Source organism: Falco punctatus, assembly GCF_963210335.1.
Source record: "Falco punctatus genome assembly, chromosome: 2".
Taxonomy (NCBI): Eukaryota; Metazoa; Chordata; class Aves; order Falconiformes; family Falconidae; genus Falco; species Falco punctatus.
The window spans coordinates 40,400,291-41,553,723 of record NC_137581.1 but is presented as its reverse complement, the minus strand read 5'-3'; the positions used below and the strand labels follow the sequence as shown (position 1 = coordinate 41,553,723).

At 37.0% G+C, this 1,153,433-nt stretch overlaps 1 protein-coding gene and 1 long non-coding RNA gene across 7 annotated transcripts; one reads left to right on the top strand and one right to left on the bottom strand.

The window, feature by feature from the left end:
• Positions 1-54,481: 54,481 nt before the first annotated feature.
• On the bottom strand, positions 54,482-203,548 carry LOC308059467. Of its 4 annotated transcripts, none has more exons than XR_013926256.1 (5): positions 193,657-203,548; positions 174,565-174,628; positions 142,167-174,461; positions 113,297-135,317; positions 54,482-110,341 (listed from the first exon to the last, which is right to left on the bottom strand). It is a non-coding gene; the product is annotated as an uncharacterized lncRNA (long non-coding RNA). The 4 variants fall into 4 exon arrangements; XR_013926257.1 differs by having other exon boundaries at positions 142,167-158,586; XR_013926255.1 differs by having other exon boundaries at positions 142,167-174,628.
• A 55,518-nt stretch (positions 203,549-259,066) lies between these two features.
• On the top strand, positions 259,067-969,751 carry PCDH9 (protocadherin 9). Of its 3 annotated transcripts, XM_080376859.1 has the most exons (4): positions 259,067-260,589; positions 261,161-264,330; positions 704,340-704,541; positions 951,603-969,751. In XM_080376859.1, the coding sequence occupies exons 2-4, from the start codon at positions 261,295-261,297 to the stop codon at positions 951,974-951,976; spliced, it is 3,612 nt and encodes a 1,203-aa protein (XP_080232985.1). In that variant the 5' UTR covers positions 259,067-260,589; positions 261,161-261,294; the 3' UTR covers positions 951,977-969,751. The 3 variants fall into 3 exon arrangements, with proteins under 3 accessions (XP_080232985.1, XP_080232986.1, XP_080232987.1); XM_080376860.1 differs by having other exon boundaries at positions 259,068-264,330; positions 704,466-704,541; XM_080376861.1 differs by lacking the exons at positions 704,340-704,541; positions 951,603-969,751 and adding an exon at positions 440,635-445,149 and having other exon boundaries at positions 259,069-264,330.
• The last annotated feature ends 183,682 nt before the right edge of the window (positions 969,752-1,153,433 follow it).

Genomic DNA, 1,153,433 nt, shown 5'->3' with positions numbered 1-1,153,433 from the left:
ATCTGAGGAAAGAAAGGTCTCACTGTTAGCTGTGTCAGTGAGGCTTTTAACTTAAATAAAAGTGCATTAATGTTAATCTTCCCTTTATCCACCACCAAAATGTCTTATACAACATCAGCAGCCTTCTAACATTCTGGAAGAATACAGTACTTCTGCAGATACTACAGGATGGTGAATGTCTGAGACTCTATTACTAAAATCTCTGAAATTATAGCTTATCCATTCAGAATAAATGAAACTTGTTTTAGAATTACTTAAAATTGTTTCTACTATGTTGTTATTGTTCCTCATTATTTTCATCAGCAATCCTTTCAGTCCTTTACTGTGTTTCCATTCAGGTTTCAAATTATATAGGAAACTAAAGGAGCTATTAATATTTATTGCACACCTAGGCACATTATTCTAGAGGTCACAAGAATGCAACATTTGGCATAACAGTGTAATTGAGATGTGCTACTGAACACCTAGGAGTGCTTGACTGCTATAACAAATTACACAGCTACTCTTCCTACACACTTTATCTTTTGTTGTTATATCAGATAAATTCTCAAAGAAATTATGCTAAGGCACACACCTTGAGAGAGCTGGTCAAAACATTTTCCTCCAAAAAGGAATAGGAATATATCATAACTAATTTGTTGGAGTAGTATTTATGGATTTCTTTGAGGTAATATTGTGTTTCATATTGAAAATGGACAATCAAAACGCATATTACATTCTTTAAAAGGTGACTGCAAACTCCCTGATAAATGTCCTTGCCACGAAGTTTATCATTGTTTTGAAACATTTCCTTAATGAAATGTTGCGTTGATAGGGAAGTCTGAAATATTTTCTTTAGAAAAAATTATGTTGGAAGGGTTAATCAGATCAGATTGCTCAGGGCTGTGTCCAGTCAAGTTTGAATGTCTCCAAGGATGGCAATCCCAGCCTGTCTGTGTTGTTGTTGCCTGCCTTTTTGGCAATAAAGTTTTCTTTACATTTAATGGAAATTTCCCATGTTCCAGCTTGGGTTTGTTGCCTCTAGTCCTCCTGCTGTGCACCTCCAAGAAAAGTCTGGCACTGTTTTCTCTGAATCCTTTGACCATGCAGTTGTAGGCAGGCAGCAACAAGGTCCCTGCTGAAACTTTTCTTCTCTAGGCTAAATGGGCCCAAACTTGACAAGAGAAGGCTCATGGGAGACATTGCAATGTCTGTCTCTCCTTTTGCTTGTTGTTTCCATCTCTCCTTCTGAAGCTGTCCATATAAATGACAAAATGTTCATGACACCAGAAATTAAGAACTTTTTGCAACCCAGAAGCTCCAGTACTAACTGCCATAGCAAGTCTCTATTCAGTCTTTAATATTACACAGGCAAATAAGAATCTCTCAGAGCATACCAGCACTGCTAAATAACAGAGACAGAGACAAGCTCATGCACTTGATCAAGACGTAATCACCCACAATGCTTAATTGTTAGCTGTCACCTTGCCTCTCTTTTGGCTCTTGTCAGTTGGCTCTCCCCAGTCAGTTGGTGCTCTTGTGGCCTTTCAAAAGGGACTGATCTCTGGTCCTCTCTCCTTAAAAATAATTGATACAGCCTCAGAGGCTAGGTGATTAGGCAGTATATACTCAATTTTTCAGGCCTTTTATGCAAATTCCAGATGTTACTAGATCTACTCTCTATGTTCTTTCAGTTAGTACAGCCTACATAGGATTCCTCTCTAGCCCACTCTTTTTTGTTGTTGTTACATTATGTAATTACAAATTTCCTTATTACTATGCTTTGATTACTTATAAATGCCAACAAACTTTTCTAATTATGGCATACATATATATGGTACATTAAGATTTATATAAAGCAGAGATACTTCCACCTACCCACTTAGTTCCTCTCACAGCCATTTGTAGTTAATGGCTGATTCCTATCAAGTGTTTGACTTAAGTGAGTAGAAGTGAGCTTAAGAGATGTGAATTCTCATGAGGAGGTTGCTTTCCAAATTAGGCATGTAAATGAGGTACCTGAAGTTAGATAGTGTGAAAACTATGCTATGCATTAAATAAAACAAAAAAAAACCCAACAACTTCCTGATAGACAGACTTTATACCATAAGGCACAATTCTTTTCAAGGAAGCATTTCTGTAATGGTTAACAGCCGTGGAAAAGTCTTAGTATATAACTTTACATATAGAACAGCTGTTACACCCACACAAAAAATGTATTAAAGAGCTTTGTCAGTCAGAAAATGTAAATACCTCAGTTAAAAAAAAGTTCAGCACACTTACTTTTCTTTCTTTTATAAACATTTCAGCTAATTACTTACAGCTTTAAAAGCCTCATTTTATCCACAGAGCACCCTAGAGTTAGAAATCTTTATCTAGGTTTAGTAGTTGTGGCAGAATGCCATTTGCACTAAGTGATCAGTGAGAAGTTGTCAGCTGCATCTGATGTCATAAAACAAGAAAAGTCCTAGAAACTGCCAGTCTGTTTGGACTTAGTGCAGAATCTCCCACTGAATGAGTAAATAAATAGTTCTATTTGTTTCAAGTAAAAGCATATACTTACTTTGTACCAAAATGTTCTCCTAAAAAGGTTGCTAACTGCTCAACAAAGGAATGACCTGTCAGTGTTCAAAACAGAAAAGAATATAGGAAATAACTACCAGATTATGCATGTAGAAACTGCTGGCCTGTATTTTAATGTGGTTTGGCAGTTATCTGAAATTCCTTTGGATTAGGCTTTCAGTGGCAAATTTCCAGATTATGTTGCATCATATCATTCACAACCTTCATTAAGATACAGAATATCCATTAATAAACACAACTAGGGTCTTCAAAAATCTTTGTGGTAGGACCTGTCTAAAGAGTTTTTAGGAGACAATGAAGAGATTTCCCCACATCCCATATGATCTATGTATCTAACTTCCTGGTCAAACAAAGACCTTTCTTCCATTTCCAAATAAAAAGCTTAATTCTGAGTGTAAGAAATCTGGTAGGGAGAGGAAGGGAAAAGACTAGCAGCCTCTGAATAAGCTTCACACTCTTCAGGATCAGGACTGATATGTGAGGCCAAACATATGAAACTAAGAAAGCCTAGTTTCAACCACTAGGAACACCCAATCCCTGAATATCTTAGTTATGGTATCAGTAGAGGCTCTCAGCACTGTCAAGATTAGGGTTTTGTCCTATAGTTCCCTCAGGATGAAGCACCCTAGGGATGCTATAAGCATATTGAGTTTGATAGTTTGAAAATCTAAAATATTTTATCATGTAATAGTGAAAGATTTATGATTCTATTTGTATGCATTTACTTAAATTGCATCTTTGCAGATCATGTAAAGCAAAACAATGTATTTCCTGAACATTGTATCTTTTTTTTAAAAAAAAAAAAAAAAAAAAGCTACTCAGAATGCCTGATTATCAGTTCTGTTCTGCATGTGAGAAAGTCCTGCCTTGCTGCTAGCCATGAGTTTACAAACAAGTAAGGGTTTTCCCAGTAAAAATTACCAGAACAACATGGACTTTTATACTGCTGAGCTGTTATAAAATGGATTAAGTTGACATCAAGAAGGCCTTGGTAAAATGATTTCTGAACATATTGGGAGTAGGAGGGATTTAAAGAGAAGGAGAAGTGGGATGAAAAAGAGATACTGAATCCAGCTGAAAAGCTTCAGTTTTTCAGAACTTAATCATTAAAATAGCTGATGTTTTTATTAATGCTCCAGCAAATTTTAGATTGAAAAATGTCTTATTAGATCTTTTTCTACTTCATTATTTAATTTTAACATAAAATTATCTCCAATCATACTGATATAAAATCAGAAGTATTAAATTGATTTATTTCACTCAAGCCAGTGAAATAGGCTGGAGTGAAAAGCTGTAAGACAGAATCAGAGGAAGAAAGGTCTTTGTTGACATTTATGAATATTTAACAGGTAATGTCAGGTAGACATTAATGACTTTGTAAAGCTTCTAACATCGTTCAAGCATAAATAGTGAAGACTGGATTTTAACTGGTCTATTTGTTTGAGCAGAGATATAAAGAATTTATTTATTATCAGCAAATCTTGCACAATGTGATGGCCTGTAAATGAAAATCAAAATCAATTGCAGATGTTGCATGCAATAATCAGAATGTTCTCCACACTAATGTTTATGTAATCAACTGTGGTAATTAAGGCAGCTTGAAAGGCATCGTATCTGAGTCTGACTTCTAGTGAGAAAAGGCAATGTTGTGGTTAATGCATTGATCTTGGACCCAAGGGATTCCTGGCTTTTTGTCAGCTTTGCTGCACACATCCTGTCTGAACTGGGAAAAGTTTCTTAGGTTGAAATTCACAAAGGAATATAGTAATTCTTTTGTGGAAAGTAAACAAATAAATCCAAATATTAAATCCTTAGAAACTCTAATAAAGTAGCCAGAAATATTCCATAAATATTTAAGTTCTGCTTCTAAATATGTCCAGATATTCTTTTTTCCCTGTTGCTGGTCTCAGAACCTCAGCCATAGTTTCATCTTTCTATCTGATCAAGAATCAAGGAGTGGATGTGGGTTAAGCAGGCTCTTCAGAAAATCAGTAGACAGTACAGCATCTAAAATCTTTGGTGGGAGTCAACCTTTAATTTCTTGGTGTTTCACCACCTCAGTTGCAAAGAATAACCATGTTTTATTTTTCTGTGTTTGGATATAAACCATATTGCAGATTCTTAGAGACTGTTCATTAGATGTATTCACATGGGCTCCTACTTATTACTCTGTTATGTCTCAATTTGTCTTATTGAATTTTTTTGTTCTGTATAAACATTTAAATATCAGTTTCAAACAGAAACTAGTTTTAAAATTTCATTTCTTCAGGGCTGCACATGGTAAACATGGGAATGCTATCTGATGTGATCTTTCTGGACAAGGTACTGAAGGCAACATACTTTTTAAAAATATTACCAAAGTTTCCATGTAAACTAGAATTCTGAATGGCACCAGGACATAGGTAGTTGTGAAATATCCATGAAAAGAAACAAAAGACTTGAGTTGGTTGGTTGATGCTTGCTTGTTTGTTAATCAACAGAAAAATATACAGTGACTTCAAAGATTTAGTCAACATCTGCACAGATTGCTAAATGTTGGATTTATGTTTGGACTAACATATCCAAGACATTTTTATAAATTTACCTGATAAAATATTCTATGCACTGAACTTTGTGGTCTAATAGACTAAAATGTTTTATAAAATTTTCTCAATCAGTAGCTCTTTCAGAGAATAAAAACTTGAGAGCATAATAGCAGAAAATCAAATACATACCACATCTGATTAAAAGTGATGAAATCCGGGGAATTCTTTTCCTGAAACTTGACTCTCCTTTGAGAAAATAGCTTTAAACAATTAAAACTTTTGAAGGTAGAAAGCTGACGTAGGTTTTCTTTGCACTTTCTGTATGCATTTCTATTAACGATTAGAGCATTAGCTAGTATGAACATACCTAAATACTCAAATGTGGCAGGCATGTTTACATAATATCATGGAATTTGTAATAAATACCATATAGTGAAATTTGCTGTAGTTGCAGTTTGCAGGACTTTAGGAAAGGTTTCCACTAAAAGCAGTCATGCTGCATATCTGTATCCTCCCTATCATCACTTTTGCATTTACACACACAAATTATATTTGCATATCTTGATGACTTATACATTATAACTGAATTAGATTCCACAGGATTGTTTACATCAAGGGAAAGGGAACATCTTAAATTCCAAGTTACCTCTAAATTACTGATTTCAGGAAAACTGTGAGACTTTTGTGCTTTACTCAACTTTATGTAAAATGGCCAACTAATGGCAATATTTAATTCTGAACTCTGTGTTCTATTAGATTTGTAGAGCTCTCTCAGTTCTGAGCCAGAAGCACAGATATGACTTTGTAAAAAATTTATACAACATAACATTTTATCATTTTGTTAATTTCTTCAGGATAATATAGACATCTTTAGATAGGCTGCAGTACTTCAAAATCTTAGACTATTTTTGGTTGAGTAATTTTAGAAGGCATTATGCTTTTATGAAATATATTTGTAACCTGGTATCAAAAAATGACAGACCTGGCCTCATCGGTCAATTTAAACATAATATCAAAATCATGTCTCTGAAATTACTTCTCTAAAATATTAAAGAACAGAAATGTTAACAGTAACATTCATTCTTTCCTTTGTGATCTCCTCTGGACTGCCTAATTTGCAAAGAATCACAATCCGGATTTGCCTTTGAAAAAAAATGCAAGAGCCAGATTGTTGCTTTTTGTGGTAAGGAAGAAGATACATGTTATTCTTCATATTGGAAAAATAAATGATACCATCAAATTCTCACTGATGTGAACTGAGGCTGATTATGCCTAGGATATAAAAAGAAGATTTGCAGGGAAATGGAATTTCAGAAGATTACATTCTTTCTGCAAGTCAGGGGAAAAATGTGGTAAAATCTTTAAGCATTGACATGTACCTCAGGGACTAGTTCTAACAGGAGCATTTCAAGATGTTTAATATTCAGACACAGAGAAATTAGTCTTCTCAAATAAGAGACTCTGCTTATGTTACTCAACAAATAACATTTTAGGATTCATGCTGACTTGATAAAAAATGGAATTTTAACATAGGAAATAGTCACAGAAGTCCTGTAAATTCTGACATATGCGGAAATGAGGAAACCAGACTGGGGGGGGGGGGGGGGGGGGAACAATTTAAGAATATTAAAACAACAAAAAAACCAAACCAAACCAAAAAACAAACCAAACCCAGGAGGTAAGTATTAGGTATGGTATTTCAGAAAATGGATTGCTGTGGTTCTGGCTGAGAACTGTGTTAAAACCAAACCCAAACAACTAAAATATTGAACTACTAATTCAACCAGGCTGGACAATCAATTAAAAGCAGAAGAATTCCCATCACAGGACAGAAAGGGAGACAAAAGGAGAGGCAGAAGAAGAAAAAAAAAAAATCAGCATAATGATTGACTCCCCCCTCCAGTTAAAAACAGAATCCCTCAAGGCAGAAGTCACTCTGAAGAGGTATGTTTAGGAACTATACTGATGGGATCTTTTTTCTAGTCCCCAACATCCAGACTTGGATTGCAGCAGTTCTCTCTGTAAAAGTATGAGAAAGAGGCAAGAAGAGGAAGTACACAACTATGGGATACTTTAATTTTCTGACATTACTTTGAAAAGAAATGCCCCCATAGGCATCAGTAGGTCTTAAATATTTTTGAATTTTTCAGTTGACGAATTTACGTACAAAACAGTCTATGAAGTAAAAATGTGCTGGTGCTGCTTTAAAGTTACTTTAAGCAGCAGGGAGGAGCAGTACAGGGGCTAGTTGTAAAAAATAAGCTTAGATTGAGTAATCATGAGCTGATTCAGTTGATTTTAAATTGCAGGACAAACAAAAATGAATACATAGCTGAAGTCCGGGGTTTTAAAAGAGCAGACTTTGGGAAACTAAGAAATTAGTTACCAGGGTTGACTGAACTGAAGAGCTGAAGGATTTGGACATTGTGGAAGTATGGAATTATTTTAAGTCAGAAGTGCAAAGGCTATTTGAAGCTTGCATTGCAAGCAAGAGGGAAAAATATCTCAGCAGGAAAGGGCTACAGACTTCTCTGGAGGAAGAAATACCTCACATAGGATATGAAGAGTAAATAAAGAACCTGAAAGAAATAGAAAAAGGGATTGATCAGCAAGGAGATCTATGTCTCAGAGGCCAAAAAGGGTGAAAATAAACAAAGAAAGGACAAAAGACTTGTTGAGCTGAAACCTGAAATGAAAATTAAAACAAAAAGTAAAAGTTCTTCAACAACATAAATAAAAAGGGATTAAAAAAACCCTAAGGAGCTAATTTAAATATGGCAGCAGCATCAAATAATCTACCTTATTTTTCAAAAAAGATGGTAAGGAATATGACAGCAACAGCTGATCAGTCAGTAAGAATGGCAGTAATGTAAATTACCATATCCAATGCAGAAACAAAACTTGACTCTTACACTGACCAGATGAGATATTCCATAAATTCTGAACCCCATATATGAAAAGAATGTATAGATAAAACTGAAAAATGTGTTGTAAGCAATTTTAGCTGACTTGACTACAGTAAACACATGTAAAAAGGCTTTTGGTACCTATAGTGCAGAAAGATGTTAGCAAGAAAATTAATGGCAAGCAACTATGAAACAGATTACATAATTTGTAAATCATAAGAACTTCTGTGTGCAGCAAGTCACTGGAAAAATGCAATGTGATATAAACAGTGTCTTTCCACAGTCCATGGTTCTTATATTCTCACAGAATTACATCTTCTAGTTCACATTTTCATAGTTTGAGTGTGCTTTGTAGAGGTACCTTAAGATGTGTAGCTCTACACAAAGAATGTGGTTGTTTATAAGGGGGAAAACAAACAACAACAACAACAACAAAACAAACAAAAACCACACACACAAAGCCAAAAAAATGGTTAGCAAGTTTTTCAACCTTTCATGGTTAGTAAGTTCATTATAGATCAAAGTTGTTTTTTAGCTGCAGCTTTATATTTCAACTTCTATGAAAGAATGTGGTACAATATATTAAGTACTTCACATAAGCAAGGCAATGTGTTTGATCTTGGATTCTGAGAGTTGGAGTTGCTCTTACTGGCATTTAAGACAAGTCACAATGTAACTCTAGGATGGGATATTGGTGTACAGGCTGATAACACCTCCTGTGACCTATTTGTTGGTTTATATGTTAGGTGTTGTGTAGTTTGGAAATATACCTACCTGAGAGAAAGATCTTTTTTTATAAATCCTGAAGGGTTAAAAAATCATGACAGCTCTTGCTGAGTTTCCTTCTTTTGTGGCTCATGGGAAGCGTTTGAGAAGTACTTGTGCATTCCAGAAGCTTTCAGAGAAAAAAAAAATAAAAAAAAAATATATGTTTTAGTTCCAAGATGAAGAAAGGTTTAGGTGTTCCCTAAGTTCCTTTGTGATGAGTCATTTCCTTGTGATGAGAATTTCCTGTTAGACTCATTTATGTAGTCTCTGCTGCCCAGGCTTACTGTAGTCTTTCTTTTGCTTTTTGGTTTAATAACAATTTGGTTACACTCTCCTAAGATTGTACAGATTTTCTCTCCAATGAAAAAGAAAGACTGAGACTGTTATTTTGTTAGGTTTTTTCCTTTTTCTTCCTGTTCTTTTTTTTCCCCCTTGACTATATTATTGTGGATTCTTTTATTTTAAGCAGTCATTGTAGTGTTTGAAACAGTGTCTATGCTCACAGCTCATTCACTATGGGATATCCAAACTGATTTTCACTGCTGTTATCATTGCTTTTTGTATTTTCAAGGAAAGTTGCTGCAGACATTTAGGATGGATTATAAAGAAAAAAAACTAACAAAGGATGTAGAAGTAAACATTCCTCTGTGATAAATCAACAGGAAGAAAGGAAAAATTTATGTAAAAACAGTCTGAACTCAAACAGGTCCCACTTGGAAAGAACTCCCAGTTTGTGGAGACCTAAACTCAGTATTTGCTCTTGGCATCTTGCACTGGCTGCTAAGGCCATTCTGCTGCAGTTCTCAGCTGGAAGGCTGCACATCCTACTGAGCTAGCAAGAGGGAAGTTGGAGTATATCAAACCAGAAGTATGCACTTTACTGAGTAGAAACAACAGCAGGCAACCTATCAGAACTAGGCAGTACCTCTGCATGGTTCCTTATCCCTGTATGTTACCTTCAGCAGCTCCTCTCCCTCACCGTTCCTCTTCTCCCACAAGTAATAAAGAAATAAATCTTCTCCAAAGATTCTGCTTATTATGGCAGGAATATTTTTTTTTTCACAGAATTGTCTGTATCTAGTAAGTCCTAACTGATCGAACGGACTGTACAGATAATAGGAAGGTGAATAAAATCTACAGAAGCCCTGAATGTAATTTTCTTTTTGGAGAGTGATCCTGTGAGAACTGAATGCCACAGTCCCAGATGAAAGACCTGTAACACAAACTTTCACATATGTATTGGGATGTGGTACATGGGAAGAACAGGAATGACCAAGTCGTGGAGAGAGCTTCTTGATCAGTATTGATCATACCGGTAATATGACACTTATTATAATGTTTGGGTTATTAACTTTGTTTACCTTTACTGTGGTAAATGTGTTTAATGAAAGCATCCTTGTACAGCATGAAGCATTGCTTTTCAGTAGCCTTAATGAAAAAAAAATTGTCATGTTCTTTATGTTAAAGAAGTTTATGTCAGCTACTTGTTTCTTCATTAATATCAGTGTACTTTTCTGTGATGCTGCCTTTAAATCAAAAACGTTGCACTTCACACTGCTTCTTTATTATTTAGAAAATCCTTACAAGGTGATTTTACTATGCCCCATGAACACATCATACTGGCAGCTGCAGCTGGGACTGTACTGCTAGCTTGAGCAGTAAAATTAAGGATGATGTTCAGATTGGGTGTATTAGCTGGATAACAGGAAAGGTGAGAGTCTGATTTTAGGCTGGATATCTTTGAATAGTAGATTTTGTTTGAATCTATGCCTTGTACTAGAATGGAAAGAAAGAAGATTGGATTGGGGGACTGGCATTTTTTAGTGACATTTAAAAAATAAAGCTTTGATTCATTTCACTAGAGTGAGCCAAGGATCAAAGCTATATACAAAGTAGAAATGACACCCTGTACTTCCAGTCAGAGAGTTAGTGGATGACTTTGCTTTGACCTGTTCTCCAGGTGTCCACTGAGTAAATAACAATGATCTAAGATGATTTTTCCATCCAAACAGAAACACCAAATATACTGTTCATTCATCACGGCCTCTAAATGCATTCAAAGAAAGTATACGACACCACCTTGCTATACACCTTCTCCTCCTCAGTATTAGTGGCAGTGTATAAAACACAGATGCAGGAACTTTCTCCTCTAACTCACTCTGCAGGCAGCAATCAATTTTCTTTCTCTTTCTACACTCTTTCAGTATACGTAAGCTGGAGCATAAATAAGTGTGTGTCTGTTTTGAAGTTTTAAATGGGCTAATGTGCATCTACCTACAGTTTTCTGTCATTGTTGCCATATACTTTAGTCCATGCATCTGTCCTTTTCTTTTTTGTCAGAAGTTCATCTCAGCTCTCTAATGAAATGTGAGACCTGAATAAAAGCTCCCTTTGAGAATAATTCCAGCTATTAAACCTTAGCATTTCCTCAGAATACCATATTTCCAAGCTATTTTGAATATACCAAAAGTATGTTTGAAGCAAACAAATGTTCATTACAATTTATGTACAATTAATTCTTTGTTTATTCACCTATAAATAAATTTTGCTGTATGGATATTTTTTCATGTTTGTTTCTAGCTTTAAACTTTTGGGTTAATTATCTTTAATAGTGTTTCTAATGTCTAACATACCACTGGACCCTAAGAGTGTGTAGCTTTCAGTTAATTTTATATATTGCTGTTTGTGAGAAGCTTTGAGTGAACTACAGAGCTGAAACAAGTAGCCTAGTACCTTTTTCTGTTTCCTTAGGTAGGGGCAGGTATGTGTACATTAGGAGTAGGGAGAGGGGAAAGTCTGGTAAAAATCGAAGACTAATCAATCACCTAAAATGGCCATTAATACCATTCACATAGTATCAGTCTAAGATAATTGAGCCTTAACATTTCTTTACAAATACATTCAATATATATTAATAAGATGTGGGCAGGTATTTCCCCAGAGAATAAATTCAGCTCAGTGTGTTTTAAAGTATTTTTTTAAGGTTGGAAACACAGACAATGGGTAAAATCATTGTCATTCAATATGCATCCTATCTGAACACATAGAGAAAAAAAGTTGAAGTCTACTCAGCTTTCTATTAAAAGTGAAAATATTGTCCAAGATCATCTAAACAGTCACAGCAGTAAAATCTTTTCTCAAATCCCTTGTTAATTCCTTACTTTTCAGCAACCTTTCCAGAAAACAGTGACTTAGTTGCAGGCTGTTTGTGAAATATCCTAGAATGTATTTGTATAGCTTCCCCAAATATTAATTGATTACCAGGGAGTTAACCAATGGTATTTTAGCTAACTGTAATTCTTTACTGACTTAATCATAAAATATTTTAAAGATTTATTCAATGAACTCTATTAGTAACATACTAATAACTTAGCACTTTTAGTAGAAAATAGAAGGCATTATTAAAACAGAGTGAAAAGAAATAAGAAGCATCAATTAAATTTCCTTATCATGCTTCAGGCTTTAATTTTCTGATTACAGTATTGGTGTTATTTTTTTATTTCCAAAGTCAATGTCTGAGGAACAGTTTATTGTAAAAAAGACTAAGTTTTCTGAATCTATGAGAGATACTGTGTATTTGCTTTTATTCTCTTGGGAAGGGATTAATTACTTGAAGATGCATTTTCTTGCTCTCTCATATGACTGTCTGTAACCGTCATGCATATGTATAAGCATTTATGTATATAACACAAAAAAACGAGCCAGATGCCTACATAATCTTTATATCACATAACCACATTGATTGTAAACAGGGAGTAACCTTCACTGGCTGCTTTAGCAGTTCATAGGCACCACATGAAACTCTTTAGTTAATTGCATGGTTATGAAACAAGTCTATCACATTTTACCCCCATTGTGTTGCTTTTTTTTAAGTAAACTATTAGAAGGTCTATGGTTTTCTGAAGCAGCACCTGAAGGCCAGACAATACCACAGAACATTTCAGATGGCATGATGAAACTGTATCAACCCTTCAGCAGCCACTCCCTTTAAAAGGGGTTCAGATACCTGTGGTTATAGCTCATTTGCCCTGCATAGATATCTAATACCATCTGAGATGCTTGTCTTACAAATTACACCTGTCCAGCTATGTATCACACCTGCTTGTTCCACAGGGATGTCTCTGCTACTCTCGGCATCTCAAAAGCTGCTAGGCATCTGCATGTGGGTAACTTAATTGACCCCTACCTTAGACGTGTAAAATGTTTTTACTTCAACCTGAGTCTCACCCACTCAGATTTGGTAAACTGTCTGCACTATGAAAACTAACATAATGTACTCCTTTAAGTCTCAGCAGAAGCGACATATTTTGGAAGGAAAGAATTGTAGGTTTCACAGAAGAGAGGGGAGTTTGTAGGTATCACAGGTTGAATTAATTTCTTTTTTCTCTCTCGTGTTGCTTTCCCCATTGCAGAGGGATTTCTGCTTTGTTTTGTCCTTCTTGGACAATTCTATTTGGTGAGAAGCAGCCACTGATTCTACCAGAAATGTGTCAAGCAAAGCTACATGCTGTCAAGATAAAGATCTCCTCCTTTTCCCATCTAAGACAGCAGCAGCAGGAAAACCTGTGGCTTCTACATTGCCTTTAAAATAAAAGCCAGACAGTACATGCTCAAACCTCTTTAGTGTTTTCTGAAATCCAGCCAATACAGCTGAGCAGAAATATTCAAATGCCTCATCTAAACTTTAAAGTGACTTAAGCATAATGAATATAAATTACATTCTTGATTTTTTTCAGGTTTCTTCCTTTTCTCATCTTCATTTTTTATCAGCCAAAGGAGTGTTTTCCTGATAATTAATCCACATAACTCCTTGAAATTTCTCTTACTTCTAAGAGGCCAGATGAGTCTATCTCAATAGACAGACATCTTTCTGAACTGTTTACTAAGCAAATGAGAATCTCACTACCTATTACACAGAAAGTACAGTTCTGCTAACCTTCCACCCAGATAGCTTGTTGTTATCTGAAGCCATCTACCTGCAAACGTGTAAGGACAAAACATTTCCTCAGCAATATAGTTCATTGCAGCAATCAAGAATAAAACAGGCTTCCTGACAGAGGATGTTGAGCATCTTGCCTTCATCAAAATAAAAGATCTCTAGTTTGTGTCTGCTCCTGATGAAAACCGAAGGAAAAGATAACATTCACTTAAAGTACTGCAGGAAAACTGATAGCTAATTAGTAGGCTTGCCCTTCTGACCTTGCTGTTTGAGTTATATAATAGTCTCTATGTAATGAACGACTTATTAAACAATTCCCAATTTCCTTTATGACAGTAAGTTGAATGTCAATTTTTTTTTCCTTTGGGTTATGTTATGTGCAGCAAACCTCTAGGCAACTTAATAGAAGCGAATCATATTTTTTGCCATTATAGTTCCTGCTAATCTTACTATTTTTTTTTTTCTGTATTTGGAGTTTGAAAGATAGGCTGTGGCTTTCATTGTTTCCAAAGCAGACACTTATATTTCCTTCCTTGCTAAAGTGGATCAGAGCATGTACCAATATACATAAAGGTATATTCTACACATACATCACTGAAAAAGCTTGCTGTTATCCATTGCTGTCAAGGATGACAATCCACAACTTCTTCCCAACTTTAATCTTTATTATTATCTTTCATATGTTTATAAATACATAATTTTACAAGGACTGTTTCCCCACAAAGAAGACAACACACAAGTTCACCCAAGAGTTGTCCTTCTACAGATTTATCTTGGGCTTTCTTCATTGGTTTAGATTAATCAAATTCAATTTTGTTAGACCTTCTTTCTTCATGTCACAGAAAGACTATCTGCCAAGGCAATTTAAAAGGATGTGACAGAATTTGTTCATGCAATATGATTCCATATTTTGTCTAGCTTCTGCATAAAGTAGAATTATGATTGTTCAGATTTTCCTTTTTTTTTTTTAAGTCCGTAAACAAGTTTCAGCAAGCCTTTTCAAACCTGCTGCTTCAGACAGCATGAAACTGATTTTATTATCCAAAACCATATTAATAATTCCTGTGTAGATATGGCTACAGGCAAATAACTGTCAGTGATTATGCTAAGTAACACAAACAGTATATCAGAAGGAGGTTGATAGCTCTTTCCATATTGCTGAAACCACAATAAATCAAATTAGTGTCCCCTGATTATTGTGATTTTGAAGATCTTGAATGGATGAATAAGAACTCCCAAAATGGAAATCCAGCATGTGAGGTTTAGGTGGTAGCAAATGAGCAAATGTCATACGGTAGGCTATCTATGATAAAGTGTATTTTTACATATATATCTGTATTCCTAGAGACATACATGAAAATAAAGTTCAGTGTGCTAAACAATGTATTCAAAAAAAGAGATTACCTGTTTAACCTTTTCCTGTGATTCTAGTTAGGCTGTAATAGATGGACAAGCAGATCAACTGGTTGAATTTTTTATAGACTATGTTATTGCATATGCTATTAGCAATAATTTCAAAAAGTCCTTTACACTGAAGCTGTGAAGAGCTTTTGTGAGATAAACAATGATGTAATAAACAACTTTGTTCTGCCATTTGCACTATAGTTTTTATATGCATATATATATACACACATACAGAGAAAGAAACAATTCTGTACTGCACTATCAAGAAAAATTTTCTTAGCTACCTCTTCAACACAGGAATTTAATTAATCCAAGTAAAGATTATTCTGAAGTAACAATCAGAAAATTTCTTTGTTTGTCATGTTTTTCAGTTCCTTGATTTTGAATAAGGGAACTGAAGCGTTACAGAATTATTTCTTTCCAATTATTACTTCATTTCTCTGCTGGACTCATCATTTAAAGATCACTCTTAAAAATCAGTTAATGAACTCATGTATGAAGTTATATGTTTTGTCTATCAAACATTGTGGAACATGGAACAAAGTAGAACAACTACTGCTTATAGGTAGGAAAGAGCCATCAAGCAAATGTAACATTAGTATTGTATATGTTTTTTACACCACATTTATTGACTTACAGCTGGATTTCTTCAGGTTTGTCACTGTCACTTCTGCTTCCACTTTGCTTGTTTTTCATTCTATGCAATATTTTTTAATATTCATGAAAAACTCAATGACTGCATTTAATTCGGAGTAATTCTCACTGAAAATTTTGTTTACATGGAATCCTGTAATTAGATTACCCTAGATACCTAATTTTTAGATTGCAACAGCTGGAGGATGGATTCAACTATGCATGTGCTTGGATGGATTATTTGTTAGTCTTTAAACCAAAGAACAAACAGGGAGGGGTATAATATTTTTTGTTTGTATGATTTAGTACATCTTGCAAAAAGTTCAGTAAACATATGGTCTTTTATTTCTACATACTGTGTCCATCAGGAACAGATGTGATTCATCATAGAAGAACAGGAGTAAGCAAAATAATGATGTGACGGTGACAAATTTATTAGTAGAGACCAATACACTGTAATCAATATATTCAAAATATTGGTAGTTAATTCTATATATTTCCATTCAGTCTTTTTTCTTAATTAGTGAAACTGATGACATAGAATATTGCAAGAATTGAAAAGATTTTTGTTACTTTAAAAAATAAAAAGGACAAAAATGTGATTCCAATGTGTACTGGAAGGCCCCTGTTAACTGTTACTTCTGAAAACAGTTAAAATTATTGGATTAGAATTAGGTCAAGTTTAGGTCTTAGCTGCATGCTCTCCAGGTAGAACTCTAAAAATTCTTGGGTAACATATTTCATCATTTTTCCTGATTTAATTATACAAATATCAGCATATATCTTGTCGTTGTGAGGTTTATGCTCTGAACTTTAATTGCCACTAAAATTTTCTTTGGTATTTCCTGACTATTGCCGTCTGCCATTAGTTTTCACTGTGATGTCACCGGCATACATTAACCTATAATTTTCATATTCTCTGTAAAAGCTAAACCAAGGCTTGCTTTAGTAAGAGTTTGCAATTCCTAAATTGTAAATCATTCTTATATGCAAATATAAGAAAATCTTTGAGGATTTTGGCACTGCCTGAGCTAGTTATTCAGCAAATGTTTAGGAACTTCAGATTTCATTCTATAAAATGAATTCTGCAGACCAAGAATATATTGCTTTTAGAATTTATTTGTTTATTATTTATATTGGTCAAGTATTTTACAGCAAATATTCACTGTCATCTTCCATGTTCATCATCCAGTACATCTTGACATTTTTCATTGAATTCATTAAATAGGATCAGAAGAGTGTGAGGAATTATTTTTTTGTTGTTTTTATTTTAAAAGTGTTACTTTTACAGGTGCTGGCAGTATATTTTGTTAGAACATAATTTACATGTAGTTTATAAAGTGTTAATTGTTATAGTTATGTATAAATAGTGTCATATTTTCAAACTTCAAAAGAAGGTTTTATAATAATAGTTAGAAAATGTAATTCATATTATGTAGCTGGAAATCATTAAATTTTATATCAAGAACTGAAAATCTGCTTTTTCTCTGTACAATACACCACACCACAACCCATGTCAACTAGCCTATGCCCAAAATATCTTTCCAAACATGGCAGAGAGATACCCCCTATGAGAAAAAAACGTACATTCTAATTTAAGCAATAAGTATATTGAAGTAATTTAAAATAAGTGTTTTCAAAACATGATTAAACTAAGCCCGAATATTTGTGCTATGAATGCTCAAATATTTATGTGAGCTTTTCATGTATGCCAAATACATCTCTATTCACTTTGTTATGGCTTGTTCTCTCATCATTCAGGTATTAGACAAACAAAAAGAAATAGAAGGGAGGAGGAAATATCCAGAACACCACTGTGTACTAAAACCTAAAACTACTGAAGCTATTTTTAACAAAATAGCTTTCAAATTGTCTTACTTAAAGTCATAATTACATGATGAGACTATCACAACCTCTTTTGACTTTAAATATTAATGTCCTGTGTTAGAGAAATCAAATCATGATTCAATCCCTTCCTTCATGTTTAGTATTCCCATTACATAGTTCTTTTACTACATATACTTCTTATGACAACAGAGCCATTGTAAGGCATTTATATCTTACTTGAGGTGAAAGTATTTTTGTACCTGTTCCAACACAAGCCAAATGCAAGCAATGAAAATGTTTTATTAAATAGATGAATGGGCAACAGAGCTGTATGAAGATGACATCTTCTAATTGCCTGCAGTGCGTCTGCTAATAAACTGCCAGGGCTCACAAAAAGCACTTCTAGAATAAAGGCCAAGACAATTGTAAAGGCTAAATTATTACTTAATATCAGACAGCTATCATAACTTGCTGGTTTCTTGCCAGGATACAGCATGTTGTTGGAGGGCTTAACAGGAAAGGTTTTATGAATGCTGAAGACTATAGTAAATCTTAGCAAGTTGTAATTTTACATAAACCTGCTGCAGCCTTCATTTGTTGCTAACAGCCAGACTGAAAAAGCTGTGATGCCCTAATTGCCTTAAATAATTCACTGAGGATTTAAAATCAGCACAATTAATAATTCCCCAGAAACTACAAGTAAAATTAATGCTTGGGTTGCTGAGTTCTATATGATTGCTTACTGTATTTATCTGCAACCAAAAAGTCCTCAAATCACAACTTGGAATTTAATTTTTCAATGGTATACTGAAATTACCTCCACATTTATTAGCCTATCTTCTGGTCAACAGACAGCTGGTGAGCTGCATTATTACCCAAATCTGTAGTATGATGTTTAATGATAAGTCCACACTGACTTTAGAGTAATAGCTTAATCAGGCATCTCAGGTTACTTGTCATCTTTAATGAGCTAGAGTCCTGGGATTATCATTGGTAGTTAATTCCTCAAATGATGGATAAAAAGGTCATCTTGGTTCAGGTAAAGAGGATATTTATTAAATCTGCCAGAGGCTAACAAAAAGAAATCAGATTTCTTGCTGCTATCTTCAGCTGCATCACCATTGAAAATACAGGAGGGTTCAAGCAGGTGTCGTGTCCCATCCACCTATCTCAGTTATGCTCACAGATAACGTTAATAAGCATAAAACTGGTAAAATTTTGTTATAAAAGAAAGCAAAGAAAGGAGATGGATAATGCAAGTCAGACCTCTTTAAATTTCAGATGGGGATATTCCAACCTAGTTTCCTAAACTTCCTAAGAGAAGCAATGGATGAATAAGCAGTAGAAAGAGAATTTAGGATCTTCTTTTTAGAGAAAAATTATATGTTCTGTTATTTTTCCTTTAGAACTGTTGTAAAAAAAAAAAAAAAAAAGGCAATTTAGTGTCATACTTCATTCATTCTGTGATAGCACTGTTTATGACTTAGCAAGAGAAAAAAAAAAACAGAAAATAAGTAATATATTATTATCCATACTGGAGTCACTTTACTTGGCTATGGATAACAGGAATACTTTTCTCAAACAGATGTATCATTAGATATTGTTTTCCATGTTACATTCTGTAGGTTTGTTTATTTACATTTTTAGTGACAAAACAAATGAAAGGCTGAAGTATAATTTTAAAATGTTCAACATAATAAAAGCTAAGCCTTTTGATATTAATTTTAAAAAATAATTGGACCATTGAATACAGTGTAGTAAAGTCCCAACTATTTTAAGTATTCTCAAATTCAGCTAATGAAAGAATATAAAATATAGGAAACAAGAATTTATTGTCTTATTTTCTATTTCTACTTCCGAATTACATAAAATTTGAAAATTGGAATCTCTGTTACTATGTATATCGAACTAATGCAGTTCATAGACATCAACAAAAGCCTGACTTGAAAATGTGTAGGTGTATTCTTCGCAAGAGTTTTCATCATGGATCAATTAAAATGCTTAAATATGGGTCAAAACCAGTGTGACACTCAGAAATGTTTTATATAAAGTTTTATCCAAATATCTATACAAGCTGTTCCACCAGAGAATGTAAATTCTACACCATTTGTTCATCAGTAAAATTGTATGGGTTTGATTAGTCTTCCTAAACCAGTTTATACATATTTTTGTGTGTATATATACATATATATGTCTGAGGTTTCTTAATATATATGTGATTGGACTGTGGTTCATATTGTGCTACTAAGGCAACAGCTAAATCTCTCAGAAAGACAGCAAAGACTCCCTTTCTTTTCTATTATTTCAGTTCAGGGAAAAAAACCCACCCTAACACAGTGATATTTTCTACTTATTTCCTGAGGTATTTCAAAGCACTTCAGAAAAAGTGAAGTTTAATGCCAATGAACCACACTGACCTCTGAAAGACAGGGAATTGCCTTGAAATGCACACTTACCTGTTCAGTGGTTGATTTTGGAAGATAAAATGTTGCCCAAGGCAATAGGAAATGACCTATTATATATTTTATAATGTCAAAGGGTCCGAACTAGACATGTTGGGCACATGGTGCATCTATTATACACGTGGTAAAAATAACCTGCAAAAAGATTTACCTGATTTGACTTAAAATGAACTCCACATGCATGACTATAAAAATATTTTGTAAAAGTATGTTTGATTAGTTTCATGAAAAAGAAAAGCCTTAGATTATGAAGCTAATCAAGTACCTATATCTGTTTGATAAAAAAAGCTTCCTTGGTTTTCATTTTTCATAAAGAATAGCTAATACAAAGTTGGAACAAAATTAGGCTTGACAACTCAGATGAATTTCTCCTTTTATGATCTTTACTATTCTTTATTGATTCAAAGTAACTTCTTTGACAAGCAGCTTTCCAGTAGAAGGAACAGAAAGCTGACATTTGTTCCACCAAGAAACAAATCTTTCTTGAAAAGAAACAATTTGATTCAAAGTGTGAAAACAGAATAAAACTGAGGTTAAGTATTATTGCAATGTGTCCTGCATTTTCAAGACATATATTGAAACAAATTATTTCACATTGTTTTTCAAACTGAGTTTGAGAGTTCTTTTATGAACAATAAACCAAAAAAATACTTAAACAAGAAAAAAATCTTCAGTGTTCAGCATTCTTTGTGTCCAGAAAAAAAAAAAAAAAAAGGAAAAAAAAGAAGATGTAAGGATTTAATAATTCTTTTTTTTCTTATCTCCTTTCTCAGCAGCTGTTCTATCCAGAGCCTGAATTGCCAACCTTATGATTTCTGTCTTTGGCCAGCAGTAAAATTTTGAGGGAGAAAACCTGGCGGCAAAAAACCTCACTGGCTTCGAGCAGTATATTTGATTTCAGCTTGTAATCCTCACAAATATAAGAAATTTCATCTTGTCCTTTTACAAGGTAAAGGTGAAAAGGGCTTAAATATTTATGTGAAAAGGTAAATTTAAGAGATTTGGAGTTTAGAAGGCAAAGATATTTGGGGAAAGCTACCCATGAGAGGAAAACCAGACCAGTCTTTACTTCTAAAGAACAAAAGAATTGCACTATTTTGATTGAGCAGTTGGCTGATGTTAGTAAGAGGGACAGACTCAATCTAGCATATCATTCAACAGATAATGCAGTGAACAATCAGTGCTGTGCTATGTGTAATGTTATATAGCGGTACCGAAACACAAAGTGTCTAGACACATGACAGAAAGTTTTGAACTTGACAATATTATCAAGGATTCAGGCTTGACAGATACTGGTGGATGAGCAATTTCTTAGTAAGCACTCTACTCTCCCTTCTACTGCTAGAATTTCAGTTAACCCCACAATTTGTAAGACTCACACTCAATTCTACATTATAGTAATGTGGCAAGCATTGGACAGAAATGTTTCAAGTAAATTCCTTCCTAGTGAACTTCAGCAGAAACTGAAATATAACTATATTAGCAGAAGCATCCTGACATTCAGAAACCGTTATAGAAATCATTTCCTCCATTTCTTTACCCACCCCCAGCTACCCACCACACATACATATCTTGCCTTGCACATCTTTGCTGGAAATATATGTGGTTTGCAGTGTATTAATAAAACTCAGGATGAAGAGAAAATTCAATTTCAGAGTAAGACTAAAATCAGAAACACAACTCAGCATCCTTCAGTTTGCTTAGAGCCAGCAGACACAGAGTAGACAAATTCTAAAATCAGGGATTATATGAACACTTTAAGCCTCACACAACCAATGGGATATTATAGCAGAGCACCAGTTTCATTATAGTTATGAGTAAGGAGGGCTTGAAGTTTAAAAAATAACTTAGGTACTCTAAAAATCTGCATCCTTAGAGTATCTTGAAGTTTGCTATGCCTCGTGTGCATGTCAAGTCATGTTTGCTGCCTGTATCTGGGGCAATTATGAGCAAGAGGCAGTAAATTTTTATCAAAAGGGCTATACATATACAACCATAGGATAGACATATAGTTATTAAACTATATGCATAAACTTTTTGTTTTATATAAAAAATTGTTATCTATAAAATGTTATGTATAAAGTCATAAATACATATGTAAAACCTATATAACCTTTCATATACTCCTAATACATTTTCCCAGTAAATATGTTCAACATTTATCTTCACTAATACAAACCACCTTATCTGCATTTTGGGGCGCACTACTGAAGAAAGCAGGATGGCATGTAACAAATGCTTCTTTGCCAAAGACTTAAACTAGCTCTATGGGGTAAGCCCGGGCAAGTTTCTCCTGCTTGTTAATGCTGACAATTGAAAATACGGCTTTGTATCACCACTGAAACATATACAGAGTACTAAAACATAACTACATTCAACCTAGCTGAACCCATGTATTTAGCTCCCCACGCTTAACACATGCTACAGAAAGGAAAGTCTTCTTTGGACTCTACTCTGACCCTTGCTGTGGCCAGGTTAGCATGATACTGTGGAAGACAGGAGACATTATGAGCTGAACTGAATTCTTAATTATCAAAGATATCAGTGAGTATGTACTATAAACATTAAGCCTTCATACCAGTTCACATTTGGAAAGATATTAAATGTTATGTCCAGTTCACACAAAAAAAGCTTACCAAGCTTATATGCCTTTAGGAAACAAAGGAACTGGTTTTACAAAGAAAATTGATTTTAAATTGCAAAAAACTAATACAATCACTTCAGAGGCTCACATATGTCTTAAATTTCCACTGTGTTAAAACAGTTATGCCATAGTGACACCTTGCACTCAATGAAGTGACACTACTAAAAATATAAACAGGTACTGTATCCAGTCCACATTAGTAAACTGCACACTACAGATAAAAATAGAAATATTTAAGGGTTTATAAAATAGTGTATATGAGGATTTAGTAAGACTTTCCCATGAAAGAATAATTAATTACTTAAAGCACAAAAAAATAACCCTAGATCTTTGCTATCAGGAGAATCTGAAAGAAAATAGATCCTGGATATGCATTTGCATTAACGTATTCTTTACATTTTAGGTCTTTTCATTTAATTCTCAGCCATTCTTAGCCATTCTTAACCTGCCTGCAAATTGCAATTACCCTAACTTGTGAAACTAAAACAATGGCCTAAGCATGCATTCTTGAAAAAGAGTATCAGTTCACAGCATATTTTTTTTTTCCATATTGCAGCACAGAGACAATGAAACATATATGCAACAAGTCTTTGGAATTCTCTGGGTTAAAGGAGGTGATTGTGAAATACACTTATCATCTGGTATAAAAGTGGAAACTGATTTTCTAAACACATGTCCAGTGGTTATAGAGGTCTCCGTGACACCATCTAAACTGGAGAACCTGGCCGCTCATTCCAGAGTTATCCCTCAGGACTATATATCTCCCATATCAGACTTGGCTCTGTGTGTGCACCATTCCCGTCCTCCCTAAAGGCTGACTTAATCCCCAATTTATTCAATGGAGGAAGGAGGACAGATAGCACACTACGAGTCATTTAAGATACAGTCTCATATTTATTATGCAATCAAACTGTTCAGTCATTTGGAGACTTTATTCTATTTGGAGAAATGATGCTAGATACTAATAGGTGTTTTGGTTAAGCAAGAGTAAACCAAGCACATTATGAAAGATCCATGAGATAGCTTCATTGTTTAATTTTGTGTAGTACAGGGTACATCTATCTGTAGGTGAAACAAGGTCAGGGAGCAAGATCAAGACTTGATTTCTCAGTTAATTCATACTGGTTAATTGCTAGCTTGCTCTCTTAGCTCATTTTGGATCACCCTAGCTCTCTACAAGACACTTCCAATTCACAATTCAATGCAGAGTTCAGAGCAGGACCCTCCTTAAGGCACCACAGACAGACTGTAATAAGATGCTCAGATCCTTTTTATTTAGCAGCTAAGACATAGCCAATAAATTATACTGTTCACTTTTGCATGGAGTAACCATCAACAAACAAACAAAAATGAGTGTGTATCTACCAAATACACAGGAGGTTTTAAATAAAGATTCTTTCTCCAACAATTTGCTAAAATTAAAATAAAAATTAAAAATAAAAATAAAAAGCTTAAAATGATGGCTGTTTGTTTGTCATTCAGTGGGATTTTTGTAATAATTTTTTATTTCATTTTTAATTAAGTGTACTTACATGCCAAATGGAATTTTCAGAAGTATTCAGGTAACTTTTCTGGAAGCTTTAGGTGTGTAGATATTTTGAAAATCCTCCCAGAGGCAGAATTTAACTATAGACTGTACATGCTCAACATTAAATAACTACACTCAAGTCTCCATATGACATACATATGAAATAGGAATCTAAGATTCTTGCACAATGAGGTCTAGCCAGTGAAGTCTGTACAACTGTCCTTATCACCTAAAATTATACAAATCTGGCTGAATGCAGTTGGCCAAAAATAAGCATTGCTGTCCTTTTGGACACCCTAGATTATGACAGACATCTACTCAGGGCTGTAACATATGATGCAGTATCTTTGGGACACCTATGTTTTACTTAAGTGGTGGCTAGCCTTCAGACAGAGCAGCCAACATGGCACATCTCGTATAGTATTAGTTGTCTATAGATTAACAAGTTACACCATGATGTTTGGTCAGCACTTACCTATATTTAGATTTCTGCATCCTGAAATGGCATACCTGCTAAAGACTCACTTCACTTGCTTATTCATAAGCATGTCATCCTTAATGAGGCTGCAGGGTATCTAAGACAACCCCAAGGAGCTGAGAGGTGTCACTTGGGGATTTTGGAACCCAAGGCCATTTTAGGGTGGCAGCTGGCAGCTCTGAGTAACACTTAAGCTAGTGCAGGGGCACTCTGACGGCTCTAGGTAGTAATGTGTGAGGAACAAAGAGAAGTCTATGCTACCTGTGTGCATCTTCAGATGACCACATCCTTTTGAGATGACCCTTTAAAAATTTGGTCTTTAGATAGCAGAAGCTTCAAAAAGTAATAGTCAAGCCCAGTGCTGCAGTACCTACAGTTTAGGAGTTTAGCTCCAGAAGTTGAATTGTCATCTGGGCATTTCCTGTTCCCAGAAGACCAAAACGGGAGACCTATGTGCTGAAGCACAGGATTCACACAACTCTGTGTGCTGTGCTGGGAGGTGGCTGAGCTACCCAAAAAGAAGGCCAAATGGACCAAAATAGACTGTGTATCCCAGATACATGCATGCAGGACACTGACGTGTCCACAGCTGTGGCTACATAGCCACAGACAAGGCGCTGCCCCCAGCAGCCCCCACGTTCAGGTCTCACACCAGACACAGGCACAGGCAGCCACGTCCTCTCCTCCTCTGGGGCTGGCAGAGGCAGAAGGTCACCAGTGCAGCGCACACCCCACACTCTCCAGGTTCACAAGCACACGCACATTCATGGATCCCCGGAGAACCAGCACAGCCCCTCTGCCTGCCCAGCACCCCTGCGCCCCCTTACCCACCCCACGGGTCCCCATATCTCCAGCTGGCCCAGGGGGTGCTCACTGCACACGTGCAGCACTCACACACTCGTCCCACCCCACTCTCATGGGTCCCCCTGAATACCAGCACAGACCTTTTAACTCCCTGATGCCGCTGCCCAGACCCAGGGCCTCCTACTCCCTGGCTGGTCCAGCTTGGAGTTTGCCAGCTAATGCACATGCACACCCAGTTTGGGGAAGATACAGACACTCGCACCAGCAGCCGGCACCAGGCACGTGGGCTGTGATCCGTGGTCCTGATTCAGCACTGAGCCCCTCACTCACTCCGATCCCCACTAATAGCTGTTTCCTGGACACACACCCAGTGCCTGCAGGTTAGAGACACCACTGGCTCCAGTCATTGACACCACAGGCCAGGGGTGCCCACAGCCCTGGTCTGACCCCAGGAGCTGGCACACAGTTCCCTCATGACAGGCCCCCCCCAGGAGCTGGCATTGAGTCCTTGCAACACTGACACCCGTGGGATAGAGAGTGAGATCACACAAGCACATCATTGAGAAATGATTTAATAAGAAGACAGGACAGACTGGGATGGTCAGGCACTGGACTCAGTCAGACAAGCATACTGACCGGCATAGGTTTACACACAAGTGGCCCCTTCTGACTGATCCTTATTTGTTCCTCCCCAGGCTCCTTCCTCATTCCCCACAGGCCTTCCTCAAGTATCCCAGATCCTCATATTCCTCTAGTTTCCCCCCTTTTAGCTGCAGAGACCAGGCTGGCCCTCTCCAAAGCTGTGCCTGCAGTTTCTCAATAGCCCACCAATTAATAATTGGACACTGGATTTTTGCCATTGTCTTAATTATCCCTTATCTACCAAATGTGTGTCTTCATGTGGTTTTGTTTATCACTTCCCCCTTTACTTATATCTGAACATCCTTCTATGTCTTTTGGTCCACAATTTCAACATTATAACTGTTGTTCAATGTATGGTGCAATAAAGAAATATGACAGCCAGTGCCAAGTCAAGTCTTATGGTGAGGCAACACTGAGTTAATCTGGTTCCTTGAAAAGCTCGAAGTCAGGAGAGCTTCTGGAGCAGGCAGCCTCAGCCAGTGGGGACTCCTAAAAGTACGTCCAAGTTTCCAAGGTGTCAGTAATGACCAGTGACAGAGGCAGAGCCTTGAACGTGCCTCCAGCTGTTGAAGGCTCAGGAACATTAATGTCTATTCTCTAGTCTCTGCCTCTCCTCCTCCTCTTCTTCTTCCTCTCTCCCTCTGTCTTACTCTGTCCCTCTATCTTTTGTCTCCACTCCCAATATTACTGGGGTCCCCATCTAAAATTTCTTAAACCCCAGTAACATTCTGCATAAAAAGCCTAGATCTTATGGCATTCATACAAATTTACATCTGCAGCTAAAATGAATATGTCAGTATATTAATCACTAAATTGGGAAATGAGGGTTAACATTACTAATCTAATACCACTTATTCCAGGCAGGCTAATATTATTGGATTTTTCCCCAAAAATACTATCTGGTCTAATAAATATGACCCAATGAAAACAAATTTAAGGGAGGGGGGAAAGAGACAGCTCTATCCCTTAACAAGAAAAAAAATCCTTTCTGATCATTTTCAAGTTAATAGAAGTACAGTATATCAAGAATAAAGGTTTACAGGCACACTGTCACAGTTATGTTTCTGTCAGCAGTGTTATAAATGAAATATCTCATCAGTCTGCAATTCCATTTGCAAAATACAATCCATATTTAGAGGTTTGAACTTGAAAGTGTTACAGAGTTTTAATAATCATGGGATAGCTCTATTAAAAAAAAAGATATTAAATAACAAATTGTATGAAAATAACACTTCAACACTGATGTTACTTTTATTATTCCTGTAGTGAGATAAATACATACTTGCAACATATTTATTAAATCCACAAAACTGAGGGGGGGGGGAGGGGGGGAGAAGGGGAATAACAGAAAAGCAAACACACAAAAAAAGTTAAAAATTACATCCCAGACTCTTATCTCAATCATTTATTTTAAACTGTTCATTTCAATCACTTCTAGTGCCAGTAGCATCTATTGATAGAAATATTTTATAAAGTATTTATTCTGACTAGTTTTAAAGAGCATATACTAGTCCCCTTTTCAGACCATGTAAACTTTCAGTTGTGTAGAATAACTTTACTAAGAATACAAGTAGCATTATTTAACTTTTTTCTTCTATTCAACATGTTTATTTTTATTCATAAATTTACTATAAAAGAGTTTAGTATGGAAGAAGATAAAACAAAACTTACAGAAATCTCTGAAGAAATCATTAAGTTTGCTCAATGGGATGGGTATTTAATGTACAAACAGGAAAAATATGGTGTATTTTTTTGTTGGTTGATATAAAATTTTTATTCTTATAGACCTATAAACACAAAACATGTATCTAATAGGAAGAAAAGAGTGCCATATTTATAATAAATTTCATCACATTGGGGGAAAAAAAAGAACGATAGATTTAAAAATTACATGCATTTGGAATTCTGTTGCTTTGAAAAAATAAAGCAAACATACATATATTCTCATTCTGCACAGATTCTTCATTAAACTAAATGAACACAGCATTACTAAATAGAGCCACACCCAGGTACCCTGAATAAAAATGTTTTAAATAACCAGACAGGAACTAAGCACTGTCCTAGTTCAAAAGGGTACACAAGACTGGAGGCATACCAACTCATCAAATCCTACAGCTTTTCTGAGTTTGTATCAGAGAAGGTGTCTTTAGCACATGCTAGGTTTGTGCAAAATGGTATCTAGACTGTCTAGACTACCTGCATACCTCCCCACGAGCACCATTCATACTTGGACCACCAAGAGTACACCTTGATTCTCAGAGCTGTAATTCCTCTACCAGAAGCACACAATGTGTGCCATGCCAGAAGATGTCTTATTTACCGATTTTGGAAAGCAGGATCAAACAGCAACCCTTCCTCATTGCATCTGGCCTTTTTTGTTGTCACAAAACATCCATTTTTCTGTCTCTGGCCTCAGTGACTTTACTCTACTTACAGCCTGAACTTAGAACCGAATCTGAACTGGAAATGCAGAATTTTGCTCAAGGACCCCAGTAATTTTGCCACATATTTCTAAAAGTGGCAAAAGACTTTGAAACAGTGAGGACTTCAGAGTCAGGAAAAAAAGAAGGGGAGTCTGTTAAAAGTGTTACATGGTGGGTGGAATTTGGCTGAAGATGAATAGATGTGGTTTTCAACACAAGAGGGAACAATACAATTATATCAGTTCCATTTTGCATGTGGTGGAGCAGGAGTTTCCTACAGGGTGTCACATATCGAATAAAATGCAATATGGTTGGCAATTTGTCATTGTTAGTAACTCAGCTGCTTACCAGACCTTGGCAGTTTTGCTGACCTTATTCTGTGTTTTGCAGTGGGAAAGCTGATAGCTCATATCCACATTTTCGTATTTCCATTCCTCTCTCATTTTTCTATATTAATTTAATTTTGAATAAAATACTAATAGATATATTTTCAGACAGGAGTGGAAATATAACTATATGGTTAAAAATGTGACTATAAAATGAGAGTTGTGGCTTATTGCCTGCATTTTGCCATTTCTCTGAATGCAGAGTTTTACTCCACATGGGTCAAGAAAAGCTAAATAGATGTAAAATAGTGGAGTCGTAGATTCATAGAATGGTGAAGTTTGGAAGTTATTGCTGGTGATCTAGCAATGTCAGCTAGAGGAGATTGCCCAGGGCCATGTCCAGTTAGGTTTTGAATGTCTCCAGGGATGGAGACTCCACATCTGTGAGCAACTTGTTCCAGTGTTTGACCACTCTTAGAGAAAAGAAGGATTTTCTGTATTTCAACAATGTTCCTACACACTCAGGCAGTGTCTCTATTTTTCTCCCTCATCACTTGTTCCTGAATTTATTTCTTATATCTTTCATTTTTATGTTTAAACTTAGTCAGAATCTCCTTGTTCACTCATCCAGACATCCTGCTGTCTTTGCTTGAGTTCATTCTCATTGAGATGGGTTGTTCTTGATCCATGAAAATCAACCATCTGCCCTCTACCTCTCACTTTTCCAGGGCCATATGCCTTGGGATTCATCCAAACAGGTCCCTGAACAGGCCAAAATCTAGTCTTACGACAACCAGGACTGAGATCCTGCTGTTTACCTTGCTCCCTCCTCTCAGGATTATGAACACCATCTCATCGTAACTACAGCCAAGGCTGTTTCCAACGTTCTCTGTTCTGACCAGTGTTTCTTTGTTTCTGGTCATCTGAAGAAGGCCTCATCTGTCCCTTCTTCATGGTCAGATGGTCTATAGCAGGCATCCACAACATGTTAGACTACCCCCTAATACTTAGCCACCAGCTCTCACCTGGGTCAACTCCTGTTGCCTCCATGCATTTCTGCTACTCTCTCACAGACAGGGAAATTCCCCACTCCTTTCCTTCCTCAATGAAAAGAGGAATTTGGTCTTATTTAAAATATCACCAAGCAACTTGTGCTGCTTGCCTGTATACAATCCTCAAGGTTAATTGTCTACAAGAACACTAAAAATGCAAACTAAAATCTTGATCCAAATGAGTAGAGAGAGCTAGGACTTCATCTCTGAGTTCATCAAACTATGTATTAACATATGTACTTCTACATACAAGCACACACAAAAATTAAAACATATATGAGGCAATCGGAGTGACATTGCTTTCTGAAACATTTAAGGCAGGAGTTATTTAGAATACAGAATCATAGAATTATATAATGATTCTGGCTGGAAGGGACCTTTGAAGATCATCTAGTGAAAACCCTCTGCCATGGGCAGGGATACCCTTCACTAGACCAGGTTGCCCAAAGCCTCAGCCAACCTGACCTTGAACATTTCTACCTTTGTAATTCTTCCTCCTATCTAATTTAAATCTACTGTCTTTCAGTTTAAAACCGTTGCGCCCCATCATATCACTACAAGCCCCTGTAAAAAGTTTCTCTCCATCTTTCTCATAAGCCTCTTTTAAGTATTGAAAGGCCACAATATCTAATCAATGACATGCATAAAATAAGCCAGAGCTACATTAGTTTATCTAGTAGAATCCTAATGAAACCAAAGCTTATCTCAGAAAAGGAAAAATGGTTGTAATCTTTTACCATCTTGATTCCAGACAAACAACTTTTACTAGAAAAAACTGAAGTCATTTAAAACAAATGGGGTGTAGGCTGGTCGTGGTCATAACTGACTGGAAAAAGTGGAAGAAATGTAAAGTTTGAAACAAATTTGCTGAAATAGGCATTTATAGCTTCTATAACAAAAAAATAAACAAAAAAAAAATCTAAAACAAAAAAACTTAAAAGTGGTCAGCTGAAGTAAATAACACATTGTTATTGGGTGGAGACAAAAGTTCCACATACCTAAGTCCCAACTTTTCTGTTATCAGAATGGCCCTAATATGAAAAAATTGCTTTCATCCTCCTTTCTTTCTCTCTCCCCCTGGGGAATGACACAGTGAAGTCTAAAGATTTGCCTACTGCATAATGAAGAGAATGGTTTCAAAGGAGCTCCCTATAGACCATAAAGGAGATAATAAATCATAGGCTCATAGGATACCAGGTTGGAAGGGATCTCAAGGATCACCTTGGCAAATGCACCGCCTAGACAAGATGGCCCATCATGCTGTCCAGCTAAATCTTTTAAGTGTCCAATCTTGAGAATCCACCACTTCCCTGCTTAGATTATTCTGAGAGCCAATTGTTCTTACTGTGAAAAATTTTCCTTTTGTTTTTGATCAGAACCTCTGCAGGAGTAACTTGTACCCATTACCCCTTGTCTTTTCCATGTGAATCCCTGTAAAAAAAAGGAGTCTGCATCTTCTTTGTAGCCACCCTTTAAATACTGGAAAGGTCTTCCATAAGCCTTCTTTTCTCAAGGCTGAACAAATGCAGTTCTCTCAGTTTTTCCTCATATGGCAGACTTTCCAGTCCTTTGATTGTCTTTGTGGCCCTTCTCTGGGCCCTCTCCAGGCTGTCCACATCTTCTTTGCATATCAGGGACCAAAACAGAACACAGTATTCCAGATGTGGCCTGACAAGCACTGAGTAGAGAGTGATAATGACTTCTTTACCTCTGCTGGTGATGCCCTTGTTAATGCAACCCAGCATCCTGTTGGCTTTCTTTGCCACAGCAACACACTGTTCACCTATATTCCGCTTGTTGTCCACCAGGACCCCCAGGACCCTTTCTACAGAGCTACTCCCCAGCCAGATAGATCCCAGCCTGTGCTGCACTCCTGGATTATGCTTTCCCAGGTGCAAGACCCTACAGTTGTCCTTGTTGAACTTCATAAGGTTCTCGCTAGCCTACTCTTCCAGCCTGCCCAGGTCTTCCTGCATGGTGATTTTCCATTCTGAAGAGTCCACTTCCCCATTCAGTTTGGTATCATTGACAAATTTTATCAGGGTATGCTTGATCTCATCATCCAGATCACATATGAAGACATTAAACAGTGCTGGGCCAAATATTGATCCCTGGGGGACCCCACTTGTGACATGTTGTCAGCTGTCTACCACCACTATCTGGGTGTGGCCTGTCAGGGAAAACACCCACTGCACAGATCACTCGTCCAGACTGTAAGTCATCAGTTTGTCAAGGAGGAAGATGTGGGAAACTATCAAAAGCCTTGGAGAAATCCAAGTAGACAGGGTCAGCTGCTTACCCCAATCTACTGAGCAGGTTACTTTGTCATACGTGATTAAGTTTGCCAATCACGACTTGCCCTTGGTGAATCCATGTTGGCTTTTCCCAGTCACGTGCTTTGTTTGACTTGTGATAGCTCTCAGGAGGATTTGTTCTGTAACTTTCCCAGAGACTGAAGACTGATGGGCCCATAATTCCTTGGATACTGCTTTCGTCCTGCTTTTAGCTGGGATAGAGTTAATTTTCTTCTTAGTAGCTGGTACAATTGCTGTGTTTTGGATTTAGTATGAGGATAATGTTGATAACACACTGATGTCTTAGTTGTTGCTAAGTAGGACTTAGTCCAAATCAAAGACTTTTCTAGTTTCCTATGCTCTGCCAGTGAGCAGGTGCACAAGAAGCTGGGAGGGATCATATCCAGGACAGCAGACCCAAAATAATCGAAGGGATATTTCATACCATAGAACATCAAGCTCAGTATATAAACCGAGGGGAGTTGGTCGGGGCCTGGAGTTCACCGCTCGGGTACTGGCTGGGCGTCAGTAAGCAGGTAGCAAGCAATTGTATTGTGCATCACTTGTTTTTTTCCCTTTTGTGTTTTATTCCTTTCTTCCTCTCTCCCCTTTTTGTTACAATTGTTATTATTATTATTGTTATTATATTTTCATTATTAATTTTTTTCTTATCTCAACCCACTGGTTTTGCCTTCTTCCTGATTCTCATCCCCATCCTGCTGTGGGGGAGGAGAGTGCGCAAGCAGCTGTGTGGTACTTAGTTGCCAGCTGCGGTTAAACCATGACAATGGGGGTGACATTAGACTTCTTCCTGTCTTCTGGGATGTCCCCCAGTCTCGATGACTTCTCAAAGATTATGGAGAGCAACCTCACATGGACATCAGACAGCTCTTTTAACACCCTTGGGTGGACAATATCAGGGCACATTGATTGGTAGGGGTCAAGCTGCTGTAATAGTTAACAAACCAACTCTTCCTGCACTGACGGTGTGTCTGTGTTTGTATGAACATGGATTTTTGTTCCCAAGGCCTGGGGCCCAACAGAGGTGAAGAAAGTGCTGAGGACCTCTGCCTCTTTAGTGTTATTGGTAATAAATGGCACATAACATATTCTTGTCAGTTCTTCAGCTTCCTGAAATTTTTGTTTCATCTGAAATCTTTGTTTCATCAGGGAAAGTTCTTTTTCACTAACATACTTGTAGAGGTAGCAAAACCAGCTTCAAGAATCTTGATTGCAATGTGTCACACATCTGAATATTACTACTATCCAAAATGTATGAAATGATACCACTATAAATATCTTTTAGATTGAGCCAATAAAGAAAAGTGTAGGAAAGGTCAAAAAGATCTTGTGATGATTATTCTATATTATGTCAGCTCTCCCTGGACCCTTTGTTTCTTCATTTTTGGGGGGCTTGGTTTTGGAGTGTTTTTTTTTTCCTTCTGCAGGTTTTTGTCACAATACTGAACACAAAACATTACAACAGTGTCAAGCATTATAAAAAATGTGACAAACTGGGGCTAATAATTATGTCAGCTTGTGAATAGTTTTCTGGCTTTCTGAATATCCTGGTACATTTCAATGTCAATATTGAATGTAATTTTGGAGTAGCTAAAGTAGTTCAGCATTCATTCTGAAAGTGGAAATAGAATTAATATACAAAATCTTTCTTACCTAAAGTTAAAGGTCCAAATCCAAGGTAGCCACCCTAATCCTCCACTGTAGTCACTCCAGAGAAACAAGAATATACAGTTTCTGGCTTCATATGAACATAAATGAACATATATGGTTTCTGCCTCATTCTGAAATTTGTGTCTAAATTGCTGGGATAATCTAATTTTCCAGGGGATATATTTAGCTGCTCGAGCATATTCATCTACTGCCATATGAAATTTTCTAAGCATCCAAGGCAACCATGACACTTGGAAAATCTACATACAGGTTATGGAAGAGCTGCACCTTCTGGATCAGCAGCTTGAGGTCAGATGTAATAATCAATGGCAGCTAAATAGTGCTGAAAACAAAGAAAAGTTAAAGCCTGCATTATAGCAACAAGATAGCCAAAATGTAAAATCCTCTTGCACAAAGTAGGTGCAACACCTAGCAATCAGAGTAAGAAAGAAAGCTTGGGACTTTTAGTAGCATGGGGATTTTCATAGAGGAATAATTATTGAGAAAATAGGACTGAATCGGGTTTCAGAAACTAGAAAATTACAAAAGCTGTCTAGACAGATGGTCACAGATGATTTACCAGAAGCATCTTAACTTCCTTTACTTATTTTTAGAACAGCATCCTCTCTAGGGAATATTTGTAAACAATAATCAGTCTTGGTAGCGTACATGAATGAAAAACATGCGAACAACATCAGTGGTAACTGGATTTGCTAAGGTAACTGGGGAAAACCAGATTTTTCTTCTTTTTAAATAAGCATTTTCTGAGGTTCTTTTTTTAATTTTCACAATATAACTGCTATGGCTAAATGTATCTTGACATCTGGAGAAATTTTGAGTACCATTTTAAGGTCCTCACCTGAAAGTTTAAAATATATAAAGTAAGATAATTTACCAGTTATCTTAAAATACAAAACAACTTTAGAATATGTAATACTTTTCTTGTGTAAAACATTAATGAGATTGAATTTAATGAGTATTTTACAAGTGGAGTATTAAATATTAATTTCTTATTAAATGAGTCATTGTAACCAAAATTGTAGTAGACTATACACTTTGACCAACCTTATTCGTATTTTGCAGCTGAGCTGAGCACTGCCTATGTGCATTGGATTAAAAATGGCACAGTTGTTGCCATCTATGCTACAAAGAGTTCCTCAGTTTACTCTGGACATTGCCCTTGGCTGTAGCTACATAAAGAGATTCAGGAAAATAAATTCCAACTATGTGTGTGAATTTGAAGTGGATTATTTAAACCAGATTAAGCTCATATGGAAAGAAATTGAATTTATCTAAACTTATAAAGGGGCCTAAGTAATCACAGCATCATAGAATCATAGAATGGTTTGGGTTGGAAGATACCTTAAAGATCATCTAGTTCCAGACCTCCCTGTCATGGGCAGGGATACCTTCCACTAGACCAGGTTGCTTAGAGCCCCATCCAACCTGGCTGTGAACACTTCCAGGGATGGGGCATCCACAGCTTCTCTGGGCAACCAGGTACAGTGTCTCACCATCTTCACAGTAAAGGATTTCTTCCCAATATTTAATGTGAATCTACCTTCTTTCAGTTTAAACCTATTCCCCCTTGTCCTATCACTACATGCCCTTGTAAAAAGTCCCTCTCCAGATTCCTTGTAGGCCCCCTTTAGGTACTGGAAGGCTGCTACAAGGTCTCCCTGGAGCCTTCTCTTCTCCAGACCAAACAACCCCAGATCTTTCAGCCTGCCTTCATAGGAGTGGTGCTCCAGCCCTCTGATCATCTTTGTGGTCCTTCTCTGGATTCACTTCAACAGGTCCATGTCCTTCTTATATGGGAGCTCCAAAGCTGAACACAGTACCCCGGGTAGGAGATCCACTATAAAAAGTATTAACACAATTATTCATGGTGTTTTAATTAATTTACTCTGAAAGTTAATTTAAGCTATTTTTTTTCCTGAAAGAACCCAAGCGCACGAGCCTTTAAAGTTCAAGAAAGCCAATATTTGATATAGAGTACTTCAGAAGTTTCAGGTAGCTATGCCTGTCTGTGTAAATCTACAGAGATACATACATATGTGTAGAAGTCAAGTATAAATTATAAGCATTTGTTTACTATTACTATTACTAATATTACTATTAAATATTAAATACAAGGTGGCAAATTGAGAAAATTTTATTTGATTCTATTTAATAGAAATCAATCAAAGAAACAGACACATAGTTCAAACAATGAACATTGGTTCAAAGCCATGAATATTTATTTGCATTATTTCTAAAACACAGCAAGAGAATTGTAGCATATCCTACTGAACTATGCAAATTTCAGTTGTATTTTGTGTCACTCCATAGACCTAAAGAAATTGCTTCAGGGTGCACTGTAACACTGGCAACTTTTTTCATAGCAAGCAAGGTTGAACAGTTCAATATACAAAGACAGCATTGACTCTGTATATTAGTAAATCAAAAGGTAAATACTATAACTTTATTAAAATAAAATCTACATTTTCAGGTTCCTTTGATTTTTTTTTATATTCTTCCTTTTGACTCTCAACATATCAGAGATGCACAAAACCCTTTTCTTCTGTTCTCTTCTCAGATTTCTTTCACTCCAAAAAATGCAACTGACTCATCAGGTTCACTAGCAGAGACAGAGATGTGATCGTCCCACTCTGCTCAGCACTTGTCAGGCCATACCTGGAGTACTGTGTTCAGTTCTGGCCATACAATTTAAGAAAGGCACAGACAGGCTGAAGAGGATTCAAAGGAATTCCACAAAAATAATCAATAGGCTGAAAAACCTGCCTTATAAGAAAAGACTAAAGGAGTTAGGTCTCTTCTCCCTGCAGAAGAAAAGGCTCAAGGGTGCCTCATCACAGTATTCCAGTACTTCAAGGGCAGTGACAAAGAAGATGGAAGCTCTGCCTTCACAAGACAGCACATGAGGACAAGGAGCAATGAGTACCATTTGCTCTGGGAGACGTTTCTTCTCTAAATAAGAAAGAATTTTTTTTACAGTAAGAATAATCCATCACTGACACAACCTTTCCAAGGAAATGGAAGAGTGCCTATCACTGACGGTTTTCAAGATGCAGCTGGACAGGCTGCTAGAAAATCTCATCAAGGCTTCCTTTCCCATGAAAGTTTGGACCAGATTATCTTTCAAGGTCTCTTACAACCTGGGCTGTCCTACAGTTCTGTGATTCACTATGATTTCAAAAGTCTTCCTATGTTCTACATAGGAAACAGATTTTTAATTATGCACTATACTATTATATTTCATTTAGATACTTCAAACGGGCACTACTGGGGCCAGGGCTGTTTTGAATCTGTTCCTACCTATTGTACATCTTTTCTTCGCTGTTCCTTATTGTATTTCCAACAAAGTGGGAACAATACCATTTAACCTACTTTCATTAAATAACACTAAATATGTCTTTGTTGACACTGTTTAAGTGAAACTGATGCCATTGCCACTAAATGTATTTGTACTTTTCCTGTAAACATGGTAAAGAGAATATTGCTCTACACCAGTGATACATGGCTTCTGAAAGGTCTGAAATAAAAATAAACATTTTCCTCTTCAATTATATTTATCTTCCATGTCAAATTTCATAAATTCACTACATTGGTTTTAAATTATGCCACTAGAGTCTTTAGGATTTATTATCAATTTTATTTCTCTGTAAGTAGTCTTTTAAAGCAAATGTTGCTTGAGGGTTGAAATATATTTTAATTGCATATAATTAAATATATTGATATTTTATTTATATTTAAAACTCTTTACAATGTGTTTTAGATTCAACTTTTTCTCATTTTAAATAACTTACCCATTTTATATCTGCTTTTAAATACAATTTAAGGGTGGTTTTTTTTTAGACTAGCATTGTTTGTTCCAAGCTTTATTTTACTTCAGATATTTAAGTTAAGTTTGTTAGACGGAAACTCTAGGTCTCATCTGTTTCTCTTAGAAAAATATTTACCCTGCAGTCTTAGCTTATTTCCTATTTTGCCTTTAGCAATTAGTTATTAAAAGTACAGAAGGTTTAATATATGATTTTTATGACTGAATACTCATAGCCCAGGCAAGATTTTTAAAATATTTTTTCACAATTCTTTAAAGAATAGATTTGTTGATATTTATTTTCTGAAAATTGCAGGGGTTTGCCAGCTTTAGTACATGTATATGTAAGTTTGTAAATATATATGTGGGTATATACCACACAGTGTATACAGACATGGCAAAATCACAGTCTGACTTCCACTTCAACAAGGGGTGCCAAGAAAGTCATACTGCTACATTTCTGTTGAGCAGAAGATATGTAGATATATCACAGAGATACAAGATTCCCCAGAACATTGCAATCAGTATTCTGTGCAGGTTCAGCCCACCAACATATCTGGTATCATATAGGGCCAAAAAATGGCAGATAAAGGAAATTTAAGAAAAAAACGAGCAAACAAACAAACAAAGAAAAAAAACCAAAAAAAAACCCAAACAAGTGCATATGATCAGTGTGGCTATAGGATGGCTACAACTTTTAAAATAAATAGTACTTAATTCAGTACTCAAAGATGTATGTGTCTAATAATATTTGAGATGACTTGTGTCTTACCTAACTTCTGTGTGCTAGCCTAGAGAGATGTTTCTTTTCCATAGTTTCTGTGCCATATGTCCCAGACTTTCCTGAATGGCTAGGATACTCCAGGGAAAGCATTGTAGAAAGCATTGTGAAGCTCATTATATGGTACTGAAAAGTAACTGTTAGGTATATTGACTATATTTGGAATTTTGGCTGAAATCCGCTATCTGGACACCTCAGTTAAGCACAAAAGTTGGGCATCTAGCTTTAGTGTAATGATTGAATTCTCCTAATACAAGATTTTAGAAAATCAATCACAAGGTCTTATTGCTTGGATTACTACCTTAGATTGTTATCATTCTTCACTGGCTAAGCAGAGAAAAGGTAGAAGCTAGGCACCTATATATTCTTGGGAGCTAGTCTTTCCAGCCTTTCTCTGAAGATGGGAACCTGATGAAGTAGAGCTGGCTTCTTTTCTTTAAAATGTGGCTGTGATCATGACGCCAAACAGCCTTTTGCTATTACAGTAGTTGGAGCACTTTCACAAACCACTCCAGCACTTGTCTGACCTATGTCAGGTAATACTTTCAGCACTCAGGTCACCTCCATGCCCAATAAGATCATGGAACAGCTCCTCCTGGAAGACATATCAAAAGATGTGGAAGATAGGGAGGTAATTAGAGACAGCCAACATGGCTTTACCAAGCACAAGTCATGACTGACTAATCTAGTGGCCTTCTGTGATGGAGTGACTGCATCAGTGGTCAAGCGAAGAGCTACAGGTGTCATCTACCTAGACTTCTGCAAGGCCTTTGGTACGGTCCTCCACAATATTCTGGCTGTTACATTGGCGAGACATGGGTTTGACAGATGGACTGTTAGATGGCTGGATGGCTGCATCCAATGACTTACAGTCAATTGTTCAATGTGCAAATGGAAATCAGTAATGAGTGGTGTCCTTCAAGGGTCTGTACTAAGACAATACAGTATCTTCATCAGTCCATAGACAATGGGATTGAAGTGCACTCACCCAGATTTGCAGATGACACCAAAGTAAGTAGTGCAGTTGATTTACTAGAGGAAAGGGATGCTGTCCAGAGGGACCTTGACAGGCTTGAGGAGTAAGCCCATGTGAATCTCATTAAATTTGGCCATGTGCAAGGTCCTGCACCTGGGTAGCTGCAATCCCCAGCATCAATACAGACTGGAGGATGAATGGATTGAGAGCAGCCTTGTGGAGAAGTACTCGGGGATACTGCTGGATGAAAAATTAAACATGAGCTGGCAATGTGTCCTTGCAGCCCAGAAAGCCACCTGTATTCTGAACTGCATTTAGAAGAAAAAAAAAAAAAAGTATGGTCAGCAGGTCAAGGGAGATGATTCTTCCACTCTAGTCCACTCTCATGAGACCCCATCTGGAGTACTGCCTGCAGCTCTGGGTTTCCAGCACAGGCAAGATATGGACCTGTTAGAGCAGATCCAGATGAGGGGCACAAAAATGAGGACTGGAACATCTCTTCTATGAAGAAAGTGTGAGAGAATGAGGGTTGTTCAACCCGGAAATAAGAAGCCACTGGGGAGACCTTATTGCAGCCTTTCAACATATAAAGAAAGATGGTGAGAGACTTTATGCCAAGGCCTGTAGGGACAAGACAATGGGCAATGGTTTTAAATTGAAAGCTCAACTCCATGGCAGAGGGATTGGACTAGATCAGGGGTCCTCAAACTTTTTAAACTTTTAAAGGGGACCGGCGCACGGATGAAGTGGCAGGCAGTCATCTGCAGCTGCTTGGTTTCCCCCCCCAACCCCTGGGGGGGGTGTGTGTGTGTGCATGGGGGGGGTCTGTAAATACTGGAGGCCAGATTGAGGACCCTGGGGGGTCATATCAGGCCCACAGGCTGTAGTTGGAGGACCCCTGGACTAGATGATCTTCAAAAACCCCTTCCAACCCAAACAAGTCTATGATTCTATCTCTCTATGAAAGTAAGAGGTCTCGATTCGAGAGATATTTTCTCTAGGTAAGACTATTTCTGCAAACAAAACATTTTAACAGAATATTGTATTAATTATTGACTAATAGAACATCTGTTTTTTCTGGCCCTGTTCACTATTCACAAATCAGAACACTATGCAAAAACTTTATCCATAGTCTATATCCTTGGTTGTATCACTGAATCCTTTGAAACTCCCTGTTCCCTGTATTTCTCCATGCTTAAATCAAGGTGCTTAGCCTCTCGATGTCTTGCTGTCTTGCTATGATTTGCTGTTATTCACTGTTACTTCCTTGACTCCAGTCTCTAACTGATCAGTTTCAATTGCTTACTATTAACTTTTTTAAGAAACGTTCTCTCATATTTGAGAGTGCTCCCCAAATACCTCTGAAAAATATCTCCTTATTTTTCCCTGATTTGCTGTAAAACAGGGTCCTGGTTTGATGATACCACATACAGTCCCTCAAATTTCTATGTGAATCACATTATCACTTTCTATGTGAAACCAAGTGATAAAATTAATCTTGGATTTTGATGAAGAACTTGTAAGATAATAAGACATCCTTCAGTTCTGTGTTTGTACAGTATCTAGTCCCATGTGGGCTAAAATAAGAAGGAAAAAATAATACTAAAAAAATAACTTTCTAACAAAGCCAAGTATAGATTTCATATACATATGTGTATTTTTCTGATTACTATCAAAAAGATGTGATTTGGGGAAGATGTTAATTTACACTTTGAATATTAGATTGCAGGACGGTCCAGTTGCTTGGAATAGGGAACTGATTTAAATTTTACTATATATCCTGCAAAATAAAGTACATTTCTCAACAAAAGCTTATTAACACGTGTTTTCCCAAAAAGCTTTAATGTAAGGAAGAAAAAGAAACAAAGGTACATTTAATTGACATTTTAATTTTAACATATTTTGGACGTGGACATTACAAGTTATGAAACTTCACAGCTGGAAACAGATTCAATTTTTTGCCTGGTAAAGGTACAGAAAAGCGTGATATTTATTCCAGCACAATAAGCTATCAAAAGGCCAGTATTCCAATTAATTTTCATAACTCAATGCAGCAAAATATTCAGCAAAATTTGTGCATTGTTGAATTTATGTATAGGGGCAAATTTCTTCCAAGGAAAAGCATTCTGTTATAGCTTCAGTTAAAGTTGAAAGTCTTTCAAAGTTTCCTAGTTACATTTAATTTTATTGCACTCTAGTGTCCCCAGACAAAATTACATAAAATACTGAAAGCCAGGTATTAGTTACATGTTGCTGCTGAAAACTCAGCAGATAATAAGGAAGCCTGGAGGCTTTCTTATAGGAGGAATATTTTTCTGTAATCTGTCCATCAAAGGGGACAATAAAAAATACTTTCAACTTATCTTCCCACATTTTCAATCATAAATCATTGCATCCCATTTTTTCTTCTTTTTCTTTTTGTAGAATTAAGGTATGTTAAATTTTTTTATCATTGCTACTTCACAGTTTCTCCAGAATCTAGATTTCTTTTTTCTTCAGCTTTCAATACATAGAGACTCAGAGGTGTTAGAATCCAGAAGTCCTGTTTCACAATCCTTTTCCTCACTGCACAAAAAAAAAAGCTGTCATGACATTTTTGTATTTATTCATGATGTTATTTATCTCTGAAACACTCAAAACAGTGCTTAAGGAAGTCAATTTGAAAATGGTATCAAGTTATACCATAGAACAGGATGGTGAGTGTGAATAAGATGTAATGGGAAACGATAAAAAAAGCTTATTGATTTTTTGCAAGGTTTTTCGCAGTTTTTTTCTTTAATTTCAACTCATCATTTTGAATCAGAGAACAAAAAGGAAACAGTAGACAGGCTTGCTTTTACAGAACTTATGACACACATAGTTAAAATTTTATACTCACTACAAAAAAGACAATGCAATGTATTGTGTAACTTAGGAACATCCTACATGCAGTTTGAACACAAAATATTCATACATCATTTATGTTTTGATCACACTCTAAGTGCTGACAAGTGCATTTATGAATAATGCAAAGAAACTGAAAGAACAGGCTTTTTATATTCTATTCTTAGCCTCTGTTTTTCAGCCAAAATGATTTAACAATGTAAAACACATGTCATTGATGGAACATGATTATAAATACATTGTGTTCTTGACAGTTAACAATTATTCCTGTGTACATTACTGATGCAGTCATAGCAGCTATAAAAGCTAAGTGTCAGGTATCTCCAAAAATATAAGACCACAGTCATTTCGGTACACCTACTACTTCTAACTCTATCTGAATAATGTTTTGCCATTAAAACAAATAATCAGACAGGAAAATTAATATATAATTATGTGGAATTTCCATTGATCAATTTAGTAAGCACTGAGAAAAAAAAATGCAACCACATTAGAAATACATTCAGAAGCACAGTGCCCCATACTCAGTTAATTCAAAAAGAAACAAAAAAGACCCCTAAAGAACCCATGTACACCCATACTGCACAGTGAAGCTTAAAACTCTGAAAAATTGTAGTATTTTTAATTGAAATGCATTGCATGATTAATCTTGATTTATGAAGAATCTAATGTCTGTTCTCTTTTATTTCCCTTTGCTGAAAATATCTTTAATCATCTTTTTAATCAATATTAGGAAAAAAAAATCAACATTGTCACAGTTACAGTAGGATCCCAGAGAGCCTAGCTCTAGCATAAGCAAAATTCACCAGCTGACAAATATTTCATGTTGAGCTACACTAAATAATTATCCCCCTTCAATGAGCCACATCTATATGTTAAAGGATTATTTGTTTCAAGTTACAGAAACAGTTACTATGTTTTACATCCACAAATGAGACAATCCTTCTCATTACGTTTTAATGAGAATGTTGTTTAATTTAGTCACTTTAACTCTATGGAGACTTCTGTGGTAGGATGTTCCTCAAGGACTTCTATTCCCACCATTTAATTAGGCCAGAAGTCTATTCAGAGCTACATTCTATAATCAGAACCACACCAAAATGTGAATACTGTATTCAGAGTTGGTCATAGCTAGAAGAATTTCCATTTTCAAAAAATAAACCAAAAACTGAAACAATGTGCCTTGTGTGGGGTGGGAAAGTACTGTGCACAAACTATACCAGCACACTAAAACTGAGGCATGTTAGCATCCCACTAGGCATTCAACTAAAGAAAAGGGGATAACATTTTGGGTTTATTTTTTTTTAATCAGTTTTCAAGAGTATGTTAGGATGAAATTTACTCTGCAATGCAAGTGTCTCGGCCTTTAAGGGAATTCCTAGACCTCTTGTTCAGATATAGTGTCTGTACTGTGGATGTCTAAAATTTGGCAGGATTCTGCTGATGACCTCCTACCACACACAATTTCATTCCTTTCAGTATTTTTAAAAATGAAGGAGACTGTGCATTAGTTACGATGCTCAGATACGACAGTGACATGTTAAAAAATTCAGAATGAAACTGTTTTCTATATTAGATCTGGACTTGGCAAAGCTAGATTAACAGTTGGACCGGATGATCTTAAAGGTCTTTTCCAACATAAATAATTCTATGATTCTAGATACTTTTGAAGAGATGCCTCCTTTGCAATCCCCAACAAAAAAAGGGTTAACTTACCATTTATAAATATTGCTTAGAATAGTTCTGAGATTTTTATTTGGGAACACGGAGTATCAAATGCAAGCCATAGAAAAAGTGTCTTTTAGACCTTTATTACAGCTTGCAAAAAAAATCCACTTTCATTCTGACTGTGTTAATTCTATGGAAACCCTTCGTAACTCAAAAAGAATACAGAATAGTTTGGAGCTAAGGTGCAAGGAAGTCAGAAGAGAGTATAGGACCATCAATGATGGTTCTAATGTGTTATCAGTTATGAAAGGTAGACAGAGCACTTCTTGATCAAATTCACTGAGAGTCCCTGACTGTTTTCTTCTCTGTAACCTCTCAAGTCTTTCAGCAAGGAGAACCATCTGCCTTGGAAATAAGTTTAAATAGATTTTGATCTTCCTGATAAAGCAAGCAGGTAAATGCCTAACCTTATTTTGTGCCTTTTATTGACTTTGAGGATTACTGTGGTTGTAACTCTTACAAATATATTTTCAACCATTGTTTGTTACCTGTGTCAAACATGATGTTAGATTTCATTAGAAAATCTTTAACAATATTCTACTGGATGGAAAGGAGCCACCCAAGAAGTGTCTGCTGAGTCTCAATAGAATTTACTTTGGAGCATGAAGGCTTTTTCTAATATTACACAGTTTTTAGTGATAAAAATACAAAATATTCTACAAAATGAAGGGGAGAAAGGGACAAAGAAGTTAATTTTGCTTTTATTTCAAAAATGTCAGTTCCCTGACAAGAGGAACTTTGATATATGTGCAGTACATGTTAAGTTTTTTAGCACACGTGTTTTTATCTCCCGGGTAATGCTCCTTGAGATTACTCCAAATTTATCTACAATATCCCTTTTTATTTTATTTAGTTTAGCTGAAATCATATGCTAGAGCTGGTTACTGATGTCCAGTCAAGAAGACTTTTTCTGACCTATAATTATAGCAATGCATTCCAGCTGAAAATGTTTGGAAAGCTGTTCTGAAGATTTAGCAAGGCTTAATTTGATATCAGAATTTTTTACTTTTTTTAGACTATCAAATCTCCAGCAATAACTGAATTTCATTTTCATGTAGTTCAATTTGTATTTATATTTTTCACTCAGAATGCACAGTCAGCAGGAAAGAGTACTTGAATAAGGAAGGTAAATACATGACTAAAATTGTTCAGTTTCCCATTTTTCAGATGTTAAACGTCAGTCTGCAGTTTACAGTCTAAGTTAGCACGCTTTAGTTAGACACCATGAAAACAGATGTGTGTCTCTAAGATATCTCATATTGAAAAATCAGAAACAAGTTATAATAGTGTCATCTTTCTCATCATTTTTACTGTTTCTTTTGAGATGAAATGATCTGCCATTCTCACTTAACATTCAGCTGTTGCTCCAGAAGTGCAGAGCTTCTTTAGGTCCTACTCTGTATATATATGATAGACCTATGTGGATGTCTCCACATGTCTCTTGTAATGCCTCCAACGGCAGTAGATGCCTGCATTTCAGCAACTGAATCAGCCCCATTAGTAAAATTTGAATCAGATTGCATACATCTTAAAACAGATGTTTATGTACAGATATTTGCATGTAACCTAGACCTCTAAGCTGCCATTTGGGGGCTTGAAAGGAAGCCTCTGATCAATGAACCTACTGGAATTCTGAAGAGCTAGTAGGTTCACTCTAAAAAGAGACTTCTATGTTTAGTCAGATGTCCTCTCTCAGTTGTATTTCCTGTATTGACAGGATCTCCTTGGTTTTGACATTTAGCTCCTAAATAGACACCTGCCTTTAGACCCCTAGAGTTAGATATCAACAGTGTGGAAGAGATTACCACCCCAGCAGCATGGTCTGTTTTACCTAATTTTAGCCATGAAAAAACTAGTTTATGTGTCTAGACCAGTAGCCTAGTTCTTTCCATATTAACAGACATTCCAGCCTTCAAAGAATCAATTATACTACTTGTCTTAAGGCAACAATAGTGGTTCCTGGAATGAATAGTTGTCACTCATTGCATAAGAAACACATGTAATTAGGTTAGACTAATTGGGCACAATTAAGTTAAACTTCAGGAGTTACAGGTGAGATGAGGCCAGCGACGTGTTTCTTTTTCTGCTGCTACAGCTTCATTATTAGTGCACTTCTATGCATCACATGTGAATTCTATTTCTTTTCCTTCAATTATTTGTCAGATGAGACTAAAAAAAAATAAGATTTTTAAAATTTTTACTATTAGTGTTAACAATTCAGGTTTTCTCCTGTTAGATATTATTATAACTGACATCAATTACCATATATTAGGGCTTCTAAATGACTTCTGGATTATATACGAGCTATTTCAAACTCTGACTGCCAAAGGACTGGAACTTTTACAGAAAGACCAATTTGGACATTTAAATATCATAGGTATTTTGTTCCCTAATTCATTCTCTCACAGATATTACATTTGGAAACAAATGTCTTCTCTGAGATAGAGCCATGATCTTCTTCCTTAATATTGGAATTAATAAACCTAAAGCGGTATTGGAATAACACCATAGCAGAGAATGATTACATATTACCGCTACTGAAAGATAATGCGATTTGTATACAGAAAATTTCACCCACTAACATATTCTTGTAAATATCAGTGGAAGATAACAGAATGACTGCATGAAATTGTTTGGGGAGCAGGGACAGAAGCACAAAACCAAACCTTTGAATTTTTAGCACCCCAACAATGCAGCTCCTTTTGCAGTATTTCTTTCTTTCAGCTTGATTCTCCCTGGAAAAGTGACTGTAAATAACACCTTCCTTTCAAAGAGCTGTTTCTTCCATGTATTCATTTGTAAACTCATGTAACTCAGCCTAGACGCTGAGTTTAATAAGGAATGGGGAAGAGGGGAGGGAGTGACCTTAACTTGTTTTAGAACCAAACAGACACTTCAGGAAAGACACTGGAACAATGAGAATAGCTGAATTCATGCCACTGAGATTGTAATCTGAACATGGGGTTGTACTAGCAACTCTGACAAACTGTCTCTCACATACTGTATCAGAACATGAGAACTGGCAGTAGCAGAAAAGGCAGCTTCTTGTTTGAGAACTAAGTTGAATCTTCTGCCACTGAAAGATGAGGAAAGGAATCCCATGATATCATTTTGTCAGTAATTTTCTTTTACTGTAGTAGAACTTCTTCCTTCTGTATGAAGATTTTAGAGAAAATAAAATTTTATATATCATCTCTGAATTCTGTTGCATTTACACATATTTAATGATTTTTTAAACAATACAGATAGTTCTTTCCCTAAAAGGATAATTCCTCACAAAGGCCTTTTTGTTACAGAGAAATCATTAACCCACATACAGTGTTCCTACTTTCTCAGTCTAAAGCCAATTATTCAATCTATTTTCAATAGCTGACATCACATTGAATTCAGTTCTTGGCTGTTCCTAAAAGCAATCTAAGTGGTTACTACAGCAAGCATACCACAATGTACCACAGAAATCATGCCAACGAAATAATGTAGAACTAATGACAAAACACAGACAAAAGCTGCGATCAACTCCTGACAGTTTATGTCCTGATATTTATTAATGGGACTACGTAAAACAGAATCTAATTTTTGTTGGACTTGCTCCCAGGCACTTTTTGCCTGATTCCAGAAGTGCCAGTATATGGCAAAGGCACTTAGAAATCTTGTGCTGTTTAAGAATGTCACTATGAAGTCTGACCAAAAGTCCAGTAACCTCTATTGAACAGTAACGTAGCAGATACTTAAAGGCAGAAGTATGGATAGAATAATTTTTTCTTATTTTCCAAAAAAAATAGTGGATTAGAGACTTCCTGGACCAAAAGCTGAATTCAATTTCAAATTGTTTAAGTCTTTTCTGAACATATTTATGCGTTGGGCCTCCACAGCATCCTGTGGTGTTCAGTTCCATGACTTAACTGTGCCATAAGGAAAAGTATACTTCTTTCTCTTTGTTTTAAACATAATGTTTGAGAATTTTAGTGCATGTCTTTTCTTCTTTGGGGAAAAGTAGTAGACAATTTTGTTTCTGGTGCAGCTTTTAAAACATTCCTTTCTTTCTAGATGTCCAAATCCCAGCCTCTCAGGTTTCTCCCCATACAGAAGTTATAAAGCTGACGTTCTTTTGCCATTCTTTTCCTATTTTTTCTCTTTGAAGAGAGGGTGACCATAACTACACACAACATTTATGATGTGGAAGTATCATGGATGCTTTGTACTGTGATAATGGAGTTCAGAAAAACTAACACCTGTGTGGAAAAGATGTATTTTTACTGGGGAGATGAAAGTTAATGAGTCCCTCTTGATGAAGATCAAAGGATAGATGCATGGAAAAAGAAGCTAATAGAAAATGAAAACATAAAATAATATATTTCTCCAAAGTTTGAATTACCAATCTTTCATAAGATATATAGGAAGCATAAAACAAGTAGTTTTCTCTACTTTCTGAAATTTCCTCAAGCAATCACAGTTTTTTGAGTTACAAAATCTAAAGGAAATTTTAATTGTAAATACTCTATTCTACTGTAGTTTTTATATACATACATTAAAGGGTTTTGCCTTCCTTTGTATTTTCAGTTAATGAAAATCAAGTTTTAGTGAATATTTTTAAACAGCTTTTGCATTGTTCCAAGACTTCTTCTTCAATGACACAATACTTGTAAGAAACCTTGCTTTCTCTACTTTCATAGTTATAGCTTCTCCATGGTTTGAGACCATTTTTCATCTAAACTATGTCGTTTAGCCCCAGTGTATTACACGGTTGTTCAGTTTTAACAGGAACACAGTGGTTCTGGTCAGTCAGTTATATTATTTGAAGGTATATTAATTAAGCTTTAGAAAAATTAAATAACATTTGAATGTAAAATGATGTAAGACCCATTCTTATCGACATTATTCTTTGAGTAATGCATCATCATCACAGGTCGTTGCTCTGATGAAATTAATCTGCAAAGCCACCTGTGTGACAGAGATAATGATATATTAGTGTGATTCATCATTAGTGATCATCAACAGCCGATAATATATTTGCCTGTTGCTCCAAGGATGGTGCTATCCAGAAAGAATGAACCTCTGAAATTAAATTATGGCACAGAAGTCAATGAGAAGACCATAGTCTAACCCAGTCAACAGCAGGTAGGAACACAGGCACTAAATCAATTTCTCTAGAATATTTTTTTTTTTTTTTTGGCTTGCTAGTGACAGCTTTGCAACATTGTTAATCAGGTCTCATTACCCTTGTGGAAAATTATATTTGCTCTACTTCCTTCTCCAGTAGCATTTGGCAACACTTTTGCTATTAAGCCCTCCAATACTTAGAGAGGGGAATATTTTTCACATAATGTAAAAAAAATGCAAAGCCTCTTGCCAATAGCACTGCTATGTTTTTTTGTGAAGGTGGAAATCTAGGCATCTATAGGAAAATTTTACAGTACTACATAAATTAAGTTAATAGACAATTTCCAGCTTTGCCAGTTTTTATCTTTGTCATGGTAAACAGTCAGCAAAAATTAGAGAGCAGAAAGCTAAGACAGAAAACATATTGAATGAATAAACCACTCAGACCAACCTAATCATTTTAGCTTTAGGATTAGGTCACAAAATTCAGTTTGGAACGACAGAACTATGACAACATGAAATTACATTGTTCTCCCCCTATATTAGACACAAAGTCTTACTCAATCACCTTCCTTTCATATACTACTTAGATGGTAGACACCTGCATCCATTTTTTTTCCCAGAATCTTCCTTCCCATTTTAAGTTTCTCCTAACTTTTATGTTTAGACCTCTGATATAACATCTGTAAACAGGTGACAAGGCAGATCCCTGCCTCTGTGTTTTGCCCAAGGTACCACCTGTTTGTGGTACCAACACACCACTTTCAGTATCTAGTTTTCTGTCACTCATCCTTCTCTTTCAGCCAGGTGGACTAAACTTAAGGACGGGACACGAAAGCATTAGCCAAGGCAATCCAAAATCTAGAGTAAAAATTCTGTAAATCCTCAGAACAGTAGTTTGAAGGAGGCCTTCATTACTGACTGAAGAGGAAGAGCCTGTTTTACTGTAGCAGTCAGGTCACAGCCCTCAGGTCCTGCAGAGAACTACATGCAGTAAAGGCAACCTAGCCTGAAATATGTTGGCCCATACTGCCCTCTCCTGCTTCCAAAAGCTCTGATATGGCCATAGGCAATTTGGTATGCATCCAAGAGTTTTACGTTGAAGTCTGTTATAAGAGTGTGGTACATCAAACTCCAGGGAAGAACAGTCCTTTCCTATTTTCTAGTGTTCAACTTTTGAAATTTGTCCCAGGAATTCCTCAGGTTACCTTCATGTAAATAACATCTAAGTTTTTCACTTCCAACTCAGAAATTAAAAATCGTCATTAAGTACCACTGTTCCATATACTTTATGTATTCCACACAGGCATTGCTGAAAACTGGTGGTAATACTAATAAAATCAGAGAAACTGGAGGGGTTTTCACAAAATTACAGGCACACATGCACCTGAAGAGGTCATCTGCACATATGATTTCTAGGCCACAAGGGGAATCTTGTTTCACATACATGCTGAGTATATCAGATCCCTCTGGCTCTTCCAGATTCTGCTACTTTTGTTTATACATTTTTGTTTATACAATTCTTATCTGAGACCTTGCAAATCTAAGAGACTTTTTCATTGGTCTGCTTCTGACTGTAGTCAAGCTGGCCATCAACAGCAGCAGAGAACAGAACGGAACTTTCAGGTCTATTTCCTGGAAAAAATATTCTCATGCCTCCAAGCAGAGCATTTATGGCATCTTGCACATCTCCATGGGGTCATGTATAATAGAACAGAATAGTTTAATTCCAGTTAGAAGGTACCTACAACAGTCACCTTGTCCAACTACCTGGCCAATTCAGAGATGATCAAAGGTTAAAACATGTTATTAAGGACATTTTCCAAATGCCTCTTAAGCACTGACAGGCTTGGGGCATCAACCACCTCTCTAGGAAACTTGTTCCAGTGTTTGGCCACCCCCTCGGTAAAGAAATGCTTCCATATATCCAGTATGAACCTCCTCTGACACAACTTTGAGCCGTCCCATGTGTCCAGTCACTGGATACCAGGCAGAATCGATTAGCACCTCCTTCTCCACTTCCCCTCCTCAGGAAGCTGTAGAGAGCAATGAGGTTACCCCTCAGCCACTTCTCCAAACTAGCCAACCCCAAAGTCTTTAACTGCTCCTCATAGGACATGCCTTCCAGCCTTTTGTCAGTTTGCTTGCCCTTCTCTGGATCCATTTACATACCTCAGCATCCTTCTCAAACTGTGGAACCCAAAACTGCACACAGTACTTAGGGTGAGGCTGCACCAATGATGAATACAGTGGGATAATCCCCCTTTTTGACCGGCTGTTTGTGCTGTGTTTGATGCACTCCAGGATGTGATTTATGGTGACTCATATTGAGCCTGCTGTCAGCCAGCACCCCCAGATCCCTTTCTGCAGGGCTGTTCTCCAGCCATTTCGCTCCTAATTTATACTTGTACCCAGCATTACTCCATTCTAGGTGCAGAATCCAGCATTTTGGCTTCTTATATTCCACACCAATAGTCATAGCCCAATGCTTCAACCTATCTAGATCCCTCTGCAAGTCACCTTGTCCCTCAAGAGAATCATCAGCACTTCCCAGTTTGGTAACAACAGCAAACTTACTAAGGATGCATTCAATGTGTGCGTGCAGATCATTGAGATATATATATATTGAACAGAACTGGCCCTAGAACTGAGCCCTGAGGAACACTGCCGGTCTCCAGTCAGATGTAGACCCATTCACTATAACACTTTGAGCCCTGCTGTTCACCCAGTCCTTCACCCAGTGCACTGTGTACCTTCTCATCGCACAGCTGGACAACTTGTCCAGAAGGCTACTGTGAGGAACAGTATCAAAAGCCTTACTAAAATCTAGAAACACTACAACAACCATCTTCTTGTCCTGTCATCCACTAGGCAGGTGACATTATCAAGAATTATATCAAATTAGTTCAACAAGACATGCTCTTTGTGAACCTGTGTTGACTGTGCCTGATGATTACATTGTCCTTTAAATGCCTTTCAATAGCATTTTGACTATCGGAGTACTCTGCTTCAAGTCCCTAATGGGTTTTTAACATATGACTTTGTCTTGACCTCTTTTACTTTTTCTTCCAATTTGTCACACGTGGATTTACATGGATCTCACTTCCATGTCACCCTCATTTGGGGAAGACTTTGAATTTGACAATATTCTCAGGTGGCACACTCTCCTGAGAAACTGAGTAGAAACAATGGCCAGAGCAAAAATAAAGTTTAAAAAAACCCAACCAACCAAACAAACAAAAAAACCCAAAAAACAAACAAATTAAAAAAAAAGACCAGTATAATTGATAGTTCTCCCAACTTTTAACTAAACTACAGCTAAACTAAAACTACAGCTCTGGGATTTCTGAGCCCCAGCTGTTCCACATCATCAACATAATGTCCACATCACTATGTCTAATAGCCTTTAATGAACCTTTCTTCTATGAATGCGTCTATTCTTTGCTTGAACCCATTAAATATTTGGGAGAAAAAAAAAAATATGGGTTTGAACACATTTATATTTTTGGCCTTCGCAGCATTCTGTGGTAGTAAATCTGACTGCTTAATTCTGTGTTGGGTGAAGAAGTACTTTTTGTTTGTTTGTTTATTTTAAGCTTGCTGCTGTTTTAAGGTTCTCTGGCCATCACATTGAAGCTGGCCAATATTGTAGTCAGGAGGGGGTGAGTCAATGCTGAAATAAATGCAAGATTCATGGAGATGGAAAGGCGTAAAACAGGAAGGTGACTGGTTCCATTCCTCACAATTAACAATTGGTTTTGGCAAGGACAGGTTTTCTGGAATTTCTGTTACAATTTATGAATTATTTTAGTAAAGAAATAATCTGTAGCATTCCAAAGGAGAAATGCCTACTAATTTCACATGCCTACAGGAGTCAAATGGCATTTGACAGTACAAAAAGTAAATAACTTTCTCAAATGTAGTCAGTCTCCACTACTGTGAATTAATTTGGCTACATGTGGATTTTTACAAAAGAAATACGTACATCTGAGCTAGTCACCTACAGTTCTTGTTACAGTCAGTGGGAAGAGAAGGAGAAACTTTTAGAAAGACATTGATTTCATCCTAGATTAGACATCCATGTTTTGTCAGATTAATCACCTTCTAAAAGTGTTAGCTGTCTTACATTTTAGAGTCCTAGACAGAACACAAACTAAAGTACTAACTTGCTTAAAACCAACCTTACTGTCCCTGACAAGGAAAGGTCTCAGTTAGAGAATCTGAATTCATAGCCCTGATAAATTCTGTGATGAAAAGTGACAAGTATGGTCAGGACCAAGTTGACTGACAGAGTGTTCTTCCAACCATCTATGTTTAGAGGAATTGAAAAAGTGAGACTAGATTAAAACACTCTTCAGATACATGGTCCGGCAAATACCTATCTTACAAAATACCTTGAAAACAAAAAGGAGGATGAGTGATTACATATTTCCATCTTTCAGGTGGAGATGATGTCAAGTTGGAAACCAATTACCAAAGATATTCCAATTCTGAATGAAGTTGGTTTGCTTTAGATGGATCATAGCTGTCAACACAGACTCAAGTTACAGCAAGATGACATTTTATGCAATCTCATAACTCTTGGTGAGAAGTGTACCCCTTCCTTTTGACGGAGAACCCACTGTCATCCTTTTCTAGCAAGATGAACATGGCATGGGTGGATCAGAGAAAAGAAGGGGGAAACTCAGTGAAGACTAAAGAGAGTACAAGTGCTTATGGGAGGGGAAAGATACTAAATGAGAGGGGGAAATGGTGTAGACACATGCACCTGAATGTACTACGTTTTTGCAAGTGGGAAATAGCTACGTGTGCTCTGGTGCTTTCAGAGGAAATGTGGAGAGAAAAGTAGACATGCAAACAAGGGATAAGCACGAAAAGAACACAGATCCTTTGGTCTTCCCAGAGAGTTATCTCCTAAGCTAACTGTGTACCTTCTTTTTTGGTGACAAGAGGCCTCAAGATGTCAGGAATGTATTCCTTTCCTTCTTCCATGGAGACACACATTATTTCCAGATTGCATCAGACACGCAAGACATATGGCCTGTAGGGCCCTTGTGGTTGAAAGGGATGGAAGACTCCATTTATCCTGAGCTGTCAGGTGTAAGGTCCTAAACCCTGACATGGTCTTCAGCTTGCTACTCAGTATTAATCTTATCTAAAAATTCTTGCAGAAGCATCTACTTTCCCCAGTAAGATTAGAAAGAGGTTTGTTCCTTCATTGTTCTTTCTGGAGGCTTTCTGAGGTGGTACTTCTGCTTTAATCATAAAAGTACTTTTGGTGCATTATCTTGGCAGCAGGTACAAGCATGTAATTTTTAAACAGTCTCAAAAAAAAAGAAGGTAAATAATTTGTACTATATAAATATATCCAAGAGATTTTACAATACTCTGAATCGAAAGAATGGCCTCTACAGACTTTAAACCTCACTTGTCCTGTCTTAATGAAGGAAACAAAACAAAAAAAAAGCCTGAAATCTCATTGAGCTGACCTGCTTTCCTCTAGGCTTTTTAAGATACTTTATCTTCAAAAGAACATGGAAGGCAGAACAATAAATAATTGCTCACCCTCAGAGGGAATAATCCAAGTGATACAGAATTTGAAGTCCAGATAAAATTATCAAATGGAATTAGAATAGAAAATCCTTAAAATATGGTTAGTGTAGGTAAAAATAAGCTAAGCACTATAAACCAGATTAGGATTTGGTTTTCAACAAAATAGACCTAAATTGACAGGATAAAAATGAAAACTGAAATTAAAATATATCAACAACAAAGACAGGGTACTATAAACTGATTAATTTACTTTTTCAAGGACTGACTGTGAGAGTCCAACAATAAAAGAAATACTGTTATTGATATAAATGTTGGGACATCAAACAAAAATTGCATCTCTTTTTATTTCTTTGAAATTATCTTCATTTCTAGTATGATATTCAGACAGAAAATTCATTCTGTTGAGTCTTTTCCAATATCAACTCTACTATCAAAGCATAATAAATATGAAATTGCATTCATTAAGTTTAAAGCTGCCAAAACTGTATTAATAGTCATAGTGCAGGAGAAACGTCATACATCATAGGACTGATCTTGTGAGACTTTTTTGATGCACAGCTGCTGTATGTGAAGAAGCGGGGAAATATAAACATCATAACCATATTGTCACATTTTGGTAGTACAGTTCATTTTTAATGAACTCAGCATCAGTTAAACAGAATAACTGTATCAGTAGGAAAAGATGTGAATCCGAGAAAAATGTTAGAAAAATCCATGTCCATATGTAAACTTTGCTTTGATTTTATGAAGTCTGTGTCTTATTCTAGAAAAACAGTTTCATCTCTGTAGAATAAACAAAAAAATAGGTGTGCCAGGACACCTTGGAGGAAATTACTGACATTAGGAAAGCTATGGCAGGCAGGCACTACAGCACACTTTCCTAACACCGGATTCCTCTATTCCTGTTAAATGAAGTGTGACTAGGTCAGCAGGCCTAGCAGAGCAAATTCTGTCTTATTCCACAAGGTCTTGAACAGGCAAATTACAAAACAGAGCACTCGGAATGGAATCTGTTGGAAAGAATACATGTGGTTAAGCCATGGAGGTATCTATGGTAACTGAGGTTTGGACTCTGAAGCATCTCAGCCAGCAGACTTCCACACATGAAGGGATAACAGTGAAAGAATTGAAGAGAAATGCAGAACTGGGGCCTAGTCTGCTAAAAAGGTGAAAAAGAACAGAGATTTACTGTTTGAGATCTAAAACGAACAGCTTTGTGGGTGTCCACCAATCCTACTAGTGCTGTAAGGCCAGTATTGAAAAGCTGCAGTGTGGGTGCTAATCTTTAAGATAGAAAATCTGACTCAATTCTTCTTGTATATGTTTTAGCCTCTGTAGCCTCTGCAATATATAAAACCAGTCAGACAAATATTGGCATTCTTGTCTAAATATTGTGAAACTGAAAACTGTCTGTGTTGACTCTAAAGGGAATTTTAATCTCCTTTAACACCCTACAGTAAATTTTGTCCATAATTTATTATTACATCAGTAGATCAGTTTCATAGTGACAGGGCATGACAAACAATAAACTGAAAAAGTGATAAATCAGAAATTTGTGTTTAAATATAACAACATTTCAAGCCAAAGTGCATTCAAATTTACAATATGTTTATTTATACTTCTGTGCCTGTTGAAAAGACATATGAACTATGAAATGTCAAGGAAAGTGAAGAATGCTTTGGATATTTATGTTCTTACAAAGCACACACCATAACACAATTTTTACAAGAAATTTATAGTCTCCTTCAGTATCACCGCTTTCAAATATCCCAAAGTAAAGAAAAATTTTAAATACTTTAATATATAAACAATATTGTCTCCTATCAGGTATTTTAAAAGTTAGATTCAATATTTTAAATGTTAAACTATCATTAATAACTCATCAAAATGAGCAGATTTGTAAGTTCCATAAACAACTTTTATCAATATTCAGTTCTTATGGAAGATTTTCATATTAAAGGAGCTGTATGAATATTAGAAAAAGTAGGTAACTTTGCTAAGACTGGTTATTTTTGTGTCTCTTGGGCTCTAATAAGAATCTGGAAAAGAAAACAGGTTTTTCATGGGTATTAAATTACAGGCAGGGACGCTATGTCACCCAGTTTCAATTGTACATTAAGTATGTATCCTTTCCATTCCTTTCAATCCAATTTGAGTCACATCTGAAGACAATTCCAACTTTTAGCTTCATAGTTCCTAAAAATTCTGTCTGAGAAATCATTCAAAGAGTTGCAAATCTGTTCTTAAAATCTGTCTATAGTGCATGGCAAAGTTACAGACTTCAGACTAAGTCAAACCTGCTGAGTAGATCTGACTGCTGGAGAGCTCTACTAGTCACAAAGAAATTCTGCTAGAAACTCCCAGTGTTTTCTAAACAATAGACACCTTCCTTAATGCTGTAAATTTCTTTCAGAAAATTGTAAGTCTAAGTAGAACCTAACCGGGGAGGAAACACCAAGGCAAGGCAAGAAATGAGAATTGGCATCTATCTGCTTACAAATACTGATCAGATTCCACAACAAGGAAATAGCTGACCTGAATTCTAGCCCAGATACAACTCTTGAACTTGATAGGATTTGACCCCAACCGCAAGTCCCCACTTTTCAGGAAATATTCTAATTATATGCCCTTCAACACCCTTTGTAGAATCTGGGAGCACTTACAGTCCCAAATATAAGAGGCATGGAAGCAATGGGGAGATCTACTTTATACCTTCAAATTCATTTTTCCAAGCATTTAACATTTCCTGAAGATGCTGTAACTTAGATAGTTTGGATGACCTCCTTAAATTTAGGCATCAGAATGTCAGCCTCACTTATTTTAGACATCACCATAGTCTTTCTAGATCTGTTACAAAATCTTCAGGCTAGCTAGTAAGTCATCTGTCATTGTCTTTGATTATGTGTATCATGCCAATCTAAAAAAGATGTGAGAAGTTTTTCTACACTGATTTTGAATTTTACCTGAAATTCACAGCAGTATGCGAATGACACAACACTATCATCTCCAAACTTTCCTGCTGTTAACAGAATATAATATTGGTAAGCGTTAACAAATAGTTAATTGCAGTTAATTACTGCAATTTCTGTGAATTTATATTCACAAGGCCTCTACTTACATCGGCTTTTACTGTGATCCTGGCTGTTCTTAGTTGCTTAGAAAGGTTGAGGTCAGCTCAAGTGGAAAGCTTCCAAGAAAAAGCTAGATGGTACAAGAAATAGTACTAGTGATTTAGTAGGCAATATTTTCCCCTCTGATTCAACACTGAATCAGTGCCTCTGCTTTTAAGGGCCACTGTGCAGTTGTGAGGATGATATTTCAGATGAAAAATTAGTTCTAAGAACTTGACTTCACTATTTCTGGTCAAATAAAGTACAATTGCATATATTAATCTTGTCTTCCTTGCCAAGTCATCTCCTGCAGAGTTACATTTTGCATTTTGTTGTATACTTCTTTTTTTTATTTCATTTCAATAAGGGTGAAGGGTGGTGGTTTGTTTTGTTTTTTTTCTTTTGTTCCCCCCTGCTTTTCACTTTATGGCTTAAACTATCGAGTATCTGCTGGGCAAAGTTACTTTGCCCCTTGAAAGAGCTTTCATGTTCTACATCCTTTTCATTGATGACATTTTTCTAATAAATTTTTTACTGTCATATGGGTATTATAAAGCACTGGTGCAAAGTTCTTAGGGACAATGTAGAATCCCTTTCATTGAAGGCTTTTCAAAACAAGTTAGACTCTTGTCAGAGACAACATGAGTACAACTGATCCTATTTCAACACAGGATTGGACTGAATAATGAGTGGTTTCTCATGTCCTTTCAAGCCCTTCATTTGTTTTAGTCTCACTTTTAGAGTTGATTAGAAGTGCTCATTAAATACTTTATTTAAAGTTGCCACTATCCATGGAAAGTGTAAGAAATAGTACAAATAATAATAAACAAATAAATAGATAAATGCCACTAGTCTTCAAGTGTCTCAGATGGTAAAAGCCTGAAATGAAACAAAGTATAATTGCACAGGCTTTCAAGCAGTTCCACACGAGTATGACACTGAGTTGATCTTTGACCCAGAAATACTGCAGACTTACATTGCAGTACAAATATATTGACTGTCTACATAGTCACTTTTTCTTCCCAAGCAATAACTGCACTTCCTTTCTGAAGTACTCCCTTAACATTTATCAGAACATCAGAGGAAATAGGGAACACAATATCACAGCATCAGCTCTCAGGAGTAAAGTTAATGCTAACAACAATAACCACATAAGTCACTTAAAATACACAAGAGTTCAATACTAATATTTCAGTAGCAAATAAAAGCAGTCAAATAGACTCTTGAGATAAATTCTACACAAATAATTTTGGGCAGTAAAATGTGTCTTTTCCTTCAAAAATGAATGAAACCAACATAATATAGCATAAATGGTTATATGTGCATAAAACATTACCTATTTCTAATTTAGTTTTGAGATTGTTACATATTTTGCCAAGCTAAATAGTGCCACTTATTTGACCTCTTACTTTAGATTGTGCAGCATTAATTCATTTACTTAATAGTATTCCTAAATATATTTTATTACCCCAGTGAAAATGATTTATCTACTAAAAAATTATGTACAAGAAAATATCTGGGGCAAGATCTAAAATGGACATCAATCAAAATTGTTCTACTAAATTACATGGCAAGTGGCCAAATTCTCAACTGGTGTGAAAGACCTCAGTTTTGTGAAAATGAGTTCAACCAACCTGTGGAATTGTTTAGAAGAGTTTCTCTAACATTTCAACAGGCAGCAAAAGTGAGTGAAACATAGAGAAGCATGAGAAAACAGGAATCAGGGAGGGAAAAAATATGTCTATATATAAAATATATAAATATAAAATACATCTATTATCATAGATTGACCCTGGCTGGATGCCAGGTACCCACCAAAGCCACTCTATCACTCCCCTCCTCAACTGAACAGGGGAGATAGAAATACACTGAAAAGCTCTTTGGTTAAGGACAGAGTGACAGTACTCACCAGTTATCATCATATGCAAAACAAACTTGACTCAGGGAAATTCATGTAATTTATTACCAACCAAAGCAGAGTAGGATAATGAGAAATAAAAACAAAACTTAAAAGATCTTCCCACCACATTTCCTTTAGCCTTAATTTTATTCTCGATTTTCTCTACCTCCTCCCAGCAGCACAGGGGGACAGGGAATGGGGGTTGTGGTCAGCTTCTCACACGTTGCACCTCTGTCGCTCCTTCCTCCTCAAGGGAGGGACTCCTCACTCTTTTCTTCTTCTCCAGCATGGATGGGGTCCATCCCACAGGACACCGTCCTTCACAAACTTTTTCAAGATGAGTCCTTCCCACAGACTGCAGTTTAGTAATTGCTCCAGTGTGGGTCTCTTCCACGAGGTGCAGTCCTTCAAGAACAGACTGCTCCAGCACGGGTCCCTCATGGGGTCACAAGCCCTGCCAGCAAACCTGCTCCAGCCTCGGGTCCTTTCTCCATGGGGCCATAGGTGCTGCAAGGACTCTATGTCATGGTCCACTCAGTGGACTCGTGATGGTTCGTTAACTATGATCTTGAAGCGCAAAAATCAAGGCGACCACGCCAAGGGGTTATGCTTCAATTAAACAGCACAATTTTATTGTTTGCCTGTAAAGCGGCGTGCGATAGGTAGAAAGACAGAAAGTGAATAAAAGGTAAAGTAAAAAGAAAAGGAAAGAGGATTATAACTACCACCACGGGTCCAAGGCGTCCCTATGGTCCCAGGTCCAGGCAGCGTCCCGCTGGTCCTTCTGATCGTCGTGATCCTTGGTGGGGAAAACTCCAAAGTCCAGTTGCTAAGAAGGCATCTTTTTATGCCAAGCAACACACCTTGATCCTCCTCTGGTCCATAGACTGCCGCCAGTCTCCGCCCTCTCGAGCCAGGTTATCTTACCCCAGAGGCGGGTAGCTTCAGACCAGGAGGCGTGTTCTTGTATTGTTTTCTGGTTCGTTGTTATGACCACGGTTGTGATCCATCTTCTGGACAGCTGTTATGCGGCCTTATTCAATCCCAGGTGGCAGGGAATGGCATAGTACTCCTCGTACCATGCAGTTCTCCTTCCCAGGGTGTAGTTGTTCCTTTCAGTCCCAGGTTGCAGGGAGCGGCATAGTACTTCTTGTACCGTGCAGTTCTCTTTCCCAGGGTCTTTATGTCTTGGTGTCCATGAGGACCACATTCCATCTCCAGGTCTCTGTGGGCAATGTTGAGACAATATTGTTCTCTTTAGACTGACTCTTACACCCTATTCCAGTGCAGACTTCCCATGGGGTCACGGTGTCCTTTGAGCATACACCTGCTCCAGCGTGGGGTGCTCCATGGGCTGCAGGTGAGTATCTGCTACCTGTGGACCTTTATGGGCTGCAGTAGGACAGCCTGCTTCACTGTGGGCTGCAGAGGAACCTCTGTTCCAGGGCCTGGAGCACCTCCTGTCCCTCCTTCTGCACTGACCTTGGTGTCTGCAGGGCTGTTTCTCTCACATATTCTCACTCATCTCCCTGGCTGCTCTTCTGCAGTGTTTTTCCCCCTTCTTAAATATGTTCTTACAGAAGCCCTACCACCACTGATGATGGGCTTGGCTTTGGCCAGCAGCATGTTCATCTTAGAGCTGGCTGGCATTGGCTCTATTGCACACAGGGGAAGGTTCTAGCAGCTTCTCATGGAAACCACCCCTGTAGCCTCCCCACTACCAAAACTTTACTACATATGCCAAATACATATATATATATATATATAAATACATACATATATATACCTCAAAAAAGTGTACTAACTATGTAATACGTATGAGACAGGCAGACAAAAAGCAAAATAATTAACTGAAAAATAATTTACACAGGCTACCTTGGACACTAGTGCTGGTAATGACAAAATCAAATTATTGAATAATTACAAAATGGTAAAAATAATTACAGTTGTCACATTCTTTGAAATGGAATGGCTCCCTTCCTCCTTTCTAGTGCAAATGACAAAATATGCCATGCGCTCAAAAACAGCTAAGGACTCTGAGTGTGTTTCAGATGATCTTCCCTTATTTGTGTTTGCCATCAAAGGGTATTCTGCAGAATTACTTTACATCCAGAAAATAAATGGGGAAAAACCACCTGAACTTGGGGGGAAAATTAGTAAGTCAGTACCACAAACTGATTTAAATCTTAATGTCCAGTGAAAATTAACCCATACATCTCAGCTTTATACACTAGAAAGTTATATTGCTGATTTAGAGGCTAAGGAGTACTTTATAAATTACCCTTTTTTAAAAAAAGGGTAAAACATAAAAGACTGCTTATGATTAGAAGGAAGAGGCAGGTGAAGTTAATTGAATGCATTCCCTATCTGAAATTATTCACTGAACTATATAGATGTTAAGACCTCTGGCAGCTGCCAGCAAATAAGGGTAGGATTAATCTGCCCTGGTTTCTTCTAGTTATCTGACTAGGCATGTATGTTTGAGCTAATCACTCCAGGCTTTTTCATAGTATGTGAATGATCAGTATCTACAAAGCCAAATAATCTCCCCCTAGGCATTTACAAGAGGTGAATGAATCATCCTTAGCTTGTTTCACTCTATCTCAAAAAGGGTAACTGGCTGAGGTATAGAAGTGAGCTTTATATGCCTCAGCCTAGGGCAGAAGAATGGCACACCTTGTTGAGGAGTAAGAACACTGACTTAATCACAAAGATGGGTGAGATTTTGTGTTTTCTGTAACAGTAAACATACATACTATCAGAAGGAAAAAGCTTGTTCATCATTTCTTAACTGCTTAGTTTTGACCTTGGGCTATAATTTGTCAAACAGATTTGTGGACAGTGTGACCCAAATGAAACATATATGAAATTTTCACAATTCTAATTTTAGACAGAAATTCAAGAAAATATGTATTTGATATACTCTTTGCTTTAAGTTTTCACTATATGTCATATCCTACAGCTCTTAGTCTATATCCAAATAATATTTGCTTTTGAAGTCAAGTATTCGGCAAAATATGTAGAGCCTGAAGGGACATCATGAATACTTCCCAGCATTTTTAGAAATTAAGATGCCAATGGGATCTGTGCTGTCTCACCATTTCAAAGGAACTATCAGTAGGAGCTTGGTTCTCCTAAAATGTTAGACTCTGCAGAAACCCAAAAGTTCTGTTTGAGAAAAACCCAGGAATGAGATCCTATTTTCAGGTCACAGTGGCCTTCTCAGGAGTTACCATTTGAATCCTTATGTTCCCATCTCAGGTTTCTGCAGAGTGAGTTCCAGAATTTCCCAGAATCTCTTTACTGCTAATGTGACCTTGGAAGAAATGTGATGTATATCATTTAGTTCTATTTTCCACCTTATCCAAGTTTCATTTTTATATATTCTGGCAGAAATACATGTTTATATTCCAGAGAAATGTCTAGAACTTCTAAAGAGGTTTTGGGGGGTTTTGGTTGTTTTTTTGTTTGTTTGGTTGGTTTTTTTAATTTATATTTTAAGGAAAAATGGAAGGGAAGAAAAATAATCTGTCCTTTAATTTATTTTGGGACTTTGTTGGGACTTTCTGAAAAAACAGAAAGTCATTGACTCACCTTTAGGAATTTTGTCTTGAAAAGAGAAGGTTATCTTTGTGGTTTACATGTACCTGGAACACTGCCTATTTGTCCTTGAGAAATGTTGGGCTCCTTTAACTAAGCTTTCAGAAACTTTAAATCTTATGGTGCTCTATGTCTTCTATTTTTTGCTTTGACTATGCAGTTTCTTCCGTCTAATCAGTAAACCTCAAATGTTCTTCACTTTTACATCCTTTACATACTGTAACACTTTAACTTCACCATTACATACTTCAACACCTCAGCATTACTTTAATAAACTAAAAACCACTCCATCTTCATTTTAGCCCTTGTTTCTAAGCTCTCCTCCTCAAATGCTCTTCTTGCCTTGTATCTGCTTTGCCTCTTCCCAAGCTGAAAGAAGTTCAGCCATCTTTTAGCCATTTCAGATGGCTAAATAAAGCTTGGTTGCCAGCTGCTCTGCAGGTGTGCTCACACATCACACTTCTTTCCTTTGTATTATTCTGATCATGAGGAAGGAAGTTTCATTGATCTAAAAGTGGCAATAAAAAGGCAGGGATCCTGTAACATTCACAATAACTTCACAGCATTTGTTAACTTAAAAATAAATAATTCAGTAGAGCTGGCTTAACTTACTCATTTTAAAAAATGTGTTGGAGTTTTGTTTTGTTCTGTTTTTCTACAGGAACTACATTGCATTGGCTGATGAAGCAATTTGAAACCAAAATCTTGTCTATTTTTTTAATTTAATAAAGATCTAATGGAAGATATTGCTTCTTCTGGCATACTCTGTCTCTAAAATTCCATTAATATCTTTGAAAAATGAGTTTTTCTGTTTTTTCACAGAACTATTTTGCTCATGTTCTAGCAAGTAAAGTAAGCAAAGTAAGTACAAAATCCTTTAAATATGTCCTCATCTTTCAGGTCATTTATGCCATTTTCATGCCTGTATCCTATCGCTTCACCAGTCTGGTTTCTTTGGCAGCTGGAGAAGAAATTGTGACATTAAGTACTATATATCAGCTTATTTAAAACAAGAAAATTAAATTGGATATGAAGACAAACAAATTAGAAACTGCTATAGAACACATGGGAAAAAATTAGTCTGTTATAATTAAAAATCAAGATGAAATTAAGACAGATTTGAATATCTCCAAAATATTATATGTAGTACGGCAACATGTTGTGATTGGAGACCAAAATAATTTGAGGGGCTCCACACTATAAGACAAGGTCTAAGAGGTGGATACAGAGGATGTTTATTATTCCAGTATTATTCCAGTAAATCACTTAGAGAATTGTTGGGTAGAAAATACGTTACCTGTACATAAGGATCTTAAGCTATTTTCAGAAAAGAATGTGCTGTGAGGCAGAAGATTTATGGAATCCTGTTAGACATTTCTAATTGTCTTCCAGATTGTTATAAAGTTTTGAAAATGATTACAAGAAAGCTATCTAACTGAGCCATTATCCCATTCTTAGTGATGTGGCTTAAGAGACCCAGTTCAGCAGTTGAGGTCTAAACCCTTTACAGAGAATTTAGCAAAACAGTATAAGACTTTGTTATTTTCATTTAGTTATTATTTTTTTAATTTCATTTAGACTACTACAAGCAGTCTAAGGAAATTCTTCTTTTAAATTATAACAAGATATGTGATTTCATTTGTGTAAACTGTCCTATATAGTTGACATGGTATTTAAAAACTACAAATATTTTAAATACTACTAATTGAACCATCTGACAATCTAGATGAATTGTTATTTATTTGATATGCATGCTCTGCAGAATGAATTAAATTTGAGTTCATGGTAACACACACTATCTGTGTTGTTACCTGATCAAGTATGGCTACAATAGAAATACAGGTATGCCAGTTCTATTGTTTGATTTAATGTTAATTTTTTTTGGCTAAGTAGGATTATTTTAACACAATGTATGTGGTGGCAGGTTATTAAAAAGGATTAAAACTACTGACATTACTTAAAATAAACTTTCTCTGTTTAAAAACATTTATGTCTTATGGGTATGAAACAGCCAAAGATATAAGTAACAATTTAGCACCATTTACTTTAACATAGTCTGTAGCTTTTGAATCTTGCTTTTCTAAAATCTCCAATAGTGTACAGTTGAAAACAAGTATTAAACCACAAAAGAGAAAAGTAAAAATTCATTGGCTACCTGTTCTGATGGCTTAGATATTTCATAATTAAATTTAGTTCTGCAATAATAAAGTATCACCCTAAGATGAGTAATTTTAAAACACCTATGATAATATGTTCTTGAAGGTGTGTAGATTTTAATGGAAAGATGTTTTATTACCCTCAATACAATAACCAATAATACAGCCCCTATTGCTATGTCTACATAGCTGTAGTATGCACTGTAGTTCATCTATATATGTATCACATTTGTGTCTGCTGTATTTTGATAAAAAGACATATCATTAGAACTAATTGAATGTTTAAAACATTTCATTTATATACAGAATTAAATAAGTTAGAAGTGTTACGTCTAGCAAGACTGCTATTCTCATTCATCTGAACCAACTATTTTTTATTAATTTACTCTACGATTCAATTGGTGCAAGAGTCCATTTTTTGTATCTGTTTGTTTTCACAAATATTTGAGTGTATGTATATGCATATTTTTAATAAAATTAAAGACAATTCACCAACAAAAGTATTACATAACAATGTATTCTGTTGCATTCAGAACAAATAATCTGAATACTGAGGATCTGCCAAGATTAGTTTTTGAAATCATATCATGTTGTCTTTTGTGCGCTTAATCTGTAACAACTTGCCATAAAGCAAAACCCACAGCTCAGAAGCGTAAAAGCCCTTACAGTTTAAACTGTTCTGTGGGTAACTGAGATTATACCGATATAATTTTCAAGAGTGCCTGATTTGATGCAAAACAACATTTATTTCTTAGATTCTAATTTTCCTAAAACACTAGACAGTAATAGGTAATTATTTTGGAAAAATAAATTTGTTTCCTTAGTTTTAATATATGTAGTTTCAGTAAATTACATTCAAGTTTAAATAACGTCACTTCACTCATGAAAGAAGCAGTTTAAACATTACCTAGTCATCTCAAGGTAGTCACAGGTATTTTAATGTAGGCAACTTCTTAAAAAAGTAGAGTAAGACATACAAAGTGGAATTGCCTTCAGGAAAACTACAAGGCCCCTTCAGCTGGGCAAATCCATGGGATAAGTAAATCTTTGGGTACCTGAATTAAATGAACAGGAGAGACTGAGAGTCAAAAACCTAATTAGACTGAAGGCTTGCAGTTCATCAGTCACCATCATTTAAATGCATGCAAGGTACAGGGTAAAGCTCTTGCTGGAGAGTCCATTTGAATGAGAATTGTGTACAGAGCCTAGTGAGTCAGAGCTGGCACTTAATATCAGGTTAAATATGGGTCAGCATGACAAGAAAGAAAGAAAAAATACTGTCTGGAGTTTCATAAAAAGAAGAAAATCAACTATTAAGGAATAAATTCACTTAAGTCACTGAAGAAAACTGTTAGCTGATTGAAATTATGCAGAAGCAGAACTGGCCATGATTGAAGGCAGTGGCAAACCAAAAGACTTGTGATAGAATCACAGAATCATAGAATGGTTTGGGCTGGAAGGGTTCTTTGAAGATCACCTAGTTCAAAGCCCCATCTAACCTGACCTTGAACACTTCCAACGATGGGCATCCACACTATTCCAGTGTCTTACCACCTTCCTTATAAAAAAAATTCTTCCTTATGTCCAATCTAAACCTACCCTCTTTCAGTTTAAAACTGTTGGCCCTTATTCTATTGCTACAGGCCCTCACAAGAACTCTCTCTCCATCTGTCTTGTAAGTCCCCTTTATACATTCAAGTGTGATGTACTCTTTGTGTATGGTGTGTTGGGTGAGGAACATTGTCACACCAAAGAATCTGGCAACGGTACTGGTGGTTACAGCAAACTGACTAGCTTCTTCACTCAGTTTCTTACCCTGACAGGAGGGAAAGGCATGAGGTCCAAGCAAAGCTAGGCACCTGCTGCAATGGATCACAAAAGATAATTACAGTCATTCACTAGGTAGAAAGAAGAAAACAACAAATGATGACCTGAAAAATATTTTTTTGCCAAATGACTGCCAGATAAGTAAATAAAATTGTATGCTAATTTAAGTGCATGTCCTCTTGCAGAACCATGAACCACTGGAAACAACAGTCATCATCTTACTTCACAATCTGTCACTCAGCTTCATTTCAAAGGGGTATTTTCTCCGATTAAAATGCAATGTATTTTCACACTAAGTTCACCTTCAGTAGAATTTAATACTTGTACAGGATTTGCAAGCTCACATTATTTATAATTTATTGTGCTAGCAAACTGTAGTCAACAAAAGAGATTTTTTTTGTTGGTGGTGATAGCTGAACAGTTTATTTGAGCTTTTCTTTACAATTAATAACATGGGAAGTGGAGCTTGGATTCACCAGTTAGTCCTTTCAGTTCACCAGCAATAATTGTGCTTAAGAAATACCAAGGAAAGAATGAGTGTACAGAATGAAGGAAAAAAAAAAAAAGCCACCACAGAAAAAAAAAAAGAGGAAAGGGGGGAAATGAGGAGGAGAGGATAGGAGAGGAGAGGAAGGGAAAGGAGGAGAGAGGAGGGGATGAAAAAGGAAGTTGCAATAATTCATACAATCTTTGTTTCTTGTGCATCAAATAAAAGGAAATCAGTGGATGACTGGTATTCCAGAATACTCTTTCAATTTTTCCTTTTTTTCTTGCATTTTCTTTTCTTCTTATCCAAAGTCAAACAAAACTTTCCAAAATGACAAAGAAATTTCACTTATATCTTCAATAATGTGTTGATTAGATGTTTGACCCCATGTGGACAGTATTAATAATCACAGCTGTAAGAAACAATATCACTGAGCTATTTACAATTTTAATGAAGTTCCCTAGAATTTATATGCATTTGATTGATAGAAACTCAATAAATCATTGCAAGATGTACTGATGAAATCTTAAATAGGTTTTATTATCACAGCCCTTTTTAGCTGCTGTTCTTGCGTGCAAGGTTAGCAGATTAATGCAGTGAATATGGGAAAGATTTGAAAGCTGTTGGTGACCAGTTCTGCCCAAAACTGTATATTAGAGAGGTTAACAGAAACCATGTATTACACTAGCATTCTGGTAAAACTGTTACTGACTCTTCTGTTCTGACTACATTTCCACCCAACATTCTTAAGATTGAGTTCTGACACTGTCCCATGACAATAACCAAAATCATAGCCTCATGTCTTAAGATCTAGTATGTATTTTCCTGCCTTTTCTATGAGTTGTTTTGATTATGAAATCGGGAAAACAAGCTTCAGGTGCAAAGCACTGGCCAGTTTGTATGATTTCAGCCTGAAATACTTGTGGGGGTTGGAAACTGAGGCACAAAAAGACTGTGACCCTGAGCCGTGATCACCCAGAAAACAGGCAGAAGTGCTAAAACCCCTTCATCAGTTGCTTCCTCAGTCTACACTTCAGTACTTCCTGAAGAATAAAACAAGGCAGAGGGAAACTTGTCTTTCCTATGCTTGTACAACACATAGAAGGGTGCCTATGCCTCCAGGATGCTATCTCAACGTAAGTAAAGAATAATAAGAAGGGCAAAGAAACTGGGACAGCATGTTCAAGAGCCAAGAAAACTAACCATTATGTTATTTATCTAACATCATGTCCCTCCTCTAATGAAATGACTCCAAAAGATTCTCAGTATATGGTTCAAAAAATGTGCACAGAATGACCTAAAAGCCACTGAAATACTGAGGAAAAGCACTGTTTCTGATGTATTTCATCCATTATCATCAGTACTGAAGTTTTTTAAGAAGCTTCATCTTTTCAGTGGGTATTACCCCCGTTTTGAATAGTTCCGTTTCTAAATGTACTGGTGATGCCATCTACAGGATAAATGGAGATGTACCAAAATGCCCCAATGTACTACACACCTGACATACTAATTTACACAAACTGAAGATTTTATTAAACACATAAAAATAATAAACAAGCCAAAATATATTGAGTTGACTAAAACATGAAAAAGAAGAAACTTTGTTTTTTCTATTCAGTCTACATTACTGACAGACATTTTTTCTCCACTAATTCTTCAAGAAAAGGACTGTTTATGGATCTCATATCCTTATATTGATCCTCAGTGGTCAATTCACATAGTTTAATTAACCTTTTCTAGTTCTCATTGCTGCTAGTAAAGTTCCTTCAAATAATTGCTTTCTGAGGGGGGAAACCTCTGAATTTTGTCTAAGGAGTTGAGATTTTATTGAGACTTTATTTATGTCAAAGGAATTAAATACTTGCCCAATGCAGAGTGAATGCATGTTTTATATCTTTAGTGCCTTCCTTTTTATAATATGTAGGAGAACATGACTAAATCCATATTCAGACATCAAAGCTAAAGAAGTAAAATGGGAAAGACAGCAAGGGGTGGAAAATATGAGAAAAACATGTAACTATGATACAAAGGTAAACAAAGCTAACTCATAACTAGCTGTGAAAATTAAAAAGCTTACAGAAGGATTATTCCAAGAAACGGCTCTATGATTCTGTGAAACACTCAAGATGTTATTTTGCCCCCCTTCAATAATATTCTTTCCATTGGATCCAGTGAAGTCACAGTTTTACCCTCTCACACATTCTTAAAAGGACTCGGAATGCTTCCCCCACAAACTCGTAAGGACAACACCCTTTCTGTTTTAATGTAAAAAAATAATTATTATGTATTGAATATTTAAAGGCTCTTTTTACATTAGTTGAAATCCTACAACCATGTAACTTTCCATGCAAGTCACTAAAAGACATACGTAAAGCTGCAGATAGGAGCTGTATTCAGCTAAATACATTTCTATTATCACTTGGAAGAGGGGCAGAGGAAAGCAACAAAGATGAGAGAAAGGTGAGCTTTCCCTCCAGTAGACCTGGCTTTGCTGAAAAAAAGCTTCAAAGCTGTTTTTAAATCTGTATCTACAGAAGGAGGTTTCTCTAGAGTGTTTCCAAACCTTTATGCTGAAATGTGTTCTTAGGCAGTGTCTGAATATCATTATCATGGAAAAGCATTTGCAAAACATTTTCCTTGTTTTCCCAGACCAAACAACTTTTCTATATCAAAATGATCCTTTTTAATGAAAAGTGAGATGTTTTTGCATACTTTTTTAGCAGTTTATTCATATCTTGGTATAATCAGCCTTGGTATAAATCTAGTCTACCTCTCAAAGGAGAGTGTTATACTGAATTAAAAATTGCATAGATTCTGGTTTCCCATGCACAGTTCTAAAAATAATAGTAAAGAAAATTATACAGAACTGTGCTCTTTAGGCAGACTTTTAATGAATCCAGGTGATTGATAGGATTTTCTATAAACAAACAGCCACACAGAAGCAGTAAAATGGAAAGGAGGATTCATAGAATAGCATTATGCTAATCCCAGGAAGCTAATTCTAGTGATGTACTACAACAGCCGCTGTATACATTCCGTTCACCCAAAACAAGAAAATATACTGTGGAGACCACTCAAAAGTTTAGTGTTACCTTGCAGTGCTTTACAGTAAATCAATGTAATATGCATTTCTAGTGCCAATATTAGGATTTTTTAAGTAGCTACTTAAGTTTGCCAGTGTCGTGGTTTAACCCAAGCCCACAACTAAGTCCCATGTAGCCACTCGCCTGCTCCCTGCAGGGGGGATGGGGGGAGAGAGTCAGAAGAGCAGAAGTGAGAAAGCTTGTCAGTTGAGATAAAGACAGTGAAACAGGTAAAGCAAAAGCCGCGCACACAAGCAAAGCAAAACAAAGAATTCATTCACCACTACCCATCAGCAGGCAGGTGTTCTGCCATCCCCAGGAAAGCAGGGCTCCAGCACGTGTAACGGTTATTTGGGAAGATAAACAGCATAACACAGAAAATCCCCCCTTCCTTCTTCCCCCAGCTTTTATTGCTGAGCGTGACATCACATGGTATGGAACATTCCTTTGGCCAGCTGAGGTCAGCTGTCCTAGCTGTGTCCCTTCCCAGCTTCTTCTGCCCCTGCAGCGTTCCCGCTGGTGGGGTGCGGTGAGGAACAGAAATGTCCTTGGCTCTGTGTGAGCCCTGCTCAACAATAATGGAAACATCCCTGTGTTATCAACACTGTTTTCATCACAAATCCAAAACACACTAGCTACCATGAAGAAAATCCCAGCCAAAACCAGTGCAGCCAGTTCAAAAAAAGAGATGGACAACTTGTTTCTCTTAATTCATGGACTTTAATATGGCACCTCTCTTTCTTAACCTAAATTTCTAATCCTAATGGAACTTTCTTGCAGCAACATAATACAAAACAATCTATGGTTGCACTTTCCATGTGAGCAGCCTTCTGCATCCCTGTTTATTTGCCTTTCCCAGAACATTATTTTTCCTTTCTTCCTTTCCCACCACAAGATATTACTGAAAACTTTTGAGCTTTAGAAAATTTGCACCATTCTAATTTCAAAACTTATCAAAAAAGGAATAGACAGAGCTTTTGCAAAAAACTTCATAATATATATCATTTGTGTGAATCACCATTATGTATGCAATGTGATTAGAATGCACATGCTGGTCTTAAACACATCTATACTGCTACAAGAATTATGTGTGGTTTAACGTTATATTATAACATATGTTTTATAATTGATTAGACATTTTAACTATCACTCTCTGCTCTTCTTTAACAGTACTTGTTGTTGAGATGCATGATTGACACAACCAGCAGTGACATAACACAGCAGAGAATGTGAGCCTGGAGGGGGAACAAACAAAAGCTGCTTGTCAAAAATGCATGATCAAAGTAGCTAGAGATTTCAGGGACTTATGTTAAAAGAAAATAAACAGAAAAAATAAATGTGCACACACAAAGAGGTCCGCAATCAGAATTTGCATATGCAGAACATAGCAGAGGGAAAAAAACAGTTTTTAATGTCATGTTTCTTTATGTCCCGATGTGGTAGAACAAATTCCTTATGTGGTACTTATCTATACAGTTTATGCAATTATGAAACTATCTTAATTATTAATGATCTCTTATTCTCCTACATCTGTGAAACATCTGTCTTCTTTTATGTCATGAGTGTCTAATACAAAGAAGAGGCCAGCAAATTCTTCAGATAAAATTATCTTGTCAGTAGCATATAAAATACCATTAAAATGTTTTGATTTTTATTAATAGCAGTAAATCTATGTAACTAAAAGCTTGTAAGATGGCTTTAAAACAAAATTTTAAAACAGAAGATCTTTTTTAAGGCTTGAAAACCTGTCAGATTAGAAAGCATAGAAAGGATCCAAGTACAGAAACAGGTACATTCCAAGGGATTAAACCCTAGCAGTGGCTGTAACACTAATTACATATTAACAGTTTTTAAAGTGAAAATGGACTTCTAGCATCAACTTGCACGCCTTGCACATGATAGATTTACAGAGATTCTCATTCTCTGTGCCACAGTTGTTGGGGTTTTTTACATTTTCACATTAAATTAAAAATCTTCACGGGTGAGGAGAATGCACCTCAGTCTCAGGTAACCTCTTTTGTTGAAAATTGTTCTTATTTAAAAAAAGAAAAGTAATAGTATGCATTCAGCCTTCAGCTAGGGGTTCTCGATCTGCTTTCATATCTTTAGGTGATCTCATAAATCCTATCTCTAGGTGACTTGGAAATGTGTATTAGGTCCTTTCCTAACCTTTTTTTGATAAGATAAATAAGATTCTCAGACGTCTCTGTAAGATATATTTTTCATCTTCTGAAATACCCTGAAAACTCCCCTCCAATTGGGGAGGGCTTAACTTTAGATGTCTACTATTATCGAGACTTGTACATGAAGTAGCAGTCTGGCATCCTTTTGTAGCTGAGAGAGATAAATAGGCTTTCTAAAGATCCAGGTCACCTGACCATTTTAAGACTTGTGTTTTGCTATAAATACTTATAATAGAGAACTAGTTAGATTTAGTTAAACTTAGTAAAATCAGTCGAGCTACATACATCTTGGGTTTGACAACATGGATCACCAATAACTTGTTAACAACTCTTAGCTGCTTTTTTATCAGTATAAATGACAAAACTGGTACCAGTATGAATCTGCAGTCATACCAAGTACACGCATGAGAACAACTGAGAAGGGCACTATTTTTAGGTCATCTGTTGTGAGATGTCTGGTCCATGAGCTTGTGTTTATGGAAACCTGGACGTGTGCATGATGTACGGTTGGTGCAAATCTTGGATTCCACCTTCTTGGCAGGATTGGTGTTTGAGGTATACAGCTGAACTTTGGAATTTGGTTGTAGTTCAAGCAGCAGTTATATTTAAAAGATCAAGATCGTAACATTCACATCGGATCTGAATATGTTTAAATTATTTTTCACTACTTTAAACTATGGAATGTGCACATTGTCTTCAGGACAACAAGATATATTGTTCATCTAGGGGATTATTTGTTCTGAAGAGAGCATAAATTATTTTAACCATGCTAGAAAAGACATTTGTGCATTCTCCACAGAATAAGAAATTCCTTCAAAGAAACTCAACACAATCTGTATCCAGCCTCTAAGGAAAATTGTTTCAGTAGTTTCCACCACAGTAATCACTAACAAATTCTGTTACAGTGGGTTAAAACATACTATTAATCTATGCATAGGCATAAACCCTTTCCTTGAGCACTTTAGCAGTTTCTTACAGCTAGCAACGCTTACATATGTATATATTTTAGAGACATGACAGAAACAGTTGATCTTTAATATGATCTATTAAATAAACAGGTCATATAACTTTGGCAAAGGATAAATTTCAAAATATTGCTTGATCTGAAAGAAATATTAAAAGAAATAAAATACTTAATGTTTCCTTTTGCAGTTTGTTTATAACAGATAACAGCTCTTCAGTCTATGTTGGACATGTATTTTTCTGAAATTTGACTTCTAGTCTTGGAGCCTTCTTTGGCTTTCTGTGAGATTAATAATTCTTTTGGGAATTTATATTTTCTCCTTTTTGCAGTACTGAACTATATCTTCATTACTGGGTTTTTGTTTTGTGGGATTTTTTTTTTTTGTTTGGTTGGTTTTGTTTTGCTTAATTTTGTTTTAACACAGTTATCATAAGCTTTGTGCAGTTTTGATAGAGAGAAGCTAGGTAGGTAGTAGAAATGTTTTTCTCAGTTCTGTAGTCTGTAATTTACAGTCCGTTTGATGAGATAATGTTCTTTGGGAGCATATTCAAACAGGTAGTTCTGCAGGTGTCCTAAGGTACCTACATTTCTTTTACAATAAATTTAAAATTACAATTATTTTTTTTTTTAACAGTGAATAAAGAGTTTCCAAAGCAATGGAAAGAGTCAATAGATGCTCAGGAAAAGAGATCCGGATTTTTGTCTCAGAAATATTCTGTACTTACCCTTAATTTATCACTGCCTAAAATGTCAAACATATCTCAGACATGAAATCGAGTACCTTATATCAGTCACTGAGCTCTAGGATCATGTGTTCTTTGTCTGATAACCAGAAAAGGATCCTAGGACATAAAAGAGGTAGATGAACCCCTAAAATTCTCTCCCAGGTAACTACATTAGTATATAATTAATAGGTCAATAATTATTTTTTTCATTGAAATTATGTATTGTTCTGTTATACAGACTTGGCATTGTATAATGAGAATACTCAGAATCTACCCATCAGATAAGATCTCCAAGAGGTCTAGATGAATGAAATACCGACTCCAGATCCTCTTCATGTTTAGGCACCACAAAAGCACTGAGCTACTCACCCTTATCAAAACTATCCAGAAACATACAATTTGAGGCACATAATAAATTGTACTACTTTTTCAGTGTGCTTTGGGGGTAGCTAGTATCTACATGACATTTAATTTCCATTTTTTATCTTTTTGTGACACCTTAAAAGATATGCCCATCCACTTTCCAAAAGATTTTGAGAACTAGAACAGTAGTAGTCCAAAACTAATCATGACCTTTCTTGAAACTCATATAATGTTAATGTGAAGCCAATGTGTCATGCAAACTATTTCAAACTCCACAAAGGATGGATAGAAAAAATGGCTTAATGATTTCTAGTTTGCAATTTCTTGTATTAAACTTAATTGTATTGGCAAAATATTCATATCAGAACACTTATGCTAATGAAAAAATATAGTTTCAAGCCTTTATTTTTTATAGCATAACTGCTAAATGACAAAATATGTGGAATTTACATATGAGTCAGTTAAAGCATGAAGGATTCCATGTTCTTAAATTGCAGAATGATAATAACAATGCCTTTAATATTTATAGCATCTTTCATCTTGGAATATCAAGATGTGTAATAAATAGTAGTGGGTTTTTCAAAATAATTCATGCAGTAAAGCTGCATATAAGAAGTCACTAAATTAAGATTAAAAGGATCAAAAAAGGAAGTTTCCTTTTTTTTTTTTTTTTTCCAGAGTGGTCCTTACATCAGAAGCTTATAGGAAGTTCTCCATAGTGGCATTGATGTGACTGGGTTCACAGCAACAAATAATACTGAGAATGGACTTCAAATGCAGATTGAATTACCAACAGCAACCAAGCACCTACAGCAATATGCAAAATTATTACTCTGTACTCAGGGAAGAATGTTCTACAAACAAGGCTAGTTAAACATTTTGTTCTAGGAAATTCTGTTAACTAAATTACAAAACCATTTATGATCTACTGCAGATACTTAAATCTGAACAGATCTCATTTAAAACATGACATAACTCTATGCTCATGTTGCATTAGGCTTGCCATGTGTTCTTTTTCTTTCTATCCATTTACACGCAAAATGTTAGCAACTTTTACATATTTTCATGCAGAAAAACAATATCAAATTAACTTGCAACTGTTAAATGCCATCAGTGATCCCTCTGGAAGGAACAAAAAGGTAATTTGTATAAAGGGTAATATCTCCCTGGATGTTGTTTTATGGCATGTCATGACCTGACTGAAAACCATAATTATCTTCAGGGAATAGCTGTAATCTTCTGATTAATAGGCTTTCACAAGTTGGAACTGCTTGAAGTTTGGCCTCAGATTTAGACCTTTTTTTCAGAAAAATAAATCATAAATAATTATACTGGCTCTGAGAGATTAAAATTAGTTTAAATATTATATACTACAGATCAGAATAGAAACCATCTTTCTTGATATTTTTAAGTGGCTTCCTTTCACTGTATTTTTTTTAATTAAGTAAAATCTTACAAGAAAAATATCGTTTATTACTGCTTGAGATGACTGCAGAAAAAATCCAAGCTTAGAAATAAGAGTATGAAAGTCTGTCAACAGATCTAAAAATGGGTTGCATGTTGTCTCTTTGATTAGTCAAGTTATATACCAAGAGGGTTTTTTTGGGTTTTTTTTCTTTGTCAGGAAAAAAAGTCACTAACAAATGCAGTGAATGCATTCTGTACTTCATGTCTTGGATTGCAGCCTTACTAACTGAAGTGAAAAAAAAGCTATCTAGTAATCTCAAATTACTGTCATGCCACAGTTGTCTTATTCTCCTAGAAACAGGAACTTAATCAAAGCTCTAATGACAAGTTCCAGACATGGTAATAAAAGTAGTCTGTACCATAGTGGCAATGTGTTGTCTTCAAACAAAAATTTTCAAATCCATTCTGCACAGCTTTCCTCCTGTAAGTCCCCTGCTGTAATCAGGAAAAATATGCAAAGCCAGCTGTTAAGGCACAGTGTGGGCATCTCTTAATTACATTCTTCTTTCTGTGGTTGCAGTTAGTGTTCTTCTAGCAGGCTGTGACACTTTTACATTTATAAAATACAAGCCGCCCCATAAACATCAATGAGCATTGTTTCTTATACTTAAGAATATAACAAAATATAAATATTTATATATTGCATCACATTTTGCAAATTTGGTGTTTCAGCTTGAAGAAAGGATAGGCAGAATTAAGTCCTGGAAGGCTGAAGGATGGTCTTTTTCTAAAAGGCATCATTTTCTGTTTCTCCTCTCAGTTAGATTTTAACATTTTAATATTTTTTTTCTTAATCCAGAGCTTTTCTTGTCTCAGGTTGTAAATGTCTTCCTACAATACAGTTCTTGTCAAAACAGGCACACTACAAATACTACCACTAAGCAACAAGAGACATGTGGTTGCTCGAAAACATGAAGAAATATAGTAAGAAAATTACTAAGCGCAGTTGCTGCTTTTTTTTTTTATTTTGTCAAAACTCATGTCCTTCATGGATTTTCTGTATTTTCTACTGCTGCTCTAGCCAATCTTCGGATTTTTTTTTTCTTTTCCTGTGTTATTAGACACTTAAGTTTTTCAGGAAGAAAATTAAGTTTCCATTAATTTTTTTAGTAAAACTATAACATCAGGTTTTCCCCAGTGTACTGACAAACATTAGTCTTTAGTAATGTCTATACAAACAAACAGGAAAGGCGACAGGCTGTTCTCTGACCCTTGAGGGAGAAACATAGCTCTTTTCTATATGATTGAAGTGTCTCCCTCTCCCAGAGAGGGATAGCCTTACTGATAATACTACTGGGTAAGGTTGCTAGCCTGTTGTCCCCCAAACCATCCCTACGTATTGTACATCAAAGCACATATCTATGGATCATTACAAACCAGCACTCCAGGGCATGATTTTGCTCTGTTTTTACTAGCATAGATATAGCCTCTGGAGTATACCTGGAAACTATGTGAATAACCATGGAAATGTTAACTGCTAACACTTTCAAATGAACATGCACTTTTTGGAACTGCATGTGTCTCTAGACGTTCAATGGCATATAAGAATTCTTACTAACTTGCTATAATTCTATATTCTGATCTTAAAAGTCCTGGTGTTTTAAAGTTATCTAATTACAACATACACCAAAATATTACTAATACACAGTTACAACTGACCCATGTCACTGCACGCATACATACACACACACACAGAAGAAAAAAGTAATAGATTTTCACTATTGGTAGCATAAACAATACTCAAAGAGCATAGTGTTTGTATCTTGTCATGTGTTGCCGCACTCTCTAAACTATCAAGCTGCAACAAGGTCTTTTACAATCTCATACCAGCATACTCTTCGTGCCAGTTCCTCTGCTGCCTTCTCCTCATCTTGCTTCATCCAGGGCCATCTTGCTCTCTTCTTGCTTCTTCCTCTCTCTGCTTCCTCCTTGGCTGCTCTCTCTCCATTGCCTTGCAACCACTTAACAGAACCAGCCACAGCTGCACCTTATCTACATCAACCTGCCACCCCTGAAGACAGCCCACAGTTGTATAGTATAAATGCTAATTAACCCAATTTCATTCCTCTACGGTCATGTGATACACTTACTTGCAAGGGTGACCTGAAACTTTTCTTTTCCTTCAGGAGTCTGTATCTTGTTTACCTGGTAATATCATGCTTACTCTGTGCTTCATAGTAAAGATTGGATATTTCTGGTGATTCAGTACACTAATATGCATGCGCTAGTAGAAAATTCCTGTGTTTTGACTTTCAGCATTTAAAATTAGACAAATTATGTCAGATTCAAATTAATCAAAGTGAAAAGTCTTTAACATGTTTGCTAATATATTTTTTATTCTGTTTTTATTGTTACTAGCTTTTCTTACTTTTTTTGACTTGATGAAGAGTGCTGAAAAAGTAATAAATGCATAGGCATTTTTTTTTAAGTGTAAAAACCGGAATTTTCTCATGAAGTAATTTGCTCATTTTTATGTCTACTCTTGTCAGATGACATCTGTTTCCTAATTAGATGCATAATTCTGAGAATTGAATGTATGGAACAAATGTATGCTCGTATCTTAAGGTCCAACTTTCATATTCCTTAATGCAGGCTTAAAACTTGCTTCCATGAACATCCTGCCAATAAGCTTATTCAATGAAATATTTACAGACACCCAGCACAAAGGGGATGCAAACTCAGCTTAAGCATACTTCCATATCTTATTTAAGCAAGTACATAAAGACAGGTTTTGAGGTATTAACCAAGCTGTACAAGTCATTGACCTATATAATTCACAGAATGGTACCACAGCAGACTTCTGTCAGCGGCAGATAGACTTGTTAAACAGTCATCACATCTTCAGTGAGTATATCAGTCCTAGCCTATATAGTAGAAGTATCTGACAACAACCCTGTCATGCTAATTGCTAGACCAAATTTTATGTTAGCTTTATGTAGAGATAAATTATTTAGAGCCAGTAACTTGGATCACCATAAGCTCAGAATTTAGAGTGCTTTAGGGAAGAAATTTACTGAAATTAATTTATGCTTTAAGAAGATGAGCAACCAATTAGAAAACGTGCACAACATAAGCTGTCTTAAAATATTAATTTTTATTTTTGTGTAAACCTTACACACCAATTTTCATGTTATCTTTGTAAGTAAGGAGTCATCCAGAATCTGCTTATAATAAAATCTCTGAAGAAATATAATTAAAAAAAGACAATGTTGACATTTAATTTAAGTATTTTTGTCCTTTATCTTTTTTTACCACATAGGTGGTTTAACTGTTAGATTGCCACAGGATATTTGCTTATGTTAGAACTATGAATAAAAAATATGTCAATGTATAAATCTAAATGATTAATTTGTTAAAGAAACCAGGAGTTATGTTCTTCTAAAGAAGTTCTTGTATGAAAGAATAAAATTAAAAGTTTCTGATAATGCAGACCAAATAAACCAACTGTAAAAAAGTGATCGAAATATTCTAATTTTTAGAAAATACTCTCTTATTTTCATATTTGTAGTGATAAAGTAAGAATGTTTTTAACTGCAAGATTAAAATAAATCTTAATACAGTATGATTTTTATATAAAGCTCAGTTAGATTTTCTGCAATTCACATTAATCTTGTATCACTTGAGACACAGAAATCTAAGATAGCATTTGTTCTGCACAGGTTTATCGCAAAGGGCTGGGCATCTGGCCATGGATCAAGATATGATCCAAGTGATTTTAACAACTCCACTGCTTTCCCGCCAACACCTATCCAAGAGACACATACTTTTTCTTTTTACTTCCAGTTTCACATTCTGGGCAGATTTCACCGTCTAGTATTCCTTCTTGGAAGGTTGATTCCACAGTTTACCTCAACCCCCAAAATTCTAGTACTTGCTTTTCAGATCTTCATCGGACGTGTAATATCCCCTCTTAAAGGAATATCAAAGATAGCCGGAACAAAAAGACAGAGACTTCTCATAAGCATACACAATGTGAACACTCTACCATTTACCATTAAGAGCATAACAGAGACTCGTTAATCTGGATGATTATCATGTCTGAGGGATTCCTGTTGGAGCACTGCAAAACTCTTGCTTCCTTTCTCCTTTAGAACATTACCTTCCCATAGGTGGATTCTGGATACTGAGGGACCTCACTTTACCTTCTTCTCCCCTCACCATAACGTTTTGTATTCATCTTTCTGTTGCATTCCTTTTAATAGCACACTGTTGTCTCCAGCTTTTGTCTCTAATAGAGTCTTCTGCAGATAAACTGCAGTACGGAACAAAGAAGCTTCAAAAGGCCTGAAAATGTATCAAATAAGCTTGCTATAAATCCATTAATAATTAAAAAGTGAAAGAGCAAATGAACTGCTTCAAGAAATATGTCTGAACTAACATTGTCATCATCCACATGGCCTTGATTCAAGATCTAAGTTCCATTGGAGTAAAAGGGACCACTGCATGTGTCTCAGAGCTTTACATTTCTTACCGGGAAACCATGAATATAATGAGGTGGACAAGGAATCTTAATTAGTGATGACTCTGTGTGTGGTTGTGAAATCAAACATGTTAAGATTCTTTGTTTTGTTTCTTTTTTTTTTTTGTTAAAAGTTTCTGAAGGAGAGGGACAAAAGATTCTATTTTGACTGATCACTTCAATATGAAATCTGAAAAATACCTGTTAATTGGAATTGTGTCATTATGAAAAATATTTTAATTTTGAAGGAAAATTATTTGAATACATTTGAAAATAAGACAGGTTTCATATGCAGACAAAGGAATAGATTCATTTGGCTTGTGGTGAGCATACTGTAATAGTATTACTTTGTTTTTTCTGTTCTGTCCAAATATAATGTACTTTTATAGAACTATTACCGACAGATCACTAATGTTTATCCTGGTATAATAAATGTATAACTTATATTTAATATATAATGTATTAAATATATAATACCTATATAATTTATCCTGATATAATCAAAAATACAAATGCAGAAGCCAAAAAACAACAGAGTAATAGACATACTGAATTCTTTAACAAAAATAATCTACAATATAGTGCAGTGGTATGCACACATACAAGAACTATCACATACTAGAAAAATATTGCAGATACCTCCCAAAATTTTGGTGTGACTTCTAACCATTATTTTCTTTTTAAAGCATTAGCATTGAATGTGGATCCGATAAGCAGCTGAGCCCAGAAGACCAATTTAGTGGTCAAGTTCAAGGTGAGATAAAATCTTGTCTAATTTTGTAGGCATCTGAAAAAGAAGTACTCATTTTTTAACTAATAAAATGTGCTACATGCCCAGAGTTCTGTCTTGGTGTAGAGGAATGCAGGCAGTGGGTTGCTTAGCATTGATAACATGCAGCTGTGGCCTTGCCTCGAAGGCAGTGGGTTGACTGACATGGATGATGTGCAGCTGTAGCTCGTTCCTGCTAAGTAGTTAAATAGCCCTGAGGAGTGTGGGAGAGGGGGTTGGATGGAGGAGGAGCAGGGTGGTCTGTTCTCTGGAGGAGGGAGGAAACAGCATGGACAGTAGAATCTGACTGATGGTAAAAGCCTTGTTGTAGCCTGCTTGTTTGTTTGTGCTGCAACATCTGGTTGCAACTAGGGTTGTCAAGACTCTGTTCTGCTTATGACTACTCCACACAAAGTAATTGGTTCTGTGTCTATGTCCTTGAACCTGTTTTCAAGCACAGCTAACCCACACTGTAAGTTAATTAAGCTCAGAGCAACAGTGACATCAATTTTTGTATAAAATCTCTGTTAATACATAGGTGTAGTGATAAGGATGTAGGTCTGGGGTTTTTGTTTGGTTTTTTTTTTTCTCAATTTTGCGTAACAGATTAGTGGTTAGAGTTTCTGTTCACGATGGAAAACCACTACATTGTGTTCTCTTAAGTCTCCAAATACTTCCCCTGGATTAAAATCTTAATTTCCCCTTTCCCAAGGGGAAAAACCTAACCACCAGTCTGGGAAAGAAAGAATGTATGTTCTCCACATTTGCGGAATCTGTAGAACTGCGCAGGTAGATACGAAAGACTCTAAGGAACATAGGGAAGGCGGAAGAGGGGGCGTGACCTGGTAGCCTGTAAGTGGACTACTGATTTGGGATCAAGAAAGTCCTTAAATCTCTTTTCTGCTTCTACAATGGCTTATGTGTTTTCCATTTCATAATATACAAATAGAATGCAAAAAAGACACTATCTCACATCAACGGTCCCATCAGCAGGTTAAGAGTTAAGGAATTTCTAATGCTTATTCTCTCTCATCCCATAAATCTTAAATTCTCAGCTGCAGTGTCAAAGCTCTGTCAAAAGAGGAGAGAAAGCTCCCTCCCTTTTCACTGGTTAAGTCACCCCCCTGGGAAATGCAGGTTTGAACTGCCTCAGGCTGAGGAAGCCACAGAAATGAGATCTGTTACATCTTGAATGTGTGCTGTAGGCTACCATATGAAAGGTGGACAACACTGACGCTTCCAGATGTGTTTCAAAGGAGGCGGAGGGGGAAAAGATCCAGTTCCCCACACAGAGAATGACTGTTAGCCTAAAAGCAGAAATTGTCAAGCTTTTAATCACCAACTCAAATAGCCAGTGAATTTTGGGCAGTGAAGGAGATGTCTGAGTTCCCCCTGCTGTTCTTTATTGGCTAATTTATGTGTTTCCCTGCTTACTGTGCTAGGTAACGGATATCTTGTTTCTTACTGTTGAATTCTTCCCTTAAAATGTAAATGGAAGTTTAGCAATTGATGAGAAATTACAAGTTTTTTTCTGGGAGCCAAATTGCTGTATGTAGATATGGGTCCTATCTTTCATTTCCTTAGCATAATTCTGAGACTTTTTATTTTCCGTGTCCATTTTCCCATTAAATCTGAATAATTAGAAATGCATCTCTAGGTCCACTTTCTTTCCCTGACAGATTATTTGTCATAAAAACACTATTTACCTAACCAAGACAGGATCTCCTACTACCTCTTGAGTCAATGGAGACAGAGTGACAATTAGCAATTCACCTCGACAATAAATTATTTTACCAAAGTCACTGTTCAGCTATGCCTAGCTCTCTTTCAGGACCATAGAGAGAATGTAGATATTTAAACTAGCTTAAGACTATATGCTTAATTCTATTATGCTTACATTATATTACATATATTCTACTTTATGTGCTATTACATATATTCATATAAAAACTAGGTTTTAATAAAGCAACATCTGAAACTGAGCCATGTATGAACAGTTTAGAACACTTAGTCCTGATACACTGGAGTAGCTAATTGGTCCCTCTGTACAGAAATATATAATTGGTTGATATACAAACAGAAATTATATATATTGTACGGTAGTCAGAGATGCCCTGTCTTAGGGATGCAGTATTGGGTTTTATATGTCAAAAAAGGATAAGATGGTGGTTTTGTTAAATACTGTTGAAATTCCTAATGTTTCTGTTCTCATTGTTTTCAGCCAGTTGTATAATGTTACATGAAGAAGTCTGGGTTGGTGACAGAACACTGAATAATTGCTCCAAACACTTCCAAAAGATTTGGAAACAGGGCTCCAGATTACAATTATCTGCCCTGGTATTTTGAATTAATACTTTGAATACCATGAATTGATATTTTTTACAGAGATAACTCAATTTGCAATGAAGAACTATGCCTAGTGATTTGTAACAGAGATAGAAACCAGTAACCCATAGAATTTCTATTAATTGTATTCTTGTATATTCAGGGTGGGGAAGAAAGAAACACCACAGTCTAGAAAGTGTATCATGCCAAAAGATACTTGCTTTTTCTTTAGATGCAAATTCCAAAAGAAAACATTGCACGCATTGAAACACTGATGCTCTGTGGAAAGTACACAGACTATTTGGTGAGTACTATATTTATGAAATCACTACAGTGATGATGGTATACTGTAATGGAGCAAAAATTTTACAAAATACTTCTGAAAGTCTGTCTTTGCTCTGATGCTCTGAACAGTTCATTGTCTAACTAACAATTAATTAAAAAAAAAAAAAAAAAAGAAAAAAAAAACACAACCATGAAAAAGATATGCTTTTATCCCTATTTCACTAGGAATGTATCAAGGAAGACTAAACATTCTTTTTCATAGCAAAGTCATGTCTGTTTCATAACCACTAATCAAAACAATTTTTCTGAGTTTCAAGCAGAAATACATGACAAGCCAAATCTCATGTGTCATGAGCTTGAAGCATTAAGACCTTCTTTATTCTCCAGTTGCCATTTTCTAAGTTGTTTAGTATTATGAGTGTTGAAATTCAGCTTCTTCATAGTTCCATGCAATTGTTCAAGTACAAGCAAATGCATGAACATGAACAAAATAGGATCAGTCTTCATCAGCAGGAGCAGTGACACTGCTGCGTCATTACACAGTACTAAAAGTAAGTCAAACACTTATTTTACACTTGGTCCTGAACACTCCCTTTATTGAAGAAAAAGCATATCTCAAAACAAAAGTTTTAAACATAGCTTATTAACCAAAGGAAAAAAGCACATAAATTCATAATCTGAGTATGAAATTGTTTAGATCTGGTCAAACAAACCAAAAATTCCTTTTAAATTTCACATATCCATTTATGAAGGCCACGGTTGTAATTAATTGAAAAGGAAGTAACCATAATCAATGTATGTGATTAGTAGATTTATATTTTAGACTGAAACATTTTTCAACTGAAGCAAATGCAAAGTTATTAAAGGCAGCCTGGCCAAATTATGAATGGTACAGCATTAGCCTGTCTGCACCTCCACCCCGGCATGAAACCTCAGAGTGCTATGTGAGGTGGCATACCTTATTTCATTTTGAAATGCCAGAAAAAAAATTGTTGAAGAATGATTTTTCAAGACTAAATATATAACTCCCTATAAAAACAACTTCAGAACAACAGGGATTTTTAATGTAAGTTTGTCCTAGGTGTTGAAGATTCTGTAGGCATCATTCTCAGGTAATTTCTTTTTACCTGTTTCTGCACACCTTTATTCAAGCTCAGTGTCTACCAATTGCTGGAGTTAATTGCTTAGGAAGTAGAGTACTGAGTAAAGGCACCCCTCTAGTAATGAAAATTAAAAAAAAAAAAAGTGCAAAAGGCTGTCACTTCTACATCACTTAACATGATTTTTATTACAAATACAAAGGTACAATGCTGAAATAAGAAAAAGGCCATGATTTTTTGCTGGTCAGCTGGTTAACGTCAATGGATCACTAGCTAGAGATTGACTTTTGCAGACATGGTCAGCCAGGTAAAGGCAGAGGGAACACAAGACCACATGTCTGGCATGGTGATATCCCCTGGTCAGAACCCATCAAACAACAGTAGTGGCAATCATGAGAGCAGCGGGAGCTTAAATCAAACCCTGACAGCAATGTGTAGATGGTGATCATCCCTGTGGATTCTCCGACAGATGTTCTCTGGCAAATCATCAGAGGTACCCTTCTTCTGAGGCCACTAATATCACCTAGTCTTACACTCAGCTTGAAAAATCCAGCTGAACAGCAGAAATTTGCTAGTTATCAATAGCTGAGAACAGTGACTTGCAAAAGGAGTAGGCAGTCCAAAAAAAGTGGCAGTACTACCATCCTCACATGTAAATGAAATGTTCACAGGTATGTATACATCCAAACTCTTCTGCTTCAGAAGAATTTTATGCTATAAAGTAAAAAAAAAAAGAATTTGGAAATAATAGGTTTAATTTGATTTCTTTTGATTCTGCCATTTTTACGCAGTCCTGCACATGTGTATGTGGAATCAGTGAAGTATATTGTCCGAAGTAAATAAGGCTTGTGGTTAGAATCAGCTTCTTCCCAATAATTTTGCCAATTCCAAGAGCAGACCTGTATAGTTTCTGATACTCCAAATGAGTAATATGAACTGGGCAGGGATACCTCTTGTCTTCAGACTGCTGACTCTAGAGGATACCTGTATCTGATGTCTATATCTGAGCTCATTTTCTAGATTTCCATTATGGTAAAATGTAGAGAAAGGTGCAGTTAGAAGCAGTAACACATTTACTTTTAAAATAGGTATATAAAATCACTTCTCTGAACTGACCCCTGGGAAATTCTGTTTCTCTTCACAAATTATACAGATCTCAGTTCATTTGTGCAAATGACAATATCTGTATAGTAGGTTTGTATAACAGTTTGTAGTAAATTGTTCTCTAAATTGAAATTGTTTTATTTTTGCCCATTAGTAAAATAACAAGTTGTCCTTCACTCTACACAGCCACTGTGCTTCTCACTATATTAGACTGAAGTCTCTCCAAATGTATTTTTCATTGTTTTTATTTTTAATAAAATACTAATTACTCAAAAGGCACCATGGCATTTTACCCTTCTTTCCCACCTTCATTTTCCAGGTCATATATCACTAGTTTGTGCTTTTCTTTTCTAAGGAAGATCATCTGCTCCTTTTGCTTATCACTTTCACCCAATATTTATTTTGTTTCTTCAAGTTCATTCTGAGTTGAAGATGAATTTACCATCAAGTGATTATTCATCCAATGTAGAAACTTAACATAACCAGCTGTTTGCCAACTAATCAGCCAGATCAGCTAATCTTGATTAGATGTTTCTGAATCTTATACAACTATTACTCTTTACCACAAAAAGCAGCCTATAAACAAATTAGTCCAAACTGAATGCTAATCTCTGCTTTCATGGAGAAAGAAATATCTTAGGATTTCGTGACTGTTATCCCAGTTCCTTGCCTGTATAAAATAGAACTGCTACAGGGAAGGTAAAAGATGCTTTTTGTCTTCTCTCCACTGTACTTCTTTCAAGAACAGAGGAAAGACAGATACTTGTCACAAAGTATTATTTGACTGAGAATATCAGATACTTTTGTTGTCAGTTTTCATTTAGGGGAATCCAAAGTTTTAGGTACTTTTAGAAGTATATTAAGTTAGAAATGTGTCATCATTTTGAGACTTTTTATTCCAGTTTTGGTTTTCCTATTAAAAAAAATACTTAAATTAATACTCCATTGTCCACAAGTAGAGCATAAAACAAAAACAGCAGACAAGTTCTTCGTTGAAGACTTAATTATGGCTTCTACAATTAATGGTGGTTAACAGGATACTAAGAAATGCCAGTTAAACCTGATCTCTTTTTTATGTGATTATGAGTAAATTGAGATTCAATATGTTGATAGAATTTACTTAAACTATGATAATGCTCGACATACATGATCACGATGTTACGATTAAAAATATATACAGAACTCATGTACTGTATTTTAAATGGATTACAATTCCTTGACTGATAGACTTTAAAACATAGCTAAACAGAAAATTGCCATCAAGTCAATTGTTTGTACTGGAATCCTGTGGTAATCTGTGCTTTTCCCAGTGCTAGCCTACTTTTTATGAATTGTACTGAGAATATGAATGATCAAAATGTTGCAAGAGATGTGTAAAATTGACAAAAAAATTCATAGATTTAGAAGAATGGGAAATATAAAATACATAGTTAAACTGGTAGAATTCTGCCTAGCTTTTCAAAGCTGGAGTATAGTGTCTTCCAAATCATCATACTGGATTACAGATCATCAAACTGCCCATGTCATTGTCGTATGCTGTGTAGTCATTCTTGAATAGTCTGCATCTGTCCACCAGGCCAAAAAATGCAACATGACATCAATGGTCATCTCTTTCAAACCAGTTGTATTATTTAATTTGTGATGTGCTCTTTTCTGATCACTAAAAGTATCACTGTAACATTTCATTTCAAAAGCTGTAAGTCTGTGGGTGATTGTTTTCTTAAAGTTTTTTGTATTTGAATCATAATGACCCATACACATCTCGAGCTGTCAGACTGCTGGATTTAGCAAAATTTTTTATACATATATACATCTTCCTTGGAAGTTACTAGGAAACAACTATGCCAGATTAATTCTGCTTATGAGCTCCTGAGATAAATCACTACACAACATGAAATACAGCTTTTCTATCAGTCCTTCACAATGTAATGAGACTTTTTGTCCTTAAAACATAATAGATCTTCTGATTGACCTATGATTGTCCCAGTATTCAATACCGAGTATCTGCCAGTAATAGTACTGATATGAGCTATAATGATGACAACATGCACTTAACAATTACAAGCTAGAATTGCAATTGTTTAAAACTGTAAAGATTTGGCAACTTTCACAACAACAGCAACAAAACAGAAATCAATAGAGCTCACAATTATTCCTATGACAATTCATGTTGGAATCAAACCTGCATATAAATTGTGGGCACCTAGTAAACCAGTTCTCCTATGGTAAACAACTGAGTTCCCCCTGTTTGTCATGGGAAAGGGCGCAAGTACTGAAAGGTTTATAGAAGAATATTGTATTACTCTCACTTAGAAAGCTGAGTAAGGCATACTGATTCTCACTCTATAATCTCACTCTATAATTGTTTTAACATATCAGAAATTAAGATGTTATAGGAAATACTTCAGAATCCACATTACGTTAGTGAATTTGGTTATTTTAAATTTAGAATACATTTTTCCTTTTGTTCATTGGGATATGCATTGATTTATTTTTATGATTTAGTTTATATAGCTTTTAAAATACAGTAGATCAGGGCAAAATTGTAGAAGATTAAACAAAACTATAAAACCCTAAAAAAATTAAAGTTCCCTTTAAGTGTCTGGTCAGCCATATAATTACCTGATATAAAGCTTTTTGTTTTTCATAAAAGAAAGCCTATATTTTATTTGTGGATCTTTTAGCAAATCAGCATAAAGCTATATTATATATGTTTCAAGTGCATTAGTTATAGATAATGATTAATTATACTGATCCACATTAGAGGAGTTTTATAATGGGCACATTATAAATAGGAGGAAAATGACATGATAGTTCTAGTGATTTCATTTATCTGAGTGTGGATAATTTTTCGGATGGAGTCTGAACAACTATGTAAACAATACTTTTTCTGTTAAGTGTCTTAGCAAGGCCATGTAATGTCCTTGGTCAACGTACACAACTGCCATTGAAATCACAAGCAGTTCCATTGTGGCTACGGACAATATATAACTTTGTTTGCAACTTGATAAGTAATGTTACGCATCATCCATGTTGTACTTCATAGGGGGAAAAAATGTTGATAATACACCTCTAAAATCACACACTCTTCTCACAGCCCCAAAGAGTAATTCATGTAGGGTTTTTTGTTGTTATTTCACGTACTAGATATCTAAGAAATACATTTCTTATCCCTATTTAAACCTTGTATCTGGAATGAACTTATAAATGCAGTTTTGCACATTAAAACAGTTACAAAAAAACCCCAAAACAATATTCCTAACTGGAATTTCTAACATTATTCCTTACTTTCTCACTCTCATTTATTTTCTTTATGAAGCCTGGAGGAAGGATGGAGGGGAGAACGTTTCTTTAGGAAAAAACTCCCTCAAAAATAATACTGACAGAAATTAAATAAGCAAGGTGTTTCAAAATATTCTGAAAAGTTTTCTCTGTGTACAGCTCTTCAGATGAATATCAGGTCAAAAGTTGTCTTTTTGTGTTGGGTCTGGAATTTGGGCAAATCCTTTGGTTCTTCTTTTAGTGCTAAAGTAAGGACATTAAACCAAAGAAGCTGCAGACCATAGTGGCTTTATTTCCTTCATTATTTGCTATAGACTTTGTCATTCGTTCATCATCATTTGCATTTAAATAATCTGTCCTTCACACTTAGGTATTTCTGTATTTATTTTTACCAGGCAAGTTTTTACATTTTTGGTGATCGCCTCCTCGCTTAGAAGATTGCACAGATTACCTATTCCATCTTTAGTTTACATCCAAAGCAATGTCACATCTCTAACAAAATGGTATGCTCTCCTATTGTCAAACACTTTAGGGCCAAGATTGGCAAATTAGTTAGTATTAGCATATAGACCTTCTGGCAGGGAAAGAAAGCTTTCTGCTTGGAGCTGGGCACTCAGCTGGGTCTGTCAACTCAAAGCTGCCACTGGCCTCATTATCTCATTTGTCTTAGTTAGTCTAAATTGGCAGTTGTATCTTCATGGCAAATGTTTGTTTTTACAAATGAGCAATAGAGCAGTGAGTAGAAGACATAACACAAGGATTTTTTTTCCCTGAAATTTAATTGGAGAATGCTATAGCTGGTGACTGGCTCTTCTGATTTTAATTCCCAGGCAGTTTTGAAAGCTATCTTTCTTTTTCCTGACTCAGTAAATGTGCTGTAAAGTTATGAAAATAGAGGTTATGAAACTAATGTTAAATACATTTATCTTCTTCCTCTTTCGGGATTTTTTTAAAATAACGTCAACATGTCTTGCAATGAAGTATTTTGGAAACCATAACTAGACCAACAAAAAACACTGCCATGGTCATGATGATGTATGTACACCCTATTTAGCAGTGCCAACCAGAATAGGCAGGCAGTAAGGTTATACATCTTACTAAACAACATCACATTGCACTCTGGGTCACAAAATGAAAATGATGGAATTTTCCAGCTAATCAGCATAGAAAGGCGTTGCACAAAAGAAAGCTATAAAAGTTATATAATATGCTTTTATGCTTAGTGATATCTGGCACTGCAATCTCACTTCCAGTCATGTTCTTAAAATGACATTTCTAAAGCCCATTTTAAGTCTTAAGGACAATTTCCTGGCATAAGAAAAGTCCTTTTCCCTCCCTTTCAAATCTGTGCACATCTCTTTTCAGAATGACAGGGTACTGCAAAGGGGTTTTGGCCCATCTTTCCAGACAATTATGTGAGGACAAGTGGAAACGATTATGCAGAATAGAACTTACTAACCACATTTTTCTGAAATACATAATAATGTCTGAGTAGCATTTTTTCCAATGGTACAAAATAATGTATTAGGGACACAGTTTATTTACCTTTTATAAAATACTTCTATGATTTTATCACCTTTCACTTAAGAAATGCTCTGCTACCTGAGAGCTGAATTGTAGACCTGTGAATCAGGTTTAGTTCTGGTTTTCATCCAGTGACTGTATAATATAAAATGCACAGTTGTACCTGCAATGCACAGTTGCCCTTTCCAAGAAGAGTAGACTAATTATGTTGTTAAATTAGGCTATGGTTTGTATATTCCCATCACAGACCTATGAAATTTATTGCTGCATAACTGGAAGAACTGGTGGCAGGGACGCTCCTATTCCAGTTCAGCATTCAGGCCCATTGACAGTATAAATTTTTTAAACTGAAAAGGTCTTTCTGTGAATGTTCATTACACATTCTTACATACTGCAACTACAACTGCTTTTCGTGAAAGACTCAGTCCTGTTAAGATTTATTAGGCATGCTGCCAGGTTACCTATACATTCAGGTCCTCCTTTAATGTGCATGTTCTTTTCCTGGTTTATAAATAAAACTGAGGTTCAGGCTAAAAGTTAGATGCTTGACTGTTCACACAGCTATTTTGGACATATGCAGAAGCGGAAAATTACATGACCAATAGACCTGTAAGTCTGAAAGGAAGAAATATAAGTCATTTAACATCCAGAAGAGAGGAAGGAAGTAGGTTTTAGCTTTTCTAGTTGACTTCTAAAATATTTTTTATTTTCTGGAAGCTACCAATAAATAAAGTTTCTGGACAATTTCCTTAATGTTTCTTTAACGGTAATATTTTTTTTTTTAATTTAGACATCACTCGGATAACTTTAGACATGGATTTATTCTGTTATTCAGAAACAGTAGTTTACAATACTACATAGTGCAGCTTCCTGGAAACGTATGCACGTTATATTACCAGGTTATGCAGTTATGTATTATGTTTCTTCTAAAATAATTGAAAAGCTAATAAGAATTGTATGAAATCTAAGACATTTCAGCATTTTTGCTCTGGAGAAAACTTAAAGTCGTTAAGTTATTATAAAGTTGTTAGCTTTAAGATGTGTATATCTAAAATATATGAGTGATACTTAAACAAAAACCTTTAAGTAAAATAAGTAATTTGGACTGTGTTATTTAAAAACACCACCATTTTCAGCAAAACAATTGTTAAGTGGTTTGACAGAGAAAGATATCATCTGATGATTTGTTACCGAAAAAATATACTAAGCTGAGGCAAAAATAAGCATTTAACATTTTTTAACCTGCTTTATGAACTCATTCTTTAATAACATGTTCATTATGGTTTGCACTGCCTGAATTCTGATCCTCTGCCTAATTTTTCAGAAGTGGCACAGTTCTTGCAAAATACAGCTTTTCCCGGTGATTAGACAAGCATATCAGGACATGTTGCATTACTTATTTAACACAATATGCAGAAAGCTAGAAGGATGCACCAGTTTAAAGACACTTGTGATGAATCTTCTAGGTAGAAAAACTGTATTCTCTTCACGTTCATTGACCTAGAATGCTCTCAAGTGGAATCTATACTTTATCCTATCTTCAGGACATATAAAAATGTCTGAAACCATTAGAAAGACAGGATTAGAACACAAAAGTCACAACTAGAGGTATGACAGCTGAGCAAGCTGGAAAAGAAGGCAACACAGTCTCTTAAGAGGGGAAAGCTTGGGGAAAACCAAAAGTTGATAAAGTCATTATGGAGCATTGATTTTGTCAGTAGTATGAAAACCTTTACAAATACGAGGAAACACAGAAGCATGAAAGAAAGTCAGAGGACTCATGACATACAACCGAGTAAGCAGACTTGAAGAAATACCAGGAAGATAGATCAATCGGGGCAGCACAGGAGAGCACAAGGTTTCTGGAGAGCACCGATGATAAATTCCTAGCACAGACAAATAAGGAGAGATACAGTCTGCTGGACCTTACACAAACAAGGAAGCACTTGTCAGGGATCTGAAGGCTGAAGGCACCTTTGGTTGCAGCAACATGGCTGGTACCCACTGCTCCTGACACCTGGTACACACTGTTGCTGGGATATGATGTGTTATGGAACAGGGAAGCATAACAGCACGAGATATTCCGGATGGCAAAATCTGTGATGGCTTGGTGGTCTGGGGTGCCTACTGTGACTGTTCACTCAACTCTTGCTCGATCTTACAAACACACAGCCTGTGCTAAGGCCTGATGTATCCTGGGAGCAGTGACATTAGGTCAAACTGAAAGAAACAGGTAGGCAGGACCTGACACAGCAATGGAAGGAAGAGATAAGGGTCATTATGCAGCCATTACCACCTGCAGTCTGCTGCCTCTTGTAGTCAAAATTCTTGCATATTGATTGTCTGGCAGACTCTTCAGAATCCACCAGCTTACAGAAGTGGTAAAGACCAAACAGCCATACTGAGAGATATAAATACATCCACTTATCCAAAAGGTTTTTGAAGCTAATCCAACAGCAGCTGGACTGCTAAGGACTGCATGATTCCCAGTGTGGTAAAAGGGAGGCCTGCACTGTGGTGGAGAGGGAAGGAGGACCACCCTCACTGTTGACTAGAATAACTTTGCACCACCTCTGCTGTTCTTACTCTGAAGATTAAGTGACTTGTACTTTTTAAAGTTAGGGTCTAGATTATGATTATTGTATTGTGAACTGGTTATTAAGAATTTGACCCAATCTGTAGAGGGTTCAGGTAACCAAAAAGTCTAAGGTAACTGAAATTTTCGGTAATAGGAAAGCTACACTTTCCTATTTTATGTATATATATATAACAGCTAGACACTCTGCACAATGATAAGCTATGTTGATTGCTAAAATCTTTATAGGACAATAAAGCTCTGAGTATTACTACAACCCTGTAGCCAGCTCTCATTCTATCAAGGATCCTTATAAGAACCTGCCTGACTCCATAGCATTGTGAAGCTTTGAATGACAGCCACCATGAGATAGTAGAATTCAGGATCCGGTGAGGAGTAGAGCAAATAACAAGATCACAGACCTGAAATTCAGGAGGGCAGAGTTTGGTCTGTTCAAGAACCATCTTGGAAGAATCCCATGGGAAATAGACATGAGAGAAGAGAGATCCAGGAGAACTGATTAGTTTTCAAGTATTATCTCCTTCAAGCTCAATGAACTATTCTCATTCAAAAAAGCCCATCTCAATGAACAGGAAGACAAAGATGCAAGAGCCTGCATGGATACAGTGAGCTCCTGACCAAATCCAAACATGAAAAGGAACAATACAAGAGATGGAGACAGGGACAGGTATACCAGGAGGAATATAGAGGCACTGTCCAGGTACGGAGCGATTAAGCTGGGAAAGCCATAGCCCACTTGAAGTTGAATCTGGTGAAGGACATGAAGGGTAACAAGAAAGTCTTCTACAGGTATGCCACTAGCAAAAGGAAGACTAGGAAAAATGTGATTTCACTACTGAATTGGGTGGGGAATCTGGTGATAAAGTATAGACAGAACCCCTACATACTCACTACCTCTTTACCTCAGTCTTTCCTGATAAGATCAGGCTTTGGGATTCTTAGGTCCATAAGACCTATGTGAAAGTCTGAGGTAAGAAAGACCCTAAGGGGAGGAGATTAGGGAACATGTTTTTTAAAAATGAATATGCCGTGGTCATATTTTAATATTCATTTTAAAATGAATATTCATTTTTAAAAAAAATGAATATGAGGGTGGTCCTACTTCCCTCTCCATCATGGTGCAGGCCTCCCTTTTACCACACTGGGAATCAATGGGACTTGATGGGCTGTACCCACAAGTGCTGAGGGAGCTGTTTTGTGTCATTGCAAGGTCACTCTTTATTATCTTTAAAAGGTTACGGCAACCGGGAGAGGTTCCTGAGGACTGGAAAAAAACAGATGTCACATCTACCTTCAAGAACGGCAGGAGTGAAGATCGAGGGAACTACAGGTCAGTCAGCCTCACATTGCTGCCTACGAAGGAGATAAAGCAAATAATCCTGGAAACAATTTTCAGGTACATGAAGATTAAGATGTTTGGGAGTAGTTAGCATGGATTCCCAAAGTCAAAATCATGTCTGGTCATCCAGATAGCCTTCTAATGATCAGGTTTATGGTTTGATGGGTAAGGGGAGAATAATGAATGTTATTTATCTTGACTTTAGTAGGGGTCTTGACCCTTTCCCATAATATCCTAATAGGTAAGCTGATAAAGTATGGGCTAGATACACAGAAAGCGAGGTAGATTGAAAACTGTCAGAACTGCCAGGCTGAAAGTGTTGTGATCAGAGGCATGAAGTCCAGCTGAAAGCCAGTCACTAGTGATGTACCCCAGGGCCAACCTTGGGGCAATACTGTTTAAGAACTTCATTAATAATGTGGATGATAAGACAGAGCACACCCTTGGCAAATCTTTAAATGATACAAAACTGGGAGGAGTGGATAATATATCTGGTGATTGTCCTGCCATTCAGAGGGACTCAGACAGGCTGGAGAACTGGGTTGAGAGGAATCTCATGAAGTTCAACAAAGGCAAACAAGTCCTTCTGCTGGGGAAGAATAACGCCATCCACCAGTACTTGGGAGATAAAAAGGTGAAAAGCTGCTTTCTAGAAAAGGATGTGGGTGTCCTGGAGGACGCCAAGTTGGCCATGACTGAGCAATGTGCCTTTGCAGCAAAGAAAGCCAACAGCATCCTGAGCTGTATTAGGAAGAACATCCACCAGCAGACTGAGGGAGATGACCCTTCATCTCTAGTTTGCCCTAGTGAGATACATGTGAAGTACTGTGTCTAGTTCTAGGCTCCCTAGTACAAAACAGATATGGACATGGTGACAGAAGTCCAGCAAAGGGTCACAAGGATTTGTAAGGGACTGGAACATCTGAAATAGGAGGAGCATCTGAGAGAGCTGGGATTGTTCAGCCTGGAGAAGAGAAAGCTCACTGCAGATCTTATCTTATCCATTTGCACAAATACCCAATGGTACAAAATAAAGAAAATAAGTCCACACTCTTCATAGTAATATACAGTGACAAGAAAAGAGGCGATTTGAACATACCGAAGTACAGAAAATCCCACTTAAACATTAGAAAAAAGAAATTTACTGCAGGATTGATCAAATATTACAGCAGATTGCCCAGAAAGCCTATCAAGGCTATCCTTGCCCCTAGAGATATTCAAAACCCAGCCACACATGGCCCTGAGTAATCTGCTCTGGCTGACCCTGCTCTGACTAGAGGTGGACTAGATCTCCAGAGGTGCCTTCCTACCTCAACCATTCTGTGATTCTCTGATTCAGTGGCTAGTCCAGGCTCTGATACCTAAGAAATACAGTATCATAGATGTAAAGCTTTACTTTAGAATATGATCTCTAAGTGGGTATTGGATCCAAGTCTAGTACACCATTGTTCAAATTCATAAGAGGCAATTATATACAACTGACTCTGGAGACCTCCCCCAAGTTTAATTGCTATTGCAGCTGGAACACCATCCATATAGGGGCTTTTGAAAATGTGCTGATGGAACAGAACATGACCTCAAGAAGATTTGTGTTAGCAAAAGAACAAGCTGGAAAGTGTATCTTGTTGACCTGAAAAGCACTATTGGGCCACAATTTAAGATCAGGTTAGGAATTATTGTTATTTACCTTTAGATTACCTTTAGATTTAACTAGTGCTATTAAGTATTCCTATTCCTTCTATTTTATGCCAGCTAGTAAATATTTCCTAGTAAATATGGCAGGATGCATAATATTACTGAGCACTTCTATGGCTCATAGAATTTGAAGTAGCTTCAGAATTTGTCTCCAAATCATTCTGTGCCTGGCACTTCATTAAACACAATGAGCACTTCGGCATACCAAGGGCCCAACAAGCACTAATACTTCCAGAATATATCTCTCAAAATGGGGAGGAACAGAATTAATCATATAATTTCTTAGCAATTCTTGAACTGATGACCACTAAAGTGAACCTCTCCTCAGAGGGCTTGTATCTGCCCTCAGGTACAAATCAAACCTCCACTGAGTCTGTATCTTCACTAGATCCCCAAGACAAAACTGTAGCAATGGCCTTGCAATTTCCACATTGACCATGTGTCTTATCATTGCCTAAAGGAAACACATTTCTAGAAAAGAGCCATGCTTAATGATGCCCCCTCTGAAAGCATTGCCAAAACCAAGTGTGTGAGTTCTTTGTGATGTGAACAACTGTACAGGAGAATCTGACATTGAAAAAGTTGTATCCCTTTGTTTGACATAAAGAAAGGAAACAGCCATCCAATGGCAAAGACTTGAAGTCAATAGCTACTCCTTAATCAGTTATCAGAAACTTGGAGCGTCCTACATACTGCTTTCCAGTATCTTGACTCATTGTCTCCAGGTTTCTCTTTTCACACTCATCTCAGAACCTTATTTTCCTGATGGAAAGTGAACATTGAGCCAGCATAAAAATTGGAATTTGTACCCTTGGAAAATGTAGTGTTGGAAACTGTAAAACTGATTGTTAAAAAAATTCTGTTCATCAGAGCAGAAAAGCTAGCTGAAACAAAGGTTCCTATTGTAAATTTCAAAACCAAGTCCTGCTACTTTTATTGCCCTTCCACTATCATTGTATTGGTCTTCGCTTTAGACATTGTCTATGATATTTAATTCTTTCATATTTTAATATTTCATATTTCAGAAGACTTTAGAATTTTGAGTTTTTTCCTTCTTCAGCAAACTTTGAAATGCTTATATCCTTATTGTCATTTTTTTCCCATTTATGCATTAAGAATGAGTTTCTCTTGATGTCACTGATCAGAATGTTTGAAAAAGTAGTTTAAGGATTAATACTACATTGTGCTTTGTCAACAGTCACTGATATATGAGCTGTTAGCTCCCAAGGGCCCCCCGGAGCCATGTTCTTATTAAAGAAGTGTGGAAAACCTGTGTTTTCTGTGGTCACTGTATTCACTCCCTCTCTTTCCTTTTCATGATGATTTTAATTGCTGCACAAAACAGTTGTTATAAATAAACCAACAATGTGAGAGACTCATGCTGGAGGACAATAAGACATTGGATACAAACTCCAAAAACTGCAGTCTTGTTGTATTAAGTTAATGTTCCAGTTCTCATTTCAATTTGTGACAGGGTCTTTAAAGACAGACTTTAGGTATTAGATCTGCTGGGATGGGGAGGATTTTTTTTTTCTTTGTTTTTATAATGCTGTGAAGCTCTATTTGTGCTTGCATGAACCAAAGCTACTAATACGACACTATCCTTCAAACTCTATTTTATGTATTCACATTTTAGCCTTGTTATCAGGTAGAGGTTGACTGAGCTGCTCTCAGAAAGGAAGCTTTTGGTCTCCAGTATCAAGCAAATGGAAGCACTAACACAGAATGTGTCATTCATATTTTCTTCATCTTATGGTATACTTACTTGAGTATCACAGAAGTACTGCACTTCCAGGCTATCAGCACATCTGCAAGTCTTCTACAAGGATTTATTTATCATTGGTGAGACAAGACTTGAATCTAAAAACAAAACCATGAGCACAGCAGAATAACATAGCAGATTTAAATTTCCACTTGTTAAACATCCATTCTAGTATTGACATCTCTGGTGCCCATTACTCCTTTGTGCAAATGCTTGAGCAATCAAGTGGGGAATTATTCATTTCTTTGTTCCTAGCAGTGTCTCTTAACTCTTTTACAAGAAAACTGAGGCACGCAACTTTGCATTCTGTCTAAATTACTAGTTTTTATTTTTAATCCTATAGATGTTCTTATCAGTGACAAATTACTTTCCAAATCTGGCCAAGTTTTTGGCCATGTTGATATAATAATCCTCATTACATAAAGTTCCTTTTCTATGTAGTCAGCTACAGTTCAATTTGAGGTGTTACACTTTGCACATACGCATATATGTATTTGCATATATTATTATTTACTATTATTAGTTTGGAATATTATTGCAAACAGAACAGAACCTTGTGCTTCGCTTTAACCTTTCCATAACCGTGAACTGTTGCAGTACCTTGACAATAGTATTTCAAAGATACACAACCTTCCTGCGTTCCTGAAAGAAAGGCTTGCTTTTACACTCTCTGAACATACCTGTAGAAAGATCAGCATAAATAAACTAAATAAAACTAGTTATACAGATTCTGTTCAAGATGTCTCTGAAAGAAAAAAAATTAAACTGGAAGACTGAAACCTACTATTCCTCATCAGACTATTTTGATCATCTTGGCAGTGACTTCTACAGGACAAACGTTCATTTTGCCATGATATTTTTTCATTTCAAGTTTCAATTTTTCTACTTTTCAGTTAACTAAATGTACTCTTGAAAGCCCAAAAACATTTGTGTTCCTACAAAACTTTCTAGAGTATTCACTTATTAACATCTACTAATTTGTGTCTACCTCAATAATCAATAAAATAGAGGCTTAATAATCTGTAAAATAGACATAGAGTATTTAAAAAAAAGTTTTATTTGTTCATGAGCTGCAATATGTCACAGCAATCTCATGACAAGAAGTACCTCACTTCCCATCTGAGTCCAGAGAAATCAATGGAAATACATATGAAATTAATTACTATTTGTGATAAGGCATAAAGAGATAATGTGTGAAAAATGTTTATGTGAAAATTATTGTCTCTCTCAGTTTTTAAGATTTAAGTGTGAAAGTGGTTTGTGTATTGCACATAATTTTGTTGATCAGTTATAAAATGTTCTACAAATTAACTGTGAAAGGGATTGAGAACTTAACAGTAAGCATTCTCAGTCTTAAATACGACTGGACAAGTTTCAGTTTGAGTCTTTCATATAGTTTAAATTAGCTATGAAACAAAACATACCTGAGAATGTAGTAGGAAAGGTCAGATACTCAGAGATGTCTACCTACACCTAGCTTTGAATACCTGAACAACTCCTTACATGAGAAGTTGGGCCTCAACAGCTGGTACAATGGTATCAGAGAAGCTTGCATATTCCTTTCCAGTGCTAGGCAACCACTGTCCTCTGTCTACTGACCTTTACACTGTCATTAAACTCTTTTATATCTGGTTTTCTACTCGTTCTTGAACTGCATCTTTTGACTCATATACCCTTATGACTGCTGAGCTTTCCGTACATGTTCTCAGAATACTTCATCAAGATGGGGTCAACTTGCTACTACATTACTCAAAAACCCTCAAAATCAATCCAGCAACTTAATCTAACTACAGGCTGTACTGGTGCTCTTTTCCTCTTGAACTTTGCTTTTGGAGTTATCTAAGTTCTTTTCACAATGTGCTGGCTGCATGCAGTCTTAATGGGATCTAGGATCTCAAAACCAAAGAATCGGCAATTCTAGACCAGGGTAACCTTCCACAGTTTTCTCTGTTGCTGGAAAACAAGTTTTCTTCTTCTACCAACTTCCAACTACACGATAACTGTCACTTTAGATCTATTAAATGTGCCAAGACAGATGAAATAAACAGCTGCTTCCAAGTACCACAGAGGAAGATTCTGTATAGCTGTATTGATATACCCAAATTTAGACATCTGGGTGAGTTTTAATTAATGGAGACTAAAAAACTTCACATGAACAAAACTAACCGTCTGTTTTCCAGTGGATTTTATTGCTCTCTAAACTCCCTTCACTAGTTATTGTTAGATCTTCATTGACTATAATGGTAACATAAATACCTAGATAGATGTATATTGCGCACTGAGACAATTAAACCTAATTTTCTGCAATGAACATCTATAATCTACAATTTGGGAGCTGAATCCAGTCCCCAAGTACAAGGAAAAACTGCTTAACAATAGAATTCAACCCTTGCAACATTTAAATTCAACACTGCAACATGCACAGTAAATATATATCAGCTCAAAATCTTGTCAATAAGTCACAGCAAAGTTCAGATTCTAGATGGGTCTGAAGATTCAAATCTGTCTCCACAGATAGTGCAGAGGGTTATTGCTGATGGTGTTCATAGTGATGGATAAGAATTTGTGGGAAAAGTAGGAACTGGAGGTTACAAATTTTGATTAGTGCTGGAGAAAATCACATAAATCATAATGTAAAACTGCTCAAAACTAATGCAGTTCACCACTTAAAAACATCTTGTACTCTGCAAATTTTATAACATCCTGTTTTGATCACAATTTAATTCTTTATCCTGGATGTTTTATGTCCAGCACATCTTACACAGGCTTTGCCCTAATTACCTAAAATAGTTCTTCCATACGAATTTTACACCTACTGGATTAAAAAGCCACAACAGCAGACTGTCTATGTGTGATTATTTCCTCAAACTGGATTTTAAATAATTTTAGAATAACCTTAGTCGGTTATTATAACTGGGGGTTTTAAAATTAATATTATTACTTGTTACTCTTAATAATTCAAAAGCTCATTTTCTGTAATTTTATATGTACTGTTCTGACTGCCCTCTTCCAGAATTTAACTGACAAATATGTGACAAATATGTGACAAGAAGTCTGTGGAGTTAGAAACTTCTCTGTAATATTTCATATTAATATGTTGCAAAATTATTTAGTGTTAGAATTTCCTGCTCTGATCTGAGGAAACTGAGACACCAATAGCTAAAACAGATATTGCCAACCACTGAACTAGTGGCAGAGACAGGATGAAAACTCTTTTGTTCTCAGTCCAAGAATAAAGCTTTTTTATGAGTGGCAAAAGTTTTTAACTCATGGGTTTGAGAAGTCTGCCTCTGATTTGCTTATCAATATTTTCTTCTTCATTGTTTCCTCTAAATCTATCCTTTCTAGCTCTGCTGTTAAAATTAATTCATCATGTCAATTGCCTCTCTTTAGACCTTTAAGCTGATATGCCAGCCCCCTGCTCACAGCCCTAGCAATGCCTAATGCTCCATCCTGAACCTGATGCTTCAGAAGAATTCTGGTTTGCAAATGCTGATGCCTATCTTTCAGCCTACACTTGTTTTACAGACTATGGATAAAAATAGTCACATGTAAGACCTATTCACCTGACTTCTTTCAAAGTTCCATTACTGGAAAAGGTTCTTCACATCTAGAAATGTTTTTGACTCCATCAATTATAAAGAGTATTTAAGGTAGCTAGCACAGATGTAGATGCCTACAATGCAGCTATTTTCATGTATTTAAAAAAACTGTTACCCTGTCTTTTTTCTCTGACAAAGTTGCCTACGCACAGTAACTGACAATCATTTGAGACACCCAGAGGTATATGGAAACCCACATGGGCCTCCCTGTGCCACAGGACCTATAGGAGACCTATGACCTCCTGCAGCAGCTGCTAGCAGCCAGGCTCCTGACCTCTGCAGACTCACCAGTAACAGTGGCCTTTGTAGGCCACTGAGCCGAGCCCAGTGCTCTTCCTCAGTTCCACTTCTGCAGACGTCTTGCAAACTGTTCAGTGAATATGCAAACTGCCATGCATCCCTTTGCTCCTTCTCCAGCTAGCCCAGCCCCAGCTTCTCCTGTTCAGTCTCAAAATGAAAAATTGCTCTGCTCCTTCCAATCTCTGCTGAGACCTGACTTCTTTTTATTTAGCTTCTCCTGTCCTTCAGACCTCAGTCTAGACACCATCTGTGCAGCCAGTAAATGAATATAAAGCTAGAAAGCAAAAGAAGGTATAAAAAGTATACCTATAACATACATCATGTTTATGATGTATCTTTCATTAATTAAAAGTTCCACGGTCCCATATTCCCCATTTTGTCCCTTCTCTCACTCTTCACCTTGCAAGAGATTATTCCAAATCAAGAATACAAAATCTCTGGGGATTTTGTGAGTTTGAGTCTTTACCCTTGAAACAGGTCAACTATCTATGGCACTAAAATAAAAACATAGCCAAAACCAATGTTAATGATTCTTTACGCTGTAAAAGCTGTGCAAGGTCTTGAACCACCAGACCACATAAGTCACACACTAGCTTAAAAATAGGCACTTGGGTCAGGGTAATAACATCCTCTCCTTACCTTTTCTACTATGTGTGCCCGTTCATTGCAAGGAATACTCATGCTGACACACAAGCCCATGAGCAGCAGCAACAGCGGTAGTGCAGATGATCAATATAGTGACAATTATAATATTAGCCACTTAGTGTTCAGAGTTGTTTGTGCCTTGAGAATTCTCTTGACAAACACTAAGGAGAGAGGCTACAGCAACATCTTTTTTTAAAAAAATGTTGTGTCTTGAGGCATTATTATTTAATTGATAATTCAGTTCAATGATGCAACTAAAAATCTTAAAAGCATTGTTCTGCAGAAATCACAGATTTTGACCTCAAAATACTGAGGTACCACTGTCAGTTATTCCTTTTTTCTTTTTCTTTTTTTTTTTTTTTATTTTTCATGTAGAATTTCTGTACAGAAGTGGTTTATCAATGAGAGGACAAGAAAATATGTATCAGTATTTCCCTAGGCCAATTCCTGGCCCTGCTGAAGTCGATGGCAAAATACTAAATGTCTTCCATGAAAGCAAGATCTGACCATATTTTTCTTTGCTTTAAGGAAATGTATCAAAGGCATATGGTCTCTTCTATGAGAGATCCATTCAGAGAAGTGGTCTAAAGAGAGCTGCTACAGTCTTTCTCCCATTCCCAGTGCAACAGAGCTTTCCATTATTGCCTGTAACAAGCAATATTTTGTTTCACAATTACTTTTATTACTTTCAGCATGACATTAGAAAAAAAAAAAAAAAGAGATAGAAATATGGAAAATTAGACACTTACTAGAGCTCTTCGGCTTAATGTGGTTGCTTACATACAGCAAATTTTTCTGTTTTAAATCTCTTTGGAAATCCTGTCCAGCCTCTGGCTGCCACTCCAATAAATTACAAATCTCTCGTAAGTACTCTGCTGTATCTGTTAGCCCCATACAGATGTTTCAGGCAATTTGGGTCCTCTCAGGTGGCATTAGATGCCCGTGTCTGGGACAGCTGAGACAGTTCTCAGGCAGGATTCTGTGACAGGTCACATACACCTCTAACTGGGGATCCAAGCTTTCCTGATCATTAATGCGGCTTCTCAGAACCTGATTCAGCTGCTCACACTCAACTGCTCTGAGTACTTACTTGAAGCACTTTAGTCATCCTCAGGGCATCCAAGGCATTGCTGCTGGTACATGTAAGATACAGCTTGCAAAAGACCAATACCCTTCTAGCGTGGTAGATAGAAGCAAGGCAGGATGCCCAAGGACATGTCCATTGAACCTAGAAAACTATGTATGGACTAATGAACTTATGCCTACACTTACAGTCCTGCCAATGGGAACTTAAACATCTATAATAAAATTCAGTTGACAAACTATGTATGGACTAATGAACTTATGTCTACATCTACAGTCCTGCCAATGGGAACTTTAACATCTATAGTAAGATTCAGTTGACAAACATGGATATTGGATGTCCTGCAACACATTTTTCTGTACTGGTAGAGATCACACGGAATCTACAGAAAAACTTAATTCATTTGTTTCAACATCTATAGGCTAAATAGGATGCTCAGCAGTGCTGAGATGACACTTATATGCCTACAGTAGGCAAAAAAAACATTCAGTTTTGTTACTCATGGGGACTCACTCACACAGAGAGTAGAACTGCCCAAATAAAGATGGCTAGTATTGCTTTAGATCAACTGTGCTATACCTATGACAACTGCCACAACTGAAGCTACAGCAAGGCATCTCCTTTCAGTTCCACGTAGATTTGGTTTCTCTTAGCTGTGAGTCATTTTTTGTGGAACTGAATCCTACCCCTATACATAGAAATCTATTTCTAACTGCAAAAGTATCACATAATCCTACCATCACTTCTTTGAAAATCAACTTGCTGTGTTTAATACCAGGCTTCAGAAAAAAAGCTATGCAAAGCTGATCTCAGGTACCTGTCACTTCATTTTGGCTCCATACTCTATCAGTCGAGATAGCTGGATGCCTGATTTAAGTAGATTGAATCTCCATTCATATGGATATAGATTTTAAGCATTTCCAATTGATTTTCTACACAGTGAATAGAGCAAGATGGTCACCTTAGTCAAGTAAATTATAAGTTCCTGGAGATATCTAGCCAACTTCAGTGACTGAATCATTAAACAGGTGTGTTGGGCTCAGTTTAATGCCATCATGAAATACCTATATTTTTCTATTGACTATAAAAGGAGGCAAGATGAGTAATGCAAATGCAGATATTGCAACACAAATTTCTAAAGTTAGCTGATAAACCTTCTGCTTTGGATTCCTATTTTTTCCCTTCTGCTCTTCACAGTGAATTATATTGTATATTCACTAGCTTCTGCCATTGTTCCTGCTTATTTTCTCTGATAAAGCCCAAAATCTGAGGCTTTTCTTTAAAGTTATTTTTATGGAATTTTTATACTATTTTGCTTACTAATTACACTCCTAATTGATTTTGTAAATTTTCAAGTTATGGAGTGATATTTTAAAAAGTAAACTCAGAAATTTTCTAATTAATGTATCTTTGCAGAAGAGTTCAGTCTTTTAAAGACCAGATATTATACTTGCTGCTGTCTCTTTGATCAGTCTTACAATATGTGATGCTCATTCTGATTAGTAACTTTTGTCCCTTGTAGAGGATTTGTTTTGGAATTTGTATTACACTAAGCTATTTATTAGAGATCTACAAGCTTGATGGAAATTATTTAACTCACACAACTTTTGTACACTTGATTGCCTTATGCAACACAATTTTGAATGATGGGAACAGAAGATTATTTCAAGCAATTCAGTTCCACAAGGGAATGATTTTTCATGAGTTAGAGGTCAGGAAAAAAAGTAAATGTTGGCTTTGTGGGAAGACTGACTCTGGGTTCCATCCTGAAAGACTACATACGTTCCTTACTAATATGGTGGGTTGACCCTGGCTGCACACCAGGTGTCCATCAAGTCACTTCATCACTCCTCAACTGGACAGGGGAGAAAATTACGAAAAAAAGGCTTGTTGGTCAAGATAAAGACAGGGAGATCACTCACCAATTATGATCACAGGCAAAACAGACTCAAAACAGGGAAATTAATTTGATTTATTACAGATCAAAAGTTAGAGTAGGATAATAAGAAATAAAACCAAGTCTTATTACACTTTCCTACTACCCCTCCCTTCTTCCTGGGCTCAACTTTATTCTTGATTTCTCTAACTCCTTTCCCTCAGCAGCACAGGGGGAAGGGGAATGGGGGTTGCAGTCAGTTCATCACACATTTTCTCTGCCACTCCTTACTACTTTACTCTCTTCCCCTGCTCCAGTGTGGGGTCCCTCCCATGAGAGACAGTTCTCCATTAACTTCTCTGACATGAGTCTTTTCCATGGGCTGCAGATCTTTACAAACTGCTCCAGCATGGATTCTTTCCACATGTCTTTTCCACAGAGTGCAGTCCTTCAGGAATGGGCTGCTTCAGTGTGGGTTCCCCACAGGGTCACAAGTCCCACCAAAAACCCTGCTCCAGCATTGGTTTCTCTCTCCACAGGGTCACAGGTCCTGTCAGAAGCCTCCTCCAAGTGTGGGCTTCCCACGGGGTCACAGCCTCCTTTGATCACATCCACTTGCTCTGGTGTCCTCAATGACCTGCATGTGGGGATCTGCTCCAGCATGGATGTCCACGGGCTGCAGGGCATAGCCTCCTTACCATGGTCTTCACCCCAGGCTGCAGGAGACTTTTTCCTCTGGCACCTGTAGCACCTCCACCCCCTTCTTCTTCACTGACCTTGGTGTCTGCAGAGCTGTTTCTCTCACATATTCTCAGTCCTCTCTTCCAACTTGCTGATGCATGGCAGTTTTTTCCCCTTCTTAAATACACTCTCACAGAGGCGCTACCACCGTCACGGATTGTCTCAGCCTTGGCCAGCAGCGGGTCTGTCTTAGTGCTGGCTGGCAGCAGCTTTATCAGAAAAAGGGGAAGCTTCTAGCAGCCTCTCACAGAAGCCACCCCTGCAGCCCCTCCTCCCCTAGATCCTTGCCACACAAACACAACACAACTTACTGTGCTAGTTACCTACTCAGCTGTCCATGTCACCTCTCTATATAAGCTCCTATGTACTGTACTCTCCACTGGGAAGGTTTCAACCTGTATTTGTCTCTATCTTGCTTGCAATATGGATGGTCTGGGGCCAAAGCTACACCAAAAGAAGACAGTCTGCAACAAACTATAGCTGAAGGCTCTGAAGATGTTATCATATGACCCCATTTGCCTTTTTGACAAAAACACTTTTATTAGATGTGATTTGGTTCTACATGAATTTACACAACTTACACTGGCCTATACTGGCATGACACAGAAAGACGTGATGACCCTTGCATACCAGATATCTGTTCTGGTCAACCTCTGTCAGCAATTTGTAAAAGAAGCTATTAAAATTGTTCCTGGAGCAAGGTGATACACATGAACATTTTTTTTTTTTCTCATAACCAAACCAGCTGGGTTTTTTTCTTTTTTTTTCATGCTTATTAATGGAACTGTAGAAAAACAGGAGTACTTCTGTTTAGGAAATTTTGGTGTATCATGAATTATAGTTCCTTTTGTAAGAAAGTGGTAACCAGACAGTATGGTTTGTACACCTCCATGTGACTTGTTACTGCTTAGTTTTGATAACTATTTAAAATAAATTTTACATTAAGTAAATAAGTATATTTGAACAGCTTTTGCTTACTGTTGATACTAGCAACTGTCAGTATTACTGCACTTACTTATATTCCATTGGCCTTTTACAATTTCAGCCCACTTACACACTAAAACTCCATTAGTGTGTCTGATCAGATTGCATGTCTGGGGCTATAGGATGATTGTCAATTACAGATTATTTGAAGGGGATGTACATTTGTAATTTATTTCCTTGATGGACCTTCTATAAAGCTCATAACTGCCATAGAATAAGGTTGTGGGGATATTATTTAAGTTAAACATTCCATTCTTAGTTTCAAATTCTCTGGAATCTGGCTTCTGTTTACATCATACTTACAGGAAAAGCGTAACAATGACCCTAACAACAAGAATACACATTTAATACCTGTCCTTATAGATTATGTAGTGTTTCTCAATATAACAAATGACAACTGTGTCAAATCAGAAAAGAATTGAGCATAGTATATATGTATTATGTACATTCATGAAAAAAGAATGTAGGAAGGATGCTCCACACTATACTGTGTGGTTCCCAGAACTCAGTTATAAGAAACAGGAAGGAGTCCTTTATAATCAGATAGTAGGAAAACTTAAGAAATACGAAAACAGTTATAACATTTTGTCTGTGTTCTTCCTCTCTTCTGGGATGGTGGCAGAAAATCAGAGTAAACAACAGCTGTCTTAGCACTGTAAGACAAATATCTAAAGTTAGAAGAGGGAAGCTCAGAGAGCAAGAACCAGCATAGCTAGCTTCAAATTTCTGCTTCCTTTTCCTCTCTTCTAATTTTCTTCAACAAGTAAGCATATTCTACTATTCCTGAATAATATTACATGTAACCTGTTTCATCCCTGTATGTATGGCAGGGCCTGTGAAAAAAATACCATTTCCTTGCAAATTGTTCCACTGTATCCAAAGGGCAATGCTGGGCCTCTACAGAACCTGCAGCAACTGATTAGAAAACTAGACTTCAGGAAAAAGTAGATTCTTTTGGTGTCCACTAGCAGGCAAGCAGAACCCTCGACATGCAGAAAAGTTGTAAGGATCACACTGGAACAGAGGAAATATGGCATATTCATCTTTTAGAAGGGAGTTCCTTTTAACAATATGCTATTATATATCATAAGTAATGATAATATGAAGGTACATTAAAAGGTATTTGTCATTTGTTTCAAAGGGTCTGCAAGCTAATGCAAGTGATGCGTGACAGATGTAGTTATTTAAGAACAAATCAAATACCTTTGATTCATTTAAGAAACATCTTTGTACTGTGCTCCAACTTTAAGATTTATCATCTAGATTACCCAGATGCACCAGTTTTGTCACAATAATATGGAGCTGGCCACACACATTCAGTAAATGGAAGTATTACTATGCCAGTATTAATCATTAGTATGTGCAGTTTCAATTATCAAGTTACATGTAGTTGTACGTACCTTTCAACCTGGAAAAAAAAAAAAAAAAAAAAAAAAAAAAAAGCTAACTAAAATCTCTGACTGCCTTTTATAAAACTTACGATACCCTGGAGACTCTTCCTCCATAGATGAAGAAAGAACATACAGAATATTTGTAGTTGTGACTGATGCCCAGCATATAACACATCATAAAAAAGAATTTTTTTTTTTCATTAAACATGAAGATGGTAAACACTTTGCCAAAATAAGCAGGAGCAGAAGTGTAAGAAGAGTGTGTACTATGCATTATCACATTACACTGAATTGTACCCTAGTTGAGTTAGGGTATAGGGACTTTCACAATGTGTACAGTGTCACTATAAGTAAAGCAATAGGGACCAGATTTATCTCAGAGAAAGGTAGGCAACTTAGTTTGTGTCATAATTAAGTTAGTGTCCTAGTTCCTTCAGAAAGTAACTGGGTCTGTGGTAAAATCATAGGGGCTTTATACTAGACTCTAAGCACAACTGGTCGAGTGGGATTACTGTAGCTAGAGTAAGGCAATACTGTTTGTAATTTACTCTCACTTATTCAGTATTTAAAAGGTAGTCCTCTGAAGCACCTCATATATAATTAGTATCAAGCCCTTAATTCACCCTTCTTTATGCATTTAGGATATTACCAATGATTACAGTCTTCTTTCATTGCAATAAAAGGCAAAAAATCCCCAAATAAATGCCATTTTATATATGAGTTTCTTTCAAAAACCTGATCTCTAAGTTAACGCTTACCTAGAGATTCGAGTGCCACTTGCTGCATCAACAGCACCATTTCTTGTCAACTTTTTTTTTCTCTTTGAGTTTTCCAAGAGCATTCTAGTAGTGAGCAATTATGATGTTAGTGAACCTATATAACTGAAAGGGATAAAAAAAGACAGGAGAATTGTTAAAGCTGTGAGCCTAGAAAGCTGATCACTACTTCTTTGAAACACTAAACCAAGTATGAATTCCTATTTAGATGCTTTGTTATAAAAATACTTCCTGAACCAAACAGGACACTGAATTCAAATTTGCTCTGCTAAAGAATTTAATGGTAATCCACCAAAATAAATGGGGAAATTACTATTCATTTCAAGACTATTTTTGGACCAGATCCAAGAAACATAATTTCCCCCCTCTTATAAATGAGAAGTAGTTCTTCATGCAGCAGTTAGTTCCTGAGCTTCAGTAAAAAGCTCTGAATGAGTACAATATTATCCTACATATATTGCTGGATTATGTTCAATTCATTGTCCACCAGGACCCCCAGGTCCATCTACTATATATCTGACCATTTTTCAAACTATAATAAACTTGTTTCACATTTCTGGAAGGCACTGATTTTTCAGAAAATTATCTGCATTAAGTATCTGAAAATATCTTAATTTTTCTTCCAGATGAAGATTAATAAATTTCACCAAGGGGCAGCCTGTGAGCTAGAAAGCTCATCAATTTAATATATTTGAATGAGCAATGATATCACCAAGGCTGTAACTGGTCTGTCTTCCATTAGATATATCTGAACCTGTTGTTTTGAATAGTCAATAGGGAGAAATGGGAAGTTGGGGACAGCAGTATCATCTGTTGAAAATAACTATGAGGTCGATGTCTAGTTAGTAGGATGAATCACACTCTAAGGACCTGTCATGGGTGAGGACAGAGTAAGTGTCAACCCACAGTGGACATAGATCCTGGGATTTATTTAAGAACCAAGCAGATTAGAGCTTTTACTCCACTTTCACTCACTCACACACTCACTCACTCACTCCCCCTCCCGCCCCCCCTCCCCCCTTATGTTCAATAGGACTTGACATCCCTTCCCTGCAGGGAAGTCACTACTGATCCAGGAAGGTTGGGCAGAAAGTCATGTTAATTCTTGCCATGCTGCTGCTCACAGTAACCAGAGTCCCTGGCCATTCCCCAGCAGTTGTCTCCACAAAGCTCTTTGATTTCTGGGATCTTCCCCACCCACCCCCTTCCCAGATCTTGCCCTCAGTCAAGCTCTTCTTCTTTCAGAGACCACCTCTCCCTAAATCTAAATAGTCAGCTTGCAGAAGCACAATACGTGATCAGCCTCCTTACGGTACCTAACCATCAAGTGGTGATTTATAAAATTTATTTCCTGCTTTCAAACATGAATGGGTCATATGGTCGTTCTATCTCCTGTCACTAACTGGAGGATTCAGGATGTGCCACTTTTGTTCAGTCCAAGTTTTATGAAAATTTTCAGATGCACATACACCAAATTATCTGCCATCTTAAGCATTCACATTTTAAGCTGTTATTTCACCTGTGACAGGACCATACAAGAAATGTTAGGGCCTTCACCATTTCAGATCATAATACAGTATGAACAATTGTGAAAGAAATGTCATTATTCAGAGGTGATTCCTCTGTCTTCATATTTTTTTTTTAATATATTTTTTGCTCTGTCTCTGCAATGTTGCCTTTGGCAGAGTAAATATTGTTTTCTAAAAACTGGGTTTCACAGTGCAAGTACTTTTTGAGTGTTTATACTATTTACCATCACTTTCTGACTATACCAGATGATGCAGCTATATACATGTAATGAGATAATTTATCAAAGTGAGAGCCATTAACTCATTCCAATATTTAATCACCAAATAAAAATTGACTAAGCAAAGCAGCAATTAAAAAAAAAAAAAAAAGGTTAAAAAGTAAGTTACTTAGTTTCAATAAAATGGTTACATCTGGAAGTCAAGACTGAGGGTATAACTTGTACTGAAGTGCTTAACTTTTCCATGAGAGTCCTGCAGGGCACTATTCTAATAATAATAATGAAGGATGCCAGACACTAAAAGCTATAACCAAACCTGTGTGTTCAGGTTCAGGGGGTTATATAGGAATGGGTTGTGAAAAACAAATGTCAGCTTAAGACCTATTTCAAAATTTAATGCCATTCTGACAAACTTAAAAGTTATTACAAAATATTGCATGACAACAGTTGAATTTTAGAAAATTCTATGTTACTAAAGCTAGACTGTTCCATATTCTAGCCAAAAAGCCGTATCATTTTGCTTCTTAAGAAATTTCTAGTACTTTTATTTTGTCACATTCTAACACCCTGAACTTTCTGGATGCCAAGACCTCTGAAAACACAAGTCACTATATGGTTGGTTGGTCTGAGGGTGAAAAAATCTGCTTGCAGAAAACACAGATACTTCAGGAAAGCAATATTGAAAACAAGGGTCAGAGAAGACTGTCAAATGGATGGTTAATTTGTTTGATGAGGCTCAGTGCAGGTCAAATAGATTTGTGTGTATTCAGTGACCATAATTTCTCTGAAGCAGACACACATCTCTGCTTGGTTTTTATCTTCTTAAGGAGAGATGATGAAGAATTTGTGTTGTCCAGCTTAGAAAAAAATGCGCTTTTTGTACCTCATGATAATCACATACTGGAAATGAGTAGGATGATTTTAGCTGCAAGGTCACTCTAAACATCCAGACAACACTAGGCAAGTTCAGGGAAAACACTTTGCTTTTTTGTTCTCTACCTTGCACAGCCACAGAATTCAATAGTCTTGCTTCATAGGTCAAATTTATAGACAAGTACACAATGAATATTTCTTCTTAAAACAGACACATCCTTTCACTTTGCAAAACAATCACAAACGAATGCTCGGTTTAACTGCTAGATAAACTCGTCGCTGTGTTTAAATCCTTCCTCCCTTCTTCCAAAGTTTTTCAAAACTTCCTGACTGGCCCTTCAAAAATGACAGATGTTTGGCACAGCTGTTTCATTTATTCCTTTTATACTTATTATATTGTATACTTATATTATAGCATTGACAATGCAGGGGTCTGTTACCTTCAATAGGTGGAGGAAAGCACATATTGGGTACTAACAATGTCTTTTCTTATAGAAAACCATGAAAGTTGTGCTGTTGCAGCATGTGTTTGCAATTCCAGTTGCAGTCTTCAACAGGTAGTTTACCAGGCATAAATTTCAGCTGAATTGAATTACCACTGTAAACCAAATTGATTTTTATTTTATAAAAATATGCCATAAACACTTCACACATTCAAGTGATGGGCATTTTTAATGGATGATTTTAATAAATATTGATTATTACTAACACAAACCAGATAAAATTAGTTTAGAAATGTTTAATGCATGGCACTTAGAATTGCTATTTCTTCTGCCCTTATATTTTTATCTAGAATTGTATGACTTGTATCAGCTCTTGGATACACAGGCTGGTAGCATGAATGTGTACATCCCCTCTGCAAAATCCTCTTTTCTCCTCAAAGGCCTTTATTAGCCTACTGGGAAATTAAAGTCCACACTGAGAGCTGATAATGAGAAATACTTAGAAACAGATCTTTGTGTTGGAGTGTTTGTTCATATCTTGCTCTTGCTATTGAGAGCTACATTTTACATTTCAATTTTCAAAGTCTTTGTTGACAAAATATTTTAAAATCAATATTTTCTTGAGTGTTCCTCCCTCTTTTAAATTCTTTGCTGTTGGTTTTTAAGAACTAGAAGGTGAAATATATTGGATGACACAGTCAGCCTTGTCAAATAACTTCAGTTTTGAAGGGCATCTCTAACACTGCAGATTTGAATAGATTTCAACTCAAATAATATTTTACTATATAAGTGGATGGATCAGATCAAAGAAAATAAGGGACTTACATCTGAGACAAACCAAACCAATACAAATATTTAATTCAATTGGGTCATAATTTCATACAATTTATTTGTTAATGCTTCCTTGTTTTCAGGGTATATTTGTTTGGCCCTTGTGGGAAGGGCATTTGCTTTTATGCTTCTCTTCACTTTCTGATGAATGGATAGTGCACGGAGAACAGAAACATAGGGGGGGCGGGGGGGGGGGGGAAGCACACAAAGGCTTTATTAGCTAAATTGCTCTGCAATAACATATAGATTATAAAGAACAACAGCAGCAGAAAACATTATGAAGGGCTATACTGACAACAGTGGTCAAAAAGCAGAATCACAAACTTCATATCTCATACAAAAGCTGTGACAAGTTTCAAATTATATTCCTATGAAGAAAAAAAAAGTTTTCCCAGCTCCACCAGCAAACTGATGATTAATTATTATTAAAGTCGAAATTAAGGACATACTTTAAGTGTTCAGTTAGATATGATCTTGAAAGCTTAGCTTCTTCAAGTTCTTAAATGACACAAATTGTTTCACATTGTGATTCTGAGAAAAGAACTGTAAATTGGGTGGATCAATTCACATGTAAATATGTTTTAACTTCCAAAAGTGAACTAGAGTAGTAAATCAGATTGTTCACTTTCTGTATAAAATTAATTTCACACTAGACCTTCATACAATTATATGAACTCACAATTTCACAATTTTTTCATACTGCTGCTAAAGCCAGTGCTCTAAGACCAAGTCAGAAAAGAAAGCTCTATATGAAAAAAAACAAGTTGTTTTACAAAAAAAAGCTCCTTAAAATTAATAAATCATCACTGATTACAAATAGATTTTTCATTATTTGGATTTCTATATTTTTTTATTTGTAATTGTTTGATGGAAAATAAATATGAACAACTGTAGCCTGCAGGTTGTTTCCCACAGCCACTCAAAATTTGCTGTACATGATTAGTCATCACCATCACATGATATTGTTTCTGCTCCTGATACAGTTGACTGTAAAGAGAACAGCAGAGAATAGCAAATAACAAATACATATGTCCATATGTGAATGCCTTTCTTCTCATAGGAGTAGCTACAGAAAAAATGGTATTCTCTCAAGCATTCTTACAAGCAAAGATTTGTTCCTGTAAATATTTACAGTTTGCAAATAAAAGCAGTTTGAAAACAGTTAAGCAAGCACCCATCTGGAATTTAAACAAATATTTGTAAACAATGTTTTCCTACATTTCTCTGTATCTGTTTACATACATATTTTACCCTCTTATACTTTTTAAAATTCAGAGGGGAAAAAAAGTATGAACCATGGAGCTTTTAAACCAAATTTTGTATTGTATTTTCTTGTATTTGCCTTGTCCAGTATATGAAATAGAGCTAATATTTTCTACAGGGGACCTTGATTGTTTTTCATTCATTAATCTGATGTTTTTAAAACCTGTAGCAAGTACATCATATCTCTCTGTGAATCTTATCATTATATTCCCTGATTCAGGAACAGGATTCCCTGCCCATCTTATGGACAACATGGTTATTTATGGAAAGTAATCAGCTACCCGATTTTTGTTGAAAATCACGAAAGGACCGTCATATAAGCTATAAGAAAGCAATTTTCTGAATTCATTGACCTTTCAATTGATATCATAACACAGAACAATCACTAGGCATTCAAATTAACAGCGTAACTCAACATCGACGGGTAACAGTGAAATCTCACAGCTTTGTTGTCTGAACAAGACCACAGCACTGCAGCTAAAAGGGTAAATGTGCTTCATGTTTAGGGATGACCTTTAAGTCCCACAGCTGCCTATTTTATGTCTTGTTAATCAGCCCTGTTGTTAGGTTCATCTGCTTATTTTATCCTTCTCTTTTGTGGAAGAAGTTTAGTTTTCAGTCAGGGCCAACACTTTGCCATAGGTGCAGCGCAGGTCTGTGTACTTCATTTTGTTTTAATCAAGGCTCACAGCCATCTGCCTGAGAAAAATGTTCAAGCACTGAAAAATTATAAAAAAAAATCTTAAAACTTTGGCTTTTAAATGAACTGTAAAATACAAGGAGAGTTTTCATTCTGTGACACATATATTTGATTCACAGCAAGATTCATCTGACAGAAATTTAACTTCCTTAAGGTTAAACATCTAACCTAACTGTTTATAGTCTGAATAGTCAATGGAGAAGAACTGGTACTCCCAACTTATTCCAGATGTTGTAGTATCTAACCAAAGATGAGGCAAAAGAATGTCCACATCAAGGTGTCTCTCCTTTTCTGTATCAGGACTGAAAGTAGCAGCCTTTCCCTCTGAAGCCAGGGAAAAGAACTCGAGGACAAGTAGGGAGAAGAACTCCAGGACAAGCCTTTAAAGAAGTCACTTTTGAGTGAAAAGTTCAAGCTTTGCAAAATTTTGGTTTTTACAATGCCTCTTCTATTTGCACTTACAGACTGTCTGTGAAGATGAAAGTGCAGCTGCGTAATTTCCTTTGTCTGGACCCACAAAATCAGAGGTTTTCAGTTTGTGAGCCTTTGTAATTATATATACATGTGTACAGAATCTGGATCCATCTGGAAGGATCATGGTTCAGCATTAATCGTGTCCCATGAAAACAGATTTTTTAATGAAAAACAAATTAAAACAAAACAAAACAAAGCAACTGATTGAATCAACCAGTATTTAAGTCCATGAGGACAGATTCCATACCCATTGACTGGAAAAACTTTGGAAGAAGCCTAAGGAGTTTTATTTTATGAAAAACTAGAAAATTTGACACATTGGTGTTTGAAATGGGTTTGGGATTACTTTCCAACCCTTAGCAGTCAAGTGCCCACACCACTGAAAACCACTGAAAACCCTTGGCACCAACAAGAGATGTTAAGGACTGAATGCAAAAGGCAGCTGGATAAATGTTGCTATCCTATAAATCACCTCATTTGGGCATGTATTTTTGCTCCAGTTGAATTCCAACTGTTAATCCTGGTTTTTACAGAATAAATTCTGGCAATCTAAATAAAATCTATTTACTCCATATTACCTACTGATTAGCTGACAACCTGAACAAATTTGTGATGGAAATTTATAACAATAAAATTTATTAAAAATAAGTATGCAATTTTGTGAAGTAACATCCCACATGAGCTGACAATACATGACACTTGGTAGCCTAAAGAGCAATACCAGAATGTTCCTCTTTGTAAAGGAACACAACTTAAGTGGTAAAATTTGAGTTAGTTTTCCTTTTAATTGGGGGAGAACTACAATTCTGTGCACACAAATTACTCTGTTCTTTTAATCTACTTTTTTTGCTCTCTGACATATAAACTTTTCTAAAATAACCAGTAATTTTCAGGGTTTATAACATTCATTATCCCCTCTGCTTATCTTATGTAGCAGGCTTGTGCTTTTTAAAAGGACATTTTTCTTCTTGTATTGCTGTTTACTTCTCACACAGTACTTTTACAGAGAAAATGTCACGTTGTAGAGTCTCCAGGTAACCTCCACGCAATGTGGTTTTTTACCACAACTTTATTTTACAAAAGGGCTTTTTAACAGCAAACCCAGTTCAAAGCACTGCAGAGTTTGGAAACAAAACAGAAGTTCCACAGTAAAGAAAATCAATGATCTTTCAAATAAATCAAGATCAAATCAAGCCAGCTTTAATAGAGGATTTTAAAGCAAATGACTTGACTTACCTGATAGCCAAACACAGGTACAGCAGACCAGAGGAATATAAAGCCAGTAGTAAATGGGTGTTATAAACAAATAAAAAGACACCGAGTTAACTCCTGCCACTTTTGTTCACCATTGGCAGCCACATTTTTCCACAGGATGTCTTTCCGATATCAGTGGAACTAGATGGCAGAGATCAGCTTTTCTTATCAATCAGATACATCACTTTGAGTAACTGTGAAGTACTGGAAGTGAATAAACATATTCAGCATCTCAATTAAATATTAGAATGGCTAAACAAAAAATCAGTAAGCTGATTCAAATATGCAAGCTTTAACTACTTCCTTTTGCAGAAAACATATGCTAGATAATTCTTTAGAATAGTATGTCTCATTAAAAACTATATTTATTCATCAGTCCTAGTGGGGGGAAAGGTTTATAGCACATAGTCAGCAGTAGGAGGAAAAATATTTGACCTGAACTTGTATATTTGTTCTTCTACTGTAAGTGATTTTGGCATTTATAAACTGATTCTTGTTCTGGGCTCTCTAAATCTCAGCTAAAATGCCAAGCTAGTCATCAACCATCCATTTCCCTTTCATCCAAGTGCTCTGCATAGTGTAGAACTTGACACATTAGACAAAGTGGTGACATTCTGCATACATGCACAGTCTCAGTTTATTGTTTTAGTTGCCAGCTAAGCATGGCCAGCTTTGCACAAAATATCACATATGATTTATCAATGCAGTCACAAAATATAAAGTGTTCATCTCAGCTGAAAGACATGAAGTTTCTTTTTAAGCTACCCCCAACATTGTTAGCAGATAGCTAGCTCATAGCAACAAAATATTAAGTTTCAACTCTCTGATAGTTCACAGTTTACGATCTCTCTTGGGTAGTCTTATGTTTTAAATGATCATGATCACAGCTAACCTTACAAGAGGGAAAAGAAGACATAAGCCCACATTTCACTAATAAAATACTACTCAAATATTCCCAGTGAATTCACCAGCCTCCCTAAAAGCTGTCAAACGTTGAATAGCATCTGGATATCCTTAGACATACAAAAATTTAACACAGAACATGGGATTCATCTCACTTAGCTTTATTAACATACAAGTTAGGCATATAACTGAGCTAGATGTCCACTATACACTTGGTACTCTTCCACGGCAAGGGAGAAAGAGGGTTTAGATTGAGATACCTGATTTCTGCATATTAGAATGCAGTTAAGAAGAGTCCTATCCCTCATTGTGTAATATGTTCGTTGCCCACCTTAAAAGGATAAAAATTTTCATCTGCTACTAGTATCAACAGACTTAGGAGGCATTTATCTCCATCTCAGCGGAAGGTCACACCTCCAGTCACATCTCAAAGTGCTGCTTTAGATTCTTCCCTCAGTGTCTTACGGGTCTAGCACATACACAGGGAATTTGTGGCAGGAACCCTTTTTCTTTTTTTTTTTTCAACCAGACATTGATTTCTATAAAATAAATTATAAAGTTCGCTTTCATCTTATCTGTATTAATTCATCTGTAAGATTACTCCTCTAATTTTATCTGCTTAGTGCATTAAAACAACAGGAGAACATAGATATCTTTACTGAATATCAGGCAGGATGGATCTCACCTTCTTGGTTTTTGCTGTTCTTATTTAGTATTTTGAGTCCTCACAAATCACTGTAAGCTTTCATTGACTCTTACAGTGTCTTTATAATGATTTGCTACGTGATTAGTGGTAACTTTGGGAGAACAAAAATCCTAAACTTCTTGCAGAAAATACTGCTATATGAAAATTTTTTTCCCCAAGCTTCTGCTCACTGGTGGCTTTTTTTCAGTTCAATTTTCCAATGCAGATCATCTTTACAACAGCTGCACTAATAGCCAATACTCCATGCCAGGTCTTATTTTCTGATCCATAGAACAAATTAAATCACTTCTACTCACTAGTTTGCCAATTAGTTTTTTCCACTGGATGACTTTTCTTCATCAATTAAAATTATTGGTGATCATCTAAAGTAATTTCCGTAGTTCATTGCCACTATTTCTGTGGCACTATTAAAGCTGGCACATTATGCCTTTGCCAACTGCCTTTGATCTGTTTATTGGTCTAAACAGACCAATGCTGATATTTAAGTTACAATGCCGGATCTCAGTAACGCGCTCAGTAACAATTTGGGATCCACTCAAAATTCACCTTCTTGTTCCCTTTATTTCTTCTGCTTGCTGGACCCTTGCTTTTCCCACACCTTGGATCCTATCTAGCTTCTGGCACGTTAACCAGATTGATCTCTTATCCCTTCTTGATTTTCACTGGCATGTTTACTGTATAATACAGAGACAAATCTAAAACTTCTTTCATATAAATCTTATCTAGCAATTTCATGACTTGCAAACCAGCATTACAAGCAAATATAAACAATCCAAAAATCATTATTTCCCCCCATGTTTCTTTTTAATGAAGCCAGTCATCAAGAAAAAGGATTGAGGCATAATTGGAATGTTAGTTGAGTAAAACTGAAATATGCAACCAGCCATTGAGTAGTCTCTATTAAAAAACCACAGAACATGACTACATAGATAGTGTTGTTCCAGCCCCATGTCCATGCAAGATAAGTATGATGTGATGGTGTTTTTTTGGCTTTTTTTTTCCTAAGGCAATTTTGATGTTCTTCCTATTGTATATTCCTTTTTTTTCTAAATCCTTTTTAGAGATTGTTGTATTTTCTTGGTGCTTCAGGGATTTCAGTGCCTGAATTGTGAGGAAAGATGGGAGAAGTAAAGTATCATTAAGCTACTTAGCACTGAAAAAGCAATCAAGCAATATTGTTCATTACCCACTGCTTCTGAAATTCATGATAAAACTATTCAAGAGTAAAAATTAAATGAGAGGTAAAAACTAACTTGGTCCAAACTGTTCTAAATGAATACATAGTGACCACATCAACGCCACAGGGGAGGTGTGCTCTGCAGTCTTGGATCTGTAAGTATATGATCTGGAAGCATCCCAGAATGACACCTGGGTACGCATTGTGTCTGTATACAACAGTTTCCTTTGGAAGGAAACTTGGGCACACAGGGAAAGGACTACAATGTGTTCCAGTCTGGATGATTGGAAAAGCAAGCGCATGACAGAGCACATTTGCTCAGCAATACAGACAGCAATTCTGACTCAAAAGCAAACAACTTTATCCAAACCCTTTACAACAGTTACAGGGATCTTTCTCCTACCTTGTCTGGGCTTACAATCTTCTTTCAAAAAAAAAAAAAAAAAACCAAAAAAACATAGGTGGCTCTACCATTGACCAAGATATTTTTTTCTAATGTACTACTAGTTTCTAGTCATGAATAGAAATATTGGGGGTGGGGACAGAGGTGGTGGTCTTTGGCTTCAGTGCAGTTCATAGCTGCTTTATTCTAGTGTTGAAACCACTAATACTGTTTGCAAAGTGTGTAAGAGTTGAAACTGCTAATAATGCTTGCAAAGTGTATGAGTGAGCTAGAAATAACTTCTTTGACATTAACCCACAAATATTACTAGTGTCAACTTTTATTTTCATTAGGAAGGCATTACTTTTAGTGTAGACTAGAACATGCAATAGTAGCACTGATCAACAATCTGATTCAATTTAAAATATACATAAAAATGGTAATTTATGAAAAAACTTGTAATAAAAATAATTAATGTAGTTGGATAGCTTCTCTTGAAAATGGTAAAGTTTCTCTTTTCACCTTTCTCCCTTTTTCACATTTTATGCCATTCAGTGGCATAGGAAAAATACAGTAAAAATTAAGGCACTTTCCCCCTTTTCCAATGACTGCTACTACATTTTTCTTTTCCTTCGCCATTATTCCAAATATTGGAAAGGTATATCAGCAAAAGGAAAACAAACAAAACAACATCAGCAATGAAAAACACTTTTTTACTATACATATTAATAATGGCAGAACCAAAAATCTGGAATATTAAAAAAGTAAAACATCAATGTATTTTAAACCTCTAGCTAGAATCCCATTTTTTATTAATTTGAGTGAAAAAATAATTAATTTTTAAAGTGATGTAGTCCCAAACTTCTATTACAGCCAAGAAATGGAGATACTGAACTTTCTACATCTTTATAGGTCTAATTACAGTGGTTCATTGTCACAGTCTAAGATCTGGAAATTGATTTAGGCAGCAGTTTCAATGAAAGGTGCTCTAACACAATTACAAAGATCTTGTCCAGTAAGAGTTTTATTTGTCAGTGTCAAAGCAGGCTAGCTATATATGATCACATTTTTTCTGATATTTTAATCAAAATTCTATTAATTTCTGGTTCAGCAAGACAGAGTTCATCCTGAAACATATTTTATTTAGTAATAATAATGCATAGAACAATACATCTACTATAGTAAAGCGATGTAATTATGTAGGGCAGCTGAAACATTTGAAAAGAAACCACATAGTGAGTTTTTATGAACCAAATCATAAATTTAAGGTTAGATTGTAGTGGCTAAGTCATATGTGATGGGTTGCCCTTGGCTGAATGCCAGGCGCCCACCAAGCCACTCCATCACTCCCCTCCTCAACTGGAGTGGGGAGAAAAATATGAAAAAAGACTTGTGGGTCAAGATAAGGACAGGGAGAACACTCAACAATTGCCATCACAGGAAAAACAGTCTTGACTCAGGGAAATTAATATAATTTATTGTTAATCAAAAGTCAGAGCAGGGTCATGAGAAATAAAACCAAGTTTTAAAACACCTTCCCCTCACCCCTCCCTTCTTCCTGCGCTCAACTTCAGTTTTGATTTTTCTACCTCCTCTCTCCACACTGTCACAATGCGACAGGGAATGAGGGTTGCAGTCAGTTCATCACGTTGTCTGTGCTACTCCTTCCTCCTCTCTCTCTCCTCTGCTCCACTGTGAGGTCCCTCACATGGGAGACAGTCCTCCCTGAACTTCTCCAACGAGTCCTTCCCATGAACTATGGTTCTTCATGAACTATTCTGCATAGCTCCTTTCCACTGGGTGCAGTTCTTCAGGAATGGACTGCCCCAGCATGGGACACCCACAGGGTCACAAGTCCCACCAAAAACCCTGCTCCAGCCTGGGGTCCTCTCTCCATGAGGCCACAGGTCCTGCCAGGAGCCTGCTCCAGTGTGGGCTCCCCACGGGGTCACAGCCTTCTTCAGGTGCATCCACCTGCTCTGGCATGGGGTCTGAAGGGTGACAGCCTGCCTCACCACAGTCTTCAGCATGGACTGCAGGGGAATCTCTGCTCTAGTGTCTGGAACACTTCCTTCTGCTCTGTCTTTGCTGACCTTAGTGTCTGCAGAGTTGTTTCTCTCACACATTATCATTCCTCTCCTCCGGCTGCTGTTGCACAGCAGTTTTCCCCCCTTCTTATATACGTTATTACAAAGGCACTGCCACCATTGCTGATTGAGTTTTGGCCAGTGGTTCTATAGGACATAGTGGAAGCTTCTAGCAGCTTCTCACAGAAGCTACCCCTGCAGCCCCCCCCCCCCCCCCCCCCCAGGACCTTGAATGCAAACCCAACGCACCACATTACTTTAGAGCAGAATAATTTTATTCCATTTTTCTAAATAGGCAAACAAATGCCCTTGTTTTTCATTGCTGATGAACACCAATAATGTAACATGATGTAACTGGAAGCCTTTAGTGTGAGCTCTCAGACTGTTGCACTGGCATTGGACCCCCATTCAAAAAACTGTATCAACACTAAGTCACTCAAGAATATAAGGGCTAAAAAGTTAAATGCTTGGTCAGTAATGAGATACCAAATTGAATTATATACTTATTTTCCATTTATAGTGAATGAGATCTAGAACTCACAGCAGCTACTCTGGAAATACCCACTAGATCCCTAGCAAACAATGGTAAGTGCACAAGAAAGGATTTGTCTGATCTGTCTCACATCAACTTTCACAGCTCACCAAAAGATGCATTTTTTATTCCTCTCAGACAGGGATTTCAAATTTAAAATTCCTTCAGGAGCTCCAGCACTTAAGTGATGTTTTTAGACATGGGCCAGTGGATCACTGTTTCTCTTAAATGTTCAGGATATACTCTTACACTGTACTTTTATGTCGTATGCTTTGTCATATCCATATGATACATTTAGCATTAGTTCAGTAAACTGTTTTGTGACCTTATATTCATTTTATGCTGAATTATTATTAGTTTTTCATAGACTCATAGAATGATAGAATGATTTGCTTTGGAAGGGAACTTCAAAGATCATCTAGTCCAACCCCCCTGCAATAAGCAGGGAAATGTTCAACTAGATAATTTTGCTCAAAGTCCCATCCAGCCTAACCTTGAATGTTTCCATGTTTTTAATATCATAGATTCTATTTCTCCCTTTGTTCCCTCATCTTTAGGTTAAATGTAGTGCAAACTATGTGAAAGAAAGGAATAAGGTCTCCATTATTGCACACTTCAATTTTTCATCATATAAAGAGGATTAATCTTTCCCAAGATGACAAAAAATAACCCAAGATCTTCTGTAATTGTAGAGAAGAAGTATAAATGAAAATGGGAATATTTTCACACCATGACAAAACTATTGCATGTATCTGATGTATTTTAAAAATATTGATAATGTATTAGTTATCTTGTCACGTTGCACATTCTCAAAATGTAAGCAGCAGCAGCTGCCTGTTTCACTTTCCTGTAAAAATACTAGATTTTGCTAGTTCGTAATGTAGATCATTCAGATTCCAAATATTTTTTAAATGGAAACTGGCTTAGAGATGGTGTATTAGAATATATTGTGAAGCTACTCTGGGAATGGAGATTCTGGTCCTAATACCACAGATCAATTCAAAACCTGAATATACTTTTTAATGGCTCCCAAACTCAAGACGAAAATTGACCTGTATCAATTGACAAGCTTTGTAAATACAAAATTCTGCTGTAATAGGAAGTTTTTTAATATGCTTGTGGTAATTTCTTTCAGCAATCTCATAATAAAATACTTAATGACCACTAGCACAAATACTATCTGTTGCTACAATTTAGGATGCTCGGTTATCTTCTTCCTTATATATATATATACATCAATACATATTGATGAAGTAGACTGCTGGTCTGGATGCCAGTAGCTTCAGTGTGAGAAAGGAACTAATTTTTTTCATAGATGAATCTGTCCTTTTAGTAAGAGAGAGAGCAAGAAAAAGATAATAAGCCAAAGCAGTCACTAGGGTGCTTAGGTCAGTGCAAAATTAACCCCTGTAATTACAGAAAATAAATTTACTTAAAAATATCAAAGGATATGTTTTGGTAGTAGTCAACACAAATAGACACAAATGGTTTATTTGTTGTGTGTGATTGACCAAGGAGATCTGCTATCTAAAATGCAAGGTCCAGGGCCGCCTTCTGAGGAAGAGAGAAAACAACAACAAAATTCTATATTGTCTCTTCACAATGTATTCTGATTTGTAATTAGTTTTCAATCTGATTAGGTCATTTCTTGACTGTAAGAATATCTATGGCTCTATTTCAGCCCATGAATTCTTGAGTTGCAAGGCTAGCTATTTCTGACAGCTGTATTTTGAAAAGATGTGAGTGATTCTCATGTTTTGATTAATTTAAGCATGCTCGTGTAGTAGATTGGGCATGGCTAGCAGCCAAGCACCCACCCAGCCACTCATTCTCTTTCTCTCTGTCCCCTACCGTGCCCAGAAGGACTGTGGAGAAAATGTGAAAAGCAAGAGCAAAAGAACTCATGGGTCAAAATAAAGACAAGGTATCCATTATCCAGTTACTTTCACAGGCAAAATGGATTTGACTTGGGGAATTAAACTTCATTTAAAACATTAAATTATTAATTAAAGTATTGGGAAACAAAGACAAACATTTAAACAGAGGGAAAACACCCTTCCTGCCTTTTCTAGACTTAATTTCACTCCAAAGACCCTCATCTCCCCTTCCCAGCCTCTACTCTCCTTGTTATGACCACAGATTACAATCTGTGCCTTAGGTGAGGCAACAGGCATCACAGGAGGTTGGGGTTAGGGCACAGCAAATTCCTTCTTCTGATCCTCGTTCCTTACTCTTTGATTCCCTTGCTCTTTCCTTCTTATTCATTTTGTCTGCTCCAGCATGAGTTACCCAAGTGCTGCCATCACTTTGGGGCTGAACCTGCTTCACCATGGAGCACCACTTACTGCTCTGGCCTCTTGTTCCTCTCTCGGCATTTTCTGTTTTCACAAAAGCACCATAACCTCCTCCAGTCGGTTCAGAGATGCCTCCAACTTGGCTGATGGGCTCAGCTATCTCCTGCAGCGGGCCTATTGGATGCCAACTGGAACTAGCTGTGTCCAGTACAGGGCAGCACATGGCCTCTTCTCTCAGAAGCCACCCTGCAGCCACCCTAGATACCAAACTCTTGCCCCAGATACAAAGTACTGTTTTATGGCAATCGTGTTATATGATATTCTTCACAATGAGATATAATTGCTTTCACTTTAGGCCATTAAAACTTTATGTTTTGATGATGATGATGAGCATGATGTAAAGGGGCACAGATAGAGAGGGTGAAAAAAGGTAGGAGGGAAGTGAATATCAGCTTTGAGGAGGAAAAAAGAGCTGTAAATAACATACTCATTTCTTCTATGTGGGAAGTAAGTCTGCTGATTACTTCAGTAACCTAATGCTGAACCTTTCAAGTTTAGATCTGATGTTTTCCTTTAAATCCAAATGCACTTTTAATCAGTAAAAGCCAGAGATCCATGTGATAACTATTCTATAGCACTTTGCATCCAACTGTCCTAGAGAGTTTAATGAATGCCAGGATGAGGAATACTTTTTTCACAAACAAGAACACACAGGCACAAGAAAAAAAAAAAAAAGAAACAAGCAACAGTAATTGCTGGGATCAACGTAGATGTCCAAGTCCCATCCTGGAAAACAAATCTTACATATGTCTCCAAACCAGTTTAGTCACATACTGTCTCTTAACAGTGAATAAAAAGAAAGGAATAGTTTTTCTGAAGCAATTATTCTGAACAATGTTGAAGCCTGCCTTATATTGAGGTGAATTGTGCCCTAAACTCCACTGACTATATCAGCTAGATTTTATTGACTATGAAGTAAGACCTGCATGAAAGGCTCGGATAGACACGTCTAAACTCTATACTTAGTGAAACAATTCCCACTTAAAGACTTTGAAATCATTATGCAATACATCAAACACTTTTTAGCTTCATTCCTATTCTCTAAAAAAATAAATGGAAGTCATTGTAAGAAGTTCCTTGTTGTCTTGAAAGCTTCATATTGCTGTATCTCCTGGGCATTCTTGCTGGATTTTTAGTGGTTTTGTTGTTCGGATTTTTTTCATTTTTACCGAGAAATTAATAGCCTAAGAAAACCTACAGCAAAGAAGAGAGGATAGTATAGCAAGGCAATTTTTGATTTTTCAGTAATGAGTTTATATATTTTTCATTGAAACCACTTAAAAAATTATTTTAACTTGCCATATATTTGCTAGATAGTTATAACAACAAATTAATTTGATTATTACTGCTGCTTACTCCTCTTCCTATATGCTTCGTTCCCCTTGTGGATTTCAATATATGCAAATATCAGCCTAATTTCTCTATGCACGATGAAACTAATACCCTGTGATGGAATGTTAATTTAATTGAACTTACTTCGAAGTGGCTGTTGAACTGTCATTCCAACCAAAGTTTCAATAAATCTTGTCTAAATCCCATGTGGTTCTTTAAAAATAGTCTTTGCAAGTTCAGAAACCTCTTCATTAGTTTATTTTTATAGGTTTAGACATCAGAAGAGAACTCTTTGTATCAAACACTTGTTCAAACATAAATTGTCATGGCAGGGGGGGGAAATCTTCAACTATTATGTTCTTTATTTCAGTGTTTCCAAGAATATGAGCATTACAAAGGGTCAGTGTGTATCTGGTGCTGAGGTAGGTGGCTAAAGACAGTCTGTTTTTCAGAACTAATTACTATACTTGTTATTTGTAACTAGGCCTCTACAAACCACTTATTAAAAAAAAAAAAAAAAAAACGAACACAAAATGGACTCTCATATTGTATATTGACAGAAGCATGATTTCTTTACTGAAATTCCCATTTCCAACAGTGAGACACAAAAACTCTCTAGGAAGATTTTGCATAACCCTGCCCTATAACGGTTGAGATCTTCAATCCTGGTATCATTTTCTGGGACTGACTGGCTGGCTGTATCATCAAAGTATAACTGACTGACAGCACCAGCTATTCATGAGCCTTGGAAAGGTCAACAAGATGCATCTGGAATATTTTTTTGCAATTGAACTTCTGCTTGAAAGGTGAATTAAAATAATGGAACTGTAAATAAGGGGATGCAACAGAATATAAATGAAAAAGAAACTCTGAAAAGCTTCTGAGAAGATTCTTTAATAGGACAGGAAAATTACTTCTATCCAAGGCATCTATACAAGGATTCACTTCCAAATTTTTCAGACTAAATCAAGCCTCTGAAACATGGTGTTTACCTTTCCAACTTTTTTGCCATAGCAGTCATTAAATGTCTTTCCTACACTACAGCTATAGTTACAAGATTTTTCATGTTGTGCTATTGCCTAAAATAGAGAAAACTGTAAGAATGAGAGTCTTCATTCCCAAACAATAAGAAATTGTCAGAATATACAGACTTTACAACTGAAAGGTTACCATGCTGAAGTTTCCCCCTTAAAAAGCAGCACTTTGCACAGCATCTAGAGAAGATGATATCTCAAAAAGATACTGGTAGCTTACAGACACTTCAAGGATAAATACCCATCTCTGTACTTGCAGTGATCCTCTAGCAACTAGATCAGCATGAAATGAAATTAATAAATTTGTGGAGTTTGGGGGCTTGTTCCCAAAGAAGTACAGTAGAGATGAATTGGAGACAGACTCCTTAGAAAGCCTAAGCAATAGAAAAGGGGAAATAAAAAACAACCCAGAAAAGTGCATTAGTATCACTGTCACATAAAGGGAAGTCTACCATTTTCTAGGCTTCAGATTTACAGTTATGCAAAAGTGCAACTTTCACGTTGACTGGCACAGAATCTTGAGTGTCAAGACAAGGTGAACAGGACTTCCAATACCTCCTACAAAAACTGAATAGCAAGCTGTTTATCCTCAGTTCATTTGCGATATGAGTCAGCCCTGACAGGACTTGAATCTGTGATCAAAGGGGGCACATAAACCAAAGTTATTAATGGTATAACTGAAGCAAGTACAAGCAAATCAAAGTATTTCCCCAAGGAGTTTACTGAAAAAAATACAGAATATAAAGTAATGCTTTCCAGCTTTAAATATTCCAAAGTCCCACAAAGACTCTATTATGTGTGTAAAAGATTTATTTTGTGAACATTAGCACGGTGATGGTTTGACTAGTCAGATTTTCATTGATTATTATTATATCCTGCCACAAACGTTTGAGGGTAATTGAAAAACAAATGAATATTTGAGTTCTACAAACATAGTATATTATGCTAGGTAAAATTATATTAATTGTTTTAATTATATTTATTTTACGGATATTGTAGTTATTACAGTTATTGTATTATTTGATATCGCATGTGTTCGGATGTGCGGATCTTTTACATTATAGATGGACTAGTATATATACGAAAGATTCTGTTCCTGCCTATTGTGAACTATTCTTGAAATCCCAAATATTTATATTCTTTCAATGTTTCAGCCACCAAAGACTAACAAAGCTACATTTAATTTTTGCTAGGTTCTTATTAAATGTCTGTAATGAAATGCAACTCTACTCAAGTCAAACATGCTTCAGGGGAGCACAGATTTGGATGACTTTAATGGAATCTGGATTTTGTATATTGATATGCTTCTCATCAGCCCACTAAATATTGACACTACCTTACACTGACACCAGGAGCTAAACTTTTCTAGGATGCATGCACAGCTAAGAATTACATGTGACTGTGAAACACAACTTTTCAGCTGTGTCTAAACTGCAGTGAAAATACATGATGTATCCCATGAACCCATACCTTTACTTTTCAGGTGATTACTATCTTCTTGTCAGACTCTTTGGCCTTCTTTCTAGTAATTCCACCTCATTGCTAATCTTTTGTGTATTTATAAAAGTAAAATTAAAAATTATCATTTAATCAAAGTAACTATTTATGAATTTTACCTGAAGTAAAATTAATGTGAGTGCTGCAATATACTGCTGTTTCATTATATAACACAAGTAATTTTTATTGTTATTAAATACATTTCTGAGACTTCTTGGTTTGTATCCTTGAAAGTTTTTAGCAAGTCCACAATTTCTTTTCTCTTCTGATGATTTTTATTCAGCATAATGAATTATTAGGTGTTTCTCTTGACTTCTAATCTTTTCCAGATTGTCTCCAACTGGTGCCTAACTTTCTAGACATACGGTAACTAAAATGAGGCAAAACACCAAGTTGAAAACTTGCCAGTCCTGAGCATGTCAGCCAGTTATTTCATATATCTTACAGATTATGCTATTCATAGATCACAATATGATATTACAAAGTTTTTTTGCAACAGAATGATTTTTTCCATGTGTGTTCAGCTTGTGATCCACAACAATCCCATTATATTTTGTTGCAATATATTGCATCTCTTTCTGTCAAATATCATTCTGTTTTTCAGATCAAATAATTAAGATTTTCCCCAAATCAGACCTGCAGAGTAATTGCATACATACATACATAGATACATATATATATATAAATATCTATTCTACCACTGAAGTTATTAATGATATTATTAAATTGTACCAGACCCAGGAGATACTATGCAGAATCCATCACAAGAACAGCTACATTAACCTTCAGTTAACTCAAAGAATGGTTGAGGTTGGACAGGATCTCTGGAGGTCATCTGGTCCAACACCCTGCTCAAGCAGGGACACCTAGAGCAGGCTGCACAGGGTGATGACCAGGTAGATTTTGAGTATCTCCAAGGACCAAGATTCCCAACCTCTGGGCAACCTGTGCTAGTGCTCAGTCACTCTCACAACTAAAAAGTGTTTGCTGATGTTCAGAGGGAACCCTCTGTGTTTTTGTGCCCAATGTGCCCATTGTCTTTGGTCTTGTCAATGAGCACCACTGAAAAGAGCTTGGCTTTTTCTTCTTTGCACACTCCCTTCAGGTATTTATGTGTATCAATAAGATTTCCCCTGAGGCTTCACTTCTTTAAGCTAAACAGTCCCAGCTCTTTCAGCCTTGTATCATATGAGAGATGATCTCTTCCCTTAAGCATCTTTGCAGCCCTTTGCTGGATTCTCTCAGGTCTGCCCAAGTCCCTCTGGTACTGGGGAGCCTAGAACTGGACACAGTACTCCAGGTGCAGCCTCACCAGGACTGAATAAAGGAGAAGGATTACCTCCCCCAGCCTGCTGGCAATAATTTCCCTAATGCAGCTGACAATACAATCAGCCTTTTTTGTTGCAAGGGCACACTGCTGCCTCTTGTTTAGCTTGATATCCACCAGGACCCCTAGATCCTTTTCTGCCCAGTGGCTTTCCAGCTGGGTAACCCCCAGCATATATTGGTGCATGGGGTTGTTCCTCCTCATATATAGGACTTCACATTTCTCCTTGTTTAACTGCATGAGGTTCCCATCAGCCCATATCTCCAGCCTGTCGAGATCCCTCTGGATGGCAGCACAACCCTCTGGCATATCAGTCACTGCTCCCAGTTTGGTGTCATCAGCAAATATGCTGAAGGTGCACTCTGCTCCATCATCCAGATCATTAATGAAGATGTTAGACAAGACTAGACCTAGTATTGATCCCTGGGGTACACCGCTAGTTCTGTCCTCCAACTAGACTCTGTTCCGCTGATCACCACCCACTGGGCCAATCCTTTCAGCCAATTTTCAATAGAGCTCACAGTCTGCTCATCCAGCCCATACTTCAAAAGTTTCTTTATGAGGACCTTGTGGAAGACAATGTCAAAGGCCTTACTGCAGTCCAGGTAGACAATAACCACTACTCTGCCCTCATATACCAAGCCACTCATTTAATCGTAGAAATCATAGAAGGTGATCAGGTTGATCAAGCATGACTTCCCCTTGGTGAATCCATGCTGACTATTTGTGATGATTTTCTTTCCCTTGATATGCCTGGAAATGGTTTCTAGGATCAGCTGCTTCAACACTTTCTCAGATACTGAGGTGAGGCTGACCAGCTGGTAGTTTACTAAAATAACAACAGAACAAAATCAAGAGCAAGTACACAATTCTACCCTAGAATACTCTCCCAGATCGAAACCAGTAGCTCAGAACTTCCCAAGTGAGAGATCATGTCTTACTATCCAATATCATGCAAAAGAATTTTCTGCCATGGATTTTTCTTTGACTTTTTGAACCTGTGTAACAATCACAGACCTCCCAGCACATTCCTGGATTTTGAGAACAAACCATTAACATTCATTCTCTGGTAGTGTTTGGCCAATAATCTCCACACACATAAAATATTTCATCAAGATTTTAGACAGAAGATATTGCTTAGAAGACATTACTTTCCTCCTTTGCATCTGAGACTACTGGAAGAAACAGGGTAACACCATAACTTTTGAGAGTTCTGGGTTTCCTACCCACAAGGAATAACAATCTGTTGTTAAAGAGGATGAGACCGAGTCAAGATAGCTTGTTTGCACCATGTGGACTATTACTTATCTGCTATTTCCTTTAAGTGTTTACAACTAGTTATTAATTTTAATCTTCTTTGTAAAGGTCTTCAAGATCAATTAATAAAAGAGGACTACATAGGAGTGTAGTATCAAAGACTTTTTTTCAATTACTGTTCAGGTTTTCCCTAGTTTTCCTAACCAATCTCTAGGTAAATGCAGGGAGACATTAATAATAGAAAAGTAAGAATTCTATCAGTAACATATAAGAACAAGGATGCATTAATTCTAATATTTCTATCATATATGTGATTTTTAAAATGTTAAAAGCCAGTTAGAGCAATCATAATCGTCACACACTTGTACATAACTGTTCAGGCCCCAGCTATTCCTTTGTGTATCTTTCACATGCTTCTGTAAAAACTAAAAGACAAGAATATAGCAATAAGGTTGGAATTCTAATTCAAGAATAGAACTGAATGCAGAACAGAGAGGCAAAGGTAAGAAACATGGGGATAAATCATGTTTACTGTGACTCACAAAAAATATTTCTAAATAAATGTTACATGTTGACGGCTTCTGGGTTTGTAAACAGACGTAGAAGGAAAATGAAACAATTTCTGAGCACATTGCTGAATTAACAAAATTATCAGAGAAATCTAATCTCAGACTGTGTTTAAATGGTAAGCTGGCTATAATGTATAGTGCATAAAATTAAAAAAAAAATAAATTATAAACTGTGATAGATTTGACCCTCAAATAGACACAAAGCATTACACAGCAGGAAAGCAACAATAATAGTGATCAATTATTTCAGAGAGTAACAGTTGTGTATGACTTGTAAAATATATAAATGGTAGATCAGCTAGGAAACATCATTTGGACAATGTATGCTTTTGTAGAGAAGCAGAGTTGCAGTGCACATGCATGTGGTTCATTTACCAAAGGATTTCTAAATAACCTTGCAAATTACAACACACAGTCCACTGAAAAATTATAGCAGCTCTCCAGCTGTTTAATTTAGGATATGATAAATGGCATGCTGTTTGGATTTCTTTACAACTAGAAAGGATGAGATTCAAAATCAAACAGAGTATCTGCTTGTGCTTTCTGTAGTTTCACAGTAGGGTTATCAGAGATGATTCAGTCTGGACTAATTGAAGAAAAGTTCAGTCCTGTTGGAAATAGGTATCTGTGAAGTAATGTTTCATTTCAGCCAGGAAGACAAATTGTTCTTTGTTTTGTACTTGAAATAATCACAGTAACACCTCTGCAGAAAGGAGGTAATATGTGAGAATACCCAGTGAAGTGTGATATGTGATAAGTTATCCCTGTGAAGCTTAATGTATTCATACAACGGGAACTACATGAAAGACATTTGGGAATGGTGATGTCATTCTTTACCAACTGCTGTGCAATGGCCAGACTGACAAACAAATGGAGGACACCATAGCAAAATAAGGTTATGGCTCACAGCAAACAAAAACCTTTTTACATTCTTGGGAATGGCAAACAGTTCTGCAGCTATTTTGTATCAATATCCAGTAATCATGATTATATTTCACAAAAGCCTACAGTATACAGTCTACCCATATCTTTAATCATTTAACACCAAGAAAGGCATAGATAATTTGAAAGTGGGATAGCATTTAAGAAATTATATATGGAAAAGAAGTTTGGATTCACCATTTATTGGAATAAAGGGAGAGCGCATATTCTAGATATCTATTTCTAAACCAGAATGATGATGCTTTTCACACCTAGAAATAAAACCATTTTGAAGGGTTTGAAGAACTCTCTTTTCACCTTAATGAAAACCTTTGTTTAGAAGTGCCAGTGCATATTTTCACACAATATTTGGACTTCAACCTATCAAGCGCCAGCAGTTTGAAAAACATTTATAATCACCATCTAAAACAGAGTTTGTGTTCAGTGTCTTTTCGTTATCAGCTGAAAGCTTCCAGGTACATTCACTCTCCATAGAGTTAGATGAGGCTATTTATGGGTATTGAGATGAAAAACTGGGTGATATTTTATCCTGTTTTCAGATCTATTTCAAAACATGTGAAATTCTTACCAAACTAATAAAAAGGAATTTTGAAAGGAATACATCTCTACTTGAAATAGTTGATTCCTAGCAGTAAAAAAATACGCAGAGTAGCACAACATATAGTGATCTTTTATTTGTCTCCATTCTTCATATTTTTGTGATCTTTGTATAAGGGAGTACTAGATAATTAAACTCTAATTCTTTGATTCTGATTCTGCCTGCAATAGAACCCAAAAACTGAAGAGTTTCTACCAGAACTAACAACTATGATATAAAGAAAGTACAAACTTTCAGGAAAATTCTTATCTGCTCAATGAGGGCAAGTCACACAGTACTGCTGCAGCTGATGGAAGAAGCATTAACACAAAAGGTCTGTTTCACACTCTCAGAAATCAGATGGCTTCATTGCTTAAACTTGGCTGAGAAATAACAAAAACTGCCAAGTGCATCAGCAATTACGGGTGCACATCTGGGTCTCACTCAAATCTCAATTATACCTGTGTAAATTAAAAATAACTTGATCAAGGTCATTACATTTAGAGCCATTTAAAACCAGTGTAAGGTTAGAATTAGGCCAGTCATCAAAAAAAACAAACCACCACATATCTAGTAAGAGTATATCTTGCACAGTTTTTTTCTGTTTTTCTTGACTTGTTTGCTAAATCCTAAACATATATTTGTGTAATATGTATTAAATGCTAAATCGTGGTACGGTATAGATGAAAGTCTTTTGTTTAAAGTTCTCCAATCCTAAATCAGCTAGAAGGCGACATATTCTTGGATGCTCCTTTAAAACAGATTTTAGTATTCCACAACTCAAAATTATTTAAATGGTTATTTCAACTCTAGATGAGACCTGCAATGAAAAGACATATTAGAGGTCAGATATAGATAAATACCTGAGCCAGCGATGGATAAAATGTTTCCTTTCACCTGAAAAAGTATGTTTATATTACACCTGTGCTTTGACCTCTCACTTGGACACTATTCAAAAAACTGCCTTAAGGAGTAGCATCGGTTGGCAAGTCTGCACCACTTCCCATATCAAAACAGCCATTATAGTCATATCAGCTTCTAAAATGTGGAAAAAATGAGGCATCAGTCCATATTTCAAAATATCCTTGCTCATTGGTAAACAGTTATTTTGTATAAATATAACTATTTGTATTGTCTAAGCTTTCTGATATTTGAAGACCCTTTATCCTAATAAAAACTCTTTTTACACCTTCAGAGAGAGCATCAACCATCCTTGTAGTAGTCATGCCCAAATTTCTTGGGATCCATTCAAGTGATGCATCCTGCCATAGTCTTTCAACATGTGCACACAGGCAGTACTCAAATGCAAAACAATTCATCTCGCCTCTTATCTTTCACTCCTTCACTTACCCTAAGTCATTCAAATAATCCATTAGTCCATTATTGAAGTAGAACCACAGTAACAGTTGCAGTACAGTTGAATCTGAATTGTAGTAAGATACCTTACAAAGGCTACATCTCAGACGTCAGGCTGGGGATTAAAAGGGTAGAGGTTTTTCCTATGAATAACACTTCATGGATGATTCAGGACATTGTTTAGTATTTTAGAAATAGAGTAAGAGTCATATATTTTAAAAGCATACAGTTCCATAATAAGATAAATTCTGTTTTTCTAATATGAATTGAAGAGTAGCCATGTGGCTTTCATTCAGGTTTCACCAATTGGTTGTTATCTTTTCTGGGGTTAAACTGCTTCCTATAGTTAATGCTGCCCTCAGGTACTTGTAAGTTTTACAAACAGCATTTATTCAGCATGTCACCATAGGTCTCACTGGCCATGATAGCAGCATGGGGTCACACTAATACAGCTTAAATGGTCTTTAAAAAAATCTTCAGTATTAAATTTATCTCTTCAGCTATTTTTTCTCACAAATAAGTCTGTTGTAAAAACAGGAAAAAAGAATAACCCCACCAAATGCAAATCATTTTTGTCATCTTCCAATTGTCTTGAATTGCTGAAGTGCTATTCATACTTATTTCTGTCTTTATTTTATACGGATCAGGCTTCATCTTTCCGGTAATGTAAATCCATAACCAGACTTTTCAATGCAGTATTTAAAGTGTCTGCTGGAGTACAACATATTTAAATGGCTGCTCACACAGACAAAACACTTGTTCAGCTGTCTTCCTAGTTTCAACAGTAGGCACTTCACCATTCTTTCCACTCCATCACATCTCATCTCAGCCACACTAACATAAAATTAATAATACTAAAGATTAATTTGCTCTTTTTACTCTACCTGAAAGCACAGAGATGGGGTACGGCATCTTGTTTTCATCCCAGTTACCAAATTAAAATTGAAGAGCTAGTGGATATGTCTACAGGGGTTTCGTGGCCTCCTGGAATAGTTGTAAATGTTTGCTGGGGCCAAAGAGAAGAACACAGTACAGACTCAGTATATCTGATATCCATCTAGATGTAGCTGATGTCTATGAGGAGCTGTCACTATTGAAAGCTATACTTTAAACCATGCCTGAATTTTACTCCAGACTCTCTCAGAACAGAGAAAGCCCAGGAGTAAAGCAGCATGAGTGTAATTTGCACAGTCAGTGGACTAATGCCCTGGTGCAAAACTGGGGAAGAAACTGACTATATGGACACACTGATTTCTTAATCCTTTGTCTTCATGCCATATGCACTACCTTGGAATTTAAGACAACATTTAAGATACCTGTTAAAAATTATGAGGTAATTGACTTCAAAAAGTCAGTGATTGGATTAGAATGAGAAATTTGGTAGGTCCTAAGGAGCATCAGTTACTTGGGCTAATTGGTGAGAAAATTAGTCACTCTTAGAAGGCTGAACAGCTGAAGAAGTTCTCCCAGGAACTGAGGATGATCACATGCCTCCTTTAAGTATAAGACGAGCATAATGTCTCTTGTTTTCTCTAACAGAAATATATAGAACTGTTAACATTTTTCTAGATATGTATATATAACAAGACATCTATGACAAAATCACCTACATAGCATAGACTATAGAACAAGTTAAGGCTGCATATCTCATTTCCAGTCCTCAATATAATGTCTACCTAACCTCATTTCCCACCCTTACAGTTTTATTTCTGTTATGTTCTCAAGTTTGTTGAGATAATAAAAGAGTGTGTTAGACTACTTCATAATCTAACAGTGTTACTAAACACCACTGTAAAAATTAGCAGCTGCACTTCCTATTAGTTATTTTTTACGTAAATGGGATCTTGCATTGTTGATGGTCACTGTACACCAGCAAAAAATGGGACATTAAAACCACAGCAGTCATGTAGGTGTAATTTCAGTAATGACTCATGCCATTGCTCTGGTGTTCTGACCTCATTGTGCCTCCCTAGATCAAGTCTGGCATTATGACACTGATATCTTTAACACTAACAGCCCTCTTGGGACCAATTGAGGTAGCTCCAGATGATCTCAAACTGTTCAACATCCAGGTCTTGAATAGGTTCTGATAGAGGAGGAGTATACTTCTGACAGTCAGGCACTCTCCTTCAAAGTGAGCTCTAAGTCTCAGAGGTGGTTAAAGAGTGAAAAAGGCAGGTAGAAGCCAGGAAATCTTAAGCTCTCTTTGCATGACACCTGGCCTGGTTAATGTTAGTGAATATGTCATGGCACAATAGAGCAGTCACTCACAAATTCACAATGCTCTGATTTGTATTCTTTCCCATGAGGTTACATTAGCTTTGTCAGTTCAACTTCATACCAAAAAAAAAGCAAAAAAAAACCCACAAAAAAAAAATCTGAACACTCAAAAAGACACACACACCCCAAAAAAAAGGCGGGTGCCATTTAGGACACATATAAGTTATTCATCGCATTGGTGGAGAGACAGAAAATATGAGGTTTTCAGCTGCCCTTTTATGCGTCTCAAGGCCCTGACCAAAACGAAAGCTGCAGTGTACTTGCCCTTGTATTAATAATGAAGACATCACAGTTGAAATACAGAAGTTAAAGCAGGATAAAATCAAGAGGGTTTGGGTTTGGTGTTTGTTGTTTTGGGGTTTTTAGCCAGATAAAAAAGTACAAAGTAAATAGCAGAGGGTTGAGAAGTTGAAAAAGATTTTTGTCTGAGAGCCAACAGTTTTACAGATTTTATGCTAAATGAAGCAAAAATGGGGCATGGGGGAGAATTCATCAGTACTCTGTTGTAGAACATTCTTAGCTCATGGTCTTTAAAAGTAGCGAGAAGTTAGTACAGGCCTTTCCACTAGTTAGCTCTCTAGAACTTCAAATTATTTTATCACAGTAATACACTAAAGCTCAGTGTTAAGTGCTCCTAAGGGAATGGATGCATGAAAGGATTATTATGGGTTTTGAAGACACTGACCTCTTGGCCATCCATTTAATATAATTTGGCTAAGTAATAGCAATAAACCTTTGCAATCCAATAAATATTTAATGACATAAATAAAATTACATGTGTATTGTTATTTTTGATTAATGATCTAAGTCTGATTCTCCTTGATTCTTGGGGAAAAAAGTTATATATTCATATTACTATTTATATGCAAATACATTTTAAAAGATAGGTCTATTATATTCTAAATAAGACATAATAAAGGACTGCTTTAGAAGACATAGGAAGGCAAAGGAAGGGTGATACACTAAAGAGAAATGCCTATCTTATTTCCTTTATGAACCAGTGTTTTATAAACAAGTGGTGTGAGTACTCTGCAACTGAGTAGTAAAGTTGTAATCATGAACTCTTGCCTTTCTTCAAACTCTTTGTGATAGTTAACAGACACATCCTAGGAAGAAGTCTTGTGACTGAAGAGGAAAAAAATGAGACAGCTCCTTACTTTCTCTTCACACTTACTCAGGCAACTGAAAACAAACCTTAAATTAAACTCAGTGAATATGCTTATCATGTACGCCATAATTAACTGAAGGTCCAGTCTTGAAGATTAAGTCTCTTGAGGAGCAAAAGTTCCAGCTACTGTATCACTGTCTTTTTTAAACCAAATTGTTGCTTAGATGACAGTAACTAAGCAAACATTTAATCCATCTATTTATGGTTTTGACTGTGACAATTAGCAGAGATCCTCAAAGAACTGCAGTAATTACTGACCTGGCTCTTCTCACTATGAAATTTCAATGTCATTGACTGAGATGATGAATACAATGTCTATAAGGCTTTAAAAGGTACTTCTGGGACCTGGCTGGTGCTCCAAAAGATGTTTGCATAACAAAACCAAACCAATGAATGTGATTCTCAAAAATCTGAGTAGATCAAAGTTTTCCTTTGCAGCCTTTGATGCTTGAAATCAGCTGAATCCCCAGGTCACCCCATGGCACCTCTTTAGTATTTTATTTGCATAAGCAGAAGAGGCTTGGGGATTTGCTCATACTGGTCACAAGCAGAAAGAAAATAATAGCATTTCTTTTTTCTATATAGCACATTTTTCAGAAGTCAGTGTAATGTACAAATAGTTGAGTAAATTAGCAAACCCACAATCTTTGCAGCAATTTCTGAGAGAGCATAATCATAACTTAAAGTGCTTACAGCATGCTGAGAGTGAAACGCTGAACAGCAATGAGTGAAATGGCATCTTGCACTGGGGTTTACCACACACCATACTCAACTACATTACCCCTTGTGTTTAAATATGTAACACACAAAGAACATTCAATCATCGTGTGCAATTTTAAACAGGACATCAATATCTACAAGAGTCAGACACTTTTCTTTCTGAAGCATTAAGTTTATATAAAGAAGCTGCTTTCCAAAATATGGTAATAGTTGCTGATTCTGGAGATCAGAAATTAAATATGTGTATATTTCTGCTATTTGTACAATCACCTTCTACAGAAAAAATGCTTACAAAATGAAGTTTTATTCTTAAAAAAGGTAATTTTATGACAACAAAAAGTAAATTTTTATTGAATTCTGCTATTCTCTATTATGATAAAGTATTTTCATGTACTAACATACTCTATTTTCTTCAAATGAGTGAAGTTTTAGCTATGACTTTGATACACAAACCTGGGAATCCAGTTTGACTATTTCTTTTTAGGCAGTATACCTTTAAATAGCTCCACTGAAGGGCTTTTCTGACAAGAATTTCAAGCTGAGAGGTCTTAGAAAGTGATTTTTTTGTTGTTCTTAATAAAATGTAAAACTTATCTACATTGAAAGCAATTGTTTTGATTTTTTTAAATGTATAAAGCAGAAATAAATTGTCTGTAAGGGCTGTTATTTAAAATATATAGCAGTTTCTGGTACTAGAATAATCATGTCATGGATTTTTGAAATCCAAATTCACTTGAATTCTTCCCTTTTGCTTTTCACTGATTCTGCACTTCCTTTTACAACTAAATAAAACAAACAAACCAACCCCAAAACAAGCCAGCAGTGCTTTAATATATTTAATTTAAAAATACCAAAGAAGCACTTTTTATTTTTTATTCTATAGACAGCAACAAGAGCAAAGTTGACAGAATGTGCCACTATAACATGCTTTCTATAGTTATCTCATGTGAATGCTGGGGTTGATTATTCACATTATTATTGTTCCAACATAAGAAGAATGTGGAAGAATATTGTAAGTGACATTCACATGACTCAGAAGTCAGAGGTCTGATATGTAAAGCAGGAATCAGAAACCTAAATCCCTCTCTGAGGAGCACACTGGACATGGGAAGGGTTTTTAAAATTTATTTCATTTCCCTAGACAATTTGACTCCACCAAATTTATCCAGGAATTTGCAAGATATTAGAGCTTTTGCTTACCATTGTACCTTTGATTATCATGAAAAACTCAGCATTTCTTCTGTTTTGCCAGTCGGGAAAAGACACCTTATGACTCACAGCCTGTGTACAACTTCTTACTTTCACACAGCTGTTTAAGCACTGACTTACAGAGACTGCTAAGCATTCTCATATATCCTGGATCTCCTGGTTTCACAATAAAACACGATTTAGCATCACAAGCTTTTAAAATTCAAGAATGAATCCCAAACATCTTTGAAAACAAGCCTTTGTAAACTTCCTAATTATATTTATTTAGCCTTGAACATGGTGAATTACGTTTTTCAGAAATCACTAAAAGCTGTCTGTCAGCAGACTGCCTCACTTCGTATATGAGCTTTGGTTGTCAGTACTCAACATGAGCCTCTGGAAAACAGAAAATATGGCCCAGCTGATGTATGTTAGACCAGTTATGATCTCTCATAACATCCCTTTTAGGCATACAATATTAACTAGCAATCCATAACACTGGAATTTTAAAAATATTCCCTTTTTACAAAGCATGTAGTTCACCTGTGATCTAAAACTAGCTAGGAAACTGAAATCAGTTTCTCAAGTGCCTGACACTGTTACATGTATCTGAGGACCTTCCTTAAAATATTATTATTATTATTATTATTGTTGTTATTATTATTATTGTTGTTGTTGTTGTTGCTGCTGTTGTTATTAATAATAATAATAATAATAATAATAATTTGAAAAACTCAACTGCTGTTACATAGAAGCTCCATCAGTTCTGATCTTGACTGAGATTTTATTGTCCAAAAGGACAAATGGTTAAAAGACATGCAGATCTCTTTTTCCTGCTGGATGATGTTTTCTAGAGCTGGAATGATTCTCCTCGACTCTCCAGCTGAGCCCCGTCTCTCATGAAAACTTTTTTTTCTACTGAGACTTTACTTAGGCCAGGCATTGCAGAATACTTACTTCATTTCTTGGAGTCAGAAAAAATTCCTTTTGACTGTCTTCTTGCTGTAAATTGGAGAGAAACAGGCATTTCAAGGTGAGCTTCATCTGAATCATTTTAGTTTTCTTACCTATGGATGAAATGAAATTTGCTTTTAAAAATTTTTTCTACACTGTTCAACCCAGACGTTGATGATACATAGAGGCTATATAAAGTTAGGTGAGAGAAATCCCACCTAGCATTCCAGCTGAGGTCCCGCTAGCGTTCTAAAGGACTAATGGACTACATTGCAAGCCATGTATACTGTTCTTAAGTTTAGTTAGCTCCCTACAAGGTCTTGAGTAGTATGACATTATTGACTTGAATGTAACATGACTTGACTTTTTTCAGAAACTTCTACATTTTATTTGGGCCCTATTTGTATAGATGATTTCTGTCTAAGATAATACCTTGACCTACTCCTAATGAATGGGCTCTAGTTTTTCATTTAATAAGACATATAAACTTGATCTGAAAACCAATGAAAAATGTGCAATTATTTACCTGAAACCTGAGTTAAAATAAAGATTAAAAATTCATATTTTAAGTGGAACTGAAGTTGATGTGCCTGTGATCAAAAATCATGAAAAATAAAGAAAGCACTGGACAGGGTGTTTTCTAGACATTTCATGAAGGCTAGGCGGTCACTGTTTTATCAAAAATAGTTAAATACTACTCTAAAATTGGATCTGGACATCCAGAATTGATCCAATCTGTACATTTAGGATGGAAATCTTTACATTTGCAGTAGAAGATGTTTGCCAAGACAAGCTGAAATTCAGGAATGAATGCCAGAAATTTCCAGTAAGCAGCTTACGGTCAGTTTTAGCTACCAACTTCCCTCTAGTATTAAAGTGAAGCTTTTAATACTTAACACTGAGAATAGATTTATATTCATTATTTGAACACAATAGAACATAGTTGTTTAAATAATCCATGACATTTAGAACCAGCTATGACGAAACATTGTTTTTTAGCATTCACGTATTACTATGAATAAGTTAAGGTATGACTGCAATGCAGTCAGAGCAGAAAGTCAGGCTTACTGTAAAATATTCTCAGGCAGTTAACCTACCAACATGGCACCTGCAAAGATACATTTTCTATATTACAGCAGATACATATCCTTAGTTTTTGGTTTATCACAACAGTTCTAAAAGGCTAAGGTTCACTAAGCTTTTTGAACAATTATGTATTGTTATGCAATACTATAAAACCATTTAAAATAAATAAATAAAAATATTAGAGTCCCTTAAATTCTTTATTAGAATTTGTATCTCAGCTATGTTGAACAATTTTGCACAGTAGCACTCTGGGGTTACTGATACAGCCATAGAATTCCAGCATTTATTTTTACCATGAAGTATCTCTTCTTTGCTACAGTAGCTATGCTGAGAATCAAAATAGTTTTACTGTTATCGTGTCTTACACCTTAATTTCTCCCCAGGCATATTTCCAGTAACAAAAAGCTTGATTATTTTGTTTGTTTGTTTAGCTGTAACCCATAAGCTATGGCTTTCTCCAGAATTGACCAGAGTCTCCATACATTATCTGCACAGAAATTACCTGTCTCTATGCAATAAAATAAATCTATTGCATTTCCCAGTGATACGCAACAGGTGCTGAACATCATACAACAGTCAGAAGAAATGGTGAAACAGAGCAAGGTCTTAAAAAGATTAGTCAGGATGAGTTTGGTGCAATGCTCTGGGTGATGCTCTGTTTGTGTTGAGAAAGGAATGTACTCTGAAAAGTACTCTGAATAAGAAAAGGTTCCACTGAGGATGTTAAAGTAAAGAAATGTACCACTGAGGATGTTAAAGTAAAGGAATGTACTCTGAACAATTAGAAAAGATAAGGTGGGCACCTGAAGGAGATAAGGAGACCATGAGTCAGGAAATCATTGAACAAAGAAAGTTGAAAGGTTTGCTCCACCTCGATCCCACTTATTAAGAATAGAATGATTAGATATCGAAATCAAATGAATATGTATGTTGTAACCTCTCACAAAAACTGTATAAATTACCTAACTTTTTACTGAAAACTTCAGAGCTAGTTTGTCCGGTGCAAATCTGCTAACTCCCCAATGTTGCATGCTTAAAGACAAAATTTGTCTCTGAGCAGTTACTCTGTGCCATTTTGGCATCAATGGTACTTTCTAAGAAACTATACAGTGTGCATAAACATGAGCTCTATAGTTTGCTATAGTCAAATGCCAAGACCTGGATGCTGAATCAAATTTAAAAATACCTGTCATCAACCATCTCTCAGAAGATGTTTCTCTTTGCAGCTAAATGAAACAGTTCATTTTCTTGGTATTTGCTTCTTTGAGTCTACCTACAAGCATAAGTACCTGATTGTCTTCTTCATTTCTCCATGATTTTGCATTTTTCCTATGGTTCAAGAACAATAAAGTATATTAAGTCATTATACATTTCCCCTCTCTCTCATATCAAGATTCAAACAAAATGTCTTCTTTAAACTCTGCTTCAGTGTACAGTGAACTTTCTCAGAATCTTCGTCTGTGCTGTCTGCAAACTCAGTGGTGGGTGATTTTTTTTGTTTATGTTGAAGTAATGTGAGTGTTCATGTATAATATAATTATTGGTGGAACAGTTGCTGGTAGAAATTAAAAATTGCAGCTTCTATATATTGGCACATTATTTATATGACATACCTATGTTTGTAGACAAAATAATCAGGTTAAGACCCAAATAACTGTCCTGCCTCACCTGTGTTACCTATGGATCTCTTTAACACTACTAATGTCATTATTTCTGGCACCACAGTGCCTTTTGCATTAATTTAAATTGGTACAGTTCCTACACACTTTTCAGCCATTCCTTCACTGCTATAACATTTTATGAATAATTCTTCTGAACCAATGGTACTTTATCTACTTTGTCAATAATACACATTCTGTTCTGATACTTGCAATCTTATGGGCATGATAATTTCCTCTGTCTTTTACCAAATGTTAAGTGTTGGCTTGGTCCTCTGCCATCAAAGTTTGGATGAAGTTTAGCTTTAATTTCCCATATCTTTCTGTTTCAATAACATTCTTTATAGCATATTCTCCAACAGTTCAAGAATCTTATCAATTCTCCATCACATCCAGTTTTGTTGGGCAATCTGCTTTGTTTAGCAGATTCTGCTTATTTTGTTATCTCACATTCATTTTAATCCAAGTTCATAATGTTTTTCTTGTATTTTTTTTGAATTTTTCATTGTATTTCTATTTCATAATAGGTGATTTCAATTACTTCCCCAAACTGCAAGATGAGATCCACAGATGCATTACAAATTTCTCTCTGCTTTTATTTTAATAAACTCTTTTAAAAACATCCTTCCATCTATTTTACATGAAGTGCAGTACTTCTCATTTCTATAGTAGTTATATAGCTAACCTCCCCTGCTTAAATTAACTGAGCAGTATTAAAATCAGGTAATGATTCGGAAATAGCTGCTTTAGAAATAAGACTGCCTCTAAATGTCGTCTTTTTTGCTGTCATCCATTTATTACACATTTCAAGTGAAGTTTAAATCTTCCACATTTCCAAATCTTTTGAGTCTAGTGATATTTTTCATGACTCTGGTCTTCTTTTGCAGTTCTCATTTCAATATTTTTTTTTCTTTTCATTGCTGTGCATTCCTCAATAATCACTGAAAAGTGAAGGGTCTAAGGATTGTGCAGTACCTTGACTCACATGAGATTTCTAGATGATCAGCATTGTGAAGCATAGACCGTTGCATCTGATAACATTCAGTGACCATTAATTCAAGATTGTATCCATTTTTAGAAAGGGTAGAAAGGAGGACCCTGGGAACTACAGACCTGTCAGCCTCACCTCTATGCCTGGTAAGATCATGGAACAGCTCTTCCTAGAAGCTGTGCTAAGGCACATGGAGGACAGCGAGCTGATTAGATGCAGCCAGCATGGCTTCACCAAGGCCAAGTCTTGTCTGACCAGCCTAATGGCCTTCTACAATGGTCTGACTACACCAGTAGACAAGGGAAGAGCTGAGGATGTCATCTATCTGGTCTTCTGTAAGGCCTTTGACACAGTCCCCCACAACATCTGTCTAAGTTGGAGAGATACAGATTAGAAGGATGGACTGTTTGGTGGGTAAGGAATCGGGTGGATGGTTGCATCCAATGGGTGGTGGTCAACAGATCAATATCCAGATGGAGATCAGTAACAAGTGGTGTCCTTCAGGGGTCTGTATTGGGATCAGTACTGTTTAATATCTTCATCAATGACAGACAGTGGGATTGGGTGCAACCTCAGCAACTCTGCAAACACTAAACCCAGTGGTGAGGTTGACACACTTGAGGAATGGGATGCCATCCAGAGGGACCTGGACAAGCTCACGCAGTCGGTCCATGAGGTTCAACAAGGCCAAGTGCAAGGTTCTGCACCTGAGTCTGGGCAATCCCTGGTATCAATACAGCCTGGGGGATGAAGGAGAAGGACTTGAGGGTACTGGTGGATGAAAAACTGGACAAGAGCCAGCAATGTGCACTCACAGCTCAGAAAGCCAACTGTATCCTGGGCTACAATTAGTTCATTCAAGAAGAAACTCAATTATGTAAGCTATCTAGCTCTTTCTACTAGAGGGACATTATAGGAAATTACTCTCCCAAGCTTTGTGAAACTCAATCTATCTAAACCTCTTCGCTGAAAGAATTGAAAAAAGCACTTTTTGCCTAATAATCTACTAGTTTGCATTCAATCAAAGAGGTTGTTGTGAGGGGACTTAGTGGTTTTTATAAAGTGGGTTGCATTCCTTTTAATCTCTCTAGTTAGCTTCAGGCCACTGTGAAACCCAGCATGCAAACACCATAAGGCCAATCAGAGGAGAGAGCCTGATTGATTGACTGAGTGCAAAAAAGACTCAGTCAAAAGCTGGTTTCAAATTTGTTCCCTTTTTTTTGTATATTTTCAAGGGCCATCTAACTGTAGTTTGAAATTAAATTTTACAATTGGACAAAATTTGCTTATCTCAGTAGAAAACACATCTCAAGCATATGTTGGCAAACAAAATTAAGTACATAAGGTATTTTCAGAACAATGACAACTAGACACTAGTGTAGATATCTAATGAATCAAAGTACTTCTTGTGTTAAGCATTTCCCTAAGATAGGTGGACTAGGTTTCTCCTTGTACTTTAAGTGGCTTTTAGGGACACCAGATTCTATGCCTACCACCATCTTCAGATAAATACTCCATTTTAATTTGTCTTCTTTTCTTGGTTTTGCAAAATTCCTACAGCAATGAGTTCCATACCGTTTACGAGAAAGCATTTCTTGTCACCATATTTTAATATGCTACCTTTAATTTCATCGAATGTCTTCACTATTCTTCTGTTCTGAGATAGACATCATATTTTTATAGCTTTGCCATTCATTAGTTTAATCTCACTTTAAATGAGAATTTTTCCATGATTCTGATCATTCTCATCATGCAGCAGTACACTTAATGCATACTTGTACTCTCCGGACTTCACAAATGTGACATACTTTAGGAGAGTCACAGCAGAGCTTTTCTGCAAGAGTAATTTACTACTATTCCTCTGCACACTGCATACAGGTCTCTAGCACTAAAATTATCATATGTAATATCTTAATGTAAAAATGTATTTTTTATATGAAGACTATGTATCTATATAAACACATGGATATATGTGCACAGTTCTATACTACTGAATGAAACAGAACCAGAGCCCAGAACTTGGTCCTCATGCTAAATATCACATACTAATTTGTGTTCACAAATAGGAATTATGCCCTCCAGAGATTTCTCTTTGAGTAAACTAGTCAGAAAGGCTGAAAACAAAAATACAAGATGCAGTTAACTATTAAGCAGCATGGGCAATCAGGGTACAGCAATTTCCTTGGTGCTTTCTTGTTTGCAAACTATTATACATAGTTTAATAAAAATTAATGTCTAAGGAGTGTCACCGATTTCTGAGTAATCCTAACTCAGCTGGAGAGAGTCTTGCTAGAACTCTGCTTAGAGCGAATCAAATACAGTATGTGATAATGTCATATAAAAATGTTTACCTGGAACAGTGGACTCTGCCATTATTTAAAAACCAGGAGAAGTGTCATAAATGTCCCTTGTTCTGATCTGTTTTGTTATTTTCTCAGAGCCACTGGAGGCAGGTTAACCCTGAGCAATTTTATCTTGAAGATACATTTAATAGGAACATATCCTTCAAAAACTTGTCCTTTGTTCCAGAGAACTGTTTACAAAGTGCCAATAAATTTACATAGAAAACATCTAGTCAATATAAGATCACATAGTTCCTCACTCAAATATTGATTCTGAAATTGGTAAGATTTAATAAAAATCTTATTTCTGCCAACCAACCAACTTAAACATTCTCTTCACTTTGGAAGACCTGGGAGAAAGCAGAAGATAGTGTAGGGGCTAACAGTATTGTCTCTCTTGCTTTTATTCAGTAGTGCGACATCTGTTACATTTGACTATCTGTAAGTCATAACACTTTTTACCACTTCTGCATAATGTTTTGGGAACAATATGAAGCATCATTACTGTATTTCAGTTCCCAACATTATTGTCTCATGTTGCTTTATTACCATAATAAACTTGTGAATCATAGTAACTAACACAGTAGGGTTTCTGTAGTGAATTTATTTTCATAACCTCTTTTGTTATCATAAATGTGATCCAGAAAATTGTAAAGTCAGCACTTCTATACAGCTTATTAATAAAGTACATTATGGGGATGCATTAAAGCCTCAACAGCTGTATTATAATGAAACACTCTACTTATAATTACAATTATGCTAACACTTAATAATAATTGGGCCTCTGTGTCTGTAGCTCATTTGCTCAATAGGAGATTGGGTCTTGTCAGAAGTAGCCATTCCCTCAGCAGGTGACCTGGTTGCAAACATAACAGAGTTTAAACAGAGCATGAAGTTAGTAATAGCATGAAAAGGGCAGATCTGCAGGTGGGGTTACCATCTGTGAGGAGAAAAATTTGAAATAATGAGATATATGGGCTTCTCTCTTTGTGGAGATCAGCTATTCAAGGATGAAAAAAGGAGAAACTAAGATAATGGGTGAGAGAGGGAACAAGGTAGATAGGTGAAGAAATACCTGACATGCAATGCACAGCTTGGTACCATTAACCATATATAGGACTAAAATGTCAAGAGTAAGCAACTAGTTACACATAACCCAGTAATGCTACCAACTTTTCTTCTGAAGTAGAAAATTAATTTGAGAAGACTAGGAGTTTATTGTTGAATCCCAACTTTCACTTCAAGGATGACAGTACGGATCTTGGAAACATAATGTCCATTACAACTTCCTGGTCTCCAACAAAAAGGAACAGAGACAAGTCAAGTTAGTATGCCTCATTATTACCATCCCTACCAAATTACCAGAAGCAGAGATGGTGTACAGTCTTGCATTGCAAGATGGAGTTGCAGTTCCTATTGCTGTACTAGCCCTTATCTAGATCAAGGCTGCATCTGGTTTTGGACACGTGACAGAAAGATGAAGATTCCTGTTTCCAGTAGAAGAAACTTTACATGGAATTATCCTTTCCCCAGTATTACCAACAGGCTTACTGTGTTCCAGTCATGTAGAAATACACATGTTGTGAACTCCTCCAGTCAATGTGTGGAAATAGTGACTGCACAAGCATATCCTCCCGTACTGGGTTCTAAAATGACTGACCTGTTCAAAGAAGTTCTTTTATATCTTTTGCAAGAGTCACTGGAGCATTATCAGCTACTGCTCAGCATTATCAGCTAATTGGACAAAAATGTCTATTCCATAGTCATTCCCCAAGGTATAGTAAGTGTGGTCTGGTGGAGTCATACCTTCTCAGTGTGAGTACATAGCATGGTAAGGGAAGCCTAACTCAAAGCAGAACGTATCCTTTGCAGAATCTTCCACTGCAGTTAAAGACTTGTTGGCAGGAGGGAGAAGGAAGAATTCTGTTCAGCCTGAAATACTGGTGAATCCCTGATTCATGAAAGGAGGGGACTGTAATTCTCAGTTGCATTAATAAAAGTAGAAATAATTAAGAAGGTGTTTTCTGCTCCTAACTTTATGTTTCTTCCCACCAAATTTTCTTGGGAAAATGTAGGAGGATATAACTGTGGCTTGGGAAAGATCTGAAAAAGCATGAGGAAGTAATGAGAGAGCTCAAGAGGTTTGAAGCACTTAATTTGAAGCAGAGGCTGGATCACTGGAATCACATCAGACATATAACTTGAGGTCAGGATTGTACACCAGAGATGTAGAAACAACAAGAGGCACTTGCTTTGGCTTATACATCTATCTTCAGTTAGGTTGAATGCTCCTTTGGAGGTATTTATCCCTCTTCCTGGGGAGGTTTATACAACTAGATCAGACTACTGTTTACCTGTCTAGGAGTACATGAAATGAATCTCAATCTAGGAAAATTGTTGAAAGATGATGTAAGAACTAATCTTTAGGAGAAGAAAAATGCATGAAAAGTGGCCTTTAGATACTGGAAGGAAAGAAACAGGATCATGCAGACCCAGTATCAATTCTTATCTCAACCTTTCAATGAGATTCTAAAATAATCTGAAAGTCCTAATGCCGGTCTATGATGGCCTAAAGTAAGTGCCAGGTGTATCCATTTCTAGTGGAACATTCAGACCAAGACAGATCTGGGGTCTTTATTTAGTGAAGTGACTTAGGCGCCTTTATAAGATGAATCTGTACTCCTACATGCTGTTCCCACCTAGAACTAGAGTTGTGAAGGCACAGTTGGTGATCCCTCAGAATTACTCTGAGATGCTGTTCAGTTAAGCCCACAGTATGCCTTTCTTAGGATATACAATTATCACAATTCAAAAAAGTATGCTGGTGATATGTTTCTTTGATGGAACTTCTGAGTTCATCAAAAATTACTGTCAAGTATTTTAATTTTTGTAAGGGGTGGATATAGCAAAAGTGTCACACACCCATGTTGCTTTAAGTAGAAAATATTTCTAAGGACAGATTATATGTGACATTCAGTGTAAAGCTAAAGAGTTCAGTAAATCAACATACTTTAGATGGAATGAATGTTCACTGTACTCTTGTTTGCTTATAGGGAAATAACCTAGAAAAAAACTTTTTCAGCTGTTCTATGAAAAGACATATATGGATTTACATAACAAAAATGAAATGTGAGAGTAAGTTACCTCCTATGGAGAAGTGAATAACAGGGTTTGTTCATAGATAAAAGTTTTCAAAATGTGGTAACTCTAAAAAGATTAATATAATTGTATTTTTATTTCTTAGCAGCTTTCTCTGTATTTTATTACTTCAGCATTCTTACCTGATCAGAGGCATTTGTAAAAAAAAATTAATTAACTAGTAGACTGATTTCATATATACTTTTACCATAAAATATACTGTATAATCAATATCTGTCTTCCCAAACTGTCCCACCTACTTCTGTGAAGCTTGTCATATAGTAATCATAGAATCATTTGGGTTGTAAAAGGCTTATAAGATCATCAAGTTCAACCATTAACCTAGAATGCCACGTCCACCACTAAACCATGTCCTGAACTGCCACATCTGCATGTCTTTTAAATACCTCAAGGGATGGGGAATCAACCACTTCTCTGGGCAGCCTGTTCCAGTGCTTGACAACTCTTTCAATGAAGACATTTTTCCTAATATCCAATCTAAACCTCCCCTGGTGCCACTCGAGGCTCTTTCCCATTGTCCTATCACTTCTTACTTGGAAAAAGACTGACAAACAACTCGGTACAACCTCCTTTCAGGCAGTTGTAGAGAACGATAAGGTCTCCCGGCAGCCTCCTTTTCTCCAGGCTAAACAACCCCAGTTCCCTCAGCCACTCCTTATAAGACATTGTCTAGTTGCTTCGCCATCTTTTTTGTCCTTCTAATTTGCTATTTCATCTGATTTAGAAAGATAATTAAAAGAAAAGGAATAAGAAAATAAAAAAACCCACAACAAAACCCCACTATATTAAAATCTGATATTCTTTTTAAAAGACATCAGAAAGCACAATTACAAATATACATTAGTAGAGCATACGCATTAGTATATTTTTAATATTATCAGTCAGATTATTTTTGTAATCAGTAGAACAATGTACATGTGTCAGTATAGAACCATGGAATATTTCCAGTTGGAAAACACCTACACAGATCATCAAGACCAACTCCCTGCTCTTTGCAGGATTACCTAAAACTAAACCATATGACTAAGAGCATCATCTAGACGCTCCTTGAACCCTGACAGGCTCGGTGCTGTGATCCCTGGGGACCCTGGGGACCCTGTTCCAGTGACTGACCACCCTCACGGTGAAGAACTTTTTCCTAATATTCAATTTGAACTTCCCTTGATGCAGTTTCAAATCACTTCCTCGTGTCCTATCACTGGTCACTAAAGAGAGGATATCAACACCTCCCTGTATGCTGCCCCCCTTGAGGAAGCTGTAGATTACAAGAAGGTCACCCCTCAGCCTTCTCTTCTCTAAGGTGAACAAGCCAAGTGACCTCAGCCACTCCTCATAAGTCTTGCCCTCAAGACCTTTCACCATCTTGATTGCCCTCCTCTGGAGACACTCCAATAGTTTTGTATCTTTACACTGAGGCGGCCAAAACCACACACAGTACTCAGACTGGGGCCACACCACTGCAGTGTAGAGTGGGACAATCACCTCCCTTCACCAGTTAGCTGTGCTGTGCTTGATGCACCCCGGGACACAGCTGGCCTTTTTTGCTGCCCCCCAGGGCACAGTGTTGACTCATCTTCAAATTGCCATCAACCCAAACCCCCAGATCTCTTTCTGTGTAGCTGCTCTCCAGCCTCTTGTCCCCCAGTCTGTATGTATAACTAGAATTACTCTGCCCCAGGTGGAGAATCCATCACTCGGTATTGTTACATTTCATACAACTGGTGATTGCTTAGCTCTCTAGCCTATCCAGATCTTTCTGTAAGGCCTCTCTACCCTCAAGGAGTCCATAGCTCCTCCTAGTTTAGCATCATCACCAAACATACTTAATATACATTCTATTCCTGCATCCAGACCATTTATAAAAACTTTAAAGAGCAATGGCCCTAAAGTTAAGCCCTGGGGAACCCCAGCAGTGACTGGCCACCAGCTTGATGCAACCCCATTTACTAATAACTCTGAGCCTGTGCCACCAGCCAGTTGCTCACACTGTGCACCATGGCCTTGCCTAGCTGTATGCTGGATATTTTGTCCAGAAGGATACTGTGAGAGACAGTATATATGAGAGACATTGATACATATAACATTGAAATATACTATTGGAATACGTGTTCTAAATTTTCTTCACCATGAGTATTTTCACTAATGAATTAGTGAATGATGGGAATAGATTTAAGTAGGATTACATGAAATGGTACTTGTTGTGATTAAATTTAGTCTAGACAGGAAATAACCTTGTCATACAAATGTCTTCCATCTGATCGTAATCATTTATCTTCAGGTTTGAATGATTAAGCCTGATTTACGAAAACTGTAAGCGAATTGTCTTCTTTTGATTTCCAGGCATTAGAGAATGTACTTGCAGATTTGTGTAAGACTATATCAGTTTATAGATGGATATTACAATATTTAAATACATCCTTAAGCTTTTTAGATTTAGACTGGCTTGCTTTATATAAAGTCCTTCTTTGAAATGTGACAGTGTTCAGTTTTGATTGTTCACTCAGTGGATCTAGCATTCAAGAAAACATTTTCTTGTTAGCTATATTGCTTGACTTAGAGTATTGTAATTCCAGAGCAGAACTCTCAATATTATTACCTCATTGTCATACATTATTATTGATTATACAATTTAGGGTCATTATAAGGCCCCTATGTTTTAAATCTTCAAAATACATTCCCAAGCATTTCACTGTTATGATTCACAGTTCTGCAATATGGTCAACTGCTATTACTTGAGTCCATCAAAACTCAATATATTTTTATCCAGAATTGGCAATGGGCTCTTCTGCCATTGCTTGAAGAAACCATTAGACTAATAAATAGATTCTAGAATACTTTATATCTGAAAACATCTGTCACTATATTCTAAAAGGTTTCCTTTAATATTTAATCATCTCTTTATGACAGTTAAATATATTGTAAAAAAAGGAACACAGTTTATGCATTCCACTGTTCAGCTTTAATTTTGAAAATTAAAACAGATTCTAGGAAAATTATCTGTCAAATTCTACTGAATTTCAGGTTAAATCACCCAATTACTTAAAACTCTTTGGAAGAACTTATGTATTACTCTGTGTCCTCACAATGCATAAAAACTTCATCCAGAGTCCTCCAAACATCTGTTTAACTTTCAGAATAATATATTGCTCAGTACACATAAATACATGAATATGTAGGAGTAAATAAATAGTATTTAGTATTTTAAATGTCTAAGTTAGTAAATAATTTATAAAAACATTTTCTACTTTTTGATTTTTTTCCTTTCTTTGGTAATTCACTCTTAAAGAGTATCTTTGCTCTTTCAATGTCACTAGAGAAACCATTGTATTTTCTTCTTAACAACTGTTAAGAAATGGATCTCATTTGTTTCCTCCTTTCACAGCTTGGAAGGGAAGCTGAGTAATTAACACCAGGTAATTTTTTAAATTAATATACATATTTTAAATTCAAATAGCATATAATAGCTATATTGCTAGAATACATACCACATTAGTAGAAGCTTTAAAATTAGTTTCTTGTATTGCACAGAGACTGTCACTGTACAAGAGAAAGGAATCAGAAAAAACTGTGAAGAAATACATAAAGAGGTACCATTTTCCTTCATATATCTTATAAATGCAAAGATATGACTCGTAGTACTAAATTTTGGCCACAAGGAGACCACCAATGGTTGTATGGCTCAGATGAAAGTTGAACTAAAAGTAATGAACATGTTTTGTAAAATAGTTTCTAGTCAGCAATATTTTATTGCATTTTGAAGGAATTGCAGTGTTTATGAAGTAAAGGCTTTCAATAATAAAATCTTTCCAACAGGATTTTTTATCATACTTTTAGTCAATGTAAATTGAATGTTCATTTGCAATATGAGAGAAAAGTCACATTTAACAATATAGTTTATCACTATAATGATTCCTAACTTTTTCCTAATTCCTGAATAGTAGAATACATTATTCTAAGATTATTAGTATTAATAATATATCAGTATAATCAGTATTGTTTTTAAAACATAAATATTATGTAAGGTTCACTTTCATGAATTCACTATTAAAAATGTGTCTTATACAGACAACATGGCTCTATAAAAGAAATACGATTTGATTGGTCAAGACTTCTTGATAACATTTTTTAAACTTTCCTATATATAAACTCTAACATAATCAAAAGAATTCAATTAAATATATGTAAACGTGCAACATTCCAATGACATCACTTATATACATTTTCCAGAATACTCTGAACAATATTATAGAAAGTTAAAGCATGAGAAACATATTGAGAACATCCCAGGATGTATATAAAAAATATTGAGATTTCATAACTATATGTGTTATCTCTTTAGATATTCAATATTTTCTGTGTAATGACTGAAAACAGAAGCACCAAAATTTGGTAGCTCTTTTATCGTTTAACAAAAAAATATGCCTATTTTTCAAGCATCACAGGTTTTGCTTAAAATTCAGCAGAAGCATAGGTAAACTCATAATAGCATTACATGATATGAATATATTACAATTATTATATTAACAGCCACTCTTGATTCAAAATTGAGGTTTTCCACTTCAGTGAGAATATGAATCCTAATCAAATATTCATACTTAAGTATGTAAGACCTAAAGAGCAATTTAATACTACTATAACACAGTTTCTTAATCTCTTACTTTTCTGTGTTCTATAGATGTTCAAGAGACAACTTCAGAAATCTGTCTATGACAGATTTACTATCATAATATATGATCAGGCTAATAGAATTCCTGCTTGGAATATGCTTTTTAAAGTTGCTTGTCTGACTCACAGTACACTGTTCTCACAGCTTCTGAATGTTAGCATTTTAGATTAAAAAAACTTGCATCAAAAAGTAAATACACATAGATTGTTATTTATAGCAGTTTCATATTAATTCTTCAACTTAATCAATGAGTATTAAAACTGAAAGTGGCAAAACAAGTTTGTACTTCTTTCTCCTTCCAAAACACAAACAGTAAATCATAACCACACATAATTTCTGCTGTTATATATTGTAAAGGTTATGTTTATACTATGAGCTGTGAATTAGATTAATGAGTTTTCTCAGCACCATAAACCTCCTCTACCAAAACAGGACCTAAATTGCAATAAATCACTGTTTATGTTCACATATTTATGGGACAGTAAAGATTTAGAGTTCCTCTATTGGGAAAACTACCCCAACACAAGAATAAAAAAATTACAGCTTCTGTATTGTAAGGTGGATGAACAGGGGCAAAAGCATGAACATTGTTTTCACTTCAGTATAATAATGCCGGTAATGTATTAAAAGCAATTGCTAGAGCAAAGCTTTTTGCCGGTGCTTCAGCCAAAGTGACAATACACCAACCCACTATGTTTTCTCCTTTTGTGCCACTGAAGATCAAAACTATTAAATTATACATCTTCATACATTATTCTTGGAAGAAATATTTCCTTTTTGTCAAAAAGGTATTAGTGATGGTATAAGTAAGCTGTATTCTTTATATACTACATACATTAAGAACTCCTTACATGAGCTTGAACAGTATTATTTACTTCTACACATTTACACTAGTGATTTCAGATGGCTGTGGCTGTGATTTCTAAATGTATTCCTCATAGAAAAGTACTGTACTCTCTGCATTCTCTGCATTTTCTTTCATCAGCCTTTTATTCTATATTTTCTTTCAACTACCCATAAAATATTCTATTATCTGTCCAAAAGAACAATCTTATTAAGCCCTCTTTAATTTTTAAAGAGGATTTTTTCATGATTTTTTTTTTAATATCTGGTCTTAAAAAAATAAAACCTCATATAAATTCATGGGAATCTTATGCAAAAACACCTACTTTCCAATGTCTATAATAATATTTTCTATTTCTGGAGCAACCTGAAATTGCAAGAAGAATGTTTTGTGGAGCTACTAGTTTTTATTTCTTCCAACAGCTTCAAACAGAGGAGCAGTGCAGTGTTCATTCCCCTGCCCAGGCATGAATGCTAGTGCCAGCAATTAAAGACAGCTAACAGCCACTACTTTACCATAAACTCTCAGGCAAGTTTTCAAAACAACAAAGGAAGAGGACATTCTTATCACACCGTGCATTGTTAAACTGTGGAACCGATTTTTATAGAATGTAGCAGATGGCAAAAACTTGTATGAAATACAAAAGTCATCAGAGAAGTTCAAAAAAGAAAAACATGCATGAATAGGAAGCTTTGTTAATAGAAGTGATATTTTGTACTTCCTACACTATAGCTTTGTGTTCCAACACTCTTCTCTAAAGCATCCATTATTTGTTACCAACAAAAATGAAGTATAAAACCATATGGTCCTTAATTTACATCATATAATTCTTAACCATACAATGGTTCTTATGGTTCTTTCTTTACATTCTTACGCAATTGCAGTGTTTTTTTTTTCATTCATTAACCTGCAGGAACCAATCTGCTGCCACCTCAGCTGAGAAACTGTAAAATTATAGTAGTTACTGAGGTTTTCATGTAAGTGGGAAAGTGAATGCAAGATCTTTCCTAAAAATAAAATTTTTAAAGTGATTGGTTAATAAAAATTAAGGTTTTGAAGGAAAAAATGTTTAGTTTGGATTTATATGCAGAAAGTGGTTCACAAAGACACACAAGCCTGCAAATGTGGATTTCCTTTTCAAAACTTTAAGAACCACTGCATGCATGGAAACATGTTGCTATGCTACAGATATTATTTCAGGTTTGTAGCTTCTTAGAGACCAGCCATGTCTTTTTAAACAAAATAAATTCCAAACCTTTAGAATCTACACTTTTTTAGAAGAAAATAATTGTGTTGCCTAGTGCAATGCATTTCTGTTGCTCTTCCTTCTCCCTTGAACCTCCTCAGCAAGTTTGCACAACATACTTTTTAAAAAGTTTTTTTAAAAAAATTTAAAAATCATATTTAAAAAGACTAGGAAATACAATTTATTTATAGACAATGAGGGAAGATAAGACTTTCTAGTAAACAGTCAATCTGATCTCTGCTGATTGTATACTTCAGGATGCTATACCCATGTCCTAGAACTGCTTATTCCTCTTTAATGATTGTAAAGGCAGCATACACTTACTATTTCAGACATAGTCGTCTTCACTGTGGCAGTTCACATGTAGTCAGGTAATGTTTGCCACCTGAGGAACAGTAATTTTAATACAAAATGAAGAAGCACAAGGGTTTCTGTTGACAAGGAGAGGGCTGAATTAATGACACCTACTCCAGAAGCAGAGTGATATGCTATGTAGTCTATTTGGTCCAAAATTAACAAAATAGAAAAAAAAAAAAAAAAAAAATCCCCAGTTAAATCACCAATCCCAAATGTTCTTACTCAGGTCACTAACTCAGAGTAGTGTCTGTTACAGATAAGTTTACGGCTACAGAAAAAGTCACATAAAAGATTCTAGTGAGATTTAGTTCCTTAAACACACTACAGTAAGTCAGCTAATTGCAATATTCAACTACCCAGTTCATCACTCTTACAGGGGAAAAAAGATCTTACTGTTAAGATCCTGCACATCAGAACAGAAGGAACAGCAGAATATTTCCTACTCAGTAATTAATTATCCTGTTGATCTGATACAACAGGATCATTCTAAAGGACTGACACTTCTTACCAGTTTTTAAATTAATTTTCTCTCTGGAGATAGTGTCTGCCATGGTAAAAAGCCATGTACACAACTTGAGATGAGGGACAAATTTATGAATGTCCATTCATACTGGGTAAATCACACTTCTTGAGCAGAGACCATCCTTACATTTAAAATCTGTATGATATTGACAAAATGTTGCCACAGATGTCATCCTTTCTATTCTACAGCTACTGGTCCCACGCGCAGCAATGCGCATGTTTCAAATTCAATTTTCATCAACATAGCTGACAAATTCTGGAAACATCTAGCCCCTTATGGCTTAATTAAGATACTTCTTAGTCATCTGGATATGCAATTAGTCATCTCTGCAGATTTTCTGTAAAAGAGTTAACCACCCAGAATCTTTGAGTTTCTAGCATATAAAGGCTTGCAAATGTATCCACCTCATTAAAAGCAAAATTTCAGGAATATTTATAGACTTAACAAATTTCCAAGCTGTGCTTTATTTTCCCCTGGGATGAGCAATTGGTTATTGCATTCTCTGTCCCTAGAAGAAGCCTTGAGTAACCTAGGCTTTTCATTTTTTTTTGCAGTTCTTAAGTGCTTTCTGCTTGAATGCTGACATAGTTTGGTAAAAAAAAAAAAAAAGAAACCTAAAATCCACTAGCATTGTAATTGTACTGTCTAGGTTTGTGAATTTTTTTGTCTTTCTCCAAGTAAAATACAAAATTCAGTTTTATTATATTGCATAAGAAAGAAGCAACTTCTTCCATGATAAAAAAAACCTAAGAAAAATATACTAAAGCAGGGAAGAAAAAATGCAAAAGTTCTGTTTGTTGACTAAAATTACATTAAGTTCTGCAACATCTCTTGGTATTTTGCTTTACTTTGTTTGCTAAAGCTACTATTAGACACATTGAGTAAAATCATGTTAGAGTTGCTCCAGCATAAAAAGTCCTCATTTCACAGTTAAGGTCATATGAAGAAGTATTAAAGAGTCAATTAATTCCCATAGTAACAAAAATAACCTTTTTAGAAACAGAGATACATAGATATCTATAGTTGATAAAATTTGTGTCATTTCAACATAACTTAGGGTCACTACACCATTTTGCCTACTTTTCTGCCCTTCAAAGAAAGCATTATGCTCAGAAAATACTCTGCATCTATTTCTCATGAGGAAATAAAGACTTCTACAAGAGTTTCTTCCTTAATTTGTTTTGAGTTTGCAAGTGTATCCCAATTGCTATCTGGAGAACTAGGCTGTTTCTTAGATAATGGAAAACCATATACAATTTAAATGTCCAGATTGTCTCACCAGATAACTCAGGTATGACACTAAAACCTAGATGTTATGTGACATATTTTAATATGATTTATGGACAACCACTTGTGACTTGCTGTAGTCTGAATTGTAATGCACTGATGTGCTGATAGGTGAATAGGAAGAAGGGTAAACAGTCACAGAATGGCATTGTGTATACAGACCATAAACTTCTGTCTTAATGATAGTGACCATTTGCTACCTATCCTTTATTAGGTAAAAACAGACATGGAAACTGTGTAACGTACTCTCCAGAAAACTACAATTCATCATGAAAATATTGATTATAGATATTTTGTTGGATTTCTGAAGGTGAAAGTTCCTTTCTTTCTTTTTTTCTTTTCACCTCACTTGTGTTTATAGCTATTTACTATTGGGTAAATTAGTGAATTAGTGCTGTTTAGTTATGCAATAGCTTGATCTGGATTGTAATATCTCTTTCTGAAGTAAAATATGCAAAATCTTTAAAAATATAAATAAATAGGGAAGAATAGTGGAACAATTTGAAGCTGAGTCTGCCAAAATCATATTCAACTCATATGCAGAAGATTTTAATTATATTAAGTACCCTCAGAGAAAACAGAATGTAGTCTTTACACCACAACCCTCTCTGTGAATGCTAGAAGAGGAAAGTAGTTTACAATGTGCATTATATAAACAGGCGATCATGGCTGCCACAGTGCTGCACTCATCTTTGGCCAACCAAGGAACTTTGTGACATTGATTGTTACCAACAATGGCTTTTGAGTAGAATCAATTCACATAATTTTTCATTTTCTTCTAGTAAAACTTCTGGGAACGTTTAGGGCCTATGTAAAATGTGCTGTGAGGTCATTAGATGATCTTCCAGCTCACATTTTTACTTTCACACCAGGCATAATCACTAGATGATAACTGCTTTGCTATTTTGAATTAACTGAGTCATCTAACTACCTGACAGAAAGATTTTTGACATGAGTGCTGGAAATTAGAGGATTTTCTCTCTCCTTCAACATTTCTTCCTAAAACTAAGGCCCTTTCTAGTTAAGTCTTTAGGGATTGCATATTCTCCCATGAGGCACTCACTTTATTTATGATAGATTTCTTCTGGACAAGGCATTATTAGACAATCTGGTCTAAGGTCAGACTGTAACAAGCATAATTAATTTACTGTAATGATTAACTTACTGTAGCCCTCAACTTACAATAACTACCTGAAAGATTAGACTTCTCATTTAAGCTATTTCAAGTCTCTCAGGAAATAGAAGTAAATAAACTTTTAAAGAAAGTTACTTATTTCCTCTTAATATAGGTGCCTAAGTCAGATAACGCATCATCTAGTTGGCCTATCTTCCCCTGTTAACCAATTACAGCAGAAACCAAGAGAAATAGCTTAGTGTAAACACTGTGTAGCTTGCTGTAGAGTGCTATTTATATACTTCAGCATTGTGTCCCAACAAGATTCTTGTAACTGTGAACCTAAAAGAAAAGATGAAACTGGTCTTGATCTGAAACTCTTTATGCTTGGGTAGAAATACTGCTTTAATTTAATTATGAAGTAACCTGCTATTTGTTTTCTGTAGTTCAGACAGTGGTTTTTGAATGATGTGGTTCTTCAGTGCAACAAACTTAACCCAGTAACACATGTGTAATCAAGACTTCCTAACCTGACAGATGACAAATTCTGGACACTCAACCCATGTAAACCAGTACTTTCTGGTTCCCTGGAAGATGCAGTGGCAATACAGTGAGGATTCTAAGATTCTTCTTATTCTTTAGCACAGATTTTGTTCTCCCTTATATTTTCATAAAGACCAAAAATTACATTAATAATACAGACGCTAGATTTGGCATTTCAAGTATTTTGTCCCTGGCTTTTGTTAGCTGTTGGACTCATGTTGTTTTAAATGAGGTCAGATGACGGAGAAAGTAAAATAAAAAGAACTTGAAATAATTTTACTAGCCCTCCGGACTTAAATTACAAATGACACTAAAGAGACAGAAAGTACCTATGTGAAAGGAGAATCTTAATTGTGACCTACTTGTTTATATTAGAGTTAATTAGGTCAGTGCAGCTGACCTAATTTTTTAATTAATAAATTGATTCCAAAGGAATACATGAAAATATTGTCAGACTTTCATAAAACAGACAGGATAATTACATTTTAGAGATTACAAAAACAGTTTGTAACCACAAATTTTTCATTTGAATAGCTAGGTTCCTACACACCAGTTTTAAGCTATACTGTAGTGTAGGTGGCACTTCTTATGGAGTATATATAAATATAAAACAGCAAGTATGCATTTTTTTCTCTCCCAAATTCTCAACCGTGTATTATTTGGGAAAAGTTTATGAGAATATACTTTTTTAAGACCTTTCCTATATATTTCCAAATAGAAAATACAGGTACTTTTTGCAATCAGAGGATATTATCAAAACTGTGGGTAAATTTCACAGAAGTTTTTTTCTGATAATGTCTTACAATTAGTATAGTTATTCTTTATACTCAGTTTCTCTGCTGTTATTTTAATTATTTTCCTTTCTATATTGCCTTAGAGAAGATTAAGTATTCCTAATAATTAAAAGACACTTTAATTGGTTTTGAATGTTATAAATAAATCAGCAAGGTTCTTCCCTGAAAAAAAAAAAAATTATAGACCTGATGAACTGTTTTATATTCCCAAATGAATTATGAACTTATTTAGGTTATGTTACCATTAAGATTAAACATATTTTATTATACATCTTACAATTTGAAAATTAGTTGTAAAGAAACTAACATAGGGGAAAAAAGTTTGGTAGCATGACTAAGAATGCTCATGTTATACCATCACATCAGATCAATTTCTTTAGAGGAAATTTTGAAAATTAAGAATGGATAAGTAATTGGAAATAACCTTTTAATAGCATTAGATCTGAAGCCTGGCTTCACTGGGTCTGTCTGTGCTCAGTCTAGTAAGGCCAATTGTAACTTCTTACAAAATATGTAAAAGATGACGCATTATTGTGTGGTCTTCTGCACAAGAGAAACCATGTAATTCTGATCCTGCAATGCCTCATACAGGCTGATCATCTGGGAACTCCAAGTTTACATGTTTTTCAGCCTGATCACTCAAATCCCATCACACAAAACTTCTGTTGAAGTCCAGGAATTTTAAGTACAGAACCTAATAGTTAGATACGTATCAACTATTACATCCAGTTTAATGCTACTTAGAAATATCTCATTTCTGTACTTCCTAAGGTTTGTCCTGCACCTTGCCTCTGGAGAGAGAACTATCTTCAGAAAGCTGTAAGAGATGTAGCCTGCAATATTTCTGTAAGACAAACACAGTACAGAAATCAAAACTCTAAATTCACAGATGAATTAACACATCTTATTTTGGTACACTAACTGTGCTAATAACTGAGATATGTAATAAGGTAGGTATTTATTTGGTTAAAAAATATTTTTAAGAGTAAAGAGCAATGAATTCTAAGTATCATGGAGCATGTATAGTGCACAAAGCACTGGGTTGTGAGTCACAAGAGAAATGCTATGTCACAGGCTGGCTGTTATCATACAGAAAATGTCAAGGTCACTTCACCATTCTGTCCTTTGATTCCTTGATTATAAACTGGAACCTGTCTGTATAAATCAGACCCATATTTCTTTATTAATTTACTATACTACTTCTAAACTATTAGTGGTGGTGTTATTATTATTATCGTTATTATCATCATCATTAATAATAATAATTCCTGGATATAAGATCATGAAATATTAAAATTAACTACACTACTATGATCAAAATAAATCTATTCTCAAAAGAAAATAACAGCAAGTGAATGAAATAAAGATTTATTTCCTTTATAAAAATAAGAAATTATCATATGGGTTTAATTATATACCTGTTGGTATAAAAGCATCCACTGATACTGTAAACTGTTGTTTCTTGACCAGGATCCCAAATTAATGTGCAACTATTTCCCCACCTCAGGAAGTATTAATGGAGATTTAAAATTATTAACATACCAAAAGATCTTAGGTCTAGCCTGTGTTCATCAGTGCCTTCTCAGTTCTTCAGGATATCCAACTGACACTCAAAAATGTCACTGTATAGTTAAAAGTTATAATGCATAGTAATGTCACAACAGCCATATGGATTTTTAGACATATCCTATGAATGAAACCTAGTCAAAAGAACTGCTGAGATAAAATGAATAGTTTTCATGGGCAGTTCTATCTGAAAGAACTAGCCTTCTTTTTCGGCCCTGCTCTACTGGCTTAGATTTCCACAGGTGTGGTGGGTTGACCCTGGCTGGATGCCAGGTGCCCACCGAAGTGGCACTACCACTCCCCTCCTCAGCTGGGCAGGGGAGAGAAAATGTAATGAAAGGCTCGTGAGTGGAGAAAAAGGCAGGGAGAGATCACTCAGCAGTTACCGTCATGGGCAGGGCAGGCTCGACTTGGGGAAGAATTTATTTTAATTTATTACTATTCAAATCAGAGTACGATAATGAGAAATAAAAAATAAAAACACCTTCCCCCTGCCCCTCACTTCTTCCTGGGATTAACTTTACTTCTGATTTCTCTACCTTCTTCCCACACTGAGCTGCATAGGGGGACAGGGAGTGGGGCTGCGGTCAGTTCACCACATGTTGTGCCTCTTCTGCTCCTTCCTCCTCAGGGGGAAGCTCCTCACGCTCTGCCCCTGCTCCAGCGTGGGTCCCCCACGGAGTCATAGGTCCTGCCAGCAAACCTGCTCAAGCATGGAACTCTCTCTCCAAGAGTCCACAGGCCCTGCCAGGAGCCTGCTCCAGTGTGAGCTTCCTACAGAGTCACAGCCTCCTTTAGGTGCATCCACCTCCTCCAGCATGGGGTCCTCCATGGGCTCCAGGTGGGGATCTGCTCCACCGTGGGCCTCCCCGGGCTGAGTGGCACAGCCTGCTCAGCGTGGGCTTCACCATGGGCTGCAAAGGAATCTCTGCTCCGGGCCTGGAGCGCCCCTACCCCTCCTGCACTGGTCTGGGTACCTGCAGGGCTGTGCCTCTCATATATTCTCACTCCTTGCTCTGGCTACAACCTCTTGTGCATTATTGGCGTTTTTTCCCCCTGTTAAATACATTATCCCAAAGGCATTTGCACTGTAGCTGATGGGCTCAGCCTTGCCCAGCGGCAGGTCCATCCTGGAGCCGGCTGGCACTGGCTCTGTCAGGCATGGGGGAAGCTTCCAGCAGCTTCCCACAGAAGCCTCCCCTGTAGCCCTCTGCTACCAAAATCTTGCCACGCAAAACAAATACAAAAGGCGAACAAGCATGATAGAGGCTTTTCTTTAGAATCCTACCAATTATTTTCAATCAGGTTTCTTCAAGTTAAGTATGTTCTTGGGGGAAGAAAAAACATGTGGTGAGATGCTTGCTTTCATACATTTCACTGTGCTTACTATTACCATTTTTCACTCTCCTCACCCTGACTTCTGACTACATTACTCCCCAGCTGCCCTTTTCATGAACTCTAAATTTTATTTATAATGCCTTAGTAACAGAAAACATCCCTAATCAATAACTAAATATGAAGTGGAGAGAGAATGAAATGTGAAAGGGTAAAACATAGAAGTAATGCTTAAAAAATCTCACTGAATATGTTGTCCTTCTAGCAATATGTTATCCTTCACTAGCTATCCATCCTGATGCTGTAACATTCTTAACTGTAGTATTTAACAATATTTTTTATTCTTTCTCATCCCTTCCTTGCCAATTATCATAGCTTTTTCCTAAAAAAAAATGATTTTAAAATTATTTTTATGCAATGTGCTCTCTTACACTTTGGAGACAATAAAGTTCCAAGTCTCCTTCTGCATGGTATATCAGCTCACACTATATGAAAACTCATGAAATTGTTTTCATTAATCCTGATAAAAACAAGAACTTCACTTTATCTGCCTGCATATACTGAATTAATCAAATTTTACTATTAGACAAAAACTTCATAGGATGTAAATATGATGTGATAAGGTGCTATAACAAAGAATACTAACAAGAAAAGGGAGCGAGGGTTATTATGGGCATAATAATGAGTATTTTTTGATGGGGAAAAGTCTCGCAAAGTAGCCAAAGATGATCTTCTAACCGTGAACCAAACCTCCAGAGGCTTGAAGCAGCTGACCCAATAAGGTGGTCAGTTAAGTTGTAGCACATGTTGGGAAAGAGATGTACAGAGCACAGAGAAAGCAATCCTATTTCTAGATAGTTGTAAGATTCATTGGTATGGGGAAAGATTAGTAATTATTCAAAAAGTAACTAAATTGCAGCTAGTATTCACAGATGTTAAGCTTTTTTATTATTATTATTTTTCCTTTCTTTTATATCCCATGAATCTTGGGTGAACCAGTATATTAGATTTTGGTTTGCAACACAGTGGTTTTGCCATTCAGTCAGCTACTAACATCAGTGTGAAAGAGTTCACAGGTGCCAATTCTGCTATATCTCTCATGTTAGTATTATCGGGAAATACAGGGCTCAGTGCAGAGAGCCAACCTACCAGCTCTGGAATGTTATAGTGTTATTCTAAGAGGAACGGATGCACATAAAACCCTTCCCAAAGCACTGTACTTTAAAGTTGCATTGTATAGGAACAGGGATATGCTAATGATAATGTCCTTGTTAGTACTACCTCAAATAGTACACTTGTCTCTGCCTTGCTGAACAGTAACTGCCAAAATCAATGCCCCTTTTCAGTCACTGACAAAAAAACTCTGCCTTGAGCCAGTCTGCAGAACAGTAGACCAAGGAGTTCAGCAGCAATAAGAAGCTTAAAAACAACAGTGAGGAACTGAGTTTCTCCTTGCGCTGTTCTGCAACTCTTTTCCTATGTCTCTGACACGATGAGCACATTTTAAAAATACATAGCTAATTTAGAAATCATGCCAAGACTCCAACTGACTTGCGTACCCCAAGTACCCCCTCTCACTAGTAAGAACATGAGTATCCTGATTCATGGAACAATATGTTATTGTCCTCTAACCAAAATCTTTACTATCCCCAATGAAAAGAATATGTAAAACACATGTAAGTCTATGTAAGAGTTCTAATTGCTGTATTCAGAAAAAATGTCAAAACAACAAGAAAAAAACACCAAACCAAAATCACCACTGTTTTTAAAGCGAAACTGCAGATTTATTACGGTATGCTTTACTTATTCTAGCATTCTTTTTGTACTTTACAGAGTAAAAATTATTAAGGATTACCTTATTCATGGAACAATATATACTACAAATGAAACATCAAAAGAACAGCTCTCTGTAGCAGATCATATTGTAATGCTTGCAAATACATTGCTACAGCCTAGGATTTTTGTACCTATATCTTCATTTTACAGGCAAGGTTGATAATGACTGTGTATATAATATATTTTATTTGGTTTTGTAGCAAGCCTTTGATCAAGTCTTACATGACAGGCCTCAGCTTAAAACTACAAGCTTCAGAGATCCAGATTAAGACAGAGAAAAGGATAAAGAACTAGTTAAAAAATAGACTAGTGATTATGTGGTGGGGAAAAAAACCTTCCTGCAGTTTTATATGGGTCAATGTTTGTATCTGAAAGTGTTAACATCTGCAGAATGTGTGAGGCAAGTAACAACACCTAACTAACTGCACATAAATGCAAGGATGACACAGAGTAAATGGAGAGTGGCAGATTTCCATGGGGGTGGTAGTGTGAGGGGAGCTGGGGCACATCTCCCTCAAGAAGCACAGCTGCCTTTTCACAGGGGTAATTTGGGTGGCATAGGCCCACTGCTGCACTCAGTGGTGCTAGCATGTGCATTGGGCATCCCCAGTTTATGACTATGAAAAGCTGTTACCTCCATATGACCTTAAACCACTTGCTTTTGTGCTCACTTTCTCATGACCGGTATTAATGTGGCCACTAGAGCTGTCCCATATGCTTTGCTGTAGGATGGGGAGGGAGATAAGGATATACTGTCACTAAATTGCCTCACCTGGGTAAATATTTTTCAGTGAGCTAGATAAAATCTCATAGTTTATGGCACAGAAGGAAAAAAAAAAACAACCCAACAATAAAATTATTCGAAGTCTAGAAAGCTTTCAAAACGCTTTTATTTGTCCTACAGAAATAAAACAGTTCTGAGTTTCTCATGTTTGTTGATGTGCACTGCTTCAGTGCAAATTGAGTTCATAAAACCAAATGTAGAAATGTAAACGAAAGAACAATTTTAAAAAGGTTTAGCTCTTTCACCTTTTATTGATTTCATTTGTGGGTACCTAGCTCTTAGGAAAACAAAAAATATTTAGGTACTTAAGCACTAATCAGAAAGCTTAACATAGCAACTTGAGCTTAAAAATTTGCACTATATCTCACATGTATACTGTAGTAAAACACCTAAGTTTGAACATTTCAGAAATTAAATACTTTTATGTTATCATTCTAGGGGAAAAAATGTAATTTAAAGATCTTTGGGTATGCAACTAGGCCTCAAGGCCTTACAGGAAAGCATGTCCAAAGCTTAGGCAGAAGCTGTTTTCTTCCTGGATAGTGGAATCAAAATTACCCAGTGGTAGCACCACAGTAGTGATTAGACAGAACAGTTGGGAAAGTGACTTGTATTTTTTAGTGGTTTTGGCTGAGATAGATATCTATGTAACTCTGCCTTTGCACCTCCTTTAGGACTACACTGTGTACTGACTATCATTCTGCCCTTTGAGTTTTACCCATTTGAAAGATTTGGGGAGTAGTGAGAAGGGAGAATTAGAGTTTTGATGTTCCTGATTTCAGGTAGAAAGAAATTTTTAAAATATTTGAAGTTTTGCAATGTTTGTTGTCCCACATCACTCTTGAAAACTTTTTCCTTCTCATAATTGGACTCTCCTCCATTACTCTCCTGGAATTAACAAAATCAAATTGAATAGAATTGAATCACTCAGGTTGTAAAAGACTTATAAGATCATCAAGTTCAACCATTAACCTAGCACCACTAAGCCCACCACTAAACCATGTCCTGAACTGCCACATCTGCATGTCTTTTAAATACCTCAAGGGATGGGGAATCAACCACTTCTCTGGGCAGCCTGTTCCAGTGCTTGACAACCCTTTCCATGAAGACATTTTTCCTAATATCCAATCTAAACTTCCTCTAGTGCCACTTGAGGCTCTTTCCCCTTGTCCTACCACTTCTTACTTGGAAAAAGAGACTGACACTGACTTGGTACAACCTCCTTTCAGGCAGTTGTAGAGAGCGATAAGGTCTCCCGGCAGCCTCCTTTTCTCCAGGCTAAACAACCCCAGCTCCCTCAGCTGCTCCTCATAAGACTGGTTCTCCAGACCCTTCACTAGTTTGTTTGCCCTTCTTTGGACATGCTCCAGCACCTCAATGTCCTTCCTGTAGTGAGAGGCCCAAAACTGAACACAAGATTCGAGGCGTGGTCTCACCAGTGTCAAGTACAGGCAGACAATCACAATCACTTCCCTAGTACTCCTGGCCACACTATTTCTGATACAAGCCAGGATATTGTTGGCCTTCTTGGCCACCTGGACACACTGCTGGCTCATATTCAGCCATCTGTCAACCAACACCCTAGATCCTTTTCTCACTGGGTAGGTTTTCAACCACTCTTCCCCAAGCCTGTAACCCTGCCATGGGTTACATGCACTTACCCAAGCGCAGGACCTGGCACTTACCCTTATTGAACCTCAGCTGGCCTCAGCCAACTGATCCAGCCTGTACAGATTCCTCTGCAGAGCCTTCCTACACTCAAGCATATCAAGACTTTTGCCCAGCTTGGTGTTGTTTGCAACCTTACTGAGAGTGCGTTGGATCACCTTGTCCATATCATCGACAAAAATATTAATCAGGACTGGCCCCAATACTGAGCCCTGGGGAACACCATTTGTGATCGATTACCAGCTGGATGTAACTCCACTCACCCCCACTCTATGGGCCCAGCCACCCAGCCAGATTTTTACCCAGTGAAGAGTACACCCATCCAAGCCATGAGCAGGCAGTTTGTACAGGAGAATGCTGTGGGAAATGGTTGCCAATATATTTACAGAAACATTTTTTATTGTCTTTTACATCAGTAGCTAGATTAAGTCCTGTTTGGGCTTTGGCCCTGCTAATTTTCCCTTGCATAACCTCACAACATCCTTGTAGTCCTCCTTAGTTGCCTACCCCTTCTTCCACACATCATAAGCTCTCCTTTTTTTCCTGAGCTCCAACCAAAGCTCTCTGTTCAGCCAGGCCGGTCTTCTTCCCTGTCAGCTCATCTTTCAACACCTAGGGACAGCCTGCTCCTGCACCTTGAAGATTTCCTTCTTGAAGAATGTCCAGCCTTCCCGGACTCCTCTGCCCTTCAGGACTGCCTCCCAAGAGACTGTGTCAACAGGCTCCCAAACAGGCCAAAGTCTGCCCTCCAGAAGTCCAAGGTGGCAATTCTGCTGACCTCCCTCCTTACTTCTCCAGGAATTGACAACCTTGCCATGCCACACCCTTGCTGATGCACCATGCCCTGTTTGCCCACCCTGTTGTGGAGCTCCTGGTCAGTAGCGCTCCCAAAGGGCTTCTTCTGTATGTGTGAGCAGGGTTTGGCTGCATACTCCTGGCCCTGCTCAGGTTCTGTCAGCCGCTGTTGACTGAGCTGTATGCTCCTGGCCACTCTCTTGGGTCCCCCTGAGGTTCCAGCAGCTCAGGAAACTCCGCAGCACACCATCCTAGAGGACCCCACTGCCAAGCATAATGGCACCAGAGCTTGCTTGCCTCAGGGTTAGTACCTTCAGAGCTTTACATATACATATATATACACACCTACTATTAAAAAAAAAAAAAAAAAAAAAAAAAAAAGGCATGTTAACTTTATTTAAATTTTCCAACTCAACTAAATAATAAAGACAGGAATAAAGATTGACCACAAATCTTTGTAGGTGTCTGCCAGTTTGTCATACAAAAATATGTCCATGCATGCTATGTAGCTCATGCACAGTGTCTCACCGAGCCAAGATGGTGTGCAATCTGCTGCCAACAGATACGCTGTTCATTCACAGCAAACCTTATGTGCCCTGAAAATCATTACCTGTTGTGGTGGGTAGAGCTTGGCTGGCTGCCTCTCACTACCCCCTCCTTAACAGAATAGGGGGAGAAAGTAAGATAAGGAAACTTGTGGGTCAAATTAAAGATGGGGAGATCACTTGCATCAGTTAGCATCATGGGCAAAATAGACCTGACTTGGGGAAAATTAATTTAATGTATTGCCAACTAAAACAGAGTCAAGTGGTGAGAAGCAAAGATAAAAAAAAGTAAAACAACACTTGTCACCCAGTCCCCCTTCTTCCCAGACTCAACTTCTTACTTCTCAGTTCCTCTACACCTACCTGGAAGAACACTGGGGGGATGGGAAATGGGGTTTGCAGTTCATAACACTTTGTTGTCTCTGCCACTCCATATTTGCAAAGCTCTACCTTTATTGTGCGCACAGACCATTTGTCTAATGAGCATGTGTGAAGTAAAACTGAATTGCTCCCAAGTGATAGATATGGCTGACACTGCTGAATGTTTAAAATTCTCGGATACTTCATGGACCAAGATTTGGAGTAGAAAAGAGAGACAAAACTGTGAAAGAATCAATCTTTCTGTTCAAAGTTCTGAGCAGCAGAGATCTTATTTCTGTATGAAGAGTTCAAATCTGTCACACCTAAGTATTCCCTTTCTCTTCTGAGTTTTTTTTGTCAGAGCACATTCAGTTCCTCTTCTTGGATACCACAAATGGTTCTTATCTCCAGATGCTTACTATTTTGTTCATTCAGCAAGGTGTGAATATTTTACACATTTTATTTTTTAATCCTATTATGCATGATTATTCATATAGTCCTTGTCTTAATCCAAACATCATCGTTTCATAGTGAGTTTTATTCACTAATTAATATTTCCTCTGTACACAATGAAAATTATTCTTTTCATTGCCTTTTAGTTGATATTCAATATTGCTGGTTGCTCATCAGTTCTAGCCTGTGAAAACAGATCATACTTAAAAACTTAGTTTACTTTTTCTTTATTGTTATTATATGTGTTCCTTATAACTAATTATCATCCAAAACTGCACTGTCCCACTGCATTTCTCAAATGCCTCTATGTAAATTTCTCTCTGCCTTACAATACTGGCACTTCATGAAGGGATGTATTACAATTTCTCTTGGATAAGTATCCCCAGTTCTACTGAGGTTAATTATTTTATGTAGGTTTTCTGAGGAATTGTTTCAGAGTATATTCTTTTGGATTTCTTTTAATCATAGAGCAGATGATTTCACCTCAGAGTTTCCATGTGATCAATGTCCTCAATGCTCTTAAAACTAAAGAAACAGCAATATACATAAAATGAAAATTATCTCACTTAGGCCCCAAGTCTACACTTATGTTATCGCACAAAAGCCTGAGGCATTTTAATCATTCATATCATGGCTGACATTGCCCATTCTGTTTTACAAAAAAGAGATTAAACTGCTGAATTCTTAATAGCACAGGCCACAGAGTAGTCTTATATTTTTAAACATACAGTAATTGGAGAAGGATCTTCTTCAAAAAATAAAATACTGGGAGAACATTCTTGAAGGTTTGATTAAACCTCTCCAAATCAGGAGAATAAATTGCATCTTTTATAAAAAATAGCAGAAATTATTAAACTTATTAGGGAAGCCTCCAAACTGAAACAAGATAATTGTAGTCACTTAGCCACTTGAGCTTTCTGGACAGAAGACCTCTGGGATATAATGTTAAAATTGCAGTGGTCAGAAATAATTGAGAAGCATAAAAAAGAAAACAGACAAAAATGGAGGGAGGAGAAGGAAAGAAGCAATCTAATCATCAGATTAAATGTAATTCTGAGAAAGGACTACAGAAATTGTAGGGATAATCAGTGAAAGAAACATGTTTCAGTAAGCCAGGAAATTGTCTTGTAATTTTAATTTCACTTCTCATACTATTCAGCAAGTCAACATTTTGTATGGGTTTTTGGAAATACAGATATTACCCAAAGAAGGCATTGGATCCTCTCAACACATTCTCCTCCTAACTGTAATAACCTGTAATATCTCTAACCTTTTAGTGTCTCATGTAAAAATGGATAATTTCACAATCAAAAATTTTAAATTATCAGGTGATGCATTATAATTGCTTTTGATCCTGTGCAGCTTTTATATGATAAAACTCTCTTGCAGTCTTCATTTGTTTTTTCATTGGAATTCCCTCCCCCCCCTTCAATATCTTCCAAAGTTAATCCAATGAACACTAACAAGTTAAGATTTACATTTGTTTAGGGACAGCAAAAAAGAGCTCTGAAGTACAGACACATATAAATAGCAGAAAGCATTTTCATTCCAACAAAATCAGTAATGAGGGACAACTAAAACTTCAAACCAAAGCACAAGATTTTTTTAGAAATTTGTCCAGTGATCTAAGCCTCTGCACCATGGCACTTCTCCTTCAGTCTTGCTTTCAGCCTAGAAGCCATTCAGGAGCTCTCAGAGTTACAGCAAGCTCTGTATTGTCTCCCCTGGATCCCTAGAAGAAGTCTTTCCCTCATTTTGAAGCACAGTTATGCATCTGTTCCCTGTCTGAGATACCTATTATCTAGGAGAACTGCAGATTCTAACTTCAGGAGCTGTTACTTGGTGTCCTTTTTGGCCTCCGTCCCCCTGTCCTGAGCTGCGGGTGCCTCACCCTGGTGGGCAAATGCTTAGGTGGAGAAGGAGCAAGCAGAAAGCACCATGCTCTCCAGGTGCCTCCATCTGACCACAGTGCAAGACTGTTGAAGAAGCAGTATGTGAACACACCAGATATGCCTTGTTACAACCACATACTTCTATAGTTTCATGAATATATTGCTTGAACTCATGTTTGAAATTGAAGTTATGTGGAAAGCTTCAAAGAAACAGTTTCATCCATTGGCTTCAGGAGATGCAGTTATGCCACTGTGATCACGGCATAAGAAAGCTATTTTGTGCTGACAAACCAGAGGTCAGATAGCTAATAAACAGTAAATTACATTGAATCTTCCTTTTTTATGTTGTTGCAATTTCACTTTACCTAAATTATAAAGTCTTGAGGCTGAGGATGGATAGCACAGGACAATCGGTATTCACTGATGTCTGTTTCAGTAAAAGGTCTCCTACATGCTAACACACAGAGAGTTGGGTTAGTGGGGGGAAATGTAGAGGCAGTTATTTTGTTTATCATACCCAACCTAATTACAGATACATAATGAGGTGGCAGACTCACCAAGTGCTGAGTGTACCTGCAGAGAACAGAGCCCATTTTCAAAATTTGTCTCAGTTTAGTGATGCTGCAAGCAAGATGACAGAAATAGTAGCTTTGAGAAGAGAAGCACAAGACTGGAATGCTTTTCCTTTTAAAAAATAATTATGATAGCAAATATTTGAAAAAGAGAATATCCAAGCCTGAATGTTTTTTAAGTATGTATTTGATAAGCATAAACAAGAACAAAAGACTTAATTCTGGTTACATGCATCTCTTACCAATTTTTTGCATTCAGGTTACAGAATACTTGAATTCCCACCAGTTAAAAACAAAATCTTGTTATGGACAAAAGGAACGCACCATATATGCACAGCTGAGAATTTATTGTTAGTCTCATTAAAGTCTTAACAGTGTAATAAAAAAACTATTACTCCAGTTACATTGATTTTAACACTTCTAGGTCATATCATATGCAGGTAGAATGACGTATACACAAACTCTGTAGTATCTACCTCTTTCTCTGGCATTATGCTCAGCCTTCTACTGCTCTTGTGTATCCTGTGGTCAACGGTTTTGGGTCCTGAGGGTTTAGGGTGGCAAGTCATTAGTATATCAAGTCCTTTGATGGAAGAAGTATGATGCTAATATTAATGGTTTCTTCCGCCTCACTCTATTATCCACTTGGGGGTCATTTTTATACATATATTACATTCTACAACATTCTCTCACCTGCAAGTCTACCACACATCTCAAATTACTGCGTATGGTGTGATTTACATACAATGGATACTTGCTCAGTCTTTATTTTGTCACCCTTGTAATAGTTTTTTCCCAGCTGCCAAGGCTACATTCCTTTGAAGACCAGTAGCTGAACACTGGTGAATGGTTTAAAGACATTGGAGTCTGCTTTCATGTTGTGCCTGTATTTTCCAGGCCTCTGTGATCACCTTGTGTCTCTATTTCTCCTTCTATTCTAGGTTTGCAGTCTGTCACAGACAACAGCAATACTATATTTACCAGGTTACGATGCTACAGATTTGCAATACATGAACGTCTTATCCAATTTCATATTGAGTAAAAATGTACTTGTCCACAAAAATAGTACAGTTCTCCTTTGTCTAAAAGAGAAACACTACACAGTTTTGACAGTGATTAAGTAATATATTGACATTTCCAATTTCAACATTTTTTTTCACCTAGCTGACTCTGTTAGCTCAGTATTTTTTAAATGGAAATTTTAATATTGTTAATAGAGAATTAAAAGAACTTTTGTCAATGATGTCCCATATAATTGTCAAATAAGACTCCCAAAACTGAATGCTATATTCTATTTCCTAATAAAAATCTTACTTTTAGTGATTTCATTTAGTTCCTCACAAGTGTAAATACCCTATGAAAAATGTTTTTACTTAAAAGTCTGTAAGATCTATTACCCTTGTTATGCTTCCTCGTTCTTACATTTAATGTCACTTATTGTCAATATTTAAATAGGTATTAATTTTAAAATACACATTGTATTTCAAAAACCTCAGATTCAGTAGATGAACAACAAATATGGTATGTTTTCTTCAATACTTTTGTTTTATACTAATGTCCTTTTATCCATCATGACTGCTCTTCAAGAGACCCAAGCAGTGATGGGCTAAATATGGTCTTTTTTACTAAATGAATGAAGCCGCTCATACTACCTGCTGTTTTTAGACAATGACATTGAGCACCAGAGGGGCACTGTAAATTAACTGTTGTGTAAAAAGAAGTTAATTTAAGAAGTTTCAAGATAAAACAAAATAATCCTTCATATTTTCCAAATCACCAGCAATACTATTTCAGCTTTCAAAAATGGATGCAGTTTGAGAGAAATTTTTTAATCACTTTGTCATGGTGATAACAAAAATCTTCCAAGATTAAATTCCTTGATTCTGAATATTACAAAGCTTCTGAAATAAGAAAGTCAATGCTTATTAGACAAAGAGCTGACAGAAAAAAGAGGAAAAGCAAGAAACTAAAGATGAGGGAAACAACAGGAGGTTGCTTGTTGAGCCTAGCGACCTTATTTGCTGCTCTTAATATGCTAAAAATTGTGCTAGTCACAGAAAAAAAAGAGAAAAAAAGTCCTTTTAAATTCAATTTTTCAGCACAGCAGTTGGATATTATTGGGGTTTTGTCTCCTGCATCTGTTTCCAACGTTTTTATTTTTTTCCCTTTAGGGTAATAATTTAAAATGCAACTTGTTGTAAGATAAAAAGGAAAAAAGAACCCCTTATTATACATCTAAGTTATTATTACTGACATGTATGCAAACTGCTAACTAGTGCTGTGTGCCCTTCATTCAGCTTGCATTATTTCCTTGACAAGCAGCACCAAAATTACTTAGGAAGACTGAAATACAGCCTTGAACTAGTCTCAGAGCTTATTAAATATTTAATAATAAGAATCCATCAAAGGATGGACTTTACCTTACCTGTGACAGCTGGAGGCAAGAATTGTTTTACAATTTGGCCTGAAAAGTGATTCTCTATGAAAAGGACATGAGCATAAGAGGCAGGAAAGACAAAAAACTACTCTATTGCTAGCATTTAAATATAGAGTAATCTACAAATAGCTGACTTATTGACTTTTACATTTATTATTATGGGGCCCCAGGAACTAGGAGCTGTGACTGCAGACACAGTTATGTGCACTTATCTGTGTGTACGAGTTGAGTAACATGGAAGGCTTTGATCCACTTTCAGCTGAAATTTCATCTTTCCTGCTTCTGCTACCAACTGTTTAGACACCATAATATCTGAACAGTTTAAGTGCTGTTACTTGCTGAATCTACCCTCTTTTTGGTTAAAACCATTACCCCTTCTCCTATTGCAACAGGCCCTATTAAAAAGTCTGTCCCCAAAGAAGCCTGTGTTTCAGCAAATACGCTAAACTTGGAGTTTCTTTCCCATAATTCCCTATCTTGTATAAATCTCAATTAGCGGTTCTGAGAGTTTATCACTTTTGTAGCATTGGAAACTGTTCCTTTAAATATTTTTGTCTAGAGGAGGTAAAAATTGAAGAAGAGATGAAAGTTCCCAATAAATTACCAACTCCAAAGTAGCCTAAAGTAAAGGAGTGAGTGGCTAAATACTGTATCTGTGCTGAAAAAATCCTGAAAATGCAGAAGATACCCAGGTGACTCAGTGCTTCACCCAGGGTCTCTGAGCAACAAGCACCAGTGCGGAACACAAGGAAAGCAACTTATGTCATATGATCACAGGTCCCATAGCATTTTTGTCCCATTCAATCAGACAAGGGCTACTATAATAAGCAAGAAATTTTAGAACTCTGGCATTCTGCATAAAATTAAGCATGCCGATGACAGAGTTTCAAATAATACATTAAAATAAAAGTAGTATTAAAAATTTTTTGAATGTTATAACTCTTAAGAGATGGTAGAAGCCATTTATCTCTGATAAGTGATAAAAGAATTCACCAAGTACTACAAAAGGGTCTGAGAGATTCCTGAATTAAACTTACCTTTAACAAAGTAGGTAGGAATTCATCAAGCAAATTAAATTATAATCAATGATTAAATGTATAGAAAGTACACAAATACTCTGACAAGACTGAAAATTCTAATTTAATCCAAGAAAAGGCACTCAATATCAACTAAATGCACAGTTCAAAGCTCATGAACACCAACAGCACACCAATTTTATGAAAATAAGTACAGGTTAAGACAATGTACATTTTTAAAAATAGGGAGGAAAAAACCAAGAAAGCTGTCAACTGGACCCATTTTCAGACAGCTCCAGTGAGCACTATGAAGATAAAAGTACAACTGAAGCACTCTAGCACAGATTAATTGTTTGAAGAAGCAGTGGAAAATTGAATATAGGTAAAAATATCACATTAAAGCAACCATAATGTTTACTTATTTAAAATGAGACAAAGGTGCACACACCACTGTTATAGCAGAAGCAGAATTAACATTAAAATACAAGTAACAAAAGGTGAAATGTAAAATGCCAGACTTCTAATAATGTGCTTGTTACCACTAAATGTAGATATGAGAAACATGTACGAGGTAGATGAAAATAAGAAAAGCTTTTATCAACTAGGAGTAAAAAGATGTTGTTGGACTAAAAATGCATCTAGCCAGATAAAACAAATATTTGATTTACATATTAAGTACTGTAAAGCTTATATTTTAAACACACATATTCCAGAATCATGTTCCTTGCAGAAGGGACACGTCTCCAAAGAAGTACTAGTTAGAAAGGCAATCCAAATGCTGTGTTTCATAAGTCTGGTGGAGCCAGAGAATAACTAAATAACAGAGTGCATATCTGATGATATAAACCTCCCCAGTTGTTGGACACCCCACTTCAGATTAGACTAGAAATTCCAGCCTGCTTCTGGTTTGAATCCAGAACCTGGGACAGACCACTGTTCAGAACTAACACAGAACTCAGAAGACAAAATGCAGAAACCAATCATAGCCACTGATTTGAGCTATGATTTCAATAGAGTTTGGCCCCTGTGCCTAGTAACTTTTATTAATTTTCTTAACTAGCCTATTTTTTTTCCCTGAAGTGTATTAGAGAGAAACCAAAAAAATAGTTAACTGGAAGAGCTGAGGAGGTGACAGTAACTTCAAACAAGGACTACAGTGGCCCTTTTTTTGCCACTACAGTTACAGCTAGAAAGGATTGTAAACCTTTGGCTTGTGGAAGGACTGAGCACAGCCTAGCCAGTAATGCATGCAGCAAAATCTTTGTTAAGAACCCTGAGAGCTCAAAAAATATCAATTACTACATATGGCTCCCACTGGACTTGAAGGCACTCTGCGCCTTTCACAATGTGTGATATTCATTGAGTTGACTACACACACACAAAAGTATAGGAGCGGTATGTTGTAGTTTTAGTGTCTAGAAATACAGATAACTTCCTAATGAAATAAGGAATATTTCACATCTTTGAAAGAGGTTTCCAGAAGTCTCTGTGGTATTTATAATGAAGGCAGAAAGATCCAATGTTCTCATGAACTCTCGCACCTTTTAAGTTGGAGAAGTGAATTTAGATATCTCCAAGGGTGCAAAAGGCTTAAGCAGCTCCTGGCAGTGATGAAGAGAGTGCATACCAGGGATAAATTCAACTTGTCTTACAAGACCTAGATTGTTCTCAGATAGACATTTCCATAATTGATACCATTCCAATTGATAACTGGTTTAATATGGTCCTAAGAGGCCCAAAGAAATAAGAATTCCTCAACAATGCTTAGACTTCTATCTTTAAAAGTTTAACTGTTAATCTTTACAAGATGATGAAAAACTAATTTCTTGTGCTTCATTATGGATTATGCCTCATAGGATTTTTCCTTCTGCTAAACATGCATAATTGTTAGTGCTGTGTTAAAAAGCATTGCACATTTTCTGTGAAGTGTCATAATTAATATATTTCTTGGTAAAGCAGTGAATTTTTTACCTACCCAACAGTGAACAATGAGTTAAATAGAAACTATTGACAAGTGCAAAGTACTTAGCAATGCCTCTGTGGGGTAAAAAATGTTCTCTCAGCCATTCTACCTCAGATGAGCATAAGCAATACCTAAGCTATGGAGACTGAGACCTAGACCACTGCTAAGATCTAGGCACATGATTTCTATTGATTTTAATGGGAGTTATGTACCTGAGTGTTTCTTGGCATTTGGCCTGCTCGGCACACCCACAATTACATAAAAAAAGGTAGTGGAACATGGATGTTTCACATCCAAAACTTGTGTCCTAATAATTAAGACTGACCTAAAAAATAATTTTATGTCATTGAAAACTAAATCAACCATTTATATTTATACCTGTTTCTGCTGGAGAAACCAATATGTGAGACAGTTTGCAACAGAACTATCTACTGCGGTCTTCCTTCCATCACAGGAGAGCTACATACACATGACTATCTCATTGCAAGAAAACAAAAGCGACCATGATGAAGGTTGAACAGGCATTGTTTAAATCCGTTGCTTCTTCACTGTGCTCCCGTGGTGAAGGTGTTAGCAAAGGCAGCTGATAACATAAAGCTGTATCCACATAATTTTGGCAGTAAGATTCAAGCAGGGGGGGAATCAGTATTTAGCTTCTATTCCATATACTGAATTTGGCAACAGTGTGTCTGGGCTGAGCCCGTCGGCAACAGTGCAAGTGCCTCTGGGATAAACATATTTAATAAGGGGGAAAAAAATCATGTACAACAGATTTCAACCAGAGTGAGGAGTAAGAACACATGAGAGGCACAGCCCTGCAGACACGAAGGTCAGTGCAGAAGGGGGGGGTGAGGTGCTCCAGGTGCCAGAGCAGAGATTCCCCTGCAGCCTGTGGTAAAGACTATGGTGAAGCAGGCTGTGCCCTGCAGACTGTGAAGGTTAACGGTGGAGCAGGTATCCCCTTCCAGCCCGTGGAGGATCCCATAACCGTATCAGGTGGATGCCTGAAGGTGGTGGCAATCCCATGAGATGCCCACACTGGAGCAGACTCCTGGCAAGACCTGTGGACTCATGAAAAGAAGAGCCCAGGCTCGAGCAGATTTGTAACCCCAGGGGATTACAAATCCCCTTGCAACAGGATTTGTAACTCCACAGGGGATCCATGCTGGAGCAGTTCATGAAGAACTGTACCATGGGAAGGACCCATGTTGGAGACGTTTGTGGAGAACTCTATCCCATGGGAGGGACCCAACGAGCAGGGGAAGAGTGTGAGGAGCCTCCCCCCGAGGAGGAAGGAGCGGCAGAGACTGACCGAAGCCCCCATTCTCTGTCCCCCTGTGCCGCTCAGAAGAGGAGGTGGAGAAAATCGGGAGTAAAGTTAAGCCTGGGAAGAAGGTGGGGGTAGGGGGAAGGTGGTTTTAAGTTTTGCTTTTATTTCTCGTTATCCTACTCTGATTTTAATGGTAATAAATTAAAGTAATTTCACAGAGTCAAGTTTGTTTTGCCCATAATGGTAATTGCTGAGTGATCTCCCTGACCCACGAGTTTTTTTGTTCTGTTCTCTCTCCCCTGCCCAGCTGAGAAGGGGAGGGGTAAGAGCAGCTTTGGTGGCTCCCGGTTTAACCCCAGCTGGCAGTTAAGCGCCAAGAAGCCGCTCGCTAGCGCCCTCCTCAGCCAGAGGGGTGGGGAAGAGAATCAGAAAGGAACGTAAAACTCGAGAGTTGAGATAAGAACAATTTAACAATTGAAATAAAATAAAAATTAAAGAACAATAGTAGTGATAACAATAACAATTTTAATGAAAAGGAGGGGGAAGGGGAGAGGAATGAAATCCAAAGGGGAGACAAGATGACAAGTGATGCACAGTACAACTGCTCACCCCCTGCCGACGGATGCCCAGCCAGTCCCTGAGCCAGTCCCGTCCGCCGTCGACCCCCTCCTCCAGCCCACTCCCTGAGAAACTGAAAAGTCCCCGATCACTGTTCCCAGCCAAATCCAAAGCACAGCACCACAGCAGAGCACTAGCCACCAAGAAGAAAATTAAGTCTAACCCAGCTGAAACCAGGGCAGGTGGGTACCTGGAGCCCAGCCAAAGGCAACCCACCACAAAGATGCATGTATGCATGTTGATATTCAGATTGCACATTGTTTGAGGAAGAAATATTTGATTTTAACAGAAGAATCAAGAAAATTTCCCTTCAAAGAGGCAAATTGCTCAGAGTTCATCTACACAAACTGCAATTAGCACAGATACATCAGTTTTAATTTATTGTGTTATTTTATGGTGATTCAAGTGCAGGGAACCATCTTTTTTCTTAATAACATAATATAATAAAATATTTTGCTCATGAAGGCATAAGGGTCTTATCCTGAACTGAACCACTGCTCAGAAGCAACAGAACTACAGTGAATGTTCAGGGGTTTTTCTTCCCTTTGAGCATATGGGAAAATCCAGGGACAGTCTAACTCGTAATTCTTGTCTAAGTAATTACCTCCTAAATAAGTTAATCAGCTTTCTTGCCTACTAAAAAGATGCATGAGTAAAAGGTAATTTTTGACAGTAACACCTTGACATGAGGAATAATGTAAAGCAACTGATGGAACAACGTATATAGCAATAAACCACTAAGAAGATTCACTTTCCAGTTCTTGCACATGTGATTTTAGATCATCTGCAGTTTCATTTCTTCAGCTACACTTTTTTGGTACTACAAAAACTTCTAAAGTACAATTTCTACATCTGTGACAGCTAGTGATGTTATATGCTGCCTTTTGCTGCTAATTATCCAGCATCATTTTCCTGGTAATTTAAGACTATTTACCACTTCCTATTGAATCCCTGTTTCCAGCTACTTTTTTGTTGAGTTTGGGTGCTGCATAGCAGTAAAAACATTCAAAATGTTTACATACAGTAAACTTTATGGGTGATTAGCTGACTGTGTTCCTATCACAAAAGAACTGATTGCCACTGTGCTGTACCTTGACTCGACTCTGAGGGCCACCACTAAGCTGCAGCTGGCACGGCTGGCAGCAGCACACCCGCTAGGCAGAGCAGGCTAATGAGAATACCTCACACCAGCATGCTTTTCTTTATGGTAGATAACACAGCTCTTCAGCAGAGGAAAAGTCCTTGTCCCTATACACAAAGTCCAAACTCTGTATGGGTCTGCTACAAGCCTGTTCACTGTCCGACCTAAAATGACAGCTGCAGTTAGCATGCAGCATTACATAGTGAAACTATTTATTTGCCTTCTAAACACTGTTTCTCAATCCTTTGTTGTTTTTTTTTAATAGAAGTCTACAATACAGGCATACAAATCAAAGCAAAAACTATACATCTCTCACTACTTACCTACATATGTACAAAATGTTATGAATATTCCCCTCCACTAGCAAGTATACAACTGATCACCACAGATTATGACAATGGTCAGTCGATATCTGCTCACCTTCTTGTGAGAAACGTAGAATGGTTAAAAATTAAGATGACCCTAGAAGCCTTACCCATGTCAGTTGTTCAGCTCTGAAGAGCCATACACTGGCAAAGTCACATCATGTAAAGTGCCACTGCCTTTGGAAAAAGTGTGTTTTTATAAAGAACCTGTATATTATGTATGGATATATTTTACAACACAAACACTTTATTAAATATGTATGAAATAACATGTGTACAGGTTTTTTAATTTTCTAACAACTGCTGCTTAGTATCTTATTCTCATAAGAAAACAGATATGGATCTCTAAGATCTCAGTTAACAAATGCTTGGGGTGGGATCATGTGATAAAAAAACTTTTCCAATTTTTTATTCACATTAGGAAATCCTAGGTATTATCTACTTACATAAGTTTTGTGTATGTTCCTTATTGTATATAATGATTTCTTACCATTAGACCTGCATCTAGACTGTTATTAACTAACAAACCCTCCTCATACTGTCACTGAGAATTAACTAGCAGAATAATTTATAATCTTTATGGAAAATGAGACAACATTAGTACTTATATGTAGAAACTTCAAATTATAGCTCTAGTAACAGGGTAAATATAATGATTGTGTAAATAGAACTATCCAACATTTCTTTTTACATGATTCACCCTAATTAAGCCGGCATTCAGTATTCATTGCCTGGTATTTCACTTGCAGATTGATTAGAGCACTGTTTTCATGAACACTCTGGAATTTTGCCTGTATCAGCTTCAGATTTTTGTCTTTCTTTTATACTCTTTCAGCATTAGAAAGCTCCGAACAAACAGAAATGGCAACCTTATTGACAGAAGTCAAAGTTTCATAACCTCCAGGCTGCTTTACACACCCCCCACCCCCCCACCCCCCACCCACCCCCCCACACACACCCTGCCCAAAATGTAAAGAGGTAGGGGGAAAGTACAGCTTTTAAAGATTCTTCTTAACATGCCTTAGCTGGCAATTATTGAATTCACAATGTCATTCTCTAAAGTGATACTCTAACATAACTTTGATGCCCTTCAACTTCGTTGTTTAAATTTTGTACAAGTACTACAAAGCTGATTATTACTAAGTCAATAAATTAGATATTTATTTGAAAATAATATTTTATTTCCATGTATCTTTGAACTAACAGAACTTATTTGAAATTTAAAATCGTATATATTTGTAAGGCTTTTACCCCACAAAATAATTTCAGTTTTAATATTAAAGAAGAAGCTAGAAATTGGATGACTTGCAAATAGTTGCTACAAACCTCTATTGAAAGAAAAGATTTATTTTGTGTACCTTGGAGTTCACAGAGCTCTCTGTTGCCTTAGACGTTCTTCTCCCTAACCTTTTAGAATATTGACATACTAATAGTTTTGTACCACGTTTCAGGGTATTTCTTGTAAAGGTAACAACCTGGATTGAAGAAAACATGGTTCTTGTATGTTTAAGTGTTCTAAAGTTTTTTGAATCATTGGGAAAATACCACTGTGGCTGGAATGTAACTGTTATTACACTTGCTTGTACTTAGCAAATTTTAGGACCTGCCATCACCAACATACAGACTGTACCTCACTGTACTTGACTAAACAGAAAAACTATCACAGTGTTTCATGTCTCCTTGAAAAACTATGGAAGAAAACAGCAATGCAGCATTGATGATATAATTTGATAACCAGACAATGCTTACATCAAAGATTCAGGTTGGATGCAGATTTTGGAAGTTACTGAGGTAGACCAGTTATTTCAGTTACTTAATCATTTCAGTTCAACTACACAAGTAGCTAGTCAGAAAAATAATATTTAAATTATGTTTCAACCAAAGATTCTACACATTCATTAATATATAACACAGAGCTGTCATTCCCTGCCAAAGTTCTCTACCAGCATATTTTTATTAGTTTACTGAAAGAGCGTCAATGGCTGTCTTAAGTGAGGGACTTGGGAAAGCTCCTCTGAGCCAATGCCACCTTATCCAGAGGAGGTCAACATTTTACAAATTCCTCTGTTCTTCATTCTCCTCTTTCTAACTCTGTAGATTACAGCAGAGGAGGCTTGGGCACACATAGGGAACAAAGTACCCTTGATCAGGTCCATCTAGACAAGGAAGAATTTGTAGGGCATGCCTCACATAGCACCAGTACCTCCACATGAATTCAGCCAGTATAATACAGTGAAAAACAAAACAGACAAAGAGTCATAACACAGTGATTCCTATATCATAAAAAAGATGAAGTTAGGAACAGAAGCCTGCCAGCATTTTGAGAATACCTGAAGACCTCCACTAAAGTTAAACATTTGTAAAGATGCTTTCCAAACTAGAAATAAACTTTGATCCTGAAGGCTTTGGTGAAATACATGAAGTTTTATTGATCACTCAAGTTTTCCAACTCTTAGTAAGACAGTCCAAAAGGTTTGTTCATACCTGAAATGGAATTTTTAGAAGGTGTTTATGCTACGGTTAATTGACACTAAAAAAAAGGTATCTATTTATTTTGTAAACAGGGGTTGGCCTTGCCCTGGGTGAACCAAACTTTATTGGAAATGAAAATGAGTCATCTCTCTTATGCATTATAGAAAACCTTTTATTTCCCAAAGAGGAGAACGTAAGTTGCTTTAAACAAAACCAAGCATAGCTGGAGTAACTGGAATTGGAGGCTATGCACAATTGAAGCTGGAGCTAGTTCTGCTTGCATTAATTCTCAAAGTATGTGATGTAAGCTAAGAAAACAAAAGATGATTTCAAGTACTCCACACAGGGTTGTAAGGGTATAATAACAAAGCCATAAGTCAGGCTGTTTCAGATACTGCTTTATAGAACATGATACAAAACCCGTACATGAACAGAGAAACTTAGTGTTTCAAAAGCTGAGGTTGGTACAAGGTATGCAGCTTTCAGCGGCTGTTTCACAGAGGCACTGTTTCATTGAGAACATGCCAATAACTTGCGATTCCTCCTGTTCATGAGCTTGAAAGTACACAGAAAGCACTGTTGAATAGCAATTGTCAGTGAGAGAAAATGAAAATCTAAAACATTATTTTGCTGCATCTTAGTCCATCCAGTGGGTGCCCCTAAAGAGTCTATGTCTGGGCCTTGTTCTGCTTTAATACTTCAGGCTGCTTCCCACTCACCTATGTTCTCTTCAGTGACAAGACTGCAGCTTTGCTTCCTCTATATTGATGACAGAACATATGGCCCCTGCTATGTAAGAGCCTATTAGCAAATGGTGTCAGGAAAAATCTGGGCTGTATGGAAATCAATAGCAAAGCTTTTCATTTATTATAATGAAGCTGGATTTCAAGTTGCAAAGCAGAATTCTTACACTTTAGCTTATTACACTACTTTTCATCAGCATTCAGGAGCTGAAAGGATTGATCTCATGACACCTTTTATTTATAATTTACTTATGATGGAAAATTCTTTAGTTAAAAGCCCTTGTTTGGCAAAGACAGAATTGTGGGACTTATTTATGAAATGAAATCTCTGTGTTTACTGTTCATATACACCCTGACTTACTGGAAAAGCAGTTAGGACTTCTCTGAGTATATTACTATATGTTTAAGAAATTCAAAATCAGGCCGAGGATATGCAGCTACAAATACTCTCTTGGTCCTGCTTGCTGTGAGCATGTGGAAGGGATATATAATAAACTGACAAGATTACAACCACCACTGCCATATACCTCTTCCCTTTATTTAGTAGCCTAAAGTGTTTAATGCACAGCGTCCCAAACGCTATTTCATTCTTTAGAATAAAAGTCACAAATTTTCACAGTTACTGTTTAATTGATGGTGTTAATTTCAACAGGGAAAAAAAATTCTGTGTATTTAAATGCATTTTAAATAATCTGATCTGTGTGATATAGAAACAGAATACTACTGGAAAGCTAGTATTTAGGACTGTTTAGAAGCTGATTTGTTTGTTTCTTTCTTATCATATTCTAATATTTCACTGAAAATAAAAAAGAGGTAATTCTGCATTTAAATAGAAACATAAACTTTTGAAATTAACAGTCGAGAGTCCAAATACATTCACTCCAGACCACCAAAACTGTCTTTCAAGTAATTTGATTTTTTACAATGCTATTATTTCATGCATTTATTAATGTATATACTAATAAATACTTTTGCTTAAAGTATAAAAATGTATATTAAAATACAAGCTACTCAGAATTCACTGGGTTTACTCCTTTATTGCTAGTGATAAATCATTATGAAACATTTTATATTCATAAATACATTTAAACCTAAGAATGTTCAATTAAAAATATTTGAACCAAATCTTTTTGAGAATTATTAGACAGAATAATGAAAGGAGCCAGTCTCGATCCTGGGCCTCATCCTGGACCAGGATATTTCCACTGATTTAGTGACAGATGCCAACACACACCCTGGGACATCTTCTCAACTGATTCTGTCACCTACAACTTAGGTATCTGGTTTGAGTTGGCTACTCCAGACTCCCTCCATAGTCAACAGAAAAAAACCCAAAACTTTTAGGCTGTGATTCATGTGACCACAGGTGATGTAATTTCTGCCTAAGGACTCAAACTGTAAATTCCTTTGCCTATAGTCCACTGATTTCAGAGGAAGATATGCAAATTTTAAAGACAAACTTTTTTGGATCAGAGGAACCCTAGCCTCAGTACACCTTCCTTTATTCAAGCTATCAAAATGAATGTTGTTCAAGTGCCACAGGCCTTCACTGCGTCATTAAAAATAGCAATAGCCCGATTAAGGATAGCACTGAAGGGATGCAGCATGGCAGCAAATACCTTGCAGTAAATACTGCTCAAGACAGAGAGATTCCTATTTTCTAAAATACTGAAGTTAGGATAGACTCCCAGGTTCTCAGAGCATTAGCCACAGACACATCATGCAGTGCTGTATAACTGCTGCAGAAAGTCTTTTACACAGTGCTTCCCTCTGCTTCAAGGTACACCAGGACAGGAAAGCCTGGCTGTTAGAGCACCTTGGAATAAATACAGATCCTCAAAGGAGGACACTCACATTTGAGAACAGCTTGGCTCATGTTTAAGGTAATTTCTGCCTCACTACTAGAAAGTCAGTGAAGAGCTAGAGAGGCATTATTTAGATTTTGCTCACTTTTTCTTTTTTTTTTTTTTTTTTTGGGGGGGGGGGGGGAGGGGAGGGCAAGGAGGGGGGGAAGCAGGGCACCCATAACATTTAGATCTTGTTGAAAATGAGATTGATTTCAACGTACTAATAATAAACTAGGAAATTTGGGGAACTAAAATTTCAGTGTGACACACATTTCCAGCCAAATAGGTGCAAAGATCTTAAATACATCTTCTAATCTAACTGAAGATTTTATTTTAGCTTTCCACATTTACAGTAACAGGCACCTTTCACTCAAAGCCTAAGTAATCTTAGGCCTTAATAGCTTTTCACTGCAACATGAATCATACTTTCCTTTACTCATCCCCAGCAATGGAAACGTGAATTTGAATTATTGGAATAAGAAAATTATAGGTAATTTATGTCTGTAGTCTTGTTTCTATGATTTTGAAAGAAGATGGCCATAATTTGTAGCCCTGGTAACAGGGACTGCACATCCATTTCTTAAGGCTGACCAAACAAACCGCTTGTCCCTCTGGATTTTAGTTGGAGAGGCGAAAAAAAAAAAAAAAAAAAAAAAGGAAAATGAGATTAACTCATCATTTGGGAATTTTCTTGTTATTGTTTAATTATTCAAGTAGCATTAGAGAATGAAATATTATAAAACGATTTCATTAATAACTGCTTCTGCTGGAGCTATTTTTAATTGTCTGAATTGTAAAGAAAAAAAATTCTTTAAATGTTTCTGGAATATTCAGATGCTAACACCAAAAATCACCATCTGTTTAAGAACACACCTGATTTCATCACATGCCTAACATCACTTATTCAAATTGTTACCCAAGAGCTGATTAAACATTTATTTATACTTGTGGCAAATCCAGACAAAACATTGAGAGTAACTGCATATGGCCTGAAAAAAATCCGATGAAGACCCCAATTTTTTGTGAAACATGGATCACAACTTTCTGTTCCTAATGTAGTAAACAGAAATAAGAGTTGTTTAAAGATCACAGGAGGTGCTTAGTAACTTCAGCATCTTGTCCTTGATTAGCATCAGTTTACAGCTGAAACATTGGTCTGTTAATTTAAATTGATTTGCTGTGATGGAGCAGACTGTGTTCTAAATGCTTTTTCCTAAATCACACTCAATTAAATAAAAAGCTTGTGATGTGTTGATGTGATATTAGCGCCCACAAGCTGTTGGGCTTGTCTGTATTATATAAGTGCTTCTTTTTAAAAACAAAACGTCAATCTCTGTACTTATTTATGATATATCCTTTGAATACCACTGTTGAAAACGTATCTACCTGCTGAAACATTCCCATTCTAATGACCACATTCCATTATCCAACCTTTTTCCTCAAGCATGTTGTTCTCTGTGAATCTAGTGTACCTATTACCCATTACCTCCCTGCATACATCCAATTTCACAGCCATTTTGCACAAAGTAGTGAATTTCATCCTCAAAGTCCATTTACCACATATTTCTTCAGCTCATAAATAAAACATTCAGTTACCTAAGCAACTGTCACACCACTGAAATTTGCTACACAGAAGAAAACGCATGCACCTATGCACAACCCCCGATACTTTTTTCTTTCCTTTTTTTCCCCCAGGTAAACAAACAAACCCAAAACCTCTCCACTGATACACAGATTTGTCGAGACTATTTACTTGCATTTTATACCAGGTCTGGGTTGAATCACTGAATCCCATACATTACTGCACCTCCTAATCCTAGTTAATGGCTGATCATAAATTCCAGAAAACTTTAACTTTCTTTTACAAAATTCTTTAGCACAAAATCAAGTTAGATCCTGTTTATGTAATGCAGGGGTCCCCAAACTTTTTAAACAGGGGGCCGGCGCGCGGATGAAGTGGCAGGCAGTCATCTGCGGCTGCTTGGTTTCCCCCCCCAACCCCCGGCGGGGGGGTTCTGTAAACACGGGGGCCGGATTAAGGAACCTGGAGGGCGTAGTTTGAGGACCCCTGATGTAATGGGACACCGTACGGTGCTGCTGCTAACGCTGTAAAACCTGTGTATCAGCCTCCTTGAAGCACAGCTGTCTAGAAAACTTTGACTTCTAAATTTTTGACAAAAATTTCTGTGCTGCTCTGTAGTCCGATTTCACGATGGCAACATTCAGGGAGAATGCACAAGAAAAGGAAGAACCGCTGGCTCAGCTATGCAATTTCATAAATAAGCATATACACTTTCGTATTTAAAAAATGAAGCACAAATCATCTAAACCTGAACATCCCAGGAAGTATTTACCTATCATGTTCCTTTAGCAACAATGTGTTCAGGACTTGGGCTGTGTCTTTTGAGACAAACAACTCTCCGACCTTGTAGAACTGCTCACGTGGCTGGTGAAGAAGGAACCTACCTCCCTGTCTGCACAGAGAACTTTCCCCTTTTAAAACAGCCAGCGACCTCTTTCAGCCCCCTGTGCTTATGCTGCAAATTTTCCAGCTCTGACATGAACGTGCATCCTTTCAGCTTCTGGGCAGACAGTTGTTCAAAGTCAATGGCCCAGCTGCTAGCAAGCCCATTGATTCACTGGTGTAGAGCCATTAAGTGTTGATGGCCCTTGATTGCTGTATCAAAGCTTCCCAGCTACAGTCTCCTCACCATGTGTCAACCTCCTGCTTTAAAATGAATGCTTTAAGCTGCACTTAATGTTACCTTCAAAATGAAGAGTAAAACACAACAGGGTATTAGAAAACACACATGGGAATTATGCATTGGCAGCGACATAACCCCAAACCCTCACCACTTTTCTTGCGAATTAAAAGAATGTCAATTAACTTTTTTCGTCAGTTAAAAGACCTTAAAAATCTAACAAAGAAAAAGTGAAGGGCAGAGTTTGAAAGACTACTGCAAATGTGAGACTGGAACAGAGAAGTGCATCTCTGAAAAAATGCATGGATAATAGTGCTCTGGCTTCATAGCAAAACGGACAATCTCTTACTAAGGCTGCGCTAAATGAAGGGCTGTAAGACTTCAGTATAGTCAATCATGTGATCGCACTATTCTAAGGAGTCGAGTTTTATATAAGATTTTTTAATGAGCTCATCTCGAGTCACTCTTTGGCACAGTGCATATGATTACTGATGATTTGCACACTAAATCGATGAGTAGATTCTCATAATAAATTACTGATTTATTTCATTCCAGTCAGGCATATAATTACTCATAATTCTGCAAAAACCCAGAGTTGTTAAAATCCACCTATGTATGTAATCACCAGTGCTTCTCAGATTAGTTTTAATCTGTTAACTAATAACATGCAGATTGATATTCCAACTCAAACAACCCTCTCTTCATTGAAAGTACAGACATATATCGAAACAGCAAACGGATTTTGTATTTCATCCTCTGGAGGCCAGATACTCTTCGGCTGTCACCAGGTGTAGCTCTATTAAAGGCAATGTCAATTTATACCAGCTGGTCCATGTGACTACATGTCTAGGTGAAAGTTAAGTTTTGTTATTTGTATACAGAGTTCTTTGTTCCACTTACTCGATTCTTCTTTAATGATAGAAAATTAGTCAGCTGCATAAGTTGTTCTAGTTTAAAAATAAAACATACAGCCTAACGTTGTGTTGCCTTATCAAAAGAGCTACACTTCCCAACAATACCCAGAAAGGGACAGTCATTCCCCCATAAGAAGAAGTAGTTTTCAAGTGAGTTAAAAAGGCAAGTGAAAAGGAAAAAAAACTTTGCAGGGGAGAGCACAGGAAACTCTAGAAAGACAAAAACTCAAAAGGGGAAAAAATTAATGCAAAAAAAAGTTTCAGTAATGAGCAATTGCAGTTACAATGAGCTGCAATCTCAGATGTTTCCACACATGATTTTTTTTTCCTCTGTGTTTTCAAGAATGACATGAACATATACAATAGACCAGTCTATCCCAGTCCTATATATGAGTTCTGGTAGGTAGCTTCTTATTACTGCTTTGCAGTTGTTGTTTTCAAGCTGCTTTCATGTCTCGTTTTGATATGCAAATAACAGAGCCTCAAATGTTAAATCAGCTACCAAATAACATGACAATCTTATTTCATTCTACCTTTTTTCTGGTTTTACTTTTTTAAAGGCAAAAAAGCTCTTCCATTCAGATGAGAAACAGGGTTCCAAACTAGGCTATGTAAACTAATAGGATGATTCTGAGACTAAACCACACTACCCCCAACCCTCAAATTTTGATAAACAGCAAGGTTTTCACAAAGGCCTAAACAGAAAAGAAAAAAAAAATATATATATACAACCCAGTGATCTAAACTTGCTCTGAGACAAAGCCTTCCTCAGACCCTAGAAGAGCTAAGTCTTTTCAGTAGAATTTTTCTTCCCATTGCTTTTAAGGTATTATTTACATATACATGCAGAGATTTATGATAATGCATTTGCAAGTGTTGTGGCCAGCCAGGAAAAGTAAAGTAAATGCATCTGTTACCTACTCATATAAAGAAATGCCATAGGAGTGAATAACTGATAAGCAGAGAATCCCTATACCACAGTGTGAGAAACTACCCCTGAAATAAGGACTGAGTGAGTGCAAGCTAAAAAGCTTTCACAGCACAGTATCAGCTGAAGTTGTGCTGCTGGGAGAATCTCTTGAAAAACACTCTCAGTATCACTCTCAATTAATAGTTCCACCAATGGAGGTAACAGAAATGACCAAGATCTGCTGGCACAGTCACAGGCCGATGTACCTGTGACTATATATATTCTATATGTGTATTCCCATGACTACATATATATATACCACCCAGGAAATTCCACAACAGTACGTGCAGAAAAATCATGTTCTCAGAGCTTGTTTATATTGCCCTTTCTCTTTTAAATGAGCACCAGAGAACACATTCTGTCCAAAAGAACTTCTATGCGAGTAACTAGGCAACAGAAGCAGACTAGTTATCAATTATGTCACAATTTGCCAGTAATCAGTGCCCATGACATCAAGGTTTCCTTCTTGTCCTTGAATAGTTCACATACCATAGCATGTTAACAACTAGCAAACACTACAGGATTTCCTCTATAAACAGGTGAATATCTGCAGTGGCTCAGACAAAGTCAGAGGCAAAATTAAACAGGAAATAATTAGCCATGGTAGAACAATACTTACATAAACAAATCAAAACAAGCAAGGTCCAGCCACCTCTGAAAAGGATCCTGGGACATACTTGGCAGCACTCAGCAAACCAGCTGTCTGGACAGAAAAGGAAGACTAATACTTTATTCAGTTAAAATTAGCATATGAACTTCACGGGGCAGAAAGCAATTACTTGATTTGGAATTTGGCTCAGCAACGCCCCCATTATGGGACAGTATAGCTCTCCTGTGGCCACAAACAGGCAAACTTAGTCTTACAATTCACAGAGCTGTCCTGCGATTACGGTATCTGCTTATAATTTTTGTGGGTACTTTATAAACTATTCCAATGCTGAAACTGCAAGGCAACTTGAAGATCAGTACATTAAAATTTTATGAAAGTGTATCAAAAAGATTATTTTAAAAGTTCTTCTGGGAAATGTTTATTTGTACGTTCAACATTACAACATAAATTACTGTAAATGAGTTAAAGATTCTAAACAAAGAGCATACCAAATACTAAAAAATAATTCATTTTCCTGTATCATCACCTGTTCAAGAGGCATCTCTCCCATGAGTTTAAGTGTAGCTGACAACTAGTAAAATATTGTTTAACACAGGCCCACTTGTGCTCTTCTGCCAAAAATAAGCACTGACCTCAACTGAGCTTGCCAAATTTAGATTAGCAGTGTCCACAGTAGATACTGGACCTTACATATCATAAAATTTATTAGAATTATTATAAAAATTAATATTTTTTGTCAATTGCAGCTCAGAATATTTGCAGACTTCCCAGTGGAGGATCTAAAAAAGAAAAATCTGCTGCTGGACCACAACTCTGACAAGTATATACAAGGTGTTTTTCTGTTACTGTGCCGTATTGTCTACCATGCATAGGACAATATAATGTAGCCCATTGTGCCTGTAGCTTTCCTCAGCTTGCAGTTTATAATGTTCTTTGTGGTATTTATTATACAGCCTGCAGCCACTAACAGTTGCTGAACATGTTTTTGGAGTTCAGTATTTGAGCCTTTCTTGCTCTCTGACAGACATTGAAAATTATGTCTTCAGAGTAAGCTCATTTATTGAGAAGATGTAGATATACCTAGTGGTACATATGTAGCTTTTCTTGAGGTTTTCTTAGAAGCAGCATATCTATTTAAGAAACTATATGCACTTCTCAGCTGGAGGGACAATGTGGATCAAGCCTGGGGGACAATGTTGGTAGAGGAGGGGCAGTGAGATTCGTTGTACAGAGTTTGGCTTATAAAGTTTAACTCAGTGAGGTATCTAACCCAACACTGTAAAATTTTGAAATGGGCACAGGAAAATGATTCTGTGATTCTGCGAAATGTAATTAGATCTCTCTGATGTGAAAACTGGAAGAGTTATCATTTTATGTAAGCATATAATTAGTGCATGTATATTTCAAATAGAAAGTCTAAGGAGTACATACACTATCTGCAATATGCATTAATGACTATAATATTCTAAATGGGTGTCCAGATATTACCAAGGGAGTAAATAAAACTGTAACAGGGATTTGTCATTTTTCACAGCATTCTAGTTAGGGAGTACAAATGTGGTTTGGTGACTGAGGAGCTGTCACTCATGGGAGTGGTTTTTAAATTTTATACTGTACTAGGACACATTTATTTTCTACTGCTTCACTGAACTGAGGTGAAGAATGATATATAGCTTTAAGGGATTGAGGCTATTTCTGAGTGTACAAACGTTAAGGAAATCAGAATAAAAATAAAACATTTAACGATGTAGTTGTGTGAGAGCAGTTAGGCCTGCACAGCAATATTTTTGCTAGCATTAATAGGTCAACACTAATGATACGTCCTCTGCTCCAGAATTAAGCACTCTGCTGTGGAAATATATGCTCCTCCCTGATAATCTTTTTTTCTTTCTTGAGTGTAGATTGTGTTCTTTGTTCAATGCACGGTAAATGGCTTTTGTCACTATAAATATGATATGATAATGATATTATAAACAAATATATATTTCTAAAGAGGTATGTAATAAAAATTATGATCACTCATCATGTGTCCAGAAGCAGAAATCAAGATAAGGGTAATTCAGTTTTCAGGTCCCATTTATTCATAAAAATACTGTTTCTTTCTTAAGCTCTTTTATACATTTCAGAAAACTTGGAATAGGTTTATTGGTAGAACTGTGGCTTTTAAATTATGAACAGCAACATTAATTCTGAAGAGTCCACATTTGTATGATTTATTCTATATGCATCCTCTTGGTGTAACTGCATGGGATTAAGTTTTCAGCTATACATTCTATTTATATAGAAACATTTGTAAATATATTGAGAGAGAAATTCTGAATCTCTAAAAGCAGACAGATGAGAAAATGACCTACAACTACCATCCACTGAGTTGGTAATCAAATCTATAGCATCATGTCTTGAAAGAGAATCACGGGATAGCATATTAAATACTTGACATTATTTTATTTTCTCCCAGAGAGAATATGACTTTCCTGTGCAAAACATTCAGACTGTAGTTTGTGTCCTGTGCTCTCAGCCCTTCAAATTGTTTAAGACTTTAAAATTTAATCAAGGGATTTCTTAATGGAGGCAAAGGAAGAGTAACATCAGAAATACATTTGACAAAAGGGTAACAAATTTCTACTTAATTATTTACAATGGCCCTATACCGCTACTTAGAGACACAAAGTAGTCAGACTCCTGAGCATCAGATCCAACAGTCTAGAAGGACAAGGGCATCAATTCGTCCTCACATCATGCAAACAGTTTTCAAGATTGCATCTTGTTGATCTTGATGAAATTATGAGTCTAGGATCTGATGCAGCATGCCAGTAATTTATGATCACAGGTCACTCCAAGCTGAATGTTTTCAGGGCACATCAAGCCTACTTGTCATTTGCATTCAACTCATTTTATCACCTAAGAGATGTTTTTCATTAGGCCACTGGGCAGACATTTCCAGATCTGGAAGGCCTGCATTTAAAAAAAAAATGACCTCTTTCATCCATCACAACATTAAAACAAACATCAATGCTAAATGTAGTATTAAAGCAATTAACCTATTATCTTCAGGTCAGGTGCTTGCTATTTTGCCATTTGCAAAATGACAAACTCTCCCACTTGGCTGTTGATGTTTGGACTGGGCCAGCTGTCTGTTCTTTCTAAATGCTGTTTTAGTTGATTATGTGACCAAGAAGTACCCTTCTTTCTGCCATTTGGGATTACTCCTAGTTAATTCTATAGCTGAGCAATTTTCCCTATATTGCCTGTTCAAGGGGGGGCAGATGGAGGCAGATTCTGCAGCTATTATGCTGTGGTTTTCTCACTCTGCAGCCTTTTGGACAGGTTTTCTTTTCCAGAGGAATCTGTCTCACTCCTAATATACTAGGTGGGAAAATAAATAAGTTATTTGATACTGTTATTTCTAATGTCATACCACTCACCAGGATCACAGGGTTCCTAAAAGAGTAGTAATGATTTAGAAGAGGAAGGCAACATTTCTCAAGTTATTTCAAAATTAAAGGCTAAATGATGTAAGCATGCCGAAGTTTGTATAGATTTCATGAAGGAAGTTTAAATATTTGAGTAATTCTGATTATGAGGATGTGGAGAGGAGGTTGCAACAGGAATAGAATTTATTTGCACTAGCTTAGGCATCTTCAGTCTGTGTCTGTGCTAGTCATCCTAGGTTCCTCTGCAAACAGCTCCAAAAGGGAATTCATCCCACCCAATGATAGGCATCCAAGATAAATCAGAAAAAAAGCCTCCTGCAGGTTCCCACTTCTGTCTAAAGATGATGGGGGGAGACAGGATGATTCATTCAGATTTAGAGATAGAATTGGTGTTTCTCTGACATTGCACGGGCCAAATCCTGTATCAGGCATATTTCTACTCTAGGTGCAGACTGCCAAGTGGGTCAAATCTTTGCTGTGGTGTACTTAGTGCACAGGTTCTGTATATCACAATGCACTCCAGCTATCTGCCATGCTGCAGATGTCTTGCTTCTATTCTAGAGAATAACAATGGAAATGTTTACATGGTTGTATAAAAGCATTCTAACATGAGTAGAAAAAGGATTATCCCTACACTGCCCTGACAATGGTTTAAAACAGACTAGGTTCAAAGCAATTGACTGGAAACTATCTCTACTAATGATACCCAACACAGACTAACTTGCAGACTACCCTGCTTCCTTGCTCCATCTAGAGATTACAAGGTACCAGCCCAGTAAGATTGTGCTCTTAGTAGTCAATCTGGACATCAAGCGTAAGACAGGTACATCAACAGCAAATTGATGTGAATCACTGTTTTGATTGCAGTAGGTGTATTTAGAGTCTCTGATCTCACTCTGCCCCAGACACTGAAACAGGGGAGTCCAAAAATGCACATGAAAACGTTTACTGAACAACCTAAGTTGCAACTTGACCCTGTTTGGCCCCATATATGTACACTTTCATGAAGTTTTTGGGGGTAACTGGATGTGGTACATAGCTTGGACTTTGAAGTGGTATGGATGTAGCATTTCAAAACCAGCTCTTTTTCTTTTTTTGTTGGTATACCATGTAGTACTTTGCACAGCCTGTTGCTCTTATGCTTTGTCTGTTTTACCTCCTCGGTTTTCATGTTTCAGCTGCTATAATTAGACAAATATCTCTCTTTCTACTTTTTGCTACTCCATGTAATAAGGCAAACAGCTCCACCAAACTTTCTGTCATGTCATCCTGTCATCAAACACAACAGAGGAAAAAAGTATCACCTCTCCTTCTCTACCGCTACCAAAACTGTCATACAGACTTATAACCCAGGTCATATAATTTCCTCCAGAACATTTTCTGCAACATTCATAGGAGATGAAGGTGCAAAGAGCATCCCAGGGTGTACCGTCACCTACAGGAGGAATCCAAATTAAGTCTTTGAAAAGTGTAAGGTTTGTTCCTAGGTCATACCTTTTCTGAGTGAAAGACCAAGTATGCTTGGACAAAGAAGTTACTTCTAACCTCAAGCAAATGCAAATGCAAATAGCTATTACAAGAAAAAAAAAAACCACCACATTTTCTCTGTGTTCTGTTTTCCTAAAATATATGCCTATCAAGTACAAATTAAACTAAGCATAAAAGCTTGACATTTAATGTTGAAACAGATAATAAGAGAACACAAGTGAAACCTTTCAGGGGAGTGAGGAATCTGGTGAGTCATAGCACCTAGAAACATCCGTTGATTCTGTATGAGACTTAAAGGACAAATCACATGCAGATTATAAAAAGATAATTTTATAACAGATACAGCAACTTGGGTGCTGCAGTGCCATACATCTGTTTTATAGACTGCTGAATAATTTAGTAACAAATTTTAAAATTAGAATATGTTACAAAGGTCCATTAATATTGCATGAGCATCGTTGAATTACATGGTATCAAAATTACATCTGTTATATGGTATTTCTTCCAGTAATGGTCAACTATGTTTATACATATTCTCTGCTTTTCTTAATTGTAAGTATTTCGGTGGTGTTCTGGAAAGGGAAATCAACAGATGTTATATAGTATATAACTCTGCCAGATGGTGAACACTCCTGTTTTAATAGCCTAAATCACCTTTTTTTTTTTTTTTTTAATCATCAATATTAAACCATCACTAGAAAACTCTGTTTTTTTCTTGCAACTATTAAGTTGGAAAAAACTTGTCCTAAATTTTTCGGTGTGTTCTCAGAAAGATGACAAATACTGGAGCTTTAATCCTATAAATTTCCACTTGCTTATGGTACACATCTAATTTTCTGTGAAATTCCCCAGGGAAAGGTTCGGAAAGTGTAAAAACTATTGCTGCTGAAGAGAAATAGGTCCTATTTCTTTCTGTATCTGACCAAGTGACATCGGACAAAGACACAAGGCTTTCTGAAACAGTGAGTGGAGAATAAAACTTCCTCTTTGTTATTAGAATACAGGTGGTCTTATACAGTAAATTAGTTTCTACTAATATGATACACAGTATTATTCTATAAGGATTATATTGGTCAGTCTTTATTGCTACTACTTAAACTGATTAAAAATATTTTCTCATATTCTTTTAGTGAATGTCATCTTCATAATATGACATAATTACTGGAACAGTATTTCAAGATGCTGGTAGACTCTTTAACTAGCATTTCAAAAGTAATAAAGTTTTTGCATTTGACCTTTTTGGTTCAGAAAGGTACAACTCTTGGAACAGCACTGCTGCAAACACCTACCACTAACTACTTTCCTTACTGAAGCCTAATTACAGAGATTTAAGTATCTGCTTTCCCAAATACAAACATATCCATTTTGATGCAATATTACTGTCAATCTCAGAACAGCTGTGAAATACTACAACACAGGTTGCTGTACTACTAGTGAAGCAAAGAGCTTTATGTTTAAAATAAACAGTAAAAGTTACATTCAAGCCCAGATTTTTTGGTTGATACTAAGGTAACTTCTATGTTTAGTCACCAGGTAACGACTTGGACCACCTCCTGCTTCTCCAAAGCTCACTGAATCAAGTTGACTTTGCAGGTTTCCAGCTAGGTACTTGGCACAGATGCACACAGTTTTTTTCTCCCATTCCTGCCTCAAAACACAAGGTCATATCTCCAGTCTTCCGTCCCTTGATGGGTACTCTACAGCCGAAATCTGCTATGTAGCCATCTGTTTATTAACTGCCAGCATTCTGAAACATGCATCTGTAAAAAGAATCTAGATTTTTTTAGAGATACCTACTAGCACTTTAGAAAAAATATTTCCATTTTCTGCACCCCACTTCTTGACCGCTCGTATCTTCTGCCTATTTTGACCTCCCATGTTGAGCAAACATTGATCTTCTCCATTACAATTCTTGAGTCAATAGTGAATGTTCCTCTGTTTCATGTATTTTGCCTGTGCTCCAAAGTCCTTGCTGATATAATTATTGTGGTAATTTATCCAAGAGTTTGTAAAAACTGTTCTCTTTATCCTGTCTGTGACTTTAAGCATACTGAATATAAATCATCAAAGAATTGCAGTGCTAACAGAGGTGCAAATTTTGGAAACTGAACTGTCATCTTTAGGACATTGCAAAGATTTTTCACCGATATGAGGGGTAGAAGGAAAAAACTGAACTACTTTACTTTCTTTGTGATATTAAAATCTCAGAGATTGAATTTGTCCCCATTATTAAACTTACAAGAGCTCCTTAGTCCATTTGTTCTTGATCTGATATATGTATGTGTGTGTAAAAATATATACTCACACAGAGAACAGGTGACTGCAGGCAGCAAACACAGAGTATTTGTTCAGAGTTCAAATTCCTGGGCGGGTTCCTTCAGGTGTTACTGCCTGTTATCTGCAGTTTGCAGTATGTTGATTCACAGGTGCCACTCAGTTACCATCTTTGTCTGGAAGTAGATGTACACTATACATTTTGGCAGTGTCAAAAGCCGGAGGAAGAAAGATAGTGGTCTTTTAGAGGAAGGGAGTGGAAACTTCCTAGGCATGATTCTGGTGCAGACAGAAGCTTCAGCAGTAACTTGCAAGACTGTATAAAAAAAAAAAAATGAAGAAAAGTATTGTCACAGCTCATTTGCTATCAAGTATATTGTGTCTTTTTAAAAAACATAATTGAGAATCATGGCATACTGCTACTACCTGAAAGTCTCAAATTTTAAGCTAACAAGAGGGGAACTAACTTAAAAAATACATTATTCATATTATAAACAGGTGTCTGGTTGATAGCAAGAAATAGGCAGCTGTTATAAGACAGGTGTTTAAGATCAGCAACATTGCTAACTTGAGGGGTCAGACCATAAAAATAGCTGACTGGAAGAGTTAGACAATGAGCTACAGTGAATACACTATAAGCCATATTTATAGCTAATACAGCAAACTAAATATGATGACAGGTAAATTACTGACAATCCTATGTCTTACATAAGTGTTTTAGTGCATAGGTAAATTACCTGAGTAGGCTATTGAGCTTTGAGTCATTGTAGTTAAATTTTGCTGAAGGGGAGAGAAGGTGGACGGTGCATGCCACAGATACTGACAAAATCCATTCTTACATCCTTCCTTATTCAGGGCACTTGTAGATAATCCACAATTCAGTGGTAACCTGAGTGTGAACACTGCCTATACTACTGCTTAAATTATCATGTAGTCAAGTAAACAGATCATACAGCTGTGTATCATATACATTATACAGTAATTAATATATTGCCACAAATATGATACACAAATTATCAAGAAATCAACACTTTTGCAACTCATACCAGTATTCAGTGGGTCTAAATTGTAAACTTCAGGAACAAAACATGAATTTCACATAGCCAAGGCCTGCCATTCTCAAAGGCACCACTTGTGGACAGGGGTCTATGTAGTATAGAATATAACTAAAATAAAACATATGAGAGCACCAGGGAGAAATAAAAATGTCTTAAAACTTCTCTAAGCACAGATATTTTTTATATGCAAAAAGCACAGTAAATCTTTATCGAGCACTGCATAGAATGGCCTTATTTTTAACTCTTCTATGTTAAATTCTAAATGGAAAAGACATCAGTAATGTGTGTACTGTTGTTTATTTAGTACAGGTCCATGGCCTTTGTTACATTTAAAAGCATTATTTGCTGCTTTCTAGATTTGAACTAGTCTCTCAATCTTCCTCCAACAGAAATCTACCAGCTGTGACTATCAGTAATTCCTCTTTTTTGTCATAACAAAACATGTAGTGCCATATCCAGAGATAAATTAGTCCGGTGGGTTCAGAGATGGGAGTCAGCAAAATTAAAGAAGAAATGAATTACCTAAGAGCAGAACAACAAGGCTGAGAACAGACCCACGCTGAGAGTGCTGTCACATGAATAGATGTACAATGTAATCATCATAACAAAAATGAACGCTGTACTTCCAGCTCAGGAGATTCCAAAATTTTCATCTAAACAATATAAATTAAAACTCCTGCTTCATAAAATTCTGGACTTTCTCTATTTTATGATAAGTTAAAGTAGCACTTTTTATTAAAATTATCTCAAATTTTAGCAGGCAGTTCATTCTTTTTGTTTCCATTAACTGAAATAGATATGTGCTTTGTATCCCTACAAGAAGAGGTATCCAGTTACAAAAAATAAATGTGCTGTATTTAGGGGAAACCGTATTTTACACGTGTCTTTGTTACCACCCCAGATCCGATGCAGCTTCAGAGGTTATGTCTTTACAGGTAGAACTCACCTCAGGAATTATTTCCATGACATAAAGATCTATACTGACTTACACTAACTGGTAATCTACTGTATTTTTTAATGGAAGGATCTCTGTTGGCATTGAAGAGAGCAGAAGGATCTGCAATTTTGTCAACAGAAAGGTAGTATGTTGATGTCATTGAGAGGGAGAAAGTAACAACAAAAACCCTCATGCATCGAGATAAAGATGGGGTGATACCTTACCAATTACCACCACTGGCAAAATAGACGTGGGGAAAATTAGATTTAATTGCCAACTAAAATAGAGCTGGGTGGTGAGAAACAGAGACACACACACAAAAAATAAAAAATTAAAGCAACACCTTTCCCTCGCTAACCCTTTTTTTCCTGGCTCAACTTCACCCCTTAGTTGCTGAAGCGTGGATGAACCTGCTCTGGTGTGGTCTGCCGCGGGGCCCGCAGGGGTCTCTGCGCTGGTGCCTGGGGCACCCCTTCCCTTCCTTCTTTCTCTCACCTCGGTGTCTGCGGGGCTGCTTCCCTCATATTTTTTTCTTGCTTCTTACTGCCACACAGCATTTTTTGCCCATTCTGAAATACACTTTCCCGGCAGCAGCAGCGTGCTGGGCGTGAGCCTGGCCATGCCCTGCGGTGGGTGGGCCGCAGCCAGCTGTGACCGGCCTGGGGGGCAGCCCTGACTCCCTGACCGCCTCATAGGGGCCCCTCAGCGCCCCCCCCCCCCCCCCCCCCCCCCATGCACTGGTACACAGACGTGGGCTGCAAGGAGGAAAAAAGGATTTTCATGTCTGAACTCTAGTAAATGTGTATCACTGACACTGTTGTTATCCACGCACAAAAAAAAATGTTGTCCTGCAAAAGCAGACAAAGTTAATCGGGTCAGTTCATAACCTGGAGTCAGCAAACGAGCACTCGCTGCCTCAGCACAGTTAGGGCCATGTAAAACCCAACATTTCAGAATGGCGCCTGCCTGAGCTCCTGTCAACAGCTGCGTTCGGCCTCTGTCCAACATGGATGTCACAATGCGCTGTACACATTACACCTACAAAGAAACAGAAGGGAGAGAAAAATGTCTCACAGGACTTTTGAACCAAAAGCTGTTGCTCAGTGTGGATGTGATCCCACCTCAACCAGTCTTATAGCTCTACAGTATAGATATCTACACCTCAGCTGAACACATTTCTCACCCTTTACAATCAATGAGAGAAATGGGCACTCTTCAGAGAACACTTCATCTTACTGTTGAATAGACCCACTGGTTGGTTATTGCCATAAAAAACATTCTCTATTTACCTATAGCTGATTTGGATTCAGCCTATAAAAAATAAAAAGTACTGAAATATAAACCAGAAAATTAATGAAATCCAAGAAGCACAACATCTTTGTGCTGCTCTGTTATAGGAAAAGTGCAATGTCTCAATAAAACTGACTAACTAGCTAATTGAAAGTCTCATTTTGTTCAGCTGTTCACAAGCTACAAGCAGTAAATTAAACCCACTAGAAATGTTCAGTGACGACAATGACCATCACAGCCACCAGTCTGTAGATAATTAAACAGCAAAATACATGACCTCCATCATATGCACCCCAGAAGTTCCTAAACTTCCATAGGTTGCATCTTTCCTCAGTTCCACCTGCCTTAAAAATACACAAGAGAAAACAAAATAAAACAAAACAAAAAACAAAACAAACAAACAAAAACAAACAAAAAAAACAAAAAAACCCAACAAAAAAAGCACACCAAACATTTAAAGATTCAATTTAAAACAGGGAAAGGAGCAGCGTGCCCATCCATCCGTTAGTAACTCTTGAAAGACACTGTGAGAAAGAGATGCTCTGAGATACATACCCATGCTTCTCAGCTTGTTCAATGGCATAGTAAATGTCTCTTGGTCTAATCCAGCAGTAAGCAGCAATTCCCTTTGTGAGGCAGAGCTGTCTTGGGCACTGCATTGAGGAGTGGGGTCAACACAGCTTTCTTCCTAATCATGCCTCACCTGACTTGGGAGGACTAGGCACACCATATATCATTTATCCCAGCTAGTTTCCGGTACCTAACTAAGCACTGATCCCATCAGCTCCTCACACAGTCAGTGGAGATCTGGCAGCTCTGGTCATAATTTAGCCATTTAAGTTAGGTGTCTAAATTTAGGTGAAGTTAATGCAAGCCTGATTACCTCCATAAAAATGATCTCCCAAGGCCAATCTTAAGGCATACAGGTGTAGGAGGGAAGCTATTTAGTTCCATGGGCAAAGTTTTTGTCCAAGACATTCAGATGTGTTACAAATGTGTGTGCACATGTATAAATATGGAGCTGGCACAGCTAAGAGAAGTGGTGGTGCCTTAGCCCAAAGCTGCAAAACAACTTTTAATAGGTGAATTAAGGACAGATTCTTATATTTTGTCATGTGTTACTTAATTGGAAACACAGGATAATTCAGCCGGCTTTAGTAAACTCAGTCCCCAAAGTACTTGGCTTTCATAGATTTTCAACACAAATGTGGGCAATGTTTGGGTACTCAACAAAATAGTGTTTTTTTCCTTGTCATACAGTAAGTGACAATATCAGCATAGTGATAAACAGAGACCTGTCTTGGCTGGTATTTTTGCCCCTCATTTCTGAATAGTCTGTCAGGCAGTCTGTCTAAAGCTTCCTGATTTTCTGAAATAGATGGTATTATGGAACTGTGGTCGTCATTCCATGGCTAAGGTCATAAGTATCTTCCATTATAAGCTCAATTAGGGCCTTCCATCTAATTTTAACAGCAGACTGTTCTATTAGAAATTTCTCATGTGATATTCTGAAAGAAGATAATTTTTTTCCCCCAGAAAGTTTGAGGGTAATTGGACAAGGCATTTGTGAGATTTGAGAAGCTGTAAAATCAGTGGTAATTTGTATTTGTTACATTATCCTAATGTATTTCAGAACAGTATATCCCCAAAACAGCATGTTGTAGAAACGGCAAATGTGGTTTATTCTCCTGTATTCACCGAGGACTGAGGAGTTTATGAGCTTTACAGGACTAGACAGAACTGCCAGGGCTAGGGAAGAAGCAGAACTTAAAGGGTTCCCAGGAACTGGACTGCTGTTGGAGCTTTTGTTTAGCAGGTACTTAGCAGGCCTTTGGAGCATCTTCCTGCCTGAGAATACTTTAAAAGACAGAATTAGGAATAAATAGAAAATCAGATTAAGTTTTCTCATGCTAGAAATAATCAAATTCCCTTAAAAATCATTGCCACTGATTTTCAGATATGTCTTTCCGTTAGTCTAGAAATAAACCTGTATGAGAACATTATGCAAGAAATAAGAAATTTAAAAGTCAGGAAAATAATATTCTAAAGGAAAATTAATAAAACCTAAAAATCAGCAACTTCAGCATTCTTATGTAAAGTACCAACAGCTCACATTTCTTTCTCCTGCTCTTGACCACCATCATGCAGGTTTCAATACCATCTATTAACCTAGACTATTAGATCATGATCACCTACTAAGTAACAAAACACCACTGGAAAAACATAATGTTAAAATACAGCTACCATAAAGTACTGAGAAAATACTACAAATTTAAGCAAAAAGAAATCTGTTCATGCTATTCTAGCCCCCTTTCCCTGGCTTATGAAGTATTCTCTGTAAATTTCTTAGAATGTGTATGTGTGTGTATATATATATCTACACACACACATAAAATTACATAGGCTTATTGTTATTATCACAGGTAACTGATATACTTTCTAATGTAAATCTCATGCTTTCATTTTTCACATTTTACTTTGAGGAGGCTAAGAAACAGAGATTTAGAGCAAGTGCCATATTGTGAGCCTGTAAAGTGGGCAACAAAACATAGCTATTACAAGTTGAAGACCAAAATCACCCTCCAACTTGCATACAGATCAAAGGTTATAAAATTATACGCACTATTCTTCATACTAATATTTTATATACCTTACTGCAAGATTTAATGTACTATATTTTACATACTTTTCAGTATTATTCATAGAACATATAATTGTGTCACAGAGCAGAGACTGATTATTAATCCAGCTAGTATGGAAGGCATAGAAAAGAAATTATTTCACCTAATTTCAGTCACCTAGAATTTAATGACCACATCCAAAGTAGTTGTCCCAAACTATCCCATGAAAACAGACAACACATCCAGAAGGTAATTAATGCCCTTTGAATAGTCAAAGATGAAATTCAATTGCCTCAAAATAGGGATTCTCTGTTTCAAGAGTTGTAGGGTGCCTGAGACATCAAGATGGCGTTGGCAGACGTGACAAAAGAGACCCCTTTGGAGACCCCTTTGGAGCTGTTGCTGCAAGCGACACAAGGCATACCAAGATATTTAAAATGTCACTAGAGTAAATGTTTTGGGAACTCAATTCCACCCAGCTGTAACCCAGTTTAAACTAACTCATAGAATCATAAAGTAGTTTGGATTGGAAGGGACCTTAAAGATCATGTAGTTCCAACCCTCCTGCCATCAGCAGGGACATCTTCCACAGCTGTCTTGGTGACTTAAACTAGACAAGAGTATTGCCACCCACAGTCATAGATTTATAACATATATATATGTATATATAACTTATATATAACATAAGCTTAATGGATGGATTTTCTTCTTCTTCTTCTTCTTCTTCTTTTAACTTTTTTTAATTATGTTACCTGGAGAACAGTTAGTACAAGTCTGCCAACCTACATTGCAGCTGCAATACAGTTATACTGTCACAGAGATATAATGAAGGTATAGTAAGTGACTTTTACACCAAGGAGAGCAAGCATATACAGTTCTCTGAGTTCCTAACTCGTGAAAATATCACTATTCAGCAAAATAATTAACCATGTTTTAGAAACACATTTTTTTTGTCTCATTGACTTTAAGCATATGCTTAAACTTGGCAATTACCAAGCTTTTTCTGAATGAGAGCTTAAAAGATGAAGGATAAACAGAAGAGAGATAAAAAGAGATCACTGGAAAAAAGTTGAAGATAAGAAAGCTAAAAATATTTTCTTCTCTCTAGAGTAATACATTTTCTTGGAAATACATAATGACCTAACTACAGTGATGCTCCTCTTGCAATGAAAATTTATTCTTAAATGATTTAGCAATGGCAGTGTATGATGAATAAATTATACATGGAGATTAAGTAAGGCAGCATTAGAGTGTCAATTGCAGCTTTTTTTTTAAACAAAATTAAGTCAAGGATAGTTTAATGAGGGTTCTAATGTTTGAAAAAGCTGTGAACAATCTAATAGCTCCAATGCCTGAATCCAGTTTTACACAGATAATTTTACAGTTCTCCCCCATATTTAAAGTTGTCTTCTAACCGATATTATTTTGTGCATCATATGGAGGGAGTCCTTAAAAGAATTTAAGCTGTTGTTTTTAAGATACAAATATGGAGGTCTAGTGTGCCTCCTGTAGTTACAGATTTTTGGAAAGTCTGTGTACTTTGGGAAAACTTTACCAACCTACTCTTCCTCTTCATGTGCAAATGATGCCATATCAATATTTGAATATAGTTATAGGTGCCTACACTTGATGGACTACAACAATCAGAACTAACCAGCTGATTTGGTCTACAAGTTTCTCGTGCCATGAGAGAACTTTGTGCAGAGATGTGAAGTCCTATTTACAATTACCCTTCTAATTCAATAAATCACTTGACTCTTGTAGTTTAGTCATTTAAACACCAAGTGGGTGATATACAAGCTTCCTTGGTAATCAGCTGATGGCAATCATGTTTTTCGTTAAGAGGATGCTCTGCATACAAGTGTGAAAAACAGGAAAAAAATTTCCTTCTGTGTTCTTTAATGTTTTCCTAAATCAATATGGCATATTTTGTTCCATAGTATCACTCATCTTTCTTCAAACAATTCTAATTGCTATCTCCTATCAAAAGACTAACAAAAAGAACCCATCTTTAGATCAATTTTTAATGACAGATCCTTTTAATGATTGCTATTCACAGTACACAGATTTTATTTGCTAAGCTGACAGAAGATTAGCTCTACTTTACCTTTAAAATCCTCTCCTGCAAACAAATCAAATGACACTGAATATCAGATAGAATAGTAAAGATAGCTTGAGAAACTGGGATTCTTTAAAATATTGTGTATTTGATAGACATTAAAAAGATTATTAAAACACTTTCTTTTTGCTAATCAGCATGAGCAGCCTAATACATTTCATTTTAGTCTACACAGGTTTTTTGTCTGTGCATTAAATGAAACTGAAGAAATGCAGGGCAGACAACTCTTTATTCAAAGAACTAATAAGCTTACTAAGCCATAAGCCCTGCCCCAAATGAGCTATTGTTTTTTACTTTTCTTACACATCTGGAAGGCACTAAGCAGTTTTTCCTATGAAGGGGACTTCTTTCCCTATGCAAAGTAAGAACTTGTATAGCGTCTAAATAACAAGCCACCTTAAGTATAAGCTGAGGAGCTTGTGTAATAGAAGTGCTACAGGCAGGTTATATGTGGGTAAGAGCCCATGGTGACAATTCTGCCTCTCAAATTTCCTCTGACTGTAGGAATCCTGGACATGCATAGAGATTCCACTTTCTTTTTAAAGTAGCGTATCATTGATAGTTTTGATCCTTTACTGTAAATCTTCACTTTGCAACAGGATGCTAGAAAGTGTTACATGGTCTGTGATATACAAGGTCATATAAAGTAGATGTTCTGTAGATCCTGTGTGGGTCACTTGCCTACAATTCATAGGGTTTGAACTTTATTATTTCTAGGTCTTTTCCCATCCTATGACCCCACTATTTAACCTCCAGATGATAGCACATAAGATCAGTTCTAAAGGTTATATATTTCATTTCTAATTCCCAGAAAGTAGCTTTGTTCGAGTTTTCAGTCCTGTCATTGCACCTGCACCATGCTTTGGAAGAAACCCATAAATTCAAAGGTTTGAAGCTGTGATGAAGTGCTTGAACTAGAGCTGAATCTGAAGGAGAGAATCTGGCACTGATAATTAGGATGTGAAATTCCATGACTGAAGAAGGATGAGAAGATAGCTGGCTATTGGTGCTGATTAAAAAGCATTTTTACAATCAGACACAGAACGATGCTGTTCTACATTTCATTGCTGAAGTCTGAACATGCCCTTGGTTAAATAAAAACCAACATTCCCATTTATTCCAGAGATTGTCAGACTAAGTTCCTGAGATGGCACTTGTCATACTCTTTAGATACAGGGCAAACCTTCTCAGCAGCACACGTTTCCACTTAGTTTTCAGAAGACATTATATCTTACAGAAATTACAAATGAAAGTTGTTTCTGGTTTGCCTTCTGATACAGTTTAGTCTTAGAAACGATAATTGAGCCATAAATAGTAGAGAGCAGGTGAAAAGGAAGTGTCACAGCGCGAATACAAAGGCTACCTGGTACATGGTACCTTTCTATCTGCTAAGACACTTCTTGTGAAATACTGACTGGTGCCTCAAGGAAATTAGTATGAATTATAGTCACGGGGAGCAGAGGGAAAGAAAGATGTTAAACTTGTCTTTCTTGCTTTAAAGGTTATTTCTAATTTTTCATTTAATCTCCTTAATGAGATGCCTGTTGTTGCCCTAGACATACTTGCCTACTTCAACAGGTGACAAATTGAACCCCAGACTTCAAATATTAGAGGATAATAGCTAGTTACAGACTTTTTTGTAAGAATCATGAAGAAAAAACCCATCTACGAGCATTCAGAGAATCTATAACATTCAGAAAGGAGTGACGCATACCTGACTTCTAAATATTATTTTTTACATCTGATTTTCAGAATAAAAGCATATATGCTCCAACATAAACCATTACATGCATATGAAATAGATTTACCAGAGAATATATGAGGAAGTTAAGAAGTCAGTCTATTTACAGTTTGTGGGCTATGTTTTATAATCAGTGCTAGTACACAGTGCCAGTACTAAGTGTCAAGTAGCAAACATCTCTTTGAACCTGGGCTTTGCATGTCTTCTGCTGACTTTCAGCTCAGCATTGAGCTAAATCCCATGGGTGGTGTTATGAGAAATTCTTGCTTTTATCACAGAGCAGACAACAAGAGTCATTAAACTTTGATGACTTAAATGGGATAATGTTCAACAAAGAGATGCATGCAACCCAGAATATTTTTCTTTTAAGTCTGAGTGTGAAAGATAGCATGACTTGGTAACAGATTACCCTGTAAAGGCTTTGGTAACTTGTCTGAGAATTGCCTGAAAAAGTCAGATGACAATTAGAAAGGTTTGCTGAGGCTCTTCTTTCTATCATGGGTGCACTCTGTAGTAAACCTCATAGTCCTTGTTCACCAGTTATCCATAGAAGGGGACCCAAAGAACAGCACAGGAGCTTTCTCTAGCCATGAACTTTCATTAACAACATCAAGGGAATGCACCCAGTCTCTTTCCATTATGCATATGGAATCTCTTTTGGATTAGTCAGTTCACGTATACTCTTGTATGACTGGAGTGAGACAGACTGGAAGGAGAAAGTCAGCTGCAGAAATACAAGGATATTTTATGGCCCACAGGAAATACTGTATGCCAGAAGAAACGCAAAGGAGAGTCTTGGGCTCTTTTACAAGCCTTTTCCCAAAACATAAGAATGCTCAGCAGTCATGAAAAAACGGAAACAGTTTGCGTGTGCAGGTATTTATCATTTTGTGTGATCTGGTCTTTCATTATGAGAGCATGACACGTTTATATGTGCCTCTGAAGACTGACTGTAAACCCAGAATGTACTGTTAGTTTTTGTGGGAGAAGATGTTTAAATGACAGTAGAGGCTGAGCAGAGGCAATGACACCAACCAATATTGCATCCTGCTTATTAGAAGCAGTAACAGAGAGAGACCTGTGCTCTGAAAGGATACCAGGGGTTGTATCTACACAGCTAAATGCACCCACCCCAGGGAGTAGTCCCTGCCTACAGACCAAGAGGTAGAGAATAGTGCTTCACCCCCCCCACCCCAACCCCCACCCCCACCCCACCCCACCCCCCTCTCTCTTTTTCTCCCCAGGACAAAGTAACTAATGTAAGGGCTCTGCTGCTGCTCATGAAAGTGATCTTTTTACATCATGAAAGTGAGGCCATGTATTGCATGCCCAGAGGCATGAAATTAGGGCATGTATGAGGTTGGGCTGGTATTGAAGGGAGGAAACAAACCTACTTCACTCTTGTCTATCACACCTTTAAAAAAAAATAAAAATCTGGATATCTTTGGAGGTTAGGTGCTTGATGCATTATGAGCTTTGGCGTGAATTACCATTCGTGCAATCCTGAGCGGCAGGGGACCTGCACACTGGAGGGAACTTGGAACTGAAACTGATTAACACCAGAGATGTACTCACAGCGGGCAGTGAGGAAACATATTCAAGCTAAGAGAAGTTTAGGAGTACATATTCCCCTGTGTATCTGTGGAAAATGTACCTAGGATAGGTAATAGCTAATTATCCTTTCAATATGTACCCTTTTCTTTTGAATTCAGTCTTACTTAATACTAAATAATTTCTTTTCCATGATGATATAAGGCAAAGTTTAATCCCACCAGAGCAGGTACCAAGGTTTAGAGGGGAATAGGAATAGTGATGGAAATAGTGATCATTATAATTTATAATATTTCATACCAATGTACAAGAGCTTTCTGGATTTTTTATTCCTTCTTTCCCCCCCCTCCCTTGTAAAGTTTCATGACATAGTAAATGTATTTCCTTTCTTTGCCTTGCTGCCATATATCCAAAATTTCTCACTCCATGCATCCATTAAGCGTTTAGGTAGAAGATGACCTTCACAATTAAAAAATCTTTTGCTCTTTTTTTTAATGAATTACAGTCTCTACATATTAGTGATAAATAGAGATACCCTCTTCTTAATGACAGTGCCCTGAGCAATACAAATTTCCTGTTTATGAGTAGACATCCTTGTTACTTCAATGCTTATCGCTGAAATGAGATAATAAAAAAAAACTTTCTTTTTTAAGGATGACACACTCTTCTGGCACTGTACCCTCTGTTGGCACCATATGATCAGATCAAAATAAGAGTGACTTGGGGAAGTGTGGAAGAGCAAATGATTTGCAGTGAATAATTTAATAACATTTAGCCTCTTTTCCTTGTGTCAAGTGCCCACAAGTAGCTTAATACTTTCTTAACTGTATTCATAACCTGCGACTATTCACCACATATTTTCTCCCAATAACATGGATTGTAAATTGTTCTTTTGAACTATTTATTCAAATGGAATATTATTTTTCTTGATATACAATTTTTTTTCAGTGAATGGATAGATGCAAATGAATTCAGGTATCTCATGGAAATAGATTAAAAATTCATAATTTACTCTCTCAAATATTTGCTATGTGAGCAGTAAACATATTTCTAGTAGCAAGTTTTCACTGGAATGCCTGAAAATATTGTCAGTAAAACTAGAAGGCATTTAATAGCTATATTCTGTTTCTTATGGTAGTCTCCTAGAATAGGAAACAAAATCAGCAAAAACGATTAACCCAATTCTCCCCCCACCCTCAAAAAAACACCCCAAAGCAAAATCATGCCAATATTAAAAGAAACAGGTCTGATATTAATTTATCTCTTAAATCAGTTTCTTCTGGGTAGTCTTTAAAGTTTTGGGGTAAGTTCTGATGTCTCTATTTTCCCTCTCTTTCTCTAAAGCCCTCAGATATATACACTGAGCAATCTTATCTGTGAGAAGCCGTCTATAGCAGCATAGAGGTCAGGCTCACCCCTTGCCCAGGAGTCCTTGGAACAGTAGTTTTAGAAGTGTAATCTGGCCTTTTTTTTTTTTTTTTCTGGCAAATGTGGCAGCCATTTGGCAGAGCTCTCATAAGCTCTCCTCCCTCTAATTTCAAAGCGCTTTACTACATGTTCCATGTTCTTTCTCTAAAAGCTAATTCAGCAGGAATGATCAAAACATATATTAAAGCCATTTACCTGTTCTGTGCTCCCTGCAATATTTCATGATGGTAACAAGGCTTTTCATAGAAGACTATTGAGGTGCTACAGTGTTTACTAGTATCTACTACTTATAAATTCTATTACACTTTTGCAGCATGCTGAACCCATTGATCACTCATTTGTATTGCACATGGACTCATTCAAGCATACACAAGGCTGAATTCCTCCCGCTGTTACTATTGTGCTTGACCATAAAGGAGAAATAGCTCATGCATGACCCCCCTTTTTGTAACTGATGTCTGTGGCATTATTTTCCTTTAGGATCACCTGTTAAGAGGACCCAAAGTTTATTTTACCCAAAATGCTAAATTCACTGTAAAGTTAGATATGGATATCTTGAACTGATGGACACAATGTTAGTAAAAAAGTGGGGGTTGAGACAGGTCATTCATTGAAATCTATTGTACAGAAGGCAGCTACTGCTGCTGCCACCTGATAAGCTGACAAAGGCTCTATTGCTCAGTTCCCTTTTTGTAGCTATATTCAGAACTTTTAAGTTGTTGAGACTTGGTTCTCCTTCCTTTCATTCCTTTTATTTTATCCTTATTGCTTCAATATCCTTTCTTGGAGATTTGCAGGCAGGTTATCAGTGCAGCAGAATTCTCAACATCTTTTTGTTCTTCTCTTACCCATATTCTCCCAAATTGGAAATGCCTGGTTTTAGGCCATCAGAACAAGTCTGGTGGTGATAACCAGGATCATCCGAGAGTCCAGATCACCTGACGAGTCTGTAGGGATGGGGTACATCCAAGGTCAAGCTGGGAAGTCATCAGCAAGCCAGGGTCAGGATCTGGTCTGGAGATAGAAAGAAGCATCAGACATAGCCCAGCAATTTCTGGGCAGGTCTACAGTAATGATGCAGGTCTGAGATCAGGCCAGAAAGTCAAGTCTGCAGCATGCTGTATTTACCCTTGTTTCACTAAACATTTTGTTCATTTGAGATTTACTGAAATTATAATCATCAGCACCTACACTAATCCAGTGAGAAATCCAAACAAATATTACCATGTATCTAGCTATATCCTGTGGTAGCTACAATGAGAAAGAAATGTATGAATTTTCTCAAGAACTTGTATTTTTCATAGCATACTCTTATTCACAAAGCAAATTCTGCAGGTCTGTTTCCCTGCTAGCAGCACAGTATTGCATTTGTTTTAGGTCTGTGTTTTGCCTGCTTCATAGCCATATTCTGTACTCTTTTCCCTAAGTATCTTTACTATTATCCTGCTGAACACCTATTTTGAAGCAAGGTCCCATCTTCCAGTATCTCTGTAGTGAGGGCATATTATTCTGCTTCTTGTGCTGTCCCCAAAGTCATTCTTTGTTGCAGTTACTGTGGTTTATAAACAACAGATGCTCCGTGCCCCTTGTCCATCTTAAACAATTGCTGTCAAGATGTAGCATCAGAATAGGCCACCTTGGCAACAAACAAACATAAAATCCCCCATTCCAAAGTCTGGACATGCTTTTCAGTGTTAACCGCTCTGGCTGGAGATGTGAACGTGTTTCCAGCTCTTCTGCCTTTTCTCCGGGTTTAAAGAAACAGAGTTCCCAGGACACTTGTAATTCCGGCAAAAGAATTAATTTAATGAATTATAGTCCAACTAAACACAATCATACATGTAGTTACTGTGTAAGATCCATGCCCATACCAATACAAAAGAACAGTGGAAAGCAAAATATACCCTTTTACTATGGAGCTAACTTTCCTCTTTTTGTTCATCCCAGAATTGTTTTGTCCATGAACTGAAAAGAAAAAGTCCTCCAGCGTAAGAATAGCTGTTTTCCATCTTTCACCAGAGAAATTCAAGAGTCTGTATTTGGTAATTATAGGTCAAGCTTTAAAAAAACGTGTGAAGGTAAATCAGATTCTCTTACCTAAGGTTACTGACTTGTCCTTACATTCTGCTGATACTGTGGAAATCAGTACTGTTTTAATCATTAATTTTTCCCAGGCTTTATGCTTGATGCTTTCTTTTCTCAGTGGAAATTTAGATATATGATTGCATATTTTTCCCTTAAAATCTATGTTCCAGTTATGTACTTTTCAGCATACAGTTTACAGACCCTTGCAAATTCAGGAAAGGTAGCTAAGGAAGAAAGCTGTATTGTCAGAGAGTTTAATTCTGGACTTTGGATTTTCATTGTGAAAGTATTCAGGGACTGGAAATCATTAAAAAATACTGACACTTTATTCCTTCAGTTACATCTATTAGTTCAAAGAATTCATTCAAAGGGTCCCAATACCTGTGTTAAGTCTGGCAAGATGATTAAGATGATCTTTTCTGGCCTTAGAAAGTATGAACCTATGAAATGACTTATATGTGATATACTGGAAAGTTATGCCAGTTTAAGCCTTGTGCAAAAAACCCCTGAGATTATTTTACATATGAGCATTTTTATTTATTTATTTATTTATTTATTTGCTTCCCACACATGTGAATTTCCTTTAAAGCAGACAGGAGAAAGCTACTTTTCATGAGTTTGCACACCAAGGACCCTGAAGACAATACAGGATAAACAGGCTCCCAAATTACTTTTACTTACTCTTTCTTCTTGCCTTCTGGCATAATGATTGCACCAATTTACAGTCCTTTATACATCACCAGAATGAAGGCAAGTAAAAAAGATTCCAAGTGAATTTAGTGGGAAGGGCTCTAATTTAGACAACGTTATGAATAATTTTTGGACTTTCCCCATAGAAATTAATGGTATAATGGAATGTCTATTAATTCACCTGTTTCATCCTCTACAGTACAATATATCTATGCTGGCCTTACACGGTCTTTCTTAGATGAGAAAGTAATGAGAAGCTGTCTTAGAAAGCACCTACTTGGACAATGATTTGGGAAAAAATTCTGACCACATAGGAAGGGAAATATATGACAGATTAATTTAGACATATTACTCAGAAGTAATTTGCCATTCAGGAATAAAATATACATAGCAATAGAAACCATTCTAATGTGTCTAAATTTGCTATACCATTCATAACAGAGATTGAACACAAAATTCAGCAATTTCCACCCATTTCTCATTTTCTAACAACCAGGTGCCACAGTGATTTCACTTACAGAATATTACTAAGACCTTTTAGCTTTTACAATATTTTAGAACATGTTATTTTATAAAGCAAGACGTGGTCACTGTGATCATCTATCCTCTGAAATGTGGACACTAGGACAAGACTGCACTTTACTAGCTACTCCAGTACTGATGAAGGTAGAGTGCAGTCCCAACACCAGCTCAGTATTGCCCTGCTTGTAAATGCAATATTCACACCAGTTCTTTTGGTTCAGGTGTCTTAATGGGAGCTTACATACAGCTGATGAACCCTCTGATAACTGAATTGGGTTTTGCCCAGACACGTAGCCCTGGTATATAATTTCTTATTTTCCATTTTATTCAGTGTGTGACTACATGTTTGTTCATACCAAAACACAAGTTTGTTTGCTTGTTTCTAGTTTAGAAGCATCCATATAACTTCCTAGCAATATATCATTCTTTCCATTTTTTAATATTTCCCAGTCTTTATCAGTATGTTTATTCCATATTGTAATAGCAATATGAAATAGATGAGTGCAAAAATCCAAGACCATATCTACACATAAGGTGACCAGGGGCAGATCTCTGTTCCCCAAAGCCAAGTTTAATGCTGACACTGCTTAAGTCTAGCCTCTTGTACAGCAGACAGGCTACATCCACCATCTGTGGTATCCCTCTGACCCCAAGGCATAACCACTATAACTACTTCGAGAAAAAATTCAGGTCAAGTATTTGAAGTAATGTGAGAACTCTTTTGCACAGTTGCTTGAGAAGGGAAATAGCCTTGTCAATAGCCACACCTGGTAGTGCCTTCTGGCCTTCCAAACATGCTAGTAAGTATTGGGCACTGTACTTTATTAATATATTGTAAAAACAAAAGCAATATCTACATCAGCCATGGTACATTATCCAAGAAAAAAACCTCTGTTTGCTAAGTAGTCTGGCATCTTCGCTTCAAAGAATATCTATTAAGATCAAGATTATCATTATATATATTTTTAATTGCAGCACAGTCAGCAACTGTATCTATATGCTACTTCTAATTCCAGCCTACAGCTACTGCTTATTAGCAAGGAGATTTAAAAAACATTGACAATGTCTTTCAATGCTCAAAATATATCAGAAGTTTTAAAAACTCTCCTTTTTTTGCAGCAAATGAAGTGCACTGCTTAGAGAAAAGTAAACAAAGCTAAACATGTACTTGATATTGATTCAGTCTACACAACAGTTAGCAATATGGATGCAAATAAAGTGCTTGTCCTTTTATTATTATTAGTTAAAATTTACATCACTGGAATGCCCAAAGGCCTCAGTCAGAAGCAGAGGCCCATTACGCTAGACACTACACAGATACGCACCGGAACATTTTGTTCCAGTATCATCTTTCTCCTGCTGCACACTAAACTCATTGATGACTCATTTCTATTGCCCAGAGAGTCATTCAAGCATACAGAGGGTTGATTTCCTCCAGCTGCTCTGAAAAGTTTATAACCTAAGCAGCAAAGGAAGGAAGGAAGGGAAGAAAGCAAGCTTCTGGAATGGAAAATTTCATTTTGAAGGTTTTGCCTTGTGTTTCTTACAGCACAGATGTGTTGCAACACTCCTTCACTTTCTTGCTTCTCAGGTTCCCTTAGTTTCCCACTGCTCCACCATTCCACTCATTTTCTTAATCCTGTCTCCTTCCATTTGCTGCATTCTCCTTGCTTCTTCTCTATCACTTTCATGGTATATGCTTTTACCAGAACATCACCCTGTATCCTCCAAGCCTGGTAAGACACTAGGATCTATATAGGAGTTACAATACATATTGTATTCACTGGCCAACAAAGACCTCTGTAATTATTAATTAAAGTAGTGCGTTCAATTTTTAAATTCAAAATGTTCCACTGTTTCCTTCCACAGAGTGATTTATTCTAATTATGAAAATTAATGTGTTGCTGTATTATATATGTTCAGTTCTACTTCAGTTCAACTGATTAGTATATATAATCAGCTCTCCACAGAAAAGCCTCTTTGCCAGTAAGTATTTCTGCTGGGTAACAGGAGCAAGCCCCTCCCAAATTCATCCTTGCCCTCAGCAGGTGCATCGTTCTGTCTCTCACAATTAAGCCTTAGTAGAGTTTGAAACTAGATTCAATCAACTGCTCTCTGATCCTGTGGATGGGTCTTAACTACACTGATAGACAAAGGTTTTTCTCTTTTTGCCTGTTTTCTCACCTCTTAGAAGGAAAAATTGAAAGAAGTCAACTAAGTGTGTTGATGTTTAGGATTGAAATAGGAGCCGACTATTTAGCTAATTTCAAATCCAATTACCTAAAAAGAATAATTTGTATTATTTTAAAATTGAAAAGATGGAAAAATCAGGCTTTATATGGAAATCTTGTAGCAAAGTAAACTGCAAACTACTGTAGTATTAGCCTTACCATTAAAAAAGGCAAAAACCCTTAAATGCAAAAGTATTCCTTTGCAAAATAAAAGCATTTAAAATTTCATTTCTATTAAATATTATCAATATAATTTTTATGTCTTATACATTATATAAATGCAGAAAAAATAAGATAATTATTTCTTAGACTTAATATTAAACTTCTGTACTTCCCAAAGTAATGAAGTGTTCCTGACAAAATTTAAAGGAACCAAAATCCATTATGTTTGCATTCAGTCATCGTTAGGATTCAGAGTTAATAACCGTACCGCTACTTTATACCTCTTCAAAATTATCACAGTGATTTGTGCATACAGTGTCACAAAGCATTTATTTGCTGAAATGTTAATTAGTTTTATTGCTAGTAGTGTCTTTCTTTAGTAACTCTTGGGGCTAAAAGAAATGTATCTACATGGATTGCTGACCAGTACAGCTTAGTCTAAACTTAGACTCCGAGATTCACTAAAAACAGTTAATAAGTATATTCATACTAAGTTTCTTTGGGAACTCTTGGCTAACATCAGGGAGCACTGAGGTCTACTGACAGTCATTACCGAGGTGATCTTTTGATTCATATTTTTGTAAAGAAGAAAAAACCATGTTAGTAATATCAAAACCAAGGATGATTGATTATGTACAATCTTCATGCAGCTGCTCCTATGGAAGACTGGTAATACTGTCCCAGTTACTATTACTGTGCTGCACTACTACAAGAAGTGAGAAGCATTGCAATATTCCCCCAAAGAAAACAATACACTATTCCATACAAATACTACCTACCCTTTTACAGATACTGCCTTTTGTCTGGGGCTGTTGCTTGTAAAATAGTTCTGGTAGGATTCTTTAATTAGCTGTAGTTATTGAAAATCAAATAGAAACACTAGGTTAAGCTCTCACCTGGAAAATTGGGAGAAAATTATATTAACTGCCTGTGTTTGGTAAGTAATAATTCCTGATTCTTTATTAATAATTCTGGCTTTAAAAAGAACAGGAAATAGTGAATGCAAAAATTAACCTAGAAGTTAAGATAATGGGAGGGGAAGGTTTATCTGTAATGGACTGGTAAATAAATAGAATAATGTTATTTGTGAAAGTTCCCACCTCAGGATGTTTTGACAACATATATTGTCTCCTGATCATGAAGAGCTGTTGCTATTCAACCATTATCCATCAGCTATCCTTCCTTTTATCTCCAACAGCTTATTGTCTGGTATCGATAACCTGCATTTTGGACAAGACTACCTCTTATCCTTCCAACACATGCAGTTCCAGCCGATCAAGCAAAATTATTATTGTTCTCTGTTTGGCAAAGTTTCCCATGGAAAGTTTTCTGGCTTCAAATGAAGCACTCCCAACTTATCTGAATATTGCCTTATAGTACTGCCATCTAACTCAGGTCTAAAGCCATTATAATATCAAGTGGGAGACTGTAAATAGACTCAAATGATCCATACATGCTCCAAACCAATGAGATAAACATTTCTCATTCCTTCTGGAATAAAGCTTTGGATCAAATCCCATCAAGTAGCTCTAGTGGTATCCATTACACAACTATATTCTATTGCCCAGTTCTTGATTTATCTTCAGTTTTGATGCAAGCAACAATTCTGGAATTCATTTCCCAGCCTTGATTTTTGTAATTAAATGTGAATGTGGTGACCTGAGTGAGCACCAAAAGTGCCATAGAACATGTGCTGTGAACTGCACACACTCTCCATAAGTTCCTAACACTAAATCATTTAGGTAGCACAACATGAGTGTTACGGCCATTCCAACTCTACAGTCAGGAACCTGTTATCTATTTCAGAGCAGTAATCTGAACTCTGTTCAGCTGGAACTTTTGGCAGTGGCACACATTTAATCAGAAGTTCTTGCTCCCTAGCTCTTGCCAACTATGGTAATACCATAACCCCTCACTGACAGTCTTGATGACCTTCCTTTATTGCCAGTCCAATTACACAAGGTAAAAACCAGGAATGACAAGAACATTGTGTAAGGTCACAAATTCAGATACTAGCAGTAAATCATAACTTCAAATGCCAGTAAAGCTAGATATAATGAATGCCACTGATAGCAGCTCTCAACATGAAAAAGTTATTTTAAGTGTTTTTTAAAACTGCCCAAGTATGGCTTTAGAAAGGCACATGGGCTTATTCTGGTGATGCAAATAGTAGCAGCCTTTACAGCAAAGCGGTCAGATTCTATTCTGGTTTATGTCAAAGACTCAAAACAGTATTCCATGTTGACATTGGGGACAAGGAAGGAAGAATCTGACCCTCAAACACTTGTGTTGAATGCAGGACAATGAGTTTCTTGTCAAAAACACTTGGTTTCAATTTGTGTGTAGTTTAGCCTATATTCTTATCATAGTTCCAGATGGTGGACATGAAAATATCACTTCTGAACTCCACTATGACTTACATCAGCTTTATTACAAACGATGTATAATTAATGTGGGTCTTTTTCATTATCAAAAAAGAGGCCCAGACAGAATTTCAATGTATCAATTCTGTATTTGGCTTGATCTTTATCACTGCTCTGTACTTTTATTGACACAATTCAACCGTACACTTATGAGTCAGTCTTACTTTGGCCTAGCATATAAAAAAGAAGAAAGGTTCAAAGAGCATAAAGAAGCAAATGTAAGGCAGACTTATGCTGCTAGTATGGGTTAGACAAATTTTCTTAACTATTTTGGTATTCTTTTTGCCAAAAAAAGTTTTAATATGTTTTGCTGCTGAAAAGAGGAAAACAAGCTATAGATTGCTTTCTGTCACACTAATTTATGAGCCACAGAATTTGCCATGGGTCACATTTGTCAAATAATGCTTATTAATAAAGTTAATCTTCAGCTATTGGCTAATTCATCTGAAAATTCCCTACCACCCACACATGATACAGCCTTTTCATAAATGTGAGTCATCAAACTAATGTAAAATATTAATTAGTTATCAGTCTAAGAAGATTCCAGGAATGGATGTTGAAAGTCCTTGTATTTTAACAAATGACAAAGAGATTAAGTCAAATAATTAACCTCCATATGACAAAAAATGTGATAGAGGAGAACAAGTCTTCAGTGTATCTGTTAAACACAGAGAAAGAGCATGCAAAAGCAAGCAAAAATCTAATGAGCAAAAAGAGACACAGTTATTTCTATACAGAAATATATTTTACATTGCATGTCACTCGGGGTACTTCTAGCCTTCAGACTATGATTCACATTGCCTGGGCAGCATGTGCAAGTGCCACAGCAAATCCATTCCTTAGATTATAGTCTGAAATAAAATAAATCTTAAATTATGGTCATAGTTTACTAACCCATATTAAATAATATGATGTAGTGAATCTGCATTGCCTTCCATTTTGGGGACTTGCTTGTCCTTGGTTAAATAATGCCCTTGTAAAATTGCAAGGCAAAAATAAACTGTTTTCCTCTTAACTAAACAGAGATAGCCCTGTGATGTGAAATTACTGAAAAGATGTGATTTGGGGAAATTACAGTTCCTTGTTAGTATGTATTGTGCATGCCCTACAGCCTTCCCTAACCAGTAGCTCCCAATTTCATTTAAATTGTAATGATTTCCTTTAAGGACAATTATGTTGCATAAGAGCAATGCATGCATAATAATGCTGCTTTGGCATGGTTCAGTATAGAATGAGAGTAATAACTGTTTATTAATATGATAATTAACTGTTAATGCTTAGCAACCTAATTATATCTGTTAACTTACATTTTTGAGCCTAATTCTAGCAAAAAGAATTCTATTAAAAATAATAAAAAGCTATGAGCATGATACTAAGGGCACAGTTACAGTTTAAAGTGCTGGATTTTGACTTCACTTACATGAAACAGATTCTGAATTTCTGCACACTGTGAATAAAAGTGGCTCTAAGGGCTTCCTTGTTTTAATAGGAAATGGTTCGATGTTAGAATTCGAGGCTTATTTCAGGGAATGTATGAATGAACTACACATATCATAAAATATGAAAAAAGTAATAAAACTATGTGTGAGTATTCTATAGGGTTATTAGAGTTTAGAAAGGGAAAAACTCTTTAGCAATTTTCACCAAAGGTGATATTAGTGGACTGTATTACTACTTTTCCTTTGTTTGGTCTAGCAACAAGAACAGCCCTAGCAAGGTCTTGGCTAGGAGCAATGAAATTTCAATGACATACCTCAAAAAGGTGGACTAATTGGTGATAGTCTGAAAGAGAGAAATAAGAATGATCAAATACCTAAATTGTACAACCTATGACTGCATTTGTTTATGAATGCATTCATTATGTCTATGAATGCATTTGTTTAGCCTACAGAATTAAAAAATGAGGAGGAACATGACATTCTGCAAGTCAGAAGTTAAGCAGAATTGAGCAAGAATTGAATTGAGTCGGTGAACTGAACATGAAGAATCATCTTTAACAAGAAAGAAATGTTGAGTCATTAGAATGTATTTCTAATGATTAACATAGCAAACCCATGCAATATTTTTTTCTGAGAAGACTGTAAAGTCTCCATCATTGGAGGCCTTGAAGCTAGTTAAGCCATTGTCAGGAATTAAACAGGCTGAGCTGACTCTCAAGCAAGAGGATGGCTCAGTCAGCTCCTGTAGACTCTTGAGCCCTGGGACTCTTTGGTAGTATTTTTTCTCCAGAGCAGCATAATGGGACTGACTATTACTTCAAATATACAAAATTTTAAGTATTGGCCTATGAACAGATTGTTTGCATTAATTTGTCCAATTGTTCTCTGAAGTACTATCACTGCACTTAAGATATCTATGCCATTTGATTGCCACTCTTTACTATTAACTGGTCTTGCAACCTGTAAACCGAAAGCTGCCTTTTCACCTCTGTGGCTGCTAACATTTTGTTGTGTTCTCATTTCTTGAAACATTGTGATTGCAATTTCCTGTTCTACAGACTTTAGAACAAATGCTCAGGAAATAATTCACCTCAGAATATCTAGAAACACAAATAAGAATGAATCTAAGTGTCCCAAAGACAATGCCACATCATAGGCTTCTGTTCTTCAGATAGCTCATCCTGAAAACATTTGTTTAAGATGGAAGTGGAAATTTTCCACCTTACTTTGTTTCCTGCAGCATCTTCTTTTGCCCCATACTTTTGAGGACTTATTTTTCATGTTTGGTCTCACACTAAGCCTCAGTCCAGAATTTTTTTTTATTATAGTAAACAGTCTTTCTGAAAGCCTAACAATAAAACCCAGTAAGAATCTTCCCCCAGCCCTTTCCTCTGTTCATCACTTTCAAGTTAAAAAAGAATATAATGTAGAATAATTTTACTTGATCCTTTTGGTTTCCTTTGGCTAGGACTCTCATAGCTCTGAAACGGTTTGTATAACGTACCTCCTATCAGCTTCATTATAATAATTGGTAATTTTGCTCTTCAGGATAAAGAATACAACTGGATTCAGTATTTCAGATAAGTTCTCCCTGCAGCATCCAAACATAAGTCATTGAAGGTTTTAATAATCAACAACAAGCATTTGAGTTTAATTTTGTTCCAGAATTAAGACTAACTGTCATTTGCAGAATGCAATGTCATACTAGCCAATGTCACTTACTTGGCAGATAGACACTTACTGAACCAGTGCGCTTTTTCCCTAGGAATGCACTGGCATGCCAAGGTCAACATGCTAGGGGTATGTTGCAGAAGATTAAGGATGGTAGGTAATACAGGGATTGATTCAGAATCCGCAGTTATGATCCAGAAGTTTTATATTAACTCACTAGACACTAAATCGAACTTTGCAATATAGACATTACAAATGCCAACAATTAAAATATATCTTAATAATGGTCATTTGAATCACAAAGATAATGGTAGGAGAACTGACTGACACAAAGTGTACTCTGAGATGTCCTATTAGTCCTATTCTACAGAGTTTCATTTGTAAGAAATGAAGGAAGCAAAAAAAGGAACACTGAAATTTGTGACCTTTCATTACAACTGGAATAAATCAACTCTAAAATAAAAGGGCATAACACTAGCACTCTGCATTCTCCATGTTGAGAAACCTCATCTATCTCTTACAAGAGAAATGGATTCTTGGCAAGCTGAGCTGGATGACAGTGTTCTGAATTGTTTGAGCCAGCTATTTCAGGCTGATTCATTAAGATCTATTAACACAAAATTTAAGATCCTTGACTTTACACTTTTTATTTCAGAATTAGAAATTCTGCTGCAGACAGATCAATTAAACCCTGTATTACTACCAAGCTGGTAAACTAAAAAAGACTTCTCTTTTCCTTTAACTCAATTATGGATGATGCAAGCAGATTAAACTGAGTACTAGAACCGTACTGCAATCAGAATTGGGAGATTCAATGATCAATGGACTTCTGTGCATCGCCTTGCGAAACATACATATATAAACATGAAATAATTATGATTAGCATGATTCACAGTATGATCTGAGTGTTCATCCCCTTCAGGGGAATTGTACTTGTATCCCTTCAGTTCTCTGTAATGCAAAGAGATAAAGAAGATTACAGTTGCTTAGAGGAATCTAAAGCACTTACCAATGCAGTGCTGGTTACTGCTATACAACATGATGACCTGACCCTACTGGTCTCACCTCATCCCAGATACAGACACCTGGTGCTAACAGCATGGCTCACAGATCCTGATTTAAGCATCTTCACGACTGTTTTGCAAAGGGTAGATATGGCCTGCAAAAGACAATCTACAAAATGATTTTGCATTTGTTAAGGAGCCGTGTAAAATCAGTCAATAGAAAACACTTTATACCTATTTCTGGATGCAGACCTTTCTGCTCAGAGACAAGAAGCCTCTGTCAATCTAGGATCAGAGGCTAGGCCCATTTCTGAAAGTTTGGAGGCTTAACTGAGCAGGCTTATATTCATTAAAAAGTAGATGTCAGTGGTGCTGACACTACCCTAGTGGCTAAGTACACTTGCCTAAATACTGAGGGACCTGTGCTGAGTTTCCAACTCACCCTGAGGAAATTCACATCCGCTTTTCAGTTTGGGTGAGTTCCAGGTTTGGCTTGCATTCGTAGCTGGATGACTATATGAAAAGGAATGCAAGACTTATGGTGACAGGTGGAGAACAGGAGAGAAAGATGACTCAGCAGTCAGGTTTTGAGTGTCTGCTGCTTGGATGTAAAAGAAATTGGGTTCTGGTTGTTGTCAGTTTGCTCAGGAACAATGCTTTCCAATGAAAAGAAAGTTAGGCAAAAACACCACGAGACCTGCATAGATGAACAAGGAGCTCCTGGACAAACTCAAACACAAAAGGAAGTCCACAAGAGGTGGAAGCAAGGACAAGAGGACAGGTATCCTGGGAGGAATACAAATAAATTGCCCAAGCACCCAGGGACCAGATTAGGAAAGTTAAAGACCTGATAGAATTAAATCTGGCCAGGGACATGAAGGGCAACAAGAAAAGCTTCTATAGGTATGTTGGTAATAAAAGGAAGACTAGAGAAAACCTGGGCCCTCTCCAGAAGGAAACAGGAGACATGGTTATCCAGGACATGGAGAAGGCTGAGGTATTCAATGGCTTTTTTGCCTTGATCTTCACCAGCAAGTGCTCCAGCCACACTGCGCAAGATGCAGAAGGAAAAGGCAGGGACTGGGAGAATGAACCGCCCGCTGTAGGAGAAGATCAGGTTTGCAACTAAGGAACCTGAAGGTGCACAAGTCCACGGGACCTGATGAGATGTATCCACAGGTCCTGAGGGAACTGGCAGATGAAGTGGCTAAGCCACCATTCATCATATTTGAGAAGTTGTGGCAGCGTGGTGAGGTTCTCACTGACTGGAAAAGGGGAAACACAACCCTCATTTTTAAAAGGGGAAATAAGGTAGTCCCAGGGAACTACAGGCCCTCTGTGCCTGGCAAGATCATGGAGCAGATCCTCCTGGAAACCATGCTAAGGCATATGGAAAATAACAAGGTGATTGGTGACAGCCAGCATGGCTTCACTAGGGCCAAATAATGCCTGACAAATTTGGTGTCCTCCTATGATGGGTTTATAACATTGGTGGATGAGGGAAGGACAGAGTTGTAAAAAGCATTTGACGCTGTCTCATATGACATCCTTGTCTCTAAATTGGAAAGACATAGATTTGACAGCTGGACCACTCAGTAGGTAAGGAATCGGCTGGATGGTCATACTTAAAGAGTTCCAGTCAATGGCTCAATGTCTAAGGGTAGACCAGTGACAAGTGGCATTCCTCAGGATGAACCAGCGCTGTTTAACATCTTTGTTGGTGACAGGGACAGTGGGGCTGAATGCACCCTCAGCAAGTTTGCCAACAACACCAAGCTGTGTGGTACACTCAACAAGCTGGAGGGAAGGGATGCCATCCAGAGGGACCTTGACAGACTTGAGAGGTGGGCCCATGTGAACCTCATGAAGTTCAACAAGGCCAAGTGCAAGATCCTGCACCTGGGTCACGGCAACCTCAAGCACAAATACAGGCTAGGTAGAGAATGGATTGAGAGCAGCCCTGAGGAGAAAGACTTGTGGTGTTGTGGATGAGAGGCTCAACATGACCCAGCAATGTGTGCTTACAGCCAAGAAAGCCAACAGTATCCTGGGCTGCATGAAAAGAAATATGACCAGCAGTCTGAGGGAAGTGATTCTCGCCCACTCTGCTCTCACAAGACCCCATCTGGAATACTGCATTCAGCTCTGAGGCCCCAATGTAAGAAGGACATGGATCTGCTGAATCAAGTCCAGAGGAGGGCCACAAAGATGGTCAGATGGCTGGAACACCTCTCCTATGAAGACAGGCTGAGGGAGTTGGGATTGTTCAGCCTGGAGAAAAGAAGGCTCCAGGGAGACCTTATAGCAGCCTTCCAGCACCTCAAGGGGGCCTACAAGAAAGCTGGAGAGGGACTTTTTACAAGGCCATGTAGTGACAGGACAAGGAGCAATGGCTTTAAACCGAAAGAGGGTAGATTCAGATATTAGATATTAGATATTAGAAGAATTTCTTTACTGTAAGGGTGATGAGGCACTGGAACAGATTGCCAGAAAAGTTGTGGATGTCCTAGGTTGTGGATGTTCAAGGTCAGGTAGGATGGGGCTTTAAGAAACCTGATCTCACTGAAAGTGCCCCTGCCCACAGCAGGGGGTTTGGAACTAAGAGATCTTTATGGTCCCTTCCAACCCAAACCATTCTATGATTCTGATTTTCTAGTCCAGTTACCATGCAATGTTAAAATGCGTAAACAGTTCACGGCACAAGGATTCAAATGCAAGTCCGTTTTCAGCCATGTGTGCCATCCACTCATCTACAAAGCCCAGTTTCTAAATTATCTCCATCTGGTCCCAGGAATCTCACATCTTTTTGTACATTGGTGCAGGTGCAACAGTGGGAAACACCTCTGACAAGGCAAGCTGTTGTGGCTCTTGCCTCACCTAAAAATTGGAGAAGTCTTTCAGGAGGAAGGCACGGGTTTAAATACTAAGCAGAGAACAAAACTGGCACCAGGTTTGTCACTTCCTCCCTAAACTGCAAGCTGTTTGAATTTGGAGCTACCTGGCTGAATAGTGCCATAAGGGACACCTTTCCTCTTTCCCTGTATTCCAGTGAAAGTATCCACAGCTAATACTCTCCAGGGAAGGTCTATACACAGGGTGTGCTTCAGGAATGCTGTGAGCATGGCTGTGGGGCTGGGCTTTCCCAAGGTGCCCATCTACCACCAGCCCAGGTCATGATGGAGCACAGGTGTGTGCTGGTCACCTCACTCTCCAAGGGCCACCTCTCCTGTGCACGTGTGGGCATCTATGAAACTTTACAGCTCAAAATTAAGGCATCAAACTACAGTGAACAAGTGATGTACTGTGTGCTTTGGGGATATATTTCCATATATGGTGGGGTTTTTTTGGTGCTTACTCTTCCTGGTTTGTACCACATCAGTAGTTTCTCAATCTCCAGACACACACACAAAAAAATAGATCCAAATGGATAAAAAAATGGCTCTCCCATCCTTCAGTCTCATTCTACCCAGTGGCCTAATGCTCTTCCTAGCAAAGATAAAAAAAGATTTGATTATATTATCCACAGATCACTGGTCATGTAATATTTTGTAACATGTCTGCAAAGCCCCAGTGGAGCGATATAAATAACAAGGAGACAGTAAAAATGAAAATCACTCAGCAGTTGATATAATCCTCTCCACGGTTTTTTGTATCATCGAAAATCTTTTCTTGTCTCTTGCCATTTTTTTCCTAAAAATTAGTAAAGTGGAGAAAGGTTGGGCTGTCATATGTCAGCCTCTCTAACAGACTCTTGCTCACTTTCAATTAGTGAATGACATTGGACCTCAAAAGTGATCCCAGACCATATTCTCTTTTAGTGTCACTTTATTGTTACTTATTGTGTTGCTAGAACCTGTATGCAGCAATTTGTAGAGTATGAAAGGCAAGGCTATATGGCATTCCTCAGATTAGCAAAACAAATACAATATCATATTCATAAATTAATACACAAACACAAAAAAAAGATATGTAAGTCCCAGTGTAAAAGGGAGAAATAAAATCAATGTTACTTATTATTTATTTTTCTCATAAAGTTTTTCTGTCTTGGCAGTTTTCTTAGCGCACATATAAATACAGACATGATAAAACTTTTTTATGACTTAAAAAATGTAGGAATAAAGGCATTATGAAGAAGACTATAAGGTGATGACCTGAAGAGACTGGGCAATTTTTTGTGGGAAAGGTATACAGAAGTAAAAGGAAAGGTATTTGGAAAGGAAAGTAAAATTACTTAAAGACTCACAAAGCAATATCCTTGCAAGAGATTTAAGAAACCTAATTTTTTTCATAAATATGTTTACATATCTATATGAACTCCATGTAAACACCAAAAGTTAATACTATGCCAATTTAATCATCCATTTCAGGCTGGTGAAGGATTTTAGAACAATAAAAGTAATATGTTCCTCAATTTTAGGAAGAACTATAGTATAACAAGCCAGACAGAATAAGGAGAAGCATACAGCACTGAAAAAAAAGCTTTCATAGAAAAAGTATTTCCAGTCTGCAAAATAGCAGAGCAGACTGTAAAAAATGTTAATATCCATTTATAAATAAAAGTATTGAAGACTATGTGTGGCTATATTCAAAACCTTGAGATGTTAAAATATTCTCAGCATTTCATTGTCAATTTTCTACCATCATTGTAAATTAGTTCTAAGTTATTTTTAAAAACACTGATATTATAGGTAACAGTGTGTGGAATAATTGTCTCCACAGCTGAAATTGACTTCATCATCATTCAATGTCACATCTGAGCCATAAATATTTGTACCATGTCACAGCTATTAAATGATGTCACAGCAACACATTAGCATTATGCAACACTAAAGAGCTGAGGGTCATCAGTTTTGAGACTTTACATTTACAGCACAATTTTTTGGCCACTTGGAGCCATTTGATACTATATTCTCCTCCTGATCCATCCACAAATAACAGAGAAATACATTTGGTATTTGCACCTGAGTTAATCACATTCACTAGTCTTGCTATAAAATCAGTGGAGAAAACCAGAAACTTTTGGACCATCATTCATCTCTTTTTAAAGCATCTAAAATAGGCCAGAAGTATTGCACCTTGAAAGGTCTTATTTCCGTCCCTTGGTTAGAAAAGGAGCCCACAAAAGCTACATCATGTATAGATGTCTCCACTATAGATTTCTGAAGAGATTTAATTCCACTAATACATTTTAAATCTTTATTTTTCTGTATAAAATCCTGGTTACATGTGTCCAGAAGTACAGGTAATATTCTTGTGAGCACAAGTGATCACTCTGCTTGCTTCACCAGATTTCCCAAGATTCTGTCAAAGCAGCATGTAATATTTCAAATATATGTACACTGAATTGTCTGTAACATTTTGGGTCTCAGTCAAAACACTGTTGTCTTCAAGGTAATATTTTTTGAAGAGAATTAATTATTCATACACTTAGAAAATGTTACGATAAGGAAGAAGACCTTATGCCACTTAACTTCCGACATATAAAAGTTGTAAGACTGAGCCAGTCACCCTAACTTCTCTTGATAGTCACTGGAAAGAAAATGGCATCTCCAAAGGGCAATCCATCTGACCTATCCTAGATACCAATCTTAGGATGAGACGAATCATTCCCTTGAGATGCCTGTTTCTCTTCGTTGACTGTAAAGAGAGAATAGGGTGAGTTAGACAGATTTAATTTTTTTTAATGCCTAAACTAGGGCAAATTAATCTTACCTGAAGAGGAAAAAGGTTAGGCTGCTTTGTATAGAAAGCTCATAAGAATCCAACAGGGGCCAAATTGAGCTCTGTTTAAAAAAGGGCAACAGCACAGGATTTGGTGAATTTCTTAATGTGTACTAGGCTGAATATATATACAGTATAATTGGACACTCAAGAAAACTCAGGAAAACAGTAAACAAAAAGGTTTCAAACAATGAAATAAAATATCTGTTCCAAAGCAGCCACATACTCCATATTTAATGATAAGAATCTTCTTAGGAGTTCAGACATTAAAAAAAAATGATAGGCTAAATTTACCTGCACTTATAGAGTGTCAAATTAACCCTTCTGATACTGGTGTTGTACCCATAGGAAAGATTAAAGTCAACACCATTCCTATATGTAGGGAATTTTCAATACAGAGGCACAGGCTTAAAGCCAAATACAAAACTTGACCTACAGTGAATGCGTGTTTGGAAGCTAGTCAGGGTTGAGTGGAGAGAAATCTAAGTTTGAAAGAAACTACTGGAATATAAGAGGAATAATAATTTATTGTTCAATAAATTAATAAGAACTATCCTATATCATTTACATGTATATTTAAAACTTGTAGTTGAAGTGGTTCCTAAAATATGGAAATTGCTTGTAAAGTAGGGAAATTTCTTTTGTCCTATCTTAAATTCCCATTGCTCTAACTTGCCAAATTCTGCATGAAATTATTTAAAGCTTTTTGTCAGGGTTTTGTGGTTGGTTTGGGGGTTTTTTTGGGGGGTAATACTAGCTTAAATTAGAAACATCACGCATTCATTCAAAGTGCAATGAAACAAAAGCATTCTAAAACTTTTTTTAACCATAAAAACAAAACAAAAAAACTCCTTACATGAAAATATTTTTAAATCTATTAGAAAGGATAATGCACAGAGGAAAAAGAAGGAAGATTTCTTACAGTCTTCAGCTAGATATTGGATAAAGTCAGGTTGGATGGGGCTCTGAGCAACCTGATCTAGCGGAAGATGTGCCTGTTCATTGAAGGAGAGGTTAAACTAGATGACCTTTAAAGGTCCCTTCCAACCCAAACTATTCTATAATTCTATAAGTTAATATTTTTATAAATGTGCATGACTTTCTATGGAGAAAACCTATAGAATAGCTGCCCCGAAGTCAGTAGGAACATTTTCAAGAACTGTAAGGGTCAGACTTTCAAATGGTTCTGGGTGTATTGAGACTGTTTTCTACCTAGGCTATTGCACTATAGGTACTCTTTTTCCCTCACTCATTCTGTTCATTATGCTGACTTATTTGCACGATGCAAATAGTGTATCTGATGTTTTTCTGAAAAGCAACAGGACTTGCTTTGGTCAGGCATGGGGCATGGGGCAGGAAAGAAGGGACACGTGCATGAGCACTAGGGAGTGGAAGAGCATTCAGGATGAAGTCAAAGACAGACCAGGCTGTGCAAACAGCAATTGAAATACAGGACTAGTGTCATGAATAACCTGACATCTCAAAAACTTCAATATCATTTGATTTTAAAGTACATCTGACTACATTTAGAATCATGATATCAATGCACTATCAACAACCCACGCTGAGAATTTTTTTTTTTTAGCCTGTTTGATTTTACAACCACATTTCTCTGATGGAAAGTTAATAACCTAAGAAGTTCTTGGAAATCTCATTAAATATATTTTTTTAAACTGTATTAGATAGGAAAAACATTTACGCATTTTTTTCCCCCAGCAAAGTCAAGTTATCTAAGAATTTTAAACCCTAGTGAACATACTTATGCTTACAAAATGTTACCCAGAGTATATGGCCTGATGCATTGACAAAGGATAGAAGGAAAAGACTTTATCAAAACCTTGAAGATATAGACTAAAAGAAAGACAGCATTACACTATGAGTCTGAGTTCATGAACACCCCAGGGACACTGGAACTATGCACAATGTGAAAGACATGATGCAAGATTCTGGTTTTTTACTCTGGAGTTTATCAAAAGTTATATCAATGAGACTAAGTGAGACTAGGAATAAAATTTTCCATAGCAACAGTCTTGTTTCATAATGGTTCTTTTTAAGTGTCCACAGGGGACACTAGGAGGACACCAGGTCAGATAATCCACAAGTCTGATACAGTATAGTTAATTTAATGGTGGAATAAGGAAGGCAGATATATGATCCAAAAGGTAGGAACTGAGCATAGAATTCCCTCAGTCCAGTACTGCAGGAGCTGAACTGAATAAGATGGAGAAACATGAAGGGAAAGAAGGATAAAGGGTATGTTTGGAAAACATATCAGTGTTAGATAGCTTAGCATTTAACTTTCAGCACAGCACAGATGGAGGCAAGTCCAGTCAGGAATACTTGCCTAAATGAAAACATGCACTTGCATGTAAAATGTGCTTGCTTTTTTTTTTTTTTTACACCAGATTTAATAAAAGAATTCAACAACAACATAACATTTCCATTTTGTAGATATCATGGACTTCATGAACCTTTCTTTCACTCTTTACCTACATACTGTATTAAACAGAATGAGCCACAGTCTTTCATAGTAGATAAGCACACAAAGGTCATAGACTTAGGCTCCATACCTGGCTGAACTACTCAGCAGAAAAGCAGCTGGACTGTGGAAACTGATCCTGTTAAATTCGACAGGTGTCCCCCAAAGTAAGTAGCTGGGAACTCCTTATTTCACTTAGACCAGTTTCTTTAATTTCATGCTTCCTGTGCACCACTGATTCCAACAGGCCTCAAAAACAACTTCCTATAATGGAGAAGGCTTAATGAGAAAATGAAGCCAATGTTCTGGATTAATGCCTTCCAAAGTCACAGGCTGTTAAGCAGGTGCCCAGAACAATTTTCAGACACGTTCTATAATCATCAAAAGGTCTTTAGTACCTCAGCAATGACCTCAAGCACAATTTTATTAATGTTTGTCATTAACTTATTGCTACTGCATTCAGGTTTTGAATTTTGAAAGTTGCTGCCAATCAGCCTTAGAATAAGCTTAAAAATCTTCCTACTTGTATGAATGTCAGTTAAACTGCTTATAATATTTGATGGCGGTTTTTGACTATGAAATTAGAACAACATTGGATGATGATGTACTAGTAAGCACAGGACAGAATTATGACAGTATTTGTTAATATAAAAGCTAGAGTATACTATCGAACACAAAAATTGAGAGCAGGAGCTTAAGAAGAAAAGATTTAAAGTATATTCTTAATAAATGTACTTTCTTAAACGTAACACACATTTCTTATGATCACTGTAAAGGAAGTTATTCTCTAAAGAAATTTGAATATCTAAGAGCTGCTGGTTAAAGACTTGACACTGGAGAAAATCTGAGGATCAGGTGGAAAAAGAGTAAGGAGAGTAGTGCAAGAAGGGAAGGAATTGTGTATGAAGGTTAGAGCAGAAAATCAGGGGCAATTAGTCTGGAACACTGCAAAGAGGCCATTGTTCCTGGCTAGGATGTTTGCTGAGACTGCAAATCACATATTTATTTATTTCTGCTGAACTAGCCTTCTAAGTAATAAAGTGCTACAAGGGCACAGACCAAGAACAGTAACATAATTCATTTGAAATTAAGTCACAGCAACCAGCTTATAGATAAATGGGTAAAGAGGTACATATTCTCCTGGCATAAATTGAATGTAACGTCACTGGAGTCAATGAAATTGTGTCATTTTACATCAAGACAGAATTTGTTCTACAACAGAAGCAATAGTTTTGGCAGTTATGTCCCATCTTCAGTAACACCAAAGCTACAAAAAAAAATCCCATTTGCAGCTTCTTGTTCATCTGTCTAATAGTTCTGTCTAACATCTGGAAGGGTCCCCCAAGAATTACAAAAGAAATCAGTTCCCCTCCTAGTGACATCCAAAGACAAAGATATGCAATGAAATTCTGACTCTATTTACACCTGGAAGTCTCACTGAGCTCAACAGCACCATTTTATGACACACAGATTTGATACATTGTTTCTATTGTTCTTTGCCATTTAAATGTCTGAATATTTGTGTAGTAATAAATACAATATCTGCATAAACACAGATTCTTTGACACTTCAGCACTGCCATTTCTTCCATATGCAGTTTGATTAATAAAGGAATTATTAATCTGGGACAAATTGTCCAGACTGAACATTTAAACAATTTTATTCCTTAATGAAATTTCCATATTGTTTTTTTCTTTAGGCTTTTAGAAATTAAGTTGCAACTTAGACCAATGATAATTTTTTATTTCACAAATTGCAGAATTTTATAGGGACGCCCAAACACTTCAAAAATTAATTTAAATACTTGTCTCTGCAGAGGTACTGCAATTCTTTCTTGCTCATATTTTGTTATGTATTTGTTTCTTTCACGTTATCATTTTTTGCTGCTGTTCATTCTGGTATTTTTCAGGTGAAGAAAGAAACTAAATCTCTTCAGGAAGACAGATGGATCTAAGAGCAGCATAAGCGTTACTAAGAATAGGCCTTTTATTCCAAAATATTTCTACATTTTTAATTCCTGTTTCTGACAGTTCATGGAATCCAACAGGAAAACAGAAATGCCTTTTACCAAAAGCGAAAGCTTTCTTCCAGAAGGTATTAGTCATTTCCTAAATATTGCTACATATTTCTTCGGAATCATTCAACAACCTACATGGACTTCCAAGAGTCTCGTACACTCTTTAACCCATCTTCAGTCTGCTTAAATGCAGATAAAGTAGGAAGAGAATAAGACATTGTTATTGCCAATGCTGCTTGGATCACAGTCAGCTACTTATGACAAGCACCTTTTCATCTTTTTAGTAAACAAGAAGTCTAAAACTGAGGATGTGATAATGACAGGACAACACCTTACACTAGAAGCTTGTGGAATCTGGAAACTTTAAGAAAAAATGTAGCCTGCAGTGCTGAAGAATTCACAACAAATTTAGACTGTATGCTAGTGATCTGCCATAAACATGTTCTGGTGCTGGAAGCACTGTGTCTGTGTTACTGTCGTACTAGACTACACTGACAAAGGGACTTGTGCACTGAGCACTGACATCGTGGCTCTACTGTGTTGCTCAGAAGCCTTGCTGGATTGCCACCTACATCTATAGGCAACTGAAGACTCTTTATTTGCTGTCCAATTATCTCCATAATAGAGGTCCTGATGCTACCACACTGCTTTGCGCCTATCTCCTGGTAAGGCTGGCAAATGGCTTATCTCACCAGGAACTTCCAGTATGTCAACTCTCTTATGTGTTTTAACAGCGTCACATAAACCACTTTTGTCCAGTATCTTAGTAGTCTCCTAGGACAGAGACACTGAGAACTGAATCCTCACCTCTGACCTTGGCCTCCTTTGAGATGAATACTCTGTCACTATATTGAGAGTGGCTGGGACTTTTCTGTAGGCTTTCTTATTGTTCTGTTTTTATTTGTCAGGTTTAGGGTAGCAGTGTGTAAAAGAGGTGTCTCAGGTTCTTAAATAAGAGAATTCTTGTGTCAGCAAATGTCTTCTTGAGGGAGGGGTTGAGAACCCACCCTTCTCTATCCTCAGTATTTTCAAAGAGCTTGACTATTTCATGTGAATCCCTGTTCAGCTTGCAAGTTTCTATGACACCTCACTTTCCCCATGCACTGAAAAAGTAGAAAATGTAGTTTGTCTGCAGAGCTCTCAGAAGCTGGTATTGCAATATTTAAATTTTTCTCTGGATCCTTATCAATCTCCCTGATGACCTGGGGAAGAAGGAAATCATGCTGCATTTATACCCAGCACAGCCTCTGAATTTCAGCACATTATACTATAATTACAGTTAGGTAAACAGATATGCAGCTTCAAGGTATACATTTCTGATGGCCTTACATCCACATGGAGGGGTAAGTGAAATGTCATAGCTGTGCAGGATATGCTTCCTCTTTATCAGTGACCATTACACAGTATTTGTAAATATTAAAACATTTTATTTCCAGTCCTTCTCTAGTTAATGGTTTTCAAAGTTTTAGATTGAATTCACTGGCTTGAAATGTGATAAAACCAGTGGAGTTTCACTAGGAATGTATTTGATTTAGTAACAACAACTTTCATCTATGTTTCATTCATATCAAAGAATCCAAACTCCTTTATAAACAGAAGAATGAGTTCAGATACTAATGAAATGCAATCACCCATAGATGAAATGTAGCAGATTTCCTCTTTAGGGGGGTGGGGGGAAATGTATGTAACAGTTCAGCACCAGTAGTGGAAAAGAATCTCTAGATGAGAGAAAGGGGATTTTTTTACTACTCTGAACTAAGCAACACACATTGTGAAGTTTCAGGGTGAACTGCAGCCACAGTTATAGAAGAAAGGAAGGCTAAATTAGGCCCTTAACACATAAACAAATGCATGAGAAAAATAACTTACAAAACCACTGATCACTGTCTTGGCTAGGTTGAGAGCTTCTTGATGAGCCACTTATTTGGGCAGGGACATGTGACTGTTATTAAAAGAGGTATATGCAAGGAAAGAAAAGGCATTCTCACAATGAAAGGGTTTAAGATGTCAATAAAGCACATGTTTATGGCAGTAACATTAAGCAGTTAACTGTGATTCACGATTTTAAAAGCAGAAGTCATTTAGCTTGCTAATTACAATAACAGCTGCAAAATTGAAGAATTCTTCAACTATTTATGAGGTACAAAGACAAAGCCTGAAGATAAAGCATTAGAACATTTGAGATCTGACTGTTAAGGGTTTCCTATTACAACAGTCTCATCTGAGCCCAGCAGCCCCACCAAAGGGACTTTAGAAGCATCCTCAGTCTTTGCTGCTCAGTCCCTGTCTTGCTTTGCTGTTTTGGACACTGCTGGTTCTTCAGTTGATCGGTTTTGCACATTGGCCGGGTGTTCGGCATGTGAAAGGTCTTGACTGGATATTGTGAATTGAATCCTTATATGCCTGCAGAAAGTCTGATTCAATGAAATAGCAAGTCCTTTCACAGGATGACCAGGCCACAAACCACAGATGTCTAAACCACTTCATCTGAGTTGTAGCTCCTGACCCCTTCTTTTCTGCACGTACCACAACTATGAGATGTGGGCTGTAGCCTATGCAACAGTTCCTGGTGTTCCATACTCAGGTCTTTTTCCTCCTGCTTTCTTTTCTGAAATTCACTCTTACTCTTCCATTTCCTCTACAGATGTGAATGTTTTCAGTCAGAATGTATTATACTATATAACCTATTAGATAAACGGCTGGTTCTGTGGTGGGGTATAAACGTCTAGTCACAACCCTACAAATACACCAGGGATGATATGCACACAGTTTATGCTTAACAGGACTCTGGAAAATTCCCTGTATCTTTTAGCAGCAAAGGGGTTAGGTTTCTTTCTGAGAGAAGTATAAAAGGGTCATTACTCTGTGTTTTGAGGTACATCCAGATGGAAAAATCTAAGAAAGTTACCCTCTGCATAAGAAAGCAACAGCTACATACACTGTGAAGGAACTTGAAGATGCTTTTACATAAAGCTGATCAGAGTTGATCTCAAAGGATTACAAGTTTTGAAAAGCAGTGCAGGCAAATTAAAGCCAAGGCACAATATCCATCAAAGTACTGTAACAAAGTATATAAACTGCCCTTTGGTAACTATCAAGCATTGGATGCCACTGCAATGGCACTGGCACTAAATACAATAAAATCCTGTAGTGGTCATCCACTGTCATGTGTTGGGCAGTCTCATGCTAAGTGGTACTGTGTGTGTGCTGTGGTATCCTTAGGAGAATGCAATTAACTCCCTGGAGCCTTCTTATTATTTCCCTTACGAAAAAGATTTCCGGGGGAGCATGTGATAGAAGCTGCTTTTACAACTGCCTGGACAATACCTGAGATTTTTCTCTTCTATGGAATAAGTAAGGGAAAGAGGCAGCTGGTGGACACTCCCTCTGTACATGGGCAAGAGTACCTGGAAATCAGGTTTCACTCAATACATCACTTGTTGTATATCTGCCATCTTAGCATGTTTTTCTTGACAGTAATTAACTCTTGCACCTCAAGACTAAAAACTAAAATTAAATCCACCATAGGAAACAGTCCTTGTCCTATCATTTTGCATCCTCATTGGTTAAATATTTTGGGTAGGAAAGGCCCTTCTGATGGACTTCCTTTTCTGTCCTCCTCTTTGTTGCCCACCTACCAGCCTATCTATATGAATAAAATCCACATTAAATATGCAATGGTTAGCAGAGATGTACTGGAGAACTTGCCACTGAATAATGTAATTCAGCTAATTAAGTTAGACTGCTAATAAAGCTAATGAGAGAAACAATAGTTTTGGCAACAAGAGCTGGGAACTGCAGAGGAGAATGTGATTGCTGCTTGGATCATATGCACCTTCTAAGGTGCCATTTTAACGTACACAAAGCAAGCACTACTTGGTGGGAAAAGAGAGTGCTTTCTTTCAGAGCTGCATAGATCAGTAGTAACTACAGAATTGGTATAAAAAAGACTGTTTAAGATTCTGGGTGTCTCTCACACCAAACTCTGTGTTCTCCAGAGAGTTCAGAAGCTCACAGACAGCGTCTTCTGGAAACGTGTCACCTTCAGTTGCTATTGATCAGTAGCTACCTACTGTTGTGCTGGAGATTCAGCTCACCAGCAACAAAGTGTTGTCAGCACCAAGGGTGTTGCACAACAGTGCACAGAGCTTTTTGATGACTAAAGTAAAGAAAGAGATAACTTTGAATAAGGTCAGAAATTACTCAGTGATAGCATGTTTTCATGTTATCTGTGAAAGCATCACCATGGTTCAGTTGACGAAGGTGAGAGATTTCTCCAAAACACCGAGAAACAATCATATAGGCTATCTTGGGTTTTAATACTGAAGAAAAGAGCTTCCTGGTCTTGTTTTTATCTTCATTTTTATCAAACTGAACTTGCATTATTTTACTTCAGTTTTATGTAATAATACATAGTGAAAAGTGGTTTATTTTTTATCTATCGGCAAAATATTTCCAAAAGGTGGTCTTTCTAAGTATAAAAAATCAAAGTGTATAATAATTTCTATTAAAAAATGAAAATCATCTGAGATAACTACACATTTAAGAAGTTAAACCTGTGCAAAAAAGAAATACAGTTATGACATATGGGATGCACAGAAGTCACCAAAATACATACATGCACATTGATTCAGTTTACAGTCTAGTCAAACCTATGGACTTCCTGCCTAACTCTTTTCCTGGAAACCTGTGGGCTGTAAGAATTTGAAATATTTTCCCGCTTGAATTCAAGGTCCAAAGCTTGCTACAAGAAACTATTATTTTTTTGGTGTACTCAGTTGAGAGAAAAACCTGTGCTGGCTGCATGTACCTGTTCTCTCTGCAGCCCCTGAGATCACGGCAAAGGTCTATTCAGCCCTCTGGCAGGCAGTAAGAAAGTCCTTTTGAGACCACCACTTACCATACTCAAGCAGAAGAAATCCTTCATGTTTGAATAATCATCTGATTTGGTTCCTTGAGGAATCCCTCACAAAGCTACACATTTCCACAGAAAGAGCAGTAAAGAAGGGGTATAGAAAAAAAAATTGAAGTCACGAGAGAAGACATCATTACTAGATATGCACAGTAAGATGATGCATAGATATTTTATCTCAGGCCAGAACTACAATGGAATAGATTATCTTATCCATCTGTGGTGGACTTTTCAGAAGGACGTATCACCATGGACCTGATTCTGTTTTGTCTAAGTTTCTGCAGTTATTTCCCATATGGTTTCTGCTGAGATTTACAAAAATAACATTCAACAACAAAATATTGTTCACATAGTCATTATCTAACTGGCTATACTTAACTTTGGGAGGGCCAAAGTTACTGAAAGGCAGTATTTTTCTTTCTTATCAGCCTCATTTTTGTGACCAGTGACTGACTGACTTCCTTTTGCTTTTACATGGGTATTTGCACTTTTATTCACATTTCTAATTTTTCACTAGCAATTAGGAACAGTTGGATAAAATACGTTAATGTCACACTGTTAGTATATAATTAGTAAATGTGTTTGTGCTTGAGAGCATACATCTGTGGGAAACCAGGGAATGGGGGGTAAGGTTCTTAAAATCTAAGGCCCAGTCTTAAACATATGCTGTATGTTTACTGTAATGGGGGAAACACTGAGTTATTTTCAAAATCTGGAAAATTCTGCAGCCTGCTATCACAGGACACAATGTTTGGCAGGCTTAATAAAAAAGATGTGCCCTTCAGACTGCTCTCAGTTTGTCCTATCATGTCTTTTTCTATCTTCTGCCTTATAACATTTTCGATGCCTTGTAAACTGATAGGAATTCATTCCTCAATGGTCATACACAGAGGTTAATAAGCTCCCAGCAACAGCTGACTTGGCACTAGAGAAGAAATACTCTCCCCTACATCCAGTTCAGAAATGTTACCTTCATATCCCCTTCCCTGTTTTAGGAAACTGAACTGACACTAAGTCTTTTTCCACCTCAGTTCTTCTGGATGTAGACTGGCAATGCAGGAAGTTTTTCCTCTTGTCATGTAGTTTAGATGCTGTTCATTGTGCAAATTGCTGGTCAGTGTGATGTGACACTGAGTCAGCCAGAGCCATGAGGCAGGTGTACCACCATTATTCCTTATGTCAAACCACAAAACAGGGCTCTGAGTGTTAAAAATAATTGTTCATTAGGTCACAGGGTAGGACAAGGTAACTACTACAATAGAGAAAAAGAAGATTTTGCAGAGGAAACAGCTTAAACTGAAAAAAATATCTCCCCTGTACGCTGTGTCTGTCCTTCTTTCTGACCTTGTTCTCCAGCCAGCAGTTTTCACCGTGGATTGCAGCAGACTCCCTCTGACTGCCTCAGAAAGTTTCCTTTCCATCACCTCTGTGTCTGTGCTCTTTGCTTTCTCGCTGGCTCGCACGCCAGCTGCAGGCTCCCTGCCTGCTCCATCCTGCACTTGCCAAAGGTTTTCCAGCAAAGCCTCTGAACTCGCTCTCAGAGATAACACCATCTCCCTCTCCCTTCAGAGGGTGCAAAATCCAGGACAAAACAAATCAGCAGCTTTTGACCTTGCTGTCCGGCGCAGCCTTTCAACAAAACACACTGGCACGGAAACTGTGAATAAACAAATAACTCAGGCTGTTTAACTGTCAGATTGACAGGGTGGTGAACGGTAGGAAAGGCTAAAAGAATTTAAGAGATTATTGGAGGACAAGCAACTAATCCTATGTGTATTTCTCCCACATTTCTTACATCGTAAAATGTCATTTCACTCATGTAGCCAGGAAGCAGAGAACTTGCTTGTTTAAGAACAGATCAGTAAGGTACTGAGGATTTTTATTACTCACAAGGATTCCTTCTAAGGTGATAAAAGAACATAGTTATCTATACTGGCACAAACAGCAAGGTGTCTCTGCCTTGTAATATTAGAGCCAAAATATGACACTTTCTATGCCTTAAATTCCTCTTTCTTTTTATCCTCAGAAGACGTGTACAAATTCCACCATAAAATAAATAGACCTTTGCATCAAGTGTTGATAATGTTAGAGGTTAAAAATATCCTCTACCTCCTGCCTCATCCGCGCCCTGCCAACTCTATATATTTTCATGCACATGCAAGTTTATTCTATAACATGTTCCTAGCAAGAGTCTGCTGGTAAAACTGCTATGTATTATACCTGATAAAACGCTGAGATAAAATGGAATTACAAAAAGCTCTGAAATACACCTTGGACAGTTCATGATGCTGTGCTAGGAAATGTACCTCACAGGACACTAAGAAACCTGTAATCTAAAGCATGGCACCAATTAATCTATGAGGAAAACTAATATGCATGATGCCTGGGTTTTGTGTACTCAGTGAGCATGTTCACATGGTGAGGCTTTTTATTATTTGAATGTGCTGCACCAGAAGGGAAGGGATAAAAAATACACTGTCACCAATTTGGAATGAGGTCTGTAGCAGTCAGCTGGAAAGGAAGAAGACTGACTATAAATGGGAGAAAAGGAGATGTCCAAATAGGCAAAGCTTTCTACAAAAAAACACCTGGAAGAATGAAGACAATTGCTATAGATTTTATTTTTTTGTTTTCCTACAGGTTTTTTCAATTATAATCCTCCAAAGATTTGGAGACAGTAATTACTATAAATGTTGAAATGTCCTTAATTTATCTTTTTTTTTACTTTCTTGCTCCTTGCAATTTAATCCAACATGAGCAACACTGAAGGATTTTTTACCCCTTTTCCATTCTTCCAGACCCTCAGTTCCTTAAACAGTCATGAAAGCACCAGAAGAAATATTAAGCCCTGTAATTTTTCTAGTCTGCCACTCTTCCAACACTAGGTTTTTAAAGGTAAAGCATTCCTTCTTTCACCATTCTGAAGCTTTCATAAGTGCAAAGTTACAAATATAAAAATAAACCCTAACAGAACTACCACTCAGTGCGTTGAACCAAACTGCAAAAATAGGGCAAGAAGAGAAAGTCTAAGAAAAGGAAATAAATAATAATAATAATAAACAAAAATTAAAATACTTTTTCCAAATCAACTGCTTTTAAAAATGAATGTATAGTTGTATTTTTTGCTTGTGTCCCTTCTTCTAGTTAGATCTTTACAGCACTGGAATAAACTGCAATATACCGTTTATTTATGTTTTTGGCTTTGCACAAATGTTTCTCTTGCTTTTCAATAAATTCTGCTCATAACATGTAAATATCTGTGGCAAAGACCATCCCCCTGGAGTGATCCAGCATGCATTGCTAAGCAATATTTTTTTAGTTTACTTTGGTTTTGTACTTTTATTCTTTCTCGGAGTTCTTTCTGTCATTTGCTTTCTTACCGTATGAATGCAGAGGGAAGTTCCACGAGGGCCTCTTTCTGCAAATAATATGCACGCAGCTATGTAAAGACTTCAGATTTCAGATAGCCCATGCAGAAGATCATGGCATTTACTAACTATCTTTGAATCTTATGTTCAGAAGCAGAATCCCAGTGGAATGTGGGAATACAAATTGGGAGTATTTCCACTCTAGATTACCGTTACTCTCTAAGTGGATGGGTCTGCTGCAGGCTCAACTCCACAGCAGAAAATTATTAAACTTTCCACTTTTTTTCCTTCCTCTGCACTTTGTAGTTTTTTTGTAAAAGATATTGGAGTACAGACTACATGAGAGCTACAGAGCACTCCAGCGAGGTCCCTTAACTAGGTTATCAGCAGCGAGGTCTTGAAGACATGCTGGAGTACGTAGTTTTTGGCCAACTGCTGACACAGCCTCACCTTGTCCGAGTCTCACTTAACTAAAGGTAGAACACACATACAACAGAGTTTCTTATATCATTGAAACACAAGTGTAAGCCTGAAGGTGTAAATGTGTATCTCAGTACTTAACATGTTCGAAAATTATTAATGGACATACATGCTCTAAACCTGCCAACCCAAACAGCTAAAATGCAAGCACTCTGATGTTCATAGATCTGTGTTTGTGCAAAGTGTTCCTAATATAGAATACTCTGCCAAGAGCTAAAAATACAAAATCGAGTTTTTTTGCCTTTTCCCTAAAGAGGGGGGTGGGGGGTAGGGGAGTGGCGAGGTACAAGCTACTTCTGAAACCACCATTTGAGAATGTGAAGCTGTTCAGCTCCTCAAACCATAACATGCCTTCCTGCCTCGCTCTTTTATTGAGATGCCAGTGTTTTTTGTTGTGCCTGCTTTTTTGTTGATGCCAGTGTTAGGTATGACACGGCAGCAGTTTCAAATGGGTTTACAACTGACCAGAAGCAGTCAGAAATGGTAAATTTCCAGGTGTTTGTGAGAAAACACATCTCTACAGACAAGGAAATTTTATACTGGTATGATACCAGCAGCTCCAAGGCAACCTTGACATAAATTTTCAGCATATTCCTGCCATTGCTAGCTTTGCTATCCTATCAATTCAGTGTGATTATCTGCTCCAATACCAGGAATCCACATTTAATAGAGGGTTCCAGCAGCAATCCTTTGACACCATCAGCTAAAGCTTGTTCTCACTATCTTTTTTACCCTCATCTTTATTACTGTCTGCAAGAGAGCTTCCCAGTTCCATGAATTGGTATGTAAGGGCAGGTATTTGCTTCATAAACTCCTGCTGTTTCTCAACCGTTTGTCAGTGCAATGGAAGATTTTCAATACAGCATGTAATTATTACTGAGCAAGTAAAAACAGGAGCGAAAAGTGTTTGCTGTTGAAGTGTAGCAGAGAAAAATGTGATTTGTCAGGGTTGTTCCTTCCTGGAGTTTTTAAATTGTACCATGTCTTTCCCAAAAATGAATTCCTGAAAGACTATGGTATTTCTACCAGTGATCTCTTCTTGTGGGAATGGAAATGCCTGGCTGCCCTCCAGAAAAATAAACTCTCTATGAACAGAAACACCCCCCTGACATTGCATATAACAGGCTAGCAGCACAGATGGTTATAGGACACTTAGCCATGGCAATAATTCATGGGCATCCCTACCCTTTTAAATAAAACTATTCCTTTTTAATGAGCTAATAAAACTAATTTTGGGCAAAAGTTACATCAAGAATTTTACTTTGAGTTTTCACACTCAGGGTAACCGTAGCTGTGTGATCTTCTCCACTGAGCACAGAAAACATTTTTGCAAGTGCTGAAGCTATTTGGTGGGGACAGTCTGAGACACTCTGACACCGCCTTTAGGACTGAACTATACCATCCTCTAAGGACACGGGAGGTCAAGGCATTAGGCCACTGACAACCTGACAACTGTACAACTTCTGTGATACTCTCAAATATCAGCATGTATTAAATGTAAATATTCATATCAAACTAGCAGTTAAGTTTGAAAGTATGGCTGTATAACCACTAATCAAAATGCTTGTTTTAATTATATCAAACTTACATAGATGCTGCTATTTTTGTCTTTTTATTCCTTATTTTATATCCTCTCTCTTGAGGTTGCCTTTGTTTCTGTTTCATTCTTGGCCTTCCCGACTACAGCCCTTTCTTGTCAGAATACTTCCACATCTTTTGCTACCTAGTGCTGCCTATACGTCGATCATCTCTACAGCTAAATTGCATAAAGCAGTACTTCGCTACCAAAAAAAAAAAATCTACTGCGAGGGATTGCATTTTCCTATTTGATGCTCCTATGGACCATTTCCATTTCCCCAGCTATCTCAGGATAGGAAGCCCAGCTGTTTGCTTTTTTCACTTCTTTCATTAGAGTTCACACTTCACCTCCAAATACACTGCTAGAGCAACTGTCTTTCTACACCAAAACCCTCTGGAGATCTATAAGCATTAGTAATCATGTTAGAGGTACTAACATGCAGAAACTTACCCTGTACTGTGTATGCTGCCTCTCGAGTTCTGCACAGGGAGCAGTCTCACAGTGCTCCTCTGTCTGAAAAATAAGAGAGTGGATGAAATAAGAAAGGTTCTGTGCAACTGCATGAACATGTTTGTTTTCTCCTTACAAATGCATTTACCAGGCAAACATCCAAATCCAGGGGCGTTCTGCCTGATGAAGCACCTGTCCCTGCAGGGCTGTGGTTGCTGTCTCTTCAGGAAGAAGCTCTGGATGCCGGTGCACTTCCCCCATCCCCTCCAGCTTTGTGCTTCGTAACTGGGTGTGCTATCAGCTCTGTGGTCTCTTCCTTATCTGAGAAAGCAAGGCCTTTTGATTGTGCAAATTGGTTTGAAATAGCATTTTTTTATTTTAATTACTGTTACTACTGTTACTTGATCACAAAGAAGATTATACTCCTATCATCCTTGTCACCAAACTTTATGAGAGTCTGTAGAATGGGAAAAGCATCACCTGATGGGCATCCCTTTTCCTTTAGCTTCATTCCTGCAAGTGTTTGCAACTTGTCAGGCAATGATGCGCTGGATGCAGTAGTGTTTTTAATTACCTGAGTCACCATTCTAATACTATCATTACTCCCATAATATATACCCATATAAATGTGAGCTTATTGTTGAATGCAAGTGATGTCAACTTTCAAAATGCATGGTCATTTTAATCGTAACAGAATTATAAAAGGAAAATTGCTTTTTAGACAGTATTATCCTGTCAAAGATTTTAACTGTAACTAGTTAATTTGACAGCTTTACTGAAACTTTGTTATAATTAAATTCCTGTATCATGTAACTGTCTTGTTTGATTTTATTTCATATTAGAGTTTTTAATTCATTTAATTAACATTATAGCCTCATTAAGCAATGGTATGGTTTTAATGTAACTCATTTGTAAAACAGATATTAAGTTACTTCCTAATGGACCCATTGCACTCAAGTTCTATACAGATTGCACTCTTGCCTGACCCATGACTGAAATTAGACACAGCCTTAGATATTTAAATTCTTGCAGAATAGTATGAAACCGTGACAAGAAGAAGTGGGATAGCACATGGAATTTGTAAGTCCTTTGGCAAAACAGGGGTAGGAGACAGTTGCATGATGTGAAGATGTTTGTGGTCTGGACAAAATAAAATGCAACATCAGTTAAGGCAAACAATAACACCTTTCCTCACAACTTGTTATTTACATACAGTGTGTGTGGGGGGGGTTGGTTGTTTTATTAGGTTTGTGGGCTGGTTTGTTTGTTTGTTTGTTTTTTTAAATAAGAAAGGTTTCATAAAGAGTTTAGCCCAGAAATTGAAAGAACCGAATTATAATAAAAGGGAGGGGAAGACTTGTATAACTTATCATCTGCTGATGGGATGAGGTTTTGTTAATTATTGCTGCATCTAAGGTTGGAAAGAGTAATGTCAAGTAGTTGATGTAAGATGACATTCAAAACGTGCCTCTCCTTTCAAAGAGATAATTTCCTACCATAGGTCCCACACTATTGTTTGATGAAGTAACAATTAGTATTCACTATTATTAGTTAGGTTTTAAAATATTTTTTAAAATGTCTTTGTGCAATTTGAATTGCATCATATTAAGTACAAATAACTAAAGGCAATTATTTAAATATGCGCTGGTCAAAACTATGTGATATTACAGATTATTTCCTTATTTGCTATTATCGCAATTTTACATAAAAGTTTGTGACCTTAACTGAATTAAATCAAAAACTCACAGTAATAGTGGATATTAGCTTAATTTTTTTAAATGCCTGCCATTAAACGAACAGCCTTAAGGCATCCAAATAATGTGTTGCGCCAGCATATTAGGCTTTCTGGTTTCCCAAAAGCAGAGTGCACTGTATTCAATAATACTTTTCTTTTTTTTTTTAAGAAGAAAAAGGAAAAGATAATTACTATGGCAACTCTCTAGCTTCATGCTTTCACTTTGCTTGTCAAAATCTTTGTAGAAGAGGTGTTTGTCGATGACATGCAGTACTGAAAAATATCCTCTAGATGGCACTGTTTACTACAGTTAGAAGATGTGCTGGCGTTTCTAAGAAATAGCTGTGCTTTGAACGAAGTACATCAGACGAGTATTGTTCGAGCCTAAGCCTGCTCTCTTGACGTCAGTGGCCAAGATTTCAACAGTTTCAGTGAAAACACGAATAGCTTCTACATTTGTCTATAAAACTAAACAAAAAATCTTGTACTTTTTCTTTCAACACAAATGACCACTCTTTAAAATACAGTTAAAACAGTTTTCATTGCATCCTAAGCTATAAAATATACTATACAAATGCTTCCTAATTACTGAAACTCCTTCTTAAATACACACACATACTTAATTACTCTGGATGTCTTTGTTTAAAAATGACACTGTATAAATATTAATTTTTTTCCCAACTATTCTTTGTTCCATGATCTACATTCATTGTAGCACAGCAAATTTGAGTTCATTAGATCAGTTACTGCTATTTAGATGTAAATGTCTTCAAGGAGGAGTAATTACTCTCTAATCCTGATTTTTCTTAAAGTCAGGATAATGAAGACATGCTCTGACATTTCCCTGATAAAAAAAAGCAAAAAACAAACAAAACAAACAAACAAACAAACAAAACCAACAAAAAAAACCCGCAGAAACTCCCCTTGTGCCTCTGTATAACACAGTTCACAGTAGATACAATTTTGGAAATAATCTAGGTAATTTTTGTGGGACTTGAGCTAGTAAATTAGGTTAGGTTGAGCTCCAGGAAGTCATTTAGTGGCTGAAATGCCCATGCTTAAATTATCCGTCCCCCACGGGGGCACCTTGGTCACCTCTAGAACACACATGAAGAGTGAAAAATTCTAGAATGCTCTGCTTCGGAAATGAACAAAGGGCCACTCTTTCCTTTAAACCAGTCAGAGAAGGAACTGCAACTATCATGGTGATTCACCCACAAGCACATGTAGAGCATGTAGCTGTGGATGTTGTAGCAATATTTTGAACAACTTTTCGATTTGCACCTCCCTAGAGATTCTCTTAAAGAACAAGACAGCCCTGTTTAGGAAACTGAAAGTAACTCTTAGTAGGAATGTTTTTTAATTACTTGTTACAGATCTCAGAAGTGATAAAGGAACCACCGAGAGCACTTGAATCACAGCCTGGAAATTCCTGACAGTTCTCCAAGGAAGCAGGAGAGCCAAGAGGTTTATCTTAACCTGCAACTTGTTAGTAAGTCTGACCCAAGGGTCAGGCTCTTGGGTCAGACTTACTGACACTATGCAGGATTTTCTTCGGTGCCTGTTTGATGCAAGGGATATCAGCAGTTCATCAAGTAAGGAATGTAAGCCAAGGCTCTCCTCCAGTCTTATCCACTATGCTTGGGAGTTGGTGCACATGCAGTCTGTCCCAGGATGACTTTAACCATATTATCAAAGTAAACAGCATCATCAGGAGACACAGTTAAGGTGTTCTTCCAGAAATCAGGAATTGTGGTTTTGAGTCTACAGAGGCAAAAAACGAGAAAGTTCCTTCTGGGCTAAGAGAATATTAAAACCATTTAAACACAGATTTCATGGTTGTGCTTAAAAATAAGGTAGAACAAAATGTACTATGTTTTATACAAGGTTTGATTTTGTTGGCATGCACTATTTCATCCAGCCAGAAGAGTAAAAGCATCTTATTTATAGATCCTGATAGGGCTTAAGATATACATTGCTCAGATGGGCCAAGACTAAGAGGGTTTTGAACAGCCACAAAACTACAAGTTCAGCCTCTCAGAAATTTTAACTATGTAAATTGAAGCAAGCTGGGGAGAAACTTCCTCCAATTTGATGACATTTAAGTTCAGATTTTCAGGATCATATCATGAGGCAGATGCCTATATTCTGTCCATAACTTACTTTAGGCAGCTAAGAATTTTTTAGATCTGTTTTTTGAGGCTTTGGGTTTTTTTAACCGCATATCTTCTTAGTGGTCTTACAGTATTATGGAAGATCTACTTCACATCAGAACAAGCAGTATCAGCGTTAATGAGAACAGAATTTGTGACAGTATACCTTAAATCAGAGCTGCCATAGGCTATATGGGAGCACTGACATAATGATTTGTAATGATAACGTAAAGAAAAAATGCAATTAAAGAAAGAATTATGAAAATAAGCTTCATGTCTGTATGTTGTGGGGAGGAGCTGGGTTTTCAACATTACTTCCTCTTAATACTATCAAGACGTGCAGGTCCTGAACTTGAAATGAGTTCCAAGTACCTTAAAGCCCATGTTTAGGCACAGCAAATTGCTGACACAAGACCATTTCACTTCCCCTCGCGCCCCCCCCCCCCCCCCCCGTTTAAGAAAGTTGAAACATATAGCTTCTGAAAGAGAACCAGTTAGGTTCAACTTCATAGAAAATTAAAAGCTCACAACTCCACTGGTTCTCTCACAGTAGCATAGGTATGTGTACAGAGAAGGATTCCTGCTATAACATCTCTATAAAAATATGTATCTCCAGGGCTAGCAGAGACAGTGTCTTCATTCACTTAAATGTAATCATGTTAATAAGAATTTCATAGTTTCCAGATTAAAAAAAAATCTTATTTCTGTCACTAATGAGCAGCATATTATCATGCTGAATACAACTGGCTACTCCCATTGTATATCCTCAAGACCTCTGGCACTCATGCTATAAGAAAAAAATCCTCTTCAACAAGACTCCCTACATTTCTCAGTGAAGAATCAGCTGAACAGTAACGTAAACCAAGCAAGAGCTGAAGTTCTTCTTTGAAATGACGGGTGTTCAGTACATGAAGTTTACTAGATTGAGCAGGAGTTTGGGGGGATTGACAGCAGCGCAGCAGTGGGGAAAAAAAGGCTTTGTAATTACTACTCCTCACTGGTATGATAACAGCATGGGCAGGGTGGATCTGGTTTTACAGTGACTGATGTACTTTGTAATGTCTGAAAGTAAAAGACCTCCCAGTTACAGAAATGAGATAAACTTACTGGGTTTGTATTATGCCTTCATGTGTCTTCTCCTAGCATCACAAGCATTTCATCTGAGAAAATCTGTAGGTTTCTTTTTTTATTGCATAGATTTACTGTCCTCAGTGACAAATAGTTACATAGGTATATACCATACAGAAAAGGAATGTCTAAATAGGACTCTGAATAAACTTGAGTTCTGTTATCAAAAATATCCTATCTTGGAAACAATATCCTCTCCTCATCACAGGCCTGAGGTCTGCAAGCATGGATATAAGCTAATCAGCCAGAAGGCCTTCAGTCTATACAAGCTTTAAAAAGATAAAGGGGAAAGACAGAGATATGAAAGGGAATCTAAGCATTGATCCCTGTAAATCCATCTGAAAATAACAACTTTCTGGCCTATGTCAGAACAAACTTTGCCAGGGAAAAACTATCGCACTTCCAAGTGATTCCTAATATTGCATTTTTCTGACTCTAAGGTGTCCTTTCTGGGAGGGAGGATTTTCCTTGCTCACACAGCCTGAGTCTGAAGCCCGATTGCTGGGCAGAGGGAGGTGGGTGCCTTGTTAGGCTTTGCTGTGGACCACTGCGGCACCCTCTTGCCTCTGTTAGGACTAAAAGCAATCTAATCTACCTGTCTAGACAAGGCTTTGCTCTGGTCTGATCCCTCTCTTTGGTGTTGCTTGTGACATCCAGAAATTTGACAAGGAAAGCAATTATTGATCAGTCTGAGGTGTGTTTTGCTGTGATAATTGTCTAAGCATGACTGAGTGATGCCCCTGTAGATAGGTGCTTGCTTATTTCCTGAGGCAGGTTGTCCTCAGAGCGACAGAATGATAAGAGGACAAAATGACTAACTTTGATGGAGTTTGTTTTGAAACATCTGCTGCTTGTCGACATGTGAGGCAGAAGCAGTGATTTATTAGTAATAAAAAGGAAAACCAATGAAACCTTCTGTCTTATTCTTGTCCTAAACTATTTTCTGACTATGAATGACTAGTATTTGCCCATGAAGAACTGCCCCATTATCTGTGTATTTTTAGTTTGCTTATGTTATAATTTACCACATACATCATAACAGATTATTAACTTCAAGACTTTGAGTAACTTCTGTCTATTAAAGAACCTGGCCAATAAAGTCACTGAATGGAACGGTGAACTGCTAAGAAGTGATATTGTAGTCATTTAGATTTTTTTTCTCTTGTCTAGAGTCTAAATATTTTTAGGATATTGAACAGAATGTAAATGAATGTGAAGGTCTTTGGTGACATTTCCTATTCCCTGAATGCATACCAAACACAGACCTGTAATTTTCCCCCAGCGTTTTAATGAGAGTAATTTCATTTGGATTAATCCTTTCTTTCAGGCTCAGCTCTACATGGGCACTCTGCAGAATTCTGGCTTCCATGTCAAGAGGAGCTCTGACAGGAATTAACCTCCAGAAAGTCAAAATTACATCAAAGTATTTTCCCAGAACATGGTGGCATGTACAAAGTCGGGGTACTGCTGCCCATAAGAGGAAGACACAGCTTCCCTTTTACAGCTGTCAAACCCTGAAGGACAAAGGTTCTTTGAGAATCACAGCCGTGCCACTGGTGCACGGGAAAGCGATGTGGTTCAGGAATCTGTGTTCTTCCCTTCACTGCATATGCATGGTAAATAGATGTGCATAATCTGCTCAATGAAAGGGTATAGCTCCTGCAATATTTCTACCATCAGAATGCAAAACATACCACCCCCAAAAGATAAAACCTCAAAACCATACATCCTTCGTTTAACTGGAACATTAAGAACAGCAAAAGTGTTAGAAATAAGAAGACACGATCATAACAGCACAATGCTTTTAAACAGAAATTTGGCATCTGTCTGCCTGCCTATCTGTAATTTAAAGAATGAAGCTGTGTCTATGACAAATGAGTATTTTTTTCCCCAGAGGACACAGAGTTTAATCAAGCTTCACTACCTTAGTAACCTTTTGTAAATGGTGAGGCATAACTGACATGAGAGTAGAACTGAAAAACATAAGGTATTTAGGTTCAAATCTGGATGTAAAGATGTCAGTCTCACTAACGCAAGTTCGTGTGACTATATATATTGATTTAAATTGAGCGTTTTCTATTTTCTGTGCAAGCAAGGAGCAGGTCAGAAGTTGAAAGCAGAAAAACAAAGTGAATGCCTGAAGGAGGTCTCATTCCATGCTTTGGGTCTCATTCTGATCCTGTCAACACTGCATCAGCATAATTCCATCAATCAGATTTACATTACCATTTTGATGAAAATGAAAATGCTTTAGTAAAGCTTTCTTCAGACATTGTTTTGTCTGAAAACCTTTAGACTTCCTTTCTTTTCCTGTCTTTTTCTTTCTTCTGTTTTTTAAACAATAAAGCATCAATAAGACATCAGGTTATCTGCAGGTCTTGGAATATTTTCACCTTACACAAAAGCACGTTGGTTGGAATCTGCTTCTGTATTCTGATTCATCAGCTACTTCCATTGTAACAAATAACATGAGGGTAGCAAAGAATAAAACATTTTTTTTCTTTTTGTGCCACATGCAATTACATCTCTTTTAAGTGATTCAGTAATTGCATTTTAAACGGCACTTGTTTATTATTCTCATTTTGCCATATTGAAATTGATTTTTATTGTTTTACTAAATAGTTACTAAAGCCTTGTGAGGGAGGAAAAAAAAACCCCACACTTTCTAGGAAACAATTCTAGTCTGTACATTAATCTGTACCTTTAAATAAACAGCAATAATTAATGGGAGTTCAGCACCTTGCTGTATTGTACAGTGACAGGGATTAAACACTGGCACTGCAAAATGCCAGTTTTTGGCTCATGCATTTGTAGACCCTTCAGAGCCATGAACTGACATTTGCAACCTTTGCCAGTCAAAAAAAAAAAAAAAAGGCAAATTCAGTTAAATTTAGTTCTGCCATTCAAATGGAATGAAGTTCATCACCTGTCCCTTTTGTGATTTGATTATCCAGGGACCGAGTTTATTTTCCTGAAGACAAGACACATTAAAAGGGCCCGATTCTGCAACTATTGCCCCATCTCAGCAGCTCGATTGACTTAAATTATTCATCACTAACTGACTTAGCTATTGCTGTATATTTAATAGTACAAATTAACAGTTCTGGACTCTTTGCTTAAGTGTTTTTCCTTTCCTAGAGCTCCCACAACCACTCTGACAAACAATTAAATACATTTTGAAATTATCAAAATTAGTATATTAAACAAATTATGATCTATAATTCAACTACCTGCCTTTTTAAAAAACTGTAGCTATGTATGGTTTACATTACCCAAAATACTGTTATTGACTTTGTTTGAACTACTCATGTAAATAGATTCCAGTTTCAATCCCTATACCCAAGAAGAGAAGGAAATTCTGAAGCAAGGTCCTAAAATCCAAACCATTAGGTGTATAAACTCTGGACAAAAGCAGCATGCTTGTAAGGAGAAATGTGCTTGTAAGAATATGCAGGAAACACGGGCTCCACAATCCTCTCCGCATGCTTCTCCCACCTTTGTGGCATTTTCACCTCTTGTCTTCACAGACTCCCCAAAGTTTTGGGGGTTAGGAGCACAACAGATGATAAGCACCACTTTTTTGGCCCAGTAGTTCTTGTAGGAAGTGGATTTGGATTTCCTGTGTTTACCATGAGACCGAACTGTAGCAGAAGCCCGAGTCAAGGACAAAGCAACACCAAGGCTAGTCTGGGCAAAGCAAACGCATGCCTTGTGAAGGTGGACTACTCCACAGACTAAATACTGCCCGTAACAGGGGAAGTCCTCACTCACCCGCCACACTGAACTCCAACCTCTTCTCTTTCTGAAACACCCTGAAAGAGATCAGTGGAACTGGCAATTTGGCCTTGAATTTCCGATTGGAGATGGGACCAAGGATGTATTTGCTAATGATTTAAGCAACAGTTAAGAAACCAGGCCCCCAGGGATAATTATGAGGTTTGTTAAATAGCTAGCACATAACCTGCTATTTGGACACCCAAGTGAATATTTATAATGCGTTTTTTCACTGTGCTGGACTGAAGAGGACATGCTACAGGTGCACCATAGGTTAGGAGGTTCCAGTGTTGCAGTGCAATGGCATGAAGTAAAAGAGCTCGTTCATTAGCATATGAATCAGCTCTCCGTAGAAAGTGGTAGAACTGCAGGAGAGGAAAAGCCATTTTGCTTTAATAATAACAGTCTGTAAGAGGCAATCCCAGGTACAAAATGATCAAGTGACCAGAGCCAGTTCAGTGAAGAATGATAGCATTTTATGCTCAACACTTCGAGATTAAAGTCTTTAGTTAGCTAAGCATAATGTGAATCAGTTTCATGTATAATGCATTGTGTGAGCCTGTAGCCAGTATGATACAATGTAAGCAATTCCATTTAGTGCAATTTGACTATAGCTAGTACAGAATAATTGGAGTCAGTTTCTAGCAAGCTAGAATTTGAGTCAAATATGATATGGAAAAGAATTTGATACATAATAATATGGAGGCGAAGATAACATGCAATGATGTGGATGAATAGTTAATACACTGTAATACAGAAGTCATTTTAATAGGTTATGATGTGATTAGAAGTCCAGTGTTCTTATACGCAGACAAAAGCCTAATACATCACGGTAAAGAAAAGAGACTATTAAAGAACAGTACAAATAATGGTACATAGCTGCATTTGAGGGGAGTGTTAACATAAAATACTGCAGTTTTCTCAAATATAAGAGTGAACGAATAAACATTTACTGGAGGATAAAACATGGGTACTCAAGTGAACATCTCAGAGTAGTTCCTCACATTTCAGGGGCAGCGTAACGCTGCGTTGGGCGATTCCAGCTCCTGCTTGGGAAATCAGCACTTTCTATTCATTTTCTCCCATTATTAGAAGCAGTTGTGACGGGTCTAGCCCCTTTGGTACTCTGGGCCTCAATTTTACAATCTGTTGTGCAAATACTACGGTCTGAAGACCTGTCTCTGCTATGAGTTTAGTAACGTATAATTAGTTAAAGAACTACAGTGTTTTAAAGCAAGCATGGAGACATTAGCACGATAAATCTGCATGTAAAGATCTTTGGCTTTCTAAAATAACTCCAGAAAACAGAGAAAATATGCTGTTACTGTGTTGGGTTTAAATCCAACAGCCACTAGTTCATTGAAATTTTACTTTTGGGTTTTTTTTTCTCTTCCTAACTTTTCATGAGGCTAACCCTGTGTACATGAGAAGAGCTCATTTATGAGCATGTGCTAATCAGTTCTGACTACAAGTTAAAGTCATCCCTGAGCAAACAGAAAACTATGCAGCTTAGCAATAAAGTTAAATAATTATTAGCAGGCTATGTGATGTGACTACAATGTGACATTGAAATGACTATGGTGTGATTAGAATAAGAATGTTATATGTCTGTGATGTTACTAGAATGAGGCTATAAAACGTCTGTGATGCCATACTGCTGTGATACGACTAGTGTCACGAAAAACGTGTGCATTATTAACGCATATATAAACATGCCGTATTTCAGAAGCAGACTGTGTTACACAGGATGCTAGTAGTTCTAATTATCTGCTTTATTAATGGCTGTTCTGCTTTGTATTTTAAAAGACAAAAGAATTGCATACTTAACTCATTCACAGAATTCATTTTTTAAGTGGTTTGGCAGCAAGGTTGCTCTTTCATGTCACTTGCTTGACTTTCAATGCTGGGGCTCTAGCCATCCTTCCTGTATTACATAATGAACATTTTTCTTAAACTATTATTAGATTCAGTTCCGTTTGCTACCATTACTTGATGTCATCAAAACCAGGATCAATTTTTTTTTTTCTGTGTGTATCTGTTAACAGCGGTCTTTCGGACACAAATACAAAGCACAGCACAACTAAAGAGTGTTTAATCTTTACACATCACGGGATTATGGGATGCGCAATGTCCGCGTACAGTGCCTGCATCCATATGACTAGCAAGGATATGTACATTTATCAGTATGTACCACACAACACTAAGCCATGCAAATTACTGACCTCTGACAGATACAAGCAGCTTCCACCATTAGTTAACAGTGTGTAGTATGTGCAGGTGCATATGGAAGTCTAAAGGTAGGAGCCTGCATCTGAAAACGTAAAATCTTCCAGGTAGAAACTCACATCTTTAGCTGGCCAGTGCTATCAACTGAAAATGTGTAAATTATCTAGATGTAGTACCGCATATAGAAAAAGTCAAATGCTGATGTCATCTTTGCTTTTTGTGTGCATACATATTTGAAAGGCTTAACCAAAACCAGCAGCCAGTGTGGCCACATACCTGGGCGTACTAAATCGGATCGGTACTGTGTCATATGGCTTGCAAGTTCAAGCTGAGAAAAGCTAGCAATAAAGGCACAGTCAAATGAAGGCTCATTCATGCTCCAGAAAACGTTGAAAAAGGCACTACATATAATGCACTATATATAATGCACTATAATCATCTTCTTGTCACACTTTTGAGGTCACTCGTATCGCAATACACTGGCACTTTATTACACCATCTTCCAGGCATGTGATGCTGCTTTGTGGCTAGCTGGATAATCTACCCGTGTCATTTACGGGGAAGGTGCAACGATCACTTTTATTATTTATCAAACCACAGAGAGGAATGTTTTCCAGTTCAATGTTTAAGCAGACAAACCCCAAACCAGCAGAGCAGCTCTCCCCCTCCTTCGGCAACTATCTCGGCTGACCCTTCGGGAAGGGGAAGGAGAAAGGTGTGCAGGCATAAATGGGAGCCGAGACAGGGCTGGAGTCTGAGCAGCGTGAATTATAGATGAAAAGGCATGTATTAAATATAAAGCCGAACCGCGCTGAGGCCGGGGCAGGGTGTTCCCTCCGGCACCGCGCGGCGCCGGGCAGCAGCCCGTGCCAGGCCGCGCACGCTGCGCACCCTGCGCGGCCACCACCGCCGCGCGCCGGGGCTCCCCGCACCCCCGCGCCAGGAGCGCGCTCGCAGGCACCCCCCCCGCACACAAACAAAAGAAACCCCCGACCCCCCCCCCCCAACGCGAGCCCACAGCACATGCTCATTTCTCCAGGGCACCCCGAGGCCACTCGCAAGCCCGATGCCCCTCTCTGCCCGCCTCCGCGCCCCCCGCCGCGCCCCCCCGCTGGGCTGCCCCCCCACCCCCCACCCCCGCTCCGGGGCGCTGCGCCCCCGACCGCGGAGCGCCCGCCGCGCACCCCGTCTGCGCCAGCCCCCGCGCCCCCCGCTCCCCCCTTCGCCTCGCCGCGGCCCCGCGCGTCCCCCCCCCCCACCCCCCCGCGCGGCGCGGAGCCGCTGCGCCGCCCGCCGCCCCCGCCCCCCGGACGGCCCGCGGAGCGACGTGCCCGGCGGCCAATGCCAGCGCCGCGCTCCGCCATCCACCGCCCCCGCCGGCGCGGGCCAATGCGGTGCGGCGGGAGGGGGGGCCTAGCGCCGCGCACACCCTCCCTCTGGGCTTATTGAGAGTTATATCAAGAATTTCAGTTCAGAGAGAGAGAGAAGGAGGGAGCGTGTGTGAGGGAGAGAGGCTGGGAGGGAGGAGGGAAAGCGCCGTCGCTTCCTCCCGTCACTAAAGCAATAACCCATTAGGATTTTTTTTTTTAAATTTTTTTTTTTTTTACGGGCAACTATCAACCCAGAGCTAAAGAAGGAGAGAGAAGCATCGCCAGACCAACTCTTGTCATTTCCAGTAAGAAGTTGCAGACTTCATGTAGCTGCCTCTGCTCTGCTGAGAGAGGGATGGAAATTGTGTGCAGTGCAGAGTGGAAAATACCCCCGGTCTAAAGAAGTGCACCGGCTTTTTTCTTGCTGTTTGTTTGGGTTGTTGCGTGCACATTAAACACCCAAAGGATCGCCGCTTAATAGAAATGAAACGTGGAGAGGATGACTAACGACAGAACTGTGAATTTGTTCACTGGAGTTGCTAATTTGCCACCCTGAAGCAACACATATCTCAAGGAGGAAGCATTTAGCTGCTGCTGATTTCTCCAAAACTGGTGGTTTACCAGATGCATTGTGCTGTATCTGCTGGAACAGATCATTGCTTAGCTGCAGCAGATCGTCAAAGGTAGACAACCAACGTAAGTGCAAAGTTACCCATACACTGTGATGCATTTCATTTAAAGGGGGAGAAAGAAGGAAAGAAAGAAAAAAGCCAACACACAGTATGTTTGTCTAGGCAAAGAATAAGAATCGGTGTTTTGGATTCAGTTGGTGTTGGTAGCAAAGGCTCACCTACTCACTGTCTCTGCATCCCTACCTGCAGCACTCTGCTGGAAGTAATCACGGGCATCAGCTACCGTGCAGCTTAATGCAGATAAGATTAGTGCTTGGGGGCTGCCCGGTTCTGCCAAACTGTAGGTGCTGCTGGCAGCCTTGCACCAGGGTAATTCGTGGTTAGCAGAGCATGCAAACAGAAGTGTCTGTCGGGTTTTCTTTTTTTTTTTTTTTCTTTTTTTTTTTTTTTTCACCTGCATTATTAGTCTGCAGTATTTATGTGTGGCAGCTGCTAATAACATCCTGAAGGGAGATCAGTATCAATGAGGAAAGGCTGCACCTTTTTTCCTCCCCTCGTCATCAGAAAATGTATTCCCCCCGCCCCCCTCCCCAATCTGTAAACATGCTGGCTGCTCCTAAGTTGCATTTGGAATTTCCAGCCTCCTGATTTAGGCAGTGTTTAAAAACAAACAAAGTTTAAGGTTATTACACAGAAGGAGAAGTATCCAACATCTGGAGAGGAAACATTGAGCTGAGAGTCTAGGAAACTGTAAGTCCTGTTATTGTCTCATCAGTTAACAGGGATGTGAAGTAGCCAGTGACGACTGCTGCAGCAGCAGCATGTCTGGGTGGTTATTTCCCAGTACGATAGCTATAGAGAGGGATGCAAAGCACAAGGAGCAGAGAAAAATCTGGTTAGTAACAGCTAAAAAATATGTACGGAAGCAAACAACAAATTACATTTGGCAGCTGACATAGCAGTTAGAATCCAGAAGTAGTGCGGGAAGATTTTTCACTTGCACCAAATGACTGGGTGGAGGAGGGTAGAGGGGGAATGCATGTTATGGATTACACAGTGTACCAAGAAATTTTTCAGAAAGTACATGTTGAAACGGTAGCTACCCTTAATCCTGCAAATAGTTATTTCCATTCTCACTCTGTGCAAATGCAGCTGAAAAGATACTGGTGCATTTGTCCGGAGGGATTGCTTGTAAAGGGGAGCAGTAGGAATATGTACTGCTGCATGTGTGCATTGCAAAACCAAGTAGTAGTTGGAGATCGTGGATTTGTCATGCCTAAAAAAAAAACAATAATGCTGTTCTGTATCATTGTGTTGACAGTGCTGTCTCCAAATAAGAAATGAGATGTAATGCATCCTGCAGTCCATGCATGCCTCCTCTTGCAAATTGCGCATCATTCCTCTCTGGAAACCTTTAAATCCTAAAATCCAGGAAAAGAGCCTAAAAACATTATCATGAACCTAAGGGATTTTTACCTGTTGGCCGCTTTGATTGCCTGTTTAAGGCTGGATTCTGCTATAGCTCAAGAACTTATTTACACTATTAGAGAGGAGCTGCCTGAAAACGTACCCATAGGGAACATACCAAAGGACCTGAACATTTCTCATATCAATGCTGCCACGGGGACCAGTGCCAGCCTTGTCTACAGACTGGTGTCTAAAGCAGGGGATGCCCCTCTGGTCAAAGTCTCCAGTAACACCGGGGAAATCTTTACGACATCTAACAGAATAGACAGAGAAAAACTCTGTGCTGGAGCTTCCTATGCAGAAGAAAACGAGTGTTTCTTTGAACTTGAAGTGGTGATTCTCCCCAATGACTTTTTTAGGCTGATCAAAATAAAAATCATTGTAAAGGATACTAATGACAATGCACCTATGTTTCCATCCCCTGTCATCAATATCTCCATCCCAGAAAACACTCTGATCAACAGTCGCTTTCCAATCCCATCAGCAACAGATCCTGACACAGGTTTCAACGGCGTTCAGCACTACGAGTTGCTAAACGGGCAGAGTGTCTTTGGACTGGATATTGTAGAAACTCCAGAAGGAGAGAAATGGCCTCAACTGATAGTGCAGCAGAACTTGGACAGAGAGCAAAAGGACACCTACGTGATGAAAATTAAAGTGGAGGATGGAGGTACCCCCCAGAAATCCAGCACAGCCATCCTGCAAGTTACAGTAAGTGATGTCAATGATAACAGGCCAGTATTTAAAGAGAGTCAAGTAGAGGTTCATATACCAGAGAATGCCCCCGTAGGCACTTCTGTAATTCAGCTTCATGCTACGGATGCAGATATAGGAAGCAATGCAGAAATCAGATATATTTTTGGTGCCCAGGTTGCCCCTGCAACCAAAAGATTTTTTGCTTTAAACAACACCACAGGGCTGATTACAGTTCAGAGGTCCTTAGATCGAGAAGAGACTGCTATTCACAAAGTGACAGTGCTGGCTAGTGATGGTAGCTCTACACCAGCCCGGGCAACTGTTACCATCAATGTCACTGATGTAAACGATAACCCTCCTAACATAGACCTCAGGTACATAATAAGTCCCATCAATGGCACAGTGTACTTATCTGAGAAAGATCCCATCAATACAAAGATTGCCCTAATTACAGTTTCAGATAAGGACACTGATGTGAACGGCAAAGTGATCTGTTTCATTGAGAGAGAGGTCCCCTTCCACTTGAAGGCGGTTTACGACAACCAGTATTTGTTAGAGACCTCTTCCTTGTTGGACTATGAGGGCACCAAAGAATTCAGCTTTAAAATTGTTGCTTCTGATTCTGGCAAGCCCAGTTTGAACCAGACTGCCCTGGTAAGAGTTAAACTGGAGGATGAAAATGACAACCCTCCGATTTTCAGCCAGCCTGTAATTGAGCTGTCAGTTTCTGAAAACAACCGACATGGTCTATACTTAACAACTATTAGTGCCACAGATGAAGACAGTGGGAAAAATGCAGACATTGTTTATCAGCTTGGCCCTAATGCCTCCTTTTTCGATCTGGATCGAAAGACAGGAGTTTTGACAGCCTCCAGAGTTTTTGACAGAGAAGAGCAGGAACGTTTCATTTTCACTGTTACAGCCCGAGACAATGGCACCCCTCCTTTGCAGAGTCAAGCAGCTGTAATTGTTACTGTGTTGGATGAAAATGACAACAGTCCCAAATTTACTCATAATCACTTCCAGTTTTTCGTATCGGAGAACTTACCAAAGTATAGCACGGTGGGGGTGATCACAGTGACCGATGCGGATGCTGGGGAAAATAAAGCAGTGACCCTTTCCATCCTGAATGACAATGAAAACTTTGTGCTTGATCCATACTCTGGAGTTATAAAGTCCAATGTTTCTTTTGATCGAGAACAGCAGAGCTCCTACACCTTTGATGTTAAGGCAGTGGATGGAGGGCAACCTCCTCGCTCTTCAACAGCGAAAGTAACCATAAACGTCATGGATGTTAATGATAACAGCCCTGTTGTCATCTACCCACCTTCTAATACTTCTTTTAAGCTAGTGCCACTCTCAGCAATTCCAGGATCGGTGGTAGCCGAAGTCTTTGCTGTCGATATAGACACTGGCATGAATGCCGAGCTGAAGTACATGATTGTAAGCGGAAATAACAAGGGTTTGTTTCGGATTGATCCGGTGACAGGTAATATTACTCTGGAAGAAAAACCAACTCCTAATGATGTGGGGCTGCATCGCTTAGTTGTCAACATAAGTGATTTGGGTTATCCTAAATCCCTGCATACTCTTGTGCTTGTATTTTTGTATGTAAACGATACTGCTGGAAATGCCTCTTATATTTATGACTTGATACGCAGGACTATGGAAACACCTTTGGACCGGAACATAGGGGACAGTAGCCAACCCTACCAAAATGAGGACTATCTCACGATCATGATCGCTATTGTGGCAGGTGCCATGGTTGTCATAGTGGTGATATTTGTCACGGTTCTCGTTCGCTGTCGACATGCGTCCAGATTCAAAGCCGCCCAGAGGAGCAAGCAAGGTGCTGAGTGGATGTCTCCCAATCAGGAGAACAAGCAAAACAAGAAAAAGAAAAGGAAGAAAAGGAAATCTCCGAAGAGCTCTCTTTTGAACTTTGTGACCATTGAGGAGTCCAAACCTGATGATGCAGTTCATGAACCTATCAACGGGACAATAAGCCTTCCAGCGGAGCTGGAGGAACAAAGTATAGGAAGATTTGACTGGGGCACAGCACCACCAACAACCTTTAAGCCTAACAGTCCTGATCTTGCCAAGCATTACAAATCTGCCTCTCCGCAGTCTGCTTTTCATCTCAAACCTGACACTCCAGTTTCAGTGAAAAAGCACCATGTGATTCAGGAACTCCCGTTGGACAACACCTTTGTTGGTGGTTGTGACACCCTTTCCAAACGCTCTTCCACTAGTTCAGATCACTTCAGTGCCTCAGAGTGCAGTTCCCAAGGAGGCTTCAAGACAAAGGGCCCCTTACACACCAGACAGGTAAACGAGCACTTTTACTGGTCTATAAGTACTGCATACAAGTGCCCGATCAACCAGTATTAAAAGTGCCACTATATTGTGGGGTTTTTTGTTTCAGTCTGATTTAGTTACATTACGGGGGGAACAAAAAAAAAAAGCAACCAAAACCTAAAACAAAAAGAAATAAAAAAAACCACTTGGCCCCTTTATCATTTACCTGGGGCTTAATCATGCATTTGTGAAATGCCACCGATACTTTGAGTTTTGAATAATACTGATTGTTAAAGGACTGTTACACGTCTGTGCAAGTGCATATACATGTGCATAAAGAAAACTGAAAAAAAGAAAAACTTTTTTTTTTCTCCCCAGTATTTCTTCAAATACAAAAGTTATTGAAGAACAAAACCTCTTTCCTTATATGCTAAATTTCAGTCAGAAAATCTGACTGTTTCAAGATTGAAGGGATATGTACATTCAGTTTGAAATTTCAAAGTGAGTTGGCTTGAATTTCTTTTACGGTTCAAGCTGATTTGGAACATTGCTAAGTTAGTGTTACTAAAGGGGTTAATTTTATTCCCTAACAAAGACAGCCAAATTTCCAAGCTACTCCATCTGTGAAGCACGTGGTTTGTTGATAGGATATAAATAAGCCATACAGAAGTCTTCCTCTGTTTTGAGTTTAAAATTACGTTATTGTAATAGACGAAAGTTGGTATTGCATAGAAAGTTTGTTGCATACTTTAAAAAATGGCCAAAGCATACTTTTGAAAGGAATGCGTTCTCTGAATACATCTGAATTATGCAGAAAAAAAAAAAAAGTCATCCCATTGTAAATATTTTCTCATCTTAGTACTGCATAAGTGATCTGTCATAACTCATTTTAAACTGTGAAATACGCCATATGAAGAGGGATTAGGAGGCTGAGAATCTCATATTTCAACCAAATCCAGCATTAGTTTTTCTTAGGTCTAATAATTCCTTGCTAATAAAGATTTAAATGCGGCGCTGTCTAATTTATTTTATTGGTGCTTTTCTTCTGCCGCCGCCGCGGCGTGGCACCCGGCGCCGGCGCAGCCTGTAGGTGGCACTACGGTACCGTGGCGCCTGCGCTGGCCCGCCGCCAGCCCTGCAGCAGCTCGGGGAAGCGGGGGGGAGGGAAGGCTCGAGCTGATACTACAGCCAAAGAACCTTTTATTTAAGGATAGTTGCACTGGAGTGGTCAGTAGTTAAGTTTTGTGTGTTTGCAAGGCAGCTTCCTTGGCGCTTCGCTTTCGCTGCACCGACTCGGTAGGTGTTAGGAGTCGCGTTTGTATTCCCGCTGGCGCTGTGCTCTCTGAGTGATGGTTATTTGTCTGAATTTATTAGGGATATGAATCCCAGAGAATCAAGTGAGACACATTTAGGCTTGTCTTTGCAAAAAGATTTTGACAGTAGCCAAGTTTAGGATAAAGTCATCCTCCTGCTCTTGCATTAGCCTTATCTGAGAGGAATGTGATGTTCCCAGAACTGTGTCTTGACTTTGGGTGTCTGTAAGGTGTCACACTAACAAGATGCTAAGAATAAAACAAGCGCTTTTGAGGCAGTTCTGCTAAAGTAACTGCTTTAAAACAACTCATACCTACAACCGGACACTGAAAACGTCTCAGAAGACTCACACAAAACCTTAACCTTTCTAAAGACTTTAAAGGAAGGTATACTCCCAGAGCCGTCTTCAGGCTGTTACGCAGCACCATACAGATACTGTCAGCAGAAGTTAAAAAAAAGAAGCAATGTGGAAAAAACCCCAACAAATTTTTAGAATGAGTTCTGCATGATCCATGGTTACTCGGCAGAAGTTTTCTCCCCAGTTTTAGTTACAAAATGTAACACCCCCAACCCACACATTCCTTTTCTGTTCTGAGATTTTGTTAATCTAGTTTAAATTAGCTTTCCAAACTCAATTAGGAAACTCATAATCCCCCACAGTATCTAGAGGCAGTTAAGACCCCCCCAAAATTATTTACCCAACAGAATGTGCAAGCTCTGCACAGTGACATTGAACACAGGAAAAAGAAACCGCCCCCCCACCCCCCCACCCCAAACCAAACAAAACCTACTGGTAGTATTAGTATTTTCAGTTACCTGTGTTCATGACATTGAATACACTGGTTTTGGTTTATTGATAATATCAGTCATTATACCTGTATATGGATCTGATTCAAATCCCACTGAAGTCTTATTTTACCCTTTTTGAAGTCAGGAGGTGCTTGTATCGTATGATTTGGATTTCTCCCTGCAAAAGCTGTAATATTATATGTAACTTAATATATAACTCTTTCTTAGGTAGGCAGTTGTCTGTACTGAGTTTGTGTATTTTTATTCTGTGATGAAGGAGACAGTGTCTTTCTTTTTTTTCCCCAATAAGGTTACAGGACATACATAACCTTTTTATGTCCCCTTGTCACTTTTGGCTGGAGGAGTCATCATTAGCAGCATTCTTATTATTCTGTCTGTAAGTCCTGAAATGAGGATGCGTTTTAGCTCATATTCATTGGCACAGGGGTTAAATAACTTTCATAGGTCTTTTTTTAGATTTGTGATAGAGTATGGCTTTTAAGCAAAGCATTCAGACTTAAAAATCTTATTGAATAGTAGTGTGTGCTAATGCTACAGTATCTGAAAAACATTCTTTTAAATTCCTTTAGGAAGAAATACTTAGTTCTGTGCCACAATACCGTTTTCTTGAGGTTTAGTGTAATTAATTTTTCGGTTTCTAATGTTAGAAGTTGTATTAAGTCGCCTACATATTCGACATTTTTTTATGTGGTTTGCAAAGGTTGCGGGAATTGTGGAGGATGTTACATTAGGAAAAGAAGACATGTAGGATGAATATAGATCTAAGAAATACTAGCATCCTCCATTTTTACTTAAAGTTTCTTTCAGTCCAAGGTAAATACACATGCAAATTATCGTGTGGATACATTAATATTAATAGAGCGCTGAGACCTGGAGTCCACACTTGGACTTCATTCGAGCAAAATCCCGTTGCTTTTAATGGGAGCTTGGCCCTAGAAATCTGTTAGAACTGGGTCCTAACTCAGAAGGCTTTTAGAATTCAAAAATAGATTGTTCAATACAATTTTCTTAATATTTCTTTGCTGGGCCATTTCTGTGCAATCGTCAATAAATTTAGTGGAAATTCTGTGGTTAAGTCTTCTCATGTCCCTTTGAATTGCACAAGCTGATGTTTCAGAAGGACCCAGTATGAAAACCAAAGCCTCCTTCAAGTGCCTATCTTGCAGTAAACCTGGTGGATGCTCTGAAAAGAGCATTTTTGAATACTTGAACTTGGGATTGTTCTAAATGCTAATTCACATAATTAGGAGTATGGAAATGATGTTGCACACCACCAGCTTATATAGCTAAGCTTCCAAAATCAGTGTTCTGACTCATAAAGAATACTGAAATCTATGCAGGCTTCTCAATCAGTGTTCTTTTCAGTATTTGATTGAACTTTAAAATGCACTTCAAATTAGTAAGTCACTACACCAAACAGCTACATAGAAATACAGTAGAAGACGACGTGTTGTATTCTATGTGAAAGGCCTCTTATAAAAACTAAACAAACAGAAAAAACTCCTACTCAATGTCATTATATTAACAATAGATTAAATAATAAAAGAAGTTAGGGCCAATTTACCGTGGTTATCCCAGTTTTAAATTATAACAACTTCATTTAATCAGATTTGAAGTACAGCAGTGACAAATTACACAGGTTTAAAATATGTATCAGTATGGGTTATGAGCAAAACCTTCAGCCTTCATTCCTAATCAAGTAGCATTTAGGCACGTGCTTAACTTTCTTTTAAAGTGGTGAGACTGAAGCAGATCCTTAAAGTCCAAATGACTTCAAATGTTGTCTTCAAGAAAGACAGCCGTAAGCACACTCTAAGCACTTTTCTGAATCAAGATGATAATTTACAAATTTTGGAAATGTTCACAGTTTTACCACATTCAGAAAAACTCAATATTTGTTAACACTGTCTTTTTGTTTCTGTGCTCTCGTGGCAGAAATGAAGGATCTGGGGCTTGACTGACACATTAAATGCATTCCATACTACGGTATATTTTTAATCATACAGTCAATAACATAAGCTCTATGGAGCTTGCTTTACTCCTTTTTCAGTCAATGGACTTCTTGCCTGATCAAGGAATGAGTAGCCAGGCTCCCACTGATCAATACACATCACTTAAGCTTTCTGTGGGAAGTGTAATTGATGTTATCTTACTCTAGAGTGTTTAAAATTGTAACTTTGGGTTTTATGTAAGAGAAAAGAAAAGCTGAAAACATTAATGACTCTTAATTTGATATGCTGAGAGTGGCAATTTCAAGGTGCATAAGTTGATGGAAATCTGCATTGGAACAGCAGTGCAGAGTCTACGTCACCTGCAAATATTAAAATTCTGTAACCATAGCATTCCATAATTCTGTGTGTGGTATTATTTTCAGTGGCCTTATTTTACTGCTTAGTATAAAAAAGTACACTTCCATTTTTATTTTTTTTTTTTATGCTTAATTTGTTTTATGTCTTCGCATGGATATTCTTCTTGGATGAGGACTAGTCATCTGGAAAAATGTCTGCATGTAAAATTCAGTTGTTTTCTAGTTATGTGTATTTATATATCTATACTGAAAATATTAGAAATGGTAAAAATGTACAGTGTATTTTTTCTATCCTGGTATAACTGGAAAATAGGTTAACAGATTTTGCTTAACTGTCTAAAGAAATTCATCTTTGAGCTGAGACCAAGCATGGAAAATTTCAGCTGAAAAGAAGAATTTTTCAGAAAGTTAAGAGCATGTGAAAACGTGGGGTTATAATGGAAATCTGAACATAACCCTAAGCTATAATACCATTTTGTATAGTGACAGTAGAAATGCTAAACTAGCGAAGGGAACATTTTGTGTATACAGATACAGACAGTAAAAGCTTAGCAAGCTTCCTTTCTCTTTAAATGTTTCCCATGCAAAAGATTTTTCTCAGGTTCACTAGAGTCTCATCTGTCCTAAATGTGCAAAGCCAAAATTTCACAAATGCTAATAAATTTGTGCCACATATGGGAGTGAGAACTGGATCTTGAGAATTTAATGCTATTGAAATTTTGTGATAATGTTCTTTTGTATATATGAACAAGGGAGGATTTTTTTAGTTTCCATTTCAGATTTTCACTTCCAAAGACTCTCGCACAGCAAAACCGTATCAGCCACACTTTATTGACAGCAATTTTATTGTAGCTAGAGGCTTACAGTAAGCTGTTTATTGCTGTTCCCTAACTCGGTTGACAGCAATTGGGGAATTAATTTTCTTGCCCCTGATGTGTTTTCTTGGGTATAAACAACAGATGTTAAAGATATGAAAACTGTGACCCATTTATATTCAGCAAGTCTTTACGGGCATAGTCTACCTGTCTGAAGTGCAGGTTTCAAGTCTTAAGTAAGATTGCTTCATCAGTGCTAGGGTTCATACTTACACAATAGAACTGCTCATCTATACATATTCTGTACAAGGGCAGATACCTAATACCTGATGGACCAATCCTCATCTAGGTAAATTCAGTTCAAGAATAGCTGAGTTCAAGTTTCATTTATTTCAGGAGATGCTGTATCTTCTTACTCTACCATTTAATTGCACTGAATATACAGAATATAACTGACAAAATGGACATAGCGTGTTGTGAAAGATCTAACAGGAGTTACAGGTGATACCTCAATTTTTGATGTCACTTCTCCCACAAAATATCATGGTGGTCTGTAAAATCTACACTTGGAAGTTTCCTCAGTTGCTACTCAAGTACAGCTGTCTCACATATATTCTGTAATGTCCATGTCTTCACTGAAGGAAAACCACACAAAATCATTTATTACTTTCCTCTTCTTTTATTACTGCTTTGACTTACCATCCTGTGGTGGAACATATGTAAAATTATTTATCCCAATAGACCAATGTGGGCATTTAATCAGTTCATTTCTCATTTACATGAGATAAAATTCCATTGACTGGAAATATATTTCCCAGGCTGTAGATAAGAAATGAATGGATGCTATCATATTTTACTGAAGTATGGGGGGAGGGCGGCATCTTTTGTTTGTTTCCATTGGCGTCTTTCAGTAAGACATTTGCAGCATGAGGGACTTCAGCATCTTTCCTAACTGAGATTTTAAGTGCTTGTCTAGACGCAAAATGCATATCATCTTGACTGTTCCTTTAAAATTAAAATACAATAAAAAAAGTTCCTTCTAATACAGTTGCAATTGTTTAGTTGTAATGGATTGTGTTCCAGTGAGCTATAAGCTTTCTCTGGAAACAAAAATAGCCATTACTGACAGAAGACACCTTAAATTGCTATTACTGCACTATTACATTGGTCATGCAATTATGAAAAGTTCAAATAATAAATAAATAAAATTGTTTGATAAAGCAACATTGTTGTAGCCATAGAAAACCATGTGTAGATTATTCCTAGGACCTAGGGATGCAGGGAAGCATTGGGGCCACTGTATTTTTGATGTTAAGTTTGTATTGATCTTACTGGGGAAAAAAAAAGGACTTTAAAATCTTGGGAAGATTTGGCCTGCATTCTCAATTTAGTTTTCAGGTTTTGTATGTACCATCAATTATGTGTGAAAGTACAGGGAAGGTGGTTAAAAATCTGATTTGTAGTCATATTAAGGTGTCTAAATTGTACCAGTCTCAAAAGTTACCCGTTATTTGTTTGTTCTTGTTTCTTTTGCAGCTAGTGAGTTGTGAGGGAGACTTGGTTTAAATTTGTTTAATTTTTTTTCTTATTTGTTTTAAAGTCTTGGAATGGGTTGTCCTGCATCTTCTGTTGTATAGAGGGAAAAGTGAGTAATTCAGAATTTCTCAGGATTTGCTGGTGTGTAGTGTCTGTAGTTTCTTATGAGCTGATATAAGTTTGCCATTTCTTTTGTAAAATGCCACACTAAATTTTTTGAGCACAAATATTGGTATTATTACTTGAATGTTGTTTTGGAATATGCACACTTCTTGCTACAAGAGGAATATATGGAGCCCTTTCTTAGAGTAACAATTCAAAATTTGAAGCTGAATCCAAACTGGGGAAAATCTGCTGATTTACAACATCTGCAGCTCTTCTTGGTGTTAACTGCACAGATTTCTTGATGAAAAAGTTCTTGATGTTAACTTCTTTACAAAAGCAATAGGATGATATTGAGATTATATTTCCAAAATCTAAAAAATATGTAAAATTATTGGGAGTCAAGTGAGTAAAAAACATTTTAGTTTGAGCTGAATTTGATAAAATGCGGAGGATCATCTGTCACATTTTTCTTCCTTCCTTTGTTTCCTCCCCCCAGGTTCACAGAAACAAATTCTAGGGAGCATTTTAAAATAGCAGCCTCTCACTACTCCAGAAAATTAAATTGGATATTCTCACTGGCTGATAACTGAAAGAGGCTAGTTATTGATACTGATTTGTAAAACAGTTATTAGCCTCAAATTGATATTTGTCCATTCTCCTTCACTCCTTTCAGGCAAATAAAGTGTTAATACAACTACTTTTATTTGTAATTTTGCAGGATATTCTTAGTACCTCCTAGACTTCCGTGTGTTGCTAGTAAGAAAATTCTGTGATTTGTTTTTTAATTGTATAAAATTGTTAAATATCTGCCTGTACAATATTTTCGATCAAATAAGCTACTGTAGCTTATGCCTTATATGGTCATATAGCCTTTAAAACACCAGAAAAAGTAAGAGGAAGACCATCTTTCCTTTGTGAGTATTTTTAGCCATTGTTACAGCCTCTTGTTGATTGATAGCTAGCACTTACATCTCTTCAATGGCTAAACCTGATAGGTGTGGAATTCTGTCTCATAATCTGTGCTCCTTCAAAACACTTAAGGTTATGGAGGCAATTGTGTTTCTGATGTAAAGACATCTGTAGGATACATACGTTTCTATATATGACATATATATACGGTTATTATAGGGAGTGTTCACTTGGATTCCTTAAGGGAAATAAAGGACTTGCTACTGAACTTCATGGTGGAATACTTCTGCCACTGAGGTTCACGTGAGTCTCTATCTTCTCCCATCAGTACTTTTTGGAAGAAAGTTTTAAAAGAAGTTTGGTTTTACAGGAAGAGGTCCAGGACCTCAGAAAAGGGTGCAGACTCGTGAATTTTGGTTTAAGAGAACACCTCTTTTCTATGTAGAGTAAGAGGCAGAGCCTGAAGGGGAGTGATGTTTAACCCCTGGTTTTAGTAGCTTTCCATTCAGAGGGGCGGTTTTTGGGAATACTGTTGTTATGCCAGTTCCTCTCCTTTCAACATATAACGAATATATCTGAACATTATAGCTGCTTCAGATGCCCAACTTCTGACTGTGGATCTAGCCTGATTTCTGTAAATGACATTATCAAAAAAGCATAATTTGTATAATTTTCAACAGTATACTTAACCGGTAGCACCTATGCACATAGTACCTGATTTTGCTTCTGTTGACGTTGTGGTAAGATTCACTTTGTCTACCTTCTAATTGTATGTCAAATCTAATCTGCTTTACTGGGTTCATGACTTACACTACACTAAAGAAAAAATTCTCTGATTAAACTGGTTGCCAAAGCTGATGGATACTGTTGGGTGAGATGCATCCCACGCCAGTGAAGAGTATGATCCAGTGGAGTGTGATGCAATCTGATCCATACTCTTCACTTTACCACTGAAAAGCGTGATCCAGTCCAGTTTTCTCACTGAAATGGAAAGAAGGGTTTTAAGGGTATGTATTTCTTTAAATAAAGGTATTATTTGGATAGTGTATATGTGCACAAAAAATGTATAATGTACACAACTGACTTTGGGAAAGTATTCTTTAAATTATGTCTCACATTCAAAGGCTTCCAAACCAACTTACTGACCTTTTATTAAATTGTTATCTGGCCATTCATACAGCTGTCTATTTTAGTAAGATGGTGCAATGAAGCACCAGTTATTTTGTTTTGGTGCTGTTCTGGGTATTTCTGTTTTTCCACAGTGCTGCATATTCTCTGATACCTCGTTCTGTGAATGTGAGTAGAGAAAAAGGAAGTTATAAACTTTTGATCTCTACCCTACCCTTGGTCATATCTAGCCATTTGCATTATAGTGTAAAAATGCTTCTTTTACCGCTCTGCTTTAGGTATGTGTCTATAGCGGTATGGATTTTCAGCTACTTGTCAGATTGTTTCACTTTTGCCATTTCAAAAATACAGGTCAAAATACCAGTGAAGTGCTAGTGTTACCAGTAAAAGAATTTGGAATTGCCTTCAGTTTGTGACAGCAGTACCCTGAAACATGGATCACATTGAAGTCTGCAGCATCCACAGCAGCAGGAGGTAGACTGTGCACCAATAGCAAAGCCCTAGTCATCTCCCATATTTTTAACAACTGCCAGATAAATAAAAAAAAAGAAATGAAATCTGCATCTGTCTAAGGACAGTAAACCTTGCCTGTTGAAATTTAATCTCTCCCCTGTACAGGAGATGGACTTTCCTATTTGAGATTTCATCAGTTTCGTTTCACAAAACTGTTACACCTGTCAAACATTTCAGTTTGAAATGAATGCCTGATATTTTTTGCCTTTATATGCTACAAGAGCACCAGGTTGTCAATCAGCAGAAATACAAAATGAGATGAGATAGGTGATCCACTACTATGATTGGCATTTTATTTTTATTTTACAACCTCTTTTTTCCCTCAAACGGCAATGACTTAAATAAAGATGGCAATACTTGTCTATACTGTGGAAACAGATGAGAAACATGGATATAGCGAAGGGAAGCTGCCCTTGGTTTGCCCCAGTCCTGTTTGTCTTGACTTCTGCTGGCCATCCTTCTGAAAGTACTGGTACAGTCCAGGTGGCCAATGAAGCTGTAGGTGACTATTGCTATGAATTGTGTGAATATCAATCTCATGTGAATGAGATGAAAATACACTTGCTTTGGTCTTTCTTAATTTTTGCTATAGAATTAATTCATTGCAACAAATCTCTTGCAGTCCGTAATGTTTAACTAGTAAAGCAGGACCACTTCTGGGTGGGATGTATAGGTTTTCAAAGTGCCTCCAGGCCAAGGGGTGGTCCAGAGCCATAGCAAGTGATTTGAATCTTGTAATATTTTTGGTTTTTTAATCTGCTTCCATGATGATGAATCAGAACGTTTGTTTCTTAATGTGGTTTTTCAAATTCTGGACTAAGAAATTGTCAAAACGGTAGGTGCTTTTCAATAATTTAAGAAACCAATGCACTTCTGTGGTTCTGTGATGTGTCTATTAATAGCATCCCTGCTGATCATCCCCAGATTTCAGTATTACTCAGCTTTGCTCAAATTTAGGCTTTGGTCTTCTTCTGTGCTTTTAACTGTTGATTAAGAAATATTCTAATCCATCACAGAGTACCAAGAAACTAATGGCTTGTGGAGTATTTTAGTCTTCAAGCTTCCACTATAAATGATACCAAAATAGTGTTGATTGGCTATGCTTGAATACATCTCTTTCTTTTATGAGATACTGTCACTGTCCTTTCTTGTTTCTCCTTTTAATCTTCTCCTCTGTTCTCTGAGCTCACTTCTTTTTGTACAACATATGTATGCACATATTAGAAACATGAGATTTATTGTCAAATGAATACTATCACAGGAAAGAAGTGGCACATGTTGTTGCGATCTGTTGTAGCACACCTAACTCGTAACCACTCATTGCTCTAGGTAAGGATTTCTAATGAACCAACTAGCTTCATTAAGTTTCAAAGATTTGAAGCATTTGGAAGCATATCTGGATAGAAGCATAATATGGGAAGTAAAACACTTTCTAAACTAGATAGATAGTTGCTTTGACTTGTTCCAGTAGATTTAATAGAATCTAATCAGAATGATTTAATAGTTATTAATACAAATCAGAGGAGAAAATCCATTCCTGCATTATGTATCACACATTTTTCCTCTGTAGCTTGGTGGCTTACTACATTTGGATTGCAAAACTGAGCTGAAGGTTTGGCAGAGGAGAAACTAGGGCCTAACTTCATAACTGTGGATTTGCAAAGGTGTTAGCTAGGACAGCTCTGTCTGGTTATAATTGGAACGGAGGGAGTAAGTTGCATGCCCTAAGTTGCATGTCAAAATCTGAAGTATGTTTAATTTAGTGGACTTGTGAGTACTAAAAGCAGGTATAGGATGAACACACGCAGCTGGTTTTGTAGTATAATGCACCTGTATTTTAATATGGACCAAATCTGATTTCCTTGTAATTGATATTACATAGTCATCCTAGATGTGCATTAGGGAGGAGTGAAACTAGTTTCGTACGGTATAATGGCTGGCATGAATCATTTCCCTTCAGAGCAGTCAACATCTGTATTATAGACACACATAACAAACCCCACTGTATTATCTTCACCTACAGCTGCTGGAGTACTGGACAATATTGTGGTATGAGCTAGCCTGCTGGATTTCACCAACTATTTTTGTAGCCATCCTGTATCTGTCGTAGTTAAAACAAGTAGACAAAATAATTCTTTAATATATGTTTTGCTTGCTTGCTTTTTTTTATGAGACTGTTCATACTTTTCTCACAGATGGCATAATGCATTCACAATGTGTAATAGGTGTGGTATCTTGCTGAGACTTATGATAGAAAATTGATTCTGAAAACAATAGTAAAAAAATGTAAATCACAAAGCAGAACAGTGGAGATTGCAACTCAATAACTGGATAGTGCTTCTTGAATGCAGCAATTTGAAAGGGAGATTGGGATGAGAGATGAAAACATTAATGTATCTTTACATTTCAAAATGGTTAAAAGCTTAGTGTGGATGTCTGGACTTGTAGGAAAACTTACTCTTTTAATAAGAAAGCTGGCAGTGCTGCTGTGATATACAGAATGTCAGTGATCCTTGAGTCTGCTTGTTTAAAGCAGCATGCTGAGCACTTTTCAGCAGAGTGGTTTCATGCAATGCCTACTAAGACGCTTTATAGATGGTGCAGATCAGCTCCAGACAAAGTACTTCTTGTTGCCATTTATGATTTTCATCTTTCATAAAATATGCCACAGAAGTAATTCCCGATTTCAGAGCAGTCATTCTTTGGATCAGTGGTGACCACATGAAAAAACATTCTGCATTCACTCTCTTGCATTTGGTATTTTTTAACATTTTCATGTCCTAGTGCTAAATACAAGCCTAGTTTGTATTCAGTATTGTTGAAGTTCATTTCGGGAAGCCTCTAGCTATTGAAAGTGTTATATCTTACTTCCTGCTGTCCTCGGTAAAGATAGTTGGGGGTCAGGAGAGCCCTCTGCACTGTGTGCTGCTGCTTGCTCATGACATTTGAAGGCTGATAGGGATGCTGTGATAGCACCTTCAATTAAAGACACAGGCAACAAGCATAAAAAAGAGAATCCTTAAGACTGCCTAACATTATGCCATTGCCTCGATTAGAATAAAACCAGCATGAGAATAAATTGGCTATGTTAGCTTAATTGTGATCTCACCTAAGTGCTGCCTATGAGACCTTAGACCTAGCAGAAAACCCTGGCTGAAATATCAAGGGGCTTTTTTTTTATATTGCTTAAATTTATCATATTTATGTTAGAAAACAGTAAGTCAAATCTATTCCAGTTTTAAAGCCTTAAGCTTTTGCTGCCTGTTTGGGGTTTTCATTACTTTTACATGTATACAGTTACACAGATAATGAGAAACCTGCAAAACCTGCATATCACTGCATGTAACCGCTCTGCAACTATTTACCACCTCATTAGTTTTTTCAATAGCAAAGATAAGTTAGCATTCTGTCATGAAATTTGAACTGCCACCGCATCCAGCTGAAGCTTATAAGCCATGGCATAGTAACTTTTCGCAAAATGCATTAACACTTGCACCAGAAGATGCAATCTTGTAAATACAAAAATTTCACATGACTTTTTATATATGTGAAGCCAGTTTATTTGACTTTTTCTCCTGTAAATTTTGCTGCTCTTAGAAATCTTTTAAAATACAAAGGGAGAAATTTAGGGTTTTTTGTTATTCTGCACAACTCAATTGACTGAGATAGACTTGATCTCATGTACATTTGGACTGTGCTGTACACTCACTACTCTTTAAACGTGGTGTGCCTTTTTCTCATTTTTGTTAAGGCTCATCTTCTCTGGAAAAAAAGGTGCATTTTACATCAAGATTGCTGTTGTGAGGTATCTGTCTAAATGTGAAATCCTTGTGGAGACAAGAAGCAGGTATTTCATACCTTGATGTAGCTGGTTGAGGTCAGCCTCGAACAATACACCTGGGGTTGATCACAACTGGCTATGTACAGGTGAAACTACAATACCTTATCATTAGCAGGATTTTACACTGTATTACCTACTTCAGTGTAAAATCATGTTACACTATCTTGCAATGTCAAGATGCCTCTGAGGATATGGATTACATGCATACTTATTCTAGGTCCTTCTATGTTTCAAAAGTGATGCAAAATGAATCTCTGCCCTACTGTCTGGCAAAACTTTACAGTCTGGTTCTGTGGCTGAATTAATGTCCTTGCTGGACTTTCACATATATCCTTGGTAATTCTAGCAGTGATGTCCCTAAAAGTTCCTGCCAGGATTTCATTACTGTCTGGTATAATTCCAATGCATTTTCATACCTTCTTCAATATTGGTGCTACCGTTTTGCATTATGCACAATTGCATCAATGACTGCAGCTGCACACGATGGTTATAACTCAGTCATCCCCCCCAAAGAGGAGTAATATGAAGCATCAAAATCAAAACATTAATTCAACATAGGCCATTAAGTCGTGATGGTACAGATGTGCCTGTATTCGATTTTTACTTAAGTAAACCACAGTATTTTATAGGAAGCATGGTCAGAATAAAGCATTTCATCCACAGGTTACTCCATGTTGGCAATAAGTGAGTAGAATAGGAACAAATGCTAGCTCATTTGCAAGTGAGGTGAGCAGGCCTGAGCATGAGTTGCCTTCTCCAGTTTTTTTGTGTTGTAATTTAAGTCTGCCTGCTCCTAAAAATGCACTTCTCAGCGTATGTCTCCACCTTTGTTAAAGTGTCTCCTGAAACTGTCCATAGGTTTGGGTTGCTGTCAGCCGAAGGGTTACCATCCCTTTAAAACCAGATTTAAGATTTGCTGTTTATTTTAGGTAAGGAACCTGGATAAACAGTTGGCTTATACCTCTTAAAATGCTCCTTTACTGTTGTCTCATCTCCTTCATTTTTGATCTAAACTGAATTACTTTTGTGCTTTCTACTTCTGAACTTTCTAGGTAAGTTGTTTGCCTCGTATCCTGCACAGATGCTCCACCCATCTAACGTTCCTCTCATTTTCTATATACATTTTTTTCTCCCTACATATTTTTGCCCACAAACCTACCTGCAAGACCACATATTTGGTTCACAGTCAGTAGTCACTCAGTGGGAGGCATTTCCCATTCACATGTGATACATGCTGGCTGCTGCTTCCAATTATGCCATATGCTGGAGAGCTGAGCTGTTGAAGTATTGGAGTCAATGTTATAATCAAACCAGTTAAGAAAGTAGCAGTGTTGTCTTGTAAAGGGTTCTGGACAATGTCTGATTTCTGCCATAAGCAAAATGCTGACAAGTCCTGCTTTGTTTTGCTGCTTTTTCAGGTGGCAAAGAACTAGACATACATTCATTATATTGTAAAATCACAACCTTCGAGATCTTGCTGAATCTGCCCTACAGCTATTTATCACATGATTGCAGGGAATGAAAATAACATTTTTCCTTCTACTAGGAATATGTTGCTAACCTTGAGGCAAGACAGTGCATAATTTTATGTGTGCCTAGTCTTGCTGTTATATATAGACTGTTTTGAGATGAATCAGTGTTATCATTTCCCAGAATTTAGCACTAGTGTTTTACCAGAGCCAAGGAGATTTCATGTACTAGGCTCTTGGCTGCAACAGTGACCAAGGATCCCAAGTCTGAGTCACATTTACACTAATGACATTTTATAGTCATGGAAAGACGCCAAGAAGATGCTAGTATTATTTACTCCCAAGTTAATTTTTTTGTGTGTTGAGGTTAGAGCTGCACATAGTAATCTCTGTGTAAAGGCTATCTGAGCTCAGTCCTGATTTCACATCCATTAATTTTATATTTGTGAAATTACAGCTATTTCAGTGATGGTTTTGCTTGTAATCAAGAGTTGAATCTGTCTGCTCATGTCTATGCGGTAATCCCTCTTCCTCCCACAAGCAACAGTCTGCAGGAGACTCGGAGATCTCTAAGACTTTTTTCTTTCCTGTGATACCCATCCTTCTCTTGAAGCTTCTTGAATAATTTCTGTTTTTTAAAATTAAATATTAATTCACTTTAAATAGCAAGAATTAGGGAGGCTAGAGCTCAGTCCCTCTCCACAATTACTGGTTTAACCATTAAATTGCCTGTCTGATGCTCTATGTAGCTGCCTTACTATGGCTGTGTACCTAATATGTAGCTCTGACTCCTTGGTTTCCTTTGTTCATAGGGTGACCTGCAGCAAGTGGTTTTAAGCACATTGAAATTATTTCTGATATTGCATGGACACTTTCTGTCATGGCCCACTTTTGAGCTACTTATGCGCATGGACAGCATTTTTTAGGTATTGTCTAAAAGTAAACATTTCCAGAACACGATTTCCAAGCTATGTAAACTCAGTTTCAGTTTTTAATACTGTGATACTGTAACGTATTAAGAACAGCAGGACAGCATGAAATTTATAGAAATAAATTGAGGCATATACTGATGAAAACAGCTGAATACACAAATCAGGCTACATCCACTGTTTTAAGTAATAACATACTTCTGAGTATAGTTGTTAGCACTGTGTGTGCCTGTAACAGGCATTTGTACAGTTATAAAATAGATGTCGTTATTTTGCAAGCACAGAGACAAAAGAATCATGTTTCTTGTCCACGGTTCTGTGCTATTTTGAGGTAGTTTAATGCAATGGTGAGATGCATTATACCTAATCCAAACCCAACAGAGCTTCGCACTATGCTGCTCCAACTTGCTGTGTGATTTTTTTTAGGGGATTCACAGTTGATTAAAGCTTAATAAAAACAAATACCAGAAAGGGAGAAGTTTGGGTTTACTCTCTTCTGGATTGGGGTAGCTGTCTTAAAATACAGGTATGAAAGCAGCTGTCTTTTTTTGAAGACTAAGCTGAGGCAAAAATATTGTGAAAAATTCTGCAGAACATACTTGGGCAAAATGCCCATTTGTTTTATTGAGAATTTTGCCTGATTAAGACCTGTTTTCCCCTTATCTCAGAGTTTCTTGGACAAATGGTGTTGACTCTGATCCAGTAAAGTAGAGCAAGCTTCTTAACTGGCACATTAAATAAAAGCTCAGCTGGGAAAGGAATGCAGTATTTTGTCTTTGCATTTCAATTGAGTTGAAACTTCTTATTTTAAGCTTAGGCTGTGAGAATCACCTCCAAGCAATGTAACAGCATTTACAAAGTCAGGTGATAGATGCTTGGACTGAATACAAGTTTATGATGGGACACATCTTTCCTGTTAATAAAACCAAACCCAAATAAATGCAGTGTTCAGACTTCCTCATTCATTTCTTTCAAGCAACTCCATTCTGACTTCAGTACTCCTGCTGTTGTGAGTTGAGGATTTTTTTTATTTTTTCTTTTTTTTTCTTTTTTTTAGCACCAACAGTGTATTATGCTAATCTGCATGCTGGGCAAAAGCCCAGTTGAGAGTCTAAAGGAAGTTTCACTTTTGACCACATCCCTGTTTTGAGCCAAGATTGCTAATGTAGAAAGGCTTGCTACCTCTAGAGGTGTGCAGAGGGTCTTGTACCTCTTCCTTAAAACGCTGGTGTACGCTTTACCTCTCCTTTTCCTTCCTTTTCTCTGGGGAAATGACTCATATTTTTACTAGCGTAATAACAAAGAGATCCACACTTTTTATTTCTAAAACAAACAAGTATTTTTTTTTCCACTTGTACTGAGGCTTCAGTCTCTGCCAAATATTTGAAAAGAAATCACCAACTGGTCTGCAACTCTTTAAGCAATTACCATTGAATACAAACACTATGGTTCAAAATGAAATAAATACAAAAAATTTCAGCAAGGAAAATCTAGCACAAATCATAAGTAACTGATGCAAGTACTAACATACTTTTTTAATGTTAATACATAAAAATTGCAAAAGTACATTGTCAGTAATCCTGTGAGTGATTTAGTGCATTGTCTTATCACATGGTGAATGAAGGGAGGCTGCATGTAACACTGAACGCTTGTAACCTGTTTCACTGTTCCGAGGAATACTGAAAATATTCAGTTTAATATACAGAAGTATTCGTTAAGAAGCTTACCAAAACAATACGGTGGGCTTAGACTAGGATCATACCAGAAGGTCCATCTTTCAGTTCTCTGAATCATAGGAAGAAACAGATTGTGTGACATGGAAAGTGAGTAATAATGTAATCTAACAGAGTCATTGTGGGCTGGCTGAGGTTTCTTGCCTATTCTCAGTTGATGTAGATATTTGACACAATACTGAAGAACTGACCATTTTAATTGTGACTATGTTTTCCTGGAAAGCAAGTGTCTGGGTAGGTTCAACGGAGTCTTTATCTGTGGGCTAGTTACATAGTGCTCTTCAGTGTGAACCAGCTGGTTGCATCAGTACTTACAGCAGCCCTCGTTTGGGGAACTGCAGTATTTAAGAAAGCCCAGGGGGAGAAAAGGTACTTGCTTCCTGCACTGTTTTTATTGCTTCCCCTGAAGCCTTCTGTTCATGATTCCTGTTGATCTTTGAAGGTTTTTTTCTGGGGCTTGGGAACTGTCGCTTTTTAGAAACCTATTGATGAAAGTTTTGTGACTCCTGTTTTTTTTGCTGAGTCTGCGGACTTAGTTTTTCCATTTCTTTAAGGTGCTTTGGCTTCCCTTCCTATTGTCTAACCAAAGGTTACAAGGGTATTAGTAACTTTTTCTTCTCTCTTGCCCTTACTGCAGGCTTACTGGTTTTCACCTTTAATTTATTTCACAGGAGAATGTGCAAACACTCCAGCAGAGTAACCATAATTTTTTATGGAGTCATAGGTCTGTTGCATGTTACTAGCTTGTGCTGTCTTAATAAAAGTTAGTATTAACTATGTAGGCTTAATTAGCATATTTGGGTTTGGAATCTTAAACTATAAAGCTTTCCTGTTTCCCAAAACAATCCATTTAATTCTGTATCAATGAGAAATATTTAAAACAGAATGGGCAAACATACTTATATGGGATATAATGTTGCATAGCTCCTTACAATAAAATATTTTAAAAATATTTTTTATATAGTTTATATAAATTTTAAGTGAGTTTAGAATAAATATCGTTATTGCTATTTCACTAGAGGGCAAACGGAGGTATAGAGAAAAAACATCTTAAAGTTAACACTCATTTTCAAAGCCAAGAATAGAATGTGGATTAAAGACTATGTACATTAGATGCAGTGGCCCTTATGCAGAATACTTGTTGAATTAGATATAAGATTTTAATGTTTTCATGGAGGATAATGTAACAGATTTAGAAAGCTGAGAATGCCAATAAAACATCAGCAGTTATTTGCACAGTATTGTCAGGGACAGCTATTCTGGAGACAATTCAGTGATTCAGAGCTATTTGATTAATCAAATGAAGTCTCTGTTGTAGCAATGCAAAGAGGTTATGTCTGCTGGCAATCTGATTTGAAATCAAATGTTTATGGATTAATGAACACAAGACAATTGCTTCTAAGCCTCTTTTCAAGCAAAATCTTAGGTCTTTAGAAATGTGGATAAGTAGGGAATTATTAGCCAGGTCTGACAGCACAAGTGAAAATTTATCCCCTCAAACATGCACTCTTTACAATTAAAGGAAATCCAAGCAATTAAAAGCAGCCAAAATAAAGCAAAGACCAGAGCTTACAAATTGTGTTTGTTATTTTACTAACATATGGTAATGTAAGCAAATTGTAATCATAGTTACATTACATTCTAATTGAATGATAAACTTAACAGAGCTGTGTCATTTCATATCAACTGAGGATCTATCCCACAATCTGCTTTTTAAAAAGCAGTCCTGGCCTCATCTTCACATGGCCCTTGTGCTTTAATGTATTGAAAAAAAAAAATCATTCTTTCTGTCTTAGCAGTTGTTGTTCATTACATTGTCTTTGAAAACTGTGAACAATGTGCATATTACAAAAAGAAATGTATCATCCATTTGAGCATAAAGGAAAGTTCTGCTTTTATAGGAAATGACTCAGAAATAGTTCAGGTACAATTTTGCGTTCCCTTTGGTCTCTTTCTTTTCTGAGAAGGCTCTCTGCTTTGGTTTGATCCTAAATTAGTTATAACTAAATGCCACCTTCGTTTCTGCCCCCACTGAGCTTAACAGTTAATTTTCCAAGATAGAATAAAGAAATCCTTGCTTTCATATTTTATCCCATCCCCATGGTGCAGCAGACCAATAAGAAGCATATAGTTCTTACCGAGTTAAAGAGAATAGGAGCACTTCTCTGAAGAAAATTGGCTGGCTTTCATGCACTACATAAAAAATCATCAATTAAAAATGGAAACAGCTGGAAATGAACATCTTCCTTTTATTGAAGTTGAACATTAAACTGCTCCCTGATTTGACTTTCCCTCTATTTCTTTTAAGATTATCATCATTATTTTGATTTGCTAAGGTAACAGCAATAGCATTACCTGCTTGGGCTTGTTTATTGGAAAACTTGACTGTATGTAACAGTTGATCTACATACAAGTAGCTGCACTAGCTTCTGTGCACAAGGTAACTGAATCCTAGGTTTACAGGGGGATGAAATTTTTATCAGAACAGTTTAGGGTTAGCAAAAGACTTCCATTAAAATCTGTGGAAATTTTACCATTGATACCAAGTGCTTTTGAAAAGCCTACCCTTTTGCCTCATGTTAAACTCATGAGGATCACAGAATTAGATCCTAACGGTGCTGTCATCTACTTCACCTGAAAGGTGATCTAATTTGGAGGTTAGAATATTTTAAATGGAACTATTAGTGATAACAATAGTTAATCTGGAAAAAAAAAATAGCAGGACATCAGTCATACTGTCTTAAAACTGTAACATGCTGTTTTGTGGAAGGAGAAACTCCATGAACTGGCCACTTTGTTCAAGTTTCATACTATATCATCATCTCAAATTACGATTCTTTTAGTGTGTAGTAGTGACTCATTTTTTAGCTGCTTGCTTTAGTTCTGTTTTATTTGTTTCTTTGTTTATTTTAGTTACATTAGTTTAGTTAGGCCAAAAGTAATTCAAGCAAGGAGAATATGATGTCACTCATCATGTAATTTCTTACTATGCATGTGCATGTGTAGATATGTGTACAGATATATATATACATGTGCTTGTATGTACAGGATCCTGTATACTTACGGAAATATACTGAGGATTCTACCTTAAAGCAAAGACGCAACACTGGCCAAAGGTACATTGCTCTTGTTGCCTCAAGAATATGCGCTGCTGTATAGTTAATAGCTAAAGAGTCATAGCAAGGAAGTTCAAAGTCCATTTCAACACTTCCAGAAAGATCAACATTACTTCTTTTATGACTAACCTAAAACTGCTTTACATTTTCAAGTTGAGAAGTCAACCAAGTCCTCAGATAGTACTGGACAATCTCATTGTTTATGAAAACAGCTGAGGATCTAATTTAATGACATTTGAAGGTTCATTTTACAGGATAAAAACTGTAAGAGTATCCCACTGTTTTGAACAGTGTTGCCAGGACACATGGCTGGTATTACCGGTAGATCACTTCTGATTGTATTTAGAATTATAAATGTTGAGAATTGACAGTGAAATCTCAACTATTTTTAGAACTAGTCATAGAAAATAATTCCAGTTTGCCTTTCAGTACAGAATGTGTTAAATTTGGGTTAGGCTTCAGTAGTCCCATCAAGCTTAGATATGATTCTTCTGCACAGAATTTTCCATATGTTATGCTCTGTGTACATCAAAACAAAACTAGCTCAATGATCTGGAGGCAGTGTACACTGCACCCATGGGTGAGTAAGACTGATTCATGCAGCAGTATGCTAAGAAACATAAGTGGTGTGTGGTGGGCACGTAGATAATGTAATCGCACTCATGGCTGCCGTTCTAGTGGAAAGGATAACATCTTGCTGGATTTCTGAAGGATGAGATAGTAGTGAAAGTACAGTACTTCCAAAAGGCACGTCAGATCTGAGGAATAAAATGTTACAACTTTAAACATCTGAGATAACTAAGAAGAGGTTTGTTTTTATATTTCCTCTATTTTGTGGCTGAAACAGCTTTGGCTGTTTCATATTTTTTTGTGATTTATTTGCTTGTTTATTTATCTATTTATTCTATTTCAGAATTAAAATATCTAAATATTTAGTCAGTTTTTTCTTAATTAAAGATTTTCATTAGACATGTCACTGAATACAAACCTTTGTACAACTAGTAACCAAACAAGCTTTTCTGTAAAGGCTTCACTAAATAATCAATCACAAATCGTGGCTCTGGGAGCTTGTAGCTGTTGCTTTTTCATGTCAGTAGAATTAAACCAAGGTTTACAGGTTTAAATTAATCAAGCTGATGAAAGGCTGGGTTTTGTTTGTTTGTTTGTTTTCCTAAAAAAAGAGATGAATTTGACTTCTGTCTATATGAGAAAAAAGATAGATATACACATACCTGCTGTCGGGTGGATACCCTGTGGCTTTGTGTGTGCATTAGTGTGTGTGCCTGTGTGCCTGTGCGTATGTATGAGAGAGAGAAAATTCAGAGAAACAGATTACTTTGCAGTGTAAAAATGTTGAATTAAAATGAGAAACACTGGTGTTTATAGAGAATCTCGTATTTAACGAGAACAGCCCTGGAAAGGAATGCTTTCAGTAATCTCTCTTTAACCGACTGAAGTGGAAGAAAGCCAAGTTGTTCAGTTGCACAATAGGTTGCAATCATGTGGGAGAGTTCCCAGTTGGGAGCTGAAAACTGAAAACCTGACATGCATAAGTGAATGAAGCTACCCTATATGATGTGTTGATTTAAGATTTTTTTTCCCCCTCCTTAAAAATACAGCTGGGTTTCTGCCTTTGTCTGAGTACTGAAGAGGCAACACTGTGAGACACAAGATTAGTTTAAAATTGACATTTTGGATGTCAGTGATAATTTGTCCTGATGTTATGGCTACTGGTTGCGACTGTGACAAGCACGCTTGATCCAAGCAGGCGCTGTAATAGCCAAATTTAATAGACGACCATTGTAATTTTCTGTCTTGTGGACAGCCTAGACTTTCCAATGTTCCTTCATCACAACAATCAAGGATTACTAAATAACAAGTCCACAGGATTGGGGGAGGATTGAAAGGATTAATGGAGTATGACAAAATTGCACCTGAGGGGGAAAATCTGTAGCAGTTTTTGTATGGTGATGTGGTACATCAGGCAAACTGGCAATTGCTACTGATCTTTACACATGCATGTCTTCAAATAAAGTGTGTGAAAGTCAAGCAGACGCAACTATGTGGCTAAGACTGTCATAAACATTTATGTCATCAGCCACATAAATCACTTAATGCTATCATTTTAAGTATTTTGATGATCAACTATATTAAGCATCAGTGAATTGTAGGCACTGTACTAAATCATTTTTTTCTCTGCTATAACCTCTTATCCTGCTAAACTAAATCCTAAAAAAGATTAAAAATGTAGGGTTAGTCCAACCCTTCCCTTCAAAGATAATTAAGGAATACAGTTCCTGTTTAGGAAGAATGTTTCCAGTTTTGGAACTTTAAAAAAATAAACAAACTGGTTTGCCATCTGCATTCATGTGCTAACCTGATGTTAAACCCCCTCCATCCCTTTGATAAACATCCAATTCAAAACAACAACGTTAGCCCCAAGTTCTTACAGGATATTACAGGGTTTTTTAAATGAACTGTTTAGCACTATGAAACATCAACAGTTTGTTAACAGATACTGGGTTGCTTTTCACACTGGTTTAAACCAAGAATCCAACCACTGATGGCAGTGGATTTACGTGAAATAGAAACAAGGAGAAGCAAGAGGAGAGCTATCCAGCTTTATTTTTGAAAAAGTTCCTTCTTTGGAAAGGAACTTATCTATTAAACATTTTTTATTACCTCTCTGAGAAAAATCTGGACTTGGGAGTATTTTTTTGACTTAAGTGGAAGTTTTAGATTTATGTTGTGTTCATGGTAGCTGAACTTAGCCTTTGCAGCAAGATACTTTCTTACCAGTTTGATATAAACACTTAATCATTAGGGAAAATAGCAACTGGTGCAAATGTTTAAACTTTTGTCTATGTAGATCTACACGAGAGAAAAAATGAAAGAAAATTCGCAAACACATTTAAAAGTTGCGGTCTAAGGTCATCTGTCATGTATTGTGAATTGTTTAAGGAAACACTTCTTTGCGAGCATTGACTGAAGGTCATGTTGTTATTTAGACTTTTGACGAGTGGAACAGTAAACGATTCATTAACTCCATTAGCCATCCTTTCTGCACACTGGGAAAAGCAAATGTAATTGTCAAGTATTCCTACTATATACTTAAGCTGTCAAGGATCCTGGAAGGCTTCAGCTGTCCTCTTCGAAGATATCAAAGGAAGGGGTGGGCAATTTTGTGTCTTTAAAACAGAAATAGGGAAAAAATGTGCCACATAATTTAAGCTAAAATATTTATTTTTAACCTAAAGTGACATTTTAATACAGAAACACTGGACAGGTTTCTGACTGGGAAAGCTTCTGATTATTATTTTTTTTAAAAAAAGAAGTTTTAAAGTACAGCCTGTCAGCATACCATTGGTGTTGTCTCTGAACCTGTCTTGTCTCCAGGAGCCATGCCAGCGACTTCTCATTTCCCTTTCCTTTGGGTTCCCGAGGCGATCCATAGGTCTCACCCTCTGTGCTGCTGCAATGTGGTGGGCAGGCAAGTGTAGTATGACTGAGGTCGGTGAGCATGCTGCACTCTTTTTGCATGAATATTAGGCGAAATCAGGGCACATATTTTTATAGCTTTTCACCATGAAGTTTCCAGTGGGTTAGTGGACAGCAAAAGTGAAAAGCATCAGGTAGATCTGCAAAGTTCTTAGCATTTCTTCCTGTTGTTAACGGGGGTGACCGCTGAAAGCCTAGTCTACCACATTTAGCAAGAAAAAGCAAGGAAAGGTTCCAGGATTAGTAGTCCAGCCAAAAGTGGATTACATTTGAATTAGAGTGTCTGCCCCCTGAGTGGTCACTGCTATTAGGTAGCGTTTTACAGAGAGAGAGCAAACTTTTTCTCCATAGAAGAGACAGTTGTATTGAAAAGACAGGGAGGCTCTTTGGTGCAGGAGGCTTCATTTCAACTATGGTGAAGAAGTCCAGGAAAAGTAGGTAAGCAAATTCATGTAGGGTGTGTTTTTGTCCACCCTACCCATGTGCTTAAAAGAAATAGCATGCTCTCTTCTACAGATCTTAATGTCCCAGACATACTTGGTGGTGGTGAAAAACCCACAGTTGGTTATTACACGTTTCAGCAGATTCCTTTTATTTTGGCAATAATGAATGCAAAGCTGTCTTGTCCTTTGCAACACTTTGAGCTGATTGGATAACACATTGCAGAGTGGTTGGACACAAATCATGTAACCCTACTGTGCTCTGTTTGAAAGGAAAGCACAAGTTTTAATTCATTATTGGCTAATATTTTCTGGTATGCTTTTCCCACAGTTTTGAGTGACAGTCCCACACCCACAATACATGGTTTGTTTAATTGTGGTGCCGAAAACTTGACTTTCTCTTTAAAGAGGTAATTCTACATCTTGATTGTAAAATAATAAATAGCTTGCTGCTCAGTTTTCCATCCTGAAAAAGGAAACACATTTTGCATACTTCTGAAGACATAACTTTGTCACTGTGTGATTGTTTTTCTCTAAAACATGAAAAACTGTGGAAAAGGAGGTCCACCTGTTGGGAAAAGTTTTGCTATGTGTGTGATATAATGTAATGAGTAATCATAAATGTAAAACACTTAATGTGATGATTTCCTATATAATGATTATGCAGTAGTTAGTAGCCACAGTATACTATATTACTCCTGTTATGTATTTTGGAGGTGGATGCTATGGATTCATAATATGTTTTAACTTGTATAAGTAGTACCAGTCCATCTGAGGGATAGTCTTCCCCCAGGTTGAAAATTATGAATTTACAGTGTTGATTTTTTGAATCTTATGAGCCACTACAGAGTGGAAAATATTTAAGGATAGCAGTGTATGTACTTCTGTATGTTACTGAGTGTTAAAATAAGCAATCAGTTGATTGTTAAATTAATATATATATAATGCATTATATTTATGCAAAAATAGCTGCAAAAATCAGGTGAAGTGTTTCACTTTGACTGTAGTAATAGGCACCATTGCTATGTATTTATCTATGCATAGTTTAGGAGAGAAGAAGCTGTGAATGATTCTGTAATATTTTCTTCATTGTAGTGGCCATTGAGTTGAATAAGATTTCACTGCTATGTATAGTAATGAATCTTAAAAACTATCATTTCTAATCAGTGTTGGACAGTGCAAACAAACAGGTGTCCTTTAAAAAATGGACCTTTGTGCGCTTTGAGTAAAGAACTACCTAAAAAGGATATAAAGTAGTTGTACATTCAAAATGTATTAAATTCCATTTTTCCTTTGCTATATTTTGTAAAACATTTTCATTGTAAACAGTATGCCTCTCATACATGTCAAATCAAAACTATTTTAAAAATATATACCTAATGTAATTGGAAGCTTATTGCACTCTCATGCAATGTATATATTGTGACTTCAAAAAGTCTGTACTGAACTTTGCTTAAACTACTAGTATGTGGATTTCTTTCAAATTTATTTTTAATTAATGATATTAAGGATAAGATCCTTTCTAAATGTACTTTAAAATTCACAATAAAGATTCAGAAGTTGTTTTGTACAATGTTGAGGCTTTGTGTTGAATTTTCTTGTTGAAATCTTTTCAAACTGGTACCTTGACTAGGTTCCACATTCCTCAAGTATGTGTTTAACATCATCATGATTTAAATCAGGTGTGTGCCATATCACAAAATACGGTATCTCCATTTACTGAAGAGCTGTCTTCATTAAATTAGGGATTGCTGCTCTGCTGAACACAGCATTTCCTGGCACTTCTGTAATTTCTACTGGAGATTCAATCTGGGTTCAATAAACTCTCTGTATTAGACTTGAAGGGTGAGATAAGCAGGTGAATGGTCTAGAGAACAGTTCTTATGGGAGCAGCTGAGGGAACTGGGGCTCTTTAGCCTGGAGAAAAGGATGCTGAGGGGAGACCTTACCGCTCTCTACAATTAACTGACAGAAGTTCATAGGCAGGTGGGTGGTGGTCTCTTCTCCTAAGTAACAAGCAATAGGACAAGAGAAAAAGGCCTCAAGTTGCACCAGGGGAGGTTTAGATTGGATATTGGGAAAAATTTCTTCATAGAAGGGGTTGCCAAATGCTGTAACAGGAGTCCCCATCCCTGGAGGTATTTAAAAGACATGTAGATGTGGCACTTCGGGACATGGTTTAGTGGTGGACTTGGCAGTGCTAGGTTAATGATTGGACGATGATCTTAAAGGCCTTTTCTAACCTAAACACTTCTATGATTCTATAAAATGTATACTGTATTTTGTGTATCAGTTCAATCCAGGAGGCAATATAGAATGAGTTGGATCAAATAGTGGGGTAAACAGAGAGAAAACCATGTGCTTATCTTAGAATATCTAAAAAACTGGTTTGTAACTCCCAATGGAAACAAAAAATAAATATGACATTATTGGGGAAAGATGCAGTGGTACAGTATACAGTCAAATCTATTGCAAGCTTTCATTTTTATTTCTATGTCTTTTGTTTTTAATGTTATTTTTTATTAGATGATTCAGTAGTTATTACGGTAAAAATGTTGGTGGCCTCAGTGGGGAACCTGCCTGAATAAAGACTTAATTAAGCTCTGTAGAGCTTGTAATAATGACTTTTTTATATCTGTCCTTCCTCATCTGGAAAAAAACCTGACAATTATTTTGCTCAGAAATAGATGTTTCTGTTTAGCTTTGTGTAGCAGTGACTGAAAAGGTTAAGCAAGAGAACGGTATAATTTTTCTTTTGAGGATAAAATAGTCTATTTCCCGTGAAATTTACTACTTCTTAGCGGTTTACTTAACCAAAAGAGGATTAGGCTTTTAATTTTATGGATGAAATTTTAAAAAACATTTAACGTTGTCCCACTGATGTCACTATGAAATTGCTAGTGGCACAATTTTAGGTCGTTGGTGTACATGTTTGACAATCCTATATGGCATACCTGTTTTAACATGGGATTGTAATTTTTCAAGATGCTTTCACTGGTGCTGTAGATCTGCATATCTGAAAACATATATAGATTGATAGTTCCCATTCAGAAATCCCAATATAGGTCCTTAACTATGGCTAGCTAGAGTTTTGCACATTCAAAATGTAATTCTGATGTCAAGTAAATCTGATTTGAGAATGAGCTAGAAATCTATATGTCTTTCAAAATCCCCTATTTAACTTGTCTGTTTAAATAAGTAAGACTTTTCCCGAAATTATTTCCCACTGCAAAGCTTCAACTAAGGTCCAAGGTAAAATTAGAGCAAATTATCTTAATGGCAGATAATACTCAGCTGAATACTCAAGAAATGCCTTAAATTTAATGGTGCTATTCCTACAGAAAATCACATCTTTCTTTTCAAATGACTCCTTCGTAAAAGACTAAAGAATAGTTCTGAATTGTCTTCAGAAAAGAATCTGAAATTCAGGCTCTACAGAGAGCCCTCAGATCTCTAAAGACATAGTTTCACCATACACAGCTATTTTTTTTCAGTCTTTAGTAACATTTATCTCATTAAAGTTCTGCTATAGGGCTAACTCAACACTCAATTATGGTCAAGCACTGATACTCCAAACGAGAGAACCATTTTCACTTTTAATTCTGGAAATGGGAATGGATGTTCAAGTACTCTTATGTGAGGAAACACTGATGACCAAACGGAGGTAGGCTCATGTACTTTCCTTGCAAATATAGCCAGAGACCAGAAATAGTACAACGTGATTGCACGACAGAATAAACAAAACACTCACTGTCATCAGGAATGAAAGTCGATGCGTTGTCTGTTGGCTGGTTTGATGCTAGTCATCGCCTGCTCAGCTGTCTGGTATCTGAGACCCATAATTGTCTCTTGATTTTGTGTCTTTTTGCTAAGGTTCACATCTTTGCCTTCTCCATTATGAATTATGAATCTTTCTATTGCAATACTACTGCCAAAGTTAATTGATTAGCCTAATTTAGAATCAGATTGTGTAACCCAGGCTCACATTAACTTGTAGCTAAATCTGCAAAGGGCCCCGTTAGTTGCAATGTCGCAGTGTGCTTGTAAGTAAGTGCTCACTGGCATGCCAGGGGTTGTGCCATCCAGTGCGGAATAGGATTCCCCTGTGCAGAACCTGACTTTAGCCAAGGTTGAAGGTCCCTGTGTTCATTTTTAAATAATCTTATCTGAGTGACAGAGAAATGATCCCAGGTGTCCATAAGCAGAAGTCCCATCCTGAGTTTCATTTTATAAAATTTTATAATGCTGCAATATGTTGGTAAAATGGTGGTAATAACAAAGGTGTCATCAAACTAGGTTATGGTAACTCTCCTGAAGTAGGACAGACTTCTTATATCAGGGTTTTTTTTAAGAGCTACATGTGAGACTGATGAGCAATGCCATTTATTCATATGGAATACCATGCACCAACATAAACCTTGTCTAAGTTAATAACAGCCAGATTCTGGGGAGAAAAAAAAAAAAAAGGATAGGTGGGAGCCAGCTGGAGAAGGTTTGGTGGGGAGCAGGATGAACTAAAGTCACTGATATCCATCACTGGTAATCAGTGATAAATATCACTGATAGCCATCATCAAAGGAAAAAAGAAAACACAGTTTATTATGAACCCAGGGGAACAATTTATTTTAGTTTTTGAACACAGATAAACTCAAAACCAATACCCTACAGTAAGAGTAAGTAAAATTAAATCTTATTTTGATCTTATGAACATCACATTTTTTTTAGTTGTTGCAGTTTTTTATATATCAAGTGATTATTCCATGAAGTTAGAAGTTAGCAGTTAACAGGTATTTAACAGTCAGACTCAGTTATTTCTGTATGCATTTCTGTATTTATTTAAATTTTATTTTCTTAATGGAAGAAATTATTTTGCTGATGAGTTTCAGGAAATGCTCAAGTATTTTTACTTTGCAGCTTTCTTGAAGAAAGAGGGAATCTTCCAACAGCCAGTGTCTAAATATCTGATAAGAGTCTGCTTTGTAAGAAATGGAGTAAAATGTTTTTGTCTTTGAAAAAAGCTTTCCCTAGATTTTTGATGGGGAGTAGATTTGCTGGAGCAACTTGTTCAATTTCATTCTTGCATATTCACTTTGCCTTTAATACAAAATGTTTTCTTGCTTGCAACATGAACCAGGATCTTGTCACAGCATTGCAAAAGGAAAATACATAGTGGGCTTGGCATTCCCTGACAATATGCTTTCATTAAAACTTCAAAATTTAAATGTATGGGGAAACGCATGTCATATCTCATCACAGAGCTTCACAGCTATTGCATTCATTGCCACTAGTATGTGGCAGAGTTCTTTTTATAGCTTGTTTCCCTTGTAAATTTAACTATAGTCAGTGAGTTATATTTGGGAGTGAATGTTTTGCCAACCTTAGCTAATCAATAGGAGTCTTACCTCCATCTCCATTAGCAGGTTAAATTAGTAACCAATGGTTAACAGATTTTTAACATTGCAATTTTTCTCCCCCCAGTTCCTTCTCAAACTTCTTCGCAGCACTATTTTCAGGTCACTACTCAATATCTTATCAGAAGGAGCGGATGGATAAGAATTCAGATACATGAGAAATGTTAAATGGCAATTGCTCAGTACTGCTTTGATTATTGCCAGAAATATGTTAATTAAGAACAGTGGAGAACGTAATCCTTTTCTGTATCCAAATGGCTATGACTGTTTCTAGAGCTGGGAGGCATGGGGCATGCTTTAACCAGTTACAAAGCTATTTAGATGGACCAGGAAATATAATGCAGAACGATTATACCAGTGAATCCAGTTCCAGGAGTGTCACATCATCCTTCCTTTTGCTGTTAGTTTCTTATTTTAGTGTCAAATATTTGAAACACAATCTATCATTTGGAACATATGTTAATTACAAAATAACATAAGAGCTCATTTTGCTGTCAGAAACATTACTTTTTCAGTCTGATAGTACAGAGCTATATGCCTGACAATAGCGTTGTTAGTGGTTTGGAAAGTTTATTTTCTCCAGCCTTTTCAAAGTAGCCTTTCCAAAAGCATGTTCACAGATCACAGAGACAAGTCTCGTTTCATGCCAGAAAGTCCTAGGATATTTTTTCTTTACAAACAGGAATGTCACTGCTCTGGCCTTCGTGGGAGATAGTGGTAGAAAGGGCTGGAGCTGTGTGTGCATCAGTGACAGGACTAAGAGACTTCATTTTACAACCAATACACTTGGTATTTATCTCCATGTGTACTTTTACACCATGGTTGTAGAACAATTATTTTTACGATTGATATTTTCTTTTTATAGAAGTCTCTGATAGGAGACTTGCAGCTCTGTGGTGGCATACCTGCATCCACAGGGGTACAGTAAGAAAGCTTCAACAGTGTTAAGTCTCCGTGCTTCTTTGTGGTTTTATGCTTTATTTTTAAAAGTATTTTGACGTGGCTTTTTTGTGAGTTGGATTTGTTGTGGGGTTTTTTTTCTTCTTTTTCTCTTCTCTTACGGCAGCCCATTCTTTCCAGACTTGGAAAATTATTGATTTTTTTTCCTAATTAATATTTTTTCTTAGTCTCTTTTTCTCATATAGCTCTTTTTCAGGATGACACAGTAGTAGAGGCAAATGTTGACATCACCTAGTTATACCTTTAAAAATGGAAATAGTATATTATTGTTCCAATCCAAATCACTATACAAATACCATTGTAAACATCTTTGCTCTAAACCATGACAAGAAATTAGGTAGTCTGTCTTTGTAGGTGTGACAAGAATGTCAAGCTACAGTAAAAATACATGGGAAATCAGCATTATTTAAGAGAAAAAATAATTCAGTCTCATATCCAAAAATATTTGGTCACCAAAAGCAAATATTTCACCTTAGGTAAAGGCTTCAAGCCTTCTTTAAAAAGAGCTATTTTATGGATTCTAAGAAAAAAGTAACATAATAACCATTAACAATTTTAATTATCAAAATAATACAAACTTCACTAAGAAATATTTTTTAAATCCACTTAATTTTTTTCTCTAAGGAACTGGTGATACAAAATGCTATGTAAGAGGAATAATTTCTGAGTAATAAATGCTGTACTCCTGTATTATCAGCTGCCTGCTTCTGCAATTATCTTGGATTAAATTCATCTGACTGGCTGATCTAATCACCTAGACACCCTTTATAGTTAGTGGAGAGAAACAAACAATTTGGTACTTTGATTGATCTCATTTCATTCTGAAGTAGGTGCCCAAAATCAGTCCTGTGAATTTAACTCTAAATATTAAGTAGCTCACATGTAGACATGAACCTTGTAGAGATCTAAAGCTAAACAAGGGCAGTTTTTTCAGACCCCCTATTTAAGCGTTCTGTCTAAATATTTCCAGCCTCAATATTTCTGTGCTCAAGGCTGAGATATCAATGTATAGAATAAGTCATTTCTTGCAATGTGCTTCATTTAGAAATGTGTAAAGAACAGAATTAAGTGGAGCTGAGTGTTTTCAGTGATGGCAGGCTGAAGCCTTGGTAGGCATTGTGATTGCAGTACCTTAACAAAAAGCATAAATTATGAGCATTTTGGTTATTCTTTAACAGTAATGTAAAGTAATATAAGTGGTTTTATACCAGTTGACCAATTAATGACAAGCGATTTATATATTGGTCATTATCTCCTTTGAAGCAGGTAAAGGAGTTAATTCTTAGGACATTTCTGAGAGCAAGCCCTCTAACCACCAACTGCTTTGACTTATTTTTTAGGTGGGTGTGGGTGTGGAAAAACATTAAAATTAAATTTTATGCTGAAAAGTGCCTGTTTTACCTTTGTCACCTGCAATCATTTTCTTGCAGCTACCTCTACCTGACTTGTGTCTAGCTTACTCTATAAATTGGTGTTTTTCGAACAGCTAGCCCAGAAAACTCAAATCTGAATGATAGGCTAGAATTCTTCCTTTCTTATGCATCATCACCAATTATATATGAGTCAGACTAAATTGCTCTATCAGGTTAATGTGTTATTCTCTGAGGAATTTGTGTCTGTAAGGTTTTCCTCTCAGATTTGTTTTTGTTTACTTTTTTCTGAATGGGCAGGATTTGCTTCATTATTAAACCCTAGATATTATGACTGGGATGGAAGAAGCTTTATTGAAATATTTCTGGAATTTTCTTCCAAATTTCACCTTACTGGAACGTCAAACCAGATGGAATGGATTCTTAGCTGTGAACTCCACTGGCAATGCAGTCAGTCCTGTCCAAGCTCCATCTCCACAACACCTTAAGACACTTAACACCTTAGGTCTAGCTGGGTTTCTTTAGGTGTCAAGGATGCTAGGGACAAGGCTACCTTGGTTGCTGTGTTCTCAGTGTTACAGCTTTGAGTCCACTTCTTCCATTCTTTTTGTGTCCAGAGTGAAGAGGAGGATTTTAGCTTTCAAAGAGAGCAATGTTAACCATAACGATAAAAAAAATGAAAAAAGGAAGAGGAAAAAAATTCAAGCATAAATCCTGAAAGAGAGATCAACAAGCCTATGGATATGTAATTTCAAAGACCTATAGATTTTCAATAAATGTACTAGGAAAATATTTATTTCACAGCAGGATATGATCAACAAGCTGGAATTCATAAAAGACTGAGCTCTCAATCCATTCTTTTTTTCCAGCTGTTCTGCCTTTGGGAGCAGTGGAGCAGTCTGGAAAAGACTGCAGCAGATGAATGCAGAGACTCCTTTAGGAACATAGCAATGAGCACAGTATATCCGCATTTCTCTACTGACAATATGCAGTAGGTGATCTTTTTCAAAACTCTGTTACTCACACAGTATTAAAAAGAAATACAAAAGCTTAGCATACTCATGGGGCTTGGGAGTCAGATTATTTCCCCCAGTGAGTTGGCATCCACAAGTTAAGAACTGTATTCTGGATGTTAGCTTTGTTGGTATAATAAAGAGAAATATATAAAACTAGATCCATTACCATGGAAATAGTGAAAGGTCATTTCCATGGCAACCATGGGAAGCTCTCATACTATAATTTTGAGGAAGCCTGTCTTTGACGCTACAAAGCATTTATATGACAAACCTTATTTTAAATTAAATTAAATCTATATATGTAAAGTGGTAGACATTTTGAAAATTCTAACATACTACAGCCATTTGCTGGAAAGGGAATAAATATCAAAGCCAGACATGTTACTCATTTTGGCTATGGGGAAGCTGTTTGGTATCTTTTTGATATCTCATGTTGTAAATAGCTAATCTTTTTTACTGAGAACAGTAATCTTTCAGGATTCAGGACTGAGGTTTCTTTTTTCCATGGCTTCCTTTCCTGTCTAAGCCCAATGCCAGAACTTCAGCCTCAGAAGAATGCTTTCTAGTGTATATATATATGTATATCTTTAACTTGAGAGCTTATTCAGGCACAGTGATTAGACAATTTGTAAGGGTCTACCTTTATGAAGAAGTTCTATAAAATTAATACAAAAAGCAGGGTTCTGTAAAAATATCTGTGAGATCCTGTGCAGGCATCTTTACCCCATTTTTTTGTTCCTTAACATCTATCACACAATCATCTTAGATTTTTCTTTAGACAGTCCTGTAGGTAGTCCTTTTTAGAAGTCTTGATTAATATTTCATAACAACTAAATAGACAATCAGCTTATAGATGCTGAAAAACAATCTTATCTGAAAAAATAATCTGCCAGTGTGGTTTTTTCTCAATAAGAGAGAATTTACTGTTTCTATAGTGCAAATATGGAGAGGTAGATGGAAAAAGAAGAACACTAAGGTATTTAAAGGTGTTTTTGATGATACTGGAACACACATACACCGGCCTTCAGTGTGGATTTCCAAGCAAATATGAAGTTTGCCTGCAAAATCTTTGGAAGTTTGCTAAACTAGCTCTAAAAAGTAATTTAACTTTAGGGTCATCAAAGCACTGGAGGGGAAGAATACTGACTTATGATAATTTACATAAAATCATAATGAAGATTGGAGCCAGACTACTTTCTTTTTCTCTTATCTCATCAAAATCACTGAAGCAAAAGTCAGGGCATCTACTTTTACATACCTGCTTTAGATTTGAAACAGCAGTAAGCTTTCAGACATCCTACTCCCCAGGGTTGCCTATGAAGTCAATGGGAAGTTAGTGATATCTGAGGTTAGGCAGACTCTGAACTACAGGTCCTGCCCACAGAAGTATTTAGGAGTCTGTGCCCCATTAAAATCATTGGAGTGCAGTCACTTAAATGTCTTCTGCAGTCTGACTGTGCAGTTGCTTCATCACAGAGGCAGCAGCCTGTTGCAGCCTGGGAGGGCTGTCTGATTCACCCTTCAGAAATAACAGCGCTAAGGCTGGGGCTGCACTTCTCTAGAAGAGGCTCTGGATACTGTCCATACTGTCTTTCCTGTCAGGATTTCAAAATGCTTTTGAAACATTAAAACTTTTATCTTTCTTAGTTTGAGGGAACTAGGGATCAAAAATGTTAAGGCCAGCATTTCTAAGTTTCCACTAACTTGATGCAAGTTTCATCAGTACTCTTTCTGAAAAAACTTGGGCTTGGCTTCAGTCTGAGAGTCTAGGAGTCTAGGACAGGGAGTTCTTGCTGAAAATAGTATCCACTAGCATCTGCATTAACTGCAAATCAATTTAAGTTGTTTACCAGAAAGTTTTTTAGATTCACATGTAGGAAGGAAGGAGTGATGTACTGATCTGATGTACAGGTCACTATGAACAAGATTTTCCTGATTTGACATCCTGACCTTCGAGATGCAGCTAAACCGAAAGAGATAAATGAAAACATTGTGAGTTTTCTACATTATTCGTCACATCAAGGGGACAGCCTTGGCTGGAGTCACTATACAGTTTGTCACAAACTATAGTGCAGCCATGCACTTCAGACTTTGAAATTGGAGATTATTCAGTCAAAACATTTGCATATTTTTAAGGTAGTATTCAGTGAGGCAATTGTAATGCAAGGTCTTGCCAAGACCCATCTGGTGTCATTAAATACTCTAAATGCATAGAACACTGTTTGTTGGTTTTGTTTTTTGGGTTGTTTTTTTTTTTTTTTTTGTCATTGTATGCACGTATGTGATGCTCTCCATCTGGGAAAGCAAATGCTTGAACTCACTGAAGGCATGTATTTAATTTATATTATTTAAGTTCAGTTATACTATTTTTTTTTTGATATCTCATTTTTTTGGCCAGTCCCAGCTTGGCTGGATGAAGAGGTGTGGACCCTGTTATGTAGAAAGTCCACTTTGCTCCTAGATCGACTGAAGGAGTTCGCTAAACATTGGAACAATGTTTTTTTTTATTCTTCCTCACTAGTGCTAATCTCCTCTGATGAACAAAGATCAGATCTTGATAGCAGATGATGACCACTACAATCTCTCTGTTGAGTGATGTTTAAGTTGGGATCTTTCAAAAAGTTCTACTCACATCCCATATTTATTCACTTGTCTTAGTTTCATGTATGATATAGAAGTCTCCTTGATTTTTTTAGCTATTTGAGGTGTCACTACAGTCCTGTGGCATTTATCAGAAAGTGTCCTGCTCTACATATTTTCTGGAAATCAAACCAAAATATTTTAAGAATTAAGTCAACAGCAAGTAAAAATTAGTTGTATCTTTTCTATCCCATATCTTTTGTCTTAAGTCTCACTTCTCCAGTCTTCCTGACTGGGAAGTTTTGTTCAAAGTTATAATTTTTTGGCAGGAAAGTTCTACACTACATTCAACAGAAAGTACATCTATACTTCTTAATTAATTTGTTTTATTTAACTTTTTGCTGTGGCCAAGGAGCTCTAATTATCTAGTATGTTTTCTTCACATTTGGCCAGATCCAGATCAAGGTCAAAGGAAGACTCAGAGAAGTTTCAATGGGCTTTAGAAGAAACTGGTTTCATTTGTATACAGCCAGAAATATCAAAAAATAGTATTTGTAAGGGTTTCCAATGACATGAATCAGTCCTAAGGCAAGTATTGCAGTTACAGAATTTCAGTTCATATGTGCTGCATATAAAAAATAACTTTGAAGTCAGTTGGGATGGAGGAGGTGGGAAGAGACACACCAAGGAGTGTTCATATAGGATCCCCTTTGTGTCATCCCATAAGCTAGCTTTTAAATATGCAGATGACTTTGTTATTTGGCTACTTTCAATGATCCCCACTCTGCACACACTCCCCCCTGTTTTTTTTCCCCCGGCTAGGTTTTCAGAAGACTAAATTTAGTAGAGTGAGTCACTAGCCAGAAATGGTCAGTTGGCCCAAGCCTTCCCTGACTTTTACTATTTTCATTGGTGTAAAGAAATTGCTTTAAATAGTATTCTTCCATATTTTCCAACCATTAAAATAAGGAATGAAACAGGCCCAGACACATTTGGTCTTACTTTATGGGCCCAGTCCAAACCTTCTGCAGATTTTCTCAGTGACAATACTAATACCATGATGTACTTTTCACCTGTGATATTTGGAAGTACTAGATCAGTTCCTTTGCCTATTAATTTTTAAAGGATATGATTAATAAATGCATAAAAATGGGTCTGTATTTCTAAACTAATCTTTTTCATCAAAGGAAGTAGGATATGTCATTTGATACTATTATAACTGACAGTATTTAATTGACATTTTTGAGATTAAAAGAAAAGAAAAATAGTTTTAAATTATTAAAATGGGTCAAATGGTAATTTGGTGTTTTGAGCTCAAGAACAAGAACCAGAACAGTATTTCTTTGTCTATTTCCTGCTCTTGATGATTTGAAAGTGGGAAATTGGAAAATATAAGCTTGATTTCTTTGGAGGATATTTATCTGCTGAAAGGTCAAACAAAAGGTTATCCTTGGATGACATTTTTGAGTATTATAAGAAAAGAGGGATGATAAAGATTGTAGAAAGAGATGTAAGGAGTGAAGAAGCTTTATAAAAAGCATCAAAAGAGAAATTCATCATTTCAAATTTTCGGGAGAATATATGCTAAAATGTCAGAAGAATGTTCATTTTAATTATCAATTGATCAGTAAAAGAGATTAAATACACCATCACCCATTATAGTTACTGATTTAATGTTTTGATTAGAGATGCTGTTTATATAGACAATAACTTCAACAGCATACTATCACAGCCAGATCCCATGTGCCTTGCACTCGCCATTTGCAGAACATCTTAAAGCACTGGCACCAATTCTACCGGCAATCACTTTTAGCAAATTAAAGAAACTTGTGCCATATATGTGTTTCAAGATCAAGCCCCCAGTTGAGAAGTAACTCTAGGAAACCAGAGACAGAATTTTGGGTATGTCAGGTGGGAAACAAAACTGTAGGAAGATGCAGATGGCAGAGAATTTTTAACTAAAAGGTGTCCTCAGTCTGTATGTATCATATGAATGTCAAAAGTGCTGTAATTGAATTAGAGATCAGAGAAGACTGGACTTGAAACACAGACGTTTGTCAATATTTTTCAGTGGAAGGCATAATGAAAACAAAGCAAAAAAACCCGGTGGTCATACCAATAGAAATTAAATCTAGCCTCATCCACTCTAATTTAATATGTATCAATCATTCATATTTTTTCTGATAGCAATAATAAATACACATAAGGTGCATCTGAAATGTAATGGGTGTGATAACTGATATACTCTTCACAAACACCCAAAGAATCTTAAGCAATTCCCTTCAGCTCAAAATGTGACACTGGTCTCCTTAGGGGTACGCTGGGTGCAGAAGGGCAGAAGTGGGAGTGACCAACAGTAGAGGCATCCATTCATCCTGGGCTCATGAAAAGCCCTCTGTCAGTGACAGAAAATCAAGCTGCCTGGTAAGCACTGGCTGAGGTCAAGAAGAAGGGTACTTGTTTCTCCTCAGCTCTCGTATCCTCCCAGGGCACAGGGAAGGACTGAAGCCAGTGATTATTAGTGCATGCAGTTACTGAAACTAGGCAGACAAACATTTACCTTTACACAATTCTCCTCCGACATATAGCACTGCCCAAAGGTCTGACTCAAGTACAAACACATATGCAAATGAAAAATCTACCAGATTTCAAAGTTATCTGTTAGTGGACAGTCATAGCATTGTCTGTGAAGATACAGTTCTTGCTTGTCTACATTAATGACACTGCTAGTGCTAAAGGAAGTGATATTAAGTGTAAGACCATAATATAATCAATAATGATGCAAGATCTAAGGCCCACTTCTTCCATCACTGAAAAATCTGCTGAAGTTAATAAACCAGAACCAAAGTAACGGGGGTTGTTACAAGATCCTAAGAATAAAAGTCTGCCAAAGACACTTTCAGGTCTTTTATAAGTCACTAGCATTTGCTATGCATGAACTATATAGCACAGGACTTCTTTAATGTTTGTTATACCTTAATCTTTCCTTTAATATTTAATAAACCAAATAAGTTTTGTAGGGTATCCCCTAATCTTAGTCTTCATTTCCACTTTGAGAGTTTTTTTGGAAATACTTTTTATTTTTTATATTCCTGTAATAATCTATTCGCTTACGAGGTTTTACAGTCATGGCATTACTGGCAAAGTGATTAAACAAGTAGGAAATTTAGTCATCCCAATCTTATTTTTATATTATATATTCTTATGTAATATATATTTATAGTGCATATACTATTATGTGAAATATATGTTACATACATATAAGAATATATATAATATATAACATCTGTACTATATATTATACATATAATAATATATATCATATATGTAACATATATAATAACCTTGTATAGAACACCTTTTTAAAATCTGTGTGGGTGTGTGTGCATGTATCCTGTAATTTAAGTAAGATGATATATTTGGTGTGGCTTACAATTTCCCTATAAGGCTAAGTAATTTACCTACCTTTTTGTTACAGAAATGTTTTACACAGTTTTATACGACTTACTATCATAAGGTTCAAGCTCATCTCAATGCCATTAGAGTTTTTGTTATGCAGGAATTATCTCTGTCTTATAAATACTGAAAACTTAAAAAAAAAACCCTTTTTTGCTGTTTTTATTTTCAAAATGATAATAATAGAAATTTTGTGAGTGATTGCTGTGGGAGCTGGCATACTGGTGTAACAGCACATCTATCTAGATCATCCAAGTGGCATTCAGAATCACAGAGGGGTCAGGATTGGAAGAGACCTCTGGAAATCATCTAGTCCAACCCACTGCTAAAGCACGTTTGCCTAAAGCAGGTTGCATAGAATCCGGGCAGATTTTGAATGTCTCCAGACAAGGATACTCCACAACCTCTCTGGGCAGCCTGTTCCAGTGCTCTGTCACTCTCAAAGTAAAGAAGTTTTTCATCATACTCAGCTGGAACTGCCTGTGCTGCAGCTTGTGCCCGTTGCCCCTTGTCCTGTCACTGGGCACTACTGAAAAGAGCCTGGCCCCATCCTGTTGACACTCACCCTTAAGACATTTGTAGACACTGGTAAGTTCCCTTCTTAGTCTTCTCTCCAAGCTAAACAGGTCCAGCTCTCTCAGCCTTTCCTGATAAGGAAGATGCTCCTATCCCCTCATCATCTTTGTGGCCCTCTGTGGGGCCCACTCCAGTAGTTCCCTGTCTCTCTGGAACTGGGGAGCCCAGAATTGGGCCCAGCACAGCAGACGCAGGCTCACCAGGGCAGAGCAGGGGGGGGAGGATCACCTCCCTTGGCCTGCTGGTCATGCTTCTCCTAATGCACCCCAGGATCCCATTGGCCTTCTTGTCCACTCCTCCCAGTTCTGCATCATCAGCAAACTTACTGAGGGTACACTCTGTCCCTTCAACCAAGTAATTTATGAATGAGTCAAAAAGGGCTGGACCCAGTGCTGATCTTTGTGGAACACCGCTGGCTACAGGCCTCTAACTAGACTCTGCACAGCTGATCACAACTCTCTGAGCTCTGCCATTTAGCCAGTTCTCAACCCACCTCACGGTCCACTCACCTAACCCATGCTTCCTGAGCTTACCTGTGAGTGTGTAATGGGAGACAGTGTCAAAAGCCTTGCTGAAGTCAATGTAGAGAACACCCACCACTCTCCCCTCATCCACCAACCAGTAATTCCATCATAGAAGGCTATCAGGTTGGTCAGGCATGATTTCCCCTTGGTGAATCCATGCTGACTACTCCTGATAACCTTCTTTTTCTCCACATGCTTCAAGGTGACCTCCAGGATGAGCTGTTCCGTCATCTTTCCAAGGATGGAGGTGAGGCTGACCGGCCTGCAGTTTCCTGGGTCCTCCTTGCCCTTTTTGAAGACTGGGGGGACAGTTTTCAAGATTCTGCAGATCTCAGGCACCTCTTCTGTCCTCTATAACCTTTCCAAGATGATGGAGAGTGGTTAAGTAATAACAACTGCAAGCTCCCTCAGCCCTCAGGGTACATCCCAATGGGGCCCATGGATTTCTGTGTGTCAAGTTTGCTTAAGTGATCTCTAACCCTATCCTCCTTGACCAGGGGAAAGTCTTCCTTTCTCCAGACTTCTCTTGCCTCTAGCATCTGGGCAACTGCATGGCTGGCCTTGGCAGTAAAGATGGAAGCAAAGAAGGCATTCAGTAACTCCGCCTTCTCTGTGTCCTTTGTCACCAGGTCACCCACCTCATTCAGCAGCGGGCCCACATTTTCCCTAGCCATCCTTTTCCTAGTGATGTACTTGAAGAAGCCCGTCTTGTTGCCCTTGACTTCCCTCACCAGATTTAATTCCAAACAGATCTTAGCCTTCCTTGTCACATCTCTACATGTTCTGACAACATCCCTATATTCTTCCCAAGTGGCCTGTCCCTTTTTCCACGTTCTGTAAACTTCCTTCTTCTGCTTGAGTATTGCCAGAAGCTCGTTGCTCACCCTTGCAGGTCTTTTGCCCTCCTTTGCTTGATTTCTAAACATGGGTATGCACCTATCTTGAGCTTGGAGGAAGTGATGCTTGAATATTGGCCAGTTCTCTTGGACCCCCCTACCTTCTAGGGACCTAAGCCATGGGATTCCTCAAAGCAGACTCTTGAAGAGGCCAAAGTTAGCTCTCTGGAAGTCCAGAGATGCAATCCTACTTGTTGCATTGCTTCCTCCATGCAGGATCCTGAACTCACAGTCCCTGAAGCCAAGGCTGCCCCCAATCTTCACATCTGCAACCGGTCCTTTGCCTGTGAGTACAACGTCTAGCAACGCACTTTGCCTTGTTGGCTTCTCCACCACCTGCATCAAAAAGTTGTCATTAATGGTCTGCAGGAACCTCCTGGAGGTCTGTGTGTGCCTAGCTGTGTTGGCTTTCCAGCAGATATGAGGGTGGCTGAAGTCCCCCATGAGAACCAGGGCCTGTGATCATGAGGCTACCTCCAGTTGTCAGTAGAAGGCCTCATTGACTTCCTCTTCCTCATCAGGTGGCTCATAGTAAACACCCACAGCAGTGTCCCCCATGTTGGCCTGCCCCTTAATCTTTACCCATAAGCTCTCAACTCATTCTGCATCCACCCCCAGGAAAAACTCAATACATTCCAGTTGCTCCCTCACATAAAGAGCAACTCTACCACCCTGCCTTGCTGGCCTGTCTTTCCTAAAAAGTACATAGCCATCCCTGACAGTGTTCCAGTCATGCAAGCTATCCCGCCATGTCTCTGTAACTGCCACGAGATCAAGGCCCTGTGACCACACACAGATCTCTAATTCTTCCTGTCTATTCCCCACGCTGCATACGTTGGTGTAGAGGCATTTGGGAGAGGTAATCAAGCACGCAGGTTTCCCAGGAGGGGTGCAAGAAGATCCACTGTAGTCATACACACCCTTGAGGTGTCTGGCCTTCTGGTACGCATCTTGGGACGCAGCTAAAGAGCATTTGTCACAGCTCAGGCTGGCCTTTCTTATTCCCCACTTGGATGCAATGGCGTAAGTATTGCCACTTTGGACCTCTCCCAGAGTTTGTTGGATCTGTGTCCAATCCAAACTACACAGTGCAATCAGATAGTTATAACTAACTACACTGGAATCACTAACTTTGTGGAGCATTGAGCTGGTAAGTGTACCAAAAGCTAACATATCTTTGTAAATAAGCATTAGAATTACTGTGCTTGGGATATTTTATATCCTTCTTGATACTGGTTTTCATTTCCATCACTCCAAGTTGCACGCAAATATTTTAGAGAGATAAGACTGCTGGTAATATGATCAGAAAAATGACTCTGAAAAGCTTGTAAAGTCCTGTACTTCCTCTCAATGACTTTCCTGTCAGTGCAGATAGGAAGTCAAAGATGGCTTTTCTAATTGCCAGATCTGTGAGTACAGTATCTGAAAATCCATGTTTCTGACTTTCACATTTAGCTTACTAATAAAAATTCTGCAGTTCAGATTTAGATAAATCATTTTGCTGATGCATAAGGTAGAACAGGAATTCAGTTCATTTTTAAATGAGGTGTAATTCTGATAGTAGTAAAAACTTGGTATTTAGTGTTAAAGGAGATTTGCATGATTTTTAGAATAGCTGGGCAGATAGATCCTTATGAGGGCGAAGGACAAGAATTGATCAGTGATTTTCCTGAGTTTACTTTTAAATACTGAATGTGAAAGACCTGACCATAAGCCTGCTGAATAGAAGATCCTCTGTAATTTCAGCAGGCTTTGAATGTTGGGCTGATTACAGAATATAAAGCACTTCTATCTCAGTTCTTGTAAATACATCTATGAAAGTTTCTGAGGTTCTGCATGTACAGTATGTATCATGTTAATACCCAGGTGAGGCCAGACGCTTTGAACCTGTCCTCCATCGTGCTTATTCTGATTATGCAGGTGTGAGGTCCAGTTGCCACCTAGTCTTGCCTTTTTCAACTTTAGAAACATCTTCATCACATTTTCAACTTAATATATTCCAATTTCATTATTCTGTGAGAAAATACTTTTTGAAATCTAAATTTGCTAAATAACGCACAAGGGTTTTTTTGTTTTTTTTTTTTTATGCCCTTAAGGAAAGGAACTTTGAATTGAGTGTACAAGGAAGGTATGAAAGGCAAAATGTCCTTATAAATCAACCTTTATGCTTCAAAACCCGTTTGATGGAATCAAACACTTCTTTGAAATAAAGCTCAAATATGCATTTGATACAACGATTTTTAATGGCTAGAGTCCATGGGTGTCATGAGACATCCCATTTCCCATTTCTTGGCCATTTGTAACAGCCGATGCTGTGTAAGTCAAATCCATCAGAGGACATCTTTCAGCAGATTTCCATGCACCACCATTGCGGAGCTCCCTAAGGGCTCTGGAGAGACACGAGAAGAGATGTTTATTATGGGCTTCGTTTATTGAAGAAAACAGCTCTCGCATTTAGTGGGAGGATCACAGAGGCGCAGTGAAGCTCAGAGAAGTCCCTCAGCTCTAGATTTTAAATCTCCCAAGCTTGCTTGTTCTTTTATTTCTCTGTCATTGTGCACAGAACAGCATGACCACTGTTTGCCTCCTGAGACACAGCTGCCGGCGGGGGATAAGCGAGAGGCCCAGCGCAGCAGAGGGGAGGGGATGGTGTTTATACAGACTCAGCCTGCTGGAAGTTTATGCAGGAGGAATTGGTATTAAAGACATAAAAAAAACGTTGAAAGGGAGGATTGCTTGGCATCTAATGGGGAGCTTTCTTAACCTCCACCTCACTGTCTTTCTGCCTCGCAGAATCTTTCTGCCTCCACCTCCCTCCAGCTCCGCTGAAATATTTTTAGCTGAAGCTTTGCTGATCAGGTGGCCAGTGCTGGGGAATCTGGTGAAGTGTTAAAATAGGCCAGGTCCATGCCCCAGTGGGCAGCTGATAATCTTTCTTCTCAGCACAAGCAGTGGGGGCTCATCACTGCTCTGTGGCCATCACTACCCCCTTCAGTTATGTCACCTCAGAGCTGTTTCTCCACCGGTGCCCAGGCTCCTCTGAAAACACAAAAAATAAGCCCCCAAGCCCTTCCTTCATTCCTGATGTTTGCTACTGGTTTTGCAGCAATTGCTACTGTGCAGCTGACCGACCACACACTTCAGTTTCTTGGGAGCAGCACAGCTTTGAATACACATCCCAGGAGGCTGGGTGGCACACACCAAGTCAGCCTTCGGAAGGGTATAATTCACTTCTCCTTAGTTACTCAGCAACTTCAATGGACTCTTATTATCCCTCCTGGACAACTGGCAGCGTAAATAAACAGCAATCTCCTTGCACCCCTGCGACACCCTGATTGCTGCTGTGGGTGTACAAAGAAGGGGGACAACCCGTCATGTGATCTCACGGATGCTTCAGCTGCAGCTTGGCCTTTTGCTTCTTTGGATTAACAAATATTATGTGTATAATATGTTTGTAGTTTTTCTTTAATATGCTGTTTTATGTAAGCATGTGAAATTTTACTCAGAGATTATATCACCTGAAAGACAAGGTGGGGTGGTGTTCCAGGTGGGGTTCATCTCACTGAACCCTAATGGTCTACAACTTAGATATTACATCTGAGCTTCATATATAGCTCTAAGGAAACAGAGAATAGGGTGTTGCAAGCCATTTGCCATTTTTAACAGCACTAAGATGACCTAAAATTCCTCATTTGCTCCACTCACCAAAGCATACTAATGCTGTGGCATACTAATATTTCTTGCAGGATCAGATTATTTGGATTTAATATGTCTGATCAGAGAAGGAGCTGATTCAGTGTAACACATGTATGTCATAACGTATTCCCCCAGGGAATGTTAATTGCTTGTATTAAAAAAAATTGTAAAGTTTGGGGTTTTTTTTTAAAAAAAAGGTGTTTGTAATTTAGAGCAGCTATGTTATATGAATGCATTTTCCTTTATAGCATGCATGATTTTTAAAACTATGCTACTACAGTGTTTTTATAATCAGGCACAAGCTTTGCCTCAAATTGAATCATGTTTTTGTCTCTCTGTATTTATTTCTTTTCAAGCGTATTTGTCTCTTACATACCTGAGTGTGTATTTTATTTGCCTATGGTTTTTTTCTGTTTTATCTGCCAGTCTAATCTGCCTAACCTATTTTAGGCTTTTATAGTGGGCTTATCACTACAGTATCTAGGCATTAAATGCTTCAATGCATTTCTGAAGGCTTTCATTTTACTTCAATGCCTTTGAACACACTTAGGAAGTGTTATTAATTAGAACCAGCAGCACAGTACAACTTCAGGTACTAATTAGACATTGCCCTTCCATAGATGCTTTATAAGTTCCACCCCCAACCCCCCACCCCACCCTGGAGATTTTAGCTAACAGTAATTTTGAGATGGAGAAAACCATTGTATATGCTTTTGTCAATCTTTACTGTGTACACATTAGATATGACATGGTTAGATTATGCCTTTTTTGTAGAAAGCAAACATAAATCTTAAAGTTCTACGCCAATTATATATATTTAGGTAAATTCTGCCTTTGGACCCCTTCACGGGAAATTTAATGAAGACAATGAACTTTAAAAGGAGTCACCCAGTGGCAGTTTAATTCTAACATTCTGTTTCCTCTCATGTCTGGTAGGGTTTAAATGGTTTATTTGTTTGTTTGGTTGGTTTTTTTATCTCTTTTATGTCATAGAAACAACTTGCCCAGAATATTTTAACCAACAATTCCTTCTTCATAACAGTATAACTGTATTTCCTTTTATGTGAGTGTGACAAATTGTTTCATGCATCTGGTATTGTATTAGTGTTCCTAGCATGAGCAAGAGTTTAAATTTCTTTTAAACTTAAAAGAGTTTAAGTTTCTTGTGAGCAAGAATTTAAATACATTAAATAGCTCAGAAAATATCTTACTGTTTATTGGGAGCTAGGCTATCACTAGGAACTAACAGAAGCTGTCCTTACTTCACTGGAAATCAAAACTTTCTTTGCAGTGCTACAACAGTTGGGGCTACAGAGCTTGGGATGCACCTTTTGCCACCCAGGGGCTGTATGAGTTATGGGCAGCGTAATGCCGTTAGGCAAGGCTGCCTTGCCCTTGATCTCACCACTTGAGCTACATCTGCATGTGCATCCTTTCCCAAGTTCAGTGTCAAGGCTGTTACTAGTGATCCACCCGCTGTAATTGTGCTTCGCTGACCTTCACACAAGGCAAGGAATGGATAATGCTTTCTGCTGGTAGTTGTTTGGATACAAAAAAGAAGTCAAATATGAGAGACTTAAGTTACGTACGTAAATGCCTTCCTTGGCATTTTTTTAATGTAGTGGAAGTACTTGCAGGACACTTCAACAGATCATCTGCACTTAAGAAAATAAATTGACTTAATGTTATAAACTCAGTGGGGAAAAATACAATACATGCTAAATGTGAGCTGCTTCAAGTCTTGATTCTGTGCTAATGGGTTTGAAGAGTAACTCCTCTGTCTTTTGTGCTGTAAATTTTGAACTGCACCTTTTAACTTTGAAATTGTTACAATGGGCATGAAAATTGGATGTTAGATAGAATAAATGTGAGGCTATTTATGATGTGAGGCTAAGATAGATTTGCTTGACTTAAACAATAATGTTTTATTTGCACCGCATTAATCTTTATACCAGAACTCCATTTCTGCCTTGCGTATTTCTTTTCTAGTATTAGCACTCAATATTGTTTCCTCCAAATGATTCTGCAAAAACCTGAGCCAGCTTGCTACATTTGGACAACATTCAGTTGCTTATGACCCATTTTTATGACCTTTTCCTTTCAAATAGGCCCTATACTTCATGTACCTCATAAAGTCAAACAAATGTGAGTATATTCTGTGATTAAAATTGCAGCTAGTATAGTTTAGCCTCTTGACACAAGTTTAAAATGAACAAGTCTTTCAAATTATTTTACTTTCCATTACCTAAGGTGCTGAAAAGGAACAAGTAGATGGGCTCAGTTTATTCTTTTGCATGAATCAACATTACAGTGAGGGATATCGCCAGTGTTTAAACTGAAGCAAAAAAATCCTTCCTAACAATAGCATTTGTTGGTCTTGAAAATCACAGGAGATTCTTCCCACTATGTTTACTACAAAGAGATAAGGAAGGAGCTCCCAAGACAGTTAATCCTTGCTTAGATTTTGGCTAGAAATTCAGCACCAGCATTTGTCAGAAATGGACCCACAGTGTTTGCAGAGGTGTGACCAAATGATACTCATTGTTAAAACTATGTTTAAAATTGCATCTATATAATACCTGAAATTAATTTATGAATCTCTAAGGAAAGTGATAGTGCACTTGATGAACACAGTGCTGGAGCAACATGCCAGTTCTAAAGACTGCTGTCTCCAGAAAGGTTTATCTCAGCAGACTGACTTCCCTACCTGAAAATAAAAGCATCATAGAAAGGTAGTGCAGTGATTTATGAAATATAACAGGAACCGAATCCCACATCTCAGAAATCTCCACATAACCTCTGCATGTCTACAGCTATCCCTGAAGTCATGATGCTGAATCCTAAAGAGCTAGGAAAGAAAGCAAGCTTTTGTCAGAAGTAGAGCCTTTGCAGTTCTTCAGGAATGAAGCTTTTGTTCAGCTCAGTGCAGTGAGTTGCAGCTCAGCAGAACTTTTTGTACTTTTTTTTTTGGCTGACATTGGACTGCAGCTGTGGTACAGATACCTTTTCAATGGATCTTTGCTGAACAAAACGAACAGTTGAGACAGGGCAAATATTTTTATGAGGTCCTTGGGGAAGTAAGATCCTTGGAGTAAAAAGAGTGATGATCATGAATTCACATAGTAATTTGACATTCACAGGTCACCTGAAATCTGAACTTTAAACTAAAGGACATATAGGTCACATTTAGTACATGGAGTGCCATGACCACAGCATCTCTCTTCCTTCCTCGTTACTTCCAGTACAGTGTACCATGTACACAGCAATCTAAGTGAATCATAGCTCCTTAGAGAGTCAGATTCCTGTGAAATAGCAATGCTTCTCTTAAATCGTATTACAGTGAGTTCTGCTAGCAGACCATCCACTCTACACTGCCATTCATACACAGAGACTTATATGAAGAAGTGATTTGAAAGTGTGAACTCGCTATGTATCAGCCACAGTACATTGCGCTGTGTGGGCTTCCAGTTGTGCCATTTGACACTGGAGCATCTGATACTTCTTCTGGTCCTCAGAATACATGCTAACACACAAAGAAATGCTATTTGCGTCGATGTGTACATTTAATGCATTTTTGTGCATATACACACTTTTCTGATAAAATTCAACTTGTAGTTATGCTTAAAGAACGGATAGAAATTAGCTATGTAAAATGAAAAAATCATCACATTATATAAACCATTAACATAGAAATACCTGACACATTGTCAGAAGAATACAGCTGTATGTATATTTTAAACATGCAGAAACTTCTCTCACTTCACTGAAAAGTGGTATTGGCTGACGACAGGCATGCAATATAGTCTGGGGCAAATTAATTCTCTGGGGGTGAAAATTATCTTTCTAACTGGAAAGAAAGTTTTCTTTCTTAAAACTGATTGCTTTATTTATTCAGTTTAGTAGAGCAAGTCTTTATTGTGCAAATTGCATGCAAGTTGTTTGTTCTGCCCTTTTTTATTCCACAAAGATTTTTCTCGTTTTTATACCAGAAAAGACTTTTATAAAGAAAAAAAACCAATAAGAAAACTAATTGTCTATTTAATCTGCTCCACCACAGTAGAATAGCCTTTCTTGAGTTGAACTTTTAGTTTATGTAGAAAGTAAAAAAAAAATAAATTTTAAGAAAACTATCTCAATTTTTAAAATGTATAATGTAAAAAATAGTTTTAAAGCTCAATCCACATCCAGCTAATCATTGCAGGGTTGCCTTCCTTCAAGTGTGGATGAAATTCCTTATATATTAATGCCAATAGGTTAGAAATACATAGGTTCAATGCCCTGTGCTTTGTCCAGAGCAAGTGACTTACAGGAATCCTTTTTCCACATATTTCTAGGGCTTCCTCAGTGAGGATGACAGGGCTAAGCATCCTATCCAAAACATGAGTTGTTAGCCTCTCCATTCTGACTACTTTGCTCCTGTGCATGGTAGTCCTTTTAAACAGATATTTGCAATCTTTGAGATGAACACAATTGAAGAAGATTCCCTTTCTTCCCTGTGTATTAAATACAGGAAATTCCTAGTAACATAATGTTTTCTCTCTCTGTAAGCCTAGCTGACCACCGGTGTAATAGGTTCTTGATTACTTATAAAAAAGGAAACTTTCATTGTCTTTGGGTTTTTTTCTTTAAAAATTGTTTAAAAGACTTTTTTTGGGTTGTGATGACAGGAAGAATATACGATATTTTTCAAAGGAGTCTCACTGGAACTCTAAAACTTTCTGGTGTCAATTGATTTAAAAAAACTCTAGCCCATTCTCTGTTTATCTTGTGCAATGTATAGAAGAAACAGCTTAAGCATCATTCCTACTGTCATACCTGCTTCCAGCCCACCATCCACATAACTCCTTAGCATGAGAATTTAATGGCCAGAACTCTTGAATGAAAAGCAGTAGCTATTTGACTCCTGCTGTCTCTCTCAGACATTCTCCAGATAATGTAGTATTGCTTGGTTGACATCATCCTAAAAATGCACCTTGGACGGATTTTTTCTATAAAATGATAGTTTCCTGTGCAGTCTGCTCCATCCTGGATCCAGTTCAGTATGGAGGAAGGTAATGTATCATTCTATAGACTGATTTCATAAGATGTCACAGGTTGGCTCCTGCAAAGTCAGAATTAGTGCAGTGTCTGCAAATACTAGCACCTGGGAGCGATGGCCTTGCAGTGATCTCATGTCTAGTGAATTAGGTTTTTCCCCATTCTGGAGCTCTCCAAAGCACACTCATCTTCCAGTCCTCTCTCCAAAACCCCAAGCCTCCAAAGACAGTATCCTGTCAAAGCTGTGTTACCAAAACGGACCCAGTGGCATCATGCCATTACGTCTTGATGAATATGAGGTCTCATCTACTGCTCCAGACCGTTACTGTGAGGTCTCTGCTTCCTAAGAGGGAAATACTGTCCTACAAAATGCCAGGTTCTCTCTGTCCTCTGATCAGCCTAGATAGGAGGGAGCATGACAGCAACAAACCTGACTCTCTTCATGTCTGATAAGGTGTGTCATCCTCACTTGTGGGTAAAGGGAAGAGAGGACACACTGTTATGTGACTGACAGTGATTATGAAAGATCTGTAAGATCCTTCTCTACAGATTTTCCTGCTGTCCAGTGGGAATTAGAAATGGTTGCTCACAGTGCCTTTCCTTATGCAGAGACAGAGCCGTCAAACATTTTGTTTCCCAAAAATTTTGGCTTGTATCAAATGCGAAGCTGGCTCAGAAACAGTTTGTGAAAGAGAGAAAAGTAAGACTCTTAGCTCCAGTAAGTGCCTGAACACTCTTTCTCATTAACTTGGCATGGGTATGATGGTATTTCAACTTGACATTGACATGAACATTTCAATGGCTGGACAGTAAGCTCTCAGATAAAGCCGTTGTCTGACTAGGAAACAAGGCTCTTTTACAGGGCAGTCTCTTTATAGCAATTATAGTAAAAATTAACCTTTCAGAAGTTAAGTTTCTGTTGGAGGAGCCAAAACAAGGATTGAAAGCAAAGATTAATTTCCCAGCAACGATCTGAGCTGTTTCCTTTTCATATGAAAATAAAACTCAGACAGGTTTTTATGAGAGGTATTTAGATGCACATGAAAATAGCAGTCTTTTAATTTTCCTAATTAGGCTCTGCTTCCAGATATGAACACTACTGGTCTTACACGTGAAAACAACCCTTTTCCTAAACTTTGGAAAATTTGAAGCAAAATAAAGAAGAAAACCACACAGAAAATAATGTGGTTCTTTTTTTTTTTTTTTTTTCCTTTTTTTTTTTTTTTAATACGGCAAGCTTCTATATTTAGGAGTAGACTTTGACAAGAGTTGCCTCATATGCTTGGTATTTTTTAGCATGCACTTTGAATATAGTACTTTTTCCGAGTACATTGCAGAAAAACATAGCTTTGATATGCTTTAGGATGTCTGTTCTGTGGTTCTGTGTATATTTATTAGTTTTACATTAGTTGTTAGTGTGTGTTTTTTCAAAATGTAAATGAAAATCTTTTAATCTGTCTCTACTTCTTCCTGTTCTTTGTTTTCTTTCCTTTGGTTATAAGCATTTTGTATCAGCCTTCTGAATCTATGTTACTATTACTAGAGCAGTGCCATAAAGTGGTATCTGGAAGTTCAGTAGAGGCATTATGTATTAATATGATTCTTAAATCCCATGTTCTACTTTAAGAAAAGTCTGGGTGAATAAAGGCTCTGTAATGGCTTGTAACTAATGTGTGAAAGACTTGCCCAGTACTGTCAGACAGTGATATCCACAGTGAGAGTCCATATTTAGTTTATCAGTTTGCAAACTTTTGTTCTGTTTTTTTTCATTTGAAGGTTTATTTTCAATAGCTGTACATTCATCCACTTATTTAGGTTTCAGTCGTCTTCTCTCTGAATGTATAATCTTAAACCATTTATTAATCTGAAGATTAATCTGCTTGTAAAGAGTACCTTTCCCCCAATTAGCATCAAGAAAGCCTTATTTTTTTCTGCTTTAGATGAATGCAAATTGTTTTGGTTTGTACGTGATGGCAAAGTAGGACTTCTGCCAGTTCCCTTGATTGTTTTAGAGAAATTCCAGACAGCTATAAAGTAGTAGCTCCTTAATGCATGTAAGTCTCCTCTTGATGGTGCATTAATAGCTGTCATCAGAAGCATCATATAAAAATGTTGGTGTCAGCAGTGCTATGCCTAATGGCAGTCTCCTTGTGAACAGACTACGGAGAAAGGTGAAAAAAGACAGAGGATTGTTTTAGACCCTGGTCCTTTATTTAGAGGAAAAGAGGGGTGAGACTGTCACTTTAAATAATAGTTTCTACTTCAGAAGATAGTTTGCTGGTTATTGTCTCTTCATGTTATGCCAAAGTTGATTTTTGTGTACTGGAGACAATAAATGTAATGTGGGAGCCTGATACATATTCATAATTTCGCTCTAAGGCTAAAGTGCTTTCCTTGTAAATTCATCTAGCTACAGATATTGTGAGCACCAAAAGCAATTACTTCACCCCATCAATTTGGTCTAAAAAAGAATACCATTAAAATCCTTGTTCTATATTTATTGTTCTAACAGGGAACAAGAACATTCTGCTGAGATACCAGTGCAAGAATCAAAATTAGGATGCTTTTTATTCAATTATATTTGACAAAGCTGGACACCTTTTTTGCAATCTGTAATGTAATAAATTTATGTACCTATCAAAAACGATTCATAGAGCTCTCCAGTGTTACAAAAATTTAGAAAAAGAACAGTATGCTTTCCATTTGCCAAGGAAAGCATGAAACTCAGGATAGAATGCTAATTTTTCAAGTTAGTGGTTCTGTTATCTGTTTTTCCACTACAAAACACCTAGAAACAAGAATCCATTGACTGGTTTCTGTACAGAGATCAAAAAGATGTGTCCTTCCCCCAACACTTCCATATAACACAGAATTAAAACTGTATACAATCAAAGGGACAGTGGAAAACAGAAACATGAGGAGTTATTTTATGGTAAAGGACAACTGCAAGAGAAAATTTTAAAAAGAAGGATGAGCTAGCTTTCTAAGTGGGTAGCGAGGAGGCATTTCACCAAACCTGATACACACATAGAGGGAGATTTTTCCAAAAGTGGGTAAAAGACAGAAGGGCTCATGGGTTAATCAGAGACAGAGGTCAAACTCTCTGTATGGAAGAAAAATTGACAGAAAGGTGGAAGGTCATCTGTGAAAGTTCTTGAACATTAAAAAAAAAGTTATAATTTCTATGGCAAAGTAAATGATACAGATGAGACAACCTTTAAAAGGAGCAAAAAGCATGGAATGTGATGAAAGCATCAGACCAAGTCAATTATCTTTTGCATAAGAATTTTGAATGACTTCTAGTGTGTCAAGATTGCGGTTGTTGATGCAAGGGGGGACTGTGAAGATGTGAGATGGGGAGAGGCTATACGCTAATTTTTCCTGTGTGCTTTGGGAAATACAATATACAGATGCCGGCCTGGAACTCTCCTAATTCATGGAGCTGCCTACACTAATAACATAGTGATCGCTGATTCACTATGCAGTCAATGGACAGAGGCACCTCCAAAGCATCATCCATCCTAAACCAGGCAGGCAAAACAAATCAGGTCAATCATCTTTCAGGGTTTCCTGTTTCTTTTGCTATACAAGGCAGTTTAGTGACTACCCCGACTTATAACATAAACATCTTGTCATAACATTATGTAAGATGAATCTTATCAGTAGTTGGATCATTAATGTAGATTTTTACTGTAGTACTGCCAAAAGGCCGCAGACTACATTAAACTCTTGTTGTGCAGGTGCTGTAAAATAACGGCCTTTATACAAAGAGTCATATTTTTCTGTTTGTGCATCATGCATCTTACTTGGAGATTTCTAAAGCAGGAGTCTTGTGGACCAGAGGCAGAAGCTTTATAAGGTGAACTACAGCTTTTGAAATGTTTCTAAGTGGGCCCAATTGTGTCCAGAGATGTTCAGAGGTCTTGTTTCTTCTCCGTTTAATGGTATGAATTTCAGGAACATTTTCTGTTTGGGAATGTCAATAATATGAACTGCTGCAAATCAAACTACATTGACTATATTTTTATAACCTATCAGATGAAATACACACCTAAAATTATGTATTTACTATGAAAAAAATGCTAGTGAAAAAGAAAATTATTTTTAAAACTAATTTAACTGGGTTTTTTTAACAAGTACTGTCAGTTTAGAACTGGTGCATACAGACTTAATATCTACAGTTGTCTTTTGTAAAAATGTGCTCTAAACAGTCTGAGTGTCCATGAGTGAGTACTTGTAGCTATAGAATAATATAATACATGTGGGAATAACATATTTCAAAGCATATACAAGGACTGACTCCTATTTTTGCACAGATTTCCAGATTTTATTCTTTCCTGCCTCAAAGCAAAAAGGTTTGCTCGGGGAAATTAGAACTTTCATATTTATTTGTTTTATTTTTCAAAAATTCACCTCAGGACAAAGTACTTCCCTATGCAGCACTGGACTTATGGGCTCACTTACTACTGTGTAGGAAAAAGACTTTATCACCTAGAGCTGCATCTCAAGAAAGGACTTTCCAGAAGCTGAGTTACTGCATGATGGTGAGAAATGGATGTACCATCTTGGTCGCATCAGAAATGTGGTTAGAAGTTGTTGTTGCACTTGTCACTGCACTATCTCAGGGTGACAGTTTGAATTTAGCTGTCGTGGCTGTCTTCTGTGAGACAGGAACTTGTCCTTCCCTCTGGGCTGGCAAACATGCTCATTTGGCCAAGGTGACATAAGAAATTTGTTGCTATAGTAGAAAATGAATACATGCCTCCTTGAGCCTATTCAGTTACTTATCAAATAAGATCATTAAAGCCCACATCCCCATCCCCACCGCCATTTTATTTGTTTTTCATTAGGACAGGTGTCTCAGTAGTGTGCATACAGAAAATCTTTGGACTCTGCTGAAGCTGGGATTGTATGTCACAAAATTCCTAGAACCCAGTAGAGAAGATATAATTTAATGAGATTGGTTAATTGAAGGAGGAATGTTTTTACTTGGTATGATACCTATGTAAAGGAAGTTTTGCCTAACTACCAAGGAACTGGAAAGAGGAACAGGGCCTCCACATGGGAAACCCTTATAGTTAATCCAGGAGGGAGCAGACATCCTCAACTTTTTATTATGTTTTTGGTTTGGTTTTGGTTTGTTCTTTTTCTATTTGAAGTTCTCAGCTTGTTTTGTATGTGAGTTTTAAAAACATAATTTCAAATCCTGGTTGGCTTCTCTGTTCCTAACAAAGCTTCACACACATTACCATCTCAATATGCTCTGTCTGGACACCTATTACAAGGTCTCCTTCACATAGTAGGATGCATTGTCCACTACACAAGGGCTTTTTTTCTTCAAACGCTTTTGTTTGGTTTTTTTTTAAGCAAATTTTTGTCGGTGTGAATGGGATCTGCCTATGTCAAGGTGGGAATGAAAACTAGATTTTATTCTGGATGTCCATCTGAAGCAGGTAATTTGAAGTTTGGATTCTGTTAATCAGCAGTAATGGACATCCACTAGTATTCAGGAAATATTTTGGATGTTAAATTCTGTTGCTTTAGTTACATCTGTACTAACAAAAACTCCTATAGAAGTTTCACAAGAAAAACTACTAATGGTAAATTTAAGATGGGGAGGCTTTCAGTTCAGTGTTTCTAATAAATTCAATAATATAGGAACTTAAAAGAAATTAGGTCTTTTCTGTGAAGACACTGTAGTGCAAATAGGATAGTTACAAAGAGCTACAGCAGCCATTGCCAAAAGCCCTTTAAAATAAGATTACATTATCTCATTGTTGTGCCATTTTCAGTTGGTGAATTGTGATTTTGTTTTATAAGGCCTATTTAATATACAAAAGTCACTGGAACTTGAAGGAGTGAGGTAATAGCTGTGATGATCTAAGATTACAAGTGTTTGGATAAACACAGATGATAGTTATAATAGATCTGAGTTGTCACCTGAGATTATATAACCTGATTTATCATTTCACTGAAGAATTGCAGGTAACAGTTTACAATATATTTTCATACATGGTCTTGTCATTGTTTCCTTTAGTAAATTATGCTCCTCTATATAATAGAAACAAGAGTTTTGGTTTGTCCTAAGGACATGTAAGATTTATGGAAAAGTTATTTTCTAGGTAGAAGAACTGATATTATTTGCTCATTTGCTTTAATACAGGGAGGGGCAGTTATGATCTTCATGTACTTATTTATATTGAATGCATATTTTTTTTCTCCTTCATGTTCTGGAGTTGCTAGAGTAACTGCATTTGTGAAAACTTTCAGGTAATTTAATTTCCATTTGCCAAAGTTAATAAAACCACTCTAAGAAAATTGCTTCTTTGTCAACATATTCTAATGATTACAGTGACTAGACAGGTCATGTCTCTTAGCTTCTGGAATCAGAGGGAGACAAGAAAGGATTCTGGTAAAAAAATATAGTTTGTGCATAAGTGGTTTTGAGTAAGTATTTTTACATGGATTTCTCAGCGAACTTGTCCAAACTTTACTATTAGAATTTAATGGCTAGTTTAGGAAAGATTTTCCATTTCAGTGGTCATGAGTCAGATATATAGCTGTTATCTCTGCTCGAAGTAGCAACTTGTTTGACGTAGATCTTTTTTTCTGAATGCGTGATCACAGAGCGCTGCAGACAAATGAACATGCAGTCACTTCCCATCCTCCTGTTGTGTATAGAGCAGTGCAAAGGAAAGGTTGCACCTTGTTTTCCTCCTTCACTCAGGCCTGTAGCCTTTTTGTCAAGGGCACTGAAGTACGTCCAATTTTTATTTTCTAATGCAGTCTCCTGCTGACTGAAATCTAGGTCAAAACCTTGTGACCTTACTCCACGTGCATTCTTTCTGCTCCTCGGTAGCAGTGCTGTTTGATGGCTGCACCGCGAGCTTATAGATCAGCTGCTGAGAGGCATGTGGCACCAAACAGTTTTGGCTGCGTGTGAAACTGTTGTTATAAACGTTTCTTATGTAAGAGCTGAAGAGTCATTGTACTACCTGTTTAGAAACATCATATTCCTCCACAAGTGCTGAGGCATTTCAGTAGCGATCCAGCAGTGTCTACTAGAAGAAGAAAATAGCTTTCTGGGGTCACAGCAAAGGTCCTGCTTCTGGAAGTAAGTGTCAAAGGAATGGTGTGATGGCAGGGAGATCACAGAGGTGACCTTCTGAGGTGGGAGGTTATTTATTTCTTGCTGCTCCATTCAGAGCAGTTAGCAGTTAGTACAGGTAGGAATCAGACTTGCTTCATTTCATAGCAGGGGCAGAGGGAGTTAACGTGAAGTAATGGGAAGCAGAACATGAATCAAGGGGAGAAATATAGCTTGAGTATCAGAGAAACTACTTAGTGGTAAGCTGTATTACAGAATCAGGCAGCTTCCCAAGGAGAGGTGATGGATTTGTATTGCTTGTGGCATTTAAAAGTAAGCAGCGCTCAGCACATGAAATACGTTAGGGGAGATCGCACCATCTCTAGCAGAATGACAGATTAGATGAACATCTCTAGATACAAATGTGTCACTACTGAGAAAAAGAGTGAAATGATTTCCAGAAAAGCTTAAATAAACACAACAGAAACAAAATACATTAACTTCTCTTTGAGATTGTTAAAAGTTTCAGCTTCATTTTCCTGTTTGTCTTGCAGAAATTAACCTTCTTTCTGTGAACCATAGTTCTGCATGTATGGCTTAACTTTTGTAATGCTTGTTCAGAGTTATAAAGGTCATACAATAATAGGTATCCAAGTCCATGCCACAAGACACGTACTTAATATATATATGTATATATATATGCATTTTTAGAGCACTAGGTGACTGAAAATATCTTGCATAATTTTATTTTACAAAACTGAATTAGTATGTACTGTATTCTAGCAAATGCCAAACAGTATCTTACACCAACTCTAGCTCCATGGCAGCAGCATACTGTTCAATCTAAATAAGCATTTTGTAATCTGGGTTTTCATTGTAACCCGTTGAATGCATCTGCCTTGTGTCTTTTAATGAATACTATGTCCAGAATGTCATAAACCCTCTAGTGGAATTAAAATCTCCGTAGTCTGAAGCATTTACTTTAAAAAATATTTAACATGCAGCTGCCTGCTAACATAGATAGCAAATCTCCATGTGAAGCTATCAAATAGAAATAAAGCACTTAAAAACTTGAGACATCATACAGTTTTGCCATTGAAGACCATTTAAAGCTTTAGGCACTGAGGTAACAATTTTTGTAAGAGGGAAGAAAGATATTTAGGTATTCAGAAGAAGATGAAGTCAGAGAGTGCTGTGCCAGGTGTTTCAGCTGTAGGAAAGCTTAAAGCATGGAAGGAGCAATGTAGCAGCAAAGCAGACCTGCTGAATAATTCATCACTGTCTTACACATTCCTGATGCTGTACCATTATTTAGGAAAGAATATTATATTGTTATTGATTACAGCACTTGCTGACACATTTCATTTGCTGGGAGGTGTGTGTGCATGCTTTTGTATTTCCGACACTTACACCATCACCAGAGAAACTTATATATGAGCTTGATTAAAATTTAAGAGTCTGGATGTTATACACACACACGCACGCACACGCATACTCAGCATTTATCCCTAACACTCCCAGTTTGGGGAGGGAGAGCTTGCTTCATGTGTCAGGGGAACAATCTTCCCACAGACAATGTTTCTGAAGTGAAGAAAAACATTTCTTAAGGGAGTGCAAGTGGCTTTGCCTTTACCATAACACTGCTGGGAAATCGACTCCTTTGTTATACTGACATGCCACCCTGCAAGTGCCATGGGAGCACGTGGGAAAGGGCCCAGCAGCATCCTCTGCCACGAGAGCCTGTGATCACGGACAGCCCCATTTATACAAGCCAAACCCCAACGGTGCCCTTTCCCTAGCCTGCTGCAGTGGCTGATACAAGTAAAATTTCACCTGTAGTTGACTAAAGGCCAGAGGAACTTGATGGCTGTTGCAGCTAGTACATGTTATTTGAACAATGAAATGAAATCCTGTTCCTTACATGCTTGAAAACAAATCTAGATCTATCTATGCATGCATATCTGTATGTAGAAAATTTAATATCTACATAGAATATAGATAGGAGTGTATACAAATATATGCCAGTATTTAAGCTTTCAGATTTATACTGGAGCATTACAAGATGTTTCGTTTTTAGACTTCTGAAACACTACAGGATATTTTCCTGATTTAAGGAAAGGGGAAGGGAAGAAACAAACCAGATATATTTTTCCAATTTTTTTTTTTAAGGGAAATCTAGTATAGATGAAAAAGGCATTGTGACAAAATCTAGATGTCTAGTATGGAGAAGATCCCATGTGGCTGTGGTGAGCTTTCTCTCAAATTTTGAGCTTGTAGGGGATGCTGTGCCAAATTCTGAACAGCACTGAAGGTTGACAGAGAATAAATGGCTTGTAAGCTAGAGGAAACCCTTTCCTTGCCTCTCTTTGAGCATCCAAATCCATAAATAGCAAAAAAAACACTACAAGCAGAACACAGGGTACCCAGAATGCTTTACTAAAAGTATAACCAGTTTTTTTCCCATTTTGAGAATCAACTTGGTGGAAATAAAATTAATTTTATACCAGGATTAATCCACAATAAGTTACTGATCTGTTGAAGCAAATGGCTGCCCTTTCAATAATTTCAAAAGACTTAGGGCTCACTCCTAATGGCCAGTTTTGTTAGATGGCAAACAGTGATTAGATTCATAAATATTTGTTACATAAGTATTTGCTTCTTCTCAGATTTTAGAAGAGCCTGTTCACATTTAGGAGGTCCAGAGGCTTAGTAGATTACATGATCCCCTAACCCATCAGTCATATGTACACAGCGTATCCCTGTTTGATGTATGTAAACTGATTTTGCATAGCTTGGATGTTTCTAACTCTCTAAATACTAAATAAGGATTGCTCAGTAGAATATTCAGTAATATGACCTGCAAGTGTTAGTTGCAGTTTTGTTGTTGGTTTTGTTTTCCTCTCTCTCTCTCTTTCCTTCTTTGCCAGGAGAATTAGATGGACAGTTAATATTTTGTTTTGTAATTTTTTTTATTTTACTTCATAAAACTTAGATGGCAAGACTGAAGGGAAGCAGTGTGTTTAGAGGAGAAGATTTTAAATGAATTTCTCATGGTTTGTGTTTGCAGTGACTCTGGATATTGGATCAATATCTGAATAGAAATTTGTGAACATAATTTTACAACACCATTCTTCAAAATGCTTGGCCTTTACTAAGGTGAAAAAGGATGAATGCTGCAGATTTAGAAATAGGTGCTTCAAGGCTTGGATGATTTTGCATCAAAGACATCTCTTACTTCCACTGTTTAGTTATTGTGATTTACCTAGAAGAAATCCATACATAGATTTAGTCAGTGTTTTGATTCTTGGTAGCTAGTTAAAATGAAAAGCAATAAATCTCTGAAACTTACCAAGAATGTTAAAAGGTACAACTTAATCATTATTTATTGTCTAAAGATTTTGATATGTTTTATTTACTTTCAAGATGTGCCAAAAAAAAAAAAAAAGAGAGAGAGAGAGAGAAAGAAATGCAATGTATCTTTTACAAAATGTTCAGTAAAACTCACAATAATATAGTAGTGATTAGTGCAGAGCAATGCTTACAGCAATCATATAGTGCCAGCAATTATACTTCGGATCTACTACAAAAACAAGCTGTTCCTGATGTGCTCCTCAAAAGTAGGACAAAATGTTCTCCATTAGTCTGTTACTACTTAACATCTTTCTCTACGTCACGTCTCAATTTTTTCTCTCATGCCATCTGCAGAAAAACATGTCTCTCAGCCTTCTAGATCCTGAGATGGCAATATTCAGAGCTGTAAGGGGAATTAGGACATGTGAGAAAAGAACCTTGCCATGGTGGTATTGTCGCAGCTTTTAAAAATATATAGATAAAGAACAAAGTTGCCAGCACTGATTTTTTATCTTCAGTAAAAGCAGTTGTATCATTATTCACATAAAAAGTTAAACATAAATTCACATATAAAATAAAAATATAATTCATATTCTGTGATTTTAATCTACCTTTGCTGCCAAATTATATGAATGTTTAAACCTTTAATCTTGACCTTGGTTGGTAAGTTTTAGGGAAATGTGAGAACGGAATGCATTTTGGGCCAGCTGAAAGGATCTTTTCTTTCTCTAGAAATTAAAATATTCTATAAATAATTACATGTAAGAATGCACTCATTGTGAAACACATTCTTGTACATGTATGTGTCATGTATTCCACAGAGAGGTGTCCCACTAGGTAGGGAGCTTTGCGGACCAATCTCATAACCTGAGTACGTGCCCGTGCCAGCACATCCTTTGCAGCAGAATGCTGATGAGATGAGCCTGGACCCAGGTGTCCTGCCGGACTGATGCTGTGCTGCTGAGCATCCCACCAGCCCTGGCTGCCTCCAGGGGCTGCCTTGTATGTTTTCAGCTGCTTTTATGGCAGGTAAAGAAAGAGCAGGAGCGTGCTTCTGCTGCAGGGCAGCGCTGGGACCTCTCGGGGCTGGTTGGTGGTGAACATGTGGTGGGAGCAGTGCAGGAAGGGCTTGAGCAATACACCTAAATTCATTGGGCTTTTCAGAAAGAGGAGCACTTGTGACCTAGTGATGCAGTGAATGGTGGCATTTTTCTATAACATACATTGCTTCCTGACACGCTAATGCCGTCTTATGCCCTCAAATGTAATGCTGCTCAGTTACACTGAACAATTTGGCTCAAGAAGCTAAATGTATTATTCTACCTATGAGAAACAGGGCTGGTTTGAAGAAGATTAGAGGCCAGTGGAGCTCAAAACTGTACTCTAATACACTGACAAACTTGAAGCTTCACAGTGAATCCAAACTGTTGTGACTGTAAGGAAGCACCTATGGACAAAGAGGCAAGGCAGCTAGAAAACTTTGAATGTCTTTGCTGAGGTGATAGAGGGCAAAAAATAATGGGAGATGCAACTAAGGAGCTTATGACAGGCTGAAATATGGTATGATGTGAAGTTTTGTTAAGTCAGTGAAAACTGGTGGAGCTGAGCATTAAAGGGACATCCACTCACCACACGTGCGTGTCATGTGGCAAATCCCTGAGACTTAGCATGTACAGTGTTCTTCTCCCTTGGCACTTTTTCTACTTCAAACATGCTCCCTTTCTTGCTCCCATGTGCCCTCAGTTTTCTTTTTACGGTGAGTTTCTTCTTTTTCTTAACAGTGAATATTTGATTAACAGCTGCTCAAGTACTATCCACATTCTTCTCCAGGTAGCAACAATCTTTTTTGCCTTTTCTGTGTGTCTTTCACACTGGCTTTTTATCCTGGGAGTTTTTATCAATGTTGCATTTTTGCAGCTCTCACTGGCATCACCATTTTCTTTTTTACTCTTTCATTTTCTTTCCATTCTATATTTCATTCAGTACTGAGAAGGGAGATTGACAGGTATTTTATGCTCAGAATTAAAGGGTTGGAAACAAAGGGTTTTGCGGAAGTAGATAGAATTATTTATCCTTGTAAAAAATCTCAGTGATCTTTTAAAATTAATTGAAATATCTTCAGTGCTGGAAGCCCAAATATCACAAGGTTGTGAAAGAGCTTAGCCTAAAGCAGACTGATGCCAATAGAAGGATCACAAGTGACTTACAGTCGATTGGTATTAGAGCTGATTGGAATCAGTGACACTTCTGTGAAAAAGATGTCCCTCTCCCTGGGATTAACTAGCCTTAATTTATCTTTATAGTGTGAACATAGCTGATGTTGCCATAGGATATGATTGCCTTTCATATTCTGAAATGTACTGTGTCATGTACTATGCTATATTATGTATCATGGTTTTAAAGATTTTTCTGTTTTCCATTTTACAGTTAAGAACTGAGGCATGCATTGCTTCTATGGCTTGCTGAGGGTAACATGTGGAAGTCTGTTTCAGAGCAAGGATTTGAATTTCAATCTTGTGAGTCAGTGCTTTAGCACCCAAACAATTGCTACTCTCTGACACCTCTCTGGTAATCAAAGACCAAAAAGTGAAGAAGGGTAAAATGCCTATGGTATATCAATCTTTATGTTGAACAAGAAAGAGAGGGAAAGAATTATCATTAAAAAAAAACCCCAAAAACACCAAAAAAAAAAAAAACAAACCCAAAAAACCTTCTAAAATGTTCTTATTCTATTGAAACTGGGCCACTTGTGCACTCAGGGATTCAAGATTCATGGATTTAGGACAGCAAACACGAAGGTGCTTGGTTGTATATCCTAGTGGCTGAACAACTCCCCAGAGATACAGGAGTCTTACAGATCTGCTCATTGCACTGTTCAGACATTTTATATTAGAAAGTTGTTAGCTTAAGAAAAAGAAAGGAAGAATAATGGAAATTAATTTCCCTCCCCTCCCCCTGAAATGCAAGGTTTATTTTGCTTTATTCCTGTGGAAAGTAGATCTCTAAGACTGCTTAAATGAGAGGTTGCAGGCATTCTCAGAACAAATACCTAGAACATGGTGTGGTATGTAGTTACAGCACACATAAGCCTGACCAATTCAGACATTTTTCATCCTTTATGCAAACATTTTATTTTACATTTTTAAAAAAAATTGTTATTTGTGCTTGCTGGGTATAAAGAGGTACAATTAATGTGTATTTGAACGACAGCTGTCTGCAATTTACCGTGTTACTGTGCCTCTGAACATGATGGATAATGGGTGCAGAGAGAAAATATGGTCGACAATAACATTGTCTCCTTAATTAATTTCACATCCATACAAGTACAAATGGACATGTGTCCTCATGGACATGATTCCCACATAAGAACTGTGGAGCTAGAGAGGAAAAATGTTGCAGCTCTAAATTCCACTATCTTATAATAAAGTAGACATGAATATTTGGAGCCCTAACAAATGTGTACACCAGCCTTACTTAAGAGCTTAGTGTTACAGAAAAAAGAGTTTAAAGCTATTAGATGGTATCTTTAGGAAAGCTTTTTTGACAGCAGCTATCTGGAAAGGTATGTGTCAGGAAGCTGAGACACCATCATATACAAACTTTACTGAGAAGACAGTTGATTTTCTGATTAAAACATGTGGTAGTAGTTGGGGGGTGGGGGTGGGGTGTGTGGGGTGTCTTCTCCTTTCCCCTGTGAATTGCAGTGTTGGAATACTTCTAGAATAAAATAGAATCAGTTGTTTGCCCCTTCCCTTCCCGCCCCACCCCGCCCCGCCCTGCTCTCCCTTTCCCTTCCCTTCCTCTGTTATCTTCGTGTCCATGTATATCTGTAAGGTATTTTACTATGGTTGCTCCTTTAACAAATTCCAGCAAATATTCCTTCAGTAATCTTGACAAGTTTTATTGCTACACTTCAATTTCTTCCTCCGCTAAGAGGTAGAATAATGACAGTCATCTTGCTCTCAAAAATAAATAAGGTAAATGCCATTTCTTTCCTCATTCTTCCTTTGACAATATGCAGTTCTCTGTTTTTACTGTGAAAAAATGCTGCTTTTTGGAGAATGACCCTGCTTTGGAACATTTCATAAACAATGTAGTATCATGGATTTTATAGATTTGGACAAGGACAGCATCATCTTGACTGACACAGTGAGGATTTAAGCAATTACTTGAGTAGATGTGCCTACATTTACGTGCATCCGTAATTGTAAAGAGCCACACCAGATGCAAAACATTGATTAATGTTAAATGTCTATTTCAAGACTCCTAAATAGAATCATAGAACCACAGAATCATTTGGAAAAGACTTTTAAGATCATTGAGTCTAACCATTAACCTAGCACTGCCAAGTCCATCACCAAACCATGTCCCAAAGGGCCACATCTACATGTCTTTTAAATACCTCCACGGATAGGAACTCCACCACTGGCCTGTTCCAATGCTTGGTAACCCTTTCAATGAAGAATTTTTTCCTAATATCCAAACTAAACCTCACCTGGCACAACTTGAGGCCATTTCCTCTCATCCTATCATCTCATCTTATTGTTACTTGGGAAAAAACACAAACACCCACCTTGCTGCAACCTCCTTTCAGGTAGTTGTAGAGAGTGATAAAAACAAATAAAAGAGCTAAAGCCTCTTTAGCTCTGAGGACAAGCTGTATGTCATAGCTCACATCCATGCAGCTAGACTGTCTTTCCCAAAATCAAGATGACCACTGTTTGGCTTTTAGGGAACCGTCCCCGTTCCAAGGTAATCCCTGAATGCTGGAACACCACAGTGTTGTCTATGACAGCAATAGTTGCCTTAAAACTGACCAGGACAGTGCTGCTAAACATACTGAAGGTGCCTGCCTAGTTTATGAAGCTGGATGAATGCTTCATTTTGTTTGGTTCAAGGACAGCATGAGAAGGCACACTGCACACTGAGAAATTAGCTGCACACGTTATTGTAGTTTTCTGCCTGCTACACTGAATCTCAGCAGTATCGTATTTCCATAGTAGTTGATTTTTTGGGATTATAAACCCAGAGGATGATAAACCCCAGGGATTATAAATCCCAGGGGATGATGAACCCCTGAGATATTAATCATGGACATCCAGAAGTCAAAGTCTGTGGATGCTAACCCAACTGGGGACCAAGCCCAAAAGGGACACTTGGTTATGGGGTAGAAACAAGCATGACTGACTCTAGGATACCATGTGTGTTTGAAAAGTTGTTTTGAGAAAACATGGTCATATGCAAAGGAATTAAAGCCAATATGCTTAATATGCACTGTCTGATCATTCTGCTTGTATTCACAGGTCTAGTTACAGTAGTCATTGTTAAAAAACAGAACTTTTTTTCTTTAGCCAAGCATGTGCATGCAACCTGCATTCATTGACTTGGTAGGAGGCTTCACTGAGTGAAAAACAGTGAATAGCAAGAGGTAGCTATCTATCTATGTTCTGTGTACAATTCTTTAGTTTTGAAAGGGGAAAGTATTATTCAGTTTCAGAAATTGAGATGTTTTGAGTCATCTAATTGTATTATTTTGCAGAGTGCTATTTCTTTTTCAGGGGTGACCCCTATTTCTTAGTTTTACCATCTTATGTTATAAACAACACCAGTATTAGCAAGAATGCCCCTGACTCTTAATTTTTTCCCGCACTGAGGAAAAATTGCTGATATTCCTGAATATTTTTTATATTCCTGAAAGATATTGCTGAATATTCCTATGTACTCATGGCTGCTTCTAAAATATCAGTGTCTACTAAAATCCTTATTTATTTTTTGTGCATAAGCACATATGCATGTTGATATAGAACCACACCATATACTTTCCTCCTTCCTGCCTGCCTGCCTTTCTTGCTTTCTTCCTTCAGACATAACTGTTTGCAGATTGCTCTCCTGTTTTGCCATACAGCAGGGACATCGATCATTTTGAAGCTCAAGATATTTTTCATGAAAATGCTCAGGCCTTTTCATATTGAAAGAAGCCTGATTAAGTCAGAGATTTGAAAACTTCTTTTACCTGTCCGTGGAGTCTATGAATTTGACTGCCCTTATGTTGTCACTGTAAAATAAAAACAAAAATACATGTTTGTGAAAAAGACATTATTTCAGTTTTGCTCTTTTATCAATAAAGCAGCTTGAATGGCACATTATCATGGCCTCAGATACTGAGGATACACAGCTGTGAGAACTATATCATTAATTTTATCATCTCAGAGAAAACCAGGCCTGGAATTAATTTTTCCATTTCGGTATTGAAGCAGAGAATTTGGTTGGGGCTGGCCTTAGCATCTGCTTGGAGCCCCCCCAAAACCACTCAGGACTTCCATCTTTGAAGCTAGCTGAGGAATGACACTCTCAGTCCAAAGAAAGCAGTGTTTATTCCTTTTGTGTATTTGGTGTGCTCACTTTTCTTTGAAATGTGACAAAGTCTGATGAGGCAGGCTCAGGAGCTTTATATGGCTATTAAGTTTATCTAAGATCATACTTACATAAGCATGCTTGTTTTTATCCAGGAAACATTTTACATTCATATCCTGGTTGAAAAGACACCTGTAAAGGTGGCATGATACTCTGGCCATACTGTAAGTCACCTAACTCCATTCTCATGTGTAGTTCCTAGAAATACTTCCATTATTGATCTCTACATGTCTGTCTTCTTTTCTGACGGAACTCCTCCTAAAGTGAGATGCTTTTCCAAAGTAGCATAAAGTCCTTTAGAAAAATAGTTATGGAACCTTTAAAATGAAGTCAAAACAGGAACCTGTTTTCCCCATTGCCATTGTACATTATAATCCCCCTCTTCTGTCTTTGTTGTGTTTCCAGACTAGAAGCTCCTGGGGTGAAAAAGCTGCTTTTGTTGTTGCTGTTGCAGTCTGTGGGGAAAAAAAAAAAAAAAAAAAAAAAAAGCGCAAGCTTACAGTGAGCAATTATAAGTAATAATATCCACTGGTTTGGGAAAAAAACCACCACTGTGATTCCAGATTTGGGCAGACTAGTATTATGCTAGATTGAAATCCTTCCAATCATTTAATTTGTGGGGTGACACAAGATTTAATAAAAAGTCTTATCCTTATTGCACTGAAGCCAGTTCACACCCTCAATGACTGCTGTGTGAACAGGATCAGATTTTACACATGCAATAAGGTACAACTCCTGTGGTGCTTTTTTAAAAAAGAAAAATGTTTACCTATCTGATAAAACCAAAATTGAATTAATTCTGGTTTTCTCTGAGACAGTAGGGTGATAAATCACAACTGTTACTGAAAGTCCATTTAAAAGCCAATGACTAGCAGTGCTTTAATATTTCAGTTATCACAGAATTTCAAGGTTCGTAAAGAAGCAAAGGCTACATGCTGCTGTCCTTGAGTCAATGAGAACTTTTCATTGATTTTGAGGGAAGCAAGACAAAGGCCCAAGTGCGATATCTTGGATTGTACATTCTGGTTATCAATGATAAATATTGACTTCTTTCATGGCAGGTACTAAAGATTGGTTTTCCCCATTTTGCAAGTGACAAAAATCAAAGCTGAGAGGTTAAATGCCTTGTGTTAAGCCACAGGTAAAGAACTAAGAGGCTCAGGGAGCTCTTGACAGTCAACTCTGAACTGAATCTTCTAGAAATTTGGCAGATACAGCAGGCAGCAGACAAGAAAGGAGGCATGTACTGACTGAAGGGCCAGGGAAATGCACAGAGATTCTTAATTGTATCAAGAGAAGCATGGGCAAAAAACAAAGCCCAAGAAAAATTTCCATGAGTTGAAACTGCAGTATGTGCTGTTCCTAATGGAGGAGTGGAGGAGCCCATTCAGAGTCAGGACTTGAGGGGTGTGGGACCCTGGGGATCCTGATCTTCACATTTGCTACTCGATGAGGTTTGACAAGGTCGTGCATTGCTTTGCTGGCACAGCGGGAAGTAAAATTGCAATGTGCAGATACAGAAGCACCAGGTGAGCTTGCCTGTCTGGTATACTGTGTTGAGGGAAGCTGGGATTGATTTAGCCATGTTTCTCTGGATGACAAAGTAGAAGAAGGAGCTGAGTGGCAGGCTAGTGGCCCTTTTAATCTCAGAACATGAAACCTTTTGCACTGATCAGCTTTTCCAGAAGGAGTCCCAATGAAAATGTCTTTAGTATCAAATGATGTAGCTAGCAGAACGCACAGCACAAGGAAGAGGATTTTGTTAGCCTTTTGCCTGGAAGAGTTTTGCTGTCTGGAGTTTCTGCAGAAGGGAAAAGAGGAGAAAAATAGCAGCTATAGGAGATGCAATTTGCACAATCCAAATTGATCTGTTACATTTCAGATGTCTTCTTTTTTTTATGAGGGTTCTAGTTTACAGTAAAAATTATCTACCATGTTAAGATAGGGGGTTAAGGATTACTTATACAGAGCTAGAAAGAAAATAATGTGTTTGCCTTGTATTCTCCATGACATATAGCATCCCTGTTACCTAGGAGAGGAAGGTATGTATGATAGGTATAGAAATTATAAGAAGATGAAGCAAATGTCTATAATTGGTCCCTAACTGCGAAAATAGGTGCTTCAATCAAGAAAAATGATCTTGTTGGGCAGTGTTTTTGCATCTTCATTAATAGAGAAAAGAAAAAAAACCAACACCCCAAACCAGAAATTATATATTTGCAAATAAAAAAAAATTAAAATTTGCAATAAAATAGTCTGAATGTACAGTCATCAGCCATAAAGAAGTGTGATAGGTATTTCATATATATGTGTATATGTATATTTCTCTATCCATCTATAACTATTTATAAATTCTTAGTATCACTGAGAGCTACTGGGCTGCTGAGGACTTACGTTAAAAAGATAGACTTGCATTTAAATGCTGATCTCAACTTTCCACTAGGGACCACTAAAAAGTCTTTCAGTAGAAAAGGCTGGGATCAGCAAAACACAAAATCATTATAGCTGCAGACTTTCTAGACCTGCTTTGTATTAAGCTTTTGAAAGGGACATTTGTTTAAGGATAAGATAGTTTTATCTTGCCTCGAATGCTTAATCTTCTTCTATAGCAGAACCCCAGTGTTCTCACAGCAAGGTCACTGAACAAGGACTGAGGGACGTACCTGTCCACCCCCTCCCAAACTGGCACCCAACACGTCCTGCTGCAGTCTGTCTCTTAAAGGATGCCTACACTAGGAAATCTGGAAGTCTTTGTCTTGATTCCATCATTGCTTACATCATCATTTATCAAAGCAGACCTGTCTTAAGGTGTAACATGGAATTAACACAGGTGAGGGGGCAGCCAGGTGAAAATTTACCTGGGTGAGGGCTTTAGGGGATATGCCAGCTTTTTCCTTCTTCCCTTCCCTTACTATAAGCAAAGTGAAGGTAATACTTCCACGGTCATGGAGTGAGGATGACTTTTTCAGCTTGTCAGGGTCTTTCTGAATTCTATCATAAATTTGGTCATGCTGTCACTTTCCTGTGGTAGCTGATTGAGGGGCTAGCATGAAGTGACCTGCAGCACCAGGGTGACCTGCTATTAAATATCCGAGTAGATAGCTCCTGAGAAGAAGGAATATCTCCCCACTCTAGATTCAGTTATGGGACAAAATAAAGTACCCACTTATATGGTAGATATTAGATATTTTTTTATTTGCACAATCTGAAGCATCATTGAGGAACTACATGGGAGCACAAAAGGGATCCCATACCAATGTAATCCTCTGAAAATCTGGATGAAGAATTGTAGGTCATCTGGGCTTTACTTGTGAGTTGATTTATCCTCCAGCCCCACATCGGTCATTGGGATGATTTGCAGACCTAGGCAGTCCCTATAGTCTGCAATTTAGGGAGGAAAATGCTATAAAGAGACAGTTGGTAAGATGATTTGCATTAGGATTTTCAGAATAAAAAAAACATTCAAAAAAGCTATACTATGAAAGTGAATACCATTTCAAGCAACCTTTTTTTCCCCCTCGCATGTATTTTTGGAATTAAAGAAACCCTTTATCCTGACTTCTTGCTGCACATCTCTTTCACCCGGCAACAGATGACTTCTCATTCTTTTCTCACTTGTTCATGATTCTTGAAGAGGCAGCATATTCCAGGGCACTTTTTTAAACACCCCTTCAGTATCTTTTTATGCTACTACTTGCCTTAGGTATTAATTTCTTTAAAACAAGGATTTTCTCTGGGTCACTTACCAAATTCACCCATCCAATACTCAAAAAAATTTAGGTAAAAACCATAGTAATCACTGTGACTTCATAAGCAAGCTGATTCTTGCTCCATTCTTCTGAAGTAAGAACGAATGGACTTGCTTGTAGTAAAAACTGTGTATAAGAATGGCAAATATAATAAAGGGGCTGCTAAAAACTGGTTGCGTGTACAGGGTAAATGCAGACCTCAAAGACAGAATCAGTTATCTCATAATAGACATAAACAAAGTCTTTGATTTGATCATATACAAAACAAGACCAGGAATTCAACATGTTGAGAGGGACAGATCTGAACTTAAGTTCAGTTGCCTGTTTAATATCTGCATGTAGTAAAACCAGAAGCACAGAAGTTGATTGTTTAAGCTATTCAGTGATACGTGCCATGTATCTGAGTCTATAATTTGGCATCTGGGATATAGAAACTGATCTCACTAGAAGATTTGCTTATAATCCAATGATAAATGGCATAAGAAGTATCTTTTCCTAGAAAGGAAGGGTGCTCAAGGAAACAGGCTCTGAAATCTTTATTCTCTTCCCCTTTTTTACAGTAACTATGAGTCCACTGAAGTATTCATATCCCTGATGAATGCTGAACAGGAACACTGTGACAGAAAGTGCACTGCTTGGTAGTCCAAATGAGTAGAGTTAGATCACATCTCATGAGCTGCTGAATTTTAGCTATGTGTAGGTGGAATGTAACAAAACAATGTCCGCATAGTTTGTGCACTAGTGTATAATTAGTGAAGTACTTAAGCTTTCCTTTTCATTTTTGATCTTTTACATGTGATAGGTAATGTGCTGTGCATAAAAATGACACAAGGTTCTCTCTACAATTCTTACAGAATATTTCCATTTATAGAGACATCAGAGAGCTTTTTTTTTGTTATAATTCTGAGGAACATGAATGTCTGAGAATCTGAACTGATTAACATCTCATACATGCAAATCTAACACAAAAGAATCTATTTACAGCTTGATTTCACAGCAGATTGCTACCATATTAGCAAACACCTTTAAGTAGTTTGAAAAAGTGATGATTTGTTATTTCCTTTGGGCTGTGTATTTTGCACATTTATATGACTGCTTTTTTCTTTCTCTTAATGATCTCCCCATCATCACAACCACCACCACCACCACCAAAAGAAAAAAAAAAAAAAGCCTCTAACAGTTGCTCCCCATGTTGATGGATGATATACACAAAAATCATTCAAGGTCTGGCATGGAAACCAACTACTTCAGTCTATCTGTGGTTGTCTTTAAGTTTTTAAAGATAGCAGGAAGACAACCCATAGAATCTTAATTCAAATTAGAATTTCAATGTGAATATGGCTGAATATGACTAGACTGTAACCCAATACATCAGAATGAATTGGTAAAGAAAACTGTTTTGAAAAGATTTTTAAAACAAATTTCTGTTTAGCTGTCTTTGCTATTGCTATACATATATTATCAATTTAATATTGGATCAATTCAATTTCTGCTGTACAGATAAAAATTCACGAGCATTAATTAGCTTACAAACGACAATGAAAGGAAAGCTGAATAAGCATTGAGACTATTTTACATTTCATGCCTAGGAGTGGTTATTTTAGGTCAAAGATATTGTGAAGGAGAGAGCAAGCAAGGACAAACAAGAAAGCTTGGTCATTGCTCCTATGTTGTGCCTGTTCTAAATTTGGCTGTTTTCGGGGAATTCAATCCTAACACATTCAAAAGCAGTGCTGAATGAACAAAAGCATATCTGGGAAAAGGGGACCAGATTCTTAGTTGATATGAGTTATCATGGCTGCACTGACATCAGTTAAGCTACTGGCTGCAATATACAGTGCTCTACAAAAACCAAACACACACACATATATACATATATCTTTGTGTTAAGAGTTTTATATTAATGGAGAACAGGAGGAGGGAATCAGATAAATGTTTGCATTTGTAATGGGCACAGAGAAGAAACCTACTCAAAAGTTACACAAAAATATTTTTATAGTTAAATATAGCCTTAGAAATGGGAAAATAAAGACTGCTAAATGTTTCATAATAAAGTTGCAACTTAGTAGATATTTCACAGTGAAGTAGGAGGAAGATTAGCTACAGAACTCCACTCGTAATTTCTGTGAGCTGCTTCTAAGCTGTCCAAAACATATTGTTTTGGACAGCACACAATATGGTGTAAGTATACCCTAGCTAAAACCAATGCCTCTCACTGAAGAGTGTGCTTACACTTATTGATACAAAAATGGCACTACAAAGAAAAAGCAAAAAAAAAGGAAGAAAAATATGTATAATGAAAAACAAGTCATCATCATCCTTCAGATGATTGGCATGATCTGTATTTCCTCGTATATCACCTCTATGCCATTGACACAGTTGTGGTTTGATGGTTGATACTGAGGGTGCTCAAATGACCAAACACATGGTTGCAATACTGTAGTGTTAGGTGCTGTGAGTATAACATGATGCACGACTGAAATGTATACAACAGAAGTGCTGTGATTTTGAAGTTCTAGCACTGGTTCCTATCCTAAGTAAATGCAATGCATTGGCATTGCAGTGGCTGGATACTTGCTGTTTTATTGGTCTGCCATACCATTTAGGAACCTTAGTCCTGGAGATGGATTCTGTTGCATTATTAGATGTTATCCAAGTGCTGTTAACACCTGAAGTACTGTATGTATGTTCTGGGCTCCCCAGCACAAGAGAGGCATGGATGTGTCTGTGTGAAAGGCCACAAAGATGATGAGGGGATTGGCATATCTGTCCTGTGAGGAAAGGCTGAGAAAGCTGGAACTGCTCAGCTTGGAGAAAAGAAGGCTCAGTGGGGATCATACTAATGTGTAGAGGGTGCAAAGAAGAGGGATACAGGCTCTTTTCAGTGGTGCCGTGACAGTAGAGGCAGTGGGCATGAACTGAAACACAGGAAGTTCCTCCTGAACATGAGGAAACACTTTTTCACTGTGAGGATGGCCAAGCACTGGCACAGGTTGCCTTGGGAGGCTGGGAGTCTCCCTCCTTGGAGATGCTCAAGCACTGTCTGGAAATGGTCCTGGGGAACCAGCTCTAGGTGTCCCTGCTTCAGCAGGGGGGGTTGGACTAAATGACCTCCAGATGTCCCTTCCAACCTCAACCATTCTGTGATTCTGTGACACAGGGCTTCTAACTGCTGAATGGTTCAGAGCATGCTTTATGGTGCTGTACTTTTGCCATACTATGAAACGTGAGGGCTATTTTAGGCATCCATCTAAATTTATCTATTAGAAGACTTCTTAAAACTCAAGGAAAATAAGTGATTATCCTATGTTAATGTCAACATTAGTCTTAAAACACTTTATGTGCAGTGGAAATTATACTTGTGCAAATAGAATTGTGAAGGATATAGCCACGCTAATTAACATGCTAATTCCTCTTATGGTAGGATAAACAATCCAGGTAAAAATTAAAGCTAAATTAGAGACTTCACATGAATGAAAAACATTGCAAAACGGGGAGGAGCCAGTGTTTCTAAGGGTGTGAAACAAAAAGGAAACTGAAGCTAGCCTGTGCTTGGATTTGAACCTTATAATTCCTCTTTAAGAGGTCTATTTCCAAATGTAATAAGAAAATACAAAAACATTGTGTGCTGGGAAATATTGGTTGTATGTAGTATGTGTGGGATTTTATCCTCGCTCCCCCCACCCCACCCCCTATACTTCTACCCATGAAGTACCTTAAATTACAGAGTATTAAGAGTAGGATGGAAAGAGCAATCAGAAGGAGAAAAGCTTTTGTAAGAGGCTGACATCACAGCTTTTTCAGGTATCTCTTTAAGAGACTGAATATGGAAGGGAAGACCAGGTGTTCATCTGAAATAAGGTCACCAACGAATAGAATACCAGACACAGCTTTACTAAAATTGGGTCTGACTCATTTTGTAACAGTATGAAACATTTTTTCTCAAAAGGACCAGTTCTCAAAAGGATTTTTCTCTGAAGAGCTGGTTGGTCAGTCTGCTTTTAGAACATCATATGAAGGGACGAGGATTTGAGAAGCGCTGTCATTAAGCCATTCAAGTTTTCATTATAAAACCTTTGCTCTTCCTGTCTTCATGAGAGTAGTGAAGGTTTGCTAGCATGATAAAATGATGCTCAAGTATTTTTTCATTTCAGTTCTATTATATTCTGTTCTGCCACCCTTCAATCCATTGTATGCCTACAGATCATTATAAATGTATCAGAATATAGTTTGTGGTTTATCATTGTTAAAATGCAATGCAGCTGTGATTAGTACAATAAATATTGAAAGCACCAAAACCCAGTAAATAATACCAAATCTTTAACAAAATTCCAAATGAAGGCTTTCTACTTGTTTACAAAATGCAACCCTGTGTTTATTTTCATACACAAGCACAATGCTAAACAATTTTTAACATGAACAGACCTTAATGATCAGAGGTTTAACAAAGAAGGATATATTAAGCTGCCTTTTAAAAGATAATTTCTTCTCTGTGCCTTTCTGAAAAGTATGGCTATTAATCAGTCAGACATTGTGAGTAACCCAACATTGAATTAAGTCAGGGAACAGAGAAAATACACCAGAGTACAGGAGGTAAAGGAGTTTGGACACCTTGCAGTACACAGAAAATTGATTAGGAGGGTTCGGGGTTTCCAACTAAGTAAACAGTTTCCTGTGTGGTCCTCTCTCTGAATTCTTATCACTTTTATCTGCTTATGTCCTTTGCCAGCCTATCATTCTTAATCCTTGTTCTCAATAAAGTACTTCAAGATGTTTAGATTCATTTTCTGAATTTATTCTAGCCCAGTTATGCCCAAATATCTGTTTCTCCTCTTGACTTGGCCCATTATTTATCTCTTATGCTCTATTTGAATTTTTTACATTGCTCTTCTCTTTCAGAAGAATTGACTGATGTTTATTTAGCAGAGCAAAAGCTATTAGAGCATTTCAAAGCAAGGTAGTTAGCCTTTTTTTTTTTTTTGTCTATTTTGGCAATATCAGATGATGTGTTAAACAGCTTTTGAAAAATCTTGGTGATATGCCTGGTATCACCTTTACTGACATTATTTCTATTGCGTCTTGTTTTATTACTTGTTTCAAAATGGAAAAAAGACCTCCTTTAAAGAACTTCAAAACTGAAACAGTAGAGATGGAAGGGGACCCATAACTCTGCATTATTATTCTGCAAATCCTAATGTTAAAAAAAGCAGCCTAGTCTAGTGGAAGGTGTCCCTGCCCATGGCAGGGTGGTGGAAACTAGATGATCTTTAAGGTCCCTTTCAGCCCAAACCATCCTATGATTCTGTGAAAATACTAACTCCTTTGACATCTTTAATTTTTTTGTGTTTCAGTTTTACATTGATTTACATTTCATCCTGAATTTTTACTTTTATTTAAAGCGTGTAAATTAGCAACTCATATGTTTATGTTACATCCATTAATATTCTCAGTTCTGTTGCTGCAAGTTCAGTTACTGACAAATTATAGAGGAGATCATCCCAAGTATGAGGTCTTTTACTTCTGATTAGAAACGCAGCTGTATGGTTCACACTCATCTCATTTGAGATTAATATCTGTTTACTGTGCTAGGACATTTTCTTGCTCACATGTTGAAGAAATCTGTTGAGTTTATGTTAAAGTCATGGTGATGAGATTTCTGATGATACCCATATACAAGATTAATTTACCTTAAAAAATAGTAGGGACTGTTCTTATTAAGGATGACAGTCAATTTCTAGCTATTGAAATACCTAAAATGTTCAATCTTAATTAAAATTTTTAAACTATTACTACCTCAACTGATAATTAGTAAAATTCTTTATCAATTCCATTATCTATGTGAACCAACAAATGGCAAACCAACAATTCATTACTTGTCTTTTAAAATACAAAAATGGGGAAATGGGATGATATCACATTTGACTCTATTTGCATTTGCCTTTGAGAAGGTTGACTCACAGAATTAAACTAGATTTGTCAAAAATCTTTTTGTCTGTTACGGATTTCACTTAGGATATAAAAATAATTCCACTTGAAACAAGAGTAAAATCCTAATCAATTGCAGTAATTATAAGGTTGCTTTGGCTTTAGAAGTGACCAGTAGTTTATCCTGGTTGCCTACAGAAAAAAAATCCTAGAACCATGAATGTAAATGCTCCTAATTCATTTACATTGTGACGACAACTTAATCAGAAGTAATCCTGTAGTTCATATTATTTACTTCACATACCTGTTTTGTACTTTGACATTTCCCTTAAATCTCTTTGGCTTTAGGAGTGGATCCTTGTGGCCTAGACATTTTCCTAACAATCTCAAGGAGTTTTATTATGAACTTGCTATAAAATTTCAAGCATGCGTTAGCTTCTTTAATTCTTCTATTTATCTTTGCCTGTTTATTTTTGTCAGTCATGTCTTCAGCCTGGATTCTCTGTCAAGTCCATGGACTTTGGAACCTGTCAGAAGATAGGGTCTGTTCAATCAGAAAAAGCACTCAGCTGTATGCCAAAAGCTGTGGTTATTATTTAGAATTAAGAATGTTGCAAATGCAGAGCTTTTTTTTTTCAGTACTTATTTTGGTTCTGTTTGAGGGCGTTAGGCCAAGAACAGGAACAATACAAAAAGCTGTAATTCTGTTGATGTCAGTGTATTCAGTCCTCTAACTCTGAGGCTAGATTGGCCCGTTGCCCATGTATTGTAACTTTCAGAGGATCTGATCCCAGACCAATGGACATAGAAAGCATCTGCCTGTCAGTCTTTTTCAATTACTTGAGAGTCAGTATGGTATATTCCTCTATAGCTGTAATTATAGTTCTCAAGGGATAGTCAAGATACAGAGCTTTCCTTTCAGACAATGCTCACTGCCTCAGGGGGGAACAATAAACATGCAGATATTCTTAGACAGCCACTGCCACTCACAATAGCTGTTCCTAGATGTATAGGATCATAATACTGAGGAATTATATGGTTTGTTGTAAGGATTTTTTAATATAGTTGCCAGCAGCCTCAAACAGCAAACTAGTTCAAAGACTGTATTAATTTATTAAACTTAATCTAGGCTAGTATCAACAGCCCACTGAAATGGTAGAGAGTTGCATAATAATTTCACAAATATGCATACATTGCACAATTAATTTCGAAGTTAGCCTTATCTGCCTGTCATTTCTCTTTAAATGAAGGATTTAGATTGGTAGCTCTAGACTGAAAAAATTTAGATTGGTAGGTCTACACTGAAGGTAAGAGATGGAGTCTGCTGGGGGTTCCCTTCTCCTGGGTCAGAACTTACACACATAATAGGAGGAGCATAGGCAAAGCCACTGAAATGCTGATGTTGTCCAGTGCCTTCCTACATTCTCCCTTAGCATCTGCCAAATTTGCTCATAATTTACTAGAAGCAAATGCTGGAATATCTTAGCACAAAGAATCATGGGCTCTGGCCACATCAAATACAGCTGAGTGCAGAAACAAAAGACTCGGGTATTAATGGAATGCCTTTGCTATAGAATGTTCTCATGTGGGCAAGGTGGGCCTGGATGCACAGTCTTGGGTGCCAGTCTGTCAGTTCACTGGCTACTGCAGATAAGACCTTGGTACCCGAATGAGCTGCCCTCTCCCTCTCCCTCTGCATGTGACAGTATGACCTGGCTACAGGAATCAGAGATAGAATGGAAATGGTCTGTCACTCTTTGTCATAGGCAACTGCTGTTCAGAATGGAGAAAAAAGGTTTTTAAAGTGGAGGCAAAAGTGCATGCCTATTATAAATGTCATTTATTTAAATACCAGGATCACTGAAAGGGTATTTTATTCATTTTCTTGCTTCTGAAAAATTAAAGGAATATGTCTGAGAGTTTCACCTCAATGATTGCAGTACAGAAAGCGAGGAAACAGAGGTCAGCTTTCAGTTGTCATTTTTCCCATTACATTATGCATCAGCAAATGAAGCTTTCTGTGATTTGCCGTTTGTGTTGTTTATTGCTTTCATCCTGTTTTGGAAAATCCATTTTTTTTCAAAATTAGATTTAAAACCCTGGAATCCTTAATTCTGTCAGAATGTAGGGAAACTAGCAGAATTCATAATGAAATCATGATTCCTGGTTCTGAAGGTACCTTGAGTACCATTGCTAAGCCATTCTTTCAGGTGGTATAAAGGTTATTGGTGCAACAGATTATCCAGTACATTTTGTTTAAGGTCTTTTTTCTTTTAATAAGGATAAGAGTCTGAGGGGCTGATTACTTGCATTGTCTTAGATGGAAATCACTAAATGGGTGACAACATTTTTCAGTTGTGTTTCAATAGGTTTGGACTACTTTCACTCACAGGAGCCTACACCTTTTCCATTCACAGAATTCCCATGGAAGCAGTGATCCTAGTAACTTTAACTCCTTAAAAATACTTGAATGACTGTTTTCAGGTTTGTCGCCAGATTTTACTGTGATTGGCCAAACTTCTGTGTGACCAGAGTGAAGGAAAAGTGAAAAATCTCTTGCACCTCATCTTCAGAGCAGTACATCTTCCTCCTCGTGTGACTGTATGTGTATGTCTCTGTGTTCAGGGCAGAAACGGTTTGAGGATGAATGCATGCTGGCAAAGGAAAGAGAAGATTGTCTGGAGTCCCCATGGGGCCTACATGTATAAAAATGATGACAAAAATGAGGAGAGATGTGAAAAAACATTCAGGTATTTTTAGGGATATGTAATTACTCACTCCTCGTGTAGGTATCTATGAATGAAAAGGTGGAAGATTAGGTTTTGAATATTCAGTAACTGCAATTCTTCCCCTGTAAACTCTCATCTGTGGCTTGTCCACTGTCCTTCTGCTGGGGCAAAAGAAGAAAGGGAAGGAGAATAAGTTAGAGGTCTGCTGTGAAAAAAATAATGAGCATAATATAATTCTCCAGATCTAGGTATGCAGTGCTGCGTTAAACAATCTTGTTTGAAAGATGAGCTTTGGAACAAGTGAGGTTATTGCAGTCCACAGCTGAACACCAAGGGGCTCTTGAAAGATATATAAATACCTACCATCAAAATTCGTCTGCCTTCTCTAAACGGAGAAGATAAAATTAACTGAGTCCTACCTATCAGAAACATAGTGGATGGATTTAAGGTTAATTATTCTTAATTTGTGACACATTTTTAACTGCTGAGGACAGGTTTTTAGTTAATAAGAGCATAATAACTTTGTTTCCTGATATCTCATCGCCACATCAGGTAATTCACTAGAGGATACATGTATGTGCTGTGGAAAAGAAACTAGGCTTATTATACTAATTGTTTATGAATTGGTCAGAGTAACCAGATGAACATCTCATGAGACTGAGAGTTGCTTTACTTATTATTTGACTGTATGTGCTGGCAAGGTTCAGGAGCCTTATTGATTGTACATAGTTTAAGTCTCATTTCAGGGCTAAAACCTTAAATTCGCTCGACTTCTATCAGGGAGAGATGAATGCTGCCTGACAGTAAAACTGAGGGACAAAGAAATTTCTCTGAATAACTTTCCAAAGTATTTATGAACTCCCATGGAACTAAAATACATAGAACTTGCACTAAATGCATCCTTTATTTTTGAATGCCAATTTAAAATATATAGTAAGAAAAATGAAAAAAATAATCTTTTCAGATCAACAGAATTCTTAAACTTTGGTAGATGTTAGTTTTAATTATGAGCTTCTTAAAATGTTTTTAATAACTTCAAATGTTAAAATTAAATATCAAAATTTTATCATGAAGCCATGTCATTTAGGTAACACCAGAACTAAAAGTAGTTGTCTAGTCCCTTAACTTTATAGGGAAGTTTGAGTTTGCATGTCTTCTTCATGGATTACTGAATATTTCAGTGTTGGAAAGCTGTATTTTTCCCCACCTCTCTCCTTTCTGAACTGTCCTTTTGGGCCAGTTTTAGTAAGTGTGCCTGATTAACTTCCCTCACTTTGGTACAAATAAAATAAACTGCTGGAGCCTTTCTTCCCCCAAGTTGATAGCTGTGTAACTGCATGCCTTCTCCTCATATTTATCTGATCAGAAAATACCCTCTTCATATGCTTATCTTCTCTAATGTATTTTTGTTTTGTCTTACGTCTTAAGCCATATATCTGTTTTCTTTCTCAGAAACCATCTCACAGAGAGAACTAGTTTCTTTAAAGGTTGCTCCTTTCAAGGTGACCCACTGCAGACAAACTCAGTGACTTTAATTTGTCTGTACCTTCCTCGGGCAAAGCAGAGATCACAATTCAGTAGTCTGCTGGCAAGAAAAACACACAGTGACAACCTCAAGCACTCCAGACTTCTCAGAGAGCACTCAGTGTATAAAAATAACCAAGTTCATATTTATTTTGTTTGCCTTTTGATTTTAGAACATTTTCAGTCCACCTAAGTGGTATTTTCAAACTCTTCCCTGCAACTAGGCAGCTGCATGTATTTTTTATTTACAAGCCACATGTCCTGGTTCCTTCAAAATGTTCATGTGTTCTTAAGACCAAGAGCCAAAAAGCACAGAAGAGGCTACAAAATTTGTGATAAATCCTGAAAGCTGATCCAAACCAGATTTGAAATATGCAGCTTCCCTTGGCCTGACTATTCCTTCCCTTTATTGAGGAGGGAGAAAAAAAGAGGGGGGCATATGTGCAGTTCTTTACTCAGTCATTTTATTCTCACTTCTGCTCCAGCAAAGGTGAGACAAAGGATAGTTTACCACAACAAATAATCTGTTGCTACAACAAGAAGCTTCACTTAGTTCAATCAGTCTCATATACAAAACAGAAATTGAAGTTTCCCTGTGCAGTTATTGTTTATCCTCATTGTATGAGTCTTTTTCTCCCCTTTATGTGACTCTGGAATTGAGCCTGCAATAAATAAAGTCAGCGTGAGTGAGGACAGTGTTATAGAGGACCACAATATCCTTATTTTAAATGGAAGAAAATTCTAGAAAAAAAAGACTTTTTACTGTCCCATTGCAGGTACAACTGAAGCTGAGAGAATCGCACTAATGCTACCTCTGCCATTGCAGAATGGGTGATGGGTGTGGGGGACCAACACTACAGAAGATGCTCTTTAGGTAGTGGAGGCTATGAAAGCCAGCTTGCATAACAGGATGGAACTGTAGACATTTAAAGGTGTGCAGCCCTCTAGTGTTTTAAGATCAAATACTGTGAACAGTAGGACCCAAAAGCTTTTCTCCGTATAAAGGAGCTTTCTGCTGTGCCAAACAACTTTTACATTTTCATTATTAGCTGAAGTGTAGCAATGAACGGACCCGATCCAAGTAAATTACTCATGCATCAGCTGCTTGCATGTATGTTACTTACACGGAACAAGTTAGAGGTTCCAGCAGCTTCATAATCAATGCAGCAGCTCACTGAAGAAGACATACTCTGTGCAGACAGATTTTGTAATTTAATCTGTCAGTTCCATAGCTGCCAGATATGGTATATCACATAATATCTCTTTATATTATGGTGCTTTGCTATAATCCTGAATTTCATTGAATTTCATTGAAAGCAATAGAATCGTGCTCTTTTACTTTCAGTATGAATTTGACCCATTGATCTAATTTGGTCCACTCTATTTCATCAGCCACTTCATGTACCAACTTCCTGAGGCAAAACATTTCCATAGAGGTGCCTGCACACTAATTATGGAAACTTAATTAAAAAAAACCCCAACAACCTCACCACCACCACCACAAACCCCACACAATATAGAATTTTACCTACGTAAAAAACCACAAGATGAAAACATTAGAGCAGTTAAGGAGGCTGATATGACACATTTACTCTTTCGCCTCTGTGTGGAAAGGATACATTTCCAGGGCAGAGCCTGTGGCCTTGAACGCAGTATTTAAAACATTGAAGTATACAGTTAGGGTATTACGTGCTTTAAATAAACCTGAACTGAAAAATTTTAAAAAGGATATTTATAGGTATCAAATTAAAAAATTGTAATTTAATCCAAATTTAAAAGTAAAGAAAAATAATTGTGAATACCTAAACATGCACACACAGAGATAATCATCTCCTGTGTTTAAAAAAAAATCGTTGGAAGCTTGGGCTTTGCAGAACAACTTAGAGTTTCTAAGTTTGAAACTTTTTTTGCTTATAGTAGCAAAGTGGTGCATCCATAGCTACTGTGTTGGTCTCATATGGCACAATAATTGGGGATATATAGAAAACAGATGGAAGAGATTTAATAAACGAATATACTAAGACTGCTTTGTTTCCAAGATTTCTTTGTAAATCTGTGGTTGAAAAATATTTTATACATCATATTACTTTGAGTGAAAAAGAGATGCTAAAGATGCCAGGAAGAGAAAAATAATGCAGCTTTGTTTCTTTTTAAAAAAATGTTGTATAACAAACCAGAACCCTCTTAGGTTCCCAAGTGTGTCTCTGTGTGTTGACTCTATGTTGGGGGTGTTTTATCTGTGGTGTTGGTAAGTTAATGGCAAACATCATAAAAGCTGTATAAAATAAAAATAATAATAAAAAAAAATTGTTGGCAGAGGATATGCAGTCACCCAGAGCAACAGACAGCATTGTTCCAGGAGAAGTGACAAAGTTTCTCCTGGTATATACTGATTTGTCACTTCCCTTGGGAAATAAATACGTCAATGCATTTTCTGCCTTATGTGTAATAAAATACCCTTCCAGTCACAGAAATAAATAAATGCTTCTCTCCTCCTTCCCTCTCTAGATAATAAGCAAAACTTAAAGTCAAACTCACTTTTTGTCTCCCAATAATCTGTCAAATAAGAAGCAGTGTCCTATAATTCAATTCAGTTAAAAATTACTCTCCATTCTTTTATTCAGGAATGTCAAATCTAAGTTTATGGAAGAAGGAATCTGAGTGACGGTGGTTTTTATGTGGGTACAGTTTATTTTGGTTTTAATGCAAAGTAATGAAAAGTCAGGCACAGCAAATCTGAAGTCAGTGCAGTGTGACCTGTACATGTGGATTGGCACCACTGCACGGTGTGCACAGTATGCAAGGTCCATGCAACAGGGTGCAGTCACACATTAGCAAATGGTGTATTCATTGAGTACTCACTGCACAGAGTGCTCCTCAAGTGTCCAGCAAAGCTACAAATTCCGTTTTATGTTCCGACATTATCCTCTGTAGTGGAAACTGCTGTAGAGCTGGACTGACAGTGCCCTTTGCTTGGTCTAGGCCATCTGTCTCTTGGACTTTATTATTCCTGGCATGGAGGAAATTAAGCAAAGATGGTTTGTGACTCTCAGTATTGCCACATTGAGTTTCCATCTGTTTTATTCCTGTTTTATTCTGTACAAGAACACATATTAGTGCTACCCCAATGAATATACGTAGCTGTGAGTTCAGCCTGATTCTTCAGGTGTGCTTTATGGGAAGTGTCCTGCTGGGCTTGAATGCTTTAGGTGACCTCAGCTAGATCATTTCCATGTTGCTCTGTTTAAGGACACTTTTGGTGGAATTTGATGCATGCAAGTTGAGGAAAACACAGTAAATTTTTTTATTATTTTTCATTTCTGGGGTGTTTTGCAGTCATTGGCAGTGCTAAAAAAAGTATGTAATAAAAATTGGTCTCAAAAATTGTATTCTCTATAAAACATTTATTATGAAGGATCAATCTGAACTTCCAAAGCTTGAAAACCATTTTTTAAAAGATGATCCTGTATTCTGTTATCAGAAAAGTGTAACTAGCAGCCATTTTAGTTTATGCTTAATTTAAAAAAAAATAATTAAAAAAAAAAAGGCTTGAAGGGGAAAGAACTGTTCTGTTTAGTGCCAAACGTTTATTCTTATGTTTCTTTTTGAGTTATTCTTTTTTGTGTGAGTTACTTTGGCTCCTTTTTTGGAAATTTAATTCAGTTAATTTGTGAAAGTAAAATAGGGAAAAATAATTATATCTATTTTATTCAGGTAAATTTTGCCTTCCCAGTTATGACTTGTTATTTGACAGTGTCTTAGTTCAGGGCGTCACATCTTGAAAGTTCTACAGTCATTTTAGACCTTTGAAATTTCTTCATGAATACTTAATTCTGCATTTGTAGAAGAGTCTGTGCTGGAGAGATCTGTAGTACTGTTCAATCTGTTGCCACTAGCTCTTAGTGCAGATTGTGCAAGGCTGCGGAATAAATCAGTATTATTTTGTCCACTGGAATGTTACCCCTTCGGATCCTTGCACAGAGCATACAAAATAGCACCAGATGCAGACAGTGATGTATGTTCCAGTGTGGTTCTCCCAATTATCATCATGAACCTCTCTTGCCTGCATTGATGTTTTGTGAGAAGAACAGGGAACAGCAGTGGTTCCTGAATGTGTGTGATGGATGGCATTTATTTTCATTTCTTTGTTCCTCTAAAAAGGGAGTGACTGGGTAGGAGGGAGGTAGCTTTATTTCCTTGTGTAAGGGAGATCCCAGAGCACAGGGGAGAGAGTGTGTGGCAGCTGAGCGGGAGCCTGTAACAGGGAGCTGGTGAGAAGTGCAGGGAGCAGATGTGCTGCGCAAGTGCAGAGGTGGTGGAAAGAAAATTTTTGAGGGACCTAGAGGGTACTGCACAGTGTGCTGCAACCCAGATTGAGTCATTTGGTCTGAAACCAAGCCTGGAGAGAAGGAATTGCTTTCAAATATGTGATTTGGGATACATTGAAGGGAATGTTGTTTACAATCCTGTTTACAATTTCTGTTGTTTTACATAGCCGATTGTGAGTTTACTCCATTGAAAAATATCTGATCTAGTGTTAGTTCAAATACAAACTTTTGATTAAGAACATGTTGGAGTTTTTTGGGTATTCCTTATACTGAAAGGAAGTACCATTTCAATATGAGTAAAGGGAGTACTTCGAAGTTCTGGCTGCCTTTGGCTCTTGTCACAACAGATTGAATTTTTCAGATCAGAAATGCATATTTATTTGTTTAAACAACATCTCTGAATTACTTGCTCTAAAAATGGATTCTGTAATCATTGAGCTATCAGGGTTGGGCAGATGTACATCAAGAATGGCAGTCACTGCCCTAGATTTCTTTTTTCCTTTTCTCCCCTCCGCCTTTTGCTTTTAACTATTTAGACTTTTCCCAAAAGAGAAAAAACCCCACCAAAACAGAAACCTAGTTAGCATGCAAGGTGTTACTTTTAATGCCTGTTACAAGTACTGTCTTGAAGACCCTAATCTGCTTCTTGAAACTGTAAAAATAAGCAGTAAGAATCAAAAATAAAGTATTAATTTTTTTTCCCATAATTTCCAACAGAATTAACTTGTTTGAGCTACCCAGGTATAGCATCCTTAACGTACTGAATGCTATGCTGTTTAGACAAACCAGAACCTGTAATAAAAACAATTCAAATAGACAGGACACTTAACTACTTTACTCAAGTGTAAATTGATATGTGAACTGAACTCAGTGGTGTTTTCCCACTGAGCTCAGTTGTGCTGGAATAGATAAAATGTTACTGGTTTGTGCACACATCTTAAAAGTGAGAGTGTTTGACACATGCTACAGCAATTCTGGCAAACATTCCTTCTCATCCTTTTCTTTACATTTGAATTTCCTGAGGGTCCCAACTAATAAAGTTTGTCAGAAAAGCAGTCTATCGGCATCCCTAAAGGACTTTCATTAGCAGGGAGGCCAACTTCTTCCCTGTTTCTGATTCTCAGTTTATTGGCCACAATATCTGGATTGGATTTTAAAAATTTACTTTCTTTCAGGATTTCTGTGATAATAAATTCCTTGCCAGTCAACTCCATTTTCTAAATTTCATACTGAGGTAGCCTCTCTACAATGATGTCCTTTTTTGAGGGGAAAAGTTAGAGAACTTTGCAGTCACAAATCTTCTCCTGCCTTGCAACCAAACATCTAACTTCTTTGCCAGAACACCTGAAAGACACAGCAATCAATATATTTACACAAAATACTGGGTGTACATACCTATAAATTAGCAGTTAATCAGCAGAGCTCAAGCATAACCTTGGGGTTGGCTCTGTAACAATGTCTTGCTTAAAACCTCTCAGTGATTAAAAAATAATAAATACTTAGTTCTTACTTTGATATTTGTCTGAGTAGATTTAAAAGCTTTTTAGAAGAGGTAACCTCGACTAACCATGTTTTACAGATGGGAAGAGAAGGACGCAGTCCCCCTAACTTCACTGAACAAACCAACAACAAAGTTACAATTAGAAATTCAGGCCTCCAGACTGCCCGTCAGGGCTGTCAATGCTACGTCACACTTACAGGCAATAACATAAAATGAAATTTGTCCCCGTGCCTATTCTGGATGGACTATTATTATTAGCATTGTGTATTTACATGCTTGTGTCCTTTGACATTTACACATAGGTATCACTGTTCGTAGTAGGTGCATAATGTAACATCAGCAACACTAAACCAAATGCGAAGTGGCTGGAAATTAATGGGGTCTATGCCAAAGACATTTGGGTGGCAGACTTTGGCTCTTGTTCTTGCTTTGTTAACCATTGAGAGAGGGGGAAAAAAACAGTGTGGAAGAAGGCAGAAAATTGGCAGTAATTGATAAGGAAAAAGAGCAATTGCCAGAAATTCTGGAGGAGCGTGAGTAGACCTCTGGGAGTAAGAGAGGAGAAGTCAAAAGTTTAAGTGGTCACAGGGAGAGGGGAGGTACAATGACACTGCAGCATTCTTTGAGTACAAGAGGGAGGACGTCAGAATGGAACAGTGGCATGGACACTCTGGTTTAAATCAAACTAACTAAAAGCTAAACGCAGCAGCTAGTATTTTCCTAATAAGGCTATGTGATTTTCCTTACTAATTTTAATGCGAACCAGAGTAGGTCCCATGGTAAAGGTTTTCCATGCAAATTTTAAATAAATCAATGTTAAATTTAAGTTCAGTTATGATAATTTTTCTGTACAGAGCAAGAAGAGTGCACATCAGGGCATTTCCACCCCAAAACCAGACGGTGAGGAAGTGGCCGGTAGCAGATGGGACAAGACAGTGGATTTTAATCTTGTGGTAGACTGGAGTCTCAATGTGACTTGAACAAGTCAGATTCAGATTATCAGGTGCAACACAGCATGCAGCCGATTGTGGGCAGCCTGCTGGGCTGCATCTCTCGAGAAGAAAATGAAGCACTCTGCAGTGGATGGGAAAGATGATTTACTATGGGAGGCTTACTGTATTTAGTTTAGGTTCTGTTTAACCTCCAGGACCTTTGTGAAGAGAAGAGACAGAAAGTAAGGAGTAAAAAAAAAAATGATGGGAAAGGAAGAATAACTGAATCAAAAGTGGATACAGGAGAAAATGACTAGGACATGAGACAGGATGAAGTGGAGGAAGGATGGCACAAGGGAGAGAGGGGACCATCTTGCGTTAGGGGAGAGACATGGAAGAAGTTTCCTTTTAGAAGTTTTCCATCCAGCAGTATCTAAAGCCCACAACAAAGATTTTGTTGTTCTAAAACATACATATTTTTAGCATCTGGGCTTGAGCCTGCCCTGCTGGACGGTGCCCATCTGGTGAGTAGCAGGGTGAAGATGGGTGCCCCCCAGCACCTTGTCTCTCCTCTGTGCAGGGTGGTTTGCTCAGGGCTGCAGGCACAGCACTGGGGGGAGGCAGCCATGGGCAGCACAGGGCTGTGAACCCCGCGGGGGCTGGGGCCCAGGCTGAGCTCTGTGCTGGAGTGACAGCAGGTCAGGGCTCTTGAAGCAATGGGATACAAAGGCAGTTCCCAGAGGTACCACTCAGAAGTGGAAAGGAAGCAGAAATGGCTGCTAGGTGAGTGGCTCTGCTCTGTCCTTTCTCCCAGCTCAGTTGTCATATTTTTAACTATCTTAATTATTTTGCTCCTTTCCTCTGCATTAAGCTTTTTTTCCTTTTTTTTTTTTCTTTTTGTCTTTTTTTCCTTCTTAAATTCTGCTTTTTGAGACAAGGAAAAAACATAGACTATTTAAGGTCACTGTATTTAAAAGCTTGATTTTCATTACTGTTCTTTTAGTACCCTGCATTCTTCAGGCTTTAATAATGTTGTTGGGCTTTTTGACTACTGTTATACATGGAACAAATGGTTTTATTGAACTGTCCAAAATACTTTCCACATCTTTTCGTCTGAATAGGTGCACTTAATTTAGAACTCATTTGTACATAGGAGCAATTCACATTATTTCATCCAGTGTGTATTGCCTCTTGCCTACACTGAATTTTATCTGTTGAGTTTCTTAAATGCACAACTTTGTTTAGCTTTTCTGAAGTTCTCTCCGGCCTTCTCTAATCTTGACTAACCCACGTCACTTTGACTGTGAGTTTTAAAGGTTCCATTAATACTTTAAATGGTTTTTAATTTTTTGTTTTGTTTTGGGATTGGCAAGGCAGTATCAGAGGTACACTGAGAATACCTTTGTTCAGCAGAGTTACAGTAATTGCTTCTGTCTCTTGCAGTTTGAAGAAAGTGAAATAAAGTGAAAATACCCATTCATAACAGGAAAATGTAAAGTCAAATAGGCACAAAGTTTTTAATATTTAATTTTCCACATTATAAAGCAGACTCTTCTTCTCCGCCTTCCCATAAATGCAGAAATGGATAGGATTAATTAAACATTAAACCATTATTCTTCTTAAAAGAAAAGTCCTTGCTGGTCATGTTTGATATAATATATTCCCAAGGTGATCTTTCCCCCATATGAAGCTTCCTCATCATTGGTTTAAAAAATAATTAATACAAAAATAAATATTTTGTTATCATATTGCTCTTATCTTTTTACTGTAGGAGAAAAGGGCATTATTTGCTAAATCTTCCTTTAATTAAATAATTGACTGGAGGACTGATTCCATAATGGAAATGTTATGTGACATTCAGTGCAGGCAGTGATTTAGAAATGAGACATAGAGTCTGTGGAAGGAAGAAGGTTTCTAGGTCCTTGGGCTCTAAGGAAGAAGCATATTTACTTTCTAGACTGTTTGCCTTCTAGAAAAGGAGGAGGAGCAGGGAGTGAAACCAACAGAATAGGGCCACTAGCATTTTTAGCTAATGAGATGCAGTGTCAAGAGGGTGCTATTTCTATCTGTGAGATATGGCTATAGGCTGACAGAATAAGAAAACAAGAAACATATGAAGTAAACTCAAAAAAGCAAAAATATGCCATCCAGGAAGAAAATAAACCAGAGAATTCCTCTTTTTTTGGTATAAAAGTAACTCATGCTTGCTTAAATTACTTCAGGATTGCGTTTTGTGATCATGAGCATACGAACATAACTATTGCATTGGTTGTGTACTGTATTCTTTAATTTATCTCTATTACTAGCTTTGTTACTTTGCAGAGTGTGCTTAAGCTAAATGGGTAGTTCTGGTCTGCATTTTAACCATAATAGCACTGAATAAAAATGATGGTTACTGACATTGACACAGATGAATAGAGAAAAGTCTTTATAGACCTACAAAATTAGGGGGTAGGTGGGTGGTGAGAGAAGATATGTCCATGTAATACATTTCCTGATGCAATACTCGTAAATAATGAATTGTCAGGAAGTCTCCAGACTTAAGGAGACACAAAACTTTAAGAAACAGTCTAAGAATTTCCCTACTCTCTTCATTGCTCCATGGAAGCTCAGACGACTTCTACTGGTCCTTTAACTCAGATTTTACCTACTCTCTTTGAGCAATAACTCTGCAATTTGTAGCACTTCCTTTTAATCTCCCAATGGTATATTTACTATCTTAGATCATATGTTAAAAGCACAGCGAGCCACAGAGGAGGAAAAGGGAGACCTATTGCTGCTCAGATGTGTAGTACCTTCTTTCAGGCCTCATCCACTACTACCTTTTAAAATGAAACCAAAAGAAGAGTGGACAAATGATACAAACTTGGGGTGCACATGTCAGTGGGAGAGGAAATGAAAAGGAGAGAGTGGTCCAATCACTGCTGTGACTACAAGAATTCAGTGTAAGGTAGGGTCTTTCTAGCTCCCGACTGCCATAACTTTGATTAACCTTGCAGTGTTTCAGCACAGGGTCATGCTATCCCGTTGACACTTTTCCTTTGAGATGTCAGTCACATTTCAATAACTTTCCAGTGTGGGCTTGTAAGTCCTGTCTCTTCATTGACTTTGAATGAGGCAGGTTGCTTATGAATGCAGCTTGAAGTGTCACTCAGATATTCTTGCATTGTGTTATCTTTGATTGACTTGTCTGGAGTGGTGGAAAATTCAGGGTATCTAACTGTCCCTGTTTTGACAGTGAGAACCCTCCATTTTTTAATTTTTTTTTTTTAATTCCTGAGACTCTTTCGCCCTTCTGATGATAATGGGATTTGGTACTGCCTTTTTCTTTAAAGTTTTAACAAGCCCAGGAGAGTCCTATGCTGCAGATGTAGCATCTTAGCATTTCTGACTGGAGTTTAGGTTCTCACAGCATGAAAAGCATAAACTCCACTAATGGAAGATAATGTGTTAATGATAGCAGGGAAAGAACTGGTAGGAAAGGGCATAAAGGTAATTCCTATTGGTTTAGCCTTCAAGATAGCTTTTAGTTTATGTCTGGATTGTGTAATTCCTAATGGTTAGGCCCAAAGCCATTTAAAAAGGGCCAGCAATAAGGAAAGAAAAGCATTTCTAGTTTTTCAGTGTTTATTGTTAGCAACATACACTGTAGCTGTTTTTGTGGAAGTTTCACTATATAGTAGAAGGCTGTGTCCCAGAGCAGTGATTGTTCCAAGGCTGTGTTATTCAATAAACTGATTTATAACATATGACTGCAGTTATAATCCAAGAGTTTCTTCATTTATTTTAAACAAAATAAATATTTCTGTGCTGTAACCACTTGAGGTTTATAATCTCATTTTCAGGAGTGCCCTGGCTCACATAAACAGACTTACCCCCTTCCAGTGCTAACAGAAAATGCAGAGTCTGTGGTGGAGGAGGGTAAAAATCTGTAATATAAAATAGTTCGTATCTGTTTCATAGTGCTTCATAAATCTGGTTCCCAGGCAGTAGAGGGAAATGAATAAGAAGCGTTTTTGTTTTTTTCAAGCTACTGCTACAGCTTGTTTGCTCAGCTGAACAGAAAGAAGTGTATAAAATCAGCTAGTACTAGAAACTAGATGTAAAACAATAGCAAACAAAAAACTTTAACAACCATAATCTGTTGTCAGTGAAAGGCAAAGATACTAAATTCACAATGGTGCTTATTTTTCTAATGTAAGTAGTAGTGGAAGCCGTCATGCTGAGGTGTGAAAAAGGAAGCAAAGACTGTATCCTGAGCATTGCCACGTCAAACTCTTGCACGCATGTCCATATCCAAGGCTGAACTTTGGCTAGATCTGTAGCCACCCCTGGAGTGCACAGGGAGAGTGCTGTGTCTGAGGTGGAATCCACAGACTTTACTATGATGAGGAGAGAGCTATTTAAGCAAGCCAATAGCAGGGAGAAGGTGGTGTCTTTCAGCAGCAGGAATGAAAAATACCCATCTAAGCTCATAGTCCGATGGCTATGGCACTTTACTTGGCAATAGGAGTTGGAATACTCTTGAAAGACAATTGACCTGTTATACTCTCATATGTTACATCAGTGCTTGCACTACTGTGTAATTGGGACCAATGATTCTTGGTGCAGCCAGGTTTTATTTTTTAAGTAGTACTTACAGTGGCACTCTGTATAGACCTCAATCTGCTACACGTGCTTGAGGGTGCCTGTAAGATGAAGATCTCAGAAACAGGAGGCCGAAAAACGTCTAGTTTCTTATTCATCCTGATGGGGCTTAAGTCTGCTCTGGCTGTGAAATTGTTAAGTTCTGTTGAAACTGAGACTCTTCCCAGTGTCTTCAGAAGCAGGACCTTAAATGTGTGAAAATCTTCGGTATATGAAGTGTAGTGGGGTGATCTTGGCCAGATGCCCACCCAGGGGCTCTCACTCCCCCTCCTCGGCAGGACAGAGGGAAAATCAGACACAAAAGCCCACAGGTCAAGGTAAAGACAGGGAGATCACTTACCAGTTACCATCATGGGCAAAACAGACTTGACTGGGAGAAAATGTATTTGATTTATTGCCAATTTACATAGAGTTGGATGGTGAAAATCAAAGACAAATCAAAACACCTTCCCCCCACCATTGAGTGGTGCAGGAGGATGGGAAATGGCGGGTAGGGGTCAGTCCGTAACAGCTCTGCTGCCGCTCCTTCCTCCTCGCATCTTTCCCCTGCTCCAACAGCGGTCGATCCCATGGCCTGCAGTCCCTCAGGATACACTTGCTTGCGGCGAATGAAGAGACGGGACGCAGCCTGATGCAAGCAAATGTCAATTTATTGTACAGAAGCACGAGTTTTTACACACTTTCAGAAGCTGCGCGTTTTAAACAGATTCGTTCTTGAAGCTAAGCATTGCATACAAGGCAATCCCTGATGGTGGTTAACTACCAGCAATTAACAGCAAGGTGTTACCTTTCCTTGGCGCCATCCGTCTCCCACTCCCCTGTGCTCTGCAAACATGCCTCATCATGTTAATTGTTGTCTAGACAAGCTCGAGCACATTCCCCCCAGCTAACTGATTGCCGCGCATGGTCCTAGTTTGCAGACCCCTCCTGCATCTCCCCCTTCCTGTTGCACAAAAAGAACCTTTGAAACCGAACGAGTAAAAACAAGGTATAAGTAATAGAACAAATAAAAAACCAACTGATACATATTATCAATGTCAAAATAACCCACTGTCTTCGTTCCGTACAATTTTACAATTTCCCCTTTTTGTTTTTTGAACAGCTAGTACCAGGTTTGCCATGTTCTGCGGGGCCCTTGCAAACATGACAGCAACCAAGGCAATAGCAAACAAACAATTCTGCCAATTGATTGAATGAATGCCAAAAAGGCTGAAATTTTCTCAGATTTTGATAACATGTTGCTGCAATGGGGCGCCTAAAATCCATTCAGCACATACCATCAAAATCCTCACAGCCATGTCCTTGAACCAACAACAAAAAGCAGTGGCAATTTTGACTCACATTCTTAACTGCCTACCAAACAAGGTGATTTAACTCTTTAATGCTTTCCCTGCTGTTACTCCGGATAAGAGAAGAACCGCTGCGACACGTTCCCATCATAGCCTCCTACTACATTAGCATCTACAGAAAGACAATTATCGACATTCAAAGTGTAAACAATATCATCTTCTTTTGGATTAACATTATACATAGATGGAAGGGCACACCAAACAAGAACTGGTTCAGTCAAAAAGTTCAAAACATAGCATGCCTTCTCTGAACATACCTCTGGGGTCATTCCCTTCATTCCCTCTTTTTTTTTATGCAAAGAGAAACACTTTTACCATAACAGAGAAGCCCCTATTTACATCTCTGAGCCCGGACACAAACCGCAGCTGTATGCGCCACCAGGCTCGGGGCAGAAATCATTCATGTAGTTACGTAGCTATATATCTCTACAAGCGTGCAGACACCTATTAAACACTAGATAACCATGTTTATCTTTCCTATTCTCCTCTTCACAAAGCAGCTTGATGCAAGCAAATGTCAATTTATTGTACAGAAGCACGAGTTTTTACACACTTTCAGAAGCTGCGCGTTTTAAACAGATTCGTTCTTGAAGCTAAGCCTTGCATACAAGGCAATCCCTGATGGTGGTTAACTACCAGCAATTAACAGCAAGGTGTTACCTTTCCTTGGCGCCATCCTTGGCGCCATCCGTCCACCACTCCCCTGTGCTCTGCAAACACGCCTCATCATGTTAATTGTTGTCTAGACAAGCTCGAGCACATCCCCTCAGCTAACTGATTGCCGCGCATGGTCCTAGTTTGCAGACCCCTCCTGCACTTGCTGTGGCATGGGACCCTCTGCATGTATCTGCTCAGACGTGGTCTCCTCCACGGGCTGCCGGGAGCGCCTGGGGTGCCCCCTCCCCCTCCTTGCTCTCTCACTTCAGCGCCTTCAGGGCTGCCTTACACTTTATTCCTGCCACTGCCTGTGCAGCATTTTGACCTTTCTGAAACCTCTTTCCCCGGGGCGGCACCGCGCTGGCCGGGGCCCTGGCGGTGCTCTGTGGTGGGTGGGCTAGAACCAGCTGGAACCGGCTGTGGCCGGCCCGGGGCAGCCCCAGCCGTCTCACAGAAGCCCTGCAGCTGCCGGTGTGGAAGCCATGTGGCGTACAGCAGTGCACCCAGGTAAGCCACCTGAGAAAGGCAGGTGGGTTCTCAGATATTGTAGAAACTGTTTTTCAAGATTGTTTTGTCTTAACGACCTATGAAAGATTTTCCAAGTTCTGTTTTGACCTCAGGAGAATCCCAGACCGGATTCGTAAGAAGTAAGGAGACGCTATTTTAATTAACTTGCCTTTAACTTAGTAGGTGGTGTCAGACTAACCATTTAACAATTCTACCCAGAAGTTCTTTTTCCCTGTCTTTATATATTTTCTCTAATAATTAACACCAAAACTCTATGTCTTAATGTTTGCAGAAGCTTTGAGAACATGGGCAGGAAAGAGTAAGTTCAGATTTGTCCAATATGTGGTGCTTTGATTGGAAATGTCACCTTCTCCTAATACGTATCACAAGCAGATGTTATGTTTTATTATGTGTCACTTAACGGTACCAAGATTAACCTTAATTTGCTTTCATTATGGCTTACACACAGAGAAAAGGCAAACCGATCTATGAAAATGTAACAGGTATATATATATATAGGCATTAGGCCATCAACGGGCTTGGAATCATGATTTTTAAATGAAAAGCAAATAGATGGATTCACAAATACCTAGATGCCCTCGCTAGCGTATTCTTTATGATTTCATTTCTGTGAGTAGTTACATGTTTTTCTTAATACGCTGATACCTCTTTAAATGTTTTGGGAAATAATGTTAGCATGTTTTCCGTGCAAGTAGTTTCTTTTGATTTCTATGCGTTTATTTTTGTATAACATGTTGCATATAACATAAATGCAAAAAAATGTGTACATATGTGTATGTGTATATTTGATGTGTGTATAATGCGTGTAATATAATTTTCAGCGGCAACATTATGGCCACTCACATGATAGAAGCTAATATGCTCAAGAAGAGACGTTTCTGAATCATACTGATCCTCCATGTGATAGACTTAATTCTTCATTCACCTGTCTTGAAATGTAGTAGAGCAATAGAAAAAAAGACAAAAAAATTCCCTAGTGGACAGCCATGAGCAAGAAGACAGAAAGCAGTGACATGACTTGAGATACTGCACTGGGGCCTTTGTCTGACTGCTGAGGCCCATGTATTATCACAATGAATGCCTGTGGAAAGTCTTTTTGTTATCTTTTTGAAAGAGGTGTTAGGAGCAATTTTCTAATATTTCTAATTCGTGCTTTATTATTTGATGCCTACTGAACTGTTTCTCCTGACCTAAGTGCCTGTATTTTTATGCAGTTACTGAACAGATTTAAGATGTGTAAGCAGGCAGGATCTCTCTGTACACCTGTGAAGGTGCATAACTTCTCTTCATTGCCAAGTTAAGTTGCTCATAAAAGCAATTTAACATACTTCAAGAAGGTGGATTTGCCAGATACTCATAATGTAGGTGTAAATAAGGTGTTAAGTTAGGCTGAGTGCTAAGGATCCCATTTAAGTAGCGTAGTCAAATATGTAGTGAGTACTAAGTGTACTAAGTAGAGGAAAAAATGAGGGGAGGAACCATATATTTATATTGATCATTGAGTGTGAGCATAAATTTGCATTTTTATTAATTAGTCGGATTTTTATAAAACTCCACCTTTTTAGAATTTCACAAGGAGATGCAGCTTATTTCAGGATGAATAGAAGAAAGATGTTAGAAGGCGTCTGTCTCTGTTGCCAGCACTTTTTGCTCTTTGCAGCTCTGTACTTTCTAGCAGTCTGACTGAATCTATGTCCTACGTGCTAGGTGTCTGTGTTTAAGCCATTCTTGCCTGGAGATCATCTTCAGGTCTGGCAGACTTGGTATCATCAAGAAGTCTGATATTTTGCCAGCAGGGCTCTATTGAGGCTTGCAGGGTAGCGCTGTAGGTGCAGACTGCAGGGTTGTATCACACACAAGCAGTGGAAGGGTGATAGGCATTTCTGGGATAATGACAACAAATACTTCCTAATCACTTTGGAATATTTTTTTATTTATTTTTGGTTTAGTGATTCTACTTGACTGTATGCGAGTGCTCTTTGGCCACTGGATGTTATCTCTGAGTTGATGAATCTAGAGCATTAGCCTACTTTTCCACCACTTCTCATTTGTTCCTTCTGAATGCAGCAATGATGTACTAGAGAAATCCTACTATTAGGTTAAGCTTTTCGTAGTTTAATTCCACTTTGTTGTATAGGTCATATAACTTGTGTGTTAATGTCTCCCTGGGTGAGTGGGAAACACGCACTGTTTTAATTCCCATCAAGAAAAATAGCTTCAGCCAGTTCAGAATATGTGTCCTAACCTGCTAACAGCAGCACCTATTTGTGCATGGTGCCAGATTTGTTAGGTGTGATCCAGGAATGCTTACTACTGAAACTGGTCTAGCAAGCCTCCTTCATGGATTTGGGTGAACTGGAGAAGGAGGAACTCAGTCCTGAGAAGGCAAGGGAATGGATCTCATGCCTAGATCAGACATATGACTGAAGCCTCATGGTCATTGCACATCCTCCGAGCCTCGATAGCAGACTGTGTGAGTACTCTTCGCTAATGTTAATTGAAGTGTAGTTAGACATGATCAGTTGATGTAGCTCAGCTCATGTGTGGTATGTCTGTATACTGAGGTCACTTGAGAGTATGAGTAACCGAACTTACATAAGCAAAAAATACTGATGTAAAATAGAAGGAAGAGGGTTTTTTTTTAGGTTAGATGTTTAGAAAAGCTTTTCAGTGACAAAGATGGTTAAGCAGCAGAACCATTTTGTGATATTGCTATCGCTGCAGATCTGAAAGACATGAAAATGTTAAACATAGTAAGAATTGTTTTCTTATGGGCAGAAGTGCCTTTGAGCACTAGGACTGAAAGGCCCACAAAAGAATTTGCCTGCTCTAAGCCATTTAGCAAAAGTGATATGATAATCCCATGGTGGAAGAGAGAACCTAATTGTGGTTTCCCAAGCCCTGCCTTTCATTTAACAGAATCTTTGGTCTGCAGCTTTCCTTTACAATCTTTTATCTGTCTGATGGTATTGGTATTTCAATCCCATATACACATACTTTTTTCTGACTTTTGTTACTTAGATGTTTTCCATCCAAATTCTGAGCTGGAATGGTTTTGCTAAAATTGTAGTTGTTGGCAGAACTGCGGGGACAAGATATAAGTTTTGATACAATATTTTGATTGAGTTTCTTCCTCTAATCTTAAGAGGAAATAACATTATTTGCCTTCGACGTTTAAAAATTGTTCACGACTTTAAGCAGCTGCTATCATTCTTGCCTCTGTATGCACATGTGCCTCTGGAGAGAATAGCTGTGAGGAGTACCTTTTTCTGGAAAGTCCTAAGGATGATTCTGGCTGGAGTTTCAGTGTCATAGTCGTGCCTGGCTTCATTCTCACCATGCATTTACCCTGGGGCAAATACAGTTTTAATTTCAATAGCATTTGCTTTTTATTAATTTTACTTCATTTTATATTTTCACTTTTAATTTCATTTGGGCTTTCTTTTCCTCCTGAAAAAGTTGTGTAGAAACTGGAAAATAAATTAAAAAGAATCACTGACACACTAGGAGACACACAGCTCAATAACTTATTAAGGTTTAGAGATGCTTATTACATATATTCTCAATTTTCATTCACAACATGTGAAGTGCAAACTCCATCTCTCTTTTGACTGTGCACTGTTGGTACAATGGATTACATTTTTTCCTTGCGCAGGATATATTGTCTATTGAGATCCATGAAAATAAACACAATAAAAATTCCAATGAAATGTTATTGTATTGAATAAGTAGTTGCTTTTAAAGTCTCGCTATTTCAGCTGCATTAATTGTACAAGCTACAGAGTTTAATATTTTCTGAGGAAAAAAATTAGGAGCTTGTTTGAATTATTCATGTTTTGAAAATGGCCTGTAAGACAGCTATTCTCATAACTCATTTTTACTGCAAGTTTAGCAGATACCAAAACTTCCACTGAATTGAGAAATTAGGATAGTTATGATTTTACCTATGTATTTTCATGCTTTCATTTAAAGAAATAGCTTCCTTAATGTTAATATGCTGCACGTTGTCATGGATGGGGTACTACAGACCTATGAAATCATATAATGATTTTCTTAGTTCATCAGGCTATAAGATTTTGTCCTTCTTAACATTAACAGGATAGCTTTCCAACTAAAAGATTTTTAACCTGCCTTTCTCTCCAGTGCAGGGAAAACCTAGGCCCCCACGTAAGTGATAGTTTCATAATACATGATGAGGAAACTAGTAGCAAAACCAATGGTATTAAGCCTGAGATACTTTTTCTGGTTTTGGTCTGTAGAAGGGGAGAGTCAGAAACTGAAAGCTGTCTCAATATCCCTCCTTGGACCACATGGAAATAATTTGATAAAGGTTCTCAAGCAACTTGGGAGCCAAGAGGGAGTATTAACTGAGGGGCAGCATTTTTCTGTTTGGGGACCCAAGTTGCCTGATGCATGCAGATTAGCCTGGATCTTCCGTTCGTGCTTCTTACAGTCTGAATCCAAACACTTAGCAAGTGTTAGCAGCTGGAACCCTAATAGCTTCCTTGGAAGAATGACACTGGATCCATATTTATTCAACACCTTTTCAGGAAACTCATTTATGTAATCAAAAAGGATCGTTTACTTCCAGCTTGCTGCTGCTCTATTGCAGCAGCAATGTTTTTGTTCCTGGGTACAGCCAAATTAATAATTTCTTGATATATGCCAGGTTATATTGCTCTTTCCTGACCAAATAAACTGATTTAAATATGTTGCTTGTACTACACTTGGATACTGACCCTAGTAAATTGTGGTGACATCCAGAAAATTACTCATTAGGAAGAGGTATTTAGAATAAATGAGCTGTAGATTGAAATAGCAAATGTGCTATAAATCTCATTTTTTAATGTGTTTGATTTAATTTACAGTCCTGGTTCTAGTCCATCTTTATCTGGATATTGCTTTCTTCTTAAAAGGATTTTCAATAAAATACACATCCACCTAGCAGGATATTCTGAGTATGTGCTTACCTTTGACAGATCATTGGGCTTTAAATGAAAGTTAAAAGAGCATGTTTGCCCTAATAAAGGTGTTTTTTAAAACAAAAGAAAACCACAAATTTCTAATGAAAAACTGCTAAACATTAACAATAAAAAAAAAAAAAAAAAGAAAAAAAGAAAATCATGTGCCATATGGCAATTATGCCAAAAGATTGAATTTATTACCAAATAAAACTGTTGGCTTGTGCATTTCACAGTTTCCTCCATTCCCAACCAGTGTGTTTTTAGAGGCTTTCTGTAGGGTTAGTTGCCCAGACTTCTGCAAAAACAACAGTTTGTCCTTATTGCAGGAGGTGTTAGGAAATCAAATCCAACTGGAGCACCGAATGAAATTACAGACTGGTTTTGTCCCAGCTGCATGACACATGCCAAGAGCTGATTTTTCAGTTCAGACATTTAAAGAAATGAATACAGAATTCTATTTGTTCTCCTACTGAATGAGTTATCCTTATTGTGTTTTTCATACTTCTGTGTGCTGTTTAATATTGCAGCAAAGTCACTGTTTGTTTTTACCTCAGTGAAGATGTTTTTGCATGTCATGTTTTCTTATTAGTAATCTTTTAAGGAGGGAAAAAAAAAGTAACAACCTGTGTAAAACTTGAGTTTAGTTACTGAATGATATTTGTGTGTGACAGACTTATTGTACCAGTGATAGCCATAATGATTTATAACAGCTTCACATGTGCCATGTTCCATTGTTGCTGTTGTTTTATTGAATGATGTTTTTTCTACAAAAATCCTATGGGATTTCAGAGCAATTCAGTCACTGGCATTACAGAAAATTCCTGTGAAATTTCTTCTAATGTTGCCTGGTCTCACAGAGCCTGCCAATGAATACTTGCATCTCAACAGGATTTTGAATCTTTAAAAATATGTGTTTAATATCTGAACTTTTGTGCCATCAATTTCCTTTATAATCTACAGTTTTAATCAGGTCACATTATGGAAAGTATTTCCCTTCTTTCTCCCCCTCCGACCTACTGCAGCTGTTCATCTATTAAAGTGGATGTTTGCATTATCACCTCAGATAAGATTTGGAGTTGTGAGGGTGGGATGCAGTTAGCATTCATTTAGCATGCATATTCAGATGACATGCATGTAGTTTGCATGCAAATTTTATTTTTTTGTTGTGCAGGGACCTACTGAATGAACTTCTTTGGTGTGTTCAGCAGTGCTTAGTGCATTCAAAAATCTGTTGACAAAAAGAGGGTGAAGGGATAAATTTGAAGACGTGAGATCCCCTCACTTCCCCTTGGGCACGCAGTGTGACTTTCACAACTAAGTTGGCAGAGATCCTTGAGACATGAAAGGGAATTCTTCAGCAAGGACAATGGTGTTTTTATTTGGCAGTAGGAAAAGATGCAAGGGAACACAATTAAGCTCCGTACTCCTGTGCTGAATGGCTTAATTCAGCTATGTTCATTCACCGATATTTCATTCCTGTTCCTGTGATTGGCGTGGGGAGGAGTATGGAGGGGGGTGGGGGGGTGGGAACCAGCCCACAGAAGCTCTCTTCACAAGGACAACTTACTTATCTATAACTTGTCAAATTTGCCAACAGCTAATGTCAGTGTAGTAAACCCTTTCTGAACGTACTTGCGCAGTTTGTTCCTCAGATTGGTTTGTGAACAGATTTATCCTTGAATCTCTCCCCTCTCTCAGGCCTCTCCTAATTTGCCATCTTTGGCATTTAATGTCAAGGAAATAGTATAATGTGAATTTGTTAAAAAAGATTTTCAGCAAGTTCATGCTGATACAGAATTTCCCTGAGAGGCAACATTAATAATGGGTTGGCACAACACATTTGCTGGAGTGGGTTTGATGCCTTGATTGAGTTTCCGTGGTGCGTTTGTTGTTGCTTTGGGGAACGCGCGGATATTGGGTTCAACAGACCATAGAATTTTGAATTAACCTCTCTTTTTCTCTTCATGAATATAATGGCTTCAGAATCTGTTTTTGCTTTGGCCTTTTATTTAAGAGAAGAAGAGAAGCTCCAGTTGTAAAAAAAATCTGCCATTTTTAAAAGCATTGTGAGAAAAAATAAATATATATAAGGAAACATAGATTCATAAGAATCTCTTAGGCAACTTTCCCTCAAGAGTTTCTTACACTGATTCTCTATAAAACAGTCATTTTAACCATAAAGTGCAAAAGATAAAAAAACATTAGCACTAAGTTCACATACAGCAGATTCAGTTACACTATTGTTTGGGAGAAGCCGATGATGATTTTCAAGAGTCCTGTTAAACCCTGTCAGGGGTCTCATCTTAGTTAATTTCTCTTTTCCTGGGAGCTGTAATTGAATAATGTAATTTTACAAGATGAAGACTGAAAAAAAATACAGATTTTTTTTTTTTAAATTCCCTGTTGCTGTGCTCAGAGTATGTTCTACTTGCTTTTTCAGTCAAGGAATTTGCTTTGAGGGTCTCAAAACACCAGAGTAACCATCTGATCTTTGCATTATTTCTAAAGCCTAAGAAGTTTCTTTTGTGTATGTGTGTTTGAGAGATCTACACAGTTGGATGGGGGAGAAGGTAGCTGCTAATAGAAGGCAGTAGTTAGAGGCTGTATCTGCACTGCAAGGTGAAAAAATACGCTTAGATTTAACATAAGGGAAAGTTGGTATAATATCTAATAATAAGGCAGTTTGTAATCTGAAGTACAGGGCGAGTATGCAATTTGTGTTATTTAAAAATTACATTACTGTCAAAGTACATAACCTTTTTTTGCATACTATTTTTACGCCTTAGATTGTTATATTACAAAGAGGTTAAACATCAAATTTATTCTTTAACTTCGGTATTTCACCATGTTTACTCTCTAAGCCCTGTTTGCTTATCAGGACACGTGTTCAAGTTTTTTTAATTTATTAGCTGTTTACTTTAGCTCAATCTCACAGTATTTTGGTGGTTCCTCTCACAAGCAAATGTTTATATCCAAGCCTTTAATTCAAAATAAAAAAAGTTGCCTGTGATAATATTATTATTTATGTTTTTAGTTTTATCTTAAAGAAAATATGATACGAACAGTTTTTCAAGTTTACAAGTTTAACCCTACCTTAACAGCAAGGCAGTGGCATATTCCTGAAATGTTCTTTCTACCAAAGTACTGGCTGTGGCTACAAAGAATGAATAAAAGGTGTTTCATACTTTAGTGATTTGTTTCCTTGAGATCCTCATTCAAAGTTGTGTGTGTGGGTTTTAGAAAGTGTGTTAAGAGTTAGCTGAAATTATGCTGACCATAGCTTAGCTCTAAGGAAAATGGTGTTTAAGACTTTTAACATGTCTTCCCCCCCAGCCCTGAGAGAAACACCCAAAAGTGGCAGTTTCCTCTCTTTGTTTATAAAATCCTACAGCATATATTAAAAGTATATTTTCATTGGTTATTGTATGCAACAGGATTTTTTCCAAATGTTCTTGTTCTCACTATTTTAGCTCCACTTCTGGTTAACAGCAAGCAAAGCAAGAAACAGAGATCTTTGCAGCAAGACAAGCTTGTAATGTAGCAAGTAGTGTAACCATAGGGTGAAGCTGGGGGAGTAGGGTGTGCTGTTGTTCTGTTATCAACTGGTTTAACATTCCTGCTCTTTTTGCTCTTGCCTTTGCCCCTACAAGCTCCACAGGCAAATCAGAACTGATTGCTGAATGGACCTGATTTTCTGAATGGTCAGCACCTGTTAACTCTGTGTAGGATAGAAAGATCTGAGTATCCCAGCAATCCTGTAAAAAGATAAGAAACATTTACTTAATACTGTCTTTTCCACTATTTTTATCTCTACTGGTCTCAACTTTAATAGTGACAAAGGAAAAATTGTCATGATGTTGCCAAGCCCACACAACTGCACTTGATTTGGTAATCCCATTTCTTGCATGACAGAAAATGTGGGCAGTTTTGGTATCTGAAGATAACACTGCTTTTTTACATGCAAATAGAAGACACTTAGCTTGTCACCATATGGAACAAAAGTAATTGCTAAGGATGAAAGGCAAAGCAAGACAGCATGCTTGTTGTTTTGTCAAGAAGCAACCTTCTTATATCTGAGAATGCTGTAATTCAGGTTTCATGATGAGGGTTTTTGGGAATGCACCAGAAGTAGTGATTTGAAAGATTTATTGATTTATTGCAGTGACAAATGCAATGGAAACCTGTTTGGAGGCTTGCTGTATACTCAGTTGCTTTTTGTAACTGATTCATTTATCAGTTATTTGACGAGGAGGAGCTCAGTATAACATTATATTGATGTGGATCACTGCAGAACAAAATATGTTGAATTTCATAGGCTGGCCTATACAGCAGAGCTGATTATCACTGTATCTTAAATATCAGGTATTTTCTTTGATAGGTTTGCCACCTGTTGAACAAGTAGTAGTCTTTTGGCATGGTAAAGTTATAATGATAAGTAACTTGCAGATATGTTGAAACAAAGTGATTGCTCCTGGTTTCCCATCCTCACTCATGGGATTTAATCAAGGATACAAGAGGGGCTATCCTCATTTTTGTAAGACTATTAAAAAGTGAATGTCTTTTAGAGCATATTTTCACATGTTCTCTGATTTAGATTCAGCAAGACCCAGTATTCCTTCACTTGTTTTCTTCAGGGAAGCTCCAGCTCTTAAAGTCCTAAGGAAAATGGTCTCAACAAAAACTATAGCAGAAGAATTTGTAACTATCCACAAAGAACAGTTTGGCAGTCTGCTGTCCTCACATGGTTCATAATGGGTGCTTTGATGCAACTCTGAGAATTAGTGCCACTGTTAAATGCTTTGCTACCACAGGTTCTTCAATCCTGAGTGAAAAAAAAAAAAATCCTAATATGACCTGAAACTCTCTTTTATCTGGGTTGAAGTCTATTCATTTTCCCCTACTCAGGAAATAGCCTGGCATTTTCTCCACCCTCTGCGGTCATTGTTTCCTCTTCATGACTCAGTGTATTGGATAGGGAATCCAGGGACAGCGAGAAATCCAGACTCCAGTGTGTGTCCTTACCTATTTCAAAACTCCCTGTGTCACATTCATGGGATTTTAGTTAGGCTTTCTGAATTAACCTTTCAAATTTTGGGGTAATGAGAATTTAAGCTATGAGTTTAGGCATAACTATGCTTTTTGACTCTGTTTCCCTTTCCTTCCCACAAAATTTTTCTTAAATGTAAGGTTTGCATAATATTCCCTTGTGAATGTTTCATGTATGTAAAAACAAAATGAAAAATTGCAAGACAGAAAATTACTTTTTTTGAGCCTTTCTTATCAAGAGACTGTTTTACTAAATTTTATGGAGCATATTCATAAAACATTGTCTGCTAATTATGAAATGACTGAAATATTTTAAAATTATTTACTATATAGTTAAACTAAAAATTCAGTATGTGTTTATAATCTTTAATAAAAAATACAAAACTTGATTGGAACCCCCCCCAACCCAGAAATTTTCTTGTATGCAGTTAATATTTTGAGATGGCATGCTGTACCATCAAGTATCAGTCTGCTTCAACCCACCTGTATGCCTATATATGTATTACTTATGCAGTTATTATAATACTGGAGTTATGATGAGAAATCAAAGCTAGAGAGATTAGGTTACTCACACAAAAAAGGGTTATTTTGTAGTTGACCTAGGTGATGTGACTTACTAGTTGCCAACAGAGCTACAGTATGTTTTTTGATTGACTTGCATGAGAGCATCAGCAACTTGTCCAAGGGTTTTTTGTTTCCCTTTTGTATTTCAAAGACAGCAGCCTTACTTGCCTTACTTAAGATTTGTGTGATGACTTCAGCTGAATTTTTCTTCATATAGTCAAAGCCTTTAAATTTCTTAATGGTGTGGTTTATAGTATGCTAATTTATTTAATTTTGCTGCACAAGATAATACACTGATTTAGAAATGCATGCAGTAGTCCAGTTTTGAGTTGAAGGAGACTCTTTCTTGGTTTGTTTCTGTAGGCACGTATTGTCTGCTCTGACCTGTAATTCATGTAATAAATCATTTTTAACGCTGGCACAGGTGTCCTTTTGAGTTTAAGTATGCTTTCCGATCATATTGTCTGCTGTAATTTTTTTCTGATGTATGGCTCATTATCACATCATTCTGTGTGTGGAGGTATTTTTATACCAGCAGCTTTTGTAGCCATTTCTAGTTTCATAGCTGAATTTCCTATGCTCATTTTTGAGTGTTGTATTCAAACTGTATGCATAGCTTTAAAGTACCATATTTGAATCACTCTTGCAATTTTTCAGTGAAATTTGAATCTGTCTGAACCTGATTTATTCTGCAGTGCGAAAAAAATGGTTTGATCAAATAATGGTTGAGAAAGTAGCAAAAAATTCCAGAGTTCTCTATAATTTCATATATAGATAGCTACCTATGGCATTGCAGTGGTGAGGGTTTGACTCTGCAGAAATGATTTATGGTAGTTCTTAAACATACAGGCAGTACTTCTGGCATGCTGTGTGTGTAAAGGACTATAGGACTTTCTGTAAAAAAAAGTAAATGCTTTTTTCTCCAATTCAAACTGAAAAAAAACCCAGGAAAAGTAATAGGTTGATGATCCAGTCCCTTCCAAAGCAAAAGTCAACTATACCTAGGTTATTCCTCACAGATATTTGTTTATTAAAGACACTGAACTGTGAGAAATCCAAAGCTCACTTAGCAATCTGAGTGTTTCAGTAATCTTTCATAATGTTCGAAAGGTTTTCAGCATCTTCCTACAATTTAATTTCACTAATTCTTTATCATGGACAAGACATTGCTCTTTAGAGCTACCTTTTATACATTAAATGATTGCTGTCATCTTTATTTTCAGCCTCCTCCTCTTCACCTTTAACAGTCTCCGGTTGTTAAATCTCAGATCTTTCCTTTTTAGTCAGACTCATGATATTCTCCTTTGGATTTTTTTCCTGTTGGTTTATATCTCTTTGAGCTGCCCAAAACAGGTCAGAAACAATCCATCTTCATTTTTTCCAAAACTGGAGCAAAGCAGAAGATTGATCTTCTATATTCTGCAGGCAGTTTTCAGTTTTACATATCCAAGGATGTGTGACTTGGAACAGAAGGGCACTTCTGATTTATTTCCATATTTGATCTCCAGATCCTTCCCTGAAAAACCTCTACCATCCAGTCGTTCTATGTCTTGTATTTGTACAGATTTGTTCCTGCCTTTTAAAATTTTACCTTCTAACTGACCTTCCAATACACTGGCAGGCCTGGTTATGTGTGTTCTTTAAATGCAGTAAGCACTCTCTTTATCATTCACATTATTATTAAACTTTAAACGGGCCTGCTAAAGAAAAAAAAGGTAAAAGAAATCAATTTTAGTAATAGCTTAGCCATGATTACACTGTATGTACAGTTACCTAATCAGTTTTGCACTCACACTATATTAGTACCACTTAGACAAGCTTTCACTTTTTTTTCTTTTTTTATATGTTTGAAAATTTTCTGAGCCAAGAGCTACATAAGTGACCTTATTTGCATCTCACCTCTCCCCATGGTCTGTTACCATTTTGTGGAGACATTTAATTCTGTTGACATTTGTTCTTAAAGGATTGACTATTTCTTAATTAATTGCTTTTGCCTGTTCCTTACCTCCTTTTCATATTTCCAGTTACATAAAAATAGTGTTGTTCATTTGTTCCACAACTTTTCTGAGTCTCAATAGCTGACAGAGAAATTTGTTATTCCTAAGCTTATGCTTCCTTTTTGTTGAGTATTGCGTTTTCATTTTTTCCATTTTCTTGATATGTCACATGCCCTTCACAGACTGCTTTTCTGATGGCAACATGGTCTGAGATAGCTTTACCTGTTCTCGCTATAACCTGGGAGGAAGTTCATCAGGCACATCTGTTCTGAAAACTAATTCACTTAAGTACTCTCTAACCTTTCCTGTCTGTATTTTTAATTGAAATCATTCCTTTGTTGTTTGTATTAATTATGCTAGTCACCTCCTCATTGTTGACCTTTTTCATTAAAACTAATGCAAAAAAGACATTAAATGCTTTTGCCTTCACAGTGTCATCTGTCAGTAACTTTTTTGCTCTATTGGATAGCAGAACAATATTTTCCTTTGTCCTCCTTTTAGTCAGTTTGAATAGATTCAGTTTGATTAGTGCAGGATGTGGATATTATAATTATGTTTTATCCTCCCAGCAAGTCAGTTTAAATTGCTATGGAAGGGATTTACTTTTTTCATTGGCCTTCTGGTGTTCGTGTTCATGCCAAAAGTCAAGTTCTGGTATTCCTGGAAAGTTTTATACAAGTAAATACACATTATTTAAAACAAAAAAAAGGCATTCAAACCAAGATGAGGAAAAGTTGAACTCCAGAGACGTGACAGTTTTGTTTGCTGTGTGACACATTCAGCCTATCATTATTCATACACAATGAAACTGAACACTAGCCATCAGAAATCACTTTGCAATGATCAGTCAGAGGATTTGATGATGTGAATATTCCTGATTCTCCAGTCTACTATACAGGATCTTTTATATGCTGGAATGTGTTTTAACATATCTACGTAAAGAACTTTGGAATGGTTCAAAGCTGTGCTGGGGGATGTTTGGACTGGACATTAGGAAGCACTTCTTCACGGAGAGGGTTGTCAGACACTGGAACAGGTTTCCTAGAGAGGTGGTATATTCCCCAAGCCTGTCAGTGTTTAAGAGGCGTTTGGACAGTGCCCTTATTCATATGTTTTAACGTTGGTCAGTCCCAAAATGATCAGGCAGTTGGACTAGGTGATCATTGCAGGCCCCTTCCAGCTGAAAAATTCTATCCTATTCTACCCTACCCTATTCTGTTCTGTCCTGTCAGCATGTATACTGCCCACAGTGAAGGTCTTCTACAATTGAATTATTCTTAATAAGCAGTACATTACTGCAAATAAGTTTCTCGGTTTGTCACTTGAGCAGCATGATCTCAATTATTTTTACATGAAAATCTCACTAGTAATATACAAAATAATAATTAAAAAAATGGGTAATATCTGTGACAACACTTTCTGTAACACTTCAGCAGCATCTGTTTGACCTTCAAGAAACACCTGTTCCTTATGGCACCATAACATTACTACAAGATTGCAGGAGCTGTCTGGAAATTAGGACCATGCGTGGCAATCAGTTAGCTGAGGGGAATGTGCTCGAGCTTGTAGGTCACGAACCCTGGGAGGACAAGGAGTGTGAATAGACACAACAATTAACAGAGCACAGGGGAGTGGTGGACGAATGGTAACACCTTGCTGTTAATTGCTGGTAGTTAACCACCAATCAGGGATTGCCTAGTATGCAAGGCTTAGCTCAAAAGAACCAATCTGTTTAAAATGCACGATTTCTGAAAGTATATAAACTCGTGCTTCTGTACAATAAATGGACATTTGCTTGCATCAAGCTGTGTCCTGTCTCTTCATTCGCTGCACAAGATGGCTAAAGATGTCTTAAAGCAATTAAGTAGGCACAATTTGTGAATTTCACAAAGTGAGTCCTTAAAAGATATCTCTACCACCTGAAGCAGAATGAGATTTTACCATTGTATGTGCAATTTGCAGGCTGTGTAGGAGCTGAAGAATGGAAAAGTTGACAACAAGAGAATACACTCGTGGATCCTTTTGTCTTCAGATGGGACAAGAGTGTTGAACATGATAATATGGACTCTGTAACCATTCATACTTACTATTAGTCACTGAAAGAGGAGCTTCCTGGCTAGAGGAGACTGAGATTTACAGTGCTGAAAATGCATTAGATCAGCCCTGGGGAACTTAAAGGAAAAGACTCCACAGCTAGAGGAGAGATTTGTCTTTTGGTATGTGTGTGTATAGGAGGGAAATGACTGCGGAAGAACATACTTAAGAGTTAAGCTGAATCTTTCAATTTACAGTATATGTTCTTCAGAATTAATATATCAAGAGGCTTTTATTGGATATGTAAGTTAAAGAGCATAGAGCATCAGGTACCCATGTAAAATCCTCTGCTGTAGGAGATTTCAGGATGCTTTGTTGCAAGTAGACAACTTGGAAGGAAAACTTGCCCTTTGTTATAATACAGATTGTCAATGATGCCAGGGCTGCTAAGGTACCATAAGCACTTACAGGCAATTTACTAAAGCTGTGATAACTAAAATTCATGTCAAAGAGACCTAAATTATTTGTCAGATTTTAACAGCCTAAAATGTAGCTACAATATTTTCTAACAAATAGAAAGTAAGATTATATTTTACAGTGACAGTACATTTAGTCTGGGGCGGGGGGATTAATTCAGCAATATCTTAATAGCATAATGTTATTGCCACCAGGGTAGTGCTTTCTCTATAATTTTATTTTGTTGGGTGAATCCCTTGCTTGCTGTTGTTTGGTTAGGTATGTCAGGTGCTAATTTCCTGTAGGCAGCACAGCAAGTGAAACGAGTGAAATGTTGTTATACCCTTGGGCACCTAAACTCCATGCTGTTTGGTAACATCATCAGACAGGTAATTCCAAGGGTAGATGATACTAAGTTATCACAGCCCCAGGTATCACAAGGATGAAATAAGCCTCCCCAAGCTAATCCTGAAAGAGTTGTTATGCTAGAGTATTTATGTTGTAGCTTTCATCATTCTTTTCATCAAATAACTGTTTTGAAAAGTTCACAATTACAGGCAAACAAAACAACACCCAACCAACTAATAACAAAATAAACTCCAGTTTATTTCATTTTATGACTGTGCACTTTAGAAAACATACTGGTAATCCCTTCCATTGTTGTCATATTTACAACATTCTTTCACCATCTTCCAGAAAATTTATAACCTTTCCACTAAATCTAAGAGTTGAGTGGCGGCATCAGTCTCATCAGCCTCATGATAACTGGAAAGAATCTACCCTACCTAAGCAAGGTCTTGGATTTAATTGTTTATTTTGGGGGCAGTTTTGCATGAGAAGTCTTTCTGCAAATCCTCCATTCTTCTTAAACCTCGCTTGTGTCTTTATTAGGTTATGTTTCATTACCAATAGAACTCTTTTGCATTTACTTGTTGATTAAATTGCAGGTTTGTGCAAATGCTAAGTAAAGTTTAGCTAATGCTGAAACGTGCTGCAGACAGTGTGCATTTGGGTCAGTGTAATTCCTGCTATAGAACTTGATGCTAAAATTATTTGTCAATCAAAATGTAAGGTTTTCAAGGGGTAAGTAACTATTCAGTATATACCGGAGCACAAGTATAAACATTATTCTCTGACTATAATACACACTAATTTTAATAACCAGTTTTCCTCCATAATAATATTTTTTCCTATTTTGTTGTATCTATTCAGTTTATCAACCTTAAGCTCTAGGTAATAATAATAATGACAATAACAACTACAATAATAATAATTTTGTATGCACAAATGTATTGAGTGACCTCAAAACCACATAAAATTTAAATTTTTCACTTTTTAAAAGGGAATAATTGAAGATAAGAGTAAAAAAAAATTATGAAACTTCTATTTGGATTTACACAGTAATTTGTTCTTGATAATGCAGCGTCAAGGACAATTGTTAGGGCCAAATTATTACAAAGATGAAATAAATCCTACCATTTCTTTGGTCCTTTTTGGTCAGGTTAAGTAAGAGGTAGCTTAGTGGTTTAGCAGGACTCTGGAAATTGGGAGGAATCAGTCTCCATAGTATCAGGTCCACAACATTTGTTCAGTATTTTTGAAAAGGACTGAAATGATTGCATCCTTGTCCACCTACACTCCTAGGTTCTGTTCACCTAACACCCATCCCCACAGCAGTTGTATCACAGTAGAATTTTTAAAACTTAGCACAGTTTGTTCCCTTTGCTTCTGGAGACTTTTGCATTTCTTTAGTCTTGGTTCGGTGCTGTCACTTTCCAAGGTGATTCTGAGTAAGAAATAAAATATACCAAACTGTATGTAAAGTTACAGTAGATAGATATTGAACATGCGGTGTGTGTAATTACCAGTGCATAGGTCATCGTCTTAAGAAGATTTTAGTCATGGGCTATGATTTTGTCAAATAAACTTCAACACTTTGGTGAAGCATTAAGACCAGCTACTTGCATTGAGAAATCTTTCCTTTTATTGATTTTATTTTTCTTGGAGAAAAGCAGCAATAAAAATGGATTCTAGAATAAATTTAATTTGTGTTTTTTTTTTTTTTTTTTTCTCTACTGCTTAAAAGCATTAATTTTTAACTGTTACAAAGCTGGTGGTCTTATTCGTATTACTGGAACAGAGCACTGTGCTGTTAAATTGCAGTTAAATCTCTGGTATACCTATTTTTACAGAGGTAAAAAGACAGCTGAATTGGAAACTAGAGAATATTTTTCTTTCTGTGTTGATACAGAGGACTCATTAAATCTCATATCAGGCTTGCAAGCACTGTGGAAGGACAGACGTTTCAGAGATCTTCAACCTCTTAGGAACTTTGGAAGTTAATGAGCCATCCCATAGTTATTATTTTGTGTTTTATCAGAGGTTTGCTCTGGGCTATTATTTGATTTTCAGATTGTAGTGTGATCTCTGGATGACATCAGCTCTAGAAATGCTGTGTTTTCCAGTAATGGTTGGGTATACCAAAATCTTTTAATGTGATTTGAGTCTTTTAAGATCTTCCAAGTGTCCTAACACCATTAGACATTTCAGACAAGAATCAATAGAGCTTCATGGAGTTCTTCAGAGACTCAAGGACACTTTGGCCATGGTGAATTCTGTAGCACTAGGATCTGCCAGGTGTACTGGGACCTCCAAATATCCTGGTATGTAGCGGTAGCATCAATAATGCTTCATCTCCTTCAGAGCTCCCAGGCTACCTTTGGTCCCATGCTTGTCTCAGAAGTACCCTGTTTGAGGTGTTTTGATGTCAGGATGACATGCAACCAGTTAGTGTGAGGAGGAGGAGGACATAGCTGCCTCCACTTCTTCCCCCTTGACCCTGGCAGCAGGGAGGGTCCAGTGGGGGAGCACTGCCTCAAATCTAGAGAAGCAAATGGAGAACAGGAAGAAAGGGAAGAAAATGGCAAAAACCCCAAACTGTTAGGACATTACTGAAGGATCAGAATTTTTGTGTTGTTTTAGGTCACTCACTGATGCTACTTTCCTGTTTGGTTCTCCCTATGAGACAGTCAGAAATGCTTAAACAAACACACACCACCACCCCACACCATCCCCCCCAAAAAAAACCCTAAACCAACCCAAAAAAACACCAAAACAAAACAAACTAGGTTCTTTTCTACTTAATATTATAAGGCTATGAGAATATTGGTCTAACAAAAGCTTCTGTTAAAGAAGTATATCAGAAGACATTCAAGCATCTGGCAAACATGAACTCTCTAAGGCTAACCAAAAACACTTCAGTGTAGCTTGTTTTATCCAGCCTGTTCATGTAGACCCATAAAGTACAGCAGTAGCATCACTATTAGAAATGATGATTTGCCTGACCCATGTTACATGTTTGAACTAGCAGGTCTGTGTCAGAGAAGTTCGTTCCTGGGTTAAACCAAGTCTTCTAGACATAACACTTAGAAGTCAGTAGCAATCTCTCCATCTTCTTTGAGCTTTTGATCAGAAACTCGGGGTCGATTTTCTTCAGCTAGAAGCATCCTTTTGGAGAATTTCAAACAAAACTGAAAACTATTCCTCTTAACACATTCTCTCTCCTACCTTGCAAAGGCCTGGCCTTTATTCAGAGACTTGTATTCAAGTTTCCCATTTTACCTTTTTTGATTACTTAAATAAAACCAGAAAAACTAAACAACCATGTTTTTTTCTGAAAATATATTTATCCTTTGAGGTAAAATGAGTACTGGAGTTCATTATCCTTTGGACCTAAGTAAGAAGTTAAAGAGTGAGAGTCAGTAGAGTGAACGCTTTTTTTTTTTGTATGGAGGAGGGTGTTAAGGAGGTGAGGAACTAAAAAGACATTTGTTTTATAGCAGTCAGTCCTTCTTGTGCTGACATGCAGTGTTTTTCCACTCCAGATGACATGGTTAGACATCTTCTGACACCCCGGGGGATGTAAATCAGAGACTGAGGATTTTGGACTTTTGACTCTCTGGAGAAATGTACCCAGTATTTTAATTTAATTTAGCTTTCTCAACTGTATGTCAGCTTATATATAGATGCATGCAGATTTCAATATACACACATATATATCCCCTCTCAAATTTTCAGAAGAAAAAATCTTTAGCTTGTTATCATTTTCCTATACATTTTCCAGAGGTGTACTAGGAACAGCCTGCTGTACAGCTGTTCATCTCCAGCTGAACAGGTTCATAGGGAATGAAGAGCTTAGAGCAATTTGTAGGCAACGAAGCAAAAAGAAAAATCCACAAAGAAGCAGCTGATGTGAGCAGCTTTTAAAAAGATTGAAAGAAAAGGGGAAGAATAGGGAGTCGAATGTAGAACAGAGAGAGAACATGATTTTGGAACAAATCAGAATTACTGTTTTTCAAAACCAAGGAGAAGCTACAGTGCTTACTTTATAAGCCATACTTCCATCATTTCATACTTTTTACTGCTTGCTGAACAATATCTATGCTTAGAATATGCAGACGTTAAGCCAACTCTACCTTTGTTGCACAAATAGCTAGGAGCTTGAGACTGGCAGCCAAAGTTTTGTGTTACGGCTTTGTCCCTGACATACACCTAGGCCTCAGTCAGGAAAGTGTTTAGGATATGTTAAATTTTAAGCACATGGCTGAATCCCACTACTTGCAGTAATACCTTTCTGGAACAAAACCTGCATGTCAGACTCTGCAAACTAATCTTGCAGTGCCTGTTTTCCTATTTGTAAGATGAGAACAACAGTATCTAGTTTCTATGTGTGTTTTGTAGCTTAATTCAGGGCATTTATATACTACTCCAAGCAAGACTCTTAAGATGGCAGAATTGTGGTTTATTGCTATATTTCATTAGCATTAACAGGAATTATTATGTGTGTGTAGTTCAGAGATACAAATATCTACATTTTCATGGCATTACTCAGTATTGAAAATTTTAAAGGGAAGACTGTCAGTATTAATTGTCATGAAGTCAATATGACAGTCACGTTCAGCTCCTTAGCTCACATCAAATCACATAGGGATTACTTCAAGAGATCCTTCAGTGCTTTTTTTTTTTTTCTTTAGTTATTTATTCTCTTACAAAGTGAGTGTGAAATACTGACAATCAAAACCTATGTGTCAGTATACACAGTTTACTTTCCAGAGGGGCCTATCAACTAAGGAAAGAAGGGATGAGGTGAGAAAACCTATGAAAAAGGTGTAAGAGCAACTGTGAGAGTATAGATATTTTTATTTAGACGTTTTCACATGGACATTTTTCAGAAAGAAAGTAAATACTTCATGATGTACAGATAATCTGATGATAAATCATTAAAGAACAAAAAAAACCCCAAAAAACTGTATGAGAAAGGATGAAGAAAAACACTTTAAAATGTGGTGGCTGCTGTATTTTTTAAAACATGTTAGTGATTTTGAATTCCCCATAAGAGTGTGTTTGATATTCCTGAGATCTGTAATAGATGTGATGCAGTGTCATGGCACAGAGGGACCCATTATTATATTTCAATGGTTCATTTATTACCTGAGGGTGAGCACAGGCAGTAAAACAAGGTATCAAGCATACTTTTAACTTGTAGTCTTAGAAGAAGCTAAATGAAGGGTTTAAGTGTATTTTAAGTTATTATCCTTAGAACCATCTCTCTCCCTCTCTGCAACTGGTGAACATGAGTGTTGCCCAGTTTGCAGTGTCAGCCCCTTATGTTGCTTTTCACTTAGACCTGTTGTTTTCACCACAGGTCTCTTCATGCTTTTTCCTCTGTTTTGTGTGACAAGCTACAGGTTGTGTCAGATAACTTCAACATGATTCCTGCTTAGGGGAAAAAATGTTTAAAAAAAGAGAAATATTTCACTTTTGAGTGACAGTAAAAAAGCACAAGACTGGCATATTTTTTTGAAACATACACAGGTCATAGATCAGACAGAAGAGTGTGGCACTCATGCTTAGAAAGAGGAATAGACTGTTCTTAAATACTGGAGGATAATAAGCTAGAGAAAATGGCAGAATATTCCTCTATTGCAGAAATATTATGGGTGTATGTTCGTACTTGCAGTGCTGCTAAAGCTTGTTCCTAACTGAGCTTCAGATATAAACTGTTTGTGGAGGTCAGACAGAGGGTAAACCAGGCTAAATAGTGTCTCTGCTTTAGAGAAGGCATGCAGACTCTGGGCCAGGAAAGCAGGGAAATTAATTTTACTATAAATTTGGGATGGAATCAGAACTTTGTATTTTCTCCCACTTCCCCGTCTGCATCCCCAGCCACACACAGTCTCCAGTCATCAAATAATGTGAAAAGCAATGATAGAAGCTGGGGGAGCAGGGACCAACCACAGTGCTGGTAGCCTTTCCTCTCTTCCTTGAGAAATCTGTGTTTCACAATAAGATATTAATGTGAGGCTGTTAGTATTTATATATATATATATAAAGAGACAATAATGTGGAGAAAAATAATACAGAAGACATTTTTTTAGCAGCTTTGAGGTTTAAGGAAGCAGCTCCAGAAGTCCAAGGACGTCTCTTCTGTGTCGGGCAAAGAAATATATGAGATCCTTAATGACATTGATGTTAGAAAGCACTGAAGGTGCTCATAGCACTAAGCAAAGTAATAATAAATGTTTTACTACTGTTAACTGCTTAATTCAAATTCATATTAATATTCTAGTATTCAGAATCATTATTGTGTTTTCCTTGTCTGACAGTTGTTTTAGGGTGGTGAAGGATGGAAAGCACTGAACTCTGTCCTCACTGAAGCTAATGCCATTAAATGTCCTAGCCTTTACCCAATACATATAATTCTGCCTGTGGTTTTGTTTGAGTAAAGCCAGCTCAGCAGCAAAGACAATTATTTTGAGATAATTTTTATGTTACACCTCTTTATTTTACTACTGAGGGTTATCTGTGTTTAGTGATTCCATCTTGGGAGTCCACCTCATTTCTTGGTTGCAATGAACTTTGTGTTTATAATTTTTCATCAGTTTCCAAGCAGTCAAGTCTGTAGTATCGATGTATTATCAATTTACGTGACCTGAACATAAGTCTTTACTCTACTGCACCCCCCGACTCTCCCTTTTAAGCTCTGCTGTAATGTATTTTGTTGAAATCCAGGGGAAGTATTAGGTTCATTGCTCTTCAGACAGATACGAGGTTTTACGATTTTAGGCTTCTATTGTAAGTATACCAGTTTGCACTCCATATCATTGTATACTGTTTTTTCCCGTTAGTAGTTTGAATACATCTAATATCTGTTGATCATATCCTTGTGTCAGCGTTTCATCCTTAATACTAAAATAGTAATAAAGTATATTCAGTTTTTCTTAATGTTTTTCAACTGGAGATCTGAGACTACTTCACAAAGGAGTTAAATATTGTTCACCACAGTTTACATATTGTGAAAGTGAGTTATAGGTCCCTACCCTAATGATTTGCCCCAAATTAAACTAAGAAAGGTAAGATAGAACTGGAGATAGAGGCCAGATTTCCTAATACTCATTACCCTCTTCTGCTTCCAAAACATTAAGGTTGCTATGTTCTCATGCAGATAAAGCAGAAACACTCCTTAAATGTATGAGAAGCTATTTAAACCACATCCTATTCCTTAATTTTGTCCCTCAGTAGGATACAGTATCCTTCCTTATTTCTAAGGAAATTAACTGCGTTTTTTTTTTTTTAAAAAAAAGAAAAAAAAAAAGATTATATTTGAATTTGTCCAAAGATTAACATGATCAGTTTAAATTAATTCAAATAAATCTTTATATTCAAAATACCTCTACTGGAGAATAACCAGTGTTTTATTTTTCTTTTGAGTCTGCCTTTTGCTGCTTTAATGGAGTAAAGATGAACTGGAATAAAAACTTTGCTATGCAGGACTATCTGAGAATGTTCCTTGTGTGTTGTCTAATTAGCATTTTACAGCACAAAAAGAAAAAAAAAAGGCATTTTAAAATCAGCTGCAAAAACATACACACCTCTTTTTGGTGTGGCAGTGCTTCTTAAAACAGTTTTAAATGATTAATCCTTTAAAAACAAGACGATTTCATGTAAAAAAAAAAAGCGCCAGTCAGTTTACCAGTGACATTTAAATGGATTAGTGCCATGTTCTCTCTGTGATACATTCTGGTAGTCAAAGTTTAACAAGAAAATACATACCAATCCGTGTTTGAAACAAAATGAGTTTTTGGTAATAATTTACTGAAACTACATTTAGTTCACTAAAAGCTTATTTATATGGAGACTTTCAGGAAAATTAATCTGTAAAAAAAGAATTTAAAGTGGATTAGTTAAACCTAATTAAGTCTCTGTATAGATGTTCATTCAGAATAAAAATTGCCTTGATTTGGTTTAACTTAACTCCTTTCCAAATGAATTACGACAACCAGAGATTTAATGTAGTTTAAATAATCTACTTTAAAAATTAAATGTAGAATAATTCTGCTGCATGTCTCTGTGTAGACAAGGTCTCTGGGAGGAATCTGTCAGTCTGACCCTTTCTCGGATGTTAACATAGGTGTAGACATTAACTGAATTTAAAAGGTAGTCCAAAGTCTTGCAAAAGGTATTAAGTCACTCTGATTTCGGAAATGATCTCTTACGAAAGGACAGGATACAGACAAATAAGCTGTTTAACAGATATGAACTTGTGATAGGAGGGAAGGAATATTTTCTGATGGTACCTGTTCCTAGTAACTGTGAGAAAGGCTAGACTTCAGCTTTCAGGTTAACTTTTGGTGAGGTGAACATGACCCCCTCCCCTGAGAAGGAACAAACTGGATAGGGTCATCTTCTGTTGGGTGGTAGGAAGTTGGTACTTGCCCGATTAACTGTCATCTGTTCAAAACGTGATGGTTTCTTTATTCTGAGATTCCTGTTTGGATACATCCTGTTAATAATCCTGAATTACCAATAAGGTATTTATATGGTTCTTTGACTGTGTGTTTTTTAAAAAGCTGGCATTTCTTCCAAAATTTTAGAGTATCACCACATACTACAGTTACTGAGTGACAAATGACTTAGGCAGACATAAGGCTGGACAGATTCCTAAAGAAAAATAACACCCATCTCTGACATAGCTATGCTGTACTTGAATGAACATGAAAGCTTGGAGGAACATAGAGGCATGGTCAAAATGAATTTTGGAAAGAGCTTTCCCATGAATAAAGGTCTTGGTGTTTAAAAATGAAGTGTCTTACAGGTAGGAGAGACTGACTCTTGGAGCACTGTATGTAACTAATTATTTTTTCTCTGCCTGTTGTGCAAGGTGTTGCATGATTCCAGTACTTTCAGTTATAATGGATTGAATTTTTTCACAAGGGACTTGGGAACCAGCTTTATTTGAGGCTAAAGTATTTTGATAAGTGGTAGATTATCTCCCCATACTGAAAGCAACAGAAAGGATGATGATTCTGTAAGACCTCAACTTGATAAATTTTCCAGTACATTGAGGATATTATCGGAACCACTGTGAATTGAAAAAACTGGGGGGGAAGTTATTGAAACTTAAGACTGACAGTTCTGTGTGTACAGTAAGTACACAATGATTCCAGATACAGGTGATTTCATTTTCAAAACATCAGCAGTACTATTGTTCTCCTGAATTGATTTTTACATGGCACAGTTTAAAAGCTGGGTTCGTTTCTCTTTGCTTGCTTAGTAACAAACATCAGTGGAGAGCAAACTTACAATCACTTTAACAAGAGCTGTCACAGAAATGCTCAACACTACTATACACACTGATTGTACTATTGGATTTTGAAAAAAAGAGGAAGGAAAAACAAAATATGGAATAGTAATAGAAGGAAACAACAGAACGATTTGGAGAACTGAGAACTACCTGGTAATATCCTTCACCTTTATGTGAAATAAGCCACAGAACTGTAATGAAAGCCATTACTGGTGCATAAATGTACTTTTTCTTTTTCACACATATGAATCAACTCTGGAGAAACGGAAAAAAACTGTAAGTGAGAGAAAGGAAGTTAAACTGTGCAGCTGCAGAACTACAGATACACAGTTGACCCTTTCAGAAAAGGATCCGCCCTGCTGAGGGTCCCTGGCAGGATGAAACAGCAAAATCTGCCCTGCAGAGATACCTCCTCTCTCACCCAGGTGCAAGTCCCTACGTTCTGCTCTGTCTGACTTCCGTGAACTGTTGCTGCTTGCCATATCCACAGAAAACAAACTGTACGGAAACAAAGTAATTTTCTTCTGGCTGAGCAAGCTAAATGTGCTCTTTGGGGGATCAGCTGAACACTGGTACCTGCAGGTGATGAGGAGTAGGACAATGTGCCCTGAGTGAAGGGGGGTAAAAGGCAGTTTAAACTTCTTTCAAGTACACCTGAACGTTGAGTTCAGGTACAAATATGGAAATGTTTGTTTTCTGTATAGGTACATATTTTTATTGTTCTTACACAATCATGCAGTACATCTGAAGTGATATATCTGCTTAGTTGAAAATGTTTATTCTCTTGGTTTTTTTGGTATTGTTTTTCCTTTTTTAGTTCAGTATCTATGGTAGATACTGCTTTGCTAAATATTTTCAGAAGCCTCTGAATTATTAAGGCATAAATTAGATGATTTAAGAGCAGAACGTTGTTTATAGAAGTGCACTTGTCAGTGTTGGGGAGGTAAAAAGAAATAATCCTACCATGACAGTAGTCCCTCGGAAAGACCTCACCTTCCTGATACCATCCGTGTTTCTTGTGGTTCAGAACACTTGTTAAGCTGAAGAGAGGAAAGAGAAGTGCGTGACATTTAGACTTGATGTAACATGAACCATTTCTTATCTCTCCCCTCAGTCCCTCTCCTCTGCCTCCCTTCTGTCTCCATTTACAACTTCACTATCCCTTCTGCCTCCTGGGACCATAACCTTAGTGTAATCTTTGTTCTTTTTGCTTCCTTCTGCATATCTAAGGCAAACTGTTTCTTTTCTGTTTCTTTGTTTGTTTGTTTTTGTTTTAGTTAAAAAAAAAAATTCCACCTTGCTTTCAATGTTTTTTCTGCCAGAAGCCCTTTTCTTCAGACTACATCTTCTCCTGTCTCATCTCTCTGCCTCAAAATTCCCATATCAGCCAGCCCACAGGGTTAAAATCCCAGGTGACACTACCAATTCTGCCTGCTATTTGGAGGGGGAGCGTGTCATAAAGTGGGCATGGTCCTATTGGCTTGTAGAACTGAACCCCTTTCTTGCTTTTCTTTTTCTCAAAAGATAGCCTGAGAGATAATTATGCCAGAACGCACTATTCTTCCAACCTGAACTGGATTTCAGTAAGCCTGGAAAACATCTCTACATCATTATGAACTTCTCGAATATTCACTAGCCATTTTAATGACACTTGTGAGATTATTTCATGATTTTTATGTTAATTAGACATTTGGCAGTGCAGGTTTTCATTTTTCAAATTATGAGTGAGCCAAAAGTTCTTTGTTAGGATTTTCCTAGAAGCATTGCTGTCGTGGAAGAGCAGTCCAACTTGCACTTTACCCTATTTAGATTTACAAAGTAAGTATGTTTGTGCCTAAATGCCATGGAGATCTGGTCTGGATAGGTGTTCTGCAAGGAAGCTTAACACACAGACAACACTGAGTTTAGCCACAAGTAGTCATGACCATGGCCGCTTTCATTCAAAACACATTTAGAATGTAAAGTGGTGCTTTTCTTTTCGAGCATTTGCCCAGGAAGTGACAGACTTAGGAGGATCTGAATGATGCTGACTTGTTTATGGGTTTCACCCTAAATTCTGTTGCTTCACTTCTTCAGAAGAATAGGAACAACAGTATTTGCATATTTTGCAGAGTGTTTCGAGATCTCCCATTGAACTGTTTAAAAATATGTATGGATTTTAAAAGAAGCTTTGAAGTGTCCATGATTTTGCATTAATAATTCTGTGTTAATAATTTTGAGGTCCAAATTAATGCTGTTATAAATGGCACCACTTAGATATGCCTTGTATGTTCCTAACTGTGCAATCACCAAGCAAATACAGTAGTTAGACGTCTTATGGCAATTCTATGTGGGAGAACAGCTAAGAGTATGAAGTTAATGCAGCTAAATTAAGGACCGTTAAGCCCCTATATGGAAACTCTTAATAAGAAGTGGAGTGCTTAAGGGAGGATTAAACTACAAAAAATAAAGGCATTTTAATTCAGAATGAGAGTATCTACATATAGTTTAATGTGTTTTAATTTCTCTGCATTAACTTCATAGTTTTAGTTGATTCGTTTTAACCTTCCCAGCTGTAGGCAGTCCCAAGTGATACTTTTTCACAGAGTGTATCTTCGGAAACTGCCTTCTTAAAATTATGTATCCTTCTATCCCACTCCTTGCAAGTAACCCAAGAAGATTCTTGTTTAAAAAATAAATAGAATGCATATTACTATTATTTTTGTCATCAACTGATTATGGCAACAGGCGTGGCCATCAGAGTAAGAAACTACTTTACCATATTGAAAGAATATATCAGCTAAAAATAAATTCATGTTTTACAATTAGAGGTTAAAATCTTAAGGGGAATTCAAAAGTTCATGAATGAAGGACACAATGGAAAATTGCAGAGAACGGCAGAAGAAATACCAAGACAGTAAAAGTCATCATGTCCTGGCCACTGAAACTGAATGGCTGAGTTCAAACCTGATGATTAGGACTGAAGTGAGAAATACAGATGTTTCTGTGTTTGGCTCAGCCCATGGTAGAGAAGTACATGATGCTGTGCTATGCCAGAGCTGGGATTCGTCCTGTTAATCCATGGAACTTGTTTGCAAAATAGTATCTTCTTTATTACTGTAGTGTCTCCTCTAGCTTTGCTGTTGTTGGAGAGATTCAGTTTGGCTGCTTGGTTATTATTTTATTGTCCCTTACCAAAAATATCAACTCTAAGTAAAGAAATATATAAAACTGCCAGATAAACCATCCCACATCTTATACTCTATAATTAACATAGGAATTCTGCAATATTTTCAGCATTGAGAAGGCTGCATCATGGACATGAACACCAATACTTTTGTCTACTGGAATCAACGGTTTGGGTTAGAAATTAGATTTTTGGTCCTATTTATGGCACTTACAACAGACTACTTCAGTGGCTTCCAAATATTTAGATTTCCAGTTTTTGCCCTATGGCATTATTTATAGAAGTTCATGGAAATGAACAGAACTGTGGCCGTGTCCACTGGCAGAGTAGCTGGTTCCAGTTACATTCTTCACTAATGTTCATGCTATGCTGATTATAACACTTAAGCAAATGGAAAAACAGCTATAAGGATGATAGAATACAGTGAGGAACAGGGGCATCAATATGTCACATAGGAAGGAAGCAGAATATTTTATAGTTCTAAAAGTTACCACATCTGTGAAGGACAGAAGTCCTGCTGGTTGTTATTGCTGGTTTGAGATTTTAAAGGACCTTGCTAACGTCACTTAATGTATTAGAATATTATTGATTTTTTAAAATAATAGCCTATACAATTAAGAAGATTAGAAAATTCAAATCTGTAGTTACTGGAGAGGTTTCTTACCATGCAGTATTGATATAGTTTATGCTAAGTAGATTTATTTTTGTAACTCGGTCATTATTGTTTTCTTACATTTAATTAGGTATTAACAGTAAAGAGTAGGGAGCAGTATTTGAAAACAGCATTTCAGTTTAGAGTCACATAACTAAACTTCAGTGCATATCTTCACGAAGGTGTCCTGCTACAGGGAGAGAACAACAGTCTTCATAGATACGATGCCAAATCCTGTGCTTTATCATGAGTTACAGTGGACTGCCAGTCCTGGGGCTAGTGCTTTTTCTTGTTCACCCGTGCATTTTGTTGTTAAGAGTGTGTAGACTTGCATTCTCCATTTAAAGAAATCAGTGCTTCCTTACACCCACACAACAACCCCCCCCCCCCCCCCCTTTTTTTTTTCCCACTGTCAACCATTTTTCTTGTCAGTTTGTTTTCCCCATTGCTGGGTGAAGAGATTATGAGAAATAAACCAGTGAGGCACATCAAACCTTCTAAGAAGGCCAGGGCAGTAATTCAGTGGCTGAGTTTTCCCAGTCTATTCTCTTTCAAGTGGCTTGTTTAAAAACAAGCAACAGAAATGAAACCTTACAGTGTCTCTTGTTGATATTTAACAGAACTATAGAAAGACCTTTTGCCTTAATAATGCCAGTGACATGCATTTTGTTTCTCTTTCTAATTATTTATTTATAGTTGACATGAAAATGCTTCCCACTTGACATCGCTAACTGCACAAAACCTAGTTGCGTATTGCTTTTGTGAGACTTTCATTATTATAGCATGATTAAAGTAGTACATTAATTATGCATCCTGCTATAAAACTGGATACAGCAGAGAAATAAATACATATTAATAATACATTAGTTATTAATCTGTATACTTGTCATTTGAATGAGATATAAACTACTACATCTTCGGTTCATGACGGCCACCACTCATCTGCTTTTTAAGTCCACTTACATCTCACTACTGTGGAAGGACAAGCTTTTGTTAAAGGGCATCTTGTGCTACAAATGACTAGTCCAAAGATCAAGTGGGCCATCTGTATTACAAAGCTGAAAGTTTACCTGACTGTGAGATATGGTGGCAGCATAATAAAGCAGATTGGCCACTAGGCTGGGCTGTGTACAGTCAAATCTTAATCAACAAAAGTTGTAAAGTGTGTGGTCATTACAAGTGAGATGCCTTCCTGAAGCAACAAGAGTGATTCTCACTTTTTATTCATGGGTTTCCTTGTATGGCTGGAAAGGAAACTTTTATACTAAAGGGAAGCCTGCAACAGTTTGCTGAATTGATGAAAAATATTGTAGACATGGGTATTTAAGAAACAGTACGTCTTGTGAAGTACATCATGTGATTGGATTGCCTTAACAGAAGATTGTAAGGTTATGTGTGGATAGCTCAAATGTGAGGATGGTACAGCTATTTAAGTAGTAGCAGAAGGGGTTCCTAAATCTCTCGCATGAAGCAGTAATTTATCTAAAGGACAGAGCCAACAGATCAATTAAAATTGCACTGAAGTAGCTGCAGTGAACTTTTACTCAAAGAAAACGTTTGCTTTCTTTTTGGCTCAAGATAAAATAAAAATTAGTTTATTTAATGTAAAAGCTGCGTGGCAAGATTTGCATTAGGAAATTAAATGTGCCTGGTACTGTTGATGCCGGTGAGGTCAACTGTCATGGAGTGACCCATGTTCATATTATTAAAATTTGCTAGTCTACAAATGAAGGTCAGTGCAGACAAATTGCCTGTGGAGAATACTGTTAACTCCTAAAGCTTGCCTGAAATACGATTTGGAAGAGGCCTAGTTGACCAGGAATAAAACTATGCCAGGGAGTATTAGTGTAATTTAACAGGTGGTTGAATTTCAGTCCCTTGGTACATTTGCTATCACTGATTATTTTCCTGGTAGTGGTAGTGTCATTGAGTGAATTCCCAGAAGATGGAGTTGTCCAAAGATGTATTTTAATTAAAAATCTTAGTTCCATCATTAAATGGCATATGTATGACTTCTCTCTTGCTTAGAGTTTTTAGATATATTTTCATTATTAGGCCAGTACATGTGAAGGGGAAGTTAGATATTTCTGCTGAGGCTAAGTCAAAAACAGGCATAAAATCCTTAAACTATCAGCTACATTATTGTTGTGTTTTCACATTGTCTTAGTATTGAACAACAACAAATAGAAAGCATGGGTGTGCAGTTTTAGAACCTGTTTGATTATCTTAATAAGGTTGATGGTAGTAATACAATAAAACAACAACATAATAATATGTAGCTCTGACTTGGGATTTGCACCAAGAGATTTAGAAGCATATGAACAAGAAAGTAAATATTGTTTTATGGACTGTTAAAGTGAGACCCAGTCAAGTAGAGTGTCATGACCAGAATCACATTTTAGTTTATGGGCAGCATCAGGAATAGGATGTAGATCTCTTGAATGCCATGCTAAAGATCTGTTCATTGTTGCAGCAGCAATGGTTCGGCACATAGATTTAATTTTTTCCCCAGATAAATTCTGTAGAAGGTTCTGAGTCATGTAACATGAACAAGTCACCTTTAAAGGGTCGTGATTCAGAACAATATGTGAAAGTCTATCAAGCTAAAATGGCTTTCTCTCTTCCTGTCTCTCCTTTCTTGTATTTTCATATCTTCCTAGTTTTCTCTAGGAAGATCTAGAAGATCACCCAGGCAAGAAAGCTGTCTGCCAAAGACAGATTTACCTGTTCATAAACCCTTCCTGATAAATATTTTATATGCATTTTTTAAAAAACTTCCAGTGGTGGAAAATAACAGTGTTTTTATGTGCAATCTTTTCAGTCTACCTGTCAGTCCTTTGTTATCCTTTACTCTTGGAAAGTTGTTTTTTTTTTCATAGTATTTAACCTATATTTCCTTTACTTTGAGTCCATAGTGTCCTCACTGGCTCTGTTTTCCAAATCCATTGCCTTCCCTTTTGTCACACCTGTTGATACATTTGAAAATTACGGATCTTAGGTATGCAAAAACTTGACTATTGAGTATACCAAAGAGTGGATCTATTTCTTCTTTCACCACTATTTGCAAACCTTTCTAAGAACACTCTCTTGGTTACCATCTAGACCCATCTAGTATGAGAGATGAAAACACATGAATACTAGTGAACACCAGCTTGCAAGTAAGGAAGAAGCAAACCGAAAAAACCCAACACCTTGATGTTGTAACCATTCAGCTGGTGTACTGTTGAATTTCCTTAATTTTAAAACAATGTTGCACAATTATATATTCACTCTTTGCTTTGTTTTGTAAAAACCCTGGAGTGATTTCTGTGAGAGGAAATTAAATGATCTAGCTGGCTGCTGAATGCTTTGGCTGCTTTAGGGCACTTTGATAGAAGTGGTTTTGCATTAGCTGGTGTCATGTCGTCCAGTCTCCTGCCCCCCCCCGTCCCTTCCGCCCGCCTCCCCCCCCCCCCCCCCCCCCGCAATGTCCCCCTCCTTCATTATTCTCTCTCTCTCTCTCCCTCTCCCTCTCTCTTTTTTAAGGGCAAGTCATAAATAATTCTACTCCAAAAACATGACACTGTAACATTTCTATAAGAATCATGTCCTGCTGTTTGCTAACCTTGTATAGCAACAGTGCATTCATTAAATTAGTTTAGAGGGATGTTTTGGCAGTGCTGTATATTCATAAATGCATGCAAGTAATTCTGTTTAAAGCACTAGGTTTTCTTAACTTCTCCAAATATGCTAATGGTGTTGTAGCTGACAGAGCACAAAAAATCAGTATCAGAAGAGTTATCCCTTAATTCCCACACTGCTACATATATGCTTTCCTTTTGTATTTGTACAAAAAAACCCCAAAGTTTGTATTTGCAATTAGAGCCCCTCCCAGTTTTTCTGTAAGTTGTTGATTATACTGCAGTCGTCTGTCAAGGTTGGTGAGCTGTAGACAAAAAAAACCCTCTGACACTCCTGGGGAGTGGGGGAGAGTAAGCTGGAGCCATTTCTGTGGGGCTTTGTAACACTTAGTTCCAGGAATCTGTAAATTTCCCTCAATGAGACCGTTTCTCTGGAGCTATCACCAAGAATTGCTCTCTATATGTACAGACATTTTAAGGTGTGGGGAAATGAGCAGTAGAAAACAGTATGTGTCTCAAGCAAACTTGAAATCTTTGTAATTCCAAATAGAAACTGTTCCAGTTGTATCTGAAGATAGTGCAACTTCAATAAGTCTTTTCAAAATCCACTTTGAAGGGAAGTTCTGTGGCATCTCTACCATTTTCTCAGATGACTGTGCTAAAAGGAACAGTCTGCAAAGTAATTTGTAGGATCTGGCTAGGCTAATTAGAAATTCTTTTTGAAGCTAGAGAAAGGTGAACTGGAGTTTCACTGGCTTTCCTACCTTACGCATTTGTCTGAATTTATACGATACATGTTTTGTGATACAGAGCAGCAACATAAGCTTCAGGAGTTAAAGGTTAGGTTGTGGTCATATATGGGATACGAACTTTAGGAGCATGGTTTCCTGAGGATTTGAGTGGTTCTTGCTCTCCCTCCCTGCCTTGGCAGCCTGTTAGCTTGCTTTCTCAATAACATCTGTGGTTTCTAGGTTTTATGTGGCTGGTAGGGCCACTGATTTTTTTGGCTGGACATCATCATTAGATGTACACACATACTTGCAGACACACGTGCACTGTCTGTCTCTGGCTAGCAACCATAGAAGAGATGTCCAGTTGGTCTAATAATAAAATAAAAATGCTATAAAAGTGATGCTGCTGCTTTGTGGTTTCTTCATACTAATGCTTTGACAATACGCCAAGGCACTGCAATGTGGGCTCAAGATACAAATGACGTCTGGAGTGAAAAATGAAGGGCAGGGGGTGTGGAAATTCTGACACTGAAGTGAACTGAATATTATTCTGAGATGTGCTAGCAGCTGAGAAAGGAAACAAGTGTAATATTCCCCTTCCGTTTTCCGTTCTTGCTTGTTATCTTTCGTGTTTGCTTGGAACGCCTTTTTATGAGCGAGATATGCTCTGATAAAGAAAGCAGTGATACATGAAGTAGCACTGTGACAAAGTACAAAGCAATCATTGCCCTCACTTAGCCTCACTACACTTTCACACCATTAACCGTGTAATAAGACTTACACTTAGGATCTCACCTTCATGCTTTCTGCGGTAGTGCCATGCTTGAAGAGTGACAGACCCTGCTAAAGCACAACAAGATATTAGGTAATTCTCATAATATCACTCTAAACAAATACATCTTATTATTTCCGATTGTGTAGGAAGGTTAAATGACTTGTTTCAGCTCAAAACAGGAAGTCAGTGATTAAGATTGGGAATTCATATAGAGTTATTTGGTACATGTTTATTTGAAATACCATAACATTAACAACCATGAAAAATATCTGTGCATATTTGGCGATTGAGGCAAATTACCGGACTGTTAACTAATTTTAGAATTATTTACATAAGCAATTCACTTATCTGTATAAAAATGTCAGTTCTCTTTCTGCTAATATTGAGATTTCTTTTTCTGGTTCCTTCTTTTCATTCCTTTTGGTCTGTTTTTTAATCCTCAAAGTTCTTTCATCCCTTTAGCCAGGATCTGCTCCTAAGTACTTTGCTTTCAACAAGAGACTGTCTTTTTGTAGCAGACAGCCAGTTCCAGTTGGTGGGATTGTAAACAGAAAGTACCCATGACAACTGATTCATCCCCCACAGAGAACACACATAATACCTAGGAAATGTCTGCACTTAGAAAGAGTGGATCCTGTCCTCAGCTCAGGTTTGCAACACAAAGTGCCAGAAACAGCTGCCAAGAGAATTAATTTTGGCTTAAACTTTATGAATAAACTAATGTATGGTGAGGCATGTAGTCTCCATTGATGTTGCTGCCTGTGTTCTTCCTATCTAAAGAACAGAGAAGCAAGCTTCAGTCTGTAATGTGTGATCATTTTCCGTAATACCTGATTTAATAGGAGTAATTTCTACCTACACCATGTCTTCTTTTTGAGACGCTCACACTACAACCATAAATTAATTAAGCTTTGTACTCCCTCTGTGCAGCATAGGTAGACTCAGGAATAGAGTGGTTTAAGGTTATACTACTGTGCCAGTTGGGAAATACCAGAAATCTAGTTTTCTTACTTTCTATGTGCTCTGGGGCAGACTCAATGCATGCTATAAATGCAAGGACTGAAAGAGACTGCAAGGAACGAGGTATTGATGGTACCACTAGGCTTACAGCTTGAGACAAGGAGCCCCGCCTGGAAGAGCTGGAGTGCATGTGGCAGTGAAGCGAGGGCTGATTCCTTATGAAAAGATGTATGCTAGAACCTTCTGAGGTACACAGCCTTTCCAGTGGTCCTTGAAGAGGCTGTCACAGTGGCCTGTACAGTTCTGCCTTGTTGCCCTCTCTCAATTCAAAGTAAATTAGTGATGCATCTTCCTTACAATGATTTTCTTAAGATCAAGGTGGTGGCTCTGTGCAGATGTGGATTTCCCGCTGGGGCTGACAGGGTAAGATCATTTCCATTTGGCATCACCTGCTATGGCATATACTTCTGAGGTATGTGACAGCCATAAATGCTCAGGTTGGTCAGACTTAGTACTGTGTATACCTGCTGGTATGGGACACAGAACAGCCAGCTGAGCTTAGGAATCCTGTCTCCCAGTTTTGTTACTATTAAAAGTTGTCTGATAAATACACCCCCCCTTGAAGCCCTATATTTTTATGTGCAGTAACTTTTCGTTTTGTTTTCCAGAGTAGCAACTCTGCACTGTATAAATTATTACCTCAGGCCCTAGGACACTGTTGGTAAGAAAGAGAAAAGAAAGACTATAAATGGGTGTGAGAAAGAAAGGGTTTCTGCATTTTAAGAGTAATGGCTAGAAGACAATTAAGGCCTAGCTTTTAAATCATAGGTCTGGGCCAATGTATATTGGGACTGCAAATTGGAAATGTTGCATTATTTTTAAGTGGCTGAATAGCTGCTGCAGCATCCATAACAATTGTGACTTCTCTAAAGCAGCATAACTTACTGCAGTGAAAAAAAGGAATGAAATTTAGTCTACCTAAAGAGAATATATCTTGACATTTACCCACCATTAAGTATACATTCTAATCCCATGCTATCCATACGCTTTGGTTTACAAACAAATGACTCAATTAATGTCTCTTAAAGCCTTCTGGGAGGGAGAGTGGAGGACATGCACTGCTTGAGCAATGGTTGCTGAAGGCACTTTGATTACTTAAGCTTGGAATAGGCATAATATCCCAGCGTGGGGGATCCTTATGCCTGGCAGCGCTTTCTCTTCTCCTTCTGGAAAGTGTTGCATGCCTCTGCAGTAACTCAGGCTGTTTACTAATCCCCAGGGGAAGGCTGTGGTGGTGCTGCTGCCCAAGGAGATACGTGCTCCTCCAGTCACCCACTACCTAGGGAAACATGAGGTGGTCTCCTTCTTTTTGTGCTTACCTGGTAACCCACTACAAATATCTCTTTCCTCTAGAGTGTTAAGGGGGCAGCAGATTTTTTTTTTTTTAATAAAAACTTGATAAAATAATTTGATGGTTTTAGTTGTTAAAAGTCATCAGGGGTTTAATTCCTGAGAATTTCATTGATCCACAGCCAGTGTTTCAGAGCTGGAAGATACTGATTTGTGAGCCATCAAAATGGGTTCCAATCCTACATTCTCTCACTTCTCCCAGTGATCTGCTGTTTTTGTGAGGCTTTTTTATTTTTCTAAGTTTGACAGGCAGCAGAAAGCTGTTCGTCATTGTTTTCAAAAGTGTCTTCTCTACTCGTGGCAGGTTTGATGTTCCAGTTGGTCAGTTATATGTTGCTGGGCTCTGTCTGTCCTCTTACTACCTCCAGATAGCAGAAGGAACATCCAAAGATGGGGAAAACCTCTCTTAAAAGCTCTGATGTGCATCTAGCACAGAGTTATCCAGGATTAGCAGAGTCCCATTAATCGGTATGGGTCAGGTGAGGTCTAAATTCTGTTTGCAATTCAGTCTAGCCAGAACTTCATAGCAGACATAAGGAGAGAAAAAATGGAGTCATTCTACCATCAGAGTCAGTTTGCCCATCCAACATTACCATAAAAGCGATTGGACTTGCCAGTTTGCTGTGTCAGGGTTCTGCTAGTGCTGTGTACCATCTTGTCCTAAATGGGGACCGCTGGTCTAAGTCAGGGTGTGTAAGGTTTTAATATTAACTGTTACTTCTGTCACAGGATGGATCCTCCTAGGGAAGTAGAACTCAGAATGGACAGAAATACCTTTGAAGTCCTCTATCTGTACATGTGATGACTGGTGAATTCCTTGAACAACACAACAGGAATCTTTCCAGAGCCTTTTGTGAATTCTAGTTGTGGTTTTACTAAAACTGTTTTGTCACATTTCCAGAGCTTCTTGAGCAAGGGATTCCTTGTAATAGCCACTAGATTGCTTTTTAATTTATGCAAATTCACTGACATAGATTGCTGGTAGCTGAAAAACACACAAAAATGGAATGTCTTTGAGTTTTATTCTTCAAGTTACTTCTAAGTTGCTACAGTCTGGGTATCTCTGCTCAGTTTAGTTTCCTGTTTTGGAAAGTGATAGCGTTAGGAGGAGTTGCTTGCATTTCTCAGAAAGAAAGGTTAGTTTTGTAGTTGTGCAGAGATGGACTGAAGTGGTACAAAGTGAAAGGGAGAAACCAGAGAAACAAGAGGTTATGATATCAGAAGCAGAAATGTGCTTTGCTTTATAATCATGATTCAGTTCCACCACCCCAGTCCCCACCCCAAAGAGGACCATATTCATTCTGTTGAAATATGGAAAGCTGAAAATTCATTTTGATATTATAAGAGGAAATAAAAAGGACTCAAAGATTAATAACAGAATGTCAATGTATACATGTAATCCAGGCTTGAACCTGAGGGCAATCCTTTCAAGGAGTTGAATGACATCTGTGTGTAATTTAATAAATGGCTGTTGTAACAGAAGTGGAGAAGCTCTCAAACACATTGTTTTTGTGTTGATTGCTCAGTTCAATTACTGTAAACAAATAATGTAACATTATGATAGTCATTGAAATAAATCTAGTCTAAAAGGGTTGAAAAAAGGTTGGAAATATCAAAGCCACGTTTATCCATAATTCAATGATTTGATGCTAGACTCACCTAAAAATAAAAGGCCATCCTTCTATGAGAATATCAGTAGCAAGGCTGCCAATTTCAAGAGCTTAATGACAACTTTTAGCTGATGGTTAAAACAGATTTTTTTTCCCCCAGCGTAAATGTTCACAAGTTACCGTACACACAGAAAACAACAACAGGTAGAGGTTAGATATATTAATTGATGGGTGTTTATTTCTATTTACAGGCACTCCTCTGACGAGCTGGATTTACAAAGAAAAAATAGATTAACTAAACTGTAATCTAAAATAAGCGTGTTTTTTGTGCCATTTGAAATAACCAGGTGATTCATTAGGTAATAGGCTAAGTTCCTCTGGAAAGTCCAAATTCAAGACACTCCAAAATAATTTTTTCCTGTTCTGCTTTTCCTACAGGCTACAGCTGCTTTCTTGTGTTAAAAAGGTTTTGTTTGCTCAGTAGATCTCCATGTGCCTGCATTTTCTTGCCCTTTCACCCCAGATTTTTCCTAAACCTCTTGTGTAATTTGGTTACTTCATATCCCCAGCTTTTTCAGCAGGAGCAGGCTTCCCTCCTTCCCACAAGCTAGCCCTACCCAGAGCAATGCATTTAAGACTGAGAGGATAGGATGCAGCTGCCTTTAAAAGCCTGTCAATGATGCTTCATTTTAAGCCACTGAGAACTATGAGCACAGCTGCACAGTGAGGTGGATTTACACTTTATACATCCCCCCCCCCCCCCCGGAATTTCTCAAAAGCTGTATAGAATAATGAGTTAACTGCTGATGCATGAAGGCAAATGAAGACACTGCCTTATGCTTAATAACATCCTATGGACAGCCCTGCATTTTAGAGCCAGTTTTTCCTGGGTAGACATTGTCTAGGTCACATGCTGGGGTTATTCTTTACAGGGAATTTGAGGAGATTCTTAACTTCAGATGTGGCAGTCCTAGAGTAGGAATTTAACTTATCATTATATCTACAGCTTGTATCTTACTTCCTTTGAGCACGTAATTGTTTCAGTCTTGACAGCTCACACGGTAGCAGTAGAATGCAGCAAAGCTGTTAATTTGGGACTCATAATTTATGAGTTATGGTACATTTTATCATCAATGAAGTTTTTTTTTATACTGAGCAGTAGCTGGTTGCCTTAGTGTCCAGCGTGCCCCCCTTTCCCAGCACTCCTCTTTTCCCTGTAGGCTCCATAAATTACTAGCTTTATCCAGTCTGAGAAAAAGAAAAGGCAAGGGAGCAAGCCAGGCAAGGCTGCAAGCTGAGGTTTCTCTGCCTGCTTGCTTCCACTTTCCCTTTTTCTGTTTATTAAAGATGTAGCTGTCATCCACATGGCAGCTCTGCCTGGTTGCAGGAGGGCAGTGAGGGCAGAGGAAGACCCAGGCAGGAACAGCAATGAGAGTGGATGCCGCTGGGCATTTGTTGCTGTGGTTAAAAATACCAAGTTTAAAACATATCTTAACATTGCAAATGAAAACAAGTCATTGTGGCCTTTCTATAATTTCTAGCTAGGCTGGTTACAAAAAAATCAAACATACATTTCATGCAATAGATAACCTCTGTCCATGTGACAGTCAAGAAGATAGAGTGTATAGTTTGGTAATGACTGACCTAATGACTCGGACACTACCTGACGTAGAGGTATGGGAAGAGGCTTGAGTTGCCTCTGCCCACATTCCTTCAAAACTGAAGTCAGATCTTCAAAACTGAATTTTAATCTTGAAAAAACAAGAAATCACAGGCCTGTGAGTTTTGCAAGGAATTGCATGCAACGGATTGTATTAAATTCTCTTAATTCCTCAACATTATTACTATAAGGAAATATATTTGGATTTCTGTTTACAAATTTATGTTTAATACATTTATATTTTTCCATATGCATCATCTAAAATTTTTTGTGATTTGTGTTCTTGTGCTACTGCTTGTGACAGAGGAAGCCATCACCTTTAAATGGGATAACAATTTCATTAAAACATCTCCTTTTGCAGAGATCAAACCTTTTGCCTTCTAAACAGGCTGGAGAAAACATTCTCTAAACGATTAAAAGGTCTTTGAAAATGTAATTCTAACAATCAGAACCAAATTAACTACCAGTTAACATGATTATGTGCATTAAAAAGTGAAAGTCTGAAAACAGCAGCTTCATGTGACGTAAGTTCTTAAAAAGGAGACATCAAAGAAACCCACAACTATAAAATGTTAACAAAATATTTGGAAAATTAACTTAAGGTTGTACTGCAGGTGATTAGAATTCATTTGAAAATTCTTTAAAAGGGATGTTCCAATTCGATTTTAATGAAAACACTTGCTTTGGTGGCTTTAATAAATTGGGATTAGTTGGTAAAAAACCATGAAATGTCAGATGCTCCGACATGATAGAAAATACCACCTTTCAAACACCCAGTGGAATTTCTGCGTAGCTACTGATCTGTTACTTTGCCAGTGCTGGGAAGCGATTGCTGTATTTCCAAATGTCATCAGAGTAGTTTGAGTCATGCCATAGAGAAGTAAATTTCTGGATGTTCTTATGAGCTTTCCCAAACAACTGATTTCCTCTGGCTTTGGCAGTTCTCTGAACTGTAGTTTAATACCCCACAAACTCACTGAACATTTTGGGCTAAAGGACTTTAATCACTTAAATCAAGGATTATGTGGGTATGTTCAGCATTTAGATGGGAATGAGATCCTGAAGACTCTTGAGAGCTACCATTGTGTTGAAGGTGTTGTGTGCTGAAGTACCTGCTGATAAAACTGCCAACACTGCTGCATTAATACATGCATACAGCTGCTCGTGTACTGAAGCTTCTGGCTTGCTAAAAGCCCTGCCTTTTGCATGTGGTATTTTCAAAGCAAGTATTAGTCCTCCTGGGCCCCCTTCCTGTTGGCTTTCTGAGGATAAGCAGACTAAGCCTCAACTCAGCTGTACAGAGAGCCTGTCACTAGACCCCTGCCCATAACACGGTATGCATGCTTGCATGGAGAGGGACAAGTAGCAAGGGCAGATGACATTTCCTATTCCTTAGTTTTGCTTGGGTATTAAAGACATGACATGACTCCTACTCCTTTTGAGGCACTTGAGTCCAGAAGGGGGAAGGAGTGTACTAGGAGGCACTACAACCTGAAGTTGTATCTGAGAGGTGGATTTATGCATCCCCTTCTCTTCTCTTTCCTTCTGATTACTTTCTGCCATGCCCTTGTTCAGGCTGCTGGCTTTTGCAAAGCTATTATCAAGCACTTAAAGTGCAAGGAGAACCTGACAATGAAACACAGATCTACCCAATCCTTCAACTGGGTGCCAGATATGTCACCACTGAGTATTGCAAAGGCTTAGTCCTTCTTTCTTTTATCCTGAGCTAATTAGCACTATGATTAGAAGAGTGTCTGCAGGCCATGACTCACACTGCTGTTAGCAGTGGTGGAGTTAGACCAATATAACAAGAGAAAGTATACTCTTCACCATTAAGCCTCCTGTGAAAAAGGCAGCTTTTACTGGCATGTGATAAAAAAAGCAGTGTCCTTTCTCAAGGAACAGCATTGCATGTTGTTCTGGCAGTGTTAGATCAGACAGTGAACCTGCTGAGAAAGCACTGAATGGGATTTGTTGTGGCAGCTGCCTTATACAGCTAACCCAGGTATAGGGTAATGGTTAAACCTTTCAAGTTTGGTACACAGGATTCCCAGAAGCAGACAGCACTAGGAGAAAGGCTCAAGTTTCATATACAGCAATATTAATTTTGGATTGCTCTTTTGATTAATAAATTAGGTGCTCAATGGGGTGAAGGTTTTTTTTCTTTCAAGGAGTTGGTGTGTACTTTGTTTGGAACAGATTAGAAATGTGATTTCACAGAGGAAATGTAATCTCATTTTGAACATTTACTGAATGCTAATTTCATGCTTATATGTTGGCAGAAAAACAGAATAGCATTAATTAGTTTGAATTATTTTCTAACCTGTTGTCTCCCTTTGTCTAGGACTAGATTAGTAGAGAAAACATCCAGGCCCGTTCTTTGGCTCTCGGATAATGCAACAGAGTTTGCATTTGTATGGCTAAATTCTCCCCTGTTTTTTAACCCTCCTCCAAAAAAGGCTGTCCTGCTTTGTGCTGCCAGGTGGAAATTGCTACTGGTTCCTCCTACTTCACATGCAATATTTAGGTACTGCATGGGAGATGATACTTGGCGTGACTGAAGGATGGAATATTGATACTTGTGTGCCAGTGCTTGACCGAACCCGTATGTTTTATATTACAGAGAGAGCCTGTGTCAGATGCCATACGACCACTACACAGGGCTAGCTAACACTGAAGGAACAGCTAAGTACTTGTGCTGAGCACAGAACTTAATTCACTGGTTGCCTACATAGTTGTTAGACAAAATATAGCATTATGCTGTACTTTTAACTAAAAAGACTCTCCAAGCATTGAGATGGGCTATGCAGGAGGCTGTGAAATGCCCGTTTTCTGCAAGTTGTTAAGTATAGGTTAGGCAGGTATCTACTAGGCGTACTTAATCCTGCCTCACATTAGGGAGATGCATGAGCTGATGTCCTGAGGTTCTGTCAGCCATAGTTTTCTATAATGCTGCGGTGTTACAATGCTTCTTTGCTGACAGTTATGACATGTGTGGAAAAAAAATCATAAGTGTCTCTTGTACTGAGTAAACAGTTCCTAGGTTTTTTGTGCTGAATGGCATTGACTTCCAAAATAGTGAATTTTTGATTATTATTTTTTTTTAATCTCAAAAATACTGATGTTACAAGAGATTCCTTCAGGTATTTTGATACTGTTTTATGTTTATTATTATGATATGTTTATAATTATGATATTGCTTTATGTTTAGAAACTGATCTATAGCCATGGATACAGATTAATTTTTAAATAGCAAGAAATTTAGAAATACATATACACATTTTTCTTTGATGACTTAGGACTGCTCAAAGTAATATTTTCCATTCACATAAAATCCTTTAAAAAATAAAATGGTTGATGGATCCTTTACAAGTAAAAGCCATATAAACATTTGAGTTCATACGTATTCAATATAACTGTTTCCGATCCATAAATTTAAATCTCTTGATGTTGATCTCATATTTCCTCTTCCTGCTTCCCCTAGACTTTTATATAGGATTGTCTCAGGATAAAAAATGCTAAACTAAAACAAGAATTAAAACACTGTTGCTCTCCCCTGTAAAATTATCAATGTTTTGGGATATGACTAATATGAAATGTTACACTTTGTGGTTAACAGTCATGGGTTATATTTTACAGAAAGATTGCTTGGAAACTTAGTTGTAGATGCAGTGAAAAAAATGGGTCCTTGGAATTCTGAGCACCAACATCTTATCCAAAATTAACATTGAAAATTAACTTTCATTTTTGTGTTAGTTAAACATCTGACACATTCTATTGCAGTTTTTCTTTTGTGATCATAAAAAGTTAGAAGCTTCTCAAATGGTGTTTGGTGTTTACAATGCATTTGTCTGGGCAGATGCATTTGTAAAACTACCAAACCATTCCAATTTATAAACATAGTTCAAATAAATATTGTTTCATCTGTGTGAAGGAGAGTGATTCCTTCATCTCCAGACTTCCTAGAACACAAATATTATTACTGCAATGTAATAGCTGCTGCTGTTGTATGTGGCTTGTGACTGCTGGTTCTCCCTGCTTTTTTTGTTCCTTGGTATGTTTATTTATAGGGGAGTTATGAGACTGTGATTGAAGTTGGAAAAGACGGTCCCCTTGGGCTTAAAAAGTGACTGACCCCAATCAGCAGCGCTTGTTGTAAGTGATACTGGAGTCTCTTCATGAGTGAGTCGAAAGTAGTTTCCTGTCAAGTTTAGTTAGGATTGGGTTTTTTCTTTTCATTTATTTTGCACCAGCATAGACAATTTTTGGTTTTATGTACAGTGCAGTTCCTGTGCTGCCTTAAAGATACAAAGAAGAAAGCCTGTGTTTGAAATAGAGAGACTATTACAGTTAAATTTTGGTTCAATGGAGTTGTCACGTAAGAGCTTTCTATGCATTGAGGGATAGATTTCTCCAGCGAGTCCTGTCAGGGACCCTTAAAAAGTAGAGACTTAGGATTGAGTTTCCCATCACGGTCTGTTCTCCTTTATCTTCTGCATCTGCAGTTTGAAACTAACCTGGATTGTGTCTTTGCACAATATGTTGTACAAATGATATGTGAAGCTACACAGGCAGAGAATAGAGATATATCTGATGATGCTGTGGTTGGATGAAGAAATAAAGAACAACCTACCTTTAAAAAACAATATTTTCTTCATTCTCCAGGGAAGCAGTTGATAGGGAAAAAAACAAACCCCAAAACAAATCCCCAAAATACCTTCAGTTTTCCACACTGGACAATTAACAAATGCGAGTTTAGGGTTGTGGTTTGCTGCTTTTTTTTTTAATTTATTGAATAAGTTTACCAAAAAATGTACTTTAGTTGAGGGGATTAGATCCATGTTTGACAAGACATCATTACCGCTTTCTGAGAGTGACTTTTAATTTTGTTTTGACATTCCTTCTGTAAAAAGTCCATTTCCCTTTGCAATATTTTTCTCAGTATGTAGTCTGGCATTGACCCTTTAAATTTGACAGAAGGAAGCAGATACAATCCTCAAGTAGCCATTTTATTTCTGAATGTTGCTGGCTGTTGTTCCTTTTATTGTTCCATTGCTGAATGACTTTAACTCCTGTCATTTCCCCCCTCTAACTTCTGTTTTAGGAGAATAAAAAAACCAAAAAAAAAAAACCAAAAAAAAAAAAAAAGAGAAGAAAAGAGAGGAGGAAATTGTTGAAGGAGAATGACATGTTTTACACTTTCTTTTGATGGTCAGAGAATTTATTCAAGTGCTGTTTTTGACAGGATGGTTTCAACTGCAATTCAAGGCCAGCCTCAGATCTGAGACAGAGCCTGGATCTGACTAGGACAGAGGGGCTTCTGCCTAAAACTGTCTTGCAGTTCCAACTACATCAGCTGCAACTGCAGTTTCCTGTTTCTGTGAGATCGTTGTCAGACCTGGTTATTAGATTGAAGTGCACCAAGACAAATGGTGCCCTGTCACAGAAGTGCCAAGTGTTACTAAGTATTAGTAGAAGTATTTAGCTACCACCTTGCTGGTAGTGATCATCTGCAAATCTAAGGGGAAAGCTCTGAGATGGTTGGTGTGTAAGTGATCTGAAGCTGCTTTTGGCCCACCGTCACCAAGAATTGTGCTGCCTTATGAAAAAGCCAGAATGCTGCAGACTAACATACTGAGGATAGCTTTTGTTTCCTGCACATCTTGAAGCAACTGCTTCCCTCTCCCTTTGTTTGCTACCTTTTGACATGCTCACAGCGAGGAATGATTGAATATCTGATTAACATCACGTAAGAAGTGTTTTTGCCCAGTTTTCTGACGAGATGCCCAACCAGTCCAAATCCCTTGAGCCTTATGCAGGAGGTAATCCCACGATCCAATGTCAGCATAATCCCCCCAAGACAGCTTAAATATTTGTAGTTCTTTCTTAAATCAAGAAATCCCTTGAGGTTTATACCAATCCCAATTTAAAAAAATTACTTGACCTGAAAACCCTGGAGGAATGTTTTGCCTCTGGCTTCTTGGCCAGCTTGCTCTAATAAGATATCAATAAGGTATACAAGGTCATAATTTATAATATGATATGAAAATTATGCATCCAGTGAAAGGCTAGGGGGAAAAATAAGGGATTGCAATGGTGGTAGAGACAGCATTTATTGTGATTACTAGAAGGGGGCCTTAGTGGGCTGGGATTATTGTACTTTAAGTGAAATTGATTTTGTTCATGATTTGATTTTAATCTAGTTTAGATGAATCAAATTCTACAAGGAGCAGATATTTAATTTACAACATTAGGATGAAAAGGACATCAGTTCAGAGAAGTTTAATGCGTATGATGTGATAAAAGCAGTATCTGATTATGAGAGGGTTTTTTACAATAATTCCTTGTTATTTCATTACTTCTTGGATAATTTTTTTCTCTCCACATAATATTTTTATTAAATCCAGCCAAGATTCTAGTCTTCTTAATAATATTTAGGCTGATTGCCTGAGTGAAAATAATAATAGTAATACTCAAAATTGGAGGAGGACAGGGAGGAAGACAGAATTCCAGATTTACCACACTGATTTTTGCTAGAGATCTACTCTTGGAACACACAGAGGGTCCTCACTCGCTGCCAGGGTACTTGTAGGCAAGCATCTTTGCAAAATGAGTCCTAGCTATCTTGTTGCAGACTGCAGTTGTAAACAATCTGTAGAAACCAATCTCCTGCAGTTTTCCAGTCTACTGTTTTCTAATCTAGGGGAGTTGGAACGGTTTGCAATTTGGAAGAAGTTGGTTGCTGTTGAAGAGAGGTCTCCTATGCTTTAGCAGTCAGAACCAGAGAGATCTGTTTTCTTAGGTTAACACCAGAGCTGGGAAAGCCATCCATGCTAAGAATGCAGACAAAGTTCAGCTGATGCGTGTGTGTGTGTATGTATACACACACACATATATGCAGGTTTCTTTTCATTATAGAATAATCTATGTGAAAATATTCCTATTTCTTTCTTTCCTTCCTGATATCTGATTACTAGCGGCCTCTTGTCGGAAGAAGGAAATACTGTTGATTCACTGGCTTCCTTGCATCTTTTTAGCACTGTTTGCTGGATTGTTGTAGATAAATCAGAAAACTACTTTCCTCACTGAGGAATGTTTTCTGTTTGGATGTTTAATGAACAAACTTTTTATATGCTTAAGGAAAACATTTGCTGTGTTGGAAAGGACTTTCTATTACTATCTATACTCACAAAGATTGGCACGGATCATGGTGATCAGTATGGGAAAATATAATGAAGGAGAATAATTACATCATAGATGCAGGGCAGGAGTTGGCAGAAAAGCATTTTAATACATCAGTCTGGGAATGCTTGATTTTATGTCACCTTGCTGTGCTTGCTTGTATTAAAATAAATTACAAATGCTTTTGCCCTCTGTGTAAAAAATATAAATAATAGTTCTCATTTGTGAAATGCTTTTCAGCAAAAGGCAAAAAAAGGAGGAGGAGGGGAGTTTTTTTAGAAAAGGTGGCTGTACGGGTCTGACAGCCTGTGTCCAGAGGATGGGACCTTCCCTTTCAATGCTTAAATCTAATCATATGTCTCCAGCAAAACTGCATCCCTATTCAGCTCCCTCTTCCGTATAACAAGTTGCTCCAATTTAAAACCAATTTAGTTAAACTGGGACACTGGTGGATAATTGTCAGATTCCTCCTATTTGGAAGCAGAATTCACTCTAGAGAAATCTCTGGAGATGGGTTTACATCGACATAAATGAAATTAAGATTTTTAGGAGTGCACACTATCTGTAGAGAATGCATTGGGTTTCCCCCTTATTATACTGTTTTTAAGCTAGTACCCTCATCCAAGAGCTGTGGTCTTTGTGGTTCCCCGTCAGAGGCTGAGAGCCACTATAGGAGCCATTTGAAGGACACATTGAGAACGTGGTCTGGCATGCAGAGAGACACTGTTTTCCTTTCTGATTTGGAGGCTTGGCTCCTTTTTGACATATCCAGCAAATAACACTCGCTGAGATCCTCATCAATCAGTGAAGTACATGTTTTATATTTTAGTATCTTACGCAGATGCTGTGCCAACGAGTAGATGTATTGTTTCCTTCTGTCCTTAAATACTCAGGTGTTGTAGGCAACAACTGCAATTTTAGTTTGCAGATTTAAAGTATAATGGCTTTATCCATCTATATTGTTTTATTTTCTGTCATTAACTAATTGGCATTGGCAAATAAGGCTGTATTGTTTTGGATCACAGAAAGTTCACCTGGCGTGTGAAGTGGTGTTAGACATGGTAAGGGATAGAGCATTGACTGTGGTCTATGTGAATATCAATAATGGATTTCTACCACCTGCAACAACTATGGTTTCACTCCCTGTCTTGCTTTTTCCTTGAGATGCTGGGAATAGTACGAATTTTGTTGTCATTGCTGACTGTAAGTCCTGTACTGAGATTGCATCAGTTCATTTAGCAGGAGCTTTTCAGGAGTCTACTGGCAGGAATTGATTTCCTTATTTTGGTCCTTACATTTTGGGGTTCAACCCAAAGAGCAGTTTTCAGTGAAAGAGGTTCTACTCTTATATATATTTACAAAATTACCAAAATGTATTATGCTAGGTAATCAAATTTTGTTTGTATGTAAGTATGTTTAAAAATTCCTGAATGCCTTAAAATATTTTTTTTTCACATTGCGATGCTAACAAGTATGTCTTTAGGAAGAGAGGGTAGAAGGGGGCAACGTAAATATGCAAATCTGGACATGGCTTTGTTGAGATAGACTACTCTTGTGCAATTAAAATCTTGAGTATATTGTTATTTTTATAATATCATACTTCGTAGCTCTTACCAGGCTTTAAACTGCCCCAGACTGTGAAAGGCTGTATTCAGTGTCACAGATGTGTGCTGGAGAATGCAGACAGTTTGACATGTACTTGTCAGTGTCAGCTGAGAAAAGAGCTGGCATGGATTGTTTGGTGGAACAATGAAGGAGGTGGTGTCTCCAGGACAATAGCACTAGCTGGCGGAGCAGATGGACTGCTAGCTTGGGAGGTCTAACTAATCCTCTGTCAGAACAATGAACAAGAGTTTAGGCTTTACTTGGCTAAATGCCACTAAAGTGAAACAGAAATGTGGATGGATCAGGAATCCTCAGTTAGGGACTTAAAGTGCAATAATTTTGCCTGTAAAAGCTGTTTGAAATGTTCCAGAATGAGTGTGTGTATCAGCACAGGGATTCATTACTGTCAAGGAAATCCAGAAAATCTACCCATATGAGCAAATTCGTGTAGGTGAAGTGGTAACATCATTTCTTGAATAAAGAACCTTTCACTAGAAGACTATCTGCAGTTCCTTATAACTTTGCCAAAATTAATTTATCTAACATATTCCCTTGCCAAGATCTGCCAAGGCTGAGATTTTTGAAAATATCTAAAAGCAAAACATAGTATTAAATAAAATAAATGAATAAACAAAACCAACAAACAACCCTCTTGTAACTGTTTGCTAGGGAAATTTCAGCCCCTTTGTGCTTTGGAAAATGAACCTGGAATTGGTAAGAATATATCTTTTGCACTTTCTTTAGGAAAACCACCTACGTTTAATTCACTCGAACACATTTAAAACTATCTCAGTCTGCCCTGGCTCAGTAGCAACATTAGCATTTGGCAGCTAATGTCTGTGATTTGTGCCTGAATTGAGCTTGCTTTATCTCTTAGAAATCACTGGTGTGACCTGAGTGCCCGTGAACCATCCCTAAATAGCTGTACCCATGTATAGCAGGGTGAACAGCTCATTTCTTCCAATATGGGCTCTTGGTCTCCACAGGGAGATTCCCTTCTGTGCTTTCAGTATTAATCCACTTAATGTTCAAACAGAAGTGAGAATTGCAGTCTGGCTTGGTTGTAATGAGGTAAGGAGCAGGCATGGACTAGGAAATGGGGGAGCTGGAGGGAAGAGATACCTCTGTCAGCAGGAGGAAGAGATGGCAGGAGCTGCCTGAGAGGCACAGGGTGGCCCATGGGTGTTGCCGACCACAGATGCAGCTAGGCAGGAATATGAAAGCTGGAGCAAAGGTGACGAACTGTATTGGCAGGGTAAACAGGGCGTATGAATGTGGGAGAGCAGTAGTGGAGACTAGACTGGAACGGTGACTGAGGAAAATGTGGGTAAACAGGTGAATGAGTAGCTCAAAGCTGGAAAAGAACGACGAACTAGAAGCTCAGTTAGAAAACATTCATGAGGGCTGATTGGAAAGCTAGAAACTTGCTTCTGTAGGATCACTCTGATATTGACGGTGAGAAAGCCAGATCAGTTGCCTGTGCCAGGTATGCGAAGTCACTCTCTTCATTGGCTGGAAAGGATATTTAGGAAAGAGAACTTTTTTATGCCTGAAGTTAGCCTGGCAGCGTGTGACTTAAATGAAGCCTTCATCCCAGTGAGGGCTTGCTCGCTGTGTGTTTCTTACTGTCTGTGTAAGAGCCTGCAATTCACCGACTCTGACATGCAGAAAGCCTTGCGCTTGCCCTGGCAGCTGAGGTTGAGGGATATCTGTTCAGAGCCTGTGGGACGTTGTGCAGTGCCAACTGCTGGAAAAAGCAAGACCCTGGAGCTCTGAAATTTATTTCACACCTCTCTATTTTTGATTCCAGCAGATGCACATCAGCTTTCCTTTGTGAAATATGCCCAGCAATGCTACCAAAAGCTGCACAGTGATGTGTGGATAAATCTATTAATATTTAGAAAGAACTAAAAAGCTATAGTTGGAGAATCAAGAACCCTTGAGGAAGTTACTAATATTTTGGTATCAAGTCATGATTTGGACAGCATGCTGGAAAGGGTGCATGGTGTATTTGCTGAATAGTGAGGATAAAGTAAGCACAAGAATAGCTGCTCTTTAAGAAGCAGTGCCTGATCTGCGCACTCAGTAAGAAGAAAAAGCAGATGTAATTAACAGTGTGTACGGAGAGGGGAAAAGAAAATGAAGCAATTGTTATTCTGGCATTCCCTAATTTCTGGATACCTGATTTTGTGGTGTTAACAGTCTGCTGTATTATTTCAGCAGTGCAGTTTTCACTAATGTTCAGGCTAAGCCTACCTACTCATCTTCCTTACTTCAGGAAGCTCCCTTAAAAAAAGCAACCAAAAAAACTACCACACAAATCCCTGCTTGCTGGGAAGGGGTTAAATAACACAAGCCATTTTTCTGTCTACTTTGCTAATCTGGACACCATGTTAGATTCACAATTGCCTATGAGGTTATCTACCGTGTTGAAGCTCAGAAGAGTTTTCAATGGCACTCATTTGTAGTAATACCTGTTGGGGGGAAGAAAGAGCTTGTGCAATTACACTTCTCATATAGCCATTGCTTATCTGAGTCTGCCCCTGAGTCAGGAAGCCTTTTCTGGCTTGAGCAGTGCAGTGAAGAATGACTCCCTGCAAACAGAATGGAAACTCAAAACGAGATTGAGTTTAAATCCACAGCTGGGACTTGAACATTTGGCACCAGGGATCATAAGGTCATTGCAATAAGACAGGGAATGTTCATGCATAGTGTGTAAGAAACACATCAGCTTGCCAGCTCTCACTGCAGATTTTCACTGTCTGGTAAATGTGTGCTGTACAATAGATGTCCATCATTTCAACTTGCAAAACCCCCAAGTCTGTATGAATTCATTCTTTTTTGTGGTCAAAAATATTTACCTGCAGTAAATATTTACTTCAATTAGAGTTCTCACTTCCAACTCTGTGGAAAATGCATTTTTATATTTTTTGACAAATAAAAGATACAAAATGTCCTATGAAATATGATTACATTGCTCAGGATACCAAAATACATAACTGAAAGCAGTTAGGCAACTGTTCTTTCTTAGCTTTTGGTTGTGTGTTTTTTTTTTTTAAAAAAAACAGTGCTTGGAATTCATGTATATCTTTTAATGCCTTGCACATTCAATATTAAATGGCCACTAAAGTTACTAATAATATTAAATTAGGGAAAAAACCAAACAACATTGTTTGCAAAGCTAGTCTTCCAGATTTTCTTTTCACTGTTTATTCCAGATTAGGTGTATTATCTTGCATAATTCTTGGTAAATTCAAATAACCAAAAAAGAAAGTGCCTCTTTTTAAAGAGGCAGTGTGACTTCTGAATCTAAAGATGCATATTAATCTTACAGCAAATAATCCTGCCTGAAAAATACATAAAATGCATTTTAATAGAATTGGAGGTAATAATTTCTTGCTGTGAAGGAAAGGTGAAAGTTTCACTGAGACAGAAAGGAGAAACCAGTCTAGCTTCAAGGACTTTAAGTAAAACTTGGTTCTGTACAGGGAAACAGGCACAGGAGCAGATTTGGGAATCTGCACAGGACTGAGTTTGCATGAAAAAAGTTATTTGGTAAGAATTTATTAATGAGAAAAATAATTTAGTTGATGTTATTTATAAGTTCTCTGTAACTTTTGTAATAACTAATGCACTAATCTCCGAGACATTGAATGTGTTTTGTTGTCTTCTGATAAAGATGACAGTTTTTTCAGATTAGATCTGTGTACTTTATATAGTGTATAAACTATACTTTTTAGGCATCCAAGTCCACACAAGACAGAGCTGTTGAACCCCCTAAGATATGAAAAACAGAGCTCACATGGGATAATTGAAATGTCAGACATAAAGCCATATTAAACTGGGCTTCATCAGTTAAGCCTCTCACAGAGCTGCCTGTGCTGTATAAAAGCTAGCAAACCAAACAACTGGTGTTATAACTTTCACTTCCAAATGACATGATTGATTGCTTTTTTTTTTAATGGTAAATGGGGAATAACTAGGAGCTAATAATGCAAATAACGCACACTAAGGATGGACTAAATGTATGAACAAAACCGTTAAGAACTACAAAAGGTAGAGCTGAAACCTCTGTCATTTGATTTAAATAGCATGTTATACTGGAGACTATTAAAGAAAGGAATCCAGATTAGGGAATCTTATGGTTTGAGAAAATGTTCAGTCTGAACTGGATGAAAAACAAGCCCTTTTGCAATTTGCTGAATCAAAAATTAAAAAAGTTTCAAGTGTGCTGGCACATAGTGTTTTGAATTTAAATAGGCACCCTGCAGTTGCTCAGTGAAGCTGGCATTCTTGACAGACCAGCAACTTCAGTTTAGTGATCAGCTACTTTGGGTTTTAGGATCTGTGGCTCTGATAGGAATTGGGATACTTGAGGCTGTCCCCATTGCAGAATGGGAGATAAATACAGGGAGAACTGGACCTCTCAGCACTTTCAGTCTCCAGGCTCCTTCACACAGCACGCCTGGCATGACTAATTGCCCTGATGGGAGCCCTTAAAACTGTTCATCTACTGCAGCAAGCATGGGCCCAAATATTTTTTTGGGCTCAATGAATACACAGTCAGAGGAACTCTGTAGGGAAGCTGAATAGAAATTGTAGTAATAAGGAAAATGTCACTTTTCAGGGACTTCTCTGTCTTTTTTTTTTTTTTTTTTTTTTTTTGTTTTACAGTAATGTCGTCTTAACTTCCCTTGACAAAGTTTCCCATCTAGTCCAAGACTTTAATTTACATAGAAACCTTTCTGACTGCCAAATCCAGAGTTTATTCAGCAAAACAAAATGTTTCTGGCCATGATGTGTTGAAACTTATGCATCCCATCACTTTCCCCCCCCCCCCCCCCCCCCCCCCCCCCCCCCCCCAGGAAAACAGCTCTTCTGGCTGCAACTTTTCATGCTTCTCAAAAAGGTGGTTAAAGACTCACAAGTCAGATACTGATTTACAGCTGAAAGGTAATACTCCCCTCCTTCAGTTAAGTGGTTTGTCCATTCTTTATCACAAGATGTGGTCATTTGTAACAGTTTCCCACCCTGTGTCTACTTAGATCTGTGTCCTATAACATTTACTCTTAACCAGGAACCCTCCAAATAACTCAGTTTAACCTTCACTTTACACAATGTTCTTACAAAACGTGTTTTGTTATTTTAAGGATTGTTCTGCTGAGTGACTAACACCCAACATCTTCATAAGTAAGCATTAAGGCTAGAAATATGGACCTGTGTTTACTTGACACTACATTTACCTTGGCAAGATAAAGATCAGGTTCTTAAAATATGATGGGGCAATAACCATTAAGCTTCTGCCTTTTAACCTTTCATTCTGGCTTTCCATCTTTATGTATTAACCACAGTGCTTTCCTTCATTCTGATGTATTTTTATTGTACTTTCCCAGCAGGCTTGCAGTAATGCTACTTTCTGTGGCTCTGTATGCAAAACACACACTCTTTGAATAATAGAAATTTTGTTTATTCCATTTCAGGGGCAAGCAAATTTGAAGAGAAGTACCATGATGGCTAATTCTCTTTCAGTTTCTCTTACAGCAGGTTGCAATTTATCTTTGACTACTATTGTAGGCAGAAGTATACTACAACAAAAGAGTGTTGCTATATGAAGGAATCCATTAAATGTGGCTGTGATTTTTCTCCTCTATGGTGTGCATGTTTCAATACATTCTGCCCAACCAAACCCGTAGCTCGTACACACTACAAAGCAGTTTCAGATGGTTTCACTCATACAGAATACTTTTGTCTGCTAAAACTATTGTGGAATTACGCTGTTGACATTTCAGCCATTGAAGTGGCCTTTCTTTGCTCTAATTAGCCAGCTGAGACTGTCAGCCTTTTCTATAGAGACAAATTTTTATGAGATTTATGGTGGCTACTTGTTCAAGAGGAATTAGCTGTGAAAGACACATCTGAGTGAAAAAACTTGCCACTGTGCAAACTGTTGTTGTATTTGAGAGTGTGAGGATTGCTGTCAAAGGCACACTGGTGCAGGATGAATGGTTGGTGTTGCTCTGCCCAGCCAGTAAAGGCAGGGTAGTTTCACAAGGTTGTCTTCAAAAATTAATTGTATACATCTCAGTCTTGTCCTTTGAGTACAACAGTCAGGGCTACCTTTGATGCCTCTGTAGAGACTTTAATGACTATTAACAGGATATGCTCTGGGGACTATATTTAGTCGTTGCATGGAATAAGATTATTTTTGGTGCTTTTCTGAGGTTTGAGGGAAAAAGGCTCTTCACAGCCCCTTTCTTCTCTGAAGCAATGCATCTGTACACCACATAGTGGGTGGGATTTTCTAGCTCTTAGGTTCCTGAGTACTGTGAAGGTGCTGGACTGTATGAGAAAGGAAGGAAAGTGTTACACTGCTGAATTCTGCCAAATACCTCATCTACTGTTTGCTTCACTTTGAGTGAAGTTTTTACAACTCTTGAAAGAATAAAGCCTGGTAAAGTTTTCAAGTAAGATAGACAGCAGGATTGTGTACTAGCAGGAGTGATTATTTTGTTACTGAGGAAAAAAATGCAAAAGTGATGTATGTGTACAGGGTATGTAGCGCTGCAAGACCTGCAATACAAGCTATGTCTTCACTTGTCAGTGAGGCTGGATTTTTAGGAGCAGATGATTTGATATTTAAAACAAGACGACTTGCCAAAGTCGTTACTTTAGTATCTTCCAGTAGGTACATTCCCTGTTCAAATCAATAAAACACCCATCTCGGCTTTCATTAAGCATGAGCCCAGTGTCACCGTCTCCTAGAAGTGTGCTGCAAGATTACAATATGTAGCTGCCTTCTGCTTAAACACGAGTAAGCTTGTGATAAGTGCACTTTAAACTGGATTTTCTTCCTCTTCCGTGCTTCCTCACCCTCCTTTCTTTTTATCCCCTTGGTCGTAAGGGTTTAATTTTCACTAGCTTGCCAAAAGCATAATTATACTTGCTGCCTACAAATACCCGGTGGAGATCAAAAGAGAAGACAGAGGAAGTAATTTTTAGAATTCTAAAAAAGAATTGAGAATGTAAACTGAAAGTGCCGACAGGATTGGAAGTGTGTGGGCTGGATCACTAATTTCCACTAGGGCAGGCTTCATTCAAGGGGAAAATAATGGTTAAATTAGACACACTTAGGTAATGAATTATTTGCATATCTCTAATGAGCACTTCAGATTACCTGCTATTAGAATTCTTCACACCCAACGTAAATTTGGATGGGATACTGCCTACACAACTCTCAGTTTCAGGAAAAGGAATTACATTTACTTTTTAGTATACAGGCATCTTATCTGACTGTAAGATGTTGTGTGCCTAATGTAAAATGCTGTCAGTTATGTAGGACTTTACATATACACAGAAAATACAGGCTGGATTGTTTAGAGTCTTTGTTCTTTGTGTTAAATTGTAATTCACTGAATTGTGGTAGAGGCAACCTTAGCAGATTGAAATAGCAACATCCTGAGTAACTTTCAGCAAGCTCTGCTTGCCGATCTGTGTTTGGAAAATAATAGAGCAGCTCTGTATGTTAGTAAATACTAATTTTTAAAGTTGTCAGAGAATTAATTTATCACTTTGTGTAACCTTTGATTGAAGGTACGGACTGTAGGTTGGACAATGAATTCACAGATGCACAGTTTACATTATTTAGAGGTACGATGATTTTGACACAGGCTGTATTCCTGTTAGCATGGCTTAGAGAAAAAGCCTTTGGATCATCAAGGTGAAATTCATATGGTCTGTTCAGAAATCCCCTGTAGTCAGTGAAAAGACTGCTGTTAATACAAGCAGACTTTATATTAGACGGAAAACCTTCTCCTTCAAAGCTCTTTCCAGCTCTGCACTTGCTTATTTTTATAGATTCTTTTTATATAATTTTCTTTACTACAGTGCCTTTTACTGATCACTTGTTCACTGTTTTGCCCTAATACCATTCCCTTTCTGGGCTTTCATTCTGGATCTTACTATTAATTTTTGTACACTTCTATTAATGAGTTAAATCACTGTCTTTTATATTCATTCAAATAACTCTTCAAAACTCATCCCTTTTATGGAGCCTTTAGGCAGAACCCATTGACTTAAAGAAATCTGAAATGCAAATAATATACTTGGCAAATACATAATACAGTTAATCACTTTCACTGGAAAACTGTGGTTTTCCAGCATACTCTGGAATATTCTTTTTTCCCATGTGTTTTTTCCATATCCCATAGGTTTTTTTGCATTCCCCACCAGTTGTTTTTTTTTTCATTGTTACTAAATAACTTCTGCATTTGTTTTATTACCACTAACTTTTTCTTGACCCTATTTCCCTGTAATGCGTGTGATTCACACATGGGGATAATATAACAATCTAAGTGTATATATAAAACCATTAGCTCTTCTGCTTAAAAATACTCTACTGCTGATATACTGTCTTACTTTGCTTTTATCAAGCAATCATATTTTAAAAACATGTATACAGAGTTACCTGAATGTTTGAAAAAAGGTCAGAAGTAAAATACATATTAACATTGCAAAGAATAATAAATTGTTCCATAATCATTTCTTGATTTTTGAGCATTTTTTTTATGTTGCTCCATGTAAGTATAATGAACCTCTTCTGTTACTGTGTACGGATATTGCTGAAGGATTCATTAGAAGAACACCGAGAGGTGGATAGGAATGCATTTTAAACCTCTCTGAATATACAAAAGATGAATAAATAAGTTGAAGGTAAAATATTTCTCTAGCTTTTCTGTGTGCTTTAAAATATATGTCAACTTTTCCCTGTCTGTGTCAAGCCATGAGTGACATTTGAACAGCAATTTTTGTTCACATGTGGCATATCTAGGCTGTCTCTGGATTTCTCCTTAAAAACAGCCTCTTCCCCCCCGCCCAAACCCACAAACCCAGAACAATTCTCTTATGATGCCATTTCCAAAGCCCTTTGTGTTGCCACTAGAAGCAAATATACCAGTCATTCTTTTGTTATATAGAATCAATACCGTATCTTATTTGCAAGAATTTTGCATGTGTATAAAGATTACTTTGTTGGAAACAAAGGCAACCATCATCCTTTTAATGGTAAAATGCCTCAAATATAATTCTTCTGTTATCACCAGTATAATATCATCAAACAAATTAGTTGTTAACAAATCCAGTTAGATGCTAGATGTTGTTTTATACCTCATGATACCATCACAAGAAAGGAAAACACTACTAATATGCACAAACATCCCTTTGTGAATATAGTGCTTAAATAGTAAATAACTTCTTTCTATGGATATTTTGCAACGAATGTAGAAGTAATAAATACAGAAAACAAATTAAATCTAGAAACATTTGACATGACAGGCTCAGATTTTCCTCAGCTGAGTGAGACCTCAGAGTTAAATACAAAGGGGTTATTATGAATCTGCTTGCTAATAACTGTGATTATCACAAATGAAAAGAATAATTGTTATATTTACTTTGCATATGGGTCCTCACAAAACAGCATGTTATCTCAGGACCCATGTGCAAAGCAAATATAATAATTTGTTATTGTAGTTATTCTGCTAAGGCTTACTGAACACCTTCTCCAGCAACTTTTTTATCAAATGTGTGAAACCAAACACTGATCTATGAAGAAAATATAATGAGAAGAAAAAGTAGGGCTGCTTGGCATAAGATAATATTAAATGCAAGACACTTGCATGATGTTCTCTTCGAGATCAGAAACTTGTTGGTTATCATTGGGTACGCTTCAACAGGAGGTCTGTTTTTTATTTTTGTCTTGAGAGATGTTTCTCTTTACAGCTGACATCAAGCTTTCACATCAAACCTTCACATGTATAAACAAGATCAAAAGTTTTGAAAAACTTTAAATTCCTCAGTCAGCATCTCTTTTTATGAGCTCAGTCATAATGTTACTTTACACAGTGTGGTATGGCTGTTTTCCCTGATTGCTTTTAGTTATTTTTTTATAATTGTGTGAAAGATTTAATGGTGTTACAGCCTGATAAATGGAACAGCATCAGACAGTGGGGTAAAAGAATGGTCTGGATCAAAAGGTCTGGATGTAAAACTACGGCTTTCATGGATTCATAAGAAATAGACAAAATGATTGGGATTGTCGCAGTCTGTTGCTTTTCAGTTCTCAAGCTGCTGTATTTTTTAAGTTAAAGAGCAGTGGATCTTCATGCATAAACCTGCATCTTGAATAATCTCTGCAAAATCAAAGCTAGAGGTAGGGGGATCAGTAGCAGGGGTGCAAGGGAGGTAAAGGAAGTGGGCTGTAAGGGATTGACAGGAAAGATACTAAGGGGAGTCTTTGTGTTAAATTCTTGCTCAATCACACATAGGTACTTTGCAGAGTCCCTTGTTTCATTTTGGTTTACTTTTTTTATAGATAACCACAGGATCAGGAAATGTGAAATCAATAAACCCTTACAAATTATATGATGTTTTCTGAATACCATACAGTGTCTTTTGTCATTGGAGTGCCGGATTTTTTGCTGGTGTGAGCCAGTATGGTTCTGTCAACCTTATGGAGTAACTGGTAGCATCAGCAACAGTGGGATTCCAGGGATTTACATTAATTAAAACTGGATTTCAGACTGAATTCCCTGGTTTTATTTTTTTTGGTCTTGCCTTAACCTGTACAGAGGTTGTTGTAAGTACCATTGCCTATTTCTTCCTTATGGCTGTCACATTTGTCTGACGTTAAATAGTTAAAGTTGAAACCCAAATGGGATTTTCATAGTGCGAAGGCATTGTGATATGCATTTAGGTGTTGTCTGTTTCCGTTTTACCAACTTGCTGTATAGTTCATCTAACTTCTCTGAGTTGAGCTGGAAACCTTGTATTGGGAGCTGTAGCTATCAGTGGAAGTAAATGAGTTGCCACTAGTTACAACACTTTTTTTTTTTGCCCCTTAAGCAGCAGAGTCAGGAAGCCTGGGACAAGATAAAAAAAATCAAAATAATTGGCTGTAAGAAATCTGAAGGTACAGCAGAGACGTCACATTTTTTTTACAGGTAACTGTAGAATTTGAATAATTTAACCTTTAAAATGTTGTTTATTCTGTTGTGATCAAGAGGAAAAAATGTCAGTCCTTTCTTTTGCTGATGCCATTTACAGGGTATGATTACAGATGCATGGTGTAGGTGCTTGTGTACAAGGAGCCTTCATCTCAGTGAGGAGCTTTGCTGTGTGAAACAAATCAACCAGAACAATTAAAAAAGAAAAAAAAATCATGCTTAGATTTACCTAGCAGCACTCTGTGCATTTACAAAGTGAAGAGTTTGGTTTGTGAATCTACGTAGGAAAAATGTGGCGTAAACTAAGAGCTTTTGGGTTTATTGCCAAAATCATGACCATTTCTTTGCTTTGTTCCTAAGGTATTTGTGATCATCCCATCTCTTGTACTCCGGAATTGTTTGCTGTCTGGGCACTATGCAGGACAGTGTCTCCCTGTGGTCTCGCACTGGCAGCTGGGGGTGTCCCCATGGCGGTGGCGGGGCAGGGCCTCACTACCCCAGCCAGAAGCAGGGCAGCTGGGAGGCAATGGAGGCAGCGCCAGCCCTGGGCATCGGGCATCCCCCTGGGGACTGGCTGAGGCCAGGCTGGGAGTCAGGCCAAGGTCTGGACCAGCGGGAGGAGAGCTGGGCACAGGCAGGGCTGTTGATGCAAATGTTGATGATGAGTGGTAGCACCTGCTCTTTCCTGCAAGTGCAGTGGTGCATGCCATTGAAATTGTAGGTGACTGATTCAGAAGACTTTAGGATGGCTAGTTCCATGTGCTGTAAAATGGTCTGGTTTACATTTGCAACCTTCTGAAGTTGGAAAGTCTCTATTCTCTTGGCTTTGCTTGAGGAGATGCAGTTCAGACTATCACCGTGTGTCACACTGCATATTTGCAGTGCTATGTGCTGCTTGGTACTAGTCATTGTGGAGCTCCGAAGGTCTTTAATACAAAGACTTTGATTCATGGAGTCATACCATATGTGCTTTGCCAGCAGTACTTCACCGCTGGTGGGAGAATGGTGATGTGCTGGTTGTCTTTAATATTCCTATTCTGGGGAAGCCAACAGAAATGTGTTCATGGAAAAGTGAGAATCGATCAAGGAACAGATCTCCTACCCAGAACTTTGTTGTAGAACTTTGTGTGCTTTAAAACGTGACTGACAGGCTCTGAAAAATGGCCTCACAATGTTTTATCCTTGCTCCTTCCAGAAAAAAAATGTATTTTGTGGAACGTATTGCTTCACAGGGTCTAGAATATATTCTGTTATATACTATGCCACTGCAGATCGTCCACTGAAAAATACTTTGCTTGCGTTATGATGCATGGCCTGTAGCATGCCTTAGGGCATGGCACTTGGGCTCAAGTGATGCTGAGTTACTGTATACGCACTGTATAGTTGCTTAAACTTCAACATAAAACAGCACATTTACACATTAGACAAGCACAAAATGGTCCATGTGGAACTACTTTCACTTGAGGCAAAGTGTCCTTGTAGAGGTTTGAAGTGTGAAGTGAATTTTATCATTTTAAATTGTACAAATAAGCAGAAAAGAAAGTTGATTTGTATTCTTTTTCCTGTTTCAGGATAGTAGAGGAGAAAGTTTTCTCTTTTTCTCTGCTTTTTTTTTTCTTTCAGTTTTTTGGGAAGGGTAGGAGAGCTAAGACAAATTAGCTGTTTCTTAAGGATGCAAGCCAATTTCCGAAGGACTATAAAATATAACAAAGAATGTGAGAGAGTGAGCCTCTCAGAGCTGAATGAGATGTCTGATGAGTAAATTTATTTTGTGTTTTATTATGTGGAGCTTTTTATTTAGAAGGGTGGAAGGTGAAAAGGAAATAATTGTGTTGCATTTATGGTCTGTCAGAAAATGCTATGCGTTTCTCTTTTCCTGGAAAAAGCCTTAGCCATTGGACATACTAGTTGCATATTTGCATATATTTCAAGATAAATCTTAAGAGATTGTATCAGTTGCATCCTACTTGAAACACTAGCGTATGCAGAGGTGTAATGCAGCATGGAATTTATGCCTTTACCTTACAGGGTTTTGGGCAGACTTGCTGTTCCTGAGGGTTTTAAAAAACTTTTTCACGCCTTACGATCTAGGTGTTTTCATTCAAAATTATATTTTTCCCTGAGGAGCTTTCCAAAAAGTGCTCATCAAAACATAGTAAAAATTTGAATTAGTTGAATTTACAGATTCAGTTAGAAGTATCACCCGTGTGCAGTGTCAGATGTGAGAAGACTGTGATTCATGAACAGCAGCAGTAATTCAGAGACCAAAATCTGGTCCTTTGAGCTTGCAATGCACTATGATTTGCAGAGGAGTAAAACTGAAGTCTCTCCGTTGAAGGTATTGGAACTACATCTGAGAGCGAAGCCACTACATCCCAGTCACCATGCTGCAGTAGTATGCTGCAAGTAAAATGCCTGCTGAAACAGCTGAGGATTCCTTTTTTCACCGTGACTATGAAAGCTTTGGCAGTTGCCTTTTCAAACATAGAATGTCTGAGTTTCATGGAGAGTTCAGGATTGCTTAACGAGAGGTGGTCCCTACAGCTGCCTGGACCTGAATAGACAGGGCAATCTGGAAATCAGCCTCCCTAGCATGTAGTTCACTATGTGTTAAGCCCCCATTTTAATTTATAGTCCATAATATAGTTTCTTTGGCAGAGATTCCTAAATCTCCATTTCATCGATATGACTTCTGTATAACGGAGCTTTCTCTGGTGCTCCCTCTATCTCCATGAAGCCTGCCTCTTAGGACACACAGAATTCAGCAGCAGGATTATCACCTGGTGCCAGCCCTTGCAGACGCCTAGCATTATTGAAAATGTGCTGGTACCTCACATTGCTATGCAGGTCCAGGATCATTAAAATTTTATCATATAAAGCCTGCTGTCTGCACTGAAGAGGAATTGAGAGCTGTAGAAGAGGATGATCATGTATTTTACCGAATCTTCTGAAAGGGAAAAACCCTGCAGGTTCAGAGCAGGAAGCAACGAGAATAACATCTCCTTTAATTTAAATATAATATAATGTCAAAATCCTTGAAATTGACATTTATCTACTGTAGTTAATTTTAACTTTTTCCCCAGAGTGGCTTAGTGTCCCGTGGTTGCACAACAGTTCAAACCAGTTGCACACAATGTAATTTTCACATGTTTCTCCTGCAAGGCAGATATTCATCAAAGAATGCAACAGACAGCTAAAGCAAAAGGCGGCAAGCTATAGATTATAACATTGATTTATCAGGGGTCAGACTGTCAGATTACTAGGTTTAGAGACTAGGCCTTTTGTGCTTCCTAGCACCAATGCAGGTAGAAACTGGCAGACAGATAATTAACCAGAGTATGCTGCCCGTAAGACAATTAAGAAGTTTCAATTTTTTTAAAAAAATTAAAATCACCTAAGCTGTTTGCTGGCCAAACTCTTTTGGTTTGTTATCAAAGGATCAAATGAAAGGAGTTTGGCTTACTTGTGTTTTTACCAGGATTGCTTTTTATTCTTAATAGTTTGCTTGAGTATGTGCAGTTTCCTTTTCAGTTACAATTAAAATTAGTTAAATTTTAAATTAAGAATTAAAGTAAAATACAATTTAAAAGAAATTAGGAACATTTAAAAAGTATATACTTTTTAAATATACAGGAAATTTTTAGAAAATGCTTATTCTGAATGAACTAGAAAAATATGGAAAAGATAAGTTTGAATTAAGTTTTCCAAAATGATAACCTCTTCTTTTTTCCCCTACTATCTGAATAAGTATCTTAAGATAACTGATGTACAGAAATTACACCTAGCTCCCACTGAAGACAAATTCTTTCTGAGTTTTCTGTTAGGATCTAGTTCCCACAGATGGTGTATTCAAAATACAGTATTTTGAATCCACAGCCTGTTGGCAAACCTCAGATTCAGAGGTTTGCCCCTAAATAGAAGTAAGATCCATAGGCAAAAGTTCTCTGTCCCATAACCTGTATTTAGATAAAGGAAACATACATGTTTCTTAAATGAATAAAGATAAAGACAAAATCAGATCTACTGCAGGTGAAAAGTATTTCCGCCCTTGTATTTCATGCATACACAAACTATTTCAGTGTTAGGTGGACTTCAGTGATTAATGAATTCAGGAAAGGCAAACCCTAATTTTCTTAGAAGACTGACACCTAACTGTTCTTGCTTTAAAAGCTATAAAGAGACCTTTTTCTGTAAAGCATTAGGACTAGTGGCAAAGACGTCAAAGGTACTTAAAAGAAGCACAGGTGTTTTCATTGTTTAATGAAATTAAGGGGCAAACCCCCTGTATTTTCTTACTGAGAAGTAACGTTTATCCCTAGAATTAACAGCACTGTGTGTTGCATGAATGTTTCTTCTGTATGCTTCTTACTCTTTAATGTAACATTGGCTTTAGAACAGTTTGTCAGTGTACGGTGATGTTATTTCACTTACGAGGTAAAAATGCTTGGTTTTTTCAGTTCTTGGCTTCTCTTTTTTTTTTACAGATGACTGCACCTTCATTTATTTCTATGTCAGGCTAGCTTTGTCTGAATAGAATACATTGTTATGTTGGCTTGCCCCAAGTTTTTTATAACTTAAGCAACAATTTATGTCAGGAAGGCTCTGGTATTACAGTGAGAAAATGTTGGGAAACTACAGACGAGCAAAGATAACGCTGATGTTCAAAAAGTTGCCTGGCCTCTCAGAACAACTTTATATTATGAGCTGTGGGGTTTTTTTACTTTCCCATTTTTTTGTAAATGAGCAGTTCTGCATATGTGTGTTACTCATACTTTAACGATTCTCTTGAGGTGCTCAAGAGAGGATGTGAGTGGCAAAGGGACTGTGGAACCACCGTCTGTGAAAGGAGAAACTGCTTCTTCCAGTGTGAAAATCTCCACAGCTTCATCCTTGTCCACCCTTGCCTTCTACAATACAGACCCTCTGAGAAAGGAGGGTGGCAGGTAGACAATGGGGTTTGAAAAGCTTTTGGAGAACTGGTAGGCTTCCACAAGGGCCTGCTTCTGGTATTATTCTTGTAGACCACTGAGCTTATTCCTGTGGGTTCAGATGCATTAGAAATAAATGAACAAGGGATTTTGCAAGATAAATTTCTATTTAATTTTCATCTTTTACTGTACTTTGGATGATCTAGCTTTTTATAGGGATAGTAGTCGTCCAGGTGGGTATTATGAGTCACCTACTGAAAAATAACAGGTTGCTGTTATCTGGTAAAAAAATGCCTGCTATCCTTTCTGAAGAAACTATAAGAAATTTTACCATATGCCAACTTTCTATAAAAATCAGCTAGATAATGGTATTTCTGATCTCTGATTAGTATTTGTTGACAGGGTTGCTATCAAGTGTTTTAAAACTAAAATTTGAAAATATTTTGGCACTGTCAAGTGCTTGTACTTGTAGAAAATTTTCATATAGCTGTAGTCTGCTTCCTTACCAAAAAATATATGCCCTATTTTTTGAATGCATATAACCTTTTGAAACTTGTAACTAGATGAAACCTATTTGGACTTGTTTTCATGGATCTAGCAAAAGAGAGCTCTGTGATCTCGATCATCTTTCTTCACTTAGCATCAGGTTGTAGCTCAAAGACTTCATAAAGCTCTTCAAAGAAAGTACTAGAAGAATTCTCATTATGAGTGTTAGCTACATTACTTGGTTCTAATTTGTTTCATTTTCAAAACCAATAAAAAACTATTTCACTGAAACAATTCGGTAAAATCTAGTCATCATGAAACAGCAATAAATAAAAACTGTGAGCCAGCCTTATTCAGATGACAGGCATAATTTTGGTTTTCTACAGTAAAAGTTACACTGAAGTGTAAGTAAATGAGAGCACAGCTTTCCCTGTGTTCTAGAGAACTTGTCAGCCTTCACTAGGGGCATTTCTACCAGCTGTAATCATCATTATTATTTCTTGCATTCCCTTAGCTGTGGGAAACATGATGAGTAACAGCAGTCTCATAATGTATATTGATCACCCAAGTATTAATATACTCAAAAAATATTTACCACTCTGTTAGCACTTTTCATTTCTTTAAACGTGAAAGCACTTTTGAAAGACTTGAGTGAGTCTGTATTTTTTCATTTTACTTATGGAGAAAACAAAGCAGAGGCTGGCGAAGTGACTTTGCCGAGTCACAACCTCAGAAGGGCAAATGAAGTGAATTGGGCCCCCGTGCTCCCAGGGCTGGAAGGGGAGAAAAACTTGGCCAATTTCTCCAACCATGGTTGTACTTGCTATTTCTGTAAAAGCATGTTTTTGTGTAAATGCCTCTCTAGATATTTATTTTCTGAAAGTAACAGCTTCTTCCATGCTTGTTCTGTCTCACAGCATTTTCATTTCTGCTCAACTTTGTGCCATTTCTAGGTTCGAAAAATGCATGCACACAAATCAGCCGTTGAAGTTTTCTAGAGCTGAATACGAGGTTTTCTTGTTCAACCTCTTGATCGTGGCATACAGTCAATCTTAGGAAAAGGTGCTTGTAGGGAAGTCTAGTTCAGCACTTCAGTTTTACCAGATGTAGTACTTCATTTTTATCTCTTTCTGCCAGTACTCCAGCAGGAGTTTTCTGGGGGGCTGCGACAATGTTTTGTGAGAGATAAGATAATGTAGTGCACACACGCTGATTCCTAAAAAGTGTGTTTTCTAGGATACCGCATTGATAGGAAGGCAAGTAAACAATAACTGCCTCTCTGGCATACAGCTATCACTAGGGGACACTGCCATCCAAAACCTGTTCTTCCATGCAGTGCTGCACAGCTGGGCATGGGCACTACAATTTATAGTCCAGTGACTACAGTTCTGCTAGTCTCCTTTGAACCAATTTTGCTTTTAAAATGACCAGTCTCTGCTTTGTTCTTTGTTTAAAAAAAAAAAAAAAAAAAATCAACTGAGTTTTACACCAGATTTGTAAAGTTCCAAATCCTTTTGTTTCAGTGACAAATACTTCTTCCACTGAGCCTTTTTACATGTCAGGGTGGAACCATCCCCAGGCTGATTTAAAGGCAAAAGACAGAAATGGGCCACTCCAGGCTTCCTGTAAACAGTTTAGATGAGAACAATGTGCTAACAGTTCTACACAGTTTTCAGAGGGGGCTGAATTTGCTGGATTGCTGAGTCACTGACAAGCTGTCGTGTGAACAAGACAGTAATTTCTTTCAATTAGAAACTCATACAGGCAGGAATATCCTTCAAATATAACGGAGGTAAAAGGGAAATTTGGCTCCATTTCGGTGACAGATTCCTCTGCTGCTGTAGAGCAAGCGGCAGATGATGGAATTGTGCATATACTTAAAGACATCAAACTTCTTTTCTTTTCTTTTCTTTTTCTTTTTTCCTTTCAGTATTTCCTATCTTCTCTAAATTCATTTTACTGTTGGCTGACTGTCACTGGTTACCATAGCAACCACCTCTGGTAGCAGCAAGTCTGGGATGCCCGATGTGAGCATCTTCACATTTGAGCCTTGCCAAGGCTAGCTATTAATCCAGGGTTATATATTGGCTCAACACTGTAAGATTGCTCTATTTTTCCCCCGCTTTAGCTGGCTGCTGAGTTGGTTACTTCTTTTTCTTCACTTATCTATTGGGCAATCTGGTGTTAATTTTCATTCTTTGATCTTTTCGTGTTAGTTATTTTGGAGGACTGGTTAGATTAAGTATCTTTCAACAAAATAACATACATGATTACATTAGAGAACCTCTTCTTCAGTACAGTCCTTAATGAAAAAGAAGGATTGGACGTAATCTTATTCTTTGGACAAATTTTCACAGTTTATTAGGACACATTTCACTTGCAAGCGGTTTAAATGCTTTACATGGCGTAACTGGTCAGTTTTTTACTGGGGTAAGGAGGAGAGAAATACATTTAATGGTAGCGTGTTTGGAGACAGGCAACTAGTATGGAACAGATGTGAAAGATGCCGCACTTAATGGGAATAGTGGAAAGGTATAAGTGTCTTCCCAGTTTTCTTGACCCCCATACCCTCACCATAAAACAACCCCTAACAGCAGTAGAAAACTTGCTGCAAAGCAGAAGTAGCAAAGTGGTTAAAAGTACTTCGTTGGGAAATGAGAACTGAAAGAGAGAACTGCAGTGCAGTGATTGGTTTGATTTGCTGAATAAATTGCTATGTTCAGATTCAATGTGTATCAATAAGCAAAACACTATACCCCTGCACAGCCTGTCACAACTGATATCCAAATTGACACAGCTAGTCTTAAATAAGGTTTTACTGTTGTCAATAATTAAAGGCAAAAACACCCAAATCACCCCACCAAAAAAACCAACCACTAAACATAAAGTATTTGCATTTTTATTCCATATACACAAAAGAGAGAGTAATGTTTCTTTGGGGTATTTCCTTAAAGAAACATAATACTCTTAAAAAATATATTGAGTATTGCAGTATTCTCTATGGATTATTTTAAAAGTAGCCAAGGGGTACTGTTCATTCAGTAGAAGTTCTCTTTATTAAACATGACTGAAAGCTAGATGCGTAATATGCTGTCTTCTTAATACAGTGGAAACTGCACTCTGATAATTTGTAGCTATGATGTAAAATGGCTGTTCATTCAAAATCTGAACTCTGCTTTTTTTTTTTTTTTTTTTCTTTCTTCTTTTTTCTTTTCTTTTCCTTGAGTTTGGAAAAATCCCTGCAGATCTGTTTGGAAGTTGGAGTTCAAACTGCTGTGATGGGAGTTTTCAGGAGAAACTGGACAGAACTCATATAAATAATTGATGTAGAATAATGTTTCTGGAGAAAGGGGAAGGATGAATCTTGAGAGAGGAGGTATAATGGCTTTAAGGTACAGAAGCTTATGTAGACCAAACTTAGGTTTTAGGGCAATTCCTCAGGTATTTAGAAAGCTGCAGACCCTACTGAGAGGCCTATCAGCCTATCAGTGTACTATTTTCTATTAGGGAAATCCATTTATTTATTGGGGAAAGAGTGTAAATTAATCATTTATTTGAGAGAGTACGTAGGGTGAATCGATGCTGAATACCTTTTTTCCTGACTCTTACAGCTGCTATACTCATAGCTGATCTTAGTCAGAATCCTGCAGATTCTGTTTCTTATGGTAAACAAGCATCTTTTTGCACAGCCCAGCACTAAGTACAAACTTTGGAATGTTGCTTATTAATTGCAGTTGACATTTGTGAGCTTGGGGTCAGGCTGCTTTTTGAAAAAATGTCTACATGACAAATTTCAAAAAGCATTTTTGGCAGTTGCAATCCTAAAGACCTATGGACAGTTCTATAAACTCGTTTTCAGCCTTCCTTAATATTAGTTTTAACACTCCAATGTTTAATCAAATTGTTTGATATTTAAATATTAAACATTGCCACTTTCCTCTGGACACTTAAACCAATATTAAAACAGAGTGAATATGAGCATCTTGTTTAATTATTGTTAATAGTCCAGGCAAATTCCAAGACTGAAATATCACTCCTCTAAAGGAAATGCAGTTCTGTTTATTCTTGGTGACAGGTATTTTCACCACGTGAACTTAAAATATTTTGAGCTTTTGTAGCCCTCTTCAGTAGATAATTCCTTTACACTGGAGGGAAGTTTGGTGTCAGGGTGAAAACAATGCTCAGTTTTTGATGACTGACAGAAAGAAAGGCTCCTTCCTAATGTAGATAGGACTGACAGTCTGTGGTCGGACATATAATATTGGTTTGAAATCTGTATCACTGAGCATTCTGGTCTAAATTTTTAAAGACATGTAGTTTTGCCCTGCATGTAATGTTAAGACCTTGATGTTGTAGGTTAATAGTCTCAAAAATACCCAAAAATATTATGGAAAGTTAGTCTTAGAGATGTGTACTTCCATATAAAACAATATATTTTAAAGGCCATATGTAACTACTGGGATTTGCTGGACCCTTCTGCATTTCTGGGGGGAAAAAAGCAAACAAAAAAGCATCCAAAAAGCAAACAAAAAAAGATAAAGCGGGAGGTGGGGCAGGGGGAGCTTGGTTTTCTGTGGTGGATGAAATTCAGAAGGCAGTCCAAATAAAAAAAAGAAGGGGGTTGGGGGAATGACCTTTGATAGTGGGTCTGACCAATTTGTTAAACTGGGCTAAATTAAGTTATTTAACCCCAGACTTTGTTCACGGTCCTAGTTAAACTGGTGGATAGACTGGTTCACCATACTTCCTTCAGGCTACACAGAAGGATCAGTTAAAACACTCTTATGTAGTTGCTGCTGGAAACAGTGGAAGGTGTGCTACAGAGTGTTTGGATGCATGGCAGAACTTGTACCTACCCACCTGAAGAATAAAAAAAGGTATTTCTGAAATAGAAGTTCAGAGGCTAGTGAATTTATTGACTGCAGCTGTGAAGGTGGGTAGCTAAAAGCAGGAACAGTAGTCATGGCCGTTCAGCTGTGAAGATGGCAAAAAAACCCCACCAGAAACCCAACCCAACCCCGTTTCTGTGTTCAAGGCACTCTTCCCCACCCCCCCACCCCCAATGTTTATTTCTAAGCATGAAAGCTATATTCTATATCCAGGTTTAGACAAAGTCAGGTGTCCTGACATATGCCGCAAGTAAACAGGATTGTGTGAAGGACATTTCTGATGACTTCTTTGTTTCTCCTAACAGAAACAGCAAGCAAGTTCTCCAGTAATGGCAAAACATTCAAGATAAAATATACACAACGGAATTAATTCTTGCAGTATACTAAAAACTTGATGGATTGTTGTACTTGTGTCATGCTTCAAAAACATGATCTTTTCTTACATAATTTTTGATACCTCATTTTGTTAGAAATGCCATGGATATTCAGCACTGGCCATACACAGAGAGGTTGCCTGAGTACCTGTTAAATCTCTGTTCATTTGTAGAAATCTTTAAAGCACTTTAGCCAAAAGAGATTCGGTTTTGTGGTGCCGCACTGCCAGCTCTTACTGTTTTAGTATACCTATGTTCTTGGTGGATGATGGGCTATTCCCTGTCTTTCTCTACTTTTGGGGAGCTTTGCTCCTTTCAGCCATGTTAATGAAGGTGAGGAATCTCTTCCTACACATCTTTATTGACTCTCAAGCTTTTGAGTGGAGGAATAGCGTCTAGAGTTTTGATTTCTTGTTGGTTTTAGAACAAGCAGACAAGAAGCATTGACTTACTGAACAAAAGAGATCAGGCTTGGATGATGATGCAAATGATGATTCAGAAGAGGTTTAAAATGAAATGCCAATAAATATGATCACAGGCCATACCTACTCAGCTATTTCTTGATCAGTTGGCACAGCTCTGTATGTGTTTACTACCCAAAGCGATTAAGTAATTTGTTTGTGATGAAGACAGTTAAACTGTAAAAGCCAAATGCCTGAAATTACTATGCTAGTCATGCAAATGTTCCTTGGTGTACACAGACAGCTTCCTGAGGCTGTGGCTTATTTACAGGTAGGTGAAGACCTACAAGTAAAAAAGAAATTGAGATGATATTCAAGAATCTTTCTGGTTTTCTTGATCATTAGAGAAAGGATAAATAATGAATAAAAGCAAAACAAGTCCAGCACTAAGAGGCAAGCAGCTTTTTCTGCCACATGATGAACATTTGCTTCATTCATGCATCATAAGTCTGCAGCTTGTTGTCAGTGTTTTCCTTAGTTTTCCAGTACAGAGCCCTGGAGCGTACCCACACTACTTGTCCTTACAAGTGTATTGAAATAATGACTTTGATTCGGGCGGAGGTGAATGGAAAAGGGAGGGACTTGTATATTTGTAGTGACTAGATAAGTACTGTTCATGAGCTTGCATTTACTTGCTCTTGCAAAGTTGTTTTTTTTTTTTTTTCCCCCAAGGTGTGTTACCCTGCGTGTGCTGCTTTTTACTTTAAACCAGGTAGAGCCATTTACATCACAGGGAATTAATAAGGAAACAGCTTTTGAGGACTTGTGACCGCCTTTCTTTAACACAGAGTAATAAAAAAAAAAACCCAACAGATCAAAGTGGTAGTATTAGCATCACCAAAGTATAAAACAAAATAAAGCACAAAGCAATAATTTATTAGATGTTTGCTCATTAACCATCCTGAACAATAAGAGAGAAGTCTCTTCTTGTAGAGCCTGGGATGTGTGGTACTGGAGGTGTTTTTACCTAAGGAATAATGTTTCAGCATGCCCAGCAGGTGAATTGGTGAGCTTTCTGAGGTGGATGCCTTACACTTGTAGGAGTGATGTTTGCTTTCTACCATTTTTTCTATTTGGGAATGGTTGCAGCTGTTAGCCTTCCTCTAAATTCTGACCCACTAGACAGCTGATATTGCTGCCATGCAAAACTCTAGCTGCACTTTCTTTGTCACAGGTGTTTTGGGCTGGAGTCACCTGGTAATTCTCATTGACTCTCCCAAGAACTCATTTGCAACACACACAGTCATTTTAGGTACTTGACAGTGATTTGATTGGTTATTATTTTGTTTCAATCAGATCACATATTGCATGTCACAGCAAATTGAAATGATTTCATAAACACCTGGTCCAAATTGTGAATTGTGGTTTTATGAGTTAAATTTAACTCTAAAATATTTTTAACCATGAGTTTTCATTATCTGTCATTGTTTTTCTTCTTGCTGTTTTGTTAATAGGACTCTTTTTTTTTTTTCTTCCCTTCAGTTTGCTCTGCTGGTTTTTTTTTTTTTTTGCAATTCCCATTAAATACATAGAGTTTAAATAGAAATTGAGAAATAAAGATAGCTTGATGTTTATGAATGTTGGGAATCTCAGGTGATAGCCACCTGATTTTTTCATGTGAAATAATTTGTATTTTATTTTACTCTAAATCTTTAATTGCTAGATTACATGATTTCCAGTGATAAGTGATGAAGGAGGCAGTGGGTCCCACTAGTGGCCATTACCTGCAACTTGTGCCCAGTTTGTGTTCAATCTGTTACCAACAAGTGATGTTTTAGGTTCATTTATATTAAAATTATATTTATTATATAAAATAATATATTATATATATGTATGACATAAAAATATAAAATTATATTAAAATGTCATTGTATTTCAAAATTTGTAGTCTGGTAAGATATGCTGCTTTAGAGAATGTGAGGATTTACAAAATCTTACGCTTCAAAAATAATGGGAGAAGCTTTCCAAGTTTCTTTTTAAGCAACTCTTTTCAGACAGTAAGCAAACTACATACATATCAAGAAAACATGTATAATAGACATCAAGAAAAACCTGGAACATTTCTCTTTTTTCCATCAGATAGTTTGAAAATGTCAAATAAAGGCTATGTTGTTCTTTTCATTTTAACTAGAAAATTCTCAGCAATACCTAGGTAGCAGGAAGAAAATATTCATGGATTGTTATGTTATAGTCACAGTTTCTAGAACCAAACTATAACCAAAATTCACAGCTGCTGTGTCATTTTAAGATTTAGAACTCACTGCGTTTACATTTTAATGATCCATGGCAGCTGTTGATCTGAGTCATTAATGAGATTTTGAAGCATCTGCATTTAAACGTATATTCTGCAAGAGACAAGAGTACGCCTGGAAAATGAGTGTTCTGTCATGGTAATAATAAAAAGTTTTGCATGCTCAAGCTGAGAGGATTCACAAGAGTGAATCTTCTGCTCTACCCTGTAAAAGGTTACACAGTACAAACTTTCTGTTAAATGAGAAGGGGTGGAGGGAGAACTCTTGCTGCGATTTCAAATAGAGCCATTTGGTCTAGAAGCACATGGAAAATGGCCCCTAGGTAAAGGCACCTGCCAGTTCTGTGTGGAGAGTAAAGTAGTAGGAAAGTCTCACCAGTGAAATGTGATTTTGTAGCTCACTCATTCTGACTATTAATTACTTCCTTTGAGGGCAGCAGAGTACCTTCAGAATGACAGATCGAGTACATACAGTGTCACCTAAGCGATGTTTGATGCAATCTCATAGATATTTGGGTATAGTTAAACTCATATTAAAAACTGCAATTAGTAACCTTCCCAAACAATGTTGAAACTGTAATTCTGTTGCATAAAATCTCCCATTCTAATTAAGTAGTTTTGTTCTGGGTTTGGTTTTTTTGTTGTATTGTTTTTTGCTTGTTTGGTTGTTTTTTTAAAATGTTGTACATATTAGTGGGTTTCTGTATCAGTAATAGCTTGCTTACAGGTCGGTAGAGAAAAATATAAATCTTTTTCAAGCGATAGAATGAATTTCTAACAGACTTTGCCATCTTGCACACTGTCTTTCACCTGAAGACTTGTTCTGTCTACTTCACATCCTTGGGAAATTGCTTTGGTTAATTTCTCCTTGCCAATAGGCTAAATTATATTTTCCCAATATAACAAAAAGACAAAACTTTCCAAATCAGAAGTTGGAGAGTACGTGCAAAAGCCCAGAGTGAACCATGATAAAGCTTTCTTGTAGAAGTGCTTTATTGTTGTATTTATTCCTATTGAACAAGAAATAGGTGCCTGCTGGGTCCCTAGTAAAGCTGTACCTTTTTTAGGTGATTGCTCATTAGTCTAAACAGGCCAATTGCTGTTACAAAGCCCAAAATACCGCCCATTAGGACATGTGAGAAGTAGCTTGGAAGAGGTATAGGAGGATGCTGATATGTTATTGTTTACAGAATGTTGGGACCAACCTACTGTTTCAAATGTCTTACTTTCATGAAGACTAATGCTGTAAATTGCCCGAGGTATTAGGTAGGGAACTAGCATACAGCAAAGTAACAAAACAATAAATAGTAGTTTTCTTTCAGACAATATACGCCTGCTACTGATTTCTGGTAAGGCAGAGAGTCACAATCATAACCGCTGCTTCAGAAAAGGTTTGCTAAAACATGTAAAGGCCCAAATAATGGTTGCTTTACAGCTTATTCGTTATTTGGAGTTAATTGTTTTGGAATTTGGCCAGCATGGACAGTTTAGGAACAGATACTACTTCTAATTTGGCCAGAGAAATTAAGGACAATGAGAGATACGGTTGAAAAGAACAACTTTTTTGTATCTTTTTCAAAAATTATCCACTGCTGATTAGTGTTATTTCTTCACTCCAGTTGTCCTATACAGATCTTTGATTTGACTGAATGCCAACTCTCAGTTATTCAGCATCATTGTCTTGTTTGCAGCGGAGAGCTTGTCTTTTGGCTTTTGACATACTATGTTGCAATTGCAGCCTGTGTTAGCTATTAAATCTTGCCACTTGGGCATTGCAGAATTTAATGACTAGTGAGAATGAAGTAATTTTATGCAAGTAACTACAATTGTAGCAGGCTCGTTCCTTTGGAGAATTTATGATTATGTGATGGTGCATCTCAGTTCTTTATGAGCTTGGGTAGAGGACAGCATACCTATAGCCCAAATGTACCTTACTTCATCATCCAGATGTTGAAAAACTCAGACTGTAACATGTTCAAGGCCTTTCCCCATCTCTACTCCTTCATCCCATGTCAGGAGTTCATAGAGTCATAGACCCATAGAATTGTTTTAAGTTGGGAAAGACCTTTGAGATCATCAAGTCCTCCAACCATTAACCTAGCACTGCTGAGTCCACCACTAAACTATGTCCCAAAGTGCCACATCTACCCATCTTTAAATATCTCCAGGGATAGTGACTTCACCACTTCCCTGAGCAGCCTGTTCCAATGCTTGACAACCCTTCCAGTGAAGATTTTTTTCTTACTATCCAATCTAAACCTTCCCTGGTGCAACTTGTGGCTGTCTCCTCTAATCCTATCACTTGTTCCTTGGAAAAAGAGACCAACACCCACCTCGCTACAACCTCCATTCAGGTAGCTGTAGAGAGGAATAAGATCTTCCCTGAGTCTCCTCTTCTCCAGGCTAAACAACCCCAGTTCCCTCAGCAGCTCCTCATAAGACTTGGTCTTTAGGTACTTCACCAGCTTCACTGCCCTTATCTGGACACACTCCTGCACCTGAATGTCTTTCTTGTAGTGAGGGGCCCAAAACTGAACACAGGATTCAAAGTCCAGCCTCACCAGTGCCCAGTGTAGAGGGACAATCACTTTGTCCTGCTGGCCACACTATTTCTGATACAAGCCAGGATGCTATTGGCCTTCTTGGCCAGCTGGGCATACTAATGGCTCGTGTTGAGCCAACTGTGGACCAAGGCCCCCCAGGTCCTTTTCTGCCAGGCAGCTTTCCAGCCAGTTTTCCCTAAGACTGTAAGGACCTGCCTTTTGTAAACGCATGCTGCCTGGGCCTGATCACTTGGTTGTCCTGTACGTGCCATGTGATAGCACCAAAGATGGTCTGCTCCATAGTCTTCCCTGGCATCGAGATAAGGCTGACAGGCCTGTAGTTCTCTGGATCCTCCTTCCATCTCTTCTTGTAGATGCGCCTCACATTTGCTAACCTCCAGTCAACTAGGACCTCCCCAGGTAGCCAGGACTGTTGATAAATGATGGAAAGGGGCTTGGTGAGCTATTCCACAAGCTCCCTCAACACCTGGCGTCATATTGTGAGTATCTTAAGTGGTGTAGCAGGTTACTAACCATTTCCCCTTGGATTATGGGGACTTTGTTCTGCCCCCTGTCCCAGTCTTCCAGCTCAGGGGGCTGGGTACCTGAAGAACAACTAGTGTTACTATTAAAGGCTGATGCAAAGAAGGTGTTAAGTGCCACAAGGGTTACGCTGAGAGGGCACAGAAACCTCTTGTGATAATGGTGTCCACTTACATCCTCTTCTGGCAAGATAACCAGCTGCTTTCTGCTTTGAGATCTTTTGGAAGAAAAAACTTTAAAACTTAGATTATTTACCTTCCTGGTTAACTAACTACTGACTAAGAGCAAAATTACGATTTCAAGCTTCATCCTACAAACACCTTACACATCTAAGTAGCAAGTATCAGGGGATTTATTATATGGATAGGGGTTGCACAACTGGGCCCTTGGACACTTTGGAGTCCTGAGTAGAGGCTGATTTTGAGATGTGAGTAGTTTTGTGGAAGCCATTAAAATTCTGATATTACCTACATTTTAATGTTCATTCCATATCGGACAGTAAATGTAGACAAAGGAAATAGTAACAGAACATATTCTGTGCAGTAATACCCAGAGTTACGTTTATGCTGGGACAGTAGAAACAGAGAATTTGTTATCTTTGCTATTGCTGGGACCCTGTGGTTTACTTTAGGATTAAAAAGAGTTATATATGCATAAACCATATATTTATGTTAAGTATAAGTTACACTTATAAGTATACTTAAGTATTAATTATGTTTTGTTTAGACCTAATATTTATGGTTAAGCTTTTCCAATTGCTTCACCATTTTCATGGAAATGTGGCTTATGTCCTGATGAAAACTACAAAATAAATATGCTGTCCTTTTCCATTGATGTCTTCCAGTCACACCATTCCTGATTGAAATGTCTTACAAAAAGGAGCTTTTAAGCCTTAGGAAAACCAATTCAGAACCATTAAGCATAGCTCAATCTTCTGTACTGAGGAGAAAAAAAAGAAATCACTTCTGGATTGAGCGTAAAGCATGGTGTATGCCAAATCCCAAACAATGTGTAGAGAAAGCTACAAGCAAATGAGAGAGTTCTGCATGTAATTGAATATAATTGTGTATAGTTGCAACAGCAATAGCAATAGCCTTTGTTTCAGTACAGTCAGGAGCATCCCTTTCACCTTTGGTACTGAAGCCTAACTTACAATTGGGTAAGTGACATTTCCAGTTTTGGAAGGTTGAGATTTTAGAAGTGCTGAGTGGGGTCTTGTAACGTTCTGCACATTGACTTTCTTGTCATTGAAAATAGGAATGAATTCGCTTTTCTGTTTTGAAAAGACATTTGCCATAATGGAAACAGAAGTGATAACACTTCTCACTGGTGCTTCTTCCAAAACTCATTCTGAAGTATACAGCGACACCAACCAAAACAGCATGGCCTTTCTTCAGCTGAGATGCTAAAATTCTATCCCATCTCTATTTCATTCCATGTACATTTCTACCTAATCTAATGGGATCTGAACTTCTAACATGACAAGATTTTTTTAATGGTAAGAGAAGTGTATTTATTTGTCTATACCTGGCACAATGTATATCAAAATAACACATAGCCAATATGAGGTATAGAAAAAAAAGCACAAAATGTTGTTTAGATTTAAAATGCAAAACAAGAAGATAGCATGCATTCGTGTAACGTGAATGATGTAATGTTATTGTGGGAAACCTAATTGTGCATAACTGCAACAAAATATTTTATCTTTTATTTTAATAGTTGGCTGACATTTATGCTTCTTTGCTAAGAAAGAGAAAGCAAATTAGTTGGAATAGTTTTCAGTAATTGTGTAGATTTTTCATATGAAAATAATATTTGACTTCAGGCCATGGTTTTTAACTGATGACAAAATTTAGAACAGAGGACTTGAAAAGGTAGGCTAGTGGAGTTAAAAAGATAGCACGATCATCTAGGTGAATTTTTTTCTTGCAAAATAGTGATCATTTAGCTAAATCTGTTCTTCCTGATGAGATGTTCTTCTACTTACTTCACAGTATGAAATACCAAGGAAGAAGCTAACTTGAAACTAAGTGGTTGTTAGTAAAAATAAAATGGCCAAAATGTGGCTGGAAATGCAGTATTCATGCAGCATTAAGGTATATTATTTTCATTTGTGTAGTACTTATTAAGAAAAAATACAATACGCTCTTTACCCAGCAGATGGCTTTCAAATTAAACGTATTTCATTGTTTCATGGTTGTGGAATTGTTATCAATGAGAATTAAGTCTTAATAAAAATTTAAAAGATTGAGAACAATACACATACCATTTATCTTGAGCTCATGTTTGTAAATACTCACAGGCTGGAAACACTTCTCATATTCCTGTGAGACCAACAGTATTCATACTTTTTATTATTTCATGTAACAGATGATCCGTTTCTTCCAGGCTTTTCAATTAAATTCCTTGTTGTTGCTAACCAGCTCCTCCTCTTTTGCTATTGAACTTTGTGCTACAACAGCAGATTTATGCCAGAGTGTGGTCAGTGCATGTCCTGTGGTCTGAATTCAGCCTAGAACCAGTCTTGCAGACTAACTGCAAACCCTCAGACATACCTAAACCGTATGGTTTATACCTAAACCGTTGCTAGGTGGATGTCTCAAAAGACGGCACTGATGCAAATTTGTAATCCACATGGTGCTTTGTAACATTGTGGAGGATGTACCAGCTGAAGGTGGGAAAGGTAGAACATAATTTTTTAATGCTAGTTTATTATTTTTTCCTGGAAAAAATGAATAAATAATCATAGGACCATGTCTTGTTAGTGAGGCATGCATCTGAAAGTTGAGAAAAATAAAAAATATCAAAGCAGAGGCAATTTGTAGAACCATAGAACAGCCCAGGTTGGAAGGGACCTCAGAATATCATCTGATCCAACCTTTTGTGGAAAAGGAAGCCTTGATGAGATTATGTAGCACCCTACATATGTCCAGTTGCATCTTGAAAACCTACAGTGATGGAAGTTGTGGGGAAGGAGAGGAGACAAAGCAGAACACATTTTTCTTTGTAGCAGATAATCACAGCTTAGCTCAGCTGGGGCTCCCCGTCTTTGCTCAAGTGTTTTCCCCAGGTCAAGTATCTTTGCAGTCTCTCTGCAGTGTCCATTTTGTGAACACCCTCTGGATTCAACTTCTCTTCAAGGTAGTTACAGCCCTCCAGCATGGTGTTCACACAGCTGGCCCTACAAACACAGCTGCTCTATGTGCCCCCACCCCCAATAGCTTCATTTGCTTCCTAGTTACCCTAGTTACCACAGAACTTACCAGGTTTTGTGCTGCATAGGTGTCAGATGAAAGCAATAGTAGCAGTTAATTGAACCTCTATAAAGGTGCTAGTATGGTTTATCTCCCTGCTATGTAGTTTGATAGCTTCTTTTGAATGAGGTCTCTGACAAGTTGGTTGAATCTGAATCTTTGAAAATGGTAGGCGGTTTTAATGCTATATAATTAAGTTGGCTTTTAGTATAATACCAATAATAATAAACAGATTACTACTGTTTTCCTCCAAAACCTCTAACAGATACTTACAATACTTAAAGGTTTTCTCGCCTCGTGCCCCTGCTCCACCCTCCCACCCCCCAGCTTTGTGAATGTAATGAAATAATAACAGTGGAAGGAAGAATTATTTGAGAATACTGTTCAAAATCAATGATCCTGCTTTACCAAGTATCGCTCATACTCTTTTTTTTGATGCAGTTTTCAGTTAACAGATCTGATTTGAGGAAAAGCTCTTTTATGCTTGTGCCTATCATTATTTACTGAAAGTCTTCATATAGGAAAGAACTAGAGAAAGAAAAGCTAATGAATTTGAAAATAGTATAAGAACAAAAGGGTAAAGAAGAATACCTTATCTCTGTAAGCAGCAAGACAGGCACAAAGGAGAAAAAAAAAATGTGTTAAGGGAACTGTTGAGAATATGAAGCATAAGAAGCGAAGTGTCTCTTGTTTGGAGACATTGCATGTGTTTTCCAGCTGCAGGATGTGAAGCAAGATGTCAATAGCATAGCTGGAGGTTAAGGTAGGGCTTGAAGACAATTGGGACACATGGAATCAATTGGTATAGCTGCCACAGCAAAAAATTGGTTCTGCATCTAGAAATTTCACAATTGCTGCAAACACATGCACAGTGCTATATAGCTTACGGTAATGGTTATACTAATTGACAATAGGTGACAAATCCAGTCCGCTAACTGGAATAGAGTGGGGTGGAGTACAGTAGAGCGTAGAACAATTATTCTGCAAAAGGGAAGACCAAAGTCCTAATACACCAGGATTTTGTAGGAAATACTAAGACACTAGGGTGGTACTAGGTTAATAGTAAACGGATCAAAATAGTGATTATTACACAATCTCCCTCCAAACTGCCCAGATGTCTCAAGAGAAAATGCAAACAACACAAGCAAAGCAAAGAACAAAATAATCAAATAGCTAGAGATGGAAAAGTCGACATCCAGGAAACTTTTCTCCAAATTATTTTTAAAAGTACTGTAGTTTAAATCACAAAACATGGCACATTACCTCTCTTCCAAAACATTGTAACCGTTAGTCTATGTAAGATTCCCAAGAATATCAAGAGCTGTAAGTGCTGAGTCCTTCTTTGAATCTTGGTAAGGTCTTGACATCAGTGACATCCTGTGGCATTGAGTTCCATAATCTAATTATGCGCTGCATTAGAAAGCATGTCCTTTTATCAGATTTGGAGCTGCTGCTTTTCACTTTCACTTAGTGTCCTTTTGTTCTTGAATTATGGGATGCAGGACTACAGAAGCTCCTGATCTATTTTCTCTTCACCACTTACCATTTTTATACTTTCATCATATCCCTCTTTATTCATCTTTTTTTCTAAGGTTAACAATTGCAATTTTTTTTCAGTCTTTTCATATGAAGGCTTCTCTGTATGCCTAATTATTGCAGTCGTTCTTTTCTGAATACCTTCTAATGCAGTAATATCATTTTTGTGATGGGGTGACCAGTACTTCATACTATTCCAGAGGAAGGAAAATTATTGATTCATGTAATGACATTATATTTTCTTTCTTATTCCCCAACTCATTTCTTATGCATCTTAACATTTTACTTGCTTTTTTGACTGCAGCTGCACATCGAGCTGGGCTCTTTATTGAGCTGGCTGTAGTGAGGCCCAGGTGTTTTTCCTAAGTTGCACTCTTAATTGAGATCTGTGGTAAAGCAAATGATTTGTTACATGGCTCGTTTTTTTTTCACCAATCTGCATTTAAATAGATGATTTTCACCTCTATTAAGGTGGCCCATCCATCTAGCTTGGTCAGTTACCTCTGAAGTTTCCCATCTTCTTCAGAATTGGTTAACAAAGTTCTTTGTGTGTTATCTGCAAATTTTGCCATGTTGCTGTTCACTCTTTTTTTCCACATTAATTAATACATTTTGAACACCTGGTCCTTGTATGGTGCCTTGAAGCACCCTGCTGTTAACTTTTTTGCTGTAATGAAAATTGACAATATATATGCCTTCTTTTATCTTTGAGAAAAGTTTTGCTTCATTTTGCATCCTATCCCAAAATGACTTTAGTCTCTGACTGAGGTGGAAACTGTTAGTCTCTTGAGAGGAACATTGTTCTTGCCACATTTATTCAGTTACTCTAACAAGGTTAAGAGCCTGATACCTTCAAAATAAAGCTAAATCTTTGAGACACAACTATGCTTTTTGTGACTACAAATATGGAAATTAAGGACAGAAGATGAAACAAGTAGTTAATTCATTCAGCATGTTGGGCAGACATGTTCAAAGTTAAGATGGGGGCAAGCTTTTAACATAGCAGATCTTAACACTGTCTTGGTGATAATCTTAAAAACAGCAATATAATCAGTCTAAACAGGCTGTGTGAAAATAAGGGAAAAAAAAAGAAACTAGTGGTAAGGTCTAGGCAGCTTTCATTTTTCCAGACTTTCTCTCAAAATCTGATATGAACCAAGATATTTTAAGGTTTGGAATCCCCAAAGTTCTTGTGGAAAAGAGGAAAGGTAATCTTATTTTGAGGCTTTATATGTCCTGACATCCCCTAGGCCTGCTTATTTCCTGGTATCTCTCTCTCTTTCTCTCAAGTGTTCCCAATCCTCTCCCTGAGAGAGTCTATGTCTGCTTCATCAATCCTGACTGCCTACAGTGTGCATCAGACTCCACCACCTTTCTTCACACAGAAGATTGCTTGCACAAAGGAAGGCTCCTCAGACTGCTTGGGATACCTTGCACAGATGCATGCCACTGCCTTGAATTCAGAATGGACACTAAAAGAGATCCTGAACATATTGGTGGAAATGTGATCAGTCACCTGCAACTCAGACTCTACGTGCTTGGTAAAGGAACTGTAAGGACAACTAGAACTTCTTGCGATATTGCCAAAGTTTTATCTGAAGGAAATACAGTATTTTCCATACTGTAGTTCACCCAACCTTAACCAAACTATTTTGGGTGGAAGGGAAGTTGACAATAGGTATCAAGTCTTTCTTTTCTGAATGGGCCTGTGAAAACGCTAGTAACCTCTCTACAACTCTTGCCAGAGCATAGTAAGATTTGAAGGCAAAATACGGAATATAATCTATGGCTATCTGTGGACCAGTTATACATACATACATAATTAGTTATGCACACATACATATCTGTGTGTATATGAGTATATATACTATATACATCCCTTTTCCTTGAGCAAGCTGTTTTGATATAGTCAAATATAGGATGCTGAATTATAAGACAGTAACAGTAAAACTTGCCACTGTGACCTGTTTTTTCATGTAAAGCAACACAAATATTATCAGTATAATATAGTATAATCAAAAATGCAAATAGAGTTTCTTATCAGAAGGAAGAATAGGAAGAAGACTTGGTGCTATTCACTTAATTTTGGAAGGTTCTAAAATACCACAGTGCTTGTGCAATGTAAGAAAGTTACAGGGATAGAATATAAATTGCAGTCACACCTGTTAGTGAACATGGTATGTTAATGACACTTTTGCATCGAATATAAGAACAGAAACTGTACTGTGTGCCATTTAGCTAATTTAGAGGGGAGAAAAATGTATACCAAAAATATGAGCTCACTGCAGTAAAAAAATCAAAGCTGAATGCTTTTCACAATATATTTGCAAAATAAGTAGCAACTTAATAAAACGTTAGTCTTTACACTTTGCCAGCTAAAGCTAAGATGACTTGACATCAAGTGATTGAAGGCTGAGTTTTGCAGAAACAATGCATATGGAAAGCAGTGAGAATACTGTGCCTGCTTTATACTGAAAATATCCATGCTTTGCATTTGCTGTGGGTTAATATATCTCTTGAAATGTGTGTGTATTTGGATAGTATTAAGAGATAAATACATGCCTTTTTAATGGTGCATTGCCATTTGGGAGAATATCACAGAACACTTTTCAATATCTCTAGGAGACTGTCACTCAATAAATGAAGCCTGTAGCCCACCAATATTCATGTAAACTCACCATGATAAAATGTATCAATAAATAAGCATTAAAACACTGTCTGAAATAAATCCATTTCTGATAATACTCCAATGCAGAATCGGCACCTTTTTTAACAGGATTTTTTTTTTTTTGTTCTTTCATTTTTCTCTAGAACCTATATAAAAATTAATGTGAACCAGAAGAAAATTTATCAGTGCTTTTCAGGCAGGCTGCTTGTTTCTCTCCTTTCCTTAAAAGGCTGTGCACCCGCCTGTGTTCCCCAGACTTTAGTAGCATATCAGAATCCATAACAGATGCTGCATTTTTAAAATTAAATGTTTTAATACCTTCCCTCCCTCCATCCTGTTAGTTCCCAGTAATGACTTCTTTTTAGGGAGTAGTATCAATGGTTATTATTTTAATGTACAAGATAATAAGTGAAGCAACATAGAGGGAATAAGCTGTGAAGGGTTATATTGGCTAACATACCTGTTTATTTGGAAGGTCCTTTTTCATAACCTTAAATCTGTGGAAAAAAACCTACCAGCTCCAGGTCATGGGAGTTTCTCTAAATATTGGGAGCAGGCTTGGGTGGCATTTTTAGTACCACTGCATTTCAGGTTCATATAAACCCTAAAATCATTATGATTTTTTTTCTTTAGCCTAGGCAAAGTAATAGAATTATGAGACTCAAAAGGTGCTGAATTTTAGCTGCCTTCACCCTGCTCCCTGCCCCCCAAGTTTCACAGCTACAAAAGAGTTTCTGTGTAAGATCCTTACTTGGCTATCCTGCACTTAATCAAGAACTGGCACAATGTATTTTTGCTGACCTTACTGAGGATTTACAACATATTTACAATCATAGAGACGTAAACATATGCAATTATTCTATTCAGGATTTACAAATTCACTCTTAAGGTAAAAAAATGTATCAGTAAAAATCAATAGGAACTTTTTTTTTTACTTCAGTGGAACTCAGAATTCATCCAAATGTGACAAAGATGTAGTTGAAAGGCTTTTTTCTATGAACATTCTCAAATCACTTGTGATTTCACTTTTTTTTTTTTTGGATGGCACTCTATTTTTCAAAGACATTGATTTTTTTTTCCTGACACTTTTAATTATATTTGTCTATGTAAGACAAACTGTGATCCTCAAACTACCTAGTCAAAACTCTCAGAGCAGAATTGTATATGGTTCCCAGAAGGAAACAGCTGAAAACACTAAAGCTAGGTAGACAGATACATTAATTATTACATTAACTTCAAATATTTTTTTTTAATACCGATTCTACTTTTAGAAATGGAGAATCTGTCAAATCAAGAATTTGGCAGGTAATGTACAAAATATCATGCCATTTATCTGTTAGAGAACAAAATACTCTTCTGGCTGAATCTTATTAAAAGAAACTTCTGTGTCTTTGGACTAAAATCCAGAGATTTCACAAGATATGTAGGTCTTGCCTATGCATAAGTTGTGCATATCGTATTCATCCATACTAAGTATTATTTTAAAGTATATTAGTGTATTGTTAGAAACGTGAAATTCAGCAGATACGAATGTTGTCCACTTCTAGACTGGATTGCCTTGTGATAGCATAATTGTCAGAGTGCTTCCTTTTAATTTTCCTAATTGATATGGAACGTAGGGCTGAATCAGTGAAAATATTTAATCTTTCCTATCAAAACTAAATAGCATTTCAATTCTTATGATATATTCCCAAGGTCTTACTGATCATTCATTGTAAAGGCATATCTAACAAGAGCATCATTAAAATTCAAGGTATTCTAGTATGAAGACTTAATCTTGTATTTGTCTATGTAGTTTTGTAAAAGGGATGCCGCTCTGTGAATAGTATCTTAAAGGCAAGTCTTCAGTGTGTAACTCCATAGAAGTTAAATGCCTTTTCATTTAATAGCAATGGTAACTGTCATAGCTTCACTCTCTTAATTTGTTTTTCACTGTTCATCTCGTTTTTGTTTTATTTCACATATCACTGATTTTGAACAGCGAATCAGATTGGCCTTTTAACTTTTAGGTTCCATTTCATATTCCATTGAGCAGATACAACATAGTGCCACTCATGCAATAGTAAGTTAGGGCTACAGGCGGAGGTGGGGAAAAACAGAACCCACAATAGCAAAGTAGTAAAGTTCGTACTGTCATTTTCCTAAAAATGTAAAAATCTATTGGTTCAATTAACTTCTTTTAGATAACTTCAGAAGTATGTGTATATTAAAGGTGCTGGAATTTTTTGTCGCAGGCTTATTTTAGGAGAGTAATTTAAAGATGTAGAGTACAGGCAGAGGTATTGATAATAGTGTCAATGTTACGTCATAGCATGCTATTGGACAATATATGTTTTCTTAGGAAAAGGAGAAAAAAAATGCCATAGTACTTAATTTGCAAAGGAGATGACTGGTAAAGAAACATTTTAATTATGTGGCTAACTGTAAAAGAAGAATTTTAATGAAGCAGTAGTTAATTTGCATGCAAATGTCTCTGAACTGCCTTGTAAATTTTAGCCAAATGTTTGAAGTTTGTCCATAACATTAACTGAGAAATGTGGTTTAAAACAGGGTGTTATGTAAGTTCTTCCCACGTCCCAGGAACTGGTAAATCCAAGTAGCCCTATCATGACTGTCAGCCTGTATGCCTTTATACAGATTCAATTTAAAATACTTCTTGTACTTAAAACCTGCTTGGACACATCTTGCGTCTTTCCATACCCTTGTGGTTCTCCCTGGATTGTCAGTTCCTACATATCACTGTGGTGGAAAGCATATCTAATTAGGAAGGCAAAACAATGTTGTGTGGAGGAAAAGCAGTACTACTCATTTTAATTAAACTTCGGATACATAGGGATTATTAGTAATTGCTATATGTACATTTTTTTTATAAATGTAAAGAACCATGGATAGAAATGCCTTAATTCTTTCAAAATCATTCTTTGTATACCTATGTTAGCTAAACATTTTCCTTACACCTAAAATAGATTTGTGGTCTCCATATTTATTGTCTGAGAGATCATCAACATGTCTCCTATTAATGGAACTCCAAGATAAAGCTTAATGTTATAATATAATCCAGGGGTCCTCAAACTTTTTAACCAGGGGGCTGGCGCGCGGATGAAGTGGCAGGCAGTCATCTGCGGCTGCTTGGTTTCCCCCCCCCAACCCCCGGTGTGGGGTGGGGGTGGCAGGGGGTGTGTGTCTGTAAATACCGGGGGCCGGATTGAGGACCCTGGGGGGTCGTATCCAGCCCATGGGCCATAGTTTGAGGACCCCTGATGTAATTCCATATTCTTTTTCCTACCATTAGTACACAGCACACTGCCTTTTTATGCTGTGGACAGTCCACATTCAACTATATATTGTTTTCATCTTACTTCTGTAAGTTTTGTCTAATGAATGCAAAATGCATTCATTTTCCAACTGAGACAGAAAAAAAATATTTCTTTTTTTCTGTCCTTCATTACCTTATCGCATTTACCATTCTTTAATTAAATGCATTGATAGTTGATACATGTGTTGATCAAGCCTTTTATTATGGCATGGCTAAGGGGAGGCTTTCAGAAGCGAGTCTTGAATATGATGAAGCTTTCAATATGATGAATTAGGATGCATAATTTATGGCTGACATAATTAGTGTGATATGGGGAAACAAACAGTTTTAATGTTAAATCCTGATAGAAAAGGAACTTCGTAAATGCTTAGATCACTTAAGTTGTGTAAGAGAGATGATAAACTAAACAAAACCAACGATGAACCAGGAAATCATTCAGACATTTACAGTATAAGCTTTTCTGTGTCCCAAAAGATCAAAAGAAAAGTATGTGAGTGGTGCACTTACCTGTTTCTCATCTTGAGACTTACCAAAGTAGTTGTCAGTGGAAGATCTGTGTTGAGCCAATCAGGAATCCAGTGTTAAGCAAAATGTATGATCTTTGTCCCCTTGGTAACAGTGTGTCTAGCACAACACAAAATGTGTTGCTCTAATTGTTGCCCTAATTGACACCTTTGTTGACAGTCTTAGAAGAAAGGTCAAGATGTGGTTAGGCATGGGACTCATGTACTGTCTTACAGCTGCAGCCTCCTTGGCTGAATGCTGCAATTTATTGAGCAGCCGTGTGCTCTTTGAATTCTGCTAATGTTTTAGCAAATTCCGTGGGTAAATACCGTATTCATTTAATCTTTTCTTTTTTTCTTATATGATTTCCTACGAGTAGTGTGCTTACTGTGTTAAATCAGTGTGAGAGAAAATGAAAGGAGGTACTGAGCTAGTGAAAATACATCTGCAACCCGAACACTTTGTAACTTCTCTTACTGTTGACAGGCAGTGTTTTATACAGCAGAATATTAACACCACCTAGGCCAAGCTACTTTGGGTATTTGAAGAAAGTACATATTAGAACATCTAAGTTTAAAATTTTCTATTCCATATATAGTCATATTCTGTGAGGTAGCCACTCCTAGAGGGTGATTCAGAGCCCTAAATTAGTTGACTAAAGTTAGACAGTGTGAATACCTCCCACAATAGCAATATGTTGCAGAGGGACAGAAAGGAGACAAGTGAAGGGAGAAAGGGGGAAGAGAGTGATAGGGACTATGAATGATGTAAGTCTATAGTGAACTTTAGAAATGGTTAGAAATGAGTAGAAGTTTTCGGACAAAAGGGAGATCTGTTTGCTTGGTATAGCACATACTACGAACTGAGTAGCTTTTTCATAGGTAACTGTTACAATAGTGCTGATATGACACCTTCAACTGTGACTATCCATATATTTATTTATCTGTACTACAGTTGTTCTTGGAGTCCTTAGTCAATAATGGAGGACTAAAGTACATATATGAATAACTCCTGCTTCAAAGAGCTTACAAGAAAAATAGAATTCATAGGCAAAGAATAGGAAGGCAAAGAGAAGGAAGAATGAAATCACCTGCCCAAAGTCACCAAGGTTAATAATTCTTTTTTTGCTATAAAATGGACTATAATCCATAATCTCTGCAATTTCCATGTGTGAAAGCATTTGTAATACACACAACTTTTTGGAATTTGTTTGAAAAACATTTGCCTTCAGTAAAAAGCAAGTTTCTATACTCGGGAGTAATGGCACCACGGTAAACAGTCTCATTTATGTTCATAAGGGTTGGGCAGAGCTCTTGAAAATGTAGTTCTTTCACAGTATTTATGGCTCTTCTGGTTTTGATTAAAATAATTAATTTGGGTCGTAGGCACCTTTTTAAAGAGAAATCAAGAATTCTGCATTCATCTGTCTGTACATTTATTAGCTCATTAGTCACTGTAGAAGTGGATGGCAAATCTCAATTTTTCATCTTCAGAACCAAAGGTTACTAAAGGACAGACACCCTCCATGTCACAGACTTTTGATTTTTTAATTTGTATTTAACATCCTTTTAGAAGTCTTTTGACATTCAATAGTATTGCCAAGGAGCTTTCTAGCCATGCACGGACATAATATGCACACACATACTAATGGTTTGTATCTATCCATTTACCTATCTACCTATCCATCTGTATGTTATGTATGATAAAAACAATTGACATATAATCATCTGTTGAGATCCATGTATCTCTGAGAAATTTTCTGTTACATATTGTCATTATTGTGCACCTTATAAAAAACATATTGTGGTTTGGGGAGAGATGAGAAGCAAATTCCTCTGTTAAAACAGACAGAGCCATTATTTCACTTGCTGTTCTCTTTGATGGACTTCCACTTTGCTGGCTCACTGCAAATTGGCTCAGTTGATAAAGTTTTGGAATTTCGTACCCTTAGTTTTGGTAAAGCTAATATGTGAGTCATAGTTTGTAGTTTCAGGGCTTCCCATTTGTAAGTACTGATAGTACAGATGGTCTGATACCAACCTGTATCTAGTGGCTAATTTACAAAAGTACACTATATTGGAGCAGAGCAATACATTCTTGACAGTGTGTGGATTTCCTAAATTGCATCATATTTTAGATTGTGGTTTAGATTTGGTGTGGGCCAGCTGTTGTAGACACAACAATACTGTATGTATTATATTGTGGATGAAATTGAGCACCCTATGCCAGTTCTTGCAAGTCTGGTTGATCTTGCTGGACAGGAGGCTTCAGCTGGATACCTGTTCACTAGCAGACAAGTGTGAATTTCAGCTTGCATCATTTTACTTGGTAACAGGAACGAAAAATATTTAGGCAAGTTATATTCTGCCTGAAAATAGTGAAATAATTTCACATGGACATTCATTCTATTCAGCAAGAGTATGAGATGTTTTGGTTGGGTACAGAAAAGGCCTGTACAGGCTATATTTGATATCGGATGGCTATAGTTTTCTTCAGACAGGCTCATAAATTGTGCCTCTTAATAGAGAGAAAGTAGTGAACGAACATATGTTGCAGTGTCATATATTTAGCAATGTGAGCTTTATAACTACTGAATATTTAGATTTTTACAGTTCTAGAAAAAGTGCTAAATGTTAAAGCACTAGAAAAAGATTAAGAATTACTTATTACTGTAACTATCACTTTATAGTCATTCGTCTGCCTAACTTCCCATGCTTTTCTTGTCAATTTAATAGAGAGTGGATTCAGATACATTGTGTTGCGAGTGTATCCTTGGGTAACAACTGCTGCATTCAGGCACTATTTTCTTTCTTCTGGAGTAGAGAGATAAGACCTTTCATTCCACCAGTATCAGATTTCTCTTCACTCTGTAGCAGGAGCTAGACACTATGAATGTATCTGTAGCACTGAACATACCAGCCCTGCAGATGTCCAAGTCAGGGAGCATGTTCCCCACAGGATGCAAATTTCGTATTTTGACAACAGAAGGACACCTGCCATATCCCTCTTCTCAGTGTCCTGATAATCTTGGAAAGGAAATCAGGGCACATGGATTTGGCAGAAGGAGTCATGTTCCAAGAGGGTAAGTTTAGATGCAGCTGGAACATTTTGAGCTACTTATGCTGTGCTTGATTTTCTGCTCTCTTACAATGTGTACTAAACGTATTTATTTCCTTGCCTGCATACACACTTACTCCTGCTTAAAAGTGTTAACATTTTTATATGCCTGAGTTACAAAGAATGTACCTCAAAAATGCAGTCAAAATGCAGTAGTTTCTTAGTACTAAAGCAATCAGTTTCCCTGAGTAGCTGAAACTGTGACTAAAAGAATGTCTGATGAAAGAACATCCTTTAAAACTGAGTCGGTCTTCCTTCCCACCACTAAAGAAGGGTGATTTAGTGATAAAGAAGAGAACCACTTGTGAAATGAAAATGTCCATTGTAAAACAATAGTAACAGTAACAACAACAACAACAATAATAATAATAAAAATAAATAAAGAATAATTAAAAACTGGTTGTGGTTTAACTCTGCCAGGTAGCTCAGCCCCACACAGCTGCTGGCTCACTCCACCACAGTGGGTTGAGATAAAGGCAGTTTAACAGGTAAAATGAAAGCTATGCATGCAGGCAAAGCAAAACAAGGAATTCATTCACTGAGTCCCATCAGCAGGCAGGTGTTTAGCCACCTCCAGGAAAGCCGGGCTCCAACATAATGCCAAATGGCCACCCTCCCTGCTTCTTCCCATAGCTTATATTGCTAAGAACGATGTCACATGGTATAGGATATGCCTTTGGTCAGATGGGGTCAGCTGTCCCAGCTGTGTCCCCTCACAACTTCTTGTGCACCCCCAGCTTCCTCACTGGCAGGGCAGTGTGAGAAACAGAAAAGGCTTTGAGGCTGTGCCAGCCCTGCTCAGCAATAGTTAAAAAATCAGGGTGTTAATCAACACTGTTTTGGCTACAAATCCAAAGCATAGCACCATGCTAACTACTGTGAAGAATATTAATTCTATCCCAGCCAAAACAAGTACAAAACTAAGCTTCAAGATATGATTAATCTCATTTATTTGTTGAACCCTGTATATTCTTCATATAAATATATACTGCATAATAATTTAAGAAACTGGCTTCCATTGCTGGATCCAGTGCTGTGCACTTCTGGAAAGCCATCTAATATCTGTTATCCTCACAGAATGGGAGAGAAAAAAGGTCATTTTCTCTTCATACCTTTTCCTTCACATTTTGAATACAAACCTAAAATTTTCATATAAATATGCAGTTCATGTTATAAACTGTGACTACTCATGTGAGGTTATAATATATTGCCTTGGGTCAGCTAAAGACTGATAGGATTAAATATAGTGTAGCTCAACTTTGGTTTTTTGTCAGTTTTAGCGGTAGCAAGTTCATCTCACTGCTTATGTTTCCATGCAACCCTTTGCCTATGTGAAGTCACATTTCATTTATTGATTAATAAAGTCCTTCTAATCGCCTCTCACATCAGTTGTAGGACTCATAAGTAGGGTGGTAAGCGTCATGAAGTTAGGAAGAACGTAATGTAATGTAATGTAAATTCCAAGCACAGTTGTGCACTTTGTTTTGTTGTTCACTTTCCTTTATATTGTTTACATGCTAGGAATTTGCTTCCTGACTTGCTGGAAAAATGCCAGACTCTAAGGAAGTTTCAGGGTCCTCTTCCTTTTCACCTTCTCGTTCAAATACTCTTGTGCATTCAGCAGGAGGATGCCAGCTGCATGAATTCAAGAAGCACAGACTGCAGGAGAAGACGTTTTTAGCATAACTCACTGCTCTCTGGTTTTGAGTGTTGCTTATTGGAACCTGTTATTCTTACGCTGGCTGACAGTTTAACATGTATGGCAATGTGAGAGGGATGGCTATTGAACACCAATGTCTTAGACTTCTGGATAAAAAGCATTTTAAGCAATTTTTTTTTTTTTTTTAATTAAACAGTGGAGGGAAGGGGACTTCTCTTGCAGTTTTGATAGTTGTTTACAATAATTTGCTTTAGTGTCTGTGGAAATATATAGTACAACTTGATTATGCTCTGAAAGCCTTTCATTGCTTGAGTGGTAGCATTGAGCTGCCCTGCCTTATGTAAGCCAAATGTTACTGGAATGGAGCCACTTGCAGAAATCTTAGGATGTCTCTGGAGGGATGTGCCAGGGCAGAGACATACTGGTTTGGGCTAAGGAACTTGTAACCATTTTTCCTAGTCAAATTATGTATTACTAATGACAGCAGTTCTACAAGAAACACAAGTGAAGGTGCTGTAGATAACTGCAGAGGAAGGAGAAAATACATGGTCTCCCTGCCTTTTGTTTTCAAAGTCTAGCCTTAGAAAATTAAAGGACAGGAGAAAAATAAATTATTAATACTGCTCATGAAATTTTAAATGTACAAACATATCCTGAAATATAGTAGCAGGAGGGTGATAAACCCGCAGCTTTTCTACTTTCTTTCAGTAGTGGACACATTCATGCAATAGCACTGAAGCACAGCTTCTTACTGCAGGTGCTTTTCCCATTTTGGGAGTTCACTGCCCTTGTTTTGTTAGCCTCAGCATTTTGAAAGTGTTGGCTCACCCGCAGTGCTTGCAAATATATCACTGTCCATGCTGCCTTTGCTCTTTGTATTTACTGGTGTCTTACGCTTCAGGGTTTCTGATGCCCTTGAGAAGCTGTGACCATTTTTTACATCTGAAAGAGCGCCAATTCATTTATTAAGACAGAGTCTGTGGGGCCTGGATAAATTTATTCTATCTAACATTTAATAAAACATAAAATTAAAAATGTGACTTATGCTGTGACATACTCAGCATTATCCTTCCAAGGTTTATATTTGAGTGTTGCAGGGCCCCATTCTCCAGAAGGGTAACATGCTATCAATCTACCTCTGAGGTGACAAGGCCACTGACGTTTTCCTGTGGTGGTTGTTTAATAATTAATTTTTCATTGCTAGTGTGTTCAATAAATAGATTGCAACATTTAAGACCAGTTTAATAGGTTTATAGGTTCCTTATAAATTCCAGTAATGGTAATAGTTAATAAGAGAATAATGAATTCGTGCACAAAGATCTCAAGACCAATCAAGCAAATTAAATCTGGCCTACACCTAAGCTGTGGCTGCTGGGGTGGGTATTTTTTTTTCCTTTATCTTTTTTTTTTCACTGTAAAATGTATCCTGTGTGAATAAGCCTATCTGGTGATTTGTTGAATTTCTTAGTGTTTCACTTGTCATAGTAATTTAAATCTTTAATCTGAGGACGTGGCAGGCATATGAACTGGCACATTAAATCAATATTATGTTGCAGACAATGTCTCTGAAGAGGTTGCCATTGTGTAGGGGAATGCAATAATAGGAATAATAAAAAGAAATTGCATTTTGATCTTTCCACATATATTATTACAATACTGTTTACCCATTTTAGAAAACATACAGCTCTGCTTGTAAAGGCAATCCCTTGCACAGTGCTTTGCCACATACTCAAAATGCAAAGTGGAAGAAAAACCCCAAGAGTCAGGATTACTATTTGGATTCAAGAGCATCAACCCTACAAAGAAGGAGTCTGTTGCTTAACAGGCATTTGCTTGGCATTTAAAATAGATAGTTGTTGGTCTCGTTAAGAGTTCCTGATAGTCAGAGATAACCTCATTAAGAAAGTTAATAAAGGAGGAAGGTGCATTTGGTTTATCTGCTTACTTTATGACTCATCCAGGGCCTGATTTTCCACTTCTTTTCAAGCTTTTCTATATAATCACTTGAACTGGGGTGATTCAGTTGTTTCACAGACATGTCCATGGCTCTTTATTATTGCACACACAGTACACTGGGAAGGGATTCAAAGCACTATTATTCACTCTTGGTTCTGAAACTATCTTACTGAGCATGCATTCACTTAATTATCCGTTTTCTATATCTGTAAATACGAATCAAGCTGATGACCTCAGTAAGATGTTTGGATTAAAAATGCTGGATAAGAGATGCAAAACAGTGGGAAATTGGGGCATCCATTTTTCCAGAACTTTAGGATCTGACTTAAGATCTTTTTTTATCAGTTCTTTTTTTAAAGAAAGTCTGCTTAGAAAGGACCTTGCCAAAAATCTGTGATATAACCTGAAAAGCAAGGCGAAAAAAACCCAGCCCACAACAACTACATCTATTATTATCTATATTCTGAAGAAATCAACCTTAGGAAAGACTACATATCTAAACCAAAAGCTGGCAACCAATACTTCATGTGACAATTCAAGGTATTTCTTTAGCCTTCCTTGTTACCTTGCCATAAACCAAGGCTACCACCTCTCAAGCTTGCAGGCAAGGAAAAGACCGCAAGGTAGCAAGTAATCACGGCCTGAGCAGCAGTTAGTTGTGGCTGCTGCTCCAGTTTATCTGCTGAACAACTTCTAGAGAAATCATAGGCTAGGTACCCATGTGTAGGTGGAGAAAAGAAGAGAAGGGCTTGGGAAATGCAGCTGTTGTGGTTATTGCAGGTAGAAAGCTATGCGGCTGGAAGATTATGTTGCACTACTGAAGAGCAGAAATAGGGTGAGAGGATGCTGTAGCAAAATGTAAGAGAAAAACTCTGGCATTAGGTTATCATAAGATGATAAAAGCAAATGAAGGGCTGATAAACCTGCATTGCTACAAAAGAGTTAATTATTTAGCCTTGATTATTTGGGACTCCCATGTATTTAGAACAGGTACTACTTATAATTAACTGGTACTAGCCTGTTTCTGGTTTTGGCAGTAGCTGATTAACACTATCAATGGTGATGGCTATCCTGACAAAAGTAGGTATTTCACTACTATAAGCTGACCAGGTGCTGCAAACTGGATTTGCCACACTGCAACCCATCAGTGCCACCTGCCATTATTGCAGTATTTGCCATTTTAAAATTTGGACACAGTGAATACTTGTTCTGTGGTAAGAGATCATTGCTGACCCGTTTCTGCACACAGCAGTTGCCAGTCAGTGGCTGGTAGTGACCTTTTTCTCACAGTGGCGAACAGTCATCGCTGAGAAGCAATGGGCACTGACCAGCGAATGCAAATTGCACTTAACTGTACGGCTCACTAGCAGGGTATATTCTGTGTAGGCTCTTATTCTGGGGCAAGGAGCTGAAGAAAGCAGTTACTGCTTCCTGCCAGCTATAGGTCCCTAATTAGTTTCTGCAGCGACTTTGTGATTCACAGCAGGTGATGAGCAGTGATAGTTTACTAGTGGAGTATGTAGTGACTTCAGATAAAAAGCCTGGGGCTGAGGAGATAGGAAATGTAGTAGCAAAATCGGATTATCGTAGCCAGAAGGGAATCAGGTAGCAATATTTATTTTTTCTAAGACTGAAGATGTAATAAACAAACTAGTTAAGGTTTTGAAACAGGAGGGAAGAAGAGGGTAGGAAGAGAGATTACAGCATGGAAATCTTAGGTTGAAATTTTGTGGCTCACCCATTCATTTGCCTTGTGCACTCCCATTTGGTCTTAACAAAAGTCTTCATATTGCTGTGACTGAAATCCACTTAATATTTATTCTCTGAAGACCCACGCAATTTCAGTGAAGTCATTCCTGAAACACAGTGGGAGATTCAAACTCAGTGCATGTGTTTCTACAGAACAGTCACTAAATCCCAAGAAATGCTGTTTTCCAAAGAATGGGAGGAGCAATGGTGGATGACTTGACTGAAGATAAGAATTCAGAATAGGCTTGATAACGAGATTTCTCCTTTATGTGCAGTAAGTGCATAGAAAGAATAGCATCAGCAAACCTGTCAGGTTGGAAGTATTTAGGGGAAGACCAAAATATTTAGCAACTGTTCTCCCAGAAACTGTAGAAAAAAATATTAAAAGTAGCATCTTACTGATGGCTCCATGTAGGCAAATGGGAGAGCATAGTAATTTGTTTAGTATTTCTTTTTTTACTTCAATTTATGAGGTTAGTAATAACACTGCAGCAATGCAGAATGATATGTGCAACTGTTTGCTTTAATTAGTGGGCCTTTAAAATTTATCCTGATTTTACAGAAGCAGGCAGGCATTTATTACAGTATTCCTGATTACTGAAGAGAATTTTACTTGATGAGTAAGATACCCTTTTGTAGCCCAAAATAAATTTTGAAGAGGAGATGACTAAGAAGTATTTCTTTACCTGTTAGAACTGCAATGAAAGAAATTCTAAGAAATCAGCAAGGTGTGAGTTTTATTTAAATTGTACACTCAGCATATTCCCATTCCCTAGGTAAGTCGTATGTACAATTAACATTAGCTTAATTACAGTATGGCCACCTTTAACTCTCCCTCTCTTGGAATTAGTTATTTCAGTGTATCTGAGAGTGACAAATCTCATTCCTGGCACTGTGTCCAACTCCCAGATCTGTGCAGGAAACCTTTGCTTTAGCCCATCCAAAGTACATTTTTTCTTTCGTTTAGTGCTCTCAGCCTGATAGAATAGTAACCTTCTCCAAGTTGATGTTAAGATTCATTCATGTAGGGTATGGAATCTTACGTCTGTCCTTAAATACCTCCTATGGTTGGACATGATACATAAAAGCCTGGACTTGTTAATAAAGTATGGTAATTTGAGGTCTCAGTTCATTCTGTTTATGAAAAATACCATTTCAGATCTACAGTATTGTAGCATTTAAAAAATGCTGACTTGTTAAACATAACCATTGCATATTTATGCAGAGAATGCTTTGAGAACATTTGCTTTTAGAAAAACACCAGGTTTTAGGCAGAAGAAGTAGTTCTTCTAACTCCATCTAAATTATTTCTTCCATGTTACTGCTACTTTCGGAGGACTTCGGAGGTGTTTAAATGCCCACATAATAAATTTCATGTGGGTTACTGGTGCCTCACTTTAAACTTGGGATTAACACAACACTTTATTTTTCAAAAATAAATTTGGATATAAAATGTAGCAGGCAGGATTTTGTTCACTGACTGGGTTCCTTGATTTTCAGGCCATGCCATGGAGGATCAGGGTGCCGTTCCCTCAGAGTCCTCTTACAACAGTAGATGGTGTCGGGGAGAAATTAAGGGAAGTACGGAAAGCTCCAAAATGGAAATGTAGCAGCACTTCCACTGAGCATGTTTCTATCCTGCATGTCTAGTAGCAGAGTTATGCACTGAAATATGAGAGTTTATTTTCTTACAAAAGAGAATATATGGTGTCCAGTATAGTAGTTGATGGTCTGGTTGTCTATATAAATATCTAAACCTCCGTTATATCTTTCTGGGCCCTTAGCTTCAGTGATGGCTTGAAAGAATATGATAAAACATGCTGCCTGATACCAACTTTCTCTTCTCTTGGAAAGGAGATACTCATTATTATGAGAAGGTACTCACCATGCTCTTCTGACTCTTGACAGACCTGATCAAATACCTTCCTACCAGAAGTGGCCAGCCTCTTTTTCCCTGGGATAGAAAAAATGTGCTTCTGCCTCTCCACTCTATTAATAGTGTTTAGGTACTAATGGATTGGTCTTGCGAAATAGAATTCATACCTGCTGACAGCTACCAGCTCAGGCTTGATTCAGTCAGCCATATAGATCATTTATGGACCATGGATAGATTCATGGCAATGCTTGTTAAAAAATAAGAAAGAAAGTATGATATGAAGTCTGTATAAATCCGTATCAGACTTACAACAGGTAGGTTGAAGTAAAAATAATTAGAAAAAAGATTGGTGTACATTGCAGGAATATGCAGATTAACAAAGTAATAAGGACAGAGGTCCAGATCCTCAGGGCATTGTAAATCATCAGTCCCTTAACTGCAGTTACTAAAGCTATGCTGATTTACACCTACAGAATTGATCCAGTAGCAAATCCTTAGTGATAATGTTGGTGTTTTCTCTTGGTAACGAAGCTGCAGGCATCAGGGATGACAGTTGGTTTGTGGGGAAACTTTAGAACAGAATACAGAGAAAAGACAACATGCATATTTACAGCATGTGGGGAACTTAAGGCTGCAGAAGACCTTCTGGAGTTTCTGTGTTCAGTTCCTTTTTACTGTTGCAAGCAATAACATTATCCCATTTATTTTTTTTCTTAGAAGGTGGTTAGTTGAGGCAGAATGGTATTTTAAGCACAGCTTTACTCCAAAAAACAGATTGAATGGAACTTTTATCGCATGCTGCCCTCTGGTTTCTTTTATGATCATTTTTGCATCTTTCATAACCAGAAAGAAATTTATATATTAAAAGTGGGGGGTTTTTTGTTTGTGGGTTTTTTTTTTCCCTTTGCTGTTGTGATTTTGGAGGGTGGGCGGTTTGGTGGGTTTTTTTGTTTGTTTTTGTTTGTTTGTTTTTTGTTTAGGGGTTTTGTGTTGGTGTTTTTTTTTTTTTTTTTCTTTCTTTTTCCTTAATGCTATTGTAAACTGTAAAGCTGGGGAAGTTGTGGGAGAACAAACTGGATGGTCGTCTAGTTCATTCATCTTCCAGGTTCTTAATAACGTTCTCTTTTCAGGGCATAGTTTTGCAGAGTCTGCAGGGTCTATATACACTGCCTATGTAGTTAAAACTGGTAGCACTGAGGAACACGACATCAGTGCACTACAGCTAGTAAATTGACTTGATGCTGCTTTGCACTGTGGCATGGAACTCTACTTACCATCTGAAGTATCTGTTAATCTGGGAATGTCCAGCAGACCCCAGTCCGCTGTGCTGTGTCTACTAAGCGAGGAATTTTGTCTGCCAAATCTTTAGGGCTGGCAGCAACATACGAAGCCAGAAGGACAACAGCTTGGCTTACAAGTAGCATGCTGAGTCTGCAAGGACCAGATAGATTGAAAGACTGCCTATTGACTTGTAAATTCAGAAAATTTGATAGTCAGTCCTGTGGCATACTGAAAATGCAAAAGTGTTCTATACTGTTTATGAATGTAGTTTACAGAATAGGATTACATTTTAGGTAAACATCAGCTTTTTATGCAAAAATTCTGAATAAACTCTGACATTTTTTTATTACTAATGAAGTGGAACTTCAGCTCCAAAAACGTTTGAAATTGCATGTTGCTGTTTTTAGCTAGAGACTTGCTTCAGACAGTTGCTAGAGGAGTGCATATGTAATGATGTCATGCAGGAGGGCAGGGGGGGAGATGTGAGAGAGGGAGGGAAAGGAGGACTTTTTTATCTTCCAAAATGCAGTTCCTCATAAGTGATAGAGAAGATAGCATGGATAAGCATTTGGTTTCATTCCCTAAGCTCAATCTGTTTTATTTGAATTTATCAAACTTTCCCTATCTTCAGAGAAGAATGAAAATGAACATTTTGTGGAGAAATGTTTTATATTTCTAGATGTAATTTTCTTCTTCTTCTTCTTCTTTTTCTTCTTCTTCTTCTTCTTCCTGGCTGTTTGAAAGCCCCTGGAGTCTCTTTCCTGACGTTTATCAAATTCAGTTAAGGTACCATCAGATCTTTGCAAAGCAATGTATACAGAAATTGACTGTTATGAGACACTAATAAAAGTTATCCAGCTTTTTTCTTTCCAAAACCCTATGTTCTTATTTTCCTGATCAAATACAGTGTATTGTGAATGAGAGCTGCTTTATTTATTCAGCTAAATTGTTTTGAAACAACAACACTAGCAAAAGATCTCTGTGAGTTTTTTTGCTGGAAAATGATATTTACTACTTCTAGGAAAACATTGGGTCTCCTGCAGAGGAATAGTTATCAGGTCTTTGAAGTTTGGAGCTAAAATATATGGATATTAAAGACAGCATCCCTATGGTACACAAGTTAGAATATCTTCATATTTAACTGGTGAGTTTTACATTTTTGTTTTGAGGGTGAAGTTTTTGTGTTGGTTTTGTTTTGTTTTCTTTTCTAATAACAGGGCAGAGATTTCAGTTCATGAGGAAGTTAGCAGTAACTGCTAAATCAAGAGTTTGAGACAGGACACTGCCACATGCAGGAGTAACATTAATTCAGGTGATATTTCAGGTGTTGGTAGCATACACATTCACTGGCTTGGTATTCTTGAGGAGAATGCACCAGAGTAGATAAACTTGTCAAAGTATTCAGGGAAGTGGCAGTTGAAGGAGCTTTAGCGGGCTATGGGCTAATTTTATTAAGTGCTGCTTCCATTATCAGACAGTTGCATTCATTACTAGAAAAAATCAGTTGCAGAATGAATTGCATGGTTTCTTGAAGAGCTCCCACATATGAAAATACAATTTGGATAATGAAATCTAAATTTTGGAACCTGTTTGCTGGCTATAGTATTTAATTAAAGGAAAATGTATATGTTAAAGCAACAGCAACACCCAACAGTTATTTTAGTATATTGCCCAATAAAGGGCACTTTTTAGGCTTATACTATGCAATTAAAGTGGTTAATCGAAACAGATTGACTGCACGAAGGAAAATTAGGTTAAATTGGTAAACTTGACTGTTACACAGATTAGTGAATATACTCATTATTACAGACTGAAACTCCCTTTTCATAGTACATTGCACTAACGTGAAGCTGTCCTGGCCTGCAGGGTGATTTACAAACTGTCTTCGATACCCCTGGATAAGTAAGACATAAGAGTCTGTCTGTGGATGTACTTCTGTCTGTGGTCTTGCTGTGCAAGACAACAGCTGAAACGGGTCTGCTGTACTTTGTGTATGGTACAGAGTTTTTGATACTGTAGATACCAACAATTTATTTGGAACAGCACAGTTCAGATATGTATGGAAATTCTTAGATACTTGGTCCAGTCGTTTTGTGATTATCTTGATTAAAAAAAAATAATAATTTACCAGTACAAAACTGGTGCTACAAATGTGCTTAAGGACATCTAAGAAAAACAGATGAAGAAGTCAGACCCCTCAAAGAATTACATTTGGATAACAAAAACAAACAAAGAAGAGAGAGAGAAAAAAAAAAAGACATTCCTTGATTCCACAGCTTAATAGAACACCATCTTGTAGATCTGTGAATTTAGTTCCATGTTTAGTAGGATATTTACAGCAAGTTATACAATGGAGTCACTATAGTAAATGGTGATGTAAAAAGCACTGTAAAGAAAACTAAAAATCTGGAAGAGTCCATAGACAGACTAAATTTTCATTAAAAAGTCCTTGTAACAGAATATTTCTATTTTATTGTTGCAGTTCATCATAGTATGCTTCTTTAAAAAGAAGCAACCAGGCAGTTGAGAAAAAAAACTCTTGTTTTGCATTGATCTGGCTCTGAGCTTTGGCTCAGGCAAATATCTGCAAAAAGAGTGCTTACCCCTTTGCTGAGAGCAGCAGGACACTGAGTAGGACCAGAGAGGGAAGAAGAAAGTGAAAATGAAAGATGGGTTTTGCCACACAACTGAGACCTGGAGTTCTGGGCAGAGCAGGGACCACAGGTGCAGCCAAGTGGTAGAAGGGATGGAGGGAAAGGTTGCTCTGTTTTTTTTCTGCTTGTTTTCTTCCCTGAGGGACAGTTGCTTCCACAGAGTTTTTTGCAGTATGGTAAGCTATTGAAAGACAGCTGATCTGAGAGGAAAGCAGGCGGAAGAGACAGCAGGCAAGAGAGGAATTTGTCTATAGTCTTTCCTGTTACATTCAGAGTTTTTTCCATGTTAATGTATCTGTTTTTCCAAGTTACTTTCTAATACAGCTCACTCAGAGGTGTGTGTGTGTGGTGGTGTTGAAAAGGAAAAAACCTCAAAAGCCTTATTTTGCTTATAGACCTCACCTGAAGGAAAGGAATGGGCAGGCTTACTTCCAACCTGTTGCTGTCTAAAGTCTAGCCATAGTGAAAGAAAACAAAAAACAAAGCCCAAAGAAAATAACTTGTTAGAGATACGTAGCTATGCAGATAATTCCAAATGGTGAGCCCTCAGGATCTTTTAGCCTGATTACAAGCAGTATGGATAACTGACTGTGACTGATATTTAGTTATCAAGACACCAGCCACCACATCTGGTGGGTGACTTCCTTCCTTACCATCAGATGGGTTTGTTGTAGATGTAGGAGGAGAATGGGGCCAGGCATACTGTCAGGGCCAGTGTTTTGGGGGATTGCACATTTCCCCCAGGGAGCTGACCACTGACCACCACCAGTTCTTTCATAAATAGATGTGCACCTGACACTTTGGGATGGTGGTTTAGGCTGGTGTCTGGGCATTATCTTGGTATTTATCTTCAAAAACCCAGATCCTGTATTGCTGTGTACAGTGCATGAGTTAACAGCGAGCAACCAGCCATGTCTGACATCCACGATAGCAAGCATGATAGCTTGGAAGGCCTTTTCAGCATGTGGCATTCATGCATTTCGACAGCATACATGCAACAGTTTTGAAGTAATTTATGGAATGCACTTTGGGAACTGTATAGCCACTCAGTAAGGAAATATTTGGGATCGTGACAGCTACAGGTGATTTACTGGGTCCAAAAGTGCTTCCAACGAAACCTTGATGTTTTGCAGGGTATGGGTAGATGAATATTCTAAGAACAGAACTGTAGAGTCAGCATGCATGTAAATGTCTGTATTTCTCTCTTTCCATAAATGCTGGATTTAGGGAAATTTTCTCAGAGTTGTCCTCTCACTGGATCTGACCTTTTTAAGACTGAAACAGAACAGAAAATACCAAATTCTTTCTACCTCCCTGTGCACTCCAGTCAGTTCATAAGGGCAGGCTAGTCTTTGAGAGCTATTTCAAATAACAGGGTTATTTACCCGATTTTTTTAATTTACATGATTTTTTAAGCACTAAATTAAGAGTGGATTTTACGTATTTTATTACAAATGAAATTTTATCTTAATTTATATGTACACTGGCAATTAATGGGAATGAAAATGCAGGATGATTTTAGATAATTTGCAGGTAGATAATTCAGGAAGTTGGGTAGGAGATGAAAATATGTTATCCAGTGTCTGTCATAGTATGTTAAGTCCAGATGAATTTGTGGCTTAAAGCCTTTTCCAGCCATCTACAAACAGCAATTTTCCTTCTCTGTGATTAAGACTAAGTTTGATATGAGGTCGGCAGCTGATTCACTAAGTTGTTTGACAACCTTTCAGTGTCTTATTTCAATACTGATTCCTGTCCTTTTTATCTTTTGCACCATCAGCTGAGTTCACAGCTCTTCACATACTTAGAGGCTTTTATACTACTTTGTGGTTTTTTAATCAACAGTATTCCCATTTATATATGTATGTATATAAATACATGTATCTATATTCTGTATACAAACACCAGAATAATGTTCTTGTGACATAATACTTTACATATTAACTGACATTTTGTCTCTAGAAGGTAAAGATGGTGCTTAGCCACAGAAGAGCTAAGCTCACCTCCCACAGACATCTCTTCTAGTGTGCATATATCTGTTACATTGCTTGATACTTAGAAGTGATCCAGAACCTTTCTTGCAATCTCTGTACAGCGTCAGCTCTGTAACGGAATTGTGACAAACCTGAAATTTATGCTTCACAAAGAATTTGTCAATTTGACTTTCTGTTTGAATTCCAAACTAGATAGGTTAGACAGAACATTTTGTTTTTCTTTCTATTTTCAAAATACTTGGGGAAGATTGAAATTTAAATTTTTAAAATGTTGACAGCATCAGGGTAATCTGGCGGGACATTATTTTATGATATTTTACCAGTCAGCTCAGATTTCATAGTATTTTCTTTTTTTTTCCTGGATGTCATAATATTTTTGACCATACCTACTTGTGATTAAGCATTACAAGACTTATTCTTCCAGTTTACTTTTATGATAGTATGTGATGCTCAGATGTCTGATATTGTGCATGTAAGGATTTTATTTTGGATATTCAAAGTCTTGATTGTCGGAGCAGTTTTTTGTTCTATAAAATCAGTCTTACTGAGGTCGATTGGACTACTTGTGTGAAGGTAATAGTGTTTGGTATTGGTAACAACAATACAATTGGGTTTTTTTTCTTTGTTATTGCATATATCTATTATAGTAGTAACAAATATAATTTAGGTTATTGAACCTGGTAATTCTTTGGGTGAGTTCACAGCAAGGGCACATTGGGCTGAATGAAAAGTTGTAAAACTTTAAAGTAGTCAATAAACCAATAAGTGTATCAACGGTATATACTATTAGACAGCGGTGGAGTAATACTGATCATACAACAGTCTTTTAAGTCTTTAAGAGCAAGTTTCTTCAAATTATTCTTTTTGAGTAAATCACTTTTGAATAGGTCCTAGCTTAAAAAAAAAACCAACAAAAATATAAACAAAAATAGTGCAATGTAAGAGGTTGCGCCATTTTCTTAAAATGTAATTTGCTTAGGAAATTAAATGCCTATTATAATATTCTGAGTGCTGTCAGTGGAATTAAGTGAGGTTTTTATTTTCAGTAAATGACAAGCTGTGTAGCACACTATGCCACACCCTGCAGTTTCTTTCCTCCTCCATTTTAAGACTGAGAGCCTCAAGTATCACTAACAATCAAGGCAGACTTTCCTACAGCAACAGTATCATTACAAATAAGTAGCTTAGCACTCTGCCCATTAATGCACAGAACAAATCCTAGCACCGATTTGCTACCGCTAAAACCTATTAGAACACTGGCCTCAAAAGGGTCAAGTCATTGAAAAGGTACTAATTATCAGTCAGGCTCTTCAGAAAGATTTTGGGTCAGTGCCAGGCGTTATTGAGATTTTCAGTAAGTTCAGACTGGGTTTTCTGTTTGGCTCTCTGAAATAAACTTGTAGGTAGAGAATTTGTTTCGTGCATGTGTAAATTGAAACCTTATGGATTTATGGAAGTTTTTGTGTTAAAAGAAAATCTATTTTAGCGAGTTACAGTGCGCTGCTGGGATAGCAAGTGCTGGCACGCTGTGGCATCTCTGAAACCTATATTCAGCCTGTACTTGGGTCTTGAACCTGGCCCAGGTTATATCACCATTGTTACTTGCCTGCCCTTTGTCGGGAAGCTGAAAAGCAGTCAACATAAAATAATAAATGAGTAAATGTTTACATTGATGTCATGGTTGGTGCACTGCAGACTGTCTGGGGTGGGGAGCTTGTCTGTGAAAAATGGACAATGTGTGAATTTATGGCTCTGTCAGGTCATTTTCATGGCTAAGGGAATGGGTATAGTGGTTATCGACCAGCGAAGAATTTATATCTAGGATTGACTGTCGTTGTTCAGTACAATGGATTGTTTCTCACATGTCTCATAAATAATGTGCAGCTTTTCATTCAAACTGATGAGTATACCAAAAAGTTGTATTTTCTGCTTTCCCTCCGCATGCTGTTGAAACAGTCATGACATCTTGCCACTTTCTTCTGCTGCTTTTACATCTATGAGGCCCGAGAGGGGAAAGAAGATAAACAGCTATAGAAGTGCCTACTTGCTTATTTGTTTTAAGCAGTCAGAAGCCATCTGTTACAGGATGTGTATTGACACTGCCTCTCATCCCTGGCTGAGTCAGTGGTGGAACCGGGTCCTCCACGCTTTGGCATCTCAAGATGAAAATGTTCCAGGAAGGTGGTAGAAACTGAAGTTTCTACCAAGTAAATGGGATGTTAATTGGCTTCAGTGAAACTTAATTATTTTTTACAGTGCTGGATAGCCTGGCAGGGTCTTTAAAACTAATATTTCTTCAAATAAGCAGAGAAAAATCATCCTGTAGCTGTTCAGTTATGGTGATACTGACTATGAACTGAATAAAAGCAACCACTTGTGGTTGGGTAAGCTTGTGCTACCGAACTTGAATAATCCATCATTTACCCTTCTGGTAAGAAAAGTGTAGTCCTCCAATACTGTTCCTTTCAGCTGTGGGAGGAGATGTGATGCTTGGAATAGTTGTAAAAATTAAATGGAGGCTTTTCCAGCCTACATTCTTCATTTGTGAGCAGCTTCCACACAAGGTAGCAGTGGAAAATGTTGACTGCCAGACTTGTGGCTTTCAGGAATTTGTGGGGAAAATCAGATGTTGCGTTAGGTATCTGGAGCTTCTTTTGCTGTGGCTGTCCCTCTGCTCTCTTCAGGGCCAAGGTACTAGCCACTCCTTTGCTCTTCTAACCAGGCCAGACCCAGATCTGCCTGTCGACTTAGTACTTGTCTAGCAACTGTGTATTGTGGTGGACCACCTCAGCAGCGATACCACAGCTTAAGTAGACATTCCCAATTAGCTCAAAGTGAGCCAGCTTTGCTTTCGCTAGCAATATAGCCACGGGCAGCATAGTGGGAGCTATTTGCTGAAGTGCTTACTCAGCATCAGTTAGATGGGGCAATCCGTAATGGACTGATATAATGGATATGCTATTATGTAAAAATCTGAGTGGTAGCAACTGTGGCGTAGTTTACACCACAGTGGTAATACATCTCCTGGGGATTTGCACCTCAAAATGCACTGAGAGCTGTGCAGTGTGGTTGGTTTTTGTTTGTTTTGTTTTGTCTTGGTTTTTTTTTGGGGTTTTTTTTTGAGGAGGGGGTGGAGGGATGTGTGTTTGCTTTTTGATTTGGTCTTTTTTGGGGGTTTTGTTATTTGTTTTTCCCTTCAGCTTCATTCTCCTTCAGAATGAAGATGTACCTATTCTTAAGATGTAAAGATGTAAAGCTGTATCCTATTGTGTTCCTCTCAGGAGGAAAACTCTCTACTAATTCCTAATGCTTTGCCTGTAGTATTGTACCAATGAAAGCACTGCATGGGTTTATGTTAGAAGGCATTCCTCTTCATAGTAAGAACAAGTTTGATTTGAAAAGGCTTGAAGTGGATAAACAGAATTTTTTCCTAGTGCTTTATTTTCATTTAATTTGGTATTCTTCAGGTGTGTTTTAACTGCTGTATATTAATTCGGATCTCTCTTCCCCCCCCCCCCCCCCCCAATGTCTTTGTGAAGGCAGTTTGTGGTTACAGTGGCAGTAGATCACCAACCAGCACTGAAATGTTTTGCCTGGTTTTTGAACTCTTAATTTTGGGGTTAAAGAATATTTGGATTTGCTTTGGTTTGAATTATTTCTTCCTGGTGTATGAGGAAAATACAATTAAGGCTGAAGCAAGGTATTTTTGCTTAATAAAGGAAGAACAGCGTGTTCAATATGTGTATCTTTATTCTCAGAGCCTCAGAAGAGAATTCATTAAAAGGGAAACTAAACCAGTGATTCAGTGATAAAGCAGCATGCTTCCATGTGGAATATCTGCTTCAATTTACAGCTTTTTCTGCATGTTTTGGAGTAGCTGTTATTATGCGGACTTACTAAAATTTCTTAACCATTTTCCCTTTGTCATACACTGAATTCCTGTAGTTGAAAATGGAAGTAGAGCCTCTATTGAAAGGATGAAACCTATCCAGGAGTTCCTGCACTAAGCATCTGCTGTCCAGTGGCAAGGGATCATGCTAACAGAAACACTGCAGAAGTGCAGAGTGAAACTGTTTCTGAATGCAGGTCCAATGTTAGCTGTGTGAGACACTTTCATGTTTGGATTTGGGGTTTGTTTTTATTGTATTTTCACTTGAAAATAGAACTTAACTGCAGCTGAACCATAATACTTGGCCAGTTTTCGCTTGCTATAGCCTGCTAGACATAGTTCCTTTGGGAACAGCAAACTCCCCCCAGATGCCTCTGAACAGCCAAGATTTCTTTTCTTTGACCTATGGATTTGATCCCAATTGACAGGGATCCCAGAGCACAACTGATACTCTCACCCTTGATCCATGTGGAAGCAAATCCTTCTGCTATACAGCTGGTGGACTTAGACAATGTATACACATAGAAAGGCTCAAATAAAAGTCATCACTGACCTTTGTTATTTTGGCGTGATCTTTTCTTATCCCTTATGAAACTGAGATCAAATGCACAGTAGTGCTGAAAGCAAAAGGCCTGTCATGGACAAGGGGATGTGTGTCCTGGTTTCAGATGGGACAGAGTTAATTTTCTTCCTAGTAGCTGGTGCAGTGCTGAGTTTTGGATTTGGTGTCAGGACAATGCTGACAGCACACTGATGGGTTTGGTTGCTGCTGGGTGATGTTTATACTCAGTCAAGGACTTTTCAGTTTCTCAGGCCCTGCCAGCGTGAGGGCTGGAGGGGCACGGGAAATTGGGAGGGGACGCAGCCAGGAAAACTGACCCCAATAGCCAAAGGAATATTCCATACCATATGGTGTCATGCTCGGTATATATAAGCTGGGGGAAGAAGAAGGAAGGGGGGGATGTTTGGAGTTAATGGCGTTTGTATTCCTGACTAACTGTTGTGCATGATGGAGCCCTGCTTTCCCAGGGATGCCAGGACTGCTGCCTCCCGATGAGAAGTGGTGAATAAATTCCTTCTTTCGCTTTGTTTGTGTGCATGACTTTAGCTTTACCTAATATTATACTGTTTTTAGCCCAACCCATGAGTTTTTTCACTTTTATTCTGTCCCCCATCCCACTCTGCAGGGATTGAGCAATTGGCTCTGTGGTGCTTGTTTGCCAGCTGGGGTTAAACTGTCACAGTCCTTTCTGGCACCTAATGTGGGGCTCAAAGGATTCGCAATAACAGATTTGATTGGAATGTGCTAGTTTGGATTTACAGCTGTTATGGCTTTTTCACTATTGTAATCGGCAGGCTCATGTGCTTGCCATGGAGCTAGTTTGTCTTACTGTATATTAGTCTAGTGCTTGTTAGTGGCTGCTTCTTGCTTTCACTGCTTGCTGTAGTGCTGCACTGCTTCTCATCTTACTGTGCTGTGCCTGGGAACATTTTGATAACAGCAATGGGGATGCGCCTGGGCTGGCAGATGGCCAGGGCATCGCTGCTGTTTCTGTGCTGCTGTACTGAACAGGCTGGAACTCCAGTGTGAACTTGAGTCAAAGGGACTGTGTGACCTGTGGATGAGTCCATGTGGGAGCAGGACACCCCAAAGCCCCTGTGGCCATGACTAAGTCCATGCCAGCGTAGGAAGTGTCTCGAAGTGTCTATGGCCATGGCTATGACCATGCTGCAGCAGGTATGCCTCTGAAGGAGCTGTGGCCCAAGGACAAGTCCACACTGGAAAGGTACACCTCAAAGCATCTGTTGCTGTGGATGAGTCCATGCTGCAGCAGGTACAGCCTGAAGCATCAGTGGCTGTGCATGAGGTCATGCTGGAGCATCTCAAAGCATGTGGCCATGGGTAAGCCATGACAGAGCAGGTATACCCCTGGAGAGACTATTCATAGCTGAGGCTCCACTTGGAGAAGGTACAACCCTAAGGGACTGCAGTCTGTGGATAAATCCAAGTCGGAGCAGGGGCAAGAAGAGGAGTTTATTGCAATGTTAAAAATTACGGGCTGGTCCAAAGGGACCAGGGCTAGAGACTGTATACTTTTACCCATTATTTGAGTTTCCTGTTACATGAATTACTATAGCAGGAACCACCTGAACCATTGGAGGACAAGCTTTACAAGAAACAGTGCAAGTGCAGCAGTGACCCCATGTGAGCTGGCTTTGGTGCCCAGTAACTCCATATAACACACAACCTCTCCTGTCCTGAGTAACCACCATAATAGATGGAGCCCAGAGTCATGGACTAAATAAATTCAGTGGACATTTGTGGACATCTGTGGACACTTCTACAGGGGTGGCCCATAAACTAGGGGAATGGTATCTGTGTATTGTATCAAAGGATGGGATGGGTGGTAGTGGTTGATGAGGTTGTCTTGGAAAGTGTGGCATGACATAAATGGTATGGAATAAGGGATGGATACTGTCCTGGTTTCAGCTAGGTTAGAGTTAATTTTCTTCTTAGTAGCTGGTGCAGTGCTGTGTTTTGGATTTGGTGTGAGGACAACGTTGATAGGACACTGATGCTTTTAGTTGTTGTTGGGTCATGTTTATACTAAGTCAATGACATTTTAGTTTCTCAGCCCTGCCAGCAAGAGGGCTGGAGGGGCACAGGAAATTGGGAGGGGACACAGCCAGGACAACTGACTCCAAGGGATATTTCGTACCATATGGCATCATGTTTGGTATATATAAACTGGGGGAAGAAGGAAGGAGGGATGTTCAGTGTTACGGTACATGCCTTCCCGAGTAACCGTTATGCGTGATGGAGCCCTGCTTTCCTGGAGATGGCAGAATGGCTGCCAGCGATGGGAAGTAGTGAATAAATTGCTTTGGTTTTTTTTGTATGCAGAGCTTTTGCTTTACCTATTAAACTGGCTTTATTTCAAGCCATGTTTTTTTGCACTTCTACTTTTCTGAATCTCTCCCCCACCCCCCTGTGGGGGAAGTGAGTGAGTGGCTGCATGGGGCTTGGTTGCATCCAGGTTAAACCATCACAGTGTGTCCAGTGATGAGGATCAGTAAAAGAGCAGCACCTTGCTAATATGACATGGAGTTAAATGTGCCTCAAGCTGCCATATATTTGAGGGACAAAGAGGTCCTGCCATTCTTTATGAATTTTGCCCAATATAGTACTTCCTTGCTGTATATCTAATACCAGTGTAAGTTTTGTGTTTGATCCCCTGGATTCTATCCATGTGTCTAAAATGCATTCCATAAGCTCTGTGAGAGCTTACATCCAGTATTGTGACTAAGCAAGCAGGATTTTTGAAGCAGTACTTAATTTGTAAGAATGTCCATGCATGGTTCTGTGGTCAAAATTCTGTTCATAGCATACATACTTCTGAAGAGGAGAAAGATTATATTTTCATAATTTATACAGAAAAATTATTCTTTCCCCTGATATTTACTTGTGGGTTGGTTGGTTGGTTGTTTTCCGATAGAGCAGGTTGTGTGTTTAGAGGAGGCTGTATTTAAGTGTATTTTTAATAGTATACGAGATCTGACATCGTGCCACTCATAAAAATTATATGCTGATAAAGCAGTAGGCTGAGATCTGCTGTTCAGTCTCTTACTTCCTTAAAGGTTTTGAATAACCCTTGGCAGCTCACTTATCTCTGTAATTAATTTCACATCTGAGAAGTAAAAGAGATTCTCAGTTTTTCCTTACATATTTCACTATTAAGATTTATAAAATATTTTTTTAAAGCATGTTTCTATTGAACAAATTGAACTAGCTGTATCTTATCTGGGTTTTCCAGTTAATCCTCTAATTTAGTCAGATGAGAATATTAAAAATAAGAATTAGTCCTTTTTTACTGTTGTGAAACAGAAAGGAGGAATATAGTCTTTTAAAGTATAATAGGAGTAGGAACCATTACTATGATTTTTTTTTTTAAATAGAGAGCTTTATTCTTGCATCAGGATGAGGACAATTTTTTTTTTCCTTTCCAAAGTCAGAACTGCTTTTCTATTTGTATTCTGTTGATCAGTTTGGTTTTTACACATAAAAGGATAGTGCTCACAAAGATTAATGTGTATTTGCATTACATAGAACAACATACACATTTTTAATGCCTTGCATTCAAATTCTAGCTTAGATTATTTTTATAGCTCTCCTTACTATGAAACTCACATGCCATTTCATCCAGTGAGTGATTCAATCTCTGAAGTCTGATGAAGAAAATAAACATCTAACAGTGCAATCAACAATGATGTTGTACCTTTCAGAACAGCAGTATTACCCTTAAATCTTAAGTTTGTCTTCACAGGACTTGGTATAAAATAGTGCATTGTACTTCAGTCTCAGTGCATATTGTTACTACAATGAGTAGTCAGGCAGCTTAGTAATGTAATGAGTAAGAGAAAAGCAAAGTTCTAGTACGTTGTCCCAAAGCCTAGCAGGTAAGTCCCTAAGTCAAATATTGGGCAAGATCTGGGAATAACTAATGATCTCTAAAATGAAGGTTCTGCCTTAGCTATGTAATGAGGACACTTTCAGGGTTTCATAGCATATGGGAAGACATTTATAGAATTGCAATTTTGTACCAAGGCACCTACCTTCTACTGTAAAAATTTATTTTATTTACCTGTTAAGGTACAAAAATGACTTCAATTTCCGGCATAGCCTGAAAGTAAACATTTTATTTCCAACAGACTTTCTTTGGCCTTTGAATATGCAGTGTGTCTGACCAAAAGTGCTTTCAGTGACATTATTGGAAAAAACAACAGAGTAGGGTTTGGATTATTATATAATTTCTGGATATTAGCCTGAGAGCCAAATAAAAATGCCAGAGCTAAACTTCCTATGATGTTTTGTCTTATTTGGCAATAGCATATGTATGTGCTTCGATTTCTAAATCTTGGTGCATGCAGAATTGGAGTTTCTTACACGGTCTTACATGACAAGTACCTGTTCTGTATGCCCAGTGATCAACATTGTTACTGCTGTGTCTGCAGTAATGATTATTAATGCTACTATTATTTTAAATTAAACATTACGGATTAGAATAGTTAGATTGAAAGGGACCCACAGTGATAATCTATTCCTACTGCCTGTTGGACTTTGTTCCCTGATATAACTCAGGTTGATCCTGAGAGAACTAGATAAGTACTTAAAACAGGTGAAATCTTTATTTAAAAGGTAAGTATAAACAAAATTATAGAAAGTATCTGCAAGCTATGAAATTCATACTAAGTCAAAATTCAGAACATCTCTAGTAGCTACCTGTTGACAAGGCCAAACTGCACAAACAACTTCAAGCTAATTGGAAAAGAGGAACAAATCCAACAGCAAACTATTTACCTTTCACAGATCACTTAGTTAGTCAGTTAAAGGCAAGAAAATTCTTTTTGGTGTATAGTGATATAAAAATTCCCTGAAGTTAGACAAGGGTTTGAAAACTAGAGCTAGATTTGTCATTTTGAATTTTGGCAATTTTTAACTGTGTCAATGCCAGCTTCTCAAAATTCCTATTGTTTGTTATAGAGGGTCAATCTTTGGCTTGTATTAGAGCGCCTATTTCGATTTTCATGTGTGTTGCAGTCTTTCAAATAATGGCTGCAGTAAAACAAGCCATAACTCTTCTATCTCCTCCACCCCCCCCACCCACCCCCCCCACCCCCCCCACCCCCACCCCCACTTATTTTATTTTTTGGCCTTTGTTATGATGCAGATCTAGAGACTTCCTACTTTAACCTGTAGGAATTTCTGTGATTCTTGGTGCTTCAGTACACAGCCAGCCAGCTTAATTTAAAAGACCAGTGGAGGTGTTTTGGAAGGTTTTCTACTTATTTGATTAATGAATATTCAGACAATCCATTCATCTAGCACTTCTGTGGGTTGCTGACATCTTAAACCACTGAAGCCCTTACTAAAGTGGTTGTGACTATACCGTTGTGATGCAAAAAGCTTAAAATGTGAGAAAACAATCACGTGAAGTCTTTTTTAAGGTATTGCTATTTATAAAGATGATTTGAATTTCCTTTGTACCAGTTTTACATCACTTTTTCAGCTAAGTTTTGCTGGTAGCTGTACGTTCTACTTAAGTAGTATAAATTTTTAATGTGAAAAAAGAATCACTAAAATTTTGAAGTTGGAAAATCTACATTTCATATGATGATATTTGAATTGCTGTGACTAAAATTTGGTTTGGGTGTTTTTTTGGTTGTTTTTTTTTTCTTCTGAAACAAAGCAAAAATGAAAGATGAGCTTTATCAGCTCTAATGACTAATCAGCTAAGTCTTCATATGATCTTACTTTTTTATGATGGGTAAAAGGACAAGGAATATCTTAGTAATTTTTCTTGTTTTCTTTAGGCAAACATTTGGAATGGAACAAGAGATCTAAGGATCTACTTAGAAAACAAGTATCAATGTAGTCAACAGAGTTTACAGTAAGCTGTTTGTAGAGCCTTTCATGACCATACACCAAGACTTTATGGATAGTCAGTGTCTAGCCTGTCTGGCATCTTGCTGGGCTAAATCATCTGAGCCTTTTTTCAACCATTTTTTTTAGTGATGTTTATTGAATTTTTTGTTGTGCAGGTAGAGAAATGGCATGTATCTGTTGCTTTAAGGGAAGCTGAGAGCAATTGATGTTGAATCATATTTGGAAAAGGCAGTTGTATACAAGTCCAATATCATCTACAGCCAAAGTCTGAGTCCTTTTGACTTTCAGTTTCTCTCTCTTACAGTAACTTCTATGTATTTGGGTACTGAGTCTTTTATCTCTGGCAACATTTGAGATAGCATGACATCGTGTTGAAAGCAAGTGGGAAATTTTGGAATGTGCCTCCAAGTCCGGTCCACCAAGTGCATAAGTTAACATCTGTCCACAGTATGAACAACTGGCGAATGGAGTTTGTGGGCATGGAGGAGAGATGTGTTGGTGCATATGGAGAAGTTATAAAAGCATAGAAGTTAGAGTCCCTGGTCCCTAGCCAAGATGAGAAGTGACACCACTTTATAACTGTACAATTGCACTTTTTGTTTTGTGTTATGTTTCAATCTGTTTTGAGAATTAATTAGACAAATATTTCAGTGGTGATTTTTTCAGCATCAGTGATCTCCCACACATGGCCAACCTTAAAATAGCTATTGCACTGGTTTGATGGACAGGAACATGGTAGGAAAACTTAGGTTAGCTTGGAATTTGCAATTAAATAGTATGACAGCTAACTTTAAGGCCAGTAACATTAACCCAGTGCTGTATTAGAAGGGACTTCAAAGAATACATGACATCTTATTTTAAATTGTTTCCCCAGTGTCCAAGATCATCATCTCGGTGTTTGCATATGCTGAGTACAATTTGAGTCCCAAGATAGTTTGTCATAATTAATTCTTGTGGAAACTATTGAAACTGCTATTTCTCTTCAAATTTGGCACCATCTCTTGCACAGTTTAACAGTGCTCTCTTTTTATCACTACTATGTTTTTGTTTACCAATATACCTATTCTTGTTCATCGGTTACTCTTTGAATAGTGGATTCCAGAATGTTTTTGAAAAATGAAAACTTAAAATCGTTCTTCGGAGGGTTAATTAGTGCTTCTGTCCCTGCGTCCTTTCTACTATACATAGTCTTAGGTTTATTTTTGAAATACAGCACTTTGGAGGGTTAATTAGTGCTTCTGTCCCTGTGTCCTTTCTACTATACATAGTCTTAGGTTTATTTTTGAAATACAGCACTTGAAAGTGTTGCTGTGGGGCTCATAGCATGCTGCCTGCTCATCCTCTCTCTGTGGGAAGTCCTGGTTAGGCCTCAGGCTTGTCTCACACATGCACCAAATTGTCATCCAAAACAACAATATGATTTGCTATTGCTCAGAGTGTTAGCTTACATTTTAGCATCCTTCAGTTGGAGATGCTTTAATTCCCACTAAATGCATGGGCATTTTCTGTAGAATCATAAGAAATTAGGATTTATAAAAGCCTATTGGATCACGTAGCATCAGCTTTTGCTGTAACAGGAATTTTCTAGACTGATTTGAAATAATGAAATCTCAAATCAAGCAGCTTTTGCCTTTCAGTTTACTAGACCGTGGGTTTTTTGTGTGTGAAATCTGTTTTTTTAAAAACTTTGTTTCTTTGCTTTCCTTGTTTGTTATGTTTAGCCTTCAAACAGCTTTTGTTAGGTATTTTAACTTTTTTTTTGCTTTTAAGCCCTCACCTCAGAAGTTGATATTTCAAAGCAAAATATTAACAAACACTGAAAACATTATTAGACATTGGAACACTTTAAACAGGTATGAGATAATTTTCCTGACTTCAGGGGAACTTACAGTTATTGTTACCAACTAAAGTAGCATGTATGTGTATTCTAGTATATACAAAATTTAATATAAAAAACATGTGTGCTTTCACAGTATATTGAGTAGTATGTCAGACTGTCAGCTATTAGTAGATATTTTAAAGTTGTCATATTTTGAATTTTCTAGCACTGATGAAATGAGATAATTGATAAGGCAATTTGTGGTACGGCATAAATATATAGCATTCATCAGATAAAAATGGTTGCTGAGGAATTATACCGTATTTAGTAGCATTAACCTCTTTGTCCTTTATATAATGGCATCAGAATGGTTCTGGAATGAAAATGGGTCTTTCCTTGAAATTTATCCTCCATTAATATCGCTTGTAATTTCTGTTATGTATCACCAATTATATCTTGGCACTTTGCCTGTCATAGTGGATATGCTGTTACAGTTGCAAAACCATTTCATCTAGAAGACCTGGTAGCCTGAAACAGTGCATTACGTTTACAGCAGAGAGAGAGAATTTAGGGAGCAATGCAATTTTCCAGAAACTCTTGCTAATGGAGGTTGGATGCCTACCAGAAATGATGCTAAGGAGATCTGAGGTATGAGAGAGACAGAGAGAGACCTTCTGCTCAGTTGCCATTCAAGTTGTAACCTGCTATGACAGTTGTCAACATTGCCCTTTCTGATTTCTCCCAGTTGTATTCCATTTATTATAAGCACTTCAAAGAGACGCCTGCTGGGGAATCCAGAGGAGAGTCACTGCAGGAGTCTGGCTAACAGATTTATTCAAAAGTATACTTGCCCCCTGCTATGAGCAATAATTTAATGAACACTTCACAACAACAATATCAAAATAGCTATGCCCCTTGCTTTCAATGGAGGGAACAGGCGAGAAAAGTGGGCTTCCAAAATGCATCCTGTGCTTTTGCAGCCAGTATCTGGGCCCCTATCTTTCTGCCTTGTTACAGTGACTAGAGAGCAGGAGTTAAAAGCTTGACCTGTTACACAGGATTCACAATGTTTGAAAGCAGGCAAGCACTGCACGATTTTCTTACTGGATCCCCAAATATTTTTTTCTTTTTTTCTCTTTGAAAATAAAAGAGGTTTGAGAAAGCCTGTATCTGAGTGGTTTTGTGTAATTTTGAAGGAAAGATACACATTACTGAAGCAATAGGCAAAGGGTAACGTACAAATCTGAAAACTGTTTTGTGGAAAGTCAGATATAAGTAAGTGGAAAAAAACAATACAAGGCCTGCAGAGTATGGGAGAGATCTTTAAATAAAGTTAGTAATTATACTTACTGGATATCTGAATGGCTTACTCTGTTTAGCGAGAGGATACTCGTGCCCTCTACCAGTACAACCTCTTGCAATTCCATTTTGCTAAAGTGGAAAAAAATACATAGCCAAAGAATTACAAAACATTCTATAGAAAAAAATAATTTCCTGTCTGAGAGCAGCTGAGCATGACTGTCTGTGGTACTTGTTTGGGGGAGCAATGTTGGCCCTTCATTTAAAATGACACTTCTGAAAAGTACATTTTAACCTCAGTTGAAGCAGTGGGGCTTCACGATGCAGTAATTTTCCAAATATTGTGCAACAGTTCAGTGGAATCTCTTCCAAGCTCAGTAAAACAACTAAATGACTGCTAAAAGAAATGCACCAAATGAACACAAATTGTCCACTGGAGAACCAAGGAAATAACATTACCTGGTGAAGGGCTAGTTTTGCAAAGAGAAGGTATTTACATGCAGAAATAGTATTATATACACATCTAGTTAACTGTCTAAAATATAGACACATGTTAATACCTGGCATAGATTTCACGGGCACAGTCTTGATTATTTAGCTTTTGAGCCACAAAATTATCCTCATATTAATGTCCTGTATACTTGTTATAGATCAGAGCCTGTCTTTTAGATTATTCACTAGAGTTTACAAAATCTGTTGTTCTATGGTCCTAATTCAGTTTATTTTCAAAGAGAAACTGTAGGAGGCCATCATCAGTACACTAATATGGGGCAAGCTGTTACTAATATCAAATCAGAACTCATTAAAACACAATGTTGGCGATACCAGTCCATTATTAAAGTCAGGTTACACTGGTGCAATTCTGTCAATGAGGAAGGTGAATAGTTCACTCAGGATTACTAGTGCAGTTGCTTATAATTAGCCTACAGGATGTTGAATGTCAGTTAGTTACATCTTTAGACTATTCATGTGCCGGGGGCCTGAGAATTCAGTTTAACATATCATATAATGGACCTTCCTATTATATCCTGCCTTGTTTGTTTCCTGGTTTTAATTTTTCTTCCAGTGAAGAAGGAAATATGTTCTTCAGTGACTTAGCAAAAGGCCTCCTCTTATGCAAAACAGCACTATTGAAATGAACTTGATCAATCTCATTTTCTCACTTTTTCTGGATCCTACTATGACTTTTGAGCTTCACAGAGAACAGACAGCTGGCTTGTAGCTTGTAGGAGTGTGGATATCACTGAGGTCTGATAACATTAATGTGACTGGGAGTTAATTTGCTTGTCTACGTGCTCTGCATTGTGGGGTGCATCTTTAGGTTTAACAGTTGTGCTGGAAAAGCAGTCTGCCTTCAAAGCTGGGTAGTATGAATAAGAGGAGATAAGAGGATTCACAGCCAGAGTAATTTCTAACTGATGCTGTTAAACCTTGATTTAGGATATTTCTGCACAGCTTGGCCCATGCTCACAAAATGAAACTGGTGGACTGTGCTGAGATCATAGGCAGTGATTAAACATTTATAGTTAACGTAGTATACTATGGTATTGCTGCTGCCCAGAGGCAAAGCATTGTAATGCAGATTCAGTATAGATGCTGCAAGAACTCTAAAACAAAAGGGCATGTAGAGTCTTTTCTGCAGTACTGGCTCCTGGCTGTTCTTAAAACTACATGTATTTCTTTTCTGTTCTTCTTTATTTTAGTAGGGGGGCAGGCGGAAAAGTAAGTGGAGGCTGCTAATAATGCTTCAAAAACTGCAGCTTCAATCCTTTATCTGTCCTCTGCTTAAAGTTTACTCTCATGTACGTTAGGTTGCTCTGCTTCTGTAAACTGTTTACGCAATTAAATTCTGTAACCCTAATGCAAGTGTGTAGCTGTGCTGGTGGTAGTGGTTCAGTTGCAAGATAGATTGATTAATTAAAATGCCTACTTGAAGAAGGCCACCATTTGTTAAAGAAATGGGTGTAGACTCTGGGGTTTTAAATGCATTCCTGCCGTACCTGTGATTCTTTTAATGTATATATGACAAGCATGTTTAAAACAGGATGAGTCTTGTTTTTAGGTGATTGTAAGAAATAATTTCTTAACTGCTAGCAGCAGCTGATATTCAAAAGTTTTGTGTTTTGCTTTGTTTATATTTATTTGCATACCAGAGACTACTGTTTGCATAATAAGACCACTTTTAGTTTAAGTCCCTGTATGGTTGATTGCACATGCATCTCAACGTAGCAGTTTTTTATGCTATGTTGAGATCCAGTTCATCTTTCTGTCTTGCATAGTGTTGACTTGTAAATGTACTCAGTATCTGAAGAAAATAGTGGGGTCATAGCAACATGCTTTTGATACTGAATGTCATAATTATTATGCTGTGAATTTCCTGATGCTGGCAGGTTGGTGGAAGAGGGAGAGAGAAAGGACTTAAAGGACGTAGATAATCACATCTCCATTATGTACATGTAGCAGTTCAGATAAACAAGTGCTAGTTTACTGCAACAAATGGCATTGAGGAAAGAAAAATGGTTGTCTGATAAAGTCTTTTAGAAGAGGAAATTCTAAGATGAATTCCTGTGGGACATACAGAAAATGCTTAAACCTGCTTTAGTCTCCATTTACTGCTACAACACTAGAATTACGTTTTTAGAATAACTTGTAAGCATGTACATGATGTTCCTAAAGAGGACTTTTATGATTACATTATATAGCTGATGATATGAATAGCTAGTGCCACACTTAGGGCTAATAATTAATGTGATTTAAAAAGAAGTATCTGCTGGGAAGGCACCTACTGGTGGGGTAATTATGCATTAGTAGGTTATCAATTCACATGCAGCTGAATAAAAGCATGTCTGAAAGATGAGCCTGACCTTTTCGCTGAAAAGGATTGGAGATTTCAGCTGGTGTCTTTGATGAAAACATGGTCTGATTGGCCCCTGTATCAGATAAATGGCACCATCTCATAAAAGGTATTAGGAAAAATTTCTTCACTGAAAGGGCGGTCAAGCATTGGTACAGGCTGCTCAGGGAGGTGGTGGAATGAGCATCCCTGGAAGTGTTTAAAAAATGTGTAGATGTGGTGCTTAGTGACGTGGTTTAGTGATAGAATTTGCAGTTCTGGGTAAACGGTTGGTCTTGATGATCTCAGAGGTCTTTTCCAACCTAAATTGATTCTGTGATTCTATGGTAAGAAGCGCTGCTGCTATGCTTACTGGTATTTGTATTTTCTATGGAATTTAGTTACCCTAAGAATTCCTTGAGTGGCAACCGTATTTCACAAGTGCTTGACTCATGTCAGCATTTGAAGAAGGGAAGAAGTACATAGTAGTTGGCCAAAGAAAGCAATTAAAGGCAACATTTTGTTTTAATGCAGTGTTTTGAAAACAGGGGATGACCTTTGAAAGTTGTAGTGTCTTTTTGTTAGCTTATGACAGAATCTATACAAGCCTGATTTGTCACAGTGCAGCATCATCTGTTGAGGAGAATTGTGGAACTGCTTGATGTTGCTTATCTTGCTCTTTTTCATCTTCCTTATTTCTTTCTGCATTTGTGTTTACCCTTTTGTTCAAAGTGAAGACACCTTAAACTTTACTCACTGGGAAGAAGAGCGAAGAAGAGCTGCAAAGCCACATCTATATGACCATCAGCGTGTCAGAAAAACAGACATTTGTATCAGAGGAGGATTAATGTCTCTTTCCTAGGGCCTGGGGAAAAGGAAAAGGAATCATGGAGCAACTGCAATACATAGAAAATGAAATGAGGGACTTTACTGAAAATGCTATTACAAAGTGCGGGTGTGGCTTAAGGGTTAGGGCAGGGGATTGCAAATTACGTATCCTGGAGACATAGGAGTTTCTTCTATTCACTTGTCCTTTGGTAACTTTTTTGTGGCTTCATTTGCTTGACTGTATAATAATATGAGGGTGGTGTGTTTTTTTTTTTTTTGTTTGGTGCAGATATGTAGGGAATTGATTGCAAAATACCTTTGAAATTCTCAGATGGAGCCAAGTGGCACTGGAGGTGGTTGGCAACATTTTAATACTTGATTTCTGCTGAAAGTGGCAAAGGACAGGTAAAAAGTTATGCCTTTCAAACCTGAATTTCACCACCTTGCAATGTGTGTAATCATTTACTGTGGTGCAAAGTGAGTGTAAAAAATGCTACTGCACTGGAAGAAAAAAGCATTTTATTCTCATTTTATCCAGGTACAGATCACTATACAGTGATAAAGGTGGTAGCAAATGAGGCTTTCTTGGTAAATACAGGATATCCATATTGGACAGGGTATGCTGCTGTGCCTGCAAATTCCTGAGAAGCCCTCATTCTCCTTGAAAAAGACATTTCTTGTGTCTGGGTAGTTTCTAAGCAATCAGACAACTTTCCTCTTTCTGTACAGTCTGCCTCAGTGATGGCTTGAGACCTCATCCTGAAGGTGGAGCAGAAGAATATAACATACTTTCTGAATAATGTGCCTGTATTAGCATTGGTTGTGAATGTAATTTATTGCCTCTTCCTAGGTGTTTGCTGCACCTGGTAGAGGTAAGGGCTAGATTAGGGTTTATGTGGTGTCTTGCATTGAACAGTAAACTTGTGCTTTACATTGCTTGCAGAACTCGAGACCTTCATTTCTAGGTGAAATGTCTCTAAAAATGTGCCCTGACAGAATAGGCAGTGTTTTCATGGATGCCCTTCATGCGTACTGCATTGCACAATGATGTGGGAGTAAACTGATCGCATTCTTTTATCAGCTAGAATCCTTAAGTCAGGTGGGACTCCATGTAGCATGGCTAGAAACAGGTCCAGAGAAGTAGAAGGCTACAGAGTTAGCAGAGTCTAGAAAATAAACTAGTTTTCTCAGCTATTAGTCCCACATTTTATTATTTTTTTTGGGGGGGATGGGTTGCTTGGTTGTTTTCTGAGGTTGATTTTGGTTTTGTTTGGTTTGTTTGGTTTTTGTTTGGTTTTTGTGGGCTTCCCCCCCCCTTCCCCCCTGATTATAACAAGTTGTCTGTATGTAGTGACCTTTTTCAATAAGTGGTGGAGATGGTCCAGATATGTGCAAAATAACCTATGACATGAAGTTTTAACTCTTTAGTAACATTATCAACAGCATCTGTGATTTTAAGAATGAATATGGGCTACTTCCCATGAAGCTCCTACAGCATAAAAGGTTGTTAAAGATAAACTATGTGCTTTTTTTTTTAACAACCTGAAGCCATAGTGCATTCTTTAGGGAATGCTAATTTCAAAAGCTTGCCAGGTGTATTTCAACCCAATAGCCAATATGTAGAGCAGATGCCTGTTCTATTATTGATTGTGTATTTTTGTTTAATGACAAATAGTAGAACTGTGTTGAGAGAAAGACAGATGATAGATAATGTTGATCAAAGCACTTACATTTACATATTTTTTTCTCTGTAAAGGACCCTTTGAAGTTAGTCTGGTTGCTTATTCATTCACCCCTTTCCTTAGAAGGCAGCTTTGAGAATGGCAGTGCTTAATTTGTGAGTGAACAATATTTTGTTTGATTATGGCTGGGTCTCAGACATGATAGGATCCCAGTCCTGGAGGTCAGATTTCTTTGGCCAGTAACTGGCTCTGGTTGACTGCTTTCTGCTGTGATTCTGTGAACCGTATCAATATTGATCAAAATAAAACTGGATCCATGTCTGTGATCTCTGACTGCACTGCAGAATAACTTCCATTTTAGCCAAATTTTGCTTGGGTGGTTTGCTGAAAAAGCTTTTATTTTTTTTTTTGTTTGTTTCTGTTTTTTTTTAATCTTGATTTTGTATATCTGGCGATATAGCCTATCAGGTATTTGCAGAAATGGGCAGACTTAGTTTTATCATACTCACTTAGGTAGCATAGTAAGACGTTCACCTTTTTCACAAGAGTAATTTCATTGGGTCTGGCTGAGATGGAGTTAATTTTCCCCATAGCAGCCCTCATAGTGCTGTGCATCAGGGCTGTCTCTCCAGCCTTCCCCCCACATACACCAGCAGGCTGGGGCTGGGCAAGATCTAGGGAGGCGACACAGCCAGGACAGCTGACTGAAACTGACTAAAGGAATATTCCATCCCATATGATGTCTGCTCAGCAATAAAAGCTAAGAGAAAGGAGGAGGGGGGGGGACACATTCCTTATTACGACCTTCGTCTTTCAGAGCAAGTGCTATGTGTACTGAGGGCCAGCTTCCTGGGAAGTGGCTGGAAGTCACCTGCTGATGGGAAGAAGAGAATAAATCTTTTGTTTTCCTTTGCTTCTGCAAGTGGCCTTTGTTTTTGCTTTATTAAACTGCCTTTATCTTGACCCACAAGTTTTTTCCATCTTATTTTCTTCCCCCTGTCCTCTTGAGGACAGGAGTAACTGGATGGCTTGGTGGGCATCGGGTGTCCAGTCAAGGTCAAACCACTAGAGTCGTCAGTGCCCAATTATCCGTAATCTGTAAGGGTATTTTGGAGAAGTCTGTTGAAAGAAAAAGTTTCCACTTGCAGTTATGTTTTTCTGTGTCTTTGGAAAACTACATGTGCCAAATGACCTGTTGTGAATGTTGGCATGGAGAGAAGGGAAGAAACCGGTTTGTTAGGGAGCACAAATCCCTTCAGTGCAATCCTTACAGGGGTACAATGCAATATTTAAGGAGATGTTTCATGGATCACCTCACTCTCCAGGATAGCAGGTTAGCCAGTGAAAATCAGATTCATATTTAGGGGTGATCAGTGAAGCTTTCTACCTGTGTATGAGAGGAGCGTGTGGCTTCATATTCTCACTTACCTGGGGCCCCGGTATTACACCCTGGTTTGGAATTGCATTGTTTTTTAATGGCAGACAGTGAGATAGCAAATTTAAAAATTAGAGAGGGCAGATTATGAAAATGTGCTCTTGAGGAAATTGAAAATTTGGATAGTGAGAAGTCCTCAGATGGAAAATGGTTGTCAGTAGTTACCAAGGATGTTTTAGAGAACACCCATGCCATGTTTAATGAATCTCTCTTGAGCTCTCTGGCTGGGCAAATCAGACCTAAAAGAAGAGAACAACTCAAAATACAAAGCAGAAGAGACAGAGTTATTCAGATAAAGCTTTGTTACTAATTTATTTTATTTCTTCAACAGCTATAAAGGAACAGTTTGGGAATCCACTAGATCCATTAAGATGCATGTGTGTACACATTCAGTCTGTATTTTGATGGTGTATGCTTAGCTGTGTTATATTGATATATGAGCAAATTATTTTTCTTTAATTTTTTAAGAAAGTCTAGCATATGAATTAATGAATTTTACTTGTTTATTTTAAAAAAATAATTTGAAAATATATGTATTTAAAAGAAGCAGCATGTCTATATAAAAATACAACCAACTTAAAAGAAATGGGGTCAGTTAAAGGTGAGACAATCTATAAACAGATACGGGACTTGCTATTAAAATAGCAAAGCTAAACAAGATACTGTCCTTACTCAGACATCAGCAATCTCTAAAAAAATCATCAGTTTCTCTTGATTCCCTATCAAAATATGTAGTTCTGTTGTAAGCAGTGTGCTACATGGTTTACAGTTCACAGGTAATAGCAGTATCCTTCTTACTGTAGAGCAGGTCTTTCTTACAGCCCTAAGTAAAGCAAATGGCAACTACAGGAATCAGTAACAGGCAAGGGTGGTCATTTTTTCCAACAAGAATGACTTTTAAACTTTATACTGATAAAAAAATACACTTTCATATAATACTAATGCTGGAAGGTTTTTTTGGCCAGTAGATGGAAGAGGTTTATAAGTGAGTATCAGTGAAACTATTACAGGCCATTATTAACATCTCCATTACAAAGTATGTATTAGTGTAACTGTGCTGTATATACATTGTGTTTTTTCTTTGGCTTTGTAGAGGTGTAATGGTCTGTGCATGTTGCTACTGGAGAATCTTATCTATACTATGCAGTTCATTTAACAGGAAGTGAAGAAGTTAGTTATGTATGTGGATACGACATAAGTACATATATTTATATATATATGGGCTTCTTTAATGACACACAACAAATTTCACAGTTCTTTTCTGCTTTAAAAGTGATTGTGAGGAGGTCTTGCCTCCACATGATTTTTCACTATTTATTTTATTGTTTTCTTCCACGGGTAGTAAGCTAGGAGATGCATACTGCATATCATGCTGTGTTTTCAGTTGTCATTTTGAGATGATCTCCAGACAGCAAGGTCAGACAAAAAGTGTATGCCAAATAGGCCAGACAGAAAGAAGCTGGTCAAATGAATTAAAAATCAAGTAAATAGATCTCAACCTTCTTTATAACTTTTCTTCTTCTCACATACGAAGTTTCTTTTGAAGTAGCACGTATACTGCACAGTGTCAGAGCTTCTCATTAAGGATTCAGTTAAGATTAATTTATAAATCTTAAAAATATGAGCATATTCATAACTTTACCATCTTACACATTAAAGGTGATTTTTCATCAGATTTTGTCCATCAAATATATCTGCATTGTTTTGTATTTAATAACTATTCAAAATATTTTTTAATTTTAGCAAAAAACAGTATTTCACTTGTGCTTTGCATTTCTTGAATAAAAGATGTGCTCAAAGATTATTTAATTAGTTTATCTGAAAGCCTCACACTTTTTCAGGAATAGGTGTTTCTATCTGAACATTTCAGCTGCCTCATACTATGAATAATGTGTTGTGCATAAATGAAAAAAATATTGATTTTTTTTCTTACTCTGCATATCTAGGAAGCATTCATAGAAAGCTGTTTAGATGAAACAAATTTGAAATATGGCTATGCACCTATCTGTCTTTTCCTTTTTTTTTTTTTTTTTCTTCTCTGTGTCTACGGTACCAAAGCAGCTTCAACTATTACTGAATTTGCAAAATTACAGAATCTGGTATCTGTCACCAAGGCCTTACTGTGACAGTGCCACCTTACTTGTTAGTGTGAGAATTTTCCTGCACAAAGAGCATCCCTGGCCATTCTCTCATCTTGTGTGTTTGAGCATGTTGACAGAACTGCTGCCTGACAACTTGTATTAAGTATCTGGATTCTGAAAGTATACAGTGATCAGCATCCCATCAGAGAACATAGCCTAATTATGACATTTTCCCATGGCCTGCATAAATAAAACACCTGCAACAGTGTAACTCCATCTGCAGTAGCTAAGGGTTAAATACATGTCCAGAGGAGAAGGTGGTTCTCCTGGAATATTCTTTTTGCAGGTAGTCTCCTGTCTCTGATCCTCCATAGTCTGCTCCCTCTACTGCAGTGACCCCTTTTGCCGTGATTGATTTTTATTTTAGTAAGTAGGTTTCTGAAGTGCTGGTTGTAAGGAAAATTATGTATTTTTAAGATAAGACATTCATAAACTGGAAAATACTGCATAGTTCAACCAGATTTTTGTTTTTGTTTTTTCTTTAAATATACATGAACTTGTTTCTCAGAGGATAAATTAAATTATCTACTATGGCAGTACAGAAGAAAACATAAGATATATGTTGTTTACAACCTTTACAAGTGTGGTGCCTCTGTCATGACAAAGAGACACTTTCTTCAAAAAAAACCAGGATACTGTTCCTCCTCCTTTCCTTACTAAATTCTGGTTTGACATGTTTATTCTTCCTTCTGGATCAGAGTTAGATTTTACATAAAATGAAACAGATTTATATTTATAGGTTAAATGAAGATAGCTCTATCTGGAGTTTCAACTTTTAAGACTAGTCAGGATGAATATCCAGCAGAACCTGCTTCTCTTTTATTCTAGCACTGCTACAAAAGAAAGTAACAATTCATTTTGAAACTGGAGCACTAAAGTATCTTTAAAGTTCTCATTTTATTTGATTTGACAAAGGTAGAAGACTGCTTTGCTTGCAAGCTTATGTCAGCTTCTGTTTTCTCTTAGAGTGGAAACCTAAGCGGTTAAACATCACCAGTTGCCACAGTTAGTTTTTATGAACGGTGAGATCTATAGCACTGAACACTGCAGTGAAACTCTCTCTCCTGCCTTAAATGTAGGACACTAAGACTCTATGCTGTAAATCTTAGACAAACAGCATTCAAACGTACTGTTATAAGCTGACTCCTATCATCATTAGATGATAAGTCTAGCATAAGATTTATGAAGACACAGAAGTATGGCAAAAGTCCTAAACTGCTCAGTTTCCTTAGGTGAGAGGAGGATGCATTTCAAACAGGCTCCATTTCTCCACCAAATAATCTAAATGGTGGTTTAGATTTCACCAATAGAATAATTCATTCATTTGTCATTATACTGTAGTCAGTTTTAAAGATAGTAATTTTGTCTGAAGGGTTTAGCATTCAGGAAACTTTCCTAATTTATTACATTTTTAGAGGCAGATGTTCCACTATGGAATCAAATGTGAAGAAAATGTAGAGGTGTGTGTTTGCTCGTTTTTACTGGAATACACCACTTCATACAAAATCCGCCCATTGCTCTATCCCACAGTTGTGTAAGCATGAGTGCCCAGCACGTGGTCTGGGCAGTTCCTGGAGTCCAGTATAAACTTATTTTCTCTCTGATCATGCTGGCCTCAGTTTGACCCTTGATGTTTCAGCAATTTTTTAAAATCTTAGAAACCTATTCTGAGGAAGAAGGAGAACGTAGAGGAGCAAAAATTTGGGTAAGATAGGAGAGAAACCCCAAGAAATAGAACTGATAGAACATTAAATATTTCATAGGTATGTCTTAATTGTCATACACTCACTTTTTACAGGCTTTCCTGCAAACAGTTCTTGATGTATAAAGACCCGGGAGTGTGTTTTTATTAACTTGCCTGTGTTCGTAGTGCCACAGAGATGTGGTTTGTCAAAGACAGAAGCTGTGATGGCCCGAGTACTTCCCTGCGGTTGCTGGTAGCAGGCTGCAGTGCGGTGGCAAACGGGAGCGGTGGCCATTGCTGCCCAGCACCCACAAACACACCAGGGTGACGAGGGGCTTCCACTGGTCTTTCCTCTTAACCAATTCACCTCTTCTTCAGAGCACAATCGCTTTTTAAACTTCTCACTTATTAACTTGGTGAGTTAACTACTTTAGCTACATTTCAAAACACAGCTTTGAAGACAGAGGAGTTTTACTTGTCTGTGCAGGTCAGAATTCAGAAGTACTGAGTAGCAAATATTTGAATGTCGCCTTCTGGCATACTGGAGCTAGAAGTCGCACTCGTCTTCCTGATGTGCCCGGGACGGCCCCGCCGGGGGTCGGTGTGACACCCGGAGCGGGGGGAGACGCACACGCGCTCAGACGGCGCCGGTCGCGAAGTTTCTGGGAGCGGAGCGTCCGCCAGGGAGCAGCGGTAGGAGGGGGCGGGGCGTCGAGCACCAGCCACCACCCTGTACCCGTGTCCCACCCCTCACCGGGCGATCGCGCGGGCTCCGACAGGGCGCGCGGGAGCCGTTTCCCGCACAACGTCACGTGCCGCACGTCCGCGCATGTGCCCCACCTGGGCACGCGGGTCCGGGGGGCGCACGCGGCGGCCGCGTGTCCTTTCGCCGCGGGCGGCGGCGGGCCGTGTCCCCCGGGACAGCGGGGCCGCTGCCGGGCCCCGGGCGGCGCTTGGCTCCGCATCGGGTCCGCGGCCGCCGAGTTGGGCTGCACCGTCCCGGGCCGGGCCCCGAGGGTGGCTGGGAGCGAGCGCTGAGGCGGCTGGCTCGCACGAGAGGCGAGGGATCCGCAGTTAGTACCTGAACCGCCAACCAGGTTTTTGTCACCTCCTCCCGTTAAATAAGGTCAGTGCTGGTCTGTGAGGGGATATAATTCCTTCAGTGGAAGGTTCCATGGATCAGTAATGTGAACCTTAGAAGTTTAAGTGCCACGGTTTAAAAACAGAAATACATATTAATCTAACAGCCCAGTCTGGTGAGCAGAATGTTTATGTAAGTTGGGGCTGATACTCTCAGATGAATCGTTAATTGATTGTTTTTTACTTGCAATTACCCATTCAGGATTGTGGCTAAACTTTCTAAAATGCATCTTGCACTGCCCAAGTTCCTTTGTAAGTGACAGTATTTCATTTACCATGATTTAAAAACAAAATTAATAAAACAAAACGCCCTCCCAGCTTTTCCCCCTGTCTGGAATCCTGTTCCTGAGGTAAGAATCCAAACACAATAAGAGTGATAGTCAATATTCATGTAAATTGTTTCACAGGAGAAAGACTAGTATGAATACTTGGGAAAAGAGGAGGAGTCTGAGCAACACTGGATAGCAAAGCCATAAATTCTATCAAGGAAAAATGAGGAAAGTTTTTATATTGCTGTGCTACCTCATCTGTTACTCTCCACCTTTCTTAGGGCAGGATGTCAGAACAATTCATTTCTAGAAATATATGGTTAGTAGATAGAGATACTTCAAGATAAAGGCATATTGTTTTTGTAACAGATGTACTTAAATCTTAAACCATAGTCTTGTAATCAAATTCACATAGATGGGAGCTGGACAAAATATGTCTAGAAGAGGGGTGGTTTTGGTAGGTTTTTTTTTTTTTTTTTTTTTCAGATAGTGGAATGGGGTCACTGTTTATACCAAAAAAGGGGGGGGGGAGGGGGGAGCGGAAAAGCCACCCTTAAACAATCAGAACTGTTAACCTGTTCCATAATAAAATTTCATGCTTTGGTTCAGGAGCTGCAAATAGTCACCTCAGTTCCTTGCAGAGGACAATGTTACGTATGTGACTGAGCTGTTGCTGGGGTAGAGTCTTAGCACCGGCTGCTTCTGGAGATGAACTGCATGTTCTTATGAATTTTTATCTAAAATACCTTCTTTCCACTTTAGCTGTTGGCTGCTTTCTAAGAAATTCATCTGCTTCTTTATCAGACTGAAAGCCTGTTAGGCCTCTTTTGGTGTTAACCAGTAGTATCTCTTACACAAATAAACAATTCTTTACTGCAGAAAATTCTATGAAAATCAGTATTTTATTTCTGGAAGGGGAAACAGCATCTTCTGTATCATCTATGTGTGTTAGTTGCAAAGAAGAAACTGTTATACATTAGAAATTCATGACTCCAAGAATTTTCCACTTTTCTTCTGCTGAAGATAATTAGAATTCATGTAACCAGACCTACTGTGAAAACAGTATAAAGTCTGAGTAACACAAATCTGCTTTTACAATAACAACAACATTGTTGCATGTATAAAAACTGAGGTCTTCATTTTAGCATTAAAAATTAGAAAATAACAACGAGTTATTAATGTTCCCAAAGGACTGGCAGTAATGGTTTCTAATAAAGCAAATAAACCCATACTTTCCCTTTGCACATTAGGCAGTGAATGGGAAGTGTTAGTTTGGAAGGATTTATTGCTCAGCAGTTCACATGGTAAACACAGGTAAGGATTTGATTAAACAGCTTAAGACAATGTTTCCTAAAGCCAGTAACTCCCTTAGATCTTCTGCATGGTTTTCTGAAAGGCTGTGCATTATAGTTGCAAAAGGATTGCTTCTGACAGCAATGTTCTTCACATTAGAGCATTGTCAAAACAGGTATATACGTAAGGACAAGAAACAGCTGAAATATATTGCTTGCTGAACATGTTGCTGGGCATGCTCAATCTGGCTATTTTACTCATAGCAAAGCTCAAGGTAGTTGCATAAAATGTGTAGTGACTTTGATCAGTGAATCTATATTGTTGGAATTATTTTTTTTAATTTTTTTTAAAATTTTTTTAACTTCTAGTGAAGCTTGAAATATATTGTTCATATTTTGGGTAAGAAGGAGAAATTAATCTTCTTATTCACATGAATTCACATTCAACTTATTTTAACCAGCATCATTGCTCTGTACATGCTAAATGATGGTGGAAGGTATGTATATGTGTATATATATATATAAAAAAATAGCCTTTTTTACATTTGATTTCTGATTTGCTTTCATAACTTGCCCTTGCAGTCATTGAGTCACATACTTACAGCAGGGCTGCCTGAGGAGTTGCATACATTATCATGCTGATTAGACAACAAAGAGATAGGATTGAGTTAGCATAATTGTCGTATACCATCCAGGTATTTATTCTTCCTTACTGAAGTAAGGATAGAAATCTTTTTTTTGTCAGTAACAGAGGAGGACCTTGTTTTAGATCTCTCTCTGAACCACTTCTGAGTGTTCATAGTCAACTGGGAATCTGGACCTTGCATATGTTCATTCTCTTCATCTCACAAAACTTGACCTTGTCACTTGAGTGTGTTGTCTTTAACTTCTACTCCAGGAAAAAAACATCTTAACATTTTTATAGTCGGGTTTAATAGCCATCAGAGATAAAATTTTAAGACTAACTCATCTTGACAGAAACTTCTAAAAATCTGCTAGATGTATTTGGATTAGGAGGCCATTTCTTTTCTTTCTAGGAGGGTAATAATAATTAACAATATATTTAGAGATTTAAGTAGACTTTGACACTGTAGGCTTTTACAGTGTCTCCTACTCCAATTTAAAATAGGTCTACTTTGGAAATGCTTTATTTTGCACCCGAGAATGCCTAAGAAGTCTGGGTCCTTATCTCAGGCCTCTAGAGGTACATGTGTGAACAGTAGGTGTTTGAATTTCTGAATGCCCCAAACATTCTTCTAATTGTGCATTGATCTTTTTGTGCCTCAGTTTACAGGGCAGTAGTATCAGTAGCGGTAACAACTTTGGGCTGTTTTGAAGCATAGCTAAGCAACATATTCTCTGAGGGAGGCACAGAAAGTAGAGATTACTCATTACTAGACAGGATCTGTGTGCCCTACTTAACATGTAAAGAAACAACCTGTATTATTCCTTGGTTCTGAATAACTTGGGAACTGCAACAGGAGAAGTAGACACCCTGCCTTAAGTGATGCCGTGCCTACCTCTCCAGTGCAGACCCTTCTCTGTTGTAGACCCCCATTTCCATTTCCCTTCCCACCTCCATCTTATCCAGGCAAAAATAGTTGAGCCAGGAATCTGCAGGAATGAGTTTTCATTTCCTGCCAGCATGTGAGCACCCAGTTGGAAGGTGAGTCAGTGGAAGCTGGCTGCTCCTCTGTTAAAAGCAGTGCATGAATTACAAAGTATTACTGCTGTGTGGTGGAGTGGGGGAAGGGGCTGTGTGTCATATAGGTGTAAAAACGTGTGGTTTGCAAGCAGTGCTACTGTAGTTAGCAAAAAGTCACACCAGAGCACAAAGGAGGGATTTGTGTCACTGACTTTCCAGCCTGTGAGTTGCATTGTGCTTTACTGTGTAAGAAAGGAGAGTATGGTGCAGCCACCTGTCGGCAGTCTGCTACTCAACACAAGAGTAGCTGGTAGAGTCAGTATTCATCTGTGAAAACAGCTGTGTAATTAAGCTGAATGCTGAAGAGCATGAGAGTTCAGATGATAGGACAAAGCTGCAAATATACCCTTGGATAGAGAGATTTGATTGTTACATGGTTTTTCCAGACTTGGTTCTATAACTCAATAGGCATTGATCAATTGATAGGTGTGTACATCAAATGCATTAAGAACTGTTATACTGAAGTTAGGATAGAAAGAGAAGTAATCTCTTTACAGATACTTTCTTGTAAATACACATAATCCTCACCTTCTGTTCAAATGGAAATTATGTGGCTTTCTACTTCCTGTTCCCAGTTGCAATTTATAAAAAAAAAAAGTATATGATCTATGATATAAAATAAGGATTTAGTTAAAATAATCCTATTTCTTCTTACAAATAAAAGCATTCTCAAGTAAAAAAATATATTCTAATTGCATTAATAACTTATAGGTGGTGCATACTTTCATATCAGTATTAGATGAAATATTGGTATGGTGTGCAGAAGATGAGAATACCAATGTGTATGATGTGTGATTGCAATATGTTGGTTTTTATAGAATGTAATTTCATATAAAATGCCTACAGATGTTTTAAAACCAAACATGATTCTCATAATACATGCTTTCCTGAAGATTAAAAGTGTGTACAGCTGCTGGGGCTTGTGTTTTGGGTTTTTTTTTTTAATCTCCACCCCCCCCCCCACCCCACCCCCCTTAAATCACAGTTTTATTTTTAAGGGATTGTGAAAGTTTTACATTGAGGATGAAATTGAGCTTAATATTAACAGAGAGTTGCTTTCTTTAAGAAGCAAAACAAAACCAGATTTTATCTAAAATCGTGAATTCTAACTTTCTCTTAATATGTGTCAGATTCAGCTGGGAAGCTAGTGAATATGAGCAGATGTGAGATAAGTTTTGTGCTGCTCTGAAGTTTTGTTGGAAACTTTCAATAGGAGCCTATTTAGGGGAAAGGCTACATGATTATTCATTTACTGCCTTTTTTCTATCATACTGCAAGGATAGTATTCATGTCACAATTATTTCTACTATTTACATTTTAACCTCCGAATATAGTCAATTTTACTATTGAAAAAAGAACTGCATAGTGTTCCAGTAACTCATCTGCTAACACAGTTGCTTGCTTTTGATGAATGAACACCATCTAAAGGATTCTCTACTATGATGTGTGATACCTCAAAAAATTGTAAATGTGTCTTTCATCAACACATTGGAAGAAGTCATTTATATTGTCACATATGAATGACTTGCTCTGAGTGTTGTGTTCCCTCTGTCATACTGAGCTGCTCATTTAAAGTGCGCAGGGACAACTTACTGGATAAATGCTGTTGTTCAGTTAAATAATGATATCCCCAAATATTTAAAGCAAATCAATCCAGTGTGACTTTGTGATTTGTTTCATAGTTTTTTAAATTTATTTTTAGAAATGTCAGTTCTGTTTTTGCTAGCATTCTGAACAGTGTTGAGAACTAAGAATAGTGGCCAGTCTTTTAACATTAAATCAGTATTAAAACTTAGATACCTAGACATGCACAACAGGCAAACCCCCATGGTTTCTAGCTTAAATATCTGAACATCACAAGGAAATGTTTATTAATTAGCAGTGTTGCGAATCAGGGTTTTTTTTATAAAGACTTAACTTGACATAAGAAGTACATTTGCAATGTAAAAATGTTTGTGTCTGTATTTCTGTTGTCAGTGGAAGAAAAGCATAATGTATGCACACAATATTTCTTGTGTAATTATTTAATTTCCTATTTTTTGTGTATGGTAGAAATTCTTAAAAACACCCACACGCTCGTCTGATTTATGTCTCATTTTAATATTTGCATAAATATTCTCTAGGCTTTCTGATCTTCTCTTTTACATATTTCATTTTCCTCAGATTCTGAGAAGGCATTGTATTGAGGGAGTCAACTGGCACAATGCCCGCAATTAATGATAAGCCTTTCCTTGTCATTCTTTCTCTGCATCATTGTAGGCATTTACGAGTAAAGTAAAAGAACACAGTGTATCTGTGCTTCTGAATGCAAAATCCGTCACTTCACGTTTTCTTCCAGGGAGAAGACGTGTAGTTGAAGAGACAGACCAGGACAACTGATGTCACTAAGAAATGCATAGGAAGCTTACTACTTTCTTTCTCTCTCTCTCTCTCTCTCTCTCTCTCTCTCTCTCTCTCTCTCTCTCTCTCTCTCGTGTGTGTGTGTGTGTGTGTGTGTGTGTGTTTTTATTTCCTGGGAGGGGGTTTGGTATTTTGTTTGTGTTTTCTTTATGTGTAATATTTGCTCAAAATCAGAAAAAAACCTTTTTAATATTGTAGTTTTAGTCCACTTATGGAATATTTTGAATGGGACTCTGTTAATTAGCTAGCCTTCACAGGGCTGTAGATGCTACAAACTGATGTCAGTAGGTATTGCAGTAGATTTGGCTTAGTAATGCTAAATGCAGGATCATAATGTTTGGGGAGGCTGTTAAATGTTCTCCTGAAGGTCCTGTACAGCAAAGTGGTATATTTCTTCAATTTCTCCTCATATAAACATGAAGAAAATTCTGGAAGGTTGAGCTGATTGATCTTAGTGTGGTGTGTACCTGTTCTGTGCTTCACAGAAAAGCACTGAATGACTTTGTGCAGAGAAAGGTTTTGAATAATCCAGTGTTTAGGGCTTTAAGTAATGCCGCTTCCATTGCTTGTGTTGTCTTTTACCAGTCTTCAAGGTACACATTCAAAATCCAGTGAAATCAGTAAAATAGTTTATTCTTGGTTCATGCGATTTTTTTAATTGGTATATTCTGATTTTAATGCTGCTTCTAGGGTTAATATTTAAGCCTCTACATGCAGACTTCAGAAATATCTAGAGAGCCTTTAAGGTGACAAGAGATTTCTTGTATTCTAGCAGCTATCATACCTTACAGTTAATTAGCACTGGCTTTCAGATTTTCAGTGAAGACAAAAAAAGCACAGAATTAATGTTCTGATTAAGGGTAAAGAAAAGAGTACATGGACACAGTATATGCTAACTCTGATTCTCCTGCTGTAAATTATAGCGATGGCCAGTAGAAGGACCTTTCCCAACTGTAGAGTATGGTTTTGGTACAACATGATTTTATTTAGAATTGAGTCAATAGCATATAGTCCTTTACTAGGGAAGATTTTTCTAACCCTTCAAAGAAGAATGACTATGTCTTAATGATTTTGCAATTGTGTGATGGTGCTAAAAGACCTGTTGCAACAAAAAATAGAACTGTTACTAGGAGTATAGCATGAATTTTCAAAAGATTAATTTTCAGTAATTTTAATAGATTTCTTGACTGAAATCTTGATGGATGCTGTTTCTATCAGATTATTAATATAACTTAGTTGGTACCTGGGTGTGTTATACAGGCTGCGAGGCAAAAAGAATGCAACAAAACAAATGTCTATAAGAAAATAACTACTATATCTGATCTTTGCTGGAAAAAAAATACATTGTTTGGCAAAGCACACATTGTGATATACACAGTGGGTAGCTTTTGCAGATAACCATCACATGTTCAATATAAACAGAGGACAAGGTGATAGTAGTTGATGCTTCAGTCTTCTCCACATTGTGACAGTTCAGGATGGTCTTCCAAAATAAAACTCCTTGGAGTTACTAGGATGTAACGTGTTTAGAAACTAATTATTTAAATATTTTATAAAATCTAGAATATTAGGAACCACATTCAGATTGCCTACTATACACATGTAGATTTTATATTTGTTGAATACATATGTAAGGACAATCATGGATAATAATTTCAGTGACTTGCTCTGTAGAACAGAGTGTCTGCTATTGGAAATAATACCTGAGTACCATACCTAACACTTTCAGTGTATTATCTTGCCATATAATCCTGTTAGAAAATTAAGTAGGTAGATTTAAAAAGATGCCCATACACCATGGTTGTTTTGTGCATTTTTAGAAAAAAAACTTCTGTAGAACTCTGTATTAAATTCTGTTGTATTTTTCCACTGAAGCATTGTTTGCCAGTTGGTTACTACCACAGATTTCATAGAGCTATCAATCAGAAACATTATAAAGAGGAAAAATAAAAATCAAACAAAACAAAACAGCAGAACTGGCTGTGGACAAAACCTACAGCCGCCTTTGTGCTGTGGAAAGGACACCTATCAGAATGCCCTCATTTGTTTTGATGCAACTGAGCTTCAAAAGGGCAAGACAGGTGTGTTGTTTTCAGGAATCTTAATTTATTATGTGACACAGTTCATAAACCAGCAGCTAAATGTGAGAACAGAATGCATTTTGGGGCCAACTCAATAGATCTTTACTTGCTCTAGAAATGAAAATATGTCATAATTTTTTCAAACTATTAACCGTCTGCACTTGAGATGCTGTGGTATCACAGCAGAGTGGAAAACCTATGAGAGATGTGCCAGCACACTGACTGCTTGGCTGGGATAGCTCGGCACTTCAAAAATGTGGACAGATGGGGTGCCACCTCATGAGAGGTAGCATTCTGCTGGGCTGCAGAGGAGCTAAGAGTTGAAGATGGGGCACTGTATCAAGTTGACATAGCAGTTATGCTGCTAGCTTGTGTTATGGCAAATGAGAAGATAGATGGTGGCACAAAAGAAAAAAAAAAGGCTAGGGAGCACAAAAAAAAAGAAAAAAAAATACCCAGCAGAGCCTGGTTAAAAAAAAAATAACACCAGTATGCCTGTTGTGTTCTGTCTCTCAAATCTTTATAGTGACAGGTTTTTAGAGGTAGAAAACAGTCCTTGAATAGACCTTTACTTCTTCCATTGTCCTACTCTCTCTGTCTGGCCCTACACTTTCTGCTTGTAAATGTCCAAACCAGTACAGAAAGGACTTTCTGTATTCTCTGAATATCTGTGAATCTCTTCCATTTTTACGTTTTTATTACTATTCCTATAAAAATCCTAAGGTACTTCCCTGTTTCTGTGGCCTTTATTGAAACATAAGCTGTGCTTCCCACACTTGGTTCGTTCTTTCTGTACTGTTCACCAGCACAGCTCTTTTCCCGCTTTTTAAAGCATTTGTATAGAAATAAATCAGCTGCATACAAATGGATCTTCAGTGACATACCTTTTGCTTGCAAACAGCATAAAGCAGCCAAATTTCTACAAGAGATCAAAGAAGTTACGTGGGTGAAGGTGTGCATTGGAGACAGAGCAGCTGCTCCAGAGTCTTTTGAACTTTCATTTACCGGCTCCCCCTTCACAAGCAGGGTATTGTGGCAGCAGTTTTTCACAGCTGTCAGAGACTTCATTCTTTCCTAAACTGTTACCAGATCTCTGGTTTAAGACCCCTGGCATATGCTTGTGCTGTATAATTGCAGTTGCAGAAGCTGAAGTACTGCATGTTGAGAACTGAGTTTATAGCACTTACCAAGTGAAGTCACAGAAAGTGGGTACTGTTCCATATGGGGAAACACTACCGTTTGCCCGCTATACATTTGCTTAGCTAAAAAGCCATCACTTCTTCCATTTGTACTGTGGTATAATAGTTCTAAGTTGTCCAAAGGAAGTGATATTAAAAATTACCACTTTGTATTTAAAAAAAAAGTTAATTAATAATGTTCTTGCCCTGGTTGCAATTTGGAAAAAAAACCTGAAAAGCTGTTTGCTTCTCCCTGAGCGACTTGCACTTACAGCACAGTCCAGTGGCCCTATGCTGACATGGGGCTGTGCACACAGCTGATTGTGACTGGAAGTGAAGATGACTCTTTGTCTCTTCTGTCATGTTGAATTCTAGGACTGGCATTTAAGAAGCCCTTTTGAATGAGTAGCTTCAAATTGATCCAGTTTGTTGAAAAGCTTGAGGCCCACTGAATTGAAAAATAGCTTTTGGATTGGGAAAAAAAAAAAAAGATTTCAAGCCACTATGCAAGCTCTGTGAGACTGGATTTTGCATTGTGGCAGTCACTTAGAGTGTGTAACTGCTTGTTTCAGCATTCTTTTAATTTAGTGACTTTTCCCCCCACTAAACTTAGAATAGAAAAGTATGTGTCTATGTAAATGTGTGTCCCTGTGTGTGCATGTCCATATTAGTAATGGTGATATGTAAGAAATAATTGAAATATCTCCTAATGTTTAAAAAGGGTTATAAGCTATTTCAATGTTTTATGAGCATGTTGCAGTTGTAAATACTATGTCTTACGTATGGCTTTATGCAGGTCTGTAGAATTTGCGATATGTGGTTGAAACCCATGGTTACAAACCTAAGTGCTGATTATAAGATTTGTGGGGAATCAATTACTGTGGATTACAAATTTATTAAGACATTATTAATTTATCAGCTATTAATAAATACATTAATTGTTAATGGTGTCATGTGAACACACAATATGCTAATTTCATTTCTAAGCTTTATTAATTTTCCCGTCAGGAGATCTTACAACTAGAAACTTGGAGTTTTTTTTCTAATAGTAACATCATGAATCAACAACTAGTTTTCTGTTTGCAGAAAAATTTCAAGCTGTGTTCTTCAAAATTTGATGTGGAAGTCTTAGTAAGGTTGTACAGTGCATTTAATATCTTTTTTGAAAACAGTCTAGGTATGATGAGGACAGTTAAGGCTTACTGCTTAAATGTTGACTTACAGTGCATATTTCCACATGTTGTCCATTTCTCTAGTATTTGTTGGTTTTGATTAGAGGTTAATAAAAGGATTGGAAAATTGCGTTCTTCAAATGTCATAGCACTGATCACAGTCATACAACTAAACATTTACTGTCCACCTGTCTGTCTGTTCTTCATCCCCCCAGAAGGCTGCCTGCTGGGGGAATAGGCTCGGGCCATACTGGCAGCTTGAACCACGTTAAGGGATTTTAAGAAGTTTTAACAGTCCAAAGAGTAGGCAGTTTGCAGGATAGTAAACAGTTTGACCATGTGGATACATGTGTGCCAGAGTTCAAGGCTGTGACACACTGCTGTTCGGATTGCTAGGATAAATGTAGCCATTGGGACGGGGAATAGCAATTTAATTAGAACACCATGTAAAATTCATATACCATGTCGTTTGCTAAAGAGGACCTGTGTCATTATACATCTATTATATCACAGCTAAAGGGAAAGGAAAGTCAAGTAGTACTTATGTAGACAATATCATTAGAATTGTATAGTTTTTGAGGTGTCACATCATAATCTTCAGGTTTTATAATTTGCATGGCTGCTTATGTTTAATCACAGTAACACGCTCCAGGGTGAAATGCTGTCATGGAAAACAGTAACAATTTGGCACTGTCATGTATTACAGTTTGACATCATAAAAACCAGAGTCCTGCAAAGTTTGTAGACATCTAAGTGAAGAGCAAGGATACCAATCATTGCGATAAGTAATGCTAGCAAGAATATTTGGAATAAAATTCCCCATGTCGAGATTTAAACTAATTCCTCACTATTAAAAATTAGGATGAAAGTATGATAGGGATAAGATGACCTCAGAGGTACTTGGTACAGTGTATTTATTCTTCATGACACTGGTAACTGGTGGAAGCAAGGCGCTGAATTTAAATGCAATACTTGTTTGCCTGAAATTTTATTATCAGTTGCTAAATTGAATGGAGCTATATTCTGCTTTTCAAGGTAGGCCAGTAAGTGTTACAGCCTACAGACTGGCATCCTAGGTAACTGTGTTCAATACCAAGGCCATTCAGACTTTCAGCTGCTAGTAGATGGTGAAGCTTTCGTCTGTGCTCAAACAGTACAGTAATACTTGGTCCAGAGTGATGCTTATACAAGAAGGGAGACACATAGTAGAACCATGGGGAAGAAGACAGAATAGTTGCATCAGTCATAGTTTACTATGGCTGCAGAAGCTGTTTTCTTACAAAGACTGTAACTACGGTTGCTTAACTTTTTGCATTTGTAGATGCAGTATGCCTGAGAAGCTGATCAAGGCAGTGACTTGCAGTCTTGTGCTTAGTTTATGGGAAAACTCAGAACTGACATTTGGTGACTACATGTAAATAGAATAATTTGCTCCTAAGAAGAAGTGTAATTCTTGAAATCTGATATTTTTCTTTCCAAAATGAAAGAAGCCTTTGGCATAAAATTTATTCAGGGTCACATTTCATCCATAACCTGTTTTTTTCTCTCTCAAACCTGTACCTAGTTACACTTTAATATTTGCAGTCTCTCTAGATTGTCAACATCATTGTATAATAACCAACTTATTATAGAAAGCAGCAAATGCCATGCTGCCAATCACTTGTCCATCACACTAACAGGTGCACTGCCATTGTCAGTGTCAGGCTGAATACTGGGAATCACTTAGACAGGTGGAGTAATTTACTCATCTTGTAGTGGCAGAAGGGGACACCTTATCAAGTAAAAAAGAGAAGTGGCTTCTCTTGGTGTATTTGGTATGTGGCTATATAACTTGGATTTATAGTGTCTGTGTAGAAACTGATGCACAGACTATATTTTACTATAAAGGGGGGAAAAAAAGTTTTTTCAGGTACTACACAATAATATTTGTTTTTTCCATTCTCTTCACCTTATTCACTGACATTCTCTCCCCCCACCCTGCATACTGAGCCTTTTATTATTGTCAGTTTAACAGACTGCTAGATACTAAACCCTTGAAAGATCTGTCAGTGTGCTGGAGTAAAAAAAAAAAAGGCAACTTGCCTTAAATTTTGTTATATAAAGCAAAACTTTCAATGAGACCTAGAAATTCTGTGCATTAAGATATTTCCCATTGCCACTGTTTTGTGGAAGAGAGGTGGCCAGAGCATGCTTTACCATTTCATCTGAAGGATCATAAACGTAGGAGTTATTATAGCAGTGTCAATGCCAGTGTTCACCTGTCCTAATCTCTGTAGCCATGGCAGCTGCTGGGCAGTTTCTGGGGGCAACAGAGAAAGAAGTTGCTTTATTTACCTGTCTTTCTTTGTTATTATCAGTGTGCTGGACAAATTTTCCAGTATCATCTGTGACCTCCTGACTGGAGCTTTAAACAGGAGAGCTAAGCCTGGTGTGTTTGTACTTGTAGCTTCTGACTAAAACCATCTGTGGTCTGGTACAACCAGTAATTGCCTGGGCCAGTAAGTAGAGCTATTACTTATAACAGGGATCTATGAGTCTTCAAAGTCAGAACGGTAGAGGCAGCCTCAGACTAAACAGTGGGAAGGAAGAATTCATGGCAGTGGTTTTGAAACCTCACTTTTATTGCAGCACAGAGAGCAGTGGCTGGGTGGTAGGTGAGATACACTGGAGGTTAATTCTAATTTATTCTCAGAAGCATTGCTAGGAGTGCATGTACCCTCACACTAGAAAATTTGGCATTTAAACAAACTTTAGCTTGATAAAGTGTCAATTTTCTGTAGGATGCTGCTAATAATAGGCTTGACCTGTGAGTTCATGGGGGGGATTTGTGGTGCTTTGACTGTCTTGTTTAGCAAATGGCTCCTATATTCTCCAATTCCACCATCTAGATGTGTAGTTCAGCAATTCTTGTAAACAGCAGAGCTTTCCCTTCTCTCCTCTCTCTACCAAAATGTAATGGGCAGTGCTAAAACTTCAGACGGCCTTGGGCATAGTATCAAATTATACCTAATCTGATGTAATTATGGGCTGCTGCCAACAAGGATGCTCCCAGCCCTTATGGCTTTGTGCTTCCTGTTGCTTATCTTGTATCCCCTAACTGGAAAAAATATGCGTTCTTTTCCACTAATCAAGAAAGAACCAACTATCTCCTAGCTGCAGGAGTGCTGGGAGATGAAGAGGACTAGGATTATCTTTTCCAGTGGCAGACAGCAATTAGGTGGAGGGTGAAACTGCACCTGTGCAGTCCTTTCCTGTTCTTCATGTGACCCTTGTGAATAGGCACCTAAACCTTCCCTCTGTTTAATATGCTATTATTCCACATAAAGTGATACAAGCCTTTTATGATTAAGTGTTAGTTTCTGTAATGAGATTTTTTTTGACAGCGCTGTAATGTTACCTGTTTAACTGGTATGATGTTTACTGGTGTTAAAAAAGCATTATCCCACCTGAACGTTCTCTTTACCAGAACAGAACACTGTGCAACCTCAAAGCCCGTGATTGTACAAGATTATTTTTTTTCTTTTCCCTTTTTCTTTTTGACATTGTTTGTGAAGTTAAGAGCCATTGACAACTTTGAAGGATATGGTCCTGAGCATTTCTTTTAGGTCACTATTTTGAACTTTAAGTTATGAAACAGGAAAAACAGGAGAGCATTTTGCATAGATAAAAAATGAAAGAAAAAGCAAACAATGCTGAAAATAGCTCTTTATACTGGATACTTAAAGAAAACATGTTGTTTAATTGAGAGGCATTTTATATTTTAAGTTGACGTTCTTGCACTGTGTTAGAAAACTGGGCTCATAAATGATAGATCAAGGTGAGGTCCTGGAAATGAGCCTGAGGCTTTAGCTACACGAAGCCCCAGGGCTGGACACGCGTATGGTATGGGCTGGTCGCATTCTGACTCTGCAGCTAACAAAACCTTCATATTCCAGGCTTTATCCCTTTCTAACCCATTGCTTCCTGAAGAAAGGAGTGTGGGTGCACACCCTGACTGGATGTTAATTTGTACAAGAATTTGGTAAATCAGGCCTCTAATGCATGCTTAAATGCATGCTCCCACAAAATTTCCATCAGCACAGGGACTTCTGTCTCTGCATTAAGAAAATGAGAAGCAAGGTGATCTACAGCTCCAGGTGGCTTGCATGACAGGGCTGCCAGTGTGGAACTGAACTTCAGTAAAGCATGAGCCTTAGAAACAGGAGAAACTATATTTGTTAAATGCCATTTTGGTAAAATACATGTTTTAGCAAATGCCACTGCCAGTTCTGTTTGAGAAAAATATTTGGCACCTGAGAACTGAAAAAATAAGAAAACCCTCTAAAGTTACAGATCAGGAAATACATTTATTGCTATTTATTCATAATAAAATGTTCAACAACAAAATTACCACAGATACTAAAATTAGATATAAAAACCCTCTGCAATGACATAGACTGAAGATTTAGATTTGCAGTCCTCTATACATATTTTTCTCTTTCACTTGAATGAAGATTTCAAAGATTAGTTCAGTTATCACAGTTATATTGACTTTCTTTTCATTTTCAGAGGTACTTTTAAAGGTAAATTACGCTATTCACTGACAATAAGCATGGTAGCGTTCTTTGCTTATTGCAGTTCTCTCTATAAATGAAAACTGTCTCTAATGCTGGCAGTCCAGGTCTTTGCATGACAGCTAAATTCCCTTCTTTCTCACAGTTCAGTTTCTCAAAAAACCCACACCACACTGCCTCTCTTTCAGTGCCTTTTAAATATTTCTTCTATTTCTGATATGTAGTACAATCTGAAAGGAACATGGTCTTTTACCAGTTCTGATATTATGGTTTCCCACCCAGTGATACAGTTCTGTCTGAACTATAACCAGTGCTTTCAGATCTGGTGTGTAAAGCTAAATGTCTGCACCCATAGTGGACTGAATAAAAATTATAGTTAAGTATACCCCACGTGGATTTAGGAGCTGAGCTGTTAAGTGTCAGGTCTGAAAATGTTGGTTTGTGTGTTCTGTAGCAGTGGAGGGATGAAGGAAAGGATAATATTAAAGAAAAATAGTGAGGACCTCACCCCCCCCCCCCCTTTTTTTTTTTTATCAGAATACATTTATGATTCTGTCATCAAAATGTGCATGTGGAAGCATCTCTTTAGAAAACCTGAATTCTTTAACTACATGCTTCTCCTTCAGTAGCAAAACTGCACTGTAAATTGCTAGGAAGATCTTCCTTCATTGCTGGATTGCTTTTATGTGTTCATAAAAGCTCTAATAATGCCACCTTTTGAGCTCTGTACACATTGTGGGATTCAGGTAGTGCTTACCACAGTTCAGAGGAGCTGTGTGCAGTGTGACATGTTCAGGCACTGGTTTGTGTTTTTTATTTTCTTCTTTTGATAGAGCAGTGAAGAGAAACACCAAATTTCAAAGGGTTTCTGATTTACAGAGTGAATACCTTTTCCTGCCTGCAAATTTATATTCATAAATCTTGGTGTGATAGGGAAAGTATAAAACTTAAAATATGTAACTGTCCTGATGAAGATACACAGACTTCCTAAAAACTTAATCTGGTGTTTAGAATACAGAAGGCTGGAATTTTGCTTGTATAGCTAAAATTGTTAGAAGATTGAAGCCCCAGAGGCCAACTCCAGAGAGGAACTGTGTGCTCAGCTCATATGTGTGTGGTGGTTCATTTTTCAATTTTTTTTTTCAAAAAATTGCCATTTAAGTGTTGTCACAGGAGGACACAGGGGATTTCTCGTCTTGTGATGTTAACTTGAGGTGCCGTACTGGCAACGGCATGTAGAAAAATATTTTGTTATGTTTTTAAGAGCTCAGTTTCCTGTTCTTAGAGTATATTTTAAAAGAGATGTCTCAGTTGCAGTTTTTTGGGGGAATGCTTGTATTGCTGCCAGCTTACATCTCCCACTGGGAGCCACTATGGAGCAGGGATTACTTCAAATAGGTTTTAGCAGATTAAACAAGCCACCAAAAAAAGCTTGTCTTTATTTTGTCTTCCTCTCTCTACAAATAGCACGGTAGACAGAAGGGGATGAATTACAATTTAGTATGTCAACCATAACCAGCCTGTATCTCAGGAGGTTTTTTTGAACTGTACTAACATATGAGTGAAGTATCATCTGAAAACTCCTAAACACAACAGCAAATATGTATATGATCTCAAACTTGTAGGAACAGTTATCTATTGCTAAGGTTCTGCACTGTTGCTACATTGTAATTTCATGTTCCAGTTCTCAGTCAAATGTTCTCTTTTGTTTTGCTTCTGCTTTCTGGGACTGAAAGGCCGGCTAGACTGACAAAAACCAGTTACGCTAAAGATTTTTGGTAAAACAAATTTTTTTGCTTGCTTTTTTACACTGAAGGAAAGATGTTTTATTTTTGCTTTGTTGGGAAGAAAAGAGTAAAGCTTATATCTGCACGCATGGGACAGGTTCTGTAGATGCAACTACAATTCTTGATCATCTCTGAGGGCTGTTGATGTTCTGCGCTTAAGTTGATCATTGAGTTTCAGGACTGAGAAAAATATGCATATGTACTGAGCCCACATTTCACCCGGTGTAAAAAAAATGCAATCCATATATTCTCTCATGGTGTATGGCTGCAGATCACTGCATAGTTTCTGTCCATAAATGTCGGTCTGTGTGAATAAAGCAGAAGTGGCAGAGCATCTTTGAGATTCTACTTAGACAGGAAAAGCAAAATTCTGTTTGAAAGATAGGCCACATGAAAAAGATTTCACCTTGTTAAATTGTTACCTCATGCCCTACCTGTATGAAAGTGCAGGCATTCTGTCCACATCATAAGGCTACTTTTTGTCACTTTCCATTCCTTATTTGTTCTCCATGAATATCTCAACACTCTTTCACCTGTTTCCCTAAAGAAACCAAAGCCTCCAGGTCTAAGCATGACCAGAATTATGGAACTGTGTAATCCTAATGAGCTAGTACTGTTTTCATCATGTTTGTAGGCTCGTTCTCTCCCTGTCACCTATCTGCTTTTTCATGTAGCATAATTGGGCCAGTATTTGATATAGTGAAACATACAGATTTTAAACAAAACTTTCAGTCACACTTTTGCTAAATATTTTGCTTGGCAGAAGCTTCATTACACAATAAATGAGTCTTGGAAACAGCTAACTGCTTCATATAAAACAGGCTCCTGTTCCTTTATTGCTTTTGGGGGAGAACAATGAAAATTCACTGTTACTGGCCACATCAAACTGAATGAAAGCCAAATAGGATAATTGAAAATGATTGTCAAGTTCATCATATCTAATACAATAGAGGCAAATTAGAGTTATCTGCAGCAGCAGAAGTAGCAGCAGATTGCATTATAAATCATCATATCATTGACAGTCAATTACATTCAAAACTTCTCAAGCATGAGGCAGCGGCAGTGTTTATCTACTAACAAACTTATCCAAGCCAGAAAACACAGTGTGGGTGTATGAGGAGAATTTCTTGGGGGTCTGAAGGGCTTGCATTAAAAAACAGAATTTCAGCAAAAACATATTCCATGAAGGGTAGAAAGGATGAATCCTGGTTTGTTGCAAAATTATATCTTTAAACCTATTCTGCCTTTCTTTTCTTCCACTGCAGTAAACTCACATTTGTCTGTTGTCTGGGAGAGCCCTCCAGTAATGTCAACTTCACTCCAGTCTTCTCTGCTTCATTACCACTTCTGCTTTCACAATACTTCTAGCTCCCTTCCTAGTTCCCAGCATTTGCCTCTTTCCCTTGTTCATTTGTTTGTTTGTTTGTTTTCAATTTGAGGTATATTTTTAGTTTTCCTCCTTCAGGAATGAAGAGCTTTCTGTAAGTTACTCTAAGTAACATTGCATTTTGGGGAATCAGTGACTCACATAATGGATAGTGTAATTTTAATTAAATAAATTATAATCAAATAGATTGTATTAAAAAATAGTGTCAGTTGAGACAAAAGTCTTGACAATATTCTACCAGTCAGTTTGTTGTACGGACCCTGAGAATTGGTCTGAACCTTCAGAATTAAATGCAGTTTTTTCTTTTCTGGAAGTTATGATGATTGTACTTTCTGGCTGTTCCCGTGGGCACCAGGAAAAGCTCAGAGTAGAAGCAAGAACTTCAGACTGTGAGAGGAAGGTTTGTGATTTTGCTGTAGTGCAAAAGATGGCAGAGTGCTCTATATGATGATCCATCTACTTTTTTGATAAGCGTAGAAAGCCCTGAAGCAGTAACAGAGCATTATGCAGGGTTAGTATTGATCTTATATCCACATGCTTGAGTAAGGTGGGAAAGGTTGTTGGATTTTGGGGAGAAGGTCTTAAGTTCATTTTTATTTTTTCCTAGTCAAATCTCCAGAGGCTCTCTTTTAGGATGAGGTCTCTTTGTATTTTCATAACAACTTGAGAAAACTAACATGCAATATAGCAAAGACTTGCTGTAACATTAAATCAAGTAAAGAGTAGGTTGAGAGCTGTGCTGCTGTTTTGCAGAATAAATACTCTATTTTTAATAAGAATTAAGAGACTTCAGATCTAAGGTCTTCCTTCTGCAAGAGCAGTCTGAATGCCACTTCCTTCATCCCATCCCAGTCAGCTGACTCCAGTTACACTACATGGAGACATGCCTGCGATTCATTCTCAGTTCCAGTCCTAAACCACCAAGTAATTTTTTTTGTCATTAGCGATCCAGCCCTTGATGTATCTCAGATGAGAGGAGCATGAAGGTGAAAAGCCAGCTTGTCAGAGTTGCCGCACACACCTCTGCTGAATTCTAGTTTTTCTGCACCTGGTCTGTGAGTCCCTATAAAATTAAGTAGCCAGCTGAAGTGCTAAACTTTGCACTTCTCAGACAGTTAAAAGGAAAATAGAGGTAACTGAGGAAGGTGGTTGAGATATTGGGTGGGTTAAATCATGCTGAGAATCTAGAACAAAAACTGAGTTAATGTGGGTACCATAGTTGCCTAAAGATGGACAGTATGAACCTATTGAGGCTAAAATCAGAGTGAACATGAACAGAAATTGTTACACTGACATTATTTTAATAAAACTTTAATAAAATTTTAATAAATAAATAAAAAAAATTTAATAAAAGCACTAATAAATTAGCTGAACAGGTAGAAAAGAAATGTGTTTGCATAATGGTGAAATCAAAACTTGTGTGTGCAATTTTACATGTCTGCAGACAATAAGAAAGTCTCAGTATCGGGGAAGAAGGGAATAAAACCGTGGGTACTTCGGTTGAAATCAGATGCCTGAACATAGTTGTCCCATGCAGTTTGGAATGCTCTGGAATACGTGCTCCTCTAGAACGGTGTAGTTGACCTAATAGTCCTATGTTCTATCTACCCTATGTGACAGCAGGTATGTCATAGTCTGTCATGCCAAGGAGTCCCTGAGGCATTTTAAATAGCGTTAGACATCTCTGTTTAAGTAACTGAATCTCATCCAGTCTGTGGACTGTTATTACACTATGAAATGCCAATTACAAAATTGGAAAGAATTATGCAGTTGTTTGCTTTTGTTTTAGTAGATGTTTCATTGAGTCTGGGCAGAAACCTAAATTTCTGTGGTTACCCAAGCTTTAATACACTTTGAAAGATTTTCAGTTTTACTAAGTCCTTCATAGAATTCTGACTGTAAATCATACCTTTATTTATCCATCTCCTCTGCCTTTTTTAGCTTTTTATGAAACAATGTTGCACCAACTTTTGAAATACTGAATACTAAATTCAGTAAGTAGTTTTGTAGAGGATTATATTCCATATCCTTACCATATTAAGAAACTGGCTTTTGGCTTGCTTGTTCACTTTTAATGCTCCTTGACAGCTGGGGTATGACAAAAATGCTTTTCTGTATGCTTGTTCTGAAATGTTTTGGACTTACATTATCCAGTAGCCATAAAAAAGTGCTGTTGACTAGGTTATTTTACATTTGCTTTCACACATTTAACATACTGAGTTCTGTTGTATGCTTAATTCCAAAGGAATAGGTCAGGGTTAGTAACTCTGTGGGTGATATTCTGAGAATGAGTTAAGCCAGAAGGATTTGATAATGTTAACAAACATATTTTGGTAACCATCATGAATAAAGTTATTTCTAAATATGTTTTTGATTACTTGAAATTGAAAGTTATTACCATTATGTTATAAATACAAAAGAAAACTTGTGATAGCAACATTAGTTAAGATTAAGAGCAGTGATTTGATCTCAATAGTGTAGAAGACTATTCAAATCACAGTTTGGGTTTTTTCCTTTCAAATCCAGTATTCAACTTCATTAGGCTTTTGGGTTGTTTTTTCAGTGGTTTTCTTTTTAGCTATGCTCATAAAAAATAACATCTTCATTATTTCACCTGTATTGAGCTACATTATCGTACTGGTATTGAGTGAAATTAGTAGGATACCTATCTTGCTTAATGCTGTGTATGATCTTTCATTTTAAATACTGGATTTAATTTTGGAAACCTAATTTTCTGCTTATTAGCTTTAAATGTTTGGTTTGATTTAATGTTCTGAGCAGACATAGAGAGGGCTTTCACAAAGCAATTCTGATGTATTGTTAAGTAGTATTTAGATTGTAGGAACTCATTTGATACATTGTTCTTGCGCTCTTATTGAAGTGTATGTATTGTAAACTAATATTTGGGATTATATTCAAACTCTTGAACATATTAAACCCTCAAAACCATCCCATTTCATATTAATGCATCCTAACTTTCAGTCTTAAGGTAAAACTTTGTATTATAACAGTAACTTTCCTACAGTTGCTGGCCCATCTTTACTAAGTGCAACATGACCCAGTTCCTGTACTTTGAAGGAAAAGTTTAAAAATCCTCTTTTGTTCTATAAAATGATGCTGTCTTTGTGGCTTTATTTTGGAGCTCTTGTTGGATTGGGGTCGTAGTGGGGTGGGGACAACTGTCTGTCTTTATTTTTACCTGCTTCCCAGTGGGAAACATCTTATCTGTAAAAAGCCCAATTAGAAGTTATGGAAATGAGTATGTTCTCAGAATTCTGTAGTGTATAGACAACATGCATAATTTATGTATCACATTTGGGATTTGCACCTTCTTTCAATGATGTGTAGGAAGGAAAATGATGGAATGTCAAATCATGCTACATGTTTTAATTTTTGATAGAAAGAGTGAGTACGTTTATACAAGGTCACTCAACTCCTCTGAGAAAGCTTACTAATGTGAGAAATTGTTTGCTGAGGTAAAACACCTCTGTTAGACAGCAAAATTCATTACTCCAGTCTTGTTTAGGCATGTACAAAATACACTGTAAGTGTTAAAAATTCAGGGGAATTAATGTTTTAGCCAAGATATTTCAGGCTGTCCTAACAGTAATGCTGGGGATTGATGAGAACTGGTTTTGATGATGTTGACACAAATGGTTTATCTAATGTGATCCAAGGTTCAGCTTGCCAAATGTCAGCTACAGCATGCTGAGAGGGTTGGGTATGCAGTGACCCCACAGAACATGATTGCCCCCTTCCTGTTTGCAAAGAAGTGACTGGGCTTGCAGGTAGTTGTGAAGTAGCTAACAAGATGTCAATTGTGGCAAAGTGAAACTGTAATTTATCAGACAATTTATATGCCTTCTAATAATGCAAGATTTCTTTTACACTTTAAGGTTTTTTGTTGTTGTTTTCCTTTAAATAACTTTGCCTTTCATGTTGTGGCTGCTTTTTGAAACACTTCGTAGTTTGCCTGGCACCCAAGTCAGTCTTCTGGAGTCCTATTATATGAATATACAGCTTGTTCCATGTATGTGTTCTCTGTAGTTTTAAGGAAGACAGTGTTGATTTTTTCCCCAGTTGCTTGCAAGTATTAAAAACTGTGTTTCCCAGGACTCCTGAATTCAAATTGCAAGTGAGGTTTCTTCAACATGGTGATCACAGAACAGAATGCTAACTGTGTTATCAAATGTTTTTATTTTTAGATGCTACAGTACTAGTATTTATGCTAGTCATGTTTTGGAATGGTCAACTATTAGTACTGAAAGGGGAGACTATTCTGAGACACATGAGATTTCCTGAAAAAGTGTAAAAGTTTTTCAAAGAAAAAAAGAGAGTTGTGGGATAAGGTGTGGGGTATCGTTTTGACAATCTGAAGACCTGAGTTTATTAATCTGAGCATGACAGTTCTTTGTGACTCTGTCCAACTGTCGGAGACTCAAATTTTGAACATGTTTGAATAACAAGTTTGAATAAACACTCGGAAGCTACATTTCATTCTCCTTCCTCGCAGAGAGGAAGATGTACAATAGTAGAATGAGGATAATGGACTTTGACAAATTTAGGGAATAGGTAAGTAAGCTCCTTGAGGAAGATCATTGAAGGTATATTGAGAACTGGAGACCCAGACTTCGGTAGAAGTACAGCTGCAAACCATTTTGAGAAGTGCATAAAAGTCAGGCAACACCATAAAATACCATTACGAGTGCATCAGAAGCTCTTTGATAACTTGAACCAGAAAATAATCATATAACAATGGAAGGAAGGTATACATAACTAGGCATAAGAAGAGAAAAATAAGCTGAAGAGAAAGATGAAATAAAATAGTGCAAAGTGAAAACTGTATGTTAGTTAGGACGTGGTAGGAAAAAAATCATGAGAAGGCTAGGTTGATCTCATAGACATATAAAAATAAGAAAATAGTATCTTTCCCTTGCAAAATGTAAAGAGGAGAGCAAATATGGCATGATGCTGAGAAAGCTGAAGAATTCAGTGCTTTTCTGTGCACCATCATGCAGAATTACTTGATTTGGTTACCCAATGGAAGTGTTTTAATGAATATGTAGGGTACATGAGAAACATGAGGACAGAAGGTAGGAAGTATGGTTGTCTAAAACAAAGACCTTAAAAGATAAAATTCATGAATACAGTAAAATGTCACAAATGAGAGTTCTCTCTGAATCTTTTACATTTTGAGAACTGGTGTAGACTTGAGGAAGTTGTTGGGGGTTAGAGGAATGTAAATATATTACTGGGCTTCAAAATAAGGAGGGAAAAAAAAAAAAAAAAAAAAAAGACAACCATGTGTCATAGCCAGTCTGACCTGAATCCTTGGTAGTAGTCTAGAGCAAGCTATTAATATCTATAAGAGGTGAATTTAACTCTAGAATTCTTTTGACAGGGTTACATCTATAGAAATCTGTAGATGTAACACCTTGAGTTTAGTACACTCTTTCATCCTGTTCCACATGACATTTCTGTAGGCAAACTTCGACTCCATTTAATCAATATTGTGTGATGTATAAGAATCAATCAGTTAGTCTCTGTTCAAATTATGAAGGCATGCCAACAGAGTCCTGCATTTTTCTGTCCTGGATGGAATATTCTTTTCAATGTTTTCATTGGTTTTGATGATAGACTAATGTATTGTTATAAAACCTGCAGTTAAAATCAAGGTTTTAACAAAGTTCATATGTGTAGGGAGCTTATTGGGGACCAGCATTCAAGATTTTGGATAACACCTTTAAAGTGACAAGTTAATACTCTTTAAAGTTTTGTGGGAAATGTTACACTCAGAAAGGAGAAATTAAATGCACCAAGTTGAAAATATCTAGCTAATCTGGTGATAGTCAGAAAGGAAACATGAATTAACAATGTAACCCTGTAAAATACATTAACATGATTACTGTGTGCAAGATGTGGAAAATAATATTCAAGTCAGTGCTTCTGAGACCATCTTTAGTATGTTGTTTAGTTTTGGTTTTAATGGTTTAAGAAAGTTAAGCAAGCCAGAAAATGTCCAAAAGAGAAGAGTAAGAATGATGACGGTTTTTGAAGACATGACCTATAAAGAAACACTGATAGAATTTGTTTTATTTAATCTAGAGTAAAGAAGACTCAGAGAAAATATGAGGTCTCTGTTATGCAAATATCTGTTGCAAACAGAACAATGATCAATTGCTTTTCTTGGCCACCAAATGAAACAGAAGAATAAATTGGTTAAACTACAGGTCAAGGTTAGGGTAAAAGATGTAAAAGTTTATCAAGCAGTAAACCACTGTTATAAATTACCCACAGATATTTTATTTTCTGAGATTTTCCTCACATTTGCCAAATGTCTGACAAAAGAATCAAGCATAATTGCTTTTCTTCATTTTATGTAGTTGAAGTAGACGTTCCGAGAGATCTTATTTCCCATTCATTAATATGAACCCATAAAATTTATGTTTATTGTACTTAGGTTTATTTTGCATTTTCGTGACTCAGTTTCTTCGCCTTAAAACACAGTAATACTTTCCCTACACTTAGTAGTCATGATTAGGAGAATATGTATGTGAAGTATTGAGATCACTTGGATACAGTAACAATGGAACCCATATACGTTTACACTGTAGAATGATGGACAGCTACACTATGAAGTCATTGTGAAAATGACATCTACTTTGTCTTTAATTCTTGCTTTCTATTTCTGGGAGATCGGAAGATACAGTGGCTTCACAGAGTTGTAAAGGAAGTATCAAACCTCAGTTGTGCCTCTTGGGACCTCTTGGACAATTTTTGGAGAAGTGTTATTTGCATATCTCCAATCAACTCTTTGGCAACTATGGGAAAAGTTCCCAGCTGCCAGTTTTGACAGCCACAGTTCTGGCAGCTGTTAGTCTTGAAGGGGAAAGAGGAAAAAAAGAGAAAGTAATAGCATTGGTATTTTTGTAGAGCTTGGGTGACATTTAATATTACCTGCTGAAAATAATAAAAATAAAAAGGCACAAATGAGAAGGAGAGAAAAGGTTTCCAACTTGTGGAGCAGATAATAGTAATTTAGTATTTTAAAGCAACTCCTTGACTATTTCATTTCTGAACAGTTCCACTTTCAGGTTGTTAAATTGAAAGTGGAAATCAGAAATTACAGGCTGAAGGAACGGGGTTAAAAATAAAACCTCAAGTGGGCTGGCAAACTGCAGCTTCTTGGGGAAGTGTAGTTTAGCTAATGTCGGTTTTCTGTTATAAAAGTTCTGGTACTGCTAATTATTGGTTAAAAGGGAGGTTACTTTGATGTAATGGTAAAAATATCTAATAATGATTAGACAGAATAAATAATTTTTTAGGTGTTTGAAGAATTTAGCGACAAAACTTTATGAAGGGGAGAGATGCTGTTCCATATATTTTATTTGTACTTGGAATATTTTGATTGTAATTCTAAAAAATTATGACAGACTAACTTCTCAGTTAACTGTGGTAATTTTAAGGAGAGGTCATGGTGTGGTCTGGCACTGGTTGCTGCCTATTTTAATGGGATTTGTATTTTCATTCAGCAGGAGACTACAGTCTTCTGAATGCAAAACCGATGTTATAAGAAATTTTGCTTGAGTAGGAAGAACATAATTTGACCTGGAGGTCACGTTAGATTTTTGCTTGTATTGAAGTATCGTGGGTAGTATTAATCTGTGCTTGTCCTTTGTTTTCTGCTATATGTTATCATGATGCTTTCCTATTATAATAACAAATAGCTTGTCAAAACATTTACTGGACCACAACCCTCTTGGGATAATCACTGAATTTTCATCAAGACTGCAATGATTAGTGCTTCTAATTATGATAATCATACAACTAACTAACTATAATGTTTCAGAAAAGACATAAAATCAAAAATGTTTTCAGAATAAGTTAAGACTGAAGTTTTTAGCTTCTTTCCCCCTTTTCTTTTTCAGACAGCTTAGAGCATGTAGGAAGAAATGAAAGTTGCTGATTTTTATTGAAAAGAAGCTGAATTGTTTCTTACTCTGCCCTGCTTTGTAAATATCTGTACTTATGTTCCTTCCCTGTATTTTTGAGCAGAGCTGATTAAAAAATGTGCTGAAATTACTACTGGACTGTGTAACATGATAACAAGTTTTGTTTCTGGGGTTTGTATGTTTCTTTTCCCTTTTCTTTATATTTGATGCCTTTTTTTGATGGATTTTCAGAAGTGTTAAAGTCTGATTAGACATCAGTGTAGAGGCAGAGAGAGATCTCATCTTCACAGATTGCTTCACAGTGGTGCTGCATTGTGGTGTTGAGATGGTGTTCTCACCTTTACCTGTGTTTTATCTTTTTGTATTTGTACATGATGAAGGCTTGTGGTTGTTACATTCAGGCTTCCTGCCTTCAGAAGTGAATGTCTGACTGGAATTTCTGGTTGTGTGGGTTTTTTTGGTTTTTTTTTGTTTTTTTTTTTTTTTTTTTAATCTTCCCATTTTGTTTTGTTTAATGGTATGACAGAGAAAGAAGGCAACAAAAGGAACACTGGAGTTTGTTAAAGGATTCATTACATGCAGTTCCAGTTCCTTGCTCATTCCCAGAAATATTGTTGGATCCAGATACTTGTAACTGCATTGTTTTCCACACTGTCCTTCATCTGTGCTTATTTAAAATGTCACAGAGAGAGAGGTGGTGACATTATGCTAATTTGTAATGGATTCCAGTGTTACATTGCCCTATTTCTTTGACCTCAGCAAAGAGCACTTGCTGAGAAGAACAGAGGATGATTACCTCCCCTCTGAGCATGAACTAGCTGCTATGGCTACATGACCTTGGATTTAAAGAATAAACTCTAAAATTGCTGTGCAGAGGTTGTACAGGTTTTGTGCCTAAAACAAAGAAAGGATTTCAAAGAGAATTTTTTTTCCCCCTCTGTGGCAGAGAGTATAGATTCTTCCTCATGCAACGTATCTCTCCTTCAGAAATACCCTTGCCTAAGCTTGTGAGATCAGTTTTCAGTGAATGTGAAAAGAAATGTGGCTCACGTATTTAGGATATGGTCTTTAAGAGATATCAAGCTTTTATAGAAGAATTAGATGAAAGGCTAACTATTGCAGTTTATTATGAATTCGTGTCTGGAGTTAGACTGTACCTGTATCAAGATAAGGATCTTGCCTGAGAGATTGCTGTGGTTTGATCCTCCTGCAGCCTAAATGCAGGAATTATTGAGCTCCTGACTACAAAAAGGCTCTCAAAGCAGCCCCTGAAACTATATAAATTCTATACTGCTAGAATATAAAAAAAATGGTGGCAGGATCAAAGGCATAGTTCAGCCATTACTGCTCCTTTTAAAAGAGAATTGAACAGGGTCATGTGAGAGGACCCTATAAATGGTGGAACTGAAGGAAGATTTCAATCTCCCTTTGAAAATACACTGGCATTAATATGATTTTGAAGAGCATGAATAAGAAGCTCTACAGTCAAAGCACTGCTGCAGGAGCAGGTTTTTGGCCTTTTTTTATGTCAGTTACTATTACACTGGAGCTCCAAATAAGAGGTGAGTAAAGCCTGAGGACATGACTCTGCATTCATTCCTCACCCAAAACTCCCCCTCATGCTCGGTGGGAGCGTAAGGGGGAATTGTGTGTTATGTGACACTGCTTCACTTTTTGATTCTGGTTCACAGTGAAAGATAAGTCTGTTGTGCAAGTTACTTATTTCTCCTGAATCAAACGAGTCAAAACCAAAGAGAAAACCCCAGTAAGCAGACTATAAATACTTTTGGGAAAATAATCTGATTTTCTCCAGATGTGTTCTGGTACTTTGATTTTAAAAGATAGGCGCTTTGCACTTGGTGGAAGTCAGAGGCTGTTGAGCTATGTCCAAGGAATAACCGGTATTTTAACACAATATACTTTGATTTTGGGTCTTGACACTAATTATTTTATTTTCTCTTGATGGTTACCAGATTGTTAATATTGCTGAACTGAAATCTCTTAAGACTATCAGCAACTTGATGGATTTGATTTTTTTCTGTCAGCAGAATTGGAAAATGTAAAATTGTGTCCTGAACAGATGTGGACTGAATGTCAATTGTAGGTTACTGTAGCATTTTCCCTCCATCTTGAAGACAGATTTTATTTGTTCTTTAGGGAACAGACCTTACCTTTGGTACCCCTTTGGGCTTCATAGATTTCAGAGCAGTCTAGACTGTATTGTGCATTGAAAATGTGTTGAGGAAAAAGCGATCTTAGTAAAAATACCCAAGTTTTTCAGTCATATTGAACGTCTTCCTGTTTTCATATTTAGTATCTTTCCCTGTCCCAGCCCCCCCCACCCCCACCCCCCCCACCCCTTGAAGCTTGCTTGTAGTTGTTTGTTCTGCAAAGCTGGCAGAGTGGAAAGCTTAAGGCGGTACAGAAAGCTGATTTTGAGTTTATATTGTTATGTTGTATTACAGCCTAGCATATTTGGTTTGTGTGGCAAGGTTTTGATAGTGGTGGGACTACAGGGGTGGTTTCTGTGAGAAGCTGCTAGAAGCTCTCTCCATGTCTGACAGAGCCAGTGCCAGCTGGCTCCAGGATGGACCTGCCGCTGGGCAAGGCTGAGCCCATCGGTGACGGTGGTAGCGCCTCTGGGATAATGCATTTAAGAAGGGAGCGAAAAAAACTGTGCAACAAGTTGCATCCAGAGAGAGGAGTGAGACTATGTGAGAGGCACAGCCCTGCAGGTACCCAGGCCAGTGCAGGAGGGGAAGGAGGAGCTCCAGGCACTGGAGCAGAGATTCCCCTGCAGCCTGTGGTGAAGCCATGGTGAAGCAGGCTGTGCCCTGCAGCTCATGGAGGTCCACAGTGGAGCAAATATCCACCTCCAGCCCTTTGGAGGACCCCATGCCACAGGTGAATGCTCAAAGGAGGCTGTGTCCCCATGGGAAGCCTGTGCTGGAGCAAACTCCTGGAAGGACCTGTGGAGAGAGAGGTCCATGCTGGAGCATGTTTGTGTGATGAACTGACCACAGCCCCCATTCCCTGTCCCCCTGTGCTGCTCAGCAGGGGGAGGAGGTAGAGAAATCAGGAGTAAAGTTAATCCCAGGAAGAAGGGAGGGGCAGGGGGAAGGTGTTTTTAAGATGTAGGGTTTTTTTCTCATTACCCTACTCTGATTTGAATGGTAATAAATTAAACTGATTTCCCCAAGTCGAGTCTGTTTTACCCATGGTGGTAATGACTGGGTGATCTCCCTGTCCTTATATTGACCCACGAGCCTTTCATTACATTTTCTCTCCCCTGTCCAGTTGAGGAAGGCAGGGATAGAGTGGCTTTGGTGGGCACCTGGCATCCAGCCCACTTCAGTCAGGTTCATGAGTCAACTTGCTTTAAACTGTCATCTTTATCTTGATCTTGTCACATTCACTGTTTGTCCTAAGGTCCAAATAAAGAGTATGTTCTCCATCTGAAATACAGTGTGGGTGTGCACATGTATTTGTGCAGGTAATAAGGAAGGGTTTTCCTGTGTGCTCAGAATATCCCTAATTTTAAGACTCCAACACATTATTAAAAACTACTAAAATAAATCGTAATTCTTTTAGATTTCTTTTCTGACAAATTTCTAAACATATATGAAGAAAAATTTTAGTTTGAACTGTTTGCTTACATGTCCAATCACATCTATAACAGCTGCTGAAATGGATCTGCTTTTGGGTGGATTGTGACAGGTGCTTAGAAAGGTATCTTCCATTAAAATGGTATTACGGTTTTTGTAACGAGGTAAATTTGAGCTCTGAGCTAAAACACAGCTAGTTTCCCTATTTAGACAGGCAATCACTTATTTTAATCAGATACTAGTATTACAGTGTTGTACTTCACCTGTTTCAGAAATAAATTTCTGTTGCAATATACTGCACAGGAGGTTGGGTTTTTTTAGCAGTGCAATAAGGTCATATTTCATATTAAATATTGAAAAGGAGTTAATTCTGAAGGGTAAACATAAGTTCATGATTTTTTACTATACAAATAGTATGTTCACGATACTTAAAATGCTTCAGTTCTTTAGTAGAGTCAGTCTACTTAGCAGCAGATGGAATGCATTCCTTTAGCTATTAATGAAAATCCCTGATATCTTCTTCCTAAGACAGTCTTTGGACCAAAATGGCATTTGTATTCTTCTGTTGTAAAGTTCCAAATGCCTACATTTCTTGTATCTATTTATTTAAAGTATAATTTTGAGGAAATATCAGTGGCCTGTAATGCAGATATGTAGAGCCAGTCTGGCATGTTATCCTTTTGTAATTTGAAACTTTTCGTTGCATTTTCCTTCTACGAAATAATTTTTCAGAAAGACAGTAACTTTATGTGAGGAAGTTGCAAGATATATCCCACTGTTGTTCAAAGTATATTTTGATGAGAATTTTTTTAAAATGCCTACCCATGGCAACTTGGTCAGAACAGTGCTATAAAATAAAAATATAATGGGTATGAGCCCTTTAGTCCTGAGAAACAGGCACAGGACATCTGAAGAGTTTGATCCATAACAAAGCATTTCTACATTCCTTCTGCTTTGTGAGTAATGACTTGAAATTGTATCTGGTGTGGATATAGTAAGATGGAGAGATGGACAGTAGTTGAATGGAATAATCTTTGCAGTCGGGCTTTGAAATACAAGATTGGCTTTCCTAAGTGCCAGGTTTTGCTTACCATTCTCCAGTCACCTGATTCTCTGCATTTTTTTCCTTGGCACACTTAATGCTTTGCTGGATTTTAGCTGAACTAGTCTGGCTTGTGTATTAGAGATCATTTACAAGGAACCTGCTGAGTTACTTTCAAAAAGGGTGCTGTTCTTCAGTTCTTAATTAAATCACCAACAATTCCATTGTAATCGTACATGTAATATATTATTTGCAAACAATTACTGTACTATTTTCAATGGGTAAGTGAAATAGTGGTTTATTTTATATTTATACAGTATGATGGCTGTTACGTGTGCAACAAATACACCGTTAAACTTGAGCCAGTTCTATTTTAAGCATTATGAAGGAACATTATTTTTTCTCTTTTCTTATACACTTTAAACAAAGATATTTAAAAATAGGTCTGGTTTCAAAGTATTTTTTTTTATATCTTTAGGTGTGTTTAATTATGAACATATGCCATGAAGCTGAGTGTTCTAAACATATTCTAATTGAAATAAAAAATACAATGGAAAAAATGTTATATTTGATATCTTTATGTCTTAATTCTGTTCTAGTATCCCAGTTTCAGAGTTAAAGGAATGTAATTATTCTTATTGTGACATATATCCCTGACTTGATCCTCATCCATTGCTGATTGTTGCTTTCCACTGTGAATACTGTCCCTCTTCCCAGAGGACTGGAGCATGTTGATGAAGACTTAGGCAAAGAAAGCATCAAGTGCCTCAGCTATGCTTGTGCCTGCTGTCACTAAAACGCTTGCAGTATTCAGTAACAGTTCCACATTCTTGTCATTCACCCTTTTGCTGTCAGCATCATGGTAAAAATTCATCTTTTTGCCCTTGATGTCCATTGCAAGTCTGTGCTTTAGGTGGTCTTTTGCTCTCCTGACATCAGCCCTTTGTGCCCTCAAAGTGTTTCTAAATTGCCCCTTTTGTAACTTGTCTCTGCTTCCACCTCTTGTAAATTACCTTTTTTAAATTGGAACAATAAAGTATTGTACAACTATATAAAGTTGTGCAATATTTCATTATGTAGGTTTATGATAATAAATTATTTGGGATGGGATTTTGCTAGTAAAATTCCAAGACTATTTAACATGAACTGAACTTAGGACTGAGGGTGCATCAGGCATAGTGCATGTCTGCATCCTTTTTCAGATAAACATATAATTTGAGAACTTTGTCAGAATTGTTACTGACACAAGATATTGAATAAGCAAAATGGAAATTACAGTCTTCCATTTTAAGGTTTCAGCCCTACAAAAATGTAAAAATCAGTTGTGTGCTTTTCAGGAGTAACGTGGCTATTAATGGTAGTAAGATCCTTTTCAGATGTAAACCTATATAAATATATGCTTATGGTGTGTGTGTGTATGTATATATTTATATATAAACACATATAAATGGTTGTTTGATTCCCTTCCTCCACCCACAAAAGAAAGACCTGTTTGTAGCTCTACTTACTTTTAAGAGATTTCCCACTTTGTTTTATAAGGAACTTGGAGTATAGTCTTTACCTGTTCCCTGTACTCTGTGTTCTTTAAACTCTGCTTCCTTACCAAAGTATGTGGAGAAATAAATTTCCTGCAGTTTTTTTTTTTTTTTTTTTTTTTTTTTTTTTAAGTTTAGAGTATGGGGTTCTTAATCAGCAAGTAGAAATTGGTGGTACCTGAAGCAAAAAAAAAACCAAACCCCAGACCACAGCATGATTTAGTGAGGAATAACTGGTGTAGCTGGGAGAGTGCTAACTCAGTCCTGATGTCTGTGGTATTTTAATGGATCCTGCAGAATAAATATAAAACTCTAGTCTCCTTAATTATAGTGAACGCATTCTGTAATGGTTCTATTGATCTTTTTGAACAATGTTGATATTGTAGGAAGGGTAGGTGGAGCAACAAAGTAACAGCATCCACTCCTATTGCTTTCTAGCAGGGTGGTGGCACTGAAGTGCTGCTTAAACAAAAATATTCAATTATTTGTGTAATTGATGTAGCATATATTTTCAATATTCTAAAAAGTGAATATCGTTCTCAATTTCATTACTTGGACTGTTATCAGCTTCTGTCATTCACAGGAAATTACATCCTAAAATCTCAATAGATAACACGTAGCTGCTGTAAAAGCTGGTGAGATGAGGTAATGCTATGTAGGCAGTACAGATTGTCTCTGATTGAATACAGATTGAATATAGCATTTTGAGGAATTTTTGCCAGTCACTGAAATAGTCATTACATAATTAAAATGAAAGAAATGCCTTCTTGGACTGAATTACTTTTTTTATAAGGAACCTAATTAGTGAACTTAAAATAACAATGATATTTCAAAGTTGGATAAACCCTTACAGGAAGGTGGTAACAAGGATCATATAGTACAACCAAAATCAAGCTATTCTGCTTTTCTTTCATTCACCATCAGCACCTTTTTCCCCAGAAGTGCTCAGTTCCTGGTACTGGATAAGGAAATCTCTGAACTTGGTTAGAGAAATTGTTCTTTGTATTAAGGTATTTTTAATTACTGGTTAGATATAATAGGTAATTCTGAGATATAAAACATAGAGCTTTATAATTTTTTCCCAGTTTTGCACTGTTTTTGAATCTAATATTTTCTTGTGTAAGTAGAGTTTGGAAACACAAACTAACTGCTTAAACTGTCGATTATCTCATTCCAAGAGATGGGCAAAATCCTTCTGACTACTCACAAGGGATAGGGATAATTTTGCATAATTCAATGAAATTGGAAAGTGATGTTTGATAATAAAGGTCAGAAGCATGGGAGGGAAAAATGTCTTCCTTTTGCAAACAAAAAGCATAAGTACATTATGTGCCAAATATACGTTATTGAATAGGAGAATGAATTGTGTGGGATCTGACAAGTTTCCAGCACTGTCTAATGGTATTTTAAACCCCCATATTTTATCATGCCTTTTCAGAAATACTGTTTGTTACAGTTTAGCAGATTCTTCAGAGAAATTACATGCTCTTTGGGAAAATAAGTATCTCTAACAGGCAAGTGTACTTGGTTGTATGATTGAAGCCTCTGAATTTATTCTGTCTCTCTCACAAGACAGAAGAGCAGCAGCATTTCAAAAGAAGATATTTGGAGTTTTACAATACTGTATAAGTATGCTGTTTGCTGGCATGAAAGTAGAACCTAAGGGTCCTATTCAGGGACCTTTAATGGAAAGCAATACCCTGCTGAAGCTGGTAAATAATTTTCAAGTGTATTGTTATGGAGCTTTCTTAGATTATGTATCCATTGTTAAAGTTACCCTATCGCAAGAAAAAGTGCTGCAAACCCCGTAAGGTAGGGTAGACTGGGTATCAAGATACCATTTTAGGAGAAGTTCAGTCTGAGTCTGGCAAGAAACTCATTCGTTCTGAATGAGCAAGGATTTTAATGCTGTCGTTTCTTTTGGTCTCTGAAGTCCTTGTTGCAAGTGTTAGCTGAGACAAGGAATTGTTTATAAATTTGCCACAAACTGATACAGAAGATGTAAGTCCTAACTGTTCTCTTCAGTGCTGAGTCACACTTCTGTTGATGTGCGCTGAGGTCTGGTCTGCCACTAATTTGGACCATTGTAGGGTCAAAACTTCAGGTCTCATCTTGGCCTCGTCCTGCCTGTTGTGACAGCACGTGACCCAACTACGTAGTATCTCTCATCTTTTTGAAATTTGTATTATTTGGGGGTTTAAATACTGCTACCATCTGAATAGGAGTCATTAACTGATACAAATGGGTCATGATACGTTGGTAGCCTTTGGATGGAGAACAAAACTGTGCCTTTCCAGCAATATAGAAATAGTAAGGAAAACTGTATGTGAGATGCTTGAGTTTATGTATTCGCTTACTCTCTTGGGAATTGGGCAGTCACGTTTTGCATTAGCTTAAGAGTTGTAATATATGGCAGTGTATATGGTAAATAAGAGTAATCTAGTTGTACTGTTTTAAAGGCACATCATGTCCTAGATAGCTGGCAGTGAAAACTTTGTATATAGTCAGTGTATAGTAATGTAGGACTAGGCAGAACTCTTACTGGAGCTGAGTTTTTATGAACAACTCGGGTTTTTCATATAAAATTGTAGGACTTTCTGACTTGCAGCTATTTTAAGTGATTTCCATGCCTTGCTTTGTCTGGAGCAGTTGATAGGTTTTTTACTGCATTGAAGCTTGTTACTGGTAATCACCCTGAGCTGTGAGTAGCTGACTAGTTTTTTCACAATCATTTGGCAGTCAAATTCAGTGCAACTCAGCCTAACAAAGTTGACAGTATTCTTCTCACAACTGTACGTGAAATCCCTGTGTGATAATTTCTCATTTGCAGAAGACTGGAAGAAGACATTATGAGGTATGTTTCTAGGGAGTCTTCATGTTTGTGTCATTGATTTTCTCCTTGATCACTTGGAGGGTTCTCTTTTATGTTGCTGTTTCCTCATTAAGTTTGTTGCCATTTTCAAAAAACAGATGGTTGTAGGGGTTTTGTGTTTTGGTTTTTTTTTTATGATGTCTTCTATACACTATTTATTTATTAATACTGGTTATATAAAACTAAACAAGGGAAAAATATTTTACATTAAGGCCATGAGGTAAAATGGACCTAAAAATAAGCTGCAGAGATACTCCTCTTCAGTCAAGCAGTTCAAAGTACTGATTAAACTTGGCAACCCTTATTAGATTCTGTATTTGAAAGTTTCTTGCAGAGGTAGCTTGGTGCTTTTCTAATTTATTTCTATTTTATTCAGGTTTTGGGTGGGGTTTATTTTGGTTTTTGGTTTTCTGTTTAGCTCAGTTGTCTGATTTGCAGAATTCTCTGACAAATGACCACTGAACATGCCCAGGTCAGCTCCACATTACATGATCAACAATGCGTGGCAGGCACATTAGGCTCGTGGTACCTGCCATTGGAGGGACGGGGTAGTCTTTATTTACACAATAATCTGAAATATTTGCTTGGAGTGTACAGTTTACTGGCATGTGCAACAAAGGTCTTTCCTTAAGACCTACCAACATTAGCAAAATTGCTAGTAGTATTAAACTCTGTCATCTCATAAAATATTGTGATTACCTTTTCTTTGGTGTTCTTATCGCATTTGATTAAAGACTTATCCTTGAATTCTAAGTGCTTCCCAACTCTCAGTCAGAGCTTACTTAACACAAGATGAAGGAATATCTACTTTTTTTCATACCAGAGAAATGGTTCCATACTTATGGAATGGGTTATCTGTAAAGGTGGCAAATACAGGCCATTCTTATCTATTATTTCCTCGACTTCAAAATCGTTGAAAAAATCTCACTAAGTTTCAAATTTAGTATGGCAGTAAGTATCAGTGTAAAACACTACTGTCCAGCTGTGAAGATGATCTGTTTTGGTAGGTGTGGAATTTCAGAAGATAATCTAAATATGGATGAATTTAGCTTCTGATTTTTTTCACTTCCTTTAATTTGAGTAGTTGAGCCTTAGTTTATCATTAGGCATTTTCAGGTTTTTATGCTCATAACCATGTCTTACCACAAAAGATATTTTGTTTGTTTCTTTTATGCCACTCATTTACTCCACAAAAGACATTCAAACATGAAAGGCTGGAAACAGGGAGATGTAAAATACTGGCACAAACCTGAGAGTTGGGATATGTCTTCAGACTGCCCTAGACAAACTTCAGGTGCTCATCATGTCCAGAAATAATTTATCTCTGGGACTAAGATTCTCTAGGAATGCTGAACTGGGCACTTTACAGACCATACAGATCTTCATGGTGACCTCAGCAATGGCAGCAAAGGATTCGGATGAGAAATGCATTGCTTTGGATTGGTCTGAGTGGAGAAGCTCCTAGGGTATAGATTAATTTGGGGTTTTGGTTTATCTGTTTTTATTGCAGTTATAGGAGCGTGAGGGGCACAAATTGAAGATAGACTAGCCTTTTTTTTCTCCACCTCCACCCCCCCAACCCCATCTGGAGAATGAATAAAAAAAACAGTCCAAACACAGTGGTATCTCAGGTTGATCTTATGATGCAGTCCAACAATACGGTGGCAGCATATGTATATGTGCCTGATCAAGTAGATACTAGTTTCGCTGTGGCAATATTGTGTTTGGTGTGCGCTGAAATATTCTCGCTCATCTTCTTGGAGCTTAGGTAGGCTGGTCTAACTGTTGGAGTGTCATCAGCTCATTCTGCAGCCATCATTCCCCAAGCTGCTTGTGTTATATTGGGAGTCCAATTGCAGTCGCACCTGGGACTGCGGTTTAGGAATACACTCAGAAACAGTGGGAATACAAACTTAAATTTTTAAGAGAAATGTGTTTACACTTCTGGTAAGTAAAGTATAGATTTCTGTTTCAGTGTTGGATTTGATTTAGTTTTTGGGTTTGTTGGTTTTTTGTGTTGGTTTGGTTTTGTGTTGTGTGGTTTTTTGTGGGTTTTTTTGGTGTTTGTTTTTGTTTTTTTTTTTTTTTTCTCCCTAGAGCAAACAAAACAGCAAGGATGTCGTTAAATATTTTTCTTTGGCTCACACAGTTCTGTTTATAAGAATATGATCTTTATTTCTTCTATCCCTTCAGACCTCTTTGTGTATCTGAAGGTATATTTGTCTAAGACAGGAAGGGAGAAATTTAGGAAGTTAAAATAAAATATTGGTAATTGATAAGAAACACAAAAGTGTTTCTTTTTGTGTGTGCTTTGTGTTTGATTAGTATAAGTGACTGTGTTAAATGCTCAGTGGTTTACAGTTTCAAGAAAAATAAAAATCCCTGTTTTTGTACACTCACAAACCTGAAGTGCAGACTGTGAAATACAGGTTATGAGGCATATGTGCCCATGCAATCAATTGCTCTGAAAATTTGAGGAAATTCCTCTGCCCCTCAAAAGTTAGTTTTCCCTTGCATTTTCTCACCTTTGTATGGTGAGACATTAACACATTTCTCTTACCCACCTTTTTTATTACATTATTAAATGTTCTTCTTAGGAAGCCCTGTTTGGAAACAGCTTTTACTGCATGCCTAAATAAAAGCCAGTACAGAACAGCATACAAACACAGTGTAGTATCTCGGAGCGTGAATTAGGAACCTTCAAACAGAGTTTGCTGCCCTGCCATTCATGGAAGTGTACACAGAGATTTTATTTAATTGATGGCAGTGTTTTTTCTTCTCTTACACACTTGTTTTTACAGTGAATAAAGGATGAAAAGGGGATCTGTCCTACCTGTAATAGAATGTAAGGTTTTGTAATAATGAGCGGTAAAAATCTGTATTTCCTTTTTCATTTTCTTTCCAACACAAAGTTATACAGGTCATCTATTTAATATACTTTTTGATTTTTTTCTTGACAAATAGAAGTGTTACAGGATATTTGCCTTTTGCTGGTATGTATCAAGGCAATAATAACTACAGATTAAACATTTCATTTTTTTTAATACTGAGTTTCTCATTATTTTGCAGTTGGGTATGTATCATTAAACACCATACCTCAGAATAAGGTGTGAATGGTTATTATTGTTGTTTTTATTGTAAAATAATTACTTCCATGAAGTGTTTTCTTTTTCATTTCTTACAGAAAGCATTACATTGATCTTCTGTTTTGTAAAAACTTTTAAGAAAATGAATTTTGTAATAAAACCAAAGTTTGTTATTTATCTCAACAAGATAAACAAGGAGTCTGCTGATCATGATTAATTATCACCAGTCTGAGTTAAGAATTCTTTTTGAGTTCCACTTCCTTGCATTGCTATTCAGAAACATGACTTAATGGTTTTCTCTGGAAAAAAAAAAACCACAAAACCCAAAATCCCCACAAACAAAAAAATCACCCTTTCAGTATTGCCAGTGAAGTAAACGACTGTGTCTAAATTGATGTATGTGGAATACTTCCAGCTTGGGGTGAACATTTTGCCATATCTCATTTCTCTCAAAAGGACAGGACCTCAGTAGCTGCACATGTAATTTTCCATGAGACCAGCACAAATTTTACTCAGTCTCAACACAGCCAGTGAATGGCTCTGTGAGTGCGGATTTCTTCTGTAGTTGAAGGTGGCTAAATAAATTCCTTACAATTGGAAAGAATAGGATGTGCAATTCAGAGGAAGTGAAACCAGATCATTATAAACAGAGAGGGAGCTCTATGTAAGGTTAAGCACTTATGTAAATGTTTGTCATAATGGGGCATAATCAGGTGAGTCAAACAAAGCGTGGAGATGATGAAATTGAGAATCCAACATCAAAAGGGTTCAGAATTCATCCTGTGAACCCCAGGAATGCTTTAAAAATTTTGTCATGTCAGGTGGTCTGCTCTTTATCTAAGAATGTACTTTTAATTAGGGATGACATCACTGTAGAAAATCACAAGTATTCAAAAATAGAAATCCTTGCAAATTTATAGAATAAAGTTTATTTTCTTTATGAAAGGAAGAAGGAAGGAAGGAAGAAGGAAACTTCATGGTATGTGAAAGCAGGTGGAGAATTAGTGTAGTTCACTTTACATCTGGGAACAAATGGAATTTTAGTGCAGTTTAGAACTGGTTGTAAAATGGGAAAAAAAATACTGTTCCATTCTCATCACACATTCAAAGTGTTTTTTTTTTTTTTTTTTTCTTTAATGGATATTTCTAAAGCTTCACCTTCTTCCCCTGTTCCCTTCAAAAAGAACATTATATATTAAATCTTACTCACTCTTCTTTTTGTCAGAACAATTGCATTTTTTTGTTTTCCAGTGTCTCTTGGTTCAGCCTGTGTCCTCTGGCATTTGCCACAACAATCTGCATTTTCAGATATTTCTATTGCACGGTAGTGGTGCTCATTCCATAGCTGCTACCTCATTGTTATGAATTTAAAGAGGGAACTTTAGAAATATTATAGGTGAATTATTTACTTCCTCCCATCACAACAGTTAGTTTTTTTTTTTTACTGAAAGTATCAATGAATCAATGAAAATCTATGTTAACTAAAAGATCTTAATTAATACCATTATCCATCCCTTTTGATTAATCAATTAGCATACATAAGAATGGTCCTACTACACCCTGGCCAGGAGTTGTCCCAGCCTTTTAAGTGGCCTTCAATAGAAAGAAGAAAAACCCCTAGACCAGGCTAAGCATATTGTGTGTCTATCACCTGTTTTTGTTTGTGTGGGATTTTTTTTGTGTTTCTCTGTTTTGTTTTTAACCTTTGTAATCTGTGCTTTAAATGATTGCTGGATCAGGGGCTGTATTTTATCTTTGTGTTCTGTGAATCTTGATGGACTTCCATTCTGCAGTTATGTATGGAAAAGACTTCTTTTTTTTTTTTTTTTTTTTTTTCCCCCTGTGCATTTAGACATACAAAATCTTATTTTACATTTCACTGAATTCAGCTGACAGCTGAAGTAAAATACTTGTTGTTCCTTTGCTATTTCTGTAGATCTGAATTGTTAATTTTCATCTGGAAGGTAAAATGCATGCACTTGGTTTGTTTTCTGAGGTACTTTTATGAAGTCACAACTGAGCAGTGTACGTAAATGATCATTTAGTAAGGTTTCTGACAAAGCTTTAAATTAAGCTATTTGATAACTGTTTTGAAATAGAAGACAAAATATAATTTTACACTGTCCATTTTAGGCAAACATTTACCTAAAGTACTCCATTTTTCCCAAATGCTGTGATCTTAATTAGAATCCCACTGGAAGTCACATTAGGCTGTTTCAATGCAAGTAGCTGGTTCCTGTCACTGTCTTTGATACTTCAGCTGAAGTAGTTTTACTGAGTCATCCGTTGTGCAGTGCATGAGTGTCTGATACAACTTCTTCCGTCTAGGGATGTAATCAAAAAAATCAATGTCAGATGGAAATCAAAGTTTTCAAAGTTTGAAAGATTGATGGAAAGGATTTTAATGAGTGCAGATTTCAAGCTTTACCTTCATAAACTTGGCAGGAAGGCCAAGCATGAAATTCCTGGGTGCAGATGGCTGGGAAAGATGTTTGAAAATAAGGAGGGAAAAAGTTTAAATGAAAATGAGGAGTAATGTTTTGATGGGAAGAGACAAATCTTTTTCTCCATATTTTGCCTGGAAATGTAACTCAGATTTTGAGGAAATTAAGTATATGCCTGTACCTTTATGAAACTGGATGATAACCATATTCCAATTACCTTTCAATATAAAGAATAAAACTTAATTGCTTCTATTTAAGTAACTGTTCCTTCTAATTGAAAACAAATAAATAATCCCACTGCTCAGAAACAGAGTTACTGAAGACACCACGAAGTTGACTGATTAAGGTAGAAGACCCAAACAAGGGAAATTATTTCTGGGAGACAAAGGAATTTAACCTACTTTTTTCTTTTTTTTTTTTCTTTCTTTTTTCTTTTTTCTTGTTTTCTTTTTTTTAATTTCAGCATGACATGACATAATATGCTGTAAGCTAAGTTAATTCAGTGATCAGTTATAATCATATGGAAATAAAATTTTAATTTGTAGTACGGTTGCATCCATATTTTTTAATATAAACCCATTTTTTCTAAGAATTCTGATTTTTTTCCTGTTCAGCCCAGTCCAGTTTTTATTTGTTTAAAGTTGTGTGCTTGTGCTGTACATTGAATATTGGCACTTAAGGAGCTAATTTTAAACTATGATAGGCAAATAATTCAAGTGGAAATAAAGGTAGTTTCTCTTTCTTCATGTAAGAGTATCAAATGAAAAAGGAGTGATAAAAAAAGGAGAGAAATAAATTGGAAGCTTATTAATTACAACAATGGGATTCCATAGCTACTAATTATAAACCTGCCTCTTTCAAGTATTTACACTGAAATAAAAACACAATTAAAAAAAAAGGGGGAGAAAGTTTTTTGTTAAAAAAAGACTGCAATGGGGAAACCTTTTTGGAGCAGGTTGTATGCTCTACTGAATTAGGAGGCTGGTTCTTTTGATATTCTGAATTACTATTTTTTTTGCAATAGAGATTGCATTGAAAATACGTAGCTTTATGATATTTTTCAGAAGAGTCTGATGAAGATGGCCCTTTCTTACATGAACTTGGGCAACAGCCATACCTCTGCTTTGTGATGAACAGACTCACAGGTTGTGAGAGTTTGAAAGAACTCCACATGCCATAGGCATAGTCTTTTCCCAGATGTGATTTGAGAGAAGAGCCATTTTGTACACAGCTGCATGAAGCTAAAACTGGCAACGGAGAATCTTCATCCTTGGAGATTCCTAAAACTTGACTAGACAAAGCCCTGGGCAACCTGGTCATGCTCTGAAGTTAGCCTCTTCTTTGAGCTGTCAAGACTAGATGATTTCCCAAGTTTGTTTCCAATTTAAATTATTTTACAGTTCTAAACTGCATTATATTTTAAGATTTAACATAATGGCTGTGCTCAGGTCGCATCTTCCTGATGCGACAGCACCGTGCCCACACTAATGGCCATAGCTAAATATTGTGCTTTAGCTCTGACAACTCAGATGTATAAAAGCCATTGAAATCAAAAATGGCAGCTCCCCACAGGCATCCCAGAATCTGTTTCTCTCTATAGTGATGTAATCAGAGATTTAACTTTCCTTTCTTGTTCCCATCTACATTTTTGTATTCATGATTAAATGCTCCTGCAGTCCAAGGGTTGTAATTTTGATTGGAGTTTGGCTTCAGCTGATTACACATACTTGTAGTGCTTGGTGTATACGTAGTAAAGTTTGCTGTAGAAATTTTTAAAAATATCGAAAGAAGATCTATGCTCTTGGTTGTTATCTGTTAGAAATTTTTTTTTTTTTTTTTCGCAGATGAACACTTTTAGAGGATAGTTTCCAAAAACTGTGATCACAAATGCAATGCCAGTTACAGGTGTGTTAACCTGTATTTTTACAAAAAAAATTTAGTCTGTCCTGCTGGTGCGTTTTGTCTGGTTTTGTTGCCATAGTTGTGAGCTGTTAGTAGAGGAGCTAACTAGAAGAGGCAAAGTATATGCAAAGAAAGGGCTTTAGTAGGTATGAAACACTTCTTTATTGAACACTGATGGAGTCTGACCCTCCACTTTCTGTCTGCTACCCATACCCCACCATCTTTCCTTAGCCATAAAAAGGAGGCTTTGCCAGTTGCCTAAATGAGGAACCAAATATGACAGCTCAGCTGATGGTGTTGACATCGGCAGCAGACTTGACGGACGGCACCAAACCTTGCTGTGGCCTGTCTCCTGCTAATTAGCTGTTCGAAGGAACTCTGTGCGCCACAGGCACAGTCTTATCGGAAAAGGACATCTTTGCCGTTCACCCTGACAGCTGTGATGCAGCTGTTCGTGGAGTGAATTGAGCACAGAGTGGGAGGGTGGAAGGCGGTGGCGGATTTAGAACAAGTGACAGCTCTAGTGTCTTGCATTGAAGCCGTCCTGTGCTATAATAAAAAACTGGAATGGAGGAGAGAGAACATGGGAATCAAAATTTATAAAATGGGATCGCGGGTTAGGCAGGAAACAGGAGGAGGAAGAGGAAAGGAACAGGACTGCCTCATGAGGGCTCTGCAAGGCAGATGGAGCTGTGTGCTCTGGTGATTAATGCAGGCATACAAACATTCATGATGTTCTGTAGGTCGTGTGCATGTCGGTGGCTATTCATGGGGATGTGTGACAGGAAGTCCCACAACTGAGCAAGATGAGGAGCAGCGTGGGCCTGAATAATTTATCGAGATGCCATACATCTGATGGCTGTGGAGACAAGCTGAGGGAAGGAGCTTAAAAAAAAACCAAAACAGAACAAAAAAGAAAAACAAAAAGTGCTTGCTACTTACCCTGAGTGATTGTGGGTGGGAACGAGAAAGTTTGAGAAAGTACTCCTGCTGCTTTTCAAAGCAAATACCCTTGCTGATGCAGAAACTGTTAAGTGACAAAATACAGTTATACCTTTCTTATTCAAGCTTGTAACATGTGCTCTATTGACACATTTGAAGACAAATGTCTAACTTAGTTGAATGTTAACTAGATGGTACGGAAGGAAAGATGTCAAGTTGAGGATGTAGAAAATTCTGTTGAAACAGTGACATTTTAACCAGTGTAGTTCTGTTAGTTCCTATCAGTTTTTATTTTCTAGTGGTTTAGTTTTTAAAGGGGAGAGACCATACTTTGGACATTTTGTGATGATAAACTATCAGTTTTAAACTTACCAGTCATTTTACAGTAAAATCTGAGAGGGGCAATAGAATGCAAAATTCCACAAATAATTTTTAAGATTAAAGTGGGTTTGCATTTTTTCAAAAAGTTGATCTCATTTAGAACGTAAAAGACCAGTTGAGATGAAATGAGTGAAATAAGGATGACAACCACATTCCCTTCCCCAGATCTCAGGCTAAGCACTTTTTAATGCTGAGTGTTAAAAAAAGCCCAACACGTTATTACAATATTAATTGATTTTCCTCTGTGTTTTCTAGAAGCAGAGATTAAGTCAAATATTTTACTTGCAATATATCTGTCCTAGGCAGAGGTAAAAAGTGTTAGATTGCCTGGGAAAGCTTGCTTGTGAAAAGCTTCCAGTATAATTTTACAACTGAGTGGATTAGTTTGTGATAGCATTGAGATTTGGGATGTTCCTGCAAACTAATTCTTTTTAAGCTTTTCTCTTTTTATTGCTGATTACCTATGGGTTTTACTACATGCAACTTCTCTTTTCTCTACTGACATACAGACAAAATAACTAACAGTATGCTGCAGTCAGTAGTCAAAAACGTCCCAAAGCAGATGTTTCTATTGTTATAACAAAGAAACCACACATATGCTTAAATGTATCACCAGTGCTTTGTTTTTACATTTACTACTGCACTTGCTATTACCTCTTATCCTGCACTGAAGAAGTCAACTGATTTGCCCCCCGCCCCCCCCCCCCAAAAAAAAAAAAAAAACAACAAAACCCCCAGACTTAGAATATATATATCAATTTTTTTCTTATTTATATGTATGTAACAAAACCAAACCAAAACACTCAGAAAATACAAACTTACGCTTCAGGGACTTTCTCAATCAAAAAAATATAGATCCTTGCTCAACTTTGTAGTGGGACTGCTCCTATAGTTTTATGTCTGTGTCTATAATGTATCCTGACTTGTGAAGTAATCCCAATTATCATACTGAAAACTTCAGGTGTTCCTCATAAATATTTGACGTGTTCTCGTAATCTGAGGTTTATCTTTCAGAGTTTACACAAGTCTTAATGAAAAATGTGGAATAATTTTTTAGTGAAAGTGATTTTGTCCAGTTAAACCAAAAAGTTTTAAGTGTTCACTCTAAATGGTTTGACCATTATTTCTGACTTTTTTGTTATTTTTTTCAGTTTTTAAAGAATTCAGCATACCATTTACAATTGAGTTTCAGTTCTCCTGCCAGTATTTTCAAAATTGTACAAGATTAGCAGTTTTTAGCATTTAGGTTTTGACATCTGTTCTGTGTAATCAATCACTCAGCTTAGTAATTTTAATAGTAAATCTTACATCAATATCTGTTCATAACAGATTTAAGACTTCATTATGCAACTCAAGATTGGGAAAATGCTTACTTTTATGTATTTTCTGGCTTTACTAATAAGAAAGTTTCAGATGTTTGCACATACTATCATACCATTACTATTCCTGTGTTCTCAGTTGTGTGAGTTTGCTATTGCACAGAAAATAGGTATTTTCATACAGGGTATTTTTTTGAAACTGTATTACTGGTCTAGTTCACTAAAAGTGGAACTACTTTTGCATCTAATTATTTTTGCTATGGCTATGTTTTTGTCAGTGGGAAAATTATTCTATATTCATCTGTTTTTCAATTGGTGATATCATGCAGTTTTGTGTGGCTTGTGCATGGATGGCCACAGCTTAACATTTACACATTATGCCGTATTAACAACAGAAAAACTGCACTTACTGTTCTTAATGGGTAATTCTTGTACATAAGATAATATCTTTCACTTTTATTTAGGTTATGCAGAAGCCAAAACAATATTAGTAGGTACTTATGAGGTATACCTTCATGGACCTTGTGAACTACCAACGTTTTTGATATTGAACAACTTTAGAAGCTGAGAATATTAACTAACTTAAAAAAGCCAAAACCAACAACCACAAAATTCCCCAAGCAAGCTAGCCTTAAGGTTTAGGAAGAGTTGTGCCCAGAAGCTGGACAGAACCTGTCAGTCATGAAGAGATAACTTAGAAGGACCTTTAAGGGTTAATGTGCTTAATAGTCTTGCTGCATAACAGTATGAGCTGGGTGGCAGAAAGAGGAGGGTGTGAATTTTTAACTTCATTACACTGTGTAAGTAGAAAATCAGTGAAGTGAAGGAAGAAGGAGAGTGAGTTTCATTCTGTTTCCACCACCAATATCTGTTGTTTCTTTACTGCTGATGTGACTGAAGGGCAGTGGAAGAACACCCCTGTAGATTCTGACTACTATACATACTTATGAAGAACAAATACACAGTAAGAAATCAGATTTTTTTATTTAGCATTTTTATGGTAGCAAGTTCTGTTTTAATCTGGGTTCTTTTTGTTGGAGGCATTATGATAATCCACGCACCATTGATGCCTATTGCAGTCACAGTCTTTCAGATTTATTCTCTTTGAAATTAAAATGGTGCCTCTAGATGCTGCTGATACAATCTGTCTGATGGCATGTCTATGTGTTTATGAGTTGCTAAGAAGTGAACAGGAAGGAGTTGTTCAGAGAAGCACACCTTTTCATCTAATATATCAGATGTAGTCAGTGTCTGTTTCAATATCATAAGTATGTTTTCAATGCAGTTAATAGGTATATATTAGGAATATAGTTACCAGAAGCATTAAAATACTTTTTTTTTTCCTAGGTAATGCAAGTAGTAATAAGCCACAGAGGGAAGTTTGTGTCTTTTTTTTCATGAAGAGGGTTTCCATGTTTGGTTTCTCCTCGTTTATTTTTGTCTTGCTCTCACTCTTCCTGGCTCCCTGTCTTTCTTTCCCATGTTCCTTTGCACTATTCCTGTCACACCTCTTGCAGGCAGTGTGGCACTCTGTCTTCCTCACATGCATGTGCTCTCTCTCTCACTTTCTCAAGTGCTCTCTGCCTCTTTCACATGCTCTCTTGCATGTGCTGTCACTCAGTGTCTTGCTTGCTCATTCTTGCACACTCACTGTCTTGCTCCCTTGCTTCCTCTCGCAGTCTCTAGTGCCGTCTCTCTTGCATGCACTCTTTCTCTTACACTTACTCCTTTTCTTATTCATGCTCTTACACTTTCATTCTCTTTATTTACTCCTGTGCACTGTGCCTCTCTCTCTTTTGTTCTATCACTTCTCTCAAACTTACCGTATCATATTTTTTCTAGGGAAAATATGACGTTTTTGTTGCCCAGCAAGTGGTCAGGGATTAGGAATACAAGACAGTTTCGTCACCAGGGATAATACTGCTTTATAAACCTTCCTAACTGGACTCACAGGCAATTTTTTTTTCTTTCCCTGTAAGGTGTCCTCCCTTCTTCCTTCCACCCCCTCCCTCCCTTCAATCACAGCATTGCTTGGAGGCAAGAGAAGTACGGGGAGAGGGGAGAGAAGCTCATTTAGTAGCCCTGGTAGACATAGGCATCACAGTACCAATCAATCAACACATGCTTTCCCACTGAGACTCCCCTGTGACCTTGAGGATTGTGACAAATGACTTAAAGGACGGAACAGACAGAAGGTTTGTGATAAACCAAAAAAATATGTTCTTCTGCATGATGAGGAAAAATAAAAATGAAGAGTGAGGGAAGATATATATCTGGGTTGAACAAGGCTCAATAAGTTCTGTAACTACCTTTTTCTGTACTGGCTGTGGTTAGATGAGTTTACTGTCATGGTAATTAAGACTTCTTCAGTAAACCTCACTGCACTGTTTACAGTACTTTTTTGTGCAAGTCTGCAGTACTTTATGGCTCTAAGCTCTCAGCTGTGGCTGGAGGTTGTAGCATTTATTGATAATAGATTCTAGAGGCAACATATCTCATCAAATTCATGTTGAGGGAAAATAATCAGCAGAGTGAATCACTTAACCTGGATTGACTTGATTCATTCTGAAATCTGCAGCACATTAACTCAGTTGTGAGAAGTTTATTATTAATCATAAATATTTGATACATTAATAAGTGCAGCAACTTACATTCTGGCTGTAGATACACTTTCAGTAGATGTTTAAAAACTATTTTTACGTACCTTATATGTTTTTACTTCTTTAATAGAGCAGTTGGCATCAGCCATCCTTGTGTATCTAGTGCACTATGGGAGAAGGTGTGCATTTTCTTGCACCTACCAATGTGTCTCTAATCTTAGCAGAAAGTAACATCTGTTAGGAGAAAGATACCTTTTGCCACATTATTAATTCTTTGTGTCTCCTTCAGAATGCAGATTGGCATTTTCTTTACTGGTTTCTGCCCATTCCATTTTTCTGTGGTTCCTATGACCCTTACCAACATGACTATCTGTATTTGTCCCATGTTAGGCTCCCAGTAACAGCAATCACTATTAAGTATTTCAGCCAGCCAAACCGCTGATACTCCTGGTTCTATACTTAGATTCCTCTTCTTTGCAGCTCAGAAAAGTAGTAGGGACCTTCTTGCTGAAATAGGGATTGTCAAACATACATCAGAGGTCAGTAATGGTTGCTCTCCTTAATTGTTATTACATTCAAATCCATACAGGCCATAAAACTGAATTTCTAATCATTACTTGAGTTTAGAAAACTATTTGCTTTCCAACTTTTTTGTTCTGGGAAAAAGAGGTTTATTATAAACTAATTTGGAGACTTTTTTTCTAATGACAGACTGCACTTTCCAATGCAGGCAAAGGTATTTTGGTCCATTAAGCTCAGTAGCAGTGCTAGAAAACCGAAGGCTAAATGAAAGGAGGTGCCATGTGTTTGGGGAAGCAGGCGGTAGTGTCATTGTCCTTCTGATGATATTGAAGCTGGTCAGATTTACTGGTAAAATGCCCATATATCCCTTGTAGCAGACATAATCCAATATACGTCTGATGTTTTAGAGATCCAGAGTTGCAAATCAGAAAAAAAAAAGGCAAAAAAAACCCCCTTACCTTGTAGAGAGTGGAAATAATTTAGAGAAATATAATCCAGATTAAGGAGGAGTGAGTGACCATCACTGAAGGCTCTAGGAAATGACAGGAGAAAGAAGTCTGTTACTGTTTCAAGACTTGTGTTACATTTACCAACAAGGGATATGCTACCAGAGGGCAGCAAATACATACCAGGAAAAAGTTGAGAAAATTTTGTTCCTGGGGCTTTTGACAAGGTCAGTAACCCAGTCCTTTAGAACAATTAATTTCTTTAGCACCTTGCTGAGTGTGATTCTGTTTTGAAAGTATTAGGCTCTTTTCCCTCAAAGGATTTAGCTGCACTTTTCATTCCGGTAAAGGCAAATTGGTACTGTGTAACTTTGCTGCCCACTCATCCCCTCATTTGCTCTAATGAGGGCCTTCAGCGTGGGTCTGGCAATTGCAAATGGCAGACAGGTGGAATTACAGATTAATCTGAGGTTAAAAAGAAAAAGAAAAAAGTAGAAAACAGTTTAGGCTGTAAGCCATTAAATATGAATTGTGTTTACTAGATGCTGTGCTCTATTAATGTAAGTAACTTCAGAAGTCTAGAAAGCAAGACTCTCTAGCTCTCTATCCTGTAGATGTTTCAGATTGAAGATATTTTACCTGACAATACCAAAAAGCCATTAAATATTTTTCAAGAGCTTTTGCTTTTCCAAGGAAGCTGGGTTTTTTACATTGGATATCATGTTGAAATGTCCACTTGGAATTCATTTATTTTAGTTGGATCAAGTTTCTGTCTACCAAAAGTAGTTAACTTAAAAAAACCACAACTTTTAAAAGTGTCTTCAAGGACAAGGAAACATAAGCATCTGGAGCATCTGGGTATTTTTATTAGTTTGGGAACACAAGTCATGTAGCTTTGTGTCTCAAAGAGATAAGGAAAATAGAACAGAGACTTGAACCCAGGTCATTAAAGCCCTAAGATAACACTTTAATCACTGTACCTATCCATCCTTTGGAAGAAGATTATTAATGCAAGTATTTTCATCTTCTACTTTTAAAAGTCAGTTTTCTCATAAAAGAGAAATACAAGTCAGTGGAGAGTTTCTGCAGCTTCTGCCTGGATTTAATACAAATTAAATAATAGGTTCTTTGTTATCAATGCCAAAAGCTTTCAGACTGACTTCTGTTTTGGTTTATCCTGAAAAAGAAAGTTTAGCACATTTGAGAACAGAATACATATCTCTTTATAAAATTTGTCTTTATATGGCAGAAATACAGGTACATTTGGCTCATTCAGTTTACTGTTGAAGGCATGAAATAGTAGAGGGCAAATTCTGAGACACCGATGTAGTCCATTTAATGGAAGCACACAGTTTTTTAGGGTGAATACAAGGTCTGAATTTGGCTTTAAAAATAACAGTAACTCTGGGAAGCGTTAAGTATGCTTCTAATGTGAAAGTAAACACAATTTTGTTTGTGGGGGAATAAAATAGAAGTTTTGAGGGGAAGGCACAGTAAAACTGGATCTTAACAGACTAATCCTGTTCTTAGTGCTGTTGAACAAAACTGTATGCACATCAGTTTACATAGATAAACTTTCCTGTAGCAAGATTTAGTTCATAGGAAGATTATGAATCATAGTGATGCAATGTTTGTTAGAACATGGTATTTTTGGTATAGTCTAATTTTGTGGGTCAGTTACGCTTCTCCATAAATTTGTAACTGTGGAAAACCTGCTATATGTGACAAAATAACACCAAAGCAAGCAAACATTCTTGTTTTGTGGTTTCAGAAATCAGATTTTGGTTTTTTCTTCCCCCCCCCCCCCCGAGAAAATATCAAGTGACAATGGATCCTGGTTGGTGTTTTGTAACCTTTAAATGATTATTAAGGTAGAATCACCATGGCTGGGTAAGGGTAAATGAGTAAATAAGGAGGAACCGAGGAAGAAGAAGCCAATATATTACTCAGTGAATGGTGACATTGATTCTGAATAGAATTTCTTAAAATAGGTGCTCATAAGTCATGAGACCAAATCTGGGTTTTAAGGGAAGGACGTACCGGAGTCATTGCCAGTAAATTTACATTTGAGATATTGGTTATCCTTTAAATAACAGATAAAAAACATAGTGTTTAAAAAAAAAAAAAAAGAGATAAAAAAAAGAATCCCATAAAGGTTTATGATCTGTATATTCCTGAGCCCAGCGTTTAAGAAAGAAAAGAAAAAGAAAGCCTCTTGAACAGTAATGAAATGAATTTTATTTTGCAGGCACTGGACCCGTGCCATTTCATTTCATTACCAGGATACGCTGAGAGGGCTGGAATCAGCCAGAACTACAGGCAATGCAAGCTGATGATAAGTGTTTCATCATGGCCCTAAACATATTAAATTTTTAGCTATAAATTTTATCAACAGCATCTACATGGCTGGATAACATTCCCCCCCCCCCCCCCCCCCCCCTTTTTTTTTTTTCTTCACACCCCACTCCCCCTACCCCCCGTTTTCTTCCGCTCTGCAAGTACGACTTTTACTTGACTGTTCTGAAAACAAGTTTTAAAGAAAATCAGTAAGTAAAAATACATCTAGAATTTAGCTACTCCAGTAATAATCATTCAGGCTATCTTCTGTACTGACTGAAAATGGGAAAACAAAGTTACAGCAAGAGCAAAGGTAACAATAGATGAACCTTACTTTGTGACAGTTTTCAGAAGATTTCCTCTTAAAACTAATAGCATATCCCAGGGGAATGTTTTTCGGTTGAAGACCTCATTCCCAGACATTTGGTCTTTGTAGAATACTGATAAGTAAAAGGTGTGAATCAGAAAAGGCTGTAGATTTTATATTTCTAATAATATAGTCAATACAATTTCAGCCGTTTTAGAAGGTTGTAATGGTTAAATGGCCAAACCCAGAAGTATACTGGAGTCTGCAATAATGTTTTTAATTGAATATCCCTGAGGATCAGGAGCAGGAGAGAAGTTAATCCTTTGCGTTACCAGGTGATAGCCCAGTAATCAATGACAGGCAAAAGGGGAACACAGAACTGAAACAGAGGGAGCAGGTGGTAATTTTGGTTTAGTCTGGAAAATTGCGGGTCTTTTTGAGCAGTGCTCTGGGTAACTGTATTAGCATCTTTAATGATAAGAGAAAGGAAGGTGCATATTTTGAGAACTCTGAAGGCCTAACAACCCTGGGGCTGGTTAGAGGCTGATTGATTTCAGAAGTGAAGACTCTAGAGTAGCTGAGGGAAAATCTAATTGTATTAATAATGAATTCTGTTCTTACATAGTGCTATAGTATGGTTCATTATTGGAAGTGTGGAGTTAAACAATTATGTTCTTTAAATTTTGCCTGATACCTAATGCTAACTGAGTGGTCTGCTGGGGAACAAGACCATGCTCACTCTTGACTGCTAAAGCCAGCAAGTCCAATATCCTGATATGACAGAGGAAAACCTGAAAACTTGATACATTGCTGCTCTTTAAGCTCATTTTGAAACGCTGTGCAAGAGTCTAGGGGGCAAGGCAGGGACAGTGATGATAATTACAGAAGCAACTCATTGGTTATGTAGCTGTACAGGGAGTAAGTAGGGAGAATGCTTCAAGAGAGAAAGAGGTTTGTAGCAAGTGTGTACAGCTTCTTTTTCTCCTTTTTATCCTTTACAAGAAAATTATTCCTGGTCCTCTACTTGATATTTCTGGCTCCTATTCTTACTGTTTATAGTAAAATCTGTTTTAAAGGTTTTATTTATTTATTAAAACAAATAAAACCTGTTTGCCCACCTGTGAGGGCGTAAGGACTGATAGGCAGTGATAACTGGAAAATTAGTAGACATACTTGGATTTTGTTTGAAAAAATACCCTGTAGTTTGAGAAAAAACTGTTACATTAAGCCTGGAAATACGGGTAGAACAGGCTTTTCTGATGATACCTGCACTGTAATCATCGCTTAATTGTGGAAAAGATACATTGTTAATGGAAAAATTACCAGAAAGCATTTATGTGTCAGTAGTTACCTAGAGTGTTAATGTTTTTCTTTAAATGGCATTTTTATTATTAATTTTGCTTTGGTTTTTGTTACACACTATAGCTTTTTTGACTAGATTTTATTGGTACAGCTCATACTGTGCATATTGTAAAACCTGATGTAGGTTACTCTTCTACAGGTTGCTTTTGGGAAGACTTTAGGAAATATCAGCTGCCATGGCAGTTCTTGGAAGTAGCAAGTTACTTTTGAAAGAAGGAGAGAACCTGTCTAACTTCTGTTTTTCATCACTGTGGCATCTGAGTGTGTCGTACAAGTAAAAACAACAGTAAAAGTTTTTCTCCTTCTCCTGCTGGGAAAAATACAACCATGGCTCTGTGGGACATCTGGCACATAAATGATCAGAGCAGTGCCTGTGCGCTGAGTTTATCAGACATGGGATCAGGCCCTGTGTGGCTGCATCACATTTGTCTCCATGCACGAAGTTTACCATGTAAAAGGCTACTGTAAATAGGGAAGGAATAATCTGTTTTCTGTGTTATGTCCATGGTGGATACAACAAGAACTAGCTTAAATTGCAGCATTGAAAACTCAGGTTAAAACTTTCTTCCTATAATAGTATTAAAGCATTATCATGTGAAAATAAATTACCTGGAGAGACAGAAGACTTGTCATCACTGGAGGTTTATTAAGGGCAGAGTCGATAAATACCAGTTTAGAAAAACATTGACAATGTTTGTCGTGTCCTGAAGCAGGAAACAAGAGGATGACATCCTGCAATTCATTCTAGCCTTTTAATTTCAGGACTAAAAGCGAACACTAACTGTGTTTCTTTCCTTAGATATGCAGTTAAATTGTGAGTTACACGTGTGTGAATACTTCTGCATATGGCAATCTCACTGACTTCTAACTCCCTCCCAAGTGTATTGCAAATTCAGAGCTTCCTCGCCCCCCCGCCGCCCCCCCCCCCCCCCCCCCGCTTCCTGCTAGCTATTCAATCAATAAACTCAAGAGCAGTAACTGTCAGGTTGCTCCGAAATACTTGCTCCGAAATACTACCTCTCAGTGTCCTAGCTCACTAACAGATTTCAGCTTCATGGTGAAACGACCTCAAAAGAAGAGGCAACAAAGTTTAAAAGACTGTTTCTTTCACAGAAATATTTTGCTTTTTCCTTTCACCTATAGCATATTAAATACTTGAGCTGTGTCTTTTTCCTACTCTTTCATGCATCAACAAGGAAAAAGTCCTTTCAGTAGAACCCAAGACAAGAAAACTTTATGAGAAAGTAGGTGAAAGTTTCAGGCAAGTAGAGGATGACTATATTTAGAGAGTGGCAAGAGCAAAACAAAAAATCATGTAATCCTATCTAATAATTCATTTGCTAGTCTTGTTTTAGAGCCAGATATGGTCTTTGTTCCATATGTCCTTTTATGTTACTGGAGTTCTTTTCAATTAAGATACAGATGAAGATTTGTGTGTTCATCATCTTGTGTTGAACTTTTGATATATATGTAAAGCTGCTATTAGAAATATAGAAAACAACAAATTAAAAATACAATTTTTTTTTTAAATGAGAAAAATCTTAAGAAACTGAAAACAATTATTTGGTTCAAGAATATTTAAAAACCCCAAACTACATGAGAAAATAGTTTCACATTCTAAGATGTGGAAATGCTGAGTTTGTCTTAGGCTAGCATGGTCTTCATTATTGTTTCAACCTCTTCTTAAACTCTCATGTCCTTATTTCTTTCTTTTTGTTTAATATACTGGCCTAGCATTCATTTCTCCTTTCTGTTATTTCTGTAATTTTCACAAAGGCAAATTAAATCTGTTGCATGACAGCATTATGCGGCAGTTCAGTAGTTTCACAATTCCTACAAATATTCAAAGTCTATCGCTGTCATAAGTGATGCTCTTCTGAGTGACTTTCAGAGAGCAAAAGCTTTTTATAGGAAGCTGTGCTAGTTGTCCCATTCTCAGTTCTTCAAGTGAGCACAGTGGAAGAATTCTGTTCTGCTATGCCAAAACACCCTGAGAAATCATCTCATGCCCATCACGGATTGTACACCTCCTGATGTTGTGCAATCCAAAGCATCTTTTCAATTTCCACATGCCTCTGCTGTGCCTTTTGTCTCAGGACATGTTTGTTTTTATTTGCACTGAGTGGGCTTCAAACCAAGGCATCTAAATGTATCTGCAATTCAGTTAATTTCTCATTATTATCTTACACTTCCTTCTGTTTTTTTTAGCAATCTTTTTGTTCTGCGTTACTGATGTTACCATTCTAATAAGTATACATTGTTAATTAAACAGCTAGAATTAGATTTTTCAGGACCATTCAAGATTCCCTGGTTTATGTTGCTTTGTAGTGATATAATTTTCCATATGCTGTTTTTAAATATTTAAGCTACCTGGCAAGTATCATTGCTAATTTGTCCTGCTCATTGCTGCTCTCATCAATGTAATTTGATTAGATATAAGGAAGTGTTATTTCATGGAACAGCAATACATAAATGAAGCTATTTTGCCACTCTAAAAACGCTGTTCTTGCTCACTCCCAATGAAAGCACTTTGAGTTTTAGAAAAGAAATATGAAGTTATGGAAACAAAGCGTAACGGATGGTGGCAAAACAAATCATCATCTTTCAGGCTGTCAGCCGTCTATATTTTTTCTGAAAATCTGGAAAATGCTGGCCTCTCTTCCTGTCTGTATCTATGTAAAACTAATTTCTTGATTAAAATAATAATTTTTGTGTCATAAGTCTTAAACCAGTTGTTGTCAGCCTTTATTGATATATTGATAATTCTGCTCCTTTTCTGCACTTTGTTTTTAGTTTCTCCCTACCCCAGAAATCCCGTGGAGGTGCAGATATAGTATTTGAATTCCAAGCCTCATTTCAGTATGATTATGTAGCATTTTCAGTTACCATGTATCTATACTTACGGATTCATGTCCCGAAGTTTCTAAAATAGTAGTGCAAAATACTGGTAGTGTTGTTAGGTGTTGAAAGATGCCGTACAGACACAACAAGCATTTTTCTTGGCCTCAGAACATAACTTAAAATATGGTTACCATCTATCTTCATACAGCAGTGACTGAAGATCACTTACTTATTTTTACCCTTTCTGAATTATCACTTTTTAAAAAAGTGTAGTGATAATATGAATATATACATTTAATAATAGTCGTATAGTAATAATAATAAATGAGTGTTGACATTACCTGCTGCAGTCTCCCGATTTTTTTCAACATCCCTGCTTGTGCAATCTCAACAATCTGTGTAAAGGGGGTAGTAACTCTTAGCTACAGTGCTCTTAATGTATATAGCTTACCTCGTTTGTCATGAGATGCACATTCCATCTGACATCAGACATGAACTTCAGACCCTTTTAACAGGACTCTTATTCAGCCAACCACTTTCCAGTCTGCATGGGATTATTTTTATAACTTTTTTTTTTTAATTGAGTCTCATAAATTTTCTGTTGTTCCAGTCCTCAAGTTTATCTAGGTTCTCCTGGATTGAGTCTCTCCCATTTTTTGTGTCAAGTACTCACCCATCATTACTGCTATCTTCAGACTTCGTGAGGGTGTGGTCTGTGTCATAGTCCAGTCTGTAAATTAAGTTATTGAACAATATGGGACCACATATCAACCACTGGGATAGTCTATTTGTTACCAGCTGTTAGACAGATGTCCAACCTTTGGTTTCATGGCAATGCAACCAACTTTCATCCCACCTAAAAATCCTTATTTCTAGCCCATGCCTCTTCAGCTTTCATATGAAGGAAGTGTGGGATGTAATACCCACAGGCTCACTAAAGTCAAGATAGGTTACATCCATTGCTCTTTGCAGCCAGACATCGGAGGTATCAGGTTGGTCAATCTTGACTTACTGTTGGTAAATCCATGTTGTACATTCCTGATTACTTTATCATCCTCGTGTGCTTGACAAAGCATTCCTGGGAGACATTTCCCATGGTGTTTCTATAGTCAGGAACCTAGCTGAGGCTCATATAATTATTCTCTGGGTCATTTTTCTTTCCTTTTTAGGAATGAATGTAATGATTGCATTTTTACAGCCATCAGGGACTTCATCTAATTTCCATGCAAGTTATAGGCAGTGGACTACAGTCACATCAGCCAGCCCTTACAGCACTCGGGAGAATCCTGTCAGGTCTTTTGAATTTGAATACATTCAGCTTGTCAATATTGTCTATAAGCTTTTGTAAGTTTTCCATTTGGTGTGAATAATACATCATTTCTTGCCTGTTAATTGTGTCACAACTTCCCCTTCTTTTGAATTTGATACAACTGGGTTTTTTTCTTGTATTGAGGTAAATTGATAGAAGCAATTCTTTTTCACAATAGAACTGTTACCTTGATAAACTCAATTTTTATACTCTCCTTTTCTTGTTATTTTCTAAGTCAGTCAAATGACAGGCAGAGTTGGTTAGTCTGAAGTAGTCTACAGTGTACTCTTTCCCCTACCCCATTACAATTAATAATTTGGTAGGACACATGCTACAAATCACATCGTTTGCCTCACAGATAGGCAAACATATGTCAGTACATTTAAAAAATACACATTACTTCTGAAAATTTCTCCGAAAAATCTCATTTAAGATACTTTCATATCTGAACTTTGAGCCCTTTCAATGATGTTGCCCAAAGTTCAGATTACCAAGCATTGCATTATCATATGTAAAATTTGTTTACCACAATTGATATTTTCTGTTTAGTTGTCTTTTTTCCATGGCTTTGCAGAGTTTGTTGTGGTTTGCAATGAGGAATTTTGTAAACACTCTCACTTTTTTCTTTTTTTTTTTTTTGGTCTCATGTTTCTGTTGAAGTACAAACATCTGCATTTATAGTTAGAGGGGAAAAAAACCCAAAACCTTTTACCATCAGGACTTTTACTATCTCATCTATGGTAGGTGCTTACTTCTCTTTAACTGACAATATAAACAGACCATGGTTGCAAATGACCCACAGTATAGGTATGGCCAGAAACCAGATGAATGCCTTCCATACAAATGTAATTAAATGATCACTGATGTTACTATCTTCTTAAAGCCTCTTATTCAAGTGTTAGAGTTCAGTAACCCAGTGCACACAGGTCACCCTCAGGGTGCCAGATAACCCTCAGGGTGCTGATTTTGGATTAGGTATTACTCTTGAGTTCCTGTTCTTATTGCTAGCAAAATATAACTGATTGATTTGCAAGGCAAGGCAGTAAGATCTCATGTGTCTGGTGTAAGCAGTTTTCCAAAATGTCTGAAGAGACAGAACATAATATGAAAAGAAACTGAAAACTGGAAACTAGGTTAATTTCAGTGGGACAAGAAGGGAATTGATACACTGGGGGCATGGGAAAGGTTAGAAGCAAAATTGAAAAATGTAGTGCATATTGTCATCAACAAAAAATCACCCTGAAAATCTCGTCACTTCTTCTATTCTTCAACCCACACCCCACCCTCAATATCCTTTACAGGAACCTTGAGGGTTAGGGCAAAACTTTCATTCTGGCCAACACTTGGGACATTTTCAGTGTATTTCAGTATTGCTGGCATCTTTCCTAAAAGTGAAAACTGTGACATTTTTATAACAAGACAAAAATAAAAGAGGGAAAAAGTGTCCTATTCACCCATTTCTCTGTGTGAAGGTTTCACATTCATGGTTTTAATGCAATTAATCAAAGACCAAATGCATTTGTATTCTCTGAACAGTTTGGGAATACTTTCATATTTTCTCAGTGTAGCAGTGTGAAATGGTGCAGGATGCCAATGGTAATAGTTCTGGGAAAGATATCTTTCATGCTAGGACAGTTCTTATGGGTTTTGTTTTAGATGATGGATTGCAAGTTCTCCGTCATTTGCAAGTCACAGGCTTTACATGTGCTGTCTACATTATCAAATTTCTCACGCAGTTTGAATACCTCAGCATTTTAATTGAAAGGAGTGCTAGACCTTCCTGCCGTATCAATGTGGAAAGGTTGTTAGACTCTGAGAAATAAGCTCCCCATTTCAGAAAAATGAACAAATACAGAACAGATTTTTCTTTACTTTAGTAACCAATGGTGCTGAAAGGTGAGTTGGCACATATTCAAGTGCAAAATATCAAACAGTGAACCTTGTGCTACAAGGAACTCTTTTTAAATTCACTAACTTGGAAGAGATTGAATATCTGAGGGCTTAGTAATGTCTAACAGTGGTGTCAAGTCTCCCTAGAGCTGCCATAGAAAATACTTTCTCCTTTGAGGCTCGTTTCAGTGTACAACAGAGATTACTGGATCAGTTTCAGTAAGAGAAGGGATCAGAGCAAGGGAATTGGGCATTTATACAGCAGAAGCTCTAAGATTAGATTGTTGCAGCTCATCAAACGGTTGAGTTTAATTTCGCTCGGATCTCACACAGTAAAACAAACCACAGTAAGACGTGGATACTTCAGGACCTTGACACTGTGAAATGTCCTGAGATACCGGATTTAAAAATAAAATAAGGATTCTATTTACATCCATACTGCCTTTTCCAGTGGTTGGAAAGTTACTTTTAGAATGGCAACATATACATAGTTTACACAATGTTAAAGCATAACTGCTGTTGTATGGGTTTTGTAGGTAATGAATTTAATGTTAGTGGCTGCTGCAGATATTCTGGCTCCCCTCTTCTAACGTGTAATCCAACTTCTAATGTTCTGAGGACCTACCTTTGACATGTTATTATGACAGCTGCTTCTGGAAAAGCCAAAAGCTGATTTTAGTTGAGAGGGAAGAAGATCTGTGTGGATTTCTGGAAATGCAAACCCATTCTTTAAAGGGGTTGTTTTTCAGATATATTTATTATTGGGAGTATACGTTAACATTTCTAGAGTATATTCAGTGTTTGTCATGATTGGTGAAGACATCAGTCAGATTATAAGATGACACTGAATTAGGGAGAATGACTAACAATGAGATTGAAATACATCTGGAAAAGTATCAAATTTTAGATCTTCATCTAACTAATCCCTAATATTGTACAATCTGAGTATTCAATTAAAAAAAAAAAGAAGATTTAAAAGAAAGGGTGTAAATCAGAAGTTCTGACTGCTGTTTTCAGGTACAATCTGAAATTTTGTGAGACTTACAGAAATGCCCTGTATTGAAATGAACTTGCCCTGAAAGTTCAGTCGTAAGATTGGTTTTTTTGTAAATTGCTCTTTCTGGAAAGAAAGACTACAGTATATCTCCAAGTCCAGGCACTTCCTTGAAGAAGTTGTTACTGATACAGTTCAATAAATATTCAAGGTAAACAGTTTAAATCTTCAGTGTTTCAGTTAAGTAAATGTTCTAGAAGTACACTTCCAATAATTGTCAAGTGTGGACCACTGATAGGAAATATCACTGTGTTTTATTCCTGAAGGTTCTTTGCCATGCTTTGTTTGAATCAGGATTAATGTTGAATGGCTTACCCTTTTTATTCATAGAGACAGATTTTAGATTTATTTTTTGTGATTTTTCTCCCATGTATGTGAAATCAGAAGTCATCTGGTAGACTTAAAAAGCAAGCAGTTGTAGTTTACTGTGTGCACTTTGTTTTGACTCTTTCCTTCTTTAAATGCAATATAGGTATCTCTTATGGGCTTTACTGCAGTAGATGTCTGATAAACCTTTTTCTCTAGTAGCTCCCAAGGGAGCAGCAAAGTTACTACTTTGGCATGTGCTCTTGACCAAATGCTGTGGTTCTGTGGTTACTTCTTCTTTTACAGAAACTTGTTTTCCTAAGTTTAAAAAGTCAAGATCCTGCTGTTTGTGTGCCCCTTGTGAAATTATAGCCTGGCTTCCAATACCATAAATCATCAGATCATTGTTCCAGATAGTGAAAAAGTACTGGTGTTAGCTGCCTGTATAATAAAGCTAGTTCTAATGGGAATTCATGTTCATCTCATGCTCTTCCAGTTCAGGAGAAGAATACAGAATGAGTTACAGCTCCTGTCATATAATATTTTGGCTTTCTCTTTGATCTCTCAGCATCAGTTTTGACCACACTACTGCCAAAAAGGCAAGTCGTGCTCTTTTCCCTGCCTCCAGCTGTCTGTTCCTGCCACCTCTCTTGTGTCAGCACCAGTGATTGTTCAGCTGTGCTGGGAAAAATAATAATTTGGGGAGGCAGGTCTAGTTTTCAGTCAGTTCAAGGAACTGACATAACTGGTGAGCTACGTGGTTTAAATACTGACCTAGCAAAGGATGTGCCCAGCAAAAGATAAGAAAGTAAGGGCTGTCTTTCTGGTGGCAGTGCAGTCTGAGATCACATAAACCTCAATGGAAGTTTGCAGAATGGAGAAAAAAAAAAAAAAAAAAAAAAGAAATCCTCAAAAAAGCTTTGGCTGGGGTTTGTGAATGTTTGCTAAACTCTGGAGTTCAGCGAACGGCAACTGTATAATTCTTTTGGTGTCTGCCCTTGTAGCCTGCTGTGTTACTTGTGTTTTCAATTTTAGTGGTAGTTGAAGATTTCTATTAGAACAAGTGGATTAGGTAGTCAGGGTTCTTTTTCTTCATATTTATTAGTGTATACTGATGCAGTTCTTGATTCATTTGTATGTAGGAATTTGCAAGAGAACACAAGATTTTCCTATTAGTTTGGAATGTGCTGAAGCTCAATTTTTCTGGTTAAGTCAACACAAGGAAGAATGGAAATTCTTTCTACTACTGTTGATGCCTTCTGGTGGTAAGTTTGTTTTCAGAGGAGCCTGATTGTCATGGAAGACACTGGGAAATTTAGTCTTCGGAGCTAAAGACATTCTGTAGCATCTTTCTGACGAACTCTGTAATAGTTAGGATATTACTGTATGGACAGAATACTAAACTAATGCGTTGCTATTAATTGTATCAACTGAGCTTCTTAAACTTGTGGTTTGTTTGGGTTTCTTTCTGTTTCTAGATGCTTAAAGAGTAATACTGAAGAGTCCAAAATATTTCAGTTTGAGTCTCTAAATAGTAGCTATTATTAAAGATAGAATTAGAAATAGATGCATAAATAAAACCACTGTAAAGCCTCACAGCTGCCCATATAGGCAAGGTCACCTTCATCTAATTTCTTTCTACTCATATGGTCACTTTTATCAGTTATTGAAGAAATGATCCTGAATAGGTATGAAATACTGAGAAAAGTTTTGGGCTTCTAAGTAGCTATCAGACTGATTTTCGAATAATCAGAAGCTGGAGAAGGCTTGAGAGATGCTTGCTTATCTCTTACTTTTCCTAGAGCCAGCATGAATTGTTTGTTGTAAATTTTGGTTTGATGCCTATTTTCTGAAATAAAGAACTGCCTGTTCTTTTTTTCTCCAGAAAAATGATGAATCCTGCATAATGTATGCACACAAGAAATTACCCATTTATTTTAGACCTGTGAATGAATAAATCCATTGTAGATCCAGATAGCTGTGTGTTCTTGAGTTTATACTGGAGTCATTTCACAAAAGCTGTCAAGATGGTTGGAGACAGGATACTGAGCCAGGCAGGTCCTTGAACTGAACCTGTATGTTTGTACCTCTGGAGGTCATCTGATCCAGCAACTCACCACCATTGAATGTGGCACATTCAATACATATAGCTAGTTGGGTTTTGATTGGGTGGGTTGGTATGAGGGTTTTTTTGGTTGTTGGTTAGTTTGGTTTTTGTTTGTTTTTCTGTGTTTTTTTTGTTTTCCCTTTTAGTTGGGGTTACTGTCTGTGAGGCAGAAATGTGATGAGGTGGTGGTGTCTTCATCATGGCACCCAGTTATGTTGTACATGCTTGGACCTGGAAGCTAGACAGTTTTAATTTCTGCAATTCTGAAAAAGTCTCACTGTCTGTTGTAATTTGGATCATAGTATTTACTATAGATTATGTAATTTAATGCTGAAGTAGTAAATAAGTGATGTTGGCTTGAAAACCACACTAGAAAATTTTAAAACTAAGAAGGTCTTCCTCTTTAGTACCTAATCTTCACAGAAGATTTTAAATTCTCAGGCAGCTAAATGTGAATCTTTAGTTCAAATTTTAAAGCCTTTTGCTTTCAACTGTTGATGTTTTCTTCCAATCTCAAATCAAGTGGAGGCCAGGAATTTGATTTCTTCCTTCTACTTATCCAAATGCAAATAAATAACAAATACATGTATATAAAAAGGAGAGAACATAGGGTGACCTGGTTTATATAACACTTCAAATAAAAGCTATATGGCAAAAAAGGATTTATGATACATTTGGTGACGAGAATTTGTTTGGCAGTAAAAACAATTAGTTGAATGATCCATATAATTAATTTGAAGAACTTCGTGCAATACCACTGCAGGAAATTCTTTTTATTAAAACATACTAGGCAAAATTTATGCAGTTAAAAAACTTAACACATACATTTCCCTTTCCTCTCTTTAACTTCTAACATGTTTTCACAGTTTCTTTCAGACTTCATAGAATTATTTTCTTTTGGCACTAAACTGATCATTTGTGTTTTAAGTTGAGGATTTTTAAAAATTGCTTTATTTTCTTAAATTCAGAGTTTTGAAAATTCTGTGTAATTAAACATAGGAGCTTTATCATAGCACTAACTGCAGTCTACTTTTGCAAAATCTGACAAAAGTAATTATCATGGTAAAATTCATCAGTGTGGTAGTACTTTCTTAAGAGAATATTGAATTTTATAAAAATAAAAAAATTATGTTGGATTTAAGAATTAATAAAAACTTCAAATATGTTGCTGTGTTATCAGCTGTTCTATTACATCAGAGGGTTCTCTGTCACATCAGGGAATATTGGATTTGCAATAGGACACTAAATGTCCATGTAATATAAAACCTTCACAATGGATATCCTTTAAAGTTGCTAATATAATAGACTAATCGCGTGAATGATTTTTTTATATTTTGTCAGTAGTTTAAGAGTAATGAAGAGGCTCATCTTGGCTGCTTAAACTGAAACTGATCCACAGAACAGTATTATCCTGATCAATCCTAGTTTTATATGATGGTCTTCAGCAAAGGGAAGGAAGGAAAGAGCCATACCTTCTTTCTCTGTATTTTTGTGCCAGCTGCCATGGAAATGAGAGATGTAACAGATTCCTAAGTTTCACTGTCTAAGCAATCCTTACATGGTGGGGATCTTGAAGGATCTTTTCCTCTTCTCTAAGTGGTTTACCTCACTACAGGAGGGATGACTTCATCATGACCCTGAATTCAAGGATTAAAAACGTGGTAGTGTTTTGTTTGGGTGTTTTTTTGGGTTTTTTTTTTTTTTTAATTTTAGCATAGCATTACTGATTTTTTAATGTCAGCTACTTAAGATGTAAAAATGTTAAATGAAATCAAAACAGGGTAAGCAGCAGGAAAAATTCAGCTCAGCCCCAGAAGTGGAAATAGATGATTGATCCATCTGTGTAAGGCCAAGATAGCTTTATTTGAGGGTCAAGAGAAGGATTTTTTTTTTTTATGATGATTCACCTGTCTTTTCAAATTTCTTGGTTTCCCAAGCAAGAGGTAAAATTTAACTTAAAATGATGACTTTTGTTTCAGTAAAATGATTGTGAAGGTATTGATAAGTAGAACCATAGAAAATATTTCATACAGTCACACCATGAAATTTTGATCAGAGAAACTGTGTGGGTATACCTGTGAATGTAAATTTCCATCACTAACAGCAGACTTAAGACCTTGTGTGCTTTCAAAGAAAATCCCAGAAACCATTACAACTACTCCCCCTCAAAAGAACCCCAGAAAAAACCTCCACGCTGCCATTATATCTTTGCTTGCAGTAACCAAACTGTAAAAATTTGGACTGAAATATTCTACGAATGATACTGACTATAGAGATTAAAATTTTTGAAGAACACAGTTTAAAATGTTTCCACTGTTTCTAAAAAAATAAGGTTAGAGGAAAATCTCTTTTCGATCTCTGTATAAATTAACCTGACAAAAGCCTTTTCTCTAACGTCATATGCATCATATCAGTGTTAAAGATACCTGTTGGCATTCTGAATGTCTTACGAAGCTAACAGTTCTGTACAAAATGGAAAGTAAACTAAATCAGCTAACTCTCTGATGGTATGGAAAATATCTTTGAACAATGATTATAAGATTCCTCATGGTGAACTTTTTGACAGCAAAGTTCAAACTCCTGTGCAGGGCTCCATCTGTAGTAAAGGGAGTGGCACTTCCAGAGGGCAGACCAGCATAATGCAAGTTGGAAAACTGAGTTCCATACTGTGTTTCTGCCTTTGCCAATAAAGTAGCTGTAAGGAGTTGGGCACCCTCAAATTATGGTAAGATACGCAGCAAAAATACGTGAAATTAATTTTGGTTTTGGTGGTTTTGGGTTGTGTTGGTTTTTTTGTGGTGTTTTTTTGTGGTGGTGAGGTGGGGTGGTGGTTGTTCTTTTTTAACTGTTTCAGAAAATCTGCTAGTTTAGGACACCATTCAAATCTGTTTGGACTTCAGAGGCTTCAGATCAGACCTAAGATGTCTTGCCCTACATATCTGTTAATCTATTCTGTTTTGATTCCAACAGTCTCTGTTGAAATACCATCAAAATGAGGTTTTGTGCCGTTCAAAGGGTTCCCCCTTTGAAAGTGAAATGCATTCACTGCACTGCTAGACATCTTTTAAAGAAAAAATTCTTTTGATGCTGTGGTACCTAAAACCCTATCCCAACCAGCAGTAAATACAAGCTATTGAACATATGCTTTCCTGGCTAGCAGTCAGCCTTCTTTAGAAGAGATTCTTTTATGCATACACTCCGTTCTGAGCTAATGGAATAGTGACAACATGTTTTCTAAAGAAAACCTGTGTATGAGAAAATTGCTTAGACATGCATAATCTTTCTTCAGGAAGCTGTCAAGGATTTGTATTGATGCTTGATGGTATGTTATTAACGTGCTTACAGAAATAATTTAAAGGCAGTAGAGCAGGGCTGTTTATACTATTTGTGGTAATATTACCATTACTAATTACATTACAGTGTAATACTCACTGATACAATCAACCGCTGGCAATGTCAGAATTAGTGTGGGATGGTATGAGAAGCCAAGATTTTAGACTTCTGACTTCAATTTGCCATTATCTTGTTGAAAAATACTTTCTTTTTCTTCCATGAGTGGAATATGTTTGATATCCAAATCACTGCAAAGAAAGCATTTTTAATTGACTTTTTTTTTCCACTTAAAGCTTAGTTTTTGAATAATCAGAAAAAAATGTAAAGAGATTGAAGACCATATTGTTTATTTAAAAAGTTAAGCAAGTTTATGTAGAGGTACGATAGGCAAGGTGTCTTTTTTTCTTTCTTAACATGGAGATGGTAATGGATTACAGTGGGATCAATACAGATAAATTAAGATATCTTAGGGTATGAATCAGCCTTTGACTGATTAAGCAGGCAGTTGTGTTAATTATGTTACTAAGTATGTAATGGGTTAAACTTCAAGACAACCCCTTCCTCCTTCTAGTATTAACATCAGTGTAAGAACTGGGATAAAATTTATGACATTCAAACAGAAGAGAAAAATAAGATTAGACTTACTAGAAACAAGGTGTATGAATAATTGAATAGGTATGTCTATAACAATGTAGGTTCTTTATGTAAATCTTGACAAAATATTTTTTCAGTTTGTGAAGGGGAAAGTTACTAACAGTGGGCTCAGTCAATCATATAGGCATTGTAGTGAGTAACTTCTGAAGTTTCTTTCAAACATCGCTTAGTTTCTTTGATATCCTCATGGTCTTCATTAGGATTACTTTATTACTATTCTTTATAGTGAGAAAAATAATCTGATCACAATAAACTCCTTATGATTTTCTTCTGACTACTGTCAGAAGTTTACACTTGTTTTCTTTGAACGGCAGCAATAATTAACTGTCCTCCTCCTCAACCAGAAGGCTGCTGCTCCCTTCATAATTTGTTTGCTTCATAATAGAGAATTGCCATGCTACCTGTGCAAATCATCACCAGACAGTCTCAGTGTATATGTTTATTCTGAGCATAGATTTGAGGTTATGGAATTCACAGGAATGGAGTCAAAGCACTAAAATGGTAAACAAGTTAGTACGTTGAATCATAGTGCAAATTTCATAGCTGAGCCACATATGCCTTTGGGATTTCAGTAAAATGTAGCTTTGCATAACTAAGAGTCTTCACACCAGAGCAGAATCTTTTTCCGAGGTGTAAAGGGTTGTCATTTGCCACACAATATGCTGCTTCTGAGAGAAAGAGAAAATAAGGTATTTTATTGCTTTTAAAGAGGCATTCTGTTTAATATATATCTTTCTTTTATTTCTTTTTTTTAATTTTTTTTAGGATACTTTTAGCATTTAGAAATATCTGGAGAGTACAAAACTATGCTCTTTAATTTTTCCTATTGCATATAGTTTGCTAACTTAATGCTGCAGCTGCTGAAACAGCTTGCCCCCTGGATGTTGCTGTGCTTTCATGTAATCGAGCCTTCTGTAGTTTCACTTAAAGGGAGTTTCACAGTCATGAGAGGTGACATATAGGCATATATCATCCACTTTTGTCACAGTCCATCCACAGAACAGATGCAGTGTAATGAACAGCAGTGCACAGAGTCAGTCGCTGTTGGGCAGGTAGTGGTTTGTATCTTTGATCTTTTTGACCTTGGAGTTACCAGTAAGTAGTCTATTTGTGTTTTTTTCATACATAGATCACATTTACTTTGAACTAAATTGAAACTATCGATTTATTTCGTGTAGGATTAATCTGCACAAGGCCAAATATTGGTCATCTGTTTCTCAAGAACTACTCATTATTCTTTGTCTTATATGACTATGTCTTTCTTTTGCCCTTGGGATGAGGATGGAAGACTTCACAGATCACAATTCTAGGCAATGCTGAAGAAGCAAAAAACCACAATAATTTGAGATTTGCAGCATAATAATATAATCTTTTATGGCTGAAACCAGTTATAAACTGTCATAATTAACAGTAAATTGAGATCCATTTTAGCCCTAAAGAATTACACTGTAATAGAAATACCAAGAGGTTTTTAGTTAATAATTGTATTATATTGTCCTTATGTATGGATTGCATCTATATGTGCTCAAAATAAGCAAAGTCTTCTGGTGAAATTATATATTCAGTACCTTACATGTGATAAAGTTTTTTATCTGTCAAAGGGTCTCACTTCAGGAGATGAGCGTTAATTAGACATTGCATAGACAATAAATAGAGCAATGGATTCACTGTAGTATATGAAAGGTGAACTTGCTGTTACGTTTGCACTGTCTTTGCAGTATTAGTTCCTCTTTACATCTCATTTTAACAGCTACTAGTCAAGTACCAGCGACTTCCTTAACAAAGGAGTCTGGGACAAAGGCAGGGAATCTTAAGTCTGTGAGGCAACCATGACTAAAAGACTCTTAACAGTAAAATTTTCACAGGGTAGAGTATTGTGGTGCAAGTACAAAGGTTGCATGGGGGAGTGCATGTGCTTTGAGAATCAAAATTGATTCATGAAGTCTCTTTTTGCTTTTTTCTGATGGGGTAGAGTTTCTCCATGATCTCCAAGGCATTCCTCTTGCTAGATTTTCCGTCTTCTGTATTCACTGCTAACACCAGTATAGGTGATTCTAGACTAGGTCGTGGTGGGTTTGTTGTGTTCTTTTGTTTTTTGTTTTTTGGTTTTTTTTTTTAGGAGTGAAAAATGTACTTGGTTTCTTTATCCAACAAAAAGTTTATTTGTCTTTACAAAAACATACTTAACTACTCACACAGGAAAATAATTGCATGTCTTGTGAACCTTTCAGTTTTAACACTGACATTATATTCTTATTTTCATTCTTTTTAATACATTACAATTTGCCTTTTAGGGTTTTACTTCATCCTTTTGAAAGTGACTGTTTTTGAAAGAGGGGTTTTGTTGGTTTTGTTTTTGAAAGCAAGCAAAATTGCTTATCTCTGGGACTGATGCTGCTGATTTTCTGGTGTTTTTTTCCTCTTCCATGATGAGCAACCATCACCAGTAGGTATTATTTATTAAATATTTTTCTGTGTGTTTTGAAGTCCTTTAAATTAACAGCATTTTAAAATAAAGGCAAGCTATAGGCAAAAGAATGCTGAAGTCAATTTAAAACATGCCAGCTGGCAAAAAAGAACGATTTAGTTGGCAAGAAAGTCTCTGGTCTGCTTACTCAACTGAATGTTTACTGTGGAGGTATTGTGTGTGTATGTATTAATGTGTAAAAGTGTAAATCAGTCTGTCATCCTTAGTCCTCCTTCTTCCCTTCATCTCCTGGATCTTTTATTTCTTTACTGTAATTAAAAGATCAGTAGTTCATTATGTTTGATTTCTCCATAAATGAAGGCAATGTTACAGAATCTTCACAGATAGTACAGCATCTTCATGGGAAGGTATAATCCTATGTAAGAATCAATGCAGAATGGTATAATTCCTAGACTGCATGTTGGTGCGGTACTGCATCTCACTGGCTAAATGGGCAACTAAATGCTGTACCGTCCTGTCAGTTCTCTCATATATACACACACTGCTGTACTGTTGAAGTGTAAAAACGAACAAAGGAAATTACCCTTGCGAAGGTCTGTAACAAGGCCATAAAACAGGCCATAAACAAGTCTCGTAGTTTTTCTTAGAACACTGTTGTTAGTACTACCTGATTTGACAGGTTACAGTATATTTTATTTTTATTTCTGTGTAAAAGCCTCCTATACTATTTCAGTGGGAGAAAACTGAGAATTATGGTGAGGTAATGATGTTACTGTATTACAGCCAAAAAGACAGCAATTTATTTTGAATACAGAAATTTCTTGCTAGGTTTTGTTGTGCTGTTTTTTTTGTGTGTGTGTGGTGGATTTTTTTTTGTTGTTGTTTTTTTTTAAACTGTGTAGGATTTGTCATTTTCCTGAAATGAGTGACCAGCAGTCTGCAAACTGAAACGATTTATTGAGGCATACAAATAAGGATTTAATTTTATTCCTTTTAGGCACTGAAATGTCAGACATATGTTGCAAGTTGTGTGAGGCTAGGTGGAAGAAATGTGCATTGAACTTCAGTCCCTTAACTCCTTGTTTACTGGGAGTGAGAGACGTTCAGAGTCCCGTATGTTTTGGTCTATTAGTTTGAGAGGTTTGCCTGATTAGGAAGTTTGTGTACACGCATTTCAGTTGTGTAATTCAGACAGCTTAACTTCCACAGGCACTATGCAACAACATCTGTATAAACTGTTTGAAGACGCCAAAATTAAGTTTGTGGTGTCCAGGTAACCAAGGTTCTTCATAATCAGTGTTTTACTTGTGGAATTGAGCTAAACTTTTGAGGATAGCAAAGTACAGCAGGCTTTCTTACTCAGGCAAGGTTATAGTTTCTGGTGTCTGTATTTTTTAATATATGATCCTAGCAGAAAAGGAGAGGAGAAAAGTAAGAAGTTTGATTAATGGAAGAAGCTTAGAAAGAGCTAAGTTTGAGGACTGATCTCAGAGCTCTTAGGCTGGGAAAAAAAGGTCCCATTAATTTTAGTGGGAGTTTTGACTGCACAAGGACTTTCAAGATCAAGTGCTTTCTTGTTCATTAAAGGATAGAAGGTAATTAGAAATAAAGCACAGAAAAGATTTTATATAGTACTGCTTTTGTCAGCTGAAAAAAATCCATATTATTGTAGGAGTTTTAGGCTAATTTCTTTCTCCCTTTCTTGCATAAAATGATGACACAGTAGGTTGTTTTCATTACTCTTAAAGGTCTGTGGTTCTATCTGTTCATTTTATTGGGAAAAAAGCAATTGGCAAGTTTTTTCTGTGTTAGCTTCCTTGCTCTTGGGTTCCAATCTCATCTATGGTGCTGACTTTGTCATTTCCCTCCTCCGTCCAAACTGTTTTGCTCAAGATATTCCCACAACATTTTTGTTTGTAGATGTTGGATGATAAATGAAATAAAAAGCCAGTGTGCATTTTGTTTGAAGGATTTTGCTGATGTCAGCTTATGAAATAGTGGAACTATTGGAAAGAAAATGATAAAACGGTACTAAGTTTTACAGAAAGAAATCTTGCATGTTTTATAGTACCTTATTTATGTTGACTTTTGAACACCTTTTGGGGAAGAATCTATATGTACTTAAGACCTCTTGAATCCAACTCTGAATTTTGAATGTTTGGCAGTCATGACCCATTTCAGGAATTGTAAATTTTTGTCATCAACTGATGGGAGTACTTTCTACACTGACCTCAGTGACAAGGGACTCATCTCCTCTTAGAACTTCAAACCATTCTTTGTAATACTTAAAAATACGTTTCATGTTAGTTGTCCCTTACAGGTACTTTCCCCACCCTCTCCTCCCCCCACCCCATATCAAAACCTTTTTCCCCTCAGCCTCTAGCTGTAACTTATTTCGGTGAAGATTGTGGTCCGAGTTTAATTGCAGATGGAATTGCCACTGGTAAGACTGAGAGCAGGAGCCACTTTTTTTACAGCTTTCTATTGTGTGCTGGTGGGCACAAGGGAAGCTGTAAAAGGATGTGGAGCCAGAGAAGCTGTTGCAAAGCTGTTGCTTGCCTGGTTCTCTTTGCTGGCCTGGCAATACATAATGATCTTAAGTATTCCAAACAGCAAGGGAAAGTGAGAAAGATTTATTTCACTTCTGACATAGCAGTAGTCTGCTTTTTTATGAAGTAGCTATGTAGAATTTTAGTGATGCCATGCGTCTGTCTTTCCAATCTGCGATTGTTACATGAATAAGATTTTGTTCCTGCTCATTCTTGTTTTATTTTGATGGTCTCCCTATTCTTTGAACTAGCAAAGGGGATGGGGGAAATATTCACTATTTGTGGTTATTGAAATTACTTTTGTGATTCCTTTCCAATTATTTTCAGGAAACAATAACTTTTTCTGCAAATGAGACTTATTTCTGTAAAGGTGACTTTCTGCCAAATAAGAAGGTATTTGGTAATACGCAGTCTGCCTTCAAAAACTCATCACTTTATCAAAATGGATAAAACTGTTCAATATAGATTCTCAAAAGAGAACTTGATCCATAGAGACTCCTTTACTTTTTTACTACTTTAATTCTGTTGCCTTTGGGTGAATTGCTCTTCATTTGTACTCATGTAAATGAGCAAAACAATCATATGTAAAATATCAGAGGAGATACAGGCAGATTTTAAAATGAGTCATTTTCAGTGGCATTTACCTTTCTGTTAAGCTATACTGTTAATCTCCATGGATTGTGTAAGTGCCTTTTCACTCAGAATGTAAGACCAAATAATATTTCTGCTTATGTAAAGGGTTTTGGTTTTGGTTTTTTTCAAATGAAATTTTAGATGACAAAGAAGGGACTTCCTGAAGTTAGTTGGAAATGTGACTTCAGATATCAGAGGAGAATATTTTTGTGAGATAAAAGAGTTAAGATGACTTTCTGCTTTCAAGGGGATTTCTTGAAAAAGCTTTCAGAACTGTGGTACAATTCTCTAAGAACAAACTTGTGTGAGATATCTGAGGTACCTGTTGGGAGTGCTTTGCAAGAGACATGTGTTTTCCATTGCAAGTAAAAACTACAATTTAATGTAAAGTTTTCTGATGATTTTGCTCACTGCATGGTGGTAAATGAGCAGATAAACTGTTCTGTATAGGATACTAATGTCCTTTCTGAATATGGTGCACAGAGTGCTTGTTGCAATTTGGGCATATTACTCTCTACAGAGAACGGATTTGAAATTGTCCCACTTTCCAGAGGCATTACCCTTGATGTAATGTTCTCTCGCTGAGAAGCCTTATTTTCTCAAATACAATAGAACAGTACAAATGCCTGGTGCTGTGTTGATACCTGAGTTTCTGACTGTCCTTCAAATGCATATGTCGGTCTGGCTTATATTGTTCTGAGTTATTATGGTACTGTGCTGCTGTCAGGTTGGATAACCAGTTTCTCAAGGAATAGGCAGTTTTGAAGATTCTGAAGTCTTAGTAACTTACTGAGGTTTCCCTCCACAGTTCTCTTATAGTCACATACACACAGGGTCCTTGTGACTTGTGTCCTTGGAGACATGGTATATTGGGGTGTCTGAGTATTATACACAGGAGGGAACCTGAAGTGCATTGTGCTATTTATATTCAGCAGTTAGTAACAGAGCATGAACATCCATTAATGCTCCCACATTAAACACAGCTTTAATTGCAGTTTTAAAGATCTGCTGGTTTTGCTTTTTAGAGTCTCAGGGTTGATTAATAATATCTTAATAAAAAGCTTAATAGTGCATTAAACTTAAAAAAAGTGTCTTATTATGAGACAGCGATTTCACTTGGTAGTTCACTAAACAGAATAAAATCTCATCTTAAAATCTGTTGCCTGGCTGCAGCAAAATGTTACACAATCAGCCTTCAGAAACCACACTGACATTTGATGTAGCATTTTAAATGTTAGCACACACGTTTGGTACCGGGTACCAGCACACACGTACTAGGCTACGGCCTCTGGAGTTTGTTGAACCCTCATAAAAAGTCCTTTATCTATTTTCAGTAGAAATTTGCTAACATTTTACTTTCTATATTACCAATATTGGGCCACTGGGGAGGCGGGTTATCTGAAGATCTGTAGTAAGAATGACACATCTTTTTTATTTAAATATTATTGCTTTTTAGGCACTGAATTTTGGAGATATGCTGAAGTACTTGTGGGAGATTTGGGTGCCTGAAAAACCATGGGTGGTAAGATATCAGATCCACTGAAGTCAATAAAATACACATTTAATTTTAAGATAGGTATTTTGGGCCCTGTTGTCACTGAATTCAATGGGCAAAACTCTTGCAGGGCTCGTAAGAAGTGCATTACTGGAAATGTATGCAAGAGTATTTCCATTCTTTGCAGTATTGTCAGACTGGTGTGAAGTTGAAGTAATGCCTGTGGTGAACTAGAACTGTGTGGTAGCATCTGTCAGGGGGAAGAGCAAATTGATCAGCTGAAGGTTACAAGACATTTACTCTTACCTTTGCTCAGAAAGTGGCTAGCTATTGCCCATCAGAGCAATTCATGGCTCACAGCTGGGCCTACTGAATAGTACCTTTCTCCAGGCATCCTCTTGTTACACTTGTTTTACACCTGCTCTGGACTCCAACCCAGTAAGCCAAGAAAAATAACCCATCTCCTGTTGAGGACCATGTGGACTTCTCAGAAAAAAAGTCTGGCAGATGCTGTTTGTCTTCCACTTTCAGAGGCAGTAATCAGAGAAGAACCAGGGTTCAGTGCTTTGATCTCTTAAGACTCTGCAGTAAGGAGGAACTGTCGTCTACTTAGACGCATAGTTTCTTCTCTGTGCAGAATTGCAGTCTAGTCTGTCGGTTTCTGTGCTGGGTTTTCTGTGTGGAATCAAGGACTGTGGTTTCTGTCCACTATCTGTGCTTTCTAAAGACAGTCTCTCCAAAATAAGTAACAGAAAACTCCATGTAGAAGGTCAGAACTTGCATTTGTGTTAAAGTTTAAAAGTAATAAATGCAATTGCAATTTAGTTACATCTTATGTTAATTTCATTACATTTGTTCAACTAGTCAAACTACAAGATTGCCGTAAAAAGTTGTTTTCTTGATAATGTAGACCTCTTTCCCCAATACTATGCACTCCGTGTCACTCACTTTAAGCTACATTGGAAGAAGAAAATTTCCTGGAAATGGGAGTTTCCAGTATCAGACATTAAATTTTAAACTATGTTTTCTAGCAACCTATTGGATATTTGGTGGTTTGTCCTTTATAGTAGACTATTTTAGCCTCAATCTAGGGATTTCAGGGACAGGGGAATTGTATTAAGTTTTTAGTGTAAAATAGTCTGAATAAACTTTGTTGAATCTCTTAGTATACTATAAACCTGATAAATTCTCATTAAGGCAATGTAGAACGGTTAGACCACACTCAAGTGGATTCAGGCAGTGGAGTACCACATGAAAGTAAAACGTGCACTTAAGCTCTTAGCTCAGTTTTGGGATATCTTGTATCAGTATTAGAGTGTAGTACTTCAGCAGAAGCTGTCACTTCCAGTATTTTATTTCATTAGATAATAATTACAAAATAAGGTGTCTTTATGTACTGTTTTATTTAAAGCTCTAAGAACAACATATACATAATACTTCATAGTCTAGTCAATTTTTTTTGTGGGAAAGTATATTATTCTACACATTACATTGTAAAAGCTGGTCTTTTAACAGTTACAGTTGTTAAGAGAAATCTTTGCCATGGTAGTTGGAAGTTAATTACTAGAATATAAGTTGTAAAGTAACTAAACAGGAAGAAAGGACTAAGCTTTTAAGCTAATTTCTGGAAGATTTTATGGAACTTTCTCATTCTTTCCGTAAGAGTTGTTGCTCTTTGTCAGACAAATCTTTTCAGCTAGGTTTGGTGCTTCAAGAGAGTTAAACAAATAGGCAAACTATTATTTCCCATGCCTGTTCTAGGTTTTAAAAAATGTGGAGATTTATTCCCTTTTCTCTACCAGTTGATATTGGGCATGGAAAGCTTTGTTGTTTGTTTGGTTTTTTTTTTCCTAGCTGACAACAGCAGCCTGACTAATCACTTTAATTAAAGCTTCTTTTCCATCCATGTGAGTGATATGCTTTGAAAAAAATCCTCCAACCCTTTAATTATGGAAAGCATTTTAAGTATTTGAATGTATTTTTATCATTTTAATATTGATCTTCGCAGTCTGAAGAATAACTAAGTAATGTTGATGGTCTGTAGTGTGAACGAGGACTGCTCATTTTGCAATGCATTACTGAGTATGAGTAAGGAAATACTGTATTCTTGCTTTTTAAAAAAAACATTTGAATTACCTGTGAGTACTTTGCTCATCTAAATAGCAATTACACCATCTCTTTCTAAAAGATTCTTGGTAAAGCAAAGCTCCATTAACATTGCATGTAATAAAATCGAAAAACCCTCTTAAAACAAGTTTCAGACTTAATGGATTTTCTGTTTCTCTAAGTTAAATTTTAGTCATTGTCTTTAATGGTGGTGGTAGCTAGACCTAAAGATTAGATGCAGAAATTCTTAGATAAGTGTCTGGTGTATCTGATTAAGCAGCAGTTCAGACAGCACAATTTTGTGGGGGAACTTGGGCTGGAGTGGGCTGGATGCAGGAATGGAAACACAACACTCAGTGATCAGCAATCTAGAATGTATTTAGCATGTAGGTAGTGCCTCGATAGCAATTTGTCTTTTAAGAAACCTATTCTACAGTACACACACATGCATATACACATGCATGCACATGCACGCACATAGGCACACACCAGTCAAAGCTGCATTTCCTCCAGCCCAGTTCAGGCAAGCGTGCAGGGGGTACAGCACATTTACTCTATAGCTGGGTCCTGATTGTCAGCCGGACTCCTGTGTGCACGGTTCAGGCTCAGCCTTCTATGTGGTGCTGGATGCCCAGAGATTTGTACACTCTTGAGGAGTCATTGTCTTAACTGTTTATTACTTTATAAATCATGTTGTTGGTATAAGTCATTATAAGCCAAGCTAGTGAGCCATGTGGCCTCACTAGTCATACAGCCTCAGGCCAGTCTCCTTGATATCACCCATATGTAAGGCCAACTAGCAGTTGTCACTGAGGTTTCTATCACTCTGGTCTCCCTACCCAAATGTGTTACAGAAGTGTGAAGTCAGCAAGAAATACATGATGGAGTTCAGCTAGTGCAGCTGTGTTTTTCATGTCATACAAGGTTCATTTTGTTATTTGCAGATGGGCAGATGTAGTCATTGTCCCATTTATCTGAGCAATGCTTTTGGGTAGACTCTATCTGTGACATGATCAAAATGATCCCTTCTAGAAATATAATGGTACTTTGGCATTGATAACATCAATATCTGTTCCTTTGGGGTGGAAACACCCCCTCCCACCCTAACATGTAATAGAACCTTTCTTTGAGAGAAGAGAGAGATGCAGAGCTGTAGGAAGTGGTCTGAGGTTAAAGGAAAGAATCTGAGACTATTCAAATACCTCATTTGAGTATGTCCCGTATAAATGACTTGGTTTCCAAACAGTAGATTATGCAAGCATATTTTTTCCCATAATAAGAAAAAAAAAATCATTTTCTCTGCTGTTCAAGCTAGTTGGTAATAATCATTTGAGGCAGGATTCTGAGAAGAGCAATTCTCTGTACAATTTTTTTTTTGAGTTTGCATATAAATATATGGTTATTTACCCTGGCAGAGGTTTTCATAATTTTATTTTGTTCTGATTATAACTTCCTGTGCCTATTAACTGGTAAAAGAAGTTTCTTAACTTGAATTCAACGATGTTGGACAAACACCTATCTTCTTTGTAATTAGATTTTATTATGACTTTGTTTTCAAAATAAGCTGCTTTTTAGTTGAAAGCTGTCCTTAAAATTACTTCTGAAGCAGCTCTTTCAAATGAATCAAAATAGATGCTGGTCAATGAGGTACTACTGTTTTGTCTCATAAGTGGTTAAAGTGAAACGGAGCAACCTCAGGTTTATATAAAAATACATGTTTACATATGTATCTTGACTTCATTTTTCTCCCTAATTAGTAGCATGCTATGTACCATTCTTGACTTTTGATTCACCCCCTTGGTGCCTGCACCTCCCCTTAGGGATCCCAGCTGTTTTCTCCTCCTGCTGTAATTGAAATCAAACTTGTTCCAGCCTGTAATTGATAGTGAATCTAACCATCTAATGCTTTCTATGAGACAGATGCACAGCAGAAGCACATGAAACAGCATATGGAAAACCAAGTACCCTACTGGGGTGAATATAGATCCATTCTTGTTATGTTATACAATATTCCAATAATTTCATCAACTAGTTCACCTATGTTTTAAATTGAGAGTGTGATATGTATAGAAAATTTTGAGTATGTGCAATGTATTAATTGAAATGGTTAGGTCAGATCTCTCTGTCCTCATGAAGAGCTGCGCCTCCAGACTGCTGTTACGCATTATCTTCTTCACCTGCTCTTTTCTCGTGAGATGTCAAGAAAAGGTATTCTAATGTCTGTCTGAGTGTTGTTATGACAGGTCTAACAGCTTATATGGGAATGTAAGTCTAGATGTTCTCTCTCACCCTTGTTTTGGCATCTAGTGCAAATCACAATCTTGCATAAAGAGTGCATCTTTTATTCTCCAGAAGGCGGCATTTGCTAGGAATCTACGATTTGAAGCAGGATGGTGCTGTCAGTACTTTAGTATATTGCTGGTTTTCTTTCTCTCTCAAACCATATAATACTTCCATTAGTAATGATGTAATGAATAAAAAAGTAAGATGTTCTTTTATCCTATATCTCTCCATTTCTTTCTATGTATAGTATATAAGAGAAAAGAGCGCCAGTCATGAATTGTTATATATGTCATATTTTAATATTTTCAAGAATGTGGGGTTTTGCTTCTTCGCCGCGTACACACAGACAGACACACACAGAGACAGACACACAGAGACAGACACACAGACACACACAGACACACAGAGACAGACACACACATACAGACACACACACACACAGACACACACAGAGACACACACACAGACACACACAGAGACAGACACACACATACACAGACACACAGACACACACATACAGACACACACACACAGACACACACACACGCAGACACACACACAGACAGACACACACACAGACAGACACACACACAGACAGACAGACACACACACAGACACACACACACAGACACACACACACACAGACACGCCCCCGGGATCTACTCTAGTTCCCACGCTCGAAGGGTTATATAGTTTTTATAGCTTTCTTCTACCTCTAGCTTCTCCTCGTGATACAATATACAGTAATTAAATATAGAACTAAGGAGAAGTCATAGATTAATTGTTGGCTGCTGGATTTTTTGGGATATTTTTGAGGTATGTTTTCTTAGCAGAAATAATGTAATAGTCCCCTGTGTGGATTTCCTCATACTTGGTTTTGGAAGGAGCCTCATGTGTTCCTTCCAGTGCTACCAATAACAAGGTGTTATCAGTACATCTGAGTCAGGCAGACCAAGGCTTTGAGCGATTGCATCTGTAACTAAGACTGAAGACCCAGCTTAAGTATAAAAATCAAATTCGTACTGTTCCTGACTCTAGATATGGCTGCCCTGTGTAAAGTTCAGCAGGATTTCTCCTGGGGTAGCGAAGTTCCTTTAGGTATATCTAAATAAATGTTAGCATTCTGGTGAATACTTACAAAGAGATTTGGAGGAAAGCTAGTTATTTTGTAACTCCTCAGATTATACCTGGTTTCTCAGGGACCTAAGAAAAAACAGAGTAGAAATTAACTTCTTCATGCTGTTCACAATCACAGTGGAGATTCTTCCTGTTAAATATTTATCCATCGTGGAAAAAGAAAAGAGTTGAACAATCAAACGGTGTTAATTTAAATGTCATAACCACAATTAGAACAAAATTGTGTCTTTTTTCTATTTTTTCTTTAAAAATATATATTTCTGTGTATTACACAGAAAATATGATTTATTGTTCATTAAAATATTATATAAAAATGAAAAGTAGTAAATGTATTAAGGCTAGGCATGTGATTATTTTTAAGTCTTGCTATATGCACGGACGATGGTTCTGTTATCGTGGAGTAATCTAAGTTGGAAGGGACCTTCAGAGGTCATCTGATACAGTGTCCTACCCCAAAAGGGCTAATTTAGATCAGGTTTTTCAGGGCCTTGCTCAGTCAAGTTTCGAGTATCTCCAGGGCTGTCTCCAAGGCTTGCCATGGCCTTGCTGGGCACCCTGTTCCAGTTTTTGATCATCTTTGTGATTTTTTTTCGCTTCATATAAAATTAGAATTTTCCATGTTGCAACTTGTCTCTAGTGCTTCGCATCCTATCAGTCTTAAAAAAGAGTTTTGATCCATATTGTCCAGGGCCTCCCATTAAGCAGCTAAAATTGCAACAACTTTTGCATCTTAAGGGTGAGCACATGTAGCACTCGGGCTACCTATATGCTCTACAGCCTCCTGACCAACTCCTGACCAACCTTCTGACTCTTTGCTGGGCTTACTCCAGTGTTTTCCTGTACCAGAGAGCTCAAAGCTGGGCACATCATTCCACATGCAGTCTCAGACATGGAATCATGGAATCCTTTAGGTTAGAAAAGACCTTTGAGACCATCAAGTCCAACTGTGAACCTAACTGCCAGGTCAGCAGTGTGCCTAAATGCAACATCTACAAGTCTTTTAAATACCAGCAGGGATGGAAGGACTCAAGCAGTTCCCTGGGCAGCCGGTTCCAGTGCTTGATAACTCTGTTAGTGAAGAAACAGAATGCCAATCTAAACCCCTCCTGCACAACTTGAGGCCAGTTCCTCTCATCTTACCACCTTACTTTGGAAAAGACACTGGCATACTGAATAGAAAGGAAGAATTGCCTCCTAGAGCTTTCTCGCTACATTGTTACTGATGCAGTTTGACCTTTGTTTAAGGACACTCTGCTGATTCATTCTGGAATGGTTGTTTACCAGGACCAACAGATCTTTTTTTGCTGGGCTGTTTTCTATCCGGTCGGGCCCCAGCCTGCATTGTTGCACGGGGTTATTCCCTCCTGGGGCAGGACTCCGTGCTTGCCGTTGCTGCGCCTTGTGAGGTACCTGTTGCCCATCGTCCCAGCCTGTCAGGCTTCCATGGAATCGAAGCCCGGCCTTCCAGCGTGCGGAGCGCTTTCCCCTCGCCTGGAGTCGTCTGCGCGCTTGCAGAGGGTGTACTCTGCCTCATGGTCTGGCTTATTAATAAAGACATCAGGTGCTAAATCAGCGTTGGCCCCATTATCCACCCCTACCAGCCATCTGCCCGTTGGACTGAGCACCTGTGATCGCAACCCTTTGAACCTCAAGAGTCCGAGCAGTTTTTCCAGGCACTTGATAGTCTGCCTACCCAAACCATGTTTTCATCAAGTTGTTACTATGGATAAAAAAAAAACAAAAAAAAAAAACCCACCCCCACCCCACCCCCCCCAAAAAAAAAAACCAAACCAAAAAGAAAAAAGCCTTGCTGACATCAGAGAACCTCTTCTTCACCAGTGCAGCCATCTCACCACAGAAGCTAATCAGGTTGGTCAAGCACATTTTGCCATTGGTAGATGCATGTAGGCATTCTCTTGTTTTTGCTGATAGTATAACTTCCTTTTTAGGTTTCACAGTCCTCACTACTATCAACTCCAAGAGAGAAGTGGGTTTCATAATTCAGCTGGGGTCAGTTAGAATTTCCCCATTATGCATGCTGACTTAGGCGGTGCTTGTTTGACTTGATGGGCATAACACTCAACTTTTCCCATGCTTTGAGAAGTTGTCATTGATGATCAATCAGTTCTGCTGAGCTCCTTTACCCTCCAGGGCTGTTTCCCATTAGCCCTCACCAACCGGATCCCTGAACAAATTTAAATCTGCTTTTTGAAGTCTAGGTTTGTTGTTATTATTATTATTATTATTATTATTATTATTTTAGTAATAGATCCAACTGAGTGTCTCCTCTGGTACGTTTGTCAGCCACCTGTACACCTGTATCTAAAAAACATTTATTGATGCTTCCTGGAAATCTCTTGAAAATTTGTGATCCACCATTTTGCCCTCTCAGAATCATAGAATCATGGAATCATTTAGGTTGGAAAATACTTTTAAGATCATAAAGTCCATCTGTTAACCCACTGGACTGCCATATCCATCACTAAACCATGTTCCTAAGCGCCACATCTATGCATTTTTTAAACACTTCCAGGGATGCTTGTTCTACCACCTCCCTGGGCAGCCTATTCTAATGGTTGACTACCCTTTCAGTGAAGAAGTTTCTCCTAATATTCAATCTAAACCTCACCTGACATAACTTGAGGCTGTTTCCTCTTGTCCTGTGGCTAGTTATCTGGGAGAAGAGACCTATGCCCACCTGCCTATAACTTCCTTTCAGGTTTTTGTGGGGAGCAATAAGGTCTCCCCTGAACCTCTTTTTCTCCAGGCTAAACAACCCCAGTTCCCTCAGCCACTCCTCATAAGACTTGTGGTCTAGGTCCTTCACCAGCTTCACTGCCCTTCTCTGGACATGCTCTGGCACCTCAGCATCCCTGTTGAAGTGAGGGGCCTATATAATGAGAACAGTATTTAAGTTGTGACTTCACCAGTGCAAATTACAGGGGGAAGATCGCTTCTGTAGTCCTCCTGGTCACACTGTTTCTGACAGCAGCTAGGAAGCTACTGGCCTTCTTGGCTACCTGGGCACACAGCTGGCTCATGTTCAGCTGTCCATCAGCCAGCACCCCCAGGTCCTGTTCTGCCAGACAGCTTTCCAGCCACTCTTCCCCAAGCCTGTAGTGTTGTGTGGGGCTGTTGTGATTCAGGTGCAGGACCTGGCACTGCTCCTCATTGAACCCCATACAACTGGCCTTGGCCCATTGGTCCAGGCTGTCCAGATCCCTCTGCAGAGCCTTCCTGCCCTCAAGCAGTTCAACAGTCCCACCCAGCTTGGTGTCATTTGCAAACTTAGAGAGGGTGAACTCAATCCCCTTGTCCAGATTGTCAGTAAGGTTATTAATCAGGACTGGCCCCAATACTGAGCCCTGGGGAATACTACTTGTGACCAGCTGCTGGTTGGATGTAACTCTATTCATTATGACTCTTTGGGCTCAGCTGTCCAGCCAGTTTTTTACCCACCATTAAGGTACACCCATCCAAGCCATGAGCAGCCAGTTCCTCCATGAGGATGCTGTGGTAGATGGTGTCAAAGGTTTTACTAAGGTCCAGGGTAGACAACATCTGCAGCCTTTCCCTCATCCACTAGGTGGGTCATTTTGTGTTAGAAGGAGAGCAGGTTTGTCAAGCAGGACCTGCATTTCATAAACGCCTGCTGGCTAGGCCTCATCTCCTGGGTGTCCTGTACATGGCACGTGATGGCACTCAGGATGATCTGCTCCATGGCCTTCCCTGACACTGTGGTCAGGCTGACAGGCCTGTAGTTTGCTGGATCTTCCTTCTGGCCCTTCTTGTTGATGGGCATCACACTGGCTAACCCCCAGTCTTCTGGGACCTCTCCAGTTTGCCAGGACTGTTGATAAATGAGCTTGGTGAACTCTTCTGCCATCTTCCCCAATACCCTCAGGTGAGCAGATGCCATCTGGCCCCATAGACTTGTGTGTGCCTGAGTGGTTTAGCAGGTCACTAACTGTTTCCTCCTGGACTGTGGGGACTTCATTGTGCTCCCTGTCCCAGTCTTCCAGCTCAGAGGGCTGAGTACAAGCTGAGGGAAGCTGGTCTTGCTGTTAAAGACTCTGGCAAAGAAATCACGAAGTACCTCAGCCTTTTCCTCATCCTTTGTGGCAGTGTTCTCTGCTGCATCCAGTTAAAGGATGGACATTATCCCTCGCCCTCCCTTTGTTTCTAATGTATTTGTAAAAACACATTAAAAATTCTTTTTTGTCTTTTATGTCAGTGTCCAGCCTGAGTTGTAGCTGGGCTTTTGCCTCTCTAATCTGGGCCTTGCATAACCTCGTGACATCCTTATAGTGCTCTGGAGTTGCCTGCCCCTTCTTCCAACGGTGGCAAACTCTCTTTTTCCCCTGAGTGCCAGCCAAAGCTCTCTGTTCAGCCCAGGCCGGTCTTCCCTGCTGGCTTGTCTTTCAGCACATGGGACAGCCCACTCCTTCACCTTTAAAACATCCTTCTTGAGGGATCTCCAGCCTTCCTGGATGCCTTGGCCCTTTAGGACTGTCTCCCAAGTGACTCTGTCAACCAGTCTCCTAAACAGGCCAAAGTCTGCCCTTCTGAAGTCCAAGGTAGCGGTTCTGCTGACCCTTCTCTTTATTTCTCCAAGCATTGAAAACTCTTTAGCACCTCGTGATTGCTATGCCCAGGATGTCCTCTGACCACCACATCACCTACCTGTCCTTCCCTGTTTGCAAACAGCAGGTCTGGTGGGGCATCTCCCCCTGGCTGGTTCACTGACCAGCTGTGTCAGGAAGTTAAATTCCACACACTCCTGGAACCTCCTAGACTGTTTCCTCTCTGATGTTTTGTATTTTCAGCAGATAACTGATAAGCTGGATTCCACCACTAGAACAAGGGCTGTGATCATGAGACTTCTCGCATCTGCTTGCAGAATATTTCACCTGCCTCTTTATCTTGGTCGGGTGGTGTATAATAGTCTTTCACCAGGATACCTGCCTTGTTGTCCCTCCCCTATTCTTACCCATAAACATTGTTGTTACCATCATTAAGGTCCAGATGATCAAAACACTCCCTGACATATAGAGCTACCCCACCGCCTCTCCTTCCTTGTCTACCCCTCCTGAAGGCTTTATAGCCATCCATTGCAGCGCTCCAGTCATGTGAGTTATCCCACCATGTTTCCATTATAGTGACTGTGTAATACATTTCCTGCCGCATGATGGTTTCCAGTTCCTCCTGTTTTTTGCCCATGCTTGTGGCGTTTGCGTAGATGCATGTCAGTTGTGCTATCAAACTCATCTCCAACACTGGCATGCTGCCTCCAGGCTCATCTCTAGTGAGCCTGTTTTTATTCCCCTCCCCCTTCAAAGATGTTGGGGTTGTTCGTATACCCCCTGAGAACTACCCTTGTGATTCTGAGGCTTCCCCCAGGTTTTTAAAGGAGGCTTTGCTTCCTGTTCTCTTGATCCATCAATCACTCTGTCATCACTGATCTTGGTCCGTCAGCACTGGACTGGTAGGTCGCCTGCTCCTGTGCAAAGCTCCATGAATTCAAACTGCCCTTTTCTACAGAATGCAACTTCTCCTCCTCACTTGTCCTGAGGAGGCTGGATGGGTTCCCTGCAATTTGTTTTCCACTCTGCACATGGGTATGTACCGGCACTTGAGGTGAATGCGCCCCCCCAGCTGCATTGTGTTTACAGGGGATGTACCTCATGTGCTTACTCCTGAGCACTTGCTTTCTCCTGTCCCTCCTCACATAGCCTCAGTTCTTTTGTCTACCATCTCCAGATGTTTATAGCCCTTCTGGCTAGATTAACAACCTTCTCTGCAAGTCTGGGTCTAGCTCCAATTCATTAAATATACTATGACATAGAAATGTTTTGATACAGGTGTTCATTGTGTACATACAAAATATCTATGCATAATTTTAGTGTCTACCTGTGTTTAAATAGTGTATGCAAGTTCATGAAGAGAACAGACACTTTGTATATATTGTTATGCATATGTGCACAGCAAGAGAAAAAGGAGTGTAAAAACTTGAAGTACTGAATAATTATCTTTTTGTTTGGGAGTATTTTCTTGAGCTTTTTATTTCCTTCATCCCTACTGGCAGACATCTTTCAGTCTGATTTTTCAAATGGTACAACGGGGTTTTGTTTTTGTTACTTTTTTTTTTAACATCATTGAAGTGTGAAGCAGAAAGCAGCCATGCATATGCCTGGCCAGTTTGTTGTTGGTGATGGTTTATTCTTCTTTGTAAAAAAGGTGTTGAAATGTTTTGGAAAGGCTGATCTTATATAGGGGATCAAAACACAGGAGTTGAAGAGGTACAGCAGTTTTCATGTTCTTCTTTTCCAGAACTATAATCATGCATAAAGTAAATTTAAAACAATAAATAATCAACATATAGTATTATAAACACATTTGAACTGCTGCACTGAATTGTACTATCAAAAAAGATATTTGACATTTTTATGTACTTCCACAGGTTTTTTTTGTTTAAAACCTGTTTTTCTTGGGGGAGGAGGAAGATAACTTCAGTGTATTCAAATATTTTAAGGAAGATACATCTGTTATTTAATGTTACTAAGATGCCAGTCTTTTATGATAAGGTGTATGCCACAGAGGTTATCCAGGTGGGTTTGCTTGATAGTATATTTGTATGAGAAGTGTCTTGGACATTTCTGTTTGTATACCTTTGTTTGCTGTTTTGTTTTCTTAAACCAGTAATTATCTTTGTAAGTGGGAGAGGCAGGGAAGTACGCATAACAGTTTTTCACAAGTTTTGTTCATCTGTCCTATACCTATTAAAATAAATTAACTTTCCATATTGAAGGAAATTTGGCTTTCAGTTGCATTTTGCCTTGGAGGAGGAGAGAATGAAAAAGAACATTATGTTCCATAATACGAAGATTTTATGATCTAGTGTTAAATTCAAAGGTGGAGTAGGATTAAAAAGGGTACAAGTGTGATTCACAATAACAGCACTTTCACTCTTCTTTTTTGCGGTGTGCATTTCCTTTGATTGAAGATGATAGTACCACAAAAAGATTACTTCCTTTTTGTTGTTGGTTACCTGAAATGTTGTTTCTTAGGTCTCCTGTCTTCTATGCTTCTAAATAGGTAGTTGCATTAGGAAGCCTGAAGCATACATAGCTTTATGGTTTCTGAAATGTTTGCAGACCCAGTGTTTAGACAATGGAATGAAGTCCTAGTACTTCACTGCTTGTAACTGGTGCTTGAACACCTGTAATGTGGATCTCTAACTTTGGGTGTCTTGAGTCTAGAGTTGAAATGCAGCCTTCACATCATCCTGGGGGTTTGGTTTCGTTTGGTTGGGTTTTGTGTGTGTGTGTTTTTGTTGTTGTTGTATTTCCCAAATCATATCCAGTGAATTTGATAAAGAAATGGGAAAACTGCTTACAGAGATTGAGGTGGTTTATGGACACCTAACATTTTTGTCCATCTTTTTTGTGCCATATGACATCAGATTATGCCGTCAGCAACACCTGTAAGAATCACAGGTCACATGGTTGTCACTGAGGAATTGATAAGCTTTCTAATGCAGAAATTGAATAAGGACATGAAATGTCAGTATAGGCTAGCAAGAGTGTCTTGTGGGGATAAACAGAAGTGATACATAAAATGTAATTCAGCACCGTCTTTGTCAATGACTGAAGAAGCATAGATAAGGATACCTTTATCCTGATTGAAGTCAGTTGACATTTGCCATTGACCTTCATAACGCTCCTGGATATTACCCATTGTATTTGACTGAATTGGATGTTGGCCAAGTATGTGCCAATGATTCCTCTCATCTGTAGAAATCTAGTCTTTTCTGGGCAAAAGCTTTGTCACTATTCCCTTCATCAGGGTGAGATACGTAGACATTACTTAATAGCTTTAAAAAGTTTTCCTCATTTGTGATGATTCACCTGATTTGAGCGGAGTAAGATCAGACATTTGTAGTGAATTTAGTAGTCTCTGAGGATCCAAAATATGAGTAAAAAGAGGTTTCAATTTTTTGCATGCATGATGTATCAGATTAATTGTTTCTTGTTTGGGACTAATGAGGCTTCATGGATAGGGATAGAGTGGATAAGCAGTTAGTGATCTTTGTGGGAAAGGAATGGAAAGTATTTTATTCTGAAATGTTTCAACAGTGCTGTTCCTTTTAAACCCAGAAAATTCATTTAGTATAGTGCTGTTTTTAGTTGTCATATTTCTTATATATTGCAGCACTGTAAACCCTCACAGCCTGGACCTTCCTTTAGAAGACTGGGTGTATTCTCTTGGGTACATGAATGTAGCACTCGGGAAATAGCACAAAGTGAAATGGTTGTTACTGCATGTTCTTCAGCGTGACAATGTACTGCAGATCACAGGGATTTATTACAAGGGGTTTTTTTCTTGATTGGTCTTTTGTTTTGGTTTGTTTTTTCCTTCTTCAGGTGATCTTCGCAGTGCTTTTTATTTATTTATTCATTATACCATTCCATTATCAGAAACAGTAAATTTCTTAGTAACTAGCTTTTGTTCACTGACTACTTCCTTAACATAGAGCAAAATACATCATTACATTTTGCTTCATGTTCTGTTTCCTCTCCTCCCCAAAACCAGCCTGACCTCTACCAACTTTTGTTAGGTTCAGAATCAGAGACTTTATAAAGATGAAACTGCCAAGTATATTTGTTAGCAATTCCTTTGTACACTTTTCAGTTTACGGAACCAAACCTCAGTTTTTAATTTGGTGCTTTAGAAGAAATCCTATTTGGGGAGATCCATGAGAGGTTAACTAAAGCCTAGGCAGCTGCAGTGGTAAGAAGTTGACAGCTTTGATTGCATGCCAAATTGACGTCTAGGTTCAGTTTTTCTGTTTTACTTGTCGTCAGTCTCCAGCCTTTTGCCATATCACATGAATTTATCATATCAAGCCTTGAATTTGGGATGGGAGAATTAGTATGTTTAACAGAGCATTGCTTGTTACTTTATACTGTAATTTTACAAAGTCGGAAATATCAAAAGAAAAAAAAATACAGCAACAATAGATATTTAATGTAGAATTTCTGACAAGGTTCCAGCTGCTAAGCTTGTTGCTCTGACACCCTTCACTGCTGCTGATTTAAATCAGGCTGGTGATTAAATCATATCATTGGTGGAAGGTAAAAGGCCAAAGATGAATTTATACAACACAAAATGATACATACAAAAATACATTATTCATACTCGCTGCATACAAAATTACTGTGAGCCAGTTCATGTTTTCCAAATCAATTCTTTATCTTTTTTGTGTTAAAAAGTTTAGAATGTTCTTGATGAATTAATACGGCAGTTAAACTGAATGTTAGCAATGAAATTAAGACAGTTAATGTAATGTGATACAACTTTCCCTCTCTGATCTTTCCAACATATTTAAGTAGGGGGAAAGAAAAAACCTAAAATACAGTTCTCAACTATGTTATCTACATATAGGCATGTGTATAGGTTATTATTTTATATGTAAAAGGTAGTATGCAGAGATCAGTTAAGAAAGTGAGTAAAGTGTCCCAGGCTGTCACTGACAGGCCTGATAACAGGACCCAGATTTTCTATGAGCCTTACAGTACCCATATCCATTTCCACGTAAATCCAGCCTCCAGATGTCCATGGTGCCAAAAACCAGGCACTGTAAACAATGTGTAATAGAAGAGCTTTTGACAGCATTACAGTGGCAGAAAGCAAAAGCTTGAAGGAGAAGAATTGGAGACCATGATGCTGGAAGTAGGTGGAACTGATGGGTGGCTGCTTGTAGCAGATCCTTTACTACTTGCATGAAGGGCCCTGACAGATGCACTACACAATATTCGTTGCAGCCATGGGTTATTAAATGTATGTTGTGTCAAAGGCAAAGACCTTTTGATAATGCTGTTCCACTACAGGTATGACTAACATTGAAGGCTCTTTTGAGGAACCTCTTATTTCATGCTTTTATTTGATTCCAGTTGGCTGAATCTTTCCTGCTGGAAGTATTTCTGAAGGAAGAGTAGATGTTTGATCTTCCTCTGATTAAAGTCCATGCAGAACTGGGTTTGAGTTTTAATGGCACAAGTTCAGTCTGTAGAGAGAAACCATTTAAGCCCTTCCAGCACATTTAGAGTATTTCCAGTGTGGAACGGGAACTCAGAAAGTGAAAGCTTACTGTTTTTTACCTAAACTTCCTTTTTGCTAGGCATTTGTTTAGCAGCCGGAGATTGCTCTGACATGCTGTTACTCACTCTAAGTTTGGAGTTCAATGGAATGAAAAGCCAAGACTAGTAAATTAGATCATCTTTCTGTATTTCTTACTGTACTGTAAATACTACCTCAGTATTAATCCCAGAACATAAAGCCATCGTGTGGTTTTGAAATGGTGGCCTATAAATTGCTACTGGACTCACTGCTGCAAAAAAAAAAAAAAAAAAAAAAAAAAAAAATGCACATGATAGCTAAGACAATCCTAAGAGGCTAAGTTAATTATAAATATTGAAATTGCTCATCATTGTCTATGATTACAGCTGGCTATATCTTTTCCGTATTGTTGTCAAAGGAAGTAACAACTGAAGTGAAGTACAGCAAGAAGTGTTTCTCTGCTTTTGTACATTGGGGTTTGGGTGGTTTTTTTTCATGAACATAACAAATCTCAAGTTGACTTATGGGATTTCTTCTAAATTTCCTTTGGGGTGTCTTCTTCAGCTAGCTGGTGTAATTTCTGTTTATAAATCATCTAGTAATTTTAAGTTGTCTTCCACTTTTTTTAAAATGGCAACAGTATGTACATTCATGTAAGCAGAGATCTGTTTACTTTTATCGAAGTATATAAATGCTTGGCATGAGAATTTGGCTTTTATCTAGGGTTGGAAGTACAACTGAAAATTAGGCTATAGAAACAGTAAGCGAGTAAATTCCCAGACACAGATTGGTGTTTAAAGAGGTTTGCATCTAAGCTGTACAAGACAATTCAAAGGAAACCCATAATAGATTAATGTATAGCTTTGATGCTGGAGAGTCTGTAAGTACCTAAGGTTTTTCAGGTGAAGTTTTATCTATCTAAAAATCTGCCAACAGGCAACACCCAAATTGGCTGAGCTAAATACTTTGTTGTCAAACCTGTGAATTCCAAACAAGCCTAGGCGCGAAGTGGTTTCCCCTGTGAGCAATCCCTGTGAGAAGATAGATCATCCAGTAAGTGGATTTTTGGCATGTGTAGCATGTGCTGACCGTGCTGAGTACAGTATGAAGCACTAGCCATTACTAGTTTTGCTTGGGGATGGACTAAGGCAGAACCAACTTGCAACACAAGACTCCAGTACAATGGTGTGCAGCATTCTGTTGGGACAGAGCAGAACACTGTCCAAGGAGGAGCATGTGTCATGACCTGTAACATAATGATCATAGTGCACATCCTTTTACTTTGCACGTGCAGAATTAAAGTTTTGAACCTATTGAAGATATACTATGTATATCTTCATTATATATTCTCTCTCAATGTATATATATATATTAAGTATATCTATTTGGTGAAATTGTATTGGGCAATGAATCTGGCATCACAGACGCATAGTGCATATAGAGGTTGTTAACCTCTAATCCACCTCCCATATATATATAAAAAAGTATTTTTAGTGAACAAATGCGTAGTAATTATAGAAGAAGGGAAGTGAGTTTTACAATGTAGTCTCACAGAGATGTTTAACTCCAGATTGCAGTTATGATCAAGTCCAGCAGAGAAAGGTGCATCTATTGGGTATTTCCTATTGATCAGCATCGCTCTTCTCCATGACTGGCACTATCTGCCTGTCCCAGCACACAATTGTAAATTCCATTCCAAGAAGCTGCATATAGTACAGAAATTAGGTGTGCAGCTTCGTCATGTAGTCTGCCTTGAGAGTAGGTATCTAAGACACCTAATACCCTTTACAGATCTATGGCATATTTAGAAACAGATTTCTTATTTGTAATTTCTTTTGTAATGCTACTTAGAGATGTTGACATGTGGCATTAGGAAGCTTTTGAATAAAACAAAACAAAATGAAAAGATGAGAGATGAACAGAACACATGTATAGTTTTTATATTATTAGAAAGCCTAAGATGTCTGCAGTGAACGTACTCCCCTCCAAGCAATCAGTTCTTATGTAAAAATTAATACTGATTTTGAAATAAATCTGACAAGTTGAAATAAAGAACTAATCATTCTAAAGATTGTTTTACACTTCTATTGCAATGACTAGATTGAGACTTAGAACTGACTGAAAATTATAAAGTACACGATCCTGCCTCAAATCTTTAGCCTAATACTGCAGCATTCAGAGTGCTTGAAATCCCTGTCTGCAGATTATGTGCAACTTCCATTAGGTCAATGGCAATTTTTCACATCTTGTGTAATGAGACTTGGGGTGCAGAGCTTCATTTCTGCATACATTTTGTAATATTGTGTTATCATGTGATACTTCATGATTCTTTTCCATGGAACCAGCCGCTTCCTTATTCTATTTCTACAGGTCATGCTGTGAAATCCACAAAGATTTTCTTGTCTTTGCTTCCGTGAGGAAAATATAAATTAGTTTATTGTGAGACAAAAATACAGCACAGCACCCCGCATAAGACGCATTCTGAATTGCAAGCATTAATGGTGTTAGGTTTACAAACACTGGCAGGGTATGTTGAAAGATGGACTACTACCTGGGCTCTTTGAAATAAATTATTGAACCTCAGAATGCTAGCATGAAATCCATGGAAGCTTTACCATGATTTCTGTAAAATGTCAAATCATGCCTGAAGAAAGATGGACAGCTGTAACTCTTAAGCACAGTAGGAACAGATTAATTGCAAGGTCAAATTTTGTTCTAGAGTACAGCACTAAGATTAATTTTTATTTCATTTTTAACTTCACCTGAAGATTAAAAAATGATGAAATTAGGTTTTCAGTCTTATGCATGAGTGTCCATAGAGTGGAAGAGCCTTCTTGGAAGTCTCTGTTGTTTTTCTCATGATTAGTAAGTATAGATCTTTTGTGGTTATGTCAGTGAAGATTTATTTAGGAGAGTAAAACTTCTCGGAGCATTGAACATCTGTAATTTTTGAAGGAAAGGAATTCATGACCAATTTTCATGGAAGTTTTCCTGTGTTTCAGTTGTACAGAATAAATTTACAACAGCTCTATCAACCTCCTCTCTCTTGAAAAACAAAATCTGTAAAAAATACGTGAGCTGCGTAGGGGGTGTCACAGCAAAAAAAAACACATTATATTTAACCCTTCAATATAAGGGTAGGTAACGAACTAAGTAATCAGCAACTGATACTTCTGGAAGCTTAGATTAAATGAGCTGACATCCATTTTAAGTTCCAGAAAATAAGATACTCTTACTGCCCTTTCGTTTGGTTTTGGCAGCTCTGCCAGGCCAGGTAAATGAGTTCAGGGACTCAACTATTCCTTCATTCTTCAGATACCGTTTCAGGAATGATGAATCTAATGATTGATTAGATTAATAATGAATCAAATGTTTGGGGCTTTGCACAGAATCTGGATAAGGAGAAAGATTCAAGGACAGCCTTTCAATTCACTTGATCTATCAGCTTGAAACAATCAGCAAATGTCTTCCGTATGTCTGGTGTGAATCTACCCATCTGCCCTCCTTTAGTTTAAAACCATTAGCTCTTGTCCCATTGCTACAGGCCCTACTGAAAAGTCTCTCCCCATCTCTGTAAGCCCCTGTAAGTAAGTATTAAAAGGCTGGCTACAATAAGGTCTCCCTGGAGTCTTCTCTTCTCCAGGCTGAACAGCCCGAACTCTTTCAGCCTTTCCTTATAGGACAGGAGTTCCAACCCTCTGATCATTTTTTTGGCTCTCCTCTGGGCCCACTCTAACAGGTTGATGTCTTTCTTGTGCTGAGAACGCAAGAGCTGGATGTAGTACTCCAGGTGGGGTCTCATGGGAGTGGAGCAGTGGGGGAAAACTACCTCCTTTGCCCTGCTGGCCATGCTTCTTTTGATGCAGCCCAGGATTCAGTTTGCTTTCTGGGCTGTGAGTGTGCATCGCTGGCTCATGCCTAATTTTTCATCCACCAGTACCCTCAAGGGCTGCTCTCAATCCCCTCATCCCCCAGGCTGTATTGATACCAGGGGATGCCCTGACCCAGGTGCAGGACCTTGCAGGTGGCCTTGTTGAACCTCCTGAGGGCTCACTTCTCAAGCTTGTCCAGGTCCCTCTGGATGGCGTCCCATCCCTCAGGTGTGTGAACTGCACCACTCAGCTTGGTGTCATATGCAAACTTGCTGAGGGTGCACTCAATCCCACTGTCTGTCATTGATAGTATTAATTAGTACTGGTCTCAGTACGGACTCCTGAGGGACACCACTGTCATTGCTCTCCATCCAGACGTTGAGCCATTGACCATCACTCTCTGGATGTGACCATCCAGTTCCTCATCCACCAAACAATCCATGCATCAAACCATCTCTCTCCAGTTTGGAGAGAAGCCTGTTGAAGGAGACCATCTCAAAGGGCTTACAGAAGACCAGATAGCTGACATCTGTAGCTCTTCCCTTGTCCACTGATATAGTCACTCCATCATAGAAGACCATTAGGTTGGTCAGGCAAGACTTGCCCTTGGTGAAGCTGGTCTCAAATCACTTCCCTGTCTTCCATGTGCTCTACCATAGATTCTAGGGGGATCTGTTGTGTGATCTTGCCAGGCACAGAGGTGGGGCTGACAGGTTTATAGTTCCCAGGGTCCTCCTTTCTACCCTTTTTAAAAATGAGTGCAATTTTCCCCTTTTTCCAGTCGCTGGGGACTCCACCTGACTGCCATGGCTTTTCAGGTATCACGGAGAGTGGCTTGCCAACCAGATCAGCCAATTCCTTTCAGGACTATGGGATGCATCTCCTCAGGTCCCATAGACTTATTATATGTGTTAGGTTCCTCAGGTGGTCACAAACCAGACCTTCTCTTACAATGGGAGGGACTTTTCTCCCCCAGGCCCTGTCCTACAGTCCATCCATTCAAGAGGTGTATGTAGGAAGAGAGGTTTCCAGTGAAGATGGAGGCAATGAAGTAGTTGAGTACCTCAGCCTTCTTGTCCATTGTTACCAGTTTGCCAGTCACATTCATCAGCGGGGTATGCTTTCCTTAAATTTCTTTTTCTGGTAGCTATACCTATAGACACCCTTATTATTATTCTTTCTGCACCTTGCCAAGTTCTGCTCCAGCTGTGCCTTGGCCTTCCTGACCCATCCCTATACAACTGGGAAACACCCCTATAGTCTTCCCAGGATACACATTCCTGCTTCCACTGCCTGTGCATTTCTTTCTTGCCCTTTAGTTGGATCATCAGGTCTTAACTCAGCCATGTTGGTCTCTTGCCTTCCTTTCCTGATTTGTTACACCTGGTGATCGAGAGCTCATGTGCTTATGATTTCGGGCTTCTAAAATACATTCTTTCATCCACAGGATTTGTGTAGTCCTCTCCCAGTCTAGATTCTTCAATATCAGAAACATGTTGACATATTTGATAAACTGAAGAAAGTGGAAAACAAACGGCCTGGCATTAAACAGAAGTGCAATATAAATAAGTATATGTAGCTTGCACTAGATGGATATGCAAAATATAGCCCCTAAAAAGGCTTTTTTTGACATCTTTGGAAAGTAGAATTATTTCACTTTTTTACAAAGAATTTACTCAGTAATTTATACATAGAAAGGTTTTAAATAAATTTCACTGAAAGTATCATTGCAATGGGTGTTGATATTTTTAAATTGGCTTATGTAAATCTTGCAGAAAAAACCAATGAAAGTATCCATTCTTCAGGCATCTGAAACTAGATTAGACAAAGTACTCAAGAATGTATTGTGGGAAATAATTTCCTCTAGAAGAAGAGGAGCTATATGGCTCTATTTATTTGTTTATTATTCTGTGGTGTTTAAAATCCAAAATCTTATAGTTGAATCTCATCTAAGAAGTGAAACTGCTGTGAGAACCAAAAACCCGCATCACTTCATTGCAGGTCAGAATATTAACTGTCTCTTAAATAGCAATTAAGGATCTTTATTCAGTAATTTTTGATTGGTTTTTTAATATGTCGCTTGCCGAAGCATGGTGTATTGCATTCTCTAGACATTAAATATCTGCATTAAAAAAAAACAAACACAAAACCCCCAAACCCAAACATAACAGCATTTCTGTAATTCATTGAGTGGCAATTTGTTGACTGTCTCTTGTTCTTTCACATTGGTAAATATCATCATGTACGTCCTTTTCTTTGAGGTCTTCTGTTATGCTAAATGTTGTGTACATTCACATGTCTGTAAGGCATATCCATGTCTTACATTGTGTCTCAATATTTTTTTCTCACTAATTTTTTGAGTAATGTTTGGACTGTAAAGACAGGCTTAGAGAGCTGGGGTTGTTCAGCCTGGAGAGAGGAGAAGGCTCTGAGGAGAACTTAGAGCAGCCTTCCAGTACGTCAAGGGGGCCTGCAAGAAATCTGGAGAGGGACATTTTACAAGGGCATATAGTGGTAGGACAATGGGTAATGTTTTTAAGGTGAAAGAGGGTAGATGTAGATTAGATATTGGGAAGAAATTTTCATGATGAGGGTGGTGAGGCACTGGTACAGGTTGCCCAGAGAAGTGTAGATGCCCCATCCCTGGAAGTGTTCCAGGCCAGGTTGGATGGGGCTTGGAGCAACCTGGTCTAGTGGAAGGTGTTCCTGCCCATGGCAGGCGGGTTGGAACTAGATGGTCTTTAGGGTCCCTTCCAATCAAACCAGTCTGTGATTCCAAGATTCTATGATTTTATGGTTCTATCATTCTATAACGTAAGATTCAGGCAAGTAGTAGTAGCTATACTTTTGAAACTGTTGTCATGGTGTGAATAAAACAAGCTTTCTGAAGTTCTGAATAGTTACCTCTGTAGAGCCTGTATATATTCTGGCTTTTCCAGCTGTGAATCAAGACCCCATAAACAAGATTTCTTCTATCTCTATTGCTACATCTGACACAGATAAAGAGGTACCTTCTAAGGACGATGTAAGCTATAAAGGCCCTCAAAGATTAAAATCAACAGCTTCAACTACTCTTTGTGCTAGTGTAGAGTTACGTGTTGTTTAATCCTTGTAACCACCTCCCCTTAACAAGTCACACATTTTGTATCACAGGAGAGCTATGAGAATGCTTAAGTATAGCCTGAGACTGAAGCCATCATATAAATTTAGTCTGGCTGGACAACAGTGTGCCTAATTTTTTCTTTGAATTAATGCACAACAATTTAGCATGATTTCAAGGGGTGGGGGATGAGGGAGTGGAGTTTGTTTAGTAATAATAGAAGTAAGGTATTTGGTTTGGTTTTCTTTTTGTTTAGAAGTATTTTTAAAGCATACTGGCCATGCCTGCAGCATTATTTGAAAGAGTATACCATGGTCAGCTGTTTGGCTCTGACACCGAGTGGTCCATGTCAACAGCACTTACGCCTAAAGCCTTCTGTGGCAGATTTGCTTGTAAGGAGATTGTTGGAAGTGTGTAGAACAGACCCAAAAGGTAATACACCTAGGTGAATGATTGGGGGTTTAGTATTGGAGGCTGGTTTTATTTAGCAAAATGGTGATATACAAATGCATTGTTATGCAACATGACTAAATGGTTATAAATTCTTGAATCATAATTATATTGAACTACAGTTCAATATTAATAAATAGTTGCAAAATTAAACATAGGTTAAGCCTTTGATGATTTGCATTTGGCAGTTGTTTTTTGGTGGTGGGTTTTTTTTTGTTTTTCTACCTTGTTTTGTCAGGTATGAATATACTACACAGCCCATGTAAATTCATTTAATTTCATTTACAAGTCCAGCCTTCCAGAGGTACTTATGCCTGGCCATTGGCTGAAGAGGAGAGTTAGACAACCAGTGTTCAACCTTAAGTAAGAAAGACTGAATATAGGTGTTAGTACTCTTGTTATATTCTGTTTTAGAGTGTTCTTTCATAATCCAGACCATTCTGTTTTACAGGGAGCTGTAACTCACTTCCTTGACAATACAGAGAGAGTGTTTTTTTGCAGAAGTTAGAAGTGGGATGACTCCCATGCAGAAATTAGTTCAGGACCTTATAAGGAAACCTCATTTCAGGCACATTAATTAAAAACTAGATCATGTAAGTATATTTGTCTGATTCCCTCACTATAGCTGAAAACTGTAGCCCCCTATCTAAGCAGTTAGTGTTGGCCTAATATGCAGATGGCATGCTGGTCCTTTTCCAGTACAGTCTGCCAGCTTACATGGCTACCACCCACTCCCTTCCTCTTTACCCCACCTTGTACCTCCTGTATTATTTTAGTACCCTTGCATCTCCCCAGAGCTCTTGGAAGGTGGTATATTTAGAGAAAGGACAATTTCATGTTCCAGGAGATTTAAAAACTGTAGCCAGCTATGGCTTAGCTGGCATGCTGAAGTTTGCTAGAGCATCTGTCTATAAAGTATTCTGACTCTACTTCTTACTAATCTCTGTAGGAGGCTTTGAGGGGAAGCTTGCAGTTCTTGTGCTACAAACTAAAAAAAAAAAAAGAAAACTCACCAAAAAAAACTCCTTTAAAAAAGAAATCTTTAAAGTATTTGAAACTTAGTAGAAAATACAGTTTTCTGGTACTGAAAAAGACAGCTGCAAGCCTACTCTTCTGTCTTCTCTCTCCTCGCCATGATTTATCCTAAGAACTTGTGACCTCAACAGAAAATTTGGAATAGACTCCTTTCAGGATGAAGGTGTTGTGAAGAAAGACTGTTCGATATCTGAAGTAAAAGTAACACTTCTAATAACCAAAAGTGAATTATAAAATCTGAAAGTTAAAATAATGAACATCACTTAAAAAAAAAAAAAATCAGCTGTGTTGGTGATTATCTTCTTAATTAATGCTCTTACATAACACTATGGAAAAGTCTATACCATTTACAAAGAAAACGTGGGCAAATAACGGATGTCAGGAAGTTTTGTTATTCTCAGTTTAAAACCATAAAATGATTTAAAATGTAGTCTTTATTTTTAAGAGTATTTACCAGGTATTAAAAAATCTTTTGGCATCTTTATCAAATGTAATGACACATTTTTTATAGGCAGAATAGGTTTGGTGCTTTTACATTGTGGTTTATGGTGCACCTAAACTTCATCCACAATTTGCATGAAAAACGTATCATTACGTGAAGGTAATTAGGTATCTGTCATTGCCAAATGCTGTTCCCCTTTAAAGATGGTGACATTTCAGCATTGAATTATGACTGGATTTGAACAAGCAGTTACAACAAACCTTCTCTACACTACTGCCTTATCATAAAGCATACTGTACCTAAGTAATTGTAGTTTTCTTCATGCCACTTGCAAGGAGTGCTGCTTAGGGTGGAAAACAGGACTCAGAATTTGTGAGGAAAGCTGGTGCTTTAAAGCTGGCACAAATTAAAGCTGCAGTTATGACTGAAAGTTGGCAGAGATAGACTACAGAGTAGTTTGCTCCAGCATGTCTATTCCTGCAGAACTGGCTTCATTATCAGCCAGCAAGCAAAGGAATGAAAGCAAAGAAGTAGTAATCAGAGCAATAATCTTATCTTTCTTTACTTGGAAGTTTCCAGTGAATAAAACCAAGAAATTATATGAAAAATGCGATGATTGCTGCTTTGGTGAGTTCCTGTATTCAAATGCAGATTGCCTGACCAGGTGGGGTTTTTCCTTTAAGAGCTTCTGACTTTTTTGCACTTCAGTGAAACCCAAGATCTTGTAAGATTGTTGTATTTTCTGTGTCTATGGAAGCAGAGATCAAAGAAATCTTCTTCATCACCTCTATGCTCCATTTGGAAAGCTGATGAGCTATAAAATGTATTTTTGCTTTGGTTGGTCTCCACAGCAGTTCCTTAGCTGGGTATTTGCTTCATATGGCATTAACAATTCCATAGGCAATGTTTTAAATCCCAGAGACTTTGAAATAAGATACCAAAAATGCAGGGATCCTGTTTTTTGTTTTAATATAGTGGGAGTTTTTGCTGTATTTGGTTGTGGGGTTTTTTTTGTTTTGGTTTGGTTTGGTTTTTTGTTTGTTTGTTTGTTTGTTTGTTTTTTACCATATGTAGAATAAAATGTGGCAAACAGAAAACTAGAATGAGTCAGTAATGCATCTATTGACATAGTATTTCCAGTTTTCATATATTGAAGCCAAAAGACACTTGCTTGGTTCTGCTTATGTCAAATTATTTTGATATGTCTCAGTCATTTTTTTATGGTTTCCACTGTTATAAAACTGTTAGCCGTATGTGGGGTTGATATAGTAGTATTTTCAATAATAATTAATTGCTTCGATTTTAGTTGATTTTTGCCTTTCAAGCCTGTTACTTTTTTTGAGTGACTGTGGTGTAGCACTATATTTTCACAGGTGAATAGACAGTAAAGGTAATACTTGAAGCAAAAAAACCTATAAACTGTAAGCAGTTGCCTGCACAATGTGCCCTCTCATCTTGAGGTCACATCATCTTGAGGCTACATCTTAGGGTTTCTAGCTACTTTCTAATTGAAGCTTCCTTCCTCAGCAGCTCTGTCTCCTCATGTAGGTGAAATTCAGGCCGCCATCGTGACTCCAAACTTTTTAGGGCTAGATGGGAGAGATTTCCTGCTCATCACTGCAGATCTAACAGAATTATAGTACCCCAATAACAGGATTTTTAGGTATTGCTAAAAAGGAAGTTAATACATGAGTTTGGTTTTAGTGCTTTATCTAAAACAACTGTGGAAAAGTGTAGTGAGTGCAGTAATACACACTTAGAACACACAGCTTCACCAGATCTGTCACAAGATGTTAAGCAAGTTTATTGTTTGACATATCTTTATTAAAATGCAAATTCTGGCATTTCCCCAAGCTGGCAAATCCTTTTCACTCAACAGTGTGAAGCAATAAAACCCACACAACTGTATTCAGAGAGAATATAACATTGCCAGGGCAATTTGCTAAGAACAGTAAAGATTTCAAACTTGGGTAAAGAAAAACTATCAGAAGATTCTAAAAGCGAAGAAATAAAATCATAATCTGGCTTTCAGTATTGTCATTTTCCTTCCTACGTACATTTCTTACTCATCAACCAGTATTTTCTCAGTATTTTTACTGTTCAGTACTGACCTGCATACTTCAGAACATAATTACTTCAATAGTGTCCTAAACATTTTTGACAACAGCTTATCAGTGTAAGTATTCTAGCTCATATATATTTGAGTATGATTTACATAAATTGAAAGAAATTGTACAGTTACATGGTGAATTAACTGAAGACAAAAGGGAAAACTTTTAACTAAAAAGGAACTGTGTTTGACTAATGGAGTGGACACTGAGGTACTCAGCATGCTGTATATGGAAGGAAGTAAAGTATAGGGTATTGATTTACATTTACATTGATCAATTAATATCTCTGTTAGCAAAACCTTTTTTTTTTTTATCCATCTGACAGAATTGGCTTAATCACATGTAAGAAGTAGTTAATATTCAAGGAAGTTGAGTATCATTACATAACTGCACAAATCAGACTGTGACACAAGTGTGAAAAGTTATACAAGTTGTAGAATATCTAACAAATCTCAAAGAAATGAGATTGAATTTAGCATAAGTAGAGATAGAGGAATAGTTACTGGTCAGAAGTTATCTGTTTTATAAAGGAGTAAAAAAGATCTAGAGGGAAGTTCTTAATGCTTCTTAACTTGTGCATGTGGGGGTACAGTGTTACAAATGAAAACGAAATTAGTCCTCAGTCCTGGGATTATGTGCTATGATAAGATTTAAAGTAACTAATTAATTTTAGGTAAGACAGGGCTAAATTTGTTGGTATGCACTGCTGTGATTTATATAGAGAAGTTAAAATACTAGTATAATGCTAGAATCAACCAAAGCTATTTAGATCCTAATGACTGAACAGAACCATTAGAGCTCTTTTGTAGGATACATTGATTACAAGGCATGCTTGATTGTTTGAAAAAGATTATAGATCTGTCCTGGCTTTGTTTCTCATTTATTTTAGAACCAGATAGTTGTGGGATTTACAGTTGCGAACACGGGAACTGTTGGACTGTCAGCAAACCATTCTGAAAATGGAGGCTGAATGGAAAGACTACTTTTTTCTTACTAAGGCCAAAAGGATGAAATGAGTAGTCTTGGTGGTGTGTTTTGGCAAAGAGCCAAACTGGGTTCTGAAAGAGTTTGGATCATGCATGATTAAAAAGGAATAATATTTTAACTAAAGATGTAATATGCAAAAAAAGATCACCCTATTAGTTCCAGTGACTACTGTTACATTTTCACAACCAGAGAAGACAGAAAGAGGCTGATGTAAGGATTTAGATCTTTATTGCATCCAGAGCAAACGGGACTTTCACTTTAGTGGAAGGTCTGAACTTTCATAGGAAACAGCTTAATATGGAGGATAAAATAAATCACTGCAATTTTAATAATTGGAAAGTGGCAGATCGAAAGAACTGTTTCGGGCTTCACCTAATAAAGAATTCCCTAATCATATCCCCATAGATCTGAAAATATTTAACAGACATTAAAAGTCTCAACTCATTAGATTCTAGTAAATTGGGTTGTATGAGTACTGGAGACTGTATTTCATGCTCATTCCCACATTCAGGAAAACTTAATACATAACCTTGAATAAATGTGCTGTTAAAATCTTAGAAAATTGAATAATTCAGTGTTAGGCTGGTTTGATAAAGCAGTCTGATGGTTTGATAAGGGAATTTAATTTCCATTTTCAAGACAGTGGTCGTCAATATAGTCCACAAATATGTACATTTTAAGTATAAAGTGATCTTTCATGAGGTAGGCTCAATATTTGAAGATCTCTCAAATACAAATGGAATACAGAGATGTAAGGCATTTGTTCTGTGAGACGAAGCCAAGTGGTATTAGTGGCAGGTTAATCTTCCTTGCCATGGAAGATTACACTTGGCTTACATAAAGACTGGATTTCTATAAGCAGAACAGAAAAATACCTGAAAACGCACTTGTGTAAAATGTGAAGTTTAATCATTGCTTTATAAGTCCGCAAAACCAGTGATTAATCAGGTATACAAATTTATTTTGTTAGGAAAAGATATAAGCTGTTGCCTAGAGACTGGTTAACAGAACCAAAGGAAAATGAAATCAAGACATTTAATCTCTAATTGTCATTACGGACATCGGATCCTAAAATTTTTTGAAGGTATTTAAAGTAGAAATATAAACCCGCTAACTACAATTCCAAGTCTTTCTTTACCGGAAGGTAAAACTGAGCAGTCATTCTCTCTCGCTTTTATCAAGACTCCAGACTTCTCGTCCCAAGCTGCATGTTCCTAAAATACATGCATCTTTCAAAAGCTGACAGTGCAACAGAATTCATCAAGACTGATATGCCCTTATTTCAGCTAGTTCCTTGTAATTCATGAAAAATATTTCTGTAAAGATTGGAGTAGTCTAGAGAGTGTACTAAAAGGTTCCCATTGATAATGACTGTGTACCTGAAGTCCCAGAGTTTAAATAATTATGTGTGTATATGTGCCCAAGTGCATGGACTTTTTGGTTTTTTTCCCTTTTTAAAAAATTCACTCTTTGGAGACATCATCATACGGTAATTTTATTAAATCTATTATAATTTTATTAATCTGTAATAGTTCTTTGAAGTTATTACAAAGTAGTGGTCCTTTGTATTTATTGTTTTATGACATGGAACAAAAACAAACTTCAGTTTTGAGTGCTGTAGGTTTTGGGTTTTTTAAGTCCACAGCCATGTTCCTTACTTTGTACCTTACTCAGTTCCAGTTTTCTTTTTACCACTCTCTCAGATTTCAAAATAAAAAAAAGTTGCTCCTTCATATTATATAGTATATATAATTATATACTATTTATGCTATTTTATATATATACACACTATATATATGTATATAAATGTATATATGTATATATTATATATACTAGGGACATAAACAAAATGAGATGTGTGTTCTTGAAGAACTTTGTCTTTTTCCTAGAATTTAAATATTGGTTAGTTTGTGAAAAGGTATTAATCATGCTGCTTCTTAAGAGCCATATATGCAGTAATCTTGTTTTGTTTATATCTATTTTTCAGGTACAGTATACAGAATGATAGCAGTTAGAGAATTCACTATCAGTTTCTGTCATCATTTATGTTTGGAACTCAGGGTTTTTTTAATTCTCCTCCTCTGTAGTCACCCAAATAGGTACTGCCTGTTGCTATGACTCTTTTTTTTTTTTTCTTTCTGTCTTTCTGTCTTTCTGTCTTACAGTTTTTCATTGTTAGTTAAATTCTAGTTCTGTTTTACTTTAAAATATTTTTATTATTTTTAATTCCCACTTCCTTTTTTTTTTTTTTTTTTTTGTTCATCACATCATACTAGACTTGTGTCATGAATATATCTTCCACAACAACAGAAAAAGTTTTCCAGTTTTCCATTTTGGCTTGCTGCTTTGAATTTATAAGGATATTTGCAGGTACTTTTTATACCTTCCTTTCTATAACTCAGCAGAAAGTTTGTGGATTGTTATCATAAAGTATATATTCATTTCAAGAAACTGATAAAAGTCAGTAGGAAGTATGGAACATTTTAACATTTTACTTTGGAACATTTTAGCTGTACAGGAAGGCAATGAACATTATTATGAAAGTTAAACAGAAAAAGCCTTAAGAAGAAACATTCCCTTAATCAGTATTTTTTCCAGATAATAAAAAGAAAGCCAAAGAGATGAAATTGACAAATGTAGCATATAATGGTCCTTCTCGGAGCAGTGCTACAGGGGCCTCATTAGTAGACATTTTAGTACAATCAGTTTTACCCCTGTGGCTGTCACTTCAGACTACTCAGAAAAGGTGGCTGTAGGAGCTAATCACAGCAATGCCTTTCTCAAATTTATTTTCCTTGTAAAAAATGAGGCACAAGAGAGCTAGTAAGTTCTAATTGAAATCAGAATTATCATTGCCTTGGATGCATGCTGTGTTTTTAGGGTATGTTTGTGCCAGTGGAAAATTTCCTTTTTCCCCATAGTAAGTTTGGAGGCTTTAGACTTAAATGTAAAGTTACGTTGAAGTCAGTAGTAGCACACATTTCAGTCTGCTGTTTTCAATGTTATTTTCATCTTGCTGAACAAGATGAAGTGGACATATAATGTTAAATATAAATGGATAACAAGTACGTTTGCCCATTTATGTTTAACATTACTAAGGGGAGTGGCATACTTCAAGAAGATGTGACATTTACCTTGCACTTTAAACAGGCTCTCTCTTGCATTTAATTCCTTTTCCTTCACTATTCCTCCATTTCTTTTTTTTAAAAAAATAATTATAAGTACCATTTGGTGCTAGCATTTTAATTGCCACCTTGAGAGGCACTGCAAGATCTCCATCACTCAAAAAGTTGCGTAAGATGAAAGCAAAGTATTTTAAAGTGGGGGGAAATCTCAATTTTAAACAGCTTCAGAGAAGTATCCTGTAATGGTCCATCAACAGATATTTAAAGATAAAAGAGAGAGAGATATACTCCTGATACTCCATTCCTCCCATCATTGAGTTTATGTGATAGTGATGGAGTAATAATCACTTGCTGTAGAAAGCATTCAAAAATATCTCTTAAAAAATAGGAATTTGTTAGAAAGCAAAACAGAGAAAGAAAAAATGTTTTAGAAAGGTTTGAGCTCCACTGTAGATGTCTTTTAATCTCTGTTCATGTCCTAGAGACTTAGAGTTTTGGAGGACTTTCTAATTCTGAAGGACTGACACTTCTACATCGTAAAATGAATGTAAAAGGAAGATCCCTATATTACTGTATGAGTTAACTGATGAAATCTAAAAAAACAACCCCTTGAATAGTTTCTCTCTGAAAGAGGTATCACAGTATAAAAGAGTTGAATCTCTGTGAAAAGATAGGTTAGATAAATTGAACCTTGCTTTGGTTTTAATATAGCCTTTTTGATAATTGAGAAACCAGAGGCTAGATCTCAAATACCTTTCCACCCAACATTTGTGTGTGTGCGTGTTTAATCCAGTTTTACCTGACTTCTAATGTCTGAAAATGTGGTTTAGAAGTTACAGAGCTTTTATAGCATGTTGTTATTCCTTTTGGAATGAATTTAAATGTTGCTGTAACTAAGCACCTGAAAGTAAACAGAAACCTTGTGGTTGTTCTTTAAGTCTCAGAAGCCAGAAAACCTTTCAGAAGTTAATGGACTGTGGTTTTCTGATACAAGGGTAAAGAACTCGCTGTGGCACAGCAGTTGAGTGTCATTGCTATCAAGCCAAAGGCATGCTTAAAAAATGAGAAAACTTTACAGAAATTCTGATAGTGTGCCATCAGCAAAACGGATATTCGCTGCATATGGTTCTTGATAAGGCTGGCAACTGAAGAAGGGTGAAGGGTGTTCATTGATGAAACTTGCTATCAGAATTATAACTAAAAGTAGACCTTTTAGACACTGTCTGTAATGTGGCTACTTTACCCATGATCTCCCCATCTTTGACCTAGGAAACAAAATTGTGTTATAGAGTAATAACTGGGATAGAGCAGGGTTTTTTTGAGTGCTTCTAGTTTTCCAGAGTGCTATTGAGGCAACAATAAGCAGGGAGTTTGAAAATGTAGTGATAATGGAAACCATTTTTCAACTTTAACTGAAGCAGGTGCTATCACATACTTTTTGTGATACTGACTTCTGTGGAGGTGAGCATCAGGAGTTATTAACCCAAGAGGTTATACTGGTTGAGGTGAAATTAAGGTCAGTAGTAGAGCTACAATAAATCTTTGTTTCATGAACGTCCAAGTGCAGATATTCTGAATGGTTTTATTTGTGACCAGCAGAACTATCTTTTTTAAGTAGTGCTGTGGTAATGATTTCCTAATGTTTTAAAGGTTTTGGGGAGCTGAGAGAAGTAATTTTAAAGCTGATGTCTATAGGGATAAACACAGCATCCAGAACAACTGTTGTAATTGAGATATAATTGTGTGCCTAATCTATCTGGACAAAACAGCTTAGCTAACTGAAAGGAAATCACATATATTACATTTATTTATGAATTTTGGACTTCTTAATCAATCTGTTGGATAATTTTGTAACTACTATATATTTATAAGTAGACTCATACTGTCACAAAAACTCTTACATAAGTGTCTAAAACACCTCTCAAAAACTATAAAAGCAGAACTGATTACTTAAAAAAATGGTATAAAGGCCTATGCATGGTGTCATCTGTATATCAACAGCATTTTATTCACAAAGCATTAAGAATGGAAAACTCAGTTTTAAGGCATGAGAACAAGAGGGAGTGCTTTTGCTACTCTCAAATGTTGATTATTTTAATCATTTTAAGGAATATTTAAATCAGACATAGAAATATGAAAAGATACTGTAAGCAAGAGATAATATTTCAGGAGTTAGAAATGAGAGACAGAAAGAATTCTTGATTTCCTCACATCAGTATGAGTTAAGTATCAGAAAATGATACAAAAGATGTAGGCAGAGTCTACAGGGTGAGGAAGCTTTGGAGGTCATAGAAGGAACTGTAGTGAAGAAATCAACGCAGAAGCCTGCTAATACCGTTTCACTTTTATTGATAGTATGGATGATAAATGTCAGTGCTGAACTGACTTTCTAGCTAGTTGTCTGGGTTTTGTGTCTGAAAACTAAAAAGCATTCAGACTAATTTGGTTCATTCATCTGATTTATCAAGTGTCTGGTTCGTTCACTCAGTGCAGGGAAAGTAGCTTTTGTATTTTTTTTCATTTGAGATCTAAGCCTTGTATCATGGAACACATTTACTATCCTTTCATCCTCTCTTCTATGAAGATGGACACAGTGAGAGAGGTATTTGAAGCAGTTCTGTTATGGGTAATAAATTACCTTTCCCACTGCTTCCTTCCTCCAAATCCTGTTGTCCATTTGCTATCCTGAAATTATGAATAATTAAGAAAGCAGTTCTAAGGTACTGGTAAGAAATGATTTCAAAATTATTTTAGCTGAAGAAACTACATCATTTACAGATGTAAATCTTCAAAACCAAAATGTTTTTCTCTTGACATTCTTTTTAGTTTTTGCATTAAATTTTTCCCCTTTACACAATAACAGAAGATCCTGAAATGTCATCAGCACTGTATTTCTGTGTTGAACTTTTTAGGGAAAAATTTCATGTTGTCATAGAAAGTTACATATACATATAACAGTGTCACATTAAAGATGGAGCACAGACACCATGCACATTGCACTGGAGGAGCCACAGATTCTTGCCACATTCTTGTTCCCAAGTTGCATTCAGTTTTTTTGTGTGCTTGATTCTTGCATGCTTAAACACTTTTGTAAGTAGGATAGACCTCATTGTGGGCTTACATACAAGACTAATGATTTTTTTCCTCTCTTGTAGTAATGGAACAATATTCACTGAACAATTTGGTAATATTCTTTATCTAAGTAGGTATTTCCTTCCTTTCTTTTTTTTTTAGTTTTAAGGGAAATATTGTTAATAAATTATAGGTATCATACACCCATTGATATCAAGAAGGGCTCTGTAGTTCATAGCAATTCCAATTTGTTTCAGAGACTAAGGAAGATTCAAAAGTCATTCCCCAAGCTTTGGATAAACAACCATCTATTATAAACCACAGTGTGTAATGTATATTATTAATGGTAGTCTGGTAGGGCTGTGTGTCTCTCTCAAAAAAAAAATTCTCAATTGTCAGAATCACATTCAGAGTGAAGGAGGGGATGGCAGCAAAGGACAAAGAGCCAGACTCCACACTACAACTCTATATTCCCTTAATGCAGATGTTGTAATTAATCTTTCAATCAGTTACCCTGCTGGTGGCTTATGGGGAGAGCACAGACATTAATATTTCCAATAAACCTGATTGTAGTCAGATGTAATTTCAAACAGTTTTCAAGCGGGAAAAGAAATTAGGTCAGGAGAAATAGCCACTACAAATTAACAAGCCCACTGATAGCCTCACATTAGCCTCACTATTTTCATAAACTATTCCGATGATGCAGAACTAAATATCAGACACTATTTCACTGAATAAGGAGAAAACATAGTTAATTATTTCTGATTTTTCCCCTTAATTTCTTTTAATACACTTTTAATACAGTTTGCTGCTGGACCAAGTTGATTATAGTTTAAAATAATTAAATATGGGAGGGTTGGTGTAGTTCCTTTGTTGTTCTGTGCTTTTCTGTATGCTAAAGCATCTATTCTGTAAAGGATTAATTGCAAGTCTGTCTCATAAAGTGCTACTGTATGGTATCAGAGGTATCCAGAAAGAGGAGACAACACATGGGGTGTGGGGGCAGGCACGGGGAGGAACTTTAACTATGTGTATATAAATCAATTTATCCTGTGAAACTATCATCTAATAATGATCTCATTTTAGAATGTGAGAGATGGGACAACCATATTCCTTCTCTCAAATCACCCCCGCATCCCCCTCACCCCCCTACACTGAGAAGTCATCTCAGGCCTAGATGAAGAAAGGAATCCTAATGCTCCCGGTGTCTGATGACATACATCAGACATACATGATGATACACATAAGTAGTATACTCATATAGGTCAGAACAATAGGCACTATTACCTTTGCTTTTCATGTCTTTCCAAGGTGATTACTTATACAGTCATCATGTATAGAATGGAGATGAAAACGGCTACAAAACTATGGAATTTCCTGAAGACTACATTACCTTGTAAGAAAGTAAGACAGGTGGAAAAGATGTACATTTCATGTTGTGTCTTGCTCTAGTGTGATGAATCTTGAAGCATTTAGAAAATTTTGTAGAAGTCCTATGAAAATGTAGAATGTAAACATAACACTGCAACTGAATATAGGTAGATCTCTATATACCAGGAAGTTACCAGAACAGTGTGATGGGGGTGTGATGGGAGAAGACTCCAGAACCAGCCAAGCTAGTTCAAGCTTCAGAATGACTCCACTGGATTGACTGGATTTGTTAATAATGCACATTGCCAGTAGTTAGCTCTTAATCACTATCAATTATCCTTAACAAGCTTATCTTAAATTACTTGCAAGTTTACAATGCCACTGCAGTGATGCCATTTTAGTTTATAGTCATAGATGTAATCCATCAGTCCAGAGAACAGTTTGAGAGGGGAAGCAAGAGCACAGCCTGCCACCTTCTTTCTTCCCAGTCCTTCCCCATAAAACACAATTGATGTTCTCTGCTCCTCTGCCTCCCCCCTAAAAGAAAATTGGGTGATCTCAGCTTCTTTTGACATTTATTTTTGGGATGAAGGCTTGTTCTCGTTTTGCACATTCTGCAGGATTATTCTGGTTCCATCAGACACCCTGCCTGCCTGCTCTGCAGGATTATTTTGGTTTTACCAGACATCATTCTTGCCTACTCTGCATCCTCAGTTCTTATAAAGCAGAGTTTAGTACTTGCACATCTTTTATGCACCCTGTTTGTGCCACTGTATCACAACTCCATCTGCTCCCTTGCAATTAAGGCTATTATTAATGTATTAAAGCTGAGATGCATTGCAAGGTGTTATTAATGTTTTTTCAATGTTAAAACATGCTTATATACTGTAGCTGGTTATGCTGTTTTAGTGTACTTCTGTCTGTGTTCCAGGCAAGTAAATACTAACTTTCTTGCTTAGTAGTCATCTGAAGTACTGCATCCAACAGGCCTTCTTTTTGGCTACAGTAAAACCAAATCATAGTTTGAGGGCAAGAATATTATTACATAGGTTGAAACTCAGTCCTAAACATCCATCAAATATAGGTTAAATTTCTAGTAAAATTCTAATTAAGCTCAATTTTTATTAAAAAGGAGTGTCTCATTAAACTCACTCAAGTTTAAATAGGAGCTAGATTTAGCAGACACAAATGGAACTGCTCCTACAGGAGAACACTGAGATGCTAATGTTCTGAAAACTTCGGAAAGTATGAACAGTATGAGCTTTCTTCACCGTGTTAGAGCATGAAATGTAGATGGCAATCGCTGACTTTAAAAAAGGACCACCTATCCCTAAGCAGAAATTCAAAATCATGAGGGTCTGCCTTAATCACAATTAGTAGGAATTTTGACAATCACAAAGCTGTTCTGAGTATGGCTTTGAAAGCTGTGGTAACTTATTTTTTCTATAATTTTTCTTTATATCTATTACTCTAAAGAATTAAATTTTCATTTTCCATAGAAAATTTACTTGCAAAATTGAGGGAGAGACTTGGAAAAATGTTGTCATTGGAAGAAATGAGGAGACTTGTTAACAGGAAGCACCTTGTGGTATTGAACATGCTGAATATCCTGTAGCGTTTTGGAAAACCTTACAGAAATCTTACAGAAATTGTGTGCATAAGTAAGTTAACTGTGTGTGCCTAGGAGACATCTTCACTTAAAATCACTTGAGGCAGCTAAGCAGCAGATCGCCCTTGGCTGTTGCTGTGTTGGCTGTATTAACATGTCATATCTACACACAAATATTCAAGCTGATTTTTTATTTTTATTTTTTTTACAATTTAGCATGAGGCACATGCAGGCTTTCTTTCTCATTTCCCTTCCCCTTCCCTCCCTCCCTTCCTCTCTCTTTTCCTTTGTTTTTAATATAGCAGATACGTAGAGCCTCCCTTTTTCATTTTTTAATTTTTATTAGGATAGTGTGGATAACTTGTAGGCAGTCTCAGAGGAGCTCAGGTCAAAGTGAGCATCTATCAGTGCTGTACGTCCTGGTAGAGAACAGAAAATTAAACTGATGGTTTCAAATTACGCAAACTGAAGTTTGGAAGTCAGCTGCAAATCATGTTAGAAAAGCTAGAGGTGTTGTAGAAAAGTGTTCAAGGTTTCTCTGCATGTTTTTTGTCCAACATGGAGCCTGTCTGATACCCGATGAATGTTTGAATTACCAGCCACCTCCTGATTTGTGATATTCTGCTGTTCACTGTAAGATAACATCCTTAACTTAATGACATTACTTGTTAGGGGCAGCCCAATTCAAGCTACTCATACCCTTAGAGGTGTTTTTTACACGCAACTATGTATGTGACAGAAAATCCTGGAGGATTTTTCTGCTGTTCTTTTTCAGTATTTCAGGTTACAAATACTTTAACATCTTTGAACCTAACTTGCAGTTATGTAAAATAAAAACTTAGAATGATAAATAATTTCGATGTATCACTAATACAGAAGAGTACTGGAAAATTTTGTAAAATAAGAGGGTCACTAAGGGCTTGGAATCATGTGTTTTTTCATAGTATTCCCAAGGCCAGCTGGGAAAGAAAGGGATACTGATCTTCCCAGTGTGCAAAGTAGCATGGGGAACATGGAAGAACTATATGGTTTGTCAGCAAACTACATGAGACTTACAGCTTCATCGCCAAGTAAACTAAAAGTATTTATAATTACTAGTCTTATAGCACATCTATACCATAGGACAATACAAATATTCTTGTATTATTAAAGGTCAAAAATTTTATCAACTTCAGTGGAACCAAGGATTTGTAAAAGATTATCAGCTCCATAAGTGAAATTTCAAGGAAAAAGAAATTCTTGCTATCACCAGATGCTTTCTTCTTTTCTTAAACCAGCATATTGGGATTATACATGCTTTGGGGGCAAACCTCTATGCTCTGCAAGGTATAAAATGAAAAATAGAAAGACACAAGAAGAAATAACAACAGAATAAGAAAAATTTAACTTGTAGCATTTTTCTAGCTTAGTGACATAGAACTTCAGAAAAGACATTTTTCTCCAGAAGTGATTTCAGTTTTAGGGAGAAAAAAGTTGATTATTTTTACTGTGCCATGAGTCTATCCAGAAAATGTATTTTGTCTTGTTACCTAAGAAGTGTTTTCATGGGTAAAATGTACATAGAGGTGAAGACAATGATGTTTTTGAACATTTGTGTTAGGAGATGTTTTCCAGCTTCATTTCACATCGTTACATGTGTGAAGTGTGACTTTTTGTGGTAGGTGTTCCTGGAAAAATAGGGTCACATCACGTAGGAAGGACAGGTGGAATCACTGGAAAATCTTTCCAGTTCAGATTTAAGAGCTCACTTTTGAAGAATCATACTTTGTAAACTCTTTTACTAAAACAATTTGAGACCTGCCTTGAAATGCATTTTCAGTTAGTCTTTGTCTGGAGGCCAGTGGAGTGCTGTTAACTGTTGAATGTTCTTTGGCTAGAACACTGAGCACACACCACAGCCGTTCCTGCTGTGTTGAAGACCAGCTGGGAAAAAGATATGTACTCTGAAGTTAAAATAGTCAGAACAGGTCCCCTGCTTGATAACAGCTGAGTGCTGTAGTCGAATACAGCTATTGCAGCGGGATTCTATTGATTTATACTGGACAAAACTGGTGCTTTTATCAAATAGTTTTGTGGCTGCTCAGCAGTCTGTGTCAAGCCATAGGCAAAGATTTTCAGGAAGTTCCTGACATCCAGTGAGACAGGGAAAACTGGTTATTATACCAGGCAAATCGTTCAAATCACTTAACAGCATGCCTGCCTCAGTCAGATGGAAAGCACATTCACATTATTCGGATTATACTGAAGCGAGCACAGCAGAAAGATTAGGGCTCACAATTTTCCAGGTAGTGTTTAAAGTCTTTTCCCCAGCTAAAGGATATAGCTGACAGTTCACACTCCAGAGTCAAGTTAATCTGTAACATTATCCGCCCATTTTGCACTGAGCAGTCCCCAAAGCAGTTTGTAATATGCATATGAACTGAACCATTGTTGTGATCAAATTTTAAATACCCTTGTGAATTGGGGAAAAAAGGAAAGATAAAATAAAACCCTGCTGCTCTGCTACTGAAGATTGACAGCAAAAGGAAAAGCATTGCTTCATTAAGTGTAGCTCTGGCTACAGTGGCTGCATTAAGTTGCTGGTGGGACTTACAGTCCCTCCTCTAATGCATGTCTAATAGCTCAGCATTAACTCTGTAGAGTTGGGAGACGAAGCTTTCCTATTCCAGAATATTATGAAGTTGCAGTGGTGTGAAATCAGAGTGATAGTTATCATAAATTTGTTTTGGACAAGGATACTTGGTTCATACAGCTCATGAATGTAGTTTTGTGTGGTAGGTGTTTCACAATAGCTTGCCGCAGCAGCAGCAACAGTGCAAAGTGATAGCAATATATATTACAGTTTCTGAATTTCATGACTTTTAAAATTATTTTGTGTGCTGTGGATCACACATCTGTTTGAAAGTGAGAGGAGAAACAGGGCATGAGGAAACAATTGTCATTATGGCAGAAGGTAGAAACACATCCTTGTTCAGTCTTCTGCTGGCATGATGCCCTCTCCTAGAGTGGTTGACACCATAATTAATTATATCCATTTGTTCATAGTAGTGAAATTCACTCCTGACTTTACTGTGTACTCAGAATCGATCCCATTTATAAAACGATATAATTCACTTTAATAACCTCAACACCATCAGTATGCCATGAGATTAGTAAAAACTTCTATACTTTATAACTCTCTTGTTAAGTTAAAGAGTGTTAGTGTTATCTCCACAGTATGGGGTGAATTAAAAAAAAATATGGAATTTGTATTATAGCTGCTAATGTTTAATTCCTTCTCTGACTTCTTTAACTATTTACTTTTTCTTATCATTGCCTCTGTGGTTTATTCTTGGGGGGGATGAAGAAGAAAATTATTTTTCTTTGTTTACTGCACATGGGCTTGGTAAAACACAAATATTTAATCCAGGTTTCCTCGCGGAGCAACAGAGAAACCTGAGACTTAATTCCCCCCGCCTTTCATAAATGATGTATCGAAGAATTATTATGAAACATTATGTCTCTGTTATTTGACAGACTGTGGTTTAGGAGCATGTTGAAACAATCTTGCCATTCCAGGCAAAGTGAACTGATACTTGATAGGACTTTTGTAGAACCAATAATATTTTTCAGTATTGAGATGATTTTATAGCAGTGTTGTTTCTCCCAAGGCTGCATTGGTAGTACAAAGACATTCAGCTGTTGGTCCTGCAAGCTACTTCTTGTAAACAATGACAAAAAGCTCATCATTGCAGGAAAAAGGATGCAAGCGATGCGGTAGCTTCCACTTACGATTATAGGAACTTAGGCTTGGTGACAAAAAATGTATGATGAAGTTAACAAAAATATTCAGTATCAGTTTGCTTTTAACTGATAAATTAGAATAATGCATGATGTAACTAATATGAATTGTATTTCATTCCAGACCAAATCCAAATGCAATTTGTAGAGGTAGAATGCTAGGATACTACTGAGCTTTCATAATCATTAGAAATTAGTATGGAAAAATAGCATTACCTAGTTGTGCAAAATCAGCAACAAAACCGTAAGTTTAATAATACCATGGCTTGTGTCTTAATTGATTTACTCACTTTATTGTGGAATTCTTTTTCGATGTTAATATTAATATGTTTTATCTCGAAATAAATGTAATTATAAATTCTGACACAAGTATTATTTGCATAGCAATTGGTCACAAAGAGTAATCCATTAATATTTAATGAAGTGTTAATTTTGTGCAGAGCCTAGAGCGATTGTAAACTTCATTTTGACTTTAGATGGAAATTTGTTGCGGTGGAAATATAACTGTGTGTAATTGTATTAATCAGTCCCAAAGAGTATTTGAGGTTGAAACATATATTGTTCTTTTATTTTTGACCTGCAGTGGCACAATATGAAATGATTATCATGACAGAGAATGGGTTTTCTGATATTCTTAACATCCTGCTCTACAAATACTGTTAGAAGCCACTGGATAATTTTATGAAGACTTTCTTATCTTATATATGTTACCAGAGTTATGAATTTAGAAGGATTTTCCCTTCTGTTTTCTGTTAGAAATCTGAGAAAAGAGAGAGGGAGAAGGACCTAAAGACATTACTTTTGAGAGAGATATTTTCAGAGCAACATTTGCTTGCATTGATATTTTGAGTCTTTTTTGGACTGTGAATATAAAACATTTTTTTTTTAACTGATATGGTAAATTTTTTTGTATGCATCTATACAGCTGAAAATTGATGGAGTTGCACATCAGCAGCTGAGGACATCTACTTATATTATAGTCTTAAATCAACATGCTTTCCCAGTAGAAGTAGGCAAGGGAATCCCTGAACCTTGTGCTAATACAGCTTTTTTGACTTTTCATAGGTGGGAGTTCAGCGAGAAATATACAATGTGAAGGAACAATAAGCTAATGTAAATCAAATATGATACTCAGAAGAGTTCTTCCAACAAGCTATTAATGACCTGTATTGTCTGTTTATAAAATAGTGCTGAACACGCTGCATATTGAAGGTGCATAGAACTTTGCCACTGCAGCTAGTATTGACCTTTCTCTCAGACCTTACAATACTATAATCATAGAATCATTTAGGTTAGGAAAAAACCCTTTAAGATCATTGAGTCCAATGATAACCTAACACTGCCAAGTCCACCACTTGTGTCCCTAAGTGCCACATGTTTACGTCTTTTAAGTACCTCCAGGGATGAGGACTGCACCACTTCCCTGGGCAGTCTGTTCCAACGCTTGCCAACCCATTTGATGAAGAAATTTTTCTTAAAATCCAACTTAACCCTCCCCTGACACAACTTGAGGCCATCTCCTCTTGTGCTATGTTGTTTGTGGATTGCCAGGAGAAAATGGAAAATTAAGAGAGAGCAAAAGGTAGATACACTGCAGAAATGCCTGTATCACCAAAAACAGTTTGGGAGATCAGCAAGTAGGGATACCTGCAGTTCTCAGCAGTTCTTCCTGGAAGATTACTACTTGCTGAGAAGAAGGAAAGCTTTTATCTCTGTAGGAGGACATAATGGATGTAGGTCAGATGCCCACAGGTGACTGACCAATATGGATATGTTAATACATGGATCTTGTTCATACATTTTCTTTGTTTGTTAGGGGCTTGGGGTTTTGTTCTTTTTTGGGGAGGATTATTTTTTTTTGTTGTTAGAAGTGTCTTAGTAGTGGACTCCTTACAGCTTGCCAGCCATCTGTCATTTAGCAGTTTTTGGTAGCAGACTACATGCAGTATGTTGATCCCTGCTTGTGATTTAATCCAAGTGCTCTATCACCTGACCTTTAGTAGTGAAAGCAGCATACAGTATTTTCATATGAAAAATAACCTGAAGAAATCTTGTTTGAAAATGGTATTTCGTGTTAGAGCAGTTAATTGGATTGCCAGACTTGGCAAACTAGGATTGTTGTCTCTGAAGCTGTAAAGAAATGTAATTATAAGTTCAGAATTTATTTTTATTATGTAAAGATATCTTGGGAAGGTAATTTCATTCACTGAAGTCAGAGAAAATGTAGTTCCTCAATAGGTTTGAATACATTTCAGTACTCCAGTTACAATTAAGAGGAATAGCTTGTTTAGGGAGAACTGATCAAGAGAACGTAGGGGTTTTTGGTAGAATGAACAATGGAAGCAATGGTGGAGTTTATGTACACTGAGGTGTTTAACAGCCGTGAGCTTTTGGTTTCATGTGGAAAAACAAAACAGCAAAATAATTACAGCACAAATACAGATAAAGATCATGTTTTGAGAGCCAAGGTATACAGATTACATTAAGCTTTCACTGTTACCTGGCTTCAAGCTTTTTGATTCTGTATTCAGGATGGTAGGAATGCAGTTCTGAGCCATTATTTTGAACACTCCACAGTTTATAGTGTTTTTTAAATCTAAAATCTCATGTTAACACATAGAAAAACTTTGATCTTGTCTGATTGTATCTCATCACTGGCTGTTTAGGGGATGTCTTGTATGGATATAGGACCCAAATATCTTTTTCTATCAATAAATGACATTGCATTTAACACCAATTAGGCTATTAGTAGACTCTTTGCCCCACAAGATTTATCAGAGGAACTTCAGTTTTGCAATTTCTTTATCATTCGAGCTAGAGAATCCTCTTTTCTGCCTATTTTAATTGGATTCCACCTACAGAAGACAGCACTGCTTTTTACAGCTGACCTTTCAAATCTCTTCTGATATGTCCAGTAGGAAAAAAAAGTAGCTCCAGAAGAATATTTCTTAATTCAAACCTGTCACATGGTGTATAACTCCTCCTACACCCCTGAAAACAAACCAACCAAAAATGTAATAAGATGAAACAAGGACTCCTCTGTGAAGTGGCAGTCCAAAAGTTGTATCATATTAACAGTGTCATCTGTGTATCATGAAGATCGTCTCCTTAAAATTTTCCAGTGCCATTTGCTTACCTGTACATTAATTGCATAATATTTTCAAACAAACCTATGCCCTTGTCCTGTTTTCCTTTTCACAGCCAAAGAGTGTGGCTGGTGAGCAGTAGGTTTCCCCAGTTTACTTTCCAAATGGGAGACAAGGTTGACTTGGCAATGCTGCCAACAGCTAAAGCAGGCTGGGGGCACAGCTTAACTGACTGTCACTAATTGAAGGGAGAAGACTAATGGCTACATGTAATATTTCCACAGTAATGAGAGCACTGTGCTGACACTGCTGTGTTGCTCTGTGAGACACTAAAATGTTTTACAGGGATGGCAAGGCAGTACCACTCTCAACCCCCTCCACCCACACAGCCTAAATGTCATGATGTAGTGAACAAGCTGATTTGGCTGAGGAATTTCAGGCTGCTTCTTTTCCAATTCAAAATGGGAAGAAAATTGGGCCTAGTGGAAAAACATTGGCCAGCTACAACTCAATGCCAGGGGCACTGCTTAACCAATATCTAATGGCAACCAAAAAAATGTCCCCATGTCCACAGTAATTAGCGTCCTAGAGATGCCACATTAACATGATTGCTTAAATTATTTCTGAAAGTATGCTCCATTGGTGACAGAGATACTGTTTCACCAATAAATAACTAATGCAGGAAATCTAGTGTGAAGATGAGGAGAGGAAGAACCTGCCCCAGTGGGTTCCCAGCCAGGGAAAGGCTGGCCAGCATTCACTGTCTCCCCGTCAGAGAAATGAACAGGTTTCATTCAGGAGGTTGAAACAAATCACTGCAAAATAGTGGGAGGAGAGAGCAGAATTATCTTTATACTCTTCAAAAGGTGCTGTTTTAATAGCTTCAGTCTACACCCAGATTTAGTATAAAATGTTTTTTTTCTCAATTGTACAGTATACTCTGGCTTAGAAATTCATTTTGTCAACATGAACATGTTTACCGTTGCTTTCAAACTCTCTAACTGGCTTGGCAGACAGGCAGCTCAGTTATGGAGAAATGTGGGACGACAGCAGCTGCATCTGTCTGCCTCCTTTATAAAAGGAAAGGAGGAGACTTCATCTGAAACTTTATAGCCGCTCAGGGCAGTCTCACTGATCATCGTCCACCCTTACACATGTCCTATTCTAAGTAATGAAAAGGATAATAAGGTGTGAACGGTGTGTTGTGATGCATGAGTTAGAAAAAAGGAGAGGAGGTTGTGTTATTCCAGGTGATTTGGACAGGGTTGTACATTTAGATATCTATCAGGAAGACAGTCAGGTAGCAGAAAATTTTATCTGTTTCATTGTGTTCCTTTAGACCTGAGAACATTAAGCTTTTAACAACTGAAACATTACCGTTAGAAAGTCCTTGCTGGGATTTTAACATAGAAATGTATTGGTAGCACTCATTTGGCCCTGCCTGGTTATAGAACTGGAAAAGTGCTACTTCTAGGCAAGTTATAGGTGACATAAATGCTGAATTAATTCCTTAACATCAGAGAAAGTTGAAAATGATGTTTATGTGCCAAAGAATTGTCAAAGTTGTATCATTTCTGGAAGAATACATATATGGGATCACACAAGGGTACTTGTTTGATATTATCCCTTCCATTTGGTTGTACTGCAAGACTTGAACCAGTCTCGTATTTTAGGACTACACAGGTCCCCAGTTGAGGCAAACATTTTAACATGCTTTAAAAGTTTCTGAAGGATTTCTTTTTTTCTTTCTGAAAGTCCAGCTTCAAGGCCAATAGCTTATACATTTCCTTGTAGAGGAATGAAGGCAGTGGGTTGCTTAGCATTGATAACATGCAGCTGTGGCCTTGCCTCGAAGGCAGTGGGTTGACTGACATGGATGATGTGCAGCTGTAGCTTGTTCCTGCTAAGTAGTTAAATAGCACTGAGGAGTGTGGGAGAGGGGGTCAGATGGAGGAGGAGCAGGGTGGTCTGTTCTCTGGAGGAGATACAGCACTGACAGTAGAACGTGGCCAATGGTAAAGCCTTGTTGCAGCCTATTAGTTTGATTGTGCTGCAACATTTTCTCACAGCAGCATTGAGCTATTGTTCCTGTATCAAAATCTGTGTCTCTTTTGGCTTTGGTTCTGTATATCTATAAAAAATTCTTAGCTGTAGTGGTACATAAAAAGCATGTAATGTGGTCTGTGACATTATTTATTTATATATTTATTGATTTTAATGGGAAGTAAGGATTAATAAATTGTACTTCCTGTGGAAAAAACCCAAAAACCTTTTTAAAGTAACCCCCTTTCTGTTCACTAATAGACAAATTAAGCTTGAGTTCTCATACTATATGTATTTATTAGTAATACATTTGCTAAATGATCTGATTAGCAGCTTTATCAATGAAACAGAATTTAGGTGTTCATATGCATGCAGTTTTCTCTGTGTACATCGTGCAGACGTTTGTTTGCCAATTACTTGCTGTAACATTTTAACAAGTGGTAGGATGCTACTGACAAAAAATTTTGCATGAGGGATAGTTACAGAATTCATGTAGGATGAGGTATTCACAGAGTTAAGGTTAAAGGACATGTAGAATGAGCTCGTGGGAAGTGATAGAATACCCCTAGTTGCTCTTTAGTGTGGATCTCAACCTTAATCCATAAAGATTGTTAAAGCCTCTGGAGGGGCTGGGTGATAGTGGTGACTGTTATCCTAAAAAACAGATGGCAAAGTGAGTGACACCTATAAGTGTGCAGGCTGTGTTACTTCACTGACAAGATGCTAAGCCCTTCTGGCACTGAAGTAAAAAGACAGGTGTTTTTGACACAAAAAAGTAGTATTGAAACTATGCCTCAAGCTATGTGGAGAGTCGGAGCCAATTTTTCAAGTAAAAGTAACTAAAAATCTAAATTGGGGTGTACATGTAAAAGCACGACAGCTTCAGACCTTTCCCATCGATAAATTTTTGATGAGTTGTAGTGCCTGTCTCATGCCTGTAGAGTTATCCGATTGCCTTTCAAATAAAACTTTTATTTTTAAGGCTTGAATAGATGGTAGCTTTGCTGTGGAAATCTTGTGCAGCTCATTTCCAAGTGAATTAAATGGCAAGTAGTATTTTTGGGCTTCTGTGACAACACCATTTCAGTTTGGTGGTAGAATTCTTCAATTACTTTTATGTCTGCCTTAAACATGGTATGAAGTTAATCAAGTGTTCACATACTACGTATTATACTTGTAATTAACAGTGTCAGGTTTAGAGATTCATGTGGCCAACAGGGAAACCACAATGGTGTAAAACTGATGTAATGAGTATACTTACTTTAAAATCCATTATCACTTCAACAGATTACTTTGTTTAAAAGGTATTAAAGTTAATAGCATTTAATCTACTTGTTTGAATGGAGTATTATTTTTCAAAAGCTAATGAAAATAGAGCTTCAATAATCGAGCACTACCATAGTTTTTTTTCTCAGAGAAATTAGGTTTCTATTTTTTTTTTTCCTGCTTTCAAATCTAAAACACCTATTTAGGTTTATGGATGAAAGGAATCTGTTAAGCAATAAAAACTGGCTCAGGTATTCAAGAAAAAATCCAGTGGATCTCACTTAAAAAAAAAAAAAAGAAAAAATGCATAAAAATAAAGGGAAATGTTCCTTCTGTTTGTTGCCATGAGGTGAAATTAGTTACCTTCACTAGTTAAAAACTTTCTTTGCATTTTTATGACAAGGTTTTTATGTATCCAGTAGTCTGCTTCTCATTTTCAACAAGTACGAAGTCCACTAGAGTATACTAAAATAGTGCCAGAGTATCCTGTTCTACTTCCCTCTTGTCTGTTTCCTTCATTGAGTCAGCGTAGTTGTCGTCTTGGCAAATACTCTCCTTGAACATTTAGATTTGTTTCAGCTGGATAATTTATTTTCACAGTTCTAGTGAAAACCATGTGTGCAGCCACTATGTGTTACTGACAGGAGGGACACATTATCAATGCATTGTATTATGCAAACAAAATTGTGATTCAAGGGTATAGCTATTTCTGTGGCAGGTGCAGAACTACACATGCAGTGAATGATATGCTGTGACCAGTTGCACACTAAAATAAATCATAAAACATATTTTTTGTTATTGTTTCTCATGTTCTCATCCAATGTCAATGGGATAGGAAAGTGATATTTAACACAGAAACCATATATGCCTCCAAAAGAAGACAGCACAAGAGAACACATGGCTCTGTTGTCTTCTGTTGGGATTACTAAGGTAGGAGGGGGAAATCCATTCAAGACCTTTTTTTTTTTATTATTTTTTTCTTTTTCCATTTGAATGCCATTAGATGAAATCTGTGGGAGCAGAGACTGAGGCCAGGGACTTCCCTCTTCTCAGTCTGTCCTTGTACTGTTTAGGCTGCCTCATTTGCTTTATTTTCATGACTAAAAATTCAGCATTCTTGTTTTTATAAGAGATTTCTATAGGAAGAGTTGAGAATACTTACATTCTAGCCTGATGATCAGGATATCTTCCGGGGCTTTGCTATAGACTGGAAGGAACAGTTTTCCTGTTTCTTGAATAACTGTCATAACTGCATAGTTACTGTGCTAAAGCTAGGCATCACCACTACTTCAATTTTTCGATAGCCTTTAGAAAAAAAAATAAATGGAGTTTTGCTAGGGATGACTGTAATTTACTGCATCTTATCTCATGAAATTCAAGTGAATGTGTATTCCAAGAAACAGTTTTATTTTCACAGCCAGTTCAGATATGGTGAAACTAATCTGCTTTTACTGCCATTAGTAATACCAGTAAGTCTCTTTCCTTATTGTTTTTTCCATCTTTTCTTTACTATGTATGCACTTCCTTTACACACAATAATGTTTCTGTTGTGCATTTGAAGCACTATACGTTACCCAAGCTCATCACAGAATATATCTTTTACTTTGGACTATTTTTTTGTTTTGTTTGCTTCTCTAAGGAGCGCATCATATATTGATATGTTTGATTGATAGATGAGTATCCTTTTTCTAACTCTCAGTTAATTTTATTTCCTAGTAGTTCCCTAGCCAATAAGTGTAAAAAAAAGTAATACTGCTCATGAAAAAGTAATTTCCATTTCATGTCTTATAACTTGTGTGAACAACAACATGGAACAAGAGACTTGTTTCTCAGTCATCATCTCATGTGAGACTGAGATGTGCATATGGATGTTTTGTGGATTAATGTCAAACCTGAAGTATTCTGTGATGCTAGTTCTTTTTCAAGTAGTTGCGGACTTTCATCCATATTATCATTCATGGTATTCTGAGACTAACTAGAGGAAATTTCAGCTTTTAAAAATTTGTGGGTTTAATTTGACCTGAAAGAACACTGGAATGCTTCTTCATCTGTCTTCCGTACTTTATCCAGTTTGGCTTGGTAGACCCATCTCTCAGTGAATGTACTTTGTTATCTGTTTATCAAGACTTCAGTTGAAATCAAGTCCTTCACTGTGTGAAAAGTCACATTGCCTGTAAGACTACAAGTTGCTAAGACTTCAGCCAAGTGTGTAAGCTTTAAAGTTCTTTCTGAATTGTATCCTTATTAGATATGGCAGAGATGTGTATAAGTAGCAGTCTTCATAAAGTACTTTAGGTTGGAAGGGAATTGTGGAGGTCCAAAGCCCAGCTCAAAACAGAGAGCCCCGAACTGGATACATTATTCCAGATATGGCCTCACAAGTGCTGAAAAGAGGGAAAGAATCCCTACCCTCATCAGGCTGATTACATTTTTGCTAATACAAATCAGTATGCAGTTGGCCTTCTGTATTGCAGGGTCATGCTGCTGAGTTACATTCAACATGTTTTCTGTGAGACCCTATCAGTCCTTTTTTTGCTGGGCTGTTTTCTATCCGGTCGGGCCCCAGCCTGCATTGTTGCACGGGGTTATTCCCTCCTGGGGCAGGACTCCGTGCTTGCCGTTGCTGCGCCTTGTGAGGTACCTGTTGCCCATCGTCCCAGCCTGTCAGGCTTCCATGGAATCGAAGCCCGGCCTTCCAGCGTGCGGAGCGCTTTCCCCTCGCCTGGAGTCGTCTGCGCGCTTGCAGAGGGTGTACTCTGCCTCATGGTCTGGCTTATTAATAAAGACATCAGGTGCTAAATCAGCGTTGGCCCCATTATCCACCCCTACCAGCCATCTGCCCGTTGGACTGAGCACCTGTGATCGCAACCCTTTGAACCTCAAGAGTCCGAGCAGTTTTTCCAGGCACTTGATAGTCTGCCTACCCAAACCATGTTTTCATCAAGTTGTTACTATGGATAAAAAAAAAACAAAAAGAAAAACCCACCCCACCCCCACCCCACCCCCCAAAAAAAAAACCAAACCAAAAAGAAAAAAGCCTTGCTGACATCAGGGAACCTCTTCTTCACCAGTGCAGCCATCTCACCACAGAAGCTAATCAGGTTGGTCAAGCACATTTTGCCATTGGTAAATGCATGTAGGCTGTTCCTGGTCTCCTCCTCCTACTACTAGTAAGTGCCTGGATGTGGCTTCCATGAGGATTTGGTGAGTAGTGAGGCCAGGCTAACTGGGCTGCAGTTCCCCCCATGATCTTCCTCCTTCTTGAAGATGGGTGGGAGGTAAACCTTCTTGTAGTCGTGAAGAATTCTGTCATGTGTGGACTGTATAAACCTACAGAGGGTTCTTTTTTGGAAAGGTGTGTGTATTAAAACTGAAAACACAGTTGACTTATGCTTTAAAATTTACATGGTATTTTGTTAACTGACTGGTATTAAAAAGATAAAGAAGAAGAACAAGGAGGTAATTAACATGCAATTCTCTTTGTTTAGAAAAGAAAGGCACGCACTTTTGGTCTAAAATTCAGCCTTGTCTTTTTGTGACATTTGAGAACAGAGGCTCAGGTACAGTCATTTAAACTTACTCTGTAGTTACAGTAGTGATGCAAGTGGATCTGAGGATAAATTCTAACAGGTTAGGTGGGGGTTTGCTTCTGGAACTGTGTGGTTTTTTCCCCCCAAGCCTAGCTAAGGAGATTATATAAGTAGTTTACACTAGGTGACTTAAGTTATATAATCTAAAATTATATGAAATAAATACTATATTTGAAGTTTATTTCATTTCACTGACTTCTGTCCTTTCATATTCTGAAGATACTAAACTGCATTTTCTAATGTTTCTTTAGGAAACAGAAATGCTTTATTAAGGGTGGGAAGTTTCTAGAAATTATTATTAATATTACTAATTTTTAAAATTAATTCCCAGATGCTATGACAGTGGGCAGTCTATAGAATAATTGATCATGCTGTCAGATAAATGTAAGTTTGGGGATGTCTGAGTTGGGCAAAATTTAATTACTCAAAATGAAGTTTCCAAAGGTCACCAACCAAGTCTAACAGTGATAGTATTTTTATATGGGGAAATATTTTATGAGATTATAAGCAATCCCCAGTGATCTGGATCTTGATTTTCTTTCTTATTTGAGAGATGACACATTAGCATTACATTCCACTGTCTATCACCATTCCTTACTAAGCACATCATCACCTTGCAATTTTCTTTTAAACAAGAGTTAGATACTTATGAAACATAACATAACCTGGATTGCTGGTACTTCCATTGACAGTCTTCCATCCTGGTATTTGCTGATCTGCATGGTGTATAATTTAACATCTGATTCCCTATGCAGATAAAATATATTAACCTTAAATGCTGGATTTTGAATCTGTTGCTGGCAAGATTATTAATCTACCATTTGTACTCCTCAATGAGGAAGTAATGCAGTTTTATAAATTTATTTAGTGATTTTGTAATGTTTGTTGAATACATTTATGCTGAAATCAGCCTCAGAAGCTAAAAACTTTAATTGCATTTCATTAGATTACTCTTACACTGTATGAAACCATTACATGTGGGAACTAAAATGTTAACTTCTATTTATTTAAACAATGGAATGACACCTGTGTGTCAATATTACTTCTTTAGGAATGTAGATCCTGCCATGTGCACAGGCATTATTTAGGCTTTATCTAGTTCAGTGTTTCACCAAATAAATTTACTAACACATCAGTGATATTATTTTATATTCTTTCTTGTTTGTAAATACAGCAGTAGCCATGTGATAGTCTAACATGCATTTCTCCCTTACAAAGGCTACAGGATTTCCTCTTACTGGTTTTTCTTTAAGAATATCAAATGACAGTGAATCTCCCAGTACTTTTGATTTTTTTAACTGATTAAACTTATTGTTAAATTAATGTAAATTACTTTTATTCTGACTGTGTTGAATTTTAGGTTTTGGTCATTTAATCTTGCTATACTTGAGTGTGCCAGTCTAAAGCATCTCCTATCAGCAAATCAGCAAATTCTGAATACAGTTAAAGGGTATTATTTGGTTTGCTGAGATTCTCACAAGTGCAGTTCTTGTGCCTTCAAACTGTCTTCTCTATAGTTTTTTTAAATCCCACACGCTGTTAGTTTATTTCCTGATGTAAAGATGAACACCATATTCTGGCAATGGTACCCCTGCATGAAATTAAAAAAACCAACAAACCACAAACCAACACTAATGCATTGGTCATATTTTAATATGAAAATCTTCAATAACTATGTGAGTCTTTTGAATATAACATATGTAAGAACCATGTTAGTCTTCTTGATTGCAGTCTTTCATAGTTTAACCCCAGCAGGCAGCTAAGCACGATGCAGCTGCTGTCTCAGGGAAGGAAACTCCAGGAAAGCAGGGCTCCATCACATCTAATGGTTACTTGGGAAGAAAAACGTCATCACTCCAAATGTCCGCCCCCTCCTTCTCCTTCCTCCAGCTCTATATGCTGAGTGTGACATCATATGGTGTGGGGTACCCTTTTGGTCAGTTGGGGTCAGCTGTCCCAGCTATGTCCCCTTCCAACTCTTTGTGTCCCCCCCCATCCTTGCTGGCGTGGTGGGGTGAGAAGCAGCAAAGGCCTTGGCTCTGTGTCAGCCCTGCTCAGCAATAATGAAAACATCCCTGTATTATATCAACCCTTTCCAGTGCAAATCCTAAACATATCCCCATACCAGCTACTATGAAGAAAATTAACTCTGTCCCAGCCAAAACCAGCACACTGGTTTGTATTTGGAGCTCAAGTTCAGCTGATTATCCCTAACAGCCCTAAAATCCTCTTGGATGTAATTACTTCCCCGTCTGTGTAAACATCGTCTGCAAAGTTTTATGTTTGTTCATTGCCCACCACCATTCCTGTCCCACATTTATGTTTACATCTGATTATGTTAAAATAGATAGTTTACTTGGTCCCAGATTCCAATGTGGTCCAAAAGTCCTCCTAATCAGTCACTTATTTATTTCCTTTCCCATAATCCTTATGTCAACTACAGAATCAATCCCTAATTTTTTGTTTCATCCATTCATGAAAATCTTAAATCACAGTGCCAATATTTGGCACCTGAAGGATACCAGTAAAACCAAACCTGCTTAATAACTATTCTATGTTTACCTTTACATTTTTGACACTTAACTAATTAGCCATTTTTTGTATATTTATTTAATGTGTAAAACTTGTAGTGTCTAGTTTCACTAGTAAAATGATGTGGAGAGACAGATACTTTTTTATCAAATGGAAAATGATACAGAAATTAATCTTGTCGGAAAGAATTTTACTATTTTGGGTAAATCTGTTTTTCATGAACCTGTGTTATCTTATTTCTGTTCTAATCATATCTACCTTCATTTTTATATCTAAATCCTTACAGATGCGTATTACTTTGCTTAGAACCAGAATGATGTTGAATTCTATAACCTTTTTTAGCTTCTTGCTTTTTTCTATGAAAAAACTCAATTTATAGAATATTTTTACCTTCATGTCTTCTTTGACTGTTCCACCATGCCAGTCACACCACGATTCTTTTGAATTTAATGTCCAGTTCTTAAAGATGTTTTCCATTCTATTCTAAGCTACATTTTAAAGTGAGTAGTACTGTCTTTCTTGAACATTGTAAAACATTTTTTTCCTTACCTGAATGTTATCCATTTAAAGATACGTACTGTCTATACAGTGTCACGTATGCATGTTTGTGTGCTATGCTCATCACAGAACAGTTTTTAGCATGGAACACAAACTAGTGTTTTGGACAGTAGACACCTCTTATTCATAGTACTGAAAGACCAGAGATCTTTACAAGAGCATATTATGAATAAAATACTCAGTACAAAGTTCCACATAAAATTGCAGTGCAGCTTCCAGTGCATTAGGGCAGTCTGTTATTGATTCACCAATATGCAACGGTCCCCAACTCAGTATATATGAAGAGATTGCAAAGGCACTTGTGATACCTTATTTCTTCCCTGAATAACCTAAAGCTCATCACATAAAAAAATGGAGAAAAGTTAGTGCTCTTAGCATAAATATAGCATTGTCTTTGCAGCCCTCCAGCCCTGCAAACAAGAGCACAGGTATCTATAATGATCACAGTTACTCATGACCTCTTTTATTATTGTGTTATTTCCAAAACACAGGCTAGAACATTTGGCATTATGATGGTAGATTGGCATAGTATTCCATGAGGTGATGAACACTGTAACCTGCTCAGTCAAGTATGGTAATTCAGGTAACTTTTTTAGGCATAAAATCTGTGAGTTTATAATAAAACTGCTGAAAAGCATGATACCATTAAGTGGGTATAAAGCTATTTTTCTCCACTGGTATCTGCAGGATTTTTTTTAACTGCTCAGCTCAGTATGTCAGCGAGCACCAACTGCTGCTCCGTTTGTTCTGCTTTTGGATAGTGAAAAATATTATATCATGGTTTTGGCTGGTTTCAGTGAGTATTTTATCAGGTATAGCAGCAGAGTTAGATATTTGTAAGATTGTGTGTATTCTTAAGGGATAGAAAACAGTTATCATAGCTAATCTGATATGTGTTCCCCTCTGCAAACCATCTTTCGCACACCAAGGACAAAATTTAAGTTCTGAACTAATAAGCCCTTAAGAGATAGAGTCCCTGCTAATTATAATTTCCAGTGCTGCTTTTTTTACTCCTTTGTAATCTCAGTAACCATTTTAACACCTTGTCAGGCATTCAGGAACTTCCATCTGTGCAGCCTAGTGCATTTGTGAAATAAACCCATCTGTACAGCTGATTAAAAGTTGGATGTAATCCATGTTTTGTCTTCATCCTGAAAGAAACAGTATTGCTGCAGCAGTTGTTGATATAGGGCCTGAATACAGAGTGGAATGCACAAGGCTAATGGAACAAAATAGCTTTTAGTGTTTTCATTTGTATTTAATAATTGTTTAAAATAAAATCAGAACAAATTAAGTGTGACAAGCACAACCAATTAGAAAGGCTTCAGAGTTCAAGTTTGCAGTTAGATGCAGGAACCAACTGGAGAATTACTGTCATTTCGTGTATGTGTTAAACAGCAAGGTGAATCCAGGTAGACAGCAAATTCAGGTACTTTTCTGACTCTTCTACAGACATATTTATTCTGAGAGTGCATGTGTGTTTTTCATTGGTGTGCTAGGCAGTTTTCAGTTGCATGTTTTTAGAAAGGTGGAGGAACAGATTCCTTAACTACAAACTAGGTCAGTAGAATAACTGCATCTGGCTACCTGATTTGTATCTGTATTCGGTAGTCAAGATACCATCTCTCATATTTCTATTCATAATCTCACTGCCACTGCTAAAAGTTTTATGGATGCAAAGCTGTACCTTCAAAAGGTTTTAAGGAACATCTCATCTTTAAAAAAAAACAACAAAAAGAAACAACAAAAATCCACCCCACCAAGTAGCTTTCTAAAAAATTCAGATGAGAAAATGTGGCTGAGGAGTGAATTATCCTCTCACAATTCACATAGGCATATGGAAAAGAAAAAAGGAAGAAAAAGAGAAGGGGAGGGAATTTTAAGAGCAGAATGAGAATCTTTGTCTTGTGGTTTTTTATTATCCTCAGGACAATTGTTATCACATATACTTCTCCTCTAGCATAGAAATGCACACCTACTTTTGGATATCAGGAGAGGTATAACAGAAAGAATTAATTCCACACTGAACTAGGATAAAAGTAACATGACAGGTTCTGATATATGAATCTGTGAGGTAATGTTAATGCAAGCAAATAAATCTGCACCAGATGACACATCACCACGCAGATGTACTAGGTCACATTTTACTCATGCAATGCCAAGGTCCTATTTCCTCAGCATTGCTTAAATGTGTCTATGTTGCTGATTATTCCAAAGGTATTTCAGATAGCGCTTGCTTAAGGATATCTGTCATGTGTTTGCTTGTGTTGTAAGGGCATGTTCATCAATGCTTTCTAAATGACAGGAGGTATAATGTATTAATAAATTAATATTAATCACTGGATGCCTTATGTACTCCAAGACCCTTTAATCCGGTTACATCAGTAAAGAGTATCATGTGGTCTCATACATGAAACCACATCTAAACTTCCTGAGCTATGAGTTAGGTCTGTTGCCCTTTATTCCAGTGTAAGTATAGGACTCATATCTTTTCTAACTATCTGCAAGGGCTTCCAAACTCTGTAGAGTGAGAGAATTTTTCTGAAGTTACACAAGTGCAACTGAAAATGGAACATGACCTTAGGTTTTTAGGTGAGAAATATGGAGGATTTTAGCTAGCTAAAGATGCCAACAATACTGCATAAAATGCCATAGCTCATAAAGTGGAGCAACATGGTCTTTTATACTGCTAAAAAAAGAGATGAGTAATGTTTTTTTTTTTCTTTTCTTCAAGGCATTTACAGTAATCAAAAGAGAAACAAGACCTTTGTTATAATGTAGATGCAGGTGGTACTTGGTAGCAGTATCATATAGTCAAAAAGCAAAACAAAAGAAACCCCAAACCTCAGAACCCAGAGTAATGCTAGAAAGAAAGGAAAATCCAGATGTTCCAGTGAAATTGTATACACGGGATTTAGTCAGAGAATTCTTTAAACAATATAAAGAATTGTTTAAATATTAAAACTAATCTCCTTAAGTGTTTCAATGGGTGGAGAAAGGTGTGGTTTGGTTTTTTCTTGTTGTTGAAGTTGAAAAGTGAAAACGCATTTAGTCCTGGGATGGGAAATTGCAACTATAATTATACACTGCAGAATTGCAGCCCACTGAGTACTGTTTTGTTAAATATGGTTCACTTTTGGTGATAATAACAATACGTCATTTGGTGAATTGTGAATTCCCTCAAGGAATTTATGATACAACCCTGGAGTTTAACAAATCCCAAATGCTGGTGTCTGACTTAAACTAGATAAATGCAGCTGCTTCCTATATAGGAGAAGTGTCACTGAAATATTTTTAAAATACTGTCTTTGGAATTTCAGTTTCAGGTTGTCCAGTTAAATTGGCTTAAACGGACTTTAAATTTTATTTCTTTTTTTTTTATTTTCCCTCAAGAGCACAGTTTAGTACTGTGTAGGTGAAAAGATGATAGACATGGTTTTCCCCTCCCTTTTCAGACATATTATTTGGTCTGCGCAGTGCTGCGCCATCAGTTCAGGTGAATCACCTTTACCTGCTCAGAGGGTGATTCAATCAGGTATAATCTAATAATTACCAGTATTTGAGTAGGTTTTCCTTAAAAGCAAGGTATATAACTAGTGACTCATATTTTGGTTCCTTTAATAGGCTAATATACAGAAAGTTTTCTCATTCCATGTGGATTGCATGACTAAAGGTGCTCCAGGGAAGTACTGTACTGTACTGAAGACAACAGAAAGAATTAATTTAAGCAATGTCATATGTAAATCCCTGTTGCCTTTTCACACCAGAATGTTAATTCTAGAGATACGTGACCCCACTGGAGTTTGTGTCAGTCTCAGACAGGATAATATAGAGGTATAGCACAACTGAGGGAATAACTTTTAGGTTTGAATAATGCTGACTTCAATATGATACTGACAAATTCACCAGTGGTTTACACTGGTGTAACATAGGATGTCATTTGGGTTATGAAGTGTATAATAAAGAGGAGAACTTGTCCCAGTGTTTTTGCATGAAAGATAAACAAGGCAGTTTAATATACAGTCTAATTTATTCAGTGCAGTTTCAAATCAAGTTGAATGTAGAAAAAGGTTTTGATCATCATCTTTGCAATCAACTAAACTTAAGGGGCGAAAAATTAACATTTCTGTCCACCTCCCAATATATTTCCTGGGCAGACATCTTTTTCAGTCAAACTGTTTGAGCAGCTGATCTAAACTCATTAATGTAACAGTATTTCAGCAAAAGTCATGCTGATAGCTATTGGTTCATTAGTGCCTGAATCCAGAAGGCATACAGAAATAGTTAAAATTAACTGACAATTTGGCTTCCAATGTGATGCACTTATAAATAGTTTAACAACATTTTTTGAGATTTTTTGTCTGTGTTTTGAGAAATCAAGATTATCTGGTGTTTGATATGATTGCCAATAGATCTATTTTATTGTCATATGTTTATTTCTCACACCAAGGTGCAACTTGGACACCACTTATTAACGATGTGTTTATTGTTCTATTACTAAGTCATGGTGTCATACCAAATTTGTCACACAATTTCATTGACTAAAACTGACATCTGTAGTTATGGCAATTACTATATCACTCCATGATAGAGTTCTAATTAGTTGAAGCTAGAGTCATTTTTGGAGCTAGAAAAAGTCCTCTAACAAGAAAAGTTGCAGTGTACCAGTCCAAAGACCAAACAATGACCATGGTCAGAGGCCAGAAGAATTACCAGAGAATGGGGGGAACCAAGAAATCTGCCAGTCTGTGGGACATGATGATGGGATGCCATTGGTCTGAACAATTTCTTCTACCCCTGCTTCATCTTCATCCTAGATTAATGTTACTAGATGGAGTTTTAAATGCAGAGGAGGGAATATCCTGAGCTGTAGCAGCAGCAGAAAGGAGGTAGGGTAAAACAGACAAGAACATCCAAGCAGCATCTCAAACAAAGAACAGTGGGTCGAATTCCTAAGATAGCTGTTAACTGAGGTAACCATATCAGGCTTGTAGGATAGCTCTTAGTCTTCAAGAAACTCATCACACCTAAATGGGTTACTACAGATTAATTATGCAGGTAGAGCCTGACAGCTGGAGCTTGACAGCTTGACAAAGACTGGGAATAGATGAAGTGACTGTGAAGCAATTACAAGAAGGGAATCTTAGACATAGTTGTGTTGGGGTTTTTTTCCTTCTTATTTTAATCCAATAACGGCTTGAGACTTCCTGAAAATATTTTCGTAAATTGAACAAATAGCCGTGGGCCAAACCATGCATATTCAGAGAAGCGCCTTGTAACATGTTTACAACCCACTGAAATACACATCTCAGAAACATTCTTCAGACTTTTCTAGATTGGATTTTTAGGGGTAATTAGATTTAGGTAACACTAGATTACTGTGGACCACGTAACTTGTGTTATGCCAAAATTATATCACAGTAAATCCAATCCCGTGTATATTCTATGGTATTTTAAAACATTTAAATAATTCAACCTTCTCATCTGTTGTACATAATCTCAAAAATAAGATGGTGAATTAGTATTGAAATAGGTCATTATGCATGCAAATAAAAGAAATTATCTTTATCTTGAATGTTATTGTTTAGGAAAAAGCATATGGTTCTTTTAGAAAATAGAAAATTTCTTTCTTCTGCAGGTGTTTTCCTACCCCAAAAGGGGGATTAAAGCAGGAGCCCTGACTAGCTTTTGTGTTGTATTGGTAAAGCTTTCCTCCTGTGCTTTCCAAGTTGTTTAATGGACCCACAATTCGCCAGCTGGATGCCAAATTTTCCATTACAATTGTGTTATGGTATTAAATTGTTTCTGTTTCAAACGGTTTAACTAAGATCGGTCTTTGCAGCAATTCTGAGAAGTAGTTGTTCTTTGCAGCAGTTTACCAGGTCTTTAGAGTCTTTTTTTTTTTTTTTAATATTTTATTTTATTTTTAATTTTTTTAAATTTAGTTAAGTAATCTCAAGGTAGATTGCTCTTGAAGGACATGGTTTGACTACAGAAATGATCATGGTGTTATGTATGTGTTAAAGTTACAGCTCATTTAAACTGTAATCACAGAGGGTGAAACTGTATTTGAACTACTGATGTACAGAGTAGCTACATGTGGTTTATAGGTCAAAGTGTAATAGTGTGAGCATTTTTTGATTGGTACAAATTGTGACCATGGTTGTCAACTTGGCTCCAAGAATCCCATGCACTTTGGGAAAATAATAATGTGGTTTTTAATGGTGCCAAAGTACTTCAGGATATTGCTTCACCAAATATTAATTCTTCTGTGCGAGTTCCACTTTCCTCTTAGTGCTGCCCCCAATTAAAGCTTTAAGCACTTAACCTGTAGTTGTGAAAAAGCAGTTTATGATGGGTGTAATCTTACTCCCAGAGGTCTAATTATCTCAGTTGGTTCCCAATTAATCCATGAAGTTGTTAGGTCTTCCTTTTAATTAGATCTGTTCTTCTTGAAGAACAGTTTTATTTTTCATATTTCACTTTATTATTTCCTTCACTGGAACCCTGCAGAGTGGGAATTCTACTTTGAAATGTTGTTATTTGTTTGATTGCTGGTTGATGCTTAATGTAGATGATGTCCTTTACCCACAGATTGCATTAAAGTTCAGTCTGGAGATTGGAAAGCATTTCCTTTAAGCATGGAAATGAAATGTAAAATATGTGCCATGTGAGAGAGTGAATACTTCCTTCGTTCTGAAGCCAATATTGAAAGCTTATTTTCATGTTTAGGCACAATTATCTTTGGTCCAATCTCACAAAATTGAACTAGAGGTAATTCTAAAGACATTCTGAATTAGCATTTTACTGGGTTCTGTGTTTTGGTGTTTGTTGGGCGAGGTTTTCTTAATTTTTCGTTAGTGCATTTATTTAAGAGGAAGCATGTATGAGGAAGTTAGATAGAAAGTCATATATTCCTTCTCACTTTCACATGTGAAATTTTTTTTATGTGACAAGTATCTGCAGGCAGGAATAGAAGCTGCATTAAGTAGTCACAAAAGCATCTAGTAAGTGGAATATTATCTGAAGACTGCTGGGAATTTCACTTACGCGCCCCCCCTCCCCCCCTCCAGCGTCAGCTCTTCATGGTAGAAAGCTATATTGGTTTATCTGACAGTGTTCCTTCCTCTGTTGTGTCTCAGTGATATTGCCTTGCTATATTCCATAAAAAACAAAACAAAACAAAAAAATCCCCCCCAAAAAAACCAAACCTCACCAAACAGTTTACCCACTGGAACTGTGACTCACTTCTGGGAAAAAGTGATCACCTGTGATCTTCTTAACTGTGGAATTTAGCCAGCCAATGAATCTCTATTTGATGTGTGTGTTACACAGTTTCACTGACCAAAATATTTTCTTTGTGTGATGCAAAAGTTCTGTTTTGAAACCTGCACCACTTGGTAACTGTTAATTTTTGTGTTAGTTTTACAGATAGTGACATAACTGTTCATTCAGCGTTTTCTATACCATTTAAAGGGTTACTTAATAAGCAGTTAGTGTTCTTTATGCATAAATAATAAAGTTCATGGAAGAAAGGAATGTTCAGTAAGACAGGAATGAAAACAATAACCAAAATTGGAATCATAAATATTATTCATAGATTACACACATCTCCTCAAACATGTATTTTAATAAATTGACATAGGCTACATAAATGAGAATAGGAAAAAAAATTTACAGAGAGAAGAGGCTGTGATGTATTTTCTGCAGTTATTAGTGGTAGTGTAGTGAAGTAGTCATCATTTTGTGGTTTTAGGGGGAAAAGTATATAAAAACACTGGGTTATCCTTTGCCTGGCTGTTGAGACATCTCTTTCTGATACCAGAAATTAGAAACTGTGGATATGATTTAGAACTTCTCTAGATTTCATGGTATTCTTTTACACCTCAGAGGTTGAAAAGAGCCTTCATCAGGTGGTATTTAAATGACTAAAGAGTACAGACAGGAAGAGCCAAGAAATGGACATGGTACTTTTCCTCACCTCTGGGTATTGGTTAAAGAGTGAAAGTCTGAAAGATTGTTTCTGCTCTTGAGATTTTGTGTAGGGTTATGACCAAAGTTTTCCATACCGGTACACTTAAACTCTGTTGTTAGAGAACAACACTGGCAGAAAAAACTTGGAATTCACATTCTAAGAACTTACCTCACTGGTTTTTTTTATGTGTTTTGCAAATGTGTGAGAGTTAGTGTGATGGACACAGAAGAGACACGTGTAGCTAGTCTTCTTAAGGGTCAATGTAGAAAAATGTTATAAAAGATTTCCTGTGAATATTCCTTCCCAAAGATGAAATTATTGGTAATGTGTATGTGGAGATGCTGTGTCTTTGAAGAAACTTGCTTACTTAAAATAATCATACAGGCTGTGTTTTTGAATTCTTAAAATTTCAGTTCAGGAGATTTTTCTCTGTTCTCTTACCTTCATGTTCTCGTAACAGTTTGTAGTGCTCTGACTTCCATAAAGATAGCAGTCATTGTAGCAATGTCTAGCTAAGTCTGTAAAGGAGAAAGTGACTTTAGTACTCCTTTGAACAATCGGTGTAAAATACTATTAAAATAAAAGAAACTTAAGTCCGGTGGCTATACTTAGCATAGGTATTTTTCTGCTGATGCAGCGTGACTTCCTGCTCTCTGCAAAAATTGTTTTATTCTTAAAAGCAGTTGTGTTTTAACCCCAGCCAGCAGCTAAGTATCATGCAGCCACTCACTCCTCACCCCCAGAGTGGGATGGAGGAGAAATCGAAAAAAGGAAAACCTGTGGGTTGAGATAAGAACTGTTCAATAATTAAAGTAAAATATAATACAATACTAATTGTAGTGAAAAGGGAAATTAAAGACAAGAGTAAGAAATAAAACCCAAGAAAAAAACAAGCGATGCACAACACAGCTACTCGCCACTCGCTGATGCCCAGCTAGTCCCGGAGCGGTGATCCTCTCCTCCCTGGCCAGCTATTCCTGCAGTTTATTTACTGAGCATGACAACACATGGTACGGAACATCCCTTTGGCCCGTTGGGGTCAGCTGTCCTGGCTGTGTCCCCTCCCAGCTTCTTGTGCCCCTCCAGCCCTCCTGCTGGTAGGGCATGAGAAGCTGAAAAGTCCTTGACTTAGTATAAACACTACTTGAAGCAACAACTAAAAACATTAATATATTATCAACATTATTCTTACAATAAATCCAAAACACAGCAGTGTACCAACTACTAGGGAGAAAATTAACTCTATCTTAGCCAAAACCTGCTCTGTGCTAAAATTGCTTTATTCTAAAAACCAACCAACCAAAGAAAAATAAAGACAACAAAACCTCCTAAGCCCTATTGACCTTCCTCTTTTAAGCCCTATTGACCTTCCTCTTTTCTTTTTTTTTTTTTTTCCTTTTCCTAGAAGCAAGGAGTTCAAGTTTGCTGTTTTACTTTTTCCCCAAGTATGTAGACTACATCTAATATTGTCAAGTAAGGTCACACAACGGGCAAACTTAGAATGAAGCAGCTGATGTTGAGGTCTTGACGTGTATACCCTATGAATTTTTTGCATTTTGCTAGGTCTGGCTCTTGTCTGGTCCTGTGCTGGATGTCCTGGAATACAGGAGCTCATCTCACTACGCAGCTGAATTTGCCAGAAAGCCAGTTAGTGCAATTCCAGACCCCTCCACATTGTAAACCAAGGCTCAGTGAACACAAGCTGCATGTTAATTTCTAAGACTGGTTCCCAGTTCAAACCAAAATGCTCATGTCGGTGAACTTCAGATACATGCAGATTTTAACTGATCTGAGTATAATGTGGATTCCTGGTAGTCAAAAAAAATTTAGTATGGCTGAACTATGAGTACCACATTGTTAATTTTATTGAAAGCTGTACGTTACCTGATTTTCCTGCTAATCCCTAGCTAGTTGCACACTTTACAATTAAAGGAACTGTTTAGTTTCTAAGGGGGATTTTTAATAAACATTAAATGAATAAAAAAGACCCAAAAAAAGAAGAAAAAGAAGAAGAGGTTTATGACCAGGTGGAACAGTGGCAGGAAATTGAATGTTGTAGCTACATTTTTAGGAATAAAAAGTGTGATGTCATGCTGTATTGCTGTGTAATTGTATCTAAATGTTTAAGTGGAAATAGTAGTGAACTGTTCCAACATTTTTTCTTGTTGAACTTTATATATTCTGGTGGCTGAACATTTAGAAGTGCAACCATAGTAACTGTCCTAATATCAGATGTGTTGTTTTATTTATAGCTAAAGTGTGCAACATTGTTGTATGAATATTCTGCTAATCTCCCCAGATGTCAAACCTAATGTAAAATGAGAAGAATGAACAGAGCAGAAAGCTGATGTTATAATGGAGATTGCTGATATTGGACCTTGTTCATGTCTAATCCACAGTCTTTTGACATTATGTGGAGGCCTTCCATCCTTTTCTACTCTAATCTTAAACTTTCACTATGTCATCATGATCCTAGGTCTTCAGGCTAGCAGTGATGCAAAAGTATTTTGGCTAGTGCCATTGATGCACAAAGCAGGTGGCACAGGGGATGAAATGGAACCAGGTGTTACACTTTCTGTCTACATTAAAAGTAACATCTTTACTGATACTATGTAATTGGAAATATTGGAAAAAATATAATTTCGCTTGAAAAAGCATTGGGGTTTTCTAAGAAAAATTATTGGATTCTGCTCCATACAGACGTGGATCTAAGACTTGTCAGTAGATGGCATGACCCTGCCCCTCAGTTATCAGTGCTCCCTAAAGTAAATGGAAAGAGAAATGAAGTTCAGCCCCAGAGCAGTGATCCATGAAAGTTAAGTACACTTCAGGGACAATGTGATAAAGCTGAGGTTGTGGCTGTTAGCAGGTATATTAAAAGGGAATGAAGAAAATAGTAACTTTGTGTAACTAGAAGAATTTATACAAATATTTTAAAAAAACCCAGATTTTTAAAAAATACATCTAACGATGCAGATTATTTCTGTTAAGTGTGTGAAATTTTTAGGTTTATTTTTATTAAAGTGGGGTTCCTAATTGTGAAGTCTAACCTCTGAAATTGCTCTGACAGACCTTTGTTCATTATGCAGTAATTAGAAAGGCACCATTAGCATCTATGCTGTGAACTTTTCAGTGTAGTTCAGGACACATGGTAGTATAGCCAATTAAAACAAAAACATTTAAGTGGGTAAGAAAACTATTAAAGCTAATTCATTAGACCTACGTATTTTGGGGTCAGTGGTACAGAACATGCACATCAAAGCAGAAAAAGCTTGAGTTGCTAATATGCCCCAAAGCACTGAAGTGAGCAGCATTGCAGATTGTGAATTTGAGAGGTAGGGCAGCCTTAGGGTACTGATTACATTGATGAGGATATGGTAATGACTTAAGCAGCTGTCAAGAGTTACAGAGACCAAAATCCACAAGGATGTGTGGCTAAGTAACAGATGCGTTTAAAACTGTTTTGTTACTGTTCAGTAACTTACAGCAAAACTTTAATGAGGTGACCTCCGCAGCATTTTGTATGTAGATTAGATTTTTTCCATTTTTCAGAAACCAGGTTTCTTACAGCCGTGGATGAGCTCAGACAAATCTGATTTTAAGAGCTACCAATACATGTGTCAGATCAGAGAGCAGACACAGAGGAAGAAGGTGATTTGGAAGAATGCTGAAGAGTAAATTGGTTCAGTCAATACAGGGCCTTTTCAATGCCTGATGCAAATCCAGCTGAGAGCAGACACCAATGATCCTTGAAGGTCTCATTAGGGCCTGTGTTACGCTGGACAAACGTGGTCAGGTTGGCCTGATATCCAGTCATATCGCAAATACTTCTGATTAGCAATAGAAATAGATTGGCTAACTACTTGATAGACTCTAGTGACTGAAATCACAATTTGTTTTCTCTCACAAAACTTCCTATCTACAAGTTAGGTGCTAGGTCAAAACTAGTCACTCCATGTCTGTCTATGGCTGGTGTAGAAAAACAAGCATCCCAAGGGAGTGAATCATGATGTCCAGGGCATCTGATTTCAGGTGTTTGAATTATTCTCTGGAGGATCTTTCTCTTTTGTCTATAGAGGTGGACTGGATGAGTAATTTAAATTGAATGCCTAACTTGTGGAGAGCTGAGATAACAGATGGTGGAAGAGGGATTAAATGTGCCTGTGGCAAATTATCCCAGTAGTACGACTATGTAACTATCTGCCCATATTCTAGCCATTTTTTCTATATTCACATATTCCAGGACTTGCAGACCGCTTATTATGTGTATAGAGTCAACTGACTTTTTTCCCCATGCTGTAGTTCGTACAAATGTTCCACCAATAAAACTGAATTATGCTACGGACAGTACTGTCAGTAGCGGGGTGCAAAGTGGTATGGGCCTCAGGGGAGGTGTGGGGAATCACTGACATCTGACCTAGGTTAAGCTTATATAAAGTGCTGAAAAGGTCTCACACTGATTATAATAATTCTTCAGGGATCACCATCCTTCCCTCCTGCAGCTCATCTGCGGCTTTTTTAATGAGCAGCTCAGTGTTCTTGTCCACAGTGAGGATAGAAGTGAAGGTAGTTGAGAACCAATCAGCGATGTGATTAATCGCTGTTAACACAAGAGCAGGGTGCTGCTGGCTGTTGGTATGCACAGTGTGATTTGAATGCATTTACTTGGGGAGGTGGGAGTCTCTCTTTATTCTGACTGGAGCAACCCTGCTGCTTCCAGCAGCTGCTGAAATCTGGCATGTTTCGTTGCTATTAATTCAACACAAGAAATCATTTTCATTGTGCTGAGGTGCTGGGCACATGTCATTCATTCTTGTCTGAATTCTACAGTCAAATTGATAAGACTCAGAAACTCTCAGTCAATAAACATTTACTAGGTAAGTGGTTTTGTCCTGGTCAGAGTTCCGTGCTGTCATTTTACCTTGCAAACTGATGCAGGAGGGATTCAAACTAGTAAGACTGAAGAGTAAATTAGAAAGTGTGTAGTTCTCCTTTATACCAGGTGTGAATAGCTCTCTGTGCTGATACTCTGTGTGATAAAAGTCAGGGATTTGCGTATCACTCTTGCATCTCAGAATTACACTGCGTTTCCCCTGCAGTTTTTGTCAGAACATTATGAAGATTTTTTTTTCTTACTTTGGCTCCCCATTGAAGATGATGGATTGTTACTTCCTTTTGCTGTCAGCTAGCCAGTGAATAACCAATTGAGAGGAGGAGAATGTAGGAGCAAGCCCCTTTCCAATTCACAATTTTTAGACTTTTAACTGAGAAGGCAAGCATTAAATCTACCCTAATCTGCTGTAGGCTGCCATCCATCACCCTGGTATATGGGTGCCTTCTAAATTAAATAAATAGCATATCTAAGCATTAGCACTCTCTTTGTTTGAGATAATTAAAACCCCCGCTATGCTCACAAAAGGTTTTTATTGTTTGTGGAATGGTATGCTTTCCCCTCCCGCAGATTATTAAAATACAGATTTTCAGTATTAAGTTCCGTTTGTATAGTGGAAAGTTTTCTTGGAAAATAGTTTTGTAGAACTTCCGTTGCAGAATTTTATGAAATAAAGATCTTCAACTTTTCTATTTCTGAGTTCTTTTGAGAACCTCTTCCATAGCCACCAAATTTCCAAGTGGTATTTTGGATTCACACTCACTGTGAATAACACTGTTATTATCTGAGTGTACCTATCACTGGGAAGGAATTACGGTGACATTCTGTGGGTTGTTTTTTTATTTGTTTGTTTCTGCTGTCATGAAGCAATTAATTAAAGTAAAATTATACTTTTAATGATGATTTCTGTAAATATTCTTTAGATGAAAGAGGATAGTTCTCTTAATTTGCTAACTTTTTATTGCTATTTTGATGCGATTTTGTATGGTTTGCACTTTTGTTTCTGAATAATTAGAAGCTATAAGGTGGTTATTGTTAGTTTTATTATTGTCATTGCTTTCCTTCTTTAAAATAGATGCTGTTAATTTATCATAAAGGTGGCATCTGTACTCTCAACTGACTAGAGAGTATTGCTGAGGTCACTGTTTGCATTTTCAGGGGAATATGAATTTCACACTACATGCAAAAAATTGTTCTGCTTTCTATAGTATGTAGGAAATAGGAATATTTGGTGTATGCAGATAATTATGGTTTTTATTTATTATTTCAATTCATGGTCTCTTCAGTTCTTGTCTTTAAACTATCCCTGATCTGATCAGTACTGAATCCAGAAAACTTTGAGTGATTCAGGTGGATGGTGTTTGTTTAGAGTTATTTGTACGCTGATTGAAACAGGGATTTTTATAATTTTTTTCTCCTTTACTGAAGAGTGACAGTGAATAATCTATACAGAAAAATAGGATATAGAAAACATTATAGAACTTTAAATACAGTTTTTTACATTTTTAAAAGAGAAAGTTATAAAGCCTGGCTATCTTGAATACCCTAAATAGAAAAGTGAATATAAACATTCATCAGCACATACCTGAAATTTTGTGTATGTATTTTACCTCCAATATTTACTTGCAACACTCTTACTAATTTCTAGTATTTCTCGCATATCCCATGTCCATTTTCTACTGTGTCTATAGCCATTTAAGGTGTTTTGTTTGCTGGCCTAGTAGTTTAAAAACAGTAAGTAATATGAGATGTTAATGAAGTACTTAGTAACCATAATAGAATACGTGCTTATACTTTGATTGATAGATCATTATATGAAATAAAAAAAAGTCTCAATCAATAAATTCCCAGCCATTTGTCTGGCATAAGTGAAGACAGACTATTAATGCTTCCAATATTTGTTAGAGTAGCAGGCAGATGGAAACTAGTAAGTACTTTGTAAACAAAAATATGACATGTAATGGAATGTTGGCCTGTTGGCATGAAAACTTGAGCATGCTCCATTTATGCAGTGCTTAAATAAACTGGTTCAGAAATAGTAATTATTTTTGGCTTACTGGTATTATCCAGAGCATCAGCAACCAATACCAAGCATGGACCATGAAAGGAATTTTTTTCATATTTTAAGGTCAAGGCTGCCTTCATAAAACCTGTGCTGTAACATGTATATTGTAACTTTGCGTAGAAAAGGCACTTAATTCAGGTGGCTAAGTTAAAATTAAGTGTCCAGAATAACATTTTCATTATTAGAACTTTATATTTTGTTTCTAAGGGTAAGCGTGGAGCCTTGGTCTCCTTGTTAATTCTGTCAGTGTGTGATCGAGTTCACAGTGCTGTGCATCTCCCTGTTTCTGATTTTCCTTTAAGGCTCTGCTGACTTGATCATAGTCAAGCTGTGTTACAGAATGGTATGTGGGACTTTGGACAGCTGGTGAGTTTTGGGTGTAGTATGGATTGAGTCCTCATCTGAGATTACATTACAAGAATAACTTTGTACATACGGTAAAAATGGGATTCCCAAACTTGAGTGTAGTTTTTAATTAATTTGATTTTACCAGTTTTTAAAAATGTGTTTCTTGTGGCTTAATTTTCAAAATCATGCTCAAATAAGAGCTCTTCAGTATCTTTTAAACCAGGTGTTTTATGTAATCATCTAAATCTGATTTTTAGAGAATACTGAAAAAGCTTGCTACTTGATCTTGAAAATGTTATCCTAGATTTTAAATTAATTTGGCAAACTACTAATGATAATAAGAATAACCTGTTTCTACTTGAGCATATATATTCTGAAAGAATCTTATAAATAGTTAATAGAGAAAGTTTAGTGGTTTTTTTTTCTTTTTTTCCTTGCTTGTTGTCAGGGAAGTCTTTTGAAAGCAGTAACCTTAGTTGTGTAAGTTTTCCTAATTTTGAGGGAGTTCTTCTGGATAAATTGTAATAGCTGTATGGTGTCTCCTAAATTACTTGCATGCTTGAAGTCTACCATTTCTCATTCTTTGTTACAGTTTCTCAAAGTTACAGTGCATGTTAAAGAGCTTAAACTTGGGATGTTATTAAAGTGCCCTTTCAGAAGCTATTGCCACATTTAGCTTTGATTTGACAAATAGTACCTTCTGACATCTTGAAGTTTGTCAATAACTCTTTGCATGCTGGAATGTACAACATGCTTAAGAACTGCAGCTATTTAATGATGCATCATTAATTTCAGTGAAATGCTGGGAGACATTTTCAAAATGACATACTGATATCACTGTTCTGGGAATACATCATGTTTTGCAACAATTGTAACATCCATTGGGCAATACATCAGCTAACTATATTCCTCTAGGCCCAGAAAATGAGCTAAATTGCTGTTTCAGAAACAACTTTTCCCAAGCTCATTTAAAATGAGTAGGTTTGGAAAGGAAACATTAGTACAGGAATAAATTGAAAGGCCAAGTCAGGTATATATAGGTACAGTAGAAGGGCATCGTGGGGGCTGTGAGCAGGATTCTTTCTGTTACAGTATACAGCTAGAGATAACGACAGAAAAGTGCTGTAAATAACCTACAGCTGAAATGAAATAAGAAAATAAAATAGGTACTTATGTTCTCTGCTTTTTAATCAAGATGATGGCTCTGCAGTTTTCTTCCAGCTGTGGGGGTAGGTAAAAAAAAAAGAACAAAATCCCCTAGTCAGTTTTAACTCCTGATGTCCCACTGTCCATAATGATATTCTAAGTTTGCATCCATTTAAATGTTTTGATCTCTGTGACATAAGGAATATCAAGAATTATTACTTGTTTTTTCATTCTCTCACACACACACATATGTATATATTTATTATGTATATATGTGTTTGTGTCTATATAGTTCTGTAGGTTTTTTTAATATTTTCCCCCAGACTTCACTTTAAGTCTGCTTAAAGCCACACAGCAGAATTGTCAGCTAGTCAAAAAAACCCACCAAAATCAACCCACTGAAATAGGAAACATTGTTACCTTATAACAACAACCTTGAGTGTGAGGTATGCTGTAATGTATCATAGTACTGTGCTGCTTGTGAATTTTAGGGCTTCTATTTATTATGGGGTGTGTGTGCGTGCGTATGTATATCTATATATGTATATGCAGATCTATTCATGTGAATATATATACACACATATCTATCTATCTATCTAACTACCTATATCTTCCTTAAGTTCATGAAGGGTGCCATCTTCTTTGGAAAATCATGCTTGAAATACATTTGTGCACCCAGACACAAATACAGAAAATTCCTAACTTTTTATTAAACTAGTGATAGGGAGACTCATTAAGTACTGTAGTATCTCACAGGCAAGAGAATTATATATAATATGAAGGAAATATGTCTGAGGCCTTTTGCCTTTATTGTTACATAAGCAAGGAGCTTTGAAATTAAACTTTTGTAGCAGTAAAAATGAGATATATGTGGAATTGTGCACTATATTGGAGACAGAGAAAAATACTGGAGCACAAACAATTGCAAATTATATAAATAAAGTGCATATTCCCAGTCCAGTGGGCTGATTGCAGAGATTGGGAAATATATCTGTAAAAATATTGACCATTTGCTGCAGTTCTGGACACTGAGTAAACTGCAAAGATTTCTTATAGGGCAGAAACAAATTTGGGATGAGCAACAACGTCAGCATTTATTGTTTAATTGTACTGAAGGAAACTATGAACATGATGAGATCTCCGAAGTACTCGTGCTTCCTTATTTACTGTATTTACTGATACAGTGAGAAATCCATTGTACCTGTATTTAGCTAACTTAACTCTTGGGAGCAGGGGAGGAGTGATTAATATATTTCAATGAGTCCTTTTCATATGTGAAGCTGCACCTTCCATAGCTGATAACTAGTCCCTAGAGTTATTCAGCCCTTTATGAGTATGTCTGAACTGCAGTCGAAGGGATGACTCCTGCTGACATACTCAACTGAACTTTGAATTCATTCATTCATTAGGGGGTGTGGTAAGACCTATGTAATCTTGCAAAATCCTTGTTTATGCTAGATTCCCTGTTAGGACAGTATGTGAGTCTGCTAGATACAATTAACAAAGTACAGCTGTGTGAGCTGCAATCCCACACATAAAACACATGCAAATGGCAGTGACACCTTTGGTTGAAGAAGACACATACATGTCTCCTCAAAATTGCATGTATGTAATACATGTATAGATCAAAACAATGCCATAAAGCATTACAGGGTTTTTTTCCCCTCTTTTTTTATATATTCTGCACTTTTCTTCATGTGAAATTAATTCATAATCTTAAATTAGCCTACCTGACAAACATTATTAAAATTAAATACGTATAAATGTACCTGCATTTCAGGATTCTCTGTCAGTTAATTTCAAAGAACATAAAATACTCTTTTTTTGTGATAAAATGCATATACTGGAACCTTTTACTGATTGGTGCACTTGAGTAAATAAAAACGTTGCTGCCATACCATACTTAACACGATCCTTGTAGGTTCTCCTTTGTGTCAATCTGCCATAATAAGCCCAGGCTGTGGTGCATGTAGAAGTGCATTTTCTTTTTCAAATCTAATCTTTGAGGGGAAATGCTGGCCATTACAGGTTTTCTGTACAAAGTTTGGGTTGACAGAGCATACATTTGATTTCTGATATTAGATAATTGAAAGGATGAGGCTCAATTGGTGACAATCCAGAGTAGAAAGATGTGGACTGGTTGAAAAGAGTTCACTACAGGTGAGCTATAAGAATGATCAGTTGTCTAAAGAAGATATAATCCATGAGGGAAGTTCTAAAGAACGGCAGTTGTTCAATCTAGACAATACCAGACTTGTGTGGGCACAACAAATAAAGACTAAAATCAGCAAGGGAGATTTAGATTAGACATTAGGAAATATCTTGTAACAGTAAGGATGCCTAAACACTGGGTTAGAGATTTGAGGAAGGTTTTGAAAACTTCACTGATGAGAGCTTTCTAAATTAGACTGACATTGGCTAGGATAGAAACAAGCATAGTTGTTTCTGCAGAGGGGAAAAGGGATAGAAGATATCATTTTTTGAACTTGGTAATAGCCTTTTTCTTCCATTATTATATACCTTGTGTCTCAGGATTTCTTTCAGTTCTCTGAATGAAATAAAATACATAGGAATGTCTTTGTTAGAGAGAGATTATTTTTTTCTTCTTCTTCTTCCTTTTTTTTTTTTTTTTTACAAATAAATAGATTTTCTATATGTATGTCTCTTGTCATGTCATGCCATTTGTATGTCTCTTGTCACCTCATGTCATTTGCAAATGGGAGACTGGTCAAAATTATTACTCTTAATTATTTTGGGGAAGTGTGTAAACAAAGTTGTTGTTTTCTGTCGTAAATAAATTTACATTTTTAAAAAATTCCCATAAGCATGTAGCTGTACTTTGCCTTCTGTTATACTTTCCTTGCTGCTTTTTTTGATAGTTAGGAGAGATGTGTTTTGATCTGGTTTCTTGTATTTTTATTTTTTCCACTGGGTACATGATAATGAAGTGTACACAAAAATAAATGTTTGGGCATTTGAAGTGATTAGGTATGAAAACAACCTGAAGATGTGACTGAAACTTTATTGGTACTTTGAAAAACAAAACATGAGAATAATCATGTTTCACAGCAGAATTCCCTAGAAGTACCTCGCAGACAGAGCTGACTTAACAGTGAGGACAGGTCAGTTGGGTCTGAACTATTGCACAATATGGTACATCTAGGACGAGAAAGATGAACCAGCAGCAGGATAGCTGCTTTTCTCCTTCCCATCCTTAAAATGATTCCTAGCCAAAATGCTACGGAAAGAAATATGGTTTATATGTAGTGAGTATTAGAACCAGCCTATGGCTGAAAGAATTAATTTAAACAGGGAGGCTAGGAGGGAGTTCTTAGCACCTGTGTTGGATATTGGGAGGTTAAAGGGCTAGAAATGGAAGAAAAGACTGTAAATATTGGTTTGACAATTGATTGACAGTGGTCTGCAGGTTACAAATTTTGGAACTAATAACTTACTGATTTTTTATCAGGATTTTATGTTATGCAGACATCCTTTTACTGATAGTTGCATTTTTCCTAGTCAAATAATATTCTACATTAATGTGGCATGTCTGCTTTAATTTGGTTTTAAGGGAGCTATTCTAGGGATTTGCATCAAGCAGTGGAATTGCTCCTGTGCTGTATACCAGTATGTAAGTGATTAGGAAATAATATAAATACCTATTTCATTCAGTTAATTGACAGAGGTATACAATTTTACAATTGCAAAGACAGAAAAAAAACCTCAAGCAATCAAAATGTAGCAGATAATTCCAGAGAGGTTGATTATATCTGAACAGCAAGAAAGTAGATAGAGGATACTTGTCAAGACAAAGAGAGAAAACTGTCCGAAGTGACTGAGTGATCACAGAAAATAAACTCTACAAAAATAGTGAGATTGTGTGAAAGAATGGAGATGCATTTCAGTTGGTGGAAAGATGACAGATAATCAGAAATCGTAATTGGACCAGGTCATAGAGTTTTTATTTGTTGATTGGTTTTAAGGAATTGGGTTTTAACTTAAGCCTTTCTTCCTTACAAATAATTAACCCTGATTCCTCTAATGCTTTTGTAGTGTGCAAAGTTTTAAACTCTGAATTAAATAAGTTTGCAGTTTATGCAAGTTAAACTGTATTTCTCCATCTTACAGAAGAGATAGGGCTATTAATAGTGCCCTTTTCAACATATGGTATTATATTCTGTCAGTACATAAACAGGACATGGTTCTTTTTTTATCCTGAATCCCACTTGTACTTCTAAACTGATGATGCAGAGTTATCAGCATCAATTTTGTTACAGAAGTCTTGCCAGATCTTTCTCATTGCCTAATGATTATGTGTGCTGTAGCTTGTATTCTATCAGTTTCCCAGAATTCAGTGTTCTTTTAACCTTATTGAGTGATTTATTTTTGCACTCAGCAGGCTCTGAATATTCATTTCTTATATCACAAAACTGGATTTTTACATGCATCCATTTTTAAAGTAATAGAAAGATGTTCAGCCTCTTTTAGATGGTTTATGGTCTTCTTGCAGAAATCCTCCACATCCTCTCTGATGTTATCATAGGAAGGATGGAAATTGTCTCTAAAAAACTTACAATCCTTGATTTTTAGATTTACCTGGCTTCTATTAAATAAGAATATAAATATAAAAATAAGACTATAAAATAAAAATGAATCTTCCTTCTCTCTTGAGCTGATGACATCTGTACAACATTAAGGAAATGATGCTTCCTCAGAAACATTCATCCTATTTCTGCATCATCCCCACCTTGCTAGTATTGACAGTCAGGCTACTAAACCATTAGGTTAAAGGCCTATGGGCCTATGGCTAATTGTTGTATAATTCTGTTGAATGTTTATAGGAAATGTTTAAGCATGGTGATGGAAAGAAATCATATAGCCTACATAAGCAAATGCTGGCAAATTAATATTGAGCTAATTAAGGCATATATGGTAATGTCTGTTCGATATGTGATGGATAAAGGCTGCATACAAATTAATTCATTTACTATTACAAGGGGAAGTAGAAGAGCCTAGATACAATTATTCTTTGCCTTTTTTTTTCCTTTCTTTATTTTTATTTTTTTTCCCTGTAAATTGGGTCCAAAAACTTCTCTGCAGATAGTCAGGAACTAAGGCAGAGGACTTCTTAAAATATTTGAGATAATAGGGAAAAAAAATCTTAGGATCTTCCATTATTTTTGAAGAAACAAATTGATGAGCCCAAATAAAAGTTCAGTATTGAAAGAATGTGAATACTTGGTAGTTGAATATTAAGGGTTTTGCTGGGAAAAGAAAAGCCCTAAAAGAAGCCTGACATTGTAACAGATGATATGTTAACGCCATTTCTTATAATTCAGTTTGCCAGATACATATTTCTTTGTGTTTTTTGATCAAGGGAGATGCTGTCCAGAGCAGGAACAGTAACTGAAGTAAACTTTTAATATTCTGATAATTTTACAGACATTTAATGGAATTTAACTGGAGTTGCAAATAGCTAAAACTATTCAATGTAGTGTGCCTAGTAGAACCTGAGGGGATCAAACCAAAAGTCTTGCCTTTGATACAGTACTGTTACGACAAGTTCACCAATACAAGGTTAGCAGTAGCTTTACTGCACTGCAGTGTTCACCTTTCTACTGACCAGTCTTTATACAAGATTATAAGCGCTATGGTTTCTGGTACGTGTGAGACTCAGAAGTGTAAGTAGTGTAGGTTTTCTGGAGATGAGTAAAACAGTCTTGACCTATGGTTTTGGAAAATAAAAAGTAACAGGAAAACTCAAAGGTGTGATTCTTGCAATTTAAACAGATACTGTCCCTGTGATTAAAATCTCTGTGGAACTTGCTCTAGTTTCTTCCTGAAGATGAAAAGTAATTGTACTCCATCAAAATACTTCAACATATTACTCACAGTGGAGGTAGGGTATGAATTCATCATTACAGAAATCAACAGTAATTTGTAATAAATGTATCATTAGTATTTGGCACTTCCAGATATTAAAAAAGCCTCCAAAACTCTTAATCCCAAACCAGCTGAAGGCAAATGAAGAACTACAGTGGTTTTAATGAGCTTCTTTTATACCCCTAATACACAACATTACAAATGGAAACCTGTTCTGTTCTGTTGCATTTTAAAGCAGTTTGGTATCTTTGCTATGGCATGTTGGAAAATGTTTTTGTTCCTTAGAAGCTAAAGATACTTACTAATTCCTTTTTGTCCTTTAGAGCAGTGCATTTAAAATTGTGTATTTTCTTGTCTGTATCAAAAATATTAGAGATATTTTTTTCTTACATGCCCGCTGGGCTCTATGGACACATACGACCAGTGTTACAAGAGTCTTTTAAAGAACATAGACAAGCACAAAGCAAAAAGGGAAAATAGTAATACATAAGAACATTAAAATCTTTGGTGATCCAGGCTGCAAAGAAATCTTGAAATAAAATCAACTTTTACTTCTTTAAGTCTCCAGTACATCTAATGTAATTGCAGTATCTTGCTCTTTCAGTGGTTGAGATGAGAAAATTAAAATTTTGGTAATGTGAGGGAAGAATTGATTCGTATTTATCAACAAGCTACTTCGATCAAGGGCGCTCTGTGTTAGGAATGATGTATTTTTGTACTGAAAACAAGCAGGGTTTTTAAACTTCCACATAGCAGGCATTTTTCCTAACTTTACCTTTGCTCTGCTTTCACTGTTTCTCTAATTTTACAGCTTTAGGAACATTGCAGATAATTTTACTATAACTCTGGTGGCATAAGGAAAACACAGTAACAGAGAGATTTTATCAATTTTCTCACTCAAGGTTTTGAATGTTAGTCTCATTTGAGTTTTTTTTATGATGAACCCACATACAGTATTTGTCCCTCTCAGCCTCCAACTGTCAGTACAACTATGAGATTTGAGGCTTATCCACTCTAGAGTATACCTTAAAATAACTTGACTATTTGAGATAGATCATAACAAAATTTGTAAAAAAAAATGAGTCCTGGAAATGTGTGGAAGTTGGCATGAATCTATCAAATGTTTACAGATCTGGATTATGTGGCTGACTTTTAATAAGGATTTGTTCTTCTCATCACACCAATTTCCAGTTTTCAGGTTATATTCCTAGTAGATTACATTTCTGAGTTGTTCTGATGATTCAGAAGCATGGAAAATAAAATCTCGGGTACATAGTTCATACACTATATTGTTGTCTTTTACCAGTTTGTAATTCAGAAAACTTTCTGTTTATGCAAAAGAGCTATCTACCTCTATTTAATTTTATTTTATTGCCTGGTTGTTTTTTTTTTGTTTGACTGGGTATTTAGGTGAATGTTGTCTGTTGGCTTTGGTTCCTCTGTGAAATCTAAAAACCTCAAAATGGTCTTTAGAACTGTTGTGCAAAGCAATTGTAGAATTACAAACAGACACAAATAATTATCCTAAGCCTGGGGAAAAATAGAAAGCTTTCATTTCTTGTATTTGATATAAGTGAATTGTGTAAGCCTCTTATATTATATGTAATTTAAATAGATACTGAGAGTTAAACATGCTGATTTCCTTTGGTGAACTAGAGAGCTTCCACATCCTTTTAGGATCAAAGATCTGTGGAAAAGAGAAATACATAATTTTAAAAGTTGAAAGGAAATACATTATTGAGGATATAGAAAGAAATGGAAATTAACTTACTCCAGAGATAAAGAAAAAACTACTGAAAATGTGGAGGCCTCTACATCTAGATATTTGAGAGGGTCTTTCGCAACAATTTTAGGAGAATACACTATCTTGGACCGAAAATATCTTAAGAGACAGTAGGTGGTTTGAGATAGAGTGAGAAATAATGTTTTAAGGACAGTGATTTTTTTAAAAAAATAAACAATTCTTAGAATTCCCTGATTAAGAGGTGCGTAAAGGCTTCTCTTCTGTTGTGTTTTCCCCCTTGTATCTTCATCCTAATGACATTTAAAGCCTCATTATGTTTTTAAAGTGAAAATCTTTGTGCTAAGATGTATAAGCATGACAGAATTATGTTGTACAATTTACCTTTGAAGTTCTAAAAAAATTCTTCTCATCACATTGTGTGACAATTTCTTAATGAGAAGATGTTGGTGGAGTGGAAGCTCAATGATTTTCTGTGTGAGTGGCAAGAGTTTCCTCTGAGTTAAAAAGACTGAAAGCAAACTGTAATATTCATATTGATCTCGACACTATCTATAGCTATCTTTATTATGTTTGCTTATGTTGCTATCATTTATTTATGACTGAATTACTTGGTGGAGTCTCAGGAAGACCAAAAAGGGGTTTTCTGGTTATTAAATAAAACCACAAAACCCAACCCAAACCCTTATTTTGATTGTTAAAAGCTTTAGTAGTATAAGAGAAATCTCCAAGGGGTAAAAAGAGCAGATATGACAAATACAATATGTAAAAAACCTGCCTTAGCATAATACAGTTAACAATCAGTTTACTTAGGAACAGATTATAAAATTGCATGTTGTTCAAATGAAGTCTTACCACCACTAAATTATTCATACTTCAGCTCAAAAAGTAAATAAATGCTAAGGGCTGCTTCATACTTTTTTTCTTCTGAAAAGACAGATATAATCTCTTGCTTTCAAAAGCTCTGTATCATTTATGAACTAGTTTTCAGCCTGATTTGTTTTAAATTTCTCAGTATATTTTATACACAGTCTTGTGACTCATGAAGGAAAATAAGTAATCGGTTATTCATTGTTTTGTTGGAAAAATGAAGTTTTATATTAAGAAATATTTAAAAATAATTTGGGACTAAACTCTTTTCATTCACCTTTGTGGTAACTCTAGATAGTACAAAGCTGTAGTTCCTGAAGATAGAGCGTATCATGTTTATACTAGCAGGTGTTGATACTAGCACTTGACACAGTATTGGACCCTTCATGAGCAAATACCAATTTCCTCTTCTGCAAAACCACCCTAAAGTCAAACATGTCGAAGTGCTTTGTCTGAGCTGCCGTTCCATGAGGTTCTGGCAGTTGCCAATTTCAGTCTGTTTGGTTACCATTGTACTCTTCGCTCTGCAAAGTTAGGTGCACTTGTGCAAAGTCCCTAAAGTAGTCTCAGAAGCAGATCTTCTGCTCACTCAGATTGTCACAGTGCTATTGACTTCACAGGAGCTATAATAACAGTCGCAGCCTGATTTGACTGCTGTCTTATTTGAGAAGATAATTTGGTTTAGCAGGGATTCACATTGTCTTTGCAGGAGTGTTAGTGACTGCTCAAGATAAAACACCACAGAGGATCAAGTCTCACTTCTTGAGAAGGCTACATTGAAGAGAGAGACTTGTTTGATACACATGGTGGAATATCATAATCCATAAACAAATGTCTTTTCAGTGTACATGCTTTTTAATTAGGGTTTTTCAGAGTTACTCTTTCAATTCTTTTCGTGGTCAGACATGATAAAAATGTGCAACAAACAAGAAGAAAATTTTCATAGTGCAGCGTCTTTTTCAGAATATATAGTTTCCCCTTATTGCATTAGGCTTCAATTTGTATTAATTAAAGATACTCCCTGGGTGGTCAAAGAATCAAGGTGAAAATTTCATTGGGGCATTTTACACTATAGCTAAACACCCTGGTGTTTTATTGCTAATTTTCACATTTTCACTGCAGTTCCTCATTGCTTTGGTGGGCTGTGAAATTATTCTTTACTCCTATGAAATGAGGTAATACACTGTAGTCTGTTAAACGAAAGATCTTTTTTCCGAGTTCTGATTTCCAAGTTCAGTGTTCATGCTGTTTACATTTAAAAATAGTCTTATTTCTACTCTGCAACAAAATAAATGAATAGATTTCATCATTTCACCAGTTACACTGCTCTGGTTGAAGTGCATTCCCTCTGGTGTTAACCTGGTTGAAGTGATGAATGAGTCTAACTTGCAGTCCAGAATGCATCCATTAAACAGAAGATCCCCTCTAAAAGTCCAAATCAAACAAAGAAACAAAGGAAAAAAAGAAGTCCAATAAGGTAAACTACAGAGTAGCTTGTTTTAGAGTTTGCACCACTGCCTGCAGGCTAAAAATTTTCCACAGAGATTGGCTTTTAAAATTGCGGTAAACGTTCCAAACTCTGTGTTGGTGCTTAGTCTATGTGGTTTTGTTTTGGTTTTATTTTTTTTTTTTCCTTTGGAGGGCTGTGGAACTGGTTTTGTGGTGTGGTTTAAATCAAAAGTGACTAAAGTTAAAGGGGACATTGTAAAAGGAAAACAAAGAAAACAAAAACAAAAAAAAAGAAACCTGTCCAGCCCTATGCATTACAGAGTTGACCTTGTGTTAATTTCCCTCCAGCAAAGAGGAAAATTATTTCTCTAGAAATTGGTTGCCTCGGATTAGCCTGGGTAGGAATTGTCTCACCCACCCCAGCTGCCCAAGAATTGTCAAAAAGTAAACTGGGCATCTAGCTCCTCCTATGGTCAGTGGGAAGAAATCGACACCAAGTGATTAATACCCTTTAAAAACAGGTGTCTGGGAGTGGTGGGAATTGTCTTTGCACTGGATAAAAAGGGAACCTGTATGTGAACACTTGGATGACTAGTTTTAGATGGGTAAGGCTGAAATGCTTTGTTGGCAATTAGCCTTAGTATGTCCCTTGCTACATATGCAGTACCTCATGCTTGAGATATTTATCAAGTACTTGGTATTGGAACTCAGTACCATTTAACAGCTGGGTTACAGGACTAATTCACAAAAATATTTAACAATACATAATTGAGAGGATATCAGCTATTTTTCCTTTATTCCCTGGAGAATTTCTAAGGAGTTTGCCACATTATCTCATGTACAGAATTTCAAAGGAAATTTTACTTTCTCTTTCCTTATCAATGTGTGTGGGGGTTATGATTAAGGCTTTTTTGTGTTGTTGTTTGTTTGGGGTTGTTGTTGTTGGTTTGGGGGTTTGGGTGTTGGTTTTTTATTTTTTAGTTTGTTTTACTTGTACTTACTATTCTTGGATTGGGAATATCTGTTTTCTGATTCGTTTGGTCACAGAAGCACAGTTTTAACTATTAGAAAGTATAAGTAATAGATTTGAGTGTCTTTGCCATAAATAGATCTTTGAATACTGCCATGATAAAAATACTACTGTAGAAAATAGCAGTAATTTTTCTATGGAAAAATTGAAAAAACACTGGTGTGAAGGTGAAGGAAAGCTTGAGACACAAACTTCATAGAGGTAATATGCTGTTACATACTAATTGTTAATCAAGAGCAATACAGGGTTATGTTGCATTTTGTTTATGGTATTAGGCTACCTGTTATGGTTGCAAAAAGGAACAGCTTTCAGATGCACAGGCATCTTCTTGATCCTATTATGTGCAGTGCCAATGCAGCTATTCGTGAAAGCAATTAACTCAAAGTACAATGCTTAAACATTCTGGAATTAATTTTGTGTTTAATTACCTGCACTCATACAGCTTTACGTGTGTTTTACTGTTAAAAATGAAGCAAACAAACAAATTTTACAGACTTGATTCATTCTGCAAAAGCGGGACTTAGAACAAAATTGAAGACATTGCCAAGGGGGTAGGCCGTGTCTTGTTTTAGAAGAATTGCTTTAATGTCATATGAGTGATACATGTATGTCTAATTTCATTGCTGTGGTGAGTTAGCCTTTGCTACAGGACAGACTCCCACCCGCAGCACAGGAGAATGGGCAGTGGGGGATTGTGGTCTGTCCCCAGCAGCTCCTCACACTTTTCCTCTCCTCCAGCATGGGTCTTTCTCATGGGCTGCAGTTCCTTTAGGATAAGCATGCTCCAGCGTGGGCTTCTTGGCTCGCTGCAGGGCAGTGTCTGCTCCACTGCCTGGAGCATCTCCTCATCCTCCTTCTTCTCTCACCTTGGTATTCATAGGACCGTTTTTGGCACTTCCCTCTGCTCCCCACCCCCTACCCCCCCACCCCAGGCTCTTGTCTATTGTCCAGTGTTTTGCAGTTTATTAAATATGTTTTCCCGAAGGCACCACCATCTTGGCTGATGGGCTCAGCTCTGTCCTGTGGTGGGTCACAGAACCACAGAATGGCTGGGGTTAGAAGAGTCCTGTGGAGATGGTTTACTCCAACCCCTGCTAAAGCAGGCCCTCCTAGAGTGCATTGTGCAGGATCATACCCAGGTGGGGTTTGAATGTCTCCAGAGGAGGATACTCCCCAGCCTCTCTGGGCAGCCTGTTCCAGTGCTCTGTCACTCTCAAAGTAAAGAAGTTTTTCCTCATATTCAGATGGAACTGCCTGTGTTTCGGTTTGTGCCCGTTGCCCCTTGTCCTGTCGCTGGGTACCACTGAAAAGAACCTGGTCCCATCCTCTTGACACTTGCCCTTAAGATATGTGTATGCATTGATAAGGTCCCCTCTCAGTCTTCTCCAGGCTAAACAGGCCCAGCTCTCTCGGCCTTACCTCATAAGGGAGATGCTCCAGTCCCCTCATCATCTTTGGGTCCATTTGGAGGCATCTAGAACTGGCTGTGACTGGCAAACCTATTACCAAACCGTCACCGTTGATGCTCAGTACAGCTGTCTGTAGAAAATAATAATTCCATGCATAACTTAAGCATTGAAGAAAGTTCAGAGTGAACGTTTCCGTGAGATTTCCGTGGAGAAGCAAATGGTCCTTTCCTGGCATGAAAAAAGATTTGAGAGTGAGGCTGGAACAAAAGCAGTTTACATTTCCCTGTGCATTTGCAGTATGAATGTAGAATTTGATCCTGTTGAATTCTTGGGCTAACAGGTTACTGTTTCATCAAAAAGATGTGAATTTAGGAGGGAGAGAAGGCTGTAAAGTATTTTCAGGTTTTGCGATCATTTGTTGGGATCTTTTTTTCCTGTTTTAGATAGTTATTTCTGTGTATGCAAAGAATGAAAGTCTGATCCATGTAAGTAAGTTTTCACTCTATTGCTGGAAGAAATTTTGATGTAATTGCAGTTTCAGTAATTGTCAATGAGTATTTCTAATTGCAAGTTCTGTGACTACTACATAGAACCATATATTAACCAATATGTAGAACAACATCCACATTTTTCTCATCATAATTTTAAATAAAGTAAGGAGTCCATCAGTATCATTTAAAGACTCTGTAAAAATAGCCATTATAAAAGATCCCCACCACCACCGCCCAACCCCCCCCAAAAAAACCCCAGTAGTGCTATGACTGTATAAATGGGGGAAATGCCAAAATTTACACTCGTTAACCTGACTGAGGTTTGACAATTAATTGTAGCCCACTTAACTGTTATCTTTTACAGAAAGAAATTTTCAGTTACTGTACTGTATTGCAAGGTAATATTTTTTCCTTTTTCTTACTCTTCATATTATAAAAGGATTGTGAATCTAACAGTCAAAGAAGAAGCCATTCTCTGTTATTCACCTCAAAGACAAATGAAAAGAAATGTCTTTGCCCTTGCCTGTCCCTCTGAAAGCAAGGCTAGTCTAATCATGTATATTTAAGGTGGGTGGCTCCTCTGAAGTTGATATTTATAATGGTATATCTAAAAAGCACAGGTCTTTTCCAAACTGCCTTGGTCAACATTATACTGAAAGTAGTAACACAATTGGACCTGTTATTAGCATCATTAGTGGTAACATCTTAGAAACGGTTTCATTGTTGATGGTATAGGAAACCTTTGTTTAAATCCTAAAAGTCTCCATTTTATAAGACTATGTAATTAAGGCAGTGACCAAACATAGTCCGTGTAAAGTATAAATTGTATTTAAATGAAGATTATTCTCTGAGTTTTGTGGAGGTGGTTTTTTCTTCATGGTTTGTGCAAGGTATTTCAGAGAGACAGCTAGATGAATTGAAAAAACGATAGAGAGAGACATGGAAAACAATCAAGGTATTTTTCCCTTTCCTAGCTAACCTTTTTAAAATCATGCTTGATCTTCAAAAACAAAATGAAAAGTGTTCTCTTCCATTGATATTGAGAAAATATTTCCCTTGGTATACAAGAAGTCGCAATAGATTTAAATAACATTGTGCATAGAAGAATTCACTGTGGGAAGCTTTTATTTCTTCTTGCAAGTAGCTAGCATGTTATCTCCTGAATAGGTGTCATGGCTAAGTAATACATACACATCCACAGTGCTTTGAGAAGGTGTGAGCCAGCCTACTTGCAGAACACAAAGAGGACATTGCGGGCCCAGATTCATGTCACTTAATACAAGGAACTTAACTGAGACAGCCAGAACACAAGCACAAGTGCTCCAAGTTTCAGGGTCAGAGTGTGACCGAGATCTGAACTGACCGACCGAGATACCTGCCTGTCACTGCTGACTGTCCAGGCACCCTAGGAGGACAAGCCCGAGTATTTTTAAATGCTCCACTTAGATGTTTTTTATTCCAGTGGTTGTTGGCTTTTATGAACAATGGTAGGAGTAGAATGAAATAGGATTTTTCTTTTCCCTTAACCATCTGATATTGTTGACATAACAAGAGAAGTAACAATAACTGTGTTTGAGTTATGTCAGGGAAAGGAGCCTGAGAGCTGTGTCTCTAAAACTACTTTAGTTAAAGGTTAATGTTCATTAGTGTGGAGTCAACAGCACTCTGATAAACCTCTTAGTTTAAACTAAATGACAGAATAAGAGCTAGTAGTACACTAGTGAGCATTATAATACATGATGATGCATTGCATTTATAAAAATGAAAACAGACTTTAGAAAAGTGGATAATGCTTGCATCTGATATATTATAAATAGAGTTTTATTCACATTTCTTCTTGCAGTCTCATATGAAACATTTCTATTGCTTAAATTGTATAATAAATGAGTGCTGGATTTCCTTGTTTAAGATCAAAATATGAGACTTGGGAGAAGTATGGGTTAGCTCACAATAGCCTGAGAAAGGGTTGTAGTTTTGAAGAGGGCAAAGAGAAAGCACGTGGTACATTTTCTGGGTTCTGTAGGAATGCATGACTGACTTGGCAAGTGCAGGCTATTTGGCAGATCTGCTCCAGCAGTGATTTAAAGCAAGACAGGAACTAACCTCAGGAAGAACAAAGCAAATGTTCTCTACACTGAAAAAAGTATTAATTTAAACTAAGGGTGAGCAGAGGCCAGCTTCTCTAATCTGCATGCCAGACTTTCTTCTAGACAGTTATTGGGACCTGAACCCCAGATGAAAGAAAAACTTTCAGACTGAAACCAGACAGCTTTTACTCTAGCTAATCGGCATTATAACATTTTCTTGAATTAAACATTTTCTTGAATTACTTTACTAATAATCTAAAAGCACAGCAATCACTTTTGGAGGGTGAACATGGAATAGGAATGAAAAATAAGTAAGACTCTAAGAAGTAAGAAAGACCAGACCAGTCTGGAGTTAAAATTAGTTCTGCGTTTCCATTTAGGACAGCTCAATATCTATTCCTGATGTAATATTTCAGACGAATAATTGGTTAAACAATAAAAATCCAATTAATAAGTGAGGGTTTTTTTTATCATGGGTCCTGTTCTGTAACTCCTGAAGGAGATTATAATGAAAAAAATATTTGCTTCATGAGTTGGAAAAGGATTATGAAAAGAGGGATCTAAGAAACAGGTATAAAGATAAAATAAAGATGTCGCTTTGTTAGTTTGGATCAAATTTCACACACATCTGGCTGTTCACAAGTAGAGGTTAAGTGCCTATTCCAACTCCTGAAATAATCAATAACAACAAATATTGTAGTCAGCTTTCTGTAATAACTTCAGACATTTCAAACCAGAACAAGAACTCTGAAGATTTTTAAACACGTTGCAAATAAAATAGGAGTATGTTAATGAAAAATGTATTATGGTTTTGATTATTTGTATGTCCAGGTTTCCATAATTGCTGACAGGAGAAGGGACTTGTATGCTGTATTTGAACAGTACATTTATTTGAAATAGAAGTCTTAAATATCATGGTGTTATGTTTGGCTTAATAGTCAAGGTCTCTGGATGCCTTTTCTCTTGAAAACCCCCAAAAGTTGAACATTTCCCCATGAATCCCCTTTAGCTTTTTGGGAACTCCCACATACCATTCCTGTGTTTTTGTGGTTGATCCCATTTGAATCAGTTGTGCCGTACTGAGGACTTTAAATTCCTTTCTCATTTTAGATAATTAATCTCACTTTTTTACTCCTTGTTTAAACAAATTATTAGAGCTGAAAGCATGTGAAGGCTTACCTCCTCTCGAGAAGATAACAGGGTACCAAATATTGTCTGGCTTACCTATTTGAATGTATAGTAACTCAAACCAATACACAACAGAACTTTAATTCAAGACTGAGCGTAATATATTTTTTTTTTCCCCTTAAGAACTGTATAGAATAATGTGAGATTTAGGGACAGAGGAGGTCTGGTGACTCAGCCTGAGGAGTGAGGAACGTTAAAGTGTCAGTGTATGACAAGTATTTTGGTGCTTAGTTCCTTCAAAGATGAGAATTAGCTGTGCTTTCCATTGGCTTTCATTTCCGTGTTGTTGTAGTGGAACTGTAATTGGTTTCTGTGGGCCCAGAACTTCTTTCTCTCTTACGCAGCAGCGTTGCTTTGCACACATAAAGGTGAGACGCCTATTAATATAAAAAAAACCCCACAACCATAAACACATCCAAAAGTCTTCTCAGTAAGTACTTCCAATAAGTAGAGCCAAATGTTATATGTAATTTTTTCTCTGTATATATTTATATATTTTATAAATACAATAGAAGTAATTCTTTGTATACCTCTCTGTATCTCACAGCAACAGCAACTGGCAATCAGCAGTTATATTTGTACAGTAAAACTGTCCTTAAAACTCAAGCTGTTCTTATAAATGGATGGTGTAAGTGACCACTCCAGTGACTAAAATATGTTAATTTTAACTGGATTACCTGAAGTCAGTGACTCACTGTAGCATTTTGTGAATTTGGAGATTTTTCTGTTTACATTTTTTATGATGTTCTTTCCTCTGAAAATGACATTCAAAACACATTTCCTTCTGATATTGAGACATTCCACTTTTATAGGTATAGGAGAGTGTACGTGTGTCCATGTGTACGTTCTTATTTTTAGACATTTGTATTTATAGTTTTATGTATCAATTGATTTTTAAGTCAGTCAGTGGAAAAACCCAGAGATTCCGTAAACATCGACTGTAGAACGTTCAAACCTAATTTGGTAGCTTTTCTTAAAAATGAAACTCATTTGGTTAACTGGTTAATTTGGGCGCTCTGGCCGTACCCGTGTTTATCCAGTATGGGCTTTTTTAAAAGGTGTGTGTGTTTACTTTGTGTGTGTGTGTGTGTGTGTGTTTACTACTGGATAGTGCATCTCTGGTCAGAGTAATCAGACATTTGCAAATGAAAAAAACCTAAGTGTATTGCTCACACAACCAACCTCTTTATGCTGCTTATTCTGTATGTTCTGATGCTTTGGTAAAAGCAGTTAAGTTCTTACACTAATTTTGCAATATCGTTCCAGAAACAAATTAATGCCAGTGATTAATTTCTTGGTATTATTTTTCTTCAACGGTATTTACCGATTATTCCTACTTACTACAGCATGTTGCATTTCCAAACAAATTTCTCTACTCCTTTTGCTTTAATGGTTTTAAATTGTATGTAGACTATATACACCTCTCCTACTGGCATGTCTGTTGCTGTTTTCTGAACTTTATTCCAGGAAAAGGGTGATGAACATATAACAGAGCCACAGTTGCAGTAAGCTAAAACAGAAAAGAGAACATTTTCTTTGTATTCCATGGTGTTTTTGTTCCAGGAGTCTAAGCTTGCGTTGGGAAACACATAGCCAATTTGCCTCTGTTGGAAAGTATTTTTAACAGCAGTGCTGATAAAGTTTTTGGCTTCCATTAAATTTCAAGGTTTAGAATTATTTTACTCCAGTTGTAATCAAAAGTTGTTTTCCATAGTTTCAACTTTCTTTATAATAATTCCATCTTCTCTTACGAAAAGGTCACCTGTGATTTTTGTTACCTATTTACAAGGGTAATACAAAATGCTGTAAGTCCCCACTCTATTCAGAACAGAGGATATATCAAGCTGTTACTACTCAAAGTTATCCTTTCCTTGGACTGTACTTTTGTCATTAGCTCACATGACACCAAAACATACTTATCTTCCAAATTTAATTGTTTGCATATGTTTTCTCACAGGACTTTTGCCGTCCCACCTTCTGGTTTCCTCTCTGGTTAAGCATTCCAGCAGCTCTCACATCCTAAGAGGTATTAAGGGCCAGCTGCCACTGTGACTCATTTAAAACATCTCTGCACAGTGTAAGATGAGAGTTAATAAATATGTGCAGGCCATGAGGGGATCAGAAAGGAGCCATGAGACAGTATGGGCCAGCGTGATGGGCAGTGGTCTCAGCATGAGAGCAACCTAACCTTATGCTCCATTATTCCTCTGTGTAAATGCTCAGCAAATGTCACAATCCTGCCGTACACTATAAGCAGTTTGTGGCAGGTACCACATGCTGCTATAGGTCTGCACATAACTACTGCAATGTTAGCTTTTAACACATAATTTTTGATACCTCCCAAAACATTTCTGACTAGTTGTCAAAGTCTTTTCTACCAGAAAAACCCCACAGCACTTCTTTTGTGTCTTTTCAATAAAAAGTTAGACTTCCTTTTATTCTTGGAGGAGTGTGGATATGCTTCTTCCTCCTCTAACTATAAGCATCCATAGCCAAACTACTTACACTGTTATTCCTTCTGTATGTTCAGCATTTCTTCTGGAAAGGTTTTCCCATTTCCTTAGTAACATTTCCTCTTTGATAATAGTTCATGTTACCCCTTAAATATAGAAGTTTTGTTTGCTTTAATCTAGCATGTAGTTGAAGAGGATACAAACAAGCAGTGGATATAGCTTTGTAAAACCTTTATGTAGTGAAGGACAGGACAAAGGCACTTGTCTTTGCAGATGGAGAACATGTGTCAGTTTCACACCAAGAGCGTAATTTTGTATATGGCAAAGAATGCATTCTTGTCATTGTCATGCTGTCTCATGCTTATTTTTTTCTTTTCAAATTCTTTTAAGTTGAAACAAGTTCAGACATTCTTCAGAGAGACAAGCTAATGCAGTGAATATGATTTTGGTATGTACCCAATAAAAATAATAATTTAAAAAATTAAAATAAAACCAGAACCATTGTTTAACAATAATGAATTTAAAAAAAAAACAACAAACCAACAAACCCAAAGAACACTATAATTGGAAAACACTACTGAGAAAAACTGAATGCTGCTGTACAAGAAAAGAGAATGTATTCTTTTAATAAAATACACTAAATAATATGGAATATTTTTCAGAAGTCTTAAATTTGACTTTCTAGCTGATTTGCTCGGGGTCTGATGGCCGCCCTCTATTTACTGCAGTTTTTTTCTTCTGAAGTATTGAAAAGATCCTTTCCAAATGCTCTTGGCCTTAGAAAAAAAATTGGAGAATAAAAATCTAAAATAAAACAACATAATACCTTAATCAACCCTGAATTTACAAAATGAAGGCCACACGGCAAAGTCGCTGCCATTGAAAGGAGTACTGAAGTTCAAAACACTACCTACTCCTCCATATGAACCTCAGGAGAACAAGGATTCAGAAAAGGCTTTGAATTCAGTTTCAGTTGCACCGTGGAATAACATGAATCATCATTTTTTTTTCTGCAGTGTGAACATTACATTCCTGCAGAAATTCTGCCAATTTTGCTTAGATGAAACACTGAGTTGGCAATAACTGCAAATTAAGTACTGTGGTATGATAGAGGGAGTGAAGGCTTGTCTGGAAGAGCAAAAGAGACACACTAGATAAAACTCTTCTCCCCAGTTGAGTGCTAGGAATGTTATTAGTCTTAGAAGCAAAGCAGATGCTGGTTTTATTCCGCTTCTCTCAGGCAATCATTTTCTACTTTCTATACTTCTTTCTTCAGGATGTCAGTCATCATTTGGAAATGATCAGAAATGTCCCTTGCCACCAACCCAACCCGGCCTAACACTTTTAGAACTTTCCTCTCTGCCTCTGGAGAGCTAGCAGATAATTTAGGTTATTCAAGTATACTAATTCAAGGACTGAGTGCAGCTGTTCATTCATTTGGCCCATTTCTTACTGATAAATGAAAAGATGTTTTTTACTCGTTGTGAAAAATGTCTCTGTCAACTGGATGTGTAAGACATTTCAAGTTACATGTTATTTAACATCTTAGATGGTTTTGTTTCCATCCCATGGTAAAAGGGGCATGTTATCACAAAGGCATTTTGTGGTATTTTCCTACTTCATTAAATATTGGTTAGGAAAGGAAGATAGTGGGGTTTTTGTTTATTTGCAGCTTAAGCTTGTCAGGGAAGTACAGTGTACATGACATGTAGTGTGGGTTTCATGTAGCAGAAAAAGGTGGAAGAAAAAGATCCTAAAGGTATTTCATATGCTAAGTTAAGTGCTTGTGACAGAGATGCAGTTAAAGAGCAATTGTATCATTTGCAACTGGAACTTCTTAGAAGGTTTTTGTCACCAATCCATTGCTTCAGAATAAGCCTTCTATTCCTGAAGTGGTATATAAGTTGTCAAGTGCTATAATCAACCAGCTCATCCAGTCTTACGGCAAAATTAAAAAACCTTGGGGATTTTCTTCTGGCTAAAATACTCTCTCTCACTTTTGATCACATTCCAGAATGTACTGTGACCTCCTAAGCTGTGACAAGACTGCGTTGACTTTGTCATTTTGTGGAATTAAAATTGACTTCTCAACTCAACCACCATAAATTTAGTTGGGGGGCAAGTTTCTGTCTGTGTACAAGGTTAGTTTCGCTGAAGGATGTGGAGCCCTGCATGGTCTCAAGAGAGCAGGCAGATGCCAAAGTTTTAGCCCTAAGGCAGAGTTTTCTGCATTTAGGAGTTTGCATCCTTCCCACTTAGATGTGGTGCCCAGAGCATAATTCTAGAATTAGTGTGTTATCTCTAGGATATTTGTATTGTTAACACACATTTTTGCATACCGTCCTGTGCATGTGTGTATTCTTTGTTACATACAATGTGTGTGTATATTAAGTTCATGTGCATATGTCTCCCCACATATATGAACAGGCACATAGGAAGCAGTTTTCTCTTCCTCATCTTTTGAAGTTTCATTGCCAATAGAAGTGACTTAAAAACATCATGTTCTCAAAAATGATCAAATAAAGTTGAAAACAGATTAAATATTTGTCCATTAAAGGAAGTACTTCCACTGTATTTGCTTTCTGTGAGCATTAATCTCTTTGATTTCCTGTACTTAACACTGTTTGACTTTCTTGCTGTGCCAAATAAACATTCTCAAAAAAGGCAAGAACTCAATTTGAAAATGGCAAGGCGCAAAGGCTGAGCAAAGCCACTGTCAAAATACTAACACCTGCTCTTGTGACACATCCAGTATGATGAGACTATATTTTTCTTTTGGGCTTAATATTAGCATAATCCTCAAAGATGTCCAGTATAGAGTCTTTACAGAAGTCTGCCTCATGCTTGTCCTGGCAAGGTATTTATATTTGGGTGAAGAATAATGCCTCCCCACAAATGAGCACAGAGAGTAATTGAAACTGTCTATAGATAGCAAGTTCTGTTCCTCTGCCAGCTCTTGATGGTTGCTCATCCCTTTGTAATTATTGGTAGTGCTTCATGAAGAGCTGGTTAATCCCTATAGGTTGTATAAAGTGATTCCCTGTGGATTATCTAATTGAAGCCATTAAGGTGGGTTTATTATTGCTGTTTGGTAACTGGACCCATAGTTTCTCTGTTGTATTTTCAGACAAGTGCTGGCTAAGAGGAGTGATGGGTATTCGTTCTTTACAAGTGTGGAAAGTGGTGTCAAAGCTAAGCTGATAATCAGATGGGTGATTCAGGGGTTAATTTGCAATTAGAAGGTTTTCAAATTTATTAGCTGCTTCTTTCTTGATTTAATTTCTCTTGAAGGTCAGGTTTTGCCTTGATGGTCTCCTGATTTTATCTACTAAAAACAACGGCTCTGATAAAAGGTTTTACTGAAACCTAGAACAGAGCACAGGGAAAACTTAAGGGAGCATATTTGCATGTAAAAATGAGGGATTAATCTCTGAGGTGATGAATTTCGTGAAGTCCTGTAGCTCCAACAAAAGTCAGTGGTAACTGGGCCCATGCTAGTTAGGCAAGTACTGCATCGGGGCTGTAGTGCAGCAGTACTGCCCATGCCTGCCACCTCAGAGGGACTGCTGATGTAAAATCCAGGACACTACTTGCTCCTTTAAGCTCTTCCATTACTGTGTTGTTATGTTGACTGTGAGGTATGTTGAGTGGATATCTGAAGGCCTGCTTTTTATCTAGTAAAATCCTTCCTGTGATAACACACTGTTCTTAAATTTTAGTCTTTCCCTCTTACCAGATGAGCTCTGAGCTATAAAATGTATATGCAGGTAGCAGACCCTTTCTGTTGGTTCCTCAAAGTTTACCAGCCTTTAGCTAACACAGTCTTAGCAGGTTATAGTCTTTCTCAGATTGCTACACCCTTTTAGGTTGGTTCTCCACAAAAATTGCAAATGAGATATTAATAACATATCAGTAAGAGTCAGTAGGAATAAAAGTGTCTAACATACCTTTCCTGGTCCTTTTGTCAACATCAGGAGCTTAGGCTGTTGCACAAAATTTTTGGGAGGATTGTATCTAATACCTGCATATAATACTTAGTTAAATCCAGTCTTCAGACTAATAGATCCTGAATGTTTTAGGTTGTTGGACCATTATGAAGGCCTTGCAGTTTTTTGGTGGACTCCAATGCACTCTGACACTCTTTTTAATGCTCTTGAAAACAGTTTATTTATAGTTTGTTGAACTAACTGCAGAGCCACTTGGCTCATGAATAACCAAGAACTACTGTGCATAGCGTGACCCCACAATAAAACACATCTGTATTCAGGGTCATGTTTTCCAGGGTCCTTATTTCTTCAGGGATGTGATTTCAATTGGAAAACTAAAAACTAGGAGTACAGAAGCTTTTGCTATGTAGAACAACTTACGGTTTTTAATTTGGACTTTGCCTTAAAGAGTTTGGGATGGGACAGCTTAACTGGAAGAAATTGTCAACATCCTACTTGCAGTTAATTACATAAAAATAAATCATGAGTGGCTTGGCTTCTGTCAGAAAAGTTATTCTATATTAGCAGTTTGCAGTCAAGAGACAGAATTTGGCCTGTAACTGGATTTTTTTGCACTTTCAAAGACCTTCAAGCTACAGGGGAAATTGCTAGTCTGAAATGATTAAGAAGGACACATCTCATTAATGTTTTTAGTCAAGTTTTGTGGCATCAGTCCACTCTTGATTTATCTGGGAAAAAAACAAAGATACTGAATCGGGATTGTCAGAAAGATCTGTAACTTGCTCTTCTAAGCTGTGAGAATACACTCAGTTGATTTCTTAAATCTATGTCTGAACCTCCTTGAAATTGCAGTTTGGGACAGAATCAGTGTTAAATAACCCCTTTTACTACAGACCACTTCTGCTCCTGTTGCTCTCAGAAACTGCAAGTATGAAAGGAGGGGAACAGCAAAATGCCCATACCTGTACTATTTTTGGAAATTAAAGACTTCGGAAACTAGCCTGGTTGTAGCTGCTCCCAAAAGAGGTCTGGTGTGCACATCCAAGGGTGTGTGCGCTGGATGTCAGGCTTCACCTACCAGCAGTTTTCACTACCCTTGCTCTTTGTGGTGGCAGCAAGCCAGAGCTGTTTTCCTTCTGGCTCTCTTACAGGTTTGCCCCTGCCTCTGTTGCAGGATAAGCAAAATGATTGTCTGTCATAGTAAGTGCTGTAAAAATTAAATTTCATCTGCTATCCCCTGAGAAGTGTTGAGAGTGCTCTGGTTAGATGGCAGTGTTAAGCCAGTGTGGTGCTGGGTCCCTGTAAACTCATGGCAGTAGTTGGGGATATTCTCTTGTGTTTTGCGTATGTTGCATAAACTACTCTCAGGCAGTACACAAAGGAGAACAAAAAGTGCAATAAAGATCTCCACTGCAGATAACAGCTTTGCAGCAGCACTTGAGGAAGAGATCTTAACCTTAATTATATTTTTTTTAATTCTAAAGGTATTTTTACTCCTCTTGACATGGTAGATTGTTATCTTCCAGCCACCCAGAAAGGAGAGGCAGGTGCTCCATAGTTGCTGTTTCCTTTGTAGTCTTTTTTATGTCTGTGTTGTTTTCATTGAAATTATTTTAATTCCCTTCTTTAAGAAATAAATAAACTATTTTTTTTCCTGAAAATTCAGCTAAGGGTTCTTTCAGAAGGCAAAACATTGTTTATGGTGATCACTTTGCACTTACTTTTTTCCGGATTATCTAACAAAAACACAAGAAAGCACAACTTGCAAACTTGCATGCTTTTGAAGTGTTCAATAAAACATGAATGTTCTATGTGTATGTATATATACACTTATGTACAAATTTGTATCTAGAAGCTTACAGGAAAACAGCACTAGGAAAGTTCTGGTTTTCTTTATTATTGTGTTTGTCACATAAAATTTGAGACTCGGGTTCCGTCTTACTGAAATACAGCTGTATGCTATAGTGAAGGTTATAGCCACCTAGGAAAATTAAGGCAATTATTTGATATATTATTTTCATGCAAAAATCAGCAACATGTTTATACATCAATCTGTCAATAAGAAGGCTATTTTTTTAGTTTAATTCATCTGAAAAAAAACGCCCAAACTTTCTTCTCATTTTGAAAGCCATGAATGGATTATTAACAATTGAAAAATATATACTAAATATTTTAAAACATATTTTCAAATGCTGTGTATTATTATATGATAGAGACTGTCTGCTAAAAATGTAGAATGTCCATTGCAGAACTCAGTTTTTTAGAAAAAAGGTAACTTTCCCTTCCATCCAGATACCTCCTACATTTTCTCCATGTAAGTAATTTCTCCGAGTAAAGAAACAGTAAAATAACTAGCATAGACTGTCAAATCTGTTGTTACTTAATGTAATTAAACCAGTGCATTCTGATAAGTGTTATAAATAATATAAAAGTAACTTTGTATGTGTTGCTCTTATAGATAAAACGATGCTGTACATTCATAATGGTGTTGGAATAGAGAAACTTTGTTGTCTTTTCTGTGAAGTATAGTTCTAGAAACTTGATCTGGCATAGCCAAATCTGTTGTTTTACAGCACTGAATCTGTGTTGTTCTAGCCAAACACTGATACCCTGGTTTCAGACTGAAGTCAGTTTTCAATTCCATTTTTCCTGTCATATTGAATGACTGTATACAGCGTCTGCGTGCTGTTAATAGCCTTCATGTGCTGTGCAGCCGTTTCAACAGTAGCTGGTTTCCTCTGTGTTCGGTGTTTACAGCTTGCAAGGCAGAGTTTCTGAATAAAAAATAAAATAAAGTAACCCCCCCCCCCCCCCACACACACACACAGAACAGTGTAGAATGTGAAGGTATAATATTGTAAAAGAAACAGAAATGAGATAAGAGATCATTTTGAAGGTCTTCATTGAGCAATGGGATTCAGACACTGCAGGTAGTCTGTGTGAGATTTTGATTGGGAGGTTTAAGTTTTATGCAAATAAACTTCCAAAAGAAACGCCTGCAGTCTGACAGTCTTGTACTGTTCCTTTCTTACTTTCTTATTAACTTTCCTTACCTGCATTTAGACATCCAAATGTGAGCCAATTAACCAAACCCATGTAAAGAAGTAGGTGCCTGCCGACCGTAATTAATTTCATTTTAAGATCAGTAAGATAGATCACAGGAATCATGGTCTGGACATGCCTGCAAAAAGAAGACAAGCTGGCTAACTTGCATTGAAACAAAACTTCTAAATACTTTAAGTGAGATGAATTGTATCAAATTATTGAGACAATGGAGGTACATATGAAATATGTATGAAATTATCATTTTAAACATTTAGTAACTGTTGAGTGGTCTTTACTGGTCTTTGTTGGTCACATAGAGTATCCTGATTTTTAGGGATTTTGAAAGAACCAGTATGATGTACAGCTGAAAAAATAAAAACCACTGGAACACACATAATTTAATTGAACATACCTTAGAAGTTATACTTAGAAGTCCTCTGCCGCATCCCCACTTCTCAATGCCATTGCTGCCATACCAGGCCAGTAATTCTCTACATCACCATGCAGAGTCACAAATACCTCATTCCTTGTACAGTAATTGCTTGTTACTGCTATCTGTGTAAAAATAGGGGTCTGCCATACAAAGACACAGAAAAGTAATACAGATTAGCCATAGCCACCTGGCCAATTAGAGAAATCGCTGTCACAACTCAACCAAGTAAATCAAAGCTGCAGGTTCAGAGCACACCTGACAAGTCACAGTCCAGAGGCCTTGCAGATTTAGTACAAAGCGCACACCTGTTACAATCAATGACAGTTCTCTGTTACTGGGCTACACAGTTACAAAGTATAAATGGGAGTGACTAAATGAAATTAAGGTAAATAAGGAGAAATAATGACGACTGTGACAGAGGATTCATCCCATTCATTTTGTTGTTTTTTCAAATACCTACTTACTCCATTTCACCACTTGCAGCATAGATTATTTTCATTTTTGTATTCTCTTATATATCTTCATGTGAGTTTTTTACATAACTATGTACAGCATCTACAAGAGACTGTAAAAAAGGCTCCTAAGCTATTGATATTACAAAGCATCAACTATAGTGCAACTGTCTTACAAAGGAAAATGGAATTGCTCATTTTTGGCTATTAAATCATATACGCTCTTGCAATTTGAAAGGCTGTACGAGAAAAAATTGGCTGTTTAAAAAATTTACCATTAATGTTGCTATTCTGTTACTGGTTTCCTTTTTAAAAATCAGTGATCACATTGGGCATGATTCTTTTCCACACAACTGCAGTAATAATATTGATTTCAGTGGAATTATTCTTCATTTGCCCAGTGTGAGCAGAGAATCAGATTAATTCACCAAAATTATTTTCTTGCCATGTTACAGGAACTTATTACTTTTCTCTGTCAAACATTATCGTAATAATTTTAGTAGGGAATAGGTTAAAATAATCTTCATCCATTTGGGCAAATAGAGTCAGCCTGCTGCTGTGTTATATAGCCCGTCTGTTCTGCCAACTTATTTTTGATGAGCTGCTTAGAAATAGCTGCTTTTATGCCAGTGACTTAGGGTGGGATTGTCTGTAATTATGCTCTTAGTAACATTGCAAGTATAAAGAAAGAAGGGGAAAAAAAAGTCATAGATCTTTTATGGGACCTCTTGTAGGCTTCTGTCTCATTATGTTAACAATCTGCCTAGAGAATGGTGTCAGATTTAGAGAGCAGAAGAGATTGATTTACTTTTCAGGCCCTTCTACCCAGCCTAATTATTGCGTTACAAATGGCGATTCTTTCACCCCTCTGAAGGAGCACTTTGATTAGTGTCTGCAATGCAGGTGCCAGGGCTTAATACGATAAGTGCATGTCAACTAGTTTCTTTCATCACATAGTCAAACTGTATAAAACAACCATTGCACAGTAGGAGCTTTTACGTGGTTTTACCATAGCTTATATGAGTTTAAAATTGATAGGGTTAGAATGGCTACAAAATTTTCCATCTTTTTTTTTGTTTAGTGGTTTCTTTTGTTATTCTAGTAAACACAAGAACGATGGATAGATGTGAAATAGAAATAATAGCATTGTGAATAGTTAGTTTACCATCGCAGAATTTTATTTAAAATTCAGATCAGATTTCTGCCTTCTCCCTGCCTCCAAGACAGGATTGAATGGTTCTTCTCACAAATTAAGCTATAATTTCCACATTATAGTCTCTCTTCTTTGCTCATGTACTTGGTGACTTGACTTATTGAAATGGTTTTATTATTAAGCGATAGTAGAGTCATGTTCTTTTTAAGAACCAACATTAAGAATCAACAGTCATGCCAAACTCAATAGGATTCATGTCAGACACTAGACTTCCCATCCACTTTCTATTGCAGGTTTTTCACTTGTGTAGTATGTTACCTTATTTGCTAGAATAACTTACAATTTTTCTTTTTTTACTTTCCGCATACTCAAGGAGAAAAATGTAGGTAGCCAATGTAAGATCCTTTCCTAAACCATTTCTCGTAAGCTAGTACTGAAAAAAAAAGTTGATGGGGACACACAATGGGGAAATTGAAGGAGTGCTGCTATTCTGAGTGGCACACAAAGGTGAGGCTCTTGAGATCACTGAAGATAGATAGCATGATGTTTCGGAAACACCTGTGCATTTAAGTTGCTGGCTCAGAGAACGCCAGCTTCCTCCTCAGCTACCTCATCCCCCTTGGATCCTTACTATGAGCTGTATCAGTTCTCACCCCACATTTAACCGGCATTGCATGTTATATAGGTATCATTTAATGAATTTTCCGGGTTTATTTTGATACATGTTTATGTTGAATTATTTCTGAATATATTCTGAATTATGCAGAAATAGTTAGGTCTGCCTTTTTAGCTATTTGGTGTGCAATATATTTAGTATAATCAGGAAACTGTATCAGTAATCATTGCAATATTCATTGCTGATACAACAAATATATTCAACGGCCATTTATAACGCTTGATAGTAATCTCTGTCTTCCCTTACATTCTTAGATGTTTTTGAGGTTTATTTTCTAATTATGGATTATTTTATGGAACGTACCTGGCAAAGCTAGTAATTGTATTATGTTAACGCAATTCTTCTAATTTTACTGAAATAAATGGAAAACACAGGGACAAATACCAAAAGTTAAATTAAAAATATACAACCTGTTTCCTTAGTAAAATGCTCAACGGGGCTAAGATCTCACACAAAATGCCTGTATATTGCTGGCAGTCCAGTAATGGATTTTAATATACAGAAATAAAAATGTTGTGTTTTCCCAATTAAAATAAAACAGCAAGATTATATTTTCACTTCTGAACTCACTGTAGTCACCTGTATTAAACACAATACAGTCTTAATGTAAACATATAGACTTGTTGAAACCAGACATCAATGATGAGTAGGAATATATGAACTTGGAAATGAGAGCAACCATTTATAGAAGCGTATTTCTGTCCACCCATGTTGTAAAATTAGGCTACCCTCGTCATATCTTATTTGACTACACTAATACTGACTTCAAACTTTTTACTCAAATTCCATGTCAATCTATTGAAGATTTATTTGCATTTTCTCCAATATCTGTGTTTCATCAAACTGCATTTTTAAAAATTGTGGTATAGCTATTCATCCTTCTGTAAGACTTCATCTTTAGCTTGTGAAGTTATTTACAGTACTGTTGATGATTAATGTTGTGGTTTTCTTCTGGGTTTTGTGGTGGTTTTTTTTGGTTTTGGTTTTTTTTCTGTTGTTCTTGTTGTTTGGTTGGTCGGTGGTTTTTTTTGTATGTGTGTGTACATTATTACTGTGCAGAAGTTTTTATAAGCCGTGAAATCCTGACTTTATGCTCTTCAACTTTTCTTTTTTTTTTTTTTTTTTTCTGCATCAAGATCATTACCAAATCATGAAGCAACTTTCTTACAGAACTTTTTTCTGTAAGTTCTTCCCCTTTGTCCATACATTTGAAACATTCTAGTAGTTAACTTTGACATCATTTCCTAATCCGCTTTTACTCACCATGCTCTACTGGGCTGTGACATTCCACTTCACCAGATGTGTAGCACAACCTGTCCAATTAAATGGACAGTGGTGAACCTTAATCTTCAGTCACTGCAAGTCAGACTACACTGAATTGTATAGTTGGGATCATCTGTAAGAACTTTGCATGTTGTTGTAAGACTTAACATTAATTTTATTATCACTGTAGTTGTTTTTGCTGTTTATACAGTATTTTATTGGTTTAACTCCCCCCACAATTAGATAATGTTATGTCTTTAACTCAGCCTGTGCCTGTGCACTATATAAATATGGTCTAAGAATCTCAGGAGCGACAGGTGAATCTTTAGACTCTATATTGCTAAATAAAAGAGAGCTAGAGACCTATGATGGCCCAGAGGTTGAGCCAACATTTGAATTGTGTAAGGGTAACCCCACCTCTCCAACAGATTTCTCTTGGAGATCCAGTGAGTTTGGATTTTTCAAAAATAAGATACTGAATGGTGCCTGTTTTGAATGTTTCTTATAAAATCGTGCAAGACAAGTGCAAGGTACTTTGCAGATTTTGAGGATTCTTTTTAAAGTTAGTTTTGTTATATTCCAGAACTACTCATAACGTGCTCTTTTTTGTTCTGGATAAAATTTATGGAATACAACATAGTATTTTAAAAATCTCCCTTTATGTTATATGCCTTTCATAAAGCAATTCAAAACTTTTATAAGCATGAGGGAATTAAATCTTGCACAAACATATTAGAGGCTTTTAATGTACTTTGGCAAGCTGGAAAATGAACCAGATTAATGTAGGCTGAACACCAAATAGTTAAAGGGCTATTTAAATGCTAACAGTATATGGAGGTCAAAATTTTTCATCCAGTTTAAACAAAAGACAACAAAGAAGCAAATAAGCAGAAACAAGCATATAATTTAGGGGATACAGGGTAAATGCAAAAAAGCCATTAACTCTCCTAAATTTCTCTAGTAAAATGCTATCTGTAACCTTATTCTTTTGCCTTTATTTTTATATATATACTGACTCACTAAGTCATATGCAGCCTGTGATGTAGATAATTTTTACTTTTGGGAATGATGTTTACGCTCAGAGTGTTTGCAGAATGTGTATGATATACTTGAGTATAATTTAAAAAACAATAAAGGGGCAGTGCCACTTTGACATACGCATTTTGCAGCAGAATGAGTTTGAAATTTGGTTTCATAAGCTTTTAATGAAGTAGTAGTCTGGAATTTTAATAGACCACACTTGCTCACATGTATTGAATAAACCTTACAGTAACTGGGAGTAGAATCTGACTGTATATTTTCAGCATTTTAACTAACTAAATAAGAAAATCCAGCTAGATCTCTAAACTTGTGGATTTTAATTCAAAACTTTGATTCAGATTAGGCAATTACTTATTTTTTGCACTTACCTGCTCAAATTAAAGCATGAGTTTCAAAGCTGTAGCAACACATTTTCATGGTTGCAACAGTAATTAGAACAGTTTTTTTCAGCAGCATCAGAACATGAAAATCATCTGTATCATTCTTTTCTTGATGTGTAATTATGACTTAGTGTTTTCATGTGAATTGTCCAAAGAAGGTTGAATTAACATCCTTGCTGGTAAATATAACAGCTGGGATTCCGTTAGTTCCCTGCAGAGATCTCCAGGCAGTATTTATCAGAAATTTCAAGTGCAAAATAAACTGTTGTGCTACGGCAGTCAGTCTGCACAGTGATATGTGTACAGCTATATTAAGGGCAATATAAACAGTGTAAATGTGATCCTGTCACACCTCTCCCTTCAATAATGCTTGCACATCTCAGGTGTTCTGATGCACAAACATTTACTTGATAAGCACAATTTTTATGGGAGTGTGTAGCACATAATTTTTTCTTAGTTTCAAAAAGGAGTTAATGCTGGTAACAGAAACACCAATGCTTTTGTATATCTCTCTCTTCGTTACATAATTTCTGATGTGAATTTTTATTCACCTGCCCAGATTTGTTAATATGCTTTAATGTTCCTACGTTAAGGATATCTTGAAGGTTGGCCAGGGAGTCCTAGTCTGTCTTTCTAAGGTTAGGAGGTTTGAAATCATATTCTTTCAGTTGTGCAGACACTTAAAAGTAGTAACAACTGCAATAACTACAATGAATTATTATTGTTAATGTCACTGCTGTTGTCTCTATGGTTGTTTTTGTTGTTATTATTATTCTTACAGCAGCACACCTGTAAAAGGGAGCTGCTGTGGCTCTGTAGCGCTGGGTGCCAGCCCAGCTCATCTCCGGTGAGTTGAACTGTTTTGTCAACAGCTCCATCTGCAGCCCATGGGCAGCCGAGTGCTGCCTGCTGCCATCCGGGGATGTGTTCGCTCAACACAGTTGTCTGCTAAAATTAAATTTGAAAGGCAACACCTTAAAACACCTTTTTGCGGTTGAAATTTTGGCGCTGTCAGGTTTTATATGATTTCTGAGAGTATAGCCGTAGGCTCTGTCAACGGAAACTCACTGGGAAAGAAGCAGGGAGGGAGCAAAAGGAGGAACCAGCTATCACTGTTGAAAACCGGCAATCAGGCATCATAAACTCCCCAGTCAGTTGTTTAAATATGTACACAGCAAATTAACCCAAATCTTTGATACTGTTGTTTTCCTCCTTTCCTTTCTGTGAATATGCTTTATTTGCAAAGGCCACTTCTGAGCGTTTGGCCACTCGGTACCCTCTCCCTTGTGATGTGAGAGTGAGAGCAGCGTAACTCACTCTGCCAGAGCTGTGATTTTCGTTGTTTGAATAACGGGTATGCCCAGCAGTGGCAAAGTCAGCAGGGCTTCCTTCATGTGGTGCAGAAGTTAGCATTGCTTTGGTCTGTTTTTAGCCAGGGTCTGTACTATGGCAACACTAGAGGGCTGTAGAAGTCTTTTCTAGTCACCTAGAGGTGACAGGTTTTTTGATTTTTTTTTTTTTTTTTTTTTTCTGAGGGGGAGAAAGTGGTGGTGCTAATGGAAGTACTTGTGCAGGGGAGGAGGTATGAATGCACATCCTAAACAGTTTTCAAACCAGCATTAGTTTTAAATGTCTTTGAAGTATCAGAATGCAAGGAGTTTAGCTATGAGTGCAATTGTAACTATACCTTTATATTTACTGAAATTTAATGGTGTAGTAATTGTAATTAGTTTATAGAATCATCCAGCATAATGTCTGTCTCTTCTGTACTTCATACTTTAAATAATGGCAAGTGAGCGTGGGCTTGTGGGTTGTGTTTGGTTTGGGTTGGGGGTGGTGGTGTGTGCGGTTAGGTTGACTTTTATGCACAGAGCTATTTCTAATCCTCCCTTCTCTGTACATATAGTCTTAAAACGTTTTATGTTGTCTTCAGAACACCTTCAGATACCTTTTTTGACCTATTGGTGCTCTTGAAAAATTAAAATGCCATTCACGATGGACAGGAACATTAGTCAGTAGGCAACAGTCATTCCCTGGCCACAGAAAACGGTGCACAGAAAGCTTCCCTTCCCCTTTTCGCTTTTCATGACAGCAATCTTACCTACATGTCTGTATAGATGGATGGGGTTTTGGTATATTCCAAAGTTTAACAAATTTAGATCACTTCAGATAGGTGTGGAAGTGAATTCTGCAGTGAAAGAGCACCCATATACCTTGTCATTAGTTCTCTATCTTTCACTCAAAGGTGCTTCAGTGCTGTCAGTAATCTTAACACATGGGGAGTGAGTCAGTCTCTCAAAAAAGCAAGCTTCAAGTCATTTTGGGCTTTATAGGTCAAAAACAGCACTTCAGACTCCACTTGAAAAACAACAGGCAGCCAGATCAGATTTGGAGAGCAGATGTCAAATGCTCATAAAGGGATACAAAGCATATCAAGCAGAATGGCACCTTCCTATACCAGATTGTTTCCAGGTTGATTTAAGGTGCAACCCAATGTAGAGCTCATATCAGTAGCCAGATCAGCTACTCACTAAAGACATGTTTGCAAATGCTAGATTATGGTAGCATATTATAACACAGAAATATAATTATGCATTAAAAGAAGAGTTTGTCCTCATAATTTTGTGTTCAAGGATTGTAATATACTTCCCTGGAGATCTTGAATAAAATTGGAGGAAGTCAGAAGCAGGAAAAAATCATTCCTATGTATTCTTCTGATCTTACAGACTGTTGCAAGTCTTTGCAGGGTTCTAAGTTTATGTGTAATGTAAGTAGAACAATTATTTCTGGGAGCAATTGCCCTTACTTTCAAAGAAATAGATCTTAAAAATAACCATTCAGTTTCAAACGTTAGATTTTAAGATCTCTTAATAACATGCTATATGAACAGTATTAATTAGTATATTCAGATTCTGCTTTCTAGATCAGCCCTTCATTTTACATGCAAATTCATTTTTTTCCCTCTGTATCACTTTATTGTTGTAATAGATTTCATTTCATTCTGTATATCCATGGCATTTTTGGAAACTGCAGCCATATACTTGATTTGGTTAGATGGCTTGGGATGTACAATCCATGGACAATTTTCACAGCACCTTTCGTAAGAGGCCTTAGTATGTTTTATAAACTCAGTTAACCGATGCTTGTATTATTTGTGAGGCCGTTATACACTGTGATGAAAGTCAGATATCTATTGAGGAGACAGTGGCAGCTCTTACCAATGTGTATTGATATTACGAGATGATTTAAAATGGAAAGTGGAGAATGTAGCATCCAGTCTACAATATTTCTGATAGGTCTTACTATGGTCAGCTTGTTAATATTTTTTTTTTCTATTGTGCATTATAATCAAATGGATTTTGTTTCAAACCAGCATAGAATAGCAAAGCTTTTGCTACAGTTTTCAACTGTCAAAATACAGTACTAGTAGGGTTTGATATCAGCTATTGCTGCCAGGTATTCATTACAAGAGAGGGAAACAATAGGTACTCAGTCTGGGCAAAGGCGGCCGTGGGGGGAGGCGGATCTTTCAAAGCTGGAAACAAAACAGCACTATCCGCTGTCCCAAAAATTCTTTGTATTTTCTTCCCATTAGGAAAATACTGTGAAAGTGAACAAGCAAAGTGGTATGGGCTTTTAGTTTAAAATGTAGAACAGATTCCTGCTGTCACTGCAGTTAGAAGGAAATCTGGGGACAATATAGTTCAGGTTTGCAAACTGCTACATATTTTATTCTGATTTGATGGTGCATACAGCATCAGTAATATTTATAGGGAACTTGAAAACCCACTAGTCATCTGATTAAGGAGCATCAGGGCTTATTTAATTGTATTTTTGCTTAGCATCAAGCAGGGCTTAATACCTTGTGAAGGGACCATTCTGGATGACCTCATTCAGCTCTTTGTAATATGAGTGCATTACTGGTATGTCTTTGAAGAACTGAAGGCAAAAAGAAATTTTGTGATGCCAGCTATTTAATTTCTTTTATTGATTTATTTGCTACATAGCAGGTTTCGTAGCATCAGGTGTGAATAGCATGACCAAGAGGCTTCATATTTGATTATACAAATAAAGAGAGAGCTGAACTTCTGAATGTGAAGAAAATGAACCAAGGGAGCATTTGTGCTCCATGGGGGAAATTGGTTCTTGTTTCACTGTTACTTTGTATTTTGAGGAATTAAATCATAAGCTCAGTACCGATAGTGTTTTCTGGTGCCACGCAAGTTGGCAAGTAGTTGGTAATAAAGGCATAACTGGCTAAATCTGATCAAACTTGGTAAATTGTTATGAATTCCACTGTGAGCACTGTAAAATCCTGGGAAGATGGATCGTATTTACAGATGGCAAACTACTGCTTCAGGAAAGCAGTCTCTTTCATAAAGTGAAAACTTTGCAGGGAGAAATACTGTATAAACAAGGGAATGTTCACTCACAAAAGTGAAAGGTTTTTAGAGATGTGGTTATGCAAATATTGAGTAAGGCTTTTGGCACTAGTATGACCATTTCATGAATATTGTTTCCTATTCTGGTGCCATCAGTTAGGAAAACAAAACACTAAATGTCAAAGCAGCACAAAGAAATGATTGAAAGGACTGAAACATGTGCTTTGCAATAAAAAGCTGAACTTGGTCTAAAAAAAAAGGGAAAAGCAGACTTAGTAGATACTTGATTAGAAGCTATAAATACTTACATGGAGGAGAAAAATTTGTTCATGCTGGTCTATTAAGTCTGTAGGCAGGAAAATGTCGAAGTGTAATGGCTAAAAGCAGAACAGAGACCAAATCAAACTAAAAATAAACTGGATGTTTTAACTAATCCTGGAAACTACTTTCTGGTGCAATTGATAGATTTTCTGTCACTGGAAATAAAAATGTGACCTTTATTCATTTTCTTCTGTTAAAGATATAGTCTAAATCAAGCTTAAATATTGAATTTGAAGCAGAAATAATTAAAGTGTAGTATCTATATTATACAGGATGTCAAATAACCAGAATAGTATTTCCTGTCCTTAGAAGTGCATTAACCTAAAATAGAAGGCATGCACACTTTCTGTTTCTTTTAATTTCCTTTCTATATACTAACTGTTAAACTATGTGCCAAGTTGTTGTCTGCTCCTGAAAATACTGTGTGTAGAGAGCTTCCATTTATGTCAATAAGATTAGGGGATATTAGGGTCATACCCTTAATAAAAAATGTAATTTATTTGGATATGGCCGTCTTCCAGTTGATACCATAACAAATTCTACTTACCTGAAAGCATACGGATATTTTTTTTTCTTCCACTCAAGAATGTATAGCATTGCACAATTGACCAAGTGTATTATGGGAGAAGTTCATCTTTCTATAGAGGATTAAGTAGTACCCTTCCCCAGAGGCAGAATGCCAGATTGATTTGATGGACCAGTTTACCATAGCAAATTGCATATTCCAGAAGCACTTTTGACCAAGAGTTACTGTCTGTAGTGTACCATCTGTTAAAACTCTGATATCTCTAAATTTAGATGATCGGTGCAGTCAATTTGGATGGTAAATTATTCATTTAAACATTGCAGTGGACACTTCACCACATGAAAGCCTGCTTCTGCTTCTTCTGAAATTTTAGTTAAGTAGGATAGAAAACTGGTGGATAAAAGCAAATACTTTTTCACTACTTTGAACCTATACAATTACTAAGATCCATAGAAAGCCATGTATCAGTAGAATTGCAATTATAATGTGGATACACTAATTTGACACTCAGCACGGTAACTGAAGTAATGAAGAATGAACTCAGGCATTGCGCAGTAACGGCACTGTGATTACATTACTTTGGGATGGCAGTTTATAGGATGTAACATCACACCATTTATATCTTTAAACTGTTCTGTCCTGAGAATGGGGGAAAAAACACAGAATGTGCAGCTGCAGATTTTTTTAGATTTCTTTCCTATTACCTGCTTGTCCTTGTCTCTGATGGGGTGTTGTGTAGCTGCTTTGAGAACAATGACTGGCGACAAGCCTGACTTGCTGGTTAAGCTGTGTAAATTGACAGTGCGTCTGGCCTAGACTGGTGCTAGGCCAATAGATTGTGACTGCCCATTGGGCCAAAAAATACAAATTGGAAGTGTCTCATAGCCTTGCCATCAAAACTGAAGTTTTCTTGATTGTGGGATTTGCAGACCGCCCACTCTTGTACTGCAACATGTCCTAAACCCAAATTTGAATGGCAGCTGCAGACAGCTAACACGTTAGCAGTTTGCACAGGTGTTACGGGTTTTGCTGGTAACATCTTTCTATCATTTGGTTTCTAAATAGCCTATGCACTGACAAATTGGAGAATACCAGGAATAGTGACCTCGTTGCTTGGTTTTGATTTGTTTCCTTTACACTTCCTCTTGACAGCCCCCAAGACAGGATGGACTGCACCCCTCACGTTCTGTGCTTCTGTCTCAGAATTTCAGGGTTTGCCTTCCCCACCTCTCTGAAACAGCCTGTGCTGGTACTGTGGACCCATACATGATGCCTATCAGCAGCAACAAAGTCTTAGTAAGCCTCATGTCTAAGTAAAGATGGCATTTCTAAGTAACTTTGAAAGGTAGAATTTAAACACATGTAGTACGTTAGGAAATTTCAGTGCTGTTTCAGATACAATTTACGCTGGAGAATGATGGAAGTAGCTCAGAGCCGACGCTGTTTTCCAGGATTGTCCACAGGACCCAGTGGTTGGTTTGTTGCTCAGGCATACGTGTGAAAGCAGGATAGGCAGTACTCTTAGTGTGATAGCAGCTGAGTATCTCATCATGTATAGCATTCAGCGGCCTGACTGCTTGCTTGTTTAACAGAGTCTTACATTAAAATTTGTTAATTTTTTAATTCTTGCAGTTAATGACCACGTTACCTATATGGTAGAATAACGTAGTGTTAGTATGGTGTGCTGGCACTAAGCTCTTTCTTGCTGGGAATAGATTTTTTCTGAGAGAATTTTCAAATTAGGAATGGTGATAGCTTTAAACTAAAACAGAGGTTTTGTTTGGAGTGATGTGGGGAACACACTGAAATACCCGTTGCTGATTTGGATATGAGTGTCACTGATAGTGCAATTTTTCCAAAGATCTTAAATAAAAATTTGAAGGTAATGTACACAGAACTCAAGTAATCATAAGACCAAAAGTCAGGATTCTGTAATGTTTAATTTATGTGGGTGCTATCCTTTTGTTTTTCCTTCCAGATTAGCAATGATAAATATTGTTCCAATAAGAACTTTTCTTATTTAGAATAGAAATTAAAGTAACTGTAATGTGTGGCTTGTTGAGGATGAGATGTTGCCTTCTTTTTAAAAAAGTAACTACAGACTACATGTACATAATTATGAAACACTAATTATTTAAAGGTCACAGAAAGAGTTTCCAGGTTTTTTTAATATCCCATGGTTTCCTTTTTATAAAGCATAGTAATTAAATTCCCTATGAACCAATTTCACATGGTGTCATTTGACTACATTATTCTAAATGGAACTATGTAGAATTTATGATAGTATAGGACTTCTTATTCTGCTGTTTGCTTTTCTTGCTGATTGACACATGTCTGGAAGACACCTTAAGAAACAATATAATTGGCCTATTTGCATTGCCTGGAATTAGGTGACCTTTGGTTTTGGCAGTAATTAGACTATCCCTGCTGTACACTATTACTTGCTGGTAGTCACTAACCAGGCAGAAAAGGAGTCCAAGCAGCTCATTTAGTGAGCTACAAAAGCTTTCCAAATGGCATTAAAATGAACAGGAAATTATAATTAATAGTGTGGTATCATTTTACAGATGTGTCCCACAGATAAAACGTGACTAGAAGCAGTTATTTACCTAGCCAAAAAAACCCTTAAAATAAACCAATATTTTATTTGGCACAAATTCTGTAGTCTCTAATTCTAAAATTCTTGAGTGCTGCAGCACCTGAGAACATGTGCATGTTCTGAGTGTTTTCTTCTTAGGATATGTGTATGTAGGCATAAATACTCAGCATAATTTTTACTAAAGATGTATATAACTGGTTCTTTAAGGCTACTGAAAAAATTACATAGCTTTGTATATTATTTATATAATCCAAAGCCGCATCTCTTCTATAATGCTTCCATGTCGTCAGTTACTTTTTCATAGAAAATATTAAAAGGCAATGTGGTAAATTTTGGAATAGTGTATTTTTGCACTATTCACAGACTTAAAAAAATCACCGAGAACCAAATTTCCAGGTATTTTCGTGCTTGATCATATATGGATGATAACTTCCTGCATGATTCCAGCCCTGCAATAAGATAAATCTTGATTGCCATTATAAGAAATTGGAAGGTTCATGCTTTCATTTCTAGCAGTTAATTGAGGCACCCAAGTTGATACACTAGATTAACTAAACTCCTAGTTTAGGTCTTGCTTCTGTGCTTCAAGCTGCATGGTAGAATGAATCAAAATTGTAAGGTATCCATAGTAAATGACTCACCAGAACTGAGTTTTGCACAGACTATCAAGACTATGTTGAAGATTTACCGGTAAGTAATGACTGCATTGCATCACCTGGTTAAAATAATTTGTCTATGCTTTTTTTTTTATTACCTTGTAGCACTGTAGCATTAAAAGACAAATGAGGCATATTCACAGGACAGTATTAAAAATCAGAAATTGCCATAGTCAACTAATTTCCATGATATGCTCCCCTGTCATTGATCATAATGGATGTGAGTTAAAAGTCCTATAAATTCAGGAAAGCTGAATAGCAACAAAGAGGTGGTTTTTTTCAGAGAACAGTTGGAACCTTTTCCTGAGTGGTTTGCAAACATTAATCCTCAAATATTTTTGTGAGATAAGTATGGATTATCTATTTTTATATACACATCAGAAGAATTACCTCTTAGCTGAGCGCACTGTATGTATGTATAGCTTTGCTTGCAATTTTATGCCACTGTTTTCATAAAAAGCACCAGATGTTGAGAATGTAATTTAAATTCAAATTAATGTTAACATGCTATAGAATTATATACACTTACATTAAGTGATATTTTAATCTAAAGCAGCAGATACGTTTTTTACTGCTGGCACCATTGCTTCAAATCCTCAACCAACAAGGGGTTTGGAAAGGTGAGCAAGGTGATTTTTCTTTGGAAAAAGATTTGTTCTGCATTGCTTTAAACATCGAAGTCCCACACCTTGGAAGAATCATGTTTCTGTGGTCAGAGGAGATGTAATAGACGTGCTGTTCTGTAGAAATGCCTATTTCTCTCTCTTAACTGCTTTGGCCTCTGAATAAGAACTTAAGTTTAAATTATCCAGGATGTCTAATTTCAGTTTAAACATCTGATACGTAGATTTCACGACTGAGATACAATGATCACACCATTCTCTGCGCTTTGGCAGCTGTGTCTGAGTATCTTCAAAGAGCTCAGCTGAAAGAAAAGTTAACTTCAGTCCTTTACATCGCAGTTCTGTAGTCAAACCCCCCACTGAGTTCACTGAAAGAAGGCTAGAGACCTGTGTTACCGTGCTACCCTTGTCTTTTGTTTGTTTGGGTTGGGTTTTTTTTGTTCCCCGCTCGTCTTTTAATCAAGAAGCCAGTTTATTAGAAGAGGTATGAGTATAGGTGTTCCTCATTCACTTGTCTAAAAGAGTTAAAACTTCACAGCGTCACAGCTAAGATTTCTGAGCACTTAGAGAACCTGAATCAGTTCTGACAGTAATAGTACACAGGTGGTTGCAAAAATGAATACATTAATTTAGAAAATCCAGGATTTACTGTTAAAAACAGAATACTGATAGCTTGCAAACTTTTTTTTTTCCTCAGGCTTGAAAAAAATCTTATTCTTGACATTTCACAGTCTTTTGAAACACCGGTTCAGTGAGATTTCAAACTTGCAAATGTAACTTTCAATAAAAAATGATAATTTTCACTTTTTATTCTGTATTAGTAAATTTGATTTTTTAAAAGTACCCATCACAGAAACAATCCAGTTATCAATAACATTACATTGCGTGGATGCACACCTAGAACACTGTTGGCAGGGGCTAGCCTTTAATAGATTCGGCTGTCAGAGAAATTACACCTTACAATTGCCTGATGAAGTAGAAGGGTATCGGCACCTGCATAAGCTGCCTAATCTCACCTATTTTAGATGCATTTGTATCTAAATATAAAATAAATAAACTATAAACTTTTTTATCATTAATTTTTTTACAGTGTAAATCAGTTAATTGAACTAGCTTTAGCAAGTAGCTGAGATTGGATCCTTAATTTTAAGAACTATTTTTAGCTGACATGCATGCTGCTCCAGAGGTTTCACATTGTTTAGCTGCCATTGTTAAAATATGGGAAATGTTGTCTCTCATTCAAAGTATAAGAATGGTAAGCAGCCTTACAATGTGATTCATCCTAGAGACAGTGGCATTTGGTTAAATACCACAAAATATTAACCGATCTCTATACTGAAACAAGAAATTTGAGCATCTTAAAGGATTCTTAACTGAGGACTGCTCGGAATGATCTCTTCTGACCAGGCTTGGACAAACAGCCACTACTTGGCTGAAAAAAAACCCAAGACAAAACACAGATTTTTATTTTTTTTTTCTTTAGCTTTAGTAACCTGATAATACCTTCCAGTTTATTTTAGGAACTTTTGCTATCTGGTCACACCATTCTAGTTCATAAATTGCCAAACATGATGATGATGATATTTCATTTTTTTAGTGGGAAATAATGTAGTGCAGAAGTGAGGGGCAGGGCGTAAAGCTTTAGACTAACTGATTGAACACCATGTCATGTTACTTTCCTTGATGAACAGATTTCAAGTTTACTGAATCCCTCATTTTGTGAGCTGCTGGGTAAAGGTAAATTATGTTGATTTGCTTACTTTAAAACAAAGTTATTAGAAAAATATTCAACATGAAATATTTAGCTAGCTGAGGGTTAAACAAATACAGGCTGATGCTTTTTTCTATGTATATTATTAGTTTGGCAGTGTTCCATGGGTCTGGGGAAAAATGAAAAGAAACATGCAAGCAAAACCACCCCTTTTTACAGGATCCAACACTGTCATTTCAGTACCTTACTTAGATAATGAGACACAAATATAGATCTTAATGGATATTTTCTATAACGTAAAATCTCTTTGCAGATTTCTAGTGTGGTCTATCTACCTATCTACCCATCCACATGTTTACAAGGATATGCAATTACACAGACCTGCTGTACAGACACAGATACGTTGGCAGTGAAACTGTGAGACATTTTGTCAAGTGTATTTTTAGGCCAGATTTTTATCTGAAGTTGTAAATGAAAGCTATTTACATGTAATTAGAAAATGATTTTTTTAATGTAGTGAAACCTAAACTTTATTAATTTCTAGTTATTCCATGTATGATTAAGAATGATTTAAACGATACTCTTGGGCTTTGGGGGTTTTTTTTGGTTGGTTGGTTGGTTTTGGGGAGACTATATTATCCATGAACAACTTATCTGAATTATAGCTGATGTTGATGGTACAGTATGCTACAGATGGCATTAATGTAACTGTACCATTAATGCCATACCTGTCAAGCCTGTTGAGATAACAGGTGCAGACTGGGGGTTGGTCAAACATGGGAAGTGTTTACATTTCATGTGCATTTACTATTTATTCAAGTTTAAATTGCCTGGGATGACTTGCATACAATTAATATGCAGTGTTTTTAGATTCATAAAGGGCAAAAGATACTTTTCTCTTGATCACTTTCAGTTTGAACTGTTTCTAATTTATTTTCCTAATCAACATCTTAAAATAAAACTTTCTTATTTACAGAACAGAAGGTGAAATTTCTCTTACTCTAGCCCACAAAAGGTTTCTGAATGCTAAACCTACTAGAAAACTACACAAAGTACTATCCACAGAGAATAGCCTTTGCAATTTCTTTATATTTCAGATTTGTTAAGGAGAAACAGTAATGGGATATGCTTGTACCTCAGAGTCCTACTTGTACAACAAAGATGGTTGTAGAAAATGTTCGCAAAATTGGGATTTTCTGTTCATAAGCATGGGAATGTTTTCCCCCAGAAAAAGGATGGAAAAAAAAATATCTGTCTTCAGTGATATTCAGAATGAGTGTAAGGTCATTTTGCTTTAATAATTTTTAAAATACAATGATTTAATTTGTTCCAATAGATTTTTCAAGTTTAGTTTTAAACGTAACTTCTGTCAGTGGGAAGTGTAAAGGGCAGGCTTTGTGTTTCTAGCACTCTAGAAATACCCACAGATACATTTGTAAGAATATCTTTAGCTCAGAAGGATTTGTAAATTATAAACCTGTGAAATTAGGTATTTAGAAAACAAACACTTACTGACCCTTTAGCTGCAAAGGTATCTAAATCCTATATTAAATTCAGTGCTAGCAGTATAGTCTCTGGAGCTATCGAGAAGAGGATTATGCCTATAGTTTGGCTCAGGATTAGATTTTGAAGTGATTTACTAGCATTATCTCAAAGATGTTGCAACTCCTCCACCCCCTGCAAAACAAAACAAGAAGTCAATATCTAACACTGTATTATCCTCAGATTTTAGTATCTTCATTTCTAATAATAATATTTAGTGGAATTTGCTCTAGATGAAATACGGATGGATACAAGCCATCAGTTTGATTTTTTACATAAATATTGAAATTGTAGTAACCCATGTTAATTTGTATCATTTTTAACAAAAAAATTCAAGCTGTTGGTTATTCTTTTAACCTGCACGGTTTTAATTATCTAAAAGAGGAACCAGGGATAGAGTATTTAATCTGCAAACATTTTTTCTTTCTGTATTTCTCTTTTCTCTACCATCTAAGAAACAGAATACTTAGAATTTCTTTGGAAGTTACTAAAACAAAGTGTCATCGACAGCCTAAGACATTAAAATCTGAAGTTGTCACTGACATTTTAACTATGCAAAAAAGATTTCTAATCTCAAGTTGTGGAGGTAAAAATGACAGATAAATGGTAAACAGAAGTACAGTATAAAGGTGTCACTTCTCTTTTGCATCTCCAGCTGCTTTCCTCCTCAGCCTTATTTAAATTTATCGCTGATTTTTTTTCAAGGCCATAAAATCCTGGAGTGTAACACAACCTCACATAATGCTTCCCTCGACTTTTATAGCAGAGGTATGATTTACTATTGCAATAAAACTCTGCTATCAAGTATTTTCTGACTGCTTTTATCTCTTCTGTTGATGAATAAAATGTAAAATGAGATTCCCATCTGAATATATAATTGAAGACAAAGTTACTTATTGCAAACTACTTTGGGAAGCAAAATAGATCTAGGTGTGTTAGTTTAACACTGACACAAAAATGTCTTATGATTTGTAATTCTTATCTTTGATACCCAGGAGCCTCAGAATTTAAGCAGACTGGTAAAACCCACAAGCCTTTGACTCTGTAATCACAGGGGCATACAGTCATTTCAGTGTTTGAATTCTGTATCCAACAATTGGATCATTACTGCTTTTTCCATAATAGAGTTCAGATCTGATCCAAAGGTAATATTGCCCAAGCTGTTTCTATATATTCCAGTTATGCTTCACTTTTTTCAATCAAGATTTACATTTCTAAATGCTAGAATTCTGAATTCCTTGCAAAGATAAAAGGCATAAACCATGTTCTTCATATAAAATATTGTCATGCACCAACAAGCAAAATAGATTTTACATGGACTCACTTTTCCCTTCATTCGTTACTCATTAGCTTTTCAATACTTTTCTCAACAGTGTTGCATGAAGATAAAAATTGAAGTTTAAAATGAAGAAAGCAAAAAAGACCCCCCCCAAAAATACTGCACATTTCCTCCAGATGTGAGTGCTTTGAATGCCATGTCTTAGAAGCTTTGGCATCCATTAAACATACTGCCCCCGTGGCTTAAAAGGAGGTTTGGTTTATATTAAATTCAGTGAGGCCTCTATGGTGGAATTGCAGCTTAGCGTAAAAGAACAGCTTGTAGTCGAGAATCTCTGGCATGCAGAAACTGTCAGATGCACAGTGTGGACATAGGGAATGGAGTACGTTCTAATTTCCGTGTGTAGGGATTTCTGCATGGAACTAACCTCGGCATGAATGGAGACGGTAGTATACCCTGCTGAGTTGACTTTTGTGCTTTTATTGCAGTGCTCATACCAGACTTACATACTGTTTCTCTGCTGGTTTCTCTTCTCAGATGAACAGTAGGAACTGCACTTACTATTTGCTACCAATTCTTTCTCCTGTTTGCTGCCCTGTCAGATTAACTTGAAAGAATTTTTGAAGCAGTGGAAAAAATGTCATAAGAAGGCTGCCATTTTTAAGAAGCATTTTTATTAGACCTTTTTGAAGGCCCTTTTTTAAATTTTTTTCATGAATGCTCTCAGATTTTTGACGTGTCTTCCTTCTGAATCGCAACTAAATCCGAAAATTCATTTGAAGGGATTTTTAAAAAAATAATTCTAGATTAATCACTTTTATTTAAATTCTGTTTTGTACTGTAATACACAGAATTATATAAATAGAAAAGACAACAGGATGGCATTTCATGGCTGCCTGTGACAGCAGGGTTTTGGATTTGCTAACCTAGTAGATCTCTTTCAATTCTATGAATAGTAATTTCAGAATAAAGGATTAAAGACAGTCAACATCGTCAGCTTTTTGCTTCTTTGAAACAAAATTTCAGCAAAATTACAGCACTCTGAGCTGTTTCACTGTTCTGGTGGAAGATGCTTCTAATGTTTTCTTTTGCTCTAAACAGTCTAGGTGTTTAATAAACGTTTTAAAAAGTTACTTGTAGAAGTAATTAGACTGCCATTTTTTATGTAAGGTGTATGCAGAACGGCACTTTCAGTCTGTGCCGGCTTTTTCTTCAGCATTAATTACTAGGAGGTGAAATTGTGCTGCTAACCTTGAGTTGCTCTTATCATAACTCAGTAATCCTGTAACAATCCTCTACACACATTTTTCTTCCTCTTCCTACGGGGTTTTAGTTTAAACGACGAATGGTCCATCCTTTTTTTGGTGATTTTTGGATATTAGTGAACTGCTGCACTAGCTAACAGAAAAGGCAGGGTGCAGAACAAGAAGACTGTGTGCTTATTGCCTCATGGCCCTGAGAAAGCTAGCAGATAATTTTAAGAAAAGAGAATAGCAAACAGCAGTGCTGTACTAAAGGAGTCTGCTACTCAGACTTTTCCTAACTAAGCATTACTTAAGACAAGAGGTTTGTATAAGTACTTAGTAAGTCTGTTTCATGACCAGTGTAACAATAAGCTTTCAGAAAGGAAATTTTAATTACAACTATTTCATAAATTAGAACCTGGGGCAAACAAAGGGGAAGAGGCTTGTCTGAAGTCAGCAACCAGAGCAGGGTATGAAATTCATGTTTCCCAACTTTTAGCCAATACAGCAAATGCCTTCTTCACACGAGAGAATGTGTATAAATCACTTCTCTCACTTAATCAATTGTCTGCCATTGCAGAGGAGTTTGGATTGGTAGCATCTGTTTTTCTCATTTTCTGTCTCCCTTTGGCAAAAAGCTTAGTCTTCTGAGGAGCGCTAACTAAAGTCTTTGGGCTTAATTTAAGAGCTTGTGGGTGAAGCTTAATGGTTTATGATATATGGGAGGTCAGAGCAGATGATCTAATAGTCCCCTCTCACCTTAAACCATATGAAACTATGTAGACTTCTGAAATACGATAAAGCTAGTGCCAGTGTCACAGATCATGGTGATAAATGCTGAACTGAACCTTCTGCTTGGCTGCAGCCTGAGAACAAGACTGACTATGAGCATCCCAGTGCTATGAAGAGACTCGGCCTGCTGCTGTATGCCAGAGATGAGCAGCAGCAAAGGAATCTGAAATAGCTGCACCTCATGTTATAGCCAGCATGTGTTGTGGCCCCCCCCCCCCACCCAACCAACCAACCAACCAAAAACCTGTTGGAAAATAAACTCGTACTTCAAAGAACTATGCTAAACAGTACATTTGAGAGTGTGGCTTGCTTAAATGAAAACCTCGCAGTTATTGTTCTCAGGAATGATAACTGTTACATACAGAGGACATTAATTCTTTTTCAGAGTCTTTTGGGTTTTGTTTAGCTACATACACTGTGAAAATGTTCTCTTCAGAAAGGTTGTTCCTGAGTCTTAAGTAAGGGACCGAGTCCTTTATGACTAGTGAATTGAGGCATTTCTGGAAACCACGAGATAAGTGGGTTTCCAAAAAGGGTCTGAACCTATTTCCATGTTATCCTGCATCCTACATGTACCAGTGAAAAACACTGCTGCAGAAAAGGGTTGCATGTCCTTGATGACAGTTTAAACGGTATGTTTCAGTCACAGCAGGCTGGAAGTGGAGGCTCTGCTGAAGTTTGCTGAAAAACTACTGTGGAATAAAAGCTGATAAGAAAATGCCTCAGAGATGGGATAATATTGCTTGTGTGGAAATATGCCTGCTTTCTGTATACATATTCCAGACAGGAGAACAACTGCCCCTCTCAGATCTGTAGAGGCAAAATAATGATAACGGAAGAGCAGACCTAGCTCCTGAAATATGTACGGAGGCATCAGCATTGCATTTCACTTCAGCTGTCGTCATCCTTTTCCCTATGCCCTCTCCTTCACTGAGCAGCATGACTGCTTTTGCTATTGCTTTGAAGATTTACTCAGCATGTAGATCTTGTGATGTGGGACACTGCACTGCTAGCTCTGCTGCCCTTGTGCAGTGAGAAGAGCCTAATACCTTATGAAGATCAACAGGCATGCGTTCAGGGCAGACAAATTTTGTGGAGAAGCTTTGTTCTTTTCTTCTCTTTTTAACTAAAGTTCTTAGGTATTGTCATTAAAACATAGGGATAATGCAGTTAGATGATCTGCAGGACTGCATTTTATAAAGTGTGAGGAAGAGATTTTGCTGTAATCAAGGTACAAGATAAAAAGATGGATAGGCATGTTAGTTGTGCAGACATACCTGAGAAATGTCTTTTAAAATCTGTCAGATAGGACGAGTCTTAAAATTTAGGCAGTATCTGTATGTAAAGACCTAGAGAAGGGAATCTAAAGAGAAACATTACTTAAAATGTTATTAAGTGACACAATAAAAATAAGGAAAGCAATCAGAAAATTGCAAGATGACAGGCAACTAGCAAATTCATTTCCCCATAGGTCAGTTCCTACATGCAAACACAAATTCTGAATGCAAAGAATTCTTCCGATAGAGATTATAACTTTCTTAAGAACTAGAGATTAAAAAAGAATGTTGTCCTAGCCAAAATAAGTTGTCTCAGTGCAAAAAGATCCAATATACATTTATGTTATCAAATACAGGTAAATATCTTTCAGAAACATAAAACTTGACTGACAGAATGCAAATCTCTTACTCTTAAAAAATATAAAAGCAGCTTCATGGAAGAAATTTTCAGCTGGCAAAACTGGGATCTTGATGAGGTTTCAGCAACATATTCTTGGCTGACATAAATTTATTCTATAAAATGTTGTTCTTCATCTTACTCTGAATTTGTGCCCAACCAGATCTTTGGAGTGTTTTTGTCCAGCTTCCTCCTTTCCGGTCGCAGTGCAGATGAGGACCTGTGTCATCAGTGGTATCATTGTGACTCCACAGGCCTGCTGACATTTGGCTGGAGGTGGTAGTGCACCTTCTGGCTATATTAGAAATGGATAATTGAAATAGTGAAAGGAAATGAGCTTGGAAGTTACAAAACTGTTCTGATAATCATATGGGTCTGTTAAAAACACTTTATTAAAAGAGTGACATTGTTGTAAAGGGGGGTGTGTGTGGTGTGGGGTGATTAGGGGTCTTGGGGTTGGTGTGTTGGTGGGGTTTTTTTGGGTTTTTGTTTGTTTGCTTGTTTGTTTTCTGTTTTTGTTGTTTTTGTTGGTTTTTTGTTTGTTTTTTTCCCCCCAGGTAAATAATCATTACTCATATTTGTCACTATCCAAAAAGGAAGAAAAAAATCTACATAAAATTGCACATACATATTGAGGAAGACTAAACCACATTTTTACCTACACATTAAAACTAAATGTTGACTTCTATTTATATAAGTGCAGCAGACTGCAGATAGACGAATCTTATGCTTTATATAGAGAGAAATCTTATCCAGCTGAAGAGAATGAATATCATTGAAGGGCACATTAAAGCTTCTCTTGCTTTTTAGCTTTACTAAATATTAATCAGGGGTTTTAAGTGTTTCCCTAGCAATGTCACACTAACTAAGGGAACCACATCCCGCCCTAATCAAACACCATTAATACAGTAAGTAAGTCTTGCCATGATTTTGCAGAAGTTACTCAGCCTGGCACATTACCTCTTAGATTCCAGGAAAAGTGATTTCCCTGTCATCTTTTCCAGTGATGAGAGGTTTTTCTCACTCTTCGTATTTAGCAGGCATCAGGCTACAAAATTACTTCTCAGCTATGTAGTTGGGATTCATTTCTTATGCCAGCATTATTTTACTTAAGTGTGTCTTCACTGAAGAGGTTTTGGGAGATATGCAACTTTTATATTCAATCCCACCTTATATTTGTAAGCATTAAACCTCACTGAGGGATCCTGTAAGTGTAAATCAGTTGTGACATAAATCTCAAATTTCCCTGAAAAATTTTCTCTGGCTTCCCCATAAACATGAATTTACTTTTACTAATAGCCCTTTGCCGTGTTCTGCTCAGACAGCATATTAAATTTCCTTCTTATGATTGCTGACTGCAAGGAAATAGTTAACCCAATATGAAGATACTGATTTCCAGCTACAGAGGTAGAGTCTGAATCACGGAGTATAGCTTCTTTATACATGGAAACATGTATTTTGTGTAAACATGCATATACTGGCGATCACAGGTTATGCAAGTAACATAATTAGGTTTTGGCTGAAATAACTTATGCTGGTAACAGCACTTTGAGGTGATGGTGGGCTTGAGCACATAAAATTTAGTCTTCACTCAGAAGAACACAATAAAAAAACTTTATTAGGTTTCTTTCTGGGTATGACACACTGACTAATGACCTTGTGTTGATAGCAAAAGACAACCCACTTTTTATATAGACTGTGTTGTATTTGTTCAGTGCCTCCTATATTATTAATCAAGAGGTGGAGATGGAGTCTGACGGGACAGATTAAGCTGTTCTGGAGTTGTCCTGTTTCTTCCTTACTGGGATGAGATACCGAGTAGCAGAGAACAATTGCTCACCATCCATGAAGGTACTCTTGCACACGGATCGACTTAATTGACTTTCCTGCTTAATACTTGAGGCGATGAAGTGAGTTGATAGAACAGGTGGTATCTCTTAACAGATGGATACTGCATGCTATCTGTCTTTAAAGAATGGAAGTGATGATTTTGATTTGCTTGTCTAGTATCTTGCTGTAACTGGGTTTTGAATGAGGTCATCCTAATTATGAGTCATTTCACAGCTGAGTGACTTTATTCTACTATTATTAAGAGTGATACTAGTCCTTTTTAGTCACATGTGTATCTGTTACTGCCAGCAAGTGTCCTTTCTTTCTTTTACCCCAATCTTTTTTTCTGGTTGTTATTTGTTTCATCCACATGCAACATACTCTTCTCAATGCTGGATGTTGGGAATTCAGTGCCAATTGGCTGATACCTTCATTTCCCTAGTCTAAAGCAGGCACAGCATAGGACGCATGACAAATAATTCTACTGTCTGGCATAAGATGAGGAGTTTGTGAAAAGTGGGTATGCTTTTACAGGTTACCATAAAATTAAATTGCACTTACTGGTGAGTAAAAATGTTGTGAACTAATTTCACCAGTTCATTTCAGACCTTTTCATATAAACTGACAGAGGCAAATTACAGTGCTATAGCTCATTCATCCATGATTTCACGCTCCTGCACCCTAGGAAAGAAGAGGCAAATCTCAACGGGTTACTCCATGGTAAACCATTTCTAATTAGTAAATAATTCTGAAGCTGCACATTCAAAATAAATTCTCACTACGCAAGCCGTATTGTCACTTCCAATGACAGCATTTTCAGATTTCTCAATGACTGTGTGCATAGGTTCACTTTTCACAGCAGCTTTCTCTGCAAAGAGAGGAGAGAGTCAGTCCTGAGCGCTGTTGTTGTTTCTTGCCAGTTAGACTAGCATACAAATTGAGCCAAGTATGCCTTTGTGGAAGCATTTCAGTCTGCAATCCATGAGATTTATAAATAGAAACTAAACTCTGAGTGAGGGAATGTCAAACAAATATGCACTTTGTTTAATGGAAGTATGGTCAAAAATAGTGTTTCCTGGTGATGGCTTTAGCAGGCAGAGTGAAAACTGTAATGTCAGTTTGTTTTTACTTCATAAAGAAGAGAAACAATTAAAACTCCTGGGCTAGGATAAAGAGTATATATATATAACAAACAGGAAAAAACCAAACCATATTTCCGAAAGACTTGGCAAAGATAATTGGGGGGGGGGGGGGAGCGGAGAAAAGGTTGTACAGAAAATACAGATTTTGTTTCCAGTTACTTTGATCTTCTTCCCCCTAGCAGGACTATCTCTCATACTTGTATGCATGTCTTGGCAAGATGTCCTCTCTCCCTACCTCTTCGCAAGTTGCCGTGGTATATCCACTAAGAACAAAGTATATTTAAGCATCATTTTACTGTTCCAGAATCTAGCACCTAGAAGCCAGTATCAATGTTGCTACTGGAAACTCACTTCAGTCCCCCTGTGTGTAGGAATTACAATACAGTCTTTAATTACCTAATTATATATCAATCATTGTTTCCAGAGAATCTTGGCCCTATTCAGTGCACAAAATATTCAGCCCAAGTTAATGAGCTAACCTCGACATTTGCCTTCCTCCTTGTTGTTCACTACATGTTGGCGTTATTTGTTGCAGTGTTCATATCCTGTTTTGAAGACAGAGCTATTAGTTTTCTCATGGAATTTGCTATGACATTTATCACTACTGTATCTGAATACTTTGCAAATATTAACACGCTTATTCTTTGGTGCAGAATCAAAAGGATATTAGTAGCCTTTGCAGCTTTGAAGGAGTGGAGCACAAGCCACCATTGCATGCATGATCTCAACTCTCAGACCCTAAATTAACTATTCAGGCAGTAAAGAACAGAAACTGACTTCAGTAGCATTTCATCTTACTTGGAGGAGGTCACGTAGACATTGCTTTTAGTCAATGGGAAGTAAGTGGCACTGACAGGAAGTGATTCATCCTGTCTTAAGGATGATGTCAAACATGGCATCCCTGGCAAATGCCCATTTCTCTCCACTGACTTGAAAAGCAACCTATGCTTTTCACCCATGTTGGTCATTTGTAGAAATTGTAACAAATTCCCTAGTACCCTATACACTTCTTGTGTGGTGAAAGCAAGGACAAAATCTAATTCAGAGTGGGATTTATATATATAGCTTTTCCAGGGAACATTTTTTAACCCTTCAACCTATATATTTTAATACTTAGATTTGAAATATTTCTGATCACTATGATACTATTCAGTACTAAATATTGGTTCATTCCCAGAGAGTTTTGTCCTATTGCACTCAAATCATGGAGTGTTTTCTCTTAGACAATTTCTCTTCTCAATGGTTTTCTCCTTCTCTCTTCCATGCATTTCCTAGTCCTAACTGTGTAGGCCAGCTAGAGGCTTTTCTCCCAATTCCTTGTAATACCTGCTTCCTTTCACCACCTTCCACTTCTCCCACTGGTAAATACAAATTGATACCTATTCTTATTTTGGCCTTGGCTTGCCATACAGCCTTGGTGTTATCCACTATCTTTGTGCTGCCTTTTATTTCATTCTTCTTTCCTACCTAGAAGTTTCAGGCTGCTTCCCTAATTCTAGTTCTTTTCTTTGTGTCCAGTTTCAGTCATCCCTCCTGCTTCCCTAATTCTAGTTCTTCTCTTTGTGTCCAGTTTCAGTCATCCCTCCTGTTATATGTTTCCAGACTCAGTTTCCTTGCCACTTCCCTGGTCACAGTGTACATGCCTTGCATCCTCTGCAGAGATGTAGTTCATGTCCCCATGGTAGGCTAACTATTCCTTATTAGATGTTGCTTCAAAGGACAGAATAAAATGTTTCTCCATGATTTACTATTCTGGAACAATATGATGCATTTAAAATGACATTCAGGCTTGTTTTCCTGGATTTTTGCACTTAAAAGGAGAAAAATCAAGAAATTTAACACACCCCCCATCACATTTAAAGACGTTATGAAGTCTGGTTGAAACAATAGCTGCCTTGCTAACTCATCTCCCCCAAATCACATGTGCTGCAATTTATAGGAATGACACAGTCCTATACTGTTTGCTTTCTTCAGTCTTCCATAGTCTAAACTGCTGCAGAGCGAAATTAACCTCCTTCTTGTCAGTCTCCTACTGCTCAGAGAGTTTTGAATAGCAGCAGGAAAATATGACAAAAGGCTCTTGTCAGTTTAAACTCTGCTGTAGTCTGTCAAATCTTTGGGTTACAGCAGTGGCATTCCAGCTGTCTGTCTGCTGATTTAGAAAGCAAGAACTGCCTTGCATTCATTCAGTTTATAGTTTTGAGACCTTCTTTTCAGATTTTTTTAAAAAATGTAGATTCTGCAGAAGCTGATAAGGGCCTGGAAGAAGTGGATATATTCACTAATAACTCAGAGCAAATTTCCAGGTTGACATTAATTTGATTCACCCATATAAGTGGACTGCAATTTAAGTACTGCATTGCATTTTGATATCCTGATATTTCTTGATGATTAATATCTCACAGAGTGTAATGAAATTAACCAAAGTACTAGAAACATCACAAGAAAGTGATCCTGTTGAGTGTTCAACTGAATGAACACAGATAAGCAAATGGGCTCTTTTAATGTTTGAGTGTGTCTCAGGGGAATTATGTAGGTGAGTATTGGCATATAAGAAGCTAAAGCATTAGCCACTTTAAAAATATGTTTCTTCTAAGATTTTTTAAATATTTTTTCTGCTTAGATACAGTTATGGTTTGTATTGTTGACATCACTTAGACAATTGCATACAATGATGCTTCATGTGAGTATCAGATAGAAACCTCATCTTGAACTCCTCTGTTGCCTGTAGCTTTCTTATCACTTCAAAACAAAATGGCAAGTGAAGGAAGATCTTTACCCTGTCAGGCTTCACTAATGTATTGCAGCTCCTGTAGCGTTCTCCTGAAGTGTCAGAATGCTGTGCTGAATGTAGGCACCATTAAAAAATACCAGCTAGTTCGCTACTCCCCCACACCTATCCTTTGAAGCATTTTAGAAATAAGCTGTTGTGTTGGAATAGCTTTGTCCAAGTGCTTTGAAGACAACAATTGCAAAGAAATCAAACTGCTCGCTCTCTCCTTGGCCTGGAAAGACCTGAATATTCTAGCTGTCTCTGCAGCCAACTCCACTGGAATTTGAAGAATTACTTCAAAGTTTGATTGTTGGTATCCCAACCCCTGTTAAACTCTGGACAATGCTTGGGGAATTAGTTTCAGAGCAATATTTAGGGTCTAAAGGACCATGTCTGTTTAGTCTGGCAAAAGCCATCTCAGCAGTATTATTAAGCCACTGAGGGAATTTTTAAATGCTGGTATCTTTGTTCTTCTTCCTTCTGGCAAGTATCCTGAATTGCTCCCAGATCAGAGAGATGTGAAAGTCCCTTATGATTAAGGGTATCTTTGTGAGAGTGTGTGAGTGGCCCTGTGCCAGACCACTGCCTTTCATTTCTGTAAAACCCTTCACCTGCAGATGACAGACAGTAGAGTGACTGAGCAATAGCTGTTAGAAGGAAGGTGAAAGATAGTTGTCATTGGGGTGTTGGCAGGTTCACAAATACGTTACTGTTCTTCCATACTTATCCCAAGGCAAGGTAGTGGCCATTGAATTGTGTATTGCTTTGCAAAATTGCTGCTAAACTTAGGCACTGGAAGAGAGAAAAACTTTTGGGTATGTTTGGTCATCGGCCTTAGAAGCTGTCCTTGCTATTTGGCTCTGCTGCTGCCCAAGCTGCTTTTTTCTTGCTGTTTTCAAGTGTTGGTAAACAATTTGAGAGTAGATGATGCTATTGATTGAAGCAAATAGGGCAATGATTAAAGCTTCTGATATCCTACCACTTCTGTACTCAGCCAGCTCTAAAAGAATTCGAAGTGACGCTGTTGGAGTCATGTGTTTTGATGCAGGCATCTGTATACTGTGACTCTCTGAGTTAGTTTATGTCTTGTACTTGGTAGGATTCACTCATCTGGAAAGTAAAAGAAAAGAACTGCAAGGGTTTAGAACAATATTTAGATGCCCTTACTTTTAACATAACTGGTTCTAAGTCATCATTGCCTGCTTTGCCTTAGAAATAGCAAAGCATGGAAGCTGACATTAGTAATTTCTTCACAAAAGTGTGCCTAAAAGATAGGAAACACATTTTTGGAGTGTTCAGGGAAATAGTTCCTAGGCAGAAGGATTAGGATTTTGCAGAATATTTTTGTTTTAGAAATACCTGGGTTTCAGCTGAATCCTGTATCTTGTCACTCTTTTTAAAAAAAGTATTATTTGTACAAGGTTTTCAGAGATAGCTGTGAAATAAACTGTCCAAACCTCTTGCATTAACTATTCTGTAGGTGGGGTTTTTTTCCCCAAGATAGTGCTTACTAGTTTGTAAGTGAGAATCTTTCCTGATTTGCATTAACAAGGGTCAGAACCTTATTGTCAATATGGTTTTCTATTTGTAATCTAGAAGTTTTGGGGAGTCTGGTCAAGATTCTGCTGCAGAACTGCTATAGGAGGTTATATAAATGATGAGTTTTGTATACAAGTAGTTGAAATTAGGTACATAGATGGCTTAAAGTTAATGATTAAAAAAACCCCAAAACAACCAAAAGCAAAAAAACAACCCACAAACCTCAAAGATGGTATGCAAACATATGGACCTAATCAAATTTTACTTGAGGGCAATCCTGAAAGGAGTTTATTATTGTTGTACTGTCTATGAATCAAGGAGTATTTTCACTTGAAAAGTGGTGTAAGCACACAATTTTCTTTTAGGTTATATACCTACAAGTGGATACACTTGCTTTTTTGACATAATTGTCATTCTATAGACGTGTGTGTGTGTGTAGCCATAGTCTTCATCAGCACATGTAATTTATAAATGCACCCAGTGCTGTGCTGTGTAAGCACTTCTGAATTCAGGACTGTCTTAATCATGGAGACTAGATTTATTAGAGAAAGGAAAAAAAAAATTAATGACTAGAAATAAAAACGGATCTGCTCTTCTCTCCAAAACAAAGCATAAATGCTGAGAATAGTAAGGGTTCTAATTGTAATTCCATAAACCTCTCATAGTGTTTCTTATTTATTTATGTAGCAAAATGCATGTGAAAATTTCAACTCCCCGATCTAATTAATTCTGTTCACTAAGATTCTGACTGGCAAGTCTTCTCTAGGTCGAGCTTTTGTGGTTTTGCTGTTCATATTTCTTAATTATTTTGGTCAAAAAAGCTCTCTGTGCTCATTTGCCTCAATTAATTTCACTCAGTTATGACAATCCCAAGCAAAAGTCTTTTAAGAAGAATTTTGCATTAGTTTTTGCTTCTTTTACCCTCTAGACTCTTTCATTGGTTTTGCCAGCATGTCTGCTTTTTTGGCACACCTGCTTTTGCTGCCTAGATTGTGTTAGTTCTTCTCTCAAAATCAATCTTGAGCAGCTTGCAACCGAATGCCTGATTAAAAAGCTAGCAGACCTTGAGTGCAATTACTTCAGCTCTGTGCCGTTCACGCATTAAACCCAGTGTTAATTGTTTCCCATTTTTGTAACGAACCTTATAATAGGATAAAAACAGAAGAGATCATTTCTTGAAGTTAAAACAGCAGAAAATAAAGACATTTACTCTGATTAATCATCTCAGTATGAAATGAAACACAATCACAAGTAAACATAGAGGGTCTTTGTGCTGGATACCAGTGAAAATTTTCATTGGTACTGTTTGAAGTATTTATTCTGGAGGCTGGCACAACACACTCATTTGTCATATTTGAGTTTAGACAGAAAGCAGGATTGAGTAAAGCAGTTTTTGAGTTGCTGGTTTGGAGGAGTTTCACACCATTATTACTTATATAAGCAATATTTGGATATTAACATAGAAAAATGTCCTATATCTATATCCATATATAGATATACAATTTTCTATTCCATACAAAAAAAGTATATCCTGTAGGTGTACAATTATTCATACTTTTCCAGAAATTAGTAGTTCTACGGTTTCGCTTGGACTACCTATGTATGGTATCATATCACTTTAGTAATGATTTTTGTATGCTTGAAAAAATCTTAGTTAAAAATATCTTTAAAGTGGCAATAAAGAATAGCCTGAAAACATAGTGAGCTGAGTGGTATCACAGACTAATGACCTCTTCTAAGATTAAAACAACTCTTGTAATTATTGGAAAACTTACATTTAGGTATTTTCACAACCATTTAGTGGAAGTGTTTATGCAGCATATCCTGTTCTCACCATTACTTGGTAATGGGTCTTCCTGTGTTTATTTTCCAAGAGGTGCCTTGGCTGTTTGCGGGTGGATAGCTACTGAATTCTGCAAGGGAATGTCTGAACGGAGGGAGGAATGTGTGTAATTCTATTTGTTACTGTTTTAAAAATCAAAGCATGGAAAGGAATATGTTAAGTAAAATTCATCATCATAAAAGTGAAATTAGGAAATTAAAGAAGAGAGAAATTAGTTATGAGAAGAAACAAAGGAAGATCTGCTTCTGCTTTTTTTTTTTTTTTTTTTCCTTTTTTTTTCTTTCTTTTTTTAAGGAAAGTATATGCCCAGAAACAACCAGAAACCATAATGTTATAATGATTTAGATCCATCAAGCAGGACACATCGCTTAACCGTAGTAATCATACGGAACTCTTACTGCTATCTTTGTTATTTCCCTATAGCTCTCTTGTTGTCTTTACTTCATCCAGTCTTCAATCAGTTTGTAAATTTTGTGAAGGAACAGCGTTCTTTCCTGTGCTATATGAGTATTACCTCTCACAGTGCTGCTCTTCTGTTTTCTCTTCTGTCCTTCCCCTGCTCAGTGTTAAGCCTTTTATAATCAAGTAACTGGAAATTATAAACCTATTTCTTCTACCTCAAATTATGAAATAATTAAATATTTATTCTTTGGATAGCATTTGCCATCTGAGCATCTTAAATTCACTTGCAAATAACATGTTAGCTTTCAGAAGCATTGTGCCTAGCTGAAAAAAGGCAGTGATCTTTCCCACCTATCAATAAGCAGAAATGTTGAGTGTTTCACATCACTGGCAGCTGACAGCAGCTGGCCACCATTGGGGGTTCTCAGTACCTGGAAGATAGACCCCAGATACCTGATTCTGAGTCTAATTGGAAACTTTCTGTTTATTACAGTGACTTACATTTTATTACACATGAAATCTGTCACAGAGTCCATCTTCTAGCTCCATGTCCTGTACTTTAATCACATGATCACCCTCCCTCCCCTGGGTGAGAATAACTACTTATATCCTCTCACATGTTAACATCTCTGTCATTTTCAGTCTAGCTTAGAAACTCAGTATCATGAATTATTTAAGATGCTACTTGTCTGACCTGGCACCTGATTTTAATTGTTAAGATTCAGGCTAGCATTCCAGATGGTGCCCTCTACCAGGGCTGCACAAACTGGACCTGGTCAGTGTTTTGCCATTTCTAAGGAAAGTTCCAGCTGTTAGTCATTTTGCTTGTTACCGAGTGTCATTTGAGATGATACTAGTAGGCAAAGTCCTGAAGGATATTTGGCATTACTGCTCTGGTGGGTATCTGTAGCCACTGTTATTGAGTAAGCAGTTTCATTTATGCCTGATAGTCATCTTAGGGGGGGGCGGGGGGAAGGATGAAATAAAAAAAAAAAAATCAAGAAATTAGAGCACATCTGTCTTTCTTTTCCTTCCATCTGTCAATCCAGGGCATGTACCGTATCAATTTTTTCCTAGTGGAAAACATTTGGCTTCTTCATTACAAAGTTATTTACCTACAGTTTGTTGTTTGATAATTTTTGCTACTTTTACTGTTTTTATTAGGACTGTTATTCAAAATACATTATCCAGAGGGTTTCTAGTTTCACTTCGAGAGATTTTGGACTATGCATTTTCCTAAGGAATGATACATAACCTTGCCTCTATGGAGCAAAACCCATACCCTTTGATCTTTTTCAAAGTGCACATAAGGCATTTCTCTAATCTGTTATATATACATGGTTTAGGCTCTTGTATGCATTAGGTGGAGAATGAATTAGTCATTTTGATTGTATTACTTTCAATAAAACTAGTTACAATAAATATTATCTATGACTATTCCATGGAAAAAGATAATTTTGTGATAAGCACTTATCCAAATGTAGTCTTACCTGCTTTTTTCCCTAGTTCCAGGAAATCTTCCAGAGAAATGCCTGATACAAAAAAAAAAAAAAAAAAAGACTGATCTAATTAGCCTACCTGCTGTTTTTCTTCAGTACATTGTTTCAGCTGTTGTCACTGCCTCAGTGCAATCTGTGTGCTGTTTTAAGGAGTAAAGGGAATACATCTGTACTGAGTGGGACTTCTATGGCTGTTCTATAGCCTGCATATATGTGAGGACCGGTCTGGCCAAATGTGATGCATGCTTAAACACTTGAGTAGTTTGGCCACTCTGTCTTTGCATAATGGAGGTATTAATGGAATAATTGCCTGTTAGTGAAATCAGCAATCCGTACTGCTGCGCAAGGCCTCTGTTACCTTCTGAAGTATAACTTCAGGATTTGGCCTTTAATGAAACGTGCCTGTCATTTCATACTGAAATGTCGATCTCACTTTGAGTGCCGCATAAATTTTGACTACTTTTTTTGACCATTGTGTTATTCAGAAGTTGAGGGTATGCTTCATATATAGTTCATTAATTACGCATAAGAATTTGATCTCCATTTAGAAACTAGAGAGAGAAGCTATTAAAAGTATATATACTTAATTGATTCTGGGAAGTGCAGGCACGAGGAGTCTGCACACACAGAGAAAACACTGACATACAAAACACAATGTCAAACCTAAGTGATAATTTAATATGCTCAAAGCTTGTTTAAGAAGCCATAATCAGATTTATATTTTTATATCCGAAGAACACTTACTAGTACACACTGGAAAAGAAAATCCAACACTAAAAGGCAAAAAAGTAGATTATGTGTGATGAGTGTCTTCACTACAAAAGATAGTATCTGTGAGTAATGTAATTTAGATTAGAAAGGTTGGTAAAGTCAGAAACATTCAGAACAATGACTGTTAGATGACAAGAAAAACTTGGGATTTTATTAGCTTTAGTGCTAGTGAAAATGCTGATAAAGAAGTTAAAATCCTATTGATATCAGTGGGAAACCTTCCAGTTACTTTACTAGGTTCTAGGTTAGGCCCATGTTTATTCCTTCTACAAATGAAATTCAAAATTTTGTGAAGAAGAATTAAAGTCTCCATTTTGGAGAATTTTCTCAGCCTTGAAGCTGTTTTGCCTGCTCTTTTTGCTGCTTTATTTGTATTACTAGCAACTGTAATGTAATGACATCTTCCTCTGCTCATTTGCTCTAAAAATAATAACTTTCCATTTTCAGATTGTTGCTGATGTAGGTGTGGTTATCTGCCATTTTTGACTAGTTATCACCCTACTTGCAGTTCCTATGGAAATATCTCAAGCTTCCATATCTGTGATCTGTCAACAATAGAGATCAAATCAGGGGGTTTGGATGTGTTCTTTACGTGCCTTGTCAACCTGTGAAGACTGAGATAAGATGGCTTCCACAGGCACTGAGCTCTGTGATGTATTGTACAGTTTGATAACACCTGAAATATCAGAGTACCACCATGTATCTTCTGCCATCTGTCATAGTAGTACATATCAGAAAGGATCCTCATCTACTACTATGTGAGAAATTGATATTAAAACAATAATGCAACTCAGTTCAATTTGCCCATAAATAGATATCATTTCATGGCCTAATGCTGAATTATCACTCAGAAATGTGTCCTGTCTGTTCTGTAAATAGCTAGTAATGTAACATAGAACATGTCATGACATAATAGCAGTATTCGTAAACCATTGCTTCAGGTTTAGGTACAACCTCTTTGTTCTTCTTTTTTTAATATTCTCTGGAAAACAAAGACTCACAGGACATGTCCGTATACCTTTACAATATTTTTGTGAAGTGTAATTTCATCCCTTTGTGGCTCTTTGTTTTTCATGCTTTCATTGAAATCAGTATTGTTGCATAAAATAAAATGTGAAACAGGTTTGTGCTTGTCAGTTTGCCTAATGAAAAGCTAGCATTTGCAAATTTGTATAAATTACCCTTGAAATGTTAGTAAACATCGGGCTCAAAAGTCAGCAGTCTTTGGCTATCTGCATTACTAGATGTGGTCAGGTGCTCTAGGTAGAAAGTGCACAAATAAGTCCATCAGTTTCAAACATTGGGATCAAAGGTGATGGCATCCAAAAAATTCTGTGAAATAAGAAACTTTCTAGTATCTACATTTGAAAAAAAAAAAAACAAAACCCAATCAATAAATGGTTTATGTTCAAAGTAAATGTCCAATGACCTGCTTTCTCTGGTTTTGTAGACAGATAATGTAGATGTCACAGGCCAAGATCGTATGAAGGTTGGTAGTTTTGAATATGTGACTTAGTGGATCTGTTTCTAATAGAAGTTGAGTAGCAATAGATGGATATTAGCATCAGTTGACGTAACTTCATACACTTCTGTGATGTTATTCTTTTAGACCACTAAAAGAAAGAAAGAAATTCACCAGTGTGAGGTCATTTTACTAACATTAAACTCAGCTAGCACAAATTAGGTTATATCATCAACACTAGAACATGAACACAGACTATCAAACTTATATTTTTGGCTTATTCCAAGGGGACTCATGGCATTGGCGTTATTACTTAAAACTATCCAGATGATAGTCAGAGTTCTTGTTTTCCCTGTAACTTCTAACGTGTCAAGAGCATGTCATATGTAATTTGTGGAAAATACTGAAAATTGGATGAAGTATAATAATAATAGTGATTTTTGTCAGTTCTCATTTGACTTCTACTTGAGGCCAACAGAAAATATATTTCTAATTACCCTTACAATGATACCTATGACAGTATCTGCTGTTTCGATAGTACATTAGTACCACTGTCTTCTCTGTGTAGCTGATTTCCATGCAAAAAGGCCTTATTTTTCATGTTTCTTTTTTCATCTAGTATGTTAATAAATGATGCTTTAGCTTCCTCAATGGCCAAGCTGCTGAAGCATATTTTATATTTTTTTCTAGAAGTCTCTGTGAACACCTTAATATGCTTACTCTTCATTTTGCATCTTATTTGGGACTATAATTTCATGTAGTAGAGGTTTCCCCCAATAGTCAACGTGGCACAGGAATGAAAGACCCATTATCACAACAAAAAAAGCCCATTCAACCAGTGAAAATCCTAATATTCTCTGTGGTTTTAATTTTCCAATCTTTGACATCATAAGATATTGCCAGGCAGATGTACATATGTGGTGTACATGGTGGAAGAAGAATTGATAGTGCTTGTAATATGTATTGTTCTCTGAAGAATCCCGAGTGAAAAGCTGGGGATTGATTTGTTTTTTCATTTTATGTAGCACGTGTTTGCGTATGCAAAATGAAAACTCCAAAACTTTGGAAGTTCAAAAGAAGTTAAAAATAAACCCAAACCCCACAAAATAAATTTAGAAATCTGCTCTTAGGAAAGCAGTTCTTAAGGACATCCTGTCCCAGGTAATAAAACATAGGGGGTTTATGGTGCAAGTACATTGTTGCCTGGTTCTTTTTCTAGCAGAGATGTAGATATGTTTTAAAAGGGGTGTTTTAATTAACTTACACTTTGTGGAATCGATTGAGATAATAATATTAGTTTCAAAATTAAAAAATTACAGAAATTGCATGTTTGCCAGAGTGCACCAGCTTAACTGCATTACCCTTGACAATCATGTCCACTTTCAGCTTTTCCAGTGTGGATCCATTTATCTAATGTGACAGCTATAGTGTCCATTGTGTTAATAGATGTACAGCTCCTTTTTAGAATCACAGCATGTAAAAGGTCTTATCCTCAAAGGGCAATGATGCTGCTGTCGCTGTTTCTGCTTTCCATGCTTGCAGGAGAAGACATGACTGCTGACTTAGAATTAGTCGTAACCCAGTGAGCTGTCAGTGGCAGATACCCGTTACACACAGCAGTACTGGTTCAGGAGGCTAGTACTAGTTCAGTTCTAATGTATTTTTCTCCCTACAGCATCCCTAAATTGAGAGGCACCTCCCTTACCTTCCTCTTGACCCCATGCTGATACAGGAAATCCTTGGAATCTTTATGAGAATTAACTTTTTTTTTCATATATTAATCCTTGCTTTATTGAGAAGCAATATGATCATCTTAATTGCATTTCCTCAGACTCATAAATAAAAATGAAGACTGACATCATGATGTCACTATGACTACCTTTACATCCCTGTGATACAAAACTTCCTAGTGGACAGCTGGTCATTTGCTGCTAAATCTATGGATTTTGAAGTGTGTTTTTCTTCCTGTTATATACACAATTAAAAATGAGGTATTCAAATCCTGGGTTTACCTTTAATATAGAGGACTTCATCTCCCCGGATCAAAGATTGCTACCTTTACACAACATCTGTGGCCCGCTTGATTTCCAAGGTTATATGCCATACTAAAGAGTACTAATGGAACAGATTACTAAAGGAGTTTTTATCACATCTTTCTTTTTCCTGATAATCACTGGAAAGTTTCCTGCTTCCTCGTACTGTGCAGCTCTGCATATCTCTTCTAGTGACTGACAGTGCTGAAAGAGTACACAGGACCTCTGTAATACAGTAAATATCATCCTTAACACTAAGATGCAGTATCAAGAATTATTGTTGGCATGGTAACACATGTATCAACATAATTAATAATGCTTAATTAATAGAATACTTCCTTAACTCATTAAATACTATAAACATGCTTTATGTCACCATCATAAATATAACTGCAAGTATAGCAGCCAATATTTTCATATGTGACAACAATAAGGCTATTTTTATAAGCAGCCTCCAGATAATGTACATTCCTCAGATGGGAAATATTCACAATAATTTATTCTCACATTTTAAAATGCAATTTATAGTTAAAAGAAAGTCTCAGAAACTTTATTACTTCATTCACATTACTGAAGCCAGATGCGTTTTAGAGAATGTAAATCAGGGCAAATTTATTATTATAATTAAACTTGTAAAATTTCAGCAACAGCTGTTTTCTACATTTTAGTAGTTCATATACATTATTGAACAACACATGCTTTTACTAATTTAAAAGTTCTCAGAGTGTAGAGAAGTTATGCTGGTATTGTTATAATTGGTACAGTGCTTCTGCAATGCTTCTTCAATTGAGTGCACTTGTAATGTGCATTATCTGTCTTGCTAGAAGCTCATCACCAAAATCAAACTAAACAAATAAATTGAAGATCACTGAAGTCTTTAAATTACTAAAGATCACATGAAGTATAACTCTGTTACAACTGAATTGTTTATATGTGAGTTCTTTGCACGTTGTAAAACAAATTTCTTCATATAAAATGTGCCAGAGCAACAGATAAGTCAATGTAATATCTTTTTGTCAGTTGGGTCTGTTTATTTAGGTTCTTGTATCCTAAATACTTAATGACAGTTAAAATTTCAGGTGTTGAATGTCTAAAGTCAGATGCCTAAATAGTTACGAATGTTGTTCAAGATCTACCTCTTCTTACTGGTAGGTTAGCTTTGAGCATTTACATTTGAAAGCTTTGAATTTCATGTTGCTGTACTATCGAGGAGTATAATAATAGAATTATCAAAGGAACTAATTTGTCTTAATTCTTCTAATATGTGTCCTACATTTAACTAGTCATCTGTAGTCCAAGCCTGAGAACGGACAGCTCAAACAGGCATTTTACTGTTATTTTACAATCTCTTATTTTTTTGGATGGCATGAATGTTCACTAGAGCTGCCTCTCTTTCTCCATTAATTTACAAATGTGTTTAGAAAACTGTCCTAGATACAACACTTTTTTTTAATAGATATCTACAAAGTTATTATAGTTATTTGCCACAGAATTTCTGGTAAGAAATATGTAACAAATATAGCAAAGTGTGGTTTACTAACATGTAGCCATTTGGGTGAATAATGTTTCTGAACAGTAGCTTGGTCTACTGGTAGCACACCTGGCTATTTTGGTTTTTATTGTGTACAGCAGTTTCCATTTCTCCCCCCCCACTTGCCTTGCCATGCATCTGAGAGATTAATTTGCATAGTTGTAGGCTTAGAACTGATTTCCTGAGTCTCATACAAATAATTTTGGAGGATGGAGGCTAAAACGTAAAATGTTGAAAATGTATTAGTATTTTACCAGACTCCCAAGTTGAGCAAGGTAATACTGTGATTTAGACCAGATTAAATTGTAACATTCAGCTTTCCTGTTAGGTCAAATTTACCTTGCAGTAAAGATGATTGTAGATGGATACAGTGCTTATTAGGAAAAGGGGTATTTGCCTTCTAAGTGGAAATTGGGAAGGTAAAACTATATTCCTGTGTTTGGTGTCTTCAGTTAAAGGTTTGACAGACTTTAGTGTTCTGATTTAATAAATAAATAAATAAATAAATTAAATTAAATGCAACAAAACTCAGGAAGAATTTGTGGCACGAAGACTGTAGTTTCATGGAAAAAAATGAAAGAACATCACTACATAAACAAAGGAAGAAAGTGGTATTACCTCAAAAGATGACTGAAACCATAGGGTTTGACAACAGGTCTGTCTTCATTCACTGTCTCTGCAGAACTAAAACAACTCCCCAGCCAGAGTGGCTGTTCATTCCCCACGTTTAAATGTGCTCGGGACCATGAAGCAGACATTTCCTCCCCAGTCAGTGTTCAGACTGTAATTGCTAGTATTTTTCACCCTGAAGAAAAGGCCGGTTCTCTGCAGCCTAAGCAGCAAGAGATATAATATGTAATTATATTTATGCTTTCTTTTAATATTCCAGTGCAATTTACTGATTTCTATGAAATTTTAGTACTGCAAAATTGAGCAGAAGAAATCAAATGATTGACTGGTATAACTACAATTTACATTCTGAGATCAATACCAACATTGTTACCTTAGGGGGAAAAAACAAGTAAATACCTAACCACTTCAGCAATTTATATGGGTAGCATGGTATGAAGATGCAGTATGAATTCCTTTTTCTTTTTTCGTTCTTAGTTTAGCCTGAAAGATTGGTGGAGACCTTATCTATCTCCATTATCTTGGTTCTGTGGGTAAGATACCAAGATGGGCATGGAGAATGGATTACCCTGTGATGCCAGTAGCATTCCTGAATAAGGATGGCCACAGGGACTGCACAGGGGAGTTTAGTTCAGATGCAGCTGAAAAAATTAATCCTATTTCTCTTAGCAAATTGCAGGGACCTACTGAACAATTTTTACATAACACAGAGTTCAGCCAAGAATATCTGGGAGAAGTAAGAATGGCTTTCGCTAAGAAAGTAGAATGATTTTATCTCAGATTCATATTCTTTTCTAAGCTTAAGTGAAAATGAAAGAAGGCGTTTGTAAGTGATCACTGAGCCAAATTATATGACACACTATTTGAGGCACTTTGTGGCCTTCCTGCGAGATACACTACAACTACACTCTTTCAGAGGTTAAAGTCCAAAAATAGATTTTCATTCATTTTTCTGATTTGGAAAAGAGAAGGTAGATTATAGGTTATAGGTTCTTTCATTAATTGAATCAGAAGAGAAAAAATATATAATAAACCTTTATTTATAAAACAGTCTAATACAGCAACCATATATTAATTCAAAGACCTTGACAGTTCTTTCTGTGGAGCAAATACAAGTGCAGATATTTTTTGTGTAAGTTTCCTGTTGTATTTTAGTTTAAAAAGAATCTCCTTATCCCACATCATGCTCTTGCCACATTAGAACAAGTACTGTTTGTGCTTCCAGCATAGGAATTTAAGAGAAAAATGTGATTTATCTTAGAGAAAACAAGGGTTTAAACTACAGTTTGTCAAAATTTTATTTTAAAGCTTGGTGGTGCCCAACACATCTTTTATCTTCCCCTCTGAAGCTGTTATTAGTCTGGTTTTCCTAAACAACAGCTTCTATTTACGGTTTTGATCTCATAAAAAATAATATATCCACGTTTTAGTACATGAACCGGGATTTTTTATTTTTATCCTGGGAGGAGCAAACTTTATCAGACAGACATCTTCAACAAAGGACCTCCAATGAAGCACATTTTTTTATTGTGTCCTTACATTTTCTTGAATTTGTGCACAAAAAATATCTTCATTGTCATTATAATTTCATAGTCTTTTTAGAGTATTTGTCTATTGTTTACACTTGATTTTATATTCATATATTTATTCTCTGACTTTCCTGTTCATAAGCAGGGTTTAAGTTTCAGTAAAGTGTGTCATGTATAGATTCTTCTGTTTGTCTTCCTTAAAGTTAAATTGTTCTTTCAGGTTTTTCTTTTAAGCCTCCCATATCAGCAATCTTCCCATAAGCAAAATATTCCAAGAATGTTTTCTTTGTCTTTGGTTTTCCTTCATAATATTCCTTTGTCATCTTAATACAAAGTATGGCATAATAGTTCAGAAAGGGAAGGGAAAGAATTTTTTTGATGCAAAATCTCCGTATATGAAATCAAAGATCTGAAAGACAATTGAATATGTCTCATGCTTGAATATATATTATGATATGCAAACATATGGCCCATTCTGTAATTCTTAATTTGACGTGCTGTGAGTTGGATGTTTTGGTGACTTCTGCCTGTCTGGAAAATGAAGGACAGAAATCAAGGCTCTTAAATTGCAACAACTATATTGAGTGGAGAACAGGGCATTTTGTTTAAAGTACCTAATTTGTAAAGTCAGAAGACAGCTCAGTTGGTTAAAATTCAGCAGATTCAATTTGCAACAACCCAACGTAGAAATGTGGGTTTTTTAATTATAGCTTGTTTTGTAACAATGGATAGGATCCGTAGCCAAATCTATCCCTGTATTCTGCAGTGGAACAATAGTATAATTATTTCTTGGATTCCTGATTAGTAAAAACAGTACAATAGTTGTACAAAGCTTGAAAATCTGTTTTTTTCAGAATAGAACAATCTCATCATGCAGAAGATCCTCTTGATGCTGATTTCTGTATCTTAATATTTGATTCAAGCACATAGTTGGAAGTGAAATGCATTTTAGAAGCTAGTATACAATGGAAAGCACCAAACAGTTTTGAAAACAAGTGTTTATGCATCCTACGTTAAATATATGTTTCCAACGCAGCTTGTAACTCATCTGCCATAGAACATTCCAAACACTCAGTATCACATGGCATGATCTTTCCTCTACTTCAGACTTTGAACACTCAGGTAAACAAAATAACTTACACTATTTAAAGCCCACTTTCTGCCAGTATGAGGGGGTTTGGGAAAATAAGGCAGCAGCAAAAGGCTTAGTCTCATAAGCAGTGCCCAAACCTCACTGGCTTTGACCTGCCTTTTCTACAAATCCGTGCTGAGTTACAATTCCTACCAATTCTTTTGCTTAAATAAGGATTTCAGGATTGTATCTTTAATGCTGTATGCCACTTTCCAAAGCAATAGATTTGTATGGAATGAAATTACAAATTCTGGTATCAGAATACATTTTATACAGCTAGGATTGTCAGAAATAAAGTACTTCAGTAGAAAATCACGTTTTCAGCACTGGAATATTAATAAACGGCTCCAGATATTTCTCAGTTTTATTTTCAGTTGTAATTCACAGATTCACAAAAGGGTTGGGGTTGGAAGGGGCCTCTGGAGGCCCTCTAGCCTGACCCCTATGATCAAACAGGGACACTTAGAGCCAGTTGTCCAGGACCATGTCTGGATGGCTTCTGGATATCTCCAAGGAGGGTGACTCCACTCTGGACTACTTGTGCCAGTGCTGAGTCACCCTCCCAGTAAAAAAGTGTTTCCTGATGTTCAGAACCTCCTGTGTTTCAGTTTATGCCTATTAATACCCGTGCTGTCCTGTCACTGGGCACCACTGAATCCCTCATATCAAGACAACAGAAGTGAGGAAAGCAGGACAGAAGAATATGAGGAAGGGAAAATGATAAGCTGTGACTGAAATGTACTTGTAAAATGTTTTCAGTATCTCCAGATGAAATATTGTAATGAAGAAAAATGCAATATGCTATGTCAAGCACAGTTTCTACTTTTCTGTGTTTGATCAATAAGATCAGAAATACCCCCCATCCTCTACCATCCATTCCTCCCCTCCACCCAAGAGATCTTGTTCATATTTTAATTGACATTTTCAAGTACCACAGCTATTACTTATATTCAGTAATTCCCCAAATTACAATTGTTAGAAAGTACTAGGAACGTATTTGGTTTTGTTACAGCAGGAAGGAAGCAGCTAGAACAGTTTCATGTGTGGTTGATTTGATATAATTGTGGTTGTTACTATGACTTAAAAAAATATTTGCCAACCGACCACCTGGTCTGAAAACTGAAGAAAAAATGTGTTCCTATTACGCTCGAACTGTTCTTTTATCAGCACCAGAGTTTGCTATCCTTTTTGACCACCTAAGATACAGAATTAATTCTTCTCTGTTTTTTTTGTGGGTGTGAAGTCATGCTTTACCTGGATATGTTTTATAGAATCAGCTGCAATAGGTGATTGAAAGAAAAATGATTCCATGTAACTGAAACCAATTTTCCTGATTTTTAAACTCAGCCCAGGTTCAAAAACTTATTGAGACAAATTGTTCTAAATTATTTATTGAAATTACTTTTACGCAGGTGAAAATGATACAGGTTTGACTGAATTTCCTTTTGGTTTCATGTTTCACATAACAGTGATGTGATATTTCCTGTTTAAAAATAAAGACTGGATGTTTTTCATTACCTGAAGAAAACCTGTATTTTGCTTGCCTCCCCTAGTGATGGCTTATGATTGAATATGTCACAAACTTTAGATTTGAATTTTGTCCAGGTGTTGTGAACCTGAACCATCACCTTACCTCATGCTGTGTATAATCCTGCATATGTTGTAGCCTAATTAAAATTGTAATTACTTGTTTACCATTAGTCCCAGTGTTGTATCCACTATAAAATTCATTACTCAGAGAAGCTTGACTCTGTCTTCAGGTAAAAGAATTCAAAGCAGCATTTGGTTGCACAAGGGAGCAGATAAATATAGACATGGTCTAAGCGTGTTGTAGCGTGTTCTTCTGCAAGAAGAGTCCCCGATACAACTGTAGAGAGAAGAAAATCAGTGTAGGAGTGAGGGGCTCAGCACTGGATCAGGACCATGGGTCACAGTCTGTGTGCCGAATGCCATCTTCTGGGAGCGAGTGTCTGCCAAACCAGGTGCCCACGGGGTGTGCGTGTGGGTTCGCTGGCACTCCAGGCTGGACCAGATGGAGTAGGAGGCCCTGGGTCTAGATAGGGCCATCAGGTAGCCAGAGGGCCTGTGCAGGTATTTGAGGAGACCCAGGAGCGCGGGGTGTGTGTGGGGTGAGTGTGTGAGTGCTGCACGTGTGCAGTGAGCACCCCCTGGGCCAGCTGGAGATATGGGGACCCGTGGGGTGGGTAAGGGGGTGCAGGGGTGCTGGGCAGGCAGAGGGGCTGTGCCGGTTCTCCGGGGATCCATGAATGTGCGTGTGCTTGTGAACCTGGAGAGTGTGGGGTGTGCGCTGCACTGGTGACCTTCTGCCTCTGCCAGCCCCAGAGGAGGAGGGGACGTGGCTGCCTGTGCCTGTGTCTGGTGTGAGACCTGAACGTGGGGGCTGCTGGGGGCAGCGCCTTGTCTGAGGCCATCTGTGTGACCGGCTGTGTCCGTGTCCATGTCCCGTATGTGTCTGTGTGTGTCTGTGCCTCGGTACTGCAGCAGCTTTGCCAGTGCGAAGGGGAAGTGGCAGACATGTCTCTCAGGCGGGGCAGAGACCCCAGGTCCCCGGGCACTGGATAGGCACCAGCAGCCAGGCAGGAGGGTTGTGGACCACGCAGTTGGAGGAGGTGACACATACCACATTACTTAATACTGTCATAAGCTCTCAGTAGGTTGAGTGACAGCCTTCCCTAGCAATGAACATGACGTGCCTAAGCTTAAACATTTGTGTTGAGTGTCTCTTTGCAGGAGGGTTTTTCCCCTCGTTATTTTGATGGTACAGCTTACTAAAGTTTCGAGACGGACTGCATGCTGCCTGTTCATCATCTCTGGAACTGGATCACTGTTTATGTGACCTTCAGATTTTTTTATAATCACTTACGATTTGTGGGGTCCTCAATGGGAGGCTCAGAAAGCCAAACTGATATATTTTTTTCTTTATCATTTAAGGCATGGATTTAAAAATTTATAGCACTACGAGCTGAAAAGTTGCCAGTATTAGTGTTAGGCCTGTGCCATTTCACTGGCTGACTGGTTCCTGTCAGTATAGTCAGAGCAGATTTAGTCTACTATAAGGAGCTTTTGTTACCCAAGACCAGTGTTTTCACTATGTAACTCATTAAACTGGCCATTTTGGTAATGATGTATTTTTCTGTTTATTTAGGTGGTTAATTAATTACAGGGTTTTGATTATTTTGCAGAATCTTAAACTTTCATCTCCTGCCTTACTTTAAGGTTTTATTTTCTCAGTCATTCATATTTTCTAATGGAGTCATATTTTAGTTTAAAAAAATGAAAGTAATCTCCTTTTCCTGTGCCTCTTACTGATCTTGCTAAGTGACATAAATTCCTACTTCGAAAAAACAGACTTCTAAATTTGGGTTACTGAAAATAAATGCAGAAAGAGAAGATTTTAAACTGTCTGGTTAGCTATATATATATATATATATTATTTTTTTTTCATATTGAAGGGAAAGATCCTGCTAGCAATTAAAGAAGACAAAAAAAAACCCACAACAAAAAAACAGTTGTTCAGGGTGGCAATTCCAGAATGAAAAAGTTGTAAGAGAGAGTAACAAAGTGTGACATGAATGTTTGCTTAATAAGAGTATATAGAGTTAAGTCCTCTGCTGATGTAAACGAACACAACCCAAGGACTCAGAGGATCTATTTGGTTTTGCTACAGCTGGATTCTAATCCTAAAGCTAGAAAAGGAACTTAAAAGTAAAATGCTAATTACAAAATCACAGCCAAGAGCAAATAGTATTACATTTATTTCTATACTGAATTAACAGTAATCCAAAATTGACTTAATCAACTATCTATGTCCACCCAAGGGAGATGAATAAAAAGTAACCTGGTAGGGGATATTGATCATCATATAAAATGGTAGCAATTAACATTAACAAATAGTTTTTAATAAGCAAACGTACAGTTAGTACTGTTAACTTGAGGTTTTCCTCAATTTAAAAAAAAAAAAAAAAGTGTGAAAAAGGAGAGTCACAGCTAAAAGAGAGTCAGGGCCTGATGCTTTCTCCATTAACTTCAGGAAAACTTGGATTTGGGATGGATACCAGACACCTGATTTTAACTAGTTAAAAATTGGTAACTAGCGCAAGATACCTGTTGTGGTAGCTTCCTGATATTCCTTTATCTACTGACTCTGTAGGAATCTTGAATACTTAACTTTCAGATGGCTAATACTGATAAGAAAGTAACCACTAAACAGTTACTAAGCTTAATGCAAACTTTGTGAATGTCTTCTTTATTCTAAACCAATCTAGCTAACCAGATCACTCAGGCTCCCTGCTGCTGAAACTCATTTTTGTGGGAAGATGTGCTTAATTTAAACACTCTCTTGAGATACTCTTGAACTAGTTGTTTCTAGTGCTTCAAAAATGCAGTATTTTGATCCATGAAGACCTGTAATACCCCTTTCATGAATCCCATAGTCACGGTTGCAAAACAATTTGCAGCAGTGCTCTGGAGCTCATGGGGAATCACTGTATCATTCTGTGGTAACAATCCACAAAGCTGAGTTATTTCTCCAGATGAGAGATTAAAAATCAATAATGGTTAATTAATCCAATTGTACACTGCAGATTATTTTTTTTTCTTTTCATATAACTGTGGGTTAGGGTTTTTTTAAGAAGTTCAGGAAAATTTGTGTTTCTGGCTCTCATTCACTGTGTTGTTTTGAACAAATATGTGCTGTTTATTTTTATTTCTCTTACCAGAATTATAATGGCTTATTCCCTCATTGCATTCTGTGATTCTTTCTTGACCACTGTGATTTCACAGATATATTATCAATCTTAAATATCCTTATTAGTTAGATAATTGATATCAATTAAATATCCTAATAGATATGTATTTATATATCCTTCTATTCCTGGAAAATGACAACCATTTTTATTGGTTTGTTTAAGTTGGCGGAGGTTTTTTTTTTTGGTATGAACTATATAATAGTACAGGTTTTAACCTCAGAAATATATACTTACTACATTTTCTGATGTCATTTGCTTTCCATAACATAGTTTGCAACAGCTTCTGCTTGTCAGAGAGAGTTTTTATAGTTTACACTGTCAAAATTATGAGGAATATACCTAACTGTCTACTGATCACTTTCTTATAAGAAACTTACTTCACAGATGAGCATGTGCTTTGAAATTTGGTTCTCCTGCCTGCCATCGTCCCTGGGTTGCTCTAAAAGCAAGCCACAAGAAAAAAAAAAAACACAACAAAAAACAAACCCAAGCAAACACAATAACAATTGCATCGTAAGCATTGCCAGGAATCTATTTGTATGTCAAAAGTTTAAAAAAAAATAAAAAATCAGGAGAACAGAAAAGAAGAGCACTAATCAGTGTGTCCTGTGCTCTTCTTTGTAGTCCCAGCGCCGTGTTACATTTCACCTCCCCGATGGCTCCCAGGAAAGCTGCAGTGACAGTGGTCTGGGAGACCACGAGCCGGTGGGTGGTGGAACCCTGATCTCACACCCTCTCCCTCTGGTTCAGCCGCAGGACGAATTCTACGACCAGGCTTCACCAGACAAGAGGACTGAAGCTGATGGCAACTCAGACCCCAACTCGGGTGAGTCACTGTCAGTGGTCTGCTTATCTGAGTTGCTTTGGTAACCTGGTTACTTTCCTTTTCATCCCTTTGAGCTTTGCAATGGTTGAGATGTTTTTAAGCATGTGCAGGAATATTTGGTCATGTTATCTTGTAATGTTTTGTAGGAAATAATGTAGTTTGCCTGAAGTACCTCACGTTGTAATTTGACTATAGAAAAAAACCAGCTCCACACTAATTGCACAGTAAGTGAGACCAGCTGGGGAGAAGGAAGTCCTACAAAGTAGCAAGCTTTTCTTGATGCTTGCAGTGCTGTTGCTATTTAACGTTGGATTTTGTTTTAGGAAAGTCATTCTGAACACATTTAAAGAGCAAGGATATGGAAGTTGCACTATCTGTTAGAATAACACAGAAACCAGTAAATCAGTGAAACACTGAAAAATTTAAAGAATCCAAATTTATGTAACACCTACAATTCCCCTTTCTAACAGCAAGAAACAGTGTTTCTTTGTTAGGTTGGAATGGTGTGATGGTCTGTATTTTGGAACTGTCAGATACGTGTTTTCATACAAATAATAAGTATGTGCAGTTGGTCTGAGTTGGGAATTTATGCCTTTCTTTTTCTTTCCTTCTCCATAATACATTTACATTATTGTTCCGTGATAGTACTAAAAAATGAAGTGAGATGTTAGCCAATACTCTTGGCTAGTACTTTGGCAGTGGAAACTGGGGACTTGGAACGTACTGAAAACAGGCAGGGGGCAGTAACACTGCCCTTAAGCCTTTTGTTTTCTGTCCAGAATGTGGAGACAGAGGTTAAAAGTCTTATCTGTGCTTTTGGAAGGTAATTGAACTTGAGTTCTCTTGCATCTCATGAGTAAAAAAATAAAAATTAGTTTCTCCCTTTGGCATTTCTCCCTTTTGTGTAGATGATGAAATTGTCACTGGGCCTGTACAAACCAGGAGACAAGGTGGCCTTGTGATCTGATGAACAATATTAATGTCCATGTTCTCATTTGGGCAGAGCTAGATCTGATTTATGACATTTAAATTATGGCAGATGTGAATGAGAACTGTGGGATATTGACCTTAGAAACATTTTTCTTGTGATTTTTATGGGAAAACCGAGAGGGTGTGTTGGGTGAAACTCTATGAAGAAACAATTTGAAATGCTTTACTGTCTCAGAGTTATATTCTGGTTTCCTATTCCCTTTTCATCTTTTATTTTTTTTTCTTTTCCTGTATATGACACCTGCATTTTATTTTCTTACCAAAACAGAAATGTTGTTGAAACTATGATCTTAAACCCTAAATCTGTAGAAATACAAAGAACTATAAAAGAAAGTAACTATGAATGAATTGACTCTGGAGCTAGAATGTGTGTCTGCTTAAGCGAGTGAGGAGCTTAAGTGGAATTATCCTGTTAATTCTCTGACCACATATGAGACCTGTGAAAGATTTAACAAGATCAGAGAGGAGTTTTAAGGCAGCATTGTGTGTTGGCACTGTCACATTGGCTTCACTGACTCTGAATTCCACATCTCTTCAAAATGTGACAGAAAAGTCCCCCAGGAGACTTAGGGAAAATGAGTTTGGTAAACTTTATACCAAGTTATTAAAAATAGTTTTTTAGAGATTTTGTTAAGCACATTGTAAAAACATAGTATATTTATTACGATTGATCATCCCTAATCCAGAGAATAATAGAAGTCAGAGAGAATAACAGTTCTTGGAAGCTATAGGTAAAGTTTTACTATGTCTGTGGTTACACCTGGTTTAGGTTTGGGGATGCTAGGTTCCTGGCAGATTTATGAAAATCGAAGTGTCAAGCTGTACTGATGATTAGTGAAGTACTGAAGTATAGGTGTTTCATCTTTTATCAGACTGAATTAGGACAGACATTGAAGTACTGCATTCCGTACCTCACTGAATGTTACAAACTAAGAAGGGAATGATATAGTCATTACTGTGACAGAAGTCATCCTAGGAAAACCCAAGCCAGTAAGGGACTGATGCTGCCCATTCCATGGATTTGACTTTTATATCTGTTTCAGTGTTGAGCTATTGCCTAGGCATTGTGTCAAAAGTTATTTTGCTATTGGAAGCACAAGTTTTTGGACGTGATGTGAAAAGGATTTTAAAGTAATTTATGGTTATTGAAGATCCTGCAGCAATTTTCGGAAGAGAAAAATGTTAGCTGGTGATTGGACAAAATTACTTTGTTGGTATTTACGTATGTTCATGGTTAAAATAACTGATGTAGTATAATTTCAACATTGTGTTTTTTGACACTTCTAAACTGAATTTCTAGTATATTGCAGCAACATGTTAAATAGCTGTATCTAAGAGTGGTGGTAGTTTTATTTCAGTGGCTGTTTAAGGGATTGCTGTTCATGAAAAAACTTGGTGGATGCTGAGGTAAAAGATGCAGCTATAAAGTAAGGAAGAAGTCTTAGTGGAGAGTAGTAATATTAGCATGTACCTGTACTGCTGCCAGTTTTGGATGATAAATGTTTCAGAACAGTATTTTGTTTTTATTTTAAATGCTCCAGCTGAAGAGGAGAAGTGCTTATGGGAATATTTCCTAATGATCTCCAGAAATAAAACCCACACAATAAATACAGATTGGTCCCACTGTATTTTTATTGAAGTTCATTCTAAGTAAAAGTTTGCTTCAGCTCATGGGAATATGACGTTAAGCTTGGTAGTAAAGTCCTTGCCTCATAGTGAGAGCAATTTTGGTTAATAGCTTTAATGCTCAGTGAGTTGTGTGGTTTATTACTGTACACTGTGAAGTTATGTGAATAAAAATAAATTTATCAGTATTAGTATGTTGCTATTTTAATTGTATTTGAAGAGTGACTAAGTCCCAGGTCTTCAAAACCTGAAATAGGGGAGAGTGGGGGGAAAAAAAAGTGCTAAAACTCTTGATAACTTATTACACAAAGGTATTGCCGTATTTTCTTGCAATCATTAGCTACTACAGAGACAGAAGAGCCACAATTACATAATTTAATGAAAGAAACATACACAGGGAGAATACATTCATCTAGCTAATCTTGAAACAGCAATCTCTCTCACTGGGGGAAACTGAAGAGAGGTACCAAACACTGGTGTTGTCAGCCACACATTGTCACTGTGGTTATGAGAGAAAGACAACAAGACAGAAATATGAAGTAAAAAATAAAATGTATAAGAACTTTTATAATGATGTGCATAGTCCATATTTGGTTTGTATCACTCAAGCCTGTCTTCTTTGTAGTCTTTTAACTTGAGCATTTCATTCAGTTCACTAAGATACCTTTTCCATTTCACCATTGTTGATTGATCAGTATTAACTGATTGTCAGAGGACTACGATGTCAACCAGTTGTTAACTTTGTTAACCAGTTAGCCAGTTGTAACTTGGTTATATTTCACCTTTGTCTTATTTGCACCCTGATATGCTTTATAGGAATTCTTCAATCAGTGAGCAACAATTAACTGTGTTTAAAAACAACATAACATTACAGAGTGACACCAGCACTGTGGTTTTGTTATGCATTATTAAATGATGATAACAACAACTAATTAAAGTTTACTACAGGAAGTCTCATTATTCAAGAGTCATGGTTGTGATGATCTAATTTTGCATACAATATTGATTTGTAAGGCCAGTCTTGTGTACGTTACAACATTTTATTGGATTTAAACGCAGTGATTAACAACCTTTAGCTTTGCCTTGCTGACCACAACTTTTCCAAAAGCATGGGTCAAGAGGAAAGGTTAGCAGCTGGACATTACATGGTTACATTGTTTGTTCACCATGATGACAAACAAAAGAGAAAGATTGTAAATATTATCGTGTTGAGAGTCTGTAAAAAAAACCAACAAACAAACAACAAACCAAAACAAGGCAGGTGCCAAAAAGGAGGTTCTATAATTTCTTGGAAACTGATGGTTTTGAATAATCTGAACTGTGCTTTCCTGTTTGGAACACTGACTTCACATATTCTTCAAATGAAAATTAGCTTATTCCAAAGATCAGTCAGCTGATTAAAGTTCTTTACCTTTTAGTATGTCATATAAGAATTTTAAAAACATAAAGTTTCTTTAGGATCTAGAAAAAAACCAAACCACTGTAGAATTGTATTTGCTGGTATGACTTTATAGACTCTCCTATTACCAAAAATCCTGCTTTTTAATGGTTTTAAATGTGCATATCAGGAAGCGCACTTTTAAAAGAAACATAATCTTTACCATCAGTTACATTGAAAGTGTGCAGCTGTCGGATGCATTTTAATGTGAATTATTTCTTCACTGAAAAGAAAACTGTTATTGTTTGCCAGCAGCCAGGTTCAGTTTGTTATTTTTCATTACTGTAAGTGTGTTTTTCCTTGGCGTAAAAAAACAAACAAAACAAAACAAAACAAAACTAACCTCACTTTATTAGTGAAGAATTCTTTTTTCACTGTGGTTTAGTAAAGGTTGTCAAGGGCTTTAATTTAGATTAGAATTGTTAATGTTTCTAAGGGTTTCATGCGGCCGAGCTGTGCAACAGAACTGTATGAAGGAAAAACATGCCTCCTAGTGTAAAAAAGGGGGAAAATGCACTCTCATGAAAATGCTTGATAAATCACATTTTGATAGCTGCAAGCTGTGGTTGTGATTCATTTTTCTTCAAAGAGATAAAGAGGAATAGCATATATTTAGTGGAGTGTTAGAACTGCTTAAGGGAGAAAGCCTACTATAAACTATGGATGAATCTGTGCAATAATTCCAACAGTTTAAAACCAGACAGAAATATAATATTTATGTCTTCTGATGCATGTTTATGAAGCTAAATTAAATGCTTGCCTAATTTCTACACCTGATTAATAGGTAGTATCAATATATGATATATAAAACAAAGTAATAGCTTTATAACAGGGAGCTGTGGAAAAAGTTGTAAGAAAAACACTGTTTTGAAGGTCATCTTTCTTGCTTAGTAAAAAGGATGACCTTCAAATTAAGTAGAATATTATGTCTTAAGTTATTAATTACAAATTCCAAAGCAATTCCATATTTTTGGAAGTGCTGTTATAATGCTGTCAATCAATAATAATGTTTGTGGATAGCTTTTTTATTTCCAGTACATTAAAAGTTTTATGGTTGAATGTGGCTGATAAATACATGAGTTCCCACATTTTAATAAACCTAATACTATGGTGGTTTAGTCAAGTGATGTCAAGGGTATTAAATCTTACTGTAATTCCAGTAATAAGCAGGAATATCTCCGTGGCAGTGGTTTAATTATGATTAAAATTCAGAGTAATGGCACGACTGTCTTGTATTGCACTTGGTCATATGATAGAGTCCCATGTGGAGAAGCTAAGCCTTTCATGCAAAGAGCTTTGGTTTTACAGTGTCACTATCATTACACCCAGTGGGTGATGATGGTTTAACCTTGCAGGCATACCCTCTACTTAATTCTGCTTTTCATTTTGCTGCCTCAAAAGTTTCTTGTCTTACTTGGCAATATTACAGTCCATGGCTGAACATGCTGTGGTGTAAGAAGAAATGTTGCTCTGTTAATGCTTAGCTCTAGATAAATCACTGTCCATAGTTATTCCTGTGTTTTCATAATATGAGGCTCTATGTGAACCAAAATAGGAACATTTGCCTTTGAGTCATTTCCTCCATTTCATTAAACACAAGTTCATACCTCACACAGAATCTAACACTGTCACATTTAGCTACCGGCAAGTAGGAGTAAGAAAAACTGGAGTCAAGTTGGTGAATTAACCTACCAAAAAGCTATAAAATAGTCTGAAGTCTGAATTCAGTCTTAGCCCATGCACTTATTTCTTTAAAAAGATAAATAAAATCTGAGAGGCGTAAGAGGTATTGCTATCTCTTTGTGTCTTTTTGCTGCCTCATTACAGTGAGGATTTCAAAATTGTCTTGGTTTAGAAAAGCCACTGTTACATCTGTTCCTCTTTACTCTCTTTCCCCCCATGCACCAAAGCTAATTGGAGTGTAAATCAGGATGGCATAGCCATTGAATGGGTAGTGAGAGGGGAACTTCTTCTATTGCTTCTCTAAGATGAACACCTAATGTGTCTGAACTTTCTAGCTGCTGCTGCCATCCAAGATGAGAAATTGCAGGTCCCTAGCAGTGAGTTGAAAAGGCTGGATGGGTCACGGGGACTATTCAGACTTGTAAGAAAAATTTAGAAGGTTTAGAGGATTAAAGGAGGGGGAAGGTTGCACATCAGGCAGAACCTGGTGCTTGTGACTGCCATTGCTGATGATACCTAGGAGTGTTTAAAACCACAGGTGCTTTTGTCAGTGGTGCAAGCTAAAACAAAAGACTTATTTAAGGGATTGATAAAGAGTTATTTTCTCCTATCAGTAAGAGTTATCTTCTCAGAAGACTTTTCTTCTTATCACAGTAAGCCCAAATCTACTGCAGAGTTTCATAGGTTTTTTTAAGTTTTAAAGCATTATCATTATCTAGTCAAACCTCTGCCATAGCACAGTGCATAGAATTTTACACAGGTTTTCTTAAATCAAGCTTCCCCAGTGATTTATTTCACTTGGTGTTTGCATTGGGTTTACATGGCAAGGCTGGAGGGGAAGGGGTAGCAGGGGTGCTTCTGTGAGAAGAGACCAGAGGCTGGCCTTGCGTTACACAGAGCCAGTTCCTGCTGCCTCCAAAACAGACCCACTGCTGCCCAGAGCTGCACAGCATCTGGGAGAGAGGAGTAAGAAAAATGTGAGAGAAACAACCCTGCAGACACCGAGGTCATTGAAGAGGAAGGTGTGGACAAGGTGTTCCAGGCACCAGAGGAGATTCCTCTGCAGCCTGTGGAGAGGACCATGGTGTCCCCTGCAGCCCATGAAGAACCCCACGCTGGAGCAGATAGGTGTGCCCTGGGGGAAGCTGGCAGCCTGTGAAGAGCCCGCACAGGAGCAGGTTTGCTCCTAGGACTTGTGACCCCATGGGGGACCCACAGTGGGGCAGGCTCTTCCTGAAGGCCTGCACCCTGTGGAAGGGACCAATGCTGGAACAGCCAGTGAAGGACTGTATTCTTTGGAAGGGTCCCACGCTGTAGCAGGGGAACAGTGTGATGAGGAAGCAGTAGCAGAGACGAAATGTTATCAACTGTCTGGAGCTCCCATTCTCTGTCTACCTGCACCACTCGGCAAGATGGGGTCAGGTAGGGGAATGGGGGTCAGAAGAGTAGGGGGTGAAGGAGTGAAATTGGGGCTGGGAAGAGTAGGGGGTGAAGGAGTGAAATTGGGGCTGCGAAGGACGAGGTGGTGGGAGGTTGTTTTTAGGTTTGTTTTTCATGTTTCTTACAATCCTACTCTATTTTTAATTTGCAATAAATTACATTAATCTTCCCCAGGCTGAATCAGTTCTGCCAGTGGTGGTAACTGGCGAGTGATCTCCCTGTCCTTATCTCAGCCCATGAGCTTTTTTATCTTCTCCAGTCTTGCTGAGGAGGGGAAGTGATAGAGCGGCTTGGTGGGTGCCTCGCAGTAGCCAGGGTTGACCCACCAGGGTGTTAAAGTGGCTGTTGTATTCCCAGCCTGAAACCTAGCCTGTGCCGAGCTCCTGGCTGTGAGACTGTACCAGCCTTTGTCAACAGGAAGTCTTTGATTTCCAGGAGTGCACAGGTGTTTGCGGCCCAAGGGGCTGTTGACTACTACAGCCTCCTGCGTAACACAGGTCAGAAATTTTACCTGTATCTTATAACAAAGTGTGTATCTTCTGCTGGTATCTACAACATATGTTTCAGAATGATTTCTTGATTTAATAATCTTCAGTGGCAGAGGAAACACTATTCTGATGATTACTGACTTTGAGTCAACTTTTCATCTTTCATTTGATAAACTGATAAACTGGATGTTTGGTGTACGTAGTTTAGATACAGTGCTCAGATCACCTCAGATCTGTAATAAATTCATTTTTCTTTGTAGTATTTTGAATGTTGCAGTATCTTACAGATAAATGACATAGTAGTGTCAAGTTAAATATTCATGACAAGAAAAACATAAATCCTTTAAATCACAATTTTTTTAAAAATCAGTTTATCTCTTTGTCATTCATTGTTTTGACCAGAGTGGGTACTTTCCATGCCTCATAAGCATGCTATTTAACAGTACTTTTTACCAGCAGAACAACAGATTTTTCTGTTCTTTAGAGACTTTCTATGGGAAATAAAAGTAAAAGGCACAATGGAATACATAGATCTTTAATCATATTAGAAGGGCTTTATTAGCATTCTGGGTGCTCTGTCAGGTAACACTATTCCAGACAATGCGCCTTTTAAAGCTGTGATAATGTGATTATGGCAGCAATGTTTATTTGTTTGAGATTTTTGAGGTTGCTTTTTCTGAAATGTACTTAAAGTTATTATTGCCAACTATGTCTTTTTGTTATACTAAGATTCATTTTCTGATGTTTCACATTCTGTTTCTAATGGAGACTTAGCAGTGCAACCTTTATTCACAATGACAAACATTTAGTTTAAAAGAAAGATTATAGTTGTGAGAATATAACTAGTTTAGCATGAAGTTGTTAATTTCAGCATTCAAGTGGTTACAAATTGTAAGTAGAACAGATGATGGCTCCAAAGAGAGGAGTAATTCCATGCAGGAGGAATAATCCCATTGCACCAGCACAGGCTTAGGCCTGACTAGAAAGCAGCTTTGCAGTAAAGGAACTGGGAGTCCTAGTGGACAACAAACTGGCCATAAGCAACAAATACAGCCTTGAAGAAAACAACCTGCTATACTGCATTAGAAAGGTGTTGCCAGCAGGTTGATGGAGATCCTGCCCCTCTGCTTAGCACTGGTGAGACACATTTGAAGTGTTGAGTCCAGTACTGGGCTCCCCAGTGCAGAAGGGAAATGGAAATACAGTGAGCCCAGCAAAGTGCCACAAAGGTGATTAAGGTATTTGAGCATCTATCACATGAGGAGATGCTGAGAGAACTGGGACTGGTCATCCTGGAGAAGAGAAGGCTTAGGGAGGATATTATTAATGTGTGCAAATACTTGATGGTGTGAGGGGAGGGAGAGCAGAGCAGAGCCAGACTCTTAGTAATATCCCAAATAAAAGAAGAAGGAGCAATGGGCACAAACTGAAATGCAAAGAACTTCTCTTTAAATGTAAGGGGGATAAAACCACTCACACTTTCATACTGTCAGAGTGGTAGAACTCTGCACCAGGTTTGCCAGAGAGGCTGTGGAGTCTCCATGCTTGGATGTTTTGAAAATTGAACTCGACATGGTTCTAGTTGACCCTGATTTGAGCAGGGAGGTTGGACTAAACAGTCTCCAGAGGTCCTTCTATCCTCAATCGTTCTGTCATCCAGCAATCCTATGAAGTAATAAAATTTGTCTTGTGTAGACTGTGCAATGCAGATATGAAAAAAGAAGGAAAGAAAAATCTGTATTTGCTAAGGTAAATTAATTATAAACTTGTAAATTTATGGTAGCATATCTTGTGTACTACTGTGCACAGTACAGTAACCCAATAAACAGAAATATGTACACTCAGGCTGCCGGTTTCTAATCTATTTGCCTAAACAGATCAATGTAGTGCCATTTGTGATGCCATAGGGTATGTGATACTGCCACATCCAGCATATGTGGCACAGGAACTATTTTCTATAGGAAACCAGACAGGGTAATGAAAAGCTCAAATTACACCAAACCCAACTATAATGCAACTATATTGAGACTCAATGTCCACACTAGTTTGCCTGAACACTGTTTATATAGAAATGTATAGACCATGGTAGGCTTCATAAGAACACAGTAAAGGAGTAAGACCAATGGTCTGTCTAGCTCCATACTTTGTGCGGGCAGTTGAAGAAGCTATATATGGAAAGTGCTTTAGCCCCTAAGGTAGATAACTGAGACTGGTGAAGTAAATTTCATAGAGAAGTGCCTATATCCCATCACAGGTTATGAATGAAGGCTGTAGTAGGTTTACAAGAGTTCCAGGTGTTAGCTGAAGACATTAATAATAGAACTCAACTCCATATTATGGACTCCTGAATTTGGATGCTTGCATGTAAATATCTAAAACTTTAACCTAAGTGTCTAATCTCACTTTTTAATTTCTTGAGCACTACAGCTTTCATTTAATCTTAAAACAGGTGTCTAAACAGATTGGCTAAATTTCACTCTAGTTCCATTTACCATACTTCTATTGAGTGTAATAGGAGATTAAAAACCAAACTTACATATAGACAGTCGGGATGGAGTTTAGCTCCAGAATGTGGAAGTATAGGGTTCAACTCATTTGTTATACATAGGCATCTGGTGCTGCTTGAAATACCGTGAAGCTACCTACCCGCTGTTAACTGCAGTCCCCTTCTTTCACATTTCACATCCGCATGCGAAAGTCTGAGGTACCCCAGGATGTTTCTAAATTGGCATTGCATGCTAATGGTTAAGTATGAGAAGTGAGGTTTAGGTTGAGATTCATTCAAAAAGAAGTTAGCACATTTAGGTGACTATCGCTATGAATGCGGATGTTACATATGTAACCTCTCTATGTATCTGTAACTCATTCAGATGTGAGTTAGGTAGTGTGAGCTCCAATTGTAGTCAGTGGAGACCTAGGCAGTATCATAATCGAGTCTAGACACCCACTCAGCTACCTAACATACGTGTCTATGGTGAGAGGCATAGTTTTCCAGACTATATTGACTAAATTGCCATTGTGTGTAAGGGGAAGCTTAGACACCTAAATTTAGTTGATTCCAACAAATGCAACCTTTTGTGTGAGATGAATCCCAGCTGTTCTTGTTGTTAAGGGAATACTCTTTGTCTTGTGGGAGATTTAACAGTCTTTCATACCTACCTGCACATAACATTTTTCAAAGTAAAAGTAATGGTTTTTAAAATCCCTGCCTCATTTTTACAATATTATTTGAATGCAAATACCAATCTGCATATCTTCCTATTTTTTGCTATATCTGAAGTTAAAAAACCCTATCTTTTAAAGCATAAAGAAAGATTTCTGATAATTTTTTTTTGTTCTCTAGTCAGTTTTCCTTCTTTCAACCAACCACCAAATATTGGCTGGTAAGTAATATAAGTCTTATGCTGTTTCGAAAAATAGCATGTGTTGAAGTGAAGATTTTGCATTTTGTCTGTCTCTTTAAGAATGTCCATATGGAACATTCATGGAATCCAGTCACAGAATATTGAGTTCCTTCCTTAAAGGAAGTATCTTGACAAGCTTTTGCTTTCCAAGAAGGAAATCTAGTCCTCTGATAGAAAAAGTGTGTAATGTTAAGGAATACCCTTATATATCAGCATCTTCAGACTTGACCTAGTCTTGTCCAGGGACTAGGTGTTCATTTTGTTTATTATATTTACTTTATGGCTTTGTCTTTTTGTTTTTCTCAGACTTTATTTTTGCTTCTTTGTTGTAAATCTAAAGAGAAATCCATGCATATGTCACGTGGTTCTGTGAGTAAGGTCTGAAAGTTATCTAAGTAGCAGATATTATCTTTTGTTTCAAATATTTGCCTTTCCAAAGAATGCTTTATGTTTCTGTGCATAAACTTACTCTGTCTTAAACAAGAGAAGGGGCAGGAGAGATTAATTAAGTACATTAAAACAAATAAGGAATTGTATTTACAGTCTAAAACATATATAAGTAAAGCTTCTAGAAATAGGAATAACAGTTGACTCTTTCCTTATTCTAAAGCTTTATCCCTTTCCATACTGATTCAGGTAAATGCATGTTAAAAGAAGATAAGTAGGGAGAATGAAAATAATAATAGAATACTTACTTTGTTCACTCTGCACAGCATGTTGTGTTTGTTTATTCTTTGGTTGCAAGGTGAAGGTATGCCTTCCAGACAGAAGCCATCCAAATGTCGTAATATCATAAGCAACAAAACTTAGGACATATTTACCTTTGGCAAGGAAAGCAAAGTATGTACAAAATCTTTACCAAAGCCTTGAAATGTGTTTTTTTTTCCCATTTGCAGTCAATGAAATAAAGCATAAATAATACTTAGACTTTTCAGGAAGGTTAGAAAATTTTGCAGCTTTAGCAAAAAGATTTTCAATGCAAAACCCATGCTACATCGCCACAAATTTTTTTTTTTAAAAAAGTTGATCTCAATTTAGTAACATCTGATCATATTTGAAAGTAGAAAAAAAATTCCTGCATATACCTATCATTTTTATACATTAATCTGTGTCGTTATATCTACATTAAAAAGGTATATACACCACAGGAAGAACAGGACTGAGTGAGAAGCAGATGGTGCTAGGGGCACAACATTTACTATGTACACTTCTGTGGCTTTTACTCTGGACTTGAGTGGGCCCATGACTGAATGTCCCATTAGACTGATTTTATTTTGTCCAAAAGAAATCCCATCCTTGTGCTCCAAAAGGGTTTCACAATAGAAAGTCAAGTGTGTCAAGTGGAGATGACTAGGAAATTAAGCTCAGAAGTGCACCCCAGAAAGTTGATATAGATGTATTGTTTAGTAACATGTATTTCTTTCCCCATGGACCAACTTGCCTATCTTTAAAAAAAAACAATTTACATTACTGAACTACCATCCAAATACTGCATGCTTAAATATTCCCAGCATATTTCTTATGATTTTAAGGTTCTTCACCCTGAAAAACCCACAAAAATTCATTTTCAAGGTAAAACTTGTGATTAAATTCTGTACCTGCTGTATTAGGAGAAGGATTCTTTTTGCTCTCTTGGTAATGCCCAGTTACTCTTTTACATCAAGTCTGTGCTGTCTTCAAAATCTAAAGAAAGTGTTTAAGTTCATTGAGAAAGATTAAATAACTTCTTTCTTTTACTTTATCCTTACTAAACAGTACAGCTGCATTTATAGAAAAATGTCATGGAGATAGCTATTGAAGACATACTTTCATATCAAGTAAAAGCATCAGTTATAAATGACTCATCTATCTAAAATAACTCAAAAATGAAAACCTTCTCAACTTTTTAATAATTGCATATTTTTTAATCCAATAAACTCATAATGCGCATATTTATCACTTTACATGTCCTTCATTTTTGCTTGTGTAAAATATGTATGTGACTGACATTATGGTATGATGGAATCATTGACCAGTTTTGTTGTTAGCTTTTACGGAATATTAACAAATTATTTTCTGATGAAGAGCAGTAGTCAATTACTGAATTTAAGGGAAAGCAATTTTTTATTCAAAAGATGTAAATTACTGCAATTTAAGATGTACTTAAAATACGCAAGCACATATTTTAGTAGTACCAAAGACTTATGCTGTAACAGAGCAAAGGCATACAAAATAGTTTTTATTTTCAGTAGAGACACCAATACAATTTGGGTGTTTAGGGGTTTTCTTTTTTGTTGTTTTGGTTAATTGGTTTTGGGTGTTGGGTTTTTTCATATATTGTTTTTGCAAAAATATAACAAAAGAGGCTGGTTTTAATTTGTAGTGTAATTGCAAGGCTCTTGAAACCCTGCCACTTACTGGTTGTTGTGAGTGTGAATGTGATCTGGCAAGCACAACATAGTCATTAACTAATGGATTGTAGCTACAGTTTTTCAGTAAAAATGTGTAGGTGGTTAGTAGTACTGTAGTGTTATCAGCAATTTGAAAGTCATTTGTAGGTTAGCTTGTGAAATTAAAAGTGTAATCAAAAATTTCCCTGCACTGTTGCCTTTTTCAGCTGATTTAACTGCAGATTCCTTGGATCATTCAGAAGATGAACCAAATGACTCAAAAATAATCATCCATGCTGCAGTGGATTAGTTGTCTGAATGATAGTTTCACAGTTTATATGGGGTTTTTTTCATATGAAATGAAGGGGATAGAATGAGGTCATTACTTTTTGCTGTTACTTTAGGTCTAAGGTGGTTGTTTTTTTTCTTTTTTGATAGTATACATATATGTTCTTTACTATTGTTTCATTATGAATGGAAATCATATATTTTCTGTTCTAAATAGACAGTTAATATTACAAGTCTCTTTGCATGAGCAGCTACACTGTTTGGAGATATATTAATGATAATTTTTGCAGAAGAATGAAAATACCTAACATAGATGAATTTAGGTCAGTGTGCCAGCTGTAAAAGACACATATACGCATATCTATGCATACTGACATACATAGATATACCATGTTCACCTAGGGTGCAGAGATGTTCAGATAATCTGCATGTTTATTAATGATACTGACCTTTGGCTACCCAACTTCCCTTCAGCATTTAAAGAGATAGCATGACTGATCTTGAAGGTGGACATAGTTAACAATAACATGATGCATCAGTGTTTATGTTCTGTTGATATTTTGTGCAGTCTTATCAGACTCTTATGGTCATCAAGAAATTCTAGCTAGGAGCCTATGCTCACAAGCCCTGTTTCTGAATATATGGACTGCTATGTTAGGCGTAGGATGCCTGTCAAGTTAATCTCTGAGAAACCTAACAAAAATAGACTCTTTAACACTAAATACACATTATGCATACTTAAGTCTTTAGCCTATAATATGAGTCATGCCTCCCAATTGATCCAGAATAATTTGAAATTTTTAAAAAATATGAATACTGACTTTCTGTCCTGAAAGTCAGACAGCATTTTTGAGCTACTGTCTGTGTAAATGGAGGAAGGTTGTGTCAAAAGAGAGGAACAGGATGAAAAAGACAACTTTAGAGACACGCGTGAATTTTTCCATGTTATTTTGCAAACAATGGCAACATTATTATGGAGGAGTTATACCGGTTAAGCAAAAAAATAATGAAGAATCCTGGAATGACCAAATAATAAGTTACTTTGCATGCTTTATTCACTTTTAGGTCTAAGAGTGATCAACTGGTTGCACAAGAACTCACATGAATAAATAGATACATAAAAATCTTTATAAAAGCTAAAGAAACATTGAAGAAATAACAGTTTGATCCTTCGGGTGATACCGTAGTACAAAAGAAACTCATGGGCCACATCTTTCATTTTTGAGGAACATTTTCTGTGACCTTTTATAAGTCTGTGTCTCGCTTGCTTGCTTGTTTGACTAAAATATATTCCACTCATCTGTCTAATCTAGTTCAACTGCAACTGCTTGGATCTTCACACACTAAAAGAATAAATCCTAGCACCATATGCTAATGTATGTCTATATCTCATGTCTTTTGTTTAGAAATCATTATGTTTGAGTTGGTAATGAGATAGGGTGTATTTTTTCAATGGGACGGGTCCAGAAGTGACTTGGTATTGCTTACTCTGTTGGACAACTGCAGGGAAAGAAAAGGAGAGAGATTAGGCTGGTGTTACTGGAGAGGCAGAGGAAAGAATGGCTTGGAAGGTGTCAGGTAAACTGCCAGCTGGACAGATAGATTATACACAAAAGCATGGGCATGGTATATTAAAAGCGGAGTGCCAGGGAACTGACATTGGTCTAGGTAATTTTTCTATGTACATTGAAACATTGTAGAACAGTTCTGTGCTACTCAGAAGTCAGAAGGCTGTTTTATTTATGGCTCAAAAATGTCCATGAATCATTCTGTCAACTGAACTTGAAGGGAAGAGTACTTGTCCTTAGAAGACTGCAAAATTCCAAAGCAAACTGTAAGACAATCCAAACTGAGAAACAGAGCACTTAGCTGGGGAAAAGATGAGTGCCATATTGCTTAATTGATACTCCTTTTTTTTTTGGTCTTGTCAAATGTTTGCCTGTCGCAAGATGCCAGCCTACTCAATGTTGTGTTCCTGCTACAGGGTATATGGCATCTCATAAGTCTGGGAGTTCGCTGGCAACAGTGTTCTACTTTTCTACCCTGGTTGCCCATTAAAAAATGCATAATTAGGTTGTGACTATTAGATCTGAAGAGCATGTCTGCACTAACCAATGGTGTTAAACTGTCACGGTGCCAGATGTAATGCTTAAGAGCAGGTAGCTCTGACCTCTGAATTGTGTTGAGGAAATATTTGCGTATCGCACATCTCTGCTAACACTAACAGTAGTATAAGAACAGGTTTTGGAGTTTGGTGGGGTGTTTTCTTTCCTTTTTTATATCGTATGTGGGGTTACTTTCACAAATGTCTATAGTTTCTATACCTTCTTTTCAGTGCATCTGAAATTAAAGTGTAAGTCATATGTAAATCTCTTCAAAATGGCAGGCATATAGAATGGTATATTCAGTCTTAGGAAAATATGGTAAAGATGGCAAAATGCTGGGTCTTTTTTCAAATAAATTTGGCATATATTATTTCTTAGTCCAGATTAAGTAATTGGATCATTTAAATTATTTTACTGGCTGAAAAAAAAATCAGATCTGGTTTCCATTGGAACAGATAACTGACTGTAAACTTGGATTTAGCATCTACCTAAGTCATTAACAGTGTTTTTGTTTTGATGGAGTTTATTTCTGCAGCTTTGATCATTTGAATAAGCCAGTCACAATCCAAAAGGGTGGATTGGTGTAACTAATTTTATGTCTCAGGATGATACTTTAGTACAGTTCCAGCTTAAAATAGCTGAGAGATGACCAGTTTTTTTAAAAAAAAATTAAAATAATAATTGAAAAGAATCTTGAGGTTCTTTCTGTAGTTGAGGATCAGCTTTGCTGATAATCTACCTTCTGAAAGGTTTGTCAGACTAGGCCATTGATCTGTGTATTAAAGGGACAAACTGAAACTTGAAAACAGTGCTTTCTGCTCTAATAGCTGGTTGTGCCCCAAAACAGAAACCAGGTATTTTTAAAGGAGAGAAAAGCTGTGTTTTTCATTGTTGGAGTTTTGTTGGTCTGTTTGTTTGCTTTTTGAACGTGTTGCCTTTTCAGGCAAGGCACTTGAGGGAAGTTGTCCTTAGTTATCATTGTAAGTGCATTTGTTTAATGATCAGGAATAAAAAGTTAATTAGAACAGAGATGTTAACTTCCAGCCACGTGTGCACAGACATACATGGATTTTCCTTCTTATCCAACAAATGTGGTTTTAGGAAACATCAGAATGATCAGCTAATTATGAAGCACTTTGGTTATTTCTAGATCTCTTTTGCAAACTAGGTTCTTCGATACACTGTACTAATCAAATAATTTCTATTCAGCCATATTAGGTGTAATTAAAAACAGAGTACCTTATCTATTGCCATCTCCTATTTGCTCAGACCTTTTCATGTGTCTCTTACAAAACCTTACCACTTAATGCCCTTTCAGCTCTTCCCAGATAAAACTTTTAATTCATAAGGGTAAAGAAGACTTACTAGTTTTATCTTCATTAGCATGTTATGCGGTAAACAAATTCAGCATGCAAGAATTTTTCTGTGTTAAGATAAATTCAATCATTAGACTAACATTTGCTGCACTACAAATACCCATTTCAACCTATTGAATTTATTACCTAATATCTGTGGGCACTGATTAGCAGTTTTGCTCATTATCACTTTGAACCTCCTACGTAAATCATGGCCTTAAATTTTTTGTGTGATTGTTCCCTGAACTTTTTTTAACCTTTCTGGCTCAAGTGTTTCAAATAGATTTTGAAAAGATAAATATTTCATTTTTCACATTTAATCTTGGCCATAAATCAGAACAATGTATGAAAAATTCTCTGCAACTGCACAGAAAAAGTGTCTGTCTTATTACTCAACCTGGCTCTATGCCATGAAACAAGTGTGTACATTTTTATTTTGCTAAATGCTCATCTTTTTCAACCTAATCCACTTAATATTTTTACACCTATTTTTTTTTACTATTTTAAAAAATATATTGGATGCATTTATCGGGTTTTGTTGTGGTTTAATCCCAACCAGCAACCAAGCCCCACAGAGCTGCTCACTCACTCCCCCTCTGTTGGGATGGAAGAGAGAATTAGAAGAGTGAAAGTGAGAAAACTCAAGGGTTGAGATAAAGACAGTTTTACAGGCAAAGCAAAAGCCATGCATGCAAGCAAAGCAAATCAAGGAATTCATTCACCACAGCCCATCGGCAGGCAGGTGTTCGGCCATCCCCAGGAAAGCAGGGCTCCATCATGGTTACTTGGGAAGACAAATGCCATCACTACAAACGTTCTTCTTCCCCCAGCTTTATGTGCTGAGCATGACAACATATGGTATGGATTATCCCTTTGGTCAGTTGGGGTCAGCTGTCCCAGCTGTGTCCCCTTCCAGCTTCTTGTGCCCCCCCAGCCTCCCTGCTGGTGGTGTTGGGCAACGAGCAGAACAGGCCTTGGCTCTGTGTCAGCCCTGCTCAGCAGTAACCCAAACATCCCTGTGTTATCAACACTTTTTTGCTCACAAATCCAAAACATAGCCCCATACCAGCTGCTAGGAAGAAAATTAATTCTGTCCCAACCAAAACCAGTACAGGATTATACAGAGATGTATTTGTGGTTGTAGATTCCCAGAGCACCAGCAGCAGGGCCTGCAGGGCCTCTGTGGGGTGGCCAGGCTGCCCCGGGCCAGGCACAGCCGGTTCCAGCCGGCTCCGGCCCACCCACCGCAGGGCACTGCCAGGTCTGTGGCCAGCGGGTTGTTGCCTCAGGGAAAGAGAGGGTAAAAAGTTGACTGGCAGTGATAAATGAGGAAACATGTGAGAAACGGCCCCGCAGACACCGAGGTGAGAGAAAGAAGGAAGGGAAGGGGTGCCCCAGGCACCAGCGCAGAGACCCCTGCGGGCCCCGCGGCAGACCACACCAGAGCAGGTTCATCCACGCTTCAGCAACTAAGGGGTGAAGTTGAGCCAGGAAAAAAAGGGTTAGTGAGGGGAGGCTGTTTCTTTTTGTCTGGTTTTTTGGTATTTGGTATATTTTTGTCTGTATTTTGGCTTTATTTCTCACCACCCAGCTGTTTTAGCAGGCAATAAATTAAATCAGTTTTCCCTAGTCAAGCCTGTATTGCCCATGGCGGTAACCATTAAACAGTCTTCTCATCTTTATTTCAATCCGTGAGCATTTCCATTTTATTTTCTCTCCTGTCAAGGAGGGGCAGTGAGAGAGTGGTGGGGTGGGCATCTGGCAGCCTGTCAAGGTCAACCTACCATGCGTGTTAGTTTAACCTGGTTGCCTAGGAAAATAGCCTCAGAGTTTAGAGAAAAGTATTATTCAATAAATACTAATATTTACCAGAGAAGAGCCCAGTTAAAATGTTATGGGCATTTTTTAATCTGTCCTATATTATTTTATTTCTATCTTTCCACTATCTCGCTTTCTGTTTTATGTTCCTGAGGATGTTGTAGTCTGTCTAGTCCATACTTGCATGTAAGATAAGTTTATCAGATACTCTGTGTCATTGCCACACAGTTGTATGTGAGGAATTTTGGCAGAAGATGTCATAACTCTTCTTAAATATACATAAGGAAGTTTTGAGGAACTAATATTTTGAATGTATATATATTTGCATTTCAGTGAAGGATCTTGCCATGTCACTGAAGCAATTCTGATAAATATAAAATTGCAGAACATGACCTATGCTGAAAGTACATTTCTTCTCCCGCCTACACCCGAGATTTTGTTCCAGCCTTTGCTTCCTCAACAAAATCTCTCCATGCGGAACCACAAGCTTTCTCCTAAAAGAGCTGTATTATTCTGTCAGCATTTCCAATCTAGTAAGGCAAGCTTCCTTAGTGACATATGACAATATTATCGGAATCAGAAAGCCAAAGATAATAAGCTGTGTCTCACCTATATTGGGGTTAGTGGGGAGAGATAGCAAGAAGCTAGAACCTATTAAAGCACAGATCGTTTTCCTGTTTTCTTATGTGAAGAAACTGTAAGTCAGGCTGCCATTTCAGCTCCTTACAAAGGCTGTAATCATAAAAAACTTCCATAGTATAAGGTTTTGCTTTCCCTATAAGTAAAACAGAGCCTGGGAAGAAAAACCTTAACATTTGCCAATTCACTTCCTGCAACAGGAGGTCTTACAGGTTCCAAATGACCTGTGCTGTGCTATCACTCACGTCATTTACACTGCTTCCCAGAGATTCTGAAGACTGGTTTACACTGATAGAGTATAACAACAATGCTTTGCAATACTCGTTATTTTTTTAAAGAATACTTTTCCCTTTCATTTCTTATGAAACAACAGGTATAAATAAAAACAGAAGTCCTGCATTATTTCAGAAAACAAAATTAAGATACGGATGCTAAAAGATATCTGCAATGTGTAGAAATGTTACTTTTTGGATTGGTATCTAGTTTTATCTTAAACACATTACTGTAAGAATCTCACTGCCTTGCTTCATCAGAACAAAAAATACTTGTAGGTTATTTTTTTTTTCTGGAAACAGAGCAGGAGACATTGCAGATGCTTTGTACTATATTCTAGTTCCCTCCTTCCTCTCTCAATTGTAATAGATTGCCATTCTGAATGGCTTATCCAGAAACTATGAAAATTAATTCTGAATATTAAAGAATGTATCTAAACCTGAAAAAATGCATTTTAGAAAATTCAAGGTTTAGAGTCTTTCAATTCACATTGTACAAAGCTTTTTTTGACCAATTAATACCATTATCATTGATTGCCAGATTAATATGTTTTTATTGCATGCCTGTATCTGGAAAAGCATTCAGGGTTTTTTTGATATTTTTTTTTTCTTAAAATCACTGCCCTGACATACAACTGTGAACAGCTTAAAAGGAAAAACTGTAAACAGCTGTCACAGAATACGTTGACTTTTCACAACGCTTTGCTTGCAATAATTTTTTCAAAGAATTGTAAAAGACTCTGCTTATGTTTCCATTATAGAGAGCCTCATTCTCTGCTAAATAGTGTGTGCATCTTTTGTCCCTAGTGCTTTATTATTTCATCCTTTGGATCTATTTTTCGCTTGGTTGAGTAGTCAACTATTTAACATGAGTTCAGATGACCTTTGAAAATGGCTTTTCCTGATGTTTGCTATGCAAGACCTGTTCTCCAAGTGCAAACAACAGCACTCTTGAGAGGGTTTTTGGTTGGCTTTTTTGTTTTGTTTTCTTTGATTTTTTTCCCCTCTTTCTTTTTCTGAATCTGACTACAAGGCATATTTAGGAGTGTAAGCCTACAAATGTTTACATCACTTCCACTGTCTTGTCTGTGCAACTGGAAATTCAGATGCAGAATACAGTGAGCAGAATGAAGACATGGGGGGGGGGGGGGGGGAGGGGCGTGGGGAAGAGGCAGAGAATGAAAGATAAATGGAGCAGTCTGGTCAGGGTGCCAGATATGTGGTGTTAAGAGAGAGCCCTGACTCATTTTACAGTACATCCTGTAGGTCAGTGTCTGTTTTCATGCGGATTCTCTTGGGACCTAGTCGCCCATTGATCAGAAGTATCCTTTAAGTATATATGTAGATCATATTGAACTCCATGTCACCATTTTTATTAATATCATAGTTCAACTGACCTGGAAGAGGTATTCTGTCTCTCCAGGAAAATCTTCAGAGGTAAATTCCTAATCACCGTGTTTGCAGAAAGATTTTGCTCAGTAGTTTGAACTTTCTAGGTAGCTTACGGACTCTCAAGATACCTCCCTTCCCATCAACTGAATCTATTACTGTTGTTAAATGATTTCTTACGATATAATGATGTAACTAAAGGTAGTACTACAGCTGTCATAAATGCAGCTGAAATTCTAATTTGCTTGTGTCAACAGGATTTAGCAAACTTGTTGACTGGTTAGTATGGCAATACTTATTTTACGAGGGATGTTTGTGTAGCTAAGGAGAGTTCTGTCATGACAGGCTAACTTCTGATAGAAGATTGATTTTATCTTTCGCTCTTCAAGGTATTCTTCAAATGGGATGAATTCTGAGCCATGCAGCAAGAGTAGCATCTGAATCCCTGCAAGCAGTTAAAATTGGATTATAGTTTATCTAGACCGATACATGACCATGACCACATAATTCCCTAATTAGAACTGCTTAGCGTGTTGGGCTTTACATGAAGTCAATATTCATTTCAGTAAACACGCTATTAAAACAAACAGAGTGCAGATATCAGTAATTTGAAAATAATGATTCTTGAAACTAAGCTTTCTAAACCATTCAGTTTATTGTTTCATCTGTTTGAAATTTAGCTACAAAGGAGGAGCAATGGATTTTTAGTTATTTCAGACCAAAAAAAAAATCATGTTCTACTCCTTCTACAGAATTTTGTGAAATACAGTGTTGTATTCATTGAGACCAAAAACATGCTAACCACTGAAGATGAATGACAGTGTCAGTCGATTTGTAGTGCATGAAAAGGAAAGGGCTGCTTTAACCGCTTACAAGCATTATATAGAAATACAGCTCTTGATATTAAGAAATAGCATGTTTGTCTTTGTGGTAAGTATGGATAAAATGAGTCCTGAAGATGAGAGAGCTAGTAGATCTCTGACTACATGTTATGTGAGATTTCTGTATTTAGGATAAGTTGAGGAGAACGTGGCATATGTTTTATTAGGTTCTGATTTTAAATTTGTCCTCCTCCCCACCCCCCCAACATTGTGTGTGCGTGTATATATGTATTCCTGAGGTTCTGTCCTTCGAGTGTAAAATAAAATAAAAAGTAATAACACTGAAAAGCCGATGGGCAAAAATTGATTCATAAATGAGAAGGTGGCATTCATCTCAGCACTCTTATTGGAAACCTAAATCTCAGTAAATTTGTAGCCTAAGGATACAATGGGCTTAAAGGATTTCTGTCTCTGAAGAAAAATTAGAATGCCTTTGAGGTAAGGTAAATGGAAAAGGTTGTTTGGGCAAACGTGGAGCTCTAGCACTATTAAATGTTAAGCACCATCAGGGGGTATCTCAGTCATTAACAAGAGTGGCATGTTGAAGATTGTTTCAAGCAGGAGAAGAGTTATGGATGGCTATGTGAGGTGGCACAATGCCACAGGGAAATTATGTCAAGCAAAAAGAAGATTTTTTTTAAACTTATTGTGGGGAAAAAGTAAGTGCTGAAATGTTGTCCTTTCTTTAGCTACCTTAGAATCTATTGCCCCAAATAACCCTGTGTTGTCTTTTAAATGAACCAAATCTGGGCCATTAACTTTGAAGTCCATTGTACAGCCTTGTGCATACTAGTCGCCCTTGATCTTTGGCATATTTTGTATTCACTTGCAATGTAAATATAAATGATGAATTAATCCAAACATAAGCATGCTCACTTCAAATCCAAGTAGTTAGCAGTCTTGACTGACTTGGAAGTGTTTTATGGACCTTGTGTGTTAGTTCTGTGTGTAATTAAAAGGGATCTCAGGGGTTCTGTAGGCAGCCAGTAAGTTAAGCTATCTGGTGTGAGAATAATGTGTTGCTATCTAGGGAAAGAAAGATTTAGGAGCCAAGCTAGGATCCCTGTTTCAAGCCAACAGAGCTTGAGAAGCGAGCAGACATGGAGTGTTACATCTCTAGGCAGTAGTTACCAGCTTTCTCATTATGTTAGCACATCCTCCTGGCTGCTCCACAAAATGGCCCTGAGATTAGAAGCTCTGCAGGAAGCTATCTGTGTTCTCACAGTTGGAGATGCATTGTTAGGATGACAGCAGTTACATGGAAAATGGGTATTAAGATAGTCTTCAGCACCAAGAATATTCTGCTTTCCCAGTTTGCCGTAAGGTATTGCTTAGAGAGAATAGCAGGTAGTGTGGCCTGTGTTGTAATCCTATTTGAGAGTAAATAGTGAGAAATGCCATTTTAAGTTTATCTTCTAATGTATAGTGTTTAATAATTTGTGCTGTGGGAGGACCTTAACATTCTCCTCATACAGTGATCTTTAGTTTAATACTCTTCCATATCTTCACCACCTCCTATATAATTTGTTGTTACATAATATCCTTGCAGGTACTTGTATTTGGTTTATGTGAAAAGGTTTGCATGGGGTGGGGGTGGGGTGAGGGGGGTAGGGGGTGCCAGCGTGGCTTCTGTGAGAAGATGCCAGGGGCTGCCCCCGTATCAGGCAAAGCCAGTTCCAGCTGTTTTCAGGAGGGATCTACCACTGGCTACATCTGAGCCAAGCAGTGACATTGGTAGTGCCTCTGTCATAATATTTAAGAAAGGGTTAAAAGTGTTGCGCAACAGTACCTGAAGAAAGGAGTGTGAATATGTGAGAAAACAACTCTGCAGACACAAAGGTCAATAGACAAGGAGGAGGGAGGAGGTGCTCCAGGTGCTGGAGCAGAGATTCCCCCTGCAGCCCATGGAGGACCATGGTGAAGCAGATATCCACCTGCAACTTGTGGAGAACCCCGTGCCACAGCAGGTGGATGTGTCCTGAAGGAAGCTGCAGCCTGTGGAGACACCATGCTGGAGCAGGTTCCTGGCAGGACCTGTGACCCAGTGAGGGACCCTTCGTGTCTGTTCCTGAAGGACTGCACCCTGTAGAAAGGACCTATGCTGGAGCAGTTCATGAAGGACTGTGTCCCATGGGAGTGACCTCACACTGGAGCAGGGGAAGAATATGAGAAGGAAGGAGTGGCAGAGACAAAGTATGATGAACTGACTGCAATATTCATTCCCCATCTCCCTGCATTACTTGAAGGGAGGATTTAGAGAAGTCCAGAGTGAAGGTGAGCCTGGGAAGAAGAGAGGGGTGGAGGGAAGGTGGGTTAAATTTGTTCTTTTTTCTTATTCTCCTACTCTGTTCTATTTGGCAGTAAATTAAATTAATTTCCCTGAGTCAAGACTGTTTTGCCTGTGATGGCAATCAGTAAGTAATCTCCTTGTCCTTATCTTGACCTGCGATCTCTATGTTGTATTTTTCCCCCTGTCCTGTTGAGGAGAGGGAGTGATACAGTGGCTTGGTTGGCACCTAGTGGCCAGCCAAGGTCAACCCACCACACTACTAAAGTCAAAGCTTAAATATTTATAGGAGAATTGACATGTGACCTTTCACTTTCCTTTGAACTGTCATTAACAGCTCTGCAGCCGGCAGATTACAAGGTGTTATTTATCTTGCTGTTACTGTATACTGGGATTTTATCTGTTTTTTCATCATGCTTACTTTGGACCCTATTAAAATTGTAGTCATGGTCCCTTTTACAGTGTTCTGGGGTATATTTGACCCCTTTAAAATGATCCATGGGATAGAACATTTTGTCAGTTCACTTAGGTTTTGTCTACCTTTCTCCATCACTTTTGATCTAAAGCATAATAGAAAGCTTTTTCTATCTTTTTTTGTCTTTGGTCCACTTGTACAAATGGCTGTTACTTTAGAACAGATTATGCATACAATTTTAAGTACAGATTCTGAGATTGCCATTTACTTCGTGAATACTTTTGTAAGTATATATAGATGCAGGATTGTGTCTTGTTACTTTTTTTACAATGCTAACAGCATTTGACAAAGAGAGATATTAATAGAAACAAAATCACACTGATATGCCAACTGAAGTATGAGCTATCATAAAGCACTGATGCAGTAGTTCAGGTCTGCCAGGCACTTACCAGTGTCAATAGTAGAAGCACCAGTCCTGAAAGAGGTTATGGGTAAAGGGGGAAAAGTACTGGACTGTGACCCAGATCATCACAGTTTTTTAAGATGAGATGCAACTATATCTTGATACCTTCTTTACTAAGTAAACATCTCATTATTGATAGTTGTTATTTAGAGATGTAATTCATGCTGTAGACCTGAATGTAAATTCATTTTGAAAAATGTGAATAAACAAATGAAAAGAAGTGACCATTATGTTGACTCTACATTGACAGCTCAATTTTATCATAGTCTAAGGAAGGAAAGAATCCACTTGTTTGGGATACAAGTAGGAAAGAAACTCCTATTAACAACATTATTAAATGTTCCACATGTTCAGAATATGTAAACACCTTTGCAGAGTAGTACATGTAGGGTTAGTATGGCTGGCAGTGTAGTGGCAAGATGCTGGGTGGGTAAATGAGACTTCAGTCACTCATTTTTCATCTCATATTGTTCAAAGAAATTCAATTTCAAGGAATGAATACATTCTCAGAAATTGATAATATATCAAATATATATAATCATGCATATAGAAAACTGATGTGGTACTTTACTGGATTTTCTAAGCTCTTTTTTGATGACAAAGTCACTGTACAATTCTTAACCAGCTTGTTCAGGGTATTTAATGTCTTTAAAAATTAAAACTCATTATTCCTATTTCATATTTAATACAAGCCTTAGAGTTCAGAGACTAAAAGCTGTGGAAGAACCAGATCAGTTTCAGACTAAGATGCTTCTCCACTAATCTTACAGAAGCAGATCCAGGTGATGTGAACTTTTATACAGTTTGCACTTAAACATCCACTTGGCAAGAGGAATTAAAGATAAAGAAATGTGTGTAAAGCCCTGAAGTGTTGGATTCATTCCTTAACTAGAAGTTTTAGGCCACAGATTTAATGCATAGCTTCTGAAAATGTTAAATATCATACATATTAAGGCTACTTAATTCAGATTTAACAGTGGGAGTTTTGGAGGCCTGCCATGTAAAAAGTAAAGTGAGAAGAGGTAAGCACTCCCCTGATGGTGAGAAGAGCTGTCACTCAAAATAATTTCTGCCTAATTTATAACCACAGATTAGCACAGTGAAATCCTATGGAAGATATGTGCTTCAGTCAGAAGTTTACATAAAACCCAGAATAATTTGTGATTACAGTATCTATGTATCAGCACAAGAGATTTTTGCTTTGTGTTTTAAGAGTTTGAATAAAAATGCCTGTTAAAACTGATTGAGGCCATTGCCCCTTATGGGATTTTGTTAAACTGTGGTTATTGCATGTAAAGAATAGCAATATCAAGATGTTATTAATAATAACATAATATCTGTTTCTTCCAAGAAAGTCTGATATTGATTGACAATGAATAGCTGTAGAACAAACTTTAAATTACAGTATTTATTATGAATGTGACTTAGAATTAATTAAGGGATACATTTTGTCCTCATTTACAAGTATTGAAGTTCTCTGGAGTTGGACATGTACATTAATGGCAAAATGAAACTAAATTTAAAAGTTTCACATGATTCATGTTTTGAATAAAGAAGTTATTATTGTGAATAGAGTTTAAAACATAGATCAAGTGTATAGGAATCAGACACCACATCTTTTTGAACAGTTACACTGAGATCAATTTTCATGGATTTGATTTAGGGATAAACAAAAATAGAGTTTAGGCACCGATGTTTGATGGGAGGGGACATGATTATGCCATGTGTTCCACAGTTTTATTACTCTTTCCAATCTTGTATGTATTAATTTCCTTTATGTGGCTGACCATTAGTTAACGCAATTGATGCCCTGCTGAGGAGTCAGGAAACAGCTGAGGCATATACCTGATCCTAGGAAGCTGAAAATTTAGAAGATTAGTTTCCACAATCTCGATGTAGTTTATACTACCAAAGGACAGTATTCAAGAAGTCAGTATGCTGAGGAAAAGTGTGTCTAAGGTCAGGAATTAGAAGTGGTCAGGACAAAGATTTTGTATGTCACTAGACTTAAGTGTCTGTTTGTGATTCCAATTAAATTTCTACAGTGAGGCTGTGATTCACAATTAAAGATCCAGTTCTAAGATTAAATGTAAATAGCTTCTGTGGACCTGCATAAGTAGCCGAGGCATTAATGATGCTGGGGAAAGAAAACAAGAAATGTTTGCTTTTACATAACAGCCTATTAAACAGAACACCACCCAAGAGAGTGGGAGATTGCACTGAGGATTGCTTTGGAGAAGGAATGCAAAATTCATTGGATCAGGGAAATGAATATTGAAAAATTCCTCTGAAAGAAGTGGGGTACTGGAATCTTGTCCTACCACATGTAACTGCCTCTGCCTTCCATGTTCTTAAGGAGACCACTGGATACATTATAACCATAAAGATACGATGTATAAAGAAAAGCTGTATGAGAATTACCAGCCTATGCTTTTCCTGCTCCTACAATATTTTCCTGGGTTAGTTTTTTTCACTAGGGTTGAAAACCTGTAAAGCAAAGTAAAGACAAAGAATAATGGAAGGAACTGGTCATGTGTAGTAGAGAATAGATGTGCTCAACCAAGTAATAAGTAGGGAGAACCAGTGCAATCTTCCCCGAGTGCAGATAAGATGCAGCAATTGTAGAAAAAGGTTCTTTTTTTATAGTGTACCTTCTTGGAACATAGATTGGACAACCCACTGACAGCAGTTCCACTGTTTATGACATATGGATGATAAAACCTAGTTATTAGTCTTGGTCTGAATTCAGCCTGTAGGTAAGTTTGGTGCACTAGGGAGAGTGATAAAGAAATAATGATAGGAAGCAGTCAGTAGAAAGAAGAAGCCAAAAGCGAAGTTAATGATTAGGCTAGGCCACTGAATCCACAGGTATATCATGAATACATGCACAAAAATCTGAAGAGGTACAGCAAGACCTCAGTGCAATGCCAAATAATTTCAAAGTTCAACTGATTAGGATACACTGGACTAACAGGTAGGCTTCAGAACCTATGGGAACTAGGTAGGAAAAGGAATTAAGCATAAAATACCATGATTCAAGAATGCAAACTGAAGAGACAGGGTTCAGAATCAAGAATGAGAACCAAGAACTCAGTAGGCAGAAAACTACAAGGCAATCTGTGGCTTTCAAGTTATCTCATGTAGGTCTCACTTGGAGGCATCCAGCTGGTCATAAGGCATAGCAGGCACGAGTGAACCGGGATTTGTGTCCTATGTACATAGCATCCAGGTACTGACCCTGGGGAATGACTGTCCCCTCTCACCTTCGGTCTGCAGACAGGCAATAATTTGTTAGGTGGTCACACATTAAACAGTTTGGATAAACAGGACTGAAATGTTTTCTTGGCTGCTTCAGTTCTAACCACACTAAACTCCTCTATGGGCTTCACTACACTGAAAAGGAGCAGTGAGGATGAAAGAAACTGTGGATGTTCACTATTCCCTTTGTAAATATATCATCTAGGATAAAAGAAAGCTTTGCAGTCTGTAGAAACCTGCCAAGGAGGTCAGAAATAGAATTCAGTCATCCAACACCCTGGTTTTGCTATTTATAGTTGGGGAGAGGAGGAAAGGTTTTAGTCATCAAACTACAATCTCATTAAGGAACAATTTGATAAAAACTCTATGTGGGAAGCCTTAAGGTTTTCATTCATCTACTTGATTTTGCATACTTCCCCTTGGGAAAGGTCAGAATTATTATGCCATCATATTATAATTGTGTCATTTTGCTTCTCTGGTTTGTTTTTTTGTTTTGTTTTTTATGTTCTTCTTCTCTGGTTTAGATTCATGCTCACTCTCCCTCTTTTAATTAGTTTAATCCCTAAAATTTATTAATTTAATATTAATTTATATCATCTTCTTTTGATTTCCCCCTGTAACTGATACCTTACTGGGCATCAGCAAAGGTTGCTGAATGTCATACATCTAAGTTTGTAAAAACTCAAAAACTTCTACTCTGTAAACATTTTTCATTCTTGCTTTTTTTTTTTTTTTAAAAAAAAAAAAAAAAAAAAAAAAAGAAAAAGAAACCAGTAAGTCATCCACTACTGTACAACTCAAGTGGAACGCCCAATCTTAGTAAAATATGAAAGCAATCTCCTGTTGCTAGAAGAGGCTCCTTCTATTTCGGTTGCTATGGAGCTTTACAAGCAATCAAAATGCAGACATGAGCTATGACACACCACACCTCATGTGTTCCATTGGTAGAGGCTAGGGACCCCAAGTCAGTGAAGCATGTATACAGGGATGTTATATTCCCATATAGGCCAAACCCTAACCTTTAAGCAAGAATTAAAGTTAACCTTAAAAAAGTAGTTGCACTGAATTTTCATACTATGGGCAATATACTTTTATGCTTGTAAAGTAAATTTAATACGAGTTCAGTAAAACCAATCCCAACAGTACTTACAGTGTTTTTTTCTTAATGAGATTTTGTTGCAGAAGATCAAATATTGCAGAAAAACAAGTGATGCAAGCATACATAATGGTGCACTTTTATGTTATTCATACAAGTAGATGCAAATTTCTGAAGTTATTTCAGTGCTTCCTCATGTTCTTCATGTAACAGCAAATTTCTATTGGGTTTTTGTATTTTTCTCAGAAAGTTAAAGGTTGTTTTTGCAGTTTTTGAGTACTTAGGTTAGGTGTATATTTTTTTGTTTTCTTTTGTTGAATCTGTTGTATTTGATAATTTTCTTTGAAATTTTTGCTTAGAAATTTAAGCCAAAAGACTGGTAGCACTTTTATTATTTTTTTAAGCATGTAAATGCTATGTATAGCATAGTCAATATTTGTTATTTATGTATAGAGCTGTTCTTAAAAATAAACCAAATAATACGGGTAAAAACTAAATGCAGTATGACCATAGGGAGGATATGCATCATTTTAAATCTAAAAACTGCCTCCTAAGGAGTGATTTTACAGTATGTCAAGACAAAAGCATTCAGTTATTCCTAAACAAATGCAGTATATTTTAAAATGTAAACCACATTTCAATTTTGCCACCTTATATAAGCATATTTAAAAAACTCCCCCCAACTCCCCAAAAAATTTAAACTGAAAAAGGGTAGATTTAAATTAAATGTAAGGAAGAAATTCTTCAGTTTGAGAGTGATGAGGCACTGGCACAGGTTGCCCAGGAAAGCTGTGGATGCCCCATCCCTGGAAGTCTTATGGCCAGGCTGGATGGGGCTTTGAACAACCTGGTCTAGTGGAAGGTGTCCCTGCCCGTGGCAAGGGAGTTGGACTAGATGATCTTTAAGGTGCCTTCCAACCCAAACCATTCTGTGATTCTGTGATTCCTTTCTTCGCTATATGTTATTCACAAACTACTTTTTATCAACTAATGAATGATCTGAAAACACTCTGACTAGTAATTTATCAGTAGTAATTGTTCAGTAAATTAGATCATTCTCTTAAGTTTTTTGGTAAGGATTTAAAAACATAATCAAAACTATTTAAGATGGGAAAAATCTAAACAAAGAAAAATAAGCAAGAGGAAATACTGTTTTAGTCTTAAAAATGCCTTTTGTTGAACATTTTACTAATAAAGCATGTCTATTTTTATTTTAATTATATGTAGCAACTCTTTCTGACATCCTTGTTACATTTGCCTTGCATTTTTATTTCTGTAGTTCCTTTTCTCCAAGTATTTAGTGCCACTCAAAAAGGAAAATTGAAAAGGAGTTAGGCTGTGGCAAAATAATTGATGTCCCTTTAGGTTTGTCCCATGAGGATGCTCACATAATAGCCCAAATCCCCTTGATTTAGGTCTCACGGTTTTAACTTGTCAATATGTAATTATGGTTCCAAAACAAAACAGATTACTTCTCAGTTTTAGTGTGGTTTCAGCCATGAAGAATGGAGTAGAAACACCCAAGGCTGACAAAAGGGATTGTCCCATTAGTATTTTTTTTTTATGTAATGACATATTGGGACTGGGACTTACTTGTGTATATGAATTCAACAATCTGAAACAAGAAACTTTTTTCAGATCCCCTAATTAATCTAAAATAACTGAAACTTTACATTTTTGTTACCACTAAGAAATTTATAAAGCAATGGCATATTTTTCACATACTTTTGTTCATCCTTCTTTAGCAGTTGTTGGAAATACCTTCCCAGGCAGACTGGCTAAATAACTCTCTACAGATGACTCTTTTTGTCACATCAAAGCAGTTTCTGTTACAGATTGTAATTTATTTTTTAAAAAACATTTTTATGATAGCTTAACGTTAGTATGGATTATCAGTAGCACTGCAATTTCACATAGTAAAGGGGATCAGTTAAGGTAACACCTTTTCTATTAATACATTTTTAGTGGCTCCACAAAAAATATGGAAAATTTTCATGCTTTCTCAATTCTTATTAAATTCATCCTCGTGTTCATCCTCACCTCCATTTTGGCAACTGGAGCTCTTTAATCCCAGTAAAGAGAAGTTACTTGTGAAAATGGTTATACTAGGGAAGTTGTTAAGGGTTCCTGTTTACTGTACTTTGAGAAGATCACGTGTCTGTGGGCCTTCTGTTAAACCAGTCTATTGTAAAAAAACAATAACCACAGCAGTGAAGGACAACTACACATACATTTTTTTCTATGCAATATCTGTCACTGTAATTACTATAGGTTCATTTTAGTCCTGCTGGGGAGCGTGGTGGCTCAGCTGTGATCATCAGTGGGACTGTATTCCCTCCTCCAGTCTCTTCCAATTGAACCACAGCTTTTAATGCTGAGGAATCCCAAGAGCTTATGATAGGAGGACTGTTCCCACTGTTAGACACTGCTGAATTTGAATACCAATGACAAGCATCAGTCATACACTTAAAAAATCAAGAGTGTATGTAATTAAAATTACAGTTGTGTCATTGGCATCTCTGAGACTGACTCATGGGTGGTTGTCTTCAGGCAGCTTGACAAGCAACCAGCTTTAGCTAGGAAACAGCTAGTTAGCAGAATGTGCCCAGGAAAGTCTGTCAGAGAGGGTTAGGCTGTAAAGGGAATTGCAGGCATATCCAACTATATTTTGACCAGCCTTCATTAAAAACAAGCAAACCATCACCTTCTAGCTCCATAAATGCACATGAATAACTGCGTAAGTGTTTGTGGGTTTCATTTCCACATTTTATTTTACTTGAAAGTTTCACAGTTTTTATACACAAATGAGTGGAGGACAATTTCAGGCCTGCTGCCTGAAATTAAACGGTACTAACAATTAAAAAAAGTAATTAAACAGTATTAACATAAAAATCAAGTAAAATGCTTTAAATAACAGATATTAAAAGTATCTGTGATACTTTTTAATGGAATAATTCTTTATGAAGGGCAAAAAACCTTATGGCGAATATTGCCTTTTAAATAATTGCTTTTATTTATGGACTAGATTGGGTTTATATATAAGTCAAGATACTAGAGCCAGGACCAAAGAATTTTCTAGTGTTTTTTCTACTAATTATGGTAATTATGCAAGCAATTCAGTTTTACTGGATATTACTGTGGGTTTTGCTTGAATGGAAAAGCTTTCTATTTATTGATATTCCATTAGTACGTATTTTTTTTAATCCACTGTTTAAATTGTTGCATTTTCCCCTGTGCACACAACTCACTAGTTTTCATTTATACAAATATATGTATGAAATGAAGCTGGAATGATTTGGACAGTCAAAGAAACAGGAAGGAAAATATCCTTTTTAAAATACAGTTTTCATAGTAGGTTGGTAAATGTGAATTTTTTTAAGCAAATGCTTAAGTTTAATAGACAAAGTAAAGTGAACACCATATTGTGGTTGCTTGCCTTGATAATAACTTTATTCCTGTAGCATATCAAAATACGTTTTTCAGTTGCTTGGTAGCTGTGAAACTTGCTAGGAAGTGCATGGTAGTAAATCTTCAGATATAAATCATTAAGTTCACTTCAATAAAATGTCCTCCAACTCCTTCCCAAGTTCTTTAAAAATATTGCATGTATGCTTATCCCTCATATGTTTAAATTCCTGACCTCCACTTTTCTTGCTTTATGAACGAGACAACATACTATAATATATATTTTGTTTATTTATTTTTCTTTGAGTAGGAAGAAAAAGCTACATTGAAGAGTATCTGGAGAAAAAAAGGGATTGGAATTAGGGTTTATTTCCTCAGCTGTCATCAGTTCTGTGGTTTGGTTGTTGTTACAGTCTTTAAGCAAACTGACTGCATCTTGGCAGTGACCTCAAATACAATGTTAATACTAATGCATTTTGAAATCTGATACTATATTGAATAGAATCATATTTCATGGAAATTCATATTATTTTCAGGAGATTATACAGGGGAAATTTTCAGAATCTGGAAGAAAATTTACTTAAGCAGAGTTTTCAGCTCTACTTCTCAATCTTTTCAAAGAGGAAATATGTATCGCTATTCAAATAACAGTGTGATCAAATATGGATATTTACTTTTAAAATTTTATAAGCTTCTCTTAAGAAATAAACTCATAAGAAATATATATGTCAGTGGAATTCTGGTTTTAAATATGGTTTCAGGAAATACTGTTGAAGGTATATGTTCTGTTTCTTTGGATTGGATTCCTTCAAAATTCTTAATTTTTGACCAGAAAGTTATCAGACTTTTCTTGTGTGACTAGTGTTCTGTAAACAACTGGAAGCATCATCCTCTGAGCGCTTTTCTTCTCAGGATTTTTACGTTGCCTTGCTAGGGATCTCCAACAGTTTTACCTCTCCCAAAATGATCACTCATTGAAGTTTGTATCACACTTTGTGTTTTCAGATCATTCCTCCTACTGTTTTCTCTCTAAAATAATGTAATTGGTAAAGTAATTACAAGACAAATGCAGTTTGATTAAGTCACTGAGTTGTAAGTGTTTCCACAATTAATGTCAGCATACTCAAATAGTAGTTTAGATCTTTGTGCTCTTGAAGTATGGCAAAAAATGCAAAGGTTGTATGCCTAATTGGTAAAGTAAATCCTAATAAGCGCTGATTTAATTCCATCTTTTACTTTCTGTACAGTTCCTGTCTTGGGGTGCCAATAGATATTAAATGCCTACTTTGTTTAAGAAATCTGGTAATGTGCACTGCAGTTAATTTATTTGGGAACAATTGCTAACGGGGACTTACAAGAGAACATTAGTACTCCTCTCCTCTTGCTGGGGGCACACAGAGGGAATGTGAGTGACAGCATGCTTAGTGGTGGTGAGAGGTTTCAGTCTGTGCTCAGAAGTGCCACCCCTCAAAACCCGGAGCTTGCCAAATAGGCACAGAGAAACTTAACTGCCAAGTAACTGGCCTTGTTAGTGTGTATGTAAGGGAAATGTCTTACGAGAACCGCTTCAGTGAAGGTGATTTCAGAGTAATACGTGAAGTATTATGAAGTTATATTAATTCAAAGTGCTTTTGTTGGTACTGTTTTATGGTTGTTTTTTTTTAGGAAGGACTCACACTTTTGCAATTAGATGTCTGATCTTGTGTAGCTGTTCTATATACCTGGAATAGTCTTTTGTTTTCTGTAAGGACATGTACAGGTCAGGTGTTTGAACCAGCCAGAGATTTGATGCCTCTGAGATTGTGGAAATCTAGATAGTCTGTCTGAACCACATGACAATTTATTTTGCTTTCAATATTATAATTTATATGGGAATTTATACATTAGATAGTAAGAGTTGCTTTTCTACTGCCTTCAGGTGTTTTCTCTACCGTTGTTTTATTGACAGATTTCTCTGTAATCTCTCATACAAAATTAAAATCGACCTGTAAACTCAAACAAGTGTTAAGTGCTCAATTCACCCCTCACTAACAGCATTTTTTTCTCCCCCTCCTTTGTAAAAATACAAATATTCCTTTAGACTGTAAAGATAAGTTAGTTTATAATTTGAGATCTCCATAGCTAATCCCTACCCTAATGTTTAACTCGAGGGGGAGGAGAGAGAGAGATACCTGTTGATTTGCAGCATTGAAATAGGCTTCTGCTTCTATAGGAGCTGTGATATGTCAAGTTCATAAATGTTAACGGTATCATCTCTGCTCATTCCATAATTTCTATTAAGTAGAGCCTGAATTTTCTTAGGTATCTTCTCCCCACATGAATACTGTAGCCTGTGATCAAAGTGCCATGTAGTTTTCTCACAGAGTATTTAGACTGTCTTAAATCTCACATTTTAGTAGCAGCTTGAAACTGTGGCTTTAAACTGCTCCTTTAAAATTGCGACTCTCCCCCTCACCCCCACTCCCACCCCCAACTTTTTTCCATTTTATCAGCACTATTTTGGAAGCAAGATTTCCAGAGCTAGGCACAGTTTTCTACTAAGGTTGTCACTGCTTATACCTGTGCTGTCTGTATTTAAGTGCTAGGTCCTCTGTGCTCCATTATTAACCTCTGTATATCCATATTGGTACTGTGTAAAAAAAGCAAAAATAATAGAAACATCCAAGAATAAAAAAAGATAATTCAATACTGGACACTGCTGTGCAGGTTCTGAAAAATGTAGAGACAGGCCTAGACTGCAGAAGGATTCACAAAGATGAAGTTCCAACAGTTATTTCTGCTTTGCAAAGGCATAGTCTCTCAAGAGAATACAACAGTTTGTGGCATCCAAGTTTAATGAATTTGAAGGTCATTAAGCAATTTAATCCTAGCTAGCTTGGCACATGGAAGCAGTGATCTAACGTAAAGTCCAAACACAGAAGTACTGATTTTTATTTTTTTATTTCTCTAAGAAAATTGATGTAATAGGATAATACTTTGACTAAAAATGGAAGATGCAGTTCCTTACCATAATTTTCCTTTTAGTCACAATTCAAACAAGTGTACAAATAAAAAATAAAAAAACCCTGTATGCTGCCTTTTTGATCAGACTGGAACTTTGATTTTGAAGTTCTAATAAATATTCTCAAAATTAACTCATTATTATAATTTTATATATTTTAAAAACATATTTTGCATAAATAATTAAAAGGAATAGGGTTTTCTTTCAATACATAGCACATGTTTGTCGGTGGGATGGCTAATACTATTTGTAAGTAAAAGTATATACAAAATCACGGTCACTTACATTTTAGTGAATATTAGCTTTAAGATCAATGATTGACTCAAACTGAATGAAATTGCTGACAGATCTAAGGCAGAACACCATTACTGAATAGCTTGTTGTTGTTGTTCAGATAATTAATTTGTGAAATATTAGCCCATGTAGCAATAGAATAAATGCTTGAGTAAAGCCACACTTCTTATATAATGTCTGAAAATTATTATATATTAATACGTCTAATGACTTTAATGATAGAGAATGATAGAATAAATTGTAAGAAAATGACTGCTTAATGAAATCCAGATGGAAGCTTTTTGTCTCAATGAGGTTTTTTCCCATTGCCTCTGCTATGCCACCAAGCCATTCTAGCAATCTCAGTTTTCAAGATGTTGAGTGTTGGGTGTTCAGATGTTGATATCGTGAGTTTAATGCACTAAAGCGCCTAAAAAGACCTAATTTATTCCAAAGGAAAAAGTCTTTCAGTCTTTCGTGTTTTGTTTGATTGGTCTTCAGAAAAAAAAAGTTGAGCTTTTAAATGCAATGTGAAATATTTTTTAAAGTTATCTGTAGATTCTGAATGCTCATTTTCCTAGTGTAAAATCCTACCAGATTTTTATGTTTTGGTGTGACTTTTGTTCTCTCTCAGTCTCTCAATTTCTGATACAGATAGAAGCATAATGATATGCTGAACAGAGTATGTATTAGATCTGGCAAAGGCTTTTACTGAGTTGCCTGTATATTTGTATCCAATTATAGCTCAGCCTCAAGTATTAGATTAAGAATTTTTCCGTGGAGAAATAATCCTTGGTTTCTCTCTCCCCTCTCTACTCAGCACTTCTCAGTACTCTTTTAAATTTAAAATAAATAAATAAAAAAAAAAATAACGCAGGCAGGTACAAAATCCTATTGTAAAGATCCACCAGTATTTTATATAAGTGGTTAAAATGGCAGTATTGATACTTTAGTTAGGGGACAGTAGTGTCAACCTAATAATTTAACTGCATACCATGGTGGAAGCAGTTGCAATGGTTAGTCACTGTATCATCTTAAACACGGGAAGACTTTTGGTAGAGAAAGAAAGCCTCAGGTGGTGGCATCTCTTACTATTAGAGACAAAAGGTTTTAAAGACAAATGGGTCATATTTGTGGCCAGCTGTAAGTACTTTTGTATTTTCAAGTACAGGTATGCATTACAGTTTTAAATATATAGCATCATTTTTTTATGTGGTATAAGAATTCTGTATTTTAGTAAAGCAATGGACAGCTATATGGAAGAAAGGAAAGAAATGCTTTCGTGGATTCAATGGTGTTGTGCAATTTGTTTGGGCCAATTTTACTTTATCCTTTTAAGACACTGTTGTATGTTACTGTGTCTGATGGGAGTGGATTGAGGAAGTAATAAAAGGAAGTTACATCCTCTGCTTGCTAGCATTATTATTTTTTGTCATTTAAAAAAACTGTTAAGATTCCAAGTCCTTTGTTCTGCCTTCCTTCTAGTACTACCTAGAAAAAGCAGTGGAGAAATTAAAACATTAAGAAAAAAACACCAAAAAATTTAGAAAGTTGTAATAAAATCTTCTAGCAAAATTCACCTCCACTTGTCATCAGTCCCTGATTTTCTTCTTTGGCAAAGCATTCCTGTCAACCCAGTACAGATTATGTTCTTTCTGCCATAAAAAATTCATGGGCCTTAGGAAAACTTTTCTAGAACACCTGAAACAAAGTTTCACATGGCTTTGAAATATACTTCATTACACCAGCTCAGAGCCCTCAAAACGTCAGAGGATGTGGCAAACAATAGTAATAATGTGGGCCAGTTTATTGTGAAAGCCAGAAAAGATTACTGATGAAAACAGCGTTTCAAGGTTATGCTGAGATCAGTGGCAGCTTCAGAGGGCAATGGCATGTTGGAACCTCTGCTCCTCTGGAGTGGGTTAAATTGGATTGAGAAAATGTTTCAGATAGTTCTGTATGGTGTACTGAGAGTCAAGGAATATTGCACTGTCTTCTGAGTAATTACATAATCCTCTATGATTATAGACAGCTTCATTTTCTAAACTGACCACTGCAATGATGTATTAGCTTAAGTAGCTTAAACAAAGCAACATAAACCAAACTACTTATATGTATTGATAAATCCATTGCAGAAGAGTATTCAACATTATTGGTTATTTTTTCTCTATCTCTCAGTCCTATTAGAATTGTCATCTTTGTGAAGTGTGTTATAGGATAAGCTTCTCCACTTTAGTCTTAAAGACTCATTACTTTTTTCTTCTATCAAATTAAACTATTTTGTGTTCTAATTTATTCCCGCTTGATGGTATATTGTACTGAATGAATATATACAAAGCTCCGCTGATCTATAAGAATTAAACATTTCATGCATGCTTACAGATAGATAGGTAGAAATAGATAGTTGGACAGACAGACATTAAACATTAATGGAATCTTGGCAGGGATTTGCACTTACTTCAGGAGAATCTAGATTTCCATTAGAACAAAGATGGTGAGAATATGTAGAGACAGTAAGTATATCTGTATAAGGTTATAGAGATGGACTGTTTTCTTCATCCATGTAAAAATTATATCCTCTGTTTATTTCAGGATAAGGCACTCAAGAGGTTAACTAAACCTCGTTTCTATGGTGAGAAAAATAATTGGTATTGATTAGCAGTCGGTGCAACATTGCTGGAAGGGTTATTAAAGTCCTAAAGTACAGTACAAAATGATACTGGAAGCATCATGTACTCCCTAGACTGTCCTATACTAACCATTCCCCTGTTTGAGATGTCCTCCTGACTTTGCTTATGATTCTCAGGAGCTTTGTTATACTTAGTGATTTCAAATTCTAAAGAACATTTAATTAGTTAAATGGGGGCTAGGGTGAAGGGGAATTACCAGCTTGCAGAGGCTGCTGTCTTTCTCCTCAAGCAAAACTTGAAAGCTATTTCATTAAGAAAGAAATCATTAAAGAATTGGATCTTATAGCCATCTCTTTTCTGCAGCTTCACTGTATGAGATAACAAAGTGACAGCAAGGAACTGGAAGGTATATGTTTCTTTCTTGTGCAGCTGTTTTATACTCTTAGTCAACGTATCCTCACAGTGATCCAAGAATACACGTAAGTGATATCCCAGATAATCTACTCATATTTGTCACTTACATTTTAAGAAAATTGCTTGTCAAGAAATTATTTTTTAAATTATGCTAAATATAGAAGTAGCTCAAGGAAAATTTGTGTTAAAATTAGAACAGAAATTGCATATCATGAGCTTAAATCTCTTTTCACTTAGATTGATGGTAATCCATTTTTTCTATATATCAAACTATATACTCACCATGACAGTTTCAACAGAAATAAATGTAGTTCAGTAAAAATGTCATACAGTTACCTGCTTTAGGGCCTTATTTAGACACTAGGCAGTGACTTATAACAGGGTGGTTGGACTCTTGTGCCTGGGTCTGATTCGAGAGATGTTTCCCCTGTGCTGCCAGGAGGTGGGCTGAGAAGCAGTGGAGGTGAAAACTGGGGCAAGTCTGAGAGTGACATTGCATGGTCCACAGAGAGGTCCCAAAGGAAGGTTCCAGTCCCTGTGGCTTCTACAGTTGGATTACCTTTGTTTAGAAAATTTGCAATTGCTAAAAAGTAAACTGCAATTTCATTGAAAGGTTCAGCGGTATTTTTTTTAAGTCAAGTTCTCTAGTTAGTAAACCACTGTAATCTCCTAGCAATATAATTGTTTGAACCTGAGTAAATCGTTTCCAGGATTTAGCACAACCAACTACTAAAATGGAATCTTCTAGCAGAAGTTGAGCAAGCAAAGAAATGCTGTGGCAAAGTTCCACATTCTTCTGCTGCTGCTTCTCCTTTACTTTCAGTGTACTATGTCACCCAGTCTGCATGAAGTGGTTGGGATTGGAAAAATCTGTTCCAACACCTAGATTTTTACAAGTACGTATAAACATATTGATAGAATGTGTACCCGTGCTATTTATATCCATATATATACATTGGTTTTATTAGTGAAAATAGGATCTTCTTCTCAGGAGTATAAACCTGTGTATCTATTGTATAGTATTAGTGTTAATAAAAAACTCTTAAATGTTAATTTTGTTATAAGGAAATAAGGTGGATCTACCATTTTTGCATAACCTAAATTAATTCTCATTCAGACTAAAACTTGTTAATATATAATTTAGGAGATACAAGGTAGAACACTAACTTTTCTAGACAAAATGGGAGTTACTACATAATGCAGTACATCAGAGAAGAGCTAAGTAATTTGATTCCTTCTTGTCAGATATATTGGAAGGCACTTAACTGTCTATAGTAACACACTATCAGACTACCTAGAATAACCGATCCACCTGCCCAAAAATGTTAATGGAGTAAAAATTTGAAATTGCCAATCTACATTAAAACTGTATAATATTGAATTAAATCCTTCCAATTTTGCCTTCCATAAGAGAGAGGAAAAACAACATGAGCTGTCCATCACTGTTGTGGTTTAATCACAGCCAGCAACTAAGCCCCACACAGCCACTCGCTCACCCCCTCTGTGTCAGGAGTAGGGAGAGAATCGGAAGAGTAAAAATGAGATAACAAATGGGTTGAGATAAAGACAGTTTTACAGGCAAAGCAAAAACTGCATGCACAAGCAAAGGAAGCCAAGGAATTCCTTCACCACTTCCGTCGGCAGGCAGGTGTTCAGCCTTCCCCAGGAAATCAGGGCTCCATCGCGTGTAATAGTTACTTGGACAGACAAACACCATCACTCTGAACATCGCCCCCTTCCTTCTTCTTCCCCCAGCTTTATATGGTGAGCATGACATCATATGGTGTGGGACATCTCTTTGGTCAGCTTGGGTCAGCCATACTGGCTCTTGCTCCCTCCCAGTTTCCTGTGCCCCTCCAGCCCTCTCACTGGCAGGGCCTAAGAAACTAAAAAGTCCTTGAATTAAGATAGACATGACCTCAACAACTGAAAACATCAGTATATTATCAACATTATTCTCATATATCCAAAGCACAGCATTGCACCAGCTACTAAGAAGAAAACTAACAATATCTCGGCCAAAACAAAAACAATCATGAAACAGACAGCTTCACAAACACAGAAAGCCAAGTGTGTTGGTCGTTTTGCAAGGCCACACTTGAGTTTTAAGTTACTATGTAAAGGTAATACTTATTTGCAAAAACTTACCCCAGAATAATGCTGTGGGTTCTGATTTTATACGTGAGGCTTATCCTGTCCTTTTGAAGCTATTACTATTGACTGTTTGTTTTTGCAAGCACACTTTTACCTGGCAACACACTGTGATATTTTCATCATCATTATGATATTATTCTTCAATGTTAAGGTACAACATGACACAACATGTGCTGTGATCACTGGATATTCACCCTCCATTGGGACTGAAGTATGAATAATGCACACAGGGATCATTTGAAAATACTGGTTTACTTCTGTTTTCTCCTGACTCCTCTCTTCAGCTCTACTACCTAATACTCATTTATTGCAACTCAGTTTTCTAGGTATTCCCAGAATTACCTCTATTTTAAAAGTAGACCCAAATATTGTGCTTTACAGGTGATCTAAACTTACGTTCAGTGTTGAAAGAAACTGCTGTAAAACATTGAAAGAACTTAGCAGTAACTTGAACAACAGTTGCCCACTCCACATTATTTGGTGACAAATTGCACTGAGTACTGAGGCAAAGCCCTTTGAAAACATCTGCTCAGCAAAGACACAGGTAATGATAAACTAATCAAATGCTTTTGTGGATGACTGTTATCCAGCTTTACTGAAGAGCAGACAAGCTGTCAAATCAAGCTAGTCATTGTTAGGAGTTACTCAAGAAAGACTCAGAAAAGCAGTTCATTTGAATCTGTTTCACATAAAATAATACCTTTTCTGCCAATTATTTGGTCAGAAAGTACATAAATAGAAATCTATTAATCCTGGATTTGCCTAGTTCGTTGCCATGAAAATAGTCTTGTTAAATTTCTTGCGAAAACTGCAGTCATCAGTCCCAATGTCAGACAGTTCACACAGAATCTTTGCTGTTATTTCTGGCGAAAGAAGAATCTATCATATCAGTGTATTTATAAAACTTCTCATTTGTGTCCATTCCTTAGTGAATGATAGTTTCCATGCTTGTAGTTCTTGTGGTCTGTTTGGAGTAATGTGAAGAACAGTAGTTAATTGTGCATTACAGTAGAGAATTTAACAGAGTGTGCAAATATATGCAAATAGATATGCCTGTTCTTTCAATATGATTATTAGGATGTTATACTGCCTAAAACTTAACTGATAGCAAGGGATACATGCTCTCCTTACAAAAGGATGTAAGTCAGTGTGTATCCCCTATGGTGAATGTCTTTGATCATTCAGATGTGAGAGGGTTAGGTGCACAACATAAAAGCTGGAGGAAACACTGAAAATAAGCTACTGCACCTTATTGATTTGCATGAAGTAAAGGGATTACATTTTCCTTTGGAGCTTCTTTATACTTTTCCTTCTTATAAAGTGAGCTGCCCAAATCCAGCTTCTTAACAATAGTAAAAATACCATATTGAAATGGAATCCCAATGAACTGTATTTATTACGGTTGATCAGAGAATTTTGCAAGACTTAATAACCAGGAGCCTTTTCTGACTTCATGGCTGCCCAGCACCTAGAATCTTAATGCTACAATAATAAGAATTATAAACAAAGAAGACACAAATTCATTGCAAATAGGTTTCTCTTACAGTCTTAAGTTTGTGTTGGAAGAGAGAAGATTATATCTGGTGAAACTCTACTGTTGCTCAGGAATGAGTTGGATTATTGTGTGCTCTAGCTTGACTGCTCAAATGACTAAGTCCACAACTGTAATGGGGATATTCTTTATACACATTAAATCTTCCTATGGTGAATTCTTTTTTTCTTTGTAACTTATGACTTCTGAAAGATGTGAAATGATTTAATCAAATAGATAGAAAGATAGGGGGGGGAAAGTGATAAGCATGAAATTCAATGTAAGATGTAATGTTCCACCAATTTGGTGTCTGCCTTCAAAAGATATTGTTGGGTAAAGGTTGGGGTTGAAAATAATTAGTTTTGTTGTCTGTGTTTGTGGGGTGAATTGGGATAGAATTTGAACAAACGGTGATTCTTGTAAAACTGTTTTAAAGGAGTTTCTAGGAGAAAATTGTGGAAAACCAATTAATTTTACTATTGTGCACAGGTCTTTGAGTTTACAGTTGAAAATATTAATGATTTTTGCTTCAGTCTTAACTCAAGGATGTGAAAGACTTTTTGACTGAGAAACAAAATGATAAGTTATGCCTTCTGAAACCATATACTAATGAGGTTTCTGTAATTTTAGTTGATTTTTATTATTTTCCCCTCTAAGATCTGTAAGCCAGCTCTTAATCATTGCAAGATGTTTGTGGAAAAACTGTAAGTCATTACCACTTCTTTTTATTGTTTCTTTTTAAGGAGAAACTGATGTTGTGTAGTGTCTGGCTAGTGTCAAAGTGAACATAGTAAAATAAATAAGAACACAGTGATACTACCAGGACAGGGAAGGTGGAATTGATATCCTTTAAGTAATGCAAACAAAGCAATGACAAGACCTGATTTTCTAAAACAGGGAAAGCATATTCTGTGATTTTTCGTAACTTCAGAAGCATATGCAGGACTTTTGTTACCCTTGTCCTTATTTTTCTATTTGAAAAGCCACAGTTTCATGTTAAAGAGATGAGTCTTAAAATAAAGACAGCCTCCAAATATTGCTGGTCTGCCTCCTGCTGCTGCCCAAGAAAGGTAGATGTGAGGCACCACATGTGGTAGAGAAAATTTTGCATTATGGCTGGATTGGAGAAGCAGCAGTGACAGGGACAGCACCAGGACACTGAGTATTACTATTGCTATTTTACTGTTTTATGTTTGTCTCCTCTGATGTTTGTCTAGTGCTGAAAGAAGATAGGGACAATTGAAGTGACGTGACCTATCACCTCATATGTGCTGTGGTGGTTCTCTCTGTGTGCTATGGACCAAATCACTCCCTGGGTAGCATAACACATGATTTCCATTGATTTTGGTGGGAGCTGAACAGAGGCAAGTAAGGGCAAAATTTGCTCTTTTGGCTGCCGTGATTCTGTGCTTGAAGATTGCAAAGGCAAATAAAGGTCTGTGTGATTCCATTCCTTCTGAGTAAACTACTGTGTGAAAAAGACTAAAAAACCAGAAACTTGCTGCAATGTTATTATCGGCTTGAAACCCCAGCTTGTGTCACTGTAAAAGAAGGGGAACATAAGCCAAATTTTTTAAAATGTCAAGAATTATCTCTGCTTTTCAGATTTGAGAGTGGCATCATGGGGCTTAATTAGACATCATGTAATAGAAAATGCAGGGGTGTTAGTAGTGAGTGTCTTTCACAGAGATATAAACATTCATGCTGCTGCATTATTCGACATCTTTCCAGTGAGTTTGTGAATGACCTAAAATATAAAGGAAGATTATTCTGCTGTGAAATGTCAGTCTCATGCTCAGGTATAAATTCTTCCCGATTTGTTTCTAAGAGGTTTCTCTAAAAAGGAATCAACTACAATGACTGAGATTTTTAAATATAAAACCTTGGAATTCTTTAACTGGTCTTTTGTTATGGGAAAACTTAAAAAATCCACTGGGTAATTCTGACAGTGTTACTTTCCTTTTTTTTTTGTTTTGTTTTTTCCTTTGAGAGGCTTTTAATTTGTAGGAGGTTGAAAGTATTGTATTCACAGAGTTCAGCTTTGCTTTCCTGAAAGTATATGTGCCTTCATAAAAAGCCCTGATACAATTAGATACAAAAGTTTTGCAGTCCCTTGAGTTTTGGCCGTATCTTTGAAGAAACTTCGCTTTAGGGACATACTGTCTCTGAAAATTATAAGAAATAATAAAAGTCAGTACATCCAAGATAAGCCCTGGTACCAGGGTCTTTTTTTCCATCTTTTCAGTTTTGGGTTTGTTGCTTTGTTTGGGTTTGTTGTTTTTTTTTTTTTTTTTTTTCCTGTCCAACTTATTAGAGCTGTAGATAATACCAGAAGACTGAATTTTAAATAATTCCGGAGGGGACATGTGGAGCTGATTGCATTGGATTATTTGGCTGTTAATGGAAGGTAACAATGGATGAATCTTTACAAAATGCCACCAAAGATTCATGGTTGTAATAATACACTTTCTCTACTGTGATGCTTGAATGGATACTGAACTGTGATAGAATTTTAGGACAGAGTACTATATGATGCATAGTAAGTGGGCTGTTTATCTTTTTTGGAATGATCATAGAAATAATAATTAATAAGAGGTTCCCTCAAGTGGTGGGATTGCAATGAGGTAAAACTACAATGTGAAAGAAGCCTCTTTCACACTACTTGAAAATCTATATCCCTTTCAGTTGCATTGATTTACAGAATGGTTCTTTCTTCTGTTTATCACCAGTTGCTGTTTTCCTTCCGAAATTTCAAGTATTCTTTGTTCAGTTTTTGACATGCTATTTTTGAGATTATGCTGCTCAGACCCAAGATTACACTTCCATTTAACAGTTTGCTGTAATAAAAACATCTTGTATCCTCACTGATATCAAGCAACTAGAGCAGTTTTTATATAGTGCAGTGTTCTGATGATTGATCAAGGAAGGAGAAAATCTCTTGCTCTGGGTCTGTGTATTTGCATACTGCTTCACTTCACTTGATGTATGGAAACATAAATGATAGAAATATAAAAACTTATAATGATGGACACCACTGCAGCTCTATGGAGAAATGCATGACAGTATCTGTTACTTTTGGGTTAAAAAACCCAAAATAAATCCTTCTGAAAATCTGGAAAACTACAGTTCATACCTGTTTTTATTAAATTTGACCTATCTAACAATTAATGCAGTCACATTAGTCATGCAAATATTTTTACTCATATACCACCGTGGCATATTTTGCCATCACTGAAATGGAAAAATAGATATTCCATTTATATATATATGTGTGTGTGTGTATGTATATGCATGTATGTATACACACATATAGATACATATATTTATGTGTACATTTTAGATATAGATATAGACATTTTAGATCCCATTTGGGGATCAAACTTATGCAGATGGGATTTTCCAAAAGGGAGTGAAGTCATGGTATTTTGACCATTCAGTAATTAGGTCTCCCATATTAGGTCTCCTATCAATATGTATATTAAGGTACAGTGTTCCATACTGTGTCTGTTGTGCTGAAAGATAATTGATACATCTATTGATATTTGAATTGTCATAAGTTCAGTGTTGCTGTCAATCTCACGACACATTATATTGTGGAAGCCTTTCTAAATTTTTAAGGGGAAAAATTAATATAGGAACAATCTACCAAAGTATGTACAATTATATTTTATTAACATATAATATTAACACATAATACATACTCTTACCTATTTTTGTCTTGATTCTTGTAGTACACATGCTATTACAATGTCACAATACCTTGCTATAGTTGAAGATCATCATAGGTATAAGACTCTAATTAAATAGTTCTTGCTATTGGAATAATTTCTTAAATACTTCTGATCTATCCAAGTCTTTCCATTGCTCCCCATTCAGTCTGTGAAATTTCTAAGGTGGAATCAGATTTTAGAGACTTCATTTCTGTGGCTGATTGAAAATCTGAGTATACAGACCTCACCATGATGCAAAAGACGTTTATCTTTTTCTTTTTTCAGTGTCTCATCTGAAATCCAAACCTAACATAATAAGTCAAATGGCAATAAATAAATGATACAAACACCACCCCCACCCCAAATACTTACGTTTTCTAATGTCCATGCAGAATCAACCCCTGTGCAATGTATTTGGAAACTTTATCTTCTGTTACTGAAGATGGTATTTAGCTCAGTAAAAACTGGAGTAGTCCTTCAAGGGGCGGGGGGGAAAGGAACACAAAGCCAAACAAGGTCAAAGGCAAGAGCTGTAGTTGTATCCATTTAAAGTAGTTGGATGTAGGTTTTGTTGGATTTTATTTCCTACTTTATCATTACAGATAAGTGCTTTAGTCTAGCTGGAGTTTCTCTATAAGGACAAGGGAGAAAGCACTCTCTCTGCAACACGCACAAGTTTTCCTTTTGCTGGATCATTAGAGGGAATGTCTGCTTAGTGATCCTGTCTGTAATTGTTTACACCTTTTAAACTTCTGCTGCATGTGGAGAAATCCCTAGGTCTTACATTAGAGATGAATTATGTGTTTTAAAATAAAACCTACCAGCTTAAGGTTTTCTTCTGCATGGGTTAAAAAACCAACAACAAACCATAACCAACAACAAAAAAAAACCAACAAAAAAAACAAACCAGAGACAAAACAAAAAATGAACAAACCCACCAAATCAAAACCATAAACAAAAAAAAGGACCAACCAAAAAACCCTGAGACATCTTTAACAGCAAATTTCATAACAACTACCTTTTTCCCAATTTTCCAAATAATGTGCTACATTGTAACCTGTCACATTAGATTATATCCATCATGTAGCACTATAGCACCTGATTTGACATAATGGGATGTGAAGGCAAGTATTAGATATGAAGAGAAGAGTTTTGTAAATGTTGAGGATGCATCTGTGTGTTTGTGTATCTTCACTTATCCTACTATTAACAACTAAAAGCCACATTTTGCTCACATTAAGGGTTTCACTTCAACCCACTGTACTGAAGACATTTTGAGTGCAGAATAAAGCTGTGTCCTTAGCTCATCCTGCCACACTACAACACATTACTGACATTACTGTCTCCATTATGTAACATCAGTCATTCTTCCAAAGACTTGTCTGTTGACATTTGGGTGATTTAAAATTATTTTATTTCTGGGGGAGGGGAAAAAAAAAAAAGCTTTTTCTACCAATTTTTTTCATCTAGGCTTCTCTTTCTCTTGTGTGTGTACTTACAAACAGGATGTTTTTTTGAGCCCTAAGCAAAGCTGAGTCTTAGAAGTACTTTTCAATTTATTTTCCTTCTTCATAATTTATTGTAAGTAATAATAGGCTAACAGAATAATTTGTGTTCAGAGGAATCTCTGGATGTCATCTATCCTAGCTTCTTCAAAAGGCTGACTTCAGAGTTAGATCTGGTTACATGACATTTTACTTTTTAATGTGTAAGCATTGTATTACTATAGTTGGTGGCTATTGTATAGATCATAATACACATACATACAGATGTAGTACTATCCAAATTTTTCACTTTATAATGGATCCTTTTTTTTTTTCCTAACCAAGGGCTTGTATTTGTGTTTTGTGTAACATAAACGAGATTTTATGCCTAAACAAATAATAATAATGTTGAGTAATAAAAAAATATTAAGAAAATTGCACATGAAAATAATGCACTGTGTTGTTAAAAAGGAACACTTTGTTATTATGTGTAATAACTAAAAATGGCCATTTTTGTCTTAATGATGGCATTGAGTCAAATCACGATTGAGCTGATCTGGTTTTCTTCTTTAGATTTTGTTGTTTAGGTCCTCTTGAGAACCATTTCCAGTATCAGGTAAGGCTGAAGGAAAGTGCTTCAGAAAGCTAGCCAAATGCTAGCTTCCCTTAGCCTCCTAGCTAAACTACTCTTCCCTTAATAAGGAAGACATACAACTTTTATTTTAGCAGTGCAGGACATAGTGTCCCTGCTTTACTTAAAACTCAGTCTATATGGTCATGTAGCTTCAGCATCTTGCTATTTTGGTATTTACTCCTACTGTTCTCTTATGAAATATTACTCATATTTCCACCTGCAGGAGGGTATGTATCTGCATCACAAATATGGGTTGGAAGAGACCTTGGGAAGCTGTTTAATTCAGCCTCCTCAATGAGTTCAAGAAGCAGCTCTTTGAATAGTGACTGTAATCAGGTTACCCATGGTTTCTCTAGTTCAGTGTTGAAAGTGTCCGAAGGTGGAGATTTCACAACTTCTCTGTATGACCTGATCCAGTGCTGTACCAAAGTTTTTCCTAGTGCCACATGTAAACCTCCCAAGTCACAGCTAATAATGGTTGCTCCTTATTTTACAATTTGCCATTGCCAGGAGTTTGACAGTTATTGTCGTAGATATTCTTCAAGTATTTGTAGGTTTATTCTCCTCTTAGCCTTCTCTTCAACAAACTAAATAAACCCAGCTCACTCAATTTCCTCTGGCAGGCAGGTACCTCACTACCTTGGTTGTCTTCCATTGAGTACTTCCCAGTTTTCCAGAATGTCTGTTGAACAGAGACACAAAACGCAAGACTGGACATATACTCCAAGTCCAGCCTCACTGGGATTGAGTTGAAGACAGTAATTTAGCTCTGTCTGCTGACCACAGTTTGTCTTACATAGCCCTGTATGTGGTTTGCCTCACTCACAATGAGCACACAAAGTTCAATCCTATTCAACCTGCTCTTCACTGCCAAGACCCTGGTCATATTCAGATGGTCTGGTATTCAGCCAGCTGCTTCCCAGTCTATGTCAGTGCACCGGTTTATTCTGTGCTAGATACATAGTTCTGCACTTCCCTGAACTTCATGAGATTTCTGAAAGACAAATCCTCAGCCTTGCAGTCAGTCATATCAGCAAGATCTTTTAATATCCTCAGCTGAATCCCAGCCAGTCCCATGTCTTTGTTCTACATTTGTGAGCTCTGGGATATATATACACACATATATATGTGTATATATATATATGTATGTATGTATGTATGTATATAATCTTAACACGAATGTAAACACAAAGTACACATGTCAGACTGTGAGGGATATGGCTGCTTTTCTTATCAATAGGCGATAGCTTTTCACTATATCCTTGCCCTCACATCTTCCTCCTGTGAGCTACCATCTCTAATTTCATGCTTTGATCCTCATCTAGAACTCATGAATAAAACAGGTCCAGGCAGTACTAGTTTCATATATGAACCACAAGGAAAGTTTCATTCCTCATGGATAACGTAAATCCAAAAACTGACTGAAGCATGTAACTATTTTTTGTGCGTTTGGGGTTGTGAGGGTTTTTGTTGGTTGGTTGGTTGGTTTTGGTGTTTTTTGTTTGTTTGGTTTTTTCCTTTCTGATCATACTTTCCCCATTTAAAATCAAAGACAAAACTTTTTCATTTAAATGTTTTTGACTAGAAAAGAGTTCCAACGCACAGAAAGAGCAGAAACAGACCACTCTGGAAATGCTATCAGATTTATTTATTTTTTAATCATAGTATAAAAATTGAATATCTAAAAATACTACTGCTTCAGAAGATGAAAGTAAGCAAGCATAGTTTCAGATGAATAGGGGGGAGATTGCTGAAATCCTCTCTGATCTGTATTTATGGTGCATATAGCAATGATAATCAATACCAAATTCTAAACTAGATGGTGTATTTTCAGTGTATAACAGGAAAAGTCAGAGCCTTAAATGGAGAATAAAGTATTATGAATTATTAGTTAAAAATCTATGAAAAAATAAATAAATGGTAAGTTGGGTGTTTATAACCACTTTCTGTTGATACCAGTCATGGCATCAGTATCCATAGACAATATACAATTGAACCTTACAGGTAGCAGTACAGTGAATTCAGCTTATTTGTTACTAAATAAACAAGTCTGCATTTTTGCTGTGTCACAGATTATGCAGTTATGTGGAGATACATTTTATTCCAAGGAACCAATTCCTTGTTCAGTTATTATCAGTCCATTACTTTTTATATTTGATATCATCTTTTTTTTCTATCTGTAATGTTGACTCCATCTTTTGTGGGACTTTGTTTCCTTAACTAACCTCAAATAATCACCAGGAAATTCAGGGGGAAAAAAAAATAATGACAGCAGTAAGCAGATTTTTCTCATCAGTGAAACTAGGTTTTTACTTATGTTGCACTATTCTTATCCCTCTAGGAATTTGGCTTGGTGATGTTCTGTTAGCAAGACAGATACAAAATTTTAGTGTCAGATATGATTAGAATTGTTGTGGGTTAATGAATTGTCATATAATGTTTTGACAAATTCTGATGGACAAATTATGTACACTTTTCACTTACTGCCTGATTACTTCAGTGATCTATAGGAATGTGTCAGTGTTTCTACAATTTGGTGTACAATTGATTTCCCCATTCTCTCATGCCATTCCCTTAGGAAAAGCATTATGCAAAATGAGAAAACAGAAAGGAGGAAACTTTTTTCCCCTGAAAACTCAGTCATATAAATTGTTTATAGCACTTCGTAAATACAAAAGGCTTACTGTAAACTTTATCGTACTCTTTTCCTTTCTTGGAAAATTGACTCTTTCTATTGTTTATGTTCAAGAATGTATTCAAGATAAGCTACAATTACAACACACAGGGAACTGAGTGTTGAATAAATAACTAAACGCACCACCTAACAACCACTGACTTTAATAGAGACCATTTCTGTTATTACACTGTTGTGGCATTATCCTTGGATTATGCATTTTTGCCAATGAAAGTAGTAATGGACATTTCTGAATTGTTCTAGTATTACTTCTATAGGGTTTTGTATGTTTCTCACATGGTGAAAAGTTTTGAGAAAAACAGAGCATTAGCAATTATTTGGAACATTCAGTACTGAATTTCTTTGACAATATGGGATTGTAACTGAAGGAATATTCTGATGATCCAGCAATAGTCCATTATCAATGAATTGGGTTATATAAATTAAAAAACGAATTTTTTAATATTGCTAATACTCTTGTAACACAGCAGTTCTTATTTCTCTGACAGGTTATTAAAAGAAGTAAGTAACTATACATAATGAAGTGATCTATTGTCACAGTTCAAACATTGGATAAAACAGGATGCAAACAAAGAAGTATGTGCAATTTTTTTTCTCATGGAAAAACTTCAGCAATGAGGCTGAGTTCAGATTTTGTATTTGGTCTTTCACTTCTTTACCTTTGTTTTAAATATCCATATCAATCGACTGAAAATACAGACAGAGAGTAATGAGGTAGTTATATTTAAAGATGACATATTTAACATCAAAGAGCTGTTTGTTCGGGATCAGAGAAATCATGGGGGTTTCTAGATATGCAAGGGAGCTGAAACAAATGGTAAGTGAAGTTTAATAGAATAGATTCAAATTGTAGGAAAACAATTAAAAAAAATAAAATGTGCAATCCAGAATTGCTTATACATTTACTATTTTTTTTTCATGCACACGTAAATGGATTATAGAGCTTATATAAAACAGAACTTCATTTAGGTCAAATACTGAGGAAGTTTTTTAAAAAAGAAGTCATGGCATTGGCAACACATTTCTCTTCTTGTAACAAATTGTAAACCATTGTTTTGAAATTAATATTTTAATCTTAAGGTTAAAGTAGTCTCTGTCTTTTAGATTGAATAACCCTAGATCTGACTGTTGCAGGTTTCTTACACCTTCTTCTGTCAGAGACAGGATGTCGAACTAAATAGATCTTGGATCCATTCCAAAGTATCAGTTCTCTGTGCTCAGTGCACCATGTTTTTATAGTAAAGCTCCATTAATACCAACTAAATGAAGATTCCCTGTAGGGAAGCACAGTCTTTATTTCTGAAATTCAGAAGGGAAAAAGAGATGGGAATGAAGCCATGGAAGTTTTCAATGAAAGGAAATGGGTGATAGTGGAAATTATGTAGATGGTAGGTAGAATTTATCAGTCTAAGCTCAGACAGAGGAACAGTATAGGAGATTCAACTTTGATTTAATTTGATCTGTTTTTGAATTAATACATAATAATTAAAGTAAGACACTTCAAGCTTTGGATCATACTTGCTTTCTTCTGCATGGAGAAGAGAGGGTACTCAGTCAGAGGCTCAGTTTGTGGCAGCTTTAGGTACAAATCTAATTCCTAGCCCCAAATTCACTTAGTTATACGTCACAAGTATTTGCTATTGCATAAAAAATTAGCTTGTTTGAACTCTTTTCCTAGTCTAAGTAGTTTTGCCCAAGTCAGTCCCCAAGGTTGCGTTGTTCAGCTGGTAGAATTTGTTATCCCTAAATACTTCATCTATTTGGCATATCAGGTAGACCTGTGCAATTGCCATGTTTTCAGAAGATACTGTCTTGGCAGCTTACTAGCTCATATTGTTCCAGGCCTTTTTTTTTTTTTTTTTTTTTTTTTTTTTTTAGTCTGGCACAAACTCACAGTCTGCAAAACTTTCATAAACACTTCTAATCAACCACTCTAATTGCACTGCTAATAGCTGCCATTGAATTTGGTGTCCTCTGAATTTTAATTCTGTTGTAAGCCTTCACATCACTATCAAGGTAAGCAATTAGGAGCTAATCTGCCTGTTGCTCAGCCATCAGTGAGTGCTGAAGAGACACTAGCTTCATAACAAGAGAATGACTTCATCCTTCATGCACAGTTAAGAACTTGCAGCTGACTTGGCTGCAGTTGGGGCTCAATGGATAAGAGTCCATTAAATCATTAACTGTTAAGACTCCATTAAATCATTAACTTTCTTTCTGGATATAAGTTTTTTAATAACATGATTGCAGGGATCAATGGCCAAGAACATCTGTCTTATTGTTGCTGTATCAATACTGAAAAAAATCTATGCCAAAAGTTGCTGGATAGAGTTTTCAGTTCTCTTAGCAGGCCTGATACCAGGAAATGTATTCCTTTCTTTTTTCTATGACCTTTTGTTCTTTTGACCATCTCCAAATATTTCAATATAAAGAAAGTTTTCTTTCAATAGGCAAAATATTTGTCCCTTCTAAAGTGCTCATACAAGCAAACTTACTATCTCTGACAAAATCTTTCTAGGTCTGAAAGTAACAAGAAAAGTTACTGAACTATAATTTGTTCCATTCTTCCAAAAAATGTGAGTTACATGACCATAGGGCTATCACCGTCTCCCTGGTCTGCATATCCCTCAGCCTCATCCTTCAGCAAATCCTGAACGTAACTGTTGGATGAACTGGGATTCCTAGTGTCCTTAAAGATTCTAAAACAGTATGTGCCAGGCTACCTAGAAGCTTGCCAGTATATCTGGTTAATTTGTGCACCAGGTATGCTGCAAACTTATTCTAATGTTAATTTTTTTAATTTCATGAAGTCTTATTTAAGCCTTAGCTGTCTTCATTTTATTCTGGGCCACAATGGCCTTAGTTCTCTTCACTAGTATTTGCTGTGCTTTAGAAGCACTCTTAATTCACAGGCAAATTTCTATCCTGGTTTCACTGGTTTTTGCCTTGAGAAGGTCTGTCCATTTTGAGGGCACTGAGAAAGGGAATGCGCCTTCACTCATGTTTTTTCCTGAAGTTTAGGTTATTTTTTCAAGTCTTTCAAGGACAGGGTAATTTCCTTTTCATTCTTGTTTGGAAGACAGGATCTGAGAAGGAGGAGAATCTCCTGTTCCCCTAGCTATGCTTGCATCGCAAGCCTTTTCCCCCCAGTCCTTTATTTCTTACAGGTGCTCTGTTTAATTATTATTTGTTTGATTAATTATCCCTTTAACTGAAACAGGAGGGAAAACTGCATTGTATTGAGATTCAGTCATACTTGTGGTTTATTTGACTGTTAAGCAAAGTTTAGAAATAGGTAGGAGAATTAAATCAACTTAGGTTTTACAGTTTTAAAGGGGAAAAAAGGTAGGCCTTTAAAGCAGAATGCAAATACTAAATTAAACAAAATGCGTAAGAAACTGTTTTCTGTTTGAAAAGTATGTGAAGGTCTTGGTCGTATCTTTATTATTTAAATATGCAGTTTAGATTTAAAATGTGGTTTAAATTAGTTTCAACATAATTAGTAATTTTATATTCTGACTGAATATATTGTGTCAAAAAACTGAACGGAACACAAAGACTTGAAATACCCTGACGTGGCCAGTACAATACACAGTGGCTAGTGAGAGCTATGAGTGTTGACTTACAGAGAATTTTACCAGTGTAACAAATACATATAATATACACAGAATCCACTCTGGTTTTATCCAGAATCTTATTGCTGGGATTGTAGAAATTATCTGCTAAGAAAAATTCAAATAGCTGAGCGTCTTACTTAAATAAATGGTGCACAATAATCCAGTGTGCCAGACATCTATAACCAAAGACACATTAAGCCAAGCTAATTAAATAAAAACAGTAAGCCAAATAATTAAGATGAAAGTCATGACCTGTAATGACCCCGGGTCCTGTCTATGACACAGAATTAATCTTTAATCATGCCTAATGGCTGCTTGCATATTTAATGCTTTCTACAGTTACTATCCTCCCCAAAGGGAATCCTCAGGTTCCTTCCTTCTTTCAGTAGTTCCTTTAGGATTCTGTGTTAATTGCTCTTACAGAGAAACAAAAGTAGTAAAAGTTCTCAGACCTTTTCCTTTTCTCTCTCTTCTTTTCTTTTCCCCTTCATGACTGTTAGCAGTGTAAGTGTACATAAACTTTTAGTTGTGTCCTCAGTGGCATCACATTTATGACTCACATCAAGAGTTCCTCAGAGATCTTTCAACTTCAAATGTAGTGTAAGAAATATCTAATAACTAATTTGCTGATTGCATTGTTCAGGCAGCATAAGTTGCATTTTAATTTGAATGAATGGAAGTGGCAGTTTGGTACATGGTTCAGGTCAAATTTAATTCCTTGCTGAAATGACTAAATCGGCAAAACTGGCACAGCCATATCAAATACGCTATGCTAATCTACCAGATGTTTTTCAGTAACATTAGGGAATTTAGAAATTTTGTTTCCAGTCTTGTTGTTTTCTCCTGCTCTGAGCAGGAGGAGATTGATCATCAGTTTTTATATTTTTTCTTACACTTACTTAATTCTTAGATTCTGTTTAGTTTTAGGAGGGAGGAAGGCGTTTCTCTTAGAGTTGTAGATCCTTGTGAGGGAGATACACCCTGTCAGATTTTCACATGCTTTCACAATCAATGACATTTCTACACTCACAGAACACAGTAGTCCTTTCCTGCAATTGGTCCCACCTTTTAAAGGGCTGCTCTTTCCATGAAAAAAAGTACCAGGGAGCTAGCAAAAAGAGGTTATCTTCTTGTAAAAGACAAAACTGTTTAAAAGTGGGATCTTCTACTTTCACTTACCCGGGGGGGGAAAGACAGACTTCTGAGTGGCGGTTGCTAAGCACGTATTCAGCTGTGGCAACATAATAATCTGTTAGACTTACTAAATCCATGACTGCCAAAGAGAAAGAGACTGACAATGGGAACAGGAGTAAACTGTATCACACAGCTCAAAAAACTTCAGCAAAATATAAGGATAGTACCTTAAAAACCCCAAAAGTTTTGTATTATATATATCCACATGGATGTTAAGGAGGTTTTTTTCCTCCCAGTGTATTATGATCTCTCTGATGATGGGAAAGCTATATATTGTTTCTGCAGCCATTACACTTGTTATGCATCCTCCTGCTTATGTGATTTGCCATACAGCTGTTTCTCTTCAGCTCAGCCTCTGAAGGAGCTATGAGGTTGCCTTTGTGTGCATGTCTAAAATCAGGTAAGCATTCTTCTTTTGTTAGATTTTATTTTTTCCTTCCAAGTCTGATGGAGAGAAGGCACTTTACCAATAAGTAGATTTCATTATCCTCCTAATTCAGTAGATAATCTAGAGCATGTGTTTAGTCTTCCATTTCTTGTGGACTTCATGTATCAGAAATTCAGCTAGTATAAATTAGCATAATTTCACTCACAACTGAAACCATTCTGATTTACACCAGCTTTAGAATTGGCTTTGCCTTTGTATCAAAAGCTGCAGGTGGTCACTGAAGAGACTTAAATTTATTACTTATTATAAAATGTCAGAGGCCAATACTCTGTGATCAAGTTCTTTTAGATATTCCACATTGGAGAGTGTAATGTTTAATATAAAATTTACTTATTTTAAGACAGGTAGTGTTACATGGGATTTCTGATTTAGTGAAGTGATACAAAATATACTGAAAACACAATACAAATATAAGTTACGCTTAGCAAAATATAGTAATTACAATATACAGTTCAACCACAATACCAATGTGATTCCCATTACCAGTCTCTATAATAGTCTCAGTGAAGTGAGGTTAACATGTGTGAGCACATTTTTCATCTTTCCCTGTATTTTCAGATCTTTCTATATCTTCAGATATAGGAATGTTTAGCATTTGTACCATTTGAACCTGTGAATCCAGCAACTTTTTTCTCTATTTACTTATTCTCTGAATTCATCATGTTAATGGCCATAGATGATTTAAATCCAGAAAGGAGGGGAAAGTCAAATTTAGACAGAGACATGGGACTATGTCTCAGCCCATTACAGAAGTACTGAATAAGCGTAACACCAGCACAGAATTAAACACCACTAAGCATTATGAAGCTGAACTAGAACAGATCAAAAGATCTGCACATCTATATATATACGGGGGGGGGGGGGGGGGCGCTGGGAGAAGAGTACGTTCAAAGCACCCCGTATCACTGTTTATAAAGTGCTTATTGTTATATAACTTTCAGCCTCCCTCCTTTTGGGCAGTGTGCATAAATTTTCGATTGCATGAGCAAGCAGCTGACGTGTGTGAGGCAAGTCAGAGCATTCAGGAGTCCAGTGATTATGCTGTTAACTTTGGGTGAATTCCTGAATTCATGCTATATAAATATTTTCCTACATCCAGACTGGAAGATGCCCTTCCAAAAGACAAGTAATCTTTAAATGGTAATGGTGTTTTATGCTTACAACACATGTGGGACCTGGTGCATGTCCTTACCGTAATCCAGTCCTCCAGTGATTACTCACCCACACAGCTGGTAAAATAAAGTCAAGACTATTTCCAGCTTGAGTTTTCCTGAATTCAGGTGCAATCTATTTGATACTGGTTTTCAGTCTGTAAGACTGAAATTTGCCTTTGTCAGACCTCTCTCTCTGGATGTGCAAGTGCTTGCAAACAGTGACTAAGTTGCACACTCACTTTTCTCATAGATGACCTCTAAGCTGGCTTCTGTGGTTTTTTCATATTTTCTGAAGTCTGCGTGCCTGGCTGAGATTTTATTATCTCAACCAGCATGAAGTCTGCAAGTTTTAAAATATTTCCTCTGCTTATAGCACTGAGAGCAATTATTTATGTTGATTCCCAAACACTTGTTTAGGCAGCAAGTGGTCTGGGGGCTCCCTAAAAGGTCCCTCAGGGCAGGGCCAGGCACCCCGGGCCAGTCCCACCCTCAGCCAGGGGCAGGGCAGCTGGGGGTTGCTGGGGCAGCCCCAGCCCCCGGCACTGGGCAGCTCCCTGGGGACAGGCCGAGGCCGGACAAAGCCATGGGCTCAAGGGTGGGCCTGGCTCAGTGGAGCCCATCTCTGGACAGGGCAGGGCTGGGGAGCTGGAGACCGGCCCTGCTGCCGTGTCGCTGGGGCAGGGGCTGACGGCTCTGGGGGGCTGACACGGGGTCCTGGGCCACGGGCAGGGCACAGAGAGGCCCTAGGGACGCCTGGGCAAGGACAGTGAGTCCTGTGAGTGCCCTCAGAGCTTTGGCAATCCTTTTCTAGGCCACTACTTTTAAAGCTCCTGATTTTCAAGTACAGCTTGAATTGTTAATTCTCAGGTGCATTAGCTTTTATTTGCTCTATTAAAATGCATTTTGTTCAATGGGGCCTTTGAACTCAGTGATCTGCATCATTCTGTAAAAGTACGGTGTCCTTAGTATTTATTACTCCATCAATCTTTGTGTCATCTGTAAACTGTACTAGTAAAAGTCCTAATGTATTCAGTAAAACACTGGTAAAATGTACAGGAATTGTGTTGGATTTACAAACCCTCTCTGCAGGACCACAGCAGGACTTGAGTCAGTAGGCCAGCTCTGGCAACAAGGGAAGCAAGGGAAGAAAAGAAAACCCTTCTCCTTCCTTTTGTGTAAAGTAAAATACTGTGTTGTGTTCACAGCCAGAGTAGTCATTTGACTGCATTTTTCTCTTGTCACTCTTCTCACGTTTTGGGGCATTTAATGACATAGGGCCCATTGTGTCAACTGGAGGCAGAAAGCAATGTGTTTGGTGTAGTGTGGAGTGGTGACAATGCATGGCTGTGTTTTGAAGCAGTGCATCAATACCAGTGAGCTTGTGGGAGTGATAAAGTGATGATGATGATGAAGCAGTGTCAAGGAGGTCTCTCTGTGAATTTACAGTTCTGGATGACTCTGCCTGCAAGGTCAAAGTGTGGTATGCTTTCACCATTCTGTATAATGATCTAGGAGAATGTGTTTTTTTCATTATTAGTTAGAAAGTTTTATTATATTTTGTGAACTTCTCTGTCGGATACCTGGCACCTGTTCACTGCAAGTCACTCTGTTTCCAGCACTTTGTAAAATCTATAGAGGTTTGATAAGTTTTCTTATTTTACTTTTTTAAAGCTATTAAAGCTTCTTTAAATTACTGGCCTTATTTGATAAGAAGTCCTGCTGTCACATGTTTCTGCTTTTTCTAAATCAAATAGAACACACAGAGATGAGCTGTACTTGGGGAATGAAAGAACAAACAGTTCATCTCGTGATCTGAAATGTCTGCTATGAAAATATCAGCATCTTCAAGACAAAATAAAGTGCTAGCAGTGGTGGAACATTAAAATGTATGTGAGTTTATATAACTGTTTGCCTCTGTCTTTTCCTGTTCTCTCTCTTTGAAGGTAAACAGGAAAGTGAGCACACAAAAGTGAGCTAAATTAATGAAAAGCTTGAGTAGAACATTTGCATTGTCTAGTCATGTGTCATTAGGATGGAAAGCTTGCTTTAAGTGCACCTTTGTCTTTTACCTAGACAAGTAGGATAAGCTTAATGAGTGTGAGCAGCCATTGCTTGTATCCATATAAACTCGAGTGTGAGCAGCCATTGCTTGTATCCATATAAACTCTATCTGTGCCTTTTGTCAGGCAGGAAAAATAATGATAAAAAAGGAAAGAAGATTAGCCTTTGACAGTGACAGTTTTCTATAAATGACTCAACAGTCATTGATGGTGGTTAATGTGTAACTGTACTGGATAACATTTACCTTTATGATGAAACTGCATGAAGAAACAAAAGCATTGGCTTAGCAGGATTTAGCTATAGTTGGACACATTATATACTACAGAAATCCCAGCAGAGGCTGCTGTTCGAAGACTTCATTGTTATTCTGCTTGTTAACATGACAATGATCAAAGATATCCAGGCCAAAGCACTAATTTATTCTAATTAAAGTAACTGTTCTGATCTGTTATAGGTTTTATCCTTATAGTGTGTATATCTAGCAAAAGAGTAACTGGTAACCTTAAAATGTTGCAGAGAAAGGCATAGTGCATTCTGTCTCCAGGGGCACTGTGATTTGATGCAGAAGGACCAGAGTTTTTAAGAGCAGTCCATTTTTGTTTCATCTCACTTGTAATAAAAGCATTGGTCATTTACTGAGAGGTGTGCTCCTGTGCTCCTGGGAGTTGACCAGGTAGCTTGACACTTTATTTTGTGTTGCAGTTGAAAATTTCACAATAAGAAATGGCACTAAGCAGACTGATTTATGCCTACTTTAATCTTTCTTTTGTTTCACAAAAGCATGCAAAGACAGGCTTTATGTGATAGTCCAATTGATTTATTTGAATCAGAAACAGCTCTATGGTATATTGATTCTAGGTGCATTTTATTTGTTGTGTATCATCATTTGTATTTGCTGTATTATCATTTGTATTTAATTTAAATTACCTGACCTTTTAGAATTGCAAAATAATTAAGTGTATTCCTTACAGTGAGAGATGGGCTGGCACTGAACTGATCAGCTTGCTCAGCAATTTGAACATCATCAAAATATTCAAGCAATTGCTTAAAAACAAAGGACCGACGAATGTGCATATTCTTTCCATTTTATACCAACTCTTACACCACTGTCATCTCAGAACCAAACTCAGGAGCTGTAATTAAGTTTGAGAATAATAAGTGATAGAGTCTGCCATCTTTAGGAACCTAATTTAAGTTGTATGATTAAAGATATATGCTGTTAAGTGTCCTGGTCTTAAATCTTTACCTTTGGTTAGGCAAGACTACTGATTTATCTGCTTTGTCCAATTGACAGATATTGGACAGAACAAAGGACAAATTAGGATGGGAAAGTAGCAACTGAAACTACTACTACCATTGGGAAAGTTTTCCTGTTTTCTCACTTTCACTCAGTAGGAAGCAGCAGACTAAGTGTTCTTGGAGCATCAGTGCGATTCTCTCCATCTTAGAGAGAAAGCATCACTACTAGAGTATTCATGATCAATTAACAGTGCTGATTCACACCTGAGACCTGCATCCCACCTAGGTGGGTGCATGCATTAATTAGGAAGAGCAGCCATCAGGCTCAACTGGGAATAATAGAATCATGGAATCATTTAGGTTGGAAAACACCTTTAAGATCACCAAGTCCAACTGTTAACCCAGGACTGCCAAGTCCATCACTACACCATGTCCCTAAGCATGACATCTAAGCATTTTTTAAACACTTCCAGGGATGGTGATTTTACCACCTCCCTAAGCAGCCTATGCCAATGCTTCACCACCCTTTCCATGAGGAAATTTTTTCTAATATCCAGCATAAACCTCCCCTGGGGCAACTTGAGGCGGTTTCCTCTTCTCCTGATGCTAGTTAACTGGGAGAAAAGACCTACCCCCACCTGACTACAACCTCATTTCAGGTAGTTGCAGAGAGCAATAAGATGCCCCCCCGCCCCTGAACCTCCTTTTCTCCAGACTAAACAACCCCAGTTCCCTCAGTCACTCCTCATAAGGCTTTTTCTCTAGACCCTTCCCCAGCTTTGTTGCCCTTCTCTGGACACGCTCCAGCACATTTATGTCCCTCTGGAAGTGAGGGGCCCAAAACTGAACACAGTATTCAAGGGGCAGCCTCACCAGTGCCCCGTGTAGAGGGACAATCACTTCCCTGGTCCTGCTGGCCACACTGCTTCACATACAAGCCAGGATGCTGTTGGCCTTCTTGGCCACCTGGGCACACTGCTGGCTCATGCTCAGGTGCCCATCAGCCAGCACCCCCAGGTCCTCTTCTGCCAGACAGCTTTCCAGCCACTCTTCCCCAAGCCTGTAGTGTTGTGTGGGGTTGTTGCGAGCCAAATGCAGGACCTGGCACTTCTTGTTGAACTTTATACGTGTGTGTATATATATATATATATATATATATATGTAAACTATGCTTCTAACTGCCACCTTCAGTGTATGAAGTGAAGCAGGAATACTCATATACTATATACTCAGGCTCTGGAGTCAGCTGTGGAGCAACAATTACAAGCAAAGATAGCTACAAATAGATTTCCAACTGTTGCTGCCTGTAACCTGCCATTCTGTCTACTTGATGTATTGGAACTCAGGAGGCTTTCCTTTAAGCCTGGGAAACCCACTGAGTATCAAAAGATGAAATCTATAGTCTGGAATTAAAGCTTTAAAAGTATGTTCAGCTGGTGAATTAGGAAGCAGACTTGAGACAAATGCTAAGCCATAGCCTATTTCCTGTCTTTGGCTGCATCCGAGAAGCAGCTCCATGAATAACGTCAAAATTGCTATAGCTGTCTAAAATGCAAGTGTCATAGTGACGGAATTTGAAGTCTGGATTGTTTCATTGTACCTTGTTAATGCATTATTGTTTTGTTGTTGTTTTTGTTGGCAAAGAATAAGTTTTCCTCCTTTCTTCAGGAAGAAAATGCTGGTTGACATATTTTACTATTCTGCTGAGATTATGTGTCTTTCCTTACAATGGATGTCTAAATACTAAACCAGATTTTCACATTTTTAAAATCAAGGTCAAAGCAGCTATTTGCTGTATTTGTAGCAATGAGGTTTGTAGGGAAAATACGTGTCTAACAATCTTAACAGTGTACAATTCCCCTTTATTTCTGAAGTTATAATTACTGTTTTTATATATCCATTCCCTGTACCCCTAACCCCACATGGTTTTATAGTCATCTTAAGTGAATATTGTTTTTTTCTTGAGAAAAAAGTATAAATATTTTTTTTATGACATATGAAGTGCCACTGAGGACAACTGGATCACAGCCCAACTATATAGAACTCAGATTTACTTCAGTGGAGTCTTATGGCAGAGATAAGCTGAGTTACTTGGTTTTGGTTAGTTCTGTGAAACAAAGAATATTGTCTTTGTGACAGAGAGTCTCACTCCTCAAACTTTATCCCTCTGTCCATATTCCTGCATAGAATACATAGCTGTGAAACAGTATTTTTATTCAATTTTGTCCTGCAGTGGCTTAATTCTGTCTTGTAGTTTTGTCATAACAGGTGGTGGGAAAAAAACCCAAAACCCCGCAATACAAACGCAAGAAAAACCTCAAGACCTGAAAATAAACCAGAATAAAAATATAGAAATGTTATTTATTTTTACAGTATACTGTGATGTAATAAACAGGCTAGGATTGAATGATGGGGATAGGAACTATATATTAAGTAAGGACAGCGACACATTAAAAGCAGTGCTTCTTTCTGTCAGAAGCAAATCACGCTTACTTTTTCCTGGCTTTTTCATCTTGTTTCACTTTCTTGTCTCCTTCCCTCATCACTTAAGCTTTCCATGCCATCAGGTTAGGCCAACAGCTGAATCAGCTGTTGATGGAGATAAACATCAACTGAGAGAATGAATCCTAGCAGTGAGCAGGAGCTCAGTGGCTGGGCATAGAGAGCTAAGTAGATAGAAATAGAGTAGAAGTCTCTTAAAGTGATGAAAGATAGTGTTTATAAGTAATGAAATCATAATGGGGAGATGCTTATGGTTTTACAGCTCCCACTGACAATTTGGTGTTCAGCTCTCTACTTGGAACATTATTATCTTGGAACTGTACAGCCTGAGGTCCTTCCTTAGCAGTTTTTCTACATTATTTTGTTGTATTATTCTTAAAACATAAAATTAGCCACCCAGCTGTCAAAGAGAAAGGAATAAATTAATCACAGAAGTGTATTAACACTGTCTCCTTTATGTCACTGACTTGTCAGTTCTGAATAACCACTCTGGAGATGCCTCCTATCTCCATTAAGCCTATGGGGATCTCAGAATCCTATTTTTATTTTCTAACTAATAAGTAGTGTGGACCAATACAAACAAATTGGCAAAGGGTACAGTGTTCATATTGTGTGCATTTCAGAGTTTTTTTTTTCTGGACTGGTTTTATTTTCTTCTATTTCTTTCTCATTTAGATATAATGCCTGTTAGTGGTTAGGGTGCATTACAAATATGCCTACAGTGATAAGTGGAGTGGCCCAATAGGAGCAGATGTGTGTAATGAAAGAGGTGGTGTTTGGGACTCTGTGTCTTCACTGAATGTGTTTTGTGGGGTGTATGTGTACTCCTGAGAGTAGCTCAAAGTGAATCCTTTGGACTAAGTACCCATTACTGTTAGTGATGGCAACTAGAGTGTCTATTGTGTCTCAGTTTCATCCAAGAAAAGATCTCTTTGTGTGCTCCAATAATTCTTTATGCTGTGAGCTAAAGAGCAGTAAATGGGCAGTTCAAGAGATGCCTTTCAAAAATGCACTCCTGATCGAAACTGAAATGCTAGTGTAGATGCTCCCTACTTAAAATACCTAATTGGACTATGTGAATAGATACTTAATAGTTAAATCTCGAGTCATGTTGAAAACCACTTAACTTAATAAATAGTCCTATTAAAATCAATAATGAGACTGGTTCAGAGTGAAGTGCTACCCAATATGAGTAAGAACATTAAAATCTATCTTAAAGTAGTATTAACAGTGTTCAGGATCCATAATTGATGGTCTAATTTGCAGACCAGAATTAATACATGAGCTTTTGTCATACTGAAAAAGAGACATTTAAGCTATTTCAGTGTGTGCTTTATGACTTTTATTCATAGATCTTCTGGACTGTAATTGTTTACTTACCCACGGTTAATACAAACTTTAGTGAAAATCAGTCATTCCAATATTAAACATTCATGGAAGTGGCTGGTTAATGACAGCAGTTAATATAGTAGTGATTAAAGAGCACTTTGAAGGTACGTTCTCCAAAGCAGAATATTTAGGGCATATAAGCTTAAAGGAAATGGCCAATGGCAAATAAAAGATTTGTCTTATAACAAGATTTCTAAAGTCACTAGTCAGTGCCAAGCAAGGTTGACAGGAATAATAATATGTAATCCCTTTTTTAAAAAGTAACCCCAAAACTCAGGTGTTTAATTATTGATCCAAGTAATATTTTTCTTTCAAACTCATCCGGGGGCTAAGAGCCATTAGTTAAAGCATCTGACAGAAACTCTTCCTAAAGGATTAATGTAATGAACTCTTCAGCAGTTTGCAAAAAAGGATTTTTACACTAGTAGATTAAAGAAAACAGACATGTAAAGCATACTGATTCACTTAGAAAGAATAATAATTACACTAAGGTTTTTTCCATTCCTCCTTTCCCTGTACACCACTTCTGAGTGATAAGTGGTGCATTAGTCTAATCCAAATGGTAATTAATGTTGCATGTGAAAACAAAATCATTTTCAGGCCAAGTCTGCTACCTTTATTCATACTTTATTACTTTACCACCCAGTATGTCTGTTTATACAAATAAGATTGAATAATAAGATATTAAGGAACAATATCATAATTTCAGACCTGATTATCACTCACTGTCTTTCTCTTCTTGTGACTGCTTAGATGTTTGTGAATTGTGTGTGTATAAATATTTCAGTGTTTGATATCTTTATGTTTATGAGGCATGTATAAGGTATGCACGTTCTGTTATGCCCATCTTAGAAATCTGTACCTTTTCCCACATTCTGTGAAGTCAGCATAGAATTTAAAAAGAGTTAGATGCCTTAAATGCCTTTTGAAAACCTAATCTGGTGCCTATCTGTATTTCTTGAAGCCTAACACCTTTAAAAATTGAGTCTAAAGTGACTTTGCCAAGACATTACTGGAAGAGAAAGGACTTCAGCACAGAGCCTAGGTTTATGCTCCAGCCCCTGTATCACTTCTGATCAGTGGTTTTTTTCAGTCTTTCTGCAGTCACAATTCTTACAAATGTCAATAGGAGCAAAATTACTAATACTGGAGTTATTAGCCAAGAAGGGGGAAAAGCCTACTTAGATAAATTTTATTTTGCACTCTTGCAAACCGTTTTTCAATAATCCACTTTATGGCACTCTACACCCTGTTGAATTGTGGGATAAAAAAGTACAGCTGACATAATTCACCACCGAGAACCTAAAGGCAGACTCTCATTTTGTGAGTGGTGGAGCAGGAAGACAAAATTAAATTGGTTTATTTTAAGCCTCAGGAGCTGTAATGCTGGCCTGTGCCATTTTACCTAAGCAGGTATTTTCAGTGTTTTGTGTAGAATCAAAAAGCACACTTTGGAATTCCTATCTATTGTAAAATTAAATAGACACTTTCACTTGGGTGTATACCAGAAGTGAAATTATGGCCCCATTCAATCTGATGGAACTTTTTGCAATGGACTTCAGTGGGACTAGGACTTCACCCCAGGAGTGTACTTTCAGGCTAGCTAACATCTTTTTTAATGTACCCCCTACATAGCCTATTAAATAATCTTGTCATTACAGAATACAGAAGAGCCCATTTGCCAATTTGTCATGCTCTGACGAGCACTGTTTCATAGAGCTCCCCTCAACCCCTGTTGTTTCCTACTTACTAGTTAGAGCATGAAAAAGCCAGTGGGTCAGAGGTTGCTTTCTTAGTCATCACGTATACCTTATAGCAGCTAACGGGTTATGAAGGCTTCCTAATGGGCAACCTGAATTTAGTTAGAGGCTTTTGACATACCTGGTCCATCTTTTATTTGAAGATTTTTATTATAGGCATGGTTTCTTAAAAAAAACATGATTTGAAACAGCTGGCCTATGGAAGTCATAGGGAGAGAGGGCACCCTGTGTGTGTTGGGGGTGGGTGGGAGGGGGGATAAAAAAATCTGAGCATCCCTTATGTAGCTACAAAAGAAAGAAAAATTATGCTGGGTGTTAATGACTATGTTTTTTTCCACTCCTTACAAAAAAGCCATTTTTAAATTTGTTGTGCATTTCAGTAACTCTGAAAAGAGATTACCTTGGTACATCTGTAGAAGCACCCTAGAGTCTGTGAGTACCGATGTGTGCTGCCATCTCTGCGACAGTGCTGTGGCTATTGCTGTTCCACAACACTGCCTACAGCTAAACGGAGTGCAGAGGTGAAGGAAAGACACACAAAACCAGTTATTTTCCCCCAACGATGCTTCCTAAGGGGTGCAGGAGGGCTGGTCTTCATCAGAATTAAATATGAAAGGGTGAAATATGACAACTGAAATAACGCTGAAATGGACGGCAGGTTTTCCTTGTGAAGGATCTAAACTGCCAAGAGCTCAAAGCAATTTACTTTGGATTTGGTGGGAAAACTTAGGAGCTTCACCTGATGTAGTTACCTTAATGAGCATTTATCTTCTACTCAGGATTTATATATAAGAAATGTTTCAATTTCTTTGTGTAAATAGAATGAAAATGAAAATCTTAACAATAAATTTGGGGTTGGGAAAAACCTGAATTAACTATCTATTTACATAATTGTAACTGAGAAAATAGACAGTCCTCTGTTCTTATAATGTTCTTGTCATACAACGTACAAGAAGAACCATATAAATTAACAAGAATGGTAATGGATAGAGTCTCATGAGGACATTGTTATTTGCTTCATTTTTATGGACACATTCAGAAACCCAATCCCATGTGATTAAATCTCAGGAATATTTTAATGATCAGCACAGATTTTAAGCTGTTAAAAAATGTGTAGTTTGAAGAAAGATAAATAGAAAAGAATTGTGGGTTTAGGTCTCAGAACTTCTACTGTCTTTTAAATTGTATGTTAGAAGAATTTTTTTTATTTTCTTTTCAGAACCCTAAATTAACCATATACTTTCACCATAGTGTTTTCCTCATAATCATTCACAATATAGTGCTCCAAATTTTCTCTGATGCACGTATGTGCAGGTCTGCGCTCTATTTTACTGCTTGTGTAGATAAAAAGCTCTGCTTAGGATTTATCTTCAAAGCGTTCTACAAACAAAGCATTCTCCTAACTATATTCAAGTGTGCAATAATTTTTAGAGCCTGAAGTGGTTCTTGCTTAATTTCAGAAGGTTTAGGGGCTTTTGTATGTCTAGTAGAGATCGTTAATATAAAGCACTAGTATGGGTCTGATCCTACAACAGGATAAAAACCCTCTATGCCCTGCATATCTAATGCACTTGACTGTTTTGAAGACGATTTACTACACATATTGTATTTTTGCTATCGTTACTCTACATTATGCTGCCTTACACATGGCCAGTATATACATAAAGACCATTACATCCTTACATCAGAGGATTTCATACAGTTTATCTTTCAGGATGTTCTAATTCACTGCTTGAAAACTTATTAGTGTATATGTCCTGTATACATGAAGAAAATGGAAGAAAGCCTTTTTTTTCCTTTATTTGTATTCAAGAAACACCAGAAACCTCATATGTTATTGCAACCCCCATTGTGTGAGGGGCTATAAAAATATATATAGGAATTCTTTCTTTTTTTTTTTTTTTTTAAACAGTTGAAAAAAAATACTGAGAAGTGTTTCTGTCCTACTTTTACAGCCAGAAGTAAGGTTGGAGGAATGGGTCATCTTATTCTTGTTCACTTTTTTTCCCAAATACAGCTACCAGGAAAGTGGACTAGTAAACTGGGTGTGTGATTGAGTGTATGTTTGTTTGGGATATTTAAAATTTAATTTAATCCTAACGTCCTATCCAGTAGACTCTCTTTTTACACTTAATTTTATAATACATATCAACCATCTATCTGTTTATGGTTTGCCTTTAAAAATCAAAATAAACCCAAAACATTTCAGGATTTCTGGGAAGAAGTTCTTAGTAAGGTTCAGTCTGAGCACTTTTCAAGACATTTTAGCAACTTCAATCCATTTTGTTTTCATTATTTATCACATTTTAGATAAATGCTAATGGAGAGATAAATTAAGGATAACACCACTGTCATTCTCCATCCAAAGGGCAGTAGCTGGATAATTGAGCTGAAATACTTCGTTGGCAATGATAGCCAGGTCAGTCTTTGCTCATCTTGGTCTCTTTAATGTCTATGTAGTTAATACCTGGTTTTACCATAACTTAAAAGAAACAAGACTAATCCTGTTGCTGCTGTTAAAGTGAAAGAGTACTGGCCATGTGGATATATGGATGGGTGACTATTTCACAGTGCTGAAAGCCAGGTGGGACCAGAAAGGCACAGGGCAATACTGTAAGCAATGCAAAGCTATACTTTTGCACTGAGAGCTAAAAAAGGGATTTAACTATCCAGTAGGCAGTCATCCATCACTTTTTATATAGACTATTTTTTTTACATATCCACATTCACAAGAGTTAATGTGAGTGTACAGAACTGAATAGGAAAGAGAATGTAACTAGGCTGTTCTTTGTATATTCAAATTGTACATAGTCATATATTTAAAAGGACTTTGAGTCATTCAGGAAGACTTCCACTTTTCAGTGCTACAGAAACAGTGCAGTCAGAGCTTAGACAGGTCTTAGCTGCACTGCCTTCTGTAGTAGTTATCATTGGTTTAAATCAAATAAATTATTTTCTTTTCAATCTACAGAGCTAGTTTTATGCATTCTTAGTTTTACCAGCACATTTACTCTCAGATTTTCAATATGGCTAACTGACTGGCAGAAGCATTAGTTAATGGGATAAAAGCAGTAAAGGAATCAGTTTAAAAATCAGCAATCTCACAGGGGTTTGGATATCAGCCTACTTTAAAACATCTTTAATGTGTATTCTTGAGAGATTTCTACTGGTGGTTTAAACTGCAGCCAATCAATTTCTCATTCTCACAGCATTTCTTGTACACCTTGAATGCACAAAAGGGAAGAGCAAGTATTTTCCATCCACCCCAGCTCTTTTCAAAGATAGATTAAAACCTCTCAAATCATTGCAATGAAGAAATGGCAAGTAATGACACATGTGAACCATGAAGAGTAGGATACTGAGCCTTTCCAGGGAAAACTCCAACTCCCAGTCTGAGAAATCAGAATATGCTTGGAGGCCTAGAAATATTTTTAGTATGTTGTGGAACAGTAACTGCAAAAGAATAATAGAATATTCTTATATAGATTGTAGTCACTTTCTGTTTAATCAGAATGGTTCATCTACCTTATTTCCTATATAGCATTGCTATCTATCTCTCTAATATGAACATTCAAAGAATGCAAAGGGAACAGAATGACTAGATCTTGGTTCATGCCAAATGAGGAGGGGGCAGTTCCCATCTTTATGGGAAAAGAGTTGTTACTTGTCATTGTCTTGTTTTCCCAGGGGTAAAATGACTGTTAACAAAGCACTAGAGATTTATGGATGAAAAGGTAAGTAAGAATCACTGTTATTAAAAAATGTACATTTTTGTAATATCTTTGTTGCAAATTGAAATGTAAAGATATCACTGTTTTAAGGATAGGGTGATAGCCTCATACATGTAGCATTTAAAATGTGTTTATAATTTTGATACTTTTCATTATGTTCCTGGAAAATATTTAATGGACTGCATTGTGTGGGTTAAATATTAAACTGAAGCTGATATTATGATTACAATGTGCAAGTCTGTACCCTAAATTCTAGCACAGTTTCTCCTTCCGAAAGTAGGATTCAAGAGAGAAATAGTTTAACAAGTATTTCTACTTTTTCCTCATATCCAGGTGTACAGGAATATGTTAAGGAAGAGTGACCAATGTTTGCTGTTCTAACTTCAGCATTAGGAATTAGTTTCAATTGTATAAATACATTGTATGACCTAATCCACCCCAAATATAATTTTTTTACTGTGGATATGTCATTAAAACCTCTTTCTAGTTCTGAACGTTAGAATTTAATTTTCATCAGCCTCCCATCGTAACTCCCCTAAGATTAATTGTCATCAACCCCTCTAAGGTCAGATACCTTTATACCTCTAAATGACTATGCCAGTATCTCTGACTATATCTATGTTACAAGGTGAAGAGAGGGCTTCACTTCACCAACGCAGGCATCCATTATTTCTGACCACATTGTTTTCTATACCACAACTGTGGCAAAGTCTCAAAGCAGCCCTGTAATACTTGGGAATTAGCATATACTCTGGGCTATTTTGTGCTTGGCTGTGGTTGTGCTTGGTCAACATAATTACAGAAGCATGCTAACATGCTGAGAATATTTAGGAGCTCAGGCTATGCGCATATCTGAACATACCCTTGAGGGTTTCTGATATAAGTAGGGGTTAAGTCTAGCCTTGAAAGTTGGCTATATATATGCTCTTAAACTATTGGCAGGTACCATATGTCTTGGTTCCCCTTCCACAATGCTGTATGTTAAATAAAAGAAAGTAGTTCAATACTTAGAGTTGCAACAAAAATCATAGAGAGGCCCTTCATATTACTTTCACCTAAAACTGTGGGTAAAAAACTTTCTGGTTTATTTGCTTTGTCTGAAAAGTTATGTGGTTCAGACAAAGCGTCTGCACTAGACAAGGACAAGCAGTGAGGAGAAGCAGAAGTGATAACCAAGGACATTCTGTCTATTATGATATTATACTGAACTGTCAGGAAAAATTAAATCAGAAGGTTGTCTAATCTCAGGAGCATCATACAGAACTTTAGCTAACATATATGCTATTCCGCCTTATTTTTACTTTTAATCAACTCCCTCTTTTTTCCTGTCCTCTCAATTTTCAGTGTTATCTAGGGCTGACAAATGGGTAAACATGACACAGATATCATTTTAAAGGATGCAAGGCAGGCTAAAATCTGTTCAGAAGGGGATATTTGGGCATCATAGTTCACTCAGCATTGGTTTTACTACCACATTAGATGGGGTGGGGCGGTGGGGTGGGTGGGGAGCAGAATATATATATACACATTTTAAGGAAGAGGGCCATCCAGAGGGACCTTGGCAGGCTTGAGAGGTGGGCCCATGAGAACTTCATGAAGTTCAACAAGGCCGAATGCAAGATCCTGCACATGGGTCTGGGCAATCCCAAGCACAAATACAGAATGGTAGGAGAATGGATTGAGAGCAGCCTTGAGGAGAAGGACTTGAGGGTTTTGCTTGATGAGAAGCTTGACACAGCCCAGCAATGTGCACTTGCAGCCCAGAAAGCCAACCATATCCTGGGCTGCATCCAAAGAAGCATGACCAGCAAGTCAAGGGAGGTAATTCTCCTTCTCTACTCCACTGTCATGAGACCTCACCTGGAGTTCTGCGTTCAGCTCTGGTGCCCCCAGCATAAGGACATGGACCTGTTAGAACAAGTCCAGAGGAGGGCCACAAAGATAATTGCAGTGGTGGAGCACCTCTCCTATGAAGATGGCCTGAGAGTTGGAGTTGTTCAGTGTGGAGAAGGCTCTGGGGAGGCCTTATAGCAGCCTTCCAGGAACTCAAGGGGGCTTACAAGGAAGCTGGAGAGGGATTTTTTACAAGGGCATGTAGTGATAGGACAAGAGGGAATGGCTTTAAACTGAAAGAGGACAGATTTAGATTAGGTATTGGGAAGAAACTCTTCACTATGAGGGTGGCCAGTCTCTGGAACAGGCTGCCCAGAACAGCTGTGGATGCCCCGTCCCTGGTAGTGTTCAAGGCCAGGTTGGATGGGGCTTTGAGCAACCAGATCTAGCAGAAAGTGTCCCTGCCCATGGCGGGGGGGTTAGAACTAGATGATCTTTAAGGTCCCTTCCATCCGAAACTATTCTATGATTCTGTGATGATGCTATGATACCATAATTGAACTATTTGTCACAGTACAAACGTTAGTGAGGGAATGTTCCAGTACAAAATGCTAGTGTGACTTTTTAAAAGCTGCATTAAACCAGTAAAAAATACAAAATGTACTTTGGAGAATGTTGGGCATACTGATGATATTACAATAAAATATACCTAATAGACATAAATGAGTGCTATCAATCATTGTTTTAGAACTTCAGAAAGTCAAAACTTGAGAAAGATTAAATGTCTACCTAGAAAGTGATTTACAGTGAAGTTTCTGTAGTTTGAGTAGTGTCAGCAAATGTGCCCTCTTCAACATCAGGAAATTTTAGATGGCTGTCTCCGGACGGAAGAGGTGCCATTTGAAAATGTGCATAGCTACCGTCTGAGTTTTGTGTGACCCTTCTGTGTTTTAAATAACATTGCTATATCTTCCCACTGGCATCATCCTCATTCTGTATTCTCAGTAATGTCGCAGTATTATTATGTACTTTGCTGATGTCCGATTGCAAACAACCACTGCTAATCGGCTTACTCCAGCTTCCATATATAACTTTTAAACAGCTTATGAAGGTAACCCATTGATATTAAGGAGGGATAAGGCCCGTTGTTTTCAGGTGCCTGACAGGGAGATGGAAATTAACCCATCTTCCCATACAGTGCAGCAAAAGTAGGACAGCTTTCTATCAGTAATTCTCATTTATCTTTATTGTGTCAGATTCAGCGCTTTATCGTCAAACTCACTGCCTTATCACTGCCGAGTCTTGTATCGGGAATACACCAAGAATTGAGTTGCAAGAGGTTCAGAGGTTGAATATTTGGTTCAATATGTAGCAGTACATTTTTTTTCTGTAGTGATTTAAGGTTGTCCTTTATGAGATTTAAAGAACACTGTTGGCATAGTAATAGGTATTTAAAAAACAAATATGAAGTTAAAGAGAAAAATCAGTGTTCACTTTAGAGACAGTGTGGAAATACTGAAGGTGGGTGAGGGGAAAACAAAAACCTTTTCCAACAATCAGAGTTTCGACACTGATTATACAAATACTTCAAAAGAAAAAGTGATTAGTAGAGCATTTCAGAAAGCATGTTTAATACTATCCACTCAATGTAAAAACTTGGATTACGGTGTAAGAAAACAGCACTGATACCATACCATTTCACTGCATAAAACATGCAACATATTTTTGAGGGTTATTACTGAGCAACAGCGAAAAACATATGTCAAATTAAAAATAAAAGGTTATATAAAAAAATATTATACTGAAATGACACTTGGTATAGTTTAGGACACATACACATTTCTGAAAACAGACAAAATTCATAATTCCTTTATCTTATTCCCAACTGTGTATTCTCTCTGCAAAGGGATAGTATTTAAGAAGCTAGTATGTTTACTGCACTCATTTGCATTTCCTTGGTGACAAAATATTTTGCCAGAAAAATGTTTTAAATATGTATAATATAAAAATATGTTCAGGATTTAATATGACATTGCTGGGCTTTGATCATATAAATATATGTAGTTGTATAGATGTCCATCTTCCATATATTTAAGAGGAAATACTGGTTCTTAAATTCTAAATGGGTTGTAGATAAAAAAGGGCTGTTTAATACAGCATTGAAATTTTCATTTTCCCGAACATCTTCAGATTTTCAGCAGAAATTAGAAATAAAAACATCCACCCCTACCCCACCCCACCCCCAGCAATAGTCTTTTAAGTGAGAGTAACGTGTTGCCACTGACTCCCTACATTGTTTCTGTGTTTCAGGCTTGTATATACATAATCAGACTAACTGAAGTGCTAGCCATGTCAGCACAAAGCACAGAGTGAATTCATTTACCTTCTTCGTTTGAGTGTACTTTGTCTGTCTAACCAATCAACAGCAAACATTTTTTTCCTCCAACCCAAGAGGTATATGAATGCATCAAAGTAGGTTACTCCTGTTATTTCTGTCCTCTCAAGTTTGAGGTGCAGACAGTGACATTCAGGTATTTAGAAATTTGGTTTTAGAAAGCCCAACCAACTAAAATCAGAGGTGTTTGTTTTGAAAAAGTAGTTGTTAAAAAAGAGCTAAGAGTAATTTAAAGATTCTCCTTTCTAGCATACACACACACACACATGTATAGTGTGATGTCCACTGAATATGCCCATCTCTCTGTTCACCTTGCAGTGCTGATTGATGCAAGCTTTCTAAGTTTAACATCTTTGCTGCAACAACTGTAATACTACCTGTATCATCTCTCATGTCTGTGACGTGTCACTGTTTTTTTGTTATATCAAAAAGAAAAGGAACTGTTTGCATTACATAAGCAACTACATTAAATTAACACAGTTAAACTTTTTGAAGTTAAAGAAACATAGTAGGAATGAAGTTTTAATTTCTGAGTATCTCCAAATCATCCTTGGATGTTGATAAAGCCTAAGGAGACAATAAAACATGGCTGCATAAAAATAATGTTTTGATGTCTGATTGTCCCTAAGATATCATGAAAGGAAGAGTATTTTTCCTCTGTGGATTTTTTTTTATTTTGTTATGTAAATAATTGCCTTCCTCTTTATCTGATCAAATCCAATTACCTCTGATCCTCCAATGCCCAAGAGCTTTTTGCTTTTTTGTTGTTGAATATTTCTCTGTATTAAAACATTCTGACTCTTTGGCAATGTCTCCTGTCTTCTACTTTTAAAAAGTCTTGAAGTTCACTGCTGAACTCAGATCTTTAAGCTGAACCTTTTGAGTCTAAATAAGCTTTATTTCAGATAGCTAAAGAAACTGTAGGTCACATATTTCAGTTCTCCTTTTTCTTTCTCATAGTCTTATCTCCCCTGATTTAACTAGGCTTTTAGCCCCCGCTGAGAAGTCTAACCAGTAAAGTGAAGCACAAGCATCCAAATTTAATTTCCAGAAGGCACTGCAATATTTTTTTTTATGTCATGTTTTTAAAGAACTGAAAAGTTTTTTATTTTGAGCTTCCCCCCCCCCCCCCCCCTTCACTAAAAAAACCTCATCACCTGATCTGCTGTATCCTGCTGATGGTATCTCCAATTGCAGTCAAGAGCTCAGCACTGCCCTGTAGCTATGTGAGATGAAGGTAACTGCTATGGGAGACACCTGGGAAGTAACTGAAAATGTATACCCCAGACTAAACAGATGAGGCTCGGCAGGTTTTATAACTCTTCAGGTTAAAATTTTCCATGCTGGCTAGTCATCTTGGGAGGAGGACTTGAAAAAAATCTGCCAGAATGGTTCAGCTGTTTCCAGCAGCTAGGCTGGAGAAAAATGTGTTATTTTTCAAAGCTAAATTGTAAGTGACCTTGAAATTTGGCAGAGGAGTGGCATTTGTGTCATGCATGTTTCTTTTGCTATCCTGTGACAATCCAAGCAAATTTAGCCAAGTTGAAAAGGCACATATGTTCGGTGGATACTTACGAGGACTTCAGTAATATTAGCTCTAAAAAAGTTACTGAGCGTGTTTGGTCTCTTACAGTTCATAATACTATACAGATGATGAGATGCTATGCTCAAATATAACAAAAAAATACTTCATTCAGGTCAGAGCTGTAAGGATGAAACTAATCACACCTGATGTGATCTTTGAGCAAAGGAATTTTTCTGTCTTTCACCTGCTTTCTCCCTGTCCCAGTACTTTTTCTCCTCTCCCTCCATAACACTGCTGAGAAAGCTGGCTAGCTCAAGTATGCAGCGTTTAAACAGCCAGAGAAATAGATACATTGGTAATAGAAGTTTGGGGAGGGTTTGGCTAGATACGGAGCAATCAAGAGGGAAGCTGGGGAAAGAAGGAACAAGTAAACTGAATTAAGTTGAATGAGGAATTATGGGACTCAGAAGTACATGGTTGCAGAGCAGTGGAAAGCAAGCAGGGTATAAAAAAAGAGGTTACTTTAAATAATGTGTAATAATGATATCTGACATAAGAAGCTACAGTTCCCTGACATTTTTTCTCCACAAACTGATTACTTTTGGTACGGTGTTTCGTCAAAATCACTCCTGTTGTTACTGTAAAGCTAAACTATATAGCTAGAATTTTCCGTTTCCCTTAAGCAAGGTATTGGTTTCTTTGAAGAAATGGTGCATTTCAATCCCTCTCAGTTTGTCAGTATTTGAGGAGTTATTAACTTGGTCTTCTTTTTCTCTGCCTTTTGAAATCTGACATGGATTTGTCCCACATTTCCCAGAGGCTTCTGTGTGCAATTAGCCATTGGATTCACTGAGTAATTACCTCATTTTTCATGTAAAATGTGCTTGATTTATTGTATACTTGGGAGGGGATGGCAGGGATAGGTCAACAACAGGTAGAGGAGATTAGCAGGGAGATGCTTTGCTGCCCTGGTAGCAATCGCTCCGCAGGGAAGCAAACTGCGCGGGAGCAGTGCCACTCAAGCCTTGGCAGCGGTGTACCATTTGACTTTGCCACTCCTCTGTGGAGTTTGTATTAGTGACTGCCAGCCAGATTTTAATCCCTGCCTAGCTATAGGAGCCAGCAGATTGTGAAAATGATGGAGGTGTTTAAAGAATGTGCTTGGAAAAAAGCAGATACTTTTTTCTCAATGGGAGTTGCGAGCTGTTTTAGAAGCTATCTGCCAGGCAGAGTAGTTACAGTGTACTGGGGGGGAAATGTAGGCTGACATATCTTTTCAGACAGGTATTATTTGCCCTCACTGTCCTGGATTAATGGATTTTTAAATAGCGGTTTCAAAATATTGTACTAGAAAAATGATATGGAATAATGAGGGTTGTTTTTTTGTGAGTATTTTTTCCATGAAAAGCAAAAAGCATGGGTGGGGGGACTTAGCAAGAAGTATGAGCTGTTGAAGATATATGTGTGGTAGATTAAATTCTGGTAAATCATATAATTAAATCTGTGATGAACTATCAAATAATTTCAGTTGTAGTGGAACAGCCTGTATTTATTCTGCCTTTATATCAAACAAAGTTGGTAATGAGTATTCCTTTGTTATTGTCATTAGTTATTTTATTTTGAAATCCTTCTAAGATCCTAAATTTTAAAATTGAATTTTGGAGATTGAAGGAGAATTATAAGAAGAACTAAATTTCACTTTTGATGATGAAGGTATTTAATCATAGGCACAATTTACCAACAAGCATAACATGTTTAAACATCCTTAATATCTATGAAAGGTGGTTGGATTTTTTTTTTAATAAAAAAAACTAAGTACTTTTACATGCAGAAGTATGCAGTCTCTACTGCTGTATGTGAGATCAAATAAGTGACCAAAATAGTAAGATTTCACTTCTAAAATGATGGTTTTGGATGGTCCTTATCTGCTAAGCTTGTGCTGTGAAGTTGGCCTCTCAATATTCCTTTTATGAGAGGCTAGTCAAAAATATTAGATTATAATGGCGGATGCTTATGAGCTTTCTGAAGATAATGAAGATGATTTGTTACATGATTTTATTTTGTCCTACTTTGGAACATTCTTAATTTTTTACTTTCATTCTATCAGTTTTCTAATTCTAATCAATGTCAGTGTATAAAGAGGTCATTGCACTGAGAAAGATTTTTGCTATCACGTATTTCTCATACACAAAAATCTCAGTGTATACATATAAACTCAGTATTCCACAAAATCTCAATGTAAGCATTTAGAAACAAGAAATTCATATGTACCAATTATAAAGATGCAGTAAGATGATATGATGCTAAAGCAGAGAACAGTTGACACACTACCAGTACTTAATTAGCTTATACTCCAAAAACAAAGGGCAACTTACTGTCCCGTGGACCACCACCCCTCTCCCCTCTGTGAGAAATGAGCAGTAATTACAGTGGTTTTCTTCCATTTGTGTAAGAAAAGAGGGAGACCAACTGAATCTCTCACTAACACTGATTTACAGTACTTTGGGAGTGATTAGAACTTGTACAGGATTCGTAGATTTACACAACAGAAGTTTTAAGTAATCATATATTTCCTGAAAGTTTCCCAATACTGTGGAGCAATTTTGTCAGAAAAGCTTTGTTGAGGATTAGGGGATGTCTGTGCTGGCATGCAGAGGTGAAGCAGTCGTGTCTAACACTGAGTAAATCCAATGAATATCTACAGTCAGATAGATGTAACTGGCATTTTCAGTGCATAGTTTTATTTTCTATATCCTTTTTGTTGTTGTTACTGTTTTTCTTTAGTAATATTTTACAATATTTATTCATTGGAGGGTTTTGGTTTTACACTTGTCTGGGTTTACGTGTTTTTCTTTCCAACAGATCATAAAGTTCAGACTCCTTTTTAACTCTTCCCTTTATTCTAACTCCAAACTTAAAAAAGAAAGAAGAAAAAAAGACCCCCAAAACAAGATCCCATAATTTTCCATGACATAAAGTACCTAACATGTAAGATTGCAGAATGATGTCAGTAAGACTCCATGAGTATAATTTCTGATATGCTGATGGGGTTTCAGTGCCTGATTTATGTGCAGCAAGTCCAGACAAGTGATTAAAGTGTAAATGTACCCTTTCCTTCTAATTTTGGAACTTTTAAATTTTTCCTGTGCATAGAACAGGACGATGAAAACTGAATTCCTGTATTAACAGTGAAAAACAGAAAAATGTATTCAAACTGTGAATTGTGAATCGTGTTTAACAGTTTGCTTGTTATTGCCATTGTAAGGTTTGAAAAATTTCCCTCAGGAAAAAAAATAGTATCTCTCAAAATAATTTCAAAAATCAGCATTGATCAATAATTGTGGCTATATGGGATCAAAGTTATGGTTACCATGTTTTTCCCATGTGATTATGGTGGGTGCAATCTGTGGTGTCATTCTAGCAATGTTTAGTACATCTTATTTTTTTGCATGCTTTTACTTTCATTCAGGAAACATAAGGTATGTGCTTGACTGATATGGGGGGAAAAGAGAAAGGAAAAAAATTCCAAAATTCAAATTATAGTGATTATGGTAAGCCTAAACTTAAAGGGGGCTTTTAAGAAAGATGGGGACAGACTTTTTAGCAGGGCCTGTAGCAGTAGGACAGGGGGCAATGTTTTTTAGCTAAAAGAGTGTAGACTTAGATTGGATACTGAGAAGAAATTCTTCCCTGTGAGGGTGGTGAGACACTGGAACAGGTTGCCCAGAGACTTGTGGATGCCCCATCCCTGGAAGTGTTCAAGGCCAGGCTGGATGGGGCTTTGAGCAACCGGGTCTAGTGGAAGGTGTCCCTGCTTATGGCAGGGGGTATAGAACTAAATGATCTTTAAGGTCCCTTCCATCCGAAACCATTCTGATTCTGTGATAATCTTTTTGTTGGCTTTAAGTCAGCTTTGTTGGAGGTGCTCTGTCTTCAAATCCACCCTTAACCTTAGCCAGGATGTCTTAAAATTGACATAATTTTTTGGCTGGTCTTCTGAGCTTGCCCAGTTTGATCTGAAAATACAGAAATCGTCTAGATGCCCACATTCTCTCTTTTATAACAAAAGACTGAATAGTGTTCTGGCAGCTGATATAAAATACTGATAGTAAACGTGTGTATAAGAATCAGTACTGGACATTTGTAACTAATATACAGGTTTTCTATTAGGCCAGTTTGAACTATGTCTTTCTAAGATTCCCTAAGCAATTCAGTAACTGCTAAGATAAACTTAGCTTTAGCTACTTAGTGTTTTCATGTAAGATTTTTCAGAAATAAGCAGCCAATCAAAAGAATCACATCCCTAGGAAAAACATATTTTCTTATCCATAAGGGAATGAAGAAACAAACAACAAACCACCAAACAAAAAGCCCTCTCATTACTTTAGAGGTTAGTTATCTTCCATATTCAATAGTTCCTAAATTATGTCATTTGTCTTTATTTTCCCTTTACTGTCACAGCAGTTAAGTGCAGTTTAGGAGGAAAGTGAGGTACAGAGTACGTTTGCTTTCTGTCCTTTATGATCCTTGGCTGGCTTTGTGATGGGTGACTGGCTATCCAGTATTCTTAGTGCACATTTGAGAGGCATCAAAGAACACCCAATGATACTGATTGTGTGGCTGTAGTCATGTCATAGTCCTGATCTTAATGGAACTGTATTCCTTCACGAGGAACCTAGTGGAGCTACATTATTGCTGAAAATAGTATACCTGAAAAAGGGGTAAACAGCCAAATGTATTCTAATTCACCTTTATTCCATCACCAATACAATATTTGCTGTAGGATAACTGAAAAGCTGAATCTAAGACTTTCCTTTCCTTTGTATTTTGTCAGTATCTTCTCTGTACCTTTTCCAAAGCTAAATGACATTTTCTCAATAAGTATTATGTTCCAATACTTGTGTTTCCATTATCATGGAACTATTTGCAAATTTCAGGCAGCATTTAATGGTTATCTTGAACTGAAAAGGATGCTGTGACTTTCCTTTTATACAAAGTTTCAGGGGCTAAACTTTTCAACAAGAAACAGCAAGATCCATTCTGTGTCTGAGGACCTGTAAATTACTATTTTTCATTTTTCATTACAGGTCCTTAAATATTAGAGTCTAAGTATTTGAGATTTGGATTTTATTCAGTACATCCTGCTCCAGACTTTCTGCTCAATATAGGTTATTAAAATACTTAGAGGACCCAAGGGTGAAAATGTTGATATTGCCTGATGATTAGTGCATCCATCCAGGAGACAAACATGCAGCTTTCTGTTTTTCTTCCCATTATTTTTTAATTATTTATATGGAGTAGATTGACAGGACCTCCCAGAAATGTTTCTGGCATATCCTTTTGTGAAGAAAGAAAAAAAAAGTCACATCCCTTCAGGCAAACAAATAAGTCACACCTGTGTTCTTGTATGACTAGGCTTTTTCTAAAACTTTTTCCTTTCCTCTTTTGTCACTTTTGAAAATGCTGTGATTTCCCCTTAATTTACTCTGGTTTTCTTAAAAGTTTCCCATATAAATATTTAATTTCAATTTATTTTAAGATTGTATATCAAAGAATATGAAATATATCGCATGTTTCAGTAACTTGGGCAGGTATTGCTTTTGCCTGGTTTGTGTTTGTTTCTTTTGTTGTCAGCATATTCTATTCTTAATTTTATCATCCTGTGTAAAATACCTACAATTACCAGAGTATCTAATGTCTTGATTTACACTTTTTCAAGGTAGGAATTTTGCCAGATATTTTCAGGGTTGATTACTCATTTTCAGCATCTATTTAGATTAATGTGTGTAATAGTTTTTGCATAGATAACTTTTGATTACCTAAATATAGCTTTTTTTGCAATTTTTCCTCAATTGATGTCAAATTGATTAGACACTAACGCCCTAGTATGTCGCTAGACTGTTTTCATCTGGTAAACAGAGGTAGGATAGTCACTTTACAGCCCTCAGAGATTTCCAGCTGAAATGAGTTAACATGAAAAAGCTACTAAAGTTTCCCTACTTTCTCTCCACTCTACTCAGTCGTAAGAACTACTGACCTTTGAATAACTTTTCTGTTAACTATATATTTTCAAATTCCTTATAAGCTCCCATAAGAGTTGAAGTCTAAATTTCAGTTGATGTTCACAAGGTATTTAAATTCCAGGTACATAACCTGATTTTCAATAATCAGATCATAAACTTTAGAAAAAAACCCTAAATTCTTGGGCCATGCTAACAAATAGACATTCAGGAGAGCTATGTGTAGAATATAACTAATTAAACCCACAGATGTGAAGTGCATTTATTAAAATACGTTTCAGCACTGGCTGGATGGTCTTAGCTTTCAAAGGAAAGTGAATGTAGGCTCTGAGCAAGCTTCTCAGCAGTGTAGTCAAAAAGAACTTTGCCTCCTCTGGGTAAAGTGACATGTACTTTATTTGGTCCTTACTGCAGGTGACATTGGAGTTACATTTTGAAGGTGGCATCCTAGTCTGTTGGGATTAAGTGTACTCCAACCAATGCATTTAACCAGTTCATTTACATTTCTACACAAATTCCCTCTTCAGTGTTTTAGACTTTGGACCAAAACTTTCCTTTTTATGCTCACCACTTATTTTATCCTTCCCTTTTTTGACATGTTTCTCTTACTTTTAACCTTGGGCTATTATGATACATTTTGAAAGGCTTCACTCGTCTTATTCACCTCTCTTCTCTTTTTTTCTTCTCCCTTTTCTCTTTTTGACCTCTCTAGCTGTTCCGTAAAAATGCCTGATATTATGCCTCATGTCTTCAAATTAATCTTTTCTGACACATTCTTCTCCTAATCTCTTCTTAGTTCACTTGTTTGCTCAGTCTTTCTGTCTCCTTTCCTTTAGAAGTGTCCCTGGTCTTTTGGGTTTGTTTTTTTCCTTGTAAGTCTCCTCTGGGGACTTGTGGCTGATCTGTCCTTCAGAGGAATGGGACAGAGGGGTGGTAAGGAAGCACTGAGTAAAGAAGTACAGCACTTACCGTTCTTGTGGGACCTACAATGGGACAGCTAGGTAGTTAGATAATTTTGAATAAATGTGTCGTGCTTTCAATTGCAATATATGAAAGAAACAGACTACATTTCTGAAAACTCTCTGTAATGCTGGGACCAATCTTGTAAAATGGTATATTCTGACACACTTGGATACACAATCACCCAAAGTAAATAAATGTCAAGTAATGAAAAACAAAATAAAAACTATAAAGTGTTACATGTGAGAAAAGGCATATTTAGTTCTAAAGGAAATTAATAACCATTGTACAGCACCATTACTTATTAAACCCTGAAGCTTTATCACAGACAATTCCACCCTTTTTTCATTTGCCATTATTTTCCATTTATTTGAATATAACACAATAATTTCTCTAACATGATGGTGATAAAATAATGTGAACATGAGCTTTTCAAAAACAAGAACTCATTATGATTGTCTCCCTATCTATGAATCATGTCTTGTTTAAATAACTAGTGATGGATAAATAAATTGCTATACATTAGCTTACGATGGGAAAACTTAAGCTACCAGTAATAAACATTTCATGTGGTGAGCTATATGAAAATAGCCCAAATTACTCACTTTCAGGAAGATTTGTGGTAGTCTTCCAGCATGTAGTGTTTTCTGAGAAAGCTCTCAAAAATTGTCTAATACAGAGACTTTTTCCTCCTCATGCAACCTTATGTACTGAAACTAGACATGTATGGAAAACTGTAAATGAAACTAGAAGTGAAAAGGATGCAGGCACATACGAAATCAAGGTATCAAGATATCCTGGCTTATTTTAGGTGATGGCTGCAGACAAGTCCTGTCTCACCTTTTTTCGGCAATCATATTTCTAGAAATAGGTAAATTTGGTACAGAAACTCCTAGACTGGCATAACTTGGGTCTAGAACAACCAAAATTTGCATGGCCCTGTGCCTAACTGATATCTCCTGACAGGAAAATGAACACAAACATGAAGCCTCTGTATCCCAACTCTGCTGACAGGATAAACACAAACATAACATTCCAGCTCAGGGATCCATTACCCAATGTGGGTGAGCAATTTATGTCTCAGGTTCAAGTGATTGTATCAGGATTATAAAAAATTTCTGGTAATGATGGATATTCTAGTGAAGTTATTTAGCTAGCAACACCTGCAAAAATCTCAGCTATTTTATTAATTTCACTGAGATTTCATCTCTTCAGCTTGACTTTAAGAATAATTGCATTTTTAATTGAAATATATGTATAGAATAACTGTATGTATGCTTTTAAAAATGTTAGTGTCAGTAGATTTTACATGAGTACATGGGAAATACCAGGAGAAATTAATTTCATAATAATGATTTTCCTGAACTGGAAAAAGGCAGTGTGTTGAAGTCTACTTTATTTTGTTTACTATTAAGCCCATTGTCAATACTAAATATATTAAACGAGTTCATGTATTTTGCACCAACTCAGAGATGCTTCCTCTTCTCTGTTTCACAAAGTTCATGAGTGTGCTTTCAGATAACAGCTGAACTCCACAATAGATATCATATTTTTATCTAACCACCATCACCCGGTTGACCTGTAATAGCTGTATTGTAATACAGTCGTAGTATAATGTAATTTTCACAGGTGGTTTTTTTCATTGAATAGGATGCCTTTTGTTAGAAGTTTCTTTAGATATACAACCTGAAAAAACAACCCACCCCAGCCAACCAAACTTCCACATTTCACTGTCAACTTTTAATACAAAATAAGTTACAAACCCATTAGGTTATATAATGCTGGTTTTATTTTTCTTTCATTTAATTATTTTTAAAAAATCTGTAAACTAAGTATGCTTCTTTTGTTTGAGATATATTGGAAAGTGAGAAGGAAAAAACCAGTTCTCTATGTCCATGCCACATGATGTGACTGCTATTCAGGATCAAAATGGCCGGTATCACTGTGATAAATTTTTTTCTGATTTAACAAACCACATTACTTTCTTAATCCTGTTTACTCTGTAATTCGTTGTATGTTAATTAATATCAGTGTTTTAAGAACTTTAGCAGATTTAAACTCAGCAAAATTATCTTCTGTGGTTTTGCTCTTTACACAATACAAAGAATGTGTAAAAAACACTATTTGGTGGTACATACCATTGATTCCTTATTGTAGATACATACACACATGATAACCTATGCATGGACAAAATGAGGCATGTTCATACTCCAAAGGAGGAAATTACACAGCAAATTGATATGTTCTGAAAGTTTCCTCATAGGGTCACTTTTGCATTTCTGACCTCTGACAGTCTCTGAGGTGCTTTTTAACTCCTGCTTCATGTTTTTTAGGATGGAATTAAAGGAGGAGGAAGGGAAAGAGAGGGCAGTTAGGAAGTTAGAACATAAATATATACAAAATGGATTTTTTTAGTTCTGCCATCTATCCTAAACCAGTCATGTTTAGAATGGTGCTGTTATTCTACAGCAACTTTACTTACTCTAATCTAAAAGTGACTTTTGTGCTTACAGTACGTAACTACTGTTGCAGACTTGTACACGTGCGCCTAACTTTATTGTTGCATATTGATAACAATATTATTGTACCAGTACTGTACGTAGAAACTGAACTGATACAGAGGAAGAAGTGCAGCATTACAGAGGCTGTGTAGACACAAATAACTTGTCATTTACTAAGCTGCTGAAAAGCCCTCAAATAACACTTCTTATTGTTCACTATAGCATTTGTTTCATACTACCTGAATGCTTTGTCAATAGTTGAAAACTGAGCGCAGTATGAAAACGGTGTGTCAGAACAGCTGGGAGTTTCACAGATCTAATACTTTTGTTCCAGTTTCAAAATGGGACTGTATAGTTTCTAGAAGTGACTGACAGGAAACTTCTGTTTATAGCCTGGTGCAGAAGCTGAAAACCTCATCATGGTCCATTTCCTTTCAAATTGCTGAGGAAAATAAAAGCTGAAAAATGTGAAGGAAATGCTAAAGAAGCCATTTTTCACTCTGCTAATAATGTTCTACAACACAGAAAGCCAAATACTGCATTTTATCTCTGTGAATGTAACTCAGATTCAGGCTTGTAAAGGGTGTGAGGAAAATGGATTTAAACATAGGTCTTAGTTTAATTTAGAACTGATTGCTCATTAATCTTTGGAATAGTTACCCAAGCTGTCTTCCAACTGCAGGGTAGGCAATTGGCTGCTATCATCAAACCCTGCTGTGCAGTATTCAGTTCTTCTTTGGCACAATATTTAGCCTTTTGTTCAATGTTTACATACAAAAAATTAGTGAGAAAATATTGTTTAATGAGGTAGTATAGTTAGATCAAAAGAGTTAAACATTCAGTGTCTCTAAGTGGGTAGCGGGTGTGAACCCACTTGAGTTGTTAGATGCAAAGCATAATTATTTCACACTTTTCATTTGGTGAGGCAGAAACCTCTGACTCCATGGAAACTGAGGAATACCTTGAGCTGCTAATTCAAAATGAGGAATAAGATCTGCAAAGGCTAGATTTAATTGTTACTTATTACTTGGTACGTAATTTGATTTTTATTGTCTATGGAATAAAGAAGCAACACCTGGTAGCTGTGATCTGAAAGATTCTGTGGGATGGTTAGCCCTATTTTAGCTTTTGGATTTCCTGGAGGTTATATCAGCTGGCGATGTGGAAATGGTGAACTTTGGTGTGTCCTTTCCACTAAACAGGAAAAGAATTGGCAAAAGTGGTTTCCAACCGGGACAGACATTGTATGTTTGCTTGAGCAGGTGGGAGCCATTCTTTTGGCTGATTCCCTTGTTGACTGAAATTCTTCCTTAGTTTGAGTGACAAAGACTGAATCCTTTGAAGGTCACATAAAGTGTTCAGTGTTGGTGACATTAAAAACCAGACCATGGACTATCTGTCTGAGAGCAGAGCTGCTAGCTGACTAATTCCAATGGTCACCTTGGTTCAATATCACTTTTTTTTTTGCTTAGAAGTATCAGGGAACAGCCCAAGTTCATCAGCCTTTACCTTCTGACTTGGTAGAGAAATAAAATACAACAGAAAAATAATAGTATAACTTGTGCTGAATGACAAAAACTTTGACTTTAGACGAGTATATGAGATGAAAGAATAGTTCTGTGCACGTGCAGAAATGTCAATATAAAACTGTTGTTAGTGAAATATCAGTCAGAATGGCATTTATATTTGAGAAATAAATGCATTGAAATGTTAGTATTAACATTATTAGAAAACAGCATACTAGTAAAGGCTAAATAAAGAATACATATGAATTTCAGGACTGCTGGCCTCCAAGTAATTTCAAGGAGCCTGAGGACAAGGACTTTTCATGTTATGTTCCTTTTTATATCTCTATTCTGGCACCAAAGGACAAATTGACTAATAGGAAACTCATGCCAGTCAAAACCATTTTATTTAGTGTAATCCCTTGTCAGGCTAATGCAAAAGCATGTATCTTATTTTAATGGGACTGCCACTGATCTGTCAAATAAAAAAAGTTGTGCAGTTTAAACATGTTAGTATTTTTGTCTTGAAAAGGCAGCCAGATAGGAGCTATGGCTGCTGTCTATAGCCATATCACCAAAACATCTGACAGTGGTCAGAGAAATTAAGCCAGATGATCTGCTACACAGTCAAGTCAGAATTAAGATGGTTTTACCTATTGTGAGCCCTATTATTGTAGAACAAAAAATTTTAAAGGAAGGAATATTCCATAAAGGTATAAAACAGAATAATCATAACAGGTACCTTCAACTTCTGTATGGAATATTAGTTACTATTACATAAACATAGATCTGTGAATTCTGTAGAGAGATATTATGTTGCATTAGTTGTCTACCTATCTTGTTTGATATATAAGGCGTACTGTTTTGAGAAATAAGTAACATATTTGAGTTTCACTGGTGTAATATTTAATAAATTTTTTCTGTCAATTCTGCAAGTTTCAAAATTTTCCCTTTGAAAATAATCAAAGGTCATTCTTTTTTCCTTGTTGATAATGAGTGATAGCCAAATTGTACATATGTATGTAACATAGATTTGGCACTGCAGTGATGTAAATGTTTCTTGTATATTTAGATATATTTATAGTGATAGCATATAGTATAGTACATATAGTCTCATATGGTATGAAATACATCTGTTTTCCACAGAAAAGTTGAAATTTCTGTAATGGTTATTCCAGTGCAAGCCAAAAGCTCCTGTATGGAAACTTGTTCCCATCGTAACTGAAATTTTCTGTAGGAAATACCCCTGTTTGATCTGGTGTGGGGGTTGCATGTTGCAGTCTCTTCCCTCAGGGTGTTGGCTCTGAAGGAAGGTGCAAAGCTGATGGGTAAGAGGCAGATCTGACTGCGTAGGCCGATTTGTTCAGACAGGGTGGCTAGTAACCTGGCTGTTGAGCAAGTTATAGATGGTAGAAACATTATCTCTTATCTGCCTCATTCCAAATAGTCTCCTATTATCTTCAGATCTTACTATGTTCCTACCGTGTTTAGCTTCTTATTTAATTCTTCTAGTCTGAATGGCTAGCACCAATTCAGAAAAGAAAATACTGATATATCCGGTTTTCTTTCTAAATCTAGCCAGCAGACCAGACAGACCTTTTTCTATTCAACTCTAAACTTTTCACAAAGCATTGTTATTGTATACTTTTACCCATGGCTGTCAGAGTAAATGCATGAAGCCATGTTTACCAGGTATTATAAATACTTATCAAAACATGCTAAGCCTTTATTTGAAAGTACTGTAACTTTACTACCCCAGAGAAGTAATGAGAATAATGGGGTAGCTTTTAAATATCACATATTTGGGTGCTTCTCCTGTCTTGTGAACATTGAGAAGTGAGATGTCACCCTCACCCAGTGAATTATTTCAGTCTGCAGTAGTATGGGATCTTTTTTTTAAAAATAAATAAATAAATAAATAAATAAATAAATAAATCCTTGATGTTTTACTCACCAGCCATAAAAAAGGGCGTCCCAGACAGGGAAGAAACAAAGGACAACTGTCAAAAGTCTTTTTGAAGATAAAATTAGAACAACTAACATGGAAAAGACAGCATAAAGTCTTCCTCTGCTTAGGGAGACAAAGTAATAACTTTAACCTATTAAATATTTAGGCACACTTCTAAAAATTTTACTGGATTGTTGCTGATCGGAAGTGAATTTTTGAATCTGATATTCTTGACTGTCTCATGTCCTGAGCAGCCACTCTGCAGAGTTACTGTCATGACTGTTTCTCACCATCAGACACCAGAGCTTGACACACTTATTTCATTCTTCATTTTTATAATCACTGCTTCAACTCTCATCACTTGGCTTCTAACCGTGCTTCTTAATGTGACTGACTGAGCCAGTGATCTCTGCTTTTCCGATGTGCTGCTGCTTAGATGGAATATTTCATTGTTCATCCCACTTGAAAGGATTACTCTGTGTTGACTGGAGATCAGGGTCAAGTATCATTTCAGTGTAATGACTGCAAGGAAAACTGTTCTACCCCTCTCTATGGACAGCATTACTGTACTCAATATTTCAATATTTCTACAAATCAATATATCATTTGATATATTTGATCTACAAATCAATATATCATTTATGGAAGTAAAATTTTAATCTAAACTACAAATTTTATTATAACTTGGATTAATAACCAAATATTGGTGAGTAGAAACAGGTGAAACTGCAGAACCAGTCACAATAACGATATTCTTCGGGTATCACAACAGACCTGGCATACTGGTAAAGCTATTATACTCTCTTAGTAGATGGGTTACTCCAAGGACCATTTCATAAAACTTGGAATGAACAACAGTAATGTAGACTAATGACAAAATGGCAAATGGAATATGGTCTTTGGTGTAACTAAATTGGACAGGCAGTGTTTCTGTTTCTTCATTAATATCTTAAGTAATAAAATGTGGAACAGCAGCTGAACTTACCACTTTTGGAATTATCAGTAGTTTTAATCATAACAGATAAAGAAGTCCCTCAGCTTTGCCTCAGGGTCCATTTACTTTCCCAAGCAGCACAAAACTGCTGGTATAAATGCGTTTGTCTCAGGTCTTCCTACTTAATTGTAACCACTACATATCATATGTATTCTACTGTCTGCAGTTAGGTGTTATTAATACAGAAGCTCCATGTGTATTATCCATTAAATTATACTACTTCAGGGAAATATAAATTAAATTGAATTATTACATACTTCCTTAGGTTAGTAATAAATGATAAAGACAAAAAAAAAGTAATCTTTTTTGATACACTAATTCCTTTTAAAACAAGGAGATTCAAATCGCATTAGGATGACATGTGAAGAATTCTCATAATATTAAAAAGATATTTTCTTAGCCTTAGCAAGGATCAGTTAATTTCTTTTAATACCATCCTGTTTTGCCATATATTATATTCAGCTTAGCAATACTAGCCCCACAGAATACAGGAAGAAAAATTTATAAATTAGATAATCCACTAGATACCCCTGATTAAGCACAAAATATTTTTTTTAAAATGGAGTGCAAAAGGGAACATTATGTGTCTGTTTCTCTAAGCACAGTGTTCTGGGTTAGGATTAGTGCTGGTGTATTGGCACACAAAAACCTTTCACAACAAAAATTGTCTTGTCAGGTTAGATGTCTGTCTTTTCAGTTAGTATTGGAAAGTGATGGACCGTATCCTTGCCTGGAACTTACATTTTAAATATCTGTATTTCATTTTAAGAATGAGTCAGGTGTATTGGATCCTAACTACAAGTTTTTTAGCATGAAGTGCTGAAATAATTATTGACTGTCTATGTTATACACTGGTTAATTTGCAAGAACTTTGGAGGACTTGCTTAGAGTAGGATTGTGCTTTGTATTGTGAATTTTGAGGAGTATGTGCTCATACTAATGGTTGTGCTTTAACCCTGGCTGGCAACAAAGCACCACACAGCTCCTCACTCACTCCCCTCTAGTGGGATGGGGGAGAGGATTAGAAAAGTAGAAGTGAGAAAACTCATGGGTTGAGATAAAGGCAATTTATTAGGTAGAGCAAAAGCCACACACACAAGCAAAGCAAAACAAGGAATTCATTCACCACTGCCCGTCAGTGGGTGGGTGCTCAGCCATCTCCAGGAAAGGAGGGCTCCATCACACTGAACAGTTACTTGGGAAGATAAACGCTGTAATGCCAAATGTCTCCTGCTCCTTCTTCTTCCCCCAGCTTGTATATACTCAGCATGACATCATATGGTATGGAGTATCCCTTTGGCTAGTTCAGGTCAGCTGTCCTGGCTGTGTCCCCTCCCAATTTCCCGTGCCCCTCCAGCCCTCTCACTGGCAGGGCCCAAGGAACTGAAAAGTCCTTGGCTGAGTATAAACATGACCCAGCAACAACCAAACCCATCAGTGTGCTGTCAACATTGTTCTCACACCAAATCCAAAACACAGCACTGCACCAGCTACTGAGAAGAAAATTCTTTCCCAGCTGAAACCAGGAAAATAATCCAAAGGATGACTTCTACAATTCAAAGATTATGACTTGCATAGAAGCAGCCATTCAAATGTAGTCGTGGCTCGATGCTCAATAAGCCTGTAGTGCCTATGTTTTTGAAGGTCTTTCCTTTAAAACCTTTACTCAAAATTCATCAATACAGCTCTATATGTGTCCTGCAATAATGAAAACATGTAAATGAGTATACATATACACAATATGGTTTGTACATATTCCATATACATTCTATGTACATATGCATACAAAGTCATATTTTATGTAACAGGTAGGTAGGTAGGTAGGTAAGTAGGTAGATAGATAGATAGATAGATAGATAAAAATACATTATTATTTTTGTGGTTTAGCCCTAGTAGGCAGAAGTGGGCCCATGTGAAACTTATGTCATGAGGTTCAGCAAGGCCTCCTGCAAGGTCCCTCATCTGGGTTGGGGCAACCCTGGGTATTAATAAAGACTAGGGGATGAAGGGATTGAGACCAGCCTTGTGGAGAATGACTTGGAGATACTGGTGGATGAAAAAATAAGTATAAGTGTGCAATGTGCCACAGAAAGCCAATTGTAATCTTGGCTGCATAGAAAAGAAGCGTGACTAGCAGGTTGAGGGAGGTGATTCTCCCCCCTCTACTCCACCCTCATGAGACCCTGCCTGGAATACTGCATCCAGCTCTAAGGCCCCTAGTACAAAAAAGGCATGGACATGTTAGAGCAGGTCCAGAGGAGGGGCATGAAAATGCCTATCAGTGGGCTGGAAAATCTACAAAGAAAAGCTGAGGAAGTTGGATTTTTTTCAGCCCAGAGCTGTAAAACTCCGTGTCATGACCTCACAATTGCTCTTCTTTGTATACCTGGCACCATTTTCTATCCTTCATTAAAAGGTTTCAGGCATTTGTGTCATTTCAAGAGTAACTAAAGTGAGATTATTTCAGTTGTTTTATATGAATTACTTAGTTCATGAATATGCTCCACAATTTTTGCTTCATATGGTTCTTAGGAGATAGTCCAAGACCTCTGCAGGAGGAACTGGCTGGTCACTGTCATCACCACCTCTTCATAGTCAAAGCTTGCCCTTCTAAAGAGACTTTTGAGCTTATTTCTGTCACTGGCAGTTTATTAAAGAACTTACAAATCTGTTTGTTCCCTTGTTTTTAAGAAGTATTTTCTACTGCTTGATACTCATGATAGATGGTTAATCAAGAAACTGGTGAAATAAACTTATTTCAAATATATCAGATCTTAACAGTTAACTTTGATAGTTCAGAATACATCATGGTTCATAAATGGCAGAGTGGGGACAAGACCCCAAAGAAAGTTCAGTGCAGATGAAACTTCACATGAGTTCAGGGCAGTTTAATACAGATATGCTCCAAAATTCTGACAAAGAAAGGAGAAGAGAAATTTGTGATAAATGGTAGCTTCCTACCAAACCACTTTTCCCTCAAGCTTTCCACTTACTAAGTGACAGGCCACTAATGCTCTGCTTGTATCTGAACTATTCGCTTTGCAGTGAAGTATCTCAAACTCCTTTATAAGTTTAATAGCAACATCTACCTGAGGCAACACACTCAGACACTGCTACAGACTTTAGAAGGGGGATTACCACCAAATAGCATGTCATGGAATCATAGAATCATTTAGATTGGAAAACACTATTAAGATCATCAAGTCCAACCATTAACCCAGGACTGCCAAGTCCATCACTACACCATGTCCCTAAGCACCGCATCTATGCGTTTTTCTAACACCTCCAGGGATGGCGATTCCACCACCTCCTTGGGCAGCCTGTTCTAATGCTTCACCAATCTTTCCATGAGGAAATTTTTCCTAATATCCAGTCTCAACCTCACCTGGCGTACCTTCAGGCCTCTTCTCCTGACGCTAGTTAACTGGGAGAAAAGACCTACCCCCACCTGACTACAACCTCATTTCAGGTAGTTGCAGAGAGCAATAAGATGCCCCCCCGCCCCTGAACCTCCTTTTCTCCAGACTAAACAACCCCAGTTCCCTCAGTCACTCCTCATAAGGCTTTTTCTCTAGACCCTTCCCCAGCTTTGTTGCCCTTCTCTGGACACGCTCCAGCACATTTATGTCCCTCTGGAAGTGAGGGGCCCAAAACTGAACACAGTATTCAAGGTGCAGCCTCACCAGTGCCCCGTGTAGAGGGACAATCACTTCCCTGGTCCTGCTGGCCACACTGCTTCACATACAAGCCAGGATGCTGTTGGCCTTCTTGGCCACCTGGGCACACTGCTGGCTCATGCTCAGCTGTCCATCAGCCAGCACCCCCAGGTCCTTTTCTGCCAGGCAGCTTTCCAGCCACTCTCCCCCAAGCCTGTAGTGTTGTGTGGGGTTGTTGTGAGCCAAATGCAGGACCTGGCACTTCTCCTTGTTGAAACTCAATACAGTTGGCTTTGGCCCATTGGTCCAGGCTGTCCAGATCCCTCTGAAGAGCCCTCCTGCCCTCAAGCAGGCTCAACAATCCCACCCAGCTTGGTGTCATCTCCAAACTTACTGAGTGCACTCAGTGCCCTCATTGAGATCACTGATAAAGTTATTAATCAGGACTGGCCCCAGTACTGAGCCCTGGGGAACACCACTTGTAATCGATCACCTGCTGGGTGTAGCTCCATTCACTACCACTCCTTGGATTGGCTGTCCAGCCAGCCTTTAACCCAGCATAGAGTACACCCGCCCAAGCCATGAGCAGCCAATTTGTCCATGAGGATGCTGTGGTAGATGGTGTCAAAGGTTTTACTAAGGTCCAGGGTAGACAACATCTGCAGCCTTTCCCTCATCCACTAGGTGGGTCATTTTGTGTTAGAAGGAGAGCAGGTTTGTCAAGCAGGACCTGCCTTTCATAAACCCCTGCTGGCTGGGCCTCATCTCCGGGGTGTCCTGTACATGGCACGTGATGGCACTCAGGATGATCTGCTCCATGGCTTTCCCTGACACTGTGGTCAGGCTGACAGGCCTGTAGTTTGCTGGATCTTCCTTCTGGCCCTTCTTGTTGATGGGCATCACACTGGCTAACCCCCAGTCTTCTGGGACCTCTCCAGTTTGCCAGGACTGTTGATAAATGAGCTTGGTGAACTCTTCTGCCATCTTCCCCAATACCCTCAGGTGAGCAGATGCCATCTGGCCCCATAGACTTGTGTGTGCCTGAGTGGTTTAGCAGGTCACTAACTGTTTCCTCCTGGACTGTGGGGACTTCATTGTGCTCCCTGTCCCAGTCTTCCAGCTCAGAGGGCTGAGTACAAGCTGAGGGAAGCTGGTCTTGCTGTTAAAGACTGTGGCAAAGAAATCACGAAGTACCTCAGCCTTTTCCTCATCCTTTGTGGCAGTGTTCCCTGCTGCATCCAGTTAAAGGATGGAGATTATCCCTCGCCCTCCCTTTGTTTCTAATGCATTTGTAAAATAATTTCTTACATTCTTTTATGTCAGTGTCCAGCCTGAGTTGTAGCTGGGCTTTTGCCTCGGCTTTGCATAACCTCGTGACATCCTTATAGTCCTCTGGAGTTGCCTGCCCCTTCTCCCAAAGGTGGCAAACTCTCTTTTTTTTCCCCAAGTGCCAGCCAAAGCTCTCTGTTCAGCCAGGCCAGTCTTCTTCCCCACCAGCTCATCTTTCAGCACATGGGAACAGGCTGCTCCTGCACCTTTAGGACTAACTTCCTGAAGAGTGTCCAGCCTTCCTGGATACCTTGGCACTTTAGAACTGCCTCCCAATTGACTCTGTCGACCAGTGTCCTAAACAGGCCAAAGTTGGCCCTCTGGAATGGTAAGATAGCAGTTCTGCTGATCCTCTTCTTCTCCAAGAACAAAAAACTCTTATTATCTCATGTTTGCTGTGCCCAAGACAACCTCTGACTACCACATCACCCACCAGTCCTTCCAGCAGGGCATCTCCCCTGTTTGGCTCACTGACCAGCTGTGTGAGGAAGTTATCTTCCTGATAGTGAACCTGATCAGTTCATATTGTGGATTTTACATGTGCTGGCAACGAAGCTGTGCTGGATGACCTAAATCCTTATATGCAGGAGCAAGGTGCTACAGAGTTGACATCAGGTCAGGGTGAAGTCTGGCATAACTCAGATTTGCATATGTTTGTCAGGACCTTTCAGGAGACATTTTCCCTTCTTGCCTGTCAACCATTCCTGGAATTGTCCCTCTCTTTGTCTTAGTAATTTTTGTGCTAATTGTATTGCTTCAGTCAATGGTAAGAAGAAGATTCTAATTTGTCGTATCACAGAAAGGCTCTTGCTCCTTTCAAGATAGCATCCATAAATTGGTATTCAGCATTGCAATCAATGACTATCTGTTCTTTCATAAAGAGTGGTATATAGTTCAGCCAATGGCATCTTAGTTCACGTACACATTATTTCAGAAAGTGTACTTTGATCAAATTGGATCTGTTCTTGCAGTTTAGTGTCTTTAAAGGTGTGTCCCAGCCAGCAGTGCAGATGTATCCATAGGGAATGTATCCTTCTCTAAGAGTGAAACTAAACAAATTACCATGATCCATCCCATATTAACACATACATTTTTCTATTTTAGTAAATCAATAGCAAGACATGACCCAGATTTTGTTTACAGAACAGTACAGGTGCAATTAACTGGGATAGATACTACTGCTGTCTTGCAATGCTTCTTTAAAACTGCCTTACTTGAGGAATTTTTTTTTTTTCTTCCCATAGGTCTTTCTACCTCTGATTTTTCTTAAGTTTTCTCTACTGGGAGAAAATTAATTGTTACATGAGGGAGTAGATTACATCCTTTCGAAAACTTAAAAATGGAATTTTGCAAGTTGTTGTTATGTCAGGCTGTGTGAGTGTAAAAGTACAGAAAGGACATCAGGTCCAGAAGGTGAAGGCTGAGAAATCTGCTTTTTGTTAGCGGGGATTGGATGCCATACTCATCTTCTTTCATTTTTTAGGCTTGAAAGACAGGACAATTAATTCATTTTTTAATAGTATTTTCCAAACTACAGTAATGTCTAAATCTAAAGTGAAGCATTGAAACTTGTTGATGGAAATAAAAATACATAGTTTTATTAAAGGAGGGCTCCTGATTTGCTTAAGGATATGCAGTAACAAAGGCCACTTAGGCAATTACAAACTTATATACAGGGTACAGGCAGTAGAGAAAGTCTCCTATAACAGCAAGTTCTTTAAATTAAATCTACAGTTTATTAAATTAAGTCCACATATGATTAGATACTTTGATTTCATTATAGAGCTGTGAAACTTCTTTGAACTTCATGGGAGGGGAGGTAGAAATCCTGACTTCCACAATTTCAAGGACAAAGCAAAGCATAATCTTTTCATTTTCAGGATTTTTTTAAGCCTAAGAGGGTCACATCATTTGTATGCTGACATCCTTCTTATTGTTTTCATTAAAGAAAGAAGAATGAGAGTCTGAGAAATCTTGAGCTGCACCTGATAAGAAATTTTTTAAAGATGACCCCTACCTGTGGAAGATGATTTATGAAATCATGGTTTTCATTATTAGACTTAGTGCTGACTCTGTTGTTTTTGATTGATATGCCTTGAGCTTATAGGCTTCATTTTTTTGTCTGAAACAAAGAGCAAGGACATTGGAATTTTACTGGAGAACAATGTTATGTTAAAGACATCCAGGTACCAGAACAGGTATCACTGAAGACAGGAGAGCTACTAAGAAAAATTATTCATGTTTTTTAATTACCATGTAAAATATGTGAACTTTAAATTTTAAACAAAGCTTAAGGGATAACAATACTGAAAAAAAGAGCAATTTACTTTTCACACACAATCACTGAAAGCAGGATATTCCAGATAATTTGATTCCCATCTGCATATCTGTCACTACAAGCAAAAAGATAATAAAAAAATCCCTTAAAATCCCAGAAAAAAAATCCTAAATGCAGAAACTGCAAGGAAAAAACCAGGTATAATAGTCATATTTACTCACATTGGCATATGTGTTGTGCCTAAACTGTGACAATATTGTGCATATCTCTTCCATTGGGGTTACAAAATGATATGACTGCTCTTCAAGATACTGAAGATGTCTAAACTCAGTTGACAGCAAAATATGTCCTACATTAAAAAGTAGTTTAAATTTCATATACTCTTCACCCATCCAGTTATCAATGTCCAGGTAAGTGACAGTGTAATTTGTCTCTCATTTTTAAAAGTCTAAATTGTCAGAGTAGTATTTCTCGGGGCAGAGAAGAAAAAAAAAGTACCATAGTTTTAACTTGTGCCAAATTCAAACTAGACAGGCAGAAGGTTACTTTGTTTGGAGAGCTAAAGGAACAACATTATTAATGCATTTTTATGAAATGAAATTATTGCTTGAGAGTAAAATGTATTTATGGAAAACAAGATAGGAACGTGTACTACAGTAATATTTACTATAGTTACTATTATATTCCTTTTTGCTGATAGTTCTTGTGCAAGTTAAATTATGGAGGAACATAACACTCTGGAAGATGATACTATAACTCACCTATCAGGGTCCAAAATATATTATTAATATTTTGTTATCTTGTGACACTTAGGTTTGCAAGTGCTGATATATGTGGCACCTATTGTTACGCATCATAGCAGCCAAGGCAAAGAACTGTACCTTGGTGTTTTCATCCTCATCTACTTGCAGTAAAAATATCTACTTTACTGCTGAACCCATCGGAAATGTACAAGAACATTTAAGCTAGATGCAGAATGAGCTCCTACTAAAGCCAGAACACGTTATCATGCATCAGTTGCACTGCAGCAACTGACAATAGTCTGTAAACTTCTGGATTAACCTGCATTTGCCATGGGCTAAGAACATGCAGGTGGTTAATTCATACACATACGGGTTGACTCACGGGTGTTTGTAGAAAACTCATATTCTTGATTGTATGTCTTAGCCCTAAGTAAGTTCTGTTGCACCAGTAAGAGTTAAGGTGCATGTGCTCACCTGAAAAAGAAAAAAGAGGGTGAGGGAGATGGGGAAAGACACAGAATGGAGAAGAGTTTTTTTCTGATTAGAGGGTTCTAATTCTGTTCTGTACTTATACCCTTTTGTGCATATGTCTGAATATCATGTATATTGCAGCTTTTTAGACACCAAACCAGTGAATAATTCTGTAATTAACATGTGTCATGCAATAATAACTTTGTGCTGAAAGTCAAAATCTAAAAAAACACAACCTGAGCTACTGATTTTTGGGAAAATATTGTAGACACTAGTTGCACTCTATGCTTCACATGCGCATACAATGTTGTGTTATAGTAAATTTCAATATGAACAGAAGAATCATAGTGTATTTTTAGTACGTGCAAGCTCTTACACTTTTGAAAGATTCAGTTTTGTCAAATCACTGTGAGGAAATGGCTGCTCAGAAATGTCACTGATAATAATTAGCCTAGTGCATGAATTGCTTTGTCCAACTGTTTCTTTTTAGCATAGATTCTAAATAGTGCCCATAATTGCACTGCTAAGCAGGGTAGAAAATAAGCCTTAAACAGTAGTTGTATGACTGAGGGGTTGATGAACTTCAGGAAACTGAAGATACGTTCTTGACACCTCAATTGAACATCAGGAATCTTTTAGATCATTAGAATAATGAAATGCATCATTCTTCTAGTGCCTTTTTTTTTTTTAATTGGTTCAGTTGTTTGCAAAAATTTCTTAAAAATAAACAGACATATATTCAGCTTTGTAAATTTTCTTTCAGCAGACTACATGCCCAGTCCAGGAAACTTATTTCAATAAGTTTTTGGATTTTTTCCTGGATTTTTTCTGGCCTTTCTTCTTCTTCTTTTTTTTTTTTTTTTAATAAATTGAAGCAAGCTATAGAGAATTATTCAATATTGGGTAGTACAAGTTTCAACTTTATTGTAATCTACAGTCTGGTAGATGAATAAAAGTTTTGGGGACCATAATAAGGTAGCTTGCTTGATCGTTGCTAATATAAAACTCCCTGAACTGGAAAATCTACTCCATTCCTTTTAAAGTAATTGAGTAAGCAATTTTGCTAATTTTTAAACAAAATCTCTCAAACAATGTTCCTTCTAATACCAAAGCCATAACCCACAGATTGGTAATTTCATCACAGTTTGTATGCAGAAATTTAGACAGATCCATGTATAAGATATCTTCTTCTGCTACAGAACAATTTGGTTAGACAAAAGATGTTTTATTAGCAGGGTTTAGGGAATTTAGCTGGTTCATTAATTCCCATCTATTGCTTTTTTGCATGAAGGTGACTTTTGCTTATGTTTTCATTAGGCATGATCATTCCACCACATTCCAAGAAAGGGAAAGCCTCTTCTTTCTAATTCAAATCACAACTCTGCGTAGTCCTAGTAGAAAAATGTGTTTTCAAAGATATGTCAGGCACTTTTTTTAATTATTATTTTTATGTGAATTCATACATTATTTATTTTAATGCTAAAAGAATTATAAAAATAATACATAAAACCAAGCAGACCTTGTTTAGGACAGTAAATACAACTCTGAACTAAAAAATTAGTATGTGGCTTCTGTCAATTCCCATGTAACTCTCATCTGTGTAGATGAGTCCATACTATTTCATACATACTTTGTTTTGCCCTTTCTTAAAAGCCATAATACTAACTGCAATAGTTTAACTAATTTCAGTGGTGTTTTTTTCTTAAGGTAAAACAGTGACATTTTTGTACAAGCAAAGGAGATTGCACTACTTTTTCATTAAGTTTTCTTTTCAGCATTTCAGAAAATTACATACCTGACTCAGCTGGAAATCTATACATTTTTGTCACATAACATTTGAAAAAAATAATGTTGCATTAGGAAGAATGTTTTATACACCCTGGGATACTCTGATCTGCATTAATATAGACTTCTTAAATTTAGCTGTCATCCACAGAACAAGACAGACTCAAACCGTATTTATACTAAATGAAAGGACATAGGCACCGTGAGAGTATGAACCTTCTGGTCTGTTACTTGACTGTTTAAGACACCTCTGTACTCTTCTCTGATGCTCCACATTGATTGTAAAGGACACTAGCATGAGTACTGCACTCTTAAACATGTAACTTTTAAGAGTTCTAAAGTTCAGTGAGATGATTCTCTGTTTATGTCCTAAATTATCACTTTAAACTAATAAAAATGCTGTAACACATCTGAGAAAGCAGAGAATCCATAAGTTCATGGATTTAATTTTCAGTTTACAGATATGTAAAATGGCAGCACATCTATTAATGTTCCCTCATAGAAAAAAGTATTTCTCAGTTTATTCTGAGCATGAAATATACCAAGAGATAAAATAGAACCATCCAAAAGGATATAATAATGCTTTTATCATGGTGATAGATTTTTTTTTTACATGACCCAGTTTAACTTAAATGTGAAAAAAAAAAGACCTTGATATAAACCACAAAGAAAAACGATCCCTTCTTTTTCCTATTTTTTGCAAAGGAACTTGTTTGGACCTTCAAATTTAGTTTTGTGATGTTGTAAATATGGGAAAGATATGCTCATTATGTGAAATATTAATAAATTGTGTCTTCATAATACTTAGGCACCCAGCTTTCTTCACTCCACTGGGTTTGTACGTACTATCTTTTCTGGGGCTTCTGAAGGATTAGAGATAGAAGTTGATTCTGTAGATCGAGCAAAGTGTGTCCATTATAAAACTATTTATGAAATTCAGAAATGCTGAATCACTTTATGTTTTATGAAATGGCAATACTTTTATAACCCACCCCCCGCCTTGTTGCATGGTAAAGTACGGTTCTGTGCTGAATCTCTCTGAATCAGTTGGAGGGATGTGTAAGTAGTAACATGACAAACAACTAATCTTTCTTCCAAGTACCTGTCTTCAGATACTTCAGACTTAGCCCCAGATTGAGAGAATTAATTTGTCTGGCATATGAAATGGGCATTTAATAGCTAGATGTTGTGGCTTGTAGTATTTCACCTTGGAGATGAAAAATGAGTTGGGATTTCAGGTACGTGACCAGTCTAAGAGGATGTAGTAACGACTTAGGGAGAAGGCCGCAGCCAGTACTCAGGGACAACTCATGATGCCAAGGGGTAAAAAATTCGGTCACATACTGATACCTGTATTCTCTTCAACTAGTTTCCCTTTCTCTTAAGCAGGAATTGTGATCCATGAGGAACACAATTACTCTGTTTTTCATATGAATATAATTAATAGGGAAAAAAATATCTCTAATGACAGATAAGTTTTAGTATTGCATTCTCTGCATTGACAGCATTGATTAAAATTTCTTTCCCAGAATTCATTCCTGGAAGATTATAGTTTTTGTATATACTTCTGGTAAACAAAATTAAACAATAATTAGATATTTCTAGCTGTGCTGTTCATCAAAAAGAAGCAGAGATAAAACGTGTTTTCTGCAATTAGTAATTTGAGTTAGTCCTTTCATAATTTGGTTCTGACACCTGCTTAGGCAGAAGACAAGTTTAATCTACAAGTAATTTTCCTATGCAGTACTTTGCACTGGGAGAAAAAGCATGAGACCAAGACCCACTTTCATACAGATGAGAAGCCTAGGGAGAGAAATACTGTTACATCATACAAAGAAGGTCAGCATGAATGTCACAGATTCAAACACAAGTCTATCTGGTGCTCTAAAATCTTACAAAAGCAGAACTCACATGTATCATATGTATCAAAGACAAAGCAGATCATTAATTTAATACAAGTTGAAAATTCATATATAAATGGAAATATAATCTAGAATAAAAATCTTGCTGGTTATGCTTTTACTGCGTTGAAATTCTACCTGCAAACTGAATGCCAAATAATCATACGAGTCCTTCATAAAAAGAGGAAGTAAAATCCCTCCTGACAAACGGACCCAAAGACGACAAGAGAGATTTCAGTGCTTTTAGTCTTCTTGACCAAACAACAGAAACCGGAAAACCACACTTCAATATTAGGAGAAATTGCTCATTGCCTATGTCAGAAGTTCCAAACCAATGGTTAGAATTTGTTTGGATCATGCTATTGGCTGACTGTTCTTGACATTTTTTATTTTTGTTTTAATTGAACCTTGTGATTTTACTCTAGCGATAAAGGGGCCAGTACTCACTAAAGGCAACAACTGTTTATTATGGCCAGTGGTTCTCATTTAAATCCAGCACCAGCCTGAGCCTTGAATATGTGTAGTATATTTTGCTGATTTTCCAAATATATATTGCCACTTTTATTGTCTTCCTACTGGCAATTATTTTATATCCTGCCTCAACCTTTACACCTCATCTATGGTAAAGCAAGGAGGAACCCCATAAAATATGTCCAGAAATACCTTTAGCATACAGCGCAAAGTTATCTTACACAGAAAGAAATGCAGTGCTAATGAGTTTTAAAGGGAAAAAACCTTCTACATAGGAAGTTGCATATCTGAGATGGTTGCAATTTTTAGAAAAACACATGAATGTATAAACATTTGCACTTTTATTTGTTTTTGTGTCATATACTTTTTTTATTATTCTGATTTCACAATTCTATAAAACTCGTATTTGCTTATTAGTATTTCTCAGTTTCATTTGAGAGTGGTTGAGGGGGGACAGCCATGAGCTAAGTGCTTTCCCAAATCCTTCTGCCTCCCCTCTGTTCTGCTGCATGGATATGGTTAGTCTGAGGGTGCCTGGAATGATGGCTTTCTCAGTGTTGGTATCTGCCATATCTGGCTCAGTCTTTTGCTGCGTGAGTATATATGGCTTTAGGACACTCCCAAAATATAATGTATCTCTTAGTAGAATTCAGTAAAACAGCATTAAAAATTACCAAATCCTATGCTAAATTCCCAGTGTTACAGCAAGAATAGTGGGAATAAAACATGGAAATTCTAAATAAAATTGTATTTCCCTCACTGAGCTTTGTAAATGAACCAAATTTCAAGTCTGTGAGCCATTTTCCATTAATTTGGCTGCAACTGCCCAAAAAAAATTTCCCTTGTGAAGAAGAATCCTTTGCTTCTACGTTCTGGATCAGTGAATTTTCCCACCTTTTGTATTCAGAGGAAGTCTTGTCTAGGGGGTATTTAAAACTTTGTCTTTATTTACTTAGACCTTTTTGATTCCAGAGTGGGTAAAACCTGAAGTGAATCTGTAATTTGGAGGTTGAGTTAGGTCTCAGGACATTACATCCATCTGAAGATTTAAACTGCACTTTAGTCATTACTGTAACCACTTACTCACAAAAGTCATTTGCCTTAATTTCAAAGGCTGCTGCCTGCGGAAATGCTCACCACTGTAAGGACATTCAGATGGTCCAGACTTGAAGTCTTCCACAATTTAATGTCATTTTATCTGAACAGCTACATGTTGAGGGGATCAGTCTGGATGTTTGGTGTGCTAGAAGTAATCTGTGTTCGAGATGGAGTTTACCTAGCCAAAATAATCAAAAGTAGGAAAAATAATATCTGCATACAAAGGTTCCAGATAAATGATTATTTGACTGTTCAGCCCTGATAAATAGACATCTTAAATTTTTAAAACCGAAAAAAATCTTCTATGACTTAAGTACATTTTGCCTTGAGGAGCTTCAGTCAGTTTGAACCTGAAATGCAGTCCAGGGATGAATATTTAATTTCAGTTTCCTTATAAGTGAAGTCGAATCACTTCTACAAGTCTGTGGGTGACAGTTTCAAATTTCAGCTCAGGCAGGCAATCATCAGAGAATAACATTACAGCAGGGCAAAAAGTTAGTGACTCAGTAATGACATTTTAATTTTACAGAGCAATAGTAAAGAGATCTGCAGTCCCTTGTGAAAGCTTCTGTTGACTTACTAATCAATATCATCATAACAAGCAGCATATGTAAAATCATACTAAGAGCCAGTGCCTGAGGATAATGGAGAAATGCATTCCTCACATTTTCCTGGGTTTGCAGTTTATGGTTTTTTCCCTATAAATGATTCAGAGCAGTACTGTTTCAACCTATAGCCCAGATACAAGCACTGAAGGCCCTGTGATCTGCTCTTGCGACTTTCGCACTTGTGGTCAGAATTACTCACATTTATTTCTACCCCAAATTAGTTTTCTCTGGGGTATCTCCTTACCTATTCTAGGGTTAGGGTCAGATCAGAACATTGTGGACCAGAATATTGTTGCAATTAGTATAGTGGAACCTGCTAGCCAATCACTGGTCTTCACTACTGTCTTCGTAGGCTGAACCTTCATTAACCATGTCTGTGTCCAAGATCTAGAAAACAGTTTGGTGCAAAGGAAATGGACCTGTCACTCTGGGTGAAAAAAATGAGGAATTACAATATATTAAATGGAGTTGAAGCAGAGTGAGAACAAAACCGTAGAATCATAAAACAGTTTGGGTTGGAAGGGGCCTTTAAAGGTCATCTAGTCCAATCCGCCTGCAACGAACAGCGACATCTTCAACAGGATCGGGTTGCTCAGAGCCCTGTCTGACTTGACCTTGAATGTTTCCAGGGTTGGAGCATCTATAGCCTCTCTGGGCAACCTGTTTGTGTTTTGCCATCACTGTAAAAAAATTGCTTCCTTACATCTCGTCTGAATCTGCCTTTTTTTAGTTTAAAACCGTTATCCCTTGTTCTGTCACAACAGGCCCTCTACAAAGTCTGTCCCTACCTTTCTTACAAGCCTCCTTTAAGTATTGGAAGGCTGTAATAAGGTCTCTCCAGAGCCGCCTTTTCTCCAGGCTAAACAACCCCAGCGCTCTCAGCCTTTCCTCATAGGAGAGGTGTTCTATCCCTCTGATCATTTCTGTGGCACTCCTCTGGACTTGCTCCAACAGGTCCACATCTTCTCCAAGAGCAGAGTAGAGGGAGGGAGTCACCTCCCTAGACCTGTTGGCCATGCTTCTTTTGGTGCAGCCCAGGGTATGATTGGCTTCCTGGGCTGTGAGCGTACACAGCTGGCTCATGTCCAGCTTTTCATCCACCAGTATCCCCAAGCCCTTCTCGGCAGGGCTGCTTTCAATCCCTTCATCCCCCAGCCTGTTGTCCAGGTCCCTTTGGATGGCATTCCTTCCCTTGCACGTTAGCTGTACCACTTGGCTTGGCGTTGTCTGCAAAGCTGATGAGGATGCACTCAATCCCACTGCCTGTGTCATTGGTGAAGATACTGAACAGTACTGGTCCCAGTACAGACCCCTGAGGGGCACCACTTGTCACTGTATTCTTAAAACCTTGCATGGGTTTGCAATGTTTCATTGTGATACAACATAAATTAGAGACAAAACTGAGTCCTGATGGTACAATATCATGGCATAAATCTGACACTGACAAGTTGTTATGGCAAAATAATTACATTATCTCTTAGTTATTCAGCTGCAATGTTGCAGTGTGTCTTGAGCATCACAAAAGTGTATAAATAATTGTTATTTGTGTTTAATAAAACAACAGTGAGCTGCAAGTTGTTAAAAATAATATTTCTATCTAAAACAATGAAAACTCAATAAATTACATCTTTAAAATTGATTTAGAAATGCATCTTTGAATAGGTTCAGATTGGAATCTCACTTACTGCCTGTATAGCTCCATTTGGTTTCATAAATGGTATCTTGTCTGCATACAAATATTTGCATGTATATATTTGTGTGTGTGTTGGGGGGTAGGCTCATATGCAGTTTTCTTTAATATTTTCCAGAGGATGGTTTGCCCATTTTTCCTGTAAGGTTTTTAATAAGATGAATAGCTTTACCATTTGTATTTCAGAAATTAGTAGGAGGAATGAAATGTAGGAGTAAAGACCAGAATGTAAAAAAGCACAAACTAGTATTTGAAATAGTAAGCCTCATACTAATTCATAATTGTTCATATTGGTTTGCTTCCTAGCATATGGGATAGAAAGGAACACAACAGTAATAATTAGGCATATATACGTGGCAGAGGGAGCATCGTCTTTGAAGGGCAGTAAAATGTGCTAATTTTTTTTCAAATTTATTCTAATAGATTAATTCCTGTAGCTTACTGAGATCAGTGGATCTCCTCATATATTCCAAACCTAAATATTAAGTTCTTAGCTAGATATGGTCCTAATCACTTAGCAGAGTCTCTGTAGTCATAAAAACAGAACTTTGATTGAAATCAGCAGTCAGGTCTGAGTGAAGGGAAAAAAACCAACAAAGAAAAGCAAAGCAAGTGCCCTCCCCTCACCCATCCCCCACCCAGTAATTGCCCTTTTGATTTTAAAACAATTTTTTCATAAGTTTTGGGTTTAACCTAGATCTGTGAAATAGCCATTTAAAGACTTATAATGTGTGGAGTAAAAGAATGTTTAATGGCTCACCCAGTGATAAGGTGGCTTCCTAAGTAACATAGCAAATGTAGATTACTGTCAATAAAATAGATCTTGCATGCCTCACAATAAGGAAAAACACATGTAACACAAAGGGAAATGGAGCAGAAATGAAATGCTAGTGTTAATTTTAATACATTTTAACTTAGGAGACAGTAGTCTTCCATATACAACATCCTCTAGATTTTAGAAGTTTCAACATGGCATTAGTTTTAACTCTAGCATAAAGGTGAATACATAAGTAAATCAAGGCAGGCTTTTAAATATTACCATTGATGTGATTTAGAATTCCTTTTGATATTTCTTACCAAATCCCGTTGGTCAATTTTGTACTTCAGAAGTCAAGTTTCCTCTTCATAAATGTATTGAGATCGTGCTCTGTGTTACCTTTTTGAAGGGTAAGTGCCTAAATAAAACAAAATGGAATATTATTTTTGCCAAAGGGATGAAGGAAAGCAGAGGTCTCTTGATGTGGTAATAATTAAACAGTCACCAAAGGGTGAACACTGTTTGCACTGAAGTGAACGTATTAAAATATTGGTAATATATCCTTGAAATATGTACTGCAGGGATATTGGTAAAGTATAATTTTAGAATTAATTAATAAAGAAGATAATTCTTTAGACTTTTGATCTTCAGTATGTTTCCACACATTTTATTCTACTGAGGCATAACTAAGAGGAGCTTCAAACAATATTTTGTACCTTCAAAAACCTTTTTGCTATCAGGAAATTTGTATTAATATTGGCATTCATTGGAACAATGCTATTGCAACTCAAAATTCATGATTCAGATCTCCTTTGCATTCAGATTAAAAAGTATATGCTATTAGGCTTTTTATTTTAAATTTCTTTCTTGATTTACTTTTTTTCTTTATTGTTTTACTTCTTTTTATTTTCTAATCAGTTATCTTACTTTTCCACATGCTATGTAATGTACTCAACAACATACAAATCAGTTGCTATCTCCTCATTATGTCTTGTTGGATTGCTTCAAAATGGCTTTTTGAGCTTCTGCCGTGAAGTATTTGGGAATCAAATCCAAGTTGCATGTGTGTCAGATAAACCTCCACTATTTCAGAGGCTGTGGGTTTGTAGGTGACAGGTGAACTGCTGCATGCAAGTTTTTTAGCTTAACATTTATGATAGTCTTGTCCTCTTAAGATTTTTACCTTTTACTGTTAGAATGTTGTTGTGCCCCAATGAATACAGTACATTTATGTTGGATTAGGAAATGCAATATCTGAGCATATTTCAAAAACAAATTAATAGTGCAAGTATCCAGGTATTGATCCTCATCTCATCTCATTAAAACTATTGATGTAATTCTGACTGATTTCAATTGAAAAAAATGAAAACAATCCTTGTTTTGATCCATACTTTTGCACAAGAAAGGATGGACTGATACGAAGCAGGCAAATCTTTTGCATTAACCAAAAAAAAAAAAAAAGTAGAAAGAATAAGCTTATATAAATGGGAGTATTGCCGGGAGTATTGCCAGCAAGCAATATTTTATTCCTAGCTAGTCTCTTCAGTAGAATTTTATTTTTCCACCGAAGAGAAGTAAATGGGATAGCTACACATTGCATGTGTGCATTACATTAATATACACATATATATATGTATATATCAGCTATAACTAATTGATTTGTGTTTCCACCAAATCCCCAAGTACACCCATGATCACCCTGAATATTTTCTCTAATCTTGAAGGTACTGCTATGAAGTAGCGTTTTGAAAAAAGACCTCAGTGTAAAAATTATGTTACCCTGTGTTCCTCATAGTGCAGAAGTCAATAGCATGGAACATGATTATCAGTACACAGGGTATGTCATAAAACATACTCAATTTTATTTTTCTTTTTTTTTAAAGCAAGGAGTGTACATTTCCACACTAAAACTGGAAGCAAGAAAAATCAGTACCACGTTATGCTAAATAGTTAATGTTCTTAATTTTGCGTGAATCTGTTATGAAACTGAGTTGGATTAAACTTTACAGGAAACAAATAATGATCTAAAAGGTTACATAATGATTCAAAGCTGTGGATTACATCTGTAAGACAGCTATAAACAAATTCATAACAGCTTCTATCCCAGTTTTGGTTGATTTAAAGGCAGTTCTGAAGTGCAAAGTAACTGGTCAGGTCCTGTAGTCAGCTTGAGGTTTTGCATTTCTGTGACTGCCCAGACTTACTAAGAGCCCCACAGCGAGTATTGCTGTGTCTGTAGTAACTATGTTTTGCTTTGTGGCTGGTCAGTCATGTTGGGAAAAGCAAGGGAAATTAAAATCTATTGTGCACCATGGGAGGTGGACAACTCGTTTCCGTAATCTCTTGACCTCCCTATCTGATCTTGTGTTTTCAGACTTTTCAGAGCAATTTATGTTTTTCAAGGCATTTGCATAGCTGGCCTCCTGCAGAGCCACTACCCCAGTTTCTGATCTGGATGTGTTCTGCTAGTTTGAGCACTAAACATTTTAAAATTTACTAATGCTGACAAGGAAGTGGTGACATTATGATGGAAAGTATATTTTTAAAGCTATTAAGTACTTACTGTGTATATATCCTTATCATTTGACAGAAGAGTAATTGCAAAATGAACATTTAGATGGGATTGAGGACACCATAAGCTAGAAAAACTGTGGGTGGGAAGAAAGACAGGCTTGGTGGTACATGCTTTGCAGTATATCAAAATAAATAAAACTCTGCCATGCCAACAGAAGGCACAAGGCAGCAGTGGTACTTTCTTGTTAAATCTTCTTGCCTGACCTTTTATAGCACTTGCTATATGACAGGCTAATTCCTGAGACTTGGGTGAGTGGAATCACCTTTTCAAGTATCAATTGGTATACATGTTATTCACTGACTATTGAGTAGACTGCGTAGTAGTTCTATCCCACCCTACACCCTTTAATTAAATTTCTAAAATTGTTGTTGGTTAGATGACTTATTTAAGCAAAAGCTTAAGTATTTTGCTAGATCAGCATCACAATCATGTGTATATTATATTATATTATATTATATTATGCTATGTTATAGAAATTTCACAAATATTTATTAATAGTATTTGCTGCAAGCCTTAATTTAATAGCAGTTTGTGAATAAATAAGTTTGTTATTTGGCCAGGTTTATTTTCAGAAAACTTGTTCAGGAGTGTTGTTCGGGCTATATGAAAGAAAAAAATTTGTGAACAGTCCTTTAAGTTGGCCAGAAGAGAAGACTGAGAAACCTCTATAAGCAGTCCATCCCAAGCTTATTTTTAGCTTAAATAATAGGTATTGCACAAAATATTTTTCAATTCAAATGCTTTGAAATTACTGTATCCCAAAAGATTGTGTATGCCTTCTGTATTTCTTACTTAGATGTAAATTTTCTTGTTTTGCCAGTTTTAGTGTCAAATGTAAGCTCAAAAAAATACTGTTGGTTTTTTTTTTCAATTTTGGGTCTGAATAGTTCAGTTCCTTCTAATGAGGTGGGCTATTTGCCTCATTAATGTAATTGCATTGCTATTCTGCATTATTATCTTAAGCACTAGGCTGTTTTCCAGCAACAGTTGTTATACAAGTCATACTAATTTGTACATTTTCACTGCCCTAATATTCCACTGAGATACTACTTTAATTAAAATGTGACCTTATTATTCATAACTAAATGTGAAGCATAACCTTTTCTCCTCAAGGAGTGTCATCAAAGGTTGCATCTTCGTTCTGCATCAGATCAATGACTGTCATGCAGGATGAAAATCCTATCATCTGTGAATGGCACCTGATGGTAATTTATAACATTACCTGCCAACTCATCTTTCTTTAGAGACACGCTGCAGTCATTCTCAACCTGCCTTAGATGCTTTCATTCAGCACTGCGTAACCATTACTCCCCAGTGATAGTCAGGAAACAATTCATAAAACCAGAGTGAATTACCATGTTTATATATGTCTGAGTGTGAAAGGCAGTAAGCAAGTCTCCAGAGGCTGAAATAAGTTTTTATATGCTGTACCATCAATTTATTTTGTTATTGTACCTGGAGGGGAACGACTTGTGTTTTAAAAGGTGAGCAGTTCTGCTTCAGAGTTAAGGGACTGTGAAGCAAGACTGAATAGTTGGATCTATCAGAGGAAGAATGAATAGAGCACCCTGCAATAAAAATAGCTGGTCCCAGGTCAGCATAAAATCCATTACCATGGCAATTGGATGTACTGTAAGAAAAATAACTAATGAAATAACCAAATGAAGTGCATACTGTCATATATGAATGTTAAGTAATTATTTTTTTCCCTAACAAAAGTGACTTTTCTAAGAGTTAACGCTATTGACTGGGAACCTCTATCTTGTCCATAAAAGATGCCACTGTATGCATCACTGTACATGGTCCATTCAACAGCTAGTTCCATCCAGGAAAGCATCCTTATGCAAAGTGTCCTTACGCACTGACCTGCATACTTTGGACTCCTGTTCTGCCCTCAGCCTTGTCACTTGATGGGCCCTGTTGGAGTGGAAGGGATAAGGACGATAAAAGAGGCGGGGCTACACAGGGAAATGCTTAAGCTGTTTTAGGAGTGTTGATGGATTTAGATAACCAATGTGATTTTGTCCTTATTGCAACTGGACATATTTAGAGGTTATAATTTTGTTTTACTTTGCTGTTACAGCCAAGCTAAAACCCAAAAATACCCTTCTCAAACTAATACCGTTCAAAAAGGTCATTTAATGAAACCATTTTGTTTGCTTGTTTTGCTCATTGTTTAGTACCAATTGATTACTCTCATAACATTTAATAAGACTAGGTCTAATCAAAAGGTCAACTGACAGTTACTGTTACTATCTGGTACTGTTTAACTCAGATGGCAGAACACACACAGCTAATGGAGCCAAGCATTTCAGTAACTTTTTGTGGCTGTGAAGGTATTCTTGATTTTTTTCTAGTACTCACCATTTCTGTGAGAACCATCTAGAATAAGATAGAATAAGATACAGAATAAGAAAAAAATTTTTGTAGCACAATGAATTAATTTTATGGAAAATTTAGATTTATAGATTCGCAAGGGAAAAAAAAATTAAATACTGGAGAAGTATGGTTAGAAGGCTCAGTAAATTACATGTGTAGAATAACATCCAAGCCATCTTTAAAGTGGCTGAAACTACAGAAAGAACGCAAGAACATGTACCTATAAAAAAAATCTGGTTTTCCATTGCAAATTAAATTGATTTACATAAAATCAATTAATTCTAAAATCAAGTTTCAAAAATCACAGTGAATGAAACATTACATTCCAAATAACTAAAAATAAAAGTTGCTATTTCTGTCTATCTCAGAAAAAGGAAATTATTCTAAATCAAAGTAATTCACGTAACATGCATTATACCAGCCATGCAAGAAAATATTTCCAGATCTTCCAAAGTGTTCCTTTTTTTCCCTTCTGCCTCTAATTTTTTTGAAGATCAGTCATTGACATTTCATTTTTTACACAGCATTGTACTTCTGTAAAGCATGCAATGGTATTACTATAGCATCACTCTATAAGAAAAATAAAATAAAACAAAACCAAAAACAAAATCAGAAAAGCTCCACATAGGTAGACACTGATAAAAAAGAGAAATGGTCTATTGCAATAATTAGTATTTTCATTGTACATCTTAGTAATCCTTCGTTGAATTTTGTACACAGGAGTTAAAACAAAAAGTTTAAATCTGCTGTGAGAATGACCTATGAATTAGTGTTATTCACTTTAACACTCAACGTTGTTTTTGCCTTTGATTAGTTCTCTTATAATCTTCAAAATATAACTCTCCTGTATTGTGTCACATTCCTTTTATTGACTTTGTTCCATACCAGTTTGCCAATTAAGAAGGAAAGTATTTTTTGTTCTTTCAAGGGACAGGGTTTTCTCCATCGTAGTAGTGTGTCATTTTGACAATGTACTTAAGAACGGAAAAGAAAAATAGTAATAAAGCATGTTCATGTTCTAAGAACTGGCTTTGAAAGTGCTATGCTAACTTCTATGAATGTTTTTTAGTGAACTCATGAATTTTACTTAATTTCTCGGTGAAAAAATATGTATATATTTCCTGGCTTTATGGCATTGAATGATCAGGTTGAGCTTTAATTTTGATGGCAAAAATGCCATATTCTAACATTAATCTAGGGTTCCGTTCTTGACTGGGGAGTCTTTGAGAATGCTACGGTAAAATATTCAGGAAAATGAATAAGTATCTGCTAAAGGAAGCTTAGCCTTCAGTCCATCAGGATTTACAGGTCCTAGTCAGCAGAGCTGCTGCCAAGCCTGTCCATCTGTACCAGCACAGGGGGTTCTGCCTTTGCAGATGCAGGCCTATGACTATCCTTTTTTAATTCCCAGATGTTCCTGGAAGCCCATTCTTCCAGCCTGTAGAAATCCTTCTGCATGAAAGTCATGTCTGCCAACATATTGATTACTACCCCCAGTTTGGGTGTCATCCAAACTTGATGAGAATGCGTATCTTGTTTGGACTTACTGTTGTTTACCTGTGACAGAAGTAATTAAGTCATAGAAACATAGAATCATAGAACAGTTTAGGTTGGAAGGGACCTGAAAGAACATCTAGTTCCAACCCCCCTGCCAGGGGCAGGGACACCTTCCAGTGTACCAGGTTGCTCAAAGCCCCATCCAACCTGGCCTTGAGCACTGCCAGGGATGGGGCATCCACAACTCTGGGCAACTTGTCCCTGTGCCTCACCACCCTCACAGTAAAGGATTTCTTCCTAATATCTACTCTAGATCTACCCTCTCAGTTTAAAGCTATTCCCCTCTTGTCCTATCACTATAAGCTCTCGTTAAAAGTCCCTCTCCTGCTTTCTTGTAGGCCCCCTTGAGGTACTGGAAAGGAGCTAGAAGGTCTCAAAAAAAAAAACCCTTTAGCAGGGGTGGTGGTGGTGTGGATGTTGTTATGTGGTTTTAGAATTCCTTGGTTGCTGAGGTAACTGTAACAAACGTAGAACATCTAAGATGTAACATTTATTTTATTACAATTTTTTTTCTTGATAATTTTTAGAAATAGTAAGGATCATGAGACTTCCAACATATGCCACTCATGTTGAAGTCACACATTGTAATGCAGTGTTTCCACCTACGCAGCAGAAATCAGTGCTTTACAGGTTAGCCATTCTTTTTGCCTAGACTAAATTGTTGGTCTATTACAGACACCAACTAGTACCTTATCTAAGCTTTTTGTTTGTGTGTTTGTTAGAACATGAATCTATGAACATGCAAAATGGTTTTCTTCTAAGTTACCAGAGAACTCAGGAGCAGGTAGTACCCCTTTTTTGATTTAAAGTACCTTTGCTCTTTTTTGCTCACTAGATCCTGCCTAAATACAGTATATCGGTGATTTTAACGTTCTACTCATGCAAATCTTCCCACCAGGTCTCAGCAATACCACTAGATCATAAAAGAGCAATTCCAGTTCCAATTCCTCTTTCTTATTACCCAGACTTTTACCATTCATATATAGGCAACTAAAGCATTTCTGCTGAAGCTTCTTGGTGTCTTGATTAATTTTATTCTTGACATCTTGATTTTGTGCTAAATGAATGTTCATTTGTTTCTCCTTTACACCCTCCTTGGTAGTTGTTAGTTTAATGTCCTTTAACTAGCTGAGTCAGCTGATTCCCCACAAGTTCTATGAATTCAGATGGATAAATGGCACTTGTACTAAAATGGACCATCACCAATAAATTCTTGTGCAGTGACTAGTGATACATAAATAATTTTGTATTTATGCTGTGGATAATATTTATTGTAATGACATAAGTAAATCAGGCTTGTGGTCTAAGCTGATCTATAGGCTTTCTCTATAGTCAGTGGGGGAAGGTATCTCCATTCTTCAAATTTAGGACACTCTTAAAAAGAAATGAGTAATCATCTGGAATCTCTCTGCTGGTGGAAGAAACAGCTTGGATAAAGTCTCATTAACTGGAATACTCTCTCTCATGTTCAGGGGTAGGACATTTATTGATTAGCTGAGTCATCAAGAAATAGCTATTTCTTTTCACTCGCTACACATTACAGCACATTCCTAAGTGAAGACAGTTGAATCCCACCCAAAGGAACAAACAAGCAAACAAACAAAGCATCCTATTATCTGTCTGTTAATGCAGAACACTGCTTATCCTCAGTAATAAGTCCTTGAAAAAAAATAGTTTTTCCCCCTTTTTTCCCACTCATTAAGTTCTTTATGTTTGTGAGCAGCCATGGTTATCCTGCAAGACTAGCCAGGCAACTGTGTTCAGCAATTTTCTGTTCCTTCATGCAAAGTAGGATTTATTTCTTATAGGATGACCTTCTCCAGATGTTGAATTTTCCCTGGACCTCTTAACCCGTGTTTCACTTGTTTTGGTCATTCTCATCTCCCTCCTGTCATCTAGAACATTTCCATATCTTTTAACCTGTAAGTATAAGTTGGAACTCTTCCTCTGGTTTCCATTCTTTGTTCAGTATCAAGTGGGTATAATTCTTAAATCAGGTTATCAAAGTCTCCTTTCTGGTGCTCTTTCTTATTAGAAGATATGTACTAACCCTAATCTCTGCAAACTACCCATCTTTATTTTGCACCTGTTTGTGCAAAGAAAGGTCCTTTTGATTTCAGAAAAGAACTAAACAGAGCATCAAAACCTGTTGTAGGTCACATCCTCTGTTTCAGTGCTGACCAGTACAGTATGAAGCAAATAGCCATACCTAGAAATCTCCCTCTTTCAGATATTTTATTTGCCTGTTCTTAATAGAAAAGTGTTCTGCATCTCAAATGTTTGTTGTGTGTCATTTCTGTAACCTCTTACCAGCTTCAAATCTTAAATAATATTGCAAGCCAATGCTATTGTGCACCAGGGTTATTCTGATTTAACATTTAAATCACAAAACTTTTTTCCTGCTACGTACTGCTTTGTAACATTTCTTTCAGGCTTTGGAGGGCAGGGAAAGGGGGGCATGTACTATGATTAAATTAAAGCTTATAATGTGATTAAAGAAGTGGTTACTACAGTCTAGTATCAAAGTAAGGAAAAATACCTGGGACTCCATTTCAGTGGCTGTACTGGTTGACTTCCTTGTGTCTAGGTTAAAAATTGTTTGGGGGAAAAAAGTTAATGTTTAAATGCCCTGGAACAAGACATTTAAAATAGATTCTCCTGTTCTGTACCAGTTAGTCAGCTGACAGCATACTGAGAAGAAACCCCACTGAGTCAGACACCCGCTACAGGCCTTTGTAACATTTTTGTTTCAATTAAACAGTTGGAGTCCTCTGGAATAAAGATTTTATGAAGGAAGAAAAGTTAATAACCTGTTTTGCAAACATGGAAATCCAATCTTTAAGCTTCTTCAGTGCCTCAGTTTCTCCATCCATAAACCAAAGATAATTATCGCTCCGTTTAAAAGTTGTTGAATTGATAAGAGAATGCTATAGGAGAGGCAAGCATTATTATCATTCCTATTGCTATTACATTTATAGACTGCTATCTGCATACTGAGTCATGATACAAAAGCAGTTGATTTGCATAGGGTCCTAGGGCTAAAAGTACAATATGGAATTAACAGCAAACATACAATTACAGATTCTCAACGCAGCAGAAAAAAAAAGGGGAGGTGGGGGGCGGGGTGGAGACAACCCACTAAACCCTAGAAAAGCCCTTTGTTTGCAGATAATATACAACTCAAAGTTTGCTTTTCCCCTGATAGCTCAGTGCTGGAGCTTTACCAGTCTCCTGGGGAAATCAAGATCTGCATTTAAATAAAGATATTAATAACTAGAGCTAGTTTTTATTTTGCAAGGATAAGTGTTGTAATGTACTTTGTATAAGAAAGCACGTGCAATGAATACTAACTGACATTCCAAAGATTCTGAAGAGTTCATCTGTTGTCGTTTGTGACATCTTGTACAGTAAATTGTGGGTTATGTTGTTGGAAATTTAATAAACGCATTGTTCAGAAGTTACTGGTGGAATTCTGCTAAAGCAATTCAAGTTTAACTTTAGTGTTAAACTAAAGTGTTTTGCTAGGACTGCTCATACACAAAGAGGCAGCATATGTTCATTAAGGCTTATCACCATTACATAAGAGAGAAACTAAAAAAAATCCCCAAACTAAAAAACCCTGAAGAAAATAAAAAAAACACCCAGCAAAACAATTGTATTGGTGGAAACAAGCAGCTGTGTAATTTAGTCTTGGAGTAAATGTTTAATGTGAAATGAGACTAACAGTCTTCTGAAGATTATGTAAAGGTTAGGTTAAGGAGACTTTTGAGTATTATGCAAACAAAAATCTGATTCCAGAATTTAGTGTGAGGGACAAAATGCAAGAGGGGTTTCAGTGATAGAGGGCTGTGGTGTGGTGAGCAGTGGTCAGATCCTTGAACTGTATGTCCATGATTATCTTTTTTAGTGGGAAATCCTCAAGAAGCATGACGTCTTTCTGAGTGCTAAAGGGATGTACTAAACTATAGTTTCCAACTTTCCATCTAATCTCTTTACGTAATAGCACAGGACGTTGTGCTGCACTTCGGCCTTGATGCAAGTTACAAAGTAAAGAACCAAAGTCCTCATTGCAGTTAAATGAATCTGGTTCCATACTTCATTGCTGACAGTTTTGAAATTCCTATACTTTTTTACCCTTCTGGATCTGTAAGTCTCTTTTTTTTTTTTTAATAGTACTTTGAAAACATTATTTTTAAGGTGTTGATGAAGGAAGTCATTCCTCCTTTCAGACTGCATAACTCTGATCTGTCCAACAAAAAGTACTGCTAGGGATTTAATTCTCAAGAAGACACAGTCAGCATATTTCCTCCTAACTTTGCTTACAAATACTATTTCCATCTGTGTGGACTGGGAAACTGAGAACTGGGAATGATCCAAAACCAAATTGTTTATATTCTGTCAACCTACTATGCCTTTTGATTTCACATTGTTTAAACTATACAAATCTTTCCAAAGCTTTGCTGTTAAAGTTTGGTTTCTCAAGACAGTGTCCAGCCGTGCAAGTACAGTGATGTGATCATGCTTCATGCTGTGTTTAATCCGCTTTAGGACATACCCAAAAAACAGTGAAATAACTGACTCAGCTGCTCACTAAATTCCCCTGGCTCTGGCTGGGCTGGCTTGGAGGTCAGCAACAGTGCTTTTTTTAATGGGTTGAGATACCCTACTGGTGTGTTTCACCCTCCAATAGTGGTTGCTGCTGACCAGCTGAAAGACGAAGCAACTGATCGTCTTTGCCCGTAAGTTTCCTCTCTCAGCTGCAGAGGCCGGTGCAGGGGCAGATGGCTCCCTGCCTTCCCAGCACCACTCCTTGTTTCAGCTCCATGAGTTGGGCAAGAAGATGACAATGGTGCAAATTTGCCTGTATTTTGGTTTCAAATCTAATGCACAGTACCAGAAACATTTGGGAAATACTGGGAAAAAATATTGTAATACTGAACACAGGAAGTTAGATAACTACATAGGAAATACATTATATGAGAAACCTAGTTTTTAAACAGAGTAATAAAAATTCTGAGGCTCCCACCCATCAGGACCTTGCTTAACTGGTGTTTTTTCCACAGAAGTAGAAAAGGAGATACCTGTAAACTAAAGGCAGATACTAGTACAGTTTAGTAGATAGTGAATCTGGTTTCATCTGACTTTATCATATAGACCATTCATGTTTCTCAGACGAATACTGCTCCACCACATATTAATTGCAGTCATGATGAATTCCTGGGCTTGCCTAACACATCCATGTGTGCAGAATCAGGCCTTGTCTCTGGCCTGGACTTGTCCTGGTAGCGTTGGCCCAAGTGGAAGCTAACTGCAGATAACATTTTTTTTTTTTTTTAATTCTCTAACATTTTGCCACTATTAAATTTGTGACAAAAATAAAGAATATTGTCACTTTAGTGGTTAAAGCAATAGCTCATTCACACATGAGGGTGAGGAATGGCTGAATGTATTTGAAGCTTTCTCTTTTTTAAGTTACGATCCTTCTGTTCTCTAGTGGACCTGTAAATAAAAAAGTACCATGCCCCAGGAACCTCTGATGTGTAATATTCATAAATAAATGACACTAGAAAAAAGATATTAATCATCTTTTCATTTTTTATTATTATGATCTCAGTAGTTGTTTCTGCAGCACTTTTATTGTAAGACAACATAATTTGCTTTTGTGAAAGCACGTTTCTTTGTGCTGAAAACAGGTATATTGCTGTCCTCATTAAAACAAATTGTCAACCATGACTGTGTATCTAATTATTTAATTTGCTGACTTTTTCTAAGGAGATATGTTGAATGGAAATAATTTATAAATCTGAGTGAAATGCTGCTTTCCAGGCCTTCAGTATTCAGTATATACTGATATATGTCCAAGTAAAGACATATTTTCTTGGCTTTGTTCTTTCTGTTACAGCAAGGACTCTTGGGGTCAGACCCTTTGCCTTGCGTAAATGAACAGAGCCCAGCTTGCTCTAAGGCACCATCTTAATTTCATTAGGAGTTTCTCCAATAAATGCTGCTGGTTGAAATATGTTTATAAAAAAAATTGAAAATATTTGAGTATTTTCTTAACAGAGTAAAAGTAGCCTAACTTCTTCCATTGAAAGACCAAACCTCCTTTTTTTTTTTTTTCTTCTTTTTCTCTTATTATATCACTGAAAATGCTGAACAACTAGTAATAAGAAAGCAAAGTTAAGGAAGTGGTAGGGGGTAAGAAACAACAAAAATTGAAAATTATGGGGAATCTTTTTCATGGAAGAAAATATTCAGAAACACAAACGCTGAGTAACTTGTGAGCCAAGAGGAAATAAAGATGTACCATTTCTGTAATGATAAGCTACGCTGGGGCAATAGTTGATCAACTGAGATCTGGCACAGTGTGGTCCGCTGTCAAGCCTGATGTTTTGTTTTCTAGTATACAGCTGGAACTGTAAGAAATGATTTTTCAAGAGAGAGGTCTTTTTTTGTTAGAAAACACAAATTCAGCAAAATCATAGTTTGTTCGGAAACATGCCAGTGCCAGTAAAGACTCTCCCATGAAATATTTCCCACATCCATTGATCATTTGCAAAAAAAGAGAGGGGAAATACCTGCTCTGTAACACTGGCATTCACTAGGATGTAGAGAAAAGTTCACACTCCTGCTTTGCTTCAGTGGTGTAAGGGCCTCCTGGGAGATGCATGGCTCCAGTCCCCACTGGCCTGTTCTTGCATATTGTTTCTCATTCTGGGGTGGACTAGCTACCTCCCTGCTCTTGAGAGGCTTTTCTTTGTTCAACTGTGGTGTGAGAAATTTTATGAAAACTTACAAAGTAAATATTGATAGGAAAATTTTCCAGGCAGCATTATTTGTGGTCAGGTCTGGTTTACTCCCACTGTTAATGGTATATCCCAATCTCAGATCAGGGCTTGCTCCTCGTAAGTGATCAATAAGCCTTGGATTCTTCAGAGAAGTTTAGAGTTTTGGATACAATATTAAAAAAAATTCTTTCTCTCTTGTTACTTTGTACAATTTTGCGATGTTTTGCTAAATGCAGATTGCTCCTCATTACATTTTTCGTGGCTTGTTTTCTGCTGTTCATCCACATGTTTATTTATAAACATACTGCTATGTATGATAGCAATTACACTGTCAGTAAGAAGAATAATCCAGCAAAGCAAAGCCAATAATCATTGTGAAGTATATAGGAAAGGCTAAATTAATGCCAGAAAAGTGTAGTCACACTACAGTGAAAAAATACCCACTTTGGATGCTGTGCTTATGATGAAGTCTCTAAAGCATTAATTACTACATACTCAAAACAAAAATATGTGATAGTTGAAGGAAAGGAGTACTAAATACCTATTATTACAGCAATGCGTATTATTAATGAACGTAATAAAACATGTGTATTAATAATACAAAGGAGAGTAGAATATGAGGAAAACTTAATGCTAATAGTCTTGCAGGGGAGAAAGTGGAAGCTCCTTTACTTGAGTTATTTAAAATGAGAGAAAATGCAGCATTTTAAAGAAATAGGTATTTGCATCGGACAATTGTTCTTGCAAAATCAGACAAATGGATAGTGAATTTAGCCAGTGATGATGACAGTGTGAGTGAGGTGCTGACTGCATAGTATCACATAACTAAGCTGCAAATAACCTCAATGAGTCCCAAAGGGACTGCGATCCAGAAGATCTTTTCTATTTTATTTCATCAGTGCTAATGACCAGACAGTGAAGAAGGATAAGCTTTCCCAGTGACTGTACCCATTTCCATTCTGAAATGCCCTTAAGGTGATTCTTTTGCTCCAATGACTGTACAGGGAAGGCAGGGCAACCTAAATGCATTTCTTGAAAATTATCTGAGTGCTTTATGTGTCCAGCATAATTTGGAATTTGGAAGTAATTTTGGGCCCTTATAAATCTTGGTTGTTTGACAAAGGTTGAGAGGGGCAGTACCTATGGAGGCATATGTACTATGCTTCTGTTGCTATGTGGGAATAACAGAAGAAAGAAAATAGGTCATCAGCTTGTGTGGGTTTACAACACACATTTTCTCCTTTTGTGTGATAATATATTTGTTACTATTTCCTAGGGAAAAGTGGTATAGAATATTAATTTTGCACAGGTTCTCAGCAAGTATAATGAATAGCATTAGATGGGGCTTGCATACTCAAATATATGCTTACTTTGTAATATAGTCAATTTGTATTAAATTACTAGTTTTCAAAACAATTTTGTTTCAGCTTGAATTGACATTTTCAAAGTCAAGGCAATTTAAATTTACCAACTTGACTGCACTTCTTAATTCAAGTGCAAGTTTGAAAAGATTGGAAAAGCTGTTAGAACAGCTTAACTCTAGCTCAACACTTTGAGAGCCAAGAGTAACGGAGATTTGAAGTCATTGTTTTCTCAGCACAGGCTTCTAAAATAATCTGAGGATTAAACCTAGCATTTTGGAGGTACAGCAAAAAAAAAAAATAGAACTGATACTTTTGCTGATTATCCAATTCATCAGTGATACTACTGGATTTCCAGGCTCTTCCAGTAAAACATAAGTAAGCTCTTAATGCATCAACAGGAAAACTGGGCAGGTTTGGTTTGTTTAGTTGTTCAGGGTTTTTTTAGTTTAATCAGAAGGAAGACTGAAAAACAGGAGGAAAAAACCCTCAAAGGTTTCTCTTAACCTCCATACTTTTCTGGACTATCCTGATCACATACAAATGGGATTTTTGTGAAGGAAGCTGAGAAAAGAAAAAATATATTTGAAATTGCTGTATCTCTGTGTTGTAACTTCATTAGACATCTACAGATTTCTAGATGTAAAAAAATGTCTAGAAATTGGTTTTATCAAATACTAGACTAGGGGAAAGTATCTTAAAGTCAGTACTTCTTGCATTCTCTGATCTGTTAGGCAGTCTTCTCAATCTATGGTACACAGGGAAAATGTTGTCTGTACTACAGCTCACACTCACTGAATATTGATAAAATAAATTGGGAAGCAAGAGAAAGAACATAATATGGTGTTGCAGATTCTTCTTACAAAATGTAAGAATCCATGTAAGCTCATGGATCTGCCAAGGCAGGAGACTATAGTTTTAGGACTGATGTTAATCCATTCTCATTATCTTTCTCTTCACTTGCACACATTGTAAAGCCTCCATTTCTGTCTGGGTTTTTTTCTGTTTTAAAAATATAAAATGCTGTTGTTGTTTTTCCAAAGTTACTGCTTGATGATTTTAAAAATTTGCTTCAACACAAATAAAGTTGAGGTATACTGATGAAGGAGCTGTGGGTGACTTCATAGTGAATTATTCCTTGATATACGTGAAGTAAGACGTCCTTACTACTTTTCAGAGTTCTGACTCTTGCATCAAGATCAAAGCAAAAATATTTGGAATGATTCTAACAATGCTATAAAATATAGAAAATTGAGAGATGAAGAGTCCAGTCCAGGTTACGACAGAAAGAAATCTTGACAAATACGTGCTTTCATAGCTACCTAAACATCAAATAGAGGAAGCTCTACAGAATATTTTGTCAACCTGTTTATGAGAAATTCAGTGTGTCTGGGAGGAATTCAGGAAATCTATTTACATTCCTGCTAACCTTAATACTTGAAAGATCTGCAATATATAAACATATTTAGTAGTGGTTCACTGTTTTTTACCCTACAATTAGGTATTTTCTATCCATCACAAAAAAAAAAAAAAAACAAAAAAAAAAAAAAAAAAAACCCAAAACACAAAAAACCAAAAAACTAGAGAATTAATTTGGAGTTATTCTGGCCTGAAATATTTAGTTTTATGAACTTCTGTCCTCCTGCTTGAGAATCTCAGAAGTATTAATGAATTTATTTACCAAATCTTGAGGAACCAGTGTTCTTGATTTTTCAGCAGATATCACCTGTAGCATGGAAAGATTTGAGTCCATATTTCTCTTTGGTGTAAATTGCAAGAAAGCCTATGAAATCTACCCAATTTCTAGACTTACAAGAACATGGACCCAGATATTTCAACTCTCTCACTAAGAGATCTCTCTCTCTTTATTTTAAAGCTAAGATGCAATGCAAACGTGAATCCCATTTCATGGGTTAGGCTGCATTCTCCAGTGATATCATGACTTTTTTCTGGGAAGAATTCTGAGCTACTTGCTCCTACTCCTTGATGAGTAGACCTGGATTTCTAGGTTATAAGAAACTGTGGTGTTCTCCTACGTGTTCCCTGAGAGGAATGACTGGGAAACCAGATGTATAGAAGACCGGTGTTTAAGAGCACCTGTCATGTAGAATATAACATCTGTGTATCCTTCGTAATTTCCGTGATTAAAGTTTTTTCTTGTTAATAGAAGATAAGCTGAGGAACATACCATTGTCAAACTTGCTCTCTCTAAGAAAAGACTGAAGTGTTTCATGGTGTCTTTTGCTTTGATATTGTCACTGATTTAAGGTTAACGGCATTTGTGTGCCATCTGGAAATAAAAACCTTTCTACAAATCTATCACAAGGCAGCAGTTCCTTTGGGAAGTAAGTTAGGGTTAGAGCAAAATTAGTGAGTCAGAGACTATGCTCTTTCAAGTCTCTGGACACTAAATCTTTCCTGAGATGCACATCAGAAGACAGAATTTGACCCTTGGCAACAAATCTGAATAAATATAGAGGATGTGACTTTACAGTTATGTTGTTCTCATACTATGTCTGGGTTTGCTGAAATTAAAAACATGGAGAATAAAAATCCATTCCTAAATATTTAGGGGCTTTGTGAGGACTTCTCACTTTAAAAACTAAATTATCGCCTCTTTTGTGCAAAGGACATTGAGTTTGACCTATTACAGCGGTCCCAGTTAACATGTATGCTGCTGGGTCACAGCACTCTGTGCCTTTCTCATGTCACTTACTTCCACTGTAATACAGAACAGTCAGTGTTTCCTTGGTGTTTTGAAAGAACAGAAATCCTATTCTGTTCATATAGTAAAAAAGCAGTGAAAACTTGCAAACAGAAAAATGTCTTTCAGTTACAAATTCATTTGTTCACTAAAAAACTGATACTTATAAAATATTTCTAGTATTTACTTCCCTAAAATACTTTCCTATATGATTCAATCCTATGTCTCCTCCTTCTCTGTAGTTTAGATCATCCTTGGTCCTAATGTGCGGCCTGAACATCTTTTCTGCCTCTTGCCTTATTCCTGTGCACCTCTAACAGAAGCCTTAGCATATTTCTAGTGTAAATTCATGCCAGGATTTATCCATCTGATTTAAGGTAGCTGCCGGTAGCACTGAATATTAGGGTCACAATTTCCTAGGTTTTCTCTGTAAAGAAGCAGGCATTTCCAAAAGAGGATTCATTCATCCTCTAGAAGGACTCTGTGTCTTTTCATAGAGGTCTGTAGGAACTGTCCTGATTTTCGCTGGGACAGAGTTAATGTTATTCTTAGTAGCTGGTGCAGTGCTGTGTTTTGGCTCTGCTGTGAGAACAATGCTGACAGCACACTGATGGGTTTGGTTGCTGCTGGGTGATGTTTATACTCAGTCAAGGACTTTTCAGTTTCTCAGGCCCTGCCAGCGAGAGGGCTGGAGGGGCACGGGAAATTGGGAGGGGACACAGCCAGGACAAGGTGACCTGAACTAGCCAAAGAGGTATTCCATACCATGGGGTGTCACGTTTGGTATAAACTGGGAAGGGTTGGCTTGGGGCTGCAGATCATTTCTTGGGGACTGGCTGGGCATTGGTCAGCGAGGAGTGAGCAGATGTGTTGTGCATCACTTGTTTTCTTTCCTCCCTTCCCTTTAGATTTCATTCCTCTTCCCTTCTTCCTCCTCTTCATTATAACTGTTATTACTATTATTAGTATTAGTATTGTTGTTGTTGTTGTTAGCTTTATTTTATTTCAATTATTAAATTGTTCTTATCTCAACCCTGGGGTTTTACATTCCTTTCCAGCTCTCCTCCCCACCCCTCTGGGTAAGGAGGGGGTGAGCAAGAACAAGTAGCTGCGTGGTACTTAGTTACTGGCTGGACTTAAACTACAACAGAAACCTGCTGTGTTTTCAGTAATTACCTGAATTTAGGCTGGTTAAACTGAGCCTTCATCCCTATTTCAAGTGACCGTGGATGGGCAGATTCAGAGATCTAGTTTGAAAAGGGAAATAGCAATGTAAGCTTCCCTGCAGTACCTAGCCAGCCTGCAACAATCCCGGGGCCATGGCTATGCAAGAGGCCATGGCTATGCATGGCTAAGCACTGAATGCTTGCTCATTCGGTACTTGACACTACTGCTCCGACTGCCAAGAAATGTCACAATTCTTCTGGATGTTTTGTAAGAAGGACAGGCTTAGCCACAGGGAAGTTAACTAAGACAACTCCATTTCAAGATGAGAGATAAAGGAAGCATTAAAGAATTAACTTCAGTCCAATGAATACTGGACTATTGCTAAGCCAATAAAAAGGCCAACTTCTGCACTAGAACTGTTTAATTTAGCTGTGTGTATTCAGTACATTTAGTGTTACTTGGTGTTTTGTACAGTGCCTGAGAAAAGGTTATGAAAAATGGGTTGATGAAGAACGAGTGTGGGAAGTTATGACCAAACAGTGGTTTGGGAATCAGCACTGCAAGGGAAAAAAAAAAGTTTTTATTTAATTTGTCTATTCATAACAAAACTTCTAGGAGTTTACTGAACTGACTTGATCTTTAAGAAGAGTAGCCAAGGTTTACGTACCTTTTAGGAAAAAATGTTGAATATTAATTTTGATTGAAAAGTTAAATAATTAAATATTCAGTACAATTATTGACAAAAGTCTGGTTTTAGTTAATACCCTCACTGTTTGAAAAACTGTAATTAAAATATCATGCCTTATTTCTAATTCTGATTTGTCTTTATTGTTGATTCTAACTTCAAGGAGTCCTTCTGCCCGAGAGCAAAGAACAAATAATGTGTTTTGATAATAAAGGCTAAAAAGAAAAAAAAAGAAAAGAAAAAAAATATCCTTCAGAATGGATTGGAAACATGAAAGAGAGTGCCTGGAGCACCATCAACATCAACACAGAGAGTCAATAAATTTGTACTTTTTATCAGATTCAGAAGTATAGATATCAAGGTGTTTATTCACATCTCATTAATAGGCAGAGCTGGAACAGTGTCCCTCTTCCAATTTCATGGAATTTAGATATCAGCACAATGAACCCTCGAGAAAGGTTATGCTAACCTTGTAATCAGTCTTCCACATCTTTGTATATAGTTAATTTTATTTCAAAATCACTCTATTTTACAAACATTAGGAAATCACCCAGGAAAGCCTCGGCATAATCGCCTCTTAATTGTCTTAAGGGATACATTCTGCATTTTCTGTTGAACAGAACCCTTCCCAAAACAATATCCTTGCAACTTCTCAGCAGCACAGTGTTCTGATATATACTAGTTTAAATCGATAAGCTAATATGTATCAAGACCGAAGAATGGCTGTTCATATTTGTGATCACAAAATATGTCTTAATGAGTTCAAAAATCATGCAGAATTTGGTGTGTGCTTCAACATTTTCGCTATCTGTACTGGTATGTAGCAAATGACTGAAGCAGGCATGTTAAAACTTTAGCTTGGGCTACTACAGTTAACTGAGTAGATCACATCCTGCCTAATTATTACCAAGACTAATTCCACAGAACCAAGACTTTTTTGAGATCTTCTAGTGGTCTATTTGAATAAACAGTTGTAGTGTTTTTTTCTTTTTGCTTAACATATTTTACATTAAACCTTTTTTATCCATGTTTACCGGTGTTGGTGGTTAATTCACATTACGTAACATGGAAAACATGGAAGATTCATCACATACGATTTCTTCACATTCTTTTTTCTAGGTATATATAGTAGGAAAATGTGTTGAAGTAATATAACCTATTTTACTAATGAACATGTGCAAATCAAAACTGAGTACTACAGAAGGTAATTTATTTTTTTTCATCAAAACATGGTGTAAGGCTATTCCTCCTTAGAAAACCTGGAAGGCTGACCTCAGTCTTTCAAATCTGTGGTATTTGGTATATGACTTTTAAGAACATCACTCTTAAATGAAATTGCATGGATTTCACTCATTGCAGTAAACCACAAAACTCTTGATGTGGACAATTAAGTGTAAGTAATGGTAACATCTGATTTCTTTTATGAATGTCAGCTCTGTAACTGGCTGACCTAAGTACAGCCTATCACTGTGCAGCGGTAAAGTGACTGTAGTAAATTCTATCTCCCAGCTATATATTAGTGGTTTTCATTTACAGAATGATTTCAATCTACATTACTAAGATAGCAGGAAGATAAAATGAGTGTAACTTTTTTTAAAAAAATTTTTGCTTATTTCTTGGTTCTGCTCAAAATAAATAATTCTTACCAATGGGGAGTGGGAATTATCTTTTTTCTCCTTCTCCATTTTCTAGGCTTGATAGCCTTTCTAGTTTATCAGAGAAAGGTGAGTGCCTTCATTATATTATGAATGTGCAGCTAGTACTTTCTTTTTTTTTTGTTTAGTAACTTTTACCAATTTTAGTACGCATCTTAAGTATACAGAGATACATGCACATTCCAGCACCTGAGACATGGAAATATACTGTGGGAAATAGTAGTAGTTATAAGACTATCTCTAGAGAAAGACAATTGTTCTTTTAAAGAATCCGTATTCCCCAAGTATCTAGAAATTTTTGGTAATTTTGGTGCATTACCTATGCCCCAGAAGGAAGAAGGAGTATTTTTTAAAGAGTGTGATTCACAATAAATGTAAATGTACTTTTTGTTCACTTATTTATTAGTTCATTATCCACTTAGTGTTTTCTACTGAGTATCTCGAGTGCACAGATTTACTGGAGGAAAGAGGAGAGAGGAGCAACAACTTCAGTGAATTTACAGACTCCTATTTGGGGTTGCCTTGAGCACTGAGAGGAGTGTCCTTTAAGACTCACTTTTGCCAGAGTATCATCCCTCTCACTAGATTCACAGGTGAACACGTCCTGAAAACAGGGATTCAAGCTAATCTCTTCACACAAAATGCAGAATAACAAGGTTCTGCACATTTTTTTCCAACAGTTAATTGATTAAAGAACCACTCAACCATTTTCTTTAGATCCTTTTAGTGCTTGATGAAACTTGAATGTATGTTTCCTACAAGCTTGCATCAAGTACTGGGCTATAGATATATTCAGAATAAATATTTTCTCAATCTCTTTTTCTTCTTTCTCTGATGTAGTTGTATGATCTGTTTAAATATTTGTTGGAATGGGGAAAAAAAGATGAGGTATGATCTCATTTAATAAACTAAAAAGGCCGAAAACTGATCCAAAACCATGTGATACATGGTTTACAATCTTTTTCTTATAAAAATGGATCAATGCAGGGATAGAAATTCTGAAGAACTAGAAAGGTGGCAAAACTGAAAAACGTGATTCCAGTCCCAGCTCCCAGGACTATGTTTCTGAAGTCAATGATTTTTGTATAAAGCACATAAACACCCTGGAGGCTGGGACAAGAATTTTAAAATAAACATCCTGGACAGATTGTGTCAAGCCATTTATCCTGTCTGTGATGACAGCCATTTGAAACCAGTATTTCATCTTCCCTGGCAGGACCAGGCCTCAGCCCTTTTTTTATGTCTTTCCTCTGCAATTCACAAAAAAGTGTAGTTAACATTATTCACGGAAATGGTTTTAAATGTTTTTTGTGCTTTAAGAGAAGCTATGCAAGAGCCATGAATACAATATGATCTTTGATCTGCATTTAGATTTGAAGAGGCAACTTTTCCTATGGTGGTGAATTAATGTGCACAATGGCCAGGCCCCTGCATGTCTTGTGGAATGCTGGCTGGCAGCTCCTGGAGTTCGTTTGCAGTTTAGTGTTGTGACAGGTTTGGCCTCAGCAGTGGCATTGGGACACCCTACATTGCTGCATTGCTGCATTCTTAGACAGGCTTTGAGCATGGACTTCAAAGTGGATTTGATTGTGGATTGAAAGTGGATTGAAATCAAAGCATGATTTCAAAGTGGAAGGGAGGCCTGAATCAACAGGAGTTGTTCGCTGGCAGGGCCTCCTACTCCTGCACCCATCTGAAGCTACAGGCAGTTGCAGGGTCTGAAGTGGAGGTGCTGGGGTAAGGTGGGTGCTTCCAGACTTGGCAGCAGAAGACATTTTCAAAATCCTGTCTTCATCACCAATGTAGATCAGCATCTCTTCCCTGAGACTTACTTTGGATCTCGCTTATTATTCTTTTATAGCTGATGGAACTACTCTCATTTACAACAGCTCAAGATCTGCATTAAGTATCACTTAGTTTGGACCACTGCATGCTTTCACAATAAATGTTCTAAACACAGCGCATATGTAGCACACTATGGCTCATGAAAAAAAATATGGGCCTGGCATTACTTACTTACTTTTACACGATTGTAATAATTATCTTCTAACTTGGAGGCTGGTTGAGTGAAAGTAACTGCTGTACCTCTCTGGCTACTGTGTTATTTTGGGTTAAACTTGATTAGTAAAGCAGAACAGTGCATTTACAGGTTGTTCCTACATGCCTTGAGGGCTACCACTCAAGCAAACAGAATATTGAGGTTTGTAACACTGACAATAGAACAAGTTTTAAATGGGATGAAAATGCAGACATGAGAATAGGATCTTCCAAGAGGGGTATGTTGTGGTTGGAATGCAGAGAGAAAAACAGGGTTGAAGAAGCAAGTGATGCTGGCTCTCCTTTCTAAGTAAGCAGCACTTCAGATTGCAAATGTACTCCGAGAATGCCTCATTCTGAATCTCAGCTTAACTATCAACATTGAAATTCTCTCTTTCCTGGACTTGTTTTCCTAGCTCTGCCCATCATCATCTCTTATACTCAATAATTTAGAAGGATACTCTGGCCAGTCAATCTGTATTGGAAAAGTATGGATTAGTCTTCAGTACAGATTCCTTAGGTTAGAATCACTTCAGACAGGTAAAGTCTTTCAGGTGTTCCTAGCAGTCAGAAAAAAACCTGCAGCTTTAAAACTGGCTTCTATGATTAATTTTATAACTATGTGGTAATTCACCTTTCCCTGCTTCTTTCTCTGTATTGCATTCAGTTCCCTTATATAGGCCTGTAGACAACCTAGATTTTTCTTGCTCATTATTTGATCCATTTTTGGATTTTAAATTTTTTTTGAGATATGGATCTCCATTATAAATACTTTAAAAATAAACTTTGACATTTTTTGTGATGTCTACAGTATGTATTGCACTAAGTCTCAAAAACTTAGAATGTTATGCATAGGAAAACAAAACAACAGAAGTTATTTATATTTAAGAATGCTAGAATATCTAATTTAATAGCAAAATTATTCTTCAGACTTACTGACGTGTTTCAAAACATATACATCATTGGAGCCAAGAGACTTTCAGGACAATTTAAAGTCAAATTCAGGGTGCAGCTGCATTACATGACAGAAAAATTACATCAGAAGATACACGTATCTTCTTTACCCCTTTTTTTATCTTCCCTGTGTTTATGCAAATTTTTAATATTTGTAGATATCACAATTTGGCACTAAGTGTGTGATACTGAATTTAAATTGAAATGCAACAGGAAGATATTTACTGGTTGGTGCAATGCTATAAATACCTGAATATCTGAAAGAAGTTTATGCTAGATGATAATGTTATGATGAAAAAGAGAGACATGAACTTGTACTGAAACTGCTGCATAGTGACATGGTAAATCAATCTGAAATGTTTAGATACACATCTATGCCTCTACGTACTAATTCTATTACTGGAAATGGTAGTCTGTTCTGTAGTTTCATTGAACTAATTCCTGAATTTCATACTGAGAAAAGCAGCTGTCAGAATTACAATAATGGCTGAACAGACACCCTATATTTTTCTCACCATTTTAAAAATAGAGTTTTTGATCATGTCAGAGTCTATCCGTAAGAACAGCTATGGAGGTATCACCAAAGAGCCATGTAGTTTGCCTTCAAGTCATACAGAATACCATTCATTATTTTATTTGCCTTTTCATCCGTTCCTCTCTGCTCTTACGTACTTGCTGACAGCCATACTTGGTGACATAACCTTCCCTGGAGCAGAACCCTTTGAGCATGTGCATTATTGTGTTGCTTAGCTGGATGGAATCAATTGCTCTAGGTCAGCCCATCCATGTAGGCAGCCACTTAAAGGAGACTGATTCAATTCTACCCAGGATGTAGCAGGACCCTAAATTTGAGCTGGCAGCATTGTCAATACAAAGCAGAGAAAACTATCCAGGGAAAAAGTGTGAAGATCAGGATGCTTTCATGCTCTTCCTTACTTATTATTAGCTACTGTAATTGAAGAATATTACTTTATTTTCACATTCTGTTAGTGCATTAGTCTAAATAAGATGTCAGGGTTTTGACAGTAGATGTTACAAGTCATCATCCAAAACAGAGACTATTCATATATTGCTGGTAGTTTGGAGATTTCTTTTGGCAATGAATATATTCAACTGAGCATGATTTACATAAAATACTGTATACTAGGTGGGTTCATGGTTAAGTTGGTCTAGGAAATGCAGTCATAGTACATATAAACTCTGTCACTGTTACAGGGAGGACACGCTGGTTGTTCATCTCCTGTACAAAGTGGAGTCATACTTCTGGCAAGTCACAGTTTACTCAGTGCAAACGGTGTTCATGTAATGTTGCAGAGTGAATCAGTTTTGCCATACTTTCCTATTGATCCATTTTTATAGTGTTCAGCTGGCTTTTCAGTTCAAACTTGTCTTTTACCTCCTGTTCAGCAGGAGAGCGGAAAGAAACAAAGTGAAATGGTAGCCAAACCGCAGAAATCAAGAGTATGTTTTCTATTGCAATTTATAAACAAAGAGTCTACCTAAAAGGAGTAATTTTATTTTTATGCTTATATTTCTCCTTCAGAGGCATGAAAGGATAAAAGTAATGATGCTCTCTTTCTGTGATATTACAGCTTAATTTTGTTGTTGCTGCTAAGTAATGTCATGAATAAATATTATGAATGAGTCAGCGCTAAATCTGTTTTGTTTTCCATGTGGGAATCTATAGGAAGATAGCTAGTAATGTTGCAAGAACAAGTCAAAACCTGATTCCATGCCTGCAACGTCAGGTTTTTTATAAAGTGAAACAGAACAAGGTCTTTAAAGAAAAGATTAGTCAGGATGAGTTTGGTACAATGCTCTGGGTGATGCTCTGTGTTGAGAAAGGAATGTATTCTGAATAATTAGAAAATATAAGGTGGGCACCTGAAGGAGATAAGGAGACCATCAAGTCAGGAAATAGTTGAGCAAAGAAAATTGAAAGGTCTATTCCACCTAGATCCCACCTATTATGAATGGAATGATTGGGTGTCAAAATCAAACGACTATATATGTAAAGGTGTTGTAACCTCTCACGAAAACTATATAAAATACCTAATTTTTCACTGAAAACTTCAGAGGTAGTTTGTCCAGTGCAAATCAGCTAGCTCCCCAGCATTGCACGAAATGAACACCTTTGCTGCTTAAAGACAAAATTGGTCTCTGAGCAGTTACTCTGTGCCGTTTTAGCATCAAAGTCTCTTTGGAATGGTAGGAAGACATCAGATCTGAAGTACTCATTCTATTCTGTATGCTTATTGCCAGGAATGGGGAGAAAAAGACCCTCCTTGGTCTTAGAACTTCTTAAAAAACATACTTCCATTGGGAATTGTGAATATTCTGGAATTCCTGCATCTTCCTCCATGCCATAAAGAAAGGTGGCATAATCGTTTTAAGAAGTGAAACATCACAAAACTTGTTGGGAATTTGTTAGAAAATATATGTCCTAATAATTGTACTAAATTAAGAGAAAATAGAAAAGCTGCAAGACATTTATGCTGAGTACTCTGTTGCCTTCCAACAAAACTGTATTTTAAAATGGGTAAATGCCATAAAAGTGTATTTCCAGCTTCCTGTGTCTCTGGCAGATGAGCACAAATTAACTTTTGCTATAAGCCTGCAAGCTTCTGAATCCTTCACTGAATTTCACCAAAGGCAAATAACTGCTATCAAGTATTTTCATGCTTCCACAGCTGTGCAACTAAACAGAACTCTTTACAATATTAGCCAATGCAAATCAAAATTGTCAATATTCTGTAAGTAGAAGGAAAAATATTATTGGTCTCCATGTTTGAATAAATCCATGTGTGAGGAGGTGTTGCAAAAGCATTTGATTTACTGACTCAAGTTTCTGTTTTCTTTCAGTAAATCAATTGCTCCACCAATCTATACGATAATCAGAAAACTGAGAATGATCAATTTATTTTCATATGCCTAGCTATTTAATTCAGGTTTACAGCTTCTTTATCAACAGCAGAATGGAGTTTGCAAACACTTTTAATTTTCCTTAACAGTCATTGCTTCCTCTTGATTCTGCAGCCCTTACAGAAGCAAAACACCTATTCTCACTAAAATAAGGGCTGCAAAGCCCCCTGTCCTTGCTGTTTTATCCAGTTAAAAGGTCTGGTTGCACAACGTAAAGCCTCTAAACTACAGCTAAGAAATCTTGAATTCTCTTAATAAATCTACCACTGACTATTATAGGACTTAGAACAATTCATTTAACCTCTCTTTCCATCTATCTTTTCATTCTTTGACTGTTTTGTGTATGTAGGTCATATTGGCCAATGGCTTGTCTCCTCACAAGCTTGCAAAAAAATGTTGGATACTTGGCCTCAGTCAAGAACTCTGGAGAGACATTATCGTACAAAGAAATAATAAATCAAATCTGCAGGAGACTTGATAATTGACAACCATTTATTTTTATCAGTGTCAAATAAATAAGAGTTGTAGTCCACTTGGAGAAATCTGCGTCAAAACAAGAGACTTTTGCCTCTCAGATACTTATCTGTAATCTGTGCTCAATCTTTTTTTAGATTTATTTTTCTGCTTAAGAAATACAGGATTTTAGCCACTCACTTCCACCTGCAGTTGCACAGAGACTGAGGAAAAGTTGCTTAATGCTGCACTTAACTATCCTTCCAGCAGCTCCTGTTCTTTAAGACCTGTGTTTACTGACAACACAGTAAGCAAATGCTGTGAAGGTTAAGCAGAGAAGTTAAACAAAAAGTAGTTCTCCTACATGTTCTTCTAAGGACACCACCAGCTGATTACCAGGACTGGAGGATGGATATCTGACATTAAGTGAATAAGTGTTCTTTGGTTCAGTCAAACTGAAAGATAGACAGAAAATGTATTTTTTTTTCCCTTCTCTTCACAAGTATGCCCATGCTCTTTGTTGGAATCTTGAGTATGGTAGTTACTTCTCTCTAACAAACAACACTTATGATTTGTGGTCTCTATGGAGAACAACAATTATCTATTGATCAAGGTATGTATTAAGGCATAGTATATTTCTTTCTGATGATAATCAGAGGGGGGCAAATGGCACTCTTTTACATAAATTCATGATCCTGAAATACAGATTCATAGGATGAATAAACCAGATGACCCATGCAGTATTCATTCTCCAAATTCTTCAGCAGAATAAAGCATTATTTCATAGAAAAATCATGGTAGGAAGAAAAATCAGTTACAGGACCTATCAATCTAGTACAATAGGACAAAGTATATTTTGAGGAAAACGAACACCTTGTGTTTGTAGTTTGGCCTTAACTTGTTAAAATACTTAGGTCTAAATTACTTCCATCAAAATAAAGGACTCTGTGTAAAAGGCAGATGAAGAATTATAATGGAAGAAATGTATGTTGTTGTTATCCATTTCATTACTAGTGTTTGTGGTGAATATTTGAATCAAGGTACCTGATACCTTGAGAACAAAAGGTGACTGTGTAAAAAAGACTTATTAGCATTCTTAGTCCTTACTAGTATACTTAGTTTTGCTGAGGACTGCGCTGCAAAACAATAGGAACTTCAGCTAAACTTATTCATAATAGCTAACAATCACAGACACAATACTTTGTCTGTTTCTAGGAAATTAATAAACAGGCTGTTGTTAACCAAGGAAGAGGAAATAATTTCAACAAGGGAAATTGTAACACTCTCACACTGAATCCCAAAGGAGTAAATCCAGATGCATTGGTAAAAGTTCTTCATTTTTAAGTCAGTTGTTGCGACATATAAGAACTCATTAACAGAGAGGAAGGAAAAAGGGGACTGAGTACCTTAATATTTATTTATTTTCTAAATACTTTTTTCTTACAAATTATTCTTTACAAAGACTTGCATTGATGTATTTTGAACCTCTTTTTCTAGCAGTAATTACTTGCATCTTTAATTGCTAACCAAGTCAGCCCAGTGCTTACATATGAGTTTTAGAAAAGTGTAACTTTCAAATGTTTGCATTTGTTTTAAAATATTAAACTTTTTTTTTTTTTAATAGAACAGTCTTAGTATTAACTTTGTGATGAATCTCTGTATAAGTGCTAATTAAGATGCCATGTAAGAGGTAAGAAAGTGTGTTCATTTTCACATCTGTCTGTTAGAATGAATTTCCTCTATCTCTAATGTTACTGATTTTCATTTTGGAGCAGATATTTATCTTTTTTTTTTTAGCAAAGCCCACACAAGTGAACTGTGAGAGAGGAAGATACAGAAAATAAATTCATCTTTCTTTTTTTTTTTAAAGTAAAATTATCTTGCCCTTGATTCAAACAATTACCATAGCATTATTTAATAAACCTTTCCTCACTGGCACTACTATTACATTTAACAGGGTTTTCAGCTAGGCAACACGTTTTTCTGTAATACTATTTCGTATCATCACCATATCATCTCATGCAAGAGTGGGTAATGGAAATTAATTTTGTAGCGATACCCAGTGACACTAATTGGACTAGCTTACTTCACTGTTATTGAGGAAAGAGGATTGTCTAAAATTTGTTTGGAGGAATTGCAGGAGAAACAAATACAATGCATCATGTATGCATTTGTCTGCGCTACCAATAACTTACTTAGGTTTGCAGCATATTATTAAAATACCTAAGTATATGGTGCATAAAATTATGTTTTGTATAGAAATGAAGAGAAACAAACCAAAAAAAAAAAAAAAAAGCTAAAGCAGTAATGAGAGGCTTAAAAGCACAGGTGTAGGAAGATGAGTGGATGATCACCACATAAGGGAAAACCACATCAGCTGGAGTGACACACACTTTAAAAGTAGCTTTCCTCATTGTAATTGCTGTCTTGAAAATTCTTGCCAATTTACAGGAGATTTACTAGTTATATTTAAAATTGTCTTTTCCATTTATCATAGTCAGGAGCTAAAGGGATCACCTAGTAAGATACTAGATAGACCATTTTATTCACTATTGATTTTATCATCAGCTAAATCATGCCTGCAGATAATCTAGCTGAATTATAGTTTATGTGAAGGAAACATGTCTCTAGCCAGTCTTATCTATATGGTCATTTCGATGGGCTTCTGGGGCTTGAAATGATGCTTAAAGTAATACACTTTTTTAAAAACATATATGTAGGTACTGTGTGTTCGAGTTTCATTTCAAGCTGTTAATAGGATCTTTTGGTTCATGGTCTTTGCAGGAAAAAAAGCACTATTATGCATTTGTTACAAGACAGGTGCTGAGAATACTTGTATGTGTAATGGCATATAATATTACTTTTTCATAAGGTGTGAATGAAATAGCTCCAGGCTTTTTTAGCCAGAGGCCTTTTCTCAAGGTACAGGAGCTATTTCATTCCTCCCTGAGATTATAGTAACGTTAATGGGGAGTGAGATATCCCCCATCTCCCATTCTCCCAAACCCAAAGGTTTTTGAATTTGGTTCCTTTCAGCAAATACTTGGAAGAAAGACTGTAGGCTGGTTCTCAGAATCCCAGAGGCTCACAGGGGCCAAATTATATCTATTTCCAGGTCACACAAGTTTTGTTTTTGTTTTTTTGGTTGCGTCCCACCCTGTGCTAGATTTTGTTTACTCTTAATGACTTTGTGGCTCTGTGATCATTTTCCTGTAGTAACTGAGCTTTGTAAAAACTAGGCTTTTATTTTGGTCAGAGTTTATGCTTGAACTAAAGAGGATGAGAGATTGTGCATGTATCCACTCCAGTGCACAGCCCCTAGGAAACTTGCATAAATGTAAAGATACTGGAACTTGGAGTAAATAAAAAATCAGAAAACCAGATTAACCTCCTGTGACTGCTAAGCCTCAGGGAACAAGGTCACAAAGAGGCAGAGCTATTATAATTGAAGTAATGGTGTTACACAGTGTAAACATAGATGGTAGAAATGGCTGTCCATTGCGAACATTCCCTGTACTGCAATTGTGGTTAGATGTACACTTTCCTTTTGATATGATTGTGTGAATATATATACATCATGATTGGAGTTGATCATATTTAGCACAAAAGATGATTCATAGTTCATAGTTCGTGAATTATGGAGTTTTTATTTGTGAAACAGAAAGCTGCTGCTTTCTAAATACTAAGCATACAAGCAAATGCCAAGTGCACTGTTACTGTATGTGTTTCTGGTAGTAGCTGGACACATCTGCTTTGTGTGTTGGAGTAAGAATGCCACAAGTCAGTCTTGCACTGTCAGTGCTTAGACTCTCACACTCTATAGAGCTAAAAGACCATGTCGTGGCAGGAAGGATGATAGACACCAAAAAATCACATGTGCATTATCTTTTGAACTTACTGATTTCCTGTCAATGAACTCACACCTCATGGATTTGGAACTGCTTTTAGAATGAGTTCACATGCTTATCAGCGTTGACAAAGTGACAGGGGAATGAAAAATAATCCCCTGCTGTTTCCTTGATTTGCTTTCCTATCCCTTGCATTAAGATTTCATGGGATCAACATGGAAATAAGGCTTTCTTTGAGACTTCAAACAAATCAACAGACCATTGGAAGAATGAAAACTAATGCTTTCATAAAAATATTTTATTTCTTTTAAAGAAATAATTAACTGCCTAATTTACTTTTAGTATCAGTTAGTTTTAACATTATTTATGCTCAGTAATTCTGCAGAAAATGTACTCCTGACCTGCTAAACTCTCAAGCATATTTTATGGAATGATTGACTATTGCTGCAAATATGCTTGAGTGTTACATGAATATTGCAAGTTCACCATATCAGCATGTCCTCAGCTTCTGGAGTGGGGCAGATTCAATTCTAATTATTCCTCAGATCTTTTCCCTTCTGGGCCAATTTTTTGTAATTCACTATAACCATTTCTTAACTTAGCTTAATTGCTGGAATCTTCTAGATGCTATTGACAAAGCCTTAGAAGAGCACATTGAAGAATAGCATGATGTTATCTGTGTTTAGGGAGAAAGTATTTTGTTGTCTTCTGAAAGTACTGGTCCTAAGAATGGCTTTCTGATGATTGTATAACTTTACTTGAGTGTGGCTATTTTTACCCTGTAAATAAAGTAAAAGCAGAATGCACTGTACTGTTCTCATTTTGTAAGACTTCAGGTAAGTAGTGAATCAAGCTCTTCTTACAACACAAAAAATACCTTCTCATGAGATTAGTGTTAAGATAAAGTCATATGATCTGTTTTGGACAGCTACCTCAAAGAATTGTCCTCTGGAAATACCCCACTTGATATCAAGTGAGACTGAGTCACTATTATAGTAGATACACAGCTTTTAGGTGAATAAAGCTAAGGAAGACACATGTCACTTTTGGTTGTATCACACAAAAAGTCACATCAAATGTGATATGAAGAAAAAAACCTTGCCTCTTCATGATATGCTAATAGTTCACAAACATCAAGTTAGACATGCTCAGCTCACAAGTAAATCAAGCCAAGATTATTTAGTTCCATCTTGATTTTTCTCTTCTCTTTCTTTCCCTTTGTTTTGCTCCCTTCTTGAAAAAAGGTCACTGTGCTTCTCACCCTTGCCTGGTATTTTCCCTATGTAAAAAAAATCCCAACAACATAAAACATTAGCCAGAAGCTGCCTCTACAGTGAACTCAGTGGTGTCCATATATCAGATATCCCTATCAGATAAGATCCCTTAGGGATCTCGGGAGCAGGTCCATTTCTGACTTTCAAATGAGCTTCAAGTGTGAAAGATACTGAAATACTCAGATTAAGTAAAGCAGCCTCTGGGGTAGCCCCTGGGTCTAAGCAATAGCAGAGTCTGAGGCAGCTATAAGAGTTCCTGGCAAAACCTGTCGGTACCTGGATACTAATCAGTTTTTTTGCTCTTCCTGCTTAAGGTACATTCTGTTTTCACTGGACTTCTTGTTTGGTCTCCCTTTCCTTGAATTTTCCATCTTTGAAATACAATTTTTAATATTTTTTTACTGTAAAAGGCATTGCAAGGCTAGAATTATTTAAAAGTCTAAAGCATTCTGGGTCTATGGTGACAGAGGTCAGCTATTTACTAGCCTGTAATATATGGTTAAAAGAGAACATTTACGTTTTACTCTGATGTATCTGTCTTAGATACATCAAAGGAATAGAAAAATCTGTGTGTGACCCCTCAGGTACTTTCTCTGAGTGACATAACTGAAGGATACTGATATAAGGACTAGAGTTTTATTTATTTATTTATTTTACAAATAAAACATTTTATTTGATTCAACACGTTTTTAATAAGAAAACGTTATTTGTTGCATTTTGGAGGAGTGAAGGCCAGTTCTTCATGAACTAACTTGCAATTTATGCTGTTATTTCACAAAAGCATTGTGATCCCTTGTTCATAATCTAGTGATTTTGGGAAAGACTGGAGTGGTAAACTATGCGTAAATACTTTTGCACTGATCTTGTCTGCTGAGCATAGGAATGTATGCTCCTATGAGCTTATATTTAAAACATAAAGTGCCAGCCTTCAGGAAGTCTGAAAAAGAGAAATTATATCCAGTATTAGTATGGAGAAGTGAAGTATAATTATATATGTAACACTATACTACTAAGAACAAAATGAGTACAAATCACAGCATGCTGTTTACGCTGTTCTTGAAAAAAAGGGGGGAAAAGAGAGAGAAGAGAAGGGGTAAGGAAAGAAGGTGTACCTGGCTAGGACAGAGTTAATTTTTTTCTTAGCAGTTCATACGGGGCTGTGTTTTAGATTTGTGACCAAAACAGTACTGGTAACATAATGTTCTAGCTTTGCTAGCCTCAAGGGCTCCTCTGTTTCTCACTGTGACCCCCTAGTGTAAAGAGTGGAGATTGCACAGTAGTCTGGGAGCTGAGAAAACCCTGCCGATGGCATGAACTAACCAGAGATACTCCATACCATATAATGTCATGCTTAGCAATAAGAAGGAAAGGAGGAGGATTTAGGAAAGTTGATCATCTTTTACTCAGGAACTTGCTGGGCATCTGTTTACCCTTGAGAGGTGGTGAATGATCACCTTTGCATCACTTCTTTTGTTCTGTTTTCATCTCTTTCATCTCTCTTCTTCCACTTATCCTTCAGTTATGAAACTTTTTTTTTTTTTTTTAAATCTAGACATTCAGGTTTTCTTGCTTTTATTCTTCCATTCCTCCTTTTCCCTCATCCTACTGTGGGGTAGGGGGGGAGTGAGCAGTCATCTGAGTGGTACTTAGCTGCCCACTGGGGTTTACCAATAGAAGGGAATGGCAAAGGGAGAGGAAAACTGCATACTGATTTCTGATGTTCATTATGCTAGGGTATATGTATTTTCCATTTGTGGCATATTAATTAAATTGTGAGTAAAAAAAAAATAATAAAAGGGCAGTGAATTACACTTTTTGTTAGCAGTTACTTCAAGATTACAATTTTAAGAAGAAAAATCTGGTTTTGAGAAAGCACAGCTTTGTACTGATTATACAGAACTGTATTAATCTTGAAACTGTAACTGTTCCATTGTGTAAAGGATTGAATTATGAAACTGCTTTTACAATCCTTACTATTTTCAGGTTATTTTTGCTTTTAATAGCACCACAAAACAGTTATCATTTTTTAAATTTTTAAGCTTGTGGCATTCCGTGTAGTTGTTCCTAGAAGAGCAGATCATATGCCTATTCAAATGCCTACTGTCCCTTTTTATACATAAACTAAACTTGGGAGGTTTCACTGAGAGGAACAGGTACTCTTGCAGTTTATCCCTAATATACAAACACAGATCTCTTTCTGAAGTGCATTAAAGACATTGTCTTCACAGTTTAATTTCTTTATATTAGGCTCCTGTCCTCTGACAGGAAGCTGGATAGATGATATAAACTGAAAATAGGCTTGTACAATAGACTAAAAAGCAAGTGTGACCTTCATTGGCAGCCTGCAAGACAAAATTTTTGGGTTTTTTTAAACAGTGTTGCCCCACTGTTCTTCTAGATGAAATCTGTTAACTTATTTGCAATGAACTACTTGGAACCAAAATCACATAGGAACGAATCCTTTTTAATACATTGCTCCCTCCACAAATAACCCTTGCTATGTATCTATCTACTACTTCCTTAAATAACTCTATCTTTTTTTCATGGCCCTATTTCCAAACATTGATTTCCCTTTTGCTGCCGTACTCCACTGGTTTCTTAAGTCTTGGTCAAGTTTATTTTTCAGTTCCATTTATGCCTCTTTAACAGATTTCTTTGAAGTGCCCTTATCTGAACTAAATATGAATTTGTCTACAATGCTGAGAGCCAGCATAGATAAGTTTTCTTTTTTTTTTTTTTTTCTTTTTAATTTATTTAACTTTAAGGTTTTTAAACTGTCTCCATAACTCTTTCCCCTTAACCCAGGGACAGACCTGACTAGAATTTTTTCTTGCAGTATTACTGCTGCTAGATGTGGTAAATGGTAAAAACCTTCATGGCTTTCTCTGCCTTCAGAAGCAAGAGAGTACTTCATCACAGCAAGCTATACTCACAAGTCAGAACCTTACTAGCTGGAAAGAACCACTGGAGGTCCTCTGACACCTGGTCAAGGGAGGTCCAGTTAGAGAGAGTCACTCAGGGACAAGTCCAGTTGCATTTTGAATGTCTTGATGTCCCTGTGGAGACCCCACAGTTTCTCTGGATAATGTCTCCCACTGTTTGCCCACTCTCACGGTAAAAAAGAGAATACATCCTCACTGGAGAATTTCCCACTCTCCAACTTGTGTCCATTGCCTCCAGACCAATCACCATGTACTTCGAGGAAGACTGGCTCCATCTTCTGTGTTCCCTGCCACAAGGTATGTGAAAACCGCAATGAGGTCTCCCCTGAGCCCTCTCCTCCTAAGGCTGGACAGACCTCACAGCCTCGCACAGCCTCTCCTTGCACACCATGTGCTCTATCCCTCTCACCAGCTTGATTACCTTTGCTGGACCCACTCAGTATACGAGTGTCTGTCTTGTGCTGGGGAGCCCAAAGCTGGGCACAGTACTTAAGATGCACCAACTGCCAAACAGAAAAGGACTGTTTTCCTGGATGTGCTGACTACACTTGTGCTAATGCATCCCAGCTTGCAGTTGTCAGTTTTTGCTGCAAGGGTGGGCTGCTGATTTATGTTGTTTGTCCATCAGAACTTTCAGATACTTTTCTGTCAAGCCACTTTTGATCCAGCCAGCCCGCAGACTATGGTATTGCATGGGATTATTCCCTCCCAGATGCAGGATTTTACACTTTGTTGAATTTCATGATGTTGCTGTCAGCCCATTCCTCATACCTGTCCAGGTCCCTCTGAATAGGAGCCCTGCCCTCAAGCGTATCATCTGTTCCTCCCAATTTTGTGTCATCTGCAAATATGCTAAGAGTGCCCTCTCTCCCATCCTCCAGGTTGTGAATAAAGTCAGTGAACAATATTTGCCCCCGTAATACTGCCAGCTGGCTTTTTTACTGCTGATTACCACACTTCAATACTAACAGTTCAGCCAGTTTTTCTCCCACTTTATTTTACACTTATCCAGTCCATAGCTCATGAATTTGGCTATAAGAATACAATCAGAGACTGTGACAGATGCCTTGCTGAAGTCAAAGTATGCCACATCCACCATTCACACACATGGCCAGTTCTGTCATCATACAAGGCTCAGACTGATCAGGTACAATTTGCCTATGAAGGGAACTCAGTGATTAGCATGTTTTCTGTCATGATGCAAGTGGCTGGTCTGAGGCTGGCTTCATTGTAGGCTAAATTGTGGAAAGGAGTGTTCTGCACAAGGACCAGAGAGGTGAAAGTGGCCTTTGGTTCATGGTATTTTCTGCGTGAACATAATGACGCAGAATGATCACTTGGGAAGTCTCAATCCATGTTACATATGACACAATTCATGATAGAGGCTAACATTAACTTGAGTCTCCTGTCCCCGCTCAAGGACCTTCAGTAGTGATTAGCCAACCCTATGAGAGATTGGTGGCCCTACCCTGCACCAGGTGATGTACTTTGCCCTCCCCCGCCCCCATTTACACATCTTGTAAGATTCATCTCACCTAACTTTACCTTGATACCTCGATTACCTCTTTAGTTACTGAAAAGAAGCAGGCTTTTCTAGGATATGATTCAACTAACTTATTACAAACAGCTACCTGATAGTGAAATGAGATCATACTCTAAAAGTACTCATTCTTTCTACTGAGTATAAGGAACTCTGTATTAGTTGTAGATTTAGTCAAATAAATCTCAAATAGAAACATTTCTTTTGAATTTCCCCAGGGTATTTCTATTAAAAACCAGTTGTTACTAAGTGGATAGGAGAAAGTATAAATCTAGATTTTCCTCACTTCTAAGACATTCCAATCCAGAGGTCCTTGAAGATTTTGTATATCTACAGTACATTGTGTCTCACACTAATAAATACATGATTGAATTTCCTTCTGATGCTATTAGCTGTGTTCTGTTTGCAACATCTGGACAACCTGTTTCCTTTTGCTGCTGCTGGCCATTGTTTAGGTATCCTGGAAACATGTCAGTTTTTTAAGAGATCCAGTCTTGCCTGAGTAAAAAAAGAATGGAGTTTTGCTATTGCCTTCGATAAATGCAGAATCAGGTCTTCAGTCTTCTTACTCTAATGTGATTCTAATTATGTTACGCTTTTCTCCTTCTTCTGCACTTTTTCTTGCAATATTAAACTTAATTTGTTAATTAACCAACCTTTGCAAAGTATGAGGCAAACCTGGAACTCATTTTATCTCCTTTGTTGCTTGCTCTGTGTCCTTCTTAAACAAATGGAGTGATAAGCATATGACTATATTTTGCTAAACTAAGACTGGTCATGATGAAGGTTAGGGTTGACTGTAATTACAATTTGGCAGTAGGGGCTGCTTTCAGAATAATCTATTACAAGGATAAAAGCATTTATGAAATACTCTAAATACTGGAATAGACATTTACCTAATGCAAAAATGGCACATCTAAAAAAAATAAATTTTGAATAACGGAAGTGATTTAAATGCAGAATTCCATTCTTTACATGTATTTCTTGAAATGTTGCTGAGCACCACATATCTTCTGAGGAAGGGAATACTGTCAATCTGAGATTAGCTACAAAGAATATATTTTGAAAGATTATTCAAAGTCCTGTGTTAAAAAAGGCAACCAAACAAACAGTTTTCTGCAAGAAATCAGAATCTCTTTACAGGTTCTCTCCACCTCTGCTTTATTCATGGCATTCCTCTTGATACTGTCAACAAGATTGTCAGTTGTAATGCAGATATCTGTCCAAGAGGAAGTGAACTGAGACGATAGGATCAATTTTCATAAGCAATTGAATAGCCATTAGTCAGTAATGATGTTTCATTTGGACATGTTAATGAACTGGATCACATACAAACTAATTGTCTGTCAGAAGTTGAAAGGTCAGGGTCCTTTTACCAGTCTTTTTAGCCTTTAGTACTCTGAAATGTTTTGTTTCATTTTCCTTCTGGTTTTTTCTCTCTTTTTTTATATATAATATACCTTTTTAACTGTCATCTTCTAAGCCTTGTCCTAAAGCTGTAGTTTTCATATGATATTTTTTATGCCATGTTTATATTGTATCAGGCACATTTAGGTCCTCAAATTTGAGTGGAACTCTTGGGCATTAAACTAATAACACTAATAGTAAATAATGACTTCATCTCTGGGCTAAATTAGACCTGAAAAATAAAAGTAGCAATGCTTGCTTCTCCACAGTCATTAGAATGATTCTTTAACTGCTCGTAACCTCTGGATGCACCATCCTGGAGGTTCAGATATCAGATCACATTTTGAAGATTTCCAGGTTTAGAGTCTTGTCTGTGAAGCTGGAGTTCCCTGGTGCTCCCAAGAATCCTTACTGTAAGGCCAATGCTGAAGAGCATGACTTAAGCCAAGGGTTTCGGACTCCTTCTTCCAAGAACAGAGAGCAGTGAGGATCTGGCAGCTCTGCAGCTGCAGATCTGGGAATTGAGGAATCTTGCTGCAGGGCCTTCTACCTGCCAGCATCTGCCTGCAGCCCTGTAGCTCAGACTTGTTCACATCACCTGACTGCAGAGCATGTTCATGGTGTGCACTCAGTGATCATTTATGCACCATGAACTAGACTCATGTTTACATTACCTGTTGTATTTGTAGGAAACTGACTTCTGACTCTATTCTGGCCTGCTCTATTACCCCTGGCATGAATTTTAGTAGTCTTAAACTTAATATAATATCAAACTTGCAAAATTACAGATTTGCAATAGTCCGGTGTCTTTCTTCTGTCCTTTCTTGGCAACTTCTACAGTCATTACTAGAAGGAAAAGTTACATTATTGTTCCTTTTTGTCATTTCCTGTTAGTGACTACATGCCTTACTGTAGGGGTCATAGTTTCAATAGATGAGTCTCTGATTTTGGGTATGTACAGTTACAGCTCTTTGTGTAATAAAAATGTTTGCAGTCAGATGTGTATACAAGGCTTATAGGATGAAAATTCAAGTTTGAGCCAAAGACGCCAAATTTGTCATCCTAGAGTCTCCTCAAATATGCGTCCTTTCTCTCTATTCAGCCTTAACTATGTATTGCTCACCTGCAAAATAAACTCCGTATAATGAGCTTTTGGTTACTCCCTTCTACTTCCCCTTTCTCTCACTCCAAAGCATATCTAGAGCTTCCAGGAGCACTTACTGTAAAGGTACTGCCATCTTTTGAATAAAGCTGTGCTGTGGTAAATGTAGACATATATAGTAATTTTCAACTACCTTCTTTTCAAGTGTAAATCATATTCTAAATATGAATCAACCAACTCTTGAGTTTGCCACTGAACTAAGGATTAAGTATTCATTTGGCATGCTTATCATACACTGGCTACTGCTATGCCAGGGGAACCAGCTGGACTGTGGAATAGAAGTCTCATACTGGATTTTCCCAAGGACATTTTATTTAAAGAAACAAACAGAAATAATCAGGGAAAAAAAAAAAAAAAAAAAAAAACCAAACAATAAAAATGTTTACAGCATGAGTTGGAAAATGTGTTTGCCCTTGCTGCTGGAATCACCTACCCTCACATTTAAACCTACTGTTTTTGAAGATACATGATTTATTCTGACACAAAATTCCTAAGACCTGCAGCAGTTTGAGTTGCTCCCATTAGCACATGAAACACTAAAAGTCTCAATGTTATACAGCAGGTGCGTCTTAACTGTAGTTCATTGCATTTCATTCCTTTTATAAAGATCTAAGTCACAATATCACTTGAAAAAATAACAACCAATCAACTGGGAAAAAAAAGCCACCCCAAAACACCCCCAAAAGCCGCAGCTGTTAGAAGAGGGTACTGCAATTTATTTCCTTGTAAAAGCTTTCCAGTAGTTAAAACTGTCTTTTTTTTAATGCCTCTGAGCTACAGTATGTAAAAGTCAGTCCTACTAAGATATAATGAGAAGTGTAGGATAATTCTAATGCTGTTTTACAACTGATGAAATCTGCTTCAGATCTGTCTACCACCTGATTACCATGGAAACCATTGCTAACCAACAGAGTAATTCTGATCAAAAGGAATTATTATTAACCTTCCCAATCAAGTCTGCATGGAGATTTGGACAGCTTATGTTAAAGTTTCTGGTGCAGGCTGAAAGTCTCAGTAAGGGTAAATATTAATTCTTAGGGTGTTAGAGAGCAAGAATGTTTTGTTATGAGACAAGTACAACTCACTGTCCAAAAATCAGATACTTGCAGATTGCAATATCAACTGTTCAGCTTTCAGGAATTGAACATAAATAAAGGTAGTTTTCTAGATGGTAAACAGCTACAAGAAAAGCTGACATGAGAAAATTGACTTTTATGTTTCAGGGATAGTCAAATGCTAGTTTAAAACCTAGTGCTGTAAGTAAAAAGTAGTAAGAATGTTGTACATATGTGAGTGTTTAGACAGGTAAATAGCTATTTACCAAAATATACTCAGAAAAAATGATTTTTTAAATTCTTTTTTTTAAAAAAACATGTTTGATATACAGATTCAATAGCCACATCTTGTAATAAACATAGAAATCTAAATATTTTAGAGAGGTTTGAGAAGAGGTTATAGAAACCTATATCAAACTTCTGCTAATCAAACATCTCTTGGCAAAAAGAGGCCACCATTTTCCCTGTGAATTCTTTATGAAGAGGAATTCCTTATCTCTTGAAACAGGTGAAAATTGAAAAGTTTTTGAGTTCACAAACTGATTTTTATACCAGACACCAATGCCACCAAAACCATGATACTTACACATTAAAACTGTACTATTCCAATTTTCCCATGGTTCATATTTCAGGAAGGCTAAAAAGAAAGGATACAAAAAGCCAGCAAAATTGGAGTAAGGAAACAATGCATGAGGAATCTATATGGAAATTAATTGTAATAATTTTGTTCTTCTTTATGTAGAAAAAAAAGTATTTTTACCATTTTATCAGTAAATAACTGTTACTTGACCTCTTTCCTCTCTGCTTTAATGAAGTCAGAAAATTAGACACTTAGTTTCCGGTGAACTTAGTTACAATGAAATGCACAGATATTTAGCAATTGTTTTTCTCAGTCAAATTATTCTTCCAGGCTTTTTCTGTAGACAATGGAGATAGGTACCTTCAGACAATGGTTTAGCTTCATCTTAAAATGGTGTTATTCACCTAAATTTCAAGTGACTTTTTATTTCCTTGAACTGTGTTAACCAGTTGAACTGGTATGTTCAACTTGCTTTTAGAAGACTAACCTAGGTGAATGAAACTTGTACTTGAGGATCTTCACAAATGACCAAGTGACTTGGTGGTTAATCGCTTGTTGTCTTTGTCCATCATTGCCCTGGTGGCATTTAAAGAAGCATAGGCCACACTGGCTGAAATACTCAACTGCTTATCGTTTTCACTGTAGGACAGATTAGAAGATTAATATCAGGCTGAGAAAGCAAGCTGTTGGGAATGGCAGAGAATGGATCACTGTTAACATAGCATCTTGCTAAAGCCAGGCTAACAGGAGGGTTGTTTTGGGGTTTTGCTTTTTGCTTTTGTGTGTGTGTTTGTGTGTGTGTGTGTGTGACCAGATGAATATTGACTCTACGGACATAGTTATTTTCCTGGATTTTTTATAAACAAAACATGAAGAAGGAAACATTTTGCCTAGTCTAATGATTTGGAAGATGAGAGGAAGTACTGATACATTGGAAGCCAAAAACATGGAGGGACTCTGGAACTCGTAATTGTACTTTATAATATCAGACTCTCAGTCTCCCAATGGGAAATAAAACAGGACTTCTTTCTTATTGTCTTCACCCTTGGTGGCCAATTAAGAGCCTTTTTGGTTCCAGCTGAAGAACTGGCTCATCTACTGTTTTGGCCACAATGTGGTGAGGAATGTAATGAAAGTTAAATTTAAATTAGAGTTCAGCACCTGTGGCTGACTTGGCTCTGTGTTCACATTTGACACTAAGCCAAGGCAGAGCCAGAGTGAAAATATTCTAATGTTGTTTCTTGGCAGTCAAAGTCATCTTAAATATCAGTTAAAATATTTATCATTTCTCATTTATATAGTTAAATCTAGTGCTTTGACTTCTGTCTTGCTCAAAAGGGCAAACTAGGACCTTGGCGTGTTTCTGTTATCGCAGTTTTGGCTGAAGGAGTTATGCAGTTTGAAGGTAAATGTACTTTCTAAATAGCAAAGATGAATCCATACTAGTTATTGAGCTCTTATTTTGAGCCTCACTGTTGGATCTCCCAGTTGAATGGCTGTTGTGGTTTAAGCCCAGCCAGCAACTAAGCATCACATGGCTACCCACTCAGTCACCCCTAGTGGAACGGGGGAGAGAATCAGAAAAATGAGAAAACTCATGGGTTGAGATAAATGCAGTTTAAAAAGTAACCAAAAGCTTACCTACACAAGCAAAGCCAGACAAGGAATTCATTCACCACTTCCCATGGGCAGGCAGGTGTTCAGCCTTCCCCAGGAAAGCCGGGCTCCATCATGCGTAACAGTTACTTGGGAAGACAAATGCCATCACTCTGAACATCCCCCCTTCCTTCTTCTTCCCCCAACTTTATAGGCAGAGCATGACACCATATGGTATGGAATAACCCTTTGGTCAGTTACGGTCAGCTGTCCCAGCTGTGTCCCCTCCCAACTTCTTGTGCCCCCCCCGCTGGTGTGGTTGGGTGAAGAGTAGCAAAGGCCTTGGCTCTGTGTCAGCCCTGCTCAGCAGTAACCAAACCATCCCTCTATTGGCAACACTGTTTCCAGCACAAATCCAAAACGTAGCCCCATACCAGCTGCTAGGAAGAAAATTAACTGTATCCCAGTCAAAAGCAGCACAATGGGAAATTATTTTTCTAGTCTGTGAAGTCTTTCAAGATTTTTAGAATTTTGTGGTCTGCATTTAATAAAACTAAGACTTTTGAATCTCTCCAAGAAGAAAGCGAGACCTATTGACCTCTAGACTAGCCATTTCTCTGAGGACTACTACACTTTTGGAGAACAAGTAATACTTGTTTATCAAAATTGTCATGAATGAAGCCAAGCAGACACTAGGAGCTGGCTCCCTAGAGGAAGTAAAACAAATCTTGGTTCTTTTGGGTTGGTTTCTCTCAATCTCATTGTGGTTGTCCCTCTGAAGTTTTTATTAAATAGGCAGTGGAACAGGATCTTTATTTTTATCAGCAGTGAGTACTCTAAATCGTTCATTTTATGCAAATCAATATGCCAAAACCATGAAGTGAGTACACTTAGAGAGCAAAAAAGGGATGGTATTTATCTTACAGGCAACATCTATGTCTGAGCTACCTATCCAGACTGATTACAGACTACAGAAGAAAAAGGTAATTTTAGGCATAATTTATCTTATCCTAAAGCAGTTATCTAAGAGGTCAAATAAATTTCATGCTAACAGCGTCTGTTTCTCTCCATTGATTATAAAGGAAACTAGGCTGATGAGCTCTGTTGCCTACAGTTTAGTTTTGTTTCAAGTAGATAAGATTAATTGCACCCCTGTTGTCTCTGTGGTCTACAGACCATGGTCTTTGACTGTTCATCTGGAAACAGATGGGGAGACTCAACCCCCTTGGAAAGACTGTAACAGGACCACATGATGATACTGACACTTTACAGAGAGATTAGATTAGCAGTAGAAAACGTCTGGGATAGCCTGAGCAAGGTGTGGTACTGCAGGCACATGTTCAGATTACACACTCAGGAAAACAAAGTAGCTATCATTTTATTTTAGCGAAATACATGTCATTATTGAAAAAGTTTCTGAAGCTAAAGGTATGCCATTTAATTAGTTACTTCTGAACCGTTACTCATATTTTCTTAACAAATTTGTGTATATACAAGGCCTATTAAAAATAGAAGGGTTTTTTATTGTTTCCAGACCTCTTACTGCTTTCAGTTTTAAAGATGATTACATTACAGAAGTGGTATGCGAGCAGTAATAGACTTATACACTACTGTCCTTTTATAGTACCAAAGTAAACCACTGATAGTAATGGAATACAAGCATATAACTATTTATGAATGTATCTTTTCAGCCACATAATATGTATGTAAATGCATACTTATGTAGGTATAGGTGTATACTTGCATGTCTGTTATCTTTCCTTCTTAGAGATGGGAGCTATAGTACTAGTCACTACAAATGTTCTCAGATGATAGTAGAAAGATTACAGGTTACATGCTGATTTTTCATGATCATATTTTAATCTTCATCTCAGTCTTTCTAAATGTGTCTCTACCAATATGTATTGGGAAGTTGCTTATTTCTGTTTGGGTTTTTGGGGTTGTTTTTGGTTGTTTATTGGAGGCTTTGGTGGGTGATTTTGTATTGTTTTTTAATCCATTGATTTCCAGGTTACAGCTAAGGAATAATGTATAGTATCTGTTGCATCTCGTGCTTCAAGGCATTTTTCTTAGGAAAATAAATGTTAAACCCAAAATTAACAAACCCCATCTAACTGGAGGAAACAAAGGCACCATAAGCTTATTTAAATACAAAATTTGGGGCACTATAATGTAAGTCATGCCTAAAATAACTGTTGAGGCACAGTTCTGCTTTCATTCATATGCAAATATTATGTATTTGAAACAGAGGGAATCATAGATGGCTTATTACCCATTTAAGATTTATCCTTCTTATTATAGCTACAGTCCAGAGGGTGGAATGTTGTAAAGCTCTGTTAACACAGCTGACTAAAAAAAGAAGTAGATTTAGAACTAGAACTTCAGATAAGGGGTCACTGCCACAGTTTTCAAAACTGTAGTTCAATGTGCAACACTATACCTCTGTTATAGCTTCTGCTGAAGAAATACTCAGTGAAATTTTGCCTCTAGAAAAAGGAAGTGCAATTCTTGCTATTCAGGAGTAGAGAGCTGAGACCACACTGTGCTTTAGAAAATCATAGCTGTCATTGTTTTCTACCCTTGCTCCTAAAGGAAAGTAAATGATGCCAGTTGTGGATATCTGACTCATTGCTTCTTTTTGCACTAACTCCACTGTGCTAGCCGTTCCAGGGTGACAGCTGAGTAAAAGCCCTGACTGTGCCTCCATCCATTCATTGCCTCCTGTTCCAAATTTTCAGGAAAATGTTGCAAACAGTAAAGATAGCTCTTATAAATGTCTTTGTGTTCATTTTACACTTTTCTGGTCTGCATGCTAACACAGATCAGTCTTGTCTGCAGGTTCAAAAGATGATACAGATCATTCCATGAATACAGTCATAGGTAGAGGGGTACTTGTGCTAAGCTTATGCTTGGCTACATAAATTTGATATACACACTAAGTGCGATAGACTAGTCTATAGATAGTTTTTCTGTGGACATGTGATTGTTAAATACCTAAGGTACGAAATGTTAAGAAGGAAAAGAGAAAAGAAAAAAAAAAAAAAAAGGGAATTGTAGAGGAATGAAGCTGGGATAATTAGCATTGATAATATACAACTGTGGCTGGTTCTGTTAAGTGGTTAAATAGCCAATGAATAGAAAACAGGAGTGAGGGGAGACCTGGATGAGGAGATATAAGGAGAAGGCAGCAGAGGTAAAAAAAGCAGAGGGACTGGCTGGAAAAGTATGAAGAAATGGTATGAACAGTAGATGGACCTTTGAGACCTTGTAGGGGATTGGTGGCCATGCTGGGGCAAGGCGTGCTAACCACTTACTGAAGTTAACTTGATATGTGATGGTGAAAGACCTTGTTGCAGCTTGATAGTTTTGAGAGTGCTGCAACAGATGTGCTGTCCTCTGTGAAATTTCTGTTGGCTAAGGGAACACATTTTATGAAGCACCAGGAATGTACTGATTGTTTAATCAGTATTTGAACTGTCTAGTCAAAATAAAGCCAGTTATTAGTCAAATTATGGTGCTGCTAACACCTATACACAGATTTATTAATACACTGCTAATTCCCAGGAACAAAACAGCAAGCTCTGATGCAGACAGACTTTCTCATATACATCTGGTTTTGCTAATGTTACGATCACCCTCTCAGTGCTCTGCTGGATCCTGAGGTAAATGGCACCACATTCCCTCAAGGAGAGTGGGAATCCATTTGCATTACAGAAATACATCCTGCATATTCAGTTATGAGAAGTTCTTCTTTGGCAATTTCCCCTCAACTTTCTTAATGAGTAGAGATGTATTTGTGTGAGGAAACTTTGCAGCTTCTATCTTTTAAAAAAATGTTATTTCACTTTAAATTTGTGTTAATTCAGTTTGGAATATTTTTCTTATCCAAATGAATAAACCACAGCTGTAAAGCCATTGTTTATATCCTTTGTTAGCAATTGTATTGGGTCAAACATATTCCTTAATTAAGATACCATGCTAGTATAATATGGTAGTCGGTTATCAGAGAGCAACCAGCTGGAAATACAGGAAAAGTACTGAGGACATCATCACCCCTTGATGCAGTAGTCATACATCAATGGATGTATTCCAGGAACCCGAGTTATTACAGTGGCTGCACTGTGAAGAGAGAATGCTAAGACTGCCTTTCCTTTGACTGTTAAAAATGTAATGATCTATCGTCATATTGATGATATGAGGGAAGTATTGCCAGTAGAAAGGCTTTCTGTGATCTAGTGTAATAAAATATTAGCCTGTATACTTAGGAAGTTACTTAAACAGTGAGACTTTTATGTTGTATCTTTGGCCTGCCTTTTGTCTTAATGGTATCATTTAAATTAATATGATATGAAAGGTACTTGACAGTATATGATCTGAGGGCTTTACTGTACTAGTGAAACAGGAAGAAACTAATCTCATGAAAGTTGTTAATAAGTCTTAAAGTATTATCAGCGTTTTAACATGTTATTCACTTTTGTATGCTATTAAAGAGAGGAGAGTTGGGTAATGTGATAAGAAACCAATTAATACAATACAGAAGCAAGTATATGATAAGACCTTTGTTCAGAATATTGCTGGCTTTGATAAAATCTCCCACACAGTCATTCAATAGCTTCTTCATTGCAACTGTGATAGTTTTTTTTAATGTCCACTATAGAATAACGTAGGGATTTGTTGCTCTTTTTTGCAACTTCTAGCGTTATCAGCAATAAAGTAACAATTCGGAAAATATTAGATTACCTCTTTCTCTTGGAACATTTCAATCACCAGCCCATAGCTAAAACTCATGGGTAACTGACACTTTTTAATTGTATCTGAAATATTCAGCTCTAGTGTTATTTCCCCCATTATTTTTTGTGTGACCGGTTGGAACATTACAGTTACTGTGCCCTTAAAACAGAAATATTTTATAATTTAACCAGGAGTGAAAAAGTGTCTGATTATATGCTTCTCTTATGAACCTCATGACAGTCTTGTTGTTGAGAGATGTGGAGATCAAGTGGTTTAAATAATATGCATATTTATAAGCACTGACTATGCTTCAGTAAACATATGAACTTGAATGCATACTTTAAATGTAAGTCCTAAAAAATCTTATATACTGCTAGATGTTTTTAAGTTCATGCTCAGCAGCCTATACTTTGCCAAATACTTAATCCATAAATTTGATCAAAGATAATAAAATATGTTTATTTTTTATTAGTGCTGTTATCCTGTGCAATATGCTGTTTCAGTGATTTTCAAATACATCTTTAATACACCTATTAGAGTTTGATAGTGTTGAAATTTAAGAGATTAGGTCAGTAGGCTTTATTTATTTTTCAGGCTCTTTCATGTGCTGCTGCTTAACATTTTATTATACATAACAGTTAACAGTACCAGAAGGAGAAATTTACTTCATATATTGTTAAGTCATATTGGAGTCCTGTGTCTTCAAAACATGCAATAAATTCTACTTTGAAGCAATGCTGAAACTATTTTGACAGATATTTGTCATTTTGGATTCTGATTTGCCTGGGATCTCCAGAAGTTTGTCAAATTCTGTCACCGTAAAACTATAATACGTTAGACAATGTATATTTACATTTCTGATTTTTTTCCTATCTCATAACACAGATAGGCATGCCATGAAAAAGAAATTGAGAGTGGAAAGTCTAAAGCTAATGAAAGAAAGTGAAAATTACTCTTTCCATACACAAAGTGCGTTTCCTTTAATTTTTTCCTGATTATAAGTTTGGCACCCTGTGCTGGAAGACAGTAGGACTAACAGATGCTGCCTTCTAAAACATGTTCAAATATGTTCTCAGCTTGAATTCAGAAGACACAGCTGACTATTTTAAATCTGGGGGGAAAAGATGAATGCAAGAGTGGGTGACAGCAGTTGAAGGAAGCTAATCATAATTTTATTTAACAATTTTTTAAATGGGTTTCCAAAAGGAAGTTGTTAAACACTCATTTGTTTTTGAGAGTAAAGAATTAATGCCTCCACCAATGTATTTCTTCTCTTACTTCCCCTTTCCCCACAAATGAGATGAAGTTGCCCTTTTTCAAATAGATGTTGAACTCAAGGAGCCTTGAGATTAAAGCATTGCTATCTGTATTTTAATTCTATTTTAATTACGCTACCTTAAATATTTTCTTTTAAATTGTTCTTTTGTGATTTGCATTTTCAGTTCACTAGGTTCTCTTCTAAACATGACTGAGCTTGTAATTGTTTGAGGCACAAATAATAAAAGCTAATTTGTTGACATTCCCTGAAACACCAAGGAATCCAGCCGAGACTTAATGGATTTCTCTATCTCTTCCTTAAGAGGCAGTTTCTAGTTTAATTCCTTCTCTGGCAAAGTATGTTTCACTGATGCGTAAATTCAGGGATCTAAAGGTTATGAATATAGCTCTTTACTGTCCTATTTATTAATCTAGGGTCATAAAAGCTCAGCCTGAGATACTGATCTCTTTTTAATCTTTAAGACAAAAATAGAGAATATAGAAAAACAGAATTAATTTCTCTGTGTAAATTGCAAACACATTCAGTAGTGTTATTTAGTACTTTTAAAAATTTAATAGATAATACAAGTGGGGCCTCTCAAGTAGTCAAAATACCTAACTGTTGTCATATTAAATCTGCAAAATGTGAAAAGCTAATCTAAATTAAATTATTCCTCTGGATCTTCTGAATATCTGTATCTTTCTGAGCTTGTTGTCCTCTATATTCTTTTTAGAGAAATGTTTCCTTGGTAAATGCATACATTACTTAAATTACAGGCTGCTTAATAGTATTATTCAACAACATAATTGCTAGCTCTGATTGCTATAATGATATTTCTCCTGGATTGGCTCAAAGACATTTCCTTATTTCAGTTGCTGCATAATGCTCTAAATTCCTAAGCATGAAGTGGATTATAAAAAAAAAAAAAAAAAAAAAAAAAAAAAAAAAAAAAAAAAAAAGGTAACTAGTTCGGACTGATAAAACTGCAAGAGAAAATGATATCTTAGTGACTGATCGTTAAATACTTTCAGTCACTGACACTTTAACTATCACTTGATTTTGTGATTCCTAGGAAATGTATAGGTTTATATTAAAAATTACAGGTTTATATTAAAAAATAGCTTTATATTAAATTTTGTAATTATTACTTTTACCCATTAATGCTCCTCTGTCATATCTTCATGTAAAAAGTAATAGTCAAGAATGTTCTGGATAGAAACCAGGAATTTGATATTTCTGAAGGAAGAAGCTTAGGTTTATCTTTCTTAAACCTACAATGACAAAGGGCAGGAGTGCTGAAATCAAGTAAGGAGTGGGGGACAATTTTCTGTCCCATGTTGCTGCTCCACCTGAACTCAGGAAAAAATTTTGAGGGGCAAAGCCAAGGACCACAATTTCTAGGAAATGGAAACACCTGAAGGTACATGCATACAGGAATAACACTAAGTACTTTCAGTTTGGTACCCGCATCTGAGAGAGATGTCAAAGTTCCCATTATAGTCAGTGGAGATCTCACCACAGTAAGTAAGCACCTAAGGCTTGATTTAGCTGCTCACACAAATGTGCATATCACATATGACAGAAATCTGTGTCAGTCAGTCATGTAAGACAGCTCTGCCAGCTTTGATGGAAACTTTCTTGATGAATTCCACTAAAATAAAATTTAAAATATCATATTTTGTGACTTTATTAATTGCTTAATGTTCTTCTACTTGGCAATAGTAAATTTCCACGCTGGCATAAAGACTTTGGCTTTTATGTCCGTAATTTATACTCTTGGTTCCCATGTAAGTACCCTACAAAGCTAAAAGATAATTTAATCCTTCTTTAATTGCATGTTAATTTCATGTAACTTTTACATGAACGTAACTGAAAAGCAAGATAGTCTGAGCTATTTTTTTATAAATAAAGAACTACAGATGCAAATAAACCCAGTCTAATGCTGAAATTCTCCTTGTATTAATGAATTAAGCTTCTAATCTATGATTATAGATTTAGCTTGCCATTTAAAACTATGGTAATTATAGGTTAGCTTTTTTTAGTTCATAATCTAATTTTCATTTAATAAAAGTATTACTTAGAATATATAGTGCTTTGTCTTTATTCCTGTGTGACAGCTATCAATGTAAGTTTATAATTTATGTAGTACAACCAGAGAACACTCACAATAAGTATATAATTCTGTATATAGTTTAGAGCCATCATAGCAGGCATGATTGCTAAGATTAAAATAATAGACTGTAGTTCTTTCAGTAATTAATTAAATCTATAAAAATTTAACCCAAAATTTTATTCTTGCTACAGTTGGCCTGTGTCTACAGGGGTTTCCTTTGCCTCCCCACCTCCAAGGACCCAGCAAAAAGAACTGAGGTTGAGTTTGAATTCAGCTGTTATAAAATCTGAATGTTGAGGAAAAATTTGTAAAATACAGTTTTGAAACCCCTGTTTAAAATGGAAGCTATGTTGATGTTAAAGTGAAATATCCAATAATGTGTTCTGCTTTAAATTATATTACCTGTTATTAAGTTTTGATGGTATGTATGTGTACTGGACCTGGCTAGGATAGAGTTAGTTTTCTTTGTAGTGGTTCATATGGTGCTGTGTTTTGGATTTCTGACGAAAGCAATACAGATAAGAGACTAATACTCTAGCTTTTGCTTAGTAGTGTTTACACAGCATCAAAGCCACGTCTGCTTCTCTCTCTGCTCCCCTAGTGAATATATGGCAGGGGTGCATGATAGGTTGGTAGTTGACACAACTGTGCACAGAACCTGAACTAACCAAACAGATACTCCATACCATGTAACGTCATGCTCGGCAATAAAAGGGATGAGAGGACGTTTTAGGAGTGTTAGCTGTCTTTTGCTTGGGAATTGGCTGGGCATCTGTCAGCCCTTGAGAGGTGGTAAGTGATTTCCTTTGCATTTATTTGGTTTTGGTTTTGGTTTTTGGTTTTTCTTTTTCTCTTTTCTTCCACTTCTTAAAAAATTCCTTCTGAAATCTTCTTTCACATATTAATATTTTGTCTTGTCTTGACCCCAAGCTTTCTTGCTTTTGTTCTTCCTTTTCTCTTCCCTTGTTCCACTGAGTGGGACAGGAGGAGGTGAGCAAGCAGGTGTGTGGTGCTTAGTTGCCCACCAGGGTTAATCCGCAATAGTAAGACTTTTTTTTTTCTTGTTCCAAGACAAAAAAGTTCATGGGTATGTATTGCTGTCTAGTCAGATCACCATAATTAAAAGGAGAGAATAAATACAATATTTATTAATTCCTTTATGACTTTTACAGTGAATGGAAAAAACCCCAAAACTGTCCAACTCATCTTGTGATCAGTTTTCTAAAGAACATTTGAAACACTTCTTTGATTAAATCATGGAAAGCATAAACTACACTGAAGTATGCATATTTGCTCTAATCATTATAAGCACTTCTGAAACCAAACATGAGATGTGTGTGAGGGACAAGTCACGCTAGCTCTGTGATTGACTTTTAAGTGGAATTATGGGGAATGGTAACTGTAAAATACTTGGAGTGGGTTCCTTACCAATCTGGCAAAAGAAACCACACACAACCGATATTCCAAAGTCTAGACAGTTCCATGATGCCATGAACTTTTGTCGTCTTGTTCCTGGTTATCGTTTTGCCCTGTATCTGTTTCATTATTCCTCCTCTCCTTCCCCTTCTAAGCCTCTTTATGCTTCCTTTCTACCCAAACTGTTTATTTAATTTTGCAGCCGTACCTTACCATTTTCTCATCACTGCAACAAATTGTTTGTTGCAATGAATGAAAAGACCTTTTTGAGACTTGAACCTTTCATATGTTTAATACAGGGGAGATGCAGTAGCCACATGTTCCTTGAACTATTAAGTTCATAAGAAAACTGATGGACAAGATACTCTCTCGGCTAGTGTCCTTGTGCACTGTAATCTCTTTGGTGTACATCTGTCCACATTGCTGAACACTGTGACTAACATTTTCAGTACTGCTTTTCTCCAGTGGTAGTAGGGGCTGTACGCATATTGGAGCAAATATCAGGCAACACAAAGCAGAGAAGAGATGATAGAAGTCAGTTTGATCTCCTTATGTTGAAAGCAAAAAACATGCTTTAGAATATCTACTATATGCAGTAGCAATTTTCCTCTGGGAGCTGTTAAAAAAACCCACATGCTAAATTACTGAGTCGAGTCACCAATCCTAACTCACTTTCTAAGTACACATTCATTTTAAGGTAAGCCCCCCATGGAATGGAAATAAGAACACTTAGTAAACTTACTTTTAAATAGCATTTTTAATTTCACATAATTATCAGTCTAAATTCACAAGTTTACTATATCCAGCATACATTACTTATTTTCAGTATCTAGATGCCATATGGTTTTGTAAGCACTTATTTTATTAACATTTCTAAAATATATTTAGGAAAACAGATTGTAACAAATGCTTGATATGACACATGGGTTAATGCTTTATGCTTGTAATGAGGGATCATATAAAGACACAAACACTGAAAATGCATGTAAGATTAGAGTAGGACAATTGTTTGCAACCTCAACAGAAAGGGTGTAAAGACTATGAATTTTGCTTTAGTAAGCAGTATTTAATATAATGACTACTAGAGCATAAGGTTTGGGGACAGTTATTTCCCAAGTCTTCCCAAATTACCTTGTTGTTGAGAAGTACTTTAATATTTGAGAGGAGTAAAAATAGGTTCTTGCTATATTCTGGACCATGCACGGTAGGAAAAGTAGTAAAGAAAATGTTGCTTTGAAGGCAGTGTATATACTGCATTTAGCAGAAAGAAAGCAAACCTCACCTATCCTCTTTGCAAAAAATACCCAAACATGGTCTTCTTCAATGATCCTAGCTATATTGTGCTGTTAGTTATTAGCTGCTGGTATCAGACTTGGTCTCTCTGGAGCCTGTAAATAAGCTTTGCTCTCATACCGACACCACACATTTACAGTGCAGGCAGTTGCGTTACCCTTGCTGTTATGTGATAATGGCTTGGCATATGGACACATTCATTTGATCTGTATTTGATGTCTTTTCCTACCACTATAACCAAGAAAAGAAAATGCATTTGAAATTACACTTTCTTTCTGCAGAAAGGCACAGTACTTAAATGCTGGTTAGATTTGTTTAATAGCTTATCAGACATAATAGATTTACTTGTTACTAGGAGCATAAATTCATAATGTTACACAATCTGTTTTTTGTTTAAGCCTATCATTTTAATCTCTGTGCTTGTGGGAACTGATGTCCATGAAATTTAATGATCTTGCTAGTGTCAAACGAATTTTACAATTTGCTTCTTTTAAATAAGGAATTCACACAAGATATTCAGGACTTCAGTGGATTCAGATTTCCCTTCTCTTTGTTTAATTTAAAAGATTATTGCTTAAATAATGGTGGTTCTTCAAATTTTTATTTGTGAATGCAGAAAATGGCTTTCTTCTTATTGGTGGCTCCTTAATAGTTTCTGCTTCTATGGCCATTCTTGGCCACATCTCTCAAAAGCATTTGAAAAAATGAAAATGAAATTTTACCAAAGACAGTAACTTCATAAGAAAAAGTCATGCTCAAAAAAGTTACTTTTGAGCCATGAAATTTGTGGTTAACATCAATCTAGCTGTTGATGACAAATGTTTCAACTCTTATGCATGAAAAGTCGGTGTAAAATTAATCTCAGTGGTATTTAAACAAGTTGCTAAAAATATAACAGTTAATTCTTGAGACGTTCAAAACATAAACAGATGAACATTGAAATTAATAGTGTCTCCCATCATTGGTATTTTTTAGACCTGCATTACAATGAAAATATGAAACCTAGGGGCATGTGAGCTGTATGTGTGGTATTGTGCAATAATAATGCTAAGAACCATCAGACTGGGCAGATACTGATAAAGGCGGATACATCATTACAACTAATGATTTATCTAGCCTTTTCTGTAGCATCTGCAATGACACTGCCTTGACCAAATGCCCTTAAGGAGCTTATTTCTGCATTCAATTGATCTTAAAGTTAAGGGCTTTTTCTTGTTTACTGCCACCACTTTCCTGTTCTTTGCTTTTGGTCAATGCCCCCTCTCCTTACCATTTTCTAGACTAAATAAACCCCTTTTTTCTTTTATGTATTATTACCCTGAAGGTATTTGAAGAGACTGATCATCTCCTAAGAGTTTCCAGTTTGATAGATGTCTCTAGATCATTTAGTGTACCTTTGTATGGTTTATTTTCTGGTTGTGTTTCATTTTGGCTATCCATCCTTGTATTCCTTTAGTTTGTTCTGTGCGACTCCTTATCTGTGAGAAACAGTGCTGCAGATACTGGGCAACAGGCACATGATCAGGTGCATCCTCCCTGCCTAGAGCAAAGCAGTAAAAGTTCTGTCAATGTTGAATTTGGTGGCTGTCCTGGGGGTGCTGGTATCAGATACGAATCCATGGGGTATGCCACATAGTGCAGTCCACAGTAAAGGGAGAGGCACAAACCCAAGTAACACTTAAGGCTTCATTTAACTTTGGGAATATTTTTTTTTGTGAGCTTTGCCATGTTCAACACCAATGGATGAAAGCTATCCCATAGGTGGCACAGAGTTACTGAGGAACAGCAAGGGAAAGAGTCACTTAAGATGCTCATACTACAAAAGGCCAGTCAGTTTTTATTTGCAGAATCAGACTGGTTTCAGACATTTTAAACTCTGTAAGCTTTCATCTTTTTTAATTCTGTCATGGTACTTTTCCATTACAGCTAACCACACGTCTAATTGTACACATACACTTAGGAAAAGTCAGGGTAATAATTTTTACCTGAACTGCTTCTGAGGGTATAAATTTGGGTCTCTTTGCAGCATGTCACGTTTGAGCATTCCTTCAGTGATGAGTCTTTTGCTGCTCCTAAAGCTAGTGGGCCTGGGGAAACTAGGCCTGATATACTTTATGCCCCCTTCAGCTGATAGCTTTATAGGTGCCTTGAGGATGAGCTAGGTAAGTTTACACTGTCATTCTGTTATATGTATGTGCTTATAGATGTACTCTCCTCATGTACCATTGGAATATAGACAGTGGTGAAATTACCTCCAACGTCTTACAAATCTCAGCTGCAGTGCAATAAAGTAGACCTTGTTTTATATGTGCTTTTTTCGTTTCATTTTGTTTTCTTTCTCTAAGTGCATGCAGCTGAGATATTGACTACAATGATGTTGAGTACAAGCATGAATATTTACATCTAAACAGAAAATAATCTCCAGAATTTCAAGGGAGAGTTAAGACTTTCATGGTAGTGTTACAAAGAGAGCAGGTAGCAGTAATCTGGTATCAGCTGCCACACTTTCTAGTGCTGCTTTCACCATCGATTCATTTTTAGCAGTTGTCTGCACCTGCACCCACCCCAAGGGGCTGATCTCATGCCAGGCAGCGCAGGATGGCTTATGTGCAGAGCATCACTCAGGGCTGCCCCCTCTCAGACCAGACTCACTCCATCAGTGCTACATAGCGCACAGCCCTGGCTCTGTGTAATGGCTCTATCACCCTAAGACAAAGCAATCATTTCTTGTGTGCTTTCTCAGTGTAGGGTGTCTGAAATACTACAAAGGCTGTGCTGCAGTCTCAGCATGAGAATTTTAAAGCATGAAAGAGGATGTAAGGGTGGCCTTTCCTTTGATGTGGCCTGAGGACCGACAGGAATGCTTGCAGGTGCACAACCTGTTTTAAGTGTGTTAGAGGACTGTGTATCTGATGAAGCTGTGTTTGTACAAATGATCCCTGATCCCTGGAGCAAGCTGTCCTCAGAACTGTACATAGGTTTTCTTTTGGAAACAACTCTTTTACTCTAGTAAGTTATGAATGAACTGAGATTTGTGTAGCAATGGAAATTAGGGAATGAGCACATGGGAATAAACTGGGCAACAAAGATATTTAGCTTACATAAAGGTATTTCATGAGTATGGTTTAAGTTATTTTTTCACTCCTTTTCTCTCATAAAATTGTATTCCATAGTTTTCTCATTTGGAGATTAGTTGCAGAAAATGATTTCACATGTGTCAAACTGTTTTACCTTGCAGATAAGGCAACAATGCATTTTGCTTTGGCTATCTCTGAGCAGTGGTATTTAATGATCAGACAGTCTTGTTCAAATTAAGTATCAATTACTTTAACAGTAGCTACAAAAATCCAGAGAAGAATATATTTTAAACAAAAAAAATCATCTATGTGTGGGTGTGCCTCATTCAACATTTATTACCCCTTATGGCAGCTCAGGCAATTTAAGATATGTTTCTTCCTACCCAGAGTGTCAGCCTAGTTCTTCTAAAGAATGTCCATTCTCTACAGAAAAAACATGCATTGTTAATCCCACCACAGTTCTTGCATTTGTATATATTTTTGTATACCATTCCTGTGCAAATTTAAGATCAGTTTGGGAGGTTGGTATTAAGAATTTAGTTGATGATTTCAGCATTGTTCCGTAGCAAATCTTTAGATTTTTATATATTGAATCATTTGTTTCCTTCCTTCTTGTAATCTAATTAACACAGCAGAACTCTAGTGTGTCAGTTTGAATGTTATAATGATCTGTATATATTGTTTATTAATTGTGTTTTATTGCCTGCCAAAAGGAATATATGCTGCGATTTCCGGGTTCTTGTTAAGATTGGCTGCTGAGAAATGTCTCAATTATGTTTTCTATTTCACTATAAGAACGATACCAAGACTGAAGTGAACCTTTATATTCTTAGAATACTTCTGTGTTTAATTGCACAGTAAATGCTCATCTCTCCTGCCCATTTGTCTAAAGAAACTCTGTAACAAAAATTGTCGGGCATGCCAAAAATGGTGAAAATAACAAAAGCAAAAGATGACCACAGTCATTCCTATGGGAATCAATTTTCCAAGCTCTGTGGGTTCTTCTGGTTCATGAAACATTCACCTGAGGTAAAGGGGCAAGGTCCTGTATCATCAGTTGCTCTGTCCAGTATCACTCCAGTGGTGTATCTTGGAAGAAAACTTCATGGACAAATGGAGTGTAAGACTAACTTCCAATTTGAGACTAGCAGAACAGCACTGCACCTTCTTATATGGCTGTATTTTGAAATAGATGCTGAAAATCTGATCTAATGGTCTGTTCATTTTTTTTATGTCTTCAAAGGCTTTGCACCTAGCCATTATGAATTTTATTCTTTACTTCATTGCCCAGTAGTACACATAGCCATTTAAAAAACCCGTCAGTGTCAGTTCAGTCATAATCTGCTAATTAGGTATAAATTATAGGATGATGTAGAGATACATTCCTCAACAGAGAAAGGAGCAGTCAGTGATATCAGATGAAGGCTTGCTTATACAGCAGAGAAAGAATACATCCTGGGACTTAATACATTATCTATTTTATTTTTAATATATTTAATGAATATTATTATTCATGGAAAATTACTAAAAAATCAAAATATTTTGAGTTGTACAGATGTCTGGGAAAATATTGAAAAGGTTGGAAAGGAAAATATTTTTAGGTTCAACATAGCCCAGTTAAAAATGTGCTGTCCTGAGAACTAAATTAGTTACATTTTTCTTCTACACTCTTCCATTATTTTTCTTCTGAGTGCCGTCTTTTCTTCTTCCTCAAAGCAATTTCTTGCTTTTCCTTCCTGCTAGCTACACAAGTCAAAAGTAATGCCCACTTTGAAGTTTTATATATTGGTTTCAAGATCAACAGATCCAATAAATTAATGAGTAGTATGGATCTACTCTCTTTGACTTATTTTTAAGGCCATCTTAAGACACAAAAAGAAGGGGTTTGCTTCCTAAGTGGAGAGAGTCTGTAAGAACCAAAGAGTTTAAAGATGATAAGTAATTCTGAACTTTTAAAGTAAACAGCAAAACCTGACATCAGCGAGGGCCAGGTTAGCCCTTCCTTCTTTGTGATGTTTGAACAAAGCATGAAGATAACAAGCCACAGCAAAGCAGGTCTCCCTCCTTGGCTGTATTTGTTACACATGTACTCCCACACCACAGTTGGGAAATTGCGACTGTAACTGCTACACTTCCTTAGCCATCGAAAATCTGTAGTGGAAATACTGATTCAGCAGCACTTTAACACCTCTGAGTGTGTCTCTCTCTCCCACTGACATGGAATTTTTATAGGTTCTTCGTTGTGACTTGGAGTTTGAGCAGATGTGTGGAAAGACAAGAACATCATTACTGCATTCTGAGGGATGTTTCACATCAGTGCATTCTAAACTGCTTAACCAGATGGCTTTTTTTCTTGGGGGGGGGGGGGAACAACTAACAAGAAAAGAAGAAGAACATGAAGTGTAAGCAGCGGAAGTCTGTCATATCTATCTTGATACATCTATACTTTCAGCCTATAAAACCAGAGTTTTATATGTACTTCCAAAGAAATTGTAGAGGCTCTACACCCAAGAGGTAAGACAGTACTGTAAGATAAAACAGGGTGGAAGTCATCTCTGGACTAAGTACTTCATGAACTCAGAGTTACATCTGTCCTTATCGCAAAGTTTAAACACCAAAGGATATTATAATTACAGAACTGTAAATATACATAGTACTTTAGTTACAAAAGTCAAGGTTACCTTCTCCAGTCAAATTTTACTAATTAAGAGACCTAATAATTAAAGTGCCTGTTTCTCTTTCAGCTAACTAAAGGCAGCACAAAAATATCCAGTTCCACTGTTCATTCCCTGTCCTAACCTCCTTCACAATCAACTCAGCTTATTGGAAGGAGGAATTCTTTAAATGGTTTCAAACATTTACAAGATAAAGGGAGATGCACTACATTTGTATATTTAGAATTATCTCTGTTTCTACATGCTTTAATTTGCTTAATTGGAAAATAAATTAAATCGCTAATCCTATCCTGGTATGGCCCTCGATTATTATCCATTATTGACTTTCCAGGTAGGCAGTGGTTAAGTTGCAACAAGAAGTCTGAGGGCAATCGAGAGAGACTTCAGGGCCTTGGGATGACTGGTGAAAGGGTGAGGAGCACAAGCAGTGTTCTCTATCCTTCCAGTTGCAGGGAATGATGAGGAAAGAAACAGGAAGAGCCAGAAGATCAATACCTGGCTGCAGGCCTGGTGCCACCAGCAGAATTTGTATTTTTTTCGTTGTGGATTGGTCTACATGACACCAGGCCTGCTGGCAACAGATGGGGTACACCTGTCTCAAAGGGGGGAAAGAATCTTTGCACAGGAGTTAGCAGGGCTCATTGAAAGAGCTTTAAACTAGATTTGAAGGGGGAAAGGGATAAAACCAGGCTCGCTAGAGGTAAGCCTGGGGGCAGTGTGCCAACATTTGAGGGACTGTGTGCTAGTAAGGTCCTTTGATCTGCTGTCTCGGTGGAGGCAGGTAACGAAGATATATGCAGCAGCAAAGACACAAGGGTTATTGACGTGTTAGAAACCATGGAAGTGCCTGAGAATGGCCATGTAGGAATTAGGGTGGCTTCCCCCAAAATGTTGGTGGGATCAATAGCCCAACTGAAGTGCGTCTACACCAGTGCACACAGCATGGGCAACAAATGGGAGGAGTTAGAGGCCATTGTGCAGCAGCAAAACTATGACATAGTCGCCATCACAGAAACATGTTGGGATGACTCACATAGCTGGAGTGCTGCCATGGATGGCTATGAACTCTTCAGAAGTGATAGGCAAGGGAGGAGGGGTGGTGGCGTAGCCCTGTATGTTAGGGAGTGTTTTACTTGTCTAGAGCTTGATTATGGCAGTGGAGTGGAGTGTTTATGGGTAAGAATAGAGGGGAAGGCCAACAAGGCGGACAGCATGGCGGGAGACTCTTATAGACCACCCAACCAGGATGAAAAGGCAGAAGAAATATTCTACAAGCAGGTGGGAGAAGTCTCAAGGTCACTAGACCTTGTTCTCATGGGGGGCTTCAACTTAGCAGATGTCTGCTGGAAATACAGTACAGCAGAGACAAAACAATCTAAGAGGTTCCTGGAGTCTGTGGAAGATAAGTTCATGACACAGCTGGTGAGTGAACCAACTAGGGAAGGCGCCTTGCTGGACCTGTTGTTTGTGAACAGGGAAGGACTTGTGGGTGATGTGATTGATGGTCAGAGGCTGTCTTGGGCATAGCAATCACAAAATGATAAACTTTTCAATTCTCAGAGAAGTAAGAAGAGGGGTCAGAAGAACTGTCACCTTGGACTTCCAGAGGGCCGACTTTGGCTTGTTTAGGAGCCTTGTTGACAGAAGTTCCTTGGGAGATAATTCTGAAGGGCCAAGGAGGCCAGGAAGTCAAAGGAGTCAAGAAGCAAATCTTTCAGGTGCAGGAGCAAGTCGTTCCCATGTGCTGAAAGACCAGACATCAGGGAATAAGACTAGCCTGACTGAACAGAGCTTTGGCTGGAGCTCAGGTCAAAAAAGGAGAGTTTGCTACCTTTAGAAGAAGGGGCAGGCAACTCCGGAGGACTATAAGGATGCCACCAGGTTATTCAGGCAGAAAATTAGAAGGGCCAAAGCCCAGCTAGAACTTGGTCTGGTTACTGCTGTAAAAGGCAACTCTAAATACATTAGCAATAAAAGGAGGGCTAAGGAGAATCTCCACCTTTTAATGGATGCAGGGGGAACCATGGTGACAAAGGATGAGGAAAAGGCTGAGGTACTTCGTTCCTGAGCTGGAGGACAGGGACAGGGAGCAGAATGAAGCCCCCATAATCCAAGGGGAAATGATTAGTGACCTGTTACACCACTTAGGCACACGCAAGTCTATGGGGCTGGATGGGATCCACTCACCTGAGGGCACTGAGGAAGCTGGCAGAAGTGCTCACCAAGCCACTTTCCGTTATTTATCAGCTGTCCTGGTTAACTGGGGAGGTCCCATTTGACTGGAAATTAGCAAATGTGACACCGTCTACAAGAAGGGCCAGAAAGAGGATCTGTGGAACTACAGGACCGTCTGTCTGACCGCAATGCCAGGGAAGGTGATGGAGCCGATGATCCAGAGTGCAGTCACGTGGCACATGCGGGACATCCAATGACCAGGCCAAGTCAGCATGGGTTTGTGAAAGGCAGGTCTTGCTTAACAACCTTGGTCTCTTTCTATGGCAAAGTGAGCCACATAGTGGGTGAGGGAAAGGCTGCCTAGACTTTAGCAAAGCCTTTGACACTATTTCCTGTAGTATTCTGGAAAGCCTGGCTGCTCATTCCTTGGATGAGTGTAGTGTTCACTGGGTAAAACAGTGGCCGTATGGCTGGGCCCAAAGAGTGATGGTGAACGGTGTTAAATCCAGGTGGCCAGTCACAAGTGGTGTTCCCCAGGGCTCAGTATTGGGGCCAGTTCTTTTTAATATCTTTATCAATGATCTGGCAAGGGGATTGAGTGCACCTTCAGTAAGGTTGGAGATGACACCAAGCTGGGTGGGAGTGTTGAGCTGCTTGAGGGCAGGAGGGCTCTGCAGAGGGACCTGGGCAGCCTCAGGTGTTGGGCCAAAGCCAGCTGTATGACGTTTGCTAAGTGTCAGTTCCTGCATTTGTCTCATAACCCTGTGCAACGCTACAGGCTTGGGGGAGAGTGGCTGGAAAGCTGTCTGGCAGAAGAGGACCTGGGGGTGCTGGCTGATGGCCAGCTGAGCATGAGCCAGCAGTGTGCCCAGGTGGCCAAGAAGGCCAACAGCATCCTGGCTTGTAACCAAAATAGCATGGCCAGCAGGACTAGGGACGTGATTGTCTCAGTGGACTCAGCACTGGTGAGGCTGCACCTTGAACACTGTGTTTAGTGTTGGCCCTCTCACTACAAAAAAGACATTGAGTTGCTGGAGCGTGTCTAAAGAAGTGCAGCCGAAGAGGGTCCCCCGTGGAGAGTCAGCCAAGTCACGACAATCACACCAACATGGCTACATGCTGTGCTAACTTTATTAAACAAACAGGTCATATTTATAACTTAAACCGACCGCTCACCCGACTTTACACACACGTGATTGGATAAAAGTTTCTGGTCACGCGGGCGTCTGTGTTGCTGATGGGTGAGCATGCTACAGGCGCCTGATCAGAGTGTGCTGATGAGAGTGTGTTGATTTCACGGTTCCCAGGACTTGCTCTGCACCTGGCTTCTTGTTTGTGCATAGCTTGTTTTCTTTCTCACACTGCTTGTTTCAAGGACAATTTAAAGTTGCTCTGCAGTTTCATCTAACAGGTCTGGGTTGTCCAACCCGGACAATGGTAACATATGTCCTCGGTCTGTTAAAAATTCCTCTACATGCAGCAAAACTGGGGAAGGGTCTAGAGAACAAGTCTTATAAGGAGTATCTGAGGGAACTGGCGTTGTTTAGCCTGGAGGAGACTCAGGGAAGACCTTATTCCTCTCTACAGCTACCTGAATGGAGGTTGTAGCAAGGTGGGTGTTGATCTTCCAAGGAACAAGTGGTAGGATTAGAGGAGACAGCCACAAGTTGGAAGGGAAGGTTTAGACTGGATAATAAGAAAAATTTCTTCACAGGAAGCGTTGTCACGCATTGGAACATGCTGCCCAGGGAAGTGGTGGAGTCACCATCTCTGGAGATATTAAAGACATACAGATGTGGCACTTATGGAGATGGTTTAGTGCTAGACTTGGCAGTACTAGGTTAACAGTTGGACTAAAAGCTCCTAAACGTCTTTTCCAACCTAATTGATTCTATGGCTCTATGATTCTATGAAAACAGTATGTAGTATCATATTAGGTACTAACGTGGCATAGTATTGTTTTGCTTTGCATAGTTGTTTCTTAATGTTGATTAATTTTTACTAGAAATTGAGATATTTACTGTCATGTCATATATTAATTATTATGCCACATAGAATTTGAACTGAATAATTCAGAAATCATGTGATACTAATGATAAGCAAACTGTTCTAAATGAAGTAAGACTGAACTAAGACCTTTACTAACATTGGCAAATGGAATTGGCTGTTTTGCAATTTAAATAATGGACTTTTTTTGGTGGTGGTGTTTTGGTTTTTTTTTAAACTTATTATTCATGTTGATCTACTTCTTCACTTCAGATTAACACATGTGAGGGGAATCGGATTTACCAAAATCATGTACTGTATACTTCCAAGTATCTGCTTTCATTAGATTTCTGATTATTTTATGTAAAGTTTATTTTACTATGCCTTGTGATTAATGGGATTTTAATTTAGGAATGTTAGGATGTTAACTTTCAGAGCAAACCTTGCTGTCTCTATTTGAGAAGTGCAACAATAATAGCAATTGAATTGGGACTGAATGGTGCCTGGAAAAAACTATAGATTTCTTATAGTGAGGCTATAAAAATAGACTGTAAAATCTATTTTCTTATATCCAATAAAGCCATGAAGTTAAAAGTGATATAGACTAAAATGCAAAAACAGGATGCCAACTTATAAAATATGTTCAGTGGTGTGCCAATTTATAAACATGTTTGCAGAGATTTTCAGTGATTAACAGTGGCCTATTCACTAATCCCACCTTGGCTATTTTAGGTGTATATTCTGTGTATGTAGCTATCTAAAAGCTTATACCACTGTTTTAATCTGTCTGCAAATTTAGTGTTGAGGGCCCAAATCTTCCATTAGATACACCTGAGCAACTCCCTTGAAGTCAATAAGAGTTAAGTGTGAAAGCATTTGAGGGCTGACCAAGCCTAAGGGCTGTTTGTTGAAATTCTCAAAGAAATTTAAGGTTGGTTGTTCAACTCAATGAGGCTTCAATAGTGTATGAAAATGATAATGTAATGCTAGGCTTAGCAATTATTTTTACTCCATCAGAAACCCTATAGTGAGTATCTGATATTGTTTATAAAGCTGAAACAGAATTTTAAGTAGTTTGTTCTCACCCCTCGTACTGCAAGTGTTAACCTGCTGTAAGTTTAAATCATGGCTTTCTGGGAGTTGCCTCTTCTAGCAGTAATAGGATAAACATGAAAATCTGATCCCATGTGTCCTGAAAGACGTCTTTGTGCATACAGTGACTGTTGCAGGAGAGAAGTTTTTTGGTTGTTTTTTTTTGTGTATCATATCACTATGGGACAAAGGATGGGAAGGAATACAGCTATTTTTACTCCTACTGTGCTCAACAAAAGTACTTACTGCAGTTGTCCTTCACTTACACCCTCGCATCACACCCACAGCACACACTCATTGTGTAATGCTTTATTGTTTAATCATTCATTTAACAAAGGTTTTAAAGCATGAAGTTTAATTTATCAATTGTGTAGGATTCTCCTCCTCCTCCTCCTTTCTTCTTCTCTAAAATAGGATTTGGTACTTCTTGTGCAGTCATGTGAAGGTAAAGACTGAAGTGTTGTTTTATGTATTTCCTTAGGCTTTCCTCTTACATCAAGATTTTATTACTATTTTTTTCTAAAGAAGGAGAAACACGATCCTTTAAAATGCTCTACAGTGGAATACTGTTATCTCTTTTCCTGTGTAAGGAAGCCAAATTGTGGTGCATAATGATTAATTTCAGTTTCATTGCTCTAAGAGGTATCTAAATGACTGTATTTAGATTAAAACGAAATAAAATGTGAAGTAGGTAAAAAATAGAAGGATATACAATCCAAACATTATCTGGAAAAGTAAAGATATGTATATGCTCTGAATTTCTTCAGGCTCTTGCTTGCTGAGTTTTTGGGGTTTTTAGGTTGCAAGGAAAAGACATCATGTGGCAATATATAGGACTGAGGATAAAAACTGCTGGCCTTGAAGTTTCTCATAGGTTTCTAGCAGAAGAGCAGGTTTGTTAGATAAGCGTATAGAACAAAAACTGTGTAAAACATCCTACAGCATGAACTTTGTTCTGGTGCTCTTGCTTTCATTTTATCATCTAAACATGTTATTTTTTCTCACAGTCACCTATTGAGAAAAAAGATCACAGTAGGTCACTTAACAGGTTTGTAAGGTGTTTTTCTTTTCTTTCCACAAACTATCAACACCTCACTGTATCATTCAGCATTTCAAACATAAATTTTGTCTTCTGCTGCTATTCTGTTACATTTCTTCTCACACATCCACACTCACTTGCTCTCTCAAGCTCTCAGTTCTCCAGAATTCAGAAGCATCTTACCTAACTTTAGGCATTTATGCAGACCTTAATTTGGCTGAGGAAATACATGACTGTGCCAGGCCCTTTCCACTGCTTAGGAAGGGTGACTGAAGGCCTACTAATTTATTTGTCTGAAGTAAGGACCTAAAATTAAGTAATGATCCAGGTTCAATTGCCCCAAATTTTGTGTTTCTATTTTCTACCCCCCCTTTTTTTATTTACTTTTTATTTTACTGCTGAGTTATATAGTAAATGTATTGTCATAAATAGAGTAGTACTTTTACTAACACTTGTGAACAACTGGATTCTCTATCACATGTCCACATACAAACAAATACTTTATTTACATACAAGAAGTCCTGCAGCATTGTTCATACCCACATTACTTGGGACTGTGTCCCTCTGGAGCAGACTGGCTCTGTCTGTTCCACACAGCACTGAGCTGTGGGTTTCCTTACAGCTCCAGCTGGCACTCCTCTATGAGGCATTAGTACCAGTTTCGAGTATTTTTAATTTACGCAAAGGCTGTGTTCAAACCATCAAAGCAATGTTTTTACAGCATGAAACAGAGGATGCACGTTGTGATTCAGGTGTGGATGTATTAGGTTGTAAAGAACACCAAGAATTTTTTAGCCTACCAGTGTTAACCTGCTGGGACAGTGCTGATAGAGAGCAGCACAGGGCGAATGGTTCCAGAACTGCTGTGGTTATGAACATGCTGAATTTTAGGAAGGGTCTCAGACACAAACAGCCCCGTGAACTGTGCTGGGATGGAGTCCTGGAGAGAGCTGATTAAAATGCTGCAAACACTTCTACAGTTGCAATGGCTAATGCTCCTGTTTGCTCCCTAGTCTCATTTATTTAACAGTACAGATACACTCGGTGTTTATTTCTTATCTGTGTATTCCTATAGCACTACTGCCAGTTGCATCACTGTTGTTAAGGTTGATCCAATCTTTCATTTAACTGACTTTTTTCTACATTCTCTACAAAGATACATCTATAAATATACACACATATAAACCCAGATAAAACTGTGTTTTCAGTGTTTTCAGATATCTTTCAGTGACCTGAAAAAATAGCCTCATATTTAGCATTTAGAACTATATCAACATTTCTTTGCTATAGTTATTTTCTTTTTTCCTTTCATTTAACATTTCTCCCACCAGCTCCGGAAACTTTTGAAGTATTTGCCTGACCCTGGAATATCTTTTTGTACTGTCTCCTGACTTAATTCATCAGGTTTTATAAACCATAAACCAGATACTTTATAAACCATAAAACAAATGACGGTAATAGGTTTATCTTGGCAAAAAGAGCCTTAATGCTTTAACAATTTTCCCTTTATAAGCAATGTCCCTACTGCACTGCAGGTGCCAAAAGCATCGCATGCTTCTTTTTCTTAATCTCTTTAGTAGGCCCTAAATTTTAGTTGTGATTTATAGCTTCTCAGTAACTAGTTTCTAGTTTCATACTCAGCAGTATCACGGTCCTCAAGTTGCTGACCTGCTCAGCAAGCAAGTTTAGGTGAAAATTGTGGCACCTGGCTGGTTTCCAAGTGTGTCCAAATCTCCATTATTCTGGAACTCCAGGGTTCAGTCATTTCAAACCAAAGCAACTTATGCAGAAAACTGACATAATAATTAAAAAGAAAAAGAAAGAAAAGCATGGCAAGTAAATTTGAAAAAAAAAATCACCAAAACCCTAATGAACTCTTCAGTACATTGACCAGTATTTGGGGTGCTGTCTCACACGTCATCAGTGTGGTACTTATGCCTTCTGTCCTTGTATTGTGTCATTCATGTCAAAGCTGACTCAAAGAAAAATGAAATATGAGGCTCCATTTTTTTGAAAAGCTGAATGTACCATTCAAGATTTCGACCTTTTTTCTTTTAGTATTAATGTAATTTTGAAATAAAGCTATGGTTTTCAAATAGTACCTTACAATTCCATTACAGGCAGAACAAAAACTAAAGAAAAATGCCTTTTTTTTATTATTATTTTTATTTTTTTTTTATTGCATTACTGCTTCTTTATGTCCTTTACCTGATTAGGGGCTAAAGTTGAAATCTAAACCTGATTGCTCTGATGTGCTGAATTTAGACTCTTCTCTTGAAAGAGAGGGTATGTGTAAAAGTGCCTGTTCTTTACTGATTATCTACTTTATTACTTCATTTTTGAACTTCTCTACCTAGATGGCTTTAAGAAACCCCCTGTGCAAGGTATTAACGCTGCACATGATTTTGAAAAAGATGTTAGTACTGAGGTGTCTGGGACACATGACAGCTTTGTCTAAAGTATTGAGGAAACTCAAACAGACTCCTTTTTAATGCCATAAAAGTGTTAGGTGGGTTCAGTGTTCAGTGCTGACTTCTTTTGTGATAGATCTTCACTGCCGCAAAAGATCTGGAATGAGTTTCTTCTGAACTGTAGGTGTCTACCTCCAGTCACTCTCTATTGTCAGTGGAGATAAACAGGCACTTTTAAGGAACAATTCATGTGACTTGTTTTAGATATCCCCTTCAGTACAAGATGAATCACATCCAGGAATTTTATGTTTCTTTGAAATGACTATAAAAGAGCCTAACTTGTCTTCAAATACAGATACCTCTGTAGCATAGATATGTGAAGTTATTTGACAGAAATCCTACCCCTTCAGTCTGCTAAAGCCTCATATTTATCAATGAAAACAATGTTTAATCTCAGCAGCAACACTGGTATGGATTTAGAATTCAAATGGCATTAAAAATCTTACCAGAGTAACTGAAAGTGCCAAAAAATAATCCAGTTTTAATCTTATTTTAGATTTGTCCATGTACTTTACTTATTTGATAATAATCAATCCATGAGTAATATTTACTGCCAACAGTTGCAGTAATCTCAGCAATCTCAGAGAAACTATTTTTTTACTATCAAATCTAGAAATCTTAGTCACCTCATGCCAGGAAACATTAAACAGTTTTTGCTTTGTGAGTCTTTACCTCCCAAATGCGACAGTAGCAGACGTTGCCTGCCTTTTGTGCTCTAGTTACTCTTTACTGCAATACAGCATCTTTCCCACAGGTGAACAAACTGGACCAGTCTTGCCATGAAGGAAGCTTCTGCTTTCTCTTTTTTATTATTTTTTATTTTTATTTATTATTTTTATTATTATTATTTTGTATACCACACACTTTTAATCAATTAGTTTCTCTCCTTCACACAAAGGAAAAGCAAATAATTTCAAAGACTTGTCATGCCAAGCCATGTGCACAATTTAAGGGTCTTCTGTGAACTTCCACCCCAGGAATCAGAGGTCACCAGAGCTGAAAGGATTTGTAAGACTCAAAAGCTGGTGCACAAACCACCCTTTTGTATGGAAAAACTGCTGCTTAGGAATCCATTCCTTGAACTTTAACTCTCTATTTGCTAGCTGCCACTATACTTGAAAGCATTTTTTAATAGGGTAGGGATGGAGGGGGTGGTGGTGGGTGATGGTGGGGTGTTTGTTTGTTTCTTTGGAGGCTTTGTTGTGCTTTTTCTCCAGAGCATAAAGAAACATTGCTTACTCTCCTACAAAATAATAATTGAAAATGTTAGCATGTAAACTGCAGTAGGTGGTCAACAGGTTCAGATGAGTTAATTTCTACTGTGATATCTGATAAATGCAAACAATTTAAGCTTCTATTTTACTTCTAAATATCAGTGTGAATCTTGTTAGAGATTTGACCAAAACCGTTGCAATGAGTCAAGCTAAATCTTTCATATAAAAGATCAGCTATGACTGTAGGGAGTGTATTTGATTACTTTGGAATGAGGCACAATGAAAATGAACATTTTTTTCTATGAAATCAGTAAGTTATAATCAAATGGTTAAGGCTGTGATGTGTGGCAAAGTCCTGAATTATGTTTTCCCTAGACTGGGATCACATGTGAGGCAGCAGCAGATTTCTCTGTAGCTGTGTGCATTAGATGAATGCTGCTTAAGGGCATGGCAGTGGAATTGGCTTCCATCTCTTACACAGTTATATAATGTACTTGGAATGGAAGAAGGATGCTTCGCCATTCGAGAATCCAAAAAGCTGTGTCCCGTACTGAACCCAGTGTTTAATATGCAGGAGAGCCCATTGAGAGGGGGAAGGCAAGGGGGCAAGTGAGCTGTAACATAGTGCTTTTACATAGCTTCATAGCAGTTCGGGTGTTTGTTGTTTTGTTGCAGTTTTTTTCTTTCCCTATGCTGTGCCTGAGCATACTAATTGCTGCTTTTCCTCCTCCTTATTAGTTCTGTAAGTGCTTCTAACACTTTACTGTGCATAATGCCTTACACTGGAGGTGAAAGTGTGAAGGTCAGCTGGTAGTTTGACATTGCTTTATGGAAAGGTTTTACCCTCTAGTATTCTTTACACATGGTCCTTTCAGTTATAGCAGTACTCTGTGTTTCATTTTTTCCTTGAATGGTTGGTCTGTTTCTGAGCGATATTGTTTCTTTTCTTCCCCTTTGTTGGGCAGTCTTTTTTTCTTACTGGTGTGTAGGTCATGTGAATTGTGGCCAGAAGTTTTCCTTGGAAGCCTTGGCTTGATTTTATTTGAATGAGGGACCCAGGCACTGTTCTGTAAGAATAGCTTTATGAAAGGCCCATTGTTGAAATTTTGGAACAGTGGAGAATATATTAGTGCAGTCCTGAGATACAAAATGACGGTAAAAATGATAGTATGGCACTATGTATTTATGTTTCCTTTACTCTTACTCACTTTTCTACAGAAAAAAAAATAGTGTGGGAAATAGAAACAGTAGCCATTAATAAGATCCAGGTTTACCCTTGTCATTGATTTGACCTTCCATCTGCTTAGAGTCGATGTTCCTGGTGTGCCTTGTAAAAAGACCTGTAATTCACGACACACACATAAAACCTGATCTGATGACTGTTAGGTATTGAAGAAGATCAAGCATTTGCACTTATTATTCTGATCTATTAGCTGTCAATGATATACAGGTGTCTTAAATAGATACAGGTACATTTTATAATAGTAGTTATAAAGAATACCTATAAATGGTCTGCCTATAAATCACCTCCTGTACCACGGCTGCATCAAAACAGCCTATCTTGAGGATGCAAAATCATGAAGGTTTTGCAAGTAAATCTGAATAATAAACTTCACAAAGCTGGTTTGTACTTGGTTTCTGATATTTTTTATTGATAGGATATTAATATCAGCAAGTCTGAGGCATATTGTTTTTTTAAGTTTTGGTGTTCTAATGCTTTAAGTGCATTTTGTATGATTAAATATAAACATGTTGTTGATTTAAAGTGCTAGGAATAAAGCATTTTAGCGTGGGTGAGTGTAATACATTTTTCACAGCATGTCAGCATTAATAGGGACTATAGTTTATAACAACATGAATAGTGACATCTGTGCACTATCCATTAAGCAGATTTAATAAATCAAAAGTCCAGATCAATCAACAACAATATTGCAAATAATTATAACTTTCAAATACTTAGGTTAGGAGAATAAATATTAATGGTTAAATCAATTTTCACTGGCATATATGGTTTATCAGTACAAAGCACAACAGAAAATTCTGTATTTATTTATAAAGATTCAAAATACTGATTTTTTCTTAACCTCAAAAGAAAGTTTTGGTACACAGTATGAAATGGCTGGACTGCTGAGTAACTATTATAAATCTATTTGCCCTGAATTTTCAGTTCATAGTTTTGATCTTCAGAACTAAAATTGTTTCTCAGATGGTACTTTTCCTATATATAGTAAGCAAGAATGCAATTAATTTATTGTATATGCTGCTAAACACCTACTAATAAGGTACTAGAAATAGGCTGTCACAGACAACATTCTTTATTTAGTTTCTAGTTTTGCAGTATGTTTGTTACCTATTTTTATTTTCACCCATCCATCCACGTATTTACCTTTTTCTTTTTCCCTTTGTTTGCAACATTTGGACTTACAAAGTGGCTTGTTTTGGAAATAGCTGGCCTATGTAACAAAATACTATGAACAGGTGTGTAATCATAAATATTTACACTTTCCTTTATGAAGAAATACTTGTGTGTAAAATTACAAAAAGGCTATTTACTGATTTTATATCAGTGTAAAAATAATTAAATGTTTCATAAAACATATGCCCATTTCTTAACACTGTGATTTTATACCAAAATATATCCCTCTGTACATCTATCTGGCATTAATTATTAATAGGTAAGTTACTATAGTTTTAGCAGAAAATAAATAAATGTGTCAGTTACGGACTGCGTAGTATTACTGTATCCACTTACCTTTCACCACAGATTTCTCACATAGGGCTATACTAGTTGTAAGAAATACTGATACTCAGTTTTGTTCAGATAGATCTAATGTTTGTTTTGATTTATAGATATATGTATATAAAAAATGTAAAACCTTAGACACACGTATGTATGATTTGGCCAAAGATCATTCTTAGTAGCTATATATTTATATACACACACACACATATATACATACCACCTACACACAGATATGTGCAAATACAGTAACTCTAAGGATAACCCTCATATCATCCTAGAAACAGATTTTTTTGTTCTGAAAAGTATCTATTGTTAAAAAAAAACACAAAAACACCGATGTACCAACAGTATATGAAAGGGGTATGTTAAACAAGCAAAGGAGTGAGAGCTGGGACAGAGGGAGATGAAATGAGTTGCCAGGGATTACAGAGGAAGTCTTTGGCAATAGGAAAACTGGACTTGGATCTCTGCAGTTTCAGTAAGCACCTTAATCACACATTTTCAGTGTTCATTTCCTGCCTGTATAAAACAGTTCACCAAGATTAATTAAGTTCAGTATGTTGTAAATGGGAAATAAATAGATGTTTTTTCCTCTTAATTGAATAAGATTAAATCATGATATATGAGCTTTTTTTCTGGAAGTTTATTAATTTACTCTTCAGCAGGAAAAAAAAAAAAACCAAACCAAAAACACACAACATAGTTTTCAGACAAAAACTGTATTCAAATGTGTAAATCTCCCTTGTCCTGGAACAGAAAACATGTCAGTAACACAGAGACTGGCACTGATGGGTGGCACTGATGGGTGGAACACGTTGCCCATTGAAGGTAACAGTGAGTCAGGAGATGATTTGGTTTTAAGCAGAGATGCAGATCCAAGACAATGACCGTACTGCAAGAGGAAAGTGATGATTTGTCTAAATCAGGCTTTTATTTAGCCAGCCAGTGACAGCTGGCACTGGCTGCAGTGGGATAGATGGATTGGATCATCCGACAGCTCTGCCTCAGGTCACAAGGGAACACAAACCCACCTGAACAGTCAAAAGATAAAAAGCTACAGCAAGCAGGAGCAGAGAAGGATCTTGAAATAAAATTACATCTCAGGCCACCTACTCTATAGTAATAGGTTGGATTTGCATGTCAGAAAATAGAAACAAAACTGCTTCTTTCTAATATGACTCTGCTTTTCTGTGAGGCTCTTAACCATCTGATTATTGTTGAAGGTATTGTAAAGAAGATATACAGTACTTTGTGGTTGAGACCAACTGATGGCAAATTATTATTCTAAAGAGCATTTATTTTTGCCCCAATAGCTTTAACTCTTAAGTACATGCACCTATTTCTCATCTGGCAGAACAGAAAGTTCTGCAAATATGCAAAAAACCATTTCCTTCTTTCATTTACAGATTTGTCTTTACTGTTCTGTTTTTTTTTATCAGTTTCCGTATTGAGTGGGTAGTGTCAGAGTGAAAAGGATCTGTAAAATTTTAAGATCTAGTACGGGGGGGGGGTGTGGTGTGTGTGTGTGTGTGTACAAGGTGAGTAGAACTTTTTGCTAATAAGGAACTTAGTTGACCAGTTGGCAAGTGGCTAGTCAATTGAAAAATATTTATATTCATATAGAAACAGAATGAAGAATCCATGTGGTTGGTAGAAATGAAATGTGCAAAATGCTTTGTTCACACTGTAGAGTGGATATGCTTGACATCATTTATGAAATGTTGATAATAAATATACATTTATACAAATGGATTCTCACATCGTGGAACCCCAAAAGACAATGCACATGACTTTTCACATGTGTAATGATTAAAAGAAAGAAACCTACAAAATGTGAAAAATAAAAAGACATTTCACTCAAATATTAAGACCTGGCTTCAGTTTTTCCAAGCAACCTGCATTTGATTGCTCTGTGTGGCTGAGGTAACTTTTGAAAGCAATGTTAAGTACCTGTGGAGAAAAAATTCAGGTGCTGTGTTTTGAGGAAACATGCATGGCATCCAAAACAAAAAGAAGTCTCACATTTGTGTCTGCACCTGGTTGGGTTTTTTTTTTTCCTTCTCTTTAATTTTAATTTGCGTTTTTATGTTAATGAAAGAATCAATGTCTCATCTGGTGTCAGATGTCTTTAAATCCTCCTAGACATTTATCTGTATCTAGAATGCGATTTGCATAGATGGATTCAAGCCTTGGTTAGGCAGGAAAGCCTTTCATGTAACTCAAGATTGATATAAAAATTATTTTTAAATTCCTCCAGTCTTTAGTTGTAATTTTCCAAGTTGTTTCAGCCAGTGTGGTTTTTTTATATATAATCTTTAAAGATCCATTTGAGTTATACCCTTATTTTGGAAATATACTACCATTTTGTCTCGATGTCGTTTCTTCAAAAGCATATATTATTTATTTTTTTTTTTAGGATTGAATTTTGCATAACCATTTGGTTTTTTCTGGGATGTTTTTTGGGGGGGTTTTGGGTGGAGGTTTTTGTGGTTTTTTTCCCCAAATAATACAGTATGACACCCTTTAAAGTAAATAACACTAACACAATATAATGTGTTGTGATACCTTGCAAAAGGGTTATTTAAAGCTTATTTACAAACAGTTCTTTGAATCCATATCATGTACTCAGTCCATTAATAGATTTGTCATTTTTACCTCTGCAATAAATTACACCTATGCTATTATTTTGTCTCTATACATGTTTCTATTGTGTCCTCTAAACTGAATGGGCTTTGTCTAGTGTCTAGCATCAGCGCTGAAAGAACTTACCATTTTTTGTTAGTGTTGATTTCATTAACATTTTAATTAACTTTTTTCATCAACATTATTATGAATCAATGATTCTTACTACTTTCTCTAAAACAGAACAATAAAAATATGAAACAACTCAATCAATTCACATGTTTAAAAGATCAGGCAAGTAGAAAAAGTGTTCTATGCAGACATACAGATTTAATTATTTAAATACTTAAATAAATATGTATTTATGGTTACTTAATAATAAATCCTTTTTAAAATATTCAATAAGCAATATATTACTATTAGTCCTTCATTCTAGATACATGCTTAGTCTTCATCACCACGTTATCTAATCCATTAATGTAGCTCTAACTTATATCCTACATATGGTTTCACCAGGGTAAAGCAAATTTATTTTGTTTATTTGATGTTAGCATTTATAGTTTGAATTCCCTCCTGCTGAGCCAGTATTTTATATATATATATATATTAAAAAAAAAAAATTATAATAGTGAATTACTGGTTTTCTGGGCTGTGGTTTTACCTGCTTCTGAGAGCAATTGTATAATATTTCTAGTTGTATTATTTTTATTAGTAGTATCTTTTTAAATGTTTGTCTGAATCTACTGATAAGGTTATCCATTTTCCTGTCATTCCTATTCCTATTTGTCCAGATGTCACATTGGCATTAGCTTTAGGGCATCTGTAAGCAACCCATTTTATATGAATTCTCTGTATTTTTATTTTAGTAGAATATCTGTCCAAGTGGCTATCACAGGCTGTCCTTACAGAATTTTAGCACTCATACATAATCCTGGTCAGTAAGCTTCTGGCAAAAAATGGAAATCCCATGAACCTAATGGAAATAGAGGCACCAGAGCACACTTCTGCAGTTTTATGTCCTCACATGCACAACCAGTGTTCTTTGCTTCCCTGGGTGCCCCAAGTCAAATAATCCAGTACGGTAAGGAAGGGGATGAAGAGATATGAATGCTATGAAATAACGTAAAATACTGTGATTAAAAGAGGATCTGCTGAATATAAATTATTTGTATCTAGAAAGTTTAAGAGGCTCTCTAGTTCCTAGCTAATATAACAAATATGTTTTCTGAATGTCCAGACTAGCTGTGTGCTCTCACAAACAGTTATGCAAATATCATGGGACTTGAAGCAAGATTATTTGTATGCATGCTGTTATCTCGTTGGCAAGGCTGGACTCTTAAAATGCATATCTACACAGTGTATGCTGAATTATTCTGCAGATTAATTCTGTTGTTTATAGGTTGCTGTAGGCCACTCATGAAGTCATGAGCATGGTTGTTCAAATACAGAACACTTATAAATTCTGGCATCAAAGAATGTGCATAAACTTCTTGCCATGCAACACTAACTTGAAACACTCAACCTGGATATTAATGTCTGTGCCAAGTGTTGTGAAATAAGTTATTTTTTTCTTATGAAAGCAATGAAACATGTGACTGTAACTGACAATTCTTATTGACACTGATGTGCTTGAAACATTTACTTTGTTCACATAACAAAAGAGAGATGACAGCAATTCCTAGATCCAGGAAAATTATTAAAATAAACTGCAGTGGTAGTTTAAAGAAATCATACATGTGGTGAAAATTGTAGGCTCTTGTGGAAGATGATGGATTTTTGAACTGATCATATCTCATTGCTTTACTGCACTTAGATCTTACACATTCTTGAAGATTTTTTCTTTTTATTTTAAATGCTATAAACATATGCTCATCTCTTCTAAAACACTAAGTGCTATGTTTAGCCCAGAGTGATGCTTTATGAGTAATAACACTCTGACAAGAATGGAAGTGCTGGCAAACCCTTTATTAAAATGTGGTGAAGATCATGGTTGTTATACATGGCTTTACTTAAAGTACGAGCCCCCCTGCATCTGACTGATGCTACTGAAAGCAGTGAGATGCTGGGGTGCCTGGGCAGGAGAGGGGTCTGTGAACTTAAAAACGACATGCTCCTTATAAGTGCGGTAAGTCAAGATACAATTTGAAGCATATTTATTAAAGTCTCTAATAGTAGGCTTGGATTAAGGCTTGATTTGTACGTTAATTGTGAAAGTAATATTATAGGGATAAAATATTTTATTGTCTGCTGTGGAGTGCAGTTGCAATTTCAGATCTAGCTTTAATAAACCTTTTCATCTCATTCTTGAGTAGTCACATATTTTCTATAGAGCAAGGAATACTTGCACAGTAAGGACAGAGATAGGAGCAAACAAAAAGGCCATCCAGAAAGTACCTGTGCTACTTTCCCAGCAGGGTCTCAATAATGTTATTTGAATTCAGTGACTGAAGCAGTGAGATCTCCTAGTAAAGAACTCATATGCATTTAGTGACTCCCTTTCAAAAATCCATTTGTAATAAATTATTTCATGGCGTTCTTTTAATTATTCATGATACCAAATGGCCATTCAACATTCTTACTCATGGCTTGATCCACTTAGATAAGCACAGCTATGCACTACATGGCTTTCAAATGTGCTAGGTATTTTTACTTTACTCAAGTCTGGTTTAAAATGCCATACACACTCTAAGCAGAGGCCAAATCTGATTACATGATTAAATATCTAAGACATAACTTAAGACTGTGGCATTGAAAGTATGCCTATATTATAAATATATGTGTGTGTGTGTGTGTATGTATGTAAAAGCAGCTATACTACTCAGAATGTTTGTTTTAAATAAATATTTGTTATAGTCTTTTAAGCTTTTTTTCTTTACTCATTTTCCTTAAACATACATACTTGTTTAAAATTCTGTACCATCATTAAAACATAAGATAATATATTAATGATAAACTCAATACTGGTAGAATAACCAGTGAGGTTGCATTTCATGTAAGTTATTTCCCTCTTGGGAATTAAGTTGTGGAGAGCTGCCACGACACTCTTCTGCAGCAGTTAAGAAACCCTCCAGTAAGTTGTGGTCTCGTTTGAAGAAATTGGGCATTCAGAATGGAAATGGACCTACTTGCAAAATTGGAGTTTATCCTGGAAGCAGCTTTGAGGTGAAGAAACCCTATTTTTTTTTGTTATGTAGAGAACTAGCTAGCATCATTAGAGTCTTCAAATATGACAATTGAGATGAGCATCTGGTAGCATTTGATAATGGTCTACTACTGGAAATAAGGTAATTTATTTCTCCATTATTGTTCACTGCCAACAGTGTTCATTTATGAGTGAAACAAGATGACCATTTGTTTTCCCAGTTGGGCAGTTTTGTGTACTGTTCCTTTTGGTGAACACCTTAAATGAGTATTAAAGATATATCATTGTAAACTAAGTGGATTGCTTTCGAATACTCTGTGCAACAGTTCCTTGTTGTAATTATGTTTTAATGTCAAACACCTTGCAGATATCTTCATGAAAAAATGTATCTGAAAGTGCAGACTCCAGCTTTTTCCTCCTGACTACAAATACATGCTTTCTGCATTCAAAGGGTAAAACCATAAATTTTCTGTTGCGTGCAGGAGGAAAGCTGTGAATTGTGGTCTTTTAACAATGTAAAAATCAGCTTAAGCTGATTCATATGCAATTAAAACAGAGCCTTTGTTTCTGCCACTTCTGAATCCAGGCCCATCTAGGGCCTGGCTTCACCATCAAACTTATCTGAGGGAATGTTGCTGAAGTATGCACATTTAGGAACTACTCTTAATTACGAATCAAATGTTGCTTTTTATTTCATTTTCAACAGTGGTGGTGTGTTTCTGCGTGTAGTAGAAATTAACAACTGTTCGGGTGAACTTCTAATGTCAGTCTAGGTCAGGATCTTGTGCCTTGACTTCTTGTGTCACTACTGGAGAAAGCAGGCACACTTTTACATTGTGGGAGCAGCTGTGTTAGCTCTCAGTCTCGTTGTGTTGTCATAAGATTATGACAGCTTTGTTAGAAGCTTTCACCTCATTTCATTTCTAGTGTGTCGAGACGAGAAGCTAGGTAATTGTAGTGGTCTGTAAAAACACCTGTGTTAAAGTGCCAGCTAGGACCAAGACAGTGTGTCAAGAAAGACTAGCAAGTAGCATCCATTTGTCCTTGCAGTAGTATGGATTTGATGATTTAGAAGATCACTTCTGCTGTGCCTTTCCTAGATAAGATACTGTGCAGAAGTCTGAGGACTTTATGTGATCACTGAGAGAGTAACATACTTTGCTGAACAAATAAGTATTGTATGCTACCTCTGCTTTTTTTCAGTTAAAAAGAACTTTTTCTTTTTTTTTTTTTTTTTTTAGGGCGGGGGGGGGAGGGTGAAGGGTGAAGGACAGTAAACTTGTTCATGATAAATAAGTAGCTGCAGTAAAAGGCATTGTATTGCTTACTATGTCTACTTGTTGTTAAGGAGAAATACAGTTGTAACAGCTTTTCAGTTTCTGCATTACATGCATTTAAGTGCCTGTCCACTAAGGACGCCTGCTTCTACTGATTCAAGACAGGAAGGTTGGCATATTATTCCCTAGTGCTCTAAACTCGATGTTGGCTTCTATTAAATGCTGCCAGACAGCCAGAACAATATTTGAAACAAGACTGTTTGAACGAAAATGTAATTGGACTCATTTAAAGTCTTATTACAATGAAATCTGACTTCCTCCTTGTAATGTGACTTGTAGAAGCCTATCAAAAAACATTACCTTTTGCCACAGGCTGTAAATTTAAATTCTGCACTAGGTAAGCATAATGACAAAATAAAGTTCTGACATGGCTGGAGATCATACCAGTTCTGCTTGATTAATTATTTCCACACGATCAATCAGCACCTTATTTAGATAACTGGAGGCACTTGCTAGTTAATTTGTGAGAGTAGAACAATGAGGGCCAGCATTTATATGGTCAGTCAATACTCCAATTAGTGTTAGAAAGTCAAATGCAGGTTTTAAAATAGCTACTAGAAGAAAAGAGATTGAAATAACACAATAGCTTCTTGGTTCTTAGATATATTCCTTTCTCTGATTACACTGCAAGTGACTGCACTCACCCTCCCCAAAAGTATTTACATAGTCTTTCTAGTCATCTACTTCATAAAAAAAAATAGAAAGTTTCTGGGTACTTTTAAAATTAGTTACTAATGCTGCATTCATATAACAACCCTCAGATTTGCAGCTGTAGATCTACTCAGTTTCTACCTCAATAGGAGTTACTTTCACCTGCAAGACAGACACTTGCACTAGGAGGTAAAATCTAGGAGTAAAAACGTTGCACTTTAAAACTGAAAAACAATTGCAAGGTGTAAGTTACAGAAAGGATCAGTTATTGCTCCATGTACTGCCTGGTGTATGGATTAATTTGCCTCAAAAATGTGATGGCCAAATCTACAGACTAACTTCTACATCCAGAATAAACTTCCTGGTCACAATATGTCAGATACAGGGGTATAAACTGGCAGAGGCTTAGGACAAACATTGTCCAAAATTGCATTGCTGTTGTTCCCCGTAGCATCTAAGCACTGGCAAATGTCTGTACATGAGAAAAAGAGAAATAAAAAGAGAAATAATCATTCTATATAACATCATATTTCTCCACCTTCTGCTTGAGAAAGGAAAGAAGCCAAATTTACAATCTGACATTTCAGCTAAACCATTTTTATCTACATCAGACTGATTTTTACAGCATTTTCGGGGGGGGGGGGGGGGGGGGGGGATTGTTTAGAAAATTAACAAAACTTTATTAAAGAAAAATGTTGACATTTTGAAATATTTGAACATTTATAGTATTATTGTGTGTTTTTTGTTTATTTCTCTATATAATCTAGTATCATTGAACTAACTCATTATGGCATTTTTTTTATGAAGCAACATTACATTTTTATCAGATATTAAGTAAGACAAAGCTTGGAAGGAGAATTCTGTTTTCAAGACTGATGAAAGGAAAAGATCTTTCTGCACACACTTTTCTTAAGTGACAACAGTATCATTACTATTCTTAGATTTTGACAAAATAGAATAGTAACATATTCTTTTACTTTTTATATTTGATATCACTTCTTATCTTCAAAATCATAATGTCTCCATAAGATCAAGGAGAGATTAATTTAGATGAAAAGCCATCACAAAAATCACCATCACAGTTGCAATTCATAAGTACTTTTGCATGAATATAAGTACAAGAATCATATAGGGAAGAGAAAAGAGGGAAAAAAAAAATTGGGTTGCCCCAAAAGCCCGAAGTTAATTAATTCAAAATGAAGCTGAGGACCCTCATTGTTAGACCGTTGAATTGGCTTCCACAGCAATGACATTTGCTATCATGTGTGTTCCTGGTATTTCCAGCTTTTGAGGGGGAACAGTGATTCAGTGTAGCATAAATAACATAACTTACCTTAAAGCATACATGTAAACATGTAAACAAAATATATTTGCATACTTCAGTACTTTGAAAATTGAACTCATTTATTACTTTTTCAGTACTGCTGCTCCGTAGAAGCTCTCTCAGTTTCTTGGCAGGCTTTTAATCATTTGCTTAACAAATTTTTCATCAAGCTCCATGTTGAGGATCTGATAGATGATCTGTTTTACAAATCCATAGTCATGTCTGACCTTATTGGGCAAAAGTTAAGTAGGCAATAGGTGGGAATTAATTAGAGGGGTTTAGCATTTTTATCATTTTTTTTATCATTTATTATAGCTGTAATTATTCTAAATTGTAACTGCAACAAAAGTGGCAGGGAAGAACTACTCATCTCACTTGGGTTAAACTAAGTCAAGATAAAATAGTTTATCGATTTTTGAATTATATGTAATTAATGGGCTAATTGGTGAACTATACATTTGGGATCAATATCAATACAGCGGCTAAAGCGTAACACTGGACGCCTACAGAATGTGGGTGTGCCATGACACGTTTCTAACTGCACTCCAGCAATCTCAGGAAGCTCTAACTGCACAGGTACAACCACATGGTCGGTTATGTGCACACCTCTTCTCATCCATGAGTGCAGGTTCCCGCCTTGATACACACCTTTCGGGTGGGATTGCAAGTGTGCTGGCTTTATGTGTGACCTCTGCCCATGCTGCTCCCTACAACCCAGTGCTACTGCAAAAGGTCCATTGGGCTCACATGAGTACTCAGAGGTGTGGGTCCCAGCATGTGGCACCCTTGCAGTGCCACCCCTATAGCTGGAGGGCACTGGTAAGGCCGCATCTAGAATACTGTGTTCAGTTTTGGGCCCCTCACTTCCAGAGGGACATGAACATGCTGGAGCATGTCCAGAGAAGGGCAACAAAGCTGGTGAGGGGTCTAGAGAACAAGTCTTACAAGGAGTGACTGAGAGAACTGGGGTTGTTTAGCCTGGAGAGAAGGCTCACGGGAGATCTTATTGCTCTCTACAGCTACCTGAAAGGAGTTTGTAGGCAGGTGGGGGTAGGTCTTTTCTCCCAGATAACTAGCATCAGGAGAAGCAGAAGCAAGTTACACCAGATGAGGTTTAGAATGGATATTAGGAAAAATTTCCTCATGGAAAGGGTGGTGAAGCATTGGAACAGGCTGCCCAGGGAGGTGGTGGAATCACCATCCCTGGAAGTGTTTAAAAAACACATAGATGCGGTGCTTAGGGACATGGTGTAGTGGTAGACTTGGCAATCCTAGGTTAGCGGTTCGACTTGATGATCCTAAAGGTCCTTTCCAATGTAAATGATTCTGTGGTTGTATTATTCTATGGTTCTGTGTTAATAAGAGGAGGCTTTGTGAATTCCTTGAGAACACCTAATCTTAACAGGGGTTTAGGATAAGGACTTCCAAGAGAAGTGGAGGAATCTAGTGGAATATGTTAATACCTGCATCTAGACACAAACCCCAATATTGAGTACCTTTGGTCTGTTAGCATGGCTAGACTTTGCTTGAGAATGAATTATCAAAGGTAAACTTTGGTTAAGCTCTGACAAAGGAAAAATTTATTTACAAGAGAAGAAAATATTTGAAGGGGTATGGAGGGCCAGAATAAGAAATATGTTTGTATCTTTTACTCTGTCTCATGTGTACCCTTGCCGACTGATTCTCTTCCAGCAGCTCCTGCAGAATCTGTTTAAATGCTCATGAATGCCCTTTACACATGGCTGTATGCCAAGCCATAGGATTTTCTTATAATTCTCCTTTCTTACACCACTTACCATATTGATTTTTTCCTTGGAAAAGATGGCATCATTAGGAGTGAAGATTTAATTATAGCCACTTAGAGACAACTTAAGAACTGTTGTTTAATTTACTGCAATTTTAAAGTGCAAAGTAGATGGTAGTTTGGAACTTCAGCGGTTTTAAACCACTGACACACAAGACACTTAGTCAAAGGTTTGTGTAGCACAAATTCATGCTCAAGGAGAAGTGGCAGGGGTAAGGACTCTCAGACTGTTTTGGTTTGTTTTAAGCACCGGTGGATATGCCTAAGTGACCAAATCTTTCCGATGTACTGGATTTTTATAAATGACCTACTGTTTTCTTAACTAGTCATTTTCACTGGGACTCATCTTGCCTAGCTTTACACATTTGCATCAGAGATGGTTAACCTGTTACATTTAAAATATGTCCATTTTAGGACATCATTCCTTTGACCTGTGCTAGATGACTTCTTTAGCTAGAAATAAGTTACATGCTAGAGAAACTTATTTTTCATTCATTGTAAAAGGTGCCTAGGGTGATTAGGTCAGATGTGGATATTTAGTTTTGTTATAATGAATTCCTTTACAGTTGTCCTATAAACCATAAAGCATTTGCTTCTTTTTGATATACATGTCTGTGGGGGTTTTGATAGATTTGGTTTTTTATGTCTGACAGTATCTAATTGAATCTTATTACTTCAGTGTCTGTAATTCTGGGCTCTCTTTTCCAGTCTCTATACATGTGAATTTGAAAATATGCATCGTCTGTCATACTGCTGAAAAGATGGTAAATTCACGGTGACTTTGTTAGCGTATGCCAATTATATATCCAGATAGAAGTGTGTTATTTCAGAGTAGTTAAAGTTGTTGTTGTTGTCATCGTCGTTGTTGCTTTTCTCTGCATAAGATCCTGCTGGGCAGTCAGATATGCCCAGGGATTTTGAGTTCTTGTTCAGTCACTTGAATGAATTACAGGTTCTCCATTTCCCTTTATATACCAAGAACAAGGCATCATAATAGAACACAATGTACTTGTACCTTAATACAAAGATTTCCAGAGTGCTGTTAGATGAGTATGTGTTTTTCCATTTGAAATAGTGAATAATCACATCCTTAGGAGTTTTAGCCACATTGTCACTGTAACCAGGTATTTTCCAAGTCTCAAATTTTCAGTATAGAGAAAGAAAAAAGTAAAATAAAATGCCCGTGGTTTGGAAATGCGGAGTTGATTTTGAGCTGGCACACACACCTTCGCTAGGCAAGGTCTGGCTGGTAAATGTGTTTCATGTTGTCTTATTTCATTCTTCTTATTCAGTCATTTATTTCTACATAGAAGAAATACATTTATATTTAGAAGAAATAGATTTCTACAGCTGACCTTGCATTAGGCTGTTGGTTTCTCTAAGTGAATGGTACTGGCAATTTTGGCATCAATACAAGTTTTGTCTCCAGTTTTCCCTGGTAGTAGGCTAGCACAGAATTTGCCTTCCCAGCCTTCATCAAGGCTAAAAGCTTTTATACGGGCATGTCATAGAGGACAGTAGGTAAGATCAGATCCTGAGGACCGTGAAGGAAATGTTATAATGTGGATTATAGAGGTTTTCCAGTTTGTTTTTTTATTTTTTTGTTTCAGCGTATTTTATATAACAAGACACTGCACTGTCAGATCAGTCGTGAGCCTAGTGCAAATCTGAAGGACAGGAGAGCACATTCCATGGTTTTACACAGCAGTTTACTTTCTCTGTGGTTTTCTGCAACTGGCATACTGATGTCTTGAACAACACTACTTGCTGGAGCTGTGGAATGGGTAATGTCAGATGTTCAGAGGAAAGACCATTTTGTGTTTATGAACATGTGCTAACTCGCTGGGGAGATGGGTGTGAACAGGGAACAAAATTTCCTTATTCTTTCTTAGTCTCTTATTGCTGCCCCTGCCCTGCTTAGCATAACGGTGACATATAATGTCACTAGACAGTATTTTATACAGTTCAATTAAAGTTGCTGGCTCCTTCAAAAAGGTATGTTTTTTCCAGTTTTCAGTGATCTGCCCTTGATACCTGCCTGGTGATAGTGCTTACAGAACTTTTGCAAATGTTCTTTAATGATACCTACAGGAAAATAACAACTTGATACCTAATGTTGTGATGAAAATTAAAATAGTCAGTAACCATACCACTTTCTCCCTTTCAAAACATCTTATTTTAATCTGTCAGTCCTCATTTTGGGCCTGTAAGTAACTGACAAACATCTTTCAACAACAACAGTATTAACTATGGAAAAATGTTTTCTTCTGAGGGATACTGAAGAAAAACACTGTTTCCCTTACCACTGAACGTATTTTTTCCCTTGCATATACTTTTCCACAATTCTCACAATTCTTACTGCTCTCAACTATTTTTAGCTTTGACTTAGTATTAACTAGTACATCTTACCAGTTTTAATGCATCTCAATACATCTTTGCTTTCTGAATTTCAGTTCATAACTCATTATGCATATGATTGAAATTCATTCAAATCTCAGCCTTTAGCAGAAATGCTGTTTAATGGGCTTCTACAATCTGCCCAAGTTGGTTTACACAAGAAAAAACTTTTTTCCTATTTGATGTAGAAATGGGCTAAGTAAATTTTACAAGTTTTAAAGAAATTCAGAAAGCTGGGATTTTAAGATCAAGCATTAGACTATTTCTGCTTATTTCTTAACAAGATTTCTGAAGCATGCAAACACACAATCCAGTATTTTTGAAATACATTATATTCCTCAGACAGTTAAACCATTTTCTTTTTTTTGCCAAACTTTGCCATTCCTGCAGAGTCTACATATTTCTTAAAGTTTCTTTTTTCTTTTATTAAAAAAAAAAAAAAGTAGCTGAATCAAGATGTAATAATTTTATTTCCTGGAAGCAAGACTTGAAGTCAGTTAATTGAGGAGGATTGTGTCTGTACCATTATTTTTAATTTTTCTTCGGCTTTGCCCTGGGGGTGTTTTTAGATAAAAGTTATGTTTATGACCGAATTAATTGTCATTGGTTCTTTGTTGTCAGGTAATCTTTCATGATGGCAGAAACCTGAGCACGTACACAATCAGGTTTCTCTAATTTAGAAGCTGTATCATAAAAAGTTTTAGTACATGCTAAAATACTTGAAAGTAGTATTTAGTTGCTGACAAGGTCTCTTTGTCATCTATAAAGAACTTAAAAATTACAACTGAACATCCAGCATCTCTTTACAAGAGTAACTTTTAATAGCTAGAAGATTTGCAAACTTTTTAAAGTGTAAGTTACAAAGAAAACTGGGATCCTACCTCAGCATCCCTGTGTATTCACATCTGACAAAGTGAAATTTCTCCTCCTTTGTTCTTAAACTGATTTGGTAGATGAGAATAAGTTTTTTATGATTTTCTAGGCATAACCCTAAAAGAGGGCATGATGATTTGCATGTAGTCATATTGGCTGTATGATTTTGAGACTTGATCAATTACGTAGAAAGAAATTTTCGTTTTTCCATTCACTTATAGACACAATGGCATCTCCTGAAAGTAACAGTGCTCGCGGTTGCAGGTAATGGTACATTGGATCACTGAATGAAGTGTATCGATGCATTTTCAAATACTCCTGATTTTCAACAAGGGATTATTTTTTCATGCTTAAAATCTCAAGACATGAGCACATGGAGCCTGGATAGCTACTTTCCAGCTGCAAATGATGTCACACCACGTGTACATGACATACAGTTTGCATGACATACAGTTTGTCTGCATGCATACAAGTGAGATTAGATTTACTAAACAAATGGTCTAGAATTATCTCTGCATATTTGGCGGTAAGTATATATGGATAGAAGAAGAAACCTTTTTACCATGAAGACAGCCAAGCGCAGGAATAAGTTGCCTGGGGATCTCTGCAGTCTCCATCCCTAGAGGTTCTCCTGAATGGGTAAATCTTTGCTAATCTTACAGCTGATGCTGTTTTGAGCACAAGGGTGGACTAGATACCTCCTGAGATCCCTCCCAGCTTTAACTCTTTGATTGCTCAATTCTTTTGTGCAGCAGATATGTGGTGTCCACGACTTGCTTTTTGCCATGACTTAAATGTCCAGAGTAGGTCTAGTTAGCAACAGGCAAAACAAATTTTATTTGCTGGTATTAAAATATCTGATCAAAAGGAGATATTTGCCAGCTCAAGTACTCTGTCAGTGGGGAACACTCAGGAGTGCCACTGTAGCTTTGGAAGTCATTGTGTTCATCCTCCTGACCTCAATTCACTGCTTTCCAGCTAGCAGCTGCAGATTTGAGGGGGAAGCCTCAGGTAATATAAACACTTTGACTGAACATGTGCTGTCCCATTTATTTTTTGGAAGTTAAAACAGGTCAAACCAGAATTTCTGCATGTCCTATAGCACAGTGTCATGGTTTAACCCCGGCCAGCAACGAAGCACCGTGCAGCCAGTTGCTCACTCCTCCTCACTCAGAGGGATGGAGAGGAGAATCGGAAAAGGAATGTTAAAGTCAGAGGTTGAGAGAAGAACAATTTAATTGGTAAAGCAAAAGCCACGCACACAAGCAAAGCAAAGCAAGGAATTCATTCACCACTTCCCATGGGCAGGCAGGTGTTCAGCCATCCCCAGGAAAGCAGGGCTCCGTCACGTGTAACGGTTACTTGGGAAGACAAACGCCGTAACGCCAAATGTCCCCCCGTTCCTTCTTCTTCCCCCAGTTCATATACTCAGCATGACATCATATGGTATGGAATATCCCTTTGGCTAGTTCAGGTCACCTGTCCTGGCTGTGTCCCCTCCCCATTTCACATGCCCCCCCAGCCCTCTCACTGGCAGGGACCAAGAAACTGAAAAGTCCTTGACTGAGTATAAACATCACCCAGCAACAACCAAACCCATCAATGTCAACATTGTTCTCACAGCAGAGCCAAAACTCAGCACTGCACCAGCTACTAAGAAGAAAAGTAACTCTATCCCAGCTGAAACCAGGATACACAGCTCCAAGATGACAACCTGGCCAAGGACTTGTTACTTTTCTTTATTCTGTAAACAGCAGGAAAGATTGTTTTCACATTTTTTATATAAAATACACAGATACTGTATTTCTCAAAGGAAGGAATTAAATATTTATGTGGAAGTAGGTTTAGACTGAATTTGAGGGTTTTGATTTGTTTTGTTTCGGGGAAAGTGAAGAAGAGGAATGGGAGTTTCCAAATTGGGACCCATTTGTGTGGAGTTACGAAGGCAAACCAATTTTGTTTTTATTAAATATTCTGCTTGTAATGACATTCCACAAGTAATCAAGTTGACTTTTTCTTTTTTTTTAGTTTTGTGGTTTTATTATCTATATAGGGCCTCCTGATGGTATTTTGCAATGTTGAGTGAGTTACTTTTATCAGATTCTTGTTCTTGAGTTTTCATCAGCTTGGAAGTTTTCTTATAAATAACAAAAGTGTTCATAGTTGGACTAGTAATTCTTTTTATTTGGTGCATAAATTCTCTCATAAATAGAGGTCCAAGAGGGTTTTTTTTAATCATTTGATAAAATCTATACTCAATATATTGTACTTTGGATATGTCTGACAAGGCTGTAGACTAGCCTGTAAAAACAGGCATGTTGGTGTATTTGCTATGTTAGGTAACGCTGCTGTCATTGTGTCATTTTATACCTTAAAGTAATTGCTTCTGAAGCTAGTGGGTTTTTAAATTTGTTTTTAAAAATGCAGCTTAAGGTACCTTGAATTCAGAAATTTTTGATTTAAATACATATTTCTAAAGTAAAATTGATTATTGTAATGAAGTAATATAATAATAATTTTTTTTTTGTTTTTACTTTTTAAAATATGGTATTTTTTTTCATTGTATAATTAAATAAATCTGGAAAGGTTTATTTTGTGCACTTTATATTAGTAGAGGCTTCAAGTGCCTTTTCCTGATTGTATTCTGTAAAAACCTATTGCTCCATAAGAAGTGAAATCTGTTCAATGCTTCCCTAAGAGATCTGTCTTTTATATTAAGGCTTTATACTGTCATTCATAAACATGTCATTGAAACACCTTCCACATAACTGGAGTATCAATAGCAAATCTCTAGTGACAACATAGGCTATATTTATATTAAATAAAACAGCTCCAAGGAATGTTTCTAGTCACTGGAACCCAATTGTCTACATTGTTAAATTGTTAGATTTGTCCCTCGCATGGTTTTGGCCCAGGCCAAATGAGACTCTTCCAAGCAACTCCTGGGCACAGTCAGGTAGTCAGAGCAGAGCAGAGACCAGCACCAGCAGATGGTTCAGATGTGCCTTGTCCTTACCTGATTGTTTTGGAGAGTGAGGCAGTTAATCACAGCAGCACAAGCTTTACCATGCTGGTAATCTCAGCACCAGGGAACAATCCCAGGATATTTAAGTCATAGTCTCAGGGGCTTGTTCTGCTGTCTTTTCTGGATCAAAAATGTCCCCGTGAAGATCTTTTGTTCCTTTATTTTTGTTTGTCCGTCATATGATTTACTCATTATTTTGGAGGTCTTTTGGGGTTTTGGTCATTTATTTTCACCCTTTTGAGCTACTTATACCTAGCAGGATCAGATAGATGGATCTACTGATATGTTATTGACAAAGTATTCTGCAGAAAGGTCTTCACCAAAACTGGATTTTTTGCACAGCATATGCTAGTTTTCTGCTTTTTTTCAATCTGTTCTGGATCAAGTCTTTTCTAAATATAAACCAGTCAACTTTTCTTCACCATTTTATGTTCTGTCCTGAGCTTTATGGATCGTTTTGATCTAGGAATATTACTGTCTAGGTATTTCACATGAAAAGAAATTGAACCAGTCATCACTACATAAAATTACATCCTTAATCAATGGTAAGAGAAAGACATGAGTGAAATATTGGTGTATAATGGTTGTGTAACGATGTAGTAAACTATTTTAAGTAAAGCCCATGCACACAGGGAGTTTATGTTTTACTATAATACCATGCTATAAAGTGGGTAAATGCCAGAGAATGTGGTTCATTCAAGTTCTGTTTTCTTTTGCTCACTTATTTATTTGAACATATTTAGATTGATTGCAGTAGAACATGGATACCTGAATTGTAGCAAAGTTACTATGTAATGGGAAAACAGAGGTTGCACACTGATCAGATCTTAAAGCTGGGTATAATTATATTGTTTCTTGGTGCCAAAAATAAAGAGAGCAAAGAACATAGTATACTTACATCTGAACTCTATGAGCTAACGACTGCTATGTGAATAGAGATGGATTATTCTTTTACTGGAGGATCTGAAAAACCTTTATAAAATACTATTATATTGCCAAAGTGTTGAATGACAACAATTCCAATATTTCATGTTTAAATCCATTTTCATTTAAACACACAGCTTTGTGCTCTACTTTCTCCTTGGGGCTTTTCAGCAAAGTTATTTCCATAATAATTCCTATAAAGAGGAGTCAAAAATGTAGCCCAGAAACATATTTCTATTTCTGTGTAATTCAGCTTTCTTGAGAAGTATATTTTTAATATCTGACCACTTTTGTGTTCCCAGGAAGGTCCATTTTCAGCTTCCCTCCAGCACCAGTTACTCATAGAACTATTAATATTGCTGTGAAGCAACTTCTGAAGCACTTGCAAGTATCTGGAGAAGGAGAGTTTCATATGATTTAACTCTTCTGAAAGAATGTGAGGTCCTGTTGCTACCAATTACTCTACTTTTTGATCTAAGTTTGCCATAAATTAGTCCTGTGTGAAACTTGAGGAATATAATATTGGATTAATGAAGACTTTTTCCCAGATACTTTTTTCTTATGTTCTGAAAGAAGGAACAGATTCTTTACAAAACCTTATTAATAAAACCCTAATAATCTCCTAATTCCATGCATTGGCTTTAGGACAATCCTAAGTACAGTTTTCACACAGTGGTTTCTAAATTTTGTTCTGAAATGTGATTTATTTGAGGTTTTCACTGTCACGTCTTTACACCTTACCACTACAAAGTAACCACTACTCTCAGACCTCTGAGGGGTCTACCATTTTTTCACTAAGTGATGCTTTTTTTAGTTGCTCTTTCAGTAACGCATGGTCTGTGATGGTCTGCAATAATTTATTTGCACGCTATATTACACTTTACCTGTTGACATGTGTAGGAAAGTAACATAAGTGAGCATACACATATAAATTTCCACATTTAACCTACAGCCCTTCAGAAGCCTAATCATGGTAACTGTTTATTTCTGTCATCTGCAGCCTTATGTATACTCTGGGAGATGTTTTGTGGGTTTTGTTTTGTTTTTTTCCCCATGTGATATGCATGCTGTTGTCTTTTGGCTTTATTTCGCTTTTTAATTGTGGTTCAGTAGAAAAATACATACTAAGCAGTGGAGAACACGTGGTTATGTGTTTTATTTTAAAGAACTACTTCCATGAGCATTCAGAAAACATCACTGGAAATAGTGCTCAGAGGTCATGTTATAATGAGCATTCAGACACATATGGTTTTTGCCCAAAAGTGCTGTTTAACCTAAGACCAGATAAAATGATTGAATCTGATGAGCAGGAACATGATGAGGAAGGATCATCATGCCAATGCAAACAACACATGATGGTTGTTATTTACAGTGACTAGGACTTCACTAGAAGTGCTTATATGACAGAGAAAAGCAAAATATAAGAATGTACTCAGAATAGTCGGCAGCAATAACTGATTCAGAAAGAAGTTAGGAGAGCAATTCAAAGGGGAATTCGTCAAAATATCTGCTACTAAATCCAATGCTATGCTCTCACTGATCCTATACAGCAATAGATGTTACAATTTATCTGGCATTGTGGGTGGTTGTATATTACATGAACTTGCCAGTAATATTTTGCAGATAGATATTTACCTCTTTTTTAAAAAACGTTGAGGAAAAGGTTGACAAGTTTTGGAGAGGTTTTATTACTATTTTTTTGAATTTTAAGTTCTTGTGAATCAGCAAGTGTTGAGCAGTGATTTTACAAATACCCAAAACCCTAAGCAGTGCAATCCAGTGTATCCAAACTTTTGTAAAAAAATGCCTGCTTGACTCAAACGTAGGGATTATTTCTAGCTAAGTGTTGAAATGTAAATGCTTTGTACAACTTCAGTGACATTTTCCATCAAGAGAAAATGGAAGTTCTTTTCCATTCTTTTCAAAGTGTGTTTTAATCACCAAAGATAAGATCTGTACCTTCAAGTGAAATTTCAGCACTAAAGCAGATTAACTACTACTGGAGGACAGCTCTTTCACTAGGTCTCATATTTTTAGTGTTCTGTGTAAAATGCTACTCATTGCCAGAGGAGATCTGAGGAGGAGAAATGTGAAAGAGAGCAGAAGAGTGAAAATAATTAGGAGACACAGATTAGAAAGCAGTACAGCTAGGAATATATGTGATGATGAATGCATTGTGGTATTTTACATGGATTAGTATCACTTGTACCTTTTTTGGAGGAGACCTTTGGAACACAGTGCAATGTTTGGTACTTCTTTAGGAATTTTTAGCAGTTCAGGTATTTGGTGATGGAAAAAAAAAATTCTGTCCTCTGTTAGTTTTGCTAGATTTTACTAATTTAAGATGGATTCCTTCTCCAAGCCATGGTTCAGTTTGTCCATAAACTTTTCAATTTTTGTGTTTCATTTACTTTTGTGTTTGAGCATACATGTGGGTGTGAGTAGGCAGGTTAGTAGCCGAGGTTCTCCTTTCTACCAGAAAGCTGAGCACATAGCATATTTCAGACCAGACCTTTGCCAGTCAGGATTCGCCAATAATATGTTGCAAAGAGATATTTACCTCATTTGATAGCTAAGAATTTTTTATTTAAACAGCTTATTAGGCTGAAAGCTAATAATTAACTAATTTCAAACCTAACCTAATTAAGACTAATTTAATATATGTAATGCTTTAGGCCATGTCTCTATTGTGTGTAGGACAAATTTTAAAAAGCCTGTAAAATCTTGCTTTTCATTATGAAAGTTTTATTTTCCGTGGAAGACAACCAATGGGTGTTGATGATCCTTTTATTATAGGGAAAAGATGATGTGAATAGTAGTAAAACACAATGGAGGTAATTCATGAATGCTGACAATAAATTACACTCATTCCAAATTATGTCTTTGGGCAAACTGGAAATATCACAAGCCTTTCTTAAAAATTGATGTTAATCTCGCTTGTATTTAGTAATAAGGATTTTTCTATGTTTGAAGTTAGGAAGAGCTATTTTTTGATTAAATACTCCAGGTGAGCTCTTCTGGATTTGCTGGTTTTCTTACCCTGCTTCTGCTTTACAAAATTCTTCTGTTAGAATAGGAAAATGTCTAATCTGAAGCCTTTCCACATTAATTCATCCACAGAATCATAGCAAATGGGTATGAACCAGATGATTTAGTTCAGTGTTCTACCCTAATTCAGTAAAATTGTTCTGTTTCTGATTTTTACAGTAGATTATTTCAGATTTTACTTGATTTGCAGATAAGACTTGAGGTGAGAAAATATTTGTAACTATAACATTTAGAATCTGGGTAACATAACAGGAAATATCTGAGTTTTAAACCAATCAGTTTCTAAGGGCACTATGAGCCTTTCATGAGATTCTAATGAAAAATTGCACATTCCCTGCAGAAGGGTTTATAGAAAGTAAGAATTGATGTAGCAATTCTTGCAAGACGATACCAAGAAAGTGCATTCTCATTTAATCAGGGAATGAGGTGCCAAAGAACTAACATTTTTAGAGAAGGAAAATTAAGTTTGTGCTTAGTCTATTTTCAGCGAAGCTTCTTAGTGGATTAGGGGTTGTCTACACATACGATTGTCTATATAATTAGGCTTAGATTCATCCTGTTACTTGATACCTTGTCAGGTGCCTCACTGGAAGTTTATTAACTGCTAGCTTGCTCTTTTATAACAGAAAGTAGTACCTGCAGAGAGTGATTCAGATTTAAGATATGCGGAACTAGCTAAAAATGTGCTCACTTTTGACTGTGCTTGCCCTTAGAGCAGTGACTTGCTTGAAGTGATGGAGTTATGTGTCTGGTCACCAGATTCTGGACATGGGAACAATATAAATTTCCACAGTAACGATATCTGTTTCTGCAAGTAAATTAGATTTCTAAGTTATTTTGATGCTGAAAAGCATTTCTAGGCAGACCAGGTTTTACTGAGATGTTTTAATCTGCCTTCATACAAAAATATGTTATATTACTTGTTGAGCCCTAGTTCTAATTTAGTTATGATCTGGCCTTAAATAATCAACTAAATAACTGTCTACAATGGAAAAATTTCCAAAACACATTTTTTAAGATCCTTAAACTACAACAATGTGAGATTCATATCATCTTGCTCCGGCCAAGTAAATATTCGTCACTTTTTCAACCTAGTCAGGACCCTTTTATCATCAAAAAAAAGGAATAGGCATCTTCAGGGGGAATTGATGTAGCTTGTCTTTGAAAAGCAGTTGCTCTGCAATGATGATCCACTGCCTGATGTCACTGTTACACACATGAGGTTAGGCGAGATGAATCCCATTGATACCTAAAATCTTGAATTACTGTGTTCCTCTGCTTTTAGTCATACCCTCTTGTATATAATCCACACAGAGCAGCTCGTGACAAGGATGTTCGTTTCTGGCTGTCCAAACATCAATTGTCTACATTAATTTTTACTTTGGGGTTGTAAATATGTTTTGTAACATTCAGCCTGATCATCTTTTCCATATATTTCCAAAATGTTTTCTAGAAAGTGTGTGCACAATTTAACTTCTGAATTCTTCATTTCAGTCAGCGAAGCCATTACTATGTAAAAGTCTACTTTTTAATCATTTATTTCTCTTTTTACTTTTACAGTTACAATTAATGTCTCTAGTTCTTTGTGTGTTTTATTATTTTTTCCTCTTTGTCTTTGCTTTTGGTTTCAAATACCTGCATGTGCGTATAGACTTAATGATTTAATTTATTTTAGTCATTTAGAAAAACTTTTATGTCTGTTGTTTCTATAGTTTAAAAAGAAATATTTTTATCTTTGTCTTATTTTTATAAATCAATTTTTTTCCTAAGAAAAATAATTCAGTCTTTGCAGCTAACCTGGGATTCTGTTGGTGTAAGTTCAATTTCCTTCTTCGCATAGATTTCCAATGCCACTTTGGGCAAATAATTTGTGTCTTGGCAGTTCATTTCCTTCTACTGTGCAGAGGATAAATCCATTAACCTTCTGCAGGTCTCATACACAACTCCAGTATCAGCCAGGGATAGTTTCAGGGTTTTTTGCTGTTCTCAGTATCAGCCCCAAAACAAAAATTACTGGTCATGACTGGCTAGTCATGTCTTACGAAAGTTTCTTTCCTACCTTTACTGTTCTCAAAGCCCCTGGGCATTCTTTTCATACTCTTCACCACCTTTGTGTTGTTTCAAGCTGGCAACTTTTTTTTTGATCCCTCAGAGATGGGAGGCTGCAAAACATAACATGTTTTTTCAAGAAGGTAGACAATAGTTTTACCAAGTTTGTTCTTTCCTGAGAGCCATTAGGAAACCACAGTGTAGTCAGGGTCTTCAGCATGGCAAGAGAAGTGGGAGAATCATTTTATTCCTCTTATACTAACCGATGAATAAATCAGACAGGAATCTGTAACCAGGAAAACTGTTAGGAATCTGTGGAACTTGCACACAAGCATAGGGGAAGTGTCTTCCTAACCATGACTATTTGAGAAACATGATTATTTAAGGCAAATTTTTTTACACTTGATTATGCCATAAATACTGCTGAAGTAAATGCTGTTTTCTATTCTGCTTTTTAGGCAGCGAGCTGCCAATACCATTTCAATTTTATCTAATTTCTAGAGGTCTCTCAATTCAATGATTTGCAGGTACATGGCAAAGGACCCCTTTCAGGGAAGCACCTTTATTCAGTATAGAGCTTTAATTACATGGTTACATTTTTAAGCCTGTATTTAAGTTTCACAGAAGCCAGTGGCTCTTAAAGGGCTTGCTTGAAGATGGGCATGTGCTAAAGTGCTTCTTTAAATGGAAATAGATTTAAACACATGCTTAAGTGTTTTCCTGACTCAGGGACCAAATGATATCCAGGGTTAAACTCGGGTAGCTCTAGTGAGATTAATTTAGCATACACAAGTTTTATTTTTAATTCATTCTTTATATTTTAGCCACTGTTTTCCTCTAGTGTTTCCCATTTTATACTTTGATATTGTTCGTGCTCTTTTAAAATTAAGACTGTACAATTTTGTAATTCTTTTTTTTGAAATTAATCACATTTTGATGAAATTATGTATTTCAGCATGTCATCTCACTCTGATTTCTGAACACTGACACATAAAGCTGTCTTGCATTCCTACCTCACACAGTGTAGGCAAGACGTTGTGATAGAAACCACTCTGGAGCTTCATACCTTATTACAAAATAAATCAGTCAGGTAACTATTGTCTACATCCCTTGAAGTGTGTTTTGAGACAGAAACAGGTGGAGAGAGGAATGGAGATGGTGAAAAAAAAGAGCATTCTATGGTAGTATGCATTAGTTGAAACTTGTGTTGGACATTTTAAAGAAAAGAAAAACAGGAAAGAAGGTTTGAGAGTCTAGATGTGAATAAATTCTCATTTATTCTAGATGAAATATGGACTAACTTCACTGGTATCCAGGGAATTTAACATGTGCACAGCCAAGGCTAGCATTATTAGAGTCAAAGCATTTCAGAATGCTATATGAATTACACTTATTAAAAGTAACTAATTACATTGCCTCCTTCTGTCTGAATCCAGTATGCTTAACTGTGCTCCGACCAGTATTCACAGAACAGACACTCTGCTAATGGTATCCTTTTAAAAACCTGGTTGCTGACCAGCATTGTATAATTTTCTGCCAGGAATGACTTGTATATATTCCCAGTCTATAGAACTTATTGTCTATATCAGTCAAAATCATTTTGCAAAAAAGGTTTGGGGGTTTTGTTTACTTTTGTGCTGAAAGTGAAGCTACTCATCTATTTGGAAAGCATCTTTGAAAACTCAAAGCTTAGCACTTCACATGAGACTTTTCACTCATATTCAGTGCCTCTGGCTTACAAGCAAGTGTCATATGGTTGCAATTAAAAGGATGTCACAAAAACTTCATTGTAAGTAGGGTAACATATGCTCTTAAGGGGTTTGTTTCAGTTTCCAGTGCTTTGAGTCTTGCTGTGGTTGAGAGTCACATCTTTCACAGCTAGTCAGCCTTCCTGCTCCAGATATGTCAGCTGACAGGGTGCCAGTTAAAACATCTTCTGGAAATGTTGACAAGTATCTGAAGGGAGGAAGCCAACTGCTCCAAATAAATGGAGATGACTGAGGAATACGAGTGGCAAGTTTTGTTCCAGAGGTGGTACATCTATCAGTCAAGCAAAGGTGGCATTTGAGATACGTTGCTTGTCGAGGGGTAGGGGTGGGAAGGGTTTTTAGTAATGCCACTTTCTGCTGTGGAAATGGTCACAGGCTTGCCAAACATGAGCCAGAAACAGGGACAATGAGTAATTAAAAAAAAACAAAACAAAACAAAACAAAAAAACAACCTATCAAACAGCACTGAAAGCATAGAGATGAAAGAAATGTAAGATATGTGACATTCCTGTGTATCACAGAAGGATAAAGCTGCAAAAAAAATGGTCATGTTACAAGAACAAACTGAATTGGTGAGGGAGACTCATCCTGCATACTTACAGTCTCAAAATGCATAGTTGCAAAATTAGTTGGATGTGTTTACAAAGAAATGCCTTGCAGAGCTATTTTCTCATTATGGATTTGTTAGAACAGGGGCAGGCATTTGACTCAAGTTCTCAATTCACTTTGGCACATGTACAATCAAATTTTCCTAGATTTCAGCATAATCTTTACATCTACTATGCAAAGAGAGCAGGGAAATCAATCTGCAAATTGCACATTCCAAGGCTATAACAACATATTGCCACTTGGTCTTCCTTCATGAAGATTTTTTTCCCTGACAAGAGACTTTTTTCCCCCCTTTCTTTTTATTCCTTTATTTGGCAATTGTGCTTTTCTTCCCGTACGGCTCATGTCTGAGTGTACACTAGTAATTCAGCTCCAGCTGTCAAAAAAATTAGCAATTTAATGTGCTGGGCAGAAAATATCTATTCTTAATTATTTTCCCATATAACCCGAATACATTCTTTCAGTTATGAACGTTGGGGGGGGGAGGAATACTATTTCAGTCTGTTGTATGACTGAACTCATCATTACTTCCATAAAAGCCTTAAACATATTCCATTTACCATCTGTGTTAAAGTTCTTACAAGGAGGTAGGCGCTAAGATTCCAGCTGATGTTTGTATCAACTAATACTTTAGCTTTGCTGCAAAAACTTTACTTGGTTACTCGGTACTGATGGAGATCAATTAATAGATTAGGTTTATGACAATAGTATCTCCACAACTTGTCGTAAAATAAAATACAAGTAAATTAAAAATCCTTAGCCATTTATAGCAATGGGAAGAAAATAATTTTTTTCTGAAACTAATGATCTTTTCCCCAGTGAATTCTGATTCTATCCTGGGAAATCTGTTTAGAATGGCAAAGTTTAGTAATGCATCTGCTTTACTGTCTGTCTTAAAGGTGATGAGGTCATAATGTTGAAGGTTTGAAATATGCAAGTAAAGTTTTAAATATGCAAGTAGTACCAAGGGTATTTACAATTTCTGTGTGATGTGCTTTTTTTTTTTTTCCTTTTGAATCTAGCTGAAAATTTTCTGAATCCATTTTCTCCTTTTGTTGTCAGTTGTTTGATTGCACTCTGCCTAAACCATACTCATTCTTTATGACTTTAAACTAACCTTACAATATCATATCCTGCTACAGTTGTGCTAAAATGATTTTTAAAAGCAAACAAACAAACACACACCCCAAAAAAAAAATCAAAAAAAACTATCCCCCCCCCCCCCCCCAACACCACACTTGCACCCTCGTTGAGATTAGGAGAACAAAAATGTCTGAGGAAGAGTTAGACTGGGAAAGTTCAGAAACCGACCATATGAACATGTTTTTTAGAAACAACATTGATATTCATTAACATAATTATTTTTTTCTTAATGAGGTGATTTTAGAAAGGGTAAGAGCATAGTAACTTTGAATAGAGCAAGAGCAGTGTCGACATTCAGGCTGTGATGGCCTTAGTCAGAAGACGGATCCCTCTTCTCCACTTAATGGCTTACAGTGCTTTGTGGGGGTATGACCACATCATACATTTGAGGCCGGAGAGGAGATCTGGGCCCACTCTGTGAAGTATGACACCATGGGACAAGGACCTTCTCTAAAAGCCTATAATAATCTACTTTCTCTCTCACCAACATCTAGCACTGCATTGCTGCATTTGTATACCTTTAAATGCCTTGAGCAAAAGAGGAGTGAAAGTAATCTATCTAAATTTTGTGTTTACAATTTAGACTCACAGAATTATGTGTTAATTTGTGTTTTCCAAGAGTTGCTCACCTCAAAATAAGCTTTGTTTCTGAAGTCTTAGAATGCTTTTTTACTTTCCCAACAGCAGTATCAATGGTCATAGCTGACAGAGGTCTGTATTTTTAAGTAATGTGTCACATTGAGAGTATTGCTAAATATGGAGGGTGGGCAATGGCATATTGCTTTTACCCCAGCTACACAGAATTTTATTATCTCTCTTCTGATTAATCATGTTGGAGTGAACATTTGCTCAGAATTAGTGTAAAATTTTTAATGCTAACACACAGGACCTTCAGCTTAGAAGTGGGTCACAGTTACTGCTCTGTCAAAATCATTATCAATTTTATCTTTCTGCATGGATGAAGAAAACAGTTAACAGTTATTCTTCAGTGGATATATCTGCATTAGTGTTTTGGTTTGAATCAGTTGTACTGTTTTAAAGCAAATCCTCCAGTTTCCCCTGTTTTTTTGTTTCATTGTTTTGATCTCTGCAGAGCAGTTTGGTGCACTATTTCTGTTTTAAGGAAAACTTCTTTCAGAGAGCTAAGCTCTGCCAGGTATGCACCAAATGCTTTCTTACCCCTAATGGGATAAGGCATCTGAACCAAACAGTGGACCTTTGGAGGGCTTCAAGTAATACACATGGTAGAGATGTTCAGTTCAGGGGGCCAGGTAGAATGTTAATCAAAACAACCATCCTCCCCCACCCAGAAGCTTTTGTAAGGGCCTTTGTACTACCTGGTGTGATTTACTAAACCATTCCTGTTGCTCTTAATGACTTGCTGTTGTGGGGGTAGCCAGTGGTAACAGGCTAGACTCTGGAAACTGAAAGGGTCCATTATGACACCCCATCCATTATGACACAATAAGCCTAGCTGTGAAAAAATTGAAACTTACAGTTTACTTCAGTGAAAATTCAGCGTAAGTCATCAAAACATCCAGTCCAAAATTACAACTGTCTTCAAGAATATGTTTCCTGAGGGAGGAGACAGACCTATCATTATCAATTCCAATGTTTTGAATCCTATCTCAGCACTGAGGCACATTGAATAACACAGTCACAATGTGTGTATAAGTACTAATTTGAACTTTGAATTGACATCTTCTCAAATCTGGGATTGTGAAGTGGTATTTTTAATAACTAAAATGGAAAGCCCATGTTCTGTTGGGCAAAAATGATCTGAACAATTCTTATTCATCTATTAAATTCAAACCGTTTTATTCCTGTGCAGTGTATTTCAATCTATATGGAAGAAAGACTGGTTTGAATTATATGCCTTTACTGTTAAGATGCAAAACTTGGAACAAATGGAGGACTCTAGGAGTGAAATTATGAGATTAGCACACAACTCTTCATGTCAGTTAAGAAAACCATTGTGAGAGTGCAGGTTCTGTCTGCTTAATACATGCTGGTGGTGCTTTTGTGCAGACTGAGAGTTGTATTGATTCAGTAGAAACACACAGTGGGGGCATGTTATTATGCAGATTATCTCATCAGTTAGCCAATACAGGAATATAGAAGATCTTTATATGAGTATTTGAGAAAGCTGTGTCATACCCTATTTGAATGAATTGTCTTCAGCTTGCTCTCAAAGACTGTCTGATCAGAGATTTTAGCAAAGAATTGGCTTACCTTTCAGGTGTGTTAGAAGTAGAGATTTTTCAGTTGCAAGAAAAAAAACACCTTTAATTTTGATAGAGCTGGGATAGTTGTTTCCTGAGAATGCAAATAAAACATATATGTCTGTATGTTAATAATTAGAGAGAATGATTATTAGATACTACACACTATGTATCAGATAATACAGATATTAATCACTTTTGCCTTGGACTCTTCCTATGCAAATTCAAGTACTATTCAAGTACATGAGCTAAGGCTGTTTTCAGTGTATTTTCAAATCACCAAAGATGGTTAGTTTGAAGTATTTGTTTCAGATTTTGCAAGATTGGATTTTTCCTCATTCTTTTGTGGTACAGATTTGTGAGTTGTCTGTGTGGACACTGCTACTTTAAAAAATAATGTCAAAAGCATCCTCTGTCAAGTACAATGATAATGCATCTGTTTTTGTGATCAGCATTTGCTCAACATGAAGAGATTTGTGAGATCTACTGTATGGCAGTCATGAAGGTGATAACCCCTTATAAACACCACATCTTGAGATTAATAAACACTCTCCTGGTTTCAGCACCTGGAGCGCGAGTTCCATTTTGCATAGGATGACCTTGGTTGAAGCTCTGAAACACAAGCGTGTGTTACTGAATTTATAACTGGCCATTAATACCAGCTAAAAGGAAATAACATGCCTTGCTGTTTTCTGATTTCTTACTTTATCAATACTATTTTATAGCTTTATTCATCCAGGAGATGAATAGGAAAATACAGGAAATAGGAAAAGAAAAGAGCATCTTTATCTCTGTTGTTCTCAATGCTGTTTCTTTTAAGATAATAAAAGAAAAACAGATGTCCTCATACAATTTGTTTTGTTCTAAGGCCAAATTCAATAGCTGCTGATGTCAGCTGAAAGATTCATATTGAATTCATTGAGTGCCTAACCTTTATTAACCTTTATCCAATATGAAATAAATAGTCACCACAGGTAACCTATTGCAATAGACAGCCAGCAAAAGGTAGTGTGCTAGTAACTTCTCATCATGCATGTTGGGTTTCTGAGTTCGTATACTTCCATGCTGGGTCTTCTGGATATTTCTTTTTGAACACAATTCATCTTCATCAATTCTGTGCTGAAGAGCAGAACCTACTCACCACTTTTATAGCCAGCAGTATTTTTACTGTTGTTCAAAAAAGACTCCTAAAGGCTTGGCAATTTTATTTTTTTAAGGAAATACTGTCTGTTTTCACTATTATGAATGATGACTTTTCTATACAAGTGGAAAAACTGTAACTGCCATATGTTTTTATGGATTGTCCAAGTATTTTGATTTATCGTAGTAGTGCCTTTCAAACTGTCCTGGAGAAGGACGGGGGTGATATCCATTCTATGTGTACAGTGTTTCTTAGCTAGTTCAGTGGTTGCAATGTCCTATTCCGTTCCCCTGTTGGTATCTTCTGGGTAGCGTGGTGGGCCTGTAGGCATCCCTGCTGGCTTCGGTTCTGCCCATGCCACAATAAAATCTTTATTAGAGTAAATATAACAGACCCATGGTCCTCCATGACTTCCTGACCTACTGACAGCAACATTAAGGAAACAATAAGCTGTAAGCAGTAACATATTTTCTTCTACTTTTGGATATCAGTTTACTTTTTAATTTTTCTGAGGCAATGAACAGTGTTAGAAATCCTATGAGGCAACGTGTTGCCTAAGCCAAAGTGTGGGGGGGAACTTAAGAATTTGCATACTGATGATACAACAATAATACTCTGAAGAGCCAAAATGATGGACCCTGCTTTAGATATAACAATAACAACAACAACAATAATAATAATAATAATAATAATAATTCTCAATGAAGTAATGATAAGGAAATAGAACAGTATGAGATGCATAGATGTTTTGATATACAGGGCCTGATTGTTTCTCAGTGAAGTTTTTCTTCAAATAGTTTGTATCCAGTGATTGCCTTCTGATTCATAATATGAGTTCCCATCTGTTGAATTGTAGTATTCCACATGTAAGTTTAATAAAATAGCTGAGTAGCACACTTCAGAACCTAGTCACATAATAAAGCCACATAGCTGTGGATTTTAAGACCATCTGTATTGTGAATATAGCAACAAGTCATTCACATCATTTACCATACAATAACAGTCAGGGAGCTATTTTAGGAGCAATGGTCCTTACAGTACAGACATCTAGCAAGAAACTACAAAATACAATTTATTTACTCCAGTGCTCCACAAAGATTAACTTTATCCTTGGGAGGCTAATAACCCTAGGCTCCCTTAATAGTGCATAGAAAGATATAAGCTCTTTCAGTTGATTCTGAGCAGAACCCTAACTTGAAGGATGGGGACCGTTTAGAAAGAGTACAGAAGAGATCAAGAAGAGATTTCAAAACAATTATCTGCTTGCAAAGATTGTAGAAATTGGAGTTGTCAGGAAGGGGAGATGATGGGGGGATATAAGCATTTTAAAATACCTAACAGACTGATGCAAAGTCTGTTCTCCATGTAGACAGTGAGTGAGACAAAGCAATAACGCAACAAGGAAGATTTATAATGAAATAGGAAAAATCCTCCAGCAGTACAGATAGGGAAGCAAGCTGAAAGAATTTATCCGACTAGATTACAAAGTCTCTGTCATTGCTAGGCTGTAAGAGGAGGCGAGACAGACATCTGTCATGAATGCTATAAATAACTGATTCTACCTGCAGAAAGGAGTAGAGTAGATGATGCCTGTAGGTTTCTTAAAGTCCTATGATTTTATGGCTTTCTCAAGAAGAGACCTATTTTATGGGATGGGTTAGGGAGACTTGCCTCTTTAAATTAACTTTTGTAACAATTCCTTGTTTAGTGTGCAAGAATATCCAGTGAAAGGTTGTCAGGATGCTGTGTTCCTGCCCATAGGAGATGATCAGCCCTGGATTCCATGTTTGAAATCTTGCCTATGAGTAGCACTTCATACATAATGCACTCAACACTATATCATCTTCTTAGAATACACATACATATTAAAGCATTTGATGTTATTACCTTCAGTATTGTGTTAGCGCTCTTCTCTTGAGAGATTTGATTCCACAGTGATTCTATTTTTGATATGGTAATTCAGTTTACTAATAAAGTGTTCTGAACTGTGTGTCAAGTTCTATACCCAGTTTTCCTTCTATTACTTAAAGCTTTTTCAGTCATCTCTTCATTCACTACTCCTACTGAAAACATACAGGCTTCAGTGATATCTTTTCAATTCAATGAATTTATTGTCGTCATTGCTATATATATATGTAGTAGACAACATATGGGATTTATTTCTCTTTTCATTTTTTACCAATGAAGTAGAAAAGAATTCTTATGAACTGCGATCACTTATTGCAGATTTGTAATTCAGTAGTATTTGTCTCCATGTGTTTGCTTATAAACAATTTTGTGGGTTTGATTCTACTAGATATGTTATTACATGCACCCTTTAGGTTTGAGCAATAATAAATACAAAGAAAAGTGAGAGACTAATATTTCAAATGGAAAGGTATGTGGCTATTTTCACATTTTAAATTGATATATAAACAGCATTATTTTTTTTAAATCAGCAACCTTGAAATTAAAGTTCTTTAGTATTTACCCCAGCTTGAAATTGTGAAGTGTTTAGAATTCAGATCTTATGTTGTCATTTCCTAATGTTCAAATTAAACTATAATTTTGGCAAGCAATTTAATTATGATGTATACATAAGATTGAATTTTTTGTTTAATTAGACTTTTAATCTTACACCACCACCAAGTGTATTGCTAATTAACACCTTTTCCATAGGTAAAAACCCAATGAATTTCTGTCCAACACCACCTTTTATCCTTTTGTTATGACACTTACTAAACTCTTGCAGGCATTTTAATTATTCTACCAAAGTTTATCTGGTTTAAAAAAAAAAAAAAAGACAAGAAAAGGCACTATAAGCATTGCCAAGTATATTGTACTAGAGAAGTATTAAATAGAGAAATATTAAAATGGTCACATACTTGCCCTTTGTTTGTGGATCTGACCCTACAATCACATATTCAAGTTATTAATATTGCATTTAAAAGAAAGCTTAATAGTTCAGTAAAAGTATACAAACGTGAATGTGACTGTAGGCATTTAAAATTGTTAGCTTCCTACAATAGTAGTTTAAGATCATCCTAATCTTGTTTCATTTTACTTTAAATCATACTTGCAAAACTGTATTGTAGTGTTAAGCAGCATGACTTCCTATTTCTTTTTATTTTATTCATTTTCTTTCTATAAATGATGACGAGTGGTTTATGCCCACCCCCCACTCCCACCCCATATAATAGTACAATAGGTACAATTTATAGGGCCTCCACATCCCCCACCTTAGCTGAGGTATTATTCTGCTATTGGAAGTGCACAGCGCTTGCACATCATACAGCAGCTGAATGAAAAGAAACATGGCTTGGATAATTACATGGTAAAGCCATTTACTAGAAAATCTACTATGTTTTCTTAATAGTAGTAGGGGGCCCAGCAAATAAGAATGATAAATTATTGTCATGCAAAACATTAGCAAGTTGCATAATGTCCACTAGCAGAGAGGATATAAATCGGCAATTGTATGGGCAAGAGACTATAAAATTCCGTGGCATTGTGTGAAGAAACTGCCAGCCACCTTCATTGTCATTCTGCTCAGCATTTTTCTTTGTTTTGCTTTCTGGGCATACTTTGCTAAGACATGTTAGATGTTCTGAATTCAGGCTACAGTATGTAAATAAGTCGAATGTTGCAGAGATTATTTAAAAAAAAAATCTTTAGTCTGTTGAAAATTTTCCTGTAAACACAATATTTCTAGGCATTTTCTATGGAAAAGCAGTGCCAGTTCTGTGGGGTTACATGTTTACATGATTAGAAACATTTTTTTCTTAAAATTCCGGAATGATGGAAATACACAAGAGCATATAATCCTCTATTACAAAAATAAGTAAATGCCTAATATTTGTGACCTGAGGAAGAAACCTGGAAATGAAAAGTTATCTTAAGAACTAAAAGAAAGCAAAAGGCATATCTAACCAACCAAATACGATTTTTTAAATGATTTTTTTATTTTTTTGTAAGCAAGCACGAATTTTCATCTGGGACTCAGGATTTAAAATGTTTGAGATTGGCAGTGCTTCATGTGTGTAGTCTTCTTGGGAGAAATTTTCTTTCAGCTAGTACATGAACCATGAAATTGCTGAAATCAAATGGAGCTTCAGGATTGTACATAGAGCACAGGCAGTTTTTCTTTGTTTACAGCAGTGGATAAAACAATGTGCCTGATGAGCTAAGCCAAGGAGAAGCATTTCTGTAAAGATATGTTGTGGGCTTTTTTTCTTTTGGATTGAATCAGTGAACCAAATTCTCTGTTGCTATAAATTGTTGCAGATTACAGTTTTGTTAAAATAGTGTGCAGTCAGTGCATCTTCCATTTACTTTCCTGTGCTTACTGTCCTATAATTCTAGCCAGAGTTCTCTCAGAATTAAGTTTACCGCTGATATATCTGATTCCCTTGACAATACCAGTTTTGGATCACTGAAGACTTCAGAATCACCATTGGACTACACAGTGTAGCAAAGGAAGAAAATTTCTTTTGCATGCATTTCTCCAAAGGAAATAATTAAGGGGGGGGGGGGGGGGCGGGGGGGGGGGGGGAGGAATTTGGTGGAATGTGGTGGAATTGCTTTGGGGTAGAATTAAGTATCTGATGGGAAAGCTAAGTTGTTGTCTTTGGCAGAAAGATATGGACAGTCTTTCTAAAGAATTAACTGGTATTAAATTATGTCTCTAGCAGAAGTAATTACATCTTGTAAATTATGATCTTTCTAATCCCCATAAACAATAACAATCCACAGTAGGTTCTATAATACTAACGATAATTATGTAAAAAGTGTATTGAAATTGTAATATGTTTGGGTTTTTTTCCTTAAGATGCTTTATCTGTTGTGGAAATTCAATTTAATTAAATCTTTGCAGGTCAAAAGGGGTTTTTTTAAACAACTTCATTAAATGGCTGTGGTAGTTCAAACAATAATAACTATTAAGGTCATACTTTTCCCCTTCTTCTGTCTATCATATCCTACAGAATGAGTCAGTTTCTTAAAGCCTCTAATCATTTAAAGGCAAGGCAGTAGGCAATATACTTAGAACACATGAAAAGGGTATTTTTCTTAAGGGGAATTTGCAGAAGAAATTTGACACTTTTTTTCCTTTTTTTCTCCCTTCCCACCCTCCCCCCCCGATTTTTTTTTTTTTTTTAAACATATGAACTCACTGGAATTTGCATGCCAATAAGGAAATGATTTGATGAGTATAGGGAGAATATGCATATAGTCCTCCGAAAAAGTAAAAGTCCATTAGATTTGAGAAACTAATATCATGGATTCAGAAGACCCAAAAGGAAGTAGTCCCATAAACTAGAATACCTTCACTTATACATTCATTAACATTATAAATAATTATCAAGGATTTGCACATGTGCTATTTTATACATAGCAGGTAGCTTCCCTGAGTTCAAAAAATGTGTTTAATTCCATGTGCAGGTCTTTTCAGAGCAATCTTCTAACTGCAAGTGCTACAGTATAAACTTGGGAATGAACGTAATGTGGTGAAGAAAAAGAACAAGATTTTTGTGGTTGGCTTTCCTTTAAAGAAAAAAAAAATAAAAGCAGGTGTTTGACAGGTAGTCAGAGATTTGGAACATTCATAGTGGTCCTAGTAGAACAGAATTCATGGACCAAGAACAGGTGAGATGTTACATGGTAAATGCAATCTGATTTTACGTCTCTGGAGTTTATTGCATGTGTCTCATCATACCAGATTTAGCTGGAGTACCTATTCATTTGACTTTTTACTTGATAACCTGTTTCTTCCAAATCATCTTTCATTGTCATCTTTAAGGTTGCCAAAATGGACAATCCCACTGCCATTGTCTTGGGCTTAAAACAAGCATGCTGAGAGGATAACAGAGAGAGCAGGACTCCAGCAGAATTCTTGATGTATGATGCTGTTCAGTGTCACTTGCCTTAAAACTACTGTAAAATCTCTAACATAAGACTATAGTTCTTGTGGCATGCAGTTCGTTGATCCTGGTTTCATTTTCCTCCTTTATATTCTTTCCTGTTTAAGACAAGCAGGAGAAAAGTGGTAAATAATGCCACTGGAGCTTTACACTCAGTTCAAACTATACCTCAGAATCATGTGAAAAGAGGTGTTTGGAAGAATAAATCTAATCTTTATTTTGGGTAAAAATTCCAAACCAAGTATTGTCTAGCCAAGGATCAAGCATTTTTATTCAGAAATATGTGCTGGTACCTCAAAAGATCTGCAGTGCAGATTTCTTATGCTCTGTAGTTTCACCTTCCTAAGTGGATTTTCAGCTGCAGTAACCTTTCCTCCGTTTTAGAAATGGCAAACAGTTACATCATGAAAAGTTCTATTTTCCGTTGGGAAAACCCCCCACATTTTTATGGAAAATTTTCAATTGGACGTATCACATCTGTTATAAAATTCATGCCTTGTTCATGCTAGCTTAGGTAATTGCTTTCCCACTTCTCTTTCTGTTTGACCTATAGAAAAGTCTGGCAAAAATACATAGGCAGGTAGGTTATGTATGCCATAGGAACGGATGACATTAAAGTACACCACTGTATTTGAGAAGCGATAATAGTTTCCATTTTATATAGAGCTTAAAGCAAATTTTAGAAGTGTTATATAAGGGGATTATCTGTGGTGGTTTATGTAGTCCCATAAAAGGCACCAATGCCTTGTTTAATAAAAATAGGATGTAACTTTTCTTATTCTTCATTTGCTATGGGTTTTGGGGAAAAAACAAACAGACAAACAAAAAAGTAAAACATCATCAGTCAAATTATAACAGATTACATTAGTGAGACAGGCAAAACTAGGGAGAAAATGTTAAAGACCATCAAAGCTATTAACTAAGACAAATCCATTGTTTCACTTTTAAATGTGAAAGTCAGATGCACTGCTGGATTCAAAGAAGTGGATTTTTTATTTAGCCAGTGGTTTCTCTTCACAATATTCAGCCATCTAGTAACTGATTTGTGCCAGGTGGCATTTCTCCAAATACTTGATATTTCCCTGTCTCTGTTTACAGCTTTCTGGAGACATACAGATAAAAATACACCAGCATATCATTCTACCTGTGGATACATGAGAGTGCCTATGAGACTGAGACTAATTTAATAGCCACCTACAAACTAGAAAGCAAAAGTTTATTAATAATGTTAGGGTAAATGGAATTGGTATTAGAAAGTTAGAGAAAATATAAGACCACATGTTAAACATGTTAGAAAAAACAGAATGTGCAAACCAGAAGGATGGCTCTGTACCAAATACAATAAATAACTGTATTGTAAAAGCATAAAATAAATAATACTGCTAACCTCCCTCATTATCAGTGTTCATAGCAGATTATAGTGAACTTTAAATAGCTATTATATTACAGTCAGCTACTTGAAGTAAAAAAAGACACTAGATGACTGTTAGATTGACAGAACTGTCTTGGCTATTTTGTATAGGACAGCCCGGAAGTTTGCTGTAGTATACATTTAGTCCCTACCAGGCTGGAGCTTCAGAGGTAGGTCTCCCACATAGAACTGCAGAAAGGCAAAGCAGTCAAGGCTTCCCATTTCCTTCTCTGTGCTGAAGACTCCCATTCGGGAACTTGATGTAGGGCGTTATCTGGCCACTGTGAAACTTCATCAAAGGAATTTTGTGCTCAGAGAGAAAAAGTCCCACAAGAAAAAAGCTTGGAGATGATCTCCTCACCAACTGGGAAGGAAAGTTTTCATTCCCTTTTTTTAGTGGGTCTAAAATAGGAGCCACATGGTGGTGGTATTACAAGGTTTCTGGAAGAGAAGACAAAAGACCTCAACTACTTTGCAGACAAGATGTCCCAGAAGAGTGTGTAAGAAAAATTATTCGTAAAAAATGGCCTTTTATATGGATTTGGCCAAGAATAAAAAGATTAGAAAAAATATGAACAGTAAATGCAGCTTTTATTGAAAAGCTTTGCATCTGGGTAATTTTTGTAATGCTTAATATTTCTGCTTTCCAAACTGTGAAAGCTACTTCTCACTGAGGATTTTATAGCAGCAAAAGAACATAAGAGCAATGGATAGCATACTTAACCTGTATCTGATATCTTGGACTTTTGTGCATATTAGAATAGGACTAGACTGTAGCAGAGAATCATTAGCATGTTCAAGACACAGAAAGGTACTCATTAAGAGCACCTTACTCTTGCTTCTTATCTTGTTTTAGGCTCAGTCTCTGCTGTCTGGGGAAGAAGCCTAAAATGAGCTTTTGTTAGTATTCCCCAATTACCAAAATACTGTTGTCTGTTATTTTTTAGAAAAGTTCATGGGATTGTCAAACCCTGCTGTTTAAAAGCTGTAGAAGTTATACCATTAGTGGATTTTGAAAAATATGTTTTCCACTTTATTTTCTGTCTCCAAGGTTTTGTAGCAGTATTGATCTTCAAGTCAATGCATCATTATGTTGTTCTGTGAGACCACTCATATCTTACTGCTATGTAAGTGCAGCCACTGAAAAAAGAAAAAAAAAAAGTGGATTTTTAAGGAAATAATACTTAGATTACAAGCAGAATCAAAAGAAGGAAAAGCAACAAAAGGATTTTCACTTCAATGTACAATCAATAATATTTGACCTTACCCAATATTTAATTGGTTGGTTCTTCAAGTCTTTAAAATGGTGGATTACTTACCCTGGTTTGTGGAACTGTTTTACAGCAACTGTGTACCTTTGTATTGATCTACCAATACAATCTGTGTGCTTGGTCATGATTACACTGTAATGGGCAGCTCATTTGGAAGAATTTACTTGAGCACTGTTACCTTTTAATAAGTCGCCACATGCTCACAGAGTGGTGCAAATCTTCAATTCTGTTCCAGAACTGAAAGATGCTAAAGCAGTAATAGTATGAGACAATTTATAAGGCAGTGTTATCAAACTGGAAAGTTTACAGTTGAAGTAGAAAGGACTTGCAAGCTGTGAAGTTCGATGAAGTTCAACAAAGAGCTGTCAAATTTTTTTGCTTAGTTTTGGTTTTCGCTTTCAATTTATTTCACTGCTGCTGTATGGGAGTATACTTGTGTAGAAAGACATGCTTATCTATACATATGTGTGCCTACACAAGTTTGAAGGTGTACTGAAAGTAGAATTATGATCAAGCAATTATATATATATACATATCCGTGTGCTTTATGTGTTCTTCAGTAAAGAAGGAATATTTTTTCCTTTCTTCTTCTAATTTTGAGTTCTAATTTTTATTCTAGTTTTAATTTTATCCTTGCTAAAATTTAGGACTTCAGTTAAAGGTGCATGATTACCAGCTACTGACAGCAGACATTTAGCAGTTAGAGATAATTTCCCCAAAACAACTAAGATGCTTATTCCCTATAATTTTCTTCATTTTCTTTACTGCATTAAATTTAAGTATATTCCTTCATCTTCTGTATACTGTAATAATTTAAACTAACAACTCTTTGGACTTCTTTTCTTCAGTCATTAATACCTTCAGAATTTGTAATTTTGTCATTAACAGGAATTCCTCTACTTACTAAACCTTCAGCTTCATGAGGTTTCCAATAACATCACAGTATAGAAATTGTAAAAATTACTCATTATCAAAAATGTGTGTCCTTTTATTATTACACAAACCATTCAGCAAAACATTTCTGTTATCATTAAACAGGCAGTTGGCTCCTATATGCTAGTATGCAACCATGATGACTTCAGCTGAGGAAATATTTAGTGTTGCAGCACATAAAATAAACACTGAACTGTTGACTTGACATATTTAGGACAAAAGAAATATACATACCATATTTAAAACAAAAAATTGCATGCTGAATATTTCTGAGTTTGAGACTGTAAAATTTGTTCATATAAATCCTTTGCGGAGTATCTTTTTCAGTTTTGAATTCAGAACATACCCTACAGCATCTTCTCATTCCAGAGCGACTAATTGAGGGAATTCTTTCTATTATTTATAGATTTTACATTAGCTTAAAATGCCTCATAGTTCACAGTTTCTTTGGGATGGAGGAGCAGAACGTTGATCTTGATTCTCCAGTTAGGTTCAGTTAAATTAATGCAACCTTACTGCTTCTCAGCCTATATAAAAGCACTGGTTTTACCTGAAGAAAATGCTCTTCTGAGCTGAGAGAGCATGCTACGTCTTTTAATGGAATTTTTTTCCACTGGAAATTTGGCAGGAAACCAATTACAGCAAAGAATGTGTATAATGGAGTATGGATCACAAAGCATACGAGACAAGAGTAGAGGAAGCTTTAAAGGTAGCTGATTACTCAAGACTGTTTTGTAGGCTGTAGATTCATGCCATAATCAGTGTTCACAGTGCAATTGAGTACATCTATCCAGAAAAAATTCTGTTATCTTAAGTAAAAAGTTATTTAAAACAAACAGCCTGATTGTCTGTGTATGTGCATATAAAGGAAGGAGATACAATATTTATATGTGGCTTTTTTTTCCCACCAGAAAGACAGTGCATTTTAAAACAGTGAAATCTGCACATTCGAACAATAAAAAACTTATTTTCTTAATGTAAGTAACAACTATAGCATATTTTTTTTTGTCCTACAAGTGTCATTTTATTTAGCAGACATACCTTTTTGGGTTGGAGGACATTTTTCTTCTCGGTAACCTTTCAAACAATCACCTGTAAGCAGACAAGTGTAATGAATCATATTCTGTTTCAGTTCCACTAGGTATTTGTGACAGCATAGTTCATTACAGTCTTTTCTTCTGGAAGTTGCCTCAAACTTTTTTCCTAACAAAAGGCATTTTTTTCCCTCCTTTAAATAAAATTAAAATCAAGCATTTCTGGAAAAGTCTTGACGGAACAGTGAGATGTAAGCAGTAATTCCAAGGATTGGATAAAATGTGACACAGTCCAGGATAATATTTGTGGCAGCAGTATTTAATGTAGAAAACACATTTACAGTTATGTAAGTTTTCAAATGCAGACCAGAATCTCTGGGGAGAAAAAAAAGAAAGTTTTGCCCTTAGTCCAAGCTCATTTTTATTAACTGAACATTTTTAATGGTTTGCTTACATATATGACCCAGACAACCAAAGTTACATTTCTTTTTATATTAGTGGAAAATTACACAAATTACAACAAAGTCTTTGATATATTTTATTGGTTTTGCTACAGAACTCCCTATACAATAAATATGCCTGGGACTGTGTCAAGGCACTAAGACCAACTGGATAGCCCGCATCTACGTGAGCCAGCACAGTTGGTCTCTGGAGCAGTGTGGCTGCATGCGGCTTGCCTGCTGGGAACAATCGCTGCCCCATGCTCTCCCTGCCACTGTGCCTGGAAGAGGTTGTTCCAGGAGAAAACCATCCCAGGTGCAATCTCACTCAAGCACTGTTTTTTTTATTTTATTTTGTTGTTTTTTTTTTTTAATTTACTGATTGTGAGCCACTAAAATAGCTGAGAGGTTACCTTTAGTTGGTTAGCCTTCTAGGCTATTTGACTGTATCACCTAAAATAAAAGTGAAAAAATTAAGCCCAGATTTAAAATGTCCTTTGTTAGAGACATATATATGGCTAGACATGAAATTACACCTCTTTTTAATCATACACATTTATCTCATATAAACAATATAATCAAGTGATTATAAAGGCTAATTATTCAAAGGTTTTGCCTAACAAAGTGCATATGTCAGTGATATGGAAAGCAAACTACTGCTTGAAATTGTTCATCCACCAATCAACATTGTGAATAAATTAAAAAAAAAAACACAACAAAGCTATACTTTCTTCTTTGATTAGCTTATAATTTAGATTTTTTTTTAATAAGCCTAATTTAAGTGAACCCCAAATGATACAGAATTTCATCTGCATTATTCAAGGTCATCCTCTGAAATGTAATGAAGTTATATTAGAGTCATAGTCTCTTTCCAGTCAGTTTATTTAGAAACTATTTATTAGTTGTTGCTCTGCAAAATTTTTATAATTTCTGTTATATGTTTTAATTTCCTTTCCTGTGCTTAGCATGTTCAGTAAAGAGGGGGAGAAATACTTTACTTTGTGTCCATTTTGTCTCAAAATTTACAATTTTATGTTAATAGACCAACAAAAATCTGTTTCTTTGATTTTACATTTTAAACCTGTAAATATTGTTTCATAGTTGATATTTCAGTATCGCTTTATGTGGTGAGTTTTAGCAGCATTTGCAAGACTACCTATGCTTACCACATAATTTAAAGTCTGCATCAGGATTTTGAATATTTTTATATTTCAAGAAACTACCTTTAAAAAGCATTTCTTCTTATTTAATATTTATCATCTGATTTCTTTTTCTGAATACCATGTATGCTAAGAGGTGAAGCTAAAGCAGAGGAAATTATATATGCAAATTTCAGCATGAAAATATCTGAAAAACTGAATATACTCCATGGTTAGTTTAAAATTTGTTCTGAAATATCTTGACTAGCAAACATTTCATTTGCTGTATTTATTACTGGACTTCGCAGTCAAAAATACCATGGCGTTAAGCAGGAAAAATATTGGTTAAAGATGTTAAATGGCGACTAAAGCAGGGATTCTGATATTATTTACACCACTATACTTGAAATAATGTTAGTGGAGCTCTTACCAGTTTGAGTTCAATATCAGATTTTGGCTGGGAATAGGCAGTAACTCAGATAAGTATCTGAGAACATTTTTCTTTAAAACACTTTTTTATGGATGCTTCAAGGGGGATGAACAAAGAAGGGGGCCAGCTGCAGCTTTCTTTAGATAGCAGAGCGTGGTGCCATTCTCATTCTTTATTCATTATTTAACTCTTACTGTTTCTTCATTGCCTTTTCAAAAGATCTGTATCATCAGTTACTTTGAAAAATATGAGTATTTCAAACCTTTTGATTATAGGTTGCCAGGAATGTAGCCTTCCATTTCTCTATTTTACATATCTGATTTGGCCTTAGATAATCTGAGGGAGCACCTCACAGGTCTTTTTGATTAATATTTATAGTAAGTGAAAGTGTTGCATTTTTTCTCTTCTCCTTTGAACAACAAAAGTTCATCTGGATAGAAGAGGACTTCTGTAAACTTACTCAGGGACAGCAGAAATTCTCCAAGGAAATCCTGTGATTCAACAGAAATTCTGCCCATACATGAGATATGTAAACCTAACCCTCATGACTACACTACCAATAATTCAAATCAAATAATGTATAAACTGGCACTGGGTCATAGCAAAAGATACAGATGTTATTGCTGTGCACTGATGGATGAATATAATAATGTCAAAACCTGATACTGATTAATGACGGTTCTGTTACTTTCAAAATACGGAACCTTCACCTTGCCTTCAAAATATGGCGGGGAAGGGACTGTTTCCCTTTCTTGGTCTAGGTAGATATTTCAAAAGCTCATTCCCTGATACCTGTATTCACAAACTATTTGTACTAGCTGTTTGGATTTACAGCAGAGGGGATTCAGTCTACATAAGAAATCATTGTCTGGAATCAACAGTACAGTAGTGGTATGCACGGCATAGAAGATAACCTGAGTTGAGCAGAGGCCACAAGGGTGTGATGCGAGTTAAGCTACATATGCTTTACTTATAACTATATTGCATCCCTTTGTGATGTGTAGGTGACATGATGCATGCTGTGAATCCTAAATATTTGCATTTCTCTTCCAGTTTTGAGGAGGGAGAAATACTGTGTTCTGTATTAATTGCATATCTTTGGCTCAAGCTTTTAAGTGTGACAAATGGAGATGTGCCAAACTGCCTGAAAGTAATTTGGGCTGTCAGTGAACCACAGTGGCTGCCAGTTTGCAGACAATTTCTAGTTTTCTTGGGTCTGTCACATCTCTTTCACACTGCCTATTTACCATCTGAATAGAAAGCCAGCACTCTGCGACATAAAGAAATATATTTGTCTTTAACATGAGAGTGTTTCTGTGAGGGACTTGTGTTACATTGAGCCACACATCATAAACCAACCTGAACTTCTGCAATGACACAAATTGCAGCCAGGTCTCCTCAAGCAAGCAACAATTAATGTGCCACCGTAAGCCAAAGAACATAATTAAGAAGCAGGCAACTTAGAGGTTGCCATGTAATTTTCTCATGTTGGAATGATGTTTGTGTTAGATTAGCTCATTCTCTCCAGGACACCTGAAAGTATATTTGCAATAGAACAAACAACCTACCCCTGTGGATGCAACACCAGAAGGCTTTGTTGCTTTATGAGTCTGGTCCAAAGCTGCCTTATGCTCCTTGGTTTACAGGAAATGCAGGATAAACTTTTATTTACAAGTAGGGAACACTTGCCAGAACAGAATAAAAAAGCAGCTGATTAATCAGCATGCAGCTTTCATCTTGAAGGCCTAGCTGCCTGGACCTTTTTAACATTCGGAAGATTAGCCTTGGTGAGAGAAATGTTGTGTGGAAATGCCTTTGATAGCTCTGTGATTAAGTCTTATCATGCTTCGAAAGGGGATAGCACCAGGTCTGAACAAGTGTGCATGATAGAACAGAGAATGTTCATGTCTGGGGGAAGAAAATACCTCATTATAGTTCCGTACTGCTGTCTTTGAAGGAAAATGAGAGGAAAGCTTGCTCTGGTACTTCAGCAGATAAAATCTACTTTCTGGAAAATGACCGAGCCTAAACATATATTGTCTACCAGGAATAAGACAGACAAAGGATTATATTTCTTAATAGGCTTGGAACATCTTGGCAACTGCTAAGAAAACACAAATAAGGAACAGTGCCCTGCTAGTCTGACCCTTAAATTAAGCAGCTGTTCATTACCAGAATGATATATCTCATGCTGCCCTTTGGAAAGAAGGCATGGTGCACAGAGCTGGAACAATTGCTGAATTATAGTACAATAAGAAAGACCTCCTAAAGTGTCACATGCATGTAGAGGAAGATAAGAAAGGCCAGCTTCTTAAGTTCTTGGCATTTTAAAGAAGGCAATCAAGAAAGCCTTTGAATTCTTTGGCTTTCTTTCCCTGCAGTACATCTACATTTTTATGCAAGTCTGACAAAGCATCCCATTCATGTGTCAGCACTCTCCGTCTCTGGATGCATTAGTGTTTATTACAGGCTGAACTTGCAGATGCTACCATTTGAAAACAGTAATAGAGCCAGTTGTGTGGCCTTAATATTTATATAATTACCAATGATTTCATGCTTCCCTCCCCAGTGCTTCTGAAATAAAGACGGCTACATTAGCATGGTCAAGCATAACAGTGCTCCTTACAATCCCGTAAGCCTAAATTGTTTTGCTGTAACAGGCTTTGCATTTCACTCTGAAATAAAACAGTTTGTGTTAATCAGCTTACCATTAATGAACGATTTGAGTGACACATTTGGCACATTTTTGCACATTTAACTATGATCTGATTTTTTATGTATATATTAATGACACATAAAATGTATACTCTGAAGAGTGTGCTGGAGTGTCTTCAGTCTTTTGTAGTTCTGATTTGAAAATAATAAGTTGTATTTTTCATCTCCCAAAAGCTTATCCTTTTTGTCCAAAAAAAGGACTACGGTTTGGAAGTTAGCCTAATAAAACAATTCTTGTATTCCTTATAGTTACATTTTCAGACACTGTTCCTCTTCATGCATTTCAATTGTACTGAAAATACTCATAATCATACCCATTCTTTTCATGAAGCAAAAGTCATACAATATTTCTAGTTAAGATATTACTTACCCAGAAATAAAGCCTGTTGATAAAAAGTAAGAATTGCATTCTCCTGGCCTATTTAGTACAATAGTGTTCAATATGGCTGTGTGTTAAATGCTTCCTCATATAGACAAGACTAAAATACATCAGGTTCCCTGTTTTATTTCATATGTTGAGAACAGGAGATATCTGTTATTCCTATGTTTTGAAATTAAAAAAGAAAAAAATAATTAATAGATGTTGGTAGACTAGAAGAGCATTTAAAGATGTGTTCAGTTGTTCATCTGTTGTCTTTTATTCTGTTAGTTTGTCCTGAGTTTTGAAGGTGATGAGTTCAGTAAATTCTGTGTAATTCAGGATCGAATCCTAAGTAAAAATTCTGTAAAAATATACAGAGGAATAATTAAGGAAGATTAATGTTTCAGAATCGGTCCCTCTGTTGTGTAAATATTGCATGACTTAAGCAAAACTAAAAGCAAAGCAAGACCTTTTCATTGTAAAGATGAAAAAAGGAATGACTTGTCCCTTAGAGGATCTTGCCAACAGGGTCTCTATATATGTCTAGAGTTTGGGAACAATGTGTGAACACAGAGAGAGCTCTGATAGACTTGCAGTGTGGCGGTGCCTAAGAAACAGCACCCCCATTATCAGAGCTGAAAGGCGCTTTTGTTTCTTTTATCTCACATGTTCTGTAACTATGTTCACAGAGTAGCTTTACCAGAACTTCTAAGGACTGTGCGTGAGAGTTCTTGTGTCTTTTGTCTTATATTCCATTTACTTTGCTTTGCTGTAAGCTAGTCATTAAAAGCTTGTATTGCTGCTAATTTCATTAAAATCTCTGTTGTGTAGACTGGGCAGAAGTCACTTTTCCCTTTGCTGCTTTCTCAGAGACCCAAGAACAGGATGGTTGAGAGGGGAAGTAATTAACACTGTCATTAAAGCTTGTCACTGGCTACTTGAACAAGGACCTAATCACTGCTCAAGCAGTAAAGTGTTTGCATTGCAAGGGACATTGTGACTGTCTTCTGCAATGACAGCTCAAAAGTCTTTCAAAGGTAAAAGATGTTTTCAAGGCATCTGTCCATCCTCCGCTCAGTTTCCAAAATTTAAGTAGACTTCTACCAGAAGCAAGCAAACCCATCAAGAGAGTAACTGTAGTTCTCTCTTTGTCAAAACCATGCTGTGGTGGAGGATGCCCTGCAGGCAGCTGTGTGCAGGATGCTGGTCCCCAGCCCACACGGTCAGGGTGCGAGTTACATAGGGACACCGCTGTGCCTGCACAGCTCCCGCACCAACTGCTATTGGGTTGTGAACGGAACTGCTGGGGTTTATTCACTTGCGTTATTTCATTGTGGTCAATAGATGAGGTCAACAGAGGAGGAATTTCAGGACAAGCAAAAAGGTTTTGAAAATTTGGTGAGTGAGAGAGTTCCTGAGAGGAAGAAAGAGATGCGGGCTTATGGGCTGAGTGGAGGAGAACAGAGGCTCCCTTAGTCCCCTGATAAATCTGCAAATAGCATGGGCATTATTTTAAAAGAAGAAACTGTATGTTATTAAGATCTTGCCGATACAGATTTAAATCATCTTTGCAGTTGTAAATGAAAGCCATTACTAGGACAGTCTCTTAGCTTGGTTGTTGAAAATTAAACTGGAAAAACTTGCCATTGCACTGACAGTTTTAAAAGTTTCTCTGATGAAAGCTTGGTTGTTTTTTGTTTGTTTGTTTTTTAATATTTATATTTATCCATACTTCTAGCCCTGTATTTCAGCAGGTTTAGGAATATGTTTGCTTTTGTGGAAGTTTTGGGTTTAGATAAGAGAATTGCCAAACTGCAGTAAGGTAGTTTTGGGTGCCCTTCAGTTTGATAATGTTACTGGCTCTCAAGCTTCAGAGCTCTGGTTTTGATCTTTCAGTATATGGTTTAATCATGTGATTTAACATGTCCAGATATTTGAACTTGGTCTCCCAAATTTCTCTGTCTCTTTAATCCATAAGATTTTTCTAGTTTCTGTATTTTATTTAGGGTCATGATTTATTATAACAAGTAGAATGCTATGTAAATGCTTTGAGGGAAACAATTTTTCTATTGAAAAACAATACCTCATTAAGTCTTCAGGTTTTGTTTCTTGTCGTAGCACTTTCTTGTCCTGGGGATCTGGTTTAAGACTTCTGTGAGCTGTTCTGCCTTGAGAAGAAGGAAAAAAAAAAATGTACATTTTGTGATTCTTTGTTCCTATGGAAATTGAAGAGACCCTTTTTCTGTGAGATGAATTTCAACTTTCCATATCTTCTTGATAATGATTTTCAGGCACTATGGGAGAACAAAAGAGCTTTTCTAAGTAGGAAGAGTGCTTTCAGCCCAGACACAGAAAACATGACACCCCCCACCAGGTTTGGCTTGCTAGAGGGGTTACTAGTCTGTCATCTTTACCACAGTTATCTCAGCACTTCTTTTGAGTGACATAAGAAGACTCAAATTCAGGCCTGTGAGCTGCAGATAACTTTTCCTGAGATCAAACAGAGAAAAAAATGTATATTTTGGCTTTAAACATCGGATTGTAAATATAGTGCTGTTGTTCTTACTATTGACAAGTACTTCTTTGTACCTATTTCTCTGCACTCTCCAAATTCTATCATCAGCCATTAGCTCTAGACAACCTAACAGGAGATATTTTTTTTATTTGCAGCAACTTCGAATGCCTGCCTTCTCTTTATGGCTGCTGCTGCTGCTGCTAAAATATTTATATCCTTGATTTTAAATAAATAAGGCCTCTATGTTTCTCTAAATCAATGCGGTTAAAAAACCCTTTCTCCCAGGGAATTCTGGATTAATGCCAATTTAGGCTTACAATAAAAAGTCACTTTCCTGCCGGAGATTTGTAAGCTCTGGCTGAAATGTGAGGATGATTTTGACAGCAATTCTAAGGTAAATGAGGAGTAGTTTAGCTGAAGTCAGTTGGTGTTGGTGTAAATGAGAAGAAAATCAGCCTTTGCATATATGAAACAAACATCTATCTTCTCAGAAAAGTCACAGTATAACCCTAGAAATGTGTTGCAATGAATTTTTCACTAAGGATTTGAATGCTAGCAAACATCTCCCTGATTGCTGTCTTAAAAGAGGACAAAGAAAATTCAGAAGGATGTAACATTTATCAGTGGTCAGTAAACAAAAGGAATCTTTTGTTGATACAGCAATTTTTTATTTGAATCATGAGACAAATGGAACAACTGGTGAAAAAAAAGAAATACATATCCTGTGTGAATTCTCTTGTTCAGGAGGGAGGGATACCCCCTCTTTCAAAAACATCACTGTTACTGTTATGATTATTCATAGAGGGCTGTACACAAACCCCATCCTTCAATGGCACTTCGTTTCAGGGAAATATCAAATGGGCCTCTGAATATAAAACAGTTTGCAAGTTTTACTGTCTGTTCTTCTTGGTTTCTTCACTGAACAGTCCAGAAGAGGCTTAAGTACTTACAGGGCTTCCGCTGACATGATATTAGAGTGCCACGTAATCCACAACCTACTGCTTTGCCCTGTATGGTAAAGGAAATTCTATTATCCTCATTTTATAGATGAGCAGTAAAGACACAGAGGAACTAAATGACATAGTTAAGGTCACACACATTGTCTTTGATTTAGTAGATATTTTCAAAGATCTGTCTTCTGTTGCTTCAGCTGTAGAAGCTAAGGATCCCACGTATACATCTGATCTAGGCACTTTGGGTAATTTAGTACTCAGCAGGGAGAAGTAGACACTTTCAGGGCACAATTCATCTCATTGTAAAGTAAAACCTAAAGGAGTTCAGATGAATCACATTGTAAAAGAGCCTGTTTAAAGAATCTAGATGATTAGCTGAAAGGTATTCTTCAATTACAAATGCCAGTATTTCATTAGATAATTCCTTCTTCTAGTACTTTCTTTTACTAGGTGCAATTTTTTGAAAGTATGCGAATGCTGGATAGCATACATGCTGAAAAATCCCACTTTCTTGCTAAGAAGTCTTATCCTTAATGCTGCATATTCTCTGTAAGGAATTGTAAATCCTTTTATCTATCTTGTGTTAGAAAGAGTACGTTGTGACTATAGTGTCTTAATACTTTATTACAATGCAAACTTTTATTGTACATCAGTTGCCATTTTTGGAGTCAGAAATTAAGAAAAGAAATGTAAGAGTATAAACTTCCACTAATTTGCACAATAAAAAATAAGTATACTGTGTTTTTTTTGTGGAATTTTTGCTAATATAAGAATCTAAATTTTGGGAAGGGGTCTAGTAGTCTGTTGTCATAGACATGATGTTATCAGATTTATTCTTAGGACAACACTATCTTTTAATTTACAAAGTCATTTTACGTCTCTTATTTTTTTATTCCTGCTCTTCACCTTTTTTTCTCTCTGGTTTCATTCTCCTAAAAGAAACAAAACTAAAATCTCCTGGCCTTCCCTAAAACAAAGAAAACTCCTGTCTTTTTCTTTCTCTAGTTCTTTTGATAAGATAACTTGGCCTTTACTGATGGTACTTCCCAGTTCTGTGTCAGGAGCAGATTGTATCAGCCATTTGCATATATTTATATCAAGGTTATTTAAATATTATTCAGGATTAGTTTTGATATTGAATGCATGGAACCTCTCTCCAGCACCATACTTCCCCTTTCAGCACTATCTATTCATTCTTGAATCAGCCTACAGGTTCCATTAGCATATATTCTATCTAAACTAAAATAATTTCTTATATGGCACTTCATCACATGCTTTACTGGAGTCCAGAGAGATGAGATTTACTCAATTTCCTTTGCTTCTAAAAATGAAGTAATTAAACATAGTAATCTCACATAATCTACCATTCTTAAAATATGTGTGGCAGATCTTCTCATTTATCAGTTGTCACGGTGTTATACTTTCCTTTTTAATGCTGTTTAATTCCTTCAGATCAATTCTTATAGATTTATAGTGACTTGTGCTCACTTTTCTCCCCTCTAAGATTGCGTGTACATTTATGACATCCCAGTCAGGTAGCATTCATCATATTTATAAAACTGGTTGGTGCTGAATTTGGATTTTTCCTCTGATTAATTGTTCCTGCCCCATAAGGGAACCTTAGGTGATATCCAACAGAGTTATCATGAAGTTGAAGCAAGTATTTCTGGTTGTTGCTGTGGCTGCTGCAGGCCATGCTGAGGTGGGCATTTGTGCAGACAAGTGTTGCGGTCCTTACTTAATCAGCCTTGCCAACAAGGAGATTTTACTGCCTCCATCTTTTAGCCGTAACATAGTAGGACCCTGAAGGTTTACTTAGTAAACTAATACAGACCTAGAGAAACACTGTCGATGCACAAACATCAGGACAAAGAATGTTGTTAATGTTACTGCCTTCTGGAAAAAGAGCACTGTGGAACGAATGTGCAAGCCGGCAGTGAATGAATTCCCAAGGTGTTTATGACATTCCCATGTTCTTTGACAACACAGGTATAGAAACTGACAGAGTGTAAAGTTCCTTTGAAAGTCAGACTGCTGAGAAGTTGCAAAGTGATTACCTGAGACTGTGAAATAGATTAATTAGCAAAGAAAAAAAAATGCAGTGCTTAATAAAAAAATTCATATTCAAGGTGTCTGCCAGGTGTTTTCTGCTTTTCAGTGCTGTTATTCTCCCCACAGCAGGCAGGGAACAACATTTTCCATTTTAATCAGGAATAGTGCTAGCACTTAATGCCTGAATGGGGCAACAAATGCAATTTACGATGTAATCCATCTTTTCAAACTTTTTTGAAGGGCTTTCCATCTCACCTTGCAGTCAACAAAGCCATTAGCATTAGAGGGATTTTCAGTTGTTTCTTTATCAGTTTTGTTGGCCTGGCACACTACAACTTTGGTCCCTTAATACTGCAGAAATCCATACTGCAGTGGTGATAGACATCCGCAGTACTGTGAAAGCGAATGCTATCCCTGATATTTCTATGACATTCCATTCTATTTTGGGGTCACAATACAGAAAAAAATGAAAATTTTCTCTAGAGAAGATGTCCTGAAACTCTTCAGCATGTGCTTGGAGACCATCTGAAAGCCTTGCTAGAGTAGGAGCTCTGTTCTGTCCAAATGAGATCCACTCACAAGTAACAGGGATCAGGAAAAATTAATTATTTCAATGGACTTAATTTTGTAAGTAAAAAATTCAGCGGTTTGATATAGCAATTAGATTTAAAGAAATAATTAACTGTGTAAGGAAAGTTTTCCTATTCTTCCTAGAATTCCTATATTCTGTGCATGCCCTTTAAGAGATGGAAGTGATGAAGTGTTACGGCAAAGCCAAGGGTACGATATAGCTCCAGATTCAAATGCTAAATTTAGCGATGTACAATATAGTATGTACATAACGGCTGCCTTAACTTCTTCTTACGGCTAATGGCGATCTAGTCAGAACAGTTTGTATAATACAGAGCTGTTCAGATAAATTTCTGTACATTTGGTTTCGTGAATTACTGTGTAGTATTGACTAGACCAATAGGACTGACAGGGTTTTTGTTAATTAAAATGAAAGATTAGGGAATACTTGTGTCTATGGTTCCTGTGTAGATATATACACCATGGACATCTAAATTTTGAATCTGAATCTCAGTTCTATACTTGCTTTCTCTATGGCATTTCATCACCTTGCAAATATACAAGACAAAACCTCTTTGCATGATCAGTTCAGATGACTGTCTCCAAAGCTGAACCATAGGGTGGAATGGATCCTACCTTACTAATGACTGTATTTAAGTAACCTTGAGTTTTATACCTAAATGAAGTACAGAAAGAAGATCCTCACTCATTTTAAGTGAAATCTGGTAGCTAAATTCAGTGATATAAACATGTAGGAGGACTTGTCATCCAGGCAGCTGGGAAGATGGTAGGAGGAAATATTTTTTTGGAGAAAAAAACAGGGATTCTGATGAGATCTGAGTTGAAAGCGTGTCAGAATGAGAGTAAGCAGAACTATATATAGACAATGTGGAAAAAGCAGCTTTGAGCTGAAGAACCTGTAAAGGAAGAATTGGTGTGGTGTATAGGGATACTAAAAGCTAAAGGGATGACTTGTAGTTCAGAAGGGAATTGGTTTGTTTCTTTCAGTGCCTGACTTCTAAATCAGGCTTGCTGGTGAAATTAATTTGGTGTTTTATAGAGACAAAAGACTAGTTTTGCACCCAGTGAAGGCAGTAGCAAAACTCCAAGCTATTTCAAAGGAGAAGAGGTACGTGTCCGATGGATGTGTGGAGAAACAGCTGCCTGTGTCTGTTTTCCCACTGAATACGTTGACCTGGAATACTTCCGTTTGTCTAGCAATAAAGCATTCTGGCATCTCAGATAAGTCATTGTGCTTTTAAGTGTTAGGCATTGTTTCTAAATTACTTGCTGCCTCTGAAGTTGCCATTTAATAAATTAACTCACTGGATACAAAGGTAATAATCTTCTTAAATGTGACTGTTAATTCCCTCGTAACTGCAATTTTATAATAGTTCCTCTTCTAAAGTTAAATTTTTGGCACAAAGCCATGCATTACTAGCTAGGGTTTGCAGAGGAATGCTGGGTGTCCTAACCAGGTTTCAGTTATCCTTTTCAGCATTCTTCAGCTTGAATCAGTCATGAACCCAAGTGCATGACAAAGTCATTAACGGAACAATAATTCTTAGGTGTTTTGACAAGGCATTCTATAAATGGTAATTAACATCTGCACCGCAGTTCCTGTCAGGGAGGTGAAACGGTGGAAATGTTAAGTAAACTAAATCTGGCAACTGGAATTCTTCATGTACTTTTCATATTTTGGTAAATCAGCTTTTATATATGTGTGTGTGTATATATATATGTATACATATATGCAAGTAAAAAGATACATGATTACATTCAGGTTGTTATTTTGAGTTGCTTCATAGTTTTACAATTCTACGAGTTCAGTAAACACAAAGCTGTTCATAGTGCCCATTATTTTCAGAAGCTTCAATGTGATAAGCCTATAACATACCTCCATAAGTATGTGCCCAAAATTGTATTATGCATTGGGTTTTTTTGTTTTTGTTTTATTAGTATTATTATTATTAAAAGATGGGAAAAAAACCCATTAAATTCAAATATGACATTAGTGTTTACATCTCAAACTGGAACAAAAAAAATGTCCAGTGAACTGCCAAGTATTCACAACTCCGTTATAGGTATTGTTAGTTTCAGAAACTAAGTTTCTAGCCACATTTTATAACAATGAAATGAATTCTGAGGAGATAAGCAGGTCTTAAATCTTGGGGTTTGTATTATTAAAAAAAATGTTTTAAGGAAAGAAAAATAACAGTTGTTCTTGGTGTGTTCCTGCCCCAAAATTGCTTTACACATGAACCAAATTTCCCAAACTTCCAATGATTTTTTTGATTGCTTGAGAGACCAAACTGTGTAAAATCATAAAGGAGAGTCTAAAGAGCCTATTATATGTCTAAGTGTTCATGGTCTGTGCTCATAGTAACAATTTTTCCTTCAGCATCTCCCTGAATCCATTTTAATCCATTTAAAATTCAGTAATATTTGTTACTATTTGTTCGCTTTAAAAAGTTTGGGCACCAGGAGAAGCCATCAAGGATACTCCTCTAAATGTGTTAGTGAAGACCTACCATATGTGCATTTTGTGCACTAATTTCAGACAACCTTTTTACTGTGTACTTAGATTTGGATACAACTTAGAGCGATCTGCTTTCTAGCTTCTCTTGCATGAATAAATGTAATGCAGTAAAGACAAGTGCAAGAGGTTTGGAAGGCTTGGTTTGCCGAGATTTTTCATTAAATTGAAGACAGAAGAAACTTGTCAGCCTCCATTAAATGTAGATTCACTATTCATTGAAATATGGTTTGATTTGCTCTTCATAATCACAAAGATTTTTTTCTCCAGTCTTCCACATAAGATTTGAAAGCCTAAAAGTATACTTCTTGCCAAGGATTTAAATAGGACTGTGTGACTAACCAAAATTATTTGGAAAGTAGTGTATACAGACATTGCTTCTATATTTATTTTCAGTATACTGAATATAATGACTAAATGCAGCACAGGTTAATTTTCCAACATAGTTTAATAAAATGTGTTTTGACTCAGGAACATTTGTTTAATGGGAGTTTTACTGTAAACTGTATAAGCTCATAAAAAGACTTATGGATATCTCTTCTGAAGAAATGGTTCAAATGAACGTAGCTTTTAAAGAAAATGGAGGGACCGTAGCATGGGTGTAGCTCAGACATAATGGACAAAAGCACTTTCTAGTATATTCTGTGGAACATGCCTGCAGTTCTGACAGCTCAACTGGCACCAAACTGAATTTTACAAAATTAACTAAATGAGATGCCATTATAGGAGCAGAATTAGGAAACGGTTCTTTCGTCTCTGGCTTACTTTAATGGCATCTCTGACATCTGTGTCCTGTGAAATTTATCAAGCATACATTTTGTGTAGGATGGAAGACAAAATCAACAATATAATCAAGCTTACCAGGCAACTAATTTAAGCACTCTCCTTTGTTATGTACTTCAGTTTTTCAGATTCATGTAGTTTAAGTTAGGAGAACAAGTTCCCAGATTTAAGTCCTAATTCTGCAAAGAGAAATGCACTTCAAAACATCTTTTCAAGTCAGTTAAATTACTTATTTACATAATAGCACTTACACATAAGGCATCTGTCATGAATTTGCAACAACTTCAGTTTAACCTAAATTTGATTTTGGTCTGAATTGTACTGAAGGAAAACAGGAAAACACAAAAGTGACAAGAAACATGTATTAGCAATAGGGCTTCACAAAAAAGATCCATTTCAGCTGAAATTTAATGTTTCTTTAGACAGCTGTAATTAACCTAATTACAAAATAATTTTCATATTTCTGTGCAAAAATAGTCTTAATTATATTTTGTAATTAACATTGTTTTTTTAAACACCATAGTATATGTATGCAGTTTCATTTTGCTCTTAGAAGAATCACTGTCTGGAGTAAAGAATTTGTAGCTTTTTAGTAGTTTGGTGGGTTTTTTTAGTTTTCTTTCCCATTTTTCATTTATTCCTTAAAGCAAGCAATTTATTTTTCCCCTTTCTTATTGAAAAATCATGGGGAAAATGTTTACTTTGGCACTTGCCACTGTACAAAGGTTACTCTAGCGCTAAGAAAATAATACTTAGGAAATAAAATTGAATGATTCAAAATACAACTGAGTGATAGAATTTGATATGAAGCTACACTGATTGTTTCTGGTGGCAGCTTTATGTTATAAATTTGCTGAAGATATCAAAGTTAATAACTTGGAACTATTTTTCCCAAGATTAAAACCAAGAGTTCTTACTTTTGGAGAGAAACAAACTGACAACTCCAGTTAGGAGTACCTCTGATTTGAGAAAAAGTAAAATTTACAAGAATGCAGAAATATACTGAAATCTGGTACCAAATTCCTGGAAGTCTGGAAGGGTTTTAGGATAGTGAAATAAGTTGTATGCCTATGTTAAAAAAAAAACAAAAAACAAACAAACAAACAAAAAAACCCAAAAAAACCACACACAAAAACCCAAAAAACAAAACAACGCAAAACAAAAAAACCCCAACCCTTTTCCATAAAGGAAAGTTTTATTGATGAATGCTACTATTTGTGATTAAATAAGAAGATAACTCCTGATGTGGTCCGTATCCTGGTTTCCTCTTTACACATTTCTGTGGTGGATAAGAAGAGCAGTAAGGTTATTTTTTGGAGGCTATAGTTCTCCATTCTTTTTCATCAATTTCTGTTGGATGCTCAGCCTGCTGCTATTTCTAGAATTTGCCTGAAAGACCAGTGCAACTTTAAAACATGTGGTGTCCATTTAAAGAAAAAGTTACTTTTTATTTGAATACAATACTTTCATTGAAAAATATTCTTGCAATAGAATAAAGAAATCCTTGTTCTTAAGCTCTCAAGTAGATATTAAACTAATTGCAGAATATTATTATTAGTAATACTTCAAGATTACAGGAAAATTGGCAATATTTGGGGCTTAGGAGAAAACTGGAGATATTTTTGAGAATAACTGAATGACTTATCAAAGAAGATTTACATAAGATAACAAACCCACTAAAATGTAATATATGGTTTGGGTTTCTTTAACTCTGTGTATGGGTTGAGAATATCCTGGAGATAAGTACAGTAAATAAAACCCTAATTTAGAACTCAAATAGATTTCTGGTGCAGTAAATAACTTACAAAGATACCTTTCTAAATCTGGCTCATAAATTCAACAATTTCCACTTTTTCACAGTATGTTTTCCGGGCTTTTAATTGTATCGCCAGTCTTACTTTCGAGGATTTGGAAACCTCAACAATCACAGTCTTCTCACTCTTACAAATAGCAGCATTTCAGGGGCTTCCACCTATTTCAACCTGTGGAGGGCTAAAGTTGATTGGAAGTATTAATTTTCTGTATATATATATATATATATATATATATATATATATACACACAGAATAGATAGATAGATAGATAGATAGATAGATAGATAGATAGATAGAGATTAGATAGATAGATAGATACAGATAGATAGATAGATTAGATAGATTAGATAGATAGATAGAGATAGATGGATAGATTAGATAGATAGATAGATAGATAGATAGACGGTTAGATAGATAGACAGACAGACAGACAGATAGACAGACAGATAGATAGATAGATAGATAGATAGATAGATAGACAGATAGACAGACAGATAGATAGATAGATAGATAGATAGATAGACAGATAGACAGGCAGACAGACAGACAGATAGATAGATAGACAGATAGACAGATAGACAGGCAGACAGACAGACAGATAGATAGATAGATAGATAGACAGACAGATAGATAGACAGACAGACAGATAGATAGATAGATAGATAGACAGACAGATAGATAGACAGACAGACAGATAGATAGATAGATAGATAGACAGACAGATAGATAGACAGACAGACAGATAGATAGATAGATAGATAGACAGACAGATAGATAGACAGACAGACAGATAGATAGATAGATAGATAGACAGACAGATAGATAGATAGAGAGAGAGAGAGATAGATAGATAGATAGATAGAGATAGGAATAGGGATAGGGATAGATATAGATATAGATATAGATATAGATATAGATATAGATATATCAGGATCCCTCCAGGAAGTGTCTTCCAGACTTCACAGAATCTTACTTCCTGAGTATGGTTGAGATGCACTGCCTTTCGAATATCTTGTGTAGTCTAAATTATCTGCTGGTTTATTCACTGGCTGCTGGAACCATTTTGCTTATAATGAAAAAGCTTTATTCGAGTGCATTTTCAAGAGATCAGAGGGAGTTACTGGAATGGCGAAAAAAGAGCTAGACTCATTACATCCATTTAAGATACTTAAGGCGAAATGTAGTCACCATCCATGGGTTCCCTTTTCATCAATGGACAGAAACTCACCTCCAGAAAGTGAGTCAGGTCTTCAGAAAGCTGAATCAATTTTCAAAAATGCTTTTCTGTTGTTTGATAGTAGGAGGCTAGGACAACTGCATACCAAACTTGAGCACAGCAATTAAATTGTTCCTTTTGTGTGAATGATTACTTTAACTTCAATGGGTATCACTCTATTAATTCCATTCTGTGTTAAATGAAGATTAAGAACTTAGATGGATAGACAGTATATGTGTGTGAGTGTGTGTGTATTTATATACATATATGTATAATATGTGTAAAAGTATAGAAAATATGAGATTTATACAAATAAATCACATTATATATATTTTTACAGAGCACAGTTCATATATATATGTATATGATGATGAATTGTGCTTTTATTGAGTTGTGGATTAGTAAAGCCTATATCCTTACTTTGATAAAATCACAAGGTATCATGCCTGCCCTCATTGCATGATCTGTATTTATCATAAGTCAAAAGATCAAGCTTTTACTGTAGGTTAGGTTAGAGAGTTATCAAGAAAAACTATGCTTTGATATAGACTTCTTTTAAAAATCATAAAAATAAAATTAAATTCAAGGTTTTATTTTTTTTTCTGCTGTATGTGTGTTGATGGACACGCATATAACTCCATAAAAAGTTTACAAAATGTACAGTGTTGAAATAAATGTTCTTCAGCTCTGTTTCACAGCATTCTGTCAGTTTTTCTGATTTAGAATATTTCTTTTTCACATTGAATCCTACCTTTTTACACACCCAATTGTAGAAATTAATCACCAAAATCTGATTTTATGATGAACAGCTGACAGAATCATCCAAATTGAGACATAAGTTGTTTTTGACTAACAGGAGGTTCATGTTTGGGGCATATCAGTAGATCAGAAAAAGTGACCATGTCAAAAGTGGTGCTGTCTCAACAGGTTGCTTGTAAATCAATTCACAAAATATTTTGATCAAGTACCATAAATATTTAGGGATGAGAGAAAAAAGATAGTAAGTAATTGTGACCATGGGATGCTTTATAAATACTTTATTATCACCATCCATCATCACCTTTTGGGAATAAAGACATCTTTAGGCAGCAAAATGAAGAGCTACGTAACAAAAAAAAGATGAAGGCTGAAAATCAGTTATTCCAAATAGTTGAACACCGACTGTGGTTTTTTTCTCATTAATTGATCCAAACAAATTTAGAAGGTTCATTTGAATCCTCTGTGGCATTTTGATTTGTTAGATTTTCCTGCTAAAATTACATGTGTGGAAGGTAAAAATGCTAATTTTGAGGAAATAAAATCAGATGAGTTAGCATTCTTCATAGGTGTAGCTTCAGCAGACAAGAAGATGGATGAGTTCCATGCCATGCTGAAGATGGGTACAAACTTTAAAAGATATGCTGTCTGCTATTTGTGTGCCACAAAGTCTGTCTAACAATATCCTCTCAGGGAGATAATCTGTTGTTCTGGGTGCCCATGTATTATTGTATTTGGACTATCTCCATTTGCAAATGTTGACTTTTCATCTGTGACCAAAGAATGAAATCTGTATGAGAGATGTGTAAAACATTTAATCTTTATTTATTTGTTAACAAAATATTATTTTTGCCAAATCCTGTTTGCATTTCTTTTCTCCTGCTCTCCCTGGAAGGTGACTGCATCCACAATGTGACACTTAAGCTGAGAATAGAAATTGCAGTAGTTTGTGGGGGTTGGTTTGTTTGTTTAACGACAGAATGCATTTAAGCCAGAATAACAATCCCAGATATCATTTTGTATCTTCTGTATTTCTAAAGAGGATGCTACAGTTGGTTAGATTTGTTCATGAAAGTTTATACAGAATACAGTTTTTGTTAATATTTGCTGATACATAGATTTTTAAGACCAGAAAGAACCACTACATTATCTAGTGAAACTACTTTTTTTACTACAAGGTATAAAGTTTCACCCAGTTAAATTCAGAAATAAAGAAAGGGTGGCACAGAGATCTGAACACAAGGCAGTGTGCAATCCATGATAAGTAACAAAGCTGGATTTTGATGACAAGTGAAGAGCACTGAATCCTACAGGTTTGAAGTGTTTAGTGGGAGCTCAGCACCACTCCAGACCATGACAGCTTTGGAACACCTCCTGTGGCATATTTCTATGCTGTTTATTGCATGGACCATGCCCTTGTGATTTCAAAGTGTTGTGACTTGCCTGCAGAATGGTCGCAAGTCTGTCAGTCAATTCACCTATCTATTGATAAAGACTAGACATCACTAAGCAAACTGGACTGCTACTGTCTCACAAGCACAGCAGTGTATTCAGTAGACTTTAGGAAATGGGCTGTTTGCTATCTTCTATGGATAACTGAGGCCTAAGATTTGGATAAATTTCTGACTTTACAAGCAACCAAAAGGAACTGCCACTAGGCTATAAAAACTTACTTCTTACTGTGAGGTGTTGGTAAGAGCTAAGTCCCAAATAAATTCAGTATTAAATAATTTATGTTACTTTAAAAAAAAGTATAGAATTAAACCAGAAATGTAACAACATACAGCTGAATTAATTTCAAGGGTATGTTTAGATGGCAGGAGCAGAGAGATGTAAATGTGGCCTGCTTATAGACTGAACTTTCTATTTCCAGACAAGCTGGTTTGGAAGACATCATGGGATTATTAACAACTCTAAACTACTAAACTCTTCTGAAATTCCTTATATGCTTTCTTGAATTGTATTTGTTTAGGCACAGCAACATGCAAATTTAGTCTTGTGGCACCAGCTCTGCATCTAGCTGGACAATAAATAAAGTAGCCTATTTGTTCCCATCTGCAGAAACAGGCCACAAAATACCTTCCAAGGAATGTGTAGTAAGCAGGTCTAGGAAACCAAAGGCTTTATTCTCAAAAGCATTGTAAAATGAATTCCATTTCTTGGAAGGTGTCAACTTTTGGAAGGTGTCTAGTATTGGAGAATGCAAGGTTTTGTTTAGGCTACCAGTGCTTTCAAAGGGTGGACTGTACGGTACATGACTAATTCCTGAACATGCACACATGAAACGCAGAAGTTTATGTATCAATATATAAGCAATTGGAAATAGGCACAGAAAGTTAGGCTGGATAAAAACATGTTGACAGCAGAGCCATTACTGGTGGAGGTGTAACTTGTAAATTGTAATGTTATTACATTTCTAGGAAGGTTACCAGAAAAAAAGAAGTAAAATACAACCACCTAAATAACAATCCCTTTCATTTTAGCTTTTGTAGCGGAGCAGCTATAGGTGAAATGAACTCGAGACAAGAAATACAGAACACTTTCTGTAAGTGATCATGGTGTTAACATCTACCTTCTGTACAGTAGAGTAGTAGTTTCAGCATTCCTCAGGTGTGTGAGGAGTCCCCTTCTCTGCAGGGTTACAGAACTGTCTCTCATTTCTCAGAATAGTTCCTGTTACCCAGATCGAGGTTGATCCTTATACATCTATAGGAGAGAGGGACCGGAATCTGTCAGGAAGAAAAGGAAACCAGAGTCGAGCTTTCCAGAAGTGTTCTAACCACAAGTGGCCTCTGCACAACGTTTGAAACAAAAGGCAGGTGCCCTTTCTGTTATCAGCCTATGGGTATAAACTGGAGGGGGAAAAACCCAGACTACTGCGCTGCTACATTGTTCAAAGCTACGACCTGTTAACATATGTTAGTTGTACTCTTAAAATGATAAACACATTTACAAGATACGAAGAGAAGGGGACACTTATTTTCTTAACTCTGAACAGATTTAGACACGAAAAATTCATCTCAGTCATCAGAAAATGAGGCAATTCTGGGTAGAAACAGAATTTCAAGTACTTGAATAATGTTACATTTCGAAATTTAGCTGCCCATGGTGTCAAAGAAGTCATGCATGATTTTTGAAATTATGGGTTGGATCTTAGACGGCCAATATTTCTGTGGAAGCCATCTGGATCGCTTAAGTGCTTCACAGAATTGTGGACAAAATCTTACTCTACTAGTTTTTTTCCTGTTTGTTCAGAAAATACTTCAGTTGCTGCATTTCTGTATTCTGGGCAGTAGCTCCTATGCACCCTTACCCCGCTGCCTACTGTCCCTCCTGTTACTGCGCTAATTAAGGATGCTGGCAGCTTATCTCTGCTAAGTAATACAGATATAAGCTAACTTCACAGCATTATTTAGTTCAGTAGTGATGAAAAAGAAGCTTGGGCCATGACAGGGAACAGAAACTGGCAGGGGTTTCTTGATCTATACCTGAGCATGGAGGTTGCAGCTCCAGGAAGAGGAGAGAGAATCGGCAGGTTACAAGGTGGTGGTGGTGAAGTCTACCAAAAACTGGCAGCAGCAATGGTAGGAACCCAGGGACATTGGAACAAAGTGACTTGGGAACAGAATGTGATCTTACCAGCACTGACTGTGCCAGGTGGAATGACCATGGAATAAGCCACTAAAAATATATTTTTAGTAGTCACTGAATCTTGCTGTTAATTAATAACACCAAGAAGATACATCCAGCACAGCATGCATGTGGCTTTGTAGCCTTGGATTATTTTTTTAACAGACTAGAAATAAAGAATAGTTTTTATCATTTATTTGGCTGGTATTTAAAAGCAAAAACAGTCAAAAGAATCTTTTTCATTATGAACTATTTTCCAGTGTTTACATTTAATATATACAGTAGCTGCAAAACCTCTATGAAATGTAATAATGTCATTTCAGTTCCAATATATATGGGGAAGGCTGTGAAAACACGTGGTCTCAAAAAAGGTCATTTAGTAAAGTAGCCCATGAAAGCTTAAAAATCTTTCTGTATTCGAGGTTAAATAGAGCTGAAAATGTTGTTGCTGTTGTTTTCTTTTTTCTTTTTAAGATGCAATATGGAAAGTTAAATATATATGATTGAAACACAGCTGTAGCCATGTTCAAATCCACTATACTTAATGTTAGTGCCCTCAGCAAATAGTACCCATTCATTTTTTTGAGACCAAAAAGCCTCACCAAATAGAACTTACCTTGTGGTCTTGATTCTCTGAATTGAAGAATGAATTTTCTGGCTTTAAGCAAGAGTTTTAAAGAAGCAGGTTGAAAAGCAGCTGGTCAACACACCAGAAGCTAGCTGCTAATTGCAGCAGTAAGTTAATCAATGAAATAGCAGTTTAGCTTCTGGGTATAATCAAAAGAGATAAAAGACCACACAGAAATTCCTGTATTAGGCTATGACCAGCTCTTGAGTGGCATACATTATCTTCCTTCTTACACCTGTCTGATTTTGAGTAGGCAAGTCATGCATCTGCTTGACAGCTATTAACAGAATAAACTAACAACAAAAAAGCATTTTTGGGTAAGATCTGATATAAATATTTACAAAGACAATTTAAGGGAGTGTTTGTTATGCACTTTTGTGTTTGCTTTCAAAACATTTAACTCCAGGGACAGATGGCTTGTACAGTTTTATCAGCACTTGTGTCATTATATATTCAAGCAGCCAAGACTGATAACCAGCCTCATGGATTATGGATTTTTCAGAGAACAAATACTTTGGAAAAAAATACCTCACATATCAATAAAGTACTGCAGTGTGGAAAAACTTGATACAGAAATTTCAGTGACATTTTTATGAAGCAAAAGGAATCAAATTAATACAATTATAAAATTAAAGCAGCAGGAACAGGTTTTTAAGTGCTGTCATTGTATGTGGTAATGAAACAACACTGGAAAATTGGGTGAAAGCTATTTTTCAGCAGTGGTGGAGGAGAAAGATAATTACCGTTAAGGCAATGTTATTCTTTCTCAGTACAAAGAAGCCAACTCTGCAGTGCAAGCTACCCCCAGAAGATCTCTCTCCCATCATCTTGCTCATGATCATTTCACTTTACACTACTGAATAGGAACCTGAATAATAAGGAGTCCTAGAAAAGAATAAACTGTCTATACTTGAGAACATAATTACACAAAACAGAAGCTGAAAAAAACCCATATTGTTGAAAGACTGTCTCTGATTTTTCCATTTTGTGGGTGAGATCCTTTTTTCCCAAGTCTGTTTTTTTGTCTTTTCCCTGTTTCTCACAGTAGAACATTTATAGAGTGCCCTAAATCATGGTCAACATCATCATTATTAACAATAATATTTACAAAAACATTATGCTTGTATCTAAGGGCCTTAACTGGAGATCAGGTGTGACAGACACAACACACATAAATGAAACTGCATTTTTCTTGAATCAGTAAGCATGATCATGCCTTGTAGTAGTTCAACAGTAAAATAAAAAAAACACAAAAAAACCCTTTGTGGATTTCTTTTTCTCTTGTGATGGCTTAAACTAAAAGTGCTTAAAATAATGGTTGATAATTTTATATTAGTTTATATTATTTAAAGTCTTATGAGGCATTTTGTAAACTTGAACCTCACAATATTTTAATAAAGCAAGTAAATATTCCCTGTATTTTACAGATTGGAAAGCATGAGTCAGAGTACTGCAAAATAAGCATACTCACTTGAGTAGGAGTCCGAACCTGTTCTCAGTTCTGGACATGCAGTTCAGTCATAGATTTTTAAATACACGTAAAAGTATGTAGAGTTGTATAAGTATACAGTAAGTCTGTATACAGAGTTATGCCATACCTCACAGCTATTTGAACAGTTACACAGCTAAAAGAAGTGTCTTACAGGTGTTCCACTGGGATTTCCAGTCCTGTCCTAAAAAGATGGGGCCTCACTGTCTACAACTGTCACTTGGTGTGACCTACATCCATACAAAAATTGTAACTGGCCCACTACAGAGATTGCCGTAGTCTTGCCTTTGCTTGAAACCTCTGCATAGGTAAGGTTGACTAGAGGAGAACTTGCACACAATAATTAATTTTTGAAGTCTAAGTTGAACAGTGGTATTTTCTTACACAAAAAAAACCCTCAAGGAGCTCCTCTTCCTGGACAGGTGATCATCTTGGCATTGCTACCCCATTCCTGTCTGCTCCTTACAGTAACAGATACCTAAATATTCCAGTGTGCTACAGAAAGTTCATAAACTTAGAGATGCCTAAAGAAAAGGATGTTTAAAATCTATTCTGAATTTAAGAGCATTAACTGCCTTGAACTCTTATTAAAGAAAGAAAACCACATGAAGTAAATCTTCCAAAGAGTTTGACATGTAGTTTAACATAGGGCCACATGCATATTTAGTACGAAGTAAAACGAGCTTATTACTCATTTAAATTTTAAATGGAAATGGATGTCTTTTCTTTTGAAATTTATTTAACTAAACAGAATAAGTAACTTATCCCCTTCAGAACTGTAGTACTGAAGGCTCTCCTATTAACCTTTTATTCCACTGTAGATTGGAAGCACAGAGTGCATGCACTGTATTTCTTGAAATGTGTCATTCTGTGGTGAATGGTTTTCTTTGTGTTTTGAAAGTTTTAATCCTGCAAAACCTCTCCGCCTTGGTCAGCAAGATAGTATTGTACTGTGAAAGCAGGCAGGTTGAAAATAGTTCTGACATTTCTCACTCTTTTCCTCAAAAAATGGGAAAAAAAACTAATTACAATTAGATTTCTGTTGTCAGGGAAAAAAATCAACTTATTCATAGATTAACCTGTGGAAATGTTAACAATTTACAGTGAGTACTTCCTTTACTTATTATTTTTTTGGTTTTGGTTTTGGGGTTTGGGGTTTTTTTTACTAAGTACCTGCCTCAGTTTGATTATAACTTCATAGTAGAGGATTCAAGTAAGAGCTTTATAGAAAAAAGAATTTCTCTCTTCCAGGGAATTATTATAGTTCTCATTTTAGAATCAAAGATCTTGGTTCTCACTGAAATATTTTCTAAGCTGCTACTTTAAAGTTGCTTTTTCTTTTTTTCCTAATGGTTCTGGCTTAATTATTTCATCTTCTGTTGATCTAAATGGAAAGCAGCACTGATTCTATACATTTTTCATGTTCTAGATATCAGCAGTAGAACACATTCTTATATGGGAAATGCAGAAACAACTTTTATTATGTTTTATTATATTCTGTTACATCATCAGCACACTGTATATTCTCCAGATACTATCTCCAGAGGGGAGTTACTTAGAGATAACATTAACTCCGTACATTGTAACATGTAGAAACATACCTGGCTGCATTTTCTACATGTGTAAAAGCAGTGGGTTGATAATCTTTGGAACTTGCTACCATAACTTGTTATGTGCCAGTAAAAAAAAAAAAAAAAAAAAAAAACAACTGGGAAAGAATAGCAATTTCCGTACAATTAATTGGGATATTTCAGTATTCAGAAAAAGATCTGTTTCTAAAGGTAATTTGTTATACATTCATGGAGTACAAGAAAATGAAAGATTCAATTATATTGTTTTGAAGATACAATTTTGTTGCTGATACACCACTGACCTTTTTCTTGTGATTATTACTACTTTTTAAGATGGTTCATATTCATGCCTACTTGCTAATGCTCTTTCTCAAAAATCAATCTACAATTTCCTTCCTGTCACTGAGCTGTTTAATCGAGGAAGAATTGTCTCCTTAACTCTTTGAATGTCTACAGTAAGCAGTAGCCAGTTGATTTACTCTGAAGTCGAGACAAGGCATCTCAAAATTCTTGGTCAAAATTACAATACAATTAGCAAAGAATTATGACAAAGCATGTCTCAGATACTGAGAATTATCTAACGAAGACACACAAAGTGATTTCTCTGCCTTTTTCCTGGCTTGCCCTTCCTCATACATCCAGTCTGATCAGATGAGTAAATTAAGCCATTTAGAAATGCAGTGAGACTGAGAGGAATTCAGTGCCGCTGAAGACACGGGTGACCTGTCTGCTTGATTACAAGATGCCTGCAGCTGGCCAGCTGTGTCCTCAGCAGTGTGTGAAGAATTATGTGGATATTTAATATGCATAGTACTTCAGCAGACTTCATTTCTGTCTCCTGTGGTCTCATATTCCTGACTTAGAAAGAATTACGAGAACAATTCTTTCCTAAACTCAAGATTTACATAAGCCACCTTTTTTTATTTACCCCTTGATTTTTATGGGTGCATAGAAGTTATCTGAGATGTGTTTAATGGTCAGAAGAATTACAGATTTTATTCTCTTTCATGTTGTAATGTTTTGAAGTGTTTCATGGTTTCATATTAAATATGGCAAAGTTTAAGTACTTTCTTACTAGTTGGGAGTGCACATCATCGTTTTATCCACAGGGTAAATGTCTAGAACTATGCACCAAACTAAGTTTGTAAAATAATGGACATGAGAATGATCCTGCGTAGAAAACGTTCCTTTGGGCAAGCCCATTTTTGGACGGTGCCGTTGTTTCTCAGTTTGCGGTAGCTGTCAGCTCCCCGAGGCTCTGCAGAAGTGGAGTGATTTGAGAGCAGAAGAGCACACATCCAAATCGTAGGCCTTTACAAGCAACGTTAATTCTCACTCAGAATCTGCAAGGGTGTATTTACTTCCTCTGACATTTTCACCTACGTAACTATTTTCTTAGTGTGACAGAAAAAGGGCATTAAATTTATTCATAGTAGGATCTGGGACTGATAACATAGGACTAATTGAAATGTATTTCCACTTTTGGGAGCTATATAGGGAGAATATATAGAGAGTATATAGCCTACAAAGGAACTTCTCTCTAATAGAATGAAAATCTGTGTAGGATTAACCACTACAATATATTGTTGAAGAATAATTGTTAATTTTCTCATGAGGTATATGTATAAAGGTGATGCTAGATATCACAATCTAATACTATGTCTTTTTTTTTTCTTCCTCCCTCTTTCTTTTTTCTCTTTGTTTTTATTCAACAGATGGGCCTCTTGGTCCACGAGGATTAGCTGAAGCTACAGAGATGTGTACTCAAGAATGCCTGGTTTTGGGTCACTCAGACAACTGTTGGATGCCTCCCAGCCTGGGCCCATACCAACAGCCAAAGTCTCCTCTCTCCACCTTTGCACCTCAGAAAGAATGGGTTAAGAAGGACAAACTAGTTAATGGACACACATTGACCAGGACCTGGAAAGAAGATAGCAACAGAAACCAGTTCAGTGACCGAAAGCAGTATGGTTCCAGTGAGGGCCATTTCAACACTGGCAACCACATGACTGACATTCCTCTGGCCAACTTGAAGTCTTATAAACAGGCCTCAGGAGCTGTTGAGAGTCCAAAGGAGCACCAGCTATAAGAAATGGTTACTCTGGACCAATGACTTTAGCCTACTTAGACTTGCTAATACTATGTGTGTGTCAGAGCTTTATGTACTGGGTAGGCCTCTAGAACTATGCTTCACCTAGCAGAGATATGCATATCTTTGTGTTAGCGTCGTGGAAGGTATGATGTCCTGCAAGATGGAAGAGTGTTTCTACTAGTTGTGTGGTTTTGTTAAATAGACATGATTAAAATCTGCAGAAATCTCTCCAGTTTGCAAATAGCCTTTTTGTTTGTTTGTTTGATTTTTGACCCTGGACTGCTGCTACGAACAACAGAAGATGCATTTGGAGAGTGAGAGCGCGAGAAAGTTCAGTGGATTGCAATGATTGAAAAGCATATCCAGTTAGAAAATTGTGCTTTTGTTCTCATTGATCTATGCTGGGACCGTTATACTTGAGATAATATTGCAAACAAAGCAACTGAAACTGTAAACATTAAACCTGTTGTGCTATTAACAATGTTAGGGGACACTTATAAGTCCCTCAGTGTTCAAATACTTGTAAATAGAAAGTTATTACTTACAATTTTTGTGTACTTATAACGTTCACTTGAAAAGATATACTGTAGCATATTTCTGTGTTTCACAGTTGCTTTTTACTTTCTTTCATTTGCTTCCTGTTGTTTTGCTTTTATTTTCAGTGATGGTGTTTCTGTGTTAGTAGTCTGTCTGACACACAATGTTCCAAGGAACTCTAAACACTTGTGTTAAACCTGAAAAAAAGGAGTGATGGGGTGGGAGGGAAGGTTGGTTGTAGAAAGGGAAAAAAAAAAGATTTTTCTTTCTATGTAGGAGCAAATGGTGCCAGCATTCAGGTAGAATTTCTTCTTCTTCTTCCTTTCTTCTTTTTCTTTTTCTTTTTTTTTTTCCATTTATTAATTTTAGTATTAAGAAATGAAAGGACTTGTGTAAGGGCTTGCTTAAAAATGTAACATTTTTTTTAAACTTCCATAACGTTTCATAAAACAGGGAAACTGCAAAACAAAAGGATAATATTTAAATTTGTGGTGGTGGGTGAGAGAGGGAAAGCTGTTAGTTTGGAATCCTTGATCATACTAGCTGCAGTCTGTCATTTAATGAGTGATAGCTGACATTGATCTCAGCTCTAATATATGGAGGAAATTCTACAGGAGCAAAATACAGTAATCATATTTTTCCAATTGGACAGGTGTGTGTCTATACCTAAGACAGTTTGTATTGCTGAACCAGCAGCATTTGTGTTAATCTTCATCTGCGTTAACGTTGTAGTAACACAAGTGTTTTTAGACCATAGCCACAGAATATTTAATGTGTTGTGCCTTCATGATGTAACAGAGCATTCTCCTGGTAGGCTAGTTGGGGGAAGTAAAGGGTTAAATCTCTAATTATTGCCGTTTAACTGTTTGTTATCATAGTTGGTCATTGCCTGGCAGGTACCAATATCATGTCACCTCAGTCAAACCAGCAGAGTGACTCCTAATGTTATTAAGATCTGAGTTGCACGCAAAGCAAATCCAAATCCAGCATTTTTAGATGGTTTTTGTTAAGGCATGACAGATGATTTACACAAATAAATAGCATGCAAAAAACAAAAAAAGGTAAAAAAAAAAAGTCCTTACAGAAAAAAGCAAAATTTACTTATGCCACATTGACACATCAGTCTTAAAGTAATAAAGTTAGCTAATCTGAAGATTATGTTATTCTTACCAAAAATAGAACGTGGGGTTTTTTTTATTCTTTTGTATATAGCAGTTCATTAATTATTTTTTTTTTTACGTTTCTATCCCTCCACAGTATAAAAGGCATAAAAATGGGTTAGGGGTGCATTGCTTATTGCAGTACTTATGTCAGTTTGTGAGGGGTGTTTGATGACTTTGACAGAATAAATATCTAACCAATTATCCTTGTTACTGCTTTGCCAGTTCAACGTTATTTAGTTATTCAGCTCTTGCAATAAATGTTCTGAATTCCTGATTGTGTTGTGTTAGTTCTTGGGCAGATGCCTAAGGGACTTTATTCTTGTTAATTTCTCTTTTCTTTCTGTTGTTGTTGGTTTGTTTGTCTCTTTGTTTCATTCTGGATTTCCAGTTATTTTTCTATGCATATCATGGTCCATTTGGTTCATTTAGATATGTATAAAAATGGAATATACAACAAATGATAAATCCTGAGGGCCATATTCTGTCATTCCTATGGTAAGTAGGAACTTATTCAAAATGAGTTATTTGAAATAAGTGTTACATACCCAGCACAAAGGTGACAGAATCTAGCTCAGATTTGTTAGGCATACTTAAGCACATGTGATAAGCATCCTTGCATGAGTCTTTGTTACAGTGCTGTGGTAGCATATAGGAAAGTCAGCACTTACCACACCTCAGTCTTTCTTTTGAGAGTAAAATAGTCATATCAAAATACCGTAAATACTTCCTTACAAGCAAAAAATTGTATGGTTATATAATCACTTTTGTTGCAGCACATTAAAAAAAAAGAAGAAAAAAAATCCAAACAACCTTGGAAAAGATGAATCAATAAATGTAACCTATTTTTGAACGTGCTGAGTTTTAAAGCAGAGATCCCCTGATTTCTGTATTAAAACCAGAAATGCAATAATTATTTGAAAACCCCAATAGCACCAACAATTTTAAATTATAAGTGCCTTTCTAAACAGAATATGTTTGAAATAATTTCTATCATGGATAAAAAGTAAATAATGTGACTATTGCTATAGAGGGAGAACTATATTCTGTTCCAACCTTCAGTATTTTGTGCTGCCACCAACCTGTGCAGGAGGAACACAAACAAATATGATCTACATTTCTAGCAAGTGAAACTTCTCTCATAAAATTTCTTAAATTCTGTGTAATTTTAGATTCTTAAGGCCTCACCCAACTTTTAATTATTTATCAAAAAAAGGCAGAAAGAAAAGAATACAACAAGAAAATAAAATAAAATAAAAGAAAATAGGATAAAGAAGAAAGAAAAGAAAAAATAGGAGAAAGAAAAAAAAGAGAGGGAAGGAAGGAAGGAAGAAAATAAACATTTGCAGTACTGAGACCAGTATCTTAAACCCATTTAAGCCAAAGGAATGTAATGTTTTCCAGAGGTTTCTATGGAAACTGGATTTGGCCCTAAATATGTATACAGTATGTTTCCATTCATTCATAACCATTTGATTTGCTTCATCAGTAATACTACTGCTGTTGCCTAAACTGCACAAGTTAAGAAAAGAAAAAAGAAAACAAAGGGGGGAAAAAAAAAAAAGTTAAATCCTGACAGGAATTCAGATGAGGAGCTTAAAAAAAAAATTACTTACAAATCTCACTGCACAGAATGAGAAGACAACTGAATATTGGTGACAATATTTAAGTTTACTAGCTGTCAGGCTAGAAGTTACTTAAAATTATTGGTAACCTGGCATGACATGGATGCCTCTCAGATGGCAGTTCTAGCTTTTTTCTTCAGCTAGGAAGATTGGATATTCTTTGTGTACTTAATTCGTAATGCACACAGTTGAAAGACTGCTAAAAAGATGCATCAATGATTTTTTCAGTAGTCTTTTTTGTTTTCTGTCGCTGACCAAACCCCTTCGCCCAAATAGAAAATGGAAAGCATGCATATATATATATATCGGTATTTAGTCTCATTTATTCCTATGCAGTACCAACTCTTTCTAAAGATAGATGAGTCAGGACCTCTTTCTCAAGGAACTCTCTGGAGGCAGTTTAAGAAATACATGGAGCAGAATTAAGGAGGATGCAGAAATACACATCAATTTTAACAGAGATGAAAACTATATTAACAATACTTGTTTAATATGATTATTACCTTTTAGCAAGTTATTAATAGGAATCAGGATCAGAAATCATCTTAAGCATGGAGTACACTAAACTTTAATGGAGAAACTCAGGAAACTTTGGATACATATATGGCATAAGAGCAGGAGATGTATTTCTATGTGAAAGGAAAGAACAGGAGTGATAAAGGCTGATGTAGCTGACATGGTAAAACAAAGAAATAGGGAAAAGACGATCACAACGTTGATGAGAAGTTTAATCTTGGGATGTGAAAAAAGAGAGGCGCTAGTACCTTTAACAAAAGAGGACACTGTGAAAATCATGGGACATGGCAGTAGGTGATGTCAGGGATCCATGAGCCTCATGACATGACAAAAAGCATAGGGGTAGGATCTAATAGCCTTGGGCAGTAGTGTCTGATACCTCAAAATAAGTTACAAAACCATCGCTGCTTGCAGGAGAGCACAGCAGTGCTCTCAGCTGTATCCAGCTCAGACAGAAGAACAAGTGCTGTGATGACTGATTTCTTGTGCTCTACAGCACATGTGCCAATTCAGACAGCGAAAGCAACTAAGTACTCACGACGTTACCTCTGAATGCTCAGTTCTTTCCTTTTTAGTACACTTCTTCAGAATTGTGTTCCAAAGTCTCAACTTTATTTAATTTATATGCTTGCAGTCCTTGCTGCTGTGATGAAAAACTTCACAATGGAAACCAATTCTAGAGCAGAGCAAGGCATTTTACTGTACAGAAAACATGATACAATATCACCCAGAGGTGTGAATCAGCTCAGTATATCATGGACAGTAAAGCTCTAACTCAATTAGTATTAGTTTTATTAACTTTCACTGCTGATCACTTTAGTGGACACATCCATCAAATATAATTACCCCATAATCCAAAACCACCCTTGACTTTTCCTCTTGTTCCAGAAAAGCTCTCAATGGTAGATGCTTCCTTGTAAAATTATAAGATGTCCTTTTTCACACATTACTTGAGTGGAGTGACTTTTTCCAGTTTGGCTTCTCCGAAATACACCTTATATAATACAGCTGCTTTGTATTATAAACTGTTTTTCTTGTGAAAGCCCATTCTATACTTTGTTTTCAACCAGTTAGGCATAGTAAGATTGTAACACAGAGGGACATACTCTAATCCTTCAGGCTTTGTTGAACTTCTTAGGAGGCAAAATATCAGGACCTTTCCCATAATTAGTAATAGGAATAGCAAGTGCTTTATTATGCAGTGGACTAGCAAATGCTTGAGAAGTAACAAATTTATCTTTCCAGGTTTTTACAATACAATGTAGTTTATAAAATGAAATTAATGCTAACAAATGCATTTTTTTTTAATTGACGTAGACACATCACTTCACTGGACAGTAATAGAACTTAAGTGCTGATATGTATCCTCATCCTGACAAAATACTGTGCAGCTCTTTTGAAACACTGAGTACATCTAATTTCTTTAGAACACAGCAGTAAGCATCCTCTCCTAGAAGCAGCTTAGCATTTCACAGGACTGGGTCCACAATGAGAAGAATATCAGAGACATGCATGTCATATGCTATGTTTTGAAGCCAGAATGCTTCCTCTAACTGAAGCATCTCATGGCTCTAACTACAGCTTTAAGCTTATACTGCTACTTGATTGTACAATAATAAAAGTATGTCTTTAACTACCAGAAAGGATCTAAAATTTCACTGTAAATTATGAAAAGAAAGAACTGAAATAATGTCCCTCATTTTCAAAAATAAGTTGTTTTTATTTTTACCACAGCCATTCTTAAATCCACCTGTTGTGCCTAGGTATTGCAACACATTCTAATATTGCATGGCATGTAAATAGATACCTTAATTACTCATAATGATATGATTATATACACATATATAGAGAGAGATTATATATATATATATATATACTCACTTAAATATTACCAATCACATACTTACTCAGTATTATTTAATGGAATTTTGGGACTATGGATTTTGTTGTTTGATGTACTTTAAATTGTATGAAGCAGCATATTCTTAAGACTACCCTCACCAATGCTTTTGATTATTTATTCATTAAATAAAGTGCTTTCTTCTGCTTGTTATACTGTTTGTACAACCATGTGATAATGTTAAAATGGGTAAGTACTGTATGGGAATTATAACTGTTTCTTTTCTTGTCTAAATATATACCTATAACAATATTTATTAGTGATCTGAGTTTTAAGAATGTGTCTTTTTATGTGTTTACTATCTCCTTACATATGGTAGAAATTTAAGTTAAAGCTGGGACAACATTTCTTCATGTAACTCTGAATACCCCAATGGCTTTTAAATTTCCTTTTGCCTTTATTCACAAGTGAAATTAGGATGAGACCTGTACTTCAAATCAGCCATAAAATAAATGCATAATGCAGTAGTTAGGGTTTGGTTACTGTAGCTAGCGTAAGTAAACCTACATTCTTCATTTCTCAGGTAAAGATATATTAAGCTTCAAGTGGGTGAAGGAGAAGCTCTTCACTTGGAGGATAATATTTAGAACAGCTGATTTAAGAGAAGATGAGTCAGAAATCTTTACACTAAAGAGTGGGTTTTTTTTAATTTTTCACAGTCAGTTTCCATCTTTGTTTTGTAGAAAGCATCAATTAGAATGTGTGCTTCTTTGAGGAGCTCAGAACGTTTATTGTTGATAAAACTGTGAACTGGATTTGGTAACCCTTAGTTATATCAAAGTCAATGGGAGTTTTCTTGATCCTTTAAAAAATCAGTGTTTCACCAGCATTTGGATGTGCATTTGTGAGGAGGAAACTCATCCTCTGCTTTCTTTGCATTGACTGCAATATTCCATAGAAAGATTGTTCCCTTCCCTTCTTTCCCACCTTATTGTCTTGGATGCTTCCTGGACAGGGCTGCAGTGTCATGAAATGGTAGACTGAACTTGAAACAGATGAGGGTTCCTAGTACCCAAATTGGACAGCTCTTTTAAGTTCCTTGGTTCCTTTTTAGGAAATGCCAGATAGGCACTGTTTCCACCAGGCATTACCTAAGACTCTCTCCTACAATTTGCTTTTTCTCACATCACTTGAGAACCCACCTGTACTCCTCAAAGATTTCAACATTAAGCTGAATCTGTTCCTATGTTATGTTTACCTGTACCACATCCTTCCTAGGGTATACAGAGGTATTTTTTTTCCTATTTTTTTTCAGGTAGGGAACTGAAAGTGGGATCTGTGTGGTCCTGCAGCTATGTGGACATTTTTGAGAACTTATCATATGGGTACTAATAAAAAAGAAGGCTGATGACCTAATTGGTTACAATGGAGAACATGAGAGAGAGTGTAGCAGAAAGATGGATAAGGGAGGGGATAGCAGAAGGCTGTATGTGGTAGGGAAGCAGTAAACGATGGCAGCAGTGAAAAGAGTAAGTTTGAATTTGATGAGGAAAAATATTATGAAGGCCTTTAAAGACACGTTCTAAGTCTTCGTATCTCTGTAACACCATAAAAGAATACCCTCCTGTCTGTATAAGCTTGTCTACACACAGAATATTTAACACTATTTTCTTGTGAAAAAGGGGTATCGAGAATTATGGCAAGGCTGTATCATTCTTCTGATTAATTTCTGCCGTTTAGTATTCGCGTTCCTTCTAAGAAATGCTGACTTTTTGAGACATTGCTCCTCTGCCTGCCACATGAATATAGAGACCAGAAACAATATCATGCAACTTCAGTAACTGAACACTGAGTTTGACTAGTGAATTCTTAATATTAAATGCTTATAAACCTGTTAGCTACAGATAGCTTGCAAATAATCCATAGGTCTGAATGAATAAGAAATTATCTGTTACCAATTAGAAAAGAGAAGGAAAAAAAAGAAAAGATAATACATAAAAATTAAACTCCTGATAAACAATGCAGACACTTCTACCCCCCAACCTCCCACAAAGGAGCACATCTGATAAAGATGAAGTCTTAATGCCATAAAGTGATTGGTGCGGGTTTTTTTCCATGTGCAACATTCTGCAGAATTCAGAATGGGTTGTGAAGATGTTTGTGTTCTAATCTGATATTTAAATCAATTCAATGTGAAATTAAAGAACTTCAGGTACATAAAAACAAAAATCTGATATCACAATAATATAAAAAATATTTTTTTTTCTACTGCGAGTCACTATTTAATCATTACGCAACAAGTGCTATATCCTTCTTGCTGCTGGGTAAGGAGATTCTTTAAAGACAGTGCACTTCAAGTTTATAAATATTACTTTCTATTTTTTATAATGCAAGTTTATAGTTTGTTTTCTTTTGGAAAAAGAAAGTTTGGATTCTGTTTACCGTGTTTGTACTTTTGATTTTTTTGGTATTTCTTTTTAAGATTTTTTTTCAAGAATTTTTTTCAGTATTATTTACCATAGGGAATGGTATAAGCCTGTGCTCTTACTGCGTGATCTTGTACTCCTAGGACACTTGAGCTATCTTCAATAGGAAATTCTTCTACATTATTGATAAAGATCATGCATAATTACTGTCCACCATGTGGTGTTAAGCCCCCAAGAGACAAAAGAAAAAGAAAGGGAGGCAGCCACATAAAGACAACTTTTTTATTCACACAAAATACTGTACTGTGTTATGAAAGCAAAATTTACAATGGTCTATTCATTCAAGTCAGAACTACCTACTTACTGATGCTGACTGATTCAGCAACACACCCTTTGTTTCCTTTTTTAGGAACCCCACCAAATGAAATCGTGAACAGTTATGCTTCATGATGGGTCAAAAACCTCATTCTGAAAATGATCTGAAACATGAGGAGTCTCTGGATATACGGACTTCGAGGGAATGCAATCTTAGGCAGGTCTATGGCTCCTTAGTTTTAGGTCCACAGTGGAGCAACTTTTTAAACAAGTTCCCTAACATGTAAAGAGCTATGTTTGAAGATCTTCAGAAAGAAACCTTTTATTCCCAAGTTTAGACACACTAGCTCTCTGCTTTGTGGAGAATCAGAGTGCAGAACCTATTCCAAACTTTGCAGCTGACAGCTGCAAAGTCTCTGGATACTTTACCATATCAAATTACCCATCACTAATATTGAAACCCTGGAAACCTATAAGCAGAACAACAGTGAAAGAGAAATTGAAGTTAATACGTGAACCCTCTGGTTAAAAAAGAAGGCAAAGAAACTTTGTGAAAGGATGAGGGAAAGATAGCTACAAGATTTTTTGATGATTTTTTTCTTTGTAAAACATGTAGCTGCAGGGAAGTATATTGCTAATACTGTGGGGTTTTCTGTATGTCCTACTATGCATGGTTCGATTACCATGCTAAAGGCTAAACTCAATAAACTTACAAGCAACAGTTCTACACAAATATGCATTCAGTTAATATATGTTTTTCCTATAGGAAGTACAAAGAAATTGTGTTTATCTGCATTTCTAGACTATCAACTGCATGATTACTATTTATAATAAGCTTGCAGTCACAGACTCTGTAATTCTTAAGTCCTGAACAATTGCATAATTACTAATTCAACTACATTAGCATTGGGAGTAGACATGGATGATTTCAAAAGGGATACTACTGATTTAATGAGGTCTCAGTCTGTACATTTTCAAAATTACAGAAATTCTGTTTAACACCCATTGATGCTTTTGGGTATTTGAACTGCTAACCAAAAACAAAGCATTAAAAAATGAAAACAAACAGAAATGAGTATGAGATTGCATTTTTCATGATATGCAGCTACCAAAATGTTATTTCCTGACTATTTTCCAACAGTCTGGCTGGCTTTACTACAGACTGGTTGCTGCTGAATCTATTGAATACCTTAAGCTGCCATTTGTGACAGTGCTTTTGTATTTTGAATGTTTATGGCATTCTGATTGTGCTAGAATAAACATGACAATAGGCCATGGGCACAGAGGAGCTATTCTGAATTCATTGCCCTTCTCTTGTATTTGCCACCTCATTTTTTTGTGATAGGCAGGAGCTAGCTGATCACATCCTCAAGTTGTGGAGCTGGCATTTTGCTGAAAGTAAATAGTTGGATGGTCTGTCTAGAGAGGAATTTGTAAAATTTTGTGAAAGTTGCTTTTTTTGTCTTGAAGATCTCATTATTCTGCAAAGGTCCCTATATTAAAAACTCCCTTTGATTTCTGTAGGAGATGAATTAGCTCAAGCAGTAGTTTTCATGTCAGTGGCCATTACACCAAATAAGGATGAAAGGATATGTCATTCAGAGACACCGTAAAATCCTTAAACTCACATGCCCCAAGTAATCATGCTGCGTAACCGACAATTATGTAGGTAGAAGAGTAAAGGGGAAAAACAGTCTTAATGCAGAAAGATTCAGACTGCCTAAATTATAGCATGTAGTTGCAGATCTACCACACAGCACCCAGCTGTGCCTCAGCACTACCTCTTCCCATCAACACTAAAATTAACATTGACCTCCATCAGTTTCAATATTTTTTTGGTGCTACAGTGTAGGCTCTGCACATGTTCATAAATTCCTTACACATCTCTATCCAACAAGCTGCTCGTGGACTTAGGCAAATACTGGCTTCATCAACATGTTAACTGGATAAAATCAATTAGATTCTTATCCTCAAAACAGGACACCTGAGCCTAAATTGCAAGTGTATGGGGAAACCTTAATATTTCCTAAGAAGTGAAAAATGGTGAGAGCTAAATCACAGTGTTTGCATTCCAGCCAACTTCTGAAGACCAGGCTGAGCAATATGAACCAAGTAAGGGTGTCCTCAGCTTGCTTTTTAGCCCTGTCTAGAAACAAGCATAGGTAATATGGGAGACAAGGACTACCTACAACTTTCTTTAGCATTACATAGAGATGTTATGCTATATTAGTCCCCAAATAGTAAGCATACAGTAAAAGGAAGCTCTTTGTTACATGAGCTCCTATGGCAGAGTTGTAGTGTAGGTGGCAATGTGTCACACGTGGGAGGACCTTCCCTGACTTCTTCTGGCCCATCCTTAAGCATCAACACAGCTGTGCAAAAAGGACCTCTCTATACTTCCACCACTGAAGGACCTCTCAGCACCTCCACTACTGTTACTGAGGACAACTGACTTCTTTAGACATCCTGGGAGAGCCCTACCATCACTATGAAAAAGCTAGGATGAGCATCGGAGTGTAGACTAATGTGTCCTCTTCAAGCCAGAGCACTCACATAAGGAGTGCATATACTGCCACTGGAGAAGGAAAAAGAAAGAGTAAAAGGTTCATCTGGGAGACCTCCTCAGATGTGACATGTATTTCTTTTCCACCTTTAACTTCTGCTAGTGTATGAAATAGGCGCAATTATCTTTTGATATCATCTGCCTGGTTGTTCCCAGTCTTATTCTAGTAGCATTTCAGCCTTCTGGCTGTAAGAAATGGATGTCAATGTTCTCATGCAGTCTCTCAGTCACTCTTCCTACCTGTCTTTGCTCTACTGCAAAATCTCCTAAGATATCCAGGGTGAGTGAAGTATTTTAGAAAATCCTAAGTCTCCTAACCCTGCAAGACCTGCTTCTCTCTGAATCTTTGTAACATTGGTGGAAAGGCCACTCCTTTTCATCCTCTACAACCTCATGCAATGCACATTGGCCATGAATTCAAAGTTTTGCACAACAAAGCATGTCCCAGAGACGATGTTGAATTGCTTCAAGACTTGCTGTAGATCACCTATACATGAGCGCAGGCAGTACCTCCATATTTTGAGGGGAAAATCCAAATTTTCAAGGCTGTCACAGGGTGTACACTTGTAGATAACTATACACAGCAGCTGCTTTCACTGTGAGGGTTTTTGAAAGGAGCAAGAAACCAGGATAGGATGGGATGAGTTTGACTGTCTGTAAAGAAATGGAAAAAGAGGAAGAGAAAAGAAAGATGTTATATTTAATGTTTGTGTTTGCTGTACCTAAGATCAGATCTGATGTCTTCTCAGGGAATGTTTCTCTGTGATGTCTGAGACTATTATGCTTGACACAGGAATTGTACTGCTAGACCTTGTAAATGTTGATGCAGATATTATTACTCTTCCCCCACCAAAAGTAGGGAAAAACATGGAAATAACTCAAAAGAAGAAGGAATATGTAGTACAGTTTTGAGCTGTCAGACTCATGAAGCAGGTGGACTGCTGTGTATATGCTGTAAGTGAAAATCTTCCCCAGAACTCTGGAAGATTGCTTGGTGACCCAGAAATGCAGGCTTGCTGGTAGGAGTTAGAATTGTTATGGCAGTGCTAATTCAAGCTTAGAAGAGGGGTTGTAATACTCTGAGAGGCTTTCACTTATAGAAATATTTCTTGACTTCAACACTGGCCTTAAAACTCATGAGTTCTGCTGGAGTTTGAGGCGGCCAGGATGTCTCAAATTCAATAATGCTCCAACACAACAACCACCAACCAGGGTCCTGGACATCCTGATGTACTTAGATCACTACTTTTCTAACCTCTCTGAACTGTAACTTGCCTCTTCTCCCTTGTCCACACACAGCACCTCCTCATTTCCCTGTCCAGATTTTGCTCTGTCTGACAGTACATCCCCACACAAGTTCCTGTCTAATCACATTAGCCACGTGTTGCCAGACTCAACCCTGAATTTTCTTTAAAGCCTGCCATTATCTGTAAGTAATCTTCAACTAAGCTGTGGGTCTTCTGTGTCAGTCAACTCCACTTGCACCAAAACCCATGTGCCATTTGTTAAGGTCCTTAAAATGTCATTATAATTCAGGTATCAGGATAGTCATGCATGGCTGCAGACTGAGTAACAACAGAACCTGGGTGTCTCCCCAAAGGTTTTATTTTGGATGGTGTTAATTGGTACTCACAGTCCAGGCAAAACTGAAGTAATGAGTGAGAGCATATTATGAATACATCTAGAAGTGGGATGTTAATTTTAATGTATGTATGTATATGTGTGTATATATATATATGGACATCTACAACCCTCAAGGACATCCACTTATAGTCAAATGAGCCATTTGTGGTTTAATTATCACAACCTATTGTAATAATTATTTTGAAAGAAAAATAAGATGGAGTTTTTATTTTCATTTTTTTTATTTAGTCATGAGACTAATGATTTCCCTATATGTTTACCAACATCTGATAATTAATTTCAAACAAGAATTTCAAAGGCAAAGTGTATAAATACATAAATAACAAATAGTAAAAAGACTATATAATCATTCCTGTACTGGCTAATTTGAGTTGAATAATGTTAAAATGCCATAGAAACTTTTTATTTTAGTTGTTACGTTGAAGAGTTTCATTGTAAATCCGGAATGAAATTGAAGGCATACAGAGGTCCAGGAATTCAGACACTGAAAGCCTAATCTCAAATCTATTGAAGTTAATTAATCCTCTTCTATCATCATTTAGATATCAAAATAATTTCATGAATAAATCATTAGCTTGACTATCTAAAGAAAAAATGTGACTTTAGTTTTATTAATTAAAGTGAGGCTTTGGAATTAGTACCTTAACATCAACTTAAGTGTAAGACTATGTCTACTAGGTGGTTTTCACAAAAGAATCCCTTCTCTGACATTTACCAAATTCTTTTTGGCACCTTGTCCTTCAGGAGTGAAGAGAATACTTCTCATTGTATTGTCCTGAAATATTGTAAGGGGTGGAAAAGAAAAACAAACAAACAGACAAACAAATAAACAAAAACCAAAACCAAACACAGTGCATTACTGGAATGCCTTTTTCCAAATGGTTTAATGTGTAGTAGTAAGGGTTGCTGCTGAGATTTTCTTTTTTCTTGAATGTCTACTTTGTTTGCTATTGGTGCAATACTTCTGCTTAGATATGCAGGATCACAAGCATCAGAAATGCCTCTGAGTTGCCAAGTTCAGATTTGCATTCTGCCTCCATAGGGGAGCCAGATCCAGCCATATTAGCCTCCTCTGCTTGCTCTCTGTAAGGAAACCAAACACAAAGGTTAGCAGTGAACACTAATGGCCTCTTAAATGGAGACATCTCTCCTTGAAAATGTGTTAGCAAGATCATGCATGCTTCTGCTAGTAAGTTCAGGTTCAACTGAGTCTCTTCAACTTGAACTGCGGTGTACCAATCTTACCCATCTATTGTCCTAGCAATTTTTATTACTTGAGGTTGTGTTTCAGTGTATCCTTGAAGTGGTTCATCTGTCTGTCCTGGTTACATGCTGCTTCTTCAAGTCCACAGCACACCAGCTGCTGCAGGATGCTGTTGTCTTCTATCCTAGATGTGTGACCAGCCCAGTGCAGCTGTTCTATGATGATCATGGCTACAGTCCCTGGAACATGGCTCTGCTCTGAAACTTTCTTATTGAAAATTTTATCCTGCCATCTGATGCACAATATGGTCCACAGATGGTGCAGATGACAATTGTCTAGGAGTCATATATGTCGTCACTAGTCCATGTCTTCATTTAGCAAATTGGACAACAGTGAAGCTTTATAGACTCTTAATGTGATCTGTCATTTAACATTGAGCTGCTATTTGACACAGAGTAGCCTGCATCCTGAACCTCATGGTTCAGCACAGAAAGTTGTGTTTTTTCTTGGACTTTTTAGAAGAAAAAGAAAACAGTAGAAGAACGAGGGGAGGGCATATTATTGTATTCTTCTAAAGGTTTGTTTGGGATTTTTTTTAGTATGGTTTCCATTGTTTAAAACAGGAAGTATTCCACTTGACATTTCTGTTGAGAATCAATGCTTAACAGGTACAGTGCACTTGTGTTTCTTATTTATTGCTATAACTCATAGGTCCTTCACGTAAGGGCCAGACTTTGATCACAGCAGGCAGCAGGGAGTTAAATGTCTTATAAATTTGAGTTTGTAGATAAACAAGTAGGCTGACACTGACAGAAGACATCTGCTTATATGTAACAAATGCTATATATAACTAATTTTACAGAGCTTATCTGTCATATTCATAATGTTCAGGACAATTTAAAAAAAAAAGGAAAATTTTAAAACAATAACAAAAGCCCACCACATCTGCTAACTTATCAGATTTCCCCTCTTTGCTTTGTCTATAACATAAGGGGAATGTTTCATCTCAAAGACTGCCTGCCTTCCATTCCCTTGCCTCTGAGGAAAGGACAACTAGTAAAATCTCAAGATCATATTGGGCTAGGCTTCAAAACCTTTATTTTATTGTCACTGTCAGGCTTTAAGATTGCAGGTGTGGTAAGCCCTCTGCCAGTCAGATGGATGAAAAGCAGTTACTTCTGCAGTGAACCTCAGTTCTACAGTGAGTGTTTTTGTGGACCCATCATCCTGAAAAGAAAGGGAGAGAAAAAAATGTCTGGACATTCTGTTCCTGCCTTTCTATAGCCTGTTTTAAGGTTATAGAATTAAAGGTTAAATTTTATGTATGGATGATGGAATTTCTCCTTTATCTGTTTTTATGGAAGAGAGTAAATGAAAGCTCTCAACTTCAAATTACACTATCCTATTTCATTACTGGTATAGAGGATATCTTTTTCTTTCAGGTCTATTACAAACTATTACAGACTGTTGGGGTTTTGGTTTTTTTCTTCCCCCTGGTTATAATCTACATGACTGTGGATGACCAGAGCTGACTGATGATTTAGGTGATGGCACTGTTAAATCACATACTACTTCCATAGTACTTTTTCTTTCGCAAAATTTTCTATTTTAAGATTCTTTTCTTTAAAAAAAAATAATCTAAATTACAGACTGAACATATGTTTCCATGAGCTTCCCAGGTGTTTAGCCTCAGTGACTACAGTTAATTTAGAACCCAGAAACATATATGAGTAATTCAACTCAAATTATTCCTTATGATGTGTTTTGCCTGTAACATACCTTATCTTTTATTCAATGAATCTCCTCCTCATTTGTCTAAATTTATTAGCTCCCATTGGAGTTCTTGCCTTTTGTATTCTTCTCTGAGGAACTAAGCATATAACCCAATGTATTTTATAAAATTGACTTAACAAGTATATGGGGTCAATTAGGTTTCTACTGGTTTGCATACTTGGCTAGTTCCTTTGAATACTAGATCCTTTCCAGTTCTTTGCTTGAATATGACTGTACCACAGTCTGCATGCATTCCTGGGATGTGGGCATCAGACTGTTTGCCATCTTGTCCAGACTAGTAGGTAATACTAGTGCTAATAATGCCCAGTGTAAGCCTATTTCTAGTCTGACAATGGATCTTTTTGTCCTGCTCTGAGGTTTTGTCTCCTGAACGGCACATCATCCACAATAGCCTTTAATCCTCCTCCTAATCACATCTCTTTAAAGGCTTCATAGAAAGTCCCCAAAATGGTGTTTTGAAACCCTGAAGTATATGTACTAGTTTGTCTTTGTTATTTTATTGGCATGGCTAGAAATCTTTGACTCACTGTGTACTTGCTGCAAAATATAAAGTCAGTCGACAGAAGAAAAGAAGAAACAAAGTGCTTCCTAAAAAAATAAAATAAATCATTAACTGCATACTCCAGCAGACTCTGTTGACTTTCAGGCTTTTTCTCCTTTTGTGGCTACACAAACAAATTAAGTTCTATCCTCTGTATTCTACTCTCCATTAAATATTGCTATTATGCAGTGGTAAGACTTTTTCTCATAAGTAATGAATAACATTTCCCTTCCTTTCCCATCCATCCTCTTAGGACCAAAACCAGCAGTGAGTGAAAGGACTCCCAAATATAAATATTTCAAAGGAATTGAAACCCTTCCTTTAAGTATGCAACAAGTCTGTTTTTCTCTTTCAGGACTTATTAATTGTATATACTTGTTTGTTTCTGATTTTAAAATATCCTCAGAGGACGTGCCAGAAATTTACAGCACAAATACAATGTGCTACAGAGGAATTGCAGAATATCACAGGCCATCTACATAGGTTTCACAAATACATTTCTGATGCTTGATCTGTGTCAAGAAAAACCCAGAATTTAATCACTTAACGGCATGTCTGTGTAGATGTAAGAAAAGGTCTAGCTGATACTGATTTGGGGTATTAGGACTGACTCTTCTCTCCAAAACTCTTTAAGTACTGTTTTCTAAGCTTATGTTTTAGGGCAAGGATTGAGTTTTTAGAGTTGAAATACAGCACAGGTGTTCAAAAGTCACAGTCACTGTAGTACTACTAATTCAGCTATGTCACAAATTCCTATTACTATGTTTCTAGTATCTTGTTAAAATTACAGTAAACTTAATATAGATGGATTATGCATATTTTTTCAAATCATACAAACTTCAGATATCAAGTTCAATAGTTTGTTTTTGCTCCAGAAACCAAGGAAAAATACATCCTTGGAAAATGAAACAATTGTTTCATGAGGAAGGGAGATACTGAGGCCTAATCCTCCACAGAGCTGCATCTGTTTTTCCACAAGCCTTCTTCCTATATCCCCTGGTACAGACCTACAGAGCAAAAAGAGCACATCTGGAACTAAACTTGTGCTGATTGACTATGCAATGCACTTGATGGATCAACCAGTTTTACAGTAAGTAAAAAGAGGTTCCTTACCTCGGAGAGGAAAGGAGCACCTCCAGTTTAAATGAGCTGAATTTATGTGTATTTACAGTTAAATATTTAATATATTTTATATATCTCAACAGACTTTTTGAGTGGATTGAAGACAGGCTTTTTTCCCCCCAATCATAACATTTTGACATTAAGATTTTCAGAGAAGGCAGACACTCTATACATTTAAACAACCTTCAAGGCTCAGGCAATTCAAATGATAAGAATTTCAAATGTCTCATTGAGTCACTTTGCCAGTTCTTCCATTGCCTGAAGATGATAAAAATCCTGACTCATTTGAGTTTCATTTTTAAGGCAATTTTTAAAAGTATGATGATAGATCACTTCATTGCATGGTATTTCTAGGGGTTTAGTGATGTGATTTGTGTCTTTTAGGGTAAGTGTGCTGCACGTTTATTGACAATTTGGGTAATCTTATAATGTTGGGGGTGGTGGGGGGGGTGGTGTGTCTCTCATTTCTGAAGATTTCCCAGTAACTGAAGGGTTTTCTAGAGTTTTTGCTGTAGTAGTTTGCTAATCTGCATCCTACTGGGAGAGCATTTCCACATTACATTTTGGGTTTCTTTGCCATGGTAGGTTTTTTCCTGGGTGGTTGAGGATTTTTCTTGGGGATTTTCTTTTCTTTTCTTTTCTTTTCTTTTCTTTTCTTTTCTTTTCTTTTCTTTTCTTTTCTTTTCTTTTCTTTTCTTTTCTTTTCTTTTCTTTTCTTTCCTTTCCTTTCCTTTCCTTTTCTTTTCTCTTTTCTTTTCTTTTTCTTTTCTTTTCTTTTCTTTTCTTTTCTTTTCTTTTCTTTTCTTTTCTTTTCTTTTCTTTTCTTTTCTTTTCTTTTCTTTTCTTTTCTTTTCTTTTTCTTCAGTAGTGGATTTTTTTTTAATACTTTCACCTCTGAAAAGCCTTTTGCTTTGATTTTAACCTTATGCTCTTTTGGAGAGATGCAGATTCATAGAACAAAAAATGGTATAACCGAAAAAAAAACAAGCAGTTTATTTTTGCGATGATGTAAATCTATGCTTTTTTAGGATTTCTGTTAGAAAAATCACAGGGAAGTTCCATTATTTATAGAAATAAGAGAGAAGGTTTTTTTAGGGTAACAATTACTCTGACTGATAGGAAATGATAATTTCTATAGATTTTTAATGTAAAAAGAAGGCAATTTAGGGATGCTGTTATGCAATAAATCCATTCACAGATTCAAGAAAGGTCTGAAACATTTTTTTTCCTGTAGTTCATGTTGTTACAGTGTAGGGAAATGTTGATCCTTACCCTTACTACTACTGACTATTTCAACAAGAACTAAAGGAATTTTCCTGGGCCGGTTCTGCCACCTGGTACATCTCCGAAACAACTCCTCCCCCTCTCCACCCCCCCACCCCCCCCAGTATCCCAGACAGTCCAACCACCCCTAAATTATGAAGGTGTATAAAGAAGGGTTCTCTATAAGGAAAAAGATTCACCCTCCGTTTTTGTATCTTCCCCTTCAGCTTAGAATTAGAGAACCATAGAATCATTTAGGTTAGAAAAGTTGTTTAAGATCATCAATTCCAACAGTTAATCCAGGACTGTCAAGTCCACCACTAAACCATGTCCTTACGCGACACATCTACAAGTTTTTAAAATTAAATTTAAATTTTAAAATAGTGATTTTATCACCTCCCTAAGTAGCCTGTTCCAATGTTTCACCATGCTTTCAGTGAAGAAATTTTCCATAAGATTCCTAAGATTCCTAAAACACAGTCTAAACCTCCCCTGGGGCAACTTGAGGCTGTTTCCCCTAGGTATCTGGGAGAAGAGACCTACACCCACCTGCCTACAACTTCCATTCAGGTAGTTGTAGAGAGCAATTGGGTCCCCCCGAAATTCATCATCTCAAGGCTAAGCAGCTCCGTTCCCTAAGCTGCTTCTGCTAAGACTTGGCTCTAGACCCTTCCCCAGCTTTGTTGCCCTTCTCTGGACACGCTCCAGCACATTTATGTCCCTCTGGAAGTGAGGGGCCCAAAACTGAACACAGTATTCAAGGGGCAGCCTCACCAGTGCCCCGTGTAGAGGGACAATTACTTCCTTTGTCCTGCTGCCCACGTTGTTTCACATACAAGCCAGGATGCTGTTGGCTGCCTTGGCCACCTGGGCACACTGCTGGCTCATGCTCAGGTGTCCATCAGCCAGCGCCCCCAGGTCCTCTTCTGCCAGACAGCTTTCCAGCCACTCTTCCCCAAGCCTGTAGTGTTGTGTGGGGTTGTTGTGAGCCACGTGCAAGACCCGGCACTGAGCCTTGTTGAACCCCATACAACTGGCCTTGGCCCACTGGTCCAGGCTGTCCAGATCCCTCTGCAGAGCCTTCCTGCCCTCAAGCAGGCTCAACAATCCCACCCAGCTTGGTGTCATCTCCAGACCTACTGAGGGTGAACTTAATCCCCTTGTCAAGATCACTGATGAAGACATTAACCGGACTGGCCCTAATACTGAGCCCTGGGGAACACCATTTGTGATCAATCACCAGCTGCGCGTAACTCCATTCACCACCACTCCTTGGACTTGGCTGTCCAGCCAGCCTTTAACCCAGCATAGAGTACACCCGCCCAAGCCATGAGCAGCCAGTTCCTCCATGAGGATGCTGTGGTAGATGGTGTCAAAGGCTTTACTAAGGCCCAGGGAGACAACATCTGCAGCCTTTCCCTCATCTACTAGGTGGGTCATCTTGTGGTAGAAGGAGAGCAGGTTTGCCTAGCAGGGCTGCATTTCACAAACCCCTGCTGGCTGGGCCTCATCTCCTGGTTGTTCATGATGGCACTCAGGATGACCTGCTCCATGGCCTTCCCTGGCCCTGAGGTCAGGCTTATATTTCCCTGGATCTTCCTTCCAGCCCTTCTTGTTGATGGGTGTCACACTGGCTAACACCCAGTCTTCTGGGACCTCTCCAGTTTGCCAGGACTGTTGATGAATGGTGGAGAGTGGCTTGGTGAACTCTTCTGCCAGCTTCCTCAGTACCCTCAGGTGAGCGGATGCCATCTGGCCCCATAGACTTTTGTACAACTAAGTAGTTTAGCAGGTCACTAACTGTTTCCTCCTGGACCGTGGGGACTTCACTCTGCACCTTGTCCCCGTCTTCCACCGCATGGGGCTGAGTACCCAGAGGGAAGCTGGTCTTGCTGTTAAAGACTGTGGCAAAGAAATCATGAAGTACCTCAGCCTTTTCCTCATCCTTTGTGGCAGTGTTCCCTGCTGCATCCAATAAAGTCTGCAGATTCTCTCTAACCCTCCTTTTGTTGCTAATGCATTTGTAAAATAATTTCTTACATTCTTTTATGTCAGTGTCCAGCCTGAGTTGTAGCTGGGCTTTTGCCTCTCTAATCTGGGCCTTGCATAACCTCGTGACATCCTTATAGTGCTCTGGAGTTGCCTGCCCCTTCTTCCAACGGTGGCAAACTCTCCTTTTTTGCCTGAGCTCCAGCCAAAGCTCTCTGTTCAGCCAGGCCAGTCTTACACAATGCTGGCTCATCTTTTGGCACATGGGCATAGTCTACTCCTGCACCTTTATGATCTCCTTCCTGAAGAATGTCCAGCCTTCCTGGATACCTTGGCCCTTCTGAACTATCTCCCAAGGGACTCTTTCATCCAGGCTCCTAAACAGGCCAAAGTTGACTCTCTGGAAGGGTAAGATAGTGGTTTTGCTGACCCACTTCCTTCCTTCCCAAGAATTGAAAACACTATCATCTTGTGATCACTATGCCTATGTCTTACATTACTGAAAGAGGTGGAGCCCAGGAGAGTGCCTTGTGTAACAAACTGGTGCTTTTCTCTTTTTTCTGTTCATTTTGTCTATACATATAGACCAATATGAGATGCCCAAGCATGAAATCATCTACAAATCTATAATCTAATGTACTTTCTTGGGTGGGACTGAGACCTGGTTTCCAGATGCAGAAACATTGTATTCATTTTACATCCTACGGTTACATTATAAAATGTGGGAACAGTCCTATGAGCCAGGATCTCAGCTATATATTTTTTGTGTGTACATGTAGTATATAGGTATTATGTTTGATTCTTTTCTGAGTATAACAGGGATTAAGATTTGATCAATTCAAACAAGTCCCCCTGATCTTTGTAACAGGCAAAAAAACCCCAAAAACCCAAAACCACAAGAAAAAAAGTCTTAAGAATGGTAATTTCTGTCCTGCTATGAACTCCTCTACAAACACCAAAGCTCTGGAAGTGTTAGCAGATTACTCCAACTCCGTGCACCATCTTCAGTCACAACTCCTGTCTAAAAATTCCTCTGCTGAGAAAGGAAAGGAAAGTAGAGCTGTCAGGCAGCATAGTCAAAATGCTCACCCATTTATATGGAGGCCTCTGCTGAGGCCTCAACACAATCAGCTCCCTGTTTGTCTACAGCCATCATCTTCTACAGAAGTTACTTTAAGCGCTGAAGAGCAAAAAAATTGTGAGCTGCAGATTTTTGACTCCTTCACTGGGATATAAAGCCAGCTCTCCATTATGCTTTTGCTCCACTTCTCACACAGGGAAGCATTCATTCCTATTTCAGCTAGAGACAGCAGAACTGCCTATGCATGGTTTTATATGTATCTATATCTGATGAAGTTTGTCTGTTGGCATGCCTTGATCTTTAAACTTTCTTCAGTATCTTTATTTTATGTAGCCCCTAAAATATGAAATAGCTCAGCTGCCTTAAGTTTTGGGGATTTTTTTTTTCCTGATGATCTATTTTCTGAGAACAGAAAATATTTTTCCTAGGGCTGATTTGAAAGTATTGTTGGTAAACAGCGTTTGTGACCTAAACTAACACTCCTGGCAGGAAATCATTCAAATAGAATAACTGTCTCAAAGGGATACATGGTCTGGGGGGCAAACAGCAGTGCTGTTTCACACTGAAGTAACTTAATGAGACTGTAGAGACAATCAGGAAATCTGATAATTTTTCCCCCTTCTTGGATTTTTTGTAAGAATTTTATAACAGAAAGTTGTGACCTATTAGGGTGGAATGGGAAGTTTAGAAGAGCTCTTTTTAAAAAGGGAAGTACTTTAATTTCATATGCAGAAGCACTATGGTTTTCATTGTTAAGGCCAAAAGCAGCATCAACATTTCTACATGACACGAACCCTTACCATAACTTTTCTGGGAAAAGAAACTGTAAGACTGCTTGCAATGGCAATCATGCAGAGAGACTCTGCAGGCAAACTTCTGGACTTACTCCAGTCATTACACATTTGGAAAGAGCTTCACACAAAGGTATTCTGTGCATGAGTAGTCCAGAGGAATAGATTTCTGGACCAACTGGTGTGTAGCTAATTTTAAAAAGTCAGTTTACCATAACAATTATTTTATGGGCTGTAGAGCAGATCTCATTAAAGTGGGGAGAGAATCATAAATTAAAGGAGAACCAAACACATTAATATGTCTAATACTGCCTCTTCTTAACAGGAACATTACAAATGGTAATGAGGACACCGTTTGTCTTTGTGGGGGATGGTGGTAAACATGGTAAAAAGAGACAAGCGTTATATTCTCAAGCACAATTTTCTGATATTATTTCTTCTGTACTTTTTTTTCTATGGTACTACATAGCAGATGTTTTGTAGTCAGAGACCCCTGCATTGGCACCCTCATTATTTTGTTAGGTTACTTACTTATTAGCATATTACTTCCTCCTTTTTAGAAATGCCTATGTATAAGTTAACCATATTTTGCCTCTGCTGGAGCTTGGAGCATTCAATTCTCATTACTATCCATTCTCTCACCTGTCTTGCATTTTTGTTGCTTTTTCATTTTTGTGCAAGTCTTAAAACATCTAAGCTCATCTAGTTGTGTGTAACATGTACAAGTGCATGTATGTTGATATATTCACAAGCTATTTAAGGTGATAGGATAAAAAGGCAATAAAAACCCCAAAATGAAAGATACGCTTTTTTTCCTATGAATCTGAAAGCATACTTCTCTCCAGGAAGCTCGTAAAGTAGATCCAGTGTCCAGAAACACTACAATGATATGTAAAAATTTGGGGTTCACTCTAACAACACAGTAAATCACTGTATGGAAGACTAAAGATCACCTGCATCTGCTTCAATGTGGTCAATAACTGAATGACTAAGCTTTAGTTTTACATCCTTGTTTCCAAATGTAATGTATTTCTACAGATTCATCTGTATTTACAGTGATAATTATTTAAAATATTAAAAAAATACTTTTTCCTTTGTTTTCAAGTGCTATACTTATACATTTAACTTTAACTTCAAAAATATGTGCGTTTTTGTGTACCAATCTCATATAAAAATGAAAGATCTTTTCACGGTGCTTTACTATTCAACTTTTATTCTTCCAGCTTCAGCAGTAAGTATTAAAGAACAGCAATAGTAGTCAGCAGGAGTTTTCCTATTGACTTCAATGAAATCATACTTAGATCTGAGCTGAGTACATTTGAAAAGCTTACCCACTATTAAGCAATTCTGAAAAACACCACAGGGGTGCCTACAAATCATCATTTGCCATCCAAAAGGGAGAAAACTCTTCTCGCCCTTTTTTAATAATGTAATAATAGCTACTTCTTTCATACTGCTTTTATCAGTTGGTCTTGGATCTCTGTGCGGGCAAGGTTGATTTCATACTTCCCACTTTATGGACAGAGAGATGGAGACACAATCGGGGAAATGATTTATTCACCTCAGCGTTTGTGCAGATTTTCAATACTGATCTAAGGCCCAAGATGATTTTACAAAGAATAGTGCTTAAACAAAAAAATACTGTTTGGGAAAATGATCATATGAATCATGAAACATACTTGAGGTAAAATGATGTCTTTGGTGTAAGTGAAGTGGGTACTGTAATCACGGTAAAACTACTTAGAGTGCCATGCGCCTGAGCTCAGACTGGACCCTCAGTGATGCGTGGCTCCTCCACCCTGCCCTGGCTGCTGTAGGGTCTTGCAGTAGTGACTGAGTTGAGTAGTTCTGACTTTTCAGAGTATGATAAATAGGACAAAATTGCTAAAGCAGACTTGGTCTTTCCGTAGCTTTCTCTCAGGTGTATATGTCTTTGGGGCACTCTGGGTCTGCTCATGCCTAAGAAGTAGAAAAATTCAAAATAAAAAAAAAAAAAAAGAGATGCTGCTTTAATTCATATGAAACAGCACAATAGTTTTCATTGTTAGATTGAGAGAAGTGTTGGCTTTGTGACTCTGTAGTGACTGCACATAACTTTGTCGAGAAAGCAAACTGTAAACCTACTTTTCTGATGCCTTTCCCCTCCCCCCCCCCCCCCCCCTCGATCGTTCTCATTTTCAGTGTATTTCTGTCTCCACCTGTAGGTGTTTGTGTGTTACCCTGGGTGTGTAAAAGTGTTACTGTATCTGGTAAAAACTCCAGCAATGAAAACAAGCATGAAATGAAGACTGAGCCTCAGCTCCAAACACCTATTTTAGATTTCTGCTTGTCTGTCGTATGCAGACGTACATGTCAAAGCTTTCATATTGCTAGTGGAGCCTAGAAAGAAATTCAGCTTGCAGCTTGATTCAATTACCTATACATAGATGCTTAGCACTAATTTGAGACTTCTAAAGATAATCAACAAGGCTGCATGGGTCTGCATATATGGCACAAGTCCTATAGGACACAAATCCAGAAACGTTGGATAGATGCTAGCCAAAGTATTCTTACAGCTCAAATTGCAATAGATATAAACATGTGGGCAGCTGAACTGAGCTGATTATTGACCATAATGTGAAATCATAATTTTAATACATAGACATACAGATATCCTTATTAAGGTTTCATCATTAAAAATTGAATTTTGTCTCCTATAGCACATATATTATATGAGTTTGTGGAAACCAGATTGATGGAAAAGATCAAGTAGTATTCCATATTTATTTTTTGTATTTAACAGACAAAAATTAAGAGTCAATCCAGCGCTTCTAACCAGTTTACCTGAAAATGATGCAGACAAGAACTCACATAGCCATACAGTCAATGAGCTAACAGACTTCAGTTCAGTTCAAGAGAGTAGCAACTAAAGTCATGGTAGTTGGCCTGTGCAGCCTACTTTGATTTCCAGTGCCTTACCCAGAGAGCATGATACTCCTGCAGGTGTTACGCTATATTTTTTATCCCTGTGTGGATATCTCAGGTAACCTAGAGTATTTAAAAAAACAGTAGTTGTTTTCTGTGTTTAGGCAACTGAATTAAGCCGTTAATGTCCTAGCTACAAGGGAAAATAAATAGTATTGATGTCTGAGTTTCTTGCAAAATGATGCTAGAAGTAGTAGAGAAGAAAAGGTAGTATGTAACAATAGGCATAAACTTATCCATACTTGTGCTAGAAAGTATCATAAAAACAATTTGTAACAAATAATGTGCAGAGGATGAGGATATTTATCAGGAGAAATGTGCCTCACCAAAGGACAAAGTCCAGACTTCAACAAGTTGACTAGTTGGTAATTAGTAAGTGAAATTCCATTTATGCCTTATAACATACATGATGGAACATTTTTAAGAAAATAAAGAGAAGAACATCCACAAATGAACAATTGAAAGACAAGAATACTTTGATGTAGAATTAATTTAATCTCTTTGTATTTCTATAGCTTCTCACCTAACAACTTTGATCATAATTTATTGCCAATGGAGAGAAATAGACACTTTCACAGAGCCAATAACCCAGTCTTCTTTAGACAGCTGTGTTAAGGTGAGATGAATCTTGCTTTAGAACTGTTTCTCTCTGCTAAGTAAACTGACAACTTTCCTCTTCTTTCTTTCATGATGAAAAGCAGGTCTCAGGCAATGCTGTCATTTCACTTCATCCCCTAGAGCTTTCATTTGTACGGTCCTGTAAAATCTCTGTTTTCGCTATTTCGTATGTAGGAAAGAATCATTGAAAAAATTATGGCACTTTGAGTTTAATTGACATGACCATCCTGAACATTCCTGGACATGTATCTTTATCTTCTTCAATGTGGCTGCATCAATTTGACAATATATGTAATAATCTGAATGAGTGTCAATCGAATAAACATCAAACTGAATAAGGCATAAATAGTAACAACAGGAAGAATAGGATGTTCATTATGGCTTCTAGTAAGGAAAAATGCTGGCTGGTGGGCAAGGAAGGGAGAAGTGAGGTCTGCTTCATATACTTGCAAATTTTCTCTATTATCATCTTGGACTAGTTTAAAAACAATAATTATCATTACTTAACAAAAAGAGAGACAAAATATATCTCAAACGAAACATCTATGTGACATTGTTCAGAACGGCAGGTACCAGCAAAAATATTACTTGTATATTCATTGGGGCATCTGGACACTACAGGGATAAAATAGTAGAGACTGTTTAGCTGATCGATAGTAGGAAGAAAGGTAAAACTGTGCTTTAGTGTTAGCTCACAGAGGTCAAAAAGGAAAGGACTGAATTCTGTTCCAGACTCCCTCATTGCCTAGGTATGTTATTAGCAGGCTGTGGTTTGATCAATGTAAATAGACTTATAGAATTTCACCCTTAGTCTCATTATCCTTAAAAATCTATTCTGAGACTGATCTAACATTTAAATACTCTGATATGCTAACAAGAAAAGTATTTTTACAATTATAAATATGGTTTGTTTTTGTTTGGTTGGGTTTTTTGTTTGTTTTTTGGTTTGTGTGTGTGTTTTTTTAATTATTAGAAAGCTGATGGTCAAAGGAGGAAGCTATAAAAAAGACTACACGAGTTGAAAACTAAATGAAAAGACATAACAGTTTCCAATGACAGCAAAAAAATCAATAACACAATACTAGCTGTCTTCACATTGGCTTGTGTATTTGGACAAGATTTCTGGAAAAGAAGATTAATTTGAACTGAAGCTAGACAAATCACATATGTAACTTAAAAAACTATAAGAGAAAAAAAGAAAATAAAATATGTAACAATGCTGAGTCAGTCTCTGCTTTCTCTTGATCACTTTTGAAAAAATCATCATTTAGTAATACTATTTATTTTGCAAATTTACCTGTCTTGTTCTGCTGAAGGAAGAATTTATTGGGTTATAAAGGGCAAAATTATAAGCTTAGTTACACAGATAAAGCCAAAAATTTAAATTTGCCTAATAAAAATACATAGTCATAGCATTTTTTGTTGTAGTGCTGGATACACAGAGTACAATTGCCATTTCAAAATTACAGGGTTTTTTCCTTCAGTATTATTCCTTGAGATAAATTACTCTGAAAAATTGTTAACACATGTTCAATGTCAAAAAATGTCCAAATATTACTATATATTTTTTCCTGTGAAGAAGAGAAAAGTTCATAAACCATATGGCAAAGGGTGAACTGGTTACAGATCTTACTGTAGCATGCCTCTTGAGCATTCATTTATTTAAACTGCAAGAAGTAAATGAAACTTACTTCCTCAATGTTGAATGTGTTTGCTGACCTCTGCTAGGGCCAGAAGTACTGCTGTGTGATGCTGTCACTTCCTTCACAGTTGTAACTTGGCACTGTGGCTATTTTCCCTTCGGCAGGGATCCCTTGATTTGGTCAAAGATCAGAAAGCATCGCTTGTGCCTGGTATATTTATAAACTGACGTATGTTGTGAATCTGAACCTTGACTGTCCAGGGCAATAGAATGAAAAATAACAGAGTTTACGCATGCTTACTGTCCTCGTTTTTGCTGGGATAGAGTTAATTTTCTTCTTGGTAGCTGGTACAATTCTGTGTTTTCAATTTAGTATGAAAATAATACTGATAACATACTGATGTTTTAGTTGTTGCTACATAGTGCTTACTCTAAATCAAGTACTTTTAAAGTTTCCCATGCTCTGTCAGTGGAAAGGAGTACAAGAAACCGGGAGGGACACAGCCAGGACATCTGACCCAACTAACCAAAGGGATATTCCATATCACAGAATGTCATGCTGATTATATAAACCAGGGGAAATTGGCCAGGGCTGGCCAATCACTGCTTGGGGACTGGGTGGCATCGGTCAGCAGGTGGTGAGCAATTGTACTGTGCATCACTTGTGTTTGTTGTTTTGGGTTTTTTTCCCTGGGTTTTATTCCTCTCTCTCTCTCTCTCTCCTTTCCATTATGATTATAATTATTACTATTATTGTTGTTGTTAGTATTATATATTGTTTCTTTTATTAAATTGTTCTTATTTCAACCCATGAGTTTCACCTTTTTTCTGATTTCCTCCCTATCCCGCTGGGGCAGGGATGGGGGACTGAGCAAGCTAGCTGCATGGTACTTAGTTGGTGGCTGGGGTTAAACTGTGACACCTACATATACACTTTTTTTTTTCTTTCTTCCCGCCCCCCCCCCCCCCCACAAGTGGCCTAGTATTTTAAGTCTGTCCCTTGATTCATTCATATCCCTTTGTTCCAAATCTTGTTCAGACATTTTAAATACTGCATTTAAATATTTTAATGTGGCATGAATTAAGTATTTTTTTCCTGTCTTAACCACTTCCTACACAATGAAATTGTCAATTCCTATATAACAGTGCTGTTTTGATTCATTACAGTTTGCTTACCGTGTTTTCAAGCAGCATTTTGCTTTTGTTGCAAGATAAACTAAAATTAATGATCCAGGTATAATTCTGCTGTTGGTCAGGTTGCTTGAAATGCATCTGCATTCTAGTTACAGGTACCTGTTTGTAACTAGTGATTATTAAGATAAAACATTTATTTGCTTTTAGTCTTTTTACTAGCACTTGTCACTAGCATATTTTTTTTTATTTAGTAGCAATCTAAAAGCATGATTCAAAACAAGAATTGAAGTGTTTGCACTGTGAAATGTCTGTATAACTTCACAAGCACTTTATCTGTTCTCAGTGCTATGAATACTCCTCAGTAAGAGTAACACTTAAAACTTCAGATTATTCTCAACCAAATAGGTTCCTATGTAAAGAAGTACAATTGAGCTTCATACAGTTACTTTATATGCCTCAGCAAGGTAGTGTCTTTAGAATACATGAAACATCCACACTGAGGTTATCAGAGGGTAAAAAGTAGGCATGGTGGACATAAGACAACTCAAGAGAAAGGAAGGCCTGATCTGAGTGCCCCAAACCCAAAGGTATTCATTTGATATCCTACAGTTCTGAAAATGTTAAATGGAAGAATTATTTTGCCACTACAGAAACATTAAAATCTTCTATTAGCTAAGTCCGGAGAATGGCCACAGGGTATTGACATTCAACAGCCTCAAAATGCATTAGAAATTTTTATGTGGAGCTGAAAATTGCTCTCATACTTCAAGAAATTATCATTGCTTTCTGTGGGTTCAGTTATAATTTTAGGTTTTGATCAGAGGAGTTTGCACTTCAAGAGGACAGATTGTTGCCAGAAACTCCAGAGGAAAAAAACAAAGAAAGAGGAAAAAAAGCCCCCTGAAACCAAAACAAAACACACTGTGGTATTATATGTTATCAGAGTTTAAATCCACAGCAGAAAAAAACGGTACTGACTTGATACCAAACAAACTTTCAGGGATGTGCTGAACTCGTGAAATTGACTTAATTGAAGCTTAGTCTTATTTCAAACTAATGCAGACCCAGACTTCCTCTCATTCATGAAGACAATCCTTGACTTCATATCTGTACTTGGTGATCAGCATCTGGCTAACTTCATTGGTTTGTAATTGAATCTAGGCTATTATTAAACTGACAAAGCTCAAGATACTTGTGAACTTTCATGTCTAACTTAGGCACTGTGGGCTATACCAAAACCACCCCTATGCTTGGGGTTTTTTTGTTCCTATTTCAGTAATTCATATATTCATATATATAACATAATCATACATACATACATGTATATATATAATTAATATATTAATTCCAGTATTCATATATTGCTTGTAATACATACCACACAAGCTGAACAAAGCATAAATGGCACAGGAAAAAAATCCAACTACCACAATTAAAGACAAACATGGCATGGTAAATCAGCCAATAGATTTGATACTACTGTATATGATGCTCAACTTCATTTAAATTATATTTCTTGTCTCAGTGTTGGTCTGGTTTGCAGTAACTTTCTTATGAAATAAATCTGTTGTTTATAGTGATTCTAGATGCTAAAAATGCTGTAAATCAAAACCAAATTAGACTGTTAAAATATTTACTGCAATTTTTTTGTTACTTTAGTATAGTTCCCTCCTTTGAAGTCTGCTAAGACATGAAATATGTAGGGAAGGACAATGTACTTCACTTTTACTTATCTATCACACTTCAGAATATAATGTTAAAATAGTACAAACAAATTAATCAGTATGCTAGAATTCTGAACTAGCATTTAGTAAGAGCATAGTATTCACAATTGTCTTTCAGTTTCCTTTTGTTGCATCCATTACATGTTTTCCCAATGAATTTAAAATATAACTCTTGCTACTACCATTGTATATCATAATATAAAATATCTTCTGCAACACTCTAGGCAGGATAGGCATTATTTTATTTAGTAATGGATGTTTGTACCTATAAAAGTCCGTACAGGGGGAAACTGCAAGATCAAAATTTCCAGTTGTTTTTTTTCGTTTTGTGTCATAAATTGCAAGAAATTGCAATTCCTTGTTAGATGTAATTTCATGATGACAGTGTGATAGTAGGGAAAAGTATATCACTGTACTATTGTGTTATTAGCACTCTCCTTATCAAAATTTTACTAATGAGTCCATAAAAATTGATCAATAAATATGTACGAGTTTATATACTTTCAACTTTATATCAAATCACGTTGGCTGAAATATTACAGTAGCCAATAAGGTAACCACCTACCCATTTTCACTTTCAGTTTTGCTATTATACTTTAAATTGTAGCATTGCTTTTTCTGCAGCATTATTGTTTCTGAATCCAAACTGCCAAAGATCAGCTCTGTCTATAAGCCTCTTTTCAGCTGTCTCACTTTTTTTTTCCCATTTTGTTTTGTTTCTCATTTATAAATAGAAAAGGGTGTGGAAAAATGTATTTCTATTCAAGTGAATCCGCTTCTACATAATAAAACAAATGCTGCAATGTGATCCCTTTCAGGCAAACAGCTCAGGAAAGCAACTGCAAGCTTTTTCTTACCTCACTGCTATGCTTTATTGCTGAAGTAAAACACTTCAGGGAGGTATTAAATATGCATGCTATTCTTTTTTCTAATTTTAGTGTGAGAATTACCCTCAGAACTGTGTTTATACAGTATGCAGAATACAGCAGATCTGTGGCAGAGTTAAGAAACCCGTGAGGAGGTATCAAAGTTTATGCATCTTACTTCAAATTAAATCTCTGCATCAGCAGGGTGTTTTCCTCTTATCTTTTATAGAGGCAAGGAGATGGGTTGAGAAATGTCTTAGGTGCCTTGTGCTTCTTTGTCTTTTTTTCCCTTTACTTTCTGAAGCTAAAGAGACCTGTTAAAACTGTTCATGATAAGCTTTAAAATGTTATTTGCTATCATCTGTTTTTACAGTTCTGTGAGATATTTTGCTTTTTCAAAGAGTCCTGGCTTGGAATAATTTTAAGTATCTGCATCAACAACAACAACAACAAGCTTTACATAACTGCCTTTTGTGAGGTTTTAAGCTTTCATTTTGGAACTAAAGTGCTCAATCTGAAGTCAAATTTTGCAAAAACTTCATGTTTCAGTAGGGCTTAATATTTTTTTGTGGGGTTAATTTATAACAAACAGTGCCCAAATTCCTTTTCCAAATAATACACTGACTATTTACTTCTTTATTTGAAATTGGAAAAATAATATAATCTTTAAAAAATCAAAAAATGGTGCTTAATTAATGACTTAATTCAGGGAAGCATATAAGTACCTGCTTCACACTGATTACTTAATTTGAGCACCATCAAAGTCAGTGGGAGTTAAGCACCTCCTTAAAGTTAAACAAGTATTCATATGCCTAGAAACAATGTCGACAAATACGTACTTGGGGCAATATATTAATTTGCTCATTTGATGACACTGCAGTACAGAGGAATACATTCATTTGCTCATTTGATGACACCAAATGGGAGCCAGTGAACTCCTTACAACACAGACCCAATAGCTTATTAAAGACACTTAACTTTTTGTAGGATACTAATGATCAAACTTTTGTTTCTAGGCATAGATAATCTCCAGAAAATAGATATTTCGTTACTTAGTTAAATGCTGTGATTTGTTAGGTTTTTTTGTGATCATGCAACAAGAGATAATTGCATGAATTGCAAAGTGAATGTGAGTGCCTCATTTGGACTGAAGGTCCTGCAAACATGTGTGTACATAAAAACTAAGTGATGAAAAACCTAATGGTCATTTCTCTTGAAGGCCTCATCCAGATTCTATTAAAACCTTTGGAAAAATTCCCACTGACTTCAGTCACCATAGGAGTCTGCTTTTACAGGCTTTCACTCAGACAATGCTCCCAGGGGACTCTGTACATGGCGGAGAGAGACCTAGATAGAAAGTGACTTTGGCAACAGACTAATTAGAGTAATTGAATGTATTTTCTATTTGTTACATTAACATATAGCCTTTCACAAGGTGAGGTCACATATAAATGACTTTCATCCAAACTGACAGCAAATCCATTTGAAAAAAACAATTCTCTTCCATTAGGTCTCTTCATGGTGTTGTGTACAACCCCATGAAGTTGGATTGTATGAGATAGACTCAGTATGAAACAGCTTAATCAAATATGGCAGCATCATACAACTGCATTAGTAATACAAATACAACATATTTTTAGCATATCTGCCATTATCAATCCACTGCTGGACACAGGACTCCCCGCGCCTCACATCTTCTGCAGTACCTGGCTAGTCTGTACCCCTGCTGTTCTGGCTTATCTACCAGGTTCTGTCTCTCTGTGATTCTGTTTAGTCTCTTTTGCTGGGATTCCCATGCTTTGGCAACCATTCCAGAACTGTCTGTATCAATTTGTCACCTTTCCTTTTGGTGACACTCTTGTACATTGCCATTGCTGTTCTGGGTCTTCTCATATGTTACTTCACATTACTGTCTAACCCACTGCTTTTGCTCCCTGAATATTAACATAATTATTATTAATAATTTATTACATTATTTGTGGAGCAACTTATATTTTTGATAATTTGTTTCACACTTGTGGAAATAACACAAACCTACCTATGAATGCTATGGTATAATCCTCTCATTTTTTAGGCAAATGTAAACTTTTCAGGAGCTAATGTAACCTCCTTAATATGTCAACTTGACAACTCATTGTGAAATCTCTGTTCACTGATTCAAAACCTATCTCACACAACTACTTGAGTGATAAGATTCAAGTCTGCATTCACATCTGGCCACCTTTTTACCAGAAATACATTGATGAATTTAAAAGAATGAAGCAACTAAAGCAGTCAGCGAATTAAACTGATTTGACTTAAGATACACAGAGATGAAAGGATGGTTAGTATTCACAGATTTGCTAAGGGACAGCAACAAAGCTTCATGGGAAGTCCCTGGCTATTGCTCAAAGATGTACATACCAAAGACAGAAATGGAAAGGATCACAGAAATCCTGTTCATGTAACAGGAAAACAATACAGTGAAATTAAAGCAAAGCTGTGAAGATCAGAGATTTCCAAGCCTGAGATCTGGTGTATTAGACTATCATTGCCGTGGGGGAAAAAACAAAAAACCAAAAAAACCAAAAAACAACTATGTTAGTGGGATTATTTAAGTCAAACTGTAAAAAGTATAAATACATGGGGATAACAGTGCAGACATGAAAGGCAGGAGAAGATTACTATTCAAAAAGGAAGTACTTCTAATATCTTGATTTCATGTCATACATACTAGAGACGGAGGAAGAATGAAGTGAAAAACAAGTATATGCTAAGGCTGAATCAAGTAAGAAATATAGGATGCTTAGATTGTCTTGCTATTGTAAAGAGGGCAAGATTGGTCACGGCCTGGATTTCAATCAACAGAAATCCCTCTTAATTAAAATTTAGTCCCCTATAGCCTCTTTAGTGCCACACAGCATCTCAGTCTGCCTACTGTCCAGGACTGCTTTACCCTGAAATTCATTACTTAATCTTCTGAGCCTGAATGCTCACTTGCCAATGACAGTTAATTTGTCATGCCTGCTCAGAAGTGCCTGTTTTGAGGGAACATGTACTTTTCTTCAGGTTGGAACTTGGATGTGACTCATATGCATGTTCCAAGTCCACCAGGAAACCCCAAAACATAAATGTGATTTGCCACTGTCAAGTTTGTGTATGAACATCATGTCTCATTTGATAGCTGTGATATAGCGTAAGCTTGAAGTAGAAATTTATAAGCTTGTTTTTTTGACCCTGTCAGACGGAAAGACTTTGAACTTGTATCTCCTAGGACAATGCTGTGACAACCAATCTGTGGAGTATCCTCAGTAGGAGATCTTACATATTTTGAGGCTAGATCACTGTGCAGTCATGGATGAGAATGTAATGAATTTAGGAGGAATGCAAACTAAACTTACACAACAGTTAGGGCTCACATGTAGGGATGGGATGAAGTGTAGAGACACTATGAAAACCATGGTAGGCTCAGATACTATTTTCAACTTCTGTTTTGTTTTGGTTTTGGTTTTGTTTTTTTTTATTAAAAAGAAAAATCCCTACTTGATTAAGTTTTATCCTCTGAAGGTGATGAGAAAAACTGATTCAGGTAGGTGTGTATGCCTAGCATTTCTCACTAGTTCTTATGCATAAATTAGAATGTGAATCTTCACTGCATCTGTAGGGAATTTGATTACTCCTCTTCTTGAAGGCATCTAAATTTTTACCACAATACTGTTTATATTGTGTACCTGAATTAGAAGATCTGTGTTCTACCTACAGTGTTATTTCATTAACTGAAGGAACTGAGGTAAACAAACATGCACAGATATTGACTAGTAACCATTTGTCTGAGCTGAAAGTGTATTAATACATGACATGTACATTGACATATATTGGCATGTATCGATACTGTCAATGATGAAAATTGGGAAAATGACCACATCTGGCTCATATTACAGCATGATAGAACATTACATATGAAATATGGTTGTTATATTCAGTCAAAAAGCAAATAAATTTGCCTCTAGCTGAATAGGGAAGAAGAGTTTTACCCTTTCTGGAAAAAGAAATGTACCCTACAAATGAACAGAGATGAGTAAAAACTGGAATAACAGATCTAGTAGAGAAACAGAATAGGGAAATGTAAAATGAGAGCTCTTATATGTCTTTAATCTTTTTTATGAATTTAGACAAAGCTCTAAGTTTTTGGATTTTTTAAAATGAATTATTCTTTCTTGAAATCTGTGAAAATAAAGATTTTATACTTTTTCTTGATCCTTTTGTTAAATTTTCAACTATTTGTAATCTCATTCTGGTTCCTCTTAACCAGTAAAGATTATGATAGCATATTGGCTTAGTTATGATAACATATTAGCTTCAATAGGTAAGGAACATACTCTTATATTGAATGTGTTTAAAGAGAAGACACATTCTATTAAGCACACATTTGAAAATGGGCATATGTATACACAGAAGAGTCTAGTCTTTTGGGAAAAGAGGATTTAATATTTCTTATGTCTGGGACATAACAAAAAATTATTTGGTCTATTTAAGAACTGATTTGGGCAGATAATTAGCTCATTCTATTTAACATCTGGTCTCTTTTATGTCTTCTCCTGAAGTTCAAGGACTGAGGGCTGTATTCTGTAGGACCGCTTGGTTACGAGTTGAATGCCAACACTTTCCTACCATTGTTATTATTCCTGAAGTCTTTTGGATGCATTGGTGTTGTCATTTACCCCCAGCCAGCAACAAAGTACCACACAGCAGCTCACTCACTCCCTGCACCCCAGAAGGATGGGGAGGAGAATCAGGAAAAAGGTAAAAATCATGGGTTAAAATAAAAGCAATTTAATAATTGAAGTAAAATAAAATATAATAACAACAACAACAATAAATGGTAATGAGAAGGGGAGAGAGTGAGAGAGGAATAAAATCAAAAAGGAGAAAACCCCAAACCAGCAAGTGATGCACAATACAGTTGCTCACCACCTGCTGACTGACACAGCCAGTCCCTGAGCAGTGATCAGCTGCCCTGGCCAACCTCACCCAGTTCATATACTCAGCATGACATCATAGGGTATGGAATATCCCTTTGGCTAGTTCAGGTCACCTGTCCTGGCTGTGTCCCCTCCCAATTTCCTGTGCCCCTCCAGCCCTCTCACTGGCAGGGCCTGAGAAACTGGAAAGTCCTTGACTGAGTATAAACATGACCCAGCAACAACCAAACCCATCAGTGTGCTGTCAGCATTGTTCTCACACCAGAGCCAAAACACAGCACTGCACCAGCTACTGAGAAGGAAATTAACTCTATCCCAGCTGAAACCAGGACAACTTGATACTGTCTTCTGGGATTTTCTGTAACTTCTTGTCGCAAACAGCTTCCTTACCAGCACTACTTTTATATCCTGTTTTGTGATGAAGAGGTTTAAACTAAATAAGGAAATAACTTAATGGAAATCTGATTTGATTCTGGTGAATCTAGCCATGTGAGAAAAGTTCCTCTGTAGCTTAGTGCTGTGTATCAGTATGACCATTCCTTCAGCCTGCCTTAACAGTGTCTGCCTGGGCTGTTGCAGATTCCTTGAGCTTTAGTCACCTCTAATACCAGCAGTGGCCTGGCTCATAAATTCATCTGCTCACCCCAATCTGTAGGTTTTTTAGCTCTCTGTATTGGGTTTGTGTGGCAAGGTTTTTGTAGCAGGGGGGTGGGCTACAATGGTGGTTTCTGTGAGAAGACACCAGAAGATGCTCCCATGTTGGAAAGACACAGTTCCAGCTGGCTCCAAGACAGACCTGCAGCTGGCCAAAGCTGAGCCAACCAGTGATGGCTACCGCACCTCCATGATAACATAATTAAGAAATGGTTAAAGGAGTTTAAAAGGATTAAAGAGCTAAAAAACCTCTGTGTAGCAGCAGCTGGGAGAATGAAGTGAGAACATGTGAGACAAACAGCTCTGTAGACACCATGATCAGTGAAGAAGGAAGGTGAGGAGGTGCTCCAGGTGCCAGAGCAGAGACTCCCCTGCAGCCCATGGTGAAGGCCATGGTGAAGTAGGTTGTACCCCTGCAGCCCATGGAGGATCATGGTAAAGCAGATATCTATATCTATACTGCAGTCCAAGGAGAATCCCATACCCGTGCAGTTGGATGTGCCCTGTAGAAAGCTGCGGTCCATGGACAGTCCACACTGGAGCAGGCTCCTGGCAGGAACTGTGTCCCATGGAGAGGATCCCATGCTGGAGTAAGTCTTCTAGCAGAACCTGTGTGTGACCCCTTAGGCGATCCATGCTGGAGCAGTCTGTTCCTGAAGGGTGCACCCTGTGGAAAGGACTTGTGCTGGAACAGTTCATGAACTGCAGCCTGTGGAAGGGACCCATGCTGGAGAAGTTCATGAAGGACTGTCTCCCATGGGTGGAAACCCACAATGGAGTAGAGAAAGAATATGAGAAGGGAGGAGCAGCAGAGGTCAAGTGTCATGAACTAACTGCAACCCCCATTCCCCATCCCCCCGGTGTTGCTCAGGGGGAGGAGGTAGAAGAATTGAAAGTGAAGTTGAGCCTGGAAGGAGGGAGAGGTGTGGAAATCTTTTCTCATTTCTCATTATCCTATTCTGTTTAATTGGCAATAAATTAAATTAATTTTCCTGAGTCTGTTTTTCCTATTATGGTAATTGGTAAGTAATCTCCCTGTCCTTATCTCAACCCATGAGCTTTTTGTCATATTTTCTCCCTCTATCTTGTTGATGGAGGGGGAGCAATAGGGCAGCTTAGTGGGCATCTGGCAACCAGCCAAGGTCAACCCACAACTGTCTCATAAAGTGCCAGTCAGGAAAAGGGTCAGTAACAACTTACCTAGGATCAAACATGTCCACCATATGTCCACCTTGGTTAAACACATCCACAGACATATTCTAGTCAAAACACAACAATGTCTCAACTTCATAGAATCTGATCCCAAACTATAATTTATAAAGAAGATGTGTAGGCTTAGAGATTAAATCTTAGCTACAGGTATAAATGGTTTTGTTGCTTTTTTTGTTTCCCCCTTCCAGTTCTATTATTAGTTGTCTCTGTGCAGCCTACAAGAAAAGAAGACAGAGGCCAGAGTCAAAGACTTATATGAGTGTAAATGGGTGTATAAAGGCCAGGACTGAAAAGCAGCAGTGAAAATTCTTCTTGTATGGCTTTTCTGCATGGTGAAACTTGGTTGCAACAGTACTTGTATCAGCTATTTGCCAATATCAGATTACTTGGAAGTTAAGTCCTTACCCAGTGCTAACTCTGAAACATGAACTCCTGAAGACCACTCTGACCAGAAGTCCTTTCCCTTGAAGAAAGAACTGACTAAAGAAAGAACAGTTTCTGACTAAATAGGTATCAAACATAGTGATAATCATAAATACTCCAGGTAGAAATGATGGCAGCAAAAAAAATCACACAAACATAGCTTTCTGTTTATACTTTTCTCTTTAAGATATACAGTAGCCGTCACACTGTAGTTTGCAGAACATCACTCCTCTGAACTGCAGTGCATCTTGTCCCTGAATTCTTTTTTCATACATCTGTCATATTAGATAAAGTATCAGAAGCTTCTCAAAGGGACAAATAATTTATGAAGATACCTAACCTGTTTTGGAAAACAGATGTGGTTTTTTGAAGTGAGAATGACAGAAAAGAATGGAATTATGTAGTATTGATGATGAATATTAATACATTACTTGAGAAAAGTTGAGCAATACTTTTGAAAAGGATTGCCTCATTTCAGCTTTCTACATCTATATTTAGACTCTTTTAATGTAACACTCAGCACCTGATTGCTACTACTACTACTTCATAAAGGCTTGTACAAAATCTGGAAGGTCATGCCAGTGACACAGTTTTGACTGGCCCCAAGCTGCTGATTATTTTATAAGCTCTGTTCAATTCTCTCTTGTTTTCAAGAAAGCCGTGTGTGCCTGCAAACAATGTGTAATGTTTGTTATTTTTGGATGAATGCACTTAATTATCTCTAAAAATCATTTAATCAACAGATGTCTCCTCCTCCTTCCTTTGTGCTAATCATTCTCCACATTTGCAGAACTTTTTTTTCTGAGTCTTTGTGTTCCCTTTTTTCTTATCTCTGAAGGAATTCTCCTCCAGGGCAAAGCTCTCTCTCAAAACCAAAACTATGTAGCTGTCTAAAGCACACCATAAAAGCTTTGCAAACATTCCTTGGTGTATGTTTAAATACATCCATGAGATCTGTCCAGACTATTTAACAGAAAGAAAAAAAGAAAAAAAAAGACAAAAAAGGGAAAAAAAAAGAAAAGAAAGAACAAACCTAAATAAAAGCACATACTTTTACTAGTTACTGCAGTGTGCCGTTAACGACTAATGCTTCAAAATACTCTACAGTACTATTAATACTACATTATGGGTAAGAGATCAAGAATGTTAAGGGCTCAGAAATCAGGAGCTGTAAAAAGAGAAAGTTACCTGCATAAGGTTAACATCATAATTAACAGTGGTTACATTTATTGGTAAATCCTAATGACTATATGGGTAAAAAATTTAGAATCATATTTCAAAGTAGAAAGAGACAATATTGTAAAATCAACTTAATTTTTTTTACACAATTATAAATTTTAAGTGTTAATCATGCAATACTTTAATCCATTGCTATCATACTACCTGTGAAATAAATAGAAGAAATACTAATAATGAAAAATCATAGAATCATTTAGGATGGAAAAGAATTTAGTATCATCAACTCACAGTCAAACAAGGACTGTCAAGTCCATCACTAAACCATGTCCCAAAGGACCGCATCTACATGCTTTTTAAATACCTCCACGGATGGTGATTTTAACACCTCCTGGGCAGGGTGTTCCAATGCTTCACCACCCTTTCAGTGAAAAACATTTACCTAAAATCCAGTCTAAACCTCTGCTGGCATCATATATATATATATGATTTAAGGTCATTTCCTCTAATCTTATTGCTTATTATCTGGGAGAAGAGACCTACACCCACCTGCCTACAACTTCCATTCAGGTAGTTGTAGAGAGCAATTGGGTCCCCCCGAAATTCATCATCTCAAGGCTAAGCAGCTCCGTTCCCTAAGCTGCTTCTGCTAAGACTTGGCTCTAGACCCTTCCCCAGCTTTGTTGCCCTTCTCTGGACACGCTCCAGCACATTTATGTCCCTCTGGAAGTGAGGGGCCCAAAACTGAACACAGTATTCAAGGGGCAGCCTCACCAGTGCCCCGTGTAGAGGGACAATTACTTCCTTTGTCCTGCTGCCCACGTTGTTTCACATACAAGCCAGGATGCTGTTGGCTGCCTTGGCCACCTGGGCACACTGCTGGCTCATGCTCAGGTGTCCATCAGCCAGCGCCCCCAGGTCCTCTTCTGCCAGACAGCTTTCCAGCCACTCTTCCCCAAGCCTGTAGTGTTGTGTGGGGTTGTTGTGAGCCACGTGCAAGACCCGGCACTGAGCCTTGTTGAACCCCATACAACTGGCCTTGGCCCACTGGTCCAGGCTGTCCAGATCCCTCTGCAGAGCCTTCCTGCCCTCAAGCAGGCTCAACAATCCCACCCAGCTTGGTGTCATCTCCAGACCTACTGAGGGTGAACTTAATCCCCTTGTCAAGATCACTGATGAAGACATTAACCGGACTGGCCCTAATACTGAGCCCTGGGGAACACCATTTGTGATCAATCACCAGCTGTGCGTAACTCCATTCACCACCACTCCTTGGACTTGGCTGTCCAGCCAGCCTTTAACCCAGCATAGAGTACACCCGCCCAAGCCATGAGCAGCCAGTTCCTCCATGAGGATGCTGTGGTAGATGGTGTCAAAGGCTTTACTAAGGCCCAGGGAGACAACATCTGCAGCCTTTCCCTCATCTACTAGGTGAGTCATCTTGTGGTAGAAGGAGAGCAGGTTTGCCTAGCAGGGCTGCATTTCACAAACCCCTGCTGGCTGGGCCTCATCTCCTGGTTGTTCATGATGGCACTCAGGATGACCTGCTCCATGGCCTTCCCTGGCCCTGAGGTCAGGCTTATATTTCCCTGGATCTTCCTTCCAGCCCTTCTTGTTGATGGGTGTCACACTGGCTAACACCCAGTCTTCTGGGACCTCTCCAGTTTGCCAGGACTGTTGATGAATGGTGGAGAGTGGCTTGGTGAACTCTTCTGCCAGCTTCCTCAGTACCCTCAGGTGAGCGGATGCCATCTGGCCCCATAGACTTTTGTACAACTAAGTAGTTTAGCAGGTCACTAACTGTTTCCTCCTGGACCGTGGGGACTTCACTCTGCACCTTGTCCCCGTCTTCCACCGCATGGGGCTGAGTACCCAGAGGGAAGCTGGTCTTGCTGTTAAAGACTGTGGCAAAGAAATCATGAAGTACCTCAGCCTTTTCCTCATCCTTTGTGGCAGTGTTCCCTGCTGCATCCAATAAAGTCTGCAGATTCTCTCTAACCCTCCTTTTGTTGCTAATGCATTTGTAAAATAATTTCTTACATTCTTTTATGTCAGTGTCCAGCCTGAGTTGTAGCTGGGCTTTTGCCTCTCTAATCTGGGCCTTGCATAACCTCGTGACATCCTTATAGTGCTCTGGAGTTGCCTGCCCCTTCTTCCAACGGTGGCAAACTCTCCTTTTTTGCCTGAGCTCCAGCCAAAGCTCTCTGTTCAGCCAGGCCAGTCTTACACAATGCTGGCTCATCTTTTGGCACATGGGCATAGTCTACTCCTGCACCTTTATGATCTCCTTCCTGAAGAATGTCCAGCCTTCCTGGATACCTTGGCCCTTCTGAACTATCTCCCAAGGGACTCTGTAAACCAGAGTTGGCCCTCTGGAAGTCTAAGGTTCTGCTAACCCCACTCCTTACTTCTCCAAGATTTGAAAACACTATAATCTCATGATCACTGTGCCCAAGACAGCTTCTGACCACCACATCAATCTCTTCTGTTTGAAACAGCAGGTCCAGTGGGGCGTCTCCCCTGGTTGGCTCACTCACCAGCTGTGTCAGGAAGTTTTCCTCCACACATTCCAGGAACCTCTTAGAATGTGTCCTCCCTGATGTGTTGTACTTTCAGCAGACATCCGGTAGTTTCAAGTCCTCCATGAGAACCAGGGCTAGCTATCTTGAGACTTCTCCCACCTGCTTGTAGAATGTTTCATCTGTCTCTTCATCCTGGTAGGGTGGTCTGTAACAGCCTTCCACCAGGATACCCACCTTCTTGGCCTTCCCGCTGATTCTCACCCATAAACACTCCACTCTACTGTGACCATCATTCAGCTCTAGGCAGTTGAAACACTCCCTGACATGCAGGGCTACCCTACCGCCTCTCCTTGCTATCCCTTCTGAAGCATTTATAGTCATCCGTTGCGGCACTCCAGTCATGTGAGTTATCCTACCATACTTCCATCATGGCGCTTATGTTATGATGGGTTTCAGCTCCTCCTGTTTGTGGCCTGTGCCTCAGGCATTGGCATAGATGCACTTAGGCTGTGCTGCCTCCCACCCTGGCTTGCTGCTCCCAGGCTCATCTCTAACAAGCTTGGGTTTATGCCTCTCACCCTTAGAATCTAGTTTAAAGCTCTCTCAATGAGCCCTGCTAACTCCTGACCTAGGATCCTGTGTATTTTGTTTACATAGTGTGAAACAAAACATTGTCAGCTAAAAAATTTCTGCTCTTGTGCTTCAGAGAAGCATGGGGCTCTGACACAACCACATAGGTTATAAGAAATCCAAGAAAATACTTACCTAGGATAGCTTAAAAGGATATAATTCTCCAATTTGAGAGAAACGTTTTCATGCTTTTAGCCAAATATAAAGCCATAAAGATGATAAAGTCTGAAAGACAAAACAATGCCATAGTTTTCAAAACTACATTTCTTTTTAGAATCTGCTCACAGAAATGCCCCATAGGCTTGTTGACATAGAATACAGTCTCTTAAAGAAGTATGGAAATATAGTTAAAAGAAAGAGCAGCCTTTGACAGAAAATCCTAACAAGTGTTTCCCAACCGCATGACCAGGAAAATCGCTCTACAATTATTTTTTCTAAAGTATGTAATTTATCCATTTCTATAAAGTCATTTAACAAGCATAACTACTCATCTCAATGAGAATTTCAGACAGCTTGTTATCAGAATTTATGCAGGCTTATTTTTCCCAGATCCTGCATCCCAGTATATATTAGAGAACAGAATACTTTTCCATACCTATTCATTTTAGTATTAGTACTACTTGTTACTGTATTATTACTACCCATGGTGCCTAAAAACATTTACCATGGATCAAGACTTTACTGGTTTTCACATTGTGCAAACACATATAGAGACAATTGTCCTTTCTCTACAGAGCTGACATTGCAAATAAAAAATAGGTGGATATAATGTTTGTTGCAAGGTATGTACTTTGTATGATAAAATACAAGCATTTCTACTCCAGTATAAATGAATCTGTGGAGTTAGTCTCCCATCAGAGTCAATGAAGAAAAATAGGTAGTCTTAAACTGCAGACCTAATTTAGAAATCTAAAATAAATAAATAAACCAAATAAAAGACCCTGCAGCATATGCACGGGTATTTCCCTTCATTAAGCACGAAAGGATGGCAATGATACCAGCTCAGACAGAGACTTCTGCAGTGTAGATAACGTAAGTTACATGAAATAAATCCAAGTCATACAAAGAATTATGCTGAATAGCTTCAAGGATGTAGATGTTTCTACAACCAAAAGACCTAATGAGGGAAAGATAGCATCATTTAGCATTACATGGCTTAAATATTTTAATATTTTATATCATGTGTTTGGTAGAAAATATCTGTACCATAATCTAAATAGTAAATTCAGACTATACTGCTAGCGCAGGCATTTTGGAGCAAAATGTCTGAGCTGTTAAAACCAGGTGTTTTGTTAGTTTAACTAGTATTACATAGAGAAATTGAGCAAATTTTGTAACAGAAAGTCCTTTTTGGCATACAGTATCCCTACGCATGGGTTCTGCTCATAGAGCTATGACTGTATTGCTATTTGGCAATAGACAGCCTGTAAAATATTCAAGCCTCTCAGGGAAACAATTGCAGAAATAATTAAGGAAATCTAATCTGCACAGGCCCAAAGTTCCCTAAAAATGGTCCCCCTGTTAATAGTCAGTTTGAAAGATATTCTAGTGCTAGTCAATCTCAAATATAAATGTTATGAATAGAGGCTACTATCAAAGAACAGATGCAACATATTTATTATGTATTGAAGTATCAGTGTGACATGGTGTTCTTAAAGACCAAACAATTATTTCAATGATTAACTCTTTGTCTGGTAACACACTTGGGAATAAAAATGGTACCTGAGTCAGAGTTTAAGTGATTTTGTAGTAACAGGACTACTGTACATGACTATTGAGACATTGGACAGATGACATGTGATTATACAAGTGTTTTAGCCTTATTTATAGAACCTAGGGAGCTATCAGATGTAGGAAACTACTTACTGAATTGCAAAGCAGTTATCTTTAACTACTAGAGACTGAGAACATTGGGATTAGTTCTTGTCATCACCTGTCAGATTTTCAATATTTCAATATTATGCGTGCAGCAGTCTCATCTATTTTTTTTCCACAGTAAACAGAGAAATAATGGCATTTTTACAGAGTGTAGACAATCAGGATGTGGAACCAAAGGTATCTATACAGAGGAGAAGAGTGCAGACCATCAGGATGTGGAAATAAAGATATATATACAGAGGAGAAAACCATCATCTTCTTGTAACTAGTGTCCTAAGTATAACTTTTTCTAGTGATCTTAGCAGTTTCTCACAATGTGGGAAAGGTTTGGGGCCCTCCTTAACAGCTTTACCTTGAAACTCATTGCAGGTCTTGCTCCTCAGGTATTTGTCCTGAACATAAGCTCATTTCTCTGTCTGTTCTGTTGAGGTTTAAGCACTGGCTAGAAAAAATCAGGCAGAAAACTGAGCAAAGAAGAGTCTAATTCTTTGGTTTGCTCATGAAAACATGGTTATGGGAGGAAGAGAACCTGCGATCAGATCATCAGTCACAAATACTTATAAATGTGACTCTGGTCACTGGAAAACTGGAATATTTTTTGACTTAAGAATGGTTTTTGGGGGCTCTAATATTTGTATCTCTAAACTTGGCCTCCCGAGAGAAAGAACAAACTGTGTTTTAATTTAAAAGAGGGGTTTCGGCCAGTATTTATTTACTTGGTCATAGTGTCCTTAAGGAAAGAAGTACTAGTGCCAGAACCTAGTCAGATCTGAAGGACTTTTAGAGAAGTTAGGAGCTGCCGCTGGCCAGGACCCTCCTGACTGGCTGCTGAAGCCCAGGCTGGTGCCCAGAGACCCAGGGTCTCTGCCCAGGCTGAGGGACATGTCTGCTGCTTTCCTCTTTGCACTAGTGAAGCTGTTGTAGTACCAAGACTGAGTGTGTATCCCAGACACACACACAGACACAAACAGAGGACATGGACACGGCTGTAGCTGTGGCTTCACAGATGGCTTCAGACAAGGCGCTGCCCCCAGCAGCCCCCACGTTCAGGTCTCACACCAGACACAGGCACAGGCAGCCACGTCCCCTCCTCCTCTGGGGCTGGCAGAGGCAGAAGGTCACCAGTGCAGCGCACACACCACACTCTCCAGGTTCATAAATACATACACATTTGTGGGTCCCCTGAGCACCAGCACAGTCCTTCTGCCTGCTCGGCATCCTTGCCTGGATCCCAGCTCCCCTTAATACCCCATGGATCTCTCTCAGTGGCTGGCCCAGTTTGGAGTTTGTCAACAAATCCACATGCACATCCCACACACACCTGGTTTGTGGAACATACAGACACCCAACCCGAGCAGCTGTCACCAGGCATATGGACTGTGACCCATGGTCCCCATCCAGTGCTGAGCCCCTCACTCACCCCAGTCCCCCCAGTAGCTGTTTTTTGGGGGGACATACATGCTGCCACCCCAGTGGCTCAAAGTTAAAAGACTTCACTGGCTCCACTGACACCACAGGCCAGGGGTGCTTGCAGCCTTAATCTGACCCCAGCAGCTGGTACCCAGTCCCCTCACATTGGTACCTCCAGTAGCTGGCACTGAATCCTTGCAACACTGCCACACATGGGATAGAGAGTGAGATTGTGCAGAGAGGTCGTTAAGAAAAGATTTAATAAAACAGGGCAGACAGAGATGATCAGGTACAGGGCTCAACCAGACAAGTATATGATGGGCCTTGTTTTGCCCCAAATTGCCCCTTTTATATCTTTCTCTGCCTGTTCCTGCTTTGTTCCTTATCCTCCTCCCCTGCACCAGCTAGCACAGTCTCACTGATCCACGTACCCCCACCCCCAATATCCCAGACCTTCAGGTTTGCATCCTTACCAGCTGCAGTCTTGGTTTGCCTACAGTTTTGTGACAACCCATCATCAGTTTTTGTGACTGGGCAGGTCTGTTTCTTGTCTTTGTCTCCATTAAGTTTGTCTGCAAGGTTTGCATGTCTGTTAATTTTGTTTATGGATTCCTCATTTTCCCTAGTAAACCATTTGGTAATGTTCTTGTGCAGACAGTCTTAATGAAATAAACATTTTCACAATCCCACGTACCCTTATCAATTAGTGTGACTGACCAGGTTTGGTTCTTCTATGGTCCCCCTTTTCACTTGTCAGTGAGGCTTGTTCTCTTACGTTCTTGTTTATGGCTTCCTACTTTACTTACCCCTTTTTGCATTTAAAAGCTTGTTGCCTAGACACCCCTAAAATAGCAGACACCTCTTCCATATACATTTACCAACAAAAGTATTTTTCAGAGGAATGTAACAAGTGCTTGGAATATGGATATTTGTGTGAAGCTGCCTTATGTTATAAGAAGCTGATACCCAGAAGCTGAGGGGATGCTTAGTTAGAGACAGAATCCAAAAAAAACCCACAGGGGCTTACAGGAAAGCTACTGAGAGAATTTTTACCAAGGCCTATAGTTACAGGACAGAGGGCAATGAAAGAAGGTAGGTTTAGATTGGATATAAGGACAACATTTTTTACAATAAGGGTGGTGAGACATTGGAACAGGTTGCCAGAGAAGTTGTGGATGCACCATCACTGGCAGTATTCAAGGTCAGCTTGGATGGGGCTCTGAGCAACCTGGTATAGTTAAAATTGTCCCTGTTTATGGCAGGGGTGTTGCACTAGAACATCTCAAAAGGACCCTTCCAATCCAAACCATTCTGTGATTCTATGAGTCTAGCATTCCAACTGGAACAATAACATGTAAAGAATTAGCAAATACATGAATAGACTTTAGACTAGAAATTTTAGGCCAGACTTTTCAACAATTTGTTTAACTATATACGAAGAGGTATGAACTGCACAAAATTAGTTCTGAAGGTAACAACATCTCGTTTAAACTCTACTTTGTAAAACCTATCTATACTGTTAGCAGTTGTGGGTTTACAGTGCTAGGAACCCCCTGGTTTTTGTTCATCCTAGTTTCCAACATCCAAAAATTTTCCCATGTAATTATTACACCATCCTGTTTTTATGGAATTTAAGTAATCTTTGAACATTAGCTTTAGCCTTTCTTCACTATGGCTTTGCCACTTTGATCCTCCTAGCACTGTGGTCTGTTCACACTAAGGACAGTAATTGTGAAAATGTGTTTTTTATCTTAGTTCATATTCACCTTGTACTTACTTCACAAAGGCACAGATATTTACACTTGCTGAAAACTGATGGAGAATCAAGCCCACATAATTTCATTTACACCTATGTAATACAAGTGAATATACCACACAGAGTGCAAAGCAATGGAATAGAACAGAAAATGCTGGTACAGCTTTTATAGGATGCATAAAAAGTACTTTGTTCTCTATTTTCCTGCATTCCCTAGCTGTACATATAAAGAGGAATGGAAGAAGGAATTTTAGCCTGGGTTTTCTGTATTAATAAAGGGGTGGGGCGGGGGGTGGGGAGAAAAATATTACCTCCTATGTCAGGCATATGAGATAACAATGAAAGTAAAGTAGTTCTAATTCTGATTCAGATTGTGTACTGTCTTGAAAGAACTTTGGTCCTCATCCTGAATCTTTTGTGTTCTTTTTGGGAACTGAGAGCATTATCCCCAGCTGTGCAATAGAAACAATTTGTTCTAGGGTCCTTAGCCAGTAGTGTTCCAGAAACAAGACAAACTACAAAGCAATTCCCCCAACACTTTTGTCAGAACAATGTGATACATGCCCAAATGCAATAGTAGCAACAAAGCACTGATGATATTTCTAAAGCACGACTTAATTAAGTTGTTGTTCATGCAGTAAATACAACATCAGACTCCCAGGCTTGTCCTACTGTGTTGAGGGACATTAGAGTTACATAGCAGACATCGGAAACGAGGACATGCTTGAGGCATAATGAAGAAACCTTGGGGGAAAAAAAAAAATCCAAGCAAATGAGGAAACAAAAGGAACCCATGACAGATAATGCAGTAAAAGGTACGAGGTGAAAAGCTGTTTTTTTTCTTTTTATGTAAATGAAAATTCTAAGGAAATTTTCTGTAATAAAAATGAATGGACTGAGGATTCTCTACAAAGAAGAAGACAGTAGAAATAGTAAATAAATAAGAATATGAATGATACTAAACTAAAACTTTGATTTCCCATACAGAAAAATTGGTCTGTAGTTACAAACAACTGGTGTAATTAGGAAGGACTGAACAGCTTTACTTTCTTGGCTATTACCAAACTAGATTATTTCTCTGTTGTGACAGATGTACTCAAAGGGAAAAGGTATTTCAGATGTTGTATTTACTGCCCTTTTAAACCCCTGAATCATAAACCCAGACATATGAGAGAGATGGGGAAAAGTTAATTTGTGTACAATATTAGCACTTAATTATTTGTAGTGTGAATTGTGGTGCAAAATAGCACTTAACAGGAATACTAATGAGAATTTTACTGAAGTCCTTATTGTTTTTTTAAGGAGTAATAATGGTCTACTGGAAGAAAAAGTCCATTGTACTTGCAAATATATTTCTCAGTTTCCAGGCTTATCTGAGTATAAAAACTGTAGAAGCTCTTTTTCCAACATTTTCAACAGGTACAGGTATGTCTCACTGTTCCACGACAGTGATGCTATGGACCGACACATTCCTGCTCTTGTTGTTTAGGTAGAAAATGCAGCATAGGTATGCCTGTCTATGCCTGCCTCTGCTTGATTTCATCGGTAAGGAGGCTATGGAAGTTGGCCTTCTTCCTCTCTATTCCATTAAAGGAAATGAGAATCAGAGCAACTGGATTTAGAAATCAGATTTTTTTGTTTGTATGTGTTCCTGAGAGTTTAAAGCATTTGATTGCATGGAAACATGTAACTTAATTCTGTGATTTGTGTCCATCCTACATGGTGATGGAAGCAGCTTGTGATCAAAGAAAAGCATGAATTTGTCACCTATCAAGTAATATTTTAGTAATTCTACATTCCAGTTTGCAATTAATGTTTTTAACAACAGCTTTATTTAATCTAAAAAAACCACAAAAAACTGGGTATAGTTTTAGCCATAAGCGTAGCTTATCTTTTCTTGTCCTCTACTTGAAATCACCTCAGTCTATTTGCTCCAATGACAGAATTAAATAGTGAATTAAAACTTTTTTTCAGAAAATGTGATTGGTTGCGCAGCACTCCGAAAGGCTTGAAGAGTCACTGGGTGTAGGACACTAGTATTCCATTTACTTAACAGTGATGGTTCTTGCTTGCTTTCAGTTGCTGCTACAAGTTGAAGACCTTTATTGTGGATTGTCCATGGATGAAGATGCTTTGGGGAAGTAGGGGTGGGAAAAGGGAGGGAGGAGAGAAAAGAAAGTTGTACCAATGTGGATAGAAACAAACAAACAAAAAAAATCAGACTGAGGACCTGCAGACCTCCCCTGGAAGTGCAGCCCATTTACTGGTTGCTAATAAGGATTGATAGTGGAACTGGAGCGCTGCAGAAATGGGGGGGGGGGGGGGGGGGGGAGGGGGGGGAATGTAGTTGAAAAAGGTGGGAAATGAGGGGGGAAAAAAGCAAACAATCTATAAAAAGAACAGTGTGGCTTGCTTTTTTTTTTTGGCCTCTTTGTTTTTGCTTTTCCCAGAGAGTACAACAGGTCAACCAATGCAAACAGAGTTAAATATGTACATGGCATTTTCTTGTTATTTTTAATCTATAAATATATTTTTATTCCACACCTCCCACCCTGCCCCCCTGAAACGCTGAATTTTTACAAATTTATTTTTGAGATATCTCTATTCTTATGTATGGGAAAAAATGTTATGTAGAGTGTCTCACAAAATGATGAGTATACTGTATTGATAAAGCACTGAATGGAATGTTGTATTTTAAAATTGTTTTATTTTGTAGCATTGCTTTGGCAAGACCCATGAGTCCTGTAACTCAACATGTAACACAAAAACATGTGCCCTATGCACCTGGAGAACTGATCAAAGCATTTCCCCAGACTGATATATTTATAATGTTACATTCAAGGTCTTTTGGGTTCAGAGCTCATTTAAGAGGGACACACAGACAGACAGTTGGACAAATAAACACATCTCTACACAAATTAAAAAAACTGCATTATGGTTTGGTAAGTCTCAGTATCCTAGAGTTTCATCTAAAGAAAAAAAAAGAATCTTAGATACAGCAGTCATCAATAAATACTAAGAAAACTGCTATTAAACTTCATGGAAAAATTACATTTGGAAGTTTAAATTTTAAAAGCTTACCATTACATTAAAGTGTCTATTAAGAGATAGAAGTGTTCTTCATTATTGGGGGGAGGGAGTGGGTGGGTTATATGCACTACCTCTTGCCATAAAGGCTTACTGTGGAAATGCCTTATCTCGGAAATACTGTCATCCTAAATCTACTAGTCTTTGTAATACCTTTAACACCACCGATACGTGAAACCATGATTTGCATTTCTAAGGTCAACACCCTCTTTTATAACCACATTGTTTCACATGCTACTTTGCAGCTATTTTCATTCATTATTAGTACATTTACCAGTTTTATGCTTTCTATGACTAATTTAATCTCTCAACATTGAATTCTTAGGCCACTGCTGTCTGAGGAATCACAGTGACTTGTCATCTGATATTTCATATAGTAAATCCAGATAAAAGGGTAATGCTGCACTTAGACTTCTTTATCGCTCCTGTCTCCTGTGGAAAGTCTGGAACTGCTTCATGGAGATCTTGGCAGCATGATTTCAGTTTTCCCTTTGATGAATCTTAAAGATGTTTTCCTTCAAACAGAAAATTTCTATATTTCTGTGACACTTTCACCATGAGAGCAGTGTGCCACAGTTACATGTGACAGGACACTATAATATGCATACACATGAGACTACATTGCTGCTATTGAAGTTAATCCTTTGGCATTTTTGGACAGCACATAAAATATGTGACTGAAGAGCTTGTTCATGTTTCTTTTTACCTAGTGCTTCCAAAAAATCTTCAAGTTCTGCATTAATATGAAATAGACATTAAATAACTTTTTAGATATAGAAAGCAAAAATTTTCCCCCATTTGTGCCAGATCTTTGTTCAGTAATTCAATTTATAACTACTTTTCTCCAAATATCTAGAACTACAAAATGGGTAAACTAATACCCGACAAGACAAACCCTCAAGATCAAGTTTTCATGTGCCATGTATCAAATTAAACCCACTTTCTTTAGCAACCTTTTGAAACTTCTAATTGATCAAATCACTGGCAGTTTCCAGTATATTTACAAATGAAATTGCATCCTGGTAAATAATATATTCCCATTTCTAATAAAAGGTAATAGTTTGTACTGACTTGATGGTTCTCAGGATGATCAGAGCTCTTCTGACCTAGTCTTGGTTGAGCTAGCTGTATCTTGTAATAATTCCTTATATATATATATATATATATATATATATATATGCAATATAGACATAGTGTAACAGACAGGCTACTGAAGGCAAGAGCTGAGACAAATCTGTCTGACATGCAGGGAAGATGATAGTATCTGAACCTCATGGTATGCTACAGATGGTGAGGGGAGCAAAGCAAGACTGCGCAGCTCAGAATTGAAGAGGGGACATTCTTACTTGTTAGATAAGGTTTGTAAGAGTGGCTTAAAGGGTCATGGGGTGAAATCAGACTGGAATAAAGACAGAAGCAATATAAAAATGCATATTCCTTCCACAAGAAGAAAGTTCAATCAAGGCATGAAATAGGATCCCAGGATTGATAGACTTACACATTTACTTATAACAGTCAATATTAACGCAGTAGAATGATAAACCTCATATAAAAAGATTGCTTCATTTAATGATACCGTTTGGTTTTTGTTAACTGTACAGAACAATGAAATAGGATAGTGAAGTGATATTGTGGCTTAACCCCAGCCAGCACCCAAGCACCACACAGCAGCTTGCTCACTCCCTCCCACCCAGAAGGGTGGGGAGAAGGATTGGAAAGAAGTGTAAAACTCAAGGGTTGAGATAAGAACAATTTAGTAAGTAAAGCAAAAGCTGCACACACAAGCAAAGCAAGAAATTAATTCACCACTTCCCACAGGCAGGCAGGTGTTCGGCCATCCCCGGGGAAGCTGGGTTCCATCACACAACAGCTACTCGGGAAGACAAACACCAAAATGCCAAATGTCCCCCCCTTCCTTCTTCCCCCAGTTTATATACTCAGCATAACATCATAGGGTATGGAATATCCCTTTGGCTAGTTGGGGTCAGCTGTCCTGGCTGTGTCCACTCCCAGTTTCCTGTGCCCCTCCAGCCCTCTCGCTGGCAGGGCCCAAAGAACTTGATTCACTGTAAATATCACCCAGTAACAACTAAAAACATCAGTGTCCTATCAACATTGTTGTCACATCATAGCCAAAACACAGCACTGTACTAGCTACTAAGAAGAAAATTAACTCTATCCCAGCTGAAAGCAGGACAAGTGGTATGTGGTGGATTTGCTCATGTACTGTCACAGCACTATCAAAACTAGTCAGCTGCAACAAGGCTTTTACCATCCCATACCAGGTTAACTTCAATAAGTAGTTCCCACATCTTTCTCTGGCACAGCCACCAATCTCCCTCAGTTTCAAAAGTTCATCTACTGTCTGTGGTGTCTCTTTATCCTCTTCAGGCCAGTCCACCCTGCTTCTTGCTTCTGCTCTATCGGGATTTTTCCTCCTCCGGGCTCCGCTTCCAGGCAGCCTCTCCCCATCCAGGCCCTCTCCTTTTCTCTCCTACATCCAGGGCACACTCTCTCTCCTCCCTCTGCTTCTTCCAGATCTCTTCATTCAGAGCTCTTCTTCTGTACCCCTTAGAGCTATTTAACTACTTAGCAGGAACCAGCCACCACTGTACATTATCCACATCAGCCAATCCACCGCCCCTGAAGCCAGCCCACAGCTGTATATTATTCATGTTAATTAATCTGCCTTCATTCCTCTACAATTCTACAATATACAACTTCAGTGATATTGGTATGAAACTTGATCTAGTCAAGCTTGGAAATAGGTGCATATAGCTCTAATATGTAGACCATGCTTTCCTGAAAATTTTTCAGCTTCCTGGAGGTGGTACTATTCAAACAACTCCAAACCAACCAGTCCTAGGACATATACAGCATCTGCTAACCACTAATTCAACACTTTCTTTATTAGAAGAATATAGAAAGAATGATGGAGTTGACAGAGGATGAAATGGAAACTGAGACTTGTATATGTTTTAACAAAAGCCTACTTTAGCATTAAAAATGTTTACATTTACAGAGAACTTAATTAATCAAGCAAGTTAGCACATTTGATTTTTGATGTATTGTGTTCAATGCTGCTTTAAAAATTGTAATATATGATGCTGCATACATCAGCAGACCAAACTGGTATAACAGACCAATATATAGACTGGAGCAATTACAGGTTTTATATTTCTCAGGATAACACTAATGGCACTTTTATTGCTTACTGCATGGGGTAACTACAGGGGTAGATACTAAGAGAAAACAGATGGAATGGAAAAACTCTTTCATAACTTCATAGTTTAAAAATGAACCCTCCAGTGTAAGCTAGTTTTCCAGATTCCTGCTATATTCTGTGTGTGAACTGTATCCTTAAAACAAACCATTTGGCAATAGAGTTATCATCCTACTGGCTCAGTACTTCTGGATCTAAAACCAAAAAACAACACACACACACAAAAAAAAAAAAAACCCAACCCAAAACCCACATCAAAAAGCCAATCAAAGAAACAAACAAAAAAAACACCAAAAAAACCTAACCCCATATGAATCACTGTCTGGAGGTGTTTATTTCTGTCCACTGAGCGCAGAAGGAATATAGATGACAGCTTTTGACCACAGAATTAACATTGATGCAGAGAAGATTTTTAGATTAATTCTACCTATGCTTGTACACTGAAAAGATTATATAATTTTGAGTAATCACATATTCTAAGAAGAGAATTGTTCTAAACAGAACAGGATGAATACTGGTAGAGGAGCAGATGAGTCATCCATGTCAACAGATACACTAAATATTGATTTCACCAGTGATTTATCAGCATACAATGGAGTGTCACTTGTTAAAGATTCATTCACCAGATCAGATCTTTCAATGAAGCTGATGTGGAGAAGAACACATCAGTTGGCAAGCTTTTTTTGGTGTGGTACATATAGATACTTCAGTCACACCAAACACAGGGAAATAATAGTAGTATGTCTTAGCCTAGCTTGGAGAAAAGAATGACAGACTCATGAGAGTTATCTGCTGCCAACTTATTCCAGATTTGATCACAAAGTAAACCTAAACAAGAAAAAAAAGAGATTTTGTGCCAGATCTGGGTGGGATGGAGTTAATTTTCTTCATTGCAGCCTGTACAGTGCTGTGTTTTGGATTTGTGACTAGAATGGTGTTGATAACACACAAGTGTATTGGCTTGTGCTGAACAATGCTTGCACTGCATCAAGGTTTTTTCCTTTTTCCACTCTGCCCCACAAGTGAATAGGTTGCCAGCCAGTGGTGTGCAGTGGATGAACTACCTCTTTGCTATGCTTGCATACTTAGCTTTTGCTTCACCTATTAAACTGTCTCTGTCTCAATCCATGAGGTTTCTCACCTTCCACTTTCTCTCCATTCTGCAGGAGAGAGGAATGAACAAGGAACTGTGTGAGTGCTTAGCTGCCGGCCAGGGTTAACCCACCACAGATGTATATATGAAAAAGGAAACAATGAAAAAGATTGAATATTTATTTGATGTGAGGCTTCTTCACTTCCATGGTTGTTTTCATAAGCGTATGCTTTTTTTATTCTTGGTGGTGCTGTAGTCATGCCAGTGTTCAGTATGTTTGCTAAATGAGAACCTGTCTTTGGTTCAAACTGTGTTAGGCACTGACTGGACAGGGAGAAGATAGCAATGTAAAATGCAAGGGAGAGGATAGCTGAGAAGTATGTGCAGTACAAGGTAGCAAACAAGCACAAACACTCTGTAATGTAAACTCTTCTATGCCAAACAAGGTAGATCAGTCCCTGCTGTCAATAAATCCTAAGGAAGTAAGAGATGTTATATGAAAAAACCTGCTGAAAACCTCAGAGGAAAACAGGACACCAATTTTCCTCTACAACACTTTAAAATAGAGGTTTTAAGCAGAGGTTTAGAGTGAATGAAGGAATGACGTTTTAGTAGTTACTTCCTAATACACTTTTTAGGCATACTAGTTTGTGTCAATCGCTTTCATGAACACATTATGACAAATAAGTCAAGTTTCATCCTAGTACTTTGTCACTGTTTTACCATTATCAATCACAAAATGCACCTTCTTACATATTTTACCTCCTTTTCCTTTAAGCAATACTAATATTAATTTTAATGTTCTTTTAAAGTACCATTAACCATACAATTAAAGCCAACTGTGAAAAAATGTGCATGTGTGCAGTCACTGGGCCAGGACAACAGTGTTGTGTAGATGCTTGGGCAGATTTTCCTTCATTTTACTTACAATTTGCAGCTCCATCTGGTTAAGTTAGTTTTCAGATGTTAAATGACTGAGGAAGTTCTCACTGGAAAAGTTACTTTTTTTTGGAGTCTATGCACATTTGAAATAACAATCACAGATACTTTTTCCTAAACTTACTTCCTGTAAATTTACCAGCGTGCATATATGGAATGTAATTGTATTAATTTCACCCACACATCCTCTCTTTGCAACAAAAAGACATAGAAGATACTCACAGATTTTTTACCATCTACTGCAGTCTCTGCCAACATTCTTTCCATTATCTAGAAAAGCACGTCTGTGGTGCAATGGGGGAATGCCAGTTCTATAGCTGGGACACAGCAATTTTTACGAGCCTTATTTTTTTCCTTGTGTAAGATCTTATTTTTCCCTTTGACTTAGAAAATGAATACAGGTCCCTGAAAATATAAACTCTAATCTAACTCACTTCTACGCATTAATCATTTTTAAGATTAAACTTTAAAAGACGCCATGATCTGAGAACACAAAGCTTATCTATTGTTTCAGCTCTATTCAACTAAATACGTGAATCTTATAAAATGCAGTACAGTGAAAAACTTGGTGTTCTTTAAGTATTTATTATAACTAAGACCTCAATTTTCATTCAAAGGTTATTTTGTTACTTAAAAATACTATTGATTACTTACTTTAGATAAGAACTAGCAAAACAGAGTTAAAAGACTCTTCATATATCAAATCTTCAGAGAATTATATGTCATCTAAGGTACATGGAGGTCATTCTTCACCATGTTTCCTGAATTCTTTTTCTATATCTCAGTGTCTGTTTCAGAGTGTCATGGAAATCTTCATTTTACAGTTTTAAACAGCTTACCTATTTTCTAGATATAATTTGAAAAAAAAAAATAAATCCCTGTTGTCCAAGAAATAGAGAAGAATCCACTTTGAACTAGGTTGTCAATTATCAGGGCGCTGACAGCAGCATGCAAAATAGCATGGTGAAAAACTCCTACATTTTCACCTGTTCCCTCCTGAGATGATCAGCAAGAACTCATTAATGGAACTTTCCACATTATGCTTTAAAACTGTAGCTCCGATAGACTATGTTGAGGTTTTAATAGGACTTTCATCTGAGAAGAAGAAAAAAAGACACTTGAAAGACTGTTACTACAAGCTCCTAGTTTTTTCAATGTAACCATGCTATATTGCAAAGTTTATGTGACATACAGAGTTGCAAACTGTGTGGCTTTAATAATTGTAGAGCAGATTAGACTAGGTATTCTATTGAGCCTTTCTGGCCTGATAATCAATGAACAAGTGAACCTTCTCTGAGGCTTGAATCTCACTCCCCATTACAAACCTACCCTCTGGAAAAGCATTGGAAAAGCATTGATAGCAGAAAATAGTATGTATCATCTTAATTTTTAAGAAAACCTTTAAAATAATTTTTTTGCTACTTGGCAGTTAAGAATATTCCTATGTTTCTAGCTAAATTATTCTAGGCTTTTTATATATTTTAAAGGAAATTACTCATATTTGTTAACCCAAGATAATTTTATATCCATTCTCAAAACCGGCAGGTTTTGCCAAGTGCATTAGAGTCTAAGCTCTTTAACGGTGGTGATCTGTTGTGTGGTCTCTGAAAGAGGAAAATTAACAGTACAATACAACGAATTTTGCATAGTAATTATGTTGTGTTCATTGACAAATTGAAGTGAAGAGACTGGGGTTCAACTTGGATAATAACAGAAGATAGTTATACAATTAGGACATTAGTTACTGAGATCCCATAATTCAATTTGAAAATGTCAGTAATATGTGGGAATTATACATGGGAGCTAGAAAGTTTGATTGTGTTTGTTATAAATGTCTGTGATTCTGATGCATTTGGTGTGCATTTCAGATTTCTAGTGTATTGTGATCTCTGATATTTACATTTTCTTATACCCAAGTTGTCAGCCATATGAGAATAGCAGAACAATCTGCCTGTAAAAATGCAATATGTAGATAACTCTGCTATGTACCTACTTAAATGTAATGGCCATTGATTTTCTATATAAGAATCTCTGGGGTTTTTATAATATATGAATGTGGCATGTCAGTTCTGTAGTTACTTAAAGCCCTGTGCCAAAACTACAGACCATCCTGAAAAGATTGTTGGCTCAATACCTTGTCAAAACTGTACTTCGAGCACAAAATTTTAACTGATTGGGGCCTTATTCATACAACTCCAGGAGTCCAAGTCAAGCAGAAAGTAATTCTTAAAGGTAAGTATTATCTCTTAACATATTCATCAAAACCAATAAACCAACTCTTCAGTGACTACAAATAAAAAACCACAAATGCTCTTAGGGTTATATTCCTTCCCTCTCCCGCTCCCCCCCCCCCCCCCCCCCTTTGTTTTCTTTCTATTGTTAGTGATAAAAAAAGTTGAGCTACAAGGAGAAATTTCTCATCTTTCTGAAACACTTGTTATCTCATTAAATAAGATAACGTTGTGAGTGGAAAGACTGGAGCAATCTTAATGGAAAAAAGAGCTTTTAGACTGAGTCCAAATGGCGAAGAATCTCAAATTATTGCATGATATAGTGAGCTATTAATACTGTTTATAAACATATTTGTCTACAATTTAGACAGCTGACACTGTAAAACCAAATGCATCTGAGCTTCTTAACACAATTCATATATCACACTACAAGCCACTGGACTTCTAAGAGTGAGTCACAGACCTACTTTTTTGCTTTCTTTCTCCTAGGAAACTAGTTTATTGCAGTCTGGAAGCAAGTATGCTTTATTTTCAAGATTTTTGTTATTACATTTAGCTGTTGATGCAATAGAGATGCGAAAACTAACATAGGGATTCTGTAGATGGCTTTAAAGCTGGTGATTACTTCTCTGTGGGAAAAAGAAAAGGTCTTTAGCCACTTTCAACAATCCTTTTATTCTCCAAATTGGGTGTTATGATAACTACTTAAATCAGTGATGCCATCTGTTTCATCATTCTGAATTTTTATGACCTTCAATGTAAAAATATTTTATTAGGGAAATATTTTTAAAATCTAATATATTTTTTTACAAAGCTAAATATTTGTGATTGTCTTTGGCTATTTGGATTTATAAAGCTTTAATCTTGTACTCCTTCCAACTAACTGAAAATCCATTTCTGAAGCATATTATTTGTGGTCTGCGACAGACATACAAGTATAAGGCAAACCTCTGTACAGGTCTGATTTCAAAGAAGTCGTGTAGGTTTCAAGTCATACTAAAAGAGTTGGTCACTGCAGAACTCCATGCTGAGGATTTTTGAGATGTGGTCTTGCCATCTAATCTATAGTCATCAGGCTAGATTTCTTTCTATCACCAGAATTTCCAGTCATAATACTAAAAGAGATCATAATTCATAATCCTTACTTTAGCTTACCTGGAGGCACTGGCAATGTGGAGAATGTATCAGTCACTACTTTTTGACAGTGTTTCCTATGGAACTGCCTGGCATGGAAGTATACCTGGAAGACAGAAGTCTCCATTCTTTCCACCTGATGACAATTTCTAGTGAAGATTCCTAAATTAAGGGCCACACCTACTGTGTTCCAGACAGTCCATAAATTCCCACACATCAAGGCAATTCCAATTGGAGATTTATAAGACTTAACTAATAAACTTATTCCAATGCAATAAAAATGAAAAGAAAAACACATAGCATATGGAAGATAGATAGAAAAAATATATATCAGAAAGCTTGGTGTTAAATGTTACTGAGTATTTTGTACATAGCAGATAGATTTAAGTGCCAGAACATGTTTTATGGTATGTAGCTTCATCTCTGGTTACAGAGCACCAATTCCCTTCCCAAAACTCTTTTGCTATTTTGCACATCAGCTGTATTCTTATAATTGAAACTCAATCTAGGCAGTTTATGCTGTATTTCCAACAGCATCCTGTACATGCACTCACAGTACCCAGCTTAGCCTTCTGCACTGCTAGAGTAAATATCTCAAGCGCATAAAATGTGAATGCATTTTAAGATAAATATTGCAGATTTGGATGACTTTCGTCCATTAAATGTAATAGGCATTGACATAATCCACATTAACAGTTCCTTTGGAGCAGTTTTTTTGTAAAATGTCAATGCAGATTATGAATAATATGTTTTGTACATGGAACCTACTGAAGTCAGTGCTACATGGCCACAATAGTGCATGCTTAATACAATTAATTATGAAAAAGCCATGTAAATTTACAACAGCTATGTTATTAATATTAAAAATATTCTGCACACATTTTCATCGGAATATGCAACACATTCTAAGGTTAAGCCACAAAGCTTTTTAGATGCCTGTGTTCACTCTGGTTGATATTGGCATCCTTAATGCCACCACTGAGCTGCTGTACGGACTGGTCAGTATCTAAAACCTTCATTACCAAGTTGCTATCTACCATACCCATATTTGTGACTGTCATGTCAGGCATGCTCCCTGGATTTAATGGAATCATTGCCATCAGACATTGGAGTAATTAAAAATTCAAATCATACCAGCTCCTAAACCATATATCTTGAATTGAGAAATATCCTCCACCATTTGGATACTCTCTTTAAAAAAATATTGAAAATCTAGTTGATGAATGCATAGTACAAACTGATTCCAACTATAAGTTACCACATCCAAAATTCTGGAATGCTGGAGCATTGCTCTGCTTTAAGGTTAAAATCATCCTTACTTCAAGACATGTTAAAAGGAATGAAAATACTTATTACAAAATCCAAAACATATGTTGTACAGCTAAGTGTCAGATATGATAGAAATAAATTCTAAAATATACATATTTTTCTTAAAATAAGATCCAATTCCAAAACTTCTCCTTCAAAACCAGTTCCTTCTCGGTAAGGAACTGATGAATTGTGGATGTTTACCCAAATCCATTATGCAAATTTCCCTGGGCTGCAATTACAGTCTTTTGGTAATTCAGGCTTCCTTGTGTACTTCATCCCTTTCTTGAGCATCTATTTGCATCTTTCTCTTTTAAAAATTTTTCTTTTACTTATCTAGTACCTTTGATACCTCCTCAGGTTGTGTATTGTCCTAACCACTTCAGAAATTCTAAGGCCCCTTTGGCAGACTTTCATATCTTAAACTTGATTCAACTTTCAGGAAATCAATGAACTACTCTCATTGTAAAACCTCTCTGTATACAGAATTCTGTGGGACCATGTGAATTGAAAAACATACTGGGATTAAATGTGGAAATAGAGTTAATATGTGCTACTGATGCTAACTCCTGACCAAGTCCAGTGAAAAAGGCTGTGTCTCAAAACAAAGAGAGTCAGGGACCAATCCCTGTCTCAGAGCTCAAGTGGAAATGGCAGGCTTCCATCAACAATGCTTAGAGCATATTGCCACTGAGCTAAGACAAACTGGATGCTTTAGCACTTATTCACTTCAGTCCGAGCCTCCTTTGGATCCCAGCTGAAGCCACACATCTGTAAGACACTATTTTGTGCATGTCTTTTTCATATAAAATGTTTATAACAATGAAGTGGCATTTTTATGGTATGAAGCTGAAATTATATGCTGTATGCAAAGTCTGCTGAGACAGTTTTAGAAAAATTTGTTGCACTAAGGGATTCAAACCCTGTTCCAATCATATTTCCCTTGAAAATGGTCCCTTTCTGTTGATATTCTGTGATCAGAGCTTTGGTTATGTTTCTGGGAGCTCTTGTTGAAAGGAGCAAAATTGTACTCAGCAATTAATCTAACATTGGCTGAGTACTGTGGATTATCAGTGTTTGAAGTTCCACCACAACTTTCTCAAAAGTATAGATGTAGCCAATAACATTTAGAATGTGTTTACAGAGATCAAGCGTAGAGGGATATCAAATAGTGATGACTTTTAAATAATAATGATGCCTCACCTATTTTAGCAGATGAACATGACTCCTTACACAATGGCATTTTCAGAACAGATTTATGTCAGGCTTAGTTTCCATGCAATGAAATACAGCTGGACAAGTACTTTTTCAGTATTTGACTATCTTTAGTAATATGTGAGTTTTTGAATATTTCACTCTCCAGAGTAATTTGCTGGGAAAAGTATTCATCCTCAGTTGAGTGTGTTAGCTATTAAGCACTCCACTGAGTGTTCTGTAGTAAATGTCTCTCATTGACTTGTGTTTGAAATATGGCACATTAAAAAAATAATGAAATGTCAACTGAGTAGATCATCTGTTTCAGGGTTGCTTTTTTCCCATTTTAAGTTAGTGTCATAGCCACTGAACTATAAAACAAAAGTGGGAATCAGTCCATGTAATCCCATCTGCATTGGAACATATGTGTCTAGATCTGTCTAGCCTTGTCAACATCTGAAGGACATCTAACCTACATCAAGAAAGATTAGATTGAATCATCATTCTGTGGTGGACAAGCCTTAATATATGTATAATGAAAAGAGGTAAGGAGCTGACTAAGGTATCCTGGATTTCACTTTGAAGGTCTACAAAATTCATATAAATCTAGATTAGCTTAACTGAAAATTTAGGAAGTTAGTTTAGGTGGCCTGGATTGCCTTGCTGCCAAATCAGGTGCACTAGTTTTCTTTCTTGTTGTCTTGACTCTAATGCTGCATTCTGTCTGGAATCAAAATCTAAAAATGGTCTTGCTTGCTTTCTGTGAAATGACCATGAACTGACTCTTAGTACTGAATTTAAATGTGCTAACCTTATTCACAATCATCTTTAAATAACAAAATGGTACAAAAAAGCAATTATCATAAATTAAAGCATAAATTTTAAGCAGCCAGCTCTTTAAAAAAGTCTAATCAGACACTTACTGATTCAAGATCTAATCCTGCTGCCATTGAAGTCAGGTCATATATTATTTTAATTTCTTCTAGCTATCTTGCTAGTTTCTTGTTCTTGTAATAGCATCTAAGTGTCACTGAGGAAGTAGTAACTGCTCTAACTACTGGCAGTGATCCAATCTTTCTTTCTGCCACTCTTAAGGCAGTTAGAGCTAAGAATATATTTTTATTTATTGTGTTTTAAACCACATCCTTTTTTCTTTTTCTTGTCTTGTGTTTTAACTCCTCTTAGATTCTTCAGCGCCACCTTTAGTGATGTTTGGAGAATTTTATATTTTAATTGAAATAGTGTTAAATTTGGGTTTGTTTTAGTTTGATCAGATAAAGTTTGGTCCTGTTGTTGAGAAAGTGCTGTACCACCATTTTTTTTTTATTTCCCCACTATTGTCGCACTGCCAGATCCTATGGAACGGTTGTAAATGCAAGTTACCATTATAAGGATGGACATATTCTATGAGATAGCCCAGGCATTAGAGATTAACAGATTGATTTTGAAGGTGGCTGATACAGGATGACTGTTTCAGGAGTCATCACATTAAGCAGTGTTCTGGTAGAAAAGGGCGTGGATTTTTTTGGTTTTTGTTTTATAAATAAGAAGATGCCTTCGTTCTGAATTTGCTTAATATTTTCTTGTTATGGTGCTAATAACAAAAAGCCAAATATTAACAAGATTCCAGGAGAATGGAAGATGTGATGATCTATCACTACTACGATGGGATGGAAGAGTATCTTTTATTAACCACTACTGCAAGTGATTATTAATTCTCAATAAAGATTCATCTGGCAGTCCTATCTGAAATAAAATGAAAGAAAACAGGTAGCTTGCTTGAAATGCACAACTTTAAGCATTTTATTAACAAATTCAGTAGGAAGTAACTGGTGGAAGATACCACAAGAGACATAGCAAAGAAGCTGCAAAGGATAAGAGAAAGATACAAAGAAAAAAAGCTTTCAGGTTAGTGTAGGGATACCAAAACAGGCTGCTTAACCATGACAAATACATAAATTCTGAATGTACTAATTAAGACCAGTGACATTGTGAGTCTCCTGTTTATGTACATTGCTCTATCCACAGCACAATTTCAAGTCTCACAGCTGTTCCCAAAAGTCAGCCTTAGTCCATTACTTTAATTAATCTATGCTCATTATCAGGATGGCAGACTTTCTGTGAACAGAAAGTCAAAGGAGAATATGTATCATTAGTGAAGTTTTTAGAGTAATTTACAGGAAACTGAGACATTAAATGTTTTCTACCCCCAGTGAAGTTCTTTGATCTGTAACAACAACAGCAACATCTCTAAATGCAACCTTGAAATAAATACTTCAGGGCTTGCAAATCTGGTGCATAACAGAAGATGTCATTCATACTAACCAGCTGCTTTCTCGTTTCTCAATAAATTAAGGGGTGTTACCTAGAACATATGGCTTTATCATGATCTAAATATTCGTCCAAGATCATGAAAAAGTACCTCTTGTTAGAATAGAAATATGTAATCACAGCAACTTATTAAAAAAAAATAGTGTGAAAGAATGCAGCTATACAGGTATGGTTTGAAATCCGTGCACTCTGTAGAAGAAAACCTGCAGAACCTACTTGATATAGGGCGAAGAGTTGTCTCTATCTCCCTTTCTCTCCCTATGTATATTGTACAGCTATATAACGTACGTAGCATGAAAATATATGCTGTGTTTAACTCTGTTTACTTACTGTGAAAATATTCTTTACTGGTATATTATCAAAAAGATAAGTACCTAACTGAAAACTACACTAAATCTGAATTAGAAGTAAAAATGTAGGATATAACTAAGGGAATTTTGTAACAGGAATATTTAGAAATCATAATCACATATATTACAACTCCAGAAAATTATTTTTAGATGATGTACCTAAAAAAAAATTACCAAATACCAAAACAAACAACCAAAATCTGTAAAGCTGCAGATATACCCCGGTGAAGTACCAAATGAAGATTATGTCTCTCCAATAACAAAATAGTTCTAAAAAATACACACCAAAATATTTACATTACCTGGAGGTTAATAAAAGACAATTAAAAGCAAACAAAATAGGACACAAAGAACTGCAAAATTCCAAGAAGACAGAGTGTAACAGGTATATTTTACCATTTTTTTTTTGTTAAATAGGCAAGGAAATAAAGCCCTCTTAGGCTCATTTATTTTCTATCAACAGAACAATGAATACAAGCTTTCAGAAGTACTAATTTTATTCCCAAATATATCAACAGTATGTATCTGCCACCCCTATATCTAAAGTATTTCTAATTCTTTCTCACAGTGATCAAATGAACAGTTTAAAATTGGACTAAAATATGATTAGAATCTGGTCTAAAGTCTCAAACTGTTATGGAAGAAGAACTTAATGTTGCTCTCTATACGACCCATTCATGGGTTGGATTAAGCGATTTCACAGAATCATAGAATAGTTGGAAAAGACCTTGAAGATCATTGAGTCCAACCATTAATCTACCACTGCCAAGTCCACCACTAAACCACGTCATGAACTGCCATATCCACATATCTTTTAAATATCTCCAGGGATGGGGACTCAATCACTTCCCTGGGCAGCGTGTTCCAATACTTTTCCACCTTTTCAGTGAAGAGATTCTTCCCAATATCAAGTCTAAACCTCCCCTGGTGCAACTTGAGGTTGTTTCCTCTTCTCCTGTTGCTTGTTGCTTGTTGCTTGGGAGAAGAGACCAACACCCACCTCGCTACAACCTCCATTCAGGTAGCTGTAGAGAGCAATAAGGTCTCCCCTCAGCCGCTTTTTCTCCAGGCTACAAACCCTGTTCTCTCAGATGCTCCTCATAAGACTTGTTCTCTAGACCCTTCATCAGTTTCATTGCCCTCTGGACACATTCCAACACCTTAGTGTCTCTCTTGTAGTAAGGGGCCCAACACTGAACACAGTGTTCAATGTGCAGCCTCACCAGTGCCAAGTATAGAGGGAAAATCACTTCTCTACTCCCGTTGGCTGCACTGTTTCACATACAAGCCAGGATGCTGTTGGCCTTCTTGGCCACCTGGGCACACTGCTGGCTCATGCTCAGGTGTCCATCAGCCAGCACCCCCAGGTCCTGTTCTGCCAGGCAGCTTTCCAGCCACTCTCCCCCAAGCCTGTAGCGTTGCACAGGGTTATGAGACAAATGCAGGAACTGACACTTAGCAAACCTGGCTTTGGCCCAACACCTGAGGCTGCCCAGGTCCCTCTGCAGAGCCCTCCTGCCCTCAAGCAGCTCAACACTCCCACCCAGCTTGGTGTCATCTCCAAACTTACTGAAGGTGCACTCAATCCCCTTGCCAGATCATTGATAAAGATATTAAAAAGAACTGGCCCCAATACTGAGCCCTGGGGAACACCACTTGTGACTGGCCACCTGGATTTAACACCGTTCACCATCACTCTTTGGGCCCAGCCATACGGCCACTGTTTTACCCAGTGAACACTACACTCATCCAAGGAATGAGCAGCCAGGCTTTCCAGGACAATACTACAGGAAATGGTGTCAAAGGCTTTGCTAAAGTCTAGGCAGCCTTTCCCTCACCCACTATGTGGCTCACTTTGCCATAGAAAGAGACCAAGGTTGTTAAGCAAGACCTGCCTTTCACAAACCCATGCTGACTTGGCCTGGTCATTGGATGTCCCGCATGTGCCACGTGACTGCACTCTGGATCATCGGCTCCATCACCTTCCCTGGTATCGCGGTCAGACAGACGGTCCTGTAGTTCCACAGATCCTCTTTCTGGCCCTTCTTGTAGACGGTGTCACATTTGCTAATTTCCAGTCAAATGGGACCTCCCCAGTTAACCAGGACAGCTGATAAATAATGGAAAGTGGCTTGGTGAGCACTTCTGCCAGCTTCCTCAGTGCCCTCAGGTGAGTGGATCCCATCCAGCCCCATAGACTTGCGTGTGCCTAAGTGGTGTAACAGGTCACTAATCATTTCCCCTTGGATTATGGGGGCTTCATTCTGCTCCCTGTCCCTGTCCTCCAGCTCAGGAACGAAGTACCTCAGCCTTTTCCTCATCCTTTGTCACCATGGTTCCCCCTGCATCCATTAAAAGGTGGAGATTCTCCTTAGCCCTCCTTTTATTGCTGATGTATTTAGAGTTGCCTTTTACAGCAGTAGCCAGACCAAGTTCTAGCTGGGCTTTGGCCCTTCTAATTTTCTGCCTGAATAACCTGGTGGCATCCTTATAGTCCTCCGGAGTTGCCTGCCCCTTCTTCTAAAGGTAGCAAACTCTCCTTTTTTGACCTGAGCTCCAGCCAAAGCTCTGTTCAGTCAGGCTAGTCTTATTCCCTGATGTCTGGTCTTTCAGCACATGGGAACGACTTGCTCCTGCACCTGAAAGATTTGCTTCTTGACTCCTTTGACTTCCTGGCCTCCTTGGCCCTTCAGAATTATCTCCCAAGGAACTTCTGTCAACAAGGCTCCTAAACAAGCCAAAGTCAGCCCTCTGGAAGTCCAAGGTGACAGTTCTTCTGACCCCTCTTCTTACTTCTCTGAGAATTGAAAAGTTTGTCATTTTGTGATTGCTGTGCCCAAGACAGCCTCTGACCATCAATCACATCACCCACAAGTCCTTCCCTGTTCACAAACAACAGGTCCAGCAAGGCGCCTTCCCTAGTTGGTTCACTCACCAGCTGTGTCATGAACTTATCTTCCACAGACTCCAGGAACCTCTTAGATTGTTTTGTCTCTGCTGTACTGTATTTCCAGCAGACATCTGCTAAGTTGAAGCCCCCCATGAGAACAAGGTCTAGTGACCTTGAGACTTCTCCCACCTGCTTGTAGAATATTTCTTCTGCCTTTTCATCCTGGTTGGGTGGTCTATAAGAGTCTCCCGCCATGCTGTCCGCCTTGTTGGCCTTCCCCTCTATTCTTACCCATAAACACTCCACTCTACTGCCATAATCAAGCTCTAGACAAGTAAAATACTCCCTAACATACAGGGCTACGCCACCACCCCTCCTCCCTTGCCTATCACTTCTGAAGAGTTCATAGCCATCCATGGCAGCACTCCAGCTATGTGAGTCATCCCAACATGTTTCTGTGATGGCGACTATGTCATAGTTTTGCTGCTGCACAATGGCCTCTAACTCCTCCCATTTGTTGCCCATGCTGTGTGCACTGGTGTAGACGCACTTCAGTTGGGCTATTGATCCCACCAACATTTTGGGGGAAGCCACCCTAATTCCTACATGGCCATTCTCAGGCACTTCCATGGTTTCTAACCTTGTGTCTTTGCTGCTGCATCTGTCTCCATCACCTGCCTCCACCGAGACAGCAGACCAAAGGACCTTACTAGCACACAGTCCCTCAAACGTTGGCACACTGCCCCCAGGCTTACCTCTAGCGAGCCTGGTTTTATCCCTTTCCCCCTTCAAATCTAGTTTAAAGCTCTTTCAATGAGCCCTGCTAACTCCTGTGCAAAGATTCTTTTCCCCCTTTGAGAAAGGCTGTCACATTTCTTTTTACTGGTCATCCTCCACTGACTGATGCCCAGCCAGTCCCTGAGCAATGATCAGCAGTCCCAGACACTACCCAGCAGCAACAAAAAAATGTCGGTGTGTCATCAACATTGTTTTTACACCAAATCCGAAACACAGCACTGCACTAGCTGCCAAGAAGAAAATTAACTCTATTCCAGCCAAAATCAGGACACAGGTGTACCCCATCTGCTGCCAGCAGGCCTGGTATCATGTAGACCAACCCATGAAGAAAAAAATATTCAAAATTCTGCTGGTGGTGCCAGGCTTGGAGCCAGGTATTGATCTGCTGGCTCTTCCTGTTTCTTTCCTCATCATTCCCTACAACTGGAAGCATAGAAAAGAACAGTACTTGTGTTCCTGATCCCTTAACCAGTATTCAATATGTTGAACATCTTGGTACATTTAATACATCTTTTGATCTAGAAAGACAGATATATAAATTGGAAGAAAACCAGTCAATAATGATCTTCAAAGGGAGCCAGCAATGTATGTTACTGAGTAATACTGTGAAAACAAAGCTAATGCGGCTACCTAACAAGTAATCAATATTTTTAAGAATGGGAACTAAGGATGTATATCTGTCTTCTATCCTAATAATAGCTTTATTAGGCATAATTTTGAATTCTGTATAAACCCTCAGGTTAGAGAAGGTCCAAAGAAATATTAATTAAAGAAACAATTCTGTTATTATGAATTATCCTGTAAGGGTTTCATCTTCACCATGTCACATACACGGCGGGAGGCGGGGGTGGGGAGGGGAAGGAAAATTATCGAGTTAGGGAAAGGTTTCCTTAAAAGATAAAATTTTACAAATTGCAGCAGAGGGTATCAGCATTGAATTCTGAATTCTGACATTTGAAGTCTCCAGCATTCAACACGTTTGCAAAGCAACTTGGATTCATGTGGCGTATGATGCATGAACTCTGGGAGCGGATCGAAGGCATGAAGACACCTGAAGACACCTCGAAGACACTTTATTAAAATCAAGCAAGTCTTTTATACCTTTACAGGGGGCTGATGTGTCAGCCTGTAACTATGCTCAGTAATTTTCCACTCTTAGCTCTTTTTTCTATTACAGACACAGCAACTTAGCAACTCCCTTTATCTACAAGGCCACAAGCCCTACAGACTACTCCGTATCTTAAAGTTTCTCTTCTTGCTCGCATGGCTTCCTTCCAACGAGCACAACTGTGTCTCTCTCCCAAGGTCGGTTCTCGCTCACTGACACCGTTGTGCTAGCTCGAGACATACCCACAGATTAACAGTATGTAGTTTAAAGAGTAATGCATAATTCAAATGCTCCTTCTGACTTGGTCACTGTGCAGATCACAGGTTTAGTGCTTTTTTTTTAGTTGAGGACATAAATAGTGGACCATCCCAGTAAATATAATTTTGCCATTAGTAGCAGAGTACCATAGACTTTGAACCGACCTGACTCTGCAGGGTCTCAAGAGTTGTCTGAGCTTGTCCTGTCCTGGCTGGTTTTAGCTCATCAGTAAAGCCAGTGGACTTCAGAGAGCATTAATCTCACCCTAAATTGGACATTTACATTTGACCAGCCAATTCTTGGTTGCTTTAATTACATTATTACAAATTTCCCCCATGTACTGTAGATGTGTCTCACTGCTTCCTTTCTGATTTGGCACCTGCCTGTACCAGTTGTCTTTGTGACAGCGTAACATAGCTGGCATTGGGAGAGAGAAACCACCTAAATCCTTCTTAGGCAGACCTTGATATTTCCTAATAAAGGAATAGAGGGAAATTGTAGGGAAATCAACTTAGGCTGGGCTCAAGCTATCTAAAACGATAATACAGCTAAACAAATCCAGGTTTAGCAAATCTTCTGAATGCCTAGGCTTTTAGGATTTTCCAATTCAGGTAAGTGCAGATTAGGAACACTTGCCTGAGGACAGAGTTTCAACATATCTTTAAAAATATCTTTGAGATATGCTATATTTTTTCTATTTAACATGCATCTTTCCACACAGTTTTGTGCTCTACAAATGCTTATGTTCTGAAAAATATAAACCAATAATTTGTAATATTTCATGTCTATACGTTCATCATACAAAAAGGGAGAAAAAAGATAAAAGCAAGAACATCTACATTAACTTAAAAAATATAAAATATAAGAAGCAATATAAATTATTTAGTATATATATATCAAAAGTTATAAATAGATTTTACATGTACAAGTAACAGTGCTGGATATACCACTAACAGTACCATGTATTCAGATATTTACTCGTTATGCTGGTCAACATTGCCTATTTTATAAAGTATAAACCAGAGCTCACCAAAAATTAAGAACTGGACAGTAACACAAATCTCAGTTATGCACATGTACCTTATTATTCATAAAGTTAATTAACTTAACTACAAATAGTTAAGAAATACCCCTATGGAATAAATCCATGAAACATTTACAAAGGCATAGTTTTAGCGAATAAGTTTCCAGACTCATAAATCTATGGGTCAGATCCTGTAACAGGTCATAGCTCTGCTGAAGTCAGTGGAATAATATTTTTCACCAAATAAAAATGTATTTCTAAATATTTTTATTCTCTGTTATCTTATTCGTTGTTTGTTGTCTCAGTCATCTATGATTTTCTATTTAACTTCCAATTATATAGAATTATTTTGTATGTGGTTTGAATTGTAACTATTTGCCATACAATACGTTTCAACAACAGCTGTACTTTTAAATCTATGCAACGAGTTTTAGCTATGTGATTCCCATTAAAGTCAATGGGAAATGCGCACTACAAGCCTTATTTGCCACTTTGAAAATTTATGAGCAAGAAACGGAATAAAAAACTTCAGTGGCTACAAAAAGAGTTTTTGTTCGTTGTTAAACTCGCTCAATATTCAGTGGCTCAGCTTGCTGAGCTGCAAAAACCATCATCCACCGATTCATGGGTCCCAGGATACTATGGAATGGTCCTCAATGTGCACAGTTGTTTTAAAATTAGGAAGGAAAATACCAAGAAGGATACATCATTAAAAACACCTTAAAAAAAAAAAAAAGGGCAAAAAAGAAGCTCCGTTCATGCTCTGGTTCTGGTCATTGCTTTTAATTTCCAGTCAGAAAGAAGTCTGAGGCTACTTTGCAGCATACAATGTACTTTTGTTTACTTGTCTGGAATCCAAGAAACGAGAAATATAGAATAATTAAAAATTAAAAAAAAATATTCCCAAATATACAATATTTCTTTTTTTTTTCTTGAAAGATATAATCACCAAAAGAGACTGCATGCTTGTACTGAGCACCATTTGGAAGCGTTGCTTGGCATAAAAAGTACTCAGCAGAGGATGTTCTCCATTTTATAAGACAAAAGAATGCAAAGCCTGAAGCCATTACAAGAGTCAAGTTAGAAGCATTAGACTACAAAACACTCATATATTATTAAGTATCTCAGCTGTGGCATCTGAGTACTTCTTAATTCTCCTCTCCACTGAAATAAAAATTTTATTTGTTAATCATTAAATGGGACAATAATGTTAAAAAAACCACACCAAAACAAAACAGAAAACAGAACAAAATCCAAACAATTGTGAATAGAGGAACTTTTGAGAAAATAAAATCTCAGATATCCACCAAATACTTTGCTATTTTGAGGTAATCTCAAGGGTATGATAGTACTTGAGGGGTCTAGCTTCTGTATACCACATGCTCCACATGCTTAGGGTCCTAATTTTGGTATACTATTTTAAAAGATGTTTTTGGGGGTTGGTAATGTAAGGAGGAAGTGTGGAAGGGCGAAACTGGCATGTGTGGCAACCCGCACATTTACAGCATGAGGGAGAGAGATTGGAGTGAGTCTTAGACAATGCAATTTCTTTACTTTGAGACATTGCCATATATATATTATCCTCATGATTTACATTCATCTTGTGGGTTGTAGTAAATAACTTTTTTGGGCCACCTGTCTATTTGGCACTCATGAGCAATGACAACACTTCTGTTTGGGGTGCAAAAGAAGGACTGCGCCAGCTGAGTTTGTTTTTCTCCATCATCACTTGGCCCACCACCAAGTGTCTTGCTGTTTTGTCGACACAACCCTTATTCTGCTAGTTCGCATTTTTAGTTAGGTAATTTTGTTGAGACATTAGTGTTGATTTACTTAACAATGTTAGCTGAATGTTGAAACCTTATTCATTCTGGCTGGCAAGATAGCCCATGGTCCACAATAGTGTCAGGGCCCTGAGGACACTCACAGGCCCCACTGCCCCTGCCCAGCCCCGCTCCCACCCCCCACCCCCCTGGCCTCTCTGTGCCCTACCCGTGGCCCAGGACCCCATGTCAGCCCCCCAGAGCCGTCAGCCCCTGCCCCAGCGACACGGCAGCAGGGCCGGTCTCCAGCTCCCCAGCCCTGCCCTGCCTGGCCCGGCCATGGCCCCACCGAGCCAGACTCGCTTGCGGGCCCACAGCCTGGCCTGGCCTTGGCCTGGCCTCATGGCCACAGAGGTGCCCAATGCCCAGGGCTAGGGCTGCCCCAGGTGCTCACTGGCTGCCCTGCTTCTGTCAACACAGCCCACAGGGAACAGCTGGCCAGTGCAGCATCCTGGCAATAGTCATGTTGAAATTGCCCAGGTTCATGTATGGATTATCCTGGGATACTATCCAGCAATGTACCACCTACAGTTTTGGCATATTTCATTTAATTTAAAAACTTACCCCTGCATGAATCATCCTCTGGGTGCACCTATGCTTCTGTAGAATAGCGAAGCTTTCAGTCAAAGTGGGTCAGTTATTAAGATATAGTCAGAAAATTATTTTTCTCATTTTCTTTGAAACCCTTATGGATGTGGAAACTGCTAAATATACCTAGGACCTATATTATTAGATGGGATCTCAGTATCTGTATATCGCACACAAACTCCCTTACAGAACACCTATAGCTCCTCAGGTGCTGAAGTGCATCAAAATGAACAAAAATTGTAAAGGAATGAGGTGAAAGTCAAGAGGAGTTTCCATTGGCACATATTTCCAGCAATAAATCTCTCTCTGGCTGGCTTCCCCCTGAGTCTTCAAGCTTGCAAACAGTTCCAAGTAAAAGTCATGTGCCACATGGTGACAAGAACTCAACAGAGTGAAATCCTAATAATTGTTGTTGGCTTGGCTTAATTTGCTGCTTACTTAGTGGTACCAACCTCTGTGGAAACTTCTTTGAACATAAATATATTCCTGTTTGCTAGTGCTGAAGAAAATGAGAGACACTATTCCACCTTTTCTGTTCTGTGTGTAAAATGTGCAGTGATTCAGTAGGTGCTGTGCAGTGTAGATACCATGCAGCACGTGGCAAAGGCACCTATTTCTGTACTTTAAATATCTCACATACAACAGACAATAAAAGACCCTCATCTGTATGAGATAATGTGAATAAACTCAATAGGAAGCACTTAGTAAAAATATATCATTGGTAATATAATGCAATATCCTAAGGTAATTGTGTAAATGTGAGTTAACTGATACAACTATGACTTTATAACATGCCATTTCAGAGGCAAAAAATCTCCATGCATGATTAAAAAACAAACTTTGTCTGAGCATACTGAAGATTTTTAAAATTGCATCATTCCTTTTATTTCAGTTTCTTCTTCAGATATAAGATCAGCTTTATATCTTCAGGTTTTAATTTTCTAAGTAGTGTTAACATTTTCTCTCAAGGAAGAGATGAAACAGAACGAGATGACTAATGCATAAAAATCTCTTTCCTCCTTCTTCAAAGACAAGGGACAGTGCACTTTTAGGTTTAGTGATGTAGCTTTTACTGACATAATTCCTCATTATTCATGACATTTTGTCCATTATACCATGAGGTTCCTTGGAAGATAGAAATAATCTTCCAGAAGTACAGCCCAGCTAATTATCTATTGTCTGAGGAACTGAGTTGGTGTAGTGGATGAAACATCAGTTACAGCAACTGGTGGTGTCTACTGACAGAAGAAACGCATCTTTGAAATTACTGTACTAGAATTCTCGCTCTTCCTTACCTGCCTTCTCTAGAAGGGAAGAAAAGCTCATTTGCAGCAGATAATTAAATGCACGTATATACATTTTTTTAAAAATACCTAAAAAGTAATTATGGAACATTACGTAAACACTACTTTTGTAGAATGCACCAGCTATTGCCTTATTTCTATTGGTTTTGTAAAGCTATTAGTGATTCTGTAAAAGCTTAGGAGGTACTATATTAAAGAACTTATTAGGTGTAGGAATGTATGTTTTTACCAGATTCACCTGAAGTCCATTTTTTAAACATATACTATTAAAAAATTGTGCTTTGTTTCTTGTCTTAAATACACAAAACACTTCAATTGCATATTAGAGTTAACAAAAGGGCAACATTATATAAATAGTTCAGCATCTAAGCATGACTGCTTAGCAACTTTTACCGTCTTAGGGCAACTTTACAAACATTGTTAATTAAGGTTAACAAGTAACTAGCAGGGAAATTTAGACATTTGGGATTCCACAAGAAGGAGCTTTGACAATTGTACCGGGGACACCTAGGACAGCTAGAAACAAAAAAAGACAGACAAACAAAAGTCTAGAAAGTGAATGAACAGATGAAAAGAAACCATGTATGCAGAAGTTAGAAATGGACAATGAAAATAACAGAATTAGATAGGGGCAAAGTAACAAAGACAGGGTATTCATGTGAAAATATAGAATGCAAGATAAGACATTTTTTAAAGACTAATTTCTATTAACTTTGAGAAATAAGACCTGAGGAGAAAGGGAGATGTCCTACATTAACTGTGAATAGAATCTACTCTAAGAAATTTGGGCCTGAGTTCTGCCTTCAGATAAACTACAGTGTGAAATGTGTATAGTACAGAGTCAGGATTAGGCCCTTTTTCTTTACCGTTTTAAGGTGGTTGATAATAAAGAGAGATGAGAATAAAACAAGATAGCTGGAGGATTATAGGCATAGTCTCTTTTCTCCATGGTCTGTTCTTACTTTCTTTAATCCATTTTGAGCTGTGTTTCATTTGCTGTATCTGGAAAGGATACGAGCTGGCATTCTTATGGAAGACTGAACTCTTTTCAGAGCTGGTGAGGAAATGGAGATGAGTGTTTAGGTACTAACAAGGCACAGAAATGGCTGTAGTTTTCTGATGGAATGATGCCAAATAGTATTTTATCTGAATCAGCTTTTTGTGTGCCTGTCTGGTGTTGTATCATGGTGGAGGTCAAAACTGGCTACCAATTTTTATCAAAATGCAATTTAACTAAAACCTTTTGTAACACTGGCTTTTCTGTTTGTAAGTAGTATTATCCACACAGGGAAAAAAATACCAACAAACCAACTAATCTGCAAAATAGAAGTATTACATATGAAAGCCTTTTTTTGTTTTGAAAGTGTTCAAGGGAGTTGTAATTGTGAGGTTCTGTAGGTTTAGACCTCTGCTTAGTTCACAAGTTGGAGAGTACTCTTATGAGAAAATTTATCCTTTTCCCTAAAACAAAAGGCATGATTAACAGTAAGACATACATTCTGAACAGTGAGTGATAGGATGAAGATTCAGCACAAGGGACCAAATATCAGTGCCTAGAAAAAATAAAAATATGTATTTAAATCTAATATAAAAGCTAAAAAATTCCCAGAAAATTTAGAACAACATGATTTTTTAGATCCATTCTAGAGGCAATACTGTTTACAGAAAACCATCTATATCTCATATAATCACCTAATACTCTTTTGAGTGTTCTCCTATGGCAGAAATTTTCCCAAGAAAGATTGGTTTTGTTCAGGTTTTATTGTACTCTTACAAGTTAGGAAAAATGAATCACATGAATAAATGAATTGACATCTTCAGGAAATAAGCTCACAAATACATAGGAGTATTAAAGTGATAATAAGACAGGTACACTATACAACGAACCTCCAAAGACAGGAAAAAGAAATGGAAATGAAAACTTGTATGAAGAGATAAGGAGGGCAAGTTAGGTTAACAAGACTGTGCTAATGGATGATTTGATTTAAACCTGTTTCAGCCTCCCTGGTATTAATTGGGAAATCTCTGAAGCATGCTGTAGAATGGAGACAAAGTAGGAAGATTTAGGATTTAGTAAATGATCACTTTCCTAAACCACTGCATTAACAACCCAACATGGAATAGTTTTTGCCTAATCTAGATTGAATTTTAGCTAATGACTGAGGTAACAGAAATAAATTATTGAAATAATAGAAGACAATAAAATGAAATGCCCACGCTCCACAGTACACTTATTTTGCTGCATTTTAAAAATAGAATTATTGTATACAGAAAGAGCAGGTACACAAAGAAATTGTAAAAATGGAATAAGAGGACAACAGTAAAGAATAGCATAAATTGTGAAGTGAGATGCAGTAGGTGCTATGACCAAAGACACTGTAAATTGTAATACCATATGGGTTGCTTTTTAATATTTTGAAACAAATAAAATATTGTGACAGTGTCATCTACCTATAAGCCTTTGATTTAAAAAGGCTGTTACATGTATATAATTCTAAAATGCATTTGATGTATGTGAAGTCTTACATGGTGTAGATGATGTCATCCCTAGTTTCACTTTTCAGTCTATGTTGCACAATAGTACAAGGAGGCACATATGGATATGAAGGGAAGTGAGAGTGGACCACTGTTACCTACAAAAAATGATTTGACCTGTGTTCCTTACACAGGACTATAACAGTATACAAATCCCACTCTTGCAATATAAATAACATGGCCCAGGCACCTAATTTGATAACATTAACTGCCACATAGTATTGCAAAAAAAAAAAAAAAAAAAAAAAAAGTCCTTATTCTGAAGCTTTAGAACTGGTTTATGATCTTGCTGAAAAGTAGCAAGATAAAAGACTACAGAATCTTTAAAATCTTTACTAAGTCATGTTGATTGAAGAAAGTATAAGTGCAAATTAATGAGCATTAACATAAAGAAAGAGAATTGTCTCTTAGGAAACAAGTGCCTACTGATTTTCTCATTGTATTTCTTTCAAGTCATACAAAAGTTTTGTTATTCAAGAGACATAGCTCCTTGCTGAAGCCCAAATTAATGACTTGTTTGGGATACAATTCTATACATGAAGATTTTTTATTTTGTAGTATAGCATTCAGAATTATGAGATCTCTGGAGCCCTTTTCCTGATTGTTCATTCTGTAGGTCTTTAAAAAGCTGAGCTAAAAAATTTGTAAGGTTGAAAAAAGAATAGCTTTGAACAATGAGTAATATTTGCAGAGAGATTTTAGTACAGCAACTGAACCTTGCAATTGATATTGGATAATATCAATACATTTCATGAAGGTATGAGATGATTGAGAAAAAAAAAAGTATTTTCATTATAGCTACAAATAGGCTGAAAAAGTGAATCTATAATTCTGGCATACACAAATATATTTCCAAAAGAAGGATGGTCATACAAAGTGCTTTAAGATCCTTGGATTCAGTTTGTGGCAGATACTGCTTAAATAATTTAATAGGTCTGCTTTATTTCTCTAACTACAAAATTAGATAATATTGTTCTCTATACTTTACCTACCTTGTCTTTGTAAAAGTTAAGTTCTTCTGATTAAAATATTTTTCATCTTATAATCATATCTATAGTTTCAACAAGGTGATAGCCTGAATTTAGCAAGTACCTCTGACTGTTACTGACTGTTATCTAAAAATAACACGGATCATGTATTTTAGGAAGTATCTAGAACATTATCCCAAACACTTACTTTGATAAGTTAAATAATATAATACACTGAAATAGTCATTAGAGCAGGGTCTAGAACTTCATGTCAAACAGCAACAAGAGATGGAGGGCTGCTCTGCAAAGACAAACCAGGAGGTGAGGCTAACCTCAGTGTAGGAAGAAGTAGTGACCTCACTGATGAGGGTGTAGTCCCAAAGTAACTGAAGGGTTATCACTAAATATGAGGTTACAAGTGTCCTGATTTAACCCTGGCTGGCAATCAAGCACCACACAGCAGCTCGCTCACTCCCCCTCACCCAGAGGGATGGGGAGAATTGGAAAGGAATGTAAAACTCAAGGGTTGAGACAAGAACAATTTAATAAGTAAAGCAAAAGCCGTGCACGCAAGCAAAGCAAAGCAAGGAATTAATTCGCCACTTCCCATGGGCAGGCAGGTGTTCAGCCATCCCCAGGAAAGCCGGGCTCCATCACGCGTAACAGTTACTTGGGAAGACAAACACCATAATGCCGGATGCCCCCCACCTTCCTTCTTCATCTCCCAATTCATATACTCAGTGTGATGTCATATGGCATGGAATATCCCTTTGGCTAGCTTGGGTCACCTGTCCTGGCTGTGTCCCCCCGCAATTTCCCATGCCCCTCCAGCCCTCTCTCTGGCAGGGACCAAGAAACTGAGAAGTCCTTGATTTAGTATAAACATGACCCAGCAACAAATAAGAGCATCAGTGTGTTATCAATATTGTTCTCACACCAAATCCAAAACACAGCACTGTACCAGCTACTAAGAAGAAAATTAACTCTATCGTAGCTGAAACCAGAACAAGTTTCCTGAAACTTAGGGCTACCATATAGTGTGTTGAATTTCATGATTTAGAAACAAGTTTAAGTGAGTAAAGAAACTGGATTTGTCAAGAAGACAGATTAAAACAAAATAGGGTCATCATTTTGGCACTCATGCTCATACAGGGCCATTGATTACCTGAAGCTCCAGTAGGCTCCTTGCAGAATTTATAGCACCAAATTATTTTTTATGTCTCACTGGTCTATCAATCTTAATGCTGGAGCATCTGAATAGTGAAGATATTCAAGAGTATTTTAATGTGCATTTCAATAAGAAAAACGTAGTTAATTATGCATTTTTTAACCCCATGTCTTTTTTCATTGAAAAAATCTTCTGGGAACTGTAATACATACAAGATGGAATACCTTCTCAAAACTGGAGTTAGAGGAACCAAGTTCATTCAAGAAACACATCCCCCTCCCACCATCATCATCACCACCACCACAATAACAACAATAATAATGATGATAATAACAATTAGCTGCCTGAGACACTTTCACTGTCAAAGACATTTTGTTCTAGATAGACCAATAGAAGGCACCTAGATTTAGGTACAGTGAGGTCTTTCATCTGTCTCCCATCCCAAGGGAAAACTCTATCCAAAAATGTGTAAGGCAACCTTCCAAAGTATCTAGACTTTTAAGGAAGTAAAAGCTTACTGTTCTTGTAAATCTTACTAATACCTTTGCAGTTCTGGTCTGTTCTTACTCTGGTGAATACAGATTTTTCAGTCTTAAAAGAACTGTCAAAATAAGACTGAATCAACCCAGTCTCTAACCGATTGGCAATGTATTTGTGCTGACAATGCCTTTTAAATGTATGAAAAGGAATTCACCTTTTAAATAGCATGTAAGACCTGCTATTACTAAGTATTAAATTTAAAAAAAGCATTGACCATTGATGTAGAAAACCTTTTTGGTATTGCTGTCTTGTGTTACTAGGTAGACATTTGCTTAATGAGAAAACTCTATGCTTAAAAAAACCACCAAAACCCGATCCCCTGTACCAGTTATCAAATGCTTTATAGGTTACCTTTTACTATAAAACAATACAGACAGAAATGTTGATGATGCAGTCTGACATGATTTGCTTCAAAAGATTGTTTTCAAATACATTTATTTCTTCATTTCTACTAACTGGAACAAAGTAGGATATATACAATCAGGTAGTAGAAGGCTTTTTTTCCTAGTAACACAAGTATTACGCTGACATTTTTTATTCTTGTAACTTCAAGGAATTTTACTTTACATCTTTTTCCTTATGCACCTGAATATTTACATTTTATTAAATTATGCAAAATTTTAACTTCATGTCATATATTTTATTAACTTATTTTAATAAGAAAACTGTGACATTCAATGATTTTGTCTTTATAAGACATGTTTGTTTTCCCTGTATACATGTAATTTTTTTCAAAATCTTAAGAAGAGAGAAATCAACCTGATGATTCACAATACATTTTTTTGCCAGATTGAATACGTGTTAAAACACGAGAGGAAAAAAAACATTTCTAAATCACTGCTTCTCTTACATTGTGGCAACTAACATTTCTGATGTAGAAACAAATGGTTAAGTCTGTGTTAAAGGTAATGAAATTATCTGTTGTTACCATTCATTAATGTTCTAACCATTTTCGCCTAAGAAATATTTACTAATCTGAGAAGGAGCATATGTTTGTGCAAACTGTATTCTCCCTTAAGATTTTGTAATAAGATCATGATAATAAGCAATTACATGGTATTTCTTTAGCTTAAACTTTTAGATTAAACACAGAAAGGTTTTGTGCATAACCTTACTGTCAAGAATATGCTTTAATGTGACAGGTTTATCTTCAATTAGGTCTTGCTAAAGAGTCTTCTTTTTAATATTGTGCATGTTTCGGTTTAGTACAAAGATAGTATATTATCTTTAGAGTTATATTAATCTAAAAGATATTCTGTTGATCATACTGCTTTTAGGGAATAATTTGAAAAAACTTTTTTCTAATTGGTTTCTTTTGTATGCACAGATTAGCTTTTGATGATCAAGATGACAAGATAATGCAATATCATCATGCAAATACTGTAACCAACAGGTAAGTCCTATGCTGCACAAGAAATCTATCTTTTGTAGTTTTATCTTATTGTTTGTAGGTGTCAGCTAAACCCTATTTAAAGTATTTTATCACAAACAATTTGCATGTTTGAATGGTTCAATGCCTTTGGGTTTAGAGAGAAAGTCTAACTACAAATTCCAGTCTTCTGTACTTTTATCTGACATTATCAAAATGTACCACAGAGGAAATATGTCATGTTATGCCATATTAATGACAAGTTCTGTATAAACACATGAATAGCAGATCTTTTATCTGGTATTAGTGAAATAAGTAGCAAAGGTATAAGTGTCTTCATTTATAAAGGGACTAGATACTATAACTAAAGACGAGTGAAACCTTTTAAACAGAATCTTTTAAATGACTGTATGCTCATAAAATAACATGGGAGAATTGGAATGGGAACATTCTTTGCAATAAAATAGATGGCATCACTACTTCACTGTTGCTTTTTCAATGATAATTCTAGGTTCTTTCATGTTGACTGAACATTCCCACTTGCGATAGCACAACACAAAGGGGATTTCTGGTGTGTCTGGAGTACAGAGGAGAGCTTTCCAGTGGCAGGGTGTATGCACTTTATCAGCTAATAGATCACTATGAGAATATACTTGCCACTGCAACTTGATCACCAGTGAATTCTCACGAGAAGACTAATGGTTTTGAATAAGCTTGCCCAGCTGTCTTCTGAAGACAGATGTGCTCTGCAGCAATTGAGGCAATGTAGAGAAAGAAATGAAACATTACAGTACAGAAAGCAGTGGGATATGACCTGTAGACTCATAGATGTTGGAGTAAGAATAACAAGGATTGTAGTAACATAGGTGTCACTTAGAAATTAAGGTATTCCCCAGGATAAGACAGTACAAGAACTCAGATAAAGGTGATCTTTATCCATATGAATATACAAAGAAAACATACCCTGTCTGAACTCAGTTTTATATGGATTATTGTAATATAAAGTAGGTAAATAAAACAAAGAAATAGTAATTATGAAGAAGATACTTTAACTGTTAATTTTGTATATGTGTGGTTATAGTATGTTGCTCTTGGTAATAAAAGCAATTAGGGTGCTATTAGTTACTTCCAGATATGTCTGTCAGATGTCTAAGGCTTACCTCATTCTTTTAACTGCTGCTATAAACAATGCAGAGATACCATAGCTCTCAGACCATAAGTTACCTCAGATACTTATCTTAAGGTACAATGATATATTGTTTTATGGATGTTTCTTTTTTTTTTACCACTGATTATTAAAAGAACTTAACTCAGGCCAGATAATTTCTCCCCTATGACACTTCTCTGATGACAGCATGAATCACCCTTCTAAGCTCTTGTTTTCCTTCGTCAACTAAAGGAAGGAAGTTAGATAATTATTTTATGTGAATTAAGGGGGAAAGATATAGTCCTTGGTTTTCAACTGTTGCTGAGTTCTGCTACTAATCTTTTAGATTATATAGTGATTATCTTTTTTGGTTTTTGTCTATTTTTCTTTCTGTGAACAGATTAAAAAATGCTGAGAAAAGAAACTACTGTTTCTCCTCTAAGAAGCCACCCAACTTGATTTCTAGTATTTCAGATTTATACTGAGGTTTTACCCAACAACTTCAGTCACAAACTAGTAAAGAACAAATATATCCATAAAATTAACCTTACCTCCCATAGTGATTTTATCTGGGATGGTATTAATTTTTTTCATAGTACCTATTAGGGTGCTATATTTTGGATCTGGAATGAAAACAGAGTTGATAAACACAGGAATGTTATAGCTATTGCTGAGCAATGCTTGCTCAACATCAAGGCCTTTTCTATTTCTCACACTGCCCTACTAGCAAGTAAGCTAGGGATGGGCAAAATGTCAGGAGAAGCACGACTGTGACAGCTTACCCCAGGTAATATCTCATAACATTTGATGTCATACTCAGCAATAAGAACTGGGGAAAGAAGGAAAGGAGAACGTTCAGATTTTTGATGTTTCATCTTCCCAAGTAACTGTTATATGTGATGGAGCCCTGCTTTCCTGGAGGCAGTGGAACACCTGCCTGCAGATGGGAGGTAGGAATTAATTCCTTGATTTCCTTTGCTTGCATGCATGGCTTTGCTTCACTTTTTAAAACTTCTTTACCTTGACTCATGAGGATTTTTGGTTTTGCTCTTCCAATTCTCTTTCACATCCCACTGCAGAGAACTGAGTAAGTGTCTGTGTGGGGCTTAGCTGCCTGCAAGGGGTAAGCCACAACCACCCCTAAATATCTTATGCATAACCTATTTTTGAATGATTTGCTGTTAGGGATCCTTTTAAAGGCTGGCTTGCCTGTTATAAATGTATTTGCACCTAGAAAATAATTTAGCATTATTTTGTTATTACCTGCATTCACTGTAGGGATAAAATGACCTAAGTATTCTATGAGAATATTCAGCCCTTTTTATAGAATTACTAGGCTAGCAATTAGTCTGAACTTCTTCTCAGGGAAAAAAAAAAAAAAAAAAGTCTGATTAAACTCCATCTCTAACCTTGTGTTCCTCCTTAGAAAGCTACATATTCATTACAGGCATTTATTCCAGCCCTTTAGATGTGCACAGAAGCACATGTGCACGTGTACACACACACACATGCACTCGTACACAGACACAAATCACAGCTCTATAAAATGAAGTTTTGAGACAAGTTGGAAGTTTTACTGGAACAGCTGAACCATTAGCTTAGCAAAGACATTTTCCACAGATGTTACAGATCTGGTGCTGTGGTATCAATTCCATTAACAACATAGAGCACTCACTGAAGGAAAAATGTTAGTCACCTGAAATTCTGTACAAATGAATGACCATTGTGATCAGATATGTCCAAAGGTCAATGTGAGTTCTGCAACAATATTCTAAGACTTTGACACAGCTTGGTCAATCTCATCTAAAACCCTACATCTGGGCCTCACTTTAGGAGCTTTCTTGGCTTCTTTTCATCAGTGGTTTTGCTTACAGGGGCTTTTGAAAAAATCTGAAAAATTTATTCAAATAATTATTATTTATTTAGGTTCGGTTTTGTTGGTTTTGTTGGTTTTTTTTCCACAGAACCTCAGATATTCAACACATTAACTAAAGAGACAACTATATGAATTATATGAGCTTTCTCTATGAGGATAGTTTGCCATATGAGCTTTCCAGTGGTGTGTTTCTGAAAGAAAAAGTTTGAGTAAGATTTACAGAGTTTATTGCAGTGTGGTAGCACTATTTACTAAATGCAAATTTTACACTAAAAGACAGTAAAAAAGAAAACTTGGATGACAAATACCATATGTTGACAACTTTTCCACCTATAAAGCTTATCAAAAGCTACCCACAGAAAGAAGGAAGTGTCTGCAAGTCTTTTTAAAGTTATGCAAAAATAGAAAATCAAGGAAAAATATTGAACTGTTATTCCTGACCTGAACAGAAACTAGAAGAACTTAAAATCTCTATGAAAACACTTTCATAAGATTAATTCTGTAAATTGAACAGACAAATCTCTATCTTTTAAAAAAATCTTTTAACATTATAACAATAGTTCAAGAAATTTTTTGCATATTAAATGCTGGCTCTCTGATTTTCTTAAGAAGTTCCTGATTATAAATACTAATATTAAATTTGTTTTCTGACAGTGTTTATTTGCTGTTATGTTGTTGTCAGAAGACACTGATATGGTCTTTTGGACCATGGTGCTTTTTCATCCTTTTCATTTTATACACTACTATTCTTCAATAAACATTTTATCCTGTGCAGACAGATGAAGCCATATGGGTAGATATCAATCTTAAACTGACATTGTGACACATACTTCAAATGTGATGTGAGCTTAGGGCTGAAGTTGTAAACAAGAATAGTTTTCTGTGTTGCATGCTAGTATACTGTAACTGGAATTGATATCAAGTGATGTTCCCAATTTGGCAGTAAACAAAGGTTACATAGTGTAGCAGTAAAACTAATTTCTTATTGTACTTTGAGGACCTAAACTATAACGTAAAAGAGTTAGGGTCAAGTTTTCTCCCCATGCTTTGCTGATACACTCATATTTCTCACTTGTACATGCTCAGTATATAACTACTTCCTTTCTAAGAAACCATTCTATTTCCCTGATATCTATTCAGGTTTAATACCACCTGCTAACAGCAGAAGGAAGGTTTACGGCAAAAATGCCAAACTGTTAAAATATTTTATATCTCAAACTACAGTTAGCTTTAAATAAATTATCCTCTGCTCTATATTTGAAGTTTTCATATGAAATTAAGTTGGATGCTGCTTGCATATGATGCATGCAAACATAATTTTAAAAAGTTAAAATCTTTAAGATTTCCTTACATTGAGGGAGACTGGAGTTAAAAGCCCATGTCTGAAAACTAGCAACTGAAGTTAATAACTCTTCAGAATATAATCAACATTTTGGATCATATCATGAAACCAGGATAAAACCACGCCTGAAACCAGGATTAAATTGTTTCTTTTTTTAGAAGCCTCTATCAGAAATGAAGTGCATTGTACCCTAGGGATCAAGTCATTTGCCTGTAGCACTAGCAGAAGCATTCAAGTTGTACTGAAGGTGGATAACCAAGAATCCCATTATCATCATTGGTAGTGGAAGATCACACCCTTGTGTATTATGGATAAAGACTGAAATAACACACAAAATTAGGATCTGGATTAATATCAATTAAAAAACCTATATGGCATTCAGTAAATTTTTAAAGGTAATTTCTAAACGTGCTTAATAGATTATACTTTTTTTTTTAATGTGTTCCACTTTAGCTGCCTCTTTCTGATGGTCTAGATGACTTTCACATAAGTTTACAGAATTGTCAGAATAAAGTAAAAATCCTCTTGTAGCAGAAAAGTAAGAGATCTTACAGCTGGACTGATTTGGTCTTCAAATTATCTATCATCCATACTAGAAAGATATTGGCATTACTAGGTGCTTAAACACCAACATATTTATTTCATTCAGTGTTTTACTTATAGACAATGCTATTCTGTGTGATCGTTAGCAGTAAGCATTTTTAGCACGTTCTACATATACTTATAACAGTGAATAATTCTCTTCTGAATGTCTCTTCCCCCTGCTGCCTGGTCCTCTAGAATGCAAATCAAAAGAGCAGATGTGTAATTTGGGAATGTCACTAGCAACACTAAACTTCAGTATCTTTTGTTTTGGCACAGTTTATATAGAAACTCACAGTTTTCCTGGCTTCTGCTTCTCATTTACCAATTATAGGGTTTCCCCTTGTGCAAACAGACATTTTATCATGTGCATGCTGTTTAAAAATGAGCCAAATGGCAGATTCTGGGAAAAAAAAATGTATAGAAAGCAAAATTTCCTAGGTGGATATATTATTAATGTAACCTGTAAAGAGGGCATAGAGAAACAAAGCCAGCCCCTGTAAACTGCCTTCTCTGCTTGACACTTAAGGCAAAAAGAGCTAATAAAAACTGCTGCAGGAAGCAGGGCCACTGCTTTCATCTTCTGCTGTTGACTTTTACCAAAGAAGGAGAAAAAGTTTGCAGCAAAAGGACCTTTTAAAAAAATAATCATTAATTTCTGTGAGTAATGAGAATGTTTCTCTGCCCCAAATGTCCCAGATTTTGGGAAGGGGAGGAGCCTGGATTACAGCACTCCAGGATTGTAAGCAATAGAGAAAAGAGGTGAAAGTTTAAGGCAGATAAGGTTTATGAGAGAGATACAAAGAACAGATAAATGTGTAGAACTTACAGGAAGGCTGGATATCAGAAAACAAAGATTTATTGAATTTGCTATTTGTGTAGAAATTGCTAGATAAAGAACTGAGATTCTTAGGGAAAAGTTGGTGTGAAGGTAGAACTTCAACATTTTTTGATGTCTTTTCAAGCACTGCAGATAAATATTATTTCCTTAGTATAGATGCAGACTAAATTTGCCTTAAATATGCTACTAACTGTGTGTGTGTGTTACTAGCACCTTTCCAGACTTATCTTCTGGGTAATACTGACACCAATTCCACTTTGAAAACCTACAAGTACTTGTCCCTAAAACCTGCAACAATTAATTTAGAAGGTTTGAAATAGAAGAGTGAGGTAGTAATTTAAGGGAACAGAAGGGGGCAGGGGAGGGAGAGATTAAGATAACATTGAGATAAATTGAAAACAATCATGTACAATCTTCTTTACAATTTATGCAAACTATTTAAGCTCATGTTATTAATTTGTTAATTCTATCCTAAAAGCTAAAGCATATACCAACACTCATTCTCATTGTTAACAGTTTCATTGAATGTACATTCTGTAGATTCTTTGCCAAGTGGCTTTTGCACAGACAGTCTTAAAATAAGAAAGTATGACTTGTAAATCCTCAAAGATCTTCTGTGTCTAGTAAATGCATAAGACATGAATTCTGTTTACCAAACCTTAGGAAACTTTGTGATTAATTTGCTGGTAAGTGTAAATAATTTCTACCTTCACCCCTTTAAGAGTGCATATAGAAAGCAAGAGAAGAAGCAGTCAGAATTCTGAGGTGGAGATAGGAATGATGGCTAGAAATGTTGAAATGTTCAAAGCTAGTGTGGTGGGATAAAAGTATCAGGTAGACCTCAGTGCTTAGGGTAGGTAAGTGAGTGCAAAGAAGATCCAAAAGACAAGGGAGAAAAAGGAGAGACAAGGCTAGGACAACAGAGGCAGAGCTTACCTGAGAACTCTACAAAACCTGAGACTTAATGAAAGGAAAAGAAGGAACTGATAAGGAGAGGCGTTTCAGTTGCCATGACTGGCTAAGGTGGAAACACCATCGCTTGTTGCAGATGCTTGTTGAATGGTAGAGCTCCAGTGTTTAGAATATGTGGAAACCTATGACTATCACTTCCTTTATCATCTACTATTATCAAGGCATCAGACAGATAGGGTACAAATTAACTGGAATCCTCATTACATGCTCAGCTTCTTGTTTGTATCATCAGCCATTTAGCCACTGAGCTTCTTTTCTTAGTGTCATTTTTCTTCCCCTACTAATGGTATTTACTTGCAAAATGACATTTACTTATAAAATGACACTCTTTTTCACCCTCAAGTGACATTTCTATGGCACACTGTGCAAATATTTGGCAAAGATTTGCTGGATTGATTAGAAGAAACAAAGGAAAAACACACAACAGATGTTGATTTTCTTGTTGCTGTGACTATTGTTTTGAAAGAATGATACAGAATTTTCAGGTTTTTCTGTATTCTTGGCAGCAATATTAAAAAGCTTGCCCAGCTGCAACACATGTACTTTCACCTTCATTAAACTGGCTCTGCAGACTCCTGATGAGGGAGGCTGCATGTCATCTTTCACAAGATGAGCTGTTCTGAAAACAGCAAAGCCATTACAGGACAGTCACGCAACAACCATGGAATTGGATGTACTAGCTTGCATGTATAAAACCGACCATACAAGTCTTTTGTCTACCATCATAGTGGTCAAAAAGCCATTTCCCCAATCATTACCTTTATTTAATTATTGCATTCATTTTTGAGAACAATTAGATTTTGAGGGAAATCCTGGGCCTGGTGGAATACTTTTATTTTAAAGTATCAGGTTTTCATTCCTTTGCTAATGCAAATTTTCTGAAGAAGAGAATACATTAATGAAAACGTGTTTATTACTTCAGGTGACCTTCAGGAACTGTTTGACACGTTCTTTTAGATTTGTGCATTTTCTGACTCATTGCAGAAACAAGAATCTGTTTTCGGCAAAAACTCAGTCATTAAAGACCCCGTGGTTTCAGATAGCTGAATCTTTAGTTCACTGAATACGCCACTACTAGATCATAATCTCTAAGGTCAATTTTAAAGAAAACAGAGTTGAAAAGTAATGTTTCCATGTTGGTTTAACCATTTTTAATAAAATTTAAAAGCCACAGGAATAAAAGGTAGCTGGATGTTTATGTTAAACAAAGAAAACACTCATCCAAAAAGAAAGCTTCCATTTAACTGCCTAACTGTAATCATATAGAGTCATTTTACATGCCTGAAAATGTCTGGGATGCCTACACAAGATTTGCAAAACACAGTGCAGACCTTTGTGCGATACCCAAAAGCTTCTAGAGGAGCAACCGGCTGCCAAAGGGAATACTCTTAAGGTATGTCAAATGGCACTTAAACACTTTAAGTCCAAGAGGCTTGATTTTCTTCTTGCTTGAGATTTTTTTTTTTTTTTTTGGGGGGGGGGGAAATGAAATTCATTGCCTAGTGTTCTGTTTCATACAAAATATGGGATTGGTTTTCACACTTGCATCGAGGTTTTTTTCCTGTTTCCCCAGTTTCTTCTTTGTAATAAAGAGTTTCTAATCAGATCCTTTAAGTGTTCAAAAATGACTACTTCATAAAAAAAATGCTCCTTAGAAACGATAAGCCAACTAGATGCTAAACTGCATGGGCAGACTTAAATTAGTCAGGTCCCAGACTCATCCCACCTAATTATATTTGTTTAATGCCTTACTTCAGAGGCTAAGTGATCTACAGTTTTGAGTCTAGTCCTAATTTAGTTTGGGACTCTAGTGTCTCATGTGACATAGAACTGAGTATCATGGTAGTGCTCAGCCTAAAGACATCCAGCTAAAAATGTTCAAAGAGTAAAAATGACTAAGATCTGCCTTGTCTCTTGAAAGGAGATCAGTCTTCACTTACTTTAAAAGGAGCTTTCAGTAAGTATAATTCTTAGTTCACTGCTTAAATAGATGGAATGAATCTAGCTTTTACTGTAGTTCTCAGAGCACTGCTCTCATATGTCATTAAGTAGAGGTTCCATTCAACAAGCTGTTGCACGTGGCTTGCTTCATTTTCCTAAATATGGTCAGATATGGCCCTTCTATCAGATATGGCCCTTCTATCAGACACACCGATAATTTAATTGGAGAAAATACAGTCTCTCCAACATGAGACCAAGAAGAGCTGTTACTGAAATGTGGCCATCCACTAGCAGCTGGGAGTCTGGAGTAAACTTTAAATGAGAGCACCAGTGACAAGAACAGAAGTATTAACTCATTTAAAGACACTGATGAAGTTTTCCCCAGCTCACCATTATGATGTCAGTTTGGTCTGAGCTGAGTTTTGGACAGATTTCTCTCATTCATGGACTATTCTTGATTAAATGACATTTCAGATACTGAATAATGTTATAAAATAACCTTTTATTCTGTTATTCCTATTACCAGGTCTTTAGGAAATATATGCCTCCTTATGCAACTTTATGTAATGTATACATTATAGTAAATGTTTAGTAAACCAATTCTTCTTGTATTGTTTAGTTAATTTTCCTGAATTTCTTAATTTGTCATTATGAGTATTTGATTTTTTTTTTTCCTTCACATGCTGAGATGATGTCTTCATTTTGGATATCATGAAGTGTGGTCCTTGTCATAACATCAAGAAGGCTCTGAAGGTGTGCTTTTTAGTGATTGAAAAATAAATAAAAGGATGAATTTACAACTAAGACCAATGCTGTAAATTGCTACAGTCCTGTGAGTATGATTCCATCTAAATTATTATTTATGCTGGGTATGAATTCATGCAATATAAAGCAGAAGTGAGAGAACAATTTGCATTATGAAAATGTTAGATTTTTAAATTAAACACAGCAGGCTGGACAATGCTGAATAGATTTTAAAAAGAATTGCTGCCCACACACTAACACACATTCACATTTCTATCAGCATCAAACAAATTACAGTTTATATAATTTTTATGCTGTGCTATATATATATATTTAAAACATTTTTGTAATGTATGAATACACAGGCTTCCAATGCTCATTCATCTTAAATTAATGCTATGACTATTTTTAATGTGTTAAGGCCACATGTAGACTATACCTATCACATAGATTTCGTCTGAGGACCTGTGTGCATTATTATGATATTATTTTATGTAATTACTTCTACCTTTAAGAAATATTCTGTGTTTCATCTTTCACCACCATTGAATTCCCCAAATGTATTCTATGTATTTGTACAAGTAGTGATAATCTCTATATTCTTTCAGGAAATCAGTTTAGATAAAATTAAATTGCATTGCATGTAAAATCTATTTGTGGGGATAAAAATATCTAATATTAAAGGTTATGTTAAATATTAAAAGGTGGCAGTTACAAGTAGGAATTAAATATAGAAATAGTACACCATAAGTTCTGATAAAGCAGGAAATAAGAGAGTAATCTAAAGCAAATAAAAAAAAAATGCCCAGAAATGGAAGCTCTCACTTTCACAGCCTTTAGCTTACCCAAATCATAAGGCAAAAACAGTGAACAGAAGCTTCAATTAGTTTGAGAATTAGATTCCCTAAGCTGGTATGGAAAAATAAACCATTTATTAAAACATCATCACAATAAGAATTACAAAGAGTAATGACTGTCCTTGGGGTGGGGGGGGTGGGGGGGGTGAGGTGTGGCGGAGAAAAAAATCCTTGAGTAATTAAAATTTAAAAATATACTGGAGGAAGAAAACTAATGAAAATAGTGAAAATGCTTTTGCCATAAACAACCTATCCAAGGTGTAAAGTACAAACTCCTGCTAAAATAGGACAAGAAGTGTTAGTGAATCTTGTAATTGTGTAGGCAGATGGTAATGATAAAATAGCTGCTAATGCAGTGAATCTTATTTCATTTTAGGTTTTGCACTAAGGTCTGGTACAGTGATAAACCTACTCATATTTAATATCTTTACGTGGTGGCATATTCGATGACAAGAAGTTTCATATATATATAATACAGAACTCTAAGGGTGCAATGAATCAAGTAAGTTGCGCTATGAGGGTTCCAGTCGATTCTATTCTCCCCCCCGCCCCCCCCCCCCCCCCCCCCCCTTTTTTTTTAATCAGTTTCATCTCAAATGTCTGAGAACTGTTTAGGGCTGCTATCAGTGAATGTTAAAGTACTAGTGTTAAGTGCAGTCTGTTAACAGGTGTTTATTTAGTTATGCCTTGGAGTGAAATATTTCTCCTGAGACTAGAATTTGAAGGAACCCATTTGCTAGATAATTTCCTACAAGGGTGTATATTTTATTTTATTTCTTTTTATTAATCTAATAGAAACTAGATCTAGCTTCTAATGACCTTGAGTTAAATAACACACAGATTGAGATAACAATACTACTTATAGAAGACATTGTTAGCCATAGACAAACCATGGCCAAACAATTTCTGGTCAGCGCTTAGAGTCACATAATTAAATTCTGGATTTTTCTTTTAGACAGAGATTGATTTAGCAGTCAAACAGTGTACAGTGAACTTATTTTTTCTAATTTAACTCCAGGCTAACCCTTTGCTTCTGTGAGCTGGAAGGGACAGACTTGCTTCATCTTAATCCTTTCAAACTGATACCTGAGAACCTGTCAGGCACTCAGGCAGGCACTCAGATAATTGTGGGGATATAGGGTGAATTCATAATAAACAAATGTCTTTGAAGGTCTTGAAGGAAGACAAAAGGAAAGAGGAATAAAAGTCAGATGAGACGTCATCTCAGTGAAAAATTGTTATGTATATGAATCATTGGAAAGTAACATCAAAATTGCTTTTCCATGCCAGATAATGAATAACCAGTTAGCATTCAAGATTTCCTTGGAATTCCCTTTGCAGATTTCTGTGCCTCCCCCATCAGTATATATTATTCAGTTTATCGTAGTTTGGTTCTGGATCCCAACCATGTAAGCCAAATGACCCAGAATCTTGAAGTAGATACAAACAGGGTAGGAAGAAAGACTTGACACAAGTATTACAACAGTTAAAGATAAGGTGCATGTTTGTAGAAGAGAACTAAGTGAAAGGCTATTTTAGAAAATCTGGACACCATCACTTCTTATTTTGGCAGCATTTTTGAAAGGAACAAACTCTGATTGTTGTACTTCTCATGGCTCCCTGTTCTGTGTGCATGATAACATAATTACAGGATCCAATTTCTTAATTCCAAATTAGCTACTGTTTAGGGCACATGCCTCTGGGCATTCATAGCAGCTCTGTACTCTAAAACCAAAGTTTCTCAAGGAGGAGTTGTAATGTGCTTAAATTGGTACATGCTAGGACTTATATTAATGCATACCACTAGGACAGCATTTCAGGATAATTTACAGAGCCTGAAATGTTACTTATAAGTCTAAATTCAGGACTTCAATCTATAAATGCTACCTAGACTTCACAGGCACCTGATATGCCCTATGTGACTAAGAATTCTATCAAAACCTTCCCTGTGGGCTGGAATTTGAACCACTGTGCATTCTTAGAGTAGTCTTCAACTTTACTGTGTTAATTTCTTCAACCAAAGACTGTTCAATTAAAAAAAGTACATAGCATTGCAAAACTCTCTTTATTCAGACAGCTGAGATGAATCTTACTTTATTGACATTCAGTCTCTTCCTGTGTAACTGGTGATCTTTGCACAGCTGTTTAGTGGCTAGGTCACTCTTTTCAGAAAGGAGCCCAGACTTTTAGGCAGCCTTATCCTTTAAGAAGTTTGGATGCCCAAACTTTCAGCAACTTTGATTGCTTAAAGCCCCACCCAATACAACCTTGAACATTTCCCGGGATGGGGAATCCACAACTTCTCCAGGCAACCTGTTCCAGCATCTCACTACCCTTATCATAAAGAATCTCTTCCTTATGGCCAGTCTAAATCTACCCTCAGTTTAAAGCCATTGCCCCTTGTACTATTACTACAGATCTTGTTAAAATGATGATAGAAAATGTGACTCTGGAACCTTCACCCTTCCATTCAGCTGCAAGGAGAAAAAAAAAAAAATATCATCCTATCTCCTTAAGTTATTTTTCCTAAGTTTTGCCTTTTTTGTACAATGCTTCTCCAGTATATAACAAAGAAAGCAGATGATGACAAAAGTCAACAGAACTAAAATACCAGGTTCTATCCTGCAGGACTGTCTTCATTCAGAACAGTCTGAAGTCATGGGAGTTGCCTCTGTTTAATGAAGCAAGGTTGATTTAGATAATAGATCAATAGCAAATACTTTGATTCAAACCACAGTTCAATCAACAAAATTGTAGTGTAACTTCTGATGATTATGTGTTTCAGATATTACTGTAACATGTATTGCACTTTGAATATAGTACTATATTTTTTCTTCTATATAAGCAGACAAATCACATTGCTTATACCAATACATTGTCCTTTCTTCCTAATTTCCTTATAAATTTTGCTATTATTATTTTTAATAATAATTAATTACTTATTATAATTATCTTTTTTGTTATTAATCATAATAATTTGTTCTAGTATTACCATAAAGCCTAGAAATCTGTTCTATGGTAAGAATCCAGTTGTATCAGTGTTAAATAACACGGGGGGGGGGGGGGGGGGGGGAAGCAACAAACCACTAAATCTTTATAACACAAAAGACTTCCAAATTAGTGCAAAAGCAGTGATTCAGGTGCCAATTTAAATGCTTTCAGGTATCTAAAACCTCAGCACAGAACTGGAAATAGGGCATGAACCTATGAAAAGCCCTAATCATTCTGGATCAGCAGCTGAGGACAAGCTCAGCCCTATGACACTGAAAATGGACATTAGACACATATTAATGGATCAGTGCCAATGTGAAAGAAAAAGCTGTATTCATCCTATATAGTATCTCTGTATTTAAGTACTAAAATATGAAAAGGATCAATGAGAGTTTCTCCTGATTAGGGATGGTGTTATTCAGACTATGTTAAGAGCCAATGAGGAACAATTTAACTAATCTGCTTCCACTTTAATGATGTATCTTTGATAAAGGTAGAAAATTTAAAACTCTCAAGACAAGGCCTCTTCGGAATGAAGTGGAATGACAACCACCCAGACCCTACAGTGATACAATAGCAATAACATTTTATTTCCAAGAACTGTGAGGTGCAAAATGTCTCTTATCTGAGAGTGGATGGAAAGTGTATTTATGTCTACCCTACGCCTTGCCTACTCTGTAATGCTGGTTTTGACCTATGTCTCTTTTTCTTTTCCTCAGGTGTGTGATACTGCATTCATACTGGTCAGGCCAGAAAATTAATGGACATTTTTTACTGCAATTTCAAAAAGCAACTTTAAAAGGAAGCCACAAAGTATGCAAGATCTAAATAAGGTCTAGAGACAGACCTTGCAGAATTACTGGAGTTTGCCATGGGTCATTGTACAGAAAGAATAATTATTGAATTGATTTACTTTTTAAAAAACTATTCAGAATTTCTTTTAATGTTTGCTGTGAATTTAAGATTAAAATTTCTCTCACACATATTACAGACGTTCACAGAAACTAGGCAGTTTATATTATGCACAAAGGCAATAAGCAAATAAATTTGTAAAATTAGGAACCCTTGATAAACAAGTTATAAACAGAAGTAAGAGTTAAATTTGCAAGTATTAGTTTGACAGTGCTGATCTAGACAATTTTTATTTTATTTAGCTGGTTTAAAAACCACTGATAAGTCTGGATGAGCCATTCCAGATCTTAAAAATGCCCAAGCTAATATTTCTGTAGGATAATAACCTTCTTCAAAATAAATTTAATTTAAGATGAGGTTTTTAAAAGCAATCCTCATCTCTAGGTCTGCCTGTCATACGCTTGGCACCTTAAATGGAATATTTGCACCTGAGACTGATTTTCAGATTGTAATGCACTTGTTCATGATTTTTGCAAACTATATTTAATCTATATTATGGGTAGAAAAAAACCCAAACCAACAACCCAAAACCAGACTTACAGCATGCATTACAACACAACCCATGCATACCCAGAATAACACTGGAGTGAACCACTGATCATCTTGTCGTCATTTCCACCAAAAGCAGTCTTGGCTTTGGTGTTACACATGCTACACGCTAGTTGCAGGTCTCCCCTACTCAACACCAGCAGATTGAAGGGACACTCACTACCTGCTAAAGGGACTAGCTGACCAAGAAACGCCCAGTGGGCTCACTAGTCAGGGCTTGTAAGGAACTGAAGAAGGCCACGGTGACACTGAGGGTGAATAGCAACTGCGGCTTATCATAAGGCTCTCAAGCAGATGCAGAATAACATACCATACCTCTGGTCTACTAATATAAGACTACATTAACCATACTTATCATCTGTTACAAATAAGCAGAGATTATTTCTGATTGCCTTGTTTCTTTCTTAGTTCGAGTCCTTTCTTCTGTTTTCTTCTCCATTCTCCTCTCTTCAATCTTTTGTCCTTAATAGGCTGCTAATTATCACGCAAAACCAATTTCATATGTCCAGTCAGGGGTCTTGTCATGCCTGGCTCAGTATTGATCCTTATTCCTCTTGTCTTATGGCTTCGACATTTGTCCTGTCACCTGCTCTTTCTTCCTATTTTTTTGTGATCTTTGAACTGACTTACTTTGGTCTATATTAACACTTAGTTAAACTGAATGCAAATCACTCTGAATTATTCCAGGGACAGCTGTTCTTCCCAGACCTTTCTCTGGCTTCTCTCCAACAGTTTATTTTGGGATCTACATAAAGGCAAAACAGAAGCTGCAGTGGGAACCAGTCTATCTCCTGATGTGGAGAACAGTGAGAATGAGATTGTAGGAGTTGTAAGCAAGTGTCTGCATGACATTCTAAGACATTCTAAGAAATGAGTGATTGCATTGCTGGGCAGGAAGGTGGCTCATTGAAAAATCCTTCTGTTGTGAAGTGGTCAGTGAAACTGAAAGAGGTGAAATATTGAAATAAAGTATGCATTTCAACAATTTCCCACCTAGATTGGGAGACCGCTTCAGATTCACAAATACAGGCATCTACAGTGCAGAGGCCCTTATGCATGGTATGTGTCTAAGATCTCATTATAGTCAGCCAACACAGCTAACAAAGCTGAAAGAAGAATTTAATCTGAATGTAGACACCAGAGTTTCCATTCAGTTGCTTTAATTTAATTGTCTAGCATCTTTTGAGAAGCCCTACGTTATTTTTATTATCTTCACTTGCTGGTTTAGAAAGGTGGAGCTATCTTGCATGTCCTGTGTCAAATATAATAGCTCTATATGGCTATTTGGCTACCCTAGTATGTCTCAAAAGGCACTTCTTTCCCATATTTAGGCACCTGAATCAAACTATATGTCTAAATATTTCACATAGTTTAAACGTAACGTTAAATGACAAAAGCACAAGACAGGATCCCATGCAACTGTCATCACTTGAATAAAATTGGTAGATATTTACTAGTCTGACCAGGTTTCCTTTTGGTTAGCTAAGATAAACCAAATTCAAAAGGGGTTTATCATCTAGATTACTTAGTTGAGTACATAGAAGTAAAAATACTCCAACAGACGGAAGTACTTGATAGAGCACAAGGGCCCATAGTCAACATGATTACATACACACCTAGCATACACTTAAGCATTTTACTGTTTGAAGGGCAAACAGAACCTTACAAGAGAACTAACTTGTTTCAAGTAAGTTGCCTCCCATCTAACAGTGAGGATTAGCACGTGGCTGGCACAGCTGTGACCATATGTTTATACCAAAACAACCATATATATAGAAACAGAAAAGGACAGGTCAGATAAGAGCTATTTGGAAGAAAATAATATTGTTATCAAATTTCTGCTTGAAGATTGTTTTCTTTTGTTTCATCTTGTTTTGTTTTCAGTTTTATGAGAATGTTACAATAGAGGATGCCCCTGTCATGAAAAGGGGACATTTGTTTTAAATTTTACACAAAATTTTTCACTAAATGCATTATAAAGAGTAGAATGGGCTAAGCTTTTTCATCTTTGAAAAACATTTTAGATGTCTATAGTCAACTGTAGGCTTCTTCTGCAAAGGCAGCTACAACCAGTTAACAGATGATAAACTGCCTCTCACTGATAAGTGTTGCTGAGACCTATCATTCTTTATCATTTACTCCTGCAATTTGAATAGGATTCTGGGTGTAGTTAAGGGTTAAGGCTAAACTCAGAGTCATAAGTGATGTATATTATGAGATGCTGTGCATGTTTTGTTTCTGTTTTGCTTTATGTCTCTCTCCTTTGCCACAGCTCAAATTTGACCACAGGGTTTTGTAAGATTTCTCTACACCCCCCCACCCCCCCACCCCCACCCCCCTTCATTTCTAAATAATGTAAAGATCCTGGCATGTACCATCTTTGACAAGTCAGAATGATTATTTCTAGAGTACTGTCAGGTTAGATAAGCTTTTCATCCTGTGTTAAAGCCTGTGTTGGAGTGTTTAATTCTAGCACAACCTTCCAGAGTTTGACAGCATGACACTAGGAATCTACTGCTACATGGAGGAAGTACATCTGGAAACCGAATGATTCATTGAACTTTTGAAATACGCATTCCTCTGTAAGTTTCAAAATTTATTAACACAATGCAAGTTAAATGATAGTATAAGACTTCATAGTGTTAAAACTTTTTCAGGTACATGAGATATATAAAAATATATTTTTAGAGATAAATATGTGTGTATGTGTGTGCGTGTGTGTATATATATAAGTGTGTAAGCAGAGATGTCGCACTGTGTAAGCATTAAAGTTATGTGCATACTTTACAGTAAAATCATTTATTCAAACAGGCTGCAAAAAGTGTTTTTATGATAAGTTTGTTTTGGTTTTAAATTATTGTTTCATTAATGGTTTTCTGTTTCTGTTGATACTGGCATGGAAATACAAGTGACATATCCCTAGAAAGACAATGTAACCACAACCTTACGGAAATTTATGACAAAGTTAGTGATTTACTTAACTCTACAGTTAAAAGTTAAAAGGCAAGCTAATTATACTCCATTAGTACTTAACATGAAAAAAATATTTATAAAAGATACACATTTCTTAATGTAATAAGGAGAAGTTTTCTAAGATCCAGTAATAATAAGTAAGCCAAGATAAATTTGAAATAGAACTAAAAGGCAATTGTTTAAAAGTTATATTTTTGTTTATTAGAACTATGTACCCTTGGATGTCCAGGATTCTCTCCCACTTGAAGTCTTTAACCCAAGAAAGCCATTTTTTCACTGAAAATTCTGTGTTCTATTGTGAAGCTATGAACTCGACAGACAAATTTTTTGGTGGAATTCCAATGGGCTTGGTTGTACAAGAAGTCAGAATGGATTAAGACAATGATCCCTTCTAGTCAGAAAATCTATAAGTAAGTACAGACTTCTATAATCTATCAGTTTTCCATTTGTGGCACTTTTCTCCCCCCCCTTTTTTTTTTTTTTTTTTCCCTGAATCTCTCCTTGGGAAAGGGAATTGGCATTAACTTTCTGCTTTGCTGATGCCTCAGTATGTACTCTCTGGCATGTCATAGCCAGGGAGCAAATCATATGAAAAGAAAACTTAGGAGAAAAGAAGGTAGAGACAAAAAGCAAAACCAGCTAGAACTTTCTAGATTTTTTAGAGTGCAGTGAAAGGTGAAACAGAAATTTTATTTTGTGCTTGATTGTAAATTTCTTTGAAACGAAACTAAAATGTATTTAGGGAAAAAAAATCCAGTTGATTTAATCTATGTCTCTTGCCACAAAATAGATTGGGATTTTTTTATAGCTTGATACAATGAGGAATTAATATAATAACCTTGAAAGAAAAAAAAAAACCCAACAATATTGCCTATGCCTATTGCAATTCCTTATGTTTAAACAATTTTTAAAAAACATCTTCCATACTCACCAATCTATTTTACCTGTCTCAGCCTATACAGATTTCTAACGCCTTGATGGGCACTTAGATATTCCTTGGCAAATTTTCATCTAGTGGTGTGCAATGGAGAATTCTGTAGGGCTCTGGTTTGTAACTTTAATCAGTTGTATCAGACAGATGTTTCAATTAATGCGATTACATTTAAATAGGTAGAGGTGCCCTGTCTAGGAATATAGGACAGAACTTCTGACATTGAATGATATCAAAATTCCAGAAGGTATGTTTTATGTCTCAAAGTAAACTGAATTTCTTGCAGTCTATAATTTCTTGAAGTTTAGGGCTGCTTTATGAATGTTGCTGGTAAAATGCAAGACTAGATCTAGCAGTTATTTTGCAAGTGCAACTTTTCTGCTGGTGAATATCCAGATACAAAAGCAGAGAAGCACACATGCATTTAAAATATTTTAATTATTTTCTTCCTATGTCATCCAATTTGTCCTGATATTTTTAATTTTCAGACCAGTATAGGATATGCTATTGTATTTTACATGCTACAAGCCTTCTACTAAACTGGAGTGTTGCTTAGGTAGGGCCTGGCGGCCGGAAGATCTCGCGCTGTACGGAAACACAGGGCCCCCCCTCCAGATAGCCAACAGCTTTTAATTTATGGTGTAAGCAGACGGAAGTGACATTGTAAACCTAGGCTATATAGTGTCACGTCGTTCAGCAATAAACGCCATTTGCCATCCGCCACATTGGTGTCTGTGAGCTGATGGACCGAGCGGCCAGGGGTTGGCCGCCGTGCCGTTCCTGAACCAGGTCACCGCGCGCCTGTAAAAAAGGCAACAAGTGGTGCCGAAACCTGGGAAAATCACCTGGAGTCGGGTGAACGGCGGCCGGAGCGGCAGGACCAGCCCGGCGGGGAGGACGCTCCTGGACCAACCAAGAGGATGGAAGCTCTTGCGAAGGTCGTATTACAACTGCATAAGCAGTGGGGTATTGACTGTAAGCCCAAAGATTTTACTCTCGCAGTTGCGAGACTTTTGGAGCTGGGGGTCATTGACCAGCCGGTGGATATACTCCACCCAGATGTGTGGGACAAATGTTCCCGCGCTTTATGTGATGAAATGATGTCTACTGGTAGTGGGAAAAATCTGAAAGCGTGGGGGAAAGTCGTCCAGGCTCTCCAAAAAGCTAGATACGAGCAGGAGACCTGGAAAGCTGCCAGGGATTGTCTGTTATCCACCCCGCGGGTGGGAATTGGGGCGGCTACGCAAACCTCACGCCCCCCGGCTGAGGAGGGTTCCGTCAACCCTCAAAGCCGACAGAAAAGTGACGCGCCCACTCAGCGTCCGAAAGACCCACAGACTCCTCGGCGAACTCCTTTTGGGGCAAACTGGCTGCAGAGGCCAGGGGTGCTGAGGCGAAAGCCGAGGCTGAAAATACACGGATTGAACCACCACCATATATGCCCCAAGATGTCGCTGAGCAGCAAGAAGAAGGGCGGGACGAGACCACCCCCGGCGGGAGCAGGGGGGGAGCGCTAGAGTTAACAAGCGCACACAAAGGGGAGGGGCCGAAGCCCGACCACATACCACCAACACCCGGAAGAGAGCAGTCAATCGGACTCTGACTCCGACTCAGACTCTGCATGGGAGACTTGGCTTGCAAATACAAAGACCAAAATATCACCACTCACGGAAAAAGAAAAACATAAGGGGACAGAAATTACTCTCACTGATTGGAAAAAAATACAAATTGCATGTGCCGATTGGGCCCCAACAGACACACTAGCATTCCCGGTCCGAGTGACGGACGGGGGACAGAGGGTTCATTCGCCCTTAAACCCTAAAGATATACAAGCGATTGTTAAAGCATTCGCAGACAAAGGACTCAATTCGGCCATGGTCTCCACCCTCATAGATGGCGTTTTTGGGGGAGATGATTTGCTCCCGTTCGATATAAAACAGACCTGTAGGTTGATTTTTGACGGGGCAGGGATGATTGTGTTTAAACAAGAATGGGAAGAGAACTGTGCGAGGCAGTTAGCCCGAGTAACCGGAGCGGATCATCCGCTACACAGCTCCAGTCTACAGCGGTTGATGGGTACAGACCCAACAATGATTACCCCCCAAGCATAAGCCCAGGGCCTGCGGGCCCATGAAGTTATGGCAACCACCCGTGCAGCTAGAAAGGCTATTTGCGTAACCTCTAGAGTTATTGCCAAGCCATCACCATGGTCCACAATAAAACTAATGAAAACTGTGAGTTTTTATCTGCAGGACCGGATCATCGGACACCCCCGTAACCCGTATACCCTGGTGTCAAGAGAAGACAACGAGTCGGCAAGCGGCCTGTCCGCATCTGAGGGCTCTGCACCAGCGGAGTCCAGACAACGGCGATACAGCCCCCACAGGGGGGATCCAGAGCCGGCTAGAAAGGGTCAACATCATGTTTGTAGAACACCAACAACTGCTTTAAAAATGTACTTGATCAGTATTTTCCCCAATTTTCCCTGGCTCTTCCAAGTATCCCAAGCTACACTCCATTACCCCCAGTCGCTTCCTAAGTGCCAATTGCTTAGTGTGCCTTATCTTTATACTCTTTTTTAGAAATATTTTTACTATTTTAGCCTGTTTAGTTAAGCATAGAGGGGGGGGAAATGTTGCTAGGTAGGGCCTGGCGGCCGGAAGATCTCGCGCTGTACGGAAACACAGGGCCCCCCCTCCAGATAGCCAACAGCTTTTAATTTATGATGTAAGCAGACGGAAGTGACTTTGTAAACCTAGGCTATATAGTGTCACGTCGTTCAGCAATAAACGCCATTTGCCATCCACCACATTGGTGTCTGTGAGCTGATGGACCGAGCGGCCAGGGGTTGGCCGCCGTGCCGTTCCTGAACCAGGTCACCGCGCGCCTGTAAAAAAGGCAACACTGGAGAATAAAACTTACGTGTAATTTCAAAGTCCATGTATTTTCTTTTCCCCTGTCATAGAATATTAATGGTGGTTATTTAAGATTTTTGAAAGAAATTCAGCATGACTGATATTGCAAACTACAGCATTTATTATATGGAAATTGTCCTAGTGCTTAGATAGGTATTTTTCATTAAAATTTCTATCTATCATTTATACTACTGACTAATAAGTAGAACTAATGAGTGTCTTCTAGTAAATGACAATGGCTTTATCTAATAAAGGATGTGAGGATTCTGAAAACTGGTTTCTGAAGCATCTACCTTTATTCTGTAGACACACGTCTCTGGTTTAGGTGCCTAAACACCTATGCATAATACCAGGACAGCCAGGTACCTCGAAATGGGATCTGGAAAACAACATTCAGGAAAGAAAAGATAGAAGTAGAGGTGCATCTCTTCCTAAGTTGCTGCCAACAGAACTGCCACTTGGAATTGACTATCTGGAATTGGTTTGATGAAAGCAAACCAAAAGGCAATTCTCTCACTCTCTTGAGAGAGAATATAACCTGTATTAAATTCTGCTCCCTGGGAAAATGTCCTAACTTTTTGCTATAACAAGCACTGAAATAATCTCCTTTTGGTCCAGTCTTGCTGTCTAGGTTCTGAATGACATTAGGCCTCAATCAATTCAGACTCCTAAGTCTGAGATGTATACAGAGGTGCAACCTTAATAGTGAGGTGAGCATTCATGATAAAAGGAAAGTACTACGCAGGTTAAGTGACTTTGAGTTGAGGGGACAGATGCTCAGGAACTGACAGGTTTAGCTTGTGATGTCTAAATTCTGCTGAATTCCCACTCCAAGGACTGTGCTTGCTTTTTGCCTTTAACGTATATTACGCTTTCACCCACTGCAGATATCATTGTTCCTTTTTTTCTGGGAACTGGAGATTAGTTTTCTTCAGCTTGTAAGTTATTTTTATATATATATATATATATATATATATATAAAAGTTAAAATTATATATGTAAGGTAGAGACAATAATAATATATTGTAAAGTACCACATAAATTAGAAATTAATGGCATCTCTTTAGGATATCACTGATCACAGTTAATTACTATTGCAGAATATAGATTGTCATTTTTCTGTCTGTGTAATTAAAGTTTAGGCTCTGTCTTGAATTCCTTTTGTTCTCTGTAACCGTGATTTGGTATTTATAATGTTTTAAGGTAACATACTTCTTTCATGGTGTTTAAATGCTTAAGGTGAAAACTCCTTAGGCCTCAGGATTGTAATTTTGAGGCTGTAGTTTCTAATGAGAGATTTTCAGTTTGACCCTTTTAGGCATTTCTGGTTCATTATCTTGTCTGTGACCTTCAAACATTCTGGAAGGAGATACTGAGATGATACCATTTCTACTTCTAGCATGTCTGTTTTATGTACCTCTAAATGGAGGTAAGAAGGGCAGGAAGGGATTAGTGTCAGTAGAGTATTTGCTGCTATTATTAAATACCCTGCCCACCCCACTGCTCCCTGCTCCCTCCACAATAATAGCCCTTTCTAAAGGACTATTTATCTAATCTCTCTCTGTGTCTCATATCCTGCATCTGCGTATGATTTCATGAGGATCTTGTCAGAGAAGGAGATTATAAATGGTGGACAAACTGAAATGATGGGCAACAATGACCTTTCCATAGTGATTGAGTTGGATTTAACCAGACATTGACAAGGCTGGGCTGCAGGAAGGTCTGCAGGTTATTTCAGCTCATGTTCACCAACGACTATTGCATTAGCTGTGAACACTAATTATGTTAAGCAAATACTAGAAAGAGTACAAGAAAAACGTGACTAGAATGATTGTGCATAATATCCCATAAAAAAACACAGCTAAAAACTTTTAAAGCAAGCAAATGCTAATCCTTAGCTAGGAAACCAGAGATCAGGAAACAGAAAAGCAGTTATTCCAGAAATATAATGGTATCCCCCCTCCCCTTTCTTTTTGTCTAGTGAAGGTGTGAGCATGAACACATATACATTGTACCATGCCAGTATAGTATACAGTCTTTACCACTGACCTTAGTGAGACAAGATGCCTATCTAGCTGATATTTAGTAAATTCACTCACATCAAAGATATAATGTAGTCGATATGTTGAAAAAAACCCATTGAGTTCATTGTGACATTTGAACAGCAAGACTTGTGTTCCTTCACCCACACTGGTCCAGAGCCTAAGAGTATCAACTGTCTTGTCCGTGGGAATATAAATACCCTTTTTCAGACAAAGATCTATACATGCAACAAAGATCAGTAGAGTACCCTGCTGCTGTTATCTTTATAATTTATTAAACAAAAATGGCATGAACTATGTATTCAAAGTGAGAAATAAACATTCTGATAAGAGATGACTTTTACTGGTTTGGTCAGAAAGTAAAATGTATGCCTTAAAAAAATTAGACTTTTGATACTGGATATGTATTTACTGCCTCCGATATCACAAATATCAGTAAGCAAGCTTTGACAATGCAGGTATGAATTGCTAATTCCAGCAGTTCTTATATATGATTTGACCTCAAATATTAAGGAAATAAGAGTAATCAATTCCTCAGCCCCAGAGTTTTGAAAGTTAAGAAATACAATGACTGGTGGCAGTAACACCTCTTCTAGATCTAACTGCTGTCTTCCTCCCAGAAAGACAGCTCAAGAAAACAATGGCTGGATCTTCATTATCTTCAGCAATGCAAGAAGAATTCATTACATTTATTGACTGAAAGTTTTTCAAAAGCTTCAATTATTTATGGAATTTGGGATGAGTCAGAAGGGTATCAGTTCTGTTATTTAACAAATTAAATGATTAAAGATTCATTGTACCCTTGATCAGACAGAAGCAGTAGTGCTGAAAGTCTGAAGATCCATTCTGTTAGATAGTAGGCAGTTCCTACAAGATGTTTGAGAAATATCTTTATCTTTCAAATTTGAAAAGCTTCCATCTGGAGCCGTATTCACCCTTCTTGCTGAGTAGCACTCTTTTGGCTGAGAAGCAAAGTCATGGTTTTTTTTGCGAAAGCTTATTTATTTACTCTTGAGCTTCCCTTCATGAAGTAATTTTCATTGCTAGTCAATCTTCCAAGAACAGTGATTTGCAGAGGCAAGTCTCCACAGAGATTGGAAAGCTTTTCATGTGGAATGGTCTGGGTATATCACCTCTGCATAGCCAGTTAATCCACCAACTTTTCCTTTTAAGAGTTTTTGGTTGGTATTTGGTATATACTGATAGGAAAAACAAACTGAATAAGACTAGAGCTATAGTCCCATGTGGAAAGTGGTATAATACAGTGAGATTTGAGATAGACCACACATGCAGCACAAGAAATCACTGACTTCTAGTTGTCTGTGCATGTGATGTTGCTGAAATACATACAGTTTTGCAGAGGCAATATACTGGCAAGGCACTTATTTTCAGGCCAGTGGACAAAGTAGTATATGAATAGCAAATCTTAAAGGCACAGCTTGGTAGCTTTAATTATCAATTGCTTTTAGAGTGCAGTCCAAGATAAAACACTAAAATATTTTTGGTCTCAGATCGCTTTGGGGGTTTATAGGGCTTATGTGGTTTTGATCTTATTTTCCTTAAATCAGGACATAGTCCTTCTTGTGACATACAGTTCAGTTTGGAAATAAGAAAATCATTGCTGTAGTCCTGGCATTAGTGAAGTTGCATACATCTGGCAATATGGGGTAGTAGATATTTTGGAAGCAAAAAAGAATGTTTACTGTGTTTATGCCAGAAAAGATGTTTAGCCCACAGCTATCTCATGGCAGTATTAGTGTCCAAGATCTGACAGAAATGGAATACATCATGCTTACTTGTGGACATTTGACATTATTTTTGCATGGAAAATATCAGCAGAAAGAAAGTCTAAAAAGTCCTATTCAAACATTCATGGCATTTCAGGAATAACATTAAGCATAATTATTTACTATATATTACTGTAGATAAATGCCTTTAAACTTAATTTCCACCACCACTGCTTCTTCACTTGGCCTCTTTTTCTGCAAGTAGCAGGGATGCAGTGGAATCCAGCAGAAAACATTCTCAATTGATATCTATCTCAATTGATTAACTGTCTAGAAGATTTCATTTTCAGAATAGACACCCAAGAGAGATCCAATTCATTAGTGGTTGTCCACATGTGATTAGAAACTGTGGGAGGGATAACCCCCTCTTTTAATTGATCCAATTTCATATTCCTTGTGGTCATTAAGTGTGTTAATGGTAACTTAGCACCTGCATTAAGAAACCAACTTAACAACATCCTATAAATGACTTTAAGTCAGCAGGTGCAAAATTTACAGGAAAAAAATGACATGATTGCTGTTGTAATGTTACTGCAGGAGAGATATGAAGTAATAAAATGTTGCAATTGTTTAATCCATCACAATCAAGCCGTCAGCATTTGATGATAACATGATTGTTATATTATTGCTATCCTTTGTTACTGATTGCTCCTTCTTCACTCAAGGGTATCATTCCTGTTTTATGTTAATAACTACAACGACTTTGTAAGGAAGTAAGACTTCCCACTTTCTTCACTATAATGAGATTGCAAATAGCAAGCTGTTGTAGTTACAGGTTGTGCCAGAAAGGCTCACATATTTTTTTTATTTTTTTGCTGTATTTATACAGACATTTTGCTTGAGAAATCTTTCTGTAAATCATATGAAAATAAATTCTCACTCTAATAACATGACATTTCCAGTGTTTTCTGTTTCCACCAGGATTGGCAGTACTTTAAAATTGAATTCTGAATGCTACACAGCACAGACTTTTGGAGGGATTATACTGATTTTTTCATTGTTATGTTATTTTGAAGTGTTTAAGTCTAGAAAGATTGTCCAAGATTTTCTTCTTTCTTCCCAAAAATTACACGTGTAAGATGTCTGCTACTTAAATTTCAGGGCATGGCTAAGTACCACAACTACAAATTCTTAGAACTGTACCTCTTCACATGCCAAAACCTGCCCTGTTCTGAGCAGCCATATGCCTAAACCCTGTTGGTTTCCAGAAATTAAGTGGAGGAATGTCTATACTCCCTAAAGGGTTCAATATGTGAAGCATTTTGAGAATGTTGCATTTAGCCTGCACCTATTGGATTAGATTTTCATACAAAATGGAGTTATTCTGGGCTTTGTTACTGCACAACAGAGTAATTGGCAATAATTTCCCATAATATCTGGGTAATCAAAGAGAGTTCAGAGAGAGAAGGGGAAACAGGTCTGGTTTAAGCTATTACTCTGGGTACCCCATACAGTTAAAAGACAGAAGGAGATACCAGGATGACAACTATTCTTTGGAATTGGTTAGCATTTGAAATAATTTAAGTAGGAGAATGTGAAAGATACAGGTAAGGGAAAGAAAAGAATAGAGAATGTGAGAAGGAAAGAGACGGGTTAGGGTGGATGGCTGGCAGGCGAACAGAGAAACATCATCCTCTCAGAAAATGGATTAAGTCTCTAATGCTTCTAACGTTACGGAAAATCAGTCTCATTGGCTTCTGGGCATAGCCATAATATACAAATAAAGTAAGTATAAACTTTAAACAAAATGCTCTTCAGAATAGAAGTGATGATTTGGAACAGAGATGTACAAATATGGAAAGATATTTCTCCTTTCCATTAACAAATTATTAAAACGTTTAAAATTGCACACTACACATACGTTGTGCCACTGACTGCAAAAGTGCTAGACCGTGGATATATCCTAGGTGGTTCCTCGAAACACTGGAAAATACAGGGTCAAAGAGTGTCCATCATAATGTACTGAGAGGTATTATGGTAACAAGAAAACAAGCATACCTAAGAAAATAATTGGGATGCCTGACTGCTATCAATTTTTGTTTCCTAGAATAATATAGAGCTCTATTGAGAAACCACACCTCTTTTCTCCTTTCCTCAAAAGCAGCAAGCATTTCTCTTGGCTGTGAAGGCATGTTTTCTATTTCCCTGCAGGAATAGTGGGGAAGAAGTTTGTTCCTACAGCTGGACTCCATGCCTAGCTGAGAAGTGCCACCTGAGATGCAGTGTGGACTGCCACTTCTTGAAAGACGCCAAGGCTGCCTCCATCAGAGAGGAGGAAGTGAGCTCTTCAGGTATTAAGCTCATGCCAGAAGCTCCTTGGTTTTTTACTCTACAGGAAAGGTGTTTCTTGTGATGAATCCTTCACTTATTAATTTCTCAGGGGTCAGAAGTCTTTGGATGACTGGCTTTCAAAAGAATAATTAGTAAAACTTGGGTCTTGTAAATATTTACATATATATTTATACATATGGGCTTATATAATGATATCAAATTTGCTTAATTAGTTCATCTGAACTAACAGATTGTCATGACTGACATAATGGTGTGTAATCAGCAAGTTGCTGTGTTAAAGCCTAGAGTTCAAATTTAATATGCATGGGCAATGTAGCACTCTTCATGCTTATGTTTGATGTCACACTTTTTATCTTGGGAACTGACAATATGAATATAGTTTGTTCAAGAAGGTGTAAAATATGAGTCTGTTAATACCACCTCACACAGTAAGTTTATATAATCCCTATATTCTTATCTGTGTCATATCTTGAGGCAGAACAAAAACATTGCAAGACATTCTTCAATTATGTAGTTAAAGGAAAAAGTGTAGGAGCCATCTGTAAAATCCCACTGTAAAGAAATTCCAAATGTTTTGTATTTTTGTGCTTTTTGAAAAAAATCCAAGAAATTGAACCGTAACTCTAGAGAAAAGTGCAAGCATCTGAAAACAATATTATGAGCTTTGGGAATAGCGATTGGACCAGAAGGTGGGCATTTGGTTTCAGTCTAGTAATGGGAGATGAAAGGGAGTGATGCAGGTATAGGCCTAAACATTTTCATAAGACTCTAAGAGAATGGCTAAGCAAAACTCCCCAGTATACAATATGACTTTTTTTTTTTTTTCTTCCTGCATCTTTCTCTGATTTTCTGATCTTCTTTGTGCAAACTCACATGGGCTACAGCAGTAAAAATAATTAATATTTATCCTGGCCTAGACTTTAGGAAAACTTAAATTTATTGAAAGTTTTCATTAGTATTTCCTTGCTTGTCTTTATTTCTTGATGAATTTCTCATGGGGAAAAGAATAATTATTAACTGACTAATGAATACCTGAGTCATAAATAGAAATTATGAAGATTCTGTAGACAACTACTAGGTACAAAGTAAATAATTTAATTCCCCATTAACTCCTTAGTGTAGTGAATATTCTATCATCTTGAAAAGTGTTAGTTTTATTAGTAAATTTAATTTAATGCTTATACTTCTAATAGAATATGAAAACATATAAAAATAGCTACATAAATAGAAGTCTGTGTAAACAGTTTGCACAGAATTCCAGCCAAATTCTCAGTTAATGTGAATTGATTTTCCTCTAACAAAGTCAGTGATGAACTTGCCTGTTTATATGCCTGTTTATAGCAGTTGAGGGCTTAGCTCTTGATATCATAGAAGTTTTATGTTTCGGGACCCTACTGGATATTGCATTCACTAGTTGCTAAAGCCTTGTGCATTCATACCCTGCTATGAACACTTCAGACTGGGATTTTTTTTTATTCCAGTGCAAAATGGGAAATATTTTCTGATATTTCTGAATATATTTTTGAGAGAGCTTAGAAATGCACAACTAGCATTAGAGCTATACAATGGACAAATAATTGGGAATGTATAGTAACTTCAGCTGATGTAGAAAAACACATTCTGATGACTTGTTACGTTTTCAAAAAGTGTTGCTTTATTCTAAGCAATTGAAAGTTCTCGATGCATGAAAACTGATGGATGAAGATAACCAGCTTACCATGTACTGTATTGTACATATAAAATTTCATAGATTACCATTTAGATATATCTGTGTTCATTATTTTAATAAAATATTTATGATGATGAGCAGTGGAGAAAGTAGCAAACTGTGTTTACCTGGTTACAGGACTTTGTATCAGCTAAAATCCTCCACAGGAAAGAGTGCTTTGGAGCTCAGGGTAAGTTAAGTAGTGAATGGGAAATATGATATATGTATATGTGCATTTGTCAGCAGATATGGAGATACCAAAATTCAGGTGATTTAATCTTCTACTATATCCTACTCCTATAATTTGGCAAAAAATTGCCCCCAACACAGCAGCTTCCTTGCCTGACTTCTAGTCTCAGGTAGGATTTTGAAATCAGATGGTCTTCAGGTCCCCTGAAGGACTCAGTCTAACAGGCCTTTTAAGAACAAGCCTACCAGGAAGACCAAGCCCTTCCCAACATGTAGTTGAACATTTTACTTTTAGAGTGTTCCAAAAATAATTAATCACTTTTTATGTGCTTACTGGTTTGTGTCTTCACCGCAATTTTCTGAGTAACTACATCTGTACTATTCTGCATAAAAATATTTTTTCTTTGTACAACTTAATTTGTTTGTTTGATATCATTTAGAGCAGAATCAGCTCTTGTATGCATACTTCAGGAATGAAACAGCATTTTTTTCCGTTTGGAGAAGGTGATTATTCTTAATAACTTAGTATAAATACACAATGTATTGTTCCTACTATGTATATATATGCTTTCATGATAATAATTTGGATGGTTACATGATGTTGGAGGATTATGGTTTTTAAGTTATACTAATGATTATTTGTTTTTATGAATATTATAATTAAAATTTGGATCTACAGCCGTAACTTTATATATTTGCCAGACATATTTTTTTTCTTCATTTGCCAAATAGTTAGGATTTAAGTAATTTTCTGACACAGTACTCCTTTAGGTTAAAGGCTTATATATTTCTTCTTTATAGTTAATTTTTTTCCTTCTACCTCTTCAAACTCATAGAAAAGAAACAGGAGTCATGCACTTTGCCTGAGTTTTGCATGAGTTAACCTACTCTTGTTAAAACCTTCATACTTAGGCAATGTTTGTAGCAACGATCAAAGGTTTAAAAATTGCTTACATTTACAGAAGCAGTTCCACTATGAGTTGGTGGGATCTCAGTAGGATTCTGGGTAAACCTAGCAAAGCAGGGTCAGCTATGAGGCAGATTAGGTACCTCAGGAATTTATGCAGTCAGGTCTTGAAAACCTCCACAGTCCCTTTGGATAAACTACTCCATTGGTTGTCTGCTTTCCTCATCATGAAAAAAGTTTTTCTTTCTAGCATATCTGACCTTTTATTGGTTTAGCTTGCACCCATTGCATTTCACATTGTGCTTGTATGATGTTTTGGTGTGTATGTTTGGAGCTGTTTTAAGTAATTTCACACATTTCTCTTACAGTACTGTCAATCAGACAATTAAATTAGCAAACCTGAAAGGTAGCATCAGTTTCCTGATCAGGGCACAAAGCAGTAAGGAATTTCTTATGCTGGCTGTGTCAAAAATAAAGCTATGGTCTTCTAATAAATGCAGGTCTACACAGACATCTCAGAGTGCCTTTAATATTGGTCATTCCTAATAGCTGCCTTTAGAATTTCACCAAAATGCTAGACACTCCTTTTATTTTAGACTTTTGTGGTTTTTTTAAAACTATTTTTGTAAAGGATTTTGCTTTCTCAAGTTGTATAGTTCTTTTTGTCCTACTCTTTTACCTGTTAGGAATTTAATACTTAAAGTACAGGGAACTCTTTTTTTTTTCAAACTTTTACATTCACAGTGGAATACACAGATTGGAAACCTTAAACTACAAATAAGTATCACTGCCCTGAAAGTTAAAATGAAATCCTAGGTTTTCATAGTCCCTCTAGACTTGCTATGCCAAAAGCTGAGATTTTGCTACAGTTGTTATACCAAGTAACCTCCACTTCTGCAGATATAGTTGTGCAATGTCATTTGATTGTGTTCTATCTGGTACTGTTCTGTTTACCTGATAGTTTTGCTATTTTTTCTTTTTTCCCCCTTTTTTTCTTTTAACATATTTCCACCTATACTGTCTTCTTGTGAAAGTACTTACAATTCTCTGGGACTTCTAATTGAAATGAAAGGCATTTGTTTGCACTCAAAAATAGCTTTCAGTGAATTTATCATGTACTGGTAATAGAAGAATCATCTTTCAGTTATTAGTGCTGCAGAATAAACCTATGGTTAATACCTTATTTAAACAAACTGAAGACTTTTGTATCCATGTTTGGTGACCTTGAAGTTGCATTGTGTTCAGTGCCCTTTTTATAACCTTAATTACCAGGGAATACAGAGCTTTAAAGAAAGACTAACATTTCACTTTAACATCCACAATAATCTATTATAAAGCCAGCTAAGCCAGTCCCCAAATACAGAGGAATGTTATTACATGCTCAGCTAGCTGTCAAGGGGCCATGAGTCAGTGGCTTACAGTTATCAAAAGTAACAAGGTTGTTCAGAATTTCCTCCAACAAAGCCAGCCAGCTTATGAAGGGATTAAGCTCTCTTTGATTAGAACAACTGGAACACATCCTGCCCTTTCAATTAGCAGTCCCTTTTGCTCAGTTTAGGCTGGTAATTTGACACTTTTACTAGCCAATGCAAGAAAAGAGTTGCATTTTTGGCCTACCCATGAGTATTATAGCAATAGTATATTAGTGTGCACTAGCTGAAATGTGAGCAATCTTAGAGATCATGTTCAAAGGCCTATGAAAATCCCAAGGCCATAATGTAAATAGCCACAGTGTAATAATAGACAAACGCAATGTGTGACAGCAGCTTCCATGACCCTTTAGGCACAGTATATTGCCCTGAAGCCACAATCTTTCTACCTTCCATCCGAGACAACCAAAAAGGTATTATGTCTGCTTTATTGATATTTTAGAGGTTTACCTTTTACTTTCTAACTTAAGGCAAGTAAGTCATAGTGATATCTGTTTGCAATGGTAAAGAAATGAGTAAAAAAATATGTTAAAAAATTGAAATGTTAAGATGTAGACAGTTCATCTTAACTGGAAATATCATCCTTGTCATGTTGAAAAGAAAGAGAAAGGGGTATTTTACTAGAATGCAAGCTTGGTTTGAGATTGTCTGCCCTTACCCTTCCCCTGCTCTGATACCTCTGTGTTGCCTGGTGTTTCGTAAAGATTAAGGAAACTGCAGGTGACCAATGTCCTCTCCAGATTTCAGTTAGTTATGCAAAAGTCTGAGTGTTATACTGAGTACATACTGAGTGAAATGTTTGTCAGTGTTTGGCAAGTTACCTACTTTCTCTGGTACCTTTCGTTGACATGGATTTAAAAGAAAACCCACTGTATGTTGCTCCTCTTTGTCTCAGATAAACCACTTAAATGTGTGCTTGAGAACGTCCTCCTGCTCTCCCCCACATCCTGTTCTTCCCTCCTTTCTTCTGTCCTTATTATGCAATATTAAGTGCAAAAAATTCAGTTCTGTTCAGCACAGTGGTGACAGTCAGAGAAGGCTATCTCATGTTTTAAGAGCAGCTGCTCATCTCCTACTTTCCACCCACCAGACATTACCCCATGCTCAGATCTGCCCCTGCTTGTGTAATCACTCCCTAACTTAGCTAAATCAAAATTGTCTGTTAGAGAAATTCTAACTTTTAAAGAGTTTGAGCTAACCAAGATCCTGAAATAAAACATTTCATATTACATAAATTCACTATTTTAATTTATTTTGAAAATGGGTAGTCAAACTCAATAAAATATTCAAATTTTACTTTTATGTTCTATATTTCTTATTTCTAAATTATGAAAGTAGCATAGGATCTGATATATTACATAAACTTCTGCTAGATCACTAAACTGCAGCGAATGAAGAGACGGGACGCAGCTTGATGCAAGCAAATGTCCATTTATTAGTGATTTTCTTACAATTATATACATTTCTACCTTCTACATATTACATACTGATTGGTTAAATCTTAAGCGTAAAAAACACTGATTGGTTGATATTTAAGGCACACCGTTAGAACAATAGGAACTTATCTAGTTTATCTTGACATAGCAATAATTTCTATTCCAAAGTTAGGGAGTTTCTTTCTAGGCGGCTTTCTTGATTACATATCGGCGCCATCTGTTCCCTTATCTGGCTACTTGTTTCTCTGTCCGTCTGGTTGCCTCCTCAACTGTAGCGGCTCAGGGGTCTGCAGTTAGCTTGTTCCTTTGTTCCCAGGGCTTGTGCCCTACAAGTTCTAACAAGTCTCTATTCATCAGGCTATCAGTACTTGGACTCTTGTCCTTGAGGCCTTGTCCTACACTAAACAACTAATTTGAAGATACAGAACTTTTTAAAAAATAAAATACCTGAAACATTAAATTCCTGTAGATCAATGGGAATTAGATTTAATGTATTACCTCCTAAAGCTATTACTGTATCTCCTGTCATCTCTTTTCTGTCATGCAATGGAGGATTAGAAATGGACTAGAAAATATAACCCATATTTTTTTAGGTATTTAGATCTTCATTTTCAGTTCATGCCAGGATTTTGGGCTCACTAGAAGTGCACAAGGAAATTTAGTTACCAATCCTCTCAAATTTTGTAAGTTGGTACTGTTTTCTAAGGGCAGCAGAGCTGATTATATGATGTCTCATAGCAGTATTAGATTTTAGAAAGACTGCTGGGAATTACATAGAGTATCCTGGGTTTTGTCCATTGGCCTCTTACTTTAAACATTTCATCTCTTATTGGGTTATTAGGCTACCTAGAGGCTGGAAGAAGTAGAAATTACTGTAAAAATAAGTAGCTACAACTGCCCTTCTTAAGACAGCTGTGCTAAGGCACATCTCTTGCCCCTTTTCAGAGTCTTCATTTTTGCGTTACCCAGTTCATTCTGCCTGACAGAAATATTCAAAGGATATACTTGAAGTTTGGTTTTCAGACCTCTACAATGTCCTACACCATTCTATAAGCTAAACTGTGCGTGTTTACAAAGTCTACATTCTAACAGAGAAGTCCAATTCATTTTCAGGGATAGCATTTTAAAAACCCTGTTAACATGGAGAATATTTCTGGAGATAAAAAAAAAAGTAAAATTATTTGCCCTTGAGAATGACTAACCTTCAGAGAGCTGATGTAGTTTTTTGATTTAAGAAGAATTTCTGTTTTCATGAAAGGAAGAATTTTGTTTCAGATTGCCTGTCAAAAATAAGATCCCTTACAATGATGTATGAAATGCCACCACAATGATTTTTCTCCTTGATGTATGTTTTTAAAATATGACAGTCATGTTTTGGTTTGGGCATAATAATTTGAATGATGTAAATCATTGTAGTCTTTTTGTAAGTGATTTCCTGTTCCTTGTTTTCCAGCTTTTTAAATGTATCTTTTAATGTATCATTTTTAATGGGATGTAAAAAGCATGTGAAAGTGATAAACCACTTAGCTTCAAATAGACGTTTTCGAGAAGAAGATTTCTTGAAGGACAAGACAAATGAAATTAAGTGAAAGAATGAATGGTTTTTTTCCTCTTCTTTTTATAGAGTCCATTCAGACATTTAAGGCTCTATGAAATAGTATTTTTTATGCTATGGTTCTCTAATGTATAAATAACATAGAATTAAAGTAATTCAATGGAAGATATGAGGTAGTTATTTTGTTCCAAGAATATTAATATAGAAACAATGTTGGTAAGCTGGAGTATTGAAGATAAAGGCAGTAATAAATGATATCATTTGGAATCTGGAAAACAGGCCAACAAAAAATACCCATGGATATATGCAGAATGCGATAAGAGGTGAAAAAGACTGTGTTTTATGCAGTTTCTTAGACATTTTAGTTCTTTCATACAACAGGATTGCTGAAGAGAAATATTGTGAAAAATACTATTTGATTTCTCTTTTATGTGTGCCATGAACATCTAATAAAGAATTAATTACACAAAAAGGAAAGCTACACTTGTCATTTGCTGGTTTGACTAGAATAACACTTTGATTTCATCTGTAGATCTACACACATATCAGATTAAAACAAAAGGTGGCATAACATCTAGTAAACAAATCACCTGGGAAGAATTAAATTGCTAGGATCACAGAATCACAGAGTCACAGAATGGTCAGGGTTGGAAGGGACCTCTGGAGATCATCTATCCCAACCCTCCTGCTAAAGCAGGTTCTCCTAGAGCAGGCTGCACAGAGTCACATCCAGGCAGGTTTTGAAAGTCTCCAGAGAAGGAGGCTCCACAATTTCTCTGAGCAGCCTTTTTCAGTGTTCTCTCACCCTCTAAAGAAGTTCTTCCTCATATTCAGATGGAACCTCCTGTGTTTCAATTTGTGCCCAATGCCCCTTGTCCTGTTGCTGGGCACTACTGAAAAAACTCTGTCCTATCCTTTTGACAGTCACCCTTAAGACATTTGTAGGCATTGATAAGGTCCCCTCTCAGTCTTTCCTTCTCCAGGCTAAAAAGGCCCAGCTCTCTCGGCCTTTCCTCATGAGGGAGATGCTCCAGTCTCCTCATCATCTTCATAATCCTCTGCTGGGCCCCCTCCAGTACTTCCCTGTCTCTCTTGAATGAAAGAGCCCAGAACTGGACTTAGTACTCCAGGGCAGAGTAGCAGGGCAGGATCACCTCCCTCAACCTGCTGGCCACACTCCTCCTAATGCCCCCCAGGATACCACTGGCCGCCTTGGTGACAAGAGCACACTGCTGGCTCATGGGCAACTTGCTGTCCAGCAGAATTCCCATGTCCTTCTCCACAGAGCTGCCTTCCAGCCCATCAACCCCTAGCCTGTACTGGTGCATGAAGTTGTTCCTCCTCAGGTGCAGGACCTTACACTTGCCGTTAGTGAACTTCGTCTGGTTCTCGTCCACCCAGGAACTCATCAGGTTTCTCTCCCTCTCTAGCCTGTCCAGGTCTTGCTGAATGGCAGTGCAGCCTTCTGGTGTATCAGCCACTCCTCAGTCTTGTATCATCAGCAAAGTTGCTGAGGGTACACTGTCCCTTCATCCAGGTCATTGGTGTATACATTGAACAGGACTGGACCCAGCACTGACTCCTGGGGAACTTTGCTACCTACAGGTCTCCACCTAGACTCTGTGCCACTGATCACAACCCTCTGAGCTCTGCCATTCAGCCAGTTCTCAATCCCCTTCACTGTCCACATACCTAACCCACACTTCCTGAGCTTACCTATGAGGATGTTATGGGAGACAGTGTCAAAAGCCTTGTTGAGGTCAAGGTAAACAATATCCACCACTCCTCCAGTCAGTTGTTGTATCACAGAAGGCTATTAGGTTGGTCAGGCATGATTTTCCCTTGGGGAATCCATGCTGACTACTCCTGATAACCTTCTTTCCCTCCATATGCTTTGAGATGACCTCTGGGATGAGCTGTTCCATCACCTTTCCCAGGATGCAGGTGAGGCTGACCAGCTTGTAGTTTCATGGGTCCTCCTTTTTTTCCTTTTTGAAGACTGAGGTGGCACTGGCTTCCTTCCAATTATCAGGCACCTCTTCTGTCCTCCACGACCTTTCAAAGATGGTACTTTGCTCTTGTTCCACACACCCACATGCACATTTACAGACAAAGGTATACTGTGTGCACAGAGACCCATATATTTTTGTCTGCTTATGATGACACACACACACATTATATATACTGGAGAGAAAAATATATAGACACTGTTCACTACAGATGGGAATATTCCCATATCTTTGTCTCTTACCAGATATCTACTTGTGCTCATCTGTTCCCAACCGATTTTTCATTTGCCTCATTGATGTAAACAATGCAATCTCAGGATAAACTAATAAAAGTTTTTGTGTTTATATTAACAATTCATAGCTGAGCTTCAACAAGAAGAAAAGAGAGCCTATCCATTATTAGTCTATGCTGATGTAATTCAGTCTTCCAGGTTACCTTACTCTTGCCTCTGAAGAGGAAAATTTTAGGAACATACTTCTTTTTTCTATAATTTTTTTGGAAATTCAAAGTGGTTTATTTCATGCATGAAATTATATTTTTCTTTAGTTTTGAAGGAAGTCAGTCTTTGGGTTTTTAATTATGCTTATTAGACATAAGCTTCAGCTGTCAAGTAAACAAGCATGCACTACAAAACTCTGGAGTGTGTGCATATGACAGAAGTGGAGGGATACAAAAGAGAAGTATATAGAAATATATAAAACCCCCAAAAGTCTGACATTAAAGCTGTGTTTAATGATGTTAAATAAAGGAGACAGGAAAGGTGTAATTTAAAGTTAAAACAATATATCCCTGCTTAAGCCCAAATCTATAACACAATTTTTTTGTTAGTGCAGTTCATAACATATGATTAGATGTTTGATGTAGTTTTTTATTAATGTACTCATTTATTTTACATTGTGTGTACAATAAAGCTAATTAAATTATGCCTGATCAAATTAATTTGATCTGGGAGGGAAGGAACCGAAATTACATTCTTGGGAATGCTATAAAAGTTCTGCAGAAAAAAACCCCAACTTTTTTATTTAGGCAGAATAGAGGAATTCCTCATGTCAGAAAAAGTTCAAAGCTAACGGTATCAAAAAAGATGTTTCTTTCTACTTATTTTAGAAGGTACCAATATTGATAAAGGATATGAATAATAATATTAAAAGGAATGCATCCTTAAAATATATTTCTGAAAGGACCGTAGTTTAATAATAATGTAGATGGAAACTGGGAAATGCATCGTAAAATAATGAGACTGTTTAAGGGCCTGGTAAGATGTTGAGTATTTCAGCTATGGTTATCTCTGTATGAATATTTAAATACGTATAAATATGTTTGGACAACATTACAAAGTGACTTTATTAGCCAGTTATCACAATGCTTCCTTCATGAAAATGCAGATATGATTGTTACTTTAATTTTTCCTCTTTTATATGGTATATAACTTGTTGATATTCCATAGGTGCAAAGATAAGCTATCTTCTCCATCAAATTCTAAATTGTAACCTGCACAGTTTGTGTGGCTCAATATAGCAATAAATTAAAAAAAAACCAACAAAAAAAACAAAACAAAAAAAAAAAAACAAGCTAAGAAAAGGAAAGATAATGTCAAAGTACCTAGAAAATGCCATCTGAGCCTAACAGCAGACTTTTCATGGTACTTGTTCACCACAAACTTCAGAGATCTAATTTTTGTGCAGTTCAAATAAAAGGAGAATTAATTTTACTGTAGTTCATATAAATTCAAATTAAATCATGTAATGGTTATATTCTTCTTCCTATTACTCATTTTTAGTCATAAATTGTGTAGAAAACAGTGTAAGTATAGTAGACTGGTGGACTCCTTGAGTTAAAGGAACACTTCGCAAACAAATCTCATGCAAACTCTTTTTTGAAAGCTCAAATACACATTGATAGAATTTATTCCACTTCTGTAAAACACTCCTGCTAGCTATAAATTTGTTAAGAATCAGAACTTCCCAGGTGCTACTTAAGGAAATATTCCTGTGGTACTGGTAGTGTGGCAGAAAAAAAGAGAACTACAAAGTTTGTGAGAGAGCTGATTTTCTATCTAACCATAAGCATGTGATAGTCTGTCTAATCATAAGCATTCAATAGTCTGTCTAATCATAAGCATTCATAGGTCATGCTCATCATTTCTGAGCTGTGCCACAGCATACCTCAAGATACTAGTCATCCTGACTCGCAGTCTTTGGGTGCCATAGCTCTGTTCAGCCTCAGTATACCTAGCAACTTTGAGAAAGCCATATATGTGGTACAGAGGAGTCTAGTGCATTGGACAACTCCTTACACTGAGTGGAAGCAGGGAAAGAGAAAGAAGCTGGGAAGCATTTCTGTGTTCCTTAATCTAGATGCTGCGAGGGGGACAACATGACAATTTTAGGCCTACAGTTACCTTAAAGCACAGTTGCCAACAGTACATATGACTGCAAATTGATCAGTTTGGTATAACAATGAATATATATTGAATTCTTATTGAATATAAGTTTTGTCTGCAATTGACTGCAGAGCTGCATTATACAGAGCTGGAAAATTTGCTCCCGCAGGCAAATATTTTGGATAAGACTTTCTTATTACACATCTGTACTTTTCAACGCTTATCTAAACCGAAAATTCTCCAGATATCATTACTTCCTATATTATTCAGATTCCGGGGGGGGTGGGAGTGTGGGTATTATTAATTTCCTGAGACTTTTATTTGTGGAAGCAGCTGCAAAACTGTATGCATAATTGCAAATCACAAAGTATATAGGAATAGTGCATGCCATAACACAATGCATGAAACAAAGTAAAATTACAGCTCTTAAGTTTCTTTTCACTAGAATTAGTTATCCAGGAGAACCAGTTCTCTGCTAACTGGCTAGTGAAGGCAGAACACATCCTACCTATGTGCTGACAGACATCCTTCTGCAAAATATTAAGCATTATGTTTGAAATAGGCTGCGGACAGATTTGATGTCTTATGGCTTTGGAGGGATGAGACCTACATCTATCATAGCAAAATAAGAATAGCATAGCTCTTTGGCCCTGAGGCCAAATAACATGGAAAAATTTTCATCTGTACAGCTATAATCCCTTCCTCTGCAAAATACGTTGTCTCTGTTGAAATAGATAGGAACAAACATCTTAGCATTAGTGCTTCCTTGTGCTAAGTCTGAGGAATAGCACAGTTTTTTACAAGAAAGCACTGTTTGACCTAGACCAAAGCTATGCAAACTGTTGAATACTTCGGACTCGTGCCCTGGCCAGCTCAGAATTTTAAATAAAGATACAGCTGACTTGTCTCTAGTCCATACACATGTATACTGTACAGTGAAAGAAACTGGCAGGACTTCTATAAAAATCCCACACTAACATCCATCATTCTCTTTGTTATTAAAAAAAAACAAGCCAACCAATCAAAGAACAAAAAACTCCAACCCCCTAAAACCCGACAAAGACAAAAAACCAAAAAAACCCCAAATATTTATTTCCCCCCCCCCCAATAACCCAAACCAATCAAACAAAAAAAAACCCCACTGCTTGGCCAGTGGTTTTCCTTTCCCAAGTAGGCTTGTCTTTCTAATTAGTATAGGTAACAACTAAATGGGTTTGTTTCAGTTTATGTATTTCTTGAATGAAATATGGTATTTCCAAAAGATTTATGTCTTAACCATGAGATTTATATTTTCTTTTCCTCTCTTTTAAAGGGCTTAATTGATCTTTTGTGACTTCTGGAAGAAAACTTCTATAGTTGTCAGTGTTTCAGTCGTTTGTGAATTTCTATGAAAATCCTAATATTAAGCAAGAGTTATATTGATATGCTAGTAGACTGCACACTAGATGAAGTCTATATCAGTTCTTTTACTTCTTCCAGGACAGCAATGTTGGGAAGATGTGAGGCAGTCAGTGCTGTCAGTGAATCTCTGCTTTACCAGATCACGGGCGATTAGCATTACCTAAAATAGCTCTGGTATTTTCAAAAAGCATTTTCATTCCTCAGTTGTCAGAAGCATGATTAATAAACATAGGGCCTCCTTTATTCCTGGCAGCTTTTCAGCATCAGAATGCTGATTCCTTCCTCAGTTAAGTGTCAAATGCATGCCTTATTTAGTTTTAGGTATTTAGCTCCATATACCTAAATACACTATTAAAATGGAAGCAAAAAACTTTAGGAAGAGCTGCTCCCAAAGATTTCTGAAACCTGTAGCTGTTTCAAATTTTAAGTCTTTCTTTAATATTTCTGAGAAATTTTATAAATAAAATATATGTTATGGTTTTATAAATAAAAATATGCTATTTTTAGAGCAGTATAATTAAAATTGCTGGAAACATTTTTTTTAATGTGGTTGCATATTCCAAATTGAGTGTACGTCTCTGTAAGATCATTCTTTCATAAGTTTAAGAAACCTGAGAAACAAAATTATATCACGGTACTGGCAATTACATTTTTTTGATGTTTCTTTTCATTCTTCAGATGAAATGGTACACACCTAAATATGTTGGGATTATGCTTCATCATGCTCTGAAGAACTTCACTTTGCAGGTTAATCTGGTTGTATTAAACTGTGATTAAAACTCTCGGTTGGAGACAGAAAACATAAACATTGCTTGTAGGAAAAGAACAAAAAAAGAGGCTTTTATTTCTGCATTCAGCCAGGTACATTGGCTTCATTGCGCCATTGATATTCACTGTGATATTGACATACATTGTGTCATTTAGGGCGTTTCTTGAGAAAAGAGATGGTAAAGGAAGTACTCCAAAGAAAGGGAGTAAAGCTGCAAAATCAGTACATGTGTAAAGATCAGAGTAGCTGATAGATGGATTTAGGGGATCCTTCATATGCATGAGTCACAGGTTTCATTCCCTGAGCGAAGATATGGGAAAACAATCTCAAAGAAGGAAGTGTCTATTTTATAACTTTTTTTCTGTGATTTACCTCTTATTGGGAATAACTACCTTACACTCCAAAAGCCTCTCCTTATTTAAATATATTTTTATTTTTCCCCAAGAAGATCCCTTCCTTTATGACTTCTTTCCAAATGGGCGTGATAGATTTGAAATGGATAGCACCCTGGTGTATTATACTTTTTGGATTCAGTTTGCTGAAGATTAACAGACTGCGCCCCACTTGCCAGGGCCTGAAGGCACTCACTGGCTTCACTGCCCATCCCCAGACCCTCTGGGGCTCCCCCCACTCTGGTCCACGTCCCCATGTCAGTCGTCCTGTGGCAATTCTTTAGAATTTTAGAAGCTTTGTGAATGTGTCATGCAAAGAATGTGCATTCAATAAAGAAAAATGTGGTTTCTTTGCAGACTTAGAGAAGGAAAATCCCATTCACTCAAACTAAACTTAGGAGGACAGTAACTCTTTCTAGCAGCCACTAAAGGCACATTAACTTTTTCCACTAATTTCTAAAATCCTTCACATTTACTTCAGGACGACTAGGATCCTAAAGTTCAGATAGTTTGGATCCGTGGTAAAGCTGCACAGCAGTTTAATGGCAAAAAGTGGCACACACTGAATGTGTAGCCTAACAGGATAGGAAAGAAAGTTGTGATAGGACAAGTTGTGATAGGACATATCAGATAGCTATATTTGCCTATGTTCAAATATCTGAAATTCAGAAGTTAATTTCATCATGTCTATGGCTCATGTCCTTGTGTCAGCCACCCTAGGGACATGGCATGTCCTTTGTATATCTTCTGTGCACCCCCAAAATATTTGAGAAACTGAATCATTTATACTGAATTATACCATTTATATTTAGTAATCCTAGAAAGTTTTCTAAATTTGCATGGAACAGAAGATGATTTTAGTCATGATAGGGCAGTATGCAGTACGTAGGCTCCAGTTAAACCCCAAATCCATTCAGAAAATAAGGACTTATTGTCAGGTATTTATGAAAGACAGAAAGTTAATTGAAGAACTTCTGTAACTGTTCTGTTTAACAGTTTTGAAGAATTGTCAGGACTTGAAAGATTTTTGTGGCTCTAGAAAGTGGGCCGTGATGGACTATAAAGTTCAGAAAACACGCACTGAATATAAAGAACCAGTTGACTACACACATGGTATTTTTGCTGCTAGGGAAAATAAACAAAAACTGAAGAAATACTTCAGAAAATCCTGAATAAAGAAATAGTTTTGTTTTTCCAAAATGCATGCTTCTTTATTTGTTGTATATAAGTATTCCATTGATGAGTTTAATGTCTGGAATTTATGTTGAAATATCAAATTCTGAGCAAGTATTACAGAATATGCCTAGACAGTGAAGTGTGAACTCATAAATGTGAGCAATTGTACTTAAAGCTATTTCTTATTCTCCTAAGCTATGTTCATGCTTTGAGCACCGTTAGCTAATGTTACTATTCATAATAAAATACTCAATATCACTTACTTCACTACTCTTCCTGCCCTAATAATTACTTGCTCCACAGATTAAACTTCAAATTCTGATGACATGGTTACAGCAAATATGAATGTTAAGGTATTCAGGCTTTAGCACTTCAAATAGGAAAATAAATTTCAGTGTCAGCAGGGCCAATACCTGACCAGTGTTTTCTTCTAACTTAAAGTATGATAACTTCAGGTTAAAACCTGCAACGGACACTGTCCACAATAGCTCAAAAGGGAAAAGATTAAAAAATCCCACCCAAGATTATTTTTAACTGTATGGGCTGATGTCAACAGCTTTAGTCCTGCTAAAAACTCTTAGGCCTAGCTCATAAAGCATTGCTATATGCACCCATCTTGATGGTGTTGCACTACCCTGTGTATCTGAAGAGTATCGAGCTCCACAATATCAAGAACTTCCATAATTTTGTTTTGAAACATCCTATGGCTCTCACAATATTTTACAGTGGAAAAGTTTAGACTGAGTTATCTTAGATGCTTTCCAGCATTTATCTTTGGTAACAGCCAAAAACCAACATTTTTTTTCCTCTTAGGGTCTTTACTATGAAATTTGTATAGTGGATAGAAATTTAACATCTTTCCTCCTAGGTGACTTATTCCTGCTTTGAATAGTGAACAACACAATTTACAGGTATTCCTTCTTGTGATGAACGTCTTGAACTTTTTGAGGACAATAACATGTTACACTTACAAAAGGCTTATCTTTAGGAAATCTAGCTACCATAATCATAGCCAGGTACTCCTGCTGTGACTGCGAAATAAGAAAGGACTGCAAAGTTGTTCAGGCACAACAGAGTCAAATACTGCTAGAATATGATCCCATCTGTCAATGGTACTAGTTGGAGTTAAGCCCAACTTACAGAGAATTAAAAATTTAATACAAAAAATGGAGAAAACCAGTAACTCAGTGATTTAATGGAGTCCTAAAATTATGTGTTCTCTAGTGACAGTCACCAAAATTCACCTATTTTTCTTACATTGCAATAAAAATATTCATTACACCTTACAAAAAAAATGACAGGGCAGCTTTTCTAATACAGCTAATCACAAGTACAGGATTTCTGAGATAAGGTAAACAAAAAAAAAAAAAAGAAGGGCAAAACCCAGTTCTCCATTCTTCTTTAGTGTTTTCTCATGAACAATACACTGGTTTTGAGGTAGGATGTCCTGTCCGTAAATAAATAACAAAAAACCTGTGCTGAGTGCCTTACCTGTTTCAAAGTTACCTATGATGAGAATGGCAATGTGATTTTGATCAATTTTCTTCCACCAGCATCACGTAAAGGAATGCTGTTTCACACTTGAAAATTCCTTTACAGGATTGGTTTTATGCCATGGGATTCAGGAATTATAGAATAATGCAATAATTTCAGTTATGAGGGGCCTATGAAGGTCAACTCATTTAAATTCCTTCTTAACTAGATTTGGCTTTGAAGTTAGAGCATATGCGTCAGGATCTTGTCCAGTTGAGTGTTGGGTATCCAAGAATGGAGATTCCTCAGCAGTTCTATGCAACCTGTTCCAGACTTGGACTGCTCTCACTATGAAAAAATCTTTTCCTGATATCTAATTTATTGCAACTTTGTCTACTGATTCTTGTTCCTTTGCTGTACAACTTTGAAGACTGTGTTTCTGTTTTCTGCATAAACACTTTTCAAGCAACTGAAGACACCAGCTGGGTCCCCCTAGCCTTCTTTTCTATCCTTTTTACGTTGTGCTTCAGCCCCCTAATTGTTGTGTTATCTCTCCATTGGATTCACTACTTTAGCTTCAGTCTTTCAAGTGCCAAACAGAGAAAAATAATTACTTCTGTTGACCTGCTGACTGAACTTTTACTAATACCTGCCACTTTGTCGTTGGTTTTCTATGCTACACCACCACACTTTCCTCAGCTTCAGCTTACTGTCCACCAGAATGTGTAAAGTTGCTTTCTAGCAAGACAGTGCCCAGCCTTTATTGTTTTATAGAGTTATTCTGTTCTAAGTATAGGACTTTGCATTTGTCTTTCCTGAACTTCATAAAATTTCTGTTCACTGTATCTTCAGCCTGTTGAGGTCCCTTTGCTTAGCATAAGACATAGTCTCTAAGACATCCTCAGATTGGTATCATGTGTGTAATCACATGGGATGGGATTGAGGGTATTTTGTCTATAGATAATTACTGGCATTTGAGACATCCTGGAAGAGTTGAGATATCCCATCAGACTAACAGTTATGACACAAGACCTTTGGAAAAGTATCTACTTTTTGGCACCAATAAAAGGGGACCAGAGTGAGTTCCCTATGCCACCCAGACACTTAGGTGTAAACGCCTGAAGTGAGGGATTATAGTAAAGTAGTCCACATGCATATGCTGACATGTGAGCTGTCTGCTGTTATTATGGTCTGTGGGGATCTGGAAATTTGTTCACTTGCCACATACAGGTGCTTAGTGTCAGATGAGAACTTTAATGATGTCCAAGGTGTCTGTGTGGAGCTAGCAGATATAACAGAAGACCTGCATGGGAGACCTGTTTAGTCCTGTTGTAGTCCTGTACTGGCACCTGAGGTCTAACAGGACATGACAAAGCATTTCAAATGTATTGTGTGCCTATTTTGGAAAAATAAATCAAGTCTATATTAAAGTGGAGATGGGGAATTCTAAAGAATTATTCAATTCAGCTGTTAGAAGACATGCAAATTTAGTCAGCTGAACAGTTTTCTAGGTTGTATAGGCCTAATTCAATTGCCTAAATATAGGCTCCTGGTGCCATTTGAGATATGCTAGGATATCCAAGACATACGCAGAAGTGGCAGATGGGACCTAAGGCAGACCTATATCTTCCTGGAGTGGCAGCTGGAGGATTTGCAAATGGCATGAGCTGAACACTTTTAAGCAAATTGTTCAAGTCTCGATGTCTATATTGACCATAGATTTAATCTGTTGACCTAAATTTAGGCACTTACTGCAATTTTACGTGCCCTAGAGTATACAAGCCATCTCACAGGTTTGGTACTTAGGCCACAATACTTTTGGGACACCTGTATAGTTCTGAAACAGAAACTGAAGGACAGACAAAAAAATGCCCAATACCAAAAATGACACAAGTATTCTGTGTGTAGGCAGCTGAACCAAATCCTGCCTAAATCTGAATTCTCTTCCATATAAGATGATAAAGTATACAGGAAAGAAAAGACTAATTAGAAAAAGAATGACCCAAGTAAACACAATATTGATGTGTTTTCAAATACTAATAAATATGTAAATGTGCACTGTAAGCCTTATGTAACACAGAATAAATTGTGCCTTAGCAGTATAAGGCAAGAAAAATAGAAAGAGAAAATAATGCTTGTCAACCAAACCATTTAAAAGTCTACAACATAGCAGTATTTAAGCAACCATTTTTTTTTGTTTTTCACATAAAACTTCAAAGCAATAAGAAACAATTTCTTCACCCATTTTACTATGCACAGAAATACTAAAGCCTCCAAGACTTTTCTGAAATGATACCCCTAACAGAGATACCAGGTGTGGTTTACAGAAGCGTAAATCTTCCATCTGCTACATATATACAAGTGCCTCTGCCTTCACATTTCTGCTAAAGATGATCTCAAACTCTTTTATGGGAACAGCTAAAATGATAGGTTGGGTACACTGGAAGAAGAAAATATTATATTTACAGATAAATGTCGTTGAAAGTTCATAACTTGAATGTGTGTGCCTTGTCACTGCTGGAAACCAGGGAAGATATTAAAAGGAGGAATAAAATATCTGGTTCTGAATTTATACTTTATATTAACAAGCATTGTAATGCTGCTACTCATAACACCCTGTAATTAAGTTTGCAACAGTTCTACAATAATATTAAATAAATAATTACATTTTTTTAAAAAATGTATATACATGCAGAACCACAGAGGAATTCAGGTAATTAGCAGAGCTGAAATCAAATTTATTTACCTACAAGCAACATTCTGGAGAACTTCCCCTTGTCCCATCACTTAATTCATGGTTTGTTGCCACTTTTTTTTATCTGTGTAGTTCCTATTGATTTCAATTCTAACTTTTCCTATACTAGAAATTATCCTCACTTCAATTTTCTCATGTACACAGAACAAAGAATTTGTATTATTGACTTAAAAAAAAAACCCACACCATTTTTTGATCGTATATAGTTACTTCTTGAAAGTGTACCTTCAGATTTATTGTCATCTCATTAGAGCTGGGAATTATCTTGATTGAAGTTGGAGGTTGCAATACAATAATGTGATATTCAAACAACATGTATAAATCAGAACTTTATACGTTGGCTAGCTGGTTGGATCTCTTACCTTCCTTTCTCCCATTCAATGCATACATTCATTTTTGGAACTTCCATAATCCATGTTCATCAAGCTCATTGCTTCCTTATAATTGTTGCCTTCCAGTTTACTTCAGTAAAATATTATGGTATTTCCTTGGTTAGGAATTATGATGAAATAGCTTTGACTTGCAAATGCATTTTTTTAGTAAGAAAGAGGACAATAAGAACTTCATCTAGAAAAAAAAATCATGTTTTCAGGTACTGTGTTTAAATAATACATCAAAAATATAATGGAGGTGATGGGTGACATGAAACAGAACCATGATATTTCATTAATCCTGAAGGTATATCACATAATGAAGGAATGACAAGATATTCAATAATTCTGAAAGAAAAGATAATTTTAAATGTAAGTTTTACTTTTTGAAGCAGGCATGTTTAGACAGAGTTGAACAGCAGAAGGAAGTACAGCTTAGCTTGTTGCTTTGTGTATGTGAGCACGTGTGTATCTGACATTGTGTTCCTAATTTAACATCTCTGAGGCTGTGTGAAGGAAGTACACTTTAAAGACATATGTAGGGATAGGTTTTATTTTAATTGACTGTTCAGAGAATTGAATGAAGATCAAAGTTAAAAGCTAATGGAATTCTAAGAAAATTTTACTCCAGAGAATTTTTCAAAGCGTTATTCCTACATTTTCTATTAAATATTATGGCCTGTGAAGTATAGTTTGCACTGAAAAATATTGTGTAAGTTTGCATTAAGTAATTTTTCAGGGATCTGAACATCTTCTGTATCTCAGATTTCTTGTATTACATACGTATGTAGTTCAGAGAGCTGGCACAGTGTCTATGCCATCTGATGTGGTTCTTACTCCCAGCCTAGTATTTGAACTTCTTTATCTTGGTTTGAAGGATGTTTCTTGTAGCACTTGCTCCCCACCCCCCGTTTCTTTTCCTCAAGCAGAACAATCAATTTTGTTCTAAATTTGGTCAATGTTTAAATACACTTTACAAGGTAGCATCCTGTTTTACTTTATTTTGGCTTGTTCTGTTAGCTGTCTATTAAACTGAGGGGAATTTGGGTTTCTGCCTACAAGCTGTTAGCTTGTCCTATGTTAATCCTATCAATTTCCCTATTGAACATTACATCGTAACATGGTGTATAAAGTCTCAGTAACTTGTGAATTTGAGTGCAGCTTAGGAATCAAACTTCAGAATTCCATTTGTCCTTCGATGATTTAAAGTCTGAGGTGTCTAATCCTTTGAAGATCAGCTACTACAAGACAGGCACTCCCATAAAGTCTAATTAACATATAAAAGGCCACACATGCATAAATGCCACATGTAATTCTATCATAAAGTGCAATACAGATATCCATGAGAAATAAATCTACAGTTTAATGAAAGCAAAATATATTGATGATCTATTGGTGAGATCAGAGTTCTTTCTGTATATAAATTAATCTGAAATTCTTGAGCAGGAATTCAGATGGAATGACAATTTAGTCTGTCTCCCTAGAATATTGGATCAATTAACAGTTAAAATTTCAAGGCATAGTAAAATGAAAACTGGTCTGGATGATAATACTGTAAATGTTATAAATCCTTTGCTACTTTCACAAATAATATAGGTTTGAGTCTTTGTATATTAATATCTCCGAAATTTATTGTCATCAAGACATATTCATACTGTGCTTTTATGTTGCCCATCTATGGGACATGGGACAACCTTTCTGAAAGAGGAAATTTTTAGGAGTACTGAATATTCATTGAAGCATATATTAACTGGAGTCAATAGGATGTTCTTTAGTGTGCTGGAAAAATAGTGAAAGGGTATCATAATCCTCTCATCTGGGTAAGCAAATCTTCTACACTTTGTATAGAAGCATATACAGATCTGCTTAAAAGTCATGATTTATTTTTGTTTAATTTCAGTGAATAATTCTATTCATATTTATAAATAGCAAATAAAACTGGCTATTACTGTAATCGAAAAATAGGTGCTTCAATATCTATAATTTCAACACATCAATGATGCCCTGCAACAATAACATTTTTCTGAACTCCTGTTTAACACAGGACATTGTGACAGATTTGTCCAATAACGTAGAAGTCTTTCTTTGTTATCTAGGAAAGTGTCATGCTTTGCTTTCAAAGTAAGAGTAGTAATCTGATATCCGAGTTCAGGGACTATGTTTTCAAACTATCATATTTTAGTGTGAGCTACTGACAAGCTGAAATATGAAAAATATGAAAAAGTCTATCAATAAAAAGTGAATCCAAAGGACCTTTAAAAGTAACCTTAAACTGAGTAACTGATTGTAAGCTTATGATATTGGAACTGCTCACAGCTATCTCCTAAAAGAGTTCTGTAGGTTTCACATACATTTCATAACAGCCAAAGTAAGGCAGGCTAACCCAATTTTTGTAGTATCAGACTTGCCAAGGCACCCAGATGATCTGTGCAATTATATGGATTTATGATCGAAGAAAAGTAGAAATTCCATGAGGGGAAAATAATAAAAGAGAAGCACTGAAAGAAATACTAGTTTCACACAGAAAATAGGAATCAGTTTGTGATAAGTACTTTCAGTTCAGATATCTTCATACTTTCAGAAATGTTCATTTTATAGTGAGTATCTTATTAGGTGTGCTGGTCTTTTCTGGGATAACGTTAATTTTCTTTATGGTAGCTGGTATGAGGCTATATTTTGTAATTGCAAGCAAAACGGTGTTGATGATATAGGGATACTTTTGTTGTTACTGAGTAGGGCTGACACAGAGCCAATACCTTTTCTGCTCCTCACCCCACCCAACCAGTGAGCAGGCTGGGGGGGGCACAAGAAGTTGGAAGGGGACACAGCCAGGACAGCTGATCCCAACTGACCAAAGGGATAATCCATACTATATGATGTCATGCTCAGCACATAGAGCTGGGGGAAGAAGAAGGAAGGGGTGTGTGTGTAATTTTAGGAGTGATGGTGTTTGTCTTCCCAAGTAGCCATGATGGAGCCCTGCTTTCCTGGAGATGGCTGAACACATGCTTGCCAATGGGAAGTGGTGAATTAATTCCTTATTTTGCTTTGCTTTGCTTGCATGGCTCTTGCTTTGCCTGTTAAATGGTCTTTACCTCAACCCATGTGTTTTCTCTTTTACTCTTCTGATCATCCCAATGGGAGAGTGTAGGCAAGTGGTTGTGTGATGCTTAGCTGGGGTTAAACTGTGACTTTAGGCTTCCTAAAATAGTTACAAAAAATAGATGCTGTTTTCCTATTAGATAACAAGCTCAGCCTAATGGGAGAATGGAATTAATTTTTGCTCCTGGGATTTTACTGACTTAAAGATACTGTGGCAGTTTGCTTCAGTTCACCATGCAGTGTAAATTCACTGGCTAAGCACTAGATCGAAGAACTACAGTACTGCTTGAAGTGCTACGAGCTACAGTCTGACTTGCAGAGGTATGAAAGGAAAAGGAAGGGAAAGGCAAAAAAATAAGGGATGAGACAAATCGCTTAATGTTATAGCATAGTGGCAAAGCCCACAGATACAATGAAAAAAGCAAACAACAAAGCCACACTGTAACTCTCCAGTAGTAGTTTTCATCTCCATAAGGAAAAAAAAATTAAAAAATCAAAACCACTGATTGAAGTATTCTATAAAACAGTAACAACTATATTGAAGAGGTCAGGTCATGAAGCAACATAAACTATTGGCTAGATCACTTTCCCAGAAGATGGGACTATTTCTCTGAATCTCCAAACCCCTGAAAAATTAAATTATGAACTTCAGAAAACCCAGGAAAAGATCTTGGCAGGTCATCGCTGCAACAACCAAGCTACAGAATGTTTTGGGGTCAGTGATGAAGAACCTTGTGTTTCTTTACTGTGGGCAATTTAAAGACAAGAAATTATATTTTTCACACACAACTTTAACAGTCTAAATTTAAAGTATTTAGTTTACACTAGTTATATTAGTACATTCATTTGCCAGTAGGAAAAAGACAGATGCTTGCAGCTTTGATGGGTAAAACTGTCCTATAATGCTAACCATTTATTTTTAAAGTGATTATTGTAGACTATGCTTTTCAGTTTTACATGTCTGGGGTCTGATGGGAATCTCATCCTGAAGGATTATTTTGAGTTCTCAATGTCAAGAAGGGGGGAGGGGGGAAGTCTAAATGTATGGGTTTATGATTCAGTTCAAAACAGGTTTATTTTACTGGTTTTCAAAGTTAAAATACAAAAACTTGTGTATTGTTCATGTTCTAGAAGGCTGGCAGAAATATATTACTGTTTAAGAGTAGTGACCCCGTGATGCTGATGATGGCAGTACTGATGATAACCTGTCTTGCACAAAGCATTTTCAATTCCTTTACTCCAAAGAATGTATTGAGAAACAGTGTATACTGTATGACAGTAAGCCAATTGGCGTATTGTAACTTTTTATGGTGTAATGAAAACTTTTCTTCTGCAGTATTACTACAGTACTTTAGCCATATCAGCAACTTGGAGACAACTGTGTTTCCACTGGCTGTCAGTGTGGAATCTCCTAATGGAATTGGTACATCCACCAGCACATGCTGGAGTCTAACATGCTTCAAATCCTGGTATACAATAAAAATGTGCAGATTAAAAGAAATCACAGAGGAATAAATTATGTACTTAGGCAAAAGAAGAAAAGGCTGTTTCTAGCTTGCAGGTATTTTGAAACAGAAACTTAATAACTTCAAGTAAAATATAGAAAAGTTGGTAGGAATTACAAGTAAAACTGATGCATAATTGAGTTGTGTCCCACAGGGAGACATTCACCTCAAAATTAGTACTTGAAGAGATGAAATGCTTGTTTGCTACAAAACTATGATAATGCTGTTCACACCACTCACAAAAAAAAAAAAAAAAAAAAAAAAGGAAAAGAAAAAAAAGAAAAAACAAAGAAAGACTAAATTTCTGTGAAAAGTTTCAGACTCATTTGATATGAGAAAACAAACCTGTTATTTTTCTGGGGAGATTCAGACTTTAGATTAATTTAGATAGATATGTTTCATTTTTGAATTCTTTTCCCTATACAGAGAAGCAGACTGCAATTAATTTTGCTGCATGTCCAGCCATCTTCAAACTGCAAAACTACAAAACTTGCAGACATTGGTATCTAAAAAATAAAATGCATGACACTTATTGGCACTCTCTACTTTCAACCAATTTCTGAGACATAATTGTTATTACCTGCTTATATTGAACTGCATTTCAAATTATGACAATGCTTCAGGATAAATTGAGGCACTATATGCCTGCTTTAGAGTTTATCACAGCTCTTTATTTCCATTTACTCAGTGTAGTCAAATGCAAGGATGGCATACATGGACTACAGAATGCATGCTACTGTCACCTCCTGTGACTAGCCGTAAGTGTAAAGTGGAAGAAGCCATGAGACACTGGAAAAGTGATAACTGACAACACTGCTAAATAAAAGAGCTGCCAGTTGGGAGTAAACCAGGACAAGATGTCATGGTGCTGTGTGGGCAGCAGGGCCTGCAGGGCCTCTGTGGGGTGGTCAGGGCTGCCCCGGGGCCGGGCACAGCCGGTTCCAGCCGGCTCCGGCCCACCCACAGCTGCAGCCAGCAGGGTGCCGCCTCAGGGAAAACGTACTTGAGAAAGATTAGAAATACTACACAGGCAATGAGGACTGAGGAAAAAAATGAGGAACAATCCCGTGCACACTAAGGTGAGAGAAGAAGGTGGTGGTAGAGGTGGTGTAGGTGCTCCAGGCAGTGGAGCAAAGATTCTCTTCAGCCCATGAAGGACCACAGTGGAACAGATATCCACACTGCAGCCTGTGGAGGACCCCATGCTATAGCAGAGAAATATTCCCTGAAGAATGCTGCACCCCATGGGAAGGACCCACACTGGAGCAGGGGAAAGGTGTGAAGAGGAAGGAACGGCAGAGGGAAACTGTTACGCACAACTCCCATTCCCCATCTCCTCTCTGCTACTTGGGAGGAGGAAGAATACGATTCAGGAATACAGGAGTGAAACGGATTGTGGGAAGAAGGTGTGTGTTGGAGAAGTTGTTTTAGGTTTTGCCTTTGTTTTTCACCATCCTACGATGTTTCAAATTAACAATACATTAAATTAATATTCTCTGAGTTGCATCTGTTTTGCCTGTTACAGTAACTGGTTAGTGATCTCCCTTTCCTTATCTTGACTGATGAGCTGTTTCATATTATTTTCTCCCTTGTCACGTTGAAGAGGCAGGGAGTGAGAGCAGCTGGGTTGGCAGCTGGCAGCTGGCCAAGGTCACCCCACCACGGTGACGAAGCAGGGTGGCCAATTGAGAGTCCAGTACATTAATTCACACACTGCCCTTCTTTTACTTAAAAGCAATGGTATACCCAAGATAGAAGGTATAAGAAAAAAAGTGTCAATTGCTTTCTTAAGGTCTGAAGAGAAAAAGCTTTCAGTGCAACCTCAAAGCTAAACCTTGGAATGAAAGATTTTTTTTTAGGAAGCTACAGTTGTATTCTCTAAAAGGCAGCAACATATATTTTTTTAGATTCAGAAAATTGTATGATCATTTAGTTTGACGTGATATATAATGTGGGGCACAGGATGTAATTCAGTGATTTCTGCAATTAGTCTTCAGCCAAAGAATCCTGTCTTGACTTTTTCTGACTTAGGTCTACTATTGCCCTTTTGTGCTTATAGGGCAACTTTTATTATATTTAGAAATATTTTGAGCTGGTGAGATTTAAAAATTTAGGAAATTGTTCCTTTAAGCCTCATTTGCCATCTTCCCCTTTTATTGTTCTTGGATGATTAGTTCTTTGATGCTGCAGAGGTATCTGCCTATATGTTGCTAGTGACCTACTCTTTCTTGTAGTCTTGTAATATGACTCTTGGTAATGTGACAAGCAAAAAAATGGCAATGTTGTCATTTTACTCCTACCAATCCAGGTATTGGTGCCTTATTTATCTTACTGTTAAAAATGCCAGCTTATAAAAATGCTTTATAGAAAAACTTACGAAGTTACTGTGGAACTTGAAATACAGGAATCATATTTAGCTATTAAAACTTATTATTTTAGAAAAGTGTCCCATATATTAGAGCATGGTAAGAGTGGGAAACACCTTCTAATAGACCAAATACATACAGTAAATCTATTAAGACTGAGGAGTGCGAATCCACTGCCATTGAACTAAAATCTGCTGAAGTTAGTGAATATGCAAAATTTCTGATCCTATTAAAACAGGCTTTCCCCAGCTGCAGGACGCATAAGTTTTCTTTTAATAAAAGCAAAAGCACATTGTTCTTATACCATTTCAGAATTCCTAACCCCAGCATACAGTGTATTTCTTGATTGTGTAAAGAACTTTTAATGGATATATCAGATGAATAAAAGAAAAAGCAAATGAAAAATATGATTCCCATGCTATCTTAGTAGCAGAATTTGAGCAGCCCTGAAGATACCCTGTGCACACACATACACCTGCAGAGAAGGCTGTGGGTGGTAAATTCATTGACAAACAGTTAAAGAGAAAAGTCAAATCCCCCTTGGTTAATTGCTTATGTTGCCTGCTTTCACAGTTGGCATTTTCTCAAACTAAGATGAAGTACTCTTTTCCAATGCAAATATTTAAGACAACAGAAATGTTCAGTTGCTTACAAACCTAGTAAACCATTTAGAAATGTTGCAATCAGAATGTTTTTAACTTTCAAGTTTAACACAGGAGAAAACCAGAAGAACAATAATAGTCACCATCAGTTATAAAATTTTAGGTGAATGTATAAATTTGAACTAATTACAATCTGTGTCTCTATACAATGACACCTACAAGGAAATCAGGTAAATTAAAGTTGCTATATGATATGATGGGGTGAAACCCCTAAATTATTTCACTGCTTACCAATGAGCACTCTGCAGTTATTTATTTAGTCAAAAGCAATTTCACACATTCTGTGATGAGAACCACTGTAGTTCTTTTAAGAAACAATTGGTGAGTGAAGAAAAACTATTCCCTCCACCAAAACTGTTTCCTCAATTGATTGGCCTGATGGGTGAGCAGCCCTCACTTGGTATGCAGCCAGTGAATGATGTACTCCAAGTGCTTCTCTTCCTCCACTGACTGTAATTGAATCTTTGAATGACACAGATTTCCTAGCCTGCATTGTTGATTTCAACAGCTGGATAAAATGAATCCCCTGGCCATACTGATCCACAAATTCCTGGAAGGCATTAATAACAATTGAGTTGTAGAGAAGGCATAGAAAACATCTTGAGGATGTGAGTGTAATTAATAGATTTTATTCTAATTAATAGAGAAAAAGTGATTGGGAATATCAAGGTGGGACATAGCTAGGAAGACTAAGTATGAAATGGTTGCATTCATAGTCTTCAGAATACAAAAAAGGAAATGAAATAGAACTGAAACAGGAAGGCAGACTTGAAGAGAAATAGAAATTTGTATGAAAGACTTCCTAGAAGCTGTGTCACCTTGTGGGAAAAATCTGAAGTGTTATGAGTGCTAAACTTGTCCAAATGACATGCATTTTATTGGTCTCAAACAAAAGAATAAAACATTTAGAAAATGAAAACTGTCTTGTTGATACAAAAATTAGCATGGAAACACAGAACAAAAATGAAGAAATTAAATATAAGACTAACTGCTAACTAAAATGAGCTAGCAACTGTTCTCTGTTTTTCACTAATGAGCTGGCCACATAGGCAATGTACAGCCCTTAGCTCTGGATCTGATACAACATGGGAACTTCAGTGTAGTGGAAAACTGAGGCTGTATCTACACAAGTGAAGTAAACCTGGCCAGGAATGTTTCCTGGCATCAATATCAACTAACACCACATAGCTTATGTGCACCTTGCAAACTGAATTTCCAAAAACTGTGGATGCAGGCAAATTCTCTAGTGGAGGTGGAGCCAGCAAAATTATAACTCTCAAACTGTGCTCAGGAATGGCGAGTGCTTGTTGGAATGTGCCAAAATACTGCCAGAGGATTCTCTGTCAGTTTGCGAGCACAGAGAATTTTGTTTCCATACCTGAGATTGGTCCTATACATATCTGAATTTATAGACACAGCCTGAAGATAAGCACTGTTGGCTGCAGTGTATGACATAAAGGTATGTAGTGGGGATGGACACTATAAAGCTTACTGCAATAGTTTTGGGGAACTGTAGAAAGCTGAGGGAACCAAACCTGATACAGTCTCGTTCAAATTACCGAATTGTACCTTCATATTACCTCACACATTATGAGGTTTAGTGAACCAAACCAGTGCCAAACAATGTGTAAACTATTATCAATATGAACTATAGATGTCCTATGCCCTACTTTATTTAGTGTCAGAGATATGGCTGGAAAGTTGTGGAGGGTTCTATTTGTTTTAACAAAAATGTCATCTATTATCAAATGGTTAATGCAGTTTGTCAATAACATCAATACAAGATGAGGTCTCATCCTTGAAAGAATAGGTTAGAGGAGACTTTAACAAATTACAGGTTTTATATTGTCTGGAACTGATGAGTTTCAGCCCACACTATTTAAAATATTAGTTGGTGGAATCTGAGAACTATCAGCAGTTATTTTTGAGAGATCCTGAAGTCTTTTTGAAAATATATGATCTTCTATCAAAAGTCTGGAAGAAAACAGCTTTGGTTTCATCTTCAAAAGAGTAACATAGGGAATTATACACCTGTCATCTTAACTTTGACATGCAAGACAAATACTGAAAGAAATATTTGGAGTCATCTATACAAAAACAAGGAGATAAATTACAGCCAGTATGGATTTACTAGGAATCAACCAGTTTCTATTTATAAAATGACAGAGGAATTGTGAACAGAGGAGCAACAAAGGTACCATATATCTTGATTTTGGTAAGGTCCTAATCAAACTGGGGAAGGCCATCAAAAATGCAAGCATAACAGGCAGATGTAACCAGGAATTGTAACCTGGAAGATATGAAGCAATCTCTCTACTCTGCTCAGCGCTGTACAATCTCAGTAGGAATACTACTTCCAGTTTTGGGCACTGTATTTCTGGAAGTATTTGGGCAACTGGGAGTAGCCAGGACATAGTTAAAAGAATTTAAATCAAATGTTTGATCCACAGGTCTAAATAAGGAAATCTTGAATAAATGTATATGTTCAGTTCAAAAAGAGAAAAAGAAGGTTGAGCAGGGAATGTAGTAAGCAGCTGCGTATGCATAAGAAGGCATCTGTAAGAGAAAACACAATAATGTTCCATTCTTTATTCCAAGCAGCATAGGCCAAGTAGTATTGGTGTTTAATTGTACCAAGGAAAACTGAACAGAGTTGTGATTGAAATGCTAAACTATGGAAGAGATTATTCCAGGTATTCAGGAGCCTTAATCATTAGAAATCTAACTGAAGAGCAGACAAATGTGTCAGTAGTGACTACATCTACTTGATGGAATACACTGTCTTTCAGAGTCCCTTCTAAACTTACGATTTTATGAAGTACCATGGCATTTTGCAAAGCATCAGTTTGTATTTCTGTGAATACCCACAGGAAGCTTAAACCTGATTTTGTGTTCTGTAATTCCTGTTTTGTCTGTGCTGTTTCTCTTAATTTATCCTCTCACCTCTTGGCATGATGTGATGTGTTTTAAGAAATCCAAAATATCCTGAGGACCAAGCTGAAACTGATTTTCATTTGTTGGTTTTTTTTAGCTTCCTTTGAAGTTCTACTGATTTGCTGCAATACAACCTACCTGAAAAACAGATTTTGTAAGTATCTTAACTCTACAGACGATATTAAGGACCTGGTCAAATGTAGTGCAGAATAGCTAGTGAGATGTCAGTAGAATACACTTTCCTAAAATCTGAAAAGTGATGAAAATAGAACACTTTAAATTAGTTGTTGGGAACCAATGTAGAAAATTCTTCCTGTGGTCTGCTTATGAATATATTTTCCCCCAGAAAAACCCTTATTTTTAATTATATATTTAAATATTAGGGACATAATTTCCAGCTGGTAATTGACTGTGCATATTGCATTTTAAATTCCGGTTTCTCATTAGCTGTGTGGCCTTTGGTTAAGTACGAAAATAAAGAATGTCAAATCAGCAATGGCTGTAGTTCCCAGTCTTCAGATAATAATTTGTTTTCCAATTATCTCCTCCTTCCTTTTATTGAATCTTATGGTTGAAGTGACCGACTACACAAGTCTGCAAGTACTGGTGGCAGACAAATGATGACACTAGCAGGTGTGCAGAACTGCAGCTTATAAGGAATTCAGAAGCAGCTGCAACACTAAGCAGCAGCCAAAGTCTGGAGTGCCACTGAGCCCACAGAAGAAGTGAGGATGGATGGGTTAGCTAGGTAAGCAAAAATTTTCATAAGCCTCCAATCAATGAATTACAAACACCTATATTCAGGAATGCATTACCTTATTGACAAAGTATTTAGAACTGATAAAAGATTTATTTGTGATTTTTTTTAAATACCCCTGCCCATCACTTCTTTGCTCATCCAAACAGCTCTCATATTTTTCAAGTGTTTCTGGTTTTCTAACAAAAAAAGAATTCTTTTTCCTCTAACTTAAGATTTTTTTTCCTGATTCTATTTTACTACAAGAAAATCAACAAACTACCACACATTTGATTATTTTTTCATGAACGGAAGAATTTAGTATACGGTGGTGAAATACATTTTTTAAGCAGAAATACTTAGCAGAAAGCTGATGGTTTTAAGCAAAACCCAGATCACAAATATTTTGTGTAAGGCATTAGGCAATAATATTGAAAACTAGTATTACATTTGTACTCTGCATTACTCAGACTGACCTGGGATGGTGAAAGCAGAGCTGAATGAGATAGTACAAGGGGTTGAACAAAATTATGCAGACATGAAGCTCAGGCACATGTTTTGTAACATAGCAGCTTATATCGACAGTATTGAACTTTGTGGCTACAATTCCATGCACTTCATTTTCTGACAGAAAACTCTTTTTGTTGTTGGCTTGTTGGTTTGGGGGGTTTTGGTGTGTGTGTGGGGTGGGGCAGGGCACGGTGGTGCAGTGGTGTTGGTGGATTTGTTTGTTTTTTCCCAACATGGGATTAAACAGATACTGAGACTTCAAAAGTTTCTAGGGAAATGGAATTGTCATTCTCTAGTCAGCACTACTTTCTGGTGCTATTTTTACACTAATTTCCAAGTCTTGATTTACTTTTTTTTTTCCTTTAAAGGCTCACTGAAAATCGTGTTGAATTCATACAGTCCTACTTGAGGTCCACAAGTGTTTTCCATCATTCTGAGAACTTTTTATATATAAAATCTGCAAACTCATGAGGTCATGACTGCAAAATATCTTTTGCTACTGCTGTTGAAATCAGTAACAGAGCTTTCTTGACATGGTTTCTCATACAAAAAACTGAAATGCAGCTATCTACTGAACCAGTAAACTTCTTTTTCCCATGTTGTCTTCTGTTTTTACAGTTCTTTTGCCTCTGGCCCTAGTGTAGTTCCACTGCCTACACATTTGATAGCTATAGAATGTCTAATGCCAGAAAAGAAAAGAAAAGAAAAAGCTTTCTGCCTTACTTTAGTGTTTTTTCTAGTACTGTCGTTAACTCTTACAAAAGATGCAACTTATAATCTGCACATAAATCTTGTAAAAGAAAAAAAATTGAGTTAACTTCTAAATACTGTAGGTAGTTGTTGCCTTCTGCTTCAGAGAAATATTCTGAAGGAAACTTCCTTAGAAACTGTTCTTGAAAGTTACATAGAATAATGTGTCCTTTAACAAACCAAAATAAAGATGTACAAATACTACATTCTATTCTAGAAAATATTATGAAATCTTCTGCACAGATGGACTGAGAGTTGAATTGCAGCAACCTCAGAGTGTCATAGCCATCACTGTTCTCTCAGAGTTGGAGACACAGCAACAAAAATATCTATCAGGAGCTAGTTTGACAGATCTATATCAGTTATGATTGCAGCCAGATGCTATTTCATTTATGTTGCCCAAACATCCAAAAATGTTGCCATATCCTTATTACTGTAGGGATATCTATTTTTAGATATCTAATGTGATATTTCAAATACAGCAGCAAAAAATGTCAATATGCAAAGGCCTAATTAATGATGTAGCTTACTTAAAATGATGCTCTGAATACTTGCTTTTTTTTTCACATATGTGAAGACAATTGTACATACCACTGAATTCTTGTTCAAGAATTCCCACTGTTGAGATGCTGCATTTCAACTGAAAAGCTCTTCTGCAATAGTCTTCTACTAATAGTCTCTGATCATGTATACAGAACTGTAGTATAATGCCATATATATTTTTCCGATAAAGGGTAAAACGCTTTGCAAAATGGGAATGAATCTTATTATGGTGAACATGAATATAGATGACATAATATTCCTTTTTTTATGATTTTTTCCCTGCTACATGTAAAACCTCTCTCTGCTATTAAAAAAAAAAATCAAAAAAATGAAAATGGTGACATTGTTCATAATGGGAAATATCTTTTTGAAAACCATATGGACTATGTTTTTTTGAAAACCTAACTAAGCAGCACTGGACCACAGTGGAAGAAAACCATAACAGTTGTGAAGAAAAGCACTCAATAAAGTATATATAATTCTACTGAGTTTATGGAATAGCACATGCATAACGTCACAGCAGGCAGCCTTTTAATCATCATCAAAATATTATACAATACATACCATCTTTTGGCTTAATCATATGACAGTACTTATTTGTAGGTCCTGCTTTTATATGTATGTGGGTCCTACTGGTAATGGAAGAATCAGTGGGGATCTGCACTTCCTTTCTCCTTCTACAATATCTTGCACTAATTAGGAAATGTTTAAATGGATGCAGACAGGCTGAATTTATTCCAGTAATGCCTAGAGGTGGTTGGATGTAAGACAGCTATAGTGTGGAAGCCAGTTATTTTGATGTGGCATTGTGCATGAGCTAGTATACCCTACTACACAGTATAACTTATTCTCAGAAATGTTGACCTACCATCAGCATTTTAATTTGTTCACAGGGTGACTTAGAATCAGGATAAAATGCTCAGTTTCTGAGGAAAATATGAGGACAGTTACGTCTTCAGAATACTGGTGGAAATTCAAATTACATTGGTTAGTATATGCTATTCACGGTAACATAAACTGAGCAGAAGACAAAATTCCCACTGTAGTTTCTACTTTAACTTCTGGCAAAATCCTTAGTCTAGAAAAAACCATGAAATCTGTATGTAAATAATAGAAAATATCATAAGAACAAATTTGTTTGTTTTGCTGCACAGAAGTGGAGGTGAATAAGTGCTTTATGTTCAGTATACAGGCTTGCACAAAGACCATTCTGCACTTCTCAGACACTTTTTTTAAAATTCAGATGTTTGGTAAAGTTCATAATTTTAAAGCTTTGATAGCTTATTTTTTCTATCCCATTTAAAAGGATCATAGTGGAAGGATTTGACATAATTATTACATCTCCCTTGTGTTCTATGGATAGGACTTATATAGCCAGGTGCTTCTTGTAACCACTTTTAATCATTCATTTCTAAAAAGGCAATTATAAATTCCCTATCCATGGTAAACATTTAACCTCTTATGTCAGCAGGGCCTATCTTGTTGTCCTAAAGAGATTTTAGCTGTGAATTGCAGATGGATTGAATTAAGTGTTTCAGCTCCCTGGAAATTACATGAGCATCCTACCAACATCAGTCTAATCAGAACACTGTTTTAATTCTTCTGCCTTAAATAGTTACAGTTCAGGCTGTGCATAGGGAGGAGGGGAAGAATTCCTTTAACAAATTTCACTACCGACATTTCCTCAAATGGTACAAAGTGACATTGCTAGTGAATAGAAGGTGCTGACTGTTATCTGTGGTTAATAACATCTCTCGCTAGCCTCCATTCAGCTGCCAGTTAGCACAAAGCCATGTCTGCATGACTTTTAAAGGGTCTGCATTAATACACCCAGCCAATCAATGATTTCTGCCCCTTCCACAAGGACACTGGTCTGTCACCATCGCTAGATGCTGTCAACAGAAAATGACACAGGAGTCACAAAAGGTAAAATGGTGTCAATTTAATCAGAGAGCAGACAAAAGGCAAACAATGCTGCACTGGGAAGGAGTATAGCAAGGAGACTCAGAGGTTGCCATAAGCCACACTCGGCAGGTTCCAGTGAAACCAGATTGAAATTCAATGATACAAAATCCAGCAATGTGACACAGAGGATGAGAGCTGTTGTTTCCATTCAATTAAAATTGGTGACTGCTGCTGGCATAAAATACATTTGACAGAATATCAAGAGAATCTGTATTGTAGGTCAAACTATTTTTCTTCTAAAGTGAAAGAAAATAACAGTGGTAAATGAGTTAGTGCAATTGTTGTCTAAATTACACAAAAAAATAATAAAAAAAGCCTCCTGCAATTTCCTGTTGACTATGAATTTAAACAAAACTCTACTGATTGAGATGATTCTACCATAAAAACTAAGCAATTTAAAGTGTTTACATATCTATGAAAATGAGCTCTAAGAAGTGTAAGATTCTTCATTTTTTAATTCATAGTGTGTTGTTGTCCTGGTTTCAGCTGGGATAGAGTTAATTTTCTTTTTAGTAGCTAGTACAGTGCTGTATTTTGGCTCTGATGTGAGAACAATGTTGATAGGACGCTGATGTTTTTAGTTGTTGCTGGGTGATGTTTACACTAAATCAAGGACTTTTTAGTTTCCCAGGCCCTGCCAGAGAGAGGGCTGGAGGGGCACGGGAAATTGGGAGGGGACACAGCCAGGACAGGTGACCCAAACTAGCCAAAGAGCTATTCCATACCATATGGTGTCATGCTGAGTATGTAAACCAGGGGAAGAAGAAGGAAGGGGGGGACATTTGGCATTATGGCTTTTGTCTTCCCGAGTAGCTGTTACGTGTGCTGGAGCCCAGCTTCCCCGGGGATGGCTGAGCACCTGCCTGCCCGTGGGAAGTGGTGAATGAATTTTTTGCTTTGCTTTGCTTGCGTGTGCAGCTTTTGCTTTACCCTTTTCCCCCACCTTTCCATTTTGCTATTATTATTATTATTATTATTGTTAGTATTATTGTTATTATTGTTGTTCTTACCTCTTTATTCTGTTTAACTTATTAAATTGTTCTTATCTCAACCCTTGACTTTCACATTCCTTTTCCGATTGCCTCTGAGTGAGGGGGAGTGAGCAACCGGCTGCATGGTGCTTGGTTGTCGGCCGGGGTTAAACCACAACAGTTGTGCACATAATTTCTCAAAAAGGTGTTTATTTTCAAGGTTTTATAGAAAAATAACATGATATCAGTTCATTTATGTGTGGAAAATTGAATATAGAGGTTATTATCTGACCACATGAGGCTTTACAGCCAGTCTAGTTATTCATGACTTTAATGTGGGTGTCCTATTCTGGCAGGATACTGTAACCTGACTGTATGTCAACACAAAGTGTGCAGGTTCCGCCTTCCTTCTGTGATCTTTCTTGTAAGGAAACCTTGGTGCTTAGTCAGGAAAGGATCCAAATAGTGTCTAATCTGATCTGCTTGGATTAGGAGAATGAATCTCATATATTGGGAGAATGAATCTCATGTCTTGTGGCCTAGATGCAGGTTTACAAACATTTAGGCTCAGGTTCTTTTTGTCTAATGTAGGGCATCAAGCAAGAATTTCTACATTTCCTTTCTAGCTGTTATAAATCCAAAGGGCTATTTGATGTTCCTGAGCTCTGGGTCAATTGGAGATCTCTGTGTCTCTCTCCACTGCCTCCACAAGAAATGGAAAGCTTAGTTTTCTAATATTATGTGGGATAACTTTGGTTCTTCATGTGTGCACATAAAAAACAGTCATGTGATGAACTATAAAGATAATTGTTAGGGTTCAGAAAACTCCCCAGATTCTTCTGTGTTCCATATAAACATATATATATGAAAAAGTTTTATGAAAAAAACCACTACCTTTATTTGGTTGTAAATACGCACTTTAAAAAGGTTTCAGGCTGCTCAAGTTGATATAAAAAATCATGGTCACGTGAACCAGCTATTTATCAATTATTGGTAATGTATGTAAGTTTATATTAAAGAACTCTTTGACTAATTTATATGATAAACTTTTCTGTTCTGTTTTACTGATAATTTATTGGGGTATAGCAAGGATTTTTGAGTATTTGCAGAGTTTTACATATGTATAATTCCTTGACCTACATAATATTGCTAGAACTGAGTTGAATATTCTGAAGACCTTTCTGGTCATCTGCATATAATTTCTGCATGTAAACTACTTCAAAATAAATGAAAGTAAGTGTAATCAAAATGTCTTTGTAAGATGTAAAGTGACGAGGGCATGTGCCAGCCTGGTAATAGCTCTTCAGTAATATGGTGTCCTACTGTGAAAAACAGCTGGACTTTGATTTATGAATGAGGATTCATTAAAAAAACATCAGTATAATCTTGCATGGACAATTAATCTGGTGGGAAGCCACCTAACTTGGATCCTGTGCAAGGCAGACTGCTGCTTTTCTGAAATAGCATGGTCACTCTCATTGCTGAGGGAGTAACTTGTAAGTAGACGGTGACATGAGTTTAAGATGTAACTGGATAAACCTAATGTGTTGTGCAAAACAGGTCACTTATCCTTGGCTTTATCTATCCTAACCTCAGGTACCTGAAAGATAAGCAGTTATAAATTAGGTGTCTATGCCTGCCATAAAGCAGATGGAAAGAAGTCTCTCTAGGAAAACAGACATATTCCATACTAAAACTTTGAATGGGATAACTTATGCCTTGGAAGTGCATCTTTTTTCTGTATCCACAGATATTTTGTTTTTCCACCTAAACTCCTTATTTTCAAGATCTTTAAACTTAGGCAACATGAAATGGAAGCCTTATGTAATGATGATCTACTTAATTTCTGAGAGTATCAAGGTTTATACAAAAGTGTGACTTTAGAAAACTACTTTAATGAGCTTTAATACTGTACCATGTCAGAAAGCGTTTGTAAATCAGTCATGGTGATAAAAATATTACTAAGAAAAAGAAATATTAAAGACATTTTTTCCTTCTTCCAGTGTATAATTATTGGATCTCATGTGTGACGAATTTTTTGTACTTAGATTTTATGTATTTGAAACTATATTATTTCTTTGTAGAGTGATTCAAATTGATTTGGGTAATAATACTTTCGATGCATCTGAGAAGAGAGAGAGAAAAAAAATAGTATTGATTTTTGATACAAATTGATTTACATGAATAGAGGATTAATTTTACTACATAATGATACATACATGATAAACAAAAGCAATGTGGCTTTACGAGACTATTGTTAATGTAAACTATGATGAATTTTGCACTCGATTTATTTTAGTCTTTCTGACCAAAAATTGCCTTTTAATGTTTCCCTGCCTATAAGTTATCCACAAAGAAAGCAAGATACTGTATGACATTTGACATTACAGTACACTCATTGGCTCAGAATGTTTAATGTAAAAGACTAGGGTTACATTTGCTTGTATTTTATCTGACTTTTCTAAACATTATTTCGTTTTACATTACATTGTAATAGCAACTACTGATGAAGTATAAGTGTAGATTATAACATTTATAATAATATTACCTTATATCATAGTGAGCACAAAGAGCTGACATATTTCATTACTAGAATACATGATTTCCAATGTATCTGACTTTTTGCTGGGCTATGTCTAGTAATTATTTTTAATTAAACCATTGATATTTGATTTCTAAATCACACAATAGCAGGTTGATATTAATATGGATATACCACTGAAGCAGTAGATGCTGAATAAATTTATAAACATCCAGGGTGTTATTCAGACATGTAATCCATGTTATACATCCCCTTTTATGAGCTATGGTGGAAAGTATTCTGTTTTTCTAAAGTAAAGTATTACAGTATTACTCAGGTGTACATAGACATTTCTGCCAAAATAAATGTAATTAAACTGTCTAAACAACTTGTGCACTTTTTTTTTTTTTTTTTTTTTTTTTGTGGCTGAGAAGTAAAAAGCAATTAGATGCCCTTGGCAAAAAGCACAGTGCTAATAGCTTCAGTATAATAAAAATATTGGTGCCAGCGTTGTAACAAATGGAATTCCAGAGACCTGAGAGCGTGACTGACCTTCTACAGATTTCTAGGCCTGTTCCTCTTTATCTATCCATCAAGCTTCTGCATGAACTAGAAACGGAAGTAATTGAAAACCTTCAAAAACCCCTAATGCCTAACTTTCTGAAGTTGGGAATGAGTGGAGTCACTGAAAAACTGGTATGACAATTCAAAGTTTGAGTCACTTTTCAAATGCTCATTTTTACTTTGGAGTTGATTTCTGTGTATCTATACTACAAAATGACTAACATGAGAACCTTTTTAATATGTGAGCCTTTGTATTCATAACTCTGCCATCAGAATTCTTTAATATTAATGAGAATAGAACAAAAATATCACAAACATTAAAAATCAATTAATGATTAAACGGTAGCTACATAAAAAGCAGTAAACATCTTAAAAAAATTAAAAAAAAAAACCTCTATTTGTTCTGTGCTGGTTTTCATTGGGTTTGCATGAGTTTGTGTGTGTGTGTGTGAATGGATCCCAAATGTAGCCACTATGGGCACCGTTCCAGTTTTGTCATGAGTCTGGTTTAAAGACTTTTTCCAGATGGTACTTTTTTCCACTCTTGAGGTAGAAGTTTAAGATAGGTCAAGTCAAGTACATCTTGAAAATTCCTATTTCTCTTCTTGAATTCTTAAGGGAGTCTAGATGATTAGTTCATATGGGTATCAACATAGCAGAAGTCCAAAGTTATTAAGGTTAATCCCATCCTATGCATATGTTTGAGGAGAGACGTTACACACTGTTTCAATGCAGATGTCAGCAAAATCTTGCATATGGAGCACCAATAGAAAGCCACAGAAATACTGTGATTGACTTCTAGTCTGCTTTATAATATTCTTGTTTTATTTGTACTATGTTGAAATCAACAGGATGAGATTTGGTTTGTTTTATTTTTATAGCAGAGCATTAACTATGTTATTAATATAGCTTAAGTGTTCAACACATTAAGAGCAAGTAGTCTGATCTAGTTTCTGATCTGATCCTTTCATGGCATTTTTGTAGACTAGGATTTTTGACCAGAAAAGTGTATTAAAATGTCAGAAAAAGAAAAGACATTTCAAAACCAGTAATACAGTAGATGACATATTTTGCCTGTTTTCAGATGAAAAGCTGTCTATTATTGATGCAGTAAATGGTTTTCAGTTTAAATGGATTTATTTCTCAACTTCACTGACAACTCAGAGGGGAAGAGAATAACATGCAGGAGCACTTAAGCAATAAAGCATCAAACTTTAAAATACAAGGGGACTGGGACAACCCAGCCACTTATTACAGCTGTGTTAGATAGAAGATTGTGTTCATGCATGAGTCTCTGCAGAAACAAAATAAAAAAATACATTTCAGGAATTGTTTTTGATAGTTGTACAGCTCAGATACACAGTGCTGGTATCCCAAGTTATGTCCAAGCCTATTTTATGGTTATTTTGTAATTCCAGTATCAAACTTAACAAATTATAATTTTCTGTAACTTCTTTCAGTTAAAAATGTAATTTAACTAGATTTGATTGTAAATGGGTTTCTATTTGATCAAAGGGGTTGTTAGTACAGGACTGCAACTGAGTATCCAGACTGGATAAAGCCCTGAATAACTACTGTGGTCTCATAGCTGACCCTGTTTTCCAGCAGAGACGTGACATTCTTCCAGCCCAGATCATCTAAAAGGCATGCAATACTTTCAGGAAAAGTGCTTGTTTTCTCCTGGGCTCCAGCAGGCCTTTTGTCAAGCAGCTGGAAGAAAGGTGGGATGTGCAAGGTTACCTGCCAAGCAAACTGCATCACCTGGGTTACGTGAGGGGTGACATTATTGCTCTCTACAGTTTCCTGAGGAGGCAAAGTAGGGAGAGAGGTGCTGATCTCTTCTCCCTGGGATCCAGTGGTAGGATGTGTGAGAATGGTTCAAAGCTGCACCAGGGGAGGTTTAGACTGGACATCAGGAAGCACTTCTTTACCGTGGAACAGGCTTCCTAGAGAGATGGTCGATGCCCCAGGCCTCTCAGTTTTTGAGAGGCATTTGGACAATGCCCTTAATAATAATGCCAAACAATCAGGTATTTTCTTTTTCAGGAAACCATGTGTATTCTGTTCTTGCATTTACTTTTCCACACTTTTATGAACTCTTGTACAATAGTTGCCTCAGGGAAGGTAAGAGTTTGAGAATGTTATAGTAAAAGGGGAGAAGAATCACACAGAGATCCATAAATTAAGAATTATTCCACATTATGAATGTATCTTGAAACCTCTACAAGAAAGAAAATGCCACATTTCAAGGAAATAAAAAAGCATCAAGCTGAGGGCTGTGTGAGGAGTCTTCACCAGTACAAGGGAGAAACAGTCCTGAAACATGCACATGTGGAGGACAATAGTAGCATTTTCAAAAGGCAACAAGAATATTGTTGTGGACAACCTAAGAACCTCTGAGAGGGTATGAGAGGATCTGTGTGTGCAAAGAGGAGCTGAGCTGAGAGACAGAAAGGCAAAATGCAAAGTTTAGATGGAAGAGCTACTTAAGACACATAATCATATATTGACTTCAAAATCTTTATTCAGTCTTTTTTTATTGTATTGAGATTCTATTTATTTCTTATTATGATATCTAAAAAGAGGAAAAGAAGTTTGAAAACAGTGGTAATGTGTTCAGTGCAAATGAAACAATTCTGCTAGTTAAGGGAGTTTCAGATGTGTATTGGGTTGTTAGTGCTGGGTTTGGGCTACTTATCTCTTGAGTGGGTAGCCTGCATAGCCTCCACTTTTACTGTTGACACAAAAGGACTGAATGAATTTTCCTTCAGTGGATGCAGCAGGCACAACTTTATTCTGGGTCTCTGATACTTGGAAATACTAGAGACTCTGCCACTCAATTTTTCCCCATTGGGATTGGGACGATACCAGTTTTAAACTGTTCACTGACATCCAATGTAATTTCTGAAAAGCAATTGACTTTTGTTCTTTGTGATGATGATGTATAAAACCTCCTTGAAAACAGGCAGGATCTAGTACTTCCACATATTCATATCCTTCTTGAAGGTGAGAGAAAAAAAAGATTTTGTTTCAGTTTTTGTTTCTCAGGAATACTGTAATTAGCTTCTGGTTTTCCAAGTGCATGAAGTAAAAGATCACCTTTTGATGACAAAGGTTAAGAGCATCTCAGACTTCAAATGACTATCAGGTCAATTGACCATGTATAGGCAGGACCTCCTATCAAACTACATTCCATTTTACAGACACAGAAAGGGGGGAAATGATGCTTTCCCCCAGGATGCTTATTCTAGTTTCAGGTACCTGATTCAAATGAAGTGTTTTCAGAATCTTATCAATTTTTAGACTGCAGTCACCTTAAGCTATTTCTGCAGTCACTGAAAGACTACAGCATATTCCTACAAGTGATTTAATCCACCTCCAACCATGATTTCTGAAAGATTTTTCCTCTTTCTCTCTCTCTGGACAAAAATATGACTTGGGTTCTAATTTAAAGTGTTTCTCCAGTTGCATAGAAGGATTCTGGGTCCAATAGTGTAGTATCTTGCTCAAGAGCCAAATAACAAGAAAGAAGATTACAATATGAATCATGGCATATTTCTTCTAAATCACTCATGCCTTTTCAAGGATAATTTTCATATGAGATTTTGCAAACATAAAATAAAACAAGTTTTAAACAATATACATTTCAAAAAGTTTTAGTGTCATAAGAATGGTTTCTACTTTGATGGCCTGCTTGTCCAAAGATATTCCTATAAATGGATTACAACTTCTGTTAAAACTTGTTGCCTTGTACCAAAATGTGACAACAAATGTAATTTAAAAGCACATTCGGAGAGGGAGCATTACCATCTGCGGACTCTCTCAGAAACATTTTTGCCTTTGATAGTATCAAACTGTGGGTTTATACTATGTCCTCCAGGTCCCTCTCCCAGATTCCCTATGCCTTTGCTCCAGAAGTGCAGATTTATATTAATTCAATAGGCTGGTCCTGACCTTTATCTTCTAATGAAATCTGAATCTTCATCTGCTGGAAGAATTATGTACTGGTTACCAGAGATGGGATTTGTCTAGACTTTAATGGTTTTCTTAGAATAACTACTTCCTTGAGCTTTCTTCTGCTTTCCATTTTTATTTGTGATTTAGTAATGGTGTGAAAGTCTTGCTGTATGGTGGAAATTTTTATTTATAAGGAATCCAGTCTCTCTGTGCAGGAATGCACAAACAGTACAGACTTTTTAAGCAAATGTTTTAAAGAATGATATGTATTATAGGCTAAGGAATTTTTAGCCCCGTTTAAGTAAATACTGTTTTGTGCTTAAAATTATTGTGTATTGAATAAAGCATTGAACAAACTTGGAAAGATCTTTCTCATTTCCCACTAATCATGCACACATGGGCAAAATCTGTCAAGCTAGGAAAATAAAGAGATAATAAGAAACTAACCATCTATTTGCATTTCCAAGGGGCTGTATTTGTTCAGATATGATAGCTCCTCTGTAACTTTAGAGGTTAAAAGCAGAATTTCACCTGAAATACTGGGTGAAGGATTATTGATCCAGAAGAAAAGAAAAATAAGAAAGATAGCAAAATAACCTTCTTCCCCAGAGGGGAAAAAAGTATAAAATTAGATTATTTTTTTTCTAAAGCTTTCTAAAGCTCTTAATCCAAAAACAAGAAAAGAAACAAAACACAAGGAAAAAGAATCAAATAGGATATGCAAGAATAATTTGTCAGTACATAAGGTAGATCAGTACATAAGGTAGATCCTGTGAAGTATCTTATTTCTATTTTAAAGCTGAAAACATCCTTTAAAAAAGAAGCTAAAACTGGTCAGGATTTACTAATTTATTTTTTTTAAAACAAAAGTTCCCAAATACCCTGGTAGATTTTATTTACAATTACTGCAATCCCTAATCAAATGTATGGAGAATGAGCAACTGCACTTGAGTGAATACAATTACATATTTTAAACAGATGCTTAAATGCCTTATGTATTTATTCCATAATATTATTTTATTTATTTTTATCTTTCTAAATGCTGATGTGAAAGCTTCTGCCTATTATGCTTTTTTACAAAAACATTTCTTAATCACTTCACGTAATATCAATGAATACCATTGAAGACTGTGCTGAAGCTTACTGACATTATTTCTGAATAAGAGTAGGGAATTGAGAAGAATTTGTACTTGTCGGTTCCTAGCTAATATCATTATTATGTATAGTGGGCAAAACAGATTTATATATTAGAACATAATGTTAAGGTAAGAACACCTAAGGTGGCATGGAACTGCTTCAGTTAGAGAACAGAGATGCATTAAATATTGTAACAGGCACATAACACAGAGGAACACAGTTTTTATTCTTTCACTGGCCAGTCTTCCTCTGTTATTTGGTACAAATCAAAGCCTTGTCTGGCTTTTAAAACTAACAAAACTTTTCAGTTTTCCACAGCCTTTCATTTTGCCATTGCTTCTTCAACTTACTAAAAAAGGTGGATGTTGACATGTTTCTATTCTGTACATTTGTACAGGATCTATTACAATATGTATTTGTCATAGGGTCTTGCTAATTGAGACATAAAATGCAGATTATGCACATCAAAACCAACTTTCCAGTGACTAAATTAATACATGTTATTCAGAGTACAAACACAGTGCTAGTAGTTCCTTTAAGAAATCTGGCTTTCTAGATCAAACAACTCTACTCTGCTTACAAAGTGCCTTCATAATAAGCATATTATGCCACTCAGAGTATATGTCTTCTGCATGCTATGGAAACTTTCTGCAAAGACTTTGGTGAAGCCTGGTGGAAAACTTCGAAAGTTCTTTTTTTAAGTAATTCTGCAAATATCAAGTATTTGTTTTTCCTTTCTCATTATAACATGTATTATCTAAGATAACAGCTGTTGTATCTCTGTTATGAGTCTTTCTCTCTGAAGGCAATAACCCATTATTTGTGCATGATACCTATTCTGAGTCACGATATACACTACCATTTCATTCCTTTTTCCTTTTATTATTTAAGGTCAGAAAGTGGGCGTTAACGGTAGTATTTCCATTTTGGTCACTGTAATTGTGACAGTCTCTGTCAGTCTTAGAGCAATTTGTCTAGCCTGAGGCATCCCTAGAGGACTACAGCAATGATTTTTTTCTCCCCCGCCCCCTCCAATTTATGAAATAAAATTTTATCATTCTACAGTACAGTTAACTCAGTAACACCATCTCTATATATGTGGGCTAAACATCAGATATGACACAATTCCTGTTTATGCTTGAGCATTTTGCTCTCTATGATGTGCACTGTCTTCATACCTCTCTGTTAATTATACTTCTCTTAGATGACAGTTAACTAGTGAAAAGAAAAGGTGAAGGCTTGTGGGAGTGAGTTGTTTAAATGAGATTGGAAAGAACTTAACTCTGAATAAAATTATGTGCTTGTTGGGTCAATTTACCACCCATACACTTTTTTGCATGCAACTGAAAAAGAAAGAGAATAGAGGGCACAAGAAAGGCAAGAAAATCAAGTATTGTAAAGATATCCACAATGCATAAATTTAAACTATAAGGAATTATTTTGTTTTCTTTCTAACCAGAAAAGGGGAATATTCCACAAAAACAGATTTCTACATATTGTCTATTTCTTTTTCCCTAAGCATTCTTTACTGTATACTTTAAGAAGTAAAATTGGAGTTGGATTGCAGTTTACAGATACGGTATGGATGCTCCTATTTTCTTATCTGGATTTGTTCAGAAAGGAGAACAGCTGGTTCTGTGAAAGACTTTATGTGAACTCTAGATACAAGAATGTAATGTTTTTAAAATCTCAATCAACTATATATCTGGATTTTGTTCTCTTCCACTGCTCCCCTGTGCTCCTTCCCAGTCAATGAAATGAAGGAAAGAGAGCAGAAAGGCATTGACAGTGGCTTCATGATAAGGCCATTTCTGCACTTAAAGGAGGAATGTACTTGTTATGCTTGAAGTTCACTGTATACTCCCCAAAATTACACTGTTGCAACTAGCATTCAGTGTTTAAGATTTTGAGTGTGGATAGAATTTTCTTAGAATTTACAAGTAAATCTGTTTCTTAGTATATAGGCTAATTTGAAAACTGTTTAAAAAAATAGCACTTCCTATCAGAATTTGTCACAAACCTTCTAAATATCAATAGTTCTTCAGACATGCTGCCTGGCAAAATCTCATTGAATGTTGGTACACATGCAGTAACTATTATCTATTAACTATTATCTGAATACCCATTTTAGGATCCTCCCCCCCTAGTATTAGACATCAATGAAAATTTGGTTTTGGCGACTTGAGGGACCCACTACTTTTTTTTCCAGACATGGCACTTAATTTAATTTTTGAACACAAGAACAGTACTATTTTTGAGATGTGTAGACCTAATTTTATCTATTTTAAATTTGTTACTGTTTATGCTACTTCCCAACCTCTTTCTTTCTTTCAGATACTTCCCCCAATATTTTTTTTTAATATATATTAAGGAAAGATAAATCAACTCAGTGTATCTTTTTCTGTCCTTAAAGCAGAAGAATCAGTGTTATGTACCCCAAAACTTTAATTTAATCCCTTAGATGCCCATTATACAGGACTTGGAAGGCTAGAACCTTTAACCTTTTGATTTCAAAGGTTCCAGAATCTCAAGTTCTTCGTGCTTTTGCATAAATAGGTGAAAATGAGAAAACTCTACTCCAGTCAGCACTTCAAATATAGCTGATTAGGTTTTATAGAGGAACAAACCCAGAAATATCAATCTATGAGCTCAATTCAAGTTTTCTCTGACAAAAGCATCGGGATTAACAGAGTAGGAGTGATCAGAATACAGCTATCATTCTTATCCGTTTATCATTTTCACCTGTTTTCTGACGCAGATAGCTAATAGTAGGAACTTGACAAAAAAAGAGCAAAGACATAGTAAAATTAAAACCCTTTAGTATTTTGGTAGAACAGTTCACCTGACTAATTTGTTTCTTGGTTCAGGTTAATGCAACAGAAGACACAAGCATTTTCTTATGAGTTTTCAGAGTACTGCAGGTAAAACTTTCTTTTATCTGAGGGAATCGATGGCGATATTCCCTTGCTTAAAATTATTCATTTCTTCCATCTCATAGTCATTCTGATTAGGTTCACTCCCTTCAGCTCTCTAAAGTAACCCTCTGTTGACAGAGTCTGCAGAGTAACTTTCCAGACTCAATAGGATACCTCATGCAATTCCCTTTTTAAACTGCAGCTATACTCTTTAGGTCTTTAGCACTCTGAGAATTTAGTAAACTTGAAAAAAATCTTATTTAGAAGTCTTAGGGAATGTAATTTCCATATATCATTGGGTTTCATCATGTCTTTTCAACACTATTATCACCTGTCATGCTGATGATACTTGTTTTCATATCAAAAGTGTTAATTAAATGTATACAGCACTTAGAGAAAAGGTTTAATATTATAAAACGTTATTTCATTGATATTTTCTTCATTACATCTAAAACAATCTCAGAGTGATTACTCTTCCTTTTATTTTTGATCTACAAATTGATCTTTCAAGTTTAGTGCATTTATTCATAAAAATATTCTAATGAAATACTCTACTAAGTTAAAAAATACTATGAGCTGTACATTTTTTGTAATCTGACAAAACTGAAGGTATATCTTAGCCATGCTTATATATGATCGTTTTTATCTCTAGCTTTGAATTAGTTTTCTACATCTATCTGATTTAGAGATGCTTTGTTAGAGGCTGGAAATCTCGTACAGGTAACACTAGTACTGTTTCAGGTACTGTAGTTAACGTTGATAGCTATAATGAGTTAAGCAGCTTTCCTGGATAAAAGAATTGGTTGAAATAAAGGCAAAGGAATCCGCTTGGGAAGCCTGGTTAAAACACTGGCTACCAAGTCTAGTTTACATCAAGAAACTAGGGAAAAAGGATTGTCTTCATTAAGTATAATTATGCACACTTATATGCATGTACGTCACATGCAAAATATGTTTTCCTATGTAAGCATAGTGCCTATGTAAAACAAAGAAAAAAGCCCAAACCAAACTCTAGAACAGGAAAAGGAGCAGGGAATAGTGGACTGAATTTTGAAAACCCGAAGTTAATAAATGAAGCCAATATGTGTGTGCATGTTTCTGTATGTTTTGAAGTGAGACTCATCTTTAGCACTGCCTTAGCATAGTCAGGTTCCTTAGAGAGAGTGAGAATGCAGTAATGCAAATTTTTTTTTCATAGTCGGCTTTGGCCTTCTCCTCCTTCTGTTTGTCCATTATATATACAAACATATGAAAGCTCAGAGCTTAGAAAAGATCTTTTATGATGTCCAGCAGAAATATTGCTTGTATTTCCCAGGAACATTGCTACCCAACTCAGTTATGAGATTTTATCTTGCGGTACTTACTAATTTTCTCAGCAGGTTGCTATGTTGTCCAAGCTTAGTAACAGCCAGCTCTTCACTTCCATAAAACAACTAAGCTCCATAAAGGATCCATTGTCTGTAGAATCCTAAATGCAGTCCTTATGCAGAGGAAGCACTCTCATCAGACACCATCTGGTAAGAACATCATAGGAACATCATCTGTTCCTCTGGTGGGGGTGGTTAGTACCTACCCTAGTCATGTAGAACTGTGGTAATTGAGGTCTCAGGCTGGTCACAGTTGGTGTTGTTCTTCTGCAGTTTGTTAGCCAGTGGGAATAATACAGCTGTATTGCCCCAAAAGTCAAATTGTACCAAAATGTAAAAAAGTATCACTCAGGAAAAGTTTTTGATGTTTCGCTCATCTATTAATTTCTTCTTGCTAGCTCGTAACTGTTGCAAGAGATTTCTTTCAACTTTCTTCTAACTTTTTCCACTTCAGCTTGTTAAATTTTTTTGACTTTTTTCTTTTTTTGCCAAGGTACGCTTCTCCTTGGAAGTCAAAAGTTTTCATGAAAAATACAAGTTATGATAAAACTTTCTAGGCTTCAAGGTGAAATTATTAATTATAGAAGGCCTTTCCACAGAATAGCCACAGGCTTAGTGGTTCAGTTAATCATCTCAAGAGTGAGCAAATTTTTAATATCTACACGAAGCAAGAATTAAGTTTGGCTCTTCCTAGAGTCAAGCAAGTACCTTATATAACTCCATGTCTTTGAAGGGATTGTTTATGATAAGTTTCAGTTTTATGTTGGTTGAAGATGAAAATAAATTTCAACTGCTTGACATTATATACATGAAACAGAATTCTTGTTTACCAGACAGTTTTAATATCTCTGATAAAATTTCCTTATTTAATCCCACAGCCCCAGCCTATGGGATCTCCTACATTCTGACAGCTCAAAAATTTACTTGTTCATCTTCACACTACAATCATCCAAACATTGTTCTGGGTTTGAAATTGAGTGCAGTCCATATGTAAATATTCACAAAGACTCTTTTCTCTGAATCCAGATAATTCACAACATTCTTACAGCACAATGGAAAAATGAAATAAGAGTACTTGACATAAACACATGAAATATCAGATTCTGTCTAAATGTATCCAAGGCATAAATCCTGCAGTTCGGCTGACAGTTACATTTCATTTCTGCAGATGAAGGGAAATTATACAAATGGGACAAGTAGGAAAGAAAGAGGGTTCATTTCCTTTGCCATTTTGAATGACCAGCAGTATCCCAAATATTCACTAGTTACTACCCTACGGGTCTCCCGTAGTTTCTGTATTATATCTACCAGCTTCTTTTACCTTGGGTATCTCAGAGGAATTCAAATGACACTTCAAGCCTCTGTTTAGGCTGCTGGCTTGGGTTCTGTATACTTATTTCTTTTTGATCAAGGATAGTACCACAGGCAGCTAGATCATGTAAATCTTTCACATACCTCTCATCAGTGCAATTTCATTCTGAAAATGTGACTATGATGTAAAGTTACATTAATTAGAGGATGGTTATTACATATTTTGATTTTATTTTTAATTACAATTAATAGTTCTACTGGTAATTATGTAATCTTAGAGTCACAATAACATACACTGTGCAACTACCTTTGCTATCTACATGTAAATTTAGAAAGTCAGTAACTTAAACCAAAATTATTAGTTAGTATTTGAAAGTTATATAAGCAGGCATGCTTTCATATTTAAAAAACAGTAACAATTTCCATGGCATCTGATCATTCAGGAAGACTTCAATTCTTAAAATGAATTCCCAATGCCAAAAGGAAAGTGCAATTTATAGCTGCTGGAACATAAAGCATCTGCTATGTTCTTCTTCCTTATTAGTTCTTTCTATCAGATACAAAAGCAGTGTTTTAAAAAAACATTTTCACTAAGCTTTGTGACAAAATGTCTCAGTTCAGAAAACTGCATCTACAAATTGTTTAGTTTTCCCTTTCTCTTGCTTTACAAAGAGGACTTCACAGAATTTCTTTCTGGAATATCTTTGAAACCACAGAATAGGAATTTCCTGTGTTGCGTGGGAAACAGTTTTAGGTAAACCAAAAAGCCACACTCAGTTGGCTTTGTTGACATGGAGAATTATACTGGTATAAGCTCAGAGTTTTAAGTGTGCTGGCATACATATATTATGCTGGTGCAACTGGTAAAATTTGTGCAATGTGGATTGTTACTGTTGGTACCGAGCACCTCTATATTATGAAGCTGTCTGGTGGGCCCTTTTCCAGAAAAGCACGGAACAACATTATGGGCTCAGTAGACAGTTGCCAAGGCATTTTCTGTCAGGGATTTGTGAACTGATTATGAATCCTTCATAGACTACAGACTAGTTCAAAGCGATCATTACTCACAGGAGAATTAGGTCAAATCTCAAGTAGCTGCTTTTAAACAAGCCTCAAGATCAAATGAATCATGGACGGACTCATCAGTGAACAGCTCCAGACAAAGCACTATGGATCTAGTAGGTGCCATTAGGATTTCTTTGGATTACCATCTCCGGTGCTTTTCTCAAGGCATACTTTACTTGCAGGACTGTTTCCATCTAGTCTCCTTTAAAATGCTCTAGATTATACCTCCTGTAAGCCCTCTGTATTATTTGCCAGCCTGTTTGCATGTCTTAAGTACCCTAGGGCATTTCATACAGTATCAGATGAGGAAATTTAGGTAACTGAATAGCTCCCAAAGTTAAAATATTCAATGGAATGTGGAGCCATTAGGCTGTGCTTCAGAGACACATTAATTTCACTTACTCCCATGCAGGAGTCTCATGTCATTTTAGATGCCCCATGGAACTCACTTTACCCCTAGCTGCATCATATCTATCAGCCTCTGTGGATGTCCTGGACATCATGGTGGCACAAAATGCCTATGTTGTCAAAATTCTGCCCTTTACTTCTAAAAGCTAGCAACCTGTACCTGGGAGTTCTTCTGGAGGCTAGCTGACACATATTCACCAAATGCCATTTGTGATGCCCTTCAACTACCTGTCTGCCAGGCACACCCTGAAGACTCAAGCAGGATATATATCTTCCACAGGCCTTCTGACATATTTATCTGCACATTTTGGATGTTTTGGATACTGTAGGTTCTCCAGAGATGCCTGTCTGTGGGCCTTTAAACTCCCCATACAATCATTCAGTGGAGAGAAAGTCTTCTCCAGCGGCATTGATCTGAACAGTCTGACACCAATCTTAGGATGAAACTAAATGAACCTGCAGGTGATTTTCTCAGACTTAAATATCCAACACACACGCTTTTATCACTGTTTCAAATGCTGTAGGATATCCAAGACTTCCATGTGTGGCTGATAAATATGTTGTGGGAACTGGGAGACCTGTGTCCTGGAGCAGCAACTGGAACACAGACAGGATAACCAATGGCATTTTTAATAGCACTGCAAATGAACAGCTGAATCTAGAACTTAACTTTTAGAAACTGAAGGTAGAGTAGAAGAATCCCACCACTGGCCTATTGGAAAAAGAAGGCTGAAGTTGAATTATGCAAATTCTTGAAAAAGGACTGAACCTTCAGTCTTTCAAATAGATGGCTTTTTCATGCCTGATTCGAGGAGGGTATTAAGGCTAGTGAAATCTGGCTATCTCTGCTTACCCAATGGTAACATAGAGGTGGGTATAATGTCAGGTACATCATGGTCCTCACTCTTCCCTGTTGTGTGAATGATGTTCTGAGAATACCTGAAAGTACTGTTGTATGGATGTGTGCAGACAGATGGAAGTTCCTGTATACTCTGATGTGTCTATGTGCTGGGCTGAGGTAGTCGTAAGCCTAAAGTGAAGCTGGTTTATAGCTGAGTGGCTTGGAGCATATGTCTGCATCTTTCCACCTATACATGTGTGTACCTACACCCTCTTCATTTTTATAAAGAGGAAAGCTTTGATTATAGCAGAATTTATGAAAAAAACAAGTTTTGAAAACAAAGTATGAACTAATATAAAACCTTCTGAGGAAAAAACCCTAAGTTTTATTATAAATGGAGAATAAGTCCATAAAAAGGACAATGCTGAAGTCCTTTAAACATGTGTTTTGATTGATATAGAAGCCCTTGAAACCATTAATAAGAAATATAAAATTTCTATACTAAACGTTATTAGTTTTGCTTATTCTTTTTGATAGCTGCATCACATAAAATAGTTTGCCTGTACTGTTCCAGGATGTGTTCTTGATATGAAATACTAAAAAATATTTCCAAGAAAACATTAAAACACCATCAAAGTATTTAATCCCAGTGATGGTTGCCTTGTTCAGAAACTTACCTGTGACAAAATTTGGAATTCTTATTTTCACTTTTTAAAAAATTTAGATGTCCACTCATTAGTTTCAACATGATTATTTTTCACTATCCTTGCAAAGCAGTCTGTGTGGGAGTGTATGTTTGTGAGAAAGGACTAGAGGAAAGGATTACAAACAACCTTTAAACACTTTTGTGAAAAGTAGCAAAATAATGCATTTTCTGGCAACCAAGCTGACTGCTGGATATAACATCTTGATACTCACCAGAGATGCATAAATCTTTTAAAATTCTCTCACTAATCATTTCTTGTATTCCAGCTTCTCAGTGTATTAAAATCATATATAATGAAGTCCAGAACTAGTCGTCTTACATTATATTAATTATGCCTATAAAGACCCCTATGGGAGAGTCAACCCTATTAAGTACTTTCAGCACTATTAGCTATAATAAATCTAACATACAGTTGGCTTTATGTATTATACGTACACAATTACGGACTTAGAGTTTCCAACTCCTTTAAAAATTTCTCACTTTTCTGTTGGTTAGTAAAAGTAGCACCAAACACTTGATGGTGAATGTGGAAGATAGCCAGAAATCCTGTAAACTTACTTTTGTCATAGCTACCATGATGTTGCCCTGACATATATGGGCTGTAACAGAATATTAGTCCCATAATTTCAGGACAAAACAGGTCACGAATAAATTATTTTTAGGGCAAGGATAAATTTCTGCTCCATTACCAAGAACAGATTGAAATCATCATCAATATTTTATTGGATCAATTAATTTAAAAATAGTAACAGTGTTGTTAGAGAAGGAAACCAGCAAGAATCTTCGGTTATGTAGCAATTGTACTGCAATGCAAGTCCAATGTCTAGAAGGCTCTGGCTGAATTAGGTCAGAGTCAAATTCAGCATTCTTGATAATGTAGTAACAGACAGTCAGTTTCTGTAGGAATTTTCAGTCTAGATTGCTCCATAGCCCTCTGTTAGGTAGGAAGACAGACAAAGTAAGTTATTTTGCCATACAGACCAATGCGTACATGCATATGTTTAAGGACATAAACATTCAAATAAAATAGAAAACATATTAAAAAAAAATTTTTTATGATTAGACAAGGTTTTCCATCTAAATAAAAACATGTGTTTCTGGAATTTTTTTCAGATCTAATTCAGCTTTTGGAGATGCATATCTGTTTTAACAGGCGTAATAGGGTGATTTCAATTATATGTGTTCATTACCAAAATTAAATGAGATCAATTGAGGTCAACAAGTAAAACTGGACATAGGAATCACCAACTGTACACACTACATCTGTGCAACTAGAATGAACTTTGTCTTTATCTATATGTTTGTTTGTTTGCTTGTTTTAATCCTATTATAAGTTATTTCTCCTTGTTTTGTGAAAATTAACGCTTCCTGGCTTTCCTGAGAGCTGTTCTGTGTCCTGGTTTGCAGTAGTTTGCTTTGTATTTTGTTCAGCTTAAGTGACTTTGACAGCTCAGAATGCTTCTTTCTTTGTAAAGCGTAGCACATACTACAGTTTTATATAAATGTTCGTAATAATGATAAAGCTGTATTTTCTATTAGTGCTAGTATTTACCAAAGGTGATATTCATTCCCTGTTCCTCAGAAAGTTGGAGTGACAGCTTTTTCTATAAAGCACCACAAGATGAGAATATACATAAATATGAGAGGTTATTAACAGATAATTCAGATATTTTGAGTTTTACTGAGAATAAATCGAAGACAGTAAAACGTTTATTTTCATTGGCTAATCCTAGTGTGTAAGTAGGTTCAGCATTCTTAGGAAATGAGGTAGTTTATCTTTATTCTTAGTGCAGCACTAGATCTTCAGGAATAACTATTGTCCTTGCTTGTCCCTCCAAAGACCATAGCTGTGAATGCAGATGAATGGTTTGAGTGTTTACAAGGGCACAAAGACTTGGTACAAAAAGCAACATATAAAGAAACAGGTATTAGAAACATGACAGTCCTTGAGAACAGTAAAGAGATCATAACAGGAATAGTGTTGTACTTAACAATCTTTGTTTTCTGTGCCTTGGGCAGAATAATTTTGCTGATTATGTACTCAGTGAGAGAGACAACATGATCTTTCTGAGGTCTTTCACTTGTAATGCAAGACTTCTGCTTACCATGGTTTTTTTTCCAAATGAAATCACCCAAATAAAGAAAATATACTACAGTAATAATTTCATTTTTAATAAAACTCAAATTAATAAGCTCCTACTTGCATGGCAGAACACTTTAAACTTTTACTATTCATTTGTTGTATTGTTTTTAACTATCAGGGCTTTTTAAAAAATGCTTTAGAAGCAGTCTATAATATAACTCCATTTGACCTGAGCAACTAGTCAAAGTTCAGGATCCAGTGCATTGTTTCCAGTGGAAGAAGCAACTGATTAAATTGAATCAGGAGTTTCTCATGCAATTTTGGTTGTTTATACAAGAGAAAGAAAGTTTTTTTTAATCCCTGTACACAAGATGACTCAAACAGGGGACTTCACTGTTATTTCCTATATTGTTTCTACTGTTCAACATACAGTTCCCCAAAAGACTCCCTCCCACCCCTAATTCTGCTGCTACTACCTGGTTTCTGCACTTACCCATCATTATGTCTCTGCTTTGTCTCTCTGCTGGTATTTCTACATGTGCACTTACAGATAAACTCAGAAATTCTCAGTGATGCTCTCATTCCATTTAGGTCATATTCTTGAGCAGATTTCATGTACCTTTGCTTGACCACAGACTTTGCTTACCATGGATACTTGAGTTTTATAAAGCATATTTCTACAGCATTAAATTAAGGACATTGATCATGACTACTAGTTTCAACAGTATTTTCTTTATCTCAAAGAAAGCTTTCTTTAAGTTTCTAAGGCTGAGTTACTAACTACAGCCAGGCTTTCTAGTATGTGGCTGGGACAAGTAATTGAGGTGGCTAGCTAAAGCAGGCTGAAAGCATTAGCTTGACCATCATCAAACTTCTGGAAAGAAATGGCCTGTTTCACTCAGCACTTTTCCAGAAAATACCTTGGCACAGTTCCTAGTAGAGTCCCTTTCAGGTACTGCTAATAGTAAGAATGCGGAGATGTGGCTACTCACTATTATGGGAAAATGGAAGGAGAGCCGAATTTGATTATGTGATCTGGACCATATCACTTGGTGAAAAATTATCTCTGCTTTGTTTTGTTTAGACATAAAGTTGTTAATATATAGGTATTATAACTAACTAACTTAGAACTAGAAATGGCAGCCTGGCTGTAAAACATAGTGCTGTTCATAGCTTTTTCTTTATTGGTTTAGTTGTAGAAAGTTTAGGCTCACCTCTGCCTATTTACTTTATCTTTTTCACCTCACATGCAGATGAATTTGATAAAAACAGCAGATGCTGCCAGTACTTAGAATTCTTCTAAGTTGTAGGAAGATGGCTAAAATGGGAGAGTCAAGTGGCTACGTCTGAAATGCCTTTTGAACTGAAATCTGTCATCCTGTCTATTGTATTTTTGTTCACTCCAGCATGCAGATTTAGCCCTTGTGGAACTGTGGGACAATCCAGCACAAAGTTTACGTGCATGATCCACTTTAACATAGTTCCTGTTACAGTCCTGTCTATACTGAGCACTAAGGTTAGCTAATCAGTCACCACATATTTTTATGGGTCTGAAGTGACCAGTCTCAAGTTGACTAACTAGCTGTCTGTGGGATCATTCCTACAAGGCATAATTATCATGTGTCTACATGACAGACAGCATTTGAGGCAGTGTCAGGATGGGCTATTGATGTAAAATTGTAAATACCCCCTGCTTAGCTACAGATATACCATAAAGGCATCAGGGATATGATTTTCTGGTTTTCACCTTTTCTTATGTTCATTATTTGTTTTGGCAGTGCTGATGTAACTAGTGCTTCATTTCTTCCTAGTCTACCAGCATGACATATGGTCCCATAATTTACTTTCCACTCTTTAGTTTGTACTTGGTGGCATCAATCACCTAATCAAACAAAAATGATTATATTTAATTGAAAAGTCATTGTGGCATGTCTCGTGAAGGAGTTTGTGGAAGTGTAATAGATAAGGAAACTTCTACAATGAGAAATCAGACACCTTGCTCATATTTAGACATTTCAAACAGTTAGTGCTGAACTCAGCTGAATAAACTGCACGTTCATTGCCATTCAAGATGCTGTTAGCGCAGCTCTTCTGTTCTTCAGACATAGAAAACAGGTTTTCAGCTGGTGTGGATTAGTCTACCGGCCCCATGAAGATCTCTCAGGTATCTTTGGGTATTGTAAATGTATAAAGAAATAACTAGAGTTCCTAAATTTAGTTGAAGTGAATGTTACTCAGGATGATTTCCTGTAGTGGAATGAAGCTGGGTTCATTAGCATTAATAATATACAGCTGTGGGCTGGCTTCAGGGGCAGTGGGTTGGCCGATGTAGATAAGGTGCAGCTGTGGCTGGTTCTGTTAAGTGGTTGAGAGTCAATGAAGAGAGAGCAGCCGAGGAAGAAGCAAGAGGAGAGAGAGCACAGCCCTGGATGAAGCAAGATGAGGAGAAGGCAGCAGAGGGACTGTATGAAGAGCATGCTGGTATGAGATTGTAAAAGACCTTGTTGCGGCTGGTAGTTTTGAGAGTGCTGCGACAATTTCTAATTGTCCTTTGATAGAGTTTGTTTTGTTCTGATTTTAGATGATAGAGTGCCCTAAGATGATTTCTGTTTTCTTCGTTATTATTACTTGTTTGTGGGTACTGTCATTGATGTCTGCAAATTCTCTTAAGCCAAATAAACAGCAGGAGTATTTTATAAAACTGTGTAAATAAGTAGATACTTGTGAAAATTTGGAAATGTACCAATATGTTAACTAATGGACAACTAGATAAATAGATTAAATATATTTCCAATAAATTTCTTTAGCTTCTAATTCAATTTTAAAGGAACCTATGCTGACTGCAGAGTTTTCTTATAGAAAGGATCAGCATGTGAGGGATTAGCAAGGTATAAGTGAACTAGAATGTTTGTAGCTAACACAAACTTATCACCTACCAATATGCTAAATTCTGAAACTCAATATTAGATGAACATGCCTGTTTGTGTATGCTTCTACAAATACAGCAAGTAGTGACCTTTCTACAATGTCAGATGGTGGGGGGAGGGGAGGAGGGGGTAAGGAGAAAAGTATTGTTTTTCCTCTGGTTAGTTGTGTTCCCTTGTTGTTCTATGGAGCAATGGAAGTTTCATATAAAGTTCAATGACACCGAAAACTGGTTTATAACTCAGTTTGACAGCTAGTGTGGTCTCAGAATTGCTCTGCTGTAATCTACCCTGTCTTCCTTGGTTAGCAAACATTATCCAAATGACAGCTATGCCAAATATAGGCAGAACAGATGCTCTTCATAACCAACAAGTAATTTCTAACTACATATTTATAAATTTAAAAATACCGATTGCCAATTCAAAGTGCATCACAACGATGGTTAAAAGAGAAATATGTTTGTTAAACTATGATGAGGCCTCATCAAAGCCAAAATATTTATTGATGTTTCTGGGGAAATGGAATTACAGTGATAGAGCGAGGTAAAGATTAAACTCAGAGGTGGAGGAAATCCTGACAGAAACCATTCAGATAAAATTTCAGTTCCAGTTATCTGTGATGGAGAAAGATACATCAAATAGAACAGTTACAGTAGATGTAGAGTTATAAAATAAATTAATACCCACTGAATAGAACATGTGTAATTTCCACATAAGTTAAACAACTTGGCAAAACTGTCAAGTTAGACATGAAAAAAAAAAAATTAAAAAATACAGTCTTACCTCTATGAATGCTGTTCTTTGAGTAATAGTAGTAGTGCATTAACAAACACTTTCAGATAGAGGAAAGCTATTTCCTGTGGAAGAACAGTTGTACCAGATCTCTAGCCCAGTGTCATGGTACAAAATGCATTTAATAATGGATGCCTTGGAAACAGAATAAGAATATGGCAATCGATATAGATTCTTGGAATAGTTTATTTTTCTGTATGATACCGGTATGGCCACAAACAGTCTAGATACAGGTTGTTCAAGATTCTTGTTCAGAATTAGAAATGTAATTGTTTGTTTGTTAGCTGGAGCAATTAGAAAATGACTATAAAAGTTTAAGGAGGAAAAAAAGGGGGAAAATACCGGTATGTCCAATTTGTTATAGATACTGACAACTATGTTTTTATTTCTATGGGAAATGGCATTATTTCTCTTTCATCTTCCAGTCAGCCTGTATGACTGGAAAAGAAAACAGATAGTTATTTTTAATTTGAAAGCTTTATAAATTGAATGAACAGCATAGCATTCTTTTCATCAGTACAAGGTCCTCAGATGCATGTAATGTATTAACCTGTTGATCCTTGCCAGTGGCTTCAAGCTTGGGGTGGGAAACTTGAGCCTCAATATCCTCATGTTAGAAAGGATATTGAGGCTTTATCTCTAAGTTTCTGAATGAGTACAAATATTATATGATATTTAATAAGCATAATCATATCTGCCTTTTTTCAATCCTCACTTCCACATTTTTCAATTAAAGCAGCAATGGCTGCTGAATGTTGTATTTACCTTTTTTCTTTTTTTTTTTTGTGTGTTTGCTGTACTAAAGAATATCTCCCATTCCAAATGAGGTTTTCAGCAAAGCATGATAATGTGGATTATTAACGGGGCAAAGTATCAAACAAGTGTATAGTAGCTCAGCCATGCAAAGATGGCAACAGTCCTGGTAATTCATGGCAGCAGCATGCTATGCATCTTGAGAATTTTCCTAAGGCAATCTTATGTGTCAGCAAACTCTTCTCAGGTTGTTTTAAGGATTATAGACTTGAATTTTGGTACTTATATTATTTCTGAGTGCCACATTTAGTGCCCAGGAGCCTTACATCTGTGAACCAAAGTTTAGATTAGAATTTTTGTCTGCTTTCATGGCTCTTAAATTCAAGTCGCTCTTCTTATAATTTTTAGTTGCAGATACTTTGGAAGCATAGAATATTCAGAGACTATGACGTAATTGTTCTTTATGACAGATATGTTTTTATTTATTTGCTTCCAGTTGTGTTCCTGCCTAACTGGTTCAGGCAAAGCATATTTTCAGGATGAGAGTCACTGAAGGGGAAATTAATACAGGTTTCCAAGTCTGGATTAATGAAGTCAATTTCTTCAAAGTTTTACAGCCAATGGGGAAAAAGATTTTATCCTTTATAATGTTCAGGAAGATTAGTAACACGAAGAACCTGAAACCACATTAAGAGGGAGTGCTGATGTACAGACAGGACAGATCATACTCAAATCAAGAAATAATGTAGGGCTCTGACCTATACAACAAAATGTTTTTGTTCAACCTATACTGATTAGTTAAGACTCTCCACATTTTTGAAAGATTATCTGTTCAAGAGTGTTAAATTTAATCTCTTTATTTTCTGGTAGGCTTTATAGGTTTGGTTTTGTTAAAAAGTAACTTTGTTTTATGAGAGCTAGCTAATTCACTAAATAGTCCCCATTAGCCCCTGAGAAAAGACAGGAGTATGATACAGGATAAATAAAATCATTATAAATTTCAGAGACTGAAGCATGAATTTCCACTCCAGAAGGAGACAACCCATTCCAAGAGGAGGAAACATGTGGAAGGTTTGCAGAATCCTGGCATTTATGTAGAATAAGTGCAGTTAACCTAGCAACTGTAGCACAATTTATTGCATTTTATTTCTTACTCCTATGTAAAACAGATTGTGAAAAATATTTAAACAAGGAATTAATCAAAAGCATAATATGCTATTATATAAAACTATCACATGCTTGACGTTTGAATATCATATAAAGATCTGGTGACCTTATGTATTTCTGTTCCTCCAACTATATGACTATAAGTAGATATAGACATAAAATATAGATAGAATATGACATAATAGAAGTATATGCAATAGAACACACAGTAGAGAGATGAGGAAAGGTCAGAAACAATTTCAAGGAGACACAAAATACACTGGACTTCTAAGGCCGTAGAAGGCATTGCTTGGAAAAATTTGGAAAAGAAAGGGGAAAATATAACAGAGTTCCATGACATAATATATGATATACAGTAGACAAGAAATGGGAATTTACTACTTTTAGATTTGGATGACACTGAGTGAGAACAATCAGGTAATATTTTTAATAAATCTGAAGAAAAAACTGTTGCACAAAGCATATTAAAGTGGAGGACTCATTCCTGCAACGTGTTGTCATGTGCAAAACCAAATATGTGTTAAGAAAAAAATGGACAAAGTCATCATAAAGGACAATTAAACATGATGTTTAAATGTGACCTAAATTTTAAAAAAAAAAGGCAGTAAATAGCAGAGTCAACAGTTTGTAGAGATAAATGAATGAATTTACATGGGTGTTTGACCCACTTAAATATATATTTTAGAATCACAGAATGTTTGGGATCGGAAGGAACCTCTGGAGATCATCTAGGCAAACTCCCTGCTAAAGCAGGTTCTCCTAGAGGAGATTGCAGTCATGTCCAGACAGGTTTTGAACGTCTCCAGAGAAGGAGGCTCCACAGCCTCTCTGGGCAGCCTGTTCCAGTGCTCTGTCACCCTCAAAGTAAATAAGTTCTTCCTCACATTCAGCTGGAACTACCTGTGCTGCAGTTTGTGCCCGTTGCCCCTTGTCCTGTCACTGGGCACTACCGGAAATAGTCCAGTCCTATCCTTTTGACATTCACTTTTAAGATATTTGTAGACACTGAAAAATTTTCCTTTCAGTCTTCTCTTCTCCAGGGTAAACCGACCCAGCTCTCTCAGCCTTTCCTCATAAAGGAGATGTTCCAGGCCTCTCATCATCTTTGTACAGCAGTAGGATTATCAGCCACTCGCTTCTGAATCTTTGACCCAACACTAGGACTTGTTTTTCTCCCAGTTCATTCCATCATTTCAGCTGTAGCAGACATCAGGCAAGCTCCTCCCTGCTGAAAGAGTAGCAGTTTGAGAAGGAGCTGTTGCAGTGATTAGGAAGTATAGACACAATTGTGCAAGAAAAGGGGCCAAAGGGAATACTAGTGGAGAAAGCAGTTGCTGGCAAGTAGAATGCTTGTTCCCCAGTCAAGAATATAAGGATGTATCATCATTCCATCCCAGATCCACAGGTCTTCAAATCCCTTGTGATATCTGATGCTCCTTTTGCCACCATCATCCTTAAAACTGGACTGACTTCTCCAGTTCCCTTCTCTTTACCCCACTGAACACTGTTTCTTATCTCCTTCTAAGCATGCAAACCTCCTCTGACCCTTTCCACCCCACTCATTCCTTATTGACAGTTTCAAAACCTTCTTAGGTTTCCCAGCCTTACTGTCTCTGTATTCAACGCTGCCAATGACACAATACTGGAAATTTCACCTCCAGCATGGATGAAGTAAATCTTTGTCCATAAGGAAGCACAATTCAGTTTTGTACAGAATGCTGAAAGATCAAGAAGGTAGTACTTCCCTATCTGTGCCTATTTTTTTCTTATTTTTATCTTTTTGTTTGTTTTTGTTTTCCTTCTGCATTTTAGGCATGACCAGATGTGCTTTGGAAATGCTGTTAGCTACTGGCTTGGCTGAAACACTATTAGTGACCATATGAATGTTCCTGTTCTGTATAAATTAAAATGACACAGATTCACTTGAAGGGTTTCCATGGTTTTACCTGTACGGATTTCAATAACAATAGTGTAAAAGCCTATGTACAGAGAATAATTTAATCTCAGATGATAAAAAGTAATCTTTTAAAGAATTCAATCAGGATCATATACGCTTGTCTGATATTTTTTTTCTGCTTGCACATGTGGTGAGGGTGTGGAAACTGTCTGAGTTTTTGTACTGTCTCATCTTACTTGATTTATGTATTACCTAGCATGAGAGATTCCAGTAGTCAGATAGGAATTCTGAGTTCTATTGCTATACACAAGCACTTACAACATTTAGAAGTGAAACTGTAAAAATTGCTTTTACTAGTTTCCTTGGTGTTCTTTCCTGAAAAAATTAGCAAGAGATCTTCGTGCAGATATTGTAAATTGTCTCCATTTATCACAACTTAAAAGGAATTATTTACCCTTCATAATCTACAGAAATGCCTTAACATGAAAAAAAGATGATACTGCAAAAGTTGCATTAGTCTTCAGTAGAATATATTCATGCACTTTATTGTACGTGTATCACCTCTTCCCTAAGAAATGTAGCTCTACTTCAATGACCTGCTGACATAAATGAGGATTTTAAAATTCTGGAGTGATGAGAAGATCTGTTAAAAGAGCCTGTGAATAACAATTTTCACATCATCAATGAGCTTTCTTCAACACCTGATAGTGATCTAGTTGAAACTCCCCTCTGGGAATTCTGCCTTTCACAGTGCAGAGAGATGGCACGTTTATTTAATTCTTGCATAACAATGTCACAGAGTTGCTGTAGTTGAAGCTCTGAAAGCCTTTCCATGAAAGATTTCTTTTCTCTTTTGCAAGGGTTTATACCACTGAGTTTAACAAAAAAAAAAAAAAAAAAAAAAAAAAGGCAAAAGCCATGATGGTTTAAAATTTCTCACAGAATCACAGAGACTATATCTTCTTTAGTGGTTAAATATTTAATATTTTATGCAAAATACCCAAACAATCTACAGGAATGAGGAAGAATATTGACCTTGCAAAAAATTACTTGCATCAACTTTGCATGTATGACTGAAGTGTTGCTTAGTAGCTTAACCCCTTTTGGCTTTCTTGGGAGTTGCACTCGAATCTCTTCCTCATACTGATAGGATGTTTCCTGGTGAATGGAGCTTAGTGGGTAGGCTTGTCGGGAGAAAACAGTAGTACAGAAAGTGAGGATGGTTCAAGGGTCTGTGACCTTGGTGACCTAACTGCTTTTTTTCTATCATCATTGTGGAACTACAATATTTTTACTCACTACAGTACAAGGCCAGTTATATGAATGTGTTATTGATATAGATCCTTAAAAAAAATTAAAAAAAAAAAAAAAAAACAACAGAACAAGAAAACATGCACTTTCTAACACTGGGTGTCGTTTAAGGTTAGAATATGCAATTTATTTTGAATACCACTTAAGGAAAACATTTTTCAAAAGACGCAAAGGAACAATGACATTCACCCTTTAGGAGTGTTTTAGAATTGTTAACATTCCATCTACTAAAAATGATCCTGCTTCACAGAGGAAAGTATTATTCCTATCAAGAAATACTTATTTGGACAAAGTGAGCTATTTTCTGCTATTTATCTATATTGTTCTGTAACACTGATAATACAGACTGAAACGAAGTAGTAACACAATTATTTACTGTTGTTTTTTGGATTACTTTTCCTTCTGCAACACAAAATATTAAATGTAATCAGTTCCAGCTGGAAACACTTCTGTGCTTCATCAAGGACAAGTGGACAAATTAATTTTACCTGTTATTTATATGGTTTGTATAAAAAAAAAAAAAAAAAAAAAAAAAAAAAAAAAAACAACAAACCCAACCAGTTAAAAGGAATGCAATTACATTCCTTATAACAAAATGTTTAGGAAGTTTTTTATAAGGAGAACTATTTTCACATCAAAATGTCAATAGTTATGCGTAAGGAATATGCATTTATTTTTCTACTGATATGGAGAAATAGTGTGAAATGGGGACGCTTAACACCGACTGTGATTGTATATGTCTACTCAGAAATGTGGGTATGGTGACTAGTCATGGGTGCGGTGTCTGGTCACATAGGCACACAGCTCTGAGGAGACAACTACAGTTTTGAGGAGACGCCTGCCCCTCTTCCTCTAACAAAGGGGAGACGGGGAGACGCCTGCCCTTCTTCCTCTAACAAAAGGGGCTATTTAAAAGAGAATGAGAGAAGATGAGAGACATTCCAATGCTATCTAGAGGGAGGGAGTGCTAAGTCTCCTTGCTGGAGAAGATTGGATGGTCACAAGGACATGAATCACCTACAAACCTGCAAGACCACCACATTCCAGGAAACGGACTGATAAGCTAATTAACATACGAAGCGGGGTTTAGGTAACAAATATGTATAGGCGCTAATTGAATATTCATTTGTTTCATTGTATAAATGTGGGATGGTTCGTCACTTCGGGTATGCACGCTTGTGGAGGAGCGATCCCCCGTGCATCTGCGCGCAATAAACATACCTACTTTATAACTTTCGAGTTATAGAGTCTAATTCCGCACGTCACTACAATCTAGAGTGTATTTGGGGCACTATATGTGAAATATTTAAGTTTGGGGATTTTTATTTTATTTTTAATATCATAGTAAGAAAAATACAGTATTTACCATAAATATTAGTATAATAAACATGTGAAGATACTATAGTGCTGGCTGTCAAGGTTTTGGTTGGTTTTTCAAAGTTGTTTTGAAAGTTGTATTATTAGTAATTTTGAAAGTAATTTGGACTTGTACATAGATGTCTAAATAAGAAATTAAAAGACCAGTTTTTTCTTTCCAGGTCTGCAATGAACAGTGTGACTATTCATACTAGGTATCTTTGTCAGCTTTCTATTCTCTGCCTCTTTTTTTGAAGAGAGGTTATATTTGGATAGCCTTTCAAAATTTGTTTTGGCGATCAGAACAATCTGTTTCAACAAACTCTAAAGCAAATAAAAGTCTCATTCCAATTTTATCTTCTTTCCTGGGATCAACCAGAAATGATTGGTTAACAGGATGATTTCTGGTGAATTAGTATCACAAGATTTTTATTTCAAACATTTCTGTAATTCAAATTTTTGATAACTGTCCATGGAGATTTCAGTGAAAACTTGCTGAACACAGACTTTAATATACTTTCCATCTTTTGTCCATTAAGGCCTGTTAAAAATTCCATATCTTACCATAATATTAACTCTGATATATCCGTTTATTGCTTAACATAACAGCAGGTTTATATTTCCTGTTTTTCTGAGCTTATTGGTTGCTTTTTTAATGTTTGTAATGGCAGGAGACCCATAGGAGTGTGCTTGGCTGGTGGAAATGAAATAATCTAAATGTTGTCTTAGGTTGTGCTCAGTGCCACATAGTGCTGGCTGTCCTACAGCAACAAGAGCTGAAGCATGACCAAGATCTTACTGTGCTTTCATTCTTTTCAGTTACAGTAAGTAAAGGTCTCGTGTAATTCTGGATCTGGCTTTAGAAATCTGGAGTTATACAGAGATTAACAGTGTTATTTTTTGCTAAGCAAAACAGGCAAACCTTTTAATGTGCCAGTTTTAACAGCTTCTGCCATACAAGATGCAATGTACTGCACATAACCACATAAATGTACCCTAGGAAATGTCATTCTGTTAGGAAAACAGTCACATTTTTCCCATTACAACCACCACACACAGTTAGAGGCTTTTAAGATAAAAAGAGAGGCACAATACATTTCCCTAATACCATACTGAATTCTTTTCACTAGGATGGCTAAATAGTTCAAAACTGCAGCTACCTAGAAAATAAATGACTGTGCTGAAAGGAAAATTAATTAATTCAGATAAACTAAGTAAACTCTGCAAACTGACTAATGTAGCAGAAATTACTGGGTGCTGATACTGCTGTTTTAATTATTAAGCCTGCATTAATTAATTTCAAAGCTACCTTTTTAAAAATCCACAGCTTGACCAACATTCAGAGTATAAAACATGCCAAGAGCCAAATTTTGCTTAGTAACACATTTGCAAAGGCTGAAACTTGGTCTTCATGCAACTAGATGAGATGAATATTAAAAGAAAGTTTCGATAAACAACATAGGATCCAAATAATTGTGTGGCACTTGCTTGACCGCAAACTGGGACACAGAATTTGTTTGTGCCAGCCTATTTCTTTCACAGAAGGAGCTAGGCTTTTTGTTAATTGTCAGTATGGTTCTGAATATAAAGGGAACTTAATGTCTCCGAGAGCTGCAGTAGAATCGGTGATCTTGGCTGCCCATCACTTTGCATAGCTACTGGACATAGTGAGATTCAGCCATGACCCACTTTGAGATCTGAACCTCACTGAACTTGAGCTTTGTGTGCTCTGTGCTTCATATTCCTCAGCATGTCTATTTGGCTGGTAGTGGACTTTTTGTAATTATTATTCTATTTTTGAAACCTCAAAAGATTACTGCCTTTTGTTCAAAATAATTTCCTAATAGGTAGGTTTTGTAACTCTTTGTTATATCTATTGAAGCAGTGACTTATGGTCTCAAATGGGTGAGAACGGATGTCTACCAACATTATGTGTTACGTTACATTTAATAGTTAGTGTCAATGATTCTTGCACATCAGGACAGAAGTAGCATAAAATTTATTTATACCATACTTTGTTCCCTAAAACTTAGCATGTGTTGAGGACTGTTTCAGATATTCCAATAATTGAAGTCCTTATATATTTCTGTTTAGGAACGTTCAGCAGGGATTTTACTACCTATACATTACTCTGAAAAGGCAGAAAGGAAGGTATTGTCTATTTAAGACTGCCACAGCAATTAGTTCCATAAATTTGCGGGCTGTATTTTTTTTTAGCCGTTTATCTGTTGCATAACACAGCAGACAGCAGTAACATCAGTACAGTAACTAGAACATACATTTCCGCAAGGATTTTGTTCTCTAATCCCTCATCATTTTGTTTCATTCTTAAAATGAAAACACCTGTAGCAATAATTTCTCCTGACAAGCTGAAAGGCATCAAACAGAACAAGTTTAATAAAACACTTTAATTACCATCTTTAGTATACCTTCACCATGTATCAACACCTCTTATGAACATCTTAATCAAACTAGCTTTTTGTTGTCTTCACTTGAAGCAAATTTAAATTTTGAGAACTCTACATACAACTTCAAGGGCCAGGAAAGAATCTCTTTGAGAAAATCACAGACAAATAGATGTGACAAAAACCCTTATCAACACTTCATGTCATGTACTCGAATTAAAAACATTTAAGAGCAGAACAAACTTACAGAAACTTTCAAAAGCAAGTTTTTCTGCAATAAAGGTGCTTTATCAGGCTATTCATTCTGAAACCATTACTACAAAAATTCCATATAGGCCAGATCCTTGCTTAGTTAAAAAACAAACCAAACCAAAAAACTTACAACAAACCAGATTATTTTTTTAAATACTTTTTACTTCATTGCCATATTAAAAGCAATTTGTCATGAAAATCTAGATAAATACAGGACATCTTTAACAGTGTTACTCACACCACAAGTATTTTTAAAATATCCCCTTCTGTGACCTTTGAAAGAAAGAAGTTACCTTTCTTCCCAAAGAAGCCAAAGGGATATTCCATACCATGGGGCATCATGCTCTGTATATAAACTGGGAGGGGTTGGCCAGGGCTGCTGATTGATCGTTGCTCTGGGACTGGCTGGGCATCGATCAGTGGGGGGGTGAGCAGTTGTGCATCTCTGGTTTTCTTTTTTCTTCCTTCCCTTTGGATTTCATTCCTCTTCCCTTCTCCCTCCTTTTTGTTATAACTGTTTTTGTTAGTTTTTATTTTATCTCAATTATTAAATTGTTCTTATCTCAACCCTCAAGTTTTACATTCCTTTCTGATTCTCCTCCTTTGCTTCTCTGGCTGAGGGGGAAATGAGCAACCAGCTGAGTGGTACTTAATTACCAGCCAGGGTTCAAACACAACACTGGGCAACCTGTCCCGGTGTCTCACCCTGTTCCTAAGATTCACATTGATGCACTTCTCAAGCCTTTTAAGATCCCTGTGAATGGCATCCCTCCCCTCCAGCATATCAAGTTCACCACTCATTTGGTGTTAACCACAAACTGCTGGGGGGTGCGCTCAACCCCACTATATCATTAATAAAGATATTTAGCTGTACCAGTCCCCATACAGATCCCCGTGGGACACCACTTGTTTCTGATCTTCATTTAGACATAGAGTTATTGACTGCAACTCTTTGTATGTGGCCATCCAGCCAATTCTTTATCCATTCAATGGTCTATCCATCAAAGTCACATCTCTCCAATTTAGTAACAAGGATGTTGTGTGGGACCTCATTGAATGCCTTACAGAAGTCCAGGTAGGTGACATCAGTTGCTCTACCCTTATCCACCAATGCAGCCACTCCATTGTAGGTGGCCACTAGATTAGTCAGGCACAATTTTCCTTTGTGAATCCATGTCAGCTGTCTCTAATCGCCTCTCTGGCATCCATATGACTTTACATAGCTTCCAGGAGAATCTCTGCTCCTTCTTCATGTTCATGTAACTATTCCTTAACCTTTTTTTCCCCCTTTTATTTTCTCCACACATTTTTGTGCAGTGTTTTCTGCTTTTTCTTAAAGGTTTTCCCAGAGGCCCCATTATCTTGGCTGAGGGGATGAGCCATGCCCTGTGGTGGGTCCATTTGAGATGTCTGGAACTGGCTGTGCCTGGCAGGCCACCCCTGCAGCACCCCACTACCAGCCTGCAGGCACAGACACCCAATACAGTAATATTCCTGGTTGTTTAAGAGTAACATAGTCTACACAAGTGTGACAAAAAAAATCATTCATTAAACATATATTCTACTGAAGATGTTAATATCTATCATATACGTTATTTTTCTGCTTTTCCCATGTCAACTACTTTTTTGGTTCTGCTTTTATATAATGAATATCAGGTGAAGGTTTTTTTCCCTCCTTCCAGTTATACATCTGTGGTTTTGCTGTCCTCAAGAAAACATTGTTACTAGAAGATTATGCTCCAGTTTACCTTATAGTCATATAGATCTTTCAAATTATAGGATATTAAAATGCAGATTTTAAAATTGACTCTTTTGAACAAGATTAAAGTTGCTACTATAAAAATCTGTTTTCTTTTAATTCAAGTAAAACATGTAGTTCAACTAGGAAAAATCTGTTTCTGTAAACCAAAACTAAATTGAAATAAATTTTAAAAAGCAAAAAATGTAAAAATTTTCATTTTTAAATTATGTCATTGGATATTTCAGCAAACTAAATAAAAAGAAAAAAAGTTGTATTTCTGCTGGTAGATACTTGTTTTATGTCAAACATGCATTTAAAAGGAGTCAGATTTGTATCACTTGTTCCAAGCTTTAGACACAACGACCTTTTCTATCCTTGTAAGGCTAGCTCTTAAAATGCAGGAGCTACCCTGTGGTTTTAATAAATGTCCCTCATGTAAAAAGCTCAGAGGCACATGAATCCAGGAGAAATATGAACCTGACCCTAAGAAACATTTCCTGGAATTCCCCAATACCATATGGATATAGCTATCAGCTGCATTTCCAAGAGTGCAGCATGTGTTCTAACTTGCAGAGGTCTAGCTTAGAAAAAGGTGTCATAGGCAGCTTCTCTGCTGCTTGCTTTTTTTCTGCTTATCCTTTAGTAATAGTCCAGTGGAAATGAAATAATTTGCATTTTTAAAATTACTTCCCCTTCTATACATTTTAATCTACACTTAACTGTAGGCAGGAATAGGTTCTTCTAGGTGCTGGAACATAGCAATTTGCAATTTCCCAGATGGAAATTCTGAACAGCTGAGTTTCTGCTGTTTGCTTCCTGGTACAAGAAAAGGCATTTTTAGATCAAGCAAGCAGCAGATGGAGAACAATTGGAGTATATAATTATTCGGCCTGGGCTCCTTTTAAAAGGGTAGGCTGAACTCTATCTATTTGGCTGGGAAGACAGAGGAACAGAGTGGTACCCAGTAGATAAAGCTTCCAAAGATTGCTTAAAATAAATCTAGGCAAATATGTGAAATAACTTCATCAGTTACCAGGGTCTCTTTCACTGTGAACTCCAAAATCTGGCAAGTCACTGTCAGTCTGCTTTTGAAGGTTGAGATTAATACACAGCCTACCCAAACACTTCTGTATTAATAAACTACATTGATTTCAGTATGTTACCTGAGGACTCCATCTGGTGACTCTCCTTTACTTTGCCAGATTTTGAAAAGCTGCAGCCTTACTGTGATCTATTGCCAAAATACAAAATCCACCACAGGAAAGTATTAACACATTGTGATTCTTGCTCTGTGGAACTGAATAATTGAATTGTGTGACTTTCTGAAACTGCCCTCATAGGAGCATTACATTTTGTAAGCTGACAGCTAGCAGTAAGAATACATGCCAAAATCAGTGTCTAGAGACCTATGATTATTTTCATTAATTATTCAAGATTAAATGGGCATATGAAGGAAAATACATAGACATCAAACACGAGTAATAAAGTATTATGAGAAAATAAAGCCAATCAGAAGAATTAAAATACCAATAACATGAATTCAGAAACAAATAGAGGACAGTAAAACATGTCAGAAGACAAATTGGAAGTATCCTACCTTTGTTCTTAACATACCTAGACTGCCTTCTGAAACTAAATAGTCAAATCAGAAATTACAGATATATTTTCCCTACAAAATGTTTCATAGCAAAGAAAGACTAACAGGACAAAGAAAAATGGATGGAACATTTGTTTCTACTAAGAAAAATAGAGATCAGAATTACAGCTACATGTAGTAAAATTTACTTTTGTTTAGGAAATGGATATTGAAAATTAAAATTGATTTAATGACTGAAGAAAATTTTAGGAGTTATTGAAAATAATATTTTATTGTGTTAAAATGTAGGAAAAATCAGGATTTCAAGCTATCAATTTAAAGTAAAAGGAGTTAGGAATAAGAAGAGAAGTTGAGCAGGAATGAAATTGCAATTAAAATGTTAGGTACTTCCTCCTTTTTTTTGGTTTCTGTCTTACACCTTATCTGAAGTCTCAGGAGTTCATTCTTTGCTATGAAACTGTGACAACAAAAATTTAAATTCTTACTGCTTCCTTAACTCATGTTACTCACTTGCCTAAAGACATCTGTTGATCTCAGTAAAAAATTAAAATTTTTAGAAATACATGCAAACCAAATAATTATGCAACATAAATGTATCTTATGTGCAGTTAATCCCTTCAGTTTGTCATCTCTTGACTAAAATAAGGCTGATAAAAAAAAACACTGAAGCATATGCAACAGATTGCCAAAGGTGCTTGGTTCTCAAAGTCAAAAAGAAATTTGAAGAAAGTTGGATCTTACACATGCATTCTTAGAAGAAGTCTCATTGTAACTCAGTACAGAATGACTAAGCAAAATTAGGTAACTCCTAAATTATGAGTCGAATACACTTAAAAAAATACAGGTATCTGGTAAAATATGTACTAATTAGAGAACATTCTTAGGATCTTACTATTAATACACATCACCATTTTTAGGGATGAAAAAAAGATTTCATACCCAGTTTCTCAAAAATCTTTCCTGAAAAGTGAATCTTTTTTTTTGTGGGGTTGGGGGTTTAGCTAAGCAAGGAGGTGGGCTATAAACACAATAAATTAATCTTTTGTTCACTTTTGAACTTTAATGCATTTTAGAGATCCTGTTTTATACAAATACAAAAAGTTAACAAGAATACACAGACAAAGAGCAAATCTACAACTCATTGAAAGGCAGCAAAATTGTCATCTAGATTATTTTATGTTTTCTTTCTATGAAGAGGAATGGGTATTATTTTGCTTCAGCAAAGTTGACATGGGTGTATATACACAGACCATTGCACACAGGCATGTTGGTGCATACACAACTGCACATACAGACATGCACTGGGGAAAGCTCTGAACAAGAATAACAGATGTTAATAAGATGTCCCTTCCAGTCTAAGTGCTGCCATTTTTAAAGTAGCCTTAAGAAAGTGATTACATCTGTTATATATTTAATAGTCTTTACCACATCAGTATGACTAGAATTTGTATCCCATGTGCATTATTCATAATTACCAGTGTGTAAGAAGTCTTCTGCCAGAATTAAAATTCTATTAATTGGATTTTATATATTAAATACACTTTGGAGTAGGTAGAATGCATACAGTAGAAATACGTTATCTTTAGAACATGTAGTAGACAAAGGGAGTGCAGCTCATAAATAAACATGAAAATTTCAGCTCAAAGAGTTGCCTATGATGGTTTACAGCTGAGAGTGAGACTTTTAGCCTGATTATTTAATTTTACCTGACTTAAATTACAATTATATTTTCTAGCCAGAATCTGCACCATAGGTGCAGTAAATACTATATTACTCTAGCTGTACTCAGAGAAGGATGTAATCCTTTCAGTCTGTCACTGAGAGTGCACTTTCTTAGTTTTCACCACTACAATATCATGGCAATCTTCACATATAACAATGACTTTTTTTTTGGGTGACGGTGGTGGTGTATGATTTCTGCTTATGTTTATAACTCAGAAAAGTGCAATACACCATTGAAAGAAACACAATAAATTAAGGTTATCTTAAATGTCATGTTACTAAAGCCAGAGATAAAATTAGCTTATAGGGAGCAGAAGATACAGGATTTAGAGCACAGCTGTTACATGACAGTCAAATATATAAAGAAAGTAAATGTGGTAATTAGTGAGTCATGAATCTGGCCAGTGATTGTTATTCAAACATGCTTCTGATAAAAATAGCCAGTGTGAAGTGGCTGCACTAAGCACATAGCATTTAATAGCATAATGGAGTTCAAAGCATTGGTCCACATTTTTTCACTCACCTCGTGGCTATACCTGTTATTGATACTATGACAATATAATGTTAATATGAACTAAGTCATCTCTGATCACTGTTTGGAATGGAAAAGGAAGTCAGTGTACCTAACAACTGATCACTGATTCTTCAGCTGGTGGGACTCATGGATCTACATGCTGTGCTGTGGAATGAAAAAGGAGGGCTTGAGTACTGTTGCTTGACTGTACCATAGCATATTTGTATTTATTCTGTGTTTAATTCACTGACATTGCAGTCGTCCTCTACTTCAATTATATTAATATCCTGAAACTGGGAAAGGAAGAAGTTTGGAATTAAAAAGAAAACAGACAATTAACACTGCCATATTTCCTCTTGTTGCTATGGTTATAGCTACAGCAGGCAACCTTTTGATGCTATTGACTGTGGAGGTTAAAACTAGCAAAAGACAAGCAGAATCAGGTGATCTGTCACACTAGGTAAAGAGGAACAGAGTTTACTATGTCAGTCACTGAACTCTCCCTTTTATTTACACATCATTTTGGAACACGTGTTTTTCTCTTGCAAAAGGCTATATATACACAGATAATCTAAAAGTTTCAGGACAAAGAGAAAGTTGTTTTGCTTGAAGATGCCCAAAGGTGACTTTGCAGATGTACTAGTTATGAAAATAAACAAACAAGAAAGTATCACTATTGGTTTTGTCTAATGGTAGAACTATCCACACGCATATTCTTCCTGCCGCACAGTCCATACATAGGCTTGATTCTTATTCTGCTGTTCTTTTTTCCCTACTGATATGCTTGCTTCATATACTTTATTTATTTCTTTAGTTTTCTTTTGCTGTTCTATGCACTGGTCTTGAGAGGACTGCTTCAGTAGTCTGAAGATGCCATGCTGGATCTTCAGTATGAATAGCCTGGATGCTCCAATAGAAAATATTTGCATATGATACCAAGCTCAGGAAAGATTGTAAGTGTCTTGGAAGACAGGAATAAAATTCAAAATAGTATTGACAAATTGGTGGTAGGCTTGAAATAATAGGATGCAATTCAATAGGGACAAATGCAAGATACTTAAGCAGAAACAATAAATTGCACACACACAAATTAGGGAACAGCTGTCTAGGTAAAAGTCCTGCAGGTCTCCAAGTTAGAGAGGATCCCAGGGTGGGAAAAAAAATAATTGACATTATGCTAAAACATTTATTGTGGCCTGCAAGTTGCATGCAGTTATACTTTTATTGAATTCAGCATTCATGAATAGACTTGCATAGCATGTGAAAATTGTTTTTCACCAGGCTTTATAATGAGTAGTTAACAATTGGTGAGAGTGCAAACTGAAGCAGAAATACTGATTGAAGGTCCTGAGATTATAATCTGCACGGAAGGATAGAATAAAGAGAAGATTTAGTAAGGATGTGGTAATAGATTTCAAGGCAATAAAAAACTATTTCAAAGAAAGGTATAATATGCTTTATGTATCAGAAAAAAAGTAATGGGCTCAAAAGCAGGAAAAAAACATTCATTGTCTGGTATAAAAGATAGTAGAAAACACTTTTAGAAGGAAAATGTAGTGAAGAACTGGAAAGTCTGGCAAAGAAATCCATTGACCTTCTGTCATTGAAGGTACTTTTAAACAGGTGAGACAAATGTCTGTCAAGAACGCTTTAGTCTTCCAAAGTCTTTCATACTTAACATAGTATAAGCAATCTGAATTGAATTAAGATAAAAACACTTTCTTCTTCATTCTTCCTCTCTACATATTTTCCTCTTTCCTTTCATATTTCTGAAATGCTTCTTGTTATTTTTTATGAACACCTGACAATAATTAAGGATAGCACTAGGAACGTGTGAATTGGAGTTATATTCTTATTCTCACTTTGTTGTATTTTAAGTATTTTACTTTTCTTTCCTGTATTTTGCTGTGGTTTTTTTTTTTTTTTTTTTTTTTCTTCTTTCCAGCACACTGTTTTGTTTCTTACATAGGTGAAATCATGTTGCATATTTACATCCACTGTCATACTAGTGTTGATTCTGAACCTGTTCAATACTAAATTTCTGTACACTTTCTTTATGTCTCACCTCAGACTCCTGTTATCTTCAGCCTTCTCTGTGTTTCTGTGCAGTACTTGGAAAAGACAAATAATGTCTGTAATGTAGCTCAAAACTTATCATGGATAGCCTATAGCCGATGTTCACATTTGCATTCTTAATATATTCTTTTATTCAGCTTCCTATCACTATCTTTTATATCATCTCCTTTTGTTGTAATCACTGTGCATTCTGCGATCTGTATGAACTGACATACAATTAAATTGTACTGTGAATTTGCAAAGTGCTGGAGCAAGTTTATGTTTGCTGGAATTGTTTAGAACTGAGAAAACAAACAGGAATACAAACAAAACACGGAAATGATGATGAGCTATGTTGCAAAAAGGATTTGTAACAGAATCAGAACTGTAACTCTGGTTCTCCCCCTTGGGTTTTTTTTTTTCAATAAAAATAAAACCAACCAACTTGTCCTTTTCCCCAGTATAAATATTGAGCACAGTTTTATAAGCAAAGGTTCTCAACATTCAGCAAAAGAATTTTTTCATTTAAATGGAAAATATAAATGCCAGTTAAAAAATACTCACCACTCAATGTCTTATTTACATACTAAACATAGTGTTTAAGGTTGGATTTGTAAATTAACAGAAGGAGAAAGATAAATACGTGCAACTTGTTGATCTTCTGTGTATTCTGTAAAATGCATTGGTCTGATGATACTTCTAGGGAAGGTTGAAGGTGTGAAGTCTGATATATGTTCTGTATAGTTACCAGCTGATGCATTAATTTCTATAATGAAAGTAGGCTGCTGGGTAATATTTGTAATATAAAGTTTAATGGCTTGCCACATGAGAAAAGATCTGAAAAAGTAGAAACAAATTTGTAATAAAACATAAAACATTTTTATTTCTATTTGTGCTCTTACGAAGATTTTAAAAATGTGTAAGTTATATTGATAAAGGACAATATCACAAAAGAGTGTTGATGGTGTGTCTGCAGGGAAGTGTGTATGTTCAAGCAAGTGTGCAGTCATCATTGGTAGCAAAGCAAAAATAATCAGGAAAACAGGTTATGGTTCATTAATAATTGCCAAGTAAAGTAGAAAAAGCGGAAAAACAAGAAGTCGGACACTTCCAATACCGAATTAATCCTGCTCTCTAAAATCAAACAGTTCACATAATTGCAGAATGGTTGAGGTTGGAAAAGCCCTCTGGAGGCGGCCCATTGCTCCAACAGGGCCACCTATAGCCAGTTGCCCAGCATCATGTCCAGACAGCATCTGAATATCTGCAATGACTGTGACTCCACAGCCTCTCTAGGCAACCTGTGCTGGTACTTGGACATTATTACATTGAAAAAGGTTTCCTTTTGTTCAGCATGAACCTCTCATGTTTTGGTTTGTGCTTACTGCCTCAGGTCCTGTAACTAGTCACTTCTTGAAAGACTCTGTCAACTCTACAATCTCCCTTCAGATATTTGTACATGTTGGTGAGATCTACTGAGTCTTCCCTCTTCTAGGCTAAACAGTCCCAGCTCCTCAGCCTTTCCTCCTATGGGAGATGCTCCAGCTCTTTCATGATCTATGTGGCCCTTTGGTGGACTCTCTCCAGTAGTTCCATCTCTTGTCCTCTTGCAGCCCGAAACTGGACACAGAACTCCAGTGGTGGCCTTAGTTAGCACTGCTGATGTGAGCGGAAGGATCATCTTGCCTGACCTGCTCTAAGAACTCCTCCTTATCCAGGCTGGAATACTGAAGGCTACCTTTTCCACAAGTGCACAGTGCTGGTTCATGTTCAACTTGCTGTCTGCCATTCATCCCTGCCCAAATCCATTTTGCAGATCTGCTGCTCCCAGCATGTTCTGATGCATTGGGTTATTCCTCCCCAGGTGCAGGACTGTGCTGAACTTCATGAGGTTTCTTATGACACATTTCTCCAGCCTGCTGAGGCTTCTCTGGATCAAAGCACAACACTTTGGTGTATCAGTCGCTCTTCCCGGTTTTGTGTCATCAGCAAATTTGCCAAGGGTACATTCTGCCCCATCATGAAGACCATTAATGAACATGTTGAAAAGGATTGGATCTAGTATGGACCTTTGTGGCAGACCACTAGTTACTAGCCTCCAACCAGACTTTACATCACTGATAACCACCCTCTGAGCTCCGCTGTGCAGTCAGTTTTAAATCAGCCTTGTCCTGCCAAGAGAGACATACAAAATGTCAGACTTTTTTTCTGGTGCTAGCAGAGGAAAAGCAAGGAAAGCCCAAGAAAGCTGTGGGAGAGGGGAGGTAAGGGTCTCCTGAAGGGTCACTTTATGGGCTGCAAAGAAGCAGCACCTGGGTCACGGCAACCCCTGGTATCAATCCAGGCTAGAGGATGAAGGCATTGAGAGCAGCCCTGCTGAGATGGACCTGGAGGTACTAGTGGATGAAAACTTTAGCATGGCTGGCAATGTACGCTTGCAGCCCAGAAAGCCAACTGTATTCTGGGTTGCATCTAAAGAAGCATGGCCAGCAGGTCGAGGGATGTGATTCTTCCCCTCTACTCTGCTCTTGTGAAATGCCACCTGGATTGCTACATCCAGCTCTGCAGCCCTCAGCAGAGGCAAGACGTGGACCTGTTGGAGTGGGTCCAAAGGATGGCCACAGAGGTCCAGAGGGCCACAAAAATGATCAGAGGTATGGAACACCTCTTGTATGAGGAAAGGCTGAGGGAGTTGGAGTTGTTCATTCTTGGAGAAGGGAAGGCTCCAGGGAGACTTTATTGCAGTCTTCCAGTATTTAAAGGGGGTGTATAGGAAAGATGAGAGAGACTTTTTAGTAGGGCCTGTTGCAATGGGACAAGAGGTAATGGTTTTAAACTGAAAGAGGGTAGATTCAGACTAAATATAAGGAAAAAATTTTTTAATGAGGGTGGTGAAAGACTGGAACAGGCTGCCCAGAGAGGTGGTGGATGCCTCATCCCTGGAAACATTCAAGGTCAGATTTGAGCAGCCTGATGTAGTGGAAGACATCCCTGCTTATTGCAGGGGGATTGGACTAGATGATCTTTAAAGGTCCCTTTCAACCCAAACCATTCTATGATTCTATGATTTTATGTAGTATGGATAGCACAGGAAACTGAAGGGACATAATTTCTCAGGAAGATATGGAGGGATTCATCCAATGGAACAACCAAGATGCTAGGTAGAGGTTTGTGCCAGGTACATGTGGATCAAAGAGCTACCCCAGAACCTCAGACTACTTATATGCTTCTTTCAGCATCTGCATTCCTTAGGCTTGAGGAGCCAAAGACTTCCTGCATGCAGGTAGGTGCTGTTAGTAAAAAAACAACCAAATACCACAGAACAGAATTATTTTTTTTCTTCTCACACATTTTTCTTGTTTGTATTTCTTAAACAATATTGCTACATTTTCATTAAGCTGCAAGAACAAGCATTTAGGATGACCGAACATGTGAACTGATCAAGTTCTGGGCATGTTTTTCACAATGCAAGAAACAGCTCAGTTTTATCATTCGAGTCAGTTTGTACACTACAGCTTTAGTCTTCCTGTACTACCTTTCCCTGGAGATTAAATCCATTTAGAAGCTGTTCACAGAGAATGCAGGAGCTACATCTGCGGTGGGATCCTTGTAGAGACGAGAAAACACAGACCTGTATGCATTTCTTTCCTGTATCTGTGATGCATCTAATTATGACAACAGATCAGTTTGAGCGCTTGCATAAGCTGAATTAAGAACTCCCTCACCCTGATGTCCTCATGAAAGAGCAGGTATGGCTTCTAAGAGTCAAACAAAACTAAAACCCTGCTTGAGCGTGGCTGCTCACTGAAAGGTTTCTTATTCAAATGGTAAAAGTGAAGTACATTCAGGGTGGAGGTAAAATCTATGACTTGGTTTCCCAGAAGGAAATAAAACAATTTAAAAATATGTGAAGATATTTGCAATAAAATAAGATTAATGTAAACAAAAAAGAGGATCTAGTTTGTCTTTTCATTAATTAAAAAACTCATAGCTCATCAAAAGTAGAGAGAAATCAGAGCATATCGGCACAGTCCATTTGTGTCAACAAAGCTGTCTGATTCATGCTGTTTGAGAATCACTTTAGATTAATTCATTCAGTTTTGAAAGATTTATTCAAAAAATCAATTAACAGTCAGTGGAACATGACCTAGAATACTTCCTCTTCTAAATGTCTCCATCCAGTGATGTCTGGTTAGTCTTTGCATTTTAGTGTGTTTGTTGTAATAGACTCAGAGTATACCCTCATTCAGGCCTGATGATTAGGTCACACATTGGAAATATGGGCACAATTCTCTTAGAAGAGCCAAAATGTGTTTTGCATTCATCACAAACTGGTGTGAAACTACACTACTTGCAGTGATGCTGGTGTTTTCCCCTATATCCTCACACGTCTGCAACCCCATGGCATAGACGTGTAAGTATACATGTAGCCTAGTAATGTTTAGCTCAAGATTTTGAAGATTTGTATTCTTATACCTTCTAGTAGATACTGAGCTCATTCTACCTGTAACACAAAGCATCATTATCAGATTGAGTCCAATAGGCAAGCGAGCTGAACAAGCATCTAATTTGTGGATCATGATGGAATTTGAAAGTTAAGCTATTTAATTATTTACAAACACTTCAGGCATGCCCAGGTGCCATGCATTGCAAATACTTCCATAACTAGGTATCAATATTGTGGAGTTTTTTAGGATTTCAGTTTGGGATTTCTGTGCTTGTAGCATGTCACTTAGATGACTAAACCTCAGCTAAATCTTTCCTGTTGACCCAACTGTTGAAATTTACTAAGAAAGAAAAAAAGATTGTCATTTATAGAAGGTGCAAATTAAGAAGGACAGAGACTAGTTTTGGTGGGCATAAACCACAAATGTCTATCAGCTGTTACTCTGAGAATGATACTTTGCTCTTCAAGTTAATTATAAAATTAGCATCTAAAGATGAGATTGTCTCAGTTTTCATGTGTTTGTATATTTATAGTCCTTTTTTACTGCACCAGGACTCTGACCTCTCTGTGCCTTTACTCAGTTTTACAAGCAACTGATGAGATGTCAGTCTTTGTCAACCCAGAAATAAGCTGGTTCTTGACATTGGGGTTTTCTCATTGATTAAATTGTCATGGTGTATTCACAGCCTAAATGCTGCCTTCTGGTCACTGTCCTTTTCTTGTGTGGAAAATGACCTTTGTGAATAACTGCATGCCCTAGATGTGTCAAAATGAGGAGGAAGCAGCAAACCGAAGTAATAACACTGTAGGAACTCTTTGTCCCTTGAGTCTCTTGCAAACTCTATTGGGGGAAAAGAAAATGAGAAGAAAAAAAAAGTACCCGATTTTTTTTTTACCAATGTATAATTGAAAAGTAATTTATGGTGTATTTAGCAGACTTTATTTGTACTTTGTATTCTGCTTTAGGATATTTTAATGATTGCCTTGTACTGCTTATAAGGATAAGTCTATATACTTTTTTGAGCCACACGTCCAGTCACTGTAACAATAGGCCTGTTTTTTAATTACCTTTATGCTCGTGTGTGTGTGGCTATTAAAAAGGTATAGGTAATTTATAATTTTAGGGCTACAGTCTTTTATACTGATATGGAAACATCCTTAAAAATCATTATTCTGGGTGGGAATATCTGCAGTGTAGTATATTCTGGCTGCATTCCAGTGTGCTCCAATTTATCATCTGTGCTGTAGGACTTAAATGGGATGTCACTGAAATAATACAGAAGTTCTTTCTTCACCTTGTTGAATTGTCCAAACTCAGAACTGAGCAAAACTTTACAGTTAATGATTCTTCTCTGAAAATGGTTAATCTAATGCAATTAAAGGCTTTCCTTGCAACTCTGTTGACTTAACAGAAACTTATCAAAACCAAAGCAGATGGGTTGGAAGGCTTGCATGAATGCCTGTTTTTCTGTCAACTCACATACCAGTCAAATGACTGACATGTGGTTTCCCTGGCTCCCTGAAATCCCACCTGTCTGCGTGTGGGCTGCCCAAGCGCCTGGGAGCTCTGGCTAAGTTATAGTACAACTGGTAGGATACAGGAATGCCATGGCTCCATGGATAACCTAGGCTGAATGGTTTTCTGGTCAGGCCATTTCCTGGCTGACTTTTTCTGGATCTCTGCCCAGAAAACAGGCACAGTCCTAGCTCCCCAAGCTAGATGGGGTAGATCTAGATTGCTGGCCTACAAATGGTAGAAAATATGCACTCTGCCTTCTCTGAAACAAGTTTTACTCAACAAATTATTTTTGCTATAAATTTTGCATTTTTCATTCTGAATCATAATCAAAAAAGCCCCAAATTCTAAAATTTCCACATAATTAAAACTCTTAATTCCTGATTTAAGTGACATTTCAAAGAATAAAGGAATTGATTGCAAGAGGCAAAAGACAGACTCCAACCAGTAATCAAATCCACATGAAAATTAAAGCCAGTTTTTTTCAGGAATGGAACTCAGAAATACTTCTAGAAATGTGGAGGAGAAAGTCAGAGTTATAACCTAAGTGGAACTGCAGAGTCCCATGGTAACTGTACTGACAGTTCACAGGTCTACATGTTACGGCTTCTCCCAAAGATGATATGACCATTCTTCAGAATCATGCCAGAACAGAATTTTCTATGCAGCTGTGAAACAGAAATATGATATGAGCTCCATTTCCTGTAGTTTCTTTATATTGCTTCTTGTCTCATATGTCTTTTCTTGTCTCATAACCAAGCAATATATGAGATCAAATTACCCCAGCCTAATGTTGCATGGCTGTATTGGGGGTTCTGAAGTTGTTTTGTGTGTTCGTGTAGCTTTATTCTTCCTCTTTCAATGAATAGCAGATTCTTACAGATAAATAATGCTAAGATGCTGTTAAAAGGATCTGTTAAAAACTGCTGTCAAATACAGTTCAAATACAATTTCAAGCCCTCATCTGTGTATGCATAGAAAAAGATATTTTTTTTCATCTTTTGATTAGAACGTAGCACTAATTCCTCAATTTTATATGGATCATTATTTATATGGATATGGTATTGGCTTACACACGTAAACCTACAGTTAAATAAAGAAGTATGTATTAATTAACAGAAGCATGCTGATAAGCACTTCTAAAAACATCTAAGAACAGTTTTTTCACAGTCATAAGGTGCCTCTGCTTGCACATACCACAGATACGCATACACATTCCACTGTCACACGGATCAAACACCGCTAAAGTAATTCTTCCTGTTTTTTTCATAAATCTTAGGCCAGGCTCAGTATTTACTCCTCAGCGAACAATGTTAGACACAGAACATCTTAAGAATTTACTTTGTTCAGAATCCAAGACAGAAAGCAACCTTCCAGCTTATTTTGGAGTATCATCTGCTTGAAAGATACATGGCAAAACTAACAAAAATATGCAGAACATGTCCCCAAATCCTAATGTTTATTTTTATAATTCAAAAGAAAGAAAGGAATATGCCATAAAACAACTGAATGACAAAAGGTGTTACAGCATATTTTTCTTTTGCTGATCTTCTGATTGCTGGCTAAATTTGTTTAATTTTGCTTCTTTTAAACAAAGGTTTTGGAGATAAAAACCCAAAACAATTAAAGTTGAGGTGTTGCCTCATTGATTTTTTACTCCATGGTCCGCTGAGCAAGGAAAAGTATTCAGTCAATCAAGCATAAATGACAAGGAGGTATGTATGCTATTATGTTAGAGTGAACTCTAAATTTTACTAGGGTCACAGGTTTTCTATTTTATCTGTGTGGCATATAGATTAATTCATGCAGTTTCCATCTGTGTGAAATGGAGGAGTTATACTGATGACAAAACTTTAACAGTCTGTTGGAGAGACCCTCTTAGACCTCTTCACCTGCATACAGTTTTTTGATCCAGACCTGACTCTTGGGCATGACAATGCCATGTATGCTATTTCCAGGCTTGATCAGTTGCTGATACACTTGCCCTTCTAACCTTAACAAATACTTTGTGGTGGACAGGAGGTGATGGGAGGAGACTCAACACCATCTGTTTGAAGGCTGCCATCAGTTTAAGGCTTCAGACCCTGCCAGAGTGATAAGGCTGCTGAAAAGTTCCTTTTGACTAGATTGTATCAAAGAATGAAGTTCAGAGAGTAGTTGACCTGAAGGACAGGACCGTGAAACACTAGTTTTGGAAACAGATGCATCAGGATTATGGAAAAAGAGAAAGGGGGCAGGGCTCTGAGCTGTTAGGTGCAATTACTATCTGGATCCTCATGTTGCTGAATACTTTGAGTTCCCTGCCTCCAAAGCACCCCTCAGGACAAGCAGGACTTGATTCTGTACCCTACTATTTACATTACCAAAAGCATAGTAAGTATCAGGATTTTTTTGTAACTCAGATGCAGTCCCTGGAGGTTTTGGTTTAGTTTAAAAAAAATCATGGTGAAAGTAATATGTTCTTTCCTGCTCTTCTGAATTTTGCTGGTATGGCACTTTCTTTTCCTGTGTGACCAGTGTCTATGTGTGAAGTCAGGTAGAGCCTTGTAGAAGAAGTATCCTAGATGTATTATTCCTGTCATCAGTGAAAGATGGACCTAAATCAACAATGTGTAGGTGAAATAAACAGAATTAGAGCAGCAATTTTAGAATGGCTATAACTGTGGAAAGGTACCAGCACTGGGTAGGTAGCATTCATGAAAAAAAATTATTGCCTCAATCAGTTATTTCTGAGCCCACAGCATGAAAGATCAGAGTCTTTGGCATCTTCTGGCCTGTGATGGGCAGTCAGGAAAGGGTGCTGCATTTGTAAGGACAGAGAAAAAAAAATATTTATGTGCATGGACATCTGGATGTTTTAATTCTATGTATGTGCTAATTGTGAAAGAGAAGTCTATAATGCCAAGCTCAGCTACCTTACCTGGGATTACCTGACCCCCTCACAAAAAGGAGCTCTGCTGTTGTCCTCTTCAATCCAAATGAGCAACAAAGAGCAGCCATCGCTGTGCAATGACTGAAACATGAATACTGCATGGATCTACTGGGCATGTCTTTTAGGAAGCAAGAGAGAAGCTCACAAATGCAATAGATTTGTGTTGTTGAAGTGTACAGAATGGTGGGATGATATCTGTACAGTAATGGCAGTCTGTCCCATGTGCAGAGCGGACACAACTATCTACCCCAAAGGTCTCAAGACTATGGAGTATTGCATGTATAAATGCTTTATTGAAGTGAGTGTTTGTCCAGAAAACTATAATGTGTTCTGCACAGCTACCTAAGATAGTAAAGATGTAGCCTAAGTCACCTAGAAAAAAAGTTAAATGAAGAAGGAGCTTCTGCCAGCCTAATGTCCAGCAAGGCTAACCTAGGTGATTCAGGCTACTCTGTTCATGATGATCCAGTCTGACCAGCTCTCTGCTGAGAAGATTTTAGTTTTTTGACCTTGATCACTGTGCAAAAAGTAGCAATAGTTTCACAGTAGTTCAGTACTCCTGACATGATCTGACACAGAGTTCAGTCAACTGTCCACATAAATGTCAGCTGCAACAGAACACCAAGTTCATGTTACCAGAATGAATAGCTCTGCACACCTTGTGCAGTGACAAAATCAGTCACCCAAGCAACATCCCTAATCAGGGATGCACCTAAGGAATAGAGCACTTACAGAGTAGACATTCCTGGGTATATTTTGACTTGACTGTTATTCAGTAGGAAGTTTTTAAGGACCTAAATCCCCCCTTTATACAGGAAATGGCTAGATCAGATCCAGTCATCTGATCACTCATGTTCAGCTGGCATGACTCAAATATCATTAATGAAGAAGAAAACTATGAAGCCTTGTCAGAAAAAGGGAAAAAAATTAAAATGCTAAGAAAAAAGGATGAATTCGTACACAGTGATGTAATTGGGAAAAAAAGAAAAAAAAAAAACCACAAATAAAACCAACCTGGTAAAAAGCCCATCTTACTAGAAAGGAACATCCATCTTATTTAGATATTGTGAAGAAGAAATACATTTATTGTAATTATTAGAGGTTATATGTAAATGTCAAATTAAGTCTAATCTTATGAACATATCTGTAATCTAATTGTATTAATTTCTGTAGCAAATACAGTATTTGACCAGCTTTTGGATGCAGATTGAGTATTATTGTTGAAATGTTATTAAATGAAATAGTACTTTGAAAATCACAAGAAAAGATCTGTAAATATTTTCTATGAGTTATATAGATCTAACACATGTGAGTCTTATTTATCAATTGAACATTAAAATACTGAAGTCAGCTAAGTTTCTTAAAAGCAAATGATGCTGTATGGTTCACGTTCTAGCTTTAGCTCTATGCTTATGACTGACTTACTCACAAGAAACATAAAGTTATTAAATTCTGCAGTCCAACCCTTAGAAAATTAAATGGAGCTTTCATACAAGTTATTTGTTGCTAGAAGTCGTTTATGCAAGTCTTAAAATATTCAAAGCTTTACTTACTGATTATGTGCATATGCTGCATATAGACTACTTACACATGAAACTGCTTCAAATACATTTGATGATCTTCTTTCAGAAAAATACGTGTGTTGTAGTTCTGTGACTGAGGAAGACAAAAATATTTGTGTTCTCATTTGCACTGCTGCAATTTGGCAGCTGCTCTAACAGTGATGTTTTAAAAATTATATACAAGTTAGTAATTGCTTTCTCTTCCTGTGCATTTTAAAACATTCCAAAGGTTCTAATTCACCTTCATGCCTATCAATAAATATTTCATTAAATGTAAATGCTGCATTAGCAACAATGTGCTTTTACTACATCTGTACTTCAAGCATGAACAGAACTATTTGGGTGACATCCAGGTCCAACACTCTACAGATTCAATAGGTTGCTATATTTCAAAGAGTTTAAGAACAATACTTCTTGTTTTCAAAGGAGGCTGGTTTTTAATCTTCCATTAGTATCCTAACTGATATTTATTGTATTATTACATCATGCCCTAAATGTCTCTATTTTCCTCCATTTCTTCCCATGCCCTGAATCCTACAATAAATGAAACAAGACAGATTCTTTAGAAATTATCTTTACAGGAATAAGATTTGGTTCTGAAATATTTCAGAGCAATGTTTTTTCTTTGATTCTTATTTGTATCATACCTGAATCAATTATAATCTCATCTTTATCAACATTCAGAGAAATATTGATTATAAGATTTTGCTTAAGAATGGATTTGTTTCCACTTTCAGAATGTCATAAACCAGTTAAGGGTAAGAAAATCACATTTCATGGCTACTTCCTAGAGGTGTATTGAACTGATTGTAATATCTCTTGTCATGCCAACAAAAGAAAGAAAATAAAAAAGGCAGATTCCTAATGGAGAAGGGAGTAAGATGGAGTACATAGACAGGGAAATGTTTTTTATTTTGAGGGTCAAATATGGCTTCAAAACACATTTGTTGGTCTACATGATAGTAAATGACACTACAAAAATCCCCAACTGAAACAGCAAATACAATAACAGTAATACAATAACAATATAATCCAAAACCTAAAAGAAGTGAGTTTAATGCTTCAGTTGCTAATGTGATGGAGTAAATTTTTAGGCTGCATTTAGCTTATGGGATACAAGTTGCTCAGTCCTATCTACTGCCAAATATATGACTAGATTTCTTCATGAGGAAGTTTCTCTTGACATATGGGTCTTCTGCTTTTCAGTGACTATTGTTCCTGGAGGAAGTCTAACATAAACAGTCATCTGGATTTTTGTTTTCCTCTACAAAGGACACTGTTCCCTCTGAGCAATGAAAATCTTTCAAATCACCCTCATAATGGGAAAACTTGGAGAGTTGGAGTGATTGTGATTTGATGGTATGGTAAACTTTAGATGACAAGTTTAATCACAACAAATGGCATAAATCCTTTCCTTGCATTACCTTTGAGTTTTCTTGGTCATGGGGCTATGCCGTATGACTGTTCCCACTACACCTTTGTGATGCATGTTCCCTACTCTTATCACCATGCTGACAGTTATCATTGCTGAAAGTCATGTAGGGCAGTATCTGTGAATAAGAAACTAGCTGATAATACGGTAACCAAAGAAAAGAAAATATTCTCTCACTGCACAAAAAAAGCAGATGCATTTAGCTGAATCGACAGCTACAGTTTGCATCCAACTTTCACTACTTCAAGGGACTCAATAACGTGCTAAAATGTTGTGCAATATGATTTTGTATGTGCATTAAAAGTGTCTCGCCTTTTTCAATCATGTATTTTTCATGAAGTAAATTAACAAACTTGGACAAAATTAAAAAGCCATATGGGTAGAGAAAGCAACTGTTCACAAATGAGCAGAATGAACTTTCTAAAAATAAGAAAAATCTGAGATTCAAAATGGGAATGCCATACTATATTAACATTTTCAAGGACAGAGAGAAAAAATGTAGTGGCTTAGCAGTGAGCCCTCTGGCTTCTAACTGTGCCAGTTAAAACAGAAGAGGCAAGCATCCTTTTATCACTAGTAGGCATTGGCACAAAAAGTAAAAACAGCTGATTTAAGGCTCTGCTGGATATTCAAGAATGCACATCACGACTGTAAGTATATATAATGTCCTAGAGGCAAGATCTTCAGAACAACTTAGTGCAACTCATAAAACATACACGGATGGCATATCTGGAAGGCATGCTCCTGTAAAATGCAGTGCAGGTGGATATTTATTGATCCCTAATTTGTTTTAGTTGCCATAATTACTTCAGTGTTGTATTATCCTATTTCATCTTTGAAGAACATGCCACTGCCTACTTGTATTTTTGTGAAGGTCGCTTTACTGTGTCCATAAAAATGGACCTTCAAGTGGGTGTGGATATTGACTGTAAAAGAGCAGCACAACCTCAAATTCAGAAACACAGAGCACTAGTGATGTGGTTTTATTTTTTCTAGAAGGAAAAACATACTGAGATATAACAGAACAGACTGAATTTGTCTGCTCTTTACTAGAGAAGAGAATTCATACTGAAATGAACTGTTTTCATTCAGAGTTGACAAATTATTTGGAGTCACAATACCTGATTGTTGAACAATTATAGCTGATCTTAAGCTGTCTGCTGTTTCTCATCATTTATCATCTGGTTCATCCATGGCCTTCACATGTTGTATAGTTTCTGAAAAAAAAAATTAAAATTGTAAAAATGCAGGTTGATATTCAGGATATCTACTGTAACATGGTAAAATATCCATAAAAAGTAAATAGTTCTTTTCTATCATAAAGTATCAAAACAATGTAATTAATGTTGTACAATACTTGATAGAACCACTGTGTTTAAAGGATAATTCATGGGAATAGAAGACCCATTAATCTTCCATTCTGACTCATCAAGGATGAAAATTAATGCCTTTTTGATAGCACAAGATTATAAATAAAACCCCACAATAAAAATGTATAGATTTTTTTAGAAAAGTTTTGGTTTACACACCTATTAGACTAAACAATTGAGAGATCAATTTTGAAACATAAAATTGCAAATGGCCAATAAAACTCATTTTTTCCCTATAGTAATTTTGCTCTTAGTTTTTTAAAATGTCAAACCTTCCTTCTATAACACAACTTGTTAAAATTATACCTCTGTATTTTGGATGTAAAGTGAAAATACACTATTATAAAACTTTGAAAATATAATATTATCAAATGTTGTTCAATACTTCTCTACCTTTCTGTTTGTCTTTACTGTTCTCATGAATATCTGGGAATTTGAAAGTTATCATTTGGAAGCTTTGGACACTGAAATTAAATATTGCACCTGAGCATAATCTCAGAAAAGTTTTAAAAGCTGTGTATGCAAAAGTGCATATTTTCAAAGATGATTTGAGCTTTGATATTTATATCTTTACAGGTTAATTCTTACAAGATACATGAAAAAGAATTTCCTTGAGTATGTCAAGTTGTGCTAATATTATAAACACTTCACAGCACTTTGAGGGCCTGTGGGAATCCAAAACTAAACAAGAACCTCTAAATAATTGATAAAATATCAAAATACTCAAAATGCTCTGCTCTACCCTAATAGTAGATAGTGGATGGGAACACAAGGTGACATTTGGCAGCTGAAAAATATTTAAAAGATTAATTTGGAACAAGAAGAAATGCAATTTCTCCAAATTCCATTTCCTACTTAAGATTTCAAAAGGTAATCTAAAAATAGTCTGTCTTTAAATAATTGTTTTATGTCTTTCTCTTTATTTTTACAGTGATGGACATTTTTTGCAGGACATGCAGGTATGAAAAATAAAACAAAGTCCAGCGGTGCTCTTTCAAAGTTCTTTTTGTTTCTGGATAATTTTGACTAATAGAGCTCTGCAGGAAAATTGTTACTGCTTTGTATAGCGGCTACAGCTCTTTCTTTCTAACGTTATCTCTGTGTTTTAGATGAAATGGTCAAATAGCAACAGCATTAAGGTAGGCTTGGACAGATCAGATAACCTGTGGACATAAAGCTGAAAGCCTTTGATGATACTAGTTTCTTGAGTGACTGGATATATTCTGGTAATTTGATTGGAGGATTTGTTGTCAGTGGGAATGTTTGTAGTTGCCTCCAGGTAAGTGTTAAAATGTACGTTCTTGTTATTAAATAGAAGGAGCTAGTTTAAAATGTCAACGTTTTGGCAGGCTGGCAGGAAAGAAATCTTTGTATTGTGATGCCTTTAAAATAGCTAAAGGGTGAGACAGAATCTATTCCAAGTGACTTTGATAGAAACTCAGGAGAATGAATTAGGGCAATTTTGCCCTCATTTACATCAACATAAATCTGGAGCAACTCCACTGAAATAGATAGCTAACCCTGAACATAATCAAACATAATTTCTTCCTTTTATTATTACTATTAGAAAGTAAGTCATAATAATTTTTGTAAGTTATAATTTTTTGGCCTAATTAATTTTCCTCAGGGCTTCCCTTGGGAGTAGGATTTTTTGATAATCTGCATTTAGCTATTATAATAGATGATGTCCCCCTTTAAATGCTTTTCTTTCATCTGGCCACTTTTCCTTCAACCTTAAAGCTAATTCTTTGGTGATCTCAAGTAGAGTTTCATTGTTATAGGGCAACAGTGAGGAACCAGCTGACATATCCCTTTCTCCCAGACTGGGCTACAAGGCAATCTCCGTAAAGAAGGCTGTCTGTGCATATAACTTAAGGGTATGATCCAGCCTGATGTTCTTGTTGTTCAGTTTATACAATGTTCACTATCCAGTTTCCACAACGCATAAGGGACATGACACCTGCCCCAAGCAGTTTGCAATCTAAAATTAGATACGCTACAGTGAGTAACAAGTAATGACTTTTGTTGCAGTATAAGAGCTGGTGGGCTCATAAAAGAAAAGAGGGAAATAAGTTATAATAAGTTTGCATGAATTTTCAACTTCCCAACCAATTGTAGTTATAGGCATTGTATTAGTTAGTCAAAGCATTTCAAATAGCTAATATAATTTGTCTGGACTAGAGACTGTGGATGCAAATTAAGAAGCACAAGAGGATAATAGAGCAAGATAGCAGTGAGAAGAACTTATCAGCACCATTAGATCATTTTAATTGTTGTAGAGGACATGATATAGTTTTAACTGTCTTTAGTTGCATAGCATTAGGATGATGGTCAATTTAGAAAGTACGGTAAAATATCTGGTAAGACTTTCCAAGGCAGTACCCTGCAATTAATGGGTTGCAATTACATCTGGGGTCAGTGGGATTTTTCAATTGATGATCCATCAAAAAATACTTTTTAGCACATTCCAAAATTTTTGCACTGATGTGCTAAGTGGCTTGCTAGAGACAGAATATCAGAGAAAGATGGACAAAAGAGCTATATTTCTAGTGTTTACTTTGAAATTGAATCTGAATAATTACATTTATGCCAGTAGTAGATCTTAACTGGCTGGTATTTGAGCAATACTTTGGAAATGTAAAGCGGTGGTGTGTTTGTGCAGAAGGGAGTATTATTATCATGTGCTCCTTTCAGGAAGGATTCACTTGGTTCTTTAGTTAGAATTAAGAGAAGTCCAAAACAACAGATGAGAACAACAGCTCTAAATGACCCACATGATACATTCATCTTAGTTCTGGTTGGCTCCTATGTCAACTTTTGCACAGCAAGATAGCCAGAAGTCTTTTTAGTTCATGTGCCAACAAACTGAACACATGAAAGGACGGAGTATGAGCACAGCAGGAGGATAAACTGGCAGTGTGGTTTGGTTTTTTTTGAGTCCAGGTTCTCCAGCAGTCTATTATACCTGTTATGATGCCTCTGCTATGGAAGCTTAACTCTGTCCTGAGGCCAAATTGCAAATGACCAACTCAACTCAGTTTCAGGCTATTTTGGAGTAGAAAGCCATACAGTGTTCTGTTAACCCTGGACTAGTACTTTTTACTCAGTTTATCAAAAGCAACATTATGCCTGGCTAAACCACATAGATAGCAGGTGATTTTAGAAGCCTCATTTTTATTTTTTATTAATTCATTTATTGAATTTTCGGAAAGTCTTCATTTCCTGTATAGCTTAAATTCTGGATATTAGTAAAAGGAATTTTATAACATCGAGTTAAACTATTTTTTTTTTCAGAAGAAATAGATATTGTTATGAAAAGACAATAACCTCTGTCTCTCTAGGCAGTGGGAATCCTGCAGGAATTCAGGGCACAATGCAGTCAGTGGGTGAAGTAGGTATTCATGAAAAAAGGACTAAAAGACTTTAAGGCATGAGGAGATATATTCTGATCTTCTAAAGAATCTCTAGGTTTTCCTTGGTTTTGAATCAGACATACAGATCTCTCTGCTTCCTTGCCATTGCTTCTCCAATTAGATACTGCATGTGTAACTTGGAGATAAATCTAATTTAAGCTCAAAAAACCTTCATCTTCTGAAATCTCTATGATCTTCATTTGAGTTTTAGGTAGAATATAAATAGCCTTAACCAGTCTCCCTTCAGCTGTACAGCTACTTACTTATTTATTACTCTAATTTCTGTTGCACTGTTTTTTGTAAGATTTGATTTTAAACTACTGTCTAACTAGAACAAACAATTATGCAAATGAAAAATTAGATCCTTCAATACTGCAGAGAACTGCTACACATTTAATTGCTGCAAGGAGCCACAAAGAATCAGTTAATTCCAGAATAATTCAACATCTGCTAACAAATTTAAAGAAAATACTGAATTTATTGT

Excerpts from the sequence above, each read along its gene's own strand:
- PCDH9 (XM_080376859.1), top strand. The coding sequence starts at position 261,295 with ATGAACCTAAGGGATTTTTACCTGTTGGCCGCTTTGATTGCCTGTTTA. Across the intron at positions 264,331-704,339 it reads GCCCCTTACACACCAGACAG|TCCCAGCGCCGTGTTACATT; the intron begins GTAAACGAGCAC and ends TCTTCTTTGTAG. Across the intron at positions 704,542-951,602 it reads CAACTCAGACCCCAACTCGG|ATGGGCCTCTTGGTCCACGA; the intron begins GTGAGTCACTGT and ends TTTATTCAACAG.